The 1,008,212-nt window shown below is 38.0% G+C and overlaps 2 protein-coding genes and 1 long non-coding RNA gene across 6 annotated transcripts; 1 reads left to right on the forward strand and 2 right to left on the reverse strand.

Moving 5' to 3' along the window:
- The first annotated feature begins 76,028 nt into the window (after positions 1–76,028).
- On the forward strand, positions 76,029–566,648 carry TBC1D5 (TBC1 domain family member 5). 2 transcript variants are annotated; one of them, XM_019726007.3, is made up of 24 exons: positions 76,029–76,230; positions 111,914–112,007; positions 194,350–194,552; positions 259,900–260,031; positions 324,652–324,721; positions 346,821–346,929; positions 348,367–348,456; positions 348,553–348,627; positions 349,759–349,826; positions 370,599–370,701; positions 376,741–376,829; positions 378,314–378,364; positions 378,458–378,527; positions 384,815–384,987; positions 436,444–436,586; positions 454,019–454,125; positions 485,044–485,129; positions 500,900–501,156; positions 505,284–505,349; positions 519,422–519,585; positions 543,891–543,990; positions 556,103–556,182; positions 557,008–557,151; positions 563,485–566,648. In XM_019726007.3, the coding sequence occupies exons 4-24, from the start codon at positions 259,935–259,937 to the stop codon at positions 563,785–563,787; spliced, it is 2,445 nt and encodes an 814-aa protein (XP_019581566.3). In that variant the 5' UTR covers positions 76,029–76,230; positions 111,914–112,007; positions 194,350–194,552; positions 259,900–259,934; the 3' UTR covers positions 563,788–566,648. The 2 variants fall into 2 exon arrangements, with proteins under 2 accessions (XP_019581566.3, XP_074168898.2); XM_074312797.2 differs by lacking the exon at positions 505,284–505,349 and having other exon boundaries at positions 76,033–76,230.
- On the reverse strand, positions 501,189–518,339 carry LOC109444529 (uncharacterized). 2 transcript variants are annotated; one of them, XR_012489654.2, is made up of 5 exons: positions 517,294–517,579; positions 507,248–507,290; positions 506,728–506,876; positions 503,117–503,363; positions 501,189–501,644 (listed from the first exon to the last, which is right to left on the reverse strand). It is a non-coding gene; the product is annotated as an uncharacterized LOC109444529 (long non-coding RNA). The 2 variants fall into 2 exon arrangements; XR_002136879.3 differs by lacking the exon at positions 517,294–517,579 and adding an exon at positions 518,108–518,339 and having other exon boundaries at positions 501,190–501,644.
- A 42,673-nt stretch (positions 566,649–609,321) lies between the features above and the next one.
- PLCL2 (phospholipase C like 2) lies at positions 609,322–788,212 on the reverse strand. 2 transcript variants are annotated; one of them, XM_074312804.2, is made up of 7 exons: positions 787,960–788,212; positions 786,687–787,290; positions 684,407–686,893; positions 681,425–681,628; positions 654,741–654,816; positions 626,366–626,475; positions 609,322–609,704 (listed from the first exon to the last, which is right to left on the reverse strand). In XM_074312804.2, exons 2-7 carry the CDS (start codon positions 787,020–787,022, stop codon positions 609,525–609,527), a joined length of 3,393 nt encoding a protein of 1,130 aa, XP_074168905.2. In that variant the 5' UTR covers positions 787,023–787,290; positions 787,960–788,212; the 3' UTR covers positions 609,322–609,524. The 2 variants fall into 2 exon arrangements, with proteins under 2 accessions (XP_074168905.2, XP_074168903.2); XM_074312802.2 differs by lacking the exon at positions 787,960–788,212 and adding an exon at positions 787,607–787,891.
- Between the last annotated feature and the right edge of the window lie 220,000 nt (positions 788,213–1,008,212).

Consider the following 1,008,212-nt stretch of genomic DNA (forward strand, 5'->3'; position numbering starts at 1 on the left):
AGGATAAATGGGGCAGAGCAGAGAAGGAGGGTAACAACCATTTGAGATTTTCAAAGGCCCAAAAGTGCCATAAAAGATAGGGGGGAAAAAAAAGAAAAGAAAAAGGCAAGATCTAAGGATTAATCTAAACCTCTCCCCAGTAATGGAATGTGGTAAATGCAACTCAATCACTCAGCAGTCATATGATGTCCATTCTGTTTCCTACATATGAATAGTTCACAGAATGGAAAAATATAATAGATAGCTGGTCCTTTAAAATGTTTTCATCACAGTCACTGCCTAAATGGCTGTTTGTCAGTTGAAAAGTCGCTAAAGATAACCCAATAATTTAAAATGTGGGCTCTGGAACTAGGTTGCCTAGATGCAAACAGGGTACCTCTTATTAATTAAATGATCATGAACAAGTTACTTAACTGTATAGAGGTTAGTCGTTAATTTGTAAAATGCGAATAATAATACACCTACCTAAAATTAACTGGGATAAAGTGTGGCTTAAAGATAAGTTTATTTCTCTCATATAGCAGCCCCCAGTTTCTTTTCCAGTGAGTGGAGTAGCTCAGCTCTGCCGATTCATTTACAGATTCTAACCCCCGACACACCCCCATCTTGTTATTGTAATAGTATTTTCCCCTGACAAGGCCATGAATTCCTCAGACATTAAGGATCAATCTATCTGACTAGCAAAAATTCAAAAGTTTGGTAACTATTTGTTGTGAAGGCTGTGGGGAAATAAACAATCTCATATATTGCTGGTAGAAATGTAAGTTAATAAATTTTTATGATGGGCAATTTGGCAAGTTATCTAACTTACAAATTCATAGAACTACTGACCCAGTATTTTCTCATCTAGATACTTATCCTGTAGATATTCTGGTACCTAGAAAAAATGACCTATATGCAAATTTACTCACTTCACCCTCACTTCTAACAAGAGATTGGAAACAATATAAATGTGTATCAACAAAGGATTAGGTAAATAAATTATTTCAGTTCTCAAATATTTTTATAAATCTTTGGAATGCTTATAGTCTATGGACACTTGGCCTATGATGTCTGATGATTAACTTGGCCCCAAAAGAGCCAGGAAGCATCTGTCTTCATCCCATCTTACTGCAACAATGCCTTGTCACATTGCCAGTAGGTTCTAAGAGTCATTGAGGGTAAATGGATTGCTAGTAAAGTAACATGTACATTGTTTTCATTTATTCATTCAATTCATTTATTCATTATCTGTCAAATACTCATAGCACCTACTCCATGACAAACACTCTACTAGGCATTTGTGAGGTCAGTGATCCAATATGCATACGTACACAGACCACAGAAATTCCTTACTGATAAGTCATCTGTGAGAAAATCCATGCTACTTATATAGCTATTGGGCATAAGAGTCAGATGTGAGTCAAGCAAAGGCAGAAGTCTAATTCAAACTTGTGTTTCTTTCCTGAATTTGATAATGTAATGTGAGTGGAATTCAATCAAAACAGTTTTTACATGGTTAATTACATTTGTCTTCCATTTCAATTACTAAGTGATCCAAAGCCTTTGTCATAACATTTGGAAGACGTGACGGTGGTGGTTGTCAGAAGCTAAGGCCCTAATGTTCTACCAGCTCATGGGCCCTAGTAAAAATCCAACCAATATAGAGCAGGAAGTGATTAAATGGACTGTCTTAATCTACCCCTCCCTAGGGAATGTTTGATGGTGTTACAGAAGTGTCATTATGCTTTCCAAATGGAAAGGATTCATATCCAGTTTATATTCCAATTAGGAAGGATCTGGGTCTGCAATGAAGAATGTTATTATTACATAAAGAATACAACCACCAAAGAGGCCAAAAACACAGCACAGTTTGTGGAGGCAGTCGCTAAGCATCTCTATGAGTACATAGATGGGGTTTTGACAGTATTGGGGTGATATTTGCACCAGGCACTCAGGAATTCATTTATTCAGTAAACATTTATTGAGTTCCTACTACATGCCAGACACTGCACTTGGTACCAGAGTTTACAGGGTGAACAATACAAACATGGTCCCTGTCTTCAAGGGCCATCCATGCCTTGGGGCCTAAGAGTCTGCATCCTTCCGTGCCAGGTGCCCTTACCATTCTGCAATAAGCCTGCATCTGCTACATAAAGACTCAGTCTGTTATTAGCACCTTATTGGTGCCTTATACCCCCATGAAGAACCTTGTAAATGTGGGTTGGACTACTCATATGAGACAAGACCAGACGTGGACACTCTGTCCTGCTCCTAATATATCTAAGCATTTTACATACAGAGTAAAAACTAATGACCTTCACAACTCTTGGCACCTTGTGATAAACCAAAAGCAATAGGCTTGTTGTATTACATCTCTATCGCTGCATAACAAATGAGCCCAAAACTTTGCAGCTTAAAACAATAAATATTTATCATCTCATCGTTTCTTTGGGTCCAAAATCCAGGAGAGGCTTAAGTAAATGGTTCTGGATCAGGCTCTTTCATGAGGTTGCAGTTAAAATGCCTTCAAGGGCTGCAATTATCTGAGTGTTTAATGGGGGCTGGAAGATCTGCTTTCAGTCACATGCCTCATGAGTTAGTGCTCTTCGTTGGCCAGAGAGCTCACGTCCTCACTGCAAGGATCTTCCCACAGGGCTGCTTGAGTGTCCCCATTACATGACCACTAGTTCCCCCTAGAGAAAGTGATCCATGAACAAGCAAGACGGAAGCTGTAATGCTTTAAATGACCTAATCTCAAAAACCACATACTATCTCTTCTTCCACATTTTATTCTTTAGATGTAATTCATTAAGTCTGGCCCACAATCATGTGACGTGGCATTGGGCTCCACCTTATGTTGAAGGGATAGCTTTGAAGCATTTGCAGACATATTTTTAAAACCACTGTCTTCATCCTGAACGCTTCTAGTATCCAAAATTTAAAAAAATAAAAAAAAATCCTTGACTATTTCCTGTAAACCTGTAATTCTCTCCCCAAAACAGTTTTACCCCCCCAACTTTGGCTAAGCTGGTGTCTGGAGATGTATCAGAATCTTTGTAGATATGGTAATCATGGGAGCAAGTTGCTGTTTTCACCATGAATAGATTAATCTATGCTTGGTAACTGACAATGTTGCAGTTTTTCCTTAAATACTAGTTATGGTTTAAATAGGCCAGCCAGTCTTTCTGAAGTCTGACTCCTTTGCACTCTTTGCAAGTGAATTTTTCTTTCCTCTTCCAAGTACTGTGATCTGTGAACATTCCTTTGACAATATCTGAATAGGATCTCCCACCTTACTCTCTAAGTGTTCTAAGCAGTCTCCTGGAGGAGGGAAAAGGTAGAGAAATGTGAAACAAGATGGCTCAAGCCAGATCAGAGAACAGCAGGAGCACACAAAGGGAGAATCATCACACATTTCTACTTGCCATCTTATATGCGTACTTCTGCCATTGCTATGAGAAACACTTTCCCTGGATAGCTGCTGCTCCTTCAACCTGGACCCCAGAATGAATATGCACGGAACAGAGCCAGCCCAGGAATCTGCAGACCTGCAGCATGAATTAGAGCCACCCTAGTGCACCCTCCTGAAGAAGAATAATTATTATTTTAAGCCATCAAAGTTTGGTGTAATTTGCTAGGCAGCATAAGCTAACTGATACACCCAGTTTTATATAGATGACCGCTCACACACCAATCATCTGTGGCCAGGAAGTCTGTGGGAGAAAACTACATCTTCTGCACAAACCACATGTTAGAAAAGAAGGAGGAAATGGTTCTCAGAAGAAAGTGGTGGCAGGAGTGGGGTCGGTGCTGGGCATACAAATCAATAAGGACGCACCCAAGTCTGGAATTCCCTAACCTTCACTGGCATTCTCGTTCCTTTACTCAATAAACACTCCATCGAATGGATTCTTTGTTTCTTTTCTCACCTAAAATTCTTCTGCTACAATTTAACACAAATGCTTTTCTAAAGTTGGTAAGATTCAAAGGAGACTTTGAGAAAGAGGAAGCCTGAGTGGTTTCAAGCAAAGGGCTCAGTAGTGTGAGCCGGCAAGTGGAACAAAGAGGTGAGGTGTAGGTTGGAGAAGGTAGAACGGCTGGGATAGAATGATGAATTACACACACAAAAACCTGACATGAGGGCACGCGGGAGGCTGGTCTATTCTTTTTCTCCTTTGCTGTATCCTGTAGAGTACGTTGGAAGAATGCTTTGAGGAAGAATGTTGGAGAAACCATTGAAAATGATGCCAAGAGAAAGCAAAAGGACTGGGAAGCACAAAATTATAGCTGTGATTGGCGTTTTAACTTTTTCCTATGAACCACTTTTCTGTCTCTCCTCCCATCTCACTCCACACATCACTACCAACAGAACTAAATGGAGTTACAAAACGAATCTCTGGAGCCTACATATGTACGATCCCTCAATTATCATAATAGCTTGTTCTTTAAACCAGAACTTTCCTGTAACATATCACTAATTATTTGGGGGTTTGATTCCTCTATTTGAAGTATGCCACATGTCCTGTCAAAATAACTTCTTATAGCTGCGTAACAATTGTGGGTGGCCTGTGATCACCTTGTCAGAGTGTCTTTTACACCCCGAGCTGGTTGCCAGATTCCACATTACTTAATTCCTGGCCCCCGCTTCCCACAACTTATGCTCCATATATCATCTCCTCCCGTTTTTTTTCTGGCAGTTGCTGGGACCCAAACAGCAATTGGTAGTTATTTATGCAGCTTAAACCCTCTTGTCAACATCCTTATCCTCAATACACGATGACTCCAACCATAATGTGAGCCGAGCTTTTCAGGAATGAGCTGGAGCAGGGGAGGAAGATGGGCTGACATTAACAGGAGCAAGGCTTCCTGGGGTCCTCAGCCAAAACACACATTGTTGCCGAGTTGCTTTTTCTCTTTTCTCACATCCATTTAGGGTGCATTTTCATTTGGAATTAAAAACAGATCACAGCTTGCTGTTTGTTTGCTATTGTCAGGTCAGTCCAAGCACTCAGGGAAAGAGTGGTATTGCTGTGTGCATAGAATTTTCTTGGCAGTTTAATGGGGATAATGGAATTTGTCTGCGTTTGTATAGCACCTTCTCTCCCAGGCTCTCAAAAGCCTCCCAAAAATAATTTAATGCTCCCCCAAGTCAGGTGTGGCATGGGACACTGTTCCCCTCACTCCCTAAGGCCCATTTTAAAGGGTATAGTGCAGGAGTAACAGCTGAAAACAAATGGGAAGAGAGAGGTGAGGGCTGACACTTTCCTTAGAGAATCACAGATGCAGCCTTTCTGCTACTTACAAAAAAAGGTATCCCCTCTGTGTGGATAAATTTCAAAAGATCTCCCTTCCCTCTAGACTGACATAGTCCTGAGCCAGGGTACACAGCTGTGGTGAGTGAATTACGGACTGGATTTAGGCACCCACTTTTCTCCTCAGCCAGGCACTTTTATACATCGCATAACTGTACAGGTTGGCCCTCTCAGTTCTAACATCTAGTGAAGTGAACTAGGTTTTTGCATTTAGGGTCAGAATTTTGTCAAAGGGCTCCCTATATCCTTTTTATACTGCTGACCAGTGAGGAAACCATCAATGCCTTAACATCACATTTGAGAATTACAGTTTCAAGACTTCTAAGCATCTTCTCCTTTATTCAATAAATACTTAGTAATCCCTTATGTACAAAGCACTAGTCCTCCTCCAGGAGCCTAAAGCCCTTTGGGAAGACAACAAAAATCTCAATAAATAACTGTAGCTGTGGTAGGCAGCTTCTGACATGGTTCCCAGTGATCTCACCTTTTCGTATTAATGCCCTTGAATATGGACTAGATCTCGTAACTAAAGAACTCTAACACAATATAGTGATTAGAATACAGCAGAAGTGATGGCATATCTCTTTTGTGATAAGGTTACAAAAGATCGTGACTTTCATTTTACTAGCACTTTCTCTCTCATTGGTACTCTCTCTTGCTTGCTTACTCGGATATGGCAATAAGCCATTAGTGAGATGCTGTATGGAGAGGCCCAAATGGTCAAGAACCAAGGGAGGCCTCTGGCCAACAGCTTTTGAGGACTGAGACCTCAGTCCAACAGCCAATAAAGAATTAAATTCTGCCAACAACCACACGAGTGAGCTAGGAATTGGATCTTTCCCAGTCAAGCCTTAAAATGAATGCCACCTTGTGAGAGACACAAAACCCATCCAAACCACACCCAGATATCTCACCCACAACAACTGTGGAATAAAAAATGGTATGTCATTTTAAGTCACTACATGTGGGGGTAATTTGTTATGTAGCACAATGCTATAGTACAAGGTTCTAGCCAGGTGTCAATCAGGACACAGTCATCTCCAGGTTCCACTTCCTTGAGTGGGGAAGGATCTACTTCCAAGTTCACTCACAGGATTGTTGGCAGAATTCAGTTCTTCGAAGGCCGGTAGACTAAAGGCCTCAATTCTTTGTTGACTGTTGGCCAAGGGCTACCCTCAGTTCTTTGCCTCATGAGCCTCTCGATAGGATATCTCACAACATGGCAGCTCTCTTTCATCAGAGTGAGCAAGCGAGAGAGCAAAAGAAGGCAAGCAAGACAGAAGCCAGAGTCTTCCTGTAACCTAACTTCAGAAGGAACATCTAGCACTTTTGCCATTTTCTGTTGGTTAGAAGTTATTAGATCCAGCTCACATTCAAGGGGAGGCAATCATACAAAGATATAACTATCTGACTATCTGGAGGCAGGAATCATTGGAGGTCATCTGTCACTCCCTCATCCCATCCTTTCCCCAGGCCCTCACAAGGCCTTGGAGATTCTCTCTGTCCCACATTCTCTCTGTTCTCCTATCACCATGTTAATTTGTACACAGCCTTCACAACTCATGCCTAAACTCTAGAAAAGCCTCCTAAAAACCTACCTGCCTTCATTCTTTCTACTCTCCCAGTTGGTATCCAGAACACTGAGTGATATTTTAAAGATGTTGTATTATATCATTCTCCTATTCAAACGAGCTCCCAAATTCCTCTCCTATCCTTCTCAGTCTACTCAGTGTACCTTTCCAACAATACTTACCCTCCCGCTGCCCTCCAGCCAAACAGGTACACTCACTGTGCCTAGATCAGAGTCAGTTGATTCCCCTTTCTAGGGCTTTGTCCATGCTATTCCCCTTACATAAAATAGTCTCTCTTTTCTCTCCATCTATCAGAATTCTCCCCCAAATCTCATGAATCAGCTCAAGTCCCATCTCCTTCCTGAAGCATTAAAACTTGTGATAGAAGGCCCTGGACATAGTTGGTCGAGTAATATATATGTTAGCTTGGTTTGATCATCTGGGTTGAAATGGCCTCTTCCTCCTTCTGAATCTTGAACCATCCCTTTACTCATTAAACCCCTGGTGTGACATTTATCATAAACGTGTGTTTGTTAGCCCAGTAGAAAAAATAATAGATTATCAATACATACATATTAATTGAAGGTGTGAACCAAGAATGAACATCCATGCTGAGAAGCCCACTTTGAGGAGAGAAGATTCTACCATCAATCTTGACCATAGTTGCAGTATTTTCTAGAGCTCTCTTGTCAACCTTCCCAGGACTCCATCGCTTACTATACTATCTTCAGTGATTCATCATTATTAGCACAAAGAAAGTATTGCAATTACATCCATAGCATGACATTCTTAGATACTATTTCTTAGCTACATTATATATTGTATAACATAGTCTAGTGAAAAGAGTGCTTCTCTTGAAGTTTAAAAAAAGGGGAGGTGGAGAGGGAGGGGAGATTCTAATACCACACACAATTCTTTGAGACTCAGGAGAATGATAAAAGAATGGCCATGAATATAGATATATGTGTAGACAGAGAGTGATAGCACACAGTAAAGGTGCTGGTGGCCTATATCTATTCTATGATATATATAGTACACAATATGATAACCCAAGAACAAAATAAGAGCTTGATAAAAGAGGAAATATTTTTGGTAAAATGAAGTGGTAAGAAAACAGGGAAATAGAAGAAGTTTAAAGTTTCATTCCCATAATAACAGACAACAAAAACTAAAATTAGTGATCACCTGCCTAGTACCCTAGTTATGTTAATCTATCAATTCATCACAACAACCCATTTTACAAAGAAAGAAAATGGAGGCCCAGAAAGGTTAACTGATTTGCCAACAGTAAATTACTTTTGGTAATTGGTGAGACCAAGATTCAAGCTCCAGCCTGGCAGAGTCCAAATCCCATGTACCTCCCTCTTTTGACCATTACACCAGGGAGACATGGCCTCTTATCTGTTTAGAAGGTATCATATTATTTTCGTTATCATTGGATGGAAGGTAGCCTATATCATTCTCCCAAAAAAGATTCTATTATCTTTAAGCAGCTGTGCCAATCCAATCTGTGCCTATGGAAAATCATCCTTGTCTGCATCTTCAAATGAAATGAAGCCCAGACTAGGCAGCACATCAAGAGAATTTTGTTGTAAAGAGAGGGATGGATGATGGAATTTGATGGAATCATGTTATCCCACACCAAGTCTTCTGATGTCACATCCTTACTAGTCTTGGGAAAAGCCTTCAAATATGTTTTTTTCAGACACATGTTGCCTTCTAATCCTGAAAGAGCTTTTATGGAGAGATATCAGCATGATATATATATATATATATATATATATATATATATATATATATATATATATATATATATATAGAGAGAGAGAGAGAGAGAGAGAGAGAGAGAGAGAGAGAGAGATCCAAGAGGACATATGTACACCTTTGTCTCAAAATTTGCAAATCTGGTCCCAAAGATTTCTCAAGATAACTGTTTAATTGGTACTCTTTTCTGGGCTTTTTAGAACCATCCATTCAAAGACTGTCAAACGATAGTGTCTATTTACCCAAGAGCTCCCGTCATTCCCCTGGTCTGACAAAGCTGAACATAAAGGGAGTTGGGCAGACGCAGAAACTGGATTGATCAAGATCTGGAAGGCCTGGGCCTGGGAACCATGGGCCTGGCAACCATGAGTGTGGTCTGTGGACAGAGGGGGGCAGCAGAGAGCTGCTGGAGAGGTGTGCTCATCTGGGAGTTTCTAAGTGGGTTTTGGTCGCCATGGAGACATTGGCTAGAAGACCCTGCCCCAGGATCAGTAACCCAGCTGATGAATTAGCCCTGCTGAGATTCCTGGCTGGGATTCACAAATAGGAATCTCCATTTTCCACACGGTGGCCAGAGATTTTCATAAGCCTGCCCCTGATGTCATCCTCCTGCTAAAGAGGCACGTAAATCAATTGTTCCCCATTGCTTAAGAACACTGGTCCTCTGGCTTTAGCACGCATCAACCTCCCTTGGAGGACTTGGTAAAACACAGGTCACGGGGTCCATTGCCAGAATTTCTGATATGTTAGATCTGGGGCAGGGCCAAGAATTTCCGTTTCTGACAAGGTCCCTGGTGATGCTAATGTAGCTGGTCCCTGTTGGACCAGGGACAACACCCGGTGAACCACTGGCTTAGAACGTGCTTGAGCTGCCCACCCACCTCCTGTCCAACTTTTCTTCTAACCACTCACTCCCTCCTGCACTTCCCACACCTTCCTACATTCTATGCCACCTGGAAAGTTCCTTCAGCTCCCCATGGGAACTATGTTTCCCCATACCTCTGGACTCATTCACATTTGCCCTCCCAGCTGATGCACTCTCCCTCCAACTCATCACCTGGCTAACACTTACCTTTAGGTCCCAAGTTAAAGCCTCCCTCCTATGAACTGGCATAGTGCCCTGTACTTCACTTCTTACACTACGCTACACTACACTTCTTACACTACACTATAAATAACTGTCCCAACTAGTCTGTCAGCCTTGTGAGTGCAGAGGCTCACAAGCACACATATCATTACAAATTCATAGCCACCGTTCTCAACTAGATTTTCACAATAACCATGCTACATTTCTCTGACTGCCTCCCTCTTCCACTCTCAATGACTATTTCAGTCTTCACTTTCCTCAAATCTCTAACCTCCACTGCTCCTCTATCACACTCAACAGATGGCATTGCCTACTCCTTCACAGAGAAAATAGAAGCCACCAAACAGAAACCTCTCAACTTCCCACCACCAACCTACAGACCCACCAGAATCCGTACACACCCCATCCCCCTGACCTCCTGTTCAATAGAAGAGCTGCCTGTACTTTCCGAGGCTAGCATCTAAAGTCAGACCCTTCCTCCACACTGTGGTTTTCTCCCTCCTGCTTCCTCAAAACCCCTACGATCAACACACCCTCTTCACATATCTTCAGCGTCTTCCTCTCCCCTGATTTTCTCCCTGCCATTTTTAAAACGTGTTCAACACTCTCTTCTCTAAATAACTGTGCTCCTTAGGCTCCGTGTCACCCTGAAATTACCATCGTATCTCTGTGTGCTCCTTCTCAGCTTTGCTCCTCCTGATGAGTTCCATGTCCTCCTTTCCCATTCATTCCATAAGCTCCTTTTCCTCACAAACTGTTCTCACTAAGGTTGCCAAGGACCTTTCTTTAGCTTACTTTCGCGCACATTTTTTCAGTTTGATCATACTTGGCCCCAGTGACTCCCTCCTCCATTTTGAGCCCTCTCTCCTTTCAGCTATTGTGACATCCCAGCCTGGTCGTCTACCCATCTGGCCATTCTTCCTTTAAGGCCTAGTCCTCCCTCCTCTGCTTCACTTGTAAATGCCAGTGCTTTGCTGAGTTCAGTTCTCAAACTTCTCATCTACAGTCTGTCTTGATAACCTTATCCATTCTCATCAATTCAGCTACTCTATACATAGCAGCCATGCTGTTTACTGGAGAGGTCTCCAGCTCTGTGATGCCCAGATTCATATAACCAACTGCCTATTCTATGTGCTTGCTCTGGTGTGCCACAAGTCCCTCCTACTCAAGTGAACTTATGATCTTCCCCCAAATTTCCTCCCTCTAGGTGCTTCTTATTAAAGGAATTTAATGTCAGTGGTCTCAAGGGACACACCCTTGGCACGTCTCTCTGTCTCCTACTCAGTATCTCACCAAATCCACAGTTTCTCACTCCCACTAACCTCTCTCCATCTCCTCCACTACCATAGCCTAAGCCACCATCCTGTCTCTCCTGGACTATAGCTACAGCCACCAATTTCCTCTCAGCATCGCTGGTTCCCTCCAACACACTTCTCTCACTTTGCTAGAGGGGCTTTCCTAAAAACAAATGTCACTTCCTTATTTAAACCCTTCAATGGCTATTCACCATTGGGATAATTCAGTCTTGTCTTGCACCCATACCCTAACAATACTGGCCTTATTTCAGCTTCTCCAAAACACCAAGCTCCTACCTATCTCAGGGCCTTTACACATGTTGTTCTCTCTCCCTGGAACCCTGACCCTGACACCCTTCTCTGCCTAGCAAACTCCCAGGGCTCCGCTTCCAATTCTCTGAGGAGAGTTTTACTGAAACTCTACTACCACCCATTGCGTTCTGAGTTAAGTTTACCAGTTAAACACTTTCATAGCATGTTGTACTCTTCCTTCATAGCACTTGTCACAATTGTGGTCAATTAATTAATTTTGAAATTGTTTTTAATGCCTCTCTCTTCTTCTATGCATCATACAGGCAAAGACTGAATCTTTCTTATTCTCTACCATATTTTCACTACCTTTCAAAATGCCTGGCTTGTACTGAGCTAACAACAAGTCTTTGTTGAAAAAATAAAGAATGACTAAAGAAAATATATGCCATAATTTGAGATTCAACACCTCCTAGACGGGCTGGTTTACGGATTCTCTACATTTTGTAACATCCTCTCTATTCATTAGATAATAAAATAACTCATATTTCTTCACAGCTTTCTGTTTGTTTGGTGCTGTCCTAAGTTTATTATATTCTCACAAAATTCCTGTGAGCCAGATACTATTATTATGTCCATTCTACAGTGGAGGAAACTGAGGCACAGAGAGGTTAAGAACCTTGCCCAAGGACACAGAGCTAATAAATGATGAACTGAGCCACAAATCAACCGACATCTTATGTTCTTAAACACTGCAATATACCATCTCTCAATATCTCTTTGTTATGTACAAAGAATTACTTCTGTCAGTGTTGGGACTTGTTCCTTATTAAGGCTGCTGTTCACAGAGAAAAAAAAGACCAAAAAGAAAGAAAATTCAATACCTCAGGGGTTCTCAAAATTGAGTGTGCATTACAATCACCTAGAGAGATTGTTAAATACAGATTACTGGACCCCATCACCAGATTCAGTAGATAGATCTGAGAAATGAGGACCAAGAATTTGCATTTCCCAGATAATGCAGATACCCTTAGTAAAGGACCACACTTTGAGGACTGCTGCAGTACGCAAAGGATCTTCACAAGATTTTTCCATCTTTACAAATACATTCTGAAATAAGTAAATAAATAAATAAATAAATAAATAAATAAATAAATAAATAAATAAATAAGGGAAGCTCTTCAAGAGAAAATTTTAAATGCAAACAAAATAGAACAGGGGGACAGTGGTGTTTCGAAAGTTCCTCACCCACTGGATTCTACTCCTCGCTTGCCCCTCTAGCCTCACTGCACAGGTTGTGGTATGCACCTCCTTTCACAGAAATAAACGTGTTTGCCTCTAGAGTTACCTAGATAATCTTGATTTTCACAAACAACTCCGTGAGATTACTATTGTTTCCCCCATATCAGAAATGAAGAAACTGAGACTCCAAGAAGCTAAATCACTAACTTAAGATCAATCACAAAGCCAGAAAGTTGAGTCCCAACTCAAATTCAGGTTGTTGTGACTCCAAATCCCTATTCATTCCATTGACACCATCCTCCATATTTCCAATTACCATTTTAATTCTCCTACATGCACAAATAACAGAAAGTAATTTCTCCCACACTTATGTAGAAAATGTGAACTGAAACAGAAAAAACAGATCTAAATCCATCGCTAGCCCAAAATATGCTTTTAATGCCTCTTCTTTTGATTACTTCTTTGAAATTGGTTGCTACTCATTTTAAATGTACAGTGAACAAAACTTAAGATGTTGAGTCAAAGAATTACAAGAACCTCTCTAAGAAGTATATAGCACCCCAAAATAACCACAGCAGGGTTTGTCTTTCTTGAACCACTAGACAATGCTGAATTTTGTCACCTTCCTGGTGTAATTGAAGAAGCCTTTTAGAATTCCACTGCAGTTGCCATGAGGCCATACATCCCCCAGGATTAATCACAAATATTTTATAAAGATGAAGTTTCGTTATATCTTTGTTCTTTGTATCTTGGCTTTTGTTACTGCATTTTAATTAGGATCTGGTATCTGCAATAAACAGTAAACATAAAGAGCTTTGCAAAAATGTATTAGACTGTTTGTTTTCACACTCTAATGCATATTTGCACAATTTTACCATGAAAAAAGGAAAACATGCTAAGCTCTTGGGCTCTATCCCAAATGTCCTGGAATAGAATCCGGAAATTACTAAAAATGCAACCAAACCTCATCATATTCCAGCAATTAACCTAAGAAACGAGGGTCCATTCTCTGTATGAAAAAAACATTTTTGAGGGGAGAAGTCTGTGGAGGAGAATGCTTCTCGATAACACATATCTCATTCTCCAAACCTGTTTTGAAATTTGGACTATTTCCCTTTCATGCTAAAAGAGCTTAATAAACAAATTTGGTTGAGTAACATTTTATTTTTTTCTTTCAGAATGTTTAGAAAACCTCTCTTACTAAATCAAGACAGAAAGGACTGCTAAGCATAAAACAAGGGATAAAATAATATGTGGTCTCATTTTCAAAAGTAGCTGGGGATTAATAATCTTCCTGCTAAATAGTTATATACTAGAATGAATTATTATTAAAACAGCAGAATCATGGAGAACGCTGATGACAAAGGACAGTTTTGAGGTTTTTATTTGAATGTATTCTAATCAAGAAGTAGCAAAAACTTTAACAATCTCCAAATATGGCTCTTGTGTAAAATTGTTATTGATAGGACACCTTGATAGTGTTCGAACACAATGCAAAATCATAAAAGTGTGAGCAATTCAGAGGCATAAAGTGATTTTCCCTTCTGTATCTATCCTTAATATGTTTCCAAATAAAGCAGGATTAAGCAATTTACTTCATTGCATGATTTATTTATGATTGAAGCACAGTCAACAACAGATAAAAGGCATAGTCACAGCCATCAACTTAAAAGATAAAAATCATTACATTTTATTAGAGGGAGACGTACATAAATGCCACCAAAGTGAATTGTAAAGAAAGTAAAAGTGTTAGCTCACAGGGCTCAAATCTGAGTTAGACTTGGTGTTCCTAACTCCCCTTTAGGGGAATGATATGCCGGAATTTAATTAGAAATCTGTTTTTTTAAGATTAAAGTTGTGAGAAAGTTAAAAGGTTGGATCATGCAAAAATAAAAATGACTCTGAGGATCTTAGGGAATTTGAACTGGTAAACTTAGATTTTATTTCCTGCCAACTGTTTGCAGGGGGATTAAGAGATGTACAGGAATTATTGGTTTTAGATAAAAGCCAGCGTTTTATAAAGCAATTAATTTTTCATTAGTTCCACATAATTTTGGCAAAAAATAGTTTTATTCCAATAAAGCTATTACATTTCAAGAGGTTACTCTAAAATATAGCCATTAACTTTGCATTAATTTAACCAAATTTATAATAGGCTAAACTACAGGCAGGAAAGCAGTAATAGTTTTTTACAGAATATATTAGAATTAAAAGGAAAAAATTAAGATGAAAAATATTTAAAAAACAGGTCATAAAACTTCTAAATTTCCAAGCATGGCTATGCATTCATTTAAAAGACATTCTCCTATAATATTTCTTAAGCCTATAAAATGAATTATATAAAGTCCACCTTAAGTTTTTGCATGGAGTTACCTTGGGAATATCAGAAATTGTTATTTTTATTACATAAAATTTATTTTATATTACAATAAATAAAATATAGTTTAAAGATTAAAAAAAAATCTTGTTAGTGCTGCAAACTTTATTCACAAAGTCATAAACTACCCTTCTCAATGTTAAAACTACCTTTAATGCATCCACAAAATTCTACTCAGATAGCCTATTCACCCAGATTGATGGAGTGTTCTCACCTCCAGTTTGAGTTCTTTAATCCTCATCAAAACAGTTGAATAGAATAATTGTGTTAGTTGTCTATTGCTGCATTAAAAATTGCCACAGAGGCGGGGATCCAAAATGGCAGGTGCCCTCTATTGTTCTTGCTTCCTTCAGTGAAGGAAGGAAGAAATTAAAATTACAACTAAAATATAGAAAAATCAACCCGTAAAACCATCTGAAGTCTGGCTGAACAGAAGTTTTAGAACTAAGAATTTGAAGAAGAAGCCACATCGAGACTGATAGGAGGGGCAGAGATGTGGAACTGGCTAACCTCAAACCTCCACGTGCCAGTTGAGAAACAGGTAGGATATCTCAGCTGCAAAGTTTCCCCCAGGAGGAGCAAGGGACCTAAGCCCCACACTGGACTCCCCAACCCAGGGTACTGGTGCTGGGATGAGGATCCCCCACAATATCTGGCAGTGAAAACAGTGGGGAGAGGGGGGATTCCAACCATTCAAGTGGGATAGAAGGCGATGGGAAACTGAAGTATCCTCTTAAGGAGCCCATGCAAAGACTCTCTTACTCCCAGGCACTCACCTTGGGCTCCAGCGAAGGGACAGTAACTTGGGGGGCGTTGGAGAGAGACATACTGAGGACAGACTGAGTTGTGTGACTTCTAGACAAGGGCTGGAGGACAGCCGGTATTTTCCCTGTGAGGGATCCTTCTGATGCAGCCAGTAGGCTGGTGCCATCTTTCCTGTGTTGAGCCCTCCCCCAACGCTTATGACCAAATCTAAATCTGATTGGTCTGGTGAGCTCCATAAATCCACCTTGCTGACTCACTGGGACCTCACCCCACCCAACTTCCCCAACACCAGAGGCACTTTCTCCAAGAGCAGCCAGCCCTGCCCACATTGCTCTCTTTCTTGGAAAACTATCAAAGTCTAACAGACCCCACGCAGACGGTGACTGACCTCAGTGTGCTCAAAGGCTTTTGCTGAGTAGCTTCAAGCTCAACACTGGCTCCAAATCAGAATTTATATTAACCTGGTGACCACAACTCTTCCCAATCTAGTGACTCCCTGAGACCCTGCCTCACCCAAATTGCATACCACACAAAGCTTTATCAGTGGCTTGAACCTTAAAGAAACTGGCAGGTGGCAGTAGGCCTTGGGGTTTCCTGGCATTTTGTGATACTACCCCAGGTGTAGTACAGGTGGCAGATGTCCTCAGTTTACAGCGTGGCCTCTCCCACATGCCTCCAGGATTAGCACAGGCAGTGAACAACTGCAGATTGCTTTGTAGCTCTTACCAGGTAGTCCCCCACCAGTCAGAGCCAGTGGGTGACTTTGGCCTGCACCAGAGCACCTTGAAAGAGGATACAGAACCAACATACTTGGAGGTTGGCTTCAGACCACAGCACAGCACCACCTAATTAGCCCCACATGCAACATACCCAAAGGGCAGTATCAAAAGGCACCAGAGCTGCTGGAGTGAATCCCAAACAGTGGGGTAAGCCCCCTGCACAGTAGCCTGTAAGCTGTGGATGTGACAAAACCCCGCGGCCAATCAGCCTGAAGGGCAATCCCACTCACTAATGTGCCAAAAGAAATCAAGGCTCAATTATAATAGGAGGGTACACATACCCACACAAGAGACACTCCTGGAACACCCAGTGCAGGTGACCAAGGAGACTGTGTCACTGGGCCGCACAGGTCACCTACTACATATGGCCACCTGGCCAAGACTGGGAGACACAGCAGTTCTGCCTAACACATAGAAACAAACAGAGAGGCAGACAAAATGAGGAAACAAAAAAATGCATTCCAAATGAAAGAATAGGAGAAAAATCCAGAAAAAGAACTAAACAAAATGAAGGCAAGTAACCTACCACATACAAAGTTCAAAACAATGGTTGTAAGGATGCTCAAGGAACTTAATGAGAACTTCAACAAAGAGATAGCAAGCATAAAAATGGACATAGAAACCATAAAAAAAGAACCAGTTAGAAGCGAATAATACAATAACTGAAATGAAGAATGCACTAAAAGTCATCACCAGCAGACTGGATGAAACAGAGGATTGAGTCAATGATTTGGAAGATGAGGTAGCAGAAAATGCCCAATTGAAACAGTAAAAAGAATTAAAAAAAAAAATGAGGATCATTTAAGAGACCTCTGGGACAACATCAAGCATAACAACATTCACATGATAGGGGTACCAGATGAGAAGAGAGAAAACAAGGGATTGAGAACCTATTTGAAAAAACAATGACTAAAAACTTTCCTAACCTGGCAAAGCAAATAGACATACAAGTTCAGGAAGCACAGAAAGTCTCAAACAAGATGAACCCAGACAGGCTCCCACCATGAAACATTATAATTAAAATGGCAGAGGTTCAAGACAAAGAGAGAATCCTAAAAGCAGCAAGAGAAATGCAACTAATAATTTATAAGGGAGCTCCCATAAGATTGACAGCTGATTTCTCAACAGAAACTTTGCAGGCCAGAAGATATTGGCACAGAATATTTAATGTGATTAAAAACAAGGACCTACAACCAAGACTACTCTACCCAGCAAAGCTATCATTTAGAATTGAAGGACACATAATTACATAGTAATCATGGGGATGTAGGGTACAGCATAAGTAATATAGTCAATAATACTGTAATAACTATGCATGGAGTCAGATGGGTACTAGATTCATTGGAATGATAAATGGGAGGAGATTGGGGGGCAGGGTATGAAAGAAGAAGAGAGTAAGAAGTACAAACTGATAATTACAAAATAGGCATGGGGATGTAAAGCACAGGGAATATTTTCAATAATATGATAATAACTATGTAGTGGCAGGTGAGTACTAGTCTAGTCAGGGGGGTCATTTCTTAAATTATCTAATGTCTAACCACCAAGCTGTATACCTAAAATTAATATAAAATAATATTGAATGTCAACTGTAATGGGAAACTTCAAAAGGGTGGAAAAGGCAAATGGGAATAAGAGGTTCAAATTTCCAGGTATAAAACAAATAAGTCATAGGGATGTAATGTACAGCATGGGGAATATAGTCAATAATATTGTGATAGCATAGTACAGTGTCAGATGGTTGCTGGGCTTATCATGGTGATCACTTCTTTAGGTATATAAATGTTGAATAATGATGGTGTACACCTGAAACTAATATAATGTTGCTAGTTAGCTACATTTTAATAAAAATATTTTTAAAAATTGCCCCAGAATTTAGCAGCTTAAAACAACAAACTTTTCATTATTTAAGTTTCTTTGAATTGGGAATCCAAGCTCAGTTTAGCTGGGTACCTCTTGAGCTGTTGGACTGAATGCCTCAGTTCCTCATTGGCTGTTGTCAGGAGACCTCCCTCAGTTCTTGGCAACATGGCCCTCTCCATAAGGCAGCTTAGAGTAAGACAGCTGGCTTCAAAACAAGTGAGAAAACAAGAAAGAGTATCCAAGATGGAAGCCACAGTCTTCTTGTAACCTAACATCAGACATGACATTACTTTTACCACATTTTATTCACTAGAGACTCATTAAATCCAGCCCACACTTCAGGGAAATATATTCATGCCCAAGGTCAGGAACACCAGAAGACAGTGCTCATAGGAGGCCATCTCAGAGTCTGCCTAGCCCCATAATTAAGGGAACTTTGTATTGCCAGTATTAGAACACACTGGCAGTATTAGAACATACCCTGAAGCTATAATAATTAAAACGGCATGTAACTGATAGCAAAATAGACATTACTCAATAAAGAGAGTAGAAATGCCAAAATAAATGAAAGTATATATAACATTTAGTTCATTAAAATAGTGAGCTTCAAATCATTGGGAAAAGGAGAGATGACTAATAAAATTGAGCTGAAAATCTTTGTTATCCATTTGGGAAACAAATTTCATATTGGATCTTTACCTCACTCCATGACCAAAATGAGTTCCATGTGTTCAAATAGTTAAATATATATTATACATTTGAGGAGGGACATTCAATTCTATCAGTAACATTTATTTCTTAAGCTGAGTGGGGGTACACAGATATTTGTTATATAATAGCAAATCATGTAGCTCACCATGTATTAGGCATTGTTATAAGTACTATACATGTTCATTTACATTAACTTTACAAAACTATCTCATGGAGTTCTATTATTTTCCCCATTTCCAAATAAGGCAACTAAGGCACAAAAATCACACACCTGGAAGACTCATGCCCATTGTATTAGCAGTTTTACACAACAAACGTTTATTATCTCATACAGATTCTGAGAGTCAGGAATCCAGAAGCAGCTTAGCTGTGTGGTTATGCCTCAGATTCTGTCATGATATTGCAACCAATATGTCACCTGGGGTTGCAGTCATCTGAAGGCTCGATGAGGATGTAGGATCTACTTCCAACCTTACTCACAGGCTGTTGGCCTGAAGCCTCCATTGGTTTCCTCCCTGGCTGCTAGTAGAGACCTCAGCTCCTCATCCCTTGGACCTCACCATAGAGTTGATTGAATGTACTCATGACATGGTAGTTAACTTCCTCCAAGAGGTGGGAAGAGGGAGGGAGGGAAGAAGAGAGTAAGAAGGAGAAAGAGGGAGAGAGAGAGAGAGAGAGAGAGAGAGAGAGAGAGAGAGAGAGACAGAGACAGAGACAGAGAGAGAGGCCCATGTCTTTCATGACCTAGTGTAAGAAGACATTCTCTATCATTTCTACAATATTTACTCATTAGAAGCAGGTCATTAACTTCAGCCCATACTCGAAGGAGGGAAAATACGCTACGCCCTTTGCAGGGAGGAGAGTCAAAGGCTTTGTGGACTTATTCTAGAACCACCATATCCATGAAATCAGGCTCGCATGTCTGTGCCCCCAACCACTACATATACTGCCTCACCTATGTCATTCTTCATATCAGTACCCATGTGTAAAATAGCTCATGATAATTTAGAGCATAGGCAAGTATTTTTAAATGTTAAGATGGGTAAAGGCTTCATAAACATGACCTCCAAAGTAGAAGCCAAAAAAAAGAAAGATTGAAAGGCATAACTACATTAAAAGTAAAAATCTCTATATATCAAACATCTCTATCAGCAAAGTTAAAAGTCAATGGAAAACTTGGAAAAAATAATGGCAACGTTATATATATGACAGAAAGAGTTTCTCTCCTCAATATCAGAGGGTGCTTTGAAATCACTAAGAAAAAGAGAAATACACTAATAGAATAAGAAATTGACATAAATAGGCAACTAAAAAGAAATAGAAAATGCCAATAAACATATGAAGAAAATATTCAGCTTATGCAATCTTTAGTAATCTAAGAACAGCTATTAAAAATGAAATCTGTACATTCTTTCATGTTGGCAAACATTGGAAAAATTATAGTGTTTTCAAGATTTGGAGAGAATGGGAATTTCATGTCCACAGGTATGAATTGGTACAAATTCTGCAGGGAAGATTTTAATATATACTAAAAACCTTAAAGAGTTATACACCCTTTCACATAACAACTTTACTTCTAGCAATTCATCTTAAGAATTAATTGATCAAAAATGTTTATATAGAGATGCTTATCACAGCATTACTTACTGTACTAAAAATAATTGGAAAAACGTAAATGTCCAAAAGCTGATGCCTTTGTTAAATAAATGATAGTACAGCAGTGAATGAGGGCATGCGATGCCATTAATGTTTTAGAAGTATATTTACTGACATGGAAGAAATTCATGAGGTTAAATGAATAATACATTTAAAATGGTATATATAACATAATTTTTGAAAGAAAAAATATTAAACGGTATTGCATAGAGCATATGTTACTAGTGTGAAATGTTATGTAGAGCAAAATGTTACTAATGTTATCTCTTGATGACGCAATTTTGGATGATTTTTATTTTCATCTGTTTATTCCTGTTTTAAAAATACTACCTGTGAAATAAGCTCAAACCATAAATCCAAAGTTATTTCTTCAATGACCCCTCAGCCTTTCTCCTTTCTCTCTCACTGAGTGAATAAATGATAGAAGAGGCTGGAACCTGTTATCATCAGTTAATAGTCATTAACCCCCTGGCCTCTAGCACAGCCTCCGTAATTTGCATAATGAAGAAATGAGTCTGAATTCCCCTTCCCAGGGATCTATATCCGTTTTAATCAACCTACCAGTGTTTGGCTTTTAAGCTAGAACTTTAGGCAGTATACCCAAAATGATGATATGCTCACACATAAAGCAAGTATCAAAACTGGACATGAATATGAGCGTATGTTACACACCCAAAAAGCTCACAGTAGCTTTGGTCAGTGTAGTCTTCCATTTCTCAAAACTGCATCTATGTCATTTGCTTCTGTCATTTTAGGGATGGTTGTAAATTTAATTTTGAATATGAAAAATTCTTAGACTGCATACACAGATCTACAATTACATAGTTAATCACTCACTTTGAAATGTAGCCTGGGCCAAATAGACAATCCATTTATTACTCTTATGTTCTAATAGATTAATGTTTTTAATGAAATTAGCCAAAATCTGGCAAAGTTTCTATCAAGAAAAACAAAGTCCAACAAAACAGGTAGCCACTTTTTGATATAAAAAGAGAAACTCATATTGACTTCAATATTTTAAAAAGTCGAAAACAACTACATAAATTGCATAACAACAAAACGTATTTCAAAAGGCAACAGCAAACGTAAAGTCACCGTTCATTTTTTAAAAATAGGGTATCCCTGTATTTAAAAAGTAAGAAAGAATTTGTAATACTATGGGCCACTTTTAAGAGGTAGGAATTCTAAATTTTAATTGGTAAGAAAGACTAAGTGGTTTTCATCGTCTTTTCATCCATAACTAACAAAACCTTACAAACTACTTTATTCCTACTAGGCAGCATATACCAGATCAAACCAATATAAACTTACAAAAATTTTTTTAAAATTATTTGATTAGTTTATTCATTTGAGAAGTTGTTTGTGAGTAACTTACTAATATTTTTCTGTATTATCATTGATTATCTTTGGAAAAGAAGTATCGACTAACTGGTACTTGTCCTTTCAGAACACTGAAGAAAAGGTTTATCCTTTTAGAGCTATCAATTCCCACTGAGGATGAATTTCTTTGATGGTATTAAATAAATAATAAGAATAAATGTATAACATCCAATCTCTGATTCAGCATGCAGCTTAATGAGTTTTAAGGTAATGTTAAGTGCTTTAAAATCTTCAGAGATTAGAAAGGACGATATACTGTAGTTGATGGAAACAACTAGGGTTTAAGATAATATAGAAATAAGCAAACATTCTAAGGAACTTAGAAATTGTGGGGGCTGGTCCTTTCTATAAATGATGTTTAATAAAGGCTTATTGCATTAAATTGAATTGCATTGAACTAAATGCGTTGAACAAAGAGGCATCTGCTATGCTGCAGAGGCATATCAAAAACAAGCTAAGCATTTGGAGACTATAGAGGGTTCTTATTTCAGCTCTTTTTTCACTATCTGTGGGACTGCTGGCTGATCCTGCACCCAGTCTTGGCCTCCATCTTCTTATCTAAAAAATGATGACTAATAAGATAATCTCCGGCTGCAATATTCTTTAAGCACATTAAATCTAAGTTGAGAAAGACCTGTACCTACAAGTGTCTAATTAGGATGGTTTGTGCTACAACATGGGGATACTCCCCTATAAATTCCAACCTAAGAACCCTCAGTCTATGAGAATTCCAAGCTCATACATTGAGAAAACCAAGTTCCCTCCCAAGGAAGTTAAAAACAATCACTTTCAAAAATCAATTCACCTTAACTAATGACATAATTTGTTCAAAATACTTTTAGAATCAAACCAGCAATTCAGTCCAGAGGTTACCCATCGTGAGCCAAAGAAATTTATTTTTTTATAAGTAAACATAGCAAGCGTTGTCATCTGCAAACTATGCCTTGGGAACAAGAGTTAAGATACGTGGGAAATTAAAATAAACAAAAAGTTTTCAATAATTACGTAGCCTAACAGTTTCTTCCCTTTTCAACATCATCAGGAATTCATTGCACAAAACTAAGTTGAAGAGTTTAAAAGAATCCATTATGATTTCACTCCTGGTAGGTCCTATTCCCTTGAGATGAAAACACTGAGGACATTTTCTTTGAGAATTTTGTACCAGACAAAGCTTTGCCTCCCCTGAGAAGTAAGTACACTTTCTCCTTTCTGATGGCTGATTTGTAATTTATCATGCTTCCCTTTTATCCAGCCTGCCAAGAAGCTTAGACTTAGGGTGGAAACTCAATCACAGCAACCCTGTGAAAAATTACAGTTCGCATATTTTCGTTGTCCTTTTTTATATATCTTGCTTTAAAATTTTTTGCTAACCTTGTTGCTAAGTCATTTTTTTATAAGTCATTGCAAATTCTTTTGGAAAGAGGTGAAGTATAAATAAATACAATTATAAAATGAACACAACATATAAGAATTACAGTCTATGTCCAAAGAACAACATCTTTCACCTCTATACATGGATATTAAAATTAAAAACAAATTTAGTTGGAAGTGAACAGCATGATATCAACAAAATTAAGAAAAGTTAAGTGATTTGTTTATTAGATGCTTCATCAAGTGTTTCAATCCATTTTGCTTTATTAGTCTCTTGGGGAAAATTGAGACCTCTATGAAACACTTAGAGTGCTAAATTAATTAAATATTTTGTAAAAATACTTATAACTAATGTTTAGATGAACACCTACCTTCAAAGTGAAAACAGAACTCTTTAGAATCAGAGGTTCTATAGTATTTAGGGGAGTATTGGCTCCTCTAACAAATCCAAAATGTGTAAAGAGTAAAAACACATTTGAAATTTATTTTTTGCTCATCTTAGAGTCTGAGGGAGTTTTCCCTAGTTAGCAGGCAGCTCTCCTCTATGTGGTGCTTTAGGCACCTGGGTTCCTTCTATCTTTGTCTTTGCCAACCCCCATGGCACTCTGTTAGCCAAAAGGAAAGAGCATAAAGCATTGGCCTGAAAATAATATATCACTCCTACGCACATTCTATTAGTGAAGACTAACCAAGTGGACACAGCTAGATGTAAAGCAAGGGGCTGAGGGAATGAGGAGTTCAGACTAGAAAATGTAACTCATGGCTGAATGGCCACTTTCCAGTAATGGACCCAGACAATGCAAAGAGGGCACATAAACTTTTGTGGGCAGCTTGCTCTGCCTGCTACAGCGTCATGCCTTTCCATCCTTTGTGTTTTCTTTTTCCAGACTGTCCATGCTCTATGCGAGGGTAAACACTCAAGCACAGAGTAATAATTTGGCAGCATAACGTATTTCATGTCAGACTAGGGTGCTGGCAGAAGGCAGTTGAACAGAACCAGGAAGTCACACCAAAGCCTGAAGTGACAAGTAGACATCAGTCCTGAGATCATAAATAGACTTCTTCCTTTCATCCTGTTGAATTCATGGGAACCACATGAACCAGGTATTCTAGGAACAGACTCAATCTCATTTTCTTTTCCACAGTGAAGGTTCTTTATTTAATGTATTACAAAAGATGATATCTATCTCTGAAAGACTGTTCATGTTAATAAATTTGCAAATCAGAAAACTGCCTTTGTCAAGTCATATATCCTGATGTTTATTCAGGAAATATGGTTATTACCTGGGTTATGGGTTTAGCTCAGCTAATAATAGCTATGTGACTTTATACAACCCATTTCACCTTTATGGCTCTCAGATGCTTCATTAAAAAAAAAAAGTCACAGAGTCACTAGTATCCAACTAAGATCCAAGTTGAAAACTCTGCAATCTGAGAGGCAACATAAAGCTATTTCAACTTGAACATATTTTTAACTTAGTATATTCTGGCAATAACAGTAAACCAAGTTATTGTAATAGTTGCACCCATTGATTGGATTTTGAACAAGTAATGTTTTGTTAAATCCAAATATATCCTACAGCAGGGGCTATTCTTTCCATATATCAGACTGCATTTAACCAAATGCCTAATCTACTACTATAGAATAAGTAGAGTCTAGACATGCCTTTACTGCTTTACAACTATGACATTGCATTTAATTGAATCACATGAAACTTCATGCACAGCTTCTTAACTTAGTTATCTGAAAAGAGCGCACACTAAAGTTAATTAATCAAAATGTGTTATACAAGTAAATACGAGCCTCTACCCATTATATGTTTTTCAGGCCTGTTAGAATGTCATTCAGTAGACAGCTGAATGCCTCCTGTAGTAAACTAAATCAAAATCTAAATACCCATTGTGTAACTCTGCCTTCCTCAAGCAGCAGCCCAGGCCAGGGAGCTGAAGCAGCAGGGATGTGAGTGGTTTCCACCCACCCTCCTCGCACCTCTTAGAAGAGTTCATGGTTGGGGAAGCGTCCCAGTCACCTCTCCTGTGTCTTCCAGAACTTCCTCAGAGTTTAGTATCTTTTGTAGCTTGGCTACAAGTATCCTCCCAAAAGCATTACTCAACATCTAGCTCTCAATTTGAGAACTAAACAGCCCAATCTTTGATTTGGGTTTAATTTGCTTTCCAAACTTCACTAAAGAAGCTTTAGGGAGACCACCTCAGGGATGATGTAGATGCCTGATCACTGCACTGTACACGTGAAGCTGAAGTTGAACAATAATGAAAATCAACTACAATTATATATATATATGTATATATGGTTACAAGAAGTGGAGTACAGCATTAGGAATAGAGACAGTGGAAATGTAATGGCTGCATGTGATGTCAGAGGGGTAGTAGATGGGGGAGATCACTGTGTAAGGGATATAAATGATAAGTGTCTATTACATTGTTTTGTACACCTGAAACTAACTAACTAACTAACTAACTAACTAACTAACTAACTAACTAACTAACTAACTAAATAAATAAATCTTTGGTGCAATTCCAGAAACTGGCAGGTATCATGTAAGAGGAAGGGGTTAATTGTACTTGGGTGGAGTGTCAGAGGGAAGATTTAGAAAAGGCTCCCTAAGTAAGATGACACTTGAGAAGGCTTTTCAAAGACAGGAGGGACAAGGAAATAGAAAAGGAGAGATAATCTTTCTAAAATGCATAGGCCAGGGAAACAAACCCAGACTGGATCACGGAGAACCTGGTACAGAAGGCTGAAGAGTTCGAACTTCATCCTGTGAATAATGGAAAGTCCCTGAAGGATTTTAAGCATCGGGGTAACATGATAAAATTTTTCATTTGACTAAGATTGTTATTCTGGTAACAAAGTGGAGTATAAATTATGTGCCAGAATAGAAACAGGGGGCTAGTTGTCTCTCCTGAGACAACTGTGGTAGTTATTACAATATCAGTTTAGCATACACGCTATGACAAAGTTCCCGGTGAGAAAACCACCCTCCCATACCCCAACCTTTAGGCAGATTCACAAGCAACAGGAAATTTCACAGACAAATGCCTCTAATCTGTACATAGATGCTTCCAGGCAGAAATGTTAGCTCAAGTTGTATTTACGAAATATGTAGAATTAAATGAGAATGCCTTCCTTTTTATTGATTACTTTCAATTACACATTACCTGGGACAGTCTTTTGCCAGATATGCCTTATAATTTAGATCAGTATTTCTTTATCTGTGGGGAAGGACCAGGTTTGTGTTTTCTTTTTCCAATTTGTAGCAGACTGACACTTTTGTCAAATGTAATCATGATAAATTACTATTAAAACGAAATGAAAAAGCAAAGAATACAAAATACAAGCTCTTTTTCTAACTTCATTGAACAAACACAAAATAACTCCATCAAATTGCTATCAGAGTTTCTGAACGCTTACTCTCAATTTCTTCCGCAGACCAGTAAGAGTTTGCAGACTGACACAAGTCCACAGACCACACTACGAGTAGCCCTGGTCCAGATGGGCATAGCAAGAAGTACGGAGGCACAGGAAAATTGATAACTTCCCAGGGGAGCCCAGACTCCCTTAGGCTAGTCTCCCCAAAGATACTGAATGATGATGGTACTAAAACTATTAGGCAGACGTGGTCAGACACAAAGTCCAGCTTTGTATCATGAAACAATTTAAACAAAGAAGCATTTTTATTAGATTTGGGTTATGGAGGGTGTTTCCCTCCTACATAACTTCGCTTTTAAGAAACCACTGAGACCAATAGTTAAACACGTTAGCACTGATGAGCAATGCCAGAAAAAATATAATCAAACAAAGTGACTAAATTAATAATTTATGCACTAACAACTATGTGAAAATATAAGGCACGAGGAATTAAATTAGAAAAAAATGTAATCCAAATTAGAGTGCGTCTCAATTAAATTAGATTCCCCAGCAGTACTGTAAGTTTAGTTAAAGCCCACAGCACTGCAGTGACCTTAACATCACTAATGGTAACTTGACTTAGAGCGTACGTGGTATATTTGAAGCACTTTATAAATACTTATGTGGCTGCTTTGCTTAAGCTTCAATGGTAATAAGACTCTTCTCAGACTCCTCTTTATAATGCAATAATAATAGCTTTTTTAAAAAATTGAACATTGGTTATGTTCCAGAGACATTATCTCCTTAAATACACTCCATCAACCTTGTAAGGTAAGTATTATAGTCTCTCATTTTAAAGATGAGAAAATTGAGGTTCAGAGAGGATAAGTACCTTATGAAAGGCACACTGTTATCAACACAATGATGTTTTAAATACATACAGATATAAAGGATGATAAAGGAAATCAATCATACTAAAATTATAAAAATTATGAAGGAAACGAATCATAATGAATACCACTATAAAGTATTTTTAAATAAATGTATGACACACTACATACTTCTTTATTGATGTATTACAAAACAAGATTTAACAAGAGGGTCTAAAAACACGGTTTCAAAGTAATGAGTATAAATGGTAGTGTGAGGTAACTAGTAACTCTGGAAATATCTGTGTCTTCAATTGGGCATGAAGTCACTAGTCCTACTAATATTACTATGGTTTCTTGCTTATAATTGAAGGAAATACTACATTTTTGTCAGAGGTTTTCCTACTTAAGTCCATAGGCTTCCTGAATTCTATCTATAGGCCCTAGATTAGAGGATATTGGATCAAAAAGATAGAAGAAATCTGAAACCTTCAATGACAGATAGAACAGAACCACCTGAGTGCCCTGACTCCCTCTCTGTAGCCCTCTGAACTATTACTGAAGAAATTTCTGTATTACTTGAACCATTTTGTCATCCCTGTTTCTCTACATTTCTCTTAGTTACAATAGCTGAGCAGTACTCCAACTCAGTAATTCTCAAACTTTCTGGTTTCTGGACCCCTTTAAAATCTTGAAAATTATTGCGGACATCAAACAACTTTTATGTGGGTTGTATGTATCAATATGTACCACATTAGAAATTAAAACTGAGAAATTTTTATTTCTTCATTTATCAAAAATAACAATAACAACCCATTACATGTTAACATAAATAATATTTTTACGAAAAACAGCTATATTTTCCCCAAAAAAAAATTAGTGAGAAGAATAGGCATTGCTTTACATTTGTGAAAATGTAATGTCTGGTTTAATAAAAGACAGCTGCATTCTCATATCTGATTCTGCATTCGATATGTTTTGCTTTGTTGTATTGGTTGACATATACAAATAGAATTCAGGCTCACACAGCTATGTAGTTGGAAAAGGGAGGAGTGTTTTAATAGCCATTTCAGATAATTGTGTGTATTCTTTTATGATTTATACTAAAATTCAACAAGTGATCATTTCTTTAAAGTTAGTTATAATGTGGACTCTGAAACCACATCAATGAACTTTTGTACTCTGTTGCATTAAAATCCATTGGTCTATCTTGCATCTTGGATGGATCTCTTACCCTGCACAATTTTGTAACATCATGAATTGATCATATTGAAAATATTGGTTCACTGAGTTATGTGAATCTTCTAAATATTGACACATCATTATACAATATTAAAAAATCACATTGGTTAACATCACCATGGATCTCATCAAAAAAAGTTTTTAAGTATTGGAAAGCTTTCAAACTCATGGTGGGGGATGCAAGTCTTCCAAAATTATAATTTTCACTTGAAAGCACAAATGGTATCATTGGCAAAAAATTTCTCTCCAAACCACCCACTTCTATTCCCATCGTCATGATGGTAGTCCAAAATACCAGCATCTCAAAACAAGGTTACTGAGTGATTCTTCTACCTACCTCCTCCACCCCACCTCATCTTCCAATCCAAACCTACTCTCTAGACAGTAACTTCCCTGGTCACTACTCAGTTAAAAATCTATCAGTGACTCCTCATCAGTTGGGTCTGATGGATGACAAGGTTGGCAAGAGAGATACAAGTAGGAGGTGCTAAAGCTAGTCCCCTCCCTCACTCTGTTCTGCCTAAATGATGTGAGATTTTCCAGTGGGGAGCTGCTGCTTCTACCTTAGAATTCTGTGGCAGAATATCTCATCTGCCACAGTTGCACTTGGATATCAAGAGTTTTTTTAACAACTCCATCCAACTTTTGAACCCAGCAACAACTATGGAAACCCCCATAAGTTGAATTATCCTTTTGTCTTGATATTTCACTAACCTCTAAACCTAAACCCTGCACATCAGCTGTAACTTTCTGAAATTACTACCCCCCAGGATTGATATTGATTGATAATTGATACCATAATTAGAATGCTCATGACTTTTAAGTCTGAAAGAGGAATTGTGCTACACACAAAAATGCAAAAGGTAATAATAAAAGCTCATATTTTTCATTTGATTTTGGCCACCAGGAATCTCAGAATTAAATGTGTTTCAACTTGATAACTGTTACAACTTCTGTCTGTGGTGTCTACAAAACTTTGTTCTTATTTTCAATCTGTGTCTTGATCTTAAAGTCTTATTTGTATTTCCCCCTGATGTATTAATTTTCTATTGCTGCATACCAAATTATTGCCAGTTTAGTGGCTTAAAACAACAGGCATTTATTATCTCTGCTTCTGCAGGTAAGAAGCTGGGCAGAGTTTACTTGGTTCTTCTGCTCAGGGTTTCACAGAGCTACAACATAGGCGATGGACTGCATTCCTTTCTGAAGCTTGAGATCATGTGGTTATTGGCAGAATTTAATTTTTTGCAGATGTAGGATTGAGAGCCCCACTTCCTCGCTCAACCAGGGGCCATTTTCAGTTCCAAGGAGGCCCTTAAAGTGCCTTATTATATGGTCCTCTCACAGGCCTTCTCACAACATGGCAGGTTTCTTCTTCAAAGCCAGCAGGAGAACCTCTCCAGTCTGCCAAGACAGTCTTATATAACGTCACATAATCATGGGAGTGGCTATGCTATCACTTTTGCCATGTGATGTTAACCAAATCAAGGGAGTAACTATTCCTTTATATCCACAGATCCTGCTTATACTCAGAGAGGATTATAAAGGGCATCTATGCCAAGGAGCAGGAATCTTGGGGGCCAACTTAGAATTCTGCCAACTAAACCTAATCTTACATTTGTATTTATTATGTAAAAAAATTTTTGTATAACTCTTTGTATTCTGAAATCTATTTGAACTATTTTGGGGAATAAGTTATATAGGAAATTAAGAGAACATCTCACACTGCATGGTAGACTGATTCTAAAAATGGCCCAGCCCAATTTTTCCCTCCCCTGCATCCATGCCTCATGTGATATGACTTTGTAGCCCATCCCACAGATTCTGAGATAGTCTTATGTCTTGCTTTGGCCAACAGAATGCAGCTGAACTGACAATATGAGACTATCCAACCTAAACCTGAAGAGGGATTATGTGTTTTTGCTCTCTTTCTCTTGGAACCCATCACTGCCATAGTAACAAGTCTAGGTGTTGCTTGCTACAGAATGACATATTGTATAGGGCAAAGACAAGCTCCCACCTTGGCCAGTTCTATGTCAGCTAGATTGGCCAACTGGCTACAGACCTATAAGTGAGCCTGCCAGAGACTAGCCATACCTGTTCCAGATCAGCAGAAACTCCCTGTCAATACATAAACTCATAACAAAGAACAAATGATTATTGTTCTACTCATAAGCTACTAAAATTTGGGGGCTGTTTGTTATCCAGCAATAGCTAACTGATGCACATGGGGAAATGCAACAAAGGACCTGACTGTGTAGTGAAAGTAAAGTATCCTAAAAAGACATAATTAATTCATAGTACACTCCAATTTCTGTGTTTCATATACTAAATCACTACTGCTGATGGTGGGATATTTTCAATCTGTATGGTCAAGTAATATTCATTCAAAAGACTGATGAGTGACCTGGAGTCCTTTCTATAATGAATAGAGCAATAAAGAAATACAGAAATCAAATACCAAAAAAAAGAATTTTGCTGTGCTGTTCTAGACACAGCTGCCCTAATAGAGAAATGTGCAGTTTCTACTTTCCTTGCAGTTTTTCAGTTCAGAATTACTTTAAAATAAATCCCAATGAAAGTAGTAATAAATTATGTCAAGAAGAAAACAAAGTTTGATCTGAAAATACTAACAGAATCTAACATTTTAGAAATAAACCACTGTGTCACATCCTGTGACAACATTGTATCAAATTGCTTAACGATAAATTGAACAACAAACTCCTGGGTATCAGTATGAGAATAATACTTTTTGTATATTACTAATGGCAAACATTTATTTCCAGATTTTTATCCTTCTTATCCTCAGCGTATTTCTCTATCACCTTTCTGACTACCATCAGTCATAGTATGCAAAGGGGACATTCATATAATGAAATACTATAATAATTCACTTTTACTGCATAATACAAGAATAAGGTGTTCAATATAAGTAAATTTCCAATATAGCTTAAAAGTCATCTGAGCACACTTTTTTTTTTAAGAATAACTATTCTGGTATAAATTTTTCTAAAATGTATTTTACACTTCCTTTCCTTATGAAACAGAATGTGCTTTACTCCTTAAGTAAACCTTTATTGTACAGGTACTTTAATAGATGTTAGAAAGATGCAAAGGTGAGTCAAAACAGGAGTCCAAATGGCAATATTTCATCTTTTTTATGGCTGAGTAGTATTCCATTATCTTGAGAGTAATATGCTAAGTGAAATAAGTCAGACAGAAAAGGACAAGAACCGTATGATTTTACTCACATGTGGGATATAAAACAAAAAGCAACAAATAAAACAAACAAACTCATAGACACAGATAACAGAAGCGTGCTTACCAGAGGGGAGGGGGTTTAGGGGGAGGAAGAGGCTAAAGGCAGTCAAATATATGACAATGGAAGGAGACCAGACTGTGGGTGGTGAGTATACAGATGTTATAAAATTGTACACCTGACACTTATATAATATTATTAACCAATGTTACCCCAATAAATTTAATCAAAAAATGGAAAAAACAAAACAAAGCAAGATTTCAACCTCAAGTGCCTTACAACTGAAGGAAGGAGGATGGATAATAAGACACGTACATAGATGAGTCTAGTGTTAAGGCCATGAGACTGGTAAAGAGAAGCGATATATGAATTCAAAGAAAATATTGAATCCATTTAGTGACACAAAAGAAAGCTTTGTGAAGTTGGATCTTGGGAATAAAAGAGCAGAGACTAGGGTGAAGCAAGAGAGGCACTTGCCCTACACGCAAAATGTAAGTGGGTACCAAAAACTTCAGTAATCGAGCTATGTAATATTCTAATGTATAATTTTTAAGTCAAAATTAATGCAAAATATCTATGATGAAGACAATATCAAAATTTTAAATAAAGACATGATCAGTAACAATACCATGTAGAGCCATACTGGAGTCCTAGGCAAAAGGAAAAATCAAAAGAAAGCTATTTGGGTTTGTGACTAAAGAGCCCACGAATTAGGAAGCTATACCATTTTCTAAAATGATTGTCTGTTGTGACAAAATAATGGTCGACTGCAAGGAATGATCATTTTTGTGATCATTTGCCTCTTTTTACAATTTTGGGTGCCACAGCCTGAGTGGGATGTTGAGAAGGTGAATTGTACATATGTTTGTTACTTGCTAATAGGAGCAGATATCGGCCTCAGGCACTTCGTCTCTTAACGAATTAGGATTTTTTAGAAGGAATCTAGAATCTGATACCACACTTCAAGTTGTAAGTCAGAATGTTGGGTCAGAATTATACTGCTCTAATAATAACATTAATGTGTGTTTTTTTCTCTGCTCTTTCTGCTCGAGACAGCTCTCTCTCGGCAGCCTGAGGCATCCATCTGCCTTGGGGGGTGAATTAAGATTGTTAAACAGGAATGCAAAGAAAAAAGAAAGCTATAGTTTGGCCTCTGACTTGGAAAACAGAATTTTCAAATAAGCAGCAAGATTTACAAGCTAGGCTTTTTCAAAAGAAAAGGAATTTCTAAATTCCCCTTTTATCTCCTCCTTTAACTTATCAAGAGAGGAGCTTATGCCCGCCACAAAATGTTTTCCATAGTGAAGATAAGTATCCCATTCACTTGCTGCTTCTCATACAGAGGGATTTAGGAAGGAGAGGGGAAAAAAAAAAAAAGAGGAAGGAGATGAGCTCCTCTGAAAATGGTATGTTTGAGAGTTGAAGGAAATGACAAGACCAGAGGGAATTTTTCCCAAATTCAATTTTAAGGTACAGGATGATATTGCTTCACAGGCTGCCCAGACTCCAACCTCAGGGATAGCCCGTTAAAGTCAAACAAGAGCATGGTTAGGCAGAGGAAGAACCAGGCTTTAGTTTTTCAGAGTCCCACTAAGGTGTGGACAGAACTGGAAAGATCTCCCATGCTCCCAAGGGGAGATAGGAGGGTAACTGGGATGACAGCCAAAGAGCTTTCTGGGGCCTACCATGACAAGGGACAAGGTCACTATTTAGCAGAGACCACGTGGCAAACTGCCTAAGCCATGACCAGAGGAGGGTGTCCAACGTGAACCACGGTAAAGCCATCAACAGGCACGCGTGTACATATACTGGTTATACAATGCACACTCACAGGTGGAAGACTTCCAGGTCCTGCCCAAGCTAGGAAACTACTCTCAGTTATAGAAGTAGCCCCTTTTCACAGCATGTGTAATGCAGTTTATTCCCTTGGCCTACATAGTAAGATGTGACCATGGAGACAAAAACCAATTCTACAAAGACCAGGACAGCCAGAAGACACCATGAGGTGGACAGTGTCAAAACTCTGTCCAGATCCCCTTGGATCCCTTTACAGGTTCTGTTGCACCAAACCTGCCCCTATCCTTCAATGCCTACAACTGAGACTCTTCTCTGGAGGTGTGTCTTCAGGCTGCTGGAGCAGCTTCATCTGTCTGCCTCCCAGAGCTGGGAGTGTCATGGGAATGGAACTTAGGCAATGATTGAAGGGGGAGAGGGATGTGTGAAGGGAATAGAAAAGCCCAATCTATTCACTTGAAATCCTCAAGGCCAGACTACTTTGGTAAATAGCAAGACGACAGTTCTTGTGGAGGATCAGATTGAAGGCCATTCACCTTCCTTTGTCTGAAATTACATTACTTGGCTGACTGCTTCTTCTCCTCTTTATTTTTTTCAGCAGTTCCTTCTGTTTGTTATTGTTGCTCTTGTTTTTTTGTTTTGTTTTTGAGTTTTCTGAGATGAATGCTTAATTCACTTATTTTTATTCTTTTCAGTGTTATAACATTTAAGTTGATGAATTTTCCTCTGAGTGCAGTTTTGATATAACACTGTGAATTTTAATATAATGTGAATATAATAGTCATGTATTTCTAAATAGTCTATAATTACTGTCTTGATTTTCTCTTTGATCTAAAATATGAATTGGAAGACTGTTTTATAATGTCCAAGGGTTGTTTCTATTTGGTTAAACATAAATAGATATGAAAATATATGTCCACATAAAAACCTCTACATGAATGGTCATAGCATTATTCATAATAGCCAAAGAAATGGAAACAACCCAAATGTCCATCAACTGATGAGTGGGTAAACAAAATGTAGTATATTCATACAGAGGAATGACGTACTGATACATGCTACAACATGGATGAACCTTGAAAACATCTTCAGTGAAAGATGTCAGTCACAAATAACCACAGTTTGTATAATTCCATTTATGTAAAATGTTAAAAATAGGTAAATCCATTGAGACAGAAAGTAGATTCGTGTTTTCCAGGACTCGGGGAACAAGGAGTGGGGAATGGCTGCTAATGTGTATAATGTTGCTCTTAGGGGTGATGAAAATCTTATGAGATTAAGTAATGGTAATGGCTAATCAACTTTGTGAACATACTAAATATTCCTGAATTGTATGCTTTAAGAGTGAATTTTATGGAATATTAATTATATGTCAATAAAGCTGTTATTGAAAAAAGACACTGTTGTAGCACAAAATATTAAAATAAATCAGCTGCTCCTATATCCATACACTGTATCTATAGGATTCATATCTATATATCCTACATCTGCATATTGGTTGCTCCTTTTTTCATATCCAGAAAAAAATATAGATAGAATTTTTTAAAATTCTATATGTACACAAAAGTGCACAAATAAGTGCACAACTTGATAAATTTTCTAATGATGAATGCGCTTGTAAAACTAACTAGGTCATCGTATATAACGGTTACTAATGAAAAATAAAATTAAATTAAATTTTTAAAAAAATACCTGGATTAAGTTAGATGACTTTCTCCTTATCAGCACCCTAGAAGCCCACTGAAGACTCCCTCCCAGACACTTCTGGGGAGGATTTATTTAAAGAATCCTCGTCTCAAGGTGTACTTCTGGGAAACTCAACCAAAGACAGTGTGGACACAAGGGTCTCTTTTCTTTGCCCTCCCCCAGACACCCAGAAGTTATTTTGGGGAAAAGAGAGGAAGAAAAAGGAAATCCAAAGGGCTAAGCTTTTTACCTGAAAGACTTATAATCAGAAATTATATTTCGAATATTCTGAGTGATTAAACCAAAAGGAGATGGCTGAAACTGAAAGACTGAAATAGTAATTAGTGAGTGGACATTGTCGCAGCTATCCAAGGACTGGGGGGACCATGAGAAAGGTCAAAGCAGGTATAGAGAAATAAAGCAAGTACCAGTCCCCTGCATAACTCATGCCATGTGAGTTGGTTGGGTGTCATATGGGGAGTCATGCGGGGTCTCCTGTCCAGCTCCCCACATAAGAACGCAGGATAGGGTGAGGCCAAAAAAGAACACTCACGGAGACATAGATAGGGGAGTCATACCACTATATTCTTGCTGGCGTCTGGGTTGCAGACACAGGAAGCAGGAGCCACACTGTCTGCAACCCGCCATCGTAACTGCAATCCACGCTTGCCAGCCACCATCTTCTTGCTAGCCCCCATTTTCTGCTAGCGTAGCCACGGCAGTTATATTAGTGGCCAATGGCTCACTGGTTACAGCTGACGGCCAACTAGTCACAGCTGATGGCCATCCAATCACAGTTCATCATTTACTACCCGAGTGAGCACCTTTCCACGTGAGGGTGAGAGCCTGGAAACTGTACTCCTGGCTCTGTCCCCACATTGGGTAATCACACCAGAGAGACATTCTACGTAAAGCACAGATGTCAGTGACTGGCACATAGCCATGCCCACTGAAGGGTAGTTATTCACCACTGTCTTGCCCTGTAACACCAGAGAAGTAATTTAACCTCCCTTGGCTTTTGAGTCCTCAACTATAAATATAGGGGGGAAATGCTGAATTATATGTATTTTTTAACATCAATGGTCGTCTAAGTGTAACTGGTTCAAAGAACTTCCACTTTTACATCAGAAAAGGCAAAAAGTTATCTGTATAAATGACCAGCACCGCATACGTTCCAGCTCTAGAGGGGCTGTGATGAAGTGGCAGGCTTCTCAAGGGCAGAGAAAGGGGTCAAGTTCCTTTATGGCCTTCAGCTGCCTAAGACTATTAATGTAAGCTTTGAGGAGGCAAATCTGTCCCTTAATGGAAGAATATGATCAGCTGTCCCTTTGACAATAAGCTAAATCCCCTATCCTGTGAAAAAGACTTGGGCGTGGTCAGCTATAAGCCCATAGTATACTACTTTAAAAATCCGATGATTAAAAATGCTTTAGTGAAAGAAGTTAGGTAAAAATGAGACTAGTGATAAAGAATATCATGGTAGTGAGACAGCTCCTACAGTTGAGTATTCAGTTCCGACGTTATCAACTTTTACAGGACGGTAAAATTCACCTCAATAGAAGAATTAGTTCAAAGCTCCTTTGAGTAATATTCACAATCTCTCAAGATCTGGTTCTTCATACTCCTTCAAGGTCATATCCCACCAATTCTGTTGACTGTTGGGTCATAGAATATTGCTCTGCTATTCTCCCTAAACATCCTCTGTTTTTGTACCCTCCTCTGGACTTTTTATATATTTTATATGCGAGAATTCCTATTTTTTCTTTGAAGAGTCAGACTCAATAGCCAGATGGGTTGGATCATGGTTGTTTGTTTTTTTAATACAGCTATAAAAGACAATTTGAGGGATAATCAGAGAATTTGAATATGGCCTGGATATTAGATGATAGTATGGAAATCATGCTAATGGTATTACATTTATGTAGCAGAATACCCTTACTTTTAAGAAATGTACATGAATTATTTAAAATGGAATGTTTGATGTCTGTAACTAACTTCCAAATGGATCAGAAAATATATAAAGAGAAGTTAAAGAAATGTAGCAAAATGTTAACAATTGCTTCATCTAAATGGTAGTTATTCAGATGTTCATCGAGTTGTTTTTTTCAGTCCTCCTTTATATTTGAAAGTTTTCATAATGAAAAATTGAGGGGTGGTAGTGGAGGGAATCAGAGTAAGTTCCTGGTATTATCCTAAACCAAATATAAGTAATATGTGGTCTTTTAAAAAAAGGAAAGTAGTTACCTTAGATGTCTTCTCCTCAATGACACTACTTTGTGGGCCCACATCTTACCCCAGCACTCGTACCAATATAGGACATTCTCATTGATATATATGCAACAGGATAATTTGTTGATTTATTATTAGTGTTTGGTTCACATTATTTGTTTCTTCTCTCACTTCCCAGACCCAAGCAGGACTCAAGGGAATTTGCCCAAAGTGCCAAACTTTGCATAAGTGCTTGTTATATTGCGAAGTCCTATTATAAGTGTATTCAGTCAAGTTACTGATGTAAAAGAATTACTTATTTTAGAATTCAGAACCCAACACTGGAAACTCAGATAAACACAGATAGCTTTATGGAAAAAAAAAAAGTAGTAAACAAGAAGAATCTTGAGAAGTGAAATTCTCCTTGGACTAGGGAGAAAGTAGGATATAAATATGATATGAATAAGTATAGCAAAGATAGAATGACCACTGTTTAGGTGGCAGTGACTAGAATTCATTCATTCATTTGGCAACTATTTATTGGTACCCACTGTGTACAAAGCAATGACTAAGGATATAATAGGAAGCAAAACACACGATGTCTAATGTCCTAGATTAGAGATTGGCAAGCCTCAGGGCTGTGGATGAAATATAGCCCACCACCTAGTTTTGTAAATGAACGTTTATTGTAACACAGTCATATTCATTTGCTTGCATTTTGTCTATGGCTGCTTCTGTACTACATACAAAACAGGATTGAGTAGTTGTAAAAGAGACCTTATGGCCCACAGAGTCTAAAGTATTTACTATTTGGCCCTTTACAGAAAAAAAAAAAAAAATGCTGGCCTTTGCCCTAGAGCATACAGTATTGTGGGGAGACAGTTATTAGTTAAATAACTACAAATAAATTAAAAGTGCAACTTTGATAAAGGCGATGAGCATGAGCTATGTGGTACCATAGAGTACATAATAAAAGAACGTGACCTAATCAGAACATAGGAGAAGATTCCTTAGGGAAATAAAAATTGATGTAAAAGTTAAAGGTGGAGCAAGGGCTGACCAGATGAAGAAAAAGAAGAACATCTCAGGCACAAAGAATATCATCCAACGTGGAGGCCCTATGGGAATATGGCGAATTTGACAGAACAAACATACTTCATTGTGGCTGTCGTCACCTATGGTAGCATGATGGGAACGTGGTACAAGACAAAACTGGAGAGAAAGGCAAAGACCAGACTACAAAAAACCTTGCAGGCCAGGCTGGGAGGTGGTCTTCAATATGAAAGGAAATCCATTGATGTATTTAAAGCAGGTGAGTGATGTGATCCATTACACTCTAAATGCATCACTCAAGTTTTATGTGGAAGAGATAGGAATTGTGTCATGTTCCTCATTGTCTGAATTCCTGCTTTGTTAACCTGCTTTGCCACTCAGAACCACAAAGACAGGGGGATCATGATTTTACCAGGTATACCAGGAATTTGTTATCTCTGAACCTGAGCCCCACAGCGGAGCCCTTCTTATCTGCTGACTGTGTCTCTAGCTGCAACCTGAGACAGTTTTGTTTTAACTCAACATGGCATTTCCAGGCTCGTCTGGCCACAGGTGAGATATCCTAATGGTCTGCTTGGATCAACACAGTTGCCTTACACCATACCTACCCAGGGTCAAGCTTTGCCTGCCTATCTTAACCTCTTCCCATTTCCGGCAGTTGGTCCAGTGCCATTCTATTGGGTGTGTGGAGTTTCCAGGCTCTAGGTCTCCTTGGTGTGCCTCCGAGCTCCAGCTCAACTGCTTCTACAATTCCATGGCTTTCAGCACAATTTCACTAGTGATTATCAAAGCCTGCATACAATCCAATATCTGTGATCAGAGTGAATTGCTTCAGCACCTATCCAACTGTGAAGCCATGACATGACTTGGAGGTCATCCTTGACAGCACACATCTGATCCATCAGCAAGTCATGTCCATTGTAGGCATAGCTCTTGAATTTGCCCACTTGCCCATCTCAATGGTTTAACTACTAAAGGATTGCATCTTGCTCACATTTCATGTCCATCATGGGTCAGCTGTGTACTGCTGCATGTTGTCTTTACACTGTGATCCAAGCTGATGGAACAGCCTTTTTCTGGAATATTGCAGGTTGTGTGGCAGAGGAAACAAAATATGGTGAACTTCTTGCTGGCTCTTTTTGAATCTTCTGCTCACAAATGCCCACATCAAACATCACTACTGTTGGGAAAAGCAGTCTCATGAGCGCAATCTTTCAATCCCCACTGGCCCACATAAGAATTGGCCTTGGGCCTGAACACTTCCTTACTAAGAGATAAAGAGTCCATGCAGCCTGTGCTGGGCTTATCACCTTCTGTGGGAATATCTTTTCTTGTTTCAGGCTCAATGCTACTCTTTTGTTCTGCTTAAAGTAAGTGATTCAAATGGCACCCAGCCAACCACACTGCTATCTCTTTCCTTTGGGGAAGAAACAGGGGTCCATAGACTGGATGGCACAAGAGGGGTGCACCTAGGGGAATTTCTTTGTGTTGGCTGTGGGACAGACCCGCTACCCTGGGGGACCATCACACCCACTGAAGCTGATCTTGCTCTTACATTCTCTATGTAAGTAAAGTGCTGTTGCATCCAGTGCTTGACCGTGTTGTGTTTTCCTTGGTGACTGTGATACCAAGATGCAGTGGGCAGAGGTGCTGAGAGTCCTCCCCTGGGATTGATAACTGGTGCGTAGTTATCAATCAGCCACAGTTCTGCTCCCCTGGGATTGGGACCTGATACGTGGTCCTCTGTTTGACAACTCTCCTCTCTCCATCATTTCATCAGTCAAAGCAAGTCACAAAAGCCGCACCTGAGATCAACAAGACAGGGATGTATAGTTTTCTTACAAGAAAGGAAATGCAGGTAGGAGGTGTCGGCTGAAGTTCAGAGACAACATATAAGTCACTGGAAAGTCTGGTAAGATCATGACCCACCTGTCTTTGGAGTTCTGAGTGTCAAAGCGGGTTAACAAAACAGGGATTCAGCCCATGAGGAACATGGCGGCGGACAGTCACGGTGTACAGGTTGGCTGCTTAGTCACAGAACATGAATCAAAGAGAGGAAAGATCAAAGGAAAACAAAGATCAGCAAAATTGTCCTGACATGCCCTATAATAGTGGCAGAAATGAGGGAATAGAGCAACTAAGAAAGAAGAACTCACAGAACTGATAATCCCACATGAGTGATGAGGGAGAGAAAGAGTCAAAGGCACACATATTCTGAACGCTTTAGGACACCGCATGGTAGTATTTTGTTGACTTTTTCAACTCAGCAAAACTGGAACTATAATACATTTCCAAGCATTCCTTTCCCTCTATAAGTCCAGGCTAAGATTTGCCACAGGAGATATTTTGTGTAACATTTGGAAGGCAGAAGTAAAGCAGCAGTGATTGTTTTTTCAGCCCCTGATGGTCAGCGCACGGTGCTGGACACTGTGGAGGCTCACATACAATGCCACTGATATGCATGGGACAACACCAACTCATTGCTCCTCCAGCTTCCACCAAATGTCCCTGCAGCTTCTCTGAGTGCTCTCTCAAAGCAGGGTACCTCCATGGCAAAGGGCACCAGCTTATCGTGCAGGATGCCCACAGCACCAAAGCTGGAATTAGTGAGCAATGGATACTGGTGTCCGTTCATCCTTACAGATTTCAGATGATTTTTGCTCTTGTCCACGTGTCTTTCCTTCCTGATGGATTGTTGGCCTGTAGCAATTTCAGGCTCAAATCCAGAGGTAAGCATCAGTTCCCCTCAACTGCCCCACCAGCTCCCATGTGGGTAAGAGGAACCTTACTAAGTCATACACAATGGTTCTGTTTCTCCCATTGATCCTGACAGAATGTGCATCTTAAAGTTCTTTACATGATGACAGTGCTCAGCCTTAACATGTGGGGTTTTCTCTGTCTCTTTAAAGAATGGCCTTCATTACAAAAGACAAAAGAGTGAACTCACCTACTGGAAAGTCACAGCTATGGTTGGGAAATACATGCCCATTTTTATCTGTTAATGTAGTCCTTATGTAATGACATATATATATATATATATATATGTTATTTGCTTAACTTTTCTCCTATGAGTCATGCAGACAAAAACAGTTGCAGGAGACCTTGAACAAGGCCTCACAGTGAGTCTCGCCAAAAGCACAGAAAATGTAATCAACTCCCTCTTTCCACTCAGGTTTGTCTCTCAGTGCAAACAGGATTCTCAAGGGGCTCCTCTGCAAACACCCCTCCCCCCAAGCACGAGCTCTCAATTAGAAACAGAAGGAAGATGGCCAAGTTCAATGCTGACTTGTACTTCCCCTTCAGGAAGCTCTTGTTTTCCTTTATCCTTCTTGAATGCCTAGTGTCCTCAACTGGCTCCAATCCCCTACCATCAACACCATCGTTTCACACATATTATATTTCTCTCAGTTGTAGGGGTAACATGCTCTCATGTGGGGTGGCCTGCGGGGTCTCAGCTCCCGCTCCCCACATAAGAATGCAGGACATGGTGAGGCCAAAAAGGAACACCCATGGAGCCATGGATAGAGGAGTCATACCACTATATTCTTGCTGGCGGCTGGTTGGAGACACAGGAAGCAGGAGCCACACTGTCTGCAACCCGCCATCCTAACTGCAATCCGCGCTTGCTAGCCACCATCTTCTTGCTAGCCCCCCATGTTTCTGCTAGCGTGGCCACAGCAGTGATATTAGTGACCAATGGCTCACTGTTTACAGCTGACGGCCAACTAGCCACAGCTGATGGCCATGCAATCACAGTTGATGGCCATTTACTACCTTAGCCAGCACCTTTCCACGTGAGGCCGAGAGCCTGGAAACTGCACTCCTGGCTCTCTCCCCACACATGTATTTACCAATTTAGGATACAATACCTCCTACCACCCTTACACAGGTACCATAAAGCCTCCATCTGCCAAATTAGAGGAATTCAGTTATTCCAGGAGCTGCCCTGCCCTGATATGTGCAGAGAGACTCATTCATCTTCTGCATACAGTTCTGGGGGGTTTATTCCTTGTTAATGGGGCAGAAAGTCAAACACCATAGTAAGAGATCTCATGAAATAATTTGGACCAATGTGTGGAGAGCTGAAATGATCCCGGCAGGTTCATCCAGGAGGTGGCATCCTGGGACCTGGGACCTCAAGCTTGGGCAAGCAGTAAAAGGGGAGTTGGAGAAGAGGGGTTGTCATTCAGTCATTAATATATTAGGCCAGGGCTGTGGGAACTAACCGTTTTCAGGCTCTAGGACTGGTACACTGGTACTTTAGACAGAGTGCCCACCACTTGAATCCCACACCTGAAATCTATGTAATTTTACTAACAATTGTCACCCCAATAAATTTAATAAAATAAAAAGAAAAGAAAAGAAAAAAGCCACACTTGGGCTGATGTTGGTATTCAGGGATATCCAGATTGGTAGGTAAAGAACAGTAGTGGATGGATGTCAGTAAGATTCATTCTAAGCTCTCTTTGTTGGTGAACATCGGCTTCCAAACACATCACCAAGCTTGATTAGATTTGATTCAGGAATAGTGGGGCTTGAGCCTGCAGGTTGAATGCCTTTAATACCTGCTGCATACGCAGGATTAAGTCGGTAAAATGCAAAGCTATCGGTAATGATTTTTCTGTAATGGGTAATACATTGGTCAATTTTCCTCTAAATAAACATTCCAATGTCAATCATTAGAGAAAAGACAAGCCCTCAGACAGAAAAGTGGAAGTTTGGAGATGAATCCAGCTCTCCTGCCCCAGACCTTAAAAAGCAAGGGTTTCTAGATATGGGTTCCTTTGTAGTATAGGCTAGAATATTATTGCCACCTGGAGAAAAGATTAGAGGAAACCAATTTTAGAATAAGTTCTGCAAGTGCCGAAGAGCAGGCCACATTTTAGAAGCCAGATATCTGGCTTCACAGTACTCTCAGTATGTGTGATTTTGTTTCCCATTTATTATCTTTTATCTGGCACAATGTTTCTCAATCCTGGCTGCATATTAGAATTACCTGGGGATCTTTTTAAATTACCTCCCCTTTTAACCCCACCCAAATGAATTTAAACAGAATCTCTGTGAATCTCTGAGGGGCTCCAGAATCATATATTCTGTAAAATTAGCATATATATATATATACACATATATATATTAGTATACACATATATATACACATACACACATATATATAACCTATATACATATATATGATCAGTATATATGAGATATATAGTTAATCAGTGTATACACAAAATAACTATATATTTATATATACATATATCTATACTATGTATATATAATTATAGTTATATATTTGTATTTATAATATGTATTTATCTGGTATATATGTTTTAAAAACTTTTGTGTGTCAAAAGGCATTATCAAGAGAGTAAAACGATAATCTACAGAATGAGATAAAATATTTGGAAATCACATATCGATAAAGGTTTAACATCCAGAATATATACATAACTCCTACAAGTCAACAACAAAAAGACAACCTAGTTTAAAAATGGACATAAGCCTTGAACAGACATTTCTCCAAAGAAGATACACAATGACAAGAACGTGAAAAAATATACACATGACAAGCATATGAAAAGATGTTTAATACCATTAGTCATTAGGGAAATGCAAATCAAAACCATAATGAAATACCACTTCAAGCTTATTAGGATGGCTAAGAATAAAAACAAACAAACAAATAACAGAAAATAAGAAAGTGTTGGCAAAAAATGCAGAGATACTGGACCCTTGGATATGGGTGATGGGAAGGTAAAATGCTGCAGTCACTGTGGAAAACAGTTTAATGGCTCCTCAAAAAGCTGAACAGGGTTACTTTTTGACCCAACAATTCCATTCCTAAGTATATGTCCCAAAAGAAATGAAAATTGGGACTCAAGGAAATAGATACTTGTATGCCATGTTCATTGCAGAATTATTCATAACAGCCAAAATGTGGAAACAACACAAATATCCATTGATAGATGAATGAATAGACAAGATGTAGTACAACCATACATTGGAATATTATTTAGCCATAAAGAGAAATGAAATTCTGATACATGCTACAACATGGATGAACCATGAAAGTATATGCTAAGTGAAATAAGCCAGATACAAAAGGAAAAATATTGTCTGATTTCACTTGTATGAAATATCTAGAATAGGCAAATTCATAGAGACAGAAAGTAGATAAGAGGTTCCTGGAGGCTGAAGAGAGGGGGTACTGAAAACAGTTTGCTTAATAGTTTCTATACTAACACAGTTTCTGTTTGGGATGATGAGAAAGTTTTGGAAATAGATAGTTGTCATGGTTGTACAACACTGTGAATATAATTAATGCTACACAATTAATGTAAAAATATTTAAAACGGCAGATTTTATGTTTTATGTATTTTATTACAACAAAAAAACGGTTTCTAAATTCCTGAAATCAGCTACCTTTTCTACTATAGTCTCCCAATTCCCACTGTGAGATAAATGTCAATGAAATTAATAGGAAATGTGAAGTTGCTTTTGATGAGAGCAAATACAGATGTTGTCACAGTAATATTTATTACCATCACATGACGTTAGTTCACAAGACACTCAGGGGACCACCCTGAATCCAAAACAAGGCTTCACAGACCATTAATCTAGAAGGAAATGTATTGTGGAGTATATAATTCTAGATTCTAGAAAGTCTCTGATTCTAGAAAGTCAGATTTCCTTTCTCCTTCTGATTTAATTAAGTTTGTCTTTACGACAATGTTATTACGTGGATTTATTATAGTTGAGACTAGTTTTTAAAAATAAATTCAGAAGACAATGTGGTCTTTGAGTAAGAAAATCAATTTAATTTGTCAATATTTGGAATTGGTGTTTTCAAGGAAAAGCCCATAAATTCTTTTATGTCTATATTGTGAACCAGGTCATCATAATACAGATTCTTTAGATGTTGCCAATAGATTCCAGTAAAATTTTGAAACATGGGAATACAGGTAACTTTTTTTTTTTGGAGTCACTGGTCTTTCTTTATGCTGAATATATATTTAGGCATGCAAAAAACAATGTATTTAGGAACCCATTAGAAATTCAGATGCAGAATTTCCTTTCATCTGATCATGTAGAAGTAGATTAATAAAGATAATATGAACAGAGAAAGATAAAAAGATGTCATGTTGAATGTTCAATAATCCATTACTCAGAGATAAAAGTTTTCTAACAGCCATTAAAAAGAAAATCAAAGAATATATAAATTTTAATTTAGCATAGTATTGCATCACATCATAGCTTATGGGAGGCTTCCAAAACATCTAGCAGCAGAAGGATTACAGGGCATTTATTAAGAATTTGGAAATGCCAAAGGTAAAGAAAATTGGACTGCTCCACAAAGATATTAAATAAAAGAGAAGTTAAATTCCCCATAGTAAAAACCTTATGGAGAACTTTTATGAATTTAGGCACTACTGAATAAAACTGCAGTTAAGAAAGCCAATTATTTTTATAGGGAAAATAAATTTTCCTATGATAATTTAGATAAAATTGGTAAATGGATAACTGCCTTAATAAAAGGGAGAGAGAAAGCTCAACATAACAGCAATTTATACAAAACAAGGAGTGATAATGGGGAAAGAGGTAAGGAATGTCTTTAAGGCATATTATGAGAGTATATAAATCTGAGTACCTGGTAAGTGTAGTAGATTTAGAAAGTTCGGAGGAAAGAAATTGAAATCTTAAAATTCTTTTTAAATAAAAACTTTCTTAAAGATGAAAGAGTCTGCCTACCTTAAAAGTGTGTCTATAGGGTTACCCCCAAATTTGGAGAGTTCTAAAACAGGACCCACATTTTCTGTTGACATATTTTAGTGATATGGAGGACTCAATCCCATTTTTAAGTTACTGTGTTCCGTTGAATTGCTCCTCCTAAATCATTTAACTGATACTGTGAAAAACCATTTACCTGCATATGTCAGGACTCTCTAAATATAAATAACAAAAACTAACTCACGTTGGCTTAAGCAAACTAGTAGCGTAGGTTGGTTACCAGAGCTGGGAAAAACATGGGATAGAGCAGCAGATGCTGAGATTAAGGACTGGTGTTCTGGCCCTGCCACTACCTGGATTTGCTTTCCCTTTCTACTTGTCTCCAGTCTGTTTGCCTCTAATGTCTCCATCTACCTCTAGTTGGAAAGAATGAAGCTAAGCCAAGCCAGAATTAAAGTAATCAGAAGCAAGAGAGAGAACAAGAGGGAAAGAGTGTCTTTATGGCAATGGAGTCCCAGTTTCAAACTCTGAGATCCCCAGGACAGTGCAGGTTCCTAAAGCTTTTCCTCTGGTACTGCTAGGTATTGCAAGATCCTTCAAATAAAGACCTCCTTTTCATTCAAGCTAATTTGAGTTGCGTTTCTACCACTTGTAACCAAAAGAGTCCACACTAATATAACTTACCTCTCTGAACAGAGAATTTCACTTGAGAACTGATGTTCTGGGAAAGTAAATGTGTGGGTATGTAAACTAATGTTTGAGATTTGTTACTAAAAGAGGGAAGACTACAGGGCTTCAGAAGAGGGACTGCTCCAAGTTATCTGTGAGGCATGAAAGTGGAGGAGAGCAAAGTTAGAGAGCTAATGTAAAAAAAGGAAATAAATATATGAATATGTTATGATAGTCAGCAAAGTTATTAATTTCTGTGCTTGGCAAGTATTTACCGAGCACTCGTTAAGTGTCAGGCACAGTGCTAAGTGCTATCAAAGCCAAAAAAGAGGCATGCCATACAGTTGCTGCCCTCAAGGAGTTTATATTTTGGTAGGGGACACAGTTCCTCGTATTATAGTTCTATAAAGCTTCAGTGATACGGTCCAAAAATAAGACAAACTAAAAAATTATTAAGTCTCAATCGTGAGAGAGATTTGTCCCAGTGGGAGGATGAGGGAGAGTTCCTGCAGGGTTGTCATTAACATGGATATCGATAGATGGTCATCCTCAGAATAAATAAAGTGGAAGGGGGAGAGAAAAAGTGGGTAAACTACTCCAAGTAAAGGGAACAATAAGACCAAAAGCTCAGGAGTTTGTGAACATTATTTTTGCTAGATTGGAGAGTGGTCTTAAACATCAAGCTCAGTGATTTAGACTCTGTCTGGGGGAATGAGGCGCTAGGGCAAACATATAAATGGAATGGAGCCAGGTTAACAAAACAACGGTAAATAGGATGAATTGACACTAAAAGAGATGGAAGTCAGGACAATTCCTCAGAGGTCTATTAAAATAATCCATATGAGAGGTAATAAGTACGTCCCTTGAGAAGTCACTGAGGAAATAAGACTAGTTGTGGAAAACATAAAGAAGGTAGGACAGGCCTTGGCAACTGATTAGTCATAAGGGAGGAGGATGCCTGGGTTGTATGCACAGGGGCCAAAAGGAAAAGAGGGCCACTAACTGAACAGGGGGAGGGAAGAAATAAAAGCAAGGTTTGCACGGCGGGAGGATAATTTGGACCATCTCAACTTTGAGGTGTTTTTGGACATCCTGGGGTAGAAAACCAGAAAGCAGGTAAATGTAAGACCCCTCAGTTCAGAAAATAAGTTGGAAACACAGGTTTAGATTTGTAAGCAGTCTTCAGAGAGGTGGTAGTTGATGTCAAGGAGGGTTACAATAATAGTACTACGTCACAAAGTGGTTGTAAGGACAAATGAGACAACGAACGCGAAGCACGTTAAATGCTACCTGGAACAAGGAGGGAGGCCATTGGTTTTTGGCAACTAGTTGATCATTGATGGCATTTTAGTAGAATAGTGATGGTGGAAGCTACTTTAAAAAAATATAAAATATTTTACATATATAAAAATATTTAAATGAATAGAACATTACCAGTGTGGTTGAAGCCTCTGTGTACTCCTTTCTGATAACATTTTCCTTCCTTCCCTCCAAGAGCTAGAGATGATTACAAATGTGTGCTTGAAGCCACATTTTGGAAAGTTAAATGAGTAGGTGGTGAGAGAATGGAGGCAGGCTCTCTGGAAGGCTCCATCATTATTTAATGGTAAAATGGACAAGAACAATAGAATGATAGCTTATGGGGAGTGCAGAGTGGAGGGAAGTATTTTCATTTAGAATGAAGCAGAAGTGAGCAAGTTTCTGGCTAAAGTAAAGCAGCCAGATAGAGATTAAGGATGTGAGAGAGATAGGAAGCTATAATTAAGACAATCCACTCTCAAAAAATAGGAATGGTTGAAATAGGCACTTTAGGGTAAAATTCAGCCACATCCCTGAATGATTCGTTCTAGTCATTAAGACAATTCCACTTATTCAATGTAATGTGTTAATTTTCCTTGTCCTTTATATATTTCTTCAGGTAAAGTATATGTTACATTAGCGTAAGCCTTTTTTTAAAGCAGAGAAATCCCATTGGTAATTTTATAAAAGCAAAGAAATGGTTAAAACTTAACACAACATTAGCAGAACACACAGAGAGAAGATGTGTTGCTGCAATTCCTTGAAGAACTGAACCCTGTAAAAGAGAAGATTTCTTCATTTTTATTTCAAATAGTGCGACGTGCATAAATCAATCTGTGGTCCCATTTTTACATTATTATTGAAAATGAATAAAAGAGCTACTTGGCTGTACAAGATGTTACTCTATTTTTCTCAACAAGATTATGCAATAATATCCCAATTTTAACCAGCACAATGAGTTGGGTTATGGAACAATTTATTCATAGAGATAGGACTCGCTTCACAAAAGGTAGACTCTCATGAAACAATGTGAGCAAGGTCTGAGTATTATTAGTTGCGCCCCAAATATTTTATTCCCAGATCTGATGATAATGAAATATACTAAACTAGTATTTGATATCATTAAAATGGCTATATGCCTTTACAGTGTTTAAAGGATTTGGTCTCAAGAAACTATTTACAATATTGAGTTTGTGTTTCTCCTTATATACACCTTTGAAAGTACTTATTAAAATTAATCAATACTAATCTGCATTTTTTATCTAAAGGATAGGGTGATCCATGATAGCATCTGTCTCCATACTATATTTTCCTGATATTGAATTGCTTTTGTATATGTTTTAAGCAAAATAATAATAACATATTAAAGTATTATGAACTCAGGCAGCATCTAATTATCACTGAAAATTATTTATCACTAAAATTATTTTGAATTTTCTTTCATCTAAAAACAAACAGTATATTATGTTTCTGTTTTTTGAGAGATACCACATGTACATATATTTGAGTCTCAATATTTTACAGTTAGAAAAATAAAGTCACCGAATAATTATCTGATTCATTTATTAATGAAACAATTGATAGTATTTGTATATAATTTCCATAGAATTATACATTTGTAAAAAGAAACACCAAAATTTTCCTATATGGAGTAATATTATTATCCCCATCTTGGTAAATATTTGGGATGTATTTCCATAAGAAAAATTAAAGTTCTTCACTATGGGCTACCATTGCTCTTGGGTAAGTTATTTAACTTCTGAGAGTAAACTAGTCCAAAATTATTAGCTAATTTATCCATAGCTATCAGTCATGCACGTGTAGTTCTTACCCATAGTTCCAGTGATAGATCATTACACCCATAGAAAAAACTCAGTTATCATTAACCAAGCATTGCACTGGGCAAAGGCCTATTGTACTGTTTGACATTTTGAACTATGCCCTGTGAAAAAAAATGAAAATTAAAGAGAAATGACAATTTAAACACTGGATTGGAACATGAGCATTATTTCTAACTATGGGTAGTGTATCAGCCAGAGTTCAGGCAGGAAAACAAAACCCATGCGAGGTATTTCAAACAGAGGTATTTAATATAGAAACTTGCACATTCATTGAAAGGTTGTAAGTGGAATGCTGAGGTAACCGAGAGAAAACACCAGGAAAAGCTACCACCTCCAGGGCTGATAAAACACATAGGAAGAGATGGTGTTACTAATAGAACCTAAAAGTTCTGTGGGGTTGTGTGATAGAAACAGACACCTCCATGGAGCTTATTTTTGCTAAAATCTCTGCGGAGGGAGCATAGTCCGGTAAGTGCTAGAAGGTCAAGGAGACAAGGCTTAAAGATAATTGAAGTGAGATTCTGAGGCTAGTGTGGCAGGTGCTAGAACAGTTGATTGTGTGGAAGTAAGGGAGTGTGGTAGGACTGCTACTCCAATAGCATGCCGCTGAGACGCAGCTGTAGATGCATTGGAAGTGCCAAGAGAAGCTGGAAGCTGTAGTTATAGCTGTCCTCTCCAGCTGGAGGGAGGCAAACCTGAGCGAGAAACCAGAAGACAGACCATTATTCTCCCCTCCTGCCTTCCAATCTCCCATCAATGCCTCCTAGTGGTAGAATTGATGGTGTTCTGGAAGATGGTTTTCTGAAGTCCCAGTCCCAACATCACAAAGTAGCCTACAGGTAAGTGAGTTTGGGGCTGAGAAAAATAGGCAAATAACTGGTGGAACAGTGGTTTGTATTTTCACAATTTATAGTTGAAATTCTATGGGACTGTAAACATTGGCTCACAGGTTAATGTGGTTAAGGTATGTTTTGCTGTCAGAAGATTCTCATAACCCTCTTGGAAGAGAGGCTGAGAGACAATTCTCCATGGGTCTCTTGTGTTTCTGCATGTCTTATGAGCAAGAGCATTGACAATTTTTTTTATCCATTCATTTTTCAAAAATGTTCATATAACAAATAGTTTTAGAAGATACAAGTAGTGTCTTTCTCTGGAATAGAGGGAAGGTTTGTTTGCTGTTCAGTAAAATAAAGACACTGTTTCTCCCAGGACAAAGGTTGGAAGAGGTTGCTTGCATGAGGCATGAAGGAAAAGCCTATAAAAGATGGGGGTTTCTGAAGCTGTGGTTCCTCAGCTGTGACAGAAAGACACTTCATAGGCATCTACCCGATCTGTTCTGTATCACCCTCATTTAACTTGGGGGGCAAGAGGGCCCTATGTGAATATAAAAGCTTATGCTGCTAGTTCAGCCTTAAGTACTGAAGTCCTTTACCTCTGACCCAGGAAACCCATGTTTTCTAAGAACACCCATGTGGCAGGCTAACCTATTTGCTTACAATAAGGTAAAAATCTAAGATCCTTCACAGTTCTTGAGAGAACCTTCCATTCAATTCAGCAGACATTTACTATGAAACAACTGCTTAACCAGCTTTCTTGGCCGGGCCCAATATACACAAGATGAGCACTCTCTGCCCTCAAGCAATTCATAGTGTAGTAGGCTAGGAATGTGCTCTACCACCACCTCCATCACCACTTTCATTGCCTCTATCCCATAAAAGCTTGGCAGAGTAGAGAAAGCTGAGTCCAACTGCTGTCAGTCTTCTAAAATATTGTCAACACCCTTCATCTACCATTGTCTTCCTCTCTTATTGTTTTTGCCATTTGGGTTTACTCTTTGCCGTACTTTTGGTGGGACTTTAGAAGGGGAAAACTGTTAGGGGTCTTCAACCTGGCATATTTAAAAGAAGTCCCTATCTGATGTGCTATGTATCCTTTTTATTGGTGTACATGCCAATGAACTCTAACTTTCAGCATCTTGCCTTATAAAAGGACAGGTGCTTTGATGTCATTTTAGCCGTGAAAATGGTGCATATACCTTTTCCAATAAAATCTTTCTTCAGAAACTTTATTTCCTTTTAGGGAAAAAAAATGTTTTGACGTGTTAACCGTCATTAACATTGATATGAAAAGGAGTTTCAGGTCTTTTTGATGGGGGAGAAGGGAAGCCAGAAGCCTCCATTTAGGATTCTGATGATGATTTGCAAAGGAGTACCTCCTGCAGGAAAGGGCTGAGGCTGGGATCTGAAGATACAACTGACCTACTTCACAGTGTTGCTTGGGGCCAGAAGAATATTTTTTCACTGAGCTGAGGTGTGTATCTGTACTTTCCAGGAAAGTCTCTAACTTTCCAGGAAACAACGTAGGATTGAACCCAACAATCCTACTGAGCTTCAACTGCCCTTGATCCATTCTTTGCAATGAAGAGTGAAAGCACAGCTTCATCTTCTGCCTGTTAAACGAAATTAGTTTACCTTTCCACCAGCTTAAACAAAAGAGCAACTCAATGACCCTCCTAGGACTAACAAAATAAGAAAATTGTGCTCTAATCAATATTACTGTGAGGCTTAATAGTTTTCTGATATTTGGTCTAAATTTTATTGCTGTCAGTTGAGTATCTCTTTTTTAAGCGATTCTAGTTCCCTGTCAATTATGTGCATATGTTTCATTAATATATCTCATTGTGGTAGAAGAGGAAGGGGACACTGAGAATGACATTGGTTATTTAGTTTTCCTCATTATTATAATCAATGGTTTCTTTATGATCATTTTGTTAAAGTAGGAATAATTAGGATTTCTATTTTGGGTTCAGTGAAGTCAGTGCTATTGGCCACTTACCCCCATGTTCAGTATTTTCCTCCCATCTGATGAGAAAGCTGATAACAGTGTCTTTTCATCAAGGTGCTTTTAAGATAATTTTTATGATTTTGTTTAACATGGCTCAAAGAGCAACCTCCCAAAATCAAGATACAGATGCTGATTAAAACACATGGCTGTCTGCTTCCCTGCATATTGGCCCAGTGCCTGGAAGGATCACACACCAGCAGGTGGATGGGATTATAACTGATACACCTGACATGAGAATGGACTGTAATGAAACCCAGGCTACACTCCAGAAAAAATCAGGATCTTCATGTCTTTGACTAAATCACTTCAGATCAAGCCTCTATTATGTCAGAACTAACTAGTGGTTTCAAAATCAAAATCAGGAAGGACTTCAGTATCATTATGCTGTTCCCACATATTGAAGACTTCACATATCATGAAGATGAAGGAGGAAAGGAAAACCATTGTGGTAGATTAATAGCAAAAAAAAAAAAAAAAAATGGCTCCAATTCTTTACCTCCTTTGCCATATTATTTGGTAGTGGCCTCTCAGTCTGACTGTGGCATGGTCAGGTTACTTGCTTGGGCCAATGCAATATTAGCAAATATGGGCAAGCAGAAGCTTGAAAAGTGCTTACTATCTCAACTTGCACTCTTGAACTTCTGCCACCACCATGAAACAATGAATAGGGTAGCTTGCTTGTAGATGAAAGAGAAATGTCCAGTCACCTCTCTTACCTAGCAATGGTAAGCCTGCTGTCATGCAGGGTCTCTGGTCCCGCTCCCCACACAAGAATGCAGGATATGGTGAGACCAAAAAGGAACACCAACAGAGTCATGGAGAGGGGGCACATACCACTATATTCTCGCTGGCTGGGTTGGAGACACAGGGAGCAGGAGCCACACAATCTGCCACTTGCCATCTGCTTCTCTGTCAACCAAACAACTAACTCTATAGTGTGGCCACAGCAGTTATATTAGTGGATAATGGCTAAACAGTAATAGCTGATGGCCACCTAGCCACAGCGGATTACAGTTAATGGCCATCTAGTAACCGAGCCAGCAGCTTTCCACGTGAGGTTGAGAGCCTGGAAACTGCTCTCTGGGACTCTGTCCCCACACTTACCATCTGACACATCAATAAGTCCAGTCTGGATCAGATAAACTACCTACCAAGCCCAACCTAAATTGTTGAACCACAAAGTAATGAACTAAATAAATACCAATTAGTTTAAGCCACTAAGAGTCGAGGTGGTATCACTGAACACTATCGTGATAATTAATTAATTAAATAATAGTACCACTATTCAATTCCACAAACATTCATTGAGTGCCTAGGAGGCTCTTGGATTATGCAAGGATAAGGAAGGCATAGTTCCTGTCAGTCCTCAAAGTATTTACACACTAATAAGAGACAAATAACCTTACTGTAAAGTGATTCTAAATACATGTACAAATATCTTGCTGTGAAAGCATTACTTGGTCTCAACAATTAGAAAGAATGCTTACAGTGTGAAAATTTATTGTATTACAAGTGGATACATGCACACACATACACATGTGTGTGGCCTGCACAATATAAAACGTAGAATCAAGGATACCAACTACAACTACAATAACAAAGTAGGTATTTATTGATCTGATGCCTAAGGTTCATAATGTTCACATATCTTTCTATTTGGTGTTGGGAGGAGGATTCCCTGTCATCTCCAGCCTCAGTCAGGAGGTAACTTGTCTATCAAAGGGAAGGAAATAAAATACCATGTGTTTCATTAGGGTTTGTGCAAAACTGTAATAACTAAGGGAAGGAGCACAGAGCCAGCTAGCCAGAGAATAGAAAATGATCCAATTAGAAAGGATAGCTGAGGCATCATTGTCTAGTACCTTGCTATTCAAAGGGTGGTTCATGGACCAGCACTATGAATTTTACCTGGAAACTCATTAGTATTGCATATTTCAAGTCCCATCCCAGACAGAGTGAAACAGAATCTTCATTATAACAAGAATCCCAAGTGTTCTTATGCACACTGGAACTTGAGATTAAAGTATGAGAAGCACAAATCTAGCGCACATGCTACAAATGATTGCAAGTGAGCTTACCCAAGTACAAAGGTGTAAGAGCAATGCAAGCCTCAGTCTGTTATGGGGCACATTTGAATATTAATAAAGAGAAAATAAGTATTATTTTAAAATAAAAGAAATGTATTATCATAAAAACATTTAAAAATTGCTATAGCATCAAATAATAATCAAAGAGGCCATTTCAAACAGTGGTTTTTAAGCTGAGAGATGAGACCTAACAGAGGATGGTAAAATAAATTTAAATATATGTTTCTCATCTCTGGCTACACATTCAAACCTTAGAGGTTGCTTTTTAAAATCTCAATGCCCAAGTCCTTCTCCAGAACAATTAAATCACAGTCTTTGGTGGTGGAAGTTGAAGGGGGATGGTGGAAATGAGGGAGGAACCCAGGCATGAGTATTTTTTAAAGTTCCCTAAGTGATCTTAATGTACAGCCAATTTGAAAACTACTGATTTAGAAGGTCACAAGTAGCAATTCTTTTCATAACTAAAGTAAAACAGCAAGGAGTGGAGTAAAATGGAATAGAATAGGAAAGAAAATGTCAGTGTTTCACATGCAATTAGGGTATTGTTTTGAGAAACTTTTGTTTCTTACATATGTGTGTGAGAGTGTATGTGCATTGGATTATAATATAAAATATATTTATAACTGTGTGTCACTGCCAAGAAATTTTTTAAACTACTGTTTTGAAGTGAACAGTGAACAAGCACATAAAGCAAAGATAGAGAAACATTCACAAATGAAGGTCTTGATTTAAGAGAAGACGTTATAACTGAGGAGATCCACGATGGCGGAGTAGTAAACACTGTGCCTGCTTCCTTTTGTTTACACATTAAAATTGCAATTAAATTATAGAACAACCAACGTGGAGAAAAATCTGAAGTTTAGCTGAACAGAAGTTTTATAACTAATGACATAAAGAAGCCACATCGAGACTCGTACAAGGGGTGGAGACATGAAACAGGGTGGCCCGAATCCTCTGTGTGGTGGTTGAGAACTGGGAAGGACATCTCAGCCACAGAGATTCACCTCAGAGGAACAAGAGACCCTAGCCCCACACCGGTCTCCCTAGTCCAGAGTACTGGTGCTGAGAAAAGGAGCCCCCACAACATCTGGCTGTGAAAAACAGTGGGAATTCTGACCATCTGGTTGGGATGGAAACTGTGGGAAACCCAGACATCCTCTTAAACCACCTGTGCACAGACTCTCTCACTCACAAGCACTCACCTTGAGCTCTGGCAGAGGGACAGTAACTCAGGGGGCATCAGAGCAAGGGCTGGAGAACAGTTGCTCTTTTCCCTGTGTGTAGTCCTTCTCATCTGTAGCTGGAGGCAGGTGCCGTTTTTCCTGTGTTGAGACCTCTGGCACCAACCAAATCTGAATCTGATTGGCCTGGTGAGCTCCTCTGCTCCATCCTGATGATTCACTGGGACTCCACCCCCAACACCAGAGGCACTTTCTCTGAAGCAGCCAGCCACACCCACATTGCACTCTTTCTTTAAAAGCTATCCAAGTCTGCAGGACCCAGGTGGGCAGCAGCTGGCCTCAGTATGCTCTGAGACATTTGCTGAGTAGCTCCAGGCTCAGCACTGGCACCCAAACAGAGTCTATACTAACCTGTTGACCACAATTCACACTCTAGTGATTCCCCGAGGCCCTGCCTCACCCAATTTGTGTATCACATGAGGCTTTATCAGCAGCTGAACCTTAAGAAGCTGTCAGGTGACAGCAGACTTCGGGGTGTCTTGGCTTTTTGCGGAGCTACCCCAGACCCAGTACTGGTAGCAGCTGTCCTCAACTTACAGCGTGGCCCTCCACATGCCTCCAGGATTAGCACAGGCAGCAAACAACCACGGATTGCTTTGTAGCTCCTACCAGGTAGCCCCCAGCTGGTCACAGGCAGTGGGTGATCTGGGCCAGCAGCGAAGTCCCTCCCGAGAGGCTCCAGAATAAACACACTCAGAGGTTGGCTTCAGACCACAGCCCAATTAGTCCCACAAGTGGCACATCCAACAGGTGGTCTCAAGAGGCACCAGAATCCCACTCAATGTGGTAATCTTCCCGCACAGCAGCCTGTAAGTCGTGCATGTGGCCAAAGCCCACAGCCTATCAGGCTGAGGATCAAGTCCACCCACTGATGTGACAATAGCAACCAAGGGTCAACTATAACAGGAAGGCACACACAACCCACACAAGGGAAACTCCTGGAGCACCCTGCACAGGTGACCAGGGAGACTGTGCCACTGTGCCTTACTACATAAGGCCGTCAGCCAAGACCAGAAGAAACAGCAGATGTATCTAATATTTAGAAACAAACAGAGAAGCAGCCAAAATGAGGAAACAAAGAAATACATCCCAAATGAACGAACAGGAGAAAAATTCAGAAAAATACCTAAATGAAATGGAGGCAAGGAACCTACCAGAAAGAGTTCAAACCAATGATTATAAGGATGCTCAAGGAATTTAGTGAGAAGTTCAGCAAAGAGCTAGCAAGCATAAAAAAAGACATAGAAACCATTAAAAATAACCAATCAGAGTGAAGAATACAATAACTGAATTGAAGAACGCACTAAAAGGAATTACCAGCAGACTAGATGAAGCACAAGGTCAAATCAGCAATTTGGAAGACAAGGTAGCAGAAAACACCCAATTGGAACAGCAAAAAGAAAAAACAATCCAAAAAAATGAGGATAATTTAAGAGACCTCTGGGACAACATCAAGCATAACAACATTCGCATCATAGGAGTACCAGATGAGAAGAGAAAAAGCAAGGGATTGAGAACCTATTTTAAAAAATAGTGACTGAAAACTTTCCTAACGTGGCAAAGCAAATAGACATACGAGTCCAGGAAACACAGAGGGTCCCAAACAGGATGAACCCAAACAGGCCCACACCAAGATACACAATAATTAAAATGACAAAGGTTAAAGACAAAGAGAGAATCCTGAAAGCAGCAAGAGAAAGGCAATTAGTAATTTATCAGGGAGCTCCCATAAGATTGTCAGCTGGTTTCTCAACAGAAACTTTGCAGGCCAGAAGGTATTGGCACAAAATATTCAATGTAATGAAAAACAAGAACCTACTATCAAGATACCCAGCAAAGCTATCATTTAGAATCAAAGGACAGATAAAGAGCTTCCCAGACAAGAAAAAGCTAAAGGAGTTCATCATCACCAAACCAGCATTACAAGGAATGTTAGAGGGAATTTTTTAAGATGGAAAAAACGATCAAAATTATGAAAAATAAAATGGGAATAGCTACATATCTATCAACAATTACTTTCAATGTAAATGGATTAAATGCTTCACTCAAAAGACGTAGGAGGGCTGAGTCTATAAGAAAACAAAACCCTTACATATGCTGCCTACAAGAGACTCTCTTCAGATTGAAAGACACACACAGATGGAAAGTAAAGAGATGGAAAAGATATTTCAAGAAAATGGAAATGAAAAAAAAAAAAAAAGCTGGGGTAGCAATATTTATACCAGATAGAATAATCTTTAAAACAAAGGCTATTCAACTGACAAAGAAGGATGTAATCCCACTTCAGGGTCTTTATCCAAGAAACTCAAGCTACTTTGAGAGGATGTGTGCATTGATATGTTCATTGCAACCCTGTTTACAATGACCAAGATGTGGAGACAACCTGGGTGTCTGTTGATGGAAGAATGGATAATGAGTAGGTGGTACATATACACAATGGAATATTGCCTGGCCATGGAAGAGAATGGGTTCTTGCCATCTGTGGTGGCATGGATGGACCTGAAGGGTATTGTGTTGAGTGGAATGTCAGACAGCGAAAGACAGATGCAATGTAATTTCACTTGTATGTGGCATCTAACGAACAAAATAAACAAACAAAACAGAAACCAAATTCATATACACAGAGAACATGGTTACCAGATGAGCGGGGGTTGTGTTGTGTGAAAAAGGGGAAAGTTTTAAGAAATACAAATTTGTTGTTACACAGAAATCATGAGGATGTAAGGCACAACATAAGGAATATGGACAATAATACTATAATAACTATATATGGTGTCAGATGGGTACTAGATTCATTGGTGTGATAGACTGGAGGTGATTGGGGAGCAGGTTGATAAAGGTGAAGAGATTAAGAAGTTCAAACTGGTAGTTACAAAATAATCATGGGGATGTAAAGTAAAGCATAGGGAATATAGTCAACGATATGGTAATAACTATGTATAGTGCCAGGTGAGTACTAGATTAGTCAGGGGGATCATTTCTTAAATTATACAAATGTCTAACTACAATGGTGTACACCTGAAATTAATATAAAATAATATTGAATATCAACTGTAATTGAAAATTTTTTAAAAGGGGGAAAAGTGAAGGGGAATAAGAGGTCCAAATTTCAGGTATAAAACATATAAGTCATGGTGATGTAATGTACAGCATGGGGAATGTCGTCAATAATACTGTGATACAGTGGTATGGTGTCAGATGTTTGCTGGACTTACGAGTATCCTGGTGATCACTTCTCTAGGTATATAAAATTGACTAACTGTGGTGTACACTTGAAACTAATGTAATATTGTGTGTTAGCTATATTTTAATAAAAATCTTAAATAAAATAAGAAGTTATATCCCAGCACAAATCCAGGCAAGACAAGAATAGTTTAGGAAACAAAATTAGCAATACATCTTAAATAGACAGAAAACAGAGGAATTTGGTACTATTTATTGGACTAAAACTTATAGCATTCTTATTTATTCTACAGTACTGGTGCTCAAGCGAAAGATGGAGGAAAATATACATCATGAACCTCCAATAGTGAACGGTTACTCTCAAGTAATCTGTTACATCCATAAAATATTGATTTGGAGAACCTTTTTAGATATTGTTAGAGATATCGGAAGTATGTGTGCAGTGAAATTTAGCAGACAACGTAGGGAAGAACACCCTTTGTAAAATTGGTTTTCAACTTTGGGGCACCCTTGAAAATCTGCTAAGAGGAAAGGGACTTCTTTTATAAAAATACATATTCAGCAACACACAGAATTTTGCATAAAAATAAAGAATCCCCAAACCCATTAATGGACCATTTCTTCAGCATTGGTCCCTAGATTCAAAGCCCCTACAAGAATGTGGCTTTTAGAAAGCTTATTTCCATGTGGGTGTGCTGCAAGTTATTCAAGTATCCAGTAATTGATGACAACTTGACATGTAGAGTTTTAATCTCACAGAATTAATAAAGGCAGGAACAGATTTAGTAAATGAAGACTTGCAGTCATCAAAGGTGAGGTCCCAGCGGCCCAGTTCTAAGGTTCTGCTAGTGCTGCAATACCCCTGGTCTGTGCTTCATAGAGCTCTCTATTCTTCCTGTCTGTCCTATTTATCTGTTTCTGTTTTAATCTTATTGTGCTAAAATATCCTTAACATAAAATTCACCATCTTCTTTTTCATAAAAATACAGTGCCGTAGTGTTTAGTACATTCACATTGTTGTGCAACCAATCTCCAGAACTCTTTCACCTTGCAAAACCAAAACGCTATAGCCATTTAACATGAACTCCCTGTTTCTCCTCCCCTCAGCCCCTGGAAACCACCATTCTACTTTCTGTCTTGATGAATTTAACTACTCATGTAAGTGGGATCATACAATATTTGTCTTTTTGTGACTGGCTGATTTCACTTAGCGTAATATCCTCCAGTTTCATCTATATGGTAGCCTATGCCAGAATTTCCTTCCTCTTTAAGGCTGAAAAACCTTCCAGTGTTGGTATATACCACATTTTATTTTTCTATTCATCTGTAGATGTACATTTGGGTTGCTTCCATCTTTGAGCTATTATATATAATGCTGCTGTTTTCATCTTTTAAAAGCCTGTTGCAAAGAAGTTCACTCCAGAGAGTAGCCAGGAAGAACCTTAATTTGGGGGTCCAGAGTAAACCTAAAATGAAAGAAAGCACTTTCCATCAATCATTATCAAGGATGAAAGAAAGTGTAAGCCTCCAACTGTAGCTTACCACGCAGTAACTTGAGGGTGGAATTCTCTGTTCTTACAGAGAAGAGTTGATTTTAAAAAGTCTCTCCTTCTGATTATAAAAATAATACCTGATTATAAAAGTAATATATGTTCACTGTAATTTGGATATTAGAAAAAGAATAAAGAAAAAATTGTCCCTAAGCTATCAACCCAGAGATAGTCACTGTAAAGATTTTGGTGGTTTTCTCTTAGTTTTTCTGCTGTATTATATCAACTTACATAAATTTTATGCATTATAGACAGTTTTTAAAGCCAATTTGGATCATACACCATCATTTTGTATTCTTTTCCCCTTTACAATACCACATTGTATTGTTAGTGTTTTCTTGCTATCAAAATTCTTTGTAAGATCTACATAATATTCTACTTCATAGATAAATCATAACTATTTAATCATTTCCCTATTGTTTAATGTTTATTTCCAATGCTTTATCTACTATAATCTTCTGATAAACATCTTTCTACAAAATTATTCTTTACATTGCTGGTTAATTTCTTTTGGATAGATAACTGGAAGTAAAATTGTTGGGTACAAAGGAATGAATTTATATAAATCTCCCCATATGCATTGCCAAATTACTAGAAACTTGCAACCAGTTTGGCAATATGTATGAAGAGATTTATAGAAATTCACACTTTTGAATTCAATAATTCTAGAATATTATCTTCTATTAATATTTGCTTGTTGTGAGACCAAAAATAGTATTTTTATTTTTATTTTATTTGCATTTTTCATAATTTCAATGAACTTTTGTATTTCTTCTCAAAAGGCAAAACTATGGAGACAGTAAAAATATTTGTGGTTGCCAGATATGGGAGGTGGGTAGAAGGAAAGGGTGATTCGATGGAGCACAGAGGATTTTTAGGGCAGTGAAAATACTCTGTATGATAGCATAACAATGAGTACCTGTCATATACGTTTATCCAAACCTATATATACAATGTACACCACCAAGAGTGAACCATAACTTGAACTATGGATTTTGGGTGATTATAATATGTCAATGTTCTCGTAGGTTCATCAATTGTAACAAATGTACCACTCTGGTGGGGATGTTGATAATGGGAGAGGCTATGAATGTGTGGGAGTAAAGCTTATATGGGAAACCTCTGTACCTTCCCCTCAATTTTGCTATGACCATAAAGTTTGAGGTTCTAAAAACTAAATACCTAAGGAAAAGACCAATTAAAAATGTTTTATGACTTACAGAAGATTTAAATTTTATGGAGTTAAAACTATTAATACTTCATTATTTCTTAAGCTGTTTTTTTATGCTTAGAATGCCCTTCCCAGGACAGGTTAATTAATTAATCCTCCTTATAGTTTAATTTTTCAATGTTTACATTTAATTTTTTAACTACCTAAAGGTTATCATGATATCCTCTGAGATGATAATCTAACTTGATCTATTCCCATCCCAAATCCCACTGACAACCACCAAATTTAGCCAATTTTCCCAAAAGGAATAAATGTTCAATAATATTTTTGGAAACAGTGCTGTAGTATTTTATTATTAAGAACTATTAAGAATAACCAAAATATTAAGAATTATTTGGGCTATTGCTTAAGATAGTTATTGGGGATGTATAATTTTATTCTTGGTGCATTAAGAGTTTCTATTAGGAATGAATGTTCACTTTATTGAAAAACTTTTTCTAGCCTCTTTTGAGATGATAATACATTTTTTGTTTACTCCTAATAATATGATGATACATATAATTTCCTAACATTAAAACACCTTTTCATCACAAGCCTACATACAGCTAAATCATGGCAAATTGTTATTTTAATATAAATGATTAATTCAATTTATGAACATCTTATATCAGTTGTGACTTTGTATCTTATTACATAAGTAAAATTGTGTATTACATTTTTTTAGGTTTTAGTATCAAAGTTACATTAGCTTAATAAAATTGTTTGGGTAATTTTCCAAAAAAATTGCCATCTTATTTGCTCTTATGTCCACATTTTATGAAAACTCATAATTCTTTTCATTTTGTCCCTTTTTCAAAAAAGTACCTTACAAATATATGAATTCTTTCATTTTTTAAAAATTTATTAATCTCTGCTTTACCTTTATCAAATTTATACTCCTATCTTCCCAGTTTCCCTGTTTAGGTTGCTTTTCCTTTGGTTTGGGGGCTTTTTCCTTTTGTAATGAAGTATAATACATTTACACAAAATGCACAAATATATATCCAAAGCTCAAATGACAATCATCAGAATCAGTTTATTACATCTGTCTCTTATAAGAAGGAAAAAATAGTTAAATAGAATATTATTCCATGGACAGTTGAAAAGGCACAACTTCAATTTGTGGAGCACAAATTCTGATGCATATATGTTAAATCAGCTTTAAAATTATATTATTCAAACCACATTTGGTATATATTATTCAGACTATTTAGAACTAGTTTTGGTTGCAAGTGGCAGATTCCACTTGAACATTCTTAGGACAAAGGAAGATTTATAAGCTAGATTAAACGGAGTTCCTGTTACTTGCAACCCCAAAATTCCTATATCCATTGTAATGCATTCTAGGAAGAATTTCTCCAGTTTATCCATCTTATTACTTTTTTTTATTACATTTATTGTTTTGCCTTTCACTCTCTTCCATGTAACTTTTAATTCTGCCTTTGTATTTTTATTTACATTCCTTTTTCTCATTTCTATCAGTTTTCTTGCATGGCTATCTTCATGTCAGTCTTCTCATTTCTGTTCTCTTTATAAAGAAGCCATGTCCTTGGGCATCTTTTTGATTATTTCAAGCATATATAGTGTCATATTTTAATGTATTTCTTAGAAACTATTTTCTTCCAGACAATGATCTTCCTCTGAATATTAAAAGATGGTGTTTCTGTTCCCATATGCTACAGTATTTTTTCGTAGACCCCTAAATTGAATTCCTTTTCTGTCTATTCATGTTGGAATTTGGACAGCACTACTGTTTGAACCTGGTGTTCTCCAGTAGACAGAGCGAATGTCCTTGACTATTCTGAAACCCAAACCTGAATGTCAAGTTGATGTGCAAAGTCTTTAATGCAGTGCATATTAACCAGGGATGGTACCATCCTAAAAGGAAATTTTCAAAATGTGGGTAGGTAGCTTAGTTTGTGTGGTAGGCAGGCAGGGAGAGTAATGCCCCTTCCAAAGATATCCATGCCCTATTCCTTGGAATCTGTGAATATGTTACCTTAAATGGCAAAGGGAACAGATGTGATGAAAGTTATGGACCTTCAGATGGAGGGAGTATCCAGGCCTATCCAGGTTGGCCAAATCTAATCACAGATTCTTAAAAGCAGAGAACTTTTCCACGTTTCTGGGATGTGGTCAAAGAGAAATGTGATGATAGAATGGTCAGAGATGTTACAGGAGAAGAATTCAACCTGCTGTTACTGGCTTTGAAGATGGAGGAAGGGGATCATTAGCCAAGGAATGTGGGTGGCCTCTAGAAACTGTCAGCTGACAGCCAGCAAGAAAATGAAGACCTTCGTTCTACAACCTGTAGGAACTGAATTCTGCCAACTACCCAAATGAATAGTAAACGGGCTTTCCGTTAGAGCCTCTAGAAAGGAACACAGCCTGCTGACACCTTGATGTTAGTTTAGTGAAATCTGTGTCAAACTTCTGACTTACAGAATGAGAAGATAATTTGTGTTAAGAGGCTGATATTGTGGTCATTTGTCATGGTGGCCATAAAAATGAATATGGATTGTCTTAATGACATGCAGGTCCTATTTCCCAAGGATAACTCAATATCGCCCTTGATATTCTTCCCATTGAAAGGTGGATCTGCCCTTGACCTCAAATATGGGTGGGCTTAAACTTACTTGTAGCCAAAAGTGCAGTAGAAGTGATGCTGTTTGACTTTCAAGGTAAGCCAGAAAATGGCCATGCCATTTTCATGTTATTTGCCAGAACACTCACACTCTAAGCCCTGGACTGCCATATATCAGTCTGATGAAGCACAACCACATGGTGAGGTCTCACATGGAGAGGCTCTCATGAGTAGTCTCAGTCTTCTAGTTCTCCAGGTCCATATGCCAGATACATGACTGAAGAAGCATTTAGATGACTTCAGCCTCTAGTCATTGAGTTGCTCCCAGGCTTGGAGACTTCCCAGCTGAGGCTCAGATGGTGTGAAGCTTAGAAAAGTCATTCTTGCTGTGCCCTGTCCAATTACTGACCCACAGAATCTGTGAACACAACAAAATGATTATTATCTTATACCACCACGTTTGGGGTAGGTTGTCACACAGCATTAAGAATTGGGACACAAGGGGTGCTACCTGAATCAAGTGTCCAAGGGCCAGTGAAGCCAACAACAAAAAACCCACTTCTCCAAACCAGTAGAGCTCGCGTTGAGAAATGTTGCTCTAATACATTAATGTATGTCTACTGATGTGATATTGCATTTGTTTCCTGCTTTCAACATTGGTTTCTCTGTTTAGGCAGTTTGCAATTCTTATTTGAAAAGAGCAGCATATGAGCCAGATCTACTCACCCAGCAGGCAGTCTTTCTCGTGCTCTTTCTGTCTCTATCCCATTGGTAGTACTTCTCATTAGTCAACTAAGAATCCCCAGATGTAACTGGTCTCTGTTCATTTGCCCCTCTTTTCCTTGGAAAGGCCATATATGCACAGGGGCCCCCAAATGTCAAAGGAGCCAATAGGCTGAAGAATGAGACAGAGAAGTTCAGCTTGTCGGTTTAGAGAATTCACAAGGGAACTTTCATACAGAAACAGGTCCTGGGCAGCCACAGGGCAATCAGATCTCCCCTACCTTCCCCTCCTAGATCACCCTTTTTTTTATCCCCCATGAGAGATAGATCTCTGAGGTTGGAGAGGAGTGTGTGGGTAGTCAGGAGGAGACCAAAAGGCCAGATATCAGCAGGCCCTGGCATCAGGATGAGCTAAGAAATCGATAACTTCTAGAACTTTTTGCCCTAGAGGAAGGAGTAATGGAAACTCTGTGACTAGCCTGAAACCTCTGTACACATTTCGAGTCCACCTGGGGCACAGGGAGGGGGTCAAAGGTCAGGGCTCAGGAATTAACCTGGAGGATTAGCTTCAGGGTTGTCAGGTTTTCAAGATGGAGTCAGCTCCATCCACATATCCTCTTTCCTCTGTGCTGTTTCTGGGACTTGTTTCCGAATGCGTGGAGAGATGGACGCTACTGAGGTTAGGTGGGGGGAAGAGAAGGTGAATGACAGAACTTTAGCTCTCACTGACTCAGTTGGTGTTTGTTTATGGTCAAAAAAGTACCTACAGACAGTGCCGGGGTGGGGGTCGGGGGTCAGGGGATGAGGAGTGTGGGACGTTGCCAATTGTTTTCCTGGTCTTTAACATCATCTATCATCTTCTGTTTCAGAGGAAAAGAGCTTACAAAACAGTATTTTAAGAATACATTTTCTTCTCAGTAATAAAAGTAACACTGACTTATAAAACAAAAAATAGGTTTTCAGTCCATCATCATCAATAAAACAGTTGAAATTCCACCTGGACTTTAACAACTGTACCTCTCTCATTTTAAGTCCACAATACCATTGGCAATCTTTCTCCTTTTCTGAATCTTTATGAGCATTTTAACAGAAAATTGTAAAGCAGCCTATCAGAATCTCCAGATAGTCCCTTTGTGAATCCAAATTGTAGGCAATGCTTTTAAAGACTTTTGCCCCTAGGAATATACCTTCAATATTTTAACATAAGATATAGATGTTAAATGAGAGAATAGTATGAGATACAAAATTTAGCCTTATTTCATCTTCTCAAGAGTGTATCTGTTCATGTCTTACGGCATATATAAATGAATCGATAATTGGACATCAGGAGTTGGCTAGATATGTGACACTTATGACACTACAGAATTTGGAAGGAATAGCATTATGCTTGAAGGAATAGCATTACGTTCTTTAAGTATTTTTGATAGAATAGTATTTCAACCTCTGGTGGTTCTACATATAATTTAAAGTAAATGTAATACTTAATTAATTATTGTATAGCATCTAATGTCCTTCAAATGAGCCAAGTTAAATGACAAGCTACAAATTATCCCGCTTTAATCGATTTTAACTGTACAGGTGAACAATAATTGAAAACATGATCTTTGGAGGATCTGTAAGTTAAAAAGTAAACAGAAACATAAAATGTCAGTTTTCCAGGTTCGTGAAGCTGACTCATTTATGAGGATTTCCCAATAGATCCCAACAAAGAACAATCGGTTAAAGAAAACTACTAAAATTTGAAACAAGAAACAGAATAAAATATTGGCACTATCCACAATATATCTAAGAAAATGTTAGATGTATTTTTATTTGGATTATAAATTTGCAGCCTTTTTGAATGAAAACTACTTTATTCAGTCACCTATTAAACATTCACTTGTATTATGCTGTATATTACTTGAGGCTTCGTCCATAAGATAAAATTCCCAGAGTAATTTTTCTAACGGAGCCCATAACTCTTTCATCACTTTTATCCCTGAATATGCATGATTTTCCATTACTGTTTATAGTTAGGACTTCTGTCTTTACAGTATATGGGCACAAAAAGCTATGTTATATTTGCCATGGGAACTATAATTTTTAAGGCACTGTGCTAGTAAAATCTTTACCTTTATTCTATTACCATAATGTAGATTTTGTATTTTATGGAGGATTGCACATTGAAGGAGCATAGTGTTATATCAGTGCATGGCCTGAGTTGTTAGTTACATCATGGTGTGTCTTATTGTTTTAAAGCAGCCGTCAGGGAGCTTATGATGGTGTCACAAGCAACTTGATCAGCTTCTAAGGTCGGCTACCTGTTCTTGCCTTCGCTCATTACTCCCCATATTTTAGTCTCGCTTTATATTTGAATTATTCACCCTGTCCTCTGTCATGGGACTTTGCATTGCCTCATCCTACAATAAGCAGAGTATATTTCCACACCATTGATATTGGATGTGGCCATAGGACTTATTTTATCCCATAGAATTGGGGAGAAGTGACAGTGTGCCATTTTGGAGCCCAAACCACATGAGTTATTGGACGTTTCTACTTGTTCCTCTTGTACTTCTGTCATGAGCAGAACATGAACATCCCTAGGTAGCTGCTGGTCCCAAAATGACGACATGCAGAGTAGACCTGAACCGAGCCCAAAGTCCAGTTTGGCCCAGCCAAGCTCAAGCTAGATCATGTGAACCACAGCCAACTTGTAATTCCTGAACAAGAAAAAGAAAAATGCTTTTGTAAGTCATTGAGATATTGGAGTTGTTTGTTATGCATCATTGTTCCAATAATACCTAATTAATACCTTTCCCACTGTTGATGGTTTTCATGCATTTGTCTATCTGTGTGCATGCTTAGCACTTTTGGGGCACTATTCATATGGATGGAATCAACTGGAGCATGCAAAGGACCCCATGAGACATTTTTGCTATGAATTCCCAAGCTAGCAGAGAAATGTTGCATATTTTCGATGTTCATATCTCAGTCACCATTGTAAAGGACTTCTAGGTAGGCATTCAGCCTAACAAAACTGTCTGGTGATTTGCGGTTCCACTCCTTTTGTTAATGAGTGATGACTCATCCATTCAAATTGTAAGGACTTCTGTGAAAGATTTTCTTTCTCTTACGTCATGTGTTTGGGGCATTAATACATTTGAGCCAGCATCTGGACATTCTCATAAATTAGCATGTGAACCTAACCAAGTTTCTTTATTTTAGTGGACCAAGTACTCATATCTTATTTATATCAAGGCCCTGATGGTGGTGAACAGACTCTAGGACAGCTCCCAATTATCCCTGTCTCCTAGTACCCATGCCCTGTGTGATACCCTCCCCTTAAGTATGGAAAGGACCTGTGACTAGTTTTTAATAAACAGTATATTCTACAGGTGGTGAGCTGGCACTTGTATAATTATGTTGCATAAGATTGTAATGTCTGTCTTGCTAGGAAACTCTTTTGCTGGTTTTGGTGATGCAAGTTGCTTTGTAGTTGAACTGCCCTATGAGAGGCCCATTTGGCAAGCAACGGAGGGCAGCCTCCAGCTGACAGCCAGCAAGAAACTGAGGCCCTCAGTCCTGCAACTGGCAAGAAACTGAATTCTGCCAGCAAACCCTGTAAGCCTAGAAATGGATCTTTCCCCAGTCAAGCCGTGAGATGAGACCACAACCTCAGCCAACAGCTTGATTGCAAACATGAGAGAGATCCTGAAGTAGAGAACCTATGTAAGCCATGCACAGACTCTGGACCTGCAGAAACTGAGATTATAAATATATGTTGTTTTAAGGAGCTACACTTGTGGCAATTTGTTTTGCCTCGATAGATAAGTAAAATACTGTTCAACCATGTAGCAAGTTAACGATTTCCATAATGTGATATATTTTTACTTTTTTTCATATCAAACATTTACTGAATACCTACCAGATGCTAAGCACTTCTTACAACACTGCTGTTGCAGAGATGAATGTGACATACTGCTTACCTTTGAGGAGCTGACAGTCTAGGGAATGTCAGGCATTCAAGCAGCTGGTCATGACACAATGGGACAAACATTATAACAGGGATATAAACTAAATGTATTTACACTTTTCTTGGCACAGCATTTTATGCCTACATCTGGAAAAAAATGTACGGGTCTCGTATGGCATATAGATACTATAAAATCACTGTTGAAGGTGTTTACTAAGGAACCATCTGTACATTCCTGACCAAGAATAAGTAACCCAATGAAAGTAATTGCTATCACAGAGAACAAAAGCTTCAAAGAAATGGCTTTACATAGTTGTGATCATGACTTTATTGTCCTTCCACAAAACTATGGAAAATCAAAATTGATTATCTTCCTCCTATAAGTTGTTTTCTCCTTATTGGATAATGTTTTGAGATATGGTACTTTCAGGATAATAAAGTTAAGGTATTGCTTTTAGTGTCATGACATTTAGGCATATTTGCATGTGTATCATAGATGTTCAGGTGGTACAACAAAAGTGCATTTGTCTTTTTGATGTCCAAAGTAAAGTCCAGAATTTGCTATTTTGTGTGTGCAAACAATAAATCCCAATCATTATTGTTATATCTAGAATAATTTGCTCTTCCTAGAGACTGAAGGTATATTTTTCTGATCAAAACTTTTCTGACCAAGCTTTTAAGATATAAAAATAATGTAATACAAAAGTAATATTTATTTTTATAATTAAATAGTCACCATGTAGTAAATACCTTACTTAATAGTGGATTATCCCAATTAATGTTCATAAAAACCTAATAAATTAGAGACTATTATTATCCCCATCTCACAGATGAAACTGAAGCCACAGAAGGTAAGTAACTTAAGTTACTAGCTTGAGATTACATCATTAACAAGTAAGGGAAACTGAGATTTGAACTTGTGCAATTCCACCCTGGGTTCTATGCACTCAGCCTCTATTCTATTCTGCTCCCTAATGTCTCTGACTGCTCCAAGATTTGTAAGGGCAATTTTCAGCATGGGTGCTCTGGTGATCATAAAAAGCATAATGGTGCAAAAATGGGCCTTGCAGTATCAAAGTATTTGATATTCCTCATATATCCATAAATGCTGACATTGTTTCCTTTAAGGGCAAGTGAATTTATCTATTTATGTTTCAAAAATTGATCTAGACAGTCTTTCATGAGATTCTCCATATATCAACTTAGTTAACAATATAATGCCTTACATATTGTGTCAGGTAGATATAGGGTATGCAGATTTTTAAAAAAGATTTTAAAATTCAGTGGCTTATCTAAGGTTGAGGTTTATTTCTCTAATTTAAAGGTGTAGCAGGGAAGTCACGGTTGGGAAGGCAGCTCTCCCAAGGTTGGGGAGGGAGTTCAGGGACCTGGTTTCCTTCCATCTTGTTGCTCTGCCAGCTCTGCACACTCACTGGAAGCTGGGTCACCACCATGTCTGTGCCCAGGTGGCAGGAATAGAGAAAAGGCAGTACAGGGCAAGCAACTTTCTTTTAAACAAGTGATGCGGAAAATATCCACATTGCACCCTTTTATACTCTATAAATGAAAACAAAGTCACATTGCCACACCCAGTCACAAGGCAGAATGGCAAATGCAGTCTCTAAACAGATGGCCATGGGCCCAGCTAAAAGTCAATTCCAATGAAAGAAGAGAAAATTAAATTGGGAAGAAAAGAGGAGCTAGTAGTCCATCACACATAGCTATGCAGACACTACATGCAAATCAACTTCTGGTTTCAGCATTCTTTTTTTTTTTTTTTTTTTTTTTTGTAGGCTTCCTTAGAATAATATCGTTCTTGTTTTTCATGATGTGGATGAGAGTTAAAATGACTTTTAAAGCCCATTATCACTAAAGCCTAATATCGCTATCAATTGGTTTCATACTTGCTAATAACACCTACTCTTTAATTACAGGGTTAGTAAATGGATACTTGCTTTATATTAGATGAGAGCATTTTGAAATTGTGTATGAGAAGGGTGCATATGTGTACTGAGTCACCAATGGAAGGAATGCAGTGAACATGTACTGTTTTTTCTGCCAAGCATCCTTTTCCACTTCTGACAAATAGCCACAACCCTTCTTTAGGAAACTGACTCTGTCCCACTCCTTCTGGTTGTCAGTGTGGTTGAGGGCACTTTGCAAGTGCCTTCTGAGGAAAGTCGCCTTAAGTAGTTTTCTCTGCATGCAACTCCTCAGGTTCTGTGTGACCATTACGTAGATTCCATCAGATGAGCCCAGCCCTGGGGCCCCAGGTATACGATCTCTTCCTTTTATCTGTTTGGCTAAGGGGTAATACAGTTCCTTCCTGCAGTCGGTAATGTCTGGGTAAACTACTCAACTTTGGCTCTCAGCTCTTCCATCACTTGTGTAACTCATTCCCTGTATTAGATCCCTTCTGTTGTAAGCAACTGAAGAGGTTTCCTGGTCAGACCCTGACTGAAGAAATGGCCTACTCCATTGGGTTGTTACAGGTCTAGACATGCACAAAGACTAATTAGTTGCCTTTTAGTCTCAATTCTCAGTTCTTTCAGAAAGAGAAGCTGGTTGGCCCTGTTTGTTTCAGGTTCTTGATGGCTTTTGTGGGTGGGAGAAGGGAGAGGTGATTGAAGTTGGTGGGAGATAGGTTTTATGATGAGCTGGGCAAACAGCCCCCAAATTAGCTTCTAAAGCAATAGAGAATGGGGAGAGGGAGTATCCAAAACTGTTATCCCACAAAACTTTTAGTAATTTTTATTATTAGCCTTACAATTGTTGTTATCATCTTAATCATCTTTGTAGTCAAAATAAATCTTAAACAATCTTTATCATTTTTTTAACAGTGAAAGGCTTTAGCTAGTCATTATCTCTGCCTGGGGTTAGCTGCATTGTAATGGATGGCTCCAGAAGATGAAAAGTTCTTCAAAGCCTAAAATGCAAAAGAATGTAAGAATTTAGATTTCTTTATATTACTCATAACTGTGACCCCTAACTCTAGTATGAGGGTGTGCCAGAGGAAGTCCTAGAGTGGGAGTGTATTGCAGTTCGGGTTTCCAGAAGAGGAGACATCAAGATGGGATTGCATGTACAAAACTTTTATGGACAGAACATACCAGTGAAGCATAAAAGGAAGGAAGCAAGAATGGGAGGGAGAGTCTTCTGGCCACAGTGCAGATCTGATACCTGTAAAAGCTAAGGGGAAAGGAAGGAAGATTGGCTAAGAAGATCCTAAGACTGCAGCTGGTTGTAAGAAAGTTTCGACCAGGCCTGTGGGGAATTCTTGAGCCCAAGTTGTCCACTAGAGGAATCCTGCCTCTCTTGATAATGAGTCTGCACTAATACCCCTGCTGTGCTCAGTCACTGACTGGGAGTAGCCCAGTGGAAATGTGGCCTCCGCGTAAACACAATGGTGGATCCAACAAGGTGGCAACTGAGGCTGAAAGTCAACTATGTTCCCTGTAGTGGGAGATCTGAGCAGAGTATTTCCATGGATGAAAATAGAAGATAGCAAAGGTCTGTTCCACATACAGTCCATGCTTATCAGACCCATTGCACTGCCAGATGGCAGGATGGACATCTTGTTATCATGTTAGTCTGGTCCACGATGGCAATTTCAGGATCTGATGGTGGCCTCTTTATCCACGCAAGTTGAGAGAAATGGTGGAGAGAAGAGTGGATGTGGATATTGGCCTGGCCAGAGTAGGTCCCGCTGAGTGTCCCCAGAGGCACAGGCCTAGAGGAGAGCTTCCACCTTTCCAAGAGAACACTTGCATTTGTGTGTGTGTGTGTGTGTGTGTGTGTGTGTGTGTGTGTGTGGTAAGCCACGTCTCAGAACACAAACAGGTGGAAGGATTTGTCAATCATCTGTTCTCTATGAGTATGGCTCTTGTAAAGTTCAATGTTGTCACTACAAAGCCTTCTTAAGGCCTAGGTCTAGAACTGACATAATCATTTTGCCACATTCTATTGTTTAAAGTAGGTGACAAGTCCAGCCCAGATTCAAGGGGAGAGGATTACACAAGGGTGTGAATTCTGGGGAGGCATGGTTCATTTTGGGCCACCAAAATAACATTCCCCAACATTCTCCAGAGTCTGGACTTTGGACTGGACATTTAGAATGGAAGGCTACTAGCATATCCTAGGTGGTAGCTGAAAGTATTGGGTGGGATCCCTCTGTGGGTGTATACATTGGTGAGTGTGGAAAAGAATCCATCAATGTTGCAGACATATGATTGATATCTTGAGGAGTGATTGAAGGGGTTTAGAAACCTTCCCCAAAATGTGCCAATTTGGCAATGTGGACTATTTTGAGCTGAAGACAATCAAGATCCAACAGATTCAAGTAAAACTTTTACCTTTCCCTTAACTACTGAAAGAATTTAGATAGACTTCCTGGAGCAGAAAGAAAGCTATTAGCAGAGATAACTTTTTATCTGAATAACCTATCTGTATGGCAGGGCAAACATTTAATTACCAAACATCTACTCTTCTTATTTTTCTGTGAATTAACCTTTCCCTCCTTTAAGCACTGTCCCATTTGCCATTCCTTAGTTCAGGACGGCATACAGCAAGTCCTTGAATAACATTATTTCCATTCAATGTTGTTTCATTATAATGTTTATGAGATGCCTTAAAAATTATTTTATATCAATCAGCCTATGGTAAAATTGGTTTTGCTATACATTGTTTCACTCAAAGATGCAGAATCTATCAGTAACATTAAGTGAGGACTTACTGTATAAGCTTCAAAAGCCCAACTTGCCCTTGGGGCTCATTGTTAGGAGACCCCATACATATGTAATTAAATTTGTTTTTTCTCCTGTTTTTTAACCTGCTATGTTAATTTGATTGTTAGACCAGCCAAAAAACCTATAAGGGTAGAAGTCAAATTTTGCCTTCCCAACATGATTTTCCTAGTTTCTCAGAAGCTCTTGTTAATATGTTTCTTGATCAACACTTACCTCAATGTTTTCTGGGGTTTTGTTAGTTCTGCTACTTGAACATTATGTCAGTATTCACTAGTTTAATAGCAATGATGACTGGTCTAACCAGAATTGCCACTTAGTAAGTTTTTACATTTTAATTATTTGCCCTGGTTAAATCTGGCCAGAACCACTAACTTAACATGTCCAGGTTCTGCATCAAAGAGGGGCAACAGAAAGAGAGGGAAATCTCTGTGTGAAGGGGAGGGTTTGTTGTGAAGAAAAGTTTCCCGCATAGGGACCCTCATTTGAAGCTAGATAATCTTTGGAAATTTGATGTTTCTCTGGCTTGGTTTCTTTTTTCTGTACTCAACAGTTTATCAATTTCCTTTGGAGCTCTTGATGAAGACAGGCTGATAAGAGACTATAAAACTTTTTTACTAGGCAAAGCCTTTACTAGTCTAATGAGCATTACCACTCAAAGTCTTTCATATTGGGGAGAGAATCACTAGCATTCCACCTGTGCTTGCGTTAAAGAGAATCTTAAATCATGATTAAGCAGAGGTAGAGGGCAACAAGACACAGGGTTCAGTCTTGTCTGCATTCTGATAGTCAGCAGACTTATTACTGAGACACCATAATGCTAAAGACAAATATCATCCTAGGTCATGTGGAAAAGATAAAATCTGAGCCTAGTATGTTTGTAAAAATAATTGTTGTATATTATTTCTACATGGGTTATACTAAAGTAGGTCCGCACAAAATGTTAATACTCCTCCAAAACAGAGGAAGTGACAGATTAGCTGGGTCTTGAAGCATGAACAGGAGTCTACTCAGCTATAGAAAACTGTCTAATGGAAGACCATTTGCATAAAACTAAGAAATGTTCATTTTTAGACTGGAGGGCCAACCTCTCTGGAGGGTCTCAGGGGCTGACATTTCCCTGTCTTACCCAGGGAAGGTGATGGTGAGTGTGAGTGAGTGTCTAAGTCCCAGTGGCAGGTTCCCAGCTTCCAGGTGAGCACTGGACCAGGGATGCGGTGGAGGGGTAGCTGGAAGGGGTGGTAAGCTAGAGGGAGGGGGAAAAAAGCCGCCTGCGCTTTGTCAGCCAGACTTCTCAGCAGAGGAGGGCTGAGCGAGTGGTTCACTCCCCACGTCGTGCCTACTGGGCCCCAGAGACTTGGACCCAGGAGCCAGCACGTCGCGCGCCCGCGCAGTCTCTAGGCCCAGGCGGGCGCCTGCGCACGAGCGTTCCGGACCCGCGAGCCGCGGGGTTATTAGAGGTGGAGCGCAGGGAGGGCGCGCAGCAGGAGGCGGCCGCCGTTACGGCGCGAGCGTGGTCACGTGGTCGCTGGTCACCGCCGCCGCCTCCCCTCCCGCCCTGTTCTCTTTCTGGTCGGCCCGGCGGGTTCCACGAGCGCCGGGCAGAGACAGAGGGAGAGAGAGAGAGAGAAAGAGAGGGGAGGAGGAGGATTCAGGGAGTAGGAGCTGGGGAGCCCTTCTGCGCCACAGGTAAAAAAATAATGATGATGATGATGATGATCATAAAAAAGCCGAGCACTCGGAGCGCCTTCGCCTTCCTCCAGTGCAGCCCCCAAATGTAGTGGCTCCCGCCCCGGCCTCCCGATCAGCTTCTCAGGACGAGTCCCGCCTCCCCTCCTGTCGCTGCTGCAGCTGCCGCCGCCTCACGGGAAGGCCTGAGGGTGCGGGTGCTGCTGCTGCGGACGGGTAGTCGCACCGCCCCCGGTTTGTGCGCTTCCCGGATCGGCGTGGGGGTTGGGTGGCGCGAGGGGAGGCTCCCCCAGCTCCAGGGCGGGCAGGGCGAGGAGGCTGCTTATCCTAGCCTGCCTGCCTTCCCTCACTCGGGATGGTGGGGTCTAGGATGCAAGGCCACCTGCAGCAAGAGGGCAGACAGAGCCTGGTGGCTGGACTAGGGCTCAACTTCCTACTTGGTAAATTTCCCTGTTCATTTCAGCCTTGGGCAGCACGCTTCCTTCCCAGGCCGGAAGCGAAACCGACCCGGAATCCCAAATATTTTAAAATGCACCCTTTAGAAGAGAGAAGCCTTTCACCCTTGAGAAAAGAAACGTGACTTTGTTTTAGTACGACTTAAGTTTATTCACCTGTAAGAACATGCAAGTTGAGCCCTTTCGGGATACGAGAAAAACTTTGCAGAGGGTGAAAGTCGATTACCTCCCTCCCTCCTCTTTTCCTGGAAAAATGAACACAGACCTCTCAAACTGTTCGGTTCTGCAAGTGACTTAAAGAGTTTTTTTCCATTAAACAGTTATTAACAGTTTTAGTTCAGGAATATGATCTATGCTTAAAGTTTACATTCTTTAATTTTTTTTTCAGAATGACTTTCTGGGAAGAGTCATTTGTCAACCTTGAATTGGACTAAGTCTTGAAATTGTAACATGCAGGTTGCACACCTTTGGGCCGGATTGCAAGTTTCTAGATCCAGTCATTCTTTTGTACTCTTTGTACAACAAAATACAGCCTCAATAAAACTATATATTATTAGTGTTGTGCTGTTATACAAAATAGTGACTCAAAGCAGGAAGCATTAAATGTAGGCATTGTTGAAATCTTTGAACATTTTTCATTGATATCAGTGATAAAGAAATTCAATTATATGTTGTTTATTTTTCTTAATGAGCTTTTCTGATTCCACATCTTGGTATCTCTAAATTCATATGTAATACTGAGCATTTAAAATTTTTACAACTATCTGCGCTGGAGTCATGTAGAGAGCAGTGCTTCTCAAACTTTACTGTGCCTAAGAATCCCTTAAGGCTCTTGTTTAAAAATGCAAATCCTGATTCGGTAGATCTGTGATGCAGCTTGATATTCTGCACCTATAAGCTTCTGGGTACTGCTGAACAAGGAACCATCCTTGAGTAGCAAGGATGTAGATAACTTGGCCTTAGCCAAGATGATGTTGTCAGTGAACAAGTGCCTTTTAATAATTCACCTGGGTCTAGTAGAGGTGGCTTAAGGGAAGGGGCAAATGGCAGGATGAACTGGGATGGCTTATGCGGAGTGAGCAGACCAAGTCTGGGTCCCAGGGTATCCTGACTGGATTCAGATTTTTTTCTAATGCATGTTTTAAAAAATGTAAATTGAAAAGTCTAAAAGTATCACACACCTCATATACTTGATGTACATTAAGGAAAATGGTTTTACTTTAAAACAACTTTATGGAAGTATAACATTATCTACTTTTAATTTTTATAGTCGTTAGTACTTTCCCATTGTTTCTTCATGTTATTAGATAATATTTATGGGTCTAGTAGAGGTGGCTTAAGGGAATACTTAAGGGAATACTTTTGAAGTAGTTACTAAGTGCCAGGCACTGTTTTAAGTACTTTACCAATCTTAACTCATTTAATCCTTGCAACAACCTTTAAGGAAACTGAAACAGACAGAGGGTAAAAGTCACATTCTCAGGTTTACACAGCTAACACCAAGCTGGGATTTTGGGTGGCTGACTCTACAGTCCATGCTTTTAACAAATCTTCACTATGCTGCCTTTTTAGAAGATAAATTAGTGATACTGTTTTAAATCCCCTTTCTTAGTATTGTTGAGAATTATGAGCTTGACTTTCATTTTAAAATTCAAATTTGTCAACCTTTCATTTCCCCTATTTTATCTCACTTTAAAATGAAGAACTGCCTCAGTGCTTGTAATCTCTGCAAAGTAAGTTACTGAAATTTGCAAAGCTTTATTTTGTTTGCTCTTGTTTGCTGGACCAGTGTCTTTGTAAGTTTGTATGTCACTGTTAAATGTAAAAGTACTATCTGCTTCTGTTTTACCCTGCAAATTTTCAGTCCTTTATTTCTTGCCTGTCTTCCACTTCCTCATGCATACTTGGTAGATTTATTCGCTATTTGTTATCCCAGCATTTAGGATTTTGGGGGAAATTGACTGGGATACTGACTTTTTTTTGGTCAGTGAAGATAATAAACTAAGCATTGGTTATTATCCTATTTTAACACTGAAAAAGTAACAAGGACAATCTCAGAATAAAGGATGATACTTTAAGTTGAACAATTTGTGCTTTTTAAAAATGTTAATATATCATCTGTCCCCCACCCCGTTTTTGTCTCAGACCACAGAAAACTTTGTACCATATCTGCACCAGGCTGAGGAATGGTGATTGTACACCTGACCTGAGACATTTCTCTTAATATGGACAGATCATTAGAATGGCAGTAATACACAGTGTGTGTACTAGAACTTGAGAAATGAGAAGTTGTGGCAGGGGTTAGTTGTGGCAGTGGAAGGAGGTGGGGGAGGGAGAGTATTGGGGTGAGGAGGGCCTGTGGCGCTGATTCCAGTAGCATTAATTCTCTATTACCTGGGATAATAGTGAGTTTGGGAAGGAAGTCAATAGAACAACAGATCCCTTTGTAAATATTTTCTCAAAGCTCATACTCTGTTATTGTGATGTCTGTTAAGATGCCATGCTGGCCAGTTACTTAGCCTCATAGTGCCTCACTTTTCTATTTTTAAAATGAGGATAATAATAGTAACTACTTTACCAAGCTGTTTTGAGAATTAAATGAGAATGTATGTATATGTGTGTGTGTGTGTATATATATATATATACATATATATGTATGTATATATACACACACACACACACACACACACACGTATATTATAATATTATACCTGGTCTTACGTTAATTTTTGCTCCAAAAGATGCATTAGAGCTGATGGTCTGGCAAGGTCTTATTTTCAGGGAAACACAGTATATGAGTGTATGAGTGGTGAATGTTTAAATTAAAAAAAAAAAATTATTGTAAAAGACACATTGCCATTAATCACCCTCAGAATATTCCTGTTTGCTTCAAACACACTTATCCCATTGTTCGTGCCACTTTTTGAAACAGTTCTGGAAGTCCTCTTTTGTGAGTGTCTTTAGTTGTGCTGTCATGGCTGCCTCGATTTCCTGAATCATTTTGACTTTGGGGAAGAGCCAAAAGTTCAATGGTGCCAGATCCAGTGACTAAGGTGGATGAGGACACATCGTAATGTTTGTATTTGACAGAAATTGCTGTATACCAGAAGCAATGTGTGACATGGAACATTGTCATAATGGAGGATGATTTATGGCACACTTTAAAACATTACCTTCTCTCAACCGTAGCTCACACCTGACTGACTGCACTGAACAAGTTGAAACTTGTCACATACAGTTACTAAGGTTTGACGTGCAGCTTCCCATATTGAAGATCCCTGCCTTTCGGTTGGATGGCACTCAGCAGCAACATTCACCATATGTTTTGATCACAATGGAAAGGCTCCGTGTCACATATCGCTTCTGGTACAGCAATTTCTGTCAAATAAAAACATGGTGTGTCCTCATCCATATTATTCACCGGATCTGGCACCATGCGACTTCTGGCTCTTCCCCAAAGTCAAAATGAACATGAAAGGTAAATGTTTTGAAACGATTCAGGACATTGAGGCAGCACGATAGCACAACTAAAGATATGAAAGAAGAGGACTTCCAGAACTGCTTCAGAAAGTGGCAAGAACCATGGGATAAGTGTGTTCAAAATGAGGGGTTGTATTTTGAGGGGGATTAATGGCAATGTGTCTTTTACTGTAATACATTTTTAATTTAAACATTCACCATATTTCTTGGTCCCACTTCATACATACATATATACTCACATATAGACATATATAGACATAAAATGTGCTTAACATGTATAACATTATATATATATATATATATATATATAATGATTTAGGTAGTGTCTGGCACCTAGTTATTACTTCCATGTAAGTGTTAGATATAATGTTTGACTGTAGATAATCTGCAATGTGGTTAATGATTATCCACATGATCAAGACTGACTATATTTGAATGAACTTAATAGAAATTGTACATTTATTTGGTATATGGCTGTATGTGCTAAGAAAACAGTTTGGATGAAAATAAAAAATTGTTATAGAAATGCTCTTATCTCTTTGGAGAATTAAATATTAATAAGTATGGTTTGGCAGCTCAGATTTTTCAAAAGAAGGAAGCAAGGCTGTAGAAATAATAAAAGATGTTTTGGTGGTGGTGTGAAAGGATCAATTTCAGGTGTAGTGTTGTGAATCCTAGAATAAGATAACCTTTTTTCTGAAGGCTTCTCTGACTATATAAGTTACACCTTCCTCAACTGACTCGTTTGCTCCTTAAAATAATCCATCTTTGCTTTCTCCGGACCTGCCCTAGCCCCTTTTCTGAAACCCATGGTGGCATATGTGTCTCAGAAGTAAAAAGTTTTTGGGATTTAGAAAATTAATGTGATGTATATGCTGCATATTATGAAACCTCCTGTGGATAGGAGCAGTCACCCCATAATCATACACGTTAATTTTCCCAGTGAAATTATACATATTCACACTAAGAAGACTATAAAAAGCCTCATGTTAGGCCATGTTTTGTTGACAACTTAGAGAAGAATTTTCAGTTTTTAGAGTTTTTTGTATTTGTGGAGTTGGCAATAAAGGATAGGGGTCTGTAAATACACACACACTAGAGGTATATTCATCATAGTACATGTCTTTTTGACTAGACAGAGAGTATGGGATCTCTGTGTTTGTATCCTTAGCACCTACTATAGAAATTGACATACAGTAGGTGCTCTTAAATGTCCATCATTTTGTCTGAAAAACATCTACAGATGACATCGTTTAGTCATGGTTCTGCACTGCCTGGCATATCTGGTTGACACCATGAAAATATTTAATAATTTCAGATTTATTATTTTTCTTAACTCAGTTGCCAAGGAAAGGTGGTTACTGGATTATTTTTCTGAAACAATAGATTTAAGAGATTTGAAATAGGTGTTATAGACAATTGCAGATTTTCATATGTTGGTGTTGAAAAGAGTGCTTACCTTTATCTTTTTATAGGTCATTAAGTCTGTTTAGGAGAATGATTTACTTTTCAAAATTGATTTGACTTAGTTTAATTTATGACAGACTAGTTTTGGTCTATCTGTCTAAAAATATGTTGCTGTGGGTGCATATCTTGAGTTGAATTGTTACAGTTTGATAATTTAGCCTGCCATGTGAGAAAAAGTTTTTTTCTTCTATTACAAAAAGTGATGCCTGCTATGGAAATTTCATAAAAATAAATGATCAAAAATAATTACCCACACTATTGTAAATTTCTTAAAGTTTTCTTCAGGGTTATCTTGCCTTGAGAGAGGCTGAACAAAATTCACATTTGTATTGCAAGTACTAGTTTTGAAAACTCAGTCACAAATGCTGGTTAGCTGGAATGTTTTATCCCCTAGTGTTACTAGATATTTTGTCCCTAAGATAAAAAGGTTGAATCAAAGTAATTACGTCTCTACTTTTAAATAGTGACTCTTTAAAATAATTAGATTAGTGAGAAGTAAGCCCCCAATTCTGATATAACTACTTTGGGGGAGATGTACCCTCCTTCTGATGGAGTTGGGGTGATAACAACAGTGCAAGAAGACTGAGCCCAAGTCACTGGCCCTGGCTGCAGAGGCATGCATGCTGCTTGCTGATAACCTGTAGGGAACAGAATCAACCCATTTAGAGTTTCCCAGAACAGGTACTTTTGGGGTTGTTCCAGTAGCTACTTTTGAGGAATCCAAGAGGAGTTACTAACTTTACATATCTTGCTATCCTGGGATGAGACAGTGGATTGATTGTCCTGGATCCCTGGTGGGGTTTGCAGGCGGGTGGGGGATGATAGAGTTGATAGGAGTTGGCAGTTGGTCGCACTTTTCCATCTTTGTCTACTGAATTCATTAAACTAGGCTTCTTGAAATCCAAGAGTCTTGTGGTAAAAATGTTCATTTTGATAGGTAAGATGTTTGTGGTGTAGGGAGGCTTGGGGTAAATTGCCTCCCTTTTCTAACCTTTATTTCTGTTAACTAATTTAGGGGTAATTTTAATTTCTTTATCCTGTGTTGTATGTGTATGTGTATTGTGGATATACACAGATAAACATGTATGTGTAGATACACTTTTTTTTAACTAAAAGTGGATTCATGCTATTTTGGTGCTTGTGTTTGTTTTTCATTTTATATTACTAACGTTACTCTAACATAATTTTTAGTGGCTCCATACTTACTGTTATAAAGACAGAAAAAACTTCTGAAGAGTCTGTTATCTTAGATCTCCAACCCTGATTTCTTCCTGAGCTTTAGACCTGTGTATCTGATTGCCTACTGGATAACTCCCCTTTTGCATGGCCCACAGAAAACTCAAATTCAGTATGTCTGCAACTAACTGAACGTACCATCTTCTCTTCCAAAACCTATTCCCCCTCCCAAGTTCATTATCTCAGTGGATGGCACTACCAACTCTCTAGCTGTTCAAGCCAGAAATCTGGCAGGCACATTTTACCCCCTTTCCCAAATTTTCACTTCAAGGCATTAAGCTCTGTGGATTCTACCTCTTAAATCCACTGTCCTTCCCCCCAACCCCCCCCCCCCCCACACACACACACTACTTCTACCCTGGTATAGTATATCTTGAGCTACCAGATTTACCATCTCTTGCCTATGTTTCTGTAAGATTTTCTGATGATGTCCCTGTAGCCATGTGTTTTTTTCCAGCTGTCACCTGGATCTCTTAATTACTCTATAGGTTCAATACTCTCCGTTACCTATTTCTTGGTCTTATCTCTTCCTTCTGCTTCCCCATACTCTTCATTTCATTATAAAGTACTGAAATCTTTAGTTTTTGGGACTGTTTATGATTCTGCTTGCTTCAAGCCTGAAGTATTCTATTTCTTGATCTTACTGACTCTTGTGAAGTCTTAGCTTAAATGGCATAGCTCTAGGAAGCCTCCTTATACCACTAAGTCTGTGTTACACCCTTACTATTTGGTCAGATACCCTGTGCTACTCCATAGCATTAACTAAGTATTATAATTGTCTTTTTACCTAATAGTCTGTGTCCCACTTTTGACTCTTCGGGGAGCACCAAAGCCATGTACACCAACTTTACTCATAGTCCTGGCACTATGTCTATTAAAAGTACATGGTCCGTTTCAGGTACTGAAAATAGAGCAGTAAATAAGAGCATTTATTAACTGCTATGTGGTAAACCACTCCAAAACGTAGTAGTTTAAGACAACAGTAGTATTTATTTACTCATGGTTTTATAATTTGTATAGCACTTGGCGGGGGTAGTTTATCTCTGTTTCAATTGGTGTCAGCTCACTGCAGGTTACAGTTTCCACTTCCAGGATGATTAACTCACAAGACTGGCAGTTGATGCTGGCTGCTGCCTGGGAGCTCAACCAGGGCTGTTGATCAGAGCACCTAAATGAGGCCTCTCCCTGTGGCCTGGGCGTGACTGGTAGGTTCTGAAAGGGAGTGTCCCCAGAACAAGCATTGTAAGAGGTGGGAAGTGAAGCAGCCAGTCTTCTGAAAGGCTGTGCTTGGAACTGCTCTGCTGTATTCTATTGGTTGGACAGACAGAATCAGCCCAGATTCAATGGGAGGAGAATTAAACTTCATCTCCTGTTGGAGAAAGTGACAAAGAATTTGTGACTATGTTTAATCCACTACATAGACATAAAAACAAACAAAAATTAAACTACAAAATTTGTTGGATGAGTTAATTCTTGTCTACATTTTCAATCTCCTAAGAATCATGATCATAACGTCATTAGTTAAAAAAAAAATCAAAGTAGAACATACAGTGAAATTTTAAAAAGTAATTTTTATTCCCACCCTTCTTAAATAATAACTTCTCTGTTATTTGTAGTTTCTTAATTTTTAAGTTTTAATTATGCATGTAACTTCTAATTTTAATCAGTTTTGTGTTCTATTTTAAAATTTTATCTTTCATAAATCCTCATGCACTGATGTTATTACTCTTTATTTCTAGAGGTGGCATTATTGTATCAAAGGTATGTATAATTTAGATTTTGATACTTATTGCCAAACTACATGATAGAAAGATGATATTAATTTATACTCCAGCTTTTAGTGCAGGGTATAAATTATATTTGCCCATAACCTTGCTACTTAAATCATTGTTTTTGGTTAACCTATTGGCAGAAATTGACATTGCTTTTATTATTTCTTTAATCCCTGTTTAAGTCCTTTGTCCAATTTTGGAGGAATTTTTTTCCTATTGATTTTCAAGCCTTCTTTGTATATTGTAGATTTTAATTCGTTGCCTAGTCAGTGTTCCCTATTTTGTCTTTTAATTTGTTTTTATATTTTTTAAATTATGAATTATTAAATTTTTATGTAGCTCTTTACGATTTTGTTTCTTGGCAGAAACACTATTGAACTCAGTTCTCCCTTGTCTTTTTCTTTTTTAGCACTCTGGCCAATCGTCTAGCAGTTTCAATTATAGATTTTGTACATATACATATTGGTGGGGAAAAAATCAGTAAACCAATAAATTCCATAGAGTTATACAGATTGCTTTTTGGGGAATTAATTTCAGAATCTTGTCCATCTCTTAATAGTCTTATAATAGAATTGATCTATTTTGGGATTTGGAAAAATTCTATCCTAGACAATCTCAGTGAATTACGCTGAATAAAGACAAATTGTTCCTTGCTGTCAGTGTTAGACTTTCCCACAAAATGAAATTTTTAGTGATTGAAATATAAAGTTATGAACACTTTTAAAATTGAAAACAGGGTAATATGGTCAGCTAGGTTATATGGACAAAGTAGTACCCTGAAAGGAATGAGAAATGCTAATTTTTTTTTTTTTTTCCGTAAGTGCTAATATGACTGTAAGAAATTACCAGGCCAAAATCTATATGGAAGCAGTAATTCAGAGAAGTAAGGAGAATATTAAAACTGCTTTTCCTTTGAAGACATTTGCCACATTTTGGAGAACTTTTCCTTTGGTTTTGAAAGCCTCAAAAGGCACAGGGTATAAAAATCAAAGCTCAGATAGGCCCAAGACGGGAGTCTAATAGGAAGTTTCTTTCTTAAGAAATTGGTATTCCGAAGAGCAATGTCCATAGAATATGAGTAAACCAAGATTACAACCCTTCCCATTCTCTTGCTCACAGGAGGTTCCGAAAATAGTTGCCTGGGTCCTGAAAAAATATCTTTTCCTAAGAAGGCTTTCCTTCTTGATTTGCAGCTCAAATTCAGTGTCACTTGGTCCAGAAAAACCTCAAGTTAGGAATTTAAAATGGTTTTAGGTGACTGGCAGAAGCAAATAAATGTCCTCTCTGGTAGAATACATTTTTGTCTTAGGTCCTAGGGAATTCCCACAAATGATTTTCCAAAGAACTAGTTCACAGTAAAATATAACCAACAGGCGAGGTAACAAGGCACCATGAGTAAGAAGCAGTAGAAACAATAGATAGTAGACCCCCAAAAACTTCAGATTTTGGAATTATCAGATAAAGATTATCAAAGAAGTGTTTATTATGTTTAAAAAAAGATGGAAAATATCTGCAGAGAATAGGAAACTGCACAGATTTCAAAAAAGACCCAAATAAGACTTCTAGAAACAAACAATACAGTAATTATAATGGAAAAAAAAACTCAGTGGGTATGGTTAACGGTAGATTAAATACTTTAGCTAAAGGGAATTCATGAACCAGACATAGGAGAGAAGAAATTATCCAGAATGTAGCTCAGAAAGACAAGGAAAAGGGGAAAAAGAAAGATTAAGATACATAGACCATGGAATAAGAAGGCCTGACAGTATTTCATCGATTTTCTAATTGTAGAAGGGAGAAATAATAGGAAAGGAGACAGTGTTTGAAGAGGTGATAGCCGAAAATGTTTCAGAACTGATGAAAAACACCAGTCCATGCATTTTAAGAAATAGATAATTACAAGCAGAATAGCTAAAAGGAAATATACATCTAGACACATCATAGTAGCATGGAGAGAGCACCAGCAACAAAGACAACATTTTATTAATAAAAGTTGAAAGAGAACAAAAGACAGATTACCTTTAAAGTAGCTGTGGCTGTTACACTGATAGCTGACTGCTCAGCAGTGGAAATGGAAGTCAGAAAACAGTGGGTTTATAATATCAATGTGGCTGGAAAAAATGGCCAGCCTAGTATTCTCTACCCAGTGAAAAGACACTTCGGAATAAGGGTGAAATGACATTTTCATACAGAATTGTAAAATATTATCCTCTGATTGTGAATAAAGCATATAGTTAGATATATTTTCTGATTGGTTCTAGTGTTCAGAATGAAGGATTCTAATATAAGCAATTCTGAGCTTCATACAGTTTTTTTCTTAAAAAATTGTGTTTATACTTAGTAAACAGATACTGTTTTGTAATATTACTGATATATTACTCCAACTTTTGGATCTGTGCTCTATTTAGAATCTTCACTGTTGTAGGAAAACTTTTGTGGTGATTAATGCATGCCTTTAAAGTCTTGCTCTGTCAATGATGTAATTTTTAATAGTAATATGTGAAATATTTCAAGTCAAGCCTAGAAGAATTTGGATAAACTTGTGTCTTGGTATTTGCAAAAGTAACTCCTGGAAATTACTTCATTCTCACCTCCCAGTCCCAAATACAACTTTCTGGAAAAAGAAGTAGTGGGAGATTATTTTCTTTTTTAAACTCATGAACAAGGTTAGCATAAAAGGGAATCTAGAATGGTGTAAGAGCAAACCGATCCTAAAGTTGGTTAGATGGATCTGAATTAGAATCTGGCTCCACCATTCAGTAATTCAGTCTTGGTCATGTGACTTAACCTTTCTGATACTTAGTTTTCTCACCTGTACAATAAGGATAAGACTACTTTGTAGGTAGGGTTTCCAGGTGGGAATTCTCAGGAATATTGTTGGCTTTACCATTCCCAATCCCGAGATACAAACTGTTTTCTGTTCTCCACGATGAATTGTTTCCGCAAAGTGACGGCTGATACTACCAATTACCTGGATTCAAGGAGCCGATTTTCCAATTTCCTGACCAACTTTTCTCGGGATTTGGGAACGGAAAAGTGAAAAAAATTCCCAAGAATAGGCGGGAATTCCCTAGCGATAAATAGGAAAAGTGTCTAAGAGATACATTGTGAGTAGTACGTTTATTTCCCATTGTGGGTATTACTGGATTCAAGGAGTCAATTTTCCCTATTTCCCGACCAACTTTTCTCGGGACTTGGGAACGGGAAAGCAAAAAAATTTCCTGAGAATGGATGGGAATTCCCGCCTGGAAGCCCTACATGTAGGTGTATCGTGGGGAATAGAGTAATGTTTGTACAGAGCAGTGAGTATAATCCATGGCTCTTAGTGGGTTTCCAACTAATTGTTATTAGTGAGAAACAGAAAAGTCAATTGAATCTGGCAAAGAATTTGAAGTTGTTTACAGTACAAATAATGTAAAAGAGTTGATTATACTTTTAATATTGAAGAGTTATGGACATTTACAGTAATGATAAGTTTTTTGAAGTTAAGAAGTTGTCATAATGTGACTTTACCTGTTGATTTGATGGTAGTTTTGTATCAAATCAACTGTGTATGTTCCCTACAGGTTAGGCAGCTTCACATTCTTCATGGCAGGTAAGGCAAGATGAAATCAGTGACTGTCTTTAGGAAGTTAAAAAGATTGCCAACCACAAAACACACACATGTCCATGATGACAGTTAAGTTATGGTAAACCTGAATATTTTAGGAATTCAGTCCAAATAATGGTTATAAAGTATGTACTTAAAACTTTATACTTTAGTTTTCAGAAGATAAATGTATTTTTTGGCCTCCAGTAATTTAGAGTAATTGCGATGAGAGCACTCTATTGCTATTTGAATTGAGGATACAATTTCTATAAAATATTTACACCTAGATTTTACTTTCTCTGCTTTTTGTTGTTTATAGTCAAGACATGAACAACAGTCTTTTATGATGTGGAATTACTTGTACACCTTGCAAATTATTTTCTAGTTTGTTGTTCTTTATTTAACATCTAGACATTTTCCCTCATTGAGTAGTGATAACTATGTAGAATATATTAGCTGATTGCATTTTTAATCCACACTTCTTATCATAGCAAAATTGAAAAATTATATTATGAAGACAATTCAGACAATTCAGTGGTTTTTATTTTTGGAACTGGAAATCATTTTTAGTAATATGGTATATTTGTAGCTTTTGAATTTATTCAGGTTATAGACAACTACTAAAAACAAATCAGGCATTTCTTGTCTTTCAAGTTCTAGGATCTCCAACCAAATACTGTGAAAATGGTTTGGGTAAAAATAATGACACAACTTAATCTAAATACATACATGCACAAATGCTTCCTATTAAACAATTTAAGTGTTAATTTTCTTGATTTAGTTTAGACACTCGTGGTGCAGATATTGAGCAGCAGCAATTTTTTGTGCAGTTGGCTCATGTGATAGTGGTCTCCATGCAGTGCTGCTTTTGATCTTGGAGGTAATCCCTTGTAATCACAAACTTTAAAGTATGTTAAGATTATACTTTCTAAGTTGATATATTTTGCATTAATAAAAATACATAGGATTACAGAAGACACTGTATGATACTCATGTAGACTTTTTTTTCTTGTTTACATTTGACTTTGTATTTCATATTTTGAGCTTTAGTGTATATTCCACAGGCTGGTAATTTCTTTTTAACTAATGGTTGTACTATGTGAAAAATTATAGGTTAAATTTGAACGAGTCCCTATTTTGTCTTTTATCTCTTCCAATCTTTTGTATTTTGAAAATGAGTGTTATCCCATGATATCAAACTATGTGACTCAAAGTCATTCCTCATAGGAATAGAAATTACTACCAGAGGCTGTTAGCTAGGGTTTATGTATATATCTCTTCAGTGCTCCATTTTGCCTTTTTTTGCAGAACCAAAGAGATTTTTATGTACAATCATATCTTCACATTCTACAGCACTGTTAACACTGATAGGTTAAACAAAAGCAGTCCAGTTTTTTCATATTATATGTATAAGTGTGCTGAGTTAGGATATAATATGTAGTGTAGTGGGTATTTTTTTAAAAAAGGAGTGGTATAGAAGATACTGTGGACCACACAGCAGCCAGAAAGCGAATGTCAACTGTGCTCAGAGGGGCTAGGATAATAACTCAAGTTTCAAAGACACCACAGGAAAAAAGCTAGACTTTATAGAAAACTAATGTGTAGTCACTGAGTTTTTCAGACATTAGTCAGACAACTAGGAGGAATAATTACCCAAGAAGATCTGACAAGTCTGTTCTGTCAGCATATGATGATAAGTCAGGTACAGATTGAAGGGTAGTTTGGATGGTGGCTTGGAGATGCTGATTTTATTTTAGGGCTTTTTGTGTCAGTGAGAAATGTTTATTAATTGGTAATTATTAACAAACTTTTGTGATAGGTCCTTGTAATCTGTTTATTTGCAGAGGTTGACATAATAGGTGCTAAGTAAAGTTCTGCTTGTATTTATACAAATATTATTTATGTTAAAATGTGTGAAAGTTTGATAATAATAAATACTATTTAAGATACTAGCTAGAGATTGTCATGTCGTTTTAGCGTGTGTTTTTCTTTTTTCTTTTTTTTTTTTTAAGTAATTCTCTGCTTCATTTTAGCTTGAAATCACTCACTGGGAACATTGTCCCAGTGACAACAAGAGGGCCACTCTAGAGCCAGACAGAACTGAACTCAGATTTCACTTCTACTGTTTGGTGGCTTAGGGTTTGTTGGTTGGAAAAATTCTGTAACTTTTTTTTGGGTTTCAATTTCCTCACAGAGGTTTTAAGTAAAATGAGGTAATTTACATAAAATACCTGGCAGTGCACAGTTGCTCAGGAAATGCTTGTTATTAATGGCAAGCCTCACTTCCTTTACATATCTCAGTCTTCCAAAGTCTGTAATCTTAAATTGATATTTTGCTTTAGTTTGGGGATCACTGTCTAATATTATTTTTCTGTAAAGATCAAGAACAAGCTAATTCAGTGATTAAGAAATATCGTTTATTCAGAAAAAAAATCAAATAATATATGTTTCTCTGCTCTAGAAGTGTTTCATTTCCTGAAATATTTTATGGATAGTGAGTGATTACTGAATAATTTTATTAGACTAGCTCTGTTTAAGGACTTTCATATAGTCATTACATGAAAGGGGAGTTAAGAAGTCCTGTAATAATCAGTTGTTAACACTGAACTATTTACAAATTGTGCCCTTATTCCTTAGGTTTAAAACAATTCTTTTCAACTTTAACATTTTATGATGTTTAAAAAATTTATGAAATAAGATGAATGGTTAAAGGCCTATCTTTTAACTGATTAGTCTAGTTGGATTTTTCTTGAAAAAGGACTGAATTTTGTGAATTCGAATGATAAGTCAGTGACAGGAGGTCTTTAACATTTTTTTCCCCTTTGAACAGATGTCTTGGCCTGCAGTGACTCCAACTCTCACAATCTTTCCAATTTTCCCCTCTACTAAGTAAGTTTTTAAAAAGTGACATTTTTATTATAAGTGATTGACTTAATTCAGGCAAACATTACAGCTGAGGAAATACTTTATTCCAGTGAGGAACACTGGTATGAATAAAATGTTAGTCTTTATTTTTACTTTTAAGAATTTAAGGCATGGTTCCATTCCTTTCCTCCATTCCCCTTTTTTCTCTTTCTCTCTTTATGTGTATCCAGAATAATATTTTTGTGTAATAGCTTTCTTAAGATTAAAAGTTTTTGTGCTCTAATATGCTGAGGTGTATCTGGTACATTCTATATTAAGTGACAGTTAAAAACACTGTCAGGATCCATCCAGAAAATACTAAGCACAGTAGGTTTTTCATCAGGGGACAGTTAATCCAGGAACTAGTTGCACAGGTAATTGCGGAGAAGCCATACTGGACTGAGACAGGCCAGATATTAACATCACCTGGAAGCCTGATACCATTAGGGCTGGGAGAAGATGAGGAAAGCTTGTGCTACCAGAGTCCAAAAGCCGGGGCTGCATGGGGGAGCTAGAGCCATAGCTGGGGCTTCATGGTAGGAGCTGGGACATCAGAGGGCAGGAGGACTGTTTGGAGGGAAATGGAGTTTGGAAGAGATAAAGCTTCTGCCAAGGATGTTTCAGGAAGTAGGAAGAATGAGGAGAAATATTCTGGCCTCTTCCTCTTCTGCCTTCTATCATCTATTAGTGCCTCTCCACTGTCCAAATCTTCCTGGAAGTCAGAGGGCAAGGTTCCTTGGAAATTGCAGTTGACTATGCTACAGAGCAGCACAGGGTAAGTCTGGGGAGTGGGTCTGAAAGCATTTCACTGGTTAGCTCAGCCACTCTATTGCTAGTGTATAATATTCATCAGTACACCTGTGCCCTTATGTAGCATTAGCTACAAAGAAGACTTCGCTAAGAAACCCCAAAATTAACAACAACAAAAAAACCCTCTTCGTTCTTTTTTTTTTTTTTTTTTTGGACAAATCCTTAAAAACCAATATTAAGATTAGCATATTGGTTAAATTAACCAAGTGGCAATATGTTAGGTAAATGAGCTACAAAGTTGCAGACACTTGGTTCTTGGTTTTGTGGTACTCATAGTCTACTGGAAGAATTTTGTTCTTTAAAGCATACTTTTAAGATTTAAATTTTAATAAAATGTGTGATAAGTTACAGATGGGGACATGTGTCTGTAGGAACTCAAGGAAGGAGCCACTGACCCAGTTTTGTACTTTTTAGAATACTTTCAGCAGTTGGGAAACTTGAGCTGAGCTTTAAAGGATTGGTAAAGAGAAGTGGAAGGGATATTGCTGGAATAAAGAGAAGCTTGAGCAAAAGCTCAAAAACCTGAAAGAGATTAAATTAAAGCACGTATAAGAAATTTCAAACACTGTCACTGGAGCATCAAGCATGGCTCACAGAATCGGACTGGGGAGCCAGGAAGAGGCCAGGTTATTTTTATTCTCAAGCTGATAGAGAGCTGCTGAAGGAGTGGAGTGGCCTGATTAACTTTGCTTTAGCTGTGCTTTTCCATAAGCGTGGAAGATGACTTCAGGAAGGAGGGTGCTGCCGTGAGGTAGGAGGTGTATTAAAAGGATGTTACACTAGTCCAGGCAATAGAAGAGTGATAGACAAACTCTCCAAGGTGTCTTTATGTCTTACAGTCATTTATTTCATCTAAATGCCTCCTTGTGCCTAACTTTTCAGGGCATGCCCTGCTGGTTTGATGCCATTTTGTTTTCACATTACACATGCCTCCCTTGATATTTTTACTTGCTCCCTAGTGAGTAAGGTCCCAGGCCTTGCTGTCTAGAAGCACGCACGGGAACCAATAATCATGGTCAGGTGTACCCTGGAGTGCTGAAGGGTGCTTTGCTCTCCTCGAGCCAAGTGACTGCTGTGTTACTGAAGTGTTACGGGGTGTGGCAATTTCCTGGAGAAATTTTCTTGAGAAAAATTTCCTGTGTTCCTTAATGGAGCTTCTGATATTGAAGAGTGACAGATTTGCAGTGTGACATTTAATTTTAGTAAATATATCTTTTAAAATACCAAAATCCTGCATTTGAATAAGATCCACTTTACACATCGATTTTAATGTATATTCTCTAATTTATTCTGATAATAAACGTGAGAAAGGTGTTGTTAGCGCTGTATTCTTTACAGACACTCGTTTGGGTTGTCTTACTCAAAACTCTAGTAAGATTTCTTATCAGAGATGAGCAAGACATAACTTTTGTTCTCAAGAAACCTATAATCTGATGGGGGTCGACAGACATTAGATCATAATACAAGGCCTAAGAAATAAGTTAACTAGAAATACAAACACTGTATTAAGGGTATTTAGAGGAAGAAGATACTGTATTTTATCCTAAGGCATATATTTTTTACACATTTCAACGTTTCTAAAATTGGCAAATATCTTACAATTTGATGGCATCTTAGACTTGAGGAAAAGTATGTTTTGAAAGAATAATAAAGGCACATAGCTGTTGGAGGATGAGGAATTTAATTAAGTGGAGAAAGTTCTACAAAAAAGTACCTGGGCAGGAAAGCCATAATGTGCTAAAGGAACAATAAGTGCTTTTGGGAGGCTGACAGGCTCAAGAGTGACATAAGAAGTGACATTAGGTAGCTGGGTTGAATCCACTTTATAGAAGATTTTGAAGGTCAAGCTGTGGAGAGGTAGAATTTTATTCTGCAGTGAGTGAGAAGCTCCTGGGGGGTTTTGAGAAGAGGAAAGTATGGTGCATATTACATTGTGAATTTCTTGACCTCTATTTGGGAATATAATGCTATTTTGAGAAGAGGAGGAATTGAAGGAAGGGAAATTGCAGTGTTTTGAAATAATGATTTTATTAGTTGAAAAGAAAAGAAAGAAAGATGTTACAGAGGTAAACTGGCAACAATTGGTGACTGAGAATGTGGGGGGTAGAGTAGGTGGTAGTGAGGGAGACTAGTAACCAGAGTTACTAGTATGGGAGACTAGGACCCGTTAGCTGCATAATGTGTGTTGAAGTAAGAAAACAAATTCGAACTTTGTTACTGTTGTGACTGACTCCTTCTGTCATGCATGTAGCAGGAAGTGGAGAAATTCAGGTCTGGAAGTCAGGAGGAAAGTTAGGGCTGATGACAAAGATCTAGGAGACAAGATTATAATGGAATAAATTTCAGGGATGAGTTCCATGAAGAGAGTAAGAGAGTAGACGGAGAATATTAGAGAGCGAGGGAAAACTATCTACATTTTATAAACAGCTTTTTAAATAATTCACATGCCAAACAATGCACTTATTTGAAAGTGTACAATTCAATGGCTTTAAGATATTCACAGAGTTGTACAACCATCACTACAGTCAGTTTGTGAACATTTTCATGATGCCTTAAATTAAACTCTACAGCTTAGCCATAGGCTTTACTATATTTCTGCAAAAGAGGCTGTTGGAATTTTGATAGCAATTGCATTGAATCAATAGATCACTTTGGGTAGTATTGACGTCTTAATATTAAATTTTTCTACCCATGAAGATGAACTGCCTTTCCATTTATTTAGGTTGACTTTAATTTCTTGAAACAATTTTTTTTGGTAGTTCTCAGTGTATAAGTCTTTCACCTCCTTAGCTAAATTTATTTCTAGATATTTTATTATTTTAGATGCTATTAGAAATGGAATAGCTTTCTTAATTTCCTTTTTGGATCGTTCATTGCAGGTATATAGGAACACAACTGATTTTTGTATGTTATCTTGTACCGTGCAACTTTGCTGAAATTGTTTATTAGATTTGGTGGCTTCTGTATATATATGCGGTGCCAAAAAATGTATACAAGTGGACACTTTGGTCAGCATTGCACAGGCAGTAGTTTGTCATAATCAAAAATATCTGGACACTAACGGTAACCACTTTGAGCACCTCCTGTAATTGCGGAAGTCAAACGTGACTTGTATTCATCTTTTGTTATTAGTATATGTTCAGTATTACAATTTTAACACAGTTTTCCTTTCTTAAAATGTGTGTACATTTTTGGGGCACCGTGTGTGTGTGTGTGCGTGTGTGTGTGTGTGTGTGTGTGAGATTATTTCATTTTTGAGTAGAGATACTCAATTTGGATGCCTTTCATTTTTTATTTTCTTGTCTGATTACTCTGGCTAGAACTTCCAGTACATTGTTAAATTTCAGAGGTAAAAAAAGGCATCCTATTTTTTTTTTCTGGATCTTAGGGGGAAAGAGTTAAGTCTTTCACCACTGAGTATGATGTTAGTTGTAGGTTTTTCCTGAGTGCCCCTTATTATGTTGAGGAAGTTCCCTTTAATTCCTAGTTTTCCAAGTGTTTTATTATGAAAGAATGGTTTGGATATTGTAAAATGCATTTTCTGCTTCAATTGATATGATTGGGTTTTTTTCCCCTTCGTTCTATAATATTAATGTGTATTACATTGATTGTTATGTTGAATCATCCTTGAATTCCTGGGGTAAATCCCACTTGGTCATGGTGTATAATCCTTTTAAAATGCTGTTTACTAGAACTTTGTTGAGGATTTTTGCATTTATGTTCACATGGGATTTTGGTAGTTTGTTTTCCTTTCATATGATGCTTTTGTTTGTCCTTTGTATCTGCATAATGCTGGCTGCATACAATGAGTTAGTGTTTCCTCCTTTTTAATTTTTTGGAAGAGTTTGGAAAAAATTGGTGTTAATTCTTTAAATGTTTGGTATAATTCACTGGTGAAGCCATCTGCTCCTGGACTTTTCTTTGTTGGGAGGTGTTTGATTGCTGACTCAATCTCTTTAGTAGTTTAAGTCATTGAGATTTTTCTGTTTCTTTTTGAGTTATTTTAGGTAATTTGTATTTCTAGTAGTTTGTCCACTTATCTAAGTTGTCTAGTTTGTTGGCATACAGTTGGTCACCGTATTTTCTTTTGATCCTTTTTATTCCTCTGAGGTCTATAGTAATATTTTCACTTTCATTTATGATTTTAGTTATTTGTGTCTTATTTTTATATTTTTCTTTTTTCTAGCTAAAGTTTTGTCAGTTATATTGATCTTCTCAGAACAACTTTTGGTTTTGTTGATTCTCTATTATGTTTCTTTGTTTCTGATCTTGATTATTTCCTTCCTCCTGATAGCTTTGGGTTTCATTTGCTCAGTTTCTCAGTTCTCAAAGTGTAAAGTTAGGTTATTGGTTTGAGATCTTTTTTTCTTTTTATACTGTAGGCATTTACAGCTACAAATATCCATCTCAGCACTGCCTTTACTGCATCTCATAAGTTTTGATATGTTGTTTTTGTTTATATTCATCTCTAATCTCTGATTTCACTTGTGATTTCTACTTTTACTGATTGTTTAAGACTGTATTAATTTCAACATATTTATGAAGTTTTCTTCTGTTATTGATATCTAGTCTTAGTCTCCTGTGGTCAGAAAAGATACTTTGCATGACGTCAGTCTCCTTAAATTATTGAGACTTGTTTTGTGGTTTTTACTGGAGAATGCTCCATGTGCACCTGATATGAATATGTATTCTGGTATTCTGTGGAGTGTTCTATAGATGCCTATTAAGTTTAGGAGGTTTATAGTGTTATTCATGTCCTCTATTTCCTCATTGATCTTTGTTTCTAGATGTTCTTTCCATTATTGAAAATAGAGGATTGAAGTCTTCAACTGTTATTGTAGAACTATGTTTATTCTTCAATTTTGTTGGATGTTCTCCATTTACATTTAAAATAACTGATAAGGAAGCACTTCTGCCGTTTTGTTATTTTTTTCTATGTCTTATACCTTTTTTGTCTCTCATTTCCTTTATTACTGTTGTTGTTTTTTTGTGTGTGTGTGTGTTTAATTGATTTTTGTAGTCAACTGTTTTGATTCTTTCCTCATTTCCTTTTATTTATATTTTTAGATATTTTCTTTGTGGGTACCAAGAGGATGACTGGTAACATTTTAAATTTATAATAGTTGAGTTGAAATTGGAACCAACTTAACTGCAATAGCATACAAATCTCTGCTCTGAAAACACCTCTGTTCACCAGCCTCTCTGTTGTCTTACCACAAATTACATCTTCATGCATTGTATATCAATAACAGATGTATAATTTTTAAAATGTATTTGTCTTCTAAATCTTGTAAGAAATAAAAAGAAAATGAGGTTACAAATCAAATGTGTAATAATAGTGGCCTTTATATTTGCCCATGTGTTTATCTCCATGTGGAGATCTTTACTTCTTCATATGGCTTTGAGTTACTTTGTTGTGTTTTTTCCATTTATACTTAAGGACTCCTTTAGCATTACTTGTAGGACAGGTTTAGTGGTAATAAACTCTGTTAGCTTTTATCTTAATTTCTCCCTTATTTTTGACGGACAGTTTTGCCTAATATAGAATTCTTGGTTGACAGTTTTGTTAGGCAGGGTTCTCCAGAGAAGTGTGTGGGGGGGTGTGTATGTGTATGTGTGTGTGTGTGTGTGTGTGTGTGTGTGTGTGTGTGTGCGCGCGTGCACGTGTTTAGAAGGAGACATAAGAAATTGGCTCATGTGATTATGGAGGCTGAGAAGTCCCAAGATCTGGGGCAGAAGCTGGAGACACAAAAGAACCAATGGTGTAGTGCCAGTCTGAGTCTGGAGGCCTGAGAACCAGCAGAGCTAATGGTACAATAAGGTAAAATGTTAAGGAAAAGTAAAGGTATGATTAAGAAAAAAATTTAGGATTGTGATTTCCTATGTGAAATGTTGGGCAGAAGGTTAGAATTGGGGAGGAACACACCAGGAGCTTAAAGATATTGGTAATACCGTACTTCTTAGTTTTGGAGATAAGTTTATCATATTCATTTTATTATTGTGCTTTATAATATGTATTACATGTATTCTTTTATACATTAGTTTATAATACAAAGTTAACTTTTATAAATATGTTTGTTATAAAAGTACTTTTTTATGTAAAATTAAAATTCATAGAAAAAAAAAAACCCTCAGCATTTGTAAAATTGAAATAATCCAGTGTTCTCTCCAGACTGTTCTCTTTTTTGCATCGCAGACCTTCTCAGGTCCAAAATCTTAGGGTTACTTTTGGCATCCTTATACTAGGATTAATTTAATAATGCTACATGCCAGGGATATTGTAATAAACAAAGCTTATCGTAAGTAATTTGTGAACAAATAAATGAATTAAGCAGTCTTTACCTTATCTTTTTTTCTCTCATAACATCAAGTCATTCAGCAAGTTCTTTCTATTCTTATCAGTATGTCTGGATTAATCTGTGTTCCATTCCTAGGGTCTTTGTCTGGATTTCAGGCTTTTATGTGCCTGCACCATTTCCCAACTGGCCTCCTGTCTGCATTCTTCCCTCTCTTTACCTCATCCTTCTTTGTATGAGCTTGAAAGTTTTAAGAAATGTGGACTAAGGACCATAATTTTGAAGCTTCTAGGAAAATAAGTTTTATAAAGTTAAAATTAATTCAGTATACTAATACTAATATGCATCAATGTTGAAAAAAAAATCACCTAACAGAAAACAAGGCAAAGTAAAATAAAGAGAAGGGAATATAATAATGTAGGTCACTTTTCCCATTTAAGCTTTGAGTTTTAATATAAATTCTTAAAAGTAGCACAAGTGTACCACTTACATTTGAAGTTAGTAGTTGCAATGGCAGTCTTCTTTTGGAAAACTAATGATTCATTTTTTTGGAAAAATTTAAATTGTCACACAGTATCAAATTTTAGCAAGGATGTTTGGAAACCACAAATATTATAGGCTGATGAGAGTATAAATTGATGACAACTACTTGGAGAAAGGTTGGGCACTGTCTACTAAAATGGAGAATATACACATAACCCAGAAATTTTACTTTCATATAGATTTAGAGCAGTGGGTCTCAACAAGAGCAATTTTACCTCCCAGCAGACATTTGGCAATGCCTGGAGACATTTTTGATTATTACATCTGGGGAGTATTATTGGCATGTAAGGGGTGAAGATCAGGGATGATGCTAAATGTTCCACAATTCACAGGACAGACCCCCACAATAAAGAATTATCCAGTCCAAAATGTCCATAGTGCTGAGGTTGAGAAGTCTTACTTTAGAGAGCACATGTGGACATAGAGACTTGTTCAAGGATATTTGTTAAAGCATTGTAATAGTGCAAAATTAGAACAACCTAACTGTCCATCAGTGGAATAGTGGGTAAATAAAATGTGGTTTGCATATGTGATTCAATACTTTATAATAGTTAAAAGGAATGGTATATATCTATATCTACATCTATATCAATATCTAGATAGCTAGATATGTACATATAGCTATATAGATATATATGTATATGTATATAGATATATGTCTGTCTCAATAGGTATCAAAAATATTGTTGAATGAAAAAAGTCAAGTACTTTCAGTATGATACCGTTTATGAAAATTGAAAAAAATACATGAAATACAACTCTTATTTAAATATGTAGATAACAATATAGACAATGTAATAATTAGGAGGCTGCATGCCAATCTCAAGATACTGGCTGCTAAAAAGGAGATGAAAAGGGGAATGGCAGTAAGGTGGTGAATAGTTGACTAACTTTGTTTCTAGTTCTTTTATAAATACACATAAAGTGAAGCAAGTATGGTTTCATATTATGAATTTGAATGCATAATGTGAATGCCATTCGTTGTAGATTCTGGTTGGTAAGAATATGGATATTTGTAACATTGTTTAATATTATTTATTTTTTATAGTTGTAAAATTTCTCAAAAAAAGGCTCATCCATGAATTCCATATGCAACTTTATCTCCATTTAGATTTCATAGTACTTTATAGCGCATGCATTTTCTATTTTTCAACTCTTTCTGTCCAGGAAGTTAGCTTGGCTACCTATGGAGAGGAGTCTAACTGTTTTTTGTATTTATTGTTTATTTTGTTTATAGATGTGGAGAAGCTGTATTGACTATCATTAACTACCAATTGTGCTTAATTCACAAAAGTGAAAGACATCATAAAGAACTCCAGTAACTGTTTATTTTGTTTTAACTGATTTTGCATATTAGAATATATAGAAATAATTGGGCCTTCTGCAGGAGCATGAAATATTTCTCCTATTTAGACACTTTGTTGTATTGATTTTTAAAATTGTTATTGTAAAAGTATTTGATTATAGTGGTTTAATCTTTCCAGTAACTATTCAGGAAATTAAATTTAGGTATTTAAGTGATTCTAGGAACTTTACTTATAAAGAATACTTTTAAATCTTAACTAACATTTTCTGAATAACTGTGAAAGTTTTTATAAATGTTACTGAAGAGAGAATAATGGATATAGTGTCATAGCCAATATATTCTATTTAGAATACAAGGATTAGTTTTCATATATGGTAAAATATATTGACGGTAAAATAAAGTGGAGATAGTGTAGAACCTCTAATTTTTTTCTTCATGATATAAAAATAAGTGTCTCAAATATTCAGTGTAATTAAAAGTTATAATGACTATTCATGGTTTCCCTGAATTTAAATTATGTCAAATTAAATAACAGAGTTAAATTACATTTATAATTATATAGAAATTTGTAATTTTTAAACAAAAATCATTTACCAAAAATTATCCCAAAGTTTAGAAAACCCACTAATTTAAAAACTTAAAATAGCCTTTAGTTAATGATTTTTATTTACCTTTTTGAGAAATGAAACGCAAAAATTATAACCTATATTTCTTTACATGTAAGTGTCAATCCAATCAAAAGGTGACTAAAAATTAATGACTTTATTTAAAACAATAGTTCTTAAAATTTAGATTAGATCTAATTCTTTTGTTATTTTATATAAATTATAAAAATGATTTAATTATGAAATTCATAAGGATAATTTAAATTCAGAATATTTAATTTAAGATAATTTGAGCTCAAATTTATAACTATGAATAGCTTTAACTCCTTAACTATAAAGAAATTAATCATATAACCTTTTTAGATAATTTTCTAATTAGGTGAGAACAAGGCATGAACTATCTCCATTTGATTTTCTTGCTAATACTTGCAATTTAATGCTAGAGTTAATCCTTAATTGCTGAAAAAGAGTTGTCTATCACATGGTTACCAATTATTATTCTATAATATAATACATGATAAATTTTAAGGATGACCTATTCAATAAATAAATGTTAATTGAAAAGTTTTAAAATAAAAGCTTTCTAGTGGTGTGTGTATTTGTGTGTAAAGGTAGTTTGTATTTAAAGGTAGGTGGATTCAATGTTGCTGGAAAAGAATAGCCGATTAAACCTAGAAACTAATTCGAATGAGTTTTCCTTCAGGAATAAACTATGTGCCTCTCCAACAAAGGCGTGAGGTTCTGATATGAGCAGAAGGTTGCCACCCTTTAGCTATACCCTTTTTAGCACTTGATATGTGACGAAGTAGTAGAAATATGGTGCATTCTTTTCAGGTTGAATTTTAGTGAGATATTATAGAATGGGAATAATTAACAAAATTGTTTTAAAATAATTCTCAATACTGAAGAAAATTGATGATTACTATTAGCAATTTTGGGTCCTATATTCCCAGACCCCCATATATATGAGTTCATTGTCTGTTGGGGCGCTTATTAGGGCTGTTTTGGTGGGAAAGCTGTGATTCTCTGACTTAGGACGTTAATCTTAAGATATCAGTGATTTTAGTTATTAGAGTTTCCTTGTAGCCGGCACAACTTCTCTGTTAACAAATAGAAAAGTGAACTACTAGCCTCCATCTCTCCCCAATTTTAAGCCATTTGGATAAGTTTATGGTAAAGAATTTTGGCTTTGTGGCTTTTTTATTGTGGATGAAATGAAAAAAGAATTGCATTCTGCTTTTAGAGAAAAATGTATTTTAAAAGTACATTAATTTTTAGTGTTATCTTAGATACAAACTTGATTGTTTATTCACTTTCATGTTTTAATTAGGAGTCGAGAAGTACCAGTGAAAAGCTTACAATTATGGGAACATTTTCTATACAAAAATGTGTGTATGTATGTATGTAGGTATCTTTTTAAAGCTTGCCTTTTTCTCTCCACAAAGAAGACTTGAAGCGGTGAAGAAGAATACATACAAATGTGATTATAACTTTGAGTAAAATCTCGAAAGGCACCATGGGATATTTCATTTTTCTTCTTTATATTGGACTGGATTGGTTGTTAATTACACTTGGTGTGCGTTGTCAAAATTCTAAATTATAAGGCTAAGTATTCTCATAGCCTGACCATGTGTCTGGCTGAAATAATGTTCCCTGCCTTCTCCTCCCACACCCCCCAACTTCACCATAAATTCCCAGTTTAAATCCATCTTTATTCTAAACCACTAAGTTAAGATGTTATGTGTTTTTTATCTGCTCAGGCATTAACTTTGAATCAATATAGCTATGGAATAGTCTGGAGAAGATTTCTCTTATTTAAGGACCTTGCCCCTGAGCTTTTAAAAATGACTTGAACTTTTGATTCTTCATGGTTAAGGATGGATGACAATTTTTGCCGTTCTCAACCTTTACTTATTTTTACCCAACGTGAGTTTTAATCTGTCTGACCAGCTTTTGTTTTATATTTAAATTTTTTTCAGTATCTTTAGAGGTAGCACCATGAATTTTAAGATTCAGTAAGCAATGAAAAAATTTTAAATCTTGCTAAATTGTTTGAATTTGGTAACACTGCATCAAATAGGTTAAAAAGATAATTTCATTTAGTTTATTTGCTATGTATGCCTAATGATGATTGCCCTTTTAGTATATGATGGGAATGGGACATGATGCTAAGAAGCAGCAGTTGATTAGATTTGGGATATCTTTATATTGTTACATTCAGTTTATGTAACTTTTTTGTATATTTTTTGATGCTGTTGCCCATGTTCTTTCATTTTCTAAGCTTTTAGCCATTATTATATTCTGTAAAACCAGCATCATGTAAGTTTATTGTGATGCTTCAATTAGATGTGTGTCAAATATTTGATAATGACCAAACATTTATTTATTTATTTATTTATTTATTTATTTATTTATTTATAATTCTAATTTGTTGGGGTGACAATGGTTAGTAAAATTACATAGATTTCAAGTATACAATTCTGTAATACATCATCTAGTATATATCACATTGTGTGTTCACTATCCAGAGTCACTTCTCCTTCCATCACCATATATTTGACTCCTTTACCCTCTTCTACTATCCCTTCTCCCTCCTTACTCTCTGATAATCACTAAACTATTGTCTGAGTCTATGAGTTTTTATGTCCTTATTTGTTTGTCTTGTTCCATTGTTGTGTTCAGTTCCACATGCAAAAGAATGAAACTAGACTGCTGTCACCATGTACCAAAATTAACTCAAAACGGATCAAAGACCTAAACATAAGTTCTGAAACAATAAACTGCATAGAAGAAAACATAGGTACTAAAGTTATGGACCTTGGGTTCAAAGAGGATTTTATGAATTTGAGCTCAAAGGCAAGGGAAGTTAAAAGGTAAAATAAGTGAACGGGACTACATCAAACTAAAAAGCTTCTGCACAGGCCGGCCCGGTGGCTTAGGCGGTTGCAGCTCTATGCTCCTAACTCCGAAGGCTGCCGGTTCGATTCCCACATGGACCAGTGGGCTCTCAACCACAAGGTTGCCAGCTCAACTCCTTGAGTCCCGCAAGGGATGGTGGGCAGCGCCCCCTGCAACTAAGATTGAACACGGCACCTTGAGCTGAGCTGCCGCTGAGCTCCCAGATGGCTCAGTTGGTTGGAGCGTGTCCTCTCAACCACAAGGTTGCCTGTTCGACTCCCGCAAGGGATGGTGAGCTGCGCCCCCTGCAACTAGCAACGGCAACTGGACCTGGAGCTGAGCTGCGCCCTCCACAACTAAGACTGAAAGGACAACAACTTGAAGCTGAACGGCACCCTCCACAACTAAGACTGAAAGGACAACAACTTGACTTGGAAAAAAGTCCTGGAAGTACACACTGTTCCCCAATAAAGTCCTGTTCCCCTTCCCCAATAAAATCTTTAAAAAAAAATTAAAAAAACTCAAAAAGCTTCTGCACAGCAAAAGAAACCATTGACCAAGGAAAGAGGCAGCCATTCGAATAGGAGAAGATTTTTGCAAACAGTGCCTCCAGTAAGGGGTTCATATCCAAAATATATAAGGAACTCGTACAGCTCAACAACTAAAAGACAAACAATCCAATTAAGAAATGGGCAGAGGACCTGAATAGACACTTCTCCAAAGAGGACATAAGATGGCCAATAGACATATGAAAAGATGCTCAACATCACTAATCATCAGAGAAATTCAAATAAAAACCACAATGAGATACCACCTCACACTGGTCAGAATGGCTATCATCAACAAGAGAAATAATGAGTGTTGGAGAGGCTGTGGAGAAAAAGGAACCCTCATACACTGTTGGTGGGAATGCAGATTGGTGCAGCCGCTATGGAAAGCAGTATGCAGTTTCTCGAAAAATTAAGAATAGAATTACCATATGACCCAGCAATCCCTCTCCTAGGTATATACCCCAAAAATCTGAAAAACATTTATCCGTAAAGATATATGTGCTCCGACGTTCATTGCAGCTATTTACGGTGGCCAAGACATAGAAACAATCTAAGTGTTCTTTGATAGACTATTGGATAAAGAAGATGTGGTACATATGCATGATGGAATACTATTCTGCCATAAGAAAAGACGAAATATTGCCATATGCAATAACATGGATGGATCACGAGATTATTATGCTAAGTGAAATAAGTCAGAAAAAGTCGAGAACCATATGACTTCATTGATATGTGGGATATAAAACTGAAAAATGACCAAACATTTATACAGATTTAAGTTACGATTCTCAGGAGATGTGATGCCATAATTTTTGTTTTACCAAGTAGGTTTGAATATACATTTATTTTTCTGCTAGGTGTCTGAGCATGGTCTTTTTTAATGAACTGCATTTATAAATAAAAGAATTTGTCCTGCGTAGAGGATTTGATAGGTAAAGTATGCTGAAGTGTTATATAGCTCACCTCACACTGAAACGGACAGTTAATAGACATTGGAATCTGGTTCATTTCAATATAATTGAAAATATATTTAGTCTCTGCCCATATAAGATTGTAATTTTTTGTTTCATAAAGTTAAAAAATAACTAATAAACTAAACACAATTTTGGCTGTTTGAACAGAGTGTTTTCACTGCACTGGATGAGGAGATCAATAGCCCTTGAAACTTGGTCTCTAATAACTTTCTGTACTAAGTCCACTTGTCTCTATTTTGTTTATTTAGAATGCAAACAACTCCAGTGCTTAGTTTTTTAAAAAAATGATAGCTGGCCTGGGATTATGTTGCAATATTGTAGTAGATGTTTTCTTGCATTTTAGGCTGTCCGTCTACATCTTCAATTAATTTGGAAACTTTTCAACCATTATCTATTTGAATATTACCTATACTCCCTTTTTTTATGTTCTTTTAAAAATCTTGACCTATTTGTGTTTTAGATCATTGCTACTCAAAGTGTGGTCTTTAGACTAGTGCTGGTCGACAAACTGATTTTATTGGTCTGTAATGAATACGGATAGCAATTCAAAGTAAGCATTTAGAAACTCTTTGTAGGAATTTGATATTACCATGACAGCTAAGCACATGGTTTATAAAAAAAAAAAAAAAAAAAAAAAAAAAAAAAAAAAAAAAAAAAAATTAACTTTTACTACCTTTTACAGAAGTTTTTGTCTGCAATTTATTGGCGCTTTAAAAAAATGATCCATCATCCCAGACAGTTTCACAAGTATTTTGTAAGACCTTCTCATTCTATGTTTTGAATCTCTTAACTGCTCTTACATATTTTTTTTCTTTGTCTCTCTAAACTGCATTTTAGGTAGGTTTTAAGTCTTTCCATTTACTAATTCTTTGTATTGACTTTATAGTTTAACTTTTACACTGAATGAAAAATTTTACCTATGTTTTTTATTTCTTGAAGTTTTATTTAATTTATGCATATGTCTATATTTTAAGCTTTTCTATTGCTGAAAACATGCTTATTATATAATCTTTCCAACGATTGAAGAATCTGTGGTCTAATTCTGCTGTCTCTTGTTTGTATTGGCTCTCATTAATTGTGTCTGGTATCCTTGTATGTTTTGTGATTTAAAAAATTTTTTTTTATGTGACTTGAATTTTTTAGAAAGTTGTTGAATTCTTTGAGATCTGGATTAAAATTATTTTCTCTCACCAAGAATTCGCCTATGCTTTCCGCAGATGCTTGGGATCATAGTAGTTGCAGAGCACTTTAAATGACATCTTCATAGGAGATTTATTGCATCATACAAGTAGTTTGAATTTAGTGTGTATGCGAACCTTTAGGAAGGTTTCACTTTGTGGTTAATGTCAAGAGAATTGATGAAACATTCTTGAAATGACAAAATCATAGAGATGGAACACAGATTAGGGGTTGCCAGGGTTTAGGAATGGTGGGGGCGAGGGCTGAGTGTGAGTATAAAGGGATAATAGGAGGGAGTTCTTCATGGTACTTGTTTTGCTGTTAACATGACGATATAGCCCTTTGCAGTATTAGCTTTATGTCAGTGTTTCCTTTTGATAGACTTTTTAGAATCTTATCTCCTGCGCCTTGTGTAACCATCAAAGTGTAAGCTCAGTTTCGCAAGTGCTAGGCATGTGCTCTCAGGATGAAATCTGGATTCTGGTTCGTTTATTCTAGCTCATTTTGTTTATAGCTTATGTGGACATTGTACTTTCTTGCTATCTAAGCAGTTCATTAAAGGGGATTTTTCCACTGATTTTAAAAGTTGTATCTAATAGTATTAAATTATCTACTCTGTCACAGTGCTGGAAATCAGTGTTCCCGTCTATCTGTACTTTAGTTTTAGCAAGTATGTTGCTATTTTGTGCCTCAGCTCTCTTATGTTTTTGTTATTATAATAAACTATTTTTCTTTATTTCTTTGGTCTATTGGACCTTTAGTGCTGGCTCATCACAATCTATATCCAGTTATGTTTTTTTATCTTGTTTCCCTTTGTTCTTTCACTAGCCAAATTATAGTTTATTAAAGTCATGTATTGTAGCCACCACCATTCGTTTTTACTCATGTCATTCCACCCTATTTAAATGTTGTCTCTTCTTTTGACTCCCAACTGCTCCTTCTAGCACTGTTGACATTTTGGGCTGAGTAATTCCTTTCTGTTGCGGGGCTATCCTGTGCATTATAGGACGTTAGCAGCATCCCTGGCCTTTACCCGTTAGATAAATAGTATCTCCCATTTGTGACAACCAAAAGTGCTTACATACATTGCCAGTTGTCTTTTGGGGGGCAGTATTTTTCACGATTGAGAACAACTGTTGTAGCCCTATATGAATTTGGTCTCAGTTGAAGAGCCTTCTCTGATTATCCCTGCCTATGGCATCTACCTTCAGGATTTTCTGTAGTACATATTGTTTGGATTGTACATTTGCCCCTTATTACATGTGGTTGTGCCTTTCTTACTCTCCTTCTCTGCCGTGTGTGTGCGTATGTGATTTCCCCATGTTCTAGGTGTACTTTACTTTTTTGTTTGTTCGCTATCTTGATCAACCCTATACACTTGTTAGTAGTTTCACATATATCAATTGCTTGCTTTTTTCCTTTTCTTTCCATTTTTTATATGGTAGTAACGGGGGTTTAGAAAATTGAATCAGTCTAGAAAATGTGGAGAACTTTGAGGCATTCTAAGTTCTAATGTTTTATTAATGATAATTATGAGACTTGCAGAAATTAGAATTAATACTGATGTAACAATAGTGTGTATACCCAGTAGTAACTGGAAAATTCATGACAGTGTAAGATAGTTATGAAGGTATAAGAAAGATGTAATTTCTGTTAGATATATCCATTATATAAATAACCAGAAAAATGTGCAGTAGAATAGAAATTAAAAAAAAAAAAAGCAGACTGAGAAATACAGAAAATGGAAAGATTTGTAGAAGCATGAACTAGGAATGATTAGTTCTACGGCGTGAGATGAGCAAAGTAATCAATATGTCGAGGTAATTGTTAGGAATGATGGATGTAGCATCTGGTTAGGAGTGACTTCTGTAAAGCTGACAAGTGTGATATGTGAATGTAAGTTGCAAACAATTTGGGCATAGAGAGGTTAGCTTCGTACTAACAACTGAAGAGTTACAGATTTCCCTCCACCTTAAAAAAGGTATCAGCAAATTCCAAGTAACAAAATAAATTGAAGGTTGAATCTAACTACTTTTTACAAGGTGCTTTTCCTCATGTAGCCCAAAATTTTCATGAAAAGTAATCATAATATGTGTTCATTATAGAAAAACTAGAAAGTAATGAAAAGCATGGGGAAAGTGAAAGGTAGTTACAGTTCCAAAAGCCTAAGCCGCTATTTTCATTTAGGTTAATTCCATTCTCTTGATTTTTATATGGTCTCTCTCTCTCTCTCTCTCTCTCTCTAGATATAGTCATATGATTTGCCTATATGTTTGTATAAATATATGCTGTGTGTGTATATATGTATTTATTTGTATATTTACGTAAAATGGATTACTTTATATGAGTTGTTTTATAGCCCGTTGTTTTTCATTTAATATTATGAACATTTCTCCATATGTATGTATGTACAAGGTGTGATAAAAAAGTACAGTGAATACCGCTGCTGAGTGCCATCCAATGGGAGGGCAGAGATCTTCAATACAAGAAGCGGGATGTCCAACCTTAGTAACAGTCTGTGACAAGTTTCACCTTGTTTAGTGCAGTCAGTCAAGTGAGAGCTATGGTTGAGAGAAGATGTGTTTTAAAATGTGCTGTAAATCATCCTCCATCATGACGATGCTCTGTGTCACACATCGCTTCTGGTGTATGGCAATTTCTGTCAAATAAAAACATTATGGTGTGTCCTCATCCACCTTATTAACTGAATCTGGGGCCGTGAGACTTCTGCCTCTTCCCCAAAGTCAAAATGATTCAGGACATCGAGGTAGCCATGACAGCTCAACTAAATACACTTACGAAAGAGGACTTCCAGAGCTGCTTCAGAAAGTGGCACGAACGATGGGATAAATGTGTTCGAAGCAAGGGGGAGTACTTTGAGGTGGATTAGTGGCAATGTGTCTTTTACTGTAATGAATTTTTTTTATTTAAACATTCACTGTATTTTTTTATCATACTTCATTTGTATATTTATATAAAGTAGGATTTATTTTATATGAAATGTTTTCTAACCTGTTCTTTTTCATTTAGTATTATGAGCATTTTTTCATATCAGTAAAATTCTTAAAAGTGATATTGATTGCATAGCATTCTATTCTGAGATTATCCCCAAATTTATTTAACCATTCACCTATTGTTAAATATTTAGGTTTTCTTTCATGTATGTGCTCACATACACAAAAACACACACACATTCATATACGTATAATTTACAGTGAACCATTCTAATGAAAAATTTTGAGTACATCTCCCATTTTCTTTGAAGAGTTGTAACTTCCACTGCATTCTGTTTCTTTATATTTTGCCCCGCAAATTCTTTCTACTTGTCTTCGTTGGTAAAAAGAAGCCCAATTCTGTACCTGGGTGTTATTACCAATGTTGGAGACTACATTTCCTGTCCTTCTAAGTGGTTACGTGTGGCCAAAGCACTAAGTTATGGTTTATAAGCTGTAAGCTGAAATATAATATGAGAGTTATAAGGGAGCTGAGTGGGGGCCTTTCTTTCCCCGTCCTCTCTGTTGTCTGCAATGTGTATGCATTAGCTGGAGTTCCCAGAGCCTTCGTGGAGGATGAGATGACTTTTAATAGAAAGTGTGTGGCATAGCAAAAAGGTGGAAGGAACTTGGGTCCCCGATAGTGGAGCTGCCACATCAGCCTTTGATTGTCTGCTTCTAGACACTTACATGGGAGACATTCTCTCCCTTTGTTTCTTCCTCTCTTGTTTAAGTCATTATATTTAACAATTTTTTGTGGCTGAGAAAGGATATTACCTAATCCTATCTGATTAAGTATACCATTGTTTAATGCTCTATGTCGTAATGTGATAGGTCAAATATAAGGGAACACGCATTGTGTTTCTAGATTCTAGATTCATGTTGAAACCAAAATCTACTTTGAGACTGGAGAGAGATTAATTGGTATTAAAAGGTAAACACTTAAAATGATGCATAATTTGTAGAGCTCTGATAATATTGAATTTTGTTCTCAAGTGCTTTTAATAATTATCATAAATATTATTTCAGAAAACACTTGTTAGCATTTAGGCATAAAAGCCCCCCAAAACCTCACAAACCTTTGAGGATATATCCCTTCAAGATAGAATAATTCCTTCAAGCCCTATGAATTTTTAATATTATGAAATATCTTGGCTAGTCACTTTGACAAGGTCAGCTCATAAATGTGACTTTTAATGTTCTTGTATTAACTATTGGAAGAATTTTGATAAATGAAATTTTTAAAACACATTTTTTATAACTGTAGACTTTTTTTAGTATTGATTCTAAGAAAGTTATTCATAACGTTGGTGAAATAAGCTAAGGATAACACATTAAAAGAATTAATAGACTTTTTGGGGGCAGTTCTAGGTTTACAGAAAAATTGAACAGAAAGTACAAAATTGCCATATACTTATTCTCCCAGGGATACACATTTTTATCTAGGGTATTCCATTGCATGTAATGCTACACATATATAAAAATAGACTTTACATTCCTGAACCAAATATGCATTATTTTATATAAGAAAACCATGCACTGCTATCATTTTATTCTAACTCAGGGTTTTCCACTTTCAGCACTACAAACGTTTTAGGCCAGATAATTCTTTGGTGTGAGGGGCTATCTTGTCCTTGGTAGGATGCTTAGCTGCATCCGTGAAATCTACCCTCTAGGTCCAGGTAATACTCCTCAGTGTCACAACCAAAAATGGCTCCAGGCCTTGCCGAATATCTCGTGGGGGGCAAATTGCCTCTAGTTGAGGACTTTTGCTCTAATCAATTTATGACGTTTTAGGATTTGCTGTGTTTTTTTAGGTTGGGCTCAAAGATAAGGGATCTGTAGTTTAACAAACCTTCACATGGAATTTCTGTAGACAAAATGACTCTTCCCTGCCGCTTGGAGACCTTAAACAATATGAATGGTCTTACTGAGCCTGTTTTCTTGACTGTAAAATAGGTAAAATATCACCTAACTTGAAATATTATTTTAAGAATTCATTGAGATAAATTATGTAAAATACTTTGATTAATTTTAGTTTCCTTTCTTCAAATGTTGTGCTATATTGTTTAATTCCCTTAAATTTGTCAAAAACCCATTGCAAAACCTTTATTTCTGTGGGAAAGGCTATCATACTTTGGGATCTACTGTTCATGGATTTCAAGAATACTATACTGTAGGCGGTTATAAACTTTTAAGTATAATAAATGCTCAATGAAGATTTATTTATGAGGTCAATTGTGTTTTGACTCTTTGTGGTGATCTAGTTAGATTGTCACTACATTCATACTGTGACAGTTAAGTGATTTCATGTGTTCTTTCAGGGGCTTTGAGCTTCTCAAATTGAGGATCGTATTAGATGTCAGCCAGTCACCTTGTCCTTCGAAATTTTGTGTTCATGTCTGAAATCCCGCCAATTTTAACAGTTTGTGTGTCAGATCCAGTAGGGAAAGTTGGCCTCTGTTGGTACTCAGTCCATTAAAGACTTCAAAAAACTTGACATCGTTTTCAGCTAATAATGTCCACATCCCATTGCTACTTTGTAGAATTATACGACGTTGTTTCCTAGTGAATGGAACGCCATCTGTAATAATTAGGGTTATTCTTACTGTTCTACCCCTGCAGAAAATTCCCAAAGACTTGGGGAAGGAAGACTTTGTGAATGAAGAAGACTCTTCTGGTAGGAAAATAATCAGAGAGGCTATAGCACTATTATACTGTAAGTATTGCTTTGAAAAATAAGTGTAAGTTAAGAATATTTTAAGTGTCCAATTGTTTGTGGGAAAATATGTTAGGCAAAGATACATGTAAAATATAGAGGAAGATATAGTCATGTTAATAATTCATAAGAAGTAATCCTATGTTGTCTTTTAAAAATTGAAAAATGTGTTCTTGTGTATTGAGATGAAGATTTTACCAATAGCATTGAAAAATATTTCTAATTCTAACAAGGATCAATCTAGTTTATGTACATTTGCTTATTTAAAACTATCAGAATCCAGAAAATCATTCTAGTTTTGTAGGTTTGTGATTTGTTTGGGTGACTTATTGTTTAGGTTATTTTGCAGAATTATTTATTTGCTGATTTATTTATGTATTTCATTATTTATTTATTTGATTATTTAGTAAATTATTTATCTGATGAATTATTAATATATCTTCATGACATGCTTTAAATTATTTATAACTTAATTTTGAGTTTATTGCTTTTAGACGCTGCATTGTTACTGACTAGTTTTGATTTTTTTTCTTTGTGGTTCTTTAAAATTAAAGTATTAGCTCTAAGGCAAAAGTATATTCATTGCAATGCCCATGGATTTTTTTTTTTTTTTAAGTAATTTATGGTAGAGATAAAATTTTAGTTACGCTTTGTTTAGCACCAGATTTACCTGTTTAGGGTTATCGGTGATAGAATGTTTGTGTGTTGTGTGCATACTCACCCTAGAGTCACTTACAAATTAATAATACAGACTATCCTCTGTAAACTGAGATGAACATCTAAACCTCAAACCTCAGTCCACATTACCCTTTGTATCTCTAAAGGACAGGTCTGTAGTCCTTACCTGCTTTAGAATAAATAACTGAGTCTTAGTTATTTTATTTTAGTGGCAAATCTATTTTACTACTGGAATATTTTTAGGAAAGTTCAAAGAAATGAAATCCAACTTAGATTTGGATCCCTGAGATATAAATTTGACTGATGTCACCTTTGTTTTCTTAAATCCCCATTATATGTATTTGGAAAACAGCATGATGTTTATATAGATTTTTATATCAGTCATAGTGACATTTATTTCATATCATATCTCTTATGGAAAGTTTTATACCACTTTAATGAACTAAAATGGACAAGGGTCTTTATAAATGCAAGCTATGGTTTCTCTGACATTGCTAATAATTATGTAAGTTTCTATTTTTAACTAAATAAGGTATATCTTCTTTTTTCTGACTCTGTTTCATAAGATAGTGTAGTTATTAGGGCTCAGGTTGCATGGGTTTAATGAATAGGTTAGAGTAGTTGTTTGGGTAAAAGAGAGTCATGTGTACAATATGGTCTTTCTTTTGTGTTTGCTTGCAGTGAATTATTGTGTACTTTTACAGTTTTAACATTTCAGAGAGAAGTAGCATTGTACATTTCAAGTCAGGGGGCTGTTGAAATACAGTGAAAATGACCTCTGTTCACAGATTGTAAATTATGCATATATATACCCAAATTTCTTGTTTTGAAATACTGAATATATGAATATTTAATTCGAATATTGCTTTAGTATATTCTTCATATACTTGCCTTAAAGAAAGTGGTTTCATTTGATATGTGTACACGGATTTAAAAATATATATAATTGTACGTGTCTGTGACTTTTCTATTTTGGAGATGAACAACCGTAGGTACTGTTAGATCCGGAATTTTGTTTTAAAATGTGCTTCAGTATGCCAGGGTGTACTTCTTTAGAAGAAAAAAGCTTCCTTCCCCAATGTTGAGTAAGTATTAGTTGTCATGATAATGCACCCAGCTCTCACCGTTAACATATATTTGTGGACTACTACTACCTGTGTCATCTAAGTGGTCTTTCATTGGAAGATACACATATGTGCACATACACATATGCACATACATGTGAAATTTTCCCCTGACATCAAAATAATGTTTCGAACGTGTTTTTGAAAAGAGACATTAACGGAGATTATAGTAATAATAGCTAGCATTTATTGAGCAGTTACTATGTGCAAGCACAGTGTTTTTATCTTTTAATGAGATAAGTATAGTTATTATCTTCATTTTACGAATGTGGAAGCAGAAATTTAGAGATGTTAAGTAACTTGCTCATCGCCACACAGCTGACAGTAAGTGATGATACTGGGATTAGGACTCGTTTAGTTTGACTCTGAGGCGTCTTTCTTAGCCCATTACAGTTTTGTATATGTAGTTTTCACGAGAGTTGTTTGATTTTTGTTAGAGAATGTACGTATTTATCTCTGATAGGTTTAACTTGCTAAATAGTTTCACTTTGCATAACACTGGGTCATCTTTTTTAAACAGTAGGTAGTACTTGAACTTCTTGAATTTTTTGATTTGATTCTTCTTGTAATCCTATATAGTGCACAAGAATTACATATTGAGGAATAATTTGTGCCCCAGAGAAATTATATGTTTGCTTAAGAGATATTTAATACTTAGACCAGATCTTTTGACTTTTGAACCCAAGGCAATTTCCAGGGCTGTATTAGGTCAAGTTTAATTTTCTTGTAAAAATAATGGTATTATCAGGGTTAGATATACGCATATTGTTAAAAAGAATGTGATGCCTAAATTTTTTTAGAAATGTTCACAAAGAATTAAATTGTCTCTAAATATAGTGTTTAATGCACAGGTAAGTTTTTTAATTGTGCATAAAAAAGACAAGAAAGTAATCAATTGTAATTTTAAACACTTAAATGTAATTATTCAAGAGATTCTGGGGAACCTCAGAGAGTAAGGAAAAACAATGTGAATTTGGTGTGAGGCTAAGAGAAAAGGATCTTTCCAACCCTGTTTACTACCTGCAGGTTAAGGGAAGCCTCCATCCTGGGTCTGAAACACTCAAAGGATGTCAGCAAACAGATGAGTTAGACAGTAACCGAGTCTGGGTAATTAATGTTGGTATGAGTGCCTAAGTAACTGCATCAGTGTGAGTGGCAGGGTACTGTGTGAATCCCTCAAAGTTTTCAGTTAGATTTTTCAAGTAAATAATTAGCGTTACATTATAAAATCCTCAAAACCCATGATTTAGGTAATATGAAATACTACAATAGCTAGGATGAACATACAATTTACCTACCAATTCAGGAGGTATTACTATTGGGAAGAGAAAGATAAGTATGGCAAAGTTGGTTATAGTATAGTAGATAGTTCTAAAGTTTTCATATCATACAGGAATTTTTATGCTTATTTTTGCCTTGTGAATCTTCTAATAACATATTTGATACTGGACTGAAAACTAACCTTATTTATTATACCTTCAGAATTATAATTTTATGTTGGATGATCCAGTGGTCTTTTTTTTCCTTAAACAGCCATGTTACATGTTACATATACTGATAATTTGGCAGTTTTGCTAAAATATTTTTGAGATGTTTTTCCTTGGTGAAATTTTGTGTGGGAGAATAAGCATCTCTAGAAGAGAGTTGCTTAAAGGTTTTGTTTTTTGTGTAGTTTTCTTTTCAATTACCTCTTGACATGTATTTATCTAACATGGCATATTACATTATTAAAGTTCATAATTAGATTATTAAATTTAAATTTCTAGTTAATTTTCATTTAGAGAATAGATGATTTAAGTTGAACTGAGTAACCACACTGGCATATTTTTATTTGAATCTACATTAAAAAGAAAAATTCTCATGCAATCATTCTTACTTATTCATATGTATAATATCAGAACCCTTTTTGTTCAGAAAGGCCTATTATGCCTAGTAACAAAAGTAGGAGTTTCCATATATTCTGCCTGGAGTTTGTCACAGTGTGAAGCACTTAGTGAAATATTACTATAGTTGTAAGAGTAATAACATAGCTTATGTTGGCTCTGAGAGTAGCTCCTTTATAATTATGACAAGTAAAAGTACAGCCAAAGGTCACATTAAATACAAGATTTCTTTCACACCTCATCCATTTTGTGGATAGCATGTGAAGTAGTTCGGGTACCTGCATTGATATTTTAAGAGAGCAACCCAAGGTTGATCCCATGGAAGTGTTTCAAATATCTTTCCTCCTATCTCCCATGTGGTTGCAAAATTTGGCATGAATGTGTATTTGAATTCTGGACTAATAAAATAGAACCTTATTAAATTTAAAGTTTGCAAAATAAAAAGGAACTTTCATAACGCAAAAATTTCATAGGGCTCTAAATAATAATGATGACATATAAGTGTCTTTAATAATACAGACACTATACTGACTCAGTGCAGTCTTCATATTGATCACCTTAGTATTGATATTGCTCACTGAAGCAGTAAATACCCAACAAAATAGAAACAACAGCAAAAGCAGAAAATAAAGTTACATAGGTGAAATTATATAAGCATCACATGCCTATACATATCCAGTCTATTGATCAGTTCCTATTTTTGACTTTAATTTGGCTAAGTAAAAGTTGGAATATTAAAAAGGTCATATATAGAAAAGCTTACTATCAAAAAAATCTTATATAAAGAGAATATACATATGTTGCAGAGTGGTTATCAAATCCCTTTAAGTCATCCTCTGTATACAATATCAAAAAATATAGACTGAAAAAAGGATGTTCGGAAGAGGATACAATTGGCAAGTTATAATAATTGATAAGAGCATTTCTGTTTTTTAATTTTATTTAAATTTGTTGGTGTGACATTGGTTAATAAAATTATATAGGTTTTAAGTGTGCCATTCTATATTATATCTCTGTACACTACACTGTGTGTTCACCACCCAAAGTCAGATCTCCTTCCGTCACCAGATGCTTAACCCCCTTTACCATCTTCTGCCATCCCCCACCCCCATCCCCTCTGGTAACCATTATACTGTTGTCTGTGTGTATGAGTTTTTGTTTGTCTTGTTTGTTCATGTGTTACTTCTAGTTTTATATTCCATATATGAGTGAAGTCATGATTCTTGACTTTTCCTGTCTGACTTAATTTTGCTTAGCATGATAGTCTCAAGATCCACCCATGTCATTGCAAATAGCAGTTATTTCATCTCTTTTTATGGCCCAGTACTATTCCATTGTATTTTTGCACCACATCTTTAACCAATCATCTATTGAAGGATACTTTGGTTGTTCCCATGTCTTGGCCACCATGAATAATGCTGCAGTGAACATAGGGGTTTTCAAATGTTTTGAGTAAAGACCCAGAAGAGGGATTTCTGGGTCTTATGGTAACTCGATTACTAATTTTTTGTGGAACCTCCATACTGTTTTCCATAATGTCTGTACCAATTTACATTCCCACCAGCAGTGTATGAGGATTTCTTTTTCTCCACAGCCTCTCCAACGCTTGTTATTACTTGTCCTGTTGATAATAGCTGTTCTAACAGGTGTAAGGTGGTATCTCATTGTGGTTTTGATTTGTGGTTCCCTAATAGCTAGTGAAGTTGAACTTCTTTTCATAAATCTGTCGGCCGTTTGTATGTGTTCTTGGAGAAGTGTCGGTTCAGGTACTCTGTCCATTTTTTAATTGAATTTTTTGGTTTTTAGTTGTTGAGTTGTATGAGTTCTTTATATATTTTGGATATTATCCCCTGATGGAGGTGTTGTTTGCAAATATCATCTCCCATTCAGTTGGTTAACTTTTTGTTTTGTTCATGGTGTCTTTTGCTGTGCAGAAGTTTTTTAGTTTGATATCTTTCTGTTTCATCAAACACTTTTTTTCTGTTGTTTTCCCCATTACATGTTTCTTGCTGTAAGACTTCTGATTTCCTTGATATTTTATAAATGAAAATTTACTGTACATGAAGTATGAGTAGTAATAGGGTTCAAAGATGAAATTTTATTTTGTCCATAAGGCTCCCAAATAGAATGGCACAATTTTGCACTTAAAATATGAAAAATAATTAATACTAACCAATCAGTATTTTGGGGGACTCTGAAATTAATAACTATTGACAACCATTTTGAACTGTTGCTCATATCGTAATCATTCTCTTGCTTCACAGAAACTATATTGTTAAATTTTGTTACTGATTTCTTAAATGAAACCTAATTACAAAATAACCCAATTAAATCATATTGTGTGTGAAAACCTGTGTAAGTGCATTTTTGTATAGATACGTAGTTTTGTTTATCTTCAAAGTGACACCTTTTATAATATATGTAAGCACAACTTTAGAAAATGTATAACAGCTTGGCAGTCATTTGATATTGATTCAATGTACAGAGTCATCTGAAGATAGCCATTGTCATGAGGGTTCTCTCCAATCTCACAGTCATCTTTGCCCAGACAAAGAATACTTGCTTCTAATTCCTTCGTCTGATTTATTTATTATGGTTACTATTTCTTTAGCTGCCTGCCATTTTCATTCAGAGTTACGCGGTGATGTGTTAATGTGATGTAGAAGAAGGTCAAAGATTTGATACCCTCAGAGGTTGGATAGCTTTGTTCTGTTCTTTATCTGTGGATCTCAACTCATTGTTTTGTTTTGTTTTTTCTGGTTTAACTTCCTCATTATATGGAAATAAAAAGAAAAAAATCTAAAACTTTATTTTACTCTCAGACTTGATTAATAGTTTTTTTGGGTATAGAATTCTAGGTTGCACATCAATTTTTTTTTTTTTTTTTTTAAAGAATTTTGAAGGCTTTGTTTCACAGCATTCAGTGTTGCTACCAAGGAGTCTATCACCTTTATTTTATTTCCCCTCTACATTGTTTTCTGCTGTGCGTGACCTGTTTTTATCATTTGGGAAGTTTTTAGAATCTTTATATTTGAAATTTTATGATGATGTGTCTTGGAATGGATTTTATTCATTATTTATACTGGATCTTCAAAGGACTCTATCATTCTGGAAGCAATTGTCCTTCATTTTGGGGACGTTACCTTGAATTATTTTCTTCCCCCACTTTGTTTGTTTGTTAAGATTATTTTTCCAGTTCTCTTAGTTGGACATTCCCCACCAGGGTAGTCGAGGTGGGACATTGATTGTTGCCCGACTGTGGGCAAAATAATTTGCTTCTACTCAGTGATTTTTATGATAACTTCTCTTTTGAATTACTTCCTTTGATATGTTATATTTCTATTTTCCAAAAAATTTGTGATCTCTTTGGGGTTTTTGGAGTGATATGAAATAAGCCGATGTGATTAATCTTTGTTAACTAAAACTTTCTATGTGGTTTACTCCTTAAATCTTTTCATGGCTAACTCATCCTGCAAGATGCAGTTCTTGAAAATGTTTCCTGATTTCTCAGTGATACCATCTCACCTTCTATAAATTTTTGTAGAAGAGCACTTATTCCATGTTTTAATTCTTAATTTATTACTTATCTTTGTGATAAAAACAGGAATTGACTTATTTTTATCAATGTCTGTCAAATCATAGTGTTTCGTGAATGAAAACAAACAATACAAAAATTAGGTAGATGGTAGGTAGCTACAGTACAGTTTTGTCAGAATTGTAATTATTTCTTATTTTAATCCTTTTTAATTTAGATAGAAAATAAAACTTAAAGGAGATTTACTTTCAGTAAAATATTAGTACTGTTATTGTCTTATGGTAATCAAAGAAATATCTTTACATTGAAGCTAAGTTACAAAGTCGTCGTGAGAGTTTCAATGTAAAGGAGAATCATAATGAATTTAATTAGAAATTAAGCTACAAGATATTAAAAAAATAGTGAATAGTTTTATATATTAAGGTGAGTACGACAAAATTGTAGAAAAGAGGCAAGAATGGAGAAAAAGTGTTGTTGTCTTTGGTTAGCGTAACATTCCAATGATTCCAAATAAAATAAAAAAATTGTAGGAAAACAGTATATACTACTATTTATTTTCTGAAAATTTGCCTTAGCCACAGACCAAAGTAAAACATCCAAATTTTCACAAGATTTTGTTAAAAGTTATTTGTCACTCTTTTGAGTTCGTTTCACATCAGAATTACTTGTTCTTTGTTTCTGGGAAGTTTTCCTTTGATCATAATGTTGTTTTGTTTTATTAATTTTAACTTAATGGTAGGACATAAAATTGTTGTTATTTAAACTATTTGACTAATGACTCATGTTTTCAAAAAAGTTAAGTCAATCAGCAAATATGTTTTGAGTACCTACAGGACTCTGGTTGGTATGAAGGGAAGCTGAAGAGGTATTCACTTTTGAGAAGGTATCTTCTGTTAAGACAATGTATGCACATAAGGTGTGTCAGGTACAAAGTTCAGTAGGATGACAAATGTCTCAAATTGTATATGATTAGGTACCAATGAATGGCCCAGATGAGATTTATAATAATTTAACTATATTTAGTAGACTTATTACATATTCTTAATTATATTTTAGGCATGATGTATATAAAGTAATAAGGATCAGTAACTTGATGAAGAGTTATTTAAGTGTTCTAATTTGTTTTTTAATATTTAATCTCTCATTTTAGCTCATAGACTCAATATCTTTAGGACTTAGTTATTATTATCCTTTAGTTTGCTTGCTAATTAGAAATGTCCTTAAAATTACATAGAATTACTTTTGGGATATTTTACTTTTTACCTATTGACTACATATACATATATATGTATCTGTGGCATATACGTGTATGTATATATAGTCAATATATATGTACATATGTATGTATACATATATATGTATATTTGTCATATCCACAGACAGATGCACACACACACACACACACACACACACACACACACACACACACAATAATGTTCTTATAAAATCATGTAAGTTTCAAAAATTAGGGATTTTACACCAAAAAAATATAGGTGGTGATTTTTTTCCTGTATGGTAATCTTTTGGTTCATAAATTATTGTTAGAATTGTTTGTTTTATGCTCATGTATTTTTATCTAAATTCAATATTCATATTTTTTAGGAGTAGCTTCAGGATAAAATGACATATTCTATAGTTTTTTATTCAAATTAACTTACTTTCCCCTATCTTGAGACCTTGTAATTCATTAGAATATTTTCTGGTGTGTACACAGTTTACACCTATGCAATCTCTATTACTCCGTTTCCCACACTTTGTCCATCTTCGTATCTTTCAGTTTATAGCCCACTTCATATATTAGGTTACACTGAACCCAGTACTTGCAAAAAACTTTATGAGAAACAAACCATGTGCAGAAAGGTCTAAAGGAGAAAACAAATATAGTTATGCTATTGTATAAACTTTTAAAATGTCTAGCAAGCTAGAATTGTTTAACAGATGTGATTGCTTCATTGTTTCAAATTTATGCCAATCAGAGTTGATAGGATTTGATCACACTCTAGTAAATTTATGAGAGAAATTACAATATTGCATGACATGCTTCAGATAGAAAACATCAATATAAGTTGAATGTGATTTCTTGTTTAAGCTAACAAGTCAGTAATTCTTTAAATCAGATGGTTGTATTTTGAGAGAATATCAGTTTTTGTGAAAAATTAACAGTATCTTTGATATTTTCTTCATGGTGACAAATGGTATATTAAACTTTTGTTTTAGTATACAACTGTGATTGTAGATGGGAGGCACCTTGTTTTTATTTAGTTATAGATGACCTACCTGTCAAATTTCCAAAGGCCTATAAAGAAATGGGGCTGGACTTAAAAGAAATTTGACTGCAGAACATTTTAATGAAAGATAAAAGGCTTATCACTGTAGGACTGAATTTCTTTAAGCTTTCATTAGATGTATCTAAAGGCTTAATTACTAGGAATTGTTTTTAAACAAGTAGAAGTTTAAAACCTTACATAAACACAGAAAATGGAAAAGATCATATTGACTAAAGAAGTGACAGGTTCCTCCAAGGAAGCTACAGCCAAAGAATGGACGTCAGATTCTCAAGCCTGTTTGTACTAACAAGTGATAGGACCAGTTATTGAAAAGCCCCTGCTAAGAATGATTTTGATCCCCTTTGCCCTCATCTACCCCCCCGCCCCCTCCCAATAAACTTGAATTGAAAAAAAAAAGTGTTTTTAACTTCATTTAGGAGGTCTACGTAGTGGAATTTTTCAGTTCAATTTTGAAATAAAAGCATGAAGTCTCTTGCGAATTTGGTTTGAATTGTTACTAAGTCAAATCATTTGTGAAACAGAGGGTAGAATTTTTAGTTTCTTAGCTTGTAATTAAAATGTTTAGAATATGGAGACTAGCCAAACCAATGATTTTTAAGGTAAGGCTGGTATGTTTCAGAAGGATATTATTACATCTTTTAAATTTTTTCGTGACTTACATTTAAAATATTTAAGAAAAATTTCAAATAGTCACAAAGTACACAGTATAAATAGAACAAGTAACCTTGTATTTACCATGCAGAATTAGTGTGTTAACATTAGCTCTCTCTCTGTCTCTCTGTCTCTTTGTCTCTCTCTCTCTCTAGATCTATCTATCATCTATCTATCTATCTATCTATCTATCTATCTATCTATCTACCTATCTATCTATCATCTATCTATCATTTTAAAATTCCTCGATTCCCAGAGATAACCACCATCCTGAAAGTGGTTTATATCCTTCATGTCCATTTTAGACTTAACTACATCTATGTCTTCATTAACATTGAGTGGATTCTCACTAATAAAATATTTGTTTAGTCTTTGTGCAGTTTGCTTTTTTATTCTTTTTACCCAACTTTGTTTCTGAGCTGTTCCTTACTTCTGTTTTTATATCTGGTTTATAAAATTGAACTGTTCTCTAATATTCTGTGATAGAACATCAGTACCACAATATGTATGTATGTTTCTCTTTGGATGGACCTTTAAAGGTCAGGATACTTTGCACAGATTTTGTCCCCAGATACTCATGTGGCTCTGTTGGGCTCAGAGTTTTCAACACATGAGACAACTGCCCTCAACTCTTTTAGCATCGTATCCAGGTTCTGGCATTAGGCAGCATCCCCAAGCAGTTTGGTGCCACTGGAGCAGTGCGTTGCTTTCTCCTTTCTTGCTGAAGTTCGTCTGGCCTTAAAAGCCAACCGCAAAGACGCCTGCAGACAACCCTGTTATGTTGCTGTTTTAAAAAAACTTCCTCCTATCCTCTCCACCCTCCCAGTAAAAACAAACAAACAAACAAAAACCATAAAACCTCTTCTTTTTTGTATTTGTTTAAAAAAGATGCCTTTTGTTATATTTTACCGTTTTTACATTTTTGTTTTATTTTATCCTGTGGGAGATGAAGATGTATGCTGTTTGGGGGTTTATTTTGCCATAGCAACAGTTGCACTGGCTGGGCCTGTGCATATATAAAGACATGGTTTTGCTTAATGTGAACAATATAATTTTGTGTCCAGGTGATTATATAACTTACAGTTAATAACAGTGAAATATGGAGTATTGAGAATTAGACACTCCTATTTGTGAAGAGTTGGAATTTTTTAGGCATTATTTGAAAATTTTATAAAATCATCTAAATTGCATTCTTTGGGTTCAAATTTATATTATAATTTTTATTAGTCAGTCCGGCTTCTTTTAATGTGTTTTGTATGTTGGTAGAAGTCATATATTTAAAAGTACACTTAAACATATATTGCACACTTAAGATTTGGATTGTGATGAACTCTCAAACCATTGAAGAGAAAGCTGTCAGTTTACAAAATTCCTTGTGTGCCCAACAGCTTGAAGCTGCCTCATAGAATGGCAAATATTAGAGTATTAATGTTATTAGCCCTTTCTTGAAATACCCTTGGAAGTATTTTTGAAATAAAAAAAGGTTATAGAAATTGCCAGGTCTGGATCATTTCTTGTGTACCCGTAGTTTCAGAAAGCTGAAAAATGTTTATGGTGTGTAATAAACAGATGCTGCTCTAACAATGCAATACATTATGTACCAAAAATGATCTCTGCTTTAATCATAGATGCTGACTTAATGAGACAACCCTAGCTTACATCAAAAATGGAGTTACGATGTGATTTTTTTTGCTTTCTGTATGTTTTTTCTGCATAATTAATAGACATACATTCCTTTTAATGTCATTGTCACAATTGTTTGGAGTTTTTATTTCTTTCATTTCACACAGTTTTTGTTTTGTTTTGTTTTGTTTTGTTTTAAATTCCCAGGAGTATGTTATTGTCTCATAAACCCATTCAAAATAGTTACTAAAATATTTTACAGAAGATGTCTCATTTTGTCTTGTATTAAGTCTGTTTTGCATGAAAAAATTCCTATCTGTTCATTTTTTAAAGATTCTATCTTTTTGTTTGGGGAGGACTGTATTTTTTAAATAACTGGTGGGAAAGTTATGGGGAGACTGTCACTTTAATCGGTGAATTGATTATTGTGAGATGGTGACAGTTGAGGTTTCCAGTCTCTCTCTCGCAGTGTGCTTACGTTGCCCCTTAGGTGTGCTGCTGCAGAGGCCTTGGAACCATCCTGGTCTGTGAGAGCTCTGCTAGGCTCTGCTTCCATTTCCCCTTCCCCAGATTTTATTCCCTCACACTCGACTTCAATTGCTGACTTTGAGCCCTTAAATTCTTCTACATCTAGATTGTACACCTTGATTGACAATTTGCTTTTACATATGGTCAGATAATTCTATATTTGGAAAAATATTCCTATTGTGTGTTTTATTCCACTGAACCTTGCAGTGTTAAATGCAGTTTGGATGCATAGGGAAGAATTAATGATTGGAAGATACAGAGTTGGTAAATTATTTATTCTGGCCCCGAGGAAGCTGAAAAGCTGAGTGAAAGACTAATAAATCATTTGTGGGAGTGCTGGTTGTCACTTCCAATTATTTTAGACGGTTTTGTGATAAACTGCAGCACCTGCTGTACCCGCACACCCTCCCTTGGTGCTGGTGGTGCAGCTCGTTTAGTCGATTATCAGAGACAAGTTTGTGTAAAGTTTATTTAGGTTGGAAAGGAAATTACTCTTTTTAAGTCGGTTTGGATGCTTTTTCTCGTTGTTTTGAATGAAAGGATTTTTGTCACAAGACAGGGAATCTGGAATATACATCCCACTTTAGCCAGGGGAGACTGTCTTTATCTTTTGTTAAATTAAATACTTGAAGAATTGAGCTTCTTTATTATTCCCAGACTAATTAAAAACTACTTCGACTGAGATGATTAGTATGCTAAAGATCAGATCATCTCTTTGATATGACACTACTTGCAGAGAACTACTGCTGCTGTTTGACCAGGCCTTTTGTCATCCTTCTTGTAGGATGAAATGTGTTTAATGGCTGAGGCTTTGAAACTAGTAGTCCTAAAAGGTCCTGAGGTCCCTCCTTGCCCTGGTCCTAACCTAAACTCGGCTGCTGAGATCCTTGGAGGCATGAAAGAACTTGAAAGAAAGCTTAGCCTGCACTGGTGTGGTTCTAGCGGTCAGAAAATAGGGCCACTCTAAAATTCCTTCCAAAACAAATTATGAAAATCATACAATGTGTCTGCTTCATGCTTGGAATTATGGTTAGTTATCTTGTTTCCATCAGAGTTTAATAATTATTTATGTTCAAGCCCAGAACATTGTTTCTTTATACATCAGAGTAACTTGTCTTCACTGAGATTTTCAGCTTAACATAAAAATACAGGAGATTTGAGAGGACTCTTATGGCTATGTACAAAGAAACAATCTTGATAACTGTTCTTGTGTTCATTAAGTCACAGTTTTACTCACTAACTTATTTCTCCTCATAAACATTTATTAAGCTCATGTGTGCCTGCTCTCTGGGAACAACTTCTACTATGAGTAATAACAACTATTTTTTTAGAACTTGGTATGTTCCATGTACTAGTAAGCATTTTACATATATTATTAACTCATTTTAATATAAGAACTCTATAAGGTATTTGCTGTTCTTATCCTTATTTTACAAAGGACCCTTATCAAGTGGTAAGGCCATAGTGATTTAATTTTTTCTTTTTTTTTTTTTGAGTCTATAGAAGTAGGGAAGTGTTTATGATAAATCTTAATTAGTTTTAGGGATTTCAATCCAGGTAGTGTAATAATAACTAACATTTATTGAACATTTAATTTTGTTTGGTACTATATACATTATTTCACTTTTAACCCCTGCATTATTAATCATTATTATGTTTGTTATAATGAAGAAATAGAAGCTTAAAGAGGTTAAGCCACTTGTTCTGGGTTAAGTTGCTTGGAGATGGAGGAGCTGGGATTTGAATTAAGATCTGACTGCCTCTAAACTTTGTTTAAGGGGTCAGAAACCCTAGTCCTAATGGTCTGTTGTGTGATAAGCAGTATAAAGTGGGGAGCAAAATGGGCTAGTGGGAACCCAGGCAACTGGAGAGCTTTTCCAGAAGTGGGTCCAGAGTCTCTAGATCTAGTGATTTTTTTTTTTTTTTTGAGAGAAGTTAAAAATCTAGACTTTCATATAAAATGTTTAAATTTTAAAATCTTGGCAGTTTATTTAGGATGAATTGTTTGCCTACTGGATGTGGCCTGTGAATGCCAGTTTGTAACCTTTGCAAACTCTATTGCCTTTGGTAGAATTTGTTTTGACTGGAGGTTTCCATTCTAACTTCATCTAATTGAAAACAATTAAGAATCTATGAATAGTAATAATAGGATAGTATCGATAAAATTTCATTCTTAGGGAGATTAACAAACTAGATGAAACCTAATTATTCGTTATTTTATTAATGCTGTGTAGTTCATGATACACCCCAGATTAGTTTTCGTTGAGCTTGGCTTTCAAGTGATCGTGAATGCTACTAATTTAAATACAGTCTAGCACAGAGCATTGAATCAAAGAATAAAAACTTTAGACTAGAATCTTGAAAATCTCAGCAGGTAGTAAAGTATGTAAGTGTTTATTGACACTTTCTCTTAATGTTGCGCCACTGGTAACAAATCCTTTCATTTCCTCTTATTCATACACATTTCTTTTCCTATGCTATGCATCATGTGGAAATTTAAGATGCACATAGTTTTTCATAAGGTTCACATAGTTTTTCATCGAAATGCCTTTATCAGATTACACATAAAATTAAATAATATGTGGAATATTTTGACTTTTAATGGAATTTTGTGACTTGTAATGGAATTTAACACAATTAGTCAAAGGCCTTTATTTATGTGGAGTACTACCCAATGGCAAAGTTTTAGTGAATGGGAACTGTCTGAAATAAAAGTTAGTGCTTGTTTGTTACTGGCTTTATTAAACACTTTTATGTTACTTAAAAAACAAATAACATGTTCCTGAGACAACTCAATGTCATAAGTATTTGAAAAAAAAAATTCAGACTAATCAGTTGTTAGAAGATTCTTCCACAAACCCAGGTTGAAAACCTAATCTAATAATTGTTATTCTAATTCACTATTTTAAAGTAACTTTTCTTAATGGATTTTCAAAGCCTACCTTATAAGGGAAGACATTCCACCCAAAATCAGTTCGTTCAAAACGGAAAGCTTAATAAAATATGAATTCTTTAGTGTGTCCTTTAGATCCTTTACGTACTATTTAATATATAAATAAAATATTTGTTACTGACTTAATTTTTGTCTTATAAGTTTCTGCTACAAGTTATAGCAGTTTTTTGACTTAGAGCATTTCATTTAATATTGTTCAATTATTGGTCAAAGTATGGCTTTAAAAATTAATAGAAAAATATTTTACTATGTCTTTTTTTATTATAAGAACAATATATGTTCATTACAGAAAAATTGAAAAATAAAAAACACATGTTATCTCACCACACAGAAATAATCAGCAAACGCCTTTCTTTTTTGAGAACTGTTTTTTCTTTTTCAGTTTGATGGCTTAGCATTTTATAGTTGTCTTTTTTGTGTTATTACTCATAGTTTAGTAGATTCATTTTTAAAAGACATTATGATGCTTGATAGAGTTAAAATGCATCCCCTTCGTAGAGCTTCTCATCCAGTGGTTGGAACTAAATTCTTCTCCTTAACTTCCATGTGACTATACCTAGTATGATACCTTGTAGCTACTTTTATCTTACCCCAAAGTTCTCTGAGGGCAAGCATTATCTTATATTTCTCTTTATAGTCTCATAACATTTACTGACTGTTGGATGAATAAATAAAAGTAGATCTTAAATTCAGTTTGTCTCTTGCATCTACCACTTGAAATAGCCAAGTGGCAGCAAATACATGAATGTGATTTTTGCCATTTTAATGGGTTATTCAGGTAGGGCTTTTTGGAAATGTGATTATACAAAGAAGTGACTGAAGTTTATGGAGCTAATAATTCTTCCTAGATCTAAAGATGGACCTGGTCCTCTATATCATAATTAATGAAGATTTGTGATGTTCAAATATGTCAAGTAAATCTAATTTGAAAGGTGAATTTTGCTAAATAAGTATCTTTGTACAGTATTACAGTATTAGAAATCTGCAAAATATTGTTGGAAGATTTATTATTAAATGGCGCATGGGAAATTTGAAGTAGACAAATTTTAGATATGGTAGATCTAGTATGGTATTTAGATAAAAAGGTAATTCATAATGCTAGAGGTGACTAGGTTTCTAGAAGTTTTCTTTGTCAGTAGGAAACTGAAGTTTTGGGACATAATAATTGGATCAGGGTACACGGTAGTGTACCTAAATGCTCATTACTAATGTATACTTAAATAGTTTTTGAATGACTAAATTAAATGTCTTACGTGTAGAAATTGTTCAAAACTTTGTCACATGTACTTCAGGAAAGTTATTACCAAAAAAAATTTACCATTAATATACATATTAGAAAACAATATTTGTATGCCTTAAAAAATATCCCTTGGAGAGAAGAACTTAGAAGACATAATACTTTTAAAACATGGCAATGTAAGTAAAGATGAACTAGAATGGGTTCTAGGAGCTTTGTTTGTAGCAGCACTTTGACTGTAATTGGAAGGTTGCCTTGGATAAGCTTTATGGAAACTTTTCAAGTTGGAAGAAGATTTCAGCTGGAGTGTCTAAAGGGTCACTTAAAAAAAAAAAAAAACCCTCTATATTAAAATAAAATGTGTCCAGGCTTTAAAGAAAAGATCTCATAGTTTGCAGATGATCCTAAAATTGGAGCTAGAGGAAATAATGAGGAACAATGCAATCAGATTCAAAAAGATTTAGATTGTTTAGGTGATTGGGCCAGCAGATGGCAAGTGCAGTTCAGTGTAGACAAATGTAAAATAATTATCGTAGGAACAAAGAACCAATCATACAGCACACTGATCAGGAAAAAATTTGTGGGTTATTGTAGGAAAACCATTGAAACAGTTAACCCGGTGCACAGCTGCAGCAAAAAAGGCAAGCAAGAAACCAAATTAGCAGACGGATGGAATATAAAGCAAGAGGCAATACTTCTAGTGTATTAAGAAACTTGTTAGACCCCATCTAAATTACTCAGTCTGGTATTGGTTGATGGAACTACTTTAGAAAGAGTAAATTTTTTGCCTTGGAAATAGACTAGGAAATTGTAACAAGTGAATCTAATAATGTTAAAGAGATTTGAATTAATTTTTATGAATTTTAAATTTGTACACTTGTATAGATACAAGCAAGACACTGAGTCAAAGTAAAGGAGCTTTGGGTCTGGCTACTATGAAAACTTGGTCTTAGGAAGGACATGTATACTCAGTTTCAGCTGCCCAGGGCCTGACCTAACCTTCTTGCTAGTTTAGGTAACAGGCTGCCCTTCACCTTTCTTGACCAAAGGAGCCTAAAGGCTAGCTTGAGGTCCTTCTGCAGCCTCAGAGATGTGCGTTGGCACCTAGAGACATCACCTAGAGCATGAGATTTAAGAGCTGCGGAAGAGATTCCTCCCTGGTCTGACTCTTAATGCAGTAACAGACCTTGGAGGCTTCAATCTTGGCTGTGGAGGCCAGACTTTGTGATTTACCTTCCTTGGTTCCTGTCCAAGCTAGAGCTACCCAGTACACAGCCAATGAATTCCTTTTGACTTAGATTAACCAGAATGTATCTGCTGTGTATAATCAAGAGCCCTAACTGGCACAGGGGTAGTGTTCTGTTATTTCAGCCTTGGCCACTGCATTGCGTTTGTTGTTGTTGTTGTTGTTATTTAGTGTGTTTGCTTTGTTTGGAGTGGTGCCTTGTAAATGATGTGTAAATGATGTTTTGGATGAGGAGAAGAAAGCTGAAATGCAAATATATACCTATCCTTACATCCCTCTCTCCCAAACTTCCTCATAGTTAAAAAAAGCAAGAAGTATTTGTACCAATACCATCAGTATCTATACTTTTCCTGTAAAATTTAACTTTATCCATCGAATAGTGTTACTTTGTTAAAGATTGGTGTTTGGTATTCAGCCTATTTGTAAGAAGAGTGTACACATTTCGTTACATATTTGGTATCTCAAAATAATTTTTTCATTTCATTTTGGATGAAACTGAGTGCATGATTTTCTTAGTGTCATATGAGCAATAAAGTGCAGAATCAGGAATCCTGAGCAAGTTTTCCTTTTATGTTGCTGTTGACGAGTGAACATTTGTTGAATGAAATCTTTTGAAAAATAACATTTGTGAATTAGGAATAGTGGATTACATTTTAAGTTTGTGGTGAGTTGATTGATTAATAATTAGAATTGATTTTTATAACACAAGCACTGTTTTAAATAGTGGTTAGAATTTTCTGTTTATCACATATGCCATATTGACTTATGTTTTAGTTGAATTGTTAGTTCAGTATATGGATGCTTGAGGAACAGCCACATGCAGAGTAAAGTGGGACAAAAGTAACAGAAGTTTTTTTTTGTGTTTTTTTTTGAGAAGTGGTGTGCAGGGCTATTCTGTGGGAAATTTTTGAAATAATCAAGAATTTCTCTTTGAGACTTTTCACCATTCTTAAAAGTGTAATGGAACCTTCTCAATAGAAAGATGTTGAGTCTATTACTCATAAACCTGTAGGTTGCCAGAACTTGTCTCCTACCCTAAGGACCTGTATCATAGCATGTCCTGCCTTCCAAAGTAAATATTCTGTGATTCAAATTTGACACCTCCCTCACAGCCACTCTGTTCCATATTATAGATTATTGGCAGTGGTAGGACGGAAGCTGTGTGACTGAACTCTTTCAAACATATTTAATAATAATTTAATAATCCTTTTAGAGATCAAATATTTAATAATTATTTTAGAGATTATTCTTTGAAGAAGATAATATTTAGTTCTTTGAAATTTTGGTCAGTATGTCTCAGTGAAGGAAAAACGTTCATCTGGTGTTCAGGGAAATGTCTTTGGTCCTGTTGCAGTTAGGGATTGCTTGCATATATAAGTCTCATAATAAAGGAAATTAGTATACTTAGAAAAGTAATTATTTTAAGTATTTGAGTATTAAAGGTAGATGAAGTTTTACATTCCAAACTTTACATTGTATGAGATCTTTGTGAAATGGAATGGGATGTAAATTCCCCTCCCACCCCCGCATTATGTGCATGTGTAGAAAGAGATGTATAGGATATGGGGCTGAAATACTTATCAGATGATTATGTACTGCAGGTGGTATGTCAGACTGCTGAAGACTCGTCTATATACCGTGTTTCCTGAAAATAAGACCTAGCCGGACCATCAGCTCTAATGCGTCTTTTGGAGCAAATATTAATAGAAGACCCGGTCTTTATTTAATATAAAATAAGACCGGGTCTTTATAATATAATATAATATAATATAATATAATATAATATAATATAATATAATATAATATAATATAATATAATATAATATAATATAATTTTAATATAAGACCGTGTCATATAATATAATATAATATAATATAATATAATATAATATAATCATATCATATAATACTGGGTCTTATATAATATAAGACCGGGTCTTATATTAATTTTTTTTTTTTTTTAGATTTTATTCGGGAAGGGGAACAGGACCTTATTGGGGTACAGTGTGTACTTCCAGGACTTTTTTTCCAAGTCAAGCTGTTGTCCTTTCAATCTTAGTTGTGGAGGGCGCTGTTCAGCTTCAAGTTGTTGTCCTTTTCAATCTTAGTTGTGGAGGGCACAGCTCAGCTCCAGGTCCAGTTCCCGTTTCTAGTTGCAGGGGGCACAGCCCACCATCCCTTGTGGGAGTTGAATCGGCAACTTTGTGGTTGAGAGGATGCGCTCCAACCAACTGAGCCATCCGGGAGCTCAGCGGCAGCTCAGCTCAATGTGCCATGTTCAATCTTAGTTGCAGGGGGCGCTGCCCGCCATCCCTTGCGGGACTTGAGGAATTGAACTGGCAACCTGTGGTTGAGAGCCCGGGCTCCAACCAACTGAGCCATCTGGGAGGCAGCTCAGTGCAAGGTGCTGTGTTCAATCTTAGTTGCAGGAGGCCAAGCCCACCATCCCTTACAGGATTCGGAGGAGTTGAACCAGCAACCTTGTGGTTGAGAACCCATTGGCCCATGTGGGAATCGAACCAGCAACCTTCAGAGTTAGGAGCACAGAGCTCCAACCGCCTGAGCCACTGGGCCGGCCCTCTTATATTAATTTTTGCTCTAAAAGACCTATTAGAGCTGATTGTCCGGCTAGGTCTTATTTTCAAGGAAAAACAGTAGAATATTACTTTAATGTAGATTTTTAATGTTATTGACCATTTGTATTTATAATTTTCTCTTTAATATAATTTGCCTCTTATTCAGGTGTTTTTCTTATACTTAAGTATTACATTACATAGTAAGAAGATTGAGCCTTTCCTGGTATGTTGGCAGTATTTTCTGTTTTTCATTTGTGTATATATATATATATACATATATTTTTAAATTACTGAGTTGAGGCATTGCTTTTTGTTTGTTTTATTTTTGGGCCATATAGCCAACTTAAAAATTCACTTAAATATGCCTTGTTTTACATAAAATGTTTTATTTTTAGTGTTAAATTTTTAATAAATTTAGGATTTTAAAATCTTAGTTTTTGGGCACATATTCTGCATTTTCTGTTTATTGGTTTTGCAGACATCGATGTACACACAAACTCACAATCAGGAATATTAAGAAAAGAGCCCTGAACGGCTGCCAGCTGACTGTGACCTTGAGTCTCAGCTTCTATATCTGTAAAATGAAGGTATTGGTCTAGTACAATGCTCTTGATTCACTTGTTTTGCCCATTAATCACAGTAAAAAATAAAATTGAAAGCATAACATAGGACTCACCTATACATACTCATATACAGATACATGTTTTTATGTACATACACACACACTACGTGTATTCTACTTTTTGTATGTCATGTCATATCATGTTATGCAGTGCCAGACATTTTTAAAAAAACTCCTGTATGCAACTTACTAAATTGCTTTCATTATCCACAATGGGGTGTTACTCACAGTTTGTGAAACACTGGTCTAGTGGATTAGACACTCAAATGCCTTCTAGGGCTGACCAGGTAAGAGATGCTAATACCTTCGCATTTTAGCAAGTCAGAGAGCCTGGGTCCTATCTAAAGGCATTCAAATTAAAATAAAACAAAACTTTTTAGGTCAACAAATATATTTTCAGGTGGAATTTAGTCTGCTAGTTGGGGACCCTAGCCTAGTCTAGTGGGAAAACAAAACAAAACAAAACAAAAACCCGAAGACATAAAATACAAGTTTATTACTCTGTCAGATTGCTATAAAATGTTTTAAACAAACAATGCGTGTTTGGAAAGTGGACCACAGTCCATACCTTGAGCAGCATTGGTCTAGATGCTGATGTTTGGATACTTTCCAGTACTTTCCTGCTCTAAAGTTCTGTGGCTCTGTGATAATTTCTAGACATGGAAATTAGAAAATGAAATGACCTCATTCGGTTTTTCTGATTTGGCTTGAAACATGAAAGACCTTATTCTAGGTACCTGAGTTACTTTGAAGGTTGATTAAAGGGGAAGGTGAACTTGTTCCTTGCCATGTCAAGCAAAGGCGATGACACAGTATCCCACAACTGTGTCCAAAAACAGAAAATGCTGATGCATAACCAGTGAAAAATCACATAGGAAAAGTTTGGTGTCATTGAAAAAAGTGCAGTAGCTTTTGGATACCTACTAAATCTTTGTGTGTGTGTGTGTGTGTGTGTGCACGTGCGCGTGCGCGCGCACACACAATTATTTTTATGACCTGATTTTCTAATTTTGGGAGCAAGATATATACCTACAAGAAAGATTCTGGGATGTACAACCATTAAAGCTCACTCTGGTGACTTGTGTAATTGTAATGGAACCATGGAGCCATTAGGCTCCAGATGGAACTTTAATCTGGCTTCTGATTGAGCCAAGTGTCCTTGTAGAGTCTCTAAGCATCTGTTTTGGAAATATATGTGACATTATTCAAAATTTGTACAAATTAAGCCACCCTTGGGTTATAATTCAATTTTTCTTTATTGAGAAATGTATTGTAAACAGTTTTATGCAATCAAGTAAAACTAGCCTGTACCCATTATTTATTTACCTATTAACTTGTCCTTTATATTTTTGTGATTGAACTCTTAATGGATTTAAGAAAGCTTACATTACTTCTAAAATTATACTTTGTTTATAAAATGTGAAGAGTTTTTTCTAGTTTTAAATAGCTTCCACATAGGTACTTATTTTTGAGAGACTATTTAAAAGTACATAAAATTATGGACTTTTCCCTGTTGAATAACAGAAACTCCCAAATATTCTGCCTCATTCCAGAATGAAATTAATTTTCTCCCATTATAGCAATTCCAGAGGGTTAGGGAGGCTCTGGGGCTTGGTCTCAAAACACTGTACGAGCAGGTACCAGCTTGGCTTGTCTGTCTCTCCATTTGTCTTCATACTGGTTTCCTTCATGATCATAGGATAGCTGCCATTCAGCAGCTGGAGCAAGAAACTGGTTTCATTCTAGCAGAGAGAGAAAGCAAGAATATTTCCCTTCCTTGCAGACTAAAAGTTCTTTCCTTCAGTTTTATTGGCTCAGTTTAGACCACATGTCCATATGGCTTTTCATTAATTATTCTCCCATTTACAGAACCACAGAAATTAAAATTATATTGTGGCAAGAAATGCTAGTTAGGTATTTTATAGTCCCTTTGGCTTTTCTTTTTAAGTAGATACTGGAAAAATTAGTTTTTATATTAAGAGTAATAAAAATTACCTCGCACGGGTGAAGGGTAAGGAGATTGAATTGTTAAATACATGTGAGTGACATTTTCTCAGAAAACTGTCATGTATTATCACTACTATTTGTCCCTTACCCCAAAAGAAAGCTGTATGGTTCTTTGGTCGCCTGATCCTCAGCATGTGTAGCTAAGTTTTATTTTTTAACAACTGTATAATTCACATACAACGAAATACTTAGTAAAGTTTTAACAACTGAGGATGAATATTGGAAACAAACAGCTATAAATTCATGGCAGAAAGATCTTACCCTGGGTTTAAACTAGGAAATACTGAAAATGCTGATACGTAAGAGAAAAATTCCTAAAGGAATATTGTGGCAAATGTAGATGTTAGGTTTAGATTATGCCAGTGATAGTAGAATGTGTACACAGATTTTCCCGAAGGGTATAAACTGTTTTTCTTCCAGTTCATCCACTGCTCTTAAATTTCTTTTGCCCCTTCATGTGTCAAGAGCGTGTTATTGTAAATATCATGAATTTGGATTTTGTGATAAATTGATCAGAGGTAGTTTTAACTATAAATAATTGGTAAGCAACGAGTAGAATAAGTAACCTATTTACCTCTTTAAGGCTTTAAAAAACAAACAAGACAGTCTAGGTGTCTTCCTTGCCTTTATCTTTACATCTGCTAAGTCTTGTTTATTTTCTCTGGTGCTTATCTCTGGAATCAGTTCTCTATATTCTGGTTTGGACCCTTTATCTCTTTTTTGGACTCCTTAATCTCTGTGCCAGAATGTTCATATGATATATATATTATTCTTCAATTTGCTTTTTTAAAAAAATTACTAGAACATTATGGCACCTGTCCATGTGAGCACACATACCCTCTCATTTTATTTCTTGAGTTTCATAGTATTCCAATCCATAGGATTGATTGTAGGTATTTGTAGTGTATAATTTCAAGAGTCTTTCTTGATGCTAAATCTTATGTTATTCTTGTTAAAAGTTCCTCTCCCACCCTACAGTGCTGTCTCTTAGGGCAGGGAACATTAATTTCCCAAGGATGGGTAAATCTGAATCATGAGTGGGCATTTTAAAACTCTTTCCCTAAAATTTTGATAAATGGTCTTGGTTGGGGATTTCTCTTGTAGTAGGAACAGGAACCATTTCAGATATCAGAGATGACAAAAGATTGTAAACTCTAATCGATTGACCGTGTTGCCCCCGCCATTTAATAATTTTGAACAGCTTGCCTTTTCCTTGGCTGGAAATCTTTTGTTTTCTCTTTCACTTCTTTACCTTGATTTTTCACTCCATTTAACAGTCTTCTTCTCTTGTCCTATTTATCCTGAAGCTTTATCCCATGTTTTTTTTCTTCTTCTGGATTGTTACACCGCTGTTGAGCTATTCACTAAGAACTCTTGTAACTTCTTTTAGACTTAACTTCCGTCTATTAGATGTTGAGCTACTTGAGGACAGAGTGGTGTTATGACTTTTCTAGTTTTAGCATGTAGATAGCATATATAGTAATACACATGGTAGTAAATGAAATACCTGATTCTGTAAATGAAATTTAATGGAATTATTATAGAAATCTAAGTATTTTTATGTTTTGCATAAAATAGCTGAACTTTTAATAGTGAAAGTTGCTGAATATTTGTTGTTGTTGTAATAACTTGGAGTTGCAGAAAGACTTTACTTAAGCACCTGATAATAAGGGGAAAGTATGGGTTATGAGACTTCAACTTCCAAATCTACCCAGGGAGGAGCAGAGATGCTAAGTCTTTCAAGAGGCAGAATGAGTGATGGGCTTGGAAGCTTGTCCACGGCCTGATTGACTATATTGATGCAGCTAAAGAAAGAATCTGCCCAGTAAGGGTGGGGAGTGGATTGGTCTGCCATTATTGGGCAAGGAGAGGCTCAAAAGCTGAAGTTGACAGTATTCATCCCAGCATTAGCTGGAAGATTTTTAATATTCTGGTTTCTACCTCTTGATGAAGAAATGTATGCAGGGAGTTGCAGATGGACACTCCAGATTTTCTTTCCAGGTGGAATAGTGATTAAGAGCAGGTAGGGTTGGAATCCTGGCTTTGTTGCTTGCTAACTGTCTATTCTTGTGCAAGTTTCTCATCTTCCTGTGTCAAAATTGACTCATCTGTAAAATGGTGATACTAATACTACCTACATCATAGGATTGTGGTGAGATTTAAACGAGATGGTATATGTAAAGCTCTTAGAACTGTTTCTGTTGTAAATAATATGTATAGGTGTTATTATGCCCCTAATATTTGGGCCTCCCATCTATTTCTTTTTGTTCTAAAAAAATCCATACTTGTTTAGGTTATTTGACTTTCCATATAGGTTTGTCGGAAAGAAGAGAATGTGCCATTATAAGTGTTGCAGACCCGTGACACAAATATTCCCAGTTCTTTGGCATTTATTTCTCATTGTATGATAAATAAGAAACAAGAATTAGGTCTGTTTCTTGGCTGTGATTAATGTGTGTTTACCCTAAGTCATGACTCCATTCTTGAATTTTCTATCAGAATCCACTTTCTAATCTACATTGCTGAAAGCCAGTCCTAGAGCCTATTGCATCCTTAGAGTAATGACTGCCCTCCCATGACACTTTTTGAGAGCCGGCCATTGTGTTGCCCCCTAGACAAGTCTACACCTCATCCCAGCAGCACTGTGGGTGGGCCCAGGTGCTTGAACTGTTCCCCTATTTGAACATGTGTTTTTATATGTATATAGCGCTGCTTTTGACAGTAACTGAAATACCCAGTTCATTCTTTTCTAGTGAAAAATATGTATGAAAGAATATGAAATACATTCAGCACGCAAAATATGCTCATATATATATATATATTATTTTATTTATTTTTTAAACAAATATTTGACATGTGCTGGAGTGAACTTGAAAGTAGGGTCTGGGTTTGGGTCTTTTTTATTTCTGTTTTAGTTTGGATTGTGTTTGTGAGTGGTGTCTGAAATCAGTTTCAGTTTAAAAGATATATGTGCAGAGGAATAGGGGCTCTCAGAAATCTGAGAGCAGGGCTTGGTTTTATAATTATAGCAAGTGGTTTTGGTTTTAAGGCAACATAACAAAACAAACCTTTAGCTTTACTCTGTATGTCATCTTTCTGTCTGGCTACCAGCGGGGGTTTCTTTCCCTGTCATTTTAGCTTGCAATGTTACTTTACCTGCTGCAGCAGCCAAGGCGAAGGAAGGCAGGTTTCTTCTGAGACTTGCAGTTCAAATTTATTGAGAGTCTCAGAGCATCTGAAGCAGCCCATCCTTTCAGCCAGGTGGTGAAGGCCCTAGTTTGTTGATGAGCTTGAGCCTGGTACTCACCCAAGGTCCAGTTCATTGTTACTGGTACAGAACTGGTTAGCCCCGCCACAGAGGCTGGATTCAAGGTAGCTTCTTTTAACGAGTGACTGTGACGGCCATATTCAGTAAAGTATACTCGGTTATAGGGGCTGAGAAATGGCTGCCTTTAATCTAAATGCTCTTCCGGGGAAGGTTGTTGTGTGAGTACAGGAGTGCACTATTTTATTTACTGCATGGTAACTATGTTCATTTCCATATATGAAATGAATACATGGAACAAAGTACCACAAACTAGGTGGCTTAAATAACAGAAATTTATTATTTCAAGCTTCTGGAGGCTAGGAGTCTAAAATCAAGGTGTCAGTCAGCATGGTTGGTTTCTTCTGAGAGATATGGAGTGCATGGTGTTTTTTTTTTAATTCTTATTGGAGGATATTGGGGAACAGTCTTTTTTTCCAGGACCCATCAGCTCCAGGTCAAGTTGTTGTTTTCAGTCTAGTTGTGGAGGGCGCAGCTCACAGTGGCCCATGTGGGAATCGAACCGGCCACGTTGGTGTTGTGAGCGCTGCGCTCTAACCAACTGAGCCAACCCGCCGCCCCGAGAGTATGCGGTTCTTAAATATTGATTATTTATTTAAATGTGTCTTTTTAGTAAGTAGCAGATTTATTGAAGATAATTGTCTTATCATATTAGTATAGTAGTAATGTAATTATTATAAACAGTATTTGGATGCCAAGGTGTTAAGAATGATTAATAAAATTGGGAATGTTTACAGAATTTATGTTGGTGGGTTTCATTAAAAAATTGATTCTTTTGGTCAGTGTATGCAGTTTCAAAAAATTATTTTTAATAAGAAGGTTCCTCCTACATAATGGCATACAACTAAGTTTTCTGTCCAGACACAAGGTGATTTATATATTAAAATCTCTTTTTAGTCTTTTATAGTATAATGTGTGTAAAGAGAGGGTTACAGACTTAAAGTAAAATTAAATCTGATTAAATTGTCAGGTAGCTTTAAATCAATGTTATTCTAATCATTCTGCTAAAATATTATTTTAATATATTAAATTTAAAATGTACTTTGTAACTTATAGGAATTGTAATAATATTTTGTTTCATTCCCTTTGACTTTAGGTGTGTTCATTTTGAATACTTCTGTTAAAAATGTCAGTACTAGTTTAAATTTTACTTAGCCTTATTTCTAAGATTTAATTATTATGACTTGACTGAGGTCCTCAAAATGAATGTATATCTGTTAAACAGAGGCAAATTTTATGAATGAAGTCTTGCCATTAGAATAACCCATCTACTTCTTACTCACTTAACTTATTTCAACATTTTTCTAATACATATGTTCATGGAGGAAGTTAAAGTTGGTTGCTAGGCCTCTTTATTCCCTCCCTCCGTCCCTCCCTCCCTCTGTCCCTCTCTTCCTGTCTTCTTTCTTCTTTTCTTTTATTCGTTTATTTTGAAATATTTTAGACTTGCAGAAGTTACAAAAATAGTAGTCTTTACTCAACTTCCCTTAATGTTAACACTTTATATAATTGTAGTGTAGCTTCTAAAACTAAAAACTTAACATTGCTACAGTACTATTAACTAAATTAGTGATTTTAATGAAGATTTCACCAATTTTCCCACTAATTTCTGTTTCTGTTTCAGGATCTGTCCTTGGAACCCATATTGCATTTAGTTGTCATTATCTCTTTAGACTCCCCCAATGTGTGGTAGTTCTTCAGTCATTCTTTGTCTTTCATGACCTTGAGCGTTGTGAAGTGTGCTGGTCCGTTGTGTTGTAGAATACCTCTCAGTTTGGGCTTGTCTGATGTTTTCTTACGGTTAGATTGAGGTTATACATCATTGGGAAGGATACTATAGAGGTGATGTCCTCTGATGTACTCAGTGTGTCATGTCAGTGGTACATGAGGTTTTATTACTGGTAATGTGATGCTTTATTATTAATTTTAAAAATTCAGGTGACATTCATGTAACATAAAATTAACCATTTTCAGGTGAACAATTTAATGACATTTGGTATACTGACAATATTGTGTGACCAACCACCTCTGTGTAGTTTCAAAACATTTTCATCTCCCCGAAAGGAAACCTGTACCCATTAATCAGATATTCCTAATTTCTCCCTCCCCACAGTCTGTTCCCCCGAATACCTATCTCTGTGGATTTACTTATCCTGGATATTTCATATAAATGGAATCACATAATCAGTGTCCTTTTGTTTCTGACGTCTTTCACTTAGTGTAATGTTTTCAAGATTCATCCATCTTGAGCACTTATCACTACTTTTCTTTTTATGTCTTTATTTTTTAATGGCTTAATACTATTTTATTGTATGTATATACCAGTTTATCCATCCATTAGTGGACATTTGGGCTGATTCTATCTTTGGCTCTTGTGACTAGTGTTGTTATGAACATACATGTCCAGGTATTTGTTGAATTGCTGGATCACATGGTAATTCTAACAGGCGTTATGGTTCCGGTATTCTTTAATTCTACTGGTTTTTCATTCATGTGAATAAATGTAATATTTCAAACACAATAACAGTACCACAAAATTCAGAGCAAAAATATTATTCGTAGATTTTACATGTCAAAATGAGTTATGTTTTAAAACCTGGGAGCATCTGTCATTCTGATTAAGCTATTTTTTCCTGGATTTGGTTGTTGACAGACTTTACCTATTTTTCCCATTTATAATGATAACAAGATACAGTGCTAGTGTCCATGAATTTGTTATATTTTATATATTATCAATTGATGTTTATTGCTTTGTCCTTATTTTGGACAGTCTATATCCCAACATTCAGGAAATTTACTAGTTTAAAGAAACATCCATAATAAATACCCTGAAGAACAGTTTAAGGAAGCTATTTATACTTTAAAAATATTTTTTATTTCAGATTGTTGATTTTTGTATAGTTTTGAACCTTTATAATGTACTGTATATCTAAAAGTTGCTAAGAGAGTAGATCTTAAAAGTTCTCGTTATGAGAAAAAAAATTTGTAACAGTGTGGTGATGGATGTTAACTAGACTTACTGTGGTGATTATTTTGCAATATATACAAATATTGAATCATTATGTTGTACATCTGAAAGTAATATAATGTTGTATGTCAAGTATATCGCAATAAAAAGTAAAAAACATTGTTTTGATTCAAATGAATCAGAGAACTCACTTTTAAAAATAATAATTGAAGAAAAACATCATCAAACTAAATTTTGAAGAAGGGGAGATAAAAATTTCTAGATTTTTTTTTTTTAACAAGGAAAATTGCATGCTGCAATCCCAATAATAATAATGTTGTCATGTTTTTTGTTGTTAGTGAGTGATTGAATTGATCTAATAATGTTGATAATACTCTTATAAAATGAAGTTTTTGTATTTGAACACAGTATAAAACTCAAATGTTTGTTTCTTTAGTCAAAAAATGGGGTTCCCTTGTTTAAATGAAATTTTAAAAGAATATAATCAGAGATGCTGTACCCAGAGTCACTGTTTTAACACATTCAACACTTCACATATTAAGCCACCAACTAAAACTTCAGAATTACATCCGTCGGTAGCATGTATTAAAGATGATGCCTCTGAAAAAAGGCAATAACATTCCCTCTGCAACTTTAAGCCAGGTGTGAAGGGGGGAGTGCTTTCATAAATAACAGAGCCACTGTGTGGAAGCTCTGCTTTGGCGTGGACTAAATTCAAAAGTGTGACATATTGTTTTCTACAAAATCCACTGGATTGTCTAGAATGTTCTCTCTCTTCTTTTCTCCCTACCCCCTTGTTCCTTGTAAATTTGTCCTTACGAGTGGGAGAGAAGTAGAAATCATTTTTACTCATTTGAAATTATTCCTTTGTTATATGTATTATTATTGCAATTTATTAATCTGATAAATTAAATGTCTTATTAAATAATATGCATATCTATATGCATATGTTCATCATACTTATCAGAATCCAGCTGTTTATCACCTCTACCTATGTCTCTCATCTGGACCTGACAGAAACCTCTTAGCTTTCTCTTTGTATTAGCCTCCGTCTCTCCACCAAGTTTGTTCTCTCCATGACACCAAAGTAATTCTTTTATAATGAATGCCAGATCAGGCTACTCAAAATTCTACTTTTTAAATCATTAATTTCTAAACTCTTAAATGAGCTTCAAGGTCATACGTTATTCGACTTCTCGAAAACCTCATCTGTGCATCCTTCCCCCACTTCAGTATAGTGGCCTCAGTGATGTTCTGCAGACATTGTGATTCTACCCCACCTTAGAGTCCTTGCACTTGTTCTTCCCTTTGTCTGGGAAGCACTTTCCTTAGATATTGACAGGGCTCTTTTCCTCACTTTCTTCTGGTTTCCTCTTAAGTATCACCTTGTCAGAGAGTTCTTCTCTGAGCACCTTATATAAAGTCTTTACTTTCTTCTTTCTCCACTTCCAACCTCCCTTATTCCTTTTACTTTGCTTTACTTTTCCCTGAAGCACTTAATACCTTCTTGAGGTAGTGTGTGTTTATTTTTGTTTATGATCTGTTTACTACTCTCTTTAGAATATAAATCTTATGAGGGCAGGAACTTTTTAAATTTTCTGTGGAATATCTAGTTCTCAGAACTAAGCTTGGCACACGGTAGGTACTCACTGTGTTTATTTGTTGAGTGAATGAATGCATGAATGAATGAATGAATGATTAAATAAGGGGTAGAGAGTTTTAGGCAGATGTGAAAAGCATTTGAGGAACTGAAAGTGCTTCCCTGTGCATTTGATGGTGGGCATGGTAAGTGATGATCTCTTTGTTTCTCTCAGTCTCAGAGGTTATTTATTACATATAATTTTGTTTCCAGGCTAAAGAAATTAGACTTAGACCTTTGTACTTAGGTATTATGGATGCCACTGATTATGTGATCGACACTGATACACTAAAAGTGTGTGACCATATCAGCATTTTAGAAAGTCTGTTTGCTAAAGATGAATGAATTAGAGAGGAACAAGACTGTAGGCATGGTGACCATTTCTTGGACAGGTGTGTAGGGGCGTGATGATGATGGCCTGAGCTAGACTAGTGATGCAGAAATAAGAAAAGGGACAAATTAAAGCAGGCCTTAGTAATTGATTGGATACGGAGCAAGAATGATTCATAAGAAACTGCCATGACCAGCTAGTTGGCTAGGTTGCTATTCAGAGATCAGGGGCAGATTTGGGGGTATAGAGTTATAGGTAATTGAGTCCAAATTGTGTTTGAGGTGTTGTTTTGGCTTCTTAGGGCTGCAGTAACAAAGTGCCCCAAACTGGAAGGTTTAAAACAACAAAAGTTTATTGTCTCAGTTCTAGAGGCTAAAAAACCAAAATTAAGGTGTTGGCAGGGGCATGCTGTCTCTGACTGCTTCAGGAGAGAATTCTTTCTTGCCTCGTCTAGCTTCTGGTGTTTGCTGGGGGTTCTTGGTGTTCCTTGTCTTGTGGATACATCACTCTCATCATATGGCCGTCTTTCTTCCCCTGTGTGTCTTCACATTTCTCCTTTTTATAAAGACGCCAGTCATTTTGGATTAGGACCCACCTTAATAACCTCATTTTAACTTGATTACTTCTGTAAAGATCCTATTTCCAAATAAGGTCATATTCTGCTACTAGGGGTTAGGACTTTAAAATATCTTCCATTGATGAATGATAGAGTTTTACTAAAAAATTAATAGGGTTTGAAGAATTGAATTAATGCAGGGTAAGAGGTCAGGAAGGAGAAAGAGCAAAGGTAAATCTTGAGTTTTCATGTTTAACTGAGAGAATGTTTGCGCTGTTGGAGGGAATAAGAAAGCAGGAGGAAAAGGGAAGGCATTTTCCAGACATCGTAAGGGTAGAGGGAAATGAGTTTGGTTGTAAGCTGCTGAATTTAGAAGTGTATGAGATTGTCAGATTGGTTCATGGTCTAGTCAGAATTCAGGGAAGAGATTTACATCTAGAGAACAGCTTTGCTACGTATAAGAATGTTTTGGTTCTCTGAGGGACCTAGAGGAGAGCTAAGTCTAAAAAGAAAGCTAAACAGGGAGAGATACTTTGTTGAAATGGATGCCTTCATCCATTATAGAAAAAAAAATGTCTCATGAGAAGATCTATCCCTTTACTCTAAATGTCAGTTCTAGTAACGTCTAGAGCGTAGATTTAGTAGCCGAAGTGGTCGCTGCATGAACAGAAGTAGAGTTACCAATTCCTGACAGCTGCGAGTCAGCCTCTGGGCATCTTGCTAAATTTTCAAATATAATTATACAGTAGACTTCCTTTAACAAATTCCGTGTTCCCAGCTATAATTATAACTGCTTTTCTTGCCTGTAGCCTGTTCTTTGTCTTACTACTCTCCTCCTTATCTCCCCCTGCTGGTTAGAATTATCCGCTGGTCATTTGGGATCTGAATGAAGCTGTGTACTGCAGTTTTCTTTTCCTAAGAATAGATTTACCAGTGCACACAAATTGCCTTCTTTGCACTCTAGTCTAAAATACATTTCCAATAATAAGTGATGTTTTGAAGCACAAGCTAGCAATAGTCTACATCAAAGTAATTTTTATTTTCAAAGAATATGGAAATATAGATTAGGTACATTGTAGGCTCGCTGTGCAACTGTTAGAAAATAACCACTACAACTTATCCAGTATTACTTATCCATGTAATAGTTAAGACTCTAAAATCTTGCTCATGACCATGCTTTAGACGAAGAGTTGTTTTTTATGTGTGTGTGTTTTTAAAAATAAATTTAGGTTTGCAACCCATAATGAAGTTATCGTAAATCCTACAACCATAATCCTGCAATAGTTTTCAGGACTCATTGTGACAGTAATTTGTGAGATCAGAAATATGAGTGGGATTTCCTGTTTTCTCATCTATTTTTATCACCCAAATAACCATTATGAAAATACATCATTTTAAAAAATGACTTGATATCCTTTACAAATATATTGCAGTTTTGGTATGATAAACTTTAAGAATGTATTTCTGTGTCATTTAGACTATATTCTAAGTCATTTTAATGTCTTCTTAAGAAATAACTAAAATGTATAGATTTATGAATGTGCAGAAGAAAAAGTATGCTTGAACTTTCAGCCTGCTGTAGAAGTAGTCCAGAAGGAATTATGGACCTATGTTAGAAACACATTGTATATGTATTTTTCATCACTAATTTATTCATCAAAAAAAATTTTAGAGTATTTGTTATGTGCCAGGCACCATGCTAATTGCTAGTTTACTGAGATTTTAGTTTGAAGAACTAGATTAAAAAGGTATGCTTATATAATGGTTGAAATATACTTGAGAATGAACAGTAGTGTATTCAGTTGACTATTAAAATAATTCTGTGTATTCTGGGTAACTTTAAATATTAAAAAGTAGGACTTACGCAATAACTGGTTGACATTCTTTGACCTCAATGTAAGGCTGCAGAATTTAATGAACAAATACGGAGATCAAAGTTTTGATAAATAAGGCATTTTCTTGAAACATTTAGAAATAAGCTTTGCAGCTTTTTAGCATTAGATTGACAGGTTTTCCTTTTGTGAAAGAGTAAGCGAATAAGGTGATATTTCATGTTTGCAGGTCCTCATCCTGTCATAGGAATAATAGAGTCTTGAGAAGCCGAGCTTTGGAATTCACTGGTCTAAGAGATCTCTCTTTACCTGTAGAATTTTATGCTCATGTGGTGAGATTTCAGGTTGAGGAATGAGATTAGATTTGCAGGGGCAGAATATTTGCTGTCCTTGTTGTTTTGGTTCCCAAGGAATGCTTACCCCTTAGCCTCAAATGTGCTGTGGTATTAGCTACTTTAAAATAGATTTCTCAAGACTCTTTATTTCGAAAACCTTAAATATGCATCGTGATGCATTACTTGTAATAAAAAATGAGGCTACAATTATGTAAAACAAAACACTACAGCTGCTGACAGATGTCATTAACAACTTACTCAAACACAGATCCTTCAAAAAGGAACTGCTAGACATCTGATTCAGGGAGTTATGGTCATTATAGCTCAAGGTGAAATACTGTTGTCCTGTACATTTATTGTTATTGTTTTTGTAGCTCTTGGCCTTTGATAATTTATTGGGACATTGGTATTTGATACAATTAAGCTGTTCTTCTGAATTACAATTAATAAAATTAGAAGGAATGAGAGAAATAGCAAATCACCATGAGGCAAACACTACAGTAATAATTGTTGATGTAGGCAAGATCCATTGGTAGATGCCAAAAATTGGGTGAAAGTTTGAGGAGAAACAGAGCATTGGCATATATAAAGGTATTGCTCCCAAATGTTTAATGATTACAAAGGGAAAAATTGTAACTTTACAGAGGAGAAGCCTGGCAGACACCGAGTGATGTAGAAGGTATGTTAATATCTGATATGTCACCCATTGAAGAGAACACAGCGTCACTTACGTGATATTACTGCTAAAAATGTGTAACTTCAGTATAATCATGAGAAAACAATGGAAAAACCCAAACTGAGGCACATTTTACGAAATAACTGATCAGTTCTGTTCAACAGTGTCAGGCTAATGAAGGACAAGGATTGTCACAGGCTGGAGGAGACTAAGGAGACGTGACAACAAAGGCAATGTGGGGTCCTGGATAGGATCCTGGAATACAAAAAAGTGGGAAAAATAGGGAAAAAAGAAAAGAGAAATAGCATCAGTGGACATCTGGAAAAAATTGACTTAAGGTCTGTAATTTAGTTTTTTAGTTTATAGTGTTGAGCCAATGTTAGTATTATGGTTTTGATAACCGTAGTATGAGGTACCTATGGTGTTAGCATTTAGGGGAACCTAGGTGAATAGTATGTTTGAACCCTACTATTTTTGCAACTTTTCTATAAGCATAAAATTATTTCAAAGTAAAACGTTTTAAAAAGCTCTTTCTTCGGGAAATCTGATGTGGTGCTCTAATGCTTACCCGTGAGACTGTCAAGTTGCTCCAGTATTACAATGAAGTGTCTTTGGTTTTAGAAATAATTATTCAAGCAACCTCTAGGGTAGACTCCTATTACAGCAAATATTGCTCAGTACTGTGTTGCTGACCACCATTTGTTATCTTGTTTCCCAGTCATCTTTTAATAACAACTATAGAGATACTCAAGTTGTGTAAGTTGTGTAGAGATGTTAACTGGCCTCTGCTGTCGTCAGTGGACCAGTATATGGAAGTATTTGAAGCCTAGAAATAGGTGATATCTAAAAGCGACATCAAAGTGAATAAATAGGAGGTATCTGGGGATTTGTTCCATCATGATTTTACAAAAAAATGTGGCCTTGTTTCCAAGATGTAAAATGTAAATTATACAGTGTTCCAAAAGTTTGTCCTATTTCATACGAACCATACTGTACATGGGTTTCAGCTATGAATGAAGTAATCTCTGGGAGAAAATGGACTACGGAATGAACTTTCTGTTTTATATTGTTAAATACATAGCAGGTCACCTGTCATCCATTTGAGAGCCACATAATGTCTTTCCAAATAAAAATCTGTAATACTACTATCTATACATTAGTTATACTTACACAGAGAAGGTTTATGCCTACTGTTGCAAATAACACTCCCAAACTAAACTTAATGAGGTCATTGGCTGTATTACTTTTTTAAAAATTTCCATCTAGAATAGTGCTGGTGACAAATCAATATTTAATGAATGGATGGATGAATGAACACTGAAGACTGTGTAAGTGGATTTCTATAGTAAATGTAAAATTCAGATGTCTACAGTAATGCAACATTTGGGTTGAACATTTAGAATTCAAGTCATTAAACTGAAAGTTTTCTGGAGTATGAACTCCTTTCTATAAATTTACACTTGGTAGTAAGGATATCTCAAGTTTGTATTTGGTAGTTTAATGATACTATGAATATATACCTAGCTTTGTTTAATTGTTTTAGCAGTTGTGTGGATTCTGGTGATGGCAGGTTATACATAGCCCCTGGAAAGTTCCTTAGTTGTGTTTTGCCTGAGAAGTTGAAATTAGTGGAGTAGAGAGAGTGAATGAAGAATTCTCCTCTACTGGGATATAATTTTTAGCAATCTTATAAAACTTATTCTAACCAGAAAATATTTCCAAAATATAGTTATTAGTGTTATTAAATCATAAGGAGAATTTAATGGCATAGGCAGTTTGTATCCTTAGATAGCTTAAAACATACTCTTTGGAGTAATACATATGGATATATTTACTGGGGTATATGAGTACATACTGAAATTAATAGCTTCTGCTTTGTTAAAAATTTGCTAATTTTACATTATTACAATTATTTGTTTTTACAGACCTCATCAACCCTCTTTGACACAAAGGTGTACTTTAAAAATGTTGTTTTTTTTTACTGGTTTAATAACTGATTCCTCTCTTCGCCATCATGGCACATTATGTTTATCCTAGTCAGTGCTTCTTTTCAAAGTGATTTATAAAAGGTAATGACTCTGCTTTATAAGTAGATTTGATTAGCCTACTTTAAACTTTTTGGAGAAGTAGCCTTGTGCAGTTGGCTGAGTGGAGAAGGGAGGGTTAATTTTTTCCACATTTAAGTACTACAGAATATCCATAGAAAATGAAAATTGCTTTGTCTCATTTAATCTTTTGTAGTTTTTTTTTTTCTGTTTGCATTTATTTATTTTTTAAAAAAGAATTTTTTAAAAAAAATATAGCTAACATATAGCATTACATCGGTATCAGGTGTAAACCATAGTTATTCAACATTTATATACCTAAAGAAGTGATCACCATAAGTCTAGCAACCACCTGACACCCTACCACGCTATCACAATATTATTGACAATATTCCCTATGCTATACATTACATCCTCATGACTTATTTCTTTTATACTTGGAAATTTGAACCTCTTATTCCCCTTCACCTTTTTGCCCCCATTTAAAAAATTTTCAATTACAGTTAACATTCAGTATTATTTTATATTAATTTCAGGTGTACAGCATAGTGATTAAAGATTTGTGTAATTTAACAAGTGAGCCCTCTGAGTTGTCTTAATACCCACCTGGCACGGTACATAGCTATTACCATATTATTGACTATATTCCCTATGCTTTACTTCACATCCCCATGACTGTTTTGTTACTACCAGTTTGTATTTGTTAATCCTTTTCACCTTGTCCTCCAACTCCCATCTTATCACCCCAACAAATCTAGTACCCATCTAAAACCACACATAATTATTACAATATTATTGACTGTATTCCTTATGTTATACCCTACATCCCCATGACTACTGTGCAACAACTAATTTGTACTTCTTAAACCCTTTCCCCTGTTTTCATCCATACACTAAACCACCAGGGGTCCCATCTGGCAACCATCAAAATGTTCTCTGTGTCTATGAGTATGTTTCTGTTTTGTTTATTTATTTTGTTCTTTAGAGTCCTCATATAAGTGAAATCACACTGCATCTGTCTTTTGCTGTCTAACATACTCTACTCAGTACAGTACCTTCCAGGTCCATCCATGCTGCCGCACATGGCAAAAAACCATTCCCTCCATGGCTGAGCAATATTCCATTGTATATATGTACCACCTCCTCTTTATCCATTCGTCCATTGATGGACACTCAGGCTGTCTCAACATCTTGGCCATTGTAAAACAGTGCTGCAGTGAACATATGGATGCACACATCCCCTCAAAGTAGCATTTTAAATACCCAGAAGTGAGATTATTGTGTCCTTGTTTGTCTTCTGGTATAACCTTTGTTTTAAAGTCCATTTTGTCTGGTATAAATATTGCTACCCCAGCTTTTTTTTTTTTCCATTTCCATTTTCGTGAAATACCTTTTTCCATTCCTTTACTTCCAATCTGTGTGTGTCTTTCAATTGGAAGTGAGTCTCGTGTAGGCAGCATATTTAAGGGTTTTGGTTTTGTATCCACTTAGCCTCCCTATGTTTTTGATTGGAGCATTTAATCCACTTGCATTGAAAGTAATAGCTGATAGATATGTAGTTATTACCATTTTATTATTCATATATATATTTTTTCATCTTTAAGAAGTCCTTTTGACATTCTTTGTAATACTGACTTGGTGATGACCTCCTTTAGCTTTTTTTGTCTGGAAAGTTCTTTATCTGCCCTTCGATTTTAAATGATGGCTTTGCTGGGTAGAGTAGTCTTGGTTGTAGGTCTTTGCTTTTCATCACGTTGACTATTTCGTGCCAATCCCTTCTGGCCTGCAAAGTTTCTGTTGAGAAATCAGCTGACAGTCTTATGGTAGCTCCCTTGTGGTTAACTAATTGCTTTTCTCTTGCTGCTTCTCTGTCTTTAACCTTTGGCATTTTAATTATGATGTGTCTTGTGTGGGCCTCTTTGTGTTCATCTTGCTTGAGACTCTCTATGCTTTCTGGGCTTGTATGTCTGTTTCCTTCACCAGGTTAGGAAAGTTTTCAGTCATTATTTCTTCAAATAGATTCTACATCTCTTGCTTTCTCTCTTCACCTTCTGGTACCCCTATGATGCGAATGTTGTTATACTTGATGTTGCTCCAGAGGTCTCTTAAACGATTCCTCTCCCCCCTTTTTAAATTATTTTTTCCTTTTGCTGTTCCAATTGGGTGTGTTCTGCTAGCTTGTCTTCCAAATCACTGATTTGATTCTCTGCTTCATCTAGTCTGCTGGTGATTCCTTCTAGTGCATTCTTCATTTCAGTTACTGTATTCTTCTGTTTTTTTGTTTGTTTGTTTGTTTTGTTTTTATGGTTTCTGTGACCTTTTTTATGCTTGATATCTTTTTGTTGAAGTTCTCACTAAGTTTCTTGAGCATCTTTGTAACCATTGTTTTGAGCTCTGCTTCTGGTAGGTTGTTTGCTTCCATTTCGTTTAGTTCTTTTTTTGGAGTTTTCTCCTGTTCTTTCATTTGGGATGCATTTCTTTATTTCCTCAGTTTGTCTACCTCTCTGTGTTTGTTTCTATGTATTAGGTAGATCTGCTATGTCTCTCAGGCCAGGTGGCCTTATGCAGTAGGTGCCTTGTGGGTCCCAGTGGCACCTGTCTCCCATGTCATCCGTGCTGAGTGCTCCAGGAGTGTCCCTTGTGTGGGTTGTGTGTGCCCTCCTGTTATAGTTGAGCCTTGATTTCTATTGGCACCTCAATGGATAGGATTGACCCTCAGGCTGACTGGCTGTGGGGTTTGGCCATGTCCACAGCTTGTGGGCTACTGTGCAAGGGTAAGAGACCGCCCTTTGGGTGTGACACTTAAAGGGCTAATTGGGTGGTGCTAATTGGGTTGTGGTCTGAACCCAACCTTCAGCTTGGTTCTGGGGCCTCTTGCAAGGGGCTCAGGTGCAGGCCCAGGTCAGCCATTGCCGTGACTAGCCAGGGAGTATCTGGTAGGAGCTACAAAGCTATCCACGGTTGGTCACTGCCTGAATTGGACCTGGAGGCATGTGGGAGAGGCCATGCTGTGAATTGAGGGTGGCAGACATCAGCACTCGGTTTCGGTAACTCTGTAAAAGCCAGGAAACATCGAGGAAAGCTGCTGGTTGTTGGCTACTATAAAGTTCAGCTGCCGATAAAGCCTCACGTGGTACAAAGTTGGGTGTGGCGGGGTGTCAGTGAGTCACCAGGGTGGAACAAGTAGATATCACCATACCAATTCAGATTCAGATTTGGCCATGACCATGGGGAGGGCTCAACACAGGGAAAATGGGGACTATCTTCCAGCTCACACCCTGCAGCCACACACCTCAGTTTTGGCCCCCTGTATGTCTCTGATGGCCCCTGAGTCACTGTCCACTCGCTGAAGCCCAGTGTGAGTGCCTGCGAGTGAGTCTGTGTGGGCCCTTTAAGAGGATGTCTGGGTCTCCTGCAGTCACTCATCCCACCCAGACAATCGGAATCCCCAGTGTTTTTCACAGCCAGATGTTGTGGGAGCTCCTGTTTTCAGCACCATTACTCCAGGCTAGGGAGCCTGGTGTGTGGCTGGGGTCCCTTGCTTCTCCATGGGGAATGTCTGTGGCCGAGATATCCCTCCCAATTTTCATTCTCCACATGGAGATTTGGGACCAGATGGTTTTGTGTCTCCGCTCCTCCTACCAGTCTTGACATGGCTTCTTCTTTATATCCTTAATTATAAAACTTCTATTCAGCTAGACTTCAAGTTTAAAACTTAGGGCAGATTGGAAAGTTGATGGGGTTTTTGGTTTTACCTCTGCCAGATACTCACTCTGATCTTGAGCAATTCAATTTGTCTTTCTGAAATTTTTTTTCTCATCTGTGAAATACTGAAGTTAAGGTTAACTCTCTACCTTATGTGGTTTGTGAGGATTACATTAACTAAACATGACAGTATATATGATAGCACGAGGGCAGGTTGCCTAACTCCTGCAAACCCACTATGAACACTGGCTCCTGGAGGAGTACTGAGCACTATGCATAGAACACAGTGGTCACACTCAGTTAATTGGCTCTGATTTTCTGATGAGAAAATGCCTGTGACAAGAGTGCTGTGTGTTGTACTGGAAGACTAGAAATATAAAAAAATGTAACTGTTAAAACATAGTTAACCAAATTGATGCAGTTTTATAGGATTTTTATATCACAAACCCAAAATTTGTGCAGAATAACTTAGTGAGGTCTTGCTCAATAATTAATAACACCTGATTTTGAACCAGTAAAAAAAGCAATACTATATAATACTATTTGCAAGCAACAGATTTTGGGCTATTTCAGATCATTTCTTTTTATTCTTTTTTTGCAGGGGAAAAAAGTCATTAGTCTGCATTTATAATCAGGACTAGCTTCCTGTAAAATTATTTATTTTAACTTTTTATTTATAGATTTTGAAATTTACAATTCTAAATACAGCAATAGTAAGGCGCTGCATTTTTGCAGGAAACAAAAAGCACAATTAACATAAAGTCAGAGCCAGCCACAAATAAATTATTCCAGCAAACTGTGTAAGGAAAATAAATGCTCTGGGAAGCAGATGCTAAGAAATGTTGCAAAGGTGGCCTTATTGCATTGGAGAGAAAAGAATACGGAAGGATTAGCAGTAATAGTAGTTAGTAGTTGTCATTGCCGTCGTCGCAGTAGTAGTAGTAAGAGGAGGAGGAGGAGGAGGGAGATGGAGAGGGAGAGGAGGAAGGTAGGTAGCAAATAGTACTGAACGAGCATTACTAAGTATTAGGCGCTGTTTTAAGCACTTCATGCAGCTTATCTCGTTGAATCTGTCCTTATGAGTTGGGGCCCCACTTTTCAGATGAAGTAGCTGAGGCTCAGAATGTTAAGTCATTTTTCCTAAAATCTTATATCCGGGATTTTTGTACTTAACCACCAAGAATTCCATACAGTCACCATGCACACAGAATGTAGATGAGCCACACAGTGTAGTTTGTGTATTTTTTGTGAATAATGTTTCAGTGGTATTGGATTGCCTTGGACCAAGAGTATTGATTTGGCCGTTTAAAAAAAAGTAATTGGTTCACTGATAGAACCGCTGGTGTGGCCCTAAAAGATAACCCATACGACTTTAACTGTTTTCCTAGATGGATTTTTTAAAAACACTCCTCCTATGTTTGCATAAAGTATATTATTACATACAATAATTTCATTTAATACTTCTAACTTTTAATAATTGTCAGACAAGTAAATGGATGAAAGCATAGGAATGGTAAAGTGTGGATATGGGATTATATCACTGATCTTTTAGGCAGAGATTGTTTTTTGAATTTTTGTACTTCCTGGCAGACTACCCTGTGGCTAAAGACAGTATTTGATTAGAATCTTACATAGTAGGGACTTAATATCTAATTGGTTACATTATCTTAGCTATAGAAATAATAAAACTCCCATAGTTATTTCTTTGTGAAAAGATTTTATTTCAAAGTATTTTTTGTTTGACAAAAAGAGCATTGGAGTTTTGCTTTAAAGAGAAACTTGTGATTTTTCTTTTTGTTTTAGTTTTCCTAGCTTGGATTGTGGCAGAATCAAATGAGCAATAGCTTTTGATGATAACACCTGTTCTTTTTTTTTTTTTTTTAACTGCAAAATCCTTAAAATGGTATAGTGACTAAATTATTTTATTCTTAGGCATTATGTTTTCTTTTCTTTTGTCTTCTCACTTGTGTAGTGCTTTTGTTCATAGCCTTGTCCTTCTCAGCCCTAAGACCTAACTTTCATTAGCCAAATTTTAGAAGAGGTTCACTTTTAAGAGGAAATTTTAGGTGGAAGGTTTTGGCCAGATCTGAGATTCCCTATCAGAATTTCAAAAGGTCTTTGAAACAATTTTAATTAGTTACCTTAATTCAGATAACTAATTCTAGCTTATTTTCTCTTAAATTGATTTTTAAAAAATGATAAATTATCTACTTCGACTGCAGCAAATGGCAACTGATTTAAGAAGAAAGTTCTAACTATAAAAGTCCAGGAGGTCTAGAGATAAATGCTTATGAGAGAGTAGAGTTTGGCATTTATTGTTATTGTAGTGGACTGGGTCTTCCCCCTCAGCCCTATACCATGTAGCCCCTGTATTATACTTGTCTTTAGCTACCTCACCTTGGTCAAGAAGAGGGCTGTTTGTGGAACTTTTCTCTCAGCAGGGAAGGCCAACATGTAATTTACATTCTTTACTATGCTTATTGCAGACATCAGATCACGGCATTCTTTCTTGCTTAACCATAAAGTGGTTTCAATAATTTCCTCAACTTCAGGGATCCATTACTAGTAGGAAACGTATCTCTGTTGCTGGAAGTTCTGCACCTTTTTCCTTCATGTCTAGTGTGTGATGTAGCCTAAGATTAAGATAAGTGAGTGTGCTAGCAGTTGAGTAACCTGCTAAGGTTAAACACACTTGAATTTAGCAGAACACAGTGACCCCTCCCCTCCCCACTCATAAAACCCGCACCCCCTTTAAGGAAATATTCTGTTAGGAAATCTTCTTTAGACACCACCGCAGTTCATTTTTGGACAACTCTCCTCTAAGTTTACACTCAAAAAGTTATCCTTGGTTAGGTATGGGAAATAGGTTGTCTTACAATCTAATTCCAATTCTTTGATAAGGATAATGTTATTAGTTAGGATTCTCCAGAGAAACATAACCAATAACATAGTGTGTGTGTGTGTGTGTGTGTGTGTGTGTGTGTGTGTGTGTGTGTGAAGAGAGGGAGAGAGATTTTAACGTATTGGCTCACAACACTGTGGAGGCTGACAAGTCTGAAATTTGCAGGATAGGTCAGCAGGCAAGAGCTGATGAGGCGATTCAAGTCCAAAGTCAGGCTGCTGGCAGAGTTCCCATTTCTTCTGGGGACATCACTTTTTGAAGTGTACAAATTCATTGCTTTTTTTTTTTTTTTTTTTAGTAAACTTACCAAGTTATGCAACTGTCATCATGAATCAGTTGTAGAACATTTTCATCACCCCAATATAATTTCTGTTGCACATTAACTGTTAATCCTCATTCCCACTCCCCCCCACCGTAGGCAACCATTAATCTATTTTCTGTCTCTATAGCTTTGCCTTTTCTGGATAATTCTTGTAAATGAAATAATATAATATTTGGTCACTTGTGTCTGTTTTTTTCCAGTAAGCATAATGTTTTGGAGGTTTGTCTATTTCATAGTATGTGTCCATAGTTTGTTTCTTTTTATTGGTGAATATTATTACATTATTATTACCTTTTGTCAATACACTTACTGTTAATCCATTCCATGAGCATTTAGGTTATTTTCAGGTATTGGCTATTATGACTCAATCTGCTAAAAACACTTGTGTTCAAGTCTTTGTATGGATATGTTTCATTTTTCTTGGTTAAATAACTAAGAGTGGAACTGCTGAATCATATGATAAGCTTATGTTTAACTTTAAAGAAACTGCTAAAGTATTTTCCGAAGTGGCTGCACCATTATGTACTCCCATCAGCAATGTATGAGAGTTCCCATTTCTCTACATCCTTACCAACATCTGTTATTATCTGATTTTGTTACTATACATACCCTTTTATAACTTAAATTTGTCTCTCAATATTTTGTTTTTGAGATTTACCCATGTTAATACATGTAGCTCTTAAGTATTGCCTTTCACTGTATGTCATTGTATGAATAGTTAGTAAAAATTCAACCATAACATGAAAAATGGCTTTCCAAAATTTAGTTGTATAAAGTACAGAGTTGCATTATTGTGAGGTTATTGAAAAGCAGTATCTTCAGTAATGGCTGAAGTTGTCACAAACGGCACAAAAGTAAAGATGGTGTAATTTACACTTAACACCACTGCCTGCATACTGACCTGAGAAATTCTCAGATGGTCACAAGGCGATCATTGCTGAAGTCCATCCTACCTGCTTCTACAGAAAATAAGGATTTTAGCTTTATTTGAGAAATGGGCAGAAGATGGTCTCTGTTATCCTGGGAAAATGTTATCATGGAGTTTTGTCATGAGTATTATTACGGAGTTTTACTGACGTGATTTGTTCATTCTCCTGTTGAACATTCAGGCTGCTTCTAAATTTTCACTGTTGACAAACTCTTAGAAGGCATCCATTAGTACACATGTTGTCTTGTGCCTGTGACAAGACACTTCCTCTAGAAAGTGAAATTTCACATATTCAGCATTACTACATAGATGTTTTCAAATTGTTCTCCAAGCCTTTTCTTTTCCCCAATCTGACTTTTCTCCCTTAGTAATATAGTGTACACATAGACATATGGGAATGATTAGGAATATGTCTCATGATTTAAAAGAAAAAAAGGTTAGTTTTATCTAAGTTTTATGTTAATAAGTGCTATAACTGAAGTTATATGTGTACAGATATAATTTGTATATAATTACATATACATATATAGTGTTATATACGTGTGTGTGTATGTGTGTGTGTGTTTATATATTTATTTATACAACTTGGAAATGGAGCCATTTTATCAGAATACTTTTTATCTTCATTCAATATATAATTATGATCTGTAGTAATATTTTTATTTACTTGAGACATTGACTTGATATAAAAAGATATACTTAACGGTGTACAATTCTTGATATCATTCTGGGCAATTTTTTGGTTGTTGTTATCTCACTTGGATGAGAAAATGCAGTAACTAGTTGTAGGTGATATTAAATGTTAAACATTAATCTCAATTTCTTTACCAACCATAGAATTATCAGAGTTTTTTTGCTTGATGTTTACTTGAATATTGAGATGGTTGGAAAAGATTTATTTAAATATGGTTTGTGTTTTTTTGTATTTGGCTTATAAAAAGTAGTTATTCTTATTGAATACTTGCTTATGTTCATTTTTAACTGGGCAAATTGGGCAAATTGATGGTTTCATTACATTTTTATTCTAAAATGGAAATGGCTTTAAAAACCATACATGGAAGCCAGTCTGAAAAGCACCACATATTGTATGATTTCTTTTGTATGAAATGTATAGAATGGAAAAATCTGTAGAGACAGAAAGTAGATTAGGGATTGCCTAGAGCAAGGCGTGGGGGTAGCGATAGATGAGAGTGACTCCTAATGGGTTTGGGGTTATTTTGGGTGTGGGATAAAAAGATTCTAAAATAGATCATGGTGATGCTTATACAACTCTGTGTATATGTTAAAAACCTGGTATTGTATACTTTAAATGGATGAATTGTGTGGTATGTGCATCATATCTCAATAAGGCTATTAAAAAACATGGTCAATGACCTTTTGTAGAAAATACCAGTAGTACAAAAAAAGACAAAGAAGAAAGTAAAAACTACTCCAAATCCCAACTGTCTCTGTGTCAATGTAGAGGAACAATATCATTTTAAATGACTGCTTAATAAATTTTATTGTGTAGATGTACTATAATTTGTTTAATTATTTTCCTAATAATGGACATTTAGGTTGTTTCCATTAAGTAGTGTTGCAAGTAGCGCATTGTATAGTATATTTTCGTGCACTTACCTTTTCAGGATAAAGTGTAGAAGTAAAATTGTTGCATCAAAAATGAAATACATTTAAATTTTTGATTCATATTTCTAAATTGCTCTTCATTAAAATGCTCTAGTTTGTCCTGCCCCAGTGGTACATGATAGTGTCTGAATCACCAAAATCTTGCCAGTGCTGGATACTGTCAGTAGTTTTAATGTTTGCCAATTAAGGGAATGTTAACGCTTTTTTATGTACATTTCTTTGTGTAACTTATGTGTTCTTTAAAATTTTAGTTTTTATTTTTTTGTTCATATCCTTTGGTTGTTTTTCTGTTGGGATAACAATCTTTTTGTATTGACACGTAGAATCTTTTTCTATTGAGATACTAACTTTTTGTCTGTTATATAGGATGAAAATATTTTTTCACTTTGTTTATAGTTCATATTTATTTATAGTGTTTTTTTCTCCTTTGTACAGAAGTTTTTAATTTTGTGTGGTATTACCTAAAATAGCCTTAGAAACTTGGCTACATTCCAAGATAATCAAAATATTCTATCAAATTTTTAAATTACTTTAATGATTTTATTTCTTTAAATCTTCAATCCATTTCTCATTTATTTAGTATAAGAGGCAAATGAGAGATCCATTTCACCTTATTCTACTGTCTGACAAATTTATATCATCAAATACTAAATTATCACGTATCTTTGAGCATGTGATTTTAGACAGTTTCCATCGGTAAATCTGTTCTTACTCCACTGCTACCCTCTTTTAATTATTGTAATTTTAAATAATGTATTTTAATACCTGGTAGACTACTTTCTCTTAGACTCAGAAAGGCAGTGTAGTGTAGAAATTAAAACCAAGGGCTTTGCAACTTATTAGTTTATTGTATGATCTTGGGCAAGTTATTTAACCTTTTTTTGTACCTCCCTCAGTCCAGTGGGGATAATAAAAGTATCACAGGATCAAAGCAATTCCTTCTTCCGCTTCATTAATTTTTCCCTTATTACTGGATTTTCCTCATCAGTATACAGACATGCTCATTCTCCCATCTTAGAAACACCATTTTTTGTCCCACTTCTGTGGCCAACTGTTGTTCCAGCCCTCTCTTCCTTTTGGCAGTAAAACTTTTCCGAGGAATTTTCAATACTACTTGCTGTTTCCAATTCTCCTCCTCCCATTGTCTGTTACACTCATCACAGTTAGGGGAGAGGTCTCCACCACTTCTCTGAATCTGCTCTTGTCATGGTCACCAGTGACATCCACATTGCTAAATCCTGTGGTCAATCCCTGTCCTTAACTTGAAACCCGTTGCTAGCATTTGATGCAAGTCTCTCCTCCGTGGTGTGCTTTCTTCATTGTTTTCCAGGACATCAGCCCCTCTTGGTTTTCTCGGCCTCATTGGTTGCTTCCCAGTTCCCTCCATTGGTTTCTCCTACTCTTACCTACCTCTTATTTTGGAGGCTATCAAAGCTCAGTTAATTTGACCTCTTATCTTTTCTGTCTACATTCACTGCCTTGGTGATTTTATCCAATCTCATGTCTTTAAATAACAAAAGGATCAACATAATCCTTTTATCTGAACTCCAAGTTTATGTATTCAGTTAATGTATTTTATCTGAACTCAGTTAATGTAAAGAGCTCCTCGGAGTTCTTTGTCATCTCAAACTCATTATGTTAAAAACTGGCCTGCTATTCTTTCTCTTCCAAACCTGTTTCACCTGTAGTCTTCCCCATCTCTGTTGATGGTAGATCCATCTTTCTGGTGGCTCAGCTAGGGACAGTGGCATCATCCTTTACGTATATTTTCTAGTCACTTTTGCTGATATGTAAGAAAGCTGTTAATTGCATTGGAGAGCAGACTCAGTTCTTGACATTAAGTTTCTATCAGTTAATTTTGACTTAAATGCTAAACAGCTTTGGAATTAGGGTTCAGTGACTTCTGGAATTGCTTGAAATAATATTAATTATACCCAGGGCTAGTACTACAGGAAATTTGTAGTTCTTAGGAGGTTGCACCATATCTAATAGTGATTGTTGTTTGATATCAATTTCCGTAGTACCTATAATTTTATATTTATTTTTAAATTAAATTCACTGAGAATTATACTGAATTAAAAAAGCGCTTGTATTCAGTTTTAGAATGACTTTATTCTTAAGTATATTGTTCTAGAAAGTTACACTCTTTCAAGCTTAACAAAATACAGATCTCTTTAGGAGTAACTTGTACTGAAAGATAAAATGATGTTTCATCCAAGCTCCTACCTCTATTTTCTCAATGATAAAGAACATTATTGTTTTCACTTTAAAAGACAGCCTAAGTACATTTATCTTCTATTGAAACATTCTCTGGCCTTTCCGCCTAAATTAGAGTAAGTTCTTAATGTGCTTAGAAAGAGGACATTTCAGGAAGATACGTCAAACCTTTCCCTATTTTCTTTTCTTTTGAATTGTTATCAGAGATGGTGAAAAATTTTATTAGGAAAAAAGGAGAGTAGGAATATTATATAATACTGAAAGAAAGAAATTAGCATGTATTAATACTTGGGATGAAGTTTTAATTGTTATAGGAGAAAAAGGGTACATGGTGACTACTTGCAACTTCTGGTGGAATTTAAGTCTTTTCTGGAAATTAGTTAATAGACGTTAACTAAAAATGGCTTGGATTAAATTTTTCTGCTGTTAAGGTAAGGGTTTGAATTCTATATTCGATAAAATGATTCTTTGTCAGAAACATGTCCTAAGGAGTTGTGCTTGCGGGTGGTAGTTCTGAGTAGGGTGATCATAAGCCCAGTTGGCTTGAGACAGTGCCTCTGTATGCCTGCCATCCTGCCTTGTTTCTAGCACCCGCTATATTCGTTTTTTATTGTTCCCATACAATTTACTGAAAACTTAGTGGTTTAAAATAATCTTTTTTTTTAATCCTACAGATCTGTAGGTCAGAAGTCCAGTATGCATCTCACCAGGCTAAAATCAAGATGTCAGAAAATCAATTTCCTGTTCATTGAGTTTGTTGGCAAAATTCAGTGCTTTTGTTTGTAGGACCTAGGTCTCCATTTTTTGTTGCCTGTAAACGGAGTGCCTTTTCCAGCGATTATAGGGAGCTACATCTTGGTTTGTGATCCCCTTCCCCTATTTTTATTAAAGGCAGTGGCAACAAGTTGATTCCTTCTCATCTGCATCTCTCTGATCCTTGTTCTCTCATAGCATCATTCTTTCTGAATGTAATTAGTTTAAGCCCCCCAGGATAATCCAGGATAATCTCCCATCTCAAGATCCAGAACCACAGTCATAGCTTCAATGTCCCTTTTGCCACGTCAGGTAACATATTTGCAGTTCTAGGGATTCTCTGGGGAGTTGGTGCATTTCTCTGCCTTCTACAGCTCCTTTTCACTCTTAGGAGTATCCCAATTTGGACACTAAGTTATATGGTTATCCAGTTTCTGAGTAGCCCATTGAATTACTTAAATACGAATAAAATAAAAATTTAGGTTTCTATCGCCCTCCTTTTGAAATTTGTGTTTCAGTTCTTTTCTGCTTTCCTTTGGCAGTTTTGCAAAGGTCATGAATAGTTTTCTTGACTCACTTGATAGATGTCAGCAAGGAGAGAATGTATGTAATTTTTTTTGGCCATTATTTATAGATGAAAGAGCCACGTTTTTGTAGTATGAGGGATTACACCACTCCTTTCATCTTCAGCCGTTGAAACCTGCCATTATCATATTTCTTAGTGTTTAGTGGCAAGAGAACAGGTGAATCCTGAGGTTGTAGCATCTTAATTTGTGCTGCTGCTTGTGGCTTGACACTGTCCTTAAACGGTTACAGGGGAAGAGGAGGAATCAAAACAGGCTCCCTGCCCCCCCCCCTTTAGACTTTATATTACACTAATGAAATAGCTGGGCATTGCATTCATTTAAACAGCTGCTGGGCTTTTTTTCAGAGGGGGTTTATTATATTATGGAAACAATTTTACTAGTACAGCTGTCTTTTAATAAAGTAAGTACTTGCATGTTTTTATTTCACAGTTTTGAAATTTTTTATTTATTAGATTAAGCTACATTAATTGAAGAAAGCAGTTATGTATTTTATGTATATCTGAAGACCAAATTGCCATTTATGTCTACTCTTCAACTTAAATTTGTGGTCTGGAATTTTTCCCATAGCACAAAATATAATTTGTATTCAAATGGATTAATTTGTTCCTTGGACAGTCTAAAAAAATGACCAATTTATGATTTTTAATCATATATCTTATTTTAATAAGCTAAGTAGATATTTGATACTTGCTAATTTATATACTTGTGTCCTTGATTTAATAGTGATTCCATCAGAGTTTAGATTTAGTAATGCATAAGATACAACCAATGCCACATACCTCTAAAGTTGATTTCTTCCCTTTCAGTTTACTATGCCGGTTTTACACTCCATTTGCTGTCAGTGAAAACGTAGGCGGCAGACACACCACATATTTATCATCACCGAGTTCACTATATCATACAGGGCAAGTACATTAATATGCCATACAGAAAATCTAACACACATAAACAACCACTTAGTATTTTTAAGAACATATCTGACTTATTGATTAGCTTAAATATCTTTTAGTAGAGTGAGACACCCACGTAGAGTGCATACATTCACTTACTTATCAGAACAAGTGCTTCTTCTGCTGATGAATGAGCAGATCTCCTTTTTATGTATCAAGATGAAGATCAGACCTTAGACAGCTTGCCCCTTTCCACGGAAATCCCTGAGTCTTGATACAATTAAGTTATTCCCAGTGTTCTTCAGATAAAATGCACTCTGGAAAACAACTTTTTAGCCTTACTATACATTCACACTTACGTTTGGTGTCTTCTCTGTCTCTTTTTCCTGAAGTTGGTGCTGTTACTCTTTATGTTAGGCCCAGTGGTGCGTGGGCTGGGGGTTTGGGACTTTTAAAAATTTCTGTTTTCTCTATGAGCTCTGTATTCTTTTATAGGCTCTACTCTGTAATTACTCTCAAATGGGGTTGTGTGCGTATTTTAAAACATGTACAATACCTGTTAAGATTTTTTCTCATTTGAATATTTTCTTGAAATTCGGAAACAAAAATATATCTAGCTAGCACAGATCCTGATCTAAACCTCAGAAAGTACTAATAAGATAATATAGATATGAATAAGTGGGGAGAGTAATAATGTCATTGATGTAAAGCATAAAAAGCAAATAATTATGTTTTTCTTTCAGTCTTTTATGGGCATTTACATTCATTTTAGAATTTTTGTTTTAGTGAAACAATACAATAGGAAGTTATGTGTTAAAAGTTTTATAGTTTCCTCAGACTTAGTTTCCCTCTCTGGTTAATATTCTCATATTTTCCCTTTCTAAAACAAAAACAAAAACAGAATATTTAAAAATGATGCTCCCTTGTAGTAATTACCAAGACGCTGCCTATTTAACAACTTTGGGTAAGGTTTTTGTGAGTGCTCTCTCTGGACATTGTGTCCTTTTCTCTTGAGTCATTCTTTCTAGTCATTCCATTTTATTTTATTTTATTTTAGTTAATTTTCACAGATATATTATTGAAATTGTTAAATAGTATAGTATAATCTTTGTCTTGGCTCCTTTATTCTTCTTTTCCCTTCCTTTTTAAGATTTTAAATTAGTAGAGAAATTTCATCTTCATAGAGAAATTTGAAATCTAGCTCTACATTTGACCTCATTCTCATGTTTCCATCTCTTAATTTCCTACTATCTTGAATACTTTGCTTCCAGCAAATGTCTGGAACTGAAAGCATCATTTTGCCCCTGACCTGTTTTTTCTAGCAAAATTCAGCCATTCTTAGCTTCCCTCCCAAGGATCCGTTAGGGTCTTTTTCATAGACCTAGGAATTCACTGTTTCCTTCCTTGCCTATCGTATCTATTAATAATTAGTCAGTGTATGTAGTCTTAGTAATTTTTGCTCCTGCCAGTTCCTTACCGTTCCCAAAAGCCAGCCTAATCCACTCCTCTACAACCTTATTCCTGAAATGCTTCAGATGTCTTCGCTGTCCTCAAAAAACTGTCAGATTGTTGTTAGAGTCACCTTTCTGAAGCATTGCTTTTGTTCTCTTTCTCTCCTGCTTAGGAACCTTCTGTGGTCTCACTTTGTCTATGGATTGAAATTTGGAATCTCTAGCCTGTTATTCAAGGTTCTCTCATAAGATTGTCCTATTTTATCAGTTAGTCTTATTCTCCACTTGTAACAAACATTCTCCCGTGTTACTGTCAGACGGTCCTGACATACTGAGAACATTCCTACATTTGCACCTTCTTTCTCATTTCACATTATTGTCACCTCTTCTCCTTTTTGTCCTATGATGTCAGTCCTGTTTTCCTTTTGGTCATCCTAAGCTTACAAACCTTTTCCAACTTGCAGCTCATGTCTTGCCCTCTTTGAAATTTACTCGAACAGCATGGTTGTCGTGCGGGTGACCCTGCTCGCTGCGCCATTTGTCGTGCGGGGAGGCCTGCGGGGTCTCTGCTTCCGCTCCCCATACAAGAACGCAGGATATGGTGAGGCCAAAAAGGAACACCCACGGAGCCATAGGTAGGGGAGTCATACCACTTTATTCTCGCTGGCGGCACTATACTCTCACTGGAGGCTGGATACACACTGTCCGCAAACCGCCATCCACGCTTGCCAGCCCAGCCGCCATCTTCTTGCTAGCCCCATCCTTCTTCTCTTTCTCTCCCTTCTTTCCTAGCGTAGCCACAGCAGTTATATTGTGGCCAATGGCTCACTGGTTACAGCTGACGGCCAACTAGCCACAGCTGATGGCCATGCAATCACAGTTGGCCATTTACTACCTGAGCCAGCACCTTTCTATGTGAGGCCGAGAGCCTGGAAACTACTCTCTGGGGCTCCGCCCCCACAATGGTCAACTGTGATCTCACCCTCTTCTGAACTCCTGTTTTACTTTGTGGTTATTCACAAGGCATTTTTTGTTTACCGTTTTTCACTATTACTTGTTTTTAGTTGGGTCTAGGTCCTGCATTGCTAACTGGATTTTAAGTGCCAAGAGACAGGGACCATGTTATATATTTTTTGCATTTCTCTTATGGGCTAAGTACAATAACTTACAAATCTCAGATGATAAATTGATACTTACTTATTATTTCTACAATTATTAATTGATTACCTATACTCAAGCACTATCGATAGATAAACAAAACATCGATGCTGCTTTCATGGAATTTATGTTCTAGAAGAGGGAGATAAATATTCTGTAGCTAATTTAACAATGCCTATTTAATTACAACTGAGGAATGTGGTTTGCTACTTTTTTGACAAGTGGAAAAACCACAGAATTGCCTTATTCTTTTTTTCTGCTGTTATTGATCATGTATAATTTTTCTTTAAAAATAAATTCTAATGAGGCAAATTACTCTTGAAATCATAGCTTTCAGATGGTAAAGTTTAATTGTTTTCTTCTATATGTACATAATATTGATATACTGTATGTCTGGGTAAATTCAATCAACAAAATAATAGGAAGAATGAGACATTTTTAACGTTAAAACAACTATAGTAAATGTATATCAGTTATGTGATGTGTAAACTGATGTGAAATAATGAAAAGCTAATGAGAATATTTTTTAAAGGAAGATTCCCTAAACTCAGAACTATTAGAATTTATTAGATAATGTACTAAAGCTCTCTTCCATAGGAGAATAGGAATAGATTACAATTAAATACATTATTAGACACATTATTATTTAAGCTTTAAGTGTTCTAGTGGCTTAGACAACATCATGTATTTCATAAAAAAAAATTCAGCTGAGTAAATTTGGGGATCTAATTGTTTTTTTCAGTGATTCATGAAGCAGGTAGCATCCCATCTAGTAAATAGAGAGGAACTTTAAAGAGCTGCAGAAAAAGAAGGATTTTAAAGGCAGAAAGGGGGCCTTGCAAGAAAGTGATAAACAAAAGAAAGGATTATTTTAGGTAAGGGTCATCTTTGTGGGAAGGCAGGGGTGTCTCAGGCTGATTACCTCACTAGTACTGGCCAGGAAATTCCAGACTCACTGATTAAGATGACATTCTTGGGAGCAGCTGAACCCGCATTTAGGTTAGGTGTTGTTAAGTCTTGGTTTGCTGACTTGGGGTTTAGTGCAAGTGACTCCATTTTGGGCCTGTTGTTTCTTTTTAATAATAGGCATCATGTTTTGAGATTGTGAAAAACATAGGAAGTTAATGTTGAAAGAATAGCCAAGTACGCAGTGAAACAAAAAAATATTGTACTTGCAAATATAGTCATAATTTACATAAATGTTATAGTGAAAAACATTGTGCATGTAAATGTGCCTTCCCTGTTCTCAGTCCTGTAATGCCATTCTTTGTCCAGTGGGAGATGAAGAGTGATGTTGATACTGCTGTTTAACCTATTATAACAGCTTTAAAAAATTAACTAGCATCGATGTCAATATGAGGAGGGGAAAGAATATTTTTCTCCATTAAGGAACATAAAAAGCCATGGTAAGCATAACAGGCAGGTGGGTGTGTGTACATTTATGCAGTGAAATCCCTAAATTCAGATGCTAATTATAAGCACAAGGACAGTTTGCCTCTCACATGCTTAACTGTTGTATATTTTCTTTAGTCAAAGAGTAATTCAGAGTTTTTAAAGTGCTGAATATGGCTATTATTTTTTCGCTTCCCTTTAGCGTATGTATTTAAAAAACCAATAAAAATACTTCTGCTGGACTGTGATTTTGCGCATATAGGTGGAATATGAAACCAAATGCTACAAAGATAATTCACATGATTGCACTTGGATTGTCGTTACTGAGTGCCTTACTTGCTTCCCATTGTTAAAAAACTAATATTTAGTAGTAAAGTTTAAAATTATTTAAACATATTTGAGTACAATTTACTTGCTGTGGTATACCAAGGACTTTAAGGCTTAGATTGTGAAAGGATGTACTATTATTGGCATTCGGAGTATATATGTTTAGATTATTATAGGTTTTATAACTTATTTTGATTATGGTCTGTAGTATCTTGTCTTAAAAGTGATATAGTTCTTCATTATCCATTTTGACATTTCTAAGTCAAAATTGAAAAAGAAATTACCTCTGCATTTTCTATAGTACCTTTCAATGATGGTTTTGTAATGTGTTCTTCAGTTGTTGATAGATATATAGTACAGTAACCGTGTTCTTAGAAGGTAGCTGGCTTTTAAGTGTAGAATAGCAGGGAAGGTGTTATGGATTTAAATTATTTTCAAAACTTCGTTTTTAGAAATAGAAGTACCAAAATACTCTTTTGTAATCTTGCCACCCCCCCCACCTCCACCCCCGTAGGTATGCTTTTTATTTAGCTTTTAGTTACTTATAATTTAAGATCACAGTTATTAGGTGTATTTCTGCATTTTATATATTGCTCCCAGATGCTACAGTATTAGTTTTTATCACTGCATATTTTATGAAATGTCAGCCTTCTGTTGGCTGTTCACACAGCATTGTTAGTGATCAAAGACACAACATAAAGGAGAGGAATCTAAACAGTTGGCTTATCTTTGTCCTTCACTGTGACAAAAATACTATAAAATTATTTTATTATAAAAAGTCAAATAAAGGCATCACCTAATGTGCAATGAAAAGATAAATGTCTTTGGTTTTTAGTGAAATAAAATCTTAAAATGTTTGGTATCAAGAAACTCAGTTATAAAGAGAAATAATTTCTAATTTTACAAATTTTCCTTCGTGGGGAATGAGGGTAATAGTCATATATAATGTTATAATTACTTTGCTGAATGACAATGCTATGCCTAGGAAAAGGCACACAATTTTTGACAACACAAGAGGTTACTCACTTTAAACTTAATTTTGTTACTCCAAATACATTAGTGGTTATTAATTTTAATATGTGCATTGTTTAAGATCTCTATGATCTAGTTTATTATTTTCTTGAATTGACTCACTTGGTAGTTTAAAAGTTTCATAGATTTAAAAAAAATCTTTTTATTTAGTTCAATGATTTTAATATCAAGATAAAAGTATAGAATGGGAAAAAATTCTAATGATTTTGATCAGCTGTTGTATATACTCTCCACAGCAGTTCAATGAATTTTGTTTTGGGATGGTTTTATTAAAATGAGCTGCTGCTTTTGGTAAATCATTGAGAAGAATATTGGCTTTATACCGGAGGTCCATGGAGGTGCCAAAAAAATGTATACACATGACTTGTATTCATCCTTTGTTATCGGTATATATTATTACAATTTTAATACAGTTTTTTCCTTTCTTAAAATGAGTATACATTTTTTTGGCACCCTCTGGATATATCTTTTTTGACTGGAAGTAGGGCACTAAGTTGCAGCTTTATAAGTCAGTAAAGTTGGAGACAATTCCTGACCAACATAGAAATCAGTGTGTTTCTGTGTTGTTGGTATGGGTATTTGGAAATAAAGTCAAATGAGGATTTAGACTAAAAAGTGATTTTGTACATGTGTTTTTATCGCTATCTGCAGGAAACTGCCATTTCTAAAGAAAAATAATTGTCAGCAGATAATGATTTTCGTATCTTCTTTTTATTGTACACAATTTCTATTTTTAGAAATAAATGAAAGCTTACTTGTTTTATTATGGGAGAATTAGATCTTTGAAAAGCAGTTTGAAAGACCTATTCGTTGGATACTTACAAATTAGGGGCCTCCACTTTTTGAGGTGCTTGAAACTTTTACCCGAAGTGTGGTCCATAGTTCAACATCTGTGTCACCGGAGAGCTTGCTAGAAATGCAGAGTATCGCTCAAACCCATACGTTCCTAATCAGATTCTGCATTTTAATAAAAACTCCCAGGTAATTTGTATGCACATTAAAATTTGAGAAGCACTGCTGTAACTGTTCTCAGTCAAAATCTCTCATTTGCTCTGTGTATGTGCGTTTTAATTGTGGGAAGGTGATATTAGAGTTGGTCATCTTCAGTTCAAGAGTTGGAGGAGGCAGTGGAAGCTCACATCAGAATTTTTCACGGTGCCTTCAAGTAGGCAGGTGTTTAACCTAGAGCTCATAGGGTTTTGGTCTTTAAGTAATTGCAATTAGAATCAGTAGCCACTTTGTCTTATATGTGGGAAGCTTCACTTGACTCTGCTCATGTCAAGCAGGTGGTTTCTTTTGGTTTAAGTATCTTATCACATTCCAGATAGTCTGATGTTTTCTCCTAGTAATAGTGTAATCAGCATTTCCAAAATATATTCTATGGAGATGCTCAGAGTAAAAAGATGCTCGGAGTGAAAAGAGCCCATGGTCAAGTACATTTGGAAAGCACTGTAAACTGTGTTTCTCTTTAGGAGAATTACAAGATACATTGATTTATATTAAAATATCTGACAATCTGGAGTACCTTAATTCAATTTAGCATGTTCCAAATTTATTTGACCATAGCATCCTTTTTTAAAAACATCATTATTATCTTTTCCTTTAACATATGCACAAACTGGCTTCTTTCCAGTATTTATTTTTCTTAATCAAAATAAGAGATGAGGATAACTTTTAAAATTATCATGTTATGCCACATAAAAGATACTCTCCAATATTGTTATTTAAGTGCAAAAAGTATTGGTACAGCCTTCGTGTACTGAAGAGGTTGAACTTGGCAGACATTGTAAGGCCTGGAATAACTGAGCAAACTTCTTTTAGAAAGAAAATGTTGAATAGACCCCAGTCAGAGATAGGTAAATGGAATGGAAGGGAATTGAGCATTTCTAATGTTTGCTAGAATGAGGAAAACCATGAGCAAAGAAGTTAAATATTTCAATTCAATGAATGTTTGCTAAAATTCCTAGTATAGAATAGGCTCTATACTTGGCCTAGGACATATGATAGTGAGAAAGATAAAGTTCTGCGCTGTAGTTGCTTATTGGAGTAAGTACAGTACATACTGGTAAATGTATGGGAGTTAAAATCTAGAACATAGGATTTTCCCTGGGGATTTGTAAAAAAAAATAAATAAAGTTGACCAAAATATTATATGCTGGAGAACCAGAGACAGGCTGCAACTGTAGTGATAGGGCCCTGTAGTTAGGGGAAACAGAAAAGACAATTAGAAGGCAGAATTTCAGAAGGTAAGCTAGGGAAGATCAAACAACCTTGGAAATCTTAGAGCTAAAGGTGTGGCTATATCTAATACCCAAATCGCAGGATATTGTGATAGTTAAAAACCAATGCTGGATTCTGGAGTAAGACAGGCTGGGCTCACCTCCTGATTACTTCTTATCATGGGGCCTCACTCTCTTCAATTATAACATGGGAATAATATGGTAGGAAAAATGGTAAAAAAAAAAAAAAAAAAAAAGTACTTCTAACTAGGAATAATTTCAAACTTATGGAATAGTTCTAAGAATATGAATAGTATACTTTTTACTCCATTCTCCCACTGTTAGCATTTTTATTCCATTTGTTTTATCATCTGGGCGCTTCTGCTCTCTTCCTCCCTCAAAACACACACACACACACACAAACTTTTTTTTGAAGCATTTGACGATTACATTTATTCCTAATAGTACATCAGTGTTTATTTATTAAGAATACAAATATTATCTTCCATAACTATATTACAATGATCAGCTTCAGTAAATTTAACATTGATAAGATACTTCTATCTAATCTGTCATCCATATTCCAAATTTGTCAGATCGCCCAGTAATATTTTTTAGCCATCCCACCATTTCAGTAAGAATCCAGTCTAGGATCAGGTATTGCATTTAGTTGTCATGTGTCTGTAGCCTTCTTTAATTTAAAATTGTTCTATCCTGGAGAAGGTCCAAGATGGCGGATTAGGTAAATGCCATGCCTGCTACCTCCCACGAACACATCAAAATTACAACTAAGGTATAGAACAGTCATCTCAGACTGGCTGAACAGAACACCTATAAGTAAGGATGTAAAGAAGAGGCCACTTCAAGACAGGTAGGAAGGGTGGAGACATGAAACAGACTGACCCCAAACCCACAGAGGCAGTGATTGAACACCGGGAGGGACACCTTGGTGGCAGAGGTGCCCCCTGAAGAGGGATCGATTTATCATACTGATAAAGGGATCAATCCAGCAAGAGCCATAACCCTAGTAAACATCTATGTACGCAACATAAGAGTGCATAAGGATAAGAAACAAATATTGACCAACATAAAGGCAGAGACTGACAGTAACACAGTCATAGTAGGGGACTGTAACTCCCCACCGACACCAATGGACAAATCTTGTAGACAGAAAATCAACAAGGAAACAGTGGCCTTAAATGACACACTAGAGCAGATGGATTTAATTGGCATTTTTAGAGCATTTGAACCCAACGCATCAGAATATACATTCTTTTCAAGTGCACACGGAGCATTTTCCAAGATAGGTCGCATGTTAGGCTATAAAACAAGTCTCAATAAATTTAAGAAGACAGAAATCATATCAAGCGTCTTCTCTGACCACAATGGTGTGAAACTAGAAATCAATTACAAGAAAACAATAGAAAAACACACAAATACCTGGAGGCTAAATAACATACTATTAAATAATAAATGGGTCAGCAACGAGATCAAGGAAGAAATCAAAAGATACTTTGAGACAAAAGAAAATGAAAACACAATGATCCAAAACCTATGGGACACAACGAAAGCAATCCTAAGAGGGAAATTCATAGCATTGCAGGCTTACTTCAAGAAACAAGAAAAATCTCAAATAAACAGTCTAACTTTACACCTAAGGGAACTGAAAAAAGAACAGCAGACAAAGCCCAAAGTGAGTACAAAGAAGGGAATGAAGATCAGAGTGGAAATAAATGAAATAAAGGCTAAAAAACTATAACATATCACTGAATTCAACAGCTAGCTTTTTGTAAAGATAAACAAAATTGACAAACCTTTAACCAGACTCATCAAGAAAAAAAGAGAGAGGACCCAAATATATAAAAACAGTAATGAAAGAATATAAATGAAACAGACACCACAGAAATACAAAATAATTCAAGAAAATACTATGAGCCTGTATATGCCAGCAAACTGGATAGTCGAGAAGAAATGGATCAATTCCTAGAAGCATATAATCTTCAAGGCTGAATTTAGAAGAAACAGAAAATCTGAACTGACCAAATACTACTAATGAAATTGAATCAGTAATCAACAAGCTCCCAACACACAAAAGTCCTGGACCAGATGGTTTCACGGGTGGATTTTACCAAACATTATCACCTATTCTCTTTAAATTATTCCAAAAAATTCCAGAGGAGGGAAGGCGCCCAATCTCATTTTACGAGACCACCTAATTTACCCTAATTCCAAACCCAGACAAAAACATTACCAAAAAAGAAAACTATAAGCCTATATCCCTAATGAACATAGATGCAGAAATCTTCAACAAAATATTAGCAAATCAAATTCAACAATACATTAAAAAGATCATATACAGCAATCAAGTGGGATTTATTCCTGGTAAGGTTGGTTCAATATCTGCAAATCAGTTAATGTGATATACCACATAAACAAAATGAAAAATAAAAATCATATGGTTATATCAATAGATGCAGAGAAAGCATTTGACAAAATCCAGCATCCATTTATGATGAAAAAACTCTCAGCAAATTCGGAATAGAGGGAACATATCTCAACATAATAAAGGTCATATATCACAGACCTACAACTAATATCATACTCAGTGGGGAAAAGCTAAAAGCATTCTCCTTAAGATCAGGAGGAACAAGACAAGGATGTCCACTCTCACCGTTTTTATTCATAGTACTGGAAGCCCATGCCACAGCAACAGACATGAAAAATAAATAAAAGGCATCCAAATTGGAAAGGAAGAAGTAAAACTTATTATTTGCTGATGATATGATACTATATATAGAGAACTCCAAAGATTTCACCAAAAAACTATTAGGACTGCTAAATGAATTTAGTAAAGTGGCAGGCTACAAAATTAATATTCAGAGTTCAGTTGCATTTTTATACACCAATAACAAACTATCAGAAAGAGAAATTAAGAAAACAATCCCATTTACAATGGCATCAAAAAAAAAAAACACAAACCAAAAAAAAATGGAATATATTTAACCAAGGAAATGAAAGACTTGTACTCAGAAAATTATAAGACATTGAAGAGAGAAATTAAAATATACAAATAAATGGAAATGTATACCATGCTCATGCGTAGGAAAAAATAATATAGTTAAAATGTCTATACTATCCAAAGCAATCTATAGATTCAGTGCAATTCCTATCAAAATAACAATGACATTTTTTTATAGAACTATAACAAGTAATCCCAAAATGCACATGGAACCATAAAGGACCCCAAAATAGCCACAGCAATCCTGAGAAGATGAAAGCTGGAAGTATCATGCTACTTGATATCAAATTATACTACAAGGCTATAATAAACAAAACAGCATGGTATTGCATAAAAAAAGACTCACAAATCAATGTCACAACTGAGAGCCCAGAAATAAATCCATGTCAATATGGTAATTTAATCTATAACAAAGGAAACTAGAATACACATTGGGGTAAAGGCAGTCTATTCAATAAATGGTGTTGGGAAAACTGGACAGATACATGGAAAAAAATGAAACTGGACCACCTTTTTATGCTATACACAAGAAGAAGTTCAGGCGGCCCAATGGCTCAGTTGGTTAGAGCGCGAGCTCTCAACAACAAGGTTGCCGGTTCAATTCCCACATGGGATGGTAGGCTGTGCCCCCTGCAACTAAAGATTGAAAATGGCAACTGGACTTGGAGCTGTGTTGCGCCCTCCACAACTAGATTGAGGTCCAACAACTTGGACCTGATGGGCCCTGGAGAAACAAACTGTTCCCCAATATTCCCCAGTAAAAATTTATTAAAAAAAAATTCAAAATGGATTAAAGACTTAAATGTAAGACCCAAAGCCATAGAACACCTAGAAGAAAATGCAGGATGTAAACTCTCAGATATTACCCTTAGTAATATTTTTGGTGATATAGCTCCTTGGGCAAGAAAAACAAAAGAAAAAAGAAATCAATGGAACTACATCAAACTAAAAAGTTTTTGCATAGCAACGGAAACCATCAACAAAAACAAAACATCCCACTGAATGAGAGAAGATATTTGTCAATGATGTCATCTGATAAGGGGTTAATATCCAAAATTTATAAAAAACTCATACAGTTGAACACCAACAAAACAATCCAAATTAAAAATTGGCAGAGGACCTGAATAGACATTTCTCCAAAGGGGATATACAGATGGCCAGTAGACATGAAAAGATGCTCAGTGTCACTAATCATTAGAAAAATGCAAATAAAAGCCACAATAAGATACCAACTCACACCTGTCAGAATGGCCATTATCAATAAATCAACAAGTGTTAGAAAGGATGTGTAGAACAGGGAACACTTGTGCACTGTTGGTGGAATTGCAAATTGGTGCTGTCACTATGGAGAACAGTATGGAGGTCCCTCAAAAGATTAAACATAGAACTACCTTATGACTCAACAATTCCGCTCCTGTGTATTTATCCAAAGAAATCCAAAACACTAATCTGAAAGACTTATGCACCCGTGTGTTTACTGCATCACTATTCACAATAGACAAGACATGGATACAGTGGAACAATGGGCTTTATCAGTAAATTACTGGATACAGAAATTGTGGTACATATATACAATGGGGTAGTACTCTGCCATAAAAATTAATGAAATCTTACCATTTGGAACAACATGGGTGGACCTAGAGTGTATTATGCTATGTAAAATAAGTCAGACTGAGAAAGACATATACCATATGATCTCACTTTTATGTGGAATCTAAAGAACAGAGTAAATGAACAAAACAGAAACAGAAACAGAGAGGGAAGGAAGATTGCTAGATAGGGGGGCAGGGTTAGGGGATGGGTGAGAAAGGTGAAGGGATTAGGAAGTAGAGATTGGTAGTTACAAAGTAGTCATGGGGATGTGAAATACAGTATGGGGAATATAGTCAATAACATTGTAAAAACTATGTATAGTGTCAGATGGGTACTAGACTTACCAGAGGGTATCACTTCATAAATTATATAAATGCTTAACTACTACATTGTACACGTGAAACTAATAAAATAATATTGAATGTCAACTATAATTAAAAAATAGTCATGGAATGTAAAGTACAGTATAGGGAATGCAGTCAATGATATAACAGCTGCATACAATGTCCGGGGATAGTAGACTGGGACGGGGGTTATCACTTTGTGAGGGGGGGGGGTGTAAGTGTCAAATCACCTGAAACTAATAAAAAAAAGAGGATTTAAAAGAAGTACACAATAAAACTGGAGTTAACCTGGGATAAGGAGAAGTTATCTGCAGTTTCCATGTAAAGCAGTCAATCTTTTCCCACATTGAAAATAAGGTGGTTATACAGTGGTAGAAGCAAATAATCAGATTATGAGAGGTAACATTTGAGAGGTGAAATGCAATACTTATCCTGCTCTGATTTGAAAGAAAATGAACTAAGAATAGTCTTTAACAGCATCCAGTATTTGAATTTTTTTAAAAAAAATTGCAATTGTTCCTATTTTTAAAAATATTGTTAAAATATAAATCATTCAAGTAACACAATAACTTGTTCTAATTTTAAAAGCAATACATGTTCATTCTAAATACTTGGTAAATCCCAGACATATAAAAAAGGAAATAAAATTCCCCAACCCCACCCTTCCCCCCTGAAAGAGAAGGCAGTGGTTATGGATGTCCGTGGGTCATATTAATACCTAAAATAAAAGATGTGACACACACACACACACACACACACACACACACACACACAAATGGTTCCATCCATGCCTTTCTTTGTCTTTTATGACATTGACATTTTAAAATAATACAGGCTTCCTTTTGTCTGTCTGTCTATCTGTCTCACTCATTTGGGATTGTCTCCTGTTTTTTCATGATTAATTTCAGATTATGTATTTCATCCAGAATACTACTGCAAGAAAACCATTCTGATTGATTGATTTATTTACTTATTCATTCAGTCATTTATCATTGGTATGAGCTTATGGATATCTGTTTTTTTCAGTGGTTTATAATTCATTACTGTATAGGTTTGTAGTGCATGACATTCCCCATCACATTTTTCAGTGCTTTCTTTCTGGTGAAACAACTTGTCACAGGCATATCTTTGACATATTCTGCCCCAGCTCTGGGTATCCCTTTCTCTGAAGAGCTCTGATTTTTTTTTAGCGGGGAATGGTATTAGAGAACAAGATCTGGGCACCAGTGTGTTCATCACTACGGGGTCTTGGCTTGTCCTTTTAAAGGACAGGGCCAGGAAATATAGGCTTGTATGTATACATACACTATACACTGATACACAAATATGTATGTACATACATCCTAATAAACATACTTATGTATATTTTAGAAGTCATTGGTTCATGCCAGTATGTTTATTCTAATCCGTCTCCACAGGGTTTTCTCTTGTCTTCCACCTTTCCATATTTATATGTCCCTTCTTTCACAGTGAGAACGTTGGCTTTCAGTAGTATCAACATATTAAATTATTTTGCAACTCAGTAATACATCTAAAACAGTTTCAGAATTGGTTCATTATACCATTACAACAAGCAAGTCTACTGAAAACAGTTTAAGGTTTGTTTGAAGTTCTCCCTCCTCACTCTACTCAATTCTGTGAGTATGTATAATCAAATGTACTCATAATTACTTGAATTACTTATTTCTTTATTATCCCTTAAGTGTGGAGGTGGTATTAATTTGAAGTACAGTTGAATTCACTCACTGTAGTTTTCTTTCAGCTTTTGTATTTTCTTCCTTTTTCACATCCTCATAGATTTAATTTCTTTGAATATTTACAAAATGATTTACTTTTCCAAAAAGTAAAATTTTATGAAACTGTATACTCAGAAAAATGTCACTCCATCTCCCCTATTCCACCCCATCCTTTTTAGTTCATCTTTCTTTTTATGAAGATAAGCAAATAAATTTTCTTATATTTTTTCTTATTGTCTCTTTCTTATGAAAGGTCACATACTGTATATGTACTTTTACAATTTACTTCTTTAATTTATCAGTGTCTCTTGGAAATCACTCTTATCAGTTTGTAGAGATTTTTCTCATTCATTTTTACAGATGTGTAATTATTATGTATATGTACCATAGTTGATTAAACCAGTGTCTTATGTATGCTTGGGCATTTAAGTAGCTTCCAATATTTTGCAATTGCAAGTTATGCTCTAATGAATAACCTTGTACTTATTTATTTTCCAATTGTTGCAGGTTTACCTTCAGGGTAAATTCCTGGAAGTGGGATTGCTGGTTCAGAGGATAAATGCTTATGTAGTATTATTATATATTGCTCAGTTCCCCTGTATGGGGTTGTGCCATTTTGCATTTCTACTAGTAATGGATGGGGGTGACTGTTGTGCCAAGCCTTGCCAATGGTATACTGTAAAACTTTGAATTTTTTCCTATCTGATAGGTAAGAAATGGGATCTCAATGTATATTTAATTTGCATTCACCTTATAAGTGGATTTTAATGTCTTCTCATATATGAGAGCCACTTTCTCTAGAATGTTGGATCTTTTCCCTCTCAGTTTTGAAGTTTCTTTTTAATGTTGTTAGCCATTTGTCAGTGATATGTATTGCAAATGTTTTTCTCCCAGTTTGTCATCTGCCTTTTGATTTTGCTTGTGGTGTTTTTTTGTCACGTAAAAGTTTCATATTTGGATTCTAGTTCAAATTAGAAAGGCTTTTCTTTTATAAATTCCCAGGTTAGAGGAGGAATTCAACTTTTTTTTTTTTTTTGTACATTTGGAGTTTATTTTGGTGTATGTGAGAAACACATCAGATTTTATCTTTTTTTCTTCTTCCCAAATGTCTATTCATTTGTTAACAAGACCATCCTTGTACCAGTGTTTTGTGATACCACTCTTATAGCTGACTCTATTTCTGGACTTTCTGTTCCGTTTCATTGGTCTGTTGATTCATGCAGGAGCACCACGCTGTTTTAATTATAGTGGCTTTGTGGTATGTTTTAATTTCTATAGTATGCTTTAATGAGGTTCCCCACCCCAGATGTATTTCTTTTTAGTGTTTCCTAGTTTTTCTTGAACTTTTTCACTTGAACTTTAGTATCAAATTTTCTAGCTCCACAAAAAGCTCATTAATATTTTTATTGGGCTGAAATGAAATTTATAAGTTGATGATATGTTGATGTTGAGATGTCCTAACCAAGGAGAAGGTATTTCATTTTAGTCATTTATGCCTTTTGTGTCTTTTAAGAATGTTTCTTTTTCTTCATGTAGGTTTTGAACATTTCTGTTCATTCCAAAGTATTTACTGTTTCTTATTAACTGTTTTAAATAGTGCTTTCTCATCCACTATATATTCTGTCTGGTTTTATTTGTGTGAGTGTTAATGATTTTTGCGTGTTCATTTATATCTTACTACCTTGCTGGATTCTTTTATTTGAGTTTTGTCATTGATTATCTAGGATTTCCCAGGTATTCCATAAAGTCATCTGCTTTTCCAATTCTTATTTTTGATGTTTCTAATGGTTTTCCCTAGTCCGATTTCATTGACTAACATGTCCAGAAAAAAGTAGTAGTGGGCATAGTGGCTATTATTGAATTATTCTTGACCTTTGTGAGAACAAATAATGTTACACTGAAAGCTATAAATGGGAGAAAAGATAGAATTGCATGAGGTAATGCACTGTTTGAAGTGCTTTACAGGCATTACATGTATTATCATATATAATTCTCCAAAATATCTCTTTTCCCTTTCAGAGCCAAATGTTTTGAAGGAGTTGTCTCTATTTGTCAGCTTTTCACCTTCCTTCCTCACCTCCCACTCAAATTTCTCAAACAGCTCCACTCTGGTTTCTCCATTCTCAAAACTAAGACCACCATTGAGACCTCTTATCTTATTAAATCTAATGGACTTTTTTTTTCTTCTATATTTTTCTTAGTTTCTTACTTTTCCTCCCAGTACCATTCAACATTGCAGACTTTGCCTTCTTCTAAATGGACTTTTCCCTCTTAGCTTCTATTATTCTTATGGTTGTTCCATTTTAGTCTCTAGTTCTTCCTTCTCTACTTGGCTTCTAACACCATATTCTACGCCTCTTTCTTTCTTTTTTTTCTTTTTCTTTTTTTTTTTATTCTACGCCTCTTTCTTAAAACTGTAGTCTGTCTTCTTTTTAAGCAAACTGGCGGCTTAAATTATCGTCTCAATTGCAGTTATTCTGAGAGTAGCATCTCTAGTCTATATCTGTCTTTCGAGATCAAGATCTACATGTCTACCTGCCTATCTGGTATCCATTCCACTTTGCGATGTCAAAGACACTTCACAGTGTAAGTTCTGACCTTTCCTCTCAAATGCCTTCTGTTTTATTTAAGTTAGTATTGTCATCGTATATTTCATTTATAAACTAGAAATCTGAACGTCATTCTTGATTCTTCTTTTTCACTCATCACCTTTATCCACTGCGTTATCAGATTCTGTTAAATGTACCTGTCCACACCCTCCAGTTTTCTCCATTGTGAAGGAAAGAGAGACCCCGTGAACCAGAAGAAACATGAGTAAAGAATAGAGATGTTATATTTGGTAGGATATATAAAGTGGAGGCTTACAAATAAAATTACAAGTGAACTTACAGCTCCATTGCCAAGGATGCTGATTGCAAGAGTAAGGAATTTGGGTGGTCATTGGGTGCTCATAGCAAGTGGGATGATTAGATTCCTTTTGCAGCACTTAGTAAGACTGAAAAAAAAAAAGGAAGTGACTGCAGATGGGAGACTAGTTAGGAAGCTAGCAGTTTTAGCAGCTTTGTTATGCAGTATCAAGTGTTTCTATGAGTGTATGATATTTGAGAATAAAAAGAGACAAATTTGATAGATACTCCAGTGTTACTCAGCAAGATACAGCAACAACATGGATCTGAAGATACAGAGGAGAGACTTATTGAAGACTCAAAGATTTTCTTACAAAGCGATGCATGGGGAGTGGAAAGTTCTAGGGACAGATACTGAGTTCTGTGTTTATACATATATTGCGTATAAGGTGCTGATATGGACTATGAGGTGGACGCATTTAGTGAATGATTGGAGATAGTGAGTAGGTTTCTTCTTTAGTGCTAGCTCCATCTGATGGTATAGCAACTCTCCAGAGCAGTGTTGAGAAGTCTTTTGAGGCAGATGCAACCGATTTTGGGTATATGCCAGCCATGATCTCTTGGGATCTAGGCCAGGACTAGAGACATGAGGACAGAAGATGATGGTTGAAGGCATGAAATTTGAATGAAACTTCTAAGCTCAAATAATAAATAAATAAGTAAACAAATAAGTAAATAAATAAACAAATAAATATATAAATAAAAATAGGGGGTGGTGGAATGAAATGAGAAAGGAATGAGCAAGAGAGACATCTTGAGAACTTCTATATGTTAATAAGGTGGCTACATCAGAAAAAAAAGTCAGAACTGATGGGTCTTTTGGGAAAAAATTATAGAAACAAGAGAAAGAGAATGTCAGGAAGGAGATCCTGATTGTTAGGGCTACAGAGAAATCAGGTAGTATATGCCTTTGGAAAGGACGTTACATTTGGACCATGGAGAGAACAATTTCAGTAATTTGAAAAAAGGCAGGAGTTACGTAAAAAGGGATTTGTAATTTTGTAAAAATAATGTTGAATAAATATGTCCCAAAAGAAAAATGAAAGAGTTTTTGAAAAATTAAATAATTAAATAAGCAAGAAATACTCGTATTTTGCTAGACTTGGAAAAATTTTGTAAAATGTGAAATAAGTGAACATGTAAAAAATCCATCAAGAATAGAAGAGGAATTACAGATAAGAAATGAAAAGAATGGTGAGTAGGCCCTTTCAAATGGAGTGATATGTATAAACAGTGGGAACTCTCTGGAAGCATGTAGTAAAACATTTCAGATTTTTTCACAATAGTCAGGTCTAGGAGACAAACTGTTGGTGAAACAAGTGATGAGGAATAAGTGCAGAAATACTGCTGAAGGTTGCTTGGCTGGGTGGGGATCTGGGAAAGTGCTTTCATTTTTGGCAGTTGCAAAGGGATACTTTACGTAAATTGGGTTGTTTTACCAGTATAGTAGACATGGAAAATCAAAATCAGAAGCCTTATTTTTGCATATGTCCAGCAAACTTTCTGAATTATCTTATTAAATTTAGTAAAGCATCTATAGATCCCTCTTGGGTGTCTTAAGTGGACTATCATATCTGGAAAAAATCACAACTTTGTTTCTTCCCTTTTTTACTCATGAATTTTATAATATTTTATTTTATTATATTTTAATATTACTGTGTTATCTTGAAATTTTAGTACAATAGTGAGTAAAAGTGATAGTGGGCATATGTGTCTTAGTCTTTTTTAAAGGGTAATGCTTCTGATGTGTTACCATTATGTATTACGTTAGATATAGATTTTTGGAAAGGTTCCTTTCATTCACTTTATCACTTTTAAGGTAGTTTTCTTTTTATAGTTAATGTTTTGTTTTGTTTTTTTTTTCATTTTAAAAATCAGGAATGGTGTTGAATGTTATCAAAATACCTTTTTTTCTGAATGTATTGAAGTGATGCTATAGTTTTGCTCCTAATGGGTTGCATGATATGCAATATTTTAATAACATGAAACCTCCAGTAATCTTTATAAACAAAACAGTTGTTAGTCTGTTCTTTAAGAAATGAGCATTTTTCTTCTTGATGACTGTAGGTCCTGTTCTGAATCCTGTAAACTGTGGTACTGATTGTAGCTCTTCAGAATTCAACAGGCTTGAAACCTGGTACTGAGAGGGTTAGCTATGAATTTGCAGATGTACTCTAGCTTTTTTTTTTCCTTTATGGTCAACCTGGGATTCTTTTCCTTCATAATCTCTGATAACTGCAGGTTTCAAATATAAAAAAGAAAACATGTATAGTTAGATGTAGGTATATTAGGCTATTATTTAGAATGAGTACAGAAACATTGATAATGTGGATTCAAAGTTATACAGTTCCAAGTAAAAGTATAGGTCATGTTGAAGGGAGGCTACAAGGCACTGCAGGTCATTATGTAAAACTTTAAAATGGATTCAATTTGTGTTCCATTTTTATTCACTACCATATATGGAATTTTTTTATAGTGCACACTAGGTGTTACTGAGAAAATATTTTAAACTGTAATTTGTATTAATGGGTTGTAATTACCTCAATTTAATGATACTCTTTTAAATTACTTGCAAATAATGAAATGATTTTTTAAAAATTATTACTTTAATAAGTAGTTACCTGACTTTTCATATCACTTCTATTCTCTGGAATATTATCTCTATAGTACTTCCCAAAAAGATTTCTGGAAAATGCCTAATTTAAATCTAATAGCTATAGTAGTTTTTACCTGGTTAATCATTCTCTTCAATAAAATTGAATGAACTGTTGGAGGGGAATTTGATTAAGCTATTTCTTCTTAGATTTTACCCCTTCCTTCTGTTCCACTGCAGAGCCAGAGTTGGGATTACCAGTTTTAATCTGAAGCTGTGGGTGTATGTCAAGATCTTTCTTTGGGGGCCGTGATATGATTTACTAGTTTTGGATTATTTTTTGTTGTTGTTTTTGTTCCATATAGAAATGATCAGTTTGTCAAAGTGTATGTTTTGATTTTAACAAAAAGATTTTAAAAATGTGTGAGCTGAACGCTTATAAAGATTTACTGTTATAAAGTGCTATGTTTGCCTTTTCTCTTCTGAAGGACAGTCTCTCATATTTAATTACATTAAACATTTCTTATGCTAATTATTTTATTTCATTTGTCTGTTCCCAAAATTATTATATAAAATTTTCATACAAATTAATAATTACTAATCATAATTTTCCTTATTAAAATAATGTATCAGTCCTTTATTTTTTATTATCATTAACTATATTCTCATGTTCCACATATCATAGCTATAAAGATTTGAGAAAAAATAATAGAATAAAAATACTTGATGAAAATTAGACTCAACGAGGGGAGGGGCAGTGAGGAGCTCAGTAGGGGAGAGGTGGAGTAAAAGACCTATTTTTTTTCTGTCCTAGTCTATCACAGAGAGAGAAGAGAGAGACTAGCAAGATAAATGTGCCTAGAACTACAGAGCAGCCTCTGTGATTTATCGTTTTTTTTCAGCACATAATGCACTAGTCAAAAACAATTTGGTGAATGATCTTTACCTTTGTGTGAAAGAGTATATTCAGTATCATGAAAACATTTATTATTACACATAGCATAAATATAATTTCTGTATTGCATTATTGGATGTTAATAAAGCCCCCTTTTCTCCTTAACTCACAGAAACTTCACAAGATGTGTCTGTTGCAATGGAGCATGTTAATATAAATATTTTAATATTTACTGTTATACCTCCCCCAAATGAGGCACGCTTTTCCTGATCTTTAATCATGGAAGTTGATAAAATGAACTCCCACATATGATGAGCTTGTTTTTCTACATGGTCAGATTTGTCTACATGATCAAAATTTCTGGTTACTAAAAGCCTATTCTTTTTCCTTTTAAAAATATTTGGTCCTGTTTTCTGTGCCCAAACAAACTCTGACAATAATTTAACCATTGTGGAGTGATTAAAATGGTACTTTAAGTTCTAAAAGTCAGAAGTGCTGTTGAGCAGAATTCTAGTTGCTAAAAATGCCAGGTAAACTACACAATTTTAGTACATGTAATTCAGTGCATTACTTATAGTTGAATTTAAAAAAATCAAGTTAATGAATCATTCATGCAAAGACACACTAATATTGTCAATTGTGTGAAGCTGGGAAGACCAGTGCATTAGGGAGTGGAGCTCCACTGCTTGGCAGAGTTTTTGCTCTAATGAGAGGTTTTGTTTAAGAATAAAGATTATCCCAGAGGAGAACTGGACCAATCTAAGGATGGATGTTTTGGGCATATGGAAGCCTGAGACTAAGCTGAAGTTAAAATATCATGGCTCTTAGCAAATTAATAGAATAATGCTATGGTAAATGGTTTCTAGGCATCAGATCTTGGTTAAATATTGCACAAAATATACTAAGTTACCGAGGGTCAAATAGAGTAATCATAATCAAAAGAAAATACACCACAATGTTTTTTGAATTTAGTTATCTTTTTTTAGTTCTCGTACTTGAGAATTAAAATGATTTATCAATCTATTGGGTAAAAATAATTGATACATAATATGTACATGGTTGAATCTTAAAACCATGTGACCTCTGTTTTCTGGCCATCATTATTCCTTTATTGTAAGAGCTTAATGTTGTAAGAGAAGTGGCTTAATGTGAAATTTACTGCCCCATTTGAAGTATGTTCTGACTGAGAAACTGTTAGGTGTTAAAACTAGTCTAGCCCTCTGACAAGAGTGACAAGTTTTTCATAAGGAAAATCTGGAATTGCCTTCAGGAAGTACTTTCTGATAAGCTCTTTGGAACTCTTTCCAATTGGTTATGTCAACTTTGGAGGTGAGGTGGAGATAGGCCACAGATCCGAATTTTCTAGTTTTGCTATCATTTATTCTTAGTATGGTAATTTTGTATTTGGAGATGTCTTCTAGGATTTGTCTATATTCATTGCACATTTGTATGAATGAGGCTCAGGATGTATTTTGGCTTTGGTCAACCTGCACACTGGTTTTTTGAGAAGGATATTTGAAAAGAAATACCATTTGAAAAGTCTGATTCTCAAATGTATATATATATCAAAGATAACATATTGAAAACTATCAAGGAATTTGTCACTTAGAAAGTTTAATCTTAAGTTAATGTCTATCACATTGACTGAAGTACAGAGCTTGGCTAGGTATATTTTCAGAGAGCTTTCTCGCAGTACTGAATACAAGATACAATGTATTTCAGAATGAAAATAAGTGAGAGAAATAGATGTCTGAGCTCCTTGAAGCTCAGATTTTAATGTTATGAGTACATGGTTGTAGGGGACACAAACTTTTCTCTCGATGGTAGGTTTTTGAGGTACTCCAGTGAGATGGAGATGAAAGAATTACTTTAATTCACCACATGGTTTTGACTTACATTATTCATAGATATACTTGAAGGCATTGTAATGTTGTGTAAAGGATAAGGCTTGTGAAGAGTCACTAACCTGAATTTAAATACCAATTATTAACTGTGTGATATTGAATGCATTTAATTAACAATGCTTACATTTCTTCATTTGTGTAAGTGGGAATAATGGTAATAATAAGACTTTTTCATAGGGCTGTTCTGAGAAGTAAATAAAATGACATTTTCTAAAATAAACACGAAGAAGAGTCTTACTTTAAGGACATTCTCCCTCTCTCTCCCACCACACTCACCTTCACCCTAAGTATCATGGGCTGAGAAGTTAATATCTTCAGACATTGCTCAAAAGGGCAGTTATAAAAGTACATTGTATATGTTGGTAGTCTTTAGATGAGGACGTTTCTGAATGTCTTCAATGAAAGATAATAGCATTTTTCTGAATATTTAGGCCATCGTTTTAAAAGAAGCAACAGTTTTAGATTAGGTAACCTAGTCTTTAGATCTTTTTCTTTCTTTCTTTTTTTTTTTTTAATCTTCCACAAATGCTGCTCTGGGAGATGGCCTAGTGTTCACTTACTTATGAAATGAGTGGTCCAGTACAGAGGACTAGGGATCCAGGATGTCCTAAGTAGGGTTACCAGCCTTTTTGAAACTTCCACAAACGTTACTAAAATCTGTCCTTGTATGAGCATGGTCCTTAACCATGCATTAACTGTCACCCCTCCCTTCTGTTAACTTGGATGAGAGAAATAACTGTAAAGATAAACACAAAAGGCTTTGAGGGTAACTTCTTAAAACATTGACTTAGGGCTATTTGTTTTTTAAATGTCCTAAGAGTTAGATGCCTTATTTGGGCTTTATTGTTATAAAAGTTAGAAAAATTATAATTTGAGATTATTTATTTGTTCCTTCTTTCATTCTCACCCTACCATTTATAGGGGTACAAGATACTGAGGTAGCTGTATGTTTGAAGTCATATAGTGTGTGTGTTTTTCTCTTAACCTTTTTCCTATCTCTTACCCCTACCTTTCTGTTATTCCTTTCATAATACAAATAATCTGCTTAACTCCTAGATTATAAACTTTGACAATTTACTAAATTTATTTTTCTTCCATTTCTATGTCTAGGTACCAACATTTTCTCATGTTCTTTTGTCTCTCAATTCTCCATTTCCATAGCTACTCTATTAGTTTGGTTGTTAATACTCTACAACTCCATTGGAATTATTTTCCTAAAATACTAAGTACCCAGTAATTGATTTAACCATTTTTTTGTGCTTCTAGTGATTAACAACATTATCCAGTTTAGATTTCCATTACTTCTTTTTGAGAAGCAGCGAATAGGCAGTGAGATTAATAAACACTAGTTTGGTAGTAAAGTAAGTGATGGGGAAATCATGAGCTACAAAGCAGAAAAAAATAGATCGTAAATAATTGAGTCCTTTGTAGAGCTAACTTAATATTTGGTCTCTCTCTGGTTTTGATTAGTTTTGTCCACTTCTGTTTTCAGAGAACTAAAGCTTCCTCAGAATTCTAGTATAACTTGGGACAGTGACTACTTTTCATAGACTTCCGTCCACTGGAGTCAGATGTGGTTTGAGTTTTTCTGTTTGCATTTTGAGCAAGATAAATTACAGTGTTTATTGGATAAAAGGTGACAGGCAGGTGATATTACAAAAAGGCAATAGATTGAAAAAAAAAAAGGAATTCTGAAACAAATGGAATAACATAAGGAGGGGTAGTTAATGAGATGTTGAATAATTTAATAAGTCTGGAACTGAGAATTTAGAACATGAAATAAAATTATGGGCAATGCTTAAAATTTCAGCCTGTTTTTATCTAAAATAATTTCTTCAAAAATCTTATTTTTATCCTAGTTACAGGGACATACTTAAAAGAAGGAATACCTTAATTACAAATATGCTTGTGTTCTTATTGTACTGTGAAGGATGTCTACTTTGAAAAGTCCCACGCCTTATGTCTGCAGAATAAATGGACAAAGACTAACATGATCTTAATAGAATTTTTATTTCTTGGAGTCAGGATATGCAGCTTGCTTAGGGAGACCACTGTTCCTGGAATTCTCTAACTTTTCATGGTCGTTTATACTGGCCTTTAAGATTGGAATGAACCTCAAGTGCCCAAAGCAACTTCAGAATTGACCCATCTTTTTTTTTTAATTCATTTAAATAATCTTATTGAGACTTTCTTGTTTCATATTCTTAAGCTAATTTGAACTTGGTATCCAGAGCTTGATCCTAAATGCACCTAGGATCTAGAGAAGAAAAGTTATCTTGTTGGCATCAAGAGAAATATTAAAACATATAATCTTCAAATCACAAAAAAGTTCTTTGTTTTTTAATTGTACATGCATTGGTTTCTGTTTTGTTTGGTGCTTGGGTATTGTGGAATCCAACTTGGTACCAACTATGATTAGTGAAAAATGAGCATGACTATTTGGGAGACAATAATGTTATATATATACTATTAGGAGATGAGTCATTTTGGAAGTGAAGATATGTTTTATTATTTGGACAACCTGGAAGAATTTCATTCCATAAAAGCCAGAGGGATAAATTTATATTGTGTCAGTACTTTTAGGATCGTTGGCTATACAGAATAAGGTTTATAAAGTTACGGTGATTCATGAAAGAGTGAGTATTGGTCAGGTAAATTACACTTACAGCTGCCTTTAAACTGACGTAGCATGGTGTAATGGTTAAGACCGTATGGACTCTGGGTTCAGATTGCTTGGGTTCAAAGCCCAGCTTCACCATGGTAGCGATGAGACCTTGGGCACGTTAAACTCCTTGTGTCCTTAAACTCCTTGTAGCTGTGTTTTTTGTGTGTGTGTGTTTTGGGGTGGGGTGGAGGTGAGGAGGCATTAAATGAGATACTGACTATACATATCAATATCGTAGGATAGTACTGATGTTATTGTTGCCAAAGTTCTTTTTCAAGCAGCTTTTATTATCTTTAACTTTCTATTTCCTAGCATAACTCTGATGTGAGTCATGGGGTAAAAAAATCAACAAACAAACAAACCTGAATGGGTATTTTCTTTGATTCAGAGGAATACAAGGAGATACTATGTAATAAACCTTAAACTTTAACATTTAGTTTCACTGATAAGCCTTGAAAGAATAACATCCATCTTCAAATTTCAATTAAAAAAAAACTAAATTCAGTTAACCTTGGGTGAAAGTTTTCAGTTTGGGGAATTTGTTAGAATCTCTAAGCTACTAGAATGTTGTTATAGCAGCCCTGACTCGCTGTCCCGATATGTCATGTTAATTGGTGCTACTGGGACAGTGAATGAAATGTACGTTTCCCTAGTGACAGTTGAGGTTCATGTAAAAGGGAAGTGGGGCAGACTTCAATTTTTTAGTGATTGGAAGTGTCTGGGAATATAGTGGACATTTTCCGTTCTGAATGCTGCTTTGGTACCAGTGTATGTTAGCATCTACTGGTGTCACTGAGCAGGGTTATAAGTAAGGTCTTATTCCATGTTTTGAGATAACTGTTACCATATTAGACCCTCTTATAAGATTCTTTACTAATCCACAATATATTCTACTTAACCAAAGGTTAACTTTTGTTAACAAAATTTTGCTTCTGAACCATTCATTTTCCTTAAATACTCCTATGTCTCTTGGCATATATATCTCTAAATGACTTAGTTTTAATCATAAAGCTATAATCTGTATTAAGGAAAATCAAAGTTGATGGAGGCATTTTATGTATAGTTAAAACTGCTTTTGTTTAATCATCCCTTTCTATTGAAAAGGAACCTTGAGAGTAGTTGTTCAGAGAAATATCTGAAATTTTAATATTAAGTTGGGTACAATTTAATTGGACTAAATGAAGTTTATATATTTATGTTCAACAAAAAATTTAAAAATTACGTACCTGCAGAATAGAAAATGGTTGTTGCTGATGCATAGCTTTAGAAAGCTTTAAGACAGGTTTCACTGCTGTATCAGAATCTGGGGTGGGGGGGTTCTGCTTGGGAATCTCCATTTTAAGAAGCTCCTCAAATGATTTTTAAACACACTAAAGTTTTAGAGCCACTACTGAATTCTCTACTGACAGCTTTTAGGATGTTGGCTTCTGGTGGATCTTCTGATGGAAGCTCATTTTCCCCAGGTTGGGGAAGAACAGGAGTGGGCGGAGGTTGCTCTATCTGATGACCTGCCGAGCCCTATACTGTGAAATTTCCAAAGCAGTCAGGGTCAGTCTTAGTTTCTGCTCTAAGTCCTCTCCAAGCTGGCACTTCTTGGTGAAGGAACATGTCACGTTAATGGTGATGGACAACCGAGTGGGCTGTGACAGAAACTTCATACGTTTCCTAAAACGTCAGTACTTCCTACCGAGGGAGAAATTGCAGGTGAGGAAATGTCAGAGAGCTTACGTGGTCTTCTAGGACTAGCATTGAAACCGAGGTTGGTGTATTTTAAAGCCCAGACTTGACGCTATGTATGCTACCCTCCTTTTTAGTGGAAAGAACATGGGCCTTGGGTTCAGGTCGCCTTGTGTTGGAAATGGGCTTCTATCACTTACTGGCTTTAGTAATGACTCTACACTTTCCTAAACCTCAGTGTTCTCATCTGAAAATTAGGCACGATAATCACTAAATTTTTAACGCTGCTGTGAGGATTAATGACCTGAAACACATTTTTAGAGTGCTTCAGCATATTTTCATAGTTTTTTGTTATTTTCCCAGAGTGAGCATTCCAATAAATGGTGGCTATTATTCAGCAAATTAAGATAAGGCAAATATGTCTTATGGAATGAACCAATTATAGGCTAAATGAGTTTGTTAAATTATGAAATATATGATTTCCTGTTCTGATGCAGTATAATAGCTAGCAACAAGGAAGATACTGGATGTGTGACAGGATTTTCCTTTGGGAAAAGAATGTAGGCCTTTGTTATTGTTACTTTTTTTATTGCCCATATCCTGGTAAATTCTAAATTTTTTTCTAGCCCAGAACGTTCTTAAAGCTCTAGATTCTTCTTCTAGCTCCAGATGTTTACATTGAAATGCCTACAGGGCATCTTCAGCAAGTCACCCCTTACCATGTCCAAGTCCACACCTGGGCTCTTCTAACAACTGATCTTCTTCCAGGATCACGTTAGTGACTGGAACTGCTGTAGATCTGCGTCCTCCACAGAATCTAATCTTTCACCTAATTCTGCTGAGTGTTCTCTCATAAATCTTTCTGCCTTCTTTTCACCTTATTCTAAGGAATTGTCCTCTCACTCGTAACTCTTCCCCTACACTTCTCTTGCCCCTCTCTATAAATCAGCCAAATTTGATATTTTTTTCAACATACAATTTATTACCATACCTTATATAAAAACTTTCAGTAATTTTGCCTTGTTGAGTCGACTTTTTCTGCCCCATTTTGTTTAATATATGGTTTTTTTGTGTGTGTTTTTTTCTCTAGTAGCTGAGACTGTCTGCACTGCTTCTCTTTTTTTATTTTGAATGTGCATATCTCATAACTGCTTTTAGGCCTTTGTACTTGGTGTGGCCAGACTGGAACACTTCCCATACCTTTCCGATCTCATCTTAAATAGTCTTTCTTTAGTTCTTTGCTGATCTCAGGGCTAAATCAAGTCTCCTGTATAAAATGTGATGGCTCCCCACCTCCCATTTTAATAGCATTTATCTCTGTTTGCAAGTATTTGCATGGTTATTGGGTACTGTCTGTTTTCTCAAATAAATTGTAAGTTCTAGGAGGGTTGAAAGAGCTCTGATAACAGATGAAAAATATTACATGATTGACTGAAATACATAACTAGCCAATTAAAATTAAAGTGATTAATTTCATATTCCAAGTGATGAAAAACGACATACAACCAAGATTACTCTACCCAGCAAGTCTGTCATTTAGAATTGAAGGACACATAAGGGGCTTCCCAGACAAGAAAAAGCTGAAGGAGTTCATCACCACCAAACCAGTGTTACAAGAAATCTTAGAGGGACTTCTTTCAGTTGGGAGGGGGGTTAAGGTGAAAGGGGAAAGGGATTAAGAAGTACAAGTTGGTTATTATACCGTAGTCATGGGGATGTTGGGTATAGCATAAGGAATATACTCAATAATATTGTAATAACTAGGGATGGTGCCAGGTAGGTACTAGATATATTAGGGTGATAGTTGGGAATGGGTTTCGGGGCAGGGTGAAATACATGAAGGCATTAAAAAATACAAATTGGTAGTTAATATTATAATGGGGTATATAATCAACAATGTTGTAAAGATCATGTAAGGTGCCAGATGGGCACTGGACTTATCAGGGGAATCATGTCATGGACTGTGTAGATGCCTGACCAATGGGTTGTACACCTGAAGCTGAAGTAGAATAATATTGAATGTCAACTATAACTAAATATATAGGTATGTATAGGCACAGGAAAACAGTCGATGGTATTGTAATAGCTACTATATAAGATGTCAGAGGGGTAGTGGCTTGGGGCGGGGGGTTATCACTTTACAAAAGGGTTTAAATGTCTTAACTATTACGTTGCTTTGTACACCTGAAACTAATTTAAAAAAATGGAAGGAAAAAATGTTTACTTTTAAAGAGAAGTAAATAGAGATAGAGTCATAGTGTTGGCATTTTAAGCATTGTTTGGGAATACTTTAGTTATTGTAGCATTGGCTTGATCAACCTCTAATTGCACTTTTTGTGTTAAAAATAAATGTAAGTAGTATTTTGAATTTCCCAGTTCAGATTTAGAGCTTCCGGAAATTGATTGTACTTGAATGAACTTTAAAGTAAAAGCATTCCCCTCTACTCTCATCTGCACAGTATTTGAAGTTTACAATTTAAAAAAGATATAGTTACATGCTTCTTGATGTTTACTATATAGAATGTGTGTATGTTAGTTGCCTGAAGCATAAAGTTTTTAAAATATTACCAAAATTTACGAAGACAAGAAATCAGATGCTATGATAGGTTTCTCAGCTCTTATAAAAAGTTAAAGAGAAATGAAGAAGATTAATAGAACATTGGAATTGTGTTCTTATGTTGCTTTTTGGTATTTGGACCTTAATTTACTGTGTGACTATTGTTGCCAGATTGAAACGTTCTTGTGAAAACTCTTAAGACTAGTATTTTCTTGAAAATTGGTTTAGTGCTTTGTTTACATTTTAAAATTAATGCTTTCAATAAGAATTTGGTTTCCTTCTATCCTGAATTCTCCCTAGGAGTGCACAACTTCAAAAATAAGGAGGCACAGTCAGCAGAAAAAAGAGGTGGTCTGAGCATTTATGCATTAAATATGCATGTTAATTAGGAAAAAAAATTAGAAAAATATGAAAACAGATGTTACATAAATTATTGCAGTCCCAGGGCAGCAGTAACTTATACACTGACAATAGTTTTTATATGTGCATGTGTATGTCTATTTCTAGATTTCTCAGTATTTATGCAATTCCATAGAGAATAACTAGAAAAAGAACTGGTATATCCTTTCAGTGAGACTGAATATGGATTGCTGTGGAAGTATAGTTATTTCATACAGTCTCACTATACAGATAGTCTTGTGTTCCTAATTCTGCCTGTCGCATTTTCCTCCCTTCTTGGTTTCCCTGATGCCAGAAAAAGGAAGTAAATTACAATCCTAGCAGTGTAAGAAATGTAAAATTGACCTGGGTGTAAAGTGTGTATTTAGAAACAAAACAAATTACAACCACTCAGGACCCTGGTTGTACTGTCACTTTTTCTTTTGGTTAATGTCACACTTCTTGAAAGGAAAAACCATCATTCTCTGAATAGTATTGACAATAAATATGTGTTACGTAAACACACATTCATCAAACACACGTGTGCCAGAATAGTTGAAAGATATTTGAATGTCTTTCACTCTTAAAGAGTCATCTATAGAATAAAAAATGGTCTGTATTTTTACAAGAGAAGGATGAGGCATAAAGACATGGTTTCTTTGTAGTGGTTCAGCAATTTTTAGTTCAATCATCCAGCAAAACCATGTGATTGTACTGTTGTCCAAGGAGGTGCTGACAATATTTAGATATTTTCCATGCATATGTAATTTAGAAATGTGTTGTTTGTAACTTTTTCAGATAAGGTTGAAAGGTAAAATAAGGAAATGCTGCTACATCAGAATGTGATAAATCATTCTCTTAAACAAACAAACAAAACATGAATTATTGTATTCAGTACAAGGGTACAACATAGTTTCTGGAAATCTGTCTAGAGATCAATGCCACATTCATTTGTATTCTTTAGCAATCATACTTTGTTACTTGGTTTTAGTAGCATTTGATGGTAAAATGTGTTGCAAGTAATTAATTTCTTTTGAATCTCAATAGGTTTCAGTTAACATCTCTTACTCTAATATTTTTCACTTTTATGCTATTGATTTATGTTTTACATTATATTACCTAATTACTGTTGTCCTTTTGTACATACAGTGAACCACCAATAGGTTTTAACACATTATTGGGAGTAAAGTAAACTAATATAGAATTCATTCTAGAGGAGAGTGATAAAATGGTTTAGTAATTTATTACTAAGAGGTTCTTTACTTAAGTTGGATAGCTATTTAAGAAATTCAGTTGTCATTCTTGCAGATTTTATGTAGAAATATATCTGTGTCAGATATGATTTGTGGAAGTATATCATTAAAGGTGATAAGAAATTTTTCTTTTTCTGTAGGCAAAAAAGCGATGGAAATTAATTTTTAATTCACAAGTAATGTTTACTTACCACACTGATACATCTGTATTCTAATTTTACGTTTTATTAATGCTTTGGAATCCATTTTCAATGAAATTTTTTTCACATTTGTTTTCAAATGTCAAATTTCCATTTTTGATTTTAATACTTGATATCATTTTACTACATATTAGAATAGTGTGTTGGTTATTTGAACACTTTTATATCATTTCAATAAAATGAAGTAACAGATGATTTGTTTTATATTGAGGTATTTTGGACTTTTTAAAAAAATATTATAATGCCTTTTATTGTGGGTATTATAAAATGACTCCCTTCTTTCCAGGAGTTAGAATAGATAATGAAAGACTGATTACTGAGTAGGCTAACATTTGTCCCCTACACGCCTAAAATATGACAAATTTTTCAGCCTGCCTTTTGCATTGTTTGCTTTGGTTTAGAATTCCTTCTGGGATAGGAATATTTAAAGCTATTTCATTTATTTATTTTTCTAGATATTTGCTGTTTTTCCAGCAGCTCAGTTGAAGAACTCAGCGGATCTTTATTTCTTGAGTCTTCTTTACTTCCTATTTGCCAACCAAGGCTTGTACTTGGAGAACTCTGTTGTACTGAGCCTGACGTTATCTTGGACACATCACAAGAGCATGTATTTTCAAGTGTCAGTTAACTTTGTGGATCAATAAAGTTCTCCTGAAAGGTAAGCATATATTTGTTCAAAACGTACATTTAAACGTTGAATACTATTAATACTAGTTTTAGTCTGTTCAGGCTACTACACCAGAAATGCTGTATGGACTGGGTAACTTGTAAACAACAGAAGTTTATTTCTCACAGTTCTGGAGGCTGGGAAGTCCAAGATCAAGGTGTCAGCAGATTCCTTGCCTGGTGAGGACCTACTTCATGGTTCACAGCTGGCCATCTCTTCGCTGTGTCCTTACATGGTGGAAGGAATGAGAGCTCCTTGAGGTCTCTTCTTATAAGGACTTAATCTCCTTCATGAGGGTTCCACCCTCAGAACCTAGTTACCTCCCTAAGGCATCACACTTAATACCATTACGCTGGGGATTAAGATTTCAACATGAGTTTTGGGGAAGCATAAACATTCATTGCTTAACAATATTCTCACTATAGTAATGTGTTCCATAGATTTGTGTACTAAAAACGTGTATGTATGTGTGTGTGCATGTCTAACACCGTTACTCAGAGTTCCCTGATAGGTTTCTTTTCACCTCCTGTTTCTGATCACCAGCTTCGAGTCTTTTCCTCATTGTTCTCCTTTTCTTTTATCTGAAACTTCACTGGGGCTTAGAAATGTTTTTCCACCAGGAGTCTTCGAGCACTTTTCACAGGGAAAACTTTGGTTTCCCTATCTCTGTCCCTTGTCCCTCCCTCTCTCTCCTTCTTTCCCTCCCTCCTTTCTTCCCTTCCTCCAGACATTAAATTTGTTAAAGGAATAGCAAAATTAGAATGATTGAACTTAAGAGTTGAAGGTATCTCAGGTAGATAGCATTCACATTTTTATCTTTTTTTTTACCGTAGTCAGTAGTAAGAAATAAAATTTACATTTATGAGCCATTTCCCACAGGTGTAAATGTACAAATGAAACTGAAACAAAAGTTGAAACAATTCTTACCCTAACTACTTGGAAAGTGTGCTATGCTTTACTATATTTTTTAATATTTTATTTAATATATGCTGGTGCTTATAACTAAATATATTTCCCAATCCAATAATGGACAGCTTTTGCAATTTAAAAAAACATTCTTTAGATCATTTATAGTGTTTTTCATGACTGCCTTGTTGGAAAAGTAATTGGACTCAGGCAATTTTTCTGTCTATGTCAAGCTGCCTTTTACCCTGTCTCCTCTGTTCTTCTCATCTCTCTCTCTCCATTCACAAGTTATCAAATGATTTGGTGAAAGAACTGGGTAACTGCTGGGAAACACCAGAATACTTACTTCGTTCTTCTATAGTAAGAACACAGATACACATAGTCAGATCTCAAAATTTGAGAGGGGGTAATTTTTTATTAAATTATCCCTTTATAGTAAGGTGTATATTTCTTTATTCTTTTTTATATGTTTTGTGTAAATTGTATGTGCATGCTGATAACCTCAAGTCATTCTTGGTTTACAACATTTCTAACTTTTTAAATCCTTTGTGTAAGCTTAGACTAACCCAGATACTTCCCCAAAGTGGTCTCTTTCTATTAGCTATTCCCATTTTATGTAACATTTTTATCTTTTTAATAAAATACAAGCATTTCTCTGTTTATAAAAGTAGTATGTAGTCTTAGAAAGTTTGGTATATAGAGAAAAATAAAAAGATGAAAATTATCCCTAATCCAGTGCAGCAAAAGCAGTTCTAAGAGCGAAGTTCATAGCGATAAATGCCTACATTAAGAAAACAAGAGCTCAAATAAACAACCTAACTTTACACCTCAAGGAACTAGAAAAAAAACAGCAAACTAAACACAAAGTTAGTAGAAGACAGGAAATAAAGAGCACATAAATAAACGACATAAAGACTAAAACGACAAGAGAAAATATCAATAAAGCTAAGGTGTTTATTTTAAAAAGATGAAATGGACAAATATTTAGCTAGACACACAGAAAAAAGGCAGGACTCAAATAAAATTAGAAATGAAAAAGGATAAATTACAACCGATACCACAAAAATACAATGGATCATAAGAGACCACTATGAACAATTCTATACCAATAAATTGGACAACCTAGGGGAAATGAATTAACTTCTAGAAACACACAATGTACCCAGACTGAATCATGAAAAAATAGAGAATCTGAACAGATTAATTACTAGTAAGGAGAATGAATCATTAGTCAAAAGTCCCCCAACCAAGAAGAACACAAGACCACATGGCTTCACTGGTGAATTCTATCAAACATTTAAAGTAGAAGTAATGCCAATTATTCTCAAACTCTTCCAAAATATAAAAGAGGAGGAACACTTCCAGAATCATTTTGTAAAGCCAGAGTTACCCAGATAACAAAACCAGATAAGCTACCGTGTTTCCCCGAAAATAAGACCTAGCCAGACTATCAGCACTAATGTGTCTTTTGGAGCAAAAATTAATATAAGACCTTGTCTTATTTTACTATAATATAAGACCGGGTATAATATAATCTAATACCAGATCTTATATTAGTTTTTGCTCCAAAAGACACATTAGAGCTAATGGTCTGGGTAGGTCTTATTTTCGGGGAAACATGGTGCAAAAAAGGAAATTATAGGCCAATATTCCTGACGAACACAAATGTAAAAATCCTCAGCAAACTGAATTACATTGATTTCACCATTACGTTAAAAGGATCATGCACCACGATCAAGTGGGATTTATTCCAGATACAAGGTTGATTTCAACATCCACAAATCAATGAATGTGATAACACCACATTAGTAAAATGAAGGATAAAATCATATAATCATTTCAGTAGATGAAGAAAAAGCATCTATTGGCAAACAAAAATCCACTCATGATACAAACTCTCAATAAACTGAGTATAGAGGGAACATACCTCAACATAATAAAGGCCATGTATGACAAGCCCATACTCATACTCAGTAGAAAAAAACTGAAAATTTTTCCTCTAAGGTCAGGAATAAGACAAGAATGCCCACTTTGCTTTTTTTTCCCTTTTTTTTCTTTTTTTTTGCAAGGACCTGGCTGTTCTTTACTTGAGCTATTTATCTGGGTATTTTTTCAGTGAGCTGCCATGAGGAGCAAGGTAATGTTTTCCATATACAAAGAACCAATCTCACCACTTTTATTCGACATAGTACTAGAAGCCCTACCCAGAGGAATCAGGCAAGAAAAAGAAATAAAAGACATCCAAATTGAAAAAGAAAAAGTAAAGCTGTTCTTTTTGCAAAGGTATGATATTGTATATAGGAAACGTAAAAGACTACATGAAAAAACTTTTTGAACTAATAAACAAATTCAGTAAAGTTGCAGGATAGAAAATCGATATACAAAAACAAGTGCGTTTCTATATACTACCAATGAATTATCAGAAAGAGAAATTAAGAAAACGATTCCATTTACAATTTCGTCAAAAGGAATTAAGTACTTAGGAATAAATTTAACCAAGGAGATGAAAAATCTGAAAATTATAAGACATTGATGAAAGGACTTGAAAAACACAAATAAATAGAAAGATATTCCATGTTCATGGATTGGAAGAACTATATTGTTAAAAGGCCCATACTACCCAAAGCGATCTCCAGATTCAATGAAATCTCTATCAACAGTCCGAGAGCATTTTTCACAGAAATAAAATAAATTTTAAAAAGTACCTAAAATTTGTATGGAATCACAAAAAACCTGAAATAGCCAAAGCAATCTTGAGAGAGAAGACGCGTCATACTTCCTGATTTCAAACTATATTACAAAGCCATAGTAATTTAAAGCCATAGTATGATATTGCCATAAAAAGAGACATATAGATTAATGGAACAGAAGACAGAGCTCAGAAGTAAACCAACACATATATGGTCAATTAATTTATGGCAAAGGAACCAAGTATATACAATGGGGAAGGTTAGTTTTGTCATTAAATAATTTGGGAAAATTGGACAGCCACATGCAAAAGAATGAACCTGGACCTCTGTCTTATACCACATGAAAAAATTAACTCCAAGTGAAATAAAGATTGAATGTAAGACTTGAAATAAAACTCCTGGAAGCACGCAGGAGGTAAGCTGCTTGACATTAGTCCTGGCAATGATGTTTTGAATTTGACACCAAAAGCACATACAACAAAAGCAAAGAGAAGCAAGTGGGACTACAACAAACTAGAAAGCTTCCTTCAACACAGCAAAGGGAACCACTAACAAAATGAAAAGGCAACCTATCAAATAGAAAATATTTGCATATCACATATCTGATAGGGAGTTAATATTTAAAATATATAGAGAACTCACACAACTCAATAGCAAAAAAAACCAAACAATCTGATTAAAAAATGGCCGGAGGAATGGAATAGACATTTTTCCAAAGAAGACATTCAAATGGCCAACAGATGTGAAAAAGGGCTGAACCTCACTAATGATCAGGGAAATTTAAATCAGAATGACAGTGAGATTCCTCCTCACACCTGTCCTAATGTCTGTCATCAAAAAGACAAGAGATAACAAGTGTTGGTAAGGATGTGGAGAAAAGGGAGGCCTTGTACACTGTAGGAATGTAGATTGATACAGCCACTACGGAAAACAGTATGGAGTTCTTCTGGAAATTAAAAATAGAACTATTATGTGATCCAGCAATTGGACTTCTGAGTATATATCAAAAGAAAATGAAAACAGTACATAGAAGAGATATCTGAACTTCCATGTTCATTGCAATGTTATTCACAATAGCCCAGATATAGAAACAACCTAAGTGTCCATCAATGGATGAATGGACAAAGAAGATAGGGTATGTATATACAATGGGATATTATTCGGATATGAAAAGGAATGAAATCCTGCCATTTGTGACAACATGGATGGCTTTGAGGGCATTAAGCTAAGTTAAATAAGCCAGACAGAAATGACAAACACTGCATGGTATCACTTACATGTAAAATCTATTATAAAAGAGGGGGAAAAAAAGTCAAGTTCGTAGAAATAGAGAGTGGAAAAAAATAGTTTCCTGGGGCTATGGGGATGTGTGAAATACAGGGCAAAGTAGGTTAAAAGTTACAAACTTTTGGCTATAAGTGAATAAGGTCTGAAAGTCTCATATATAACATGGTGACTGTAGTTGATAACACTATTATATAATTGAAATTTGCTGAGAGTAGAATGTGAATATCCTCACCAAAAAAGAAAAAAAATGTGCAGTGACGGATGTTAATTAACTAGATGGTGGGAATCATTTCACAATTTATACACAGAGCAAATCATCACGATGTACACTTAAAATATGTTACAATTTTATTACATTATATTGAGGTCAATTATACCTCTATAGAGCTGAACAAAATAAAAAAATACAAAAAATATAAAAAGAAACAAAAAAAAAAGACCCATAATCTTTTCAAGTAGAGATGAACTGATGTAACATTTTAAAAAGTACAAACTATTTTTAAAATTTGATTTGAATTTAATAGAGGGAACAAACACTGAAATGAAGCTTAAATGACTAGTGACCTTCAGATAAATGTTTTTTCAAAACCATAAATATTTCCTAAGAGCCTTTCAGTGTTAAAGATGATTATAAAAATCTTTAAATACTCTAGAAATAAGAAAATAGGAAAATGCTGATCTAAAAGCAGAATATCCTTTTAAAATAATTTATTGAGGTGAAATTTATATAACAAAATTAAGTACACTTAACAATTTCAGCTGTAATGAGCAATTCACAAAGTTGTGTAACCACCACCTCCCTATAGTTCCACACATTTCCATCATTCCAAGGTAAAACACCTTACCCTTTAATCAGTTTTCCTTATTCTGCCATCCTCCCAGCTTCTGGTATCCATCAGTCTGCATTCTGTCTGTATGGATTTATCTATTCTGAATAGTTCATTTAAATGGAATCATACAGTATGTGCCTTTTTTATGTCTGGTTTCTTTCACTTGTCATAATGTTTTTCAGGTTCATCCATGTTGTAGCGTGTATCAGTAGTTCATTTTCATTGCTGAATAATATTCCATTGCATATATAAATATAAATATTTAGTTTGTTTCACCTTTTAGGTATTGTGAATAGTGCTCCTATGAATCTATGTGTGCCTGTTCTTATTTGAGTACTGCTTTTAGTTCTTTCTGTTATAAACCTAAGAGTAAAATTACTGGTTCGTATTATAATTCTTTATTTAGCTTTTTGAGGAACTACCAAATTCTTTTCCACAGTGGCTGTAGCATTATATACTCCAACCAGCAATATACGAGAGTTCTAGTTTCCGCACATCTTGCCAACACTTTTCTCCATAATCAGACTATCTTATGAAACTAGTGACGAATGACTTTCAGCTAAGTACCATTTTAGAAAAATGATTATATCCCGTATTTCTTATATAGTGATTATGCATAAATTCAGAGTATCACTTAATTCTGTTTTCCTTCCAGAATTAACTGACCAGTGGACATTATTTTCCTGAATAAAAGATTTCTTACTATTCTTCATCTTCTCAGAATCATCCTATTTTTTTGTTTCATATTTTAGTCATTTTTTGGGGTGTGTGTATAGTCCTTTGTTTTCACTAAGAGTTTTAGATTACCATTCTTTTTGCTGAATGCTCGTAGGTGATCTATGTCTCTGTTTTTATGGATAGCACACCACAGTTGTATTTTAAGGCTCCTAAATCATAAAATAACATTTTTTGTGAGTTTATTTGCTCTCTTTTTGTAGAAATATCTCAGTAACCTGGACCGTCTATTCTAATATGGGCCAGAGCTCCCTTCCTTGGCTTTTTGCTGAAGTGTTATTCTCATTTCTTAAAATTATATTACTGGGTTAGTTCCAATGTTTCTTGTATCTCATTGTCATTTTTATTCTTAGATTCCTTTAAATAAATTTTCAGAATGTTAATTGGTGAACGATGAATTTTCTGAGTTGTGCATATTAGAAAATGTTTTTCTTTTATTCTCACGTTTGATTGATAATTTATCTGGGCATATGATTCTAGACTTAAAATAATTTTCTTCAGAACTTGAAGTCTTTTCTCAATTTTTTTCTACCATTCATTATTCCTCCTGAGAAATTCGAAGACAGTCTCACTCACCAAAGAGTATTCTAGGAGATATCAGAGTATAAACGGAATAGAGAAGAATTTTGATTAAGCTTTCATTTTAAGATAGAGAGTTTGACAAGAAACAAGATTAGTAAAATCTGTAACATGTTAGGTAGTGGTGCTATGAAGCGTGGAGGATAGAGAGTTCAGCGTATAGGGAGAGGGATGGTAATTTTACATGGGGCGGTCAGGGTAAGCCTCACTGAGAAGGTAACATTTTAGTAAAGGCCTGAGAGAGGTGAGGGACTGAGCATCCTCAGCAGAGGGAACAAGAAATCCAAAGGCCCTGCTGTGGGACTAGCACTGGTGTGTTCAAGGAGCAAGTGGGCAATGTTGCTGCAGCAAGGTGAGCAGAGAGCAGTAGGGATTAAATTAGAGAGGTAACTGGGAATTTAGGTCTTTTAAAGACGTGTATTTGGCTTTGGTTCTTAATGAGATGGAGAACCATTGGTCAGTATCATCATCTGATTGATAGGTTAAACGAATCACAACCTGCCAGGTTGAGAGTTTATTTTAAAGGAGCAAAGGCGGAAGTGGAGGGACCCTGTAGATTAGAGGTGAGAGATAATTGTGTTTTGTACAACAGGATTTACTAATGGATTGGATTTGAGTTATGAGAGAAAAAGAAGTCAAGAATAACGCCAATAATGGTTTTGGTCTGAATTACAGGAAAGCTAGAGTTTCATTTAATGAAGAAAGGGAAGATTTTAAAAGGGGTACATTTAGGGGAGAAGGTCAGGAGTTTGGTTTTAGACGTGCTAAGTTAGAGATGTGTATTAGACATTCAAGTGGAAAGGTTAAGGAGACAGATACATGGGTTCAGAGTTCAGGGGAGAGGACTGGGGTGAAAGAAAAACAGTGGAAGTTGTCAGTTGTATATAACATTTTTTTAAAGGGGTAAAATTAATGCAATCCAATAAATACAGCTATAGACATTTGAAGGTCCTAGCTTTTGGGCGCTTTAAGGGCTTAGGAAAAGAATTAGTAGAGCAGGCCAGGGAAAGAAAACCCGGTGAAGTAAGAGGAAAATTTCTTGGCTTTCAGAAAATCTGATATACTAATGAAGCTAAGTGATATAAATGTTTCAAGGAAGGGGAGTAATCATCTGTGACAAATATTTCTGAAAGGTGAAGTTATAGATGAACTGTGAATTGAGTTGGATTTCGCAATTGGAGGTCATTGGTGACTTTCAGAAGAGCAGTTTCAATAGAGGAGAGAATTCTGATTGGAGTGAGTTCAAGGGAGAGTGCAAGGAGAAACCCGTGTGACAGCTTAATGTGGAAGTTGGGGTCAAGAGAGGATTTTCTAAGGAGAAGGGAAGCAGCATCCATCAGTATTAGGAATGCTCCAGTAAAGAGGGATAAACTGGTGATATGAGAAAGACTGAGGGATTGCTGAAGGAATGTGTACAAGTGGAGAGATTGGTTTTAGGAGTGCTGATGGTTGATCTTAATAATAGGAAGGAAGGCAGAATACACAGGCACAGATCCATCTTTATCAATCTTTGCTCGAGCTTTGTGCTGCTTCCAGAGTATGTGACATACAAGAAGCATCATGACAAACTGCTTCCCACTTCCTTAGGCTTGTCCTATTCTGCTTTCCCCTTTGTGGTTTTTGTTTTAGCAGTGTAAATGAATGGTGCTTTCCAGCTTAGGAATTTTGTGTTTAAAAGAAATTCTTATAATGGAATTAAGATATACAATAGGCATTTATAAATGATATACCTTTCAAAGTTTTTGAAAAATCTCAAGTTTGTAAAATATTCATGTAGTATGTTCTAGAGAACCACTAAGCTATATTAAGATCAGGAGCAGAGCCATCAACTGCTTTCTCATACCAGCCTTAGGGAGCTTATTGTTCAAATTTACTTATCAGAAAAGTGATAAATCACTTTATGTCCTGGATTGCTTGAACAAGGGTGAAATCATGAATGTGAAAATCCACAAATGCCAAGGGTCTGTTGCGTTCCTTATAACTCGTACTTCTCTTGGTCACCTCAGGTGGGTCTGTGAATATGGATTACAATAACAGCATTAGAGTTCTAGCCTTTTCGTCCTGGTGTAATGTGACGGCTGGGATTACTTTCAGGTGTTTCTGAGTTGTAACGATGTTGCTCTTCCTACCCATTATTGGCTCAACTTCCCAACTCTCTATAGTAATGTAACTCCCCCTCTGGCTGTAGGCACTGCTCCTGGTGTCTTGTGAAGGAATGCAAGCAGCTTGTTGGCTGTGCTCCAGTACTGTGGGCTTTAAGTTAGGAAGGATATCAGGTGGGACAAGACCAAAAAATTGAGTAACTTTGTGCTTCCGATTCCCCACGGTACCTCCAGTGGGTTAACTCTTGGGTTTAAATAACTCATTTCTATTCTTTACAGACTACCTTTCCCTAAAACCTGACATAAGTTCCATTGTCACTGAGCTGGAAGACATTCTGAGTACTATTTTTTATACATCCATACATTCACTTGTCCACTTAGGGCACATTTACTGAGAGTATATTTGGCCTACTATCAATTTCCTTACTACTCTGTCTTTGGGAGCAACTACTGTTATGGAAATAATCATTAGAAATAAGATTGCTTGTATGTTTGATAACTTTAATTCCCTCTAAATTCAAGTTCTAGTTTACTGCATTCCCCTTTAAGCAAGAATGAAAGTTCTCTCTCATTTTCTTTTGGTGTGTACCCACATTATATCACGGTCTAATAATGTGAAGTATGTCTGTTATTTGTGGCGAGGCTGCCTAGTACTTCATGGTCTAACTAAGAAGGTATTTCAGGGAATTCTCCTTTCATAGGTGAGTAGTTCAGATGTCACAGGCCACTCGTTCACCATCTTCTTCGCTGATTCCCTGTTAAATAATTTTATTATTTAATATCATTTAATTTGTCTCTTGCCCTGGGCTTCCCATATACCTTTCTTCAGTGGGTTGCCATTTTGTCATGGGGACTTAGTTTCTGTTAGGTTGCTGACTTAAACTGTTCGCAGTGACTTTCTCGTTACAAGCACAAACTTGTTTGCAAAAATCTTAGTGCAGAAATCTCACTATCTCATTCTGACACACTTGTACTCCTTTTGCAAGTTAATGTTGATGTCCATCCTCGAACCTTCAATCCCATCCTAATAGTTTTTCCAAGTTAAACAAGACAAACTATTACCTCTCTGGGGTTTTATATTGGGATATTTTGAGTAATATAGTGGTATATTTTGAGTAACACATAGGATGGTTCTTGCTAAATATTTTTCATTGAATTGAAAACTTTTAAGTGGAGACAATGGTTGGGAATATAGGGAGAAGGTGAAAGGGGAGTAGACTAGAAAATGTCATTAGCTTCTAGAGTAGAATTATCTGAATTCATCTGTTCTTTTGATCAACAAATCTTTATTAACTGTTTACTCTGTGGTAGGTACTCAGCTAACTTCTAAATAAATGTCGTTTTAGATGAAATGGATGATGTAAGGAAAAATCAATATTTTTGCCAAGTTTATTTGTGAATTTTTTTAGGTTTTTAATGTACACAAACTTTGCATGACTCTCACTTTTTGATAATGGCGAAACAGCCAACTCTAAGTAAAGAAGAAATGTGGAAAATACAGAATCTGTTTTACCTTCCCGTCCTCTTACTGACTTTTACAAAGACTGAATGTAGTCCACTAGTAGTCTTGTAGTGGTACCTAGGGAATCAGAACGAGACGTTATGAAGGGAGAAGTTATATGAACACATAATGAGACAAATACTAAATGGAGCCTTTTTAATTGAGAGGTGACGACAGTATTTCTGTTTTACAAAGAAATTTGAAGTTTTTATTAGGTTGGTGCAAAAGTAATTGCGTTTTTTGCAATTTTTTTTTTTAACCTTTTAAACCACGATTACTTTTGCACCAATCTAATACTTTGTAGTTTATGAACAGCTGACCCATTTAAAGGGGATTTTTAAATCTTTAATTTGTAATAATTTGTGCTGATACTAACATTTTATTATTGAGACATTAAGGTTTCAGTTATTAAAATGTGTATTCAACGTTTCATAAATGATATGAACAATAATTTCACCTCATCTTAAGAGTTACTTAACTTCTTCAGTATGTAGTGAATATTGGCTGAAGAAATTTTGAAAGCCTACATTACTTGGAATATATTTGAAACCTCTCTTACTATGTACTTCTGTTCAACATGCTACATATTTTTGGATCATTTATACTATAGGCTTAAAGTTTGGAGTTTTACATTTTCAGTCTTATAAAGACTTATAAATATATATATGTTAGTACTATTGGAACTAAATAATTTTATCCACATAATTGTCATTCAGCTGTAGCTGTCTGGAATAAAATTTCTTGGAATAAGTAGCCATTTTCCCCGTGAAATAACCATTTAAAACTGTTTTTCATCTGATAGCATATATTTTAATTTTTATAAATAGCACAGAGGAATTGAAGTATTTATGTAGCTAAGGAAGGTTATCAGCTCAAGTTCAATAGTATATTGTTTGACTTTATTAGGCTGTGTATATAATTTTTAAAAGGTAAGTTTATTATTTTGTAAAATGCATGTGCTTTCATTAAATTTTATGTGTTAATCTGATTTCCTATTGAAGTCCCCGATTAAAAGGGAATTGTGTACCAGTGGGGTTCTAAAACCTTGACATTATTTTAATCTGATAACAAATGGGTTTAAGTTCACGTTCTTTCAGTTGTTGGCAACAAATCTAAACCTGTATTTTTTGGATTTATGAGGATAAGTCCTGCTTTGGCAATCTTATAGATCCTCCAGAGAATAGTTAAACAGTGATTAATCATTGTTTCTTCACTGAGTGTGCAGAAAAGAATGGAAAAGCTGCATTTCACACTTCTGAAGCAATTAATCCCCATGATCTTAGCCAGGTTTGTCTTGTAGATAAGTCGGGATACAAAACGGTACCTAATTTATCAATGTATGCATGCCATAAAGTATAAAACACACAATTTATTTCATATCATTTATAGTCAAATGTAAAAAAAGAGTGACTTTGCCATATCCAAGAGTGTTTCTTCCATTACCTTCATATAAACTAAGTACCAGAGATTACAATGGGATTCCTGTTTATTGTGCACATCTGGTGCAGTCACTATGCATTTTCTCATTCACTTGCTGGCATTTTTAGTGATTGTGGCATAAATCACCTTGCTAATCAGAAACATAAGTGACGGGAAGTCATCTCCTTTTTTTGAACAATGGGAAAAAACATATGGCTTCTTAGACAGGACTTGGCTGTTATACTATTTATGTGGCATTATATTCTGTATTTAGAATTTCATATTAATTGCAAGTGGTTTGATGGAAGCCATTGAACACCCAGAGTTTGTGGTCAAAGTATCTGTTTTGTAGTATTTTCATAACAAATAAACATAAATGATAAAATAACATGCCTTGCGTTAAATTTTTTTAAAAATAAAAACTAGTTTGGGGAAAGATTTTAGATTAAGATGAATTGAAGAAAATATGTAATTTTAAAGTGTGTGGATGTTTCTATAGATGCATAAATACAGTAATTACAAGTTACAAGTTAGTTTTTAATTATACCTATTTCAAAACATTGCATGGATTAGAGTGAAAATTACTGTCCTTTAATGCTCAAATGCAATTGACAGTAATTTGCTTTTCTAGAAGATTTATTTCAAGATGAGTTGTATTTTTTGATGAATTGTTATTAGTTGGAATCACTTCAGCATATACTACAACTGAAAATAAAAGATGAAGTAAAGCTTTGTAAAATATAATATATCTGTGCAGACTTTAAAGACTACTCTGAGTGAATTTCTTGTTTGTTATAGAATGCTTGCTGTAGATTTGAAACTTTCTTCCTCGGTAGTCACTTAATTTTCAAAAGGTAGTGAATATAATCGCCTTTCATCCTTTTTTGACTTTATAATACTTATCTTCCTATCCCTTATCACTTTCTATTTTCTTATTATTGGTGACAAGAAAAGATTTATTTTAAATGTGTACATTTCAAATGAAAATTTATTTGTTCAGAGAACTTTGTCTTTTACAGTTTGTTTTCTATATTACATGTGACTGTAAGTTAGTGAGGTAAATTTTTTAACAAATATATCAGAACCTATTTATTCAAATGTGTGTTATTCCCGTTGAAGTAGTCCCTTTGGGAAGATGTATACATAATCCATTAATCAAAGTGTTTTAAGAATGCCTCTTTTTGAATTTTCTTCAGTGGAATTGATGTATAGCTGACCAAAATGAATACTTTGAAGGGAGATAAGATTCATTATGTGTATATATGTGCTAGTATTTTTGTTTAGAAAAATCAATCACAATAGCTTGTATTTCAGCCTGTATATATCTTGTAGATAATTGGACACTCTGAATAGAAATAGTTTTGAAAACTGCCTGAATTTTAAATAAATGATTTTTTATTTAAAGAATGTTATGGATAAAACATTTATCCATTTTGTTTTAGAAATCTTTTATGATCTTGTCTCTAGGACCACTTTCAGTAGGAGTCCACAAACTGAATAAATGCAACATAAGGAGGTTTTTTTTTTTCCTTCTGTTGCTGTTGCTTGTTTCAAAAATGCCACCATCTAAATTCTCTAAGGTATAGTATGCTATTTTAAAAAATATATTTATAACTGAATTGAGACCTTTTTTCTAGATTAAAATGATCCAGTGCTTAAACTTACCTGAAATCTACACCATACCACCTCAGTCCTTGTCTACTTTTTATGTCCTTCATGCTTTTAAAATCTCTTTCCCCTTGCACCCCCAGATATTTTTTTGTTTGTTTTTTAAATATTGAGGTGTATTTGTTGTAAAGATCAATTTTAAAGTCACACAATTTTAAACACTTGTATTTGTGTTTCCTTTATAGTCACCAAAATATGAAAATTCTAGGAGGATAGGTTGTTGAAATACAACAGATACACCATTTATGAGATGGCTAAAAGTATCAAAATAAATGAGGAAAAATAAAGAGTTCTATTTCTAGTGACTGAACACTTTGGAATTTGTTAGTATGGAGCTCTGATGAAAAATTTCTTACATAAAGTACTTGATGGGAAAATATTTTAACCTAAAGTATTTGCGTATTCATCACATTTATAAAGCTAGGAACTTAATTTCTAAATGTATATTATTTTTTGAATGAAATTGAATTGCCAGGAATGTTGATATTCATTGCACATTTTGTTTAAAATTTGTATTTTCAGAGAGAATGTGCATTCTTTTTTTTCCCCCCACTAGTTCATTCTTTGTCTTATTTACCTTCATACTTTGTTGGTAAATATTACCCTCTAAAGCAGATTCTGAATTGAGTACAGAACTTGCAAGAAGAGTTATTGTTCTTTCCTTATGTTGTTATGGCATAAAGAACGAATCCTTTCATCACAGGAATAAATTTACTAGTAATTCTCAGCCAGGCAGATTTTTGCTTGCTGTCCTCTCTGGCCATTCTTTCCTACGTTTGTGTTTGTCTGAAAGTGACTTTGGGAATGCTGAGAGAGGTGAAATGCTTTCCCCTGCCTGAAAGTGCTGTGGAGTAGGTAGTGTGATACTCTTGGCTTAATCACACTGAAATTCAGAAAAAAAAAGTTAATCTGTGAAATAGCCCAAAAGGGAGACTTTTATTTGTGAGTGGGAAAGCTGCTTTGTGGCATATGTAATTCAGAAATTTTAATGTAAAGGTTTTAATAAAGTATATTAAATATTAGAAGCATGGAGTAAGAAAGGATAGTCCATGTTTACACAGTCTTGTTTTTTGTTTTAGTGTTTAAGACTCTTTCTGGGTAACATGTTTCCAGTGTGGCCCTCACTTGTGTTTACTGCAGGCCTTTCACCATATCTAGGATGTGGTGGCCTGTCAGTAATCACTGATGCATAGGAACAAAAGAATTTTCTTCTAAGAAAAATAAAGAATAAAGAGCCAGACCTGGTGATACATTCTCAGTTGTTAGAGAGGCAGCCTTTAAATTCACCCTGGATTCTGTTTTGTTTTCTGGTCTAGACCTCTTAGGCCGGTGGGCTGTGAGAAAAAACAAAGAACAGGAGAATGGGGGAAAATGCTGTGCAATTCTCAGGGACAAGCTGCATTGCCATGTACTCTCTTAACTGGGAGATCAGTAGAAAGGCATTCTGTTTCCTTCTTTGCCACGTTCCACTGAGGATCTGGCCTTTTACAGACTACAGTGGGCTGACAATGGGGCACCATGTGTGACAGTAGTGCTACTTGACAAGGCCATCGTTAGAGCAGAGGGGAGTCAGGGCTCAGTGAGAGTGGGGTGTGCTGAAAAGCTGCAGTGTTTCTTGTCAGTGACAGGAGCAACCAGTAATCTGCAGTGCAGAGCAAAGGCAATAGCTGGATGGGTGACAGAGGAGGCCGCTCAAGTTTAATTTGGAGAAAATGGAGTCAGCAGACCTCAAATACCACACAGAGAGGCACAAAGAAGGGTGAAATGATACATGTGCTCCAGGAGCTGCCTGTTAGCTGACTAGACTTGCTCATGAACACAGGTGAGATACTTAAGGATGATTCCCAGAAATGTTCTGGGGGACAATTTATAGGGGCCCAGCGTCCTGCATTGTGGGTTGTACTAGAGTTCTCCAGAGAAACAGAACCAATAGGATGGAGGTATATATATGGATGCATGTGTGTGTGTCTGTGTACACATGTATTCACATATACAGCTCATGCGGTTATGGAGGCTAAGGAAGTCCCACGACATGACATCTGCAAACCAAGGAAACAGAAAAGCCTGGGGTGTAATTCATTTTGAGTCGGAAGGCCTGCGAATTGGGGTGATGGGGTCGGCGGTAGGGGAGGTGGTCTAAATCCTGGTCTGAGTCCAAATATCCCAGCTCAAGCTGAAGGAGTGAATTTGCCCTTCCTTCACCTTTTCGTCCTGTTAATGTCCTCAGTGTATTGGATGATGCCCACGCACACTGGGGAGGGTGTCTGTTTTACTCAGTGTGACTCTAGTGCTAATCTCTTTCAGAGACACCCTCACAGAAACACCTGGAAATAATGTTTAAAGGTGAAAACCAGCAATTATGAGTTACATTTATTTGTAAACTATTTTACAAATTTATTGAAATACTAAGGGTGTTTATTTTCTTTAACTTCATCCCCCGCCCCTTTTTTAACTTCTTTCCACAAAACTTTTTGCATAGTTACCTGCTACGGCAAATGGTATTCTAGGTGTTGGATCAACACAGTTAAAATATGATTCCCTTAGGAGCTTGAAATTTATACGAGAGAGAATGGCAGTTAAAAACAACAACTAGCATGCAGTGTGATGAATTATATGAGAGAGTCAGGCATGGGAGATGGTGGACGCCCAAAATGAGTACTTAAACCAGCTTGGAGGTGACGCTGGGGAACGGTTCTAAGGAGACTTCCAGAGAAGGTGCAGGCTGCACTGTGTGTGAGGAATGTGAAGAAAGACACCCTAGGCAGAGGGAAATATTGCAGAAGTGACAGCAAACCTAAAGCTATTTGAGGAACTACAAGTAGTTTGGTTTTGCATGTTGGGTAATATTGAAACCCGAGACTGGAGATATAAAAATCTAGATTTTTGAAGAGTTTGGGGTTGATACCAAGAGTTTGGGCTCTTGTTCTTGAAGGTAAAAAGTAGAAGAGGAAGGAGGACTGATGGGGTAGAAAGAACCGCAGACTGCAGTGCTAGGCAGTGACCTACTGAAGGAACTTAAACTAAGGAGTAGTGTGATCAGATTTGACTTTAGAAAGAGCATGTCAATGATATTTAAGCACATAAGTGAATTGGAGGGAGATCTCAAGAGTCAGGATATCAGTTTAGGAGACTATTACAAGAAAATCAGAGGAGAAATTGAGACACTAAATTAAGTCAGAGTCAGTAGTAAAGGAAAAAAGGGACTAATTTAAAAGGTAGAATTGACTGGATTTTTGCAGTTGATGAGAGCGTCAAGAAGAAAATACAGGTGTCTGGCTCGGGCAAATAATTGGTTGGTGATTTATTCCTTAGAGAGTACAAGAGGAGCAGTTTGATGGTGAAAGGCTGGATTTTGTCTAGGCATCTTATTGATTAAAAATATTTAGCACTTGTACTAAGGGAGTAAGAGAATTTAAGGATAGAGGCCATGATGATGAGGAAGTGGTGTATTAGTGTAAGAGTCACAGCCAAACTTCAGGAAATACTGATATTTTGAAATCCCTTCATGTGAGTTGGGAACAAAATTTTATCATCAGAAAATGACAATTGTGTCGTAGAATCACAACCATAAACACCCTGAAAAAGTATAAAGCTATCATCATTCCTTAGTTTTGGTAAATTTTCTGCAAAGTAAAGTTTCAGAGCCACTTGTATATCAAGTTTCTTGATTAAATCTATTCAATTATGAGGAGTGCAGTTTTTTCCCTAAGAACTTGTTTTTTTATGAATTATGTTTTCAATTTAACTAATAGCCTCGGAAAATATTTCAGTGCTTTATTTTTTATTTTTTTTTCCACAAAAGAGAAAAAAGTGAGTTCTCTCCTGACGGGTTTATTTGTGTCTTTATACCTGATAGAAAAGTTAGAGAAGTGAAAAAACATTCAAAGTCTGTATATCTAAACATTCCTTGAACTGAAAGTGAGAAAGGTAAGATAACAGTTTTAAATACATGCAAACAACTTTTCAGTAGCTCTCCTTTTGCAGAAGGGAATCCGGAGTTGCAACAAATAATTAGGTAATTAAAATAATAAGAGGGATTGACAGAAGGTTGGACAAATGAATAGACATTATAATAAAGCAAGTAAACTAAGATGTAATTGAAGATGCTAGGTAAGTGTTCACCATAAAGTTCTTTATCATTCTCTGTATACTCAACTATTTGTAATAAAATGTTGAAAAAATAGTATCATAGCATCTGCAACTTTGAAGTATATAAAAAATTTTCTGAAGGATGAATAGGTAAGTGATAAAACAAGTATAGTAAAATGTCAGTTATAGAATCTAGATGGTGGATATATGAATACTCCATGTAATATTCTTGCAACTTTTCTGAATGTTTGAAAATTTTCAGAATTAAGTGTTGGGAGAAAACGGTGTCATAAACAGAATAACGTTTGGCATCAGAGATCTGAGTTCTAGTTGTGTGACTTTAGGCAAGATAACTAATCTCTGAGCTAGTTTCCTTTTTTGTAAAATGAGCATAACAATCTAGTTTGTAGATGGTTTCACAAATTAGAAAAAAATATCTGTAAAGCAATTGGCAAAGATCGACATTTGCAGATGCCTCTGATAATACTGAAATTGTAAACTAAAATTTAGGGATTACATCTTAGTTTTTGCTTAATATATTTAGAATTTCTGGATGTATGGGCCAGTTAATTATTTGTTGGCACTAGAAGTGAGGTGAGATCAAGGTGCAATTTTTATTATCAAGACTGCTTTGTTTCACACAGACAACATCTATGCCCCATGTTCAGAGCCTGTAGTTTTTTCTGGCTTAGTCTCTAAGTTAATCAGAGCTTGAGCCCTAATGATGGGATGTTAGCACCATTCTTATACAAAGGATAAAAATCTCTGAATTTCTACTGTCTAGTTCCATCAAGGAAAACTTGATGGCCTTTAAAAATATTTTCACTTTATAAAGTACGTAAGTTCTCCAAAGTGGAATTACTATATTCCTGTCTTAATTATTGGTCCCATCAGAATATATGTATACTATACATCTGTGTGAGATTCTTTTTTGTTACGTTAACTTTTAAAGTACATATAGTAAATGTAAATCATATTTACTGCTACATATATATTTATAAATTACATTTATAAACATATAAATACTTACTGTTTAATATTTAGTAGTACCTTCTCCATCAATATTCTTTTTTTCTTATAAAAATCAATTATTCTTATGTTTCTTTTTAAGAAATAAATTTAGATTTCTGATTTGTTTCAGCTTCGGCCTCAAGTGCATTTATAAAGTACAATCTTCTTGTTTTTTTATTTGTTCTGTTTCATGTTCAGGGTGGATAAAAATTACTGAACTTTTTATATTTATGCAAATTTATTTAAAATTAAATTCAAATTTGCTACCATATGCCTCAAGGGCTAAACACAATATAGAGTATTATAATCATTTATATAAATTGATTTTAAAATCCAGTTCAATATGTTGAATCAATATGTCATGAATTTCGTATCTATGTAAGTTATCATCCTAGTAAATTCCATGGCATGTACTTGTACACCATACAGATTTTGAATAAAATTGAATAGACTTTTTAGCCTGCATTATAGAGGAACTTCTCTTATCTTCCAGACTGACTTAATATCAGAAAAGAACCATGCTACATAAATGTGAATCAGCCAGGTTTTGTATGTCTGTCAAATCTTTTAGGACAGAGTTTTTATCTCTCAGTAATATTTACTGATTGTCCTTCATTTCCTAATCTTTTTGTGATATAGAATAACATGAAAATAAATATTCACTTCAAAGGATTGTTCAAAGGGTGTCCTTGTTTTCTTTCTGTGGGTATTTGCCATGGCAACAATTCCTTAGGAAACTTTAGGGGAATGACAAGACATCTTTAACCCATGTACTTTATGTGTATTTAGTTAGTGTATTTTGTCAGTGAAGTGCATTTACCTGTGTGTGTTTAGGGCAGATCTGTGATATTTTTTGAAATTAATAAAGTATCCTAATATTCAGATAGTTAGGGATCACTGATATGCTAGGCGCATCAACATACAGTTATGCTGCTTAATGCTTAACAAAGAAATATATAATATGTAAACAAAAGTAGTTTCCACTAACCCTTTGACAGTGTTCTTTTCCTAACCAAACTGTGTTAATACATTTGACCTACCACTCATTGTTGTTTATAATGAATCAGAATAACCTATTTTTAAAAAGACTGATATACACCTTTCCTAAGCAATCTCTCATTTTCTCTATTTGTAAAATAAAAAAAGTAATGAGGAACTATATATTTTTGTGGAATTTTTTTTAAACAGGTGCCTGCTAGGATCATTTGTTTTGAAATCTTATGTGTCCCACATTCAAAAATGAAAGAAAAGTGCAGAAAAAGGTTTACTTTTAAGTTACCATTTTTCTGAATGCTTTCTATAACATCATTATCAAGTCTGCTATATTCTGTGAAGTGGTAGGAAGAAAAGAAGAATTAGTATATTGTCTTAAATCGTTACTTTGATTCAGTAGGTCAGGTTTTTTTTATTATTATTTTCTGTAATCTAAGAATTGTATGCCTGGAAGCTTTTTGTTTTTGACTGTCTTTTGGCCTTTTATATTTGTGTGTGGTTTTTACCTTGTCAAATACAGGTATATTTTGTTTATTTAGACCAATCTGTAATTGTCTTCAGAAATCATTGAAAGCTGAAGACTCTAAGTAATTTATTTTCAATGTGTAGAATTTACTGCTGTGCTGTATATACATTTTATATTTATGTCAGGAAAAGGTTGCAGAGGGGTGCTTTAGAACCACCTTTTCAGCTCTAAATAGCTATTGTGTACATATGGTAAGGTACTGCTGCTTAACAATTAGTAACTGCTTTGATGAAACTAAATTACATGTTTAAGTTCCCATCAGGAAGTCGCTTCACATATCTGTATTAATGTATTCAAGGCTCGAGAAGGAAAGTTAATTTTCCAGCTTAAATATTTAATTCAAGCTTAAAATTTAGTCTGTAATTAGAGCTCCCAAATGGCAGGAACATGGAGTATTTGTCCATTTTAATTAGATTGTTGTTTACCTATTAATTATATATCATATCTTGTCATATAGTTTTGATGGTAACAGATGGTGCTAGGAGTTAGTAAGGGCTTGAACAAAATAAGATTCCACATGATTTATTAAGTTGCACTTTATTAGTGAGTGGTCTGCTTTAGTCAGGTTGTTCTTCCAAATAAGAACTGTGCAACATTTCACTAGTTTTGTGATTATTCTTTTGTGGAAATACTAAAGACAAAAAGTCTGAGTTGAATAATGTCTATTTAGAAACATAATGAATTACTTTAGGATTCTTTATTTTTAAGGAGTATATATTGTCAAATTGTATAATTGGTAAGTTTAGTGCATTTTTCCAGGACAGTCAGGTAATCAGAATTTTATTTATCGGTAAAAATATAGACATAAGGAATGTATATACATATATATGTGTATATATATGTATATATATATGTATATCATATATATATGTGTATATATATATATATGATTCAGGGTATGAGAAATAATAGGATGATAGATAGTTCAGTTATTTATTTCAAAGACATTTCTTCTCTGCCTATTTAACAAGACAAGGTTCTTTGTTTACCATTATACCTAAGAGCAGACTGGTATCCAGGGAATTTGATTTACAGAATTTCCAAATTCAAAAATATATGCCAACTAAGTAGAAAGGCCTTCTAATTTTGTTTATACAAGATTTTATTAATTTTCTGTTACCAACTCAGCTTCCTAAAATGAATTAATTGTACATATGTGTACCTGCGTATATTTATGGAGAGAGGTGAAAGAAAGGGGTAGGGAGAAAGAGGGGAAAAGAAAGAGGGTTGAAAATTTTAATCTTTTGATCTTATATAGTTTGTTTGAAATGTACTATAGTCCTTAATATCATTAACTTAAAAGTACCTTTAGTTACTACTTCTTAGCTCTTAAGCTTCTTATTTCATAAACCTTACTCAGTGTTTCATAGCAAAAAGTAAAGAGAAGGCCCAGCCCCGCCTTTACTAATTTCAATAGTTGCTCCAGAGGGCCTCTCTCTCATACTTCTATGAGATCTTCAAATCTATGGCCTTCTGTTAGCTGTGTTACTCTCAGTAAGCAGCTTTGGTTTTGCCTGTTTTATCTTTTTTTGTTTGTTTTGTATTTCAATTTGTCTCCACTTAAACCGGGTCAGTTTTTAGAAATTTTTAATGTTTCTCTTTTGGTGTTATAGCTAATTCTTTGTGGTGGGATGGTATTTTAACTTGAAGTGTATGAGTCCACATGTTCGCTGTAGACTGATACAGATGTGTAATACAAGACTCTTATATGTATGCACCGCTCACGTACATGACTGAAATTATCGCTTTAATGTGGCCTTAGCGTCATGTTTTTCCCCTAGAACGTTGAGTTCTTAAAAAGGGATCTCAAATACTAGATATACTGTTATAATATAGGAAGGATGCTGCATTATAGGTGTAGTAATTCAAAAGAATATCAAAGGAGAAAAATTATTATTCATTTCGAATGCGTACATATAGCCTTCATTTGAAAGTTTTAATTTTTAACATTTCTACCCTTCTTTTTAAAGCATGTGAAATATACCATACATGTGTTTTATTTTATCTGGGGAAATAAATGACTATTTGATAATTGTTAACAGAAATAGCAAATGAAAATAGGAACACTATATTAGAAATGAAGTTTTCTTTGATGTTCAGTCTCCCCAGCACCTGGCCCACCACTTTATTGCTTGGGAGGACTTTTATTTCAATAGCCAACCATGTACATATTTGACTTTTCAACAGAAAATGGCAGTTCTGATTACTTTCCTGGAATTCTGAAGGTTCTTTCTTTCCTCGAAATAGCAGTGTATGAAAAATATTTAGGAAAATGTGGTAGCTGATAACTCAGTCTTAGTACTTGTTACCGACTTGACCCAAATTGGATTTTTGGACTTGCTTTATTCTTCTTTCTTCACTCAGCAGTAGGGTGTTACTATGCATTGTCATAGGTTCAATTTTAAAATAATCTGTAAGAAGGGTATTCAAGATTTGAGACTCATGATTTGATGTATAAGTGCTAATTTTTTTCAAGTACATATTAAAAAATAAAGGTAACCATTTATTTGTGCTGAGTACTCAAGATTAAGAAGTGAAGGTTTCATGAGGTCCTCATCAGTGTGGTGGGGCAAACACAGAGAACCAGGAAACACGGTGGGTAGAATGGGTGAAGCAGATTTAAAATTAGTAAGTACTCAGTCTTTTCAAGCATGTTTCTGCTTCTCTGCTTTTGCTTTCTGTTCCTTTTGAATAAGATGACTTTGACTGGAATTCCTACCTTTAACATTCAGTTTAAATTTTATTTCATAAAATAGTTTAACTTACACCGTCCTTGGCACTTTGTATATGCACTTGTCGTGTTGAATTATAATTATTTGTTTACCTGTCTGTGTTGTCTGTTACACTGTTGGCTCCTATGGCTTAAGGGTAGTATCTTATTTATATTTTTACTGCCAGTGTTTTTTAGCACAGTAAGTGCTTCATAATAGATGTTTAATGAAAACTGGTTAACAGAATGAATAAAAGTATTTCATTTTGTAGGATGTGGCATAATGAGTTAAAATGCTGTCGATCTATGTAGGGCCCCTCTGAATTTTTTTTTTCTTTTTTTTTTCTTTTTTATTTTTTTTTCAGCTTTAAGTAATTACATATTTTTCTTACAAAGGAAATGCCTGGGGAGGTTTTCTTATAAAGGAAATGCTTGGGAATGCCTGGAAATTTTTTTCTCCATTTTTTTCCTTAAAAATAAACTATGTATTTTTCCTAATGTGTAAGTACTCTATGTTTTTGGTTAAAACAAACACTACACAAGTATATAAAGTTAAAAACAACCTGTAATTCTTTCCCCAGTGGTAACCATTGTTTCTTTGTATATGTCCTTCCAGACCACCCCCCACTTTTTTCATTCTGTTCTTTCTCCTCTCATTTTTTTTAAAAATATTATTTATATATGCCCTTTTAAAGACATTTTTGAAATGTGTAACCTTGTACTATGAAGAATGTACTTTAATAATTCCAGTGGATATTTTCAGACCTTAAGTTGTACTTTTCTCCATTTTGAAATACATTTTTGCCCTTGCTTGTGTATCACACATTCCTGGTTTTCCTCTTTCATGGTTGATTACTGCATCTCTTTAACTTACTTGCTCTACCTGATTTTTAAGTGTTTGTATTCCTCAAGAGCCAGTGCTTTTCTGCTCTCACTGTTCCCTCCTCTTGGTAGTCTCATAGACGTCACTGACTTCAGTTACCAATTTTGTGTGATGACTCCAGAGGTGGCACCTCCAACCTAGATTGCTGTTATGGCCTCCAGACCCATATTTCTAACTACCTACTTGTAGTTTCTCTACTTGGATTCTTCAAATTCAACAAGTTTGAAATTAAATTTATTCTGTGCTTGCTTCATTTAGTCCTTTTGCATCTAGTTTCCCCAGTTTCAATCAGTAAGTAATATTTTTCTACCTAACTGTGCAACCAGAAAGATTTTACTTATCATATTCATTCCATCAACAAATGTCCCTTATTGTATTCTAAATTTTGATACCAGTTATGGATTTGTTTTGGACTTAGTTGTAATCTGTTGCTCTATTTGTCTATCTACAAACTTTACACTTTTTAGTAATTGTGGATTTATTGCTTTTCCATATTGCAAGGCTGTATGGAAATATATCATATTATTATTCTTTAAAAAATCATAAGTATTCAGACAGTTTAGATGGACTTATAATAAAGCCTGCCACTTTGTGTTCTCACAGTTTCTTTGGAATTTCTATTAGAATTGCATTGGAAATACCGATCTCTTTGAGGAGAATTTATGTCTTCCCAATTATGAGTCTTCCCATCTAGGAACATGTTGTCCTTATTTATTTTTTTTATTTTTTTTATTATTTTATTAGTTTCAGGTGCACAAGACAAAGCAAAACTTAGACGTTTATCATTTATATCCCTCACACTGTCATGTTGTCCTTCTTGATAGAATCAAATGCTGTTTAAGCCCTTCAAACAAGTCACACGTTTTCTCCACATAGTTTTTTTGAAGTGTCCTGTTTGTTGTTGCTTGTAATGAGATATTTCTCTTATGGTTCTTTTTGGTTTGTCTAGTGTTTAGCACAGTTACTGGCACATTACTGAATTGTGAGGAGTTTTTGGTGTATAGGCAAGCCCTTTTTTTAAAATCATGCAGTCTGATGCATCTTATAAATTAAAAAATATTGCAATTATTTCACGTTTTTATAGATAAATAATGACAGCTGCAAATTATAATTTTGTCTTCTTGTTACAGTTTATACTTCTTGTTTCTCATACGTGACATACTGGGTTTGTTAAAATCTCCCTAACAATGTTGAGTAACAACATTAATAGCCAGTAGTATCCTTGACTGTTTCTACTTAAGACAAAAGCTTTTGTTTTACCATTATATCTACTATTTGTGTGTTTTTTCCCAACATAATAAATGTTTTATTGAGGAATGAAAGTTTTATTTTTTGTCTAGTTTATTTTTTAATTAGGAATGAGTGTTAAATTTTATCAAAGGTTTGCTACTTTCAATGAAATTATACTACGGTCATTTCTCCCTCAGCTTGCTTGTGCAATCAGTTACTAGATTTTCTAATATATATATATATTGCCCTTGCATTTCCGAAAAGATTTCTTCTTGGTCACGGTATATTGTGAGACCATTGTTTTTGTGCTATCTTTTTTATGTCTTGTTGTTTGAGTCATGCTAACATAAAATGAGTTAGGACACTTTTCTACCTTTTTTGTTACAGAACAGTTTAAACGTAATAGGAAGTATTAATTACCTAAAGGTTTGTTAAAATGTATGCATACTATAATCGCAGTGCCTTCAGTTGGGAATGAGAGACATTGTGATGATGGAGAAACATCTTTGACTACATTTCTAGTATCTTCTAAAATTGTTGGTATATTCAGATTATTTGCAGCTTATTGAGTTGATTGTGGAAATTGTCTTTTTTTAGAAAACTGTTCGTTTTCTTTTCTTTTTTATTTCATTTAGATCTTCAAATTTGTTGGCATAAAGTTGTAGATAATATTCTTTTTTTTCTCCATTTTTAAATCTTATTTAGGTCTGATGATATATCTCCTTTCTTGTTACTAATATTTTTTGTTGTTGTTTAATTGATTTGTTTTTCACCATTTCATTGTGAAATAAAATACAGATATAGAAAACTGTGAACACAAATGCACATCTTGGTGAGTTATTATAAGATGACCATGCTTGTAGTTATCATGCAGGTCAAGAAATAAGAGCTTTGTCAGCCACTGCAAATCCCTTCCCTGTGCCTTAGGACAGTTACAGCACCCTTACTCCCTCCAAAATTAACCACTCTTCTGACTTTCCTAATAATAACTTATTTAACTTTCTTAATGATTTCATCACCCAAGTGTGCATCTCTAGACCTATGCTTTAGTATTTCCCATTTTAAAAAAACATTTTTGCCTTTTAAATCTTTCTTAATCTGTAGTTTCCTCCTCCAATCTTTTCTTTCCTTTATAAGTGTGATGCTGAAGAACCTGGGCTGTTTGATTTGGAGAGTTTGCAGCAGGTCTGGATTTTGCTATTTTATACCACAGTGCAATTAAACATTTTCTTCTATATTTTTTCCAAATTGACAGGTAGCATCACAGCTTGATAGAGTTTAAGCTTAATCTCTTAGGCAAGACTATGGGTGCTGTTGGGTCCTTTCATTAGGAGGCACATAATATATTTTTCTCATTTTAAATGTTGGCAGCCACTGCTGCTCAAAGCCTAGATCCATTTAACTCATTATTTCATTTTCTGTACAGTATTTTTGTTATATAAGCTAGCTAGAAGTGAAATTTGTTTCAATTTCTGATTATCTAACAAGGATTTTTTTTAAATTCTAGATTTGTATTTTAGTCAACAAAACGTATGATTATCATTGTTTCCTCTTACATATGCAAATTTGCAAATGTTTCATTAGTGTTCAAAGACCTATTCTTTAGTTGTGATTTAAATGTTTTATTCTTAAATATTAAATCCAATTTATTAATGTATTCTTCAAATTGGCTTTGTTTTTATTTGTGTATCTCTACCTGATCAGCCAAAATACAGGAGTAGGCTTGCAGTTTAGAAAGATTACGCTAGTAGCAGACTTTTAGGATGGATTGGAAGGGAGACCAGCACGGGCGGCATCAAGATGACAGAGTGTTTCTTAATGTTTTGTTTTGGGCGGTTATCTAAGTGAGAAATGATGACTCTGAATTAAGACATTGTTGGTAGAAAGTAGGAGATGGATCCTACAGTATTTAGGGTGTAGGTATGGAAAATGAGGGTGATAAAAGGGTCTCGTTTCTATTTTGTGATAAAAGGATGACAGTGTGATTAAATATATGAATTAGAACAGGAGTTGACTTAAATCTAGTTCACGGACCAAGTCTGGCCAACCCTCCATTTTTGTACAACCCACCATCCAAGAATGGCTTTTACATTTGTAAATGTTTTTAAAAAGTCAAAGAAAAGTGGTATTTCATGACACACGAACATTTATATAAAATTTAAATTTCAACGTTCGTAAATAAAGTTTTATTGTAACACAGCCATGCTCATTAGGTTACGCCTGAGTTGAGCAGTTAAAACAGGCAGACCGACAAAGCCTCTATCTGACTCTTTACAGAATAAGTTTGTCTACTTCTCAAGCTAAGAAATACCCTCTCTTCCTTTATCTTCCTCATTCCCATTCAATCTGGTGTTCATGACCATTAGTTTCTTATGGGATTGTTTTTTTAAAAATCCCTACATATAGCTGCATGAATTCAACCCTGTCATGACCATTAATTTTTGACATTTGACTACATTTTTTTACTATATTTTTGAAATCCATTTCCTTTTTTTTTTTTTTTTTTTTTTTGTCGTTTATATATGATCATTGAAAGCTTTTGAAAGAGAAGTCCATTTGATATTGACTGTATGCCATTAAATCAGTGGTTTTTCCTAAATGCTATTCAAACAGTCTTGGCGATTATTATTGTTAAATTGTAATTGAAGGTGATAATTTTATGTTGTATAATCTGTTCTGTTTGTGGTTTGCATAGAGGTTCTTTTTCATGAAAACACACTGCAATTTAAGTAAACAAATTGTTAGAAGCATTTTAGTTTTATTAAAGATTCAGTGTTAGAGTTGACTTTCTTTGCTTATGAAGTATGAAAATGGAGTCTTTTGTGCTAAGCCCCATGTCATCAAACCAAAATTTTACTTAATTACAGTTTCAGTTCTCCTGAAAGTGGAATCTTAAATCAGTGAATCAGGAATTGCCTAATCACACTAGTTACCGTGTTTCCCCAAAAATAAGACCGGGTCTTATATTAATTTTTGCTCCAGAAGACGCATTAGGGTATATTTTCAGGGGATGTCTTATTTTTCCATGTACAACAATCTACATTTATTCAAGTACAGTTATGTCATCTTCTTCTGGAACATCGTCATAATATACTAAATGCATCTGTGGGGACAGAGCCAGGAGTGCAGTTTTCAGGCTCTCGACCTCACATGGAAAGGTGCTCACTCGGGTAGTAAATGACCATCAACTGTGATTGGATGGCCATCAACTGTGGCTAGTTGACCGTCAGTTGTAACCAGTGAGCCACTGGTCACTAATATAACTGCCGTGGCTACCCTAGCAGCAAAATGGGGGCTAGCAAGAAGACGGTGGGTGAGCTAGCAAGTGTGGATTGCAGAAAGGCGCGGAGTATAGTGGTGTGACTCCCCTACCTATGGCTCCGTGGGTGTTCCTTTTTGGCCTCACCATGTCCTGCGTTCTTACGTGGGGAGAGGGACCAGAGACCCTTCATGACACCCTGCGTGACAGCTCATTTTCAGGGTAGGTCTTATTTTCGGGGAAACACAGCAGATAATCTGCCTGATGGACTCCTTCCTGCCATCCGCTAAAGGAAGGTGACCTTGCCATAACCAATCCACTTTTTTTGCCTAGTATAACTTCATTGTTCCTACTCCCTTCTGCCTATAAAATTCTTTCATTGTGTACAGCTGTTTGGAGCTCCTTTACTTCTGTTACATTGGATGTTGCTGGATTCATGTGTGTTGAATAAAGTCAATAAAATCTTTAAAATTTACTCAATTGCATTTTGCTTTTTAACAGATGTTATAATCATATAAATGCATTATTCTCTTCCACAAGAGAGGAAAATTTCTACCATGGGAATTTCTAAAGTTTTTATAACATAGTTGTGCTGAGTAATCAGGAAACCAGGACTGACCCATCCTTAGGAATTCAAGATGACTGTTTTGGTATGCGGCTCTGTCTTTCTCCACATCTGTATTTTGTCTGATTTAGCTAAATGTATGATATTTGTGCCCTGACAAATTATAAAATGTTATCTTTTAATTTCTTTCATCTTCTGATGGCTGTCACTTGTGCACAGATACGAGAGAAAAAAAAAAAAAGCCCTGTGTCCAACCAATGGAAGTTGCCATGAAAAGCAAGCAAAATACAGTTCCAATTTAATGCTTGTTTGTAGCAAAGCTCATTGTTAAATTCTGTATTTTTATTTAGAGGAGTGACGTATTGACACACAAACTTCTTATCCCATCAATGAATCACATCCCGATGGGAATGTTAATTCACTTAAGTGATGTGTGTCAAAGGAGCGCTGAGAAAAGAGGACCTACCGCTCTGTTCTTTTCCCAAACACAGGTTTCATAGCTGTTTACAATTGTTTTAAAATTTCTTCATTGGCAATTTCATAGTTTTTATTGTAACTAATTCTTGATTTACACCCATCGATCTAGTTTTGTTACCAGCGAGTAGACTCATAGCTGCTCTTTGATTAAAGGCTGAAACATTTATCAATGCACAATATACTTTTCATTCATGTTAAGCAATTAAGTTTTTATTTATTTTTTATTTTGTGTTCAAGAAGGAAGGTACTTTAGTTTTTGCCACGTATCTTGTAGCAGTGTAGATATTTAAACTTGCTTTGATTTTTTTCCTACACTTTTTAACTTTTCCTATGTAGGTGTTCAACAGTATTTTAAATGTTTTTTCTTCTTGTTTAATCGTTCGCTCTATTCCTGCATTTCATACTCACTAAAATAATAGAAACGGTCATTGAGTGTTATTCACTTTTTATATATAAATTATTGTTCTAAAGGCAGTTAATAACGGTCAGTTCTTGCTCGTTAGGAGTTTTATAGTCTGTAATAATCATTTAGGAAATATATTCCTATGTAGTCAGTTAATAAAAATAATTAAATTATCAAATTTGAAAATGAGTTACCCTTTTGATAAATTAGAACTGATTTAAGATTATCCTTTAAAAATGTCACCTATGATCAGTTGCATTCTAATAAGCTTTTAGGGATGAGAAAGATAGATATGCAACAGACATGTCATGATCAAGCCCTGTGCTATGGAGATTATTCTGGTATTAGTATGTAAGGATGGTGTTGAGAGGGGAAGAAATCAGAGGTGTGGAGGCAGGCTTAGCAGCTATTGTAATGTCATGGTAAGCAGTAGGGAGAGCCTGAGCTGGGTAATGACTAGCAATTAAGAGAAGATGATGAAAATATAAGTAATGGAAATGAATTTTAAACCATTAGAAATTGCTTTTTTTGTGTGTGTGGGGGGGATAGGGAAAACACTTAAGTATCAGCAGTTTCATATGGTTCAATGTAATACATTCATTTTCAACTTGAGTTAGTAAAGAAAAACACAGTTGTTAATATTTGAAATGAAAAAAACTGAAAGGCTGTATTATTTATAAGGAAAGGGTCAATGACAGTAGAATGGAAAGATTTTCTGAAGAAAGTTGATGTGTTTTCTATAATAACACCCAAAACCTACAAGCCCTTTTAGGGTTTAGCTCAGATCCCAGTTGGGTTAAGCTTTTACTAATACTCGAGCAGAAAAGTGCTCCAAGATGGGGGAAGATAAAGAACCTTTGTATTCATGTGTCAACATTTGTTGATTTTCTAGAATGTGTTTCTGAGAAGAAAAGGACGGTTGGATCTCTGTGGTTCTCCTCAACTACAGTATGTTCAAATTAAGCCTTTTGGGTAAAAGTTCCTGCCACCGATCCTGTTTCCTTGGATCTTCTCACTGTCCTTTAAGGACGCGTCCTAGCTCCAGCCCACGAGAGCTTCTCCACTGGTTCCATTTGCTCTGGGCAGCCTGGCTAACTGACTAAAGCTCCCACATTGCTCCTCCAGGAGCTAACATACCATGATTCTTTTCAAAAAAATTTTTTTAGTATGTTTCAGGGTGAGTTCCTTTCTAAAAGAATGGATTCGTGACATGGTAAATAATGGGCTTTGGTTAAGGACTTTTTGTGTTGACTGACAACCTCTTCACAGTGACCTTGACCTATTATATATTTAAGTCTTAGGTTATTTCATTCAGCCTTTTCTCACCAAATACACTTATAGTCCTGTAGAGTTGGATCCTGTATGATAGACTGAGTATTTAGTGAATAGAAGTTGGTAAGAGTTTAAAGGCACCGATGAGCAGTTGTCCAGAGTTGATTCAACCTCTGTTGAACACTTGGGTTGTTTTCAGCATTTTGCTTTTATGAACAATATTGTAATGAATAAGCTTGTACAGATCCTCAGTTCCTTATTTGAAATCCATAGGGAGAATAGAAATGTTTTGGAATTCACAGTTTTTTGGATTTTGGAATTGTTAATATGATGCATGTTCCAAAATACAGATCATTTTTAGTGGAGGCAGCACCAAATAAACAAGTTACTATTTCTGATGGAAAATATATGATTATCACATTGTTGGCTAAATAAAGACTATAAATAGTTTCATATTAATTCAAGTCAACTTTTGTTGCCAAATGCCTTTATATCAAAGTTAGGAAATTGCTTTTCGTGTTTTGTAGATTGCGGACATGTCCATATATGGATGTGTGCCATTATTTTTGTGGGAATAATTCCAATGTGGCTTTTCTGGATCCATAGAAAATGTATTGGTAGTTTTGTTAAATGTGGCCAAATCCCCCTTCCTAGCATTGTACCTTTTTCTACTCTTACCAGCAAATGGGGAGGAAAGGCTGTTCTTTTCTAGTACTACTACTAGTATATGTTGTCAGATTTGGATTTTTGACAATCTGCTAAGTGAAAAGCAGAATCTCATTGTAGTTTTACAAAGAACATTTTTAAAGGTAAGGAATGGCAGTTCATATGGCTTCGGTTAAGGTCTTTTTGTATTGACTGATAACCTTTTAACAGTTACTATGAAGAATTTTTAGCAGGGACACGTTTCTTACCCTATTTCTCTTTTGTCCCAAATTCCTAGTATGATGGTCCAAGGTTATATTTGTTCTCAGTCTCTTAATCCAGTAATCAGTGAACATTTTACAATAGAGTCAGTTTGGGGTTCGTTCCTGAATTTGTGTAGTAAAAGCTTATTTTCTATCTCCCAAGCACTCTATGGAACTAGAAGATTAATAGTGAACAAAAACATTGAAAAATGCAAATTCCATGTTAAATGTTAGGATACACTGTTTCTCTAGCCTAAGGAACTTTGGAATTGCCCTAAAACTTGTTTCTGTCTTTGGACTCTAATCTGTTTCTTCTCACTGGAATAACATTGTTCTAGGCGCCCATCAGTCATGGGCTGCTTTCTGTCGCGTAGCTCTCAGTTCAGATGTTACCCCTTCAGATACCTGAATACCCCATCTATAATTGCCCCAGTGTCTCTGCATTCCATCAGCTGGTTTTGTTTTCTTCACAGCCGTCAGTACCACCCGGTGTTTTTGTATTTGTTTATTGTCTGTCTCCTGCCAAGGACATTTAAACTCCAACTCATCAATCCTGGCATCTGATTTAGTGTTATGTCCCAGGGCCTAGAATGTGCCTGGCATGTGCCACATGTTTAGTAACTGCTCCCGGAATGAATGTCTTCTTTCATCCTTTGCCTTTCTGTTTGCTGCTCTTCCAGAATGCTTTGTCCCTCAACCTTCCCTTTTCTAGCTCCCAAACTCCTATTCATCCTTCAATACGCTGTTTTATTTTGGAAGGAAGATGATATGTACAGTTTGACTTCATTCGGAAACTATAATTATTATTTTAATTCTTCCTTGAAACATTTCCAGAATTCTTGATTTGAATTCTACTGTTGAGGCTTCGTTTCGATATTTGAAACTTAAATTTGGGGGGTTTTGGGGATGCTGTAACACGAGTGAGCTTTGCCCTGCCAGGTTGCTTCCTTTGCTTTAAAAAGCTTGCTGCTTTGATATTTCTGTGATTGTTACCTGTTTTTCTTTTTAAGATCATAGGTCCTTGTGTTAATCATTTGGCAGGACTGGTGTTCTTTGTACTCAAATTTTAGTTACTGAGTAATAGTGTTCACATTAGAGACGGTGTAAGTGAGAAAATGTTACATGAAAACTGCAAATCTATACTATTCAGAGATAAAGCGTCCCCGTGCCACTGCTCAGGTGTTGCAGATGCTGAAGATGGTATCAACACATACCATATGTGTTGGAAAATAAAAGGGGTGAGGGCAGGAGTTTAGGAATCAGAAAAACCTCATTTCTGAATTTCTTACTATTGTAAGTAGACATTGTGCCTCATTTTAATATGCATTTATTTTTGCTGTTTATATGTTTTATGTTTTGATCACTGTTCAGTATTTAAACTCCTTCAAATGTGCAAAGATTAAATGTTTAATAAAAATTGCTTGTTGTTTTCAACATCTGTGTTCAGAGAACAATGGCCCACTGGAGTGCAGAAAGCTTGTAAAGTTTTCAAATGTATTGAGAATGACAGAAAGTTCAGTGAAGAGTTTGCTTCCCTCATTACAGAACTACTTCTGTGGCTGCGATTACACTAAGAGCATCTTTAATTGCTTTAAAATCTGAATGCATGATAAGAATGGATTAATTTGATTTTTCTGTTACTACAAGTAGCAGATGGTTTATGTCTTAGGAATGCTCATGTTGTAAAATGAGATCCCCAGCTCATCTGTGATTGGTCACTGTTAATGAAGCATGCTGTGCTGATTATTGATTTAGAAAATGAGGATGACATGAGTATTGTGTGTGTTGCTGTAATAAATTAAAGAGGAGTATTTTAATAGCCAGCAGACATACACCTTAAATAACATGAAATATTTGATTTTCTATTCAGGTGGTCTCTGCCCTGTCAAACTAATTTTATTGTTTATTAAAAAGATATACTTTTATAGTTTCAGCTAACAAGCAGATGGTCGTCTTTACTTATTTCTGTTTTGTATTGCTGTATGACCGATCAGATGCATGATAGGAACCCAAATTAGCTTGTTGTCTGCAAAGCAATGGTGTAGCCGTGGGAGGAAATCTTCTGCAGAGGGTGTGTGTGAGTGCGTGCTTGTGCACTCACTCACACATCGCTACCTTACTGTTTCCTTACTGTTTCATACTCACTTGTTTTTTAAATAAAGCTGTCTACTGAAAGTTCTTTTTCATTATTTTAATTTTCTTTTTCAAATAAAAATTTAAAGGGCGAATGTGGCAGGAAAATAATTGAGATATTGCATTTTGTTGGTTTTAGACACTTTCATGTGAACATCGCTGTGAATTTCCAGTCCTCTCTTATTGCAGGCACATTGTTAAAGTCAGGGTAATGGCAGTTGACTGATGTTTTTATTTAAAGCTTTCTGTATATGTGATATTAGGTGATGTCCTCAGCTATGTAAGTGCTCTATCTTTATGGCAAATGCTAAATTTAGTGAATCACAGCAGGTGGATATTATTTAATATCTCTCATTCTATTTCCAGAAGGCTGACTACTCTATTTTTTAAATCAAGTACTAAATGTATTACTTATATTAGAGTAAAAACTTGGAAATTACTTCATGACAATTTCTATTTTATAACAGTTTTAATTGTGGGCATGACATATGCAATAAAGGTTAAAGTACTTCTTTCCCTTAACCGTGGGTAAGACTATGGGAGAAGACATTTTGTGGTGTTGTTTTTTTTTTAACTTTGTGTATGTACACTTGCATTTTTTATTTTAAATATTTGTTGAATTCTATTTTACTTTTATAGATGTGTTACAATTCAGATGAACGTGGCCATGTTTAGCAGTTTGGTTTATTTCAGAGTGATTTAATAAATTAAAATTATAGGCAGTGGAATCACAGTTCTAAAGTAAACTTTTAGTGCAGATAGAGATAAATAAGAGGAAACTAATATTTTTAAACGGTCCAGTTTTAACCCTCAATCTTAGCCTTTTAAAATATCCTCATAGCAGTAACAATTTTCCTGTTAAATACTTTAGTAATAATCACAAATCACATAGAAGGGGAGAGACTCAGGAATTTAAGAGATTTGATTTGATAAAAATGTATCATTTACCAATATAAACAAAATGTTAGTCTACATAATATTACTTAGTCTACATAATATGAAGGAGGTCATCCTCCTTTATATAGACTATTGAATTGGGAAAACCCATAGAGGTTGGGAAGTAAAGTTAAATGAATTCTATGTTTATGTGACAATTCATTTAGCAAAAGGATACTAAAAAATGATTTATTATTAAAACACTGTCTTTATGGGAGAGCAAAGTACAACCTGTTGCATATTCGTTGAATAGTTATAGAGTGATTTTCCTTTAGTAACTTGTAGGAAAATTATAAAATTATTTTCCTCATCAATTAACTGTTAATGTCTATTTTTATCCATTTATTTATCATGGGAGGAAAAAAACCATTAAATTTTAAAAAGACTTGTTTTTAGATACCTTTACTTTTAGATTTTTATGACTAGTAGTAGTGAACATCACTGATAGCAAAATGAATAGATATACCTGCTTTTGTTTAGGTCAAACTGTACAAATCAGATATGGAAAAGAAATTTACACTTGATAGAAGTATTAAAAAAAATAACATAGTCTTGGAAATGGTTTAAAAAAGATGACCAAAAGTTATTAAAATTATTACTGCCTAAAATATTTTTTTAGAATAATTGAAAAGTATTTGGGAAGTCTTTTTGGTTTTACCTAAAAATTTGTACTTTGGAGCGCTGAGAAAGTGATTTTTTTAAAAATGTATATTATACTTTATCTAATGCATATATATCCTTTATTATATCAACCCAGGTCAATGAATGGCTTTACTATTTTTCAGTGTAAATTTTTTTATATTCATAGCTTTAATCTTAAAGTGACTTGTTACACAGGGGGACAAATTTATTATCAACATCTTCTGCTCTTTTCCCTACCATGTTTATTTTTAATATACTACTTTCTTCCCTCACCAATAGCTACAAAGAATCTAGAAACATTCTTATGAAAGCACTTGTTCAAGGCAAATGTTGATTTGCTGATAATGGTGAATAATATTTTTATTAACATTTTTCTTAATGTACCTGCTGAATAGAGGATGCATAGGTGTCTTTTTTTTTGTCTTTTTTTTTTGTATTTGAAATACAAAACACTGCTTTTTGAGGTAAAAGCACTGCAGGTAGTGCTGAATAACTTTGGAAGTATTTTCCGAAAGGGAAATGATCGCCACCAGGTATACTTGTTTTCTGCTGTGTGAATTCTAACACTCTAGGTTGGAATATGTCCTATACTGAGTTCTACAGCTAAATGTTCTAAATCTTAGCCAATTTATGTTTTTAATGTTTTTTTGTTTTGAAAAATTTAAAAGAAGTAAAAGAAAAATTTGACAGGATTGTAAACCTGTCAGCCGCATTCCTCACATCTTGTTCTTCCCCAGTGAGAAAATAGAAGAATTGAGGTTTCATAGATGTCTCATTGCACATATTGCAATAAACAGCTATAGAATTATATCATGAAATCAGCTATCCTCACGTGCAGTGTGATCAGGTTGTTACTATGGTAACATTTCCATTTGTGAATTTTTGTAGAGTTAAAATTTGTAGTCATCACATCATACTACCATTGGCTCTTGATTTTTCATGTAAATAAATCACTGTACTACCTGCATGCTATTAAGTGGCACCAGTCACAGCATGTAACTACCACCCATACACTCTAAGCTAGGGAATCAAAAGTAGGAAAATGAAAAAAAATGAGAGCGTTTTGCTAAATTACATTTTAAGACTGCCCTGATGTTGCTGGTAAAATTTTAAATGTTTCTTAAGAGGAGTAAGAGTATTGACAGTTACTCTCTGAGACGCTTTAATTTTATAAGTATATGATATGAAATGGGTTAGGCGTGGGAGCAGTAGCAGGTAAGGAGGGCTTTAATTTATCAGCTAAATGGTTGCTAAATCCCCAAGACAGAAGTAATGACCCTTCTGAGACTGAAAAGATTCATTTTGAAAACTGTCCCCTTTCATTTTAACGTTTAATATTAACTAGTTAAAATTTGTTCTGTTTTTCCTATATTCAAAAGTTGCCCTGCTTATTTCACTTCTGATTATAAAACCAGACTCTAATATTTTAGACGAATTTGGATGAAAATAGCCTGTAATGTTTCCTTGTATCACTTACTGTATTCTTGTAAAGATTCCTACTGTTTCTGTTTTGTTTTGCTTCTTAAAGCCCCCTGCTGCTGTTGATTACACCTAGATCTGCTAGTGATTGGAACTGTTAAAAGGCAAAGACGCTGTGGCTGGTTGCTGAATCACTTAATTGTGGAACTAATAGGAGATGTTCTCTCCGGGACCTGCATGACAGAATGACACTAGGGTATTATGTGTTCTAAGAAGCCGAGAAATACTCTTTTTCTCTTTAATAATTTTTGAAGATGTGAAATTTATTTACTTAGTGGATTTATTTACTTGTGAGATAGTAGAGGAATATCTGCCGCCTGTTTGGATTCCTAAACTATTTAACTGAATTCTGTTGAGAGGAAAGGAAAAGGGAGGATAATAATTCTACAGAAAATTTAGTACTAACAGTTATTTTCCCCTGGCAATTGAATGCTATTAGTTTTTCAAAAGATAAACGAATATGTATAAAAATGTTAATTCACTACTTGAGATGTTTGATAACATAATGGCAAGAAATTCAGAGTTAAATTTTCATTTGTATTATAATTGAGGGCATGTTTGTAAGCCCAGCGTACAATTTAAAACAAAGTTGTGCAAGACAGAAGCTTCCCATAAGAAGTTTCCATATAAGTTTTGGAATCTAGAGATAGGATTTCCTTGATAGCCATGGGTGTTTGTTTTATGAAGCATCCACAAATCAAGGACAACTATCAATTTGTATCCTCATTACTTCAAAATTTGGGATAATTAGTCCTGTGCTGGATTTAGTAAGAGATTATTTGAGGGGGTATTGTTAAGCACAGCTGTATTAAATAATACTTTAATACTCTATGACATTGCTACTCTTTCTGTTCATTATAAATAATTGTTTATTCTTTTAAAGACGCTTCAGTTTTCCAGGTATAAACTGAATCAGTGGCTTTAAATAATTTGTTTGAAGTTATGTACATCTGTCACGAGGTGTGATTGACTATAACTTGAATTGGAAAAAAATGAATATTCTTTTAAGAGATATTTATTGAAACGTTTTGATCAGGGAATTACATGACGGGTGCTCTTAGGAAGGGTGCTGCCAGCCTGTATACAATGGGTTGGCAGTTAGAAAGTTGTGCTCAAGACTAGGCAGCAAGTAATGAGTGCTGTAATTCAGATGGTGGCAATAGGAATATAGAATTCATTTTGAACTCAGTGTTGGTTTCTCTGTGTCTCTTATTTTTGTTGGTGACTTATTGCATAAATAAATATCAATAAACCGAAAAAACCTGCTGAAATCTTATTAATGACTAATGGGTAGTTATGCCTTCTCATGGTAATAAACCATGAGATTGTAAGTGCCTTGAAGGCAAATACTCATTTTTGTGGTTCAGCACTTGACACAGTATGTTGCTTATAGTAATCATTCAACCTTTTAAAGTGAAAAGCAAATAAAACAGAAAGCTCCTGTGTTGATTTGCTACCACTGCCATAACAAAGTATCACAAACTGAGTGGCTGAAACAAGAGAAATGTATTGTCTCAGTTTTGCTTGCTAGAAGTCCGAAATGAAGGTGTTGGCAGGGTTGGTTTCCTCGGAGGGCTGTGGAGGATGGATCTGTTCCCGGCCCCTCGGTTTGGCTTTTATAGCTGGCTCTCTCCTTCCTGTATGTGTTTAAGTTTCCCCTTTCTGTAAGAACACCAGTCATATTGCGTTAAGGCCCACCTTAATGATGTCATTTTCACTTGATTTCCAAGGTGAGGCACTATCACCAAATAAACGTTACACTCTGAGGTTCTAGGGGGTTGGGACTTGAACAATATGAATTTTGAGGGATCATGATTCAACCCATGACACCCATTTTTGAAGCTGATATGGTTTATATGCCAATGGCTAATGATATATACATTTAATTAATTGAGTAATAAATATGTTTATTCTCCAGTTAATGTAAGTATAGCGACCCAAAGCTGTATGTTCCTTTGAAATTACTACCATGTAACATAATTTTCACCTCGGTATATTTTACTATTTTTCAATTTATATCTGCAATTTGATAGCTTATCATTGTACTGGTTTCCATCTAGTGGTAGAAATAGGAGATGGGAGGTTAAGTTTGAAAAGTACAAAACTAAATTCCTTGTCTCCTCTCCCCCTTTATTTCACCTTGTTTAGAATAATCTAAATCATCATCCACTCTCACTACCCATACTTCTTAAGTTTTAAGAAAACAAGCGTTATCTAAATATGCCTATCAGTAATAACAAGATTATTTTTATAATGTTATTATAACATTACAACAATGTTGCTAGCAGGTGGGTTTTTATGTACAATTTTATGTACAATTTTGATCTAGAACAGATCTTCTGTAATTGTCCCTGGACTGGTAGCTTAGCGTTATCTGGGGACTATTAAGAAAAGCAAATTCTTAGGCTCTTTTCCAGACCTACTGATTAGAAGTTCTGAGGCTGAAGGTCCAGGAATCTGTGTTTTAAGTGCACCAACCTTTGAGAACCACTGGACTGAATTACAAGTATAATACCTAATTTTATTGTTTTCAGTAGTTATAGAAGCTTGCAGTTACAGTCTTTCCTCTCTAATTTTCTTTTGGTTATATTATCCGATCCTGAGACTTTGATTAGGAATACCACCCAAAATTATTACATTATTTTTACGGGAAACCATTAATCTCTATTGTTGGTTTATCGTGTGTCTTTCTAGAAATGTTATATGCATGTAAAAGCAAATGCTATACTCTATATATATATGTCTACATATTCTTCTTCCCTCTTTTTCCCTACCCTCTATGAATAGTAACCTAGGACCTTGCTATTTTCACTTATCATTGTAACTTGGAAGTCTTTCTGTAGCAGTATCAGTACATTATTTTTTTGTCTTCTTTTTAATAGCTATGTCATAATACCACTGTATGCATGTACAATAACTTACTTTAACAAGTCCCCACTTGATGGACATTTAGGTTGGTTCTGACATTTTGCTATTTTAAAAATATGTCAGGGATATTTGTGTGTCTGCATACATGGGTTTAAGTTATATCTATATAATTTCACGTACATGCTGGTATATTTATAGTCTAATTTTCTAAGAATGGAATTAGAAGGTCAAAGACTTCTAATTTTCATAGCTATTTCTAAATCACCCTCCATGGAGGTTACACCAATTTATACCCCCTCTAAAAGATATAAGTTATTGTTTCAAAAATGTGTGTTTTTGAAGATGCAGTAGTGTTACATAACAGTGTTATATTTTTGAAGAAAACATTTATGTTCTGCTAAAAAAACAAATACAAAGCTTAAACTAGTGTCTTTCAACAAACAGCATGTAAAGACTACTTCAGAGTTTCTTACATTTAAGTTGTAATATGTTTTAGAAACTTCTTGATGCATAAATTGAAGATAGGATTGAAGATTGTCTCCACTAATCTGAAGTAAATCTGCATTTAGTGATTCATTAAAAAGTAATTTTTACATATCTGGAAAAACATATCTTTGAAATAGTTTTGGTTTACCATCAGTGAGTACTTGGACAATCTTGAAATGTGGGGATTATTTGAGAAACTACATATGTGGTTGTTTAAAAAATTATGAATTTTTTTTGGTAACCGCCATAATGTTTTTAATTAAAACTCTTTTTAGGTTTTTCATTTATGCAATAATTTTTCATTGGTTTATATTGTGTTAATCATTTCAAAATCTAAAATGAAGCAGCAGTGAGACATATAGATCATTGGTTTTTTTTATGTTTTTAAAAACATTCTATACTCCCCCCACCCCCTTTTTTAACACTCTCTTAACTTAAAACTACTAAACAGATTTTTATTTTAATCTTTGGAACAAAAATGTTCTCTTGGGCTGATACCAGTACTTTCTATGCCAAGTTACAGACCGGAATCTATTTTTATAGGCCAAGATAGAAACCTCTGAAAACCAGAGTTTATAATGGAAACATCGACAGGCCCTTAACTATCACAGCACACATGGCACTGCTGAAATCATAAGGTATAAGGCACACGATTTCACATGCTGGTTGAGCATTGAATTTTTCAGCAATTGTATTATCAAATGCTTTTCAGCTAGGATTTAATAAGCATCACGTTCAAATGGAAGTATGCTAGGGGCTGTAACAGCACATTGTATAGGCCTGATTTCTGCCCTCTGGATGCTTACACCGAATCACAGACACTGAGAAGTACTTGAATACGACCTGTTGGGAAATGGCCATGTGCATGGATTTGGTTGGAGAGAAATATGTGTACTTCCATATCTCGAGATTTAATTTGTGGTACAACCCTGACAATCCTGCATGTTTTTGCATGTAGGTCACCATGCTTGTGTTCTGAGTATTATTACAAAGCAGGTAAAACTAGTCAATTACATCGTTATTTTAATATTACTGAAGAAAGTTTAAGCTTTATATTATTAAAAAATCAAGTTTGATACTGAGTAGTTAGGTGAATTGAGACTTATGATTTTACTTCCTCTTGGAGGGATTCTATTGGGGTAAAAAAATAGAAATTGCCTTCTTCAAAGGCCACATATGATTACTTGGCTTTTTTTGGTTAAAGAAAAATCATTAAAACAACCACACTGGGTCCTTGAATTACTATGCTTTGTTTTAGTTATATTTTAGTTTAAATGGGATTAGTCCTCCTACCATTAATTAATGATTGCTATCACTTAACACTGAATGAATGACCCTACAGTGTAGTGATTACTTTAAAAGGAAACCTGTCAGATGCTCAGGTGGGAAAATAGTTAAAATGGTTAGTGATATATAATTAATGTTTGAATGTTCATGAAGGGTTGGATTCTTTCACTTGTAACACCAACATTTTCTTCTCTCTTTCTTTCTGCCTTTTCTTTATCTTGTTAAATGCTGGAGAAAACTAGAGGTGTTATGTCAGATATGCTATCTCAGAAGCATTGTGAAGTGTTTGAGAAAACCAGTATCTTGTGGGAAGATAATGAAGTGATAGTTTGTTGCTACAGATTTTGCAAGTATATATCCTGCCAGAAGGAATAGGTAAAAGGAAGATGTTAATTTGAATTTGAATCAGATTTTCTGTTGCAGTTTAAATTTTCCTATCCATTGACTTATGTCCATATATATTTAATTAGATTTAGATAGTAGACATGCTCGCCACCCTAGGAGGTATCTTTATTTATCAGACTGGCTTTCTATTAATGATGAGAATATGGACAATTTTTGAATAATTTAAGTTTTTTGGATCTGTGATAAATTTCTTCCCCTAATGTGTTAGTAACAATGCTTTTATGTCCTGAAAGATGGAAAATTTCTAAACGTAAGCTATTTAATTCGGTGCAGTTGTACTAATTCTAGAACAGGGGGCCCTCATTTTATCTTTTGCTCTCTTGATCTATTTCTTTAGAGAGGAAAGTCAAAATACTAGCTCTCCTATCTACTTCCCCTTGCCATTGCTGTAAGAAACCTTACCACAAGGTTTCAAGAAATACAGTGATCTTGGTTATGTAGGTGAAAGATAGAATCACCTCATATTTTTGAAGTGCCATTTTATGAAGCATTTCACTATGATGTGAAATGAAGGTGTGTGTGTATTATATTTATAGACACACACACACACACACACACACACAGAAACAGATATACAGTCAGATACTGAGTTCTTTGATTTACAGATTGGTCTGCTTTATAAATTATTCAAGAAACAAAAAAACAATAACATAAGCATACTACTACATGAAACTAAAATCCAGAATTGTTAGAGTTGACTAAACTTTGACTTTTGTGTTTCACATCCATAGGTGAGAGGGCTGGGAGCCACTAAAGACTGTTGCCGTACCAGACAATTCACAAAGTCTGTTCTATACTGACTATTAATAAATTTACTTGAGCCAGTCTTACAGCTAGCAGTTACTGACTAAAATAGTTTTTAGGAAGGATAATATTTTTAATCAATGAAAGAAGAGACTTAGATTTTGCTTTGCCCTTGTGCCTCAGGAAGCAGAGATTGTGTGAGTCGCCTTCAAGGTTTTCCTTTCCCAGCTCGTTCACATGCTCATCCTCCTCTTCCATGCTCTCTTATTAGGATTCAGTGTGGCAGATGCGGGGCTAGGAACTCCTGCCCTTCAGTAGGTGCCATGTACTCAGAAACAGCCCAAAGTCTTGAATTAATGAAATGAATACTTTCTGATTTGGTGTCCAGCTTGGATGTTTTTGCTTTCTGTATACATTTGCAGTAAAAGGTCACATAAGCAAGTGTTCTGTCTTAAATAGTTTAATTTTTAATTGTAGGGAAAAACAGATTTAGGGATTATTGGAAAGTAGAATAGGAATTTACTTATGAATTAAAAAAAATTGAGAATGTTTTACAACTTAAGTAAATAACTGGGAAATTTTTGTCCACTTTTTAAGAAAATATAACTATTCCAGGCACAAGATTTGGTCAGTGGATTTTGAAATATATGAGAGTGCATGGGGGACTAGAGAATGGAGAGGCTATGAGAGAAACAGTTCCTGTGTTTTTAAATATTATATTTTCTTTGTCACTTAAATCTAAAATGTGATCACTCCCTCTAAAGAGAGAGAAATGAACTATACCTAGTTACTTTAACTTTATTGATGAGTTTAGTTTTAACTATCAATACCCCCCACCCAGGTGGTTGGTATTTTGAATCTAAGTGTGTATTTGTATACTTGTTCATACTGAATTATATGCTTTTTAGGTTGGATAAAGTTTTACTCATTTTTAAAGCAAACCAGATTTGTTAAAAATAAAAATGTACAATTAGCTTTTCATCAGAATCGTCTTCATTTAGGAGTTGTCACTGTTGCATCATTTTCTATCTACAAATATTATAAGTGCCTTTTGTGTGCCAGGCACTAAGCTAGGCATATTCCTTTACCTCGTGAATTCAGGGTGGCAATAAACCTTTACAAATATGTGCATATAGGTAAACACGTACATAGTTTCTCTCACTCCATCTCTTCCTCCCCCTTTTTCCCTCCTTCCTCTCTCCCAATTGCATTAAGTACAATGATGGAAAGATAGAGGCTTCAGGATGTATGTAACAGAGATGCAACCTAATTTAGAGGAGGAGGGGAGTGTCAAGGAAGACCTCATGCAAGAAGTGAAATTTCAGTTTTGTTCCTCAGGCAAAAAGGGACACAGTGATGTTACGGGCTGAGGGAAAAGCCTCTACAAAGGCCCTGAGGCTAGAATGAACCTGTCAGTGGAGGAGTTCCTAGATAGTATGGTTGGAGCCCACATGGCTCAGAGACAGTGAGCAGAAAAGAAGCCAAGGGCCACGCAGGACTTTGTAGATTTGCTAGAAATTTCAGCCCTTGAGTCGTAACTTATTGAAGGATTTTAAATAGGGCGAGTTATATGATCAGATTTATTGTTTTAAAGGTCAGTCTCACTGCAAGGATCTTGACTGAGGGGAACACGAGAGGAATGCTGGGAGCGCTTGTCAGGAGGTTTCAACAGTGATCCAGATGATGGTAGCTTAGATGGGGGATGTCTAAGAAGGAGAGAGAGATACACATGGATGAACATGGGAGTCTGAAAGACCTATAGACTAATGAAGTGGACAGCTTTTTTTTTTTTTTTTTTTTTAATATTTTGAACTAGCTCCTCTTGGTTGAAATTTAATGTATTATCAAATATTTGTATTTCCAATTGATTTGTTTTCATAAGGACCCAAGTAACTACCTGGCTTTTGCACAAAATATTACAGTACTTACTTGCATCTTTTTCTGGCTTCGGGTGCTTATTGAAACATACATTACCAGAGTAGGGCATAAACAAGTCCCCTTTCACTGTCCTCCCCTATAGATCTTCAAAAATGTCTAGAAAAGGGGGGTATAGTTATAGAACAAAACAGGATAGTAATTTTGTATAAGGGGTCTAAACAGCCTTGCATATGTAAAAGGATCACAGATTTTACAATTTTACTGTAGAAAATAAATTACATTTAGTATTGTATTTTATATCTTATATGGTTCTCTAAATTGATTGATTGATTGATTGATTGATTGTAAGTGTTTCATTTCTCCAAAAATACTAGAAATATCTTGAGGACTGCCATCTGGCTAGGTGCCCTTTTGCGTGCCTTAGTTGTCCTTCTTTTATTATACTGTTTCTGTTTTTTCAATTGAGCCTGTTTTGGTTTCTGTGCTGACTCCTTTCTACCCTATCTCCCACCTTCTAATATACCATAGCCTGGGTATTGTATCTAGGACTGATATTTACCTTTGTTCTTAACCTCTCTGAGGAAAGGCTGTTTTCTGAAGAACGCCCTGACTGGATGGCCCAAGTGCCCAGTGCTTTCCTGATTTGAGTAATACAGTATGAGCTTTCCAAAGGGTAGATCATATCTCATTCCCCTGAGCGAAAGTCCCCCAATGGCTTTCCATCCCACTTAAAGTATAAACCATCATTTCCTAAAAGTATGTGTGACCTAGTTTCTCTCCTATCTCCCCTCCTGTTTCTTTCCATTCACACTCCATCCGTCTTTGTTCTTCCCAAACTCCCAGCTATTTCTACTAATTGTTTCCATCATGTTCTGCCCCCAAGTTATGTGCTTGTTTCTTCACTTTATTCAGTGTCATTACCTCAGAGGGGCCTTTTAAGACTACACTTTCTCAAATCAGCTCCCAGCTCCCAAATAAACTCTCCATCATGCCCATCATTCTCGGTCCCCTTATCTTCTCTACATTTTCTTCATAACGTGTCGCTACTTGACATGTGAACTATGTTTTATCCTTGGTTTATATTCTGTCTCCCCTTAGAAGGTAAATTCTCCAAGGACAGAAACTTTGACTGTCTTATCCCCCACTACATGATTATCTTACAGAATAGCTTCTGGCACATGGAGAGGATTCAACAAGTATTTATTAAGTGGAATGTATGTTACACTTGCACAACCCCTGCTTTCTCCATCTTCTGCTTACTACCCTCTTTCCTCAATAGATATGCAGAGAAAACATGTGAAATCTGTTTGTAATGTATAAGGTAGTGAACAAATCTAAGGGAACACTCAGCACATCTATTTTTTGAACTGTATGTACCATCCTGTCTTTGGTGTTATTCTAATAACCTGGATAAATACTCATATATCTACCAGATTAGTGACAGTGCGATGGAGATTGTCATAACAATGATAGCTAACGTTTACTGAGCACTTACTATGTATGTGTGAGGTATTCTGAGTATTTCAGGGATGTTTGTTTAATTCTCTCAGAACCTACAAAATGGGTGTTTCCCATTTTGCATTAAGGAAACTGAGGCGCAAAGAATTTAACCGACTTGCTATGGTCAGGAAGCTAATAATGACATTTCCTCAATTTGAACCTAGGAAATGTGACTCTATCATTAGTGTCAACAAAAGTAGATTCTGGAAGTTTTCTTTTGTAGGAATAGTAAAGTATGATAATGGAAAGAAGTGATGCTTGTATAGTCTAGCCGAGCTTTTCTCCTCTTAGCTGTTCTTCCCCTCTTATTCTCTTAGAAGAAGAAACCTCTTTTTTGCTTACTTTTTCCTCCTTAGATGTAGAAATGTGGTATTCACTTTTACGTGATCCAGTTTTTAATTTATTCAATTTAACAGTTCAAAACTGAATGGAAAGAAATCAGGAAACATTTCAGAGAGAATGGAACATTTGAGGTGAACTTTGAGATGTGATTAGTGGGATCTGGTCTGATGGTATTTATTCATTCATTCAACAATATTTACTATCTGTTATTTGCCAGGCCATCAGAATAGAAGAGTATTTTTTATTTGTTTGGTTTTTGTTTTTAAAGAAATGTTTCAGTAAGAGGAATGGGTTGGGATAGGTTTTCCGTGATCAAAGCTAGTTGGCCAAGTAGAGAAAGGTAGGAAAACACTGGATGTCTTTAGAGAATGGAAACGTCTGAAGGAGAAGATCACAAAGATAGATGTGGGTATATCATGAAAGATATTGAGAACCTGTAGGAATATTTATACTTTAATAGTCATTAAGGAACCACAGACATTACCATATTTAATTACCAAAATGAATTTTTCTGAACAGTAGTAAGCTTTATAAAGTAATGTAATGTGAAACAATGGATTTTGGACCAAAAAGTAGTTTTATTAATAGCTCTGCTTCGTAACTGTATGAACTTGAACAGGTCATATTAATATTTTTATAATTAAATACTTGTTAAAGGATATAACATCATTTTTAAAAAGGTAAAGCATACACACATGTACAAACTGAAGACTCTCTTTTCACATGCATAGCAAGCTTACATTTATATATTTCACAAAATAATGCAGTCATACTATATATATTCTGCTACCTGCTGATTTCGGTATCCTTTGTATATTTCTATATCAGTGCATTTACATTTTTAATACCTATGTATTCCATTTCTGGATTACCATAATTTATAAAGCTAATTCCTTATTGATATATATTCAGGCATTTTATATCTTTTGACTATTACAATCAACCACTTTCTGCATAGATTTGGCTAGAGGATATATCAGTAGGATAAATTCCTAACAGTAGATTACTGAATCAAAGGGTATATGCATTTGTAATTTTGCCAGATTGCTTTTCAAAAAATTTCCACTTTTATAATCAAGTTCATCAGAATCAAAATATATATTTCTCCACATTTTTATGAACACTAGGTATTATCCACCTTCTCTATTTTGCAAATTAGATGAGTGAGATACATCTTATTGTTTTAGTTGACATTTCTTTAATTATGAGTGAAGTTACACATTATTTCATATTATACATACACACATGCGCATACACACAATAACATTGCCTTTTTCTGTGAACTACCTATTTATCTCCTTTATTCATTCATTTAACTTTTCCAGTTTTGTTTCAAATGCTTTTTAAAAAGGGGACTGATACTTTTCTTTCCCACTAGGTGGTTGGGATGTCCAAATAAGGTAGTATTTGTCAGTGTTTGTTGACTTTTTTTGTATTATTAGGCCCCTAAAAAGCCTTTAAAAATTTTTACCCTAATCGTCTCCCCTTCCTGTGAAATTTTAATACCACCGATATACTGTGTATCTGTTTATGTACTGTGACCAGTTGGAAGGCCATAAACCCTTGTAATATGTGAGCTCTCCCACCCCCATCCCAATAACCATTGTTCTCCCTATGAAGGACAGTGTCATTCCTGTCGAGAATGCCTGGTATATGTGAAAGTTTTTGTAAACTTCAAAGTGCTATTTAAATGTAAAGCTTTATTGTTAATAATTTACATTTCGTATGATATTATATGTGTGTTTTGCAGCTGCCTTTTTCTTATTGCAGATTTCCCTTTTGCAAATACAGGCATTTACTATTTTGTTTTCCATTTTGCTGCATTTCACAACAATCTTTCTCGAGTTGACCTATGATCAGCTTTCTCTGCCCATCTGTCCATGTCAAAATGTTACCCTCCCTTCAATGCCTGTCTTAGATGTTCCCTTTCTCCGTGAAGTGTTTCTAGTTGCCCATAATTACCCCTTGACCTGTTAGAGTTAGAGCTGTTGTAATATAGCTCCTTTTCTGTGACATGCTATCTTCATTACACGGTCTGTATATTTTCCATATTCCACCTCCTGAGAGATTGTAAGTGTCCAGACAGCAAGGATGTGGCCCTCCTTTGTTCCCTGGTGTTCCTTTCCCAGTGCCATTGTACACAGTGGGAAGGCTGTTAGGGGTGTGTTACATGAATTTCTAAAGAAGTCTGAATTTGCTTTCCAGCCACTTAGTGTGTGACCTTGCGTTGAGATCCTTTACCTGCTAACCTCACTATCCTCCTCGTATATAAAATAGGGGAAATAATGATACTTTTCTGATAAGATTGCTGAGGACATTGAATGTGATAATAACATAAAGCACAGTGTCTGGCATTTGGTTAGCATTCGAGAAAATATTAATAATACTGCAAACATTTCTTAAGCACAGAGAAAGACGAACAAATTATTGTAATCATTTCTCTTTCTTGTTCAGAATCATAATTTGTTATACATTGTACCATATTTACAATGGTTTCCTTTAAATCATTTTTTTTCTGTAGGTGGACCATCTAAAGTGTTCACGAATGATGATTTAATGTAACGTGTACTTTTGACTTTTTAATACTGTATTAAAATTATTTATCCATGATTTATTTTTTTTTTTTAAATCCTATGAGTCATTAAATAAAAGAGCCCAGTTGAAAATTGGGCAAAAAATATGAACAGGCAGCTCTCAGAAAAGGAGATCCTGAATGGCCAATAGACAGATGTGAATGCTTAATTTTATGTGTCAACTTGACTGGGCCATGGAGTGCCCAGATAATTGGTTAGAGATTGTTGTGGGCATTTTTGTGAGGATGTTTTGGATGACTTAATATTTAAGTGAGTACAAAGCAGATTAGGCACCATAATCTGGGTAGGCCTCATCTAATCAACTGAGGGCCAGAACACAGTGAAAGACTGACCTTTCCCCCAGCAAGAGGATCTCTACAGCAGACTGACTTGGCCTTCACCTACCACTCATCTCTTTCTGCCTGATGGCCTTTGAACCAGAACATGGGCTGCTCCTTGTCTGACGGCCTTCGAGCTAGAACGTTGGCTCTTCCTGGATCTCCAGCCTGCCTGCCTACCTTGCATGTTGAATTTGAGCTTCTAAATTTGTGAGAGCCAATTCCTTATAATAAGTATCTCTAAACAAACAAATAAACCTCTCTGTATATCTGTTTATATATATGTATATATATATATATATATATATATATAATCTCCTATTGGTTCTGTTTCTCTGGAGAACCCTGATTAATACAACAGATGAAAAGATTTTCAATCAAGAAGCAGTCAGGAAAATGCTAATTAAAACCACAATTCAGATTGGCAAAAATAAAATGGCTCATGATACTAAGAGCTATCAAGGAAATGGAAAGTAGGGGCTCTCATAATAACATGAAAATTAATACAGCCACTTAGGATAGAAGTTTGGTGTTATTTTGTTAGAGTTAAAATTAGGGAAATGATTTGATCTAGCAGTTTTATTTCTAGATTTAAATTACTAAATTTGTTATCAAAATAAGATACATTAAATGTTAAAGTATGATACCTTAAATTTTACTTTTAACATCATTCTCTTGAAAATTGTTTCATGATCCTTTTTATACTTGGTTGCTTATCTAACTAGGTGTATGTGTTCTGCCACACGCAGTTGCTGTTTTGCACAGATTTCTGTCGGGTACTTAATAAAATTATTTTTGAAATGGGATGGTGTAAAGAAAAATATCATGAATTTCAGTCACTGTGTCCAATATTAAATTCTAGTAGTTGCTAAAGAATATAGATTCATTTTTTTTAGTACTAAGACTCCCATGTCAATAAATTACTATTATAGAATGATTCTATAAGGAAAATTGCTGATGTTCCAAAAGGATGTGTATGCTATATGTGAATAATCCATGTCATATTAGAAGGCAAAGTATTTCTCAAATATGAGGAAGAGAATAGATCATATTGATGTATTTTTCTAATTAAATTACGTAAGTTTACTGCTTTGACCACTTATATTCAATTATCATATTTAAATAACTAGTGACCTTTCTCAGCTGTTTAGTAAAAACTTAGAGCTTCACACTACTTTGGACAAAGTCTTCCTACCATATTAAAAATAAGTGGTCACCTTAATCTTTCACTTGAAATTAAAATATGTGTTAATAGTTTTTAAAGTTATAGCATAAAAACATTTACTAAGAAAGACTTTGTAAAAAATGTACGTAAGTGAAAGTGAGTATATTGCACTGGTGAGAGTGAATTATTATCTGGTTTCGAAAGCCTCCTTTTTATGGGAAGAAATTAACAGGAAAAAAATTACTTTATGATAACATCACTTAAAGTGCTTGGTCCTATTCCCATTAGAAATTAAGACAAAATTTCCAGGCCTTAAATAGTTTTCAGACTCTTCAGATACCTATTTAATTCAGTATGTAAATAGAACATTGTCATTCCAAACGGCAAAGCATGGCATGAAGTTTGTCAGATTATCAAAGTTTTAAAAGTTATGCAATGATGTCATTTAAATCAGTATGGTAAGAATTACAGTTTTCTAATTTAATGTGCTTTTAAATATTTTATTGTGGTATGAAGTGAAATTTGGGGATATTACGCTGCTATCTTCTGCCTAAGTGTATACACAGAAAGAAAGAAGTATGTGTTTTTTCCCAGTAAAATTCTCTGACAATTGTGATAGGGGTTGTGTTACCCCTCTATAGTTCTTCTGTACCCACATTGCTATTTGTGTATTTATTCATTTTGTTACTGCACCCTTTCAGATACCTTTTTAGGTCTTCATTTGTTCTATATAGAGTTTATGGAATTATTATGTTTTTTAGTTATGCTTTAATGACTTGAAAAATTCTTCAGTAGTATCCATAGAACCTTTCTTTATGTTTTGTGGCATCAAGATATTCTGTGAGCTTTATGTAGTCTTCTGTCTTTTTAAATTAGCTCTTTCTTCTTTATCTTGCTTTCATTTTGTCAATGCTTTAAACGTTCCCTCTCATAAAAATTAAATCTAAAGTTTTATGCTTATTTTGAGTTGTTCTATAATGTCTATATTTTTCAGCTATACATATATATCAGTTTTCCTACATGGATATCTAAGTGGTTTTAGTGCTAGAAAATATGGAGACAAAAGTTACAAGCACACAAGTCTCTGTTGGGTAAAGGCGGAACCATTACAATCAACATGGATATCAAAGATTCTAAGAGAAACCCTCAAGTCATAACACTTTCCAATACAACTCAAATTCATTATTTTTATAGTAAGTTTTAACACTTTAAATGAGTATCATTTTCTGTTATGTAAAATCTCTATATATTTATATGTCATCGAGCTGGGGAATTGGAGTTTTTTTTTTCATCTCTATTAATAATGATGATCTTTTATTATAGTGTAATTGAAGCATTTCACATTCATGCTGAAGCTCTTTGGTTCATATGCCCAAGTATATAGAAACTTCTACTCCATGGGCAAATAAGCCAGTCATTTTCAAAGTTAGTAATCAATTAAATTGGCAGTTTTCATTTGGAGTGTAACAGTCTTCACGTTATCCATTATTGAAATTTTTAAAAATTTAAGGTCACATTTAGAGCTTATCATAACTTAGATTCTTGTGCAGTATTACGCATATAGCATTTTATTTACAATATGAGTATGAAAATGTTACATATTTGAATAAGAATGGTCTCAAAAATTCACAAAATTCAGTGTTTTTTTTTTTTTTAATTTCTAAATGTACCTATGTTTTTCAGGGGTAAAGATAATGTCACTATAAGAATAGTCGTAGACTCTCTGTCTGAATTCAACAGGGTCCTCAGTGGCTCTTGGACTTTTCTTAGGATATTTCATTTTTCTGCCATTTGGTATCCATTCAGAAGTTTGTTTGTTCATTTGTTTATTATTGTATTTCTTTTCAGCTCCTTTTCCTAGAGCAATTGAAAAACAACTTTCTGTGGGTCTGGGTAGTGCACTGTCGTCTTTCCCATTAGCAGTCAGATCCCAGCGCTGGAAAAATAACTCTTTCTTCCTTTGGGTGAGTTCTTTTGGGAGCTCATCCTTTTAGAGTTTTGATCTTATTTAATTCTGGAGCTTCTACAATGAACATACCATATATTTTCCCGTGGATATTCATCTGTATTTATCTACTTGGTAGGATTGTCATAAAATAAATGATAAACCTTTAAATTTGTACTTCAGATAAATGGTGAATATTTTTTAGTATAAATATGTTCCAAATACTACTTTTGTTGTTTTTCCGAAATTCAAATTTAATTGGGCATCAGTATTTTTTAAATTAATTATTAATGCTAAGTCTGGCAACCCATTTCCTGGACTCTTTCCTCAATAAACTTTGAGCCCTTTAAGTGAAGGGGGGGATGATTGTACCCTAATTCATCTACACGTAGTTTTCCTGTCCCCATGATAATCAGTGATTTTTATTGGTTGAAAGAATGTTCTCTATAATTATCTGTAATGTTTCTTTATCTGAGTGCATATAAAGCAACTTTGCTCCACTAGGTTTTCCCTTTTATGTGAATTAAATTCATTGAAAAAAATCATGTTTCGGTGAATAGCTGTAGATTTCAATGGTTATTAAAAAATTTTTTTATCTCCCTTTCTCTTCCCTTCTCTTCATCATCTCTCTTTCCCTTCTCTTTCCAGCTCTTACTATAATTACCTAGCATTAACAGCAAATGTTTGCTTTAGTTAAATTATTCAGAACATTTATTTTACTTGTTAAAGGTTAGATCAGGTTGTTGTTTGAACTGGTAATTAAATGCAACCTAATATGCTCTCATATATATATGCACTATAAGCTTGGTTCCTCATCATTCTGTCTAATTTTATGATGTTCAAGGCTGACATTTCAAAAAGGTTTGATTTCGTGGAAAAGAAAACATTGAGAAATCTAGTTTGTTACCTTAAGTGAGTATCCAAAGTTATGGTTGAAAGTGAATACTACATTTCAATGCTGTCATAACATGCAGTGTCATGGTGGCACTTTTCACCAAGTAGTGTATAAAATGAAGCTCACTGCTTATTAAATTTGCATTTGATTTGAGGGTCGATGCAGTAGTGCTTGTCCCCTAGTAGATGTTCAATATGTATTTGTTAAATGAGTGTTTTAGGTTATATTAAATAGTATGGGGAATAGTTCAGCTCCTGTAGCTCAAACAGTATTATCTGAGGTGATAGTGTCCCTGTAGCATACTACAAGATGCTTTTAAATCATTTCAATTTGTATGCTTGTGTGTAGGAACAAGTATAACTCAGTTAATCCTCATACCTGGGAATTGTAATATATTATGTCTTTTGGATTTTATTGATTTGTTGAAAGATTGATTTTTACAAATTTTTGTATACTAGTATCTTGGAGTATAGAGGAATAAAACACATCCTCTATCCTTAGAAAGAGTAGAGTTTAGTGGAACACCAACCATTATACTAAAGAATGGTTAACATTAGCTTGGAGTTATACACAAGATAAATGGGCATCTGAATCAAAATGGGGGAAGGAATGTTAAGGGAAGGTGACTTTTGAGCTGAATCTTAACAGGTGGCAACTGGTTAGGCACAAAAGGTGAGGAAAGTAGTGGCAGGCAGAGGAGCCACGTGTATGGAAGTTCTGAGTCTGCACTTGGTATAGCTGAAGAAAGAGCTAACGTGGAGAAGCAGCAGGAGATGTTATCCCTCCTCTACTTAAATGTATTCAGTGGCTTCCACTGCCCTTAGGAGGAGGCTCAGAATCTTAAGTGTGGTCTATAAGCCCTGCCTTATGTAGTCTTTGTCTACTTCCTGAGCCTGCCTCCTTACAACCTTGAATGGAACTGGCATGCACTCTGTCCTCTGCGCCCTTGCACAGGATGTTTCCTCTGCCAGGAATGCCCTTCCTCCCTTGGTCTACTCAATTCTTACTCTCTATTTACAATCTGCACCACATTTTAGTTATCAGTATAACCTTCAAAAGGTGTAGTCAGTCTTACACCTACTGTCTTATGGAGAATTTTTAATATTGATTATTGTCAGTAAACTACAACAATGAATTTCGGTTCCACTGCAGGTTTTAGTATATATTCCCACACATGATCTTCTTTAATCCTCACGTCAGTCATGAGCTAGGTATTACAAGAGAATAACAAATAGATAAAATTTGTCTTTAGTAACAATATGCCATCCTTTAGTTAGAATTTAGTTTCTTCAAAAGAGAAAATAGATAATTGAAATAAAAGTAAAGATATCTTTCAAAACAAGTAGATATAGAGTTAGTTATATAGCATACCTTCTATTTGTTTGTGTATGTGTATTTTTAATAAAATTGACTTAAAAGATTAGCCACAAGGTGTCATCTACTTGATGTCAAATATAAACCAGATGTTATACTAAAATACTATCAAAGTCTACTTTTATCATTGAAATACTATTCCATATTTTTGCTAATAGACATAAGAATACCTGGAAATTTTAATGGTTAACTTTTTTTCACGAACTTCATTAATTTGATTGATCGCAATCATCGGTTTATGACTTATCATTGGTCTGTGAATGGTCCTTTTATTATTTGCTTATGGGGGATTAACTTTGTAAAGGTTGTACATTGTATAATAATATGTTACTCGTTTCTTGAAAATTTCTCAGAATCTAAATCTTTACACTTGAAACACAAGGGCTTATGACAGTCACGCCCACTGTACTAGTGTACTTAAGAGATAATCTCTATTTCCAGCCCTGAACAAGAAGTGAGTTATTTTGTCCTGTAAGTGGATGGGGTTGACTCACAGAACACAGATCACAGGCTAGGTAAAATACACAGAATATTTCTTGCTGTCTTTGGTCTTCCCTGGTTTCAGTGGGAAAAGGGGAGGATTTCTAGCCAAAGTGCAAGGTTAAATACACTGGGGGTGCCAAAAAAATGTGTACAAGTGTACACTTTGGTCAACGTTGCTCAAGCAGTAGTTCACCATAATCAGAAGTGTCTGGACGCTGATGGTAACCACTTTGAGCACCTCTTGTAATTGCAGAAGTCAGATGTGACTTGTATTCATCTTTTGCTATCGGTATATATTGAGTATTACCATTTTAATAGTTTTTTCCTTTCTTAAAACGTGTACATATATTTTTTGGCACCCTTTTTATAACAGTTTCCCGTATTATTTAGGAGGTGGTGAGTGAAGATGGCAGAAGTAAGTGTGTGGGGTATGTGAGAGCCTATTGGTACACTGGGAACTCGGGCTCTCTTCTTCCGTCGTGCGTTTCTGAGCGTGGACAGAAGAGCAGCACAGACTGTGCTCAGCCGCCGCAGGCTGTCTCCCAAGAGAGGGTCCTGGGTCTCATGCTGACTCTCACCTACAGGGACCTGTCCTTACTTCTTTAAAGTAATAATTATTAGAAGATCTTACTTACCTAATTTCTAGCCTGTGTTATGGGATCTGTTTTCTCAAATATCTTTAATTCTAATCTCTTTAGCATTTATTTTGTGCTAATATATATCCCTAGCATGCACCTAGGAATTGTTGAAAAACTGATTTAAATTAATAACTGGCTGGGATTCAATTAGGTTTCCTCTTATTGTACTTTATTGGACTCTTTCAAACTATTATCAGGAAGGCCGTGATAAAAAAAAAAGTGTGTTTTACAGATATGGGAGATATAGTAGTGAATAAAATAAAGCTTTTGCATTCATAGAACTGATTATAGAAAGGTGATGTAATATGTGGTAATATGTTAAGTAGAGATAAATGTTATAAGAAAAATACAGGTGGGTAATAGGATGAAGAGTAGGGGAGGGTGTGTGCCGAGTGTGGTCCTGTGGTCATAGGTGACCTCACAAATAAGGCGTGACACTTGAGCCTGGACTTAGAGGCAGTGGGGAGAGACATGTGGACATCTGAGAAAGCATTTTGGAACTGAGGAAAGTACAAAGGCCCCCTGTAGCAAGAACTGGCTTGGCCCATTTGAGGGGCTATGAAGAGGCCGTTAGGTTGGAGGGCTTGAGTGGCAAGAGAAATTGGAGGATTAAAAATCAAAACAGTATCTGGGGGCAAGATCCTGTACAGTTTTGTGAAGGTGTTGTATTTTAGTCTGAATGAGATGAGAAGCCATTGAGCAGAGGTGAGATATGAGCTAAGTTAAATTTTAAATGGATCACTCAGGCTACTGTGAGTAAATGGACAGGAAATGGCCAGGTTGAAAACAGGGAAACCTATTGAAGGTAATTAAATAGGGTTGGAAGTGACCTGGGTCAGGGGATTGTGGTACAGAGTGGTCTGATTCTTGATTTTATTTTGAAGGTAGAATCTGCATGCTTTGCTAGTGGATTGCATAGGCTCCTGAAAAAGCTTTCTGCGCTGACCTGAATTTGAGCAAGAATCTCAATGATATTTAGGGGCAGAGTGTTCTCAGCTAAGGAAATGGGGCTGTGCAAAGACCTGAAGTGGAAATGAGATGTACGTTTTTTTTAGGGAATAGAAGTCCTGTGTGGCCAAGCACACTGAGGGAAGGGGGAGTGGGATCAGAGGGTGTATTTAGCATGGGCCTGGATTTAGGGCCTCTCAGCAGAGTTTGGATTTTATGCTAAGTATGTTGAGAAATGATTTGCAATGAAAAAAATCGCATTGGATATTACGTGGCAATAGATTGTAGGAGGTGGCTACGTTAGGCTGATGTCAGCTGGCAGGAACAGAAAATCTCAGTTGGGTTCTACAGTAAGGATTCTATTATTACATATACAAGAAGGCTAGAGGTAAGGTGAATCTAGGGTTGATTAATCCATTGCAATTAAGAGTGTACATCTTTGTAATTGAGGAAAACCTCTAGAAGCCCCTGGGCAACTTCCATTCACATTGAATGAATGGCTCATTCCAACCAATCTGGCACAAGAGACTGAGACCATCATGATTGGCTTAGACCAATTAGGACTCATCCCCTGGGTACCTCTCCAGGAGCACGTGGCATGAACAAAATTTGGATTTTGTTGGGAAGGCGATCAGGAGTATTTACCACAGCAAGGAAGAATGGAAACTGGGAGACCGATTAAGAGGGTATTGCAGGAGTTTCGGTGAAAGATGAAGGTTGGGACTAGGGCGTTAGGAGCGGTCATATTCCAGAGGTGAAGCAAATACTTGAATAAGAATTATTAACTTTCTACTGAAGTCTCCCATTACGTATGTTTTCTCTATGACTATCCTAATGCTGTAGAGAGAAAGGTAGAACAAACTTAGTACCTCATATTCTAACTATTGGCATTTATTGCTTGATTTTGTCATGAGGGTTCCTGTGGTATATCACAGTGAGGGAAATACTGCTCTGAATGGCAGGCAGAAATTACTTCTGGTACTGGTCTGCAAAGGAGAAGGTGGGTGTTCAAGTGATGTATAGGACTTCCAAATGTGACTAGGGAAGGCCTCATGAGGAGGAAGAGAGGTATGAATAAAATGGTGGACGGAGGAAAGTGTCAACGTTTTTGTGTAATATGTTAGCCACTTTGACTAGACAGGAGCAGGGACTGCTTCTTACCTCTTGGCCTTCCCTCGGTGATGTCATGTGGTACTGTAGTGATGGTGTAATGGGAATCTACAGCATTTGGGGATTAAATCATTCACAGTTTGGGCTATTTGATGGTAACTCCAAAGGTCCAGTGTGTCTTATACATGAGTTCTAATTTTACCAAGGCACATATAAATTATGTCTGCATGCACAGCTTCCTTGTCATTTTATTTTCTCACTAGATAAGTACGTACTCTCGGATGGTGATTTGGGAAGGCACATATACCTTGCAAGTATAAAGAGCCTATTAAATTTTTAATCCAAGATTTTGAAAAAACTTGCATGGGAGAAAATGCAAGTTTTTGAATGCTTTGCATTACATTGTACTTAATGTAACAGTTAAAGCGTTATTCTATAAAAATCCTGGTTTAATTTTTCTTAAGTCATTGTTAAGTCATTTGAGGTGGTTTCGCCACTAACTGTGTGACCTTGAATAAGTTATTTAACTTCTCTGGTTTCCTTACCATAAACCGGGATGATAGCCTCTACCACACAGAGTTGTGAGGTTTATATGTGAAAGTGCCTAAACAGTGCCTACTACCTAATAAATGCTATGTTTTTGTTATTAATATTATTATTATCATTAAATTAAAAGTACTATCTTTAATAAAGTTTCTTTGGGTTTTCCAGCTCTACCACTTACGAATAGCCAAGGAATAAATGTCAGATCCACATGGACTTTTAAAAAGATCTCCCTACAATTTGTAATATGCTTCTGAAAACACCTCAGGCCTCCCCAGGTTCACACCAAAGGGAAGTTTTTTGTTTGTTTTTTGACAGAGTATTTGACTTGGTCTGATACTTATATGAAGAGGAGCCATTTATTTCTTTTTCTTATTCTTAGTATCATTATCAGTTTAATATAATTGGCCAACTTATGTCTTTTCTTTTCAAATATTTTCAAGTTTCTATGTTTTTTCTTTTCAAATATTGCAAATATTCTTTCTGCATTCCTAATCGTTTGTTATGGTTACCTTGATTTTATGAAAATCTGACTTCATAGCCTAATAGATAGAGGTGGCAGCTAGTATTTAAAGTAGGTGGAGTTACAATGGGAAATAATGTTTTCATGGCTGTATAATAACAAAGGATTTGGTCACTAAGCTGAGCTGCTTTCCCAGTTTTTTGCATCTTGACCATCTGTTTCGGAGAACTCTGAAACCTATGAGGCTATACTGTGGAGAGCTTTTTGTTAGGCCACTTTGACTCCTTTTAATGATTGATTTTCTCTTGGTTTATAGGGTAACAACTGCCACTTTCTAGCGTTTGAATATTGAAAGGCCAAGTATATTCTTATTCTGTAGTATAAAATATTTACGCTCACCTGTGAACTTTTCAAAAATTGATATTCTACATATTTCTGATTATGTGTATTGTTTATGAATCTAGCAATTTTCCAGTGGATTGTTTACCCTTATCATCTTATTCTGATATCCTAGAAGTTGTAAGGATTAAATTTGTTTTAATTGTCTTTTGATCTTTATTCTTAGTATGTAGACCCTTATTGTAGTTCTATACCTATTTTAATGGTACAGTTGTGTGGTTTCAGGATTTTACCAATGGGTGATATTTAATATTGAATGACATGTATTAAGACAAATGCTTTTATATATAATTTATTTGGCATTGTAAATGCATTTATCTTGTGAGAAACAGACCCCCTGTTGTCAGATGAAGTATTCTGGAAAGGTTTGGAGTAAATAAATAATAAAACTACTTTGATATACAATCTAACCAATATTAAATATTAAGACATTCAGATGATTGATTTTAATACTTAATTACCTTATTTAAAGTCCATTGTAACCCTGTTGCATTAAAGATTGGCAGAATTTAAAAATGGAATTTAATTCTTTTTCTTTGTTTTGCTGCTTTCCCTCTCTCCTCCCTTTTTCCCTTCCTCCCCCCCTTCTCTTTCCTTTCCTTCCTTCCTCCTTTGCTACCCCCTTCTCTCCCTTATAATTAAGACTTTAGAATATCATTATTTCCACAACCAAATTTACCTCAAGCTACCAACATTTCTAAATTAAAAAGTGGGTTTTTTTGTCAATTTTATAGATAATGTTCAATTACTCTGTCTCTTAATTATGAAAATATAGCTTTTATCAAAGTTTCCTGCTTTTATAGCCAAGACGTCGTATTTTAGGCTACATACCCATCATGGTAAATGCATGCTACCTATCACAGATACTTATTCATGCTATATCCTCTCCCCCTTCTATAATTTTGCTCTGGAAACAGTTCATTTAAGTGCTTTGATATGCTTTTCTTACAAGAGCTATCTTTATGTAAAGTAATATTACTCTGTCATTTCAGTGTTAGGCTTTTAAGTTTACCATCAGTCAAGAATTTAAATGAATGAAGTATGCTTGTATGAGCTTTCTGAATATGGATGTCTTCAGAAGACACAATTCAGAATGCAAATTCTATGCCTGTGTATTAGAAACAGTGAAAGAAGGAAGACAAGCTGAAATGCATAGAACTTCAAATTCAGAGGGAATAAATTATTTTTCTAGAGGCTGTGATTATATGATGCCATTTTAAAAGAGACCATTTTTTCAGCTAACCTATTTTTTCTGTATAATGCTAATAATTTGAAATTTTCAGTAAGAGAATGCTTGTATTCCGTTTACATGAAAAATAATGTTGTTTTGAAATTTTATTAATATACTGTGAAACTGTTTTCTAAGCTTAGTGCTAAACTTTTACCCTTTCATTAAATATGAACTGTCTCAGAAGACTTCCTTTCTTTCAGACAGATCAGTTTTACCTTAAGATTTAATACTGCAGGAACCAGATTTGTGAAGCCATTGCAGCTGTCGGTAGGATTAGCCTTGGAGTTTAAGGGGCAGTTTCAGCAGAAGGTGTCAACTCCTGTAACCAGGATAGCGGTGAGACCATATTGGACAACCAGTTTTGAGTTTTTTGAGACAGGAATTGTTATTTATACTAAGTATAGAAAAGAAAGTGTGCTCTGCTTTCTCAGGTCTTGGAAGGTATATTTTTGTGTTTTCTGCATTAGAAAAAAATAAGGTTATTTAAAAAAATTCTTTGAGTACCATTTTTGTCAATCAGGAAAATTCTACAGACAGTTTGGTATTATGTAGGAAAACTGAAATCTGTCAGGGGTTTGAACAGTCATTTTGCATTTTGGTCATTGTATATTTTTCTCTATATATGTCTAGATTCTACGTAGAGCAGATTAAAGCATATCAAGTATAGAAGTCTGAGTCTGTAGTACAAATATAAACTGTAATGGTCTGTTATGAGTTTCAAAATGTTTATGCCATTTTGACTTTAATAGTGGTCATCTTAAACTTTTACTTTAATAGTGGTCATCTTAAAGTTTTCAGAACAAAGTTTCCATAAAGCTTTATTTGAAGTTTTATCAAATATTTTCTAATAGTCTGATATTTATAGGTAAATATTTATTCATATTTTTATTTATTCATAGTGATAAAATATAGATTTATTTGTTTAAAAAGCTTTGATATTCTTCTTTGTAGTAGTCAAATATATTGCTTGTTGGTATACTCACAGACACAAACTGGAAAATTCTTAAGAAAATTGCTTTACATTTGAAAACACCATTATATTGCAGTTTTATAAGATAATCACAATAGCAGTAACCAACACACTTGAGTGTTATTTGTATTCTAGAAAGCTAAAATAGCCCTTTGTATTTAAAACAAAACAACAAACAAAAAAACAAAGTAGCACCTGCTTAATAAGTTACTTTTGAACTAGATTATTGTTTGAATCCATAATTAAAAGTAAGAACATTATCCAAACTTTTTTTGCAACAGATTTCTTCAAAATAACTCTATTACTATTCAGCAGGTTTGCTTTAATTATAAAAGCATTTCAGTGACTCGGTTTCAGTTTATAGGCATAATAAATTAGAATATAGTGGATGCCTGCTTGTATAGAATGGTTGTAGACTATTGTATTTGGTAAATTTTGTATTCTGGTTATTGGGTATTACCATAGACTTGCCAATTTCTAAAGATTTATTATTAAAGCTAAAATCAATGACTTCTTAAACCTAACTTTCTCTAAGGAGTCTAAAAGATGTTAAGTAGCCTTGAGCATCTTGAATGAATGTACGGACATCATCATAATGTAGAGTATTTTATTTTAGCTATAGAAAGGTTTTTTTATGTTCTTTTAAAAATATACTTTGGTATCAGTTTGCTTGTTACTTGTCTATTTCTCATAAAGTTTAGAGTACATAAAATGCCCTTATTTGTATATTTTAGGTATGTGAAATTTGTAACAGCAGAAGTATAGTATAAAAATTAGAAATTAAAGTAATGATATGAAAACATAGTATAGGATATTAAAGAAATTTTAGGGAAATCTGGCAGTCAACTTGGAATATGCATTTTCAAATGTTTACTCTGCATTTTTAAGAGTATAACAAAATATAGAGAGAATATGAATCTTACATTAAAATAGTTGTCCATGGGCCACACACAATTTTGAAATGTGTTTAATCTATTCCACATAGTTTTGTTTTGTTTTTTAATTATTTGCCAACACTTACAAAGTAAAGAGATTTCACATAAAATTCTGGATTCCTAGCTTGTCTTGAAACAGTTGAAGCAGTATAAGACTGTTCCAGTTGTTCACAGACCCTGTCCTCTTACACAGCCTTGTTTTATACCTTGTCTATTTGTCTTGTTGACCAATGGGAGCCAAGTGTAGTGTAGGAGTGAAGAATGTGAGCTCTGCAGCCGAACAGGATGGTACAGATTCTGGCTTCCACGCCTAACTAACTGTGTGATGACAGGCAAAGTACTTCATCTCTCTGTACCTCAGTGTTGTCTTTGGTAAAACACAAATAATGATAACGATACATCCTAGCGTTGTTGGGAGAATGAAATGATGAGTCTATATGAAGCATTTGCAGTGGTGTTTGTTGGCATATATTCATTGATCAGTAGATATTAACTATAATTAATAATGCCTTTTGCCTTTGACCCCATTAGGCATTTGAGTTTAGTGATCCTTATTTCTCCATATTAGAGGATTTTATTTCTTAATTTGTTCATTTGATTGAAATTTGTCAGATTCTGTTTTATAATATTTATAATATTACTGGTCATCTCCATTTTGCTGTGATCTACCATATATTGTATTCTCCCCAGTTCCTTCTGTATCGTATTAAATATCAAAAATTCAGCTGAGTAAAAACTGAGGATCTAATTTGCTTTATTCAGTGATCCATGAATCCAACAGCATCCCGTCTTGCAAATAGAGGGGACCAAGTTGCTATACAAAATGAAAGGCTTATATAGGTGGAAGGAGAAAAGATACTGTTTCAGACCTAGGTAACCCACCTGTGATGGATGGAAGGGAGTACCTCACTAGTGCAAACCAGGTAATTCCAGGTTGACTACTGGTTAAAGGTTACATTCCTGGGAGAAGCTGAAATTGCAGTTAGGTTAGGTATTAAGTCTTGGTTTGCTGATGTGGGGCTTAGCAGAAGTGAATCCATTTTAGGTCTTTTTTTAAAAAAAAAACCAAAAAACAATTGTAAGTATTCCATATATTTTGAGTGATTTGCACACATAAGCAGACACTGACAACTGTCTAGATGGATAGATTTAAGATTTATATCTTTAGAAATTCTTACTATATGTCGGCAAGAAAAGTCTGCTTTCCCTACTGTTAGTTTTGCCTAACCCTCCCCTTATGTTAGTGTAGCTTGAAAGTTCAAAAGTAATTAAAAACAAATTTTTGTTTAAATTAGAATTGTTTATAGAAATGAGAATTGAGGAGGAAAACCTTTAAAATAATAAAAGAAAATGTAATTGGTTATTTATATAATCTTGCCTTTGTAGGCATAATACCAGAGGCAGAAACCATAAAGGAGATACAGATATATTTAGGTGCATAAAAATGAAAAAAATTACTTATATCACAAATCACCATATATTTTGAAGACAGACTCACTCTGAGAAAAAATATGTGTATCATTTGACAAAGGTTTAATATCCTTAATATTTAAAGCATGTTTACAAATCATGAAGACAATCATAATAATAAACTTCATCCATAAAAGACAATAAACAGATATCAAAGAAAACATATGAAGTCCTCAGTAATCTCACTAGTTATCAAGCAAATGCAATACAAAACTTGACTGTTGCAATCATCAAAAAAAAAAAAAAAAAAAGGGAATTACTCATCCCTGTTGTTAGTGAAGGTCCATGACAAATGAATCGTTATGTACAAATCTTTCTAGAGCACAATTTGCCAAAAATTTATCAAAAAATCTTATTTTTTAAAAAAATATATGTTTTGGTCCAGCAATTACAGTTATAAGAACTTATCCTAAGGCAATAATCATGAATGTGACACAAAGATAAGATACTCATTGTGAGGCTGTTTATAGTATTGAATAACTGAAAGCATCCTAATTGTTTACTCGTAAGGAATTGGCTACATAAAGTGTTAATAGCTCTATAATGGAATACTAGGGATGCACTAGAAGTGGTAATATAGATTTTTTATGGGAAGGAAAATACAATCATTTATATAATCAGTATGTTTAACACAATGGGTCACATAAAATATGCATAGTTTAAATGTCCAGAACAAAGACAAAAAGGGATATGTATAGCAGTAATGCTAATATAATTATGAATAATTTTATTTTGCTTTATTTTCTATGTTTTGAAACTTTCTATTGTAAATGTGTATTATTTTGGCAGTAAAACAAAAGTATGTTACAAATGTGACAATTTAACTTACAATTCAACTTTTTATGCAATTTATTGACAATAAATGTGATTAAACATTGAGGTAAAGGTTACCAATAAAATTCAGATTTGGGGAGATATTATTGAAATGGAAATTTAGTGCCACTTTTTCATTCCTTTGCATATGCCTACTGATGTGTGGTAGCAGTTGCATGAGTCTACAGAAATCTTGTTAATATCTGTAATGCCCATTTAATCATTTTCAGTCTTGTATTTAGTTTCAGACATAGCAGAAAGACAAAAATATTCATCATTTTTTTCTGTTTTTCATCTCCCAGGTAGTCACTTTTGGTGACAGTGTCCAGTTTTCACAATGTATCATTCCGTATCTGAAACTAGACATCCTCTGCAGCCAGAAGAACAAGAAGTGGGCATTGACCCCTTGTCGAGTTATGCTAACAAGAATGGAGGTGAGTTTTGTATGCAGACGCATTCTGGGGTTCCTGGGAATCCTAGTAGAGGCTCTTGGGTTAGCTCTACCTGCAGTATATGTGCAGTTCTCTAGATGAAGCTGAGCAGGGCAACTTTTAAGAACATTTTCCTGGATAGGTACAGAGAACTCTGACACCAATGAATACCACAAAAGGTCAACTTTCAATTATACATAGAAACATTAGCCAAATGTTTAATGCACTGTCATTCATTTTTTAAAAACCATCAACTTAAAACAACTACTTCAGCGTAAGGATGTTGAAATGCATAATGGCCTCTGTCAAACTTCTTTTAAAGAAGTCTGAGCTTTTGGTGTTGATTGTGCAGGGATTTTTTTTTCCCCCTCCAATAAGTTGAGATTATTTCAGGATAAAAGACTTGCCCAACTCTCCTTTCTTTTTTTCTTAAATAATTGAAATTTGTGTTATTCTTTTAAAGATCTATGCATTGGAATTGTTAAACATAGATCGTTAAAAGGTAAATTGCATTGAGGACCTACCCTATAAAAATTTATCAAATGTGTATGTGTCAGAACTCTGTGTTATTTTCTCAGTATTAGTAATAGTATAGTATCTTAGAAGGAAATCAGTTTGTGAGAAGTCTTGAAAACTTATTCTTTTTTTTAACTAATTCACTAAATATTTGATAAAGTTTATTTATTGACTCAGGTAACTCCTTGTACTTTTTTACTCATGAAACATATGTCAGGGTTATGAGATCTATTTTAAAAATCATAATTAGTCAAAGTAATTCACATGTGTTTTGTGTACTTCAAATACATTTTTTTTAAATATTGATATAAAGGTCTGCCATTAACTCATGTTTTGGGAATTTTAAAAATGATTCTTTAAAGTGGCCATTTCTTTAGTACACAAGCTCTTGATTTTATGGAGTGTGTTTTAAAACTAATATAATTTTCCATACAGCTTATTTTTGGGATTTTTATATTTGCTTTGATTTAAAATGTCTCAATGCTTTTTACGGTTTTGAAATATGAAAAGTAATGTGAAAAATCATTAGTGTCCCATTTCAGTTTTAGCATTTTGAAAATTTCAGTGGTAAGAACGATACTACCTTTCATAGTGATGTTTTTTCTTAAGTATAATAACTGTAAGAAGCACTCATAATTAAAATAAGTCAAATTATTTTTCAAACGCTTATATGAGTGGGTATTTTAAAAGTGAATGTGTTCTTGTGTTATAAGTACATAAAATAGTTTCACCCAAATTTTCTGGTTTATGTGCTTATTTTAGAGTACGGGGTTTTTTTAAGTACATATTTTTCTTTGGTCTAGTTCATTAAATATTGAGACTCTTCGTTTTTTTTTAAACTGGTTAAAAAACATTTTAAATTAATTTTATCCTTTATTGTTGCAGGAATGAGTAGTTACCTTTACTGAAAAGGATTTTCGTTTATATCCTAGCCTAGCATTTCTATGACATACAAAGTTATTAGGACTGAATTGATGTTTAAAAGTGCCATTAATTCATTTACCCCAAATGTTCATTAACAATGTAAATGTATGCTGATGTTCTATGAGACAAGGAAGTGACTAATGACTCTTCCAACTAACAACACTTAAAATGAATAGAAACTTTAGATAGCTAATCTTGAAGTAATCAAGACCCTCATTCAGCTTGGCATCTCTGTATGCTCTAAAACAGCTGTCAACTGTTAAAAATATATACAAAACACACATACGCGCGCACACACACACATGCAGAAAGAAAGATATGTAAATATCTAGTTCTTCAAAGCCATAAAGGTTACTAACCGTAGTGGTTTCTGTGCATTGTATATGTAAATATTTTATATAAAGCATCTATTTCATCTTTGTAGAGTTCCTTTTTGCAGCAAAACGTGTGTTGCATTTTAATGGGATTGTTATATTTACTCAAAAAATCATCACCTTTAGCTAGTATATTTGTTTATTTTAATATATGTCTTTCATGGGGTTTTCCATGTATTTGAAGCCTTTTACAAATTTTTCTCACAAGGGAATTTGTGGCAACTAGGTTATTTATTTTGTAAGTAGTCAAACACTGGGCTTAATCAGTGGTTTCCCTGTGTACAAGTCATTTTTTGTAATTCCTGTTATAGATTATATAAATAAACAAATAAGTCTTTAATTTCTCAAATCCGAATTTTAGCATTCATAAAGAAACAGTATATTACTGAGTTAATGATTCTGAGTATTCTGGAAAGCATTGGCAAAAATAGCCACATAATAGAAATGATAGGAAATCATGTTTCATTGGTTATTTTCATGAATGGTTGAGGAAAGTGGGTGAGGGAAAAAATAGTTTAATTCACATGGAATGTATGCCCTAAGATTTTGTAAAATATATATGCAAAATCTTAGGGCATATATTCCATGTGAATTAAACTTTTTACTGCTTGAATTGCTTTTTCAGATAGAGAACAGCATAGAAAGTATGACATTTTCTCTGTGACCTATTAAATTTGGTTATAAACAAATTACCATATTAGGTTTCAAAATCTTTGAACAAAGGGTATTAATTAATAATTGACAAGTTACCTATAATACAATCGAAACCATAAAAAAAGCAAAAATGTTTGTTCAACTATTCATGATTCTTAGCATGTAACATTTAATGATCAATTAAATGAAAAATGTAATCATTTTATTTTAAACTGAAAACAACAATATCAAGATTAAGGGAATCTTAACCTATTAATAAATAACATTTGTGGTATGACTAGTTGTTTTCACAAGCTTATAAGTGATAGGAATGTTACTCATGATGAAAGAACATTTTCCTCTATTAGGTCTCTTTAGAGAATAGCATTTTGTTATATATTGCCAGAGTTTTTAGCTTCAATTTTATATGCCTTCTTACTTACAGCTTTTATAGTATTCAGATAATTACGACTTAATGTATTGCCTTTTTATATAATATCTGTTTCAAAGCTTTCTTTCTATCTTCATGTATAAAATATTTAGTAACCTACTTAAAAAAAAATCCAAGACAGTCAGAATATCCTGCCTACTCCATTTTTGCCTCTTGTAATTTTATTTTTGTTCCAAATATTCCTTTCTTTCTGTTATAATAGCATAGAATTTCAGAACAAGAAGGGAGTGCCTGGCTTTATTGATGAATAAATGATGATAAACAATTAAAATAGTTCATCGAAGTTGATATAATAAAATGATGCGGTCCTGTTAGGGTCTTTTGTATTGCTTTCCAAGTAGTAGAAATTAATTTAGATTTGAGTAAAAGATGAATTTGTTCTGCTGAAGATACCTAGCCAAAGTATAGGGAGCTGTCTGAATGATCCTATTCACTTTAAACCCTACCTTTGGCCTAATTGGCTGTAGTCATCTTAGGGAGGAAAAAAAAAAAAAAAACTCTCCCTTTCCTGGCTTACAGGTCTTCAGTGGTTTTCCATTGCACTAATAATAAAATCCAAGCTCTTGACCATGATGTCCATGGCTGTCTTGCTAAGTATTAAAAAAAAATGGTTATGGTAATGTTTGAAAAGTTAAAAATCAATGGAAGAGGAGTCCTGTGGTCTTAGAGATTTGGAGGAGATACAGTATAGAGGCAAGATGGAGGGATTTGTAGACAGAGATGGTCATTATTTTCATTGTAATAATAGGAGAGAAGGAAAAAAGATGTTTAGGTACAGTAAGTGTATTAGTTCAATGGCAGAAAGTTCAACGAAATATCTTTGATGTCTTAATCTCTTTTTTGATAAGTTAGTGTGAGGTCATTTGTTGTAAGTGAGTGATAAGATGAACGATTTGAAAATTTGTGGAGAGTGACAAAGGTTAGATTGAGTTGATAAAGAATACATAACATTGGGGGTCAAACAGATTAGGCATCATAATTTATAGGTGACACAAGCTGTAAATTTGTATGATTATGCCCTAGGTGCAGAATTCAGCACCTAGGATTTAGCCAAAAAGAAAAGCAGACAGAGGTTTTGTCAGGGTTGTATAGCAGGTAGATCAGTAGACAAGGAAGTTGATGGTGAAAGAATTCACTGATGGTTTGAGAATATAAGGAAATTTGCTATCATGGAATAGGGTTCTAAGAGGGTAGAGTAGAAAGTTTTGGAAGGGATGGAGTTAGCAGAGATGAAGTATAGAGTAATATGGTAATGGGAGTCATGAAGGGGGTATGGGAACAGTACATAAGTGTTTATTTTTAATTAAACTTTATTTGGGTAACAATGGTTAGTAAAGTTGCATAGGTTTCAAGTATACAGTTCTGTAACACATCACCTATACATCATATTGTGTGTTCACCACCCAGAATATATGTCTGATAAATATATTAATTCGATGAAGCATAGTTTAATGGTAGCCAGTAAACCAGCTCAATACCTTCATTAGTTCTGTGCATTAATTTAAATCTACATTGATTTGGATAGGTTTTGGTCTGAAGTTTTTATTCTTATTTTTTAAATTTTAAATATATTTTTTTAGAACAAATTTAGGTTCACAGCTCGATTAAGAGGAAGGTACAGAGATTTCCCACATAACCTCTATTCCCACACATGCCTAGCCTCCGCCGTTATTAACATCCCCCACAAGACTGGTAGATTTGGAACAATTGATGAACTTACATTGACACATCATAATCACCCCAAAATCCATAGTTTACATTAGGATCCACTATTGATATTATACATTCTATGGGTTTGGACAAATTTATAAGGATGTAGTCATCATTATAAGTATCATAAATATTTTCACAAAATCCTCTGTGCTCCATTTGTCCTCCCTCCCTCGCTCCCCTCCCCACCCTTCAACTTCTGGCAAACACTAAGCTTTTTAATGTGTGCATATGTAGTTTTGCAAGAAGTATCTTTTTAATAAAATAAAAAAAATTCTCCCTAGATATCAAGGAAAACAGGAAGTTTAGATAGATGAATGACTATAAGTAAGGCTATAAAGACATCAAGGAAAGCTGTAGCTTTGTTGTAGATTGTTAAATAAATGAGTGACTTAGAAGTTCTTAAATGACAGTAACAAGGCTAAAAAAAATGGATGGTTTTTAAAATGTCTCTTTAAAAACAGACTTCAAGTGGTGTGACAATAGGTGGAAGTTAAATAAGAGAGCTATCAGCATGCCATGCCCAGTTCTTGTAAATTAAACTGTCCGAAAGAAAGTTGGAAATGACAGACTTCAGTTTGCAGGGCCATGAGTTGGAGATCAGAGAGTCCTTCTCCAGATATATCAGCTCACAGTATGAAACAGATAAGAAATCCAAAGAAAGAGAAAGAACTTAGAATTGATTTATAGGAATTCTCCATGATTAGAAATTGGATACAGAGAGCAGTATTTTAACATTAGAAGAATCCTTAAAGTAGGGGAAACATAGAAGGTCATTAAAATTATAGAAGCTGCAGATATGGGAGCTTCCATAATTTGCAAGTGGTCAATGCTTCAAGGATTGCATAGGTTAAAGAGTATAAAAGGAGAAAATACGTGATTTGGTGATGGGAAGAGTATTGATTATCTGTAATTAGTGGCTAAGCCATTTTGAAGATACTACTAACTCACTTGAGTGGACTTAAGTGAATTCAAAGTCTGATTCAGAATTAACATAAAAAGATAGTAGTTAAATATCAATGATAAATATTTAAATGGTGAGGAAGGTTCAACTTACTTTTTAATATTAGATGTAGGTGATTATATGTGGATTTTATGTTCTTATACAGTGAATTGAGATTTAGCAAGTTGTACATTTTAACAATAACAATGAGTTTACTGTTGGTAAAGTATAGACCCTCCGAATTAAAAAAAAAAAAATGTCTTCTGGTTTCAATTCGGATCCTTTTTTCATCGAGTTGCCCATTCCTTATTAATTATATCTGGTTTTTTGTTTTATTTAAAGTTTTCTCTTGGCTTGGCAGTTCCCTTTATTTGCTTGAAGAAATAGGCTCCTTTAGAGTTACTTTAGAGTTGGGGTTGTGTGAAGAGTCACCTTGTGGCTGTGCCTGGATATTGATGGCTCCCAATGTCTTAGAAACAAAGGCCCTCACTGCTGGCCCTGGTGGCAGACAGTAACAGCCCTGCAAAAATCATCACCACTACGCCCGTGGGCAAAGTTGGTCTGCAAAGGAATAGCCATACCTTAAGATTTTCTCACCATGCTTAGTCAGCCTGTATAAAATTCTGGGCTCACCAAAAATGGGAGGTTTTGTAATGATGGGTTTGGTTGGTTGGGTCTAGGCATAACTAGAGCTAAATATAGGTGATTTAAAGTGACAATGTTAAAACTTTAGAAAAACAAAAATGAAGGAAACCCACTTAGTGGATTTCTTATCAAAGAATTATATTAGTTGTTTTTTGCTAATTATTAGTGGGGCCAGAAAAGAACCCAGAGTTTGGAATGTTTAAATAATGAGATACCCAACTCTCAGGTCACATGGCTTAGAAAAGTGTATCAAAATTATCACTTGGCTTCTCACATGTTGCAGCTCCTTTTTATTCATTTACGTATTAAAACAGATTTCTCCCCTATGGTTTAGTAGTGAAATGAATAATTAGTCCCTTACAAATATAATTCTCTTCCTCGCTTGTGCTTCTCCTAACTCCTTTCATAGCATTAACCAATTTTAAAAACTGTATCTACTGAAACTACTGGTTATAAAGGATTACAGGCTTTCTTACTTTCATTTTACCCAATCAGAGGGAAGAACTGAATATCAAAAGAGGATGAGGGGGATGTAAGAAAAAATTTAAATCTTACTTTGGGAAAACAATCCAGGACCTCTTCAATCGCTCTTCTTTATTTCCTTCAGTGGAAGTATCTAAAGACCTATTTTTTCCAAGATCATGTCTTAAAATTATCTTCCTACTTTGCTGCATAACATTCAGCTATATAATAAAACAGCCAGAAGTATTTTTTAATATAGCTTGTGTATTTTGGTAAAATTCTCTTCGTGTTTAATAGTGTTTTTGTGTGTGTGTGTGTGGTTTTTTTTTTAACATTTTGATATCATTATACTCAGATATTTATAAATTTCCTTATAGACTTAAGTAAAGCCCATTGTGTGTGTTTCACTTTAGGGGATTTAAACAAGTTTTTATTATGTATGCCGATGATCTTTTTAAATAGTGAGGACAGAAAAGTCAGTTTAATGCAGAATTTTAATCTGTATTATATTGGCAGATCTTGGTATCTACTTTAGCATATTTTAACAGTTAGAAATTATATATGTAATTTGTGGTAAAAAGAGACATCTGCTTTGTTGTGACATTTTTATGATTTCTCTTCTTTTTCATGTTTGTAAATGTAGGTTTTGCTGTGGGTGTTCTCTGATATTGTTCTGTTCTTAAAAGATGTCTTCACCAAAAGCTTTGAGAATGCACATTGCTTTATTGATATATGATTATTCTGAGCTCTAGTATTTTTTATTCTTAACTTGTATTCCATAAGAATAGAAAATAAGTTAAATTGGTTTATCATCACTATACTTGTACTGTAAAGAGGGCTTACTTGTTAATCAAATAGATGTTTTGAAATAAGAAATCTTTGTTCATATTGTACTTTACTCTGGAGTTTGACTACATTGCTCCTTGAATTTCATGAGAAGGAATCCCATATGAGGAATATAGGAAAACACAAGGAAAGAAACATTATGTTAGCTTCAAGCTGTTTTATTTTTACATTTTAGGAAAATCTGAGTGTTTTAAATGGAAGAAATTAAGAAGCTAATAAATCACAAAAATTGTAATATCTCAAGATATTTACTTTAAATGGTCATTTTCTTTCATTACATTTCCAGTATTAAAAATGTAGTTTACTTGAGTCTTTGGAAATGATCTGATATCTACCATTTGGTAATTATTGTATTCCTGTAAATTACAGTGGTTGTCTTTCCCAAACTTAAAAATCTATTTAGTTTTAGTCAGAAAAACCACCCACTAGTCTTGATTTACCAACAGATAAAATAGTGAGAATTTACTTTTACTTACTCACTGTCACGTATATGGCAATGTGTCAGCCAAATAATCGTTTACTTTATGGGGAATATGTGTAGTTAAATAATAATTCTCCATTCTCTTCCTTCCTTTTTTCTACTTTTTTTCCAAATGTAGAGAAACTTAATGACCATTGACTTCCTAGCATTTTTGTTTAGTGACAATTTTAATAGAATATGACTAATTTTGACTAAGCATAGAACATTGCTATCAGTTTGAATCTTTAATTAGACTTGTGAATAGATCCATTTTATTGAACTTAACAGATTTTTCAATCATCCATCTTGGCATAATGGTTAAGAAATTTCAGTGATATTTGATGAATAAACAGAGATCATAGAGGTATATATAGGGTTTCCAGGTGGGAATTCCTGCCCTTTCTCAGTTTTTGTCGCTTTCCTGTTTCCGAATCCCAAGAAAAGTTGGTTGGGAAATCGGGAAAATTGGCTCCTTGAACCCAGGTGGTTGGTAGTATCAGCCCTCACTTTGTGGAAACGATTCACCGTGGAGAACAGAAAACAGTTTATATTTCGGGATTCGGGAACTGGAAAGCTGGAAAAAAATCCTGAGAATGGGCAGGAATTCCCACCTGGAAACCCTAGGCATATGTATTTTATCACAGATAGTGAGGCCTGCAGTCCACAGACCTGATATTCATTTATTCATTCAAAAATATTTGCTGATCATCTCGTATCTGAGGTTACACTATTATACAAGTAGACCAAGGGCTTTCTTTTGGTGAAATTCATATTTTGGCCTGAAAGAGACAGTAAAAAAAAAAGTACAGAAATAAGAAAAAATGTAAGAAAGTGATAAACACTAGGCAAAGAGTTAAAATAGGGTAATGTTACAAAGAGTGACTGGGTCTATAATTTAGGTTTTCATGGAATACCTCTCTGAGAAGGTGATACATCAGCCAGAAGTGAATGACAGAGAAGGAACCAGGCATGCGAAGGTGGTGAGAGAAACAGAGACAGAGACAGAGAGACAGAAAGAAATACCAGTCCTTCAAAAGGAAAGAGTTCCTACAGAGAAAATACCTAGGATAGGAACTTGTTATATTTGAGAACTGAAGGAAGTCACTGTGGCTGGGGCACTATGGGTGGTGCACAGCACGGGCCTCCTGACAGGGGCCAGAACATGAGGATTTTTTACGTCAAGCTGAAGAGTGTAGATTTTATTCTAAAGTCAGTTAATAGACTGTGTTGTTATCTCTGTTGAACTCGTAGTTTCTTCTCAAGAATGAGGGCCATACTTTTTTTTTTTTAACATATATCCTTATGACTTGATATTAGGCATCTAGTAAATTATGCCTGATTTACACAAAGTTGTAGTGTTTTTAGTTTATTTTCATACCAATCTTTGATTCCTCATTCTCAATATTTTAACTGTTTGTCATGGTGAAGTAATTTCTGCTTAATCTGAGATAAAAGGATGCCCTAAAATTAGCCATTTATCTAAAACCCAGTTACTTCTATGTGGTCTATTTTATACCATGCTACCAATATTAAAATAGTAATAGTAAATGCAGTTTAGTGAGACCTTTTCTGTTTGACCCATTGTGTGTGTGGGTATGTGAGACTTTTGGTGGGGGACATATAATCATTATTTTCCCTTTGCTGATGTAATGGAAAATTTGCTCCTATAGGACATATTAGAACAATGTATTTAATGCTCTTCAATTTAATTTGCTAGTATCACAATTAATACAATTAAGGTCACTTGAAATGAAACTATTAACAAATTGAGTAATTTACTTTAACAATGTCAATGTGTTCTCAGAATTACATTTGCTTAATTAGTGTACAAGCTATTATTTAATAGCATACTTCACATAGAAAAATGTAATAATGCATTCTTGGCTCCTTATAACAGAAAGAAAGAAACTTTTAATGGACTGAGTGATTTCGTGGAAAAGCTTCTAGATATAAAGTGACAGAAGAGAAAATACAAAGCCAGAAAGCTAAGCTTGCAAGAATGTAAAACAAATTCTTTTCTTGGTACTTACCAATACATGTCCCATTTATCATTGTGTAAATAGTATTGAAAACTTTTAGTGGTAGTTAAGGAAGGGAACATAGATTTTGGAAAAATTTGTGTTCGATTTTATCTGGGTTTTGCTTAATACTGCAATAATATTCTAATTTTTGAAAATCATAAAATAAATCATTTCTAATTAATCACCCTAATGGAGGGGAACGTAATGGTGTAGAATATGAAAAGGGTAGGAAGCAAAATAACTTGATTCTCATGGTGGCTGTTGTTTTGTATTTTAATATGGATATTTCTTACCTAAGAATTCACTTTACTGGCTGGTGAAAAAGTTCTTCTTCTACCCTGTCTACTCTCTGTTGGGATCAGAGGTCCAGAAAAGAATAAATGGTTACATTTCTGTTTCTGTGTATGTGGAGTAAGCGGAAAGAGATAAATTGTCAGCCAAGTTACAATTAGTAAGATTTGTTCTTTATAAAAATGAGACAAGATTTACTATCATGTAATCAAGTGGAGATTTTATGTAGAAGGGGGAGATAAATGCAATCCAGCTAATACAATACTCTAAAAATTAATTTGATAATCTTTTCCCCTAATTTTATTAGTTTATTTAAGTTTACATAGCTTTCCTCTTCTTTCCCCTTCCCTCCTTTGGTTAATGACAAAAATGTGTAAAGTTGAAAGTGAAAAAAGGAAGCAGTTATAAGAGTAATTAGGAAATAAATATTTAAGTGTAAAATGGAAGAAGTTTAGGGAATCTGCAGACTTTGAAAAACTAACCATATCTCTCATATCTAGAAAAGAGGTTCATAGTAATATATTTAGTCTTTCAACACTTGTTTTTGCTCAGTTCCCCCATTGGCTTTCATTGTATACCCCAAATTCTGAGTTCATTCTACCAGGTTGTTCATAGATAAGATGAGTCAGAATAGGGTGATTTACTAGAGGAACAACCTACTTAGCAACAGTAGAAAATTAGTTTAGGTAATTCTTTAATTAGCATTTTGAGTTTAGTATGGGTAAACTTCTAGTTAGTTAGTTGCTATATACACGACAATAAGCAGTTCTAATTTGGCCCTAACTTAATCCTCATTATACCTGGTCTCTAAATTCTGTTTTGTCTGTAGATTCCTTAGCCTATGTAGAGAAATTTAGAAGAGTAACCAGAATCTGATTTTTAAATACTTGATCTTTCAAATGAAATAGATTTTAAAGAGGCATTGATTTGTTTTATCAAAGAAAGCCAAATGTAAGAAGTTAATTGCTTTCTTCCAAATCTTACTTTATGTGGTCTTCATTCTTAGCTCTCCTTCTATTTTGAGAATAACAAATTGCCTAAAACCTCTTGACATAACATAATATGCCCTCAAAGTGTTTAATCCATGTCGGGTCTGAGGATTGGTTCAACTGCATGTGTCAGAGTTATAGCATTTCAGAAGCACAGTCCCAGGCCTACATAACAACCTGTGTTTTCTTAGATTAAGTGAAGTTTTAGAGTAAGCTTTAAAAGGCCTTCACGGCCTGGTTTTATGCATTTATTCAGTCACTTTCCAGTGTGACTAGACAGGAATTCTCTATTAAAATTGAAGACCTAACCAGAATAGTCAGCACAACATTGAAGGAGAGCAAAGTAAGAAGACTGACACTACCTGATTTGAGAATAGAGAGCCCAGAAATAGACCCATATAATTATAGTTACGTGATCTTGATGAAGGAGCAAAGGCAATTCAGTGGAGAAAGGATAGTTTTCAACAAACGGTGCTGGAACAACTAGATATTCTCATGCAAAAACAAAACAAAACAAAAAAAAATGAAATCTACATATAGATTTTTATACCTTTCACAAAAATTAACTCAAGATGGATTATAAACCTAAATGTAAAATGCAAAATTATGAAATTCCTAGAAGATGAAATAAGAGAAAATCTTGGTGATTTTGTGTTTGGCAATGACATTTTAGTTTTAGTTTCAAAAGCATGATTCATGAAAGAAAAAATTGGTAAGTTTGGACTTTATGAAAGGTAAAACATTTTTCTCTTTGAAAGACATGTTCAGAGAGTGAAAGACAAGCCACACTGGGAAAAAAATCTTTGCAAAACATGTCTGATAAAGGCCTGGTATTTAAAATATACAGATAACTTTTATAATTCAACAATAAGAAAACAAATACCCCAATTCAAAAATGGGCGATATATCTGAACAGAAACCTCACTGAAGAAGATATATAGGTGACAAATAAGTATAGGAAAAGATTTTCAACAGCAAAGGTCATTAGAAAATCGCCAATTAAAATGGGATACCACTACACACATATGAGAATGACTGAGACCCAAAACACTGACAATTTTAAATGCCACCGAGGAAGTGGAGCAACAGGAACTCTCAGTCACTGCTGGTGGGAATGCAAAATGGTACAGCCTCTTTGGAAGACAGTTTGGCATTTTTAAATTAACTAAGCATACTCTTACCATATGATCTAGCACTTGCACTCTTTTGTATTTGCCCAAATGGATTGAAAACTTATATCCACACATAAACCTACACACAGTGTTTATATCAGCTTTATTCATTGCCCAACTTGGAAGCAACCAAAATATCCTTCAGTAAGTGAATGGATAAACAAACTGTGGTACATGTATACAATGGAATTTTTATTGAATGATAAAAATAAATGAGATGTTAAGCCACAGAACAACAAGGAGGAACTTTATATGCTATTGCTGAGTAAAGCAGCCAATCTGGAAAGGCTACATAAATGATACAATAATATGATATTCTGTAAAAGGCAAAACTCTGGAGGCACTAAAAAGATCAGTGGTGCTCACTGGGGGTGGGGTGCGGAGGAGGGAAGGATGAATAGGTGTGGGCACAGAGGAATCTTTAGGCCAGTGACATTATTCTGTATGATACTGTAATGGTAGATGTTTGTCATCATACATTTGTCAAAACTCACAGAATGTACAACACAAGAGTAAACCCTAAAGTAAATTTCGGACTTTAGTTAATAATTTATCACTATTGATGCATCAGTGTAACCAATGTACCACACTAATGTAAGCTGTGCATACTAAGGGGAAACTATGAGGGTCGGGCATGGAGGGTGAATATGTGGGAGGGAACTCCACTTTCTGCTCAATTTTTTAAAACACTTTAAACAGCTCCGTAAATAAAGTTTATTAACTAAAAAAAAGTGAAAATAAATGAAAACCCTGGAGTTCCTCTTTCATTGATTTTTATTTCTCCAAGTGATACCATACCTTGTCCATTAATTCATCATGCCAGTTTAATATAGAGCACATGCTTAGTTTTTTTTTTTGAAATGTGCAGTATACTAAAGACTAGGGATTCTTGAAATGGCAAATTATGAAAAAGAAAAAAATGTGCTACACTCTCTGCTTGCATCTCTCAATTAAGTTAACTCAAATGTTTTTATAATAGTTTATAATAGTTCTCTGTCTCACTCCTTAAATAGACTGAATCCTTTTATAAATTGAGTCCTTTGGATAGTCTTGCTCATCAGCATTACCTTCTACCAATCTCATCCTTCATTTAACAATTATTTTTTAAAGCATCGCTCTTTAATTAGTTAGCAAAGCCGTTTTTTATATGGCCAATCCTTGATTTTAGATTGGAAATATTCTCACTCATTCAACATTAACTCAGCCATACTTTTGGGTTTTTTTCTTTGATTTTGAGTAGGTGTAGTTAAGTACAGTTGAGAGTGTAAAGAAGTCTTAGTATACTGAGTTCAATTTTTATACTGGGTAACTTTTTAAAACTGAAGTTGCCAGTTTTTTTCTTCAAGGTCCAGGTAGTAAATCTTTAAGGTTTGCAGGCCATGCCATTTTAGCCTGAAAGCAATCATAGATAATATGTAAACAAATGCCTGTGGATGTGTTTCAGTTAAACATTATTTACCAAAATAGAAGGTCAGCCATTTTAGTGCATGGTCTATATAGTTTGTTGACCCCCGTTTTAGAATAACCATGCTGTGTTATGAAAATAAATGTATGTAATGGAAGTCTGAAGAGATAACAGGATGTTCCTTTTCCCAAAATTTTCTTTAAATAGTGTGTCCTAAAAACAGGGCTTTTTAGCATTGGGACTATTAAACCAAGAGTGTTTCTTCACATGAATTTAGAGACATCTTGTCAAAAAGACTTTTATTATGACTCCTTAATGTACTTACTGAATTTTGCTAGATTACAACTGTGCTAGTATAAACAAATACACTGATTTTTGTGTTTTGATCTTCTATCCTGCAACTTCGCTGCATTTGTTTATTAGCTAGTTTGTGAATGTGTGTGCGTATGTGTGTATATTTAGTATTTTCTTTATATAAAATCATGCCAGCATTTAATAGAGATAATTTTACTTCTTTTAAATTTGGATGTCTTTTCTTTTACTTACCTAATTATTCTGGCTATAACTTCTAGTACAATACTGAATAGAAGTGGTATCTTGTTTGTGATTTTAGGGGGAAAGCTTTCAGTTTTTCACCATTGATATTAGCTGTGAGTTTTTCATAAATCCCCCTTTTTATGTTGAGGAAGTTCTCTTCCATTTCTGGTTTGTTGAGTGTTTTTATTAGGAAAGGATATTGGATTTTCTCAAAAGCTTTTTCTGCATCAAATGAAACAATCATGTTGTTTTTTTCTTTATTAATGTTTTGTATTAAATTGATCGGTATTCATATACTGAACCACCTTTGCATTCCTAGGATAAACCCCACTTTGTCATTACATATAAGCCTCTTAAAATGCTGCTAAATTTGGCCTGCTAGTATTTTGTTGAGGATTTTTGTACGTATATTCATAAGGGATATTGACCTATAGTTTTCTTATAATATCTTTATCTCACTTGGTATCAGGGTGGTGCTGGCCTCATAGATAGTGCTTTCTCCTCTTCTAGTGTTTGGAAGAGTTTAAGAAGGAGGGATGTTAATTAATATTTGGCAGAAATGCCAGTGGAGTCATTTAGTCCTGGACTTTATATTGGGAGTTTTTTTATTGCTGATCAAATCTCTTTACATCTTACAGGTCTGTTTTCATTTTTCTCTTTATGCTTGAGTCAGTTTTGTCAATTTATGCATTTCTTGGAATCTGTTCATTTAATTTAGATTATCTAATTTGTTGGTGTACAACATAGTATTTTGTATAATCCTTTTTATTTTTGTAATGTTGTGGGCAAGCCCCTTTCATTTCTGATTTTAGTGTTTTTTTCTATGTCAGTCTAGCTAAAGGTTTATTAATTTTGTTACCTTTTCAAAGAACCGATTTTTTTTTATTGATTCTGTTCTTTTTCTACACTCTTTTTTATTTATCTCCGCTCTATTCTTTTTCTTCTTAACCCTCAGATTAAATAATCTCAGTTGATTTATAGCTGAATTCACTGATTATTCTTCTGGCTGTTCAAATCTGCTGTTGTATTTCCTCTAATGAATTTTGGTTTTATTTATGATAATTTTCAAGTCCAGAATTGCCATTTTATGTTTTCTGTCTTCATTTTTATGTTTCTTATCTCTTTGTTGAAGTTCTCACTGAAATCATTGAGCATCCTTATAACTGGTGGTTTGCACTCTGCATCTGATAGATTATTTGTCTCCATTTTGTTACAGTTCTTTTTCTTGAGCTTTGTTTTATTTTTTCATTTGGGACATGTTTCTTTGTCTCCCCATTTTGGCTCTTTCCCTGTATTTGTTTCTATGTGTTAGGTAGGGCTGTTATGTCTTCCTGCCTTAGTACAGTGGCCTTATGTAGTCGGTATCCTATGGGGCCCAGTGACACTGGTCACCTGAGCCACGTGCTCCAGGTGTGTCCCTTTCATAGGTTGGGTTTACCCTCCTCTTATAGTTGAGCGTTAATTGCTGTTGACACATTAATGGGAGGGATTGACACTCAGGCTGGTTAGTTGTGAGGACTGGCCGTAACTATAATGGAGGTAGGAACTGTTGTGCCGGGCTGACCCTACGGAACATGATTTGCTTTAACAGGATTCTGGTGCCTGCCCAGCCTGCCCTTTGGGTTTGTCATTTGTGGAGTTGTTTGTATGGTGCTCTGGTGTGGTCTGCAGCTGGTCACTGGGTGTGTTGGTTCTGGGGCCTCCTGGGAGAGGTTCTGGTGCAGACCAAGGTTAACTGCTGCCTGTGCTCTGCTGGGGGACACTTGGTATTACTGTGTTTCCCCGACAATAAGACCTAGCTGGACCATCAGCTCTAATGAGTGTTTTGGAACAAAAACTAATATAAGACCTGGTCTTATTATATTTATTATATTTACTAATATTATATTATACCCAGTCTTATATTATATTAAAGACCGGTTCTTTTATTAATTTTTGCTCCAAAAGATGCATTAGAGCTGATGGTCCAGCTAGGTCTTATTTTCGGGGAAACACAGTAGATGCAAAGTGATCTGCAGGTAGTTACTACTTGTACTGGGCTTGGAGTTGCCTGTGAGAGACTAATCTATGAACCAAGGCTGGCTGCCACTAGTACCAGCCTGGGGTTGCTTAGCAAGAGGTACAGGGCACACTGAGGCCAGATGCTGCTTGTTTGGGGTTTGTGAACCTTTGAGAGATTTTAGGAACATCCCTACCATGAGCCAAGACAGGCTGTTTGTATGGAAAAGCCACTGGAAGGGGTTGGCCCAAAAGTTGGGTGGGGCGGAGTCTAAGGGAATCAACAGGGTGGGGTGAAAAGTACTAGTCAGACTATGGAGATGCAGATATGATGGCCACCTGTGTTTGCACCTTGGGTGGAGGGAGGGCTCAACAAATGAACAGTGGCTTCTGCCAGAACTTCTGCTTGGAGAAAGCTGCCCCTCCAGCCTTCGCCCTGAAGCTAGACAATTCAGTTCCTCCCCATACTTTCTTATTTCTTTGCATGCCTTTCGATTTTTTGTTGAATACTGATTAATTTTGAATATTACAGTGTAACTACTCTAGAAATTAACTTACCCCTCTTCCCCTTGGGGTTTGTTGTTTCTGGTAGTTAGTGACTTTTATACACTATTTTTGTGAAGTCTGTATTCTTTGTTGTATATAGCCATTGAAATCTCTGTTCTATCAGCTTAATGATTAGCTGGTGTTTTGACAGAGTGTCTTTAAAAATAAAATAAAAATACTGTCCTGGATTTTGTATATTGGTTCTGTATTAAGGTAGATGCTCCTTCATTGCTAAGCCAGGCTATTTACAACTCTGCCTTAGCTTTACTTCCTGCTTGAATGGAGCATGAAGTTCAGCCAGAGGTGAAACTTTAGGGTCTTTTCCAGGCATTTTTTGAGCATGCATTCAATACTTAGTATGTATGTGGCCCTCTTGGTTCCCTCGTATACACGGGAACTTTTAAAAGCCCTTATTCTCCCACATATCTCCTTTCCTAGCCTTTTCCTTCCCAGCCTATTTGGTTTGTCTATTACTTGTCCTAACTGTTATTTCTAGCCTCCTGTGGCCAATAATTTTGATTTTTACTGCTTTTAGGAAATGCCACCACGGAAGCTTCCGCAGGCCTGGGAACACTCCAAGTTGTGTGTAAGGCAAGCACATGCACTGGTCCTCTAGGGGGTTGCCAGACAGGTTGAAGCATTCAAATCTATATATCTATATCTATATCTGTATCTCTCTCTCTCTCTCTCTCTCTCGCTCGCTCGCTCGCTCTCTCTCTCTCTCTCTCTCTCTCTCTATATATATATATATATATACACACACACATACACACACACATACACACACACACACACACACACACACACATATATATATATATTTTTTTTTAAGAACAAAGTCAGTATAGCTCACCTGACCCTGACTTTAGCAACCTGCATCAGGTTACCACAGTGCAGCAGCTTCTTTCTTCATTAATTTTTCCAGTTTATTATAACTTTTGACTAGATTTCAAAGGAGGGATGGAGTTCTGTGCTCTGCAATTTTTCAGAGTCACTCCTGATGTACAATGCAAAGGCTTTTACAATAATTTAAAAAATCTTACCTTTTAATATAATTGAATGTAGAGAGACAGCAAAAAAACTTCCAATAATATTTTTAGACATGCGTAGATGAGACACAAACCTCACAATACCTTAAAAAAATAAGCTTTTTTTTTTTTTATTTCAGCACCAGAAGCCCTTGGTAAATTATGAATATCAATTTACATTATTTTTTTCAGTGTTATTTGAACGTGGTAGGAATAATAGTACTATACTTTAAAATTTCTCAGTGTTGATATTTGGTACTCTAATTTCCAATTTTTCATGTTGATTATATTTCTATTAAGAAATTTAACATTGTTGTCCATAGTCACTTTGCAAATGTGAGGAACTGAATATTTTACTCCTTGATTTTGTTAAGAAGATTCAAGTTGGGTCAATGGGTGCCTCATTCTTCTTCCTCTTCTCTTTGTGTGAGTACAGAGATCCCTCGAGCCCTGTGAATTCACTTTGGGGAAGGTTGGTTTAGCCTGTAGGAGGTTATACATCTTGTGTTACCTGTTATCCTACTTATAAAAGTTCCCCCAAAGTTCTTAACACGTTGCGTACGGATCACGAAAATCTTCACGAGGGATTTATACCCCGCTGTACGCAACGTGTTAAGAGTAAAATGGTTCTTTTCCAAACCAAGAGTGAGAAACTTTCTCTCAGACATTTAATTTCTGATTAATTTGTTCCTGAAGTTCTAATTCTACCCACAACATAGTAAATCGGGCCTTACGATTAAGTTTGTCCCAATTATGACATCAGGAGTGTGGCAGCTTTCATACTGGGAAATAGTATTTCATACCATATTGTGTTGAAAAGTCCTTCTGTTCATATCCTTAAGGATGAAACATGAAATTGTTATAGCATTACTTCTTTTCAAGGCAGTGGTCTTAACCTTGCCCAGCTTTTTATTGCTATACTTGCTTTCCATCCTGTAATTTTCTCATGTTCAGTTATGATGCTTCATCCTTAATGTTCTAGTATGGGAATCTCTTTTTCTCCTAAACCTTGGTGGAGTAATGACAATAAAAGATCAACACTAGGGTAAAAAAAATCAGTGCTCTCTTCCTATCTGAAAGCAGCTTTGTAAGTAGATAAACTAAGAGTGATTCACAAATTAACATTAGGAATGGAAAGGAGACTCTTTGATGGGGTTGTTTTGATACTTCCCCAGTTATCTCCAATATCTTCACCTAATAAAACCATTTGCTGCAATCACTGTCTGATACCATGTTTCCCCGAAAATGAGACCTAGCCAGACAATCAGCTCTAATGTGTATTTTGGAGCAAAAATTAATATAAGACCTGGTCTTATTTTACTATAATATTAAAGACCGTGTCTTATACAATATAAGACCCAGTCTTATTTTATTATAATATAAGACCGGCTATAATATAATAATAATAATAATATATAATACATAACATTTAGTATATGTAATATAATTAATACAATATGATATAATATATATAATATGAATACCGGGTCTTATATTAATTTTTGCTCCAAAAGATGCATTAGAGCTGATTGTTCGGCTAGGTCTTATTTTCTGGGAAACATGGTAGTTCTTGAGAAAAGCTTTTGAAGTACAATTTATGATTGTTTTCCTAAAGTCATCATATTCAGGAACCTATATTTAATAGTTAACGTAACTTTATTTTATTTATTTATTTTTAAAAATTCTGTTTTTTTCCTTCACTGCTTCCCACCTCCCCCCACAGCCCCGGCCCCACTCTGGTTCAAGCCGTTGTTTCTCAGTCTAGTTGTGTAGGACACAGCTCCCTGGCCCATGCTGGTATTATGATCCTTGTGCTCGCCCCCCATCCCTGCTGAGGCAGTCGGTCACTGGTCATCTGTCAGCTGCTCACAGCAGCTCATGGCAGCTCTCACTGGCTGCCGGTTGCTCACGATGGCTGCCAGCCACTCATGCCAACCTCTGGCTGCTCACGGCAGCCCAGCTCCAGGGAGAGCCGTTGTTCACAATCTTAGCTGTAGAGGGTGCCGCTGACTGGCCCATGTGGGAATCAAACTGGGGATCTCGGTGTTAGGAGCACAGTGCTCCAACCACCTGAGCCACTGGGTGTGGGCCTAAACAACCTGTAGACAGTATTTACTTTTTAGTCATTTAGAGGTTAAATTATTTTTTGCAGCTGACAAGCATAATACTTTAATAGCTCTTTATGTACATTTAATTAATTTCATGTTAACATTAACATCACAAGTAACATAGTAGCAAGTTAAAAATAAATCTTTTGTCTTGTTAATCAAACTTCACACAAAAATGCAGTAATTAAATATTTGACACATTTCTTTACCTTCTATTTTTAATGATTTCAGAATGTGATTAATTTGATACATGTTCATGAACACTGTTAACTCTACAATTTAAACATGAGTTTTGAAATTATTTGTATACACATCAATAAGACTTATTTTTATATTGCATTTAAAAACTCAGTTTAATAGTAAAATCTACTTATACCATAACTGAATAGAAATTCTGATTGTGGAATGTCCAGTTAAATGTAAAGTCTTGAATTTTCTGTTCATGCCAAAAAAAAGTAATTGATTTGAGCCATTGAATATTATTGGCAGAGCAAATTTAAGTAGACTTTATTTAAACGTTCTATATAGTCAAATGCATAGAAGCAATTAGGGTTGCAAACCTAGAGCCTACCAGGAACTTTTTGTGGGGGAGGGGTAGGCAGACTTAAGAATGGTTTTTAGTGGCGATTAATAGGATTCATTTATACCAACCTGCAATTCTTAATACAGTTTATCTGAATTTAGAGATAACTGTTACGCTAAACCTCTCTCCAAAGACTGAGGTACTATTCTTATAAACATTTAGGCAAGGGACTAAGTGAGTTTAGATGCCTGGCTTGAATGATGAAAACACCAGGAAGCATTTACATACTTGGTAATTTCTTGCCATTAACAGAGAGAGAGAGAGAGAGAAAGAGAGAGAGAGAGAGAGAGAGAGAGAGAGAGAGAGAGAGAGAGAGAGAGAGAGAAATTAGGGGTATATTTATGCACAATCTGGCCTTTTAACAAAGAAAAATAAGCCTATGTTTAGGCTGCCACCGCTACAAAGAAAACAGCTGAGACTTTAATGAACACCATACTGAGGGCATGTAGGACATAAGGCGAATTAAGCAGGTTACAAACTGCACATCTTCTGTTCAGATGTAAGAGATCTCTCCAACCCTGACAATTGGTTGTACTGACAAGGCAAGAGAGTAGACAGAAACAGGAGGAGATCATTTGTATCAATTTGAGTAATAGAACTAGTAATAAAACAAAATAGTCATACAAAGTAGTCTCACTTTTACTTTAAAATTGTTCTTTCTCTATTTTTTTTCAAAAATAACTACACAGTGGCTAAACAAAAGTTTCTTTTGTTTGCAAATAAATACCAACATAGTTTTTTTTTTTTTAAGAAGGTTTTCTGGACACTCAAATTTTAATCTTGGTAACCTGACAGCTTTGTTAAACATTGACTATGAGTTTCCTTTCATGAAAATCTTTTCAAAGTATAGCAGTTCAGCTGTGAAAACCTGAATACATTAATGATGACAAAGAAGCTCCAGAATGAGCCAACATTTGTTTTGTTCTTTTACAACAATTCTTGATAAATTGCATACACAAAAGCGTTGCGGGGTTATTTTACCTTTTTCCTATTTCTTTCCTAATAAATGTCTTTGTGTTTACCTTTTTTACATGCAATACCTTATTATTTATTACTTTAAATTATTTTTAAACAAAAATGACTTTAAGAAGTTAGAAAATAGGACTTAAAGATACATATTACAGGGAACATTGAAACATTGCCTTAGATGTCCAGGATTAGACATTAAAATACATTATTAATGTTTAGACTTTGGATAATTTTCTATAAAAGCAAACCTTTCCCAAATACTAGATAATTGTGTTCTGAGTTTTTTATTTAAGTGATATTTTGTATATTAAGTGATAAAAAAGATGAGTCATTTGCAAAACAAAAAAATTGAAATATTTTAATGTAGTACTTCCTTTTGGATCACTTTATTTAATCAACATGGTAATACTTATAAAAAGAGTGGCATTGTTAATTTTTCTAAAATAAGTGTTTCTTAGTGAGAAATTTCAATTTTTGAAATTTGCATATGTATGTCCTATCTCATTTCAAAAAGATTTGAAGCATATTTTTTTTTTTTTTTTAAGATTTTATTGGGGAAGGGGAACAGGATTTTTTTTTTACTGGGGATCAGTGTATATTTCCAGGCCTTTTTTTCCAAGTCAAGTTGTTGTCCTTTCAGTCTTAGTTGTGGAGGGCGCAGCTCAGCTCCAGGTCCAGTTGCCATTGCTAGTTGCAGGGGGCGCAGCCCACCGTCCCTTGCTGGAGTCGAACCGGCAACCTTGTGGTTGAGAGGACATGCTCCAACCAACTGAGCCAACCGGGCGCTCAGCTGCAGCTCACCTGAAGGTGCCGTGTTCAATCTTAGTTGCAGGGCGCGAAGCCCACCATCCCTTGCGGGACTCGAGGAATTGAACTGGCAACCTTGTGGTTGAGAGCCCCTGGCCCATGTGGGAATCGAACTGGCAGCCTTCGGAGTTGGGAGCATGGAGCTCTAACCGCCTGAGCCACCGGGCCGGCCCTTCAGGCATATTTTGAGTCATATTCAGTGAAGATTAGTTTTTCTTTTCTGATTTTTAAAGTTCTAATATGATTTTTAAAATTCTATTCACAAAGTACTTTACAGTAAAAATATATCACACAACTTTTGCAATTTTAGAATTATTTTCTAAAAAGTTCCTTGAACTACATTTTGGTATATTCTACATTTTCAGATTTAAGTTGTTTTCAGAAGGTATATATCTGAGCTCAATAACTAAAATGTGCTGCATTGGCCGATTATATGTTTGGTATGTGCCAAGCAATAATGTTTCATGTTACTCATAATCTGTGAGTTAATCTTTTGCTGCATAACAAGCCATCCCTAAACTTGGTCACATAAAGCAATAAGTATTTATTACTGCTAATGAGAAGGTGGGTAAGCTTGGTAATCCTCTTGTTCTGGGCTGAGCTTCTGGGGGATAGCTGGTCTGCGATGGCCTCAGGTATATGTCTGATGATTGGCTGACTGTTGAGTGAAGTGATGGAGTGACTGAGTAACAGGTTTCATCCTTCAGAATGCTGGCCATCACTTGTGTACACGGTGGTGTTAGCATTCCGGGAAGACAAAACAGAAGCTGCAGGGTTTCATAACTAGCCTTGGCCCTGGCACTTTGTCACATCTACCACATTTTGTTGGCAAAAGCAAATAACAAACAAAGACAGCCAGAGTTAAGTGGGGACAAAATTATATTTTTACCGGTTGTGCCAAAAAAATGCACATTTTAAGAGATGTTATCTGTGTATTACTTTTGGAAGTTGAATTATGGTAGCTATGTGTAGTATGACGTTCACTCAAAAGATGGCGTTAATCAAGTGAATGCTGGTATCACTCATTGTATTACAATTTTAATACAGCTTTTTCCTTTCTTAAAATGTGTATACAGTTTTTGGCATCCTTTATAGATACTAGCAATGAGCAATCCAACAATAATTTTAAGCCAAATATTCTATTCACAGTGGCATTAAAAAAATTAAGTACTTAGGAATACGTTAGTAAAAGAAATGAGGAAGTACACTGAAAAGTAAAAAAAAAAATCCTGTAAGGAAAATATAAATAAATGGAGAGAACTTTCATGTTCATGTTTTGGAACACTCATTGTTCTGAGGCCCACTACATCCTGATGGAAGGAACTGGAAAGCCACATTGTAAAAGGCGTGTATTGAAAAAGGGGGATAATCAGGACTTTTATACCATCAGTTAGCCACAGTTACTGAAGCAAAACTATAATATAAATGAGCAACTAAATGATATAAATATTTTATGTTAAGAATCAGTCAAAACAGACTGGCATGACAGAAAACACAAAAGAATCAACTGAAAATCTGAGGCAATTGCCTGAAAACTAACAGAAGAAATAGAGTTCAAGAATGTGTTGACTAGTAGAAAATAATTGTGCAAAAACAATAGTTTTCCTATATTACTAGTATTACCAGATTAAAACTATATTACATGTGACATGAACTAGGTTAAGGTCTTTATATAAGAACTTTAAAGAGTGTAATATAATTTTAGTTCAATTTCCAGAGATATTCTTTGAACCTGATAAATGTCTTTCTAAAATTCATTCAGAATTATAAGCTGGTTAAAAAGACAAGAAGAGAATATTGTGAAAATTTTTTTGGCAACATATGAACTAAGATGAAGTGGAAATTTTTATATGAAAAATTATTAAAACTTGCTGAAATAAAGGTATTTAAATCCATTTTACGCAAAATACAAAGTACTCTAAGGCTCAAGTATTTGTGTTGCTTTTTGAGTTAGATGTTATAAGTCTAAAATGATGGCTAGGTAAACTATTACAACATGAGACGAATGTAGTCGAGTTAGAGAGCAGATATAATAAGGATGGAAGCAGTGGTCAGAGAGGAAAGAAGATGTGGTGCTGTTGGCTTTGAAGATGAAGAAGGGGGTTTGCCAGGGAATACAGGCAAACCCTAGAAGCTGAAAAAGGCAAGGAGGTAAAGTCTCCTCTCGGGCCTCCTAAACGAACACAGATAGGCTTCCCGGCACATTTTATACTTGTGTCCTCCAGAACTATAACATAATACATTTGTGTTGTCATGAGCCACTAACTTTGTGGTAATTTGTTACCACAGCAATAGGAAACAAATACAGATTTCTATTAGAAGAAAATATAGGAAACTAGTTTTATAAGTTACAGTAGCAAAATATTTAACACAATAAAAATCATAAAATTAGATTGAATATAAAATCAAGGAATTCTATCATCAGAAGATACCAAAAGAGTATGAAAAGACACAAACCATAATATGGAAAAAATGTACAAAACTAACAAAAGTTTGATATCCAAAAGATATAAAGAATTTGCATGAATCACTCAGAAGACATGACCAAGCATGCATTGTGCACAAAAGGAAATATGCGATAAACATAAATGTATGAAAAACCTAAATAAAAATCTAGTCAGATTCCATATCATACCTTCTAGATTGGCAAAAGTTAAATGCTATGTGATTGCCACTATGTGAAGGAATGGGAGCTCTCCTGTTTTGCTGATGGTAGTTAAAATCGGTATCAACACTTTGGAAATAATTCAACATTACAGGAAAGTTGAGTATGACCATATCCTAAGACCCAGCACCACCACTCCTAGGAGCATAGAGAATCTTTTGCATCAGGAATTGTATATAATAACATTCAGAGGTCCATTGCTTGTAATAGCAGAAAACTAGAAATACTCAAAATGTCCATCAGCAGAACAGATAAGTAAATTTTGATGTAATCGTATAATAGAACATAAAGCAGAAATAATTGAACTATATATGGATGCCACAAAACTTATAGATGGTAAGACAATACATAAAATGATTCCATTTATATAAATTTTAAAATGATAAAACAATACTACATTGTTTAAGAATGTATACGTATGTCATTAAAACTAAAGAAAAGCAAGAAAGTGATTAACACAGTGTAAGATGGGGTGACTTTTGGGTGGCAAGTGGGAGGATATAAACAATCAGCAGTGGTCACTCTAGGGGTTTCATAGATTTTGGTAATACTTGATTTCTTAAGCTAAATAATGGCTGCTGAAAATAAGACATTTCACAATTAACTTTTTGTTAATTCAAAAGTATGAATTGGTTTTTTCAAACCAGAAAAAGATCTAGTAAGTGGGGACTTGCATTACTTGATACAAAAATGTATTTTCAAGCCATTATAATTAAAATAGCATTGACATAGAAATAGAAAGACAAATCAGTTGGAAAATTGGAAGTCAAGAAAATAACCAATATATTTAAATTTTATTGTACAAACATGATTTGTGTGTGTGTGTGTATGAGATCTTAAGTTTGCAAACTTGCCACCATGCGTTTACATTGGCAGCCCTGTACAAACAGCTCAATAAGGTTTTATAACCTTGGTATATCAGTGTCTCACAGTTGTGTTCGTGTCAGTGTGTGGTGGTATCTTGCTGAGTGGTGTTCATTATTGTTGTGTATTTTTGTTTGCTGTCACTAGAATGTCTGAGCTTGAATTAGAGCAATGAACAAATGTTCAATTTCTTGTTAAACTTGAAATCAGGGGCATGTTAGTTCAAGTTTATGGGGATAATGCCATGAAGGAAATGGCAGTGTACAAATGGATTAAACGTTTTTCTGAGGGGAGAGAACGCATCACTGATAAAGAGGTCAGGGCGGCCAATAACTAGCAGAACTGATGAAAACATTGCAAAACTTTGTCAAATTGTGCGTCAGAATCATTGGCTGACTGTGAGAAGCATAGCAGACCAAGTAAACATCGATAGAGAAGCAGTTAGGAAAATCTTAACTGAAAATCTTGGCATGAGAAAGGTTGTATACAAAACTGGTCCTGAAGGAGCTCACCAATGAACAGAAGCAAAGAAGAATCGAAGTTTGCCAAGACGTTTTGGAGACGCAAGACGATGTTTGGGGCTGTGTTATCACTGGTGATGAAACATGGCTGTACCAATATGACCCTGAAACAAAGCATCCAAGTGCGCAGTGGAAGTCAGCAAATTCTCCATGACCAGAAAAGTTCTGTCAGTCCAAATCAAGAGTCAAAACAGTGTTGCTAACCTTTGTTGATATCAGAGGGGTTACTCATTATGAATTTGTAGAAACTGGAGAAACAGTTAACCAAGTGTGCTATTTGGAAGTGATGAAAAGGCTGCGTGAAAAAGTTAGATGAAAATGACCTGAACTTTTCACCAACAATCCATGGCTCTTGCATCACGACAATGGACCAGCTCACATGGTACTGTCTGGGAGGGAGTTTTTAACCACTAAACAAATAACTGTATTGGAACACCCTGCCTATTCAACTGATCTGGCCCCCAATGACGTCTTTCTTTACACGAATATAAAGGAAATATTGAGAGGAAGACATTTTGAGGACATTCAGGACATCAAGGGTAATATGACAACAGCTCTGATGTCCATTCCAGAGAAAGAGTTCCAAAATTGCTTTGAAGGGTGGACTGGGTGCTGGCGTCAGTGCATAGTTTCGCAACAGGAGTACTTCAAAGTTAACCATAGTGATATGCAGCAGTGAGATATGTAGAACTTTTCCTAGAATGAGTTCACGACCTTAATTTGCATAACTTAATTGTCAGACATTATGCATATGTATATATACGTATATACATATATATAAATTTTATGATATATGAAATAGTATTTAAATCCATGGGAAAATACGGCTCCCCATCTAACAATATCTGGGCAACTGATTAATCCATTAACATGTATCTATTCTCGGGGGTAAGGAAAAGATATTCTAATCATGACAGCAATGAAATCATAGAGGAAAAGATTGATTTTTAAAAGAAATATTTTGTAGCATGCTTTACTTTAATTTTTGCAACTAGGTGTTGATAATTACATATGTATTTGTTCGAAATCTTTATTTTATATATCAAGGAGCTGAGAACTGGAGAGTTTAAATGACTCATTAGTAGTTACATAGAGTTAAGAGAAATAGCTAGAATGAGAGCTTGGGACCGCCAAGCATAGAGTCTAATATTCTTTCCATTCTGTCACATTGCCATTATTTGATACCAGTATACCTTGTATTTGAATTGATTTTAAAATTCAAGATCATTTGCTGTACCATTGAGTGAAAATAAATCCAAGCTTGAAGTTTTAATATCTTTTTTTTTTCAATTTTTACTTTCTAAAGGTGTCCAATTGTGTGGTTTTTAAATTAGTACAAACTCTTGGATTTAAAAATATTTAATGTATTTTAAACCTTATAGTTATTATCCTACTTTTAATTGCTATTCATTTATTTTTTCAGCTTTACTGAGGTATAATTGTCAAAATTGTAAGATATTTAAAATGTACATCATGACGATTTAATATATGTATACATGGTTAAAGGATTCCCCGTCTAGTCAATTATCACTTCTGTCACCTAATGTATTTTTTGTTTGTTTGTTGTCTTGGTGAGAACATTGAAAGTTCTACTCTCTTAGTAAATTTCAGTTATACAATACAGTGTTATCAACTGTAGTCAGCAGGGTATACATTACATCCTCAGACCTTACTTATAGCTGAAAGTTTGTACCCTTTTACCAACCTCTCCTTAACTCCCCCACCCCTAGCCCTGGCAACCACTTTCTTTCTGTTTCTTAGAGTTCCTACATGGTTTGATTCCCCTCCCATCCCCTCTCTTGTCTTCCTCTCAGTTCCCCTCCCTTCCTGTTCCCTCCTTGCCCCTTTCTGATTCCATAGATTCCATATATAAGTGGTACCATGCAATATTTGTCTTTCCCTGTCTGTCTTATTTCACAATGCCCTTAAGATCTGTCTGTGTTGTCACAAATGGCAAGATTTCCTTATTTTTTATGGCTGAATAAATATTTGTGCGTGTGTGTGTGTGTGTGTGTGTGTGTGTGTGTACACATACCTTATTTTTTTTAATCCATTCATCCATCAGTGGACACTTAGATTACTTCCATGTGTTGGGTATTGTAAATAATGCTGCAATGAACATGGGCGTGCAGATATCCTTTTGAGTTAGTGTTTTTGTTTCCTTTGGGTAGAAACACAGAAGTAGAATTGCTGGATCATACGGTAGTTCTATTTGTAATTTTTTTCAGGAGCCTTTATACTGTTTTTCATAGGGGCTGCACCAATTTACATTGCCACCAACAGTGCACAAATGTTCCCTTTTTTCACATCTTCACCACTGGATATTTGTAGGGATTTCATTGAATCTGTAGATTGCTTTGGATAGTATGGACCTTTTAACAGTTCAATTCATTCAATCCATGATCACAAACTATCTATTAATTTATATCTTTAATTTATTTTATCAATGTCTTAGAATTTTTCAGTGTACAGGTCTTTTACCTCCTTGGTTAAATTAATCCTCGGTATTTTATTCTTTTTGATGCAATTGTGGATGGACTTGTTTTCTTAATTTCTCTTTCTGATAATTCATTGTTAGTGTATGGAAATGTGACTTGTTTTTGTATTTGTTTTGTATCCTGAAAATTTACTGCATTTGTTTATTCTAACAGTTTTTGGGTGGTATCTTTAGGGTTTTCTGTATGTAATGTACTTTTGCAAATAGATACAGTTTACATCTTCCTTTCTGGCGTGGATGTCTATTATTCTTTTATATCTTCTTTTTATTTTTTTGGCTAATTATTCTAGCTAGGACTGCCATTATTATGTAGAATAAAGCAGGGAAATTGGTTCTTTGTATATGGGGACACTTACCTCATTTTTCATGGTTGCTCATTGAAAAAACAACCCTGAAAAATAGTCCAAGTAAAGAGCAGTCAGTTCCTTGCAGAGAGACAGTTTTAAAAGAGAAAGTTTATGTAAAATATTGGACATTACAATGGTTGCGACTTTGTAAAGGGCCACAGTATATAACATGTATACAGTATATATGTTGATTTAAAATTTCATGATAGGGTACACAAAGGAAAAAAATGTCAAGAAGTTTCCTTAGGGAAGTGATAGTGAAAAAAAGATTGAGAAACACTGTTGTGTAATAAGTTATAAATCAGAAAGTGTTGTTCCTCCAACTTTATTCTTCTTTTGCAAAAATGTTTTGGCTGTTGTAATGCCTTTCCATTCCCATATACAGTTTAGAATCAGCTTTTATTTATCCTCAAATAATTTTCCTATAATTTTATTAGGAATCGTGATTCACTTTTTTTTTTAATTTATTGGGGTGACAATTGTTAGTAAAATTACACAGATTTCAGGTGTACAATTCTGTATTACATCATCTATAAATCCTATTGTGTGTTCACTGCCCAGAGTCAGTTCTCCTTCCATCACCATATATTTGATCCCCCTTACCCTCATCTCCCACCCCCCGTGATTCACATTTTTAATAGATTGTTTCATTGTTATGTGGATCATGGGTAGGCAGTAGTGGAAGCAGGGAGATCAGTTAGGAAGTGATGCTGTCTGTAGGAAAGAGGTGATAGTGAGTTTGCATTGGGGATGGTGTTATTGAACGTGAAGAGAATTAAACAGATATATGTTTTTCAGATGAGCAGATAAGAATACATATTGATGAATTGATGGCAGGATGCTGAATATGAGAGGAATCCAGAAAGATTCCTAGATGATGCTATTTACTAAAATGTTGGAAACGGAAATTAAATTTGGAAGGAATTGTAGTAGGGCGGAGAAATCAAGATTTTTGTTTGCCCTTTGTCACGACATCTAATATGTCTGATAGACATTCTTGTGGAGATGTTCAACAAGCAGGTAGATACGTAAGTCAGAAATTCTGGGAAGATGAATCTTCAGATACGGAGACTCTTCAGAGTCCTCATGTCAACATAAGGGTGGTGTTGAATTTGAGAACATTAAATTGCAGAGGCAGGGTGGAGTCCCAAGACACTATAATCTTTAGAGTTGGTAAATAAGAGTTTGATATCTTTACTATTTGAGAATTCAGGCAAACTAGAAAGATAAACACAATAGAAAAATGGCCAAAGAATATAAGCAACCCCCAAAAGGTACTTTAGATGTTTAATAATTATATGCAGAATGACCTCATTTTCCAGCTATAGAATGACATTAAGGCAAGATAATTATTGTTTTGCTTTTTTACCAAATTGTCAAAGATTAAAAAAATTATAAAACTTGGCATTGGCTGAGGTCCAGAGAGATGGACATTTTTGTATGCTTTTAGTGGGAATATAAATTGGTATAATCCTTTTGGCAATCAGTTTGGTAATATTTATCAAAAGTCTTAGTGTGTCCTTGCCCATTAACGTCTCAATTTAATTTATTTTCTCTTTATCTGAAATCTTGTAATTTTCTTGTCCTTTGCTGTATTTTATTTTCACTGTCAGTGATGCATCAAAACAGTATAAAATGTGACTAATTGGTTGAATATTCATCTGAAACTATGTCTAAATATGTCTTGTGAAGATTGGAGTAGTTCTTTGTATTTCTATGATTATGGTATGTTACTCTTCTTTTTTTTTTTTTTTTTAACTTTCACATACCTTCCAGCCTTTTCTTTGCCTTATAGATAACACATTTATTCTACCTATCAAATACTGTTAATGTTATCCATACCTAGCACAGAGGACCTTATTTATAATAAATTATAAAGTGTTCACTGTAATGAATTGAGTATTTGTTTTCCTGTGGTCTAAGGAGAGGGTTGGATACAGGCTTCGGGTGAGCTCTTTGTGACCCAAATAGTCCCGCCCAAATGATCACAATATAATATGGCTGAACTCGGTGATTGGGGCAGAGACCTTGGGGCAAAGACTGAATACAAAAGTGTGACAACTGTTGTCTAGTAGCCTTCACTGCCGGCCAGAAAACAAAGCCACGGAGGCTGCCTGCCTCTCCCTACCCTCCCCAAGCTTGCCTCTCCTGAATCCTGCCAGTGCTAGCAATGGGCCCCAGAAGAAAGTGTAGCAGTGCCGGGTTAAAGAGCAGAATATCTACAGCCCAAATAACTGGAGAGACAGTTCATGAGTGGCAGACACACACTGTGGCTGATTCCAGTGACAAGGATGGAGTTATAGGGGCAAGGCAAGTGGTCTGGCAATCGCCATCATTCAAAAGAGAACAAAGTCACAAAACACCAGCAGCCTCTCCCAGCCCACCCCACTCCTACCTTTCATGGCTGATTCCAGCAAGGACACCCAAGGCTGCTGAGGCAACACAGGCAGCACTTGGCTGCAGGGGAAACACTAGAATTTCAGGAGCTCAGAGCCCTATCTCCCATCACATTCTTCCATGGGGGTGGTGCCCTGGGAACAATGTGACCTGGTCACAGAGGAGATACCTCCTCCCCAGAGAATCTTCCACCAGGAGAAGCCAGAACAGGGTAAGAGAAAATAAAAAGCTCCAGCGTTACCTACTGAAAACTAAAGAAAGACCTCTTCTTCTCAACCTGCTGCAGAATTCATTCCCGTGGGTGCCAAGGAAGAGAAATAATCCATCAGTTACCATAAAACGACCCAGGTAACAAAGCACCTTAGAAAGAAAACAAAAAGTCTCCAGAAAATAAACTTAAACACATGGAAATATGTAACTTAAATGACAGAATTCAAGATTGCAGTTCTGAAAAAACGTAGTGAAATGCAAGAAAACTCAGACAGTTCAATGAACTCTAGAAATAAAATCAACGAACAAAATGAATACTTTTCTGAAGAGATTGAAAATTATAAAAAGAACCAAATAGAAATTCTGGAGCTGAAGAACTCAATAAAAGAGATGATGAATGAAATAGTCAGCTTAGGAATTAGAGCCGACCAGATGGAGGAAAGAATTAGTGATATCAAAGGTAGAAATTTGGAAATGACGCAGATGGAAGAAGAGAGAGATTTGAGAGTTAAAAGAATTGAAAGAACTCTACAAGAACTGTAACCCGATGAGAAAGAACAATATGAGAATAATGAGTATATCAGAAGAATGGCACAGAGAGCTTATTCAAACAAATAGTCGATGAGACCTTCTCAAACCTGTGGAAAGAACTGGATGCTCAAATCCAAGAAGCAAACAGAATACCTAATTACCTCAATCCTAAAAGACCTCCTCCAAGGCACACTATATTGAAACTATCAAAAATTAATGACAAAGAAAGAATTCTCAAGGCAGCCAAAGAAAAATAGCTGGTAACTTACAAAGGAAAGCTCATTAGATTATCATCATATTTTTCAACAGAAACTCTATAAGTTAGGAAGGAGTGGAATCAAATATTCAAAATATTGAGAGAAATTACCAGCCAAGAATAATATATTCAGCAAAGTTATCCTTAAGGTATGAAGGAGGAATAAAGACCTTTCCAGATACACAGACAGCGAGGAAATTTTCTACCACAAAGCCTTACAGGAAAGACAGCATTACAAGAAATACTGAAGAAGGTTATTCTACCTGAAACAAAAGACAAAAGGATAAAAAACAATGAGTAAGATTACTAACTGACAGAAACAGAAGTGGCAACCCCTACTCAGAATAGGGTACTATACACTTAAATATAGCATAAGGGGTAAAGAAGATAAAAACCCAAAAAAGAAAAAGAGAATACAGTTTGCTACTGCAACTCAGAAGTGAACTCACAACATAAATATGGATAATATGTGACAACAAAAACATAAAAGGGGAGGAAATTAAGGTCTGAATTTGCAAAAGGGAATGGAGATAAGATGCATGCTGAAGAAAAAGGACTACTGTATATACGAAACTTCCTTTTACTTAAATTTAATGGAGACCACTCAAAGAAAAAAAAAAATCCAGGACTGAGACACATAACAACAAAAAAAGAGGAAACAGAGGGAAAAAGTCATAGAATACCAACAAACTAAAGTTACAGACAGAAATGCAAAGTCAAAGAAACAATGGAGACACTGAGTTACAAGAATACAAAAGATAAAATGCCTAATGGAAATCCTCATATATCACGAATTACCCTAAATGTAAATGGACTGAACATACCAATAAAAAGGCACACAGTAGCAGATTGGATTAAGAAAACAAAACCCAACTATATTCTGCCTTCAAGAGATACATCTCATCTGCAAGGACAAATATAGAGTCAAAGTTAAAGGGTGGAAAATGATACTTCAAGCAAATGGCATACAAAGTAAATCAGGTGTAGCCACACTTATATCTGATGAAACAGACATTAGGATAAAAAAAGTGACAAGAGACAAAGATGGACATTTCATAATGATGAAGGGGACAATACAATAAGAAGATATAAAACTTATCAATATATATACACCCAATCAGGAAGCACCAAAATATATAAAGCAAGTACTAACAGAACTAAAGGGAGAAACTGACAAAAACATAAGTATAGTAGGGGCCCTAAATGCGCCATTGACAGCTATGGATAGATCATCCAAACAGAAAATCAATAAGTAATTATCAGCCTTAAATAACACATTAGACCTAATGGACATCATCAACATTTACAGATCATTTCATTCTATAACACCAGGCTATACATTCTTTTCTAGTGCACACGGAACATTCTCAAGAGTAGACCGTATGTTGGGACACAAAACTAGCCTCAGCAAATTTAAGAAGATTGAAATCACACCAAGCATGTTCTGCGACCACAATGCTTTGAAATTGGAGATCAATTACAAAAAGAAAGTGAGAAAAACCACAAATATGTGGAGATTAAACCACGTGCTAATGAAGAACAACTGAAGTAAAGAAGAAATAAAAGGAGAGCTCAAAACATACTTAGAAGCAAATGAGAATGAAAATACATCATAATAAAAGTACTGGGATGGGGCAAAAGCAGTATTAAGAGGGAAATTTATGTCATTACAGGCCCATCTCAAGAAACAAGAAAAATCCCAAATACCCTAACATTACATCTTAAAAAACATGAAAAAGAACAGCAATTGAAACGCAAAGTAAGCAGGAGGAAGGAAGTAATAAAAATTAGAGCAGAGTTAAATGCAATAGAGAACAAAAAGACAATAGAAAAATTAATGCAATAAACCCACATATATATGGGTAGATAATTCTCAACAAAGGAGCCAAAAACATGCAATGAAGAAAAGATAGCCTCTTCAATAAGTAGTGCTAAGAGAATTGGAAAACCACGTGCAAAAGAATGAAACTAGACTGCTACCTGTCACCATAAACCAAAATTAACGAAAATTGGATCAAAGACCTAAATATAAGACTGAAACAATAAATTGTACAGAAGAATACTAAATTTATGGACCTTGGGTTTGGAGCCGATTTTATGAATTTGACTTCAAAGACAAGGGAAGTAAAAGAAATATAAATGAATGGGACTATATCAAACTAAAAAGTTTCTGCACAGTAAAAGAAACTGTAAACAAAACAGAGGCAACCAACTGAATGGGGAATATTTGCAAACAACACCTCTGATAAGGCACTAATATCCAAAATATATAAAGAACTCACACAACTCAACAACAACAACAAGAAACAATTCAGTTAAAAACGTTGGCAGAGTATCTGAACAGACACTTCTCCCAAGAAGACATACAAACAGCCAACAGATACATTAAAAGATGCTCCAGTTCGCTAGCTATCAGGGAACTGTAAATCAAAACCACAATGAGATACCACCTCACACTGTTAGAATGGCTATCATCAAGACAAGTAGTAACAAATGTTGGAGAGGTTATGGAGAAAAACTTACCCTCCTACACTGTTGGTGGGAATGTAAAGTAGTACAGCCACTATGAAATATGGAGGTTCCTAAAAAAATTAAAAATAGAATTATCATATGACCTACGGATCTCTTCTGGGCATCTATCCCAAAAATCTTAAAACATTTGTCTGTAAAGATATATATGTACCCCTATGTTAATTGCAGCGTTTACTCACTGTGGCGAAGACATGGAAACAACCAAAGTGTCCTTGGACAGAAGAATGGATAAAGAAGATGTGGTACATATATACAATGGAATATTACTCAGCCATGAGAAAAGATGCAAAACTGCCATCTGCAGCAACATGGATGGATTTTGAGATTATCGTGCTAAGTGAAATAAGTCAGACAGAAAAAGTTGAGAATCGTGATGTCACTCATGTGGGATATAAAACTGAAAGCAACAAATGAGGAAAACAAACAAACAAGCAAACAAACACAAACTCATAGATAACAGTTTAGTGGTTCCCCGAGGGTAATGGGAAGGAGGGGTGGTAAAAGAAGGTAAAGGGGGTCAAATATATGGTGATGAAAGGAGAATTGACTCTGGGTGGTGAACCCACAATGCAGTATGTATATGATGTATTACAGAATTGTAAACTTGAAACCTACATAATTCTACTATCCAATATCACCCCAATAAATGTAATAAAAATTAAAAAAAAAATGTTTGCAGTTCTATTCACCTGAAACTAATATAAAATATTATTGAATGTCAACTGAAATTAAAAAATTAAAGTAATAAAGTGAAAAGTGTACAAGTCTAGCGAACGAGAGTAAACACGATTAATATATAAAATAGATACCATGTTTGGTAGTGATAAAGGCTAAATAAGGGTAAAATGTAGCATAGAAAAAGGGAAGAATCTGAATGAAGGAGGGTTTTACAGTTGTAAGACAGCAGGTATGACCTCATTGAGATGGTGTAAAGCAGAAAGGCCTCCTTCATTTGTGTAAAGACCCGAAGAAAGTGTTCAGTTAAAAAAAAATTCCCTTCATAAAACCTCAATATATTTCAATAATACACTAGATTAATGTTGAATTTTAATACTCTTCTAGTTACATAACAACGATCAGAACATTGAAAAGCCGTAATATCCTGGAACTGGCATCACCATATTTAGTGTGTCCTAGTAGTGTAGTTTATCATTTATTTATAGTATTTTAAAGGATAAATGTATTGCTTTATGTTGTAATTCTTTCTGACTTCCTACTACAATAAATGTGTAATTTGGTCAGTTTATCTCTGTGGTTGAAAGGAAATCAATTAAATTCTATTAACACATGTAGGTTCTAATGCAATTAAGTATGTTTTAAATGCCATGGTATTGTGAATGTAGTACTGGATACAAATTGATTCTAAATTTTTAAAAATGCTGTTTGTATAGTACTATTATTTATCAACTTTCTAGATTTTTTGCAAATTCTATGAAATGAGGAAAACTAAGTAGTTTTCTTTCACTGTTTTGTTTACATTTATGATTCTTCCTCTAAAATATTTTTTTCATTTTCTTTTTTTTTTTAGTGTATTGGTTGGCCAAACTTTTAAAACATTATTTGAACATAAGAGAATAATAATATTAATACTGATAATACTTCATTGCATTCTCAGATTTTAATCCTGCCATTAAAACACTTTCCAATCCTCCTTAAAAACAAAATTCTTTATAATTTTTATTCTTCAAGTATAGGTCAGGAGGAGAAATAATGATTACTGTGCTCCAATGATCTATGTGCCACATATGCCTATCTTTTAATACTTAATCCAGGCTACAGTTCAATCTAGCTGTCACTCCAGTTATGTGATCACGTAGTAGAAGAGCAGAGGTAGACTTCATGCTCTCCTGCCCCTCTGGAGTCAGGGTGCCTGTGGAGCCCAGTGTAGTGTAACCCCTTGCAGTGATACTTGAGTAGTGTAAAATATTCGCACCCAAAAAGTACTGGACAGGGAAAATCGTAAACCATTTTTCTTACACAAATCCATGTCGCAAAAATGGATTTCAGTTTTAAGTCAAGTTTCTCATGGTTGTGTCAAAGCTGTTATTTCAAGGCCCTTGTGATATTATTACATGTTTTATAGTTATCTATGTAAGTCGTGTTCCATTATTATAAAGCACCTCACTGTAACACTAATTTAGAATTATCTATAGAAATAAGGAACACTGCAATATATTCATTGCATTTCTCTTTCACAATAACAGAAAGTCTTAGCACATACTGTCCCTTAATGCCACCAAGTTGTATTCTGTTATACTCGTTTGTTGCATATAGTGTTTTGCATTTTAAAAAATTAGTAATATTGTGAAATAAATAGTGTGTACTTCATAATTTCTAAAGGATTGAATGAATGCAGAAATAATTACCCAATTTACCTATTTTAGGAGGACTTCCTGCATTTTAAGTGAATTTAAGAAAATAGCTTGGCTAGTCAAGTTTTGTAATACATACTAAAATGTCTGAATCATGATTGAGGGGTAAAGCAAAATGATAGTAAAGGAATATTGTAGTAGAGTAAATGAATAAAACATGTTTTAGTATGAATTGGAGGAGGATTCCGAAAGTTAGACTGAAATGCAGATTGTGGAGCTAAGGTTCAGTACACAAGTGGGGGGAAATTGAGTGAATGACTGACGTGGTTTTTACAGCCACATTTCTGATTGAATATGAATGGTAGGAGGATCAACAATGAGATGATTAATTAAATTCTTTACATAAAACATTTATTCTTTTTTAGTATACTTCTTTTCTGTACAATAAGTTATATCCTAATAAAAATTAAAGAGCAAGTTGCATTTGGAAGATCAGGTCATCGTAACTCATTGACATTAGGCCACATAACTGAATAATGTCTTCCTTCAGTGAAATACATCAAATGAGATCAACAATTATGACTCATAAACATGCCTCGCAGGCATAAAACAGCAGGGAATTAGCATGTGAGGCTGATAAATATGCATGTAAATAAGCTCCCAAAGGAATAACATGGGTTTGATTGATAGGTTTAGAATTGGAACATATGTAAACCCCTTTATTCCTCATTCTGGTGTAGCTAAGTAAAGATGCGTTTTACTTGTTAAAAAGTTTCAATAACTTTGTAAATCTTAATGCCACATCTGTTTTTTTTTTTTCTTTTCTTGTTGTTGTTGTGGGTTTTTTGTACGTCAGTTGTAAGATTAATTGAATTGTCTACAGGCTGGATGGCCCTCACAGTACATGGTGAAACATGTGACTGAGTGGCTATGCATCTGGGGCTAGACATGGGATAAGAATTCTTAGGATAGATGCCTCATTTTCTGCATTGTAAGAGTGTGGGGGCGGAGCCCCAGAGAGTAGTTTCCAGGCTCTCGGCCTCACATAGAAGGTGCTGGCTCAGGTAGTAAATGGCCAACTGTGATTGCATGGCCATCAGCTGTGGCTAGTTGGCCGTCAGCTGTAACCAGTGAGCCATTGGCCACGAATATAACTGCTGTGGCTACGCTAGGAGAAGGAAGAGAAAGAGAAGAAGGATGGGGCTAGCAAGAAGATGGCGGCTGGGCTGGCAAGCGTGGATGGCGGTTTGCGGACAGTGTGTATCCAGCCTCCAGTGAGAGTATAGTGCCGCCAGAGAGAATAAAGTGGTATGACTCCCCTACCTATGGCTCCGTGGGTGTTCCTTTTTGGCCTCACCATATCCTGCGTTCTTGTATGGGGAGGGGGAGCAGAGACCCCGCAGGCCTCCCTGCATGACAAATGGCGCAGCGAGCAGGGTCTCCCGCATGACAAAGAGCAATGTGTGGTTATAGGACATTTCTTTAGGAAATAAAGATGTGACATAGCAGTTATCTTGAAGATTCTAAATATACTTCATATGCTTTCCATATTTAGTTTGTAACAATGAAATTTTTGTTTCTTCATTTCATGTTACTTCTTTGATTAAAATGTATCTTTTTATTTATTTATTTTCAGTTCTTGATACATTTGCTTTTCTGGCCCTTTCCAAGTCAGTATTTGTTAACTATTGTAAAACTGTATTAGAAAACACATACTTAAACACTAATTGAATATCAGGGGTCTCGGGTTTTGTGCTAATGCCTCTCAGCCACTAGATGACTTTTGGAACTATTAATTCTCTCCTTAAGGCTGAAGTCCTTTCAGGTAAATGGAAGGAGAAATATGGCATTTGATTTCCTGGTGCAGAGTCTTAAGTATTATTACTGTGGAGGGTTCAGAGATTTGCTAGCTGAAGGCATTATGGGATCAGTTAGTGCCCACATCTGTAAAAGAAGAGCTTTCCTGTCTCCTCTAGTAATAAACTAGTGAATAAAAAGCAGCATTAGCGTAATACCACGAAAGAGCCTGTGGTTTCAAAGGAATCATGTTTTTGGTTTGTTGAGACAGGACTGAATTCTCTACAGCCTGCGTCCATCATTTTGCAGATCAGGGTTGTTGATATAAACATTAGGCCTTCTGAGTTCCGCAGCTATGTTCTAGGTATATGGGATACATCAGTGAACAAAACAAAGATCCGTCTTGCCCCCGTGGAGCCTATATTCTAGCAGAAGGAGATAGTAAAAAAGAAGCATAATAAAGAATTAAGATGAAGTGATTTGGAAAGTGATAATTGCTTTGGAAATGAGAAATAAACATTGCAGTTTAAGGGGATGCAGTGTATGTCAGGAGGTTGCAGAATTAAATATCAGGGCAGATCTCATTGAGGAAAAAATTTTTGAGTTTAGGCTTAAAGGAGATGAAGGAGTGAACTGTGTGACATACTGGGGCAAGGTCATTCCAAATCAAGGAAATAACAAGGGTAGGAACTGCCAAGCATGTTCTCTGCAAGTCAAGTGAGGAGAGAGGGAGGGAAGTTAATGTACCAGTCTTCTCCGTTTTAACCCTTAATGGGTGTTGGACCCCTCAGGTGTGCCTCAGTGATTGTACACTTGATCCAGGTTGACTGAATTGCCATCTGTAATGGTCTAGCTGTTGGGTGCGTCTGACCTTTCGGTTGTTCTCCCCTTTACACCTTTTGCATTTTGGCACTTTATTTTATGCTGTTTATTTAAAATGTATACTTACCTTCTCACCTAACATTTTTTCTTGTTTTAGTCTCTGTCTTCACCTTAATACAGTCAGATTGAGTTAGAGACAAGGGCAGGATTTTCTTTAGTATATAAAGAGCTGCAGGAGAAAGTAGACGTAGTTGGGGGATACACACTTCACACTCTGAAGGTAAAGAAAACCAGGCAAGTCACTTGTCAAGATTTAAGGGGTTTTGGTTCAAGGTCCACAAACTGCATGTCATCATAATAAGTTTGGAGTGGTCCTTTGTTCATTCCCCTGTCCTCTCCGTCCCTCACGCCCAAGCATTTGGGAGCACTCAAGTGCAGGTTTTCTGGGGGGAAGAGGGTTAATGGGTTTGCCTTGGTAGCTATGGAACTCCACTGGGTAACTGCTAAAGGCTTTGCAGTGCACCAGACAGTTCCACATAATGAACTATCTTGCTCCAAATGTTCACAGCTCTACCACTGAGAAGCACTGCCCCAAAGACACTAAAGGACCAGGCTACCCCAAATAGCAAAAGAGTCCTATTGAACTTAGGAAGGCAGTTTTCTGGAAGAGTAAAGGCTACATGAGTAAACGAGGGCAGCAAGGGGAATTTCCTGTCCTGTGTGAGCTGGAAACTCAGGGCTGAATTTATGTTCTTGCTGTTGTGGGGAAGCAAAGACTTCTAGATAAAGGTATGTGTTTGTATACACACATCCAAGTAAAGGCTGAGCCCTGCAGGTACTCCTGGGACTCGATTAGCCTCAGTGCTTATATATGAACATTATGGTGATCTGGTACCCGTTAATGAAACCATCTTTAGGAATGCGTGTTTAAATAAATACAGGATCGACTGGGATAGGAATTCTGATAATTATAAATTGATAATTGTTTATATATATAATTGATCATTGTTTTTAAAGTTGCTAACTTGTCTTTAAAGATTTGATAGCATGTAGCCCTATACAGTTTCTCTTGGAAATGGGAATTTTAATTTCCAAGATAACTCAACAGGTGTAAATGTTGGCTGTAATAATGGGTTAGCTTAGGAGTAAAACAGTCTTACATGTAAATTAAAATTGTATAGAAAGGGAAGAAGTAACATTTTGAAAACCTTTTAAAAGGACAATTTTAAACAAGCAGCAGGTAACTTGTTTTGTTTTGTTTTGTTTTTCTCTCTCTGGATCCCCAGCACCAGGGCACATAGCACTAAATGATTGTTTGTTGTTTGTAATGAAAGGAATGAAACACACCAGAGATGCAGCCTTAGTTTTCTCGTCAAGACAAAAAGGTTTAGCACTATGGGTTACATAATTCTCATCCTTTAATGAAAGAAAAAGCACCATTTCTAAGAAAGTATTTCTTGGTATTAACTTGAAAAGGAATTAATCAAATTGTCTCTTACATAAAAATCATTGATCTTAGGTAAAGGTTATTGATAAGTATATTTTTTTAAGAAAATGCATAAATATTAATGAAAGTTTGCTGGTTATTAATCATTCTGTAGTCCTGAGTAATTGTAACTTTTTGTATCTGTGTCCCAAAGAAAGAGACAGAGCAGAAGGCATACAGGGCTTTTGTAATGAAGCCTAGAGAGAACGTGGCCCTTGTAACTGCTCCCTCGGTGTCAGGAGGGAGGGAGCTGAGGATGGGCTACGGGCTGGCAGGCGCTGGACCCTCACTAGGAATCAGCATCATACTTGATAAAAGCAGGAAGACACTGAACAATTGGATGAAGGATCAGACCCAAATAGTAACAATAAAAAATACTTCTAGGTGTGCATTTTATTTATAGGAAAGCGAAATATTTATAATTATTTCATTAAAATTTTAAAACCCTGTTGGGTTTTTTTAAAAACAAGAATGGCTATATGGCAATTAATTGTGTCAGGCCCATTATTATACTTAATAAGAAGAACACAGCATGCCTTCTTTTTGGTATTATTGCTTCATTTTAGAAAATTCAAAATATTTATTGGGGCTTTAAAAAAATTCACTTCCAAAATTCAGTTTTCCTCATTCTGTTTTCATTATAAACTTTTTTAAAATAATACTTTTTTTATTTCTCAAGTACCATTGACATAACAATATTATATTAGTTTTAGGTATACAACATACTGATTACACATTTATATAACTTGAGAAATGATCACTCTGGTAAATCTAGTACCCATTTGATACCATGCATAGTTATTAAATATTAACACTATTCCCTATGCTGTACTTTACATGCTCATTACTGTTTTGGAACTGCGAATTTGTGCTTCTTAATCCCTTCACCTTTCTCACCTATCCTTCTACCCCCTTCCCACAGATACAGGTTGTCTGTATCTATGGACAAATGCCTTATGAGTTCTCTTATATGTGGAATACAAGTACAAAATTAACAAACAAAACAGAAACAAACTCATATAGTTTTAATTTTTTTTGTGATAAAAATTCCAATCCTGGTATTTTTCAGTAACTTAACTATTGTTGTTGAAGGTGAACTACTTTAAGTCACCTTTGATAAGAATTAAAAACAAAACTAAGGACATAATTCTTAAAAACAAATTATAATCTGAGGAAAGGGCATAAAGCCAGTGAAATCTAGGACCCATTATTTCTATAGAATCTCTTGTCTAGTGCTTTGACTAGATCAAAGAGAGACAAAACAATGCTTAAAGGAAACAATGGCTAGCTTATGTATTTGATCACTCTCTCCCAACCCAAATTATACTGGGAGCCAATAAACTGCATATCTAAAATCCCCATCACTGTTTCCTGGAGTTAGGGAAAAGAGGAGATAGCAAGTAGAGGGGAGAAATGGAAATATGGTAATTAAAAAAACAGTTTGCCTGCACATTGCCTTTGATGAGTTTTCTTACACTTTGACTGTCTCAACTCCTTAGTAGGAACAATAGAGTTATCAGTTTAGGTGCCTGTTGTACAGATATTCTTTATATTTGGTTTATTCATCTGTTTTCCCAACTAAACTATTTGTTCTTTGAAAGCAGAGGCTGTGTGTTTCATCCCTGAATTTCCCTAGGCACATAGCAGAAGCTCGCTAAGTTTTTACTAAATGAACTGACTCAGATTTTTTTAGGTAGCAAACATGCTTCCAGCAAGGCAGTAACATTTCATCATGATATGAGAATACTGTGTTCTCACTGGGACCTGTACTTCCATTGATGTGGATTATAGGAATGCTTGTAGGCATAGCCAAAATATTTTCAAGAAGCAATCCATGTGAGAAAGTACTGTTGATAATCTCAGAGTTGTGTGTCACAAAACATGGCAGGGATCTGGAAAATATGAAGAGAGCATGCAATCCTGTAATCAGTTATCTGTATCAAATGTGAGGTAACTCAGGTCTGTACAATATCTGAGTTGAAGTAACATCATTTCTTAACGGACTGGCCAGAAGGAATTGGCTAAAAATATGTTCCTCCAGGAATTACCTTACTTAATTGACTTTGTTTGGCATTTCCCATGTGTATACTAGAAAGTGGCTGTAAAAACAAAGATTTGAATTTGGGTGTATTTGATACTGAATTCTCAATACTTATACAGTAGGAGCCATTGTGTCTTGAAACATTTCTCAGTTTATGATAATGTAACCATATGATCTATTTGGAGGACAACATATGTATTCCTGTTTGCCACAGAAGCTATTCATCCATGTTTATGAAGTGCATACGTTGAAAATAAGTGTGTTTGGGGGGTGGTGGTGGAGAGTAGAGTCAGTTTCATTTTTTGAGGGTGAGGTATGATTTAAAAGTAACAAATTTTATTCCTCAGCTGGTTGCTTTCTGTCAGCTAGTAAGATGACTCCGTTCAAGCTTTTTCTCATCTCACAGAAAACTCCCTGTTTAACATTGGAGGAGTGTTCTTTGCTGTGTCACCAGAACCTTTTCTTTATCTTGTGCAGCAAGCACTCTTACTTTCTGCTGGTAAGGTTTCTCAAGGCATTACTTTGTTGATCTAGACCAGGAGTGGACAGGTGTTTTGTTTGTTTGCTTGTTTGTTTGTTTTAAATAGCCAGATAGTAAATATTTTAAGTATTACAAGCATATGGTCTATAGCAACTACTGAACTCTATCCTTGTAACACAAAAGCAGCCACAGAAAACATGTAAATGAGTGGATGTAGCTGTATTCCAGTAAAACTTTATTAATGATGACAAAAATTTGAATTTCAGTTTTCGTGTGTTACAAAGTAGCTGCCTTTTGATTTTTTAAAAAACATGTTTTGAAATACAGAAACCATTCTTACTTAGCTCACAGGCCATACAAAAACCACTGTAATTTCTAGACACCCTGATCTAGACTTGTTCAGGAAGAATCACAGTTTGGCTTTGCTTGCTTAAAAATTCCTTTTCTTCTCAATATATTACAATTTTTTTGATGATATCTTAAAGAAAACCAAACTATTTACCATATGGCTTAAGTTTTCAAGAAGGTAGTTTGCATTGTGCGATAATGCCCTATCTGTTCCTTTTTATTAAGATGGGTTCATTCCTTTGTTTGTTTGTTTGGTGCTGGGAATACTAAGATAAATGACAGTATCCCTAGCTCCAAGGAATTTATAATCTAGTGAGAAAAATAAATATCTCCCTTAAAATGTATCTCTTACAAGGCTATGATTTTTCTGGGAAGGAATGGGAGGAACATTCAAAAGATAGGAAGTGGTAAAATCAAAGATGGCGGAAAGGGATATAACAGCATGTGGAAATCTGATTTTCTAGGATTGAGTGCCGGATAGATTTGTTGTTGGTGATGGCTGAGAGATAAGGAAATAATGAGTGGCACAGTGTAGGATGGGTTACAAAACAGAGAAGGAATTATTCAAATTAGTTAGAAGGCTAGGTCACCAGTTAAGAGGCTGTTTTAGTTGGCTGTGAGATGACGAGGCTGTCAAGGAGGGGCATAGCACTACTGGGAAGGGAAGACGGCTATAGATGAAAACGGACATAGATAAGAAACAAGGTGATTCTTGTCCGTTTTAAATCAAATGCTAGGGACAGAAGCCATCAGTGGCATATGTGTAAGTAAGTAAATGAGAAAGTGGAAGTATTGTCTGTATACCACTGTTTTGAGCAGTGAAGTAAGTGAAGTAGGTTAGAAAAAAGAATGCTCTAGTTCTACAAAAGATTTTTAAGGCTCTGGGACACAATTCCCCTTGAAAGGGGAAGAAATCAACAAAGAAGGATTTATAGTGGATACAGAAGAAATACTTATAGAATAAGTTTCCGGTAAAGAGAGGGGAAAGAATAAAATATCTAGTAATAAAAAGGGAACCTTCTCTCTCTCAGAGAGGAGAGAAGTAGAAGAATGTGGGTGAATATTCAGAGAAGTTTTGAGCAGTGAAAAGTATGTGGTGGCATCTTGTGTTGGAGTAGCACAGTCAGTTGGGAAAACCAGTAACTATTGTTTTGATGACCTTTATGTTAGCTTACTTATTAAGAGTAAGGAAGGCAAGTATAGATAAAGAGCTTGAGAAATAAATTGTGAATAAAATTAATAATGAACTCACCAACAGAAGAGGATGCGACTGAGATAAGATCACATGAAATTGTGTGGATCCCATCAGCAGGCCTCATGCTCTGCCTTCTGCAATGACCAGAGCAGAGCTTAAGTGGCTGGAAAGTACAGTTGTTCACATATTTGTTTCAAGACCAAGACTAGGATGAGGCAAGTGAAAGGATCATATTGCTACTGATTTCTCCTTTGCCTTGGACTTCACTGTGGCTTGGAATAGCAGTGTTACTGATCTTGTCTTCATTTACAATTTTGGTATTTTGTTAATCATGAAATTTTTTGCACTGATGTGATTTGAAGAAAATACTACGTTAAAATGTTTTTATCTTACGGAGTTTTTGGCATCTCCTTAAATTTTATGAACAAAGTAAGTGCCTAACTTTACTCCACTCACTTCACCCTCTAACCCAGTCCAAATTTGTCGAAGAAAGTGAGGTCTCCCAGGGTGGATGATTGGCTTGGAGGACACAGCTGATGATCAGAGAAGCCACAACATAGGTTCTTTGAGAATGTGACCTTGGGATGATGGACCATAGTAGCCAATGTAGTAGAACCTAGAAGTAGGAAAAAAGGGACCAGCAAGTTAAGGATTGAATCAGCTTTTTGACACCCACTTCATGCTTTCTCTTGCTACCTTCAAAATGCTTATAGAAATAGCGACACAAAATTCAAGCATTGCTGCAACCCAAATATTTATCAGTAATCTATCTGTCGGACACCAGGAAGAATTCCTACAAGCCATAATGCAAGCTGGGTTCAGAAGCAGAATGGTAGCAGGATGAGGCCGAATGGTGATAGGATTTTTTATTTTTTGTTTTGAGTTGTTTTTTAATCCCATTACATGCTTATACCTTTGAGAAACCAGGCCTTTGAGGAAAGAAGTTCTTTTCTGCTCTGAGGGAATTGCTTTGTGACAGGACCATTTCATGACATGCTGACCTCTTACTACCAATTATTCACCCATTAATGCCTTGCTTTATTCAGCAGTGCAGTTCTTGCTAGTGTAATGTGGCCCAGGTAAAAGAAGATAGCACACTGCATTCTGACATAGGAAAATTAATGCCAGGAAGGTGTGTAGAACCGTGGGATCTATGCAGTCTGGCATTGCATTTTTGATTGCTGTGCCTTTAAAGAGAAGGTAATGCTTCAGTTTATCCAGGATTTATTCTTTTGTAAAGACAGAAAGCAGTGGAGCCCAGGTGAGCTCTCTTCTTTAGAGCTGCAGTAAGCAAATGACAACTAACATTAGAAATTTGGCCTAGGTTCTTAAGATCTGAAAGGTTTAAATATCAATATGTGGATAATGAAGGAAATCAAGGAAATTAATTCACCACCATCTTCTTTACCATTTATTAAGAAAGAGCAGAGCTGATTTCTTTAAGAATGGGTGAATAGTCAAACAAAGACCAAAAGGATTAGTGGTATAAAACAAGGGGAGCATTGTTCTTAGGAGACAGAGTAAATATGTATTCATAGAAATGATTTAAATCTCAGAAAAGGAAGTAAATTTTATTAAAATATGCTTAGTATTTTCAATAACCATGTATGTTCTTTTGAAACAAAGTATGAAAGATGTTAAAAGATTGAAGGGAAAAGAAATCTGGCTAAGATACAAGAAAAGATAAAGAGGGATCTGGGGAAAAATTACAGGAAGGTAAAATATAATAGCTGAATTGAAATACCTGTTAGAAGCAGTAAAGAACAGAATCAATAAAGCAGAAATTTAATGCACAGATAGGAGAAATTGAAAGGACTGTATAAAAAGGGGTGATTGGTATTACAATGAGAACCAAAGTCCCTTTCGGAGTATTGAGATTCTAGAAGGGAGATTGGAGAAGACAGGAGACCACTTCACAAGGATCTTTGATGTTTTGGATGGGAGTTTCGACTTGAATTTGTAATCAGGTGAAACAAGATATACACACCCACACACAGCACTGCAAACCTTTAACTTATGTCTTACCTCGATAAACCTGATTACTTATGTGACATTATTTGGGTAGTTTTTTAGAACAACTGAGAGAAAAAATGAAAGCAGATACTGAATCTTCTGAAGAGTACCACCCAATGGGTTAGAACATGAAGCCAGGGAAAGGAGTGTGGTGGCTTTACAAATGAAGGGCAGTGTAAGCAGTCTCAAAGCCTTGCGGACAATAAATCAGCACAACTCAGTAACTATCAGATATAGAGGTGAAAGAGTAAAAACTTTTAAGTCTGGAATTTGAGAGAAGCTCGCAGTAAATACGTAAGAGCATATTAACAAAATCTGTTAGAAGTAAGGAAAGGAAACTTTCAACCAGATAGGGAGGGCGGGGTGGTGTGTGTGTGTGTGTGTGTGTAAAGAGACCATGAACAATTATCCTAACTTAAAATGAAGTTAAATTGTGCTTGCATTATTGCTTTAGTATTAACATGCCTGAGAGTAGTACATACCATAAACCACATATATTTCTAATTATACTGCCTTATCCTATACTGTGCTTGAGTCAACCTACTGTGGAATGTTATTTTCTGTGCTTTATTTGCAAGTTAACATTTTAATAATTATCATAAATAGTTACCTGATTTGCATATTCTGGTTCATAATCCAACTGTTCTATGGATCAACCACAGTTTCCTTATTATTCATGCCAAGACTTGTATATTAGTCTGAATAATCTATCCTAGACTGCATTTCTGTTTCCAGTTTTCTGAGCTTTTTATAACTCTTTAAGTGTAGAGCTTTTTTAATCAAAAGATTGAATCATGAATGTGCTAGTGTAATAATTTCCCTAACCCACTATTATATTGGAGCTAATTTTTATTGTATGATCACCAAAATGTCTGTATAGTGTCTTTTTTTAGCTTTTGTACCCCTATGAGTTTGATATTCAAGTGGTATTTAAATGATCCATCATCTTATATCCTTTCAGTATATATTAAAATGAACAATAGTGGGGCATACATGTTAAAAACTGAAAAATTTGGAAAAGATTTCCTTTAGAGAATCAAATTATAAAATCTATGTAAAATAGATACTATACTAGAAATGGTAATATTAGAGGCAAAATGACTGAGAAATGTGATCAATAATTTGGCTATAATGTAACTAATGATACCAACATACCTAAAGAATAACTTCATGTGTCAGAAGGAAGGTTGGCTGGAAATGGAAGGAAATAAGTATTGGTAATAACCATTTGAGTTTTAGCTACCAAAGGACAGTTGTTTTAGAAAACCATAATGTTTTCAGCAGTTATCTCCCAAGTTGTTGAAGGGTAAATGCATCAAGTTTGAAAAATTTGAAGCCATTAAAATTAGTCTTCTAACCTCCTAATTAGTCTTCTAAATAGTTTACTATGGTATTTTCCTTATCAATTTACATTAGAAAACCTTGACTTCCCAGGTAGTTTTTCTTCTATGAGGAAACTGTAGTGGTTAAACTCATAAATATCTGATTGTCCTCACAGATATTTGTTGGTTCCACATAATACATTCATTAATTTGCATATGTACTTTAATTTCTTGTATGAACAGAATTGGCTTAAAGTACCTGATTCCAGTAAAATCTGATGTGCCGAAAAATTCAGCTTTTAGGATTTAAGACTGAGTATTTACCACCAGAGTGGTAGAGGCACAAATATGAAATAGACCACATTCTATGAAAGCTATCCTCAATTCCACGGAATATATTCTTATTATATAATATAATCTGACATATTCTGCTGGATTTTTTTTTAATCCTTTCTTTCCTTGTTTGCTGTTTGTTATAAACTTATAGGGTCAATTTGGCAAGGAAAACTCCATTTTTTCTAAGGCATTGTGCCTTTAGTTCATCTGTCTGTTACCTGTGCATAGTGATTTTTACTTATTTACTGATGCCTTAACATTGTCCTTCACCACATAGAACTGTGAGTTGTTGATAAAGTGTGCTCTACAGTAATATTTTTTATAAGTTTGAACTATCCTCTGTCAGCAAGTATTACAGAGATAAGAGATAAAGTCCTTGTCTTATTCATACCATATTCTTCACAGTGCCAAAGTGTTTTAAGGTTTTTGAATTAAACTGCAGTATTTCTCTAAACTGAACTACAAATAAATGTAATCATGAAATATTTTTCCCTGACCTAAGTATACTCACCCTTAAGGTTAGAAATTGGGTCAGCTTGTCTAGGTGGGGAGTTTGGTGTTATGGACATTAGTTAGCTGCTTGACTTTGGCAATATAAAAGCATCGGCATCTGGCCCACTGCCTGCCATGTAGTACCGTGTTTCCCCGAAAATAAGACCTAACCGGAAAATAAGCCCTACCATGATTTTTCAGGATGACATCCCCTGAACATAAGCCCTAATGCATCTTTTGGAGCAAAACTTAATATAAGACCCAGTCTTATTTTCAGAGAAACACGGTACTAGCTTTAGCTGGACATTTGATGAATGAGTGAACATAAGTAGAAAGTTATGATGATAAGCTTTGGAAACCGTAATACATAACGTTAAATAGAAATAGTTGGGATGACTTCTGGTTTCTGATCAGAGATGTAGAGCTGGGGGGGGGGGGGGCTAAATCATTCCCAAATATACAACAACAAAAAAAACTAGACAAACAGCAGTTTATGTTCACTGCATTTTTTGAACTCATTGAGTGCTCAAATTGTAGGGCGATGAACTGATCCAGGGTCTACAGACAGACAGACACCTCTCTCTTGCATAGAGAGGCCAGGTGCAAGTACTACTGATTTACCTGGGCAAGACACAGCCAGAATGTATAGAAAGATTTCAATTAAAGTGATCATTTAACTGATAGAGTCCAAGTGTGTATTGGTGGGAAAAGGTAAAGCCCCTGGGGGCCACAGAAATAGCAGGTCACCATACCCTCTTAAGTGGGTTTTTCTTCATGAACTCCATTGGCCAATCAAAGAAAATCTTCCCTATGGTAAAGAATCGGGGGAGAGGAGTACAGCAGCCATGGGGGGGGGGGGGGGGCAATAAACTTTTCCTGGACTCTCTTTTCCCTCTTTTTCTTATGGAAAAAAGCCATATTCTTTTGGGAGAGCTGCAGCAATTGCTGTTGCTTTAGAGCACTGATGGGTTCCCTTTGCAGCTGGGGAATCGGAATGGGGGGAAAAAACCTTAAACCCCTAAGGGAAAGGCATGAGTATCTACAAGAACTATACCACGGGAGGGGAAGAATTGTTGAGAGAGCTTACACGTGAGACCTAGGGACACAATGCTCCCCTAAGACTAAGAATTAGAAGATCAAAGAATATTCTCACCCATTTTTCCTGTTCTACTGACAGGATAACAAGTATCAAATAATAAGTAACTTGCAAGAGACAGACCTTTTGTGAGTTCAAAGACTTAAGAGTGAGTGTAGAGTAGTTATAAGGATGAAAAAAAAGGGGATACATTAAATCTAGAACTGAACCATCTGGCCACCCCACCGGCAGCTCAGCAGCATCTCATTGTCTTCAATCTAATTGTGGAGGGCGCAGCTCACTGGCCCATGTAGAAATCGAACTGGCAACCCTGTCATTAAGAGCTTGCGCTCTAACTCACTGAGCCATCTGGATGCCCCTGTATTCATCTTTTGTTATTGGTATATATTGAGTATTACAATTTTAATAAAGTTTTCCTTTCTTAAAATATGTATACATTTTTTGGCACCCTCTGTATATACCACCTCCTGTTTATCCATTCATCCATTGACTGACACCCAGGCTGCCTCCACATCCTGGTCATTATAAACAATGTTGCAATGAATATATGGATGCACAGGCCCCTCAAAGTGTTTGGGGTTTCTTCGGATAAATACCCATAAGTGAGATTACTGGGTCCTCCTTTTGTCTGTTGGTATAGCCTTTGTTTCAAAGTCTATTTTGTCTGGTATAAGTATTGCTATCTCAGCTTTCTTTTGTCTTTTTCCATTTTCATGAAATATCTCTTTCCTATCCCTTTACTTTCAGTCTGTGTGTGCCTTTCAATCTGAAGTGAGGCTCTTGTAGGCAGCATATGTAAGGGTCTTATTTTCTTATCCATTCAGCCACCCTATCTTCTGATTGAGCATTTAATCCATTTACATTGAAAATAATTATTGAGAGATATATAGTTATTGCCATTTATTATTCACATTTTTTATCTTTTATTTTTGTCTTAAAGAAGTCCCTCTGAGATTCCTTGTAACACTGGTTTGGTGGTGATGAACTCTTTCAGCTTTTTCTTGTCTGAAAAGCTCTTTATCTGTCCTTTGATTCTAAATGACAGCTTTGCTGGATAGAGTAATCTTTGTTGTAGGTCCTTGCCTTTCATCACTTTGAATATTTTGTGTCAAATCCTTCTGACCTGCAAAGTTTCTGTTGACAAGTCAGCTAACAGTCTTATGGGAGCTCCCTTGTAGGTAACTAACTGATTTTCTCTAGCTGCTTTTAAGATTCTCTCTTTTTCTTTAACCTTTGCCATTTTAATTACGATGTGTCTTGGTGTGGGCCTCTTTCAGTTCATCTTGTTTGGGACTCTGTGCATTTTCTGGACTTGTATGACTGTTTCCTTCACCCAGTTAGGGAAGTTTTTAGTTATTATTTGTTCAAAGAGGTTTTCAATTTCTTGCTCTCTCTCTTGTCCTTCAAGTACCCCTATGATGCGAACATTGTTATGCACCTTATCTTCTAATTCACTGATTCGATCTCTGTTTCATCTAATCTAGTGTTGATTCTCTCTAAAATATTCCTGATATCAATCATTGTATTCTTTATATCTGACTGGTTCTTTTTTATGTTTTCTATCTCCATTTTTGTGTTTCCTATTTCTTTGTTGAAGTTCTCCCTTAGATCAGTGAGCATCCTTATAACCAGTGTTTTGAACTGTGCATCTCGTACATTGCTTGTCTCCATTTTGTTTAGTTCTTTTACTGGAGCTATGTTCTGTTCTCTTATTAGGGATGTGACTTTTTGTCTCCCCATTTTGGCTCCTCCCTGTGTTTGTTTCTATGTATTAGATAGGGTAGCTATGACTCCCGGAGTCAGTAGAGTGACCTTATGTAGTAGATGTCTTGTGGGACCCAGTGTTGCAGTCTCCTTGGTCATCAGAGCTGGGTGCTCAAGTTGTATCCCTTTTGTGGATTATGTGTGCCCTCCTGTTGTAGTTGAGCCTTGGTTGCTGTTTGCACATCAGCAGGATGGATTGATCCTCAGGCTGATTGGTTGTGAGGACAGGCCGTGACTAAAGTGGAGGAGCTGTGGTGCAAGGAGTGACCCTACAGAACAGGGTTTGCATTAATGGGGCTCTGGTGCCTAACCAGCCTGCCCTTTGGGTGTGACATTCTTGGAGGTGGCCTGGTGATGCTCTGGATTGGTCTGAAGCTGGCCACTTGGCATGTCAGCCCTGGGGACTCCTGGGAGGGGACCCACTGCAGGTCAAGTTTAACTGCAGCCTGTGTCCTGTCTAGGGCTACCTGGTATGGGCCACAAAGCATTCTGCAGATGGCTGCCACCCACACTGGGCTTGGAGGTACCTAGAGAGGCCAGTCTACAAACTGAGGCTGACTGTTATTAGTTCTGGGCTTGAAATTGCTCAGCCAAGGACACATGCACTCTGAAGCCAGATGCTGCTTATTTGGGTTTTGTGAACCTTTGAGAGATTTTATGAAAGTCCGCTGCATGGCCTAAGACAGGTTGTTGCATGGAAAAGCCACTGGAAGCAGCTTGGGTGTGCCCCAAATTTGGGTGGGATGGAGTCTCAGGGAATCACTAGGGCTAATTTGATGGAGACTCAGATATGGCATCTGCCTCTGTCTGCATGCAGGGAGGGGGAGGGCTCAACAAAGAAACAATGGCTTCTGCCAACTCCTCCTTCCAGGAGAAAGTTGCCCCTTTAGCCTTCGACCAGAAACCAGAAAACTCAATTCCTCCCTGTATCCCTGGCACCTTTCAAACTGTTGCCCCAAGTCCTGGACCTCAGAGTCAGTGAGTCTGTCAGTAAGTCAGTGCAAGGGCCCTTTAATAGGAGCACCTAAGACTGTAGCCACCCTCCATCTTACTCAGCCACAATCTGCTGGTTTTCACAGCCAGAACTTATGGGGACTTCTCTCCCAGGCACTGGAACTCTGGGATGGGGAGTTTGATGTGGGGCTGGGACCCCTCACTCTTCTATGGAGGATCTCTGCAGCTAAGATATCTCTCCTGATTTTTAAAGATCACGTGGGGGTGTGGGACACACCCATTCTGTGTATCTGCCCCTGTAAGTCTCGAGGTGGATTCTTCTGTATGTCCCTAGTTGTTGAGCTTTGGTTCAGCTAGACTTTAGGAGATTTTCAAATATGGTTCTATTGTTTAGTTGTAATTGATGTGGTCCTGAGAGGAGGTGAGCACAACATTTACCCATTCTGCCATCCTGACTGGAAAATCTGTATAGTGTGATTTTGATGTTTTCAAAAATGTTTGAATTTTGAAGATTTTCTAGGAGTATATATTGTCCCAATGTTTTCTGAGGCTCTGTTCATTTTATTTTTTTAATCTTGTGTTTCTTCTTCAGATTGGATAACTTCTATTGATCTATCTTCTAGTTTACTGACTTGTTTCCCTGTCAACTCTATGTTGTTATTGAGCCCATGTAGTGAAGTTTTTTTTCAGATGATGTAACTTTATGTTTTTAAATTTTTCATTGATTCTTTTCAATAGTTTGTGTGTTTTTTGTTGTTGTTGTTTTACTTTTAATTTCTATATTTCTGTTTATTTTAAGGTTGTGCACTATTGCTTTACAGAGAAAACTTATATTAGGTTCTTTAAATCTTTGTTGATTTCAACATCTGGATCATCTGAGGGTTGGCATCTGTTGATTATAGTTTACCTTGACACTTGGCAAGATTTTCTTGGTTCTTGGTATATCAAGATACTTTGGATTGTATCCTGAACATCTTGAATATTTTGTTTTGAAAATCAAGATTCTGTTAAATCTTCTGGAGAAATTCTTTCTCCTTTCCTTTCCCCTTTTCCTTTCTCCCTTCCTTTTCTCAGTCAACCCAGTTAAGTTCAGACTACCAATTCAGCTTTGCCTTCTGTGGGTAATTGTTCCAGTGTCAGTTCAATTTTCAATGTCCTTTTTATGCCATTTGAATCTGTACCTTACCTGTGACCCTTAGGGGGTATACCGCCTGGGGACTATGGTGGTACTTTACACATTGGTCACTTCTCAAAGTGTTTGCTGTGTTCCTCTGGGAATGTTTTCAGCGTACTTGTGTATAGCTTAGGGGTGAACCCGGGGTTTGTGTCAGTTTCTGTACAGAAGTATAGAACCCCCTTGTGCAGTGCTTTCTTCTCCACGCTAACCCCACTCTCTGGCTTGTTCTACCAGAGCTTTTACCTCTCATGCTATCATATGATTTCACATGAATGGGGTCACTGTTGTGGCAAAGCGATGAAAGAAAAAGAAGAAAATAATGGCGATTTCCCACTCAGTGTTCACACAACAGGGGCCCCTTTTCTTCTTTTTCTATCCAAAGGATAGCTTTATTCCCCAAGGTTTTACATGCCCACATTACTACTACCACCCACCCAGTGGGTGGCAGTGAAGTTTTGCAGTGAGGTCTGGCCTTGCTGCAAGGTTGGAAGTGAAAAAAGGAAAAGAGGACTCTTTTCTCAGTCCCAGAAAAATGAGATTGGAGTTTTTGCTCTCTATTCCTGCAGTTTAGTTCTCAGTCAGATATAACATGATCTCAAAGCTGGGAAATGAAGGAAAAAACCAAGAAAACTCATTACTACATATGTTGTCCAATGTGCTCGGTATTATTTACTTTTTAGAGCCTCAAGAAGTTGCTTTTTGCCCTTTGCCCGGAGTTTTTAGTTTTAGTCAGTGGGAGAGAAAGGCGTGCAGTGATGCTCCATGTTGGATGGGACTAGAAATCCTACTAGTAATCCATAATGCCCTATTTTACTGTTTCTTCTATTTATTTCTTTGTGATTCAGGTGTTAGTCTTAGTTAGAAACCAAATTAATTTCTGATCTAGGTAGAAAGCAGTTTATAAAAATAAATTAAATTAACAATGAAATTAAGAAAATTATTGTATATGAAAATAACGTATTAGGAAAACAATTATTACTTTTCTGCTATGAAAATAATTTCAAAGGAGTTCAAATTTCAAGTCCTCATTTAGACTATCTCAGAATTAAGTATTCAATTGTCTCCTCATTTTATCGGGCTATCCTATGAACCAGATCCTAAGTGATCTTTAGCTTCCATCTTACTCCCCCTCTTGCCCCTTTCAATCTAGTCTCCACATAGCTAGAATAATCTTTTCCAAATATGAAGTTGATAATCTTTTTCATCATTTTGTAACTTTACAGTGGCTTTTCATTACATATAAAATACAAATTTCTCCCTATAAAACCCCAAGTTCTATGCCCTCTCTTTGTCCCACAGACCTCATCTTGTACTATTCCACTTTTAGCCTTCTAGCACCTTGGACTTTGTTTTATTTTACTTTTTTTGTTTTCTCTGAAAGCCTGCTTCTGCCCTAGGTCCTTTGCATGTTAGGCCCTTTGTCACAGATGTTTAAATGGCTAATTTTTTCTTGTTATTAGAATCACAAATCAAATATTATTTCTCCCTGCAGAGAGCACCCTCCCCCAGTCACTGATTGTCACATTATCCTGCTCTATTTCCTTTGTAGCTCTTACAGGTATCTGAACTTACCTATTATGAATTTCTTTTCTTGTGTTTTCTCCCCTGACTCTACCCCTTCCACCTCCACCAACTTCATTCTGTTTTGTTCACTATAGTATTTCCAGGTACTAGAACAGTGCCTGGCACATCACATAGTAGATTCTCTATAAGTAATATAAATGAGTTTTAAAATAGTAAATGGCCATAATATAGATGGTTTGATAATAGTATCATCAATATGTGTATTCTATCATCAGTTTTCACCTTGGAGTACAAGAGCTTCTTACCCCGTCTCTACATGCACTCTCCTTCTCCCTACACCCACCTCAAATTGCTTCATTGCCGAAATTCAAGTTGTCTTTTAAAAGCTGCAAACCTTATCATGTTCCACTTCTCCTTAAATCATTTCTTTCACTGGCTTCCTGTTCATCTTGACCAAAATCCTTAACATGAGGTTCACAAAGTCTTGGCACATGCTGATCCCTAGTGATGTGCTCTTCATTCTTTCTTTGGTTAGTGACCTCTTCTGTCTGCTATGTGATTGTGAAGTAGTTTGTGTAACTCAAAAATTTTTCAAAGTTGCCAGTGTACATCACTTAGACTGTCTCTCTCTCTTCTGCTAAAATTTTCAACAAAATTAAGGGTGTCTGGGATGGGTTTTGAGCTTTTGCTTAAAAGCATTGTATCACCAGTGCTAAAATATAGGAGGTGCTCAACACATGTTTGTCCAAAGAATAAGAAAAGTAGAAAAGCTATCACATGATCCAGGTGCATGAGTACAAGTGTGAATTAAATGCGTCTATTAATTAGGTCTCATAACTACTTTGAATGTTTTTTTTTTATACTCTGAAAGGACAGTTAAATTTTGTATATTACACATATCCCAGCAAGTTTAATGGGAGTCATTTTTTTTAACATATTTTTAGTCATTATCAGATTTGAAAAATTATCTCTATTAATAATTATGCTTTATCATAAAATGGTAAACGGAAATCAATTTATGGTTTTAGATTTTTCTTTGAAAATCAGATTTCAGTACAATTCTTTAATGTCGTAACAAAAAATTCACAAAATAAGGTATTTTTATGGATCAATGAAAATATTTTTTTAAAATGTTATTTGAAGGAAATGGTAAACATTAAAAATTCTTGATATTGTATTTGAAGGTTTTAGATAACCATATTTAATGTGATTTAGTATAGTAAATTGTAAGACTAAAGATATGTTTGAGAATATTTACCTTAATTCTTCATCTGGGTTTTAGGATTTTATAGTTAAAATGCCCATTATGCTTATTACATAGATTTTTGATATAAGAAATTGTTCAGTTAGCTATCATTTAAAAGACACAAACAGGATTACTTAACTTGGTTCATGGATTGTAATTTCCATCCTTTAAATAGTTTCCATTTTATTTTCCATACCTAAAAGGGAGATATTTAACATTAACTATCTAAGTTAAGTACTTGGGGTTAATGGGTGTCTTTACATTTTATGAGGTCTTGTCCACTAGATGATAAACCAATCTTAAAGAATCTAGCTCTGATTATAATGAATAGTGAAAATGGGAAGTGCCCAAAGGCATCTAGTTTGTAGAAGAAGATACTACTTTTTTTATACATTGAAGAAAAAGAATAATTAATATAAATATTTTACAGTTACTATTTGAAAGACTTATAGAAAGTGAAATAGGGTTTTAATACCAGATACACTCTATTTTATTTAGTAAATTATATAGCTTTTGCTGTGTATATTTATTTAGGCCCTGAATAGATAGTGTAATGTCAGGGTTAGAATTTCCTAAATATCAATTAGATTCTCTTTGAAATGCTGTTGTGTCTGTGTGTAGATGTGGGGGGTCGGGGGTGTTTCATTAAAACGTTTCTAAGACTTTCTAAAACGTTTCTAAGGTTTTTAAGCAAAACTTAAAAAATGTCATTCAGAGTTTAAACCAAATCGTTTCATTTGTATTTTTAGTAAGGAAAAAATACAGCAAAGGGCAAATTATGTAGTAATTATACTTGGCCTTAGTAGTCTTTCTCCAAGCTTAAAGAAATAATTTTCAGATATTCTTTGTCAATACATTAATTTCTGAGGAAGCTGTTCTCAAAATCTATTTTGTTGTTTATCTACTTAGTGTAAATGTGTTTTGTAATTGTCTAAATTACAGCATTAGCATTATGCAACTTTTTTGTAGGAAGGTCCTTTTGAAGCCCAGGTGGTCTACAGGTGGACCACATAGGCCAAAAGCAGTGTTCTCCTCGTCATCGCCAATGCACACCCTCCCCCCCACCAATCAGTACATGACACTGGACACGTTAGGGTAATATTCAGAGTTGGCAGCGCTTAGGTTTTTTTTCTGTCTGCTGCTTGCTCACACTTGTTGTTCAACCCCTCTAGCGAATTTTTTTTATTTCAGTGATTGTATTTTTCAGCTCCAGAAACCATTTCCTTTTATTATTTTTATCTCTTTATTGATATTCTTATTTTGTGGCTTCATTGTTTACCTGATTTCCTTTCCTTCTTTATCCATGTTTTCGTTTTGCTCTTTGAGCATCATTTAAGAAAGCTGTTTTAAAATCTTGATCTAGTACATCTAATTTCTAGATTCTTCAGGGATAGTTTCTGTCAATTTATTTTTGTTCCTTTGATGATCTATGTTTCCTGTTTCTTTGTATCTTTTGTGATTTTGTTGTTGTTGTTGTTGTTGTTGTTATTGAAACCTGGATATTTTAATAGTATAATTTTGTAATTCTGGATATCAGATTCTCCCCTTCACTGGGGTTTGCTAATTTTTATATTCTTTTGTCCATATGTCTAGTGATTCTCCTTAACTATTTTTGCAAATACTTATTCCTTAACCTATGTAATCACTGAAGTTTTTATTTCTTAGTTTGTGTTCAGCTAGTGTTTTAATAGATTTTCTTGAATGCCAGTGGCAAACAACAACAACAACAAAAGCCAACCCAAAAATAAGTGTCTCTTGGTCTTTGTAGATTGGCTCTGTGTCATGATAGTCTTTCATCAGTTAGCCAGGCTTGCACTCATTCTAGTGATCAGCTTAAGGTGGAGCTTAACTCAGTTTCTTTCTGATCATGCTCCTTGCCTTGGGCATGTGCATGCTTTCTACTTCCCCCCCAATACCTGGGTGCTTTTGAGTATCCTAATTTTCCAAAGAGATTCTCACTAGCATTTGCTCCCAGGCCTTTAGGTGGTCTTTTTTATGTTCAGTTGTAATCTTTTTGCCCCAGTCTTTTGCATCTGCTGGTTTTAAGTTTGACTTGCAATGTGTTCAAAAGCAATGCCTACCTCTTTTTTTTGAGTTAGGTGAAAAAAGAGATGAGCAGAGTGTGTCAGTCCTTCAAGTTAGAAAACGTTTGCAGAATAATTTGCAAATGTGGTCTGTTCTCCCTCTGGATCCCCCAAGTACTAGGCTCCCACACTGGGAATTGGCTTTTCTTTGCAAGACTGCTGCTGCACTGGGGAGGGGATAGGGTAAGGGCAAGTGAAAATGCCACAAGGCTTTCAAGCTGCTTTTCTCTATTCATTGTTTATTTGTTTTTTTGTAAATCTTTGACTGTTTTCCAGAGTTGTTTCGAAGTTGGTTTCAGTGTTTCTGTGAGAGGATGAAAATTTGGAGTTGTATATTCCACCACTCTGTTGATGTAATTTTGCTTTCTTTTTTAAAGAATTCTATTAATGATTTAATAGAATTAAATCTTATTTTATCTTCTTAAATTAAAATTATCCACTTGAAATTTTATTTATTTAAAATAGTTCCTGTGTATTTCTGTTTCACATCTTGAGTTTTCATTATCCAAAACATAATTTGAAAATATTACATAGAGAACCAAATATGGCCATTAAATTGTTAGATTGTAGATAAATTTACAATAATAGAGAAAATGGAAAATTACTAAAGGGTGGCCAAATGGCTCTGTTGGTTAGAACGCGAGCTCTCAACAAGGTTGCCGATTCAATTCTGGCATGAGATTGTGGGCTGCACCCCCTGCAACTAAGATTGAGGGACGAATGATGGGTCCTGGAAAAGCACACTGTTCCCCACTATTCCCTAATTTAGAAAGAAAAGAAAGGAAAAGAGAAAGGAAAGAAAAAGAGAGAGAGAGAGAGAGAGAGAGAGAGAGAGAGAGAGAGAGAGAGAGAGAGAGAGAGAGAGAGAGATACCTGATTCCTGAAATGAGATGATATCCTTAGTGTGGCTACTGTCTTCACAGATGATGCTGTCATTATGCTTTGCCTTCACTGCCTGTCAACGTATACATATACTTAATTCGTGGGGTTTTTTGAATCATTACTTTAAATGGGATTTTAAATGTAACTAAAATGTATCAGTAGTAATGCTAGCTAGTTCGTTTAAAAGGTACAAAAGGTTTTAGGTCTTTACGCTAAAATTTATGCCATCTTATCCTATCACAACTAAAATGTGGTTACCCATAGCTTTGTTTTCAGTAAGTTTGAACCAAATCTTTTTCCCCCTCTTATTATTAAATATTCATCACATACACTTGGTGACATTTCTCTTATCAATTCAGAAATAAACCCTTTTTTTTAATTATGTAATACTTTTCAGAACTCATACCTAGTGTGATGTGATCTTAAAACTTGATGTTTTTTCCATGTAAACTGAAGGCATAGTTGAGTACATGTGCTTATTCTGGTCCTTTTGAACCTAACCCAACTTAAAAGTCTCTGGTTCTCCCTTCATGAAGCAGATGTTTGTTCATAATATACACTATAGAAATCTATTATACACCTTTGTTTAGTGAGATTTCAACAGTGCACAGACAGATACTATAAATGCCCTTAGTTAAACATGACTGCAGTCAAAGCTAAAAAGGAGGTCCACAATTCGATTTTCTTGTTTTGAAATTTAGGTCACCATTACACATATTATTGGCTAAATAAGTTAGATACATGTATATTAGTGGGAAATACTATGCTCTTTGTATCCTCATATAAAGCAATATAACTACAAGTATTTTTTTTTCAAATCAGTCAGCTTATTTTAATTGTGAATGTTATGAACTCATTTTACCAAGTTAACCAACTAATGAGAAATGAATGTGTTAACTAAATTTCAAACTCTAATAGTCACAAGTAATTGATGCACTGTCTCTATAAATATATAATGTTGAACAATGGTGCACTATGTATAACACATAATATATATGTGATATGTTGTATATAATTTATGCATTTATTTAAAATTTGCTCAATAAATATAACCAGATTTTTTGATTGGTTAGTTTACATTAAATACTGAAATGCATTTAAAATCACAATGGTATTTTTAAAATGTACTCTATTAAATTACTTTTCAAGCAAATGAAAGGAAGTCTGTTATCTTAAAACACATTTAAATATTTGTGTTGTTTGATCATTCAAAGGTCTTTGTGTGAGATTAATGTGAGAGAGCGAGAGCGAGAGCAAGAAAGTTAGTTCTGAAAACTACCTGTGCATCCTTGTTGCAGTTACTGCTACGTAACTTAGTTCAAGAATCAGAATAGCAACTAAAAACATCATATTAAACTCTCTTGCACCCTCTGTTGTTATTTTTGGGGAACACTACACATACCTTCCCATGATTATTGATATTAGGCCTATTAAAATTTCTGATAAAATTAATACTTCATTTATTATACTTACCTCCAAATTAGATTGATAGTAAAATAATACTTGTTTTTAATTCTTGTTTCTTGTGTTGCAGATATGTTTTTATTGTATAACAGCTTACAAATGAAAGATGAGCCTTTCTGTTTGTCTTTGATTTTTCCTAGTTACCAGTTTTAAACCCCTCCAAATATTTCACACAAATGAGAGTCTCTATATACAATTTTCCAGAATTAAAAATTCTGTTGTTTGTTTCTTTTTTTGTAGAACTTTCAATTAATTGTCAGACAGTTTATTCCAAAATAAGAGTCTGGGATCGACCATATTAAAATTAAGAATTTATAACTGTAAGGAGCAGATGTTTTCATAAACATTTGCTATAATTAATTTCAACTAGAGGATTGAAGGAACAAAGCAGTTTTTCCCGCTTCAAAACTTTATAGCCTTTTCCTCATATAGCAAACTATGAAATCTTTTCTCAAATGTTGTTTAGAAAAATAGTTGTACGCCTTATTTGGCATGTTTTTGAGAAAGAAAAACTGCTTTTTTTTTGCTTTTTTACCATCCTTTGAAGATTACATGTGATATATGCATTTCAAAACAGGTATAAAATGAAGACCACTTTTGTAATATATTAAGATGACAAAACCTAGTGTTTAAAAAAACTAAGTCTCTAAATTATTTGAAGGATTTTATATCTGATCTGATAAATATCAGCAGAAGGCAAGAAATAGTCCATTGATGAGATTTTATGGTTAAATACATAAAATCATAACTAGTTTTAAAGGGAAAAAAGGTTCATATTTTTAATATATGATATAGTACTTATTCTGTGCTGATTATGGAGTGTTTCACAGGAAATGTCTGCAAGCTGTTAAATAACATGTGTTGTAGGAAATTTTCATTTATCAAGACAGAGTCTAATTTTCCTTAATTTTTTAAATTTATGTAATACCATTAATTTTTTAAAAAGAAAATGAAGTATGTTGAGAGAGTAATCTTATGGTACCCATGTTTTCAAAGAATTAACAAAATATACCCAGCTAGATTGATTTTAAACATTTAGTGTTTGGGGATTATTTTCTTCTATAATAATTGTCAACATTTTCAAATTCTGTAATCCGTTTTAGGTTTTTTGTTTAATTTAACAAAACTGAAAGTGCATTTTGCAAAAAGCGTAGAGTTTAAAGTTCAGTAAGTGAGCTCAACCCAGTTCTCATCCTTCTAAATACTTAGGTGCAGCTGCAAAGATTTTGAAGAGAACTAACATTCTTGACTAATCTGTCAACTATAAAATGTGCAAAGAAAAATAGGTAGCTGTCATTAAAATTACATTTCAGCTTTCAATAACCATTTAATGAGTAGCATAATTATATAAGTATGGTACCTTAAGTACTACACTCAATAATTAAAAATAATCTCATCTTTAAAGTGAAAGCTCTTTAATTACTATTTGACTTAACCAGGACCACTGTGATGATCTCCAATGGCACCTCAGTTTGTTCAAAGAGGATTAAAAGTATAAATTAAAATTGGATCTATCATCCAATTATTGAACTTTAAATTTCATAAAAATGAATATAGCCTGATGTTTGCAAGTACATTACAGGAATTAGGAATGTAAAATGTAATCAGATTCTAGTTTTTTTAATTTGTTTCTAAGAATAAATGATATGTTTTATAGTAGTATACCGTGGTTTCATAAAAACTATACTTTGAAGTATATATTTTAAAATTTAAGCTATTAAAATTAAATTTCTGTCAATAAGAATATATGTTTTATATTGTGACATTGGTAAGCATTTTTAACTTCTTTAGCAAGTTTATTTGGATTCTATAATCTTTAAACTGATAGGTATGAATTTGTTCTAAATCTGATTTTTATGAATATGCCAGTTTCTTGAATGTAAATGTGTTTTTAATGTTTGGTATTTCCTAGTGTGGCAGATGCTATTTGATGCTTTTTTTTTTTTCATTTGTTTTAAACTGTTGAACTTTTGACCAAAGTTAAAACCTAAAGGTTTAGAAAGAATATTAAAGTGTATTCAAAGCTCACTAGAATGCATTCTTCATCTCTACCTCCCAATTCTGCTTTCTCTTTTACCTCTCTGCTTAACAGATTCCTAGATAGTGGAGAACAGGGTTCTGGAAAGCATTCTGGGTCTGCTGTCTGCCTGCCTCCTTTGACTGTACCAGTGGTCAAGATGGGTGATCACTAACAAAAAGTTGCCCTTTGTTTATAAACATTAGTGTATGATTAAATGATTTATACATTTTGATTTGTCTGTGATTCATAACAAGCAAATGTCTGTACTGTACTTCATTTGTTCCTGTTAGCAATTGCTTCGGTAGTATTCCTATCCAAATTAGGAGCAGTGGTTCTGGGCTATATTTTAGCGTCAAAAAACATTTTTGGCCTAAAGGGCTCTGATTACAAAAGATATTTTGGAGAGGTAAAAGGGGTATTTGCTTTTTGACTCAATATACTGCTTAGAGCTGTCACACAGTAGCTTTTCAACTGAAATATTCAGTTTTATAATCTCCATTATTTCAGTGTTTTTAAATTTTTTTTCCAGGAGATTCAAATAAAAATGGAAGAAGAACAAGTTCTACTTTAGATTCTGATGGGACTTTTAATTCCTATAGGTAGGTGATGAATACAAAGATAAATAATATTATAAAATGATGTACAAAATACCTAATTTTACAGGATTCTAATTTTAGAGTAGTAAGGAGCTACAACCTGTACTTTAAAAATATGACAAATGTAAAAATTATTGTGGTACACAATTGCTCTGCAGACTTATTGAGTAATGGAAAATAACATTCTAAGTTCTTGAATAAATGGACTTTTTGTAGATATCTGTTGTTAACCTATAGTAGGATAATTAGAATGAATGTACATGTAGTATTAAGCTTCATTAAAATCCATTTTTGTTTTTGTTTTTCTAGTATATTTGCTATAGTACTAAAGGCTTCCTTTTGTTTAAGTTTCCTGCTAAAATGAAATGAGCATCTAAGAGAGTATAAAATGTAATCTGTTGTTACATTAAGTGCTGTTTGTTAATATCCCATTTGGCTCTTCAGCGAACAGGGCAGTTGCGTCTCAATTAGTGATTTTTAAAAAAGGATACATTAGTTAAGAAAACATGTATCTTATCTAGTCTTTTGTTAAGATTCTCCTTATAACTTGAATTTGCTTGAATAAGTGTTTATAGAATTTGTACCTTCGTAACAGAGAAACCTAGGAAGTAGAAAGATTAAAGTATTTCCATTAATATTTGAAAACGTATAAGCTGAACCAAAATGATATAAGAACTAGGTTTTCTTTTAGGGGAAAAAAAAGTACAGATTCAATAATACATTTTGGCATTATAGATAGCAATGCAGATAGATTCCTGAAGAAATACTTGAGTGGAGTACAGTGTCCTTATGGTTAACTAGTTCTGATACTTGTGTAATAACACTAGAAAATATATGCAAGAACCACTGTACACTTGGAAACTCATTTGAATATTAAGCTGTCACTCCTTTTATAATAAACACGGAATTTATGCTCAGAATCTTTATATTTTTATTTGAATACATATTCGTATCCCTAATTGGAACTGTGTCATTTGTTTGTTCAGATCCCAGGCAAGCTTTTTAACATCTAGAGTAAGGCCTCGTATACAGGAAGCATTTAATAAGAATGTGTTAAATGTGAAAGTTTTTACAATTTGTTTATGAATTCTAGAAATGAGATGGTAATTGAAACACTTGACATCTTTATTTTATACCAGTTGGGGTCTGTATAAATAATCAGTCGTTCAAGTGTCACAGATACTACAAAAGGCTTATGTTCCTTCCCATGGTGTTCTAGAGGTATTATCACAGCAGTAAAGCTTATGTGTTGCCCTTATATTTTCACTGTACCTGATAAAGGTTGGAATTCTCCAAATCCTTCTTTTAGTGCTGAAGTATGATATAAACTTGGAATTTGACATGTTAAATAATAGGTAGAATCCTACATCTGAACATGTTACAGCTGATCACACCAAAAAAAGGCGAATATAAAAGATAGTTAAGTAAATATTCATGATTTGGCATGTAACTGAGGAATATTAATATGTAATTTATGTGAAATCTTTGGTGGTAATATCATTATTAGATATAAATACAATAAATAACCAAGACAAAAAGATAATAAAGATGTATTTCAAAGGAAGGAAAATCTATTATGTGTATAAATTTTGTTGGTGAATTATATTTTACAATTACATTTGTAGTTTAGCTAATTATGGTAAATAATGGATATAATATAAAGTTAAGAGAAATGTTTTAATGTGAATTCACAGTATTATCTTGTAGTTTATTTTCTCCTTGAATAGTTTTAAGATTGATATATCTTAGTATTATTGAATGATAATTGTATTTTGAAAATGAACTACTAATGCAACTTTGCACAATAAATACTAATGTTGTTAACTAATATATTTTTAATCAATGCCTGTCAGTGTTGTAATGTTAGGATATTAATTTATTGTTGTGATTAAAAAGGCAAGATAAAAAGCTCAGGTAGAACAGTATATAAAAACAAGCTTTTAATAGTTGGCAGGCCAGTGCTGTTATTAAATAGTATTATAGTATTTAAGGTGTGAAATGAATATTTTTCTCCTCAGTAGGCAATATCTCTTACAATATAATGAGCTTACTGTGAATTTGACACTTGGGTTAAATGCAGAATTCATAGAAGCATAGCTCTGGGGTATATTTTCATATTAAGGTTAACTGATAAAATCTAGGAATTGTTGCAGAATCACACTAAAATAACAACAGAATTGTCAGTAAAATTAACTTTTGAAAATAAAAATTATTTTTCTCTTGCCATCATAGCCCTTTTAAACTAACTAGAAATAGGTTTTTGGTAAAGCGTGAATATTCCAACCCTCAACCATCCTAACAATTCTGCCTTTGTATTATTTAAACTGCTTCAGAAATCCTGACCTTCCTGCACAGTGAGACAGTTCTGGCTGGCAGCCTAGTATGAACATGCTCTCGCTTATATACTTGTATCCGGGATAATGATAGGCTTTAGTGTGTCATCTGTAAAATGGACATTATAATGTCTAAACTGCTTCCTTCTCACAACTATTTTAAAGACGAATTAGATAAAACTTATAAGATAAAGCCTTTTGAAAATCTAAATGCAGAGACATGGCATATTATTATTCTTGGTGCTTACCTACTGTAAATGGTCAGCTTTGTGGCTTTAGTCTTTATTTAACCCTCCAACAGGTGTATGCATCCTTTTATAGCATATGTTGAGGTTTTATTAACTTTTAAATTCAGTCTTGAATTAGTCACCTAAGTGTGTATCTTTCCATTATGTGTATTATTGTGATCTGAGATTTTCAGTTTCAAAAGGGTATATAGTCTGTTTTTTGTTGTTGTTGTTTTGTTTTTTGTTTGTTAATAATACCTAAACATAGTGAGTCAGTTCAAATCCTGACTCCAAATACTTTGGAGACTTTGGACAAGGTTTCCCGTCACTTTCCTCCCTCTGAAATGGCCATAATAAAAAACACTTGTGAGGAGCTAATGGGATAATGTCACATGGTAAATGCTGGAATGAATATGAGCTGCTTTTGTCTTCCAGTTGATGTCATTGCCCTTGTCATCCTCGTTAACTTTCTGGTAGTGTAGATTTTTTTTAGAGACACCAAAAGAAAGATTTAAAAATGTGTCTTATAGGAAAATGATTTTTATCTGTTAGCAGAGAGAACTAAGAACAAGCTTAACCTGAGGCTGGAAATTCTCAGTCTCTGATACTATATTCTACATTGCCTTTGTGTAACAAAATTGTACACACGGTAAAGATAAAAGGAAGATGTTTTACTATTAGTGTAAGTTCAGAGATGGGTTTTGGAATTTTGACAAATAAATTACGAAATTTAAAATCGATGGACCCTAACTATAGCTTTGTTAGGCTAATGCTCATAGATTTGTTTTTCATAGGCTAGGAGGTTTTACTTTGGATTTGTGTCTTTTGTGGTTTTTGCTTCATTGATTCAAGATAGAGTACAGTTGCACTTAACTCCTAAGGCACCAACCTTATGATTATCATAGATGGTGCCTGGGTAATAGACTAGATCTTGCTTTGGAACTTTTTGTTAAAATTTGATCGTATATTCCTAATTTGCGGGTGATGTGTTAAAATGGCAAATGAATAAGAATTGAGAAGATATTATTGGTTTATGCTTTATATACCAAGTTTTTAGAGACCAATTTTAATGTTTTCTGTCAGATTGTACGAGCTTTCTCTATTTCTTATCTAACCATTAAAACTGAGAGACCCCTTGTTGGGTATGAAAGAAAAGTAGTTTGCCAATTAGCAGTTTACAATAGATGTTTAACTAAGTGACTGTAGCACAAGGCCACATGGTAGAAAGAATATTGTCTCACTACTACCCCCACCCCTTGTTCCCAAGGGCAGCTGACCTTCTCCTCTCCAAAGAGGCGAGCCCCTTGCCAGCACATATGACTACAGACTATTACATTAATCTGTTTAGCTGTAGTACCAGCTGCTTGCATGTTTTTAATTATCTTATTAGATGGTAAAACAGTGACCTATGAAATAAATTGAAGGTGAACATTTTTAAATTTTCCTTTTTTTACCCTAAGTTTCTAAATATCTTTATTGATCAAGTTATAACTTTCTCTAAAAGTTCATAGGAAGTCTATCTGGTTTTTGAGTCAATGTAATGCTTTAAGTATAATGTCATAATTCCCAATATAGAAAATAACTTCATTTTTGTTTCATTAGGTTATATTTATATAGCCACAAATCCATGTTAAAATCCATTGGTTGATTTTCTAGATTCTGTATATACACTAGTAAATCATCTAGCCTGCTCTAATTATTCTTAGATTTTAATTGCACATGGTACCATTTTTGAGTATATTTCACCAAAATGTACTATTAGGAAAAATGTACTGTCTTCTAGATTTTGACAATGGATGCTTTTCAAATGAGACCTTGTAAATGAAGTGTTTGTTGACTCTATGAGACATAGTTCAAAATAATAACAACGAATGGTGGTTCAGTTACAAGTCAGAGCCAATAAATGAAGACTATAATAATTTAGTTATAAATCCTGGTGTTGAATTTAAAAACAATGGTAGTTGAATGCAGAAGGATTGCAAAATACTTATGTATGTCTGTTGAATTAGCAAAGCCTACAACTGGTATAAGAAGGTGACTTAAGACTTGAAACATTTATAAAGATCTTGAATACTTACAAACAACACATTGTATTTTTTAATTAAGAAATATTTGTACTTTTTGGCTTCTTATTTTCCCTTCGAAACAAATACTGTATTTCATATTTCAAAAGAACTTATGTTGAAGAAATAAAGGAAACATTTTCCCTTTCTATATTTTATTTTGTTTCTTTTAAGGAAAAAAATGTAAAAACCCACTTGGCTCTAACGTGATGGTGTTATAATTTCTTAACAGCGACCAGAGCTTCCAAAGTTGCCTCTTTTTCTCAATATCATACGTTCTATACCCCATAGAGTCAAAGCTGTTTAAGTTTAGTTGGTTTAGCTTTTTAAATCTAAAAGTTAAATATTTTTCTGAATAAGAAAAATACATTAATTTGAACTTACTTTAGTTATATAAATTTTGAAAAATAATAAGATTTCAAATTGTACCACAAAGATTTTTACGTATCCTCTTTATATGTAATATAATTTGAGAGGAAATAGGAAACATCCTTCTATCCTTTACATTTATTTTTGATATAATACCTTTTTCACATTTATTTTGATATTGTACCTTTTTCACATTTGAGATTCGTGATATGAGAAAGAGGGTCTCATATCTCTTGAAATAACAATAAAGCAGTGATTCAAAATACTACAGTAGAGCTAATAGGGCAAAAACATGCTTTGGATTTAAAATTCAGAAATCTGGGTTCTGGTTACACCCTTTGTATAAGTTTGTAAATCTGTTATTTTTAAGAATATGAAGTTGTAGAATAATTTGATTTGCTGAAAGTTATACTGTGTTAGTCCGTTCAGGCTGCTATAACAAAATACCAGAGACTGGGTAGGTTATAAATGAAAGAAATTTATTTCTCAACAATTCTGGGAGCTGGGAAGTTTAAAGGTGAAGGTGCTGGCAGATTGGGTATCTGTTGAGAGCCCACCTCCTAGTTCCTAGACAGAGTCTTTTCACTGTGTTCTCATGTGGCAGAAGAGGTGAGAGTTCGTTCTCTGGGGGCTTCTTTTGTAAGGGCACTAACACCATTCATGAGGGGTCTGCCCTCATGATTTAATCATCTCCCAAAGGCCCTACCTCCTCACATGATCACATTGGGTGTTAGGATTCAACATATGAATTTGGGGGGTGGGGGGCAGGGAAACACATTCAGTCCATGGCATATATGGAAGAAAATAGAGACCAGCCTGAATTCCCCATCCCACTCCATCACCTAAGGCCTTTCCATTTTAATTATTTTTTCCCCAGGACATCATAGCTTAGTAAGTAAAGGAGAAAGGAAGGCCTAGAATTAGGGTTACTTTCCTGATTCTTAGATCATTGTTTTTCTCACTTTGATGTGCTCCCTGTATTTGGTTGAGAATCTATATAATTATATGTCACAAACTCTTTAAGTTCTTAATAGATATATGGTTTAGGGAAACAATTTGAAAAAAGCACAGGGGTAGAAATAAAACTAAAGTTTATACCCTAGCTCCACCGCTTACTGATTGTGTGACCTTAGGCAATGGAATTAACCTCTGAATCCTAGTAACCTCGTTTATAAAATTGTAATATTAACAGCTCCTATATCATAGAGTCCTAGGGAGCGTACCTACAAATGTGTAGGACAGCCGGCCTGGTTACCTAACACGTAGTAAGTAACAAATACTAGTTTCTTCACCTTTCCTTTCTTTCTCCCTTTTCTAAAATTTTCTTTAAATTGTAATCAACTTTTTCACCTAACAGAGTTGTCTTTTGTTTCAGAAGAGTATTTTAAAAATTCAATACAGTTCTAAAGTGGCAATAAATGATATTTAAGGATCAAATCTATAGTTATCTATAAAAGATCAGATCTACAGATATCTATAGTTATCTATAGTTTATGTAAAGAATTTTTATAAAAGCCATGCTTACATTTAGTCTCACAAGCTCTTTATCAAGTATTACGTCTTGTTTCCATATTTGCTCAAGTAGCACCACAACCTTTATAATTAAATTATAATTTCAGAGAGCACAAAATACATAACCTTTGCATTTTCAAGAAACCAAAATCAGAACATTGCCTTTTATTCTCATCTCCATAGTAGAGCCACATTTGAGAGAAGAAATGAAAATCATATTTGAATGATGAATAAATACATCTTGAAGTAACTTGATTATTCTTTATGATGGTGGAACTGGTCAATATCTATGCCTCTTTATAATATACAATCTGTCTGAACTAATTATTGATGACTTATGGCTCTGGAAATGTGTTACTACCTTCCTTTTAAATAATTAACTGGTTTGTTTTCATATACAGTCACATGTCACATAACAATGTCTCAGTCAACGATGGACTGCATATAACAGTTGTCCCATAAGATGATAATAGAGCTAAAAATTCCTATTGCACAGTGACATCTTAGCCATTGTAGCACAAAACACTACTCACGTGTTGTGGTGATGCTTGGTGTAAACAAACCCACTGTGCTGCCAGTTGTATAAAAGTGCAGCACATACAATTAAGTACAGTACCTAATACTGGAAAATGATAATAAGTGACCATGTAACTGGTTTATGTATTTAGTATAGAATACTTATCATTACTTAGAGTGTACTCTTTCTATTTATTTTTAAAAAAAAAGTTTGCTGTAAAATAGTATGCCATGTTATGCCAGCGGCAGCCTCATACATTCCATGCATCATTTTCTCTTTGCTTGATTTAATCTCATTTTGTTTTATTCATCCTGGCCCCTAAGCATACAAAATGTACTGCTAGTGTTGCCAATAAGAGGCCACATTGAGTGATTGACCTGGAAATGAAATTAAAAGTGATTAAAGACGACAAAGGTGGAAAATCAGTGATGGTTATTGCTTGCCAGTCAGGCATGTCCCATTCCACCGTAGCTGTGATCTGGAAGAACAAGAACAAAGTGATGGAGGCTGTTACAGGATCTGCTTCATTGAAGCCAATGAAACCAACAAAAATTCAAGAAGGGCCTGTATCAGACATGGAGAAATTTCTAATGACCTAGATTGAAGACCAGACACAGAAGCACATTTTTCTCAACACCATGACAATCATTGCCAAAGGATTTGTTAGCGATGTTGAAAGAAAAGGCTTACCTGACCATGATGTTGAATTTACTGCTCGTTCTGGATGGCTTCAACAAGTCAAGAATCGTTTCTTATTACATAATGTGAAAGTGAGTGATGAGTCTGTGAGTGCTGTTGTGAAGGTAGCTTAAGACTTTTTGGAAACTCTGGATAAGCTGATTGTGGAGGAAAATTACTTGCCAGAGTAAATATTCGATATGGATGAAACCTCTCTGTTCTGAAAACAGATTTGTGAAAGGACTTTCATCCATAAGGAGGCCAGGTCGATGACAGACTTCAAGGCGTTTAAGGACTGGATAACAGCTTTGCTTGGAGGCAATGTTGCAGGCTCCAAATTCACACCTTTTGTTATCTTGGGCAGTGAGAATCCAAGGGCTTTCAAGCATGTCAATAAGCACACACTGCCCATGTCTTGCAGAGTAATAAGAAGTCATGGATGGAAACTAATATAAAATATTGAATGGCAACTGTAATTTAAAAAATAAATAAATGAATATATATATATATATGGTCATGGGATGTAAAATATAGCACATATAGCACATGGAATATAGTCACTGGTATTGTAATACCTGTGTACAGTGTCAGAGGGGTAGTAGACATGGTGGGGTCATCACTTTGTGAGGGGTGTAAATGTCTAATCATGTTGTTTTATACACCTGGAACGACTACTACTAATAATAATAATAATGTCATGGATGACCCAGTTCCTCTTCCAAGATGCCATCCTAAATTGCTAAGCCATTAAAATGGAGAAGTATTATTTGAAGAATAAAATAGCTTTCAAGATTTTGCTTATTATTGATAATGCTCCCGTACATCCTCCTTTTATTGGTGATTTTTTTCCCAATATTAAAGTGGTGTTTCTCCCTCCAAAAACCACCTCTGTGATCTAACCAATGGATCAAGAAGTTTTAGCAGTTTTTAAGGCCTACTACCTGAGGATGACCGTTGCCCAGGCTACTGCTCAGGAAGACACTGATGCTATTCCTGAAGGATTACACCATCGATGACTGCATCAAGACCCTTGCTTGTAGTTGGGGTGATGTCTCCAAGGAGTGTATGAATGGCATCTAAAAGAAGACACTTCAGAGGATTTGTCAAGGGTGAGGAGGCTGCAAAAATCAACAAGGCTGTGGTTGAACCTGGCGTGGAGGAGGATGACATTGAAAACCCCCTAGTGGTGGTTCCTGAGGTACTGACTAATGAGTTGTTAAACAAGATCAGGAACTGATAGCTGAAGAAGAGATAAGAAAAAGGATACTGCAGGAGAAGCAAAAGAAGAAGAACCCCCAAGAAATTTCACAGTGAGGGGTTTAGCAGAGTTTTGCAAACCTCAACAAGCTCCTTAAAAAGTTTGAAAACAAGACCTCAACACTGAAAGATTTTCATTAAAGGCATGTCCGTGGGTGGATTATTTGCATATAATATCTGAGGAATAAAAGAAACAAACCAAGCAAACCACTGTGGACATATTTCTGAAGAGTGGCACCTCCTGAAGAAGAGCCCCAGGCAGGTCCTTCAGGAGTGTTCCAGACGAAGGCATTGCTGTCATAGGAGATGACAGCTCCATGCGTGTTACTATCTGAAGACCTTCCAGTGGGACGAGATGTGGAGGTGGAGACAGTGATATCATGATCCTGACCCAGTGTAGGTCTAGGCTAATGTATGTCTTTGTCTTAGTTCTTATCAAAAAGTGAAAAATAATATAAAATAAAATAATTAAATAGAAAAGCTTATAGAATTATAGAAAAGGATATAAAAGAAGAAAATATTCTTGTACAGAAGTACAATATGTGTTTAAGCTAAGTATTATTATACAAAAGAGTCAAAAAGTTAAAAAAAATAAAGTTTATACGTAAAAAAATTACAGTAGGCTAAGGTTAATTTATAATTGAAGAAAGAAATACATTTTAATAAATTTAGTGTACCCTAATTGTATACAGTATTTATAAAGTCTAAGTGGGGTACAATAATGGCCTTTACATTCACTCACCACTCACTCACTGACTCACCCAGAGCAACTTCCAGTCCTGCAAGCTCCATTCATGGTAAGTGCCCTATACAGGTGGACCATTTTTTTAAATCTCTTATATTGTATTTTATGGTACCTTTTCTATGTTTAGATACATTTAGAAATATAAATACTTACCCCTGTGTTATAGTTGCCTACAGTATTCAGTACAGTAACATTCTGTACAGGTTTGTAGCCATGCAGCCTAGGTGTGCAGGAGTTTGTAGCATCTGGGTTTGTGTACGTGCACTGTATGATGTTTGCACAATGAGGAAATAGCCTGAGGATGCATTTCTCAGAACATATCCCCATCATTAAGTGACACATGACTGTGTAACCTTAAATCAATATAACCCAAGCTGACTTAAGCATACATGTTAGAGTTCCTTTCTCTATCCAGAAGCCACTTCAAGCCCTTTATGTTACTTGTAGCTAGGCTTTCGGGGAGATTTTGGGGTTTTTTTCATATTTGTTTATTTACACTGTCAGCTGCAAGCTCCAGTCATCTAAAAACTGTAAATGTTTATCTTTGAAAAGACAGGCATACATTTGAAATATGAGGATAAACAGCTGTGAGTCAGGCAGCCCCGAGAGTCCCTTTCCCTGGACACACTTCTGTTTTCCCCACTGGCCCCAGTTGAATGTGCCCACTGTCAGCCCTGGGAGTTTTTGTAAATGATTTTGTTAACATGAGGATGCTGGGCTTTCTAGGTATGGTAGTGAAATCGACAAAATTAAATATTTTGTCGGTGATGTTGAAGTGTGTTGCTGGATCTATAATTTGAGAAAATAATGCATAGAATTAGGGTTTAAACTTGGAAAGTTATATGAGGTGTGACACTAAAGTTCACGAACTCATCCTAGAAAAAGTGCTACCTACCTCATTGCTGAATATCACTGTGGTCACCTTCCAAGTACTCCCCTTGGGAAGCTATGCACCGACGCCAGCACCTAGTCCACCCTTCAAAGCAATTTTGGAACTCTTTCTGGAATGACCATCAGAGCAGTCGCCGTATTTCCCTTGATGTCCTGAATGTCATCAAAATGTCTTCCTTTCAATATTTCCTTAATTTCTAGTAGAGAAAGAAGTCTTTGGGGGCCAGATCAGGTGAGTAGGGACGGTGCTCCAATACGGTTATTTGTTTACTGGCTAAAAACTCCCTCCCAGACAGTGCCATGTGAGCTAGTGCATTGTTGTGATGTAAGGGCCATGAATTATTGGCGAAAAGTTCAGGTTGTCTAACTTTTTCACGCAGCCTTTTTAGCACTTCCAAATAGTAAACTTAGTTAACTGTTTGTCCAGTTGGTACAAATTCATAATGAATACTCCCTCTGGTATAAAAAAAAAAAGGCTAGTAACATCATTGCAACAAGTTCGCAAACTTAATTGTCAGACTTTGTATATCTTTTTCAAATTTTACAAATAGCTTGCTTTTTATATATTGGTCTGCTTTATAGTTATATTGTTAGCTCTGTATAATGCTTAATTTCTGACTTTTAATTTGATGGACAGTTTGTAACTTTCAAAGACATAGTTTAAGGGTGAAATATTCATAGAATATTTTAACAGAAATTGATATTCAATATTTGTCTATTTTCTATATCAGGTTTACCTTACCTTTTGGGAAAACATGTCAGTAGTTAATAATCCAATTTTTCACTTTATATTTAATCCAGAGCTTTATATAAGTGCTTCTGTGACGTGTGGGGGATGTGTGTATTTTGGGGGGGGGGGGGCGGTTCAAGAGAGATAAGGTATCTCAATCATTCTGCAAATCTTTATTGTAGATTCATTTATAGGCAGGCCAGTGTACTAAACCTCCAAAACCCAAAGAGGAATAAAACAGATCCTGCCTCTGGTGTCCTCATGGTTTAGGAGGGAAGACAAACATGGAAGGAACTAACATAGATGATGACAGGTGTTACAATGGGGACATTTTACTAGCAACTAGAGGAATACCAGATGGGGTAGTTAAAACTCAGGGGTGGAGTGGTGGGTGGTAAGCAGGAAGATATGTTTGCTAGACATTGTAGAGAGACAGGAGTTTTCTGTGAGGTAAACAATATGAACAAAGACAATCTTCATTTTCTACTCTTCAGCAATACATTCCTTTTTTTTTTTTTTGCACTATTAGAATGGGAAGATTCGATTGGCCTTGTGTTTGTCAGTGACAAAATTATGTCCTTGCTTCTAAAGATAGCTAAAATGACTTACACAACATATGTGTGTGTGTGTGTGTGTGTATCTATTTAATTGTGGTGACATCATTATTTTGTGTGAACTGCTATTTCGTGCAAAGTTTTAGGTTTCAGTATATCATAGATGTTTGATATATTTGAATCAATGATCAAAAACTTTAACTGGGACTTGAAAAATGTATCTTTAAGTCGCACAAAATTACAGAAAGTAGTAGATAATAATACAATTGAGAATGAATTTTACTTGTCTAGAAATATGGGGAAAATTGATAAAGAAGCTATGGAATAAAATAGACTGCTAATGAAGAAATATTTGAAATTTAAAAGACGTCCTAGTACTATCTGAACATATGGACATAGATTTCTTTCCATGATTATAGATGCAATGTTCTGAGATAGATATAGAAGTAGTTTATAGTCTGGTTGACATATTCTCAAGGACTCTCAAAGATTGTATTTCGAGCTACTGTTCAGATTAGGAAAGTAATTCAGATGACATACCCAAGTCTCTCAACCCATTTGAAGTAAAACAGGATAATTCAACACCATCTCTTAATTCTCATTACAAGTTTTTAATGTGCTTCTAGATCTTGAAGTTCCCTTGAGCAGGAGAGTTTTGCTATCACTGAACCAGGCACAGACCTCTCGTTATTTTGATTTTGTTCAATCCACAGTAATAAATTTATAAGCTCTGCGGTATTTACTGTTGTTTCCTTGACCTCCCCACCTTACCATGGGGTCACAGCCAGAGGCTGCTTCTGCCCTTTGTATTCTAACTGTGTATGTAGGTTAAACAGGGACTGTTTTTCCAGTGAGAGATTTGGGAGAGGGTGGAGGGAGTGGGATAAGTAAATAAAACCAGAGTGGTCTGTTTGGCATTTTTAATACTGCCCGCATCCCTGGGGGCAGTTTCTCCCACTGCCACCTGTGTTGCTAATGGACCCTAGAAAAGGAACCCCGTTTTCCTGCCTCTATATCGCTAGGTGCCATTCCTAATCATAATATTTTTAAAGACTTTAGAAAAAAATTTGAACTTTCTTATGGTGCTAATTTTAAATTTTATAGTAACATTCCATGTTTCCATAAATGGAAACATCTCATGGATTCATATAAAGATGTCTGTGGCCATATAATTAAATTTTATGTGGCATGCATTTGGGAATATCTGAATTACTGAACAGCAAATAACAAAAGGCCTTTTTATGAAGTCAGGACTTAGATTGGGTTCTTCTGAAGTAGATGAATTTCCAAATATACAATTTCAGCAGTGGAGAATACTTTTACCCAACACAAGATTTTTTTATGACATGTGATTTCATTTGGGCAAGGAAGTCATGAGAAAATGGTTCATCTTCCACTATAATGCAGAGCAACTGTTTAAAAAAAAAAAAAAAAACAGTAATAAAAATACTACTCCCACTGTCTTTCTAGCCTACATGGGAAGCAGAGTGCAGACTCCACATGGGTCTCTACCCGAGTTCTTCATTTTAATGTTTTTCCCACCCCTCACCCTCAAAACTGGTGTCAAGAAAAGGGATTTTCCCCCCTCTTCTTTCGATACACAGTAACACATCAGTTATTTAGAGGTCAAATTTATAATAGTGTCCACCAATTAGAATATAGTCGTACAGAAACTTAGAAATAGGTGGAAAATATTCGATTGGCCGCCAAGATGTTTGTTCATTAACGTATAGGAGAGCCCATTCACCCTTATCCTGCTTCCACCACATCTTCTCGTTTTTTTTAATTAAAAAAGATTGTGATAGTTTGTGATATTGAAATAGGGAAGCTAGAATGTATAACAGTTTAAAGTCTAGTTTGTTGTCTTTATTTTTAAAAAGACGATCTGAGCAAATGACAGACGTGTACAGATTTAGAATTTTTAAAACCTAACATGTAATCATTACACACATTGGTAGCTGATAGCCTGACAAGGATGGTCATGAGAGAAATGCCACTAAAAACAGCACGGGAAACTCTAAAAACAAAGCAGTGTGGAGTTATTTCATATAGCGGCAAATAGCTATGCATTTTCCAAATATGTCCTACATCTGGACAAAAATTCCTTTAAGTCTTGGAAATGTTTTGATGTTCTGAACATTTTGTGTTGAGAAAAAAAAAAAATCACTTATATGGCATACATTGGCCTTTCATCATGCTGGGTAAATGAGGCATTCAAGCAATTTTTTTTTAATTGGTGAGTTTTTTCCTTTCTAATTATTAATGAGTGAGCTTTTCTAGAAGTCCTTGGGTTGGGGATATTAATATTTTCTTACCTTTTCAGAGGCCCATGTGAAATTGTTTGCCCAGGCACATTAATCCAAACAAATTATAATCTACATATTGATTTTAAACTAAAGTTTATTTTTATCATACGGCCCATTGATCTTCCTTTAAAATTCCCATTACCTCAATCTTTGAGTCAATCTGTTGCTGAGTATGGTTATATTAGGCTTGTGATCCAAATCTTCTGTCTGGTTTCTAGCCTTGATCATTTTTCTTTTAAGTTGATTTTTTTTTTTTTTTTAAAGATTTTATTGGGGAAGGGGTACAGGACTTTATTGGGAAACAGTATGTACTTCCAGGCCTTTTTTCCAAGTCAAGTTGTTGTCCTTTCAATCTTAGTTGTGGAGGGTGCCGTTCAGCTTCAAGTTGTTGTCCTTTCAGTCTTAGTTGTGGAGGGCGCAGCTCAGCTCCAGGTCCAGTTGCCGTTTCTAGTTGCAGGGGGCGCAGCCCACCATCCCTTGCGGGACTTGAGGAATCGAACTGGCAACCTTGTGGTTGAGAGCCCACATTCCAGTCAACTGAGCCATCCGGGAGGCAGCTCAGCTCAAGGTGCTGTGTTCAATCTTAGTTGCAGGGGGCGCTGCCCACCATCCCTTGTGGGACTCCAGGAGTTGAGATGGCAACCATGTGGTTGAGAGCCCACTGGGCCATGTGGGAATCGAACCGGCAGCCTTCAGAGTTAGGAGCATGGAGCACTAACCACCTGAGCCACCGGGCCAGCCCTAGCCTTGATCATTTTTGATAACTTATAGATGTATCACTGTCATCACTAAAGATTTGCTTTCCTAACTTTTATGTGTGTGTGTATGAGAGAAGAGGGAGGTGGTTCAAAGTGGGGCAGAGAGTGGTGGTAGTGACAGAAGCACAGACAGGGAGAGGCAGTGAGATAGAAACAAAAAAGATTAACATAACTTGTGGCATCTACATCTGATCTTATCAGTAGCACCATTCATTGATGACATACTGTTACATCTCTCATGGAATCACCTTGATATTTTTCACCACTTATGCTATTTAACTTTTAACATATATCTGTCTTCTTTCCCCAATAACACTGTATATGAATATGTATTGTGTATATTTATCTTTATATCCCTTGAACTTTCATAGTTGTTATTTTAAAAATTGAATGTATATGTGTATAGTTCATCATCTTTAAAACACTTTGAAGTTTGCTGTCCAATATGAGAACCACTAGCCACATGATGCTATTTAATTTTATGTTGAAATTAATTGAAATAAAATATGTGGGTCCTCGGTTGCAGTAGTCATGCTTCACCTGCTTAGTAAGTAGTCACTTGTGATTAGTGATTACCGTATTGGACAGTCACATACACAACATTCCTGTCGTCCCAGAAAGTTCTGTTGGATAGTGTTCATCTAGAAGTTATCGAATGAATGATCAATTCAGTTAAAATATAATCCATTTAAGAGAGAGCATTTCAAGGGTACATTTATTTCTATATGTGCAATAACCTATAAGTCAGTCCAGCCTTAGAAACTATGCTTTAAGAGATGGGATTGACTTTTAATTAGGGTATCAGGTTTTGCTGAATAAATTCCTATTTCTAAATTACTGGAAAATAATTTGATCTCAATTCTGTATTTGCCTTACAGTGTTGCTTGCGTTATAGACTATGTGGCAAATTCCTTATTGTATAGAAAGTTAGGCATCAAGCTCATGCTAGTTTCTATAAATATTAGGTTGGTCCAAAAGTAATTGCGAGTTTGCAATTATTTTTAACCTTTTAAACCGCAATTACTTTTGCACCAACCTGATGTCAAGCTACACGAGGTGGGATGGGAATGGAAGCAGGTGGGGGAGGTCTGCAGGGAGGTGTCTCAAGGAAGGGCATTGTCCTTTATTAATTATATAAAACACATCAGTACACCGTGGAAGATAAAAGCTATTTATTTCAGACAACTTCATAGAGATTGTCAGCTACAGGATCCTTTTCTCACCTCATTTCTAAACGCTGATCCTTCAATTAGTAATATAATGATCTTTATTATGTGCTTAAGTTTTATAACCTCATGATATAGCTTTTCTTGGTTCTTTTTCTAAAAGTATGTTGGGTGTGTTTACCTACTTTAATCTGACCCTGAATTTAAAAGCTCTTAAAAAACTACATTTTGAAGAAAATAATACATATTTTCTTGTCTTTTTTAAAAAGAATATTCTACCTGTCAGTGCAAAATTGTTGCTAACTTTGTTCCTCGTGTCCTTGTGTATATTGAGGTGGGGGCTCAAGATTTCTTGGTTCAGAGTTAAGTCCAAACCTGAATCAAATCATCATAAGTTACTTTTAACAAACCTCCAGACACGGAACTGTTTGTTGCCTTTGTTTCAGCGGAGCCTCATCATATGAGAACATATTTCACCCAGACATATGAAGAAATCCATTTTAAGCTTGTGAACAATTGTGCACTCTATTTTTATATTTACTTATGTATGTAAGTGGTAAGCCCTGATGTTTCATTATAGAGGGAAGAAAGCTTTAAATAAAAGTAAGTTTTTAAAAATTCCTGATAGAGGAAGCAAAAAAGCCAGTACAGTTTCTAATTGCCTTTTAGAGTCTCTGAGTTCCCTCATTACCTGTGATTTAAGCTAAAAATGAGGTAATTATAGCTAACATCAGTGTTTATCTGGTTGATCTTGGCACCTGCAGTCCTAATGTTGTAGCTTACCCATATCTGGTGCCACACTTCGCTGTCTGACGCTGACATACCTAATTTACACTTCTCATATTTCCATTGATTTTTGCTTTACATGTTCCCTTTTCTGTTCGAATGGTATTTTTAAAATCATACCTTTAAAATGGGATACAGTTACATACTCTTTTACACGGAATATTGGAATTATGATACAGTCGTTTCATTAATAGTAAGGTTTAATTAGTATGTTTCTCTGCAGATTAGAAACAGATGAAAAATCCATTGTTTCCTTTTTCCTTTGCATTTATTTGCTAAAGCAAATACGATTATAATTAATAGGGCAAGTTTTCAAATATCAGCACTCACTTTAAGATTATGCAATTGTATAAACCTTTTTGCATCAGGTTCCGTTTTCCTATCTTGCACTTCCTCCTCACCTTCAAATGTTCCACGTATCTAACTCTGATCTGACCCTGCTTAAGCATCGCCTGATGTTGTTGCCCTGGCCTTCAGTTACTGTTACTATAGTCAGATCTCAAAAATGAGTTAATCCTGGTTGACTGGCCAACCTTGTAAACTGCGTGGTCACCTCTGAGAACTCCTTTACCTCACATCCTCCTGTGACACTTCCCTGACATCCAGGAACGTGTGTCCTCCCTCTTTCTTCTATTACCTGCGACTTGTTGAGCTTCCCCAGAGTGATAATTCCTTCTCTGCATTCAGCAACTTCATTATCAGTAAAAACCCAAGTAGCTCTTCTTAACCAAGTATTGCAGATCCTAAGTACTAGACTCTGTGTGTAGTCTCTGAGCTCTTTACAATTACTGTAGTTGTTTGGGTTTCTTAAGTTAGCCCCATAAGACACATTCTTCCCTGTCCAGATAATGCTTGAAAATGGGCTAGAAGCCATCATATAAAATATACAATATAAAATGTTTTCTCGAGTGCATCGTCATTTGGTACAACAATTCAGAAATTGTCTAGTCCAGAATTGCCACACAATTAAGTCACTTATGCATTATTTAGGTTACAAAAGTACTTAAACAATTATATTTAGAAGGTTTTAACTAGTTTCATACTAATTTTATGTGTGTATCTTGGGAAAATACTACCTTACAATACACAATTTGATATAAATATTTCCTTATGATCATCAGCTATATTTATTCACTGCATATTCTAGTTGATTTCTGTTAAAAAGAAAAGGAAAAACTATGGTCGGAGGCTTACTTACCTAAGAAAGTTTTCATAGAGGGAAGGCAACAATTGCTACAAAAGTTGATTTCATTTACTTAGAAATGTGATCAGCGCCCATGGCTGACATTTTAATCAGTCACAGTGTTATCTCAGGAGCACAGAGGTGAGCTCAGAATCCTTCTCAACACAGTGCTTCCAAGGTACCACTATGAATTAGTATGAGAAATGAAACCAGCTCATCTCCTCTCCTCCCTACTGAGATGCTGGTGGTTTTCAGGTACCCAGTGCCTGCAAGGCAGAGTAGTTGCCACTGGATGGCACTGGTGCTGTGTCAAGAGAGCCCTCAAGGCCCAGATATCTCATCTGCTGTGTTTAAGGCATTTACACATTTAAATGTCCCAAGTTGTTCCTAACCACTCACAGCAGCTGTTGACTTACCTTCCCAGACCAAGTGGTGAAAAATTTTCTCTCTGCCCTTGGACTCGATGTTCACAAACGAAAAATCTAAGGAAGAAAGTTTAAGGGCACATTTCTATCTTGCCTTGTTGCCAGAGGCCGTGCTTGTCTTTGTTGTCTGGAGTATCCTGTGCCCGTTCAGTGTGGTCTTCCACCTTATTCCAGGAAGATACTTTTCCCAGTTCTCATTGCTTTTTTCCCTTAACAAAGTATTTAGTTTTCCTGAGCCTTAGTTAGCTTCCTCATATATAAAGAGGGTTAAAAATACACACCCTTGGGAGGGTTGTTTTAGAAAGGTTAAAAGTGATGTGTCTAAAATATTGTGTATTATGACATGGATTTTTTAAGCATTTTCATAGCATTATTGCCAGATTTTTGCTATTAACAGCCACCCGATATTTTTTTTTTTTAGGTAAGACAAAGTTTAGTAACTACCTTTCATTTATTTATTATTAATTAAACTGAGAAATTCTACCACTGATGCCTCAGTACTTATTGTTTTCCCATGTCTCACCTGCATTCAGTAGCCCAGCTCCCCTCACAGGGCTGACTGACCTTTTCAACATTTCTCCCTTTAGTGTCTGTTGAACCTCTGACAGTTCAGTTCTTGGACGTAGCATTTCAGTGTCTATGGTGCTATTATTTCTTATTTTCTATACTGAGTTTTAATTTTTAGGTGTAAAAGTATTTTTCCCTCCTCTTAATACCAGAGTGTGTTGCCTTAATCGTATCATCATCAGTTTGCACGTACATCTACTCCCTTAACTTCATGCTTTTCAAAAACCAGCTCTGAGTGTTGAGCACATAGGAGGCACTAAATAAATGTGTATTGTACACACACTGTATCAGTTTATTAATAAAACACTCTTCCATAGACAAGAAAGACAATTCATAGATCACGTTGTGGCTTTTCTGTTGCTCTGTTGTGAGAGCTCTTCACCACTTTGAGATGTTATTCCTTAATTGGAACTATAAGTACCCATGAATACATTTAAATGATTGTGGATTTCAGAGATAATGTTTCCATTTCACATGCCTCAGTCCCCTTTTCTCTTTACCAACACTGTAATCAAGGCACAGGATCTTATTTAAGCTAACAAATGATTATCCTTCATTACGTAAGTGGTATGTAACTTGGCCTTAGAAGGCTGCTTAACTTGACAAAATGGCAGTGCATCTAGCCACCAGCTGCGTCTGCTTGCACAGTGTCTTGGTACTTTTGAATAGAAGCTGATTTTGGAAGAGTCTTGGGGAGTCATTGCCTCACACTTCCTTCTCTTGTCTGGGACATACTGGTGTTTTCAGGCCATGGAACTGCGTGGTCTCTCACAAATTATAAAATCTCTTGGGTTCGAATGCATTGGAAATTGGTGCTTTTTGTTCACAGACCACAAGCTCTTTAAAAATAGTTTCTGAGATGTATTCCTGTAATGTTCTATGTCCTCATCGCTGATCTTGTCTTTCAAAACAAAACTTGAACAATATGAGAGATGGGTAATATATGTGAAATTGGTGGGAAGTGGGTAATACATTTAAAATCTTAGGTAACACAAATGGACTAAAGTGATTTTAAAGACCCGAAGATTTTAGGGAACATTTCTTTGAACTTGGAGTGGCTAAGAGTGAATTAAGCATGAAAACAATGGAAAGAGCATCAAGAAAAATTAATGTTAGTTTTGTATTATACATAAATTTAAAAAGCTTCAGTGTAGACAAATCAACATGATTGGCTTAAAAAGTATACATGGCCGGCAAAGGTGTGATGCCTTTAACCTGTGAGATCCTCCTCTCTTTGACCAGTAATACGGCGCACTAATAAAAGTAGTGTTAAAATATTAACAGTGTATTTTTTTTAATGTTATAATATGCTGGGCACCCTTCTGAGGGTCAGTCATGTACTTTAATCCTCATAATAATTCTTTGAGGTAGGTGTTATTATTTGTATTCCATTTACAGATGAGGAAACAGCCGCACAGGAAGGTTATGTAACTTGCCCATGCTTGCATAGCGAGTTAAGTAGCAGGTAAATTGAGTACTGTTTCTGAGTGCATGGCTGTCTTTTTAATCCCAGGGGTGTGGTTCTGATGTCTACATGTTTTCTTAACCATTATCCTACACTGTTTAAAAGAGGCAAACGGCAAAAAAAGGAAGTTTTAAAAAATAAATGAAATGACCCAAAAGCCTGAAAATGTTTCAGTTTCATCAATGATACAAATGCAAATTAAAAGTGACATATTATTTTCTCTTATGAATAGCGTGATAACAACAGGAACTTTTCATGGAGTGATGGTAGGAACGTATTTCCGGAGCAGGAGTCCCACTCAGCGTTCTTAGCCACAAGGCCCGCCTGGCAGAGGCATGGTGTAACTGGGGGTCAAGCTGCAGGGCAGAGGCTGGAAGTTCTGCTCCTGGCAGTGGGGATGTACCCTTGCCTTGGTAACTCTTCTGGACAACTGGAGAAGATGCAGCTTGCTCCACAATCTGGTTTTGGAACTTCGGGGGTACAATGGTTGTTCCAAAGCTGCCCTTTCTCAAAACAAGTGGGGTCTGCCATGACCACTTCATGTCTATGTGGAAGGATGATTGAGGGTTTCAGAGGCTTTCTTTTGAGGACGTCTCTGAAGAGATTGCCAGGGTTTTAGCTTTGATACACAATTTTAAATTATAAGTTTTTTTGTGGCATTATGAAATCTGAGTGAAATTTCACAGAACTGTACTCCGTAGCATCAACTGTGGACAAATGATTCTTAATGTTTAGTTTGGTACAAGATGCTGGGAATATAGGTCTACTCCCTTTATTCAAACTCAGTAAATGGTTTGGGACAATTAATTTCCAATTGTTTCCCAGTAGAGCAGATTTACTTGTATATTAATGAGGCACAGGTGTTAGGCCCCTGGTGTCTGCATGCCTGGGAGGCATATTTCAGTTGTTTATCTGCTCAGCCATAGGTACTGCAAGGTACTCAAGCTTGCCTTTAACAGTTTTTACAGTGAGGCTTTTCGAGTTTTTTTCATTTTTTTCCAAATTTGCCTGCACCTGTTAAAATTTTAAAACTGATCATGTAGAAAGAAGTTGCAGAGATTTCAATAGTAAATAGCACTAAAAGTTAAAGAAAGTAGTCTTCTGTTATATTTAACTACCCAGCCTGACATTAAAGAGAAATGGGTTCATTTAAACAAATATTTCATGTGAGAAGCCAATATAATCAACAATATACTCTTTTGTTGTGTGTTTTTGGAGCAGGTATATCTTTGTCAATGGCTAAAGCAGTCATATGCTTATATTAATATTCATTTTTTTTCTTGTCTATTCACTGAACTGCACTACCAACATTTTAGAGGAAATGGAATAGCCTCCATAGGCATTATGAATTTCAGTAGCTGGCATAATTATAGCGATCTACATATTCATTAAATCTACAGAACTCTGTCCAAAAAGACAGCCATGCGTTCAGAAACAGTACACAACTAAATATATACGTTTTAAAAGTTGCATTTCTTAGACTTATTTAAAATTAATTTCCTGTAGCACTTCTCTCCAAGCAGAAGAATTTTAACAAAAGGATCCCCATGCTTTGGTTTCTTGCATATAGGAAAGAATGGGAAGAACTATTTGTAAACAACAATTACTTGGCAACAATAAGGCAGAAGGGGATTAATGGGCAGCTGAGAAGCAGCAGGTTCCGCAGCATTTGCTGGAAGGTAAGAAGAAAATATTTATTTACAGTTGGTGGTTGCAGTATATCAACACATAACCGAAGCCCTGGAAGATTACCCATGCAGGGTATCACGGAATTTTCCAAGAGACTCCACTCCCGGTTTTTCTGGCCATCATGTTTACCTTTCGTAGGACATTTACTGATAAGGTTACACCACCTTAGTGCTGAATAACTGGTAATGGTAAAGGAGTCATTTGAAATAACCGTGTTTTCCTCTCACTTGATGGTGCAGAATTCAAAGCAACACCTTTGCATTCCCCAGAGGCTTTTGCAGAAATCCTTAAACTGGGCAGGAGCAGAGGGGGATTAACTTTCAGGTTCCTATTATATCAAGGGCCGTCATGTAGTCCTCTTCTCTTTTTTTTTCATAATAGGGGAGAGAAAAGATTTTTTTTATATTTATTTTACTATAAACACAAGATGAAGGGCAGCAAGGAGAAGTAGAAGGAAAATAGATCAGTCTCTTTCCAAGAGAAAGGGCCATTGGTTATCAAAACTAGTAATAATAATCAGCAGTCATCTTTTTAATTGCTTGGAAATATTTCCCCCTTTTGTTCTCTTGTAATGAATTAATTTCAGTTTAGACTCATTTCTAAAATGACTTCTCTTGAAAGTTTTTTAGGATGTATCTGCATAAATTGAGCCTCCGGAGTCTGCAAGTAAAGACAGAAAGGAACGCATGATGTATTAGACAGTTTTAGATTTAATAATTTAGATTTAATAATTAAAATACATTTTTCTTCTGTTAGATGCAGGCAGTAAAGGCAGGAGACCTGCTGCTAGAATACTTGTATACAAATATTTGTGCCTCACCCCCCATTCTTTGTTGTTTAACTTTTAGTATCCTTCGTTTGCTGAAAATAAACTCAAATGCAGATTTATTTTAATGTATTAAACTAAATTAAATCAAATTTGTCTAAGAATGCTTCTTGTTTTCTTAAGCTGATTGCCAGTGTAAATTAAATTTTCTGCTGTAGAAGGAATGACTTCACGTCTCAGGTTGTGTCCTAAGATTGTTCTTCTCTGTCCTTTACCTGCTTCTTTTAAGGCAAATCTTAAACCTTGAAATTACCAATTGGACCTTATGACTGTTAATGCCCCTCTCACCCCCATTAATATAAAACAGTAAAATGGGAACTATAGTTGAACCTCAGTGAATTTCTTTGTTCATTTTTAATATAAATCTGGAGGGAAGGTTGATTCTATTTTATAGTGTAGCTTTTAAGATCTTGTTTTTTTTGGCCTTTGTTTACTTTTGGAATTGTTCAAATTTGTATCTCTGATATATCTCCAAAACAATGTATCAAGAATTGGAATGATGATATGAATATGAATATTTCAATTTTCAGGTGATTCTGTTTGGCATAGTTTCACATTTTAATGATTTTTATAAAAGTTTTCATTTTGTTCTTCTTGACAGCTATTTCTTTGTGTTCTTCCTCAAGATAAAAGTCAGTGGATAAGTAGAATTAAAGAATTAAGAGCATGGTATAGCAACATCAAGGAAATAGTAAGTTGTACTTTAATTAATGTAATTCTTTTCTTCCATGTGCTTTAAAGGCCGATAGCCTCTGATCTTTGTGTGTATTCTTTCTTTCTTTACCAGCACATCACAAACCCCAGGAAGGTCGTTGGCCAGCAGGACTTGATGATCAATAATCCCCTCTCACAGGACGAAGGGGTAAAGTTCGTCTTTATTTCTATATCAACTTCTTTTGCCCATAAGAATATGTTTATCAGACTGCTTAGCAATCACCACGAAAGCAGCATTATTTCATACCCACTTTTTTTTTTTTTTAACCCCATATACTATACCACTTAAAACCTGATGGGAATTCTTCCATGCTATATACATTCTGTGTTGTAGGAAGTTTATGATGTGTTTCTGTGAAATGGCTCTACAGAGGGGAAGTCCCAAGAGGTCTGTTCCTTAAGAACTAAGGGGCAAAACAGAAGAACATAAAGATGAGGAATGAACTGTTTCATCAATGGCGCAGTGAAGAGTGGGGAGGAAAGCCTCCCTTTCTGATGAAAATAGGGAAGAGTTCACTTGGTAGGACTAACTCCCAAGGAGACAGGAAACTATTGGTAGTGAGTCTCAAAGAAGTTTTTAAAGGTCAGGGCAAAGATTAGGCCTATCTCCACTCATATTTTAGTGAAGACTAGGAATAATTATTACTTTAGAGGTGTTGCATAACTTCTTTAATTACTGCTCTAATTCCTAGTTCCCTGCTAACAGAAATTTTTTTCTGGTTAATATATAATATTAACATTTCTTTTTCCTGATACGTATAATTATTATAATATAGTCTATGGTTTAGCAGCATAAAATCTTGTTAAGTAAATTTTAAAACTTGACTTAAATTCACAGTTTGAAAAGTGCATTAAAATCTATTCAATTATAAAACCAAGCTTTGTAGAAAACATATATCTTTTTTAGTGTGTTGAGAATTCAGGTCAAGTTTAAGTTGGAACCAGTTAGGCTATGGTGCCTCCCTAATCCAAGCAGACCTTTTTGTTGTTGCAGGGGTGTGTAGCAGTAAAAGTATCATTCACTTTGTATAGATAACAAAAAAAAAATATATTAAATATATGCATATACAATAATACCACTGGAAAAACTGATGTTAGAATAAGGATATGTTTCTGAGAGTAAACTAGATTTTAATAAAAGTTCCAATTTCAGGTTTCCTATATGCAATGTGAAATGATAGAGAAGGATAAATTTAATCACTTAAATTATTACATTGAGATAGTGAAAGTCAAGCAAAGATGTGAGATTATTTTAAATAGTTTGTTCTCCTTATTTCAGAGTCTTTGGAACAAATTCTTCCAAGATAAAGAACTTCGATCAATGATTGAACAAGATGTCAAAAGAACGTATGTAGAATTATTTATAAGTTATTTTCAATAATTCAAATTAGTGTTACCTCTATGTAATTTAGCGAAACGAGAAATCCACAGGGGAGCTTTAATTGAATGCAGTGTTCTACTCGTATAATAACAAAGTTATTTTGCGCAAGTTTTGGTAATAACGATCATTTTCCATTCTTAATAGATTTCTGTGTTCCCTTTTTCAAAATAAATGATTATATTGATATGTTTAAAATAATGTTTAATCAGTTTTTCAGTTTCCAACAATTATTTGAAGTCATGAGTTTCTGATGAAGGTTATATTATGCATTCATAATATTGGTGTTGCTAGAAAAATGTATCTCTTGCTTTACACCTTTGAATCCCTTTCTAACCAAATTACCTTTTAAATGACAACTATCATTTTTATTCTCCTTATTTCTCTTCCTCTTGAAGCCATTCAGGTTTGTACGTAATCTCTTTTCTCAGTCTACTCAGTATTCACCTTGTGAAAATTAGTTTCCTTCTTATTTATTAGCACATAGTTAATATCCATAGCTTTTATAGATTGGACCTCAGCTTTCTGAGTTAAGTAGTGAGAAGTACGTGGATTTTGTGTAGGAAGATCCTAAGGTAAGTTCTAGAAACATATGCTATCATCTTGTGCAAATTACTTTCAGTGAATGTCTTTCTCCTCAGGGTCCTTCTCTGTGACACAGGGATAATAGTAATACAGTTTTGTTACAGATTAATGAGTATATGTTGTAATAGTAGTAAATGCAATACATCTATACTTTGAACTGTAAATAATCGTGTACATGTTAGTAAATGTAATTTAATCATTGGAATGTAGGGTGAGCCAGGTATATCTCTCGTGCCTTGTTCCAGGTCCTTCTGTAGATTTGCCTGTCTGGCCACTCCTAGTTCAACTCCTACTAGATCTATTACATTGTCAAAGCCTGTGACTCTAATATTCATGTCTTCCCAGGTCCAAACACAGAACAATCAGGTGACAGGGAATGCTCTTAAGGTTCTTCTACATATTTAACAAATGAAATTTTCTGTTTTAAAATGAAAATAATTCAGAGGAATCATGAGTTCAGAATACAAGGAAATCTTAGATAACTGGCCATGCTAGTGGGTTGGGGTTGGGAGGTATGGGATCACTTTGATGAGCTTGAGTTATCCGTTTCACCCAGGAGTAACCAGTTATAGGGAAGCTACTCTCAGAGGTGTGGGTGGTCATGTTTGATCTCTCCAGTATTAGTTTCAGAAAATAGAATGCCATTGTGTTGGTGCACAGGAGGCACTCAATGAATATTTGTTGAATAAAACAAAAAGAATAAATTTTCTTATCCATCATTTAAGTAACTAGATAATCAGTGGCAGTAAAGTAGGCTTTTAAAAACAAAATGCAAGGTATATTTTGCTAACCAAGCAGTAAAGGTATCTCTTTATAAAAAATGCTAGCTAGTTATCTTAGGAAACTTGACAGCATCAGCTTGAAGTGGCTAATAAGAAGGATTCTAATCAATCTCTCTACCTTTATTAAATGGAAATGGAGGTACCATGGCACTAGGGCAGAGGCACATACTCAGAAGCCATTGGGCCACGTTGATTAAAATAGCAGACAAGAGAAGGAAACTAAAACTCAGATAGCTAAACCAAATAGATAGTGGTATTGGGAATCTATTCATCATTTGGTTACTTAGCCAAACATGTCTGCTTTGTTGTGTTAGAAAGTGTTATTTCTTTCTTTTTTTAAATTCTGTTGGGGGACAGTGTGTTTCTCCAGGGCCCATCAGCTCCAAGTCGTTGTCCTTCAATCTAGTTGTGGAGGGTGCAGCTCAGCTCCATGTCCAGTTGCTATTTTCAATCTTTAGTTGCAGGGGGCGCAACCCACCATCCCATGTGGGAATTGAACAGCAACCTTGTTGTTTAGAGCTCACGCTCTAACCAACTGAGCCATCCAGCCTCCCCTCCAGAAGCTCAGTGGCAGCTTGTTGTCTTCATTCTAGTTGTGGAGGGAGCAGCTCACTGGCCCATGTGGATATCGAACTGGGAACCCTGTTGTTCAGAGCTCGTGCTCTAACCAGTTGAGCCATCCGGCTGCCCCAAAAGTGTTATTTCTTATAAGCTGTATCCTTGTAACTATTTGGTTTTATATTTTCTGTGCATTTTTCTTATAAAAATGTATGTGTTATATGAATATTATATATAACACATATATGGCTAATATATGTATATATAATTTGTCTCCACTGGTACATTTTAATTAAGTTGGCAAACCTGAGATTTAGGGAAGGCAGCTAGGAGGTCCTATAGTTCATAGCATAGGTGGGGGAGGTTGCATGCCTTCTTCCCCAGAAGGCTCTCCCATGGCGCTCTCTACATTTAAAGTGAGTTTCCTTGCCATCTCTATATACGTTTTGTAGCAAGTAACTTAGCTTGTAGGGTAAGACTGTCAGCCTTATTTTAAAACTACCAAATTGCCTAATCGTAAAGCTGAATAGCTTGAATAATTTTACTATTTTAGGTAATACATTATCTTTATAAGGCACTACATGATCTAAAATCCATGGTTTTCAATCTAGTCTGTAAAGCAGCACTTAATGCAGTAGGAGAAGGAAAGAAGTATAGCTCAGTGAATGTTATACAGTGTTACTAGTTCACTGGCATCTGTGATAAGAATTCTGGGTGTGTTTTTTAATGTCTATTGATTGAATGTCTACTGTGTTCCAGGCTCATCCTTTGCATTGTGGAAAAAGTGGTGGGTAAGACAGACAAGGTCCTGCTATCACAGGATGTACATTTTAGTGTTGGAGGGTGGGTGAGTAAGACAATCAGCATGTATAGATAAAGAGGATAATTGCGGAGGGTGCTAATTGCTGTGAAGAAATAAAGAAGGTTAATAGGACAGCTATTAACCTAGAGGGACGGCTGCTTTAGGAACAGTGATCTGAAAAGGCATTTCTAAGAAGACATTTGAGATGGGAAAAAAATTTAAAAGCCAGTCTTGAAGATTTAGGGGAAGCACATTCCAGGCAGAGAGAACAGCTGGTGCAAAGTCCCTCAGTTAAAATAAGCTCAGCATTTGGAGGAACAAAGGGAAGGCAGGTATGGCTGGAGGCAAGTGATTTAAGTAGGGGAATCTGAGAGGAGGGCAAAAGCCTGTGTAAACCTGGTAAGGAGTTTGGATTTTATTCGAATTGCAATGGGAAGCCATTGGAAGATACTGAGCAGGGATGTGATGTCTAAAAAGATAATTCTGGCTGCCGTGACAGTGTGGTGAAGGTGGAGGTAAGAATAGAAGCTGGAAAAGCAGCTAGGAGTGAATCTATTGCAGTGTTCTAAGCTGAGTGATGTCAGTAACTTAGACTAAAGGTGCAGTAATAAAGATGTTTAAGAGTGGACAGGTCGAGGATATACAGTTTATATATTGAAATACAAATTAGAGAGTCATTATATGTAGTTTTCTCCCATTCATCAGTTCTGTTCCATTTTTACTGCTGTTTCAGGTCCTTTTTACCTGCCACCTATTCTCTTGTCAATTGTTGTCTTGGATCTATTACCTATCCTTTCCAGTCCTATCCACGTGTTACAGCTCTACTTTCTCAAAGCACATTTCTAGTCGTGACACTTGCCTAATCTTAAGCCACCTTTGACTCTCTGGTCTGTAGAAGAATGGACTTACTCCTTAACACACACACACACAGTTCCGTTCTAGGATTTTCCATTTATCTTTCTGTTATTGATTTCTACTTTAATTCCATTGTGGTCTGAAAGCAGATATTGTATGATTTCTAGTCCGTCAAATTTATTAAGGTGTGTTTTATGGTCCAGAATGTGGTCTATCTTGCAAATATTCCACATGAGCTTGAGAAGAATGTGTGTTCTGCTGTTGTTGGAAGATGTACTAGTGTATAGATGTCAATTATATCCATTTGATTGATGATATTGTTGAGTTCAACTATGTCTTTACTGATTTTCTGCCTGCCAGGTCTGTCCAGTGCTGATAGTGGGATGTTGAAGTTGCCAACCATGATAGTGGATTCTTTTCAATTTTTTTGCAATTTTATTTGTGTTTTTCCTTACATAGTTTGATGCTCTTTTCTTAGGCACATGCATTTGAAGGATTAATATGTCTTCTGGGAGAACTGACCCCCTTTTTAATCTTTTAATTAGTGTTAGCATGGTATGTTCTTCTCCATGTATTTACTTTTAATCTACATGTGTCTTTATATTTAAAATGGGTTTCTTGTAGGCAACATACAGTCGGTTCTTATTTTTTTGATCTGTGCTGACACTCTTTTAATTGGTGCATTTAGGTTATTAATGTTCAAAGTGATTATAGATATAGTTGGATTATTATCTATTATATTTGTTACTGTTTTCTATGTATTACCTTTTTCTTTGTTCCAGTTTTTGTCTTCCACTCTTGCTGCCTTTCATTGTGTGAATTGAGCATTTTATATTATTCCATTTTCTCTTTTTTCTTAGCATATTGGATATATTTCTTCTTGTATTTTTTTAGCAGTTGCCCTAGAATTTGCAGTATACATTTCAGCTAATGCAAATCCACTTTCAAATAACATTACCGCTTCACAGATAGTGTAACTTATAGTAACAAAATAATCTTAATTCTTCCCTCCTATCTCATTTCTTTCATTCATTTGATTTATATGTAAGCATACATAAGCATATACAAAGGGTGCCAAAAAAATGTATACACATTTTAAGAAAGAAAAACTGTATTAAAATTGTAATACTCAATATATACCGATAACAAAAGATGAATACAAGTCATGTTTGACTTCTGCAATTATAAGAGATGCTCAAAGTGGTTACCATCAGCGTCCAGACACTTCTGATTACAGCGAACTACTGCTTGATCAACGTTGACCAAAATGTCCATCTGTATACATTTTGGGGGCACCCCAGTATATACATATGTATATATGTGTACACTCACATGAGCATTCACAATTGAATACATAGTTGTTACTATTTTGATCAAACTGTTATCTGTTACATCAATTAAGAATAAGAAAAATAGAAGTTTTTATTTTATCTTCACTTATATTTTCCTTCTCATGCGCTTTCATTATGTAGATCCAAATGTCTGACCTTTATTATTTACCTTTTCTCTAAAGCACTTTTTAAGTCATTTCTCTTGGAGCAGGTCTACTGGCAATAGATCCCCTATTTTTGTTTGTTTGTCTGAGAATATCTTTATTTCTCCTTCACTTTTTTTTTTTTGAAGGAATGCTGAAATGTTTATTTTATTTTTCTCCTTCACTTTTGAAGAATAATTTTGCAGGGTGCAGAATTCTAGGTTGGTGGTTTTTTTGGGGTATTTTTTATTTTTGTCTCAATACTTTCAATATTTCTCTCCACTTTCTTCTTGCTTGTGTGGTTTCTGAAAAGTTGGATGTAATTCGTATCTTTTTTTCTGTATAGAAAAGGTGTTTTTTTCTCTTTCAGAACTTTATCTTTTATTTTTTTGTAGTTTGAAAATGATAGGCCTAGGTATAGTTCTTTTTTCATTTATTCTGCTTGGTGTTTTCTGAGCTTCCTGGATATGTGGTTTAGTGTCTTACATTAATTTGGGGAATTTCTCAGTATTTTTTCAAATATTTGTTTCTGTTCCTTTCTTTTTTCTCCTTCTGATATTCTCATTATGTGTATGTTTCACCTTTTATAGTTGTACCACAGCCCTTGGCTTTTCGGTTCTTTTTTTTTTTCTTTTTCTGTCTTGGTTCTCTTTGCTTTTTAGTTTTTGAGGACTCTATCAATATATCCTTTAGCTCTGAGATTCTTTCCTCAGCCATGTTAGTCTTCTAATAAGCCCATCAAAGGTATTCCTCATTTCCGCTACAGTGTTTTTAATCTCTAGCATTTTTTTTTTTTTTTTTGCTTCGTTCTTGGGATTTCCATCTCTCTGCTTACACTGCCCATCTGTTCTTATATGCTCTCACTATATCCATTAGAGCCCTTAGTATACTAATCATATATATTTTTTTTAATTCCTGAACTCATAATTCTAATGTATCCGCCTTGTCTGGTTCTCATGCTTACTCTGTCTCTTCAGATTGTGCTTTTTGCCTTTTGGTATGTCTTGTAATTTTTCTTGATAGCCAGACATAATGTAGTGGGGAAAAGGAAGTGCTGTCAATAGGCTTTTAGTAACGCAGTGATAAAATGAAGGGGAAGGGGAAGGCTTGAGTCCTATGATTAGGTCTCAGTCTTTTCATAAGCCTGTGCCTCTGGACTGTGACTCGGTGTTTCTCAGTCTCCACAAACTCTGCCTTCCCCTGCCTTAGAGGGGACAGGATGGCTAGAGTAGGCTGGGGTTGGACATTTCTCCTTTCCCAGGTCTTTCAGGTCCTGATGATATCCAGCAGGTGAGGCTCTGGTTAACTAGTTTTCCCTGAGGGCCGGCCTTGTTAGGAAGAACAGAGTGCTCTATTCAGAAATTGCTCCTTTTCCCTTCCCACTGCTGGGAGCTGAGAGGATTTTTCTCTAATATTTACTGTGGGAACCTGGTTGAGCTCCTAGAAGTAAATCTCCCAATATAGTGAGGCCCCTGTATGAGTGGGTCCACCTGGAGTCTTTAACTCATGAATAGTTCATCAGTTGCAGCTCAGGTTTTCCTGCCCAGGCACTGGTTCCTGCTTCTGAGTCTCTCTGGTAAGTTGTAACTCTCTTATTTCCCTGTATGTCTCTCCAATTTCGGGGACAGCAGTTTGCCCTGTGTCCTCTCCATTCTATGGTTCCAGGAAGTTTTTGATTTTTGAGTCTGCTCAGCTTTTTACTTGTTAAGATGAAGCTCAAAGTCCAGACCCCGTGTATGCTGTGAAACCTGAAGTCCATTCACAGTTGCCTTTTAGACCAGTGCTGGGGCATTATTCCCTGAACAGCTTTGTGCTTTCCTTTTTCCATGCTTTGCATTACTTGGCCTCTCCTCTTATGAATGCTACTAACCCCTTCTTTCTTGCCCCCCCCACCGGGGGGGGGGATTTCTGACAGTTCATCCTTCAAAGCCTGAGTTCATCACCACTCTGCTGAAGAAGCGTTTTTCCAGTCTTTACAATTAGAAATAATTTGTGCCTATTCTATGTTCTAGTAGAATTTTCTTAATAACTTTTTGATGCTATTGCTTAATTTTGTTTCGTCTTATATTTACTGAGACCTGCCATGGTATTCAATCTGCCAGTATATTCAGTACATTTATATTAATCTCCTCCGCGTGCCAGGCACTGGAGATGCCAAGATAAATGGGACATGAACCCTTAAGAAGCTCAAAGTCTGATAGAGAAAGCAGCCCAAAAAAGTTGCAGTGCAAGAGAACTGGTGCTATAATAGAAACAGTAAGTACAAGAGCCCAGGTCTCATCTCTCAGACCTAATATGCCCCTGGAGGGCATGGCCTAATCTTGTTTTAGTCTCACTGTACAGTCAAGTTGATGTTTAAAAAATGATCATTGATTGTGAATCTTAATACTTATGATCAGGTGTTTGATTTTAGTAATAACAGTCTCTAATATTTTCAGTCCTCACATATATAAGCACACTTTTAAAAAAAACAAATACTATTACCGGCCTCCTCGCCTGAGTTTAAACAAGGCTAATGAGCTGTGCATCGTTATTGCCATCATTATTGAATTTATTTGATCTGAAGGCCACTGTATTAAATATTATCTCCTCTTTCAACTAATTTTAATATTCGTTTATTCTACTAACCCTTTTTGGCCTGAAAGGGTTTTATATTCAATTCAATTAACTGTTCTTTACCTCAACCTAATGAGGTGTTGTTACTGTTCTCATTTTTATTACTGAAAAAAGTGATAATCAAAAGACAAATCAAGGGGTTTCCAATTTACAGCATTTTTAATTCAGAACTTGAATCGTCCATTCCGAACCAATTTTGCCATGCTTCAAAGGCTGTAACATTAAATGAAATTCAGTATTATTTTAAATGATGGGAAGTATTGAGTTCAGAATAAAATATCATTTCCATATTACATGCCAAAGAAGTCTGTTATTTGGTCTATCAAGGTCTATTCTAAAAGTATATTTAAAGTGTCTATAACATCATTTGCAAATTAACATATTTATAAACTATTGCCAAAAAGTATCATGTTTTCTTGAAATGTGTTCTTCCTCTCCTCTCCTTTCAATTAAATGATGAAAATTCTTTAACTTACTTTTAAAATTGTAACTTGACTATATCTCATCACCCTTAGGATATGCTAGTCCTCATCTTCAATTTTTGGTCTAATTCTGGTTATTGTAAGTTCATTGCAGTTAGCACTGCAGGCAGCTCATTCACCAGTTAATTACATACTTTCCTACTTGAACCTCCATGATCTGGTTAGATCTATAAAGATTCTACTTTCTCATTTTAATGCTTCCTTTTGTTTCAATTTAACATATGGGCCAAGCTTCAGACATTATTTAAGCAAACTTCGTCCCCTCAGTTATTTTCAGCTTGCCATTTGATATTTTGTGGATTCATTAATAATTGCAAAAACTCTCTTTTGAAAACTGGTGGCTCCATTTTGCTAGCCACCAGGCTCATGTGACGACTTAAATTTAAATAATTAAGAGTAAATAAAATTTAAAATTGCCTTCATTCATAGCATCCACATTTCAAGTGCTAATGGCTGTTGTATGGGACAGCACAGACATAGGACATTTCTGTTGTAGGAAGTTCTATTGGACAGCACTGTAGGTCATTCATTGTTGCTCTGTTTTTTATAGTATATGATATGAATGTCTGCATTGCATTTTTTATTGGTAGTGAACTTTTAGATATGGCTTACTCTAAATATTTACTTTTATGTCATTTCTCTGCCCTTAAGAAACCTTCATGAATTTTTGTAGTACACAAGTCTTATTTGAGTTTTTGGTCAAATTTAGTTATTATTACATTGTAGTAGGCAGCTTGAAATTAGAGTACTTTGAAAATTTTTTTCTCTTATTAGTGGTATACAAAAGTGATTTTATGAAGTTAATGTGTTGATTTTTTTTTTCCCCCTTGTTTAAAGTCCATCTTCTCCCGTTTCCATTTCGGGAGAAATACTGTTAGTGCTCTGTAAAGTGTGACTTGACTGTCACACTTTATAAGTTTAATATGTCCTAAATGTTGGTATCTTTTATACACTTTTCCTCCAAGCCCATTTTTTACTTAAATAAAAAAGAAATTCCTCAGGGAAGGAAGATTTTACAGGCAATTTCAGAACAGAATTGATTTTGGTGTGTGTTAATGCAGACAATCTGCCCAGTGTTAAAATGTTAGAGAGAAAAAAAACAACACACAAGCTGCCATGTTCGTGTGATCACAGCAAAATAGCAGCTTGTATTTATATTTTCAGTCTCCTCGAGGTGGACTGCAGGCACACATGAATGAGTGGATGTACTTGGTGTTGTGTTGTGGTTTTATTTAATGCAGGCAAAGTACATGCTTGTGCATGCACGACCAGCCCTCACATATGCACTTGTTCACAGCCGAGAAAGTGAAAACTACAACACAAGCCGCTCTTTAAGAGTTGTCGGCAACCTGTGTGTGTTTTTTAAATATTAAAGAAGGGGAAAAACACATTTTCAGGAATATAAGAAACGGCTCTTCTGTTAAATGGCCTGTAGTCCTTCTTCATTTGACAACAGTTAAGGTAAAAACAAAATACTTGATTATTGTGGTTGCATGTATTTATTTAGAAATGTATTTTCCTGGTCCTATTCCTGTATTTCATGTGTGTGCTTCCCATTTCCGCTCCATTTAAGCATGCAAGTTCTTACCACACATTTATTCCAATTTATGGGATATTTTAAAACTTAAAAACAAAATGCTTTTTTTTTTTTTTTTTTTTTTTTTTAGTATTTGACTGAAAATCTAAGTGTGTTTGCTACATGCTATGCAGTTGCAGTGCTTCGATTAGTAGTAAGTTGATGCTCCTAATCTTTGGAATTCAGGAGACCTGGCATAGGTAGCGACAGTTCAGCAATGTCACCCTGAGCTGCTGAAAAGGTTTTGCTTTTGAGATCCTCCTTGTTTTAGAGTAATTTTAGAGTAAGCCTGATTTTTGAGTACTGTTTGTAGCGGTGGGTTCACTTATTGACTACGAATAGGTTAAAAAGTAGTCTGGTGGATGGTAAAGTAATACCCCTCCTGAAATATTCCTAGTTAGACATAGCCTGTTCAGTGATGTAACATAACCTTTTAGAACGGTCACGCAGATTTGAAATTGAAACTGCTCAGCTACTTCGAGGGTAAATGCTTTGAATTACATACTTCCACAATTTTTTCTTAACTATTGAAAAACTTCAAAATAAAGTCTGGATTTTCAGTTCTGACTATGTCTATCTACCTATTTTTTTCCTAATTTTTCATCTTTATGGTAGAGTAGAACCGTTTTGTGGGGTTTTTTTTTTGCTTGTTTGTTTGTTTGTTTGTTTTTGACAAGAGGGAGCAGGAGGCAGTGAGAGAGATGACAGCTTGCTATGTAACTCAGGGTATTAGAGAACTAGATAGAATTTTTGATATAAAAAAAACAACAACCTCTATTTAGATGGTAACAGATACCACCTCCTGAAATTCCAGCCCCACCTGCCCTTTGCCCTGATGCATTCTTTGCTATTTCCTGTCATCCTAATCTTTCTGCTTCATCTTCTCACCTGTATGGTTATTTCAAACTCCCACCTTCCATGTTAGAATTTTGGAAATTTTTCTACAGTCTTCTTGGGCCGGCTTCTACACCTTGCCACCACAGCAAATTCCTACTTTCTTTTCTTTACCTCTTTTAAAATCAGTGTTCACCACCACTTTATGGCCTATGAAAGCTACATGTTTCTTTTGTCTTTATTAATTGCAGAAACAAAGACAGCAGAACTGTGGTTTACACTTTCTTATTCTTCGCTTCTCCACCTCTGGTCCCTGAGTCCGTAGGTTTAACTTTTCGTGGGTTTGTTTGTTTGTAGGTTTGTCAGTTTATTTATTCATTCAACAAATTCTCCTTGAGAAATTACTGTGTACCAGCTATTGTTCTACAAGCTGAGGATCCTAATAAAGAAAATAGTGTCTCTTCTGTTCTTCTATAGATAATGTACATTTTATGTTCATTATCTTTCTTTAAAAATACCTGCAAAATGTCTATTTTATCTCCTAGGTTTTCTTCAGTACTCAGTTCTTATAGTATTTTTGAATTATTTATCCATGTGTTTATTCAAATAAAAATGCATATACAGAAGGGACACAGTATTGATACATGCTACAGCATAAAAATATCATGCTAAGTGAATGACACCTGTCACAAAAGACAATGTATATATGATATTCACATTGAGACGTCCAAAACAGGGAAGTCTGTAAAACAAATTAGGTTAGCCCTCAGAGCATAGGGAGGTGATAACAGGGTACGAGGTTTCTTTTTGGGGTAATGAAAATATTCTATTGACTGTATTGATAGTTGCACATATCTGTGGATATACTAAAACCATTAAATTATACACTTTAAATATTAATATGGAGATAACTTAAACATTTTTGCATTTGTAGAGGAAAACAGAGAAGTGCACAATAAAAATATTTGGAATGCATAAAAATTTATTTACAATCTTTGTCTTTATTGATGTCTCTTCTACAGGTTCAGAGGAAAGAAAAATCTGCCTGTTTAGGATGCTATCTTGTTTGACTCAAGCTAGCTACACGTTTTTCTACCTCCGCTTTATTCCTCAACCCACTGAGTTCTAGTTTCCACCATCTTACTCCAAAAGAAATGGCTTGTTAAAATAGCCAATAACTCCCTAGTTTCTCAATCTAATTAATTGTTTTGGTAATTCTATTCTCATCTCCCTGTGTTATTTTATCTTGCATGAAACTGTTCTCCCTTGGCTGACTTCTAAGACAAATGTTCGCATGATTCTTCCACTATCTTTAGAACTCAGTCTCTTCCTTTTTGTCTACCTTTTATATCCATCTTTCCATAGAATTTTTTCCTTGTCACTTACTTCACCTTTCTGGGCAAACTCATTCATAGCAAGCCTTACCTCTCCTGATGACTCTTAAATCTGTAACTCTAGCTCGGCTCATTTACTTGATAATCCGAGTCTCTTAACTGCCTGCAAACCTCATCTCCTGGCTTTCCATCGGGCACCTCAACCTATACTTATTTATTAAAAAACATGCTTATTCTATTCAGGCTTGCCCCTTACTTGCTTTGTGAGTTAATGGGACTAATTGTCATCCCAGCCAGAAACCTAGTATCTACTTGGTTCTACTCTATTGTCCCATTACCCTTCCGTATCCAAATGATCACCACGTCCTGCCATGGTACTTCCCGAGTATCTTTCCAGTGTGTCCTTTCCTCTCTGTTCTCTGTGGTCTTCTGTCCACATTCCCTGCTTATGATCTTGGTGCTTCACTGCCAAAGTAACCTTTCTAAAATATAAATCTGATTATGGTAGTACCCTATTCAAAATCCTCTAATTGCTCCTCAACTTAGCATGCCACACTCAGTATTTCTCAAATGGTGCACTATTGGTATTTCAAGTAAGACCATTTTTCATGTTCATTACTTTCTTACAAATCTGTTCAACATCCCTGGCTTCCCAGTAGCATCCCACAGTCACTGAGACTCACCACCCCAGCGTGTTGGTACAGATATGATCTGTCTTCATAGCTCACCAACACCTTCCCCATCAGTTTCTAGAATTACTTGCCACATGCCATTCACTCTGTTAGAGCCAGAGTGTACGATCTTATCTTTCCTTAGGTGTACCACTTCCCTTCTCACACTACTGTGCCTTGGCAATCCTTTCTGGAATGCCTTTCTCATGCCTCTGTGTATGAATAGTTCCCATTTAAAGCCCTCTGAATTCAAGACTCAGCTCAGGCATTATCTTTTCAGTGAAGCCTTCCCATATCCTTTCAAGCAGAAGTCAGGGTTCCCTCCCTGTGTTTTTGTAGCACCTTGAAAGACTTCCTTTATAAAATCTGTTCTATTTAATTATTTACATATATATATATCTATATATAGATATAGATATAGATATAGATATAGATATAGATATAGATATAGATATAGATATAGATATAGATATATATACACACACACACACACACACACACACATACACATATATATGTGTATGTGTGTGTGTGTGTGTTTTCCTAGCACAGAGACGGTGAATACTTTAGGGTCCAAGATTATATCTTGTCCATCTTAATATCTACAGTGTTTAGCACAACGCATAGAACATGATAGATGCTCAATAAATGCCTGTTCATTGGGCAAATGAATTCATCTTTTTTTTGGGACCAATGAGGAATAAGCTTAAATTTTTAAAAAAATAGTCATGCACAGTTGACTGTCTTCTTCCTCACATCATACTTATATTCCTTCAATCCCTATTATAAGGAGACCACTTTTTATATTCGTGGTTCTCCTTTTGAGTTTTATGTTAAATGTACATTAGAAAGTCAAGATGGTACTAAATACAATAAATCCTGAATGAAAATAAAGTTTATCTTGCGGAATGACATGAGTTAAGTCTCAGTGAGACTAAAAGTTGTTTTCTTTAATGAACACATACCCTGTTTCGTTTTTATTTCAATGTATGTAAAATAACTTCCACTGTGGGAAGCTAACATCTAGAGGATGGATTCTTAACCTTAGAGTCTTATGACTCATGAAAGTGTTGGTCAGATATTTTGTGGGTAAGGCTTTTCGTGGTAAAAATGCCTCAAAGGGCCCAATGACCTGCCAAAAAGTTAAAATCTATTTGTTCAGAACCCTGAACTGGTAAAACAAAGGATTTAACAGTTAGTTAAAGTAGTGACTCAGATAAGCACCTTAAAAATCTTTTGGTTGAAGGTTTATAAACTCAGAGAGAAGGAACGAAAATTCTGCATTTAACTAAGTTCACAAACTCTTTGTAAATGAATACACTAAGTTCTTATTTGGTTGAGTGCATTATTGTGAGGTGTGTTTGTCTTTTATTTTCATGATTAATGATACCTCTGTATTTCAATTAATAGTCAAAATATCTCAGTGAGTCTGTATTTCCCAAGTGTCTTAGAGTCTGACTTGTTTTTATATCATGATGACATACATAATGCAAAAAGATATTTATACATGTTCATGCAGAAGACCGGCAATTTCTTAGCCCTAAGAAACTAAAATGTTTCTGGTGTACTTCCAATCCTGTAATCTTATTCTAATATTCTAACTCAGTAATTAAAACATATGTAGCAAATTGTGGTACTCTAGAAGCAATGTAAACCTTATAAATTGAATTTTTACCTGGAATCGTTTTTTAATGTATTTATTAAAAAGTCACATAGACTATGCCAGTTGACTCTTGCTAACATTTTTCTGAGCAGCATATCATTAGCTTTCTTGTTTTCTGCTTCACTTTTTTTTCTTTTTTTTTCTTTTTTTAATTTTTTTATTGGGGGATATTGGGAAACTGTGTGTTTCTCCAGGGCCCATCAACTCCAAATCGATGTCCTTTAATCTAGTTGTGGAAGGCACAGCTCAGCTCCAAGTCCAGTCGCCGTTTTCAATCTTTAGTTGCAGGGGGCACAGCCCACCATCCCATGCGGGAATTGAACTGGCAACCTTGTTGAGAGCTCGCGCTCTAACCAACTGAGCCATCTGGCCGCCCCTCTGCTTCATCTTTTGAGGGCTTCTCCTCTCTTTCAAATGATTGTGTTAACTGGATCTGAATTTTCTCTGGTTAAATCAATATTGTTGTCAGTACAGCATTCATTCTTCTTTGCCAAAATCTTCCCATAGTTTTCTAGTTTGGTAAGATTCTCAACTCTGATTGTATCATTCACTTCTGCCTCCACATCCTTCATTGTGTTGGCTTCATTTTTTTACAGTAACAGTGTCAGACATCCTCATCAGCAAAGGTTGTTTTAGAATTCTACGGGGCACTTGGAGCCTGATGTGTCCTGTGGATTTAGGGATGTCCCACAAAAATAAAATAAAATAATCCAAGGTTCTTTTTCTCAGTTGTCAGCCAGGATATCAATTGTATTGAACCATCTGGAATCTGGCAGAAGGAGTCCCATGTCCTTGTCACCACTGTAGATTTCTGGACTGAAGTGGACTGTCTTGGGTCATATATATCATGCCTTTCAGGGGCTTTGAAAATCAGGTATCTCAGTCTCTCCCAAAGCCTGGATACCCATATGCCTTATTCCTACAACAGCCATTAGCCATCCTCTGCGTTAAACTGAAGATGAGGAGGCAGTGGAGGAGACAGTGGGAGTGCAGCGTGGAGTGCAGCATGGTGGGGCAGCGTCGGGGCTGGGTGGGTGCAGTAACAGTCTTACCAAAGGGAATTAACCCCGTCTCCAGTCCGAACACTGGCTCCAGCAGCAACCTTGTTCTTACGTTTTGTATTTTCATCTTCCCCATTTCCTGGTATCCGTAATGGGCATTTGTGTCATAGTCATCTAGTAAATCCTTTCATTCTGCAGATGTGGAAAGTTGAAGTTTAGAAAGAATATGCCTTAAGAAAATATAACTTGTTAATGGCAGAAATAGAAATAATACCTGGGACTCCAAGTCTTACCAGTACTCTGTAATATTTTATATCAATCTTCTTGGCCTAGATTTAACACTTTTTCAGTTCAAGAAGAATTTATTGGATACTTTCTGTATGCAAACCAATCTGTGAAGAAAACAGGAGATGGAAACATAAGTGAGTTATCTCAAGTCTTATTCAGAAGGCGGTGGAGATTAAATAACTAGATACTGTTTCTGTCCTCTGGGTTCATATACTCCAATGCAGAGTTTCTCGACCTTGGGATTATTGACGTTTGGGGCCAATTAATTATTTGCTGTGAGAGGCTGTCGTGTACAGTGTAGTATGTTTAGCAGCATCCCTGGCCTCTACCTGCGAAAGGCTCCGTGAGGCATGCTTTTTAAATCTTCACAGGACATCAGAGCATCTTGTCTGACAGAAAGGTTCGCAGAGGCACCACTTGAGAGCTTTTTGAGATCTTAATAAAGGATTTTACGTTCTCACCCTTGGTTTCATTTTCAGACCTTGTTTTTCTGACTGTGTCTTAGATTTGATCTTTGCCCAGAAGCAGTGTCTTATTGTTAGCATCATTTGCTGACTAGAGAGGCTGAGAACGAGGAAAAGTTTTATTTTAAACCCAGCAAGTCCCAGAACCTTTGTTTTTTTAGCAGTTCTTCCTTTTGTTTTTCTCCTCTTTCATTCTATAAGTAACAAGTATAAACCTGTCAGCTGCTTCAACACTGCCTGGATAGCTCTTTAGTTAGGTTAGTTTACTATTCTTAGTTTACTGAGTATGCTTTCTGTTTTCCGAATAACTAGAGGCTTCTGTGTTGGCAGTACATTGTAAGGAATGTTTTTCCTATGTTTTCCCCACTTTCATTTAAGCCCTCAATGGCAGCTTCCTCGTGGGCTGTCTGTCTTTTGCTAACAGTCTCATTCACACCCTTTAATCTTCCACTGATGCTTTATGCAAGATCCTTCCAGCTTCTGTTCAGTCCCATAGACACTTCTGCCACATATTTTATGGTTTCAACAATGTCCCAATTTCAGGTATCAAAACTTGTCTTAGTTATCTATTGCTACTATAATAAATCAACCAAAACGTACTGACTTGGAACAATAAGTATTGATTTCATAGTTACTGCACATCAGGAATTTGGGAGCAGCTTAGCTGGAAGGTTCTGGCTTAGGAGTCTCAAGAGGTTCCAGTCAGGTATCAACTGGAGCTGCAGTCATGGAGGATCCATACGGGTTCCTCTCCATGTGGATCTCTCCATTGGACTGCTTAAACACTTCCCTCGGAGCGAGCAATCCAAGAAAAAAGGAAACTGTGTTAAATAATTTGCAGATATGTTTTTTGAATCACAACTATCCACATGTGGCTTCCCAGATATCCCAGATGACCTTTTTCATTCTCTCCAGCTGGAAGGGGAAATGTCTGTGGGACCTCGTTGGGGTGGAGGGACAAGTTTTGTGACCACACATCACTTCCACTCTCATTCCGTTGGCTAGCACTGAGTCAGTGGCCACCGCTAACTGAAAAGGAACCTGGGGGATTAAATCCAGCTGTGTACCTGGAATGAAGAGAAAACAGATTTGGTTGAACAGGGAGCATGTGAAATCATCAACCAAAGTAGGGAGCACAGAAAGAAAACATATCTGGTGTGTCTGCTTTCATTCTATATCAAATTGTTACTCTTTATGGTCGTTGCTTGATTTTTCAGTTTTTCTTTAATAAAACAATAAACCAGAGTAAGGTATAGTTATTTTGGTATTTAATAGTATTCTAGGGAGTTTTTACCAACTCATTTTAAATTTTGGATGCATGCTTGTTTTGAAATTCTGTTTTTGAAGTACGCGCATAACATTAGTTATTGTTTCTCCAAGTCCTTCTGTGCTTCTCTGTCCTACAGCATGATTGTAAACCTTCACCAAGGGCTTTATTTTTTCCCTTGGGGCATCTTATTGAATACTTGCATCTTCAGTAATTCATGTGGGCCCAATGCTTTGTCTGTTTTAATACTTCTAATTACCTAATTATGTACTATAATTCAGTGACAAAACGCTTTATCATTTCACTCTTTTCTTAACCCTTTTCTTGCTTAGGAAATATTCTTTTTGTCTCTCTGTTGTCTGTGGAACTCTTCATTATAGACAGCCCAGATACTTGCCTAGCTTCTCTTTATTTTCTCTCTGTGTTGTTACAAGACATTGTCTTGTTGCATGTTTTTCCAATTAACCCCATCAAACACCTGGGGAAGCCTCCCAAGGGCCCATCAGGCCCCAAAATTTTAGAGATATTTGAACATTGACTAGATATTTGATTTCATTTGATTAATGGATTGTTTTATTGGTAGTAGGGTTATAATTGTACTAGGTTATATCTTGAAGAGTCCTTATCTTTGAGAGATGCACACTGATATTTATAGATGATGTGATCTCTCAGATTTACTTAAAAATGCAGCTTTGAGTAAGAGTATATGTAAAACAAGAATTGACTAGTGATGAAGCTGGGTAATGGAAGGGGTTCAATCTACTCTTATCTCTATTTTACAAATGTTTGAATTTTCCAACTTCATAAATTAAAACTTTAGCTTTGTACAGTAGACTTTTAGATGGTGTGCTATTGCTTAGATATGCTATGTCTGCCTAATACACATTTTCAGTTGATTGGGTATTTGCTAAAAATGGGTAATTTAAATTACCTCCCTGAAATTTAACTCTTGTAGCTCTCTAGTTTTTAATCTTGCAAGTGGATAGCATGCATTTAAATGAAACTATGAATTGGTATATCATTTATATTTTTAATAGTTAGGTATTAAACTCTTACTATATAGTTTGTGGGTATTTGTTATAACATGAAAGTTGCAGTATTTTCTCCCACAGTTCATTCAGATTACAACAGTGACACAGAATTTAGTTATTCCGATATGTATAGAAAATTTTCAAAGAATAGTTAAGGAAAGGGACACACAAAATCATTAAGCCACATGATCTAAATCATGGGGCATGAAGCCTATTTAAAGACAGGCTAGATTTAAGTCATCTATTGAGGAAGAAAGGGAAACAATTTTACCTCTCAGGATTATTCTAGTTTTAACTTAGTAAGTTTCCCCAAGAAATATCTGTTCAGCAATTTACTTTACTAATTACTTCATCCTGAATATTTTGGGATATTTGAGTTTCTAACGGCCTTAGCAACTTTCTTTAATTCCAAATAAGTCATTTAAAGAGTTTTTTATTTCTTTCCTACTTCTGTGGCTTTGACATCTTTCTGGAACTTCTGTAGCTTCTGTAATACATTATTCTTGCTCTGAATCTACTTTCAAGTGAATTTTTCTCATCTTTAGGTGCTAAGGTGCTAAGGTCACTTGTCCTTCGGTGAAATCCCCTGCCTGAGTGGGTACTGTCTGGAGGGTCATCACACTGAGATTTAAGAGAAGGGAAGTAACCTTGCTCAGATGCATGAGCTGTCTATTACTGACCCCCAAAAGAAGAGGCCTCTTTGCTGCTAGAGAAAAGATCTGGTGACAATTGCACATCAAAGGGAATTTCAAGCAAAAGTCAGATGACCAGATAAAAATCAGATGACAAATCAGATAAAAGTCAGATGACAAGATAAAAATAAAATACGCTTTAGCTTATTATAAAAATTAGGACCAGAGAAGAAATGCTTCATAAGCCACTAGCGTGGTTCACCTAGGAACCCAGCCTGGACTAGAGAGAAAGTTGTAACTCAGTGAGACAGAAGAGGATCAGAATGAAGCATAAAACAGGAGACAGTAAACCACTCTAAGATGGAGTAAAACAAGCATTACTGCTCTTTTCAAGATTCATCAAGGAGTATTTTTCTGTTTTAATAATGCCCTGTGCCTCCACGCTTCAGGTGGTCTTCCTCTTCAGTCTCTCACGTAATCTATTGTTAGTTCCAAAGCCACCTAATTCACATCTTCATCGCCTGCAATACCAATACTCAACGACTAGAAATGACCTGTATTTGTGAATAGCTACTACTTGCCAAGCACTGTTCTTGGTGCTTTCACATTGTCTCATCTTGTTCACAAATTCAGTATTATTATCCCTATTTAATAGGGGAAGCAATAGTTTATTCAAGGTTACACAGCGAGCAATTGTGCGACATGAATTGGAGCAAAGGCTTTTCTTTTCAGGGTTGGGATTTTCCCATTTCATTTCATTATGATGCCCTCTTATCTTCCTCCTATAATCTCTCCTCTGTCAGGCTTATTCCCACTTGGAGTACTCATATACTATTCTTTGTTAGTTCCCTGTTCAAAAAAATGTAGAGTCACTCTGTAGCTTTTCCTCAGTTGTAAATTTAGTATAAAGCTCTTTTCAGACCTGCTCTAACTTTTCTTTTCTCCTGTTTCCTGCTCCCAACTAGTGGTACTTCATGGAAACACTTTCCTTTCTGATAACTAATTACTATGCTGCACTGTATTTATTAACTTTGTATCTTTTCTTCTGATTTGGTTACCTTTCCTTCCCACTGATGTTCCATGTTCCTAAAAATTCTTATTCACACCTTTTGTGATTAAACCCATTTGATTGTTTACTTCTAGGTGACATTCCCTCTTCCCTTGTATTTTCATTGTGTATTGCATTGCTATGTATTTGCTGTTTGGATTCTTGCAGTTGTATGTATCATAAATAACTATTTATCTCCTTTCAAGTTAATAATATTCTGCCCTTTTGCTGTTTCACATTACCTCTAAGGTAGAATTTTTGATCCAGAGAGCATTTAAGCAATACTAATTTCTTCCATTTAAAGTCTACATTTTAGTCAGATAACACTAACAGTGTGGTCATGTATAATAGTTTAAATACTAATATTTGCATAAAAAATATAATGATTTCTTCAAAAAGTTGGTGCTAACAAGGTCACATTCTAGTCCTCAAAACCCAATGGGCTAAAATAAAGCAACCCCCTACCCCAAATACGTAGGCTATAATTCATTTTGCTTAAAAATGATTGTATTCACCATGCAATGATGCCTTTAAGCATGTGGAAAACATTTGAAATATTTATATTTGAAGGGTATCATTTCCCTCTGTGATATAATAATTTTCCTCTTCTCACCCTTTTCTCCTTGACACATCAGTCTCACCAATGGCACACGTTGTATGGCGACACAGACTTGTACTAAAACCTACAGCTGCCCTTGGCACCTCTCAGAGATGAGAGTTTGAGGGTAATTCTTGGAATGGTGCTAGTCACTTTCAATCCTGTGTTTTCTTTTTTCAGGTTTCCTGAAATGCAGTTTTTCCAACAAGAAAATGTGAGAAAAATTCTTACAGATGTTCTTTTCTGTTATGCTAGAGAAAACGAGCAGTTGCTTTATAAACAGGTAATGAAAATATCGTACAGGTGGCATCCATTGACTCAAAATTTTCTATACAGCTTGACAAATGATAGAGCAATAATGTAGCCTTTATTGTATCCAAAGTTGTATCATAATAGTAGAGCAATCAAAGAGCTGCTTTTCAGCTGCATGGCGAGAAAAGTAAGCTCATTGAAGCACATATGCTTCTTCCTTATTATAAGACATTCCACCAAATTGTCTTCTATAAGGCATTCAATCTTTTCTTTCAACTTTTGGGAGTTTGTTTATAAACAACAGCTTCGAAGCCAATCTAGTAATAAAACTTTTCAGAGTTGTATGTATAAATATTGTTTCTAAGTACAGCATTTATAAATATGTGACATGCCATGTAAAAAATAAAGTATTCTTTTACTCTTTAAAATTTACTATAACTTTAAAAAGTTCTTTAAATTTTTTGAAATGTATATGATATTCTTTGTTATCTTCATATTTTGAATCATCCTATTACTAAGGCAAAGAAGCTTGTTGGATTATGTTTTATTTTTATTGAAATGTAAATTGTTTACTATATAACGAAGTATCTCGGTTTCTAGTTACGCTTATGATGTTTTAATAAAAATACATGACGTTGAATATTTTTACATATTCCTTAAAATGTACACTAAGTGGAAATTCAAGCTAAATTAATAAATTAACAATGAAAAGTTACAACATGTCCATCTGAGGACCATCTAAAAAAAACCAGTTCTCGTTAAGGGTTCATGTTGGTAGTTGTGGTGATTATTATAATCTATGTTGAAGTTACCAGAGAATTTACAGGAAGGGAAGAATGGCAAAGGGAGGTATGAAAACTTCTGTAAATGTTCTGTGATCAAACCAGTGTGATGGTAGCATGGGAATGGACAAGTAGATCAGCGGAGCAGACTAAGAACGTGTCTCGTTATGTATGAGATCTTAATATGGTAAGAGCAAATAGGGCATTTTCATTGACTTGCTATGTTTGACTTTCCATCTAGAAAAACATTAAATTATACCTTTTTTGGAGAATAAATTCCAGATGGAATAAAGATACAAATGTAAAAACAAGAATTAAATACAATTACTAGAAAAAATTTAAGAAACGTTTTTATAATCGTAGGGTAGGAAGGGCCTTCCCAAGCAAGATAGGCTATCCAGAAGTCATACACATACTTTGTTTTAGACCAAAAACAAAGAAACAAACCAAAAAAAGGAGACTGGGAGAAAATAAATCTCTATCAGTATAGGACTTTTGGAAGCATGTAACAGAAAAATCCCAGTCAGAATGATTTAAACTCTAAGGATGTTATTATTGTACTTTATAAGAAGGCTAGAGGCGAAATGGTTCTGCAGCATTGGTTAGTTCAGTAGCTCAGACCCTTCCCCTGTGATCCAGGTGAATGTCTGTTTTTCCGTTCTTCTCTCCTAATTGTATTGGGTTTTATCACCAAACCTGTTTCCTCTCTTTTTCAAATATTTGAAAATACCTTACAGTAAATGATACAATGGTGGCAAATCAAGGCAGAATAAAATTTTCCTAGGTTACACATTTGTTTCACTTTTTTCTTTAGAGACAGAAAAAACTAGATTAAGGAAGTCTTATAAATAATGGAAACAAGTTCCACTGACAAGGAACAAAACCATGATAACTACACACTCCATCATTTGTGACGTATGTGCCCCACTGCATTTGTAAGGAAGACTAAACAGGAATATGGAAGATCAGATTCTGATAATTTAGACAAAGTCTATCAAGTTACCGAATAAGAAAGTATTATTAACTTACTCCTGGGTATCAATCAGTTAATAAGACTTAATTACTCCATACACATGTTTAAAATCCTGTAGATTCTTTACATAGAAATAATATCTTGCTGTAGAAGTACTGAATATTTAGCCAGATCAAATTTAAGAAAAAACCTTGAGTTTCATCACAAGCTGTTAAAGCTATTATATTGTAGTAGGTGACACCCCGTTTAACATCGACCATATTGTTAATAGTTATGGGATTTTATTGAATTAATGAGACTGTTATCATGTAGTAGAATGTCTTGCTGAGTTAATTGAAACTGCAGAGATTATATAAATGGTATTAATGAACTTTGACTGCCTGATGCCTCAGCTTTAATAAAGACTGCTTGGTGGGCTAAATGAACACAGGCAGATAAAAGAACAGGTTCAATTTTGTGAGCCTACAGGCTGTTGATGAAGAAAACTTCGTTACCTTTATTTTCAAATGGCTTGAGTTTGGAGTGCAGTGACTACTAACGATCCAGCAGGGATGAAGGCTTTGAGCCAGCAGAAGTGCTGACAGTGTAGGTGGGAACAAACTACACATTGTAGGAACCAAGAAGTATACTGACAGTACATTATTTTTTATTCGTCTTTGTCAAATTTACAGCATATTGAGTTTATGGTCATTCTATCTTGATAGTTCTCTTTTCCTTTAAAGATCTCTGTATATTTGCCACTTGGAATTATTAATCGGGTTTTACTAGTCTAGAATTGAAAGTAAAACCAACAATTTCTTCTAAGTCTGTTTAAGAAAATATCCCTAGTTTAGTTGCAACTCAACACTGAATTTATAAAAGGTTGTCTTAAATGGTATTCAGGGAATTCTTAATTTTCATTATACAAAGAGCACCTTTATTTATTGATATGAAATATTGAAATACGATTTAGTGTTATTCTTTTACGTTTTCTATATTTTAGTTCAACTTTCACCAATTTGTTGAGTGGTAGATATTTCATTTATTCAGTCACCTTCTATGTGCTGAGCCTGTAATGGATGCTGGGATTCTGTGTGTGTGTGTGTGTGTGTGTGTGTGTGTGTGTGTGTGTGTATACACATACATATCATTTACCACAATTTATAATTGTACTCACTTATGTGCTCATTTTATTATTTTGTATCTTGCTCTCTAGACTGAAAGCTCCATAATGGTTAGGAGCTTCATTTACTTTTTTGTTCCCAGCACATCATAGGTAGTTAATAAATAATTTTTGAAATAAATGAAAACTGATGATGTTTGAGCAAAGAGAGAATCTGGAGAGAGTAGTGTTGCAGAAACTAGAGGGAAGAGAACATTTAAAGAAGGTAGGAAGATGTATTTAAGCAAGAAATCTTTTTTATTAAATTAGCCATAATTAGTTAGAAAATACATTGAGGGAAAAAGACCCAGTTAGAAGATCACTGCCACCACCACCAACACTAAAAACCTAGTAACAAACCCAGTAGAAACTATGCAGCTCTGCAGATTTTAAGACTGGAAAATCTGGTATTCTAAAAATATGTTTTTTCTTCACATTAATTTTAGTGCAATGCCAATAAAAATTGCAGCATTTTGTTTAGCATTACATGTAACTAAATGATACTGAAGTTCACTTGAGTGAAAAAAATGTCAGAATAGGCAAGATAATTCTGAGAAAAAGAGTAGAGAATATGGAGGAATATAATATTTTACAGCTCGTTACACTAGTAAAGTTCCTTTTTAAAAAATTTTTTTCAAGCACACCTTTTCATTGGCTCCCAGAACCCTAATAAATAGCCCAAAAAGCAAAATGGGAAGACTCACCATCTCCTCTGAGATAGCCTTTATTTTTATTTTTATTTATTTTTTTTTGTGTGTGTGTGTGTGTGTATTAAAGTTCTTAACTAAGAATATATAACCCATGGGAATACCAGTAAAAGTCTAGAAAAAAATGAGAGCTAAATATTCAGTTTATGGTAAAGATGACATGTCAAAACTCTTGGAAGAAGACATCAAAATTAAAAGACAAATGATAAACATGGGCAAGTATTTGTAACAGAAATGACTAAGGGTTAATATACGGAATTGGAGAACTATTACAAATCATCAGTTTAAAGGAAACACTTTATTGGGAGAAAATGGCCAATTCATTAACCAAAAATGACCAATAAAATTTTTGTGTGCAATCTCACTAGCATTTAAATAAGTTAAAACAACAATTTGACTGAAACTTAACAGGATTATTTTGAAAATACTATAGGCATACGTGAGGATTTGTGAGATGGTGATTTTTATGCTTGAAAATGAGGGAGTTCTTTTTGATGGGTAGCATAATTGTGTATATCAGAGACTTTAACGAATGTCTTTACTCATTTACACAGAAATTCTACTTCTAGATACTTTATCCTAAGGTTAAAGAAAGAGGCCAAAAAAAAAAAAAAAATACCACAAGGATATCTATGACAGTTTTAATTTCCTTCCTTCCTTCCTTCCTTCCTTCCTTCCTTCCTTCCTTCCTTCCTTCCTTCATCCCTCCTTCCTTCCCTTCTATTTCTTCATACCTTCCTCCTTTCCTTTTCTTTTTTGTGTTTGCTTTTATGTAGTTTTCTAAATAAGTAGCTATTACTTTGATGATTAAAATTATGGTACTTGGTTTTGGGAATGACTTGAGATTATCCCAGGGGAATAAACCCCTCATGGTGATTTTAAAATGTACTTAGCAACAATTAATTCCATTATTTCTGGGTCTCTACAATGTTCTTCTAAAGCAGGGGTGTCCAAACTGAGGCCCGCAATCCATTTTTTATTGGCCTGCAGCAAATTCCAAAATTTATTTAGTTTACTTAAATAAACCAGGTGAGGCAATACGTACTTCACCTCAAGTGAGTGGCCCAGCTGTTTGTGTATTTTACTGCATATGGCCCTTGGTAAAAAAACGTTGAAAAAAGTTTGGACAGTCCTGTTCTAAAGAATAATCTTTTCAAGGTTTGTTTAGTAAGGAGATGTTTACCTGAAAAGGTTGAAGTGTTGTGTGGTGATTTGTCCCAAATCACAAGTAAATTATCAATGCAGCATAAATCAGTCTGTAGAAATGTCATTAACTCCTTCTAATCGAAGGCTAGAAGTAACTTATAAATGAACTCTGGTCGAGTTGGCTTTCATAATGTTTTGTGAGGACAGCTATAGTCCTAAAACTAGCACAGGGCCACTAGACTGCAGAACACTGTGTGACTGTCCTTCTGTCACAGTCAACCTTCCTTAATCCCACCAGCAAAAACCCTTTTCTTCTCTGCTGGCATATTTTATTTTATTTCCTATAAAGTTGGTGTTTTGTCTTATGTTTTTATAAAAGATAATCCATAGTTATTAAGCAAAAGGAAAATGACAATTTACTTTTTGAGGGAAAAAAGAGTGTAATCTATTTTGAACTTGCTAAAATATGTTTTTTGATGCTTAAGAGGGGAAAAAAATCTCAATTAACAAGGCAAGTCAGTATGTCGAATAACTTCTTTCCCCGTAATAATGGATAAGTAATACATTTTTATAATATCCTTTAAAGACAACTTAGTAGCTAGCGTACCTTTTCGTTCCTTACACATTTTCATATAAGTCACAGGTGAACACTAGTATAAGGAAAAAGAATAACATTGGTGAAATCATTATATAAATTGATAAGTAAACTTGTAGTCGAAATAGATAGGAAAAAACTTATGGTAGTCTTCAGATTAAACATGTTGGAAATCATATTTTAAAATCTTTGTTTTCTGTTATACCTGATAAAGGTTGTTTCTTTTATTATCTAACAGTTCCAGCTAGCTGACTTCAGCTCTTCCTAAACCTACAGACATCCTAATTTTGAGCCATTATATAATGAAAACATTGGCTGTAATTTACTTAGGTCTACAGTTCTTAGTTGCCCTTCTCACTGCAGATCTTTACACTGTAGCTCATGATTATAATTTGCATAAATGAAATTCATATTTATGAGTACAGATCTTGAAGCAACTGACAGGTGCAAGGTTGTCTACCATGCCAATTTATTGTTTGTTGTGTCATTTAAAAGAGAATTGCTCTCCATGTTTTAAAGCAGAATATGTGGTGTGGTTGACTTTGAATCAAAGTCTAAACGTAAATAAACTCTTATTTTGCAGCTTTTTATTTTTATGCTTTGCTGTGTAATGTGGAAATGTTGGTGGGTGGGGATCGGTTCAAGAAGCATTTAACTGGGGTTATTCTGTCCACTAGTGGACTCTAAGCATCCAACCCATTCCTTTCTCTTGCTCTTATGTTTCAGGGCATGCATGAGCTGTTAGCACCCATAGTCTTTATCCTCCACTGTGACCACCAAGCTTTTCTTCATGCCAGTGAGTCTGCACAACCAAGGCAAGTTTTTATATAAGCTCAATCTGCTGTAATCTTTTTTGCCTCAAAATCTTTTAAAGTGAAGTTACTTCTGTAAATTGTCAACATTTGGCTGATTGTTAGTTCCATTTAATAGTTGCAATCCTAGTTCAACTATGGGGGAAATTTGGAAACTTAAATGTCTTTGCAAATCTTCGATCTGTATCAAAGGAAGACATATAATGAATGGATCAAGAAGAAATTTTTGTGGTAATGGCAAAGTGCTGGAGATTGCTGGTCGTCATATATACCATCCTCTAATGACCCATTCTGTCACTGCAAGCTCCACGGGAACCTTATCTGTGAGATATTTTCTCCTCACCAGGTTTGACTCAGTGCAGTTCATAATAGGAGAACACTACCACCAAGGACCCTGGTTGCAACTAAACAAAAACGACTTCTCATGTTTTTGAAATACATTCATTTATTCTTTCCAGCAAATAACATTAGTCATTATATTTAACTTAAGATACTTGTTAGAATTTATTTTCTCACTTAAGATACCCTCACTGATGGATGGGCCACAGAGGCAGTGAGGAAGCATCTTAGGAATGGATTGCTATAGGTTTATAAAACTTTGTCAGTATTCCACAGGCTAGCCCATCTACATGCAGAAAGTTAAAAATAATGACACAGCATTTCATGTGTTTATATGATCTTTATTAATCAAATGCAGCCATCTGTTTTGCTGAACATATATTAGAGCCTTTGTTAAATTAACTTTTGTTTACTGTATTATAGATTAGTATTTTCTAGTTCTTTTGAGTTTTTCTAATCATACTGACTTTACTGGATCTGACTACAACCATGTTTTAACTGCCTTTGCTTTAGTTACTCTAAAGAATGATAAGGATGAGGTTAGTATTGGGATCCTGTTTTCAGGCCAGTTTTGTCTTTTTTAAAACATGCGTGCAGAATATACTTCACAAGAAAGTACAGATGATTGAAAATAGCTTTTAAATGAGTTACACATACTTGTATAGCTGTTTCAATTCACTAGAATGCAAAAGCAACACTAAAACTGATTTAGAAGAGGTGTTCTCTGATTAATTGATGTTAAAATATAGTAAAAATAGAAGCCATTAAAAGAAAATGTTTTGATATGGTATATTTGACCAGTAAGTATATGTTTTTTGTTTTGTTTTGGACAGTATGTGATAGATTTTGTGGAGTAATCAATTTATTCTACATCAGGCACATTCAAGGAATTTGTCACATTTATATGTGTTATTTGAAATAATTAGGTAGTTACCTCATTGTGGTATAGACATGGCAGCTAATATGTTTTTGGTCTTTATAAAAAGGATTTCATTTGTTATGGAGTTGTTCTTTTTATTTAAAAAGGCTCATGTGTTTTCATTTGCTTATTATATTAAAGTCAGCTTATGAGTATAGAATAAAGCAACCTTTATATCTCCTTCCATTAAAAAATTACATATTTTGATTGCATGTATTGCTTTTTTAAGTGAGGAAATGAAAACGCTCTTGAATCCTGAGTACCTGGAACATGATGCCTAGTAAGTACAGAAACTTTCTATTATTTTTATTTTTTATACCATCTTTACTTTAACAAAGGTTTAACAGCATTATGTTATTTTTCTAATTTTTAGTGCAATGTTCTCACAACTTATGGAAACTGCTGAACCTTGGTTTTCTACTTTTGAGCATGATGGTCAAAAGGTAAATTGTATTGTATAGGTCTTTTCAATATATTTGAGGGGACAAATAATTTCAACAACAGCGTATAATCAGAGAAATTATTTCTATAAAAAATATAAAAATACTCGTGGAATAAGATTAAATTGAGGATAAACCTTATCTCTGATGATGTTGGCAAATATACATAGGTAATATAAAAATTTTATATAAATATATAGAAACTTCTTTTATACATGTACATAATATCCATGCAATATAACTTCTTAAAATTATAAATTTTTAATAAGTGCATTTTTCTATTTAATCTGATGCTATCCTAGTAAGTTCATAGATACATTGTTAACTGAAGTGCATAAATTCTGTATCAAGTAGATTGTTTTACTTTTACCAACGTGTGACTATTAAATTTACACATTTAGCATCAATACTGTTTATCCTTATTCTGTCTTATGTTTCAACTATAATTTTTATTGTGGACATACTGTGACATTGACCTTTTTTAAAGTATACAACTCTGTGCGTTTTAGTACATTCACAAGAATGTGCAAACATCCCCACATCTAATTTCCAAACATTTTCATCATTCCCAAAGGAAGTCCCTACCAGTACCTTCCCATTTTTTCCTCCTCAGAGCCTCTGATATCACTAATCTACTTTTGATTTCTATTTACTTGCCTATTCTGGACATTTCATATGAATGGAATTATATAATGTGTGGCCTTTTGTCTCTGGCTTCTTTCACTTAGCATAATGTTTTCAGGGTTCATCCATGTTATAGCATGTTTCAGTACTTTATTCCTTTTCATGGCTGACTAATACTTCATTGTATGGGTATATCACAGTTTGTTTATCTAGATATCAATTGATAGACTTTGGGTTCTTTTCATTTTTTGCTTGCTGTGAACATTTAATGTACAAACTTTTGTATGAACATACGTTTTCAATTCTCTTGACAGAGAAGTGGAATTATATGTTATTTTAAACAAAAATGTGCTATCTTAGAGATCATTATGATTTTTTCATTTTTATTGCTCAATATTAGAAAAATTGCATTCTAGCAAGGGATGTTAAGAGTTTTGGGCATATTATTTTTTATACGATTAATTTCTTTTATATTGGTATAATTGATTGCATTCTGGTTAGAAACCATGTATTACTCAGTCACTTCATTCCATCTCTTAAAAAATGAAATGGATAATTAATGCTTTTTATGCCTTTTGGTCTAGGTCAGGGCAAAATAATGCCTGTAAGTTAATTTGGCCTGCCATCTGTTTTTGTACAGCTTATGACTTAAAATGGCTTTTACATTATTAAATGGCTGAAAAAATATAAAAAGAAGAATATTTTGTAACATATGAAAATAATATGGAATTCAGTTTCCATGCCCATCAAAGAAGTTTCATTGGGATATAGCCACGCCTGTTTGTTTACTTATTGTCTGTAGCTGCTTGTTTATTCCAACAGCAGAGTTGAGTAGTTGTAACACAGACTGTATGACCTGTCAAGCCTAAAATATTTGCTGTCTGGCTCTTTACAGAGATAGTTTGCCGACCGCTAACCTAGGAGATAAAATCTCCCTTCAGCAATATATAAACATGATACATTCTGTAATGGTTATTAAAGGTGAAACTTGCTGTCACCGTATGTGATGAAATACATTATGTTTTGGAACAATAACTTTATATTCTCGGGAAGTGATTTGATGAAGTCATAGACTTATGTGAACATGAAAAATTTGAGCGGAGAATATTTGAATACATTTAAAACAGGGATCATGATTATTTCATGCAGTGGTCATTTTGTATTTTATAACTTATTCTCAGTATCTGAGAAACTAAATGATAAAAATGTGAATGATAAACATTTTTCAGTTTTACCAATTCATGTTGATATCACTGAGTCAAGTTCATGAAAATGGCTAAGACAACATAAAGACACTTATTTTATCAAGGAACACATAGATGTGACCTCTGAGCATTTATATTAATTACTTGCCTACATAATGAGTAATATATTCCTAAAATGCATGTCTAGTGAATCACTTTTTAATTCTCTCCTTTTTATTCTATTTCATGATTCTATCACTTTTCTAAAAGAAGTTCAAGAAATTAATACACCACTCCCTCATTCAGTTCTTCCAGTTTCTTTGAGAATTCATTTATATCAGTATGCATGATGCCTATTTCAGCAGACATATTTTTCATAAGACTTTCTTGATGAAGATAGCAGTGCATTGGTTTACATAATGGCATAAAATCATTATGTCGTTGCATGCCTGTAACAGTTTGTGGACTGGCTCTGATCTGTAGGACACATTTTGAGTACTGCTTAAAAAATGGTTGAAAAGATTTTCTAGTTTTATTGGTAGTTGTAGCTTTTCTATTTGTTAAATGCAAATGGAATTCTTTATTATGATAAGACATCCTGATGATACGGAAGTATTTTACACTAACTCTAGCTTCTCTTTTGATTTTACTGTTTAGCATTTAAGTGACCCTGAGTATTTGAGTTTCTTAAATTTAAGAGATTTTGTTATAAGTATTCTGAGCGCAGGGGAAATCTTTTCAAACTGTAGTTTATATATAAGTCTTAGACTACACATGAGTTTCTATTAAGCATTTGAAAAATGGACTACATATGAAATTGCTTTAATGACAACTCATTCTATTCAAACTAGAAATTGATTATATGATTTCATTAAGTTAGACATTTTTAAACAGGTTGATTTAGGATCAGTTCTCTCCAGTGATTGTATCTCTATAGAAGTATGTCTATTCCAAATCTTTAGAAGAAGACTAGATATAGTGGTCTGTTTTCTGTGTGATGCTTAGAAACCCTGTCTGAGCTCAGTGCCACCACCCAAAACTGCCTGGTATTTAGGGCACACAAGATTCTTCAGTAAAAGAAAACCACCATGACCAAAATGCATAAAATGTTAATTGCTTGTTTTTTGAAGGAAATTTAGCTTCACAGTAATCAATATCTTTTGACTGTAAATAGTATCTTACAATTAACATGAACTCCAAAATAAAGTTATTTCAATTTAATATCAGTAGAAAAATAATTTAACAAGAATTAAAATATTTTTTAATTTGAACAGAATATGAAATATTACAAAATCAGAAAAAGGTGTCTTGGATATATCATTTTTATAATAAATGACAATAGTATAGAGGTATCCTTTTCTCCTATTCATATAAATTAACACAAACTAATTGAATCATAAAATTATTATGGATTTATATCCCGCAGACCTAAAGACACTAGGGCAGACAGTGTAGGAAGTACAAAGGACTGCATTTTTTTTCCCTTTATTTATTTTTTTTATTAGTTGCAGGTGTACAAAACAACATAGTGATTAAAGATTATATACTTCACAAAGGATAACCCCAATAAGTCTATTACCCATCTGACACTGTACATAGTTATTACAATATTACTGACTATATTCCCTATGCTGTACTTTTCACAGCCCCATGACTATTTTTTTTTAATTATAGTTGACATTCAATATTACTTTATATTAGTTTCAGGTGTAGTGGTTAGACATTTATATAATTTATGAAGTTATCCCCCCAATAAATCTAGTACCCACCTGACACTATACAGAGTTTTACAATATTATTGACTATATTCCCCATACTATACTTTACATCCCCATGACTATTTTGTAACTACAATTTGTGCTTCTTAATCCCTTCACCTTTCTCACCCATCCCCCTCACCTCCATCCTATCTAGTAACCATTGTTTTGTTCTCTGTATCTATGAGTCTGTTTCTGGGTTTTTTTTTTTTGTTCATTTATTTTGTTCTTTAGAGTCCACATGTAATTGAGATCATATGGTATTTATCTTTCTCAGTCTGACTTATTTCACTTAGCATAATACCCTCTAGATCTATCCAAGTTGTAGCAAATGGTAAAATTTCATTCATTTTTATGGCAGAGTAATACTCCATTGTATAAATGTACCACAATTTCTTTAGTCATCTGTTGAGCATTTTGGTTGTTTTCACATCTTGGCTATTGTAAATAGCACTTCAGTGAACATAGGTTTGCATGTATCTTTTCAAATTAGTGTTTTGAATTTCTTTGGATAAATACCCAGGACTAGAATTGCTGGGTCACAAGGTAGTTCTATTTTTAATTTTTTGAGAAACCTCCCTACCGTTTTATATAGTGGCTGTAACAATTTATAATCTATCCATCAGTGCCCGAGGTTTCTCTTTTCTCCACATCTTTGCCAGCCCTTGTTTGTTGATTTATTGATAATAGCCATTCTGACAGGTCTGAGGTGATGTCTCATTATGGTTTTTATTTGCATTTCTCTGATGATAGGACTGCTTTTCTTTTTAAGACTTGAAATGATCCTGGAAAGACAGATGGAACTCCTTCCAGGAAATTTTTCCTCACACTAACACATGTTCCTCCTCGCCTCTGCTTTCTGCCAGCCTGATTAGTCACCGTTTTCTGTGGAATTCTAAGTTATTTTCGCTGTGATCTTCCCTTCCAGACTACGAGGGCAAGAACTTTAACTCCTTTATCTTTGTGCTCCTGAATATGGTCCAGTGATGCAAAGATGATATTCTTCTTGAAGAGCTCACAGTTTAGGAGGCAGAGAAGTAGAAAAGGACACTGTGGTAGTATAGAAGAAGATAGTGAAACAGGACCTGGCACTGGAGCCAGATCTCTAAATATACTTGGGAGCTCCTCAGTGGGAACGCTGGGGAGGGGATAATTCCAGGTACAGAATGGTATCCCCGGGATCTCTGGAAGTGAGAGTTGAGGCCATCCAGATAATGAAAGGCCTTATTGACCTGGCTAAAGAATTTGGGATGTTGTTTTTTTTTCCCCCTGAATAGAAATGATGGAGAGCTATTAAAAATGTTTAAGGAGATCAATTTGGCATAACGTAATATCTGTGTCAGGTAGATTACCAGGCATTTGGAAGGTGGATTTAAAAGCAGACCAGTTAAGAGGAAAGAAATGGTTAGGGCCCCAAATCAGGTTGTTACAGAGGGCTGTAGAAGAGGAGACATGTAAGAGTCCCCTGAGTGGTTCTGAAGAGCTAAAATTGGCAAACTGGGTATTCTTAATGGAGAATGGGTTGAGGTAGGCATGCGGAAAGGATGAAGGTGTATTTGAGCAGAGGCTGATGAACGTAGCTGTGGGCCTGCTGAATTAGGGGCCTTTTTGGCAATCTAAGATTCCGTGCCAACATTTGAATGTATGAGAGGCACTCAAGAGACTTCTAGGTTATGAACACAGATTAAGTCTTTGGAAAATGGTTTTGATTGAAGCACTGTATATGACTGAGATCACTCAGGGAATAGCATATAAGTAGAGAATAAAACTAAGACCGGAACTGTGTGAAAAAGCAACATTTGTGAAGCAGAAACAAGAATTAAGCTAGAGAAGTAGACTGAGAATGAGTACTAAGTAGACAATCATGAGAGTGATGCAATAAAACCCAGTTTTAGAGAGAGGTAGAAATTGAAGCCAACATCAGAAGGAAAGTCAGAAATAATATATGCGAGGAAGTCATCAGATTTGAAAGGATAGCTGAAATGCACATGAAAGCATTACAAGGAGTTGCAGATACATCTTCCATAACATGGATATGGGATGGCAAGAGGAGAAGTTGTAGTTGGCCCACATAAATTGTTTTTGTTTTTAAGTCAGCTATCCTTTTGGTCTGGAGAGTTTTAAAATCTTTTCTACTCAGCTATCTTTATCAAAGGACAGTTAGAGAACCTCTTATTTTCTAGTACATAGATAACGTCTCTTAAAATATGTATATCATTTTTGGCACCCTCTGTATTTATTTTCTGTCTCATGGCACTCTGTACCTTTATTTTCTGACTTCTTTGTAGTTTTGAGAGCTCAGATTAAAACAGTTTTCATGTACTGTTTTTCACCTTTAAGTTTTATTCCACAAGAAATATATTTCCTTCAGAGTAATCCATGTAGGTCCTGTGGCTTAGACAAACTGACCATGGACAAATAGATCAGTGGCCACCACTACCTCTAGCCAAAATTATCTTGTAATCCATAATATCACCAGAGAAAGCGGTCAAGGGGATACAGGTAGACAACATTTTAGACAGTGTTTCCTAGTCTTTACTTTGAGCACAGCCATGTATATGATGGTGATCAGCATATGATTCCACATTATAAGCATTTGTCATAAGATGATGAAAGTGGTTGCTTCCTATTTAAACTCCCATTGATAAATGTATTCAAGAATTATGTCCATACATTTGTTAATTTCATGTTGCAGTAACACGTGTTCCATTTTTCCTATTTTCAGGGGAAAGAAACACTGATGCCTCCCATCCCCTTCGCTAGACCACAGGATTTAGGGCCCACAATTGCTGTTGTTACTAAAGTCAACCACATCCAGGATCACCTACTGAAGAAGCATGATATCGAGCTTTACATGCACTTGAACAGACTAGAAATTGCACCACAGATATATGGGTTGTAAGTACTAACATTCAAATTTCAGCTACATCATGATTTATGATGGTTTCTATATGTCTCAAAGAACAAGAACTGTTCCCGCTCCATTTTATTTCATGTCTCTCTTGTGTCCTACGTGCCAGGCTCTGTGCTCATGACTTTCACATATATATTTCATCTAATACTCTCACCAAGCCTGTTAACTGAGTTGTTACCCTTTTTGTTATGGAGGAAGAAATTAAGGCTTATGCTAAGTTTATAGATATTAAACAGTGAAGTCATAATTCAGATCCAAGCAGGATAGGCTCCACAATCTGCAGAGCCCAGTGCAAAATAAAAATGAATGGCCCCTTTTAAAAAAAAATAGTAGTAAGAATTTCAAGATGGCAATAGCAGATCATTAAACCAAGCAGTTTAAGAAGTACAGAGTTGCACAGGTCATACACACATGAAGCCAGCCCTGAACCCGAACAATCCTTTAAGATATCCATGTTCTTTCCCTTTTATTGTGTGTTTTTCTGCTCGGCCTTCAGAAGTGCATTTCGAAAATTAAAATCAATGTTTCTCACAGTGAACATGATATGTTAATCTTCTTCAGCCATACAACCTCTGTAGCATGCTATCATAGCAGAAGAATAGGGAGAAGTCACTCCTTAGGGTGTGTGTGTTTGTGTGTGTGTATTGATTCAGTGGCTTATAAGGTGAGTAGGCAAATTATAAAGATAGCGGTTTTAATAAATATGAATTAGTTGAGTAGTACTACAGACAGCAGAAGGATCCTTTATATTGAGACAATAGAACATTAATATCTTGTTCTGAGCAGTTCCTTGGTAGATATTCCCTGCAAATCCCATCTCTCAGGTAGAACATGGAAAATTGAAAAGATATCATTGAGATGTACATAGTAGATGCTCAATAAATATGAATTCATTATTAGGATTGCAGAGAATCTCAAATAAGTCAAAGCTTTAGCACCAGAGCGGAGACCAATTTATTTAGTTCAAAGAAAACATTATCAATGAGTGTTTTCTTTATGTTCTCATGTTACACTGAGTCTTTCACTAATAATAATTCAGTTGCCTTTCTTCTCTGGAACCCCTGACAAGTAATTGATGACGTCATGCTTTTCTATTTTTAATGGTACTTGTTTTCATTTCTGTGACTTAAGCTTAACTTCATCATTGAGAGCAGTTCTACCATTCCCACTGGGAATGAGAAAGTTATGGGTAATGTGGATATTGGCAATACTGTAGATTTATACTTTTAAGTCTAGCTAATATGTTTGTGTTTACAGATGTAAAAATTTATTTTAAAATAGCTAGTGGCAAGGGTAGGAGTTAAATTCTGTATTCCTTAGTACTGTGAACTCAAAGAATTGGTTTATTCAAATACAAAAACCCATTTACACCCTCAAAAATTTTTTGCTAAAGTCTAGAAATTGGTCTTAAATATTGGGGAAAGAAGTTAATGTTGGACATGTTTATCATTTTTTTGAAATGCTTTATTGCTCGTTACCCAAGCTGGTGCTTTACGTCGCAGTGGTGGTGTATGGACGTGGGTGCAATGGCTTCTAACCATTGTGCTCCAATTTCCTTTTAGGATGTTGGTTTCCATCAGCTTACTCTTCATCGTAATGATTCATAGAGCTTCTTTGACATCTGCCTAGTACCTTCCCAGGAAAATTCCATGATCCATGACATAATTTCTCTTAATCCTTTCAGTTTTATTTTTTAGCAGTACTAACAATACCAAGGCTTGCAGTGACCACAGCTAACTTATGTATCCCATTATTTTTTGTGTAGAATCTCATGTACAGTATCTAAAATATATATATATATATTTAAATATCTTTGAAGAAGTCACTCATTCTCTTAATTGGTCTGTACTACCTTTTATAGTACAAAGATTTTTCTTACTCATTTCATTTATTAAATTTTCTTTTTTTATTTGTGGGGCATGTGACAGGTCAGTGTGGTTTTATTTTCTCATCTTTATGCTATCATAAGCTATGCTTCTCCACAGTATATTTCCTGTTGATAACTGTGAAATCTTTGGTGCCAAAGAGTAATATTAGTACAATACTAAATAGCTGTTAGAAGCACAGACTTTGGAATGAAACGGACTTGTTTACCCATTTCGAGCTTTGGTTTCTTTATCTGTGAAATGGAAATGAAAAAGAATAGTACCTACTTCATAGAGAATTAAATCGTAATGTGCAAATGCCGTAGTGCTCAGTATACACCAAACATTAAACATATGTTTGGTAATGCTTTTGTCATCATTATCTGTCATTCCCATTACTTAATAAGAATAGCATGGCTCTGTGACTGTGGTGAGTTATGTGATTCATGAACCCTTCCAGCTCTGGCTTTGGCTTTCTAGTTTTCTTCACTAAAGCATATGGTATTCTTGAAAGTAGAAACATAATATTATAGCTGTCCTTTAGACCAGTGCTTCTGAAGAGATAATATAGAACTTTAAAGTAAACTTTTAGAAACAGATCATAGCAATTTGGCACAGTAATTTTATGTCCTTGAACCTAATAAGTATTGTAGGTCTGTATCTCATTGAAGTGAATTGAAATATTTTGTTCTATATCATAGAAGTAATGTTAATCTAAATAATTGTTGATGCTACTCTCTGTTCCTGTTGGAAGTTGATAATATTCAATATTAATACTTGAAAATAGTTAGTTACAGTTTGAGTAAATTCTCATCAAGTGGACAAATATAAACTAATCACTTTTCAGTTAATAAAACTTACTCTTCCTCAGGATCACATTGGAATCCATAATTGCATTATCTAAAATGCACCTTTGCATGCCAACTCTTTTTTACAGAATTTTTATTTTTAAACAAAAATATTTTCTTATATACTAAAATGTTCTGACAAAATTAGAAAACAATATGATAAAAATGTCAATAATGAATGCGCCAAGGAAAAAATGTTATCAATACAATTCTATAAAATGGGGAGTAAATCATAAATTATGTTTACATGATGTAGAAAGTGTTAGCAAAGTGAAATTATACTCCATTTTAGTGCAGGTTTCTAATTTTAGTCAATCTTTAGCAGTTGCATAATACATTGAAATTTATTTAAATCTGCTTTCTAATATGCTTATAATTATCACTAAGAAAAAGATTTTGCAATTACTCTATTTTTAAAAGTAGTTTTTGTTTTTCTTTTTGTAAGATAATATATTTGAAAGTCTCCTGATGTAGCAGATGTGCCATATGTAAATATATTTGTTTGCATTTTGCTAATACATTTATTTAACAACATTAGAATTAATAATTAGTATAGAAATCTTAATTGTACTAACATTGGCTAAAGTCATTCCAAATTAGCTTATCTTAATTTTAAATAAGTTGATATTTATCTTGAAATATAGGACTAAGGACCCATGATCTTGAATGTTATATAATAATTTGCTTATTCATGATGTTTTATGTGTATAAGTGCTTTATCTCTTGGGTAATAGTAGTTGGTTTTTCTGTTAGGAAATGTTAAATCAACTTGCTATTTAGGTTAAACAAAGTTGTTTTGACATTAAATATTCAATACTTGTAAGTGGTATTATAAAGTAATATTTCCTCAAAGTAATTTACATTGTGTTTTTCATTAACTTTATGAACAATTACTCCTGTTTCACTTAGAATGAAGTTTCTCTTGCTTTAATTCGGATAATTAACATCTTGAGTTGTCTTTGGTTTGCCAGTTACTGGTATTAGACTTTTTAAAAATTAAGTTGTGTAGGGGCCTATCAATGCACGCTGACTAATTTTCAAAGTAAAACACTGACTACATTATATCTGACTTTCCAAAGGTAATTTCTAAGAGTTTTTTTTTGTGCGTTGTTTTTTTGGGGGGCAGGGAGGTTGGTATCTTTGTTTTTACTACGAGAACAAGAATTTCCTTTTATTTTATCACTTTGGGATTGTTTTTGTGCAAAAGCCTCTAAAATAGTAGTTTTATGATTCAATCCCTGAGAACATACTTGTTGTGAGTCCAAAAGACCATTAATCATAACAGATTCGATATAAAGATTCAGTATTGTTTTCACTTAGTACTATAATACTGTTTTCTTAAAAGACCAAAAATTAAAGTTTAAAAATAACAATTTTAGCTAGGCCAGAGTAACTGTGTTTTATGATCACCCTTAAATATATTGAATCCGTATATTTTTGACTACATGTTATACTTTGATATAAATAGAATACATAATAAGCATCTGTGGGATATGCAATTAATGTCACTTTTGAGGAAAGACCCTCATTACACACTTGGGCTTTGGCATTCTTAAATTATGAGCTCTTTACAACACTCATGGGATAAATTCTATATCTTCCAAATGTTTATTATACATCTTGCATTTCCCTTATTTCCTATTTTCTGGATTAGCAGTTGTTTCACTGTGGTGGTTTATAGGAATTTAATTGGGGAGGTTCTTGAGTATTGATAAATAACCTGCTAAATTTTGTGATATAATTTTAAAATGTTTATAAAACAATGTATTTGTTCTAACACATGTCACAATGTAATTATGTATGACTGCTAAGTTTTTTAAAATCTATATTTTAAATACAAACATATTGTAAAAAATGTAACTCTCAGTCATTAAAGTCAGTATTACCCACCTTCAAAATTCTCTCAACAGTTGAAGCAAAAAGCTTCCTATTCTAAACACAGTTAATGATTGAAGTATTCTTTTCTATTCAGTGAGATTTCTTATATGTTAAATATAAAAACCAGAATGAGGGATTAGAAGGTGAAGATCCAATGATACCTTGTTGTCATATACCACTGGATAGTGCCCTAGAATTACTCCTGTTGAAAACCCTGTTATTTTCCCTTCTGTATGAAGAATGATCAGGATTAAGAATTATGGGGAAGAATAATAAAGTATTTGAAATAATGATTAATAATTGTTAATATACTAATGGCTTTACATAGATTGTCTTATTTATCCTCATAGCACATTGGGGTACGTACTGTTATTATCTCCAGTTTTTAGATGAGGAAATTAAGGCTTATAAAGGCTTAATTTAGAGCGACCACCTACCAAGATTTTGAGCCAAGCTTTGAACTGTTAAGCCTCTATTCACACTCCATTTTGACTACATCTGTGAACATGGTAGAAAACTAAGGCACCCACAGGGACTATGTCAGATTGCACCATGAACCAAACTCAGGGTGACTAGATAAGCAAAAACAAAACAGAATAAAACAAAAATCAAACAAAAATAACAGGCAGGTTTTTTGTTTTTTGTGTTTTTTTTGATCACTACTATTGATCACAACAGGCAGGTCTGATCATTACTAATAAGGCCTAGAATCCGAAGAGCCTTGTTAGTAGTGATCAGAAGCCACCCTGGTAGGGAGGAAATGGAAAATCAAGTGCAATGGAGAGACCCAACCATAGCCATGCCAAGAATTAGGGAAAAAAGAGCTCAGGACCTTCCACGTAGAGAGAGGTGCCAGCAGCAAAAGTATGCTAAAATGAGAAGTCATTGCCTAAGACCTAAGTCTTGTCCAGGGCCAGCACAGTAAGTCCTTACTTAAAGTTGTTGATAGGTTCTTAGAAACAGTAACGTTAAGCAAAACAACAGGTAACAAAACCAATTTACAGAAGGCTAATTGATAGAAGCAAAAGTTAAGTTCCTATGGCATATTTCTGGTCACAAAAACATCACCAAACTTCTAAATACAGACTCCAAACACTTCTATTATTAAACATTCAAAGAAATGTGAGTTACACATACATTTAAGAAAGATTAATGAAAACAAAGAAAATTATTTTCCAACCCACTTATTTCAGTTCAGGGTCACGGGTGGCCAGAGCCTACCCTGGCAGCTCAGGGCACAGAGCGGGAACAACCCTGGGCCAGACCTTTGATCATAGGGCCACTCAGACAAACACACCCACCGTCACTCAGAGTGGGACAATTTAGACACGCCAGTTCACCTAATGTGCACATCTTTGGGATGTGGGAGGAAAACGGGATACCCAAAGGATACACACGTAGACATGGGGAGAACATACAAATTCCACACAGTCAGTGACCCTGGCTGAAAATTGATTTTTTTTTCTCATCAACCTAATGAAATAACATGAACCAAGCGATGTTATTCAAAGACCTGCTGTACTCACTTTATTTAGGTCAGGCTGCTGGATAGAAAAAATTAGGAAGTGGGGAGGAGTAGGAGTGATTCTGTTATCTTAATCTTAAACTTGACCTACATAAAGAGTTAACTGATGAGATGGAAGAAGCAGAATCTGTACTGACAAAGTAATCATGAATTTTAAGATTAAAAAAAGGCCAAGAAGGAAGGTTGTACCCAGTCACACATGTACAAGTTTAGGACAGGTGCCATCCACATGCCTTTCTAGGTAAAAATATACTCTTCCCACTGCAAAGTGGATGAAAAGTAACTAAAGCAAGAGGAAAGCAGGTCTTAAAGGACTGCTTGAAAGCAATGTGACCAATAAGAAGATATGGTTAGGTGTGTATAACTGAATGCAATTGTCAAAAATAATGATCTGTAAAACATTATTTGGATAGTAGAAATATTTAAATCTAGTGAATAATTCAAAGTGGGAAAGAAGTATAAAAGTTTACATTATTCATTAGCACACATGGAGGAAATCAAATATATTTTTTTCACTTATATTTCTAATCACTTAATATTTTTCGTTTTATGAAATTCCTGTGAAATAGTAGCTATGCAATAGGATTATGGAGGTGAAATGAAAAAGAAAATCATGTAGGACAGAGTCCTTGGCACATTGTAAACACTCAGTAAGATGTTCATTGTTACTAACTTTTATGTTCCTGACTAAGTCTCACTGTGTAATAATAATAACAGGAATGCTTGCTTACAAAGGAAACTGTAACAAGATGACAAATAATACTGTCAAGCATTAGGTATGACACTATATAGAAATGCTTTAAGCCTCCGAATAAAAGACAGAGATTCTCTATTGGTTTATAGACAAAGTCCAGCTCTCTGCTACTTAAAAAGAGATATCTAAAATAAATTGATACGGTTTGATAAAAGGAATACAGAAATGGCAATAGTAATATCAAAAAATATATACTTTGAAACCAAAGCATTGAAAGAGTATTCTTTATTAACAAAACATTCAATTATAATAGCCTTGAATTTTGGTACGATCTTTAACAGCAAGGAGTTTGTCTGTCTTGTTCATTAATATATCATACATGCCTCCTTGACAGAACCTGGAACATGGTAAGCATTCAGCAAATATTTTTGAATGGATGGATCAATGGGGAGGAGGTGAAAACAAAGGAAGGAAAGATCACAAACCAATTATATAAAGAACTGAGTATTCAAAATATAAAAATTTTGCAAAATTTTCTATTTTGAGGAACATCAACTAGTATTAAAAAATTAAGATTCTAAAGAATGAATAGAAAAATACACGCAGCTATAACAATCTTCCAGTGACCATGATTTTCTAAGAAAACTAGCAGTGGAAGACATTTTAGAGGGTAAGTTTGAAATTTGACTACCCCAGAATTTTACACCAATATAATTCAATGCAAAGACAAATGTGTGTTTTTTATTGCAACACATAAAAATATTTGTATTCTTTACATATAATAAACCCTTAAAACTAGTAAGAAGTCACTTACGTCTGAATATTGTCAAGAATACAAGAAAACTAGAGTAGATTTTGAGTAAAATGAAGTGAGGTAATCCCAGGACATCAGAACCCTTATGTGCCAGGCTAAAGACAACGTAGATCTGTGCTGTCCAATAAGTAATAGCCCCATGTAGCTATACATTTTAAATTAATTAGAATTAAATTTTAAAATATAGTTCGTCAGCCACATGTGGCTAGTGGCAACTCTGTTGGACTTCACAGATATAGAACATTCCAGTCATTATAGAAAATGCTGTTGGGCAGCACTGGTTTACATCTTTATTCTGTGGAAACGGAGGGGTGTGGCATCGAAGCATAGTTGTTTTATGACCATATCTGTGGTTTAGAAGAATTGCACTGGTTACACAATGGTAAAGAGATTGAAGTGGGAAGTAAGACTGGGGGAGCAGTGATTAGCTGCAAAAATAGTAACTTCTGTATTCTAGAAGAGAGGTGAGGGTGGCCTGAAACAAGGTAAAAGCAGTGAGGACAGAGATAAGTGTAAATAAGTTGTTAGAATTGTCGGGACTTGTAATAAATTAAATATGGGAGTGAGGGAGAGGGTAGAATTAATGTTTAGTTGGACAGCAAGATCAGTGATGGTAAAAAATCACAGAGAGAATGATAAACTTCAAGGGAAAGAAGAATTCAGTTAGGGATGTATTGAGTTGGGAGTTTTTGTGGGATCATGGATAGATAGTAGACAACTGAATTATGATTCTGGAGCTTTGGATAGAGATTTGGAAATATTCGTTTGAAAATCCACGTGCTACATGATTGAAATTGCTAGTGAAGTGACACAAGGAGAGGACAAAGATCAATTCCTAAAAACATCTACCCACGTGTAACTGACTTTTGAGAAGGTAAAGCATTAAATGATTTGGTCTAATTGGCTTTTAAAGTAAATCATTGTTGTTTATGTGTTTAAGAGAGGATAGACTAGAGATAAGGATACCACCTAAGAGGGTTTTGCAATTGTCTGGGTGAGAATTGCTGGTAGCAATGGAAAAGATGCAGCTTGAAGAAATATTTTACAGATACAATCTATGATTTAGTACTTACCCGATACATTTACATTATAAGACTTTTAAATACAATGGCTTATGAACTTTGAGAAACCAGTGATTTCCAATATGATCTTGGACTGCTGTCACTAAAAGAAGCTGTAATTCTATATTTAGAAATGCACTGTTTATATAGACCAGGATTATTTTTTTCTTATTATTTCTAAAATTCTGCCCAGGGTTTGAAATTTCTTCCAATCAAATGGCTTCTTCCACTAGTGGTTTGGAGTCTCATAAATATATTGGACTAGTGAAAACAACCAAAAAACAAATGATGGCATTTTCATTTAATGTATTTGAATAGCTTTAAATGCTTCCAAAATATCTAGCTTCTACAAAGAATATTTACAATGAATGTCAACATGTTTCCAAAATATATAGCATATAACTTTTTATCATAAATTTTTTAGTTCTGCAACTAAGATTCCATTTATTAAATTGTATGTTTGTTAAAACAGTTCATTTATTAAAGATGAATATGTTTTCTAAAATTTCCCACAAGTATGTGATTAAATTCAGTTTTGGAATTTGTATTTCTGATTAATAATCAAAATGATTGAAACACAAGACATACTACACAGCTGAGAAATACTGATGTGCTAAAGACTGCTGGGCCAGAATACTTCATGATAGAACATAATACCCTCCACCCCAACACCATTCCAGGTACTAAAAGTCATCCTTTTGGGGTGGCCGGTTAGCTCAGTTGGTTAGAGAACGGTGCTAATAACACCAAGGTTGCCGGTTTGATCCCCTCAAGGGCCATTGTGAGCTATGTCCTCCTCCTCCTCAAAAAAAAAAAAAAGGCACCCTTATCCTTCAGTTATATATCTTAATACAGCACTTGGCCAACGCCAGTCTTAAACTCACTAACCAGACCAGGATTAACTTCAGGTTATATCAGCATTCCCTAAAGGAATCCTGGTAAAGTTGTGACTTTACAATTGTTGTCATATCTTCAACTGAACGTAAATGTACAGGAAAAACAAGTATTACTCCAAAATTCGCACACATAAAATGCCGTCTGATGAGGGTCATAAAAAAGAACGCCTCACCAGAAAAATTAATGTATCGTCAAAGTTGTTTTTAAATCACAGTAGAACAATGGAATATCTTTAAGTTGTCTGGTTTAACAAAAGAGTGATATAACTATAAATCCAATATTGCCTTTGAGTGTATTAGCCAGCAAAATACATTTAGATTAGAAGGAAAATATTTTTTATATTCAAATCAAAACTGTAAGTTCTAAAGCATGAAGGAGAAATTTTCAGGACTTAACTTGGAAATAATAGCTAAATGTGGGTAAAATCTTGGTATTATTAGTTATCTCTCATATTCAGTTTTTCTCCCTCATTTTTATCCTTGGCTTCTTTATCTCATGGGTTTCTGATTGTTTTTCTACTCCCTGTTTCCATAACCAAGTAAGCCAGAGGCAAATTGAATATCTACAGCTAATTGCCATAATAAGCTCTTTCCTATTGCTATATGGTAATTCCTGTATGATATCATACTAATTAACCTAACATATATAACTTATATCAGTGATTACAGTGTGTATTTCTTATGGATCTCTGACCAGACTTAAGCATCTACCGTTATTTTCTGACCTCTAGGGACTCTGCTTAATATGTGTGAAACCTTTTCTGGGAACTATTAGTACTTCAAATAGAAGCCTATAAATGCCAAGTTTGACTAGTGTTTAAGACACTTGAGATCACCACTGTGTTTTTGTGTGAAAATTGTAAGCTGTTTTTCTGACTTTTGTAAAATTATTTTAAGGACAGTGTTTTACCATTGTATATAATTTTATATGATCCACAATACCAGTGTAGAATCCTGCCTTCCCACCATTAGTTGGTGCCTGAAATAAATGTTAGAAAGATGATGAGCTTGCTTAATAAAGAGAACCTCTTCCAAGCTCATAATTTCACAAGATGCTATTTTACAAAGTCTGTCAAATCAATTAAGGAAATTCATCATTTATCACACCTATTAAAAGATAAAAATATAAGAGCTCCTCTACCATAAACTCTAGGAAAACTTTTTTCTTCACTAATTAAGGATACAGATGAAACACTAGTAGAACATGTTGCTTTTTACTTCTTTTTGCTTTTGGCTACTTTTGGTTCTTCATCATGTATTTCCTTATCCCATCAAATTTCTTATTTTGTAGTTTTAAATAAATTTGAACCAGAATTCAAGTGCAGGAAAATAAATATTTTTTTGTTTGTTTGTAATTCAGTTTGGCTTCTATATATACATTTTGTTTCCAAAAACTTCCGTTAAAATTTGATTTCTTTAATAAAAATACCTTTATTTTTATTTTATTTCAATTATCTCTTAGATATTTTTGTCTGATTTCATAGATGATTTTTTATATCGATTATCACCTCCAAAAGGTTCTTATTATATATGAGTTGAACTGTACATTTCATGTGTGGTTTAAAAAACAATTCCAAGACTTTAAAAATACATATATTTTTTTTAAATTATATTTAAATTTATTTAAAGTCTTATTAAAATTAAATGTTGTACTACATGGAATTTGCTGGAGAAAATATGTTATACCTTTTAAAAGATCTTAATTTAAAAGAATCATTTTAATAGACAAAGCCCCCATGGAGGAGGCATCAGAAACACTGTAAAAATGAGTAGGACTGGGAAAGAAAGAGTGAATTACAGGCTGAGAGAGCACACCTGTGCTGAGTAGGTTCAGCATTTATTAACGAGAACCTCTGATTTATTACATCAACGGGACTTAAACTATTAAAAATAGTGCGAGTGAGAAGGGAACATTGTGGACGCTGTCAGAATTCAGCCAGAGCAGTGACACTTCAGAGAACCAGAGCTCTCGTTTCTCTAGTTGACCAGTCCCCAAGTATGAAGATGGTGAATCTCTATACCTGGGGTGGGAGCAGGGGAGAGAACAGAACTACAAATATATTTTAATGGGTAAAATTTTATCACATTGATTCTTGGTATATATTGTAGATTTAGTTCATTTGAATTACTAGTTTATAATTAAAAGGTCTTTATTTTATTTGAAATAAGAAATATGCAGAGAAAAATAATATTTATGATATATCTTTCAGTACCTTGTTACAACTGCTGAACTCTTCATTCATTGCAACCCCAAACCTGATCCCATGTTCTGGGTTGCAACGAATGTTTGCAAAAATTAAATTAAAGTCAAATTGAGAGTACCTTCTTTATAGGGTTGCCACATGGAGTTTCTATTTGAAAAGTACTTTAAACCGTGTCTGGCACATAGGAAACACTTTTATTAGTGTTCATTAAATTAAAAAATAATGATAAACCATAGCAAGGATCATAAAATTCTAGTTCAGATCTTATACCCCTAAATAATAATAAAAATGATGAATAATGTTACTCCTTTAAATTAAAAATTAACAGGGAATAGTTCTTTCCAGAGTCATGAATCCCCCATATACCAAATGCCTTTTGCTTTGGTTTTGTCCATCAATAAGCAGCCGTCTTTTCTGTAGCTTGATCAGTTCCAGGCAGGAAGAGTGCCTCTGCTTCTTTCTTGGTATTTATGACAAAAGTTCCAAATCAGGGTGGACTGGCTCCGAATGTGATTTTCCTCTTATCTTTGACTTTTCACTTCCACTCTTTTCTTTTGTGGGAAATGCAGTTTTGAAACAATATTAAATGTGAGGTGAGAGTGATGTTACCTGTCCATCCTTTCCTGTGGGTTATGTTGCCGCAGGTAGAGAGTGGTGGGCACATCCTTTCTGACCCAGAGTTGATCTGATAGGCTTCCCCCCACCCCGCCCTCCGCTGCCCTCCAGCACCGTGGCTTCCTGCCCATGCAGTCTTATTCCTTCTCACCACTCCTTCCCGCTTCCCCTTCCCTGTCCTGTCTGCCCCTCACTACATCCCCACCAACAACCAATGCATTCTGCTGGTGTTAGGACATAAGAGACAGAAAAAGGAGGGAGGCAATTGAAACATGGAGAAAGATTTTTAATGTTTGGTAGTCATACATTTAAACCATTTACATATTTTTATTAGTTTCAGGTGTACAAAGCAACATAATAGTTAGACATTTACACCCCTCACAAAGTGATAACCCTTTCCCCCCAACCTACTACCCCTCTGACATCGCACATAGCTGTTACACTTCCATTGACTATATTCCCTGTGCTGTACTCCACATCCCATGACTGTTCACACACACACACACACACACACACACACACACACACACACACACACACACACCTATACCTCTGGATCTATTTCTGTTTTGTTTGTTCATTTATTCTGTTCTTTAGATTCCACATATAAGTGGGATCATATGGTATTTGTCTTTCTCAGTCTGATTTATTTCACTTAGCATAATATTCTGTAGTTCCATCCATGTTGTTGCAAATGGTAAGATTTCATTCTTTTTATGGCTGAGTAACACTCCATTGTAAATGTAGCACAGGTTCTTTATCTAGTTGTCTGTCAATGGGCATTTCGGTTCTTTGCATAGCTCGCATATTATGAATAGCACTGCACTGACCATCGGGGTGCATAATATTTTTTCTGAATTAGTGTTTGGATTTCTTTGGATAGATACCCAGGAATGGAATTAATTGCTGGGTCCTAAGGTATTTCTGTTTTCAATTTTTGGGGGAACCTCCATACTGTTTGCCATAGTGGCTGCACACTTATCTAGATTTTATATAGTCTCACTGTTTATTTTTCATCAGGCAACACTGACACACATAACCCTTTCTCCCCTTTTTATAACTATTATGGATCTCTGAAGAAACAAGGTTTCACTGATTTCCCTGTATTAATTCTGCAGCCGTAGGTTTAACCTTTGACTCCCAAGCCCTGCATTCTGGAATAAGGTTCCCAAGACAATGGAAGACTAGCCCTCCAAATCCAAGACCAGCACTTCACTGCCAAAGGGCGGGTCCCAGCAGCTACCTCAGTGCTCTCAGCCAGCTTCTGACCCTTTCTGATTGGCCTTTTTGCTTCTGGTCGCTGCCCACTCTGTTCTAGTTGGTTAGAAATGAGATCCTAACCTAGCTGTTCTTAGATTTTAAGTTTTCACATTAAGGAAATTTTATTATGCTGTGTATAATCAATTTTTTCTTGCCTTTTTTTCATTTTACCCTTTACTTGATTTCACTAATTTATGATGATTTATTTTTTCAGTTTAATGATTTTTTTTAAAAAGAGAAGCCATCGTTCATTCGGCATTCCCTATATTATTAAGTACCCACTGATACCAAGCTCTGTGCTTTATGTTTCCATCGTTTGGGGATTTGAGGATTATTAATTAGAACCGGGGACAGCCTCTGTAGAAGACTACATAAGAACAGTAGAAAGAATTTGGGACAAGGGCATATTTTGAATCAGTGAGAGGAAAAATCCTCGATCCAAATTTTTGCAAAGTAGTATGCAGCTTAGGATTGTTGAGTGCCTTCACCCCCAGTGTTTCAGCAGAGGCTCAACATTCCCTAGCTATCAAAATGTTATGGACGAGTTGTCTTATGAATGAGATATTAGACAAAATGGCAAAGTCCAATATTAAAGTTGCAAATCTTTGAAAATAACACAAATGATTAGGTTCATTTCTGTGAAAACACAGAAAAACAAATATTTTAACCAACAATGATCAGGTATATTGTTTTTGTTTTGTTTTGTTTTGTTTTGTTTTTACCAGCAAACCAGTGTTTTTATGTTGAAAATGACCGTCGCCCTTCTAAAGCATGGTCACTTTAACAATTCATATGCCTATTTTTTTAAAAACCATTTTGATTGGGGAAGGGAACAGTATGTATTTCCAGGACTTTATTGGGGAACAGTGTGTTTCCCAGGACCCATCAGCTCCAAGTCAAGTTGTCCTTCAATCTTAGTTGTGTAGGGTGCAGCTCAGCTCTAAGTCCAGTCGCCGTTTTCAATCTTAGATGTGGGGCACGCAGCCCACCATCCCATGCGAGAGTTGAACCAGCAACCTTGTTAAGAGCGTGCGCTCTAACCAACTGAGCCATCCGGCTGCCCCTATATACCTATTTTAATGATACATTGTTACTCAAAATACTTCTGGAATTCCCTTTTTTGGGATTGTCTTCATTACTGATATAGGAGCTACATTAGAAACCTGTTTCATGGCTGTGTAATCAAATACTCAAAAAAAAAAAAAATGTGTTTGACTTCAAAATCTTGCCTAACCTCAGGTCATTTCTCAGGTCATTCACCACATTTGGCTCTAACTAGAAGTATTAGTTACTTGCATGAGTAAAACTCACTCTCAAAACACACCACTGGGCCTCTATGGGAGGTATACAGGAAGCCTCCCGTGGGCTGGCTGTGAAGGAATCATTTCATATGTATAGTTTGGTATCTTTGTCTTAAAAGAATCAGTTTCATTACAGTCACATGCTTTATGTGTTTTATTATGTATGGATGTGTGAAAAATTGATGTTAAGTACCATACAGCAAAACCAAAACAATACACTTGATACTACTTGATGATAAGCATTATGTTCTTAAATACGATTTTAAAGTGAAACTGTAGATTACCTAAAAGAGAGAATCCAGACTGAAATGGCTGTCCTTGCCTACAAGATACTAACTCCCCCAGTGACATATTTGGATGAATCTTGTTCTCTACTTCGTTTTAATTGGCCAGAGCCTCCTGAGAGTCCATGTTTATTCTTAAGAACAATTGGGAGCATACAGGCACCTTGAGAGTGCCATCAAGAGAACAGTGCATTTGAAGGACCTTGGAAACTGATAGAGTAGGGTCCTGGCTCCTGTGGCAGCCATAAAAATAGCTGAGGCAATGGACTGCCGTACCTTCTTTTGAACATAAGCTGGAAGTTAGAGGATCTGGGAGACAATTTGGTAGAGTTCTATAAAAACCTTGGCTTATAAGAAAACAACTAAAGGGAAATGGTAAAGGGAGTGAAATGATCCTGTCCCTTGGATTCAAACCACAGTCCAGTTGGCCAGCTTTGGATTTTCAGCTATTGCCCAGCTGGTGAACAGTTCAAAACTATTTTAGGTCATGTGATCTCATCGTAGCCAATTGGGTGGTTTGGCAGACAACGACATAGTAAATATCTATTCACACAAATTGTATGCATACTGCATTTGTCCATGTGCAGTCTCAGCTTGTCTGTATTGATGATAACATATCTACATATATGGATGGATAAATTGTGTGTATAGGTCCATGTACCTGGATATTTATACACAGTAATTATGTATTTTGATTCCTTCTAGGAAACATAATGGTAGGAATAATCTAGTTAATTCAGTTTCTGTGGGGATTTTTTTTTAACTCCTTTTTTTGTATTTCCTCTAGTTGTAAAAATTACAGTGATTACACATCATAAAGCCTATCTGTAATAAAACGCATCAGCTGGCCAAGGTTTTCATCGCTCACTCAATAATCCATTAATACAGCAACGCTGCCCAGGCATCTTTATAATACCAACTCGGAGGTAATTTTAATCAGCTAGACCAGCTGGTATTTAACAGCAGCTGCTGGAGATGCCACAAATATACTCAATAGCTGACATCTTTATTTGCAGTTTTTCAAGGGGAGAAGAGATTCTCCTGTGGTTACTTGTATTAAGCATTTAAAAGAAGGTGTAAAGTATACAGGGGTTTATACCTAAATGAGAAGGGGGAGGGATCAATGATAAAAACAAAGGTGATAAATTCTATCAGGAGGAGAGGTTTGTGAATGAAGAAACTGCTCAACTGAATGACAAGATATTGGCTTTGGGTGGACTTCAGACCTTTTTCCTAGTTATATTTATACCAACCTTGGGCATCGCTAACAATAAAAATGTCGTCTGCTGTGTAGCATCCTTATATCCTTATATACTAGATCCTTTACTATATAAAGCTGTGGGAAATAATTTGATGCTCTGAACGAGTGATCTGTTAATATGCATGTGTTCTGTCTCAGCCACTGCATGCCATGTCCTTTTTTGGTCTATGAATATATTTTTTATTAATGTTCAATTTTGATTTTTAAATGAAAGGAATCATCAATATGTACTGTCTAGCAGTAAACGTGGAATGCTGTTTCACATCAGTGTATTTGAGCATGTGTGGAGGAAAAAGGCATCGGCAACATGAAGTGAACAGTCACAAAGCCATTATAAATAAAAATTTAATTACACTTGGGGGAACTTGGCTTCCAAAGCTCCGAAATCCATAATGGAGCTTGCTGGTAGTAAATGCCTGATCTGTTTGTTAAACTCCACTGTTCCCATCCCCTCTCTCATCTTCTTTTATAAAATACTTTGACATCTCCACTGATTTGTAAACAGAGCTGACTTTCTGATTTATAAACTATTTTTCCTTTACCTCTTTAGATGAGAATCTTACCCTTTGGTTTATTAAGTAAAAGAGAAGAATTAGAGTAAAATAGGGAAAGGAAAAGGTATAGTTAGAAAAATAAGGGTCTTTCAAGACTGTTACTTGGTTACCACATTTATAGATGACAGCTTTGCACGCAGATAGCTGGGTATTGAAATGTGTTGGTGATATAAATGTCTAATACTTATGTGAACAGAAGTTAAGTGGTTTTCATTTTCACAGAAAGTTTCTTGTATCATTTTCTCTAAGACTGATTTTAAAATTAAAGTAAATATAAAATAATACAGTTATGGGCCTTGTACACTTGGTATAGAAATAGTTTTGTTATTTCTGACTCCTATAGAGTAATCAAACGTTCTTTTCTTATGCTAATGGTTCTTGCTGGGAAATGAAGCATTACAGACCCCTAAAAAAGTAAAATGTGTTACATGTTTAAGTGTACTTCTGTACTAAATTATCAGAGGTTAACAAAATTCATTGTAATACCAAGTCTTTTTCAGGTAGCTTCATTTATCAGTGCCACTGATTCTCTTTTTTCAGAGCCAAATAGTGATTTGTCTGTGTTGGACTATGATTGATATTTAAAATTAAAATCCAGTGACAGAATGGATTACTGAGATAGCAATTTGAATTTAAAAATTACTTAGCAAGCATTTTTTTTTTCTGTTATTTGTAGTGAAAACAGTCTGTTTAAGTTTGTTTAGTGTGTTTGACAACAGACAGTTTGATATATTGCTGGGCACAGCAGTAGGTTGGACTTGAGTGGTATTAGCTCTCAGTGTTTTGATTAATGGTAATTGTTTCAATGAAAAGGCATGTTTTACGTACAACTCATAGTTCTGGAAAACAGAAGTCAACTTGCAAGATCCCTAATTACTATTCTGAGTTAGCATATAACAAGGGCAAGAGGAAGTAGCATGGAGTAGCCCAGTAGGATTTTTCTTCTTTTGCTTTGTATTGTAGTTAGAGACTGTTCTTTATGTCAGAATATAAATCTTCTGTTATTTATCTTTTGTTCAGTATTTGAAGTTGATTTATGACACATTTCTGTATGCCATAATTTAGTTTGAATCCTATACCAAGGTGAAATTTCACCTGTCTCTACAGTTGACTGTAAAAGGAACCCAAAGCAACCCAGAGCGGTATAGATTAAAAAAATTTTTTTTTCCTATTTTTCTCTAGTCTTACTCATTTTAAAAGAATGCAATTTGGAAAACAATTAGAAGGTTTATTTTAACACTTCAGAGATTTCTATTGCCAGTTTAAATAGAACATTTTACATATTATTAATGTACATAAACCCAGGGGAAAATAAAAGGTAATTTTTATTTGGAGAAAATAAAACATGCATTTAAGGACTAAGTTTTTGTCGGCTTAGAAGCTATCAGAATAACGCTCTCATAACATCTTTCATTCTCACGTATAGGTCTGTATACAAATGTGAAATAGATGTACATGTACTTATCTATCCACCAAATGCGTAATGCTCTACATTTAGGCTATCAGTAGGTAGAAACTGATTTTAAATGAGTGTCCTTACCTTTGGAGTGAACAAAGAAGAACCACTTTCACACAAAGACTTGGAAAGGAGGTGGGAGAAAATGCCCTTACCATATTTAACCATCCTGGTTTTAAGACGGTAGGAGGCAACGCCAGAGGATGTTTTTCTTTACTTCTCTCTTTTCCTTTCTTCTTACTAAAGAAAAGAGCTAGGTAATGTAGTAAATGTAATCAGAATATTCTTAAAAGTGGCATAAATGACAACCATGTTTGTAAAACCAAGGTTGAGAATCAGTATTTGCACAACAACCCTCCCTTACTTATGTTTTTTAAGAAGTATAGATATTTTGAGTCTGTTGCATAGTATCCTAATTATTTACCCAGGAAACTCAGTATGATATTTTAAAAATAATAGTCCTCTATGATCGTAGCAGGATTTTAGGTTTATATTAATATTAGAGCTTTGGCATAAATATTATTAGTAGCATATACCTCCTGTATAGCTTTTGTATAAGTTGTGTTCTTTAATATATTTGGGGGAAAGGGATGGAAGGTGAAATCTGCAATACGGAAACTTGGAGTGTTACCATTTGTATCTAAAAGGGAATGATCCTGTTTCACAGTTGAAATGCTATTTGTTAGGTTGTTTATTCTAAGCAAAATTAAAATTAATAAATGGTCGTGTATTGCACACCTAAGCCTTTGACATAAAAATAAATATAATATTTCAAAAATTATTCCTTGTAGTTAACAACCATGTGTCATTGTGGCATCTTTTATTGAAAGGAACTTTATTTAAGTAGCATAAACTTGTTGGATGGGCTTCAATTAAATGATGATTTGTTAATGCAAATGTGTAGCGAATGACTGGTAGTACATCTGTCTCTTCATCCACAGGCCATTACTGTGCAGCGTTAGCACATGATTGTAAAAAACGAGAAATCATTATATGCAGGTAGTACATATTCAATCAATTCTGACCTTATGTCTCTGGTGAAATTAAAAAAAAAGTATATAATGTAAATGATATTTAATCTGAATAACAAAAACACAGCTCTTTGCCTCTGTGTGACTCACGCTGTTTGGTGATGTGAGGTGACTGCTGTTTGGGATTGATGGTTCTTGGTGGCCCAGAGGGAAAAGGCCATCGCTGTAATCCTTTGTCATTCCTCCCATGTACTCCTCCAACCCAAATTATATTTTAAGTTCTGTTTTCTTTTCTTTTCGAGAGTGGTTTGTGGGATAGTGGTGAGAAATGGACACTGATGACCACCAGTGTGAGCAGATTAAGCAAGCAATGACGATTAATACAACAAAAAAACTGTACAATTAGCTTCAGCTCCATAAGTGTCTAATGAGCCATTTGTCAGTCTTTGGGTGAAATAAACTACTCTATCTTAATTCTCCACTCTTGCAGCAAATAAATAAAAGTTATGAAACACCCGGGCACCAATAAAATATAATTTATTTCATAGGGCATGACAGAACTCTTTACATATCTAAAATGAGCATGTTATTTACAAATGACTTGTGATACTCATATAAACCATGGATCTGTGTGCTAACTGCTTTCATTATAGAGATATGCATTTTTTTCTGATTGTTTAATCATTTAAACGTATCATTACTCCTAAAGGCATGTGAGTTAAAGTGACTCCTCCTGGTGTGATTAACTCATGAGACCAAAAAGAACCTCAGAAATGAGCTATTCTGCAGCTGAAGACATTAAGAATTTACTGGAAAGGACAAAACAATAATTTTCATTTGGGAACCTCTCATCTCTCTGCTGATTATCTTCCTGCCCTCATTTATTTTTAGGAACCCCAATCTCTCAAAAGTTTTTCATCATCACTATATATCATTCAAACAAAGCAACATTGTAAGCTTTCACATGTGTTTTGTACTAGCTTAAAAGTTGTTATCTCCGTACTGTGAAAATGTGCAGTATCATTGAAATGAAAAAGCCCAGATATTTTAAAAATAGCAATTAGTTGTTTGAAACAGAAGGAAACCACGCAGAGATTGTTTTTCAGAATAGCCTATACGGTGGCTCTTGTGTGGTCCCTAAACCAGCAGCATGGGAGTCACCTTGGAGATGGTTAGAAATGCAGATTCTTCAGCCCCTACTGAGTCAGAAGCTGTGAGAAGGGTCCAGGAATCTGTTTTACGTAACAATGCAAGTGATTCTGATGTACACTAAAGTTTGTGAGCCGCTGATATATACTGATAGAGTAATTGAAGCAAAAGTAAACGTTGTGAGACATTTATGAATCCCTGATGGATATATAAAACCCAAAAGAAAGCCGACAGCTTTCAGCTTCAAATAATTACCATAAGATCCAGTTCATCTCATGTCTAACTCCTCTGGGTTGGTTCACTGTTACTCCCCCCGACCCCTCTCTTTCTCTGTTTTAATATACTTTCTTTCTCTACCTATTTTGCAAGGTAATGATAGAATTTTCAGGCAAATTCTGTTACTCAGCCTGCCACTGTCTATTACTACCAACCAAATGCTTCAGTCTACCATATAGAGATGCTAGTATTTGATGGCTAGTGTTTTATTTCATCTTTTAGTTGTAAACATATTTCAAAGCTATGAATAGTCCACTAAGAATGAAGAGAACAGGTTTCTTTCAGTGCCAGCCTGGTGATTCCCTGAAGGAGAAGTAGGCAGAGATCTCTGTAATGGGTCCTGTACCCTAAATGTCTGTTGAGGGATCGTTAGGTCTCCTTGCTTTATAATTAGCTGTTGATACCAGTAGCTGTAGATTGACCCCAAAAATTGAGTCTAAAGTGGAGAGTGGCAAGTGAAATCAGAAAACAGACAGTCAGATATTTTTTACTAAAGGTGTATTAGAACCAGTGGTAACTACAGGAGTTTTGTTTAAGTAGCATTCCTGTGCCCCTTGCCACTCAATATGTGGTCCATCAACCAGTAGCCGTGCGCGTCACCTGGAAGCTTGGTGGACATGTAGAGTCTCAGGTCCCACATGAGGCTGGCCTGCTCACTAAGCATTTACATTGTGACAAGATTCTCAGGAGATCTGCACGCACATTAAAAATAGAGAATCATTTGCTCAGTATATTAGCAGGCAGAGGATTGGGTCAAAGATTGATAGTGAAGGCATATAGTTAAGCATTGTCACACTTTCATATGGAGATGAATTCAACGCTGCTATGATAGTTCCAAGGGGGTTTTCAATAAATGCACAATGCTATTGCAGTTATAGGAAGAATTATTTCATTGGCCCGACTTACTGATTTTGGAATAAATCCAATATGGAAATATGAAATTTGATTAATGATTTTTAGATATAAATTTTATTTTTGTTTTCCCCAGAGGAGAAATTAGAGTTCAAGGTGATAGTATAAGTATAAAGGGGGCTACAACTGAGCAATAATTTAGATTTAAATCTAAACTCTAAAAATAATTCTGAGCTTAGACTTGTTTAATTTTGGTTTTTAAAAAGTGAGAAAAGTGTTTGGATTTTGCTATTTAATTTTTTAAAATTTATGCTTGATGTACAATATTATATTGGTTGCGTGTATACAACATGGTGATTAGACATTTATATACCTTGCAAAATGATCACCACAGTAAATCTAGTAACCATCTAACACCATACATAGTTATTACGATATTATTGACTATTGTCCCTGTGCTGTGTGTTACATCCCTGTGACTTACTCTATTAACTGGCAGTTTGTACTTCTTAGTCCCCTTGACCTTTTTTGCCCATCACCCCAAACCCCTCCCATCTGGCAACCATCAGTTTCTTATCTGTGTCTATGAGTTTGTTGCTGGTTTTTTTTTGTTTGTTTGTTTGTTTGTTTTGGGGGGGGGGCGGTATGTTTTTTTTTTTAGATTCCACATATAAGTAAAATCATATACTCTTTGTCTTTCTCTGTTATACTTATTTCACTTAGCATAATATCTTGTAGGTCTATTCATATTGTCACAAATGCAAAATTGATGTACAGATATTTTGCTTTAAAGATTTTTTTGGCAATATAACTTCCGATATGAAAAATCCTATAAACTGAAATGCCTAAAAGTAAAAGGGTAGTTCAACAGATAATTGTATATCCATATAATGGAATACTATTCAGCCATGTTAAATCACTCTTCAGAGATAAATATTTGTTGACATAGAAAAAAAGATTATAATATGCATATTATGAAAATATTCTGACTATAAATGTGTTTGCATTTTATATGTGCATAGAAGTAGAATTGGAAAGCTGTAATCCAAGATTATTTCAGGGCTGTGAGATTATGGGTATCTTTTTATTTTCTTCTTTTTGCTTATGCTTTTATTTTCTAACTTTTCTTAGACAAATACAGATTACTTTTGTAATAAGGAAGAATTAATGGTAAAAAGTCAACCTTCACATTAGCTAATATGTAGAAAAATACATAAAACCAGTTATTTTAAATGTAGATTAAACATTTGTCTGTAATTCAGCATTTATTGTAACTTTAGAAATATAGCTCAAGGAATTCATCATGGAATATAGAAGGTAGTTCTCTAAATAAAAGGCGTGTAAATCTGAATGATTTGTGTAGTAATGAAGGTAGATCTATTGAAGTTCACAAGAGTGGTTATCTGTGCTTCATGATAGACATGACATGGGTCAAGCAAGAAGAGATATTTGAGAAAGGTTTTGAAGAAATTCCCCCAAATCTGTGGAAGAGGCAGAGCATTTCTGTCATGTGTCAAAGTGGTAAATAGTACATGACTTTGTAGTCTGCCATTAGGAAAGACTAAAATGTGGACGGCATATGCGGAAGTGGCCATACATGAGTCTCAGCAGATAGTCAGGATTTTAGATGCCACACTAAAGTTCATCAGTTGAGCATTGCAGGGCAGAATTGCCTTTTAGAAAGCTCTCCCTGGCAGCACAATGGGCCTAAATAGTGTGGTAGCAGGGAGACCGATTCGAAAACTGATGGAGTGTCAGGCAAGAAAGATAAGGTCTTTGGTAGTGGAGTTGCAGAGGGAAGGGACATTACAAGTCAGAGAACGATGTATCTTAGCCCTCAGGGACTGGAGACAGGAGTGGAAGGGCTTCAGGGCTAAGAGCCATGGATTCCACTCCCAAATACAGGAGGAGAAGGAGGTTGGAGTGGGTGGGGGGGTACCACGATGGGTTCTATGTCAGACAAATTAAATTTAACTTGCCTGTTCAGGTTTCTGTATATTACAGTAGGGTATGTGATTTCTTACTGCAACTTTCAGCTTGAATATTCATTTTACAATTATTTGTAGTATTCTGTTAATATCTTCCCAGAGACTTTACCTGGTTTAAATGTGGTTTGAAAGTTTTACTACATTTAAATACCGTGTATAGGAAGGCACTATAAAATAGTGATTAAGAGTATGAGTCAGCCTGCCTGGAATTGAACCCAACTCTACCACTTACTCTGCTGACCTTAGAAAAGTAACTTGCATCTCTAAGCTACAGTTTCTCATCTGCAAAATGGGCATAATATCTTTAAAGAGTTTAGAATAAAATGAAGTGCTGCATGTAAAGCTCTTTACGTAGCCATCACTCACATAAATGTTGGACAGTGCTATTGTAACTTAAGAAAATGTTTTATAGGGAAAGACAATTTTATAAGAGAAATAATACAGAAAATATTTGCACATTTTTCTAAAAACAAAATTATTGTAATGTATTCACTGTGCAAAACTAAGGAGTTCTGTAAATATTAACGTGACATTTTCAGAGACTCTAAGTTGCAGGCGCCAGTGCCTACAGTTCAGGAGTTTATTTACAAGAAGGTGATCCAGTGGTGACTGATTGAATTAGCAAAGAAACGACAGGATAAGTACTGGAGCTATGCACAACTGATAGAAGTACACTACTAGATACACAACTGTACTTATTTTATACATATTTGTGAATTAGATAAAATCACGGGGAATGAAACTGGTTCCCCTCTCTCCCTGATTCCACGTTCCATGCTGGTGATTTATCCATCCCTCTGTCTAAACCTACTGCTCTTTCAACTCTGCAGGGAAGAGTGTGGAGACTCCAAAGGACAACACTCTTAGGTCTCCAGGATGTGTTGACCTCTCCGTTCTCAGTTTCCTAACATGAAGAAGAGCTACTTTTGTCGAAGTTACAAACGTAGCTTGTCCTTTCTTTTTGCCAGACATGTGCTTTCTCCCTCTCCTTATGCTAAATGAGGTGCGAGTGTAGTGGCCAGTGAAATCTTACCTCTCACTCAGAGTGTGCCCAGCCCCTCAGCATGGTTCACCTGTGCACTGCTGCTGCCACTGCCCTGTTTGTGGGGACAGCTGGAGTTAGATGAGAACCTGCTGCTTTAGGGATCTCAGGCTCCTGCTGGACTGAAGGCCCCATGTACCCAGATGTGGTTATTCAGGCCACAGGAGCATGAACTTTGTATTGTTCCTCACTGTGAATTTCTCAAACTGAAAGTTTGCAGGTAAGACCTGGGTAGCTCCTGGTCCCTTCATGTCATGACCCATTCATAGTGTGGAGAGAACCCCAGCATGAGGTGGAAACGTGGAGTTCCTCCTGCCCCCTTCCCATAGCCCCCACTTCCGCCTGGAAGTTCTGGGTTGCCTTCAGGGTTTGTAAGCACTCGGTGGGAATTGTTTACCATCCAACTGGTTTCTAAGAAAAATGGCCTGGCAAATTAGCAACTATTTCAAAGCTTTATCTTTTAAATATTAAATAAAGTATTATATTTCTTACAGTAACATTCATTCCATTTTAAATGTAAAGTTTGTTTTCATTAATCTTCTGTTGTAAGGCCCTGGATTATTTTCTGTTAGCATTAATTTTAGGTACTGATCAACATCTTTGACTTTTTTTTTCTTTAAAATGATGTTATCCATGATTAAAAGGATTATCTCTTCAGTTCTCTTAACTTCACTGCAAATATCATGCAAAATATTGTAGGTGGTAAATTTTCTGCTGTATGGTATGTGCGTATATATACATACATCCTTTTTAATGCCATATTTACAGATTTATATGTTAGTATGTGAAGATCAATTTCTCTGAATTACTAACCATGGAAATACATGGGCAGCATAGATGACCAGTTATTACTGGTCAAATTCTTTTCTTCTAGTAGTTTTGACACGCAAGTCACTAAGTGGTTTTTCAGAGAAAGCTTAGCTTGATGGGTCGTCACATAAGCTATTTGACATTTGTCCCCAGTCATACCGGATGCCACATGAAAAATTTACTCAGGCAAGAGGCTCCTAGGAATAAACAGTTCTCTAGTGTTGCTCACAGGGGACTCGGCAAGGTGAGCGGAACTTCAACTTGTCACGGATGCACTGTTCTGACAAACATAAGTAGATGCTAATGGCTAAATCGTGACAGAATAAAGTCCCACAACCATATGGCTAATTGCCACAACAATATCTTCAGTGTTATTAATCAAGTTTTCATAGTGTGCCATGATAATTGGAATAATTAGAAACAGCATAGGCATTGCTTGTCTCCACTACACATTTTGCAGACAGGGACCTCAAACAACCACCATTGCACATTCAGGACTGTATTGTTTAGCGCCATCTTTACCTGAGAAATCCTTTGGTTAATTAATGAATTAACTGCTTGCTATTGGTACATTTTCTGTGTGCTTCTGTAAGGACACAAGTTATCTAAATGAAACCATCAAAACGCCAGTGTATCTATTTAAACAGGCAATATTCCTTTAAGGCAGGACTAGAGATCTGCCCATCTTGGATCTCTTAGTTTGAAAGATGAATTCATTGTACACTAATTTGGATGATGGGCATTCATTTTTTGGTCATAATATTTCCCATTTTAACTAATTTAGTTAAGAAAATGAGGAATTAGAAAGCAATTGAATAAATTATAACATGTAAGTAGTGCATAATTTGTTTCAGGCAAATTCTATATAGTAGTGATCCCAACATGAATTATTTTGAACATGTCTTTCAATTATGGATGAAGTAAATATTACCATTTTTAATATCACAATTGAAACTTATATTTTCATACTGCTAATACTGAAATATACTCACTTCAGTCATTTATAAGCTAATATCCTTTCCTTCGTCTTAATAGAACGAGAATTCATTTGTGTTTGGCACAGTGCTCTAATAAGAAGGATTCGCAGGCTGCTTTGCTTTGTGGGGAAGAGACTGGACAGGAAAGACAGAAGATTGATGATAGCAGCACCTTGGAGGTAGAGAAGCATTTAGGCAAACAGATGAAGGGAAATGGCCGCTGTCGGTGTCTGTTGTTAAACAGCTCCTTTCATTATTTTGAATATGTAAGTAATACATGAGTAGTCCTAGTTTTGAATTCCCTGCCACCTTAATTTTTGTTTTCCTCACTTTTTCTGTCCCACTGCATTCTTTAACTGGAGACGAGTTAGACTACATTTTCCTAAAATTTTAGATTCACTGGTATCTTCAGTTAAAATGTATAAAAATCCCCCAAATAAAAATAACTAATTAGAAATATTATTTTATTATAACTTTATAATTCCCTCAGCCAGAAACAGTTGCTTCATTGATCCCTGAACACCACTGTGTTATTCGGTTTCTTTCATTTAAGTGAGTCTTCTCTCTTCTTCTCTTTCTTTGCCTCTCTGTGGATGGAGTGAGAGGCACAGAGGAGACACTCTGGTAGGAAAACTGGAAGTTGGAGATAAGAAAGCAAGAAAATTGGATTTTTTTCTTTTAATCAACTTAACTGATGATTATTCACTTTGTGGACAAAATGATTTAGACCTTTTACTTCGTTCTCTCTCTTTGTCTTTTTACTTTTCATTAAATAGGCTGGATGGGGGGAAATGAAACTTTATTTTGGTACTCATTAACAGTTATCATAAAAAAAATTGGCATAGAGGAAAATTTTAAACCAATGTCTAAAATGAAGCTTGGCTTATATGTAGACTTTATTTACTCATGTGCTGCTTTAAGTAAATTGCAGTTGTGTTCTTCACTTAAACTTCAATTTATCCTTTGTATCAGTCAGGATGCTTTTGGCTGCAAGTTCTAGAAAACAGTACCTCAAACTGGCTCAAGCATTAAGAAACTTAATTATTTCACAGCTGAAGTCTCAGTGGTACTGGGACTCAAGGGGCTCCATTAGGGGCTCAAGTTTTTTCTTATATCTCCACTGTGTTAACGTCATTGTTGTCGTCTTCCTAAGTTTTATTCTCTTGTGATCACAAATGATTTGGGGCTAAGGGCTTCCTTGTGCTAGCCCAGCAGGAGAGGGAGAATGAAACCTTTCATCAAATACAAAACAGCAGTTTCTTTCAACCCAATTGGACCAAATTAGATCACGTGCCTACCCCGACCAAGAACAGTTCTCAATGAGGACCTATCATCTGCTGTTTCCGTTAGACTAATTAGGGTCTATCTTCAAAGCAATGGTTCTTAAATCATGACCTCTGGACAAGCAGCATGAACACCCTCTGGGCACTTGTTAGAAATTAAAAATCTTGGACCACACCTCAGACCCACTGAATCAGAAGCTCTAAGGGTGGAGCCCAGCCATCTGTGTTTTTAAAAAACCCTCCAGATAATTCTGCTGCATACTGTATTTGAGAACCAGTGACCTCTAGAGCAAGGCATGCTGTCAACTTCCTTTTGAATAACGATGGAAAGGCATGCATGACTGAACTAAATCAAGTTTGTTTAGGAAGGAAGAAGTCTGGAACAGATTTGTGCTAGGCAGTCACCCACTCTATGCTTTAAAACAAAAATAATTAAATATATCTTTCATCTTGCAAAGTTATTTACAGTATATGTGATATATTGTACATCATTTGTAATGAAACTCAACTATACTAAATTCTTTTCTTGTTAAATGTGTCAGACCATGGTATTTACCCACCTAATATCCATTTGCCCTTCCTCCTTTACTAAAATAACTCTAATTTGGAGTTTGGATTATTTTTGTTGCTGTTTTTGGAATAATACTATGTGTACCATCAGGTATATAGTGTGTCACAGTTCTGACCAACCATATTTAATCTCCAGTCAGCTGCTGGGAATTTATGTCAAAGGTGTGCTTCCCTGACCTAGGTCCCCTTTCCTCGTATCACTTTCTCTTCCTTTGCTATGTGATGGCTGTGGATGCAGCAGACATTTTGCATCTGTGAGTGAATGCCCACGAAAATCGACCTCAACCCCAACGTCTGTCACCTCCGGAACCCAAACCAACAATCACATATTTCAGATTTCTGGTGACACGAGACAAAAATAAACCTCAGATTTAAGACACTGTTTAGTTTTTTTTTTTTTTCTTACTTGCAACCACATGCAATCTTAACTGATACAGTAACATAGTGTAATTTTCATAAATAAAGAAACATAAAGCTTTCCCTGTTTCTAAATTCTTTAATCTGTTTTATAGACCTTACCTTCTACCCATCAAATAAGTCGTGACAAAGCACTTGCATAGTGGCCAGGCCCACATTTTAGGCTTGAATCTCCTCTCAACATCTTACTAGCTATCTTTGTCAAGTTATATAACTTCTCTGAGCCGTAGTTTCCTCCAATGTAAAATGAGCATCATAATACTTCATTTTCTGTGAAGGGGACTGAATATGTTAATGGCTGTACACCATTGGTCCCATGCCTAACACATTGTAATGTCTGAAAAGTGGTGGCTATAGGCTGTTGAAGCTCAGTGAAGATGAAAGTGATATGTATCTGTAACTGTTACAATGTTTAGCAGCACAGAAATAAGGGCATAGAAAACATGAAGTCAGCATGAGCCTTCTTTTGTTGCAGTACTTATTTGGGCATTTTATTAGCAGCTTATAAACTCTTCTTAGAAGCTCATTGTGCAAAACAAGATCTCCAGTAAGTATAAATACGCTTTTGTTTCTTCTGTCTAGATAACACTTCAACTCTTTATGTTTGAGGAAAATCATCACTTAATTTCTCCAACATAATAGCTGAAATCCATCCTGGATAATTTAATATTCTTTAAAATTCAAATGCATTCTGTAGAGACTTCTTAAAGCGTGTATGATTATTTAGGTTCTTAGCTTTATTTAGCCAGTAGGACCCATGCCTACTTAATTTGTGTTGTACAAAATTTAAAATAGTTAAATGTGCAAGTAGGCATTAAAAATACTTTTTGCTGGTAAAGTAGAGCAATTATCACCAAGGAATGGTTTTATATATTTCTCAGTTTGGGAGTTCTCACTCTGCTCAGTGGAGTCCTAGATGAGTCCTTCTCACTATACTTTAGAGTCATTCATTGCACCGCTGCCCTGACCACCAGAAAGATCCAGTGAGGTAGTGAATGGACCAGGGCAAAAGTTTTCAGCATTATGGAAATATCAACTCAAAGGTATTTCCTATAAAATACATATATTGTGATTTTTGACCCTTATATATCCTGTTAATAGTTATCTGTACTTCAGGTAACAGCCATATTTGATTACCTTTCCTTTTCTGACAGAGAAAAAACTTACTGAGGGCCCCTTGTCAGATATGACCATAACTTACCAAGATATGTGTAGTAAAACAACCCATTAAAATGATTAACCAAATTCATATTTACCATTTTCAAAATGATCTTATAAGAAGAAATAATGTATTTTCTCAGCTTTCAGGTATGTATACTCAGATTTTAAGGCTTAGACCAAATTTAAATCTCTGTCATCTTATTTTGATTAAAAGGGTACATGATAATTGATTTTATAAAGATTTTAGTGTTATTTCTAAGCTGACTGGCTTATCTGTGCTTTATCTGTAGATTTTTCTCCCCTAAAATTGAAGGCAGTGTTTGCTTTAAATATACAAAGTCACATCACTTTGGAAGAAATAAAAATATTATCAGCGCCAATTAACCATTTTAATATCAGGCTCAGAAGAGTGTGAGATGTTCAAAGAAAAAATTAGGAAAATTCTCCCTTGTTCAGTACAATTGTATAAAAATGCAAAAACATTTTATGTAGAGATTTATACAAAAACTGACTTACCAATGTCTCAGTGTTTGGATTTAGCTAGATCTTGAACTAAAAGACTATACTCCACAATCTCTAGAATGAGAAAGATATAGTTCCTCTTGTCAATGAGGTTATATTTAAGAAGAATTAGACTTTCTTTAAAGGTGCCAATTAAGAAATAGGAAGAGTCTTCAGTTTCATGGGCAGGCAGTTTTAATCCTGACCCCACCATTTTCAGAGTTCTATAACCTTGAACAACTTACTTAACCATCTTTGAGCAGCAACTGCTTCATCTGTAAAATGGGGACATAATAATTACCTCCCAGAATTGATGTAAGCATAAAAGGGAATGGCTTATATAAAGATAAATATTACTTCCCCTATGCGTCACCAAGGTCTATACACACTCCAAGAATTTTTAGCATTAATTTGAATTTTCTAAAGCTGATTTAGATGAAAAGTAGGAAATAGTCCCTCTAACCTCCAGGTGGCTCATAAAATCAGTATGCTTTATGAAACAGGTAGTATCTGCCTCTACCTGCCAGTGATTGTCTGCCTCCTCGCCTCCAGCTTCCTACTCTCATGGTCACATCTGGAATCTTTTTATTTCCAGTAATTGTACCACCTCAAAAACTTCCACCTCAAACATGCTACTTTCTGACTTATCTTCACTTCTTTCATTATCTTATTTCCAACTCCAACTTGACTTCCAGTTCATTTACCACTGCTTTTTCATTGTCATTTATTCCACTAAATGCCCTAAATTCCCCAGCTTGTTCTTTGCTTCCTCAATTTAATTACTCCCATGCATTAATCCTCAACACCCTGCTCCTACATCCCTGTGTTACTTGACTAGCAGAACCCAAACCCTACTGGCATTTGTAAATGAGCAGCTGAAATTGGCAAAAGGAAAACAATGCTTACTGAACTCTCTCTCTCTAGCGTGAAGTGAGCCCTCAGCACCCTCTAGCAACCCTCCTGTGTTTCCTGTCTTAAACATCCAACACTTACCTCCCAACCACCCCGAACCCCATACCCTTGCTACTTATTTCACTGAGAACATAGAAGGGAACTTTCTCGCATTCCACAAGCAAATATTTCAGTCTTCTTGCATCTCTCTCTCTGGTCTCCTCTAAGAGTCCTACTGAATTTGTTTGCAGTTGTATCTGTTTATGCCTGCATTATTCCTTTCCCCCTTTACTGTATTATTCTTAGCATTTGGACATGCTGCAATCTCTCTCATCTAAAGAAATAAGAAACACAAAACACCCGCCTTGAACATACATCCCTCTCCAGCTATTTCCTATTTCCTATTTCTCATTGCCTGTCAGGTGGTCAGAGAACTGTTCACTGAGATGGTAGCATTTGAGGAAAGACCCGAAGTAGCCAGGGGAACAAGTCACGCATATATCTAGGGGGAAAGCCTCTAGGCAGATGACAAAATAAGGACCAAGGTCTTGAAACAGGACTATGTCCAACATGGTAAAGAACAGCAAAGGCTAAAGCAAATGAGCAGGACAGTAGTAGGAAATGAGGCCAAAGGGTACAACCAGACTGTGTAAGATCGTGAAAGCTATTGTAAGGACAATAGCTTTTCCTCTGGGAGATACGCCATTAGAAAAATCTGAACAAAGCCATGACATCATCTCACTTACCTTTGGAAAGGGCCACCTTAGAATCAGTGGTGAGAATAGGCTATAGGAAGATGAGGGCAGAAGCATGGACGTCAGTTAAGAAGCCATTTAAATAACATTTTTCACTACAAGTAATTTTCTGCTACCAAGTAAGCTCCATGAGGACAGCGAGTTTTTTCTTTTGGTTACTGCCATAACCTCACCATTTATAACATTCATTGGCATATATTAGGCCCTCACATATTTTTTAGTTACGTGAAAGACTAATTTTAAAAACTAAATAAATGTTCAGTTAATCTAGGTGTAAGATGATGGTGGTATCAGTAAAGTGAAGTATCGAAATGGAAGACTGGGGCACTCTCAGGAAAGTTGGTGACAAATTCTCAGATTGTGAATATATCCTGAAGGTAAAACTCACAGGATTTGCTGAGAGACTAAGTATGAGGTATGAAAGGGGAAGATATCAAGCAAGATTCCAAGATTTTGGGTCCTTGAGCAGTTATGGAAAGGTGGTGTTGCTATTTGCTGAGCTGAGAAAAGTAATGAGGATGAGGAGTTTGGCATCGATCGGATCTTTTCAGTTTGAGATGACTTTAATATCCAAGTCAGGAGGGTCTGGTTCCAGGTTCAATGGAGCAAGCACTCTCTACTCTGCCTCTCCCACTGACCGTGGCTATAAAACCTCACCAGAGTGAATGGAATAGACATTTGCGAACTCTGGGAAGTAAATGATGCAGGCACATTGGAGAGGACCGAATTTGGAGCACCGCCAGAGTGGCAGCGAATTTGCCATTTCCCATCCTCCAGTGTCTCCACCTGAATGCAGCTCAGCTCTGCATTCTTTCATTAGTTATTTCAGCTCTTCTCTTTATCAGTTTTTGAATATCAGGACAGTATTTTCCCTAGATTCTATACTTTTTTGTGTACTTGAGATTGCTTAATCTTCCTCACATTTCTTCCTAACACATTACAATCCTCATGCTCTAGGAAATGAGTACACTCAGATTGTACCTGTTCACCACTTCTTTCCACTTACTTGACTTTAATACTAACCTAGGTTATTTTTAAATTACTTATTTGTTGACTGACCTTTTGTTGTTGTTGTTTTATTATTGGTTGAGCATTCAAGGTCTCTGTGATTTAATTTACCAGTATCTCTCTTTTTTTTTAACTCAAGTGTTTAGAAGTATGGTTTCACACATATGTTTGTGCACAGTCAGTACAAAGGAGTGATCCTTCAATTCAAAAATTTCTCATACCCCCTTTGTAGTCATCTCATCCCTTAACCGCAACCTCTGATATAGTCAGTCTGTCTCTACAGTTTTTGCTTTTCCAGAATATCATATAAATAGAATCATGCAGTATATAGCTTTTCAAGTCTAGTTTCTTTCACTTAGCGTAAGGCATTTAAGATTCATCCATGTTGTTGCCTGTATCAGCAGCTCATTGCTTTTTATTACTGAGTAGTTTTCCAATGTTTGGATGTACCACAGTTTGTTTATCCCTATGGCAGTTGAAGGACATTTGTGTTTTTGCAATTTGGGACGATTATGTATAAAACCACTATAACTATTGATGTGCAGCTATTTAATTATGAGCATAGTTTTTATTTCTCTCGGATAAACACCAAGGAAGTGGACACTGGTTTGTTTGCTATGTGTTTAACTTTATAAGAAACTATTAAGTGATTTTCACACTGCTTTCTGAAATGACTATTATGCTATTTTGCATTCCTACCAATAGTGCTTGAGGATTTCAGTTGTTTCTGTATCCTTGTCACCACTTAGTTTTGTCATTTTTTTAAAAAGCCATTCTAGTGGGTATACAAGTATAGCAATATCTCATTATGGTTGTAATTTGCTTTTCCCTAATCATTAATTTTGTTGAGCATCTTTTCATACGTTTATTATTCATATCTCTAGTGAAGTGTCTGTTCCCATCTCTTACACAGTTTTAAAAATTGAGGTTGGTTTCTTTATTATGCTAGAGTTATGAGAGTTATTGGTATATTCAAGAAAATCCTTTTTCACATATGTATTTTGTAAATATTGTCTTCCAATGTACTGCCTGTGTTTTCATTTTCTTATCAGTTTTTCAAAGAGATGTTTTTAATTTTGATAAAATCCGATTTATAAATTTTTTATTATTAGAATTTTCTCTTTCCTAAGAAATCTTTGCATACATCAGTGTCACAAAATTTTCTCCTACTTATTTTTAAGACATTTTACAGTTTTTGCCTTTAGGTCTATTATCCATTTTAAGTTAATTTTTGTTTAGGGGGTGAAATATAAGTCCAAGCTTCATTTTTTTATGGTAGAGGTGCAGGTATCCCAAAATCATTGGTGAAAAGATGATCCTTTCATGACTGAATTTCCTTGACATTCTAGCAAAAATCAGTTGAACAAATATATGTAGGTCTATTTGCAAACTATTCTGTTTCATTGATCTAGATGTCTTGTACCAACACTGTGTTGTCTTGATTCCTATGCATTTATAGTAATTCTGGAAATCGTGAAGTATGAGTTCTCCAACTTTGCGTTGCTTTTCAAAGAAAAAAAAAAATTCTTAATCCTTTGCTTTCCCATTCACATTTTAGAACCAGCATGTAATTTCACAAGAAATCTTGCTGGGATTTTGCATAAGATTGTATTAAGATTATAGAATCCATTTTAGGAAAAGAGGCATCTTAACAATAGTGACCCTTCTAACCAATAAATATGGTAAATCTTTCCATTTATTTAGGTCTTTGTTGATTTTTCTCGTTTTTTTGGTAGTTTTTGGCATGTAAATATTACAGTTACTATATTCATCCCTAAATATTACACTTAATATATCCATCGCTAAATATTTTATTGGGTTTTTGGTGCTGTTGTAAAGATCCTGATGCAATTTCTAGTTGTTCTTTCCTGTTATGTAAAAATGTAATTGATTTTGGTATATTGACCTTCCATTTTCTATTCTTCCTAAAGTCGCTTATTAGTTTAAGTAGCTTTTTTATAGATTGTTTGAGATTTTGTAGAAAATTATGTCATCTGCATTTATAAATAGTTTTATTTATTTTTTCCTAATCTCTATGCCTTTTATATTTAGCTGGATATGAGTTGGTAATATTTTGTTAGGGTTTTTAAGCTTATGTTCATGGTGGATATTGGTCTGCAGTTGTTGTTTTTTTTTAATAGTGTCTTTGTTTGGGTTTCAATCTTGGTGATGCCGGCCTCAATATGAGTTTCTGCTTCCATTATATTTCCAGAAAGAGTTTGTGTAAAGCTGGTATTATTCCTTTCTGACATATTTACTTATAGGTCAGATTTTCCTGTTTCTTCACGGTTTGTATTTTTTTAATTAAATCATGCTCATTTTGAATGTCATGTTATTGAATTTCTGAATTTTGTGGTTTTCCTTTAAAAGAACATTGAGTTTACTTTGGGCAGTCTATTAAATTAATTTGGATCATCTCGATCTTTTTGATGGTTGTTTTTAGACTTTTTAACAAGTGTGCTTCTAATGTATCCTCAACCCAAATGCCAATTTAGCCCTATTACTAAAGCATGGCACTTTGTGCTTTCTACTGAATTCCTGTGTATACACCAATCTCTCTCTAGTCTGTCTAGTCAGAAGGTGAACATTTCCCAACCTCATAACACCTTCTTCCAACTTTTACACTCTGCAGTAGTAGTACTTCTTTCTCTGGTAGTTTTTTCTTTTCTGGGCCTGTTAGAGGTTTACCCCCGACACGCACAGCTTGTTGTTCAGCACAAAACTTAAGGAGATCCCTGCGCAGATGTCTGGAGTTCTCTCTCTCTCTCTCTCTCTCTCTCTCTCTCTCTCTCTCTCTATATATATATATATATATATATATATATATATATATATATCTTCCTCCTGTAAAGGTAAAATGTTCTACGAACTTCCCTCAGCCTCTGATCTCTGTCTTCTCAACCCAGCAAGACCAGTGCATTCTGCTTTGGGTTTTCCCTTCCGGCTCTGTGCTCTCAAAAGTGCTTCCAGGCAGAAAACCAAGTATCATTGAGTTTCCCTTGTTCCCCCTGCTTAGGTCAGGGATCACAGTGTTGTGCTGCCTGTTTTCTAATGTCTTCATGTTTCTTATATTTCATCCAGTTTCATGTCTAGTATCAGTTATTCCATCATGGTCCGAAAGGGAAGGCACATACATCTCTTTTTAAAAATAAAATAAAACCATCCCTATTTTAAGAAAATCACCCCTAAGGCTAAGGAGACAGAAAAAGATTGAAAAATAAAATAATTTGCACAGGCATACTATAAAAAAACAAACCAAAATGAACTAGAACATTCATATCACACAAAATGAATTTAGAGCAAATAGCATTGAATGAGATAAATGAGACCTTTCTATAATGAAAAAGTTTACAATTCACAATGAAGAGCATTCCTTAATCATTGTACACCCCCCCAAATAAAACAATTTATAATGCAACAGCTGCAGGAAATATAAGGAGAAATACATAGGAATGTAATAGTAATAAATGACTTGTACCTCTCCTCATTCATGGTAAATCAGGCCTACTCACTATAAAGTAGGGATACAGAGAACCTATTTACAGTTAATAAGTCAGATCTAAGTGATATATATCAAACTCTCTGTACTATAAAAAGAGAATGAAATGAATGCATCCATAGAATATTTTCAAAGTAGCAACAAAGAAAAACTTCAGTGAATTTTACATAGTAGAAACGATATACTTGTATTCTTTGACAACAAAATTTGAAATTAATCATAACAATATAAAACAATCCCCACTAAAACCTATCACTGAAAATATCAAAATTATCTTTAGTCATGTACTAAAAGGAAATCAAAACTAAAACTGCATAATATCTGGAAAACAATGATAAAGTATATGGATCAGAATCTATTGATTTTGACTGAACAAATACTCTTAGATGTTCTTAGCCTGATACTCAAATTTCTAAACAAAAAGGAATAAAACTATGTGAATTAAACAGTCACCTCAAGTAATGAGGAATATACCAGCAAAATAAATATAAAGAAAACAAAAAGAAGGGATTAGAACTAAAAGCAGTTATGCATTAATAAAAAAAAACATAGATTACAGAGCTAATACATGTGGGAACTATTTCTTTTGGGTAAAAAATAAACATTTTTACATAGTTTGTATAGTTTAAAATAATAACAGTAAAATATAAAATATGCATGCATAAATTAAAAATAAATTACAAAAGGTACACATTTCTCTAAAGTTACAAATTTCTAGTTATAAAATGAATAAGTCATGCATGAGAATGCAATGTACAGCACGGTGATCATAATTAACTGTATTGCATATTTGAAAGTAGGCTAGGTGATAGGATCTTGAAAGTTCTAATCATAAGAAGAAAAAAATTTGTACCTATAGTGACAGATATTATCTGGACTTATTGTGGTGGTCATTTTGCATTATATACAAGTATCAAATTATTACATTGTACACCTGAAACTGATACAATGTTGTGTTAGTTATTCCTCATTTAAAAATACATATATACATATATATGTATATATATATATGTATGTATATATATATATTTTTTTTTAAATCACAAAAATAATTTTTCAAAAATACACATTCTAATATAGCCAGCAATAGACTTGGACAGAAGAGTCATTAGCTCCACCCACTGTTAAAATGTGTTATATAGATACCATAATCCTAACAGTTTGGAATTGGCACATAATTAGGCAGATTCATTGGTAAAATAAAATAGAGAATCTGAAACAGACCCTTAATACATATGGGAATTAAATATATAATAAAAGTAGAATTTAATTCATTGGGAAAACAGTCGATCATTCAATAATATAGTTTTGAGAACTAGATAGCTCTTTGGTAAACCATGAAATTATATCTCTGTTTTTATACCAAAATAAAATCCACATGGATCAGCGATATAAACAAAACTATAGTATTAGGTAGAGAATTCTAAAACCCATAAATCATAAAGAAAAAGTTTGGTAAATTTGACATTACAGTAAAATTTCTGCCTGGGAAAAGAGACCTCCCTGTCTCCTGCCAGAGGTGGAAAAAATTAGAGGTTGCTAAAACTTCTTAGTCCTGGTAACTTTTGGGACCAGGATTGTATCTTTTTATATACTCTTAAAGCAATGGTTCTCAAACTTGAGTTTACATCAGAATCAGAGTCACTGAGAAGGCTTGCTCAAATATCAATTGCAGGGCCCTGCCCAGAATTTCTGATGTAGTAGGTATCGGGTGGGTAAGGTCCAAGAATTTGCAGTTTGAACAAACACGCAGTTAATGCTGAGGCTACTGGTCCAGGGATCACACTTTGAAAACCACTGTTTTCCTCCTTTTTCCTGAGATCACTCAGTACTACTTTTTTTCAGTCAAAGAGTCCTAAATCAAACCAAAGTGTTGAGGTAACATGAAATAAGCAATTCGCTTCTTCCCAAGATACACTAACGAGCGCAAAGACCTATACAAACATAATCACTTATCTGCATGCATGCATAAAATCAGGTGTGCGCATGCCTAAAAATGTCTTTATGCTGTGAAAGAACACTAGACACCATTCACAAGGTGAATTTGGAGGGAGAAGATCTGAGATAGGAGGGAAATTATTTCTCATTGTATATCCTGTTAGACTTTAATTTTTTTTTTCACCATTTGCAAAAGAAAAAATTTACTGTACATTAATAATCTTTATTTTTAAGACAGTAACCCCTCACAGTTTCACTTTAATCCACAGGAAATAAAAGAATTTAGGGAGTGAGAAAGATGGCCAGATAGGAGGCTGTAGGCAGAGAGCAACATTTCACTCTGCAATCCAGGGTTTGTAGCTTCTCAGCACCAGCCTTCAGCCACAGTAGCTGCTAGCTGATACGGAAAATAAATGAGTGTTGTTGATGAAAATAAATTTAAAGTATTTTATGTGATGTTTTTGTGCTTCATATTTGAGTTGGTTTACGAGCAGATAAATTTATGAACATATTGTATACCATGTTGCCCTCACTAAGCTAGACTTCACAGAGTTTCTATTCTCTCCGTTAGCCGGATACACAATTCTAGACCTCATAAGTCTTTCTAAAATCAGCTGACCAAAAATGGCAATTAATTTTTCCTTGTAAGTTCTTAGTTTTTTTATAGTTGCCTTAATGAGTTTCTTTGGAAGGAAGCACTCTAAATCTTGTAGGGTCCTGTAGCTGTAATTACCACTGTATTGTAACTGGGGTACTCATGAAATAGTAGATCATGATTCATCAAAATAAGTTCTTCAGAAAGCTCCATTTCTTCTACTCAAAAAAACTCAGTTATCACACAGATGACAGCAATGGTAGACACTGTGCATTCTCAGGCATGTGACGCAGTCATTAATGTGGAGAGGTGATTTGTAATATAAACCTGAATTAGATATCCTTTAGGAATTAAAGAGGAGAATTCAAGAGGCCTATAACAGAGTAGAAGGAACACTGAGCTAGGAGTTCAATTATCCTCGCATAAATCTATAGTCTGCTTTTGACTGGGGTGTTTGCAGGCTGTGCTGTGTGCCTCTGTGGAGGCATCTGTAACCTGCAGAGGCCTGCCCTGCCTGTTTGTAGCCAGGATTATGTACTTGGTGAGCAAATAAATCACCTATCACTGAAACATGCAAGACTTTTTCTGTAGGTGATTATAATGCATATATTCCACAGACCACTTGAAGAAACAGTGCTTTTCGAGGTTGAGTTTTAGAAATGAAAATGTCCTATAAATTCGTGATATTTGCCATTATCATCAGTAATTGTGTGTTTATTTTAAAACATTGAGTGGCAATCTTCTGTTCATCAGAAAACACATTTTCTTTGCTTAGTGTATATTTGTCCTTATTTAAAAAGAATTATATACACATACACACTCATACAGTTGATTATAAAGTTGTTTAAGCAGTGAACTTCAGCTAGTAGCTCAGCAGCTAGGGATAAAAAGGAGGGAGCAGCCAACCCGTTTAATCCTTTTGTGTTTCCATATTGCTTCCACTGCTAGGGAAAGGTAATTTGTGACGATGGAGTTGGACTTCTGAATTTCTGTCCAAACCCATAAAGCCAAGTAATGGTTGTGGTGGTGCTGACTGCCCTTTGCTCTCACTGGCTTCTTCAGGGTTTTCTTTTCTCCTCTGTGCCTCCCCTTGCCCCCTTGTAAATCATCTGGGCCCAGTGCAGGTACATTCAGCTCTTCATGTATCTGCATTAATGGCTAGGAACTAGGGCACGTATAATCCCAAGTGGTGGATAATCCAAAAACAATTAATAGTTGGCTTTGAAATGTATTTAGTAATGTTTTAAATTGTTTTTACCTTCCTAATTATATTTTGCTAATGTTGCCATTAGTTTGCGTTCCCTACACATACCCTGATTGATTTGAGGACTTAATGGGGCGGGGGCACAGAGAAATGCAAAGTGACTATGGGAACCCAGATTGATAGGATTTTTATTGAATTAGAATTTCACTTTGGATAATTTCCATATTAACGATTGAGAGTCGTCAGCATATCATTCAGTCTAGGGTCTAGCACAGTACCTGCCACACAGTTGAAATTCAGGAACTATTTGTTAAATGAGGATCCTCAATGTTTTTCACAGCAGTCTTACTTATGGTGTGATCAGGGCTAGCATGGGCCAGGAGAGGCAGTCAGTGAAAGGTGTCTACTGCCTTCTACTCCACTGTCCCACCCCCATCTTAGCGAAGATGAGTGTTGCCATTTTCCCAATATGGTGCTAACCCAGGCTGTTCGACCACACAGATTAGCTCCTCAGTAGCAGGGATTTAATCCAGGGACCCTTCCAGCAGGAAGATATGCTATTCTTTTTGTTTTGTTTATTAAATTTATTGGGGTGACATTGGTTCATAAAATTATATAGGTTTCAAGTATACAATTCTGTAATACATCATCTATATACTGTATTGTGTGTTCACCACCCAAAATAGATCTCCTTCCGTCACCATATAGTTGACCTCTTCACCCTCTTCTACTACCTCTCCTCCTGGTAACCACTGAACTGTTATCTGTGTCTATGAGTTTTTGTTTGTCTTGTTAGTTTGTTGCTTTCAGTTTTATATTCCACATGTAAGTGAAATCATACAGTTCTCGACCTTCTGCCTCACTTACTTCACTTAGCACTATAATCTCAAGATTCATCCAGGTTGTCGCACATGGCAGTATTTCATCTTTTTTTATGGAAAAGTAATATTCCACTGTATACATGTACCAAATCTTTATCCAGTCATCTATCGAAGGACACTTTGGTTGTTTCCATGTCTTGGTCATCGTGAATACTGCAATGAACATAGGGGTACATATATCTTTATGGGTAAATATTTTCAGATATTTTGAGTAGATACCCAGAAGAGGGATTGCTAGGTCATATGATAATTCTATTCTTAATTTTCTGAGGAGCCTCCATACTGTTTTCCACAGTGGCTGTAGCAGTTTACATTCCCACCAGCAGTGCATGAGGGTTCCTTTCTCACCACAGCCTCTCCAACACTTGTTATGATTTGTCTTGTTGATAATCAACATTCCAACAGGTGTGAGGTGGTATCTCATTGTGGTTTGGATTTGCGTTTCCCTAATAGCTACTGAAATTGAGCATCTTTTCATGTATCTGTTCTGATGGCCATTTGTGTATCTTCTTGGGAGAAGTGTCTGTTCAGGTGCTCTGCCCATTTTTTTAAATTGGTTTGTATTTTTGTTGTTGAGTAATATGAGTTCTTTATATATTTTGGATATTAGCCTCTTATCAGAGGTGTTGTTTGCAAATGTCTTCTACCATGTGGTTGGTTGCCTCTTGTTTTGTTGATGGTTTATTTTTCTGTGCAGAAGCTTTTAGTTTGATACAGTCCCATTCATTTATTTTTGCTTTTACTTCCCCTTGCCTTCTTTTAAAATACAAGGAGCTACTTTGAAATAGGCACAAGGAGGCTATATATTACTTTCAGCAGAATATAACTTTCAATGGCAATATAAGCATCTAAAATAAAATAGTAATGTAGGCATAACTTCTCAACTTAACATCTGTGGGTCACTCAGACTCCTGAAATGGTTTGCACATGAGTAGGTGTGGTGTGTGGCAGGGGTGGGGGGGAGAGTGTGTTTTTTAGGTGAGGGTTCATAAACTTGATTAAATTCTCAAAGGGGTCCACAACTCCTCTCTATTTATATAGAGAGTTGAATTTAAGTTTCACTATTTTATACTTTTCATAATGTTTTATAAAGAGAGAAACAACACCCATTGTCACTGCCTCTCAAACTTGTGTCCCTTTTGACTACACAACTATCAGAGAATGTTGTGAGTTTCCATTACTGTAGCTAGTTCTAGACAGGGCACAGGCATAGGCTGAGAAGCGTGTATTGAAAGACTGAATATGCAAGTGGACAATGGCCAGAAAATATAGGATAATAGTACTCTGACCCGCATAAAGAGCCCGGGAAGCCGAACCATAACTTCTGCGGCAAAATCAGCCCAGAACAGTCAGGACTTGATCAGCGACGGCAAATAACTTCTTTTGCCCGCTTCCAACTCAGGACCAACCAGAAAGCCAAATATGTTTCCCAAATCAGTCACGTACGGTGCTCCTCTGCTAGTTAGCCCTGGAGGAACTTACAACCTCCAGTCAGGCATACGTGAAGCCTTCCCTTGTTTTTGACTAGAAAGCTTTCTCATTCCCCTGACTGATTCTGATTCTGATTCTTTGTGATGGTAGCTGATTCCCTTGCTATAACAAGCCTTGAATAAGTAGCCTCTGCTTATTCTTGTTTGGGTGATCCTCCTTTATTTCAACTGTGCGTTGAGATTGGAGGGGTTCCAGGAAAACAACCTTATCCTGAAGTCTTTCCTCCACCAAGACATTGTGGAGCTGGTACTAATACTATTGGGGGGTGGGGGGCATCTCTTAGAGTTTAGCCCTCTATTTTTCCAGGAATAAATTTTAAGTGCATGTTTTATTGTAGATGTAGTATGATCCATGTGTGCAAGTAGATAGTGCAGAAACTTAGGGTGAGAACAATTCACAGCTAACACAGTAGATAAACGCTGCATAGACGATGATTCAGCCAGGCTCCCAGTATTGTAGGGCTTCTGCATGGGGAACGGGAGAATGCCTTTTTAGGTCCTGCTACCATTGGGGTTGTCTGCCCGTTGGTATGAACTTGCCACTTCCCTTATGGGCTCTAGCTCTTTGCACTAGCTAATCGGCCACGTCCTGCCATGTCCCAACTCTCTTCATTAGAACCAATCACAAGAAGCCCAGGAGAGCCATTAGCTCAGGACTAAGCAAAAAGGGCCTCAAAACTAGTGTTCACTCTACCTTCAATTGAGTTTACGTGTATCCATCATAGTAAGGTTAATGTTTAAAAAACACTGCCTTGTAAATGTTAACATTAAAATGCCACGGTTTTTGTAGCCTTATTTTGGCATTCCTTCATCTTGTCCTAGGAATTTAAAAAAATCCAAGTGGCCCAGCTTACCGTTTTTCTACCTGTCCCCCACATCTCTGTTTCTTCTTTTTATTGGATCATATTTTTAGAGAAGTGTTTTCCTGGAAAAGACAATATGTGGAAATTAATAGAGGTAGTATGATAAGAGAGGCTTGGCTATGCGATGTGTGCTTTGTGTCCCAGTCATTAGATGTTTGGCCATTGGTCAGTGACTAGACGTGTTGAGTAAGCTGATTTGAGGACCCACGCTGAGGACTAAGCTAAGGAGATGTGGAGAGAAACCAGAACTTCCTATGTGAGTCTCATACGGTGGTCCTCAGATCAACAACTCCAGGGAACTCGTTCAAAATGCAAACTATCAGGCCCAACCCACATCTCAGAATCAGAAAACTTTGAGAATGGGTTCTAGCAATCTGTGTTTTAATAAGCTCTCTATGCAAGTCTGATGCATGCTAAAGTTTGAGACCACTACTCTAAGTAGAAGAGTCATCCAATAGTTTAAGACTTTTTCCCTCCTCCTGGAGTAACATTTTACATGAATGCATAGTGGGTTATAGGAGCCCTGGCAGCTAGCACCACAATGGGCACGAAATAAGGATATGTCACCTAGTCCAGTGCTTCTCAAATTTAATACACACACAGATCACCTGAAGGTCTGACCCAATAAGACTCTACGGGGGGTCTGGGAGTCTGCATTTCTAACAAGCTCCCCAGGTGGCAGTGCTGGTCCTAGGATTACACTTTGAGCAGCGAAGTGCTAGTAGACGACAAGCCCCAGCTCAGGAGCATCTGAGTCGTGGGCAAGCAGAGAGCCAGAGTTCAGGATATGAAGCGGGAACATCTAAGAGGGCTTAGGACGCCTAGATCAAATCCTGCGTTGCTGTGATCACTTACTACTTAGTATGTGTGTCCAAGAACCCTACAGAGATGCGAGAAGCCCAGGGAAATATCTGATGAGCAGCTAGGAAACCTGGGAGAGAACAAGGATGTAGGCTCAAGATCAAGAAGACTCCTGGTTAGGAAGTGCTGACCTGGGGAGGAGGGTTCTTATTAATTTAATAAGCATTTGTTAACCCCCTGCTCTATGTCCAACATCAAATAATCCCACGGAGCTTGTGATCTGCTGAGAAGGGAGAGGAACCAAACTATCAGTAACTCACCCTTTCGCTGAGAGTTACCAGTGCCTTTATCTCTGGAAAATGTAATTGGGGAGCAGTGACACTAATAGATATGGAACCTCCAAACATCAGGCCTGAGTGAAGCACTTGTCCTAACCTGAGTAGCCAGGCAAGGTCACGGTGCCTTCTGAAAAGGGAAGAAGAGAAGAAACAGAAGGCCAGTCAAAACCAACCCCAGAGGGTGTTAACAGCCATAGTAAGTGATACGAAGTCAAAGGGATTCAGGCACCACCACTTTTTAGTAATGGGTTCTGTCTGACTCTCTTAATGACGTATGACCAGCCTAAGAGCCTACGGATTTGTGGTCTTAACCTCCATCCTGAATCACATGGATGCTGATAATTCTCAGTTTAGTGTTACACCTCTTCATTTCTCCCAACAATGTATGTAAATGTATTAGGAGATTTATGCAGAGGAAGTTGAAACGTGTTATGCAGTGAGGTTAAGATCCCATTGGTATTTGAAATACTGTATGACAACTTAAAAAAATAAAGCCACACAAGTTTTGTTTTGTTTTTTAATGAGTTTCAGATTAGGGAGGATAGGAGCAATTATTTTTAGCAATTCTCTGTATGCTCTTTAAGAAAACTGATTTGATCGTAATTCCCTTTCCTAAAGGTGAAATGACAGAACAAAGCCTATTTGCAGACTTTCTAGAAGTAAACATTATCTGTAGTATGAATTAAAACTAGTATTCGCAGAGCCTAAAATTAATTTTCCCAGTATGACCACCAAACTGTACATTAATTTTTTGTGTTATTATTCATAGTCAGTAGTGGCTTCCAAGTAATTTTCTCAAGGAGATGCCCAGTAGCTTACTTATAGTGGAGCGCAAGTAAATGATAGGGTAGAGAGATTACTTCTCAGCAACTTTTACCCCCACAGTCCTCTTGAGTCCGGGCCAAGATTACAGCTGCCTCCTGGTTGGAATATACAAGAGGATTCTCAAAGAGAGCCCATCCTATTTATACAACTAATCTATATGGGAGTATTACCGTCTTTCACCAGATTTATCTGAATTTCCTGGTAAATCACACATCCTAAAATTACTGAGTCCTTGAAATATCATACTTATAATCTAAACAGCAGGCATACCTCTAAAAGAGAGGCGCGTGTGTGTGTGTGTGTGTGTGTGTGTGTGTGTGTGTGAGTGAGTGTGTGTGTGTGTGAGTGAATATTCAAGCCTCAAAACCTGACGGCCATCTATGCTCAACATTCTCAGGAGCATCTTATACCTCTGGAAAAACATAGATACATACACAATGCTCTGCTTTCCATTCAGACTATTTTCACAACGGGTGTATTATAGTTCTGATAAAAACAAGCTTCAAACACTTGCTAAAGAGAATAAATTACAGTAGGAATGCGTGATAATTATCAGGAACTTATTTTTGGAATAAGCAACCTTCCTTAATAAAGGGCTATGTACTGCCCTCTGAAAGGAACAGAGAATTTTCCCCAAAGTCAAAAATACCCTTTTAACACTTCATGTACTTAATTTGTGGGGGTTAAAATAGGTTTAACACGTGTTCCCAGAAAGCCGAACTCAAGCTGGGTTCAACACGTGGATTACAAGGAGCACTTAGAAAGTGACATTGGGTTCTTTAAAGATTATAACTAATTCAAAATTTCAGTTCCTTCTATTTTTGAAGACTTTGATGGGCTTGAAGTATTCAGATCTTTCTGTAATGCATGCAGATCCCAAAGATTTTTAAGAGGACCGAATGGAAATAGTTGAGTAGATTTAAAAAATTAGTAAACAGGCCAAGCATCTTCTCATAATGTATTTTGCAGAGCTATTAGAAGAATAATGAATGTGAAACAGGAAAAAAAAAAAAAAGATTTATTTTGGCTTCCATCTTTTGTGGCTTTGCTCTCCAAGAAGTTAGAATTAAAGATGAGAATGCCCTGTGACCCTAATTATAATAACTGCAGTATTTGGATCTAATTTTAAAACTATTTTCACAGAGATGATATAAAGGAAAACTCAGACTAAAGTTATTTAAAAAGAACTGAGTACGAAGGAACCCAGTATAGAAGAGCCTAAACTCAGTCAAGGAGATGGAGACCACAGAGATGAACACTGAGATTTGCTTTTGTTTTTCTCTGGTACTAATACAGAATTCTGATTCTGTGTGTATTACCAACCAGGCATGGATTATTTAAAAATTAATTGTTAGCTTTTAAAAGTACAATGGAAAGCAAAAGAAAACAATATCATTAAGCAAAAATACAACAGTGCTCTTTTGTGTTCAGTATACTTACCCAGTGTGACTATGTTGTGGTCACAGGTTACTTAAGATGCCCTTATAATATTTATTAAATTGAATATGCCTTTTCTATTTTACTTGTTCATCCAAAGGTGGTTACATCTATATCTCACGAAAGGGTCAATAAAAGAAAACAAAAAGGTAATGAAGATCCAGTATATAAATTTCTTTCTTCATATGTAATCACTCTACAGCTATGTTGGATTAAGACCATGTTTATTTAAACCTCAGTCAAATTGGTCATTTTCATAAACTGTTGATAAAAAATGGATTTCTCTTGGTGTTTCCATGGGTCATTCACCAAACAATAATACCATCAGGAGTTACTGATCCCCTGGGGACAGCAGCTTAATTACTCAGAAATTTAAAATTCAGAATAATGGTGTAAGTACAGACATAGAAACTGTCCTGTCGTTGGGTGGTTTATTATTAAATTCAATACCTCAGATGGCCTTTTTTGTTTTAATTGCTAAGTAGGTCTGGTAAATTATGAATTATTGTATTATCACAAGTGATAAGATGTATACGTTATGAGCATTGCCGTCTGCAGGTGCAACGTACATAAAGCAAGATTAATAGTATCAGGAAATTAAACAGAAGCTATCTTTACAGCGAAAAGAAAGGTTTAATGCTACCCTTAAGTGTAACTTAAACTCTCCCTAAATATTTTTAACTGCAATAAAAGCATGTTAATTTTAGGAGTGACTTCTTTATAAGACCTCACTTATTAGAGTAAATTTTCCTTTCTAAGAATACAAAAGCTTACTGAAATAATTTCTGTTGGTAACTCACTCCATAAAGAACTGAATTTTTCCTTGGCTTTTAAGCTCAATGAAGAGAGCCCAAAATAGCACCGGAAATTTTGTGTGGTGAATATATGTATGAACTAAATCTAGTTGGGATAAAAATGATTAAATTATTGATAAGGTCATTGTTGGTCCCAAAGCATTCCATTAGTCGTATGATACTTCTAAAATATTGTGAGAATTTGGCCTTAATTTTTCTATAATTGCATATAAAATAGAGGAAATTGTATTTTGCTTTAATTTAATATACTTGTATGTACAACTTACTAACAAATAGTCTTATATAAAAGAAACATGCAGGGCATGTAATAACAAATTTTTTTCTTATGTGTTTCTGGATTTTTTCCCATTTACTGAATTATTTTTATACTGTCACTACGAAGATCAAAGCCTAAATTGTTTCCAATTTAGCTACACCTTTGCTTCTCCGTAGCATGACAGGTGGCTTTACAGTGCGTTTAACAGGACCTTGGTAAATACACAGAGTACTTAGCAAAATGTACAGAGCTCTTTACAAAGAACATTTTGGGTCTCTCTCTCTCTCTCTCTCTCTCGCTCGCTCGCTCGCTCTCCCCCCCCCCACACACACACACAGACACACACACATACACACAAAATTTGGTGCTTGTCCTGGAATTATTTAGCAGTATACTTGACAAGGTGAAACTTGAAAAATAAAGCAATGTGAAATACTTATAAAGCAGCACATCATAGATTATGTATTAAATATAAAAGTACCAAAGACATACATTCTGTGTAGTTTTGAAGATGTGTTTTGTTCAGTGTAGATTACTAGATGTTTGCAGTTCCCCTTCCTGGCAGTGCCGCAGTAGAGATTGCTGCATGTATGTACCTGTGGGGTCGTTTTTGAAGCTAAGCTAACGCAACCCTAATCAGCAGGGAGGTTACAAGAGAAGAAGCTTGAGCAATAACTGGTCCTTTTGTTATAGAAATAACAGGAATATAAATTATTTCTAAAAAATAGGCTATTTTGTTTCTTTTTTTTTCTTTTTTTTTGCTTTTGATGCACTATCTTTGATGAAACCAAAGATGTGATTGCCCATAAGAAAATGATAGGAATTTGAGGAAGGGGAAAAAGATAGTATTATATTCTCATCTGTGGTGTGTATTAAGCTTCCTAATTTTTTTTTCCTTTTTTGTTTTTGCTAAATGATGTCTATTACGGCACGATGTCAGCTTCTTCAAGTGATTGATTTTGCTTTGAATGTGAGATAGCAGGGAAAACTTCTCCTACACATAAGAAAGCTAAGCAAAAGCATTGCCTTCCAGGAAACAACAGAAGTAGCTACTAAATAAGTTTATTTAAATAAGGAAAGCATTAAAATAACCTCCAAAAATGAAAAGGGCAAATTTAATGCACGGGACTGTTTTATAGGTGTGATGTTTGAATTTTGTCCTAACATCTAGATTTGAACCAGGAGGAACTCAATTCAATGACAGAATTTTTAATTTTGAAAACAGCAAAATTTACCTACTCAATGAACCAAGATAGTTCTTATTTACTTATTCTTTTTTTTTTTCAGCTCTATTGAGGTATAATGACAAATAAAAATGTGAGATATTTAAAGAGTACATTGTAATGATTTGATGTACATGTACATTGAAAGAATTCCTCCCATCTAGTTAATTAACACATCCGTCACCTCACGTATTTATCTTTTTTTGTGTGTGTGAGAACATTTAAGTTCTACTCTCTTAGCAAATTTTAATTATACAATTCAGTGTTATCAACTAGAGTCACCATGTTATACATTAGATCCTCATCAGTTTTTTACACTGATTAATTTTTCTTCCTGTTCTTTTAGTTGAATAACTGTGAATAACCACATCCTACATGTTCAGTTATTTAATAATACAGATATAGTTATCAGCTTTAAAGATCCTTTAAGCAGGTGCCCAAAAGGTTTAATCCAGCTACTCTTTGCTTTGCCAATTCTCTGGATCCCCCTGATACTCTTTGCAAAACCAGTTGATTCTTTGTAATTAAGAAGAGAACCTATTTAACTTAGAGATATTTTTATGCTTCTTAAACCAGTAAATATTAGCATTTGTAATTTGAAAGAATTAGAAGTGTGCAGAAAATGTTTTTTCTCAACCTGCATAAATCAGGCGTGTTAGACAGAAAGGTATATTTTGTTCTGGTCACCTCTCATATTAGCAGTGGAATAAGAATTGAAAGGTAGAACAAAATTGCAAACAGTACTATAACATTTTTGAAAAGATAAATGGTACTTAGGAATTAAAATTGTTTTCTGAAAAATTGAGTAACAGAATTTAAGATGTAGTTGAAAATACAATTATTTTGTTGGTTAATTTGATAATATGAATAAAAGAACTTCAGTATTTGATCATATGGTTCCTAATAAACTGTGATACACATGTGTCCACTATTTTGTTACAGCTATGATTCCTCCTTAAATATAATAATTCCTGAAGAAAGTATTTGATTTTTTTTTACCTCACTTTAACCCCATGATGGTTATTTTTTATTTCAAATTTTGCAAACTGGTAATATCTATTAACTATTTTTTGAACAATTTCCTTTATTCTGTACTATTTGGTGGTACTAGAAATTTGGAATTTTTGACTATTTTCTGTGTGTCAGAATCTCATGGAATTCTAGCTGAGGTTCCTAGAGAAAGGCTTCTGTAAGGAAATTGTAGCCACGTTATATAAAATTAGAAGTAAATGAATAAAAGCATATCAAAGTGAGTTGTTTTAGCTTTCTTCTAAGAATTAGATATAAATAGCTTAGTTGGCATATATTGAAAGTCTGAAGTGTTGCTAAGTATTTGATCATACATTTATATATATGTATAATTATGTACAGATCTTATTCAGTATTCTTATTAGCTGCTTATGCATGGATGGATATCCATTTTCTTAGCCATAGAAATGAGTGTGTTTTGAAAAACACGCCTAGAAAGATAGCCTTCACTTATCAGGTGTAGCTATTCTACAGTTAACAATTAAGTATCCCTCTGTGTTCACTTGAAATAACGGTCTGTGCTTGACCAAAAAAATATATAGATATCTACTATTTTTTCTCACTTTTAATTTTAAAATGAATAATTTTTAAATAGGAGTGAAATGTGAGAATGAAGTTTTCTGTTTTGCTATAGTAATTTGTCATATAAACTTTTGCAAAAATCTAGTTAACAAAAAAAAATCAGTAGTTATCATAAAATTTTGGAAAATTGTATTTCTTAACTAATAGCCTTACATATGAGGCAATCACCACACCACTATACATTTACTTTTCTCTTTGCCTTTGTGAGATCTGTCATTTCTATTAAATATGAAAGATAGCTACCCTTTCAAATGTACTTTTGTTTTACACATATAGGAATAAAGTTTAATGACTGTGGCCTAGTTATAAAAATACAAAATTCATTTGAAAGCTTAAAACTTGGGTTTTACTTTATTATATTTTTGTTGTATAGTATTTGTCTACTATAATCATTTAAAACTTATAATTTTTACCACAGTTACAGGAAAAAAATGATTCTCTTTATATTACTCTCAAAAGTACTGTTGTCTCTGAATTTTGGTCTTGTTCCTCTCCAGACGGTGGGTACGGCTACTGTTTGGACGAGAGTTCCCCCTGCAGGATCTCCTGGTGGTCTGGGATGCCTTGTTCGCAGATGGCCTCAGCCTGAGTTTAGTGGATTACATCTTCATAGCCATGTTACTCTACATCCGAGATGCTTGTAAGTGTTAATGACCTTCACTATGTTCAAGTAGGTCCTGATTTTTAAAAATAAGTTTTGTATTTTAAATACACTTTGTCTTTTATTCTGATTATTAACCTACATTTTATAGTAGGCAATATATTGACGTTTCCAAAGGAACATGCTGAATTTCTTTATTGTTAGTTAACCATGTCCATATTGGGAGATGTGGGTGATTTTATCCTGACAGAATTGGAATATTCTTCAGAACTGCTTTTCTAAAGACTTTACTCTTGCTTTAATCTCCTCGTTATACACACTTGTGAAATGCACATATAAAAAGCCAGTATTTCAGATATGTTTAGAGCTCCACCTTCTGACAGGTAGGTAGTATTCAAGGATATTTATCAGGAGATTGGAGCTGTTTCTATACTATCAACAACTTGCCAATAAAAAAATAAATATTACATTTAAAAATATTTTATTTTCTCAGTTATATTTTGGCCAAATATATTTCTAATAGAGGACCAAATATTAACTGTATTCCATCTCATCAGATCTCCCTTAGGGTGCTTGCCATAGCTAGAAAGCCAGTGCCTATCCCTTTTGAATGGTGGGATAATCCTCAGCTTGAAGAAAATACCAGAGCATGTTTTAAATTTCAAAATACCTCAAATTGTTTTCCTTCTCAAAAAAATAATCACAGTTCACAAAACAAGATTTGTAAGCAAAAACATAGTTAGGAAAGATTGCACAAAGTGATAACTAAATAGGAAATAAAAACCTGTCATAAGAGTAGGACTTTATCAGAAGACTATAAACTATTTAAAGTCATTCATACTCTTGCCTGTTAAATTGCTGTGTGGTTCTCTTTTATTCAGTGAATACCATTTGTGCCAGATGCTCTTGGTATGCCTCTGGTAACACTGATAATATTCTTTAAATTTTAGTTTATACTTTTTTAATTCCCCCAAAATTACTTGAATGAATAAGTGACAGGAGTACCACATTTTATCCAAAAATAGTGGTGTTTTCTATGCCTTGAAGGTCAGATAGTTTGGGTTTTGACTGACAAAGTGAAAAGTTCCTTCTTTCTGAGTCAGAAATATTCACATAAGAACATGGAAATCATAAGAGAAACATCTGGGAAGTAGAGAAGAATGTTTGGTAGACTTGATGGATACTAGATTTTAGGAGATTCAATACTACTCTCCCTTTTAAAGTTTCAAGATTTTTTTTCTTAATGTCAGTAATAAAAAAACAAAAGGAATAAGAAATCTCTTTTATTTAAAAAATGCTTTTGGATAATATTTTCACAGAATTTTTAAACTAAAGAGCTTTAAAATGTATTTTTATTTTATATAGTCTTAAAAATTAAGTATCTGCTCTTTTCTTAACTTTGGCATATCAAAACTATATTTTTAATTTAATCATCCTATCTCCTATGCTAACATCTACTTTTTAAAATTAATTTCATAAAACAGACACATTTTTGGCAGCTGAAGCTCTTACACATTTTTTAATCCCTTCATTGATGATGTTATAAAACATACGGACACATGTGCAGGGGTAATAAAGTTGTTTATTCATTTCAACATTTAATCCAACTTATTTTAATTTTCCTGGTTAAATCCATAGCAGTGGACGAGACCTCCTAAAATAGGGTAACTGCCAAGTATTTAAGCGTCACTCTCCTGTCCTCAAGAAGCTTACCAGTAGGAAAGACTGCCGTAATTAATTGCAAACTAACGTTTCCGGCCCTATGGTTGAGGTGTGGAGCCGTAGTTAGAAAGTTTAAAGGAGAGGCGCTGAGCTCCCCTCTGGGCCAGCTGTGAGCAACGAGAGACAGCGGTATTGATGCTGCCAAGCTAAATAAGGGGTTCTGCGTTCCTGCAGAAGGAACAGCATGGAGAAAGGCTTAGAAGTGAGAAACAGCTTAATGGGGGTGTGTGGATTGTGTATGTGTGTGTTTTTCCCCAAGCTATTTGGTATTATTAGAGTGCAAAGGGAGAGAGAGACTAAACAGTTATGAGTCTGAAGAGGAAACAGGTATAGGATCATGATAAACGTCTTCATCTTGTAAGTGATAGTGAGCTAGTAAAGGGTTTACATCAGAAATGTGGTCAGATCACCTCTGGCAGCAATGTGGGAAACAGACTTGAAAGAGACAAGACTAGAGCAAAGAAATTAGATAACAGGTGATGACAATAGTCCTGGGGAAACTAGATTAGAGAAATTTTCAGAACTAAAGTCAGCATGTCTTGGTGATTAAATATGATGGGTAAGGGAGAACAGGAACTCTAAAATGATCCCCAGCTTGGAGAGGTGAGTGACTCGGTAATATGTGTAACTTGGATAGGAAATATATGAATTAGTAGGTTTTAGGAATAGAAGTGATGAATTGAATGTTGGCCATACTGAATTTGAGATATCTGTAAGAAATAATAACTAGGAGATTTGGGAATAAAGCTCAATGTGAGTATCAAGGCCACATACTTAATTTTGTGAATGGATAATAGGTATGTATTAGTTAGAACCATAAGAGTGGGTGTGATATCCTATGAATAAGGTGACTATATATCCCAGTTTGTTTGGGAATACCTGCTGTTCGAGAGTCATAATTATTAATACTGCCCTGTTTCACTCTCACGGGCATCCCATTACGATCATAAGAATTATATGGTCAGCCTACCTATGGTGGGTGCTTACAGAACGAGAACATGGGCAAAGGTGGAACTCCACGTTTAACATCAGTGTTTAAGTTAGTTTTCAGTGTTAACACCAGAGAAGGAAGAGCCTGTGTTGTGACTTCAGAAAACTGTGTTATCTGAGCCCAGGGAGATGATGGGGGTCAGGAGTGCTGAGATGCAGTAAGGGAAGGCTGGAAAAGTTCATCGATCTGGGCCTGTGGAGGGATCGTCATCTGATACCTTTGCCAGAATGGAGTCAATGGGTGGTGGAGCAGACGTGGATGTGGTAGGTTAAAGAGTGATCAGACAGTTAAGAATTACAATAGCCTTTTCCACAGTTTTGTTGCTGTTGTAGTTTTATGTATGCAATACACTTTCAACTTAAAAGTCAACTGAATAAAAAAGGAAGACTGCAGAGATAGCATATGTAATCTTTAAAGAAAGTCAGTAGAGAAGGGAAGAAGAAAGACGTAACTAGAAGTGAGTTTGAGGATAAGGGGTGGTGAATGGTGGTCTTGAGAATGAGATCAGGGCACCTTGGAGGTGGGGAGAAAGGATGGAGACGCTGCCTTCCAAAAGCATTCTGTTTCTCCTTCAAGTGTCAGCACTATTTTTCCCCTCCTGTTCCATGGATGAGATCTATGAAAAGATAAATTATCTTATCAATTATTGAAGGTTTTAATTTGTTTATTGCTGTTCTTCATGCCCCCCACCCCCCTAATGAGAGACAGGATTTTTTCTGTCCAGGTTTTCCTGCTGTAACCTAGCGTCTAGAACAGGACCCAGGGCATAGTAATCTTGCTGACAAATATTCTTTGAGTGACATAATTGAAGAAACAAGTGCTCAGAGGCCATGGAACGCGGCCAGGAGCTCTGGGGAAGACTGACTGTGGAGCAGGAGTGAAAAACTGGTGCTGACCTTTGCAGGAGGCAGCCGCCAGGCAGGTTGCAGCGTAGACCAGTTTATAGGTGGAGACGATGGAAAGTGGAGGAATTCCGTGTCTGAGAAAGGAGGAAGCAAGGCCGTCTGCTGTGAATGAACCATGGTAGTGCCCGGGGCTTCAGGGGCTTTACTGGGAAGTGTGGAGAGATGGCTGAGCAAGGACTAGGATGAGCCTGGCCCAGCTATTGAAGATCTTGTAGAGACAAACAGTGGGCAGTGGCACCAGGCCTCAAGTTTATGCTTCTTCCCAGCCACGCTCAGCAGTCCAGGCAAGATACAGAGGAGGCAGGCATGACTCTGCCTCAAGGCAGGCCCACGTGCAAATGAATTAGGCAGAGCCCAGGGGAGGCAGAAGGGTGGAGGGTGTTGATTGCATTTTAAAGGAGCGGTTTAGGATGTAGAGGGAGGGAAACATGGTCAGGAAAGACTATGGGGAAATCAGAGTGTCAAGGGATTAGAAGAAGGATGTGAGAGCGAAAATCAGAGGTTGTGGTCAAACAAGAGAGGGCATGGAGCAGCTCTGGGTGTGCCCAGGAGGGTTGGCTTTATTAACAGAGAAAGGGATTGTGAGGGAGCTGGGATTTCTGTTTGGTCCTCCATGGACTCTTCACCTAGACTCATGACAGGAAAAGATGGAGAAAGAAGCATAGTGAACGAAGCAACGAAAGCCTCAAGTAAATGCAGAAGAGTGACCAAGGAAACAACTTTTATTCAATCAGTCATTTATTCAAAGAATCAGCCATTCAGACAGTATTTATGGAGTGCCTACTATTTGCCAGTTGTCACGGTGTTTGTATGACAGTAATGAAGGGGCCTGATGGAGGTATAGATGTGTGGCGTGAACTTGAGAGGAAAAGGGGTTTATGGAAAGATAGGAAGCAATGGTTTGGAAAGAGAATCAGGGGCAAGGTGGTGCTCCCCCCACCCGCCAGGGGAGGTCGCGGGAGTAGCAGTGAATTCCAGGAGGGCTCGGCTCAGAGAAAGGCATTGGTTCTCAGAGAAAAGGATTGGGCGGGTTGGTGGCGGATAGCAGGAAGCAGACACAGAACAAGATCAGGTAGAAAGCGTGGCAGGGCAGTACTGATCAGATGAGCTTCCATTTTAGGCCAAGGTCAAGAGCAAGGAGAAGGTAGACAGTTTGTCAGCCTCAGCATTCCAAATGGAACATCGGTGTCAAGTTTTTATTCCATCTCAATGGATTCTGACTCATGATGAGTCAGAATCCTGGGACATCCAGAGTGGTGACGGCTTTGGGTATTACGTGTTCTTTGGAAGCCATATGTGATTTGTTTGTGGCTCAAAGAATGATGCACTTGGCAAAACTGAAAACGTTCCTTCAGTGACAGCGTTCCTTACTGGAGTACCTTCCTCTTAGGGGATCAGTGGAGAACTTCAAAGGGATTGAAGTGCAAAATATTGTGTAGGTGTGCATTTCCCTGGCTCAAAAATATATAGTTTCATCATCTTCTCAAAGGAATATGTAACCTAAAATATGGTTAAGATTCACTGTACATAGTCCTAAATCCTGATTTTATAGGCACAGATGATGCCTGTTAGGGGTTGAATTATATCTCCCCCAAAATATATGTTGAAGATCTAACTCCTACTACATCGAATTATGTCCTTATTTGGAAATAGATGGTTGTAGATGTAATTAGTTAATATGAGGTCGTACTGAAGAGGGGTGCAGTATGACTGTTGCAGTATGACTGAGAATATGGAGAATAATGTCATACGAAAACAGAGGCAGAGACTGGAGTGATGCGTCTACAAGCCAAGAAATGACAAGGATTTACAGCTGTCACCAAAAGCTAGGAGAAAGGCATAGAACAGGTCCCCCCTCAGAGCCCTCAGAAGGAGCAAGCCTGTCACCGGGAGCTAAAGGAGACATGGAAGGAGTCTTTCCTGGAGGTCTGAGGGGAGCATGGCCCTGGCACACCCTAATGTTGGACTTCTAGCTTCCAGAACTGTAAGACAGCAAATTTCTGTTGTTTAAGCCATCCAGTTTTGGGTACTTTGTTACAGTAGCCCAAGCAAACTAATACAATGCCCTGGGCAGTGAAGTAATTTCTAATAAAACTGTCACTCAGTCTGTGGGGTCAGAGCCTAATGCCCCTGCTTAGTTCTTATTCCACCCCTTTCACTGCTGTCAGCACCTCATACTTCATTTTTGGCCAAAGTATTCTTGTAATGTTCTTTAGATCCCTTAAACAAAGCTTTCATTCTCTTTGAAAGTAATTCAGTCAGGCAGGTATAATATTCAACCACTTAATAGGTTTCTTATAAATACCGTGTTCTTTATGAGGTTTCAGCGACCAAGCCCAACCTCCATGTTTACAGGTTAGGAAACCAGGGCTAGTGACAGACGGATGGTTCTGACATCACCTTTTCCATTCCTCAAACCCTACCTTGATTTTATTAAGTAAAAGTAAGATTTCATATTGGAAAAAAATAACAATATGAACATTATCTAATACAGATTTAAAAATTGAACCTTTGAAATGATGGTCAAATGGCAGTTCTCTGAAATTTTTTTTCTTTACGGAAGGTACATAGTAACCATTTCTAAAGAGAATTATTTCCAAACATTTTAATCCAGCCATAAACATTTTTACTCTCATGTATTATAAAAAGTGCTTTTGAAATCCTTTGCCAGATTGTGTGGATTAAGATTATATAAAAAAAAAATAAGGATTAGGAGATAAGGAAATATTACCATGAGCCATTACTCCTGTAATAGTTTATTAATAGCCATACTCTCATCACACTATTTCTTTAACTGACTTATTCCTTACTATGTGTCACTGATGTGGTTGCCCCCTTCCTCTGGCTCTACCTACCTAAATCTTACTACTATTTTCAGACCTAAGGCAAGGCAGCGTTTTCCCAAACCTTCTCCAGTTATTCTAGCCCTCGTTGATCTCTCACCTTTGTCATCCTATAAGATACTTAATCAATACTACTCAACGTAGCACCTAATTATACTCTATCTTATTTGTTCCTATTGTTGCATGTCAGTCCTGTCTTCTCAACTAGAGTACAAGCTCCCCAGGACCAGTACCACCTGTTATAAATCTTCCCTATCCCTCAAAACATGTGCTCAGTAGTATTTGCAGTGATTTCACACGAGGGTACTCTAGACTCCTCGGGGTGGGGCATTTATGTGCAGTAATTGCTGAGAGGACAGGTGCCCAAAAGCCCTTAGAATATCGACTCAACTAAATAATGACTCACCATGGCTTTTTTTTTTTTAAAAGAAAGCCTTGTCCACTTTTTAAAGTAAGTATCTGAAAATTTTCACATTTTTTGTTGCTTTAAATTTTTATTTTGTTTTTGACTAATATCAAAGAAAAACGTTTTTTCTAATTTAGAATGTAACATACATTTTACCTTCTTGTAAACTATATTAATAATTAAAACATTATAATCAAATCCATTTAACAGTAGATTTTTCTAACCAGAAAGTAATTCTCAAATATTTATTGCCTTTTTAATTTTCTTTCTCCCTGAACGTTTTATAAATGGAAAAGTTTCCTTCTTGGCATTTCTACCTACTTCCTGCCTTGTTTTTTTCAGCCATCATAAACATGTTACAAAACTAAAATTTTCCTCAATTTTCTGTAGGGGTCTATGTAGCCATTTTTTTGGCCAGGCCTGGTGTGGCAGTTGTGTCCTCTTACTGATTTAGAACACTGCTCCTTTTTATTTCATTTTAGATCCCTGCTTACTCTTCAGCCACTACCTATCTCTCTGCCAGTGTGTCCATCTGTCCTACTCTAGAATCCCTATTTCTCTATTTTCTCATTAAGAGCATGTTCAACATTATACTGATGTCAAAATGCCATTTATTTCAACTATAGATTGGATTTACTTGTCTTTTCTGGAAAAGCTTTACCCAAACTCAGGGACTAGAAACAAAGGTTCTCTTAAATCACATGGTCATGTGTCACAGAGTATCAAAGCACAAATTGGGGTCTTATTTATATTTGCAGGAGTGTTCAAACACTTCCTGACTGCCAGCTCTCTTCCCTCTCAGACATTAAATATTTCGTCATTTTTATGACCATCTCAGATATGGATATTATTGTACCCTTTGAGTTACAAATACCATTTATATAACTTTGTAACATAGTTTAAAAATCTTGTAAAATATCACTATCATAGGCTAGTGTGCCATAGTAGCACACATTGTTTTTCTATGTTTAGATTTTTCTAATAGACTTTATTTTTTAGAGAATATTTATGTTCACAGCAAAATTGAGCAAAAAGTAGATTGCCTTAAACCCCTGCCCCTTCATACACACAGTCAACCTGACTATCAACACCCATCCCACAGTATTACATTTGTTACAATCAGTGAACCTACACTGACACATCATTATCACCCAAAGTCCTCAGTTTACATTAGGGTTCCCTCTTGGTGTTGTCCATTCTGTGGGTTCAGACAGATATATAATGATATGTATCCACCATTATAGTGTCGTATGGAATAGTCTACCCTGCCCTAAAGTCCACTGTGCTGTACCTCATCTTTTTTTTTCCTCCAGTTTTATTTTTTTCCAGAATGTCATATGGTGGAAATAATATAATATGTAGCATTTTCACATTAACTTCATTCACTTAATAATATGCATTTATGTTTTCTCTATGTCTTTTCATGGCTTGGTAGCTCATTTATTTTTAGTGCTGAATAGTATTCCATGGTCTGGGTGTCCCACCGTTTATTTATCCATCACCTACTGAAGGACATCTTGGTTGCTTCCAGGTTTTGGCAACTATGAATAAGGCTGTTATAAATATCAGTGTGTCATTTCTGTGCAGACATACGTTTTCATTTCATGTGTGTGAATACCACGGAGCACAACTGCTGGATCGTAAGGTACATGTCAGGAGCTCAACTCAGCTGGGCAGGAGAGAGACAGCTGAGCTGCTAAGTGTCGACGTAGCTAATGAAAAAGCAGCAAGGCGAAAATGAAATAGTTAAGCCTTTCATCGCTTGCTGTGATGGTATAAGCAAGAATCTAAAACTAGAAAAAAATATCAGTTCCCTTTGTTCCATTTCACCCATGGAATGGCGTACTGGTCAAGGGTCAAGTGCATCAGCACAGATGTGGGTGGAGTTGTCTCACTGCTAAGGGAGCCCTGAACAAAAGACCATGGCTGGTGGGGCCATAGGTGGTGGGGTGTCAGTGGAGCGTACTGGGAGTGGAAAAGTACTGGGTAGTAAGTCAAATGAGGAAAAGTATCTTCAAAATTTCTTTCTCCTACCCGCATAAGGAGGTCTTGGCAAAGGTGCCTGAATAGGACTTCACCCAAGGGGTCAGATAAAGAGTTCTAGGAATGAAAACAATAGGGCAAGGAATACAAATATGTGAAAGGTCATGACCAGCTACATTCGCCTGCGACCTTGATTGCAACTCCTTTTAGGGACCACAGTGCACCAGCCGTGTACCATCTAGTGTGCGGAGGACAGTTCTCCCCTGTGAGGCCTAGCAGGTGAAGCCTTTTGGACTAGTCAGGGTTCTCCAGAGAAATGTAACTAATAGAATATATAGAAAAATATACATCAGAGGAGATTATTATAGGAATTGGCTCGTGTGGCTGTGGAAGGCCCACATAAGCCGTCTGCAAGCTGCAGAACCAAGAAAACCAGTGGTGTGATTCAGTCTGAGTCTGAAGGCCTGAGAACCAGGAGCTCCGATATCTAAGTGCGAGAGAAAAATGGACATCCCAGCTCAAGAAGAGAGGGAGAATTCACCGTTCCTTTGCCTCTTTATTCCATGTGGGCCCCCCAATGTAATGGGCGATTCCCATTCTCATTGGTAAGGTTTGATCTCTTCACTTAGTCTACTGAATCAAATGCCAGACACACACTCACAGACACACCCAGAAATAACCTTTACCAGTTATTTGAGCGTCCTTTAGGCCAGTCAAGTAGACACCAAAATTTTGCTGTCAGACCTTAGTAATTGCCTATGGTCAGGACTGAAAAATCACACATAGCTTCCAAACTGCCTTCCAAAATGGCTGTACCACTGTGCGTTCCCACCAGCAATGAGTGAGAGTTCTGTTGCTCCACACAATCACCAGCATTTGGTGGAGTCAGGGGTTTGGATTTTGGCCATTCTAGTATGTGTCACAGTGTCTTTTTAATGTGTATTTTTTGCCTGAAAATAATTTTAATTTACATAGCTACAGGAATAGAGATATAAAAGGGGAATTATTATCCTACTGAAATTGTGTTCCATGTTCAAAATTAATAGCTGATACGTATCTCATTCTGGCCTTCTACGAAAGGGAAGAAGTGGGCTTATCTCCTAATACCATAATCTTATCCTCCCATGTTCTTACTCCCATCCCCCATTTTTCCGGGTCCTAGAAAGCAATACAACAGATGGATTCAGGAGCTCTAGAGCACTTTTAATGGGCAAAAGCCCACAAAATTACATGCATCACTGGGATCTTATCAAGGAATGTTCAAGATTCCCTGTCCATCTGTTGCTTCCAAAGGTGAATGTGAATAGTCCTGCAGATTGACTGGGACCATTCTCTTTGATGGTTAGAGAAAGGACAATAGGGTGATTTTTGGCTTTCTGACTGTTTATTTCCCCAAGCTTCTCCACCCATTGCCTTCTCATCTAGATTCTTCTTCCCCTTCAGTTCACCTGCCCAGGTGCTGAGTAGAAATGCCATTACAGAAGTGATTAAAGATATTAGCTATGAGGAACATTTACCTCCATTGCTCCTGAAACCCCCATTAAAATAGCATAAATCTACAAGACACAGAGAATTAGGAAGGAGATTATAACAATTTTGGAAGCAGGAAAAACAGATGGATGAGTGATAAGTAAATTGGCAGAGCCAAGAAAACTAAATACAAAATTAATAATGGGGAAAGCCAAGAAATAATCCATAAAATTTCTAAAAATGTAGAAACTTGCAGTGCCAGGTACCTCTGGGAATTGGTAGGGGGAAAGGAAAAATTAAGACTGAAAAACGAAAACTGGTTGAAAGTCTGTTTAAGAAGCTGTTTTACCGAGATCTTCAACTTTTACCTCCAGGATTTATCCTCTGCAGATGGTAAAATGGAGGGTCTCTGGACTAGGGCCTTGGGGAATTTCAGTGACTATTGAGCCCACTGGTCTTCTTTACCATCTCAAATAACAGAACTGAGGCCAGACTGTCTCCCTTCAGGAGGAAGTTTGGGAGTGTCTTCTCTGGGGGAATCTAATTAGCCCAAGCGAAAAGGCCTGAAAATCCAGGCTCAAGAATTGCCCAAGAAATGAATTGCCAAGAAATGTTACTCTGGTGGTAACCCCAGAGTTAACAAATCCTTCCATCTACGCACACAGCTATCTTCAAGTTACCTTTGTACTGCACCACTCTTGAACATGAGCAGATAGCCAAAACTCACCAAACATTGGAGGAAAGCATCACAATGAAAGTCTATATCTAAACAAGCAACCATGAAAAAAGCAACTTGAAGGGCACAGAGATTACACAGGGAACTAGGAAAATACATAAAGGAAAAATTTAAGGGAAAAAGTGTAATTGAAAATTGAAATTTTATGAAAATAAAAATGGTTGGAATATAAAATTGAAAAAGAATCCCAGAAAATAACACATAAAACAGAGTTAGAAAATAAGAAAGAAAATTATAGGACCAGGCCAGGAGATTCAAAGTCTAGTTAACGAGATTTCTGAGAGAAAGAGAAAGAGAAAGAAGAAAGAAATAACTAACACAAAATAAACAGAAAGAAGAAAATCATCAAAGAAACAATTATGGAGAAATTTTCAGTTAAACAGAAAAACATAAATATCTAAATTGAAAGTGCCCATTATATGTGAAAATAGATACAAACCAAGGTACATTATTGTGAATTTAGAGAATATTGAGGGGAAGAGAAGTGAAAACAGGTCACATAAAGGATTAGGAATTAGAATGGTTTGATGCTTTTCAACTGGAAGCCAGAAAACTCTGGAACAGTATTCCCAACAATTGAGGGAAAAGTATTTCCAACCTGGAATTCTGTACCTAGTCAAACTATTAATTGTGCCAAAAGAAAATCTCTCAAATAGAGGTTTCAAAATTTCACATTCTGTGCATAAAACTTTTCGAGGATGTGCTCCACCAGAATGTGAACGTAAAGCAAGAAAGAATAATCTGGGTACTCTAGGAAATAGATACAACACTCATGAGAGGTAAAGGACAACCCCAGGATAAGGGAACAAGTCAGAGGTCTCATGAGGAATTTCACAAGGGGGGAAAAATACCTTGAAATTAACAAAATACCTAAAATTTTTTAAAAATATTGAGAGAATTATACAACTGGGAGAGCATTTAAGGTTAAATTAGTGTTAAATATGTACACAAGGCAAATGGAAAACAGGAGTTATAAACTCCAGGAAAGAAAGGAGTCTGTGCAAAAAAGGGAAAGTAATCATGACATACTGTATAGCTCAGCTGTGCTAACATTTGCCTAGTTATAAAAATGAAAACTCTAAAAAATTGATCTAATTAAAATTATGATATGACTTCATGGGGGGAGAGAGAAAGGATGCATGTGTGATGTGGAGGCTGGTGGAGGGTTGGGTTTCAGTGCTAAGGACAAGTGAGAGCTTTGTCTTCTTGAATGGAATTCAGTAGAAAATGTTTAAAATAAGAGCTAGTAACATTAGCTTTTTTTTTAATATAGAAGGTAAATATTTTTTTAATCAGCTTAAAGAAAGCAAGTGCCTCTGGGGAGTGGGAAATAGGGGGCAGGAGACAGCAAGTGCTGTTTTTATAATCAGACTTATAGAATGATTTGACTCTTCAAACAAAGTACATGTACAAGGACTGACAATTATGAACTTGGTGCAATGATGTTGCTGACCTTTTTTGATATCAAAGGGATTATTCATTATGAACTTGTACCAACTGGACAGTTAACCAAGTTTACTATTTGGAAGTGCTGAAAAGGCTGCATGAAAAAGTTAGAAGACCTGAGCTTTTTGCCAACAGTTCATGGCTCTTGTGTCATGACAATGTACTAGCTCACTGGACACTGTCTGTGAGGGAGTGTTTAGCCAGTAAACAAATAACTTCATTGGAACACCCTCCCTACTCACCTGATCTGGCCCACAGTGACTTATTTCTTTACCTGAAGATAAGGGAAATATTGAAAGGAAGACATTTTCATGACATTCAGGACATCAAGGGTAATAGGACAACAGCTCTGATGGTCATTCCAGAAAAAGAGTTCGAAAATTGTTTTGAGGGGTGGACTAGGCGCTGGCATCAGTGCATAGCTTCCCAAGGGGAGTACTTTGAAGGTGACCGTAATGATATTAAGCAATGAGGTATGGAGTACTTTTTTTAGGATGAGTTCGCGAACTTAATTGTCAGACCTCGTATAACTCAAAAATAAAAACTATGTTTAAAACTTCCACAAAGATTGGGGAAGGTGGGCTATCACTTTGTGAGGGGTGTAAATGTCTAACTATTACATTGTTTTGTATACCTGAAACTAATTAAAAAAAAAAAAAAAAAAAAACTTCCACAAAGAAATAATTAAAAGTTGCTAATTAGTTAAGTAGCCATATCTTATAAACGTGTTAATATTTTTATTAGGTTCTTATTGTCTGCTATTACTCTTTCTCATAAGCTCACACTCCCCAAATATAATCACATACAACGACCTATCCATTTTTCCAGCAATTTCTGCCCACTATACCCCTCTGCCCATTCCTTCCTTCAGATAGCCATCTCTCCTCTATAGTATTACCAGGAACTTTACCTGGCCCCCTGCCTCTTGTGCCTCTTTTCTTTTACCCGTGCCAGCCTCAATCTTTCTGAAACACAGATCTGACCACATTACTTACCATTGTCCTTCCGTGAATGCTGGCAAACACAGAGTAAAATCGAAACTCCATTCCCTACATGTAAGCAAGACCTGCGTCGACTTTTCTCCCTCCGTGTCTCCATTTCTCTTTAGCACGCCCGCCCCGGGGGCCACTTAGTGTCCTGCCTCATGGACTTCCTTCCACGGGCTGCTGGCTGACACACTCACTGACCCCACAGGCTTCCTTTCTTGGAGTTGTCACAGCTGTGTGTGCCGCTGTTACCCATTCTGTTCTGTATTGCAGTTAGTTTTATGCTTCTCTTCCATTGGAAGATGAAGAGAATGTTGAGAATGTGTCTTATTTTCTTGTCATGTGCTTAGGACTTAACTCACTGTGTGGAACAAAATAATTATTTAATAAATGTTCATTAGATGAGTGAATACACAAAGTCTAACAAAACAAAAGGGATATTGCCAGGACTTCTCAAATATTTTCTGTATTTCAACCATTTCTACTGACGGATCTGTATTTCTGAGTGTGACATTAAAAATCACTAAGCACAATGAAATAAAATGTGCCTATATATTTGTGTTCAAATTAACTAACAAGTAAATAACCTGACCTATGTGTGGTTTTCCTTCATTTGGATTAAAAACAGAGGCAAAAACTATGAATCAGGCTTACTGTTTCTTTCCTAAATCTTTATACACGCTAAGTTTTTCAGACTTAATTTCCATTACATTTTACAGATGTGGAAATAGAGCTCGGGCCTCGATTTTGAGCACATGCCTACAATTATTACATTAATAATAGTAACTTGCCTTAAAACACTTAAACATCGTTTTTTTTTTGTTGTGTTTTGTTTTTTTGCTGTATCATCTCATTTATTCCATTAATGAGTAATAAGATAGAGATGGTGGAGAAAACGCAAGCCTGTACAGTGAACTGATGTGCTTCAAATGTCACAGCCAATCCCAGTGTTGCCTGCAGCTAACATGCTGTCATGCCGACTTTTCTAGCAGTGCCTGCTTTCTCCACTGCTCGCCACCAGCAGTTCTACACTTGACGTTTGCTTACTTACTGCCTTTCATTTGGCAGCACTGTGTGTTTAAAGGTGTACATTCTTGAGTAAAGATCTCTTACGTTGTTTGATCTCTGATTAAAATAAATTCTGTTAATTTTTATTACACTTGAAAAGCAGTAAGAATAGTAATTGTAAAAGTCTTTTTCTAGGCCGAGTGGGCTACTCTGAATCTGAGATTGTTCTCTTTCTAAAACTTTAAAAGTCTCATGCTATCCTGCACAAAAGCTGCTCGAGAAACAAGAACTGCCCTGTTGTTTGCAGAAGAACGTGTGTCTGTCTGAGGTGTCCAAGGTGCTATGTCTGTGAGTGATGGTGCTCCGAGAGGCCCTTGTCTTGGTGGCAACCACCGATGAAAGCCCAGACGGACAAAACCTTATGAGGGTCTTAAACACTGGATGAAATCACTTTGTGTGGAGAAGGATATGACCCTGTTTTATACTTGGCTTTCTCCAAAACGGCAAAGGATAAAAGTTTTGTTGTTTTTATTTATGATTTACTCTCTAACCCCACCTGATTTTCTGCTCCTTTTGAAATCCATTTTCTATGTTGCCATTTTACAACTGGGAAAGGTAAGTAGTAAGGGTTTTTAAATGGTTGAAGATGCTGCCTATAGTAATTATGTATTTTTTCCTGCAAGTAGTAGGCCCACGACAAATTTTTTTTTCAGAGTATGTTGCATTTATTGAATGCTTTCTACACGCCAGGTTACCTTGCAGAGCACTTACATACACACTGGCTTTGTTTTCAGGGGAGACTTACAGTAAATAGTGTTAAAGCCTAAATTTAAGCATTTTTTTTCTTTTTTTGGTTCATTATTTTTGTTTTATATTTACCATGAATATTTGTTTCCTGTAACATTTTATAGCCAAATACAAGAATGTATGCCTATTGCTAAATATTTACTATATCTGGCCTTCCACGCCAAGGGCTGTGTGGTTTGGGCAAATGACGACTTTTCCAAGTATCATTTTTGTCATCTGTAAAACCGGGGTAATAATTGTACCCTTATAATAAGATTGCCATCGAAACTAAATGAGATAATGCAGGTAAACTTCTTGGCACAGGGATTAGTCTCAAAGCTTTCAATAATTCCTTGTCATTCGCGATAGTAGCAGTAATAACTTCTTGTTGTCATACATCTCCCCTTCTGTGGTTTAATTTTCTTCAGGGTAAGGACTGTGTTTTGTTCATCTCTGCATCCTCTCCTGACATACCCGTAAAGCCAGTCATGGATTAGGTACCCAAACATAATTATTGGATTGAATGAGGTAGGCAGATAATTTTTTAAATCAGTAAGTTGTTTTCCAAATGACTGAACTTAAGCTCAGAGAGTTTACATTTAACAGGTTTTGAGCGGCTACTATAAACCAATCACATAGATTATATCATTTAATCTTCAGGCAACTTTTTATGAAATACTCAAATCGTGTCCCAGAATTCAAACCCACATCTTTGAATCCCAAGCCCAGAACCATTTCCACAAAACGAGCACTCTTACAAAATATGCAAGAATTCTTCCTAGGCAGTTACTAATTTTGAATCATTATAGCATTTGAGAGAATAACTTTCTGAGTTACAAAATGAGTTGATAATCTAAGTTTTATTTGTTTGTTAAATCTCAAAGAAGACTGTACATGAAAACATTATACTATTCTCAGTATCCTAGCTTTTTGAATTCTAGAGAAAAAAGAACAGGTAACTGAATGTGAATATGACAAAATGAACAAATAAGAAAAGAAGAGTCTGAACAGATATAGAAAGGGTACGATAAGTGAGTGCTTTACAAATGAAAGCAGATGTATGAAATTACAAGCTGTCAGATCAGCAACGGAAATGAAGATGATAAAGTGGTTCCTTACATAGATTATAATTATTCATTTTGCCTATCCTGTCTCCTTTCCCCACAGTGTTCATGGGCAGAGGGAGGGGTGGGAAACGATAGCAAGAAATAGTGTTTCCAACAGGAGAAACAAATCTAAGAATCAATGATATTTCTGATCACAAACAATTATTTTGTGATTTGTGCTGTTTCTGTTGAATCGTAGTTGTTTTCCTATGGAATTTTTTTCAACTACTCTGATTAATAAAAAGGATTTGGTTGCCGCCACAGGAAGTTGTAACTGTAAAGTTTCTTCACAATCAGTGCTGTGGAGGCAGTCAGAGCGGCTTACAAAACAAGCATCGTTAATGGGCCCGACTGTGACAGTGGTGGCAGATGGATTGCCAAGAAATGAAGTAGTTTACATAGACCTGCCTGAAAAGATGTGTTTAATAATTGTGCCCATAATTAGGTAGATTTGAAAAAAAAAAAAAATGTCAGTCTAAGGCACACAGTTAGGCTTATCTATGAAGATTTTGACATTTTTCTTCCAAGAAATACTGCATGGATATTTCCCCGAAATTTCTTGTTACCTTTAGAAAAACAAATAATTGGAAGAAATTACATTTTCTTTAATTTTGAGTTATGTAATGTATATACAAAAGAATATATGAAACATGTAAGTTACGAAGCACTAATCAGGATAAATATCATTTTATGAAAGTTTTAAACTATTTCTCTCCCATTTATAAGATTTTTGTTCTAATTTCTAAGCAGCAAAACTTGATACATTTAAGCACAGCCATATAAATGGCAGTAAATACGCATGCTTCTAAGAGTTTATTGATATTGCAAAGGCACACACATATCTGTACCTGAGGCTCTTCTTCCAACACCCCCCGAGGATACGTGCTAGTATATTAGATTGCAGTTAACACTACCGTGTGTTGCTTCAAAGGCTATTTGGTAAAGATCACTTCTCCCTAATTCCTTTTATCAAATCAATTGTTATTGGCTTGCTTTCTTTGAATCTAAGTTATTTTTTTTACTCTCAGTAATGCAAACATCTTAAGAAATACTGCTTCTGATTTTTTTTTTCCTCTTATTTAGTGATCTCTAGTAACTACCAGACCTGTCTTGGCCTTCTGATGCATTACCCTCTAATTGGGGATATACACTCACTGATCCTTAAGGCTCTGTTCCTTCGAGATCCAAAGGTAAGCTTTCCAAATAGGATATGCACAGTTTTAAGTTGGGTGAAACATTGGTATGACTCCCAAGAATTCCTAATGTGGAATTTGTCTAATGGCAGATGAATTGCCTAATGAAAGAATCTGCCTAGAGTCGTAGGCCAAAACTCATTGGCTAGCAACTCAGCAGGCAAATTAAGTGGACATCGCCATGAGAAACTGAAACACACATCTCTGGTCCCTAGAAGCTTATTCTGCCCCCCCTGCCTTCCTCATAATGCAAGGCAGTGGATGAGCAACTGCTTCTCCTTATAACCAAACTTCATTGATCCCCTCACAGGGGCTAGTTTATCCACGTAGAGCCTCAGGGGCCATGTGAAGACCAAGACATTAGAGCTATAAAAAAAGACCAGTTCTATAACAGTTTATGATACATTGAAATACTAAATAATTTCATAGTATGAGTAGGTATTTCTTATTTTGTGGGTGAAGTGTAACCTCATAAAATAAAGATTTAAACAGACTATAATGCTGATTTCTGTACTTGAACTTAAAGCAAGTCACCAAAATTTTCTTTACACTTTAGAGATAAAGTGTGCTCTTTTACAACTAACGTTATATTTCTTGAAAATAAGAACATTTAATGATCTAAAAAAGACTGAATTCTTGATGCGTTTGAGCCAAACAAAAATATTGGATGAAATATAAGAGAGAACGCTTCAAACACAAGTACGAGAATGCCAGGCATTGGGTGGTAATCCCAGCCTTTGGCTCTTTGGCAGAGACCCAACAGTCACATTGGCAGTTGTCGAACTGTCTTTGAGTCAGTCTGTCTGTGGATTCAATTGCCAAAGCTCTGGCCAATCAAGTTGGGACTCCATGATCAATGTAAATTGTGATTCTAAAGGATTTGTGCCCTTTCCTCAGTTGTTGATGTCAACATTTGAGTATATTCTCTATTTATTCTTTGGTTGCTTTAAAATAATTTATTTCCTTGAATCTGTATCCATTTTCTGTAGAAATATACAATTTTATATCATTACTCTTACACAAATTTTAAGTATCAGAAATCCATTGTTTTTCTGACACTTAAGGTATCATGTTTTTTACTCTGGTAAGGTTTAGGAGTCTGACTATGAGAATCAAAAGTCCCATATTTATTTATTGATTTGTGTGTGTGTGTGTATACTCATACAATATATATGTGTATATATATGCATATGTATACATATATACATATATATGTATATATATGTACATATATATGTATAAATTGTATAAGTATGTATTTTTAACAAAAAATAACAAGATTATGAAATATCTATAAAAGAAATAAAGAATGAGTTTGCTGGTCATTGAGTTTTGGTTTACAAACTTAAGGTAAATTCTATCAGCTCAGTATTAGGAATTGTTAGAGTCATACAGAGTGGGGGGGAAAATTGCTAAAATAACTATTTGAATTTTCTATTTGTGTGATTTGTTTGGTTTAATTGAAGGGAGAAATGAATATATTATCTAAACCTATCGATCTTGGTAATTTTTCCCTAGCTAATTATGTTTGATCTTATGTGAATCATTCACTCTTCTGTATACTGCAGAATTCTCTATACTAAATCTTTCAATGTTATTAGTGGAATCTGTGATTTTTAATAGAGTACATTTTATCTCAGTAATGTTGTATACATAATATATGAGTATAATGACGCCAATTCTATAAGCATTAAAAAATATGTTCTGGAAGGTTTAAGAGCAAAAAGTAATAGCATTAAATACATTTTTTTAAAAAAGGTATTCCCACTTTTACTTTCAGGATCTTAACAAGTAAAAACATGATTAATATAGTGGTCTAAAGTGTAGAACCTTAAACTGATATTTCTGAGACATAAGAAATTGGGCAGGAAGAAGGAGTCGTTTAAAATGCTCACAAAAACATGTTTAACTTGCTCGTGAGAGCAAGTTCATGGAATGATGATACCTATAGGGAAATTAAAGAAAGCTGTATAATATGAAGGGGCTTTCAGATGGCTAACCCCACAGGTGATAGTTTAGGTTAAGTATATATAATGACTGACCCATTGGCATCATTTAGTAAAGGTCAAATGATACCTAAGGTCACTTGGCTCGTGTACTGATTGTAGGTCTGTCACAGTATAGTGTCCTGCAAGGAGCCTGAGTGAGGAAATGAGACACTGGGTCAAATCCTGACTCCACTACCAACCATCCTTGTGATTCAGGAAACTCATGCTTGCTGAGTCTTGTCTTTTCTTTGTGGTTGAAATTGTCTCTAATAACCAGCCCAATGAGAGTATCCTATGTCCATAAAGAACTGACTTCTAATGATCTATCAAGGTTTAGTCTGATGCTACAAAGATACAAATGGGGAAAAAAAAAAAAGCAAATTTATATTCGTATTCGTACATGTTACAGAAATCTACAAGTGATTTCAGAGTTTTCGGTGGAGTTAGTGTCTATTATAAAGTCATAAACAAGGCCATTTACTTTGAGGGGGGAAAAAAGAGAAAGATGATGCTAGTTCCCCACACATATCCTCTAAAATTCCAGACATCAGAGCGCTTTAAATGTTTTCTATTATTAGCAACAATGAAATACTTAAAATACTTGAATCATTCCTCGTTCAAGTAGATCAGCGTAAACATATAAGCATACAACTCTTTATGAAATAAACTAGTAGAAAAATGACCTTTGAGATACGAAAGTACATTTTCCCATATCCTAGTTTCACATGACAGCAGTGTTGAGTGCTGCTGACAGACTCAATAAAATAAAAATAAACAAGGAACTCTGAGTTTGGGGGTTCATTGTCAACCTTCAGAAAAGCACTTTGTCCTGTTACTATCCCTAAATCCCAGTGGAATTGCTGAGTTGGCAATTGACTCTGTAAGTAGAGCTTGAGACACTGAGCTTTAATTGTTTTATATCAGTTGTGATGTAGGCTTTACTGTGAAAAGATTTCTCATTTGAACAGACTGAAATGATGGGCTTGTTAAGTGTAATAATAGGATCATATTCCTTCACAGTTTCCAAGCACTTTGATGTACTTAATTTGGCCCTCACAACAAGCTATGAGGTAGGCAGAGCAGGTTATCTTTCCTCTTTGTTTTTCAGTGCAGAGAGGTTAAGTTTATGTGGCTCTCCCAAGGCCCAAAAGCTTGTAAGCTGTCAAGCTAGCTAGCTTATCCCCTCCTGAGACTCCCGTCATCCATTCCACCTTTTCCAGGAAGCCATTCCCAGTCTCAGCTAGGACCTGTTTCCCCTTTTGAATTCCCACAGCACCCTTGTATTTTAGTTACTTACTTATTGATTTTGTCAATTATTTTTCCTTATGATTCTGATCATTTTTTGCATTTAGCTTTGTGTCCTCCTACAGTCGTTGGTATTGAGAAAATAATGGTAGAATTGAATTCTCACTCAAACGCTAAGCCTCTTCCAATATACCCTACTGACTTTAATCTAGGTGGATCTCATTCACCTAGCATATTTCTGGAACCCATATCCACATTCCACAGAAGCTGTATCCCATTATGTATTTGTCAGCTGCTGTTTTTATCAAGATGTTGTATTAACCCTACAACTTGAACTTAAAGAGCATCTAGTTCCTAATTTACTGTTAGAATTCTTTGAAAACTTGTTAACACCTTCAAGTATTATGGAACAAGGAAGACATAACAAAGAATGTAGTTAACATACTTGACTTAGATGGTCAGACTCTCAGAACTGCAAAGAACCCAGAGAGTCTAATCCAGCTCCTCCTTCTATGGATGAACACACTGAGGATCAAGGTGAAGTTTAGAGACTTATTCAAGGTCACACATCTTGAAAATGGCAGAGTCAGTGAGTGAACCCAGGTTGTCCAACCATATTTCTCACCCAAATTTTTCTATTTGTATTAGACATTTATTTGCATCTGTAATAAATAAAACTTCCATGCATATAAGTGGCGAACTATTTGAAAAATTTTTTAATTGATGCTGTATGTAGAGACTGGATCATCCTATATTATGTTCACCGTAAATATGGTTTCTATACTTAGCTCTTCAGACCACAATCCTAATTCTCATTTTCTTGTCTTTATCATATTAGAACCACTGAGCAGATTTCCAAAAACAATCCACTAAATGAAGTAGAGGGATAGAAGGAGGACAGTCTGAAAAATATGAAGTGATTAAAAAACATTGTTCTAACTAGTTGTTCAAATTCAAAAAAAAATTTTAAAACCCAATTAGAAACAAAAGTCATAGAAAATGTGAACATATTGTGTTCCTTAAATAACCAGATGTTCTCTCCTTCCTGAAGGCAGTAAGGGCTAGGAATAAAAGGTTTGAAACTATTGTTTTAAGTTAACTGTGAATTTTGCAAATCTGTTTTTACCCTTTAGCAAATAAAATTCTAATACGGAAACATAAGCAAAGTAATTTTCATTTTTTGGTGCTCTCTTATTTGTGTTATGTGTTGAAGTGTTAACCTTATCACAAAGACTTATTACAAATGAAATACAGTACATGGATTAACATTTTAGATTATGCAGTAAGAATTTGACAGCTGCCATTTGTTTTGAAGACTAGAATATTCCCCAAAAAAATTTCTGGTAAGTTTGCAAGCAGTCCTTTTAACAGTGACTGTTACTGGTTATGGCACAAAATGGCTACAAATAAGACGATTTAATTTCATAGTCATTCTTATATACCGAAACACACTACAAAAATAGTATTTGCAATGTTCTTATGCTTGGCTAATTCTGATTTGACTTTTGTTTGGAGTTATATTAAAGCTTGCCTTTTTAAATTATAAAAAGTCTGAATATTCAGATTTCAGATTTTATGCAGGTTAATAGATTTTTACACTTTTCATTCCAAAAAACCCACTATACATGCAACGTTTTTAAAAAGTCAACTGGCTTTGGTAAAATGTCACATATCAGAATTGAAAAGTAGTGAATAGATTCAAGCCTGCTACTACCAGTCAGGTGGCAGTGTTAGAAAAAGCTCCATTCCAGTAATGCCATTGTAATTTTTTCTTCTTTGAGCAGTAAACCTAAAAACCATACATACTGACTCTTTAAGGAGGATACACAGCATCCATTTATTTACTTTTCATGATGTTCCCATCAGAAGTTCTGTTCAGATTTTCCTGTATGTTTATAATCTGATTTTCTGTTATAGAAAGAATGTGTCACTTTTGTCTTCTTCATCCCTTTTTTTTTTTTTTATTTTTTTTTTTTATTGGTGAAGGGGAACAGGACTTTATTGAGGAACAGTGTGTACTTCCAGGCCTTTTTTCCAAGTCAAGTTGTTGTCCTTTCAATCTTAGTTGTGGAGGGTGCCGTTCAGCTTCAAGTTGTTGTCCTTTCAGTCTTAGTTGTGGAGGGTACAGCTCAGCTCCAGGTCCAGTTGCCGTTTTCTAGTTGCAGGCAACTGGACCTGCACCATCCCTTGTGTCATCCCTTGCGTCATGGGTTGTACCATCCCTTGCGTCAGTCGAACTGGCAACCTTGTGGTTGAGAGGACGTGCTCCAACCAACTGAGCCATCTGGGAGCTCAGCGGCAGCTCAGCTCAAGGTGCCGTGTTCAATCTTAGTTGCAGGGGGCGGAGCCCACCATCCCTTGCAGGACCTGAGGAATTGAACTGGCAACCTTGTGGTTGAGAGCCCACTGGCCCATGTGCGAATCGAATCGGCAGCCTTCGGAGTTAGGAGCACAGAGCTCTAACCGCCTGAGCCACCGGGCCGGCCCTTCTTCATCCTTTTTTTCCCTAAAAAGCTGGAACACTTCTCTGAAAACAGCCATTCTTGAGAATCATTTGTTTTTATGCTTTCTCTGTTAGTGACCCAAAAAAGGTGTTTGTTTTTCTTTGTATCTGAACTCCATGACTGTATGTCATTCTCTTTTTATCATTCATTACAGTCAACTAGATATTTATTGTACTTAACGTTTTGTTATTAGTGACTAATTAGGCATGTTTTCACATGCAATATATATAGACTATTTGACACAGACTAGCATTGAAAACCTTAAGTTGTACTTCTGAAGTTAAGTGGTGGCTATCCAAAATCTGTAAAGGAGTAATCTAAAAATCTTTATTAAACTAATCTTTGAAATTTGTTATTTATGTGTTCAGACATTTCATAAAGTAGAATAATGTGTTTCTCAATAGTCGTTAAGGTTTCCTAGGGTGCTTAAATAATTATAAGTTTATTTTACAACAGTATTTCGAGTTTATTAATTTATTTAACAAATCTTTGTTGGATATCAGGCACTGTTTAAATACTGATGATACAATGGTGAACAACAAAAAGATATGGCCCTTAAAATAAGAAACAAGTAAACAAGAAACTACTCAGTTTGTCATGTGTCATAAGGATACAAATAGGGTATCATCATTAAAATAAGAGGAGGAAGAATCTGCGCTGGGTGAAGACCTCATTTACGTAGGTTGACCAAAAGGACCTCTTTGAGGGGGTACCATTTCAGGTGAGAACAAATGGAGGAAAGGGAGCCAGCCAGGCAAAGACTTAGGAGAAGAGAGGAGAGCAGCAAACACACAGACTGTGAGGCAGGAAAGAGCTTAGACTGTTCATGGAACTGAAAGAAGACCAGTAGGACTGAAGCCAGGAAGTGAGGAAACCTGCCTGAGATGAGATGGATGAGCCAAGAAAGGCTTGTGATTACTTTGCTCTCCCTGTATAATCTTACATGATGGTATAAAGTAAAATTGCTTTTAAGGTCACGTTTGGAAACTCCAGAAAGATTGCAGGATTCATGGTGATCCTGCCTTATGACTAAGACATCCTGTTGTTATAAACCACTCTCGTTCTCACCCACAAGTTTCAAGAACTCTTCTTAAATGAGCTCCTCACTTGGTAAAGCACACTCACTTATTCAGACCTCTAGGCTGTCACATGGGTCTGGCCAGTAGTTTCCTGTTTAATTTAAGAAGACTGTGGCCAGGACTCTGAACTCTCAGTAATGCACATGTTACTTTTATCTTTTAAAAGTAATCTTGGCTGCCTTCTGTTTATCACCGAGCTCAGTCGGTTTTGCTTTCGTTTATGTCAGCATCATGCTACACTATGTAGTAACAAGGAAACCAGACCAGTTTTTCTCTCCTACCAAAATGAGAACTCTGCTCGGTCAGGGACTAGGTCTCCCACAGCACTCACCCAGTGTCAGCCACCTGAGGAAAACTCAGAATCCAGGTTGGTTCTACTTTCGTCACAGTCTGCTCTGTATATTGGGCAAATCACTCTTTTTCTTGAACTGCAGAATGAAGAAACTGAACCACATAATCCTAGTGGACCCTTTCTGGATCTATTTTAGCAAGATTCAATTCAATTCAACAAATACATTTTTCTGACTGCCTACTGTGTGCTGAGCATGAGAGTTGGCCCATGTGATTACATGTAAACGTTGGAAGGTACAATGAGTGAGGGTATTGAGAAAGAACAGCTAATTTGGACTCGAATAATCAGAAAGTCTAGTTGGAAGAGGCATTGGCTTGGAAGACTTCTCCTAGATGGTATTATTGCATCTTAAGAAAACAGTACAAGCAGAGCTCCTGAGGATTACTGAGGCGGGGGGCCAGGGGAGATCTGGTAGTTCTCTATTCAGTCACTTGCTGACCGCTGAGGGACTGAAAGAATGACAGCCTCCCTCTCAATACCAGACACTAAATTTTAAAAGTGTATCAAATGTGTAGGGAGTCTTTATTTGATAGTATGCTATTTGTCATTAATTTATATAGTGTTCTAATTCGTGTTATCATTCAACACAAATAAATGTTTTGTGTTGAAGTGAAAGTCAATGTATTAAGCATTTTGTTCCAATGATTTTTACTAGATTTATTGGCTATGAATAGTTGCTTGCAGTACCAATATTTGCTCAAAATAATCATGTCTTTGTTTAGACCTTTAAAGTCACTCTTGGGAAGGTTTGTCACTTTTACTTTGGGTGACTGAAGAGAGCTAAAGAAACTCTGTGGCAAAGAGTGCTCTTCACGTGTTAGAGGAAAGGGTTTCTTTACTGAAGTGCAACCATTTACAGTGATGATTTTTTTTCCTCAAGTAACTAAAGAGGAGGCTAGAATCCATGGTTAATTCTATTCTGATTAACAATAAACAAACAAAAAAAATCTATAAAATAATCCTCTGCTTTTTATTTGATAGCTTAGATGTAAGGGAAACCTAGGTTTATTTAGGGGAAAATATTTATTGTAAATAGATTACTTAAGCTTGTAAAGCTATTAATCCTGTGTGTGTGTTTAGAAAGGTACCGTGAGGCCCCACATGGAAAAGTCTTAAGGTATTACAGCACATTACGGCGAAATGTTTGTGATATGTCCCTGAGGTCTGGAAATGAAGTGGCAGGTCCGCTCCACCGCTGTTTTACCCGCAAAGAAATCATTCAACATTTTGCTGCCTTAGATTCAGGTTCATTAATTGTTGTTGTTGTTGTTGTTGTTGTTGTTGTTGTTGTTTTAAGGAATAGGTGGCTAGTAAGGACTTAATTAGCCTATTATCTCTGAAAGTCATTTCTAGCTCTAAGTGCTGTGAGAACCTAGCTAATCACTTATTTTCCTGATTATAAATAAAGTAGCTTGTTCAAAAATAAAAGACACTTCTTTGAGTTGTTTCTGTGGTGGTGTTAGTGTTAAAATTTAAAGAAATTGAAAGTTATAAATCACAAATTATGACAACTCACAAAAGAGAAAAAAGTGTAATTCTTTTTAGCATAAATAATAAATATTTTAATTGCCCCTTAAGTATATATTAGCTCAGTAAACATAATATTGCTAATTAAAAATATTAAATATATTGATTTTTATAGGCATTAGTTCAAGTCTACACTGCATAACCTTAATTAATTTTGTTTTATTTAAATACTTTAGACAGGAAGTTATATCTGTTCTAAAAAAAAAAAAAAAAGCAAAAACAGAACAAAACCACAAAATATTTTATCGTGGAGAGTTTTTCAGTACACTTCAGCCAATTCAGCATGGTAAGCTTCCACTTTTATGCTTACCACACTGGGAAGTGTAAGTTAGGTTTCCACACTGGGACAGTGGCTGGACCACTCAGATGAACCTAGAGATGCTGCCACATATGCGAGGCGGCCTGGAGCTCCTCCAGGCAGAGGCCGCTTTGGCTCTGACTCTGTGAAGGGGCTTTTGCTCTAGCATTTGCTGTACAAGGACCTCATATGCTATGAGTGAACATTTTGCAAACGTCTTCATTTGGTTTGTCTTCGGTAGTTCTTTCTTTACTTCGTTGATTTTTCTGATTTCAAAGAGGAACAATATAGTTCCATTTCTCTACATTGTTTCTTTCGCCAAAATGCTATTTTTATTCATTCAATCAAAACGTACTGAGTTCCTACCTTATATCAATAGCATCTAAGATTTCTCGGAAGTCTTAGTTGAAACCTGTGAAGGAGAATGAACAGGATTCCTGGCAAGTGAAAAGAATATCCACCTAGCCGATTCCCTCACCTCCTTTAAATCTTCACTTAGATCCAGTCTTTCCCTTGAGATCAACGCCAATCACCTGCAGACTGCCCCGGCCCCACTTCCCACTGCCTCCGTACTCTTGATCTCCTTACCCTGTTCTCCGTTTGTTCTTTTTCTTCATAGCAATTATCACCTTCTATCATAGCAGATAATTTACTTACTTCTACGTTATGTTTTATTTTCTGTCTTACCCTGACAGTGTATCAATTCCATAAAGGCTATGCTTTATATTATATTACCCAAGTACCTGCAATAATGAATGAATAGTGACTAATTACCCCAACCAAACCCTCAAGTTCTCTGCCAGAGGAGAAATTATGCTGTTTGTTGCATTTTAGTTCAACAAGTGTTTATTGCCTCCTGTGCCAGGTACTACGGATGTAATGAATTAGGGAGACACCGTTCCCTCTTCACAAAGCTTGCAGTTTAATGCAGTAGATCTAAACAGTGGTGTGCCAGAGGTGCACCTGAGGGAGCTTGTTATAAATACAGACTTCCAGACATGCTTATGTAAGTAGTTCTGCGATAGGATCCAGAAATCCGTACTTGTAACTATTCTAAAACTGGTGGGTCGTGGATGACACTTTAAGAAACACACTAGATTGAGAGAAAAAGGTACTACACAAACTGAAAGGCAAAACACTTCACAAGAGAAGCCTGCCTCTCACCCGGTGGTTTCCAGAATGGAATGTGTGCATCCACAGTGACTACACAAAGTTAATCCCCTGGAGTACAGGAAGAAAATAATGAAACTTCTGTTTCTACTTTTTTTCTCCCAACAACAAAGAAAGACTGAGCATTATCTTTTAATGCACACATTAACACAGGTGCCTTCACTTGGCCCATGTGTCAGCCAGTCACGCATCACCTGTGAGATCTCCTGAGGGAAGAGGAGACGTCCCTGTGCATTGGCAGTGGCCCTCTCCCTCCTCCCGTTGCTTCTACCACCATGTGCCTTATTGCCATTTCCATATGCCCAGTTAAGTGGATTTATGGGCTATATTATCTTAATGCCATACCAAAGAGCTGTCGGGGACTGTGGTGAACACCTTTATGTAGTGGGTTCACTACATACCTTCTAATGTACTTAAAAGAGTTGCCAAATATCAATTCTTTTTGAAAAATAATATACTTCAAATTTGCTTACCTCTCTTGTGATGACAAGTAGCTGTCAATAATATGGTACCATACAAACATTTTTGAAAAAACTAAGCACTTAATTTGTCTCTTCAAGGTAATGGTAACGTTTTAATACTGAGAGAAAAATAAGAGCTTTTTGAAAGGAAATCATGCTATGGAAAGAACATTTTTAAATTGAATATTTGGAAATGTTTCATCCATTTGTGATGTTCTTGCCAAAGACAGTTTCAGTATATCACTTATTTAAAACCCTCACAGTACACTAAAAAAAAATTATGGAAACAGAATTTTCTAACTTGGTTACTAATCTTCCAAGTGAAGAGATAAAATCAGGTTTGAATCCATTTTTTAAAAATACAGAAATGTAACATCTTCCAACTAAATTTTAACAATTGTATGATGGTTAATTTTATGTGTCAACTTGACTGGGCTAAGGGATGCCCAGATAGCTGGTGAAACCTTATTTCTGAGTGTGCTGTGAGGTCGTTTCCATAAGCGTTAGTGTTGGAATCAGTAGACTGGGGAAAGAAGATCTTCCCGCCCCGATGTGGGTGGGCATCCTCCAGTCCCTCGAGGGCCTGAAGAGAACAAAAAGGCAGAGGCAGGATGAGCTCTCTTCTCGAGCTGGGACGTTCATCTCCTCCTGCCCTCGGAGAGCTGAGCTCCCAGTTCTTGAGCCTCCTGATTCCAGGACATGTACCAGTATGTTGTCTCAGTCCTGCCTCAACCTGCCTTCTCATTTACCCACCCTCTACCCCCACCAATTCTCAGGCCTTGGAACTGGACTGAATTATACCCCTGGCTTTCCTGGTTCTCCAGCTTTCACGTGGCATATATTAGTATATCTCAACCTCCATAAACAAATGAGCCAATTTTCATAATAAAATATGTATAATATTTTATAAATATATATATACTATATCATAAAAATACATATTTATATATAAAATCTTCATATCCTTTTCTCTGGAGAACCCTGACTAATACAAGCTAATTAACGTTAAGGAAGACAGAAATTTTATTAGCCAGATTTTAACAAAAACCTTGGCGTAATGGATGGATTGCAAAATGAATACCATACTTTAGCACGGGCCGCCAGTGTTGGCCTTCCTCCATTCAGACCTACGTCTCTGTGAGGTAGCTTTTCCTGAAGTGTTATTTACAAAAACCTACCATCACAAAGCATTTAACCAAGAGTTTCACACAGTAAAGAAGCATATTCAATCACATTACTACTGTTACACATATTTTTAGGTAGAGCAAAAAGTACCATTATAAGTAAATTATTAAAATTAATGTAAGTATAGCTTATTTCATCTCCATCTCATTTAAAAGTTTTATTGTGCATATATTTTCTAAAGTACATAATAGATTAGTACAAGTGGTATATGCACATGATTTGTAAATATGTAAATATACATATATCAAGGGTGCAAGTTCCCTGATTTTAACTAGCAAAGGAATAATCAAAGTTGAAGGATCCGTGCTCTAAACCAGTGGCTCCTGAAAACTAATTGAGTTGCTTCTAATGCTTAGCCAGGATGAGAGTGTTGAGGCTGGCTCCCGGCACACACACAATTCTGGAGTCCCTCCAGACACAACCATTAGCAGGAACACATTGGGAAGACACACGCTTACCCTTATCCTTACACATAAAGGAGTTCTCCTGAACTCCTCTACTTAAGCTGATGCTTTAATACCTGGACAATTGAATATTCTGGACCATTGAATTTTACCAAAAATTATATCCATTCTACACCAGTCCTCTTGCTGTGTTCTTATAACTTGGACTCATCATGCACTTTTTCTAGATGGCACTGACGATGAAACAGGAAGTCATTTGAAACATTCTGTTACAGGAATATTATGCATTTTGTCATTTCTCTTGAGGTGGTTGAGACTCTGGAGATCATGTAATAATACCCTCATTTCCTCCTGAGGCCTGATGAGGGTGAGGTGAAATACGCAAAGTCATCCAGAATTCAGTTGCATAGCCAAGACCAGGCTTCTGCTCCCAGTTTGGAGCCATCTGTCATCCTCCTTCTCCTTGGCCTTGCTCCCCTTGCAGCCTCCTAGTGCACAACTTCTTCACTCTTCCCACACTCATATTCCCCCATTGCCTGAGTGGCCAAGGGAAAATGAAGATGAGCTCTTTGGTCTTGGGCAGTAAGCACAAAACCATGCATTTCAACTCGATTACCCTTCCAAGGACAGTTGTTTACTTCTGATTTCTCATTAATTCATGGGCGGAATATTGAGCTCACAAGTGAGTCTTTTCAGCAGGGAGGAGCATTCCTGGGAGAGTTTTTACAGCAAGGCCTGTGGGAAGCGTGCATCATTTTCCGTCACATTCTACTAGCTGAAACTCAGTCCTGTGGCTACACCTAACCACACGAGACTTTGGAGATTGTAGTGGTGCTATCTCTGTATATGCTCAGGAAGAAGAGTAAGCAGGTTTGCTCTGCAGCCAGTGGCTCTCTTTAAGAAATGCTTCTGGTTCCTTTGCCTCTTGGGCTCACAGGAAGGACTCTCTCTAAGGCACCAGCTAAATTCACAGTGAAAACTTGTGACCTTAAATCACACAACCTGAGAAATCTTATTTTGTCAGCGCTCTCAGAACAATCAAGCCATCTCTCAGAGAGAATCTCAGAACTGAGCTCAAAAGGCTTTTGTGTAAGGTCAGTATGTTCCTTTCTCAATCTGCAGTGAGCCCCAGAACAGCTAAAAGACTGATAGCCTCATGCCCCCATGACCATCCCATTTGCTTCCTGGTGGCAGGCCACGTCATTATCAGATCACTTGTAGGGAAGGGAAAAAAACAAAACAAAAACAAGTTACTGAGGTACATATGACTAGCAAACTATAGAATTATGTGGAAAATGCAGCCAGGATCACAGAGCTCCATGGGGCGCCTGATGTCAGATGAATGCAGAGGGAAGGCATATTTAGTGAAACAAGGATATGCAAGCCTAGCGTACCGCCTGCACAGTGAGAATGGGCTCCCTGTGCTCCTAGAGAGTGCACAGTCCGTTCACCACTGACGGGCTCTCTCCCACTGGCTCTGCCCATACGTGCCTCTCTGACCCTACTTTTCACTGTTTCCTTGGCAGGCCCCTTTTGACTGACATCTTCTTGCTTTTGGTATATATTAAACATTTAAGGGATATAGTCAGATCTTGCTAACCTGGGAACCACCTGGTCCCTTGAGGAAGGCTTTGCATACGTCTGCTCAGAGGCACTTGGTGTTCATTTTACAGTTTGACTCTCCTTTCAGAGTCAAACTAAAATTCTGACTGCACCTCAGAATCACTCCCAGTCATTAACAAACTTGATTTCTGAAAAGGAAAATTGGAAATAATTGTCCCCTCATCCACTGTGTTAGGGATACTGACACTTGGACATCTTTTTTATGCATGATTGCCTCAGTAAATCTGAGTTCGGCTTCAGGTTTTTCTCCACTCAGTGCCGTTCTTAGTTGTTTTTTTGTGGTTTTCTGGGGTTTTTTGTGTGTGTGTGTTTTTGACAGCCCCTTCAAGTTTATCCTCTATAGTGTTTACTGAAAAAGAACTGAAGAGACACGAATTGATGAAGTTGAGAGATACAAGATGTTTCACAAAAATGTCAGCACTAAGTCTGACCATCATCATGTTATAAGTTGGGGTTGTTAGTGAATTGATTTTTTTCTGGCCTTTTCTTGAAGTTCCTATTGCGGTACAAGTACCTTATTCATCACTTCTCTCTTTCTGTAACAACAGCATAAAAATAGAGCGTATTTCAAATTATTCCACTTAAACGTTGTATGGTGCTTACATGGTTTGAGCTGTCTTTGGGGAACAGCACCAACTAGAAAAATTTGAAGAAGGCAGAAAAATGACAGGAATAGTTGGAATTGTTTTCATAAACCCAGGAAAAGATAAACTCTTTACCCTCATCCTTCCAGCCAGTGTCTGGAGAAATCCCACCAGGTTTTCTCTATAAAGATTCTAATTGAATATCTATTATATATTCCACTTACGAAAAGACCCGCTGACGAGAATGTCAGCTATTAATTTGAGATCAACTACTTAATTTCCTTAATTGATAACATCTTAGTTAAGCTCTCTTGAACTTCCTTTCACTTGAGTTCTAGAGACTAACCAACTACATAAAAAAGTGTTTGAAATAGCACTGAACAAAAACTAAAATTTCAGAATATATTTAGAACTTATTCAAAAGAAATTGACTTCTGATTAAACAAGTGAGAAGAGACTCTATTATCACAGTGATAATACAGTTTGGTGCCCTAAAGGATTTCATTGGAGGATTTAAGGTGTCCATGTATGTGTATTTTTATTAAAATTATTGCCATTTTCTACCAACATCCCTTTTGTTGTAGGGAAGCAAATAATGGACTATAGGTAGTACGTATGAGCATTCTGTTTCCTCTTCTTTTCTCTTGTTTCCTTCCATTCCTCCTCCTTTCCTCCCTTTTTTTTTTTTAAATAAGATTTAATTATGAGATTTTTGAAAACAGAAAAAATAGAAGATAACTTCAAGGAACATTTAGGATAATATCAACAAGGTTTGATGACTATGGATAATGAACAATTAGTTGTGTTTCCCAGGTATCTACCTATCGATTGCGTTGGTGGGAAAATGGATAGATGAGCAAGTTTGCAAGAGTGGCTAAGTATAAGGAGGTTGGATAATGAGTTGATTTTGAGTAGGTTGTGGGATGTCCAGGTGGAGACGTCCAGAAGGAAACTGGGGATGTGTATGTAAAGCTCAAAGGAGAGATCTGAACCAGAGATACAGATAGAGAGATCTCGGAATGTGGATATTAATTGTAGTTGAGGGAATGTAAGCGATCTCCAGGAATGAAAGGAATGATGTGTTAGGGGATGCGAAGAGAGCTGGAAGTGGAATCATAGAACATAACAATAGGGGCAAGAGGAAGGAGCATGTGGAGAAGACTCAGAATGTGGGAAAACCACGAGAAGATTGAATTTATAATTGCCTAAGGGTAGATAATCCCAAGAACGTGGAAATGGTCAGTGACAAATGTTGTAGAGAGATCAACTGAAACTAAAAATAAATAACCGTGTTGAAAGTTGCTGATGTATTTAGGGTGCACAATGAAGGGGAAATAAAAGTGTCAGACTGAAACTGACATGACAAAAATAAGCAAAGACAACCGAAAAGACTGTAGAGGACTGAGAAATAAAAAAGAAGGAAGAAATGGAGATAGTGTGGAATCTAGGGCTGAAAATAAATGAGCAACATAGTGCTGTTTATACCAGGGAAAACTATTCAAATACATACATATAATGTAGCATTTCCCAACCAGATCCTCACTAGAGTACTATATCCAACTTTTCATTCTTAATATTGAGATGTGAAAAACTATAAAATATTATTTGAAGACATACAAACTGATTATTTAAAAGAAACACAGGTAAAACTAAAAAACAAAATAAAAAAATGTATCAAGGCTGCATACCTGGAACTGAGATTATTAGCCCAAAAAGGAAACTAAGAATTAATGAACAACGTTCTTCATACTTTCATGAGCTCTTATATAAATGAGAGCAGCCACTGACTGGTACATGTAGCCAGAAGTTTGAAGATAAAAATAGATTGAGTTTCTGGCTGTACCCTTACTGTCTCCATGACTTTGGCCGAACTTCTAACCATTCTGAACATGTTTCTTTACCTATAAAATGCTGATGAGTGTGTTGTGAAAATTCTGTGAGTATGAAATAGTGTTTGTGAAGGGCTTGGGAAGGTCTGGCACCCAATAAACGATAGTGGATGCTATATTTTCTCTAAGAGAGAGAAGCAAGACTAAGTGAGCTGGACTCCATTGTGGCATATTTAAGCTGTGGAGGTTTTTCTTTAAATTTAGTGTTTAATTGATACACAAATATACAAGATGATTCCTAAATCTCTTAATTTTCCGAGTTTCCATTTACACAGAAAACTTCCTAAATAATTTATTATTTGTTGATTTTTTAAAAAGCTGTCTATTGCTTTTTATGTAATTGTATATATAGATAAAGTTTGAAGCTTCTAGATATCATTAATCATTAAATAGTACAGTCTAGAAAAAGAAATCACATTTGAATAGCTGATGAGAGCTCTAAGAAGGACAAAATTGCGTGTTCCTTCTTTCCTCACTGTGCTGCACTGCTTCTCTTCATAACCTTCCCCCACAACATAAATATACTTAATACCTACTCTTCCTTCAAGTTGCCACTCTATTGTCACTTCCTCTGGGAAGTCCTCCCTGATGTCCTTAATGAAATGAGATCCCTCTATTACGCACTTCACAGCACCACGTACCTCCTTTCCTAAGCATTCAGCACAAACTCAGTCTTACACTGATGTGTATTCTTTGCTCATCGCATCCTCTAGTGTGAGCTCCCTGAGAGTAGGGTCATGACTGTTGTGCCATCGTTGTACCACTGGTACCCAGCACAGGGCCTGACACATAGGTAATACTCAGACGGAGGATTCATGGATGAATGGAGACAGAAGGGCAATTCTTTACATATTATCTTCACCTCAGCTCTGTGTTCTCTTCTCTTTACTTGGATGGCTCTTTCTGCCCCTTTCCAACTGTCAACTTCACAACCTTCCTTTCCATCCAGGTTAAATAGCACTTCTTGGTTTTAAAAGGGGATATAGCTTCTCATAGTTTCCTAGTAAAACTCCTATGAACACCCAGACAGACAAAACCAATATCACACCACAAAATAAAGCAAAATAAGATCAGTCTACTGCCTGTTAGAAGTTCAACTCAATTAAGAAACGTTAATTATATCTCCTGCGTTTCACTTTCTAAAGCAAGGTGCCATCCACATCTACTCAGCCAGCTGCTCTTTTATGAGACAACCCATCGAGCAGGGGTCGTCCGATGGTGATGGCCAGCCCTTGTGCACTCTGCTTACCGATTTCCCCCGTTAGAATAGGCTGCTTTTGTGACTCCTCACTGGACTTCTTTCCATTTTTGTTACCTGAATTCTCATCGTGATAGTACATAATTCTGTTCATTCAGAAAAACTCTGAGAGCAGTATGAGGTCACGCTTATTGCCAGTTGGCCTTTTTGGAGCTTCTTCTGAAATGGGCGTGATGGCAGCACCTGTGGCCCAGGCCCATCTCTTACCGAGGAAAGGACCTGTGTGGGCGTTTACGAAGTGTCTTCTCCGAGCCTTCCATTACAGCTACATACCTGCCGGTCAGATGATTCTTTTCACCCTACCTCTCTGCAGCTGTTTTTTTTTAAAAGCCCAGAGTCTGGCAGTTCTGTTCACCTAGTTCATAGACAGTCCTTAAGCACATACCATGTGCCAGGCGTTCTGCTAAAGACAGAAGATGCAAGCAGTGATCTGCACAGGGGTCGGCCCCCAGTGAACTTCTACTCTCTGTGAAAGACAGACATGTACACAGCTTATAATGCAAGGCAAGATGAAATAAATGCAGAATTAACTTGAAATTAGCATGCTGTCAGAATGGAGGAGGTAGTAGAGTAACTAGAAGTTCCCAAAAAGCTTCATGCAGGAGGTAGTATGTGAGCTAAGAATGAGAAGCGTTGCACTGAGCAGAGAGTCATGATTATGCTCTGAGGGAACCGCTTACCTAAAGACTGGAGACATGTCCATAGAGAGTTATGAATGAAATGTGAGGTGTACATAGGGAGTGATATGCGAAGTATTTTAGGGCCCAGATCATGGAGCTCCTTGAATAGCTAAGAAATTGCAAATTTACTTGATTGGCAATGGAGACCTAATTCAGAATGGAGATGGGGAAGTAAAAATATTACGCTTAAATTTTTGGAAGGTGCTTATGATGGCATTATGTGTATGGATTAGAGGGGAATGAGATTAGAGACCTGCAATGGTCAAGGCAAAGTTAAGACCAGTCTGAACTGCAGTGAGGCCCAGGGTCAAGCAGCAGTGTGAGCTTGTCACAGGAATCACAGAGGAGAGAGAATGAAAGAACTTTCTCAGCCCTAGGTTTTTCATGTCCTGTCCTGGGTCTAGGATTCTATCTAAGATGCAGTCTGAAATGTTGGTACCGTGTTTCCCCAAAAATAAGACCCAGCTGGACCATCAGCTCTAATGCGTCTTTTGGAGTAAAAATTAATATAAGACCTGGTCTTATTTTACTATAATATCCCAGGTATAATATATTGTAATATAATGTAATATAAATAATACCAGGTCTTATATTAATTTTTGCTCCAAAAGACGCATTAGAGTTGATTATGTGGCTAGGTCTTATTTTCGGGGAAACACTGTGCCAGAAATGGAGATTTAGGAGTTTTTATGCAGAGAGGTAATAGTGGAGGGATTAATATAGAAAGAATTGGACAAGAAGGATTGAAACCAAGGTTATATTTAGAAGATCACAGAGAGGTACCACCATAGCTGTGAGAGTCCCTTCATGTGTGGTGTTTTTATATGTGTTAGTTTGTCACAAAATCCTGCAGTTGGTGCGAATTAAAACTTCTAGGTGACTTTCAAAGTTTAGCCTTATGGCATCTGAACTCCTAGATTGTCAAAGGCCTATGTGGAAAGAGCCAGTTCTATAAGAGGTCAAAAAGGTTGACTAAACAAAGTAAGCATAACAATATAACAGAGTTTTGATAAAAGAGTTACAAGTGCATCCAGAATTGTGAAGTATTTTGCATACCTACATAACCTATATAATGAGCATAAAAACCAAGCTGAGAAGGATATAAAATACTTTTTAATCTTGTATTTTAGGTAGCGTTTAAGAGTTAAATTTTATTTTTCATTTAGTGCATAGAAATATAGAGAGGAAATCAGAAATGGTCCCTGCCCAAAAGCCCCTTGTGGAGATAACTTTCACTGATGGGCAGATGGAAGTGGAATAATAAGACATATGATAAGGAAATTACAACAGTATAAAAAGTACAAAGTAAGAAAAACAAAAGTCTCTATCCAGTCTCCTTTCACCTGCATCAGTCCTTTTCTCCTCCCAGGAGAAAACAAAAGAAAACAAAACAAAAAAGTGTGCATTTACCAGCACATGTGATATTTCTTGTTTTTAAGAGCTTAAGATATAATTTGCATACAATAAAAATTCACTCATTAAAGCATACAATTCAGCGGTTCTTACTACAGAGATGTACAACCATCAACATAATCTAATGTTAAAACATGGTTACCGTCCCAGAAAGAACCCTTATGCTCATTAGCAGTCATACTCTACTTTTCTCCCCTTCACCTAAAACTCTCCCCATCCCAACCACTAATCTAATTTCTTTATATATAGATTTGCCTTTCCTGGATATATTTTGTGTAAATGGGATCATACAGCATGTGTTTTTTTGGTGACTGGCTTCTTTAATTTAGCATAATGTTTTTGAGGTCCATCTACATATCAATACTTCGTTGATTTTTATTGCCAAATAATATTCCATTATGGATATACCACATTTTGTTTATCCATTCGTCAGTTTTTTAGACTTTTGGGTTGTTTCTACTTTGTAGTTATTATGAATAATGCTGCTATGAACATTTCCTGTGCAAATTTTTGTGTGGACATATGTTTTTATTTCTCCTGGATGCATACCTAGCAGTGGAATTACTTGGTCATGTGGTAACCCTACACTCAACATTTTGAGGAACTGCCAAACTGTTCTGCAAAGTAGTTGCACCATTTTACATTCCACCAGCAATGTATGAGGACTCAAATTTCTCTACATTTTTGCCAAAATTGTTATATCTGTCATTTTTATTATAGCCATTCTAATAGATATGAAATGGTATCTCACTGTGGTTTTCACTTACATTTCCCTGATGACCAATGATGTTGAACATCTTTTCATGTGCTTATGGGCCCTTTGTACATGTTCTTTGGAGAAATGTTTCTTCGGATCCTTTGCCCATTTTTAATTGGGTTATTTGTTATTTTATTGTTGAGTGGGATAAGAGTTCTTTATATATCCTGGGTACAAGACTCTTATCTGATATATGATTTGCAAATATTTTCTCTCATCTGTGGGTCATCTTTTCACTTTCTTGACAGTGTCCTTTGAAGCACAAAATGTTTTAAATTTTGATGACGTCCAACTAATCAGTCTTCTCTCTTTTATCACTCATATTTTCATGTCATATCTAGCAAATCATTGCTAACCCAAGATTACAAAGATTTACTCCTCTGTTTTCTTCTGAATTTGATAGTTTTAGCTCTTCATTTCGGTCTATGATCCACTTTGAGTTAATTTTTTGTGTAGTGTGAGGTAGGGGCCCAAATTTGTTCCTTTGCATGTGGATATCCAGTTGTGTTTGTTGAATGGACTATTCTTACCCCCATTGAATTATCTTGCCCTTTTGTCAAAAATTAATTAACCGTAAATGTGAGGGTTTCTGGACTGTCAGTTTTATTCCATTGACCTATATGTTTGTCCCCAATGTACCACACTGTCATGATTACTGTCGCTTTTGAAATCAGAATTATGAATCCACCAACTCTGTTTATCCTTTTCAAGATAATTTTAGCTATTCTGAGTCACTTCCATTCCCATATAAATTTTAAGATCATCTTGTCAGTTTCTGCAAACTATTTCTTTTTTAAAAATATTTACATAAAAAGAATTATACTTTGCATGCTGTTCTATACATTACTTTCCCCGCCTTTCATTTAATAAGTCATCTCTCTTGAGGGTGTTTTAAATGCATTGTCCACCGGGAAATAAGTGGTCTGTGCTTCCACACAGAATAACTACTGGAAAAGGAATGGCCTCCAAAGATTCCTCTTCACCTAGACAGGGTGATTATTAACCCCTTCTCACCCTTATTTTGGAATCACTACAATGTATGCAGCACTATTTATTCTCACTGCTTCAAAGTTACAACCAGAGGAATCTTGGACCCCAACTAACTGATTTGATTCTTCAAAAAAAATGACCTCTTAGAAGAAAGTTAATTTCTTGAAGCATTTCTGGCTGCAGACTAAGAAAGTGTAGTTACTTCTAAAAAAATTAAAAGTGGAGAGTGGAGAGCCCCACTCAGGGGAGCGTCCCTGTACAAATCGGCTGCCCTCAGTTGCCCCACAGCAATGAGACCCCCTCAGAGAAGTTGCACAGAAAGAGTGGGCGTCTCCAGAAGCAGACAGCTTGCTTCACTGTAATTGAGCGTGCCTCCATCATCCTCATCCTCAGCTTCCAAGTAGCCACACTGCTCATTCATTCAGAGAAAGTACTGGATGCTATCCAGGGTGAAACCTTTATGTCTAAACATACTCTACCCCAAAATATGATTTATGTTCAGGCCTGGCATTCGGCTGGTGTTACAGCTGTATCAGTAAGTATAGAAATTTGGCATCTGAAGGGTTAAAGCCCAGCACAGCAGGGGGTCTCAGGCATTTCCTCCCAGGGTGCCTATCAGCCCTGATTGGCAGCTATCTGTGTTATAAGCTGTCTGTGTTATAGTAGTTGTTTATATTTTGACTATCACCCCTGCACACATTTCTACAGCAAAAGGGTTAATGAACTAGTACAGAGGTACCCATAAGACCCTACCTTCCCAAGAGGAAATCTGTATCCAAAACCACCTTTCAGGTTTCTGAGAAAAGGCCACAGGCCCCCAAAAGGTCTGTGGATGGAATTCAGGGGGGAGGGGGTGTCTTAAGAGTCTAAGAACTTGGCGCGTGGGGGGGGGGGGATTTACATCTTTATTTTCACTGAACCCTTACTAAAATTTAGTATTTGTATCAAATACGATGAAGGCAACAAACTGCAGCGTTATTAGCAGCACGTGAAACATTTTCACTCATAGCAATCACAGACATTTTCTATTGCATTCAAGTTGATGAAGATATTTTGAAATAACCATTTTTACAATTATCACTACTTCTGAATTGTAATAATTAGACCAGCCACTATATCTTTTTAATACATTAATATAAAAGCATGCACTTCTGTTACAAATTTGTTCAATGTTTCGATTACAGTATCTCATTATAATTGATTTCCTTTATAACCTTATGTATTTTATTTTATGCATAGAAAAACATTCCGAAAAGGAGGCCAAAGTCTTCACAGGAAGCAGAGTAGTCCATGGCACACAAAAAAATTAAGGACCCCTAGTATAGATATTGTATGAACAGTATGCAATTGATGTGCTAGTTATTATCCCCAGATATTTCAGGGGGCTTTGATTGTAAGGCTGAGATGTATCAAAAGTTATTGATTAAAAAGAAGATATTTTGTGACACTACTCTTTAGAGAAATTAACACCTGATTATCAGTGTTCTTTTTTATAATGACACGTGAAATCTAGAATTGAAAAAATCGAGAAAGGCTAGAGTCCATCTATAGGGACTCTTCTCAGTGATCTTGGTGGTCTAACTTGACACACTTTCCTAAGTAGAGATATTCTCATTCAGGAAAATAGAACTCTGATTTGTGTGTTATTTATGTTTGCTTTCAGACTTCTCTCTTCACTTAGACATTTCAAAGTTCAGTTCTGATACTTTATTTTATACTAGAAAGCATCACTAAAATCACAGTGTAAGTGTACGACCTTAGTAAGAGTGGATTTATATAATAAATGAATTTTTAATTCCAAGATGTTTTATCATTGAAATTACCCTCAAAATTGCATTTGGAAAAAAAAAAATTGCATTTGAAGTGCAGCTGTGCATGGCTTCCTTTTACTAGGCCTCAGTTTTCAGGAGCTTAGTTTTTGTTGCCTTGGCAATTACAAACACAGGTAATGAAAGGGAAGCAGGTAGGGAAAAAAAGATGGGAGCAGAATTTCTCAAACCAGGCTTCTTGGTCCCATGGGGTTACATAGATTTATTCTTGGCGATTCAAATGTCCTAAAATAACTTTTAAATTGTTCCTATTTTGATGATTATTTAAATTGATTTTTAAATTTCTAAAGATAAAAAATTAAAATGATAATTTTCTATCAAAGATTTTAGTTTAAGTCTGTTTCCTAAATTGAAACATTTAGGAACATTTTTTGATATCTCCTCTTTCCTTTTTTCCTTTACATCATTGAAGTTTGAGAACCAGTCTTAGGAAAAGACTAATGGGTTTCCATATTTCTTTACACCATTGAAGTAAGGCTTCTCGCCCACTCCCACCCCTCCCTGTTCTGCTTACATTAAATTAAGAGAATTGAAGAGAAAAGGTAAAGAGTTCGGTACTGCTGAAAAGAGCCAACCATCTAAAAGGAGTATTTTGAAGACCAGTGTTAGTAACAAAGAAATTGTATCAAACTAAGTTATTTTCCATATATATATATATATATATGGGGATATGTAAATCTAGCATCTTCCTGCATGCTAAATTCAAAAAATATAAATACATTAGAAAAAAGAAAAAATTTTATTTCTCTTTTGGTATCTATTTATTGTGTGAAGCTACAGTAAAGCATAACGCACAGGTGGTTTAAAATGCTTCCCTGCCATCTGAGATCTCGGCTTGCCAGGGTATGGATGGGGATGTCACATTAGGGAACTGGGCTTATTCAGTACGTAAAATGAGGCTGGCATGGGTTCAGAGGTTTTGTCTGTCTTTACCCAATTAACAAATTTTTGCTTCCTTTTTAAAAAAAACTTTTTTAGGCCTTTTAAATTTTGCTTTTTTATAAGTTTTAATCTGTAGATGCAAAAATTAGAATTACCTGAATTTTTCTGTCCATTGCTCTAAGATTCTTAATACTTAGTATTTGTAATATGTACTTCCTGTCAAAATAGAAATTAATAGTCTATAAACCAGAGGTCATTTTAAAACTGGTACTAAAATAATATTCTAATTCACAACCTTGTTACAAAGACTTTCTTTTGCTTTTTTTTAGTAAAGATCTATGTTAGACTGATGAATGCTTTGTATCTACATTTTGGATATTTTAATATTGTAAAAAAATCAAACTAGGTTTAATTTTCCAAATCTGATGTTTTGTGAGCTTATTTTTATGAAATATTTGACATTTCATGTATGGTATTGGTTGTTTAAAAAATAAAGAAAAAGTGGTTTGGACAAGGAAGGTATGGCTCCATATACTCTTATGCCTAACTGTAGCAAAATGAGTATTGTCTCAACAACAAGTAATATAAAAACAAAATCAACTCTTGGATAAATGAAGAAGAAAATAAAATACAAGCCTAGGTTTGATTACAATATCCAGATAATACCACTTAATATATATATATTAAATGAGAGTTTATTTTTTAAATGAGAGTTTTATGAGCATTTAGGATTACAGTGTCTGCCCTTTTGATCCACTGTGTTTCTGTATCTGATTTTAATGACGAGGGCAGTATGTGGCGACAAGAAACAGACATGGTGAGACCTTGTGGACCCACTACCAATCAGTGAATATCACATCATAGATTTTCCCAGCTTTAATTACAGGCAAAAGAAAAGACAAAATTAGCATTTTAATATAGAAATATCTTAGGCTTTAGGAGAATTATGATAAATCTAATGTTGCCTAGTGAACCAAAGAGGGGATATTACAACAAACTGTCTCCTTAGGAATATTTGTTTAAATAAAGGCAACAATACTTCATCCTTATCTTTTTTGGATAATTATCGCTATTTCAGGCTGTTCTTTGTTCCAGGTTTAAAATACCTTTAGTTTTTTTGTAAAAAAGTAATCGGCAGTGTTTGTTTTCTATAAAACTATAAGAAGGGGAGAATTCTGTTTGCTTGGCACTAACAAGGTAATTATTTTAGGGAGAGTTTTGCTCTCCAGCTCCAGGACACTGGTGCCCTGGCATCTCTGTACTTGGATGCATTTAGGTTATCTCGTTTCCGTTACAGCGTATTAAACTAACTCCTCTTCCATGGCGGAGGTTTGCCCACCTGTCTCCCCTAAAACACCTGCAACATATGTTTTCATAACCCTGTAATGCTTTGCCTTTGGGGTCCTGAGAAATTCCCCCAGAGCTTTTTGCTTATAAACAGCTGAGCAATTCGTTTTTCTAATGATGGTTGCTTTCCCCCAGCATTGAAGCAATAACATATTCACTAAAATAAGAGTCTCATTTTTCATCAAAGAGAAGCGTTAGACATGTTTTTACAGTGCTGTTTCTCCTGAGCTTTATTTTTTCCCCTTTTCTAATCTGGCATGCTAAAAATTAAGGGTTGGTAGCGAAATATTAGGAGACAGAAAACTAAGTAATTCTTCATTTGTCACATATTTTATTTTTTTCATGCCAAACATATATAATATTATAAATCAATCTTTTCTATTAAGCAAGTGCTACAGGAACTGTATCAGTTTAATTTAATGTAAAAATCATGACCGATAAACTATAGAAATTATAATAATTTGGATATATTGAAGGAAATCACTTCAACTATTGTACATAATAAGCTGGCAAACAAATGTGCATTAATGGCATAGGATGGTTTTACAATTTTTTAAAAAATTTAAAAATTGTTCATATTCTGAGAAATAAGACAGTCTTTCTTCCCATATATGAGATCCAGTGCGCATGATATATTTTCCAAAATATGTGTGTTTGCTTTTTAAAAATGTGTTGTTTAGAAGAATCTATCCTAAATTTAAGTATGATTGTGAGGCATAGGAAGCATCACTTTGTCTTCCTATTTGTTGTCATGGATTTTAAGTTTAATAACTTAAAACTCTGCTCTCAGATTAAAGGTCTGTTTGTCAGTGCTCAGTGGAATCACAAGGTCATCGTAGCTTCCATTTCATTGAGTTTTCATCAAAAGCCCGGTACTGTGCTATCCACTGAACACTCATTGTCTCATTTAATCCTTAGCACAGTTTTGCCTATGAGGAAACTAGCGCTAGGAGTGTAATTACTCCTCATAGAGGCTCCGCTAGTGGTGAGTAGAGCAGGGACCCGAGCAGGAGCCCCCCTGACTCCTCATCCCCTGCCTCACCGCCTGGCATCCTGGGTCTCAGAATGGGGAGGGTGTTATATTTAGCCCAGTCCCTTTGTTTTTAACGTATAGCTTTAAGGCTTCTTTAGCTCCTACTGATACATTCATAAATTAGAACAGGGATCACTGGAATGGCTTTTCTTTCGCTCTTTTCAGTTGTGCCTGTGTTTATAAATAGCCAGCCCTTAGAAAAGCTGTGCTGTTCAAAACACTCTGAGTACTTAAGGATTTTTTTTTTCCTTCTGGAGTCTCCATATAATGATTCAAAAGGAGATAATCATCTACAAGTGAGGCATAGGAGTAAGGGGGTCAATCTAGAAAGTACTGTTTGTAGTGACCTTTGTTAGATGAGTTTGATCTCACCAGGCTCAGAACAGGGAAAATTGTCACACACTGTCATGTAGTTAATTTTACTTCTTGTAACATCTTGTAGTTAGTTGTGCTTAGTGTGGTTGGCATTTAAATATTTGTATACTACCACGACAAACTGAATTGGAACTGAAAATCCTGAAATAGCATGAAGGGGGTAAGGGTGGTAGGAGGTTAGAGGGCTATATGCTGATGTACAGACTTCCATTACACAGTAGAGCAGCGGGGAGCAGGCCCCCATCAAAAGTCACACAGTGAGGGACAGAGTGTTTTACCTGAAATTACATTAAGGAGCAGCTTACTATTACTACTTCTATCGTAATATAGACCTAGAAGTGAAGAACGTTAGCTAGAACAGCTTAGATAGATGTCAGTCAGTTTTATCCCTCACATTGATTGGTGTCATGTCAGCACTATTTGTAAATTGATTTTGTGGTCATGCCAAGTTAACAAAAATGGTTTTGAAATTCAGAAGTACAGCAGGGGTTAGGTTTTGTTTTGTTTTGTTTTTCCATATAGTTCCCTGTAGCATAATTATTTCTACCGTTATCTATTCTGCTTCTGTAAGTCATTTAGTCCGCAAGGCTTTAAGGTACATCCCCAAAATTCAGCTTGTCTATGCCATGGGTGGGATTTTCAGCATTCTTCTTACATTGCCATAAAATAACATGCTGAAGACAAAGCTTTTAGAAGAGCTGTAACAGCTTGTTAACAGAGAAGAATTGAGCGCTACTTGGGAAGTTAACTAGCTGCAGTCCTGTAGATTTATTTCAAGTCCATCCGTGTTGGTCTAGGAAACGCATGGTAAACCCAGGGTAGACTGAATTTGTGATTTCTGCATTTTCATCTATAATTACATAGACTTCCGGATCATGGAACATAATTGATATTCCTCTGTACACAGACCAATTTAAGTTATGAATACCATTTTGCTATTTTTCTATCGAATAAAAATTCAGCAAAACAAAAAGTTTTTTAAAAATGTACGTTGGTGTGGAAAAGCTTATAATAGCTGGAATAATGACCGTGTAAAAAGTGGGTTTAAAATAATTATTAATTGTTCCAATCCAGGCAAAGGCATGATATTAAAATTGAAGACACATTGTGTCCTGTACAATGAGAAATTACAACTGTTACGTGGTCTGGTCTTTCTTACATACAGAGTTTTACATATGTAGAATTCTAGTGGGTCCTGTATTTTAGAGGAAATTCCAGAAGTTTAAAAATTAAAAATCAGAACTATTATATTTCTATAAAATTGTATTTGGAAAATATCCTTTAAAATAAGAAAAGCAAGTTCGTCTTTTAACATATTTCGGTTGCATAAAGTTAGGATTCTGCTCATTTAATCTCATCCCCCTAAGGAAACAACTGTTATCATTTTGGTGCATAGTTGTGTGAAAAGATACTGTTCCAGATTTTCTTGACTTTTTAAAATTTGATTCAGAAGAGATAAAAAGAGAGTAATTAAAATTTAGAGGAGAATTATAGGTATGTTGAAGAACTGTCAGTACTGAATCTTAGTATATAGAAGTATTTGTGTTCATGTCTATACATGCTGATTTTTAAGCCACACATTGGTTTCCATCTTTCGTTTTGTGCTGGCCATTACAGCCGCGTTTAATGACTGAGCACTGCAAGTGTGACTCGTCCAAGTTGAAATGCACTATAAGTATAAAATACACACTGGATTTCAAAGGCTTTCTACAAAACAGAGAATGTGAACTATCTCAATAGTATTTTTATATTGATTACATGTTAAAATGACAATATTTTGGACATGCTGAATTAAATAAAATATTAAGTTTAAATACACACACGTTTCTTTTTTCTTTTAATGTGGTTGCTAGAAAATTCTTAATGCAAGCATATGAACCTTGCATTCATGACCCACGTTGTATTTCTGTTGGACAGTGTTGGCCCAGACCTGTGTGGCTACATACTCATGTTTTAGTAACAGCCTCATCATCTCAGGTGGAAAACCCTATTGAATAACTTTCTACTGTAACCTCTGATTTTATTTTCTTAGATTTGAAATGCTGTTTTTCAACATCATCTTTTGATTCCTTTTTTCCGTCTGGTATAGTGGTACTTTAAATTGCCTCTTCCCTTTGATACTAGTAAGTCTCCCAGGAATTTAAATAGGCCTCCGTGAAAGCAATACTTGAGCCTCATTCATATGTTCAAGTTAGATCATTATTCCTAATAATGGCTTTAAGTGCTTAGATAGATCAGCACTTCGTGTCTTGAATTGCTTGTCATTTCTTTATAAAGATGTTTCAAGAAATTGCCCCATGCAGTCCCCTTTCATTCTTTTAGAGCAAAAAAAAGTAACATAATCCTTTATTATTTTGTTGGAATCAGAGAAGAGAAGTCTTTTATATTAGCAAAAACAAAATGCATTTCCAGGTATTGAGAATAAAGAGCAAAATTAGTCATGAGTGATAGTCCTGTGAAAGTTAATTTTTAAAATAAATCCTGAATGCCACTGACAACCTGCCGATGCTTTAACCTCTATTTTATTTTCCCATTATACTTGGGTCCAGGTTGCTATCAGCTACCACGAGGAAACCTATGTAATTCCTAGAGAGAGAAAAGTTGCACAGTTAGACTTAATAGTATGGTAGTCATGGAAGCATCAGTTATCTTCATCAAGGCAATTCAGATTTGATTATTGTAGAACTGTGTTGAATACCAAACCAGTGGAGTAGTAGCTGGAGCTAAATCAAGGGATTGTCATTTTTGTTAGATGATTGGGGCTGACTTGGAAGAGATTTGAAAGGGTTGAGCTGTGTAAATATTCTCTTTTCAGCAGAAAAAGAAAAGGTCCATGATGGCCATTAAGATGCAGCTTGTTAGCTTGATGAATTTCAAACTATTTAACCTTAGCAATTATATACCCCCGCCTACATGCAAATATATCAGTGTCTTGGGATTACATCTCCAAAGATTGATATCAAAACATATTGGTAATTTTCTATTAAGATAAAAATGCAGCTTTTCTGTGTCTAGCTAGAGCTCTCAAAGGATAGGGCATGCTCTGGTTCAAAATCCTAGTATATTAACTTGAATTAGACACTCAGTTGAGCATTAGAACACATTTATTTATAATTTTTTAACTTCTAAATGAAATATATATATAACATTTTAGAGATGATGGTATTCATTTAAGTTATGCTTTATTAACATGTTACACTTTTATAAACTAGAAGTGTATTTGTCTCATTTTTCTTCGGCTATGAGGAATTTGATATATTTAAATAATAGACACATTAAATTAGTAGCAACATATTTAAATAGACGCACCCAACCTATGATTCAAGGACATTTCTGCAGTGTTTATAAATGATATTAAATGCCAGAAAGGACAGTGTATTCTTACTGCTTTTATGAAAATGCGCATTGGTCAATTTGCTTTTGTATTGTGATGGTACCCTGCGAATGTTTCCACTACCTGGGCACTTATTAAACTCGTATATAAGAAGAGATGACAGAAATTGCCAACTTTAGAAGAATTGCTGAATACTTGAAGTAGTTTATTCATTTTAGGAGAAGAAAGACTCGGTGTGCCATCTAGTGGGCATATTTAGCATTCTGGGTATCACAAAGTAACAGATTCTTACTGAGAAATTCCTCCCAAATGCAGCTTTCTTGACACTTTGTACCGCTCAGCCCGTAAGCATAGACTGTGCTCGTGTTACAACTCATACAATTTTCCAGTTTTGTTGTCATTTTATCTGATTGTATTTTTGGAAAGTCATATTGATAGTGATTGAAATCAAAAATAAATCTAAGGACAGGAACAAATCTATGTGCACTATGAGACAAAGAAAAATATATTAAAACAATTCCAGTCTTTAGGACTATGATCATTTAAGGCAAAACAACAATAAAAGCAAAACCCAACCTCACTAGGTATTAAACATTATTATATGTATCTTTTTTCTGAAAAAACATAAAACAATCGCTTTGTCCTTTCATATGTTAATGTGTAATTTAAACAGCTTTATACATTTTAATTTCTTTTTTTTTTCTGTAGAGAAATCCAAGACCTGTGACTTATCAGTTCCATCCAAATTTAGATTATTACAAAGCACGGGGAGCAGATCTCATGAATAAAAGCCGGTAAGTCCTCTTTCTCCGATGAAAGTTGTAAGTCATAAACATACTCTCAGAGATCATCAGGAAATACTACACATTTGCTGAAAATTATTTTCCAGATTGTAACATATCAATAGTTAATGCATATAATGGATCTTTGTTAAATAAATTATCCAAGTGGTTTTAAAGGCATAAGAAAATGATATATATTGATGTCAGTGATGAGATGAAATATAAATAAATATAAGAATACTGGTTACAATTTAAAGTTAGGCAACTTCATTTTTCTAACACTAATAAACCTGAATAAATTGTGCCTACTTGTATAATCTCTTTCTAGATCCTTGCTGTTGATTGAAAAGAGGCAGTTCTATGATATATTTTTAAATTATTTCAGTAACAAAATTAAAATTGAGTTTCCCAACTGTCTTTAGAACTGCACAATAAGCTTATAAATGCATCTTGTGTGTGCATTTGTGATTACATACATAGAAATTTTAAGGGTCACTGTAGGAATAAAAAAACATTAAAATCCTACTTTTAAAAGAAATTAACATTGGCATAAAGGGTTGATGAACAGTTTTGTTCTTTCATAATACTGTACTCAGATGTCTCAAGAGTTAACTTGTCAAACCAGAACTATCGCAAATTAGAATGTAATTTCAAACTTTACTCTGGGAGACTAAAATGTTAGTAATGATAAATGCTGCCAAGTTGTCCAAATTTTCTTCTTGAAGCATTTTGCCTATGTGCTAGGTTTTCTTCAGGAGGATTCCAACAACCTAAATATACATTTATGGAGTATGCATACACAATGTGTTCTGCTCTTACTTGGAGAATTGAAAAGAAGACATAATCCCTCCACATAGAAATTCATAGTCTAAAGGGTGAGAAGAACTTGACAAGAAAGTGCCTAAATTTAAACTTATATTTTGAACCCTGTTTTAGTGTAATGTTATTTGTAAATTACCTATCCTTGATTGAAATCTGTCTCATATCTTGATGTACTTTGTAATTATGAGACCAGATTTATAGCCCTTGAGGCTTCTCTGAAGCCCTTTTCTGAATGTTCATTTCACCTGATTCTTGTCTCACAAGTAAAAGGCTATTCCATATGGTCACTTTGTTTATTTTATTTAGCCAAATTTTAATGAGTGCCAGACTCATTATTCTAGGCATTCAAGATCCACAGTGAGGAAACCAGACAAAAATCCCTACCCTCAGGAATCATACAGTCGAGTCATTTGTATTTCCTTCCTGTATGTCAAGTGTTTAGTTTTGGTATATTTAACAGAACAATCAATAACTTATATTGATTTTAGGTACTTCCTTCATACAAACTCTTTCTAACTGGAGTCCCTGCTTTTCTTCCTTACCTTCTCTGCCCCCCCACCCACCAGATTACTTTTCACACAATGTCCAGAGAACTCTCAGTCTACAGCAGATTCCATCACAGCCCCACTTAAACCCCTCCAAAGGCTCCCTGTCACCCTTGATAAGCCGGTCTTCCTCCTGCGCCCCTGCCCTCTCTCTTTGACCTTTCTCTCCTTCTGCTCTCCCCTTCTCTTCACTCCCTTACTTGCACTTTGCTGGGTCCTTTGCACTTAACTCTTCCCTCTTCCTGCAGCACTCCTGCCATCCTCATCTCCCCTTGCATCTGCATGATTTAAGGCTCAGCCCAAGCAATCATGGCAGAGGCCACTCTTAACCTCTCTATTGTCTTCTCCTCCCCGAATCACTCTCTACCCCACTGCCCAATCTTATTTTGTTTGTAGCATTCATTACTAACTAAAGTTATATACTTCATTTATGTACGTATCTGTCACCTGTCTCCCCACCTTCCCCACTGAAACCTAAGCCCCCTGAGGGCAGGCATTTTGTCTTACCACATAATGCCTGGCATTAATTAATTAAGTGTTATCACAAAAAATAAATAAAGGCGGCTGGAGGAAACTTTTGGATGTAATAGATACGCTTATGGTGTAGATTGTGGTGGTGGTTTCACAGATGTCAGTTGTACCTTAATAAAGTGGTTTAAAGTGAACAAATGAGTGAATGAATGAACAAAATTGCACTGGTGAAGACGCATGGATGCACTTAGTCACCAGTTGAGGGAGTATAAGTTGAGACAAACTTGATGATCTTGTCCAAGAATTCTTCCAATTCTATATGTAGCCCTTATTCCTTAGAAGTTTGTTATCGTGTCACTACTTTTATCCATGTTCCAAACCACTGTAGCTGTGAAACCTTTGGTTAAGTCCCCATTTAGCTGTTTAAGTCCTAAGATGCTTTTACCAGAAGCCTTTCAGCCACAATTAGCCTTGCAACTACTTTCTCAGCTGTTTAGAGGCTATTAAAGTGTTAATGCATTGAGGCTGTCATTGAGCAGCCAGACAGATAGTGGGGATGTGTATACTCCCGGGGGGACCCCTGCACTGATCAGGAAATAGAGCATAGACACCAAATAGCCAGCCCCCTGCACACAGGGAAGCAATACCTGCTCCATCGATAGCAATGGACTTCTATTTGTGTTGCCTACCCAAATAAGGGACGAGGATGCAAAGATGACATGTGATTTCATGGATAAGAATATCTCTAGAAATCAAGAAGCCTGATTTCTCTTCCCTGCTTTACCATGGATTGCTGTAATTAAGTCTTTAAAAGCAAGTGCCTAGGTATTTTAGTAGTGGATTTTCCTATTACGTGTGTGGGTAATATTCACTGTGCTCTGATTTTACTTACTTGCAAATTTCTTTTTAAAAATGGGAATTGACATTTTCTTATTCATTTAACTTTTCAGCTCAGAACAACAATTTAATACTCAAATCTTGCTCCAATTTTAATAACCAGAAATTGCAGCCATATATATAATAAATTAGACATGTCTTTCTGAAGACTGGTCACCATATATATATATATATATATATATATATATATATATATATATATATATATATATATGGGCGATTATAATGAGGATGATGGCTGGGAGATCGTTTCTACTTCTTGTGCATCCATTGTGCTGGTGTGAGTAAGGCTGGTTGTTAGCATGAGTGAGATAATGTATAGCACTAGGGAGCTAATTAGGAAAACAATCATTAGTGTGTGGTCATGGAAATATAGTAGTTCTTCTCTGATGGGTGATGTGGCATCTTGGAAGCCTAATTGAAAGGTGTACGCCATGGAGATATAAAGGGTTTTAACCTATAATTTAACTTTGACAAAGTTATGTAAATTTTACTAATATCTCTCTGGTAGAGAAAGACATAACGATGTTGGCTATATGATGTTGGCTTGAAACCAATACAAAGGGGTTCGATTCCTTCCTTTCTTATTTTGGGTTTATGTAGGTGGGCTCTTCGAATGTGTGGTAAGGTGGGGGACATGCGTGCATTCACTCGAGGTAGGTTGTTGTAAGTTCTACTGTTGATACTTCTCGTTTTGACGCGAAAGCTTCTCATACTATAAATTACTGCTGTGAGTGAGATGGATGATCCTATAGAGGATACTGTGTTTCATGTTGTGTAGGCATCTGGATAGTCGGAGTATCGTCGTGGTATTCCAGATAGGCCTAAAAAGTGTTGAGGGAAGAAGGTCATGTTGACCCCTACGAATATGATGAGGAAGTGGATTTTTGCTCAGGTTGTGTCTAACATATAACCTGTGAATAGTGGGAAGCTGCCTATAATGGCGAATACGGCTCCTAGGGATAGGACATAGTGGAAATGCGCTACGACATAGTATGTGTCATGGAGTACAATGTCCAATGATGAGTTAGCTAGGACGATCCCGGTTAGGCCCCCTACAGTGAATAGGAAAATGAAGCCAAGGGCTCATAGTATAGCAGGTGATCCTTTAATGTTTCCTCCATGCAGAGTTGCTAGTCAACTAAAGACTTTTACTCTAGTGGGGATAGCGATGATCATGGTAGCTGAGGTAAAGTAGGCTCGTGTGTCAACATCTAGTCCTACTGTGAACATGCAGTGGGCTCATATAATGAAGCCTAGGAAGCCGATTATTTCTATATGGTGACCAGTCTTCAGAAAGACGCGTCTAATTTATTTAGGAATCTGACTACTGTGACGCCCAACTGAGTAGTCATAGAATAGAATTTTATAGTTTTTAAATACTGCAATCTCTCATACTAAACATAGAATCACATACACTGTACCTTGTTTACTCCAGAACATTCATGGATTTTCTGTTTCGAAAATGACACAACACAATTTCTCAAAATGTGTAATTCTTTCTGCTTTTCAGAGGTGATGAAGTAATGGCACCTGAGTTATCAACAGTGCCTCAAGAGCATGTCACTTTATCTAGTGGTGCCTTTTTACAGGCTCCACAACTGTAGGATTTTTTTTTAACTTGCTTGAGCAGTTTCATATCACCAGAATTAGATATTTCATTTGATTAAATTAGGCCTTGGTAGAGATGGAAGAAACCAAGCCTCGTTCCTGATCTCTCCACTCAGCAGCTCAGCAATAATGTTCTCTGTGCTAACATTCCAGCCTTCCTCTGTCCCGTGTCAAACCTTAGTTTGAACCACTTAATTGAGATCAGTGATGGAAGATTCCAGAATTATAATTCTGGCAGGTAGGCCCTCTGTAGAAGGCCCCTTGTCAGGACCTCTGTGTGGGATCTAAGAGGAAGCCAAGCTCCAGGGAAGGAAAATTCTAACAGTGAGGTTTCCTGGGCTCAGAGGCTGTATCCCACGTTTCCGCTGGACTCCCTGTGTCTAAGAGCTGATAACATCCCATCCATTCTTTTTTTTTTTTTTTTAATTAAAGTTTACCGGGTGACAATGGTTAGTAAAGTTACATAGGTTTCAAGTGTACAATTCTGTAATACATCACATATATATCACATGGTGTACTCGCATCCCATCCATTGTTAACCAAAGAATGCCCGGTGGCTAGTAGTTCTCCATCTGGCCCTGGGGTCAGGATGTGCCTCAGCTTTGCAGTGCTCCTCCCAGGCCTGGCCTAACAGGAACGTCCTTAGAAAGTGCAGGATGCCAGCTTGCACAATACAGGGTAACTCATACTGATGTCAGAGTCTGGATCTTAGAGTCTTCATACTCCCAGGGCCTAGCACGGTACCTGCCGCTGTTTATAGTATTCAGTGACTCTTAGTTTAATGCCTGGGTAAATAAAGAAAGTTTTGGATATCTAAAAGGCATCATAAAATTCTCTTGGACAGTTTTCATTTTACATGGTATGACCATTTTACATGACCATTTTATGTGGTTGACAACACTTTGAATTAGGCTTTATTATATTCACTTACAATGACTGCATTTTTTTCACAAGTTTTTTATTGCTAAAACATGGTAAAGAAATATAGGCTGCTAATATCCCCAAAGCCATGAAGCCAAGAAGTCCATGGTTATCAGTGTTAGTAGTTAATTGGCTAATCAGAATTTCAAAGGACTCTGATTTTTATATAAATGTAATTTTGTGATACTTTTGTACTATAAACATATCTTTGTCTGAAGTGCTCTTTCTGTTGTATTAAAGAGAGTTGTTAATTCCTAACCAATTTAGGTAAAATGTTAACACTATCTTCTATCTAGTCCAGAGTAAATAGCTCTTTCTCCTTTTTCAGAAACGTATGTATAATTTTTACAATACACAGATCCTAAGTGTCCGTCTCATGCGCTTGTCAGTTGTGTATGCCCATGTAACCACCATCCAAAACAATATATCGGGAGTGAATATTTCTTACACCTGAGAGTTCCCTCGTGTCCTTTATAGTCCATTCCAACGCTTCATCCCAAGGCAACCACTTTCTGATTTCTATTACCATATATTAGTTTTGCCATTTCTTGAGCTTCACATAATTCGTGTCTAGCTCTTTTTGCTCAACATGTTTTTGTAATTCATCCATGTTGTTGAATATCTATGTTGTTGCATGTATCACTAGTTCCTCCCTTTAGAATGTATTTCATTATATGAATATACCATGAATTGTTTATCTCTTCTCTTGCTGATAAATACTGGCTTATTTCCAGATTAGGCTGCTATCAACATTCTTATACAGCTGTTTTGATGTTGTTCTTGTTCTTGTTGTTTGTGGGTATATATTTTTTCTTTCTCATGAGTAAATACTTAGAAATTGAATTTTTCTATCAGCTAGGTTTATGCTTAACTTGATAAGAAACTACCAAAGAATAAGTATACATTTTTTTCACTCCCATCGGGAATATACAGGGGTTCTGATTGCTCTACGTCCTTGTGCAAATCTGCTATTATCAGTCCTTTGGATATTTTCCATTCTAGTTGGTATGAAAATGGTATCTCATTGTGGTTTAATTTGAATTTTCCTGATTACTAATGATGTTGATCATCTTTTCTAAGCATATCGGTAATTTGAATATCTTTTTTTGTGAAGTGGCTATTCAAAAATTTTGCCAATTTTTCATGGGTTGTTTGTCTTTTATTCTTGGTTTGTAGGAATTCTTTATATATTCTGAATAGGAATCTTTGTCAGATATATGTACTACAAATTGTATTTCCCAGTGTGTTGCTTGCCTATTCATTTTCTCAATGATGTCTTTTGATGAGCCAACAATTCTTATTTCAGTGAAGTTAATTTTATCAGTTTTTTTCTTTATGCTTAGTGCATTCTGTTTCACGTCTAAGAACTTTTTGTCTACCCTTAGTCTCCATTGTTGAGGGTCCCCAACGCCACCCTCAGCTTCTATGATTCACTAGAAGGATTCACAGAACTCAGAAAAGTTATTATCGTTACAGTATATTATGGTAAAAAGATACAGATCAGAATCAGGAAAGAAAAAGAAAAAGAAAAAGGTGGGAGTCTGGGAGAAACAAGGTACAAGTTTTCAAGTGTCCTCTACAACTAACTATGAAGACACATAATGATCTCAAAGTGAGGGAAGAGAGGGGAAGAGGGCAAAACTACCCCACCAGTGGACATCTCAGAATTAGAGCCGCTTCCATTCTGATGTGTTTCCATAGGCCCTAATCCTCCACCGACACTGCTGTTAGGAGCCACAGTTACCGAGGGGAGAGCTACGTATCCCTCGGATACATTGGGTCAGAAAATAAGTTATTGAAACTACCACTCTAGAAATAGAAACTTCGGTGTTTATTTCTATAGGTATCGTATATCTTGGAGAGCTTATCTAATGATTTTATACACTTGATTAATGCATAATTGCTTATTATTTGTTATGTTAGTGACGAGTGTCATAAATTGTGTTCAGGTCCAGTTAGGTAAACCCCACAACCTAGCTTATGTCCACACACTCCTCAGCGCCAGCCTTTTAATCCCTAACAAGCACTGCTCCATTTGCTTCACATCATATTGACAAAAATTTACCTGCCACATAGAAAATAATTAAAGTCTATAGCTGAAAGGAAACATGTTTCACTTGAAAGTCAGACTCCTAAGGAATAAGTAATACAAGCTAACTTTCATCATTTAGTTTGAATAAAAACCTATAAAACCTAGAGCTCCTTGAGATGTGGTGTTAAGTTCATTTTCTAAGGTAACAGAAACCTTCACAATATGGCAAATTAGAATTAGATACAAATGTCTTTCATTGAAAACAAATTTGATGCACTCAACTTCAAAGATAGAGAATTAAAGAAAGTTAGAAAATTCATTTGACAGAATTTGAAGCCTTCAACTTACAGAATTTGTAAGTATCAGTGCATCATGAATGTTAGCTCAGTTGTTAGAATCATCTTGAAAAGTACTTTGTTGCTACCCTGACAGCTGTTTTAAATTTCCAAATAAAAGACTGATGTCTATGAGAATGAAATAAATAGGAATCAAAACCCGTTCAGGGTAGGTCAGTAATAACAGACTAGAAAAATACAGAAATATAAAGAGAATATTGTTTCTCTCCAAAAGTCAGTCACGTATTTATTGTATATATATAATCTCTCTCTCTCTCTCTCTCTCTCTCTCTCTATATATATATATATATATATATATATATATATATATATACACGCGCACACACATATACATATATGTGTATATATATGTATAGAGAGATACTCATGGATATATATATATATATATATATATATATATATATATGACATCAGTTTACTTTTCCAACTACTTTTTGTACTTAAGAAAATAATTTTAAAATAAGTTATATTTTTTTTATGGTGGAATAAAAGTATAAGTAGATCGAGGTGAGAAAATTATAGGAAAAAAAAGGAGTCTATGTTAGAAAGAAAAGGGAAAAGAACAGAGAAAAAAGGGACTGGGAAGAAAGATGAACAGAGAGGAGAAAAGAGGGGCAAAAAGAACAGAATAGAAACAAGGAAGCTGGGCTAACAGGCCCCTAAGTCTGGAGATGGGCTTTGCTCAGCATTCCTCAAAGGCCTAGACTAGTGGACAGGCCTCTTACTTGTTCCTGTCTTCTCAACAGTATCATGAAAGTGATGGTAGAAGCCACTAGCCACAGCAGATTATAAGCCCTTGGAGTTGGAAAGGGACTGTCATTTAATCCTGCCTTTCCCCATCCCAGGACAAGGAAGTCTGTGTGTCTGAAGATGAGTTTTCAATCTCTACTTACATAGTTACAGAAATGGAGCACTTGCTATTTTAGATGGAGCCTATTAAATCATTAGAAAGGATTTCCTGTGTCATAGCTTTTTAACTGTCTTCTGTTACTTTTTGTAACTTTTGTAACTCATGTCAGTCTTTAAAGCCATGCAAAAAAGGACTGCTTTCCCTCATGGCAGTTCTCACGATGATACAGGACTTGCTCTCCAGCTTTTTCAGCCATTCCTCTTCCAGCTTAATTTTTATACCTCTCCTCTGTTCCACTCCATTTTATAAATACAAAACTCAGTTCTGTCAGAAATTAATGTATCACCAAGAGCTGTCTCCCATAGTTGTCCAGTTGTTGCCTGCAATGTTGGAACTCATCTAGTATTTTTAGTCACATGTTTATATTTAATATGAAAGGATAATATGTATTTACTATATGTTGATACCATATTTACTTTTGAAGGATAATTTTGCAGGGTACAGAGTTCAGGTTGGTGGGTTTTCCTCTCAACACTAAAGATTCTCTTCACTCTCTTCTTGCTTTCATGGTTTCTGAGGAGAAGTTGGATGTGATTCTTATCTTTGCTCTTCTATAGGTAAGGTGTTTTTACCGCTGGCTTTTTTTCAGGATTTTTTTTTTTCTTTAATGTGATTTTCTGTAGTTTAAAAATGATATGATTAAGTATAGTGTTTTTGGTGTTCATCCTGTCTGCTGTTTTCTGAGCTTCTTGATTCTGTGGTTTGGTGTCTGACATTAATTTGGGGGAAATTCTGTCATTATTGTTTCAAATATTTATTTTGTTATTTTTCTTCTCCTTCTGGTATTCCCATTATGCGTGTGTTACACCTTTTATAGTGGTCCCATAGTTCCTGGATATTCTGGGGTTTTTTCTCTTTTCTTGTGTTTGCTTTTCAGTTAAGGGAGTTTCTAATGAAATATCCTCAACCTTAGAGAGTCTTTCCTCAGCTGTGTCCCTTCTATTAATAAACCCATCAAAGACACTCTTTACTTACGTTTCACTATTTTTTATTGCTGTCATTTTTTTTCTTCCTAGAATTCCCTCCTCTCTGCTTCCATTTCCCATCTATTCATGCATGCCATCTACTTTATCCATTAGTGCCCTTAGCATTTTAATCATAGTTGTGTTAAATTCCCAGTCTGGTGATTCCAACATCCCTGCTGTATCTGAGTCCTATTCTGTTGCTTGCTAGGTTCTTCAAACTGTGAGTTTAGTACTTTTTTTTTCCTTTATAGTTGGACATGACGTAGTAGGTAAAAGGAGCTATTGTTAGGCCTTTATTATTGTGGTGATACGGGGTGGGAGGAGAGGAAGCATTCTATGGTCCTATGATTAGATCGCAGTGTTTCAGTAAAGCTGTGCCTCCCAACTGTGAACTTCACACATGCCTCTCAGCCTCCCTCCCCAACTTAGGTGGGACAGGATGGCTAGTGTGGGCTAGGGTTGGGTATTTCCCTTCCCCAGGTCCGTTAGGCTCTGATAAAACCCCAACAAGTTAGACTGTTAAATAGTTTCTCCTGAGGGCAGGCCTTGTTAAGAACAGAGTGCTCTGGTGTTTTTCAAAATGGGTTATTTTCCCCTCGCCCTGCTGGAAGCACAGTTTTTCTCCCATACTTACCATGAGAACCTGGTAGAGCTCCAGGAGATAAAACTCACCAAAGTGTGGGCATCCCCAACCATGACTGAGTCCCCTTGGAGTTTTCAATCTCTCAAATTTGTCCCCAGTGAGCCTCTACCAATTCGCTAACTACAGCTCAGATTTCCCTATCCTGGCACTGGTCCCTGTGGGTTTCTGCTTGTGGGTTTTGCTCTACATAGTAAGCTGTGTATCTGCATTCATCTGTCAGTCTCTCCAGTTTGGGGAAAGCAGTTTGCCCTGTGACCTCACTTGTCTTATGGATCTAAAAATTGTTGATTTTTTAAATTTGTTAGGACAGAATGGAGATTTCTAAGCTTCTTAGATGCCATACTGGAAAGCCATACTGGAAACCAGAAGTTCACGCATTTACTATTAGTGCAGCCCAGGAATCTTATTATTCTTCAGCAATATCACTGTGGGTTTATAGACCTAACCAAAACATTAATGTTTGGGAGTTTGATTTTATATATATATATATATATATATATATATATATATATATATATATATGAACTCACGTTAACCTATGCCTCCCTATTCTATCTGTAATGTCCAGTTGTAAAAAGTTTTAACCTGAATGCATAAGATTTTATTTATCTTTGTTAAATTTTATCTCTTTAATTCATTTCTCATGCTAGCCTATTGAGATTATTTTAAATTTTGATTATTTTATCTAATACAGTACCATGTTTCCCCAAAAATAAGACCTAGCTAAAAATCAGTTCTAATGCGTCTTTTGGAGCAAAAATTAATATAAGACCCGGTCTTATTTTACTATAAGACCAGGTCTTACATAATGTAATATAAGACCGGGTCTTATATTAATTTTTGCTCCAAAAGACGCATTAGAGTTGATTGTCTGGTTACGTCTTATTTTCAGGGAAACACGGTAGGTGTCTCTGCAGCCTTTGGTCTCAAATTCAATAAGCACATGTTCTCTTTCTTCAAGTCACAAAATTGTAGAATTTTCTATCTAAAAGGGACCCAGATATCATATAATTCACTCCCCTTGGCTTAAAGATAAGGAAATTTAGGTCCAGAGAGCAGGCTAAATATCTCTCCCACGTCACACAGCTCATTGACAGATTATGACGGGTGGGGGGATGCGTAAGGCTGGGAGCAGGTCTGTGAACCAAATCTGAGACACATGTCATCACAAGAAAACCTTGGTGGGTGCTAGAACATTCAACAATACACTTAAGGTACAGTTGTTCAACTGTAACTGAGCATGCGTTATCCTCCATTATATCCACTGGCACTGACATACCTTGATAAAATCTCACAGACTTTCACACCTCAGACAAGAAATAAAGTTGCCTTAGAATAACTTGTTTTCAGTGAACCATATTGGCTAATTGTAATAAACTACAACCATTTCCAAGTAATTAGTAAGAATATTTGTATAAGCCAGTCTATTTTCCAGTTCATGGTTTCTACATCCTTTTGAAAATCTGAACATTTCTCCACTTCCATTCTTCTGTTATTTCTGTTTGTAGTCAGTAAGACAAAATGAGTAATGAATTGGAACACAAACAGACGTAATCATCTGAAATTTTAAAATGTAGCTAAGTAACAATTAAGTCAGAAGACTAGAAAATGTGGAGGAAAAATGTTGGTGCTATTGCTATAATCAGGTGCAAATGTATAGCTTTAAATGCTTTGATGTGGAAAGAAAGAAAATGAATAAGGGAACAAATGGATGAGTGAATGAATGAACCAAGCATTCAACCTTTAGAAACACAAGAAAAGAAATAATAAAAATATAAATTAAAATACAGAGAAAAATAATTTAAAATAAATTAAAAACTCATTCTTTAACAAAAGTATAAACTAACATCTAACAAAATTTTATTGCAAAGTGAAATAAACAAATATTAGATACTTAATGTCAGATCTAAATTATAAATCTATAGGTAGAAAGGAAATAAACCTGGTAGTATCAGGATTTAGACCAGGAGAGGAAAAGTTGTAGAAAATTTTTACAGAATTAATGTGATAATTTTTTTCTTTTTTTAAGCTTCAGAAAGGTTTTAGAAGTTGAATGAAAACAGTTCATGACTCTGGTAATTAAGAAGGCATTGGAGACCCTAGAAGCTCTTTCGGTAGAGTATAGGTTAGAAAGCCAGGCTGCAAGAGATCAAGTGGGTAATTAGAGGCTAGGGAGAGGCAGCAATTTTTAGAGTTGCAGAAACTGAACAAAATGGGCCCCACAGTGAAGCCAGGTTGGGTTCTGGTAGACGTGTTTTGAAGGATCCTTGGATCTTCAGGAAAATGCCCTTGGCTACTGATTGAACCTGCTAAATGAGGTTATACCAAGGGTAATTTCTTGGCACCATGTTAGAACAATCCCTCCTATATGGTACTATTTTTAATAATATTATGTAGTAGACGACTGTAATGAAAGACTTTGATTACACAGAATTTGTTACTCACTAGATTTGATGTCTAATATCTTGTTAACTCCAAAGTTCTCTCTTTATTTCAACACTGTTTACACATTGCACTCTATCTTTAATCCAGTTCGATCCTCACTGTCCATCAAATCTCTAACTGCATTAATTTTCACTAGTTTGGCACACATGACTTAATAGAATACATCATAGGCAGTAATAATTGTTACAAATTGTTTAATTTTTCTTGTAAAGAATACTGCTACTCATATTTAGGATCTATATTAGCTAACTCTGGCCTAAAAATTGTCATGCCTGACAAGCAAACTATGGACAGCATGCTTTCCTTAGAAGTGCACGGTTTACAATGTACAATTGTTTATATCTGAAAATACGTAGAGTCACCTTCAATAGTTGTTTTTAAAAGAAAATGTTTTTCTGGAAGCTATGGGTAATGGATGAGGGGGAAATTGGTTAAAAACAAAAAATGTTTAAAAAAAGAAAAACAGTGCTCATCCCCTTTTAAGAGCTATTTAGATGAAAAATTGCTCTGCATGAGCTTGATCTATATGTTTTTCGTGGTTATTAGTAGTAATGAAGATGCATTAACTGTATTCTCTTGATAATGCTCTGGCAGTTTTTCAGTACTTTTATCAACATATAAATTTTACAACTGGCAATATGGGAATTTGACTAGTACATTTTTGTTTATAAGAAAGGGTAACAACATTATAACTTCTTCATATCTGTGAATTATGAATCTTGACTGGCAAAGAAGCAAAACTAAAATGCAGTAGAACTTCATTCAGTATCATGATAGCTCTTCTTTCTACCACCACTCACAAGAAATGGGACTGTGTACAGGCTGCTGAGTGGAACACGGTGCCAGAGGTGAATGCCTGCTTCATCTAGAATTTAGGAGTTCTTTTCGTTTCATTCATTCTTTTTCTCAATAAATACGTATTCAGTGCCTTCTCTGTTAAGCTGTAGTGCCTGTAAATTGAAAACGCTCTCCTTCATAAGGAAGCAACTGAAAACGAAGTAAGTGGTGCATAATCCCTATATATCCTTATCTCTATTAGGAATGTTATTTTCAATAATTTTTGGAAGGACATTAAATAGCCCAGTTCCTTAAAGATGAAACGTGATGCAAAAAGAACCATTTGAAAAATGAGTTTTTGACATTGCATTGAGTTATAAATGAACAGATCTTTCTTTTATAATGCTGAATTCCAGGTTTTCAACTTGATTTGTCCTATCTCCAAAGCAATGTCTCTAATACCTAGCCCATAATATCAGCTAGTACTGTTAGAGCAAACTTTATGGAAGGAAGAAGCAGAGTGTTCTTTCCTTTTTATTATAGAACTATGGATCAGTTCAATTTTAGAGCTATATGTAGTAATGCCAAGGATACGGCTGTCATATGAAAAGTAGGAGAATTACTGTGTAAGTGCTGCCAAGTACATCGGAGAGAAGGAAGTGATAGTAAAATTCAAGTTAACTAAAATCAAATAAGTGAATCCCTCAAACTTGATTTTCAGTTTCCCACTTTTATGAAAAAGACTCAATATCTGAGGTAATAAGCTTCTATTAATGATTTGAGCAGTGAAAATATAAACTTTGGTATTGTCATAGAGATGGACTACCTCTAACAACTAAAATAATTTGTAATCATAACTGGTCTTCAAGATACTAGCCCTGGAATACTTCAAGGTTATGAATCTTATGAATCATTATGAATCAAGATTATAAATAAAGTAATCATTCATTTAACAAATGTCCGTTTGGTGTCCTCTGTTTGCCAGATTGTTATAACACAGGTGCTGGCAAACCAGGAAAGCCGAAAGAAGTTTGTGAAGGGAGGGGAGTGCTTATGGAAGTTAATTGCTGCTGAGGGGTCAAGTAAAGAATGGACCTTTGGCTCTGCAGGGTGGAAGTCATTGGTGACTTTGAGCAGTGGCTTCAGAGCAAAAGCAAGGAGGCCACAACTAGAGCTTAGTGGGCCAAGGACTGAAGAAGCAGAAGTAGCACTTTAACAGACCCTTTGGAAAAAACACGTTATGAGGAAGGAAAGAAGTGGGATGGTAGCTAGAAAGGAGTGAGGGGTCAAAGGAGAAGTTAGTACACACACACACACACACATCATGGCTGTATGCTGATGAGAATGATACAGGAGAGAAGGAGAAAATGATGCAGGAGAGGGAGACACAGGAGCAACAATCTCGAAAGGTCAGAGGAGATGAGATCAGAGCATGAATGGAGAGGCCAGCCATGGCTAGGAACAGGGACTCTTCTTCCACTGTCACAGGTAAGAAAACAGGGCATAGGTAGATGCAGCAGCCGTTTAACAAATAACTATAAAAACACTTATTTGTGCTAGGCAATGCAATACAGTAGAGAGACAAAAATCCTTGTCTTCATGGAACTTTCATTCTAGTGGAGATTGGAGGAAGTGGACAGATAATAACCAAAGATGTAAAATACGTAGTATGTCGGGTGATTTCAAGAGCTATCACGAAAAGTAAAGCAGGGAAGTGGGAAAGGAGCATATGGAGTGGGGTGGCAGAGGGTGAGGGTGGATTGCAGTTCTCGTGAACTGGGCACTTGATGTAAGCTCTATGAATTTACGTCGTGACCCTCAGACACATTTATTTGTCAAAATCAGATAAAATATGACGATGCCAGGGCTTGTGAGAAGCTGACTCTCAGCCTCATTTCACAGGTGCCCCCTGCCTTGGGTAGCCCGGGGTTTGCCCTGCCCTGTACCTCTCCTTTATAGTCCTCATCAGAGGTTTTAATCACACACTTACTTATGTAATTATTTGAGTAATATATTTCTTCTCTACTAGACCAGAAGCTGCAGGAGGGGAACTATGTCTGTTTTGGACAATTGTATCCCCAGAACCTAGCACAGTGTTGACACATAATAGGCCCTCTTTGCTGAATGAGTGAGTGAATGAGTGAATGAGTGAATGAAAAGTAGAAAGACCATTTTCCATACACCGCATTTTAAGAATCTTGCTGTTGTATTAGTGTGTAGTCACTTTTAAGTTTTCACTTCTCAGTTGGTGTAGCTGATCTGGTAAATGGCCGTTTTCAAAGCAGATAAAGTCTGTTTTTATACCCATGGAGTATGTGAAATAGTGTGAAATAGAATTGTGCTCTAACTTAAATAATGTCTCTCCACCACTTTCTGTTTTTTTACAGGACCAATGCGAAAGGCGCTCCCCTGAATATAAATAAGGTCTCTAATAGCCTGATTAATTTTGGAAGGAAGTTGATTTCTCCAGCAATGGCCCCGGGCAGTACGAGTGGCCCTGTACCAGGAGGCAGTGGTGGCAGCCCCTCCGCTGCTGCGGTTCCCACCAGGACGTTAGCAGAGGTCCCCAAGCAGCATTTGCAGCAGCAGCAGCAGCAGCAGAGGCTGATGAAATCGGAAAGCATGCCAGTGCAGTTGAACAAAGGTAAGGAAAAAGTACTAGGAAATCTAAGGGAAACACTCCAAGGACAGCCTGGGATTTCTTCACCTGCCTGTGATAAACCAGCCTCCCAGAAATAGAAATGAATGCAAAATTTTTAAAAATCCATTTATTGAATCCTTTCTAAATTGGATTATCAGATACTATATTGTTCTTAACTAAGAACATTTTACAAGGTAATTTGTTAAAGTATTTTGTTTTAACATTTCTATCCTGGTATACTTGGGTTTAGTCCTGTGGATGCCCATAGAGCCTGGCACAAACTGGCACAACACAGAACTTGAAATCAGTTGACTGTGATCTCTGCTGCCTTGTGTAATAATGCCTCTGACTAGTAGAGCATCTGACATGGGAAGTTGCACTGGGCTTTCCTATCGCAGCATTCATCCTTGCAGCTGGTTTGGAGGAGAGGTGCTGCTAGGCTTGCAGTCATTCTTCCAGCTGTTTTACCTCCGAGGTATACGAACTGCAGCCTTAAGGAGGGAACAAAAGCGAAACAGAATCTCAAGCAACCAAAGTCAATGCCTGACTGAGACCCTGCACTAAACATTAGAACCATAGGAAACTTGGGAGATAACCCACCCCAACCCCAGTCTCTCGTTTAATGAGTGAGGGCACTGCAGTTGGCAGCCGGTAAGGCCTCGTGCTGCTGGGACTCCATTGAGCTCCTTTCTGTTTCCTGTTTCCGGGTTTCTCCAGTGTTTACCTCCCTCATGTATTGTATTCCTAAGAGAGCCCTTCCGGTTCTTACCCAGAACCTTTATACTCTTATGTCCCACTCCTTTTCAGAGACATACGTATTAAGTACCCCTACCCATAGCAGATTAGAAATAGCTACATTTATTTTTAGTGGTAGTACTATGCTATCTATACTATAGAAGCAAGAAAAGGTAACATGATAGCAGAAAATCTACAAAAATCATTTCTGAGACCTCACAAAGCACAGGTTCTATAGCCATTTGATTTCAGGGCAAATACCCTGCCGAATGTGTCATTCTTGTCTGAAAGGGATCCCTGTGTTACAGCCGTGTTCAGTAACTTGTGTTGACAGTAACAATGAGTGACATGGAATCAATAGGAAGACTTTAAACTATGTTCCATATACTCTGTTTAAGAAGAATGCATCCAAAATTATTAAAACATTTTAAAGTACTGGCATTTAAATTGGTAAACTTAAGTTAAATAGGCTTTATTGCCCCAGTGATACAAATTAATAAGTATTATTCAATAATGAGTGTGTGTGTTCTTCCATTAGATGCCTCATGTTATCCATGGTTGCCTGTATGAAGTATTAGACTTTATATATTAGTATTTAAATTTCTATTAGAATACTCAGTTTACCTACATAAGAATCTCTGTTTAAAATTACATTCTTCTCCTTTCAATGTAGAGCTATCACACACATGATTTAAAGAAAAGGAGACTTCAGATCATTAACATGTTGTAAATGCATTTTAATGCCAGGAGACATGCCCACTTACTGAATGGAAATGAATGTTATTTTTATATATTTCTTAATTGTACTGTTTTATTGTTCTAAACAAATATGATTTCAATATTGCTTTGATAACAAGCTGTAGTCAGTAGTAATTCTGACTGATGGCAGGCAAATGAGTCAGAGAATCTCTTAATGCTGTAGCTTAAATTTTCTGAGGAACCAAGCCAAATGACTATAGAAATATAAAGTTGTGTCTCTAAGGAAATGTCAAGTATTAATATCACAGTAAGTGAGAAAGGAAGTGCATGAGGATGGAACAATTGATGAAAACGAAGTCCCCAGTTATAAGAAGACAACAGAGCACTTAAGCAAAGTGTTTGGAACATGAGTAGCACTCGGGCCTTTTGTAACAGATCCTCGTGCTGAACGCAAGTGGGCTTGCTTGGCATCTCTTCTCTCTCTTTCCTTCTGGTTTGTTCTTCTCCTGTCATTCTACAAAAAGCTTACCTTCATATTAAAGGTAAATATTCCTGTTGATGCCCCTCCCTGCTTAAAGGCTTGAATAAAATAGAGTAAAAGACAGAGAGAACAGTTTATCCACGTAGAAGCTCGTGCAGGGTGATGCTCGTCCTTCTTTCCCTCACCAATGAACTGTAAGCAGGATCCTGAAGCTTTCTGACCCCGTTTCCTCACCCCGAAATCAGAGGTTAAGGCTTGGCCCTGAGGAGTCTCCTGCTCCAAAAAGCGATGGTTCCTTTGGGTGAAAGATATATTTGTTAGCTCTACAATGAAAAATACTTCTCCAACATTAGTTCTTTAGAGCTGGCGTTTCCCACAAGGAGCCTGCTGTGCTGTGACACCGACAGATCTGCAAGTGTGTCACAAGACTGTATAGTATAGTGAGCACAATGTACAACGTCAGCCTATCAGGAGGCTTGTGTTGGAATACGACTTCTATCTCAGAACAGAATCATCTATTTAGTGCCTTTGAGGAAAGAATGTAATCGCCTTTTTACTACAGTCTGCTGGAAAATTTGAAAGTTGTTTTGGAAAATGGTTGTTTATAAAGATGAAAATGCTAATGGTTTTTGTAGGTTAGTTAACTCTCAATTATTTTTGTTTATATAGGGGAACAGTTGCATGGAAAACCCCAAATCCATGTATATGTTACTTGAAATGCATTCTGTAGTTTGTGTTGGGATTGGGGTCGTGAAGGAAGGAAGAGGAAGCACAGACGTTCCTCCATAATTTTCCTGGCAATATTTAATATTAAAATTATTTCTTTTTGGTCTTTAAATATACACTAATAGGTGATTCAGAAGCAGCAAACTAAAATGGGTTGCAAGCATAGAATTGAAAATCTCCTTCAAATATGGAGAAAATAGGCACACCATTTATCAGTGGGTAAAGAGTTAACTATAGTATGAAAATTCAGGACCTTATAAGTTCTGCTAACAGCTGTTTATCACTTGTTTGGAGTATTTATAGATTTTATTGCAGTTATAGGAGAATATAAATATGTGTACCGTTAATTGATAGAGACAATGTAATTCCAACCCGATAATTTCCAGATGAGCTGGCCGTGCTGTAAATCATAATTGAAGCAAGTGGTCAGGCACTGAGCGTATGTTATTTTAATTCAAAAATGGATTTTTTACTATTGTGTAAAAACTATAGGGGAAGCAAGTCTATTGATCATACATGATCATACATAGAAAATATGGTGCCTTTTAAGAAGGCTTGTTTTTCAGCTTGTTAATCTCAAAATAACATAGGCCTTCAGATGCTGATATATCCAAAGGATTAGTCTATTGACAGTGACTGCTTAATGTTGAACTTTGTCATGCAGGAGGGAAATCAAAGAAGCAAAAAATCTTCCTTCTGAATAGTAGTGCATTTCAGTTCTTCACAGAATTTCTTCTGTTGCCCCTTTTCCTTTCAATCCTGAGTTCTTAAAATATGTTCCTTTCCCCCTGTTTCCTTTGTCTATTTTTTTTAATTTGAACACTTCTTTATTTTAAGCATTTACTGCAGGCCCAAATTGTAAATGAAATCTCGCCTGTAATAAGTATATCAAGTTTAAAGGGTATGCAGTTCACAGATTTATTTTTACATGTTGACATTTATAAGTGCATGTGGTAACTTTTGAAATCTTTTCAATACTTAATATGAAATTAGAACTTGTTTAAGACTTTATCTGATCACTGAAGAAATTGGTTTCAAGTTTAGTTAAAAATAAATTATGTCTGTTATAGGAGGAAGTCAATTTCAAAAAGTGCTTATTTATTAATAAATTCATATAACTTACTTTTGGATAAAGAGCTTTTCAAAATATATCCTCATATATAAAAAACTGAAATTTGTAACATAATGAAATCTGCTCAGCAAAATCTTCTGATTGCTAAAGTTTCCTATACTTTAACAGATATTTGTTTTATACTTTACTAGAAACTTGTGTGTTTTTTTTCATTAAGTTTTTTACGAGATATTTTTTTGAAAGTATTTCCTTTTAAAAATATTTTACATTAATTTTCATGAGATGACACTGTATTTTCTGTTTTACTTTATTTTTAGTAATTAGATTGATAAATGTATTACAACATTAAGTATGAAAGAAAAGTTGATTATATTTTCCTTTCTGTGAATTCTAATTACTTTTTCTTATGAAATCCAGGCGATGTAGTTACAGGAAGCGATGCTCAGGTTTCTGTTCCTGTCCAGACTCTAACTGACCTCCAAGGTACAGTTACCATGGCAACATAGTATATCTCTTTGCCTTCAGTATTGTCATTGCCTAATCCAAAATTCCATTTTTCTTTTTGCCCACCCTACATTCACTCTGTCTCTCAGATCACTACCATTGTTCAGCCACTGAGTGGCACTGCTGTTTAGAACAAAAGTCCCATCTCATGTCATACCTTGGTGATGCTAAATCTGGCTGGGATGTGGGTTTTCTATTAAGTTTGCACCAGCCTCTTTCCTTGCAAAATATGATCACTATATTTTGTGGTTATTTTAACATTACATTTTAAGGTGTTCTTTTTGTTGCATAGGTGCTCTGTGACAGTAACTGACAAATTAGCTCTGAGATTAGATGATGTATATGCTGTTTCTATACATATTATGTATGTGTTAGCCAGAGTACTTGTTATATTTCACTTAAAAGAATCACAAGTTGATTTTGTAGTAAGTTTTTAAGTACAGTGTTTGTATTATGAATCATATTAACAGAAAGTTTGGTGTGACAAATCTCCATATAGAGTAACTGGCAGTGATTTAAAATGAAAAAGATAATATTTTAATATCATAATCGTTTGTTCAAAAATCTAGAAAAAAAGTTTAAGAAATACAAAATAATGGTAATCCATATTTTTCATCTCCTGTGGAATTTAAAAACATACAAATATTTTTAATGGCAGCATTAATCTTTCATTATGTAAAATTTTAGATAAAATATGCTAGAGAAGGATTTCTCTATGAGTGGAAGCCCAGACTAACTTTAAGAATCTTCTATTCAAATTCAGACAAAAAGAAGTAAAATTCATACATGTTTTCCTTAATTTAAAATATCCACATAATATAGTCATGCTAGTAGTATTAAAATACTGTTCTAATAATGATGTGACTTCATAATACCTGTGTTTTTTAAATAAATTAACAGAAAAGAATATATTGTGATCAGGCAATGAGTAGTGTGTTGATTTAACATCTTAAAAAAAAAAAAAAGAACACCATTGCAATAGATGTGACCTTACTTCTATATATAGGTCTGTGTTTCACAGGTACAGTTTCTGGCTGTTTTCTGGTAATTGAACCAGCTGACCTTTCAGGGCTTTTTCAGCTGGGAGATTCCATGAGGAGCTGATGTTTATTCTTCTTGGTTTCTGTTAAGTGATATAAAAGGATGCAATAGCATGGAAATAGAAAAGGCAGATAATCTCCAAATGATTTCTCTTTAGCCTTGTCAGTTATTGCACTTCAATAAATATTGATGTGATCATCTGATATGGTGAGAATCTGTAGGATTAAAGTTTGTTTCCTAAAAGTAAAATCTGAGCCCCCGGCCATCTCTTTAACCGGTGTTCTGGTACCCCAAAGTAGTGTGCTGACTGACTTACTTAGTTTTCTGCAGAGCAGGTCTGTGGCTAAGGAAGGAGAAAGCCAAAGTCTGCCTTGCTCATCCTGACTTCTGCTTCTGTGCTGTTGCTCATTTCATTCTTTCCTGCCGACCACAGCCACATGCACAATCTTCTTCTTTTAATAGAACCTTGAAGAGAAAGATTATATCATTTTGTTCAAACAACTTAGTTCTGCAACTTAGTTCTCATTCATTTATTCAACAAGTATTTATCACGGGCCTACTGTGTGCCAAGCTCTATTTTCATTGGCCCCTTGCTTTCCCTGCAGCTTTAGCAGGTGGTTTGGGCATCAGCCTGTGCCTTAGATGACCCAGGTAAGTCTACGCAGTCGGGAGCCCGCTCCGGATACTCTGCTCAGACCTCCCCCTGCCTGCCTCGCGCTGACAGTCTGACAGGGAAGGCTCCAGCTGCTTTAGGAGACATGCGCCCAAATAAACAGGTTTCCATCTGTGATGAAGATGCTACGACAGTGATGAGGAGACCATGAGACCATACCTACCCTGATCTGGAGAAGTCCTTTTGTGTTTTCCTCAGCACACTTCCTGCAGAGTGTCAGAAAGCAAGGGGAAGGAGACATAAACCCAAATAGTTATTCAGTGGTGGCAACCAAAATCTTTCTAATAATCTATGCTTAACAGGATCAGTAATATTAGAAATTGGAGAACTTCATCAAAGGTGCCAAATCTTTTATATTCCCCTAGGTAATATTTCAAGAGCAGATATACATTCATTTCAGGGAAATAAAGCCATCATTTAGGCTTTCCCAAATGTTTCTTTCTTTTTCAAAGTATTGGAGGAAAGCCCAAGAAATGAAGTCAATATCGAAACTTTTCAGTGATACTTTTGATTATAAATGTAGGCTTTTTTTCAGCTGCTTGCTTGGCAGCCACGTGTGGCATACATGTTCCTATGCTTAAAGCCAGTTAGCTGAAGTTTGTGCGAGACCCCTGAGAAGTTCAACAATGTCAGAATAGCCCCAGCAGGAGAGGACTAGCGAATCTGTAACCCACCGCACTGCACATTAAACTACCTGCTCTCGATTTGGATGTCACCCCTGCTCTGGTGATGGTTTATGTCTCCTGACTAGTGAGCACACGCCGGGCACCACCCTGAGCCCTTACACCCATTACCCACTTAGGGCCCAGCACGTGTGAAGCAGTGCCTCCCTTGCAGATGAGAACCAAGTCTCATGGAGGGTCAGTGACTTGTTCAGGACCCGTAACTAGATATCAGCTGAGCGCACTCAAGCCTGTGTGTGTCTGACCCAGCAGGGATTGGTTTGAGGAATTTTGCCTTGAAACATCTCTCAAATCTGCTACCACAGCCTGTCAACCCTTATAATATCTTGTATGGACTAATACAGGAGACCCTGCATTCAGCCAGGCTCCTGTAATCCTCATGCTACTTTCCTGCTTAAAATCTGTAGTAACTCCCATCATCTACCGACAAGATAAAGGCCAGACCCCTTCGCATGAGAACAAGGTGCTCGTCTTGATCTAACTGGCCCTGTTTTTAGAGCCTCATCTTCCCTCTTTCCCCCTCCCCGCCTCCGCACTCCCAGGGCTGGGTAACCAAGAGGGAAAAGAAGTTGTTGTTTAGGATACCAGCAACTTTTAGAGAGAACTTATTTAATTCCCTCCTCTCCCTCCCCGCTGAAAACCATTGAAATAATTATCAAATGAAAAAGAAGCACTCTGTTGGACCTAATCTTATTTTCCACTGATATTGGTGTCGTTTTCAATTACATGTGGATGGCAAGAAGCTCTAAAGGATTTAATCAGTCTCTGATTGAGCTAAAGGTTCTCCGCAGTCAAACTGCCTTGTAAATACTGTGATCTCTGCCAAAAATGACCCTCCCTGAGCCACCACCACTAGTCTCCACTCTTCAGGCTTTAAGACTTAGCTCACACTTCCTAATTGCCTGAGACAGGCCTAGATACTCTTTTGTGCCCCCAGAATACGGTTGTTTATACTTCTGTGTTTGCTTTTATCACCTGGGATTGTAGGTTAGTTAGAGTACGTACAAGTCTATATTTCCCTTGTACTGTTAATTTGGGAGCTTCGTAAGAGCTCCTGTTGTGGCCGTCCCCCCATCCTCAGTGCTGGACAGAGTTCTGTAGGCATTTCCTTAGATCAGTCTGTACTAGGGCCTGTTCCCTGCTGTTTGGTTAGGAATGAAAGACTAGGTGCTCACCTGAAGTCGTTTAAGAATTGGTCTATATTTAGTATATTTAAGAATGCCTTAAATATAAAATAATTTTTAATTAATTGCCTTGGATCAGGATTTCTGAGAAATAAACTGTGAGACAAAGATTTATGGGTAGGAAGATTTTGGGGGGCCATGCCCTCAAGATTAGAACCTGGAGCGTGAAAGAAGCATCACTTGTAGTTGCTGCTGGGACCTCTGGGGTTGAGATGGCCCTCAGGGTTGTGTACCTTGAGGCAAGGGGGCCAGCTTTATCCTCTGTCAGCCCAAACCAGTCACTAGATTGTAGCTCATCCCCAGGGAAGGGGCATAACTCTGGGCAAAGGAGCTCTCTGCAGTTGAGGGCTGTTTCCAGAAAGGAACTCATGGGAGCCATCAGCAACCAACACCCAGCAGCTGGGTCCTGCATGGGGACCTGGTCTAGGCCCCACAGCAGTATATTTCAGAATGTGCCTCTAAGAATAGGCTTTAGTTTTAGTGCAACGAAAGAAATGATTAATGTTGTTCCCATCAGTTAAAAACTTTAAAAGGTTTATAGAGCTTCAGAACCACAGTGCAGTTCACAGGCTACAAACTTATTGAGAATACTGACTCCCCCGGGAGTGTCCAGGTGACACCTGGGTGATGGAATGTCTCACCAGGTGACACCTGGGTGATGGAATGTCTCATTGGTTTATGAAAAGGGCAGGGAAGTCTGATAGTCCTTTCTTTTGTTTCAAGGCAGGACTACTTTTGGTGCCTAGGCTTTTCTTACAGATCTCCAGAGGAAATATTCCAGCATCCCCTCTGGAAACATGTTTGGTAACTCAATTTTCTTAAGGTCTAAATGTTTATGCTCCTAAAAGGCACAAAACTGTTAGTAAGCTGATTTCTGTAATTAAGGGGAAATACACTTTTGTAACAGGGTTTTTATGTGAGACATAGGCCAAGAACTTTATTAACACTACCACTAATTTTGAATTTGATAATTCAGAGATAAGCTCTGAAAGGTAGTTTGCTAAGCAAAAAAATAGCTACAGAAGAAATTTATGCATGTTTTTCCTCATGGGAACAAACTTCTTTTAAATTCATCCTGGATTGTGTACTTACTCTCACACAATAAATAACTGGTAAGCTAACTCATTCAGGCAGGTATTCTAAAAATTTCTCCTAGATACAACATTATTTTGTTACGGCAGTTACTTAAATATAACAGCCTACATGTTGTGAAAAACATTTGGAAATTTAGGCTGTTCATTGGCTTATACCTGTGCTGTCCAATATGGTATCCGTTAGCCACAGGTGGCTTCTGAGCCCTTGAAATATATGCTGAGTATAAAATATGCACTGGACTTTGAAGAATTCTTATGAATCAAAAATACCTCAATTTTGATTTTGATTACATACTGGAATGATAGTAGTTTGGACATAGTGAGTTAAATAAAATAGTTAGAATTAATTTCACTTTACTTGTTAAATATGGATACTAGAAAATTAAAAACTGTGTATGTGGCTCATATTATATTCCCATTGAGCAGCAGTACTGATATATGTCGTCCTCTTCAGATATTCCAAATTGAGCATGGGCAGGCCTTTATGGTAGCCCTACTACAGCCCACCCACTGTGCTAGCTTTTCCCAGGAGCTGAAGCTGGTAACAACAATAGTCCCAGCCTTGAGTGAAATTTGGCCTTTGTGACACAAGCAGGAACACCTGTACCTGAATACAAGGGGCCTATCAGCTTTCTTTTTGTAGAAAAAGCCATCTCAAAATCCATAAATACGTAAAAATTGGGTAGATGAGCCTAGTCCTTAAATCTGTTTTTTTTATTTGTTTGTTTTTTCTTCTTTGCCATTTTGAATTCTTGGAGTCACTCTGTGATACAGAAGTGAAATAATATGTGTCAGCATAGTCTTTAAGGTAGACAAAGCTTATGTTGCTTGCTATATGTATAAAACTCTGTGTCCTTGAGCAAGTTCATTAAACTCTACTAGCCTCAGTTTTCTTATACATAACTACCTCACAATGTAATTAGGATCAAATGAGATAATATGTGTAAAGGTCCATAGGTCATATATGTCCATGGACTAACATTTTGTAAATATCACGTTGCTGTTTCTGATTTCTTCTTCTTTGGGTTGACAGACTAGGGAGATATATATTGTAATTCAGGAAGGTTGGAGAAAAATGAATAGTACACAGTTATAGTACAGAAGAAATCTAGAATCAAAGAAAAAGTTTCCTGGTCTTATCATAACTGCAACATGGAAACTGATTTATAAAAACTGGGGTAGATTCTTAAGATTTTTTTTTTCTTCAGTAATAGTATAATTTATTTCAAATGGAAAAATTTCCCAACAGGTTTGATGGAACTTCACTTATATATTGAAAATATCAGATAGATAGATAGATGGATGGATGGATGGATGGATGGATGGATGGATGGATGGATGGATAGATAATAGATAGATAGATAGATAGATAGATAGATAGATAGATAGACAGAAAGAAAAAGGTACCTCATTTCAGAAGTAGTCAAGACAACTAAAATTTTATAAGATTTGCTGTATATAACTGTTCACAACTTTTTTTTTTTTTTTCATTTTGGGAGAAATGGAAAAAAAGCTATAATAGTTCACAGAATTCTAACTTTTTCTAGGACCATAATAAAATATATATGATTCTAGCTGGCATTTTAGATTAACTCAGTATTTGAACTATAATGTCAAATATTGAGAGCCTAGAAATCATATTAAAGTGTAATAAAGGTTAGTAATAAAGAGAATTTCCCATTTATTTAATAGTTTTGTAGGTCAGAAGCCTGATACAGATTTCACCAAGCTAAAACCAAGTTGTCAGGAGGCTCTCGGGGAGAATCATTTGTGCTGTTGGCAGAAATCAGTTTCTTGTGACTATAGGATCATGGTCCTCATTTCTTTGCCAGCTGTCAGGTGACGGCCATTCTTAGCTTCTAGAGGATGTCACATTGGCTTGTGGCCCCCTTCCTCCATCTTCAAAGCCAGCAATGTCAGGTCAAGTCCCTCTCCTGCTTCCACTGTGTTCTCTTTCTTCTTTAGTCATGTCTCTGACTCATTCTTCTGCCTTCCCACTCCACTTTAAGGACTTACGTGTTTATATTAGCCCACCATGATAACCTAGGATATTCTTCCCATGCCCAGCTTCTTAACATTAACCACACCTGCAAAGTCTCTTGCTGTGTAAGGTCACATACTCAGAGGATCAGAGATTAAGGGCGTGGGCATTATCCTGCCTGCCTCATATACAGCTTGCGGGGGAAGATATGAATTATCAAGATTGACCCAAGCAGAAGTAGAAAACCTTAAGAGTGAAATGAACGTAGGAAAAAATCCAAAAAGCCGTCATTGTAATGCCTTTAAAAAATAACCAGCACCAGAGAATTTTATGGATGGGTGACTCGAATTTTGAAGGAACAGATCGATTCAGTTGTATGAACTTAGAAAAAGATGAAAATATTTTCATTTCATTTTGTGAAAAAGGCATGTTCTTGCAAATAAAAACGCTTTGGCTTCTTAGATTTATCTTTTTATTTTTTTCCTATGGACATTTAAAAGCAATTTGAAACTCAAAGCTAACCAAACATTCCTTTTGTTTTAGCTCTATCTTCCACCACCCCAGGGCAATAAAAGCTACTTAAGGAGTCGAATTCCAAGGAGCAATGAAGAAATAGTCATAAAAGGAAAAAGAAAAACCTAGGTTTATAATAAACACTTAAATCTTTTCCCACTACATCATCCTGGGGTAAGAAATGCCTTCCTAAGCAGGACCATAAATATAGAAGTCCTAAAGGAAAATGTGGACACACACACACACACACACACACACACACACTCACATACACACGGCTGAGTTCCTGAATTTAGGAGGAACTCCCTAAATCAATTTTTAAAATAAAATAAGCAGAGAAAATTCACATAGGACCTTCAAATGACCTATATAAATAGGTGCAAAAATATTCAGCCTCTGTAGCTGCCAGGAAACTTGCCACTAATACAATGAATTTCTCCATTCATCAGACTAACCAAGTAAAAAAAAATAGATGAATATATAAAGATATAATATACCATGTTGTAGTTACACTTATGGATAAATATACATGCACACATGTTTGCTAAAATCTTAGGAGAAAGCAATTTGGAATCATATATGTAAATTTAAAATGCATGTACAGTTAGACATAGCAGTTCCCCATTTATATAAATTTACCTAATAGAAATAGCCAACTGTTTGTACCTAAATATGTACCTCTCTAGAGTTTTGTCATTTTGTTCATAAAGACAGAAAATCGGAAAAATCGCAAATGTCTATTTAGGAATGCTACAAAAGTTTTTTTCTTCACAGCCATTAAAAAGAGTAAGGCAGACTTTTATATATGAGAAAGACAAATTTCTAAGACCAAATTCAATCCAAAAAGCAAGTCACAGAGGGAAGCATTTTTGGAATGACAGAGTTGGGACCTCTGAAAATCTGTTTCTCCATCAAGGCAACAAGATCAGTGGCAGAGATGTCAAAATCAACTTTTTCAGAACTCTGGAAATTAATCAAAGGATTGCAACAATTCAAGGAGTATCTATTCAAGAAAAAATGGCTGGATCTCAATAAGAACAGCATGTTTTGTAGCTTTTTAACTTGCCCTGCTCCTCCCCACTCCTTCCCAGCTCTGCCATAGCCTTTGATAGCCAGCAACCTTACAACCACTGGAGGAAAAAGAATGGATTTGGGACACCCAACATGTCCCATCCCCAGTAAATTGTAACTATTTGACCTGTCCAGCAGCTCCCCAGAAAAACCGCATTCATAGGGCTTGTCTTTATTTGACCTTATTCAGAGCTCACTAAGGAGAAACCCTCTCCACAGGGCATTCATCAAAAATGTCAGTTGCAGTTATTTAATATCACCACTGTCCAAGGAAGAAATGGAGTAAGTAAGAGGCTAATCAAAACCCTAACCGGAAAATCAGAGGCTAGCAAACAACTTAAAAGGAAAATCTCAGGATTGAGGTGTCCATAGGGATTCTTTAAAAGCTCCAATGTATTCCTGGGATTCTAGAAGGCCACACACATGCAGGACTGTGCACATGGCCAGGAAAGGCTTGAGAATGGTGTCGTCTCTGAACTCTGGATGAACTTGAGGCTCTCCATAGACAGGAATGAAGGCTGAAACAGAGTTGTATACTACCTGTTGGAGCATTGAAGTCATGCCCCAACATACACCCAGAGCTCTCAGCAGAGGCTTAGAGATTTATTTCAAGGCATTTAAGGAAAGGAAATCTCTTAACTGACCACTAAGCTAACCAGAGACTTCAGTGGCCAGACACCACAAAGAATATAGACTTAACAAAATGAGTTTAGAGAAGTCAATAAAAAGCAAACAACAAGGGAAACAAACCCAGTGGATAGGATGGGATCTAATTCCCAGAGCTGCCACATTATTTTATTAAAATGTCCAGTTTTTAATAAAAGTTCTGAGATATACAAAGAAACGGGAAAGTGGAAAGCATGGCTTGTATCCAGGAAACAAAAACAGTCAATACAAACTGGCTCTGAGGAAGCTGAGACACTGGACCTACTAAAGACTTTAAATCAGCTATGATAAATATCTTCAAAAAGCTAAAGGAAACTGTGTTTAAAAACCAGAGGAATGTGTGAAACCCGTGTCTCACCAAATGGAGATTATCAGTAAAGAGATAGGCTTTTTTTTTTTTAAAGATCAAAATGGATATTCTGAAAATTGAAAAGTACAATAACTAGAATTTAAAAATCACTACAGAGGATCAACAACAGATTTGAGTTGACAGAAGAGTCAGAACTTGAAGATATATCAATTGATATTATCCAGTCTGAAAAACAGAAAATCAAGAGAATGAAGAAAAATGAACAGAATCTCAAAGATTTGCAGAATACGATCAAGCATAACATCAGATGATGGGAGTCAAGAAGGAGAGAAGAGACAAAAAGGGGCAAAAGGAATATTTGAAGAAATGCTAGCTGAAATATTCCAGTTTTATGAAAAACAGTATATACCCAAGAAGCTCAGTTAACTCCAAGCAGGATAAGCTCAGAGACATCCACAACTTAGACACAGCATAGTCAAACTGTTAAAAGCCAACAACAAAGAAACAATCTTGAAAGCATCAAGAGAAAACAACTCAGGGTATCTAAGGGAACCTCAATAACATTAATAGCTGACTTCTCATCAAAACCATGGAGGCTGAACCTCAATAACATTAATAGCTGACTTCTCATCAAAACCAGAAGGCAATAGGATGATATATTTTTATATATATCTTATTTTTAGAAAAGACTGTCAAAGTAACTTATTTTTAGAAAAGACTGTCAATCAATAATCCTATATCTAGTAAAGCTGTCTTTCAAAAAAGAAAGAAAAGGTAAGACAATCACAGGTTAACAAAAACAGAATTCACTGCTAGCAAATCTGCCCTACGAGGCGTAGTAAAGGGAGTCCTTCAGGCTGAAATGAAAGGACACTAGAATTAATTCAAATCCACACAAAGAAAAAGAGCACTGAGAACGGTAACTACATGGGTAAATATAAAAGACAGCATAAATGTCTTTTGCTTGTATTGTTAAAATAGCAATGCTATCCAAATTGATGTACATATTCATCACAATCTCTATCAGACTCCTGCAAGTCTTTTTGGGAGAAATTGATACATTTCTAAATTTCTAAAATTCATATGGAAATGCAAAGCATTTCCTGAATAGCCAAAACAATGTTGAAAGAAAATAAAATTTGAGAATTCGCACTCCTTAGTTTCAAAATTACTGTATAGCTACAGAATCAAGACTGTGATACTGGCATAAAGATAGGATGTATCAATGGAATAGAGTTGAGAGCATAGTAATAAACTCTTACGTTTATGGTAAATTAATTTTAAACAAGGGTGCCAAGAACATTCAATGTGGGAAGAATAGTCTTTTCTATAAATAGTAGTGGGAAAATTGGAACTCCTCATGCAAAAGAATGAAGTTGAACTACTTTCTCATGCTATATAAAAAAATTAGCTCAGAATAGACTCTAGACTTAAATGCAAGAATTAAAACTATAACACTCTTAAAAGTAAACACAGGAGTAAATCTTTCCGACAATGGCTTCTTAGATACCAGCAGATACCAAGGCAAATCCATAGAGACAGGAAGTAGGTTTATGCTTATGAGGAGGCGGGGTATTGGGAGTAACTGCTAATGGGCACAAGGTTTCTTTTCTTGGTGATAAAAATGTTCTAAAATTAGATGGTAGTGGTTGAGAAACACTAAAGAAAAAGTAGGTAAATGGGATTTCATCAAAATTAAAAACTTTTGGCTTCAAAAGATACTATTAAGAAATTGAAATGGCAATGCAGAGAATGGGAGAGTTTTCTGCAAATCACATATCTGAAAAAGGACTTGTACCCAGAATGTATGATAATTTCCTATGACTCAACAATAAGTAACCCAATGTTAAAAAAGATTTGAATAGACATTTCTCCAAAGAAGATAAACAAATGTCGAATAAGCACATGAAAAATGTTCCACATCATTAATCATTGCTTTGGGAAAATGCAAATTAAAATCACAATCAGATACTACTTAACATTCACTATGACCAGTAATAAGTATTGACAAGGGTGTGGAGAAATTGGAGCTCTCATACAATGCTGATAGAAATATAAAATGGTGTAGCCACTTTCAAAAACCGTTTGGCAGTTTCTCAAAATGTTAAACACAGACTTAACCATATTGACCCAGCAATGTCACTTCTAGGTATTAATTCTAGAGAAATGAAAACGTGTGTCCACATAAAATTTTATGCACAAGTGTTCATCGCAACGTTATTCATAATAGCCAAAAAATGGATACAAGCTAAATGTCCATCAGCTGATGAGTGTATAAATAAAATATTGTGTATCCATACAATAAAATATTATTTGGCAATATAAAGGAATGAAATACAGATACATGCTTCAGCATGAATGAACCTTGAAAACATGGTGCCAACTGAGATCATATATTGTGTCATTCCATTTGCATGTCATGTCCAGAAAAGGCAAATCCACAGAGACAGAAAGTAGGTTTATGATTGTGAGGAGGGGGTATTGGGAGTAACTGTTAATGGGCGCAAGGTTTCTTTTCTTGGTGACAAAAATGTTCTAAAATTAGGTGGTAGTGGTTGAGAAACACTATGAATATACTAGAAGACGCTGAATTATACACCTTTAACGAGAGAATTACATGGTATATGAATTATATCTCAATAAAGCTATCTTTAATAAAGCAATTGTCACATTAAATCTATTTACAAGTGAGACTATATTTACTTACCAGTGGTTTAATTTTAAAAGAAGAAAATAATAGGGGTTCCTGAGGTATTTTTCAGTCCCAGCATACTAGGGCCCTCTACCATTGAGAGGTTCTAGGCCCAGGGACCTAGTCTCCACTCCCCTTTCCTAACCTCAGGGGCACTTATATCCCCCCGGGCTCAGCAACAATATCATTGATTGTAGGTGGGGACAGAGTTAGAAGTAGAATGGGGCTTATTGGAGAATAACACCTGTGAAAGGAAATGAGAAGGAAATAGAACTAGGAAGGGGGATGTCATCAGACTTAGGTGCAGACCTCACAAAAAACTCTGCACAGTCAACAAGAAACTCTGCAGCCAAAATGTCCTATTAGAAGCGTCCTGTGTTGGGTGAAAATGGGCAGGCCCTTTACTGCCTTTCAGTTGCCGGGAGTTAAATGTGGAAACTGACTTGATCAAAAATAACAACTTTCTTGAGATACAATTCATAGACCATAAAGTTCACCTTTTCAAGTATATACGTCAGTGGTTTTTTTAGTTTTTATGTTCACAGAGAATGCTCAACTGTCACCACTATCTAACATTAGAACATTTGGAGTTAAACTTGACTCCTCTCTTTCTCTCATACTCGTCAGTACATCTAGTCAGTTTTGTCCAAAATCAGACCACTTATCACCACCAAATTATAATCATTCTGCTTACTTGGAGTTTGCAGTGGCAAAAGTTGATTTCCCTGCTTTTGTTTTTCCCTCTCCCAGCCCTAATTCTGTTCTCAACATAGTAGCCAGCGTGATCCTTTGCAAAGTAAGTCAAATCATGTCACTTCTCTGCTCAAACCTTTAGTGGCTTCCAGTGGCGTCCCGTCTCAGAGTAAAAGCAATCAAAATTGTCTGCAAGCCCTCCTGGTCTGATCCCCTCGGACCTCACGTCCCACCGCTCTCCCCGTCATGCGTAGCTTTAGCCACACTGTCCGCCTTGCTTGCTGCTCCTCAAAAAACACAAAGGTCCTGCTTAGGGCCTTTGTACTTCCTGTTCCTTCATAGTATCTGCAAAGCTGGTATTTCACCTTCTGCAAGTTTTTGCTCAAAAGTCAGTGCACCTCACTTCTTAGTGACACCTTCCCTGACCATGCTATTTAAAGTGGCAACACCTTCCTCTGACACTCACATTCCCCTTTACTGCTTTTTCTCCACAGTTCTTACTACTGTTTTGAATCATACACATTTTACTACTGTACTTGTCTGCCCCACACACACACACACACACACACACTAGAAAAAATAAAATCCTTGAAGGGTGGGACTTTTCATGGTTTTGGTTTCCAGCTATCTCCCTGCGTAGCTAAGTGTGTGGCACTTACTGGGCCTTCAGGCACGAGTGGTTGAATGAATGCATGCTTACACGCCAGGCTATCTTACTAGGTCCGTAAGTGCCCCTAACACTCTTATGGGACTGACCGCATTATATCAGTGAGACCTGCAGCGTCTGGCTGCAGCTGATTCTGTGTACCTGTCTTCTACACCTCGCTGCCCTCTCACAGGACGTGTCACAGCCCTTGCTCCTGTCCACAGGGGCTGTACGGCTCCAAAACCTCTCAGTGAAAGAAGGCATTGCTGGGGATCCAGCTGCTCCCATTCTATTGCGGGGACCAGTCTAGAAAGAGGCCCTGTGAGCCAGCACCTTGTCCCATTTCCAGATGCTTCTAGGGGTTGCCATCTATTGTTCTGCAATTAAGGAAAAGGAAAGAGACTCTTTTGAAAAACTGGCGAAGGATTTCAATGTTTTAATATTAATATAGTGTGCAGTAGAATAGTTTTCAGTTTCTGTTATTAAGGATGATTCCATTACTAAGGGTCCAGTCTTTTAATTGGTGATGTCTAAAAATTGGAGTTTTTAGTTGTTTTATATGGGTATGACACTTAGACTATTGTAGTGTAAAGTACATGTAGAAAACTCCAGCAGTACTTCATTGTTTTACAAAATTGGCATCTATTCTAATAGTTACAAATGCATGCATTTTAATACTCCACAGTGCCTGTCATATTGACAGTGAGAACAAAGAAATATAATTGATCATTTATTAAAAGCAGTAAGTTCAGTAGCTTAATAAGAGTCTGGGGTTTCATTGTTGCAACTTAATTTTTCTTACAGGACAAAGTTCTAAAAACATCAGTTCATCTCCCAGCACCGAGAGTTTGCCTGGAGGAAGAGAATTCACTGGCTCCCCACCTTCATCTGCTACTAAAAAGGATTCCTTTTTTAGCAACATCTCCCGTTCCCGCTCACACAGCAAAACTATGGGAAGAAAAGAATCTGTAAGTGTTTAAGAATGGTTTTCTTTTTATCTTCCGTTTTCCTCTAGAGTGATTCATTTCTTAAAGCTTTTTATAAAGCTCTTAAAATTTTTACAGACTAAATTTACAGACTAAAATGACTTCTTGATCAACAATAATTTCATTCAATTTTTAAAGAATATAACGCTGTGGTCTCTATTACACTGAAGGATAAAAAAGCATCAATTTAAAATAAGTTGAATCCCAAATCTCAGTCCGTTTTTCCTCCACAAATTACTTTATGTGAAACCCTGTGTTTTTTTCTAAAATGTAGCAAATAACATTATACAAATAATAGATTAAGACACTTGAAACAAACCAAACTGTTTTTTGTTTTAAGTATTTCTTGAAAATTAAAAATATTTTACCACTTGTTTTTAAAAGTTATACAAGTTACATTTAAATTATGGTATATTGGTAATTGCTCTCTAAGATCTTCTGTATCATTACTCAAAAGAACACATCTAAAGCATATCAACTACTTTAAAAACCTGGTTGTGTCTGAAATTTTTCTAAGCCAACTTCAGAAGAAATAAAACATTTAGCCATATTTTATAGCTAGTTTAATACCTAATATTCTACTATGAAGAATTTGTCGTCCCACTGTAAAAGGATGCAAATTTAAGGTATTACAGAAAAGGATCTAGCTGTTGCTGAAATAGTCCTAAATTTAAAAAAAAAAAAAAAGTAAACCCTTTGAGGGATAGTTATTTACGGTACATAGAATAGATAACAGCATGATATCTATTTGTATGACTGTCTGACCTTGGGCAAGACACTCAGCTTCCTGGTGCTTCAACTACCACATGCAAATTGAACAACAGACTTTGCTCTCTGAAGGTTTGCAACATACTCTCTTGGGGTCCCTTTCAATGTGTAGGAACTGTGATTCTCTAATTTGTAGAAGAGCAGAATGGAACTTTCATTTAAAGATGGCAGCACTAATGCAGGCAGTTATCTCTGCTCCGTCCTAAACACTACTCCAGGGACAGTCAGAGTAGTTAAAGATAAACCCTCAAGGAATAAGAAAACAGGAGAGAAGACAACAGCAACAATTTTTTGTTACTTGGAAAGCAGATGTTATGTGCTAACTATCTTAGCAGCCTAAGAAAGCTGAACATGAAGGCAGCAGTAGGGAAAAACCAGGAAGCCATTTGATTTAAGTTGTAAAATCCTCTAGAAGCTCAGGAGCTGGAAATGGGGTGAAGGTGGAACTGAAGACATGAGACTTGGTCAGAAGTCTCTTCAAAAAGCAATTAGATTCCCTTCCCCACTCTGGCAAAGACTGGAGGTTTAATTCTCTGGAAAGTATAAAATAGAATGTCTCTGAACTGAGAGAGGTCAGGCACATTCAAGTATGGAGCTACCCAACTGAAAAAGGGATGATGAACATATTCCACTGCTGAATTTGAGATTCCCAGGCCTCACCCCATTTGCTCCCCAGAATACCAATACATAACGAGGTCTGACAATTAAGCTTGCAAACTTTTTGCAACAATGTTGCTAACTTTTTTGATATCAGAGGGATTATTCATTATGAATTTGTACCAGCTGGACAGTTAACCAAGTTTATTATTTGGAAGTGCTGAAAAGGCTGCGTGAAAGTTTGACAACCTGAAAGTTTCACCAACAATTCATGGCTCTTGCATCATGACAATGCACCAGCTCACACGGCCCTGCCTGTGAGGGAGTTTTTAAGCAGCAAACAAATAACTGTATTGGATCACCCTCCCCATTCACCTGATCTGGCCCCCACTGACTTCTTTCTTTACCCAAAGTTAAAGGAAATATTGAAAGGAAGACATTTTGGTGACATTCAGGACATCAAGGGTAATACGATGACAGCTCTGATGGCCATTCCAAAAAAAGAGTTCTAAAATTGCTTTGAAGAGTGGATTAGGCGCTGGCATCAGTGCATAGCTTCCCAAGGGGAGTACTTAGAAGGTGACTGTGGTGATATTAAGCAATGAAATATGTAACACTTTTTCTAGGATGAGTTCACGAACTTAATTGTCCAACCTCGTATCCATCCAGACAGGAAGAATTTTCTTCAAGTAAAAGTCAAAAAAAAAAACCAACAACAACAAAAATACAACATGCAAACATACTGACCTTAGGGGTTCTCCAAGGAAACAGTTTACTTTATAGTGAACCCAGCCATCACAGGCCCATCCAAGCACAGAGCTTTCACTTAACTTTTAGTTCACACTATTTTATATGAGTAAGATAGCCAGGGATCACCAGATACTTGAAGAGACCATCTGATAGTGAAAGACACAAAAGTAAATAGAAAAAAGTATCATGTATGTCCTGATGTTTGCATGTAAATACCTGGTACACAATAATTAAGCAATAATAACTCAAGCTGAGCTCTGGACATATTATTTACCTCTGGTTAGAAAATAGCAAATAATGATATTAGCATAAATTACCTTACTTTAAAAATATCATTCTTTTGAAATTCATTTTCTGAGTGGCTCTTTAGGTAAAAACTATTTTAACATCAAAATGATAAAACACTATTTAAAGAAAAGAAAAAAGCAACTGGGAGGAAACGAGTCTATGCAGCAGAAAAATGCTTCAGAAAAAATATTCAGAAAACAGCAACAATCGGAAGCTATTAGAAATTAAAATATGATATCTGAAATGTTAAATTCAATAGAAGGGTTGGAAGATAAATTGAAGAAAATAGAATACAGACAGAAATGGAAGATAGAAAAATATAAGAAAATTAGAGAACCAACCCAGGAGATTCAAAATCTAAAAAATAGGAGTTCCAGAAAGAAAACAGAGAAAATGAAAGGAAAGAAATAGTCAAATTTTTAATTCAGTAAAGTTTTCCACTAATAAGGGACTGAATTTTCAGATTAAAAAGTCCATAGAATGTCCCACACAAGTAAATGCAAACAGACATCCAGATGTATGACTGAAAAAGTTCAGAACTTTGGAAACAAAGAGATATCCAACAAACTTGTAGAATTGGAGGAAAAGAAAGATTTCCAAGAAAGGATCAAGAATTAGCATGGCTACAAATGCCCCATAGCAACACCAGCAAACAAGACAATGGAGGAATACATTCAGAGTTCTGAGAGAAAATTACTTCCAATCTAGATTCAACACCTAATAGTATTATGATATATAATAATCTGGAAAAATCAAGAAGTAGCCACATTCAGACATTCAAGATTCAAAAAATGGTTCATATGCACCCATACTCAGAAGTCACTGGAGGATAGTCTCCGCAAAAATAAGGACATACACTAAGGATGAGGAATACATGAGAACAAGTAAATAGATTATCCAGAGCAAGACAAAAATATTCCCCAGAATGATAAAGTAGGGAGATCCCAAGACTACATGTAACACAGCTATTTAGCAGGTCCAGAGAAGCAGCCAACCCAGCTTGGAGCAAGTTAGATAGAAGATTCTAGAAAGTTTTCTCTAAAAAGATGAAATTGTAAGAATCACCAATATATATGAACGAATTGAGAAATTTATACAATTACAAGTGAGTTTGGGTTTAAATTAGTGATAACTTCAGAAAAACTAAGCCAGTAAAACACAAGACAATCGGTAACCCCAAAGAAAAACAAAGTAGTTACAGGAAAAGAAAGAAAGGTTATGATAAACCTTGTAAGTGAGCCATGACTATAATTTACATAGACGTTATAATGTAAGCCTATTGACTGTTAATCTAATCAAACCTGTGATAAAATTCATTTGAGAAGATGGGTATGGGAACTGTGTGTTTGTGTGCAGAGGGGAGGAGTGAGCAGGTGATGGTGGTCATTAGAGCTAAATCCTCATCTTCCATGGTGGAACATTGTGTATAACACTCTAGAAAAATCAAGAAGCAGCAATATAAACTAGTGCTATAGAGATGAAAAAGAATGGGTAAAAGAATTGAAAGTGATTACTGCTGGAAAGCAGGAAGTGGAGGGTGGGGCTGTGTGAAATGTTTTTCATAACAAGCCTTGTAGCACCATTTGACTCTTCAAAGTGTTACATATATAACTTAGATTAAAAATAATAACTGAAAATTACAACAAAAATAGAATATATTGGCATAATAAATTAGAAGGGGAGATGCCTGCCTGTACAAAGAACATTTCTATGAAGAAACAGAATAAGGAATAAATAACAAATGAGAAAGGCATATGGAGAGATGTTTCATTTGCATTCTATCATATTTTGGTGGCATATGGATTAGAGTACAACACCAATTAATTACTTTTTGTCATGGTGATGCTGTAACTTAAAACTGAGAAACTGAGCAAAAATAGAAATAGAGTAACTCTAACCTTCTACATAGACCTGATGTGAACCAAGAAACAACGACAAATTATTATTCAAAATTATTTCCAAGAGAAAACCCATGGTTTTCCAAGTAATAGGTTAACTTATTTTATGAGATAGTGTATTGTTGTCAGTGCTCTTCACCAAATAATCCCAGTTTTCCCCCATTCTAGACACTTAATAGAATTGTACCTCCTTGTCCCCTGAGATCTAGCAGAGCCATGTGACTAGGTCTGTCCAGTGAGTTGTGAGTGGAAGTGATATTGTGTAATGTTACTGCAAGACCCTCCACAGCTCTCACTTTACCAGAGCCCAGCTACCCACCCATGGTAGATGTGAAGTATGAGTGAGAAATAAACCTTTATTGATTTAAGGTGAGAGTGTCGCTTATCACAACATAGCAATGCACAGCTGGAAAGTGTTCAGGCCCATAGTTGGGGATCATTCTCCCATGGGAACCGCTTACCACCACCCGAGTTGTACCAGTGGCAGCAGAGCCTGTGACTGGGCATCTGTCATCCCTGGGCAATCTTTGCTTTCATTTCCAGCCCAATTTGGTGTGATACAGGAGGATAGTCCATGTCCTCCGAAAAGTTCAAGATAGTTCATTAACATCATCATCAGTTTTTCACACAAGCTAGTGGCCAAAATTGAAGCAAAGACATCTCTTGCTTTGGGTCCCCAGTGCCTTAAACGACAACGATGTATCTTTCAGATTTCAAGGCTTGGTTAATCTTTTTTAAAGGCCCAGGGTTAAATTGTTGATGTCAGTTAACAAAAGGATAAAATAGCAGTTGAAAAGAGACATTAAAACAAAGATAATCTAGTAGTAGTTAACCTAAGTATGGCTAAATCTGCTTATAATGTGTCTAATTTAATCATTGAGAAATTATTTTCAAAATCAATATAGATGGGACATACTCTGGGGAAGTGTTATATATTAGGTCTCAGAACTTATTTCCCCTCAGTATTGCCTTTTTATATATCAAAAAAGCCTTTTTGTAATCCACAGGCTATCTTTAAATGAAATTGCATCACATTTATTCCTGTTAATGCCCCTGATTTAGCCATATAGTAGGAATGTACAACTCAGCTCAGTCTTTAAAGAGGTAATTAATTAAGCCTTCTGCCATGTGTTTATAAAATACATCATTACACTTCTTTTCTGAAATGTGAACAAACTAATAGGAAGTTTTAAAAATTGACCTTCCTTCATTATCATTACTTATACTGTTTTGAGGGTTGGTATTTACTCACGATGACAATTTTCCCTCTGCTTTATTTCCCAAAAAAGCCTTTAGGACTCACCTATTTCAAACCCAGATTTAATCAAGCTTTGACTTTTTTTAATCTTAAAGAGAAAATTCAAAATTTTTATGCTTTTCATTTTTCTCATGCTTTATTTTGCATGATAATGTAAATGATATCCAATACTAAGTTTTCCAGAAATCTATTTTAGTTGGTCATTTATCTGACTATAAGTCAAAAAATAATAATTTTTACTTGTTTTAGCAATGTTAGTCATGTGTGCAATTACTGCCAAATCTTTTTGAAGAATATCTTTGCTAAATTTAAAGAGTAGGGGAAATCCTGAATATAAGAAAAACTCTAAAATTGATTTGTCTATATGAATAAGTTCTAATATTTAAGCACATCAGCCAATTAAAAAGGTTTGTTTTTTTTTTTCTTTTTTGTAATGTTCCTGATGAACTGCAAGACGTTTTGCTAAGCTTTGTGATTACATACCAATCTCTAGAGAGCTAAACTTATCCATGGTTCAGAATCCTCTCTAAACCACAGGAAATCAAAATTGTCTGAGCTGGAAATCCCTACATAAGACAGGATGTGTAATGAGGTAAAAACCACCTTCTGGCTCAGAGCACCACGGGTGCTAATCGTGTGTCTTTGTGACCCCTGCAGGCAATTATCATGCCCTTTGGCAGTTTGAACATATACCGTGATCATACTAATAGAATTAATTTTTGTAATATTCATTGATCTCTTCCAGGGGTGTCCATACTGCGGCCCGCGGGCCAACTGCAGCCCGCAATCCATTTTTAATTGGCCCGCAGCAAATTCCAAAAATATATTTAGTTTACTTAAATAAACCAGGTGAGGCAATACGTACTTTACCTCGAGTGAGTGGTCCAGCTGTTTGTGTATTTTACCGCATATGGCCCTTGGTGAAAAACGTTGAAAAAAGTTTGGACACCCCTGATCTATTCTTTGTCATGACAGAATAACTATAAGTGTCAAATGAATGAAAACAAATTTGAAAACAGACTCATACTTACTTCTGGAAGTATGGACAACCTGAACATCACCACATCTACTTTAGGTCACATTCTAGAAATTGGAATTTAATACATATCTGTATAAGCAATATAAGAGAGTAGTCCCAGTGGGTTTTTTACAGTGAAATTGGAGGAGGGGGAAACACATCAAAAGTTAAGTAATAATTAAGCTAAATAAAAATATCTCATCAGCATGGGAGGCAACATATGGTTAAATGTCATATAAGCAGTAAAGACAACAAATAATATGGGTTCAGAAGATAGACCACCATGGGCTGTGTTGGTCTAGATAAGCTTCATAGGAGAGATCAGACTTGAACCACAAACATATTTCTTCTTTCATTGAATGCAGCCATGGTTTTCCCTCATGCACATACAGCAGCTTCGTAGGACAGGTTAGTGGATGTGTATATTGAGTAAGCAATCAACAATGTCTGCTGTGAGTGAGTGTTCTCTTCTCCCTCACTTCCTCTGGCAGAATGTAAAATAGCTGGGGTTAGATCAAGTTGCTTTTGGTAAAAAATAAGAGAAATTATTATCTCAAATGAGAAAATGTGTTGCTTATTATTTCAAATAACAAGTGTCCCGAAATAGGCAGGTCTAGAGCTGGATAATTCATCTCTTCATTGACGCCACCATCTTTCCATTCTGCCATCCTCGGTGTATTGTCTTTGTCTTCAGCTCACTTCCATTGTGTTCTCAAAAGGGCTGCCACAGAGTCAGGTATATATTCTGTCATTTCCGCCCCGCCCCCCCCCCCCGCCCCCACACACACACACACTCTCACTCCCACACAACATCTTCTAGAGAAGTCTATTTGGACGTTCCCCAGCAGGCTTTCCCTTCCATCGCATTGGTTGGCAAGAATTAAATCCCATGCCTGCTCCCAAACCAATCTCTGGTAAGAGGAAAGGTTTAGAAAAGTCCACGACAATGTGGATGTTTAGGCAGCTTGAGTTAGATTGGTAGTTGGAAGAGAGAAATTGAGCAGTGACACTCCAGTAGGCTAGAATTTTCCTAGTTACCTGATTTTCTCTTCAGTCAATGATGTATACTAACTAAGAATACAAAGTATGTGGAAAGCATTAATTATAATGAATTTCCTTATGGGCTTCTGTATGATATTGAAACCCGGTATCTAGAGTTTATCTAATTCTAGGATTTTTTCAATTCATAAATACATACTTATAAATTGTTTTTTATTTTATTGGGGAATATTGGGGGACACTGTGTTTCTCCAGGGCTCTTCAGCTCCAAGTCGTTTTCCTTGTCATTGTCCAGATCTAAGTCATTGTCCTTCAATCTAGTTGTGGAGGGCGCAGCTCAGTTCCAAGTCCAGTCACCATTTTCAGTCTTCAGTTGCAGGGGGCACAGCCCACCATCCCATAGGGGAATTGAACCGGCAACCTTGTCGTTAAGAGCTCGCGCTCTAACCAACTGACCACCATCCGTCCGCCTCTGTTTATAATCTTTTACTTAATAATTTTAATGATAACTGCATTAAAATATAGTGCCATTTAACATATGAATAGATATAAAATGAATTTAGACATCGGCAGTTTTTCTAGCTTCTTTTAAGTCTCATGATAGGAATTTTAATCTAAGGCTAAATTGAACTCAAGTATTTGAAAGATGACATTTAGTCAGTCACTCAATGTTATGTGAAACTTGTTCACAAACATTCGTCAGTGCATCAGCTCACAGTCAGGGGAGTTGGACTGTATATCTTTGTAGGAATGTCCCTTCCTCCTATCTCCATCTTTTTGCCTCACTCAGTTCACCTAATTCCATTGTAAAGAAATGTGAACATCAAAGGGAGCATCATAAAGAGCTGTTTTTGACAGTCTGTGCATGACATTCTAATTTAGCTTTTGTAAACAGGTTTTATAACCAACATTTTAACATCTTTATGCTTCACTAAATTAATTTTTAACCAAAAGCTATGAGGACCCTATGCAGGCAGAACAACAGGAAATGGAGTTCTGAACCTTGGCTGGAATGCCCTTTCCAGGACTGTGAAGAGCGCACCCTTTGGGGGCGAATAAGACACTCATCCCCCCCATGCTGGGCCTTCTTCCTCCCTAATTTGTCTTCATGTCCATCATCTCCATAAAATGCAAAGATGCCAGACTGTACCCATGCTGAACACTGCCCAGGAGGCATACACAGCGGTATGGGGAGAGCTCGAGTGAAGCAATTAGAAATATTTAGAATCCCTGGCCAGAAATTCCTGTGGGTTTGAATCATGCTAAATTAAATGTGGCATGGATAGCACTTGCTTCCTTCCAATGACCTTTCTTGAAACTTGCCATTTATTTAGTCTTGCAGTGCCACATTGCCTTGGGGACAGTCATCTGTGCCTCAGCGGGCACATGTGCAGGTCCGGGAAGGAAGGGGGGGGCTTTGAGTTGCTGTGTGCAGATGGAGGTCAGTCAAGGCCAGAGCCCAAACTGTGGAGGCTCTTAGGTTGTCCTCTTTTCCCCTCAATGGCATCACCACTTTTCCTTCCCTACACAGCACCTTCCTGCTTTTAAATCTTCTTTTCCTAGCTTCCCATCATTTATTCTTTAAAACACCTCTGTTAACTTTTCCAGGAAGCTGTATTTTTAATCCACTGGGTTCTAATTCTAGAAAGAATGGCTTTGCTTCTGTCACAGGAGTTCTGGGCCTGTCGAACGAAGAGGGAGATCCATATCACACGGGTGGCCATTGCCTTCTCTTGAAACCTTAGGCTCAGGAACTCCTTTTTGGTTGTTGCTCATGCTGTGCCCAGAGGGTCCGTCGGAGGCTTGGGCACATTTACCACTCTTCCCTGAATCCTGCTGTTTCCCCTCCGGTTTTCTGCTCCCGATGCCCATGCATCAGGAATTCATACACATGGAAGTACTGTAGGTGGCAAACCCCAGGAACGTCACACCTGGAGCATGGGGGTAAAGGGCAGAGTTACTGGGCATTTAGTGATGCAGTTTGTGCACTTCTCACAAAGCCCTGCTGAAATGCAGCCCTGTGCTCTGTTCACTAAGCTGCAGGCCCAGGTCTGGGGCTAGGCTTGCCTGGAGATGGGGCATTTTTTCCTCTACACAAAGGTAATATCCATTCCCCAAGTCCTGCACCACAAGGAGGTGACTTTTCCTAATCAAATTAAAAACATGTTATAGGTTGCTAAAGGCCCAGGCGGCAACTGTAATTGTTGGGAAAATTCAGGACCTTTCTATTTTGTGGTGGTAATGATAAAATTTAAAAAACTGGATGGTACCAGAAAAACATGTTAGCATTGACATGAAGAACTAGTAACATGAGAAAAGAAAAATAGCAAAATGTATTTGACCATAGGAATAATACTCAGCATGGTGACTTTCACAGAATTCACCCTTGTTGCTTTATTAAGCCTCCTAACAAGCTTGTCTGTCATTACAAACTCATCTGGACAACTTCATTTTAAGTTGTATTTGATGAGACTACTATACTTGGCTCACATAAGCTTGACCTGGGTCTGTGGTGTCCGTCTGCTTATGAAGTACAGTTGGTCATGAGCAACTGTTTAAAATACATGAATAAACAACAACCGAGATCCTTCTCAGGCCTGACAATACGATGTGGCTGAAGGATTTTAAAAGCCTTGAATATATGGATCGACAAAGGATAACGTAATCAAATTTACAAACTCCCTTTTTGTTTAAGATGATGGCAAAGCCCACCCTCCCTCCTTCCCCTCAGGATTGTTGCCAGCTTAGTACAGTTCTGTCGATAGCTTTAGCATTGCCAGTCAAAACATCATTTCCCAACGTTGCTGAGGTCAATAGATAGAAACTTTAACAGCAGTAACTCGAAAGCGTGATGATTGTAGTAAGCCATGAACAAATCGGCTTTATGTGAAATCCTAGGAGGTTATGGGCTACATTTGAAAGCAAGAGAGAAAAGAACAAAAACTTTTCAACTGGAAAAGCAGTTAGGAAAGGGGACACTTCCCCTGTCCCTGCCCCCACCTTTTATTCATAGACCCCTGACGAGACTCTGATTCCTGCCTTTCTTGGTCATGTGTTGCAATTATTTTCTCACCTTTCATGTTCTTATTGTGCTGCTTTAAAGTTTCCTTTCTTTCTCATTTCGCTTCTTTGATGAGCTCTTAAAGATGGCCTGATTTTAGTAAATAAACCCATTCCAAACATACCTACCCCTGCAGCACAAAGGGCCTTTCAGACCAGCACCCAGGATCACTTTCAGGTGACCACACTGACCTCTTGGTCATCATCACCTTAATTCTTGGAAACCACCCCAAAGTTAGGACAGAATTGTAAGCAAGACTGTGAAAATTTGCAACATTTTCCTGAATTCTTCCATATGTCCATGTATCTATATATCTATATAGTCCATAAAATATCAAAAATAATACTTTTGAAAATGAAATTGAAGAAAATAAGAATGAAACCAGCAGGGTGCTACTATGTGATCATGCTAACGTTTATGGAAATCTTAAATTGATCTCTCGACAACAAACATTAATATCCTCCAGCTGGGCAGAGATAAAACTATTGTCTATTTACTGCCCAGGATAAATAAGGTGTTGGGTTTCTTTTCTCAATGTCTATAGTCAAAGTTACCCATTGTTAGTCTCTATTATGACCAGATTCCTTTTTTGACACCCTTGATGAAGGTCTTCAGAACTAGGTTTGAAGGTAAGATAAATAAGACAGGCAAGATCAATAAGCAAGCTGAATTCTTTTGCAAGGAAAGACCATTCAAATGCTGGACCTTGCATTTCATTCCAAAGACTGTCATTTTTTTAGGACTTTTTAAGCTGAACATAACAGAAATTCTGACTCAAACTGATTCAAATAATAAGTTATTAATTCAAATTAAGTCCAAAGGACTTCTTATCCATGGTTGCTGATTAGAATCACCAGAGAGCTTAAAAAATACCAGTAGCAGAAGAACTGAATCAGAATCTCTGAGGTGGGGCCTGAGCCATGGTAATTGTTAAAAACTTCTCACGTTATTCAAATGTGTCCTCAAGGCTTGGAACCAATCATTTAAAAACTGATCAGTGTCTTCAAAGACCCAAGTTCTTTCCGCCTCTCTGCCCTGCCCAGAACAGGCCCTTCCCCGGATTAGAAGTGAGACAGCTACGGCCGTTCTAGGCACCATACCTATTCACCAACATCCAGAGGACCAAGACAGACCATGTCTTTCTCGAGCATTGTCATAGCGTTGCGCAGTTAAATTTCAATATCAAGTAAAAGAGGAATAATTCTTTAGTATAAGTGTGTCTCATACATGGCATGGGAAATACACTAAAAAAAATATTTGTCGATAGTCTGAAATTTCAAAGTTACCTGTATGTCCTATTTCTGTTTGTTAAATCTGGCAACTATGTCTTAAGAACCTTTGTTCTTTGGTTTTTCCAAGAACCACCCACCTTCCCCTTATGTCTCATTGGCCAGAATTCCTGCAGCCATCCCTACAAAGGTAACGAAGTTCCCCTTAAATCCATCAGGCCCAGCCCCAGCCGCAAGGCTCTGGTTTAGGTCAGCTTCCCCTTGAGAGGAAGTTCATGGCTGCAGGGCCCTTTTAGGAAGGGAGATAAGAACCAACGCAGGAGCAGCGGCTCTGCCCCCTATGGAGAATGATACCATGGCCTCCAGACTAAAGCTTTTCTGCCAACTACCACCTTTGTGGGAAAATGCATACATTTGATTGCCATGAATCTATTCGTCTTCAAAAAAATAGTGGTTGTCAGTGGTTTGTATTTTCACGAAAACCATCATGCTGTGCAAAATCATGCATTGAAAACCACAGGGCTCACGGGAAAGGTGGAATTGGGAACAACACTCAAAAACTTCATCAATTACACATAAAACGAGGTAGGAACCTAATAAAAGTAGTAGCATGGTTTCACACGTTAAATGATTGAGAAATAAATACCATGATAAATATGACTCTACCTTGGAAAAGCCCTGAAGCCTGGTTGAGGAAGTGGACGTTTGAAGGGTTGGAGCTTGTGAGTTACCCCATCAAGTAGTGGAAGGAGACAGAATCTGACAGATTGGCAGCCCATCACACACACTGTGAGCTCAGATGGCGGGCAGGTCCCAGAGGTGTGTGCATGTATGTGTTTGTATATTCCTCTAAGTCTGGGTTCAGCTACATGCAGTTTTCTGCATTCACCTAGTGTTTCTTATGGATGAAATTGTACATAAGCAAACATGAAATTCATGTTGTGCTCAATTGTCCCCTAATTTATCAGTCTCCTCCGAACAGATTCACATTTTTAAAAGAAGCATTATAGCACAACTGACTCTGCTCTGGGTTTGACATGCAGCTTCTGAAGTTGGAGGGTTAAGGGAATAAGGATAGAGAAAGATTATACTTTCTCTGTTAATATTTTTGTTCTCAGTTCAGTAACTAATAGTACCATGTTAATTCTAAAGTTTAGAATAAAGCCATTTTATTAATGGTCTCATACCTCCCAACTATTTCATAATGCCAGCTTGCTCTCTGAATGTCTGACTTGGTGTCCGACTCCCTCCACCAGAATTCTGCAGGGGTGCTTCCCTAGGATAAAGCTCGAGATTTTATGGCACAGCCTGCAGGGCCCTCGACGATCTCACCCTGTCCAACCTGTCATCAGTCCTCCTTCCAGTTCCTCTCCAACTGTCCAAGAATGCAGCAGCCCTTTCCGTTCCTTCAAACCAGGCGTGCTGTCTCACAGGTCTGTGTCGTGTTGCTTCACTGTCTCTTCTGACCAAAAGGTTCGTGTGGCCACAAGACTCACAGAGTTCCTTCCAGTCTGAGCCCCAGCACCTTGTGTCCCATGGAGCCTTCCCTGCCACCCTCTGGAAGCTAAGTACTTTCAGGAGGAGCTGTGGCCTTAGTGAAGCTGCAGATCCCAGCGTCCCTCCCCAAACCTACAGAAGTAGCATGTTGAGATGGGGGATGTCTTAGATCGTCTATAAATGTGTCCTTTGCTTTGCCTGTCACAGAACTGCTTGTATTCGGTTAAAAGACTTGCAGACGCTTGTCACTGTCACAGTATCTCCTGTGGCAGTATTCTGTCTGGCACACGGTAAACAGAATGAATGAATGCTGTTGAAGCGTTTGTGTGCTGTGCAAGGAGTCAGGTGTATTAAGCTTTACTCTGGCCTTCTCTAGGGCCTGAAAAGTCACCTCGTTTCCCACTGACATTCACCAGCCACATATAAAAGCTAATAGAAATTGTTGATACATAGTGAGAAATGAGCTTTGTATAAATTAGCTTAAGGAGTGAATTAACAAGTGTAATAGGCATGCAAATAAACCAGGTAATTCACAGAATTATTTATCACTTTTTTTTTTCTTTCTAGAAGTCTCAGAATTGATAGTGTTTTGTTCATCAAAGCTGTTCCAACACTTGGTTTCCTTTACGAATTGTAACTTAAATTTCTTAAACCGTGCTTGATCCTCGGTTTGGATTTGCTGTAGGGTGCCTTTTTTTTTTTTCTCCAATGGGACATCATGGGGTTGGTCAGCTCAGAGAATGGCAGTACAAGGGTCCATATTTCATCCTCACATGGGTCAGTGAGCCTTGTCATAAGAGAAACAACATTGGCCCTTGTATCTGGGTCCGCTATGGTGCCCGAGCCTACGTTTGGTGCCAGAAACAGCAAAGGAAAGCACACAGATGGTTCAGCCCAGCCAGAAACACAATGAGAAACTCGGCTGGAGGCCCTGGTGCTGGGGAAATGGTTTCCTCAGTTGGCCTGATCATGTGTACGTGGAGAGGGAAAAACCCTTGTTCACTGACGTAACATCTGTGCTAATCGGCCTGGTGGAGGAGAGAGTTACTCTCATTTATAAAAGATGGGTCCAGTTGCTTAATTATAAAATGCAATATGGAGGTGATAGCCTAAAAGTCCGAACGATGGGGACACAAATGCTATTTAATTAGCTTCCCAAACACAGTGCCTACTATTAGGGACTTTTTCTCCAGTTAAAATGTTCAAAAGACAGGCAAAGTGCCTTCAACAACTATGCTTCACATTTTTATACCTTTAAAATTTTTAAAGGCTAGGAAGTTCCGAAAACATGCCATATGCATATAATTATTTATTTATTAGGTTGGGGCAAAAGTAATTTCAGTTTTTGCAATTATTTTTAACCTTTTAAACCGCAGTTACTTTTGCACCAACCTAATAAAAGAGCAGTTATAGGATTTGGGGAAATAAGATCTGTAACTATGCAAGTAAGGTTTTATTCTTCCTCAGGTGACACATATACGAGGTTTTCTAGTTAAAGATTTTATTTTCATTTCCAGTATATTTATTTCAAGATTGTAGGCTTATTCAGTTTACTTTAGAATTTGTAGCACATGATCCTATTTTTTTGTCACCATTCTTTTCTGTTTATTTATTGTCTTTTGTAAACAATATCTACAAAGGCAAAGTTACATTAAAATGGTTCACAGTGTTGAAAGGGCAATAGTCATAAAAGCATGTTTGTAAAGGCTGAAAGTATTTAACACATATTACTTATTATTATAAAAATATCTTCAGGAAATAGATTAATTTAAATATCATGGATTATGGAAGTATTCTGCTATTTTCTTTTTATTGCATTCATGTTTGAAAAGCATCTTTTATTCTCTGACATTTATACACAGCCTCTTTATCAAAATTACAGAAGAGAGCATGCATAATCCAACAAAATTAATTTATATTTGGCTTCAAAATAAGCACTTCTGTTTATAGAAGAATGAATTGATACCTAATAGTCTAAGAATTAGTTCTAAATAGATAATGAAGCCGCTCTGTACAGCACTGATTGAGGAAGGTTGGAAAGCTATCTTGGAAACCTTTTACCCTGCTTCTCTCCTCTCTACATCCTACTCCATGTTGAGAGGAGGTCTTTTGAACTGTTACAAATTATGCATGTAACCATGCAGCCATCTGTTAGAACTGCCTTAGAGCAAGGAAATAGTAAAGCGTTTCACCACCTTTCCAGAGAGAGTAGAAGCTGTTTTCAGAAGTAACTAGGAGGGCATGAGATGGGTCATCTAAATCTTTGCTGTTCAAAGTGTGGTCCATGGATAATCCTCCCCTGGGACCTTGTTAGAAATGCAGAATCTCAGGCCCCAACCCAGACCTGCTAAGTAGACTCTGTATTGAACAATAACATTCCCCAGGAGATTTTTATGCATATTAAAAATTGAAAAGAATCAGTCTAAGTAAGATTAATTGAATACCAAATCAGAAATGAGATTTTCTGTAGATAAAGCCAGCTTCAAATATATTCCAGTGTGAACGTGTTCCCCTTGTGGATGATAGCTAAGTGCTAATGGTTACAGAACACTTTCTATGTGGGTCCTGTGTTCTAAGCATTCTACATGTATTAGCTCCTTTAATCCTCAAAGGACTCTTAAGGTCGGTGCTATAATTACCTCCCATTTTACAGATGTGAGAACTGAGGCATAGAAGGGCTGTGGTTAAGTCCATGCACAAAAAAAAAAAAGGTACTAAAGAGTAGACAATGGGAAATTTCTGCCTTATCAGGTAGAGCCAAAAGAATAAAATGGGGGCAGAAACTAAGAACTTTTTTTACTCCCTCCATAAAAATTATGAGAGGGAACTGAATAAGAGGAAATTTCTTTCTCTTAAGTTTGTGACCCTTACATGTTCTATTTTTAAATATCATTTATAATCCGTATCCCATATGTCCCACCCACAGCGAGCATGTGAGCTGAATGATTTTAACCTGACCTCAGAAAGATGTTTGGAACTCTTTCACATGTAAAGCAATGAAGTGCATGTGGATTTGATATGTAACTGGTCAATTCTAGGGATTTGCTAAAAATCAAATTGCAATTTGTAGAGAAAATTTTTGCATGGAGAAATGTTTCTCCCTATACTTCACCTGGTGGCTCTGCCCTCTAGCTCTTCCTGGGCTGCTGCGGGGAAGGAGTTGGGAGGGTCTCCATCTGGGAGGGCCGGCCAGCTAAGGCAGGATGACCAGTAGGGGCTGGACTGGCCAAAGCCTGGCTCTCATCTCATGTCGCCATTCTGATTTTAAGACAGGCAGTTTTTAACTTTATAAATTATAAGGAGGAGTATTTTTTTTTTTTTGGTAAAATAGACAAAATTTACCACCTTAACCATTTTTATGTTTACAGTTCATTCACGCTAAATTCTTTCATAATGTTGTACATCCATCTCTATAACTCTTTTCATCTTGTAAAACTAAAACTATATACCCATTCAGCAATAACCTTGTTTTTCCCACACCACCCTGCCCCTGTCAACCATTGTTCTACTTTCTGTCTATATAATTATGACTACTCTAAATACCTCTTATAAATAAAATTATACAGTATTTTCTGTGACTGGCTTATTTCACTTAGCATAACGTCCTCAAGTTCCATCCATGTTGTATCAGGTGTCAATTTCCTTTTTTAAGGCTGACTAATATTCCATTATATGTATAGACCACATTTTGCTCATCTATGCATCTGCTGATGGACACTTGGGTTGCTTCCATGTTTTAGCTATTGTTAATAATGCTGCTATGAACATGGATGTACAGATATCTCTTAAAGACTCTGGTTTTAATTATTTTCAGTATATACCTAGAAGTGGAATTGCTGGATGATGCAATAATTCTATTTTTAATTTTTTGAGGAACATTTTCTATTTTCCACAGCAGCTGTACTATTTTACATTTCCACCAACAGTGCACAAGGGTTCCAATTTCTCCACATCCTCACCAACATTTGTTCTTTTCTGGTTTTGTTTTGTTTGTGTATTTTTAGTTTCAGGTCTACAAAACAACATAATGATTAGACATTTATACCACTCACAAAGTGCCCCCCTCCAATCTACTGTCCCTCTGACATCATACATAGCTGTTACAATTCCATTGACTATTTTCCCTATGCTGTACTCTACATCCCGTGACTATTTTTATAATTGGCAGTTTGTACTTCTTAATCCCTTTCACCTTTTTCACCCATCCTCCCAACCTCCCTCCCATCTGGTGACTATCAGTTTGTTCTGACAGAATCATTCTTTACTTACTACTTTGTAACTTATTTCCCCAGTTAGTATATAATAAGATATTGTTAAATGTTCTCACATGCGAACATTTTGAAAAGTTGCCTAATATTCTGTTTATGAATGTACCACAAGTTATCCATGTCGCCTATCATTAGACATTTAGGATTTGTGTGGATTGTGTGTGTGTTTGTGTGTGTGTGTGTGTGTGTGTGTGTGTGTGTGTGTGTGTACATGTTGCCATTGAATATGTGATGAATATGCTGGGAGTTATGAATTTGCATATATCCATAGTTCCTTGGAATAACTTTCTAGAATTATATTAATAGAGACAACTACAAAATGAACATTTATTAAGTGTTTCTCCTATGCAAAGTACTTCACCTGGAACATCTCACGTAATCTAATTCTCCAGCAATCATATGAAGTAGGAATTATTATTATTATTATCCTCATTTTATAGACAGGACACTGAGGCTCAGAGAGCTTTGCTACCTGGTCAGGGTGACAGAGTTGGGACGTGCTGGCACAGTGTGTACTGATTCTGGGGCTTCTGACCCTATTCCACTTGCTCTTCAGCATGGTTGTACTGCTTCACACACTCATACCACATATTTTTACACTCCTAAAAAGTCTTCTTCGTCGTCGTCTTCCGTTTTTCTCTGGTGGTGTCTTCCTCTGCTGACACCAGATGCTCTGGCTTGGTTTCCGTCCACACCATGTGCGTGTGGCCCTCGTGTGCACCACATCTTCCTCAGAACATCCATGGCCTTCCCACTTTTTTTTCCTCGAGACTTTCCGTTTCCTTCACTTCCCACTTCTTGTTCACCCATCTGTTCGAAAAAGACTGGGTGTCTTTCCTGTCTTCTGGTGTCTATTACGAGCCTGTTCCTACTGCCTGCAGTAGATGTCGGTTCTCTTGTCTGCGTCTCTCGTGATCTGAAGACACTCACTTGGAAACTAAGCAGAACTGCACCCTGGTGCTCTTCCTGCCTGACTTTCTCCCAAACCAAGGACCTGGGGTTTTACTTACTCCACGGACAGCGACAGTGCTGCAGCTCTTATAGGCGTTAGGAGTATGGTGCATGTTAGGGGCAGTGGCCATCACAGTCTACACATCAGACCCCAGACCCCAAAACATAATTATCTGAACTAAAAATGTAATGAATGGGATTGAAAGGGAAGGGAAGGGAAGCCTTTCTGCCAGACCTCAGCTTCTGCTATTCATGCTCTGGCTTTGACCATGTCACACCCTTTTCTTTCTGACTCCACTTCTTTGTTTACTGGATCCTTGCCTCCTAAAACATCATTTATCCATCATTTCTTCTGGGCCAAATCCCTTCTTCTTGAAGACCCATCAAAAATGATACCTCTTCCAGAAAAATCTGCTTTCATTTCCACCCCTACAAATTAGAAGTCATCTGCCCTCCCCAGAATTGTGCAGGCTCCTCTTTCATACCTTGTGCAGAACTTACCCTACTCTTCTCTTGGCTTTATGTACAGGTCTTACTTACCTCCTTCTAAATTTATAGAGGTCAAAATTCATGCCTCATTCATTATTGTATTTCCCCACAAGGCCTAATACAATATAAATTAACATATTGAGTAAATTAATGAATAAGTGAATAAATAATAAACTATAAAAGCTTATTCTATTAACCAAGAAGTAGCAGAAAACCATGGAAGAATTTAGCAGAATTGATATATAAAATCTATACATTATAAAATCATTTAAACAACTGAGATGTGTAACATTTGAATAGAAGAGTAATGATGCATCAGCTATTTGGGGGTGAATGGTGGTGGAAACACCACTTTTTAAAAAGCAAATTCAAAAAACACATTTCTTGAGATAGACTCTAAACGAAAATTATTCAGTGAACAACAAAACAGAATTCAGCCACTTATACCTAAATTTTTTTGAAGGAAAACGATTTAGTAAGCAATTTGGAGTTAGTACCTAACACTGCCATTGGTGAATCTCTCTTAAAGGAAACTGAGATACGAGATTAAACATTGAAAGGACGATAGTAATTAAGCCTAAGAACTAATGTGTACACAGGGAAGAAATGGGAGCAGGGAGCCAAGGGTCTTGGGTTCTCAAATAGCTGTCTAAATCTTGCATACAATTCCAGAGAATTGGGCTTACAAAGGAGGAGACCACATTTCATGTAGCAGATAATGAGAGAATCTGCGTCATAGGTTTGTTGTGGGGAGTAAATGAGTTAGTGCCTGCAGAACTCAATGTCTGAAATGTTGTAATCGCTATAGAAAGGTTAGATGCTAGTTGTTCGTCTCTCCTCATCTTCTGGTCCTTCCCTAGAGGACTGTCTAGGGAAGGTGATGTGTTGCACACAGTCGTCTGCATGTGACCCTTCATAATTTTCCATCAGTGTCTTGCTTTGCACATCAATTTGCTCTCCAGAACTTAAGAGAGTGATGGGCTCGAAAGCCCTAATTAATCTTTCTGGGCTAAGCCACATAGAGGTTTTTAAACCGGAAACCAGTATTTTCCAACAGTGAATCATAAAACCCTGTACTTAAAATGCATTTCACTGTTTTGACCTGATTATTAATTTAAAAAAAAAAAAGAATAAATATTTTTACTGAGTACCTACTCTGTGCCAGATACTCTCCATCTCAGTTTGTTCTTCCCACAATCCTGCTAGGCGGAGGCGAGGGGACCAAGATATTGAGGAACTTGTCCAAGATTATATAGCTAGTAACTGGCAGAAAGTGCATTTGAACCCAGGTGTGTTTGCTCCAGAATTCCATCTTGCTCCACCATAGTCCTTCATGGAATGGAAGGCAGAGCATAATTGCAAAAGTAAGTACAGTTAGTCCTCACTTAGCATCCTCAGTAGGTTCTATAACTTTTGTTTGTTTGTTTGTTTCTTTTTTTTTTTTATTAAATTTATTGGGGTGACAATTGTTAGTAAAATTACATAGATTTCAGGTGTATAATTCTGTTATAGATGATGTAATACAGGTTCTATAACTTTAAGTGAAACAACGTATAACACAACTGATTTTACCGTAGGGTAATTGATAAAAACAAGAGTTCCCATGGCATCTCATCAACTTTATAACGAAAAGACACTATTCGAGGACCTGCTGTATAATAAACATTTCTCTTTAGTGTCTTATTTATACATAAAAATTACACTAACTGGTTTTTTTCATAAAACCTCAAGGCAATTAGCCAAGTATTTGTTTTTGATTACAGAGGACCAATTTAATGAAAACAAACAACTAAAGCTGTCAGTGTTTAAAGAATGTTAGTTGGAAAGAGAGTGGAGTAAGAGAAGCTAAGATAGAAATGTGAAGTCACTTCCCACAATTTTAGAAGCTTGATTCTTGCCTCTCTCTTTTATCTGTAATTATATAATATAGTGAAGGATAAATGACAGCCACCCTTTGCCTCCAAGTTGCCACTTCTATTTATAAAGTCTGAGTGATAGTTGAAGGGTTTAGGAATGTTTTAAGATTAAGCAAACTCAAGAGGATACACCAGATTTCTAACTTCCAAATGGAAGGAGTTCTTGGGCTCCTCAACCTGTTTTAACCATATGCTCTTCATATCTTATATAGTTGGGTCTTTGTGTGAACTTTCCTTTGAAAAAAAGGTTTAAACGAATGAAAGTTGCCATTTTCTACAGTATAGATTCCATTTGCATTGAGGTTTACTTGGGATTTAGACAAGCAAGATGCTCTCCACATGCCACCAGAGCCCTAAGCTAAACTGCAGACTTGGAAACTGTTTTACATTTCCACACGCTCTGGGCTGCTGTGGTCTCAGGGCTGCCCTATACACTTGTGCAAATTTTGCACTGCACAATTTAGAGGGCACCAATTCCATCACATTTTTATTACAATAACATTCCTGGTATCACAATAAAGTGTTCTGAGGAAGAGACCCCCTCTAAGCTACATACTTCCCTCCAGCTGTCGGACGCCTCACCACCGGGCCTTTATCTCCTCTAAAGAGTCTCCTCTGAAGCTCTTCTTCCCTCCCAGCTTTTAAAATGAAAATAAACTGCATAAAATAAATCCAGTTAGGTAGGAATAACTGCTGGGGATTAAGATTCCCAAGGGCCTTTACGTTTTAAAAGAAGTGATGGCTTAATCCAAATTAATATATAGAGTAAATAGAGACGCTGTTTTGAAACCAGGAGGCAGTGCGTTCCTAGGGCCCTTTATCTACTCTGGGTTGTCAGCACCCCAACTGGTAATCCCATGCAAGGAAAAACTCAGGCCGCAGCTGGGCCCCCTTCTTTTAACTAACTGTCAAGCTCTCACCTCAGTATAGTGCTAGACTCATCCAGTTAGTTGGGTTTGTGTCTGTAACACATTGAAACGATGACTTGTTCAGTAGAAGGCACAGGAGGCAGGGGCCAGGATTCCCAGAGCAATTATTCTTATTTAATTAAAAGATTTTCATGTACTCTCCCTCATATTCTAGTAATTTATATAGTTTTCTTATTCCAACTACAAGTTTGTAAGCTCCTGGAGAGCAAAGCATCTGACTTGTACCTTTTCCAGAGAGTGCTGAATTTAGGCCCATGTTGGGTAGAGGGTTACTTAAAGTCACATGGCTTACAAATGGCAGGATCAGAAATAGAACTCAAATTTCCCTATGCCACATACCAACCTAGTGTTCTTTCCATTCTACCACTGTTTCAGTTCATCTGTTGCTGCATAACAAAGTACTCTAAAAGTCCACCCCTTAAAACAACAACACTGTTCTTTCTCATAGGTTTATGGGTCGGGCATTCGGAAGCTTTGGTTGGGCTGTTCTCAAGCTCCACAGGATGTTGACTGGGTCACTCAGTTGGCTGGCTTCAGATGGCTTGGGCCGAAAGGTCCAGTAAGACTTCTCTCATATGTCTCAAACCTCAGTGCTTCTCCTGTGGCTTCTTCCACATTTTCTCTCCTCTCAGTATTCCAGCCTGAACTTCTCCACAACATGGTAGCTATCTGCCTTCCTCTAGTACAAGTAAGAAGTAAGCAAGAGTTGGCAGGCCTTTTACACTAGCCCAAAGCTGACAGTTTAACGTCTGCTGCATTCTCTGGATCAATGCAAGTCAAAGGCTAATCCAGATTCAAGAGGAAGGAAGTAGATTTTACCTCTTGATGAGTGGAACAGCATGTACATGAGGGAAACAATTGATGGCCGCCATCTTTGGAGACTAACCACAGCCATAGTTCACCAACTTGTAGTCTTCTTTCTCTGATTCTGACAGTGTCTTTATAGGAAAGGGAAACTCAAGCCTGTGCAGAAAAAAGGGGGGAAAAGAAGAAAAATACCCTGAAACACCCCATCCTTTTCCACCTTAAAACCCAGACAAAGAGTTGGGAAGGTGGTACCACCTACCTACCGGCCCCTGTAATCATTCCTTGGCTGAGCTCCTTCTGGTTGCATTTGTCTTTATTTGAGTATCAAAGGAGAGGCAGCTATACTTCGTGGGATATGCAAAGAACATGGTTAGTGCTTGTGTAATCCTACGGTGGGCACTTGACAATAATTTGTTTTTAGAGCTACTGCTATGTCTGTTTTCTGTGTCAAGCATTTAAATGCGTATTCCTAAGGGCTCATTTCTCCATGCTGCAATTGGAAACAGTACTTTCCAGTACTGCATATGTGTGTTGCTAAAATGGAATACACCTACAAGTAACCTTTTCAACTGTTAATTTCCATCTATAAGTCAAATTATACTCATTCTCTAAGGAAAAGCATATCTTGGTAGGTTTCTCCTCCCTTCTTATTAATGACACAAGATTTTTATGTGAAAGGACAAGTATCAAAAACTGAAAAAAGAATGTTCTAGTGTATTCCAGCTCTGAAAACATCTTTTCTTTGTATTCTCACTAACTTGGTTTAAAATATCCTACCTAATGAGTATTATTCTCTTTCTCTGAGAAAAACTCCCTTAATCTTTCTAATTTCCTTGGGAAATTTTTTTGCGTATATTATTTTTTCCTTAAAAAAAAACAAAACAGGCTTTATCCTTTTGTTACAGTTAGATTGGCTTTTACCATTTAGATAATTACTCAACCCAGAGTATTTTTCCTAGAAACAATCAAATAAATAAAATGCTCTAGTGTCATATCAAGAGAGGAAATGTAAGAGCAGCTATTTATAGACTGCAGGAGCAAAACTTTTCCAAGTGCTTTGGGGAATCTCACTTTTTAAGAGATTATCATAGTCTGGAAAGTGGTAAGATTTGTCTTATACAAATGGAAATCTTTGGTTTCCCAAATGTGTGTGAGAGAAAATGTAATTTTTTTGTAGCAGCTGCCTAGGGAGTATGGTTCGCTGAAATCCAATTTACTCTCCCAATTTGTGTGGCTCAATAGTTACTGAAGATATTTTATGTACTTTTTTTTATACAAGGTTGTATGTATAAACATTATACAAGGTTGTATGTATAAACATTTATACATGGCACAAAGCTAGCACTCAGGAAAAGTCCAGATTTTTTTTAAACCTCCATTTTACCTTTTCTCTATTTTAGTGGCAGTGGCAGTGGTGGGTTTGGTCTTATTTGCTGTTTTCTTTTGTTTTATATTGAACTGAGAAGACATTGTGCCTCTTTAAAATAATTCATATCATTTGAAGAACGTTGGGGATTTTATTTTATTTTTTTTAATGTCTGTATCTTTATCCCCTTCATTTTAGGAAGAAGAATTAGAAGCCCAAATTTCCTTCCTTCAGGGACAGTTGAATGACCTGGATGCCATGTGCAAATACTGTGCGAAGGTGATGGACACTCATCTTGGTGAGTGAACTACTTTGGCCCTGGGAACAATGGTGGTCACACCAGTAATAGCCAGCAGGCCCTGTGGTAATAATTACGTCATGCAATCCTCACATGGGGAAAAGAAGAAAAATACCCTGAAACACCCCATCCTTTTGGTAGAAATACTGTCACTATCCCCATTGTATAGATGAAGAAACTGAAACACGAGATTAACACATTTTCCAAGGTTATATATCTATTAACTAGAGTAGAAATTCAGAATCAAGCCATCTGACTATGGCTTTCAACTCTTAACTGCTACACTACCTTTGAAAGTATCTATCTTCCTCAAACCAAAATAAAATATTGAGCTTTCAAGATCAAACCGTCAACTCTACTAGTGTGCCAACCTGGCTATAATCACTAACTAATAATATTTTGACAGGGCTTTCTTTATTTTTTTAAATATATATATGTTTTTAACCACCTACGTGAAATGCATGTCAGGACCACGTAACCTTTCCTTACTTCTGACTGTTCTTATATTCTAAGAAATGTCCTAGTTTGAAGTTCAGTTTACATGTGAGCCATACATATGTTACATTCGATTCTTCTGGCAATGCTCTCTCTACATTTGTGGAAGTTCTGTATTTTGTATTGGAAACGGTCTCTGCTGAATATCTAAGTATTACTTCAGTAACTCCATGATGCTTGCAAAAGCATTTATAATACATATTGTTACTATTTCTCAGCCCACTTATGGACATCCTTTCTCCACTCTGCAGTGTCTGTAGTTTGGGAACAAATTAGGAAAACAATAATTGAACTCTAATGGAAATGGCCAATATGCTGCTCTGTGAGTGTGGAGAAATGGCAATACCAAGTATTCTAAGAAATCAGGATGCATCCACCTACGAGGGGAAACCAAAGAGAATCCACCAAGGCCCCTTCCTACTGGCAGGGGCCCTGAGAGTGGCCCAACCCTGGGGCCGTCTCTGAAGGTCAGCTCTCTAGAGGTCTTGGACTCCATCAGTCTCTCAGCCTGGAGGTCACGAGTCCATTGCATATGGCCAGAATGGCTGTCATTTGGGTGTTGCCTAAACCATCCTTGCCTCTCTAGCAAGTAATAAATGTTCTCTTACGGATTTCAAGAGATGCTTACCTAGATGTCTGGCTGCCTACCAGTAGTATCTTATTAGTCAGCTGGCTGGGCCCTATTTTATTCTCAGCCTTATCTCTACTCTCTGGGCCACTCCTTCAGAGAAAGGGTTCAAGAGGAGGAAACAGCAGGAGAAACCCTGGTACGTGATCAAAAGTGTAGTATCTCTCATCACAGCAAGAAACATCACCCCTGTGACATCTGACTCTACCCCTTCAAAACTATGTTTATGCTGCTTTATGATCATTTTTATATGGAGCTAAGTTTACATGAATCTCATAGCATCACACTTTAAAATGCATCAAAAAAAAGTAATGAAGAGATAGTTTACATATAAATGACTAATATAATTTTAATTAATTAATTTTAAAGAATGTGTGTGTGTGTGTGTGTGTACACATGTGTGTTTTTGTGGGGGGAGGGGTTGTTTTGTTTTGCTTCTCTGCCTACATGGGGACCTTTGCATTACTTGGTTTGAGTTTTTACCAAAGTAGGAGAACAAAGAAATGACTGAGAGAAAGATTTACTGGAACTTTAGAAAATCCATTAGGAAATTTCCAAGTTGTTTGGTCCACATGGCAACTTTTAAGACAGCTTTGCTTAAGCCTCAGAATTTCCCAACAGCTTTTGTTCTGATTTTGGTCTTCCAGTGAGCACTAAAGGAGCATTCTCTCACTGCATGGGAGGGGAAACACTTTAATTAAAAAAAAAAAAAAAGAAAAAAAGCCCATACCAGCTGTGAGTTTTCATCTAACCACAAAACTAGATTTGTTTTTGTGTGTACGTTTCACTTTCGGCCAGAATCCCTTCACATAGCTGTTGACTTCTTTTTGGCATATAAATAGCGTGACTGCATTTTTAAAGTGGGGTTGAGGGATTCTACAAAGAATTCCTGGCCCCAGGGTCCACAGATGCATTTCAGTTCATCTGCATATTATAGAATTGGTTTATTAATGGGTATTCCTGTGTTGTAGGCAATTTTGAGTCTAAGCAAATATTTTAGGAAAACATAAAGATTAAATAAGGCGAAGCTTTTGATTTACTTTTATTATATTTCCTTTAAAAATGACTTTAATACCCTAGTATTTTTCCATATGTTTTCTATTTTTCCTGATTATTAAAATATTATGAAATTGGAACAACTGAAATACCCATTAGAAAGTGATTGAGTATAATATTGTAATGCAATCTTTATAAAGATTAAAATACTTATTTTGTTAACATAGATGTTCATGATATATTAAGTGAATAAAGCAGGTGCAGAATAGTGTATATTGATGTGAAAATAACTGTTACCAGTGGTTGCCTGGGTGAGAGGAAGTTTATAGAGGGACTTTCCAAGAGACCTAATCTTCTATGCTTGGGAAATGCAAGACAGTCCGTGAAAATCTGTAGATGGTGTAAGTGCATGTAACTAGCACCTGGGGGTGAAGCTTTACACGGCAGGCCAGAGGCAGCTGTCAGAGTGGCTGGACAGACATCTGAGAAAGAGGGACCCATATGGCATCAAACGGACAAAGTTATAACCAGGCACTATCACTCCTTAGTTCTGCCTGATTATGATTGTGCCCTCTGATATAATTTGGAGACAAAATTATCTATCTTGCCAGTTTGTTGTCAAGATAATGTATGTTTCAAGCCCAGCACAAGGCATGGCCCAGAGTGAGGATTCAACGCAAATCCTCCCTTCTTTCCCCTTCACTCTGAACTGTCCCATCTCAGGAAGATCCTGAGACTCATCCAGCCCGTGACCAGAGAGCTGAGTGGTGACTTGTCTAGGTGGCCATACCAGGTTAATGGAAGAGCTGGGACCAGTGCCACGTTTCCCAACACCTCACTGAATATCCCTTTATCAAAGTCTGCAGAAAGCTGGTAGCATGTGGATGTGTTGGTTCTGAGGTGGTGTGTGTGTGGTCCTTGAACAAGAGTAGCTTGCACTGCGCAGCTGACGTGAGCATTGCTGGGCCTCCGTCATACCCTGGGCCGCAGTGGGAGCTGTGAGTGCTGCCTCAGAAACTTCTCCCAGGTCATACTTCTCTGCATCCTTTCCTAACGTGAATCGTTTTCGCCAAGTTCCTTTCATTTCAAGAGAATTCCATTATCATCGTACGTGTTTATCATCGGACATGTAGTAATATCTTAAAATGTCAAGTACCGCTTAAGGCTACTATTATAACTGATAGAACAAATAGAGAGAAAAGCTTCTCAGTTAAGAATTATATAAAGGCATTTGTTCAACTGGTCCTTTAATTATAGAGGCAATAAAATTGATAGGTTAGCAGTATTTCCTTATGGATCTGGAACCCAAAACAGAGAGAGTATTTGTTTTATCAAAACTCGACCGCAATTCTAATTTTATTACCTCCACAGAATTGAACTATTTGAAGTCAAAGATTTAGAGACAGGAATTAAAAATATTAATAAGTTTTATTAAATCTGAACTTTTCCTGTCGACTTCAGAGGACTTTTTTATGTGTTCATTTTTCTGTTGCTATAGTTACTCCCCTTCCTGTCATCCTGACAGTTGAGTTGAAAGCCATCAGCAGTCCTGTGTTAACCCTGAGCCTGCGCTCAGGCTATTTTTAGATTTGCTGTACTTCACATGTAATTGCACGTGGGTGAACAGCCCTTCTCTGATCTGTGAGCAGCTGGGCTAAGCTGCCAGCTGTTCACAGGAGTATGAGCTGCTCACCCTACTGGCCTCTAATGCCCACACCTGCCTGCTCCCAGGAGAGGTATTTCCATCATTTGTTTTGTATTTAGACGCTGGTTTCCAGCAGCTTGCCCTCCATTGCTGGTACATACAAACAATGGGAGGGTTCAATGAAATGAATTCAGAGAAATTACATTTTCCATGCTCTTGCTGAGAGTACGGTAGCTCATAGGATCTTAGAATGTTAAAAATGTGGAAGCCCTAACAGCTCTCTCAGCTGCTCTTCATTTCACAGGTAAGGAAACCAAGGCCTGGGAAGGGTGAGTGACACGCAGCCGGCTGGCACCAGGAGTCCAGACGCAAATCCAGTCCTTGGCTTCTCTTTCACTGATACTTCTCCTGAGGCCACACTTGAATCAGTAGTTGGATTTCAGATCTTCTGCTGTTTTATTGCACACAGCATTACTGATTTTACACTTGTCATAATATTTATGCAAGAATTAGCTGTCAAAGGAGGCCAGTTTTGAAAATTAGTTTATTTGCCTCTGCAAGAACTTTACAAATCCGATTTTCTCATGTTTATAAAAACAACTTTCAATGGACGTCTTTCAATGGAAATGTTCAGTAAGGCAATTAACTAATGACATTTGAAAAACTGAGAGAGAAAATGTGATCACCAGACAGCTTTCTCTCCATGAACCATGCTGTGATAAAAGCTTTTCATAATTATTTTAAGACTCTTAAGTACTACATTTAATTGTGGGCAGCAGAGTCCTCTAGAGGAGGGAAATACACACTTCCACCGAGGATCCTGTTAAAATGCAGATTCTGATTCAGCAGGTCTGATGTGGGCCTGAAGTTCTGCATTTCTAACAACACCCAGTTGACCTGATGTTACTGGCCCATGACAGATGGAAGCAGCAAGGAGCAAGAGAACTTAAAATTATTTGGGCAAAATTCAATGAATGTATTCATTCCCCCACATTCTGGCACACGTGCAGCTCAAGTCTGTAGGCAGAGCGCTCACAGCCTCCCCCAGCTCGCTGATGCACCCTTCAGTCATCTAAAATTCGGGGTTTGGTGTTTTTTTTTTTCAGCCTTTCTGAACTTGTTCTATTCTAGTTGAAGTCTCCCCCACCAATTCATCCCCCACCCGGTTTTATTATCAGAAGACTTGATCAGCATCAACAATTGGTCAGCATCTTCCTCGTACCAACCTTATACCTATTTAGAAAAACCTAGCAAACCGTACACTGTCTTCTCCTATTCTAGGCTAAGATACCGCAACTCTGATCATACGACCTCAGTACAGACTATCCACCCTACATCATTTTATTTTCATTTTCCGGCTCTCTTCCATTTCCCCACATACTTTTCCATAGGAGGAGCCCAAATTGAGTATCTTTCCCTCTTTCTCTTTTTTGAAATATAAATTCCCCAATTTTTCATCTTCCTTAAACTGTCTGGCCACATAGCCTGTTCTCACCCCTCCATACCAGGCTGCCTCTCCATGCCCCCCACTCCCAGCCCTCTCCAGCTAATACCCAATAGACAAAGGATGTATCTACCCCATCTCTGTGGAAACAGGCTTGCTGCCAATTGCTTGAAAGCTCACAGACTTTATGGCCACTGCAAGCATCACAGGCTGAGCTTAAGAGCTTGTGAGTGGGGGGAGGGGAAGCCCAGGATAAGAAAGCTAATGTTCATTGCCTTGGGCCATGTTTAGATCCCCAGCTGAGGAGGGGCACTTAACTGCCACTAGATCCTTCTGTCAGCAACACTTTTATGGCCTGAAATTCACACAAAACGTGTATCCATCTTAAACCCAGTTCAAAGGGTCTTATTTGAATAAATGATATAATTTTACGATAATCTTAACCAAACTACTCTCCTGTCTCATTGCTCCCAAATGAGAGTGCACAATGACAGAACCCCACGATATTTCGTGTTAGTAAGGCCCTCACTATGTCTTCTGTTTTGATTTTTACATACATATTCTGGCAAAGGCATGTAACCATTACTGGAGCTCAGAATCTTTTAAGTTTAAAAATGTATGTCAAGTCTCTTTTTCTGGTTGACTGTAAGGTGACAGCCATGTCATGAATGCAATAGATTTGACTGTAAGGGATCATGCTTGGGTCACTCTCTGGCTGGCAGGGCGGTAAACCCTAAGAGAATAAGACACCAGACGGTAGAGATGAGTGAAGATTTGGCACTCTGCTAAGCACACTCGGTTTACTTGAGAGAACTGTTTAATGACTGTTCTTAAGTATAATGCACGCCACTCTCACCCTTGGATTTCCCTCAGTGATGCTGCTTTCCCAGTACTGAGTTTAGGACTTTCAGCCATTCTGGAAGCTGAATTCAAAATAAGACCCGTGATTATATTTTCTGTGTGATGTGCTTTTTAAGAAAATACTGAGCATGAAGTGCCTGACTCAGCCCTTGGCTCTTAATAGGCCATTAATGAATGTGATTTCCCTTCACCTCCCACCTCCCCTCACCACTTCTCTCTCCGGGATCTGGGTTATGTTAGTGTCCCTTAGTTCTTCATCAGAAATACCTCACCTACATCTGTTTCTCAGGAGATAAAAATCAGACCTGATGCTGCTGGGAAAGCCTCACATGAGTCATTCAGCCAGTACTTACTAAGGACCTGCTCTCTGATGTAAAAATAGGTTCTGGAAATAGGTTGGGGGTAGGGTGAAGTGGAAGAGTGGTAATCTAACATTGAGCTCTGTGTGTATGGAAGAGGTGAGTAAACTTCAAAGTTGGGAGAGAGCACAAAGAGTGTATCTCATCAGAAACCCCAGAAGTGACACACAGCTTCACCTGAAGCAAACTGAAGTCCTCCCAGAGCACAGGTAATCTCCGAAGCTGGGCCAGGTAGGTTTTGAAGTAATAGGGATATAGTGAGCAGAGGACCACATCTGGAACTAGAAGACCTTGGGTCCAGGATTTGCCATGTAGAATTGTGCAGTTTCAGGAAACTTTTAGTCTTTGAGCCTCATCCATGAATTATAGTTCCAAGAGTAAAAAATGAAAGTCCAACAATAGATGCTTTCAGAGGAAAGACTGTTAATGGAAAGCTGATGCTTGAGAACAGTTTTAAGGTGGACTTTGGAGACAAGGAGAGGTGTGGTACCACGAGGAGAATAGGGGGCCTTTTAGAAGAGGAATGGCATTTGCAGGAACACACAGAGATACACACCATACGTTCATTAAAGGGTGAATTTGATGCCCACAGTTTCCTGAACCTGCCTTCTGCCAACATCTGGACAACTGGCACACACTCTGTAAACAGAAATCCCAACAGTCCAGCCAAAGTCATTAGTGACAAATGACAGGTCTGCCCCCTTCCTTGACTAATGGCCAGCTCTGGGCATGCATGTGACCCTAGGTCAACGCTATATTTGACCTCTCTATTTTGTAACAGCCTGCATATTGCTTCTTTAGAGTCTGGTACAGTCCTTACATGAGACTGTCAGAGAGAGGTCAGGGTAGCTAAATCTCTGTCAGAGATGAGAGAATCTCAGAGAGCAGAATCCACTTATCTGGGTATTTAAGATATTGGAAAAGGAAAAAAAAAAAAAAACATTAAGCAATAATAGTACTAGGCAATATGCTAGAAGTGGACCACTTTGATTATCTTATCTAGTCTCTCCAAAACAACCCTCTGAGATAGGTATTACCCCCCCTCATTGATGGTTTTAGTGACACACCGATCACAGGACAGTTCATCAAAATCCCAGCTGTTTGAGGCTAGCGCCAGTGCTCCCGAAAGGTCCAGTAGAAAGGGCTGAGCAGCGTGGTTTGCATCGAGGTGACTTCCTCGTTCTGACTCACCTCACTTAGGTAAATTCCACCACCACATAAGGCACAAGCATCTCAAGGCACCCTAGTCAGTGCCAAGACCCCATCCTATACCCCTTCATCCCTCTGGCCCCTCCACCATTGCCATGTACATAATTGTGGGGGGAGGGTCGGGACCCAGATGATAGGGAATGTAATCCTAGCTCCGCCCTTTCCAGCCCTGAGACCTCAACTAACAGACCTGGCATTTCTGAGTCTGGCTCCCTTTTCTGTACTAGGGTGCTGATCCTCGTCTACAATGGTTGTGGGACTAGTCAGGTAATACGGCCACGTGGGAATGAAAGCTACGAGGGGCTGTGCTCATTTACTTATTCTTCACAGTAATTCTATGAGGAAGGTTCTGTTATGACCCCCTCACGCACAGGAGGTTACATAACTTCCCCAGTCCCACCTCCACTATAGCTAGATTAGTTCTGCTTTTGTCCCCTTTCTGCTACCCCTCATAATGAATATAAGCTTATGTTACCTTCTATACCAGCCATTTAAATGAAAACACTTTTATTCTAGCATTGAAGAAAATAGGTTTTTAAGAAATTGAAAAAGTAATTTGTGTGCCATTTCCATTACCTTTAGACTTAGAGATCTATTTCAGTGGCATTGACATTTCATTAAAAACAGTGGAGTCACCATGGGATTGTTATGCTGATGAGATTTTTGTGTAATTTCCGCAGAAGTGGGTAGTTATGTGAGGTTTCCCCCTTTAGTCTTAGTATTCCAACATTTATAATATATAATGCTTAAATTGGAGATTATAAAGAATGTATTCTTCCTGCTGCACAGAAACAAAAAGTAAGAGCCTTTATATCATAATTTTTTTCTGCCTCTTGCTATAAGAAAAAATGTGCATTACGTTGCAAATTTAAATGTTTCACATTTCTGCCATTAATATTTTAAGGCATGAAAAGACATCATATTCTTTTATTTTTACATGCAGGTGCAACTTACTGAAAGCAGTAGATTTGTTACTGAGAAGTTATATATTAGTGGAATGTTTCTAAATGCCACCTTGAATCAATATATAGTGGAAAGGGTTAGGATTTATATGGACAATACTGTGTTAATAAAATGAAAATTCTTGTATTCAAAACATTTAACAGCCTTTGAAGATGCCCTTTTGTTTTAATTTGGATTTCTAACCAGAGATTTCTGAAAGTGAGACTAATCGGCCTAGTTGGTTATAGCAGAGGTCTTGAAGCTGTCATCCTCATCTGCATGTTTGCATGGAGATGACTCAAGGAGCTCCTGTCAGCATTTCAGGCAGCAAAAATGGGGAGAGAAAAGGCCCAAAAGGTGCAAACTGAGTCAATGCCCCATGAGGAGCTTTCCAGAACCTCCATCCAGGGACTCGCTTACAACTCATTGGCCAGAGCTGTGTCACATGACCAACCTTGGCTGAAAGGGAAGTTGTGCACAATGTGGCCCTGAATACAATCTGGGACGTGTTGGTAAGGAAGGGATGGAGGGGGGAGTTGGGGTAACCCACCAGCAGCTCTGCCACCTCTTTAGACGTACGAGACAGGACAACAGTGAATAGAGAGCTAGGCTTGTTGACCGTTCATGCTCTTATCAAGAGAGAGAACATGGGGAAGAAGGTGGCCTTTAGGACATGGAGCATTATTCCCACTTAGGCCTATAATGAAAGATAGTCCTGGTTCCATCTTCCCAGTACATTCATATCTTCTGCCTTCAGCACCCTTCCCCTCTTCAACCTACTCTTGCACGTATCACCACACATGTCTTGGCAGGCTCACAGCAAAAAGGGCATCCAAGAGAAGGTGGCTAGTGTTTCTTGGTTCATGGGATGTTCAGGCAACATAGCCAGTATGATTTTGTAAGATTTCAAGTGAACTCCAGTACTTTTCTAGTGGGATGGAAAATCTATACCTAAACTCAAATGTGTAGAAATCTTGCTGTGACGTTCCATTCCCACCAAAGACTTAAACTTGCCTATTAAAGACAGCTCAATCTCTTACAGCTTAACCATTGTGTCTGAACAAATATCCTGCATATTTCTGGGCCTCTGCACGCACTGGAGCCATTGACTGTCCTGTTGGCCTGTAGCCTATGACCCTAAATGCCTTGGTCCGTGTTGCTGCTGACCAGGGACCCCACCATTACATTGGGGGCAGGAGTTAAGCGATGTGGCCAAATCCTTTTGCTTTAGGATGTGCCCACAGCAGACTATCAAAGGGGCAGGCAGGAGACATCACATTTGTTTTTGTTCAGATTTCCTCTTTTTTGGGCCAACCTGATTTGCTGGGTATAGCCTCCAAGGGCCTCCCCTCCATTACTTCCTTGGAGCCAAGCAGGCCCCCATACTTCCTACAGATGTCCTAGTATTCCTGCATCCATTGGTTGAGCTTCCCCTCAGGGTCTGTGAGCTGTCCCTCTGCTGGCCCTGCTGACACAGCAGCTCAATGGGGCAGAACCCACCGCCCTGCCAAACTCCCCAGCTGCTGTGTGCTTGCTGCCCCAGGTCGCCCTCAGGCCCTCAGAGCTCTGCCTTAAAAACCATAGCAGCCATAGAAACAAAAGTAACCTTGTCCAATCCTCTAAAAGACCTACAGAACTGTTTCTTGTTAATTTTCTGCATTTGGTTGTCATTAATGTCTTGTTGAGTGGATTTTGTGTTGTTGTTGTTTTTTATTGAGAGAGAACAAATTGTTATAGGCTTTTAAGGAAACCAAAAACATTCTCTCTTTAATTACATCTATTATTCTATTCCCATTCATCTTGCTTTCTTGTTTTGGAGCAGGCCTTTCTATTAGTCAGAAACTACAGTCACGTTTTCTGAATAAATAAAAGCTAATGTTTTTCTGCTGCAGTGTGTATGTAAGAGGACTTATCAGCATGGTTGATAGACGTATTGAAGATTCTAATCAATTGTCAGGCTGGATTCGTGTTGATGGCATCAGTGTTTGCCTTGCCCCTGACTGGAAATGCTTTTTGGAAGTATTTCGAAGAGCAGTGTTTTGAAACGCGACTTGCAAGGGGGTTTTTCCATGTTTGTTCATGTATTTAGTCAGTTAGTCAGTAAATCCTTATTGTGTACCTGAAATGTACCAGGCATCATTCCAAAGGCTGGCAGCTTATATCCTATTGGGGGAGACGGACAACAAATAAGCCTGCAAATGCATACGATAATGTCAGAGGGTGACAAGTGCTTCTTATCAACATAGTGAAAGGTGACGTGGCAGAGACTAGAGGATGACTTGGGCGACTTTAGTTTGAGCAGGAAGACGTCCTTGAGGAGGCAGCGTGGGAGCCAAGAGCTGAACCAGGAGGAGGAGCTGCTGCTCTGATTTGGGGACAGGCCTGCAGGCCAAGGGACAGTGTGCTAGCTCTGCCTCTCCCACCGTAGGAGGTGAGCAAGCAAGAGGTAATGCACAGCTCTGGTGGCAGTTGGGGCCGGCATGGAATCGAGACCCGAGCAGACACTGGGACAGCTTCATGTGTGAATGCCTACAAATGAATGTGGCACGTAAGACCTTATAAATGGGTATTTTTTAAGGCCACAGAAAATGGAAAAGCAGATGTTAATGGAGGGTGAGCCTGCTTATTGAAGTGATTTTCAAATTGGTGTGCCTATCAGTATCTCTTAAAATATGTTTTAATTGCCCTCACACACACATTCTCCTGCAAAGCCCCAGGGAGGGAGCTGTCACTCCCCCAGAGCTCTCCTGGGAATCCCCGTCCAGTAAGGCCAGTCACCAGCAAGGCTGTGTGCACCCCCCAGGCAGGTGGGGGGAGAGGCTGAGGACCACTGCATGTTGAACCTGTTGGTGGGCAACCTGGTGAGATGCAGAGCCTGCTGGTCAGCGCTGCTGGGCAGGTTCCCTCTGATCAGGTCTGGACAGATGACTTCTCAGGGGGCGGCTAAGCCTCCTGGAGGACAGAGAGAAACAGCTCCTGCCTCATGTCAGCTCACTCTGTAGGCATCGCTGCCTGATATCAACCTGTAGTGAGTTCGTCCTTTTGTTTTTACCATTCTGTTGAGTTGGCAACATGCTTTACTCTTCAAATCCTTAAAGACACTGTCTTTATTAATTTCAGTCACCTGGGAGGAACTGGTCTTTAGCGAGAGAGGTGGGTTAACAGCGTAGAACTGTGAGGCAGTGTAGGAAGCCCAGGCTGAAACCCTTCCTCGTAGAAGTTGCCTGAACGCTCGAGGCGTACACCACATTGTTGGTCCACAGACTTGCCTGGTCCCTGTGGAAGTGAAGACACACTGTCATTATCAGAATGCATTGTGGAATGTCGGCGGGAAGACTGTGCGTTTCAGGCTCCGTGCTCCCCTCTGTTCTGCCCAGGACCTGCCCCATCTGCAGTTTGGGATGGCAGCCGTGGTGCGATAGCTGCTATGAAACTAAGCAGAAAAATTCCCAAGCTTATCTGAAGTTATGGTGTGGCAGCAGATAAGTTATACTGAGAGCATTAGTTATAAAATGTCGTTCTTCTATTTTTAGTAAATATTCAGGATGTGATACTACAAGAAAATTTGGAAAAAGAAGATCAAATTCTGGTTTCCCTGGCAGGATTAAAACAGGTATGTCCACTGATGTGGTTTTGTATCCCACAGGCCCCCTCTTTGAGTGCCGTTGGGGAGGGCACCCTAGGGCATGGACCTCTAGATTAGAGCCAGTGTTCCCCCAGCCCCTCACTTCCTCTCAGACAGAGCCCCTCCTGAATCTCCACCTCCTTAGGCCCTTTGTTCCTTCTGGCACTTGTGTCTGACTAGCCTGACTACACTGCTTTTCCATTTCCCTCCTCTGCCCTTCCTCTTACCAAGCCCATTCTGTTTGCTCCTCACCCAAAGCTGGTGTGGTGTGGTCCAGCGCCATGTCCCGTCATTTCCATAAATGTGGGAATGTCCTTGGAGTACAAGTCATAATCCCCACCTGCTGCTGGCCTCAGAACCTTGAGGGCCACATGTACACCGCCCTTACAGGGCTACGCGCAATGTAAATGCCAGTGAATCAGTGTGCTGCTCTCAGAAGTCTGCCTGTGTTAGGAACAGCTGGGCTGGCCTGGAGCACTTCAAGATCCCGGGGCTGTTCAGTGGGGCAGGGTGTGCAGGGAAATGATGCTTCCTGCTTCAGATAACTGCCAAGGATGTGACACCCATGTCTGACCCTGTGAGAACCTGCCGATAAGATTCTAAAACTTGCCTTGGTCATTAATAAGTCAATGACTTTGATAGAGTGGGATTTTTTGTTGTTGTTGTTTCTTTCTTACGGTAATATATTGGTATCCATACTATGAAAAAAAAGGGTCAATGACAAGTCTAGTTTAAATGTATTAGTGGTTTAGCTAGCATTTAAAAACAAACTCATTCATCTTGTTCATTTATTTTCTTCTTCTTGGAAAATAGATCAAAGACATTCTGAAAGGTTCCCTGCGTTTCAACCAGAGCCAGCTGGAAGCCGAGGAAAATGAGCAGATCACCATCTCAGATGACCACTACTGCTCCAGCGGCCAGGGCCAGGGTGACCAGCTGCCTGCGGCCACAGAGCAGGTACAGGAGCTCTGATGAACAACGTCACATTGACGTGTTCTCCAAAGTTACGAATAAGAAAACCCCTACCAAAGTGCCTCGACATGACCATATGTGAAGTTTAGCTGTAAAATACCACAGATGGCCTGAGCCAGGGGTGCTGCATGTAACTGTGCAGGTTGTACCCTCTGGTACCCTGGGGGTGCCACTCACAAGAATAATTCCACTAGTGTCTCATAGAGTTGTGCCATACATGACCTGCACACCGTTATGCAGCAGCTCTGGCCTAAACCTCCTGCCAGTCCTATCATGGGGCATTAGAAAGCCAGATCACTGCCTCAGTTATTGGCCAGTTGCCTCCAGCGGATGCCTCCGTTCCCCTTTAACACCGGAAGTGCTGTCCATGCTTTCCTCATGCTGTCTTGAGTGTATTTCACTTGGTTAGAATCTTTTGTATTAGTTCCAGGTGTACAAAACAACATAGTGATTAGACATTTACACCCCTGACAAAGTGATAACCCCCAAGTCTGCTACCCACCTGACACTGTACATAGTTATTCCAATACTGTTGACTATATTCCCTGTGCTGTACTTTGCATCTTGTCACTATATATATAAAGTATATATAGTATTTTATATATATAATATATATATTATATATATATATATATTAATTATAATTGACCTTCAGTATTATTTTATATTAGTTTCAGGTGTACAGTGTAGTGGTTAGGCTTTTATATAATCTATGAAGTGACCCCACTGATAAGTCCAGTACCCAATCTGACACCCTACACAGTCTTTACATTATTGGTTATATTCCCTATACTGTATTTCACATCCCCATGACTGTTTTGTGACTACCAGTTTGTACTTCCTAATCCCTTCACCTTCTCCCCCATCCTCTAAGCCCCCTCCCATCTAGCAACCATCAGTTTGTTCTCTGTATCTATGAGTCTATTTCTGTTTTGTTTACTCATTTATTCTATTCTTTAGATTCCACATATAAGTGAAATCATGTGGTATTTGTCTTTCTCAGCCTTACTTACTTCACTTAGCATAATATCCTCTGCGTCCATCCATGTTGTCACAAATAGTAAGATTTCATTCTTTTTTAAGGCAGAGTAATACTCCATTGTATATATATGTACCAGTTTCTTTATCCAGTTGTCTGTTGATCGGCATTTCTGTTGTTTTCCATGTCTTGGAAATCTTGGCTATTGTGAATAGCTCTGCAGGAAACATAGGGTGCACATATTTTTTAAAATTAATATTTTGGATTTCTTTGGATAAATGCCCAGAATGAAATTGCTAGGTCATAAGATAGTTCTATTTTTAGTTTTGTGAGGAACCTCCATACTGTTTCCCCACCTTTTTTGACATCATGGAGAAGGGCTCCTCATTTATGTCCATCCTCTAAGGCAGAGAGGTAAACAAATTTTTTCTGTGAAGAGCCAGATAGTGTTGTAGGATTTGTGGGCCACATATGGTCCCTGTCACATATTTGCTTTTGTATTTGGTGTTTGTTTATTTGTCTTTACAACCCTTTAAAACTGTGTACGCCATTCACAGCCTGAAAGCTACACAAAAACAGGCTGCAGGTCAGATTTGGCCCATGGACTGTAGTGTGTCGACCCCTGCTCTCAGGTGTCAACAGTGGATGGAATTTATTCTAACATAAAATCACAGAATTTGCCAGTCAGAAAAGATCTAAGAAATTCCTCATGCGCTTAGTCCTGCCTGCTTGTTCCACGAGTGAGAAAACAGGCCAGAGAGGCACACAGGCTCACCTGGCATTATGTTTTCAGAACCCCTGCCCCAATCCTGTAAGCTTCTAGCTACACCACGCTGCCTCCTTGAGTGTTATCTGACAAGACTAAAAATGTCTAACGATTTTCTTTTTAAATGGCTTACAGTGTCCTCTTGAAAAATGAACATTAGCAAAATATCATGTAAGTCACTTTGTCAAAAACTAACATCCAGATGCTTGTAAATTATTTATTTTTTATGATTTTCAAAAAGCAAAGTGATATTTTAGAAGGAGAGTTCTTTTTAGTTTTAAGAGTACTCTCCAAGAAGAGAGAGGCCTGTGTGGTTAATTTCATCCAGCTTTAAAAGGAAGTTTTCATAAAGCATTTTGAGTCTGCATTTTTAGCCACATGAATGCAACGTTAAAATTGTAAGTTTAATTTAATTAGTTCCTCCTAATTCTCCTTCCCTACACAAATGTTTAATTTTTCAATAATAATTTATTTATTCAAATACTACTGAGCCCCAACCCATTTTTAATTGACAATGTTATTTAAAAATCTAGCATGATTCTTTTAGTCAAATGTGTAAAAATACTACAGACAAAGACCTTTCAAACACACTAATGAATTTGCTCAATTTAAAACTTGTTGATTATACTTTGTTGTTGTCATTCCCGGTTTTTATGTTGGTAAGAACCCACCTGTTACCCCACTGCCCTGATGGACCCAAATGTGCAAACTCAGGATGAGCTATGAGCTAGAAGGGAGATGAATATGATGTGCCCCGTTCTGGCCCAGCTACATCCGAAAGACCTTTCGCTTCTGCGCTTGCTTCTGAAACACAGTCAGCCCTTCCTGGGCCTAGAGACCCCACTGCTGCCTTCTTTGCTTCTCTCTTCCGCTATAGGGTTAAGTGGGAAAGAAGAAAAGTGGGAGAAGGGAAAACAGAAGGGCTTCTGTTCTATACTCATTGCCTGCCATGGCGCCTTCCCCAAGAGTATTAGTAGTTTACAAAAAACCAGTACTCCTGAAAAGGGTTTTTATCAGAGGAAGGGAGCAATTGGGAAGCAGTGCTCTTCTCTCACCTTCATGGGAGGAAAGGCAAGAGAAATCCCAGATGCAAGTAAGCAAGTCACCCGGACAAGCCAAGCCCAGGGCCTTCCACTGCAGCTGCCAAGGATCTGGATAAAGGAGCCACCAGGCAGGATGCCCTGACCCACCTACTTCCTGCAGGAACCCCCGTCCCAAGCCTTGGAGCCGGCTGGCTTTTCTTTATCACTGCTTGTGGGGAAAGGGGCCGTGGTTGCTGGCTGTGCACAGGAACACCCGTGTCCAGCGTGCCGAGTAGAAGTAGGCTTTTTCCATCCTTGCTTCCAATGTGAATTAAGGGCCTGCAGTGACAGGTATAGGGTGTCCATGGCTATGCAGTGTAGCTCCTGCTTTCAGGAGCTTCCAGTAAAACGGGCCAGCGCTGGGGAGCAGTGCTAGAGGCAGGTTTTTGCAACATTTTCTGGAAGTGTGACGACCATGGGTGGGGTCCGTGGTGGGTTTTGCCACCACTCCTTCCTAACTGAGGAATGATTGTCTTTGCTTTCTTAGTCACAAAGTGTGTCTAAAGGACAATGCAGAGGACCAGGCCCGCCCGCCTTGGAGCCAATGGCTCATGGTCCTCCCATCCAACCTTGGAAAGGGCTCTTTCTCTGTGGGATGCATGTGCTCGGTTCCCTATTGGGAGGTTGGTGGAGATGTGGCTGGTAACCTTCTTCCCGTTGGATTTATAAACCTTCCCTCCAGCTCTGAAAACAGACATGTGAAATTATATTCTATAGGGTGAAAAGAGCCACATTCTGTCCCTTACACCCAGAGGCTGTCTTTGACACACTCCTTCGGGAGGTTTTGGATGAACTTCACTCAAATCCATTGCAGTGGAAGGCAGGAGTTTGTGGGACCCCTGGATGCATTAGTGCACCAGCCCCTATCCCATGCTTCACTGGTACTTGGGTCCCTATTTTTATCTGTGTGGTCTACAGCTGCACTGTCTAATTCAGTAACCACTAGCCATATGTGTCTATTTCAAATTAAATTCATTACGATTAAATAGAATTCAGAGGTAAAACTGCAGTGCTTCAGTCACACTAGCCACCTTTCATGTGCTCGGTATCTATGTGTGATATTGGATGGCACAAAGTGATGACATGTCCATCATCACAGAAAATTTCTGTTGAGCAGCACTGGTCTAGAGTTTGGCTCACCTGCTTCCACCATGATGCTAAACTCAATCTAAGAAACGAAGCAAGGTGGGCTGGTCAGTGTATATCGTGGTGGTTCCTGGCAGGGCTGACAGGTTGAAAAACTTTTTAAATGGTGTAATACATACAAAAGAGAGGATTGACCTGGAAATGTATAACGTTTCTATAAATTATGTAAATGGCTCCAGGTAGAGCCTAAGGCTGCTACAGAAATCCAGAAATAAGGCATCCTTGTGTCTAGAAAAAAGTTCTAGGTGGGAGTCCAAAAGAGTGGAGTCTTTTCATTTACTTTGTGACGTTGGCCAAGCCATTGGGCCTCTGATCTCAGCTTTCTTTCTTGATCTATAATATAAAGGTAGGGGGAGGGGTCATAAAAAGAAAACGGTTGCTGAGGCCCCGTCAGCTCTAACATGCTTTGTCTAAGCCAGTCTGTGATTTTATCTGGGAATTGGTTGCAGGGAGGTGCGGGGGGGAGAGTGGGGGGCTTACCCACAATAAATAACTTGACTTCACTTCACTACCTTTCTAGAAACATGCCAGATAATTACAGTGATGGTAGGAACCCTCTTTGCCTTTACTAGCCACAGGCTTTGTAACATACTTCTCTTCACAGTCTTGTTCATCTCCTCACTCTAAGCTAAAGGAGAATAGGATATAGTGGCATTTCTGTAGGAGAGGCACCACTCTAGAAATAGGACCCACTATACGTGCTCTTTTTACCTTCAACCTAAGATAAGCTCTGTGAAGCAGCACCCCAGCCATAGACCGTCTGTGGGGTGAGAGGTCAAGGTTTTCCCAGAATCAGGGGCAGGGCAACAGTCATATGAAAGAAGTGTCCACGCTTTGGAGGTAGGAGGTCAGAGCTGAGGGGCCCACAGCCTATGTGCATATGTGCAGGAGGACGAGCCCCCTCAGACGTCCCTTCTAGCCTCCCCAAAGATGACATGGTTCTGGCCAGCTGCACCTTACAGAGGCACATAATGGGGATGCAAAGGGGCCGTCTTTCTCTGCCAAGCTGCCTTAAAGCCATTTGTGATCACGTCCCCCTCTACCAGAGTGCCATGTACGGCATACCGCCTCAATTTTGTAAGAATTAATGTGTTTACAGAATGTAAGCAGCTTTAAAACTTGAGATGAAGAACCTCAAGGCCTGTGGGTTCAGCACTGTGATCTTAAAGGCAAATTCTGTTCCTGTCCTCCAATTCAGTGTCAGCCAGTGTTTAGCCCCTCACGTCCCATGTCACCAAGGAGAGCATGAGATTCAGATATCCCGTAGAAGTGTTGCCAACGGCCTGTCCAAGCCCTGCCCGCAGCTCAGAGGCTGCTTTGGCCATGCTAGTCCAGAGGTCAGAGGACCCAGGGGAGTCGGGGGCACTTCCCGCCAAGGGCTCTGCACATCTCCTTAGACTTCAGACTCCTGCACCAGTCCCCACACACTGGGTCAGGGAGCAGGTGTGGGCACGACGTAAGCTTACATGAGCACTGGGTAAGGTGCTTGTTCTGCCAGGCTGGATTGGAACATTCCCGGTCAAACGATGGCTTTACTTCCATCCCAGCTTCTCTGCTCATAACCCAGAACCTTTCCCGATGTTCATGGATGTCCGCTTCTTTAGTTAAAAAACAAAATGCTACTTGTAGTTGCTTTGAAAGAAAGGAAAATAATTATAGGGTAATGCAATTCCATCTCTATACTTTTTGCCATATACTTTGCAATTACTGCTCCTGGTTTTCATGTTTGTAGAACCTACCAGTTACCACACTGTCCCAGGGGAAGCCCAGGTGCACCTCAGGATGAGCTAGCTATGAGATCCAGGTGAGACGCAATACACTGAGCCCTCCTCTGAAGCTATCTCCTGAGCAAGGAGTAAAATCGCTCCAGATCTAGTAGCCGACCCTGTGTGGTTCTCATCTGCTAACGTCATCTCACCACGCGGTGACTACACACGAGGACAGAGGCACTGTCCTTACCCCCTTTCACAGATGAGCCCCAGGAGGATGAGTGATATGCAGGGCAGGGTGCCAGCGAAGCTGGTAGGGATTCTGCCTGCAGCCCGCTGGCTCCTGCGCTGGCCACTCCCAACAACTCATCAGATAGGAGGTTTGCTTTGTGTCGTGTCCCCCCCCCCCCCCCCCCCGTAGCTGGTAGCTGACATGCAGCCTGACAGGGGCTGCCCTGCACCCTGGGAAGTGCCTGGGCTCCAGGGAAGCAGGATTGAGCGTTGTGTCTTCCAAGGAAGAGCAGAAGGTGAGGTGGCCCAGTCTCCATGGAGCGCTCCCCAGCTCACAGGGCCTCCCTCGCTCTCTCGTTTCACTGGTGTCTTCTCACCCCCTGTACTTCTGACTGTGCTTCACAGGCCTCTTCAGAAACACCAGGCCGCACAGATGGAGGGAGCTCAGATGACTTCATCCTGGTTTCCAAAGAAGATGAGGGGGGCAGCGCCAGGGGGTCTTTCTCGGGCCAGGCCCAGCCTCTTCGCACCCTCAGAAGCACATCTGGGAAAAGCGAGGCCCTGGCCCGCTCCCTGCTGGTGTTCTCCGACCCTCTGATGGGCCCAGTCTCGGCTTCCTCCAGCAACCCCAGCTCCAGCCCCGACGAGGACAGCAGCAGCAACAGCAAGGACTCCGGCTTCACCATCGTGAGCCCCCTGGACATCTGACCACAGGGCCCAGGCCACCTCCTCAGCAGCCCCAAGGCCCAGCTCCCCCAGTGGGGACCCCTCTTTCCCAGCATGCATGTGACATTGGAGCAGCCCATTGGAACCCTTTAGAGAGAAGCAAATAGGGCCACAGAGCACACAGACTGCTGTTCCCCAGATGCAGACCGGGCTGACCCCTGCCCACCTCGCTCTGAGGCAGAGCTGGGTAGTGCCCGGTATCACACTCACTGTCGGAGACCAAACCAGTCAAAATGACTTTTCCTGTCCTCTGCTCCCTAACTGAGAAGTTGTGGCAACTCCGTCAGTTAGATCTGGAAGAAGGAAGAAGAGTTGGTTTCAAATCTTCCCTCCCTCAGAGCGTCCGGCATAGGAAAATTGATATCAAGAAAACTTTTTCTCCGGAATTTTGTATCTGAACCAGTTCCATTCCTCCCTTGGGAATCCATATGGCAACGCCAAATGCAACAAAATGGACTAGAAATAGTGGATTTCAGGGCTGGACAAAACCCATTACTGACCTCTCAGATAGTTAAAATGATTTTTAGAAACAGGGTCTAAACTTAGGAATCATATTTAGGTGTGAGTGTTACAAATTTCTTCTTTCTAAAAAACATTTCCACATCTCAGGCCAGATTGATGCTGGCCATTACTGTCCCTTCTTAATCAACTGTTTCTCACTTTTTAGAATCTGTTACACCAGAAAATAAGGTCACTTTAAGCCAATCTTTGCTGCACTGATTTCAAAGGTTGTAAGAATGTTACCTCCTTGAATTGGAAAATGACCCTGACTTTATGGGGTCAAATCGGTTTTCTGATAAAGTTTCTGAAGTTTGGGGGCTGTGTTCACCTGTCAACTTAGGACTAAAGGGAAAAACCCAAGCTCACTAGTTTCCAGAGGCAGGGTCTCCCATTGGCCTTAAGGCAGCAGGAATAGGGAATTAGACCTGGAGTCCCTTCTGGGGGAGCAGGGCTTCCTAGAGAACATTCCAGATGCCAGGAGGACGCAGGATTTCTGCACAGCACTTCCCTTTCTGGGAGCCAGGCGTCGCAGCTGCGGGCCTGGGCTCAGCGGTGCACTGCACCCCGGGCAGGAGTGCCAGGCAGGGCTGGCCCAACCTGCCAGAGCTGTCCCGGGCTTCGGCACAGAATGACAGTCCCCTTGTCAGCTGGCAGTTCAGGGACCTGTGATAGACAGAAGCTGTTTCTCTCCTTAAGGAAGAGCCCTGAAAGGAGACCTGTCCTCTCCTTTCCCTGAGCAGGAACTCTGACAGGGTAGAACCATGCCCATTTCACCTCCATCAGGGAGGAGCAGCCCTCGCCCTGGAGTGAATGGTTTTTTGGGCTCCTCTGAGGAGGGCAAGGCCCCTGGGCAGCAGGAGCTTTCATGGCAGCAGGCAGATAGCCACGGAGAGAAGGCTAGGACAGACATGGCTAACATCCCAGCCACTGCTAGACATGTTTCTGTATAGACAAATGTGATAATGACAAGGTTTCCCACTCACTCTCCAAGAAAAGTGATGACTCCAGAGTCAACTCCTCTTAGGTTCTAACTAGCTCTACAGTTTATCCTTAAACTCCAGCAGAGAAATCGCCTGCCACATCAGTGCATAAGGTGAATGGTAACTGGGGTTTGCTCAGATGGCAGGGCGGCCTTCCACGCTTGCTCAAAGATGCGCTGGTTAGCTCTGGCTCCTGACTCTTAGGGGCCCGCTCAGCACCCTTTCAGGTGACTCACTGAGTAGGTTGTGCCAAGTCTATGTCCCCTTGGTGATACGTCCTAAGGCCATACAGTGAGTGGCCTTGCAGCTGCTCAGGGGCTGTCATGAGTTTCTCTCAAAATACCTAGCCTGGGACGGTGTCGGAGTCTTCAGCTCTGAGGTAAGACCTGTGGAGCTGTCCTCACTGGGGCTCCAGGACCGACAAGAGGGCCCTGGAGCTGGCTGTGCCCTGGCATCTCGGACACAGTAGTCTGCTCACGTTCAGCATCTTTTGCCCTAAGCTAGAGTCACAATAGCAGTGTGACTGGCAACACAGTAGCCGCCAGACATCCCCCACCCCAACAGGTTCTCGGCTAGTTCCCCGAAACCTCCCAGCCCTGCCAGCACGCAGGGTGGGTCCTCACTTCTGTGCTTCTGTGCTGGTGCCACATGAGAACCAATGGGGTCACTCAGAGTGTTGCTTCTGTGGCCCCCAACAAGCTACTCTCTCCTCAGAGAACAGAAACACATCAGGGGGAGTGGGCGCAGACAACGTCACTCAAATTCCCATAGGTTCATGGGATACGAGAATCCAATTATTGTCTTACATTTTTTTAAGTGACTTGTTTTTATTCTTCATAACTGAGCATTGTTTGCATATCATTAGTTACAGTACTATTGAAGAATTTATGTTCCTTTTTATTATTTTATCAGATACTTAATGTTTCATTGCACATTTTTGAAATCCTGAATATATGAAACCTTTTTTTCTTTAACAGATGTGGTAATCATTGGAACCCTCTCGTGTTTTGATTCTTAGCAGTTAAATATATTTTATATACATTAAGTTTAGATTAATTCTCGTCATCTACTTTTTTATACATGTACCCTGTATTCAGGATTCCTCTCTGTTCAGTTTAGAAATTTGAATTATATCTGTGCATTACATATGAGAATTACAGATTAGAGAAAGAAAATCAGTATGACTTTGCCTTACCTTGTGTGTATGCCAAGGGGTTGTATAACACTTGAAACATTTAATTATACTGGATTATTCTTCCAAAGATGACCTCCTGCTAACGTTCACTGCTAACTGCAATCTGGTAAGAAATCATATCGCTGCAGAATGAATGTGACTCACAATAAACCAAGACCTCCCTGTGATTCGCCTCCTCTGTGTGACTGAGTTGAATCTTGTGCATCCGCCCTGGGGGCTTGATTGTTCACCATTAACAAGAATGACTCTTCTTTGTCAGAGATGATGCTCAAATGTAAAATTCTGTGACAGTCCTGTGGTCTCCTGCTGATAACTTGCCACAGAGTTGACCAAAATTTATTATTTTTGTTTCTTTAAGAAGCTGCCCCTCAGAGCTCATTACATAACAAGTGTGTATGGATTTCTGTCCAGTGCTGAACGGCTGTCCTGTGGCGCGCAGCCGTCCCATCCCTCCTCCCCCACAGAGGCCCACCTGGCCCCTGGCCCCCACGCGTCCAGAGCAGGGACACTGGGAAAGCCATGGTGTGGCGAGAGGCGGTCAGGATGATTTGAGGGCGGCTACTGGCAAGCCAGGATAACTTCTTGCAGGCCAAAACCACTTCCTCAGTATTACTTTCAAAAGCTCTCTTTATGGTATTAAAAAGAAATAGAAAGTTCCTATAAACAGGCTTGAGACTATGTTCATGTAAAAGTTGTCATAATATTTTTTCTCACAATGGTACAATTTATTTGATTTATGGAATACTCAGTCGTGCCATTTATATCCTATCACTTTTTTCTCATGCATCTTTACGCTACAACTCATATTGATTTAAGAAATGACATCCTTTTGGCAAAGTAATCCCATTCAATACGATTATTTTAAATAAAAGAATAATGTGAAACAGAATGTAAGTTGAGTTGTTCCAGGCGGGGGTTGGGGACACAAGGTGTTGGCCAGGCCTGACCCATAGGGTCTTGCACGGCGGGGCGGGGGTGCATGATGAGCTGTACCCCCCGCCCGGCTTCACCCACCCCACTGTACGGGGGAGTTGGGGCCCAGGCCTGACCCAGGGCCCACACCTTACTCTGCCGTTCCCTTTCTCTCTGACTTGGGCACATTGCTTAACCGCTGGGGTCTCAGTTTCCTTATCTGCAAACGGGGGCTCATAGTAGTCACCTGCTTCATAGAGTGGGGTGAGAACTTAAAGCCCTTAGACTACAGCCTGACAGTGAAATGCAGAACAGTTTCAAAGATGATGCTTAATTCTGCAAGAGCCCCTGGAGGCCGTGTAATCCCACCCTTTCCATTGAGATCCAGGACCAGAGGCTTCCCGGAGGCCTGGCTGTCTGCTCCTCAGGCTGCATCAACCCCAGGGGCCCACCCTGAAGCAACCCTGCTTGGCCCGCTGGTCCAAGAGGCCATGTGGGGGACAACCCCAACAGCTTGGCACCTGCTCCCCACTCTCCCCTCAGCACCGAGTTTGTCCTGGTGGCCTCACTGACAGCCAGTTAACATGGGATCTGGTGAAGAGGCCACAGGGTGGGGTAGAGGGGTGCACTGTGAGTCATAAATGACAACCTAGGAAAGATAAGGGGTTTCTAGAGCTTATGTAGAGCCATGAAGCCAGCGGCAGCTTAGAATCTGCTTGGACCCATCCCTAACAAGCCTCTGTCCTAGGCCCAGCCAGCAGGGACTTGCGGTCTCATGGGTCACAGCCCACCCCTCCAAGGGACTGATTAACCTTACAAGTATGCCTTCCAAAGGTTGGAGGGCCTGGCACACCTCTCGGGACTCATGCTGCTGATGCTGACCGCTGCCTCCCCTGACCAGTGACGGCCACACACACTGCATACCCCACTGGCTGCTGGCAGCAGAGACCCCGTACCTCACCTATACCCCTTGTGAAGACCCCTTCAGTGCTGCTGGCCCATCCTCCTGCCCTACCTGAACCTCTTTACCTGACAACGTTTCCCAAGTGCTGGGTAGCTGCTCTGCTGAGGTCTGAGGGAATTGCATCTCCAGGAGCCACTCTCAGTCGAAGGCCATGAGCACATGCAAGTGGGGGAGGCCTCCCTACAGGGTCACGTCCAGTTTCTGGCTGCCTTCTCTCTCCTGACTCCCTTGGCCACGCCACTGCTGGTGTTTCCTCCTCCCACATAAACAGCCATGCTTGAACCCTCTCAGGGCTGGCTGCTGGGGGAACTCATACAACAGCCTCTTCAGGCAGAAGCTGCGTCTCCAGTTCACCCTCAGCGGGGTGATGGGTGCAAGTGGGAAGAGGCTGCCAGTTGTCAAGGTGGGTCCAGGGTCCTCGCAGACAAGGGCCATGCAGACAGGTACCTGCCCTCCCCTCTGGGCAGCAGAGGAGCCACCTCACAGTCCCATCAAGAGCCAGCCGGCTGTGGCAGTTCCTGTTCCCAGGCCCACCAAGTTGCCAACTCCTCCAACTGAGCATCGGCCAGGCCTGAGAATGCCGTTAGAGGAGCGACAGACAGCTTCACCTTTATTTTGTAATTTGCCTCTGTCAACAGCCAGCATTCTCAGCCTTTTAAGAATACGTATGTGTCACGAGAAATTTCAGCATTCTGAGAGGCACATCTGTTCGTGAGACGGGATGGTTCTCACAGAAAGGTGAGGGGCCCCGGAAACACGGATTGCAGAGTGACCCAGAGAATTCATTCAACATCAGGGCACTTGTTTCTTCAGCAGATTCAACTGAACACCATCAAAGTGCGAGGCGTCGTGGGTGCTGCGGATACACAAACGTCTCTCAGATGGCCAGGAGAGGGTGGAAGAGATTTCTCTAGAAATGTGATTTCTATACTAGGAACACCAAAAAAGATGTAAATCCTAAGGGAGCCCAGAGGAAGTTCTCCCTGCAGCCTGGGAGGCTCCAGAAGACTGAGAAGTGAGACTGGTGAGCCAGACCCAGTGGGAGTCAGCCATGCTTCTGTCTGCAGTGAGCAAGGGCACCCCACTTCCTGCTTAGTAAACGCTAGAATCGGAGTGAGGGGTGGACTTACAGCACACAAGCAAGTTCAATTTTCCCACAGGCACATGCTGTAATGAGGGGCTGGCCCCTCTCTAAAAACTTGATGCTATACCCGTCATGCAGTTCTAGCCAGCAAACGCTCCCTGCTGGGAGAACCCCAAGAGGCTCCCGAGGGTCTGACATCATCTCGGCTATAGCTGACGAAGCAGCCTGGCATCAGGAACCCTCAGACTCAGGAATGAAGGGATATGTCACGACGTATAACTGAAGAGGTGAAGGGGCTGCCGTCAGTTCCCTAGGAGCTCCTCCCAGGGGGAGGATAGCCAGCAAAAGCTGAAGAGAACACCCTCCACTGCTCTTCCAATGACATCTGTGGCCCTCAGCATGGGTAGCCGCACCTCCTGCCCCATCACCTTTTGGCCTTGGTCCTGCATCCATCCAGCCATCCCAGCCATATGCCAGCGATTCCTACATGGCCTGCCATCCTCGTCCATCCCACGGCTTGGTCACAGATCTCACCCAGGGTCCTCCTCGGCCCTCAGGGTGAAGGGGGCTCCCTGGACCACTCACCCCTACACCACGGGGCTGTGCTGCAGCCCCATGCGCCTTCCTCCTGCTGGTCCCAGTGTCACACGTGCTGTGTTGTCTCTCCAAAACACCTCTCCTTGCTCTCCAACTTACACCTGGTGAACACCAGCCTGTGGCCAGACTGCCCTGGTGAGGTCCCACCAGACCCCTCTTGCCCATGGAAATGCTTTCTGGTTATATATTTCACTTTGCCCACTGTGCCAGTTACTGTGGCTGCATATCAAACAACCCAAAACTTGCTGATATAAAACAACCATTTATTATTAAGGTCAGGAATGCATACAGAACACAGTGAGGAAGTTTGGTCACCTGTGCCTCACAGGGAAGACCCAAAGGCTTGGAACTGGGACCCTCTGAAGGTTGGGTCACTTAGATGTCTGATGGTTGGCACCAAAGCCTTAGCTTGGGCTGTCAGCTGGAACACTGGGGACAGAGTCCCGGAGAGCAGTTTCCAGGTTCTCGGCCTCACACAGAAAGGTGCTGGCTCGGGTAGTAGATGGCCATCAGCTGTGACTAGTTGGCCATCAGCTGTTACCGGTTAGCCATTGGCCACTTATGTAACTGCCGTGGCTGAGCTGGTGGGTGCGGATTGCAGCTAGCAAGTGAGGTTGGTTGGTTGGCAGAGAAGCAGATGACGGATTTCACATTGTATGGCTCCTGCTCCCTGTGTCTCCAACCCAGCTGCCAGCGAGAATATCGTGCTATGACTCCCCTATCTATGGCTCCATGGGCTTTCCTTTTTGGCCTCACCATGTCCTGCGTTCTTGTGTGGAGAGCGGGACCAGAGACCCTGCATGACAAACACCTACAGGTGGCCTCTTCATGGGACCTGAGCTTCCCTGCAGCATGGAGCCTGGGTTCCAGGAGGGAATATCTGGAGAGAGAGAGAGAGAGAGAGAGAGAGAGAGAGAGAGAGAGAGAGAGCAAGAGAGAGGGAGAAGGAAAGCAAAACAGGGCACACCCCAGGTAGGAGCCATTTTACCTTTTGTGACATAACCTCAGAAGTCAGGCAGTATCACTTCTGCCATTGAGGTAGGCACGAGCCCACCCAGTTTCAGAGGGAGAGGAAATAGATTCCAGTTCTTGATAGAGTGGGCAATGCTCTAGAAGCACATGTGACTCTGGAAGTATCGTTATGGGCACTTTTGGAGAATACAATCTGCCATGCCCACTGACTGGAGGCTGCTTCCGGATAGCCAGAATGAGGCCTCAGCCATGCTGTGGTGACCAAATCTGCCCCAGCCATGCTGGATAGCTGACAGGTGCCACCCAAATCTTCTGTGCTGGCAGCTGCTCACTCCTCTCCTCCAGAAAGCTTCCTGTGATCGCCTTCAAACATGTCCCCAAACACTTTGACACTCCTCCCATCAAGAACCCCTTGGATATAGCATCTGTGACTTCTTACCCAGTAAAATATGGAGGACATGATGAAATGCCAGTTTTGGGGCCTAGACCTTAGGAAGACAGGCAGTTTCTACTTCCTGTCCCTTGGTATACACACTCTTGGAACATGGCCACCATGCTGCAAGGAAGCCCAAGCAGTTCTGCAGAGAGGCCCTGTGTGAAACCAACAGCCAGTACCAACTTCTAGTAACCCATCTTGGAAGTGGGTCCTGTGGCCCCAGTTGACACTGTGGAGCAAACCCTTCCCATGTTACAGAATCATGAGCAAACAGAATCACTGTTGTTGCTTTAAGCCACTAAGTTTTGGGGTGAGTGGTGATGCAGTAATGGGTAACATTCCTTGATGCCCTGACCAGCAGAACTCATCTCCTCTCAATCCCTCACCCAAGTCCAGAATTTGCATTTCCTTCTTGAAAAGATGGTCTGAGCTTTAGCTATTCGCCCACCTATATTTATTGAGCACTTACTATTTCTAGGGGCTGGAGACATGCAGTGAACAAGGTAAGTAAGACCCATCTTCAGGGAACTTGCAGTCCAGTGGGGGGGAAAGGTAAGCCTTTGTATTCGATGCATTGCCCTCATCCTTAAATGAAGGAGATTGTTTCAGGTGACAGTGATGTGGCAGAGACTCTTAGGAAGTCCAGCTCCCTCTCACCCTGGGCAGAGCACAGCTGGACCATACTTCTCAGCCTCCCTTCCAGTGACTGAGCTCAGATCACTGGACTATAAGTGATGAACCAGGGGCGGTGTGTGGAGGAGCAGGAGACGAATAGAGGACCCTGGGGTCCCAGAATACTGGGGGGTGGGGGAATTATTGGGAAACTCCCTTCTCTCCCCAAATCTTGAGATCTAGTCTGTCCCAGATTTTTCCTAGGCCTCTTTGTCACTCTTTGCTTTCCTTCCCACAAACATCACCCTGAGGGAAAGAGCCAGAGCCAGCTCTGACAGACTGGGGAGCGATGGAGGCCTGTGTCACGCCTAAGCAACCCCAATTCATTCAGAGGAGATTTGAGGGCCTATCAGACACCAGTGCCCTGGGCCCTGCCTGTCTGACTCAACCCTTGAGATGCCAGGGCTCCAGCCCACTCTCAGCCAACTAAGAAGGTACTTTGAGCGTGGCAGGTAAGCTCTGCGAGCCTCCATTTCCTCATCTGTAAAATGGAAGGGCAGGGAGAATCGTCTGTTAAATGCCAGGCACTGTGCCCAGCTGCCACTTGCATTAACTCATACTCACAATAACACTGTGGAGGAAGGAGATAAGGAAGGCACAAGCTTTGGACTGGCTGTTCAATGTGTGCGAGCAGCGGCCTGCAGCGACCCTGCCTCAGGACTGACCCCTCCTCCACAGATGAATGGCAGGATTAGGGGTGGCCTCAAGCACCGAAGGGTGGCAGCGGGCTCTGCCCCTCTGTGGGCTGGGGACAGCATGATCACAGCAGTGTCAGTGTGCTTGCATCCGCCGTCATCAGCATCAGCACCAGGGCCCAAACGCACTGTGGCAAAACACAGAGGTGCCATTCCTGGGCGTGTGTTCCTGTGTGCGTGTGAATCACCTGGGGCTCTAATGGCAGTGGCAAGGCCGCTGCTGGGTTTCTCAGAATCCTGTGCCTCAGAGAATTCAGAGAAACTCAGACTTTCAGAGAAAGTCTGTCCGTGTGTGCAGCAAAGATGTTAACCACAGAGCCTGAGCAGGGGCCAGGTGACAGCTAGTTCAACAGGGCCAGGCGCAGTTCGTCCTTCCTACCCCCAGCCGTGCGTGGGCGTGGGTGGAGGTCCCTGTAGCAGAGCGCAAATGTCAGATCGGTCCCTGAGGCGCGTGTGTGGGGGAGGGGGGAGGGGCGGAGCACTGTGCTGGGAGTCCGCGGCCGGTGGTCAGCTCGCCCCGCTGCCGTGCAGTAAGCCCACCCGGTTCATGACATTTACCCTCCTGCCTTGGCAGGGTTTGGTCCCAGCTCATTCAGGGCACTTTGGGGAGCCCCTCGCCCTCTTGAACATTTGGTTTCTCCATCTGAAAAATAAGGGGGTTAGATTAGATCAGGTGCTTTTTTCCAAACTGTTTTGACCATAACCCACATCAAGAAATACATTATACAGTGTACTACAGAGGCTAACAGTCGGTGCTATAACTCACAGGGCCCAAGCTTCCTCCTGAGAGGACTGGGTAAGTGCTTCTCCCAGAATGCAGTTGACTTTGGACAGAATTCCAGCTAGGTGGCACTGGTGACTCACCATTGGTACCTGCCATGACACTTCCTGGTGTCCCCACAGATCACTCTTCTCTCCTACCCTGCCCCCACCCCAGGAAAGGCCTGGTTTACCCACCTCATTGCTGGTTTTCCCTCGGCTCTGACAGGTCTGCAAAACATCTGAACCTGGTGCTCTTTTCTCAGAAACATCTGGGAAAGAGCCTCATAACTGTGACTCAGTTCATGACGTCTGACCCAAAGTGATACTGAGACACAGGCCTTTCCTTTGGAGAGACAAATCAGACTTAAACAGGTGACCCAGATGTTCCTGCATAGATCCGGTTTCAAATTGCCCAACTAATTTTGGTCCATGCACTGCAATTTGTGCAGCTCTCTCTCTGTTGTGAACCCAAGGCAAGGAGCCTCTCCATGGGAAGTGTGTGTAATGCAGGAAGATGGGACTAGGCAGCCAGTGGGTCTGGGTTCAAGAAGGACCTCTGCACACAAACTGTGTGTCCTTGAGCAACTTGCACAACTTCTCTGAACCTCCATTACAGTACACACTATTTCCCTCACCTCAGAAAGCTCTCATGCTCCCAGTCACCCCACCAGAGACCCCAAGCCACCATTTACCACTTTCTACCACCAGGAATGCTTCTACCTGTTCTAGAATTTCACGTGGAAGGAATCGTATAGGTTGTACTCTTTGGTGCACGTCCTCTGTCGCACAACATACGGTGTGTGAGATTAGCCTATCGTTGCAGGTCTCCACAAGGTTCCTTTTTATTGTTAGTGGTATTCTATTGGGTGGCTGGACCACGTGAGTTTAGCCATTGTCCTGTTGGTGGACAACTGAGTCGTTTGTGGGCTAGTTGTGAATAAAACTGAGACATGAACCAGCCTCTCAGGGAATTTGCTGAAATCTCTAAACCACACCTTCATGAATGAAGAGAGAATGTAGATTAGACCCGGTCTTCCTGACCCTCCTCCCCTCCCCCAGCTTTACAAAATCTCACCCTGTTTTATTTGCCCACCCTTTCGTGGGATCCCAGAGTGAAATATTTGAAAGGAGGGGCAGGGAGGGAAGGGGACCAGCTGTAGATGGAAACAGTGAAAGATTGCTAAGACAGCACACCCACATGCACGCACACACACACACACACACACACACACACGCTCACATGTTCGGCACAAACTCACACAGGTATGCACGCACATGTACATGCACACGCACGGCCAAGCTGCTCTCACTGGGGTTGGGCAGCGTCTCCTTAGATCAGCTCTTGCCTGTGTAGGCCCCAGTTCACCATCTGTTTCCTAGCTTCCTGTCCTGCCTTCAACCCTGTCTACCTATCCCGGAACCGCTAGGTTTCTCTTCTTACAGAGGACACTATTTTGCTCATGTCACCCACTGCTCAAGGCTCTTTCAAACCCTGGTCTGAACTCTACCTCCCTCCCTTGCAGGCGCCACGTCAGTTCCCACCCCACGGCCTTTGGGCTTTGGCTGGGAGGTCCTTCCCCACTTTCTTTCCAAGCCTTATCCTGGTCGTGGTCCCCTCCTGGATGGAGGCATTCCCCAAACGCCAGCAGCCCTGAGGCTCTGCCCATGAGCTGCCCACACTGTCACCTTCCCCGACCCTCCCTCTCCTGTCACTACTTTTGTGACCTCCTTGGTAGGGGCAGGGTTGGAGAGCAGGTAAGGGAGCCAGCAGACCTTCCTTACCCTATGGCCAGACCTTGACATTCTGGGCTGACAGGACAAGTCTGAACCTGCGTGTCAAATGTGACTGGGGGTGGGCAGGCAGTATTTTGAGTCATGTGGTGAAGACAGACCTCGGCCCCTTCAGCTGCCACCTGGGAACCCCTCAGTCTCTGGGGCAATGTGGCTGCTTCCCAATGGGCATACCACTCCCTGTGCCCCCTAAATGCCCAAGTAAACCTGAAGGCCAGGGCCGGCCTGGTGGCTCAGGCAGTTAGAGCTCCATGCTCCTAACTCCGAAGGCTGCCGGTTCGATTCCCACATGGACCAGTGGGCTCTCAACCACAAGGTTGCCAGTTCAATTCCTCGAGTCCCACAAGGGATGGTGGGCTCCGCCCCTTGAAACTAAAATTGAACACAGCACCTTGAGCTGAGCTGCCGCTGAGCTCCCAGATGGCTCAGCTGGTTGGAGCGTGTCCTCTCAACCACAAGGTTGCCGGTTTGACTCCCACAAGGGATGGTGGGCTGTGCCCCTGCAACTAGCAATGGCAACTGTACCTGGAGCTGAGCTTCGCCCTCCACAACTAAGGTTGAAAGGACAACAACTTGACTTGGAAAAAAGGCCTGGAAGTACACACTGTTCCCCAATAAAGTCCTGTTCCCCTTCCCCAATAAAATCTTTAAAAAAATAAACAAAAAACCTGAAGGCCACCTTTGCTCAAATGCAAGTGACCCCCAGATATAAAGTTTTCATCGTAAGATTTCTCGGATCATTTTATGACCACCCAGACATTTAGGGATTGAGATACACTGCTCAAATATTCTGTATACTATTTTATTTGTTAGTTGGTTGCACAAAAATCCTAGGTGTCTCTTAAAACTGGAATGTGTCATGCTACTTTTCATCCCTGTTAGGTCTGGCCCAGCCTAAGAGTAGAGCTGCTGTGCACAGCCCAAGAGCTGCCTGGTGATGGGGACTTTGTGGGGGCAGGGGCGGGCAGTTGGGATCGGAGTTCCCCAGGGGGCTGCATGGGGTGGGTGACACATATGGGGCTGGACAGCGTGTGTGCCTAGAATTCTCCCCAGGAAGGAAACTCCACCATTCCCCATTCAGATAGACCAGCCCTGAAGCTATCCCTGTGGTCTCCAGTTGCAGGCATCCTGTCTCACGTCCCCTCCAAGGATTCTGGACAGAGAGAGAGAGAGGGAGAGAGAAATACACAGAGAAAAATACACAGAGAGAAACAAATACACACACAAAGAGAGAGCCAGACCAAGAAAGAGAAATAGGGAGATGCAGAGAGAGGGAGAGAGAGAGAGAAACATACTCAGCTACAGATGTTGATGCAGAAATAGAAGAAACAGAGCTACAGAGAGAAAAGAAAGGGAAAGACTTAAAATCTGCAGAGGAAAAAAATAAACCAAACAGAAAACTCTCCTTGGTAGTTAAACAGGGTGCTAATCACCAGGGCTCATCTGGCCTTTCATGTCTGCAAACCCCTTGAACTGCTAAAAGGATCAAAAGCACACAGCTCTTCAGGAGGCTAATAACCTTTTCACCCAACCCCAGGTCCTGACCCCAGAATGCTTGCTCAGAAAGGGCTTTGAGAAATTCAGTTACAGTCCTTCCAATTAGGGCAGGAACACAGCCCTTCCCCCCACCCCATTGCAGAATGAGGCCACACAGCCAGTCCCCAGGCTCCACCTGTAATGTCACACGGCTGAGGCCACAAGTAGCGACAACTAAAAGCTGCCCACAGCCATTACATGGTCAGTCTCCAGGGAAACAATCTGACACCCCAGAAGCTGTCCCAGGTTGTGTGTGGAGGTGGGGGGGGGCGGTGTCTGGGTCACAAGAAATGTTAAAACTGGAGAAAATCAAGCTGTGCTCTGCCACTCAGCACCCTAGTGGTCCCCGCAGGGCAGCGCCTGCCACCCTGGGGCTCCACAGTACAGGCAGAGAAGACACAGAGAGGGATGACATGGGATCATGGTCCCAGTCGGGGCATGGCTGTGCTGTGTGTCTGTGTGTCTGTCTGCCCACAGCTATTACCCTGAAGAAGAGGGAAAAAAGGGACACTCTCAATATGATGGGTATAAATAAAGCTGGAACCATGTGGGTTCAAAGCAGGGAGACTGCGGGAGCTATTTCAGAGTTAGAACAAACAAATTCTGGCCTCTGATGAAAGAAATTCTACCACCAACACCGAGCTCTTCACTCCAGCTGGGGATTAAGTGTTTTTCTCCAAGTCCAAAACAGGCCAAAGCAGGTTGGGCCCTCACTGGCAGGCAGACAGGCGCCGCAGTGACACCACATGGGCCAGAACGGCCATGGTCCCATGTATACTTCCAACTCTTCAGCCAGACGACACTTTTTTGGGTTGCTGACCAACCGTGCAAACAGATGCACCAACAGCCCCTGAAAATAGATCACAGTTGTGCCTTTCCCAGGAATAAATACTGAAAAACTTCGTTGTAAATGGTGCACAACAGTGTGAATGTACTTAATGCCACAGAACTGTACACTTAAAAGTGGTTGACATGGTAAATTTTGTGATGTGTATTCTACATTTTTTTACGATAAAAATAGTCACAACGCATTTTTTTTTTTTTCCCCAAATGAAGTGTTCAAACAATACCATCAGATCACTCGGCTCTGAGGCTCTGATTTCCTCCGCGTTGGCTTCAGTGAAAAGCAGCTTTGTCTCATCCCGTGGCAAAAAGATCAGGCCACCCCCTCCAGCTCAACAATCTGCACAAAAGTGGGTCACTCCCCACCCACCAGCACCAGTCAAATCCTGGGCCTCCCCTGAGGGACACTTCGGGTCACGTGCTGGCCAGGACCCCGTCATGTAGCCAGGGGTCTGGACTCTGCGTGCTCAGGTTTGGCTTAAAGCTCCCTGATGTCCACCTCTACCGCAGATGGCTGCTCGTTGCAAGGGGAATTCTGGCCCAAAGCAGCCTACCTAGTGATGGAGAGGAAGTCGGTAGATAAGCACCCCAGCCCTGGCACGTATCTGCAGCATCTCTGGGATGTCCGCCCATAGCAACCCCTATCTTTCCCCATCCCACCCGCCCACCTACACAGTATTTCCTGAGATCACCTTCTACATGATTCACGTGCACTTGAATCCTTGTCTCAGTGGGCTTTGGGGGCAACCCAAACAAGACAGGGCTCCAGGTTGCTTGGGAGAGGGGAGAAATGGATCCTGGTTGGCAGGCCCAGCCTCCTCCACTCAGCTTCGGATGGGCCAGGCCTCAGCTCAGGGCTGGGGTGATAGCTGGGGGGTCGGGGGAAACAACTCCAGCCTGTGGCCCTGTGATTCCCCACCACCTTCCCCTGTCTGCCCCTGGGTAAAATCCCGCCAAAAGAATTCCTGCTTTAAAAGACAGGATGGAGCCCCCCAAGTCAACACTTAGCTGTGCTAAATATCAGAGTCACCCACACAGCCTCAGTGGATTTAAGCAGAAAATAATAATAAAAACAAGATTAGGAGCAAAGCGCTGGCACAGGAGAGAGCCTGGCGGTGGGCACGCAGGACAGCAGCTCTGCACTCCGCTTCCTCAAGCTGATCTGTCCCCGGAGAGTGTGTGACTCAGTTCCAAGTAACCTTTACTAAGAACCCAGGTAACAGGGAAAGCTAATTACAGGATCAGTGGCTCTGGAGAAACAGAATCTCCTTCTGTTGGGAACTATAAGGATTGGAGGGGATTTCACGAGCGAAGGGATTCTTGATGGCTTATTCTGAACACAAAGCCCCGGGTACATGTCTGCTCTCCAGGCCGCCTGCAGTGAGCCCTCCAGCCCCTGCGCCTGCTGAGTCTGTCTTCCTCATGGACACAGTCGAACCCTTGGGTGTAGAATCCTGTTGGGCTGGGCGAGGGGGAGCCACGAACCAGCAGGCTCGACGATATTCATACAAGCAACTCCGAACTATTGAGGGCTCACTGTGAGCAATGCACCTCATTTGAGTCTCACAACAACCCTATGACCCCCATTTTATAGATGAAAAAACTGTGGCACAGACGAGAAGTAGTTTGTCCCTGATCAAACAGCTGGTAAATGGAAGAGCTGGGATTTGAATCACCCAGGTAATCTAGTTCCAGAGACATCGTAATGGCTGTGTGAGTCTGCTTCCAGGTATGAGGTATTAGGGGAACTCACTGAGATGGAGGTAGGGATGGTGGAGACATACAGAAAGACACACACACACACACACACACACACACACACACACATACACACACACACACACACGGTGCCCTGAACGAGCCCCAGCCATGTGAATGGACCTTTGGGGGCAGCACCCATCCAAGGTTGTCTGGGTCTGGCGAGGTCCTGTCACCAGAGGGGCCAGTGGGCAGCAGACCCTGGAGAAATGCAGGCCCGGCTTGGCTCACTGGCTCTCCTCCATTCCATTTCAGGAACTCCGCATCAGCCGAAAGCAGGTATTTTTGCAGGTCCCTTTGCCTCAGGTCCACCTCCATTCACTCCTGGCCCAGAGAAATTCCATTCTTCCGCAACACCCCCCCCACAGCTGGAGCCTGTGTTAGCAGGCTCCCTGCATCCCCATGAAAACTAGGCCACGGTGTCCTTCAGACGGTAATGAGGGGCACTGCGGAGAGCTCCATCAATCACATAACAGGAGAGATGGAGCTTGACTGGCTGGAAAATTGAAGATAAGTACAGCCGCAGAACCAGTCACCATCCAGAAGGTTTTTCCCTCTGCAACCAGGGTGTTGGCTTGAGAAAACAGGACACGGCTATTCTCATGTGAGTGCACAGCGTGAAGGGGGTCTTTTGTGCCCCTGACATGCCACCTGAACTCTAAGGGCAACTTCCTCCCCCCTCTGCCCCCTAGGCCTGCATCATTTGGGCTCAAGCTAAGCTGTAAAGCAAGCTCTGTGAAGTCCATCCCAAGGACCCCTCCTTTCCCCTGGTTTCAAAGCAATGGCTTATGCAAAACTTCTCAAGTTGTTACTCAGCAAACACTGTGCTCTCTCTGCTCTGTCTCTAAGATTTCAGAGTTAGGGATTGCCCTTGGGCCTATAGGGACAGATGCTAAGGTTGCCATCAACCGATGCTCTATCACAGACCCTCCCCCCAAGGCAATGTAACCTAGGAACTCCAGCTCCCATGCTGGGCTGAGCCCTGTACCAGGTGCTTTACCTAATGATCTTGTTTCATACTCCCAGGTGTGCAGTGGGTGCTGCTCTAGTTAGGACTGAGTTCACCAGTGAGTGAACCCCTCTCAAATAACAGTAGCTCAAACCAGTGCTTCTCAAACTTTACCTTGCACACAAATCACCTGGGGATCTTGTTAAAATGCAGGCTCTAATTTAACAGGGCTGCAGTAGGGGGCTGAGAGTCTGCATTTCTAACAAATTCCCAGGTGATACCAATACTCCTGATAAAGCATCAGAAGCTTAAATGAGATAGAGGTTAATTTCTCTGCCAGATAAATGATATTCAAAGGAAAGCAGCCCTAGGCTGGTGTATATATTTATGGTATCCTTTTGCTCTGCCATCCTCAATAGCTAGAGTCTTCCTCCAAGCACAAGGTGGCTGCCCAAGAACCTGCTATCACATCCATATTTCAACCAGTAGGAAGGAGGAATCGTTGTAAAAGGGCACACTTGCTTACTTGGGACACTCCCCAGAAGTTGAATATGACATTTCTGCTTATATTCCATTGTTCTGAACTTTGTCATATGCCTCAAAGAAGCCTGGAAAATGTATTCATTATCCAAGGTAGCCATGTGTGCAGCTGAAAATTGGCAATGGTGGTGGTGGTAGTGGAAGGTCTATTAGAAAGGAAGAAATGAAGAATGGGTATCAGAAATAGCTATTCTCATCCCTATTTTACAGATCTGGAAATTGAAGGACAAGAAACTTAAGCAATCTGAGGATTAAATAACTTAACATGTGAGCATATAGCTATCATTAGCTGATGTTTTTTACCCATGAGTCTGTTCATAGTGTTAGAAATAAAACAAGCAACAAGGGCATTTAGAAGCCACAGAAATAGACTCAACTGTCTGTCACAGCAAACAATTGGAAGAGGTGCTAGGAGATCAGAGGGTACTGTGATCGTTGAAATGGGTCAACGGAAATGAGGTCGGGAAGGTGAAGGGAGGTGAGAGGATGACGTGCCTCAGCACGCTGGGCGTCCAGGTCCAAGCCGTTGCATTGCAGACCAGAGGAAACAGGAACAGGGGAAATGAGATTGTTTTTTTCTGAGTACCCAGTAAACCAAGTACTGGATGAGGTGCTGTGGGTCACATGGGAATGAGATACCTAAGTCTTGAGTTGCTTGTGACCTATGGGCGGATGTTATACTGTAGAGTTCCTGGATCAGTCAGGTTAGGATAGGTTATGCTATAGTTACATGTAACCTCAGAGGCGTTAAATAGCAAAGGTCTGTCATTCATTCTCCTCACTTGATGGAGCCTCTACCTATTGCTGGTTGGCTGGAAGGAGAGAAGAATGAATCGTGTAGTAGTTCTTAAAGCTTCCACCCAGACAAGACACATATCGCTTCCACTCACATTTCGTTGGCCCAAGTGAGTCACATGGAGAGAGGTGGGTATTGAAGACCTATCATGTGCCTAGAAGGAGAACTGGAAAAGTTTTGTGAATGGCATAACTGACTACCACAGATGCACAGGGTGGCTTGCCTGGTCTGGTAGCATCAGGGAAGGCTTCTTGGAGGAGGAGGTGCCAAAAACAAAATATATGCTGTATATCTGGGAAATGCGTATTATTTTTGCTAGTATTATTGCTTGAAATTGAAGAACAAAAACTCTAGACTTACACTTCCTTCTCCCTCGAGCTCACTGGGAAGGGAAATAACATTTATGATCAACCTCCATGTGCTGGATACTTTTCTAACTGGCATATCACCCTCATGGAACCCCTGTGAGGGAGGACTTGTCATCACAAACAAGGAAACTGAAACTCAGAGAGGTAAAGCCACTCGCCCATGGTCACACAGGATGTAAGTACAGAGCCTGGATTTGAACTTGGTCTCTCTGGCTACAAGGTGTATGTGTTACTTCACACCCCCACTCCTAGCCCCTTGGACCATAGCAGCCCAGCTCACAGCTTCATTCCACCCAACTGCTGTTTGTAGGGAGGTTCTCACTCGTTTCTTTTGAGTTTCAAAGGTGCCAAAGAGTGGGGGTCTAATCAGGGAATTTCCAAAGCTCCCCTCCCCAGATACAGAACATGCTCTGCTTTCTCCACAGGCCTTGGCCCCCCTGCTTCTCCCACATACAACCAGGTCTGGCCATAATAATTTAGAAACCATACACTAAGGACTTACTCATTAGGAACTGATTCATAAGTAATTCATTGAGTCATAAGAAATCAATCTTTATGTTGATGTTAAGAATATTTAAAGAAAAAAGAAAGCCAAACTGAAAATCAAATTATCATCAAATTTGCACTCTGGTTTTCCAGACAGACGTATTTTTAAGAAAGATAAGAAGAGCTAATCATGGTTGAGAGCTTACTTGCCAGGAACTGTGCTAAGTAAGCCCTTTTTGTGCTCACTCATCCTCACCACATCAAATTGGGCAGGTGCTATTATTATCCCATTTTCCAGATGAGGAAGCAGAGTCATGATTTGAATCCACATAGTCAGATTCTTGAGGACTATACTCTATTGTCTTTCTACTGGGAGGCCCAAGGAAGCCGTAGACTGACATCTCAGGAAAGACCTGCAAAAAAAGGATTACAAAAGCCAATAGTGGTTAACATTCCCCCTGGGGAGAGGATTCATGGAGGTTAGTGACACCAGAGCAGGGTTTTGAAGGATGAATAGGAGCTTGTCAGGTGGTCAAGGAAGAGAAAGATATTCAAGCAGAAGATAGTGTAAGGGTAAAGACCTGGAAGCTTGAAACAGACCTGAAATATTACTGAATTATTCATTATGTGAGGTGAAATGACAGAAAGTAATATTTGAGAGTGGGGGAATCCAGAGGTGAAACTGACAGTACTGAGAGATGATTTGTTGCAGGACTGGGAGGAGCCACGAAGGGCTTCCAGGGTCCTGGCCTGGAGGTGTACCATTATTTGATTTATTTGCTCAACAGTCTATTTTAACTATTCATTTATTCACTCACACTGTGCTTCACCTGGCAAAGGAATTGAGGCAGTTCCCAAGGTACTGCCTTCATAAAGTCAAATAAACAGCAGAAGGAAATCCCTCCCTAACACTCATACCTGTCAAACCAAGGATTTAATCAGAAGTGACATACGCCAGAAACAATAAGGGATGTATTATATTCCTCACAGTGTTGTTCATGTTGAAAAAGATTCAGGATCGAAAGAAATGTCCAAAGCAAGGATAAATAGCATGTGACACATTTGTACAGTGAAATACTTAAATTATGGTTAAAACGTTAAGTGATGTGGGAAATTTAACTGGAAAATTTATGACCATTTCTATATAATATGATTGCAATAATATGCCTAGAAAAACAAATACTCTAGAAGAAAATATAGGAAAATATTCTCAGCTGTTTGACCTGTGGGGTTATGGATAATTTTTGGCTTTGCCTTTATATTTATAACCTTTGTGTTCAAAGTTTTCTGTAATTTGGAGTATATGACCTTTATAATCATGAAAAAAAGAAAAAGTTTAAAATTAAAAAGTGGTTTTCTAAAACTGTTGCAACCAATATTTATGTTCTCCTAATAAACTCCTGGAGTCACACAAAAAAATAACTGATAGAGAAGGGGAAAAAAGGAGGGTAGCAAAAAGAACAAAGCAGGCATAAGAGTTGTACACAGAAATGCCTGTCATCAAGGTCCTCGAGGGATGCCAGCTGTGAGCTTCCTGACAGCCACAGCAAAGAGGGATTGTGAACACAATTCACAATCTTTCAGGTCAGCATTAACAAGCAGGACACTACAACAAAAGCATATCTTTCCTGGAACTGAGATCCAAGAGAAATTGCTCCCAGTAGGGAGAATACTGATATGGCAGTGGATACCAGGCACAACACATGCCACTCTTCTTATCATTGGCCTGTCCTGCCCAGGTGCAGTGGCACAGTCCAGCTCAGAGATGAAGCTCTGCCCAGAGAGAGCTGCAAGGTCCATGCTCAGCTCTCTGATGGATGACTCCATGAAGGGTTCTGGACCCCACATCATTGTGAGAGACAGCTGTGGAGTTACAGCTCAAACACAGACAGTGGTGACAAACACACCAACCTTATCTATGGGCGGCTCGTACCTAACTCCCAGCAGACTGTGTGCCAAGCTGGGCCTCCTTCTGTAATAGGCATGGCAGGCACAACACCAAGGTTCACAATACTTTCATGAGCCCACAAAAATGTTTTAATTTCTTTCACAATCAGAAGAAAAAAAAATTGAACTTTTAGGTCAAAGAAATTGTTTTACTATAGAAATGAACGTGGTTATCTTTATAGCGACACAATTGTCAATGATAATTTTTAACACATTTTTGTAGAGGAAGGCTCCACAAAGAACATAACATGGCCATGGGGCCAGTCTCCATGATAAATGCTTTCATTCCATGATCTAATCTAATAGTCAGCAACCTGCTGAGTGGGCAATGTATCACCCTTCATTTACAGATGAACAAACTGAGCCAGAATGGTGTTAAGTAACCTGCTCTGGGTCACCCAGGGGAGTGGCCAAGCCACCCCAGATGCAGATCGTCTGGTGACAATGCTTGAGTTCTCTTGACCCCACAGAACCAGTGATTCCCCCAAGCTGGCAGCTCGAAACCTGTGGAACCTGAGGGAAGTGGCACCAGGCTGAGAGTGAGGGGCACCACACAGGAGAAGGAAGAGAAGACAGGTAAGGGAGGACAGGGCAGGTGGCAGAGCCACCCTGGGCTGCATTGGCGTGTGAAGCGGGGCTGAGGTCCCTGTTAGGATTCAACAAGCCATGGGTTGTGTTCAGACGTCTTTCAGTCTTGGGTGCAAGTCTACTCAGCAGCTGTTGGACTTTAGACAAGTCACTTCACCTATCTGATGGCCTAAGTTGTAAATAAGTACATTGGTAACGGTACCTCCACTGTGAGGAACTTGTGTGGCTACAAGAAGATGGCGTGATAGCGAAGTGTCTGGCACAGAGTAAACATCCCATAATGCCCTCTCGCACAATATCATTACTGCGTGCCACATCCAGGGCGGCCATCTTCCTGTGGGTGACTGCTCTAAGCCATGACCATTTATCTTTCAATCATCTGAACTCACGTAGAGAATGCACTGAAAACATCTTGTAGCCTGCGCAGAGACAGCTGGAAGGCTTGATAAAAGGTATTCCACATACAACTCCTCCAACCCATGGCAGCCATTTAAGGAACACTAAGTTACTTGACAAGTTCAGAAATACAGGTTTTGGGAGGGTTAGTATGGGGACAGAGCCAGGAGAGCAGTTTCCAGGCTCTCAACCTCACATGGAAAAGTGCTGGCTCAGGTAGTAGATGGCCATCAGCTGTGAGTAATTGGCCATCAGCTGTTACCGGTTAGCCATTAGCCACTGATATAACTGCCGTGGGTAAGCTAGCAAGCGCAGATTGCAGCCAGCAAGTGGGGTTGGTTGGTTGGCAGAGAAGCAGACGGTGGATTGCAGATCGTGTGGATCCTACTTTCTGTGTCTCGCCCGGCCACCAGCGAGACTGGGGTGAAGGAAGACCCCTGTTGGGATACGGGTGGATGTTTGTTTTTGCGTCTTGACCAGCCGCCATTCAGAATATAGTGGTATGACTCCCCTATCCATGGCTCCGTTGGTGTTCCTTTTTGGCCTCACCATATCCTGCGTTCTTGTGCAGAGAGCGGGACTAAAGACCCTACGTGACACATGGCTCAGCAAGCAGGGTATGGTACCGGCCAGAATTTTCAAAGGGATAATGGAGCAGTTTATACGTATGAAAGCTTAGTTTCACGAACAGGGTATGGTGCCAGCCAAAGCTCTCTGAAGGGCAGTGGAGTATTTTGTGTGTATGAACACTCAGTCTCAGGAAGCCCATGAGGAGTGGTACCGGGAACAGGAAATGCAAGCTGCTTGGGAGAAACGTGACCCCTCGGTGAATTGGTGGTCCTCTCAAGCCTCCGGATGGCACTCCGCCCTACTGACCAAAGCAAGCGTCATCTTCCTTTTGGTGGTCTGCTGCTGCCGTGGGCTCCTAGAGTTGTGGACAATTTACACCAAGGCCTTCACCCAATCAGCACCTGGAACAGCGAGCAGGATTCCGGCCAGGTAGGAATGGTGTCTGACTCTGGGCAGGGGGACATGTGGCCCCCACACAGTGTGTGGTAGCCGGTAGCCACTGTTCTCAGGAGTTGGATCCCCGAGGAGGGTTGGGAGGACATGGATGGCTCTCCAGCCAGCGTGGAGAGGGCCCTGCAGGTTCTAGCTGAGCGGTTGCTGGAGGAGGTGAAGGGCAGAGCCAGCTGTGAGGGCTGGATGTTCCTCGCCACATTGCATCGTAGCTTGGGAGATGTGCTTAATGAAATACCCCAGGTGCGGGACTAGCCACCCCAGGGGGAGGCACTGAAAGCTTGGGACTGCCAGTTAGAGGAGGTTCTCACCGCGTTGTGTCATAACTGGGAGGAAGTGTGTGCTGGAATAGCCCAGATGCGGGACCAGATGTCCCGGTGGGAGGCACTGGAAGCTCGGGTCCACCTGTTAGAGGAGGAGCCCCACAGTGGAGACTCTGAGGCAGAGGTGGACGCTGCGAGTGGAGACAATGTAGCTCCCAACCCTCAAGCCAGGCCCATCTTGAAGCAAAAGGTAAAACCTGAGCAACCTTTGGGCCCGGGGGGGACGTTGCTGCCGGCAACCCAACTGTGACTGAGTTCACAACCTACCCCCCTTACACTCCCACTGGGTTGCAGGAGCTGGGGAGGCGGTGCCAACAGAGCCCTGGAGAGCGTCTCGGCTTGGCTGCTATGTTTATGGGATGAGGGGGCCGACAGCATTCTCTGCTCCCCAGGTGAAATGGAAAAGCTAGCATGTATCCTCCCAGATGGAAGAGATTTGCCATTGTTGGTTCCTATGACTATTTCTTTCCACCCGTGGGTGCCTATACACTAATATAGCACAGACCCCTCATAGAAGAGGCTTGTCTCGTAGACTGTGAGGCGAGACCCTGGGGGGTAGAGTGAGGGGACAGAGCCAGGAGAGCAGTTTTTAGCCTCTCGACTTCATGTGGAAAGGTGCTGGCTTGGGTAGTTGATGGCCATCAGCTGTGACTAGTTGGCCAGCAGTTGTTACCGGTTAGCCATTAGCCACTAATATAACTGCTGTGGCTAAGCTAGCAAGCGCAATTGCAGCTAGCAAGTGGGGTTGGTTGGTTGGCAGAGAAGCAGATAGCAGATTGCGGATCGTGTGGATCCTATTTCCTGTGTCTCGCTCAGCTGCCAGTGAGACTGGGGTGCAGGGAGACCCCCTGTTGGGATACTGGCGGATGTTTGCTTTTGCATCTCGACCAGCCGCCAGTGAGAATATAGTGCTATGACTCCCCTATCCATGGCTCCGTTCGTGTTCCTTTTTGGCCTCACCATATCCTGCGTTCTTGTGCAGGATGTGGGAGCTGAGATCCTGTATTACAATCACTCTAATAGCTTCTCAAAACTAAAGTTTAAAAAAAAGTTACTAAGGCAAAGCATGGCTAGATGTTCATCGATCGTGTTTCCGCTTCCTGGGTAAGCTGACTACATTTCCCAGCCTCCCTGCAGTTAGAGGCAGCCAGGGAGGAGGTTCTGGCCAGTGGAAGGGAAGTGTGCCCCTTCCAGTCCTGGCCATGAAGGCCATTCAGTTGCTCTAGCATTGTCAGTTGGCCGAATGCAGAGGACTCTGAAGGCCCGAGGAGATCATGGCTCCGTGTAACATGGTCTGTTGGTGCCCTACTGTATGCCCCCGGCACTCACTGCCTCTGCACACGCCACTCACAGCTCCTTCCTCCAGGCCTGAGGGCTCTCACAGGCCACAGGCTCATGCTCATCCTACCTGAGAGGCAGGCCCTCAACCAATGGTGGGTGGGAATATGGTGGATGGCTCAGGCCTATTCTGCAGTCTCCCAGACCCCCAGTAGGATAGAGCCCAATTGCCCACAGCTCATTAACAGATCCTGCATTTGCTTCTTTTCCCTGCCTCACTTTCCCACTCCTCAACAGGGCTTCCCAGGGTCATTTAGGATCTGCTTCTGGGGGAATGCAATTTGAGCCCCCACATGAGATGGAAAAGGGATTCCTTTTACAGCCTCTGAAAGTCTGCCTGCAAACCCAAATGGACTGTGACAGAAGGGAGAAATAAACCTTTCAATCAGGGTCATGATCTTTTCCTGAGAAGGGCACTAGAGTATACTTGAGGCTCTGTGGTCCATAGGGTCTCTGCTCCAGCTGCTCAACTCTGATGTCAGCACAAAAGCAGCCAGAGACAGTACATGAGTGAATGGGCGTGGCTGTGGCCACACACACACACACACACACACACACCCACACCCAAACAGGCAGTAGGCCAGATTTGGTCTACTGGTTGGCCTCGCCTTTACAGTATGAAGCCACTCAGATACTGAACTTCTTGTCACTGCAGCTAGTGTTAATTCTCTTCATTCTTGTGGTCCAATCTTCTCAGAGAAGGTGGTAGGATGTATTTTCCCTGTCTAACTACACACATGGGTGAGTTGGGATTTTCAGCATGGTGAGCACCTTTTCCTACTTATTTTGATGACTAAATCTTCCTTTAAAATAAATTTATATGAGTTAAAAAGGTGAGTCAACTTAAATGAAAAGAGTAAGTTAGTAATAGTATGGGGAGAGGAAAAGTGTAGAAATCCTGAAACTATGGGCTAACCAGGATCTGGGAAAGACTGTAAAAGAGCTGGCAGGGGTCGAGGAGGGTTTTGGCAGAGGAGAGATGTAGGTAGAGCTGGTTTCTGGGAGCGGGAGTGTCAGCCAGAAGGGGGAGGAGGGAAAGGTCCCATTGCAGTGCTCAGCTAGAGGCCCAGGCACCTGCAAAAATGATGTTTCATCAGAGGGTTTTCTGAGAGTCCCAAGTCAGGGTTCATTTCTAACAAAACAATGAGAGACAGCCAATTGGCTCAGCAACGTGTGTGAGCTGTCTTGTCTAAACAAGTGAAATCCAAACCAAACATTAGGTGCTCAATTCAGCTGTAACTGAATTGTAACCATCTCCCCCACATAATGCAGCCTGATTGGCTAGTGACCAAAACGCCCATCTTTTAGGACCTGGCACTCTCCCATGCTCAGCCTCTGCATTGTTATCAAGGTTCCCATGTCTCAAATGAAGAAATGCCCTTCTGGAAATGCAAATTAAAACCGCAATGAGATATCACCTCACACCAGTTAGAATGTCTGTCATCAACAAGACAAATAATAACAAGTATTGGAGAGGCTGTGGAGAAAAAGGAACCCTCATAGACCGCTGGTGGAAATGTAAATTGGTGCAACTGCTATGGAAAACCATATGGAGGTTCCTCAAAACATTAAGAATAGAATTACCATATGACTACACAATCCCTCTTCTGGGTATCTACCCAAAGAGTCTGAAAGCATTTATCCGTAAAGATATATGTACCCTTATGTTCATTGCAGCACTATTCACAGTGGCCAAGACATGGAAACAACCAAAGTGTCCATTGATAGATGATTAGATAAAGAAGGTGTGGTGCACATATACAATGGAATAGTACTGGGCCATAAGAAAAGATGAAATAGTGCCATCTGCAACAACATGGGTGGATCTGGAGATTAGTATGCTAAGTGAAGTAGGTTAGACAGAAAAAGTCAAGAACCACATGATTTCATTCATATGTGGGAATATAAAATTGAAAGTAACAAACAAACAAGACAAACGAACAAAAACTCGTAGACACAAACAACAGTTTAGTGGTTACCAGAGGGTAAGGGGGAGGAGAGGTAGTAGAAGAGGGTGAAGGGGGTCAAACACATGGTGATAGAAGATTTGACTCTGGGTGGTGAACACACAGTGCAATATATAGATGATGTATTATAGAGATGTAGACTCGAAACCTATATAATTTTGCTAACCAATGTCACTCCCACTAAGTTTAATTTTTAAAAAATTAAAAGAAAAAAGCAATGTCCTCCTTTTCTGTGTCTTCTCCCTGGCCCATCTCAAGCTGCCTTTATGTCCAACCAGGTAGGCACTCACCTTCTCTTCCCACTGCTCTGTCCTCTCACAAAAGTCCTTCTGTGGCCTGCTTCTCAGCCCCAATTCTGTCCTGGTTAGTAGCCAACAAACTGGCTACTATCCTCTGCTTTTGGGCGTTTTGTTCCCAGTTCACTCCAAGGGTAAGCTGTTGGTGGAGCATTCCCTGGCTTCAGCCCCTCAGTTTTTGAAAGTGCTAGGCAGATATCGGTCCATTTATAAAACATGGTATGATTCTCGTTCCCCCCACCCCCCTACTCTATCTGTTTTAGGCTGAGCCTCTACCTTAAAAGCAAAAGATAGTTGTATAGGAGCTGCCCAATTCCTGACCAATCAGACACCTCAGTACTGGGACAGACACTCCATTTGGAAAAAGTTTCTTCAGGAGATTCTGATGGGCAAGGCTGGGTAAAAACAGCTCTTAGTGTTAATCTAGTTCTCAGCAATAGATGCACATTAGACTTCACCTGAAGAGATTTTTAAAATTCTGACGATCAACTAAATCAGAATCTTGGAGGTGCAAGCAAACATCAGTATTTTTAATAGCTTCCAGGTAATACCAATGTATAGGCAAGATTGAGAACCATTGCTCTAAACCAAGGGTTGCAAACTAGCCACTTATGGGTAGGTCTACAAATATTTGGTAAAAAAAAAAAGTAATTTTTTGAAAGTTTGGGTAGGCATGTGTTCGCCAAGCCCCACGACCCTCTTAACAGGGGGACTGCTTCCTCGGTCCCTTGCCCTCTAAGAGCACTGAGGACTCTGTTCCAAAGCGGCCTTGGGGACCAGCCCTCCTCTGGGCCACCATTACCTTCTCACAATTGGAAAGGTTGAAGGGAATAGAGAAGACTGGGGAAGTGAAAGAGGAATTATGGAGAGGCAAGGCCATGGCAGGGGAACAGCTTCAGGTGCCTGAAGTTGTCCAAGCTGAGGCCGCCTTGGGAACAAAGATTGTACAGCAATAGAGATGCAGTTTGGAAGGAAAAAACTGAGGCCCTTCAGACAGCCATTCACAAATATGGTCTAGCTCCCTCCCCCATTTACTTGGCTTCTGTGATTTCTCTCTGTTATATTGTACAGTTTTCTATTTAGGAGTCTTCCTAACTTTCATTAGATTTATTCCTAAGTATTTAATATTTTTGATATTACTATAAATGCTATGATTTAAAAATTGCATTTTCTAATGTTTTTCTAGGACATGAAATACTCTTGATTTTTCGTATATTGACCTTGGCAACCTCACTTAACTCCCCTATTGATTCTAATAATTTTCTGTAAAGTCCTCTGGATTTTTTATGTACAGAAATGAAGCTTTGACCATCTATTGTGCACCATACACAAAAGTCAGTTCTAGATGGAGTGTGGATTTATGTGGAACAACAAAGCAATGGCACTTCTAGAAAATAACACAATATCTTTATGACCTTGAAGTGAGGGAAAGATTTCTTAAGCAGAACCCAAAAAAGTCCTGACAACGAAGGAAAACATTGATAAATAGGACTACATGAAAATTAAGAATGTCATTTTTTCAAAATACACTTTAAGAGAATACAATTCACGCCACAAAATGGGAGCATATACGTGCAAGACGTGCTCCAGAGAGAGCTCATATTCAGAAAACAAAGGCAGAGCCTATAAACCAATAATAAAAGGCAGATGACCTATGGGAAAGTATGTAAAGGTCTTAATCACACATGTCACAAAAAGGATAGCCAAATGTCCCAATAGACACATAAAAATGGCTCAATCTCACTAATAACCAGAAAAATGCAAATTAAGACCACAAAAAGAGCCTGTTCTTGCTATTATCGTATGTGGTTTGGGGTGAGAGTAAGAATTGATGGCCCATGTACTATGTACTTAAATATTTAAATGTTATTTATCAAGCTAGAAAGCTGTTCAAAATATGTTTTATCCTTTTTCTCTAACAAATATACCTTTATAATATTAATAACACTGCAAATAAAAATAAACTACAGTTTTATATAACTGCAAGTCATTAACTATGAAAGATAATTAAATTTAAGTAATATTTGTACATCCCTGTGTTCTGTTAATGAACCAGTGGTGTTTGGATGAGTAGTAAAATAAAGACATAATAATTCACAAATGATTATATATTTATGTTATGTTATTCTTGCTTTCATTTCACTAAATCACTAATTATGTTATAGGTTTTCACTTAACTTTTATTCATTGACAGTAATAATCTAAAGGATTAAAAATGCACTCAAGGTATACACAATTGTATTAAATTTTTATTAAAAATTTAAATAAAAGCAGATATAAAATATCAAAAATTAAAATTTTAGTTATATTTCTAAAAGTTTCAAAATTTTCTATTAAAATTAAAAGTCAAGGTAAAAATTGTGTTAAATTTCAAAATTCTAAATCAAAATTATTTTCAATTAAAGCCAAACAATTTTAATTAAAAAATTAAATCTTATTAAATATTTTTATAAATTAAATGTTCATCATTCCAGCATTCAATGTCCACCTCGTTGCTCATGTGAAGAAACAGTATCCCACATCATGCTTATTATGTCTAGACCAATAGTTCTCAACCGGAGGCAATTTTGCCCAAGACATTTGACAATGTCTGGAAACGTTTGTGACTGTCGTAACTGAGGATGGTGGTGCTACTGGCATATATTATTAGGTAGGGGCCAGGGATGCTACTAAACATTCTATAACACGTAGGACAGACACTTGCAACAAAGAATTATCTGGCCTAAAATGTCAACAGTGCAAGGGTGAGGAGCCCTGGTCTAGATTCACATATTATACGCAAATTTAAACCAGCTATTGTTTGGTTAATATAGCAAAAGTTGCTTCGCTGCAATGTGCAGTGCTGTGAACACTGCACTAATTCATGAGTAGCTCCAGCCCCACAAATTAGAACATGAGGAAAAGCAAGAAAGTGGATGTCCAGTGCAACTGAGAAATGGGACTCCATTAAGAACTTACTGCATCCCCCCTTCTGGAGAGGATGGATTCAACACGTTAATTAACTTGTGTTTTCTCTGGCTAAGTGCTTCCTCCACTCAACCCTCCTGCCTCCCAAGGCAGCATTGGTCTGATGTTGGCTGTGGCACAACCCACACACCTGCACAATATTTGGACATAGCTGCATTTTGTTGAGGACAGAGGGCAAGATGTTTGGAGAAATGATTCCCTAAGGCCTTGACAGGGTTAGGAAGAAATATGGACTCTCGGAACTGTGGGACACAGAACAGGAGCCCCTCTGGGCTTGGCTCAATGTGCTGCCACCACACACCCACTACCATGGCTAAAATAAACCACACTGCTAATGACAAGTGCTGACAAGGATGTGGAGCAATAGCCATCCATGTACACTGCTGCCGGGAGTGTCCATTTTGATTAGACTTCTAATGCAAAAATATTAATGGAGAAAAAGATGCCATATTTACAGTATATTTCTTTGGAAACTGGCAATATCTGCTGAAGCTGAACAGACACACACCCAGCCATGTGGCTGAACATCACAAATATATGAATGCCTCTTTCTGTTAATAAAGGCAGTATGTGCTCTTGGTAGAAAATTCACTGAAAAGGAAAAAAATTGTTATCTCCAACTCCCAGAGATAAGCATTGTTAACATTTTCATACAGTTTCCTTCAGGTTGATTGATTTTAAAAAAACAACAACTCTGTATGTATATGTAGAAAATGTAGAAAGATTTAGTGTAGTCTATTGCTTTAAAAGCATTGTAAGTATTTTTGCAAATCATTCAATAATTTGTTATGACATAATTTTAACAGCTGTATAATATTCCAGTACATGAAATAAGTATTATTAACAGACATTGACATTGTTTCTGGTTTTCTGCTATATATACATCCCCGTAGATCTCGCTGATTGTTTCCTGGCGTACTTTTTACAAGAGAGATGACTGGGTCAAAGAGTTACGAACATTTTAAAAGTTTGTGATACATACTATGAATCGTTTTTTCTAAAATACAGGGGCAAGCACATTCCCTTCAGGAATCTATTAGACTGCACTTTTTTCACAGCGCTTGTTCCAACTCTGAGCATTATTGTGTTTTAATCTCTGCCTATGTCATAGATGAAAAGTGGTACCTTGTTTTAACTTCTTGATTACTCGTGATGTCAAACGTATTTTTCTGATGTTTTATAGTCCATAGAAAATTTGGAAATCACTTTTCTGAGCGAGCATATTTAAACCTAAAGCAGAAAAATACTAATAACAGGGAAATATGTATATTACTGCATACATATATTATTACAAAGCACTCTACGATAATTTCTGGCATTGCAAAGAAGTATAGATATTAAAAGCTATAACTGATCAGTTAACACGTTCACACGTAAGCTACAACAAAAATACAACTTTATCTTTTTTTTCCACCTACCTCTTTAAAATGTATTCATCAGGGAAAGTTTTCCCCCTGCCAAGGGTGAAAAGTGTAGTGTTGTCTTTCTGCTCATTCTTAGGTACTAGTCAGTCTAATAATCACTTACAAACATAGGCGCAATTTGCTAATTCTTCCAGAACCATGGAATAATCAGAACTTCAAACTTGATTTAGAGTTAAATCTTCGCTCTCCCCCAGCCAGCACAGCTTTGGAGAACAGGGAGAATGCATGATCATTATGTTCCACTTCCCCATCTTCCTTCTCTGCTTACAAAGGAAGTGACTTCTGGCCTTTTCAGCGAGTTACACAGGACAGGAGATATAGAAAGTTCTTACTTGTCGGATATTGTCATGAAATGGTTTTTCATACTCTGAAGGTCTGGCAAGTAAAGGTAATTCTTTCATGAGCATATTCATGGATTTATCAGAGATTTCTCTGTTGGGTCCCACCCACTACAGGTCCTAAGAGAAGGCAAATCATTCCTCCTACTGAAGCCCACTTGCCCCTCCTGGCTGTCCTCTTTGACAACCCCAGAGAACCTCTCTCTCTCTGAGGTGGCTTACCTTTAACTTAGAAGCAACATCATGCAAATCTGTCACCCTGCTCTTGGTGGAAGTGCAGTTGTTTCTCAAACTCAGCCTTTGACTCTCTCCCTCCTCTCTCTCTGCCCAGTTGGTGACTGTTGGGTAGCATATCCTCTAATCATAAAATTCCTTAGTCATGTGCAAGAAGTTAAATCCAAGCCCCACCCCCAACACCCCCCATAACTGCACCATTTCAAGCTCACTGAAGACTCTTGTAAATTGGCCCCAATTCTCCACCCCTCCTGATCACACGATTTTCCAATGTGATTTTGATGATTCTACAAATCAAGAGGTGAAATTTATCTTCTCTTCCTTGAATCTGGGCTGGTCTGGTGACTTGATTTGGCCAATACAGTGCAGTAGAAGTAAAGATGAGCCTTTCCCAAGCCCAGACCTGAAAAGGCCTTTTACACTTGTGCTTGTTCTTTGCCACTGTCTTGTGAACAAACCCAGTCTAGTCTTCTAGGGAAAGCGAGACAACATGGAGCAAAACTAAGTCAGCTGACTCATCCCAGACTCATGAAGGATTCCAGACAAGATCAGAACTGATTTTCTGACCCAACACGTGTCTACACATACATAAGTAGGGTCATCCTAGACCAATCTGCATGAGAGCTAAATGAACACTTGTTGATTTCTGAGGAACTTCCATACCGTTTTCCGTAGTGGCTGCACCGCTTTACATTCCCACCAACAGGGCCCAAGGGATCCCACATTCTTGTCAACACTTGCTATCTTTCTGTTTGTGATAGACATTATGAGAGTTGTGAAGGGATCTCTCATTGTGGTTTAGATTTGCATTTCCTTGATGATTAGTGATGTTAAGCACCTTTTCATAAACCCATTGGCCATCTGTATGTCTTTTTTAGAGAAATGTCTACGCAGGTCCTTTGCCCATTTTTTAAATCCAGTTATTTTATTTTATTCATTTGTTTATGCTGTTCAATCATTTGCTTTCCTTGGATATTTTGGATATTAACTCTTTAGCAAATGTATGGCTTCTACATATTTTTCCTATTCCAGAGATTGTTGCTTCACTCTGTTTGTTTGTTTTTTCTGTACAGAGTTTTTTAGTTTGATGCACTCCCATTTGTCTATTTTTGTTTTTGTTGACTGTGCTTTAGGGATCATTTAAAAAAAATCATTGCCCAGACCTATGGCAGGAAGCTTTTTCCCTATGTTTTCTTCTAGTAGTTCTACAGTTTTAGGTCTTACATTTAAGTCTTTAATCCATTTTGTGTTGATTTTTGTATGTGGTATGAGATAGTGGTCCAACTTCTTCTGCATGTGGGTATCCAGTTTTCCCAACACCATTTATTAAAGGAATTATCCTTTCCCCATTATGTATTCCTGGTACCCTTGTCAAAAATCAGTTGACAGTAAATGCATGAATTTATTTCTGGGCTCTCTACTCTGTTCCATTGATCTATGTGTCTGTTTTTATGCCATCACCATACTGTTTTGATTATTTTAGCCTTGGAGTATATTTTAAAATAAGGTGGTGTGATGCCTCCAGCTTTGTTCTTCTTTCTCCAGATTGCTTTGGGTATGTGGGGTCTTTTGTGGCTCCATATGAATTTCAGTATTGTTTTTTCTATTTATATGAAAATGTCATTAGAATTTTGATAGTGATTGCAATGAATTTGCAGATTGAATCTTTGTGGTTTCACTGTTATTATATTATGGTGCCTTAGTCAAACTTCCAGCTTAACATTCTGTTGCATATTTAGAAATGTGTTTGTTGGTTCAACCTTACCTTTCACTTAATACAGGTAGCATTTGACTTATGAAAGTCGGTGCCTGGTGCTTTCTGCCTCATTACTATCAGTGTAATTGGTGAATCAGGTGTCTAGAGTGACGTTTGGAACCCAGCAAAGCTACTCACTTATTGTGATGCCAAGAATCAACCTAAGGAGCAAGTTTTGTGCTTTTTAAAGTATTTCACACCTAATATTTCAGATATGGATAAAATACTTTATTATGTATGCAGCGCAGTCATCAATACCCTCATTTAACGGATGAGAAAACTGGGGCATAATGAGATGAATCAACTTGGCCAAGGTCAAAGTGTGGGGCCTGAACGCAGGGCTCCTGACTTCTGGCCAAAGTACTTCTTGTTCCCCTGTCATTTCACCCCTGTACCCATTCCAACTTTCTGGATCAAGGACTTTGTGACTTTGTAATCTCTTAATCAAGAGAATACAATAAAAAAATATAGACAGTTGGTTGGCTTGGGGCTTGCCTTACAAAGTCTGGGCTAACCCTCAATTTAAAATCCCTCAAAGGCAGGGACCAGACATTCTCTTCAATAAACAGTAAACAAGCTGACTATAAAAGGAAAATTACAATCGCATGGGGTTATACAGCCTATTTATTTGAATTTCAGTTATTGTTACGAAAATTTATGGTGTATTTATCATCATGAAAAGCATTTATCTTTGGGCAACTAAAGCAATAAGAAAGGCATAGCACTTAATTTTACCCACAACATTTCCTTTAATTCAGTCTGACACCACAAAAAAAGAATCAGTAAGAATTTACTGGCTCAGGATAATTCCTAATTCTCAGATGGCAGCTGCCAGAAAAACTAATTAATTCAGATTGACTGCTGGGTTTCATTTTTATTTGGACTTTAAAATAATGAATGAGGGTAGCAGATCAATAGCATATGTGCAGCCTGGATTCACATTCTGAGATGTTCTTTGCCAGCTGGGTTCTGTTCTTCTGAGGCTACATCCCACAGAGGGAAGTTTCTGGAAGGATGGTCCCTTTCAAAGATGGCCAAAGCCATCTGGGCTGGGTTCAAGAGCCAGACAACCAGGGAAAGTCTGAGCACTGAAGTCAGACAGGTCTGATTTTGTTCTCTCGCTAACTGTGTGACTGTGGGTAAGTTGATTCACCATTCTGAGCTTCAGTTTCCTCATCTGTAAAATGGGTATAATACCACCTACTGCACAGGCTGTTAAAGGGAATTAAATTGCATAGCAGGTGATTATTGGATGGTAAGAGCATTGCATACAACGTATCCCATTATACTAGGTCTTCCTTGTACAGTGTTGTCTATTAGCAAAAGTTCATCCCTTCATTCATTTGTTCAACTAATATATACTGAGCACCTAAAACGGGTCATGGCACTGGGCACTGGGGATACACCAGAGAACAAGATGGAATGAGTCCTGCCCGTAATGGTGGTGACATTCTCACTGGGGGAGATAGTTCGATACAAGTGAAAAAACATCTCTAGAAGACATCAATTAAGTTGATGAGCTGAAGAGAAAGGAGTGAGATGTGTGGCCAGGGAAGCCGTCGGGGACATTCGGGTTGAGAGTACAATGATGAGAAGGGGCCAGTTCTGTGAAGTGCGGGGGAGTGGGGTGGGGGGAATATTCTGGGTGTAGAGTGAGTGCCTGGCCCCTGGTGGGGGAGGGAGAGTGGTGTGTAGCTGCAGCAGCATGAGACGGAGACAGAATCTGCAGAGGAGGCTGGGAGTGGGCAAAGCCAGGTTGTATGGGACCTTCTGGTTAGGGGTTGGCAAAGGTTTTCTGTAAAGGGCCAGATAATAAATGTGGTAGGCTCTGTGGACCATATATGGTTTCTGTCACAGCTACTTACCACATGGTTGCAGCTGAAAGCAGCCATCGACAATATGTAAAGATTGGGTGTGGCTGTGTTCTAATAAAACTTTATGGACAAAACCAGATGACAAGCAGGATTTGGCCCCCAGGCTGTAGTTTGCCAGTCCTTGTTTTAAGTCGTGGCGGAATTTGACGTTTATTCCAAGTGCAGTGCCTTGCCATTAGAAAGCATCAAGCAGGGGAATAATTTTCTCTAATCCATGTTTGTGACCCCAATTATGATCATGTCTCCCCATCTCTACTGTGATACTCTGTTCCAAACCTCATCACTGCTTGCCTAGGTTTTGGCAATAGCTTCCTAGATGGTCTTCCTGTTTCTAGTCTTGACCCTCTATCCCATGCTTCATATGTAGCCAGAGTGATCTTTTAAAATATGTCGATCATACCACGCCCAATTTACCTAGAATAAGATCTAAGCTCCTTAGAGGCTCTGCAGGGTCTACACCTGTTTGCATCTTAGAACTCATCTCCTACCGATGTCAGCTTTACTCAATGACTCTCCAGCCACTCTGGCTTCTTTCTGTCCCCAAACACTGTCTGTTTCCTCCTCAGTTCTTTGGGGTCATGTTCCTTTTATTGTAATATTTTTTCCCAGATCTCTGAATGGCTCCTTCTCATTATTCACGGCCCTTCTCAAATGCCACTTAGAGAGGTCTCCCCGGGTCACCTCATCTAAAGCATTCTCATTCTGCCTCAGTTTATCCCACTCCCTATTCTGTTTTCTTCCTACTACTTGTTAATATCTGAAGGGATCGCATATACTTTTTTGCTTATGTTTTATTGTTTATTTCCCTCACCTGAATGTAACCTCCATGAGAATCGGGAACCTACTGCTCTGAAATAGAGCCTCTAGGATTCCCTGTAATCGATATCTACAATAAATACATGTTGAATGAATGAATAAACTTTATATCATCACAACATTTTAGAACACCAAATATAAAGAATAAATCCAAAAAGTTCCCAGGAAAATGAAACAGGTTACCTACAAAGGAATAAGAATCAAAACCGTATGTCTTCTCATAAGCAATATTGGTACTAGAAAAAAATGTAGTGATACTTCAGAATTCTGAGAGAGAATGGTTTAGAGCCTAGAATTAGATACCTAGCCAATCTTTCCATCAAGTTTGAGAACAAGGTTAAAAGTTTTTGAACATAGAAAGTCTTAGAAAATGTGTCTTCCATAAACACTCTGAAAGAATTATAGATATCCTCAGGAAAAAAACGAACAAAACAAAAACCTAAAACAAAACATAGAACCCAAAAAAAGGAGCAACATATAGTAAAACTAAGTCACCATTGTAATAAATAAAATGAATCCCAGAATTAAATTTGAGGGGCAGAACTGACAAGTAATTAGTCCAAATTAAAAACAACAACAACAAAAAAAAAACCCAAGAGCTCAGAGAAAAAAATCTTCCAAAGAAAATAACCTGTAACAAATTATATGATTAAGAAACTGGATTTTACTGATAAGGCGAAAGCATAAAATAATAATAATGTATCATGTTCCCTCTTCTTACTTCCAAATGTTTTTGTCCTAGTTTTTAAGTTATAGTCTTTTTTTAAAATATAAAATCAACTTTATTACAGTATAATTTACATACAATAACCTATACGGATTTCAAATACACAGCTCAATAATTTTGACAAATGTCTAATATGTTGTAACTACAACCAGTGTAACTACAATCAAGCAAAATCAAGATACAGATTTGCACATATATTACATGTTCGTCACTGCAGGAAGTTCCCTTTGCAGTCAATTCCCTCCGCAGCCCCTTCTATTACTGTATCTTGGATTTCCTTATTCTAGAACTCCTTATGAATGGAATCATACAATAGGTACTGTTTAATGCCTGGATTTATCACTCAGCATGAAGTTTTCTAGACTCACCCATGTTTGTTGCAAGTACCAGCAGTTTGTTCTTTTTATAGTTGAGGAATATTAAGTTTTATGAATATAACACAATTTTGTTTACCCATTTTTTGTTGACGGTCATCTGATAGTTTAAAGTTTTTGAATATTACGAAGAAAGCTGCTGTCAACATTCTTATGCTGTCAACATTACAAGTCTTATGGAGGATATATGTTTTCATTTCTCTTCAGAAAATCTAGATTGGAATTACTAGTTCATAGCGTAGGTTTATATAAAAAAAATGTCCAACTGTTTTCTACGTGGTTGCACCATTTTACATTTCAACAGTAAAGTATGAAAATTAGAGTTTGTCCCATAGAGTCACCAACATTTAGTATTGTCAGTATTGTAAATTTTAGGCATTTTAGTCAGTGGGGGGTGGTATCTCATCATGGTTTCGATGTCCATTTTCCTGATGACTAATGATATTGAGCATATCTTTTCATGAGCTTTTTGGCCATTATATTTTCTTTTGTCAATTGTCCTTTTTCTGAGATTTTATTATATTGTCTGCTTTCTAAATATTGAGTTGTAAGAATTGTTTATATATTTTTGAAACAAGTCTTTTGTCAAATATAGTGTTATAAATATTTTACCTCAGCCTGAATTTTAATTTTCTTAACAGTGTCTATTTTTTCTAAAATATGTCAGTTCTGAGTTGGTTTTGATTCATGGATTTTTCTTTTTATTATAGGTCTTTTTTTCTTTCTTTCTTTTTCTTTTTTTTTTTTTTTTGCTTTTTTGCATGCCAGATCATTCTTTTTTGGATACTAGACATTGTAAATTTTACCTCTTTGTGTCCTGGCTATTTTTATATTCCTATAAATATTCTTGAGTTTTGTTCAGGGATGCAATTCAGTTGATTGAAAAGCTTAATCTTTTTAGGTCCTACTTTTAGAAAGTTTAGGTGAGACCAGATCAGCATATATTCTGGAGCTAATTATATCCCACTACTGAGGCAACACCTTCCTGAGTACTCTCGCCAGTTTCCTGTGGATCATGTGGTTTTCCAGTCTGGCTGGGGGCACTCACACTGGTCCTGGCCCTGTGTGGGTATTGGAAACTGTTCTGTCTAATCTGTGCCTTCTCATGGGGGTACTATGCCCCTAAAGGGGCAACATTTGATTTCTGAAGAGTAACTTTTACTCTGTTTATAAATAAAGCATAGATATACTTAAATTTATATATACATCTATATATATACACACACACACACACACACACACACACACACACACAATACACATAAAAAGCTCTACAGATATACATTAATATGTGTGGTATTAAAATTTCATGGGGGAAAGTAACTGAAAAAAACCATCTAAAATGACTCCTTAGGGTGTCAATAACCTTTATAAGTTTGAGAAATGCTGTTCTAATGATTTTGAGTGGTTCTGTCCCCTGCCTCAGGTAGTTTCTTCATGTGTGTTGATTAGTTCTCTGATGAATCCTGACCCTCTGTGGATCTCTGTTCTTTGTTTACCTCTTTCCTTTCCTGTGCCCTGTCCTGCAAACTCTAGTCACCTGGTCTTACAGGTCTCTCAGCTCCATTTCCTCAACTCAAGGGGTCTTGTAGGCTCTGCCTGACTGCCCCCTTTTTGCGACATGGCCTAGAAACTCAAGGTCATCAGCTGGGGCAATCACAGGGCTCACCTCATCTGCTTTTGTTCTCTAAGGTACCACTGTCTTTCTATGCCTGATGCCCAGTGTCTTGAAAACAGGTGTTTCATATATACTTGGGGGTGCCAAAGAACTGCATACACATTTTAAGAGATGTTAACACTTCGGTCAATGTTGCTCAAGCAGTAGTTCACCATCATCAGAAGTGTCAGGACACTGATGGTAACCACTTTGAGCACCTCTTGTAATTGCAAAAGTCAAACGAGACTTGTGTTCATCTTTTGTTATCGGTCTATATTGAGTATTACAATTTTAATATAGTTTTCCTTTCTTAAAGTGTAAATACATTTTTTTTGGCACCCTCTGTATTCTCTGGGTTTTGCTGATTTGATGCAGGAAGACAAATAGGTTCCCCATTACTCTATCTTGGCTAAAAGTGGAAGCTACCTATGTTCACCTTGAATGGCACAGGGTTGGTGGCCAGGATCACAAATATCTCCTTCAAAGCAGGTTTAGTCACACTATTTCTGTAACAAATTCATTTTTTTGCAATTCTAATAGTATGAAGGATAGTTATTACTTTTTAATTTTGGAACCAATCCTACAGAAGCATGGAAAGTTATAGTTCCAGGACAGAATATTAATGCTATCCCGAGACCTTGCCTACCCAGTGGTGTGATGGTTGGGAGCTGCAAGTGTGGAAGTCATGGAGGAAAACATGGAGAATACTAATTTTCTGATCTCACATAGTGGTAGATCAAAGTATTACAGTCACCAATTGATGTATCAAGAAACAGTTTTAAATATATTACTAAAAGCTATAAAGGTAAACCAACAGAGCTAAAATTAAAATGTTCCTAGCAGGGATTGGGAATGGAGAGTGAAGAGAAGGAGCAGTGAAATGAGCCATGATTTTCATTGTCCCTAATGTGGAGTCACAGATCTTCCTAAAGCTGAGAAAGCAGAAGCAGAGGGACACATATTGTTTGTAGCTGTGCTGTCCATTAGGGCAGCCACTAGCCATATGTGGCAATTGGGTTATTGAAATGTGGCCAGTGTGACTGAGGAACTGAATTGTTTTATTTTATTCAATTCTTATTAGTTAAAATTTAAATTTAGAGCCACACGTGGCTAGTGGTTATTGCATTAAATAGCACAGATATAGATGTTTCCATCGATACAGAAAGTTCTATTGGACAGCATTTGGTCTAGAGTTTGGGAAACGATTGTCAGAAGAATCAAATCCAGGATTGATTAAGCACGATAAGTTCTTGGGACTAAGGCTGGGGAAAGGTGGGAGGAGGGTTTCCCCTTTATATCATACCTTCTTTATGCTTTGAGTTTTTATTGTCTATCTCATATTTTGTTATATGTCCACAATGCTTATCTCAACCTGTCATCTCAATGGCCACAACAACCCATTCCCACAGGATTTTTACAATGTTTGGTTTAGAGTACAAAAATATTTTTGGAGGGAAGATATTTGTTCTTCTAGTTTCTAATAGTCATATTTAAACATTTGTTGTTAAATGGTTAATCACTGTTTTCTATGTAACATCCGTGGCTTGGATAAAAGTCACAAAAATATTCTAGTTCGTGAAATTGAATTGCTCTTCATCACCTTCTAGGCCATAGCTTTACTTCTTAAATATTCAATTCTTTGATTTCTGTGATCCTTAAAGAGAGCTATGCCTATTCTTGAGAGTAAAAGTTGGAACATCTCAGAGAGAGAAGGAGGTGGCATCTGAACATCTCTATGTAAGGAGGGGGGACCAAGTCGTTTCCCATGGGAGTGGGAGGCAGGCAGTGTGAGGGCCACAGGCCCTTTTTAATTTACGTTCTTCAGCATTTGACCTTTTTGGTAAAAATGAGCATGTATTTCTTTTGTAATTAAGTAAAACCAATAAAAGGCGGATTAAATATAATAAGACTAAATGTTCGGCACTAACTAATCTTTTAGGAAATCAAGACCAAAATCCCTGACAAGGTCTGCAGAGCCCTCCATGATGGGCTCTAGCACCCTCACTACCTCATTCCACGCCCTCTCCCTTTCATTCTCTGCTCGCCAGTCTCACTGTCCTTTTAGGCCCTCAAACACCCCCTCCTCACTGCCACCACTGGATTTTGCAATATGCTGGTTTTCCTGCCTAAACGGTCTGAATTGCTTTACCCTTCCCTAACCAATTTTTTCCTCAGGTCTCAGCTAAAATTATCACTTTCCCAGGAAACATCTATGGCAGCTTGTATTTTCCAAAGATGGTTTTAACAGTATCTCCTATCCTATATCCTGTTCTGCAACACGACTTTGCCACTCCTCCATCGAGAGGAGGAGTCAACTTGCAGCTTCCATATGGGTCTTCTGGAATGTTCACTCTGGGGATGATCCCTCTTGGAACCCAGTGCCCTGCTCTAAGAAACCCAAGCCACATGGAGAGACCACGTGTAGACACTCTGGTCAACAGCCCAGTTAAGCCCCACACCTATAGCCATGTTAGGCAGCCATCTTGCATGTCCAGCCCAGCCAGGTAACCACAGCCCCAGCTGACATCTGCCAGCAACTGCGTGATAGATCCCAAGCAAGAACCACTGAAGTGAGCCCAGCCACCCCACAGAACCATGAGCGATAATAAATTAGTGTTTTAAGTTTTGGGGGTTGGAGTTTGGAACAGTGGATATTTAGTCCATCATGCCAGGAGGGTGAGGCCCCCATTACACTCTCATGGCCACACCTTTCAAAAATAACTAATGGTAATCATACAAGTCCACCATCAGCCAGGCACTGGTCCTTGTGTCTTATAAACACCATCTTATTCAGTCCTTACAAGACTCTTGTGAAGGACAGAAGTATTTTTTAATCCTTCTTAAATTACAGAGGCAAGGTTGGTTAAGAACACTTCCCCTCAATACTCAGCTCGGATGTGAACCCACGTAGCCCCTTTACAGCACTTCCCATGGTTAGTAATTGTACCTGTATCTTTGTAATTATTTGGATTAGTGGCTCTCCCTTCCCAACTAGATTGTGAGCTCCATTGGGGTTGGGGACAAGTCTGCTTTTGTTCATGGCGAATCCTTGGTGCCTAAAAGGTGCTCAATAAAATCAGAGTGAGTGCATCTCAGTGGTTTCTAGCGAGCTCATACTGAGCATGAAAGAATAAAATGCTGATTGCCTCTTTATTCTTTATGACATGGTACACGCCTTGTAGTTTAGAGGTGAAATATGTATTTGGAGTTCAGAAGAGTATAGGTGTAGTGCTTGGGAACATAGGCTTTGGGGCACACAGATCTGGGCTCAGATCCCACCGTGAGCTCTCTGTGACCTTGGCTAAAGCCATCATCACTTCACCTTTAATATTGGATAAACACCTTGCTGGGTGTTGAGAGGATGAAAGGACATAAGCAAAGTGCCTTGAACACAGTCCTTGGCACACAGCTCCAACAGAGTCCCACTGGCAAACATAACAAATAGAAAATGCCTCCAACTCATGGCAAATGTGAAGTCTGCTCATATCAAACGTTAGTTCAGATGTGAGCACCCACCAAAGATGGTAGATATATATATCCAGCTTGGGCATTCTCACTCATTGGGTGAGTGAAGAAGAGCTAGGCTGTCACTGCACTAAAATCTGCATTTATAATTTCTTAACCCTTGATTGTTTCAACAAATTCAGAGTATTCAGGATACGATGAAGACTGCAGGCTGGATGACCTTCCAACTCCATGCAGGTGGAGGGCACCTTCCCGGGCTGAGAGGAATTTTACCCAGCCTGGGCTCCTGGGCCACACCATCTGAAATGGAGGAGGTAGGCATTTAGGGTTTGGGGACCTTTGTTCCCACTATTCAGAAGCCATACCATGTTTCCCCGAAAATAAGACTGGGTCTTATATTAATTTTTGTTCCAAAAGACGCATTAGGGCTTATGTTCAGGGGATGTCATCCTGAAAAATCATGTGATGGCTTATTTTCTGGTTAGGTCTTATTTTCAGGGAAACACGGTATCTGCTAAAGCAGAAAATAGACCAACACCTGCAACGGCTTATGCAGCTAGAGCTAGGATGGATTTAACAAGCAGATGCATAGAGGCGGCAGAACAGCGCTAGTGTGTCAGGGATGCCGCAGGATTTACTCCCTGGGTAGGACATCGACACGACTGCTGGAGTCTGACACTGGCTCGATGTACATGTTGCCAGTGTGACTTTTCATTTCCTACTGACCTGACCAGGTGTTTGCTGTCATCTCTGTGCATTTTTATCCAACTTTTCGTTTCCCTGTGTCCTGGGTAGAGCTTTACCAGTTTTCATGTAGTTTTCACTTCTGCTCCGACGTTTGCCCTAACGAGGAGTGGTGCATAATGTGTGTGTACAGTGTGACGAACCCACACATTGGTAAAATTAACAGGGCATTAGTTGTATTTACAGTGAGTAACTTAAACGGGTGTTCCCTCCATTTAGGGAATGTAGATGACGGCAGGAAGCCAGCATGTTACCCTACTGTCACAGCTTACGAACTCAGGAGCCGGTGTCTCACTTAGGTTTGGTCAGTGGGGGTTCTAACAAGGCCTCCACAGGTACAGTCCAGAGTGGGCCAGCTGTTCCTTTCCAAAAGAAAACTGTGTACGAAGTCATAACTCACAATCTTGGCCCTAGCCCCTTTGATGAATGTTTTCTGTTTCCGTTTGAATGGGGAAAAGAGACAAGAATGTAGCTCATTAACCAGGAATGTGTGCGCCACTGTGAGTCATCTTAAATGGAGGATGGGGCAGGACTTAAACAGGACAAACCCTGCGACTTTGGGACCTAATTCCCGACAAGTGTCTGCTTTTTTTCTTTTTTCATCCATTGCTTTATTCCTTTGAAGAGATGGGTCAAAAGAGGGTTGATTTCTTCGTGAGGAAAGGTGGAGCAAACCCTGGGGCTGGGTCTAGCATCAACACGACCCCTAACGGACTTTGTGCCATTGGGTAAGGCGTTCTATGGTTCTGTCTACAACTTTCGCATCTGGAAAAGGTGTCAGATGGAATGATCTCGTAGACTCCTTCACTTTGACTCACTGATTCAGAGCCTGTGCGCCCTCACAACCCATTCCAGGTGCCTTGCTCTCAGAGTCCTTTAAATCACATCTGAGATAATGTCTGCCATTACTGTAAACGTAGCCATTTTTTCCCAATTTTGTTATATTTTACGGTTTTTTATTGTTTCTGGATTTTTGCTTTAAATATTGCTATTTGGTTGCCAGTTAAGTTCAAGAATTGCTGACAATAATCTAAATGATATCTTATTTCTCATCCTCTAAAGCTACTTTTAATTCTTTGCTATTTTCTATTCACTTTTTCCCCACGTGGAGTTCATTTCGGAGCTAAGAGCCTAAGCCACTGGCTGGTTGTTAGCTGGGGTGTGCAGGGAACCACTATCTGTTATTACTCAAATAACAGATAGCTTTAATTTTCTATCTGGAGTGACATCTAGGGAAGAGCCTCCGGAGATACACACCTTACTTTAACACATTAGAAGGCACATGACAAGAACTGAGCAAAGAAATTGTTTTTTAAGGGAGTATTTAGGACTTGGGTGGAAACACATGAAATATATCAGCTTGAGCAGCTCCCTAACTTTGAAGAATTAATGAGATACCAAGTTGAATGTTATACATATTTACCTGCTTATATGCTTGAATCACTGAAAAAGAAAATGGACACATCAAAAAGGGGTTGCTGAAGATTTAGACATCTTTTCCAAAATTTGGAAGTAATTTTGGTTTGAAAGGCGCAGTAATTAGGCTTCAGTGTTCGGTATCTTTTCAAAAATTGCACAAAGTTTCACTGATTTGGAAAATAAAAGCTTGGATTGAAAACTCAGCTGGCTGTAGGAAGGCTACGTCTGCTCCAGCCCCTCTAGCTGCCTTTGGCTTACTATCCGTGCACTCTTTTGAGGCACATTTCACTCTAGTGCGAATTGAGAAAAGAGGTGTCTTGTTGCATTTTATCATCAGGCAGCTGCCATTGTGTAGAGTTGTAGACGCCTTACTAAAAGCAAAAGTGTCAGGCCAGACAGACAAGCAACTTATTTTGACAAAACTGTTCAACAAGTAAACGGCTACTCTGAAGAGTAAAATATCTTGAACTAGAAATTTTAACAGTTATACGTTCATTAAATGCATGTACTTCTATTGAAGAAATATCATAAAACATCTTTTTAATGTGAACACTACTTCATACAATGAAAAACTATTTACAACGTGTTGCTTCCGTATCGGTTGGTTTTACATCATATGTATACCCAGCGCGTGTCTTCAGCCAGAAGCTTCAGTCCCATTGCACGTTCTCCTTCTACTCAATGGCTCGCCAAGGTCCCTAGAGATACAGGGAATCTGTCCACTTACATTCTCCTCAGTAATTATGGCTCAGCAGGCATGCCACCAAAATCATCTATAACCCAGAGATTCTGGCAAGTACACACACATAAAATGCGTAGACCAGATTTTTCTCCAATAAATACTAATTTAACAATATTATCCATTTCCATCTTAAGAAAGTGTTTTCAGTTAGGAAAACTTTTTTTTTTTCCTTTTCTCAATGGAACTAGAGTGAATAGTCTGTTGTTCACACTGAAAGTGAGTTATGATGTCTTTGTACACAAATATAGCATACTTTGGCCAGGAATATAATTTCTTGTTAAAGAGTTTATTTGCCTTCACGCGCCGGATTGCTACATACATTCACAGTTTTAATAGACTGTAATTAGCTATTCCAGTTGTGCTTTAAAATCCCAAATATTATTTTCATCAGTGAGTGCAAAGCAAATGTTCCATATGACTCCAATTGGTCCTAGAGTTATAAACTCCATAATGACTTCTAGGGAGCTCCCTCATTGTCCAGTTTCATCGTTTTCTTTTTCAGGTATAACTTCCAGGCTCCGGCGTGTCTTCTGAACGTCGGCATTTTCTGTGCCTGGTTTATGCAGTCCACACGAAACAGCAGCATAATGGATTTGTTTCAGGTTCTCCAAAGTCTCGTTCTTAGCGTATTTCAAAAGATCTGCTTGTCCCTATAACAAAACATGCAATTAAACAATGTTAAATATGCCATGACTTATTGTTACAGTTTGACAATATGGTCTTCCACTGAAATAGAAATATTTTGATTCTGCCAAGAGGGCATATATGTTTCATATTAGCACTGCATTCGAATAGGTCAAAAAATGAGTTTGTCTTCCCAGTTTTCAATTCCATATTCTAAGAATGTCTTGCCTTTACAGTCCTTTCCATTTATAAATCTGAATAGAGGGGTGTGTGTGTATGTGCGTGTGTGTGTGGATCATTTCTGTTAAAATTACAATTTCCACTTATAGGCCAATTGTGGTTTTCTTCCTTTTTAAGGCTTTTTCTTGAACTTTTTATTTTGAAATAAGTATAAATTCACAGAAGGATGCAAACATAGTACAGAGAAGTCTTGTGTACTCTTTCCCAAATTTCCCCCAATGGTTACAACTTACATCTATAGCACAATGTCCAAACCAGGAAACCGACACTGGTACAGTGTGTGTGTCTAGTTCTGGATCACTTTATGGTCATGTGTACATTCATTAACCACCACTGCAATCAACACACAGAGCTAATCCACCACCACAAATATCTCCATGGTACTACAACTCCAGTCACACTCACCCGCACCTCTCTACCATCCCCAGCCCCGAACAACCACTAATTTGGTGGGGGTGGGGTGGGGCTGTTGTGTGCATCTCAGGGTATTTAGCAGCATCCCTGGCCTTCACCCACTAGAGACTAGTAGCACCCCCTCAGTGTGACAACCAAAATGTCTGTAGACATTGTCAAATGTCCCCTGGGGAGTGAAACCACCCATGTATCAGCCAATGATTTCAAGAATATTGGATAGTAGAGATGATGTGGTACCCCATTGTTGTCAATTCCAACATTACTACCTTGGTTTTTTGTACTATTTTTCCTTCATATATTTAATGTGCCTTCCATCAGTAGTTCATTTTACTATTACCTTTCCTTCTTATTCTCCTTGCTCACTATTTTTTTCCCCCTTCTCTCAGGCTCTACATTTATTCCGTTATTCTCTTGATATTCCTCTGTAGTTTGACTTTTTCCTTGCTGTACTTACATTCTTGATACTATTGCTACTTTCTCCCTTTCTGTTTCTTTTCTTTTCTTTATTAATGGCCCCCAATGTGAGTTCCCATTAAAGTACTCCTGTACAACTAAAACTTGGGGCCACTGTGAAGGGTGACAGGTAAGGACTTACTTCTGCAGGCAACCAGACTATAGTCAAATCTCAGCCGCTGGTGAGACCAAAATGCAATGCAATTTAAGCCACTATGAGGCCCAAATCCACAGAATGGTTTGCTGTGTACCACTTACTGTTCATGGTTTTCCTGCTTTACAGAGACCTTTAATTATTAACTATAAATAGATGTTCCACTGCTTAGTTTAACTGAAGGAGCTTCGTTTTTATTCATTGTTACTAGTCACTGAACTCAGATACTGAAATTGCACAAGGAGTAAGGTCTTTGTAGATAAATACAGCATACTGTGCCAGGAATATACTTTCTTGTTAAAGAGTTTATTTGTCCACATGCAGGATTGCTACACACACTTATGGTTAATAGATTGTAACTAGATAGTCCATTTGTGCTTTAAAATTCCAAATATTATTTTTCATTAATAAACGTTCTTTTGTAGAGCAGTTTTAGGTGTGCAGTAAAACTGAGCAGAACGTCAAGTTCCCGTTCCCCTCTGTTCCCACAGAGGCACAGCTTTCTCCACTACTGACATGCTGCCCCACAGTGGCGCATCTGTTACAACTGATGGGCCTACACTGTCACATCATTACCACCCGAAGTCCATACTTTACATTGGGGTTCACTCTTGGTGTTGCACATTCTATGGGTTTGGACAAATGTACCCACCATCACAGTACCACACAGAATAGTTACACTGCCCTAAAAATCCTCTGTGCTCCACCCATCCACGTCTCCTTTCCTCATAATCCCTGGCAACTGCTGGTCTACTGACTGAATCAATAGTTTAGCCTTTTCCATAATGTCATATAGCTGAATTTATACATACAGCCTTCTCAGATTGGCTTCTTTCGCTTAGTAATATGCACTTAAGTTTCCTCCATGTCTTCTATGGCTCGATAGCTCATTTCTTTTCAGTGCTGAGTAATATGCCACGGTATGCATGTACCACAGTTTATCTATCCATTCACCAGCTGAAGGACATCTTGGTTACATCCAGGTTTTGGTAATTATGAATAAAGCTGCTCTAAACATCCATGTACAAGTTTCTGTGTGGACACAGTTTTCGATTCATTTTGGTAGATATAAAAAGAAGCGTGATTGAAGTATCGCATGATGAGAGTATATTTCGTTTTGTAAGAATCTGCCAAACTATATTCCAAAGTGGTGGTACCATTTTGCATTCCCACCACCAACGAGTGAGAATTCCTGTTGGTCCGCATCCTCACCAGCATTTGGTTTTGTCAGTGTTTTAGACTTTGGTCATTCTAATAGGTATGAAGTGGTATCTCATTTTTGTTTTAACTCATATACTTATTTGACATCTGTTTATCATCTTTGGTGAGGTGTCTGCTTAGGTATTTTGTCCATTTTTAACACTGGATTGTTCGTTTTCTTATTGTTGAGTTTTAAGGGCTCTTTATGTATTTTAGATAACAGTCCTTTATCTGATGTGTGTTTTGCAAAGACACATCTTTGCTTGTCTGTGGCTTGTCGTCGTCTTATCTTGACTTGTCTTTTGCAGAGCAAACATTTTCAATTTTAATGAAGTCCAGCTTATAAATTCTTTCTTTCATGGATCATGCCTTTGGTGTTGTATCTAAGAAGTAATTGCCCTACACAAGGTCATCTAGGTTTTCTCCAGTTATCTTCTAGGAGTTATATAGTTTTGTTTTACGTTTAGGTAAATGTAATTTTTACCAAAACAGATCTAAATGTAAAAATTTACGTTTAGATCTGTTTTGATTTAATTTTTATGAAGGGTGTAAGGTCTGTGTCTAGATTCATTTTTTTTTTTTTTGTATGCAGATGTCCAGTTGCTCCAGCTCTATTTGATGAAAAGACTATCTTTGCTCCACTGTAAGGCCTTTTCTCCTTTGTCAAAGATCAGTTGACCATGTATATATACATATATATTAGGTTGGTGCAAAAGTAATTGCAGTTTAAAAAGTTGAAAATAATTTCAAAAACCACAATTACTTTTGCACCAACCATATACATATACATATACATATACATATACATATACATATACATATACATATACATATACATATACATATTTCTGGGCTCTGTATTGTTCCATAATCTAATTGTTTATTCTTTCACCAGTATCATACTCTCTTGATTACTACAGCTTTACAGTAAATCTTGAAGTTAAGTAGTGTCATTCCTCTGGCTTTGTTCTTCTCCTTCAGTATTGTGTTGGCAATTCGAGGTCTTTTGCATTCCATATAAACTTTAGAATAAGTTTGTCAATAGCTACAAAAATACTTTGCTGGTATTTCTTTCTTGGATTGCACTGAATCCAGATCAAGCTGGAAAGAAATGACATCTTGAAAATATTCAGTCTTTCTATCCATGAACAGGAGATGTGACTCCATTTATTCATTGTTTGCTTTGATATATTTCAAAGAGTTCTGTAGTTTTTCTTATATAGATCCTCATATAGATCATACATATTTTGTTAGATTTATTATCTAAGTATTTATTTTTTGGGGGGTGCTTATATACATGGTATTGTGTGTTTAATTTCAAATTCCCCTTGTTCATTACTGGTATATAGGAAAGTGATTGACTTTTACACATTAACCTTGTATCCTGCAGCCTTGCTGTATGATAGCTTATTAGTTCCAGGAGGTTTTTTTTTTCTGTCAATTCTTTTGGAATTCCTACAGATGATGATGTCATCTGTATACAAAGACAGTTTTATTTCTTCCTTCCCAGTCAGTATATCTTTTGTTTCCTGTGCTTGTCTTTTTGCATTAGCTTGGACTTCTGCTTCGATGTTGAAAAGCAGTGGTGTCAGGAAACATCTTTGCCTTGCTCCAGATCTTATCGAGAAAGCTTTGACTTTCTCACCACTAAGTACGATGCTAGTGATAGGTTTTTTGAAGATGTCCTTTATCAAGCTGGCAAACTTCTAGTTTGCTGCGTTTTTATCATAAATAAGTGTTGGATTTTGTCAAGTGCTTTTCCCCCATCTATTGGGATGATCATGTGATTTTTCTTCTTTAGCCTATTGATGGATTACACTAATTGGTTTTTGATTGTTGAACCAACATTTCATATCTAGTACAAATCTTATTTGGTCATGGTGTATAATTCTTTTTACACATTGTTGGATTCTACTTGTTAATATTTTCTTGAGGATTTTTGCATCTGTGTTCATGAGTGGTATTGGTCTACAATTTTCTTGTAATGTCTTTGTCTGGTTTTGATAATAGGATAATTAATGCTGGCCATGTAGAATGCATTAGGAAGTATTCCCTCGGCTTCTGTTTTCTGGAAGAGATCGTAGAAAAGTGGTATAATTGTTTCCTTAAATGTTTGGTAGAATTCACCAGTGAACCCACCTGAACTGGTGCTGTCTGTTCTTAAAGGTTAATAAGTATTGATTCAATTTTTTTAATAGAGATAGGCCTATTCAGATTGTCTATTTCTTCTTGTGAGTTTTGGCAGATTGTGCCTTTCAAAAAATTGGTCCATTTAATCTAAATTATCAAATTTACAGGCATAGAGTATAGTTCATCATATTTCATAGTTATCCTTCTAAAGTCCATTGGATCTGTAGTGATGTCCCCTTTCATCTCTGATATTAGTAATTTGTGTCTTCTCTCTTCCTTACCCCTTCCTCCCTGGCCCCCACCCCTCAGTTAGCTTGCCTAGTGTCTTATTGATCTTTTCAAAGAGCTGGCTTTTGGCTTTGTTGATTTTTCTCTATTAATTTCTGGTTTTCAAGTCCATTGATTTCTGCACCAATATTTTTTATTGATAAAAATTAGTGGGTCATTGTTCAAAATGCGTACTTGGCATGTCCTCCTGGACTTGACCTGTCCAAAACTGAGTTCCTAGTATCCTACCACTCCCTCTATAATCATCAGCTTTTCCTAGATTAAGACAACTCTGTTCTTGCAGTGACTCAGTCCAAATACCCTAGATCTTTGACTCCTCTCCTTTTCTTGCATCGCCCATTCCTCCTGTCAGTGGCCCCTATTGGCTCTGTCTTTAAAAAAATAAATACACACACACACACGTTCTCACCACTTCTTACCACCTTCAATGCCACCAGTGCATCCTAAGCCACCGTCACTTTTCTCTGGGCTTATGACAGTGCCTTTCCAATTGGTTGTCCTGCTTTTCCCTTCTCAACGACAGCCAGAGCACCAATTAAAACATAGTCAGAACAAGCCTCCCCCTCTATGGCTCCTCACATAACTCTGAATGGAAGTCAAAGTCCTTTCCCCCAGCCCTATATGACCAGCCCCCGAGCTGTGCTCATGCCCTCCTTGCCCTGCCTTGTTCGCAGGGTACAGCCTCTAGTACACGAAAATATTCCTCCAGCACAGCAGGTCCTCTCTGGCCCAATCTCAAGGTCTGTGCCCTCACCATTCCCTGTGCAGGGAAGGCTCTTGCTCAGGAATGCACACAGCTCACTCACTCAGCTCCCATCTCAGTGATGCTCTCTCCCTGAGAACCTTTCTAAGATTAGAATTCCCACCTCCTGCTCACAAGTCTCCTTAGCCCTTCCCTGCCTTGCTTTCTCCATAACACTTATTACCATCGGACATACTCCACTGCCTTGTTTATTGTCTGTCTCACCCACTACACGTGAGCGCCACGAGGGCAGGGACTTTTATGTCTGCAGGTCACTGCTGAGCTCTCAGGCCGAGAACAGCACTAGGCACGCATCGGGGCTCAGTAAACATGTTGAATGAATATAATTAGAGTAAAATGTGTAAGTCTCTTTAACCTTCGCAGCTGCCTCCCAAACAAGGTGGTTTACCTTTTCCTCTGCATTTATATATATTACATTAGGTATTTTATTTTTACATCAGTGGGATCAAGCAAACTATATTATGTTTCAGTTTCCTTCCCCCCCCAAAAAAAAACACACCATGTCTTGGTAATCTTTCCACGTCAGCATATATAGACCTACCACAGGATGACAGGGTACATAACAACAAAAATCCCCAGATGGTGTAGGATAATGAATGTAGTAACGGAGTTCTTTATCTGTTGAAGCTCATGTTGCTCAAGTTCAGACAAGGCATTATGGCACCTTGAACAGACTAGGCCTTTGGCCACTACCTAGGTGAGGCACAAAGGACCTCTGCAGGTGCTAGATAGATGTGGGTCTGGGGACCCTCATCGGCATCATTTTTGTTTCATTCTATGCATTTTAAAACTACATGTCTGATATGTCTCAGAATTATGGCATCTAATGCAAGTAAAGAACATTTCTGAAAGAGGTAATATGTTCACATCGCATTGCTTCAAAAGAGCAAAAGCTATTTAAAGCACCGTCACCCACGGACACGGGGTCTTCTGGTTTGGAAGACGCCTACGAAACTGGCTTTGTAGTGTTTTTAGTTGAGAAACTCAAAACCTATTTGGGTTCACATATTCCATCGTGAATTTTACAATTTATTCTATTTGGTTTTCATCTTGAAAGATTTACAACACTCTTAGGTCAAAATATTTAAGGTTCTCAGGTAGTTTCAGAAAATAATCTTTAAAAGACATAGCTGAGGGCAGGGCTGGATCCCAGTGGCTCTTGCTGAGTCTGGCATGATTGTATTCCTTCTGGCTCTGCCTGTGGCTTACCTGGGATTGGATCAGCCAGGAAAGGAACGATGGCAGATGCCAAACGCCTGGAGCAGCCAGGAAAGGAATGATGGCAGATGCCAAACGCCAGAGCCGGCGCCCTAACCATACACAATACTTGGCCAATCGCCAAACTTCCTGTCTGACCACAAAAGAGGTCCTAGTTTTTAACATATTAAAAATGTTTCAAGGCACATCTGTTGGTGTGCTACACAGCTTTTGAATCCAAAACTAACAATCACAATTCAGTGCTTTTATTTAGACCTAGAACTAAAACAACAGGGACTCTACATTTCAGTTAATTTTTCAAGGCCTTTTTGTCAAACTGTTAGAGAAAACTGGAGTTGCCTTACTTCTGAGGTGAGCAATCCAGTGTGGCCACAAAGACCCAGTTTCTGCCACCCACCTGTGCCATGGCTGCATGGCTAACAGCTAGGGAGAGCAGAGGTGGCCACTTGCCCTTCCCTGAGGACCAGCAAACACTTGTTTCCCAAATATCATCAGTGGGAGGGAAGAGAAAGAATACACTCATACCATTGAGGAGTCTGAAGAAGGCACAAAAGTAGTCAACTATCTTTTGTTGTAATGCAAATAGGAATGTAAGTTATCAGTGTCTGGTTTGCCCTTAGCATGTCTGGGGCCCACACTGACTTTGGGGTTATTCTGGGGTCCAAAGCCCCAACCCAAGAAGGTTCACCTGGATGGCATGGATTAGGCTGCCTCCTTCTCACTTCCTTATCCACTCAGGAGCACGGAGAGGACCACGGCAGATTTTAGGCACCTTTACCGATAGTTTCTGCTCCCCTAAGAGATGAGACTGACTCTGGGATAAAGAAAGGGGGGGGGGGGGAGACACCTGGAGAGCACCACGGCCCAGCAGGAAGACAGAATGCCACCCTGAGTAAGCCTGACACCAACCCACATGCTGGACCCTTGCTTAGCAATTTGATATGTTAGTGTCCTTCTCTGTCCTGTCACCCTGCAAGTCGCTAAGGGGCCTCAGGTCCCCTCAGGTCACTCTGAGTTGACGGCACATGGTCTAGGATTCTTCCGCTGTCTCTCACCTTAGTGTCTTCTGCCACCAAACCCAGAGAATCAAACCTGCAAAACCCTAATACAGCTCATGCCCAGGAAGCAAAAGGCTTTATCTAGAATATTAATAGTAGGTAGTCACAGACTTAGTACCTTTTAGTAAATATTTTGTGGTTAGTCACTGCTTTGGGTGATAGGAGACTCATATAGAAACTGAATACATTTCAAGCTTGTATTTAACAAGTATTCAGAATCACAGGGCAAATGCACAAGCCTCGTTTAGAGTGCGATGGAAACTATTAAATATGTTGTATTTCTTACAAGCACAATTCAAATGGGCACAGAAGGGCTGCAAATGTAATTATGGTCCTAAATTTGAAACCAGAGGCTACAAATATGTCAAAAAGTTAGATGTGTAGGAATGTGTATCAGCAAAGCCTCCTGGCAACAATAGTTACCACTTATTGACTACTGTGCACCAGGCACTGTATTTAAGCCCTTTACAAAGATTATGTCATGAAAGTTTCCTAATTCTGAGAGAGAGGTGTGATTACTACCCACATTTTACAGATGAGGAAACTGAGTTTAGACAGATTAAGGGCCTTGCCCAATGCAGAGTCTAAGCAAATGACACTTAAACAAACACAACTTTCTGTGTGTTTTGTTTTCTTACAGGTGACACTTGAAAGCAAGCAAGCAAAGTGGAACGCCCACCACATTTTTAACGCACTCAGCATATCACCAACTATGCAGACAACTCACTCTTTCTGTAATTGAATACAGGAACAGAAACATAGATTTCCAATTCGCATTTGTTGAATGAGGAATGAGTGAACAACAGAATAAAGCGCCTATGGGAATCTCGCCTACTGATTCTAAATTGCCACTCATTACACTCTGACAGCTCCCCCTCCAGTGGTCTCGTGCGGCTGGCAAATACTGCAGCATGTCCATCAGAGGTAAGGAAGGCCGCCGAGCGTGGTCAGGCCTTGTTCCCACTGAAGTCTCAATAAACCTTACACTTGAAAAAAGATCCCCTGCTCCTCAGCACCCAAAGCCAGAGCAACGGGGAATGGTGGCACGTGCTTTTCTCCTGGACATGATTTTTTCTATCCTTTTGGCTTCCCCTTTTGTTCGTTCACATGTTTGAAGGGAGTGGAATATGAGTTGTAAAGAAACCACTCACTGAATGCTTATGATATACTGCCTTGCCTCTCCCCTGCCTTCTGCCCCAAAGGGTTCAGGGGTGCTGACCAGGTGGATGAGGGTTCTGTGCGAGTGTGAAAAGATCAGTGAACATGGCTCCTAACCCTTGGTTTTTCTCTTAATCCAAAGAGACATCCAGTTATAGGACCCACTGTCTTGATTCTGAACAGATGGTGAGGCCGATCCAAAGACCATCCTCATGCCTGGATTCTCCACCCTCCCCTGCTTTCTTTGCCAATATTTTGGCTATTTCATCACATCTAGTTCATCACTGTTATTCCCCAATTTAACAGTGGTTGTGTGCAAAGGTTTGTACAAAAGTTAATCATTCAAAATTTTAAATACAAGACGCAATTTAACTTAAATTCAGAACGAATCCCTTTCTCCTCAGAAGCCATTGTATGTTTCACTGACAAGGATGGAGAGTGGGGGGCTCCCAGGCAGCACCGAGGAGGAGGTATGGGGTCTGAGCTGGCCTTGGCAGAAGTGCAGGGGAGGCTTTCCGCGGGCCAAGGCTGTGGGGAACACTGCCTTCCACACGTGACTCCAGGACTCCACCAAATGATGCCTTTGGGGCCTCCCCGCTGTCCAATAGTGTGGTTTCCATACGACAAAGCTTTCTAAGTTCCGACTGTGACTACACCTCCCGTGTTACAGACCTGCCCATAGGAAGGGCTAGTTGTCACCCTGACAGTGAGTGCCAGCCCCTGCAGTGCGAGACGGGCCTCTCCTGGCACAGAAGTGGTGGTTCTGGTGGCAGAAGTGGGGTGGGGGTTTCAAGAGCAGCCACCGGAGTGTCCAAACAATGGAAGTGAGCCACGATCTAATCACAGAAGGTAGGAGTCAAGCATGGGTTCCAGACAGAGGGCCCAGAGAGGGTCAGAGAGAAGGGGAGTGTGGCCCAGATGCACAGAGAGAGGAAGTGGGGAGCAGACGCTGAGAGGGGAGCAGAGCCAGGACCATGAGCGTCAATGCTCCCGCAAACACTGGTAAAAACGGCGCACGCACGCACAAGCACTTCCTTCATCCTGGTCACCTTTTCAGTACTCGTTTGCACCATCAGACGTTAGCTGAGTAATCACAAATTCCACAGTCGTGGGATCCAAATGTCTGAAGTTTCACTGTGTTTCACATGGACCAGGAAGTCTGCCTGCCTAACGACCAACACTATTGTAGTTTGATTTTCTAAGCCATCTGAGGCGTGTTCACACACTGAATAAACTGCTTTCAGGCAATTACAGCTTTTCAGAAAAACAGGCAACAGAATACATCACCTATGATACATAAAATAACTAAAGGACATTAGCATCTATAAAGAAAAGGAGTTACAGACAGACTACCAATGTAATTTTTGGAGAGGAATCAAATGGTAGTCTTCAGGTCTTTAAGGTAAGCACTGCACCTCAGGTGAAAATAAATAAAATCAAGATTAAGCGTCTTACCAGGTGCAAGATCTGTCTGGCTTAATTATTTATCTTTGGCAGAAGTCTCGTGTTCCCAAAGAGAACAAACCTCTAATTACCTTCATGGCTTCGTTCGTAGTCTTATTTCTGAGGGTGGAGTGACACAGGATGCGGAGAGCTAGCTTGGTAGCAATTCGTCTGGAAACCATCTTGCATTAAGTTCATGATATGAACCCAGGTGCTATAAAATCCGACATCATTTTGGTCTATATTAACAGCAAGATAATTTCCAGACTACGAGCAAAGTCCTACCGACGAGTCTCCCTCTGAGAGGAGCCCATCCTGCTTCTGAGGGATGGGGATAATTCTGGTCACTCCATCTTATAAAGGACACTGAGACACTAGGGGCTTCAAAAGGCTCAGGGACCAGAAGCCACGTCATTCTAGCATCTGCAGAAGGGACTGAGCAGGTCTGACCTGAGTCAGGGAAGTCTGAGGGAAGGCACGATAGTTCCCCAGGTATGTGAAGGGGTGTTGGAGAACAGGGAGTAGAATAATTCCACGGTGCTTGAGGCTATTGCTGTACCCAGTGGGTAGAGGTGAAATTACAGTCAAATTCTATACGTCTACTATGAGATGCTACCATTTTAGGAATGGTACTAAATAGAAACTGAAAATCATCACCAGTGCAGTGACTATTTCAGCAAATGGAAAATCAAGGGAGAAGAACATCTTGATTAAGCTGGTGGGTTGAAAATGCATTACAGAATTTCCCTCCCACATGCCCGACGAAATGAACAAAAAAAAAGTAAAATTAGCAAAAAACAAACAAAAAACCATAAGCAGCAACCAAAGAAAAGGGTATAATTCAATAAACTTCTAAAAGTCACAGAATTCACATCCTGTGAATAAACAAACATCCTGAAAAGTCTAACAGCCAACCAAATGGGGGAGAAGAGAACTGAGTGTCTTCCTTTTACTGCTATTTGATGGAGTGACGGGACAGAGGGTGGGATGCATGTCACAAGCAGTTTGCTCAACGAAAGATGCCAGGTTCAAAGACTGCGTGCTACAGAATTCCATTTACGTGACATTCTGGAACAGGTGCAACTACAGAGACAGGCATCAGGTCAGTGGTTGACAAGGTGGGATTGTCCACCACAAAGCGGCACAGGGGAATTTTGAGGGTAATGGGAAGGCTTTATCATTATTCTGGTGGGGTGGCCTTACTATATGCATTTGTCAAATTTCAATGAATTGTGCAGTTAAACTTGGTGAATTTCATTTTATATAACTTATGCTTCAATAAAGCTGACCACAAAAAAGAGAATGATGCTATCTAATGGGAATGAGGTCTTAAGGACTGGCTTCTGAATTAAAGAGGCAATCAGGTGCCTGTGGGAATGGATTATACCCTTTCCCCAATTATGCAGCAGAAATCCTAGAGCAGGAGATTTGCAAACTGAGCAAGCAGGGTCCAAGTATCCAAACAAAGGCTGTCTACGACGCCAGCTCAGATTTATCTCTTCTTTCTGCCATTCCCTGAAGCTACAGAAAAGCATGGCTGACTTCTTGGACTGGTGGTAACAGTAAACCAATTTAAATATTGAACTTATACCAAGCAACATGGGGATTAGTCTTGGAACCAAATAGGCATATTTAAACATGGACAATGGAAAAATAGCGCTATTCCTAGCTGCCTACCTAGATATATTAGAGAGTGTTAATAGTCTCATCTTTCATAGCAGGAGGTCAACCAACAAAGCTTATAACTGAAATGCACAGCTTTAAAAAAAACAAAAAACAAGGTGAGTTTTTCCCATTTTTCATAATCTCTTTTCTTAACCTTAGAGGGATTTATAGGAAATAAATACCTCTCACAGTAAAAATTGTCCAGCAATTCATTTAGCTTCTGTATGGTTTACTTCTGTTAAATTAAGCAAAACTCAGTACCTTTTTAAAAAATTAAAAAGAGCAATTACGGTAGAATTTTTCTATTGACATACCTTATTTTATAATATCTGAGACAGCAGTGTTTGTGAGATGTGCCACTATTTTACATGCCACTAAGAGAGAACCATCACTGCCAATTTAACTAGGATACAATGAAAAGATGCCATGGGCTATACTAGTATGGTACGTACCAATTTCAAAGATGTCAAAAATATGGAAAAAAGTATGGCTCAGAATTAATGAAATGCATCTCCATCCATCCATCCATCCATCCATCCATATGCACATACACAAAAAGGTTCCTGGTGTAAAGTCACCCACATTTAATAATAATTATTTCTCAGAGGGAGGATCTGAGGTCATTTTAAAACTTTTATCTTTTCCATATTAAAATAAAAACTTTTTCATAATGAAGACGCATTTACAAAAACAAACGAATGGCTTTTCTCATAGATAAAAACGATGGGAAGCAGACATGCCAAGATGTTAATAGTGGGTCATTTTGGGTGTGGTAATCATGGCTGCCATTTCTTCTTTGTTCATTTCTGTATTTTAAAGCCATTCTTAAAGTTAAAAAACTGAACGAAACAAGATTCATAAAAACTGGAGTGGCCATTCTTAGATGAAAGGAGTTTATGGCCGGGGGCCTCCTCTCAGGGTGACCGACCATCCCGGTTTGCCAGGGACTGTCCTAGTTTTCACCCTGGAAGTCCCACGTCCTGGGATGATGGGTTACCCTGCCTCTTTTATTGTTCCAATGAGTGGGGTGATACATAAGGAAAGATACTTTTGATTTGATTCTAGAGTGGTAGTGCTTGATTTTTTTAGGGTTCCTCAGAATCCCCCAAAGAATCTGTTAAATAAGCAGATTCCTGTGTTCCACCCCCGAAGATTCTGGTCCAGGAGGTCTGAGGTGGGGCTCAGACGACCGCATATTTAAGCACCCAGGATATTCCTATGCCTGGCCTCAAGCTCCCTCAGCAGGCCTTCCTGCCCCTCGTCTCCTCCCCCTCCATATCCAGCATCATCTGGAACCTTCCCCGGAGTCTCTGTGCCCACTTGCTGCCTACCGCACACCAGAGCCTGGATGGAGGGCAGCCCCCTCTCCACATTCAGTACAAAGAACAAGCAATGAGAGGAATTCTTGCCAGGAAAAGATTAATAGCGCAACTCAGACCCAAATGCAGGTCCAAGACTCCAGGAGCACCGATTCTTCTAAAGAAAGTTTAAGCCTGTGAGATACACAAGAAGAAAAAGAAGAAAAAAAGAAACCCTTCCATTGTACAGATATGCACACAGATCTCTCCAGTTCATTCCCATTCCTCCCTTAGGTTCTATCATACTCAGATACCATCCATAGCAAACATTATCCTGGAAATTTTAAAACGATCTATTACCCTATCCTATACATTTGTTTCCACATGAGTGTAAGTCTGAGATGTGTATTCTCTCTCCTGGACGTAACGATTATGGACGAAAAAGGGGAAATGCACAACTTCGTGACCAAAAGTAACCTCACAGAGTGATCTAATCATAAATTCCTAACTGGGCAGGTGAGGTTGTGGTGGGTAGTCACACCCCAATCCTATACCTTAAAGGTTTAAGCCAACCCTGTTTATCGTTCTTGTGCATCCAGGTTACCACACCTTTGAAACACCAGAAGTCCTCTTCTTTTCCAGACCCCCGAAGGCGTAACTACCCTCAAAGGAGCACACAATCTGGTTAAGTATCCTGTGCCTTGCATTCTCCACCCGTCCTGTAATCTTCCTTACATTCCGTCCTTAATTCCAAAGGTATAAAAGAAACTGCACAACTGTCACTCGCTGGAGCATCTGACATCTTGCTTCCTGGCATTCTTGCCAGTTTGGCTCAAGTAAACTCACATAAAAATTCTCTCTAGGTTTGGACATTGCTTACGTCGACAAGTCAAAAGGAAACATGTTTCCTCAGAACAGCTATTAGTTCAATTACTTATTTCTAAAATCTGGTACATTACTTTTGGTCAGCTGTTGTTCATTAATGTGTGAGCCAGACTCCCATTTTCGGTGGCTCTTTTCCCAGTGCTTCTCAAACAGTAATGAACATAAGAATGCCCTGGGATCTTGTAAAAACACAACCTATGATTCAGTGGGTCTAGGGGAGAGCCTGGGAATCTGCATTTTGAACAAGCTCCCAGGTGATGCCCAGATTGCTGGCTCTCAGACCACAAATGAGTAGCAAAGATGGCTGACAGATGGAAGTTTGGTCCTTAATTCTATTTTTGCTGTAATAAAATAAAAGCCAAATGAGGATTTATTCCTATCGCAGGGCTATAAATGACTCTGCTATTTTTTTCCCGCGGTTTGCAGGAAATTTACAGTGTCCCCCCCACCAGCTCTGGTGGGAGTGAGTCAGCAAGTTGTAAAACCAAATTCCTTTTCATTGTAAAGTCTTATTTCTGCTGTTTACTGAACTACAATCAGAGTTAAATGCTAAGCAAAAGATCTAGAGATTTTTAAAAAGTACATGGATAGGAAGGGAAGTGTTTGAAGAAGAAAATGATTTTAATTATAAAAATGAGTAGGGGTGTCACGTGAGCAAATGCAAGTTGGCTAGCTTTAGAGGGGCAACTTTTATTAAATCAAATCAGAAAATGGTTGTCAGCTGCAGAGAAGGATCTTTTAACTTGAAGGGGAGGGGCCAATTAAAAACGGCAGCTGTCAAACTGTCTTTACAGTTTTGAATTCAACCTAGCAGAAAGTTTGGAGGGTGAATACCCGACAGTAATTTTACATTTTGTTGTCCAAGAGCAGAGTGAAATGGTCTTTCTGTGTCATCATTAGTCAAGTTCTCAAACACTGAGGTGAAGAAAAGTAAATACCATTGAGATAAAACTCAAAAAAGTTCCAAGGCGCATACACAGCATTACTTAAAAAAATCATGTCATGTTATACACAGCATAGAGAAAAAGACCGGGAGAAAGTACAGCAAAGGGCCAACAGTCATTGTCTCTGGGTGGTGGGACTATTGTTTACCTTTGGTTATGCTATTTTGACATTTTCTGCAATGAAAATCTATTACTTTTCTAGTGAAAGTTAATTTTTTTTAAAATGGTCATGCTGAAAGATAGATGGAAGGAAAGGAAAGAGGGATGGGGGGGGGGAGAGAGGGAGAGAGAGAGAGAGAGAGAGAGAGAGAGAGAGAGAGAGAGAGAGAGAGAGAGGAGAATAAAAGGGAAGGAAAGAAAAAGAAAGAGAAAGAAACAAAGGGAGGGAGAGAGGGAAAGAGGAAGGGAAAAAAGGAGTCCCAAGGAAAGTAACCTCACAGGGTGATGTGATTCTAAATTCCTAACTGGACAGGTCATGGTGGGTAGTCACGCCTCAGGCATATAATTTTTTAGTAAAAGGTTTATCTTTGCCGTAAACAATCCCTGTAGTAGTTTCTGTGGCTTCTAGGTTAACACACCTTGAAAATAAGCCTTCACCACCCTCAGGAGAGCAGGAATCTTGTTACCTATCCTGTAATCCAATCCCCGCTGTGCTTGCTCCCATCGCCATGTAATCTTCCTTATGTCCCCTCCTTAATTCCAAATGCATCAAAGGAGTTGTGACACTCTCCTGGGAGTATCTGAGGTCTTGTTTCCCAACACCCATCGTCAGTTTGACTCAAATAAACTCTTTTAAAAATTGTCTATAGGTTTGGCTGTTCTTATGTCGACAGAAGGAAGTAACAGAGATGGCTTTTCCCGTGAAGGAACATTTCTTTCAAATGGCAATTCCTTTACATACTTTTTTTTTTTTTGACTATGCCTCATACAATTGTTTCCTACGTTTTTCTAAGGTCCTATTAATATTAAGGCTGTGATTATAATTTAAAGTGTTAAATGAAATTTGAGTAATCAGAACCTTTCAATTTCCAATCATTCCTCTGTACTCACTGTTTTCTATTTCACATATAGCAACTGGCATTTACGAACTTTACAATGTTTCCAGGATGAAATGTGAGGTCCTTTCCTTTCCTACCAGAATCCACAATGAAAGTCCCCAACCATTAAAGTGCCAACCATTCAAGTCTCCACCTTCGCCCAGCTCCTGTGCCTGCCCACTCTCTCTCTGGAGGACAGCGAGCACCGGATTTCTGTGACCATGAAGAGCCTCCAGTGGCCGACATGTACAAGGCAGGAAATGTTATACGTACTGACAGAAAGAAACATGCTGGAAAAGACTGCAAAGCCCCGAGCCCTAGAAACAACTCGCTAGGTACCTTTAAGATGGTAATGTTCCAGGTAAAGCTCTCCACTGCTTTCTGTAGTTTTCGTTCCTTCAAACCTTCCTTAGTGCCTATGCTGTGCAAGTGTTCATGGAACTCCATGGCTGAAAGAAAGAAAAACACAACATAGATTACTTTTCTGTCCAACCTGTGGTGATGAAGCAGCACCAATATTGTTCTAGGACTATGCTAAATGATTCCAACTTCCAACGGAATTTTGTGAACGTGCCTATTTCAGAATGTAATGACGGGGAGAAACTGAAAATTCAGGGCATCAACAAGGCGGAAGGCCTCTTAGAGGTCAGCGGTCTTTCCTCATGGATTTGACGGGCAAAGAAGGCACACGGGAGCATTCTCCTTCTTATTTTAGAGGTGAGGAATCTGAGGCTCAGCCAGGTTCAGAGACTGATGACTGTGGAAGGAGCAGGAGAAGAGCTGGGACTAGAACCCAGGTCTTGGGAATCTCAGAAGGCAGATTTCAGCTCTACTGAGGACACAATGTTAACAACTGGAGATTAAAATAATGTAATGTATTTCCTGTCACAGTAAGAGCCAATGTCAGGTCAGATGCCACACCTATTGCATAGGGGAGAGGATAGGGAGGAAGACCATGAATTCTAACTTGGCATTTCTACTATGACTCTTTACTATAATTTACATAATGAAATTATTATTCCCTACTGTCATTCAAAAGAGTGGCTAAGAAGGTCCTCATGCAGTAACAATACAATAATGCTTGAGTGATATGACTGTCACATTACTAGTTTAATATCATTATAATTCATGAATTTTTTACATACTCAATTGCAGTCAATTATCCCATCTCTGGCCAATGGGAATCCTTCAGACAGGTTTCTAAGTCCTTTTGAAATGACCAATTAGCCTTTGTTATGTTCCTTGCTTTCTTGCACAAGATATTCTAGACTACCAAGTACATTTCTCATCTCAGACCTAGAACCAAGCATTTCTCCAAGGACCTCTGGATTCTGTTAGAGGGGAATGATATTTAAAGGCCACAACCTGTGTGCTAGGAATGCTCATTGTTATGGAATTTTTATTGTTTTCTAGGCCTTTTCATTAGACAGATCTCAGACACTTTTTGTTTTTAAAGGGAAGACTAAGATCTTGCTAATGCTTCAAATTTAAGTGTACAGAATTTTTACATAATTTTAAAAAATTGTATGCTGATTTCTTATCTATTAGGTGGAAAATCTTAATTCCCAATCACATCAACATAACTGTTAATAGTAAGCTGCTAAACCCAAGTTATATTCCCTTTGCTTTTTGTGTGTGTCTTGGAGAGTACTGATAAGACAGGTAAGGGTAAGCAGGAACAACGGGGGAGGGAGAGGTGGCTCCAACTTCACTTTACACAACATCTTCAAAGGTTGCGATAACAAGTCTAACCACACCTTCCCCCACCCCAACGGACAAAGCTGAACACAATAGAAGATTCTACTACAGGCTGAAGCAGTTTACATCCTGGTTAGAGAATATAAAACCCCAGTAAACAAGACACTCAGTGCAGCTGTCCACTCCAGATTCTGTCCCCAGCAACTCCTGTACTGGTGTTTCTCTTCTTAAACTTTCTAACTTCTTTTCCTGTGTGCCTCATGAAATCTTGCCCAACCTGTGAGGGAGCGACCACGACACATATCTTACTGAGAATGTACAATAAAAATATTGCGTTCTAGTGTCAGTCAGAATAATTGTTTTTCTTTGTGGTTATGTCACTAACAAAGTATAGTTAGGTTCATTTGTGTCTTTTTTTTTTCATTTTGTGTGTGTCTGGAGAGGGAGTGCTTTTTTGAATGTAACTGTGTTACAATTATCTGAAAACTTGACATGAGTACAAAGTCACTATATATCTAGGTGTATTCAGGTAAGTCTTGCATCCTTCCTGGTCTCCGCTACCCTGGTCCCTCCCTCCCCCTATATATTTTTACTAGTTTATTTATCTTTCTATTGTATTGTTTCTCCTTGAAAATATAAACAAGCGTGTACATATATTCATAATCCTCGTTTTCTTGCACAAAAAGTAGCATACTATCTCCATTGTTCTGTACTTTGTTTTTTGTTTTGTCACATAACTGCATACTGGAGATCACTCCACGTCGGTGTATAGAGCTCACCGTCACTTTCTTTTTAACAGCTCCAAGCCTCTACTGTGGGGATGGAACAGCATTTTTTCACCCAGTCCCCTACTGATGGACATTGGGTTGTTTCAAATCTTTTGCTATTACAAATCATGTGGAGTGGTCGTAATTTTTACAACACATTCCTGTGTTCTTTCGTATACTTTTTCTGTTCAGTTGGGCATTTCAATTTCTAACTCCATTTCTATGCAACACCATCTCAAAGCAACTCTTCAACAGCAATTGACAGCAACTTTATGCCCTGGTGGCTTTAAACAGTAAGCAAAAGCTGATACACATGTGATAAATATGGTAAACTACCAATTTAATCTCTTTTCTTTCCTCTCTTTATTATTTTCCCCACCTAATAGAAAATATGGTCCTACTTCCTGCCGTGCTAATAAGTATTAAGAAACTCTGGTTTCAGGAGTGAATAGCAATTTGTAAAATTCATAACACTGTCTAGGAAACTACCATACTGCCCCCTCTCCTTTTCTCCAACTTCTCTTTGTCAGTGATGGTTCTTAAGAACATTCCAACTTGACTAATTAAACCCCTCAACCCCACTGCTGTTGACCTGGCTCAGACAGTGAGCCACATTCCCTGTATCTAGCTCTGACTTTCATTGGATGTGCTTGGCTTGACACACTGGAAAAAAACACACAAAACAACCCAAAACCAACCAACCAAACAAAATAACCATGAATAGGTCACAATCTTGTTCTAAAACCCAGGTTTTTTGCTGGAGCATTAAAACACACACACACACACACACACACACACACACACACACACACACACACTTTTCTTCCTGGTTAAATCTGGGAGTCTCTCTGGCATGGGCTGCAATGACTCAGACCCACATCTTAGAACATGGCCAGGTGAGGCTCTGACAGTAAGACCCTGATACGCTGGCTTTTCTGTTAAGATTTAATACTGGACTCCAGCAGCAAGATCTGGGTTTTAGGACCCGAATCATTAATACTCATAATGTTTCTATTTCTGGTGGTCAGGCAGCACTGTAGTCTTGTAAGTATCACTGCGGTTTGGTAGGTGGAATTCAAGACTGGAAGATGGGAAAGAGACACAAGAGGAGCAGGGTGGGGGAGTAAATCTCTGTGAACAAGAAGGCACACAACCACCATATTTTGCCATGTATAATGCGCACTTTGGCCCAAATTTGTGAGGGAAAGAGAAGGATGCACGTTATACGTGGGCAGTACTAATTCCATATCTATATAAGTGTTTTTAATTCTTTTATTTATGCTTATGAGTTAACAGTGTAATTTTAGAACTCAATAACAATATCCGTATGCAAAATAATACCCTGGAATACAATAATCAGTTTTGTTGAACTTACAATGGACTTGCAACAATGAAGAGTTCTTGGCCCTCTATGATGCGTAAATATCGTAAATTTGTTACTGGTACATCAAATTTCTTATACCTTGTATCTGTTCTTGTGTTTTGTAATTATTTGTTACATAAAATTTATTGTACCATAATATGTTAAAAAAAATAAATGCTAAAATTCCTTTATAATACAAAAAAAAAAAAAAAAAAACAAACAAACAAAAAAAAAAACCCACAAGTACCTAAATGTAAATAAAAATTTGAATTAAAAAAATAAAACAAAAGAATTTTTTCCCTGAAAGTTTTGGCCAAAAACGTGGGTGTGCATTATACACGGGAGTGCATTATACATGGCAAAATACAGTATATGGTCTTCCAGATACATACCAAGTACAAGACATTGGAAAGGGAAATGGAAGCGATGTTAACGTGGGACTACACACTACAATTGCCTGGCCAGATGCAAATAATAACGATGCCTTTTTATTACAAATTTCAAAATTGGCACAAAGGTGTAATACAACTACTGGGGGATTTTTCAAAGACCCAGATATCGGTTTGGAAGCCTCATTCCACCAAAGGCAGACTGTGTATCTTGTCTTGCTGAACATTTTATCAACAGTAAGGTAATGAGGCAGTGACAGGAACCACTGCACTGGGCTTCATTCCAACTCACAAGGAAGAACCTACAGGTAATGCAAGCATGGAACACTGGAAGGGAACACTGAGCTTAGACAAACAACTATCCCAGATTTTAGGAAGGCAGCTTCCAGAAAGTTCAGAAGAACCCAGGGCCAGAAGCAGTAAAAAGATAGGCTGCTTTGAGAAGGAGTGAGGACTCGAGGAAGAAACACAGATGATAAGGAAAAAGAAAATGATACTGATAAGGAAGAAATGGGGGAGACACTTAAAGAAATAAGTACAGCTATCCCAAAAGTTCACATTTTACGTGTCTATTAAAACATGAGACTAGACAATTCCACCTTACCTTCCCTCTCTTAAAATATCAGTAGTCCAATACAAGTCTATAGGGAATTGCAAAATGTGTTAATAAAGTTCTTTAAAAGCAGGCACAAAAAGGTATTAAGTTGAAACTGGAAAAGTTATGTTAAAAATATAAACTAAAAAAATTTTAAAGTGCCAACCAGGATAATCCCAAACAGGTCCACACCAAGACACATTATAGTTAAGATGGCAAAGGTTAAAGACAAAGAGAGAATCCTAAAAGCAGCAAGAGAAAGACAGAGGGTTACATACAAGGGAACTCCCATAAGACTATCAAATGACTTTTCCACAGAAACATTGCAGGCCAAGAGGGAGTGGCAGGAGATACTCAAAGTGATGGAAAACAAAGGCCTACAGCCTAGATTGCTTTATCCAGCAAGGCTATCATTTAAAATTGAAGAAAAATAAAGAGCTTCTCAGAAAAGAATAAGCGAAAGGAATTTATTACCACCAAGCCAGCATTGCAGGAAACATTAAAAGGCCTTTTGTAAACAGAAGAAAGATGAAAACGATCTAACTACAAATTTAAAAAATGGCAATAACTATGTACCTATCAACAATCACTTTAAATGTAAATGGATTAAATGCTCCAATCAAAAGACATGGGGTGGCTGAGTGGATAAGAAAGCAAGACCCTTGCATATGCTGTATACAAGAGACTCACCTCAGATCAAAAGACACACGGTACAGGCTGAAAGTGAAGGGTTGGAGTAAGATATTTCATGCAAATGGAAATGAGAAAAAAGCTGGAGGTGCAATACTTATATCTGACAAAACAGACCTTAAAATGAAGAACATATTAAAAGACAAAGATGGGCACTATATAATAATAAAGGGATCGATCCGAGAAGAGGACATAACCCTAGTAAACATCTATGCACCCAACATAGGAGCACCTAAACATATAAAACAGATATTGACTGACATAAAGACAGAGATCAACAGTAACACTATCATAATAGGGGACTTCAACACACCTCTGACAACAAGGGACAGGTCTTCCAGATGGAAAATCAATATGGAAACAACAGCCTTAAATGATACATTGGACTACTTGGATTTAATCGATATTTTCAGAGCATTTCACCCCAAAGCTGCAGAATACACGTTCTTCTCAAGTGCACATGGAACATATTCCAAGATAGTGGTCACATGTTAGGCCACAAAACAAGTCTTGACAAATTCAAGAAAATTGAAATCATACCAATTGTATTCTCTGGCCACAATGCTATGAAATTAGAAATAAACTACAGGGAAAAAAATGGAAGACACACAAATTCATGGAGGCTAAATAATGAATGGGTCAACCATGAGGTCTAGGAAGAAATCAAAAGATATCTCGAGACAAACAAAAATGAAAACACGATGACCCAAAATCTATGGGATGCAGTGAAAGCAGTCCTAAGAGAGCAATGCAGGCCTACCTAAAGAAACAAGAAAAAACACTAATCAACAGCTTATCTTCACACTTAAGGGAGCTAGAAAAAGAACAGCAAAATAAGCACAAAGGGAGTACAAGAAAGGAGATAATAAAGATCAGAGAGGAAGTAAATGAAATGGAAACCAGAAAAACAATACAAAAGATTAATGAATCCAAGAGGTGGTTTTAGAGAAGATAAACAAAATTGACACACCTTTAGCCAGACTCATCAAAAAAAAGAGAGGACCCAAATTAATAAAATCAGAAATGAAAAAGAAGTGACACCAGACACCACAGAAATACAAAAAATTTTAAGAAATTACTATGAGCAACTATATGCCAACAAATCAGACAATCTGGAAGAAATGGACACTTTTCTAGAAGTATACAACCTTCCAATGCTAAATCAAGAAGAAATGGAAAACCTGAATAGACTGATTACCACCAGGGAAATTGAATCAGTAATCGACAAGCTCCCAACAAACAAAAGCCCTGGACCAGATGGCTTTACAGGTGAATTTTACAAAACATTCAAAAAAGAACTATCATCTACACTCCTCAAGCTATTTCAAAAATTCCAGAAGGAGAGAAGGCTCCCAAACACTTTTTATGAGGCCACTAAAACCCTGATCCCCAAATCAGACAAAGACACTACAAAAAAAGAAAACTACAGGCTGATATCTCTAATGAACGTAGATGTAAAAATCCTCAACAAAATATTAGCAAACAGAATTCAGCAACACATTAAAAAGATCATTCACCATGATCAAGTGTGATTCATTCCTAGTATGCAAGGGTGGTTCAACATCCACAAATCAATTAACGTGATATACCACATTAACAAAATGAAAAATAAAAATCATATGATTACATCAACAGATGCAGAAAAAGCATTTGACAAAATCCAGCAGCCATTTATGATAAAAACTCTTAAGAAAGTGGGAATAGAGGGACCATATCTCAATAAAGGCCATATATGATAAACCTACAGCTAACAACATACTTAATGGGGAAAAACTAAAACCATTTCCCGTAAGATCAGGAACAAGGCAAGGTTGCCCACTTTCTCCACTTCTATTCAACACAGCGCTGGAAGTTCTAGCCACAGCAATCAGACAAGAAAAAGAAATAAAACGCATCCAAATTGGCAAGGAGGAACTAAAATTGTCATTATATGCAGATGAGATGATACCATATATAGAGAATCCTAAACACTCCACCAAAAAACTATTAGAACTGATAAATGAATTTAGTAAAGTAGCCGGAAACAAAATTAATATTCAGAAATCAGTTGCATTTGTATATACCAATAATAAATATCAGAAGGAGAAATTAAGAAAACAATCCCATTTATGATTGCTTCAAAGACTATAAAATACCTGGGAATAAATTTAACCAAAGAAGTAAAAGATCTGTACTCAGAAAATTATAAGACACTGAAGAGAGAAATTAAAGAAGATACAAATAGATGGAAACACATACCATGCTCATGGATAGAAAGAATTAATATTGTTAAAATGTCCATACTGCCTAAGGCAATATACAGATTCAACGCAATTCCTATCAAACTACCAACGACGTTTTTCACAGAAATAGAACACATAATCCTATAATTTATATGGAACCATAAAAGACCCTGGACAGCCTCGGCAATCTTGAGAAATAAGAACAAAATGGGTGGTATGATACTTTACATCAAATTATACTACAAGGCTACAGTAATCTAAACAGCACGGTACTGGCATAAAAACAGACACATAGATCAATAGAACAGAATAGATAGCCAAGAAATAAATCCATGCCTATATGGTCATTTAATCTATGACAATGGAAGCAAGAATTTACGGTGGGATAAAGACAGTCTATTCAATAAATGGTGCTGGGAAACCTGGATAGACACATGCAAAAAAATGAAGCAGGACCACCTCCTTACACCATACACAAGAATAAATTCAAAATGGATTAAAGACTTAAATGTAAGATCTGAAACCATAAAATTCCTAGAAAAAAATATAGGAAGAAACTTTACAGACATTACCTGGAGTAAGATTTTTACTGATATATCCCCTCGGGCAAGGGAAGGAAGAGAAAAAATAAACATGTGGGATTACATCAAATTAATAAGTTTTTTCACAGCAAAGGAAACCATCAATAAAACAAAAAGGGATCCTACTGAATGGGAGAAGACATTTGCCAATGATATATTCGATAAGCAGTTAATATCCCAAATTTATTAAAAAACTCAACTCCAAAAAAACAAACAACCCAATTAAAAAATGGGCAGAGGTCATGAAGAGACATTTTTCTAAAAAGGACATAAAGATGGCAAACAGACATATGAAAAAATGCTCAACCTCACTAATCATTAGAGAAATGCAAACAAAAAATTCAATGAGATGCCACCTCACCCCCAAAATGGCTATCATCAATAAATCAACAAACAACAAGTGCTGGCAAGGATGTGGAGAAAAGGGAACCCTTGTGCATTGTTGGCGGGATTGTAGATTGGTGCAGCCACTATGGAAAATTTTTAGTATGGAGATATCTAAAAAATCTGAAAATGGAACTACCTTATGACTCAGCAATTCCACTCCTAGGTATCTATCCGGAGAAATCCAAAACTCTAATTCAAAAAAATTTATGCACCCCTGTTTATTGCAGCACTATACACAATAGCCAAGACATGGAAACAACTGAAATGCCCATCGGTAGACGACTGGATTAAGAAACTGTGGTACATTTATACAATGGAGTATTATGCAGCCATAAAGAAGAATGAAATCTTACCATTTGCAACAATATGGATGGACCTAGAGAACATTATGTTAAGTGAAATAAGTCAGACAGAGAAAACAAATACCACATGATCTCACTTATATGTGGAATCTACAGAAAAGAATAAATGAATGAACTAATCAGAAACAGTCTCAGAGACATAGAGGAAAAACTGAGGGTTGCTAGATGGGAGCGGGGGTGGGGATAAGGGGGAAGGTGAGGGGATTACAAAGCATAATCGGTAACCACAAGATTGCCACAGGGATAGGAAAGTCGATTTGGAGAATGTAATCAATAATATTGTAAAGATTTTGTAGGGTATCCGATGGACACTTGTCTCATTAGGGAGACCACCTCAGGGATGACGTAGATGCCTGATCACTGCACTGTACACCTGAAGCTGAAGCTGAACAATAATGAATGTCAACTACAAATATATATATATATATATATATATATATATATATATATATATATATATATATATACACTTACAAGAAGCGAAGTACAGCATTAGGAATAGAGACAGTGGAAATGTAACGGCCGTGTGCGATGTCAGAGGGGTAGTGGATGGGGGGAGGAGGGTTGTCACTGTGTGAGGGATATAAATGATAAATATCTAACTATTACATTGTTTTGTGCACCTGAAACTAATAAAAAGATGTTTAAAAAATAATTAAAAAATAATTTTAAAGTTTTTTTTAAGTGACCAAGACTGTCAACTCCATTGTTATTTATTTCATTATTTGATTTGCTGCATAACACGTGTTTCTTTAAGAAAGGTTTTTATATTGTTAACTTATAGACTGATCATTGCAAACATTCTGCTAATCCACTGATGTGAAGCATATGTTGATTTTATTTTTCAAGGAAATAAAAGGGTGGTCACCTTGGCCTATACAGCATGACTGCACCTTTCACTGCTCCCCTGTGACATACAAAGTCCAGAGCAAGCAGTTGGGGCACTCACTCAAGAGAAGCAAGAAGCAGCTCGCAGGCCCTTTACATGTTACAGAGAAAATGTGGATGGGGCTATAGAATGTTCCCAAGGAAATTGTAAAGGAGGATTTGAATATTGGTTTGCTTGAGCCCAATACCCCAAGGTTTTCCAACTACCATGCATTATTTTTGAACAAGAGTCCCAGCCCTTAATACGAGCTCATAATATGGTTATATGTATCAAATAACTATGCTGTGAGGTAGAACATTGTAAGGTCTACTGGATAGGCGCTGACCCAGTTCGAAGGGAACACAGAGGGGGAGAGAATGAGATTAAGCGTTTGAACTGGGTCAGCCCCTATATAACAAGGAAATCTAATTATATATCTAGGATGCAAATTGCATTAATCCCTTGATATTAAATTACCAGGAAATCTACTCTATGTCACAGGAGGTCTTTTCAGTTGTTTATACCAACGGTGAGTATAAAAAACTTGTCTGGGGTAGCTGTTAAGTAACTTTCTCCCTATTTCCCAAATTATTTTTAGCAAAGAAACATTAGCCCACTGAAAAAGTCTGTATCTTATTGAGCAACTTAAAAGCAGTATTTCTTCTCCTGTAAGTCATGCCATTTTGTCTAGAGAGCAGAGGGAGTTTTAAAGTAGCTGGTGAAAAGCAGGTTCTTTAATTACAGTTTAGGGTTGGTGGGGTTAGGAGCTAGAGGGAGGTGACGAGAATTGGAGCTCCCACCTTGGGAGCGAAGTGGGTGTTAGCCAGTGCTGGGCAGCGCCCTAGGTGGGCAAGGAGCAGGTGTGAACCTGTGACTGCAGACGAACAGGCTCAAGTAGAGAAGGCAGGGAGTTGGGAGGTTGTTGCAGTAATCTAGAGAATGTTCAGGGCATGTGGCCTCATGGCCTCCTCTGTCTGAGAGAGCGTAAGGAATGGTAATGTGGCAAAGGGTTTGGGGAACTTGTAAGAGGATCATGGCGACAGCCTTCATAGAGAAGTCACGTGGAGACTGGAGAGTGGGTCTCAAACCTCAGTGTGCTACAGAATAGTGGGGGTGCAGGTTTAAAAATGCAGATTTTCTGCCTCTCCCCCAGGGATTCTGATTCAGAAGGTCGGGGATGGGCCCAGACACGGCCATATTTAGCAAGTTCGAGAAGATATCCATGCAAGAAGGCTCTGGGCATCACTGTGAGGAAAACGAGACTAGGAGGACGAGGAGATGGGACTGAGAGACAGAAAGCCATGATGAAGATGGAGAGCATGCCCGGTCAGTGCTAGAGGGCCACGATTAGAAAGGCATTTCAGAAAACCTAAGAATTATGATCCCGTCAACTCTGTCTATTCTGAAAAAACGAAAGTTGCGGGGCGGTGGGGGTGGGGGACAAGGCAGTCAAGACCCTTCTTCTGTAAATGACTGACCCACTTCACATACACAAATATTTATTTCCAAATTATTTTCTTTGTCTTGAACTTCTGTTTTCTACTTTCATCTTTATTATAAAGGACTCTAACATGAGATAATCAGGACTATTTACTTGAAGAGGTAAAACTGAACCGTTATCTAAGATTTACATGTGGATTTTTCGGAATAGTTCTCTGTTTCTGTAATTCGTAGCCAATATCCATAATATTGAAATACAAAAGGTTGCATCATTTTGGATAAGGAAAGTAATTCTTGATTCATGAAGTAATAACACTAATCGGTCAGCCAACATTTATTGATCACACACCATATGCGGGTCATGTGACTAGATGCTGTGTTGAGTCCCATTTAAAAAACCCATTACTTAAATATGCTGAACAGTCCATAAAAAGCTACAGATTTCTAGAAGTACGGGGAACAAACTGGGGCAAGAGAACCAGTACTTACATTATCAGCTCATTGACAACTGATAAAGAAATCTTTATAATTTTGTTCTGAAATACAACAATGGCTACATTTAGAAGCATTAGTATAGCAAATGGGGCAAAAGCATTAAAATGATTATGTGAGAATACATAACAGTTGGTGCTTTTTTAAAAAATCAAAGCCAAAGTAAACTCTGTAGGCGCAATATGAAGTCAGTGTTTTTGTACTAGGAAAAAGACACTACGTATGGGAGATTTAGCAGGCCTATGTGGACCACTTACCATGTTTTCCTCAAAATAAGACCTAGCCGGACAATCAGCTCTAATGTGTCTTTTGGAGCAAAAATTAATATAAGACCCGGTATTATATATTATATTATATTATATTATATTATATTATATTATATTATATTATATTATATATATTATTATATTATACCTGGTCTTTTATAAGACCAGGTCTTATAGTAAAATAAGGTCTTATATTCATTTTTGCTCCAAAAGATGCATTCGAGCTGATTGTCTGGCTAGGTCTGATTTTTGGGGAAACACGGTATTATAATGTGAAAGGCTGCAGAATAAATTACAAACAACTGGTAATTTAGGGTTAGATTATTTAATCTGACAAAATAAAATAAAAATAAATCAGACAAGTTTAAATTTCTGAAAACCTGAGGAAGTCCACCTTGTGTTTTCACTTAAGTGACTAGATGGAAAAAGGAGAAGACAATAAATACTCCCAGGGTAGAGAGCAGATTGCCCTTGCACCTGTTATGAAACTGGAAGCACTTAGGATGGAAAGTTACATAACCAGGAGACAGGGAGTTCCTGATCCCTTCCTGTGCTTGATCTTTTCCAGCCTTGGTGTCCTAAGTGAAGTGACCAGAATGCTGGGCTCTGATGAAACAAAGGCCGTCTGCTTAGCTCCTGTCCTCAGCAGACACCTCTCTACCAGACAGAGCCCAGGACACGGGGCGAGCGAGCAACCCGCACAGTTTGGTTGTGACCTCAGGGTGCAGGCTGGGCCTCAGGATGCCTGTGCCTCCCATTGCTTTGGACACTTGTGGCTATTCCTCTGGTCAGCTTACAGAGGTTAGCTCTACCTCCTGCCTTCTTATTAACAACACTATTAACCCCACTGCAATTACACAAAATAGGTGTCTGATTTGTTCTGCATGTTCTTCGCTTACCAAATATCAATGTGTCTGTTATCTGCCTGTCTACACTGCCCATATTGTAGAGTGACAGCCCCTCCACTCTGGGAAGCGGACTGTTCATTTACACGGGCGCAGTGCCTAGGAGCAGCCCTCACTGACAGGCTTTCCAAAATGCTTGTTAAAAGGCGCCTTTACATTCTCAAAAGGGTCAGAAGTCTGAGAGAACTATACCCAAAGCAGCTTCTCTGAGCACGTACAAAGGACAGGACACTGCTGCTGCCATTCCCTCGGCTGACACCACTCAGGGCTGCCCCCACGCATGGCCCTGTCAGCACTGTGGGAAGATGCAGACCCAGGTGGCCTTCTGTGCAACCTCCGTTTCTTCATCTGGGGCATTTGGGACTGAAACAGAGGGCTTTCCAGTGCCAAAACACAAGTCTTTTTCATGGATGAAGTACAGGTTAAAAACAAACAAACAAACAAACAAACAAACAAACAAACAAACAAACAAAAGCCCTACATCCTTCTGAAAGTAATGAGAGTTTTAGTGAACATGTCTTATGAAGAACATCTGCAAAATAAACACTTGGAAGACTTAAAATGACCAATTTAGGCCCAAAGAGATCTACTATTCTTCCGGAGCACAGCGTCCTGGCCTCCATGGCCGAGCACCGCCTGGTAGCCCACCAGGCGGGCCCTGCGACCAAGGAGGCAGAGGCAGGTTCTTGACTCGCTGCTGCTGCTTAGTGACAAGAATTCCCACTGTGAAAACAATCTTCAGCTTCAGAAATAGAAACCAGGCTAATAATAATGAGGGAATAACAAGTGGAACGGTTTTCTTCTTTCAGGAACAAATTCTATTTCCCTGTATGTTTCCAGTGTCTTCCAAATACTATGTCAACATATTTTTATCGTAAATCTGTATATTTCAGAGCCAATATTACCTTGAAGTTGGTTGTTTAACAAAATAATTATATGTTTTCTATTAGTCAATGTCCCATCTGCTAGTCTGATTTCAACGAAATGGCATTGTAAGAGCCTCAAATAAAGCATGGCTTTACCCAATATAACATTGTGTGGCAGCTATTAAGGAGGGAGGGGCAAGAAGCAGGACTCCTTGATTCTACTGCGACATTGCCACCCAAGTAAGACATGAGATAACAGTTCATTCCGACCAAAGAAATTAAAATCTTTGTTAGGTTTTTAGTAAACTTCATTTGAAAACTGACACTAACTAGGTAAACAGTCCTTTGAAAACTGGGACATAGTACGCGATTACAATGTGCTATATTATTTAACAGTCAAAATATTTAGCATTTAAAGGCACTAAAGTTTGAAGGCTGTGAGCATCCTGCACGAATCCAATGACACATGCAGGAAAATGGGTTACAGCTTGGGTAAATGATGTCCAGAAAGCAGAGTGCGATCGTGTCTCATACATAAACCTGGCTGGGCCTGCTGTGGCTGTTCTTGTGCCAAAAGAATTGTCTTTGAGCCTTGGCTGTTCTGCGCCAAAAACCTACAATTATGTTTCTCTGACTCCATGACCCCAAGTTTCTGTTCCTAGGGAAAAAGCTGTGGGTTATTTTTCTTCTGGAATGTTAGCCAAGAAGAAAATCTGCTCAAATTACTTTGTGGTAATGAACTTGAGAACTAAGGAAATCGATAGCAGGTCACCACACAGCAGAGAAAGGAGACATGCAAAACCCATACTAAGGTGATTTCTCCACGAGTTTAGTTCAGTTCTGGTCTACAGGGAACGGAAGACACAGGCCACATGAACAAAGAACAAGAGTAGGCCATCGGTCCTTGACAGGGATTGCACAAGTCATTTAACCTTTCAATTTGTAGTTATAATGTTAAATTTTGAAAATTGGTATGGCCACACGAAAGTATATTATTTGGTTTTTATGTAAAGAACTGTATTTTGGAAAGTTATTGGTTCTTTCCATGACCTCTCTTGAAAATCTAAACAGCTCCGATTTTTTTATTCAGGTAGGTGTTGGTTTCACGTAATTTTCCAACTACTATTTCAAAGAACTTTATGAGTTAAATATTTTAAAGGTTTTTCTTTGACAGGCTTAAAGCTTAATGACAAAAAAATGAAATGTAATGCTGATGAAATATCATGTTTTATAAAAATTAATAAATAAGTGTAAATTTTCCAAGATGATATAATTAAATTAAGAACATTAGTACAACTGCACTGCATATGATGGAAAGTAGTGAAGAGAAATTTCCACTTCTAATCAAATTTCCTGCTTTCCATCACAGATAAACTTAGATGAAAACCAAAAAGCCACAGAAATAAAATAAAAATTAAAAAAAACATATGATACACACACACACACACACACACATAATACTAAGATATGAAAAAGAGGTTTTGGCTTTGAAGGGAAGGGGGTTTCAGTCAGAAACATGGCATCATTTCCTCTTCGATTGAAATGAATTCCATTTATTCTTGCCAAACATAAAGCAGATGACCTTTCAAACATTCTGGTTGGGATTTTCTCTACCAATCTAAATGATACGAGTCTAAAATATACCATGTAGCACATGGCTAAAAATTTTTAGAAGCAAGTATAATTTTAAAAGATACTCATAAAAGAGACACACTGGTCTTAAACTGATATACTCAAAGATTAGTTTTTCAAATGAAAATTTACTTTGCTGTCCTAAAACACTCTTTTATCACAAACATATCCAGTGCAAAAATACTTTTTTGTATGTTGAAAATAGAAACCAAAGCAAGGGGTAAAATTTTTCAAATGGTGATAAAAGAAATATGTATTTATAATTTTAATTTATTTCAAATGTCCCAAATTAGGTGTGGTGAGCTATTTACTGGAAGATGGAATATAACACATGTCTATTGGGGACCTCATTCAAGAGGTCGATTTATCAACAGTATTAAAAGTACCTCAATATAATATGGTCTGCACGTGTCTTGTGGCACAACATCAAAGTACCTTGAAAACAAAATACGGGCATCTGATCATTTTTTCCAACTAATTTCATACAGTACTTGTTAAAATATACAGCCTTTGTAAAACTACACATTCTGCCTCCAAACTCCAGGGGTCTGAAGTTTGTGCCACTGACACATGGGCACAATAATCCCCATGGAACGTGGAAATGCCTAATTACTTTTCATATAGTTCCAGTTGGTAGTCTCTTTTTTCTTGGTCTTCTTCCCAAACAATCTTGGCATTAACAAAAGCCAAATTATTTTAAGACAAATTTTGAACTGTTAAATCCCGTTCCACATGAGGTGGAATAAACCAGGTCTTTTAAATATATCCATGAAACCCAGATGGATGACAAGATCCCCAAGATGCCAAATCCACAGCAGTACAATTTGTGAATGAATTATATGAAGAAGGTTCTCTTTCCTCTGCCAGCATGTTGCATCTGGGTACATCTAGGTGAGATGAAGTTTCATAACTTGTAGTCCCTTGTGGAATCTAATTACCATGCCACCATTCTAAGTGCATGGTCACATGACACCTGGGATCACAGAAGAATGATGTGTTTAGCAGGACCCTCCTCATTTTATTTCACATAAAAAGGCCTTTTCCACCCCAATTATACTCAAAGATTATTGTTTTTCACCTAGGACAGCTTAGTTTGGATTAACACTCTTAAATCAATTCTTTCTTTTCTGCCATAGTTTGGAAGGACTGCCATAACCAAGACTTCAAGACCTCACTGTTCCACTTCTCCCTTTCTTTTTACACCTCTTCTTATTTTAATTTTTGAACAGATAATATAGTCATATGGCTCAATAATTTAAAAAGTATAAACTGGCATACAGAGGATTATCTTTCTCATCCCCATCTCTTAGTCTCTTTGTTCCCTCCCATTGGGCAACTGTTGCTATTCCCTCTTAGGTATCCTTCCAGAGAGAGGGAGGCACTGACAAGCACACAGGGCTCCATTCTCCCCCCCCACACACACTTCTTATAACAAATACTAGCAAAGTGCACACACTGTTTGCCTTGCCTTTTAAAACAAAATAAAACACACACACACACACACGTATATTTTACTTATATGTATATATACACACAAGATCTTCCTTATATATGTATGTTGTGTGTGTGTGTGTATGTGTGTGTGTACAGATGAATATATGTACACACATGGGGGTGCCAAAAAAATGTACAAGCGGACACTTTGGTCAATGTTGCTTAAGCAGTAGTTTGCTGTAATCAGAAGTGTCTGGACGCTGATGGTAACCTTTTTGAGCACCTCTTGGAATTTAGAAGTCAAACGTGACTTGTATTCATCTTCTGTTATCAGTATATATTGAGTACTACAATTTTAATACAGTGTTTTTCCTTTCTTAAAATGTGTATACATTATTTTATGGCACCCTCTGTATTTCTTTATTCTTTTTTTATGGGAGCATAATGCTCCATTATATGGATCTGTCATAATGTATTTAACAAGAGCCCTCCCACTGAACATTTAGGTTGTCCTAAGTGTTACAAGGAAATCCTGTACATGTGTCTTCCCCAAGAATGTGATCACATCTGTATAATAAACTCTGAAAAAATGAAATTGCTAGTTCAAAGTGCGTATCATTAGTAGTTCTGAAATTTGTGGCCATATGGCCTTCCCTAGCTGTGGACCCAATTTACACCCCCACAACAATGTGACAGTTATCAGTTTCCCCTATATTCTCACCAATCCGTCATGACCTGTGTGTGATGGAACTTTGGGGCCTTTGATACAAATGTTTGGATCTGATGCATGAAAAATGGCATCTCCTTAAATATATCACTTACTCGACATCTAGACGATCACAGTGTTCTCCTGTCTGGCTGCACCTGTCTGTGCTTGTGTTTCCATATCTCCCCAACACCTGAACGCTGGAGGGCCAGGGCTCAGTCTTCTCTATCCATAGTCACTTCTTACGTGACTCAGTCGCTCAGCTTAAAAGACTACCTTTGCGGTTATGAATTCCCAATTCATTACCTCCAGTCTGGACCTCTCCTCTAAACTTTAGACTTGGGTGTCAACTAGGCATATCCCCTTAACGTTTCTGAAATCAAATCCCTGATCGTTCCTCTGACATCCTCTCTTCCCTAGTCCTCTCCATTCGGTAACTAGCAGCCTTACCTTTCTAGACAAAAATCTTGCAGTCGTACTGATTCCCGGCTTTCTCTCCTCCTACCATTTTATCAATACCTCCTGATAGCAGAACCTTCAGAATATCCAGAATGGAACCACTTTGCATCACCTCCACCCAACCACTCCGGATCATGCCACAATCACTGACTGGGCAAGACTGTTGCAAAAGCCTCCTGTCAGGTTTTCCAGTATCTGCTCTTGCCCCACCCCCTACCCCCAGGCTATCTGACACTATTCCTCGGCTCAGACCCTCAGACAGACCTCTCACATCACTGAGAACAGAGCCAGCATCCTCACATGGATGGTCTGGCCTGTCTGGCCAGCCCTCTGCCATGTGGCCCACTGTTAACTGGCTCCTGCCCTCTCTTCTTCTTGCTCACAGCACTGCAGCCACACTGGCCAGTTAGTTCCTCCTCAACCCAACAAGTGCTCTCACCTCAAGGCTGTACCTCGGTGGACCCTCTTCCTGGGATAATCCCTTTCCAGATGTTGAAATTTTGCTCTCCACCTCCAAACACATCTCTGCACAAATGTCACTGGTTCACAGAGGTCTTGGCTGGGTCCCCACTCTTGGCACTCTCTATCTGCTTTTCTGCCTCATTGTTTCCAAAACACTTATCACTGTCTGACACACTGTTTTATTTATTTGCTCCTTGTTTATTTTGTCTCCCACAACTAGATTTCAGCTTCACAAAGGCCGGGGTTTACGCTTTTTGTTCATAACTGTATTCCCTGTACCTGGAACAGGTTTGCAGCTCTTAGGAATGAGGCTACACATCTTTTCATTGTGTTTTAGAGTCTTTGGAATTCCCCTATTGTGACCTTTTGCTGACTGATTTTAGGAGTTCCTTACATATTAGGGATATCTGCTCTTTCTGATATGAATTGCTAACCATTTTTCTCTGTAGTTTTTGCTGCGACTTTATGTCTCAGTTTTTGCCACAGAGAAAAGTTTCCATGCAGACTAATACATCAAGGCTGTTTGTTGAACGTAATGTTAAAGCTTCTGGGTTTAGGTTGTTTCCTTGCCTGCATCTCCAGCCTCATTGCTGCCCCTGTCCTGTCCTTGTCACGGCCGCTGCTAGGCACGGCCGCTGCTAGGTTGGGCCTACTGCCTCTCCCTGCCTAGAATTCCTGTCCCCACCTGCCTTGCTCCCACACAACCACCTTTTTTGATTCAACTCCTGTCCTAAGACCTGGTTCAATAGTCAGCCCCGACAGAGTTACTCACGGGGTGTGTTGTCATAGAGGTGCCCTTTCACTATTGGATGACTTACCCTGTGCAGTGAGGATCTCTTCACATGCCAGTTCCCCACCCTAGACCTGGAGCCCCCGTGAGGGCAGGGAAGTGAAGTCTCCAGTGACTGTCAGACTGAGAGTAAGGACCTAATAAATGTCTGGTGAATAAATGAGTGAACAAATAAATGCAACTTCTACGTTCAATTCAATTCAACATATATTTACTGAGCGCTAACTTTCTGTCAGGCACTATTCTTGGTGTTTGGGATACTTTATGAATAAACCAAGATCTCTGCCCTCAAGGAGTTTACATGCTAGATGGAAGAAGACACACAATAAGCAACAGACATAAGGAAGCTAGATGGTAGGTTAGAAGGTGATGATTGCTATAGAAAAAAAGACAAAGTAGAGGCAGAGTGAGGGGATCAGGTGTGCTGGGGCTGCTTTTAAGCTTTGAGGTTGAACATCCAGTTCTGAATTATAGACTTACAATCATATCACAGGATAGTCTGTATTTCCCCCAACGCTTTCTTCCTTGGAGGGCTCATCCAATCAAGTACCTCTTCCATTTGGATGACACCAATTCTACCTGTAGGCCCAACTCCATCCCAAGCTTTGTTGTAGTTGCTTCAACAACTTATTAGCTATTTCCATTTGACCATCTGCTATGGTCTGAATGTCCTCCCTAAATTCATATATTGCAATCCTAATGCCTAATTTGATGGTATTTAGAAGTGGGGCATCTGGGAAGTGTTTCGGTCATTAGGGTAGAGCCCTCATGAATAGGATCAGTGCCCTTATGTTAATAAAAGGGACTGCAGAGAGTTCCCTAGCTCCTTCTACCATGTGAGGACATAGCAAGAAGGTGCCATGAATCATGAAGTGGGGCCTCACCAGTCACCCGATCAAATGTGTTGGTGCCATGACCTTGAAATTCCCAGCCTCCAGACCTGTGAGAAATACATTTCTGTTGTTTATAAGCTATCCAGTTGGTGGTATTTTGCTATAGCAGCCAAATGGACTAAGACACCATCCTATTGAAATGCTCACCACAACTGAAACAGACCTTCACAATCAAGTTCTTCCTATTCGAACATATCGGGCGCACACATCTCATTGGGGGGAGTAGTCTTTGAACATGGAGGGGAGAGGAGAGAGATGAGTCAACCAGCAAGTCCTCAAGCCTGTTCCAAACTATTTAGTCACCCCACTGCCTACAGCAGTGTCCTAAAGTGCTCAAGACATTGACAGAATTTGAAAAAAGGGCTTTATAACCAAATAAGTTTGGGAAATGCTGAGTTAAGCTGGAGCATATTTAGCATGCTAATATGTACTGAGAATCTCCAAAGGGGAATAAGTTGTGTTATGAAAATTTGATGACGAAATCCTTTGCCCAAGGAGCATGACTAGTGTTCCTTGAATTAAGCTTTGGGAAATGTTGATCCAGAAAAATCAATCCCAAACACTTTATCCTTGAATTAAAAGGCTCCCATCATTGGGCCCAACCTGCACTGCCAACTCTAATTTCTGCTGCGTCCCGAAGCAAACATCTTCCTTCGCCAGGGCAACGTATTTCACGTGCACAGAAAGCACACCTTGCTAAAAAAGCCTTCAGTGCTTCGGCCCACCTGAAAAGCCCTGTTCCTTCTGCTCTGCTAAGAGAGCATTTTCTCAAGCCTCTAGTTCAAGCCCACCTCCTTCCCTAACAACAAAACCCTCTGGGCTCACTCTTTTCTTCAAATATCATTTGTACCTATTATCTATACCACCTGCTTGGCAGTGCTTTATCACTTTCAATGACAGCAGAGAACTCCCATTATTTTTTTGTATCGCCAAGAAATAATTAGTGTAACATCTTGTCATTGAACACATTCCACAAATGCATGACTGTGTTTTTCCTTTAATATGTTAACATGTGTAGTGACATGTTTTTGACATGGCACTGACCTATAACAAAAGAGTTAAGTAAAGGTTTATTAAAGTTGCTTTAAATTCCTTATTCCTATGAGATTTCTCTTTCTCTCTCTCTCCCTCTCTCTCTCTCTCTCTCTCTCTCTCTCTCTCTCTCTCTCTCTCTCTCTCCTTCTGGTATTTGTCTGAGAAAGGTGATTTATTTGTGGACTTTACTTGAATTGTGGTTCTTCTCAACTTTAATAAACAAGTATAACAGAGTAACAAAAAAAAAAATTTAGAGGACTGCCAGAGTTAAAAGCAGCCTGATCCTGTCCCAGCAGAGCATCTGCTGAGATGACCCTGAGGGTTGCTATTTACATGAACAGTGACGCTTTCAGACACTCTGGTTTATAAAGGAAGGAGAGAGGAAGAAGGGACCAGAAAGCATAGTTTTGGGATTTGCTCACAGGACAGGTATCCCAAGAAGTCCAATTTCCATTCCCTTCTTTCTTGGCACTGGGGAAATTCTGCCAAAGAAAGAGCTACGTTAAAAAGAAGGAATGTGCTCCTCAAGAAAGACAACTTGGCTGCCAGTCAATCACTCCCAGCAAGTGCACTTGGGAGTCTGAGCAGTTACTTGCTCCCTTTGAGGGGCAAAGAGGCTTCTGGATGGGATGAGCGTGAACCCAGTAGGGGGCCTCAAAACCTGAATGTGCTCATTCAACTGCATATTCCTGAGCCCCACCCCCAAAGATTCCACATTAGGCGGGTGATGCAGAGAAATTGCATTTAATAAGCATCCCCAGGAGATTCTGTCTATGCCTAAGAGAAATATTATTAGTATGACAGCTGATGTGGGAATCTTGAAGCAGGATGGGCGATGGGTACAGGAGGTGGTAGGGATATGGGGAAACAGGTTTCTAGAGACCCATTGCTTATTTTGAAGTTTTGCCCTGAGTTGGCCTAGTTGTCACCTTTCAGACCATTCCCCTCTACTGTCCCTTATCAGTGATGGAGCTCCTTTGCGGGAAATTAAAGGGGGAGGACAGGCTGGCCAGCCACTGAAGACCTCCAAACCTCTTGGCTGCCCATGGCTTCACTAATTGTGAGTTAATTAAAGTAGCTAGGAGAGGATCTGGTAATTCAGCACACATTCTTTAAGAAGAGGAAAGATGCTGAGGGCTCCAAAGGAGTTAGGTTTGGATGTCTAGCCTTCAGAGAGGTCACTCTTCACTTTCAAAGTCAGGCATTCACTTTCCTCCTTGAAACTCATGCTGATGGTCTACAATTTATGTAGACCATGCCACTGTATGGAATTACTTCTTTAATCTTTTTAAGTAACTGTAATAAAACCATTCCAACACTGCTGCTTAGCAATTGGTCTTAGAGCAATGCATTTTAGAACCCATGGGGCCATCAGGGAATCATATAATCCAATGTAACGTAGAAGGAGGAACATTAAGCAAAGAGGGGACAAGTGACTAACCTAGTATCACACAGCAAGACATGGTACAGAAGGCACAAGAACCGGGTCCCTGGACCCCAGGGAAGAACCTCTTCTGTAAAACAGCGCTGAGAAACATTGTGACATAAATGAAAACAAAAGTTACAGACTCCCAGGTTTCCTTTTGTAAATATTTTCAAGCAGAACACTTGTGAAGTGCTTTCAGAATGAGTCTTCAAAGATTTTATGTTTACTATATTGGGCCACACAATGATGTGAGCAAACCAAGTGACACACAGGGACAGGTTACTTATCTGGTAAGCTCAGCTCCTAAAAACACACCGAGATCCGAAGAGCATGCAAAACAGAAAAGGTCTCTGAGCAATGAAATCCAGGTCACATGGTCTGGCCTAGCACTGGGCTTGTTCTCCCAGATGGCAGCGCATCAGGCTGTAGTCTGCTTTTAGGTAAGACAAATCTATCAAGTTTGGTCCCAGGGGAGATGCCAACAGCTCAGCAGACTAGAAGTAGCAAATTAGAAAGGCCAAAAAAACCCCAAAAACAAACAAAAAAAACAAGTGGTGCACAAATAGTCGGAAATTCAGTACAAATTAGCACTAAGAAGTGAAAGCTGAATAAGGAGATGGAATTAAAAGGTTGACCCTGGGGATGGAGTCTGTACAGGCAGAGCGAGGCCACTGATTGTGAAGGTTAAGGGTCCTCCCAATTGCGAGGGCCCCTGGGGAAACGGATGCACTAAACAGGAGAGGAGTAATAGATGCCTCCCAAGATGACCTTGAGGGATCAAAAGTTCAAATTCGTTTTGGCCAACCAAATTCAAGAAAGCGGGAGAATCCATTATAGAAAAATGTCCATTAGACTGATTAAAATGACGCGTAAGTAAAGCTTTCATTATTTGGAAAGTTAACCTTATGTCCCAGTTTACTCAGTAAGGACGCAATTCTGCCACACCTGAGACTATCTTCCAGGCTTTAGAAAGGAAGCTTTTATTTAAATAGGTTTAGGGTGGCTGTGTTTTCTTTCATTTAGAGCTTGATCTTCCCTCAGTCGTTCTGAAAGAGTTACAACCCATTCCCTTTGCCAGAAGAGGAATGAGCCTCTCGCCCCCCAGACACCTCGACATCCTCTGGGCACTGGGCCTGCCCGTAAAGCCAGGGAGGCTGGCAGGGGTCCTGAGCAGTCACCTCATCTACCACCTAACACTGTCCCCAAGCCTTGTGGGTGTGGCCCACATCTTCTCTGGGAACATTCTCAGTCAGGGATTCCCTCGGGCAGCTTCCAATCCTTCCTTTTCATTTTTCGGTTTTGAATTTAGTAATTTAGATTAAACTTAAATTTAGTAGTAATTTAATTTTTATCAGAATTATGCACGCACACAAAGAACCAAATAGCGTTCACTAAGTCCCCCTCTCCAGAAGCAGTTACAATCATCCGCTTTAGCTGAGTTTTATTTCCTTGTTTAGTATTTATGAGTATGTCCGTATTTCTAAACAACATGCTTATATTGTTTAGATTTTTTCCTCAAGTGTTACCTATTAAACTCTCCATATGAAGGATGAGAATTGTGCTATTTTTAACCTCCCCACTGTCAGGAGAGATGGAGTTTCTCAGCCACCCCCCTGGAACTTCAGGAGAACTCTCTTTTAGCTGCCTTTACCCTAACTTCCAGAGGCACCTGCCCTCACCATTTTGTGAACTGGTGGGGGGTGGTCTGCAGTGTAAATCAGACTGTCAGGTACCCCAGCGCTGGCTTCAGGTTCACCCTGCTTGAGTCAGCTAAGGCAATTATCATTGGTTCAGCTGTTTTTCAGTTTCCAAAATTTTGGTGCTCCCATTTTCTATGTTGCTATGGGTTTACACTTTAAAACAAAAACAAAACACTTACTGTCATTTTAATGAGGCTCAGAAGGGAGTGGAGACTAAATGCATGTGTTAATTCACCATCTTTGACAGAAAGTATGTCATTGCTTTTTTTTTTTCTTTTCCAGAGAACAAATTATTTTCCATTTAAATTCACCTGACAAAAACATCCAACCCACTGAAGCAGTTTGAGCTTCCTTCTAGATCATCTTCCTATCCTATATGAAGCAGATCAAGTCAGTGACTAAAAAGGAAATTAAAAGTCAATGATAGTCTGCCATTTTGGGCCATTGAGAGAGAGGGAGAGGGAGAAAGGGAGAGAAAGGGAGGGAGGGAGGGAGGGAAGGAAGGAGGGAGGGGGGGGAGAGAGAGAGAGAGAGAGAGAGAGAGAGAGAGAGAGAGAGAGAGAGAGAGAGAGAAATGTGGAAAAGACTTTTCCCCTGAAAGTATCTGGCTAATCTTTTATCAACTCTTACAAACTTTTTAACAAAGAACTTTTCTGAATTTTTAAGATGCTTCTCCCTCTATAGATTCCTGTTCCTCTCCCTGCACGTGCTCCTCACCAACCACCTGCTTTGCTATTTCTTGGAAGAACACGCGTTTCTTAGATTTAAGAGAATGTGTGTGTGTGCGTGCATCCCCCAGTGCTCACTAACTTACACCCACTCACGCTTGCATAGCCACACCATTTGCTACTTACCTATCTTTCTCACACATGGTGGCCCAGACCCACTCACTCAGCCACATCACTGCCTCATAATCCAACATTTAATTGGTCCCTTTTACTGGCACTATTGATCTCTGACTGAGCAAACCCTCTCCCACCCACACTTGTCCCTGTCCTGAGTTCCCGCTTTCATTTCCTCACCCTCAAAACTGTCCTCCTACGGCCATACTTTCTTGTCCACATTCTCAATGGAAAATGCTCTCTTTCTCGGCATCTCTCCAGATGTCAGTTTCTGTAGTATCTGAGAAGAGGGGGTCCTTCCCCCTTTCTGAGATCAAGTGTTTCATGACTTGTACTTGAATCCTACCCTCAGTCGCTTTCTCCATCCATCATCCCTGTCTCATCTTTTAACATCTTCCTCTTCACCTCTTCACGGGATCTTTCATATTCCTAGGATGGTTTTATTAAGATTTCCCTTTAACCCCCCAACACTCTGTGCTACCACATTCTCTCCTTCAAAGAACTACACAGGCTGGCCCCACTGCTCCTCACCTGGTGGTTTCCTCTGTCCTCCCAGGGCCCCTTTGAGTCATCTGCCCACTGAGGCCTGCTGGGTCCTAGCCCACCTTGGCTGGGGGTCTTCACTTCTCTGCATTCCTTTCCTGCCTCACACCCACTTCCTAGTAACAATGAGCATACACATTTCTATCAAAAAAACAAACAAACAAACAAAAAAACAACATCAACTACATAGCCAGTAGTTGAACCTGTCCAAACGAGGTGCACTTTTTAGCATGAGACTGGCTGGAGGTGGGAGTGTAACTCCTTAGCTTCACTTAATTGTTTAAATGAAGATTTAGCTAATAAGGATATAAATTTGTGTTTTAAGGTTTGAAATACTTCTAAAATAATCCCCTCTTACGGCACTTTGGTGACTTATATCTTCATTCTGTCATGGCAAGAGTAAAGTTATGCAAGCAGCATAACAATTGCTTATCAAAAGTAAAATCTTATGCAAATGTTTCTCAGCCCAATACAAAATTAGCAATTCTTTATATGACTAATGACTATATGCCTTTATGATAACGGCAAACACGAAAAACAAAAGATCAAGGGACTCTAAAATAAGCACTTGGGATAACAGAAGGGTTGTGTAGGCGCTCAGCAGTAACTGTGAAACCAAAAGATAATCATTATATACTTCTGAAGATCTTTAAACCCAGAGTGACGCAAACCATTACACAGTGGTTATTCTCTCCCTGCCCCGACCCAAGCAAAATCCTTAATAGACAAGACTCTTCAGCTTTTTAAAACACAAGCACATATATTCCTTACTGAAATCAAATAGAACATAAAGCTGAATTATGCTAGAAATTATCAAGCTCCGTAAACCCATAAAGTTGCAAAGAATTGACAATAACTCAAATTATTAAATTAACAAAGATTGTTTTCCTGATAAACGTAGCTTCAAATTCTAACAGCCCACAATTAAATACGTGCATTTAATAGAATTGAATACTTAATAAAAGTCAAATCACATTTAGTCAACTAATAGTTGAGCAACTACTCTGTACAGAGTGTCAGAACAGATGCCACGGTGAAATCCAGACAGAATCCCAATAAATATGCAAACCTGGTGCTACAGGAGGTCATTATCATGTCTGGAAGATGGAATACATTAATAAAACACACAATAACTGAAGAAGCTCTACCAGCTGAACAAAACTGTACACATTTGAAGGGCTGAAAAGAATGGTTAGGGACTATAAATCCTGGAATCATAAAAGGTCTCCTGGAAGACGGTGGAGACAAAAACAAGAAAAGTACAGGTTGGCAGAGAGGAGGGAGAGAGAAGTCTTCCCAGAACGATGGCGTGTGAAAATCTGACTAAGGAGAAACACACAGGGAATGCGGAGGGCAGCCGAAAGGCCAGGCTGGATCGGCACTGTCACTTCCTGCCCTTCCTCACTGCTTTCAATAGCTTCCTCATTGCATTCTGCCCACAAAAGTTCTCTGCACACAGCTACGGTATTATATCATTACCTTCAAGCTCAATCTCGCTCCCATTCTGCCCCAAACCAATGGCTCCCACTGCCTCACAAACCGAGTTCAGACTCCCAAGTAACACACAGTAAGTTCTCAATGCATTTGACCGTGTGTGATTACTTTCATATCTCCTGTTCAATTTGAAGGATCTAGAAGGCAAAAACCAATCTTGCTTATGTTTTGATATTTTGGTATGTAATAGCTCTTACAAATAACTTATGCACAGAAGTTCAAAACATATTTATTAAATGAATGAACCGAATGAATTAATAAATTTCATGCAATATTGGCAGAATGGGTGAGCCAGTTGGTAGGTGACCTTGCATGGGAAATTAAAAGTTTAGATTTGATATAACAGATGCTAGCAAGCTATTGGATGATTTTGTGTAGGGTAGGTAGTAACTTGATAAAAATGGTGTTTGGAGTAAGTTGTTTTAGTTGTGGTTATAGGGAATATTATCCCAGCAAAAGAAAGATCACTTTGCTCATAATATTTTGCTAACCAGATGAGTAACACAAGGTGAAGATATTAGTCTGTTGATTACTTACCAATGTGCACATTCCTTCAATAAATACCAAAAAAAAAAACAAAAAAAAACTGTCACATGGATCCTTTATTTTAAATGAGTTCAGTCTGAGATATGAGATGATTTTTTTTCAGGGTAGGTAATAGTTTAGTCTCTTGATTTTAAAGAACAGTAACCAAAAACCTTAGAAATTAAGGAAAGATATTCTTATTTATGAATTATAAATATTCTCCATATTAGAATCTTCCAAATTGACACTCAAATAAAATTTAAAAACTGAAAAAAAACAAAAACCCTCCATTTTGGCTATTCTTATCCCAGTGAAGAATACTTGATTTTTTTTTGTTTTACCACAGCTAAAATTAATTAGATGTTTACAGAAGTAGAACTTTATAATCTAGTATGACATTTGGATGTTAATGGATTAATCAGCATTTGAAAATATCAGTGCATTAAAATGTATCAAGAGGTTACAAACTGGTGCCCATTCTTTCTAAGAACTCAATCTTTCTCTGCTCAAGCCTCACCCTTTCCACCATGTGCTAGAAAGTAATGGATGACAGGAGGGGGTTTGGCAGCACAGATAACGCTGAGGAAGAGATTAGTGAATAGGTTCTTGGTCTTGGTGGCTCATTAGAAACACCTGAGAGCTTTGAACAGCTATGAATTCTTAGTCACACCCCAGACCAATGTCGATATATTTATAATCCCTCTCCCCCAGGGAGATTTTGCTATCCAGGCTTGAGAACAGTGAATCAGTATTTTCTTTAACCATGGAAAAATAATGTTTATGTCTGATTTCCTTGACATAGCACCAAATAGATGAAACAGTTTAGGAGCAAATATATCATGCTACTAATTTTATTTTAAAGAAAAGAAACTTCTACTTTACCTGCCTTCTGACAATGCACTATCTTTTCATACACAGCATCAGCATTTTCAATCAAGGCCTTGAGGGACTGGATCATCTGCAAAGGGAACACCCAGACACAAGGTTACACGTGACAACAGAACACCGGTCTCTACACAGGTACGAGGCTCCTCCCCTAAAGTCAGGCGGAGGTGATGACGCACAACGCGCTTTTATCTGACTTCCCACCACTCAAGTTGAAATGTGTATGTGAAAAATGATACAATCATGCATCCCCATGGAATAGTTTAAATAAGACTATGATTATTACGTTTCGGGTATAGTTAGGCTTGCACTTCACTGAATTTGGGCCTCGAGCCAGTACTAAACTGAGTTTGTTTCGGTGTGAAAAGCTACAAATAAATACGTGTACACATCTGACCTATGGTTTATGTCATATTTTCAGTCATTCATTATAACACAACCTTTAACTTCATCTTACAGAACGCTCCAACACCTACACATTTATCCATTTCAGCCACAATGCCTTCATCTGAAGATGAGTTTAACACTTACAATCAGGATCAAAAAACAGCTATTACTGGATGTATCATGAATGAGACCACTCAAACTAGTATTTTTAATGTCCCTATCAGTGATTTTAAATTATTCATGTTTGAGTTCTTATTCCAAATTGCATGTGCTTGCTTTAAGAGCCAAGCTTGAATAAGAAAAAAGGATCAGGACACATTATTTTATTTATCAAAATGTTGGGAAAAGATCTGTCTCAAATAATATGTTTGGCTCTAAAATTACTATGAAAATACCTAGCCCGGTTCAGCTCTCATGGCTCAAATGGGTACTATTATAGATGCTTACTTTTGTATTTAAAAGTCCAAATATTTTGCATTATAGTATTATTCATTTATTTTACATGGTGTTGGTTCTAAATAACAAACACCAATCTGTCATTCTTTGTCCCTTTAAATCGGCCTTGCTTTTCTTCATAGTATTTCATCATTAGCTGCCATAGTAATTACTTTTATAAAAACTAAATATATGTAGGTTGGATTATTTGTGTCACTCAAAGAACACCATATTTTGGTCAGTTACTGTCATGCGGGAGACCCTGCTCGCTGCGCCATTTGCGATGCAGGGAGGCCTGCGGGGTCTCTGCTCCCGCTCCCCATCCAAGAACGCAGGATATGGTGAGGCCAAAAAGGAACACCCACGGAGCCATAGGTAGGGGAGTCATACCACTATATTCTCTCTGGCGGCACTATACTCTCAATGGAGGCTGGATTCACACTGTCCGCAAACCACCATCCACATTTGCCAGCCCAGCCACCATCTTCTTGCTAGCTCCCATTCTTTCTCTTTTCTCTCTCTCTCCTAGCGTAGCCACAGCAGTTATATTAGTGGCCAATGGCTCACTGGTTACAGCTGACGGCCAACTAGCCACAGCTGATGGCCATGCAATCACAGTTGGCCATTTACTACCTGAGCCAACACCTTTCTATGTGAGGCCAAGAGCCTAGAAACTACTTTCTGGGGCTCTGCCCCAACAGTTACACTTATTTAAACTAAAGCATAATCAACATGCCTGTCATGCAGGGTTCCTAGTCCTGCTCTCCACATAAGAACGCAGGACATGGTGAGGCCAAAAAGCAACACCAACGGAGCCATAGATAGGGGAGTCATACCACTATATTCTCTCTGGTGGCTGGGTTGGATACACAGGAAGCAAATATCCACCAGTACTCCAACAAGGGGTCTTCCTGCCCCCTAGTCTCTCTGGCGGCCGGGCGAGACACACACAGGAAGTAGGATCCACACAATCCACAATCCACCATCTGCTTTTCTGCCTGCCCGCCAACCAATCAAGCAACCAACCAACCAACCAACGCAGCCACGGCAGTTATATCAGTGGCTAATTGGCTAACTGGTTACAGCTGATGGCCAACCAGTCATAGCTGATGACCATCTACTACCTGAGCCAGCACCTTTCCACGTGAGGCCGAGAGCCTGGAAATTGCTCTCTGGGACTCTGTCCCCACAATGCCTCTTAAGAAGTGCACCAAATTCTTAAAGTGAGTCTCACAGCATTTATCAACTTCCACTGTTCTAAGAAAATTACAGTACACATCCAAAGGATTAAAGGCCAAAGCAGGTGTTCATTTATGACTTCTTCATTCATTATTCATGGAAGGTCTACTACAGGCAGCCCCTGAGTAGGATCTGGGGACATAGTGACCCACAGAATATAGCCCATCTTCACGGAGTTCACAGCCCAGTGGTGGGGCTTACACCTTGGCATTCAGTGTTTTCACATTCATTCTTCATAATCTGAGTCCTTCTTATAAATTAAAACATTCTATTTTACAGTTTGACATATTGAAGAGGCAGTGATAAAAATGAATAGTTAAGCACTCGATTACACTGGCATAAAGTCATTTGTACTGTTACATAATTCGCATACTGAAAAGGTTCATACCGTCATTGGTAACCTTTTTCAGCTTTGATGTCAAGCCAAAGGAGAGATACGAAGAAGCAAGGACTTCTTCAAGCAACGATGGTAGTTGTCACAGCCCAGTATCAAAGAACTGGCCAACCGTGCCCTCATCATTCGAATAGGAAAAAGGAAAAAAGAAATACAAGCAATAAAATGAACTTGGTCGTGAAACCAATGGGCGGGACAGAAGCAATAACAGAAGGAATGGAGAGCAAAGCTGCAGCACTGAGCACAGGCTCAGGCGTGTAGACAACCTGTGGGGAAACGGTGGTCAAAATGGATTCATACTGGGGGTGATGCAGGGGAGGAAAGAGCACATATTTATCCAGGTTCAAATTGTGGCTCTGCTATTCATTCGCCTTGTCATCTGGGACAAGATATTAAACGTCATGGAGCCATAATTTCCCACTTGTAAAATGAATTTAATAAAAGACACTACCCTGATGATGTTGTGAGAAAATAAACGAGAAGACGCATATGACTGGCTCAATGAAGACGCCTGCAGTGGGTAGAAGTCTCAGTTGACTCCCCATTTATCCAGGGGCCTGGAGGAGCATGTTCAGGTCGCCCAAAATAAGCTGAATGAGGATGCCGTCCCTCCATATGTTCCCTGGCAATGTTTTAAACACCCATCACTGATTTTAGTTTTACTTGAAAAGCCTGCGACGAAGCTCGGAAAAAACAACAAATGGCACTATTACTCTTGAAAGTATCTTTCAGTATCACCAAAGGTTAAACAGTTCTGCACCTTTTAGCTGTAAAATACAAACATGCAAGGCTTAAGAAACGCACACCCATCTCAAAGGGCTGGAGAGGGAAGCTCACCTGCTTCCTGTGCTCTGTAATACTTGGAGGATCAATCCTTTACTCTTGGGATAATCTTTTCTGAGGCCCTCTAAGTGGTCCCCTGACTAAGTGCTGAGAATGAATAAAAGAGTTGCTGATCCTGGATGGTGAGCAAACACTAATGACAACATGTGGCATTGTCACTGTAGCCCACGTGCTATTGGGTGTGACAAAGTTAAATACTCCTAAGCCACGCAGGTTGGTGGGATCTTTAACGGTGGGTCTGGCAGTGTCCTGGTGTCCATGTTGATGCCCCATTTGTGGCCCATGTTGATGCCCCATTTGTGGCTTGGGCTTCAATGTGAAAGTTCTCCCGATACTGGGGGTGAATACACCCCCCCTCCATTACTTATGAGCAGTATGTAGAATATGAAGGTAGCTAATATACCAGCATGGAAAATGCAAATGTAGTGAAAAGCCATTCCTCTCAGGTTTGTAAGTGAAGAGCAGCAGGTATCTGCAGGCTGCGTTAGAGGGGAATTCGGAGGTAACCAGCCTAGGAGAAGGTAGGCACACAGTAAACAACCAGCAGAACGGACCAGGCAGGAAGAAAACACACTCAGACCTTAGCAGAGATGATTCATGACGCCACACCTGTTATTAAATGTTTTTACCACTTCCTTTGGGAGGAGGAACTGCCAGTTTATATCTTTTTATAGTTTTAGGGTATATATTTATATTTAGGGTGCATATTTAAATTACTGTATGGCAAACAGTGTATAGTTCTTGTCCATAGCATAAGCTCATTAATCCTCAATTCTTGCAGCATTTGCATAAGTTCCTCTTGAGTGAAAGAGCTGTAGGTATTCTTCAGGAAGCTCTCTGCACCCTGGGCTCCTGCAAGCACACGAGGTTGAGGTTCCAGCAGGCTGAGAGGGCTGGCCAGGCCATGGGCCTTCTCGCCTGCCTGCCCATCTGGCTGCTGTCTTGCTTTCTTTCAGCGGACAATTATGACTGAATGTAGAGCACATGGCACTGAGGACACAGCAAGGCCAAGACGGGGGCGCCATTCAATCTAGTGGGGACTATAATCTCTGTCTGGGTCTGCTGTTTTATAACAAGTTGTGATTATGAATAGTACAAGTGTTGGTTGGATGAATCAAAACGAAAGCAATTCAGTGCCTCCTCTGCATCAGGTACATATTTGGTGCTTTCTATTTCATTTAATGTTCACAAAATCCAAGTGAGGCGGGTATGCAGGGTGTTACGTTTTACAGACAGGAACACAGAAGAGCTGAGCGTTAAGCAACTTTCTCAAGGTCATCTCGTATTATGGGCAGAAGGGACTGTAACTAATAAACAATGGAACTTGTATTTCGTTTGACCTCAAAGGCTCTGCTTTTTCCACAGCACCGTGATAGGTCTTGACATATGAGTAGCAATTGCACAGGAAGAAGAAAGATGTACAAACGGAAAGAGAATTGAGTAACTCCTCATGGGTACTACACACAGTGTGGCAGCATCGTTTCAACTACCGACACTGACCCAGAATTGTTTTGTTTAAATAATATTTCTATAAAGTGCTTTGGAAAAACATTTTTTTTTAAATGACAACAATAAACAATTTATTTGGCTCCACTTAACAATTTCACTATTATAGCAGAGAAATCATTTATATTTAATGTGAAACTACTAGAATAAGCATCTCAGACTAAAGCAGACATGTGGGGAGGGACATCAAAAGATGAGTCAAAGGGAAAAACTGCTTTATCTTATTTTCTCTGCATATATTACATTAATATGTCAGTACAATGCAAGGCTCATTAGAGTGGTTGGTTTTATAAGTATTATTTGCATTAATGCAAATACCTCAATATCATCAATCCTCTTTAAATGTACAAGTCTTGGCACAGCAACCAGACATCCTGCTGCCAACCCTAGTAACTTGCTATATGGACATTCATATTGTTTATTAAGTACAAGATGCTTTTATACAGTTGTTGCTAATGGATTTTATATTAATGTCTAGTTACCAGTACCTCCTAAATTTCTGGAACTAATGCATTAGGAAAAACCTATGGATTTAACATAGCCCAGAAACCCATTTCATAAATTTGATCAACTTTAATTTAAGAATTTAATACAGGACTCGAGCAGATGAAAAGCAGGAAGTTTCAACTAAAGGCAAAGTAGATATTAAAATTCATATTTTATTAAGCTGGAAAGAAACCAGAAATGCCTTTTGTAAGAACGCTCTGTTTTGAAAATAACTCCCATGTTAGTATAAGGCAAACTTCTCTGTTTATAGATATGTTATGAAAAGGACTATTATTATATTAATATATTGAATATTACTGGATATCTGTAAACTGCTTCTTTATTCTCGGTTTTGAAATTTGCATATCAATGACGAAAAATTCCGTTTTCAGAATAAACAAATCTATGGTTTTATATAAGAATCTTATGTCTGATTTTGGTGGACAACACACCAAATCTCCTTTCATCCCAAGAACACAGATTTTGATAATTATGAAAGTAATTTTGTCAACAATTTTAAGCCCTTGGGTGAGAGAAATTTAATCGCAACAGTAATGACATCTTCTGAATTCTACATTGCCCCCCCCTTTATCTTGCTTTCGCCCTCAGTTTCAAATAGAAATGGCTCTCTTCAGAACTTCCTTTGGCCTGTCCCCATCTTAACACATGGGGACTGCTGCTGCTTTGGTTGTAGCTGTTTCTAATGATGTTACAAAGTCGGAGAAGTGTGAAAGTTGTTATAAAAGAGAACAGAGCTAGATAGCAAAACAGGTTGGTCCTTTTACACAAGTTCACGTAACAGGTAAATATATTCCCCAATTAAAATAATTGATCATCATTCTCAAACGTGCCAATGGACTTATGACAATGATGCCCCTGACCCCACTGAACACCCCCGAGTCCCAGGTCTGTCTTGGAGATCCATGCTAGGCCTTGGTGGACAGTGAGTGCCCAGGTGGCAGGTGTGGCTTCAGGTACCACCGGGCTCAGGAAGGACCTAGGTGGACTGGACCAAAGCTGGACTTGCCTCTCAGGACTTCAGGGATGAATAACAAAACAGCAAATGTGAATCAAGGATGGAGGTCTTTAAAAGATGAACTAATTCAATCCAGAGCAGTATTCTCCCGCTAATGACAATTATCTTAATGGCAGTCTCCAAAGCTCAGTGTCACTGGAGGATTGCCACCCTTGTGCTACACAGCCCTACAAAGTGAGCTGGCTCACTAATGCTGAGAATAGGGCAGAAACTAAGAATGAAATTTCCTTAGGAATCTGTACGCTTTGGTGCTTTTTTCTGTGGTCTTGAAAGTAACATCTCTCTGAGTTAACACTATCTTTTTTTTTTTTTTTTTTTTTTAACACTTTACAATAATTATTACTATGTGGGTGAAAAATATCTTAAAATCAAATGCAGAAATAGTGAAATTCAGGGGTAACATTTTCTTTCACTACAGCTTCCAAGGACAGCAAAACATCACAACGTTGAAGTATGGCAGATAAACCACTTATAAAGTTATTGTTAGAAAATACAACATAGCATTTAATACTTGAAAATGATATAAAACCAAACATTTGAACTGGGGTGTGAAAGTGTTATCACTGTGGGGGTCTTTGCCCAGCTGCGCACTACAATGAAAGCTAGCCCCCTCTCCATCTCACACGGGGAGGTTGTGGCCACGTGCTGCTCTGTGGGGGTGGGCAGAGAGCTGGGTACCATCCGGGGACCTGCCAGGTCATCAACAGCTGCCGTCATCATCCTTTCCAGCAAGGTCACTATGAAAACACTCTCTTAAATAATGAATTGTTTCCAGAGTCACTTGTCCTAGTTTCTTCATGAAATCTCACTTCCGCTTCCATATTTTTCACGATGCAAATTATAGAAAATGATAAGGAAAGAAACCTACATAATAGAAAAAGTATAAAAAGAACCTAAAGCTCTGCCAGATCAAAAAGCACGACTGAACTGTAAACAAACATGGAGAGAGGAGAGTATTTTATTTGGATACTACCACATACTCCCAACCGCGTTGCAGGCATGATGGGGAGGGGACAGGGTATCAATAAGCGTAAAGTACTGTTAAGCTCTACAGGCATTTCCATCAGGTTAGAGGGAGGTAGGGAAATGTGGATAGACGGGCCCGAGGGGATGGGTTACAGAATTATGATTGTAAGCAGAGATTCTCTGTGATCAAAGTGGAATTTGAGAAGTATGAACAAAGGGTGATGGAAAAATGGGGGTGGGGGACCTGAAAGTGGGGCCTGAAGCCAGCAGGGAGCCACTGCTGTAGGAGAGACACAGGACACCCCGAGGAGCTGGTAAAAGATGGGATTGAGAGCTTATGTAGGGGAGGACAGAGCAGGACTTAGGGATGGGAAGCTGTGGCCACAGAAGGAAGAGCCAAAGACAGAGAGAGTACACTGGAGAGATAAGAAAAACTGCAACACACCCAACAGCTGTAAAGCATTTCATAATTTACAAAGTGTCTGTAATACGTTAACTGATTCAGGATGTGGAGTTCCACCTTAGTTAGCTGAGCTGAGCTGAGTTTCAACAGGGCAGCCTTGAGAAAAATCTGCAGCAGCAACCAGAAACTGTGTGACACCTGGGTGCTGGCCTCGGAAAGTTGGGGATTTTCTGCAGCCAGGTAGCAGCTGAGATGAAAGAAGGTCTACCTCTCTGAGAGAGGAATTCTAAGACCGCTGAGATTCACACATCACGGTGGTGTTCCAGAATCACTCCAGTGAATAAGGAGAGAGGACTAGTGACACAGAAGGAGGGGTAAGAGGGGCAGGGACGGGAGAAGAATATTAAACATTTACAGACGTGTGAGTGGGGTTTCAGGAAGGAGATGAGTCTCCGGTATGCGGAGCTCTGGATTTGGTCATTGTGGAGCATGTCACTGCAGTACCGACAGTTCTGCCACCACACGACATATGTCTTCCTAAATATCAATGCGCTACACAAAACTGTGCCATAACAAAACACAAGGCTTGGGAGGAAAATGGGGTTAGGGACACGACTTTCAAAAATTTTGCAGAGACATTTAGAAAAAGGCAGGAACTGAATAAAAGTGATAGCACAGTTCTGCATATGTTAAATAGCAATGGATGTGGCACTTGACCTTGAAAAACACCTGATGTTTGCGTGTGGAAATTGGTGTCAGAAGTGTTGCAGCTTGTGAGTTACTGTGAAGTGGTAGGAGAGTGATCTGAAATCTGATGAAAAGCTGTCACCTAAGATGTGGTTGGGAGCAGCTCATAACACACTCAGGGAACCAAAGTAGATGGTAGGTGTTTGAGGTGTGTGTGTGTGTGTGTGTGTGTGTGTGTGTGTGTGTATGTGTGTATATTCTGTTGACCAAGGTGCAGTTTTCTGTGTTCACCAGTGTTTCTTGTGGTCAAAACTGTGCATAGCAAACACAAAATACATCTTCTGCTAAAATTGTGCACTAACGTATCAATCATGCGAATTCAAATAAATTTGCATTTTTAAAACAAATGTAGCAGAACTGAGTATAAAGGAAGAGTATTTCAAAAGCTTTCTGAATTTTTTTTTCAAGTCTCCTATGCAATTATATTGTGAAGTATAAACTCTCCGTTTCTATCATATTCAACGTAAGTATGGTTTTGGCATCATATAAGCCTGTCTGAACACTGTATTTGACTATTTTAACAATCATTTCTTGCCAAAGAATAGATGCCAAGTACTATATGAATCTGGAGAGAATGAGTTATGAGTGACCCAGGGTCCACATTCAGGAAGCCAAGAATTCTCTAACTTTTCAATATTGTCTAACTTTTCATAAAGTTCACTTAGGAGCTAGGGTGGTACATACCTAAGTGAAGAACGTGGCTCTCCTGTTGCATAATTTTTTATCTAAACACTGATGCCATCTGAATCTCTGATGCGCTAAATTTCAAATCAAATCCTGTACAGTAACATCACATCTCAGCTATAGGTGTCTAGTTGATTTTTCACATGATAAAAAGTCTCCTCTACCACATTCAATGTCTCCACCTATAACTCCTCACTCTAAATTAATACATAATCATATTCACACACTTAGAAAGGTCTGCATTTCACATATTAAACTTCAAGTTTAATTAGACTGCAATTTCCGAGGTGAATCACCATGTAAAGATAAGATAAAGATGTTATGCTTATTATACACAGAGTTATATATTAATAAGTTTCTCCTGTTCTCACCTAAATGACCATTTGGATTCAGTATAACACTCACCAAAATAAATAGTATGCAATCAAAACACCAGATTGCCCTAGGTTCTTACTCTTTCGGTTGTTTCGGCACCCAGTGCACACTGGATGGACCGAAAGCTTACACTTGTGGGTTATTTCTGAGCAGCATTTCCAGTGTCAGCCACTAGAAGTCCTTAGTAGTACACATTTGTTAGGCTGGAGGAGGGAGAAAGGAGCAGAGATGCGAGAAAACACTACAAAGAGGAAATCAGGGGTGGGGAAGAGTACTATGTAGAGGAATAAAAAAACAAAACAAAAGACAAAATCACAGAGGCAGAGCGCAGAGGAATTAAAATAGTGAATGTACCATGGTGATTTATCTTATCCAAAGATAAATTTTTAAATCAGGTAAGAAATTTTTATTTTATGCAGACAACTGAATAAACTATAAAGCCATAACCAAACCCTTATTCACTCATATTTCTAGATTAAATGGGATTTAGCATTACTAGAAGTCTCCATATGTTCCCAAACATATTTAAATTGAGCAAAGGCTGGAAAAGCTCCATTGTGCAAAACAGCTAGGGGAAAACAAAAAGACTCTGGAAAAATCAGGGGCACCTATATAACAAAGGATTAGTTAGGAAGTCAATGTACAGATTTAAAATTGTTCATTTTACTATCAATTGTTGGCAAAGTTTTCAAACTTCTGAACAGCTTTAGTTTCACAAAGTACACAGAATTTTTAAAAGGTGAGTAGAATTTTGGTTTTGATTTTGTTTCTGTTTCCGGTCCTGTACAATACAATACTCAGAGAAAACAAAAATTACTGAAAATTGAGCAAAATAACAGAACCTAAACTAGCCTAAAAAGGAACTCCATTGGAATTGTAACACTGTCCAGAAAAACGATGTAATAACTCCTATCGGTTCATGTAACAATGTATCATTCCACGCTCTTCTGTGTGGAGAGGATGTATATAGTACGTTCACATGCGCTTTAATAATCTTGTTCTTTCTCCATTTGATGATCAACCTCTATGATCAGAAGTCTCCGTGGTATGCTACGTATCATTTTCGATATGATCACTGGGGGAAGCTGCATGCAACATTCTCATATTAAGCAAGCTACTTGACAGGGCATACACAAACCCCATCCTCTCTGGTGCCTTCAGCCAATTCGGCCTCGTAACACCGTAAAACTCTTTTCTTATATATATAAACTATTATTATATATTATAATATATAAATATATATTATTTATATATATACTTATAATATATAATATATATAATATATATATTTGTATTTATAATAATATATAAAAATATATTTATTATATATAAACTATTATATATAAATTTATTATTATAAACTATAATAATGATGTGCTTACATGACATCCTCATGCCATCTCAGACAGCATGAGATTTAAGTGCACCTTTGTGCTCAGTTACCCTCTACAGTTCCGAGAGTAGGAACGGATATGAGTAAGTAAGGGACTTGGCAATTTGGGAAGGAACTTTCACCTCGGCCTGCAGGTGGCCAGGCGCAGGCCAGTGGGGGTGTAGTCTGCAGCCAGCCACTCACTTCTGCCTCCAGTAAATGCCTGGTAAGAGGGAAAGAAGGGCCAAGGCACCAACTGTGACTCTGCAGGGCTTGGAAGTTTTAAAGACAGTGAGTTCAGAAGCTACATCTTGGGTGGAAAGGAGTGTCTCCAAAGAACTGATGTGAAGGGCTTAAAACCTGGCCTGAATCATCCCTGCAGGGAGAAAGGGGAATCTGAACTCGTTAAACCCAAATGATTCAGTGAGCAAGCTACTAGCCGAGAGTAGAGTAGGAAGTTCTGGATGCTGCATTAACTCCTTCAAGTCACCAAAGGCCATTTAGAGTTATGACATGCCTGTTTAAAACCATTCTTACTAAAGTAATTAAATTTCAAAAGCTACAATTAGAATTAAACACAGTATCACTTTTATTACTGTGTATTTCTATCAAGCCTTTTCTCCAAGGGGATCAAGGTGATTTAGAAACTCCTAATTAACGGAAGGTAATTCAATCATACTCTTACTTTATGGCATCATTAGTTTCTCTTAGGTCTGTGACACCTAAGCATAGATGTTAGTTGAGAGAAAAGCAATCGGAGACTTCAGTGTAATGAAAAGCAAGATTTTTGAGCAGAGTGAGCGTCCACTGTATCCCAGGAATGACAGCTAGAAGACAAGAATGCATTTGAACAGCTTTTACCGTATAAACCCAGTCATTCTTCCTGAGATTGAATGCATCTCACCAGCTACTACAGCATTTACTGTATAAACCCAGGCATTCTTGCTGAGGTTGACCACACAGCTCTCGTGTTTCTGTGTCTTCCCCTTTCACAGTAGAGCAATAACTAGCCTAGCAAGGTGGTGGGAAACCTTACCTTCTGCTTTTCACTTTATAATTTAAAACTGACTTTTATGAAAGAGAGTTCCCATGCTCTCCAAACTGCAAAGCTGCCCCTCTGAGGTTTGAAGTGATAGGAAAATACACACATATAAAGGTCTTCAAGCTCCAAGAGCTGCCTATTTCTAACCTTTGAACACTAATAATGACATGATAATGACTACCATTTATGGAGAAATTATCATGTTCTGGGCTATTTACATGTAATCTCATACTCACTAAGGTGGTGATGTTATGCCTGTTTTACAGATAAGAAAATGGACTTGCATCCAGTCACAGAGGAAGCACCAGAGTTAGCGACTCTGTCATCATCAGGGTCACCTTCTTTGCTATCATCGCCTGCTGAAAAAAATCCCACTCAGCTACTTCCTAGGGAATAGGAAGGTTCCTCCTCCTTCCCCCAATTTCTCGTCGCAATGTCTCTGTATAAGAACAATCTTGTGCACATGTATTCACACTCCATGCACAGCTGCCCAGATGGTCTGTGTGAATTCACAACTGTATTTATTGAGATGTGCCCTTGGAAAAACACACCAGGGCATAGCTTCTGTTGGGTGCCAGTTGCCCTGGGAGTTAGCTCAGGATGGCAGGTGAGATGACAATTTCCCAAGGTGGGGTAGGAGCTGGCAGATACTCTGTGTGTGTGTGTGTGTGTGTGTGTGTGTGTGTGTGTGTGTGTGTGTGTGTGAAGGTTTCTTCCCCCAGGAGCACAGGAGAGTGGTATGGCTCCCCCCCAGGGCCAGTGAGTGTCAGAGATTAATCGGGCATGACAACTGAGAGAAGGTGGCTACCGGGCATTTGGGGATTTTTATGCTTGGCCCACCAGGGGCCCATGATGTATGCGTGTGCTTTGGAAAGTAATGAAATCAGACATGTGTACGAGGGGTGTTCCCCTCTAAGGGTGGCTGCACTGAATCTGGCTCCTCTCCTGGCCAGCTGAACAACTAAGAGCCTGCCCTCTCCCTCCTCCTCTCCCCTCCACTCCTCAACCTGCTGTACTTACTTCTTAGGACATATCAGTTTGTAAGTCGGAATTTCAGACAATGCAAAGAATCCTCTGGCAAAGGGTAGGGGAGACTTGAGGGCTTAAACAAGAAGTAAACGATCTAGGGCGCTGGGACCCTCAAGCCCTCCTTCCTCCCACCTGTTCAAGGCCCAGCTCCTTCTGCCTCTGGCCTCACCCTCCCCACAAGCACCTGGAGCTGTCCAGGTACCTCAGGTGTCCTCCTCTTCCTGGACTAGGAAGCCACCATTCACTGCCTTAGGACACGGGTGCTACCACCTGGTACAAAGACAGGAAGAGCAGCCACTCCACCCTCCACCCTCTCAGCAGGTCCCAGACCTGACCTTCCCATGGACGGTTATTTGTGATACTATAAATCGGTCAACTTCAGGGAAATACAGGTACTCTGGGACAGAGATATCGGGTAGAAAGGACATCTGATATGTGTGTCGTGGAGATCAAGGTCATTTTCATTCATTCATTCATCATTCATTCATCCATAAACATATTTGGAGTGCCTGCTCTGGGGTGAGAACACAGTGGTGACCAGGACACACACTGTCCCTGCTACCCTGGAGCTCAGATTCAGGGGAGGGGGGAGAGAGGTACCTTCCAAAAAGGAATCAAATCAATGCATGCATGATTACAGGTTGTAGGGAGGCTAAGAAGGAGAGGGATAGCATAAAGAGCAGCAGGGTGTGGGAATCAGCAGGGCTTCGGAGCAGCTTTCCTGTCCCCCTGATGGGAGAGTGCTTCAGGTTTGGTCTCCACCTTCAGCACCCTTTCTAATCCCTCTCCTTATGAGACAGCTTTAAATAGAATGTGGTTAGCATGGCCTGGATTTTACAATCTGAGAGAAAGCCCTCCTCCCTCTTTGGGAGGGGGAAAGGAAACGGGGTTTTTAGAGAAGATGTGGAGCGTGATTACCAACTCCACCCAATTCCCCTTTCTCTACCCAATCTTTACCCTCCCCTAACAAGAACTGCTTGATCTGACTGAGAAAAGCAGCACCAACCACTTAACTGGATTCTTTGGTGCGTTCCTAACGCCTCCTAACCAACCAGCACAATTCTGACCTTACGTCTCACTCAGTGTACGTGAAGTTAAGTTAGTTACAAATTTTATTGGATTATGTAACACAAAACTCAGGTCGAGCGTCACCATTTTCTACTGACAGTGCTACTTGCCTCATGAGCACTGTAAGAAATCAGAGCAAACTTGAGTTTTCATGGCTTTCATGGCTTTCTTCTCCACGTCTCGTGTCTTTGGGTTCCTGACCAGCAAATGCTAACAAGTAGCATTACTGCTTTTTCCAGGCACTCAAGCAATGATAGCCCTCTCCTCCTACCGGGTTAATAAGTAGAGTGATGTTCTTATGAGTCAAAATTCAAAATACACTGAGTACATTACTAAAAGAAAGAAAAACCTTTCAAATCACAATTTAAGCTGACAAAAGTGAATCTGCAAGCCAGTGCATCAAATAAAATAACCTAAGGACTTTTCTCCCCATCTTCCTTTTGAGGGGTTGCCAAGCTTTTTCCGTAAAGGGGAGGACAGTACATATTTTAGGCTTTTAAGCTTAGACTTAGTTTCCGTTGCAAATCCTCAGCTCTGCAGTTGTTGTGAGAAAGCAGTTACAGAGACTATGTAATGGATAGGGGTGTGCTCTAATAAAACTTCGTTTATGGACACTGAGGTGTGAATTTCATATGAATTTCACATGTCATGAAATATGAAATACTGTTTTCAATTTGTTTCAATCATTTAACATGTAAAAACCATTCTTAGCTTGCAGACCATAGGCCCTCATTTCCCAATTGCTGCTCTAACATGTTACATGACACATCAACTCAAACAGCCATTTGTATTCACAAAGATAGATGTTTGCTTTTGACACCAGATAACTGATTAAAAAACTAAAATTATCTTGGGCCATATAATGACGTAAATGATGGTATAACTCCTCCATTTGATCACTGTGGGGACAGAGTCCCAGAGTCCTCTGTTTCCTGGCTCTCGGCCTCACGTGGAAAGGTGCTGGCTCAGGTAGTAGATGGCCATCAGTTGTAATCAGGTGGCCATCCGCTGTGGCTGGGTGGCCATCAGCTGTTACCGGTTGGCCATTAGCCACTGATATACCTGCCGTGGCTACACTGGGGGGTTGGTTGGTTGGCAGAGAAGCAGACGGCCGATTGCGACTAGCAAGTGGGGTTAGCAAGCATGGATGGCAGATTGCGGATCATGTGGCTCCTACTTCCTGTGTCTCGCCCGGCCGCCAGCGAGACTGGGGTGCAGGAAGACCTCTCGTTGGGGTACTGGCGGATGTTTGCTTTTGTGTCTCGGCTAGCCGCCAGAGAGAATATAGCGGTATGACTCCCCTATCTATGGCTCCGTGGGTGTACCTTTTTGGCCTCACCATGTCCTGCGTTCTTGTGCGGGGAGCAGGAACTGAGACCCTTTACAATCACTCTCCAGTGTAGAAGTGCAATAATTATAAAGAAAACTAGTATGAGCGACACTGATTTCAAAGAAAGTACTTGAATTAAAGATTTGTATAAGTAGATAAAGAATCTCCTATATAAAATCTCCATATAAAAATCTGTAATAGTTAGACCTACTTATTTGACTAATACTAAATATAGTAGGGAAATAAATATTTTAAATTACTTAACATGTTATTTTTAAGTTTGTAGAGTTAAACTTAACTCTTAACACATCATACCGTCCACCCACTGAGTTTACTGTAAGAGTAATTTTCTTATGGCTCAGAATTTGAAATGCCCTAATTAAGTTAGAAAAGACTTTAAAACCATTATTAAGTGTTGTTTTTATTCCTGGTGAATTCGTGTGGTGGTAAAATCAGATTTCTGGTATCAAAGGTGGTTATTTTAGTGGGGTGAGTGGCATTAATTATTTCGCAACAGTCTGGGGGAATATAAGTGAGCAGAAGGAAAACTAGTGGCTGTTAAAATAGAGAAACAAGTGACAGTTCCTGCAGTCGTCAGTGAGAGCAGAGCATGTGCAGAGAGGGAAGTCACCCCCCAGGCGGGAGATGAGGGTACGCCTCCTCACCTGTGCGAAAACGAGAAACAATGAACTCACAGGCAGTGCTGAATTATTGTAGTCTTATGAAGATGAGGCCAAATTTACCATAACACAATAGGCTTCAAAGCTTCTGTACTGCCAAATGTTATTTATAGGATTACATCTAGCTGTGGAGAAGAACCACTGCCTCATTATTCAATAGGCTGTGGAAAAATACTTAAGTGTTTTTTGTTTTTTGTTTTCCTACTTCATGACTAGCGACATAACAGACAGGAAAAAAAGTCAGAAATCAGTATATCCTACTGCCCAAGAAAAAATGCCAAAAGGTGGCTCAAGTAAGTGTCTACAATGACATTTTCTCAAAGATAATTCTGAAATATATGACTTTTCATATAATCTGGTTATTTTAATAGCTTCATTTTATGAAGCTGATTCCATCCAAATTATCCTATTTCTTAGAGAGTTGTCTTCCAAAATGCGATTGTACAACCAAAGAGTATGTGTCCATGAAAACAGAGGAGCTCAGCATTCCATTTACACACAAATCTATATACTACCACTAACAATTTTATACACATATCTAATGCAATTTCAATCTTTTCAATTCAACTCCAAATTGGACTTGCAACACTGCTGAATTTCTAAATGGAAAAGCATATGCCATTCTAAACTACACAAGAATGGATGGCAATAGATCAAGTTAATCTGTGATGAATGAATCTTGCATTTATAAAGTCAGGGAATGGTATCGAGAACATCACCATCTAAACAATAAAATTATATTATCATTGCAACTTACATGCTTCCTAAACTCTAACTTGAACAACAACGGGACACAATGAAATATTAAATGATTTCATCCTTTTGATGAATCTTTAACAAAAAAAATATTTCTGAAAAGAAATTCACATGTGTGATTCTTACTGGTTAATTATAGCCAGCAGTGTTAATTATAGCCAGCACTCAGGCAAAATATCTCCACTTCACTAGCCGGAGAACATTCTGAAACCCACATGGAGTCAGATACCAGGGCTAAGCTCAATGAAGGCTCAGATGCCAAAGACAGTCACCATCCAGGTGGAATGTAGAACCACTGCGGGCTTCCCAACCCCAACTCCCCACCTGACGAGAGATGGCCACTGTTAGGAAAACTAATTAAGTTAAATGGTGAAGGCGCATTTCCTGGCTCCTCCAAAGGCTGCAGCCCAGACAGGAATTGGTGTTCCAAAATGGAGCCTCCTACTTGGGGAGCTCCAAGGTTTTATCTCCGGGTTTGCAAGCTCACAGCGATGGAAACGAATACATTGATTTCTCTTTCAAAGTAGCCAGCACATGCTGTCACAACTCCCTCTGTGCCAACAGCACAGGCTGGAGGGTCAAGGAGAGACTCGGCTTCCCTCTGCGTCCAAGGTGAGAGTGAGCCAGGCCCCCAAACACAAGGGAGAAGCCGGTTGCGTGCATTAGTGAGCTATGAAATCCATGTTCTAGGTCAGCAAGTCTTCCTCTTTGTGAATCTGAAAGCATTTGGAACTCAAGCTGCATAAAGACATACAAATTATCACACACTGAAAGCCAATTAGGCTCTTTGTTTCTTTGATCACTGCTTTTCTGTTTGAAAAGGATTTCCATAAAAGAGGACCATCACATCCACAAAACTGATGTAGGAATTACATTCTGCGGACACGACAAAAATAATGACAAACTTTAAGATGGCAGAAGATTCTGCAGGCTGTAAAAACTTTCTAGTTTTAAAGGGCTGCATGGTATTAATTGTGTGTGATGCATGTTTCAAGAGAAAAATAAAAAATTTTGATTCTAGGAAACTTCAATTGCTGGAGGAAAATATGCATGAGGTGCATGTCCTTCACATTACCCCTCCCCCTCCTTTTCTCTCTCCTGGCAATTATTAGGCTTAACATAAATTCTTCATCGATCCAAACACACCAAAGAGATGCCACTGATCCAAGATGCTCTACGAAGAATGTTATTTCCCTAAAAATAGTCCAGGTAATAGACAGCAATTCGGCTCTATCCCTCTTGATGATCACAATATAATCCCTTTAGCTGATCTAGTTCTCCAAGTTGTCATATCATACTTCCCACTCTCCCTCCTGGCTCCTCTCTGAAACATGCAGGTCTTTCTCCACGTGACAGTTCAGGAAGTTTGCTTTCCAGCAATCCAGAAGACGCGCTGCAGTGGGGACAGGATGCTGTAGTCTCGGGGGCTACAGCAGTCACAGGTACAGTGGGGAGAGTGCAAAGCTATTTTTTCCCCCACATATGTGGCCATATTTTATAAATCATTTTGCTCTGGGGGCTTTCCACTTATTCAAACAGTGAGTTTCAGAGCCTGGGTGAAGAGCAGCTATCTTATAAAAACAAAGACACTTCTCAGATTTAAAGGTCAAATTAGACTTTTTTTTTTTTCAGGTTCCCACCAAAACAACAGGCTTGAAAGTCAGGATTTGTCAAGGAGAAACTATTTTTGAAATTAGCCTGGTGCTTCATCCCCTGGGGTAGAGAAGACTGCCCCTGGTCCACCTACCAAGGCCGGGACCCCAGGTGTGCAGCTCTAGGATGGAAGGAGGAAAGGGGCAGTGGAGCAAAGGCTGGAAGTCCTCCCCTCGCAGTCCCGAGTGAGTGGAGATGGAGCTAGGAAATCGCTCCACTGCGTGGACCAACCTCAAGGTGAATGGGGAGTGAGGGGGCGGGGATGGTGAGCTTTACTAAGGACACAGAAAGAAGACCTCTGCCACAGGCCGCTCGGCAACCAGTGGCCACTCTGTAGAGGAGCAGAGGGAAGGAGAGAAAGTCTGAGAGACTGAGCATTTCACCTAAAGAACTGAGCATTTACAGCACAAAATGTATAATGCAAATTAATGCAATGGGGCAAGTTGACCAAACTGAACTACAATTTAGGAACACCCACCTCTCCCTCAGGGACACAGGAAAGCTACATTCCCTTTGCCATCTGAGTTGAGTGTGAAGTCGGAACTCAAACTCTGCCACATGGGCAGGTGGTGAACGCGGAGCTGAACTAGGATGACGGTCACAGAAAGGGAGAGACAGCCAGCACTGCCTCCTCTGCTCAATTAAGGTTTATTTATTCAAAGTCTAATGGAGACAAAAAGTTAGTAAATAAACTAGGACAAGGAAGCCAAATGCTTCCTCGCAACTTTGAAAAGCCTCCAGTGAAAACTATGACTGACCAAAAGAACTGTGTATATTATTTATAGAGCAAGTACAGAATTTTAAAAATGTATACAGTCCTTTGCTTTTTTGTTGTTGTTGTTTGTTTGTTTGTTTTTAATTTCCTCTAGGGGTCCTTGACAGAAAGAAGAACTTAGCAGACAACTCAAGGAGGTACCCTGGCCTACTGCAGAAACATAAATAAAATACTTCAAGAAGGGACAAGATAGATATATCAAGTGAATTTTGAAGGAATTATACAAGGGCAAAATCCAGTGTTCAATGTGGAATTTGATGGGAACACAGGAAGTAATCCTCTGTTCTTGAATAGGAAGAAAAAAGACTACGGTACATACTTCGATGATCTTAGTTTATCAAGGTGTAGTCATGTTCTTTTGCACAAAGCATCGGTTTAGAGGTTCCCTGCCTTTTCTGGAGCTTTTAGGTTTATATTTTACACATATTTTCTACCAGATTCAGGGAAATAAAGGTTTGAAAACTAAGCAATCTTGCTCTGCTGCTTTAGAAAGCAATAGACTCTAAACAGAGATGTACCGTAAAACAGTAGAAATCCCACCAAACAAATGGCCCCAAACCACTGCACCATAACCGTTCCCCAGGGGGCTTTGGTTCAAATGAAATCTATACAAAAACTAAAGTGACGCCAATAGTAGGCTCCCATTTCTCATTTATCAATATGTTTGAAAAGCGCCTAGTTATTATTTCCTAGTTTACTTAGAAATTTTAAATCAGACTGTTACTACGTCAGATGATACAGTGGCTTGATTAAAACCATTGATCATTTCTTGTTTGAAGACACCATCTAATATGTTAATTCCCATTAAGGTCTTCATTTCTGTCCTCCCAGAGAGCTTGGAGCTGGGTATCAAATTAAATTGATAAAAATTGCTATATGATGAAGACTCTTTCAAGGGGATTGCCAGCCCCTAAAATGCTCCTCTTTCCCCAACTGTTCATAGCTTAGTATCTGCGTGTGTATTAGTGTGTGTATGTGTGTGTGTGTTTGTGTGTGTGTGCGTGTAAGAACACACTACATATGTGGTTTTCAGTCATTTCTGTGGAGACATGTAAATCTAGAAAAGTGGATCAGAAATAAAGTCTTACAATCACCACCAAGGCACACCCTGAAAGACTATGTTCCAAAAGTTTCCAAATCTTTCTGCATCTGATGACTGCATGCCAGCCTGCTACATCTGACACCATCGTCACAGTCTAGCTTTTAAACATTTCCTTTCCCTGTCCACTGTCTTGGCAGCCATTCTCAAGTGGCTCAGCTGTACGGTTTTGATGACTCCAGAGAAGCTGCTTTTGGAAACATCATTGGCTGGACCTCTGCTGTCATTGAATGAAACTACAGCCTTTGGGTTTCTGCTCTTCCCTTCTTCCCTTCATCTATCTGTCTGTCTGTCTGTCTGTCTGTCTGTCTGTCTGTCTACCTACCTACCTACCTACCTATCTATCACATATCTTAGATCAGTCTTACTCCAAAGCATAATATTCTAGCTGGCCTTTCCATTATAGTTACAAAAGTTGAGGAATTTGACACCTCCAATTAAAAGATTTTAATGTCAAGTTCTGAGACAGGAGACTGACAAAAGGAGCCACAAAGGAGATGGGGAATCAATAGTAACCTTATTACAGATCATCTCTGGTTTGGTCCAGACAGGCAGACTTCATTAATTATGAAGTGTGATTTATCTCTTCACTGCATTAAGCATTGTCAAGACAAAACACACGAAACCATACCAACAACATAGAGTGTTCCTGATGTTTCATTCGATTACCCACATGTCTGTTGGTAAGGAAAAAACCCTTCAGTTCACACTATGTTATTTAAAGAACCTTGTTTTATTTAAGAGATATTTCAAGTGATGAGTTAGAAGGGACTATTCCGTAACCTATATAAACAACATTCAAAGAAATCAAATAACATCCTCCTTGACAAGACAAAGCATCTTGTTCCTTTCAACTCCAAAAAATACAGTTCTCTACTGGATAAACGGGTTTCCCAGAGTATGCTTTCTTCACTCAACGTGAAGGCAATTAAAATCAAGATTTGTGTGAAGTTGTAAGATATGGCAAGAAATTAATTTCAAATAGAAAGCAGAGACAAAGGAACTGTACGGATAAGAATAAATTCCAGTATAATCTTTGAACAAGTGGCGGCTGCCAGAGAGTCCACCGCCATGTAGATGGACAACCAGACTGTCTCTAACATTTTCTTTACTGTTCCTTCTTCTTTCTTTTGCATTCCCTATGACTGCATCTTCAATTTCATTACAATGACGGGAGCATAGTCCATATTACAGAAAAACTGTAAAATCCAAGAAAACACTAGCTGGTCTTTTTCAAAAACTCTTGTGATAAGAACACTTAACATGAGCTCTACCCTCTTAACAAATTTTAAGTGCGCAATACACTCCCGTTGACTATGGGTACAATGCTGTACACAGACCTCTAGAGTGTATTCACCTTACTTTATGCCCACTGAGTAACAACTCCCTACTCCCCTCTCCCCCAGCCCCTGCTAACTACCATTCCAGTCTTTGATTTTATGAATTTGATTGTTTTAGATACTTTATCTGAGTGGAGTCAGACAGTACTTCTCTTTCTGTGTCTGACTTATTTCACTTAGAATACTGTCCTCAAAGTCCAATGAAAAATCTTTTAAAGAGAACTTTCTTTTTATGTCACACTTAACAAAATATTTACATTTCTAATGTGTTCTCACTATAGAGGAAGAATGTTGACTCCTAGGTCTCTATGTTAGTATAGAGCTCATAAAAATTTTTAAATTTAACACTGAAACAGACGGTAAATCTGAAACTAATGAAGACAGCTAGAGATGAAATACTGCTTTCCTTAACATTAAAAGACTTGTACAAATAACTTTAATTTAAAAAGATGATGAATTTGACACATATATTGATAGAAGATGGGGAAACACAGTGCTGAAATGTCAGAGCAGATCCATTCTTAGGAGTATTGTGTATTATAAAGAATACCCAGTCATTCAGTAGAATCTTTTAAACTCAGGCGACATAATCCTTATTTTCTCCCACCAGCCTTCAATTACACGAGAGAACAAGCTGGATCTTGATAGTTGATTGTTAACAGTGGATGCATTCAAGTTTACATAAATTTAAAGTAAAATATTTCATTTTCTGTTTTCTGAAGAAATAATATAAAAGATACGTTCAGAATCTTGTAACCAGATTTCTTTGAGTGGCATTTGATCTATTAATTACAGTCTTCCTTACTTTAAGCTCATTGACTCTGCCTTTTCATATACACCAAAGCATGCAAAATATTTTCCACCTTCACGGGAACAAGAATCAGAAACAAGATATCTATGACTGCAAGCAACTTTACATTACTATTATTGACGATATCTGGATTTTATAGGTATATTAATCATTCATCTACATAGCACATATCACTAATTTTCCTAATCTGGATTGCAGAAAGAAAAAAAAATGGGCAGAGAGACTACCCAAGCTGCCATCCTGGTTCTGTCATTAATTTGATGTACCACAAGATTGCCATTTTCTCATCAGCAAAATAAAGGTGCTCCACAGGTGGTCTCTGAGTTCTCTTTCACTCCAACCTTCCCATAGTCCACAATTCTGAGCATGACCTTTTACTGCTCAAAAATGTGTAAGAACTCCTGCAGTCCAAACTTGGATTTCCCAAAATACGTGCTTCCCATGTCTGAGTATGTTTCACCCTGTGAAGTCCACTTACAATAGACTCCATCTTAACTTTACCTTTGAAATGTAACTCATTTTTAAAGGTCTAGCTCAAAGGCCAATGTTTCCTTGAAGTTTTCCTAATCCCTAAACCCCAAACTGGCCATTCTCTCCCTTGAACATCCAAATAATTTGGTTACATATTTTAAAATATCTATCAATTGTCTATCACCTTTGTAACTACCTGTGATACACTTCATCTTTTCTACTAAATTATAACCTCCCTACGGGAACAAGTCTTATTTGTCTGACAACACTCATTCCCGCTCTCCATACCAGTCCAGTCCTGATTTTGAACAGCCCTCCCTGCTGCCCCCCACCAATCTGCCTAGTCTAAGAAGATGTCTGTACTTCTACTCTACTCTACTCTTGAATGATTTTGACACCTGTCTTCCTAAGCTAGGTCCCAGGCTCAAAGCTCACCAGTTCCAGGACCCAAGAAGTTACCACAAATGGGTAAAACCACAATTTGGACAGTTAGTGGTAATCACAGAAGCCATTAGGACAATCGAGGGACCATGGGTAGGGTGACCATAATGAATTAATCTAAATAGGGACACTGTTCAGAGTTACAGGGAGCATTATTAATAATTATGCTGGGACAACAGGTGTATAAGCAGGGTCCATCCCAGGAAACTTTGGATGTGTGGCACCCTATGCATGGGCATTCTTTTCTAGTTTCCTTATAGGCGTACATGTTCACATTTCCATCGTTCATTCCTTCTCCACATTCTCTTTGCTCACAAAGATACTGGCATATTTCCGATATACCAGTTTACTCATAAGAATTTAGACACTGGAAAGTCATCACAGTCTTGAAAGGCAGCACAAGTACATATCTGTCCACTCTTAGGAGACAGCACAGTCCTAAGAGGACCTAAGAGGAGGGGACACTTCAGCCTGGACATGGCAGTGACACAGGCATTCCAGAGGGGATTTCCTAAACTACCCTTACTTCTCATTTGGAGTCTTCAAATGAAAAATGGGAAGTCAAGAAAATGAAGTGAGATCTTATTTCGAAGGTTAATTTTGGGTTAAAGTCAACATAACATTACAAAAATAAAGAGCTATTTTTAAAGTTCCAGTCTTTGCAAGACCACAGTACATGTCCCATCACTATTTAACCTATTCCTTGAGAAAGCTTTAATAAATTGTCACAGGTGAGAAACCATTAAGTCACTAAAAAAAGGACTAAAGAAAAAAAAAATCACAAGAGTTACAATATTGCCACAACAAAATTCTAATTTTTAAAATTCAAATTGCAATAATTTGAATGCATGTTGAATATTTTATAGCTTAGTTTAGCAGATGACTTAAAAACAGAACATATCAATAAAGCCAGGGGTATAATACAGCACGGCTATTTCAATTAAACATTACGTAAGAGTAATTTCACAATTTAAAAAACTTAAACAAGCTAATATATTCTGTCATCAGTTCTACAACAACACATATTGTTCAAGTTATATGCAAATAAGAGTTATATACTAAGTGTTATCATCGACCAGTCCAGGAAGAGGAGGAAGCAGGGAACAAAGGCACACGGAGGGATTCCTGCGCCAAATATTGAGGTGGAAGCTGCGAAGGTTGCTGTGTCTATGTGGCTCTTTAACATAGACCTTGAGACTTAGCCATGATCACACTCCCACTTGGATCGCCACATAGCCCCAGAACAAGGTCCTGGGTACGAACCCTTCTCTATTCTATCCTGTTCTCACCCACATAGCGCACCACCAACCCCACTTGCAGAAAGTTCTTGTTGAAAAGGTTACCGTGAGGAAAATGTCAGTATGTGAGTGCCACAGCGATCAGTGACATACCTACGGGGGCAAGTTATGTTAGATTTGGTCAGGGAAATAGGTCTGTAAAATGTCTGATGGTTTTGTTTGTGGCTGAAGCTTAAAGGGCATTTACAAATATCAGCTAGTTGTCTTGGTTTCTTCTCATAAGACTGTAAGAGGTGGGAACTAACTAGGTAGCTTGGGTTATAGCACGAAAAAGCTCTTCAAACGACTTCCCTTTTCCCTTTTTTTCTACCTTTCCATTCCCCCCATCCCAACAGCAATATCTGCATAAGCTTCCTGTGTTGATTTCATTCCCTAGCTGCCTCCATTACCTTCTAGGCAACTGGGCGGTCCCTGAGGACACAGGCCCAGCACGGTGCTTCCCCTAACCAGACACATTTGCCCTTGGCATTCCTTCTTTCTGCAGGTGGATTGCCACTCGCTGTAGCTTGCCTGCAGTGTTGGATGTTCCGTTCTTTCCATCTCTTACACTATTATGGACTCAAGGCTGGAAACAGGAAATCACAACCATCTGCTACAATGTGTGGCTACTGCATAGGAACCTATGAAAAAGATCAAATACCACTTTTTTAAGGGAATGAACTGATAAACTATTTAAAATATGCTGTTCTTCTGACTTGTACTTCCAAGAAGCGAAGAAAATCACGAACAAAAGTTCTTCAGAAAGTTTGTTTTTGGAACTAGTACCCCATGGTCAAATCAATTTGTGACACAGGGCATACTTCATTCATCACCTTCTAGGGGACTCACTGGGCCAGCAAATAAAAGGCCCTGAGAATCCCTGCGATAAACACATCTGATTAATTTATCCTTCAAAACAGTATTTCCCCCAAATTATTTCACCATAGAACCCTCTCTCCCATGTGACATTTATGGACAGCCTAAGAAACCCAGGTTCCTCAGAACACACTGTGGGAAATGCTGACCTCAAGTATTTTTCTTTCCCTTGAATTGTATGAATTCCTCTCAATTGCAGCTTTGAGATCAATTTAAAAAAACAGTCAAACATGATATTTTTGTTAAAGTATATGATGCCACTCTTGTTCTGTTTTTGACCGCGGCAGGCTACATCAGAAGCAGCCTAGTGTTTTGTGGTCTTAGCTCATGCTTTTAGTGCGGAGGAGGTGGTAGGTGAAGCCTCTTTTCCCTGAGCATCCTGAACAGTACAAGCTGACAGCCTGGCCCATCTGGGAGGGGTGTGTCCAACACCACCCTTAACCCTGACAGCTACAGCTACTTTGTAAGCTTGAAATGGGTGCTGTTCCCCGCCTAAATTCTCCCTTCGAGTTATGGTAAGTTCAAAAGTACAAAAACAGCAGGATGTGATTAAGAAAATGCAAGATACACCTTCAGTGTAAATATGTAATATTCTAGGTGTACTGAAGATACCTCATTAATGTTAAGCTGATTACAAATTATAGGTATCTCAGAGCACCTGGTGTTAGGAAGGAAACCATTGCACAGTATAGAGTTACGTGATGGAAGCACCTGCTCCTTATGGCAGTTAAAATTTACTTGGAAAAGAAATTAAATTTCTAACCTTTACCAGTTCGAAAAATGAAAACAAAATAAAAATGAGTGAATCGATGGCTAGTTGCCGGGGAAGAGAAAAAAACGACAACAAAAATCTCTTTACTATGTATGTGTGGAAAATAGTATACCCTATCAATTCAGATATAGCTCTTGCAAAGCAAACTACTATTTAATCCAACTGAAGCAAGTGTCTCTGAATCCTGCTTTCTACAACAACAAAACAACAACAACACACGACACACTTTCCAATACAGCAAGGTCAGAAAAATAATTTTTCCAGTGTAGGTAAATGAAGCGTGAAGAGGAAAGCACCTCTTAGCAAGAGCTCTTGATTACCTCTGGTATATTCTCTTGAGATACGTCTCTTACCGAGGCTGCATTAAAGTAAACCAAAAACTACTCACTGTGTCGTAAGTTGTGACAATCTTCTTTAGAACCTCAGGCACGATTCCCTGCAATTCCATTGTGGGATACTGCTCACTGAGATTCAGGACGACCAGGGGTGTGTTGTCAGGCCCCAGAAAGCGGGGAGACACAGCCAACATGCACTGCATGAGATTGGCCACAGAGGAGAGGCCACACAGCTCCTTGAATGACACCACAGCATTCTGTTAAATGGAAAGAAAGGAGACACTTTATCATTTCACCAGGTGCTTTCATTTCTCATGGATATTATAATTGATAATACGTGATTATACTTGAACTGCCGAGTACAAGAGTTATTAGCAATGTTATGACAGAATTGGCTAACGATTCCTTTACCCTGCGAAAAATGGCTATCTTCCAAAGTAAATACAGTTATAGATATTTGTAATGCTGATCTATGAAAAGTACAGAAAATGCAAACAAGTTAAATTCTTCTCAAGGGCAAAGCCTCTTTTCAGATCAAAGTTCACAGCAGTGGTAATGCTGACACGCACTTATGAGCAAACAAAAAGAATGGTATCTGCATTCAAAGAAGGTAAAAGATTAAGAAAAAAAGTCAAATCCAGTGTAAAATAAGTATCAAGAATGCCAGCCGTCCAAAAAGGACAGGAATATTTGTGAGGTAAGAACACGCACGTCCCTCACCTGTTTATTCCTGCTGGTTCTGAATCTATGAGAACTCTCAGGACGCTGCAGCTCACTGGCAGGTCTGCCTGTGGCCAACCCCTAGCCGTGTCTCCACGGAGCACAGTGCTTCTCCCCCTCTCTTTTTTTTTCTAATCAAGAGGGGTATACCACTAAAATGTCCATTAAAGAAAGCCCTTCGACACCATATCGTCTCATGAGTTGGCATTATTTAAGGACTTATCAAGTGCTAAGCTATGGTAGGCATATTTATGACGCATTTAATCCTCTCAACGAGCTATGCTGTGGATGAGGAAATGGAGCCTCAGCCTCTCTCTCTCACCTCAGGTCACACAGCTGGTAAGTGAAAGAGTCAAGATTTTATCTGAAATCTATTGTTGCTGAGGCATATGCTTCTGCTCAGTATAACAGCAGGTAAATTCTAATCCAAATATGAGTCGGGCATGTTATTGTAGGCACACCTCAGTCGTGCTCTGGGCTGAGCATGGCGGCCAGTGGAGAGGGATGCAGGCCCTCCATGCCCCCGGCCTCCTGCTCTCAGGTACCCCGGTTCTTGGCAATGAGCAGCACTTCAGTTTTAAATGTAAACATTTTCTTTTTATTAGTATTGCTTTAGACAGGACACCAAACCAGGTATCATTTGGCTCAAAAGCACTTCATGGTTGACTGCTTACAACAAGACACCATTGTTGTCCTAGCTAACGTGGGGTCTCCCAATCACTCTGTCACACCTTCCTGTTTCGTCTTCTTCACAGCGCTGGCCTGTGTGTGCAGTTGTCCTACTTGTGTATCCACCTGCTCACAGGCTGTCTCCCCTCCCCACTGCCTGTCCCCAACTACAGTCCTCTGCTTGTTGCGTCACTGCTGCATCTTCACGGCCTAGACCAGGGGTGTTCAAACTGCGGCCCGCAATCCATTGTTTATTGGCCCGCAGCAAATTCCAAAAATATATTTAGTTTACTTAAATAAACCAGGTGAGGCAATACGTACTTCACCCCGAGTGAGTGGCCCGGCTGTTTGTGTATTTTACTGCATATGGCCCTTGGTAAAAAAACGTTGAAGAAATTTTGGACACCCTTGGCCTAGACTGTCTGTGCACAGCACTCATTACACATCACCACCAGCTGCTCTGGTGGGGCCGGCAGAGACACACGGCTCTAGAAAGACGATGCTTAAGCTCTGGCAGGTCCTCAAGGGAGTTCTGTGTCACATGCACAACAGCAGCCGTGGGGCAGGGGACAATGTGGCTTGTTCAGAGCTGAGGGTTTACCAAACCCTTTCACCCTCAGAAATAAGGGAAAGCCCTTGACACTTCCGATATGCATTTACTTTGCAAAAAAGAAAATACAATTTCTCTATTGTGGGAAGGTCTTTTTATTAATGAGGTATCCATAGAATCAGGGGAGGAGTGAAATATGTTGATTTTTCTAAGATTTCACTTGCTGGTGGCATTTTCCTTATAATTATTTTATACATACATATAAAATGTCTATATATACACCACTATATATATATATATATATATATATATATCACACATACACACACTCATACATATAATCAGATATATATATTTAATAAACATGTGCTGAGGAACAGTCATGCACATGGCACTTCTCTCACTGGGTTGGATTAGAGCCAGTATCCCTGTGACGTGGGCCGTGGCTGCCCACTTCTGTATCACTCATGGGCCCTAGCATACTGCTAGACATGTGGACGATCCTTAATTACATACATCATTCTTAACTAATTGCTTGTAGTTATTATACAGTTCAGAGGTAATTATTCTCTTAGACTTCTAATTGATATGCATACCACATCTTTTACTTAAACAATTACATAGATATCCTGTAAAATCAAAACACAAACACATCGGCTCACTTAAGCTTCCTATTTTCCCAGCACAATAGCTCCACAAGAAAGGACTGGAACGTGACAGGTCATCAATTTGTGTTCCAGCTAAGGAATAGTCAGAAAAAAATCAGATATTCCCACGAACACTACCAGAAAAAATGTGGAACTGTTAAGCATTAGTTAACAGGGTCTAGGATGTGGTATATGAGACAGCAACAAGGCTGGTTTATTCTAATATGTTATCAATGTTTTCAATACCAGCTGTTTTGGGAAATTTAAATGATAAAAAAAATGTGACTAGTGGTCAACATTTTAATAACCAATTGGAATTTACACATAATTTAAAATCAAATATACTACCATAAAAACACACACACAAATCCTCCAATATATCCATAGACTATGTTCATACGCACTAAGAAGAAAAACCATGGAGAAAATACTTAAACACGAGAACGTACCTGCATGTTCTCTCTCAGATCTGTGGCATCCCGTATAGGCAGCTGGGCATTCTTGAACACCTCATCTACAGTTTTAATCCACAATGTCCTCAAAGACGCATATTCCCTGGATTTCTTCCCTTTTCTCACAGAAAGGCCCCTTTTATGAGGTTTCCCTCCTCCTCTTCGGTTAGTAATAGCCACGTGGACAAACAAAGAGGCATGTGCGAGGACCTCTCCAGTCAGTGACTGCAGAGGGACATGGCGGTAGCCTGTCTGTAAACATTCAAAGGGAATAGTGTACTGACCAATAAATTCATCCCCAATGTAGTCGTCGTCCAGGACTACAAAACGCACCATGGCCAGTTCCGGTAGGTTGATTTGAAATTCAAAGCTTTCGTCAAAAATGGGAGCATCTCCATTCTGGTTCACCGTTTTTGTCCTTTGTTCTGCACAGTCAGCAGGGATGCCATGAATTTCCACATAGACATAAGGATCGACCACGTCACCTTTGGCACCAGATCCTTTGGGTTTGGGAAAGTTCTGCCCACTGATGATTTTAATGTGAAGAAGCTGAGGTGAGACTCCCGGGACTGAGTCTTTTGTATTGGCACTGAAGAAGGAGACTTCTTCCCTCATGATGGCTGGCCGAAGGACGTAGCCACAGTTTCCATTCTGCCTAAACCAGCCGATATTCAGGTCCATCATCAGTCCTGGCGTCTGAAAGTTCATGGCTACGATCTGACAACCACATTTCCAAAAATCTTGAGGGTTCATGTTACTAGAGTCAATCCTCATCGGGTTGGGAAAGACCCTCGCAAGAAAACGTTTGTTGTAATTTACAAAGTCCCCTGGATTTTCATTAGCATATTTGCTGGCAAGCACTTCATTAAATGAACACACTTCCCAGTACTTCTGAACCTGAAAGGACACCTGGAATTCTTTGAACTGAACTGACTTACAGATGCTGACCAGTTCTGACAGCTCTTTGCAGAGCTGCAATCGCTTGGCAGGCACGTTGTTGAGTTGTTCCACGTTCTCTTTCCCCATCCTCTGAGACATTTCTGCTCCTTCATCTTCATCAGTAACATCTCCTTCTACTCCAGAGCAATTTGAGGACAGCTTCTTTGCTTTAATCAGTATCTTCCCTTTCAGGACATCGGGGGATGGTAGATAAGATTCCTCAACATTGGGTGATGTTGTGTAGAGCTTGTCTCCTAAAATTTTCTTCATGTGTTGAACCATCACTTTCTGTTGTTTAATAGAACAGTGGTTTTCTAAACACAAGATAAGTGGATACTCTGAAGCAAAGAAGGCATACTTGTTAATAATATCGATGACACTGCGGAAGACTATCTGAGAGGTCATGGTGTGGCCCGTGTAAATGACAGGTTCATTGTCTGGCCCATCCCATACGTCTAATTCAACACTCCGGCAACCCATTTTAAGAGCTCTAATGTATCCTGTGATATCGGAGGGACCTCGGAACTGATCCTCTATTAAATATGTATTATGAGATGAGTTTATGAAATAATGAGACAAGGGTTGCTTCATATCCTGACAGACCTTCTTATGTTCCGGATCAAATATATAACAGTCAGGAGACATAAGGTAATTAGTGAATCCGTCTATGGAGAGCCAGCCCTTTTCCTGGCCCTCTTTGGATGGCTCATATTTGTGAATAATTTCAAGGCTTATTTCCTCATTTATATGTGCCACACCCTGCTCTGCCTCAAGAAACATCATAAGGTCCTTGGTATCCAGGAATTCTTTATTGCTTGAAAACTGAACTAAAAGGAAATAGATTTCAGGTCTAGTACAAAGCTCATGGAAAACCTCAACAAATTCGTCCTTTGTGACTTCAGTACCAGCTTTGTCTTTGGATTTGTGCAATTCTTTGAATTTAAGCTCAATTTTGCTAGTTTTTAAACCAGGATTGAGGTTTCTGATACACTGCACCGCATTACAAAGAGTTATATGTCCAACATTATCTACATCCATTTCACTAAACATTTGTGAAACCCAAGAAGTCCTCATGTTGTCTTGGCTACTTTCTAACATATCAAGGGTATGTTTTCCATAAGAAATTAGGTATCGCAGTCCTGTAACCCAGATGTTCGCAACATCTGCCGAATTGGCAACCAAGTCAAGTGACTCATAATTCTCTCCATATATGACTGAAAATGCACAATCTTCAGATATCTGGTCAGAAATGCCATTGCTGCGGAATATGTCCGTATTTTTTCCTGTTCTCACTTCCTTGATGGATTTAATATCAATCTTGGCTTTCTCCAAATCCTTCTTTGATGGTTCCCACCTCAGGCTCTGCATGTCGGCATCCAGTAAAAAATACCTATGGTAAATTCGAGAGTTGGAGCGAACCTTTTTGAGTTCAGAACCCTCCACCATTGAATTGATACAGTCACTTGCGCTGCTGATCTTCTTCTCTGTCGGCATGCTACTGAACGAGACTGTCTTCTTCCGTTCTCTTTTCTGTTTGGTACCATCCTGGGGCGGAAAGACAGAGTGTGTTAGAATAGCATAAATGTAGGTTTCATGTTCAAGCCTAGGAATAAATACGTAATTTCCTTGAAAAAAAAAATCATACAGTTAGGATTTCCTATGCTGTGTCCTATGATGAATCACACTCGTTCACTTCTAAAGCTTAGAAGTGACCCTGCAGTTGCAGCCTAATACAACCAGGTAAGGAATCATTATTGAATAACTGCAATCCCTGGGTGCCAAGAAACACAATTTCAGTAACACCCAATAAAATCTTGTAGAAAGCTGGCTACATAATTTGCAGGCCTCAGGGAAGAAGGAACATGCAGGACTCCTTGTTCAAAAATTATTAAGAATTTCAAGAAGGTGACAGAAGAGCATTAAGCCAAGTGCAGGGCCCTTCTGAGTGTGGGGCCTGTACACTCGTGATGCAGGCCCCGTTTGTACGTACATCTCCTACACGAGTGTTTCTCAAAGGTCCATCACTAGACCACTTGCCTCAGAATCACCTGGGTTACCTGGTAAAAATGCAGATTCTTAGGCCCATGGGATCAGCTCTTTAGGGGGCAGTATCCAGGCATTTGCATTTTAGGCAACACTCTAGGTGATGGGGATACACTCAAGTTGGAAAACCACTTCCCGATCACTTACACTCACTAAGCTGTCTGGGCTATTTCTGGAAATTACATAGGTCACATGACCAAAAACAGCTCAGTATGAACCATGTAATAAATGAGCAGACACTGTAATCTGAGCAGAAATTCCTGGCCCCATCCCAGTCTCATATTAGATTAGTCCTTGTTCTAAATACTTCAGATAGAGACGATTTCACTGTTGCAGTTGTGTTGTCTGGGTGGGAGGCCTAAATGACAATTACGGCTGGAAGGGCTACTAAAATTCCAGAGTTGATTAATTAAAGCCTATTACCATGCGCCAGGCTAATGCTCAGAAGAATGTCACCTAAGCACTTGCAATATTAACACAACCAAGTGCAACATTTCAGGCAGCATCTATTTCTAATTTACGTCACCAACGACACAGTCCTCAAGTTTCCTACGTAACGTAACAGGTGCCCACCTGAAGGAGCTGACACCACCACATCCACGTGTGGATTTAACTCCTTTCCCTGGACAGACGCCTTCATTAAAAAAGAACTGAAAAAGAATTGCTCCAGTGACCTCACAACTTTCATAATTTTAACCTGAAACATGTTATTGCCTTTCAGGAGGTGTATAAAATTTGTGATAAATGTTCAGTAATTCATTATGTCCCTAAATTAGGGAAGAGAAATGGAGGTTGGGATTATATCACTTTCATAGGAATAAGGAAAAGAGCATGAAAAATACTGTGCAATTCTAACTTTCCTGCTCTGGAGGATATTTTGAATAAAATCTCTATAAAGCAATTATGCCCTTCTCTAGGCCTCAAATTTAAAACCACTTTTACTTTTTGACTACCTATACTTCCAAAAGCAATTTGCAGAAGGTAATTAAACTTAAACTTTCAATCATATGAGTATCATTTCCCTCAAAGTTTCAAAATGAACCATAGAGGCTTTTGTGATTTGAATGCCAAGATAAAATACAAAAGCCACCAGGCAGAGTATTTCTTTACAACTGTATCCTCAGAATAATAAAGTGCAAAAGACATAAAAACTGTGGTAATTGTATTCATAAGATATATTGTACTATAGCTGCTCCAAACCCCTAAAGTATAGATTGAATTCTATCTATTAAAGCAAGTTGGCATGAAATTTGTAATCAGCCACGCATAAGGGCATGAAACAAATGTATAATTTCCTTTTTTTTTTTTTTTTTTTCAGAATGAAGGCTGTCTTTACCTTTAGAAAGAAACATTTACCTTTAATAAAGACAACGTATTAATTAAGGGAATTTTATAATCTTTAAAAATTATATCTCAAAGGTGCCACTAGTCAAAATAAGGCACAACGCTAAATGGAGGTGCTTATACATTTATCCATTAAAAAAAAAAAAAAAAATATATATATATATATATATATATATATATATATATATATACATATATATATATAATTTTCTCAACATTGCAATCTTTTATTGTCATTTAAAATATATTGATCAATATTCGACTACCACGTTCTCCTTTATTACAAATGATATATTCCAAATTCGTATGTTTCCTTGTTATTAAGAGGGAAAAGCCAAACTGCAAAGCAAGTTAACACACACACACATGCTCCTACACCACATCTGTGGGACAGGCAGCAGCTTATACACCATCCTTGTGGCTTTAAAAACAATGGTGTTGTAAAGATTTTGTAGGGTGTCAGATGGGCACTTGTCTTTATTTAGGGAGACCACTTCATGGACGGTGTAGATGCCTGACCACTGCACTGTACATCTGAGGCTGAAGTGCAGATAATTATCTTTTTAAATGCAAGCAAGCAAGCAAGCAAGAAAGAAAGCAAGAAAGCAAGCAAGCAAGCAAGCAAGCAAGAAAGAGAAAGAAAACAAGGCCTTGCTTTTGACAAGCCAGCCCAGGAATGATGGGTGAGGTGACTGCAGATCCCTGACTGAGGACACATGAACATGCCGATCACCCAAGCACAGGCTGCTGTAACGACAGCAGGGACTCCCCTTCCCAGACACTTCCTGTCTCTTCTTCCCTCTCTACCAACTGTTGCCTAGACCCAACCTGTCCTCTCCATAGGCCTGAATGAAAATGTTTGTGTCTCCTTCCTCACTAGCAGAGAAAGCTACTAGGAAACAGTGATAAAGGAGTGTGCTTGCTTAGAGACCAAAAAAAGAGAACACATCACTAGATAAACCAGAATCTCTGGTTGGAAGCAACAGGTGGATGTGAAAACAAGCTGGTCCCCCATTGCCAAGAGGAAAGGAAGGGGAGGACAGAGGCACTTGTGTAGGACGGAAGGAGAAGTGAGGTTCAACAGCAGGAGTGCTAGGCCCCCGACTTGCCTGACTCCCAGAACCTTCAATCTCACTCCTACCCATTTCTACCTGGCTCTCACTATTTAGCCCAGCAGTGATCAAGTGCTTGCATAGGCTAAGCAGCTGAGCCTTAATGTTAGTTTAAATTTAACAGTGAAAAGTGATCCCACTACATGTGCTGTCCATATAGTTGTGTGTTTTTTTTAACTAAAACTAAATGCATATAACTTATATGCATTAATCACCTAAAACCAGAGGAAAAAAACACAAGTTTCTGCTGAGATGGTGGTGTCTCAAAATACTTATTAAAAATAGTTTCAGAGCTGGTACTTATATTGCAAGTACTTGTCAGCTACAGCTCCCCAGTGGTGAAGAAAACAAAATGTAAGCTGAGTCCACAGGTGCGTTTCTGCTGCATTATCAGCACTCATTAACATCACGAGAAGGAACGTAAAACAAAGGTCCATTCTGGAAGAAAACCAGCTTCCAAAAGAACCCCGAAATTTTGAATTCTAGACAAACGATCTTAAAATTTTGAACTGGAAAGAGGCCTAAAGATTCATTTATTCATTTAACCAACACTTATTTACAGGGTAAGAATTTTGTACCAGAAGTGATTTTTATGAATGCAATGAAGTAGAAAGAGGCTAAGCAAACTCAGCACAGCAAATTCAAGAAGAATAAAAATGTCTACAGAGCTTATATTTAACACTAAAAATGGAAATAGCCATAATGAGCTCTACGGAGAAACATACATATTTCTAATAAGACTGCCTACTTTGTTTAATGGAAGTTCGTAACTACCCTTTGGCCACTAAAACTACCATCTGGGATATGTAAGAGGTAGTAGCAATTTCATAAATGGGAATGGGCAATTTCATACATTCTCATTCTGAAGTGAGGTAACAAATAGGTGGGCCTCAACTCTTCTGCTGGCAACAAAGTACTTGTCACTAATCCAACCAATTTAGCTCATTCTGGAGACAAGCAAACCTATGTGAGGAGGGAGAGTTGTGTCTCAGGATACACACAGAGCTGATGGCCTGCTGGATGAAAACTACCTCTTGTGTCCTACTGTATTTCTCTTGTATTTCAAAACTGATTTGTTTCCATTTTCTGTGTTGATTATTTCTCAATAAACAGCATGAGAAAAATTGAGTAAGTATCCAGATTCAATACACTGGCAAAAACAGTGAACAAGTCTAGGCATTGGGGAGACAGAACAGAGTGGGGAAGGGGATGCAGTATGAAAACAAAGAAGCCATTTATCCTTCTGGTTGGAGTCCAGTTATATACTTTGATTTATGAATAGCATCAAAGAAGGGTATGAGATCTTTATGTTTACTGAAGAGGGTCTAGGAGGAAAGAGACTTGAGAAACAAGGGGGTTAAAGAAATTTCTATCCTTAACAAAACGAAACAAAAAAAACCCCAGAAATGACTTGAGGCCCATTAAAGGAGCACAGCAAGGCCTGATCTTTCTTCAGCTCAATAGCAAGAACTCTGAACTGAAAGAATAAGTCTTGCCAGGGACATCAGGGTTACCTTGCAAGGTTTTTCACACATCTTTAAAACTTGGGTGTGCTCTCCAAGGTGAGCCAAAAGTGGGGGAGGGGGATCTGGAGCAAAAATGGTCACTTTGAAGGTCATTTTAGAATATCAGATAAATTGAAGAGAATAAAATAACTTGAAGAAAAGCTAGGTATTGTCAAATGCTGTTTTCTGCTCGGGTGCAAAGCCCGTTAATTGCAAGTAAAGGTGCTTGGCCCACAGACACCTCTCCTCCTGGCTCTCCTTTCCATGATGCCCTCTGCTGGATTCCAAAAGCAAAGCCCAGCCCAAGTTGGGCAAGCAGTCGATGAGGACACAAGTACACTTCAGATGCTGTCTTACAATGCAGAAAGCCAAAAGAGAATGTCACTCTCACCCTAATAAGAAAAAGCCAGACTGTCTATAAAATCATAACTTTTCTCGTACCCATCAGAGAACTGTGGTCACCAGGCAACCAAGAGAACTGATTCCAGAGTGACAAGACCCTCTAAGGAGGGGCAAGGCATGGAAACTATTTCATGTTTAACAGAACACGGGAGGTCGAGGGCACCATGGAAGCAGGTAAGAAAAAATCCACTGAAATCTTCAGGAATTCCGAAAGGCCAAGTGTGGACGAGAAGGGTTAACGGATCAGGTATCAGGTTAACTGATTAGTTGAGAGTAACTGGGAGCCCCTGACACAGGGAGAGTTTGTTCTCATTAATAAGTCTTCTCCGCAGGTGCTCCTGAGAAAGACTGGGAGCAGAAAAGAAGAGAGAGGCCCTCTCTGGGTCTCAGGCATGTGGCAGGTGACGCTGCCACCCAGGGACAGCATAAAACTCTCCTTACTTCCCCAACCACCCTCTAAAGAAGCAAAAGTCTAGACCACTTGGGGAAGGGCGGCAAGCCCTCTTTGTCCTAGGGCTCCTGGAGAAAGGGCAGAAGCAAACTTCATCTACCTCCACAGCCAGCCAAAGATCTACTGCCCCAAGGGGTAGAGGAACCTCTCAGACTCCGGAGCCTGCACCAATAAAAGCAGAGCTCTGCTTTCAGGAGGCAGAAAGCTGTCTCCTGCCCAGACTTCGCACAGATACAGGCGGACTTTGGCTGCCTTGGGGAGCAGAGCAGGAGTGCCAAGGGCCCAGCCCTGAGGCGTAGGTGCATTGGCTTGCTGAAACTAGGCCTGGAGGACCAAGAATTCCCCAGCGCCCGCCGAAGCCTAGCATCCAGGAGCAAGCAGTTACCATGCAAGAGGGTCAGGACCGTGGAAAGAGATGCTGTTCTGACACAGGTAGTCACAGATGAAAGCTGAGGTAGCACAGGAACAATGAGTAAACCACTTCATGACAAAACTCTTTTGGAGAAACACTCTACTACTGAAATATTTATTCAAAGCAAATGTACAAAACCATAATGTACATCTGTGTCCAATGTAAACTGCAATAAAATTCATCGGTTTTCTGGAGTAATGCAAAACTTCATCGTGCGCACCGAGCTCCTATAAATTACACTGGCGCTACTTTACATTCCAGTGAAAATACTGATGCTAATGAATTTTAATTTATGATCTATAACAATGGTACTTAAGGGGCCCACTGTGGTGTGCAACTGTCAGTGTTTCTGAACTGTGTATATGGTAATTCCTCACCTAGCACATTACAAAGCCCGCTGACTGCCTATACTGCAGAGCTATTGCAAGACGTGGTTACGTAACTTTAATTGGTAATAACTGGTAAATCAAACTGAATTTGAAAAGGTATGCAAGTTGAGTCACCTAATGTGAATTCTCAGCTACAAATATGATCAATTCTAAGAATAACTTATCAATCACAACTTTCCCTCTAAATTATAGTGGCTCTTCATTATTTCAGGATAGCTTAGGAGGAAGAATTTACATTTCTCACTTTTTTTTTTTTATCCCTATCCCTAAATCTGCATTGCTTGGCACTGATGGAAAATGATGACAATCTAGAGGTAGTCAGGACTCAAAAAGAAGGTTTCCATGGAGATCTGTATGTAGGCAAAGCTACTGCATTGGGCCACGCCCCCTGCAGAGGAGGAGGAATACGAACTCTTTCAGTCAGAAATTTTAATATTTCCACAGTTGTTTTGGAATTAGAATTCTTAAGGAAAATTGCTTCCCAAGAATTTATTATGCAATCTTCTTCTTTATTATTTTCTTTCTATCTTGTCTAATAGAGAAAACAACCTCTTCCTGGGGACTTTTTTTCATTCCAGTGGTTTATTTATATATGAAATTAATGTGTGTGTGTGTGTGTGTGTGTGCACAATTAGATCATAGAAACACAAAGAAACAAACTAATGACTCATGTAGAAGGGAAACTCAGCTTTCTACAAAATATTCTTTTAAGTTCCAAGACATTCATGAGCCTGAACTAGTCCAGCCCTCAATGCTGTCTCTTCTCCAACCTCACACAATATTTATAGTCTCTACCCTATAATTTAACACTTAATTATAGTCCTATTCAGTTTCCTAATTGTTTTATGTGGGTTAGCCTTATCTCCTCAAGTAGAAAGTGATGTTTTTGAGGGCACGAACCATGTCTTACATTGGCTGGACCAATACTAGGAGTCAGGACAGTAATCCCTTTTGATGAACTGGTAATCTCAATGATAAAGGGGTCACTCCAACAAGAGGATATAACATTTGTAAATATTTATGCACTAAACGTAGGATCACTTAAGTATATAAAGCAAATACTAACAAAACCAAAGGGAGAACTAGAAAGCAATACAATAACAGTAGGGGATTTTAACAGCCCCTTTTTATGAATGGGTAGATGATCTGGACAGAAAATAAGTAAGAAACCATTGGCCTTAAATGACATGTTAGACCAGATGGACTTATAAATAAAACATTACATCCAAAAGCAACAGAAAATACATTCTTCTCAAATGTGCATGGAACATTCTCCAGGACAGATCAGGTGTTAGGCCATGAAACCAGTCTTAATAAATTTAAGAGGAGTGAAGTCATATCAAGCATGTTTCCCAACCACAATTGTATGAAATTAGAAATCAATAACAAGAAGGAAACTGGAAAATTAACAAGTGTGTGGAGATTAAATAACATACTACTGAAGAACCAATGGGTCAAAGAAGGTATCAAAAGAGCAATCAAAAAATACCTTGAGACAAATAAAAATGTAAATACAGCATACCAAAATTTGTGGGATGCAGCAAAAATAGTTTTAAGAGGGAAGTTCATAGCAATAAATGCCTACATTAAGAAATAAGAAAGATTTCAAATAAACAACCTAACTCTACACCTCAAGGAACTAGGAAAAAAAGAACAAACTAAGCCCAAAGTTAGCAGAAGAGGTGAAGGAGAGACAGAAAAAAGAAGAAGGTTTAGGATTAAATCTGATGCACTACAATATTTTAGGTTAGGTAGAAAAAGAGGGACCAGCAAAAGAGGCAAGAAAGCAAAAGCCAGAGATGTAATGGTGACTCTACAAGACTGTGATGCTACAGCAGACAAGAACAAAGTGTTTAAATAAGAAGACTCAACAATGCTTCTCAGCGGTCAGGTCAGAAAAGTGAGATATATTTAATATTAGTGTAGCCTCTCCAGCTTTCTTATGGTGGCTGCTTATATATCTTTTCCCATCCATTCGCTTTTAACCTCTTTGTATCTTTGAATCAAAAGTATAGATAGCAAGCAGCTGGGTCTTTAAAAAAATAAGTAAATAAAATCCAGTCTGACAATCTCTGCCTTTGACTGGATTTAATCTACTCACATAATGCTATGATTGATATAGGTAGATTCACATCTGTCGCTTTACTTTTTCTTTTCTATATGTCTCATATCTTTTCAGTGCTTTATTCCTTCTTTAACGATTTCTTTGATGGTAAGTTAGGGAGGTATGTTTAAGAATTGGCAGCACAGAGTTCTTTGGTGACTCTGGCAAGAGCAGTTTCAAAGTAGTGAAAATGGCCAGAAGGCCTTCTGGAGTGAGCTGGAGATGGAAAGGGAAGTGAGGAATGGAGACTGTGAATGCAGTCAACTGTGCAGACAGAGCCCGGGAAAGAAACTGGTAGTTTGGGGGAGGGAGAGAGTCTCTTTGTTTATTCATATTGGAGATATTAACGTAGGTTTCTACGCTGAAGGAATTTGTCCAGTAAAAAGGGAAAAATTCATGATGCATGAGAAAGAGAACATGTTTCTGAAGGAGCAACGTCCCTAGAAAAGCAAGGAGATGGGATCATCATTAGCTTTCCCCAAAGGGTGACTTTTGAGCTGTATTCTGATGGAAAATGAAAAGGAAAGGAAGGCTAATTAATCAGAGGGAACAGCATATGCAAAGAGACTGGAAGAAGCTCATGCAGCCTGGGGGCAGGATAAGAGAGGCAGGTAACGTAGGCTGAGGCTGCCATGAGCCCCGCGGGCCATACTGTAGGGTGAGGCTGCCAGCCTCTGTGCGTGCGGGAGGGGCCAGCACCTCCTCTGAGGAGGCCTCCGCAGCCTTGTAAGTGCATGTTCCTGAGCCACAGACAGAAAGAATACACATATGTCCAAGATGGGTAATCATGTGCATTTTCCCCATGTGTGTAAATACCATTCACCACCTGTTTTAGAGGGTCAACAAATGAAAAAGGTCTCATTTGTTTTACCATGTTAAGAATCACCAGCTCATTCATGTAGGTATTTGTTTTGTTTCTGCCTTAACAGTCTAAGAACACTGAGCTAAAGGATATATCATGTTCAACGGTTACACATAACACAGTTTATTGACGTCCTGCCCAATGAATGAATGAACTCAAAGGTTACCACTTGAGGGATCATCCTTTCAAACACCAGAGAGAAACCTGTAACTTTGAAACTAACTTTTTAAATAGTTACATTTATCACAAAATGTTGTAGTATACATTGTTACCATCCCATTTTTTTAATTACTGAAAAAAATTTTAAATTTCACTCAATTCCAAACCCACTGCTTTTCTACTTAAGAGATGTTGTACGCAAATAGATTCCCAACACGGATATCTACTGAAGTGGCACAGCTATGCCTTCACAATCTCTGTATCCACTTCACTTACAGCAACAACATATACACACTTCATGTCATGCTATATAGTAAGCCTCATTGTTTTTTTTTTATTATTATTAAAAGCCACACTTGTGTTAAGAAATCGATAAAAATACCAATGGCAGGAATCCATAAGACTGGAGCGATTAATCTAGAGCATTTGCAAAACAGAACAATGCCAATTTGGATTGCAGACGGTTCAGTTCTGCCATTTTCCTGAATCATCATATACCATTTCAAAACCACAAGTCCCTTCTAAATTAATTAGCTCATCAAACTAAAATGAAAAGCAGTTTTAAAACCAGCAAAGTCTCATCATTAATGCATTTTAAATGGTCTGTGCTGCCAGTGGCTAAAGCAATTTAACTGCTTTAATGAAATCTTGTGTCACCATTTCCAGCCCTCATTGCTGTAAATCCTAACTACTGAGAGAAGACAAGTAGGAAATGTACAATTAAATCCATGCAGCAGGTAAGAAACTCATTCTAAACACAGCCTCCTAAACCTGGCTCATGTTTTAAACAATATAACACAGAATTAATAATTGTATAAAATATAAAACCAAGCAATCCTACAAAGTACATACTATAATCTTTAGTTTTGAGAGTTGGAACCAGAAGGGTTTTATTATTAATATGCTTCGGGATACTGGTATGAGAATGAAATACAGGCATTTATAAGGAATCCTTAGATTTTATATAAAGGTATTATAATGTAAGCTTAAGATGACACATTTAATTATACTGCATTTCATTTCATTCAAGTTTTTCAGAAGTAAAAACAAGGACTAATGCTGAGTCTACCTGGAAACTAATCACCAAAAGGCCTTACTAAGCAGGATGCCATCATTCTAAGAATCAGGCTGCTATACCAACTATCACTTCTAAACAGTGCTTTGATTTCAGTCCATTTATGTAACTGCACTAACTCGCTAAGGCCCAAGCTTCTTACAAAGGAGACCTTCAGAGAGAAAGCACTGGGAAATGAAGTCGTGCCCCAACCACAGAAGGTTCCAACTAAGAGCAGAAGACACAAGGCCCAGCACCCACAGACCAACCACAGGGATGCTGGAACCACTAGCAAAAGGTAGACTATATTCCCGCCAAGGTAGAGTGACATCTAAACTGGGACACTTTGGGGAATTGAGGTAGGCATTATTAATAAATATGCCATAGCAACAGGGACTTTTCTGGGCAAACTAAAATGTGTGGTCACCCTACTTGAAAGTGACCTTCTTAATAATGGGTTAAGTCTTTACGAAGTGCCAGGCACTGAAGAGTCAGGTATAAGCAAAGTCCAAGCTCAGCTTCAGGGATGTTTCCATGCTGACGGGAAGCCAGGTAGGCGCCTGTGTGGTCTGCCTGCACACTCCCAACTTTGCAGGCCAACTCGTCCAGGCTGAGAGCCAATCCTGCGCAGGCCAGGAACCCATCTCTACCTGCTTTTGAGGTAGAGATCCGTTCCTGCTGCCTTGAACTAGTGGACAGGTGGCCTGGGCCTCATGGCTGCTCATTTATTCCTCCGGTTCCTACAATCCGCCCCACAGTCTGCGTCTTTGAGCCGCAGCAAGGAAGTGAGGTGAGAGGCAGGGGGAAGGAACTGAAGGCTGGGCTCCTCCAACCGACCATTTTATCAGACCATAGGTCAGTTCTTCTGGAGAGCACATCAAGCCGCCCTCTTCCCCTCCCCCCTCCCCCACTCAAATGCTTGTGTATTGTAGCTCTCATTTACAAACAAAAACAAAAAAACCCATGAATGTATTACACACATATGAGTATAAAATTATCACCGTGGTATGTGTCACCAGTGACAATCTTGGGTTCTCTGTCCCACAGTCATCTCAAAACTTAACTCTCCAAGTTCAGAAATCCTTTGTAAGGTTGCTAAGTCGAGTCTGTGGCTCACGGCATTGAACGCATCTAAAAATTAGATGCATTAGCAAAAAAGTTTATCTTTTAATCTGATTTTATGCAGCTCTTCTTGCCTCGCAACCCAAATATGATGTAAAATTCACTTGGGTTTACCGGAAATTATAAGGGCAGCACAGAAATCACATTTTGTTCTCTTAAAAGAGCTGGACTTTTAGCTGCACCATGTTTATTCCAATTATATATGTATTTTTCAAATAATTTAGTTGTTTAGTTGTGAGCTTTTAAAAGAATTACTGTAGAACAGTTTTTAATTTAATAAGACTAAAATTAGAGACCAAGGGCTTTTCCAAATAAGATAGGATTATCGGGGGGGGGGGGGGGGGGAGGAAATCAACCGTCAACATGGCCCGTGTCAGCTCTCTGAGCTGACTTAGCTCCTGCAGCCCACAACCCCAGGACAAAATGGGGAAGTGTCCTTGATTTAGAAAATGTAATGGATTTTCTTTATGAATTAATTGAGAAAGAAGAAAGTTCCAAAAAGGAAGAAGAGAATGAAGTGTGGACAAGGTCTAGAATAATCCACGATTGCTCACATGCTCAGAAAGAGGAAGTAAATCACTCACTTGTCACATATTACATTGTAACTAGTAAGGTCCACCTTAACTGCAATTGTTCCCATGGAAAGGGGAAGTGGGCTAACCTTTCTTGAGCTACTGTTATACAAAGGCACTTTATCAACACTATCTCTTTGAATCCTCAACTCTGTTAGGTAGGACCTAGATCCCCCTTTCAGAGGTTCAATAGTTTGCCCAGGCAGATGTGTTCCTCCTACCACACTGCTCTGCTCTGTATGGCCAGAGAGCGGGCCCTCCCTCCTGGCAAATTTCCTCAGATCCTAACTCAGCTGGATGTCTGCTACTGAGCTACACCCAGGAGGCTCTGGCAGAGGACGGGAAGTTGGGCAGTTGGATGGGTGAATCAGGACGGTTTTCCATCCTTCTCTCTTTGCAGGGCAGAGGCTAGCAGAAGCTTCGTCCCCTCTGAGGTTCCCATGGTCCTTGGGCTCCAGGACTAATGTGTTCCCTGTCTGTCCACCCTATTGGTAGGGATGGATGCTTTATTGCTAATCTCTGGGTAGCTTCACCAATCCCATTTGGCTCTTCCAGCACCTGGATTAAATAGGAAAATACTGTTTTTACGGTTAGTCTCTGAGTGATTCAGTGCTCAAAGTTGTAGATGCTAAGTACAAAGCCAGGTCCTGAAGCTGGCTTGGCCTGGTCCTTCCCACTGCCCTGGTCGGCCCACTCTGCCAGCCAGAACTGAGTTCTCCTAGATCCCCAGTTACTGGCTGTGCCGCCTTGGGAAGTTCAATAAACCTCTTGAAACCTCAGCCGCTAATTTTATAAAATGAGGAAAGTAATTACTTGCCCTTAATTACTTTAAAGGACCTGGTAAAATATGAATGAGGTAACAAATGTGAAAGCATTGTGGATGTTGATTTAACTACATTACAAGTCTTCAAGTCTTATTTGCTGGGATGATTGGACAGTGAAAAAGGAGTTCGCCTGAAATTAACCCCCAAATTAATCTCATAGATCTAAATGGTTAAAAATTACCCAAAGTTGTCTTCTAAGAGCTCATTTCCAGCTTGTAAACACTTTGTTCTTTTATAACAAAAGGGAAGTCAGTTGGCTGATGGTTTGTATGGCTTCCACAGCACGTCTGATTACCATAGCCTGGGGCTGACTCGGCACCACCACTTCCTGTGTCACTAACCCTGGCCTGATGTTACTGAAACATAGATTATGATGACAGTACCTCTTCTTAGGATTGTTGTTGACTATTAAACAAGATAATGTAGAAATGCCTACTGAAGTTCTTCATGCCCTCAATAAATGTGAATGTGGTTGATGTTATCACTAGTATTATTATTAGCACCATCATTTTCTCCTACGATGAGCATTTGACGAGGGTTTGATCAGAGCTTTCTCTTTTGCTTGTATCATTCCCAGACAAGTGGCAATCTCAGATATACTTCCCAAGCACCTTGACGTACTCCAAGCAGCCACCATGACTCACCCACACCTCATTCCCTTCTTTTATTTCTATTCTAAGCAGTGGGGAACCTTGGTTTCAGTACTACTGTTTTTGTTTTTTTAGATCATACTGTGAAAAAAACAACAACACTGTGCCAACTAGCCATGTATTTACATAATAATGGGCTAATTAAAGGGCTAATAAGAAATCATACTCTGATTTCCTAAACTGTTATACACTGACTGCCAGTTTGTTCTGGCTGTGAACCTCAGTATTTATGGGGAAAACAGTGAATTATCTTTGGGTAGGTGGGTACCTTCCCTTAGTGATACAGCGTTGGAAGGAAGCAGAGACACTGTCTCGATCAGTGCTGTCCAAAAACGTATGTGAGTCGTATGTAATTTCACATTTTCTAGTAGCCATCATAAAAAAAAAAGTAAAAACAAACAGATGAGTAAACTTTAATAACTTATTTTAACCCCACATACTATCATTTCAACATATAATCAATATAAAAATTAGCATATTTTGTCTTTTTTTTCATACTGTCTTGGAAAGCCAGCAGTGTACACTTATAGCACGTGTCAGTCAACTCCGATTAACCACAGTCCTCAGTAACTACAGGAGTCTAGGGCAGGTCTAGATGACAAGCTCCCTAAGGGTAGGGACTTGTCATACTTTAATTCCAAACTCCCCCTGATGTTTCTAGTGTGGTGTTTTGCCCCAGGTAAGCACTCAGAAATCTCATCATTGAACTCGGGGATGAATGGCTGGACAGAAGGGCTGTCACTCATAAATGTAAGCAAGGCCAATATGAATTTTTTGAAGAACATAACATGTTGTGAGCCTTATACTTTAAAAAACCACAGTGGACATCATTGCTCAAACATCCCACTATGTACACTCACCCTTATATCACCCCAAAGCCACACTATATATAAACAAAAAGCAAGGTTAACTGTCCTCCAAAAGAGAATATAAAGTGGGTGGTGAGAGGAAGAGAGAAATAAAAAGTGGCCCTAATTAGATCAACATAAGAAATGATCGCAATGACTTATCAAATACTATTTAAAATGACCTCATATGTCTGATATTATTGTAAAAAGGTGTAACATATGCTAGGACACAGATAGAACTTGAAAAGGAATTAAAAAACGATTACTGCAACAAGATGAAATGAATATTTTTTCCTCAGTGTTACTAAAAACATATTTTACGTGAAAGTTTAGAGGCTCGATAAATGCAAATTAAATTAGCTTTCACCTAGTTGATACAAATCAACTTTCTCAGTCAGGATAACCACTTAAAGATAATTTGTAGTTCCCGAAGGCCACAAAACTACACAGTTTATTGAACTATTTATAAAACAGACACAGCCAAAGGAAAGGCAGTAGCTCCTTTCAACCTGTGGTACAGAAATCCTAAATGTCAAGTTCCTTTTGACTGAAAGACTACGAGTGCTGCCGCTGGTTATCTGTCAGCCATAGCTTCTTCACAAAACTCAAGCATTCCATTCCTCTCAAGAAAGGAAATGGTCAGCCTCAACAAAAGTTGTATGTAATTGCAAAACACGTGGTGTGTCTTCAGTAAGATTGTGAAATGAACTAAGAAAAAGTCAACTAGCACTAAAGACCCTTACTTAGAGGAGTGCTTCCTCTGGGGGAGGAAGAAAGCTTTCTTTTTTACCCATGATAGGACTGCTTTTTGTTAGTTCTAAATACACTTGGACCAAACGGTTCAAAGGAAAAGGCATCTCGAGGTATCTGGCTGTCCTGTGAAGGCTCCTAGCTATTGGTGAAGGGGGAACTGAGGTACACAGGATGAGCTCCAAGGCCGGATTCGCTGACTTTTTACCGCTAGTGAAAAATCCTCGTTTAACTAAAACTTGATGTATTCAGCCCAGGAGAACGTCCATCAGATGCCAGGCTTGATAAACCCATGGTTCTATGATTACTCATAAAATACCAGTGGGTAGCCAGTCCTTTACATTTTTATTATGAAAATGCTTACAAAATGTACAGCTAATAGCTTCATTGATTTGCTCAAGAACCGGCATAGTATACTGAATTCCTAAATTATTACCGCTACTTTCAATTTTCAATCTGACTGAGAGCTACCTGTGCGGTTCCTTTACATGAAAATAAACAATGTTTTTAAAAATCTCCACAATGGCAACTTTTGAAATTTTACTTTAGGGGAAAAGAAGTGGAGAATACATGAATCAAAATTTACGTCACTACTTTTTAAAAGACAATTTTAGGCTTATCAGTTTACTTGTCTCCAGAGGCAGCATGTGCCTCTTTAGTCATTTAAAAAACTGTTGACATCTTTTCAATTTTATTTTGTCAGCTTTTCACGTATTTTCAGTTCTACACACAGATCCTTTAAATTGCCACATAGCATCGGAATGGAGCCTGTGTTAATAAATGTCACATATTTTTCAGTAATTCAACCACGTTGATGACAAATTTCATACTGCTGACAACCTGCCACTTGCTGAACTAATTAGTTTTCTACCTTAACTTGTGGCTTTCATTCACGCAGAAATATTTACTGAGAGTGTGCCATATGCCAGCCATTGCTTGGCCCCAGATTTACCAGGCAGAACAATGGCCTTCCAGGCACCCCCAGTGCAGAGGGGCTTCTTCTGTCTTTAAAACCGCTCCTGCCAGGCTGCCTTTCTGCATTTCAGCATGTGTGGGAGGATAAAGAGCACCGGTGTTAATTAATACCGGACAAACCTACGTCCAAATTCTGGCTCCACCTGCTAGTAGCTGACGGATGACCTTAGGCTACTAGATTCATCTTGTCTTGCCCTTGACTTCCTCATCCATTACACAAGGATGATCATTTGTTCTACAGGGTTGTAGTGACAGTCAAATGAAATAATGGAAGTAAACGGAAAAAAAAATACTGGCACTCAGAGGCTCATAAATGTCAGACTCCTTCTTCCAATTTCCCCTTAAAAACACATAGCTTTCTATACTAAATGGACACTATTTTAAAGCAAAGAGATAGGTGAACTGTAACTCTTAAACATATTGGTATATCAAATATTGGGGGGTAAGACGTAGTAAGGCTCTTGGTAACCTCAGAGTCTATCACCAGCTTGATCCCCCATCCCGAGTTTCTCTGACAGGTGACCCTTTTGGGGTCAATTGCTATCATTTGTTCTTCCTGCATTAGAGCTTTAAAAATAGTTCTACTATGCCCAAAATGGGAGTTAAAGCACCCCCAGAGGTGTGTCCCTTTCATCTGGGGGGTGATTCACACTAGAAGAAAAACTGTATGGTTAGGAAGGAACTAACATATTGAGCAATTCCAGGGTGCCAGGCCCGTGCTAGGTGAGCCACATGAATTATGTCATTCAAACCCCACAGCCACTCCAAGATGCAGATATTATCTTCTACCTTTTACAAAGAAACTCAATCCTCAGGGAGATTAAGAAAGTTGTCCACAGTGACAAAGATACAAGTAAGTAGCCCAACATCATTTCTCATAACTTCTCTTTTGACTTGCAGGGTCATTAAACTACTGGGCTTGGTAGATGTTGGCTGGTACCTCCCTATAGCTCCTTCTGCCTCTTCCTGTTGGTTGGAATTCTAATCTCCCTCCCGCAGATTAGAATTCCCTATGTCTTGGCTCCACTGACAGCTCCTATTAACATCTCCCATGTCGCTCAGACTCATGGACAATGCAGGATGTCATGGTTCCATAGATCATCTCCTTGTTTGTTTGTTTTTGTTTTTTTTGTTCTCCTCCTCCTGGTATCTCCAAGGGACTGCTATGACTACTGAGATCTGTACCTCCATGTTGATGACCAACTTGGTCTTTTTTTACAAATCCCTCAGAAGTTGCCACGAGAAACATGCCTAATTCCCATCTGCTTTTACTATGGGTGAACTATCCAACCTATGCCTCCTTACTCAGGGTGAGTTAATAGAAAGTAAAAGGTGGTCTTCCAGGGAACTGTAGAGTACTTGTTACCACTCCTCTTGGCGGTGCCCAAGCACAGGTAATATAGAGGCACCAACCCTAAACCCTTTTCATATATTCCCTTCATGGACACAAAAGCACATGGAGGACACAAATTAAGCATAGACACAGCCATATGACTCTCTAAGGAAATACACTAAAAATGACACTGGATTAGAATAATAGTCTCTCTCTCACCTTTACCCTTCGATGTTTCCATGAGTGTGATAATGAAATATTACACTCATCAAATATATTGCTAACTTTAGGCATAAGCCCATTCTTATGCTTTCTATTTTGGCTTTTAGTTTAGTTCAAGTCAATAAATAATTATTAGGCATCATGAGCCAAGTACTGCGGAAAAACTAAAAAGTTTATAGCACTGTACAGTGGAGATGGCATAACCATTTCAAAAGTACGTGATTAAAAGCTGACATAGCAGAATGCTGTGAAAGCTACAGGAACCCAGAGTGTAGCCACCATTCCCAGCCTAAAGGTTCAGAGAAGGCTTTCTAGGGTCTCCTGAGCCTTAAAATAACTAATGCACACAGAGGTCCAGTTACTACACCCTTTATTGAAGACAAGAAGTAACGAAAGAAATTCCATGACAAGTTCTCTTTGCTAATGACATAAAAATCAGGAATGTCTGAAGATTAGAAATGAACTTATACATGAAAGCGATCAATCTGAGTTTCTTATAAGTAATCTATTTTTGCCTGAAATTACTAGGGATGGGTCAGATCCTTAAATCATAATATTTAAGTCATAACCTTTTTTTCCCCTATTGATGATTATCTTCTTCTTTCTTCATGTTAATTAGGAATTATCATTACTCTCATTTTCTAATTTATGGAGATCAGAAGCCAAGTAGATTACCCGAAGAGGTAAAACCTGGAAAGATTCATATAGAAAAAACAAACTCTACTACTTCTGCCCACACAAAAAGCCTTATAAATCAAAGAACCAGGGAAATGATTCATCATTTAATGAAACCTTATTTTCCCCAAATTTCAGACCTTAACAACTAATTACAGTCTACTAATCAAAATCAATAGGAGAAATAGAAAGGAAGATCCAAGGAAAATAGTTAGTAGTAAGTTATTTTTATCCTTAGAATTATTAGACCCTTATTTCTTCTTTTAAAAAGCATAGTCTTAAAAAACAAATTAGCTCTGTTTATTCCTCATTTCTTTTAAAAATAAGTATCAACACCTGTCAATGGGGGCCTTATTTGTGAATTATTTAAGCTTTACATATTAGAAAATAAACATTCTCCACACATTGAAGTATGAAAAGACATAATCTTTTGGAAGAAACCATAGAATTTCCCATTTCCTGTCTTGGTTGTAAATAAAAATTTACTTAAATGGCTGAAAATAAATAGCTTTCATATTTTGACTAAACGCCACAGTATACAGGAAAATGCAGTTTGCTGCTGACCACAATGAGGTATAAAATCATTATATTTGAAAATGTGACAGAAAAATGCAATGGAAGCCTTAGACACATTCCACAGTAATTAAGGAATATGAATTTGCTCAAATGATATCTTATATAGGGTTTGGAATACTTTTCTGGATAAAGCAGAAAAAGTCTTTACAATGAGAATTTCATCTCTAGCAAAACCATCTCAGTTTAAATTAGTCAGCACTAGCATTATAGAATGAATTAGTGGTGGACAACAGTGACCACTTCATTGGGTTAAAGCACAGGTCTAAAGATACTGAAGCTCTTATCCCATAGAGGCCATTTTATTCCCACAGGAGTCACTCAGCTCTGCTTTGAGCCACGGCCACAAATCATAGACTTTTAAACTTGGCTGGGCATTTTATAAATCCAAAGGAGAGCGAATTAGAGACTGTGGCTGGGTCATGACACGTTAAACCCTGGACAAACAAAAACCATCGTTTAACAATAGCTATGCTAGATATATGTACAACAGAAAGGCAACGTACATTAGCAAAAATAGCCCTGTGGGAGGAACGAGACCTAGAAGGATGTTTTTCAAAAGGGTTCTTTATCAAATGGAAGAAGCAGCTTTATAGCAATAAAAATAAACTCATGGATTAAAGTAACTTTATTTTTGTCATTAAATAGGGAAGAATGGATGTCATTTTTAGAAACATCCACTGTGGCTTTCTTCTTTTTATTTTTTAAATTTTACGGTAAGAAACTACTACCCAGCTGTAGAACAGCTTCTCTCCTTAGAGTAAAGGAGAGAGAAGAAAGCTTGGCAATAGAGCAGAAGTGGTAAACGCTGTCAGTTTTCCCTGTGCCAAGGGGCTCATAAGTAACTGGGGAAAGAGAGGACACAACTACTAGATACTGAACACTGAATTAAACCAGGCAGGTCCAGACAACATCCTGTCCCAGGCTCTGCTTCTGACACTTGCTTTTCAATTCAAAACGGCTAGAAAACCCTCTGCCCAGAAGTGTGCATTTCTGTCTTGGCTTTGGGCCACATTCCTGGGCTTTGATAAATGTGGTAGGTGCCAACTGCTGCATTTATAATGATAAACACCATCCCCTCCATTGAGAATGATAAACACCATCCCCTCCACCCAAAAATACATATACCCCAAAGCAGGAAAAGAAAACAAAAATGGTGAGCTGTGGCTGAGACGCTCTCACGGAATTCTCAGGGGGATTAAGCAACAGTTGCTGAAAAATTGCAGTAGCCTAAACAAACTGGTAAAGTGAAAAGGAGGACAGAGGCTAGATGAAGGAAAAAAGGCACCAATGGAGCACAGGGCTTAATTTTACAGTTTGGGGGAAGATTTATGTGGTATACCCGCTTCAATTCGACAAGATTTACAGAGTGCCTCCCAGGTACTGTGAACTTTTCCAATGCACTCTCTGTTTTTGGATATGAAGCAAATGCATTCTCAGCCTCAGGTGTCCCTCCTTCTGTAGGGGTAAAACTATGAACCAGGAAACATTGTTTTAGAAATGTATCCTGTCCACTTACAAAGAATCTGAAGTGGCATATGGTTATAGCATAATATAAAAGAGGATAATTAAGATGTCACCACAACCTGAGGTGAATAAACTGCTATAGGGAGATACTAAATGTTTGTGAAAGACAAGTCACAAATGGCAATACACAGGGTTTATAGATATTTTATTGTGCAAGAACACCAAGCAAGCAAAAGTCCTTGCACACACTACCTTCCAGAAACTAAATTCAAGATGCAGTGAATCACATGGTTCTCCTCTAAAGAGCACTGTGAAATAAAGTGGACGGCAATTACTTTTCTACCTAGGAAAGAGAAACCCAAAGAAATAAATGGTAACAATTAAATTAACCTTCAAGTAGAGTCTCTGGGCATGCTGTAAAGAAAATATAAATCTCTCAGAAGCATACCTCCATTTGAACCAAATTACCCAACTCACAGAAAACTTCATGACTATTTTAAATTCCACATAATGCCCACTAATACTGAAACTGCCCATTTCTCCTAGAAAGTAAAAATGAAGATGGATTAACAAGTGTAGTCATGAGATTACTGTTTGCTTTCTTTTTCCAAACCCTCAATACAAAACTTTAAAGTATGCTATTTAAAAAAGATCTAACTGTATACAAAATTGGCTCAAATTAAAAAGGAAAGCAAACTAGGGAAAACGTGTTTTTCATTTTTTCTACTTGATTAGTATATTATCAATATTATATTATTTAAATAAACACATTTCCAGCAAATACAAATTATAACAAATGTAGTTAAGAGTGGTTTGATAAATTTTACTTTTTCAAAGTGGCAGTTGAAATTAAGCCAAATCACAAATAGACTTCATATATACAAAATAGCCTGGGGGGAGAGGGGAACAACGTATCCATAAGAACTGAAAGAAACAAGAATTCAAGCCTTAGACGTAATTGAGGTTTTTAACCACAAAACAAATGTGGCTCGTGCACCCTAGAATGTATAAGTCACATCATCAGGTGATTCCGAAATATTAGCCAGATTAAAAGATTCCTATTTGGGCTTCTAACAGTCCAGAGGCATAACATTCAAAAATAAATGAGGCAACAACAAAACGAATTGCTGATGTTGTGAAAGAGTAAACATTCCAGAAACAAGACTTCATCATGTCATTCCTTAGAATTCTCCCTTCTTGGCAATTATTTCCTTTGGGCAAGTGTCTCTGTATCAGCTAAAAGTCCTAAGAGAACAGCAAGAGCTGACCAAAAGAAACTTACACACGAGATTTCCCAAGCATTGGCAAAGGGCAAAGTCTGCTTTCCTCTTTGCCAACAAAACTTTCTAATGTGAAAAGAGTCATTTTTCAATAAGTTCCCAACATTTAAAATTGTTGCAGAGATTCTGGGCTTGTTGCATTGACACAGTATCATCTGGCATTGCCTCTATGGCAAGAAAACTAATGAGCTTGTAAGAAATGCCCTTACATCATTACATCCCCAAGAACATTCTGGCCACCAGCACTTCCCCACCATTAGAACATTACTTTTTTTTTTTTCCTTTTAATGGTAATATCTAGGCTAGACCTAAACTCACTGAACTGCAACAGAAATGAAGGCAGGGTGCTGCCCACCCCTTTCTTCTATACCCCATTACACCCATTTCCCTTCTCTCTCCTTCTCTCATCTTACCGGATTAAAGTTCCTAAGTGGCAGTTAATGTGCATAATAAGAAAAATGAAGTTTCAGATTGCTATCACTGGCCCACAGAGCAAAGCATCATTACCCAATATGTAAGTGTTGATGAAAATGAGGACTGCTCATAAAGAAGTCGCAGATAATTTTTAATCTGTCTCGCAGCCTTTCGTTTAAAACCTTTAAATGATTGTGTGTGTGTGTGTGTGTGTGTGTGTGTGTGTGTGTGTGTGTGTGTGTTTTAACTACCCTCTGATCAACAATAAAAGGGGTAGGAAGGATCTTAACTTCTTCTTCTGTTCCCTGAGTACATTCCAAATACAAAAAGAAAAGCAAAGTTTGAGACTGTGCAGAAACTGGGTAATCAGCACAAATAATGTAGGGGCTGAAGAGATTCTTAACATATGTATCAAATATAATGCAAGGGCTGCTGGAGGCAAAGTGCAAGGTCCTGAGTGGGGCACAATGTGGGGTAAGACACAGACCCTGTCATCCAGAAGCTTTCAACATAGAGGGCAGAGGAAATACATATATGGTAAGCATATTAAGAGGGGTTTATGAAAGGGCTGTGATGTTCTGAATACAGGGAGCATGGGGTCCTGTAGGCATCTATTGAATAATGGGTCTGAGTGGGTTAAAACGGAAGGAACTGGCAAGAAAGGACATTTCAGGTAAAAGGAACATCACAGGAGTGGAAATGCTCTGGGGGTGGCTGTGAAGGGCAGCTAGTTTGGAGTGGCCTGAGTGCCAGCTATGGGAGGGGAACAGTAAGTGCTAAGGCTAGAAAGGTAAACGGAGGCAAATCACAGGAACCCTGAATGCCAGCCAAGGAGTAGGTACTCACAGGACTGTGCTCTAGGATATAGTAGTTTGCAACCATTCCCCTCTAATCAGGGGAAAAGAAAATACAAATCATAATGTAAAGTGATGTGAAATAATTCACCAATACATATTCAATGGCTATTCCAATGCCTAGCACAGTGACTTGAACCTGAACTTTAAATGAGTAACGTCCATCATGTATGAGGCTCAGTACTAGGATGCTAGACACTGTGGGACTGAGATAAACAACCATGATTCTGCCCTTATGGTGCTTCCATCTCGTATATATGGGCCCTAATCAAGGACCAGGAGTCTGGGACCAAAGAGAGTAACCTTTTAAGAAGGAAGCGATCTATGATAAGTCCCCTCAATGCCACCCTGCTGTGGGCCAATGGAAGACTTCAAGTTCAACAAGTAACTAAAGACAGAAATAAATAAAGACAACACTCTCCTCTCCTCCCTTCTTCCTACTCTCTCGATGGGAGACATGCTTACTTATTGACCTTCCTTCCTTTAAGAGATGACACCAGTTCATTGTAAAACGGGGCTCGAGGCACGCTTAGGTACCATCTGCTCCAGCCAACCTAATACAGTCTACCAACAGCAGCTCAGCCACACCAGACCCGAGCCAAGCACAGCCAGGTCTCCTGAAAGACTGGCAGCGGCTTTCCTGCTGGCAAGTGGAGTTTGGAAGAGGTTGGCTGCCCCAAGGCTAGGGCATAGCACCCGATGAACTTTGCCCCAACCACTCAGAGCACCTCAGTTCAACAGCTTCCTTTTCCCAATTCAGTCACCCTGGACTTCTGCCCAACCAGGCTCTAGCCATTCACTTAAGTGCACATCTTCCCACCCTATCCCTTCCCCCACCAGGTGGGAGAACCTCCATGGTGTAACTCCAGTATGTGCCTGTGTCTGACTGTCACATGGCCTAGAAGCCGTAGTGACATGTCCCACCCTACCTGGGCCTCTCAGACCTTTCTGCCACTGTGAACAGTCTAGAAAGCCACCTCCTCTGGATCCGTAATTTGGAAGTCTGATCCTTCACAGGGGTCCAAAACTAGTCAAAAGAAAGCTCCTAATAAGCTGCTATTATGCACCACAGTAGATATTTCAAAGCAGCTGGACACACTATCTAAGAGAGCCAGGGTCTGAAATCGGAGTGAGTCTAGGTGTCACTGAGCTATGCCTTGAATAAGTGAACAAGGAACCAAATCCTAGCCTCAGTCTCTCCTCATTCCTCAGGAAAAGCCACTAGGACTTCCTTAGGAGCTGGCCTCAAAAAGCCCTGTGAAAAGTCTCTATGTTTTTTAAGGCTCTGTCTTTCTACCTCCCCTGAGGCTCAGGAGAAGATCATGTTTTGTTCTTTGAGGGCTTTTAGAGAAAAGCAGTATGCTTTGAGCCCAGGTTGGGATTCTCCATGCGTCACTGTCCCTTCTAGACAAGCCAGACCTAAAGCAAGCACCCTTTCTTCCACTTGAGCAGACCTCCTCACCTTAAAATCCCATAATTGGGGGAAAAGGGCCCACAAGCAGAACCGGAACGAGACGGAAGCAGGAGACGTTGGAGGCATTCCAAGACTTTAGCCCTTTCCCTCACCACACAACTAAGAGTCTCGTGAGGACATTTTTCAAGACTCTTCAACAAACATCTATTATGCAAAGTGAGACATAACTGCATTTCAAAGGTTACAAAATCTTTGTGCTATTGGGCAAAGACTTTTGGACTTAGACTTCATTTAGCAAACAATATAAGGCACAGAAAGATAACCATGATCCAAAATAGGAACTTACTGGCAGCAAGAGAAGCACAAAGTATGGTGGAAACTCAGGGGCAGCAGGGACCACATCCACCTGGGTGACGACAGTCTGGAGCTCTCATGAGCACCTCACCTGTATGTCCAGCTGCCTCCCAGACATTTCTTCTTGGTCTCAAAGCCACCTCAACTTCAGCATGTAGTGAAGTGGACCTAGCTGGTCCTCTGGCAATGTCCCATGTGAGCAAGGGTTTCACCATCCATAAGCCAGAAGCCCAGGAGCATCTCTGACAGAACCACTCTTCTTTCTGTTCTTCCTATTGTTACCTTTTAAATCTGGCTCGAACCCATCCACTTCTTTCCTCTCCATCACCATCATTATGTCTCTGGGTTCCGCCAACGGCCTCCTATCCTGCTGCTGTCGTTCGGTCCTCTAATCCACTGTCCATTGCAGCTATGGGATACAGGCTTGATGCTCACCTGCTTAAAACTTGGTAACGTTTGCCCTTCCCTCTCTGGATAAGGTAACACTCCTTACGTTGGCCTACAAGGCCCTGCAAGCGTGGCTTCTAACTCCCAAGTCCCAGGCTGGGTCCTTTCTCCCTCTCCCACCATTCTCTCAGAAATTCCCAACCTCCATCATCTTTGATGCTCCATTTGTTTACAATTCTCCTCCCTCCTTCTCCCTTCTTTGTTTAGTTTAATTCCTACTGAGTCTTTAGATTTCAGAACACCAGTCACTTCCTGGATCTCTATAATTATAGCTCATTCTCCTATTATATATTCTCCTAGTGCTATGTACCTCTCCTGTCCAGCACTTCTCATTATCATTTTAGACTTATTTATTTTCATTACATGATGAATGCCTGTCTCCCCTACTAGACTCTAAGCTCCCTGAGAGAAAAACCATGACTATTTCACAACTATGTGTCTAACACAGGGTTGGAAACTTGGCAGACCTCAAATAAAAATTTGCTCAGTGAGTATATGAAACTTACACGTCTAAGGTCACAACAAAACAGTAAGAGCAGCAGCAGCAGTAGCTGAATTGAGACTCTTCTCACTCCCATGTGACTCTTCCTGATCACACCATAAAGTTCTGTGTTGTCAAAAACAATATTCTTGGGCCGGGCCGGTGGCTCAGGCGGTTGGAGCTCCATGCTCCTAACTCCGAAGGCTGCCAGTTCGATTCCCACATGGGCCAGTGGGCTCTCAACCACAAGGTTGCCAGTTCAACTCCTCGAGTCCCGCAAGGGATGATGGGCAGCGCCCCCTGCAACTAAAATTGAACATGGCACCTTGAGCTGAGCTGCTGCTGAGCTCCAGGATGGCTCAGTTGGTTGGAGCGCGTCCTCTCAACCACAGGTTGCCGTTTGACTCTCGCAAGGGATCGTGGGCTGCGCCATCTGCAACTATCAACGGTAACTGGACCTGGAGCTGAGCTGCACCCTCCACAACTAGGACTGAAAGGACAACAACTTGAAGCTGAACGGCACCCTCCACAACTAAGACTGAAAGGACAACAACCAACTTGGAAAAAAGTCCTGGAAATACACACTGTTCCCCAATAAAGTCCTGTTCCCCTTCCCCAATAAAATCTAAAAAAAAAAAGACATAAGAATTTTAAAAAAAAAGCAATACTCTTTAAAACTCATTTTATTTCCCTTTCACTATCTTAAACGTAATTTTAGAAATTAAGAGATACACAGATTTCTGATACTTCATGTAGTTAAAAATATCCATTCGCTCTATCTGGGTAACTTTAAATATAACTTCTTTGTTCTTTATTTTAAATATTTTCACTGACTAACTACAATGTTTGAGCACAGTACTAGGGATTAGGAATATAAAAATGAGTAACACATTCCCTGCCCTATACATAATATGTGTTTCAGAGCCACAGCACCCAGGATCAAATTCCTGACCAGTCACTTAGGAGCAATGTCACATCAAACACAACAACAACAACAAAAAACTGCGTAAACTTCTCAGGCCTCAGTTAACTCACTTGTAGAAAAGGGATAATAAAAATACAATGTCACAGGTTATTCTAACAACGCTTGTGTGTAAGCATTATTATCAGAGAGCATTTTGAGTGTTCTTAGGAGCACCAGCTAGAAACACAAAATTTAAAAAGAGTGCTCTCTACTTTCAAAGAATTCATAGTCAAAAGGGAAAGTAAATGATTAATAAACAATTTTAACATATGCTCTCTACTTTCAAAGAATTCATAGTCAAAAGGGAAAGTAAATGATTAATAAACAATTTTAACATAGACTCATAAATGCTAAACTCCGGTACGACAGCTTGTTGGCATAGGCCCAGAATATGCAATTTGAGTATCTCATTTTATTACCTATTCATGAATTACTAATACACAATTTACTCTTTTCTCAGGATAAGCTATTTTTTCATCTTCATGATTGTGATGGCCTGTTACTTTATTTCAAAGTCTGATGACAACTGCCTCAAATACTCATATATGTGTGTATGTATATGTATGTAGTGTGCATATAAACACAGTCTTTACTTTCTATTACTACACCCAATTATTTTTAGGAATCGAGAAGAGGGAGATTTGAATACTTTCAGGCATGTTTTCAAACCTCGTATTCACTCAATTATTTTGGTTTAGAAAGGCCCTTGCAATTCCTTTTCATTTCAGTTGCTCTGGGTTTTATTTTTCAAAGCAATTTTAATTGCTTTGCTCTCTTCACACTTGAATTTCATTGCATGAAATGTTTACAATCTCGAGTTTTATCAGGAGTAGGCAATGCCACAGGGCAGCATAAGGACTCTGCAAATATCAATGAGTAGATCCATTCCTTTAATTCTCTTCACTAATTATTTATAGCTAGGTTATTAAACACAATTGACTCTGAATTATTAATACTGAAGAACTATAATAGCATAAGCATTAAACATGAAAGGTCCTGGGGAAAAAGTAAAGCGATCCCAGATGGGGCTCCTCCTGATGGCAACGAGAACCCACAGAACCTAACATGTGGGTCATGAGGCACGCCAGTAGCAAAGGTCTGCCATGACTCAAGGACAGAGCTGCCTCATCCTGACCACACCTTATCAATAAGTATGGCTCTGCCAGCTTAGCCCTCCATTTCAAGACTAAATCAACTGATCATAACCTTTAGAAATAAACCTCTTCTCAAATAATCTCTTTTTTAACATCCGTTCCCCTTCCTTCCTTCAACCAACTTTCTATTCCTTGTACATTATCTGCCACAAGAGGAAAATGTCTCCTTATTCCTGTAGTCAGCATCACTTTTGTCTATCCCCAGGTTTCCATGCTCCCTGAGCTTGCCCATAACCCAAACACAGCTCAGATCATTCCTGCATAACTGCCGTTCATTTTGCTCATCAGTCCCAGAACCCTCCTGGCAGGAGTTGAGACACTGAAGCATCAGAGGCCTTGACTGCTGGCAAGCAAACCCCTTATTCACCTAGTAGTGACCCTCTGCTGGGTATGTTTTAAGGCTGTCTCAGGCCTTTTCCCTTCGCCACCCTTACCCTGCTTGGGCAATAGATGACTTTGCTCCTTACATTCCTGAGAAGGTCGAGATGCTTGCATTTCCTACAGGGGGGGTTCAAATACCCTTTATTCTTCTCTCCCTCTCTCCCTCTCCCATTACGATCTGTCTCATCCAATGACCTTGTCTCCTACTTCAACCAGAAAATAGAAGGCATCAGATGGGAATGCTTCTTCAGCTTCTGGTTTTCTGTTTTCAATTCCATTCTGATTTGAAATGCTACCTCTCTCTGGTCTAAGGCTAATGCCCCTCTCCCCGTGCTCTGGACCCTATTCCCTTCATAGCCTTCAAAGGGACATCACAGCACCAGGTATATTTCAACCAAATCTTCAGCTTTCCCCCCACTACTCGCACTATCTCTCAGCATTAAACTTCCTCAAATCCTTTCCATATTAGAATAAAACAAGAAAAACTTTTCCTACATCTCATGTCCCATTGCATTTCCACTTTACATTGACTTGTCTGTTTCTTCCAGTAGCCCAAGCTCTTTGAGGGCAGGGACTATGTCTTACTCTTTGTTATACTGCATTGCCGACCATAGCCTGACACATAGTAGGTGTTCACTATGTGACGGATGAATAAATGAGTGAATGGAATATATGGAAGTGTGCAGTGGAGAGGTCTTTGGATGTGATGTAAGCACTCCAGCCTCCAGTCACAGCCTCAACATTTGTGTGTAGTGTAAGCAGTCCCTAAGTTTCTGTTAGCTTCAGTTGTGAAAAGAAAGTTCTGCCAAGACTATCTGTAAGGTCCCTCTAGCATTAACCTCTGCAGCTCTAGTACCTCATAGCATGAGGTGTTTTTACGTTTCAAATGTTATAAGGCTACTGTAAGGAAAGTGGCAGGCTCTCTCCATCTCCACTGAAACAAGAGGATATATATATATATATATATATATATATATATATATATATATATATACTCTAATAGCAAGTATTTCATCTAGAAAACATTTCTTTAAAAATTATGTTTAAAGAATGTTAGGCTGTGGCATATGTTACTAAGAAAAACTTTTGGTATTTCATTGAATATAGATAATGGGATTGTTTGAAATCTTACTTAGGTTTTCTTAACCTGTTAAGTATTCAAACTGTGATGCCCAACAATGGATCAGTAAATAAGTAGGTATTAAAATCATCCTATGTGTAATAATGGTCACCAGAGAGAACAGACAAGGGGATGAGATACAGTCTCACCCTTGAGAAGCTTACAGTACAGTTAGGTAAATAAGACTACAATATGTTTTAAGAAATGGTAGAAAGGGGAATGGCTTCAGGAAAGGTTTCTGAGGGAAGGTGAGGTTTATGCCCAGGGGATGGTTTACTTATCCACATATACAATGTAGAGGAAAAATTTTCGATGGAAGTGTGGGATACCTTGGTGGTCCCTCAAAGCTAGGCAGGACTTAGGGCGTGAAGCCGGCAATCTGACAAGGAGTCAACGTGACTAAAGGCATGGACGAGAGAGTGAATGTGAAAGGGGAAGAAGGAAAGGAGTGGAGACAAAGGGAGAAACAAATGCTCAAGGGTCCTGAGAGTAAGGTCCGGAGCTAAAACCAACATTGAACAGAATAAAGAACAACTTGATGAAAGTGGCTTGACTACAGTTGATGGTGCTTTGTTGCAACAAAGAATTTCTATAAATTAACTAGTTTTGAGGAGAAGCTGACGTTCTTCTCACCCAAAGAATCAGAGGTTCTCATGTTGGAAAGGACGTTATAGTGGGACATCCAGCTGAAAAGGTTCTGAACACAGCTAGGATAGTCTTCATAGCCAGGTAAGTGTTCAAGGACGGGACTAAGCTGAGGAAGCCATTAGTGCAGAGGTGTTATCCGCTGCTTGTGAGAGCTCTTGAAGGGAGAGGAAAACGGAGAGAGGGAGAGTATGCGCCTGAGGACAGCGTCGTGATGATACATGCTTCCAGTCAGACAACAGAAGGAAAGTAACCAGGAAAGGAAGCTGGGAAGAACTGGCTACACAGGTAGGAGCATTGTGATACATAATGTGAGAAAAGCCAGGAGAAACAAAATTCTCATGACAGGCATAGTCAGCAACATTAGTGCTGAGGAAAGGCCGACAATAATGAATCAGAGACCTTTGGATTTTGCAATATCAAGATCAAGGGTAGCACTGGAAAAGGAAGTTACTCAGTAGATTGGTGGAAATGAAAATCAGTTTGGAGAGGCTGGGAGACGGGCATGAAACATGCAACATGTTTTGTAGTAAAAAAGGAGCAAAGAATAGGAGTCAAAAGGCACATAATATTATGATAGCGAGGCTAGGTGTGTGGTTGAAATCAGAGGGGTGAAAGGAAGATCCTGGGGAGAGTGAGGATAACTGTGGAAGTAAGAGCTGAGGTGGATAAGATGCTATCAGGTACAGTGTTCTTTAAGAAGGTCAGCGGTTAGTCCTGGAGAACACAGCGGTTAGCTATCAGGTATAGCGGTTACTCCTGGAGCAAAGTTGGGACACCCCTTTCTCTCTATTTGCATGGGAAGCTGGTAGGATATATACATAATGCCAAAAAAGATGTTCTGAGGTGCTGATGAGGCAAATGTAGAAGTTAAGCTTTGACCGTGAAAAACATAGTGCAAAGATATCTCATTCCAATAAAGGGGGCAGGGAGTTAGGGGGAAAGGTCTACAGTAGTCATAGCATCTATCCATGGGGATCAAAGCTAACGGGAATCAAAAGCCTCATCTGGCAGTTCCCAAAACCTAGCTTTCAGTATTGCTCCTGACACAGGTGTGCATTCTAAACAGTTTATTAAACAGATACTGACTGAAAATAAATTACCAGCTTAGGTAGAGCTCAGAGGTGTAGAATAGAATAAGAAAAAAACTAATGCATGAGTTTATACGTGATTAAAAGTGGAAGTCTTGCAAAGCTGCCCACGGTGACTTTACTTTTTATATAAAAGAGTTTGACATCATTATTTTAGGCCAGTAGTTTTGTTGTTTCTTCTTTGTAATCTTCATGTAATGAACTTAACTCAATCATTCCACACGTCACTCATCTCAAGTACCTGCCAATGATCCTAAAAATAATAATGGTTTTAACCTATCAACAAAGGTTCACGGAATGAACTGCAAATGAAATTATTTTTACATCTTTTGCTTGCACTTTAATTTGCTTTATTACAGTTTTGCTTTTAACATTGTACCCACATTTACTGTACACAAAGGACATTTTCAGATACTAGAAATAAAACACGGATGCATGCAGACATTGAGTATGTAAGCTGTATGCTGTATTAATGTGACATTTCTACAAACATTGTTTGAAAATCTAGCTTCATAATTACCTGCAATTAATGGTTTATTGCTCATCCTTTCCTAAGTTTGGCTTTTAAGTTTTATGGTAGCTAGGCATGTAAGGGGATAACAGAACCCCTCAAGAACTATAAATGCCACTGAGTGAAAATTACAGCTTAATATTGTATGAATTAACATGAATTTTAAAGTTCATCAGGTACAGTAAGTGAAAATTAGAAATCAATTCAAAATTTATATGTTAGGTCAGATCTTTTTAACTTTGTATGATACTTGAGACTCATGATAAATAACAAATTCTCCAAAGACTTATTTCTGTTTAGTATGAAAGACATAACGATGTAAACATTATAAGTTTTATTATGTTTCATAGGAACGCCTATGGGTTTTTTAAAAAAGTTTGCACTAATGTTACTAATTTTACCCATCTAATTCCTTTCTCAGACAAATTAAATATCCACTTTGGGATTATCTGACCTGTATAAGATAAATGTCCTATACGTTTATTGAATCATTTATTGAATATTTATTGAATCATTATCTTGCACACCTGAAACTAATGTGATGTTTTATGTCAACTATGCCTCAATATAAAATAAAATTTTAAAGAAATTACTGAATTGTAATTATTTGACTTACAGAAAAATAATTATCATTATCATATCATATAACCATTAAAAATAGTTATATGAATGTTGTGTAGCTGTGAAAAAGAGAATTTCAGGGGACAAGCCTCCAGGGCAGCGATTCTATTTCTCATGCTTATTACACAGCTAGACTATTACTGCACACAGAAAAGAAATACATACGTAGTATCTGATTACAGTGATATCATTTTGTTCCTTTTAAAATTTATTTTAATCAAAATTTGTTCAAAACAATTCATGTTTATTGTACAAATTCAAAATTATAGTTAACATGAAGTGAAGTCACCCAGGTTCTGCCCTTTGCTCACATGTAGATACTGTTAACTATTTCATACATATTTCTCAAAAAAAAATGTAATGCATGTACATATGTGTGTTTGAATGTGTACATACACATCCCATTTTTTGTAAAAAAAAAAAAAAAAAAAAATATATATATATATATATATATATATATATATATATATATATATACAGTATTTTGTAACTAATTTCATTCAGTTAAAAATGTATCCTTTAATGACATTTTTTTATGTCATTACCCATAAAGTTCTCTTTTCTTTTTGAGGCTTGAATAATATTCCCTTGTTTAGACATAACACAATTTACTTGACCAGTTCCATATTTATGGACGTTAGGGTGTTTTTCCTTCCAATTTTTTCACTATTATAAGCAATGTTCAGTGAAACCCTGCTCTACTTTTATGAGAACTACTGCAGGTTAATTCATAGCAGAGAACTTTCTGGATCAAAGAATATAAATATTCAAAATTTCAATACATATTGCTAAATTACCCATCACCGTTGCCTAACACTACTTGCACCAGCAGATAAGAATACCTATTTCTCCCTTCACACTCTCTAACACAAAACACATCAGTCCTTTTACTCTTTGTCCATTAAATATTATCTTAATTTACACTTCATTTAGTATATTTTAGATTAAATCTGCTATGATTACTTAGAGCACTTCTGCCTTTAAAACTAGATATTCCAATTAGCACTCACCTGATTTTAGGTTACATATATTCTAGACAAAATAAATTATTTGGTGAAAGATGCCTCCAAAGACATAAATTTTATTATTAAATAAATCATCATTGCAAGAAATTTTGAAAACATAGCCAAATATAAAGAATAAAATAAAAATATGCATACCTGCATACCACCATTCAAGAAATAACTGTTAAAAATAACCTTTTATTCCATGCATATATTTTATTTAATGTACATAAATTGTTTTTCTCAAAATGTAATCATACTATATGCTATTTTATAGTCTGCTTTATTAAATAAAGTCATCAGGAGCAATTCTGCTCCCATTATCTTAAATATTCTTTTAAAAATCATTTTTAAAGTCCACATAATATCTCATTTGTTAAACTATTACTACTGGACATTTACCTCTGATTTTTCATTATTACAAAATATGCAGTAAAGCATCTTTGACTGTCCCTCCAAGAATTCTGTTAGGTTGGAGAGATTCCTAAGAGTGGTTAGAACAGGTTCTTTACTTTTAAATGAATGTTATCTTTGCAATATCAACTCCTTAGGTTTCTACCATCTGTTAGAATACAGCCCCATCTATATAGATGACTGTTCACTTCCTTAGAATAAAACAGGCATCATGGCTGGGCTGAACTTCATATTTATAAAACCAGAAATGTGTCCTTTCTTATTTTTTGCAAAATTGGTTACGACCGTGAATAACAGTATATTTGACTGACAAAGCAGCAAGCATGAGAGACTTTTACCATACTTTTCTCAGCAGAAATCATCAAATGAAGAACAGAAAACTAGGGATGAGAGAATCTGAATAAAAATTTAACAAGCTTTAGTCTTTAGTGTATTCACAAAAAGTAATCTTATATTGGGCCACAAAGGAGCACTCACATTTCCAAAACAGAAAATATACAGGGCAGATAATATGACAGATTTGCATAACCAAAAGTATTCTATACATGTACAAATTTTAAAACACAAAAAAAACTTTTAGGTTAAAGAAAACACCAATCAAAATGGAAATCACCAATTGTTTAAAAATGAATCACAAGAAAACTATATACTAAAATCTTTGTGCTGCTGGGAAAGTAGCACTTAGGAAAATTTATAGCCTTAAATGCTTGTTTATAAAATATAAACAGTGAAAAATAAGTGGCTTAAATTTTAAATTCAAGAAGCTAGGAAAAGAGAAACAAGATAAATATATAGAAAAGAGCAGTTAATAAAGATATAAGAAGAGATAGATGAATGAGAAATCGAGAAATGCAGAAAACAAACAAAAAATAGTAGAGCTGATCAATAAAACTCAGCCTGGTAATTTTCAACCAGACAAATCTTTGGCAAAATAAATTTTAAAAAGAAAAAGAATAACATTCTTATTTTTAAAATTTAGATAATAATCAATGTGAATAAAGTCAAAAAAATAAACAAAACAAATTTCCAGAAAAATATAAGAGAAACTTCTATGAAGGCAATTACTATATTAACAAATTAAAAGGAAAAAAATCATATGACTGTGTTTATTCCTGCAGAGAAAAGGATCTGATAAAATGCAAAACACATTAACAATAAGACCCTTAACTAGAAATACAAGAAATTTTCCTTAACCTGAAAAAGGGAATCTATGAAAAACCAATGACAAACTTTTTAATGATGAAATGCAGCATTCTCCAACTGAAGAATAAGACTTGTTCTAGTCAAAGCAGTATCTCAAGAAAAAACCAATATAAGATATATACATTAGTAAGAAAGACACAAAATTGTCATTACTTGAAGATATTGAAATTGTCTACAGAAAGGGCCAAGAGAACCAACTGGTGAACTACTAGATCTATAACGATGTCAGCAAGGTTAAATACAAGATCAAAACCAGAAATTATTAGCTTTTATATGCATTAGCAATGATCAATTAGAAAAAGTTAGAAATAAATCCCATTCAAAATAATTTGAAAATACCTGACATACAAGACATGAAAAAAAAATGTAAAACTTTACTGAAGGACAAAACGTAATTAAAGAAGAGATATCTTGTCCCTGGATGGGAAGACTCAATACTATAAAGACTTCATTTTTCCCCAAGTTAATTTATAAATTTAAGTTAATCCCTAAAAAAAATATACCAAATGGAATTTGCAAGGAATTGGACATGATGATACAAAAAAAATTGAAGCAAATGAATAAACAGACAAGATAGCTGAGGCAATCTTTAAAAGAAAGAACAAAGGTCTTGTCATAACAGATATCAAAATAACATTGTGAAGCTATACTAATTAAAACATCATGATACGGTACAGGAATAGATAATCAGATTCATAGAACAGAATGCAGACTCCAGGGACAGTCCAATGAATACAAGGGAATTCAAAATATAATAAAAGTAGTATTCCAAATCATGGGAAGAGGACTAACTACTCAACAAATGGTGTTGAAATAACTGGCTGTCCATTTGCAAAAAGCACAAAATGAAAAATAGTAAAATCTCTTCTCCATACAAATCACTCACACAAAATTCCAGAGCAATTAAAGTCCTAAACCTAAAATAACATATCAGTAGGAGCAACTATATAATTTGTAAGGCCCAGTGCAAAATGAAAATGGAAGACTTTCAAGATGGCAATAGTAGAGAATTAAACAAAGTGGGGAGGGAGATTGAGGGGCTTCTGAGTATAAAGATAAATTTGACTACATCTAAATTTAAAACTTCTGCCTGACAAATGACATCATAAAGTTTAAAGACAAGCCACAGAGAAAGAAAACATTTACAACACATGTGAGACAAATGATTAATATCTAAAATATATGATAAATGCCTCCAATCAGTAAGAAAAAGATAAACAATCCAGTATTTAAAAGTTGGATAAAGGATATGCAAGAATAATTTACAGAAGAGGAAATTAAAGAGCCATTAAACATGAAAATCTGTTCAATCTCATTAATATTCATGAAATGCAAATACAAATTAAAACAAGTAGATATTTTTTAACCACAAATAATGTTTGGTGTCAAGTGTTAGGAAGTGTACAGGGAAACTCCTGGTGGGAGACTACATTGGCACCTTCAAGGGGACAACTTGGCAGTATTGAAAAGGAGAATACGTTAGCATACCTTCCGCCTAGCAATTCTTTCTCTTGTTTACTATTGTAGAGTAAAGTACCTCACATGCATGTTCACAAGGAGGTCATATACTGAAATTGTACTGCTGAGCTGTTCATAATAGCAACTATTAGGGAAAAACATAAATGACCATCAACAGAGGAATGGTTAAATAAATCATGATATCTATATGTTATTTATCATACATACATATTATATAATAAATGCTCTGCAGCAGTTATTAATAAAAAGAAAGGTGGAATCTAAAAAAAACAAAATAAACAAACAAAACAGAAACAAACTCATAGATACAGAGAATAACCTGATGGTTGCCAGATGGGAGGGGAGGTGGTGAGATGAGTAAAAGGGGAGGGATTAAGAAGTACAAACTGGTATTTACAGAATAATCACGCCTATGTAAAGTACAGCATAGGGAATATAGTTGATAACATTGCAATAACTATGAATGGTGTCAGATGGGTACTGGATTTATCAGGGTGATCACCTGGCAAGTTATATAAATGTCTAATGACTATATTGTACACCTGAAACTAATATAATACTGTACATCAACTGTAATTAAAAAATTAACATTGAAAAAAAAAGAAACATGTAGAACCCTATGCCTATAAACATACAAAGATCTCCAAGACATATTTTTAAAGGAAAAAAATGATAGTATTATGTTGTCGGATTTTTTTTTCTTGAGAAACCACACATCCAAACTATTTATTTCTATAGGAACACAGGTGTATATATGAAATATATAGAAAAAAACCTAGAAGCCCAAGGGCAATATCTACCAAATCAATAACAGTAGTTTCCTCTCCAGAGAGAAATGGGATTGGATGGTGGTCAAAGGGAATTTTAGCTGAATCTGTGATGTGTGAATTTTTTTTAATGTTGTATATTCACAAATTATTTAATAATTAAAAATAACTTTTAAAATGTTTCAGAATAAACATTGCTGACTTTGAAGATGGGTGTTATTCTAATACACTTCACTTGGACAACACTAAATAATTTCAAATCTCCAATGCCAAGAATGTTTCTTCCATCTCTGAGAGGAAGAAGGGAAGCCCAAATATTTTCTTGAGACCTCTTTGCAGCATAGTGATTTCTCACTTCCCCTTCATACACCAGAATTAATTATTAAAATGACTTTAACTTCCCAAATCCAACAATTGCACTGCCTGAACTGCCTTTTATGACTTATGGCAAACGACCATATTACAATTGGCCTGGAGACACTGCATTGCAAGGTCATCTCTAAAGCAAACAGCAGAAATATTTTAAGTATCTTCATGAAACAAAGCAGATTACTTCAGTCATTCAGACTTTAAATGAAAATTTCAGTGTATGTAAACTCTGAGATCTGCTAGCCAGTATACAAGTACAATTATATTTTCAAATTCATGAAATAAGGAATTTGTTCTTTATTCATTCTCACCTGGACAGAATTTCAAACAGATGTTGAGAATTTCCCTCGTAGATGTTAAGCTCATTTACTCACTATACATTATATTTATCTCTCTAACTGAACATACTATGTACCTCTAAAGAATCTTCTATTATATAAAATCAATGAATGAATTACTACCAAAAAATATTAAGTTTTATTGAGATATAATTCACATACCATACAATTCATCTATGTAAAGTCTACAGTGAGTTTTAGGATATTCACAGAGTTGTACAACCATCACCATAATTAATTTTAGAACATTTTCATCACTTAAATAAAATCTCACTCCCATTATCAGTCACTCCTTTTGCCCTTCAACCCCCCACTCCAACCCTAGACGACCACTAATCTACTTACTGTTACCATAGATTTGCCTCTCTGGACATTTCATATAAGTGGAATCATAAATATGTGGCCTTTTGTGACTGGTTTCTTTCACTTAGCATAATGCTTTTAAGGTTATTCCATATTGTAGCATGTGTCAGTACTTCATTTCTTTTGATTGTCAAATAATATTCCATGGTGTGGATGCACCACATTTTATTTGTCCGTTCATCAATTAATGGATATTTGGGTTATTTCCACATTTTGGAAAATGGAATGTTGCCATGGACATTCATGTAGAAGTTGAAATGCTTTTTTCTAAAGCTGAATATTCCGTAAATGTGCGCTGGATGATTTTGAAAGTAGGACAATTAAAATACATGTTTTTCTTTATTCATCCTAACAAGTAATTGTTAATGAATCAAAAGAGCCATTTTATAAAAATAATGAACAGGAAACAATTATTGATAACATACTAACCATAATTAACTTCCAAATTAACCTTCTCTTAGATATTAAATTTTAATAAATGAGTTTTTGTACTTGGAGAGATACCCCTGACCAGCAAATAATTCATCAACTAGAATTTTTTGAAGAGAAAGAAAAATGAAAGGTCTTTTTGGAAAGTGGTGGGGGCAGGGGCGTTTAAATCTTGCTAATCACTGGAGAAATTTAACATTTTGGTGGCAGAGATACTTTGCACTCTGACTTAATGAATTTTTACAATTATTTGGAATAATAAAATAATTGGAGATAAAACTATTGAAAAGCAGAGGATATTCTGTTTTTGAAACACTTTTCCCCATGGATGGAATGAATTGCCCTTTAAAAGTGCCAGAGCAGCAGACACATAAGATGTTCCCTATGCAAAGGCTTTGCAGATGGCCTTTTTTCCTGAGGGTCTCAGCACAGATTACTGTCCCTTCAGCACCAGGTACTGAATGTGGTTCTAGAGAAAAGGCACCGTCTTCTGAGGAATTCACATCTTAAGGGGTCCAATTCCACACTGGTGAGAATTTAAGAAAAATCTTTATTTACTGCTCTTTTAGCAATTTTGTTTGAATTCCCATACAACGTAATGATGATTCCTAAGAATAAATCTTTAATCTTATGTTCATTCACTTACTCTTCTTATTGGTAAAATGAATATAAAAGAAAAGTTTTACCTGATTATTATCTGATTAAAAGGCAGAGGAAAAAGAACTATTAATCATTTAGAGACATTTTAATATAATAAGAAAGTTGTTATTTATGACAGGATTTATAACTTGTTTTAACTTTTTAATCAACTGCATAGAGTAACTATGGAATCAAAGGGAAAAGCCACACTGGATGCTACTTACAGACTAGACAAGCGAAATGTGAAACCAAAACTAAAACAAACAAACAAAAATTAAAGTCAGTCATAAGAAGTCAGTCCACCATTAAGTTGTACTCCCAAAGTTTCCATGTAAATCAGTTGTTTGCAACTCCAAATTCTTTCTCCCATTAAAATCTTCAAAGTAAACAGTGCTTAAAATCTCAGACCAATCAGAAAAGCCTATTTAATCCATAATGTAGCTTCCATAATGTACATAGACAACATGAAAAAAGAAACAGGAAAATTACTGTTGAAGTATCAGTAATTAAACCCAACAGAAAATAATTTAAATTCAGCAAAAAATATGTTTTAAACTTTTTCGATGCTCCTATTCCATCTAGTACATGAAGAAAGGCAATGTTAACTGAAGGGAATGCAGACGAGCCACCCTCCTCTGCTGAAATTCTAAAGGGTCCTCTAGGCACACTGAGGAGGTGGGAAAGCTGTGAACAGGAGGTGAGCTCGCTGCCTCCTTTTTGCTTCTCATTTCCTTCTACTTCAACCAGCTTTCCCCTTCTCTTCTATCCCAATCTCACCAATTTCCAATCTGAATCTAAACCCTTCTATTTCCACAAAGGCCACATGAGTCTGAAAGGATCTTGGTCAAGATAAGAAGCTTGCTGAGGCTATCAATTTACACTGATCTCTGGCAACTCACGTTTATGGACCAGTGCTGCACTTGCTCTTGTTAGTCAGTGATAGTTATCTGTTGGATAACAAAGGAATCCAATGTGAGGGCAGAAGAAAGGAGTGAAACTGTTCTGAGGTAACTGGAGAAGAGCTCTAAGAGAAAGAGAAGCAGAAAGGTAAAGAAGATGAAGGGAAGTGATGGGTAAATAGTGACGGATCAGAAAGGTCTCTACTCCATTCATAAAGTGGAACCACGAGCTCAGGATCTATAAATTTGCTTTGGACAGGGAAAGAAAAGGGAACAGGATGGCTAAGTGAAATGCCCATCGGTAGACGACTGGATTAAGAAACTGTGGTACATTTAAACAATGGAGTATTACTCGGCCATAAAGAAGAATTAAATCTTACCACTTGCAACGATATGGATGGACCTACAGAACATTATGCTAAGGGAAATAAGTCAGACGCAGAAAGACAAATACTATATGATCTCACTCATACATGGAATTTAAGGTTAGAATGAACAAACTAATCACAAACAGTCTCAGAGATATAGAGGAAAAACAGGGTTGCTAGATGGGAGCAAGATGGGGACAAGGGGGAATGTGAGGGGATTAGAAAGCACAAATTGGTAACCACAAGATTGCCATGGGGATATGAAAGACAATTTGGGGAATATAACCAATAATGTTGTAAAGATTTTGTAGGTTATCCGATGGATACTTGTCTTATTAGGGAGACCACTTCATGGATGGTGTAGATGCCTGACTACTGCAGTGTACACCTGAAGCTGAAGCTGAATAATTATGAATATCAACTATAATTTAATACATATATAGTCACAGGATGTGGAGTACAGTATAGGGAATAGAGTCAGTGGAATTGTAACGGCTATATATGATGTCAGAGGGGTAGTAGATTTGGGAGAGGGGGGTTACCACTTTGTGAGGGGTGTAAATGTCTAACTATTACATTGTTTTGTATACCTGAAATAATAAATAAATAAGTAAATGCTCCTGATGTTAGTATCTATACATATTCATTAACTGTTTATTGAGCAGCTAGTATATAGAGGGTACCACTCGGTATCCTAATCCAAAATTGAGAAATACTTTCTGCTCAAGGAGTTTACAGTCTATAGAGGGAAGGAACGTACACAAACTGTAGTAAATCCAGAATATATTAAGAACCACAAGAAACATGGTACTGTAGAAAGAAAGAGGGAGAGACTGGAAGAGAGCCAACAAGAACATCCATTCAATCAAAAGCTATTTATGCAGTGCTAATATGTGCCAGGCACTGTTCTAAGTGCTGTGACTAAATGGTAAAGAAAAACAGACCAAAACTTCAGCGCCCATGGCACTTATAAAGAACAGCAAAACAATAATAAAAATACAAGTAAAATACATGGCATGTGCGATGATAGTAAGTTCTATGTAGAAAAATAAATAAAGCAAGAAAGGGGGAGACAAGTACCGAGAGAGAGAGAGAGAGAGAGAGAGAGATTGATTGAATGTCATCATAACCAGCATACGTATGACACCCAAGAGATCATTGAGTTCAACACTCTCCTTTTATAGAACTTGTCATGGATTCAAAAGGCGATTAAACTATTTGTCCAATTCAAGCTATCCAAAATAGACCTTAATTAGAATATTCTTTATTTTATAACACTGAAAAAAAGAGAAAGAAAGAAAACCAACCACCTAAATGTAGTTGGTTAGAAAATTATAGATACCTTTCAATAGGATACCATGCAACCATGAAACAATGATGCAGGCTACACTGATTACATGGATAGGTACCTGTGTTATATTAAGTTTATTTTTAATCAGGTAATAAAATAGCATTTTAAAATAATATTTTAAAAATATTATATATATATTACATGTACATGCAACCGTCTCAATGAATGTACACTAACAAAGAAAGAGTAAAAAGTGGAAAATGTTTCACTTTCTTTTTTAAACCTTTCTATTATGTATGATTTTTTCTATGGAAATATGCATTGTCTGTAAAATCAGAAAGACAATAATGCTATTTCCAATCTAGAAAGGCTTTTTTTTTTTTTTTTTTTTTTTTTTAATTAGTTTCAGGTGAAAGCGATTTCCTTTATACTTTGCTGTCCGCACTCCTCCCAAGCCTCGGGGATCTCAGGATAGGCTGGCATTCAAACCTTCTGGAAGTGACTTCTCTTAGGCAGCTCTGACTGCACCCAAAGCAACCCTTGGGAGGCAGCTTGTCAGTGAAAGCGTTTTAGAGCTGGTACAGAGAATAACTGTACTCACAGTTAATAACTCATTTAGACTCAGACAATCAAGTTTTCACACATGAAGTGTCTGACCTCAAGAAGTACAAGCATATTATTCAGCTGGTATTTTATTATACAGCTCATATTTTTAACACTATATGTCAAAATCATTTATGTCGGGATTATAAAATAAAACACAGATAATAATTTTGAAAGGAGGCGGCAGATAAGGGCACGAAAGAGGGAGTGGGGAAAATGCTTAGGGGCAAATCAACCAACAAGTAGTCATGGCATCGTACTTAATACTTATTAATTCAAGCTAGCTAGAGAGCAGACTATCACTGAGCTCATTATTCTCTGCATGGCACCATGCTATGCGTGTTCTACAAAGACACAGGTAAGTAAGGCACGGCCCCTTAAGGACCATTGTCATTTTTCTTACTAGTGGTCTATGAAACTACAACAACATTCCTTTCCATATATTAAGTGGAGGTGCCCAAATGAAGTAGAACTTATCCGACAACACTGCTCTTTCACAAGTCTGGTTTACAGTTGTTTCTTTTATTCTTCGCATTTGAGGAGGTGGAAGAGAGGGATGGGAGAAAAGGAGAAAGCAAAAGGCATAGTGAGAAGACAGGTGGCAAAAATATGAAGGGAAGCAGTAAAGGTACTGAGAATACGTACTGAATTTGGAAGAAAGGGTGCCTGGAAAAGAGGACAGAACAAGCCAGAAGACTGGAAAAGAGGCCCAGGTTAACAGAGCTGCCTCCAGCTCCCTGCCAGGACATGAGGAAGGCAGTGAGGGAAGACAAGGTGGGAAGCGGGGGGACTCCATGAGCACCCTGACGCTCCAGCTCTGCATCTGGATTCTGAGAAGGACATCTGTGAGCTCCTGGGAGGAAAGGACGCACGCCTCTTCCTCCAGGGTGCCTTTTCTGGTCACTAGCAGGAAAACGTATGGAAAGACTATGTGAAACCTGTCACCTGACGGCCCTTTCCTTCCTCTGCTACCCTGGCTACAGGAAAGCCATTTTACAAGCTTATGTGGTAGGAGCTCAGCTTCTCTAAAGAAATAGAAGAGAGCTGCTTTTCCCCCTAAATAATCACCGAATCTGCTCCTACACACTTGGACAAAAGAGAACAAGGTCCTCTCCTTGGCAGATTCTTTTTATTTATTTACTTTTTTAATTAAAGTTTATTGGGGTGACAATGGTTAGTAAAGTTACATAGGTTTCAGGTGTACAATTCTGTAATACATCATCTACATATCACATGGTGTGTTCACCATCCAGAGTCAGTTCTCCTTCCATCACCATATAGTTGATCCCTTTTACCCTCATGGACCACCTCTCTCTCCCCCCTCCCCTCTGGTAACCACTAAACTATTGTCCGTGTCTATGAGTTTCTGTTTCTTCATTTGTTTGTCTTGTTCCTTTGTTGTTTTCAGTTTTATAGAGATTCTGACTTGAGATTTCCTGGATAGGATCCCACTGGTCCACAGGACAAGGAGCCTTCAGTCTGGGGGCCCAGAGTTAGTAACTTATTTAGACTCAGAGAAGCAACTTTTCACACACTCACTAATTTCATCCTAGAAATGCATGTACTCTACCTATACTATTTCCTGGCTTCATATAGAAACAATTCAGACAAGGGCCAATCAAAATCTGCTAGGGAAAAAAAAAAGCATTAACACACTCTTCCACAAGTTGATAGCTTTCTCTGAGGCTGCGGCTTCCCCCTTCTACTGGCCAGTGAACTCCTACTGTACATGACACGGTCGGGCTGGACAGAGAGCGGCTGAGGATGGCTAGGCTTCTTGTATTTCTTTCTAAATGCTTTTTTTGTTCTCTATATACCTCTTCTTCCCTCATTAGCAATGATCATTAGCAATGATCATTGAAGTCATCATTGAAAGTTGACTATAATTCTGAGTTCTAATTATTATTTTATAGTTCTTTAAAAATGCACCAAAGGGCATTTTTTTAGACAGTACAGAAACAGTTCATCTTACTCTAATTATCCAAAAGCTTTATAAAATCATCAAAATTCTTTTTAAAAACAGATTCAAACATGATTAATTGCTTGTCTAATATAAGCAAAGCAATGTTTTTGGCAGGAGATTTATAATTCACCACACTTGAGTAATTAATAAAAATGTACTTAACAGTGAATTAACACAACTGCATTATACAGACAGTTATGCTTGAGAGCAGTACTAAAAATGATGAAAGACAAGTACATCTTAATATGGACCATCAAATTATGCATCAATTGTCACCTTTCAGACCGGTTTTTCATAATTTCTATTACATTATTTAAAAATCCGATATAAAACTGTAACCTGTTATCCAGCATTAATGCAAGTACGATATTCTCTGCTTGAGATTGAGTCTGTGACATGGCTCTTTTGTCTTTTGTCTGTACTGTCAATGTTCATAAAAAGGAAGTATCTTTAAAAATCAGCAATACTGAGAGGGAAATTGAACCATATGCAAGGAAAACACAAGCCACTAATTTCTGGCCAAGGGTGTAACTTGTAGTCATTAAGACATGTAGTCAGGCAAGGGTTTTATTACGGGCTTTGGTTGATTTTCAGCTGTTGCACAGCAGGTGGGCGCTTCATCTGAATCGGTCAGCCTTCCACAGACAGCCACAACCTGCACTGCAAGTCTTGCATAGCCAGCACAGCCTGGAAGGGCAGGCGGATATTTCAGGAAAGAAGCATCCTGTTCTTTGATTTATGCCATTAGCACAGCAAATAACTAAATTTACCAACCATAACTGATTCACCAGAGAAGTGCCATATGATTCCTGCCCTTCGCCTGCAATCAATTGAGACGTGCATCAGATCAGTCTCTCTAGAAAATAACCTCCCAAATTCTCAAGCTATCCTCAGGTCCCAGTTCACTGATTTCCTTTTCAATATAACAAATTTAGTTAGTGACTTTCAGTACTGTGAAATTTAATTATATTTCCACTGAAGTTTAGGTAAAGGGTTCCTTCCACCAGCCTATTAAAACAATCTGACTTGAAAGTAGATCATAGAAAAGTCAAACATAAATCCTGATCTGACCAATCTTACCTTCTCTGTATTGATGATACCAGGGGTCTCAGCGAGGGATGCTATGCCCCCTGAGGGGACACTTTGCAATGTCTGGGGGATATATTTTAATTGTCATGGCTGGTGGGTGGGGAATGGGAAGAGGTGCTACTGTCATAGAGTAGAGACCAGGGATACTGCTGAACATAATACAAAGGGCAGCCCCCAACAGCAAAGAATTATCCAGCAAGATGTCAATCATGCTGAGGCTAGAAACCCTGAACTATAAAGGTAAGATTTAAGGGTAATACCTACATCTGGATAACACCAAAAATCTGTGCCATAATTAAAAAATAAAAATAAAAAAGATGACTTCCAATAACTTCCAACATTCATTCTTTCCCCGATCTGTGATACGGTTACAGTCTTCCTTTGGAAATGATATTGCTTAGTCTGCTGAAAAAAAAAATGTATTTACAAAGTCATATATTCATTTTCATAGTTACTATTTATAGCCTTAAAAAAAAAAAAGACCCAGTCACCTGAAAAAAACCTCTCCCCAGGGAAATAAACTTTTGTTCTTCCAGGAACGTAATTACACTTAGATTGTCCACAAATTCATGTAAAATGATAAACATTTAACATACCATGCTTGTTGCTTCCTTTTCTTCTTTTCTTTTTTTTTTTTTAAAACAAGTTGGCAAAAACACAGAGAACTGACAAACCACAGAGTTTATCAAACAGATACACATGGCACTCTGGGTGGCCTGAAAGCCACTGAGCCCCACCTCAGACTCTTGCAAACAAGCATTTACTGGGCAGCAAGGCTGCCCTGGAGAACCACTGGTCCATGCTAACATTCCCAACACAGCCCCTCTGAGCCACGCACATTACCAGACTTGTCTCTAAATCTCCCCTAAATAGGTAGAACAGGGCAGTGCTTTCACTCAGGAAAAACCAATCAAGCTCCAGAATTAAAAAAAAAAAAAAAGAATCAGACTGCCATTAGGCACCTACATTATTTCTAAAAGTTTAGGAAATGTTTATCCAGTTGCCAAAATGATAAATGTCACGGACTGTGGCATTTTGTTTCCTAAGATTCCTTGAGTCATTTTGAGGCTTTGCTTGAGTACTGCGGGTCTAGACTCTGCAATCTTTGATCTGATTTCCTCTATCATAGGCAATAGAGCAGGTTGTCCTGCACATTCTGCGTAGAAAGGAAACTATGAACACACAAACGATTAGAGCCACCAATCCACCTGAAGAGCCATTTTGGTGTTAATGCTTCAAAGAGGAAGGATAACTTTGAGCGTTAAGTGAAATGCAGGGTGCAACCACATAAACCATGGGAAACATTTTACGACCTGAACTTTCCCGTACATTCCTGATTTCAAACATTCTATTCTTTTGACCACATCCAATGCCTCTGTAATTCCAATATTTCTACATCGAATCTCTGAGACTGCCTCCCCACAAAATTGCATAAAAATTCTTTCTTAGACTACGTGTCCTGGTTTTTGGTTTCAGAAAGAAATTTTTTTTTTAGCTTTTCTTTCAACTACTGGGAAGTAAAAAGTTAGATTCCTACAACACATTTTACACCAGAAAAATCCTGATTAATTAAATATTTAAAGGGTAGAAAATGAAAAATGTGAATATTTATACAAATTCCAATTAACCGAGGGTTGATGAAGGACTTTCTCTACACTAAGGGCAGAAAGCATGAAGAAAATATTTTATTACATTAAAAAAAAAAAATCCTTCTGATCAACAAAACAACGTTGACAAAAATAAGCACAATTACAAAGGAGAGGGATCCTACAACAAAGTACAGAAATACTACAACAAATATAAAAGACAAAGGATTAAGCGGCTAAATATTTATAGAGCTCTGAGAAATAAAAAAGACAAATGGTTCAAGAGAAAAATAAGCAAAAAAACATGAATATGCAATTAGTGGAAATATAATTAGTAAGTAAATGTGAGAAAACTCCATCCTCACCAGTGCTCACAGAAACAAATTAAAACAAAGACAAGATATGTATTTTCTGACTATTAGGTTGTTCTTGATTCACAGCAATGATGTTACCCAGTGAAGTTGAAGCTATGGGGAAATGGCAGCATCCTAATTGCTAGTGGACCTGTAAATCAATTCAGTGTTTATGGAAGCAATTTGACTATATTATTAAAAGTTTTAAAAATCTTGTTTCCTTTGACTCGGCAATTCCACTTCCAGGGTTTATCCAAGAGAAACAACATGGAAAGTTCATGAAGATGCATATAGTAAACGCACTGTTTATAATACCCCGCCTCTGCTTCCACACCCCAGTTCAGCAACTGCTAACTCCTTCCTGTTGATTCCACTGTCTAAAGAGCTCTCCAATGTCTACTACGTCTTTCTACCTGCACTGTCATCATCTAGTTCAGGCCACCACCATTCCTCACAGGGATTATTGCAACAGCTTTCTGAATAGCATCCTGTCCCATTTCAGTTCATTCTCTACCTGGCAGTCAGAATGAGCTTTTGAAAACATAAATCGTAATTTCACACCACTGGTAAAAGCCTTCAATGGCCTCCCATGGCCTAAGTCCAAAGTCCTTAACACAGAGAGCTGTACATGTCCTGACCCCTGATTACCTTGCCAGCCTCCTCTCCCCACCCCCACTGCCCCCCACACAGGCACATTTTGAAATTCCTTCAACAGACCATGCTGGTCTCTGCATGCTGCTGCTCCCTCTCCTAAAACATGGGTCCCCACACTATTCCACCCCTTCGCTATACTCTTCCAACACATTGTTCAGGACTGTTTGGCAGGCGCTTCCTCCGGGTAAACCTCTCTTGCCACTCCTCCATTTGAGTTAGAGGTAGCTCCTAAGCACACACTGTCTGCAGCACTCTACATTTACGCAGTCGGAGCACTGACCACACGGTACTGGAATTATGGGTTTAACTGTGGGTCACCGAGTTCGTAGCCATCTCAGGTCACCTTTGCCACTGCTTGGCCATTGCAGCAGAAAAAGTCTTTGCATGTCCAACCAACAGCTCCCTCCCTTATTCATGCACCAAGTTCTTCTAGGCTCACAACACTAACACCATTTCTTTTACACATGCTCAACTATTCTGGGGGCAGCTGCCTAAGACAGCAGACACTGGGCAGACGTACTGAAGGTGTACGTTTTACACAGTTTTTGTGGTTCTGTTGTAATTCACGCCTCAGATTTATTTTTCCTACACCTTAAAGATATGTGCCAGGGTGTAATATGCTCTGGATCTCTTATATTTCCTAGTGCCACCCAGGTATCATGCTCTCCCCATATGAACGAGCATATGGCCAATGAGATTACGGCCTCTTCCCAAAGGACATGAGCAATGGAGAGAAATGCAGCAGAAATTACAAACAAAATAATGATAGCCATGAAACATCTTTTGTCTTCATACCAAGACAAAAATAAACTACAAACAAAACTGCTAAATTTAATTACCAAGTTGTTTTTTTAAAGAAACACCATTAACTCAGTATTATCCAAAACATGGGAGAGAAATAATAAGTATTCCAAAAATTCTTAAACAAGAGAAAATTCGGCCCAGTTGTCTTATGAAACCATCAGTTGAAATAATATTTGTAAGTTGTTATTACCAAAAAAGGAAGCTACTAACCTGAAAGAAAAATAGGTTTTGAAAACAGTCCTTGAGATATCACATACACTTAGAGCTGATATTAAATAAACCAAGTAGTAGAATGATTATCAAATCCACGCCTAACAAATATATATATAAATCAGATTCAACTAAAAATTAAGTGAGAACTTACTCTACATCAGAACTTACTCTGTGTCTTACCCTATACAAGGTAATTTCACATCCAGTGTCTCATCAAATCCTTACCACATTAACTTTGTCAGGAAGGTATTATTATTCTCATTTTGCAAAGGAGAATACAGAACCTAAAAAAACAGTGGAGACTTGCCTGGGGTGGTTTTCTTTTCTATTCCTTAATGTCAACAGATGTTAATTAAACGGCATTTTGATAGAACATTTATAATACAACCAAATTATTCTACTTGATGACACAGAAAGTCTGTATTTAAATTGGTTTTATGGGAACAGAATCTCACAATCTAGGAAAGAAGCCAGGCTGCAAATAAAAAATTACCAAATAATTTCATGAGTATTAGAATAAAAAAAGAAGGCGTGATCCACACAAAGAAGGGAATGCATCATCCTGGAAAAGGTGCTCAGGGAGGAATGTCTCGGCTAACGAGGTGACATTGGGGCAGAGGAATGGGAACCAGCCAGGAAGACGAGAATTTCAAGCAGAAGCATTAATGAAAAGATACGGGCCCTATCTTATGACCTCATTTATAGAGGAGAAAATACAAACTGACTTGACTAGAATATACATCTCAGAAAATGGAGTAATCATATGTACCTTGGAGGTAAGCAAAAATAGGAGATAAAGGTGGCTCCAAGGTTTCTTGTTTAGGTCATTAAAAAAAAAGTCATTAATAACATAGAAACTACAGGAGGAGAAGCAGACTTAAGCAGAAAATTATGAATAACATTTGGGACATGTTGAACTTCAGGCACCTCTAAAAAAGTTGCGTGGGGCCTAAGAAAATAAGTGACTTAAGTTTACGTAGGAGAGCTGATGGGGTTCACGTAGCGGAGAAGTAGTCCCTCAGGGAGTTTATAGAAGCATCGCTTGTTTATTACTCTAGGTTCAATTTCTTAGAAATGAACAGAGGCTGAAGAGGGCTGGTTTTTTTATTTAAAAAAAAAGAAAAAGGGGCTCAGGTGGTTAGAGCTCCATGCTCCTAACTCCAAAGGCTGCCAGTTCAATTCCCACATGGGCCAGTGGGTTCTCAACCAGAAGGTTGCCGGTTCAATTCCTCGAGTCCCGCAAGGGATGGTGGGCTCCGCCCCCTGCAACTAAGATTGAACACAGCACCTTGAGCTGAGCTGCCTCCCGGATGGCTCAGTTGGTTGGAGCGCATCCTCTCATCCACAAGGTTGCCAGTTCAATTCCTCGACTCCCGCAAGGGATGGTGGGCTGTGGCCCCTGCAACTGGCAATGGCAACTGGACCTGGAGCTGAGCTGCGCCCTCCACAACTAAGACTGAAAGGACAACAACTTGACTTGGAAAAAAGTCCTGGAAGTACACGCTGTTCCCCAATAAAGTCCTGTTCCCCTTCCCCAATAAAATCTTTAAAAAAATTAAAAAATTTAAAAAAATAAAAGAAAAAGCAGGGAATTGTGGTAAAAGCCGTAGGAGTTTAACAAAACAGTACACTACAGCTCTTATTTATAGCAGTTCTGATCAAAACAGAGCGATATGATCAGCAAAGGTCCTATTCATACATTTGTTGAACGACAGATCTACAGATAGAATAAATAACAATTAGGAGACTTTCAAACACAGCTGTTCACCATACTGGCTCTTCCCTGCAGTAGTAGTCAAGGGAGGGCCATTGTTTTCTCTCAGCCACAAGTATTTACGCACTTGGAGTGCTCCCTCAAATTTGGGTGTTCTTCCATCTACTCATGAAATCTTCAAACTGAGGGAAACAAAAATAGGAACTCTTGAGGTTACTTCCTGAAGTTGAATGGAGAAATAATCAAAAGCATACTCAAACCCACATTAAATATTTTTCAGACTGAAAAAGGGGATAAACTTGGAACATTTACCACAGAAAGAGCACTGTTCTAGGTTCTGAGAGAGAAGACAAACCAGGCAAATTCTGGCTGGAAGAATATTAACTCTAAATTAAAAATCCTGTGACCCTTCTTGGTCCTCGAGCAAATCACGTCCCATGGTATTTCTCCATCTGTAAAGAAAGGCCTCCACTATTCTGAGAGTCCCCAAGAGCCTACGTAATGTGAGGTAACGTTCAAGCCCTTACGTACTTGCAGAGTTTAGGGAGAAGTGTGGAAACAAAGCGCAGGACCTCAGGGTTACTTGTGAGGCCCCACACAGAAGTCCAAATGCACAGCAGTGGTCCACTTGTTCCTTTTGAACTCAAGCATGGAGTACTTTCCTAGAACTCAAGCAGTTCCTATGTCAGGAAGCAGAGAGCATTCTCCTCTGTTTAAGTTTCAGGAGGACTACACTTTCCTAGTCTTCTACGATATGGGGATAGTAGGAATTCCTTATGCTTATGTAGAGCAAACTGGGAAGGGTCTGTTATCCCTGGTCAGAAAACCAACACATCAATGGGTACCAGAGAAATAAAAGATGTCAGCAGATGTATCTGTGCACAGAGAAATCAGCAGGACAAGAGCCAAGGGCTGCAGATGAAAAGAATGAGATTCTAGAGACTTTTTTTAAAAGTTAAGAATGACTGCAAAGTGAGTCTGCATTCTAAAGTGACTCCCAGGGTGTGTGACGACTTTACCAAGAGGCTCTGACCCTTGCCAGTCTCCTCAGGAGCATTTCGGGATTTGAGAACATGTTATCTTTATGGCGAGAACATCACAATGGTCCACTAAACCCTGGTTTTCTACAAATCTCAATTCCAGCAGTATCTAAACGCTCCAAGGCAAATCCTGGCGAAGGGCAGTTTTTCTCCTATTCCCATCCCCTCTGCCTTCCTAAGCTCCTTGCTTTCCTAGTTATCCTCCATCCCTGGCTTAACTTCCCCATCGTCATTTGGCCTGGCCCCTTACCCTCAGCGTTTAAATGTGCTCAAGCCTCTCCCATCTTTTTCTTTTAAACTTGTCCTCAAAATCCAACTCTCCAGCAACAATCCTCCCCCAAACCATTCACAACTAAGCCTGAAAAAAATTTCTAAACTCACAGCCTCTACTTTTTCACCTCCTGCTCATTCTTCAAACTGTCACTCCATTGAAATGGATTTCTGCCAAGGTCACCTACAACCTCCATGATAGTAAATGCAATGGGTGTGTCTGAGTCCTCCTCTTGTTTGATAATAATAATGGTGACACCACCCATGTTTACTCAGCACTTCTTATATGCCAAGTATGCTGCTCCACATGGTGCGTTCTTTATCTAGTCTTCACTACAAGTTGATGAAATGGGGTCTACCCCTTTCATAAATTGAACCTTTGAGAAGTAAAGTAATATGTCCCCTGTGAGCAAGGCAGTTAGGACTTAAATCAGCTCTGGAACCCAAGCCCTCAGCCACTACAGCTTGCAGCTTTCCTCTCTGCAGCCTCAGATGGCAGCCCATCACCTGTCTCCATGCTTTCTCCTACCTCTTCTTGGTTTCCATTTGAGACTGCTATTTGTTTGCGTTCCCTTAAACACTGATGTCCCCAGGGTTCCATTGTTGGTTCCTGGGATGCTCTCATCTAGTCCCTGGCTTCAATTATTATGCACAGGAATCAAAATCTCTCTCTCCAGCCAGTCTTCAGACTGGTCTCTCCAACTGGTCTACTATCACCTGCATAGATGCCTCAGGTTCAACGCACTCTCCTCGCACTAACCACCCTGTGTTGTAGTCACCAGGTCTCTGTCGGCCTATCCTGTGCATTGTCGTCTTCTCCCCAGCGCCTAACACTAGGGCTGGCATGTGGTAGGTGCTCACTCAGCAATTATGAAATTAATTCATGCAGAGCCTGTCGCTGGTCAAGTAACCTCCCTTGACCTTAGTTTCCTCACCTGGAAAATGGCAAACCTACAGCAAGGGAACAGGAAGTGTGTTACACCCTGCAAGCTGCCCTTTGATAAAGGGTCTGTAGTCAATAAGTGGAGACATGCTGCAGGTGGTCCTCTTGGCAATTCACACTGGAGAGCATATGAAAAGCACTGACGGTCTTTTGCTGTTGTTTAAATCAGGGTCTCACAAACTTATTTCACCACAGATTCTTCTTTCCCTGGAGTTTCCCAGGCCCCCCAGAGTGAGTGGTGCTCCATGGAGTACACAGTTGGCAAACACTAGGCCAGTGATTCTCAATGGGGGGGCCCCAGAGGATCTTTGGCAAAATCTGGAGACATTTTTAGTTGTCACAAAGGAGTAGGGGGGAGGGCGGTGCTATTAACATCTAGTGATCAGGGATGCTGTTCAACATCCTGCAATGTACAGTGCACTCTCCACAACAAAGAACTATCAGCCCTAAATGTCAATAGAGCCCAGGCTGAGAACTGCTGAGCTAGACTGATCTTCATTATCAAGGTCCTTTCCAGCTTTAAAACTGTTGTGGCTACCACGTGACAGAAACTTACCAAGATTCTCCAGATGTTGATAATAGGACATCCCATTTAGCTGAGCAAAGATGCATTCCTTCTAAATAAAGAGGGTTTGGTCAGAATGTTCACTAACCATTCTTGGCCATTTTCATTTTTGTCATCAATTGTGTGTTTTTAATTTTTGCATTTTATCAATATTTTATTTGCACTATATTTATAGCATTATATTATGGGGCAATAACTGGAAAAATTCACTTTGTTAGGTTTCTTGCTATAACAAATAAAGCAAATTTACAGGGAAATGTGACAGTTGACACATTTGTACACTTATTGTACAATTAAATGTCTTTTGCAAATATTGCGTGAGGGGTTTATTCTTGCTTTAAAAATAACTTTAAAGTAGTGCTAAAAGGGATGATTTTAGTATTTCATTTCAGCTAAAAAGAATTTCTGTGTACAAATTTCACTTGCTTCAGAAAAGAAGGAAAAGAAAAACAAACTGCTTAAATTTTATCTACATCACGGATAAATACTAATAACTACCAAGGAGCAATTTCAAATTGATTTTTTCTGCTGTCAGAAAAAAATAGATAGTGGTGATGGTTGCAGAGCTGTGAATACACTAACAATCAATGAATTATATACTTTAAAAGGGTGAACTTGATGGTATGTGAATTACATCTCAATAAAAAAAAAGCACTGCAAAAACCAAAATGAACAATAAAGCTCATGTATATAACTTGAGCTGTAAGATGAATATGTGTACAATAGGATTTTGGAATTCTAAGTGGACATGCTGATTAACCATAATGACTTAAGTTTTTCACATTAAAAAACAAAAACCAAAAACCTGTATTCTGTAGGTTTAAACTCTATATACATTAAGTAAAGCTGAATAAAACCTGGAATTATGACCTAGCGGTATCTTCTAATACCTAGTATCACAGCGACTCCCAATCACTTACACTGAATAACGTTGGTACCCCACCCTCCACTCCACTGCTAGAAACAGCAGTGGCCTTTCCAGAGCTGAGGGGGAAATCTATTATCCTCCATTTCCTGTGCCAATGTCTCTTAATTGGTACAGACAACTAGAGATGGACCGCAGGGTGTGTAAAAAATTTAACTTGCTCACACAGCTGACAGTTTCAATGCCTGGGATGCTAAAATCCCAGACTTCTAATTTAGATTTCACTCTTTTTGTAAAACATATTACATGACTTAGAGTATTTTATATTCATTTAAATACAAGGGAAAAAAATTGTCCTGACAGGTCCAACTGGAAGCAATTGAAAGGATACATCCTAAAGGATATTTTTTTTGTACTTTCTAAGTAAGCCTCAGAAAACTAAGGATAAAACCAAAGAAGCTTTCCTGTAATTCTATTATTTTACTTAACTCAATTTAAATGTCTAGATAATTCAAGTCATACAGATCTTCTCTCCACAGTCCCTGTGTTCATTCATTTTACAAATGTTTCTTTAGCACCTATTATGTGCCAGGTACTATGCCTCGCGCTAAGGGTAAAAAAGTGAATAAAAGCAGAGATTGTATGCAATCAACACTATTTATTTAAAACTTAAATTCTGGGAAAGTTGAATCTTATAGCAACTGTTAGTATTCTCCAAGCTTTATCTTATTTATAAGATGTCACACAAGGGCATCTTATTTTATTAAAACAAGATATTAGATTTAAATTTTTTATTACATTAACTTGGGAAAAATCAATAAAATTGCTCCGGATATGTCTATAGACACTAGAGAGTTCTGCAAAGTAAAGTATTAAAAAAAGCAAATGTTGCAATATCAAATGCATAAGCAATAAAGAGTATACTCATTCATATATTTCAGTGAAAAAGAGTCATCAAGAAAGGTTGAGAGTTAATTGGCTATTAAGCAGTTACAGTCTGAAGTTAACAGCAGTCTTTAAAACCAAGATGATAAGGGACATTAGTGAAAATGGTAAGTGTTCCTGTACAAAAGCAGTGAATAAACTGGCAAATTTACCAAAATCAACTTTTTTTTGGAACTCTGAAAACAACCAAAAGATTGCAGTAAGCAGGGAACACTTAATAAAAACAGCTGAATCTCAGTAGGAATAGCCAGCTTTGTACATGGTATTTATCTTATATCGCACTCTGGTCCCATCCCCCATGACTTAGCTCTGTGGGAGGCTTTGAAGACAAGAGCACAGATACCATTACCAGAAGGAGCAGAACAGAGCTTATTCTGAGAGAACTGTGGTTGTTTGTTCTGATCTGCCTGGTGACTTGGCTCAAAGGCTTGGCTTAATCCCTCCTAACCTGAAACTCTACCAGGGTGGAGGTGGCTTTCCAGGTAGCTTTTGTCAAAAACACTTAAAAACAAATATATGTGTCCCTGCTGTCTGGGTCAATGGGTAACAGTTGAGGTAAACAATAAACTAAGCAAAATACTTGGGGGAAAAGCCTGGGAAATGAGAGGCTAAGGACCTTGAAAAGACAAGACATATTCCTGGGAATGTAGACAATCCTGTACATTCATGGGGCTAAGTACATGCTCAGGACAGCCCTGAGAGAGCCCTGAATTCTCATCTCTGGCTGATCTTCAGGTTCTGTGCCAGCAGGAAGTGAAGGCTAAGGCAGAATTGTAAATTTCTGGCCAATTGCTAGCTGACCACCAAGTTAACAGAATAGACAAAATGGCCACACATGGCAAATACAGACTTTACAAAATTAGTACAGAAAAGTCACTAAGCAAACAACAGCGCCTACAAGCTGCAACAAACCCCAAGGAGTGGAGAGAATCTGATTTCCAGAGTTGACCATGTTATATTACAAATGTCCAGTTTTCAACAAAAAAATTAAACAGCATGTCAAGAAAGTATGGCCCATACACAGGATAAAAGGCAATTAAAAGAAACTGTCCCTGAGGAAGCCCTCACATTGGACTCACTAGACAAAGACTTTAAATCAATTATTTTAAATATGCTCAAAGAACTAAAGGGAACCATATACAAAGAACTAAAGAAAATCATGAAACTAATTCTTATCAAATAGAGACTATCAATAAATAGATAGATATGTTTTGTAATGAGACAAATAGACATTCTGGATTTCGAAAGTACAACGACTGAAATGAAATTGTCACTAGAGGGGCTCATTATCAGATTTGAGCAGAAAGAAGAAAGAAGCAGCAAACTTTCAGGTAGGTCAGTAGACATTATCTAGTCTGAGGAGCATAAAGGAAAAAAAGAATGAAGAAAAATGAACAGAAACTAAGAGACCTCTGGGACACACCAATCATACCAACGTGCAGAATGGGAATCCCAAATGAGAGGAAAGAGAAAAAGGAGCAGAAAGAATATGTGAAGAAACAATGGCTGAAAACTCCCTAAATGTGATGAAAAACAGGAAGTGATGTTTATGTAAGGGCAAAACTAAAGAAGTGGTATGTGAAGCAACTGAGCTAAGCCCCACGCCACTGGGTGTTTCTGACACAGGAAGAGTGACAGTTTAATAGACCAGAATTCCTTGTGGATGAAAGTCCAACGAGACGGGAATGTTGTGGTAAGTCTAACAGTACTATACGTTAAACATCCTCCAGATAATAAGCAGTAGACTAAGATCCAGGCCTCCATCCATGTAACCCTGGCCACTTTCTCTTTAGTCTTCTGCTCTCTTGCTGTGCTCTTGTTCCTTTCACAGCTGTGAGCTGCTGACTCTCTGGCCTTCCCTGTTCCTCCCAGCTGATCACCTGATGTGACACCCCCCTCCTGCAGACCAGCTGCCTGATCCAACCCCCAACTCCAAATCAGCATGGTAGTGAGCAGCCACTGTTATGGGCTGAGATCTGCTTACCCCCTTAGAAAGGAGCAGTGGGCTGAGACGCCTACCTTGACCTGCCCTGACTGGCGTGGGAGTCTAACACAAATAACATTGCAATCACTGGTTGGAAGAGAGGGGTGGGAGGTGAGCTTCTTTGGAGCACTTACAGTATTGTATTATATTTAGTGATCTTCTAAATTCATTCTTAGAATGAGGTTGTTATATTTTAAATATTTATTACAGAAAGGTTATCGATTTCTCTAATGAACCCTTTTCTACTTTTACAGCAGGTATCAATAGGGAAACCAGAGTTCCTTAAGCAAAATTTTGCCTCCAGAATCTTTATGTTTGTCCTAAGTGCTAATGGATGCCTTGATGGAGGAGGGATGAAGGCCAGGTTGTCTTTAACTAAACCCCATACTCTGATTACTCCTTGAGGTAGCATATTTAGCTGTCTCTAAAAGATTATTTTTTCTTAAAATACATTTCATTTTAATTATTGTGGGCTAAGAAAGGATTCTGCGTCCATTCGTAGATGAAACATTTCATTGGCCCATTGCTAATTATGATTTTTCTATTGACAGAAATATACCTGCAGGATATATTTCAATAGCACCTAATACCATAGTTTCCAAGCCCTCTGTTAAACATACTATACTGTTAACAAGTACATGCATAGGAAGACTAACTTCCCAAACGTGGTCTCCTCTGTAAGAGATATGAGATCTTAGGAATGATTTCTTTTGACAAAGGAAAAGAAATCAGTGCATTAGCAACTGTGTTTCTTAAAAGAGCCATCCAGTTAGAAAAGCACGAAGACATTTCACATCTTTAAGTTATCATTTTTAGATGATAATAAAATTTCAGAATATTTTTAACATTTTGAGGGGGGTTATATGCTTAAAATAGGTTTTGATTTAGCATTTCTATAACACTAAATTGCAGTGCTGAATTATGAATTCTAAAATTCTTCCTGAATGTTTTAACATAACAAAAACTACAAAGCCAAATTCTTCTCACAGTAAAGATTCTTTGTAGAAATTAATTTTAAAAGTTCATAACTATTAAAAAGCATAAATTTTCTTCCATTGAGCCAAAGATTTAAAATAGCTTTTATTGTATCACATTCTTTTTAAATAGTTGCATGCAACTCTCTCTCTCTCTCTCTCTCTCTCTCTCTGTCTCTGATCCTTCTAAAAATATGTATAACTCAACCAACCTATTAAAATCAAAGGATCTTTAACTTTCTTTTTCGCACAGTTACCAGTTTCTTGGATGACATTCTTCCAGACAGCTATCTAAGTATTTCCTGTGTCCTTACTTAAACAGACAATAGTTCTGTTTGGACCCTTCATACTCAAATTCTTTCTAGATGATTGCCTGAAAGGGGCAGTGGTAAAGATCATGGTAAAATGATTTGCACCCATCTTTAGAAAACATGTTTGCACTTGTATATGAAAATGCATAGTAATATTCTGGGAATTTAGTACCTTGTTCTTTCAAAGTCTGCCATACTTCTATTTCATTTTTCTAAAATACTGGCAGCAGTGCATCTCCTGTTTTTCTCATCTACATTCTCACCCAGCCTTTGAAGAATTCGGAAAGCAGGTGAAATAGGATCTCCTCTTAGGAAATCCGGATGCGGTTTTCCTCAAAAGATCGTTCTCAGCTCATGTGTTCAGTGATCTTACCGTTTACTAACTACTTCATCAGCTTGCCAAGAATGGGATGAGAATTACCAATTCATAGTTCTCCATTAAGCAGATAGACCACATTTCCAATATAGCAGTCCGCTGACCCCTAAGTCACTATATTTAAAGCTTTCTTATATGAGACAAATGAACAAATTAAAGTTAATACAGTCTACTTGGTGCTAAATATTTAAAAGAGAGACTATCTACAAAAGCAACTTTATTCTGGAATTGTCCATTTTAAAAGATTTAATTAAAATAGCTAACATCTCTCTACCTACCAGGTAGCAGGTATTTGTTGCTATAAACACACACATAAAAAGCAGAGCACCTGACCCCTGCCCTTGGAAAAATCTTACCATATGGGCTAGATAGATCCACAAATAAAACATGTTATGCTTAAAGATGCTTTTAAGTCAAAATGTTAAGCATCTTTCTTTTTTTTTATGGCTTTGATCTATTCTGTTCTTCTAGATGAAATTCCTAATTAAAACTTTAATTGAAAGTGAGATACAATTTTAATGGTCGTTAAACACACTAAATTTCTTCCAAATAGCAAAGATAAAGGAAAACTATAAATGTGGGAGAACCAAAACATATTTATAGATTATGATTTGGTGCTGAGAAATTAATATTCAAAATATTTTATTGTATTCTCACTTAGTAGTGGTTATAATACAGTGATTATCAGTACAGTAAACTCATATTTATTCATAGTATTTGAGGAACTGAATGGCTTTTAGTTAAATGAGAAGGAAATCTATTTTTAAAATAAATAAAAATGCCGCACAGGCACTTCCACTCCTGCATTCTGTGAGCATGTCCTACCCAGAAGGCGGCCTCCTTTACCCCACCAGTAGCCAAGCCAGCGTGTAAGAGCCACGTACAGGGCTTGAGGCACTTGCTTTCCGTCTTGCTCTTGTTCCCTCTTTCTCTAAATTACATTTGTAATTTGTGGTTTATCTTTCCATCCATTTGGATTCTCAATAAATAGAAGTGTATCATATATAATCATATTAAATAACAAAATTAACTTATGTTTACTTGGAAAACCCTAAGAGTTAATACAATGCTATGTCTTATATCATCCATAAAAGAAGAAAAACATACAAGGATTAATATTATATCTAATAAATGCAGTTTAAAAAAAGTTAAATGATATTCTAAAGCCAAGAAGTAATATATTCACTGGCCCTCTAAAAAACAAACCTTTCTGGAATCCAGAATCCATAATCAAGTGACTCAGGTATCTGTTGACACATTTATATGCTACAAAATGGAAGATTTTTAACAGATAATAAAGTAACTAAACTATAAACAGTACCATTAACAAAATATTATGAAAAATTATTTTAAGCTGTTTAAAAACACACAGGCTATTTGCCTCATGTATTTTTCACCCTCAGGCAGTGGGGGGGGCGGGATTGGGTTGGTAAGAGCATATTCTGGTGATTAAGTTTTAGACAGATGCTACATATACAGTACACATATGGGTATTAGTTATTGTATATTTTCCTGAATGAATTTTCAATTGATTTGCTAATACTTACACCACAGTTTCCAGAAAATACCATTTGAAATCCATAGTCATAGAATCTTTGCAATGAGGAGTCTCAGAAAAGAATATTTATTCATGTGCTGCTACCTAAGGTAACTCTTCTTCACTCCAAGGGAAGCACTTCCAAGAAAATAGATATCCACTCGACCAGACTCCAAAAAGGTCAGTCATAAAAAGTGTATATTTTCTGTAAGCCAACTATACATGCCACAGAATTAATACTCTAAAGGAAGATTAAATACTAAAGAGCTAAGTAAACAACTTAAACAGTCACAAAAATAGCAAAATGAGTTAACCCAAAGGAAAAAAAGAAATAATAATAAAGGTAATATTGAAAACAGATATTAATGAACCAGAAAAGGGATACAATAGAGCAATTGAAAAGACCAACAAAGCCACAAGTTGGCTTTTTAAGAAGACCACAACACTGATAAACCACAGGCAAACATGATCAAGAAAAAAAACAAAGAAACATTACTAGTAATGAAAAGAATGACATAATTACATATGCAGTGGACTGTCAAAAGGTAAGAGAATATGATAAACATTATTTCAATAAATTGAAAATGTTTATTTTCAATAAATTTGAAAATAAAATTTCAATAAATTTGAAAACAAGCCCCAGAACCTCAATTGCACTATTTCCTACTAAATTGATATTTAGTAATTTAAATTCTGTCTCCAAATGCATGAGTTCAGTATTTTGGTTTAAAGAAATAAAACTAAACATTTTTCCTACAACATTTAATATCAAAGTATTATGATTTGTAAATATTCTAAATGTAAGAAGGATGTCCATATCTTTTTAGTACTTGACTTACTCCAGAGTTTTTCTATAGCACTTCTGTTTAGTTTTGGGGATTAGTCAATACAAGTTTATGTTGCTAAGTATAAAGTGACAAGAATTTAATAACTTTCTGAAACTTAACTGAATGACCCTTATATGTCTCTATTTAATATTAACTTTGAGCTGCCATATAACTGCCTTGTTCTGGGGCTAGGTCAGTGCAAGAACAATAAAGTCAAAGCACTATATAGTTAGAAGAGATTTCAATGCCTTACTTTATAGATAAGATAAGGTAACTTGCTCAGGTTTTTCTATTACCTTAGTCTTTTTTCTCCAACACAGAAAGTCATGATAATTCTGTATTCTGTGGATCATAATTCTGTCTCATTACCTTCACTATTAAGGTAATAGGAAGCTATCACTAAAACTCCAATGTGCATCTCTCTGTGACACACTATTTAGAATCATCAGCACAGCCACTGGTTTTAAGAGGAGTTTCCATACAGTCTGCACAAAATATCACCATTGTTGTAACATTTCTCTCCTTTCATCTTCCTGGTTTAAATGTCTTGTTGATTGTAAAGTTCATGGTGACAATTTGCTCTTTCTTATAATAATTTGATACTATCTTATAGTCTTACTTTAGCTCCTTTGAATCTGCAATTATACAAGTTACACAAAAAGTCAGATAGCAACACAAGTAAGTAAGAAAGAGACTATTCAGGTCATGATCCAAAATTTTTTATATGTAACTCTAAATTTTCATATTATGACACATTTGAATGATTCACATAAGAAAATAGAATCCAAGATAGCAAAGTAGATCACTGCTGTACTTGCCTCCCCCAGTGACTACATTAAATTTACAACTAAATTATAGAACTATCAACCTGGAGAACCATCTGAAGTCTAGCTGAACAAAAGTTTTATAACTAAGGATATAAAGAAGCCACATCAAGAATGGTAGGAGGTGCGGAGGTGTGGAATGGGCCATCCCCACACCTGCTGTGGTGGCTGAGAATTGAGAAGGATGTATCAGCCACGGAGGTTCCACACCCCACAGAGGAGCAAGGGACCATAGCCCCATGCCAGGAAAACCCAGCCCAAAGTACTGGTGCTGGGAAGAGGAGCCCCCACAACAACTGGCTGTGAAAACCAGTGGGGATTCCAACAACCCAGGTGTGACAGAAGGCTGCGGGAAACCCAGACAATTTCTTAAAGGGCCTGCACACAGACTCACTTGCTCAGAGGCACTCACTCTGGGCTCCAGCAGAAGAACAGTGACTCAGAAGGCATCAGATATATGGAGGAAGACTGAATTGTGTGGCTTCAAGGCAAGGACTGGAGCGACAGTCGACATTTTCCCTGTGTAGAATCCTCCTCCCGTGCAGCTGGCATATGGATACCATCTTTCCTGTGCTGAACACTCCCCCACCCAACCAAATCTGAATCAGAATTGGTCTGGTGAACTCTGCTCACTTCACCCTGGTGATTCCCTATGAACCTGTCATACCGAAATCAAGCAATACCAGAGGCAATTTCTCTGCAAGCAGCCAGCCCCTCTGACATGGCATTCTTTCTTGGACAATGCTCGGAGGTCTATGGGCCCCAGGCAGGCAGTGGCTGGCCTCGGTGTGCTCTGAGACTTTTGCTGAGTAGCTCCAGACTCAGCTCTGGCACCAAACCAGAATCTAACCTACTAAACATCACTCATCCCAACCTGATGACTTCCTGACACCCCACCTCACCCAACTCATGTATTGCTCAAGACTTTATCAGCAGCTGAGCCTTATGGGAGCTGGCAGGCATCAGCAGGCCTCAGGATGTCCTGGGCTTTTGACGGAGATACCGCAGGCTTGGTACTAGTGGCAGCCAAACTCAGTTCGCAGCCATGCGCCTCCTGGTTTAGTACTGGCAGCAAACAACCACAGATCGCTTTGTAGTTCCTACCATGTAGTCCCTGGCCAGTCACAGGCAGTGATTGACCTGGGCCTGTACTGGAGTCCCTCCCAAAAGGCCTCAGAACCAACATACCTGGAGGTCAGCTTCAGACCACAGCAGAGCAACACCCAATTAGCCCCACAATCAGCACACCCAAAGGATGGTCTCAACAGGGACCAGAGCCCACTGAGGCAAATCCTGCTTTGGAGGGTAAGCCCCCTGCACAGCAGCTCATAAGCTGTGAATATGGCTAAAGCCCACAGTCAGTGAGCCTGAGGGTCAATCCCATCCACTGACATGCCAATAGCAATCAAGGCTCAATTATAACAAGAGGGCACACACAACCCACATAAGGGACACTCATGGAACACCCAGCACAGGTGACCAGGGAGACTGTGCTACTGGGCCCCAGAGGGAACCTACTACATAAGGCCACCTGGCCAAGACTGAGTGATATAGCAGATCTACCTAATACATAGAAACAAACACAGAGAGGCAACCAAAATGAGGAAACAAAATATATCTCACAAATGAAAGAACAGACGAAAACTCCAGAAAAAGAACTAAAATAAGGGAGGCAAGCAACCTATCAGGCAGAAAATTCAACACAATGGTTACAAAAATGCTCTATGAACTTAGGGGAAGAAGAGATTAACTCAGTCGAACTTCAACAAAGAGATAGTAAGCATAAAAATTAACATAGAAAACATAAAAAAGAACCAATCATGAGTGAAGAATAACTGAAATAAAGAACGCACTAAAAGGAATCACCAGCAAACTAGATGAAGCAGAGGACAGAATCAGGTATTTGGAAAACAAGGTAGCAGAAAACACCCAATCAGAACAGCAAAATGAGAAAAAGAATTTAAAAAATGAGTTTCAGAGACCTTTGGAACAATATCACGGGTAAGAACACTTGCATCATAGGCATACAAGAAGAAAAAGAGAGAAAATAGAGAAAACAAGAGATTGAGAACCTATTTAAAGAAATAATGAGTGAAAACTTCCCTAACCTGGTGAAGGAAATAGACATACAAGCCCAGAAAGTGCAGAGTCCCAAACAAGATGAACCCGAACAGGCCCACACCAAGATACATTATAATTAAAATGTCAAAGGTTAAAGACAAAGAGAGAATCCTAAAAGCAGCAAGTGAAAGGCAACTAGTTACTTACAAAGGAACTCCCATAAGGTTGTCACATGATTTCTCAACAGAAACTTTATAGGCAAGAAGGGGTTGGCACGAAACATTCAAAGTGATGAAAAGCAAGGACCTTCAACCAAGCCTACTCTACCTTGCAAAGTTATCGTTTAGAATTGAAGGAGAAATAAAGAGCTTCCCAGACAAAACAAACAAAAACAAACAAACAAACACAACTAAAGGAGCTCATCACCACCAAACCAGTATTACAAGAAATGTTAAAGGGATTTCTTCAGGAAGAAGAAGGGGGAAAAAACATAAAAATGAATAATAAAATGTCAATAACTATGTATCTATCAATAATCACTTTAAATGTAAATGGATTATATGCTCCGATCAAAAGAAATAGGGTACCTGAATAAGAAAACAAGAACCATATATAAAGGGTGCCAAAAATATATATACACATTTTAAGAAATAAAAACTGTGTTAAAATTGTAATACTCAATACATACTGATAACAAAAGATAATACAAGTCATGTTTGACTTCTGCAATTACAAGAGGCGCTCAAAGTGGTTACCATCAGCGTCCAGACACTTCCGATTATGGCAAACGACTGCTTGAGTAACGTTGACCAAAGTGTCCACTTGTATACATTTTTTTGGCACCCCCACTATATGCTGTATACAAGAAATCCACTTCAGATAGAAAGACACACACAGACTGAAAATAAAGGGATAGAAAAAAATATTTTATGAGAACGGAAACAAACAAAAAACTGGGTAGTAATACTTATATCAGACAAAAAAAGACTTTAAAACAAAGGCTATAATAAGAGACAACAAGGAACATTATATAATAATAAAGGGATCAATCCAACAAGAGGCTATAACCATTGTAAACATAATTTACGCAGTCAACTTAGGAGCACTAAATACATACACCAAATATTGACCAACACAAAGGGAGAGACTGACAACAATACAATCATAGTAGGGGATTTTGACACCCCATTGACACCAATGGACAGATAGACCAGACAGAAAAATCAATAAGAAAACAGTGGCCTTTAATAACACACTAGACCAGATGGATTTAATTGGTATTTTTAGAACACGTCACCCCAAAGCAGCAGGATATGGAACATGGAACATTTTCCAATATAGATCACATTTTAGGCCACAAAACAAGTCTCAATAAATTTAAGATGACTCAAATCATATCAAACATCTTCTCTGACCACAATGTTATGAAACTGGACATCAAATCCAAAAAAAAAGAAAACACACAGATACATGTAGACTAAATAACAATACTAAATAACGAATGGGTCAACAAGATAAAAAAAAGAAATCAAAAGATACCTTGAGATAAATGAAAATAAAAATATGATGACCCAAAAATCTATGAGACACAGCAAAAGCAGTCCTAAGAGGGAAATTCCTAGCAATGCAGGACTACCTAAAGAAACAAGAACAATCTCAAATAAACACTTAAAGGAACTAGAAAAGAAATAGCCAACAAAGCCCAAAGTGAATAGAACAAAGGAAATAATAAAGATCAGAGTGAAAATAAACAAAATAGTCTAAAAACACAATACAAAAGACCAATGAAATCCAGAGTTGGTTCTTGGAAAAGATAAGCAAAATTGATAAACTTTAACCAGATCATCAAGAAAAAAAGAGAGGACCCAAATAAACAAGATCAGAAATAAAGATAAGTGACAACTAACACCACAGAAATACAAAGGAATATGAGAAAGTATTCTGAACAATTATATTGTCCAACAAATTGGACAATGTGGAAGAAATGGATAAATTCCTAGAAACATAAACCTTCCAAGACTAAATCAAGAAAAAAGAAAAATCTGAACCAAATGATTACTACAAGTTAGATCGAATCAGTAATGAAAAAATTCCCAACAAACAAAAATCCTGGGTCAGATGGCTTCACAGATGAATTTTACCAAATATTCAAAAAACTGACACCAATCCTACTCAAACTATTCCAAAAAAATCCAAGAGGAGGGAAACTCCCAAGCTCATTTCACAAAACCAGACAAACATTACAAAAAAAGAAAATTAAAGGCTAATATCCCTGATGAACATAGATGCAAAAATCCCAACAAAATATTAGTAAAACAAATTCAGCAATACATTAAAAAGATCATGCATCACTATCAAATGGGATTTATTCCTGGTGCAAGGTTAGTTCAATATCCACAAATCAATTAACATGATATACAATATAAACAAAATGGAAGATAAAAATCATGTGATCATAATAGATACAGAAAAAGCATTTGACAAAATCCAGCATCCACTTATCATAAAAAACAACTCTCAGCTAAGTGGGAATAGAGGGAATGTACCTCAACATAATAAAGGCCATATACAACAAACCCACAGCTAACATCATACTCAACAGGGAAAAGCTAAAAGCATTCTCCTTAAAATCAGGAACAAGACAAGGATGCCAACTTTCACCATTTTTATTCAGCACAGTATTGGAAGTCTTAGCCATTGCAATCAGAGAAGAAAAAGAAGTAAAAGGCATCCAAATTAGAAAAGAAGTAAAATTGTCATTAATTGCAGATGACATGATACTCCATATAGAACTGGGAAGATTTCATGAAAAAACTATTAGAACTGATAAATGAATTCAGTAAAGCAACAGTATACAAAATTAATATTCAGAAATCGGTTGCATTTTTATACAATAACAATGAACTATTAGAAAGAGAAATTAAGACAACAATCCTATTTACAATTATATAAAAAAACACACACACAAAAAAAAAACCTAGGAATAAATTTAAACAAGGAAGTAAAAGACCTACGCTTGGAAAACTATAAGACACTGAAGAAAGAAGCTGAAGAAGATACAAATAAATGAAAGCATACACCATGCTCATGGATAGGAAGAATTAACATCACTAAAATGTCTATACTACCCAAAGCAATATATAGATCCGATGCAATCCCTATCAAACTACCAGTGGCATTTTTCACAGAACTAGAGCAAATAATCTTAAAATTTGTATGGAACTACAAAAGATCCCGAACAACCACAACAATCTTGAGAAGAACAAAATTAGAGGTATCATGCTACCTGATATCAAACTATACTACAAGCCTATAGTAATCAAAACAGCATGGTACTGGCATAAAAACAGACACATAGATCAATGGAACAGAATAAAGAGCCCGGAAATAAACCCACACCCATATGGTCATTTAATCTATGACAAAGGAAGCAAGAACATACACATACAGTGGGGTAAAGACAGTCCATTCAATAAATGGTGTTGGGAAAAATGGACAGATACATGCAAAAAAATGGAAACTGGACCACCTTGTTACACCACATACAAGAGTAAACTCAAAGTGGATCAAAGACTTAAATGTAAGACCCAAAATCATTAAAGTCCTAGAAGAAAATAAAGGCATAAACTCTCTGACATTGCTCTTAGTGATATTTTTTCTGATCTATCTCCTCAGGCAAGGAAATCAAAACAAACAAACAAACAAACAAATGGGACTACATTAAACTAAAATGTTTTTGCAGAGCAAAGGAAACCATCAACAAAACAAAAACAAAGCCTACTGAATGGGATAAGATAGTTACCAATGATATGTCTAACAAGGGGTTAATATCCAAAATTTATAAAGCACTCATACAATTCAACACCAAAAAACAAACAATTCAATTAAAAAATGGGCAGAGGACCTGAATAGATATTTCTCCAAGGAAGATATACCCAGGGACAATAGATACATGAAAAGATGCTCACCATCACTAATCATCAGAGAAAATGCAAATTAAAACAATGAGATACCATCTCACATCTGTCAGAATGGCTATCATCAATAAATCAACATACAAGTGTTGGCGAGGATGCAGAGAAAAGGGATCCCTTGTACATTGTTGGTGGGATTGTAAATTGGTGCAGCCACTATGGAAAACAATATGGAGGTTCCTCAAAAAATAAAAAACAGAACTACCATAAGATCCAGCAATTCTACTTCTACTACCCGAAGAAATCCAAAACACTAATTTAAAAAAATATATGCACCCATATGTTCACTGTAGCACTAATTACAATAGCCAAGATAAGGAAGCAACCCAAGTGCCCATCAACAGACAATTGGATAAAGAGTGGCACATACATACAATGGAATATTATTCGGCCATAAAAAAGAATAAAATCTTACCATTTGTGACAACATGGATGGACCTGAAGTTCCATCATTATGCTAAGTTAAATAAGTCAGACTGAGAAAGACAAATACCATATGATTTCATTAATATGTGGAATCTAAAAAACAACAACAACGAAAACCAACAACCAAAACAGAAACAGACCAATAGATACAGAGAACAAACTGATGGTTGCCAAAGGAGCTAGGGGTTGAGGAGCTAGGTGAAAAGGTGAAAGGATTAAGTAGAAATTGGTAGTTACAAAACAGTCGTGGGGATGTAAAGTACAGCACAGAGGATATAGTCAATAATGTTGCAACAACCATACATAGTGCCCTGTGGGTACTAGACTTATCATGGGGATCACTGCATAAATTATATAAATGTCTAACCACTATGTTGTACATCTGAAACTAACATAAAATAATGTTGAATGGCAACTGTAACTGAAAAAAAGAATTAAAGAGAAAATAGAAATTTAGCATTATGAAATCAAAGCATAAAGATGCAGTTTCCCCTTTTGCATAAGTTCCCAAGATGATTGCTACAATGTCCCTCATGCTACATGCTCTTCTTCAGTGTGAATTTGCTATACCCTCATCAAAAAGTGGGGTCTCATTCCCCTCTTCGTGAATCTGGGCTGGCCTCTGATTCACTTGTAACTAAAAAAATGCAACAGAAATGACTCACTGTGACATCTGAGGCTAGGTCAGAAGAGACCATGCAGCTTCTACCTGGTTCTCTTAGGAGACTTGTTCTGGGGGTCACTCAACGACCTGGGACCATCACGTTGGAAAGGCCACATGTAGCCACTCGCCACACATAGGCACTCAGCTGAACCAACCTTCCCATTTTCCTCACAAAGATGCTCAACATGTGAGTGAGGAAGCCATCTTGGAAGTGGACGCTCCAGCCTCAGCCCCAGATGACTGAGTCACCCAGGCCATTCAGGTCTTCCCAATTGAGGCCCAGATATCGGGGAGCAAAGACTAGCCACCCTTAATGTGTTCTGTCCAAATAGCTGACACAAAATAAAATGGGTACTGTTCCAAGCCACTAAGTTTAAGGTAGTTTTTTATACAGTGGTAGATAACTAGAAAGGTGTGCTTTGGCTAAAAACAAAAACACTAAAACTCTACATTACTGCTGAGCCTAGATAGAGGACTAATACTTACATTTAGTGGCTAGGTGGACAGATAGACCAGAAGGCTAAAAACACTCTTCAGACCTGACTCTAACTGAAAATTAGATCGATCTACTGGTACAAAGGGGGTGTACATCCTTAACAAAATGGGACCGTACTCTATGCACATCCAATTGTGAAGGACAGAAAAGGGCTAAGTACCAGGAAAAGGCCGGGCCAGGGAAGGAAGAGCCTTTTATAGCATAGCTATCTCATTCTCCAGTCACTGCCAGGCAACCTACTACGGAAACGATGAGTCTCCAAGGGGCTCATAAGACAAAGAACACAGGCAAGGGGAGAGGGGGGTAGATACAGAACACACAAGTTTTTCCTTTATCCTTTAAGGTACAGGATGACACACAGCTAATGCATGACCACAAAAAAGAGAGCCTAAGTTTAAGAGAGCCATTTACCATGTGGATTTGAACACTGAAGAGGAAAAATCAAATATTTTAATTACCTTTACCCTTTTCCCTCAAAATTCTGTTGATAACATATTTATATTTTAAGTCTCTTTCAGTGATTTGTGTCAAAATAATTTCAAACATTCATCACCAATTATTTGGATTTGTCCTCTAAATAAAAAGATGATAGTTATATGAAGTACATTTCTTTGGTGCCACAACACCATGGACTCTTTTATATGGATGATATTAATTTTCTTATTTTAGAAATAACATATTGGATACTCTTGGCAGTAAATTATTCCTGGAGTTTTGACAATAACAAATTTGAATGCCAAGCTGCAGAATATATTTTTCCATCAGAAATAGTTCCGGGACAGACTACTTCCCTCTTGACCATTTCTCCACTTTGTAGATCATTTTCATATTTCCCTTCTTCAGTGTTTCAGGAAAGATACTTCCAGTAGCTGCAAAAACTAGTTCACTACAGAAACCCATCAGCTTCAGCAAAACCTATAACCCAACAAGAGATATTACATTTTCTTGATCAAAACAAGTGAGAAACAACTAGTTGAAAAAGCAAAATATATGGTTACTCATTGTTTTAAAAAGCTGAATAATCTTTTATTCCATATTCCTCATCCTTCCTCAAATGTGTCTGCTCCCTAGTATTTCAGGCTTACTAAGTAAATTTTACCTCTGTTAATTCTGGTGCTATAGTATTAATGCAAGCTATACATAGATTGTAATCTGCAAAAAAACAAAACCTTTCAGTCAGCTCAAATGCTTTTCAAGATTATAGGTGCTTACATGCTTTGATTTAATTAACTAAAAATAATGGAAACCTTAGCAGGCTATGTTACATACTCAAGAATCATTTCCTGATGTCTGAGCAAATTGGACTTGGATTTTCTTCATGATATTTATTCCAGTCCATGCTTCTAAACTAAATGGGGTGTCCTTTTTCTCGCTAAACTTTCCTCTTACCTCCTCTCTCCCTTTCACAGAGCTATGAGAGGTAAATGGATGGGCATAGGACAGGCATTGTCCTTTCCCCTATGTGAAACCTGGCTTGACCCCCACCCCCACCCCAAAAAAAGAACCTTTCTGAAAATAATCAGTTTCCCATAGTACAAATGATGAATTTGAAAGGAAAAACAAAACAGCATAAACAGGATAAATCAATGAGAAGTAATTTCCTAAAGACAGAGATGAAAAACTATCTGAATAAAGAGAAAACGTGACAAAATTAAAGGAAAAATATTAGCGCAGCAAAGAAACCAATCAGAGAATATATCTATACCACAGGGAAGTAACTGTTTCCAATGCCATAAAGACTCGTGAATTAGGGAACATGGACAACTCTAACATGAAGTATGTCCTGAAAAATTTCAGAGGCACTAATAGCAAATACATTCTGTATGTCAGGATTTGGCTAAATGTTAACATAAAGCTATGTGGATGTTAATACTCAGAACTCTTTCACCTTAAAAATAAAAAGATAAGATGAAAATAAACACGAAGATTTCAAAGAATTCTTAAGCAACTTTCAAGCCTTGAATCAAAAGCATTAACCTAACAAAGAGAAGAATATCCACTAATGTTATGCATTGTTTGGTTTTTGTTAATTTTCTTTACCACATTGTAAAAAATATGTTTAATTGATTTATTCCAATTAAACTACAGCTTTATAATCTTTGTTCTCCTAAATTGAAAATATTGTTTTATAATTTTAAGTGACATTTTATGAATTTATTTATTAAATCTTTAAACCACACACACTCTCTAAATCCAGTAACAGGAAGACTCTCTAACAAATTCTATAAGAATTTTTAATCATTCATTTCTACTCTAGTGTAATTTCATGAAAACTAAGATTTATCAAACTCTAGTCAAGAAAATAAAGATACACACATATTTTAATTCAGTGAAATTGGACCATCAAGGAGGAAAAAAACTTGAAAATTCAAATTTTCATGGAGGTACACTAATATTTTAATTAATAAGCTCGCAATTAAATTCAACATAATAATTTTAATGATGGGTGAACTTAAGGAATATATTTTTTGAAAACTCATCTTTCTGCTAGATAACATTAGTATTTGAGAAAGTTAAACTGAGTTAGTATGCTTCTCCCTAATACCTCCCCTCACTTTTACATGTATTTCTCCTATACATAATGTACTTTATTATTTTCATGAAAACTTTATAGACTATATGAAGATCCATGTTAGAGTTACCTTAATTTTCTCTCCAACTACTTCATCCCTAACTCACAAGTAAAACAGTTTCTCTTCAGCAATGGCACACACCAAAAGTTCCACATTAAATACGATGAAAAGGATGAATGTAAATGGAATATTGTATAATTGAATTGCATTTTGTAGTTACCGAATTTAAAACAGTATGACAATACATACCATGGTTGTTAAAAAATTCCTGTTTTCAGAGGAATCTGGAAAATTATGCATCATAGGGTACTGAAGAAAACATTTTAGAAAGGAAAACACAATGATGGGTGTTACATTAATGCTACAGTCTCTATATTTCACTAATCTGAAAAAAGAGTCTTCTCCTTTTTTTACAACAGGAACAAAATTTACAGACAGATCTTTCTTACTTCCACAAAATCATGAGTCTCTAAATCCAGCACCTCAAAATATTCTATTCAAAATTGATTGAGTTTTATATTGAGTTTTTATATTGTTTGAGTTTTATATTGTTTTTATATTGTTTTATATTGATTGTTTTATATTGTTTTTTAGCAGCATACTATTATATAAACGACTTCATGAAAGCTAAATAATATACATACTTGTACAAGTATATGTATATATTCATATTCTATTAAATGATTGGATTTAATTTCCCATCTCAAAGCAAAGTCACTTTGCATTTCACAAAATCTCTGACAAAATTTAAGTGTTTGTTTCCATACAGCCAAACTTAAAATATTATTTCAAGTAAATGTATCAGAAACCATTAAGGTATTAATTTATTTTTTTACCAATCATAAAAATTCCAGCAAAAACCTGACAATATGATTAAGAAAAATTTTATACCACATCACATACTAGGCAGAGATCCTACTTTCTAGGTGAAGACATTAGTAAGCCCACAGAAGAATCTTAGAAGCTAAAGGACATATCTAGCACACCCCTACAATCAAAATTTCAACTAATGAATAAGAAGTGCCCCAAAAGAGGGCTGGGCTTGCTAACCAAAAGGACAGGAAGGACATTTCTGGAATAAGCACAGAACACAAAATGAAGAGATACGGTAAGTGACTACAGTCTGTGAGTCGCCATCTGGTTAGAACAGAGGGTTGGCAAGAAGCAGGAAAGGAACCTGAAGAAACACCAAGGATAGACGGGGAGTCCTGAAAACCAAGAGGAAGGCCAGGGCTCCAGCCTAAAAGCAAAGAGCAGCACAGAGCTGTTGAGTGAAGAATTTTACAAAGCAGTCTTCTAGGAGTATTAATCTGCCAACTATCTGGAAAAGGATTTGGGGGAAAGAGAGAGGAACAGGAGGAAGGAAGATTAATTCTTGTAATGATCCAAGCATATGGTGACAAGAACCTGGTACCAGCATCAGAAACGATGGGACAGCTATGAGGGACAATGAGAACATGGTCAGCTAGTAGAAAGAGGCCATGTTCCTACATCTTAAGAAGGGTTTTATCTGTTTGGATGGTTGAACTAAGATTCATCTCATAGTCATTAGTTATTCAGTATTGTATATTAATTTTAAAAAAAACAAAGAAAGCAGAATAACTCAGTGGAGAGCACCTGGTCTCACAGTCAGGAGCCCACAAATCTATTTTTGGTTTTTTGAGCAATGTTGCTCATCACCTTGTACAACCAAATAGGTCTCAGTTCCCTTCAAAGAAAAATGGTAGCGTGAACTGATAGAATTTATAAAGTGTTATGGGGGAAAAAAACAAACAAACTCGAATCTATGAAGTAAAGTGCTTGGGACTAAAACTACTATACAAAGTCAAACCATTCACAAGTAATATTTTCTAAATGATACTACATGGACCTTCAGTTTTACTAAACTGGGTGTGTTTTTGTTTTGTTTTGACGAGAGTGCTGATGTCCAAACACATCAATATCAAAATTCTACATTTCACCTATTTAAAATCATCCTTCCATGTTTTTACTTACAAGGTTGAAAATCAATCATAACTGTGATATCATTTTGAAACATTATATGGCTATTTTTTAAAAGTGACAAAATATTTCCATAGACTCAAATCCAAATTAAATATTTAAAACAAAAATAATTTAATAGTTGCACTAAACTACTGGGCAGGTTGTCTATAAGGCAAGGCATCATATACTATTTATAAAAACAAAGGGATAAATAAATAATAATTTTCATTTAGCATAAAAATTGAACCTGAGAGTCCAATACCTGAAAATAACAAAAGTGAAGCTTATAGGTTGTTAGCTCATTGGGCAAGGAGGTTCCACACTTCTGTTTCTTAAACACCTGGGTTTGTTCAAAAGAAAACATAGTCTAATATATGAGTTAGATTTAAATTTCTTAAAACTAGGGAGACACAATGGGATATATAGATGATGTAGTACACCTGAATCCTGTGTAACTTTACTAACCATTGTCACCCCAGTAAACTTTAACTAAAAAACAACAACAATAAAACTAGGGAGACAAATTAAGTGAATTCTAAAAATACTCTGGAATATCCCTTTTCTGCTCCGTAGTTCTGAATGATCTCATCTCCCATTAAGCTATGGCGTTTAAAAACAAACAAACAAACACGTAAATAACAAACTCAAAAATATATTAATGCAAAATAATAGTGAAGACTTTAGAGTATGATAGACCTGGGTTCAAATCAGAGCTGTGACTATGACTAACTCTATAATGGGGATAATACATACCTCTATCACACTCTCAGATTCTAGATACATTTTAAAAACAGAGCCAAAGAATTTATACATAAATTGGATGTGCTACATAAGAGAAGAGTCAAAGAGATTCAGAAGCATGAACAACTAGAAGGTTGCCACCAATCTGAGACAGGGAAGGCTTCAGATGGAAAGGAAAAAGGAGACTTGTGCTTGAGACGTAAGTGGAGAGATCTAGTAGGAAGTTGGACGTACCAGCCTGAAGTACAGAAGAGCTACTGAGCTGGAGATATAAATTAGGGAGTGGATGACCTACAGATAGCACTTAAAACCATGAGGCCGGATGAGATCATCAAAGGCGTATAAACAGAAAAGAACAGACAGAAAAGACTGAGATCACTACAACATTTTGAGGTCAAGGAGGAGGGATCAGCAAAGGGGACAAAAAAGACGAGTGAGAAAGGGGGAAAACTGGGAGAAGAGGGAGCCATGGAAACCAAGACAGGAAACGACCACCATGCCATATGCTACAGACGGGCAAAGTCGGAGGACTGAGAAGTGACTGATGATTTAAGAACTTGGTGACTTTCACAAGAGCAGCTCTGGTGAATAATGAAGGTAAAAACCTAACTGGAGTGGGTTTAAGAAAAAAATGGGCACAAGGAATTTCAGACATTGAACACAGACAATTCTTCAAGTTGGTTTCTGCAAAGACAGACCAAGAATATGGGCAGCAGCCAGCGGAGAAATGGCATCAGGAGAACATGGAAGAAACATCGGAATGTTTGATGCTGATAAGAATGATCCAATAGAGAGCGAAGACTGACTCTACAGGAAAGGGAAGCACTGTTACAGGAATAAGCTGAGTACTCAAAGGGAGTTGAGATCTTCCTCCTGAATGGAGAGACTTAGGCTAGTTCACCTTGGTAACACAAGGGAAAGCCGAGTATGTGGATGCAATGCTGATAAATGGGTACACATCCCAGTGGGCCACGACCAAATATTAATGGTAATCAGGAAGACCAATTCTATGATTTCTTAAAGATGGGAAGATCCCTTAAAGAGGGAAGAAACCACCGTAAACGTTAAATTTCCTAATTGTCTAAAAGAGGCAGCATTCAACCCAATATAGGCTATTTTAAACCAGAAAAGGCAGTTATTTTTGACATATTCTGGCCTCTTGCTGAACAGGAGGGGAGAATCCAGGGCAATTAAATCAGTAAGAGAATATAAAGGAAGTTACAGAACATAAAAGAAGCACATCTAAGTTGTAGAGTGAAAATTTCAAGCCCAGGACACATAAAAGTTAGTATCCTTGTTCCTAATCCTCTTCATTAGTTATTGTCTGCTTCGTGCACTCTAACTCAATGATCCCAAAAGATATTTAACAAGAAAACAGTAACAGGAATAATGAAATAATAAATAATAAAGCATCCAGTGCTTTAGTGTCCTAATCCTGTACTAAATATTGTAATGTACCCACTATCATTAAATCAGCACAGTAGTCTTCTGAAGGAAGCACTATTATTATTATCTCCTTTTCAAAGACGCAGAAGCTACATACAGAGAAGTTATGTAACTTGCCCAATAGTAAGTGGCAGAGTTAGAATTCAAAACCATGACAAAACATAAAAATGCTGATCCGTTCATCTGGCAAAACATTTCTACCGGTACCCAAGTTTAGCAGGTGGATAACACAAACCCTTCTAGATACTCCTGAGACTGGGAGATAACCATGGTCTGTCCTCTGGGATGTCATCATACGCTAACATTACTTTTATAATAAAGGGGAAAAAATAGAAAGAAGGCTACAGCATACTTTGTTCCCAAAATCTAGTTAACTTAGATTCCATGACGCTCATCACACATTACCATACTTTTCCAATTTAGATATTATCAGAAAATAAATGTTACGTTGATACACTATTATTTCCCATAGCGTCTGCCACCATCACATTTTTATTAATTTCACCCTCATCTGAACAAACAAGCTATTTTTTAAGCCCCACATCAAAAATGTATAATAAACCACAACCTGAGACACACCTCAATTCCCAACATCATCCTGAGGCTGCCTGCCTCCAAGACAGCCGTTTATCACTGCACGAAACATGCTGTGCTGTGCCTGCTATTCCTTTCAGCTGGAAGTTCTCCACCAGGTAGTAGATGCCATTGGTGCCCTGCCTAAATCCCCAATTGCTCTCTCTGAGTGTTAGCTGCTAACAGCTCTCAACTAACCCTGGACTATAATGTCCTCCTGCCCACAGGCCACGACTGACTGACATGGGGCAAGATTAAGACACTTAAGAGAGAAATCAACCAATTGCAATATGGGGACCTGATCTGGACCCTAAATTAAGAAAACTATATGTTTTTAAAGACAATTGGACATCTGAACACTGACTGGATATTTGATGATATTAAGGAATTATTGTTAATTTTTAGGTATAATAAAGATACTGTGGTTTGTATAAATATATTTATGGATAATACGGTATCTGGGATTTGCTTTAAAATCATACAGGATGAGAATAAGTGGTCAGGAGTACAGCGGAAACAAGATTGGCCATGAGCTGGTAATTATTGAAGCTAGATGATGGGTACATAAGGGATCATGATACCACTGTCTATAATTGTGTCTATTTTCCAGAGAAAATAGAGAGAACCCATGAAAGGGAGAGAGGGAGTTAAATATACAATAGGAATCACAACCTGATAATGCCAAATCAGCCCACAAAATTATTTTCACTTATATCTGCATAAACATTATTTGGAATGAAATATTGGAATTAATAGATATCATTAAAATAAATAATAGAGTGAAGATTCGTGAAATTTGTTTTGAAATAGGTTGAACTGAAATAGATGGAAGTGAATACTCATTTCTTTCATGCAGGCATCATGAAGGTAGGTAAAGAAAATAGCCAAGTTCCACCTGAAGGGCATGATGCCTCAAATGATTAAATTCAGACTCCAAGTCATGCAAAAGCAGTCACTGATACTTATTGAGGGCTGTCAATAAGCCAATCCCATGATTACTATACCTATTTAAGAGATGGGGACACTGAGGCTAGTAAGTCATGACCCCAGCCTGGATTCACACCTAACCAGCTCACTCTAAAGCCTAAGCAATAAGCTCCTCCTTCCAAAGCTGTGGAACTGGTACCTTCAATGCCCTAATGCCTTGCTATAGTGTTAACAAAGCCACATTTGGGCAAAAGGTCCCGACAGTGGTACATGCTTCAAGCACCGGACTAATAAAATGTGTGGCTAAGTCACCACGGGTATCACCACGCTGCCTGTCTGGTAGTCATAGTTTTGCATTAAGCTGTGTACTTCCCCAGGATTCTTATGATCCATGACACACATGACAGGCTAGTCTGGTTAGTATTCAGTCTTTCCTAGGTGAAAACCCTACACAAGAACTAAACTCATAATCTAGGCCTTTTAACACAATGACCAAGTAAGTAGCCATCTTTTTAGACTATCATGAAAAACACAGAAAAACTTAAAATTGTAAACTGACAAATTTTGAATGTATAATTATTAGTCAAACCAAAATTTCAAAATCTCCTTTCATGGCACAGAGCCTAGATAAAATATATACATAGAAAGGAGAATAGAACGAAAAACTAAACTAATTGGTCAAATTCATTTTCAGATAACAGCATGTGAAAATAACTCATCTGAGTTGCCAAAGAAAGGAAACAGGACTCAGAAGTTAAAAGTATGATCTCTTCCTTCAACTCTGTAACGGGAAAAAAAAGAAAAAAAAAAAACACCCTCCAAGTCACCATCAGTCTTCCTTCCCCAACCCTGCAACCACATGGCTGTGCTTTAGACTGGGTGGAGCAGAGAGTAAATAAACACAGTTTCTATTTTTAGCATGCTTTTCCTGGCCACTCTGAAATTTCCAAGTCACAAATTATTGCCTGTTATCTTTAAAAGTAGATTTATATTCAAAGAATTCATAGAAATCTCAGAATCAGGATAGGACACGTAGGTTCCTATATAAAGCTAATTTAGTTTATAAAATAATTCATTATGCAAACACTATTATAGTGCAAAAAACTAGAAAGAATGCTTAAAACATTTTCCATTGCATGTATTCAAAAATCTTCTCAGACTCGGTAGAATATTAACTACTGATGTTATACAGTCAATTTTTAATTTTAAAAACTCAAAGCTTATAAAAATCTTGAAAATGTCTCTGAAAAAAATAACAACATAATAAATCTAAATTGAAGATACAAGTTACACATATTAACTAATGCAAAATTCTCTCCAAAATTTAAATTCAAAGTATTCTCAATGACTTCTCTCAACTTCACTAGAGAATAATAGAAGGATAAAGAACGAATGTGTTTATATGTATATTCCACTTCTTCCTCATACTTTTAGAAAGAAATCAGAGGATAGTTTGCACATATCAGGGCCAACTTATCCATTGGACAGTAGATGCACAATGCTAGGCCCACGATACTTTTAGGGGCCCACAAAAGTGTTTTAATTTCTTTCAAAATCAGAAGGAAAAAAGGAAACTTAAGGTTGAATAAAATGTTTTAATATATAATATTAATAGATTTGTCTTTTTAGCAACACAGTTGTAAAATACAAACTTTAACCTTTTTTTTTTAATGGAGGAAGAAGCCCACAAAGGAAAAAGAGCCTAGGCCTATGAAAGTCAAAGCGCAGTCAGCCCTACGATGTGTAACTCCTTCCTGTCCCACCCAGCAGCCTCTCTTGGTGGAGCCAGATCGTGCTCCTCAAAGCAGAAAATGATTAGTGGTGCCTTGGCTGGGCCTACAGAGTGATGGGCATCTGTCAGCAAGGACTTGTCCATTTGCCAGGACCCCTCCCACTTCAGGTTCCTCCCTCCCGTCTCCCCTGAAGATGGGGCACAGAGAGGCTCCCTGTATGCTCTGTTGATATTCTGAGGAGGCTTAAACAGTAAGCTGGAGCTGCTGTAGTAATAATAGTCTTGCTCTCAATCAAATTAGTGTTTTTTTAAATTTCAGAGGTCATTGGAAATCTGAAGAAAACGTCTCAGAAACATATGCACATACCCACAAAATTCTGCATAAAGTAATTTCATCACTGGAAATTCATTTCCTTCACATAGAAGATTTTTAAATTTTATAAATAATAATGCCTCTCAAATTCATTTCAAATGCAAAAATTAACTGGCTGTTTCTAAAAAAAAAAAATTGAAATAAATCTAAGTAGTGCACACAAAACACAAGTATACTATATACTAAAAGAAAATTCCAATTAGAAGACAGGTACATTGCTTTGATACAGAAGTTGAAATTGGGTCCTGGTCTTTGATAGTCAATCAGTTTTGACTTCTAGATTTTGTTTTAACGATGAAAGACAAGTAGTGGCAAGTGGAATCACAGCCCCCTTTGCCAGCAGGCGAGGACAGGCTGCGTGAAGGAGTGTGAAAGTCCCCCAAACCTCTTCCAGATCCATTCCCTGTACGTGACTCCCTGTGAGTGCACCATGGGGCCGTCGGTAGCAAGGCTAGCACCGCCGCTGCTGTCTGTGTCATGGAGGGGATTCGGTCTGCACTCAGTGTAAGGTTGTCGGAACCAAAATAACTTTCAAGTGTTATTTCCTGGAGTATATGGGCTTCTGCCTGCAAAGACGCTGCCACGACTGTGTCACTGATTCTGGCCAGCAGATATACTTGGTTACCTGCTTGCAGGCTGTGCTTCCACGATGGCATCTGGGCAAAAGCACTCCTAGTTTTCCAGCAGCATCCAGCATGGTGATGGCAAAGTCTTGAACGGAAAGACAGACCTCACTCAAAGGACCAGATAACCACCTAATATGCCAACCCATCGAGGAACTCTTCCCCATGAAAACAGGATTTCCCTTTCTTAAAACACACATGTGTGTCTCAAACACTCTTCTTACATTGGCCCTCAGTGTTAACCAAATGAAATCCATAGTCTGCTCCCATGTTTTGTCAAGATCGCGTTAAAAGGTTAAGGAGTGAAAGTCATGGCCATGGCTCTCGCCAAAGTGATAACTTTGCAGGCATCAAAAGCTTTTTTTAGGATTACTGGCTGGCAGGCTTGACAAAACTGGGCAGGGACACAGAAAGCTGCAAGTTCTCACGACACATGGGACTTTTATCACCAAAGCAGAGAAGCCAGATCAGCTGCCCCATGTCCAGATGCTTCCTCTTTCGTGGGGTCCAGATTTTCTTACCATCACAGCTCTACATTTCAAAGACAGCCGTGGTCACTGCACCTTCCAATAAGAGATCACAAAAGATGAATTGTTTGAAATTTCACACACACACATACACACACAGATGAAAACCATCAAGTGGGGCCACCCCGGTGGCTCAGGCGGTTGCAGCTCTATGCTCCTAACTGCGAAGGCTGCCGGTTTGATTCCCACATGGGCCAGTGGGCTCTCAACCACAAGGTTGCCAGTTCGACTCCTCCGAATCCCGCACGGGATGGTGGGCTCGGCCCCCTGCAACTAAGATTGAACACGGCACCCTGAGCTGAGCTGTATCCCAGATGGCTCAGTTGGTTGGAGAGCGGGCTCTCAACCACAAGGTTGCCAGTTCGATTCCTAGAATCCCACAAGGGACGGTGGGCAGTGCCCCCTGCAACTAAGATTGAACACAGCACCTTGAGCTGAGCTGCCACTGAGCTCCCAGATGGCTCAGTTGTTGGAGCACATCCTCTCAACCACAAGGTTGCCGGTTCGACTCCCGCAAGGGATGGTGGGCTGCGCCCCCTGCAACTAGCAACGGCAACTGGCCTGGAGCTGAACTGTGCCCTCCACAACTAAGACTGAAAGGACAACAACTTGACTTGGAAAAAAGTCCTGGAAGTACACACTGTACCCCAATAAAGTCCTGTTCCCCTTCCCCATTAAAATATTTTAAAAAACACACAAAAACCATCAGGTGGTTGTAATGAAGAATGCCAATGGGCTCACCCAGGTACACGCTGAAGAGCCCTGTGTCAGCAACCTTGAGTGGATGGTGCCACATTAAATAAACTGCTTCAGTTCTTTCCTTCTATACTCAGTCACAAAGCCAACCTGAGCACTTCCCTGAAATAAAGCTTGCCCGGGTCTCTGCCACCAGCCGTGGCTTCTCCCACCTGGCCACGTGACATACAACCTTGCTGAACCTTCACAGCCCTGTCTTACACAGCTCAGTACCTGCTGCTGGGCTCAGCAGAACTCCTACAGATTCTACACTTTCATTGGCAAGAACTTTACTGTACCACCAGCATAGGTGTTTTGTGCCTCACCACATTCAGCGACAAAAGTAAAATTAAAGGGCTGGAGCTCCATGTACACTGCCGTCTTTAGCATTTTCCAATATAAGAAGAGCTGGACAGCTCTTATGACATGATCATACGACAGAATAGGCCTGCTTCAGTACCTATCGATAGGGAATTAAATTAGATTCACAACGTGAAGGGCGCTCCAGTGATGACTCCCAGACCATGCATATTGTCGTTCCAGCCCACCTGAGACACCTGCAGCAAACAGCTGAGCAATATCTTTGGCACAAAAAAAATCACTTTTTTTTTCCACAGAAACAAATTTCAAAGTAACAGAAAAGAAATCAAGGAGGAAAAAGCTATAAATCACGGATCCCAGAATAAGAGCTACTGCCCTCGTTAAACGACGATTAGACTCCACACTAAATCCTTAAAAGAAAACAAATGCTTTTGTAGAAACCCCTTTGCAAAATGCTTAAAAATCGTCCCTCTCTGGCTCACAAATATGCCCGTTCCTAACTTATAACACCTTTCCTGAAAGAAACAAATATTTCTGAGCCAGATACCAATTAAATTTGGCTTTGCAATTTTAAGTGAACCAATGCATGGCAAATAATGATAAGAGACTTTCCAAGATTAGTGGAGGTTGAGGGTAGAAGCACATGAATACCTAAACATTTGTATGATTCCCTCCAAACCAGGTTAGAGTGAAAATTACAGAGAAAGTTATACTTAAGAGTTAAATCACTTGAATTCAATTCAGCCCATGTTCTTGCTATAGAAATCATGCACTCGCCCAGTTTTAATAGCAATATACAGCAGAGCTCACCATTTCTTTAAAAACAATAAAAAGGTAAGTGCAAGCATTTTTCTTATGAAAGAACTTGCTATAATTTCCTAAGCTTTCCAACTCCTTAAAAAAAAAGTATTTCATCCAGACTGATTCTTTGACCACAAAGAAAGGAGAATGGATGGTGATGCCATTTGACGAACTAAACAGCTCCAGAAAAGGACCAGATGGAGGGTGGGAACAGGATAAGGAGGGGAAGGTTGGAATTAACACATTGCAGTGAGATGTGCGGTGATGTGCTAAAGGGATGCTGAGTAGACAGCTGCATCTTGGGCTCAGAGGGCAAATTCAACCTAGAGACATCAATTGGAGACTCATCAGTGAATAGTTAACTGCAGCTATGGTGTGGAAACGCTGCCCAGGATGTGGCCTAGAGTAAGGGAAGGAGGCCCATTAACTGTGTGGCCCGGTGAGCCTGGATGGTCTTCACTGGTGGAAAATGGTGGAGGAGAAAACGGAAGGAAAGGAAATGGAGCAGACGGTCATGGCTCCTCTTTCACAATACAGTTGAAGAGGGAGGAGGAAAGGTTATCACTCTCTTTCTTGTTTTGTTTTGTTTTTTAAAGATTTTATTGGGGAAGGGGAACAGGACTTTATTGGGGAACAGTGTGTACTTCCAGGTCTTTTTTTTTTTTTTCCAAGTCAAGTTGTTGTCCTTTCAATCTTAGTTGTGGAGGGTGCAGCTCAGCTCAAGGTGTCCTGTTCAATTTTAGTTGCAGGGGGCGCTGCCCACCATCCCTTGTGGGACTTGAGGAGTTGAAACGGCAACCTTGTGGTTGAGAGCCCACTGGCCCATGTGGGAATCGAACCGGCAGCCTTCGGAGTTAGGAGTATGGAGCTCTAACTGCCTGAGCCACCAGGCCAGCCCCTCTTTCTTGTTTTTTAAAGACCTGTTTTTTATCTTTCTTGTTGTTCAAAGCATGTTTATATGCTGATGGGGGAGACATAAGCACAGAAGTAGAAGTTAAAGATACAGAAGAAAAAAGATGGGATCTGGAGCACAGAAATAGTGGGGAAGAGAGGCAAACCCCCTCCTGTAACAGAGGCAGGACTGGTGTATAAGTCTCAAGGCAATGGCTGAGAGGTTTCTCTAAGAAGCAAGAGGTTTGACCGTATGCAAAGGATGGTGAGGAGGAGGTGACAGCCACAGATTGTCTTGACAACAGTAAACCATTTGTGTGGGCACTGCCCACCTAGAGTCAGAGAGGCAGATTTGGACTACAGAGTGGAATCTTCCTCTCTGCAAAGCTCCCTGGCTCAGAGGAGAACAGCCTGCGACCCTGTCCTCCTCCACCCGTTTCCTCCTGGGTCACCTTGCCACGGGAAAAGGACTGCCCCAGCAAGCTGGCACGACACAGCCCCCACATTCTGAGGGGGCCTCCGTCACTCAGCAGCAGCACCTTGAAAGCAACAGGTGGCTTCCAGAGTGGCCAGGAGCAACACTGGAATGACAAACAGGTCTGACTTGCTAAATAAATTTAGTGCAAAAATACAATTTTTTTTTAACTTCAAGGCCATACAGATGGTTCGCCTTATCAAAATAAGCAGCAAAGCAGTTAATTTTTCTAAATAATAGTGGACCAGAGACAAATGTTCAAGGCATCACAGTTCAGTTCCTTTCACAGCAGAAAAACAGCTCTTCGGTGTCTCAGCCAGCCAGACAATTCACCACCTCAAATGGGTGCTGCCCGGAGATTACCTTTTCACGATGCTGGGTTTCTATTTTTGTGCCTTGTTAATTAAGTGGGTAAAGAATGAAGTGTCACCTTCCCAATTTACACGTATAAAATGTGTGAAGGTACCTGAATGGAGGAGAGAATGAAAAGAGAACTGGACTAGAAGTAGGAGACCTGGGTCCAAGGCTCAACTTTGCTAACATTTTGTGAGACTATGTGTACTTTTGTACACATAGGTCTCAACTTTTTCACCTATAAAATGGGGGCCACTGATCATGTCCACAGCACAAGATAACTGTGAGAGTAAACTGGGTTGTTAAAATGCCTTGTAGAGATTAAAGACCTATGCAAATACGAGGTGTTAGTAGCATACAGAGGAACTTTCCCTTTTTTTTTCCTTTGGTTATGAAGTAGTGTTACCACCATTTTATGTTTACATGACATGTTGCTTTTGGAGTTTTAAACCTCTTTTAAACCATTAGGATGATTATCCTACTGATATGAGCAGATAAATATATAGCTTTATTTCAGCTTATGGAGAATATGGTGAGATATAAAGAGTTTAACTGATTTTCTTAAAAGTCAAAATACTAATACAAGCTAGATATAAAGTTCAAATCTTCTGTCTTCAATTGGATACTCTCTATGAGAAAACAATAGTGTAATTTCATTAATTAAAAATGTTATTGCCTTTTCAAGCCCACTGAAAAGTATTAAAAATACACAAATAACTATATGTAAATTGTTAATGCCTTAAGAGACTTCCTGAATTCTTCTCTGAATTTTTACCTTTGTCTGGAAAAAAAAAAGTAGGTTATTTTCTTTAGTATCACAGTCACTGCTACCTCATAACTGAACCTTTCAAGACTCTGAGATTACGACTTCAATGGCTTTATCCTGGTAGTGACTAAAACAATCATACCAACCCACCAGCTCACAATGCTGAAAAACAATAAAAATGATTGACGGGGGGAAAACGCACAGGACCTGGGGTTAAGCATTTCAATTGAAACAGTAGGTAAACCAAAGGCAGAGTAAACCAAATTCAAAATATGAAACGAAAACATGATATTCAAATAAAGTGGAGCAGGGAGTATTGAAAATATTTTAAATTATTAATGATCAGAGAGGGGGAAAAATTAAATGTGACCTTTAAAATAAGGTAGAGTTTTTTGTTAGGGTTTTGGGGGCAGGAGAGCAAGTAGTTTAATAGATTTATGAGCAACCTTACAGGAACAGCCCAGATCTTTCTCATGTAAAGAATTGAATCAACAGTAAAATAGCAAAAACTGAATCATTCAGACAAATAGATCCTCCCAAGATTTATGAAGGCTTCACTTATAACATCGGTTATGCAAAAAGTACTCACCCAGGTATCCAAAAGACATAAGAAATCTGGCAGACAAGAATTCCTGTACTTCTTATACCAAAGGAGAAAGCAGAAACCTCTCGATATTTCATATTTCAGTCAAGCAGAGGCACAAACCCTAAATCACAGCCCATAACTCCCCACATCTTGGGTTTGAACCTCTGCAGAGAATCTAGGGAATTCATCCTTCCTGCCCACTGGAGACTCCTTTCTTGTTGGTTTTAAACATGACCCCAATGGTCTGCTTCATTCAGATAAGCAGAAAGCCAAAGGCTAGATTTACAGTCCTCTCTATATACAAAATCGGCCCTCCCATGCATACAGTGCTTGACTGTTCCTCTCACTCCAGATGTTCAGTTCTCACATCCATAAGCCAGGCTAACCTGTCTGCTGTTGTGTGCACAGTGGCTCCATGGTATGTCTTGGGGCCAAGCTTCAACTAACCACTGGAGTTGTGTTATGGAGGGCATCGCCTCGACAGCGAGAGGTGCAGGGCACTTCAGAGCTGACTGTACCTTTCCTTACACCTCTGCTCTCCTCTCCAGCACTTTTAAAGCACAGCTTCCTAATCAGTGTGCCACCGGTGGCTTACAGGCTGGCCACGACACTGATCCCTGCCACCCCCCACCTTCCATCGCTGCCTTCACCGTAGCTGGGTGAGGCCTGTAACCACAAGCAAACTCCTCAAACTTGGCTGTACAAGTCTATCGTTTTCTCTCCGTAGCCTGGTGTGGAAAAGGATGCAAGTGCTCTTTTGGAGCATACTTTATGAATCTAATGGCCCCTGATGTTCCTAGGAATGAAGGGCCTAAGAGTTACTAAATTCTATCTGGGGAGAGGAGATTTATCATGCCGTGTTATTTTGGTGACACCTTCTAAGCCATCGGCCTCCTTGTTTTACCTGGTAACTATTTGGTACCTAGTAATGATGAGGGCAGCAGGATAAATGCACCAAGGTCAGGGCTGCCACAGAGAGGAAGCCTCTTATCCACTTCTAAGTAAGGAGCACAGCAGAGTGCCATGTGTCCTATTTCTCTCACTTTGTTTCACTTTCTTGCTTCCAATCCCCTCAGGGGAGCATTCATCAATGGCAGCTATTCTTTGGGACAAAGGGCTTTTTAACTATTTAAAAATATTCTTCAACAATACTTACTTCCCTAACAAAGAAGATGGGTAAGAAGAGCTCTCTAATTATATAGGAAAGAAAACCTCTCTGATTTCTCGCTTGTCAATATCACTGGGTGCTCAATTTTCACAAAAAGATGGTAGACTTTCTCCTCAAAGAATATTAAAGTTCATTTCCACTATGCCTCACATTGACAACAAACAAAACTACCTATTAAAGATATATGTATTAATAAGTGAGCCCCAGTCACGATCAGGAAGGCTTAAGAACACTTTTCTACTGGTGAAGTGTGGGTAACTCCTCCAGCCTCTAGAAACCAGAGTCTCCAAAGACTCAGCCTTCCCACCAGGTCACATCTCTTCCTCAACCCAACCTAGAATAAGTGGACACAAGTTTCTCTGCTGGAAGATTCCCCCCAGGTTAATTTGGAAGAGAAAGGAAAGTGACCTAAAAGAATAAACGTGATTATTGATGATCTGCTAACAGAGCAACCAAGTTGAGAAGGAAAGAATACACACCAAGTAACCACGACTGGGAATAAGAAACACTGATATTTTCATGTTACTGCTTTGTAGGCAATAAAATATTTTTATAGATGCTTTGGGAATGCAGTGGTCATTCCTCCTGACCGCAAGGGTCTGTGTGGCGAGGGGAAAATGGTACGGCATTGAGAAAGTAGACGTTCACCCAAAGGTCATGGCATACCAACCCAGACTGTCAGCGCGCCGTAATGCGGTACCCTGAAACATCACCAGATTGATTCCTCTCAGCACAAATTTCCTGTACAAATGGATACCTGTCTGGCAAATGTCGATTTATAATCTTCCATGAGTAAAGAGCATTTTTGCTACTTGTTGCCACCTGAGCCCAAGTTGAGGTGGTTAAAAGAAATGTGAGGACTCCATTCAGCAAAGTGCAATAACCTCTCTCTAGAAATAACGCTCATGCTTCAGTCAAGTTAGTTCTTTCTAAAAACTATCCCTCCTGGGAAACTTCTTCCTCCTTGTTGCAGAATGTCATGGGTACACAGATGTCTTTTCTCTGTCAGGGCTGGGAAAGAACCAAGAGATGGAGCAGGACGTATCGGCTACCCCGTGATGATTAACCCAGGTAGACAAGATTCCAAATAACCAACCCAGGGCCTATTTGGGAACTGACACAACACATCCTTTTCCTGGATCAAAACTACATCCTTGTGGCACCATGATTAGCACACAGGGCATACCATCATTTTCACATATAACATCTATTTCTCCAAATGTAATTAAGAATCGGTTCCCCTTTTATCAGTATTTTATATCCCTTCAAAAAAAGGGCAACTCAGCTCCTTGAAGAAAAAGCTCCAGTGAGGCAGGTGAAGGTTTAACCCTACCCCCTGCACCTGATCAGCCACAGGATCACCAACCGCCTGTCACCTGCAGGATTCGGGAGCTGCTTGTTCCCTGATATCTAACAGAGCTGAAGGGGGCAGTCAATGACCCAACATATGAGAAAGGTTTCACAACTGTTCTTAATCCCGACTACACCTTAAAATCTCCCAGGGTGCTTCAGGAACCGCCCCTCCTCCCCCACCCACACACACGAAATTCTAATTTAATTGGACTGAAGTCAATCTGAACATTATTATGTTTTCGAATACAGGCAATTCTGGTGTGTCCTAAAATGACCCATTTGAATATTTGGTGTTTTCCCCACCTGAAAGAATATTTAGAGGGGACAAGGTAAGTGCTCAGTAGAGCTAAAACTCTAGGTTGACCACCTAGAATCTTAGGTATATTGCTACTCAATAGTAATTAAATGACTCCGCTTTTTGTCTACAGACCTGGATAACTGGTTTCTGTTTGTTGACTACTCTTGAGGCCAAACAGCGTCATCTAGAAAACTGTCCCACAGAGAACAGGTGCTCCACAAATGAGTCGTTCTCAAAGCTTTGTATGAGCAGCGCACTTTCGAATATTAAACCCTTTGAGTGCACCTGAAGGGATTAAAACACTCACAAGTACACCAAGCAACTCATAAAAACTCCCAGCAATCACAACAGCAGTGTAAGATGACTCCAATGACTGACACAGCCTTCGCTATTGTGTCCACTTCCCACCCGAGCCCAGCTCCGCGTGTCTTCAGTACAGCCCAGGAAACATAGACTTCTTGCTATTCCACGCAGCTGCCCTTCCCTCCACGGGCTTTCCACACCATCACTCAGCTCAGGACTCTATCGGGTCTCACCACACCAGAAGTGCTCCACTGTAGCAAAAAAGATGTTTCACGTGTTTGTGAATGTTTTATTAGTTTGCCTATCTTTGAACTTTGTATAAATGGTATCATATAACACGTATTCTTTTGTGGCGGGTTTCTTTCCCTCAACAGCATGCTTGAGACACTAGAGTGGTACATGTACCAGTCATCTGTTCTTTTTTTTTTCTTTATAGTATTCCATTGCATGATACGCTATTTTATAATATGGACATTTGGTTGTTTCCAGTTTGGTGCTGTTACACTTAATGCTGCTATAAGCATTCTTGTATATGTATATCTTTTAATATACAAATAGGTGAATAACACCTGTTTGGTACATAACTAGTAAGATAGGATGGTATGAACACAAGGATAGGCAAAGAGACTCATGAAACAAACATTCCAGAAACAGACCCATACATATACAGTCACTTCATTTACAACAAATGGCCAGTGCAGTGCATTGGGGGGAAATGGTATTTTCAAATACATAGTGCTGAGTTAATTCATTGGCTATTTATATGGAAAGAAAATCTTGACCCCTACCTCATACCATATACAAAATAATTTCCAGATAGACTGTAGATCTAAATGTAAAAAGTGAAGGTTGTACAAATTAAATAAATGAATATCTTCATAGTCTTAAGCTAAGAAAAGATTTTTTAAAACAGCACACAAAAATAATAACCATAAAAGAAAATGCTTGATAATTGATACTTGATTATTAATTAACTGAATTTCACTAAAATTAAGGATTGTTATTCATTAAAAGATACCATTTAAGACAGTGAAAAGATAAGTCATATACTAGAAAGTAGGCATATATATACATATACACATAGTCATACGTGTGTGTATATGTATATACATATGAGTCATACATACACATATGTATACAAATACATATGCATCCAGAAAAGGTAAAGAAGTCCTACAATCCATTTAACAGAAATAAAAACCATTTTTTAAATGGGCAAAAGACTTGAACAGGTATCTTACAAAGGAGAATATCCAAATGCCCAATAAAACATATGAAAAGGTGCTCAATATCATTTGTCATCAGGGAAATGCAACCTTAAAGCCACAGTAAGGTACCATTACATAACCATCAAAATGGTCACAATCAAAAAACAATACCTAGTGCCAGTAAGCATTTAGAGCAACTAGAACTCACATTAACCATAACATGGTGGGTGTGTAGATTGGTTTAGCTAGTTAAGTAGAAAAATCACATGACAATATCTCCTAAAGCTGAATATATACATATCCTATGACACAGCAATTCCACTCTAATGTTGTTTTTTATATATAGAAAAACATTTATGGGAATATGCATAGGCCAGAGAAAGACTTGAAAGAGCATACAGATCTTTCAACAAATTATAAAAAATTCCAAAGATAAACACATCCTTAAAACTGATATTATATGAGGAATTCTACTAGTTCTAATATGAAAGCATCTGAATAATTCAATGGTATTAATATTATCTATTAGCATGGATTGATAGAAATAAAAATCTAAGCAACATACTACGTCCTTCAAGAATAAACATCAAACCATACTAAATATCTGAAAAATTACATCTATTATGCCCACAGGATATCAGAGCTTAGAAGGAAGATGGAAAATAAAAGGTAGCAGGAAACCATATGGAGAGAGTCGTATGGCTTGTGATTCTAATGGCAGCTGCAAACGAGGTCACTTATCCCTCTGTGACCACACTAATTGGTCAACAGCAACAGAGGCTTCATCAGCAATGCTTATAAAAAACAGCCTGCCCCTTCCTGGGCATTTTCAATTTAGACAGCAGACACCTGCTACTCATCAGTCTCACAAGACAGGACTTATGTTAACCCACCACTACATTACTTGATTTGCTCTTAATCTTTACTATTTATAAACAAAGTCTTCAGAGTATATGAATGTACAAGTGTAGCATGTGTACACATGTGGCTATCTATAGCAAAAAACAAATTCTCAAATATAGCTGTTTGGAAGACCACATCTTGTTCTATTAATACTCACATACTGCAGTATATTACATAACTATTTTTTCAATTCTGTTATGCTAATATGCAAATAAATGAACTCAACCATAGCTAGGAGCTAAATGTACTAATCAGTATGGCCTCGTGTATCTCTAATTACTAAAAGATTGTACATGATCTCTTTCTGTTCTAAAAAATCCCATGAACCTACATTATTAATCACTTTTAAATCCAGCTGCTTGGTTTCTGGGGTGTTAATGTTAGCGATTTCCAAATCGGTATATTTAGCATACTTTAAGAAGATACCTGAATACTGAGCTCATAGTGATATGTATTAACACATTATAGTTTTATAATTATTTGACAATTCCAAAACAATAATACAGATAGATACTACCAGAAAAAGCTCACCTAAAAACAAATTGTTACTAATGATTACGTGCTTTACTTTTCAGGACCCTAAAAAGTATATTTTGTAACTCAACTTTTTGTTTTAAAAAAAAGAAACAGACACAGAAAATGACCCTCCTCAGAAGTTTTTAAATCCATCAAAGGAATGTGAAGAGGAAAAGAACAAAATTCTGGGTTGTGGACCAGACAGAAATGGTGGACAGGACTACAGCATTGGCTGTTGATTAAGCATCTGTTGGCTTCATTCCAAGATTCAGCCTCAAAAGATCACTTTCCTCATTAAAAATCAACCATCTATTGAAGGGCTGGTAGAAATGCTAAGACCAAGAAGCCAGAATAGCTTGGGCAAGAAGGAAAACAAAGGAAAAAGTCAAAGACACATTTCAGAAGATGAAGTGGGAAGAGGGCAATGGAGCAGCTCAAAGAGGAGGCTTGCAAGTCAATCAGACCTGGTCTGAATGCTAGCTTTGCCTTGTACCAGCCCTGTGACCTTGCTTGTAAACTCCCTAACCTTGAGGAGAGGGAATGATAATGTCTCCTTAGAGGTTGTGGTGAGACTTGGTGATATAATGCATACAAAGCATTTCTTAGTAACTCTTCTATACTCAATCCTCGAGTTGCAACCAAAGGTAGAATTTCTATCATGTGACAAAATGTGCTCAGGGATTAACGATTCTACTTCTACAACTCCACCTATTAGTACTCTATATTCCTTACTTATATTCTTTTTTATTAATTCTAAAGCACTCCCAATGAATATCTTTTGACAATCCAATGTTAATGACAACAAAAGTTTAAGTAATTTATTTCCTTAAAAAGAAACAAACCAAGCAAAAACTACAGGTATCACTTAAACCAAATACCAGCAAAGAGATTAAATGCTTTAACAAACAGTAAGCTTTCTCACCATGCTTTTTAAACTTTGATAGCAGAACATAAATCAAAAGAAATTTTCATAGGTCTACTCTTATTTCAGGGGCACAAAAGAGACAGATCATTTATATTAACATCTTGCAGAACAATTCTGGAACCAACCAAATTCCAACTTTAAATAAAGGTATTTCCTTCCGTTTGATTGAGTGTTTCCAAAATTATGCATGTGAAATAAATTTCTTCTTTGAAGTACACAGCCCACTGAATTTTATATTCCAACCAAAATCAGCTGAAGTCTGACATCGTCATCAAACTCCTATCAAAAGTTATGCCATTCATGTCTACTTATTCATCCATTCACACATCTATTCAACAAGTATAGACTTAAATACATGCTTTCCACACACATTAAACTAGATGTTTTCATAAACTCAAGGAATAAGAAAAGTTACCTATGTGGCAGAAGGAAACGTGGCTGTATAGAGATACAGTGAGAGTGGTGGTTGGAAGGCAGAGAAAGAAACAATTCATTCTGAGAGGTGGTTAACTGAGGAAGACAGACCTTGAAGGTGACTGAGAGAAGAAAAGCGTTCCAAACTGAGAAATGAGAGGCGTAAAACATAAAGGCTAAGCTTAGGCAAAGAGCAGTCTCACTGGGCTCCCGCACGTAACACAGAGTTTGTAAAAAGCAGGTAAGTACAGCGGCCATATCACTTAACATCCAAAACAGGATGCTTTTGAGAGTGAAAGAAGGCACTATTAATAATTGTGTCAGGACGAAAGGTATAGATCTAAACTGCCCAGGGAAATCAAGACATATACGTGCTTAGTTTAATAAAATCCTCTGACCATTTAGCTGCGGCTATTTAGATATGTGCATAGTTGTACTGAAGCTTCAGATTTAAAATGGCATGAAAACAAATAATTCTTGAAAGCATCTTTAGAATATGTTTCGAGAAATTTCTCTGGGTACATTCTGCATGTTTCAAAAGACAAAACATCCAAAATGGGCATGGTAATGTTAGTGACCTCCAACTCAAATGGAGTTAAATGAGTTTGCTCATCTCAGAATAAACTCTAAATAAGAGAAACTAAAAATCAGAAAAACAAACATACTAGGTACTGCTTATTGAGTGTTTATTACGTGCATATACTGCTCTGAATATTCACACACATCATCTCATTTAATCATCACGACAACACTATAGGGGGGATTTTTATTCTCTCCATTTTAGAGACGGGGTAACTAGACACACAGACTTAAAAATCTTGCCCAAGGTCACACAGAAAGGAAGAAAGGGAGCCAGAATCTGATCCAAGCACTGAATTCCACACCCTCTGTTTTTCTCACCAGCATTCTGCCTCCTCAATAATCCAGACATTCAACATGTGGCTTGAGAGCAACAGAAGACCCCAGGGTATAGCCCAGCTGAGATTATTAGCTAGAATAAGTTTTGTCTAATTACCCTGCCTAATGACCACTAGTGGCCAGCAGGGCCTAGCCACCTGCCCTCCTCTGCTACTGGAAATAGGTGCCAAGTGTCCTGCCAGCGGGCTAGACCATTCGTATAATTGTCTCTAAAGCTCAATGTAATTAATTATATACTTTGAGCAACCTAAAGCTATGGAATTATTCTGACACAAGGAAAACAGGTACTACTGAGACGTCCTGGGGCCGACTTTGAGTTTGAGTCACTACTAAGGGGACACTTATGCCAAGTACAACCCTCTCGATTCACCACTATTGTCAGTAGAAAAAATCTGGTCAGGCAGCTTGCAAACACAGTTTCACTTGTTAAAATATCTGAATATCCCCTACACTACAGAATCCTAATATAAAATAAAAAGGTAGCTAATGTAATCCAGAGGTCGGATAGATAAGTAATGACAGCCAAAACTTAGTATTAAAAAAGGAACTATTCTTGGACATGAATGTAGAAAATAAAGTCTGAAGAGAAAATATGAATGTTCATACTTCATTTACATCTACATTTAGGCTGTAAATAACATTGCCTGAATTTGCTGAATACTGAGGCATGGGTAACGTAAGCATTTAAAAAAAAAAAAAAGAAGAAAAAGAACAGTCTAATTTAGACCCCTTACAGAGCACACAGAACTATAAAAGGAACTTAAGCGGTTCTGGGAGAGAGCATTCTAAGAAATAACTTGAGTGGCTGAGATCAGCAATGAAAAAATGAACAATTTCCTATCAGTTGTCTATTTGGATCTAGTGTAAAACAACCCAAGTCAAACATAACTGTTAGGAGGAGACACTGCAAAACTGGGAAGAGAAAAAGCAAAAGGGGGCAAGCAGTTTTTAAGGTATAGAAATGAATACCCTCTGATGACTTTTGAAAACTGAACGCTGGATTGTGATAAAAGCTCTCTGAGTGGGCTGAGACAAAGTCCCATGCCCTGGCCTTTCCACAGTTATCTGTGTGGCCTAAAATGCATTAGTACAAAGTGAAGTGGAGAATTGCTGAGTGGCCATTAGATTTCTCTGGCCCAAATGATCCAGGCTGCCTATCTTCCAGACAAATTCACTTTGTTATCCAGTCACTATCTGTTTACTATTTATGATATGCCAGAAGTTTTCTGGGCATGGAGTTTTCGTTTCCCAACCATTTAAGAAAAAAAAAAAGTCTAAAGTCAAAACACAGATATTATATTTAAGATCCAATTCAAAATACAGTTACTAAGCGCTTGTTATTGGTGCAGAACTGATAAATACAGCTCAGCTTTTGTCTGCAAGGAGTCTAGTTTATTTACACCATGGGTCAGTACAATATTCATATGTACATTTTTATTATTTTGTACAAATATGTATAACAAATGCAAAAATTCTGCTTATTCCCCAACTTGGGGTGCTTAGCATCAAGACATGAAGACATACGTTGGCATAAAGGTAATAAAAGTGTTTCTCCTACACAGAGTACTATGATAATGCCAATAACGATGTTAAGAAAAATAAGGGTTGCCACCTTGGGCAAGGTCAAACCATTGGCCCCCATGAAGCTAGAGGCTCTGGTCAAGCAGCCACAACAGGTGACTAAACAGCTGCCTGGTGATATTATCTGTCAACGTCTTCTGCCAGAAGAAATAGAGATTATTTTTCCCCCTCCAATGTCCCCTACGTTTAAAGGGGAAAATCACATTCGATGTTCCAAATTACCAAGGCTACCTTAATTATACAGACAATTTAAAACTGCCAGTATAATTTGGGTGCAACAGAGTACAGCCATACCCAAGTCGGGTACAACCACCAGCTCCAAGACCTTGAGCAAGGGGTTAACCTCTCTGAACTCTAATTTTCTTCAGGCTATGTGTTTGGTAAAGGACCAAGTCAGAGAATTATGTTAAGCACTTTTCATGTGTTTTGCATATAGTAAGTGTTTAATAAATGGTGCTTGCTGTTGTTACTTTTAACTACCAAAATAAAGCAATGGCTATATTTTCTAGTCATTAAAAAAAAGTGCCTAGGATCAAAGGTTGCCGTGGTCTGGGGATGGGAGGAAGGAAAGACTACGAAAGGCCTGGGGTCATTTTTTGAGATGATGAAACTGTTCTGTATCTTGATTGTGGTGGTGGTTACATGACTGTGTGTGTTTGTCAAATCTCATAGAACTGGACACAAACAAGAGTGAATTTTTCTTTATTCAAATTATACCACATTTTTAAAAGCACCAACTAAAATATTCAATTAGTTTGGATTAAAATAAACCATCCAAATATACAGACATTTTAACTTCATTTATTTCCAAAATTAAAAAGAAACCTAAGGCCTAAAAATGCTACTTCATTTTGTCAGCCAAACTCTTGAATTAATGGATTGCACTATTTGTAAAAAATGGATGCCATCTAAACTAACCAAATTAACTGGTTCAAAATAAAGCGTGCATTGTATTGAATGATGTGATGAAATGAAATATGGAAAGAGAAAATGAAAGTGATGTTTTCGTTTACTAGATTACTCAAAATGACAAACATAATAGCTCCTTCCTTAAAAATCTAGTAACGGGCCTTGATAAATAATCTAAAAAGTGTAGCATCAATTAAGGGAAAGTAGAAAAATCTGGTGATGATTTATTTGTCTTCTCAAGGTATTTGTAAAAGGTTCTACAAGGCTGCTTACTCTCAATTTGCATCCACAGTCTTACCATAACCAAGGAGCTCTTTTAGTATAGACCTACTTTGGCAGAAATGCAGTTTTACAATTTCTTACTTAACACCATATTTACAAAACAGACGGAGTTCAAAAGAAATTATTTTAAATGAGGAATAGAATTCTGGTCAGCTCACTGTATATTTGTGCATATGTCCAGCACCTCTGCAGTAGTTCCCTTTCTTTGCCCACTGTTGATTACATTTAGGCTGTTATTCCTCACACAGATTTGGGGATCCCCATCTGAGAGGGATGTCAAGGCTGTAATGAAGATGGAAGCTAAGAAACAGGCATAGCTCACAAGCCCAACATTTCAGCTAATGCAACCCCGTAAATTCTGGCCTCTGTTCCTTCGCTAGCATTTACTCCCCACCACTCCCTCAGGTCCCCAGTTATCACCTGGCTTACTAACCTACTCCTGCCTCTACTATTACATCCCTTATATTAAAAAAAGAGCACAAGGAAATTAAGGAATGATATCACTATTGTTTTTTTCATATGGGCTTTTGCTGAGCTTTTTATTATTTTTTTAACAAGAGAAATATAATTTCTGACATTCATGTGACAAAAATGTCTGTGCACTCTTCATTGCTATATGACATTTGATGTTAAAGATCTCTTTATTCTACCAAGATATTGTTTTGATGCTGTTATGTCTTTAGAAAATACCACACTAAATTTCTAAAATCTTCATTCTTCGAGGCACCAATTCAAGGAGAAACATACCAACTAGTTTCCTACCTAATTGTAGCATGTCCCTTTCCTATAATCCAGGCTTGATCAACTTTCAACACTATTTCCATACTTTTAAAGGATATTTAAGAAAATGAAAGCTGAAAACAGAGGTCAAGAAAAAGCAGTCAGTCAACTCATCTTAGGAGGTAAAAGACAAAGAACAAGATATAAGACTGGTAAATCCAAAACCACTCATTTTAGAAATTAATGGAACTTGACAGAGAAAATGAACGTCCTTATCATTCCTCCATTTATTCAAGAAGCAATCTGTTGAGGTCCTACTATGTTCCTGGCAATGTGTATCTAGAAATACAATTGTGAATAAGAAGCCAATTGCCTTCATTAACAAGAAAAAAACTGACAAATCTTTGAAAGTTTAAAAATTCAAAAACCAGTGAGTTCCGAATAATCATTTCCCCATGTTCTTCTACAGTATTCAAAGAAGAAATGATATCTTATCAACAAGTTCTCAATTCCACATATCAGAAATACTGGAAAACCATCCTTCTTCCTAATCTCCCATGAATGTAAAATTAAAACAGATGCTGTTATAATTAAGTTATATTGTGAATCCCACTATGCACAATAAAGTTAGAATTTTTTTTTTTTTAAATGGAAAAACAAGCCCCTCCAGAAAACTGAGGGAGAGGAGTTAAAATTAGGTAGGCTGGAATCTTCTCTGAAATTTTCACCTCAAATTCCATTAAGAGCAAAGTCACCACAAATCTCTAGTCACCAAAAAAAAACAAAAAAAAACAAAAAAAAAACAGATATAACACATAACTCAATAGTATTATCACACACAGTTGAAAGCAATTTACATGGAAACAAGCTACAGAGTAAAAGAAAATGTGAGTCACTAAAAGCTAGGTATGCAGCAGAAATATACTTTTCTTTCCTTAAACTCTAAATGCCTGCTGCAAGTAGTTAACACACTTGAGCTTCAATTGTGCCTTTGCCCAGACATAAACTGTGCAAACAAATGACAGAGCAAAAAGCAGTTTCACAACTGCCTGTTACATAGATTAGCAAGGTGGTATATTTCACTAGATGACTGCATGATAACACTATCAGATACACTGTACTTAGAAGATTTCTGTAGGTCCAATTAAATTTCAAATACCACCAGTGCTAACTCTTTTCACTGTGGCCCATTCTGACCTCTCCCCCACCGCTTATCAGCCATAGTGGGTACGGCCCTGTCAATATGCTTTGCTCCTCACTGTCCTGGTAACCCCTTGATTTTCAGAAAGCAACATTTTCATATTTGCTCCAAACTTGAGCAGAATGAGCTGGTCTTGCCTAAGGCTCTGCTCTTCTTAGCTCATCAACTATTTTTTCACTTCATGTCATGAGAAATATTTTTTACACTGCAGACCAAAATGTAATACTAGAATGAAACCACCACAAACTCAGGCGTTCCTAACATTACTTTTTGAGTTTAGAATGCACAAAACAATTGCTGACTTTCTTCTGCTGAATAACAGAATGCAAAAGACATCAAAACCAAGCAAACTGCCCAAAAGAACTTCCACAGAACTGGAGGCCTGCCTACTGCAGCAAGGAAAAGATTAAATTGTGCAGAATTGTAATCTCTCAGCGCGTTTGAGCCTAAGAAAGAGGAAATCTGCATTTATGTTCAGAACCCTACTCTATTTCTCTGTGTGATTAAATGACCAGAGACTTTGCAGCCTCGAAGTATAACCATTTGCAAAGGACAACTATGTACAGATCAGAAGAAACCTATTAAATAATCTCCGTTCACGACCTGGGATTTTTCAGAAAATGTTTTCACATAATCACTGTCTATTACATACAATAGAAACCTTACCAGGGAGTCTGTTACCAGCCTAGGCTACCACAGAAGAACATGCCCTGCCCATCCAGGTACAGACCATAATTCCAGACCAATCCCGGGAGAGGTGACAGCCCCAAGTTCAACTGGGAATGTCTGAGCACAGCTCCCCCTGCACACTAAGGATCACCTCTCCAATCTTTCCAAATGCCATTTGCATCCAATCCCGGCTCAACCTCCCCAAACATCCGTGCACCAGTAGTTCTCGTTAGCAGTGGGCTCCTCTTACAACCCCCTCCTTCCACCACCACTCCCCTCCTGGGGAAACAGACCCCAAGGACGGTTGTGGGTGTGCGATGAATTCCCTTCTCCCACCTACCTTGATGATGCTGCTCCGGCGGGGCAGGCCGCCGGAATTGCTCTCCCGGGGGAGGGGACAGGCGGCCGGACTGGGGGTCGAAGCGAGCGCCGCGCCGCGAGGTTCCTTGGCCGGGCTGGCCCGGGCTTCCTCCCCGGACACGCCGAGGCTGCAGTCTCCGTTGGAAACCCCGCCGCTGTCACAGCGCGCCTGCCCGTGTCCGATGCGACCTCCCCCGCTGCCACCGCCGCCGCCTTCCCCCGCTCCGGCTTTCAGGGCGCCCTTGGCGCCGAGGACCGGGCCCGGGGAGGTGGGCAGGGCCCCGCCGGCGGCGCCCCCCCGGCTGCACTCCGCCATGGGCGCCCCGCGACCCGCCAGCACAAAGCCGCGTCCCCGCGTCCCCGCGTCCCCGCCGCCGCCTCGGGCCGCCGTGCGCGGCCCCTCCTCCTCGCCTCCTCCCGCCGCCGCCGCCGCCGCCGCCTCGGCCGCTTCTTCCGCTTTTTTTTTCTTTTTTTCTTTCTTTCTTTCTTTTTTTTTTTTTTTTTTTTTAATTTAGATGTGATGTTTGTTTCGAGCTCGCCTCGCACACAGTTAAAGTCTTGGCGGCAGAATTATCGGGAGATTTCTGCAGGGAAGAGGAGAGAGAGACATAAGTCAGCTCCGGTGGCGGTGGAGCCCGGGCTCCCGGCACCTGGGGAAGGAAAACACGCCCCGGCACACGCGCTGCGGCGGGCGCCAAAAATAACCCGCGCGGGCTGGGCGCCCACCCCGGGGCCACCGGGCGCCCACTTCAGGGGCTCCAGGCACCCATCCCAAGGTAACGGGGCGCCCAACTCTGGGGCTCGGGGCTCCCTCTCCGGGGGCTCAGGTCACCCACCCCAGGGGTCGGAACACCCATCACGCAGGAACTGGACGCCCCGCCCCGGAGCCGGGGTGCCCACCTCAGACTCCCAGCGAGGGGAAGCCGCAGGCGCCCCTACGCTCTCTCGCCACGCGGAGGCGCCTCCCGAGGGTCTCGTGGCCCCAGGCGGACGGGAAGCGTCACGGGTCTCCCCGGACCCCAACTCCCCAGAGGTCCTCGCTTGCCGGCCGTGGCGCGTCCCCCCAGGGTCCCGCTGAGGCCTGAGATGCCAAGAGGAAGCGCACGGCGGGCAGGGACGGCCCAGCCGTGACAGTTGCTGTGCGGCCGGGGGGTAGCCCAGACCCACCCACTCCAGCCCGCGGCTGTCTTCTCCCGAGCTCGGCGCTGCCCCCTACAGGCCACCGGGACCCTCCCCCGCCGCTCCTGACCCACCGCGAGCCGCCCGGGCTCCGGCTCGAGGTCGCCGCCGTCGCGGTGGGGCCAGGTCATCCGGCCGCGGGAACCTCAAGCCGAGCGGACGGCGACGGGAGGCGGCTGCAGTCCCGGATACCCCCGCCCCACTAGAGCTGCGGCAACTGCCAATCACCCGCCTGGCGCCCCGAGGGGCAAGGACCGCGCAGGCCGCGGGGCCCGGAGCGGAGGTCCTGGGGCTCCGGGGGCTGGACGGCTGTGCCTCCTTCTAACCCCAGCCCCGCGCGCGGGACTCGTTCCCCTCCCACCCAGCTCGGGGAAAGGCCATCCGGACATTCCCCTCTGGGCTTCCCCAGTGGGTCAGACCCCATTTCACGTACAGAAACCAATTTCCTTATCTTGGGCTCCTGAACTGTGAATTGATTCAACTGGTTTCAAGGATGCCAGGGCGAGGGGGTGGGCGGACGGTGGGCGGACGGCGAGAAGTGAGGAGCAGAGGACCTCGACAGAGCCTGTTCTGCACCCTTCGAGTCTCCCTACAGGGATTTATCACTGTCGTCCCTCCCTTCTAGTGTCCTTCCTGATCCCGCTGCCAGAGATGCCGACTAGTCCAGCCCTCTCTCTAAGGGCCCCGCCCGAGGTCAGGCTCATCTTTGGGGGGCAGGATATCCCACTTAGATCACCATAGCCAGTCCCTCCTCTTTCTGGTCGTCCACTGTTATCTCCAGCCCCAACTCTTCAGGTAGAGTGGCCCCAAAATTAACCCTGATCATGTCGTTCCCCGGAGCAATTAACTCCCCAGGAACTCCATCCCTCGAGCTAGACAGGGCCCAGACTCACAGCGTGGTACCCGAGGCCCCATCCAGCCTGACCCCACCCCTTCTCCATCCCCCGGCTCCCTGGCTCCAGCCTCCAGCCCTTCTCTAGCCCCCAGCAGCTCTTCAACCAGGGTGTTTCCTTTTCTGGGAATGCGCTTCCCGCAGGGCACGAAGGAGAAACTGATAGTCCGCTGGGGGGGGGGGGGGGGGCGGTGAACTTAAAGACCTTGCTTTCATTAACATGATGTTGTAGCAAATACCAAGTAGCCTCTGAGGAAATGGGCTTTACATACATATACATACCCTCCCTTGTCTCTGAAGCAACTTCAAATACCTTGATGTTATTCTTGGGGTGTTTTAATTCTTCTGATCTGGATTCATGTTTTTTTAATTTGTTTTTGTTTTTGTTTTTCCCATCAGACAGGCTTTTATCCATCTCTGGCCAACCTGGGCCTACACTCTCACAGACATATTTTCACATCAAGGGACAACAATGTTTTAATATTTGATTCAGTCCCATCCCTTTTCTTTCTTTTCCCCTAGTTTTGGTTCAAAAAAAATTTTTTTTTTGTCTTGTGATAGTTTTTGCAGAAAAAATATATTAAAATAATTTAAATCAGGTTCTTAATTTACCTTATCAAATTTGCAGTCATAGTATCCTGTGAGTATGCTGTGGGGGAGGAAAGGATGCTGGGCCTTTATTCCTAAAGTTCTTTATCTTTGGTATTTTGAATAAATGGCTGGTGGTATCTCTGACCTTTCCTGCATTTACCAATCACTAGTAAAATGCTATGAGAGTCATGTAAACTGCAACTCATTACATGAGTTCCCCAGTTGAGTTAGGACATATAGAGAGATTTAAACCTCAAGGATGCTTTTTGTAAAACCACCATCTATTCACCTAATGTTCTCCCAAATGAGCACCCATCCATCTCACTCTGGACTCCCAACAGGTCAAACCAGGGATACTTCGTTGAAATAGACTTGGCATTTAAATTAAAACATTTCCCAAAGTATCTTGGCAGACCTGAAACTAATGATGCCAGAAGTCCAAGGCCTGTGCCAGGTTCCTTTTTATCCCCATAAGAGCTTGTCTCCCACAAGTCGCTGGTCACACGCCTGCTGATGTTACATAGCTGTACTTCATCACACAAACAGCTAGACTGTAGGTACCATTTCTCCTCTACGATGATGGGAAGGGAAGAAGCATCTTCCTCTGACATGTGCAATTCTTGGCTCCCAGCAGGCTTTTTTAATAGCTAAACTCAGATTTTTTTCATCACCAACAACGTAGTATGCAATTGTTTCTCTTCCTTCCTGCTTGTCTCTCTGCAGTTACTAAGTGATTGCTTTCCATTTTTCCTATTCCGTGAGCAATGTTATTGAAGAAATTGTAAATATTTTGCCAAAACTCTTGCTGAAGTGTTTTCATGGCATTGTAAAATTCATAGAAGTTAGAGTTAGAAAAAGAGCCAAAATATCATAGTCATTCCTCAGCAAATACTATCTAATGGTTCCTTCAGACTGATTTTCAGAGCAGGGCAGTAAGAGCATAGGCAAGACATTAATAAAATGCTCATTCTGGATAACTCCATGGTGCTTATGCCAATTTACTATGTCTGTATACTAATGGTTAGAGTCTGACGAAGAATTTGTTTGTAATGTTTAAAGTCAATAGATACTTTTAAAATCTGAATATCTCATCATGCCAGCAATACATATAGCCTATCGCTTTTAAGTTTTTTTCAGTCCATCTCAGCTTTTACTCATTGTTGTGACCCTTCACCAAATTGTCTTCTATTTGTTTTTATTTTTAATTTGATGTCTAGAAAATGAGCTATTCAGGCTTCCTTGTCCATAATAACCTTCCTTCGCCATCCCAGAATAACACTGATGCTGTTTACTGACTTCTTGCCATCATTTATACCCTTGTAGGTTATGAATTCATATCTAGTTTCCAGTTCGCAGGCTCTAACATGATGACTCTAAATTCTTCTGACTCACTGAATATTTGGCCTTCAGGTTATTTTTTTCTCTGGATGTATTATGACAATTTTCTTTCCCAAATCTCAAACTCATTTTATTTCGTATATCTTTCTAAAGATGAAATTGAACCTCTGAACTTTCACATTTGACTGCTCCCCGTATGCTTAATGTGAGAGTTTACTAGAGCAGAAAGTAGAAGACCAAAGTGCTTTAGGAAATAGCAGATTGTATCAATGTACTGGGCACAAGGGCTACCCATTTGTTTCCTAACTTAATCCAAGATGTTGATTTTAATCTATTATGCTCCTAAGGCTTGGATTATGTTTATTTTATCATGATTCTTGACAAGAAATAGGTAGCGATTACCTTTCTTCCTAGGCACCAATGAGACAAGTTAGACCTGTCAAAAGCTTCATTTGCATATTCTTCCTCTCCTCTGACACTAAAGATTCTTCATCCATTTCCCTTGAAGCCATCTTCTCCAAGTGTATATGGCTGCCAAGAAGTTAGGCACTCAGGGAATTACAGCAACACTTTCCAGCCAATGAGGAAACACTGAATTTATTAAATTGTTCTCAGGTAGCACTTTGAGGGAATCTATTAATTACTAGGGATTCAATAGGATTATACTATCAAAAGTAACAAAATGATTTGCTCTAAAAATTACTATGGCTTATCATACTACTTTTGTAAATTATCATGTATTTGATCGTATCTCTACTATTATTTTATTACAGGAGTCATTGCATACTCAGATGCCTGTAGGAGCCAGGTAAACCATGCAATAAATGGGGGTGACTGGTTAGCTCAGTTGGTTAGAGTGCAGTGCTCTTAACAAGGTTGCCGGTTCAGTCCCCACATGGGCCACTGTGAGCTGCACCCTCCACAAGTAGATTGAAACAACTACTTGACTTGGAGCTTATGGGTCCTAGAAAAACACACCTAAATAAATAAAAGTTTAAAAACAAACAAACAAAGAACAATGCAATAAGTAAAGCCGAAAGGATTTGTTTCATAAGAGCTTCATAATTTATAGTTTTTTAACAGTGATATATTTGCATATTATATGCAGAGGAATAGTCTTCCTGATTCATCTTTGGTTTTCCAAGTTTGAAAGAGCTTTGGATATAAGAAATATTTCGCTTTCCTCTTAACTCTAATAAAGACAATATGAACATAATAATAGCAACTGACACTCAGCCCTGTATGGGGCAGCAATATGCACTACTAGGGATTAGATAACCTAGTAAGGAATTTTACTGGTGCCATGAGAGAATCCTGGTCCATTGCTGCCAGGATGATCTTATTTGTCCAGAGAATTAAAAAATCTGGAATATAAAACATGCTGGTATGTTACTTCATTCTCTTAATAGAAGGACAACCACAAAGTGAGTTTTCCACGTATTGTTCTTTATAAGGTCTACAGAGAAGCCTATTTTTTTCCTCCCTTACCTCTTAACTGCATGCTAAGCAAAGCATAACAAATACTATCCCAAATTTTACATTTGTTTGGGTCTCATCAATCTGATTCTCAAGGGCAGATTTATTTTAATGACTTTAAGTCCAAGTCCAATGACGATATCATTTTACACATCCCAATGTGGGAGCTATGGCTCCCAACTGACTTCCCTTCATCTACCTACACCCACTTTCCAACCCCAGAACTATTTCATTTCTAACATCTAAAACACAGAAATCCATCATCTAGCCAAAAACTCTGCCCTTTCATCATTCCCATTCCCTTATTTCCCCAAACCCACCTGCCAGCCTTAGTAAGACCTGTACTTTTCTTCACTCCATCCCATTTTCCCAATCCATCAGCACTCCTGTCTATACCATTTCACCTACCCAGCCGGGGCCTCATGATCAAAACTTCCCACCACATCCTCACCAGCATCCTAGACCCTTCATATCATTGTCCTTTGGTTGTGCCCACCTTGCCAATCTATCGTCTCACATAATTCCAACCATAACTTCTCCATACCTGCCCCCAGGCTGCTACTCTGCTAGAGCAAAACCTCATATGGCCTTATTTCCTGGACAAGCGAGTGATTTCCGTACTCAGCGGGCCTTTGGTGCTCTCAGGCAGTATTTTATCCTTTGCTAATTGGCTCCAATTTCCATTCTCCAAACTAGTCTTCTCCAAATCCCAACTGACCCGCCGTCCCTCCATCTCAGCAGTAGTCCCAGGACCCTACTTCACACAGACAATAAAATGCATCAAGAAATAAACCACTTTCACTTTTCCTATATTCCATTGATCCTCACCTCACCCACCACCCCTACGGTCGTAAGCCAATCCAAAATCAGAAACCACCTATAAATGTCTTGTCTGATTATTGGACTCCTGTTCTGATGTGATTGTTCTTTCTTTTGGGACCACAGGGTTTGAACCCTCCTTTGGGTAGAAGGTAGAGTGGAGTCTTCCCTGAAGGAGTGGCCAATCTCAGTGTCAATCATACAAAAACAAGAATTAAGGGTTTGGAAGGCAGTCTTAGGCCAAAGAGTGAGGAAATGCTTTCCTCCTTCTGGGCCACCTTCCCTTGGGTCTTCATGGGTGCTCCAGGGCAGTGAGGAGGAGACTAGGGACTCAAGGAACCAGGAAGGGAAGGAGCTGCCTTCCTCAGAAACCCCTTAAGAATGTGCCTGTACCCTGTAAGGATAAGGACGTTGTGTGGCCAGTTTAAAGTTGCTCTTTGTGGTGTATTTCACCCCCTTCTCACCTGTACCATCATGGGTAAGGGGATGGATGGTCTATGAAAGAAAAGGATCCTCTTTCCCCAACCCCACAGCCAGTGTGATGGCTGCAGCAGCTATTATGAGATTCTGGGGGGAAGTAAATCCCTGAGGTGGAGAGGCAGGTGGTGCCACAGGGAGTTTCTCTGTCCTTTGCAAACCTGACAGAACTGGGGTGGTTCTTCAACCTCTCCTGACTTGCTTGGCCTCATCTATGCATCTATTTCTCTCTCTATTAGCTACTTTCCTTCCACATGTACATATATTCTAGATATGCCTTCCTACATAATTTTTCAGTTACCAGCCTATTGTAACTGGTTTCCTTCCTCTTCTACTGAAACTGCCCTCCCAAAGGTCATGGTTGACATCATAATTAACAAAACCAATGGCTACCTTTTAATCTTTATCTTTCTTGACCTTTGTGGAATATTTGACGGCGCTAACTCTCCTTGTATCATTTCAACTCTTTCCCTGCAGAGATTCTTGGCCTGATTGTGCCACAGAAATCTCTAACTAACATGCCTTAGGTTTAATTCACCTAGATGCATGTATTCCATACATCTATTCTCCTGTACTCCATATTTCTTTTAGTGGTGCTCAACTCACAAAGTAGCCTTACTGGAGAATTTGGCGTCAGCTTTAATTCCCTGTACCCCTTATTCCAGTTAGCTATTAAGGCATAGTTAATTGTGTAAATCAACCCAGAGATGTCTCTCAAACCCATTCTCACCAGAATTGCCTTCTTTACTGTCTCATCCCACTTGGCTTGGACTGTGGCAGTTCCCACCCAATCCTGCCTGACTCTAGTCCCTCCCTGCTTCAATCTATTTCTCAAACCACCAACAGATGTCCTGGAGGCAGGGGGCTCATTTCTCAACTTAAAAGTCTCCAACAGTTCTACGTCAAGACAAAATCCATTCTCCTTAGCAGACACACATGGCCCATTATAATCTGGCCCCCAGCATCACTCCTACCGAGACACCCTTCGGCATCGTCTCATACCCAGAAGTGCTAGTCACACTGACCTGCTTCCCTGAAAAAGGTTGTGCATTCTCACCCTCTGTGTGCTTGCTCATGGTGTTTCCTAGGTTTAGAATTCCAGTTCCCCTTTCTCCATTGGAAGAACTTACGGACATCATTCAAGAAAGCACAAATGTTTCCTCCTTTGATAAGATGTCCCTGCCTCCAGAAGACAATGACTTGCTCCTAGGCTCTTAAAGCACTTAGTTCATATCTCTACAACAGCCCTCAGGATACTATATTGTAATTATTTATTTATGGATCTTTTCCTCACATGAGTTTGAGCTCAAGAGAGTACAACTTACAAGTCTTTTCTCCGTAATAAATAAGCTTATCAGAGTTTGACACTACAGAGGATTCACCTTCAAACTCTGAACTGACATAATAGATCCTCAATAAATGTTTAAATTTTAATTAATAAGCTTTTCCAAAAATCAATCTTTGTCCCAATAAATTTATAAAATCTAATTTCATTAGGCCGCTTTCTTTGCAGTGCTGAATATTTTTTTAATTCTGTGCCTCCAATTTTTCTTTATATCTTTCCTGATTAAGTGATACAGATAAAGTCACTCTTGTAGCTAGTATCTGTTAAGTATACATGTACTGGGTCAAAAGACTGTATTTGATGCCATGGGGGAGGTGAATGGGAGTTTGGGGTAGGAGGGAGGTTTATTTTCCATTGTGCATGCATCACTGTTCCAATTTAAAAAGTAATTAAAAATAATAAAGGAGCAACCCCAGCCCTGCCATGGATCAGTAAACATCCTGACCTAGCTCTGAGAGGTAGGACATGGCAAAACCTGACCAGACCAAAAACATTGCCCCTCCAGCTTGGCACGCTGCCCACTCCTTTCTTAATTGCTTAGAAATTCCCACAATTAGCAATACACAACACAAGAGGACAGCATCTCCAGAAGGTTGCTGTTAAGATGTACAAATTAACTGGAAAAAGGAAGCTTCCCTAGACAGCTCGCACTCACGTACATTAGCAAAAAATTAGCCAAATATCACTTTGTCCTTTTTGACAGAGACATATGGAGGCCACACGAGGGAGAAGACAGGTTAATCTCATTACTGAGCAAGTGGAAGACAAGGCTCAGCCACCGACCCGTTCCCCACACCCCAAAAATGTGCGCAGTATGCATGGATCGGGGAGGGACAAGTGAAGAGAGATTGAGAGCCGCATATTGTCGTTTAATAATTTGGCTCTTTGTCTGCTCCGGTGCAGAGTAACACCTACCAGGGGACTTAGGAAGGGAGTGAGTGAACCTAGGCCTTGAAGAGGAGGTGGAGCTGGCTTGCTGAATGGGACAGAAGGCCATTCTGGGGAAGCCAGCGAGCACAAACTAAGACACATCCAAGTTCCTCTCCTCGTCCCTAGTTCCTGTGCAAACACTTCTTGCGTTATTAAACTTAGTTAGACATGATGTGGAGGAAGCCTGAAATGATCTTTTAAAATCATATGATCATATAAATAGGGGACCTTGTGTTGAATAGGGACTAGCTGAAGAACAAGAGGAAGTGGATAAACTGCGGTCACAGGAATTTTACATTCCACAGAAAGGAAATTTTCCTTCTGCTGCCATCAGGCACTGGTATGCATTACCCAAGGGGCCTTGGAATTTCCTTTCAACAAGAACCTTAAGAACAGGATAGGCAATTATCTACCAGGATGGTCTGGGTAGCTCTAGCCTGAAGGCAAAGTTCATCATGAAAGACTCCTTTGACCTGCTGGTTCTGGGGGTTTAAGCACAGATTTTTAAGAACTTTTTAAAAGTCAAATCAGATGTTGGGATTCTTTTTGTTTTCCAGTTCTTGGTAGTCTTTTTTATTTAGTGGAATTACCCTTTGGCGTGATATAATGAAATGTTTCAGCCCTCTTCCAATCACACGTATTTCTCACTGGAGTGTTCAATTCCCTATCATTTGCTGTCTTGAATACCTTTTTAATCATATATTCCCATACTCTGAGTTCAAGTGTTTTTCATAATTGTTTCTCACTTTTCTTACCTTTTAAATTAGATTCTCTGGTTTCCCTGTCTCACTGAGCCAAAGATCCCAGGATAGTCTTTCCATTGGGTAGATTCTCCACTTGGTAAATTATAAAATGGCCCTTTCCTAACATGGTAACTTCTTTGATGCTAAGGACTTGCTGTGTTTGTAACACAGTTAGGACCGACAAAAGTGTCTAGTAGAGTACAATGTTAATGTGATTAGAGTACGTGGAGTAATTTTAAATCACCCTCAATCTCCAGTTCTGATAATGGGCACCTTGAGTTTTTAACTTTATGTTATATCCAAATTAAAAAAATGTATCACCATATCCTGCATCAAACTCAGCCTACTTACCCTCCCTGAACACTTTGCACATTAAACCATCTCTATGTTTTTTATCCATCTGTCTCCCCATAAAGACTGTATTAGTCTACACTGATCTTTCAGCCATAAAAATGATCCCAACCATCTCTGCTCTGTCTCTCTTCCTTTTATACACACAGCTTAAATCTTAAGTCTTCCATAAGCCTTTTCTCTGCAGTGGTGTGTAAACACTTCACTCCAACAGTCTACTATTCTCACTCTTACTTGAAGGGATATTTAAACCTTCTGTCTAATTTGGGATTTTAGGAAGCAGCTTGGCTATGTGACTCAGCCCCCAGACCTGAGATGCTTCCGCTGGGAGCACAAATGAGAACCCTTGCCATTTGGTCACTGCTTGACAGAAGACAAATTTCATTTTCCTCCTAGTCACACAGGGATAAAAACACTGACCTGCACGTTGACCTGCCTCCTGGGAAGGAGGCAGACCAACATTTGCCAACATGAAAGAACAGTGTAAATGCTGATTGAAAGAGTAGCCATTGTCACCCCAATAAATGTAATTAAAAAAAAAGAAAGGGTAGCAACTTGAGCTCACAAATAATTACCCCAAAAGGTCAATTAGACCCACAGGATTTCTCTGGCACACCACAGGAAGTCTTAGCCTCTCGTCTCTATTTAATGTACCTTCTTTCTCATGGGTCACCATAAAGGTGAGTTTCGGGTGTGATAAATATTTCACAGTAAAAATTTCCATGCCCCCAAATTCCAGAGCTCCAATCAGTGCCCCCCCCCTTTTTTTCATTTGGAATATAACAAATAGTCTGCTCTATCATGGAATACCAGTATTTGTTGGAACATGCAATATATATTCCCTTTGTAGTGCTAGTGACAACTGATTCCTGTACATTATATTAACTTGGGGGTTGTCAGACTGCCTACTAACTCACACAGCATATTGTAAAACATTTTAGTCTCTCTAGTGCATCTCATGAGCTAATAATTCTGAAGAGAAAGAAACAAACAAAGAGAGGACAGAAACTGTGTCCTTCTAAATTGTAATCTCATCAAAAAGAAAGAGGGTTTCAAAAAGAAACTGTGTCCTTCTAAGTTGTAATCTCATCAAAAAGCCCAACAATCAGAGACTGTAATGGGGAGAATTATTCATTAATCCAGAATGGTGGACAAGTAATGGAGCTCACAGGTTGGGAACAGGACTATTCCTAAGTATTGAAATGAAAGAAGGCATTAATAGAATTAGAACATTCCTTTGGAGGCTGGCTCAAAAGCCCTACATGAGTGGAATAGGAGGCTGGAACCAAGTACTTACCAGTTAGTTTCTCTAGACAAGTCCATATCATACTAGGCCACAGGGCAGGGCATGTGGGCATCTAGGAATTAGCAGGGCATCTGAGAAGTGGCCTCACATCCCTATTCAGGCCTGAACACAGGCCCTTGAAGGGTGAGTACACAGAGGCCCAAGGGTATGTCTGCTTTGAGAGTCAAGCTTTAAGAATTTATTTCATCAAGGCTCTGTCTCTAGGATCTGGAAGTGGGATTTCTGCGAGTGGATTTTAGCCTGTGGCAGCAGCTACACTAAATAAAGGGGGTGGGGATGTCAATTTGAGGAAAGAGAGGAGTGAGGCAGAAGAAATCAGGGTCTATAAGCAATACAGAGCATGCTTTCCTTCTTCTGAGCCAATAGCCTTTCTCAATGAGCAAGAGGGAAGGAGGAATGCCAGGGTGAGAGCAGGAGGAGGGACAGGTTGGAAACATTTATTCCCACTTTACAGACGAGGCTATAGAGCCACTTCCAAAGCTGATAAGTTGACCAGGGCCAAGTATGGTTCCAAAGTCTATTAATTTAACCACTATGCAATTCTGAGGGACAAAAGAAAAGAAAAAAGAAAAAAAAAGCCAGGATTTTCTCCTTGACAGCCCAAGAGGAGTGGGTAGCTCTGGGGACACATCTGTATTTCTACGTTATTTTCAGCATATTGGGACCAGTTCAGTCATCTTGGTCAGCTATTCCTTTGTTAGGGTTACACAGACCTAGAGAATTCTCCCCACATCCCTTCCTGAGGTCACTATACAAAGAGACAACACCTCAGAATGTTCCACCAGAACTACCATTTTGGTGCAGGCTTGAGGGTCAACCATGCGGCTGAATCAGTGAGCACTTATTTTGCACCCGGCACCATTCTCATGGCCTCCCCTCACTTAGCCTTCATAGGAACTCTGATAAAAAGCTACTGTTATTGTCTCCATTTCACAAGCGGGAAGACTAAGGAGGCTCAGAAAGGCGAAGCAACTTGCCTATCATCAAACCACAGGTGAGAGAGAAACCAACCTCAGATTCAAATCTTCAGGATGCTCTGGTGGGTTTTAACCCTGTCCTGCCCTGTGGCAGATCTATTTCCCAGAATGCATCAAGACAGTTAAGCCACCTCCTTCAGTCCTCAAGAGAAGGGCTGTGTATGAAGGAAAGTGAATTTTGCCCCTCCAGGATGATGGGAGCATATGGCTAAGGCAGAGAGTGTGGCAGAAAAGGATCACAGGCCTGAAAGCCCAAGTGCACGGGAGTAAGCCCAGCCCTCTTTGTGTTAAGAGGTTGGGGAAGATGAGGGTTCTTGGGCTGTGTGGGAGGGAGGCATGTTAGGGGCAGAGCTTACCTGTGCTCCCACTGCTGCTCCAGCCAAAAGCCCTGGTGAGTCCCGTCTGCTGGACAACTGACCACAAGCTCCTCTGGAAGCAATAAAAGAACATTTGACATTAAGTGAAGGAGATGCAAGGGGACAACTGTTAGCAGTGATTTCAGCCTGGAGGTAGGGAAGAGCTAACCAGAGGCCTTTCCCAAAGCTGCCTGGCTGGAAGATCTCATTTAGATGATGGAATGGCTTATCTTGAAAATCCAATAAATTATCTCCAATCAGCTTGTGATTAAAATATGAATTCAGCAAAGTTGCGGAATATAAGGAACAAGCAAGACCAGTTACATAATTTGAGGTAGTCCATTGCAAAATGAAAATGCAGAGCCTTTTGTTCATAAATTATTAAGAATTTCAAGACAGTGACGAAAGAACATTAAACCAAGTGTAAGGCCCCTCTGAGAGCAAGACCCTGTGTGACTGCATGGGTTGAAACACCCCTGAAGCCAGCTCTTCATCAAGGCATATATAGGAGAAGTTGGCCAAGTGCAAGAACAAATTCATACAAATTAATTATAATTGAAGATCTCAGGACTAAATAAATATGGCAGAATCTGTGGACAAATAGAAGGGAAACAGTACAGCTTTAAAATATAAGAAAAAAAGTAGAGCTAACTGACATGTGAAAAGTACTGAATCAGACAAGGTATTATAAAGATTCTAATTATGCAAATTAATCATATACTGGGACAGAAAAATGCATTATTTAATACAAAAAACAATAGCATGAAATCTTTAAAACCATATTTTCACACCACAACATAACAATACAATTATAACTAAATAAGGAAAATAGAATTCTACAAAAACAAATCACATGAAAATTAAAATTCAAAATACCATATTAACTTACATAGAGGAAAGTTATAGTAAAATCTTTTTAAAAATAGCAAGCATATAAGTACAACATATAATAATTAATGAGATGCTAAAAAAATTGTACTAAGAAGAAAATTTATCTAAGTGTATATTAATCATAAAATGAGAATAGAAACACCATGAATTAATTCTGTACCTAAAAATTTTTAAATAGAACAATGTAATGAACCAAAACAAAGTAGGAAAAATAAAAATACAACAAAATTTTTTTCAATAAAGGAGTTATAATAGAAATAAACCAACAGAACAGTAGTTTTTTTGCATTTTGACAAAATTGATAAACCGTTGGGCCAACAAAAAGGAGAAATTATAAATTAATGTAATCAGGGAAATAATTAAAATAGCATGGGTTTTGTTAAATGTTAAAAAGCATTGTTCTTAACTGTAAGTGTGTGTCTAAATGATTTAATAATCATATTTATATTGTTTCTCACAAATATGTAATAAAAATATATGTAACAAGAAATAGAAAACATTATTAATTCATGATATATAAATTCATGAAAAATTAGAGACTTTTGATGACTTAACTAGAGAATATTCTAATTTTTAAAGAATAAATAACCCTTTATACTACTTAAATTGCTCCTCAAATATATTTTTTAAAGTATAGTATATTTCCTTAGAGGACAATATTTCCTAAGTAAATTTGTTGAGCCTTTGTTGTTGGGCTAGAAAAACTCATTAATGAAATGAAGATGCAGAGCCTTAACCAAAATCTCAGCAAACAAAATGTAATAGGTTAAAAATTTGTCCAATATGGAAAATGCAGGACTTATTCCAAGAATGTAAAGTTGGTATAGTACAGAAAAATGTTTAATAAAATTAATCACAAAAAAAGCACAATGGATTACTGCCTAATTATAATAAAACATAGATACTTTAATAGTAAAAGCCAAGTACAAATGCTCGCACAATGTATTCAAGAAGAAATATATATATATATATGGGGCAGAATGAATTTTTAAATTCTGGTTTTGCAAGTTAGTGCAGCTATATCTAGAAACTAGAAATAAACCAGCTACAAAATTATTAAAGATAATTACGAAAAGATCAGGGGAATTAGAAGAGTCACAAAATTCAATGGCATTCCCTTATACTGATGACACATGAGTAGAAACTACAAGAGTTCTTATTAAAACAATAAAAAAAGGTTAATGATGTCAACACAGAATAAATTGGTTAAAAAAAATTGTGAAACCCAGAGGAAAAATAAAGGAATATATACATAATACATAAAGCAGAAATTGGGTATCTGGGAAGCATAAAATTGGAAAAGATGACAATATTTTCAAATTAATAATAAGTTTTAATGCACTATAAATTCAAAGTTCTCATAATACAATGTACAGATCTTTATATATTAATGGTATACATCATCTGGATACATAAGAAACCAATAATATCAGGTACTATTTTAAAGACATGATTGTGCTCATGTTATATTTCAAGTTTAAGTTATTAAAATAATTATCAAAAACACAGGAATTAGGTATAAACAATTTGAAAAATTAATCAATCAAATGGAAAATCCATAAATAAATTCAAGGCATTAGATTAGCACTGTGCAAAAAAAATATGTAAGCCACATATGTAATTTAAAATTTTCTAACAGCCACATTTTTAAAAGTAGAAAGAAACAGGTGAAATTAATTTTAATAATGTTTTATTTAATACATCAAAAATATCATTTCAATGTGTAATCAATATAAAAAATATTAATTATATATTTTACATTTTTTTGTTCATAGTAATTTTTGAGATCCAGTGTGTATTTTACACCTATACCACATAACAATTCAGACTATCCACACTTCATGTGGCTAGCGGCTACCATATTGAACAAGACAACATAATGAAAATATTTGATAAATTGTTTATATATATACGAAAATATATATACATACATATAAATGACTCTAAAGAAAAAAAAAAATGAATGCAATTCAGTATGCTACAACAAAATATCACAGATTGGGTGGTTTATAAACAACAGAAATTTAGTTCTCACCATTCTGGAGGCTGGAAAGTCCAAGATCACTATGGTCAATTTCTAGTGAGAACCCTCTTCCTGGTTCAAGGTCAGCACCTTCTTGCTGTATTTGCACATGGCAGAAGGGGCTAAGGAGCTCTATGGGGTCTCTTATTTATCGGAACATTAATCCTATTCATGAGGGCTCCACCCTAATGACTTAATCACTTTCCCAAGGCTCTACTTTCTAATACATCACATTGGGCTTTAGGATTTCCACATGTGAATTTTGGGGAGACACAAACATCCAGACTTAAGCAACAAGTATTATCATCGTAGCATTATTTATAATATCAGTACATTGGAAACATCCAAATGGCACTAAATAGGGCCAGGCTAAGAAAATAGTGTGAAATCAATAAAATAAAACATTCTGTAACAAATCTAAAGATACTGTCAATGCACAAAAAATAAGACTGTATTATTGCATGAAGTGAATGAAGGCCAGACAAAACAGTATGCAATGCTCCTTACAATTATATTAGAAAGCATTTTTGTGCAATGACAAAGAAAATACATGAATTGTGAGGAATGCAATATTAATATTGCCATAATAGTATAGTATGGGACCGTATTCAAAGTAGTCTTACATTAATCATATTTCAATAGAAGTAAGGTTTCTTTTCTTATAAAAATACTTCTGTTTATGAAGGAAGAAAAGGAAATGCTATGCTATTTTGCAACATGACCACAATCATTACCAAATTTTGGTTATACAGTGCAATTGCACCAAATGTTTGACTTAGAAATACTTCATCTACTTCCTTACATCTCTCTTTGATGTGATTTTGAATACTGCCAAATTAGGTTTTGCCTTTCTCACCTGGGGTTCCAGGAGACAATTAAGCCCCAGTGTCCTAAGACATCCATTCATAGTATGCAATGGATTCGCTTATATCTGAAATTGTGTTCACACAGCACCCTCGGTCATCTCACCAAAAAACCAGTTGTAATCCAAGTTATGTCCCTTTGGTAAAGCTTAAACAATTATGTCTTTGCCCTTCGATATGCTTTTTCTCCCTCTAAATACTGCACATTTGGGGGCTTCTAACCGGATAAAGAATGTCAGGAGACGGGATGAAACATCAACTTCTGAATAATTCTACTTATATCAGTGAACAGACCAGGGCCCATCAGCCCCTGGAGGCTTTCCCAGGAAGATTAATGATCATCCAAAATCAAATGGAAACAAACCAAGGCCAAAGAGCAGTAAATCAAGACCCAAATGAACACATTGAAAGTTCAACCTTGGATCTTACATCAAACAGTATTCAGGGTTTTGAAAAACATACAAAAACTGAGAGGATGGGGGAGAGGGTTGATAACATCACTTCATAAAAAAGGTTTCATTCACATCAAGCTCAGATAAAATGGAAATTCCCACTTTAAAGGAGTGGATATATCAAAGCTGTTGATAGCTAAGGACCCCTCAGTCTACGTTCTAAAAAATTATGTCAAAAATTCAAAGGATTCTCATTCATATGGTGATTCCCTGGAGTTGATTTCCTGGGAAATTGACTCTGAGATGGAGATTTTTAATGGATAAGAAGTTTATCAGGAGTATTGTCGAGATCAACACCTATAAAAAGGAATGGATAGAAGCAGGATTGAGCAGAGGGAGAGGTTGGGTTGTGTTGTTGTCACAACAGAGGCATCAGCCATGGGGAGCTCTGGCGCTGGGATGCCCCTTCAGAGTTGCCCCAGGTTGGTCAAGCAAGGAGGCCAAGCTGTGTACTCTTCCACGAACCAGTTATTAGATGTGGGCTGCCCTGTAAAGAGGGCATGACATTGGATAAGGCAGCTCTTTCCAACCACGGGCAATTCTGAAGAGGGTTGAGGGCCATCTGCTGATAGCATTCCCAACAGCAGGGGAAACAGGTTCTGCAGTCCTGGGGGTAGATCTGGGTGATGTATGACAGCATCCACTGCATTTCTTTAATAAGTATGTGTTGAGCATCAACTATGTGTCAAGCACTGGCTCGGGTCTTTATGGACACGACTAAGAACAAGATATTTATGATTCTATTCCTTAAGGACTTTCCAATGCCCAAAATAAGAAATCTTCATTCCATAATGAGGGAATTATACATGTTCTCCTCCTTTCCTGCTGTGCCTGTGCTCATCTGTCTTTCTAGTGAACTCGTATTTAGCCCTCAAAATCCAGTTCAAAAGTCAGCCCTTCTGGGAAGGGAATACCAAAGAAGTTGTTTCCATCTCTGTACTTCTGCATAATTGCTCAATCCTCTCTTTTGCCATTTATCACACTGTTCAGTAATTATCAAGTGTGAGGCTACCTTCCCTATTAGAATGTAAGCCTTTGAGAGCACAGAATTCTGGACTACTCTTGGCATACTATTAATAGAATCGAGTACACGAGTAAATGAATGAATGAATAAATGAGTAGATATAAAATACTCTTCAGAACCTCCATCAGCATTATGATCCCCCACTAAATTGTTAATATTTATCTCAGCCAACCTAGTACGTCTTCACCCTTTGAGTGTGCAATTAAATTTTTGAACCTGAGGACAGAGATTTACATTTCTCCCTGTAAAGTTTTATTTGGAGATTACTTGTCTGCCACAATAAATTCTAATCTTAATTCTGTTATCTGTAACATATGTTAGCTAGTCCTGCTTCAGTTTTGTACAATTTGTACGACTTTTATAACAGAAAAGGAATAATTTTATGACTTCCAATAAATTACTGACAAAATTGATGATCAGAATTGGGCTAACAACTCATAACTTTCCTCTATTAGCCTCCTTCCAGATGCTAAAACAAGCTACATCCCTGTGGCGTTGTTATAGAAAGTATAATCATCTCTTCATCTTGGCATCATTGAAAAAATAGCCAATCCATATTTTCTTCATGATAGACCTGTGGTACTATCATTAAAGGTCTGTATTTGTTTTAAAGAAGAGGTTCTAATGTGATTAGAAATGTAAATTAGTGACGATTTTCTTGATTTTCAAAAAGTCTTATCTTTATTCTCGATTCCATGTTCAGTCCACACTGGTGACATGAGTCATATCTTGAACTAATGAAAGGAAGAGAAAATAGAATTCATTAATGTATTACTGGTTCTTTCCTAAAGCCACCATGCAGCCCCTGTCCCATTTTAGCTTTCATAAGCTTTGTATTTGGAGAGAAAACATTATGTTCTTAACATTACCATAAAAAGACAGATCTTTGTGTTATTTAGTCTCTCCCTATAACAAAATGGTATAGTTAGGCTATAGATTAAATATTGCCCCATTATGCAATTTAGGGTATGTCTCTTACTTTAACATGAAAAACCTTGTTCTCTTTTAGCAGCTTAAAAGTGGGGTCTCTCTGAAAAGATTCTGATCATTCTTTCTATTAAGCATATACCAGGATCACTGTACAAAGTCTGGGTGTGTCATATAGGAGAACAAGGTTCATTTGTAAGATCTAAGAGTTAAAAGTGGGGAAAAAAAATGATTTGTGCTCACTTTCCCAACTCCAGTACTGGAACGACAGTTGATTCTCAGTAAAGTATGGCTAACTGAGGAATTAAAATAGCATGGCCCTACCGGCTTAAAATATGGAATCTCCACCTAATCCTGGGCCTTTTAAAAAGTTTCTGACTCATTCCTAAGGAAAGCCCAAATTGTTATACTCAATGGGGAGAATCTGGGAATACGGATGAATACACAGAAGAATTAAATTTAGAGATTTCCAAATCCTGTTGGAATGTGTAAATTAAAAGACATACAATTTATCCCCATTATGGATTTCATGAATATTTTTCATTGACCTTTTCCTCATGATAGAGTTTTAAAATCCACAAGGAAAGTTTAAATGTCAACACACCATCTAATATATTTTTGTGCATATTCTGTCTTTGAGTGAATCGACCTAATCTTGTTTTCTACTTGCAAAAGAATCTTGTTGACCGAGGCTAAGGTTATGGTGACCCTCAGCCCCCAGTAGTCATTTCCACCCAGTTAAAATGAGATTAAAGTATTATTCACTGAATTAGAACATTTTAAGAAAACTCAGTGCTAAATTCAGAAGATGCCAGTTGTTCAAATTATATTCAAATTGCTGCTATTTGGAATCTGAGGATGAGACAGCAACTCATCGCCTTACTGAAAAAACTAGATGATGTCCCTTTGGCAGTAAAACATTCATAAAGTCCACAGCACAGTATTACTCATTCTCCACTTCTGACTCATGCACATTTTCAGAAATCATCCTTTTTTAAATGTTGCTGCAGTGGGAAATCTGAAGAGCAAAGTTGTTTTGGCACAACTTCACTCTTGTTTTGTTGAGTTATGAACTGTGTTTAGTTTCACGCTTTTGATCTTGTGCATTCTGGATGATATATTTGCACACATAACGTCTCTGTGTACATTAGAAATAGACCTGCTATGACAGCTCCTATGATATAAAAATTCTCTATACATCTACTCACAGAAATTTCTTTTATAGTAATTTATTTTCACCATGAAAATATTTAATGCCAATAAAGTAAGATAAATCTCATATAATACATATTGTAGTACTCTTTGTTTGAGAGTATGACATTGCAGTTATGTGTAAGAAAAAGTTGATGAGAAGTAAATGTTTACATACAGTTAATTTGACTTTTGGAAATAAAAAGGGAAAATGGATTTACAAATGTCGGTGCTTTAAAGACATGTTTTCCCAACAATAGCAAAAAAGAGCAAACTGTTTTTCTCAGTCTAGCTCAAGGGTATCCATTTCTCAGAAACATTTGTAAACAACTTTGGTCTGCTATGATTGCTACCTCCTCTGAAGTTCAATGGAAACTTACTGTTGTTTCACTCATTTTGGCCCTTAAGCCTGGCCTTTGATGATTTTGTTGATTCCTCTCTTGTGTTTTTAAATATGGGCTTTGGAGTCAGAGATAGGCTTGAATCTCATGTTGGTCTTTATCAATAAAATGGAGCAATCATACCTTCCACAAAGGGTCATTGTAAGTATTAATGAGCTAATGTATGCAAAGCTTTTAGTATAGGGCCAGGCACATGTTAAGAGCTATAAAACCAATAGCTATTATTACGATTTTTCAGTCATTCTGACAGTTATATGTGTTATACACCTGCTGAAATATTTAGGAGTGAAGTGTCATGATGTTTGTAACTTCCTTTCAAATGGTTCAAATATATATATGAGAGAAAGCAAAATGTTAACAACTAGTAATATTAGATGAAGAGTATACAGATGTTCACTGTACCATCTTTTCAAATTTTCCATAGATTGGTATTTTTTAAATAAAAACATGAGAGGAAAATGTAAATTTGATTGTATAATTTCCTTGCTTAAACACTAAAAAGAAGTTACTTGTGCAAATTCATGGTTCAGTCTTTTAATGACCGTTTAATCACATGGACACACTGCAATTCATGGTGCACATAAAAACCTTTTGGTCACAGATGGCTCCCCAGACAATCTTTCCATTTGTCTTTTTTATTCATCATTTCATGCTCTCACCTCACCAGCTCTTTGATCTTATGACTCTATCCTCCAGCTCTTAAAAATCTGCTTCTGACATGACTTCTGTTTTAATAAACCATTTAGTTTCTCTTTCTGGATTGTTGAGATCCTGTTTCATAATTTTGTTCATTCTTTGACTTTTTTTTTTTTTAACTTAAAAATGGAACAAATTAATGAGTATTTGTGGTAAAGTGTAAAATTCAGGTTATACTGAAATGCAAAGAGGAAAACAAGTAAAAGTTAACTTCTTCTCCACTTCACAGTCTCACTTCTCAAAACAACCACTTTTAATAGGTTAACATGTATTCTCTCAGATAGTTTTCTATCCACATTCAAGATGTAGGTACATTTCTATTTTTGTTTATTTTTCGTGTTATATTACATATTTTTTCTTATCTTATTACATTGGCTTGAACCTCTAGATCAATGTAAATTGACAATGATAACAAATATCCTTAAATTATTCCTAATTTTCCTCTTTTAAAATCATATTCTCAGATTTAAAGTATACTTCTTTTCATAGTCTTTCCCAATATAAACTACAAGGCTAGCCTAACTTAACTACAGGGAAGAGAAATAAACTAATTAGACTCTTAAGTCCTTAAAAACAGAGATTATTTCTTATACTTTGTGTTTCCTTTTGGACTTATCCATGCATGTTTGCTATTCCCACTTGTTGAGTGAAAGCACCATATAAAGGTACCTTTCTCTACAAGTGGAATTAGTTTTACTGCAGATTAGTTTTGATATAGTAGAAATTCATTATGACTGTTCTGAAAACATTACTGTTGGAGGCTGACAACCAAAACTAAACTGCTTCTAGACAAACATACCTCAAGCAGGTTTTGTAATTTTAGGCCCGTCATGACTAACAATTACGTGACTGCATGCAACAATTTGCCTAAATAAAGGTACCAAATTAAAAGCTCACAAGACTTGCTTTGTAAGTCTTTAGAATTTCTTATAAAATTCAATAAAACATCCTGTGAATTACCCATTTGTGGGGCTGGAATCGAGGACAAAAGTAATATTGTCAGAAAGAATGATTGATAAAAGTAGGACATCTTTACAGTAAACCAAATACATCCACAACAATATGTACTCCTTGCAAATTTAGAAAAAGAGTGAGTTGACCACATGAGCATAATACTTATCTATCACACAATAGAAATATGATTTTTCACAAGAGAAAACTGCACAACAGTTATTAAATCCCCCTCCATTTCACTGGAAGGAGGCTGACTGGATGGAGCCATTGAGCTTTCCTTCCTTTAAATCACCCAACTCTCACAGACCTCCACAAATGAGTTCTTGCCACCTCAGAACAGGTCTCTAATTTTCCATCAGATTTAATTTCAATCTGGCTTCTGAGTCAAGAATGTATTTAATTATGTTCATATCAACCTATCACCTCATAATAACTACTTGTTAGGGCCAATGCCAGGTCATAAAAATATCCTCAGCCAATCATTCTAATTAATTAATTGAGTGGTTATTTTATTCATCAAATATTTTCAAATGCTTACTAAGTATCAGTTTTTATACTAATGATGGAAATACAAAGATAAGTAGGCCAGAGTCCTTACCATCAAGATCTTCATAATCTCTACCATTTCTGCTGAGAAATTTTAAAAAAATATATTTCAACATAATGTGGCTTAACTCGTATTATTTATTTCCATAGCAATTGTCACAATTAAAAGAGAGCAACAGTAACAAGATTTAAGTCTATTAAAATCCATTTAATGTAACTGCCAATGGAACTCAGCCCACCTAAAGGACTTTTCCCATACGTAGTCTCTGTTTTCCCTATTCTCCCAAAGGATAAAGCCTGACAATCATTAAGTAGAGTGAACTTAGGATATAACCTATGTAACCAGTTACAATAGTCTTCTCTGACAAATGTTCTCATGCTGACAATTGAGCATGATACAACAGCATCTAAGACATCAAAAAAGTTGGAAGTCACTGGGCTTACAAAAACACAGACTGTTTTTGTATATTATCTTTTTTTTTTTTTTTTTTTTCTTTTTTTTTTTTTTTTTTTTTTTTTTAATTAGTTTCAGGTGCACAAGACAAAGCAAAACTTAGACATTTATCATTTATATCCCTCACACTGTGTGAACCCCCCTCCCCCCATCCACTATCCCTCTGTACGTTCCCAAAACCTCTCACCTTCCCCTTATCCCCACCCCCCCGCCCCTCTAGCAATATATTATCTTGATGGAGTTCTTCTGGAACAAAACTACATGATAATTCTCAGAAAGCAATTTCACTGGTTTATTAACTACATGTTTCTAGTACCCCACTAACCCTGACACTCATCAACAAAGTTGAATTTTTTTCAAAGCTGACGGCAGCCTTAGGATGCAATCAGTAGGGGTGTAATAGGAATTAAAGTATATCTAATTCAGTGGTATCAACATATATATAAGCTTGTTTGTAGAATAATATGCCCAGCTCTGCACCAAAGGAAATCAAGTCCTTTATTATTTTTATTTAAACATGAATTTTAGAATGTGAGTTTACTTTTGTAATGTATAGTTAAAAGACTATATATCATTTTGTCAACTTAGATGAGAAATTAAAATTTCTACCTCTCTGGCATTATCAATTAAGAGCAATCATTTTCCTCATATATTTTATATTTCACTTCTCCCATGGAGTTTCATAATTATATTGTTTTATGATTGATTCCGTAATAGCCATGATTACATGGCTACCAACTTATAATTTTTAGTTTTTGTTTTTGTGACTTTCCCTATGATAACTCTTTTTTTACTTTCCCCTATGATGTCTGCCAGTATGCAAAAAGGGGGAATTTATAAGGAAAATGTTATGGAGTTTCATTGATCATTTCTTGTTACTAAGCCTGCAATCTCTGTGGCTGTCATTCAATGAAAGAAATAGACTTTAAATAGGAATCCAGACCCTAAATTTATACCACTGATCTAATGTATAATTTCAGGGTCTGAACTCCCATTGAAAACACAGCTAAACTATTCAGACACATATATTATAAAAAGAAGGGAGAGAAATAAAAATGTTATATATATTCATGGTAAAAAACATTATTAAATAAAAACAAAGGGTTACATTATGGAGTGTCTAAATATAATACTTCGTTTGTTAGAGTCAACTAGTTGAGAACCCTTCTCTCTCTCACTCACAGCTTTCAACTCTCAGCAAAACGGTTTATTTTCTGCCTTCTGTTCTCCCTTCTATTTTCTTTGCAAACTTCTGTACATGCAGTCTCACATTCCCATTTGGCTTCCCTACTGTATCAGTTAGAGTTCTAGCGGAAAAACAGAACGATTAGGATATGGAGAGAAATAAATATCAACATAGATATAGATATAGACATAGATATACAGTATACATAATATAATACATAAGGAGATATATATAATATGTAATTGTACAGTGTATTATATTATTATATAATAGGATATATATAAGATGTATATAATATATAAAGGAAGTGGAATTTGATATATATAAAATCTTCATATATATATTATATATACCAAATATATATATGCATATATATATATATATATATATATATATATATATATATATGATTTTTTACATTAAAAAGAGAGAAAGAGAGATTTCAAGGAACTGGCTTGTGCAATTGTGGGAGCTGGCAAGTCCAGAATCTGTAGGGCAAACCAGCAGGCTGAATTTCTTCTTCAGGGAAACCTCAGTCTTTTCTTAAGGTATTTATTGGATGAAGACCATCCGGATTATCAAAGATATTCTCCTTTACTTAAAGTCAATTGATTGTACACATACAAAATACCTTGAGAGCAACACCTACATTAGTGTTTAATTGAATAACCGGGTACTATACCTTAGCGAAGCTGACACATAATACTAACCATTATCCTGATGAATTATTACGATTTCCCTCAAAGTTCGCCAATGGTGTCCTGGCTGCTAAATCCAGAGTCCTTTATTAGAGCTCAGTCTCGATTGCACTTGACAGGGCTCACTACCTCTCTTTTTCAAAACCTTCCCTCAGCAGAACACAGGTAATCCCATTTCACATCAAGTGTTCCTAGTTACATGTTCCCTCCAGTTTTCAATCTAGCCCTTTTAAAGAAATATTATATTTCTTAAGAGCAATTTTAATGCTATGGGGATTTGATGACATGCTAATTATTTCAAAAGTGACAATACATGGATGAGGTGTATGCTAAATTGGTTAACCAGGGCCACAGGGACCTCAGGGAAATCTAGGTCCAAATACTGCATTTTATAGATGGGGATAAAACACCCAGAATACTCCATTCCCCATCACTGATAATAATAAAGAATCTTCAGTAAAAGATATGACTTCTAAACATTGTCATTAAGATAAATGGTCTTTTGCAAATAGGGAAGGAAGAAAACGGGTGAAGAAACAAGAAAGGATGTTCCAGACCCAGATCTTGATCTGTCGATCGATCATTATTGCATCTTGATTCAAAACCCAACTCATTCAGCAAATGGCCCTGTGAGACCCACATGCAAGAGACATGTCAGACCCTTACCTTACACCATATACAAAAATTAACTCAAAATGGATCAAAGACCTACGTGTAAGAGCAAATTATTAGAATCAAACATAGGAGTAAATCTTTGTGACCTGGGATTTGGCAATGTTTTCTTAGATATGACACTAAAAGCACAAGTGACATGAGAAATAAAAGAGATAAATGGGACTTTATCAAAATTTAAAACTTTTGTGCTTCAAAGGACACAATCAAGAAAACGAGAAAATAATCCAGGGAATAAGAAACAATATTTGTAATTCTATATCTCTAAGGGACTTGTATCCAGCATGTATAAAGTACTCTCACAACTCAACAATAAAAAAACAAATAACCCAATTTAGAAATGGGAAAAGGAATTGACTGGACATTTCTCCAAAGAAGACATACAAAAGGACAAAGGCACAGGAAAATATGCTCAACATGATTACCCACTGGGGGAAACGCAAATTAAAACTATAGTGAGGCACCATTTCACCCCCACTAGGATGACTAAAATAAAAAAGACAGACAATAACAATAGTAGATGAGGATGTTGAAAAATTGGTACCTCACACACTGCTGGTAAGAATGTAAAATGGCACAACCGCTTTGATAAACAGTTTGATAGTTTCTCAAAATGTTAATCATGGAACTATTATTATACCATATGACCCAGCAATTCCACTCCTATGTATGTACATAAGAAAATTGAAAACATATGTCTATTCAAAAATTTAGACATGAATGTTTATGGCAGCATTATTCATAATAGCCCCAAAGTAGAAACAATCCAAAAATACAACTGTTGAATGGATAAACAAAATGTAGTATGTCTATGCAATGGAATATTGTTCAGCCATTAAAAGGAATGAAGTACTGATACATGCTACAACATGGATGAACCTTGAAAATATTATACCAAGTGAAAGAAACCAATCACAAAGGGCAACATCTTGTATGATTCAATTTATGTAAAATGTCCAGAATAGGAAAATCTGTAAAGACAGGAAATAGATTAGATTAGTGGTTGCTGGAGCTGTGGGAAAAGTGAACGGGGAGTGTCTGTTAATAGGTATGAGGTTTCTTTTGAGACGAAAATGTTCTGCAATTATTATAAACAGTGGTACAACTCTGTAAATGTACTAAAAAACTACAGTGATTCTAAAAATGTATAAATCTAAAAGTGTGAATTTTATTGTATGTGGATTATATCTCAATAAAGTTGTTATTTCAAGAAAAACCTAAGTCAGTGCATCTTGTTACCATTTTTGTTCTTGTGGTGATCGTGTCTTTTCAACTATTAGACATTGTGGGGACAGAGCCAGGAGTGCAGTTTCCAGGCTCCTGGCCTCACGTGGAAAAGTGCTGGCTCAGGTAGTAAATGGCCATCAACTGTGATTGCATGGCCATCACTGTGGCTAGTTGGCCATCAGCTGTAACCAGTTAGCCATTGGCTACTAATATAACTGCCGTGGCTACGCTAGCAGAAAAAATGGGGGCTAGCAGGAAGATGGTGGCTGAGCCTGCAAGCACAGATTGCATCTAGCACGGAGGACTGCAACTAGCAAGTGAGGTTGGTTGCCAGAGAGAAGTGGACAGCAGGTAACGGATAGTGTGGCTCCTGCTTCCTGTGTCTCTAACCCAGCTGCCAGCGAGAATATAGTGGTGTGACTCCCCTATCTATGGCTCTGTGGGTGTTCCTTTTTGGCCTCACCACATCCTGCTTTCTTATGTGGGGAGCGGGTGCAGAGACCCCGCAGGCCGTCCTGCACGACACACGTGTATGAAATGAGAATTCCTGCTCTTGGAAAAACCACTGACGCTTGTCAAATTAAAATACAAAGGAAATAACTGATATAAACTGAAATAAATTTCTTTCAAGAGGTAAATGATTAATTCTGGGTTTTGAAAACAGAAAAATTAGTTTTTCCTCTGACTATAAATAGTGATCTAATGTAGTGATACTATGTAACATAACTGCAACATATGGAATTCAACCTTAATTTAATTGTGTATTTTCTTTCCTCTGCATCTTGTACCAAAAAATGACAGCCTAATTATCAGGTAGAATTTATAGTATTACATCAGATGATTCTAGATATTAGAGAGGAATCATATTTCTTTTATCTGAGCTTAAGTTTAAAGCAATTGAATTGCCCTGCAGGATTCAATTCTCTACCAGATTATTTCAGTGTCTCTCAACCTACTTTTCATTACCATCCCTCCTAAAAAGTCTTTTTAGACCTTTTCCTAATTGCCTCTTTCCCTCATGAAATACTCTATGTACCACAAATTTATACTTTATCCATAAAAAGGGTAAGGTTTTTCACCAACAAAACCAATTTTCACTCCCTTTGGAGTAATATCGCCCCTGTTGAGAATGCATGGTGTACCTTTAAAATTCATGAGTGCATTTGAGTGTACATATTTTATTTTCCTTACTCTGTATGGAATTTAGAGTTCTTTCAGCAACTCAAATTCAATATTTACAAATTTAGGTAAATAAAATGTAATTTTTATGAACTTAAGAATAATTTGGCAAATATATATGTACTTATATGTGTATGTATATACATATATAATTTTTAGATATACTGAGTTTAGATAAAATTGCAGGCAGCTTTCAAAATTATTTTTTCTGAAAATAATCATTGATACTGGTATTTGCTTTTGCTATTAAGTGGGGGACAAAGCAACATGCAAAACTATACCAAGAATATTTTACAAATTTTCTGAAAATACATACATGTGTGAGGACAAATAACGGGGGGAATATTCATTAAAATGTTAACAGTTACCTCGGGTGCAAAGATTGTAGGTGATTTTCAGTCTCAACTTTATACATGTCTATAGTTCCCAAGTGTTCTATTATGAGTTTGCATTGCTAGTATAGTTGGAGGAAAACGGTTACCAACAAAATATTTGTTGAAGTTAGCTCATATGAGGGAAACATGTAATAATATCTATTTGATAATACTTTAAGTATTTATGTAACCTTTTGGGAAAAGGTTTTGTTTTTGTTTTTGTTTACATGCCATAGACAAAGATGCAATATTTCCAGCTCTTGGTCTTGCTGGTATTTTGCTCCCACAGCAAAAGTATTAATCCTTAAAAAATGACACATTGACTATTACCTAGGCTGTTAACAACTATCCTTCTGTAGAACCAACCCTAACATATTGCAAAGCTATAGGGGAATCATTTAGCAAGCAAATGTTTGCTGATGAGCTTTTAAAGAGTGTGAATCTAGCAAACAACTAAAAGTCATTATGCACTTGATTTCAACAGAACCTATTTAAGTAATGACTCAAATTTGAATATCAGCAACTTTGGGGGCCACTAAAGGAAAGATATTTTGAATATCATTTGAATAACAGTTTACAGAGTGCTCTTAGTTGATGCTCACACAACCCTGTGTGTCGCTTGATATCACTCCTTTTATTTATGGATATACACAAGGCAAGTGATAAAACTGGTACCCCAACCCAAGTCTTGATTCCCAGTTTATTTTTTTCTTTGGACCATTATTCCATACGAAATGAAATAAGTGACTATTTTAAGCATGAATAAAGTAACTGAAACAATTAACCATGATCTACAACTTACTAACAACTGCTTGCTATAGAGCAGAGTTCAGATGTACCCCTACACTTTCCTACACTCTTATGGCCCCAAAGAAAGGACCATTCATTGGTGGCACAGGGAAAGATCTGCAGGCCCATCAGGAAGACTTCATCCAGACGATTATCACCAGTGTGGTGAGTTCAGCTTCAAAGTATGATGGGTTCTCTCCCCCAGTACTTTTAGGGTTTGGAGGAGGGGCAGGATGGGGTGAAGGGCAAAAAGATGAGACCACAGGCTTTCCGGAGGCGACTGGGCTCAGAGATCATGTCCTACCGTGGAATTTCCATGTGCGAAACTTTGAGGAACATCACAGAAGGAATTTAGTAGGGAATGTGCTGCAATGCACACTACTTGGTATTATTTTCTAGGTCAGTTCCACTCCCCACCCAAGCCTGAATGCTTTAAAGATATAAGCTAAAACACCAAAACAATCCCAATCTACATCTTTACTGATGGCTTGGCTAAATTTCTATTTTAAGGAAAAAAATAGCTTAAATTTAAACATATATTCTTTTTCAGTTAAAGAAAAGATATTATTCAAAAAAGCCCTAAGCCCTAAAATTTATATGTAAGAATATAAATTAAGAATATAAAATAATTAAAACAATGAACGTGTTGTGAATTATATCTATTGTCCTCCTAACAGAGCAACCAAATCTCACAAATATTCATGATCAGCCTGTTAAATTGGAGATGAGTCACTTCCAAGATTTTCACTTCAATTTCCTTTGGCTAGTAAAATAACAAATCGTGATTTAGTTTTTTGATGTTTCTATAAATTTAGGTTAAAATAAATACAAAAATATATTAGCACATCAATATAGCCGTGCTTAAATATACATATAAATATGTATATGTATATTTAAATGTAAATATACATATTTAGATATAAACATATATATACATATTATATATAACATGTATATGAAATATATAGTATGTAATATGTATGTTCCAATATTATATATAATATACATATTATAATATACATATAATATATAAATATATACATATTTATATATAAACATTTATAAATATTTATATATATTTATATAATATATAATACAAATATATATTTATAAATATATGGTTATATATATAAATATTTATAAATATATGTTTATATATAATATATAACTATATAATATATAGTTAGAACTATTTATAACTATATTTTATATACAATATTAATTTTTGACAAAGGTGCCAAGATAATTCAATGTTTCTTCTTGGATATTCTTTTAAACAAATAATGTTGGAACAACTGGATATGCATATTGAAGAAACAGAATCTCAATCCTTATCTCACACCATATACAAAAATTAACTCAAAATGTACCATAGACCTAAATGTACACACTAAAACTATAAAATTTCTAGAAGTACTTCAGGAGAATATCTTTGCAATTTGGGATACACAAAATTCATCCAAACTCATCCTAGAAAAAGTGCTACCTCCCTCATTGCTGAATATCACTATGGTCACCTTCGAAGTACTCCGTTTGGGAAGCTATGCACTGATGACAGCACCTAGTCCACCCTTCAAAGCAATTTGGGAACTCTTTCTGGAATGGCCATCAGAGCTATTATCGTATTACCTTTGATGTCCTGAATGTCATAACAATGTCTTCCTTTCAATATTTCCTTTATCTTTGGGTAGAGAAAGAAGTTATTGGTGTCCAGATCAGGGGAGTAGGGACAGTGTTCCAATACAGTTATTTGTTTACTGGCTAAAAACACCCTCACAGACAGTGCTGTGTGATCTGGTGCATTGTCATGATGCAAGAGCCATGAATTGTTGGTGACAAGTTCAGGTGGTCTAACTTTTTCACGCAGCCTTGTCAGCACTTCCAAATAGTAAACCTGATTAACTGTTTGTCCAGTTGGTACAAATTCACAATGAATAATCCCTCTGATATGAAAAAAGGTTAGCAACATCGTTGCAACAAGTTCGGGAACTTAATTATCAAAATTCATATACTGTACATTTCCATTTATATAAACCTGCAAAACTTATCAGTGGTGATAGAAATTAGAACAGTAGTAGCCTAGGATTGGGATGAAGGGACATGTGGATGGTATGCTCGACTGCAAAGAGGCAGGATGGAACTATACTGGGTTATGAAAATATTCAACATCATAATTGTGTGGTGATACATAGGTGTATACATTTGTCAAAACTCATCAAATAATATACTTTAAATCTGTGCTTTTTATTGTAAGTTATGCCTCAGTAAGTTGATAAATAGCAAAGTTTTAAAATACGTGTTTTCTAAAAATAAAGCCTACATCATTCTATCACTCAAAAACAATAAGAATATTCCTTTCATAAAAGCAACTGATTAAAGTCTGTGAATTTTTCTGTCTGGGCACATATAAGGATGTAGGATTTTACCTAGTTAAGACTGCATAGATTTAAATCAAATCCATCCTCTTAAGACTGTAGGATCTTATTAACTCTCTCTCTCTCTCTAAGCAACAAATAGCCAATTATTGGTCAAAGATAGTTTATGGAAAGTCTACTGACATGGAGATAAGCTATAAATTTTGAGCTCTTAATTTACGATTTTAAAAAAATTTGATTTTATGGCCTGTATTTTGTCTGGATCATAGGAGGTACTCAACAACTGTTGTTGAATGAATGACTGATTGAATAAATGACTGAATAAATCCTCATTCTTCACTCACTACAAAATAAACATTTTATCAGATTATAAAATATTATACCTGACATTAATATCGCTTGCTACATACCACATGTAACCATATAATAAAGCAACAACAACAAAAAAGCACTGAGAATGATCAAAAGGTAATATGTATGATTTCAGCAGGAAAAATCAGAGGCAACCTATAAGAGAGTACACTTTCTCCTTTGCCCTGACACCCAAATGTCTCCTGATTTAAAAAATGAAAAAGTGTTTATTATTTTTTCTAATTAAAAAATAAGTGAATGAACTAATCAGAGACAGTTTTGGAAACATGGAGGAAAAACAGAGGGTTGCTAGAGGGGCGGGGGGGTGGGGATAAGGGGAAGGTGAGAGGTTTTGAAAAATAGTCGGTAACCACAAGATGGTCATGGGGGTTTGAAAATTAATTTGGGGAACGTACAGAGGGATAGTGGATGGGGGGAGGGGGGTTCACACAGTGTGAGGGATATAAGTGATAAACGTCTAAGTGTTGCTTTGTCTTGTGCACCTGAAACTAATTTAAAAAATAAATAAATTAATTAATTAATTTTAAAAAAAAAGTAATTCATAGTACATAATAAATAGTACATGTAATTCTGGCTTTGATCCTGGATGGGCGGGGGGCATTATAGCTATACAAATTTGAATATAGATCATGGATTAGATAATAGTTCTGTATCAATGTTAAATTTCCTGATTTCGATAATTTTACTGTGGTTATGTAAGAGGATGTCCTTGGTCTTAGAAAATACATGCTGAAATACTTAGGGGTGAAGAGAAAAACAGACTAACATGTTCATCGGGAGTACTGTGAAAAATATAGGAAAGTATAAAGAATACAAAAAACACCAACAATCCCATCACCCAAAAAAAGGACACGATTTTGGAGATAATATATTTTTTAAATTTTTCATGTAAGTATGATCCTATATCATTAAATATTCGGAGAAAACATGATTTTCAATGGTTGCATAATGTCATGATATTTTTTACCAAGTACCTATTGTTGTATATTTGTTACTTCTTCATTATTGTAATTACACTACAAAAATCTGTTGTACATCAATCTGTCCTAAGAGATTATTATTTCCAAAGGATGGTAAGCATGAGGTAGTTAGTCCAACAAGGAATTTCTGCTTTTTCCTGAATCCCAGGCCTAATTAACTGACTGATTAGATTGGTCGGAGAGACCAGTGGTAACTTAAAAGAGCCAGTGGTCTTGTGTCTGCCTGAAGCACCCACATAAAGATGGCCGTCCTCCACTTATGTCTCTCATACCCATCCTTCTCCTTCCCAGGACAGAGTTTATCTCACTGTCCACAGGGAGGCACTTGCTGCACTTCCATTATTATCCAGTTTTCTCTATTCAAACCTCATTTAATGTCTGTGTAGAGGAGAACGAGTTCTCACTGGATCTGCTCATCCCTTTTTAACACCACAGCAAGATATACATACGTGTTAGTTTGGGCTTACGGAAAGCTCTATCCTCATGGTGTCAGTAGAACTTTCTGTGACAATGGAAATGTTCTTTATCTGTGCTATCCAATCCAGTAGCCAACAGCCACATAGAGCTAGTGAGAATTGAAAATGTGGCTAGTGTGAGTGAGGAACTGAAATTTTAAGAAATTTAAATTTAAATAGCCATATGTGGCGAGTGGCTATTGCGTTGGACAGTGAAGCAGTATAGCCCTTGTTACTCAAAGTAGCATTAGCATCAACTGGCATGGCAACTTGTTGGAAATGTGGAGTCAGAACCCGCCCTAGACCTGCGGAATCAGAACGTGAAATAGCGAGATCCCAGGTGCCTCGTGTGCACATTAAAGTTGGAGTAACATTGCCCTGAATCTATTAGAGAAGGACATACGTCAAAAAGTTACCTCTGTGGTCTTCTGAAGTGAGGCATGAGACTGGGAGCCATAGGGGAAAGGCAGAGGGAAAATGAGTTTGAGTTTTTCCTTTATACACCTGTGTTGTTCACTTTTGATTCAACAAATATGTATTACTTTGGAAATTTATAAAACAGTAAAGATAAAAATGATGGTGAGATGACCATACAGGCTGTATATTAGTTCATTCGAATCTTTAGCGAACAAATGCATATCAAGTAAACTGCATGCTTTCACCTGGTGGGCAGAACAGACTTGAGATCAAGGAGGGAAGTTTCTTGAAGGTAGACTGTGTCCTGTCCACTTATTTCTCCTAGTCCTAGGTAAAGCCTGCCATGTTTTATTTAAAAAATTAATCAACTACATGTTTCAACATCCTATTGCCTGCCATAAATGCATCCAAGAGTGGTTAATGAAATTTGCCCTCTCTGAGCCAACAGCCTAACCATCAGAACTGGTTTGCACCCAGCAAATGGATATTGCCTATAGATGGAACTGAAGTCAGTCTTTTATGTAAACTCTGGGTTTTAGGAAGTTGTTTAACTAGAGAACATATTTCCTTTCCCTGTATGTTAACCTACAAGGTGAAAAAACTCCAGGAAAAAGTAACTTTAACATTTAGGATTATTTTTGTCTGCAGTAGAAGTTGAGAGAAAGAAATGTTAAAACTTTATCAATATGTTCCTCTTAAAAGTCCTCATCAAAAATACATTAATAGGTATATCAAATAATAAAGAGATTTCTTCAGTTGTGAGTCATAGCCCAGGGGTCTTCAAACTTATGTGGACCATAAGGCATAGTACAAACATAATTTTACACACAGATATTCATACCCACGCACATAACTGAAACAAAAGTTTACCCCTGCCCTAAGATGCACTCTACTCTTTTCTATGTTATTGTATACAATTTTATATATTCTATTCTATTTCAATACTTTGAAAATGCTTGTTATAACCCACAACACTGATTTCACAACCTATTAATAGGTCAAGATCAATAGCTTGCAAAACATTTTTAAGGTAAGAAAGGAAAAGGGGGAGAAGAAAGGGAGATTAATTGCTTGATCAATTGATTGACTGACTGATTGATTGATTGATTGATTGATTGATTCAGGAAAGAAAAAAAGAAACACAAGCCATCCAAGAAATAGGGGGAAAAGATAGAAAACATCAGAAGTGGGTGAGAGGAAGTGGGATCCCAGTTCCTACGATCTGTCTTGCCCAGATCAATGCCTGCTGATTCTATCGTGCACTTCTCTCATCCCAAAAACCTTACCTAAATCCCTCAGCTGTGGACCTTCATCTCTTACCATCATCCCTGACTCCCTTATTCTGCTGCCTTTTACTTCTTTGTTATATGAAAGCATTTTTTTTTTTTTTTTTTTTTTTTTTTGCACTAAGATCACAAAGTCCTTTCATGGGGGCCCTGACTGCTTCCTCCAATTTTGATCCTCTTTTTCCATCTTTCTACTGATGGCTCCTCCTCCGTTTTTTCTCTTTCCCTTGGGTGTCTAACCTGTCTTTGCCCTTATTTCTTGTCCCTGTCTCCTGGCTGTGCCGCTCTCCTGTAATGGCCCATTACAAGATCAATGCAAAACACTATGATGGGTTCAAAAACTCAACATGACAAGCACTAAGGAGAGGAAGCTACTCAAGTGAAAAATTACAGGGCATTGTTTCTCAAACTTTGAGAGCCCCCAGACCTGGAGAAAAAGCTTCTGAAGACCACTACCGTGGCTTGACTTCCATTTTAAAACATACTAACCTGGGAGTTCTGCTGTCTGTGATTGTGAAAAGAGCTGATATGATCCTATGAAGCAATAATGGACACATATGGTATTCAAGAGAAAGGACAAAGCCCTGGAGAAGATTGAGCAAATGAAAGCTGATGGAAGGAAGAGGAAGAGGATGTGGGGACAGAGTGGATAGACTGGGTAAGTAGAAGTCTGACAGCAGGAAGCCCAGTTAACAGGCTGGATCGGCGCCAGCCCTGGCATAGTAAGGATCTCAATTACCTATAGCAGCAGCAGAAAAGAAGAGAAGAGATGAGAAGTGTTTTCAAAGAAGACCCTCAAGTTAGCATCTTGGCATCCTTAGACTGGACCAGGTTTTATAAATCTGCAAAGACATGCGAATACTATTAAAGTTATTCTGGAGGTAACCCAGAACTCACTCTTGGTAGCTCTTGCAAACTTAGAGCAGGCAGAAAATTAAATTACTCAAGGGGAAAAAAGCATAGGAGAGTTTTTGATGATGCAGAGCTGAAGCTTAGTTCACATTCCGCCAGGAACAGCTTGCCAGCCTTGGCTGCTAGTCCATTTTCTTCATCCCTAAGACAGGAAATTATGTGAGGCCCAAAACACTCTCCCCTGCAACTCTATGACTGAGTGCAGCTGTTCGGACAGAATTTTCTGAAACCAGGCTCCATATATGAAGACTCATGCATTGCCAACACGTTTGTTGAGCACCTATCCTGTGCAAGGTGTTTGTTAGGTCTGTGTTCAGTCTTATGTGTGAGCAGGCAGCCAGCAGAGGATACGCTGGCTCTGAGTCACAGTAGAAATGAAGTAATCCTCTTTGACCCCTTGCCAAATCCCCGGAGCATTGCCTATTGCCTAGGTCAGTTCTTGCATCTCCTCCTCTAGCCCTGAAAGGGTTCCTTCGACCCCCAACCCTACCCTACACCCCAGAACCACCATCGTTTACTTGAGGCACTCAATATTGGCAGCAATTCTGACTCATCAGCGTGTGTGTGTGTGTGTGCTCATTTCAGAAGCTCAAGAATAGTAGGTAACAAATTAAGACTATTAAGCATGGCTTTCTAGAAAATGTGTGAGGGTGTTTATGGTTCTTAAAATGCTGTCCTGAGCTCTTTTTCCTGACCTTTTCTATCTCTTGCTTTAACAAGCTGGAAATGTGTTTTCTTAAGAGAGAGAGAGAGAGAGAGAGGATTATAAAATATGAAGAAACAGGACTTCCTTATTTCCCAAAGTGGGGAACACCTTTTTTTTTTTTTTTCTTTTTTTTTTAAATGCCTGGCAGAGCAAGTATGCTTGCAAATGTTACCTGGTACTAAACCAGATTAATTTTCCATTCAAGAAGAAAAGTAAGCAACTTGGGCTAAAGGAGGCAAATTGCATGCCCTATTATTTAGCACGTTTGGAATGAAAACCAATGCTGCTCTTGAAGCTCTGGCTGGCTGTTGGAGCTTTCTCTTCCTCTCTCTAATGCCCGCCCACAGGTTGCCTGGCAACTCAATTACATTGCTGAGAACACTCCCCAGCAATAACTGACCCTGAATTTTAATTTTTGTGCTGATCCTTAAGTGGGATGAATAAATAAATAAATGCAATCTCCCTGAAACAGTATTCATTCTGACTATTAGCAATCGGATGGCAAATAAAGTCATGCAAAATCCTGGCTAATTCTTTCTCTTTTAGGAAGATTTTGTTTAAAAATATTATAAATCTGGGGAGGCTTGTGGAAAAAATTAATAAAGTGGTTGTATGAAGGTAGGCATGGGAGATGAGTTTAACAAAAAAATTCTAAAATCAATAACAATATAAAGAATAAAATGTTAATTTTTATCATCCCTTAATTGGAATAGCTTTTTAAATATAAGGAACATTATAACACAAAAAGTGGTAGGCGTTAAAGGATCCAGGATGGCCACACACAACCCTAGCATTACCCTCCCTTATCAAGGTGTAGTTGCTGCTTCGTATTTTGAATACAAGAGCTTGAACTGAACATGTTATAAGTAACACCTCACAATCTCTATTGTCCTTTACTCACAACTTTTACAAATGTGGCTTCATGTAATTATTTAGGTGTTTCTAATTTGGAGGCTAGCAATGATCTTTTTTACCATTTCTGAAAATCATCCTTCTAGTTCATTCTGAAGATGAAAGGAGATTGCAGTAAACTGCTTATCACTTCACTATGTAGTAAGATTTTTGCCTGGAAACTTCAATTCTTTTTTTATTGGTAATACCTGTAATTTATTTTATCCCCCATTTTATTGAGATATAATTGACATAAATAATGGTTTGACTTACAAATATTGTAAAATAATTACCACAATAAGTTTAGTTAGCAGGAAATTTAAATTCTTAGACGCATTCTTTTAACTACTTATCGAAACAAATAAATCAAGGACTAAGGGTTCAAATTCTGGCTCCCCACTTACCAGCTGTGGGACCAAATTAGTGTCTGTTCTTATTTCCTCATGGGTAAAGGGAGACATCATTAATAACCATCTCTTTGGGAGTTGCGGGCTAAGTGAGATCACCTAGAACAATGCTGTCATGTGGTAAGTTCTCAATTTCAGCCATTATTACTATGGGCCATACAATGTAGTATTATGAGTGTAGTGAAGGCTGTGATGGCAGTGGAGGCACATCTTCCTTTGGGAATGAAGGAGTTATGTTTTTACCTTCTGGGAGTGCTGCCCCAAAGAGCCTTCAGCTGTTAGCCCTCTTGGAGGATTGCCTTGGCTAAAGAACACTGCCTGGCCTGAGAACATGCATCCCTCCAGGGGCAGCCTGAAACCAATCAGTGGTCTACCTGAGGATGTAAAGGTCCAGCCCCTTCACTCCAACCTAGGACAGCTCGGAGGGCCAAGCCTGCTCCAGAATTTCCACGGAGTTGGCTAAGGCCTTCGTCCAGCCTACATTGCAGGCCAACTTCTCCCTCTGTCTAGTCCTGCTTCCTCTTCTTCCTTTTTGCAGTTGTTGATCCCAAGGCCACTACCTAATAAACATCCCGCATGCTGATCTGCATCTCAGTCTGCGTCACTGCCTCCTACACATTTTTTTTTAACATGGTTATGTGTCTTACATTCCAGTGCTCCACTGACAACTGTCCTATTGCTAAAGAGTAAAAGCGGCAAGAACAAGTGAGAGGTGAATCAGAAACCTGAGTATGTGATTATCTCTGGAGCTGGATCCTCTTTGGCTTCTGCCTATTGAGTAAACAAGATATTTAACAATTCTGCCCAGAGTGATCTGAAACAATCCTAGACCTTCTCTCATTTCATGGCACCTAACAAATGAGTGGGTGGAATGATAGTAGGTGCCATAAAATATGCAGGGGTTTTCCAATCCCATGTATACTTGTTTAGTTCATTAGATTAGAATCAAATGACATTTATTGATGGATTATTAATTGGTAGGTAGTTTGCGTGCATCTCATTTAATACTCACACTCAGTGAGATAGATATTTGAACCACCATTTTGCAGACAACTGGCATTTTGTAGGCATTCATCCTTATTCAAAATAGTCAAACACTTTCTCAGAATTTTTATTTTAAAACAAACAAGTAATTCCTTCTTCTCTTTACCTCAGTAAATTTAAGGGGTACATTTAGACAATAGAGCTTGACTCTATAGTTAACTGTAGAACAGCTATTCACTGACTGGGCACTTTTTCCATGTGTGGTACTAAACTAGGGGCTCTGGGGAATACAGCAAAGTCTGACGATGCAATCGCTGACCCAAATTGTTTACTCTGGAGTTAGACAAATACTCAATACATAGAATATTAAATAGCATTTCAAGAAGTTATGTGATAGGATCCAATAAAGTTACATCTAGGAGCAAATTCCAAATCAAGACATTTCTTACATCCCAAATATCCAAAGCAGATAAGCCATCTTTGTCTATGTTTCTCTATTTCTTTCCTGTTCCGTAAAAACCGATTACATTTTCTTTTTATCACCTCTTTCCATCTCCCCTTTAATGACATATTTCAGGTCCTTCTCATTACTTTGGCCTGGATTTTTCCCACAATCTCTGGGCTGGTATCCCAGCAAAAATGGCTGGTTCCTCCAGCCCAGCTTTTTAATCCCTGCCAGTCTCATCGTGGCAAAATACTACCTACATTATTGTGTTCTTCTGCTCACAACCCTTCTATGGCTCCCATTGTCTGTAGGGTAAAATCTAATTATCTTAGATTGGCATTCGAGTACTTCCAAAATCTGACCCCAGCCCCATGTCCAATCTGATGACCCAATATTTTTATTTTATCTAGAGCACCTGCTTCCTGTTTTCCTAGCATGCTGTACCCATTTCTGTCTTCTTGACTCAGTTCTACTTGTGCCTCTTATTGTGTCAAACTCAAACCTCATGTCTTTTATCAAACCCACTCTGGTCTGATAGCATTTCATTGGATTTTTCTCACACACCTCCTTGGATTGCTGTGTAACGTTCTTCTATGTACTTAGTATCTAGCCAATTCAAGGACAAACAATTCAGGATCGGTGATTGCATCTGCCAGACTTCATTTTCTTCCTCAGAGCTCCTAGTTTACTGTTAGAGAGTAAGTGCCTAGTTACTTAACAGCTGTTGAACTAAAAAATGTAGAGCCAAATTTTATTGTTTAAAAGTAAACTCACCCTTTACATTTCTTAATTTTTGTATTCAGTTCTGCAATATCCTCATTGCATGAGTTCTGGATTTTGCCATCTCTGAGTATCTCAATTAGAAATGGAGACTCTTAAAGTAAAAAACTTGCACTCTAAGTCACTGCTGTCCAATGGAATGTTCTATATCTATATCTATGCTGTCCTATTTGTAACCCTGAGCTGTATTTGGCTACTAAGCACTTGGAATGTGTCTAGTACAACTAAATTTTAATTTTATTTCATTGTCATTACTACATATAGCCATATGTGACTAGTGTATATTGTACTAGACAGTGCAGGCCTAAGTATTCACAGGCAAAAGAGAAAAGAAGATAGATGGTATTAGCCTCAGAGCTTTTTCATAACCACTCTAAACTGTAAGGAATGCACAATAGTATTGAGCAATGATGTCATGAGTTTCCTGGCCCTTTTCACCGATATAATACACAGTTTCAGCTAGGTCTATGCCTATTAGCTGTCTGTTGACCAAACATTTCTATTTTTATGATCCAGAAGAATTCCAGAAGCCCAGCTCAAGTGATCTCATAGGAGGCAAAATAGAATTCTCCCACATGACACCCCCTTAATAGTAGAAATCAGCTCATCCTTGAGGGTCTCACTTGAAGTAGTCTGCCAAGACCCCTGTTTCTTATTTGTGTATTCCTATTTTAGGATCAAGGAAAATTTTTAGGAAAAATAATACAATTACCTATAATTATGTATGTTAATGGAGGGCAGACAGGGCAAAAATAACTGACATTTACTCATAAACCCTCTTTTAGACAAATATAACCATTCTCACGAAACTATATGAGTCAATATGTGGTCAAGTTAGCTAATGTCAACTTAAGCTCTTTACCAAAAGTAACAGAAAGCATTTATTAATTGTAGCATTTACAATTTTTGGAAGCAATTTATGTGTGTTATGAAAGGCTCACAAAACTCTTTAAGGCAGGTATTACTATCCTCCCCATTTTACAGATGAGGAAATTGAGGTACAGAGAGGTCACGGGATATGCCCAGATTCATGCAGCTAGCACATAGCAGAGCCAGGATGTGTACCAAGCACTCTAACTCCAGTGCTTTGCTCTTAACCACTCTGCTATTCTCCTGCTGAGCCCATTCTGAGGTCATTCATTCATTCCTTTCAAACTCAGTAGCCGCTCATATGCATCAGGCACTGTGCTAGCTGTGGAGTGGAAAAGCCATGACCTCCGTCATGGAGCTATGGCCTAGAACTTGAAGAACTCTACCAGAGTGAGTGACTTGTCATCTACTGTTGGACCGTATCACCCGAGGACCATATCACCTACACGGCCAGAGAAGATTACTAAGGAAACAAGACCATTAAACAGAGGGACACATGCCAGCTAAGTGCTAGGAATATGTTTTCCAGAATATCAGTTTTGGGGAAGAGTCTTGAAGAATATATTAAGCCCCTGATAGAATTAAAAGACAAGCCCAGGGCCATTTCAAGGCTATCCAACAACACCTCAACTTCTCTCAAGATTTAACCCTCCCCACTCCTGAAGTGGCCTCCCTGGGATATTCTCTCTCAGGGGAATATCCTTTCACACTTCTCTGCCTGGCTAGCTCCTTCTCAGACATCACTTCGGATTTTGCTACTCAAAGTGTGCAACCTCAGATCAGCAGCATTGCTAGCCCCTGGGATCTCGTTAGAAATGCAGAATCTTAGGCTTCACTCCAGACCTGCGAATGAGAGTCTGCATTTTAGCAGGCTCCTCAGGTGATTCTTAGGTCCATGATAGTCAGAGAAGTACCAAGGTAAGACACAGCTCAGCACTGACACTTCCTTCAGCGCCCTGGGATCAGTAAGGTGCTTCTCCAGGGAGGGCCCCTGATGCCCTGGTCTTGGTTCCACCACTGAGGGTTGCTGACTCTGCCTCCTTCCTGGATTCCTGGAGGGCAGCTATGCTGTCTTATGTCTCTTGGTTTCTCCAGTGCCTATCACAACACTGAGTAAGCAGCAGATGAGCACATGAGTGAGCGGCTCTGAAGAAATGTGAAAGCACGTTTTGAAAACAGCGTCACGTTGCCCGGAGCACATCTGTGACCCATTGCTTGGCATTTCTCCCTCCCGCTGCTCAGGCCGCCCCCTAGATGGGAGAATGACTTCTCTGAACGCACCTAACTTCAGCCTTCAGGACTGAGCCAGGGCTGAGGGTTCTCTGAGCCTTCTGCTTTTCGCCACCTACTCACAGAGCCCAGCAGGAAAGCCCCAACAAACAAGGGCGGGCCCACTGCTGCTGAGCACAGCCACCTCAATAAAAGCTGGTTGCTTCCTGTGGGGCCCAACCCAGACAGACATCCCACCCCACAGGGGGTTCCCCAGTGCTTAGGATACCAAGGCCTCTCCCCTGTTTGGGTTTCTGCAGGCACTGAGGGCACACCCTGCCTCCAGAGGGGCAGCTTCAGCACCTCAGTGTCAACAGATGCTGGGCCGCCTTCAACTTAACTCCAGTTTAGTCTTCAAAGATCCTGCAAAAGCAGAAGGGAGCTCTGAGCCTGCTTCTAGTTTCTTCTCAGAGAGTCACTGTGGCCTAATTAGGCTCACACACAAGCAGACTTGGGGGAGTGTCTCTATTTTAGAGAACCTGGGAAAGGGGTTTTTACTCTTTAATAGTGTCTTTCGCCTGTAAGTAGGTTTCTTTTTACTTTTTTTTTAAGCATTTTCGGGAGCTATACGAGGTTGGGTAATGCCCAAGGCTTTGCCAACCTCATTGGGATATTTTTTCACTTGTAACATATGCAACCACAGACACTGCTGCAAGCATCACATGGTTCACTCCCCAGAGCTGGGAGGGAGACACACCTCTCGTTTCCCTCTGACCACAGGACTTTGCCTCTTCCCGTTCCTGCCTACATTACTGAGTTGTCGGAGCTCAAGGGAGTGTCGGAAAGAAGAAGCAATTGCCCACTTATAAAAAAGTCAGTGAAACAAATTGCTTTTACATTTTTTAAACTGTTAGAAGCAATGTATTTTTTATGCGATACTTACTTCTGCGTGCTCATTGTAGGAAGTTTGGAAAATACAGAGAAGCATAAATTACCCATAATGCCACAATCGAGAGAAAACCATTCTTAATATTTTGGTAAATTGTTCACTAAACATCCACAGCCCTGGAATAATGTGAATTTGGATGGAAGGTGACCAGGAATTAGCTGTCATCCACCTTTCAGCTCCCACTTCCACTTCAGGAACTTTGAAACAATACAAACCTATATTTCATGCAGTTTGGACTTTTGGGCTCTACTCATTATATCACTGTGGGTTTACTGTATTTAGATAGTTGAGCTAAAACTATGTGCAATTTTCTAAGCTAATTATTATTACTTTTGCTTAAAAGAATATCAAGAGTATTCTCCCATGTTAATATATTTTTTTTCAATTTTCTAACTTGTCAAATAGGTTTAAATGATAAGATAAATAAATTTTTGGAAATTAGAAAGTTACTAATCTGTCATAATAAAGTTTAAATGAGATAATATATTCAAAGTCCTTAGCTTGGGGTCCAGCATACAGTAAACTCTTCATAAATGGCAGGTATGGCCATAGATTATTCCCAAAATCTTGTTTTAATGCCAGCATACTATTTCATTCTAAGTAGCATATTTAACTACCCTTTTACTGTACTAAGCTTATTTCTAATTCTTTCTATTTAAAATTGTAGCACTGCCACAATTACCTTTGACTATTACTTTTTGTTCCCTTTTTAAATATATCATTTCTTTAAAATGGATGACTACATGGGATGACATGAACATTTTGAAGACTTTTTATTATATAGTGGCAAATAACTGCCAAGTGATTGTACCAAACTTCCCACCAACCACGAGTGGAATGACCTATCTTTTGGCATCCTCACTAGTAGTAATTTTTTTTTTGTTTTTAAATCTGCCATTTTGATAGGTTAAAATTAGACTTCATTGTTCCTTGATTTTGCACTGTTAAAAATTATCAATGAAATCAAATATTTTTCCATATTTATTAACCATTTGTATTGACTCTTTTATGAATTATCTCTTCAACATCCTTATACCGGTAGTAACATACATTTTATTAATCAAATACTCTAATGGCTTGGGTTTTCTTTTTGTGTGTGGTGTTTCTCATATGAAAACTCATCAGAAACACAATCACTTTCTACCCATAAGTGGAAAAACTAACAGGGAGACCATTTGGGATTTTATTAGACATGTATTTAAATTTAATCACACAACTAATAAGTATTTGGCAAAGACCCACTACATATATCCATACAGCAGGCTTTAACACACATTCTGTCTAAGATTTAATTAGTGGGAGAGAACAGGGTGGACAACAGCCAGAGCCTAGGCAGCGGGATGGGATGCATCTGGCAGCCCATCTTATCTGTGCTCAGTCCTAAGTGAGCATCTGGCCCTAGGTGAAGAGACACTCAGAACTCAGGTGACACACCCAGCTCCCCCAGCTGGTATCCTGTGATTCTGCTAAGGCATAAGAGAGGGAGATGGTATAATGGAGCACATCACACAGGCAGAGGCTGCCACTTCACACTCCATCTCTCACAATTCCCATTTTACAAATAAGGAAACCACAGCTTGAAGAAGTTAAGCTGTCAAAGGCCACAGAACAAGTGGCAGAGCTAGAAGTCAACCTTGGGCCTATTGGATCCCAAAATGGATACTCTCAGCCACCAAACCACACAGCTTCCCTTCAAAACAGTGTCTCTGAACACAAGAAGGTTAAACATTTATATCCTAAGAGCCTCAAATAAAACTTTGAAGCTCCAAGCAACTTACTAATTTTTATCCTCAGAGTAAACTAACTGTCGCCAGCAAAGGAGCCCATTTCCCTGGGAACTCCCCAAGAGAGGGATGGAAGGATCCCTGGGAAATCACCAGCCTGGGTCCTTTGCTTCCAAGAGAGAAACTGAAATCAAGGCTCGTCCTGGCTCCCAGGGAAGTGCTTGTTCCTACTGTGACTCAGTTTCCTCTCCTAAAAAAGGGGAACCATTCCTTGGATGACTAAAACAACTGCAGAATATCAGATCCTGAGGACTGTTTCATGGATTTTGTATAGTAGTTGTCATTCACATAATGCCTGCTGATTAATAATGATTAAAATTATGGTGTAAGTTATTTGCAAGTACAATGCAGGATCTACCAAGAGTTCTGCCAAAAGTTCTAAATCCATCCCAGCAAAGTTTTAACCTCCAAAGCAGGTTTCCCCACCAGGCCTTCAATCTCTATAGTGCAGGGACATGCAGTAGTATTACCTAGAATCTGCCAGTTAAAAACAATGACTTGGGCTTTATTCGCCCCAAAACATTTATTTAACATATTCATAGTCTGTTTTCTTTTAGGGCTGACCTAATTTCTAAGTGGTACTGATCCACGCTGCCATGTTAATTTGCATGATTGATATAATACATCTCTCTTTTCCAGTAATTGTAGAGCTATGAAAATATTCATCCCTCTGAGCTACAGAAATCAGTTTTCTCATTTATGTTCTGTAAAAGTACTCAATGTGATTTGTCAGAAAGGGATTGAGATACACACACTTCCATTTCCGAATCCTAAACAGCGGGGAAAGGCAAAAAGTGTGTCCCGGTAAACCCCATGACTTCACACAGCACTGTTTTTAATTTTCAACTCGCATCTATACTCAGGAACCAATTTAACTACCCGGAGTGTTCAAAACAGTTAACTGAGTTCACTTCTGCAAAGCAAGCTGAAGTTAACTGCTTTTGCCTGAATTAAATAAACCCTGGCAATGCTATCAGGACGTGGCATGGCCAGATGGCAGTTGCCACACCTTGCCAGTTACCAATCAGCATGCAACAGCTGGGGCTGACCAAACAACAACTGCCCTTGACCCTGGCTTCTGATCATTTGTTGGCTAGAAATAGAAGCTGGGTGTCAAGAAAAGAGAGCAAAATTCTTGACACCAGCAATTCAGGAAATCCATCTGAAACAGGTTAATGTATTGAACTAGTTTCAGGAATATTGGAGAATGAAAAAACATAATATTTAATAATTGATCATTCCTGCAGCAAGAAGTGAGGGGGGTGCTTTTATGAAATCAAGTCTAGGATATTTCCAGATACACATGCAGTCATGTTGAAAACACCGTGTATCAGTGTTTGAAGTCCCCTGGGTTTGACAGATATCAACTATTGGAGTTTGCTTAAGAAATAGGAGAGCATTTCCAAAATCCAGTGTTATGCTTTTACTAAAGCAAAAGACACACAGTCAAAAGCATTGAAAGATCATCATTCTGCTTCATGTAATGTATCACATTAGAGCTGAAGACTGAGAGATAAGTGTTTTGTAGACTCAGATCTAGACTAAGTTAATTCTAAAAGAAAAATATTGGGAAGAGAATCTCCACATGTTATATGACTAAATATCCTGATTTTCCAAAGGCAAAAGACAGCAGGTGGGAAAATGACATTTTTAAAAACAAAATGGAGATTACCTTAGATCTGCTGGATGAGATGGGAACCACACATTCTGAAGGAAATGCAAATGGCCTAGTAAGAAAGGCAAAAGCAGCACGGTGGAATGAAATATAAGAAAAAGGAAAATAGCTGAGCGTGAGCACCAGAGAGATTTTCACTAAACCATTGTGCCATTATACAGAGCTGTGCTTTAAGGTTAAGGCACACACACAGGCAGGCCCCTCTCACCCTGGACAGCTGGGGATGTCTTTCACTGTTGACAACGAGGGCGGGGGAGTGTGTGGACAGAACCAACAACTGTGGGCTTGGCAGAACTCCATGAAGCCAAGGACAAGCCAGCTAGGCAGAGCCTGCACTACAGAACCTCTTGTCCCTCCCTCTGCCAAGAGGGTACCACCTAAGCAGGGCCTGTGGAGACCGGAGCAGTGGACCCAAACTTTTTGCTCAGAGGACCCTCTTTCAAAGTCAAAAGCAGTGCTAAGGATCCCATGTGCAAGTAGTTATACTTTGAGTAGTCGAAAGAATGAAAGCTCTGAGGAATTCATAAGGCTATTAAAAATAATTTGTATTTTGTTCCCCACCATACCATCTATATAGATTTGGGAACAAGTTGTACAAAAATCTATGAAAGAAGCTAGTTTTTCAGTCTACAGATGAATTAGAAGTCTCCTGGCCATTCTGAAGCTCAGACAGAACATTTGATCATGTAATCTGACTTCTGGGCTGACCACTTGATTAAAAATTGCATTATTTATGCTTCTCTAGGGCTGTGGCATTGGAGGCTTGAAACCACTTACTGTGGCAGCCATTTCCCTGATTTTAGGTGCATTGATTTTCTTTTTCAATATGTTGGTTGATTTTTGATCCATGGTTGGATTTAGAAAAGAATTCATTTATCAGATTTCTTGTTTGCTTTTCATTACTTGGTCAGACTAATCTCAATCCAAATTTGGAGGATTTCTTTTACCTTGCCTTCACACTGGTCTTCCTTTTCTAGAAGGTTCTGTACATATTAGAACCAGATCTCAGGTCACTGTTTGCTCACTGAGAATCTGAGAAAACCAGTGTTATCTCAGCAATGAAGGTATTTCTCTCACAATCTGGTACTTGAAAAGCAAATCAAAAAACTGTGATAAACAGTAATTGGCAGAGTTTTAAGTTTCAGAAGAATTCCCATAATTGTGTAAATGTCTCTCAGAAGGCAGATTTGTAAACTGTTGGGGCCTGCAGCCCCCACATACTGGGGTAGGCTGCCTGGTAAGGCTGGTTTTCCTCAATTCAGATTCTCTAAGGAAAGCCCATCTATATACATGACCAAACAAATTTTTTTTTTTACTTTGAAGACCATTCTAATTCATAAGGCAAGGTATTCGGTTTATCAAAGAAACTCATAGAATGGAAAAAAACCTTGGAGAAGTCCAGTTCTCAACTTTTATACACCAGAAAATAGAAACCTGAGTTTTTGGAGCCCAGAACAGATGCTAGAAATACCATTTCTCAGCTGTTTTACATGAAGGCCTTAATGGTATATGGACCAGGTACCACTTTGAATATCAAAAATGGAGAAACACTGGTCACCTAAAAGTAAATAAGATGGGCCTTCTTGGGTATAATCTAAACTTGGTTCCACATACTGTGCTATGTTGATGGGGAGTGATGATTTTGCTGGAAGGCACCATGCCATTTGGTGGCTTATCAAACCATGACCAACAGCACTATGGCATCTGATTTTCCCATTTTGAATTCCATCTCCGTTTTCTACCCATTCCCAGAAACTCTGAAGCCACCTAAAATGGTGACCCCCAGCTCAGATTTTACTGTGGGTGGGATCACCAATGAGGCCAACCAAGCTGTTTGCTAATTTTGACATTACTCATGTCTATCTCTGCAAGCTGAAAGCTCACAAAAATGAGTACGATTGAAATGGATCACCTCATATTTATCTAAGAGTACGTTTCAGTCAGGGTTAACCAGAGAATCAGAACCAGTAGGAGACAGACATTAAAAGATTTATTGCAAGGAATTGCCTTATGTAATTCTGAGGGCTGGTTGGGCAAGTATGAAATCTGCAGGACAGGCGGTCAGCAGGGGCTGACCTGAGCTGGAGCTACAATTCGCAGGTGAAATTTCTTCAGAGAAATATCAGTTCTGCTTTTAAGACTTCAACTGATTCAGGTTGAATCCATTCAGATTACTGAGGATATTGTCCTTACTTAAAATCAACTGATTATGGACTTCAATCACATCTACAAAATTTCTTCATAGCAACACCTAGATTTGTGTTTGATTGAACAGTGGGGCCTATGGTTTGACTATGGTCAAGCTGACATAACACCGACCATCACAGAGGGGCACTAGTCTATATTCCCTACGGAATAGTCCTGTGTTGAAGGATACACACCGTGTGCCCAGATGTTCTTATCGTTGTGTCATAGTCCTAATGTTGACAACAAATAAATATTTGTTGAATGAATCAATGAGTGACTGAGATCATGACAGGATGTAGAGATGTGGGATATAGGACCTAAGCCTATTCTAAGGGGGAGAGCAGGGGAAGGGCAATAGGTCCAGGGCCCAGGGGGAGCCCCAGGAGTGTGGGTGATTACTGGATTTGGGATTGGGGCACGTCACCCCTAACAATTGCATATGAGCAAAGGAAGCAAACTTTTCACCAAGTACCTCATCAAAAGGGGAAAATTCATAAAGGGCAAACAAATATGCCTTTGGAGAAGAGTAGACACTTTTCAGTTGATGGGAAGTCAGGACAAGAGGAAGGCTATGAGGAAGAACTACCAAGTTTCCCATTGCCTCCTCTGCTCAAGCTTTTTCTTTGCTGTCCCATGTCCTCTCCTGGTCAGGAAAAACAAAGCAATGGAACCAAGCGCTGTGAATCCTAGAGTGAGAAGCAGAGCTTGTAAGAATCTCGGCCCTCCTATCCACTGGCTATGTGTAGGACTTGGGCTAAGGTACTTTCCTCTGTGATCCTTAGCTTCCTGACCTGGAAAATGGTCTTAGTAATATCTAACTCTCTGGACCATGGAAGGGTTATAATATGTGTTGAGAGCAGTAGTGGATTTACCTTGAAGCTAATGAAGCATAAGCTTCAGGGATTCTCACTTGCATGGGCCCCCTCCAAGGCTCAGAGTATCCCCGAGGGATGTGAGAGGACATAGGAGCCCACCACAGACTACAGGAGTGTGGAGTGTTACTGCAGCTTCGGGTTACCCTCTGTGCCCTGGTAATAGGGCTGCCAGCACTGCCTCCATGTCCAACTGACATCTGTAATCACTTGCACCTTTGAATTAATCGAGTGAGTTACTTACTTTGTGGAGAGGGGAAGGCATACAAGTTTTCAAAAATGTTAGCTACTGTTATTACTGAAAAGCTTTACACAGGATTTGGGTCAGTACAGGGTGAATAGTAGATGCTAAGATTAAAATTGAGCCCTGTAGATGCTCTCAGAACTGAATTCTGTCCTGCCTAGGTGTTCAGCTTCCTACTAAAGTAAGCTATTTTTATTGGTCTTCAAAGTGTGTGCTTTTAATCAGGATATGACACGTAAAAATAGTGGGTTTATGGGCCTAGTGTTAAAAATAAAACGTGGTCTTGATTATCCTAATTATCTTTCTCCCCATTTTATTTCTAGAACCCACAGACTAGTTTCTGGTTAGCAAGAAACTGAGAATGGAGTGGAGTAGGCAGAATAAAGAGATGAAATGAACAAATCAAACCAGAACATTTTAAATGAAGCTTAATGTTCATCTCTTCCAAACAGCTGCCAAACCCTTTTCCCAGATGATTGAAGATTTCCCATTTTTGCCTCCAATTTCTGGAAAAAAATATGGGAGAAGGCCCAGCCCCATTTATTAGAACTTGACTAGACTGCCTCTATTATTATCAGGAGGGTCTTTAGTCTGACTACACTGAGTGCCTCCCGGAAATTATGAAATGCACCACTCTTCTACTATCAAGATTCCAATTGTGGTAAGAATATTTGAAAAAGCATAAACTACCCCACTTTGTAAGGACCCATTAGCAAGGGAAATTAAACTTGAGGGGCAATGGTCAATTTCCAACTATCATTATCTAAAATGGTGTAACACGTGGTGTGTATTGTGAAGCTCTGTATGTACCTGTGAAACATGGAATAAAAACATAATGGGTTAGAGTCATGATTCAGGCTGCTGCAAAAATAAATCTTGTGAGCATAACTTAACCAAGGTTTGTTTCTTACTCTCATAAAGCCTTACATACATCAGGTGGTCCTATTCCATCTTGTAACCATGCTACATGGAACCTGTGATCTTCAAGAACATTTCAGCAAGAGAATAGAGTGATGGAAGACACAGTCTGGTTATTAGTTGCTTGGTACATGTCATTTCTGCTCACTTCTCACTAACCAACAACAGTCATATGGCCACAACTAATTGCAGGGGCAGTTGAGAAATGTAGAGGAAGGCACAGATGTTAGGTGGTCACCTCATGTCTTTACCGCCCATAAGAACCACAAGGGACAAGATGATTGAAGACAACTGCTTTTTCGCTGATTCGTTATGAGGACCTACTTTGTGTTGGAACCTGTTCTGGACATGAGGCATATAGGAGAAAACACAAGGAACATGGCCCTGACCACCATGGAGTTTCCAGTCTAATGGGAGAGGCAGACCTCGGACACATACACAATTAATATCATGTGGATGTGGAAAGTGAAATTCAGAGCAAGCAGCTTTATGCACCCTGGATGATTGTCCACACTTTTTCCAGGCAATTCTTCTTTAAATGGTCTGTGCAGGTTTCATACCATAGGTCCAGTTCCCTTAACTGTCAAAGGGAAACCACAGCACACTATCTAGAAGAAAAGGCATCCCACTTGGACTGTATCAATAGCATCTTCACTAACCCTGCCGCTTTCTTTGCACTCCATCCCTTACAGTCTATTCATCATACAGCAGCCAGAATGATCCTTTTAAAATGGAAGTCTTTGCAAAATGAGCATGTCATCTGCTCATAACTCTGCAGTGACTCTCCATCTCACTCAGTAAAAATCCCAATTGCTCACCATGGTGGTCTACAAGGCCTTACATGATCTGGCCCCTACTTGCTCCTTAGACCTCTTCTCCTCACTCGCCTACCCCTCACCCCCTCTCCTCCTGCCACTTGGGCCTCCCTGCTGCTCTTCAAATGCACCAAGTACACACCTGCCATGGGCATTTGTATTTGCTATTTCCTTACCTAGACTTTCTTTCTCCAGACACCCATATGGTTCATGCCTTCTCTTCCTGAAGGTCTCAGCTGAAATAAATGTCACTCTATTAGAGAGGCCTTTAGGATGCATCCCTCTCCAATAAAATAGGGCCCTCTTCTCCACCCTCGTCACTCCATTTTTTTTTCCCTTTTCAAGCTGCCGGCACTTTCTGCAAATTTTGATGCAGGCACCTTCCCTCTTTCCTTCTTTTCCTTCCTTTCTTCCTTTCTTCCCTCCCTCCCTCCCTTACTCTCTCCCTCCTTTCTTTCCCTCCCTTCTCTCCCTCTTTCCACCTTTCTTTCTTCCTTTCATTTCTCTCTTTATAACAGCTTTATTGATACATAATTCACATACTATGTAATTCATCCATTTAAAATGCATTAATTCAATGTTTTTCAGTATATTCAGAGTTGTGCAACCATCACCACAATTAATTATAGAACATTTTCATCACCTCAAAAAGAAACCCTGTTCCGTTTAGCTATCGCTCTGAAATCCTCCCCATCTACTCCAGCCCTAAGCCCAATCCTAAGCAACAACTTTATGTTTCTATATATTTTCTCATTTCATATAAATGAAATCATATACCATATTTCCCCGAAAATAAGACCGGGTCTTATATTAATTTTTGCTCCAAAAAATGCATTATGGCTTATGTTCAGGGGATATCATCCTGAAAAATCATGCTAGGGGTTATTTTCCGGTTAGGTCTTATTTTCAGGGAAACACGGTAATATGTGGTCTCTTGTTACTGACTTCGTTCACTTAACATAATGTTTTCAAGGTTCCTCCATGTTGTAGCATCTATCAGTGCTTCATTCCTTTGTATGCCTGAATAAATATTCCACTCTATGGATATACTACATTTTGTTTATCCACTCATCAATTGATGGACATTTAGATTGTTTCCATCATTTGGCTATTATGAATAATACTTGTATAAACATTCATGTTTAAGTTTTGGTGTGTACGTATGTTTTCATTTCTCTTGGGTCTATATCTTGGAGTGGAATGACTGTATCAAATGGTAAATCTATGTTTAATCATTTGAGGAACTGCCAGACTGTTTTCCAAAGTGGCTGCACCATTTTATATTCCCACTAGTAATATATGAAGTTCCCAATTTTTTTCACATCCTTACCAACACTTGCTATTATCTGACATTTTATTATAGCTATCCTGATGGGTGTGAAGTGGCATATTTTGTGGTTTTGATTAATAATATATTTTCATGTGCTTATTGTTCGTTTGCATCTGTATATATATATATATATATATATATATATATATATATATATGCAGAACATACATATATATATAATATTATATATATATATATTAGACAAATGTGTATTGGAATACTTTGCCCATTTTTAATTAGGTTATTTGTCTTATTATTCAGTTATAAGAGCTCTTTATATATTCCAGATATAAGTCCCTTATCAGATATATGATTTAAAAATATTTCCTCCCATTTTGTGGGTGCCTTTTTATTTTCTTGATGGAGTCCTTTAAAGCCCCTCCATTTTTTTTATTTTAATTAAGTACAATTTGCTTCTATTTTCTTTTGTTGTTTGTCCTTTGGTGTCATAGCTAAGAATCCATCGCTGAATCCCAGGTCAAGAAGATTTATCTCTATGTTTTCTTCTAAGAATTTTATAGTTTTGGCTTTACATTTAAGTCTTTGACATATTTTGAGTTAATTTTTATATATGGTGGGAGGTAAAGATTCAAATTCATTCTCTTGCATATGGCTATCCAGTTGACCTATAAATTTATCCTATGCCATTACCACACTGGCTTGATTACTATTGCTTTATAGTAAGTTTTGAAATTAGGAAGTGAATCCTCCAACTTTGTTCTTCTTTCTCAAGATTATTTTGATTATTTAGGGCCCATGCAAATGCATATGAATTTTAGGCTCAGCTTGCAAATTTCTACAAAGAAGCCATTTGTGATTCTGACAGGGATTGCATCGAGTTTGTAGATCAATTTGGGGAATATTGCCATCTCAACAATATTAAGTCTTCCAGTCTGTGAACATGGGACATCTTTTCATTTGTTTAGATCTTCTTTAATTACTTTCACCAATGTTTTGTGGTTTCCAGAGTATATGTTTTGCAGTTCTTTTATTAAAATTTATTCCTAAGTACTTTATTCTATTTGATGCTATTGTAAGTGGAATTGTTTTCTTAATTTGTTTTTTCAGATTATTCATTGTAAACGTATGGAAATAAAATTGATTTTTGTATATATCGTATCTCGCAACCTACAAACCTTCTTTATTAGTTCTTATCATGTTTTATTGGATTCTTTAGGATTTTTTATATACAAGATCATGTCATCTGCAAATAGATATAGTTTTATTTCTTTCTTTCCAATATGATGCCTTTTATTTCATTGTCTTGCTCCTGTTACTCTTGACCTTTCTTGCTTTGCTTTATTTTTTTCATAGACCTCAGCATTACAATCATATTGGTGTTTATCTGTTTATAACTGCCCTCACTAGTATGTAAACTTCTAGAAGGAAGCTTCATTCTCTATTCTATTCACTGTCTTCCCAGGTTTTCAAGAATAGAGCCTTGCACATAGTAGGTGCTTAATAAATATTTAGGTTCTCTGTAAGCTTTCAAGGTGAATCTTCCAAAGGATATCTTCCTGCTCTCAGCATGATCTCAAGACACAACCCTGCCTGGAGTTGAGGCCACAGCTAAGTGGGAGCAGTTCAGGAGATCCGAGAGCACCGTACCAGGGTGCACATACCTTTTCAGGAATCAGTAGAAAGCACTGCAAAACCAAACAATCCAATAACAACAAAATTGCTTTCCATCTCTAACTACTCACAGCAAATCAACCTACATCTCAGGCTCCAAGATGGGGTCTACAGGATCTCTCACTGCTTCCCTGACCACAGTGACTGCTTTTCCCATCACCTAACAACCTAGGGTAGAGGGACCTCTTGTGGCCACAAAGAAGTGGCAGGGACCTCAGGGCCTTTTGAACGTCTCCAGGATGAGGGCTCATTGAAGAGTTGCTACAGCCACGGCATTGGACAGATTCCACCTGCACCTGCTACCCCATCATGTCTCCTGCCAACAACCTCTCCCTGGACAGTGTTTCTGTTGCGTCACCTGAACCATCCTTTATTACTATCAAAGAAAGATCATTAATCAGAGCAATGAAGAGTGATGCGAGGAGGTTTCTGTAAGGCTGAAAAGTGGAAGAGCTAGTCTGTAACAAAGGGTGAGTGGTTTGGGCTCCATGACACAAAGTAAGATGTGTGGAATCCAGGCAGACAGCCTGCGGCTCCCCAGGGAGGTAGGCTGTTAGTGACACTGCATCCCTCCGTTGCTACCTACCCAAGTCAGGGTAATTGAGGGGGAAGGATGACACAGGGATTCTTTCGACTCTTCTTCATATATTAAAAGAAAATGAGTTATTTCAGGTAATCTGACAAAGCAAAGTCAATACTATTAGGAAAAGTACAGGAGAGATTTTTAGATGTTTAGGGGATGTGAAAATTATTCTCTCAAAAGATTGTTCCTGGGTAATGGCTTCATTTGACCCAGATTAAGTACAGGAAAAATGAAATTCCCATGCCAAATAAAAGAAAAAAAGAAAGGGAAATCCAAAGTATTCCTAAGGAAACGGAGGAAAACAAGAATCGATTGAGTACATGTGAGAAGGTCTTTCATAGTGTAATTTTTGTATGTTGATGAGTTTTGCCTGTTTTACTGATACTTCGGCAACTGAGTTACAAAATAAAATGTTGGGATCTTAAAATCTTTTAATTATTTACTTAAAAGTGAATATATCTTGAAAGCTATTACACTCAAAATGTCATGCTCACATTTTATGATTAAGAGAACTAAAATAACAACTAATGTATGCAGTACTTATTATGTGCCAGGTACTATTCATTTAGTTCTCTCAGCAACCCTCAGAAGTAGGCAGTCTTATTAATCCCATTTTCCAGGAAGTTGAGGCAAGTGATGTTATGAGCAAGCTGCCCAAGACCTCACAATAGTCTGACAGGACCTATCTGGACTTAGGTCATCTAATTCTAGAGTCTAGGTTACCATTGTAATTTATTTTCTATGCCATTACAGTTTATGATAAGTATTCTACCAATCCTAAAGCTCTTAGTATGCAAACTATATCCATTTTTAGATAGAAAAGTGTCAACCAAATTATTGCGTCAGTTTCTGAGTTTCTGAGAATTTACTCGTAAGATATACTTATATGTAGGCCAATGACCAAGATAATGTACCCAATATGTTCATTATAGTATTTTTGTTTCCTTTTGATATTAGTCAAATCTCAAGAGAACCTAAGTGTCCATTAATAAAAACTTTTTAAATAAGTTGTGTTCTATCCATAAAAATGGAATATTCTTTAGCCACTAAAAAGAACATGTAAGACTGATCTGTGGTGACGTAGAAACTTTGAAAGATATGGAAAAACACATTTTTATAATACATAATTTAAAAATGTGCATATAATTTTCTGAAAGGACATAGAAGAATACAACTGTGGTTAATATTGGGGTTAAAGCAAAGGAAGAAACATCACAATGTGAATATTGAACTATTGAACTGTATACTTTAAGGTTGTCAAGATGGTAAATTTTACGTTATGTGTATTTTACCACAATAAAATAATTAAGGGAGAAGAGACATATACTTCTCATTTCATATATTCTACTCTATTTGATACTGTACATATTACTTTTATTTTCATAAATAGCCCAGTATAAAATAAAGGTAATGTATCAAACAATGTTGTGAGTGGTCAGAGGACTTAAAATCACTTATCTACATCTAGCTGTATTTGTATTAGTTCCCATATGAAGAGCTCTAAGAGTCAACAATAGTTAAATTTATGTGTGATTTCAAGCTGCTATGTGGTCATCTGAAAGTTCGTAAATAAATAGCCTCGCTCCCTGAGAACTTCACATCCCATCACGAGAAGAGAGTTTTATTGAATGCGGTCTGTGTAAAAACAACATCAGACTCAGCACTCACCCAACACATTTTCCTGGAATTTAGTTCAGATTATCTTGTTTTGAAGAACAGGTAGTTCCTCTGTAATTTCAGACCGTCCTTCTGAGAACACATTATCCTGGTGTCCTTTCTCTTCTTGACCATGCAATTTCTTCATAACCTTTTATGGCTTTTATGTGTCCCTGTTTATGCCTTCAAAAAGTGAGCCAGAATATAAAAATGCACAGGGAGTAGGCCAAACATTGTAAATTTTTATGTGTCAAGGTTACAGATAAAACATAGGCAAGTATCTAAGGGAGAACGTTACATTTGTTAGTTTTAAGGCAAGTATCTAAGGGAGAACGTTACATTTGTTAGTTTTACTTTGGTTGTCCCTAGCTTTATGTGAAAATATTGACAGAGCCTGAGTCTCTAAGATTTCAGCCCTGTCTTACTGGTCTTAAGATCCTATGAGGAAAGAAACAACTTCTGGAAGAGACTTTGGAGATCACCTGACTTCTAGTTCCTGCAGGGGCCAGAAGGTAAGTAAACAGAGAAGTTGGCCAGGTGGGAAATGAGGAAACCTGGGCAGAGAGTACCCCTTCAGAGTGCTGTCTCTTAACTCCAGCCTCGGGTTACACTGCAGGACCCAGTGTGGCAAGAATGTCTATTCTGATTTTTCAAGAGAAGCTGGAAATCTAAACTTGTATGTAAATGATTCCAATTTCTAAATGTTGGCAATTAATTCAAAAAATCTGAAAGCACTATGAGGGCCAAACAAAACACCTCTTTTGGCTGAACTATGATGTAACCTCAGTAGAATCCAACTCTTCATTTTACAGAAGAGGGAAATGAAGTCACTCACCTAAGTTCCCAGGGCTGCTTTGAGGATGGAACTGGAACCAGAAACAGTGTGCCTTCCAGTCCCAACCTCTTTCCTCAGCCTTTCAGTCCGTCTAATAAAGCAGCAGGCTAATTTTAGACAAGCATATGATCAGTTTTCCACCCCAACACATGTGTCAGTAAGCCTTCAACTGGATGGGATGGACCTTAACCACAAATAGAAGACCCAGCTGACAAGCTACACCCACTGGCCGCTTAATTCTGGATGGAGTCTAACTCTGTCTTTTTGGGTGGCTATGGGGAAGAAAAGGAAAGATTGAAATTTTTACCCACAGACAGTCTGTGGGAGGAATGGGAAAGTCTGTACTTTCTGGTAGAAATTTTTAAAAATCACGGATGATAAATGCAGAATTGCTTGGGAAGAGCTTTTACTCAGCTTCCCAGAAAGCAAATGCAGTCTCCATCCCTTGCTCCATGGCGGCTTCATAGTATGGGGCTTTGGCCAATAATTTGTGTTGCCCATGTCGTGAGAGGAAATGACCTGTTGGCTAAAAGCGTGGTCTCTGGAGCCAGATGGCCTGGGTTCAAATTCCCACCCTGGAAATTACCAGCTGTGTGATCTTGAACAAAGAATGGGACTCCTCTGTCCCTCCACCTCTTCCTCTGTAAAATGGGAACAATGTTTGTACTTCTTTTATAAGATAGTTGCAAGGCTTCGACTTGTTAATATGCAGAAGGCACATGGCAAGCATTATGTATCACCCACACCATGGAAGCATCGAGGAGCTTTCAAAAAATATTGATACTTGGGACTCAGCCCCACCTCCAAAGATTCTAACTGAGGTATGGCCTGGGCACCAGAGCTTTTTAAGTCTCTCTGGGTAATTCTAATGTGCAGCCACACTCAAGAATCTCTGATATAAGTGTTTATTAAATAAATGATGGTCCTCTGAGTGATTGACTTTCTTTTTCTTCTTAAAACAATAGAAATTTTTTGTCTTACAGCTCTGGAGGAAGAAAGTCCAAAATCAAGTATCAGCAGAACCATACTGTCTCTGAAACCTATAGGGAAGAACACTCCTCTGCCTGATCCTAGCTCATGGTAGTGGCCATCAATCCTTATGGTTCCCTGGTCTGAGTAATTGATTTTTAAGAACCTAAAATGTTTTCTTCATTTAAGCACATATTTTGCAGCCCCTTTATGAAGTTTGCCAAGTGGTCATCTTTCAGTGGCATTCAGCATGGAGGGCCACAAGATCCTGGGCAAGTTTGCAAAGAAGGTGAAATTCTTCTGGGAGCCTGCCCCTGTCCTCTGCAATCCTGTCACCCCTCTGCCCCTGCTTCAGGTATTCAGCCAACCCCTGAGGTTCTGATTCAACTGTGATAGAAGATAAACTGGAGAGAATTCTCTGAATAACTATACATGTTTAAAAGAGGGATCTGTAAATCCAAATAACCTTTAATGAGTGTAATAAGCCTGTGGAGCTGTGAGGGTGTGGGGAGGCGTATTGGAGAGTTGAGAGGCACGTCTTCTCCATCTCCCTGAACCCTACCAATTCCCAAAGACCCAGGCAAATAGAACAGGGGCCTCTAATGTGGCTCCCCAACACCAGAAGATGATACTTCTGAAATTCATCTCATCTGAAAAGTCAGAAATAGTCCTGATATACCGTGTTTCCCCGAAAATAAAACCTACAGTAGCTGGACCATCAGTTCTAATGCGTCTTTTGGAGCAAAAATTAATATAAGACCCGGTCTTATTTTAATGTAATATAAGACCGGGGCTAATATAATAAAATATACCAGGTCTTATATTAATTTTTGCTCCAAAAGACACATTAGACCTGATGGTCTGGCTAGGTCTTATTTTCGGGGAAACACGGTATCAATCTAGTGTGTTACATCCTGAAAATGCAACACAGTATGCTCTCAAATTAAAATAGAATCATTCTGACTTCACTCTGTCCCAGGAGGCTTGTTTGTAAGTTATCTGTCCCAACATTTTCAGTTTTGATGGTGATCAGAATCTTTAATGTCACTGGGTTGGAGGAGTGGTGACAGGGAAGGGCAACAGACTGTCTGCCCTGAAATGGGAAATTTGGGGGGAAGGCTTTTAAACCAACTGAAACCTTGATGAGGGGGTGGCAGCATCTGTGGTTGGAAGCACAGATTATCCAAGTTCCTTTGTTAGTACTTCTGGTATTTTTAATAAGCCTCCATGTTCCCCCTGGGCTTGGTATCTTATTAGTAAGCACTCTATTGAACACATTTGTTTTAATGGTAGGAATTTGAATGTGAAGGCTTCCACGGTGATTCTGGAATTTGCACCTAGAAAAATGAGGTAGTTGATCAAAGGTAGATTCATTCTTCACACTTCTCCAACGTGAAACATCATGAATGCTCCCATAGTCCAGCCACTGGGCTGCAGGGCTCGTCCTGAGTGGCCTAGACCCTTGGCCACTACCATTTCCTTTTTCTGTCCTGGGCTGTCAAGATTTCTGGGATTGCAGGAAAAGTAATAAACAATAATTATAATAACTAATACTTGCATAGTGCTGACTATCCTAAGCCCTAAACCCTCTCCATAAACTAACAGGTCCAATCCAAATAACCCTATGAGGTAAGTAACTCAATTTTTCAAATGAGAAAACTGAGACACAGAGAGGTTAAGTGACATACCCACAGTCACACAGCTAGGATTGGCAGAGCTTGGACTAGAATCCAGCCAGTCCAATTCCAGCTAAATTGCCTTCCCAGAGCATGCTTAGCCTGGCACAACAGAACTTTTGTTAGACTGTGTGGTCAGGAAGGGATGCTTTCAAAAGCCCACTTCTCCTTTATGAGTCCCTAACAAGTACCATCCCTCTGCCACTTTCCTCTCAGCTCTTTCATGAGTGAGAACATCTAAACTGTTTCCCAGGAGATCCCTCAACTGCCCTCATCTCACCCTACCCCGTTCTACTCATAGTTCTTCTTTCTCTCATGTTTCAGAGAAAAGGGGCCCACCAACTCCAAGACAAACACTCAAGAAAAATCACTCCTTGCATCATTCCTCACTGGAGAAGCAGAATTTCTCAAATTCTATATATTCTGTTTCTCTGTCTCCTTCCCAGATGCCCATAAAAAGTGCAAGTATCTCAAAAAGTACAGGTACACAGTATAGGCTCAGAGAGCCAGGTTATTTGCGTTTAAATCCTGGACCTGGACTTTCTTCTCTGTGTAATCTTGGGTAAGTCACTTAACCTCTCTGTGCCATCTGTAACTTGTGGATCACAAGAGTATTCATCCAATGGGATTGCTATGAAAATTAATATGAACCAATCCAAGTGCTTAGGACAGTGCCAGGCACACAGTAAGTGTTCTAAATGTCTCTATATTATTTTTTATCTCTTTTATTGGAAATACATTTCACTTGGCCCCATTGCTCTGTGCAGACAGATATCTTCCCATGCCCTTCTTTGATCTCAGTGACCAGGTCACTCTCCAACTCAAAAGCCTTCAATGGATCTCCATTGTCTACCCAATAAAATGAAACAGCTTGGTATTCAAGGTTTGCCCCTTCCTCTATCTGGGATGCTTCCTCTCTCCTTCCCTGCCTGATCAATCCCTACCCATCCTTCAAGGCCCAGGTTCCACGATGTCTCCTACAAGAAACCTTCTGAGATCACTGCTTCCTTACTGGGACCTTTGGTTTCTACCACTTTCCAGCACTTCTCAAGTACAGCCATGTTGCCTTACAGCTGCCAAACCATTTGTTCCCTAGCGTTCTTCCCAGGATTTCACAAGGGAATGCCTCAGCAAACTGAGGCCCGAGGGAGAGATATCGGAAAAGCTCCTTTGAGGGGAAGTCTCAGCAAACTGAGGCCCGATGAAATTATATCGTTCCCTCCCCTTCAATGGATTCCTTGGAGATGTGCGTGTGTGTGAAGGCAAAGTACAAGCTGGAACACAATGGGAACTTTCAGAAAGACGGCCAGCAGGCTACTAACACACAGATCTTGAGATGAACAATCTTTTACCTCTTTAGAAGTTTACCAATAAAAACTACGCGTTGGCCCGATTCGGGGCTCAGTCCTTGAGGCTGGAGTCCCTTGGCCCCGCTTGCACTCTACTCTGGGCTCCTGTCTTTTCTTAGCCCTGCGCCGCCCTTTTTGCTTCCCACAGCTCGTGTCGTGCTGGACATGACACAAGCATCCAATATGTGCTTGTCTTCTCTCATCTACCATCCAGTCAGTTTCTTCTCTTCTCCCTGTAATGACTTCTACAGCCATATCCTATTGAGTGCTCACTAGGTACTACACACTGAGGTACATGCATTATCTCAGCCAATTCCAACAAGAACCATGGGAGTCATTATCCGCATTTTACAGATGCAGCCTGGGGGACTTCGTTATTTTCCTGAAGTCAAAGAGCCAGTAAGTGACAGAGCCCAGACCTGAAGCCAGGCCACAGAGCTCGTTACTTTAACCATCATGCTCCACAGCTGCTTGACTGTCTTTGTATCTCCCCCAGCCCTAACACAAAAAAGTGTGCTGCTGAGTACTTCAGCAGGTGCTTAATAATAATAATAATAATAATAACACTGATAATCACAACGTAATAGCTAATTTGAGTGCTTACTATGTGCCTGGCACCTTTCTAAACACTTTACACTTATTAATCAATGCAATCCTCACATCTACTGGAAGTAGGTACTTATGTTCCCATTTTCTAGACGAGAAAACTGAGGCACAGAGTGTTAAATAACTTGCTCAGGGTTACATGCTGTAAGTGGCAGAGCTGGGGTGCAAACCCAGAAAGTCTAGCCCTGGAGTCCATGCCCTGACTCAGTATGCCACCTCCTAGCATGTCTGTTTTGAATTAATGGATTTAAATGGTGAAAAAATAAAGACAAAGATATATCATTGAAAGACAGAGTTTGATAAACTTGCACTTTGTAGACATCCCCTAAAGCCGATAATAGGAACTGAACTGTGACATTTATCCACACGTCCTATTCTGGGATCAGGCAGGTCAGAAAATAAAGGCACAGTGCCAACACCTACGGAGAACATGGAAGAGAGCATGATGCACCAGGCAGCCCCTCCTGCCACAGTTCTCTGCTTCTTCCACCCTCAAAGCCATGGAGACTCACTTGGGTGGCTCTGGGCTTGTGGCTGGTCTTACTGTATTTGACCTCTTCAGGGTAAATCAAGAAAGAGTTGCTGGTTCCTATGTCTGCTGCCCAGCTCAGGCTCTATGCCAGGAATATCAGCGATGAGTGCCATGGTGGATTCTGTGAGCATGAGCCAGTGGGCCCACACAGGCAAATTCCCATGCAACCTCCAGGCACCTGCCCAGGGTACAGGGATTCAGGTCACCACTTGGCAGGGATTAAACACCTCTCTTGGGCTTCATTCAGGAATGGGGCAAAGGTGCAGATGGAGGGAAAGAGAGGGATAAACAGAGGCCCTCGCTTTTTCATCCTAGGGCTTGTTTTGGATTCCCTAACTAGGACAAACATTCACAGTTCTAGTTATCTCATTGATATGCATGAAAACTGCATGTTTTTCTGATACTGAAGCATCTTGCTCTTTCCTTTTCAGAATCCTTATCCCTCTTCACTGTAATTTCTCTTTTAATGGTCATTTACGAGCAAATGGTAAGTAAGCTCCATGAGGGCAGGAATCATGCCCGTTTGATCATCTCTGTATCTGTAGGCTCACTACCATGCCCAGCAGGTATTCAAATATCTGTTGAATAAATGCATAAGTAAGGAATACACAATCATGTCACACAGAGCTGGTCAACAGATCTACTCAGTGATAACCCGTTTCCTCTCTGAAGTTCTTATCCATAGTGGTTAGGTGGGATTACCCAACTTGTTCTGGCCAATGAGTTGTGAATGAAAATGGCATGTCATTTCTGGTCCTAGGCATCAATTATTGGTACAAAACCCACAGAGTTCTTTTTCCCTCTGCCATGGCTATTGATAATTTTCTGGATGGTGGGTTCTCTCTCAACCTGGATCCTATGTTGGACATGTAGTGTGAATGAGAAATAAACCTTTGATGTTTGAAGCCATCAAGACTTGGGGATTATTTGTTACTGCAGCAAAGCCTAATCTATCCTGACCAACATATGTTTGTCAGGTCCTACAGAAGTAAAGAGACCCAGGAAGCTATCCTTTAGAATAGCTCAGTAGAACTTTCTGCAGTGATGGAAATGTTCTGTATCCACTCTGTCCACTACAATAATGACCAGCCACATGTGGTTATTAAGCACTTGAAATGTTGCTAGTATGACTGAGACTCAGAGACAATAAGAGAGTTGGGATTCAGACCCAACTCAACTAGATCCCAAGTTTCATGTGTTCTGTTGTCTTTTATACAATGTTTAGGAAATATGGCACTCCTATAGATCTTGGGAAAAAGTAAAGGAAAACAAAAAAAATGCCAATAACTGGAGGGGCTTTTGTGTTAAGCAGAAAGATTAAAGAAGAAGCATAATGGAGAAGAATGAACACTGAATTAGGAAACAAATATGGGTTCTATTAATAGTTTGGTATTCGCAGGAACCAAGGTAAATGCCTTTTTCTCTCTGGGCCTCAGTTTCTTCATCTGTGAAATAGAATGGTTTGATGGAATCATCTGTTTGGTCTCTACAAACTCAGCATTTTTATTGGTTTGGCCATACAGCCCTAAAAGCTGCTAACCTCAACCTCCCTGGAAAATCACCCCAAGTTTGATTTTGTTTTGCCGTGGCTACTCTTAGACTAACTAAGGAGATTCAGGGCTAGTTTGGGGGATGCTATAGTCATAACCAGTCTAAGGTAAAGGAGAATTTTATGACTTCATTGGATAAATGATCCAATTCAAATATTTGGTTTCTTTTTTTTTCTTAACAAACTTTTTATTTTAGAATAGCTTGAGATTTAAAGAAAATTTGCAAGGATAATAACAGATCATTCCCATATACTTCACGCCAGATTCCTCCATTATTAGCATCTTATATTACTATGGTACATCTGTCATAACTAATGAGACAATGATAATTCATTATTATTAACCAAACTCCATACTTTATTCATATTTCCTTCATTTTAACCTATGTCCTTTCTCTGCCTCAGGATCCAATCCAGGATACTACCTTACATTTAGCAGTCATGTCTTTTTAGGCTTCTCTAAACTGTGACAGTTTCTCAGGTTTCCTTGTTTTTGATGACCTTGACAGTTTTGAGGACTACTAATCAGATATTTTGTAGAATGTCCCTCAATTTGTGTTTATTTGGTGTGTTTTTCTTATGGTTCGACTAGTTGTTAGTTTGGGGGAGGAAGACCACAGAAATAAAATGCCATTCTCATCACAGCCTATCAAGAGGACTTATAATTACTGACACAACCCGGGATGACGTGGCTGATGTAGTGCATGCCATGTTTCTCCACAGAAAGGTCATTCCTCCCTTTCCATACTGTACTCTTTGGAAGGAAGTCACTATGTGTAGCCCACAAGTAAGAGATGGGGAATTATGCTCTACCCCCTTGATGGGGGAGCATGCATTTTTGTAAAGTAAAACCATGCAGGCAATTTCTGCTAGAGAACAGATTCTAACTCTAAATGTTATTGCCCCAAAACAACGAATCTGAGATTGGTGAAATGTAATCAGTCTTTCAAAGGGACATTCCTTAATAAGAAGGGCAAATTGCTCTATACAAGTAGCACACATAAAGCAGCTTGCAAAAAAGATGCTGTTCAGTAGAGGGTTTCTTCCTATTCCTATTTATACGAAACTTGTTTAGCGCTTACAACATTCAGTCTCACTCTCACTTAGAAACCTAATGCAGTTAAGTATTCTCTATAAGAGCTCTCAGAAATCAGTAAGGAAAAAAAGTACAATTTATGTTTTCAAACGAACAAAGATGATGAACAACAAATTCACATAAAAAACACAAATGGTCACTAAGTATACATATATACACATACATGCCAAGGAGTCTAAAGTAGCTATCTCTGAGATGGGCATGGTGATGGAGACATTATACTCTGACTTTCTACTTCATGGCTTCTGAACGTTAAGAAAATAACTTGTGTTGCAAGCATTTTTAAAGAGCAGTAAAATAATTTTAAATTAATAAAATTATGTCCATTAAAATATGTATGGTGTAGTTTCTAATCCAACACTGGCTATAAAACCAAAAATTTGCTCTAGACTCTCTCTTTCACTTAACTATTTCTTGCTGTGGGCAACCTGCAGGCTTTGGGAACAGATGGCTGGTACTGTGAAACATGATGTTACTATTTGCATCTCTTAATTGGAAATTTAGCATGCACGGTCACTCTACCTTATATGTTTATAACAAGAAATTACAGATACTTTGCTAGGTTTTCAAGATTTGGCAATCAAGGCTATGACAGTGGAAAATCATTGCTCACTAGGCAATTTTAGTTCTACTTGCCATTAGCTGGAAAAAAAGTCATATGCAATTTCTAAGGAATATTATTCTTCTGCATCCTCTTGCTTTGATTGTTATATTAAATAAATATATATGCAGACATCCTTCTCTATGAAGAAGCTGTTAAACTAAGACCATTTTGATGATCCAAAGGAATCATAGTAAAACCTCTCATCTCTATTTACCTTGTACCAAGAATGAGAAAAATTAAGAATAACTGGATCCAAAATTTAACCATAAATTTATGTTCCTGAAAAGATGATCCTTAAATGAACACACTCATATTTTGAGGTGTTCAAATAAAAGAGAAAAAAATGTGATATGAAAATTCAAACTATTGGTACTGAGTAAAAGGCAAGTAATACAACATGATCCTGATAAGTATTAACTGAAATGTAGGAGAAAGAAGTGTGTCCGAGTTGCTGGCCAGGCAACGGCAACACTAGTTCTGCATTATCCCCAGAGAAAGAACCTAAGATAAACGAATTGGGCGTAAGAGAAATCCATGCCCACTTATTTTAAGGTGTGATTTTATGTGTGGAAAAGATGCTCACAGAAGTGCTACGCATTTGTTTCTCTGACAAAAGCTAGAGCCGTGGTCACAAGTCTTGACCTGTGAGGGACTGAATTAGCTTTGACGTTATTGTTCTGGGCCCCTGAATACCTTCTAGTCTGCTGTTCACTGATTAGCTGAAGAAAATACATTCACACACACAATGAAACCTCTTCTATCATCAAGTTTTTATTTAACTGTCAGAGCTGAGTAGCCAAAGTAACTTCAGAAGCTACTGAGAATGTGAGGCAAGCACATTTATTGAGGCTTAAGAGAGGCGTGTGACTTAAGCCATCTTAGGTATAGCTAGACCTTTTGAAGCATTCCTTCAGGAGATACGATTGGAAAATGGTTTGGGGGATTTTTGTTTTGTTCTTGTTTTTAGTCTTGATGCTGACTCCATTTGGGACATTTAAATTTTTTTGGATGCTATTTTTGAGCAAAAAATTTCTACAAATTTCACTCAGAAAAGGTTGAGAGGAAAGAAAGGAGCCCTAAAATTATTTTACCCATTCCAAACTTTCAAACAATATTGAAATATTTATATTGGAGATGCACAGGGCGACATTACCCAATTTAGTTACAATCTTCCCACTATAGTGGACTGCCAGGCTGAAAAACAGCCAGAGTGGTGATGGGAATTTTGTTTTTTATCTGAATACAGATAAAATTCTGTAAAGTGTCTAAATAATACCCTTAGCATCTCTGAAGTTCTGATTCTTCATCAGAATCCAGCCTAAGATGAAGTCTCTTTAACTGTTGGGCAGTATGGTTTAGAAAACAGTCTCCTCAGATGTATACTCTACACAGCCAAATGTTCATTTTCCAAGTTCTTGTGCCCACTCCTGCCAGAAAATGGTCTTCATGTCCCACTAAGCTGATAAGATTTCTGTTGATATACCTGATGATGTAGAAAATACTTTTGCTATTGGGAATCAAACAGAACATGTTCTCCCCAGGAGGGTAAAAGAGACTGCCAGCTGTCTCAAGGGTCTAATGTGCAGCAAACTCAGGAAGTTTGTGATCCGTTGGGTCAAGGACAGTTTGACAAATATGTCCAATAGGCACCTGACACTATGTAACCCACATCAACCTTTCTAAACCATAACAACCACCACCAACAAAACAAACTGTCCAAATAGGCAATTTCCATGTTTTCGTTAAAGACGTGAAAAAATGAAAGTCACCAGAAGGCACAATAGTTCAATTAGGAAGATGTGTCCCAAATTCTATTGGCATATCACTATGGAAAACTTTTCTGTATTCTAGGACCCTATACTATTAGGTGGAACCATATAAAATTGCCAATATTTGAGTATAATCTACAAAATCAGAAATTTCATATGGTTCTATCTAATATTACTTACTTGATGTTTTTTCTTCAGATTGACTAACTTTAAAATCTTATATTCCATCCAGCAATTATGTTCCTCGCTATTTATCCAAAGGAGCTGAAAACTTATGTCCACACAAAAGCCTGCACACAGATATTGTAACGGCCTTATTCATAGTTGCCCAAACTTGGAAGCAACCAAGATGTCCTTCAGTAGGTGATGGATAAATAAACTGTGGCACATCCAAACAATGGAATATTATTCAGTGCTAAAAAGAAATGAACGATCAAGGCATGGAAAGACATGGAAGAAACGTAAATGCATCTTACTAAGTGACAGAAGCCAATTTGAAAAGTCTATATATTGTATGATTCCAACCATATAACATTCTGTAAAAGGCAAAACTATAAAGACAGTACAAAGATCAGTGACTGACAGCAGTTGGGGAAGGAAGGGATGAACAGGTGGAACACAGAGGAATTACAGGGCAGTGAACATACTCTGTCTGATACATGTCATTATTCATTTGTCTAACCCATAGAATGCACACCACCAACCATAATGTAAACTGTGATCTTTGGGTGATTGTGATGTGTAAATATAGGCTTATCAGTGGTAACAAATGTACCCCCTTGTTGGGGATATTGGAACTAGGGAGGCTATGTATGTTTGAGGCAAGAGGTATATAGAAAATTTCTGTACCTTCCTCTCAATTTTGCTGTGAACATAAAACTGCTCTAAAAAAAATAGTATATACAAAAAACAAAAAACAAAAACCAAACAAAACCTTACATTTGTAATAAGTATTTTAGTCCTTAAGCATGCTATAGTAGAAAATCTCCAAATATCGCTACCATCAATTCCTTCCCTCCTTGCACATTCATGCCACGTCTCTCATCAAGAGTTGGAGTCTATTACTCCTTCTCTTGAATCTAGGCTGGCCTTGTGACTTTCTTTGACCAATACAATGTGGCAAGGGTTAAGTGGTGACAGTTCTTTGCTGAGCCACTAAGAGGCCTAGAAGCTTCTACCTTGCTCTCTGAAGAGAAGCCAGCAGCTATGTAAGAAATCTGACTGCCCTGAGACCACCGCTCTGTGAAGGAGTCCAGAAGTTAGTCACATGGAGAGGTCATGTAGGGGCGAACTGATGAGCCTAGCAGACAGTGAGAACTGCAACCCCAGGTGAACCATCTCAGCCCGCTCTCAGCAATTCCAATCATCCAGCTCTGCCCTAGATGTCATGAAGTACAGATGAGCCATCTTTACTGTGACTTATCTGAATTCATGGCCCACAAAATCAATGCACATAATAAAATGTTTGCTCTTTTAAGTCACTAAGTTTGAAAATAGATAATTGAAGCACTCTGCTTGAGATTTGCCTGGTGATTATGACATAGATCTTGGAGCCAGACTGCTCCAGATCCCATCTTGACTACTTACTAGTAACGAGCCCATACGTTAATTATGACTGTGGAAGACTGCTACATTAGTGGCCCCCAGTGAGCCACACCTCCCAGTATTCATGCCCCTTGTACAGTCCCGTCCACACTGATTCTGGACTTGGCCACGTGATTTGCTTTGACCAATGAGACATTTGCAAGTATGATGTAAGCACAGACTTGATAAGTACTTGCATAATGTGTCTTGTCCTGTGGCGAAGCTTGCTCTTGGAGCCCTGAGCCACCATGTAAAAATGTTCAGCTACCTGGCTGAAGAGATTACATAGGAGAGGGAGATTCACAGCTAGCCCCAACTGTTCCAGCCATCCCAACTCAGGTGCCAGGTATGTGAGTGAAGAAGAGCAGAAGTGACCTGCTGAGCCCAGCCCAGATCACAAATCAAAAAAATTGATAAATTGTTGTTTAAAGCTACTAATTTTAGGGATAGTCTGTTATGCAGCAATAAATAAATAACAGAGAAATTATATCCATGAAATCATAAATGTGATTATTATTTTTCCTAGCACACATGAAAATGCTTTAAAAGTCAATGTACCACCTAAAATTATCTCACGTTGCACCAAACAATCCACATATCAGACTTTAGGAAATGCTGGTTTAAAGGGACAATAACAGTGACGATAAGTATAATAGCAATCATTAATTGAATAGCTATGCTTTTCTGGATTCTGGGCTAAATGGTTTATATACATGATCTAGTATAATCCTCCCAATGACCCAATTAAGTAGGTGTTGTTATTCCCATTGTGTAGACAAGGAGAGCAAAGCACAGAAAGTTTGAATAATTTGTCAAAGGTCACCTGAGAGTAACCTTTGATGACCCTTACAATTCTTTTGTTGAATAGAAACCTTCCTTGATCTGGAAGCAAATGAATGAGATCTACTCTCTATATAAATATGTTTTCTACCTTTTAGTTTATGAATTGCTTACATCACTGCTTATATCCTTTTAGGGCCTTCTTCAGGGATAGAGCTGCTCTACTTGACCATTAGCTTGGGCTACAGACAGGCTTCTCCCCCTCCCACCATCTACCAGTCTCTTACTTATACTGGGGGTGCTTCCAGGACCAGTAAATTATTCTCATCAGAGCCATTCTGACTCTAATAACCAGTGGTATTTACTGGGCATTTAGTATTATATGCTCCGTTTTGTGCTGAGTACTGGGGTGGGAATGGAAAGGTGGGAATGGAAGATTAAGAAGAGATTCAGTAAAAGGGTAAAATATGACTCAAACTCTCAAAGATGACTAGCTTATACACCCAAAATAGTCACTAGATTAACGAAGGCCATTTTAAATTATATGCTAAATTACACAGAACAAATATCTTACAGAAATTGGGAAAAACGAGAAAGAAAAGGAAAAACGAGGGAGGCTGAATGGAAAAGGCAACTCTCGCGTGCCTCAAAAGTTGAGCTACATTTTTCAATATTGGAGCTGAGAAGGGAGGGCACTCTAGGTAAAGAAAACATCCCAGGAAAAGATACGGTGGTGAGAATAATCACCAGACAGAGAGGCAGGTTAAGGGTAGGAAATAAGTTTGGATCCACAGACCAGAAGCACTGAACAGACGGGGCCACGTTGGATTCACCTTGTGCGCCCAGCCCAGCACATAGTAAGCACAGTATTCACTGAACAAACGTGAATCAGTGTCCTCTACGTTGGAACAAGGAAAGGGTGATCCATGGAGCATTTGTGGATGGAGGGCTGGATTGGAGAGAGGAAGAGTGGGAGGTGAAAAGGTGTACTGCCAAAGACTATTTCAGGAACTGAGTCAGAGGCCACACCCATGACCTTTCAGGAGGGGTCTCAGGGTGGTGCACAGAGCCCAGGTGGATTACCGGCCTGAGGAGAGAGCATCCTCTCTCCTCCCAAGAACCCCCACGGGCCTGGGCCAAGGGCCTCCCTGCCCTGTCCCAGCAGGTGCCTGAAACAGAGGCTCGCTCCACCTACTGAGAGACACAGAAAGCTCCACGGCAGCTTCCTTCAGTGGCTTTGGACAGAGCTCAGTAACTGCCCTCTCTCCTCAGATACAGACCTTGGCTTCACAATGACCCATTTCTGCCCTCCAGCAACAACCAGCTCCCTCAGGCCTCCCTGTCTGCCTCCTGGGCCTGACCCTGGTCACTCGTACTGTAGCCAGGCTAAACACGGAAGGAGGTCCCACAGCTCCCACACAAGGGAATGAACACTCACTGTGCTGTGGAGGGCTCTACGTCTCCATGAGCCCATGTGTCTTCTTCAAAGTCCTCTGACCTGGCAAAGCCACACGCCACACCCCAGGCTCATAGGTGAGATCCTTCTGGTGCAAAGTCAGCAGAATCCAAACAGGCCTCCTGACTTCCTGACCATCTGAGCGCTCCCAAGCACTGGCATAACGTTCTCACTCCCTCTTTGTTCTTCAGGGAACAGTGAGCTTTGGTTTGAGGTTACCTCAAAGAAAGACAATCTGACGTGTGATAAGTAAGCCTCTTTGGCTGCCGGCAGTACAAGGAGGGCCTATCAGACCTGGCTGTAATGAAACAAAGCCAGGTTTTCGTAGTAGGTTAGGCTAAACCATAGCCCTAGTTTTTGGTGAAAAGAAACCAGCTGAAACTCCAGCCCAAGGCTGACACCTGGGAAAACTTCTAGGAGAATTATAAATAAGCAAAGAACGTTATTCTTGGGAATCTAGAGAAAAAGAAAAGCAATTTCATAAGCCTATACATTTCAAACAACACCTCTACAAAAACAGCTCAATTTGAAATATTCATTTGCATCAGAATAGTCATGAATATTCAAAAGTCAGCCAGTGTTTCAAAACCATTGTCTGTTCCTGGCGCTTTCATCTTCCCCTTGAAAAGCAGATCATGGGTTTTCAAGAAAGGTGGGCTTGGCTGGTCTTTGCACTGCCATGCTTGGCAGGAAAGGGGATGATTATTTTTTGTTTCTTAATATTTTTTAAAAAGCCTCAGCTGGTGTTAAATCTTTGCCCTTTGTTCTGGTCAGGATACAAATCATGCCACAAACCTTGAGTCTGGTGCCGGGGTGCATTTTTCAAACTGCTAGGCAGAGCTTTCCGTTCAGAATCCTGGACATATTTTCCGATGTGCAGGTCTCTTAAAGAGAAATCCCACCAGAGTCATGATCCAGATCCAAGGAGTGAAAACAGCCCTAAGATTTGGGAGCCCCTTGTCACAGTGTTCAGACTCGGGGTTACTTTGACCGAGCCACTTATCTTCTGCATTTTAATATCCCCATCGGTCAAATGCAGATTCATATGTGTCCATCCTCCATCTCTACTTTTTCCTCAGTTTTACAAAGCTAAATAAGATGATAACTGCATAAGTGAATGTCCTTGGAGGAAAATCAAGAACTATGGCTAAGTCAGTGGTTCTACATCAAAGCTTCCGTTGCCAGAAAGCAATACAATCTTATGATTCACAAGGGATTATCTTAAACAGTTTTAATGTTAAGAAATAAGTGCCATTAAAAAGAAAAGGTAGACTCACCAGTTTATCGTTTGCTGAGATGATTGGCAGCTATTCCTCTCTTCTATGCTAACACCGATTTTCCCAGCATATCTTCCTTAGGCTCTAGACTGATAACGGTTCAATAATAGGTTAAAGGTGGGCTATGAGAGAAGGAGATGCAGGAAGGTTGAATTAGCACAGACTTAATTTTCTGAGGATTCATCCCTCTGCCCCCACCACATTCCAGTTGAAGTTCATTCTATTGTCACCTGAGTGCTGTCTAAATTGTTCAATTTATGTGACAAAGTCTTGATAGTATCTCTTTAAGACTGTCAGAGGAGCCAATGCAATGTCAATTGTCAGAAGTGAAGTCATGGTTACAAAAGTGCCTGTGAGAATTGAAAATGTGGGAAGTCTTACTTGTTCTTTTGCAATTATTTCCGCATTCAATTTGCAAGATAAAAGATGAGTACCTCTCCACCCACCTATAGCTCTGGATCAGGCTGTGCTCTTTCTATTTATTCATCAGCTTCCTTGGGATGACCTCAAATCACCAAGTAGAGTCCTCAAATGTTGATGCTGGGAGGACTTTTTTTTGAAGATTTTTCTAGCCTATCTACAGTACAGAACCTGAACATCCAAAAGACAGAATTATCCCAAACAAATATTTTTATTAACCAGGCATTTTAAAAAATGCATTGCTAAAAAGGACCTGAATCAAAGGAAAAAGTCTGGGATGGGGTGAGTCAGGATAGGAGGTTGACACACTACCACGTGGTTTGATGGAGGACAAATACCTGAGCTTCCAAGCTCTTCAATGGGACAACTTTTAGGTGTGTTCTGCACAGTCCCAGAGGCTCCCAGTGAAGCTGACCTCTTGCCACTCACAACACCTACTCATTAGCACACGCTTTATTGGCTTTCCTCCCTTCCCTGACTCACTTCCCCAATCCCTCACAATCAACTACTTTCACTCACTTCTTTGTCTCAAGGACTGCTTTTGACAATGTGGAAGTCCATACATCCAAAGGCACTCCCCTTGGAGGACTGATGCTCAACTGGGGCTAATTTTGCTCCCTTGAGGACATTTAACAGATCAGGAGACATTTCTGGCTTTCACAACTGCGGTAGGGGTTACTAACGACATGTAAAGAGTTGAGGCCAGGGATGCTGCTAAATATCCTATGATGCATAAGAAAGGCCCCAAAACAAAGAATTATCCCAGCCAAAATGTCATTAGTGTCGGGGTGGGGGACCCTGCTTTGGAGGACCTGTTTGTTCCACAGGTCTCATACCATCAGCTCAACTCAAAATTGCACAAAGGTCAAAATTGTGTCAAGGTTCATACTTGGAAGAGGAGCTCACAGAAAGGAACCATCCAGGCCATCTCAGCTCTTCCTCTTCTTATAATAGTAGAAGAGTTATTCTCTGGGGTGTGGTGATACTGTGGCTCCTGCGGCCACAAATGTGAAAGGGGACAGGGCTGGCATTCAGTTAGGGCAGCTTGGAGAATGACTGACAGCTTCAGGTCCTACGGGCAAGGCATTCACTGTGGTGATTCTTGGCCAGGCAGGTAACTTCTCTTCTAACCCCTGAAGTGCAATTAACAGATGCATATTACATGCTAAAATCATTTGCAGACTAATCGTGCTATTTTGGACTAAGTTGATCTAAACTCAGAAAATAGTGTTAAATGTACTTAAACAGGCCCCAGATATTCTAGGTAAACATGATCTTCTCATGCAGCTCAGTTTTCAGATGAAGAAACGGAAGCTGAAGAAAGGAAGCTGTTCATCGTACAACTGGCTGGAACACAGACATCTGCACTCCCAGCCTGTTAAACCTTTGCCCAGAGGCAGAGAAGGGCACATGGGAGAGCCCAGTGTTTGATTGCTGGGTGGATTCTATGAGCCCAGCAAATGGTTAACATGGAAGCCAGCAGATTTTGAAAATTCCTAAATCCGAATAAGCATCAGTCTCATTATGGTGAAGCATGCCCATGCCCATCTTCTCTTGTACCTTCAAAAGGGCAACCACAACAACACAACACACACACACACACACACACACACACACACACACACACACACACACCCTATATTCCTTATCCTGGAAAATACAGGCAATTGAGCTTTCATATTTTTTTTAAATTCCAGGTGAAGATCAGTAAAGATAAATGACGTGAAGTCCATGCTAAGAATACTGAAGAATTTTGTCTCTGATTTCTTAAGACGCTGTTGTAGGTAGCTAGAGAAAACAGCCAGTAACCAACAGAATTCTTCAAAGAAACATACAATTTTACATCCGGGGGAAGATTCCAGATGTCATCTCGTCCAGTGGCTTTACTTTACAGAAAAAGAAACTGAGGCACAGAGAAGGCGAGGCACATATGCAAGTCCGTTCAGCAGAAGCTAGAACTTTCCCTGCCCATTACTGTAGAACAATCCTCGGAAGCCTATTTTCTAATATGGATCTCATTAAAAAATGATAGTCATCAAATATGGATATAGCTCTAAGCTAGAGTGTTTTTGTGTAACCCAAGAGGGAGAGGGAGAGGGAGAGGGAGAGGGAGAGGGAGAGGGAGAGGGAGAGGGAGAGGGAGAGGGAGAGGGAGAGGGAGAGGGAGAGGGAGAGAGAGAGAGAGAGAGAGAGAGAGAGAGAGAGAGAGAGAGAGAGAGAGGAGGGAAATTTATTAATTTATTGCCTTACAGGATTATCATCTAAATTATTTTCTTCTAGAGTCATCTATAATTTGAATCTTCTTTATTATTCCATTAAGAAATAAATTCCTACCAAATTCAGGATTATAAATTTGACAGAGTAGTCAACATTTACTGGAAATGAAATAAACATGCGGTCATACAGGAGATTGATGAGAACAACTTAATTTTGGCAACTCTATCTTTTTAATTAGAAAATCAACTCCAAGCAACTTTTTTCTTTAGATCACTGATATTTTTTTCTTTCATTTTGGAAAGATGACTAGAAAATTCATGCACTGGGCTTTTGTTTAATTTTCTATTATAACTAGACTACGCAGTACTTGAGGTTGGAAACAAATCACATTTGTCTTCCTGGCACTTAGCACAATGCCTGGCACTTAGTACTTACTCAACATATTTGTGTGGAATGAATGAATGTCAGTGATTGTTTCAGAAGGCATTCTGCCTTGATAGGAATCATGACTAAGTGCAAGTCTGCTTATTTTTCACAAGCGTGTTTGAATTTTCCTATCTTAATATTTCTTATAACTTGAGTCAGTCTTGGAACATCCACCTTTTATTTAATAATAATTCAAGGATGGTATTATTGAAATAGAAGTCTGAATAGGAATCCGATCATCGTTTCAAAAATCATTCTTCCCTTCTGGTAGAAACTAATCTTTACATAGGAAATAAACAAAAAGAGCAAGAGTTATAAACCTTGAGTGTTATTTCCTTGTCTCTATTGATCCTTCATTATTTTGGATTGGTTCATTATACGTGACAGTGGCAGTGTAGAATTGTGATCATGAGCAAGGCTTTTGGAATCAGGCAGACACAAGTCAAGTCTCAGACCTGCCACTTCCCAACCATGTGACCTTGGGCAAGTTATTATATCATTGTCTGTACCTTGGTTCCCCCTACCATATAGCAGTATCTATCTCATAAATCTGCTAGGAAAGGTAAATGAATTATACGTATATGGTGTTTGGCATATACCAGACGTCCACAAAATGTTAGAAAAATAAGAAAATAAATTCTCCATTTACTTGCTACCTGGCTCTTCTACCATCGTCAGAGTGCATTCAAGACCTTGATTAGATCTATTTCACTTGTCAATTCAGCGTAAAAACCTACTCCAAAACTTAGTGGCTCAAAACAATATGAATGTATTCTTTTTTATGATTCTGGGGATGGACGGGATGGTTCTTCTGCTCATCTTACCTGGGCTCACTCATGATAGGTCAGCTGGGAACTAGACTTTGTGGGAACAGCTAGGCTGCTAGCCTCCCTCACCATGTGGTCTTTCATCTGGGCTTCTTCCTGACACAGTGGCTCCAGGGAAGGGCTCTACATGCACAGAGGCAGAAGCTGCAAGGCCTCCTGAGGTCTAGGCTCTGGACTTTGCACAACATCACTTCTACCACATTCCACTGGTAAAGCAAGTCTTAGGGCCAGTCTCATTTTAAGAGGCTGTAGACTCCACCTCTGGCTGGAGGAGCTGCAAAGTCACAAAGGGCCATGCATACTAGAAGGGAAGAACTGTGTGCTCATAACACACTCTACCACAATCTCCCTTCAACTTGCTCATGTACCTCTTCTTGGACTGTATTTTCCCAGTCTTCCACCACTTCCACTTCACAAATCTTCCAGTCATGACATGAAGTAAAAATAACTTTGTCATGTAGCCAGTGCTTTCTGGGGAATCACACCATAAGTCAGTGAACAAAATGCTTATGCCCCAAATTAAGACAGACGCTCAAATCTATGGATGAATTCACAAAGAGCTACTTTCCAAGAAAAAAAGCTATCAAGAACCCATGGGCCATGATTGGGGCCATCTATTTCCCCTGAAATAATCCAAACTTGAGACTTTGGAGTTGCTTTACTTATGGAGTCACACAGGCTTGACAGTATGAAAAGTAACCAGCATAAAATGTAACTGTGAAAAAAGAATCCATAAATTTAGGGATTTAATCTGGCATGAACGTGTTTAGAAATAAAAAGGGAGTGATGAGGTGGTGATCAAACAGAAATTGCTTTCTCAGCCTCCCTTCCAGCACGGCCCCCAAGGCATGTGACTCTGGCTCCCCCAGTTGGAGCCTCCTGTCTTAGATTTCATGTTGCAAACTAGTGATGCAAAAGAGGCAGAACTACATAGAAGCCTTCTTGGTGGAAACACAGATATCTAGCTGCCAGAGCCTGCAGGGGTAGGAATTCTAGAAATCAACAGTGTGGTCTGTGGTGTCTGTGCCCAGGGTGATTTCCAATGCTTAGGGGTCATTTGGGGACTGTTCAAGCTGCAGGCCCCACTGCATTAGATTCTCTAGCCTCACTAGAGATTCTGTGAGCTACGTAAATCCTTGATTAAATCCCCTTTCTTGCTAAAGAGGGTTATTAATGAGTTATTCCATACTACCGTGTTTTCCCGAAAATAAGACTGGGTCTTACATTAATTTTTGCTCCAAAAGACACATTAGGGCTTACGTTCAGAGGATGTCATCCTGAAAAATCATGCTAGGGCTTATTTTCCGGTTAGGTCTTATTTTCGGGGAAACACAGTAGTTAAAGAGGGTTCTGTAATTTACAATGAAAACCCTCCCTAGTACATTTGTAAAACTAGGTAGTTTGATCAGTAGAGTGGTGTACTCAGGACAGGTTATCAGACTTTATCAGAGTTCAGATGAAACTGGGTTATCTCAATCCTGGTATGTGGCAGCCATGGGAATGTGCCACTTAGATCTCCCCACAGGCACAACTTTCTGGGATGAGGTGAGGGCAGTTAGCGAACAGCCTGTCACAGGCTTGGGAATCACCACCGTGTCCTCGCCGAGGCCATGCACTCGTTGGGGTGCCTGCAGGCAATGACTGAGCATGGTGGGAATGCCACTGACAGGACACTCTGTTCTGGGGTTCTCCACGGACCTGGGTGAGATTCTCTCAGAGCTGCCCCTTTCATGTCTTAGTTAAGAAATCCTTTTCTTCCCTGAAGGTCAGAAACATGGGAACCTATATTTTCTGTTAATGATTTTAAAGTTTGGCTTTTATAATGAAAGGCTTTAATTCATCTGGAATTGTTTTGGCATATGGTGTGAGATAGGGGTCCCGTTTCACTTTTATCCATATGGATAAGCATGTTTTTAGCTTCACTTATTATAGTCTCTCCTTTCCCCATTGCCAAGCTGCTCCTATCATATATCAAAGTTCCATATGGACATAGGTCTGTTTTGAAGCTCTCTATTATACTCCATGGGTCAGTTTATCTACTGCTGCGCCAGTACCACATTGTCTTGGTCCCAATAGCTTCATAAAATGTCTGGTTTTCTGTAAGGTAAGTCTCCACTTCTTATCCTCCTTCTTCAGAAACGCCTTGGCTATCTTTGGCCCCTTACTCTTCCAGACAAATTCTAGAATCAGCCTGGTAATTCTATGAAAAACTCTGTGGAGGTTTTTGCATTGAATCTATAGATCAACTTGTGAGGATTCAACTTTTTTTGTTTTTGGTCCTGGGATTGAATGTCTGGCTGCTTGCTGTTCTGCATTCAGAGGTGGGGGAACCAATGAGTCCTTATACAGAACCTCAATGAGTTTCCGTTTTCAGGCTCCTTTCTCACTCCCAGGTCAAGTGAGTCTGAGTTTGGAGACTCAGAAGTAGTTCCAGAGATCTGTTCTCTTCTTTGCTGTACTTCAGAGGTAATTTTTATTTTCTCATTTATATCTTTAGAAATTTTCTGTAATGAATATGCATTATTATTGTAATAAAACAAACAAAACAAAACAATCTCATTCCTTAGGTGCCAATTCCCACGTTCAGCAGTCAACTTTCTCAATTACTTCACTGCCAAGAGGATCAGCATACGCGTGGCCAGTGTCCCCTCCCAGGTCAATGGCAGACACTGGTAACAACCATACCCATTCGCTTGATGTACCTCATCATCAGAATCCTTCTCAACACAGCCCCACAGGCAGCCGCTGATGATTTAGTAGAGTTGTGAGAGAAAAATCTGTTTGCCATTCCAGAATGTGATAATGATTCACTCTATCTTCTAGATGTATATTCTATGAATAATTCTGAAGGAGACAGTCCAAGGTGGTGGAAAGAGCACTGCACATGGAGCCAGATTACTTAGAGTGCAGGTCTGGCTATGCCACCTTCTAATAGAGAATTCTTTCCCCTTGGGACAGCCACTTGCCTTATCCTCAAACTTCCTCTACTGTGAAATCAGGAGGTTGACCTACGTGACCTCCCTGCCATAACATTCTGTGATTCTACATTCCATTTTTACCCCAGACACGTGACCCAGGAAAGGAAAATGACAATACTGCTACAAATACCACAAATACCAATACCAATACCACCTCATAAGGGCCCTCCTCTGTACTAAGCATTGTGCTAAGCATTTTACATGTATTACTATCTACTACTAGTCACAATATCTCGTGATGGTATTATTCTCCATGGTATAGATGAAGAAACTGAGGATCAGAGCGGGAAAGTCACTTGTCTGAGGTCATCCAACAACTCAGTGGATACAGATTTGAACCCAAATCTGACCATAGGAAATGCTGCTACACTGGGCCCATATCGCCCACAGCACTCATTGTTCCAACGCATTCTACTACAAGAATGCATCACTTCATGTAGCTGACAACTTTGCATAAAGGAAATAAAGGCCCAGGACACCCGCAGTCAGGAAAAAGTGAAAGCACAATATTAAACAAGGAAATAAGATGGACAGAGATAAAGGGCTGTGCAGTCAGACCCAGGTGAAATTGTTAATTATGATGCAGCCTTTTGGAGCAAGATGGAATGTAAATTCCACAAACCACAATGTGCCCAGAGCTCAATACACAGCCAGTATGATGACTTTTTTTTTTTTTTTTTCAAAGAACCATCATATTCAATTTCAGTTCTGAGATGTTTCTTTTCACTGATATAAACTTAAACATATTTAATAAACTCTTTTTAGAATCAATGTCACTTTTTAGTGGCAATGGCATTATTGAATGCCATGTCTTCCAAGCCCTGCCTGGGTGGTGCCTTGTGGGATCAGCTGAAGTAATTATTGCTATTTTATTTGAAGAATTTATGAAAATGACACGGTCCCCAGTAGAACTTGAAAATGAAGCGAAGAAAGCATCCCATGTGATTTTTCTCCCCTGAAGTTCTCTGTGACTCTGGCCTGCCATCAAGCTTGGGCTGTGATGTTAATTTTTCCATCTGCTTTGCTGCAGGTAATTTGGAGACACCAACGTCATCAGACCATCTGTTCAGTAAAACCACAGCAATGCTTTCCCCCTGAGTTGTTTATGCCTTGACAGCTACTTTGGGCTATTTTCAATATATGCTGGGCAGAGACTAAATTGTGTTCCAAATTTTCCCTTAGTATTGCAACAAAGGGTAAAGACTGAAGATTAATTCTGTGTGTAATTATTTGAAAAATGCAGGTGCAAATAGAGTTACTAAAACTCTATTGGATAATAGTTCCCTTATCTTGGCTAATCCCAAGATAAAGGAAAGCAAAGAGTTTGCATATGAGTGGTCATGTAACTTTTTTTTTTTTCCTCCCTAATGATTTTCCTGACTCAGTTTGTACAGTCTGATCATTCCAGCCATGCCCAGGGCATTGCTGATTATTGAAAAGCTGTTCTCAAAATAACAGTGTTCAATGCCATGCATTTCTTTTCGCTTTCCATCGTGATTTGGAATCTTCTGAATAATCTGACTCAAGTGACATTTACCGAGTCCCTATTATATGCCAGTCCGTTTGTTGGAAGTGAGTGTACAGACAGCGGTAACACAAAGGTCATGCCCTTCAGCCTGGGAGCAGAGATAGGCACAGAAACACATCATTAGCTACTCTCTCTGTGACTCGGTTTTCTCATTGTTAAATGGGAATAATTACAGTACCTGCCTCTTGAGTTGTTATGAGTGTTGAATGTGAAGCAGAAACATGAACTGTGCTTAATACAAGAAAAGCAAACATATATGGAGCACTCAGGGCTATGATGAAGGAATTAATAAACTGTTATGTGAGCACTGGTAAGGGAGGAATTAACTAGGAGATGCCAGGTATAGCATGCTTGGAACATCGCATAAGTCCTACATCCCATCAATCTACCTCGAGTCCACCTGAAGCTGTGGTCGACATTTTTCTGTGCATACTGACAGCTTCTCTCCTCAAACCCTGAGTCTTTCTGCTTCTATGCCTGAGGAATAGCTTTCTGTGGCACCCAGTGTGGGTCTTACTCAAGCTGTGCTTGGGACAGCTTGGAAATGCTGGGGATTTACAGCCCCCAGACAAATCCTGCTTCCTAATCCACGGCCAGGCCAATTCCAAAGCCCACTCTAACGGGTCCCTCAGAGGGCGCCAGCCACACAAAACCCCACTGATGCACACTTCATTGACCCTTACCCATCTCACTTTCTCCACTCCTTGTGCAAATAAACTATCTTTACCGAAGTCCTTGTCACAAGTTTTGCTTTGAGGACACTCAAACTTTGAGAAATTAGAGATGGGAAAGGACAAGTGGGAGAAGGAAGCCATGGAAAAGAGTGACATTTGAGATAGGCCTTGAAACACAAGAGTTCAGCAGGTGGGGAGATGAAAAGGCCTTCGGGAACACCGAGAGGCAAAGGCATGGAGGTCTGAGGGACGTCTGGAGTCTGGAACATTCCAGACCCGCTGGAGCACAGTGTTTGCAGAAGGGACAGGCAGCCGGCAGCACCAAAAGGTCATCCTGGGCAACTCAAGTAGATTCCTGCATGCAAAGTGGGTCAAAGATGAAAAATGCTTCTTTATTGCATACTGTGTTTCCCCCAAAATAAGACCTACCCCGAAAATAAGCCCCAGTTAAGATCGTCAGCCAGACAGATGCATTTAGTACCTTATGACGAGTTGCCAGAAGAAGATGGCATGACTGCATTTGAATAAATGTAGATTGTTGTACATGAAAAAATAAGACATCCCCTGAAAATACACCCTAAAGCATCTTTTGGAGCAAAAATTAATATAAGACCCGGTTTAATTTTCGGGGAAATATGGTAATAAGATCTATTAACATAGAACCCCTTATCCAAACCTATTCCCTCAAGTCCTGCTCCCCACTTGAGCAGTCAAAGGGGCAGAGTCATTAAACAGAATATGCACTGGGGCCAGGCCGATTTATTCCTAATGATCCCAGGATTCCTGAGGTCCCTTGCCTCTCTTAGTGGCTTGAACAAGCCAATCATGGGAGGAGGGGAAAGCTCATAGTTTTTGGCTTTTTAGACAACTCGTGTCTTCTGTAGCATCACCAAAAATAAAGATGTGCATATTTAGTGCAGATTAAACTCATGCTCTTTGCTTTAGCTGGATTTGCAGTTCTCTAATCCATCTAATTCCATGAGTGGGTCTTTGTGCCAGCTACTCCCTGATGTCCTAACTGTAGGGGCTATTGGACAACTGCCTTTTCTACTCTGGAGGTCTTATGAAACTCTGAAAATCCCGAAGTACCAGCCAACACTCCATGATTCTGTTGCCAGTTGATTCAAGTTCTGCTTTTGTACACCTTTTAGTAGCTGCTCATGGTTCTACTATCATTTCCAATGAGCAATGGGATTTGAGAATTATGAAAAGTAGACCTGTAGCAGCTGCCACCAATACCCTGCCCATATACCCTTGGCCTTACCATTACAGGGCATACCTGCCTGACTTGCAACTACCTAAGGGCTAGAGCTTACTTGTGTGGTTAGAGCCCCCACTGCCCAAACCTAAGAGGCCGTAAGTGCCAGGAAATTAATGTCCATGCCCCCGAAGCAGCCATCAGCCAACAAGTTGAAGGATAAATCCCCCCCATCTCTCTCTCTCTCTCTTTAGGTGGGATGACTCTGAGGTACATACTGTGCACTGAGTTTTAGGGGTTCCTCGGCAGGATTAAGCTCTGGTTGTCCACAATGATAACTGGCTTCATACTGTACCTCTCATCAGAGCCTCCCCTTTCCTATCCCACTTTCCCACTTCTCTACCAGTGGGATCATCTCCCAAATAAACTACTTGCCCTCAGTTCCAGGTCCCAGGGTTTCCTGGGGAACCCAAACTTAGACACCATTCATCAGTCTTTCTATTTTAGTATCAGCTCTGACAACGCTTTGTTCTGTGAGGGGGGGAAATTAGTTTTTGTTGTTGTTGTATCATTTTGATATTTTATTGGCTATGTTAGTGTTTCCCTTTTGCTGTCAATACTATAGAAACTTCAGAGAAGTACCTATGTACTAAAAATGTGCTGAATTGGTGGATTTGAATGAGATGTGTATATTTGACTGATTAGGAAGAGAAGCCTCCAAAATGCATACTGGGAAGACAGATCTAAGAGGAATCAGAAGCGGCTCACTGGTTAACTAAAAACTGGCAGGAAAAAAGACAGTGACAGAGATAAATAAAAATGAATTTGCACTGAGAAAAGAACAGTCTCTCACTTTTCTCTATAAATACGGCAGAAATGTTAGTTACATGTCCTTACTAAGAAAACTTTGCCTTTGTTAGAGTGGCAATGTGTTTAACCATAAGTGATGAATCCTGATTGATTTAAGTCAATTGTGACAACCCTGTTTCCTTACTACTCACCCTTTGCAGCTAAAAGTAGTCATGTGACTAGTTCTAGCCAATGAGGTGAAAGAAAAAGCTCACGGGATGGGGGGACATTTGAGGAAGTCTTTTGCTTTCCTGATAAAATGGGACAAAATTGACTGTCATTGTTCTATCTCTCTTTTCTGTGAGTGAATGCAGATATGATGCCTAGACCTACAGCAGACATCTTGAAACCATGAGGAAACAAACCAACTTGCTAAGAAGGAATGGATAGAAAAGAAAGATAGAAAGAGCCTGTCTGCATTAAGCATTATTCTGTGTTGCTGATATGTGCAACATTTGTTACAGAGCAAATAAAAAACACCTCGATTCATTTAAGCAACCTATAGTTGTTTTCTGCTATGTGTAGCCTAAAGCATTTCTAAATCCTAAAAATTTTATCTGTCAAGTTAACTCCCCAAGTCTTTTAAAAAATATTAGTACATATGATTTTGTGACGGTGATAACTAATTAGAAGTATCATTAGAGCCATAAAATCTTGGCTAATTAGAATTTAAGTTTTGAGAAGACACACAGATCCAAGTTCAGTTAAGCTGCAGAAAGTATGGTAATTAGTTGATTCATTCATTAGAAAGAACTAATATTTGAAGGACTGTTACTAGTGGTGGTCAGTAACCCAATTTGAAAATAGCTAATTTTCAGGGAATATTCAAAGATTATACTGCTTATATACATGTATGAGCATGTACATATTTTTCCTAAATAACATATAGAGTATTTTGCATCTTGCTTTTTATCCTTAAGAATACATCTTGAACATTGTCCCATATCAGCTTCGAGAGGTTCTTTTTATAGCTGCATGGTACTCCATTGTGTGGTTATCTCATGATCTATTCAACCACTTTCCTATTGATGGGTGTTATGGACTGAATTGTGTCTCCCCAAAATTCCTATGCTGAAGCCTTGACCCCCAGTAACTTTGAATGTGACTGTCTTGGAAGATAGGGCCTTTAAAGAGATAATTAAAGTTAAATGAGGTCCTAATCCAATAGGACTGGTGTCCTTATAAGAAGAGGAAGAGACACCAGAGATGTGAGCACATAGAGAAAAGGTCATGTGAGGATACAGCAAGAAAGTGAGACTGAGAGCTGGCCACTCTTTAGGAGCCTCTCAAAATGCCAGAATCAAGAGGGCTTTGCTCTGGGACCACAGCCCTCCACTTGGGAAACTCTCAGTCTCTCCTCAGACAGCTATTATAACACCTGCATCTGACAATGCCCCAGGTTTGTCCTGGGGTTGAACTTGTGGCTAGTAGCTTTCCTGCAACTCCATGGGTGGGTAAGGGGGGCATTTATGTATACGAGTGATGGAGGGTGGGGGGTACAATTCGCACAGTTTTGCCACAGGCAGTCTTCCAATTAACACTTCCTCCACAGTTTACTATCCTACCTCCCACACTATCGCTCTCTACCTGGTGAGACCAGGTTTCTAGCATTCCTGGGGCTCTTGGGGGAGAAAGGTTCCAGGCTGAGCTGCAGTCTTCATTCTAGCAGTGGTGGGTTCCTCCATATGTTTACCTGTCAATGTGTTCCCATTTGCCATCTGCCATCCAGACATTCATTAACAACTCTCATGTAATGATAAACCTGCTCCCACTCTCCATGCTGTTGGGGGTTTATTTCCTCTGGAACTTCTGTGTTATCATTTCAATGGGATTTGGAGAGAGAAAGGGGAGACAATTGCATGTGGTCCCCCCATTTTGATCTAGAAACCTGAATTATTATAACATAGTGTATTGTCAAGGGCACTTGACTGAAGGTTGGAGACTAGAATCCTTTTCCTAATTCCATCATCATCTGTATCACCATATCCTTTCACTCCTTTTCTTCATGGGCCCCTTACAGCTCCAACATTCTGAGATTCTGCAGGGAATATTTTCCCATATAGCTGACATCCACCAGCTGAGAGCCTTATCCTCTGTGAGCCTTATCCCTGACATTTTCTCCTGCTACCCCAATGCTACCTCACAAATGGACATGTGTGTCACCTTTCTTTTTTGCGTTGTCCAAGAACCATCAGAGAGTTCAAGCAGGAAGAACATCAGAATCAAATTATTCAGTGAGAAATGAGGGCTGAGAAGTCTCAAAATAATGCAAATCCTTTTGCCCTCTTCTTACTCAGAATCCCCTGCTAACAGCACTAGCCTCTGCTCTTTCTTCAGATCTATCCTTTCTAGGAATGAGGAGACACTTAAAAGGCTTCAGTGAAAAGTCTAGGCAAGACAAGGAACAGAAGCAAAGCTGACTGATACTGCCAGAGTGGTGAGAATGCACTCGTATTCATTCATTCATCTAAAGAGAAGCTATCGGGACCCAAGGACACTTAAAACACAGCCCTTGCCCTCCAGGAATCTACAGTTTCTTCCATCAGATTTTCAGTCATAGAGCCAAATTGAAAAGGAGCAGTCAAGTGTTTGCTGCTCTAGATAAACGTGAGGCTGTGTGAGAATTCACTTGGTGGAGACTGTAGCCTACAGGGGTACAGTCTGTTATTGCCAACAAAATGCCAAAGACTGAAATGAAAGTTGTAAATCTCATCAATAAGGAGTCTTTAGAGCATATGGCAGAGAGGTAAGCCAGCTCATACGGAAGGAAGTGTGCCAGTATGGCATGCCAAGGTGATGCAGGAAGAATGGATGTAGGTAGTAAAGCCAGCACCTAAGCTCATCATAAACATTTGCCCATCCCAAAGAGGTTTGCTGAGCTTAGGCAAGGCTGGCATAGAGTTTTAGCAGAACACTTATTTGGAGATGGGCTACTGTTTATAACAAGGAATAAAAAGATTAGGTATGGTTTATTTAGATCAGTTTTGGCATTTACCAAAACTGGTTGATGTACACATCAAATGAAAAATTATATGTTTATTCAACATTTTTATCCCTGACTCGGGTGTGAGCCCTGATGGCATAACAGAATTTTGGGGCCATATGCACTTTGGAGGGAGAGCTAATACACCAGATAATGATCACTATCCAAAAAGATTTAACAGGTTGGAATTATGGGATAAATTGAATGAGATGAAGTTTAACAGACAAAATTAAAAATTGTGAACTTTGGCTTAAAAATCCAACTCAAGCATAGAACAAGGAACAGGAATTAGTAGCAAAATATGTGAACTAATTTGGCAGTTTTAGTTGACTGTAAGCTAGGTATGCATCAACAGTACCATGTGACTACCAAAAAAAAAAAAAAAAAGCCAAAGAAGCCTTAGGCTGATTAAAGGGAATCCAGAAGTAGAGGAAGAGGGATGCTCATCCTTCCTTTTCTAATCTGAAGCGGAACAATCATATCTGGAGTATGTCTTCACTTGGGGATTCCAACGCTTTTCCATGTTTGTTTGTTTTTTTTTTTTTTAACAGGACTTTATTGGGGAACAGTGTGTACTTCCAGGACTTTTTTTTTTCCAAGTCAAGTTGTTGTCCCTTCAATCTTAGTTGTGGAGGGCGCAGCTCAGCTCCAGGTCCAGTTGCCATTGCTAGTTGCAGGAGGAGCAGCCCACCATCCCTTGCAGGACTCGAGGAGTTGAACCCGCAGCCTTGTGGTTGAGAGCCCACTGGCCCATGTGGGATTCGAACTGGCAGCCTTCGGAGTTAGGAGCACGGAGCTCCAACCACCTGAGTCACCGGGCCAGCCCCCAACACTTTAAATGAGTTAAAAAACAACTAAAGCTCATTTAGAGAAGACTGTACAAGATGGAATACGAACCCCAAACTTGGTATGGTTAGCCTAAAGAACCCAGAACTCCTGGAATATTAGATAGATTCCTTAAATGCACAAGTAGTAACAGACTGGTTGTGTGTGCTCCAAGTACAGAGAATTAAGGCCAAAGTATAGGAGTCCCAGGGAAATAGATTTTATTTATGACACAGGAATATTCACTCTACTGCAGACCTATGTCCAGGACATGGGGCTTCCCTTGGGACAGAGCATAGAAGGAGAGCCTTTGGGGACTAGAAGGATGTGGCAGGTTATATTTTCCAAAAATAGCCATACCATTATATATCCTATCCCTATCTTACAATGTGATGTTGCCACTCCTCCATCCAGAGGTAGAGGTCTCTATTCTCCCCCCTTGAATGTAGGTAGATAATTGTAACTATCTTGATGAGTAGAAAAAATGATCCTATGTGATTTCTGAGGTAGGGCACAAAAAATATACATCTTTTGCCTTGCTCTCTCTCTTTTGGTTTTCTTGTCCTTGGAACCCAGTCACCATGCTGTGACAAAGCCAAGCAGCCACATAGAAAAACCACATGTAGATGTTCTAGCTACTGTTTAGCTTCCTAGTTTTAGTAAGTCTTCTCAGTCAGTAGCCAGCATGAACCTCTACACATGTGAGTGGATGAAACTTGAGATGATTCCATCTCTCATTCTTCAAGACTTCTGAAGTGAGGCACCAGACATAATGGAACAGAGGTCAGCCAATTATGCTATGCCCTATCTGAACATCTGACCCAGAGTACCCATGAGTATATAATAGTCTTTTTATGCTACTATACTTTGAGATAATTGGCTACAGCAACCAAAGTAACTGTAACTGATGGATCCTACCAAAAGACTATCCCGCTATCCATGAGGAAGGGAGAGAAAGTCTGAATGAGGGGGTAGAGTGGAAGGATGAGGTTATGATGTATCAAGAGATAGGCAAGGGTATTGGGACAGTAAAGAGCATGGTATGCTACAGATGGGATCAGAGGTTTCGGGAACTAAATCTGAGAACAAGGGAACTCTAGGCATTCAGTGAATAGGCGTTTACTTTACAAAGAGCCTGGTTGGCCTTGCAAAAAAGAGTGGCTCCAGATTTGGGAGGTAGAGGAGGCTATCTTAGATGGCAGTGGGTGGCTTTCAACATATATTGGAGAAAGGATTTGGAAATCTGATGGGTGGTTGGACCACATGATGACTTTTAATGTTCCTTTCAATCCTGAAATTCTCTGAAGTTCTTAGAAACGTATAAAAATACTACACGGATAGTATGTGTTATTATTAATGCATAATTTATAGGCCCAATAATACAAGGCTTAATAAAAACTGGTGGGTAGCTGAAAGTCAAGGCAAAAAGTCAAATTGTTTTAATAGGGTTAATGGAGGCACAGCTGGATCCCCCCACCACCACCTCTGTGGGAGATAAACTCCCACTACTCCATGTGTTCTGCTCTGACCTTCAGTCCCACATTATGTTCTGGCCCACAAGGAATAAGCTCCTAATAAAGATGAGAGGAAGTGAGGAAGAAGAAAGAAATCCATGCATTTCGCCATGGTGAAGAGGTAACCCCAACTCCTGGAGCTACATCTGTGAACAAATTATACATTGTTGGAAAACGGGGGTAGAGACAATCAGCATAAAGTAACTGTTCCTGCCCTATGTTCTCCAAATAGTTCATAATATCTCTATTGAGCCATTTATTGCATTAGCTTTTAATTATGTGTTCAATTGGACTGACTTTTAACTTCTAAAGGGCAGGGATAAGCTATCTTCGTGTCCCCAGTGATTAATATAATACCTGACAGAGAACAGGAACTCAATAATTGTTTGATTAATGGGTAGATAGAAGGAATGGCTGGCCAGCCGGCTGGATGGCTGGCTGGCTGGCTGGCTGGGTAGATGGATGGATAATAATTCCTTTTGGATATCTGAAGGCTGGCAACCCTACCACCTAAGTGTGGGCTTGTTATTCTGGTACTTAGAAACTTTGGCCCAGACCCTTTGAAGATGGGTGGGAGGCCAATCCGGACCTTTTATCAATGGTCACCTCTATGTCTGCTTATCTCCCTAGAACTGCTCTATAAACTACTATGGAGCCCTAGGATGGGTCTTCCGTCCATTAAGTGTATTGTTCATTTATTCAAGAAGTGTTTATGGAGTACCCCAGACCCTGTGCTGGGCACTGGAGATAAAGACATAAATAAGTTGGGACCCTGATCTCTCATAATCAAATCATAAATAGCCCATGATTTGATACGTGCACTGATGGTAGGTAAACAGAGAACTGTAGGAACGTGATAAGAACAGATAATTACTTTGGTCTAGGGAACATCAGGAAAGCTTTCCCACAGGTAATGACATGGAACCTAAATCCTTAAGCGTGAGTGGGATCTAGGCAAAATGAATGGGGATGAGTTTTCCAGATGGAAAGAAGAGCATATGCAAAAGTCCAGAAACAAGCTAACGCTAGAAGTTTCAAAAACTGACACTCATAGCTTGAGCCGTAATACATGTGACGACTCCATGGAAGATCCCTTTTTATTAGAACTGAAAAGAAGTTTATCAGCTGAAAAGCCTTATTGCTGTCCTGAAAAAAACAAATAATAAACTCTTGGCCGGCTAGAACTGTTTAATTGTTTTTGTTTTCATCTTGGTGGCCCCCGAGCGTTAGCTTTCTTGCACAGAGAAGGAGCTCTGCACAAGTTAGACACCTAAACCTTCCCTGGGTACATGATCAAGTTTCTTCTACGAGACTCTGAGTTCCAAGGTGGACAGACTGAAGGGAACTTCCTGGTGACCCTGAGCACTGAAGCAACTCTATCTTTTAAGGCTTTGCTTATCTCTTGGTGACTGTATATCTACATAGCTTTGTCTTCTTTTGAGTTTCCTGAGAAGCGGATCCTAAGAAAAAGAATTAGGTACGAGTATCTTACTGCAGAAGTGATCCCAGGAAGCACTGGTGAGGGAGAAGTGAGTGAGACAGGCAAGCGAAGGAAGCCAGGATGTAAATAAAGGGTGTGTTAATGACTTTACTCCTGTGGGAACCTGTGGCTCCACCTTGTGAATCTCGGGAAAATTGTGTAGAAAACACCTCATAGTTGGCTCACTCAGGAAGAGGGGGAGGGTAGTATTTATCCACCCATTCCCATCTCTCATTGGTTGGGGATAGCTCCTGAGAAAATTAACTCCCAGCATTGCTGGTCCGCTCCACAGACAGGCAAAGGAAATACCTGTCTATGGCCAGATAGGAGAGTCCTGCGTACTTGGGACAGAAGCCATCCACCCATTGGTAAGGTGGGGACTGAGAGGTTACGGGCAGGGCAATGATGACATCTGCTACTGGTTCCGTCCCACTTTGGCCCTAAGCTTCTTTCACTTACAGGCAGAGTTCAATCGTTTCAACAGAGATGCATGTGGCCCACAAAGCCAACATTTTTACTGTCTGGACATTTACAGAAAATGTTTGCCCTGTTCTAAACCATCGTTTAAACCCTCCTCCACCAAACCCTAACTCTAGCACTATATTCAGTCCCAATGTCATCTCACATATAGCCTTTCATGTAGACATCACAGGAACCCAAAAAAGTATGCAGTTATCCCCATTTTTACAGATGAGAAAATTAAGACATAGAGAGGTTAAGTGACTCGTCCAAGATTATGCAGCTGGTTAAGGGGCAGAGACAAGACTCAAACGCACATCTTCTGATTTTAAATCTATGTGTTTCCCTCTAGCCTCTGCTCCCTCGGGCTCCATCATCCTGTCCTTAGTTTAACTCTTAAATACGCATCCACTGAAGCAAGAGCCTACCTCAATAGATGTGTGGCTCTCTGTATGGCGTGACTAGTCTTAGGTGTATATCTTCATGTTTTTCTTGTTGCCTTCAGCCCAAACAAATATATAGCTCTAGTACAAGATAAATTATAAGAATCCAGGAACAAAGCCATACATTTGGATAGTTTTTTTATGACTATAATTTATTGAGGTCGGAATGTAAGCCTTTCAAGTGCAGAGAACTGAGAAGATTTATTTGTAGCATACCCCACTAGAAATAGACTTCACTGGTTAAAGAAATATTCCAGAAAGGTTTAAGGACACCCAATTGTGGCCATTGGAAGCAACAGAACTTAGAATAGTCCAGTGGGGCCATGCGATTCAGGTAGCTAACAAATAAATCAAGGGATAAAAGAAAAGAATGACAAAAATTGTACACTTGCTTCATTGAAAGTACAAATGTAGGTGTTAATATCAAGAATCATGATTATATTAAAAAAATTTTTGTCTTTCCATCATAAATCACCTGTAGCCAGTTCTAACCATTAGAATAATAATAAATAATACATTTGATTAATACATTTAAATTATCTTATGGTGAACAGTGAGATTCTAGAATTTATATTCTAGAACTTTTGGGTTAAAATTGACAAACTAACTTTAAATTATCACACCACACATGTCATACTACGTGAATTTGACAATGCTCAAGCTGGTCTACATCCCATTCAATGAGACAAGTCTGCTGTTTCATTCACTCTGCCTTTGCTCCCTTGGGCTCATGCCTGTCCTTAGTTAAACTCTTAAATACCCACCCACTCAGCCTCAGGACTTTCTATAAACTTGAGTAATCTTAGGTGTATGTTGCTCACCTTTTCTTGTTGCCTCCAACCCAAATAAAAAGCTAGCTTTGGTACATGATAAATCACAAGAATCCAGGACCACACTTGGATGTTGCAGCACTATCAAATTCCTATAATCTTTTCTAGATCCTTTCTCTAAATCTCTACATTTCTCGAATTGCACATCAGTAACCAGCAGTCTGCAGACTAGGACCAGTCAGCCCTTTGAGTAGCAGTCATAGAGATCCCCCTTCTTTGTTTTCTGATGTGTGCTGTTTTGTTTTGATTTTAATTAAAGTTTATTGGGGTGACAACAGTTAGTAAAGTTACATAGGTCCAAGGTACAATTCTGTAATACATCATCTATATATCATGTTGTGTGTTCACCACCCAGGGTCAGTTCTCTTTCCATGATTTCACTGATATGTGGTATATAAAACTGGTTTTCTTTAGTGAGCTCCATGCTATGTTCCTCTCCAGCCCTCTCAGTATTGGCCCTGATTGCTTCCTTATTTCTATATGTGAAGCAACATGAACTTTCTTCATAGTATTGTTAAGGAGGTTTTCATTCCTTCGCTAAGCTCTGCCTACCAAAAATACTGGCTCCCTACTTTACCTACTCTCTCAGGGACGGCAGTACTACACAACATTCTCTCTTTTCTGTTCTGAGCACTCCATCTACATTTGGGTGACATCTGCCACTTAGCTAGGGCATACTGAGGGACTGTTTAGCATCTGTGTGACAGAAAGCATCACTTTCTCATTGGTACCCAAGCCTTAAATAGGTTTCCCCACTGGGCAGAAACACGATAGCCATGATACCACCTATATTCTGTCATCACCCTGGGAAACACTCCACTCCACCCCTCTCCTCTGCCCTCAGCTGAAGCCCCATTTGATTGACTGCATTCCTACCTGATCCCATCATACTGAATATCAAGTAGCCAGAGTATTTGTTGACTGACAGTTACCTTGCCTGAAAACCTAGTTGCCCCCATCAAGTCAAACCTCCCTTAAAGCTACTAAAATTAGGTCCACAGGCATTTTCCAAACTAGAAGAGATAGGTACTTTAACCGACACCAATCCCATCTGAAGTATTAATAGATGATATGTACTGTGAAATAGCATTTTTAAATGGATAAAATTTTAGCCTTTACTCCTGGTTAGTGTTTAGACTTTGATGACTAAATTTCTCTGGAAGATAAATTATTTTGGGAACAATTTGGATATAGAACTGACTTTTGTATAAATTAAAGTTTGTCACCATCATATGTTTTGCTTCCACACCCTTTCACCTACTACTTTGAGCTTCACAATTTAATGCTCCTATATTTCAAAGGCTAGAGGTGACAACATTGAAGAAGGCAGAAGGACACCCAGGGAAGGGAAGAAGCCTTTGACTTGAGACAAATACATAACAGGTAAATGTTATTGTAAATGTTGGGAAAAAAATGTCCACTTTTAATGACAGAGAATTAAAGAAAAGAATTAAAATACTCACCATTTTTAAAGATGTATGACATACCTTATTAAATTCAAATCTTAGACAAATGCCCCCAAATTACGGGCATTTTGAGGAAACTTTGACAAATGTAAAGATCCTGTTTCCGCATTCAATTGAAGTCCATATCCCAGGAAAACTGAGACTCACAGCTTTCAAAATAACTTAAATTCCTAAACCACAATATTCTGGAAGCTTCTGGGCTATCGCAGGAATTCAGGGTATCCCAAAGATCATTTTTTCTTCCTGGCCTCCCTCCTTCATGTTGATTCTAGCAGCTGATATTTAAGAATCAGGACAAGAAATAATGCCATTTTCCACTGCTGTTTTTAAAACAAAGATTTGTTGAACTCAGAAGTGAATGTCATTTTCAGCCCCAACGTGTGGCAGACATGTTTTAAAAGGTTATTTTTTCTTTCAAAACAAGGGTAATAATTCCTGCATAAAATAAATCCTCCATCAACTAGGAAATACAATCACTAGAATTTTTTGGCACACTACTTTTGGGAGAAAGAGGTGATTGAGAAGAAAACAAGATAATGCTGAGCACATTTGTTCAAAGCAACTCTCCAAACTGTATCCCAGAGTCAAACAGATACCACAAAGTTTCTTTCTCATTCTGCATCTGTGGTTTTGGTCAGTGCTGATCTGTGGTCATAATGTTGACCCTCAGGCATGTGAAGACCTTGACCATCAAAGGAAGAATAAATATTGTTTGACGCACTGTCCTTACTAAGGCAAGAAATTAGACCTGAACATTTCAGAAAGATTTTTAACATTAGCTGAAAACTTCATTTTAACCAACTGATTAAAGAAACTAGAATCCAGATTCCTGGAGTACTCTGGTTAAACTATTACCTCATCTGTAAAATGAGAAAGTTCCATTAGAAAGTTCATTCATTTATTTAGCAAGGATTTATTAAGTGCTTCATTTGTGCTAAATGCTGTGTTAGGTGCTGAAAATATAGATACGAACAAAATGAAGTCCCTGAACTCATATGACTTATATGTTAGTGGAAGAGATAGAAATAAAGCAAATGATCACCTAAATAATTTATAATTGCAATTGTGGTAGGTGTTACAAAGAGGAAGTACAAGATGTTATGAGAAAGTTTCATAGGGGTAAAGAAACCTAATCTAAGATTCCTAAATCCCAGCCATAAGAGCATATGCAAAGGTACTGAGGTAGGCTAGACTCTGGTCCTTTAGCGAAAATGAAAGAAGGAAAACAGAGCTTAAAATAGCACATATAATTAATCAGGGATAAGGCCAGAGACAAAGCAGTATGAGTAGGTCAGTCAGCGCCTTGTTGATCATAACCTTGAGTTTATAAAAAAAAAAAAAGGGGAAACTGCAGCTGAGAAACTTATTTTTCCCCCACTATCTGTTCAACACTTTTTTCTTTATCAATATAATTCCAGAATCTATCCAGGTACACAACTGTCCAAAATAAAAACTATATTTCCCAGACTCTCATGTGACAGTTCTAGCCAATGACGTGTAAGCAGAAGAGGTAGCAGCAACTTGCAGGAAGTATCTTTAAAGAAGAGGTTGTGTTCTTCCTTTTTCCCTCAGTTGGGAATGCTGATATGATGGCAGAAGTTTGAGTAACCATCTTGGACCATGAACATGGAAACCACATACTGGAGATAGCTATGCCACAAGGTAAAAGAAGCCTAAACGCCTGTCATCATGAGAAGCCACACTAGTTCTGGAGGGATTTCTCTGGGCTTCTACTATGTGAGAGAAAATTACACTGAATTACACATCCATTCAAGTCACTCTCATTTTAGACTCACTGTCAGTCTCTGCTGAGCCTATTCTTAATGGCTAGAGAACTCATTTCTCAAAAATAGAGTTTAAAGAAAGATCTTTCATGAGATATTATGATCTCTTAAGCTAACAAATTTCTATGACTTTTATGACATACCTGAATATTTAACATGAGAAACAAGACTGGAGCAAAACTTTTTTGTGCTTATTCATTCTTTTTTTATTCATTCACTTAATCATTAGATACCTGCTATATACAAAGTACTTGTCTTTGGCGTTGTAGAGGACAAAATCACACCCAATTTGATGCCTACCCTAAAAGGACTTATAATATGGAAATACAGGAAGTGGTTACCAGTAAGATGCAGATCACCAAAGAAGACAGGAAAAGCTGACGTTAGGGACATGGAACAATTCACAGAGACAATAAAACTGTCATACTTATAAAGCAACCATATAGCTTAAGTCCATATAATGTCTCCACTCCAATTCAGAAACTATCTAAACTAATACTCTAAGACACAAAGTTTCAGAACAGCAAGAAACTTTGAAGGAAAGTGACTATTTGTTCAATTCAATAATTAATAGGATTCTACTGGCCTGAGCAGATCACTCAGGCAAAGTAAATAGGCAAAGATAATTTCCTCCTTTGAAACCAGGGATTAACAAAGAAAACTCAGCCAAACACTGAGCTGCAAACACCTGCTGATGAAATATGTTTTATCATTGTCATTGTAAAAGCTATTTCCAATCATGGGTTTTATCATAGTTTTTGAGATCTTACTCAAGACTTGACGCTGCAGATTTACAGAAGAGAAATCTGATCCCATGTTTAGAAGTAGAGTTGAAGAGCCAAATGCCTCAGCAAATGATCCTTGAAGATCAGTAACCAGCACACACCAGTAGAAGGAGGAAGCACATGGAAAATGGCATGCTTTAGAATCTTGGGGTGAGGGATTGTGTAAGACCCATTACATAGAAGAGCTTGTTTCATATTTATAACATCTCTGTGAGATTTGAATATCTCCTTTTACAGGAAGAGAAACTAAGGCTGAAGAAGATAGATTTTCCCACGTCATGCAACCAGAGCATAACTAGACTGCAATCCAGATGTGTTCCATCCATTAAGTCAGGCTACATGAAGCTCTGTGGGAGACAGAGTCTTCAACGATAAATTGGAAGTGAAGGCTGTTAGCAGATGGTCTCCAAGGGCACTTTCCTTATAAAAGCCGAGTTATAGTTCTCTGCCTAAGAGCCAACAAGCCCATTTCTGAGCCATAGGTATCTAATAACATATAATGTTGGAGAGATTATGGAGCAAGAGAAATTCTCAAACATTGTTGGGGGAGTGTGAACTGGTACAACCATATTGGAAGACAATTTGACATTATCTACTAGTGGTGAACTTTTGTATGACTTACGACCCAAAACTTCCACTTATGTTTATGTCCTGGAGAAATTGTTGCATTTGTGTACAAGAATATTCACAGCAACCTTGTGTATAATAAAAAGAAAAATTGGAAATAACCCATCAATAGATAAATGAATAACTTCTTGTGTGGTATATACACACAATGGAATACTATACAGAAATGAAAATAAACTACAGTTACATGAATCAACATGGATGAACCCCAAAAATGTCATATTTAGTAAACAAGTATCTCCTAGAAGGATGCTAGTAAACAAATATCTCCTACATATATCATACTTGTATAAACAATTTTGTTAACATAAATTTCAAAACACGTAAAACTAATCGATATATTATTTAAAATTATAAACATGTTTAAACTACCACAAAAGAAGAACAAACAAGAGCACGAAAAGATGCTCAACACCATGAGCCATCAGGGAAACATAAATGAAAACCACAATGAAATACTACTTCATACCCCCTCTAGGATGGCTATGATCACAAAGACAGATAATACCAAATGTTGGTAAGGATGTGGTGAAATTGAAACTCTCGTATACTTCTGGTGGGAAAGTAAAATGGTTCAATCATTTTGGAATACTGATCAGCAGTTTCTCAAAAGGTTAAATATGGAGTTACCATAGGACCCAGGAATTCCACTTCTAGGTATTGAGACACTCCGAGAGAAATAAAAACATAAGTCCAAGAAAACTCATACACAAATATTCATAGCAGCATTATTCATAATCATCAAAAAGTGGAAACAACTTAAATGTCCATTACCAGATGAACGGATAAACAAAATGTGGCACACCCATACCACGGACTATTACTATTGAGCAATAAAAAGGAATGAAGAACTGATACAGACTACAACGTGAACAAACCGTGTAAACATTACGCTAAATGAAAGAGACTAGTCACAAAGACCACATATTGTATTATTCCATTTATATGAAATGCCCCAAATAAGCAAATGTAAACAGACATAAGGTTGATTAACGCTTGCCTAGGGTAGGGATGGGGCAAGGGGGGAAATAGAGGAATAACTACTAAAGGGCACAAGTTTTTTGGAGGGGGAAGATGATAAAAAATGCTCTAAAATTTATTGTGAGGATGGTTACACAACTCTGTGAATGTACTAAAAACCATTCAGTCGTACAATTTAAATGGGTTTGTTGTATGGTATGTGGATTGTACCTCCAAAAAGCTGTTATAAAAGATAAAAGAAAATAAGGGCAAGGCTCACACAAAAAAAGGTACATATGTGAGGTGATAGGTGTGTTAATTAACTTCGTGGAGGGAGTCTTTCACAATGTATGTGTATCAAATCATGTTGTACACTTTAAGTATCTCACAATTTTATTTGTACCTCAATAAAGCTGAAAAAAATAAGGGCAAGGGAATGCAAACACAAAATTCAGAATAATGGTTACCTTTGAGAGGGAGAGAAGGGATTGGAATCAGGGAGGGACCCACAGAACATTTCATAGTAATGTGCTTTTTACTAAACTATGTATATGGTGGTACATGTATGTATGCTGTGTCATAATTCTTTATACCATATATATTTAAAATATTTTAAAGGCCATGAAAAAGTTTAAACTCTAAGATTAATAAAAGGACAATCATGTTGTTTTTAAGCTTATGAAACTTCTAAGAGTTGTCATTCACACAATGAAATACATGCTCTTATACACTGCTAGGGATGGTGGTTGCATATTGGTAGAATCTTTCTGGACGACAATTTCATCATTTGTATCATGAGTCTTAACATATGCATATGCTTTCACGCAGTATTTCCATTTCTAGGAGTACATTTATCTCTTTCTCCTTGAATCTGGGGTGGCCTATGACCAGCTTTGACAAACAGAATGAAGCAGAAGTGATATATTGTGACATCCGAGCCTGAGTCTTAAGAGAAAGAAAAAAAGAGGCTTATCTGATAGCTTCCATTTTCTCCCTCTGGAGAGCCATCCACCGACCGTACTGTAAAGAAGCTCAGGTTTCACTATGGAATGATAAAAATGCCATGTGGAGAGAGGCCCTGGGGGAGGAGAGACTGTCTTTGATGCTGCAGCTCCAGCCAAGCTTCCAGTTAAAGGCAGCCATGTGAGTCACTTCAGCTATGCTGCACAGAGCCAAACTTCCCAGCTGAGCCCAGTCAACCCACAGCACAGTGAGAAATAAATCATGGTTGCTGTTTTAAGCCACTAAGTTTGAGGTGGTTTGCAATGCAGCAACGGAACTAAAACAATTTCCTAAAGAAATGAGAGATATCAACAAATATTTATGTACACGGATGTTCACATAAGTAAAAGCAAAATATTAGAATTAATCTAAATGCTTGTGTTGGAATTCTGCTGTTTCTTTGGCTACTCAGCATCTGTTCCTCCTTTTATTTCATAACAGAATCCAGAATTTCCGTTCTGAAAACCTCCCTCTTCATTTTCAGTCAATGTGGTTCTAATGAGGTTTACCCCTACACCAGCAGTAGACATATGACTCAGACCTGGCACCAGATCCCCCTGGGATTGGCTCAGGGATGGACCATGACTCACGCAATATGGTCACAATCAGAGTGAATCCCAGAATTGTGTGGGAGGTACAGGAAGGAGTTCTGTCTTTCTTTTGAGACTGTTAATAGAATGATTGATAAAAAGAGTTCCTAAGAGGCTGGGAATTAAGTGAACACCACAAAAAGAAAGGTGGAAAGAATCAGGTCTAGATGACTTTTCTGAATCCCTAGCTCAAGCTATACCCTGAACTTTCTGGGTATCTGAGCCAACGAGAGTCCTTTTTTGGCTTAGCGCAGTTGAGTTTTCTGTCTCTTGCAACCGAGATTACTACCCAATGCAAGACTTGTCCTAGAGAAAGTTTGCTCACAAAGGAACAGACATCCACTCAAATTAATTGCACAAAAGAGAAAAAATAAAGGAAAGGAAGAATCTTAAGCACTTCACAAGAACTGGAGAGTTACCAAACCGCAAACCTCTCCATTTCTCTCACTCGCTATTTTAATGGCGTCTACATCATTTCTTTCTGTTTTCATAGCCAGTTTCTTCTGCCCCCTTCTTGCAGAATTCATCATAATAACCTCAATCCCCAGAGCTGATATTTCCCTTAAACTCATTCCCACAAATCTAACTGGCACCGTCTTCATATCCCAATGTCAATTTCTAAAAGGAAAGCTCTAAAGGGCTCAGCTTTGGCTGAGGGTCTACCTGTGGTTCAATCAGCCACGCCCAAAGGCAATGATCACAAGATCTCTAGGGGTTTCTTTTTCTGGGGCTATGAACTGGACAGTTGCTCTAAAGAAAGGTGTGAGCAAGGAGTAAATTATATGCATGTTAAGAACATCACAAGGAGAGGGAAGAATGAGTAACCAAATGGTGACACACTATCAAATATTGTGCAGCCACCAAAACTGTGTTTTTTAAAAGTGCTTCATATTCTTTAACAAATAGTGCTGGGACAATTGGAATTGTACATGCAAAAGAATAAAGTTGGTCCCTTACCTCACACCATATACCAAAATTAACTCAAAATAGGTAAAAGTGCAAATATAAGTGCTAAAACTACAAAACGCTTAGAAGAACACATAGGTGTAAATCTCCATGATCCTGGATTTCGAAATGGTTTCTTAGCTATAAGAGCAAAAACAGAAGCAACAGAAGAAAAAGATAGATAAATTGAACTTCATAAAAATTAAAACCTTTTATGCATCAAAGGCCACTATCAAGAGTGAAAATATAACCATAGAACGGGCAAAAATATTTGCAAGTTATACAGCTAATAAGGACTTAATATCCAGAATATATAAAATACTTCCATAACTCAACAAAAAGAAAAAAGAAAAACAATCCAATCTAAAAAGGGGCAGAGGACTTGAATAGACATTTCTTTAAAGAAGGTATACAAGTGGCCAAAAAATACCTGAAAAAATGCTCAATGTCATTAGTTATTTGAGAATCCAAACCATAATGAGATGTCACTTCATCTCCTTAAAATTCTTCGAATAAAGCATAGGTATAAATTTTCATGACCTTGCATTAGGCAGTGGTTTCTTAGATATGACACAAAAAGTACAAGGGACAAAAGAAAAAACAAAGAACACCATCAAGAAGGGAAGAGAAAACCCACAGAATAAGTGACAATATTGCACTTGTATACAGAATGTATAAAGAACTCTTACAACTCAACAATAAAGTGACAAATAACCCAATTTTCTAAATGGGCAAAGGATATGGATGGGCATTTCTCCAAAGAAGACACACAAATTTCAATAAGTTCATGAAAAGATGTTCAACATCATTAATCACTAGGGAAATGCACAACAAAACCACAATGAGATATCACTACATCCATAATAGGATGGCTAAAAAAAAAATCAATAACAAGTGTTACATGGAAGTGAAGAAACTATGACCCTTACACATTGCTTAAGGGAATGTAGAAAGGTATAGCCATGGTAGAAACATTTTGGCAGCTCCTCAAAAAGTTAAACATTGTGTTACCATACGTCCCAGCAATCCCACTTCTACATATATGCCCAAGAGAATTAAAAACACGTCCACACAAAAACCTGTACATGAATGTTCATAGCAGCATTATTCATATTAGCCAAAAAATAGAATAAATCCAAATGTCCATCAGTTGATGAATGAATAAAAAATGTGGTACATCCATACAATTGAATATTAATCCATAATAAAAACAGAATGAAGTACCGATATGTGAAAGAAGCCAGAAACAAAAGACTACATAGTGTATGATTCCATTTGTAGGAAATACCCAGAACAGGCAATCTATAGAAACCAAAAGGAGATGAATGTTTTCCAGGTGCTGGAGGGGAAGGGAGAATGGGTAGTCATTGCTAACGGCCATGGAGTTTCTTTTGGGGATGATGAAAAATGTGCTGAAATTAGATAGTGGTGATTTTTGCACCACTCTGATTATACTAAAAGACACTGAATTGTGTACTTTAAAAGGACACATTTATAATATGTGGATTATATATCAATAAAGATATTATTTTTTAGTGTCCCTACTGATTTTTTTAAAATTTCATCTTTGTTTGTTTTTTAACCATAAAAGTAACACAAGTTCATGTAAAATATCACACTTTCAAGAGTTTATAACACAAAAACAAATCCAACAGCAACTTCCTACAAGAGAACCACTGGTAACTTTGGAGGTCATATGCCAATAGGGTTATTTCTCCAAATACTAATTTTTCACAGTATTGTACATTTTATATACTGTTACAGACTGTAAAAATTTACATTTTACAACTGTTTTACAACTTGTTTTTTCTTTTAACACATATCAAAGCCACATTTTTAAGTCAGTAAATCTAACTCTACCTCCCTCTTTTTAATTATTATTTAGTATTATACTGTACAAATGTAACAGTTTATTTTACCACTTCTCTATGGATGTACATTGGGATTGTTTCTGGTTTTTCTTTATTACAAACAATGTTTCAGTGGGTATCCTCCATAAGTAATTTTTATAGAAGTTTCCATGTGGATAAAAGTCACAGCAAACTATAGATGTCTTTTCAGCTACTTTCGTGGATATCTGCTATTTTGATCTGCCTACTTCCACTTCCTTATCTTCTTGCAACAGATCCCATTTTTTTCTTTGGGAAATTGCCTCTTCCTGTTCCATATGGTTCTGGTGGGGCTGCAAATCAGAGTAGTCTGCTACTCTGGCCATGGTAATCAGTCCAGCAGGAGAGACTGTGACCCAAGCAGAGCTAATCGTATTCCTTCCATGGGATGTTTTACATAAATCGTGGGAAAGAGAGCTTTCTTTGCCTGGAGGTAGTTTCCTGAGACATAAGAACCTGAATGGAGCTCTCTGAAGCCAGACTATCCTTTCCCTACCACCCTCAGCGAGCCCAGTTAGAGGCAGAAAAAGAAAAGTAAAAATGAGCCCACTGCACAGAGAAAAAGAAAATGAGCTACTGACGCCATTCAAGTCTCTGGACTCAGCCCTGCCTGAAGCAATATCCACTCTTAAATTTCCCAGTTATTTAATAAATTCCCCTTCTTGGAATTGGGTTTTCGCTTCTAGTAGTGGAAAGCCTTACTGGTTCAGTACATTATTCAGCATCTTTTTAGATCTGATGTCAAAGCCAGATTTCTGAATGGAGAGGAGGAAGCTCCAGTTTTCTAGTTGGTGTTAAAAGAGAAATGCCCTTGGTGCTCACATACATGCCCTCAGCACAGTACACACAGCCCCTAAGCACCTAGTGGCTATTTAACTAGACTGGCTCCCTGGTAGTATCCTAGCAACCAAGTTCCTTCCCCTTCTTCAAACACTTAAACCTTTCGTGACATCTTTTCAAGGCTGCCCTTAATGAATGTGTTTGGGAGGTGGAAAAGGAAAAAGTCAGAAAACACACACAATAAAATTTACCCTAAGACTAGAGACCTGAGACCGTATGTGAGAGGTGGCCTAGCTTACAGATTCAAAACATTCACTGGCAGACTAAAAATAACAAAAGATTTTGCTTGGCTGTTACTTTTGTAAAAGAAACAGTACCTATTTTATGCCATAAAAAAATACCATGGACTGGGGTGGCTTAAACAACAGAAATTGATTTCTCACATTTCTGTAGGATAGAAGACTGAGATCTGGGTGCCTGCACAGTTAGGTTCTGGTGAGAGCTCTCTTCCTAGCTTGCAGTCACCTTCTTACTGTGTCCTCAGATGGCATTTACTGTGCGCGCAGGCGCACCTGTGTGTGTGTAGAGAAAGAGAGAGAAAGAGAGAGAGAGAGAGAGAGAGGAGGTAATATCTCTTTCTCTTCTTAGAAGGCAGCCATTCTCATCATGACGGCTCCACCCACATGACTTAATGCAACCTAAACCTAATGACTTCCCAAAGGCCTCATTTCCAAACACCATCACATTGGGGGTCAGAGCTTCAACATACGAATTTTAGGAGGATACAAACATTCCCTCCATAAAAGAATCTGAATATTAATAAAGATTTTTCATATTTGTAATTCACTCAATATTTCACAACAGCCATGTGACAGGACAGGCTCTATTTATATCACACTTTACTCAATCAAGGAGGTGCTAAGGGAGTTGCCTAGAGTCGCACAGTCAGAGACTAGAACAACACAGTGTTCCTCTAACCTATGGACTCATTTCATCATCTCATGAGCCTGTTTTCTCAGGAACATGCAATGTCATGTTAGGCACAGCAAAGCTAGGCCTGCACGGTGATCATGCTACTTTTATTTGGCAGCACATAGGCCTTTTCTCTCTGCTTTGATTCCAGATTATATTGAAATCAGTTAATAAACAGGTAAACATTGCAATAAGCATTGCTACATAGGGTGCACAGCTTTACCACAAGAGAGTAGCAGACTGAAATGTCAAAAATAATGTTATTCCCATTCTGTGATATTAACTGTGCTGGCACCTCTGTCCGTCCAATGGCTCACCCTTGACCCCAGACTCACTCCCTTACCTACTACATCCATCCATCACCAAGAGTCTACTTCCAAAACAAGAGTGGCATCTACCCCATCTCTCTATCTCCACGATCACCAATTCCTGCGATGGCATAGGAGCTGGTTACTCTGATTCTTCCCCTCATGCTAGGGTTGTCAAATAACATATTGAACTCCAAGATAAACTTGGACAAATAAACATGGATTTCAGATAAACACCGAACAATTTTTTTTTTTTTTTTAGTATAAGCATGTTTCATACAATATTTGGGACATGCTTATTTGTTATTGATTTGAATTTCAAATTTACCTGGGCATCCTGTATTTTTATTTGCTGATTTTTGCAACGCCACCTCTTGTCTGCCTTCAGTCCTCACAGATAGCTGAATAAGCTTTTGAAAATACTAACTGATCATGTCACTCCCCTACTTAAAATCCTCAATATTGTGCCATTGATATTAAGAAAAAACACACTTAATATTAAGCCCTGCAGGATCTAGTTCCTGAAGGTAAATAGTTCGGGTTCTGTAATCAAACTGCTTGGTGGCTCATTTTAAGTGTCCTACTCAGGGGAATCTTCCTAACATCCAGATTCTAACTGAGTAACCCTCTTATAATCCCTCATTGTGTCCTTTACTTTCCTATTATAGCTCTCAAGGAGGAGGGGGAGGATCACTTATTCCACACACCTCGTGTTTCTAAGGGGACCTCCACTAGAGTAACACTACTGACATCTTGTCCTACCCCTAGCAGAAAAGCAATGACTCCTCTGATTGGTGGGTTTGGGGGAAGGAACTAGGCATGCTTCACCCAGTCCCTCTATCCTAAATAGGTTGCTGGCCTGGACTCTTCTATACCTGCAAGGTATGGGCTTGATAGGACAGGCTGAGCCTCTGTGACCTCAGGTTTTCAGGGAGAGGAGTGACAAGTCTAATTCAGGAGGGTACGTTAACAAGTCCAATTGGCCATACCCCAGCCATATTCTTCTTATCAGCAATGAAGATGATATTTTTATCTCCATCTTCTTGATTTCTGTGGTCCAGCTCTTAGTTTCTAAAAGGGGGAAGGGGGAGAGTATTATTAGCCTCCTAAAAGCCTCAATAGTATTCAGTACACTTTGAATTTATATGTTCATGTCTGTTTAATGTGTAGAGACCATCTATGTTGTATGCACTATTGTATCCCCAATGCCTGCTACAAGGTTAGGCACAGATTTCTGTCTTTTCAATATCAGGATGATTGAATAAATAAATGGGACCTTATTTCCTATCACAGGGCTGCCACCCACGTAACTCTGAGTAGAAATAAGCCCAGATCTGGGATTGGAATTGAGTGCTCACTCTGATCAGCTCAATACTGAGTTGTTTGGAGCTCAGTGTTGTGAAGCATCTTTAGTCCATGACCAAGCTCATTGTGAAATTGCACCATGATCAATTAGTAATGTCTGCCACACATGCCAGAGTGGGCAATGTAAGCCAGTTTGCATAGATTTGCCCTGCCTTGGTTTAGAAACATCTAGGGCCATGTTTTCCCCACTAGATGTACTCACGGACAGTCTGATGGGATTCGAGCTGTTCTTCTTTTATGGACACAGGTTTGTATATTTAGTAACCTCCTGCTGGGCTCATCCTGCAAGTAAAGCCCTGGTCCACTTGCTCCTGGCTTGCTCCTCTTTCCTCGTGGGTCCAATGGAGGCCCAGTAGGCAGTACCTTGTGAGACATGATTTCATAGCCCATAAACTTTGCTGCAGTGGGAGGAAACAGGCTGCACACTGGCTTCAATTGAGACAAATCGCAAACAAGATCTCTCATGAGACAGCCAATTTAGCTGAAATTCAAAGACTTTCTTCTAATGCTTGGAGTTCTGCCTGAGTGAAGTCTCCTCGATGTAACCCTGACCCTGAAGTTGGGGATCAATACAATCTGCGTCCATCAATTCAGACCAGGGTATTGGCGTTTGTTTTTGAGATTTTCATTTTGTTTTGTGCTTGTTCTTGGTCTTTAGAGGAGTGTAAACATTTCCAGTTGCTGTCCTAAGGACACATTTATATGTATGTAGCCCCATTAGCAATGGTGACACCATCCTCCATCACCTCTCAGCCAGTCCCATCTCTCTCTCACACAATTTACCCCCATGCTATCTCTAGGGTCTTAATCATCATCCTCATTATATGTTTCCTCTTTCTATCTTTCCTTTCTCTTTCCCATCCAAACTCGATGGCCCTTTGCATTTCTAACCCTGGTTATCACCTGTCCCAGCTGAGGAAACTTCTCCTAGCTCAGTGGTTCTCTCCCATGGCTGCATATTAGAAATAACTTGTGAAGCTTTTAAAAACCTAGTCCAACTAAATTAGAATCTCTGGGGATGCAGCCTGAGGATCAGTATTTTTTAAATCTCCCCAGATGATTCCAATGTCCAGGCAAAGATGAGAAGCGCAGTCCTAGTGTGGACATTTATAAATCACCATTCAGGGGTTTGAACTATATCATTATATTGTTGTCGAATAACAGGGTCTTGGTTATGTCACAGTAAAGAATTCAAAGGCACACGGAATAAGCCATGTAAGCAGTGAATTTATTGAAAGAGAGGACAGGACAGTGCATTCCCAGAGGGGTGGGAGTGGGCAGGTTGGGAGAATAGCCACTGTGGTAGCGGGTTGCGGCTTGGGAATTTATTATTTCAAAATGAGGGCATAAAATATTCAAGACTTAGGGGTGGCGTTATAGACGTTTCCAGGCAGGTCTTTGCTGACCATTCCTTCCTGTGGGAGAAGGGATTTTTTTGTCCTTATTTGGCCTTTGTCAGCACTGTCACAGAGACACAGTGGGTGGAGATTTTCCCTCCCTGTCATGCTAATAATATTAGAATCCATTACAATTAGCTAAAGTTCACCTTGAGGGGCAAGATAGTGTCCTAGGTCTGCTATCGGCCACTGAAATTGAGTTCTGGCCCATCCGGTAGCTGTGCCTTTTCATAAGAATGATCTCATCTTCTCCCTCTTTCCCCCCTACTTTTTCTTTCCCTTCCCCCCCTCCCTCCCTCCCTGTGGTCCTGTTCTTTCTGCCTAGGTAACAATGTGTTACAAGCAACCTGTACCCTACTGAGCTTCATTAGACAGGGAGGGAATTTTAGAGCTCAGTGGGTGAGACACTTCAGAGGCATCCAGCATTTATAGAACAGTGGCCTTGAAGATGTGCCCCAGCAATTGGAAAAAAAAAAAAAGTCTGTCATCAAACAAGTTTGGAAAATACTTCATTCTATTCTTTCAGAGATTTACAACACAAATTACCTCAATGGTTCTGAGAAATACAACAGAGAATAAAGAGACAGCAGGTCCCAAATTTATTTAAGGACAACTATTAACACCTCAAGGAACGCACTTGTAAAACATTCTTAGTTCAACTCTTTCATTTGACCAAGGCATGGAGGGGTTGGATGATTTAAACCCCTATTGTTTACACAGACCACTCTGTGATGAATATTCCCGTTACCAAGGATTAAATTCAGTTTTCCTTTAAATATCTTCCATCACAGGAAGCACTTCCTCCCCACCTGGGGTGCATTTCTGCATTCCTCACCTAAGACATGATAATTAAGTTTCAAAGGTACTAAAGTTACAGTGTTATGAAGCATTGCTGATTGAATATTAATGAGACATGTAAAGTACTTTAAATATTACAATTTATTTACTCATTCAACAAATATATGTTGAATGCCTTTTACTCGGGAGTAGCATCATATGCATGTTTAACAGGAGTTAGTGCAGCTATGTGACAAAGAGGAAATTCTGAGCTGTCCTAAATTAAATTACAGCAGGCTGGAGGGTGGAAGGAAGTGACGAGGGGTTAATCAGTTAACAGCTGCAGGCCAAAACCAACCAAAGACTGATAACATTCCTGAATGTGCATTGAAACTTTGAATTAACATCCAAGGGGCTATTTCCACAATTATCTAGAGAGAATAGATGCCACAGGGTCTTGTTTACACATGATCTTACCTTACTATTGCCCACAGCCAATACAAAAGAGCCAAAACTTCTTCCTTACCAACAATGCACCTATCCCAGAACTTCACCTTCTCTCCCCCTCCTTTACCTATGACTAACATAAATCCAAAACAACTTATACCTTTCTTCCCTACACTGTTTGTGTAAAGGAGCCCAGTCAATCCCAGGATGGCAGACATGCTGTTGTCTCCATTTGCCCTGCTGCTGGTAGTTTAGATTGCATGCCTCAGGACCCGGCCCTTTTTCTGGCTAGCACATGGCTCAATAAGCCCTTTCTTTTATAAAAGCTTTTGGCCTTGAAACTTTTTGTTTAACATATCAAATAACAACAGTAAAAATAGCTAAATCTTCTACAGCATTTAACATGGGCCAGACACACAGGTTTTCCCTGTATTAACTCATTTAATTCTCACAACTTCTCCAAGTTTGGTGCCATTATTATGCCCATTTCACAGATGGGAAACTAAGCAACATGGAGGTGATACAGGTTAGCTAGCATGTCCCTAGGTAGACAGGGAGATCCCTGGTGGAATAAACAAAGACAGCCATATCCTAAAACTTCAAGTTTTGAAATCACTCCTTTTCTCCAGGACATAATGTAACAAGGCCTTGAGGTTAATCATAAAATTCATTTTGGCCTGACAAATGGAGCAGATCTGATAGATAAAGAGTGTGTTACTTTGCTAATTCCTTTAGGATGGCCAAGCAGAACAAACCTGGTAGACGAATTTCATTAGAAGGTGCCAGTTCCCTTCTTCAAACAAGTTCCCTTCTTCAAACAGCTCCCCTTCCCCAAGCAGGCAAGGGAAGGTATAAAAGTAAGAGCTTTTGCCTCAGTCATGGGGCACCCCAGATTCCGGACCCCCTCCCGCTAAGGAGCTGTAACCTCTTTTCCTGCCTCTAATAAACTATCCTTTTTAAAAACTTTTTGCCTCTCCCTGGTCTGTGTTTCCATTTTTCAGCTTCACGAGACATGATCCCGGCCCACACTCAGAAACTGCTGGCAGATCCAACATCACCTACATCAGAGGGTAAGTAATTTGCCCAAGGCCACAATACTAACTAATGGGTGATGGAGCAAGCCTTCAAACCCAGGCAGCCTGTCTCCAGTGGACAGGTTTTTAACCATCTTTTATTCCATTCCATATACTTCATAGCATGTGGACACAGTATGTGGACAACTATGTAAATAGTGAGTACATTTATTTAATGAGCTTGGAGTCAGGGATTCCCTGTGCCTCTCCGAATAAAAATAGCTTGCTGAATTGAATGTGATCCTATTAACAATCCTATCATTTAAACATGACAGCCTCTAACACAAGCCTGCTACCTTCATCTGCTGAAATAGTGATCTGTTCCAGTGCTGGGGTAAAAATTGCAGTACGGACTTCTGAAATGGAGGCACGTGAGCCTCCAACACAGCAAACTCCCCAGGAAATATTCAAGGGCAATTTTAACTATATGTCATTTCTGCCCAAATCCTGGCTTTAGAACTGAATTCCCATTTAAGATGTGCGTGGTGCTGAGTCCTGAACATGGAAACCGTCGTTATCCCCACATTCACTTACACGCTCAGCGACCTCCTTCCTTGCTGACAGAACCCTAGTTTTCGTTCAGGGCATCAATGTATCCAGCCACCCCTGATGCATCATGATTGGTCTGTGGCAATCACGACAATTCTCTTCCCAGCTTTCGCATCCTCCCTTGGCAGCAAGACTGCATGGCTTAGCTCTAGCCAATGAGATACAAGGGAAAGTCCATTGCAGGACTTCTGGAAAAGCCATGACTTTCCTAATAAAGGGAGATGGATACAGAATGAGCCAGACCTTCCCTTTCTTTCTGCCTTAAATGCATACATGATGGCTGGAAAAGTGAGGGAAAATAACATAGACATGAAAAAAACAATAGATATACCACCCCTGCCATCACTGAGCAATGAACCAATGGCCACTACCAAACTTATTGTTAAGTAAAGAGTACATACCTCAAATTCTTTATGTTTTTGTGGTCATATTTCCTTTTACTTATAGCCAAAAATATTCCTTTACTGATATACCTGTTCCAAAGGAGCTTACCATTCAGTTGGGCAAATAGACATTGATTATAAATAGCTATCTAGATAGATGGATAGATAGACAGATAGATATAGATCTGTGCTATAATTATATTCGATTTACAAGCCGAAGTGTGCAAGATATGTCTCTCCATAGTCTTTGCAGTTCACTTTATTTATTTATTTTTATTAAGAGGCCTTATTGTGCAAGGCAGTGGAAACTTAATTTCCTCAGTTCAGGTAGGGCTTCTGCTATTCCCTGCAGTTGTTTCTAAAGGGCACTGGGGCAAGGTAAACTCCCTTCCAAGATATTGGTGGAAGTAGGTATCTGGTCTTAGGCATTACTTCTCTACACCAGTATCTGTGGAGACATAGTCATTCCATCTGGGACCCACATTCCTGATTACAGGTCCTCTGGGCTCAGTCCTCTCAGTGACTTCCAGGAATTTTAGAGTACCTAAGGAACCATTTGCCGTTTTCACGCCATACAGGGCCACGAAAAACTGTGGAGCTGCCTAAATCTTCTACTCTATGCCCCCTCTCAAGCTGCATGGTCCAGTGTGATAGAGTGAGCAAACATGGTTATTTAAACTTAAATTAATTTTAAAAATTTTTAAATAAAAATTTAGTTCCTCAGTCACACTAACCACATTTCAAGTGTTCAATAGCCACAGGTGGCTAGGAGAAAGCACACTTGGCAGCACAGAGATAGAACATTTCCACCACACTGCAGCCAAATAGGATTGTGTGCTGCTCCTAGATCCTGCCATCCCTTTGTGAGACCCCCTTAGGCCCTATCTGCTTGCTCATGCCATGTAGGTGCTTCTTCTCAGGGACCATGCCACATCTCAGGATTTTGTTCCAGGTGAAGTTCTACTTATAATGAGATCTCACAAACCCCAAATGGAGATTCTGCTCCCTCCCTCCCCCTAGGCCTTGGCTTAGGAGGAACAGGGCAAAAGCCGAGTCTCAGGGACCCACTGGAATCATTGCTGTCCTATCTTCCCCATCTTGCCTCACCACTAGCTGCTAACCTGTGCGGCTCTTAGCCTTTTTATTCTGAAGCTGCGAGACCTTGCCGGTCCTCATCATGTATTTTTCAAACCTATGGTCTTTGCCAGGCCCCTCCAGGCAGTGCCTAAGCTTATAAATCTCAAAATCCAGGAGATTCCTTTTCCTGAGAAGTCCACCTCTATCTGAGGTAGAAAGTATCCAATAATAGTTTCAAATGTTATCCCACCACATAATCACACAAAGAATATATAATTACCATCTGAATGAGTGTGAAGTCAATGATTCAAGGAGAAAATGTAACAAGGGGATCTGACCTAGTTTTGGGGGAGGGGTTCAGAGAAGGTTGTCTGCTCTACCTCTGATACATCTAGAATCTGATCACTTTTCTGCATCCCCCACCACCTGTGTCTCACTCACCATCATCTCGCACCTGTAGTTATCCTGTAATCTCTCCACTGGCTCCCAGCTTCTTCTCTTGTCTATTCTCCACACAGAAGCCAGAGGGATCCTTTGAAAACAAGTCAAATCATGTTACTTGTCTGCTTGGATTTCCGCAGTAGCTCCCCTTATAACCTGGGGGAAATCCAAAGTTCCTATCATGGCCTACAAGGTCCTCCATGGCCTGCAGCCATTTCCTGTTACCTTGAGAACCTCATCTCCCTCGCTCTCCTCCCTGCTGCTCACCATGCTCCAGCTACTTTGGCTTCCTTGCTGTTCCTTGAACCAGCCAAGAGCACTCCTACTTTCAAGGTCTTTGCACCTGCTGTTCACTTCCTCATTTCCTTCCTGTCTCTGCTCAAACGTCCCCTTAGCAGAGACACCTTCCCTGTCACCAGTCTAAAGGAACAGTCCCATCCCCTCCTTACTGTGCTTTATTTTTCTTCTTAGCACACCCAGCCTTGTGATATATTGCATATTTTCACGTGTGTTTATTTTGTGCCTCCCCCTCTAAAATATCAGCTCATGAGTAAAGGACCTTTTTCTCTTCACCCAGAAGATTGCCTGGCACACAGAACATTTATATGAATGAAGTGACCTTTGGGCTGAGAACAACTAAAGAGTGAGCAGGAGGATGAGAGTTGGAGAGGGGGTTGGGGGAGAATGATCGTTTCAGGAAGAAGGTAACAGTTGTGTAAAAGCCCTGAGGTGGAAGGAAACATGGATAAATTAAGAGATCACTGTAGTTCAAGTACAGAGAGATAAAGTAGTACACAGTGAAGGGTAGTAGGAGGCAGCAACCAGATCATAAGGGCCTCCCAGATAATGCCACGGTCAATGAGAGACCAGTAAAAGATATTAAGTTGGGTAGGTGATATAATCAGATCTATTTTTTGAAAGTGTATTCTGGATGTGCTGGGGAAGGGACAAGGGAGGGGCACTAGAAGAACCAGGGAGAGATTCTATAATGTCCTCAGGAGAGAAGATGGTGCCTAAGAACATTTGATTCTCATTAGTAACATGTTGTTTAAGCACAACTTTCTAGGAAGACATCTATTTGATAAGCATCCTTGCATTAAAAAGCAGAAGATAAATACCTGCATGGGTATCAGACATGATAGTCATTTTGATAGCAGTGCATTTCCATTTTATGAATAAGAGGATGTCTAAAAGATTCAAATAACCTACTAAGTAAGAAAAAATAAAATATGTTTCAAGTGAGTATATAAATATTTATAAAAATTGCTATACCTTGGGCAACCTCTACCTGGGAATGGATTTTCTTGATTTGCACTTTTGATCTTACAGTTAAAATGTCTACTCATTCTCACTTCTAAAACCTACTTGAAGATAACATAGTCATTAGCCACAAACACAGACCTTACATTTCTATAACTGTGCATCACAGGATCAGATTATTTCTGATAGTTCTAGTTACATTTGTCAATTAGAGGACCATTAAAGCACCTCCTTTTCTTTTTCAGATAGAAGATGATTCACTTGAAAAGGGCATCTGTGTTTTAAGGGCAAATAGTATACTTTTGGGTTATGGAGAGAAATTCTAAAACAATGATTTTTTTTTAAATTATTTTTTCAAAGTTATGAAATATTAAGACCTCTTCATGCATACTGTTTTTTATTTTAGTAAGAAGAGCTGTAATTACACACAAAGAACATCTCTCCCTCCTGTTTTAGGTTGGGCCCCTACATTCCTTTTACCTGGCAGGAGTTGGCACACTTACTACTAGTTAACTACCTGTGTCCATATCTTTCACCACACTGGCCCCAGAGCTTAGCCCTGTTCCTAGCACAGAGTAGGGCCAAAACACAAACTTGAGGACTATCTGACTGACTATCTCATCAGTCCCTTACTGTCCCATCACATTGGCAACACTGAGGTGGGAAGCTGTGTGATGCAGGGAACCAACTGTCCACCTGAACTCAGAGGTAGGCTGAGGGATATGGGCAGGGCATCAGCAGAGTCTGCTAAAATATCCTGTTCTTTTCTTTTTTACTTATCTGATTTACAGGAGTTATCTGTACAGTCAAAATACTATTTCTTTGTCAGTTATTCCCACTTTGTCACCTCCAATCTATAACCTGTGTGTTAACTTTGTTTATGGTAACAGAAATCTTTATTTTTTTGTGTCATTAATTCCATCAGTTATCTCCTTTATGGTTTTTACTTGTCATCTTAAGAAATCCTTCTCTGAACTCATAGACACAGACAATAGTTTAGTGGTTACCAGAGGGTAAGGGGGGTGGGGGTGGGAGATGAGGGTAAGGGGGATCAAACATATGGTGATGGAAGGAGAACTGACTCTGGGTGGTGAACACACAATGGGATTTATAGATGATGTAATACAGAATTGTACACCTGAAATCTATGTAATTTTACTAACAATTGTCACCCCAATAAATTTAAAAAATAAATTAATTAATTAAAAAAAAAAAAAAGAAATCCTTCTCCGTTCCAATGTCCCAAAAAATATTCTACATTTTCTTCTAATAGACGTACAGCTTTCTTTTTCATATTTGGCTTTTAACCTATCTAAAGTTTATTTTTGTACATGGAACAAGATAGAGATCTAGTCCTAATTTTCCCCATATTGTGAGCCAGTTTTCTAGAGATTATTGATGAGTTAGTTACCCATTTTCCCCTACCAGGTCACGATGCAGCTTATATACACCAAGCCCCATGCACATATGGGTTGGTTTCTAGAGTCTATCCACTTGGCAGCCATTCAGCTCTTCAACCCATTCTTTATTTGGGAAATTATATTTTTTATACCCAGTATCTTATTTTGACTTTCCATAAAAACTACCAATTCTTGTTTCATATTTGCAATGTCTTTCTTAGGATTAAGATTCCTATTCCTATCTGTCAGTAGGTCTCCTCCTTCTACGGTGGGTTGTTCTCTTTGTGGTTATTGTACCATAGTACTTGTTTTCTTAAATTGCCCCATAATTTTTGCATGGGGCCTGTCTTCAGTTATTTGAGAACTTTAACCACTGCTGCTTCTGAGGTCTAACTGGGAGAAGCAGCAAAAGCCTTGCTCAGGTAGGTGTGGTGAATGAATGAGATACATCTCATAGGTGAGTGTTCTTACAACTGATGGCCAAGCTTAATAACACCAAGTTTTCCCCTGGGTGCCTCTCATGGAATTGCCCCAAACTTCATCCCAAATACCAGCATCTTCCTGACACAGCCACCCAAAATCTCTCTTAATCTGCCATTTCTGGCTACCCTTGCCCCACTCTCACCCGAGCCTTTTTTTTTTTTTCCAAACAAAACATCCCAAGATCCTTCACTCATTCCTCATTACATAGCTTTCCAACTTCTGACCATTTGTCAATAGGCATATTTTAATTTGCCCTTCTTAAGATACGATATCCAAACAGGAACACATGGTGTTCATATGGTACCATTTGAACAGGTAAACATCAAGTTTATAAAAATTCTTTCTGTTTCCTTTGTTTAAACCAAGAAATTTTTGATGAGATACTTTAATTGTTAAGTTTCTAAGAGGAAATCATAAGATGTGAGAAAATTATCTGAGCAAGGGAGAACGAGGTTTTTATAACCATAGAGTAGAGTGGGCAGTGAGGAAAGAACCAACAGAGTGATTAAAACAATATTAAGCTGTTTTCTTAGGCATGTGGGACAGAGATATCACAAGGAGACTAAGGAGAAGACACAATGAAATGAAAACAAACAAACAAACAAACAAACAAAAAACCCCAAAGAATATGAGTATATGAACAGGGAAAAGTTTCAAAGGTGTGGGGCATATATGTGTTTGTGGAATGAATAAAAGAAAGAATGTATAAATAAGTGAAAAATAAGCTGGAAAAAGAAAGAAAGAAGGGGAGAGGGAAAGAAAGGAGGAAGAAGGAAAGAGTATTGGTAGCACTATCAGAATTCAGGACATCAGTGACATGTGAATTCCTTCACACGTCTCTACTGAATTGCAGTGGTTAGGACCAAAGCACTTGCAGACTCTTATTTTATGCTTCTTTTATTCCTCTATTTTCTGGGGCTTATCAAAGGAGTTAGTATTAACAAATATATCAAATTGATGATGATGATGGTGGTGGTGGTGGTGGTGACATCAGATACCACCCCTTTCTCTGCTCCTATTTCTATGAGAATTCCCTGATGTGTTATTTGATGTGTTCTCTCCTCCATTCACTAGTGTACCCACTCAAGTTCCTCTCCTCCCCTTCTTTCATGAAGTCACTCCAATCAGGCATTTTCCCCTACCACACCCTCACAACAGGGTACCCAGGCATCTCCACTTGCTAAACCCAACCAGTGGCCAAGTCTCAACCCTTATCTCTTTGATCTGTCAGTAGCAGAGACATCCAGCTGACCATTTAGAATTCCACACTTGCTGGCTTTCCTCCCCCCTGCCTCTCTGGCTGCTCCTCCTGGGGCTCTTTGTTGGTTCCTCTTCATTTCCCTGACCTGTAGGAGTGTTAGGAGTGTCCCAGGGCTCCCTCCTTAGATTTCTTTTTATATCAGTGTTCGTTTCCCTCTATACGTTGACTCCCTAATTTTTACTTGACTACACGTCTTTAGAGTGTTAAAAATGAAATTCATGCATGCTATAGTAGATAGAATCATGCCACCCCCCCCCAACAAGATGTCTATGTCCTAATCCTCAGAACCTATTAATATGTTACTGCTATGAATAGAATTGTATCCCCCCTAAAATTCATATGTTGAAGCCCTGACCCCGAGTGTGGTTACATTTAGAAACGTAGACAAGGAGGTACTTCAGGTTAAATGAGATCTTAAGGTGAAGCCCCGATCCATTTGGATTGATATCTTTGTGAGAGGAGACATCAGAAAGCTCTCTCTGTCAGCCATGGGAGGACACTGAGAGAAGGCAAAGTATGCAAGCCAGAAAGAACTCTTACCAGGAACCAAATCAACCAGCACCTTGATCCTGGACTTCCCAGCCTCTAGAAATGTGACAAACTAAAGTTCTGTTGTCTAAACTCCCCCGTCTATGATGTTTTGTTATAGAAGCTCAAGCAAACTAATACAGTTACCTTACATGGCAAAAAGATCTTCACAAATGTGACTAAGTTAAGAATCTTGATATGGGTAGATTATCCTGGATTATCCAAATGGGCCCACTGTAATCACAAAGAAACTCATAAGAGGGATACAGGAAGGTCAGAGTCAGAGAAGACATGATGACAAAAGCAGAGATCAGATAGAGATTTAAAGATGCTACAGTGCTGGCTTTGAAGATAGAGGAAGATGAAGATGCACCAAAAATATAAGATAGGCTTACTGGACAGATAGAGGGACAGACAGACACTTAGACATGTGATGAAGCAAAGACAGCAAAATATTAGTGGCAGAATCTAAGTGGTGTGTATACCGGGGGTGCCAAAAAAATGTACACAAGTGGACACTTTGGTCAACGTTGCTCAAGCAGTAGTCCGCCATAATCAGAAGTGTCCAGGCGCTAATGGTAACCACTTTGAGCACCTCTCATAACTGCAGAAATCAAATGTCTTTTGTATTCATCTTTTGTTACCGAAATACATTGAGCATTATAATTTTAACAGTTTTTTTTTCCTTTCTTGAAATGTGTATACATTTTTTTGGCACCCTGTATATGGGTGCTAACTTAATTCTTTTAACCTGTCTGTGTGTTTGAAATTCAAAAGAATAAAATGTTGGGGGAATGCAAAAAATTAGGTAAATATTATGATTTTTCCAAAATTTTTGTTACTTGGCTTTTAGAAAGGAAAAACATGTGTCTTCTTGCCTCTTCCCTCACAAAGGCCTTGAATTTCTCTGTGTTTTATGCTTCTACCTATTTACACTGCCTGATCCCCCTTCTGACTAAGTGCACGTATTTTAGAAAGGGCCTGAACACAGCAAAAGTAATTATAATCAGGCCCTGTGGAGACGCAAGACTTAACCTTGACATCAATAGCAACAAGCAATAATCAGCTGGGTTAATGAGCCTGAGGGAAAAAGTATGCAACCCCGTGGAATGCTAACATGCAGGTTTGTAAGTGAATCAGCTTGTGACTGCTTATCAAACCTCAACTACACAAGGTCCTCTGAAAATTGATAATTATCCTTACTTCAAAGGAAAAAAAGCCAGGAAAAAAGAAAATTGCTGCTCCTTTCAAGAACTATATTCCACTTCTAGCTTATGAGAAAATTCTTGTTTTCATAAGGAATACTATTGGACAATTAAGAAAACAGGCGGTGTCTATAGGCCTTTCTGTCCAATAGAGAGTGGGATCAACAGACAAATCTCCGATGTGACTTCTTGTGTCAGAAGTTTGCCATTTTGTATATTTCAATAGCTACAGAAGCCATAGCAGGAGGATGTGGGGAAGAAAATTGGCTTCTTTGGAATGTCATCTGATTGGAGTGTCTTCTGACACAGAATGGGGGGGTGGTATTATCTGACTATATTAGCTGCTGTTTTCCATACCAAGTAATGAATTTTTTCTTACTCTCCACCTTTCCCCATCATGACTGCATGGTGAGGACAGGCTGAGGTCTGTGGGTTTCTGCCTAAGAAGGCGGACTGCAGAGAATTTATAGTCCAATTCTGGGCTTTTTGAGTTTCTAAGCAGATCTTTGAAATTCATGACAGAAAAACATGAATTTTAATTTACCAAAGCTGTGCTTTTTGAGAGATAAAGTAGTTTGGATTACAAAATCTTGGTTGGAGTATCAAAAAGAAAGCTCTGAAGCAATTAGGGTGTACGCTATCATGTGACATTTTGCCAGGAGCTGAGACAAAGGCCAGACCTCTCTTTTGAGAAAATTCTTCACAACATACTTAATTTCTCTGCACTTCAGTTTCCTCATTATGAAACGGAATTTAAAATACTGACCTTGCTGCCTTGTTTTTAGGATTAAGGGAGGTATTGTAGGTTAAGCTCCCAACACAGTGCCTGGTATATACTGGCACTCTTTTCCTTTCCCTTCTTCCATTCCTCTGCATGCTTAGGTCACCTCTGAGGGAAAGAAAAGCAGACTGTACCCTGACTATTTAATAACACATGCAATGAGATAAGAAAACCACATTCTCTTAGCCACTGGAAGCCTTGTTCTCCCAGGTAACCAGAATTCATCTTAGAGAAAGAATTTTATCTTTTTGTTTGAGAAATTATTTTTATTAGTCCTTGGGGTGTGTGCTGTTCACTGATGTTTCTGGTTTTCCTCTTCCTGGCAGATGGTAGGATATGTTCTCCTCCCTCTTGAAGTTAGGTGCAGACATGTGAGTGGAAATGACACACGGTAGACCTTATGAGTCAATAAAAAAAATTGGCCACGTTTCCTTTCCCCTCCTACGTTGACAGCAACATTTGATAGTGGAGTGTCCATCAATTTATGACCTTGAGGAAAGATGATGAAGAACAAAGCCTCCAGCTGACGTATAGTGAACTATGTCACGAGCAAGAAATAACCTTTGTTGTTTTAAGCCACTAATGTGTAGGGGTTGTTTATTACTGTAGCAAAACCTAGCCCATACTCACTGATGTCATACCTTAATGTATAGGAGGAGTCTCTGGGCACCAGGTGTCGCTATAATGGCTTTGTATGGGATAAGAGGACTGAAAATGTTTTGCTCCATTGTTGGAAGAGGAGCAAGAACACAGACGCGAAGACAACAACTGGGGAAAGGCTGTGCCCAAGGGAGATTGGCATATGCAGGCTATTTCCACAACATCCACTAGAGAGCTAAGACTTCAGCTTTTCTTTCACAGCAAATTGTTCCTCTCCGTTTCTTGGGCAACACCAGATTATACTGAGAGAACGATATTACCCAGGAAAATTCCAGGGCGTTAAAGAGCCTTTCAGATTTGTGAAATATTGAATTCTGATATTTAGCCCCATTTATGAAAATATGTAGTATTTATGAAAGCTTTTCATTTTTATAAAGGTTCCACAGTTACATTAAAAAGTCATGACAAGGGGCGGGGGGGTGGGGATAAGGGGAAGGTGAGAGGTTTTGGGAACGTACAGAGGGATAGTGGATGGGGGGAGGGGGGTTCACACGGTGTGGGGGATATGGATGATAAACGTCTAAGTTTTGCTTTGTCTTGTGCACCTGAAACTAATTTAAAAAATAAATAAATAAATAAAAATTAAAAAAAAAAAAAAAGTCATGACAGATGACCTTGGTCAACTTCTCACACGTTTATGAAAGTTACTAAGAGGTAAAAAGAAATAGAAGGATTTCCAGGGTCAGAGCGCCCCAGTCCTGCCCCATGCATGCCCCTGACAACTCCAAACCCACAGGCTGCCAGCTTCCACTGAGCACCGGAGACAAAAAGCCCAAGTGGCAGAGCCCTGGACACTGGGATCAGAAAGCTGGTTTTGACTCCTTTCCTTGCCATTATCTAGTTAGATGATTAAACCATTGACTTCACCTCTCTGAGTTTCACTTTCCTATCTTTGAAATATGGAAACTACTATCTGCCTCATAGGGTAGCTATAAAGAATAAATGAAATGCTACATATAAATTACGTACACTTAGTGAGTGTTGCCTGTCTTGTAGTAAGCTTTCAAGCGATGACAGCAATTACCTCTTTAAAGAATTGCTTTTTATGCAATCCAGAGGGAGGGGGATTACTTGCTGTAATATATAACATTTCTTTGTCATTGCTATTAATCTTATGATATCTTAATTATGAACAAGTTCTATTCATAGGGAATTAATTAGTTGAGACATTAGCACCCTTTTTAAATTGATATAGGAGCCACAAAGTGAGGTTTGGAGAGAAAGAGGAAACTCAGGTCCTGAATGTAACAGACCCTCTACACTGAATTAGAAATATTGATTGTTATCCAAATAACCCATTTTTCCCATGTGTCACCTTTGAACTGTGTATGTCCTATATGGGCCTGCATGATCTAGCATCTCCCTAATTGCCACCACCTTACCCCACACACACCTTACTCATGTGGCGTGCTCAAGGCACACTGACGTATTTAACACTTGACATTATTCCAGAAAGACTTGCTGCTTCCCAGGCATTTACTCGGTCTAGAATATTCATCCATATTCTCTTGTCTTCACTAACACCTATATGCTTCTGAATGCAGCTTAGCTCCTACCCGGGGTGTATGGGTAACCACAGACTGATAAACTCGAGACAAGCAGAATCTGGATGAGCAATGACTGTGGAATTCCTGGGTCTGGTGAACCCTGCTCACCGCTTATCATCTGTCCCTGTGGGCAAGTTCCTTATTCTCACTAAGCCTCCTTCCTTCATCTGATCAGGTGCCAGAACACGCATCTACCTTCCTTGAGCAGTTATGTGGGTTACATGAGATCCTGAGAGGGGCAAGCCCAGCAGTGCCGGTCACCCTGCAGACCTCTCCCAATCCTGTCCCCTTCTCTATTCTTCCATGGGCTGACCCCCTTTCTCGAGAGGACTCAGGGACAGGGGCAGAGGCAGAAACCTCAAAGCAGTCAGGACTCCCAGCCTGCTGCACGGTCTGTGGCTCCCAATAGAAGCCCATTTCCAAAGCAGCTCGGCAGCTGCTCCTCCCTGGAAGTGTTGCCTTTTGTTACAATAGCACAGCTTCCTTACCCGCCCTTGTCCCCCCTCTGGAGTCTTGTCCTCTCAGAGGACCACAGGGGCTTTAGTACTCACAGTAATTCTCATCACAGTCACTAGAAGATGGCACAGCTAGGTCCTCCGGAGGCCTCAGGAGCACTTCCTTGCTCTACTGAGAAAGTTGAGAGCTGCCCGGAGCAGTGTTTCTCAAACTTCAATGTGTCAGAGTCACCTGGAGGGCTTGTTAAAACCCAGATTTCTGGGGCTGAGCTTGGGAGTCTAACAAGTTCCCAGGTGATGCTGATGATGCTCGTCCAGAAGCACCCTTCAAGGACCGTGTTAGGGAAGCAAGCCTGGGAAAGCTCACCCTAGCACCCACTTTTTCCTGCCCTTTTAGTTCTCTTAAGGGCCTGAGGCAGGGCACAGGCTGCTCTCCCATGGCGCCTGCTGTGTTCTCCTGTTCTTAAAGGGCCTTCCTGTATCCTCAGCCCATCTGGGTCCTCTTCTGGTTCCCGAATGATAGTTCCCCTCACCCCCAACTCCGGTTCTCTCCCTTGTGACCAGCTTGTCTCACTGCCCATGGTGTCCTACTGCCTAGCACAGTGCCTGGCAGAGCAAACGCTCATAAGTAGGTACTGAGCTAACTGAACGATTTCTCTATATACATGATTTTTTATCAGTCAGCATAAACTAGATTATGCTGCTATAACAAACAACTCCAAAATCTCAGTGGCTTAAAACATCAGAGGTTTATTTCATTTAAACGATGTGTCCATTGCATGCTGGCAGGGTGCTGTCCTCCTCATCCTCACTTCAGGAGCCTGTCTGGAAAGCCATTTGGAATGCTGCTGGCGTGACAGCAAAAGCGAGAAAGCATATGGAGAAGCTCACACCAGCTCTTTAATGCTTCCCCCTAGAAATGGCGGACATATTTGGCTCGTAGTACAATGGCAAATCCAGTCACATTGTTGTGACTTCCCCAATACCCAGTCACGCCATCACAAGCAGGAAAGGAGAACATGGACCACAGGGGAGGAGCCCTATATCTACTCTCCGCTAACTATCGCCCCGATTCCTCTCCTTGTTTCCAGACTTGTGTTTTCAAAGGCCTATTAGACATTTAAACCTGGCTGATCCTCTAGTATGTTGTTTTCAAAACTGAACTTACTTTAACCCCATCCAGCCCCTTTTTTTCCCTTTCTCCATATTACTGAATATAGCCACAGAAAAACCTGTGGGTTCTAACCCTGGGCATTGTATTTGCCTTTTCCCCTACTTTGCACAGACAATCAGTTGCCATATTCAAGCAATTATATACCTTAGTACTTGAATCCTATCTTATACCCTACCTGAAACTACTCCACTCCTATTTCTTCATTCCACAAGCAGGTAAGACACCCACCACGTGCCAGGAACTACACTGGGCTCTGGAGATATAGCAGTAGGCAGCAGAATCCCAGCCCGGCCTCGTGGAGCCTACAATCTTAAAAAAGACAGAACGCTGACAAATGACCACACATGGAATCATTTAATTAAGGTTGTAATACCTGGTGTAATGCAGAGGAAAGAAGGGCATGAAGCACTCCACAGGGGAAACTGATGTAATCTGGGCAATTGAGGACTTTCCTAAGGAAGTAACATTTAAGCAGAGATTTAAGGGTTGAGTGGTGTAATATAAACAAAGAAGGAGGATGTGTTCCAGATAAAGGAAACCCCACGTGCCATGACTCCATGACTCCAGTTTAAAACTCTATTGCCCCTTTTTCAAAATGGTTTACACACACTTTCCAGCTTCTAGCTTTCCAACTTCTAGCCCTTTTCTTTCTAGCTTTCCAACTTCTAGCCCTTTTCTCTGGCTGGAATGCCTGCCGATTGCTTGGGTCAAGACCCCACCCATTCTTTAGATACCACCTCATCCATGAAGTTTTTCCTTGTAAACCGGTCATAAGTAACTCTTCTCTCTGCTTAATGCCAGTGATGCTTGATATGACTTTTTCGAAGATATCTTTTGTGACTAGTGTTTATATGTATACTTATTCCTCCAGGAGACTGTAACTTCCTTACAAAGGAGACCTGACTGTGACGAACTTCCGTTTTTCACAGGAGTCCTTACAGGGTTTTGCACTGAGTTGCAGCTGTGTGACCGCAGAGCCCATCACTGTCCCCAGTGTCTGGACTCAGGGATTTGCAACCCTCCCCTCTGCCCCATTTCTCTTTTTCACATAGCAGGTGCCCCTGAGGATGGTTTGAGGGATCGCTTCATGTCTTAGAGGGAGATCTAAGCTATATTCTACTTCATCTAGTCTCTGGAACTTTCTTAAACCTCTCAGTAAACTTTTCCTGTCAAGAAAGATACATGCTCTTCTCTCCCTAGCCTAGTCTACCCACTGTTTGCTGGCTTTGAATGGTCATATTTCCAATTCTTTACAGGGGTTGGGGGTTAAGGACCAGGGGAGCTCATCCTGGCTTTGGAGACTACCTGGCTTAGTTTGAATACTAGCTCTCCAATCTAGTGAACCTGTGACTCTGGACAACTGCCTTAAGCTTACTGAGTCTCTTGTCATTCATCCACATGATGGGGATAATTGTGCACCTGTCCGCAGAGAGAGTGAGAAAGTACATGTCTCTCGTTTCCTCCAACAAATAGCTCAATAAGGGATTGCTAATCCAATCTGCTTTGCTTCTCCTTATTTTGTTTCCCCCTTAACCTCTCTATCTCCATGGAACGGCCAGTCAGTGCCCATTACTGCCACACCTCCATCTCCTCCTCTCCTGCCCTTAGCCTCCCCCCTACACCCACCGTGCCCTTCTGAGGAAGAGAAGGAGCAGGTGCCAGAGCTGGAGCAAAATGTACAAGCCCCAGGAGCAGACTGATCTCAAACGCAACCATTTAAACTTGCAGCTTCTCTTGTCTGAAGAGTAGAAGGCTTTCACTCTGGATCCCAGAGAGCGTGCTCTTTGTCTCCCCTGGGCCACACCTCATCCAATCATCATGGTTGCTCTGACACCAGCAGCCACTGAGCAGCCTGACGTTCTCCCTCTGTTTACTCCCATTCCCAGCCGGCTCACTTCCCGAAGGAGCAGAAAGCAATGAAGAGTTCCTGCTTTCTTGTCTATAGTGGTCCAGCCAAAGCCTGAAGATTTTGGCCTGGCTTTGTTCCAAAGTACCATATTGCAGCCTTTCTGCTAAAATATTGTATATCCACAAGGAAGATCCCTGGGAAGTCCAGGCAAAAATTTTAATGGGCAAATTGTAACCAACTCCATTGTGTTATAGGCTTGAGTTTGGCGGTCACAGGCTGTGGGAGCTCAGACAGCTTTACCTCTGAGGACCAGGGTTAAACCTGCAAGAAATGTTCTCAGGTCCGCCAACCATAAATGCAAACATTCTGGGAGTCTAGAGGTAGGCACCAATTTTATGAAATCGTCAGACCCAAGGTTGCATGGGTGATTTGGGGCCAGGTCAGGACGATGACCCAATACCAAAGATGCTCCTTCCAGTCTCTTGAGTCTATGCAGCCCGTGACTCTGGAAAGCGCCCGTTATAATCAGCCAAGGGTTTTCAAGAGCAAGAATATTAGAATAATGGATAACATATGCCAGTTACTGAGCTAAGGTGTATATGCATTAACGCTTTAATTGCCATAACAGTCCTAGAAAGTACTCTTACAGAGGAGGTAAAAGAGGTCTTTATTCCACATGGATGCACTACAACTCCCCCTCACCTCCAGCAATGTAGGGGGCTTGCTTTTTAAGTCCAGCGGGCAGCATCCAGCTACATTTTATACTATGTACAAATGTTGGGAATTACTGATTTGCTATGTTAACCCTCGGCTATTTTAATAGAGGAAGAGGTTGTGTGTGTGTGTGTGTGTGTGTGTGTGTGTGTGTGTTAAGAAGCATACTGTCCCTGTTCTGAGTTATCCACACCTAAGAAATGACCGGTTTATTGATCCCCATGCTTATAAGCCAAGCACCTATGCCCAAATGCCCTATGCCAAAATAAGACAAATTCAGTAAGTAATGTAAAGTTCTAATATCTGTAAACTGTAGACATGCTTATTTTACAGTTTGTTCCCTAACATTGTACCTCATTTTCTTACCATAATAATTATGATAATAGCTAACATTTCTGAGCACTTCCAATGTGCCAGGCCCTGAGCCCAACACATATATGCTCCCTCGTTTCCTACCACAGCCACCCTCAGGGCAGAGCCCACCAGTGCTCCCAGGAGGGACGCTCACAGAGATGGAGGATCTTGCTGAGGTCACACAGCTGGGAAGTGAGAGACCTGGGTTAGATGCCAGGCTTTATCTGCCTCTAGAATCCATGCTCTTAACCACACAGTACAATGGGGTAAAAGTAGCTGAAGTACTCTAAAATTTTGATTAAAAAATAAAAAGTATTAGGAACAGAAGGAGAAAGGGGGGGGGGGGGGAGTCTGTGAACAAAGGAGACCTGGTCCTGCCAGCAGAAATCCTGCCTGATTCCCCTGCAGAATGAAAGGCTCAAGCCCCAGGGAAGCTAAAGCATGAAAGGGCCAGGAACCTTATTCAGAACCTTCACCGGGTTGGGGTGCAGAGCTTTGTGTATCACCTCCACACTTTTCCTTTCTTCAAATTCACTTCAGCTTTCCTGAACCCTTATCATTCTGTTCCAACAATGGCCTTTCTCCCTGCTTCAAAAACCGTCATCTGTCTTAGTGGATGATTTGTATTGACACCCTCTTCTCTTTAAGATTCCTGACTAATAGGAATGCATATTAGGAATTTATAAACTTGCTTTCAAAGACACCACAGGAACAGTATACAATTTTTCACACATTGCTTTGTCCCATTCTAAGAAAAAAAATAAGCCTACAATGGAATACAGTGAGTTAAAGGAAAGGTCTTAAGTGATAGCAATTGATTTTCTGTGAAGTCTTTCCTTAGAATGCCTTTTAGAAAACAGCAGGGGTCCCCCCACACACTTCCCAGGGGTTCTCAGAACAATTTTTCCTTCTTATCTTGCAAGGCTTAGCTGCCACAGAGGTGTCAAGCCACATAGGAGAGGTGTGGGAGCTCAGCCCCAACCTTCATTATCTATTCAGGGAGGAAGGAGTTGCCTGAAACCTGCTCTGATGTCACACACCAGCAGCAGCAGCATTTAGTCAGATAATGTGGACCTAATTACCACTTCTAATCTGGTGGTGCAGTTGGTGCTGGTGTGTGTGTGGGTGGGGGGGGATAACTACCAATTTAAAAGTTTGTAATATGGCTTCTGTTTTAGGACAGGTTTTAGAGCCTCCTGCTAAAATGGGGTAGCCTCTTGGAGGACACAACCTGTGTCACCAATGATTTCTAGATCATATTCTTCACAATGAACAAATCAATGGGAAGAAATGTTACAAACTACTTTTTTCCTAAGAAGAGCCATTTGTTTACAAAATTTTGCTAGTAACACTAAAAAAGATAAAAGAAATCGATGAACAATAGGTGCATAATTTTAATAATGCATTGTATTTAACCCAATATAGCCAAAACATCATCACAACATGTAATCGATATTTTAAAATCTAATGAGCTAATTCTGCATTTTTTTCATACTAAATTTTTGAACTCTGATGTGCATTTTACAAGTATAGAACATCTTAATTTGGACTAGTCACATTTTAAGTATTCTATCGAAAAGCACGTGGCTCATGGCTCTTGCAGTAAACAAGGCAGATATAGATGTTGCTTAATGTCAGCACATGTATACATTGCTTTAAACAGATCTTGACAATAAAATTCAGGACTCATACAAAAACAGAGCACATAAGTCTTATCATTATTTCCACTCGCTGTCAAGCAAATTGCAAGCACCTTGAAGGAAAGGACCCAACTCATAGACCAACATATTTATGAATGATGTCGATAATTTTGTGGTTGATTGGATTTATCTGTTTGGATGGTTTCTTTAAATACCAATTACTAGTCTGTTGGTCAAATTTTATATTATTCTATTTGTAAACATTTGATTTTTGGAGAGATCTCCACACTCTTATATCCAACCACCTAGGCAACCTCTCCACTTAAAGACATCTCAAAGTCACCATGTCCAATACTGAATTTTTGCTCCATCCTCCCCTGCCCCATCAAAAACAATATCCTTGCCCCACCTACAGTTTTCTGCATCTTAGTTGATGGCAGCTCTCTTTGAAGTTACTCAGGCAAAAATCTTAGAATTATCTTGATTCCTGTATTTCTGTCACACCATATATCCCACCTGTCAACATATCATGTTGGCTGTACCTTAAAATTTACCCAGAATCCACCACTTCTCACCAACTTTCCTATTACCGCCATGGTCTAAGCCATTATACTCTCAATTCAGGATCCAGAAGACTCTTTTTAAAATCGAAGTCAATCAATCTGTCTTGCTTAAAAAACTGCTGGTGACCAAGTAAAACCAAAGTGCTAACAATGCATGCCCCATAAAACTAAATATGATCTGCCTGTCCTCCCCCATTACCTCCCAAACCTTATTCACTCTCATTCACTGTCCCCTTCGCTCTTTCTGCTCCAGTCACATTGGCTTCCTTGCCATTACTGGAATGTGCCAGGCATGCCCTGACCGAGGACCTGTGGCCTTGTAGGCACTCTTCCTCTAGGTAGCCGCACGGCTCACTCCCTCACCTCTTCAAGCCTTTCTCAACTCTCCCCTTCTACGTGGTGCCTCCTCTGATCAATCTAGTTAATCCTGCTCTCTGTCTCCCATCTATTTCCCAAGTCCACACACATGGCAGGCACTCAATAAGTATTTGATGGATGACTGAATTTCTGTTAGGCAAAATGAAGTATACCAGTAAAATTTTCAATAGCTTGAAAATATTTTTCTGTCACCCACCACAGACAATTAATGGACAATTTTGTTCAGTGTTAAGTGGATTATACAGCAAAATGCAGGACCTGTTCTTCACAAATTTACAAAATCAATAAAAATTTCTCTTCCTTACCATCCCACCTTGTCTTTCAACACTGCGTCCCCACCCATCTCTTTTACTTTCTATTCTGTGTATATTGAACACCAGTTGAAGCCAGTTAGCATGAACACAACAGAACAGTGATAGAAATATTCTATATCTTCACTGTCCAGTGTGGTTATTAAGCACTGGAAATGTGTCTGGCACAATTGAGGAACTGAATTTTTAATTTTATTTCATTTTAATTGATTTAAATTTAAATAGCCACATGTGGCTAGTGGCTACGATATTGGAAAGTGCAGCTCCATCCTTAATGAACACGTATAAGCTCTTTGAGGAAAAACGTATCTTCCTACCAAAGTGCCCTGACTCATCCATCATATGTAAATTAACAAGAACACCAGTTAATATTTCCTCCTCTTTTAGAATTTGTGAAAATATTATAGAAAGGCCGACTTATATCAAATTTACGATCAAACGTAAAGTTTTAAATTAAACCCAAGAAAGTCAGGGTTGGGGGAAAGGAGACTGGAATGAGGGACATAAGTTTCCTCACATCTCTTTCCCGTATTTCACTGCCAAGAATAGAGAGGATAATTATAATCCCCTCCCTCCCATAAGCACGGTACCAGGCCCTGTGCAAGAACCTTTTTAAAAACAGTAAGATCATCAAGTTTTCACAAGAATTCCGTGACATTGGTTAGACAGCATGACTTCCCCTCACAGCTGGCCTGAGGTGCTGTCTGTCTGATCCCAGAGACTGAGCAGTACCCTGTGTGTCCTCTCTCCCTCTCTTCTTACAGCACTGAGGCTCCAAATATCTTTAAAATAAATGGAAGCAAATCGACAGCATCTCCATCATCTTTGCTACTTTTATTCAAAAGACTAAGTGGTTGAAGAGCAGGAATAAAGCTGAGTTAAAAGCTACTTATTAAATTCCTTAGCTTATTAAAAAAAAAAAAACAAACCCAGTAAGGGCAGGGGACTCAAATGAGAGTAGTCTATTAGGTTCTAGTCCTACAATATGAACAGCCCGGCCCACTTGCTTTCCTTGCATCATTATGGTTCTGAGGGGATACAGATCTTATCTAAGTCTTCATCCTCATTCAGCTCTTCATAAAGATGTGAAAATAATAATCCATCCATAGTTAATACTAGCAAAAAAGAACGTCCCACCCTCAAGCACCCCCACCCCTGCTATGGGCTTTACTTCTCCACCCAGCAAGGGAGCCCCAGCATTATATAATTACATGTTAATGAAGAACAGAATTCTCCCTCATTTTATTTCGCATTTCATTTCCAGAGTAATTTGATGTGTGTGTGGAGAAGAGAGGGTGTGAGGAAATGTAAACAGTGCTCATTTATTACAGCTTTAATTTAGACCAGATCTCCCCCTAACCCAATTCTGAGCAGCACAGTTTATCCCAGTGAGCAGTAAATGCTAATAAAGATCAGCTGCAGGAAGAGGCGGGACAAAATTTCTGCTGGGTAAGCCTGCTAGTGAAAATAACAACAAAAACTCTAATACGTTCACAATTTGTCACATAATTTTGACCTAGATACAGATACCGCGACAACATTTTGGTTTTAAACTATCTAGTTCTATGACGTGTGTTCTGCCAACAATCTGGTTAACTACCTCCCCTCAGAGTCCCATCCATGGCCACATCCTTGACCTTGTCACAACTCAAACTATAAACCCAACAAAGTCGCAAGCTCATGATCTGAATTTCTAGGTCCTTCTATTATCCTGTATTATTGTTCCATGCGAACATAGCAAATTACCACAAACTGAGTGGCTTACACAACACAAATTGATCTCCCAGTTCTGTGGGGCAGAAACCTGACTCAGATGTGACCAGGCCAAAATGAAGGCATTGGCAGGACTGTGTTCCTTTCTGTGGATTCTGGGTAGGATCCATTTCCTTGCCTTTCCAGCTTCTAGAGGCCATCTGCATTCCTTGGCTCATGGCCCCCTTCTGCCACCTTTAAAGCCAGCAAACGCAAGTTAGGTCATTCTTAAACCATGTCACCGTGACCTTCTTCTATAATTACATCTTCTCTGGGTCTTCTTCTACCACCCTCTTCCATCTTTAAAGGCCCCGTGAATACACTGGGTCTACCTAGATAATCTTCCTATTTTAAGGTCATATAATTAGCAACCTTAATTCCATCTGCAACCTTAGTTCCTCTTTGCTAGTAACCTACCTAACATATTCACAGGTTCAAGGAATTAGGATATGGAAATCTTAGGGTGGAAGGGATTAGGGCGCGTTATTCTGCCTACCACACATCCCAACTCCAGTAATCCTTTTATCCTCTGGGACCTAAAATCCACTGTTCCTACAACTTACAACTTTCTCTCACCTTTCTTTCTGTCTTCATTTCCCTTGTTATCCAGCCGAAATTCCATGATCAATTATTATAACCATGTCTTTCATACACCTCCAACTCCCTTGCCCCCTTCTCTTGTTTCATTGTTTTCACCTGGCAAAACCTCAAAGCGCTGGGTTAAATCTAACTCTGCTTTCTCTGCACCTGCATCCATATAGCTGAAAAAAGTAGCCAGAGCAAATATACTCCAAGTAGGATTGTAATGTTGCCCGCCAATTGTATTACATTTCCCTGGTCTGTTCATTCTCCCTCTGTGCTACATGACAATTTCATATCTTTTTGTCTTTCTATTTCTGGCCCCACCTCCCTCATTTACACTTTCAGCCAATGACCTTTTTCAATCAGAAGAGACCTTTGCAAATTCCCTTATCGCATCTACCAACCCACAAGCATGTGTTCCATGTACTCTGCCTTCCCTCCCATTACTCTATTAACAATATCCAAGGCCAGAAACTCCTCTTGTGTTTAAATTCCTGTGCCTCTACTGGACCATTCCCATTAGCACAAAAGCATGCATTATTTCTCTTATCCTAAAACAAACAACAAATCCTCTCTTGACCCTCACTGATGCTTCCAGCTACCATCCCATTTCTCTGCAATCTTTTAGTGCAAAACTGCTCAGAAAAGTTACCTATATTTTCTGTCTCCTATTCCTCGCTTTCAATTCTCTCTTAACCTTTTGCAGTCAGGCTTTTGACACCATCCTCCAACCCCAACTGTCGCTGTGGAGGTCACCAAATGACCACCATGCTGGTAAACCCAATGGTCAATTTCCAGTCCTAATTTTGCTTTATATACTGATGTACCGTCATCCTTGAAACACTTCCCTCACTTGACTTTCAGGACTCTCCTCATTTTCCTCCTCCTTCATTGGCCACTTTTCAGTCTTCTTTGTGTTTTCTCCTGGACCAAGGAGCCAGATCCATCCTTGGGCCTCATGTCTTCTCTACCTACACTTTCTTCTTAGTGAGCTCATCCATTCTCATGGCTTTAAACACATACATACGGTGGTGATGCTCAAATGTACATATCCAAACCTAGCATTTCCCCAGACCCCCGACTCATACCCAGTTACTTACTTGACAGGAACACTTAAATGTCTCAAAACTCACCATGTTCAAAACTGGCGAATGAGCTTCTCCTCAAAACTTGATCTACTCACGGTCTTCCACACTTCAGTTTATGGCAAGTCCATCTCCTTTTTCCTTAGGCTGAAAACCTTGCAGTCATTCTTGACTCTCCTCTGTTTCTTAGAACCATATCCAATCCACCTCAAGTCCTTGACTTTATTTTCAAAGTATCTCCTGACTGCCCACTCTCACTAGCATCCTGGTCTAAGCCCCATCATCTGGCCTCAATTATTATAATAGTTTCCTACCTGTTCATCCTGCTTCCACCCTTTCCCACCTCTACAGTCTATTACAACACAGCAGCCACAGTGATCCTTGTAAAGCGTTAAGTACAATTGCGCCCCTGATATATTCAGTTGTTCTCCATTTTACTCAGAATAAAACTCAAAGTCCCGAAAGGGCATACATGGCCCTGGAAGTTCTGGCCCCCACTTACCTCCCACTGTCCTCCCCTGGCTCTCTCCACTTCAATTTTTTAACCTTCTAGGAGATTTTTTTAATCCTCTAGGCATATCACCACCTTGGATTTGCTATCCTCTCTGTCTAGATTAACCATCCTCCCTCTCCCTCAAGCTCATATAATCATGTGATTCGCTCCCTTGGTAAAGTCGTTTTCCCCCAAAGGAAGCTTCCTGGTCACTCAGTTCAAAATTGCATGCCTCATCACTTGCCTGATTTTTCTTCGTAGGACTTAGAGGCTTCAAAAAGATTAGAAGGCATACTTATTTTGTACATTGTCATCATCACTGCAGTAGACGCACCATAAGGGCAGGGATTTTTGTCTGTTTTGTTCACTGCTAGTACCCAGTGCCTGGTACATAATAGGTGCTCAAAAAATATTAGTCGGATATGAATGAATGTGTGATTCCTTTTCAAAAGATCATTCTCTGTCAGAAACTGGGCTGTTGAAAAAGTTCAGAGAATTTTAAACTACAGAATATAAAAGTTACTCTATTTCTAAAAAACTTTTAAAGAGAATTGTGGTAAGTATTATTCCTTGCCTACAAAACCCATTTTCCTCTCTCCTCTGTGCATCTGTTTTTTGCAAATGCAAGTCTGGTTTTGTTGGTGATGACAGTGTCCCTAACTCCACGAGTTGAATTACAATAAGTCTAAGCCAGTTAATGGCAGTTCTAGAAACTTACTTTTTCAGTCACTGCACCTACGGGTAGCCTTGTGCTCTTACTAAACAGGAGGGAGTCAGTTGGGACACATCTGGGAAAGATTCTCTTCTCTGATAAAACGAGAGCTCTTTTCATCCCTTTCTTTTCTGCTTTGAATCTCCAGATGTCTGAGGATATAATGTCTGGAACTGTGGCAGCAACTTGTGATGATGAGTTGACAAACCTTAGAAATCAAGCCTCCACTTTGAGGAGAGCAGAGCAGAAAGATGCAAAGAGCCCAAGTCTTTGATGATACTATTGCACCTTCAGACCAAATTCTGGAACTTTCAGACTTCCTGTTTTGTGAAACATTTAAACATCTTCTTTGCTTATACCTCTGCTTGTCAGATGCTCTGTTCTTTTCAGCCAAAAGCATTCCTAATGGATACAGCTCTCAGTGAATCTTCGAATGGACTGTGACATCAAGGGACACCATGCTGGGCTGAGTTTGTGCAGGTTCACAGAGGTTCTCGAGCCTCAGGGTGCATCTGAATCACCTGGCAAGCTTGTCAAAGTGCAGGTTCTAGGGCTCCACCACCAGAGCGTCTGATGAAGCAGGTCACGGGGGCGCAGCGGAAACCGGCTGTGGTAGCCATGGAGGAGAGGAACTCGATCTCCTCTCCAGGAAAGAATTGGCTTCTCAGCTGTGAAGAGCACAGTCACCTGAAAACTTCTAGTTGTTAGAACCTGCGGGATCCACCTTAGTTTTTGAGCCAGAGCCATACTCCTTCCCCAACGTGACCAAGTATGGCGGGGGTACTAGGGCATGGCTATTTCTACCCAACGTGGGGCTCTAATGGGCTCTCTTTACTCTGAAACTCCCCCACTGGCTTGGCTAAGACTTTGTCAGATCTGCCTCATGCTCTGAGCATTCCCTGTCCAACCCTGCTTCCTTCCCTCTTTCCTTTTTTTCACAGGGGTCAGATGAGCATTGTGGAGGAAAGCCTTTCTGTGGCCAATACTGCTTCCTTCCTTTTTTATCTTTCACAGGCACTGCTACCCAATAAGCCTGTTGCACTCCTAGTTACATCTTAGCGTCTGCTTCCCAGAGAATCCAATTCAACAGTGACATATTTTAAAAGCACTGAGGGATGAGTCTGGTGCATGAGATCAGGGGTTAAACTTTGGGAACCACTAGTAGAATTTGGGTTCTTTGTTCCTTACCCCTCTCAAGGGATGAAGAGAGATGTCCATCAGACTCTGCTTCCATGTCCCGGCCTGTGCCCTCCTCTTTATTCTTCTCTGGTGATACTTCCTCTTTTCCCTATCGGTACCTCTAGCATAAACATTTGGCAAATGGGTCTAACCATAGTACCTGTGAGAAAACTTTGTGATACAAACTACTTGCTATTGAATCACTTTACAGAATTGTACAAAATGGTACAAAATGGTTATGCATACAAGTTCACCTTTTTCAGATGTTGTGGCACCTGTGTGGAGCACTTGATAATGCCTTTGCTTTCACTTCTTCAACCAGAAGACCCAGCGGGAGCTCTGATCCTTTCAGTTACAGTTTTATCTGGATACCTTCTTCCTTCTGTCTTTGGATGAGGGAAATGGATACCCAGTAGGAGCAAGCAAGTGGCAGAGGCCCACCACGAAGAGGAACCCCGAATATGGCAAATGCTGCTTTCCCATATTGCCTGGAGCCAGTCTTACCTGAGGCTCACATTTCAGGTGTCCAACTTTCAAAACTGAGTTTTACTAAAATCCATCTTTGGATTAGTACTGAAAAACTGCAACTGACACATATAGTGTAAACTAAATTTTTTAATGTTTATTTGAATAAAACCAACCAAAACAACAACAATAACAACAACAACAAAAGAACAAGTGGTCCCACTGTTAGTCTTGAAATTATATCCGTATCATAGGGTGCCATTTTATAAAGTGGTTCAGCGTGAGTTTGGATGAATAAGTGTCAATTCGTCCAATTCTCATGGTGTAGGCATCATATGAAGGCAGCAAAGACATGACTAGCACATGTTCCTTTCTGTCACCACCACCACACACTGGGTGGCTAAAACCAGACTTCCTTGATACGTCTCTCTTCTACATCTCTCACCTTAAAGCCAAAGCTAAGTTGTATCCAACCTACTTTCTAATGATGTCTCTAAGCCATTCACTTGGCACCACCTCCACTGCCACAATTTTTGTTGAAGCCTCTGTTATCTCTCCTCTGGACTCCCCTGACTGTCGCAATAGCCCCCTCCCACACCTGCTTCTTTTTTAATATTGTCTCCGCATGGCAGCCAGAGGGATCTTTTAAAATTATAAATCGGATTGTGCCACTTCTTGACTTCAAGCCTTTCAGTGACTCTGCCCTAAGAGAAAAAGCCAAACTCCTTACTTTGCCTTCAAGCCTTGGAACAATCTGATTTTTTCCGTCCTGTGTAGCTTTAGCTTCCTCTTCTCTCCCCCTTGTTCACCACACCACAGCTACTCTGGCATTCTTGCAGCTTTTTGAACAGGTCAAATTCTCTCCTATCCCTGCTTGGAATTCCTTTACATCTGCTTCTCACCAGAGCCCTCACTCCCTCGGGAAAGCCATCCCTCACCATACCTGGCATCTGGCCTCTCCTAGGATTCCATATTATTCCTTCATAGAACTTGACCATGTGATTGTATGTTTCTCCTACTCTACTGTAGGCTTTGTGAGGGCAGAGATCTCATCTGTCTCGGTGACCACCAGATATCCAACACCAGGTACAATGCCAGGCTCATCACACTATTGAAAAAAATGAATAGAATTGATTTGTAGCATACCTCAATCTTACTTTCACCAATTCTTCAAGGTGTCTTATCCTTCTATCAGAAAATAAAGGCTTTGATTCTAGTTGTTGACAATTTCTATTTGGCTATATAAAACACTGCATTCTACTAGGTTTCCTGAAACAAGAGTCTAGTTGAACAACAAATTATTTTCATTGGTTCTAAGTTACAATATGCTTCTATACAAATCACTTTGAAAAAAATATATAAGAACATGTTAGAAAGTTTTAAAAACATAGCCTATAACTATTCCCGCTAGGCTGAGATTCTCAACCAAGCAATAAAATCCTGAGTTGTTCAGAACCCCACTGAGACCCCACAGTCTGCCTTAGCTTAGCCAGCAACCTGGAAGCCCCCGGCAGCGCAAAGGTCAGAGTTACTTTTCCACGTGGCTGGGTTATGTCTAGATTCTGAGGCCAAGAACGCTTCTCCTGGATGTGATTGTCCCTCTTCCAAGGCAGCGTTATCTCACTAAGGGGTGGGGGTGGGGTGGGGATGGGGTTGGGGCTGGTATGGAAGGTTGTTGGTTGACTCAGGAAGAGTCAACCAACTCAAAGGGGGATGTCAGTCAGTCAGAGAAGCAGAACCACTAGGAGAGGAAGATATAAGAGGGATTTACGTAGGGATTTGACCTTTCACAATTATGGGCTTTGGTGATACAGTCTCTGTAAGGCTCTGTGTCTGGTGTCAGAGCCTGAAGTCTTCAGCAGGGAGTCAGGAAGAGAAGATAGATATAAAGCAGCAGTTCTCAATCAGGGCTGATTTTGTCCCCACCGCTCCCTCCACACCCCGAGGCCATTTGGCAATGTCTGGAGACATTTTGGGTTGTGATAACTGGAGGACACAGTACTGGTAGAAGCCAGGGTTACTGCTAAGTATCCTACAACATGTAGGACAGTTCCCCACAATCAGAATTATTTGACCAAAATGTTAATAGTACTAAGGTTTAAAAAGAAACAAAAAACAACTCTAGTGTAAAGAGAGGAACAAACTGGAAACCATGAGTGTAATCTGGAGCCCATGAATATAGACTAGAACCAATGTCTCTTACTGCTTCCAACTGCAGTATTGCAGGTGTCTTGCTGGTGCCTTTTGTCACAAAGTAGGTCATGCAGTTGGCTTGTGTCAGTGAAGCCAAAGAAGGATCCAGGGGCAGGTGGGAAAGCTGCAGGCTCAGCTGCTGCTCCACACCAGTGAGGTGGGCCAGCAGATAGCAGCAGAGTGTGTGAGCTGCCCCAGCACCTGGTGCCTCTGCACCCACCACTCCTGCAATCCCCCAACTCTGTCCCCTGCATGTAAAAGCAATACGGCCATGGCTTCCAGATCTTGGGCAAAATGTATCTTGTGGCCCACCTTAAACATACAGGGAAGAAAATTCTGGAAAATTGTCAAGTTGACACTTTATAAAGCCAGCACAGGTTATACACGGAAGAGTGGTGAATTCATCAGGGTTCTCCAAAGAAGCAGAACCAGTATGCTGTGTGGATAGACAGATAAGTAGATTGGTTGATTGATGATTTATTACAGGTAATCCACTCACGTGATTATGGAGGCTGACAAGTCCCAAGACCTGCAGTCAGCAAGATGGAGACTCAGGAGAGCTGACGGTGTAAGTTCCAGCCTGAAAGCTGGCAGACTCAAGTCCTAAGAAGAGCTCATGTTTCAGTTCGAGTCTGAAAACAGAAATAGATCAATGTCCCAGCAGTCGTGCAGAAGAAATCTTCTCATCAGCCTTTTTAGTCTATTCAGTTCTTCAACTGATTGGATGAGGCTCTCCTACATTAGGGAGGGCAATCATCTATATTCAGTCTACTGATTCAAATGTTACTCTCATGCAGAAACACCCTCACAGACACACAGATAATGTTTGATCAAATATCTGGGTACCCCATAGCCCCATCAAGTTGACATATAAAATTAACCATCTCAAATTGCTTAAAGCATTTCCTAGATGGTTTTTCAGTAAACACAGGGAGCTGGAATAAGAGTTCCTCTCCTCAGACCTTTGTATCACCTTGAGTTTGCTCTTTTATTAGAAGTTGTGTTGTTCACCAGACTTCTAAAAAAGATTCTAGTTCTCATATGTCAATATCTTTTTAAATCTTTCCTGGGATATTCCAGAAAGGACCCACTAAAATGTTGTGTTAACATGAAAAACAAATTGATCTTTTCTCTCTTTAGGAATAAATTGTAAGAAGTAAAAATTTCATGAGCTACCATTTTAAGTGTAATAAACTCTTCAAGATCATTTTTCATCTTCAAAACATAACGATTAAGCAGCAAAATAATAAATCCTAAATTTGAAACAGCAAGAATCTGTAGGAAGAAAACAAAAGAGCAAAGGACAGCCTCTGTTTTCTCTCAAACCACAATAGAAATCACTATATTCAACTAGAGATAAAAAGCTTTTGGAGATGAGAGTCCCCAGGAAAACAAAACCCTGCTTTTTATGAAGGAGAAAAACGAAATTCTTCTGAATATCACTGGTCACCAAGAAAAACTACATCATATCAAAGACGTTTTAAAAAATCATATTATATTAAATAGATTAAATGAAAGACCGAAAGCTCAATTTATATAAACTTCATTTTTCTATGATAGTAATAATTTCAGAAGTTGTTGTGCATCTTAAAACCTGATACTCCTTTGGCAACTCCCGAGTTTCCAACTGAGCTCAGACTAGGATCTGTGAACTAGTACTTTTTATGATGAAATTACTACCTGGGAAGAAATGCTCTCAAATCCAATTTCTGCAATAGCCAGGTAAGTGGACAGGAAAACACTATAATCTCCATTTAAATGGTGTCTGTCATAAGAAGCCCAATATAACAGGTGAAAACCTAAGTGAATCAGTTTCAATATAATTGAAATATCTTTACATATTCAACTATAGTAGTGTTCTAAAAGTTAAATGAAAAATAAATTTAAATATAAAATTTCAAAAAAAAATAATGTGAAATATTTCTGCTTTTAGGAAAAGAGTTCAAGATTTAGAGTTATGAAACTTAGACTTAATTTCTGGTTTTGCCACTTATGAGCCACATGACCTTGAAAGGGGAAAGAAGAAATGCTATGGACGGAATTGTATCTCCCTTCTCCCTAATTTATATGTTGAAGCCCTAACCCCCAGTGTGATGGTATTTGGAGATGGGACTTTTGGGAGATAATTAGGATTTGATGAGGTCATGAAGGTGGGGCCCTCATTAGGGGATTAGTGCCCTTGTAAGAAGAGACACCAGAGAGAATTGCTCTAGCTCACCCCCCCTTCCTCCTTTTCTCTCTCTCTCTCTCTCTCTCTCTCTCTCTCTCTCTCTCTCTCTCTCTCTCTTTCTCTCTCCCTCTCTCTTCCTCTCTCTCTCTCTCTACCCCCGCCTTGTGAGAAGACAGCAAGAAGGCAGCTGTCACAAGTCAAGAAGCAAGTCCTCACCAGAACCTGACCATGCTGGCACCCTGATCTTGGTTGGACTTACAGCCTCTAGAACTGTGAGAAAATTAATTTCTGTTGTTTAAACCACCCAGTCTATGGTATTTTGTTATGACAGCCCAAGCTGACTAATACAGTGAGGCATTAAACTTCTCTGAGCTTCAGTTTCTCACTTGTAAAATGGAGCTAATTATACCTAAGCCATAGGGTTACTGAGAAAGTCAATGAAATAATATGAGAGCTTTTAATAAACTGCAAAGAATAATACAAATGTATGGTATTGTTCCACTATTCCACATTGTTCGATGTTGTAAATAATTATGATAATTATAGTGATAATCATAGTAGCTGCCATTGATTGAGTTCTTACTGTGTGCTAAGGGCTTTGTACATGTTATATCTCTATCAGAGCCCTATGAGGTAGGTACAATTTTTACTCACATTTTACCGATGATGAAACAGCTCCAGCAAGCATAAGAAAATTGCTCAAGGCCAAATGACTATGAAACTGTAGGGGAGGAAAAATACCTTTTTCCTTCTATCCTTCTAGGTTCTCCATTGGGTCTCTGTAACAAATGACAGTGTAACAAGAAAAAAACATGCAAATTCATTTAATATAAGTTTTACATGAGACAGGAACCTTCATAGGGAAATGAAGACCAGAAGAAGTGGTTAAACCGAGCATTTTAAGATGAAGAGTAAAAAATTATGGGAAAATGCGATAGAACAAAGGATATGAGATAAGTGTGGTCAACTGGGGCAAACGTAAGACCTATTCATTCAGATTCCTTTTCGAGTCCCCTTGTCTTGGAGATAAGGATGCTCCTTTTTTCCAGGTATAGGAAGGGCACCACTCACATGAGGGTCTTACCAGCCGTTTCAGGTGAAGGTCAAAGAGTTCTTGCACTTGTAGTTTCTCACATTCCTTCAGCTTAAAATATTCAATATTCCAAAGTGCTACATTTGAGGGTAGTGAGTGAGTGCTGAACCCTGTCAAAATCATGTGGTAAGTTCTATACAAGAGAAAGAAAAAACATCAGTGTGCTTTGAAAGCATGGGGGAGGTGGCAGTGATTTCTGACAAGGGTGATAGGGGTGGGAACAAGGTACTTTAGAAAGACTTCACACACAAAAAGAAAAATTCAGGTTGGGTCTTGAGGAATGAGTAAAGGTTCACGTAGCAAGCAAGGGCAGAGGGAGTTAAAGATATTTCAGTCAGAGACAATATCAAGAACGATGGTGTGGGAGTGAGAAAGTGCATAGCATGTTTGGGTCAGTCACCGGTGTGAGGTGGGGAGCAGCAGAAATAAGGGGTGGTACAGACAGGAAAGGCAGTCAGGGGTCAGGGGTCAACAATGGTCTAAGGAGGCACTCTAAACAAGAGGGGTCCAACTCAGAGGCCTACAGAAGACCCTAAGTAACCCTCAATGATTTCGGCCTGTCTTCTATTTAAGGAGGTCCTGACATATGCCCCACATGAGGTTGTCTAAGAATGATGGCGCAAGAATGAGAACTGGTTAACATGTATCACACGCTCAACCAGCACCAGCCCACTCAATAGTACTGTCTAGCACATAGAGCCAGGAACAAATACCCAGCTATAACAGAACAAAAACACAGCTATTTTTTCAAGTAAACAGCCTCAATTCACCTCACCTGAACTCACATTACATATTTCATTTTGTCCTGCTTGCCAGAAATTGATCCATGAATGTAGGAATTTACTGATAAGATGTCTCTGTTGGAAGGAAAACAGAACTGTGCACTCTTTAGTCCTCCTTTATCATATTTTTAAAAATATGAGGGCCATTTCTTTCTAGATATGCATTCATGCCCAAAGGGGTAATAAAAAATGTTGAAGATTAGAGTTTCTGCATAAAGCTTCAAAAATCAATATCCTAGCCCAGATTCTGGAGTCTAAATATTATTATTTAAGCAGGAAGTTTTCAGTTCCTAACTTCCCATGCCCTTGAGCTAAAGGAGGCCCAACAGTTTAAATCAGAGATACTGATAAGAACACCCAATGTATATTTTTTACATGGATTTGAAGAGACTAGAAAACACCGTCTGTATTCAATCTATATATGAAAAAGAACCATTAATATTTTTAAATAAACCATTTTGCCCTGCACACTAGTAATGAATTACACTCACCTAGTGACCTGGTTCTAAATCCTTCATTCCCAAGTGCAAAAGCAACAGTAAATAAACTCTGCTAATTAATCCTGGTGTCTTGTCTGAAAGAGATTTAGAATAATTAGAGGAAGTGAGATTTGCCTTGTGAGTGAATTCAGAGCAGACCACAAGAAGATACTTTCTGTTTCCCTTGCTGCTGCTCTAGAAATCTGTGGGAGAAAACACAAGTGACTGAAGAGTTCTTATCTAAAAACACCTCAGGTGGCAACTCGGGAATATGCAGAGCCTGTGCCCAAGTCCCTTTCAAGCCGTCTTTCCCTGAGCTGAAATCCATCCAAAGTGTAACCAAGACCATCACAGTTACCAGCCAGCCCGTGGGCGGTATCGGAGTCAGTTCCATCCTCAGGCATTAGCATTCATCCTCAAGCAGACTAGTTCACTGCCCCTAGAGTGAAAGCAGACGTTTTCATGCTCCTCCTCCTTTACTGTTCAAATAATTACTCTGGCTTCGGAAAAACCCTGTGTATCATTAATCGGTTATGGACACTGGACTTTTTCCCTGCCTTGAGGTGAAATGCCCAGTGGGATTCCAGTGGCAATGCCAGAAGAGGGAATTCACCAGACTCCCCTTTACGGGCACCACTGCCAACAAGGTCTTTATTTCAAATCCCTAAGCCTAAAGCAAAACTTTCCAAGTTCTCAGAAGCTGCCCATGCCACTCAACTTGGGGGACTGGGGAACCCCCTTCTGCCAGTGACATGGATGATATGGAGATTAGATGGCCATTGGAGGCAGGACATAGCCATTTGCCTCCTTGGAAAAAGTGACCGCAAACAAGCCAGTTTTTCTTTAAACAAAAAACAAAAAACCATCCAGCCCTTGTCATGATAGCCCGTCATCTTAACTGGAATCTTAGAATTTGAGATTTTAAAAGGCACTTTGAAGATTATCTCACCTATGCATGCCATCTTTCACATGAGGAAACAGAAGGTCAGTAAGTCCACATGACTTACTAAAGGCCATCCTGAAACTAGAACAGAAATCTCCAAGTCCTGTTGCAGTCCTTCTGGGGTTCAAGGTAATATGCTGCCACGAAGCAGAGCTATAGGGTTAATACAACCCATTTCCCAGAGCAACTTTCAATGCCATAGTAATCTATAAGAGATTATTTTTATACTAAAATATAAATGTTAATTTCTTAAAGATTAGAACAAGACTCTTCAAGAAAGTTTCCTGTTTATGATTGTGTTTAGGGCTATATTCCCAAGCCATAAACACAAGAGCTGTGCTATCAATATGGTGGTCACCAACCACAGAAGGCTATTGAGCCATGGAAAGATGGCTAGTACAAATTGAGACGGTCTCTACGTGTAAAACACACCTGATTTCAAAGACTTGAAAAAAACAGTAAAATTTCTCAATCATTTCTTCTGGTTACGCGTTGAAAGGACAATATTTTCGATAAATTTATTTAAATAGAATATATAAGTAAAATGAATTTCACCTGCTGCTTTTTTGCTTTTTTAAATGTTGCTCTTAGTAAAGTGGAAATTATATCTGGGGCTTGCTTTCATGTCTGTTGGTTAGTGGCTGGACAAGACGGTATCCATGAGGGCTACTCAATAGTCAAGTACTCTTCCATCCAGGCGCAAGGTGGGATTGCAGGTCCCGGCCCCCTTGAAATAAAGTGTGGTTATACAGTTTATACAGTGTGCTTTGGCCAAGGAAATGTGAGTGAGAGAGACATGTGCTCTGGGCAGTGCATTTAACTGCCTGTGCAAGACACGGCAATGCCTCCAAGGAAATTGTGGAAGCGAATGTAGAAACTGAACCACTATCATGCAGATTGTGAGCTGAGGCTCCCACTGACTCACCTTAGATATGAAATGTGAGCTCAAAATAAACGCTTTTAAATAAGCAATTAAGATTTGGGGATTGTTAATCCCTGTAGCATAATCTAACATATTCTAAAGTATAGTTTTCTGGTGTAAAGTTATGTAAACAACCAGGCCACAGCAGCCTGTCCCAAACTTGCTTAACTGCAAAACACTTTTGAAAGTGTAATGTATCAGCAGGATATTAATTAGAGCTCATGAGATATAATGCACACCTAGATTATATTAGTGAAGACAGCAAAAATAAATCATGCACATCAGTTAAGTCAATGGTCAAAATGTGTTTGGCATATCTTATTCTTCTTAGAATAAAACCAAAAGTAAACCATTTTTATGTTAGGAATAAACAAATCAAGTTATTTATTTTAATGTCTAAAATAAATTATGTCCCACCAAAAAGTTTTTTATAAGAACAATATTTTTGTGACTTTTTAAACATTGTGAGCATGATTACTATTAGAAACAAGGCTGCTGATCAAAGACTGTAGTCTATAATCCATTTCTAAATTTTGTCTTTACTACATTATAATCTTAAAAAAAAAAAATCACATTTTCCAGACAAGGAAGAACAATATGATCAGTATGCTTTGCTATATTTGGGGACTACTGAGGCAGGCTTCTCCAAAATTCAATTGTTTCATCCTGAATAGCTTACTTCCTTCTTTTTTTAGAAAACAAAGTGTGATTTTTTTCATTTTCACTTTGAAGCATTCACTTTTTGCTTGTTTGAGACTGACACAGTTTGAAAGCTATCAAGACTCTGCTTTCTATTTAAAACTTCTTTCAATCTCAGATCCACAGAGAACAAGTTTGTGTAGTATATTTTTACATGCAATCAAAACCAAATATTATTACAAATTAATTTTTGATAGAGATATATCACAACCTTTTAAAGTGGTTCTTAGTATATTCACAAGCCACACAATTATCACTAATTTCAGAATATTTTTATCACCCCAAAAAGAGACCCCATTCCCATTAGCTGTCACTCCCCACTTCCCTCTTTCTCAGCTCCTGGGCACCACTAATCTACTTTCTGTCTCTATGGGTTTGACTTTTCTGGACATTTCTTATAAATGTAATTTATATAATATATGGTCTTTGTGTCTGGATCCTTACGGTAGCATAACGTTTTCAAGTGTCATCCATGTTGTAGCATGAATCAATATTTCATTCTTCTTCCTGTGAATAATATTCCATTGCATGGAGGCTATGACACATTTTGTTTATCCACTCATTAGTTGATGGACATTTGGGTTGTTTCCACTTTTGGATATTATGTATAATACTGCTATGAGTATTCGTGTACAAGCTCTTATGTAAAAATATTTTTTCAGTTCTCTTGGGTCAAATTAAAATTTTAAGACAAAAAAAATTTAAAGACAAGCACATAACACAGACTTGGGTAAACTCTGCCTTTATAGCAAAGTGCAGATTAATATTCTGACTCTGTACATCATGCACGAGGTGACCTCCTGGGGAACAGGAGCATGCTGGGAGATTTCCAGCTGACTTTTTTTGGTCCCAGTTTGGTTTCCAGCTGACTTTTTTTGGTCCCAGTTTGGTCTAGGCAAGAGCTTTCTCCTCAAGTCCCCGTCACCACCACCATCGTTTACGAGGTACTCATACCTCAGTCTGCATTCTAGGGGACTCCTGAGATTCCTGGCTATTATTCACATGTGGTGAGTCAGAGGGGGCCCCTGAATAAAATCTCAGAGCACAGATGGCCATCACTCATGCTGGATGACTGACGAGCATTATGCTGGAAACTGTCTATCATCGGTCCTTTCTAGATCACAACAGGAGGCACAGATGGGCCTATAATTGATTTTTAGAGGGCCTCCTGGGACTGGAAAAACACTGTGCTGATTCTGCTGCAAGCTTATGATCTCTTACTTCCATGCTGCACCCCTTTCAAATGGTTCCTCCCCGTACTTCCCAATGTATTTCTCCCCATCTGTGGGTTCTTTTCTGCTTTTTAATAACCCTGCAATTGCCTACCTTCTACCAGCGTGTTTTGAATTCAAGAGTCAAATATGCCACCTTTATTTTCTTGTCTTCAGTGCCTCTGTCCACCTAGAGAAAAGGGTGACTCATGTCTGGCTTCCTGGGTTGGGGAAAGAAAGAGGTGGAAGGCCCAGGTAAAGGAATTTGATTTTGATTTACAACTTTGGAGTGGAAGGAGGGAGGTAAGAAGAGCACCAATTGACCGTTCTCAATATTATCCGATAATAGCAGGGTTCTCCGTAATGCCCTACCATTTCTTAATGATAAATTATTCCATTCAACTAAGAATAACTATAGGTTTGATATTTTTCTTAGATATTTAAGAAGAAAGAAATTCAGTAGTATCAATCCTCACCCCACTCCCCACCCTCCCACCCCCTGCCCAAATACTACCTACGCCTGGCACAACTATTTTAGCTTTCTGTGGGACCCAGCTTTGGAAATGAGGCACATCAGAACACGCAACTACAAAGTATCTATTTTGAGCTTAGTATCATTAGCTTAGTATCATGCCCTCAGTGAATCTCAAATTAGGAGTCAGGATAGGCTATGTTGCATAAACAAATGACCCCAATCTTGAATTAGCTCGTAATAACAAAGCTTTATTTCTCACATAGCTATATGCCCCTTTGGGTCTGCTGTGGCTCTGTTCTATGTCATCTTCATTCCAGGATCCCCAATCACAGAGCAACCACTATCTGGAGCATTGCCAGTTGGAAGAAAGAGAGAGCAGGGTAAACCACACACTGGCTCTCTGCCGGGCCCAGCAGCAACACACATTACTTCCTCCTACATTTCATTGGCCAAAGCAAATCACACAGCCATACCCACGTTCATAAAGTGGGGATGCATAACCTCTCATGGGAAGGGGCACCCTCGTGAGGGGCCCTGAATTTAAGAGAACAGTAAGTAAGTCAAATATAAAACTAGAACCAGCAAGCCTCACAAATCTTTGGACCCTTATGTGGGACCTAAGACACCAAGCCACACTTTTTCTTCCCTCTCAATGAGTTTTTCTTTGAGATCATCTGGTTCCATTCTTACTGGGTCCACACCTCCTGGTCAAAGTCATCTCATTCTACCCCACCATCTTTCCCTAACGTTGAATCTCAGAAAGTAGGGATTGGGGTCTCAGACTCTTGCCTCTGAGAAGACCCTTGACTCCTTATGCAATTGGCCTCCTTTCTCCTCTGCAGTAAGTACAGCATTCTGTTGACTGCCTGTTCTACTCCCTTCTCAGACTCAATGACAAGGGCAGGAGAGCCATCCCGGCAATGGACTATATAGCTAGCTCCAATCCCAGGCCAAGGACTCCGTTAAGTTTGAGCCCCCATTTTTTTCCTTGTTCATGATTTCCTCCATGCAGTGATGTTGACTAGTTACAGAATAAGTGCCACATCTTTGATATAAAATGATATGATCAATTAACCAGTGTCAACAGCAGTAATAAGCTGACAGCCCTCAAGAAATTCTCTCACATATATGTGCTTGCATTTATGTATTTATTCTAAACCTAAAACCCTTCCTTTCTTTGATTGCTGTATCAATTAAGATTGCATTTACCTGCAAATAACAGAACCCCCCCCCCCCAAATGGTGACTTAAATAACTCGGTATATAAGGGAGTATGCTTTTTTCATGTAACGTGGCATTCTAAATTAAGCAGAGCCGGTACTGAAATTCAATGATGGTATCAAAGACCCAGGCTTTTTCTCTTTTTCTAGTCCTCCATTTTCAGTGGAATGATTTTCATGTTTGTGTTGGTCAACTCATGGTCCTCCAATGGTTGCTGCCCCTCCAAGCCTCAAAACCATGTCTAAGAAGGAAAAGAACAAGGGACAATGGGTAAGGAAGGGGCTTTCTCTTCAGGAGGCTTTGCCTTTCTATTCAGGAAGTGACACACTAGGGGCCCCCACCCTCAAAGGGCTTCTGCCTGTATCTCACTGACTTGTGTATCATTTTGTCCACAAGCTGTTTCAGCTTTCACAGCTTCTGTAGTAGAGACAGGTAAGGGAGCGGGGGTTGGATGGAGGCTGAGTTTGGGTCAGCCAGCCTACAGCATCTGCCAGGATCCCTCTTCAGTGTGGAACAGAGAGCCAGGCTTGCCAGCCAAACCAGTGAGAGCCCAGCACAGATCAGAGGCCCTTCTTCTCCCTCCAACATGAGGCCTTGTAAAATCTCCATTTACCGGTCACTATTTTTGAGAGAAATGGGAGGAAAACTTTAATGTGATCCTGAGGCACAAATAGAATGAATTCACCCCAAAGGGGGCTACTGACATTAGAAGAGACTAAAATATTACCAAGAGGCCATATTAGAGCTTTCCTCCCCTTCATTCAGACCCTAGTCTACCCTTCACAGTGTGTGACCTCATGGGGGCCTGTTGAAGAAAGTTAAATGTAAGGAAGCTACCTTTTATTTGCACCTCTGAAGATAGCAGGGGTGAATATTGAATCCTGGTAACCCTTATCATATCAACAGCAATAGATTTTTAAAGATGAGAAATCCGTGTATCTGCTGCCAAGCCTATGATAGGAAGGTGTGGTATGTATATAACATCACGTCTTGAAGCACTTTGCTAAAACAATGGTGTTTATTTACTGGGTACAAGAGTACAATTTTTTTTGTGTGGCCCTAATGTGAATTCATAAGTAGCAATTGTTTCTGCTTGGAATCAAAACAAAAACTGTACTCCCCTTATTGTTATTTTGGATACATCTGTGGTCCAGTTACAACATCTGGAACCTGTTGAACCTAGCTCTTTTTACAAACCAAAAGAATTCTAATATTAATTTTGTTTTTAAAGAGATGGATATTTATTTAAACTAGGGCATTTTGATATAAAATGTTCAGAGTGTTGGGAAAAAACAGATTTGTCTAATTTGTGGCTTGAAACAAAAGCTTTTGTGATACTGGATTCTGGGGGAATTTTGTTTTTACTTGTCAGACTTTGCACAAATGCCCAGTAAACATTTGAATGATCTGCTAACAAAGTAGCATTCCTTTTAAACAGTGAGCAAAGATGTCAAGAAAACTCAAAGGATTTTAGACTTCAAACATAGTCAAGCAGTCATTAGTTAATTTTTAAATCACGTAAACTAAATAGCTTTTTTTGTTGTTGTTGTTCTTTAAAACTTATAATTTGATACGGGCCAGGCAGGGTGTTAAGCACTACAGACTTCGTATCTGATATGGGCCAGGCAGGGTGTTAAGCACTACAGACTTCGTATCCTTCCACCTGTCCTGTCCTTCTACTGATCCTCTAAGGTAAAACAGTATTATCCCCCTTTCATGGACAAGAAAACGGAGCTTAGGAGAGGGTTTATGGCTTGCCCAGTGTCATTAAGTGCGAGAGACAAATCAAATCTAAAGACGTGCTATACTCCTTCCCCAGTTTCATGGATGCTGCCATCCAAAATTTCATACTACATACTTTGGGCACTGAAATAACTTTGAGAGAGGAAAATTAAGGTGGAATAGGCAAAACATTTCACAGAGAAGAGGCAACTTGACTAGACCTTCAAAAATAGGTAGACTTCAGAGAGGAAAAGTAAAGCTGGAAGGGCATTGTAAACGGAAGGCATACAGAAGGCAGAATGAGAAGGGAATGTTGGTGAGACAGTCTGATGACAGCTACGTAGGGTGAAGTAGTATGTTAAAGGGTTCTAAGAGCCAGGCTGAAAGGGTTACATTTAATATGATGAAGCTGGAACTAGGAAACCCTGGATGGTTTGTGAGCAGAGCAAAAGAGCAATATATCGACAGTAGTGCTTGATGGAAATTTAGGTGGCATGGATTCTAGTCATATAACTTGAAATCACCCAGACACAAAATGAAAAGAACATGATCTCATTTTTTTTTAACCAAGGGTATGTCCTATAGTCTAAAAGAAAGTGGTGGGAATAGAAAGGAAGATCTGTTAGAGAATCAATTTAAAGGAAAACAAATGGAACATGTTGAGTAACTAGATACAGGAAATGACACAAGACTGTTTCCCTCAACTTTTTTTTTTTTAAGTAGAGTGTATTCTCTTCTTTTCATGTGTCTTTTCTTTCTCTACTCTGTGAATTTTCTTCCAACTTGTGTCCTATTCTGTCCTCTCACTTCCTTTTCCTTATCCAGGTTGGCTGAAACGCTAGCTGCAGTTACACAAATCACAGCATCTGCCAAAAGGGAAGCCATGGTGGTCTGAAATTACAGACAGATTTTTTTTCAGTCAGTTCCACACAGGACAAAGGAAAATTTCTTAAAGGGGGAAAAGGAAACATCTTAGCTTCTCCTTTTAAAAGGCTGATCAGAGATTAATTTTTATTCATGTTAATCAAATTGTTTTCAGAGACTTTCCTGCTAAGCTCCAAATGTTGGCCTTGTAAATGTTGTTTTTATTCACCGGCTATCTCACCTCTTTTCTCTACAGCTATTCTCTAAATAGAGGGATCCAGGGGCAAGAATAGTACTTTAAAAGTTGTTGAACCTCAGCACATTGTTGCCCTAAGATTTATCTGAGATTATCACATTGCCAAAAACAAACAAGCAAGCAAACAAACAAACAGACCAACATATAGAAAAGCTCTTTAGAAATCACACCTCCTAACAGTTCTCCATCTCTTTGGCAATTCCTTGAGTTCCAAACAAACAAACAAACAAACAACAAAAAATGTTCTTTGACAGTGAGGGACTGACTGATTTAAATAAGAGCTCTTTTCTGTTTTTGAGGAGGATGTCCATGAAAGAGTTGATACTCAAAGGCATTAAAAGGTGCAACAGTTGGTGTTTATACCAGAGAGTTCCTTTTTGCTCTTGTTTGTGGCTTACGTCTCTTCAGTTTAGGGAAAGAAATTCTTGGAAAGAATGTAACTCTAGTTCATTGCACTGGACTAGAATTTCAAGAAGGCACCAATACTGCTGTACCCTTTGGCCAAAGGGCTGAAGGAGGCAAAAAAAGAAGCCAGACTCCCACAAAACAATATAAAAAAGACAAGCAACCCAAAAGAAAAATGGCCAAAGGCTATGAAGACAGCATTCACAGAAGAGGAACCTGAATACCAACAAAAAGGAGGTTCAACTCCGTGAGCAATCAGGGAAATGCAGAGTAAAACGAAAATGAGATGCCATTGCTTGCCCATCAGGCTGGTAAATTAAAGTGTGATAGTATCAATACTGGCAAGTGAATAGACAAATGGGACTCTCACTCACAGCTGTATAGTATATTTTGGTATAGCATTTAAAAGGGCAGTTTCATGCTATCTATTAAAATTTCAATTGTGTGCATCTCATGTCCTATTATACTTCTTGATGTTCACTGCAGAAAAATACTCATGTGGCTCAAATTAGATTCATTGTATATTATTTGTAATGATGAAAAAGTGAAAAATACCTAAATGTCCATTGACCAGGGAATGGCTAAATAACTATGGTATGTCCATGTTATGTAAAATTATGCCACAATTAAAAGGAATTAGGTAGATTTATATACTGACATTAGAAGTCTCTGAGTCATATTGTTAAAGGAAAAAAATCAAGCAAGATGCATATAGTATGATAACATTTGTATTAAAAACACAACAAAATATTATATATTCTAAATATACATATACTCTGTAAGTACAAATAGAGCATAAGTATATATTTTCTACTAGTATACAAAAAGGAGCACATATTTTCCATTAGTACAAGTACTTTCTGTAAGTACAAATACTAAACATTTTATACAAGTATACAAAAGGGAAAGCTTAGAAAAAGGGCAGAAAGGATTCATACCAAGCTAGCAACAGTGGTTACCTTTTGGGGAGGGATCTGGGATGCAAAGATGGTGGGCAAAGGGGACATAAACCTTACCTTCAATGCTTTTAATTTTTTTTTTTTTAAAAAGAAAACATATTCATGTGTTCTCAAAAATGCATAAGGAAAAGAAAAAATGTGAACATAGAAAGAATAAAACTATGGAAATGAAGTTGAGAGTGACTAGGGATGAGGAAAAAAAGACAACTAAGTTCTACCAGCTTTTTCTCCCTGCTCCTCCACAAGTACTAAACAGCTTCTGCTTCTCTGATTTGCAAAAAGTCTGCTCAGTGATGCTTCTGGCCTCAGAAAAAGCAGTTTCAAAGAGATTTGGAGGAGTATGCGTGTGCATAGGGAGACAGCAGTGCAGGCCAAGGCTGGAGATGATGATCTTACTTTTTAATGCAGATGAATCAGAAATGACTTTAAAAAAAAAACCTTTTTTTTTTTTTAATGAGAAAACACTCAGCTTCCCTCATTATTTGGCTACTCTCATAGAATCCATGGATTTGACACATAACTTTGTCCCACTATATTAGCCCTTTCTTTCTCTGTATACTTTGCTAAGATAGCATAATGGTTAAGAACTCAGACTCAAAAGCCAGACTGGGTTAAAACTGCCACTCTGATACTGAACAATTGTGTTATCTTAGATGAGTATTTGACCTCTCTGTGCCTCTGCTTCCTTCTCTATAGTAATAGAGATAGTGGAGATAATAATAGTACTTATTACTATTATAAAGATTAGATGAACTAATAGAAGTAAATGGTTAGAATAATGCTTGGTACATAGTAAACACCATTATCAGTATCAGTGCTTATTGTCATCATTGTTACTTTCAATAAGTCAATCGCTTTTCGTGGTTACCTGTTTAGGTAGGTCTTATGAAGGCATTGTGAAGATTAGGTCAGTTTGGTTCAGACCAATCCCAAAATTCAGGCAACCTGCTCAGAAGATCAAATGTTCAGTGAGTGAACCATTATGCAGGTCCCAGGGTTAAAGTCGCACAAGCAAGGCTTAAGCAACACTGTTCAGTGGACAGACATGTCTGCAAGTATGCATATGTACACTCGAGATGTATGTTGCTATGCAGGGCCAAGTGAATATAGGCTCACTAGAAGTTGAGGCACCATATCTTGAGATTTAAATGAAATTGGCTCAAACTCTAGCCCACATACAGTGGGAATAGCACAAACAAGGTCGGACAATTAAGTTCGCGAACTCATCCTAGAAAAAGTGCTATGTACATACCTCATTGCTGAATATCACTACAGTCGAAGTACCCATCTTGAGAAACTGAGCTATGCACCCACACCAGCACCTAGTCCACCCTTCAAAGCAATTTTGGAACTCTTTTTCTGGAATGGCCATCAGAGCTGTCATCGTATTCGCCTTGATGTCCTGAATGTCATCAAAATGTCTTCCCTTCGATATTTCCTTTATCTTTGGGTAAAGAAAGAAGTCATTGGGGGCCAGATCAGGTGAGTAGGGAGGGTGTTCCAATGCAGTTATTTGTTTACTGGCTAAAATCTCTCTTACAGACAGTGCTGTGTGAGCTGGTGCGTTGTCATGAGGCAAGAGCCATGAATTGTTGGCAAAAAGTTCAGGTCATTTTCCTCTTTTTCATGCAGCCTTTTCAGCACTTCCAAATAGTAAACTTGGTTAACTATTTGTTCAGTTGGTACAAATTCATAATGAATAATCCTTCTGATACCAAAAAAGGTTATTAACATCGTTGCAACAAGTTCACGAACTTAATTGTCCGACCTTATATGCCTCTTCCTATCTCTCTGAGAATTCTAAGAGTATGATTTATGCTTTTCCAGGCCACTTCAGGCTCCAAGCTTCTGTTCCTGGTAAGCTATTTCATCTGTGAATCATCTTGTTGCCCAGCATGCAGTCTGTCTATACCATGTTGCTACAGAAAGGGGGTAAAAACCTTTCCTTGACATCCCTCTCAGAACACCACTGGCACAAAGCTTTTATGTATATAGTAGAACCTTAGTAAAGGTTGGAAGCAATAGAATGGCATTATGCTATGGAGTCACAGTGCACAGCCATACGTCTTTTAGCTGTTAACCCTCTTCTTAAAAGTGCTTCGGTTGACCTCACTCATCACCTATTGCAGATAAGGTTCTTTGTTGCAAGCAAAAGCCACATACATTTTGGTTGATTTAAGCAGGAAAGGAATCTCAGAAAGGACTGAAGAATAAGGCTGGAAGTTTGTGTCTCCAGGAACTATACATGGACTCAAGCTGCAGAACTGGTCCAGTGAAGAAGCTTCAGCTGCCACTGCTGAGCACTGAATGGCAGTACAGCTGGCATAACTGACAGCAGTGGACATTGCTGCTGTAACGGAAGCCATAGCTGCTGCTACTGATGCCAACCTTTCCAGAATGTATTCTCTGCAGTCTTTGTGGAATAAATCTCCTATTCAAAACTTAGGATGAATACATCTCATTGGTGTTGTGTAGGTCATATGCCCATGTCTAGCTGCAAAAGAGGCTGGAAAAGCAGGCTCTGTCTGTATGGTAGGCGTTCTCAATTCTTGGGATGCAAGTTTATGGCAAATATTTTCCATTGTCAGTGCTTCCTGAACTTTAATGTGCTTGTGAGCCACCTGGAGATCTTGTTGAAATGCAGATTCTGATTCATTCTCAGGTGGGGCCTGAGATTCCATAGCACCCAGGTGATGCAAAGCTGCTGGTCTCCGGGCCACAATGAGTAGCAAAGCTCTATAACAAAGATTTTCAAATTTGGTTGTATATTGCAGTAACTTGAGAAACATTAAAAAAAAAAATACTGGTGTCTGGATCTCACCCTCATCTGATTTAATTCCTCTGGGGTAGTTCCTAGGAATATGAAACTTGCTTTTTAAAAAGCCTCCAGATGACTCCTGTGTGCTCAGATAGCATCTTTTACTGTAGGCTGCAACTTCTTTTCACTTTGTAAGGTTACTTCTTTTCTCCAAATTACCAGATTTCCAGTTTTGGAGCCTTGCTTGGTCTCACCCTTAAAATTCAATTACTCTCATTTATTATGCGGAACAATTTGACACTCTGCCTCTTAGTTCCTTGGACCTAACTTTGCATATCCAAAGACCAGATAAAGAGTTTTCACAATCCAGTACTTTCCAAAAGTATGCTACCTTTTGTCCTGGGAGGGTGTGATCTGTAGTGATCCATGGAGAATTATTTTAAATGTTAATAGTCACATATTTATTTTAATGTGCATTGATAAAAAAGTAACTAATAGATGTGATTTCATAAATATTATTGCTTAGGAAAACAATGAGTTTTTTTTTTTAATTAGGTAAATAATAATGGAGAGATTCAGAGCAGATACAACAAAAATCATGAAAATTGTTTGCAAATAAACGAGGCTTGAGCATGCATATACTAATTGTAAGCCTTCTATCAAAAGTCCCAGGCTTTTGAGGCACAATAGAAATGGCAGAGATGTTAAAAAGTAGCATTTTTTCTTCTCCCTTTCCTATCAGTCTCTAAAGAGTAAGGAAGCAGTATATAGATTTATTTCTGAATTTATATAAATTATGCTACCAGTCTTAACACAATTGGATTGGAATCAGTCAACTGAGATTTTAAATAACAATTCTTTTTTTCTCTATTAAGTGAAGATTTCTCTGGTTGCAGGAAAAGACCACTAACCACTTAAAAAGTCATGATTTAAGCAAAAATAACTGTAAGAATTGTATATTTTATTAAAACTTTTATTTACATAAGTGTGTTTTTCCAGGACCCATCGGCTCCAAGTCAAATAGTTGTTTCAATCTAGTTGTGGAGGGCACGTGGCCCATGTGGGGATCGAACCGGCAACCTTGTTGTTAAGAGCACAGTATTCTAACGAACTGAGCTAACCAGCCACCCCAAGAATTGTTTATTTAATATGAAGTATGAAAACCAAGTGAAGTTTCTTAACCAGTAAATTTTTGACAAGAAAATGGGTGGAATTTTTTAGAATTGTTGAAAGCTAATCCACAAATTCAGAGAGTCTAAAAACTCCTAAGCAGGAGAAATTTTTAAAACTCCACACCCAGTCACGTCATTGTGAAATTTCAGAACACCAAAGAAAAATAGATCTTAACCAGCAATTAGATTGACAGTAGATTTCTCAGTAGCAACAAAAACCAGAAGATAACAGAATAATATGTTTAATATTCTGAGAAAAAAAAGAAGACAACTGTAAACTTAGAATTATATACCTAGTAGAATTATCTTCAATGTACAAGAGCAAAATAAAAGTATTTCAGGTGGGAAAAAATCCTGAGAGTTTATCATATGACACTCACTAAAAGAAATTCTATAGCATTTACTTCAGGCACAAAGTAAAATAATCCAGAAGGAAGATTCAAGATATGCAATGAAAGCGTAAACAAAACATTTTTACACATGTGGGTGGGCCTAAAAAACATGATTTCTAATTTGTAGGAGGAAAACAGAATAGAACTAAAGTAGTGAATAATAGTTATACACTGAGAGGGGGAGTGCTGTTAAAACAACCTCAGGCGTTTGAATTTTTCAAAAGGAAAGATATTAGTTTTAGACTTTAAAATAATAGAATAATCACCTTAAAATATACATAAAGTGTATTACTCCAAATAAGTTGAGAGAAAAAGACACACACACACACACACACACACACACACACACACACACACACACAGAACTCCTCTAAGTTTCTGACATTTTAATCTCCTTTGTTGTCTGCCATTATTACTTATGGCAAACATTGTTTTATAATTTTTCATTGTGAGCTTATCTTTAAAGGGTCTTTTTTTTTTAAATGAGAATTCCTTTCAGCCTTTTATGGTAGCACGTGGGTTTTATATTTGTTTCTGCCAGGCATTCCAGATACACCTTGTTTAGGATCTTTTTTGGGAGAAGATGGGGGGTGGGGGCATCAATTTCTAGGTTTTGAGATTCCAACAACACATAAGTGCTATAAATCTAAACTCCAAACTCTTATAAAATGCATGTCTAGGGTTTCAGAATTTCATCAGAGTTAAGTAATTTTTTTTTTCATCCGGAAATGGGACAAATGGGACATCTGCTTGTCCATTGGGTGTTTTGTATTTTCCCTACTCCGTCCTTTACTGAAGATGATGTCTTTCAGAGACAATGGCTTTTTGTAGTATATTCAGTTCCAGCTCCAACCATGGGCTATTCCAAATCCTTACCGCCTGCCCTATACTTCCAGGCCTCAAGTTACGAAGACTAACAACATCTTGCCCACATCTACGATGACCACCTATCCTGGTTTGCTTGGGACATAGTTTTCAGGAATGGGGGTTTTTCCAGTGCTAAAACCAGGGAAGTCTAGGGCAAACTAGTTGGTCACCCTACACCCCAGCCCTCACACCCAGGGCCAGAAGAGAATCAGTTCAATAAATCATTGTCTGGTTTTCAGTTTAAATTCTGGCATCTTAAGATTTACTTTCATGTCTATGGGTTTAGCTATACATTAAAAACATCAGTTTTTATTTAATCCTGTAATGCTAGGTGTTGGTAGTGAGACAGCTTTCAGGTTACAGAAGTCCACTATTTTGCCAGCTTACAACGTAACATTTTAATGCTTTTCATCAGTACCAAAGTGAAGTTTGAGTATAAAAGTCATAGCCAGTTAACCCGTGTGGACATACGTTGTCGGAATGGTTCCCAAAGTTGTGTGATTTGCTCCAACAGCTGACCCACAGCTCACCCTTGCTCCAAGCGCTATTTCTCTGACCTCGAGAATGTTCTAGAATTCTGTAGGCAGGCCTAGCTTCTTCCTGTAAGGCCTAGAAGATAAACTCGCCCCCTTTATAATTCAAATTCCCTGGGGAAAGAAATGTTCACCTGTTTTGTTCACTCCTGCAATCACAGGCACTCAACTAATGTTTCTAGAAAGACGGAACAAGCTGGCCTGACCTATCTGGTTATTTCTTCCAATCAACCCATCTACCTCAAATTTCACAGAAAGGCGTCCATGTTTCTTTTCTGTTGATGTCTGGTTCCCTGTTCTACATGCACTTGTTTCTATTTCCGTAGGCATTTCAATCAATTTTGGGGCCAGCGATAAAGATAATCGTGATCGGAATAATCCGCGGCATTCAGGACGCCATTTTGAAAATAGAGCCTAGACACATCGAAACTTCTTTAATTTTAACCTATATTTAACTATGCATACTTATTTCAAGTATGCTCATAAGGCACTTTCGGGGCGATGTATGTGTCTGTCAGTCTATTTCAGGGCGGCGCTTCCATAGCCGCACGGGGCCAGCCAGCGCCCAACCCCTGTGCACCCCCTGCGTACAGCGGCCCGGACGCCGGCGTCCCCCCAACCCCCCCACGCAGGGGGCGGGGTGCTGTTACCCATTGGCTGAGACGGCTCCTGCGAGCCCCAGTAACCCGCAGGCGCAGGAGCACCTCTGGGAGCCCCACAAGCCACGCCTCAGTCCGCCAGCGCCCCTCAGCCTGGCGGGTCAGAGCTTGGGGCTCCGCGGCCTCCCCGCCACTTCTGTCTCTCCTTACTCCTGTGACATAACCCTTTGCCCAGTCGAGGCCAGGCGGAGGGCACGAGCAGCCCCAACAGCAGCGCCAGGAGTGGTGCCAGAAGAGCAGCCTCTGCTTCTCCTCGAACCCCATCGGTGGGACTTGCTAGCCGCCGCCATCATGGTGAGCTGAGGCGGAGGCCTAAGGGACACAAGACCGGTGGGGTCCTCCGAGGTGGCCAAAACTCGGCTTTTGGAAGGGAGAGGGCGGAGAGGAGCAGAAAGCAGGGGTCTCCCGGGCTTTCCTGTCTGAGGCGCCGGCCTGGCCAGAGGTCTGAGGGAGAAGGTAGCAGCGGCCATCCAGGCGGCCGCAGCGCGGCCTACATGGCACCGCAGGGCAAAGAGGACGGGTGTGGTGGAAGGGTACAGCCCAGGGGACCCGCTCTCATAGCCCGCGGGCGGACCACATGCAAAGCCCCTTCACTCCATACCCACCTCCCGCCACGGCGCGAAGTAGTCTGTGGAGAATCGGCTGGGTTCTCCACCCGAGGAGTTGTGGGGTGGCGGAGTATCCTGTTCCCGCCCCACCCCCACCTCACCCCCACCTCACCCTCACCTCGCAGCCTCCCTTCCCGCGCTTACTCTCTGGAGACAAGACGGGAGGCAGCGCGGCCTCCACGAGATGGCGTCGGCCACCAGAACACCACATGGCGCCGGCTTTCTGAGGGACGTGCTCATTATCTTTTGAGGGTCGGAGTTCCCTTTGGAAGTGGCTCCTTCCCAGGTCCTTGTGAGGGTTGGGGTGGTGTGTTCCTGGGGGGTACGAAGGGGCCGCAAACAGGTGCCTGAAGGCATGGCCCGCAAGCCGAGAAAGAGGCCAGGACTAAAGTGCTTTTGTGGTGGCCCTTTGTTCAGGCCCTGGTCATGGTGGCGCCCTCATGGGGCGAACTCAGGCACAAAACCTGACGTCAGAATTTCCGCATGAAGTCGGAGTGAGTCGCCTTTACTTCTAAGGGACCACCGATTTCAGAAATTTAGAAATGTTTTATTCGGGGCAACATTTTTCTTGTCTAGGTAAACCAGGAGCTTTAAACCAAACGTACACACAGTAATAGTCTTTGCGGCGTACATTTATATGAGTTTTGCTAAATGGATGAAGTTGGTTCACCACCACCATCGGATACAACTCGGAACACTTTGACCAACCATTAAATCACAAATGCGTTATATACCGTGTGTATTTATTGATAGTATAATTATTCTTCTTTCCAATTTTCGAGGTAAAGGGAGGAAATTTATATACAATTTATATTAGTAAGTGTGTTGAAATAAAATTCATAATTATATGTAATTTATTGGTAATAATTATTTGTGTCATGTAGTTATCCATGTTAATTATTTAATAATTACTATGAGTTACTATAAATGATTATTTACAATGATTTTTCCTCTATTTTCAGAGGAAAAGAGGGGCAATGCTAATAGCTTATTGATTTTTTTCTGATTATAAAAGTAACATATTAACTCATTTGAAAGTAATAAATGTAAGAAAATAGAGGTCCACCTTAATCCTAACACCTGTTAAAATTCTGTATGACCTTCCAGATTGTTTTTGTGCATGTATTGCATATAGGTAGGTAAATTTTATTTTACAAAAGTTGTACCATACTATATAATACTATTTTACAACCTGCATCCTTCCCTTAATATAGTGGACATTATTTCAAAGGTAAGTTTAAAATAATTTTGAATATATAATGTTAGAGTATAAGATTGTACCATTACTTCTTTTAGCAAATTCTCTTGTAGTGAATAATTTTTCTATATTAAAACAATACTATAATGAGTATTTTTATGTAAATGTGTTGGTATGCTTATTCTATTAATTCCTTGAAATAAATTGCCAGGAGTGGAATCACTCAGTGAGTTAAGCCCATTTTATAACAATTTTAAGTTACACATCTTTCCAAGTTATTCTTGATGAAGCATATACCATTGTATAATACTATTGATGATGTATAGAGCGATCTATTTTCCATAATCTTTCCAATGAGAGGAATTGTTCTTTTGTAAGTTGCCAGTCTAGTAACTAGAAAATATTTCACTGTGTTGATGAGCTTTGTTATTAGTGAAGTTGAAGTTTGTCCTTAGCTTAAAAAAATTTGTTTTATAAATTCTGAATCCACCTTTCTATTTGTATACCTTTTTCTTAATGATTTATAAGAACATTGTATTTATATTAAGCCTGTCACATATAGTAGAAAAAAATTACAGTAATGATAAGGAGGTGTCCTTATTCCTAATTTCGATGGAAATGACTATAATGTTTCACTTTTAAGCCTGGTGACTGATGACTTAGAATTAGATAAAAAAATAAGATTATTTTATTTGGGTGTTTTAAAAATTAAAAACATGAATGTTGTACTTTATCAAATGGCTTTTCAATGGTGAGTTACAATAATAGATTATCTAGTGAACCATCCTTGCATTTCCAGTGTAAACTACTTAATTGTGTATTTTTAAAATACATATACTGATGGAATTTTGTATCTCTATTGGGGGCATGAGTGGGACCATCTTAATCAGGTTTTGTTATTCAGATGGTGTTAGTTTTATAAAATGCACTGAGAAATATTCTTTTTTTTCTTTGAATTTTTTATTTTTTAAAGGAAAGCATTTTAATGTTCTTCCGCTTCTTTTACTTACCATTGTTGCTGTCTTGGTGCCCGCCCCCCTACCCCAATCCCGCCCACACATACACAAATTCTGTCTCTTTACAGTTTGAAAAAACTCCCAGTGAAATTGAGCCAGGAATCAAGTGGTTTCTTAAGATTGTTTTTAAAAATTAATATTTCTCTAGAAAGTTAGCCATTTCATCAAGATTTCCAAATTTACTCCCATAGAGTGTATACATAGCATTCTCTTACAATCTCTGGTCGTATCCCTTTTCACAACGAATGTGTCTTTTGCTTTCTTGCCCTTTTTCTTGCTTAGCTTTAACCAGGATTGTTTGTTTATTGTTTGGATTCCACCCACCTTTTCCCCCTAAGAGTTTACTATTGGATTTACTTAAAAGGTTTTATTCTGATTTTCATTTCGTATTTCCTTAGTTTTTCTGCTTTTATTAGCACCTTCTTTCTGTGGATGTAGCTGATGACTACAAATTGTAGACTTTTTTGGGTATACATAGACCTCAGTTTGCTTGTATGTTGACATAGTAGTTGAATGAAATTTTGGGAAAAAAAAGAGGACATCCCAGGAGTTTAGTAACAATAAGTTTTTTTCAGCTTTTAGTTATTTTTGTCATTTGGTTATCCAACTATAATAGATAATATATTACTGTAAATAGCAGTGATGAGAATTGTGTATATGATGGCCTCCAAGTTCACCCCTATTTAGTATCTCACATTACTCATTTCAAAATACACCAACTACTTGAAGGTATAATTAAGAAAAATAATTACTACTTACATTTAATTTACATGCAATTTATTTTGTGAATACTAGTGATGGTTAAGATTTATACTTTAACACAAAACTTTTGCTTTAGCCTAAACATTCATTTGTGCAGTATTTTTGGCAAGAGTTTAAAAGTAACTAAAGGTTATCTATTGGTTATTGATGTTGTGTATATAAATTATAATTATGTGTAAATATACACACAGTAGGAGTTTAAATAATCCCTGCTGTTCAGTCTTGTTAAAATGGAGTAATCTGCTTACTTTGTTAGCTTTGAGCGCCACCTGCTGACTGAGGACTACATGATGGTGCCTTAATTTAAGACTTAAGACGTTTGGACTCTAGTAAAATGATTTGATGAATTTTATATTCAATATCCCAATCAAGCAGGCAGCCAATTTGTGTGCCCAACTCCAACCAAACTTACTATAATATCTAATGACTTTTTTTTCTTTTCTCCAAATTAGTGTTTAGTTGTCTCAAGTATCCATTTTACTTTTGTAAAATAGAGTATGAGAATTAAAATTTTCCTTTTCAGTTCTGGCGACATAATAGGGTTTCTCAGCCGTGACCCTATTCAAATTTGGGGCCAGATAATTCTTTGTTGTGGATGGCTGATATTTCATTATAGATGTTTATTGTAACCCTGGCCTCTATCCACCAGGCACCAGGAACACCACTCAGTTGTGACAACCAAAAATGCCGCTGGCCCACAAAAATCTCCCCTGGTTGAGAATCAATGCATTATCATAACCCCTGATAATCTGGCACAGTTTTCTGGCCTGATGTTACACCTCTAAATTAAAATACATCCATCTGTTGTGATTCACAGAAATGTAACACTGTAAATAGTTTATTAGATAAAAGGGTATCCAAAGTTCATCCACAAATAAATGGGAAATTGAGAAGAAAAGAAATGTACAGAAGTTTTGGAATCACTGTTTTATTTATATTTTGGAATTTTGAATAAGCTAATTGAAAGGGATTGGTAAATTGTCGCTAGAGAAGGGAAATCTAGTCAAGTTCTCAATAATTCAAGATATGTGGCTTCTGTAATATAGTCTCATTTAGAAAAATATTAAAATTACTAAACAAGTTTATGGTTTTTTTTGTTTTGTAATGGAAAAACTTTAGAAATCATTTTTTACTCTCTCACTTTATGGTCATGAAATATCACTGTACCCTAGTTAAAGGAAAAGAATTAGGAAATATTCAACTAGAAAGACAAAAATAGCAATTATAAGCACAAATTAATAGAGAATAGCCAAAATGCTCAAATTTCATGATTTGACAATTTTTATTAGTATAGCAGTTTGTAGAATCTTCAATTTATCAGTAACTTTTAGCATCTAACAAAATAGGAACTCTATTTTCTCATTGTTACTAATTTCTATAAAAATTACTGTGCTTATCATTTTAAAAATATGTATCAGTTGGTTTCTTTTGTCCTTGTTTTCCTCCATGCAGAGTTGTAATAGCTTTATCTTTTTCTTGCAGCCTTTTGTACTTACCTCTTATAATTAATAAGCATTTCATGAGTTTCAAATGAGCGTGTGCGCCCTAAAGTACTTTCTTGAAGTTCCAACTCAAATTAGTTGTAAATTAATAAAGTATCTACAAAATAAGTAAATAGTAAAACCAGGAAATAGACATTTTTTTGACCTATTGAAAACAAATTGAAATAACAAGACACTAACTTATATTGGCATATTACTTTATACTTTACTAAATGAATTCACAGATGTTACCTCACTTCATTCTCAAAGCAATTTTTCAGAGATAAACAGCTACCAAGTAAGTGGCTTATAACCTAGTAAGGGACATGAACCTGCATCTCCTGACTAAATCAATTTTTGTTTCACTATGCTATACTGCCTTTTCAGTATATATGTTAGTAAATTATACTTCCGAAAAATTTGCATTAACCTTTGTGTGGGAAGACAAGACAGAGTTCTGACCAGAATCCAGAAAAATGAGTTTCATGTATGAGTCTCTTTTTCTGAAATAAAGATGGTATCATTTGTATTTATTAGCCCACTATGAAAGTTGGAATTATTGGTAGGACTCACTTGGTGTAATTCAAGAAGAAAAATGTTATTCCAAAAGATGACTTTGAACACCTTAGCATTATAGAAAAGTATGATAACCCCTTCTTTATAGGAGCTATGATATGTGAGCAAATAATGTTTTCATGAACATTTCCAAAGTAAAGCAGGCATAGTAGCATAGGGAGTATTGTAAAACCCATGTTAATTTTGGTGAATAGAAAGATGAGGCAAAAAAATTGGTTTAAAACTTTGATGTTTGTATTCTTTTTGATGCAGCTCTTTTTTAAATTTTTGTTTACCTTTTTAAAAGATTTACCATGCTTCCTAGTAAGTTACTTATAAAATGAAAATTTGTTTATTGGCGTAAAATTTGCTGATTTTGTTGGGTGGCTTCAATAACTTCAGTTTTTTTACAAACCTGATCTTTATAATTCTTTTTTACCAGTTCATGTAGTATTTTCAAAAACTCAGTATAAAATCAGTATTCTACCACAGCATTGTACGAGAGATGATGATGAGCAACACTTGGTTTAAGAAAGTGCTAGAGCCTTTTGTTAAAATTTCATGCTGATCTATTCTGATTTCTTTACATCCTGAGCCTGAAGTAAGCTGTATTGATAACTAATTTACAATGAAAATAATTTATATGAATATGTTTTATACTTGAAAAGCAAAAATTGTATTTCATATCATGTGTTTTTTACCTGTATACAAGTTTGTACCTGTATATCTAAGTGATGATATCTGCTTTCCAAATTACAGTCTGCTGCAAATTCTGAGACTCCGAACTCAACCATCTCCAGAGAGGCCAGCACCCAGTCCTCATCAGCTGCGACCAGCCAAGGCTATGTTTTACCTGAAGGCAAAATCATGCCTAACACCATTTTTGTTGGTGGAATTGATGTTAGGGTATTGTACTCATGTTTCATTCCTTAAAAAAATATTTAGTAAGTAATGGGATTTTGAGCTTTGTTGTAAATCATAAGGTTTTTTGTACTTTATGTAGGTTTGGAATTAGTTTATGTTTAACTTATGAGGATTAAAGATACCTTTGACAGGAGCTTCAGGTAGTTTGGGGATACTTGGGGGAAATACTTCCACATTATCAAATCTTCTTTTATACTATAATTGAAAGTTTTGAAAGCTGAATTTTTACACTTGAAGTCAAATTCTTTTCCGTAGATGGATGAAACCGAAATTAAAAGTTTCTTTGCTAGATATGGCTCAGTAAAAGAAGTGAAGATAATCACGGATCGAAGTGGTGTGTCCAAAGGGTAAGTAAAATATGTTCAGTATAAACTGTAAAAAATATCTGAACTATATTTTCTGTAGAATACCAGAGAATTCAAAACTGGTATTCTTACATTTGTATAAATGAAATTTGTTGCTTTGCTAATTTCTTTCATGTAAAGAATAAAAGTTTGCTGCCGGCTCTTTTATGTAATCATTTTTCTTTTTTTTGGAAAGAAAGACTTTATTTATTTATTTATTTATTTATTAAATTTATTGAGGTGACAATTGTTAGTAAAATTACATAGATTTCAGGTGATGTAATCATTTTTCTAGTATTTGTATTTAAATATTTCCCATCTTCATTTCACATAAGTAGATTAATCAGTTTTATCAAAGAATTATTTTCTTTGCACATCTCAGTACGTTACATTTTAACCATCTTGTCACAGATAATAAATTCAGGTTCAGAAATTTTCTGTTGATGAGGTTCCCACACTACCTTAATTATAAGAAAAAAAGGAGTAATATTTATAGAGGATCTATCATTTACATGTTAATATTTATCTCAGTATTTCATCCTTTATCATTAACACTTTTGTCAGTTATTTCATAAAATACTAAAAGTTTTAAACCATTTGCTGTTGTGATTTTATGCTTCATTTATCTGCCTTTTTAGCTATGGATTTGTTTCCTTTTATAATGACGTGGATGTTCAGAAGATAGTAGAAGTAAGTAATCTTCTCATGGAAAAATCTCTTAATTAGAATATGGATGCAATGTTTAGTATTGTTGGAGTCCTGAATATGTACTCAGTCTTGCATAAAATATAGAAACTGATACACTTCTTTTTTGAAGTCCAAATTTGGAATTATTTTGCATAACTTGTCAGAACCTGTTTATTTTTGATTGGGCATCTAGCTTCATGAACTAGAGACAGTGTAAAAAGTTTTGATCAAATTCCATGACAGCTCTGGACACTTGACTAGAGTACTGAGGTAAGGTGCTGATAAATTTTGATTTAGTAGGTTCTTACCACTGATCTTTGATATCAGAAATTTTAGAAGACTTGGGGTGTTTACCGAGTCTTGGAAGTAAAGACTTGGAAATTAATTTTAGGTTTGTTACTGTTTTATTTTCAGTCACAAATAAATTTCCATGGTAAAAAGCTGAAACTGGGCCCTGCTATCAGAAAACAAAATTTATGTGAGTAAAGAAAGGAATTTTTCTTGTTGACACCTGTGTTCCTTTTCAGATAATTAAAAATAGGCTTTGTTTTCTTTTTATTCTTTAAAAAGGTGCTTATCATGTGCAGCCACGTCCTTTGGTTTTTAATCCTCCTCCACCACAGTTTCAGAGTGTCTGGAGTAGTCCAAGCACTGAAACTTATATGCAGCCGCCAACCATGATGAATCCTATAACTCAGTATGTTCAGGTAAGAATTAACCTACATTCTTTTTTTTTTTTTTTTTTTTTTTTTTTTCATTTTGGCGATCTTATAGATGAGGGTACCTTAAAAGTAAGCTAGTCTCACTTCTTACCCTCTGTGGAATTATATCCACAATTTCCGTGATAAGTGATAATACTGTCCCTGTTTGAATACTTTGAGTGATGGGAAATCTTTTTTTTTTTAATAAATCTGTTGTTCTTAGTGTTATTCCTTATTCTAAGTTAAATCTGCTTCTAAATAGCTTGTAAGTCTTTAGCTCAGAGCTGACCTCTGTAGCCTCAAAGAGCATATCTCTTACCTTTTTCCCCCTACATGATAACTCCAAAAATATTTGAAGACAGCTTTTCTCATGTGTCTGCCTGGTTAATTCTTCTCTAAGGTTAGCAATTTATCTAGCTATTCTTTATTTTCAGTAATTCAGATGCCTCCCCACACAGACTGCTGACTTTTGGATGTATTCTGGTTCTAGAATGGATAGGTTTCTGATGACTTAACTGTATTTGTAAAATCTATAAGTAGCATATAATTTGGTTCTGGTTACTTTAATATTTGAAGTGGTATTTGGAATATTTACTATCGCCTATTGATGAAAAATAACGTTTATTTTCTTGGTTCATTTTATTTTTCTTCAGTTTAAAAGACATTTTATTTGCAAGAAAAGAAGCAAAATAATAATGAAACAGTGCTGCAGTGTTTCTCTTTTGTTTACATTTTCCATCTACCTGAAGTATATGGTATATCTTTACTTCTTTTCTTGCTCTAAACATGACTAGAAGAAAAACCCTCCTTGTTCCTAACATTTACTGTGAATTATTTACTGTGAATTATTACCTATTCTGGGTATATTCATGTTTGCTGCTGCCTAGATGTTTTTAATCAATAAATATTTGTTGAAAGATTTAAGACATTTTACTGTGTCTTTTCCAGTTTGAGGTTTATACTGCCATTGACTTTTAGAATTAAAATACAGAAAACCATAAAGTCTGTAGGAGGACTATACACATTGATTATACATTACCCCATAATATTGTCAAAGAAACACAATACTGCCTAAAAGTATTTCTTTCTGTAAACTTTATTTTCAGGCATATCCTTCTTATCCAAGTTCACCAGTTCAGGTCATCACTGGATATCAGTTGCCTGTATATAATTATCAGGTAATTTAAGAGGAAACAAAATTATTTACTTTGGAATGTTACTGAGACCTTTATTCATATAAATTTCCTTAATAGTTTCTCATTTAAACTAGTTAAATATGATTAAAATTTAAGAAAAGACTTTAAGGTCTCTGTATTATTGGAAATACGGGAATAATGTTTTGACAGGAATATACTTAGCGAGAAGTTTTCCCTTGTACTGTCTTCAAGATTTTGCATCCACTTCTATATTTCAACATGTATTCCTCCATCTTTGCTTTCAAATAGCTGAAACACCCAGGCTGACTTACAATTTTTTCTAGGGGAATAGGGTGAAATAAAATGATTACTTAATTCTTAGAGCATTGAATTTCAATTATTTTTTATTGTGTTTATTTTATCTGGCTACTACATATAGGAGTTCTCTGAATTTCTGCCCATAGATATGACCATATCTATGACCCATGACCTTATCAGTAGTAATGAATTCAAAGAACTACTACTATCTTTGAGTTTTCATGAAAGCCAACTCCAGAAAATTGAGAAAAAGGTGGGGTTTATATATGAAAATAATAATAAAATCCTCAGGTATTAGAAACATAAAGTACTTCTTTCTTTCATTCTGTTTATTTTATTATAATGAGTGCAAGGAGCCAGCATGACAAATACTTCAACATTGTCTATCTCATATCTTTGTGAAAATGTGTAGGAATATTTAAATAATTATTTCCATTTTTATTTTTTATTTTATTTTTATTTTTTAAGATGCCACCACAGTGGTCTACTGGGGAACAAAGGACTTACCTTGTCCCTCCGGTAAGGTGAATTAGAACATGTACTTCCGGTTCTTTAAAGTGTTTTTTTTGTTTAACTATTATATATTTCTTAACCTTTTGCTATATCATGTATGCCTAGAAATATTGTTATTTTATTATTTATTTATTTTACTAGTTTCAGGTGTACAAATATTTTTAATTGCCCTCTTACATTATGTGTTATGTTTTATTAATTTCTTGTCAACTCAAGTATATACTCCCATGGGAGAAATTGCTTTTTCTTCTCAGATTGTTCTTGTGTGCTTAAGCAGTGGCTGCTCTCCTTTTAACAGGTGCTCAATTACTTGCTGTTCTCCTTTTAACAGGTGCAACAATTACTTGTTGATAGAATATATAACCCAAGAACGGTAGTATTAATACCTGTGCTAATGCCAATTCTATAGATTTAGAATTAGTATTGAATCTGCTTCTAATTTTCTACCTATAAAAAAATCTGAAGAGAAATAAAGTAAATGTTTTGCTGTAATACTGTCATATGTTATATAAGAAAAGGAATAAAACAAAAGAGTGCCACCTCTAAAACATCTGAGCCTTTGTTACATTCTGTCTTTGATCGGGACTGGATATTTGAAAAATATAATATGAGTTAAAATTCTCAGGTACTGGGAAATATCCCTTCCCATATTACATTTTGAAGTTTCTTTTTCTTAGAGCCCTTCTAATTCTGATTATGTTGAAGCTTAAAAGTCATTTCAAAATAAGAGACTGTCTTATTGCATTTCAGCTATTCAGTTTAAAATAAAGTTTTTGTGATAATGTAATTGAACTTCAGCACGACCCACATTTAAACTTTCAATATTAGCTCACCAATTTGAAGAATAGATTGTTTGGAAATGTATCTAATGTACATCTCTTTAATTACACTTTTATCGTTTTAAATGTAGGCTTATACAGCTGTTAACTACCACTATAATGAAGTTGATTCAGGAGCTGAAGTTTTGTCAAGTGAATGCTCAGTTCATGAAGCTACTACATCCTCTGGCAATGGCCCACAAAAGGCAAACATCTAATTTTATTTATTAATATTTATATTTTTATATTTATTTTTTCAAGTTTTAATAATGGCCCTTTGAGAAGTAAGTGTCTTTGCCCAAATTTAAATATGGGAGCCATAAATTAAAGAGCTTGACTAATAGACAGTTAATTCGTCAGTTTATATTAAAGTTAATACAATCTCAGGCACCCCCAAACTTTCAGTGTGTGTGTGTGTGTGTGTGTGTGTGTGTGTGTGTGTGTGTGTATAAAATTTCTGACTCAGTAGTCCTTTACTCTGTTCCATTTTCATCATTTTTGTTTGTTTTTTAAACCATACTTCGATAAATACTGTATTAACATGATTTGGCAGAATGCAAATGGGCAGGTTTCCTCAAGGCTCCTATTCTTCAGAAGAGGGACTAGTATGAATTATATCTACCTTGTCTTACCAATTTAAACATGTACTTAACTAAATAATAACATACAATTATTTATGGTATTCTTTCCATAAACATATGGTAGCTTTCAAGAATGGTGGAGTCACTAGTAATAATTGAAATGTTGAAGTAGACAGAATTGTTTCTTTTTTATCATTGGAGCAGGTTCCTATAATAACAGTGCTCTTTCTCTCTTGAATTCCCCTATGTTTTGGTAGCATTGAAGGATTTTTATTGTAGTGTGTGACTTTGTCCATGTGTTTCTCTGGGGGAAAAAAGGTTGAGAACTACTGAATTGTATGGTGAAAAAAATTCCCTGGTTTGATACGTGATTAAAATTTGAAAAAATATTAAAATAGCTTACAGTATAATTATATCAGATTTTATCCAGCACATATTTTTCTTGAAATGTTGAAGTTCACTATTTTCTAACAGGAAAAATTAAAGAGCCTTAAGCAAATATTTTAGGGTTTTACTAAATTGAGCTTTTTAAATCTGTACTGTATCACTAAGGTTCTGAAATATTTATTGAATTTAGTAGAAAAGTTACATACTAACTGCCATTGTAAGAATTATGAATTCCATAAATATGTGTATTCATTAAACTTTATATTAAAAATTTGTTAGCAGTGAGTAAAAGGAATAGTCTTTAGATTACTGAAAAGTTCTGTGTTTCAGAAATCCGTGGACCGAAGCATACAGACAGTGGTATCTTGTCTGTTTAATCCGGAGAGCAGAATGAGAAACTCTGTTGTTACTCAAGATGACTACTACAAGGTATGAAAAAAATAGTACACAGTATAAAAAGCATATTTGTCAGCTGTGAAACATCTTTTTTTCCCTGTTGCATATATATTTTGAGATTACAGAGAGCATTTAATTGAACTCTTGGCATTTGACTGTAACCTGGTAAACCACTGTGAGTTTTACCTGGCAGTGTATTTTACGTTGCTCAAACCTTGATATAGTGTAGTTTGTTCTTAGGGTAGAAATTTTTAGCAGAAGCTTATAATTGAAAGAGTTTGTGAAAGAAGAGAGCTAAAAGAGAGTATTAGCTTGACAAAATAGAAAAAGAAAATTTTAGATACAGGAAGCAGAATTTAAGAGTACATGGGTATTGGAGTGAAGAGAACAAAAGAGAAAGGTGACATACTTGAACAATGTGGGGGGAGAAGAAGTAAAGTGAAGGAATAAAAAGAGTTGAGAAAGAAATGGAGGTTGATTCAGAGTTGGTGAAGTGGAAGAGAATGTGGGTATTTGAATTTAAGTTCTGGTTTCTGATCCTGGCTTTATCACCTTGGATAAATCACGTAAATTTTACTAAGGCTCCAGTTTTCACAGGTCTAAAATGAGATACAAGACTAAAGGTCTCTAAAATCTCTTTTGTTCTGAGTCTGTGAATATGGAAAGGAACTAGCTGGTCACTCCAATGAGGGAGGAATATTGTGTGTGCTTACTAAAGGGATGTTTTTGTTTTGTTTTTTAATAATATGTTTATTGAGATACAATTTGAATATAATACAATTAACTCCTTTAAAGTGTGCAGTTCAATACTTTTTAGTATATTCTCAGACCATGACCACAATCAATTTTAGAATATTCGAGTCAAGCGAAAAGTAAACCCCCTACTACTAGCAGCCACTCTCCATTTCCCCTCAACTCCTCTAGCCCTCAGTAACCACTAACCTACTTTTTTTTTTTTTTTTTTTTTTTAAGGATTTTCCTATTCTGGACATTTCATAAAAATAGAATAATACAACATGTGGCATTTTGTGACTGGCTTCTTTCAGTCAGTATAATGTTTTCAACGTTCAATGTTATAACATGTATCAGTACTCCATTTCTTTTAGTTTATGTATATGCTATTTTGATTACTTCTACTTTTTGGCTCTGATGAGTAATGCTGTGAGCATTTGTGTGTAAGTTATTGTGTGGACATGTATTTTTATTTCTCTTGGGTGTATACCTAGGAATAGAATTGCTGAGTCATATGGTAAATATGTTTCAAGGAACTGCTAGAATTTTTCCAAAATGACTACACCTTTTCAAATGGAATTTTTAAATCATTGCTTTGTGTCTTAAAACAGGCAAGGAGAATAGGTTTTTTTGTTTTGTTTCGTTTTGTTTTGTTTTATCTATGAATGGGCATAGCCTGAAGCTTAAAGCCTTTTTGATGGATGTACTGAGGACTTCCTATAATGCAGAAGAGTAGAGCCATAGCAGGATTAAGTTCTTACCGTCTTCTCAACAGGGAGTAAACACATTCATTTAAAGTTGACATTTGTTCTTTTGTTGTTTCATTCTACATAGACAGCACCATTTAAAAGGAGAGAACTAGGGGTATATGACGTATATGACAGTTCTGAAGGTTAAATAGACAGTACTTAAACAATTTGCAAAGCAGAAAATGGTCTTTAAACTTGAGTTTTCATCTTAAACAATTTGCAAAGCAGAAAATGGTCTTTAAACTTGAGTTTTCATCTTAAACAATTTGCAAAGCAGAAAATGGTCTTTAAACTTGAGTTTTCATCTGGTATTAGACAAAAGCTTCCCTTTAAACCTTCCAGAGTTTTCTCCTCTGGGCTAGGAGTCAGAAGTTGGTAGTCTGCAGTTGTCTGACATGTAGACTTACTGTGATTGGCTAAATGTTATTGTTTTAATTGAATTTGAATGCATTGGGGCAGGGCATACACTGTTTCCATGGTACATTCTATTCTGTTGTCTTAATTTCAGCTCCTTCATAATTTTTCATATCCTGCCTGACCTCTGAAGATATTTGTGACCACTTTTCTGACCTTTCACCTAAATAGGATATTACCCTATTGACAGTTACATAATTCCCAGAAGTAACCCTTTATATGACAACTGAATTTAAGGAAAAGGGCAGTTAAGCTAAATATGTAGAGAAGAAAATACTATTATGTTATTACTGGTTCACTCGGCTTCATTCCTCTTTGCAAGGTCTCACTTTCTGTCTACACATCTGCAAGCAGCATATAAAATGAAAGGAAAATTTTGCATATATTTTTAATTTTTTACTTCATTTCCTAAAGAATGATGTATCTTCATCACAGGTGAAGGGTATGCCTTTAAACATGCCAAAATTTTTATCTTTTAATCTAAAGGCATGGGATTTTGCGTTGAAGTGCAGTGCTGTTCTCTAGCTATGATTTCTACCAGATATACTTCTATTAGTAAAAACAGTACTTTTGAAAATTACATGCATTTTCCACCAGCTATCTTTGGGTCATCACTGCCAAATCATTAATTAAGAATTTACATAAAACAGTACTGATTCTAAGTCTGTTTCTGAATTTACCAAGATTTCTTTTTTAACTAAATTGTTGAATAAAACTAGTTATTACTACATTTGTTATCCCAAAGTATAGGAATACTTCCCAAAAAGGATGACTTTTCTCTCATTTGTAGTTTTTAAGCCCAAAATAAATGCTTTAAGTGTTCTGCAACTCTTCAGGTCATAGCCGTAACGGAAAATTTTCAATGAAATAAAAAGGACTGTTTTTCTCTCTTCTAGGATAAAAGAGTCCATCATTTTAGGAAAAGTCGGACAGTGCTTAAATCTGTTTGATCCTCTCTACTAACTTTCTAGACTCATGGAAAGATGCTGGTTTTGAATATTAAGAAGAGACAAAGTTTTTCACTATTATAGAAATTTAATTCTGAATATATTGATAAATCACATTCATACTATACAAATTGTATTAGATTGCCTAGTTTTATTTTACATTGAAACTGTTTTTCATTAGATGTTTGTTTAGAAACTGGTTCTGTGTTGAATATATAGTTGAAAGTAAAAAAAAATAATTGAGACTGAAAGGAATAACTTTTAAGATTTATCTGTAAGGATATTTTTTTTTTTAATTGAAATTGACATCTGAAAAGTTTAAAAACAAATGCTGATTTTCAAAAAATTGTTTTAAAAAAACCCACTATTTTGAAAGGTCAGAATTTTGAACACAAGCATTTCATTTCTCCAGCAAGTACCTGTGAATAGTACAATATTTACAATATTGTGCTTTACATTTGTGATTTGTCTAGAAATTTGTCAAGAAAACCACAAAAGCAGAGTTTTTAAAACTGCATTTTTAATCAGTGAAACTCAGTATATAGTTAGCTTTATTGAAGTCTTCCTTATCTAAACCCAGTAAAACCAATTCTAAACAGTCTAATCAGTGGGTCTTATGTTTATTAGCTGGAAATATTTTATCTTTTATCTGGTATCCACGCATAGAAGTTGTATTTGATTGGGATGGTAATTAGGATAACTAAAATTCTGGACCTAATTTTTAAAAAAAATCCAAGACAAACTAAACTTTACTAGGTACGTAAGTTTTTCAGTGAGTTACCATTCTCTCTTTTTTTTTAAGAAAAATTTTTCCTTGAAATGCTAAACTTAATGGCTGTATCTTAAATTGTGCAAAATATTGGTAATAAAGAATGCTGAAGCTTTTTTTTTTATGTCACTTAAAGGTTATAATCAGAGTATCTGAAAGGAATTGTTTTTATAAAAACATTAAAATATTAGTTATTTGTTAAAAAGCAAATAGATTTTTATTTTTGTTACCCTATTGTATTTTTTTAAAGTAAAATGTGTCCAAGAGAGTCAAAGTAGTTTTGGCGTTCTTAAGTCACAAAAGTTGTTTAGTAAGCATATCCCAAGAATATACTAGAGTCAGAGTTAACAATCCATTTCTACATTAGTTAGTCTCATTAGACATCATGTAGTGTACAAACAACTAGAGCACCAGAACTCTTTTGCTGTACCCACAGTCTTGCTTTCCTAGCCTGTAACACCATTTTTCCAGGAAGCTTGCTCCTAAAATAGGTGATATAAAGATGAGAAGTAGCAGTATGAGCAATTTGAAGGCTAAGCCTTGGAATAATAGCAATGGGATAATATTTTTTCTAAGGGAAACACTTATGTCAGCATTATTTGACCTGCCACGGACATGAGTTTAAAGTGGCTTCTGGCCTGTCTTTCATTGGCCCCTTCACTAAAACATGAAGACTCCTTTTATCCCTAACTTAATGCAGCTACCATGGCGCATATTATCATTGCCCATTGTTGTCTTATAATTCATAATAATTTTCATTCTGAATCTGAAGGGAAGAGTCTTTTAACTTAAGGATCCCCAACAGGGCTTTCCTATACCTCATAATTTGAAAGTACCCTGAAATTTGTCCTTTTTAAAATTCTCTGTACTGTTTTTTGAGTGTGCTATAACATTCTTACATGTGTCATTATATGATTAAATCTCCAGGTTACTATAAGTGATACCTAAATTCTAAAGAGCCACTTCTAATTATCTCGGTATGACTTTAAGAAAAATAAGGCAATAAACTTTTTATTTGTGTGCTGTTTTGTTGGATTTGAAGTATTTAAAAGAAAAGTAGGAAGAAGTGACAAAGTCCTGAACCTTTCAAAATGGAAAATTAATTTTGAACTTAAAAGTATGTTCCTGTTACCTCTTGCTGATACTGTCTTTGCATAAATCAATAAATAGAAATAAATTTTTTTCAAAAGCATTTTTGACCTACTTATTCATGTCATATTAGCTAAAGAAATGGTGGGGAGTTAGGTGTGTAGTATGTGAAAAGGTTTCAATCCTTGAAATTAAAAACTGTAAATGTTCAATTTGTTAACCTGGCAGAGTTACTTTAAAAGCAAATTTTGGTACATTGTATTTTTATAGCTTTCTTTTATGAAATTAAGAGATAGGTTTTCATGAGAAAATAATCCCTTAAATGTTGAGTTGGAAATGGTTAACAGTGAGTTCCAGTGCAGTGAGTGTATCAACAGTGCAGTAGAAGGAATGCTGAAAAGTCAATATGACTGCAGTCTCATGGCTAGGGTCCCTCTTTGGACTCTATAAACATTCTATATACTGTACACTTTGGGCCTAATCTCTGTGACGCTTTCATTTTGGGGTATTGTAGTTGTCAATAATAGAGTTTAGATTCTTCATATTGTACTTACTTCATATGAGGATGGCATACAAAAGATCATTATTCACCACCTCTTCCAGTTCTAGCTCCAGTACTCCCAGTTCTATAAGCAGAGCCCATAGGAGAGGAAATTCTCCCCATTGGATACTGCTAATGCTATATTTTATAACTGACTCATTACCAGAAAATTGATTCTGATAACAAGGTTCTACAAGATAAAAAAGTGCCTTCTGAATTATCAAAGATTAAATTTTGATGTTTGAAGTAGATTAATTTACAGATTAGTAATCCTTAAATGTGCATGAACATGTGTACACACATACATATATATTAATACTAATCATTATCAAGAACATTTGATTAGCCCTGACCAAGCTACATAGTTTATAAAAACATTTCGAAACTCTAAAATTAGACTACATACCTCTTAAAACAGTTTCTTTAAACCTACTTGATATTTTAAGCATATTTGCAGTTGAGGATTACCACAAAATTCTCAACACAAAAAACCAAGTCTTCAGGATTGAAAAATTTCATACAGCACTTTTTTTGTAAAAAGTTTCAAGTTACAGCAAAATCAGTTGACTCAAAAAAGTTAGTCACCCTTGTAAGGAGTGTATTCCCCGTACGCTTCCTTTTCCTAAGAATATGTTACCTTTGTAGTTGTTTAAAATAACTATTCAATATTGATTAGCACCTTTAAACTGAAAGGAAGTCATTGACTTTCAAAAATAAATATTGCATGCATTGTAAAGCCCTCTACCCACTGCTCTGAAATTCTCTTGGTTGTCTTTTAAGGTAAATTCATAAAAGTGGGCTGCCACATTGCTTAATTGTTTTGCCAGCTTTCATTGCCGTTGTTTGAGGGTAATAAGGAGCAGTAGTGATACGGCGGCATGCTACTCTGCTTTTGTAAATATGGCAATAGAGAGGGTGGGGAACCATAAGGGGGAGAAAAGCGGCAGTGTTTTTCATTGACCAAGTCGTGCAAATAGGCCCAGCTGTTGAGTATGATAATTTGGAATTCCAGAAACATGTCTTCTAGATGAGGAGTGCTCCTGTGCATATTTTGATAACTCTGTAATCTAGCCCTTCCCAACATTATGTGTAATATGTTTCTGTGTGTAACTGAATCTTTTTTAGTAATTCCTCACCACCCGTCATCAAAAACTGAGTTTTCCATCTGTAGACATACATTTGGTAGTAGAACACAATAAACATAAGAAGTTCAAACTATAAACATGCATTTTTGAATGCTCATGCAAAATATTCAATCTGCATAGCAAAGAAATGATAGGTAATTCTGCATTGCATTTAGAGTTAAAAACATCTGTCCAATATGGCTGTAGCTGTGGGCCAATCCCAAGACAATGCAAAAAAATTATCTCTTGATACAGAAGGTGAAACTACCACTGTACAATTAAGCTCTATGGTAGCTATATTTTAGGGTTTTAACTGGCCCGAAACAAAGTTTTCCACTTGTGTCTCTAGTTTGTTTTCCCAAGGCACATGGAGGTTTTGTATCTTTTGTGTAACTCCATTAAGGCTGTGTGCCAGGAATATGCCTTGGCCCTCATACAAAATTCCCCAATACCAGTTTCACTAGGCCTTTAACAGGAGAACAAATGCTTGCATGATTCCGATATAGGGGTCGTGAAAGCACTTTAGATTTGAAGCAATAGTAACATTTCAAGCAGTTCAGAAGGTTGGAGGTTTTATAATCCTTAATCAGTTCTTTTTTTTACAGAAAACAAATGTAGCAAAAGTGTATTAAGCCTCTAAGCACATCTATTGTCTTTCGCCAAAATAAAATGGATAGAAGACACACTCTATTCTGGCTCAGTCTTAGGTGAAGCTATTTACTATAGAAGAAAGGAAGGGCTGACACTCAACTGACCTGTACTGGTACAGCCAAATGAGCTGTTCACAGTGGCTGGTCCCCTCTGCCCTTGCACATTTGATAACATTTTTAATATTATCAAACCTACCTCCTCCCCGAACAAACCTGACTGGACCAGTGAGAATGGAGAGGGGTGATTTAAAATAACAGAGCATTTTCTCTCTCTTTTTTTTTTTTAACAACTGAGCTGATCTCCTGCCTAGTGTTTGAGCTACTTCACAGTGTGAGTGAAATCTGAACAGTATTTAAATAGTACACCTGCTAAATGAAAAAATTTTAACTGCACCTTTTTTTCTCAACATGGCTTGGTTGCTGCTCATCATTCCAGTTGGTGGTATGTCTTATCTTAAACAAAACCCCATACACTCACCACCCAGTTATATCCATAATTAGATGAGCCCTGGATCTGATGAGGGCATGTTTTCTCAATGATAAAATCTCACAGGGAAGTCAAAGAACACCAGAACCATTATCTGGGGTGCTTTTCAGAGATTCAGACTCCTGGGACCCATTCTCAGATGCTCTTACTCTGTAGAATAAGTCGCTCAGGATACTGACCTGCTACACTCACTTTGGGAAATACTGCCCCAGACAGCGATTGCTCTCAGTAGATCATCTCAGGCTGCCCCTAGTTTGGGGATAGCTGGATTTGGGGAGCAACCCTGTCAGGTCCATTTTGATTCCTTCCTAAGGGATTTTGTTTGCTTATAGCTTAATTCGTCGTTCCCTGCCAGACTTGTGCCCAGGAGTGCCAGTTGCCCATAGGCAAGAATGGCTCCTGAACAGGTTGAAAAGTGGATCGAATGAAGTCTGAAAGCCAAGACTTGTGGCAAAAAACAAATGGTAAGAGGGAGTGGAGTATCTGCAGGAAAAAAAAAGCTGGATTATGAAGCCAAGTGCAGGCAAACAGGGTGAAGGACTAGGCTCGGCGGGGAGGGGGTAGCGTGGGGGTGGGGGAGCCAGAGATGCCATACTTGCCTCCTAGAGGGAAGAACTATACCTTTGGCCCACTTGACAAATTTGAACAACATATTACCCGTGGTTTGTAGAAGAGCATGGTCTGTCATTGCTCCTTTTCCTGCCTTGGAATTAACTATGTCTCATCCTTAACAAGAATATTAATAACAAATCAATATTGGAAACAATGTTAAAAAATCAAGTTCCAGAGACATTCTTGGGCACATTGAGATCCGTTGTGTGTGTGTGTGTGTGTGTGTGTGTGTGTGTGTTTAAAAAAGTCATAATTTACACAGAAGAGTATAAAATAAGTATACTTTTAAAGAATAATAGATACCCAAATTAGCTTAAGTAGAACATTACATTAATTTATAAGTTCTCTTCATGTCCTCTCTGATCATATCCTCTTCCTCTTCAAGAGATAACCACTAAATTGAATTTTGGTTTAATCATCCACTAGATAATTTGTTGTTTCTTTTTTTTCACGTTTTTTTTTATGGCTTTACTTGTTTTTAGGCTCCCTCCCTTTTTTCTTTCCCTCCTTTCCCTCCCTTTTTCCCTCTCTCTCTCCCGTCTTTTCATGATTTAATTTTTAAGAGCAATTTTAGGTTTACAGCAAAACCTTCCTACTGAGAGGAAGATACAGAGGTTTCCCATATAACCCCTTCCCTTACCCCATTATCAACATTCCCCAATACAGTGGGGTGTTTGTTAGAATTGATGAACCTACATTGACATATAATTACTCAAAGTCTACAGTTTACTTTAGGGTTCACTCTGTACATTCAATGGGTTTGGACAAATACATAATGACCTAAATTTATCATTACAGTATAATACAGAGTATTTTCCTTGCTCTACAAATGCTGTGTTCACCTATTCATCCCTCCAACCCCTGGCAACCACTGATCTTTTTACTGTCTTCATAGGTGCACCTTTTCCAGAATTAGTTGAAATTATACAGTATGTAGCCTTTTCAAATTGGTTTCTTTCACTTAGTAATATGCCATTAAGTTTCCTCCATGTCTCTTCATGGCTTGATAGGTCATTTCTTTTTAGTTGACTACATTAGCTGACTAATACGCTGCTGTCTGCATGTACCCCAGTTGATCCATTCACCTACTGAAGAGCATCTTGATTGCTTTCATGCTTTGGCAATTATGAATAAAGCTGCTACAAACATCCGTGTGTGTGCAGGTTTTTGAAACAGAAGTTTTCATTTCGTTTGGGTAAATGTCACAGAGTGCAATTGCTGGATTGTATGGTAAAAGTGGTTCTGTAAGAAACTACCAAACTGTTTTCCAAAATGGCTGTACCCTTTTGTGTTCCCACCTGCTGCTCCACATCTTTGTCAGTGTTTGATGTTGTCAATGTTCCAGATTTTGGCCATTCTAATAGTGTATAGTGTTACCTTGTTGTTTTAGTTTGCATTTCCCTGATGACATATGATGTGGAGCATCTTATCATATGCCTATTTGCCATCTGTATGTCTTTTTTGGAGAAGCATCTGTTAACGGTTTTGGGCCCATTTTTAAAAATTGGGTTGTCTTCTTATTGTTGAGTTTTTAAAGTTCTTTGTATATGTTGGATAACAGTTGTTTATCAGATGTGTCTTTTGCAAATGTTTTCCTCAAGTCTGTGGCTTGTCTTCTCATGCTCTTGAAATTGTCTTTTGTGGAGCAGAAGATTTTAATTTTAACAAAGTCCAGCTTATTGATTATTTCTTTCATGGATCATTCCTTTGGTGTTACATCTAAAAAGTCATTGCTTTACCCAAGGTCATTTAGGTTTTTTCCTGTGTTACCTTCTAGGAGCTTACAATTTGCATCTAGGATTAAGTCTGTGATTCATTTTGAATTAATTTTTGTAAAGAGTGTAATACCTGTGTCTAAATTCATGGGTTTTTTTTTGTTGTTGTTTTTTTTTGTATGTAGATGTCCAGTAGTTCCAGCACCATGTGTTGAAAAGACTATCTTTGCTCCATTGTATTGCCTTTTCTCCTTTGTCAGAGATTAGTTGACTATCTTTATGAGGGTCTCTTTCTGGGCTCTCTGTTCTGTTCCATTGAGATATTTTTCTATTCTTGAACCAATACCACATTGTCTGATTACTTTAGGTATGTACTAATTCGTGAAGTTGGGTAGCATCAGTCTTCAAACTTTGTTCTTTTTCAATACTATATTAGCTATTCTAGGTCTTTTGCATCTGCATATAAATTTTAGAATCAGTTTGTCAATATCTACAAAATAGCTTTCTGGGATTACATTGAGTCTACAGACCAAATTGAAAAGAACTGACATCTTGACAATATTGAGTTTTCCTAGCCATGAACATGGAGTATTTTTCCATTTATGCAGTTCTTCTGGGATATCATTTATCAGTTTTGTCAGTTTTCTCATATAGATCTTGTACATATTTTGTTAGATTTTATTCCTAAGTGTTTCATTTTGGGAGTGCTGATGGAAATGGTATTGTGTTTTTAAATTTCCAATTCCCCTCTTTAATTACTGGTATATAGAAAAGCAATTGACTTTTGTATATTAACCTTGTATGCTGCAACCTTGATATATTAATAATTGCTTATTAGTTTCAGGAGGGTGTTTTTGGTCAGTTGTTTAGGATTTTCTACATAAATGATCATGTCATCTGCAAACAAGACAGTTCTATTTCTTTTTTTCCAATATATAACTTTTATTTCGTTTTCTTATCTAATTGCGTTAGCAAAGACTTCTAGTATATTTTCACTGCTATTTAGTTGAGTGTCAGTTGAATATTCTAAGGTTTATTTATCCTTTCTCTTGCTGAGGGACCATTTAATTTTATTTTTTATTTTAAAATTCTGAATGTTTACACTTTACTTATTGGTTCATTGCTATTACAAACTCTACTACTATGAACGTTATTAAATGGCTTTCTGATTGTGGTCACTTTGGAACCCATCTCCAGGTAGGTACTAGAATGTTGTTATAATAAAAGAATGTGAAATTTAAATCCTAGCCCCAACCACTTCCTGAGTAACCTTGGATAAGCTTCTCTCTGAGGCTCATTTTCTTCTCTCTAAAACAATAATTTTAGTATCTTCTTTATAGGGTTGCTGTGAGATTAAATTTGGCAACATATCAACATGGTTAGCTTCCCATCCACCACTCTACCCATCCACTTTCCACAAAGGCCCACCTGGGCTTTTCCTGCCATTCCATTTCAATGACCAGAACTTTACAAACATTCCATGTACAGACTGACCGTGCTTTTTCAGTAAATGGGCGGGATGCTGTATCCTGAGATACAGTATTTTGTGCAAATTTTTTGGCAGTAGCAAGCAGCTTATTATTTTGAGGTCTCCAGAATGTACTCCAGAATGGGTCTCCTCTTTTTTTATGGGAGGGCCTTGATTGAATAGGGTAAGTGAATGAAGTAACTGCCTGGGCCAGCATTCCATAGCACAGTTTGATCCCACCCACTAAAATACTCAAAGTGGCAGGCAGGATTCGTCATTCGGTCTTTTCATCACAAGAATACTCCCCGGTATTTGCATAACCCTTTAGGATTTTCAGAGCTACTTCATATGTGTGATCTCATTTGATCTTCACCAACTCCGTTGAAGGATCGGGCATATCTAGGTTTCAGGTCTGATTTCCCTAAATTTACCCACTTTGGGATTAGGAGAAATAAGAAACTAGGACTTTACATAGCTGGGCCATTGCTTTTTCTGCTATCTCAAAGATAGCGGGCTCACCAAATAACAAAAAATAAAAGTGTTACTATGTTCTGTAAAAGCTATTAACTAGGGCCAAAATATAAAATGGACAACTTAGCATTTGATGGAGAAAGAAACATCATTTATAATTAGAATAGACTGAGCAGCAGTAAGCAGCTCATTATTTGGGGGTCCCATACTTACCATGTGCCAGGCTCTGTGCTAAGTTGCATTAGGTAGCTCTCCTCCTTGAATCCTCACAACGCCCTAATAAGGTTAGGTATTGTCCCTATTTTCACTCACCAGAATTCAAGTGCTTAGAATATGAAATATCTTACTTGATGTCACAAACTAGTTAGCTGCAAAGGCAGGAGTCTGGCTGCAGAACCCTCAAGTATAACCACTACCGTAGTCTTCTGTGATTGTCGCTTAAATTACAGTCCAACCTTACTGCACTCTCCTTAGAATGCAATGGTTTACACAGAGTAGATCTGTTGTGAAGTTTGGAACGTGTCAAAAATTGAAAAACTTTTCTTCCTTTGTAGAATCCTTTGAAAAAAAATCTGTTGGGGTGGAATTCACATAACAACCATTTAAAAGTGAATAATTCAGTGGTATTTAGTACATTCTCAGTGTTTTGCCAACACCACCTATCTAAGTTACAAGATATTTTCATCATTCCACCACACGTGGGCTTTAAAATCCCATGTCGTGCTGCGTCTTTGCCAGGCTCAGAGTCTGTCCCCGTGTTGCAGGTCACTCCCATGCGTGGACATCCTGCTCGCCCTGCTCAGGCTCTGACAGCAGGCCATGCAGCGCTCCTGTGTGGACACTCTCCTTGCCTTGTGTGGGCCCTGACACCTGTTCTGGGCTCCAGGGCCACCTACACCCTCACCCTTCTTCCACTCTCAGCTGATGCAGGTGGCTACTTTGCTATGTCCCAGCGAATTGTTTTAGCAGAACTGTTTGCTAAGGGAGGAGAAAGAGGGAACAATATTTGCATTTTTAAACAAATTTCGTGAGTAATTTTTTTTTATGATATTGTTACAGTTGATCAATAAACCTTACTTTGAAAAACACTGAATAAGAGCTTTTGATATTAAAAATAATTTGAGAATGTGATTTAGAATGTGCATTGACACATAGATGAGAAATAGCTCATTATTTCATTTAAAAATTTTACCAGAGAAGAAAAATACGTTATGTGAAATTAATAAATAGAATGTCTCAGAATGTCAGTAAAGCAAAGGATTACATGAAAGAGCTGTGGTTCCTGTCAGTTTTCCTGAAAACTCCATAGATAAGCTTTACATGGATAATGATGAGGAATGACTTAAGGTGCCTGTTCTCATAAAACATTTCTGAATTGGATTGTACAAGGACCACTCCTACCCAGTTTCTATATCGTGATACCATTAAAAACATAGTAATCCACCATCTGGAAAACATTTAGAAGTCACTGAAGTCTCTACTTAAGTCTTATGAAGAATGGCTAATGGAGAAATTACATTGCATGACACAATAAAAGTTTTCTGTCAGTCAGCTACTGCTGTGTAAGTGTCTTCTTCAAAACTCAGTGGGGTAAACAATAATGACTTATTATTGCTCACATGTCTGTGCGTCATTTGTTCTTTGGCTGACCTAGGAAGGACTCAGTTGGACTGACTCTGCTGCATGTGCCACTCAGGTCCTTCGGGAACCTGTAGGCCGGACAGGGTCCGTTCTTACGACAGTGGCAACGATGGTGAGCCTGCATCTCAGAACTGGCTCACTGCCCCTTCATTCATCTGTCTTTTGGCCAAAGCAAGTCATATGGCCAAAGCCCAAATTCAGGAATGTTGAAATATATTCTGTCCTTTTATTAGGAGTGTCTACAAAGCCAGATGACAAAGGTAGTCAACACAGGAAGGGTTGAAAGAAAAAATAAACCATCAGCCCTAAAGGAACTTATCACCCGTCTCCTTTTCTGAGGTTCCCCTCATTAGGTTACCTGCTGCCCTCCGGATAGTTCTCTTTCCAAATTTTCTGTCTTAGTTCATTCACGTCAGCAACCTTCTCTCCTTTGACACCCTCTTACATTATCCCATCTTGTTCTCTCAGATTTCCCATTTTCATTTACTGGGTAGGAGTGGTCCTTGTACAATCCAATTCAGAAATGTTTTGTGAGAACAGGTACCTTAAGTCATTCCTCATCATTATCCATGTAAAGCTTATCTATGGAATTTTCAGGAAAACTGACCGGAACCACAGCTCTTTTATGCAATCCTTTGCCTTACTGGTTTACTGAAGGGGCCAAACAAAGGAGGAGGGTGTGGAGGCAGCTGGTGAATGTTCCCACGTTACTGATTTCTCCCCGCTACAGTCCATGACTAACGACTGACGTGCTTGGGGAATCAGGTGTTTGCCTATCCAGATCAGAGCTTGGAGGAAATGCTGTAAATGTTTCCATGGCTTCATAATTGAACCATATTTCACCTTGATAAAGCTTAAATGTCACTTCCAGACTAGGTTAGTTCCCCCTAAGGCTTACTGAATGCTATGTCATCAATAGCCAGTGTAACTAAATACTTACTTGTGAATTTCCTAGCTTACTGCCTGCTTTCTTCCTCCCTAGACTGTGAGCTCATGGACAGCGAGTGTGTCTCCATCTTTCCCTACAGCCAATCCATTAATAAGAGCTGTCAGCCCTGCTCCAGTACTCACCCCAGTCCATCCACATCTTGCCGCTGTACTGCTGGCCTGGTCCGAGCCCCCTCCATCTCAAGCCTGGATTACTGCCATGGCCTGCTAGGCTACTTCTGCTGCTGCCACTGTGCCCACTTATAGTCTATTCTCCACATGGCAGAAGAGTGACTTTTGAAAAATAGATAAAATAGACAGCAAATTGTGTTTCTGCTGAGCTCAGAATCCATCTGCAGCTCCTTGGAATCTGACCTTTGATGCCAGTGGTTGATGGTAAATGTTTAATACTAAGCCAGCCAAAAGGTCCTAGATTTGTAGTTTATTCATGTTAGTGGTGTAAATACTTTTATCTTGGCCGATTTCAAGCTTCTTTCTTTCCTCCTTCCTTCTCTCTTTCCTCCTCTCTTCTTCCCTCCCTTTTTCCTCATTCCCTTTTTCCCTTTCCCTCTCCTTCCTTCATTTTTACCTTGCTCCCTTTTCTTATTCTCTGCCTCCTTCTCCAGAACTTACATTTCATAACAGGAAGATCCATGTTTGTCTTAGTCATTGCTTAGAGGTGCCAGGCACATAATTCTCAACAAATATTTGTTGAATGAATGATTGATTAAATGAATGGATGATCCATTCTTAATGCTGTCCTTCCAGCATTTAAAGATTGTTCAAAGCAGACGGCGTAGTTTTAAAATAACCGAGTAATATTCAGCACTTTCAAGTTAACAAATCATTGCCTCACGCGTCATTTCGTATGAACCAGGCACCATCCTGAAAAGAAGCTGGGGAAGGTGTTTGTCTCTCCACTATGCAAATGAAGAAACAAAGACTCAGAGGGGTGGAGGTGCCCACCCAAGTCACAACGCAAGTGACAATATCTACAGGGTCTGACTTCCAGTCTGGTTCTTTCCCGTGGTCACCAGTGACTTTTGTAGGGATCTCAGTCAGGAAGCCGAGTGTCTTCAGAAGGAGTTGTCCCAAGGAACAGGAGGGAAAGGGAGGGAAAGTGGGAACAGGGGAGGCTTACCTAGACCTCTACTAGGCAGGCTGTACCTTTCACCTCAGGGCCAGTACAATGGTGATTTCAGACCGTGCTCCCATTCCTGTCACCGGATTCACACTTCCCCGTCCCCCAGATTCCACAGAGAGCAGGCCCACTCCTAGCATCCCTGACTTCTTACACTTCTGCAGAAATAGGCAGCAGAGATTGCAAGCTGGAGACCTGCAAGCTGAATACAGTCCCCATGTATGATTTATTTAGCCCCGGTAGTGTTCAAAAAATTGGGCCAATTTACAGAGCAGGAGATCCCACATGGGTAGGTGGTTTCTTCTGGCAAATAGAAAACTGGCTGTTATTGGGTTGGCTGACGGTGACCATCCCCTGAATCCGTTTTCATGCTTGTGCTGTTGTTTTTCGTATTGTTGAAAAACATACTTCTGAACCCACATTTATACCAAAAGGAGGAAACAAAATACGTAGGACCTCATGATGTTATTGCATCAGTGTCATGCAGGGTGTCATGCGGGGTCTCTGATCCTGCTCCCCACATAAGAATGCAGGATATGGTTGAGGCCAAACAGGAACACCCACGGACCCATAGGTAGGGGAGTCATACCACTATATTCTCGCTGGCGGCTGGGTTGGAGACACAGGAGGCAGGAGACACACAATCCGCAACCCACCATCCACTTGTCTCTGCCAACCAACCTCACTTGCTAACTGCAATCCACCTCTCTGCAATCCGTAATCCACACTCCGCCACGCCACGCCATGCCATGACCCCACCCCACCACGCCACCATCTTCTTGCTAGCCCCTATCTTCTGCTAGCGTAGCCAAGGCAGTTATATTAGTGGCCAATGGCTCACTGGTTACAGGTGACGGCCAACTAGCTACAGCTGATGGCCATCAAATCACAGTTGATGGCCATTTACTACCTGAGCCAGCACCTTTCCACGTGAGGCCGAGAGCCTGGAAACTACACTCCTGGCTCTGTCCCCACAATCATCACTTGAGTGAGAGCCTTGGTTTATATCAAATATACCCTGTTAGTCCTCTCAGTAATCCCACAAAGAAGGCTTTGAAAACCTCCATTGAGGTGAGGATCCTGGAGTTCAGAGAGCTTGAGGGTCTTACCCAAGGTTTCATAACTAATTAGAAGCAGACTTAAAACTGGAACACAGCACCTTGCCTGACGTGAAAATTCGCGTAAATTGCATTTGCAGCCGCACATCGCCTTAGTGTGTTCACCTGGTATGACTTGTGTGCAACTTGAAGTAGACTTTGTGTAATCTTCCACATGCCCATTAGGTGGCGCCGTAACCCAACAAAGCCATCCAGGACAATGCCTTTGTGGCAATTGGTTTCTTCTATTATAGGATTTTAAGTCAGAATGGATTTTCCTCTCTTTGTCTGTTTTTTAAAAATGGTCTTTCAGCACACAATATAGCGTGGCTTTCATGCCAGGCATAAAATGAAATTTGCCTTAATCCATCACCTAGGGAGAAAGTGTTTATGTGTCACAATTGACATCTGTTAAATTTTAAATGAAGTGAGCAAGCAATAAGAAGGCCTCAAATACATTCTTTGTTCAGGAAGTCATGCAGACACTGATCAGCTGCTCTGTACAATTAAGAATAAAACAAGCACCTTTTCTTTCCCCAACAAGCGCTGTTGAAAGCCCCAGTGAGGAAAAAGGCAGAGGATGGATGGACTTGCGCTCCATGAGGTTAACACTTCTGTTTCAGGTTCAGGCAAATTGGCTGGGCACAGCAGGGATGACTACTATGACAGCTCCATTGTACTTGCTTCTATCCAGAGGGCTGAACGGGAGCCCAGACCTACCGCCACCTACCCCCTACCCATCACTTACCTGCTACTGTTTTTGCAAAGTGTGACAAAGTGTGAGGAGCTTCACCCCAAGTAGGCATATTGGTTTTATCTATCAGGATATTATTATGGTGACTGTATTCTTAAATCAAAATATATTTGTTCTTTTGTATTTCCCACTAGCAAGGAATTTGGAATCAATCCCTCCAAAGTTAATCCTTGCTATCTTTTATTGAAGCTTCATTATTGAAAAGAGAATGAAAGCAGATGTAATTCTGATGTGCAGCTTAAATATCAGTTAACAATTTGCTCCTTTTAAAGATGTAATATCATAAAGTGAGAAACCTAACCTTGCCTATAAAACCAGTATTATAATTGTGGAATGGGATATTTGATTGCTATTCAAATGTCAGTGGGTGGGATTGACCCTTAGGCTGACTGGCTGTGAGGTTTGGCCATGTCCACAGCTTACAGGCTGCTGTAGGGGGCGCTTACCACATGGAACAGGATTTGCCCCAGCGGGCTCTGGTGCCTGTTGAGACCCCCCTTTGGCTGTGCCACTTGTGGGACTAATTGGATGGTGCTCTGCTGTTGTCTGAAGCCAACCCCCAAGTATGTTGGTTCTGGGGCCTCTTGGGAGGGGCTCCAGTACAGGCCGAGGTCAATCACTGCCTGTGATTGGTTGGGAACTACCTGCTAGGAGCTATAAAGCGATCCATGGTTGGTCACTGCCTGTACTGGACCTGGAGGCACATGGGAGAGGCCACACTGTGAACCAAGGATAGCTGCCACCAGTACCGGGTCTGGGGTAGCTCCACAAAAAGCCAGGACACACCTAGGCCTGCTGCTGCTGGTTGCTGGCTCCTGTAAGGTTCAGCCATTGATAAAGCCTCTTACAGTACGGAGTTGGGTGTGGTGGGTCTCAGTGAGTCAGCAGGGTGGAACAAGCGGAGCTCACCAGACCAATCAGATTCAGAGTTGGCCGAAAGCATAGGGGGCAGGCTCAACACAGGAAAGATGGCGCCCACCTGCCAGCTACACAGGAGAAGGACCCCACACAGGGAAAATGGTGACTATCTTCCAGCCCCCACCCCAAAGCCACACACTTCAGTCTGCCCTCTGTATGCCCCCAAGGCCCCCTGAGTCACTGTTCCTCCACTGGAGCCCTGGGTGAGAACCTGCGAGCGAGTCTGTGTGGGCCCTTTAAGAGGGTGTTTGGGTTTCCTGCAGCCTTCTGTCCCACTGAAACGGTCAGAATCCCCACTGTTTTTCACAGCCAGGTGTTGTGGGGGCTCCTCTTCCCAGCACCAGTACTCCAGGCCAGGGAGGTTGGTGTGGGACTGGTGTCCCTTACCCCTCTGTGGGGAACCTCTGTGGCCAAAATATCCCTCCCAATTTTCATCTGCCACACGGAGGTTTGACGTCAGCCCATTTCAAGTCTCCACCTCTCCTACCAGTCTCGCTGTGGCTTCTTTATATCCTTAGTTATAACTTCTGTTCAGCTACACTACAGATGGTTCTTTAGGTTGATTGTTCTATAATTTAGTTGTAATTTTGATGTGTTCACAGGATGAGGCAAGCACCGCGTTTATCTTGGATCTCCCTTAATTTATTATATACAGATGTTTCTTTTTAATTTGTATATAGTCATGTATCTAGCATCTTTTTCTTTGTTAATTTCTGCCCTTGGATCATGTTTAGTTGGGCCTTCCCAATATGTGACATAAATATTTACTCATATTTTCTTCTGGTTGTATTGTGGTTTCATTTTTCCATTTAAACATTTAATCCACTTGGAATTTATTTTGGTATGTCGGTTTTTAGCCAGTTGTTCCCAGACATTTAATTAATCTATCTTTTCCCTACCTGTTGCAATTGCAAATCTTAGTATTCTACTGTTAAATTTTAATTTCTGGTCCAATAATCTATTTTTTCATTCCTACATTGGTAGGAATTATAGTTTTAAAATATGTTTTACTATCTAGTAGGGCCTTTCCCCTTTAATTTTTAAAAATTATCTTAGTTACTCTCACAAATACATTCTTCCAGTAGAATTTTAAAAAATCAATTTGTCAAGTTTAAAAAATTAAAGTTCTATTAAATTTAGAGATTGATTTGGAAATAGTTGGTATTTTGACAGCCCTGAGCTTTCTCATTCAGATGCATGATATTTCCTTGCATTATTCAAGTCTTCTTTCTGTCTTTAGGTCAAGTTTTATATTTCTGGTATAGTTGGTCCTAAGTATTGTATGATTTTGTTGCTTCTGTGAATGGGATATTTTCCTCATTATATTTTCTAACTTTTTTTGGCTGAATATTATTCCCTTGTATATACAAGGTCTCATTGTATATACAATTAAGTTTGCGAACTCATCCTAGAAAAAATGCTACATACCTCATTGCTGAATATCACTACAGTCACCTTTGAAGTACTCCCCTTTGGGGAGCTATGCACCGATGCCAGCACCTAGTCTACCCTTCAAAGCAATTTTGGAACTCTTTTTCTGGAATGGCCATCAGTGCTGTCATTGTATTACCCTTGATGTCCTGAATGTTCTCAAAATGTCTTCCTTTCAATATTTCCTTTATCTTTGGGTAAAGAAAGAAGTCATTGGGGGCCAGGTCAGGTGAGTAGGGAGAGTATTCCAATATAGTTATTTGTTTACTGGCTAAAAACTCCCTCACAGACAGTGCTGTGTGAGCTGGTGCATTGTCGTGATGCAAGAGTCATGAATTGTTGGTGAAAAGTTCAGGTGGTCTAACTTTTACACACAGTGTTTTCAGCACTTCCAAATAGTAAGCCTGGTTAACTGTTTGTCCAGTTGGTACAAATTCATAATGCATAATCCCTCTGATATCAAAAATGGTTAGCAACACCGTTGCAACAAATTCACGAACTTAATTGTCCGACCTTGTATATACCACCATTTATTTATCCATTCATTGTTAATGGGCAGTTTCCACCTTTTGACTATTATGAATAGTGCTATGAACATACATGTACCTGTTGTTAGAGTCGCTGTCTTCAGTTTTTTTGGGTATATATACCTATGAGTGGAATTGCATAATCGTATGGTAATTCTATGTTTAACTTTTTGAGGGACTCCAAACTTTTCCATAGCAGCTGAACTACTTTTGCATTCCCACCAGCAATTTATGAGTTCCAGTTTCTCCACATCCTCACCAAGACTTGTAATTATTTCCCCCCCATCTTTGGGTGTGAAGTGGCATCTCATTGTGGTTTTTATTTGCATTTCCTTAGTGACTAATGATGCTGAGCATCTTCTCATGTGTTTATGGGCTATTATAGATCTTTTTTGGAGAAATGCCTGTTCGAGTCCTTTGTCCATTTTTTCACGGAATTGTTTGTCTTGTTTGATGTTGACTTCCTAACTGTTTGACAGGAAAAGCACTGATTGAAATTTACTGTTTTACGTAGAGTACTTTCAAAAGCAAAAACTAGAAGACTCAACACAAAATGACCTAAATGATAAAAACTTTTAAATGTTTGAGTGGTCATTATATGTCAGGTATTGTTCTGGCATTTCCCACATATTAGTTCATTTAATTCTAGAAACAACACTACAGGGTAGATACTATCAGTATCTTCTTTTCACAAATCAGGAATATGAGGCACAGAGAAGTCCAAATTCATACAGCTGGTAAATGATGAAGTTAGAATTTGAACCTGGGAAGTCTGACTCTACAGTCTCATCTCTGAGTGACTCAGTAAATAAGAAAGATTTATTTTCTCATGTAATAGTAAGTCGGCAGGGAAGCGTACCAGCATTGATTGGTTTAGTGGCAAAACATAATGCAGGACTCAGGATTTTCCCATCTTCCTAATATGAAAAAGGCCTTTGCCTCAAGCCAGCCCCTCCTGGTCACAAACTGGCTACAACAGCTCTAAGCATCACATTCCTTCCCAGCCACATCCAAATGCCAGAAACAGCAGGCGTCTTTGGTTTCTTCTTTTTTGAGTGAGGAAAACATTCCTAGAAGCCCTTCTGGCAGACTTCACATTGTCCAGAATTGTATCACATGCCCTATCTTAAACCAATCTCTGGCAAGAGAAACAGAATTAGTTTTGGACATACACTAATCAAAATTTTCACCCTAACACTTTAGTGGGGTCCGTCCTCCCAAAAATATCTGCTGCTCAATATGTGAATAGAATTGTTTTCTGATAACAAAGAAAAAGGTTGCAGCTTCTCTGAGACTCAAGGTCAGTGACATCTTCTCTGTGGGCTGGTGATTTCTTAGCCCTGATTTCTCCCAGGCCCTCTCTTTGATTCTTTTTAGACCCAACTAATATGATGCATACACAAGAGTTTGAACTTCTGTTACACAACTATTTGCAAAATCCTTTTTGCTAACTTCTCTCGTTACATTTTCCTCTGCAGCTCACCGGGGCATGTGTTGCTTTAGGCTGACCTAGGCATGTTTAAACTAATTGCAGATTTAAACTGTGAGCCCTAATACTCTTAAAATCCTAGCTCCCCTTTGTAAAAATTCCCCAAAGTCATTCTTAATTTCACATGCTTGCCAAATCTTAAATCCAAAAGCAAAAGACGATTTACCTTTACTGACACTAAAGCTAAACAAAATCCTTGGGTTTGGGGGCACATATTGGAGTCCTCAGTAGCACCCCATAACAGAAGTTTAAGCGAGGTGTTCCCCAGATACTTTTAAGTGTCATTGAACTCTCCTGGCTGAAAGGAAATAGACAAAGCTTTCTTCCACATTTATATCGGTCATAGGAAACCTCTCTAAATGGTCCAAGTGAAGTAATCCTGGGACAAGTCACTTTACTCCATGTTCATACAATGGATACACTGCCTTGGACATCTGTGAATTTACCTTTTTCTTGCCTTTTTTTCTGAACACTGCCCCTCAGCCAATTTTAGTGTATTTTTGGTAATGAAAACAGAAACAAACACACTTAACCTTCAAAAAGGAAGATGGATGCCAGTCACTTCAGAATTGGAGACAAACATCTGTAAACACTGGTCAAGCACATCTGTATAATGACCCTTCTGCAACCACTGGGTGAGTGAAGCTTATCCTTCCCATTTACTCTGGAGCTTATGTGAGGTGGCCGTGATTTAACAAGAGCAAGCTCAAGTTGTAAAGCTTTGTGGTAGTGAAATTCTTGTCAAATAAGGTAGTGAGTTTCCTATGAAAGCAAGGATTCGAGAAGAAGGTAGATGACCTTTTGTCCAGGATTCCTGAATTAATAGAGGTTGAACTTCACGAACTTATTTAAGTGCTCTTCCAACACATTCTAAGGTAAGTCAGGAAAAATTATATTCATTCGGTGCTTTACAAGTTGTAAAACCCTTATGAAACCCTTATAAAACATTTTATCTTATTTAAGCTTTAAACAACCCTGTCAGGTAGGTTGGTTTTTTTACTGTCATTTTATAGATGAAGAAATTGAGGCTCAGATAGAGGTTCAGCAATTTATCCAGGGGCACACATTTAGAAAGTGGAAGGTCTTAGTAACTTTGTGTCAGAGATCACGCCACACTCAGGACGGGCAGGCATGAGGCAAGGCATGGCTGCGGCATCAGTGTAGCTAGACACACGTGGCTGCTCTGGGCCTTTCCCTTTCTCTACACCCTAAGGCGGGTCCTCAGCAAAGCTGTGTGGCCCCTATGTACTCTTTCTTGGTTGCTGTAGATCAGAGCTGTCCTGTCTCAAAAGGGAAGTTTGCTAAGCCTATAGTTTAAACTCCCAGAGTATCCCTTTTTACAGGACCACAGGCAGAAGCACCCCAAAGAAGGGGGCTGTCAAGTGGGCTCTCAGACCATTGGCCATTGGTGGGGGAGAAGGGGTATTTCTGTTCAGTAGGGTCTTTCCAGTCATACCACAGGCTACTCCACCTAGTCTGAATTGTGTGAGAGCACAAAGGACAATACCCAGCTTGGTGGAGGAAAGAATGCTGGTGGAGGGGACAGGATGTCCCGTTTCAACTCCCCCACAGCCCCCAGGCTCTGGCATAGATGGGAGGACAAATCCCCTTGTGTAGGGGCCTGGGAACGCAGCTTTCTTCCACATAGTCCTTCCTATCAGATTCTGCCCTATTCTGGTAATTCAATGGGAAATGAATCCACCCAGGAGTCTGGGCTGGCCCCTGAAAGGAAGGTAAACATAACAAAGAGAAAGTCATTGCCAATTTTAGAGACCATGTGTTCACAGGAATAAACAGGAATACAGCCCAGTGGGAAAATGGGCATTTCACCACATGTTATATCTAAATAGGCAACAGTCAAGTAGAAATATACTTTGTGTCCTTTTCATTTGGGTTAGCCAATGGGGGTAAATGAGGGGGTAATAAAGTATACACAGGTTGCTTCAAATAGAATATCTCCAGGCTTTAAAAAAAAATTGAGTCTTGCTATTCCTAATGCACCAGGCGGAAATTGCATTTTCATTGAATTTGGAAGATTTTTCTCTCTCTGTCTAAATATCTTTGACCACATAGTATGGGTTTTGGGCCTGTTGGAGAGACATGTTCTGACTCTGAGGGCCTGAGGAAACTCATGTTCAGAAAGAGGTTAAATGACTTGCCCAGGGCTCTGCAGCTTGGAAACGTGAAGTCAGGACTTCACCCAGTCTCCTGCCTCCCTGTCCAATATCTTTTCACACACCTGGATAAGACACAAGCATGAGGGGCGCCAGGCACCCCACTACACAGCAGCGTAGGGTGTTGATGCTAACTTTTGTAATTATTTTTACCCCAAGGGCTTTCCCCCAGTCAAACTACACTGCAGGCATCTGCTGTCTCAGAGGAGCGATGCTAAGGCATGAAGGTGGAAGCAAAGGTTTTCTGTCTCCCACACCAAGGCTTTAAAGATGCAGAAGCTTAACCCGAGCTCTAAAGGAATTAAGGCCCTAAGTTTATGGCAGAAACAATAGATTTGGAAGAATAAATGAAGTTGCCAGAGCTGATCCTTCTTACTCCAAAGAGTGGGGGAGAGAAGAGAGGCTTAGGGAACAGGAGAGCTGGGATGTTAATGAAAATCTCTGAGAAAGGGGACCATGCCTTGCTGCCCCCTCCTCCCCGCCACATTTCACTCACAACCATGGGGGATATGGGAATCGCTGAGAGAGATGCAGCCTCAGAGAGACCTTGGAGATGGGGCAAGGACAGAGAAGAGAGCTTTATAGACCGGTGATGGAAAGAATAGGACAGTGATGACATCTCAGGGGCACAACAGAGTGGGCAGTAATTAGGGACAAAGTGGCCCCTGCATATGACTACCCTTCTTTGCCCCATGGTGATGCCCCATCACTGTGTAAGCCCCCTGCAATTTAGATACAACCCTGGGAGTGATGGAGCCGAATTACACTTTGAACCATATACAATTGCCATGTTTGTTGTTTAGAAATGATCAAACAGTAGCAATTCCATATTGTTCAGTGTAATGTCGTAGGACACCCGGAATTGCCAGCAATTTAGTTTCTATCACCCAGTAGAACAGGATTTGAAGTGGAAATCATTTGGTCACAGTCTAACAACGACACTTGGACTTCTCCCCTTGGACCGCTCCCCCCCTACCCCTCCCCACCTTGGAGTCTGCATGTTGTGTTCACTATACTTCATTGCCTCAACCCCAAGCAGTTTTTGAGATGTCCAGTGGTTGAGATCAGCAGGTGGGACAGCTCCAAGACATTCGGCTCTTCATTAGGGTGGATTCTCCTCCACACCCTGCCATTTCAGATTTACATACAGTTTCCAGTATGTATGGATGCAGTGAAGCAGGGAAAACTCATTCTGTCCTTCCAATTTAATCCAGTTTAGAGTCTTGTCGATGTCACAGGATTAGAGAAATGCAGGAGCCTACAAATATCACCTTTACTTTTTAAGAGGGTGGAGCTTTGTGTTAGGCTTCTCACTGGGGTACGGCAAGTTAGGGTGGAGAAACTTGGTCCACACTAGCTGAGGAATGGTAGCAAGGAAATTGCTGGTAAACTCATTAGCACTCACTCTTCTTGGCATAATCCCTGGGGTGATCTGTAATGACAGGAGTCTGGGAATTGCTGAAGAAGTGACGCCAAAGAGGTCAGAAGGCATTGCCCCTCCAGAAGAAGCCATCTCTAGGCATAAGCACAGTGATTTGTACAGCCAGGGGGACAAGGCCCATACTGTAGGATTGTAGTTCTCAAATTGTGTGCCGAGGAACCCTGATGTGGGGCCTCAGGGACTACATCGGAGGATGATAAGATAGTTTCGATTTTTGAGAGAAACTCATTAACCTGTGTCAGATACTAAATAAAATTACCAGCTCAATATAGCTCACAGTTTTAACATTAGATCATGACATCACGTCTTTGTGAAGCTGGTTTTCAGATGATTGCTATGATAAACAGCAGGCTGTATGCAAAAGTCAGTGTAGAGTAGGAAATGACAATGGTGTATCCAATCCGAGTCCAAGGTGTGAGAAGTTGTGCAGTGCCCAACAGGTCCACACATCCCATTATTAAGAAATTGTGATAAGGTAAAAATGAAATAAAAGTACTCTCTTATTTCAATCTATGTATATCATTTTATTTTCAAATAACTACTATGTTATTAAGGCAATTAATAAATTATTTGGACCTGACTAATTAATAAACAAATCTGGGTATTTCTCTTGCCATGAAAAATTACTGAGATGCTAAGGGAGCTGTGAATCTCAAAATTTGGGAATCTCTGCCCTAGAAGATGGGCAACTAAAATGAACTTGGGTCCCTGGATGAACCACCTTGAATTGCCCACTGCCCTGGACAGTTATGCGAGAGAGAAACAAAGTTCTATTTATTTTGAGTCTCCGTACTTGAGGTCTCTTTGTTACAGCAGCTTAACCTATTTCCTTGCTCAGTAAACATTTGTGGGTGATTAGACTTGGCACTGATTTTCTTCATTATTTCATATTTTGGATTTGTTACTGGAACAGAAATAAGAGGTGGGTTATGAAAAAATTTAAATATCAACAAGGGGCTATGAGAAGTATATGGGAAAGAGCGCTGGACACCTACTGGTTATTTGACATTGAATATCAGGTTCCTCATTTGTAAAATGGAAATAATTTATCCACCTTGAATACCTATGATGGTGAAAATTGGATAAGGTAACAACCATGAAAATATTTTGAGAAGTATTATACATATAAAAGTAGTTTTCATTGTAATATTTATGAAAATACTGACTCAAGGGACCATCTGAAAGGGGCTTGTTGGTAGGAAGGAATGCCTGAATTAGTGCAAAATATGAATAATCAAGTTGCGTTTTTTTAATTAAACTTTATTTGTTCAAAAGCAGTTCAGAAACACATTTAAGCACTGTCATTTAGAGGCTAAATTTTAACAAATAAAGAATCATTTACCCCTTGAACATCAAGTTGCAGACCCAGTAGCTTATGTGATTTGATTACCATAAATTCATTGGGATTACAAAACATTTACTTCTCTTAAATAGTTAGGCAATCTTCCATTTTCTCGATACCTTTCATTTATTTGAAACCTATTTTGTCTTTATCAGTGTCTCTATTAAACTCCACTTTGTCCCCTGTATGAGTTTTTATTATATTAAATTAGTAGGATCTGAATTAATAATTATTTTGGATAAATCAATCAAATCCAAGGAACCCAGTAAAGAACAATATGAGAGGTGGCCCTGGTGTGGAGAGCAGAGCCTGGAGCAGACATTGGCCATTCAAAGGCTGTCTGGCATCCACTGCCCTCTGTGACTGTCTCCTCGAGGGATATTCCATCATGTGGGCCCTTGGGAGGTAGGAACACAGCTAGGGAATGCATTTGGGCTCAGTTTCCCCTCCAGGTTCTGAAACCTGAAAACTATGGTGCAAATGGAGGGGGGTCACAGAGCATAGCAGGGTAAGGAGGGGTGTGCATCCAGTAGTTGCTGTGACATGATCCTTTTCAGACCCCTCTAGGTTCTAGGACTCCATTCTACCATCAAGTCGGTGAGCCCCAGATAGCCTTCCATTTACTCCCCTTTTTGTCCAAGAGAGCCAGAATCCATTTTGAATTTTTAATTAATGTTTTTTATTTTATTAAGCAGATAGCCAAATTAATATGATACCCTTTCCTGAACAGTTTTTTTTTTTTTTTTTTTTTTTACCCACACTTTTTTGAGCTAATTTATAGTCTTGCTGGTGCAAAGTGTTAAACAAGAAAGAAAGAAAGAGTGATTTTAGGAATAATAGCATGCATTCCTGTCTCGATCTAGAATTCCTGAGTTGAAGATTTAAGATGTATCTGGGAAAAGTCTGTGTTCTCTTAAAATGTAGCCATGTTTTTATAATTGCTATATTATGCCCTTTTCATATTCTTCATCTGTGTGTGGCTGCAAAAATTATTTTTAAAAAGTTTCTGTTTCAAAAGGAGAACTTCTGTATGGAAAAGACATTTTTAAAGGCATAATCATGCTTCTGAGAATGTTTATCTCACTTTACTAAAACATCATACAATCCAACCTCATGGGCATGTTTTATTCTGACACTTATAACTCTGAGTAAGAACACCATCCATCTTGGGAGAAAAAGCATAAAGAGAATGTTTCTTTCCTAAATATACTTACTGCTCAATTTAAAGTGTGTCTGTGGTAGAGAAGGGGAAGAATGAATTTTCCTTGAAATCTTTGAGAGGCCAGTTATTCAACACTGTCTATTCTAAATAAACTTTATCATCTAAAATCATAAAGAATTTAGGTCTTTGGAATATTGACTTTCTTGGCCATAGGGAAATCCAAAGGAAAAGGATGGACCACCAGTGGCTATATTTTGGCAATAATATTGGCTTTGAAGGAAAGACTATAATTAGGAATGCAATTCTGTCTTTTTGTGTGTGGAATTATTTAGCTTACCTTCTTTCATTCAGCTTTGTGGTAATCACCTAGTTCAATCAGTTCACTTGGGTTATCTACTTCTTTCCAACTCACTGCCACCATGTTGGTTCAGGTTGCCACCATCTCCTGCCCGTATTAACACAACATTTTATCTGCTTTCACTGCCTCCATTCTCACTCCCAACTCCCATTCTCTAATTCATTTTTAATAGCTAGAGCTATCTGCTAAAAACACAAATCTGGTGACTTTATCCAATGTCAAATATCATTCAATGACTTCTCATTGTACTTAGGATGAAAACCAAAATCCTTAACAGGCTGAGAAGGCCAGCATTAGCACTGATTTTTGCCTTTAAAAAACAAACCTGAAAGAAGAAAGGGTCTTATAGTTTATTATTTCAAACAAATACACCAGAGCTAGATTTTGAAACTCATAACTTGCACTGGCCTCATCTTTCCATAGCGCTTTATCAGTAATCTGTCAAATTTTTCATACTTTTGACAAAGGAAAAACAACCCTGAAATGGTGAAGCAACAGAAATGTCTGATTTGATGGAAATGTGTTGAAACTAAGCAAAAATGTTTAAGTTGGCAAAAATTAGAGCCAAGAAAAAAGGAAGAAAACAGCTAAAGCCATCCATCAAGCAGGAAGTGCCTACATCCAGACTGGAACAGGCAGTCCCCAAAGTTCAAAAATTTGTAAGCAAAATGTAACTTTGACTTACAGTCACTTTTTTCCCAAGGGAAAAGGGTGTGTGTGTGTGTGTGTGTGTGTGTGTGTGTGCGCGCGTGCGTGTGTGCGTGCGCGCGCGTGTGTTTGTATAAACACAAAATTACATTATTTTAGAATAAAATTGTTCAGGCTGCAATAGCTTTCTCAGTGGGCAATTGGCCATGCATCATAAAGAGCGCTGGGTGCCAGAGGGATAGCTTTAATAACAGAAACGAATAACAGCTCTATTAGCCTCTGACTTCAGATGAATTGGCCTTCGGGTTGATTTCCTCCAGAGCCCCAGCCTGCTTACAAGAAAGGACTCATGCAAAACTCAGTTTATTTTTTATTCCCTTGGTGGGAAGTGATGGATCAAACATGCAGATATCCATTGCTTGCTTTAAGTTGAGGTTTAGGTCTGTAAAATGGCATGGTTGGACTTGAAATTTCTTCAGTCTGTGCTGGGGATGCATTCTTTACAGAGCCAATGACAATATCTTCATTCTCTGGAGGAAAGGTTTGGAGACTTACATATTTAATCACTTTCCATGTGGCACATTGTGTTCTGTGTTCCTTGTAAATTTTCACCTTGTAGCTATGGTTCTTCCCATTTTATAGATGGAAAGATGGAGTCTCAAATATACACTTGAAAATTAGTGATATAACCTTGTGGGATACACATTAAGAGACTGAGTTCATAGACAATAAGACACCCAGATAGATTTAAGGATCTCCTTGCAAAAAGTCAGCTACAAGGCTTCCCCCCACCACCCCAGGAAAAGCCTTGTAGCCAACAGGTGGGGAATCATTGCATTCATCCATGAAGCATTTGTTATCACATCAGAAGGATTCATTCGTCAGAGAGTAGAGGACACCGAGAATGGTACCCAGACAGAGAAGTTGTGCTGGAATCTCCCTGCTATGCAGACCCGCAGAGGATGGCCCCTAGGGGCCTGGATGTGGATCCTGCAGGTAACTTTAAAAAGGTGTTTGACCTCAGGGGTAGCTTTAAATTTTGCTGCTTTATGGTTTGTTTGGGGTTTTTTGTTGAGCCAACTCTTTTTGAGAATGAGTGGTGGAAAAGTTGTAAGTACAGTCCTGAGTTTTAGGAATACTTAGTGTATACTAGATAAACACGACTTGTAAATATTTCTTCAGTTACTAGTTTCTTGGTGAAAACATTCCAGTTTCGTCAGATCTGCTTTTATATGCAGACAAAAAGATGATCTAGTACTTATCTTTTGGAGCTTTTACTCTGTTCTAGTATTTTGTAGTAGAAAAGTTTTTTTAAATGCACCATTAATTTTTATTTTTAAGTTTCTGTTGTCCCTGAAAATTTCTTTGCGAAGGAATGGCCTTTCTTTCGAATGTTGCAATCCTTGGCTTTCCACTTTCCCTTATTATCATTAAGGTCCATCACTGAAAGTAAATAAAGATGATGTCAGTATTATAATAAAGTGTGATAACTGAAAAAATAAATCGCCATACTCATCTTTTCTGGGCTTTGAGATCACTGCTGGTGTTCACGCTATTTTATGAAAGGCAGAATAGGGACTGCCACATGCAAGCTATTAGAGCTTTGGCAAGTCAGTTCTCTGCCCTAAGCCTCAATTTGCAAATCTGGAAAATGGGGCTGTGGGGATGAAATGAAATGACTGATGGAAGGAAAACTCTCAGCAGATGGCCTGGCACATGGCAAGTCCACCACAAAGGGTAGCTCGTTGTTTATTTTTCTATCCAGAAGACCATCAGGCTTAGCTGGAGATTTTTATTGAGGCTTCAAGTGCATGACATTTTCAGCTTTTGTCATAATAAAAAATAAGTACTTAACAAGATTGTTCATAGCAGCTTTATTCATAATGGCCCTAAGCTGGAAACAGCCCAATCCATCAACAAAAGAGCAGACAAACTCTGGCCTATTCACAGAAAAGCATGCTGCTCGGAAAGCGTAAGGAATGAGCAACAAATCTGTGGCAGCAACAGGGATGACCCTCAAAACCACTGCGCTGAGGGAAGACGCCAGACACAAAAGAGTCCATAATGGATGATTCCGCATATTTGTGGTAAAATTATTCTATGGTAGACAAGAAAAACAGAATAGTGGTTGCCTCTGGAGAGTCGGGGGGCAGGGAATGACTGAGAAGGGATTTGAGGGAACTTTCTGGAGTGTTGATAATCTGTATCATGATGCAGGTTTGGGAAACATTTGTCAGCATTCATCTAATGGCACAAAGGTCAGTGCATTTCACTGAATGTAGATCCTCCCTTGAAAGGAAAACAGGCAGATGCAAAGAAATACTGAATTGTAGTTAATAATACACATGCTGAAATGTTTAGGGGTAAAGTATATTTGTGTCTGCAACTTGGCCATGCATCAAAAAATAAGATGGATGGATGGATGGATGGATGGATGGATGGATGGATGGATGGATATATGGCCAGAGATGTGATAAAGCAAGTACAGTAAACTTAAACGTAGAATTTAGTTGGAGGGTATATTGGGCAATCACTGTAAAATACTCTAAACTTTTAGTGCATTTGAAAATTTTCATAATGAAATGTCGGAAAACAAATCAATACTTAATTAGGACAAATAACTTCAGACCCTGTGTAATGAATGCTTTCATTCACTCGTTCACTTAAAGAAGTTTTACTGCATTCGTACTATATGCCGGACACACCACCCGTTGCCCTCATACCTGAGGCTGCCTCATCAGTAGCCTCCACACATGCTGTGCTGACCCATCGCCTGTTTCTTCCTCTCTTTCTCCACTGGTCCAGCCCAACTTTCAAGCCTCTGTTCTATTTCTGCTGCTTCCAAACAGCCCTGTGAGCCTGCTCCTGCCTGAGGAACTCTGTCTTCCTTCTCAAGGTCTACTCACGGAATTTGACCAAGTTGAGAAGGGCCAGGCTGGGCATAAGATGGGAGTTCAAGATTCTGGACCAATCTGGACATGAGCAGCTGTTTCTGCCATTGTAGGCTCAAGGCAGAATGCAGGGGCTTCAGGAAAGCAGAAACCCGGAGTAACCACAGTCTGCATGAATTTGCATTATATGCATTCTAACGCAGTATAAAATATGACGTCTCACTTTATATAAAAGATACAAAAATAATTCAATGCCCTACTCTTAAAAGCTCATCAAGAATCAGGTAATATTTGTGAGCTGTACGCTGACGGGGTTAAAAGGTAGGTTTATGCTGCTGGTACATGGAGGAGTCTCTCCAGCAATGAAACAGAATTACTTCTCAGTGCTTCGGAAGGATTGCTTTTGAATTATGTAAATCTTGAATTATTCGAGGTCTTCAGGGAGGCATGACTCTTACAACATGTGGCTTCCCTGTAGATTGAATCCAGAGAAATGGACAGTGTAGCACAGCGAGAGGAACAAAGACCCCTCTGGTTGGCAGAAAGTGAGAGGGCACGTGAAGTGTGCATAGCTGAGAGAGTGTGGAACTACGGGGCCGGGCCAGGGCAATGGCTCTGTCCCTATGCTCTCTGCTGACACCACTCTGTTTATTGTTTGTATTTCAGGTGTACAAGGCAACATAATAGCCGTTTACACCCCTCACAAAGTGATACCCTCCCTCCCCCAAGCTACTACCCCTCTGATATCTTATATAGTTGTCACAATACCATTGACTATCTTGCTTATGCTATACTCCGCCTCCCATGACACAATCTTTTTTTCCCAATTTTATCTATTTTTTTAATTGTTTTAAAAAATTATTAAAGTGTTTGACCTACTAGTACATTAGTTTTAACATAGTAATTCAACATTCATATACTTTACGAAGTGATCACCATGATAAGTCTAGTAACCATGTGTCACCACACAAAATTATTATAATATTATTGACTATATTCCCTGTGCTGAGCATTCCATCCCTATGACTTACTTATTTTATAACTGGAAGTTTGTACTTCTTAGTCCCTTTCACCCTTTCCGCCCATCCCCCATCGCCCCTTCCCTCTAAAAATCATCAGTTTGGTTTTTTAGAGGGAAACTGATGATTTCAGTTTCCACAGAAATCATCTTTCCGTTTTGTTTGTTCATTTGTTTATTTTGTTTTAGATTCCACATATAAGTGAAATCATATGGTGTTTGTCTTTATCTGACTTATTTCACTTAGCATAATACCCTCTAGGTCCATCCATGTTGTTGCAAATGGCAAGACTTCATTCTTTTTAATTGTTGAGTAATATTTCATTGTATATATGTGTCATGTCTTTATCCATTCATCTGTCATCACCTAGGTTGCTTCTATATCGTGCCTATTGTAAATAGTGCTGCAATGAACATTGGGGTGCGTATATCTTTTTGAAATAGTGTTTTCGTTTTCTTTAGATAAATACTCAGAAGAGGAATTGCTGGGTCATATGGTAGTTCTATTTTTAAATTTTGAGGAAACTCCATACTGTTTTCCATAGTGACTGCAGCAAAATACAATCTCACCAACAGTGCACAAGTCTTCCCATTTCTCTACATCCACACCAACACTTGCTTGTTATCTTTTTGTAATAGCCATTCTGACAGGTATGAGGTGGTATCTCATTGTGGTTTTGACTTGCATTTCCCTGATGATTAGTGACATTGAGCATCTTTTCATGTCTGTTGACCATCTGTATGTCTTCTTTGGAGAAATCTCTGTTGAAATCCTCTGCCCATTTTTAAATCAGCTTTGATTTTTTTTTGATGTTGAGTTATATGAGCTGTTTATATATTTTGGATATTAATCCCTTATCAGATATATCATTTTCAAATATCTTCTCCCATTCAGTAGATTGTCTTTTCCTTTTGTTGATGGCTTTCTTCACTGTGCAAAAAAATTTGATTTGATTTAGTCACATTTGTTCGTTTTTACTTTTGTTGCCATTGCCCAGGGAGACACATCTGAAAAATATTGCTAAGACAGATATCAAAGAGTTTACTGCCTATGTTTTCTTCTAGGATTTTTATGGTTTCAGGTCTTACCTTCAAGTCTTTAATCCATTTTCAGCTTATTGTATATGGCATAAGCAAGAGGTCCAGTTTCATTTTTTTACATTTATCAGTCCTGTTATCCCCACATCATTTATATTTAATGAAGAGACTGTTATTTTCCCATTGTATATTTTTGCCTTCTTTGTCACAGATTAATTGACCATATAAGCATGGGTTTATTTCTGGGCTCTCTTTTCTGTTCCATTGACCTGTGTGTCTGTTTTTGTGCTAGTATTATACTGTTTTGATTACTATGGCCTTGTAGTATAGCTGAAAGTAAGGGAGTGTAATATCTCCTACTTTGTTAACATGTTGCGTACGGCGGGGTTTAAATCCCTCGTGAAGATTCTCGTGATCTGTACGCAACGTGTTAATAATGCTTTAGCTATTTGGGGTCTTTTGTGGGTCCATATAAATTTTAGTATTATTTGTTCTAGTTCTGTGAAAAGTTGCATTTCTATACACTAATATGGACTATCAGAAAGAGAAATTAAGACAACTATAAATTCCATTACAGTTTCTTCAAAGAGAGAAAAACACCTAGGAATAAATTTAACGAAGGATGTGAAAGACCTGTATTCTGAAAACTATCAGACATTGATGAAAGAAATTGAAGATGAAACAAATAAAGGATATACTGTGCTCATGGATTCGAAGGATTAATGTCATTAAAATGTCCATACTACCCAAAGGAATCTACAAATTTAATGAACCCCTATCAAAATACCAATGGCATTTTCCACAGAACTAGAACAAATAATCCTGACACTCGTTCTTAAACGAGGCTTTGGGCTGCTGTGGGCTAGAGTCATCCCTTTCACCTCCCACCCTGCATTTGTTCCGTCTCTGGGTCCTATCCATGCAGCTTCATAAATCTCCCCATCTTCTCTTTCATTCACCATCACTCTGCTGTCCAAGCCTTCTTCATTCTCCTCCAGACATCTGCATTGGACGCGTAGTATCCCTGCTTCTACTCTGTCTCCCAACTCATCCTCCATACTGCAGGTAGAGCAGTCTTCTCAAAATGCAAATCTGATCATGTTGGTCCTAAGCAAAACCTCCAGTGGATGGACAGAAACTTTCTTAGGTCCTGTGTGCCCGCCCACTTCTCGACCCTCTCTGCTTTGGTCTGAATGTTTGTGCTGCACCTTTGCCCACCCCCAAATTCAAGTGTTGAAATCCTAGTGTCCAGTGTGATGGTATAATATTAGGAGGTGGGGCCTTTCAGAGGTGCTTAAGTCATAGGGTGGAGCCCTTATAAATGGGATTAGTGCTTTTATGAAAAAAGCCTAACAGAGTTCCCTCACCCCTCTACCATGTAAAGACACAGTGAGAAGGCACCGTATCTGAACCACGAAGAGGGCCTTAACCAGCCACCTAATCTGCTGGCACCATGATCTTGGACTTTGAGAACTGTGAGAAATAAATTTCTGTTGTTTATAAGCTACTCATTCTGTGGTACTGTGTTACAGCAGCCCAAACGAACTAAAACACTCCTAGCACTCTACCCCCTGGCTTCCCTTAACCTACCCTAGTTGTATTATTCTTACCATCTCCCACAGACCACAAGGCCATGGTACATGCTGTTCTCTCTGCCCCGAATACTTTTCCCTTCCTTCTTCACACAGTTAATGTCTATTCCTCTTTCAGATCTCCTATCAGCATCACTGGTTCAGGGACACCTTCTCTGAGCTCCCTAATTAGGTCCTACCCTCCTGTTTTCAGTTCCCACTGTTCTGAGGTCCTCTACTTGGGAGCATTTCTCACAGTGGTCATTCTGCATCCTCTGGTGGAATTCCTTCCCCATGTCTGTGTCCCCACCAGGCTGTGGGCTCCAGGAGGCAGGGACTAGGTTTGACTCGCCACTGCCTCTCCAGTCCTTAGCACAGTAGCTGGCTTACGATAGACACCATTTCATGTTAACTGAAGGAAGGAGAAAGAGGGGGAGGGTGTGGTGGCCATGAGAAGGCACCCAGCTCACCTCCCAGCACAGACAGTATAGCTGGTCAAGGGCCCCTTCGCTGTGCTCTGAGGTCCAGCTCCACGTTGACATGGAGACCACACCGTGGGCAGGCTGCTTCCAATCAATGACTGAGCACATAAGGACACTAAGCCAGTCCTCTTCCTGGGAGACATTGGACCTCTTGAATGGCGGACTCTGGTTCAAGGATTCCCTCACAGAACTAGGCGAACCTTCCTTAGATTACAGAGCAGTCTAGAATGCTTGCCCACAATCTTCCTTCCCTCTCTCCTCCGCTCAGGTCAGACTTGCATCGCCACGTGACCACTCTCCAAGTCTTTCCTAGCAAGTGACTGACTCTCATGGAGAGAAAATCTCCCAAGTAGATCTCAGCCTGCTTGAAGTGCATTAAAGGCTCTGTCTGTATTATCAAATCTATCGAATGTAGAAAGTTTCAAACATAATTGAGCATGGAATGCCTCCTCCCTCTTTTATTTTTAATCACCCTTGAGCATCTTTGCATCCCAGACACAATCATGGAGAGACACTGACCCAGCTCATTCACCTCCACACTTCCCCCCAACCCAGGGATTCCTCACTATACTGTCCCCACCCCCTTGGTGTCTGACTTCTCACTCAGATACTGATTTTGTGTGCATCTTTTTCATATACCCAGCGGCCCATGCCATGGGACATAGACGCTAAATGGCTTTTTCTTATTATGTTCCAATGGGCCTCGAGGATGCACTCACACTCTCTCTCCTGGCTCTTCTGTGCCAAGTGCATGCATTTGCAAGACAGCAGACAGTCACTGGAGTAACTCCTGGGCCACGAAGAGAGGGAAGTTAAGTGGCCCACATGGGGACTAAGCCCCATTCTTCATGCTTAGCGATATGGAGTTAAATAGCCAGGATGCTGTGCAACAAATGAAAAGTAAGTCCTATCAACTCAACAGAAATCTGCTCCTCTCCTGTAATTAGCAAGGAGATTAGTCTGACTTAGAGAACAGTCTGGGAATCAAGAAGTCTTGGTTCTGGACCGTGTCCTGGCTGTGGGACCTGCGCAAGCCCCTGGGCCTTATGGGTAAAAGCAGGTGGTTAGTCTAAGTGATCAGATCAACCCAAAATAGTAGACGCAAAATGGGCCTCAGAGGACTCTAGTTCATGTCTTTGGTTGAACAGATGAAGAAACTGAATCCCAGAGAACCCAAGTAACTTTTACTAGTCCACACAGCACGTAAGTAGCACAGCACAGATCGGCACTCACATGTCTGGCTGCTATTTCAGCCCATTCCCATCTGACAAGGCTGTCATCCTGAGATCCTTTCTATAGTGGTGTTTTCCAACATAGAAAGTAAAGAGGCAAACAGCATACATAGCTCATCTTAGAGATCTTTAAGTGGCCTCTAAAAAGAAAAGAAGAGAAAACAATTACAGAAATTATAATTGTTTAACAGCAATTTGCATACTCTGGTATTTCTAAGTGCTTTGAAAATCTTATTAGCCCAATATAAGTACATGAAGCATTTGTCCCATTTCCCCTTGGAAAACATTTTCCTTAATTCCGAATAAATGGCATTTATATTATTGCGTGTTTGTTCAACCCTTTAATTAATCAAGACTCTCAGGTACAGTGGTTAGAAATCCAACTAAACCAGTTTGAACAAAAAGGGGAATTTATGGCTCTTACAAGTAGAATTCCACTCACAATTGAATTAGACAAGATTGCAGTTTGTTCTTTCTCTCTTGCTCTCACACATGTTCTAAACTGCACATCTCTGTGTGGTTGTGGCCTCATTTTCACCTTCTAAAGATACGCTTTCTCTGCATGGCGGGAAGGATGTTTTCCAGCAGCCCATTTCCAGCTCTACCACCAGTTAGTTTTTCCTCTAACTCTAAATAAAAAAATCCTAGGGAATAACTCTGATTGGCTCTGCGAGGATCACTTGACCCCTTATAGACTAATCACTGGGACCAGTTGATTGGGTTACTATGAATGTCTGGGTCAAGGTTGTATGCTTACATCTATGGCAAGGATCTCCATCTCCTGGGATCAACAGTCCTACTAGAATCTGGTGATTAAGTCTGGGGAGAAGTACTCCCCAAACCAAGATACAAAGTCAACTGTGAATAGTTAGGTGACGTGGAAAACTGAGATTGTGTATGAAAGACAAGTGGCCAGCCTAAATTCCAGGAATGAAATCACTGCCCAGGACAAATATTTACTTTTGCACTCCGTGTTCACAGCCATGTTTTTACACATATAATGCAATACCAGGGATCTGGCTGATCTAATTCCCATTTTCAACCCCATGTCTATGCCTTATTGCTGGAGGTAGCTAAATTATATTATCCTGACCAATAAGACATAAGTGCATGTTTACTCTATGGTTCTCGGGACAGCATAACTTCCCAGATATGTGTTGTTTCTTCTTGTTTCCTTCTTCTGATGGAAGATGGATGTGATACCTGGAGTTACAGCAGCCATCTTACAACCATGAGGGAAAGCCCAAAAGAATTATGAACTGCAAACCAGGGCCATCAGCTGTTGCCTTGAGACTTTTTTGTTATGTAAGAAAAACAATCCCCCTATTAATTTAAGTCACTGAAGTCAAGTTGTCTGATGCTTGCAGCCAAAGTATTCCTATCTGATACAATGGGTAAATCAGATTCATATGTAACCATAAATAAAATCTTAAAAGTTATAGAATCTGGTACAGGTCTATGTCTCTGTTTTACTCTTAGAGTTTTCAGTTATCCATCCTTTCAAACTTTGGGAAAGATGAAAAAGACACAGTTCTTTTACCCAGAGGAAGCTTACAATTAAATAGAGCTTAAAATTTAGGACAATGTTTAACAAAGAACTCCTTCTCATGTTAATTCCCCAATGCTGTAATTAAGCCCATTTGCTTTTTATTTCATCCTCAGTAGAGCTCAAAATGGCTAGTTAGCACCTTTTTAAATAGAAAAGATGACTTAATTAAAATACACTTCCGTGTCTGTGGTTCTGTGGTGTGAGTGTGTGTGTGTGTGTGTGTGTGTGTGTGTGAGAGAGAGAGAGAGAGAGAGAGAGAGAGAGAGAGAGAGAGAGAGAGAGAGAGAGAGAGAAGACGGGAGCACTTGTTTTTCTGGTTATTTAACATTAATTTCTTTGAATTTATTCATAAATTTTTTTTTCAAACATCTAGTATTTATGTGAGATTTGACCAAACAAAATATACAGTTAGAGTTTTTAAAAAATTGTGTAGTCACTAAAATCTCTGGTCTAGCTAGAGAATAAAATTGTGACAAATTTTTGGCTTCCTGCTCCAAATCCCTCCAGCCCCAAAGCTGGAGCCACACAGCCTCTCCTGGGTAATTAAGTCTTCATGTGTGTTACTTTGGCTTCAAATTCTGGAATCAAGATTGTCCCTGGGCAGAGGAAATGGATGCAACTTTGGCTCAGGGACAACTGACACTGAACAGTAGTCTCCGGCCATGATCATTTCAGGCTTGCTGTCCTACTTCACCAGTGACTGGATTCCCCACGTGGTCTTTAATTTCCTTTGCTAGGGGTAAATTTCCCTTTTGGTCTTGTCTCTCTTCTTCTGGTAACTGTTCTCCAGTTTTCCTGCCCTTCCTTCATTCTGAATCTTTGTGGCTCTAGTGAAATTGACTCCATCTTCATCCCTAAGAATGAGCATGTGACTATGTGACTCAGGCCTGGCCAATCAAAGTATCCCATCACCTTGGATACAGTGATTGGTTCAGAGATGGCCATGTGACCAAATCAGGCTATTCAAAGCAAATCACACTCAATGATATGACTTCTGTAAGAATGATTGGGAAAGGAAAGCCTTTTTCCCACAGGGGTTGCTGAGAGGAGAGGATATGAGCCTGGCATTACTGGCAGCGTTTTTGCTACTAAAAGGGACAAGCTGCCTAAGAACAAAGCCCACAAAAAGGCAGGAAGGGCTGATAGAGAAAGAGTCAGATCTTAAAGATACTAAGCCCTGGATCCAGCCTGGGTGAGCACTTTCTGTTGACTTACTTATTTCATGATCCAATACCGTTCCCTTTTTCGTTTTTTTTTTTTTTTTTTTTTTTTGTTAAGCCAATTAAAGTGAATTTCCTGCCCTGAACCCTAGTGTCTTCTGCCTGGGTCCCCAAATCCACGAACGTTATCTCCCACTCAACCTTGCAACATCTCCCATTCTAAGGACTGACCTACTTGACTTTCCTGAAACTCAGGGCTTGATCAACTAGTCCTTATAGAAATTAGCTCCCAAATAAGCCCTCGTATCCCTATTGTAGTAGAGGCCCTTGTGACCCACCCAGATCCCCAGTGGTTCTATCACTGGCTGCTGCTAAAGCTCACACGGAAATCCTTGCCTGTGAAATGCCCTTAGGAGACAGCAGTTGCCTCTCTGTGAGGCACCTGGGCGTTACAACCTCTCAGCAGGGACTGAGACTAGAGTTCACCTGAAATCACATCCTTGCTAAGCTTCTCTTCCTTTTCTCTTCCTTAATAAATAACTTAGACAAGAAGCCCTATTTCAAGCTCTGTTTCTAGGGAACCTGACCTATGGCAAGTTGTAATTTCCAAAAATGGCAGCCACAATGTTTCTCAGTCTATATGCTCTCCTTACAGTATGACTTCCCTCATTGAGGGGGTGTCTATTTCCCTCCCCTTGACTCTGGATGGATGTGTGACCGTTTCAAGGAGCAGAGTATGGTGAAAGTGATGCTATGTGACTCTGAGGCTAGGTCATAAATGGCCGTGGAGCTTCTGCATTGCTTATGGGAATACTTGCTCTGGAAACCTTCAGCCTTCATGTGAGTACTTCAGTTAGCCTATGAAGAGAGGCTACGTTAAGAGACCTTGAGGAGAGAGTGAGTGAGAGAGAGAGAGAGAGAGAGAGAGAGAGAGAGAGAGAGAGAGCGCCTGACTAGCCCCAGCTGCTCCAGCCTCCTGGCCCCAGGTTTAGTCCATGAGAGTCCTTGAGGCAAAACGACCCAGCCAAGTCCTTCCCGAATTCCTGATGCACAGAAACCATGAGAGATTAAAAAAAATGGTTGTCAGGATTGTTTTGAGCCAGTGTGTTTTGGAGTGATTTGTTGCTCAGAGATAGAATCTGGAACATGACCTAAGATATCAATCCTTAGCCTTTATCCAAATGTGTATTATGGCCTGATCTTCCCTGGTTCTGTTTGGCAGCCCAAAGAAGCAATACCTGCCAGTAGTCCTGATGGCAAACACAGTTGGAAAAGCTGTGGCTTTCCAGGTTTCCCCCTTCTGGAAATGGGGCAACACTGGCATTTGTGGGTTGTCATTGTCATTCCACCACCACCCAGAGGGGTTTCTGTATCAGGAATAGATGATACTGTACTTGTGTGGTCAGGCAGATGAGCCAAGGGCTGTATTTTCCCCTCTGAACACATTTTACTTGTAATGTTAATAATACTTTTGGGAAATTCCCAGATGTCAGGCTTTGAAAATCCTGATGTAGCTGTTAACTGTATCTTGGTTTTGTTTAAATAAAAATGCTAATGAAAGTTTCTTCTGAGTGTCATAATGAGAACCAAAAATAGGAACTTGAAGGTGGGGTAAACTAGTAGTTCTCAAAAAGCAGCAGGGATACAATTTGTCATTGTTCCCAGTGGGCCAAAGGGCTCTCTCTCCAAATGATCTGAGGACTGATGAGTCTTAATATGCAAGTCAGAGAGAGAGGAGGAGAGAGAGGGAGGAGAGAGGGAGGAGAGAGAGAGAGAGAGAGTTTTAAAGGGCTTAGAGGTATTTTTCTTGCATTTTTCAACCCCAAATTTTAAAACATGAAAATGAGCACCTAAAAAATATTGCCCCATTAAAAAAGTGTAGCCACAAAACAGGTGCCTACTCAGACAAAACACCACCTGGTATCTTTGGCTTAGTTTTGTTTTGTAGTCGAGACAAGTAAATGCAGAAGGAAGATGAGGGGATTGTTTTGGGGGATTTTTGCTTCAGGTTATTAACTTTATACTTAAGAAAACAATCTGTGTGCTACTGAAATTTCAAGGTTTACATTCATCACTCATTTTTCTATATATCTCTGCAGTACCAGGAACTCATCCGCGTAAAGTCTTGGGGAGGTGGAGGAAATCAAGCTGGTGAGAGGGTCCTACTTGAGCAAACTTTCTGATATTTTTCTTACATTCCTTTTCCCCTCACTGCTCTGGTTGGCTATTGCTGAATAACAAGTAACCCTAAAACTTAGTGCTTAAAACAACAACCATTGTGTTTTTTTCTCATGAGTTTTGTGGGGCAGGGTTTTGGGAAGGCTAGCTGGGTGGTTCTGGCTTGGGCCTTTCATGCAGCTTAAGTCGGTGAGGGGCTAGAGTAGCCTGGGGTTGGCTGGGCATCCCTTTCTCTCTTCATGTTGTATCATGTATCTCTGTGTATTAGTTTGGACTTCCTCAAACCATGGCAGCCTCAAAGCAGTTGGACTACTTGCATGGTAGCTGAATGTTTCATGAGTCAACTCCAGGTATCTAAGTGGATGCTGTGTTACCTTTTGGCCACAGAAATCACATGGCTTTACTATGCCACATTCTATTAGTTACAAGTGTGTCATAAACTTTTCAGATTAAGGAAAGGGAAATTAGATTTCACCTTTTGATAGGAGAATGGTAAGCTTCTGGAAGACCATATGGGTTAGGAGATAGATGTTGCAGGACATCTTTGGAAAATACCATTAGCTACACTGCTCAAGCTTGGTTTTTCAGTGTCCCCACAGATTCTGTGAACTACCCAAAACCTTTTTATAATATTTTTTACATGTTAAGATAACCAGAGTTCGTATCTCTGGTATGCAACAAGACCCCTGGCTGACATACCGTTGATTATGTCAAATGAAGTTTACTTATCGATTCAGTTAGAGCCTCTAACTGGGATTAGAGAAAAGACAAGAAGAGAAGGGGCTTTAGAATCAGAGGTTTCCTCCTTAAGACAATCAGATAACAACCTTGAGATGAAAGGAGCTATGAGAATAAGACCTTGTTTTGTTATGTCTTGACCACCAAGGTCCTGTCCTGCATGATTTAACTAGCTGTCTTTTCAAGAAGTGGTCAAATATTGGTTATTCCTTAATAATAGCATTTGCCAAGATGCCTGGAGAAAAAGGCAGATGTTTGAATCTGGCCTATTGCCATACAGCTGTTGCTAAGCTGAGGCGGGTGCCAAAACCAGAATTTAAGTCTGTTAAAAAGCCTCTAATGCTCTTTCCCTAGACTGCCAGGGCTGTCAGTCTGACTCTTGATACTGGGGCCTGGAAATTCTAGGGCTGAGAGAAAAGGCCTCAGCCGTGATTGACAGAGAGCTCGATTCCAAAATTCCCATTTCAGCTCAATAGAGAGATGACTGACAATGGGAGAGAGGAAAGTGGGGCTATAGCCACTGACATTTAAGCCCTCTAATGCATTTCAAAAAGGGATGGGGAGAACAAAATGAGTCAAGGAGAAAGAAAGAGTGAGCTTTGCAAGAAACATAATTAACCCAATATATGAGTATTAACTCCTGGTATGAACGGTGCTGTGGTTTGAATGTTTGTGTCCCCCTCAAAATTCATATGTTAAAATCCTCACCTCGAAAATGATGGTATTAGGACGTGAGACCTTTGGGAGGAGATTAGGTCATGTGGGTAGAGCCCTTATAAAAGAGGCCTCACAGAGAGCCCATGTTCTTTCCATCGTGGGAGGTTATATCAAAAAAGATGGTCATCTAGGATGTGGCCCCTCATCAAACACCGAATCTGGAAGTGGGGGTTATGATCTGGGACGTCTCAGCCTCCAGAACTGTGGCAAATAAGTGCTTGTTGTTTATAAGCCACCCAACCTATGATATTTCATTATAGCAGCATGGACAGACTAAGACAAATGGTATTCACCTGTGTATTCATTCATTTGTCTATTATTTTAAAAGCCAGGGCATTCTGGGAAATAAAGAAATGACTAGATCAGAATCCTCATGTAATTAGGGAAGTAGGAGTGGATTACTTCCTAATGGCCGCATAACAGGCAATGCTGTTAAATATCAGTTAACAATACCTCTTGGAAGGAAATTCCTTTGTACGAAATTATATTTGGAAAGATTTTTTTATAAAGAAAGTATCTTGAGTAGTTGTGCTCGCATTGTAGCCTGAACCACACACTACTAACGGTTAAGAGGAAATAACTCTTAACTGTTAAGAGTTTCCTTCTGTCTAGCATGGAGAGGAGTGGGAGGAGGCCCTTATGTTTGTTTACTAATCATCAATGTCAACCTTTAACTGTCTAATCTCTCCTCTCGTATCACATACATTTATCTCATAGTAGCATAGTAGGTACTTAGATGTGCCAAGAATAAAACTTACCGTATGTTTCTATAACAATATTTCAGAGGGGAGCAAAGGTGCCAGCAATTTATTTCCAGTCAACCTCAGGATTGGCCTCTGGTCTCCTAGAGTTGTGCATAAATTCAGGGGGCAAGGTGGGGGCTCACATTATGCCAGAGCATGAGAAAGATTTAGCACACATCAATATCCAGGATGGCATCTATGAGGACGTCTTCGCATGTCTGGTTGCCTATTATTGTTTCATACTGTTCTCTGCTCCATTATCCCAAAGATCTGTCATAGGGCTTTGTTGGTCCAGGTCTCTCAGCTAACTCCCTTGCTTCTTTCAGTACATGAGAACATTTTTGCTGCTTTTTAGGCCTTCACTGACTACTGGAATCTTTGTGGGGCTCAGGAGTCATTTACTCCACAGTATGGTATGATTCAGGGCATCTGGAGGCTTCCTAGACCTATCTGCCTAGACATTCCATGCTGGGTACCACCCTGAGCTCTACTTGGTGAAGGAGCCAAGAGTTCCTTCTGTTTTGGGGTTCTCCCAAACACAATCTCAAGTTTCTATTATACCACCCACCATTGTTATTCATTTTTCTTTCAGGTATTCAGTTTTAGAATTTCCATTTGGCTCTTTTTTTCTAGTTTCTATTTCTGCTGAGATTTCCTATCTGTTCCATCATGAAAAACATGTTTCCTTTATATTCTTGAGTATACTTGTAATAGCTGCTTTAACATCCTAATCTTATTTCAACACCTGGCTTATCTAGAGGTTTGTCTCCACTGATTAATTTTTCTCTTGGATACAGGTTATATTTCACTTTCTTTTTTTTAATGTTTCTAATTTTGGATTGTGCTGTGGACCTTTGTCAATGATATATTGAAAGACTCTGGAGTCTGCTGTTACTCTCAAGAATATTGATTTTTAAAAAAAATGTTAGCAGGCAGTTAACTTTGCTGAACCAAAACTCCATACTTGATCTCCTCTGCAGGAAGCATTGGTTGGAGTCTATTTCAGGGGTCAGCCATAGGTTAGAGCAGAGTTAATACACACTTTGGTGCTCCCCATCTGTGGCTCTCTCATTTCTGGGATTCTATTCCTTCCCTTTCCAGCTGCTATGGTCACTCTGAACTCTGTTCTCTCATTCCTTATGCATCTTTCCAAGTTTTGGCTGCCCTGTGGGGTACTTACTGGGACCTACCCTCAGGTAAAAAGTAAAAAAAAAAAAAAGGGAAATCCACCCATGAATGGTTCCATTTTTCAAATGTCTACTCTCTTCCAGTTTCTGCCTATTTTTAGTTGCTTTACACTGTCTTCAAAGAGTTGTTTTTTGGATTTTGCCTAGAGCTTATCTGTAGGAGAGTTGGTTCAATACAAGCTACTTTATCATGCCAGAGTGGAATTTTCTACCCTTCCTTTTGAATAAACTGTAGGGACAGGATATTGGGTCTCTCTTTCTCAGGGACACACAATGGTCACTCACTCCTGCTTCTCCTCACACTTTTCTCCCTCCCTGCAGTCTGGGGTTATGTTATGTCCTCTGAGAAGTTGGGGAGATAGTTTTCTGCCTCCTTAATTTTTTTCTAAATTTTGAGTCCCCTTGGACATTTAAAACTCAAAAGTCCAAGCTTTTGAGATCTCTGAGACTTTTCTTTGTCTTTCTGCTGAAACAACCATTCCTTGAGCTATAGATGCCAAATAGTTTAGCTGGATCCCTGGTTTAAAAAAAGGCGGGGGGGGGGGGAGATAACAAGAAATATTGGGATTGGAAAGAGCATCAATTAATATTTCAAAAAAGTTATTTCTCCATTTCAGACATAACATCTATGTTGAGTGATTATTTTGTTGTGGTTTAGTATGAAAGACATTGAGTGTATCTGGTATTTAAATCAATAGTTGCAAGTCTTTAAGCCTTCTTATTTCATTTATTTATTCATTCAAGCATGCTTTACTCATTAAAAAAACATTTAGAGAGTGCCTATTATTTGTCAGGCCCTCTGCTAGGTACTAATTATGGAATGCAAAGTTGTGCTTATTAAAGAAATTTCAGGTATCAGCAAACATTAAGGTGGGAGGCATAAAGCATCCTAGAATTAAATTCCACCTACTCTTTTGAGCAAACGTGAAGCGATACTGATTCTGCTATTTTAAAGTGCTTTGGGATAGTGAAGAAAACACAAAATTTGGAGTCAAAAAGCTCAAGTTTAAGTCCTAGTTCACCATTTATCAATTGCATCACCTTGAGAAATCTCTTAATTTCTCTAGGCCCTAGTTTCATTTTCAATCATTAGATAACTATTGAATATTGCTAGACTAAAATCTTTCTGAGAATAGGAAAAATGCCTGTTCCTTCCTTATCCCTATTCCTAGCATAGTGTTGGTACATAGTAGGTTCTCAATAAATACTTCAACATTAAATGAATGAGTAAATAACAGCTTTTATTGCTTTTTTGATCATGGACTTTTCTAACTGAACATTATGAGAATTATTAGGGTTCCAGGTTAATGTGGGAAATGCTCTTGTAATTGGATGCTTCCTTTGTTCTTCCAGCTCCCAGATGCGCTCATCATGACTTCCAGGATATTTGATTGATTCTTATAGGTAATATCAATCAGGAGAGGCTAGGTTATGCTGCAGAAACAACTTGTAGTTTCAGTGGCTTAAAAACAAGTCATTTCTTGCTCATGTTCCATAATCCTCACAGGTTAGAGGGAGAGCTCAGCTTCTCACAACCATTCTTGGACCTAGACCAATGAGCAGCCACCATATATAATGTTGCCAGTAGCATTGCTAGAGGAAAAAGGGCTCTGGAGGGCCTCGTCCTAACAAGTAATTATCGTGGAAGTGATACACATCCCTTCTGCTCACAGGTCATTGGCTAGAACTAGTCATATAGCTTCTCCCAACCATAAGGAGCCAAGAAGAGCAACCCCACTATGGGACCAGAAGGAGAGGATCAGAACTATTTGCGGAACAGCCTTGATGATCACCACAGCCCTGCCTTGTAAGGGAAATTCTGAGCTGGTCAGTCAGGCCCATCTAAGTACAGGTCTGATGGGAAATAGGAGCATCTTTCATCCTCTTGGATCTTTTCACTGTCCCTCAGGGTTCCAGAGCCCTACTCTCCATCTCAAGGGCTTACCAGCCTCCTGAGCTGTTAAGTGAGGATTAAACTCAAGGAATAGGACTTTGTCTTTCTGATGATCCACAGGTTGTGGTCTGGCTACAGCTGAGGGAGTTCATTGCCAAATGTTAGTGGGAAGGATGAACAGCATTTTTCCTTTCTCTACTGAAGATCTGTAGTGCTCCTCCTGGACTAGTCCCAAGAGTTGTCTCGTTGTCCACGGGGTTCCCGAGTGTTATGGATGGATGATGTATGGATGTACGATGCTTACTTGAGCGGAGAGAGGTGAGTTTCTCAATTTGACTCTGGCCAGTCCTACCAATTGTTCCCTATTGACATATCCCCTCTGTCTCTCGCTGCTCCCCTTGCTCCAGGCTGGCAACTTTGATCTATTCTTGGAAGGTATGTGCGTATGGGACAGTGAGTGGGCAGGGGAAGGAAAAGAGACATGACGGGGGACAATGGTTCTACTTGATCTCATATTTTTCCTTATCTCTTTTCATTTCATATTTGGACCTTGACTTTGGAAACCCAAAAGCCAAGAACGTGACCTGTTTTGTCCCAGTATTGTCATGATAATTCTCTCATATGGCAAACTATGTCTTCTCTGGCTGTCTAAAATGATGGGAAGAGGGTTGGAAGAGTGTAATAAGAAATACAGTGGGGAAAGGGGAAGTAGCAGGGGTGGAAGGGAAATTATGTCAATTAATGTATCAAAATATTATCCCACCCCTTATTTAATGATTTATTTCTACAATCTCCTTTTTTTTTTTTTTTTTTTTTTTTTTTTTTTAACATCTGTGGAATACATAGGGTTCCTACATATTCACTTGGATATATAATTTCCTATCTCCGGTAATAAAGTTTGTTCACAAATGCAAGTAAATAGATAATGTTCCACGAATGGAATAACCAGGGAAGGGGTGTGGATGTAGATGCTTTTGGTGAAGCCAGAGGGGTCCCTATGCTGCGTAAAGGAAACAAGGCTGCCAGCAGCAGTGTGCTTCACACTGTATTCCTGAAATTCAGTCTTTCCTGGCTCTTTGCTCCACAGAGCAAATTCTGTCTCAGCCACAGGGGGGCCCCTGCTCCCCTGAACTGCCCATTTGACACACTGGAAATTCAGAGGTAAAACGGGCAGATTCAGGAGCAGAATAATAATATTTTGGGGTGGGGGGGTAGGTAATGGGATGAATGGAACATTTGGCAATCGTCCAACATTTCAACAAATTGGTGAGGCCTGGGGATGACATTCGCAAAGTAATAGTTTGACTACACTTTGGACAAAAGTCCCTGATCTTTGCCAATCACTGAAAATATATAAAATATCCTAACAACTCCTTGCTCCGACCCCCAACTCACAATCCCATACTGCTGAGGGTGGCAGTACAGGGGACACCAGCACAGGTGTGCCTTGCTCCACAGCGACCAGGACACGACAGTCCTGCTTGAGGTATGTCTGTGAGGGATGTGTCTGCTCCAATGAACAGAGGGCAGGGGCTCCTCCAAAACCACGGGCTCTTGGGCACAAAACTCTGGCCTCTGCCACCACACCTCCTTACAGCAATGAGTGTCACCCTACATGGGGCCAGCTCCCTGCAGCCAGTTCATATAGAGCAGCTGGCCAAACTGATCTCACTGTAGCTGGAAACCCACTGAAAATATTAACTGTGATGATAAAGATGAATAATTCTTGTACTTCTGGGGCATATATGAATTTACTTATCTCTTCCGTCAGCCCCGAAATGTTGCTGTTCAGCTGCCATGTGTAAGATATGGGTATCGTGGTCCCAAAAAATAATTAGGACAATAGCTCTTCAGGTTCCAGATCTTTGGATGGGTCCATTTTCTGCATAATACTCTCTACAGAATAACAGGGGACTGAGTTATTTTGAGCTAAGTTAGGAGGGGCGGGCTGAGTGTTGTAAAATTGCACGGTGAGGACTGGGGTGGGAAGAAGTGGGCAGAATAGAAGGTTAGCTGGGACTCTCCTTCCCTCCAAGCCTCTGTGTAGCTGGGGTGCAGCAAAACTGTTTTGGCGGCTGGTACCCATGGCCTTCATCATCTCCAGAGTGGGATGATGCTGCTGAGACCAAGAGAGAGAATTGTTCTAGCAGGGGGCTCCTTTAACTGAGCTTTTACAATAGTGCAGTCTGGCCATGGCTGCTTCTTTCGCTTGCCTAGGCTGGCTTAACTCCTCTCCTTCCCACCATTAGCCCCCACCCCCACCCCAGTGGAAAGGAGAGGAGTGATGAGGAGAACCAGCTTCCCCATTAACTCGGGGCCTGCATTTTATTGACTGTGAACACTGGGTATCCCAATTCTGGGGCCATCTGTGATCTGTCGTGCTGTAATAACTTGGTTTTGCCCGTGTTCGGCTCCCTCCACGAGTACTTAGTGTTAAATCATAGGGGGAGGAAGTGTGAGCAGAGGAAAAACAGCACTATTACATGACCCCCGATGAGACCGCTGTGATAGAATTAAAAGCTGCCGCCCTAGGACATTCTAACAGATGACATTGTGAGGTTGCCAAGGTAACCCATCAGGATACAGTTCTAGCATCTTTGGGGTTGATGCTGGGTAGGCGAGGTCAGTCAGAGGTGAGGCCCAGCTGCCCAGGGTCTATTCCCTGGCTGGCCAGTTCATGACAGCCAAGTGGAAAATCAAGGTTGACTGCTGCACAACACAAATGAATGTAACGTCGGCTCCTCATTGGATATGCCAGGTGAAAGGGAATCAGAATACTCCACATAATTGTTCAATGTGGGTTACAAAGAGCCTAAAAGCAGGATGCTAATGACTTGTCTATTCATTTCACAAATGTTTATTGAACACCTACTACCCACCAGGTAGGAAGTGTCAGAATATCTGGAGGGAAAGGTTGAGAGTTGTAGAAACCCCTAAAAAAATGCAGATCCAAGCAGGGGGGAAAAGACTTTTAAGACATTTACAGACCATGAGTACTCAGGGAAATGTTGAATGGAGGAAAATGAAAACCATCAGAATAACTTATTAACCCCAAGGACCTGGTGTTAAAAAAAAAATTGTGTGCAAAAATTTTATAGAGTGGAAAGAACTGACTCTGGGTGGTGAGCACACCATGTGATATATAGATGATGTATTACAGAATTGTACAGTTGAAACCTATGTAACTTTACTAACCATTGTCACCTCAATAAACTTTAAAAAGAAATAAACAAATAAATAAAAATAAAAAAAGAAACGATTTGCTTCAGGGAAATCAACCTCTTCCCCCAACCATAACCAACTTACGTTGCATTACCCCCTTTTCTCTTTATCTTTTCAAAAAATACTCTGTGTTTACTTTTGAACTACTGGTTAACACCTACAAATGTTACTTTTTTTCTCCAATGTAATGGCCATGAAAGAATCAGAAAGATTTCAGGTAGACCCTGCCTTGCGGCACCTGAAGGCTTCTGGCAGATAAATGCCGTAACAAAACCATCTCTCCCTTTGGCCTCATAGAGGGGTGTTCAAAACCATCGGTGGTGCCACTGAACACTTGTCCCCACACACTATTGTTTGAACCTGGACTTGGACCATCACCTGGTCTTATTTTCTCCTACATGGCAAGCCAACGGAGGGCAGAGAATGAGGGAGACTGGAGGTGGTGGTGGTGACTGAGGCCAGCAATGCCTGGGGTGGAAAGGTGAAGGGGCAAAAAACAAAAAAACAAAAACCCTGGTGTGGGGAGGGAAAAGGAAAACGACTAAAATGGATCTAGGAAAGGAACAAAATCTCTGAGAAGCTGTGGTAACAAGAATTCCTGAAAACAAAATAGCATTTCCTTACCCC

The sequence above is a fragment of the Rhinolophus sinicus genome, chromosome 5 (assembly GCF_057876585.1).
Source record: "Rhinolophus sinicus isolate RSI-liver-muscle chromosome 5, RSI-T2T, whole genome shotgun sequence".
Taxonomy (NCBI): Eukaryota; Metazoa; Chordata; class Mammalia; order Chiroptera; family Rhinolophidae; genus Rhinolophus; species Rhinolophus sinicus.

What these genes read in the sequence shown, in the direction of transcription:
- TBC1D5 (XM_019726007.3), top strand. Translation starts at nt 259,935, where the DNA reads ATGTATCATTCCGTATCTGAAACTAGACATCCTCTGCAGCCAGAAGAA. An exon ending in GCACCACAGATATATGGGTT is followed by an intron (nt 384,988 to 436,443) that starts GTAAGTACTAAC and finishes GTTCCTCTCCAG; the next exon opens with ACGGTGGGTACGGCTACTGT. An exon ending in GCCAGTGCAGTTGAACAAAG is followed by an intron (nt 501,157 to 505,283) that starts GTAAGGAAAAAG and finishes TATGAAATCCAG; the next exon opens with GCGATGTAGTTACAGGAAGC.
- PLCL2 (XM_074312804.2), bottom strand. Translation starts at nt 787,022, where the DNA reads ATGGCGGAGTGCAGCCGGGGGGGCGCCGCCGGCGGGGCCCTGCCCACC. An exon ending in GCCGGAGCAGCATCATCAAG is followed by an intron (nt 686,894 to 786,686) that starts GTAGGTGGGAGA and finishes TTTCCGCCCCAG; the next exon opens with GATGGTACCAAACAGAAAAG. An exon ending in ATCTGAGAGAGAACATGCAG is followed by an intron (nt 681,629 to 684,406) that starts GTACGTTCTCGT and finishes TCCATTTAACAG; the next exon opens with AATGCTGTGGTGTCATTCAA.